Source organism: Equus przewalskii, chromosome 30, assembly GCF_037783145.1.
Source record: "Equus przewalskii isolate Varuska chromosome 30, EquPr2, whole genome shotgun sequence".
Lineage (NCBI taxonomy): Eukaryota > Metazoa > Chordata > Mammalia > Perissodactyla > Equidae > Equus > Equus przewalskii.
In genome coordinates this window covers 31,459,527-32,580,395 of record NC_091860.1, presented here as the reverse complement: position 1 = coordinate 32,580,395, position 1,120,869 = coordinate 31,459,527, and the positions used below count along the sequence as shown (strand labels likewise).

General features: G+C 42.3%; 7 protein-coding genes, 4 long non-coding RNA genes, 1 other non-coding gene and 2 pseudogenes across 134 annotated transcripts; 7 read left to right on the top strand and 7 right to left on the bottom strand.

Annotated features, from left to right (window-relative positions):
• Positions 1-40,680: 40,680 nt before the first annotated feature.
• On the top strand, positions 40,681-156,918 carry ZMYND11 (zinc finger MYND-type containing 11). Of its 50 annotated transcripts, none has more exons than XM_070601507.1 (17): positions 40,874-41,083; positions 79,957-80,091; positions 112,040-112,199; positions 119,739-119,783; positions 121,886-121,981; positions 122,444-122,605; positions 137,388-137,465; positions 137,935-138,027; positions 140,215-140,302; positions 140,865-140,920; positions 142,501-142,578; positions 143,451-143,569; positions 148,215-148,422; positions 148,837-148,905; positions 149,971-150,243; positions 150,553-150,738; positions 154,653-156,918. In XM_070601507.1, the coding sequence occupies exons 5-17, from the start codon at positions 121,931-121,933 to the stop codon at positions 154,773-154,775; spliced, it is 1,584 nt and encodes a 527-aa protein (XP_070457608.1). In that variant the 5' UTR covers positions 40,874-41,083; positions 79,957-80,091; positions 112,040-112,199; positions 119,739-119,783; positions 121,886-121,930; the 3' UTR covers positions 154,776-156,918. The 50 variants fall into 50 exon arrangements, with proteins under 50 accessions (XP_008520340.1, XP_008520339.1, XP_008520336.1 ...); XM_070601522.1 differs by having other exon boundaries at positions 40,897-41,083; positions 140,868-140,920; XM_070601509.1 differs by lacking the exon at positions 40,874-41,083 and adding an exon at positions 41,194-41,366.
• A 16,197-nt stretch (positions 156,919-173,115) lies between these two features.
• On the bottom strand, positions 173,116-642,997 carry DIP2C (disco interacting protein 2 homolog C). 26 transcript variants are annotated; one of them, XM_070601291.1, is made up of 39 exons: positions 642,732-642,997; positions 395,226-395,297; positions 393,479-393,646; positions 382,758-382,868; positions 356,324-356,449; positions 345,569-345,778; positions 334,686-334,820; positions 331,020-331,139; positions 329,707-329,904; positions 321,030-321,121; positions 314,304-314,414; positions 309,471-309,594; positions 309,038-309,147; positions 308,759-308,861; positions 306,385-306,449; positions 303,957-304,050; positions 303,717-303,836; positions 302,331-302,445; positions 276,020-276,159; positions 273,170-273,306; positions 271,562-271,770; positions 270,197-270,311; positions 269,482-269,683; positions 263,812-263,921; positions 262,453-262,533; positions 256,167-256,290; positions 255,362-255,483; positions 254,329-254,440; positions 254,130-254,239; positions 247,694-247,824; positions 234,218-234,386; positions 231,892-232,062; positions 208,186-208,215; positions 206,668-206,729; positions 186,282-186,339; positions 184,322-184,396; positions 182,190-182,364; positions 180,535-180,658; positions 173,116-176,196 (listed from the first exon to the last, which is right to left on the bottom strand). In XM_070601291.1, the coding sequence occupies exons 1-39, from the start codon at positions 642,814-642,816 to the stop codon at positions 175,944-175,946; spliced, it is 4,869 nt and encodes a 1,622-aa protein (XP_070457392.1). In that variant the 5' UTR covers positions 642,817-642,997; the 3' UTR covers positions 173,116-175,943. The 26 variants fall into 26 exon arrangements, with proteins under 26 accessions (XP_070457392.1, XP_070457387.1, XP_070457388.1 ...); XM_070601286.1 differs by having other exon boundaries at positions 395,077-395,297; positions 642,732-642,910; XM_070601287.1 differs by lacking the exon at positions 642,732-642,997 and adding an exon at positions 642,353-642,587.
• LOC103552262 (large ribosomal subunit protein eL32 pseudogene) lies at positions 196,932-197,515 on the bottom strand (annotated as a pseudogene).
• Positions 211,427-211,533, bottom strand: LOC139080567 (U6 spliceosomal RNA). The gene has a single exon (XR_011535179.1). It is a non-coding gene; the product is annotated as a U6 spliceosomal RNA (small nuclear RNA).
• Positions 430,130-432,241, top strand: LOC103552260 (ras-related C3 botulinum toxin substrate 1 pseudogene; annotated as a pseudogene).
• A 153-nt stretch (positions 642,998-643,150) lies between the features above and the next one.
• LOC139080465 (uncharacterized) lies at positions 643,151-645,887 on the top strand. The gene is made up of 2 exons (XR_011534995.1): positions 643,151-643,226; positions 645,271-645,887. It is a non-coding gene; the product is annotated as an uncharacterized lncRNA (long non-coding RNA).
• A 13,265-nt stretch (positions 645,888-659,152) lies between these two features.
• On the top strand, positions 659,153-668,693 carry LOC139080466 (uncharacterized). The gene is made up of 2 exons (XR_011534996.1): positions 659,153-659,242; positions 668,416-668,693. It is a non-coding gene; the product is annotated as an uncharacterized lncRNA (long non-coding RNA).
• A 61,401-nt stretch (positions 668,694-730,094) lies between these two features.
• LOC139080501 (uncharacterized) lies at positions 730,095-731,024 on the bottom strand. The gene is made up of 2 exons (XR_011535051.1): positions 730,903-731,024; positions 730,095-730,451 (listed from the first exon to the last, which is right to left on the bottom strand). It is a non-coding gene; the product is annotated as an uncharacterized lncRNA (long non-coding RNA).
• A 4,201-nt stretch (positions 731,025-735,225) lies between these two features.
• Positions 735,226-746,864, bottom strand: LOC139080497 (fibroin heavy chain-like). Its single transcript, XM_070601248.1, has 5 exons — positions 746,748-746,864; positions 746,261-746,518; positions 745,497-745,781; positions 743,106-743,190; positions 735,226-739,329 (listed from the first exon to the last, which is right to left on the bottom strand). Exons 1-5 carry the CDS (start codon positions 746,862-746,864, stop codon positions 739,304-739,306), a joined length of 771 nt encoding a protein of 256 aa, XP_070457349.1. The 3' UTR covers positions 735,226-739,303.
• A 78-nt stretch (positions 746,865-746,942) lies between these two features.
• LOC139080500 (uncharacterized) lies at positions 746,943-749,628 on the top strand. The gene is made up of 3 exons (XR_011535050.1): positions 746,943-747,341; positions 747,463-747,774; positions 747,916-749,628. It is a non-coding gene; the product is annotated as an uncharacterized lncRNA (long non-coding RNA).
• Positions 749,629-760,259: 10,631 nt separating this feature from the next.
• LARP4B (La ribonucleoprotein 4B) lies at positions 760,260-851,264 on the bottom strand. Of its 30 annotated transcripts, none has more exons than XM_008524733.2 (18): positions 851,150-851,264; positions 823,670-823,804; positions 822,920-822,979; positions 807,054-807,204; positions 806,664-806,804; positions 791,760-791,838; positions 789,986-790,122; positions 784,030-784,133; positions 779,617-779,727; positions 778,452-778,505; positions 778,157-778,366; positions 774,891-775,006; positions 774,090-774,341; positions 770,332-770,377; positions 767,472-767,621; positions 765,381-765,505; positions 765,178-765,286; positions 760,260-763,923 (listed from the first exon to the last, which is right to left on the bottom strand). In XM_008524733.2, the coding sequence occupies exons 2-18, from the start codon at positions 823,748-823,750 to the stop codon at positions 763,651-763,653; spliced, it is 2,199 nt and encodes a 732-aa protein (XP_008522955.2). In that variant the 5' UTR covers positions 823,751-823,804; positions 851,150-851,264; the 3' UTR covers positions 760,260-763,650. The 30 variants fall into 30 exon arrangements, with proteins under 30 accessions (XP_008522955.2, XP_070457360.1, XP_070457365.1 ...); XM_070601259.1 differs by having other exon boundaries at positions 774,900-775,006; positions 851,150-851,217; XM_070601264.1 differs by having other exon boundaries at positions 774,090-774,302; positions 774,900-775,006; positions 851,150-851,188.
• A 104,734-nt stretch (positions 851,265-955,998) lies between these two features.
• GTPBP4 (GTP binding protein 4) lies at positions 955,999-977,602 on the top strand. The gene is made up of 17 exons (XM_008523936.2): positions 955,999-956,131; positions 957,468-957,638; positions 960,451-960,554; positions 960,639-960,775; positions 962,106-962,206; positions 963,445-963,537; positions 964,217-964,408; positions 964,485-964,550; positions 966,730-966,819; positions 967,733-967,843; positions 969,530-969,607; positions 969,992-970,043; positions 970,533-970,633; positions 972,318-972,515; positions 973,513-973,578; positions 975,754-975,897; positions 976,837-977,602. The coding sequence occupies exons 1-17, from the start codon at positions 956,084-956,086 to the stop codon at positions 976,987-976,989; spliced, it is 1,905 nt and encodes a 634-aa protein (XP_008522158.1). The 5' UTR covers positions 955,999-956,083; the 3' UTR covers positions 976,990-977,602.
• Positions 977,603-1,007,115: 29,513 nt separating this feature from the next.
• WDR37 (WD repeat domain 37) lies at positions 1,007,116-1,088,980 on the top strand. Of its 20 annotated transcripts, none has more exons than XM_070601061.1 (16): positions 1,007,116-1,007,267; positions 1,010,719-1,010,800; positions 1,024,106-1,024,164; positions 1,039,393-1,039,570; positions 1,043,774-1,043,870; positions 1,046,645-1,046,740; positions 1,047,084-1,047,148; positions 1,050,672-1,050,807; positions 1,052,137-1,052,208; positions 1,056,378-1,056,422; positions 1,058,265-1,058,341; positions 1,065,275-1,065,512; positions 1,066,821-1,066,962; positions 1,081,765-1,081,899; positions 1,082,380-1,082,494; positions 1,085,817-1,088,980. In XM_070601061.1, the coding sequence occupies exons 4-16, from the start codon at positions 1,039,433-1,039,435 to the stop codon at positions 1,085,946-1,085,948; spliced, it is 1,488 nt and encodes a 495-aa protein (XP_070457162.1). In that variant the 5' UTR covers positions 1,007,116-1,007,267; positions 1,010,719-1,010,800; positions 1,024,106-1,024,164; positions 1,039,393-1,039,432; the 3' UTR covers positions 1,085,949-1,088,980. The 20 variants fall into 20 exon arrangements, with proteins under 20 accessions (XP_070457162.1, XP_070457159.1, XP_070457152.1 ...); XM_070601058.1 differs by having other exon boundaries at positions 1,024,106-1,024,589; XM_070601051.1 differs by having other exon boundaries at positions 1,024,106-1,024,589; positions 1,065,272-1,065,512.
• Positions 1,013,895-1,017,966, bottom strand: LOC103554347 (isopentenyl-diphosphate Delta-isomerase 1). Its single transcript, XM_070601074.1, has 5 exons — positions 1,017,666-1,017,966; positions 1,017,315-1,017,487; positions 1,017,065-1,017,157; positions 1,016,298-1,016,428; positions 1,013,895-1,015,503 (listed from the first exon to the last, which is right to left on the bottom strand). Exons 1-5 carry the CDS (start codon positions 1,017,830-1,017,832, stop codon positions 1,015,186-1,015,188), a joined length of 882 nt encoding a protein of 293 aa, XP_070457175.1. The 5' UTR covers positions 1,017,833-1,017,966; the 3' UTR covers positions 1,013,895-1,015,185.
• Positions 1,088,981-1,120,869: the final 31,889 nt, after the last annotated feature.

The window sequence follows — 1,120,869 nt, the reverse complement described above, 5'->3', positions numbered from 1 at the left end:
AATTTCCAGTTTTCCTTCTGTTACTGAATTCTAGTTTCATTCCACTGTGATCAAAAAAATATTTAGAAAGATTTCAATCTTTAAATTTCTTAAGACTTATTTTGCAGCCTAAAATAGGGTGTATCCTGGAGAATGTTTCACGTGCACTTGAGAAGAATGTATATTATGCTGCTGTTGGGTGGAGCACTTTGTGTATGCCTGCTTGGCCTGGTTGATTTACAGTGTTATTCAAGTCCTGTATTTCCATATTAATGTGTCTTATTCTATGCATCATTGAAGGTGTGGTATTGAAGTCACCAATAATTATGGTAAAACTATTTCTCCCTTCAATTCTGTTTATTTCTGCTTCACATGTTTCTGGGCTCAGTTGTTACATGCATATATGTTTATCATTGTTATATCTTTTTTGCTGGATTGAACTTTGTAATCTTGTAAACTTTTAAAATTTAAAGTCTATTTTGTCTGCCAATAATATAGCAACCCCAGCTGTCTTTTGATTACTATTTGCATGAAATATCTTTTCCACACTTCTACCTTCCACTTCTTTGTGTCCATGTATCTAAAGTGAGTCTCTTGTAGACAGCACATGGATGGATCTTATCTTTTTAATCCAAATTTCAAATATCTGCCTTTAGTAGTAGAGTTTAATCCATTTACATTTAATTTGATTACAAATAAAAAAGGATTTACTTCCGACATTTAACTATTTGTTTTCTTGTATGTTTTACATGTTTTTTCTCCCTCAATTACTCCATTACTGCCTTTTTAGATATTTAGTTAAATTTTTGTAGCGAATCATTTTGATTCCCTTCTTCTGTCATTTTCCATAATTTTTAAAGTTCTTTTATTAGTTGTTACCTTAGGCATTTCAATAAACATCTTAACCTTACAATGGTGTAGTCTGAATAACACGAACTTTGTTTCACTGGTATATGCAAACACTCCACTCCTGCACATCTCTGTCGCTCCCTGTTTATATTGTTATAGTCACAGATCACATCTTGATCAGTTATACAGCTACTAACATAGATTTATAATTATAACTTTTATGCATTTATCTTTTCAATCATATAGGGAAAAGAGAGAAGTTATAAACCACACCAAACACACAATAATACTGGCTTTCATTTTTTCTTTTGGATTCAAGTTACTATATAATGTCTTTTAACTTCAGCCCAGAGGACTCCCTTTGGCATTTCTCATAGGACAGATCTAATGGTAATGAAATCCCTCGGTTTTTATTTTTCTCACAATATCTTAATTTCTCCTTCATTCTTGAGGAGTGGTTTTGTCAAATATAAAATTCTTGGTTGACAGTTTTTTCTTCCAGGACATTAAATATGTCATCCCACTGCCTTCTGGCCTCCATGGTTTCTGAGGAATTTGTTAATCTTATTGGTAATCCCTTGTACATGATGTGCTGCCTTTTCTTGCTGCTTTCAAAATTCTCCCTTTGTCCCTGTGTTTCAATGATTTGATTATAATGTGTATCTCTTTGAGATTATCCTCCTTGATCATTTTGGTTTTTGGATGTGTACATCTGGTCTTTCCTCAGACTTGGGAAGTTTTCAGCCATTATTTCTTCAAATACTTTTTTTCTGCCCCTTTATCTATATCTTCTCTCTCTGGGGCTCCTATAATGCATATGTTGGTACATTTGATGGTGTCTCACAGGTCCCTCAGGATCTGTTCATTTCTCTTCATTCTTTTTTCTTTCTGATCCTCAGACTGGGTAATTTCAATCATCTTATCTTCAAGTTTGCTAATCCTTTCTTCTTTCTATTGAATCCCTCTACTGAGTTTTTAAATTTCAGTTATTATAATTTTCAGCACCAAAATTCCTGTTCTGTTCTTTTTGTTGATATTTTCATTTTGTTCAGGCATTGTTTTCTTGATTTCATTTAGGTCATTGTCTATGGTTTCCTTTAGCTCACTAACCATAGTCTAAAATCTTGATTTAATGTCTTTGGCTAATAATTTTAATGTCTTGGCTTCTTCAGGGATAGTTTCTGTCAAATTCTTTTTTTTCTCATGAATGGTCCATATTTTCCTGTTTCTTTGTATATTTTGTAACTTTTCTTGGGAACTGGACCTTCTGAGTATTACGTTGTAACACCAGAAATCTAATTCTTCTACTCTTAAGGGATCACTAATTTACACTTGTTGAGGGCTGGAGCCACACATTTGTGACTTTTCCAAACTATTTTTGCAAAGCATTTCTTTTTCTCTGTGTGTGGCCCCTGAGGTTTCTAATCCATTATTTCTGTAGTTAGCCAATTACCTGATAAAGATTTCCTTAAATATCTGGATCCCAAAAGGGGACAGGAAAAAATTTAAAGACATTCTCTTTAAATTCTCTTGACAAACAACACCTGTGGCTGCTTCAGCCTGTGGAGTTTGAAACAATGGTTGGCTTTTGTGCTGCCTCTCCATGGTCAAAAAACATAACCTTGAGGAGTGACATCAGCATCATGGCAGAGTGAGTTCTCCCAGCGATCACTCCCCTCCATGATACAACAAAAAAGACATTCATACTCCAACCAAGGACATCCATACAACACAAAAAACATCTGAGAGACCAACGGAGCCATATGTTGGAGGGTAGAGAGGCTGGAGCCTCCCTTGAAGGAGGTGGAACAGAGTAAGAGAAAACTTCACTCCCTCCCCAAAAGACTGTGATCCAGGACTGTGAATGGTCTCCGAGAGGGAAAAATGGGGGAGGAGTCTCCTTCACTGGAACATCAAAGATCCCTGAGGTCCCTCTCAGCCTAGGGGAAAGCCCCCTACCAAGACGAAAGCTATCTCAGGTGTGACTTCATCAAGTCAACACCCCAGGAGAGCAGATAGTGAAAACAGAGCAGAAGAAAGCACCCCTCCCCGACACCTGTCCAGGACCTGGGATCCTGGAGGAATGCAGAGGGCTCAGAATACACAGCTCTTGACCCCCACCCAGTGGCAATAGGTAGTAATGGCGATCAACAATACCAGGATGTGGAAGAAAATAAGTACCCAGAAATCAGTCCTGAAGACACAGAAATATGTAAGCTAAATGACAGAGAATTCAAAATAGCTATCATCAAAAACTCAACAAGTTAAAAGAGAATGTAGAGAAACAATTCAACAAGTTCAGGAGCTGCTTCACAAAAGAGATTGAAACTATAAAGAAGAATCAACCAGAAATATTAGAGATAAAAGACACAATGGATGAAACAAAACAAAATATGCATTCCCTGAACACTCAAGCAGACATTGTAGAGGAACAAATCAGCATAATCGAGGATGGAAATATTGAAATGCTCCAGATAGAGGAGAGAGAACTAAGACTAAAAAGAAATGAAGAAAATCTCTGAGAAATATCCCAACTCAATTAAGAAATGCAACATAAGAATTATAGGCACTCAAGAGGGCAAAGAAAAGGAGAATGGAGCAAAAAGCTTTTTCAAAGAAATAATAGCAGAGAACTTCCCAAACCTTGGAAAGAAGATGGAAATCCATGTGAAAGAGGCTATCAGATCTCCTGAATATATCCATGTAAAAAGGACCTACTGCAAGGCATATAGTAGTGAAACTGGCAAAAGTCAATGACAAATAAAAAATACTAAGGGCAGCAAGGCAGAAGAAAATAACCTACAAAGGAACCCCTATCAGGCTTTCAGTGGATTTCTCAGCAGAAACCTTACAGGATAGGAGAGAATGGAATGACATATTCAAATCTTTGAAAGACAGAAACTTTCATCCAAGAATACTCTATCCAGCAAAAATATCCTTCAGATATGATGGAGAAGTAAAAACTTTCCCAAATAAAACACACAACCTTGATTTTTGAAGGACAAGGTCCTTATTGCCCACGGACACCAGGGTGATTCTGAGGTTCCACCAGTGGAATTTGGAGTAATTTCCATTCAGCAAGAGTGCTAGTAAATAGCAACTAGGAGAGCACAATCCACCTTTTTATGTTAGCTTTCAAGTCCCTACATAAATTTACCCACAGATTTTTAACTGTAGCAATTTGTAGGAAGCGAAATAATAACAATTCCACCAAGTAAAGGAGAACTTCCTGTAGGAGGGGAATTGTAAAACTCTTTCAGAGTCATGTGATGTCAAGGGCATTCTAAAAATGATGGAATGCCTCCTGCAGAGAATGAGGTAGAATAAATGTAGATGAAAATGGAAGAATTATATAAGTTGTATTCAGTTCAATGCCTACGAAAAGACTGAATTTCATCAAACGGTTCTGAATACTCAGCACTTTAGTATGTGCAGCCTGCTTTCTTTTACCACTATGAAAATCTCCGTAGCACAAGGAAACTGTCTCTCCATGGGCATAGATTTCCAGTAGATGCATCAGTGTTACAGTCTTTCAGGAACAAGGTGGTTGAGTTCCTTGAATTGCACAACCTAATACCAGTGAAAATCAAAACTAGTAAATACTGGAATTTCCTGTGCATGAGAAAGCCAAGCAATAGCATTAGGATTTAAAGTCAAGCTACAGAGATAACAGGCTGAATGCTACAATTACCTTTGAAAGACCTTGGAGGATGCAAATATATTCTTCCATTGAAGATAAAGTGCAATCTTTTACAACACTGTATGACTACATGGAGTTAATGGGATTTTGAAAAATGACTGTAGAGTGTCTGGTCATTATAAATAAGTATTTATCACATACATAATGTGTTCATTGAAGTACAAAACAACCAATACTGGTTATTGGTTATATAGTCAGTCCCTGCCCTGACTATAGATATAATACTATCTATTATGCCCCTTCTAGTGCTAACATTCAGCTGAAGCTAACAGAATAGTTTTGCTACTGTAAAATATTGCTGCTGCCCAGGGTCAAAGTCATTCTTCTTTTATGACCAGGTGTCTCCATTCAGGAGAAGCAGCAGCATTGAATTTAATTGTTAAGGACCATAATGAAAGTCTAGGAAGAAAGGCAACATTTTTTTAGTTAGCAGATGTATAACATTTTACAGTTTACAAAGTTCTTTCCATATATCATCTCATTTATGAATTACATATTTACAGAGGCATCATCCAAGAACATTTTAACTTATCGAGGCAAATATCTTACATCTAAGAGAGTGGTGTTGTTGAATTAACAATAGATCAAGGCAAGGGGGTCTGGAAAGTGTTCATGTGAAGGTGGGTCATCTACACATGATGTAATTCCCACAGTGTTTTACTGTCACCTCACTCGAAATGCTGACACAGCTCCAGCCCCAGGAACTTCCTAGCCCACCATACGATTTTATTTTCTTCACATCAATTACCATTATCTCAGATTATCTTACCTGTTTGTTTCCTATTTTCCTGCACTAGAATTAGGCTCCATGAGAGTTCTCCATAGAGAACTTGTTTGTTTGGTTCACTGCTCTGCCTCGAGAACCTAGGACACTTGCACACTACAATGCAATACAGATGGTCTTTTCCAAAATGAGCCTCAAAATTTTGAGTCACAGATGCAGCTTTGGGAGTGCCCTCTCCCTGCCATGAACATGGTAGATCAACATAGCAGAAAATTAGCTAGAAAATTCTAGCATGTCCCCTGTCTGTAATCTCCCTGTGCAATATGCTCAGCAAGCTAATTCAAAACAGAAAAACTAACCTACTTTCTATAGCTTCAGGTTAAGAATTGGCATATTGTCTGGTAAGTACTGGATTGGGGTCAGAAAAGTTGGTTTACCTCATGGCTCTGACACTTCCTAGCTATGTGTGTTTGGATAAATCATTTAAGTTTTCTGTGCCTCCGTTTCCTCCTCTGTGAACCATGGTACCAATACCCATGGAAAAGGGCTAATACACTGCCTAGCACAAAGTAGGCTTGGGTTTTTTTAATGTTTTTTAACTTGATCATCTCTACCAAGTAGGTTTATCAAATCCATTGACATAACAGATTTTAAATAGTATAAAAACACAAAATGCTTGTGAACTACAATCTTAAAAGGCAACAACCCTGCTTTTATGTTTGAGTTCTTACTGCAATATCTCTACTCAGCCTGTGCTACCAACTCTAGTGACAGGCAACTAATTACTTGCTAATAGAGCCCATTCCATCAGACTATACATTATCCAAGCTCTACATCAATTGATCCCACCACCAGTATCCAGTGTCCCCTAAAGCATGGACTTTGATTACTCCCCAAGATCAGCCCGGATTTACTTATTAAAGAGGCGTATTCCTGATCCCACCCAGAAATAAGATTTCCAATGCATTCACGAGTAAGGTGGGTTTTACAGAAGGTTTCTTGGAAAGAGGGGAAGAAAGATTTATAGTGCACCCAAAACTGAACATCATAAAAAAATCTCTTTAAACATTACCATTCTTTTTCTGAAATTCATCTCCTTCATCTCCTCTCCTCTCTCTTCTTCTCTCCCTCTTCCACACATTGCTTCTAAAATCACTCTAATACCTGGACCCTTTCACCTCCAACCCATCGTCTTTATAACCCCTCAGCCTAACAGAAGCCTGGCAGCTAACTGACAGCCCCTGAGAGAGCAGTTCAGGGACCACTTACTCTTATTGACTATGCCAGCTGGGGTATCACTCCCACCCTGAAGCAGCTTCTCTGTTTTCTCCAACAAAAATAGGACAAGGGGATGAGGGTCACAGTGTGCATATTGCTAGTAAATAACATTTTCTTTGTAACGTCACACCAGCATTAACGCCATTGAAGCTCCAGGGGCAGGGGAGGCACCAACAGTCTCCTATAGATCTGTCTCAGAAAGGTCATTTCACAGAGACAATGTCTGAGTACAGAAACAAAGCACTTATGATCTTGGGCTACAAAGAGTCACAGATTGTAAGAGACCTCGAAGTTTTCCCTAAGAAAGGTGGGTAACTAACTACAAGATCCATACTGCTGGATTTCTCAAAATAAAGGAAGTTGGTTCCGATGACAATGATGTCTTCACCTCCAGCAACTCTCTCTCACACATGCTTCAGCACCAAAATGTTATAAAAACTCAATGTTATCAGAACCTCTGCTATGTTAGTCAGTTTTTTTTAATGTGTGGCTACACAGTAAACCCTTCAAAGTAAATCTTAAGGCATCAAGATACAGGTTATTAACTATATACCAACAGAATGGATAACCTAGAGGAAAGGGATAAATTCTTGGACTCCTACAATCTCCCAAAGCTCACTCAAGAAGAGGCAGACAATTTGAACAGACCAATCACAAGGAAAGAGATTGAAACAGCAATCAAAAACATCCCAAAGAATAAAACCCCAGAACCAGATGGCTTTCCTGGGGAATTCTACCAAACTTTCACAGAGGATTTAATACCTATCCTTTTCAAGCTATTCCAAAAAGTTAGGGAAGATGGAACACTTCCTAACACATTCTATGAGGCCAACATCACGCTGATCCCAAAACCTGACAAGGACACCACGAAAAAAGAGAACTACAGGCCAATATCACTGATGAACATAGATGCAAAAATTCTAAACAAAATTTTGGCAACCAGAATTCAGCAATTCATCAAAAGAATCATACATCAGGATCAGGTGGGATTCATACCAGGGACACAGGGATGGTTCAACATCCGCAAATCAATCAACGTGACACACCACATCAACAAACTGAGGAATAAAAACCACATGATCATCTCAATAGATGCAGAGAAGGCATTTGACAAGATCCAACAGCCATTTATGATAAAAACTCTGAACAAAATGGGCATAGAAGGAAACTACCTCAACATAATAAAGGCCATATACGACAAACCCATAGCCAACATCATACTCAATGGGCAAAAACTGAACCCCATCCCCCTGAAAACAGGAATGAGACAAGGATGCCCTCTATCACCACTCTTATTTAACATAGTACTGGAGGTCCTGGCCAGAGCAATCAGGCAAGAAAAAGGAATAAAAGGAATCCAAATAGGGAGGGAAGAAGTGAAACTCTCACTGTTTGCAGACGACATGATCTTGTATATAGAAAACCCCAAAGAATCCATTGGAAAACTGTTAGAAGTAATCAACAACTACAGCAAAGTTGCAGGGTATAAAATCAATTTGCATAAATCAGTAGCATTTCTATACTCCAGTAATGAACCAACAGAAAAAGAACTCCAGAATACAATACCATTCACAATCGCAACAAAAAGAATAAAATACCTTGGGGTAAACTTAACTAAGGAAGTGAAGGACCTATATAATGAAAATTACAAGGCCTTTCTGAGAGAATTGGATGACGACATAAGGAGATGGAAAGACATCCCACGTACATGGATTGGAAGAATAAACATAGTTAAAATGTCCGTTCTACCTAAAGCAATCTACAGATTCAACGCCATCCCAATCAGAATCCCAAGGACATTCTTTACAGAATTAGAACAAAGAATCCTAAAATTCATATGGGGCAACAAAAGACCCCGAATTGCTAAAGCAATCCTGAGAAAAAAGAACAAAACGGGAGGCATCACAATCCCTGACTTCAAAACATACTACAAAGCTACAGTAATCAAAACAGCATGGTACTGGTACAAAAACAGATGTACAGATCAATGGAACAGAATTGAAAGGCCAGAAATGAAACCACACATCTATGGATAGCTTATCTTGACAAAGGAGCTGAGGGCCTACAATGGAGAAAAGAAAGTCTTTTCAACAAATGGTGCTGGGAAAACTAGAAAGCCACATGTAAAAGAATGAAAATTGATCATTCTTTTTCACCATTCACCAAAATAAACTCAAAATGGATTAAAGACCTAAAGCTGAGACCTGAAACCATAAGGCTTCTGGAAGAAAACGTAGGCAGTACACTCTTTGACATCAGTATTAAAAGGATCTTTTCGGACACCATGCCTTCTCAGAGAAGGGAAACAATAGAAAGAATAAACAAATGGGACTTCATCAGATTAAAGAGCTTCTTCAAGGCAAATGAAAACAGGATTGAAACAAAAAAACAACCCACTAACTGGGAAAAAATATTTGCAAGTCATATATCTGACAAAGGCTTAATATCCATAATATATAAAGAGCTCTCGCAACTCAACCACAAAACATCAAACAACCCAATCAAAAAATGGGCTGGAGACATGAACAGACATTTCTCCAAAGAAGATATACTGATGGCCAATAGGCACATGAAAAGATGCTCATCATCGCTGATCATCAGGGAAATGCAAATCAAAACTACACTAAGATATCACCTTACACCCGTTAGAATGACAAAAATATCTAAAACTAATAGCAACAAATGTTGGAGAGGTTGCAGAGAAAAAGGAACCCTCATACACTGCTGGTGGGAATGCAAACTGGTGCAGCCACTATGGAAAACAGTATGGAGATTCTTCAAAAAATTAAAAATAGAACTACCATACGATCCAGCCATCCCACTACTGGGTATTTATCCAAAGAGCTTGAAGTCAGCAATCCCAAGAGTCCTATGCACCCCAATGTTTATTGCAGCACTGTTTACAATAGCCAAGACGTGGGAGCAACCTAAGTGTCCAGCAACAGACGAATGGAGAAAGAAGATGTGGTACATATATACAATGGAATACTACTCAGCTGCAAAACAGAACAAAATCATTCCATTTGCAATAACATGGATGGACCTTGAGAGAATTATGTTAAGTGAAATAAGCCAGTGAGAGAAAGATAATCTGTGTATGACTCCACTCATATGAGGAACTTAAAACTATGGACCAAGAACAGTTTAGTGGATACCAGGGGAAAGTTGGGGTGGGGGGTGGGCACAAATGGTGAAGTGGTGCACCTACAACATGACTGACAAACATTAATGTACAATTGAAATTTCACAAGATTGTAACCTATCAATAACTCAATAAAAAAAAAAGATACAGGTTATTAAGATTTGGGTTTGGACTTTTAGTTAATGATTTCCTAAGTAAGAGATATTGATTTTTAAGTAATGTTCAGGGAAAAGCATGATTCCAAAAACAAGAGAGGATGATATTACATTATAAAATAAAAGACACAGTGACCCGAAACCCGTGAATTGATTTCTATTATAACAACAAAACAAAATTTTCTGGAAAATCATTATTGTCAAGTCTTTTCAATAGACTTATTAGTTTCTCAGCATTGCTGAATCATTTTAAGCAAAATTAACTCATTTTGGTATTATTTCTCAAAGATAACATGGAAAACGTGTTAGACAAAGAGCCAGCAGCCTGGATTGGCCTTTAGTTTCTTCTTCTGTGAATTGAGAGAATTGGACAAGACACCCTTTACAGGCATGCCTAAAAAGTTATGATGCTAAGAAAATCAGAAGTTGCACAGACTCAGTCCACGAATCTGCCTTCTTATTGGTTCAATGATCTCGGATGACCCAACTCTTGACTAAAGCATTGGATGCCTTCATCAGTAGCCACTCGCCCAAACTGTTATGTTTATTGTTTTTTATTGGAAACTCTGGGATATTCTGAGAACTATATTTCTCAAATTTTATCCCATGGATCTAATCGAAAATTATTTTATAAGTCTGAAGAAAATGAAATGCTCTTTTGAGTAGGGAGACTGAAAACCTAAAGCAAACATTTTTGACTCACACTGCATATTGGTGTAATTATTAATCCCTTTATTGGACCCTGTCTAATCTTCTCAGCGTGGAAGAATTAGCTTCAATATACAAATAGTGTCTAAAATAGTATTTTCATTCTTTTATATTCATGGTATGTCACGCATTTTTAGATTGAGATAGGTTAATATATAGTATTGCTAAGTTGATAAGAATAATGTTATATGAAATCTTTAATTTTTGTATGAACACCTTTTGAGTAATGTACAAATTTAGCACTATTAATGCAATGTTCCATGCTAAATGTTTTGTAATTATTAGTTATACTGGTAAATTACAGTTTACAATGAACTGAATATACTATGGAGACTTTAACGTTCATATTTCCTAGCATTTTCACTTAAATATTTTTCACAATGTGAACAATGTGAGCGAAGTTTTGGATGTGAGACAAATTTATCATCTGTTATTAGTCACGTCTTAGGTTAGAAAATGCATAACAGTGATACTGGAAAAGATCCTTATACTTATACAACGAATGGATCCAAAGTCTGTTATAACCCAAATTATATGACCTTGCAGGAGGGTAAAGTAATGATTTTTGTAAGATCTAAACGTTCACTAAAGGTTCATGCTTGTGATATTAACAGAAAGAGCTCAGCAACCAAACTGTCTAAAAAGTTTCAATTTTAAAAAATAATTCATCACTCACCAAAACCATCCAATTTTTATCTTAACTCTCTGAATTGTTTCTGAGCTATTTCAAATTCAAATTTGTACAGCATCTGCAGAGACCAAGTCTTTTGCATCAAGATGACTACACTTGTGTTCCATAGGAGGTGGAAGATTATCACTGCTATTCTGGAACAAGGCAACAGCGAAAGAATAAAGACGAGAGAGGAGGGGTTACTTGCACCAGGCCAGTGTCCCTACTCAACCAGATGCCACACATTCATGATAATAGATTTCGTCTGGAAAAAGGACATATGGCATATCCATTTTCAGTTATCTTCTTCAAAGACATGAGCCAGAGTTTCATTAATCAAATTCAATAGTGTTTTCCTTTATCAAAGCACAAGAGCTTATCTGTAGATACTTAATGGTCCGCTCCAGATGAGTTTGAGAAAGTTTAACTGAAAATGTCATTCATTAGGTGTGTAATAAAACAGTGGCATTTGTTAAAATAGAATCCATTATAACCCAGATTGGATTTGGCCTTTATTCTCTGAAACATCCTGATCATCTTTGGTTCTTAAACATGTTGGAATTTTAAGAGGAACACCTACACTTCTGAAAGTCAAGGACATTTAAAAGTTGGCCACAGACAAGCAGAGGCTCTCTGACCTGCTTGCACCCAAGTTGTCCTTAGAGCAGGGCCACCAGATGTTCAGGATACGGGAGTGTGAGAGGACCAGGCTTGGGAACAGTCGCATCTCTCATGTGTGAGGCACAATTACTTGAAGTAAACCTAGGGTTAGGTATCTAATAGCAGGTTGGTATACAGACCTCTGTTTCAGAGCTGTTCCCCATCATCTCTTCCTAGATCCGTCCTGGAAGCTCTTCCCTTCATGTTATCTGTACCTTACTAAACCAATTTCAGCGTCTTTCATAATCTAAGGAAAGGAAGGATTAGTTCTGAGTTTGCTGTCTTTACAGGAATCCTTCAAGTATGTTGTGTTTTAGTTATTTCTTCCTCCTTACCTAAACTTCTGTTTGTCTAGCTTCTTAGCTGGACATAAATAAACCTGGGAATAAATCTCATTAATGTTTCTAAGTGCTTCTTCAGGCTCTTTTTCCATAATTCAGTAAACCCAGTGCATAGTGAATGCTTCCTCCTTTGGAATTCTGAGTCATTTTTATTTAAATAAATACTTCCCTATGTCATGTCTACATAACTGTAAACTCTTTGAAGATAGGAATCACACGCTATATCTTTTAAAACAGCATCTAACGGCACTGACTCATAATGCACATTCACATGTAAGAAACACAGCTGGGATATGCATTTCTGGTTGCAGTGTTTGCTGCACTGTAAATATCACTGTAAATATGGATTTCACACTTCGATGCCTTTGCAGCTACTGTGGGCTCCTCATCCATTCATTTCCTATAAACAACGAAAACAACCCCAGCCTCTTCTCAGAATCTAACTTAGCCTATGAACTTCCAGCAGGAGGAGGCTTCTGTGGGACAAGACAGCCCTATTCCATTTACCTCAGCAAGGAGAACATTTCAGGAATTGCGTCTCTGCTCTCCTTACTGGGAGAGTGTCAGCTTCTGCTTCCCTCCTCTGCCCAGGGCACCTATACCAGCTCAGGCCAAACCATCTAAATCTCCAATAAACCTCCTGGAGTGAATCCAGAATGAGCAGGGAATAAACACCATCACGATGAAAGAAAAATAACCTCAAGAAGAAGGCTTCATCCAGAGCAGGAAGTGGAGCCACAAGCCTGCTGGGAACAATCGGTACACTGAAGGCAGTCCTCAGCCTGCAAGGGCAGCTCTGGGGTGTACACACCAAGGGAACCTCAAGGTAAACTAGGTCTTACGATCACCCCAGTGTAGGTTCATCAAGTGTGACATATGTACAGTTCGAGTGAATGACATCGATCAGTGGGGAGTCTGGGGGCATGTGGGGTAAATGGGAAATCTCTGTACCTTCTTCTCAGTTTTGCCGTGTACCTACCACTGCTCTTAAAAAATGTCTGAAAGAAAAAGGAGAAAGTCTTAGGAATGTACTAAATGTGAGAGAAAAATTTAGACAAGCACAGTTTAACAATATTAAAATTTATAAGAAGAGTATTTAACATATATCTAGATATGATACGCTTTTCTATTACATGGTTTAAAGTAATCAACATTGAACCATTGTTATCATTAATTAATTCATTGTAAAAAATGCATTAACAAGTGACATATGGCCTAGTGATATGGAACAGCCTTAATAAATTTTTAAATCCCCAGACTACTTTGGACACCTCAAAGAATAAGAAAGTCAGGCTAAGAAAAGTGAAGGAAGCCGACCTGCCTCCCTGTCCACAGGATTTTGACTCTGCTTCAATGTTCCTCTTGTACAAAGAGAGAAAGACACAAAAGAATAGAGCTGATTATTTAGCCATTGTTTAGAAATTTAAAATTGTCAGTTTCGACCTTCACTGAACTTGAAAAATGAGCTATTTTTAGTCACATTTCCTGTGTCGGTCAGACCGGCTTAACCAGTTTTTCACTGTTCATAACCAGGTAGGCCCTGTTGCTGACAGGCCATGAGTCCTAAGGACACATCCAGATGTTTACCATCAAGTGTGCATGATGCCCGAGTAGGCAGACAAGGCAGAGCAGGACACCAGAAGTACATTTAAAGAGCCTAAGAAACGTGGCCAGTGTTGTACAGGAAAATGGGGTAAATATTAAATACAGTAGCAGATAACATTAGAGCATCTGAAGGAAATACAAGAAAAAACAAGCTGGCTGAAGTAAAAATATACAAAAATGTAGCCAGACTGGCCATGTGTTAATTGTTAAGGTTGGATGACAGTACATGGCAGTGAATCATCCCATTTCCCTGACTTTTGTTTATGTTTGAAACTTTCCATAATGAAAACAATAAGCCAGAAAAAAATCCTATTTGTGTTTTTCGAAGGCCTTCTTTAAACTAAATAAAATACAGAAAATTGGTTAGAATGCATATCAAAATAAGATGCATTGTGATATAAGCTTCCTAGGGAAAAATAATACGATACTGTCTAGCTGAGGGTTTGTTTATTTTGTTTATCCTTTTTAAAAAATAGCTCGCAATTTCATGGATCTTTTACTTTAGTCTCTATTTCATTTATTTCTGCTCTGATCTTTGTTATTTCCCTCCTTCTACTAACTTTGGGCTTTGTTTGTTCTTCGTCTTCCTTTTTTTTTTTTTTTTGGTGAGGAAGATTGATCCTGAGCTAACACCTGTCGCCAATCTTCCTCTTTTTCTTTTTCTCCCCAAAATCCCAGTACATAGTTGTGTATCCTAGTTGTAGGTCATTCTAGTTCTTCTATGTGGGATGCCACACAGCATGGCTTGATGAGCTGTGTGTAGGTCCACACCCAGGATCCGAACCTGTGAACCCTGGGCCACCAGAGTGGAGCACTTGAAGTTAACCACTCAACCATGGGACCAGCCTCTGTTCTTCTTTTTCTAGTTTCTTGAGGTCTAAAGTTAGGTTGCTTATTTGAGAGCTTTCTTTTTTCTTAAGGTAGGTATTTATAGCTGTAAACTTCCCTCTTAGAACTGCTTTTCCTATATCCTATAATTTTGTATTGTGTATATATTTATTATAGACAATTTTATAAGAGATTATTGTATTTTTAAATACTCAGATACTCAAATTTTCTTTTAAAATATTTACAAATGCCTTCACAATGGTTTATTATTCAGACTATGGCCTGTCCCTATGATTTTAATGACAATGACATGCCTACTTTACACTCAGACAAGCACAAAATAGTGAATGGGGATATCAAGAGTACTATGGACTAAACTGTGTCCTCCAAAAGTCATATGTTAAAGCCCTAACTCCCAGTTTGGCTGTATTAGGAGTAAGAAAATAATTAAGGTTAAATGAGGTCAAAAGGGTGGGGCCCTGATCTGATAGGATTAGTGTCCTTGTAAGAAGAGACCAGAGAGCTCCCTTTTCCTGGCTCCCTTCCCAGCCCCCACCCTACATGAGGACACAGCAAGAAGCCAGTTGTCTGCAAGCCAGGAAAAGAATCCTTTTCAGAAACCTAGTCAGCTAGCCCCTTGATCTGGGACTTCCCACCCTCCAGAAGTGTGAGAAAATCCATTTCTGTTGTCCTGTTAATAAATTGCAGTCTACGTTCTTTTGTTACTACAGCCCAAGTAGACTAATACAATGACTAAATTAAAGTCCATATCCTCCCGCTGAACTGCGTATGCTTCTCCTCAAGCCAGCCTTTGGCTAGAGCTGTTAGCAGTTAACTTCACTTTCCCTCCTCAGTTCCAGCTTCATAAAGCCCTGCCAGTACCAGGAGAGGGAAAAGGAGAAGCAAGGAGCCTGGATAATACGCACACCATGTGCCGGGCATGTGCCGTGTATGGTGCCAACCATGCTTATTATTCACAGAGCTCAAGGGTATAAGACCAACACACGTTTATGAAAAAGAAGGTGAATCTGATGGAAGAAGGGCGCCTGGATTCAGCCCCTCTTCTGTCCAACCAGTCCAGGGCTGCAAAGAAAACGCTTAGAAAGGCAGAGCACATGCTTTGGATCAGAGAGACTTGGATGTGTGATGTTGGAAAACCCACCTAGACACTCTGAACATTAGTTTCATCATATGTGAAACAGGGATAATAATACCACCTCACGGGCATCCTGAGATTGAGATAGCATATGGCCCTCCATCAATGGTTGCTATTATTAAGAGAAAGGATTTAATTCAGAGGAATTGTGGTGTTTGAATTGGATTAACAATAAAAGCTGGCTGCAGTGCAAACCTTTATTGTCTCTAAGAACAACATACCTAAACTATGCACCACACACACAAGTGCAGTGTGAAAACTGAAACCCAAGGTTACCTGTGTACTATTTTGACGAATGAAGAATCACAAGACACCTCCACTCCGTGTGCAGAAGAGTCGTTACTTTCTTCTTCTAGACTTTGGTGTCTGTTGGAGCAGAGCTTCGGTCCGCCTCTCGTTCTGAGGCTCGCAGCTCTGCCTCTGGTAGTCAGAGTTTCTAAAGACAGCCCCTGATTCCTAACATCCAAATTAGCTAGTGGTTTCATGCTATATTTACAGAGGTGAAAATTTTGATTCTTTACATTTCAAAGTCCATCTTTCATTTGAATAATCTCATTTTCATGAGTATCATAGAATTTCATTCTTATGACCAAAAATAAGTCAGCAGTTACAAGAAGCAAAAAACGATCCCAGCTTAGAACCTATTGGCTTATTAAGACTTAGAAGGTATTTCTTCCTTGAGTCTGTAAATTCAGACACTCAAGAGGAACCGTTTAAATCTGAGTTCAAAAGAAAAGAAATCATCGACTTTTATAGCCTGTCAATCGGCATACATTACTAGACCTAAGGAATTCAAAATTATACAAAATCTTTCCTATGTATATGCAGCCTGCATTTTACACATCCTCTCCCACATACTCCACTGCTTACATGCTCCTGCCATGAGGTCACCCAAAATGTCAAAGGACGCAGATTAGACCACCAATGAAAAACAATCAGAATCTTGAAGCAAAATATTTTGTCAATAAATGAGGAAATAGATCTTTTTCAGATGCCCTATTTTGACAAATCTTAATGAGAATAGCTTAGAAAACTTCAGATATTTGCTTATAAAGTTTTAGAATGAATTTTACACACATTAAAATGGAAAGGACAATTATTAACTCCAAATATACCAAGATGGAGCAGAAATAGAATTTTACAACAAAAATATTGATTTATTTCCCCTTTATTATTATCTGAATTTCAAAAATAACTTTATATAATACTATATAAATAAATATATATAATATAAAGTAAATTAGTTAATTTCACTTCCCATATTAAGCCTTTCATGTGGCTTCTTATGTTTTCTTTATTTTGTGTACACAAAACTTACGTCTATGAGTATTATGCAAACAAAGCACAATTCTAAGAAATCTCCCAAGTTACCAATTAATGTAGTTAATGGGGAAAGAATCCTGTGTAATTTAACATAATGACACAGGAGCCCTGAAGATAAAATTCTTAGCTCTTTAATCCTCAGGCTTTTCTCAATAAAAAAATCAAAAAGCAAAGCAATGGACAACAGAACCCACTGATGCGGGATCGGTGAGCCGAAGAGTCGAAAGAAAGATTTCTTAGACTCTCAAGATCTGGCAGTAGTGCTCTTTTATTTAGAAAATAGTGTGGAATAGCATGGGGACAGGACCCATGGGCAGTCAGAGCTTCTGCTGCCGCCGCTTCTGCTGGCCCCGCTGGCATGGGGACAGGGCCCATGGGCAGGCAGAGCAGCTGCTGCTGCCCCCGCTGGCATGGGGACAGGACCCACGGGCAGTCAGAGCTCCTGCTGCTGCCCCCGCTGGCATGGGGACAGGACCCATGGGCAGGCAGAGCTGGTGCGTGGGGACAGGACCCACGGGCGGTCAGAGCTCCTGCTGCTGCCCTGAGTTGAGGGTTAGGGCTAATTTTATAAGGCATGGGTGCGTGACTTATTTTTACTGGAAAAAAAAGAAAAGATGATGTAAAAAGTCATTAAATGATTTCAGTGCAGATGGGGTCTGGTTATTGTGCGGTCATATAACTTTAGATACGAATCTGGCCATATAGATCGGCATGCAGGTGAGGATGCCCCGGGCTTCTCTCCCTGGGGCAGTCCTAATTCATACCATAAAAAAAGTCCACTGGGTCATATAGTTTGGCATGTAGGCCAGGTCACCTTGGGCTTCTCTAGCTGGGGCAGCCTTAATCCACATCACCCACCAACACCCAAGAGAGAAAACAACCACCCAGAAGGCAGAGAAGACACTGAGGTTTACACACCAGGCAGAGAGGCAGCTTCTCTGGACCACTTTCAGACAAAGAAAGACCTCTAGAAATCTTGGAATTCAACTGGGATTATCCTTTCAGTGGACAAACCGTTTAAAGCCTGGTTCCTTTGTGAGCCTTAACACACACCCCTATCTGTGCTGCTTTCAGCAGAGAATCCCTTTGTTGCCAGGGGATGTCGTGTGGGTTTCAACCACAAGGCTCCAGAGAAACTCCTTGGGGGTCAGAGCCTCCTCCTGGGAGGAGTGGTTAAAACGACAAGATTTTCCTTTCACAAGTCTCACTCTCCCCAAGGTTCTCCTCCAGAGCTTCCTTCTGACAATTCCATATACAGATTTGGTGGCTGAATTGATGCTGAGGGAGAGAGGTTAACTCGGTTACATTGTTTAAGCCATACATCAATTCAGGGAATGAGAACAAAATCTATGTTTTGACATTGTGGAGTTTCTTCTGAGTATAGCAACACTGCATTATTTCTGTTTCAGTAGAATGATGTTCCATCATCACAGTATTTAAAATATTGAAATGCCAAAACTCAATGATTTTGTGTCTCTTTGCAATGTAATAAATAATCTCTTTAAAGGACAAAGGCTGAATATATTTGGTGAGATTGACAATGTCTTGCTAGTCTTTTTTAAAAAAGGAAGATATGCAAGAGAGAAGAGAAACCGTAGGGAAAAACCTGTTAATTCACAAAGAATTGAGGGACTATGAAATATGTGCATGTCTCACCAAACTGCTGAGCTAGCAACTTCTAAACGTCATATATAAAATAAATAATAGGAGATTAGCTGGACATATCACTTTTATTTATAATAAATATCAGTAATATCAAGATACATCAATTCTATTATTGTACCATAATAATCATGATTGAATCACTTTTACCTCAAGATATATTTTATAGAATATATGTTCCATTAAAAAGTTGCTATTTCTTATGATCATACATAAGCATTAGAATAACTTTTAAAGTTTTTAAGCCTACATCATTATTAAACTATAGAAAGGTTAAAGTGTAAAATTTGTTACGTAGTACTAACTGCTCAGATTATTCTTTGTTGTGGGACAAGAATTATAATCTTCTAAAAATTGTCTGAGGAGAATAAATATTTCCTTAACTAGCCAGGGGCAAACAACTATAAGAATCTATCATCCAAATAGCAGCCACTAGCCACTAAAGTTTAAATGAAATTAAAAAGTCAGTCTATCAATTGCACTGGCCATATGTCACATGTTCAATAGCCACGCGTGGCTGGACATTGCATAGTGCAAATGGAGAGCATTTCTAGATCACAGAGGGTTCTCTTGGGCATTGCTGCTCTCAGAAGAAGCCTCCAGAAAAAGAGGAAATATGTAGATGAGGAGTGTGGGGAGGGAAATAAGCTCAATGACTACATTTCCTCAATGTGCAGCTATGCCTTTTTTCTTTTCTTTCTCTCTTTTTTTCTTTTAACAGTTTCACCACATTATTTGGGAAGAGATAGATGAATGTTTTTCTCTCTTTCAGAGTTTGAAAGACATGTTGCTTGCCTTGTGCTAAGCTTAATCAGAAAAATTAAATTATGATGCCTTCCTCTCACATTCAAGAGGTAGTCCAACAAGACTCAAACAGATACAGTTTTCAGCTATTTAAAATCACTGATTTTAAACTAACAACTAATGAAGCCATAAGGGATCTAGTTACAAGAGAAAAATATTCCCTTGACAAAGTGGGAGAAGTTTAATATTTTAGTGGTCTCTCAAACGTCTATGGCCTCTTCTAACCAAAAGCATCGAAAAGCTTCATGAGCCTTCAAAGGTCTCTGCGTGACAGAGGTAGAGCGTGTCAAACTACTGCTATGCAGGTTCAAATAGACACAACAGTTTTGGAAAGGAGAGGGGAGAAAAACACGTTTCAGTTGAGAACTTTAAGTCCTAAAGGAGACACATGTATTTGCACTAAAACATAGCCAGAACAGAGAGAACAAACACCTATTTCAGAGGAATTGATACAGAATCTTTCAAGATTTAATGAAGAAGGGTTTGTACTTGGGCCAGAAGACTGCATTTATTGTCCTCCTGCTGCTAGATAAACCAGGGGTGTGTGTTTTCATTACAGAAGTGCTCCTCGAACTAAAAAAGTGCTCAAATCAGTTTCCTTCCATAGAAAACCCCCCTGAGTGCTTGTTTGTGTCTGCATATGGGTATATTTTCACACACAAAGGAGTGTTGAGAAGTCTGCAGTGTTATCAATAAATGGTCTACTCTGCATCACTTTATCTCTAGAAAAGATTGACGAGCAAAGCAAAAAAACCACAGAGCCTCCGTTGCCAACCGGCTTCCAGAAGAAGTGAGAGAACAAGTAACAAAGTAAAAAGACAGAAAGCAACTACATGAACGTAGAGGGAAGTCAAGAAAAAAACAGGTGCATAGAGCAAGAAAGAAATAAAAACCGTATTTTCTGAGTGAAAAAGAAAATGGGAAATAAAGATGAAATTAGATTTCTACCCCTTTCCCACTTAATAAAGAAAAATAAGAGACGATCTGATCCTTTTAATTTCCTCTGGAAATTGATGTAGTGCCTTATACATAAATATATTATTAGTTTTCTTGGTTATGCTGATATAATCAGTATAGTACATATTGAATTGAGTATATACCTGCTTTAGCTAACAAAAAGAAACCCACCCCACCCCCAACATCTCTGTGAAAATTAGCATGTGGCAGCAGACGAAACTGATCAGAGAGCTTCTTTGCTAGAACTGGTACCACAGGAATTTTAACTATGCCAACTACTGATTTTCCTCGATAATTTTTGACTACTCCCTCCCTCTGACTTGGTAGCAGTGTATTGTCTTGAGAGAGATTTAATTCAAACTTATTTGCTTCTTCCAGGACATGTTTACAGATGTCTAGATGCACAAATCTCGCTTTGAAGAGAGCCATCCTCACGACTGCTGTACAAACTATAGACCAAGTGGGAAGTTCAATCCTACAGCCTCGGTTATCTCGACGGGGGCCTGAGTGTGACTGCCTCCTCCCCGTGTTCTCAGGGCCTTTGATGCTGGAATCTCCCACTCCAGGGACTGGGCAGCAACCATACACCCTTCCCCTGTCGGGGAACAAACACCAGCCCCAGATTGGTTCAGACAATATACTCATTTCTACTGGAGAGCTATGGGAAGGCAACCAGCTGAGCAAAGAGGCTTCAGGCAAATACTTTTCTCATGAGTAGTGCATTGAGCACAAAATTCAGGGCCAGCTCGTCTCACTGATTCTTAACCTCCTAATGTAGATCATTCATGTAAACCAGTTGATCTGATTTTCCTGGAGATGTGATTGGAATGGAACAATGTAAAGGCTTGCAGACATGTCCTTACATTTTCTCTCCTTTCAAAAGATAGAAGGAGTGAAAGAAATCAGAAAGCAGACAGGCAAACTGCGAGGAGCGCTGTCCCACGTCCGCATTTTTGGTAAGAAAAGCTTAGCCCTATAGGAATATAGGATGTTTCTAAGGGTGGACCACCAGTTCCATACACGTGCCACCTAGGAAATTATTTTGGCTGCATGGCTCGCCAGGGGGTGTATTCATTCAAAACCAAAACAGGCGTAGCTAATCCACTCTCCCAGCAACCCCGCAGCAGGCTGCAGTGATGGCAGGGCCATTATTCCCTCCAGCCAGGCATGAAAACACAGGCCGAGCATGCAGAGAGGTTTGTTTAATGGTTACGATTGGAGCCCATGTAACCAAGACCCACAGGGAGTCACAAACGGGGAATTCTTTACAGTATGGAGACAGTGCCTTCTGGGGAGAACACGCCTAAGGTGCTATCAACGTGTGTGGAAGTTCTCCTCCTTGGTCTTTGCTGAATCCATTACTGAGTTCATTTTCAGGGTTAAGAAGATCTGCTAAACTCCTTTAATAGTGAATACTTCCAAATGAAGGACTTGAATTTAACTTTACCCAAGTATATCAGCAAACATGGTAAGCACATTTATTTCCTTTAAAACACATTATTTGACAAGACTTTATTTAGTAGAGAAAAGCTTCTACATTGCATCCTTGTGGGAAATGGCTCCCAAGAGCAGGAGTTGAAGGTCATGTCTGCCTTCCCGGTCAGAATCTGTGAGGGAGGGGGGCCCAGCGGCCCACAGGAAATCTAAGCCATGCACGCTGATAAAAGGATTGTAATCTATCAAAATCTTGCAAAAGGAATGAAGGAAAACTTATGATTAGAATGATGAGGTAAGTAGGCAATTGCCAATCATGAATAAGCTAAAAAAGGCAGAAACTTATTTGATCTCTTCTGATAAAGAAGAGAAACTGGGGCCGGCCCAGTGGTATAGTGGTTAAGTTCATATGCTCTACTTGGGCAGTCCCAGGTTTGTGGGTTTGTATCCCCAGCACAGACCTACGCACCGCCCATCGAGCCATACTGTGTCAGCATCCCATATACAAAACAGAGGAAGATTGGCACAGATGTTAGCTCAGGGCCAATCTTCCTCACCAAAAAAAGTAAGAAAAACATTTTTTCAGAATACAAGATATAAGAATTTCAAATATGGGAATTTTATCTCATTACATTGTCAAACTTTTAGAAAATATTGCCTGGAATAAAACAAAGAATGTTTCTGTCTTTCATAACCAGTGGCATTTAACACTAGCACCTTCCTCTGTAGAAACGGCGTTGAGTGAAACCTTCCTTGACTGAAACAGGGCTGTGTGTGGGAAAGGAAAGTGCATCACCTTCCTGAAAGCAGTAGAATATGCTGCGTAGGCCTTATGTTAGTTTTGATATTTCGTCAGGCATGCTGTTCTAACCTTTTTCTAGGTAATCAAAGTTCAGTCATGAGAATCATTATTTTATAGAAAAATGTTACTTTATTTTTAAACCTATACAGATTATGTATCTTCATACATCAAACTTTAAAACTTTTGTGATGATGTCTCCAAATACCCTTTTTTTTTTTTTTGAGGAATATTGGCCCTGAACTAACATCTGCACCAATCTTCCTCTATTTTATGTGGCATGCTGCCACAACGTGGGTTGACGAGCAGCGCTAGGTCTGCGCCCGTGATCCAAACCTGTGAACCCCAGGCCGCCCAAGTGGAGTGTGCCAACTTAACCACTATGCCATGGGCCAGCCGCAACTAATGCCATTTTTGAAATGAGTGCTAAAACCAATTACTGTCCTTTTTCCAATGAAAATGACTGAAATTCTGCATACTCCAGGGAAGGAAACAAGCAGTAAAACGTTTCGCTAACTTTACTCATCATGTAAAATAGGGTTGCACTGTTTTTAAAGTACTGTTTAAATACTTCCTATGAAACTATTACATGGACTTTAGACTCTGGTATGTGATTTCTTTAATTACCAATAAACTGCCTTGGTAAAAATTAAGAGACATTACCCTCATGTCTGAACATGGGTTTTATTTTGTGGGGTATCTTCAGTTCCAAATGAGGACAAGGTTGCTGACACCAAGAAGAAAGCCTCCCTTTGCCAGAAGCTGGAGAGGCAGCTTTGTTCTCAGTCCACAGGGACATGTTGATCAGCCTTCCTTATGTGGGAAAGGAGGTCTGAAGGAAGGACTCACAGCTGGGCAATCTTTCTACAGAACCCAGACCTTCAGTGGGAAAATGCAGAGGGAATAGTAATAACTGTGGAACCAGATAACCGTCTCACTCCTGGTCAGAATCTGTAGTTTTTACATTTATGGCACAATTATGAGGCCTTTAATAAGGTGCAATGCCTTATAAAAGTGGGATTGTATGTGTGAGGAGTTCAGTTACAGTGAGGAAAATATAAACAGGAAGACAGTTCAAAGAAAAAATATTTTTCTCCTCCGTCTCATTTTACATGAAGGATGCAACATGGAATTCTGATAATTTTCTTACTTAGGTTTTAATAGGCACGTTGTGTACCTCCTAAGATTGAGGTCAAAGAAATCTGCTGAGTGAGCGGGGCACTCTGAGCAAGGCTCCCTAGAAGTGGTATCCAAATGGACTCTGGTTGCCACTGTGTACTGGGCACAGCATGGAATCATGTGCACATCTCCTTTGACCCAGTAAATCTCCTTGGACATTCACACACCCTCTCTACACACCCCTGCCCACCCCGACTTAGACAGGCCCTTCACAGAATCCCTTCTCCCCGGCATCCCAGATCTTGTACTAAAGGGAAACAGCTAGGGAAGAGAATGAAATGAAAAAATTGATTGTCTATTAAATTCCAGCCTTGTTTTTACCAAAGCACAAATTAATAACACACATTCTAAACAATTTATTTTTTAGAAATTTTAATACCTTTGTAAACTTCCAAAATCCAATTGTATTATACAAATTCTAGAAAGGCTTCCTGCTTTCTCATTAGTCTCTCATCAAGACCACAGCATACTTTGTAGGTTGACACAGGGAGTGGTAGAAATTGTTGAAGAAATAAATAATAGGCAGTTAAGAATTTAAAAGGCAAAGTATTGTATACAATCTCTTCCCCACATACAGTCATGCATCGCCTAATGACAGAGATACATTCTGAGAAATGCATCGTTAAGCAGTTTCGTCTCTGTGCAAACATCGCAGAGGATACTTGCACAAACCTAGACGGTACAGCAGACGACAAACCTAGGATATGTGTCACCAGGGTTATAGGACCACCATTGCATACGCAGTCTGTTGTTGACGAAAACATTGTTATGTGGCACATGACTGTATTCTATCAATGCTTTTATTCATGAAATATACTGCTTAAAATGAAATTGCATTAACTAAAGTACTATTTAGTGTCTACCAAATGTCACTTTTCCAGTGCCCCCCATTAACAAAAAGCAATGAGTTCAAATTGTTCCCTGGCTGTTCAATAACTCAACTGTCCTGAATTATTGCCATTGCTATCCTAAAGCCATGAATAGACACCATTCTAAAAAACCTCCAGCAAATAGAAAAAATAGAATTCAAGTAGGTTTACTTATTTAAGAATCTACTTCAATCACTGGTAAAAAAAATAATAATAAATTAAAACAATAAAATGAAGACACGCTGTGTGATTTTTCCCGTCTGCAGTAATGTCTGGAGACAAAGATCTTCTATGATGTCAGCTATTGAAAGACGATGCATTACTGACTTGGAATGTCACTGCAAAGAAGTGAAAGAGTAATTCCATATGAAAGTAAACTCTAAAAGTTGGAGAGGAATTCCCCTTTTTTTTGCTGAGGAAGATTCGCCCTGAGCTAACATCCATGCCAATCTTCCTTTAATTTTTTTAGTTTGTGGGCCACCAGCACAGCATGGCTGCCAACAGACTGGTGTAGGTCTGCACCCAGGAATGGAACCCAGGCCAAGGAAGCAGAGCACGCTGAACTTAACTGCTACGCCACCCGGGCTGGCCCAGGAATTCCCTTATTAACTTAATTGATTCCTATAACAAAATGAAACATTATGAAATGTCTTTTGTTGTATTTACTTAAATATAACATTAGGTTCAGAATAAAGTCTCTAAGACAGGATATCAGAATGGGACACTAGAAAAAGTCCTTCATCAAATGTCCCTACCCATGCTCAAGGGCTGCCTACAGCGGAAAGTGTGCGAGCTCATTTCTACCATTTCTCTTGGACCTTGCATGAAGATGGACTAAACAGTCAGCATTCTACCCTCTACATTGATAAATTTCCCAGAAACCATTGTTATCATTTTTTAGGTCAATTTAACACACTGAAATGAACCCCTAAGGTTTATGAGATTCTATCATATACTTTGAATTAATTCATTGCCTGTGAGTTTAGAGTCACTAAAGTATTAGATAAGCATTTCTCCTCACTTGTGTTACTATGTACATTCATTTCATATATATTTTAGTTTTATTGAGAGAGAGAAAGAATTTACTACTATATTAATAATTTTAGTCAGAAATCCAGAAAGGAAAATGCCAAGGTTAGAGCAGCTGGATAACTGTACTCCTGGGCATTTTGTTTAATTTAGCAGAAGTGTGGCTCTGTGTCTTAGGTAGTACTTTTGTGGCTTTTTTTAAGTGGGGGCAAAAGCAGCGTGGGGACGATGCTTCTCACAGTGAGAAGCCTCAAGCACTGGAGACCACTTCCTCGTGCTCGCTCATTCCAACAAGCCAAAGAGCCGGGAATCTCTGCGGAGGCTCGATTGCACAGGAGAGAAACAAGGGTAGAAAAAATCACTTATGCTGTGTTTTTACTTAATTTAAGCATGGTAACAGTTGTGTTTTTCTGTGTCTGTATGCTAATATTTAACTTTTGACAGCTTTAAGAGCTTTGGCTTTATATTAGTTACATAGTGACATGGAATTTAATACAAAGAAATCCCCTTTTCTCCTAGTTTTTCCTATGTTCTGTAAAGGTGGTTTCAGCTAAAGAGCTTAGTTATTTCAGTAAGAAATGAAATTTACAAGTATTAATAATGAAATGAAATTTTCTCTACTTATCTTTTACATGAACAAATCTTTATTAAGCCCTTACTATTCACCCAATAATCCTAAAAGCTGCTGTCTATTGGGTACTTGGTATGTGTCAGGTACATATACATATACAAGTTATATGTACGAATTATCCATACAGTTATATCCCACAAGCGGTATGTACCTTCCCCCGCCATACACAATAACGTGACATGTGGGGTATTGAACTATAATTTGAATAACAATTCTCCAGGTTAGTGGGTAAAGTCAAACTCAGATATTGTTTTCTCAAAGTCTGTCTAAGCTCAAACTGGCATTCTCACTGCCTCTATGATAAGTTTTCATCTTCTCTGTGTTTGATATTATTCAATCACAGATTTTAATATTATTCAAGGGTTTTAAAGAATAAAGTCCAGTTTTTGCCACTAAAGATTTTTTTATAAACTTATGAACATGGTTTCCAGTTCTGCATGTAAGGAGCTCGGAAGTCACTACTCCATCCTAATAAGTAATTGCTGAATAAACTGAAAAGATCAACAACTCTTCTTAGATCTGTAAGGGGTGGGGGACACAGGGAAAATACCCAATTCCAGGCCACTCTAGCAGTCCTGTTCCAATTAAAAGAGAAGAGAAAAAAAACCTAAAATAACACTTGTGAGTCCACAGTCCAGAGGCATAGGCCCACTAAAAGATTGAGACCTAATCATGGGCATAACACTTCCTCTCTTTCATCTCCTCATCACCACATCACTAAAGGCCTATATACAGCAGTTCCTTTTACTCAGTACACCATGTGTGGCTACAAAAAAAAAAAAAAAAAATTACAAGCCCTACTAAAAGGCAAATAACCCCCACAATCTGAAGAGACAGAACAAGCATCACAACCAGACATAACAGGGATTTTGGAATTACCAGACTGGGATTTTAAAACTACTATGATTAATATGCTAAGAGCTCTAATGGATAAAGTAGACAGCATGCAAGAACAGAGGAGGAATGTAAGCAGAAAGATAGAAGTCCTTAGAAAGAACCAAAAAAAAAAAAGGCTAGAGATCAAAGACACTGTAGCAGAAATAAAGAATGCCTTTGATCAGTTTATTAGTAGACTGGACACAGCTGAGGAAAGAATCTCTGAGCTTGAGGACACATCAATAGAAACTTCTAAAACTGAAAAACAAAAAGACCAAAAACTGAAGAAAACAGAACAGAATATCCAAAGACAGTGGGACAACTACAAGAGTTATAACACATGCATAATGGGAAAATGGGAATACCAGAAGAAGAAGAAAGAAAAGAAAAAGGAACAGAAGAAACATTTGAAACATTAATGACTGAGAATTTTCCCAAATTAATTTCAGACACCAAACCACACGTCCAGGAAGCCCAGAGAACACCAAGCAGGATAAATGCCAAAATTCACACCTAGGCACATCATTTTCAAACTACAAAACATCAAAGATAAAGAAAACCCTGAAAGAAGTTGGAGGAATAAAACACCTCACCTACAGAGGAACAAAGATAAGAACTACATCAGACTTCTTCTCAGAAACCATGCAAGCAAGAAGAGAGAGGATGGAATAGTTAAAGCATTGAGAGAAAAAAATCCACCCACCTAGAATTCTGTACTTTGTGAGATTATCCTTCAAAGATGAAGGAAAACTAAAGACTTTCTCAGACAAATAAAAATTAGGGGACTTTGTTTCCAGTAGACCTGCCTTGCAAGAAATGTTGAAATTCTTTAGAGGGAAAGAAAAATATAAAGATCATTAACTCAGATCTACATAAAGAAAGGAAGAGCATCAGAGAAGGAATAAGAGAAGGTAAAATTACAACTTTTCTTTTTCTTATACTTAATTGATCTAATAGATAATGGTTTATTCAAAATACTATTAGTAACAATGTATTGGATTATGTATGCTTAGGTATATATAGATACACATATATTTGGATATGTATATATAAACAATATATGCTTATGTATGCTTATATATAAGTGAAAGGAATGATAGCATGATAAATGGATGGTAGAGAGGAATTAGAATTATTTTGTTATTATAAAGTGCTCACACTACCTGTGAAATGGTACAATGTCATTTGAAAGGAGAGTTGGATTAGTTATAAATGTGTAAACTCTAGAGTAATCTCTACAAAAAAGTAAAAAATAAAAAAGTACAGCTGATAATGCAGGGAGAATAGAATCATATAAAATGCTCAGTTGAAACCACAAAACACAGAAAAAGAGTGGAAGACAAAATAGGAACAAGGAACAAGGGCAACAAATGGAAAACAGTAAAGAATATCGTCAATATTAATTCAACTATATCAATAATCACTTTAAAAGTCAAAAGCAGAGATTGTCAGAGTGGATAGAAAACAAGACGCAACTATATGTTTCTACAAGAAACCCACTTATAAAGACACATATAGATTAGAAGTAAATGGATAGAGAAAAAGATACCATGCTAACACTAATCGAAAGAAAGCAAGACTGGCTAAATTAATATCAGATGGAGTAGACTTCAAAGCAAGTAAAGCTATCAGGGAGAAAGAAGGGCATTACATAATGATAAAGGGGTCAGTTCCCCAAGAAGATATAACAATTCTTAAGATACATGCGTCTAAAAACAGAGCATCAAAATACGTGAGGCAAAAACTGATAGAACTGCAAAGAGAAATAGGTGAGTGCACGAATATGCCTGGAGACTTCAACAACCCTCTCTCAGAAATAGACAGATCCAGCAGGCAGAAGATCAGTAAGGACATAGTTGAACTCAACAACAACATCAATCAATTGGATATAACAGACATTTACAGACTATTTCATACGACAACAGCAGGGCACACACTCTTCTCAAGCTCACACACAACTTTCACCCTGATAGACCACAGTCTGGGCCTTAAAACACACCTTAACAAATTTAAATTAATAGAAATCCTGCATTGTTGCCTCTTAGACCATGATATAGTTAAACCAGAAATCAAGAAGAGAAAGATAACTGGAAAATCTCGAAACAAGTGGAGATTAAACAACACGCTTCTAAATAACACATAGGTCAAAGAACAAACCTCAGGAAATATTTTTAAATATTTTGAACTAAATGAGAATGAAAAGACAACTTTTCAAAATTTGTGGGATGCAGGAAAAGCAGTGCTTAGAGGGAAATTTACAGCATTGAATGCATATATTAGAAAAGAAGAAAGATCTAAAATCCGTCATCTAAGTTCCCACCTTAGGAAACTAAACTTATGAATACAAAAAATACAAGTTTTATATCAGTCTTAATATCTAAATGTTATGTTATATGTACAGTCCCTGTGAAGAAACAATATCCTACTCTACAAATATATTACTTATATATGTACATTTATATGTTTATATATGTAATATTATATATAAATATATATTAAATATATATTATTTATATAATTGCTATCTTAATTATACCTTAGTGAACAGAAAGGGATATTATTTCCCTTTGTTCAAATAATGGAGGAGAACAGACATATGAATAAGACAAAATTGGATATTATAAGTAATAGCAAAATAAATGGGATGTTACTTTCTTTTGACTATGATTTTATCTGCAAACTAACAAAATCTTGACTCCTAATGGCTCAGGAACAGGGTCCTGAGTCTCCTTTACCAAAACATTTCTCTATAATCTAGTATACCTGTTGACAATAGATTATTCTCAGATGTATTAAACTTTCTCTCGCAATTTTTTTTGATGCAATGAAAGTCACTGATAATCACTCTACCCTGTAACAATCTGGCTTCACCTCATTCAACAGTGAAAATGGTTATGTAAGGGTCACTAATAAGCTCCAAATGGCCCATCTGCTTCATTTTATTTGGCCTGTCAGTAATTTTTAGCACAAGAGATCATGCCCTATGATCAAAACATTTTCCTCTTTCACTGCTATAACACCACACAAAACTAGTTTTCCTCCTTCACAAGCCAACTTCTTGGTCTCCTTTGCTGACTCCAACCTAGAGACTGAAAAGGGCTTTTACCTGGGCGCTTTTCTTTTCCCTGTATACACTCTGAAGGCAGCTTCATCCAGTCCAATGACATTGAGGAACATCTATGTGCTGATGATTCCCAAATGCGTCTGCTCAATCCTCACCTTTCTTTTAAGCTCCATCCACCTATATCTCCACCCAGCTGCTTACCTGGTATTTCTCCTTACAGGTCTCCAGCAAGCTAAACATCAAGAACAGGATTCCTGATTCTTTTCTAAAACCCATTCCTCCCCATGTATTCCCCTTCTCCAAAAATGGTAATAATATCCTTCAGGTTACTCAGCCTAAAAATTTGGGAGATATACTTAATTTCTTCCTTTCTCTCATCCCCCCAATCCAAGCCAATAAGAAGGGCTGTCAGTTCTACCTCCTAAATGTATTTCAAAACTATTGACTTCTGTCCAGCTCCAGCTTCTATCCAAAACCAGGGATGGATATTTCAGACCCAGTGATGTTTTCAGAATCCAATTTTCTTACATCCTTCCATGGGTCAAAGGACAGAGTTCTAGACCAATAGATGTTTGGAGGCCTCCTTTACCTATAGTGTGCATGATGTTAATAGCTAGATTGTATGTTTTTGACTTGTAGTATTTTAGGAACACATATTATGGGAAGATTACAGTGATTTAGCTAATAAAGTTTAAAGGAAGTGTGAACTCCACAGAGAGGAAGAAGAAACATATTCACATGAGGTAAAAGAAGGAAAGAAAAGAGGGAGGGAGGGAGACAGGAAGGGAAGGAAGGATGGAGAGAGGAAGGAAGGAAAAACAAATCTATAATTTCAAAATATTTTTTAAAAATACAAGTATTGCGTGAAAGCACTCTTCATGTTCTTCTACCAGATTAGGAACAGTATACTTACATCAACTTTTAAGAATACATTTAGTAAATTTAGATTAATAGAGACGAAGAAAACACGATTTGAATGAGTTTCCTTAGTTTGGTTATGTATTATGCATGTGTACTAAGTTGTTTCTGACTTTACCTTTCATTTTAAATTTTGCCTCCTTTATTGCTTTTGTTCTCAAATTTAACAAATCTTTACTACATGATATACAACACTGCAAAAGCAATTGGCAAACTAAGTTGACTCAAATCTGAACCAAATTCTCTAGCATGAAATTGGGATACGCCACAGAGTTGCACACAAAGATGAACATAATTTTATAAAAGTAGCAATAATAAAAATATTTCAATTCAAATTACAATTTAAAAACATGCCCTCCAGGATAAATTTTTAATGCTTTGATAAAAGGATTATTATTAAAAGAACAATAGTTGTGACTCTCACACCTGACCTTAACTTTGGAGTTCCTTCTCTTTATTTATCATCATCGACCTAATCTTGCCAGAAGAGAATCTGAGTACATTAGGCTTCTTAAAGGAAATAATAAACGAAATAACCAAGATGTGCCCACTTGTGAATTCTATGGTCCTAAACAGTAGATGATCAAAGAGAAAGATTTTTTTTTCACTTTGGGTGACTCATTTGAACACAATCTTTTGGGTTTCTTTTTCCTTGTTCATTGTAGGGTTTTTCACATATCTAAGTCTTTGTTTAATAAATGTGTATATTTTATTTAAAATTTTTAATCTTTTGTTCTAATAGAAAGTACAGAAATTTTATGTGGCCATCCCCCTGGCCAAGTGGTTGGGTTCACGCACTCCACTTCGGCGGCCTAGGGTTTCACTGGTTCCGATCCAGGGCACAAACAGGACACTGCTCATCAGGCCATGCTGAGGTGGCGTCCCAAACAGTACAACCAGAGGCACTCACAACTAGAATATACAACTATGTACTGGGAGGCTTTGGGGAGAAGAAGAAAAAAAAAAGAATAGAAATTCTAGTACAAGGCAGGGAGTTTTCGTGTGTATGTAACATTACAGGTAAAGTCTTTAAAAAACATGTTCTTAACTGAGGAATACATTTGAAAAGATATCAGGAATAGCTCAGACTTCAGATTTTGTCAGTAGATAACCCTGGACTCAAGTCTGAGTTCGGTCACTTTCCAGCTATGAGTCTAGGCAAGATATTTTCTCTTTCTAAATCTCAGTTTCCTCACGGGCAAAATGTGAGTAATGAAGTTATCAGTTGTGAAGGATGAAATCAGCTGGCACAATGAGGAGCAGCTCACACCCTATTACACAGAGCTCAGAATATTTTAGTTTTATGAATAAAAGTCCTTATTGTGCAAGGGGTTTAACAGTCAAAGCTACATTTCTAGAAGAAATAAACTTTCTAACTACAATGCCTCACTATCATACAAACTATCACTTGATAGACTGAGTTCAACATCACTATAATTTTCAATGTCAATTATTGAACTGACTTTTAAAGTTGAGTGTGAAGGAAAACTTACATGGAATGCCATGAGCATTTTCTTCTAATTGGATTCCAGCTTGTTCTGTTGGATCACCATTTTCCTAACGAACACACTATGTCTGTCTTCACTTTTACTTTTATTTTTCAGAAATCACACTCAGGGAATCTGAAGACCACTGCCATTAGGTTGAACAATATGAAAATGTCAATATTTGATTTCTTTTACCTAGAAAAGTGGCTTCAATTTAATGTTACTGTGAACAGTAGAGTTGTTCCTCATTTAAAGGAATAAATGTATTCATAGAAAACTTTAACTGGAAATAAATTTTCTGTTAACTGTATTGTACTCTACTTTTGAGGGTAATCATTACTATTAAATATCATTTAAAGTTATACAGCAAATCTTCAAACATCAAATATTTTATTTCTAGAACAACTTTTTTTATAATTGTAATTTGAAAATGGGATCAAGAAAATAAAAATATAAAAAAGGAAAGGTAAATCACATATAATTTTATCTGTCAGAGATTAATATATTTAGTATTTTATCATATTTCCTTCTGGTCTTTTTAAAAATTAATAATATGCTTATTTTTATGTGGTGTGATCATTTTCTCTAATGTATATTGTAGTTTTTCACTCAACATAGAAATATAACCTTTAGCAACAACTTCCTTAATGGCTACATAAATCCTATCTATGAATAAATCGCAATTTGTTTAGCCATGTTGCTAGGGTGTGCGTGTGCGTGTGTGAGACCTTGCCGACATAGTAGGCCATTTACATAAAGGATTCCAAACTGTGTTCAACACTAACAACTAAGCAACAACCTCTAATAGAAACTCTTGGTTAAATATTAATAGAAATAAATACATATGCATTGAAAACAAACAGCAAGTGTTTATTGCAGTTATAGACTTACCTAGAATGGAGGCATATGATAAAACAGTTTTATAATTAGCACTCAGTACATTAGCAAATATATAAGAAATTCTATAATTATCCCTAAATGTCATTGTAGTCTATAGATTCAATTACTTTCTCTTTCAGCAACTTTCCTTTAAAAAAAATACAATTGCTAATAAAATACCAAAAATGTGCTGAGTTTCACTTTTTCTTTCACCTTCTTTGCCCACATTCAGGAGGAGTTTTCAAAACAGGGATAAGAAAAAGAGAAACGAATACAAATAAGAATGGACAACCGGCCCCCAAACGACACTGTGTGTGAAAATGAACACAGGGCTTCACCAGCAAAGAGGGGGCAGAAAAAGCCTCAACTGCACTCGTGGGTCAGAACAGAAAGAAATGCATTTGTTTCTACACGCAGCTGTCGAGGAAGCAGAACTTCCTGTGTTTGAAATTCTTAGTGCAGTTAAATAAAAAGAAAAAAAGGAAGTAGTACTCTCTGCAGCTTTTCTCTGACTTTATCTGAATACTGCACATGAGCAAAAAAGACCATCGAACTGCAGATGCAGAGACAACCACCAAATAATTCAGGGAGTACTTTTGGACTGTAACAATTTTTAAGAAAGTGTAATTTAGCACTACAATTATTTACTTTTCACTTCACTGTTTCCCTAGATTTTTACTCCCTACACATTTCTTGTGAGAGATCCAAAATGTTTTTTATATTTTTCTTCAGCTCTTTAAGGGATCTTTCACTGGGCAATTCAGTGAGATATAGTTTCCTTCAAATGCTAGAGAGACAGTAAGAACACGGAAGGATATTTTATATTCTACTTCTTCTAGAAGACAATTTTCTTATGAGAATTTCTTTAGAATTGTTACCTCTAATGTTCCTGTTCCCTAAGTCTTAGAATTTCTCTCAACTCTATTAGTATTACAAACCTGAAACATGCATAAAGATAGCATCACTTTTAATTTTATGTCAGTTATCCAAATATGAAGGAGAGCTTCTCTGTATATTAAAAAATAGAGGATCCTTCAGAACAAGACACAATTCCAACATTGTCGATAGGAAATACTCTATTGTTTTCTTAAATGTGAATTTGTGTGGGAAGGAACATAACTATCCAATGACAACTATCATGAAGCTGAAGGAAGAGAATAAGAAAGAAAATCTTAAATACTATATACCACAGTACCGGGTAATAAAGAAACTCAAGATTTCCCACAGATTTGATTAGTCAGCACAAATAGGTGGTAACGATAGAAAAGTATTTCTGTAAAATGCAGCATTGAGATAAGGCCTTCTGGCCCCTGCTTCCTGTGATCAGGCGTGTTCACCCGCCGTCACTGGGGGTGTAAGCCTTAGTGATGGGTAAGTGCAGGTGTCTCCTACTTAAGGCAAACTTACTACGTGAAATCCTTCCAAAGATGATGGTGTAGAATGTGACTAAATTTTGTCCTCTCTAAAAAGTGACAAGATGTTGAAAAAATATCCCTGACAAGAGGTTGGAGGATGTATACAAAAATGTAAATGTGCATGTCTCGGAGTTTTAAATGTGTAAGTGAAGAAGAGCGACAGAGGCCTCTAACCGGAGTCAGCGGGCCTGATGGTGCTGTGCAGAGGCCAGAAACCATTTAAACCCAAACAAACAAACCACCAGAGGGGAAAAAGAAAGAAGGGAAACCAGGGGTAAAGAGAAGCAAGGGTGCATGAACCAGAAAGTATACCTGATGGAAGAACTTTCCACAAGAGACACTAGAACAGGCAGAGACAACAGGGTTTCCAGGAACAGCGGGAGGATGAGCGCTGTGTTAGTAGAAGTTTAGCACCAATGGGAACCTTAAGGTGCAATCAGTAAACAGCCTTCATTTACAACGGAGAAAACTGCTGCCTCTCTCATTCACAAGGGGGACTGTGGCACATGTAAGAGGTGACCTTCACTTAGGCAACGCCTTCCCATGGCTGTGAGTTCTGATTCCATTCCTTTCTCTCCCACATCAGGAAGCATCTCTAAAGACAAACGAGTGACAAAGGATGTTATTACAGGGATAACTTTCAATGTATTCTCACATACAGTCATTTGCAACAGTCCACACTTTATTGCTAGTAACTAACTGCTGTCGTACTATCTTACATTGAAACTTTATGTTTCATAGTATTGATCACAGACGAATCTTTTCCACTTGACTCTCCTTTTTTGGATTGGTGAATTTCAAAATGCATGCTACGGAGCCCTGAGGTTTCTCAGAGATATCACGGCCTGCTGTCTCCGAAGGACACTCCTCCTTATTTGTTTTCTACAATGAGAATCCACCTAGAATTTCATTGCCTCGTTGTTGTGACAATATAGAGAGTGTCAGGTAATAATTACTAAAACTCACTTTATATGAGTTAGAGTTTAGTCTCATTGATAAGTGACACATTTATAAACCTTTCCTTACGGTGAGTTTCTTCTGTGACAACTACCCACATATATTTTACATTCTTTTTTTTTTTTTTTTGAGGAAGATCAGCCCTGAGCTAACATCTGCTGCCAATCCTCCTCTTTTTTGCTGAGGAAGACTGACCCTTAGCTAACTTCCTTGCCCATCTTCCTCTACTTTATATGTGGGATGCCTGCCACAGCATGGCTTGACAAGCAGCGTGTAGGTCCACACCCAGGATCCGAACTGGCAAACCCCAGGCCGCTGAAGCAGAACATGTGAACTTAACTGCTGCACCACTGGGCCAGCCCCCACGTTCATTTTTATTAGCTTCGACTGCCCAATAGTTATATTTTTTGGCTTTCAATATAAATTTTGGGATGTGAGCTATGTATAGATTGCAGCCACAAATCTCTCTATACACCAACTAAAGAAATCAATGGAAAATAAGACTGTACAACTGAATTTTATACTCATTTTTCTGAAAAGTATATATTCTTCCAAGTAAGGGCTACCTACACGGCGTAGTTCCATACATGGAGAACAGTCAGTCTCTCAGGCTAGTCTTATTAGCAATTTTTTTCCCTGATTATAAACAAAGGTTTTTTAAAAAGAAGGCACCTGTAACCCAAAGAAATATGCATTATTAACATTTTCTTCTACAATATTTCCTTTTAATATTAGCAAAATGGAAATCATATGCATATGTGGTTTTGTATTCCTTTTCAATTAACAGTTTCCATTGCTGGATTTTATCTTATTTCCATTTGATTTTATTGATATCACAGAAAACATTGTGATGAATCTCATTCATTAATTCATCAGGTAGTCCTGAGTGCCAAATATTTGAAAAAAGTGCCTAACCCCAGGCAGTTACACACCTCACTACTAGCTTCCTGCCTCCTCTCTCCCCCAATTTCATCCCCAGCCCCCACCCTAGGCGGTGAAGTTCAGTGGTCTGCTATGCCGGACGTGTTTCTAAATATGTTTAAAATGGAGAAAAAATAATTTGGAGAATCCCGTTACCTCTCAAAAAAGTCATGCTTGCAATCCTATTGTCTTGCTCCATGTTAAAATTTCATATTTGGGATGTCAGCCCCTTAATATTAACTTTCCTTCTATCGACGCTCTTGCTGTGACAATCCTAATGTCGTCTAAGGTACGTGGATGCCTTGGGCTAACTAGCGACCTCGTGCATGGAAATGCAAAAGTGAAAAGTGCATTAATGTGCTTCAGAAATACCACTCCAGGAATATATACTTCTTCTGCCTTACACCTGTGCACACACATCCATGGGCAGAGAAAACATTGCGTGTCTTTTCTCAGGGCTTGAGAGACCTGCATTTACAAGATCTCTTACTCCACAGCCCTGAGCTATTAACCTACGTATAACATGATCTAATTAATGTGTAGTTTTAATTAATAAGCGTTGAGAAGGACTACAATACTTGAATGACAGAGCCACTGGTATTATGTTATTTAAAAGCAAAATACTAGCATCTACACAGTGTTCTGTCAAGTGCAACAAGCCTACCAATTTTATCAGTGGCGTTTTCCCGATATGCTTATTTATTGAGTGCCTGGGTATGCTATGGAGAACAAATCCTTTTGCCATTCATAAACACTAAGGTAAACGTATTATTACAAATAATCTTGTGTTACAGAGAAAAATAGGACCAATTTAGATTGGGAGCTTGGGGGTCTGCCTGGAAAAAGTGACAATTGAACAGATACCTGAAGAATGCATAAAAAAGTTAAATTTAGGAGGTAGATAGTTGGCCAGATGATGCTGGGCCTTGTGAGCCAAAGACCAGGGTTTGATTTTATTCAAGAGGCAGCAGAAAATCGTTGAAGGTTTTTAAATAGGGAGGGACGCAAACCACTTGTCCACACAGTTTTGCTTACCTTTCAGATGATCTTTGGGACAGATTTCTAAATACGTACATCTGGGGTCAAAGATATAAATACTTTTAAGTTTCTTGGTATTTCAAGAGTGTTCATACCAATTCAATTTCCTATCAATAGTGCATGAGAGAGTGTCCATTTCTCTAACTCTCAGTAGCATTATCGTTGAAGAATTGTGCCGTTCGAAAAAAAGCAGTGTGGTGTTGTTTTGTCATTTTGTTACTAGTGAATTTGAATACTTTTCAATATTTAATAATAGTTTATATTTCTTCTTTCGTAAATTATCCACGGCCTTTGTCCTTTTTGGGAGGTATGTTAGTGTTTATTGATGTGATATAGCTTTTTTATATTTAAAGACTATTACCCTAGTTCTTATTTCTTACAAATATATATATTCTCCCAATTTGTTTGCCTTTTAATTTTATTTGTGCAATCTTCCCCACCTTGCAAGGGCAATTTGTTATTGAAAGACCAATCTGGTAAATTGAAAATGCCATTACTATGGCTTTAAATTAGAAAAAAATACTATGAATTTCTTAGTTCCCATAAATGAAAAACACCAAGTCTCATTGAAATGGACCTGTTTACTTTACTAGTATACATTAGTTATGATAACCCAACATACCACTTTCTGTTCACTAATTTCTCTATAATGTGATGCTCATCTGCATTCCTGAAGCTTTTTCTCGGTAATTCTGAACCACGCACTTAAGACTACATTCTCAAACAAAACATACATGCAGTACTCAATGTTTATGTAATTTAACCTTTAATGCAAAACAAAAACAGAAAACCAAACATAATAGTAAAGGCAAAATAAAGAAACAACAACAATATATTATAGGAGCATGGACATGAGCTTATTATTGCTACACATTAGCAAACCAGGAACACTCTGACAGGGGAACTTAATAGGAGACTCCTACTCTACATACCTGTGAAGTGGCCATCTCTAAAGCCAGTCCCAAGAAATCTGAATTGGTCCTCATTATGTGAAGACAGTGGGAGAAAGGGTATTAGAAAAAACTCCTTATAAAGTGTAAAAGTTGTAGCCCTAATGCACATATTTTAAAGTAGATCTATATTTGTTTTTTGACATATAGGATTCATAAATTTTTATATAGTCAAATTTATCACTCTTTTCTTTTGTGATAAAAATCACTGCTATAGATATTTTTCTCCACCCTCAATCTTACAAATATTCACCTATATTTTCTTCTACTTTTTGAAAAATGATTTTCGGTTTTTACAATTACAGTATCTAAGTCATTTGGATTATTTTTAAGTGTGAAATGTATGGTAAGAATACAATTTGATTTATTTTTTAAATTGACAAATTTTCCATATCAATTTGTTGAATAATCCTTGTCTCTCTATTTACATAATATTTCTTAAAGCAGAGCCTGGAAAAAGTGATATGCTGATCAACTAGGGTTTTAGCTAAGGGTGGAGAGTGCTGGTTGGGGTTGGGGAAGAAGAGAAGTGTTGTGTGGGGTCCTTCTTTTGGTGGTGCCAAGTCTCTGAAATACATGTAAGTTGAAGCAAACCATTCCTCACTGCCCATTACTCTTCCTTTTCCTCTCTTGTCCCTGACAGCTCGTCCCCTTGCCTTTTCTTTGCAAGCTGGCAGATAAATTCATGGTAGAACATAAGTTGTATAGAAGTAACTATTTAGGTCTTCTGGGCCTCCCCCCAACTCCCAACTCCAAACCTTTGACCCCCAGGCCACCTCCTGCCCCCCATATTCACTCAGCTGAGGGAAAAATGAGATAAATAAAACTGTTCTGAAGGGAAAATAGAGCCAAGGGTTAAATTCTAGGCCAAACCAATAAGAAATTCAGGGATAAGCCATCTAACTTACATTAGAATGAGAGAGAGTATCTGGGTACAAAAATTGAAATGATGCCTAAAAAATTTAATTGGAGAAAAATGTGGAGTTACGCAATCACTTCTTTCCTAAAAGGTAAGCTTTGTTTATACACATATGATGTCTTACTTGAGTGGTCTCCATGAAATATACAGAACCATGTAGTCCTCTATTTTATAGGTGACTTTAAAATAAAAAAAGGTGCTTTACTTAAAGCTATTGTTAGAATTCCTGGCCCAGGAATCAAACCAGGTATGGCTTGATTTTTTCTGACACCCTTTAACTCCTCTGCTGGATTTTAATGGCATATATTCATCCATAAAATTAAAATGAGTTAAAATTATTTCGTGATGTCCCTTGAGATAAGCAAAAATTCTCAGGGCTGTGAATGGATGAAAGATTATGTTTCTTTGACCAATGTACATCATAGAACACATATTCAAGTACCACCCATTTCTAAATTCTAACTTAGTCTTAAAGAAGATTGATAAATTGGATTAGAATCCCAAAACTTCTTGGGCAGTTTCTTCCCAATGATTTTCAGGTCCATATGTCCAATGAGAATCAGAGTAAGAAATTTTGGTTGATAGGCCCTTCCTTCCAAACTCCTAGTGGAGAAAGGTCATTAGGCAAAATATGTGAGGTCTGCTTATCTCTTGAGACTTTCTTAAACTACATATTGGGATCTTCTCTGGTTAGATCTAGAATCACAAACTAAACAAGATAACCTACTTTTCCTTACACACATTTGTAGTGTTTTTCGCTAAAGGGGTGGTCCTGTTCTTTCCGAAGTCCTACTTGTGAATGCATGGATGAAAAATTCAGCATATCCCTGTAATTCCTTTTGATGATAGAATTTAAAAGATATTAAACCACTTTACCAATTTTGTTAATTTAAAAATTAACGCTCCTCCAAGACTTTGCAGTTCCGGACGGTGTGCACTATAAAACAGGTACATCCCACGTAGAAACAGCCGGCGGCCGGGCACAGCGCTGGGCCCCGCGGGTCGGCGCCCGGCGATGCTGCGAGCGCCGGGACCTTTGTGTGCCGGGCGCCGGGCTCCCGCGTGCCGGCACGTACGTCGCCTTCACGTGTGTGCTGCTATGAAGTGCATGTGTGGATACGCAGGAATATGCTGAAACAAACTCGGAGAGAGGCGCGGAGCACTGGGCCGAGGGAAGGTGGGTGTGGGCGTGCACGGCGCCGGCCGGCCGGGAGGGAGCCGCAGCCCGCGGCCCGGCGGGCCCGCGCCCGTGCCCGAGCCTTCGGCGGGGCCGCCGGGCCGCACAATACACGCCGGGGGCGGGCGGAGGTGGAGGAGGCCGGGCCGGGAGAGCGGCCGCCCCGCGCAGACACCGCCATGTGAGCGGGCCGCGGCCTCGCAGGACGCAAACTTTCGCCGCGGCGGCGGCGCCCCAACTTCCCGCCCCGGGCCGCGGGCCCGCCGCTCGGCGCGGAGACACCGTAAGTGCGGGCGGCGGCGGCCTCCGCACCCCCGGCCCTGCCGGCCCACTCGGGCCGCCGCGCCTTCCCCGGGCCGGGCTCGCGAGGGATGTGGTGGAGGGTTGTAAACATGGCGCCCCGGCCCCGCCGAGCCGGGCGGAGGCGGCGGGGAGCGGAGGAGGCCGGGCCCGCCGAGCCGGGCTGGGGGCCGGCGGGGAGGTGGGAGGCCGGTCTGCGGCGCCGGGAGGCCCGGGAGGAGGGCGGCGGGAGGCGAGGAGGCCAGCCCGCGGATCCGGAGGCGGGGAGCCCCCCCGCGCCCCGCCGGCCCAGGCCCGGGAGGAGGCGGCGGCGGCGAGGAGGCGGCGCGGGCGACGGGGCCGGGCGCGGAGGGGGAGGGCGGGCGCGGCGGCGGCGGCGACGGCGGCTAGGACCGGAGCATAATGGTGGGGAGAAGCGCGGCGGCGGCGGCGGGGGCGGGGGCGCGGGCGCGGGCGGGGGCGGCGGGGGCGCCGCCGCTTTGTGGAAGCCGGGCCGGGCTGCAGCCTCTCGGGCCGCCGGCGTGGCTGTGACCGCGGCTCGCCCGCTGGCGGACGGCCCCAGTTGCCCGCGGAGCTTTGTGAGGGGCGCCGGGGCCTGCGGGGCCTGCGCGGTCCGCCAGCGCCCGCTCGCCGTCTCCGGGTCCGGGCGGGGGAGACCCCGGAGGAGGAGGACCGCGCGGGGCCTGCTCGGGCCGGGAAGCCAGGGAGTCGCGTGAGCGCCGCCCGCCGGGACGGCCGTCCCCGCACGGCCGGGCTGCGGGGCCCGCGCCTGCGGGGCCGGCGGAACGCGGCCCTGTGAGTGAGGAGGGCGGAGGGAGCGCTTGCGGTCGCGGCTCGTTGTTTGGGAGCGGTGGCCGCGGCCGGGCAGGGCGGTCCCCAGGGCCCAGGCGGGGCTCGGCCCGCGTCCCCCGCGGCTGGAACTGGCGGCAGCGAGGCCTCCGCCTCCTCAACAGGTCCTGCCGGGCCCCTGGGACTGCCTGCGGGTCCGCCACTCCTCCCGCCCGGCGTCCCGTCCCGAGAGGAGCTGCTGTGCGGGGCCCAGCGGGCCTGCTTGGGGTGCGGGGCTCCTGGGGCGGCCCGGGGACCCCGGCTTCCACGTGGATTGTCCCTCACTTTCTGTATCGGGCAGCTGTGGAGGCGATTACGGTGTGGGCCTGGTGCGAGTGTGTCCGCGGGGCCCGGTGTATGTCCGGTGTGCTCATGATATCTGGTGTTGTATATAGTGTGTCCGGTGTGATGTATGGTGTTTGCGTGGTGCCCGGTGTGTACGTGGCACCTGGTGTTACGTGCAGTGTGTGCATGGTACCCGGTTGTCCGTGGTGCCCGGTGTGCGCGAGGTGCCGGTTGTCCAGCGTGCTGGTGTTAAACAGGGTGTGTCCATGGGGCCCGGTGTGCGCCTCGTGCCCGGTGTATATACGGTGTGCTCTTGATACCCGGTGTTATATATGGTGTTCGCGTGGTGCCCGGTGTGCACGTGGCACCCGGTGTCACATACGGTGTGTGCATGGTGCCCGCTGTGCACATACACAGTGTATACTTAGTACCCGGGGTCATATGTGTCTGTGAGCTCAAATCAGGTGCCCAGGTAGCCTGTTCAGGGAAGGGTGCCTGAAGGTTGAAGTGGCCCGCCCCCGTCAGACTTTCACAGACGCACTGGGCTTGCTGAGGTTTAGGTTTTGGGTCTTCCTGTCTGCCTCACCCGGGTGTTCTGCATCCTGCAGTAAGCCGTGTCCTCTGCGGGCAAGAGGCTGCTTAAAAATGATTTAATTGGTTTGTTGAAAGGCAGAAAGTGAAACGTTTACTTGTTTTCTTTTAAACTGAGACATATAGTAGTTGTGGCTTAGTAATTATGGGATGCATAACCTTTTCAGGTTTTTTGGTTATTGATTCTAATGAATGGTTAGAAGTTATCAGGGAGATAGTCTTGGTTGTACTTTAAAAGTTTGAGTCCTTTCTGGTAAGCAAGGTCACCTTTGTGGTTTTTTTGAATTACTGTACAAGCAGGAGATAAAATATGAATTTTGTAGAGTTATGTTATTTTCCTTGTCTTTGGCTAACTGGAGCTGGTTATGGTCATTATTTTGGTGAGCTCTTCTTTATGAGATGGCCAGGCTAGACGATCAAAGATCAGATCATACGGGATGTGATTAGGACAGAATCAATAAAATATTGTTCTTACTTAACTATACCTGTGGTCAACACAGGATTTCTATTTTTTTTATATGGTACTCTTTTCCCATAGATGTTGTTCATATGAAAACTGAATCTCCCTTTTATGTTCTGTAAATTGGGCAGTTTATTTTGCGGTTACCTGTGGCAGGGTGTTTAAAAAACATACATGTAAGTGCTTCCAGCTTTACAAAGAAAAATCAATTAAAATGTTAAAATTTGGCTGCTTAGGTCGTGCTGCATATTCCTAGGATATCATTATGTTGGCACTTTGAGTGGATGTCATCTTGCATGTGTCCAAGAATTGACATGTGTTTATTTGAACTCTCATCGTTTTGTAACCCCTTTTCCTTTAAGGGTTATTCAGATAATGTATGATAGAGATATTCATACCCTTTGGCATGCCTTAGTTGAAGCTAATTAAGAATTTTAATACAAGTGTCAAATGCTATCCTAATATTGCTTAAAGCCCTAAACCTCTGGTGTCAGATTTTCTTTACCTAATTTTACCATCCTTCAATTGAATTCTGCATGGAAAACATCGTTTAAACAAAGAGGATGTATCTTGAAAAAAAATTAAGGAGAAAATGGACAGTTAGACTTAGTGTTATGATAGTTAAAAGCTTTTCATTGTTTGAAAACTCTAACTTAGACTTGACATTGCATTTTTCCCCCAAAGGGTGATTAGATTTTTTGTCACTAGAGATGTCCCTAGCAAAATGACTTTGAGGCCAGGTGGCGTGGGTCTGAATCTCACCTCCGTCATTTACTAGCAAAATGACCTCAGGCAAATTACTTAAACTTGTCATGCCTGGTCTCAGTTTCCCCATCTGAAAAACAAGGATGATAGTCATTGTACCTACCTCATGGGGTTGTTGACTCATGAACCACTATTAGACTAATTCAATTCAGTTGACTCAAATTCAATTCAGGTTAATAATTAACCTAGTGTGGAAAGGGGTGAAGCTCTGAAATTACAGTATGGCATGCTCACATGCGCCTTGTCTTACTAATTTGTGTTTGTCGTAGCCTACCTCTGAATCTCTGGTTTTTCACTTTAGTTATCTCAGAAGTTTGGAAAATAAGCATTTGCTATATTCCTCAGGAATATATTTCTATATTCCTCATTTACTTGAAGCAATTTTAAGGATCTTTCTATCATTCCTTTTTTTTCTTTTTTCATTGTGATAAAATATATATATAACAAAATTTACCGTCTTAACCATTTTAAGTGAACAGTTCAGTGATGGTAAATGCATTCATCCTGTCGTGCAGTCATCACCACTGTCCATCTTCATAGTGTTTTGTAAAACTGAACTCCAGTTTTACACTAACTCCTCATTCACTTCTTTATCTTTGATAAAGAATGTAGGTAATTGAAGTACACAGTGTGAGAGTTCTTATTTTAACCATTAGTTTTAAATTAAAGTTTTTCTCTTTTCCCTCTTGTCACCCTGTCTGTAACCGCTTCAGGTTGTATGTTTTATATTTGCGTGGAGCAGATAGACTTTCTGAACAAAGAAACACTGCTTGTCACCTCTTCATTTGATCATTGTGGAACTAATCCTTCACCAACGTTTTTACTAGGAATTTGACAAGAACTAAAAAATAACTGATTTGAGTTTAATTTCTACCTGTATTGCTTGCATGATAACTTTCAGTTGCTTTCTTGCAGTGGCATTGTCAAAATTTCAAAACACTTGAAATCTGCTTTGGTGCAGTGATTCTGTGAAGATAATTAGTGACGTAAAGGTTCTCCACATCATCAGTGGCCTGTCCTCTTTTGGTCTTGACTTTAGAAATTTGGTATCCATAAATTTATAACATAAATGAATACCATGATAATATGTATCATGTATTGTGTGTTTACCATGTCTCAGCCACTGTGCAAAGTTATTTATATACACTATCCTTTTTTTTTTTTTTTTTTTTTTGCTGAGGAAGATTAGCCCTGGACTAACATCTGTGCCAGTCTTCCTCCACTTTATATGTGGATTACTGCCACAGCATGGCTGACAGGTGGTATAGGTCCATGCTCAGGATCCAAACTGCTGCTAAAGTGTAGTACGTGCAACTCAACCTCTATGCCACCAGGCCGGCCCCTATGTTTGCATTTTTTAAGGGATCATATTAACTCTTATCTGTTCTTCAGAGATGAAGAGAATGTATTTAGCAGATCACGTTATCTTGTCTTATACATTAGGAAAAATGTGTGTTACTGAAAACTTGTACATGGTGCTTTTCTTAGTAATATTAAGTATAGTAGATTAACTAGTTTTGTTTTGAGTAAATGGCTTTGTTTTTTTCTTGATGAGGAAGAATAGCCCTGAGCTAGCATCTTTTGCCATTCTCCCGCTTTTTTTCCTTGAGGAAGATAAGCCCTGAGCTAATGTCTTTGCTCTTCTTCCTCCACTTTATATGTGGGTCACTGCCACAGCATGGCTGACAGGTGGTGTAGGTCTGTGCCTGGGATCTGAACCCACGAACCTGGGCTGCTGAAGTGGAGGGTGCTGAACTTAACCATTATGCCATGGAGCCGCCCCCTGCATAAATGCTCTTAACTCCATAATTAATCTGTTTCATAAGATCATGTTAAAATATCATATTTACTCTCTTACAATAGGTAGCATATGTTTTAATATTTTGAGTTCATTTATTAAACATTATTATTTATTGAAACTGCTATGTACTAGACACTTGCTAGGTAACGCAATTACTGAAGCAAGCTCCATAAAGTTTAACAGGAAGAAGTAAATACAGATGCTGTGGAGCAATGTATGTGAGTTGTGGTACATTGTATTTGAGCTAAGATTACCTTTGAGGTCTTAACACTGATGATTTCAAATTTATTCTAATTTGTGACTTTGTGATTTTACCATATTTCTGAGGATGTCTAAAAACAACTTTGTTATGATTAGTAATTTTTATGTTCTCCAGATATTATCTAAGCATTTAAGTGAAAAGTAGACCCACTTAAAATTTTTTCCTAGTTTTATCTGCTTGTATGCTAAGTAAGTTTAAAATATAATTTAACGAAGGAAGAATCTTCTTTCCTAGTTCAAGCATTTATCATGTAAACACGAAAGATATATGCAAATATTTAAAAGTGGATTTGTACTGAGAGTTTGTCACTAATACTAACTCTCAAAATTGGGATTAAAAATGCTTTTTTAAAAAAAATTGGGTAGATACTGTGGTTTATTGCAAGAGAATCTGTCATGAATATATTTTGACTATGTATGCAGATAAGGTCCGTTTAGAAGTCTACTTTATAAGCAGTTTTTAGAAAGCTGGGTTTCATCATAAACATTACTTCTGGCAGCACGTTGTTTTTGTTGTTCTTGGTGAGGAGAGATTGTCCCTGAGCTAACATCTGTTGCCAGTCTTCCTCTTTTTTTTTTTTCTCTCCCCAAAGCCCCAGTACATAGTTGTGTATCCTAGTGGGATGTATGTTCTACGTGGGATGCTGCCACAGCATGGCTTGATGAGCAGTGTGTAGGTCTGAGCCCAGGATCTGAACTGGCGAACTCCTGGCTGCTGATGCAGAGTGCGCAAACTTAACCACTCAGCCACAGGGCTGGCCCCAGCAAGACTTCTTTAAAAAGAAGGTGTCACATATTGAGCACCTAGTATACTAGGTGATTTCCATTCTCCATTTAGTCCTCACAGCATCATAATGAGGGAAGTGTTATTGCAGTATTATCATAGCATAAATTATAATGTTGTAGTACAGTTAGAAGTATTATATAACTTATAATAAGACTCAGAAAGGTTAAGTTACCTAGTACCTAACGTCACGCAGAATACATGATTAAATGGATATTTATTTGAATTCAAGTGTATGACTACCGGACCTAAACTCCGTTTGGTTTCTCTGTCTCCATAAAACCCAGTAACTTCTTGGATCTTTGTACTGATATGTTGTCATCTTCCAAATGTGCATGTATAAATTTGCAAAATTATGGAATAATAAAGGAATGTAAAACTGTGCTCATTCTTCTGACAGAAGTAGGAGGTGGAAAGAGGACTGTTAGAGACCTCCTGGTAATTAGAACGTTCCATATATAAAGTCCTGGTTAGGCCCCACTTCACTGGTCATGACAGCTAGTAATCTAAGAAGCACAAATAATTGGCTCATTTTCTTGCTGTCACTATTGGCAGCTCACATTATGAAGATAACTTGGTGCAGGTTTGGGGTGGGGACCTTCAATCTTTATTTTAATACTTATGTATAGGAGAGAAATGTTTGAAAATACTCAGAATTGACGCCAACACTAAAGTATTCTTGTATTAGAAGGGGAAGTCATTGTCTTGAGGAATCTCTTTGCATTTAGCTAATTTCTTGAAAGTTGCTCTAAGTGCGGAGGCTTCAGAATTCAGTAGGTGTTTACCGTTGTCTAAAATAATGTGAGAAGCATATGGTGAAGAGAGAAATAGATCGGTTGAGTTGTAGCATTTACAGCCTCAGACCATCCTGATACATCAGTGGTGTTGCAGTGGGATGTGAAATGTGGTTTCTCATGTTTGACGGCCAGGGAGAGACTTACAAAGAAACCTTCTTTTAATGAAGGCTCAGCAGAGGGAAAGCTCTGCTTGGGGAAGCTGTCTCACCCCGAAGGCCATTATGAACTTTGTAGCTTTTTTGTAGATTCTTGATTTATCTGCCTGTTGATAGCTTTTCTTTCTCAAAACTGCATCTGAGAAATGCTATTTGGGAGATCAAGTCCTTAATTTTCAATTGAGTTTTGACATGGGGCCCTTTTTGAATAAATATAAAATATACCTACTTAGCTGCCCAGCTCTTGTGGTAGAAATAAGTGAGATTTATTTATTTGCAGTTTTCATTGGTATTTAAAAGAGTTTTGGAGCATTTTATTTACCATTAGAGATGTTGTCTTTTTAAATTATAGAGGATATAAAGTTTAAGGTGATTTATTTTTCTACTGTACTTAAAATTTAATGTTTTTCTTATGTTTAAAAATATTAGATTTAATATCATATAATGTCAAAATACGTGATATTTTTTATTTTGAAATACCTACTCATTTTACTATTCTGCACATATGTATTCTACACATATAATCTTAAGAATCCATTCACTTGTGATCAATATTCATGATGGATTGTTTCAGGTAAGAAACTTCCATTTGAATAATTTTTTTTTTTTTAAGATTTTATTTTTTCCTTTTTTTCCCCAAAGCCCCCCGGTACATAGTTGTATATTCTTCGTTGTGGGTCCTTCTAGTTGTGGCATGTGGGATGCTGCCTCAGCGTGGTTTGATGAGCAGTGCCATGTCCGCGCCCAGGATTCGAGCCAACGAAACACTGGGCCGCCTGCAGCGGAGCGCGCGAACTTAACCACTCGGCCACGGGGCCAGCCCCCTCCATTTGAATAATTTGAAAATTAAATTTTATTTTCTTAGGATTCTTAGAATAAAACTAGCTTTAGTCTGTTATTTTCAGGTGACTTAAAAGCTGAATAGCCACCAATTCACTTTAAAGTTAGACTTTCTCTTGGTCCATTTGCTTATTTTAAATGCTAATTAAAAATATACTATTGTAAGCCTTAGATGCAGTAGTATTTAGATCTTATTTATTCCTTTACGTAAATTCTTTGGGATTTTAGGAGCCAAGAGTGGCTTGACATACTCTTGATAGTACACTGTCTCAATCATGGCTGAGCATCTGCATTACTTCTTTTTCTTAAGAAAAACATTAAATCAGAATATCTGAGGATGGGTCTTGGCTCCATTTTTTAAAGTTCTACAGTTTTGTTTTTAACTTTTCAAGTTTCAATTTTTTAATTTTTTTAAGTAGGCAGTGTTAGATATGCCTTTTTTAAAAAATATTTTTTTGGAATGGCTCATAGAAAATGCAGCCCCTAGACTTGGCTTATAGAAAATGTAACCCCTAGACCTTTAGCTCTGTGCCTCAGCAGTTGTTTTTCAAGAATCATATTCATGAAGTTTCCTGAAGAGGATAATCAGAACAGCTTGAAAAATAAATGCATCCCAGAAGAAGACCTCATGTCTTTTCAGGTTCCTCAAAATGCTCCTGTATTGTTGCTCTGCTGTTGGTCAGGGAAGATAGCTATCAGAGAGGTAGGGTTGGTTGGTGTTTCCCTCTTGGTCCCACAGCGTGTCTGAGATAAATGATGTTCGGAGGATAGACTGCCATCCGGTTTCAGTGTCTTTGGGCTTTCCCATAATTTGACTAAGCAGCGGCCTGTTGTTCCTAAGGGTCCTGGAGTAAGCTTGCAACCCTGGCAGGTATAGGAAGAACTTGGATGTCTTTAGGCAGTCACGCCAACCATGGTGGGGTTGCATCTGCAGGTGGGAGTGAGACCACCGGAGAAGTCTTTTCAGATTCTGCCTAGCCGTGGGGCTAACCCTGGCCTTTGTCTGGATTTCAGGTGATTCTTGATACTCGTCCAGATTGGGGGTGTCATTTCCACTCGCAGGTGGTTCCCCAGAGGTAGGGCCATCACAGGAGCAGATTCGATGTCTGAGCTGAGTACCAGAAGAGTATGAGGGGAGAAGCCCTTGAGCTCTAAGATTCACTGTCACTCTGACCACTGCTGGCTGGTATCTGCATTCCCTCCTCAGTTCCTGTATTTCTCGCTGCAGCATACTGAGGCTTCGTGGGGCCCCTGGGGACCTGTAGAGTGCCTGATTTCCACGGACTTCTCTTTCTTCCTCTGTAATGCAAATGCAGTGTCCATTAGTTCCTCACAAGCCAGGGTACATGGTAGATGGGTTTTAAAAGAGGCGAGAGTGGCCTGGGGAAGCCTCACTCAACCTGGTGCTGCTTGTTGGTGGAGTCTCCAGCTAGGTCTGATGGTGTTTCATTTGCTCTTCTTATCATATGACACGGTCCTATCCAAGTTGTTTCCCACTGGTGTCAATCTCTTGCTGTTTTTTCTAGTTATACCTTGGGTGATAAAACAACATCTTATCTGTTTTTGAAGTATGCCAGGTCAGATTTTCTTAAATATACATAACTTCCTTAGTTTTAGATTACCAGATACATTCAAGAATTATATTAATCACTGTTGTTAGAATTGCATTTTATTTATTTATTTTTTTGCTGAGGAAGATTCACCCTGAGATAACATCTGTTGCCAATCCTCCTCTTTTTGTGTGTGACCTGCCTTCACAGCATGGCCACTGACAGATGAGTCGTTGTAGATCCATGCCTGGGAACCAAACCCAGGCTGCCGAAGCGGAGTTTGCCAAACTTAACCAGTAGGCGACTGGGGCTAGCCCTAGAATTGCATTTTAAATAGAATATTCTTACAAAACTTGACCTTGAAGAATAGAGTGGAAAGTGTTAGATGGGTTTACTATTATGAATCAGTATTCTTCAATTGAAGTACCATTTCATAGAATAGTCCTAAATATGGTAAATAGTAGGATGGGAAGAGGATCTGAAGTCTGGTTCATAGACAGTAATTGAAAAATTTGAATTCTACCACATGAAATGCTAAACTGAAAACTGGCCACTCCAGTCTCTGCTCTCAGTCTCTTCTGTTCGGGTTCTCTTTCCCTGCACTGTGTCCTGAAATTTGCTACTAGGCAATGAACTGAGGTAATTGTAAATCTCTCCTCATTCATTTTCCTTCCTCCAGGGATTATAATCCTGTCATGCAGGAAATTTTGGAGTCTATTCTTAGTCTAACTTTCTAGTCTAATCTTCAACTATTCTCCTAAGTAAAACCTTTACTTCAATCAGTCATTCTGTTTATTCTTTCAATAAGTTTTTTTAGTACACAAGTAGTGCTGGTTGTATTAGTGTTTCATAAGTTTTGCTCTGGTATCCTCCTTTCCCCTCCTCATTCCACCCCTAATGCTGAAGTCAGTTTAAAATTTAATTTAAAATTTGTTGGCACTTGAGATCTCTGTCAAGTTTTATCTTCTCCATCTTGTTGCTCTCTCACAGTGATCTTTTGCCTCAATTTATCTTCTGTAGCATTTAAAGTTTGCCTCAACTAGTTCTTATTGCCATTTATTATTATTTAAACTTTACCCCTATAATTATCTTCCTAGTTACTTGACCTAAGAACAGACTTTTCTTTTTAAAGATTTTTAAAATTCTTTTTTCCTTTTTTTCCCCAAAGCCCTCCCCGTACATAGTTGTATATTCTTCGTTGTGGGTCCTTCTAGTTGTGGCATGTGGGACGCCGCCTCAGCGTGGTTTGATGAGCAGTGCCATGTCCGTGCCCAGGATTCGAACCAATGAAACACTGGGCCGCCTGCAGCCGAGCGCATGAACTTAACCACTCGGCCACAGGGCCAGCCCCTAAGAACAGACTTTTAAAATTTCTTTATAATACCTAGTGCAGTGCTGTGCATAAAGTAGGTCACATAAGTGCATACAGGTAGACAAAAGAATGCCCGTTATCTTTTCAGTGGCGACATGGTATATGCAAAACCCAAATATTTGCCCTAACAGTCTCCTTGCCTGCATGCTAGTGGAGGAAAACTACAGAGCTGATTGGTGACACTGTATGTAGGTTCTTGGAAACCAATATACATGGTCATCTGGGCTCTCAGTCATACTTTATTTCTCAGATCAGCTCATCTTCCTCTTTCATAATGACGTACTAAACTTTCTTTACACCCCTCTCGCCTGCTCAGTCTTGTAGACGACATTGGCCTCTTTTTCTCGAGAGAAAGAAGGCATCTCAGGGGAACAAACTTACTTTACTCCAGATCTGCTCTCTCCATCCCCTTTTCTTGTTCTCTTGACCTGTGATCTACAGATCTTTCCCTGCAGAAAGCTCCTTCCTACTTTTTTGTCGTCATCGTCTGTACTGGCTCCCTCCCGTCTGCATTCAGACGTCTCCCACCATTACAAAATAAACAAAACAAAAACAACAAAAATCTTTTCTGAACTCCACACCCACTGCTCTGGTTTTCTTTTCTCCTTTTCCCGATCTTTCTCCTTTCTTAACACTCATCAAAAGAATCGTCTTTCCTTTGTTTCTTTAGTTCTTCCCAGTCCAGCTTCTCCCACCTTCTGATGTTGAAGCTTCTCCAGAGACGTCACCATGACCTCCCAGCTGCCAAGTCCAGCAGAGCCTTTCTGGCCTTGTTCTCCTTGGCCTTTGAGCAGTTGTGATGCACAGTCTATCATCTCCTCCTTGAAACACTCCCTTTTGTTTTTGGTTTCTGTAATGCCACACTCTTCTCTTTTTCTTTAGAACCTTTGGCTGCTGCATCTCTATTTGCCAGCTGCTCTTCTACCTAGAATTAAATGTGAAGTGCCCCGTGCTCTGCCCCAGGACTCCACTTCTTATCTTCCTGTCTGCCTCCCTCCAGAGTCTCATCTCTGCTTGTGGTTTCAGTTACCACCAACATGGTAGTAATTATTATATCAGCTAAGATGCTTCCAGCTGGAACTTAGCAGAAATCCTTGACTCAAAATGGCTAATGCAAACTTCTTCTCTAACTAGAAGTCCAGAGATAGGACGGACTCCAGGTGGTGCAATCAGCAGCTCGAAGGACTTTCTCTCCTTTGTCAATCCACCATCATCAGCATTAGTTTTATTCTGAGGCTAGTTCCCTTCACGGTTGCAAGATGGCTGCATCAGTTTTGGGTGTCATATCTAGACCTAGTGATATTCAGAGAAAGAAGAGACCACTTTTTAGGAGGTAGGACATCTGTCCTAAAGGTAGGCCTAGCACACTTCTCCCTCATTGAGTCACACAGCAGTTGCTAAACCTGATATTAGCTGATAAGGAAGATGGAATTACCAAGATTGGTACAGATGAAACTTCTGAGCTAAATAGCTTTTGGAACTTTAGTCACTCTCTTCTGCTGAAAAATTCTTCAGTGACTTCCCACTGCCCTTAGGTTAAAGTCTCAAATCCTTTATAATGACTTATGAAACTCCACATACTCTGGGCCCTGTGCTCTGTCCCACCTTTATCTGGTGCCACAGTCTTTGCTTCAACCTTGCTGGCTCATTCTAAATGTCCTAGAGGTCCCAGGTTAAATGTCACTTCTTTAGGGAAAAACTATATTTCATCCCCCAGGTAAGGGAAGGGAGCACAACGTCTTCTGTAGCATTATTCGCTCTCATAGCATCTGTACTCAAAACAACCAGAATTGCTGTTTAATATAAATAAGTGTTGACTGATTAAATGGCCTGGTATTCTGATATAGAATGATCAAGAGAATCGATGGTGTGGAGCTATAAAATGCCTTTCATTGTCAGTTAATTAGGGTTAAAACTAGTATTGCATGTGCTCAAATAACAGTTTTATTAGCTTGTTAGGTTACTATTTTTTAAATATAAATACTTAGAGAGTTTACCTTTGGAAGAACAACATAATAGTAAAGTATAACTAAATATATTGTTAGCTTACTGTTTTTAATATTTCTATATTAAAATCCGGATATATGTTGGTGTATTTGGGGTCAAATTTTATACTTATCAAGTATTGTACTTTAAATAGATAATGTATCACTTAGGAGGAGGGCAGTTATTCTACTGTGAGAGAGGAGAAAAGCTGAAGCAGAATCTAATAAAGAATTATTTTCACCCTTCTTTCTCTTCCTTTCTATGGAACCCTGCTCCTCAGACTAGAGAGTGATCTGTAATTACCCTGCTTGCCCCAACTTCAAAGAGAGGGAAGGAGAAGGGTGAGAAGTGGAGTCATAAGTGAAGCAAGTTGTTTGCTAGCGTGCGCAGCATGGATATGAGCTAGCTCAGTGCCGTTCTGGCAAGTTTTAGAGACTGACCGTGGCTCTGGCCGACGCCATTTTTAATGCTGATGATACGGGATTATTTTAGAAAACTGCATGCCTTCGTAAATTATGATTAATGATTGTATAATTTTTTTACTTTTCTGGAGACTCCCTCTCCTCGCCCTCCTTCCTAATAGTCTGTAAATTTACTCCGTGACCTCAGAATCCATAACGCAGTGCCCTAGGCAGTCATTACGAATCAATTAGAAATGTGAAATGAGACCAAACTTTTTTGAAGCTCATTTTCAAGATTATGGGAGACATATTTTAACCAAATTAAAACTCAGAGTACTTTATAAACAGACATTGTATTAAAATAACAGATATTTGGCAGTTTAGCTATAGAAAATGCCAGATTGATTGGCACACATTGTTGGGCATCCAGTGTTGCCATGTGCTTTGCAAAGTATCCGATAATTGTAAGATTTTGGACTTTCTTATGTGTTTAATAAAATATCTTATATATTTTCAAAGATAGTATAAACTTTGAGATGTACGTTATAGCAATTCAATAAGGCAATGTTAAAATAAGACGGGAATGTGTATTCCCCACTCCTGCTTGGAGGTCAAACATCAGCCTAAACACATGGCTGTTCCGGATGATGTTTGCTCTTGGTACAGGAGTGAGGCCAGGAGCCCTCCTGCCACATGTTGTTCTCACCCCTTGCATGTATTTGCTATCTTTGGTCATGTAATTTCTTAGTTCTTTCTTCTGTTACTTATTCATTACAGTATAATATATATAGTAAATTGAGCTTTGCTCCTTCCTTGTAGTAAAATATCCTTTATATGGACTGCTAAATAATTGAGGGTTTTAAAAAATTATAGTTAATTCTCATGTAGTCAGAATCTAAATAATGGAAAAGTTCAATTGCCAACTTTGGTCTAATTTCATGAATTAATGAGATAATAATTTTAAAGGGATGTGTATTAGGAAAAAGAGGTCAGATTGAGATATCCCCCCAATCTTGACTGTAGAAGCGTGCTGTGTTATTAATGTGCATGAAAGCATAAACCATTATTTGAGTTGTCTACCTTTTAAATTCATTTGAACATTTCTTAAGCAAGACATGTCACTTTTAGTGTGAACTATTTGCATTGGATAAAATTGAGTTATTTCCTGTTGTGTCTCTGCTGTTGAATACTTTCAACGTGGTGCTAATATGTTCCCTGAAGTAACTCATTTCCATCAGTTGTGAAGTACAGAATTGCTATTTGTAGTTTTCTTCAGATTTGAAGTTTACCATTGTACAGTCTACAAATTATGACAAACTCTTTCTGAAAAAAAATATTTGAGAAACGAAGCATTCTGGTTAAGTTAGCATGGGCTGGTATGGTTGATATGTAATAAATGAATGGCTAATTAATAATTTTTAATGTAAGCATTATATACCTTATTTTGTAGATGTTTAAGTTCCTAGAAGACAGTGATTGTGTCATTTTAACTGACTTGTTAGGAAATAATATTATGAGCAAATTATAGAATTACAGTAATCCTTGTTCTGCCATGCTGGCATTTATCCAGAGTTGACTATGTTTAACTGGAAATAGTGTAAAAGCTTCGGTTTTCTTCATCTTCCTTCTTAAAAGGGTTTTTAGGCTGTTTATTTGATAGTGTTATTAAAATAGTTATTCAGAACATTTAAAAAGTAAAGATCACATTTTGCAACAATCACAGTCGATTCTTGTGATTTGCTATAGTTATATTCTGTCATTGCCACAAACACTGAGTTAGCCAATGGTGACCCTTTGCCTCCAGGGGAAGTACAGGGTTGGGTTCCTGTGAGCCTCTAGTCACAACAGTTTTATAAACTAAAGTGCCGTTTCTGTTATATAGGTTTGTTTGCCAATATTCGTGTAAAACAAGCCAGTCTCAGCATCAAAAACCTGTTCTTCACAGTCTTTTTCCTGTATAACATTTGCCTGAAAATTTAACATTTTTTACGTAGTATTGCTGTTTGAAACATGTGAGCCAGCCGACACAAGCTGAGAAGGGTTTAGCATTTTCCTGACCCTAGGTAATGTGGTTATAAATGTCTTTTGCTTTGAGCCTCATGACAGCGCTGTCTGCTACACTTGTTAGCAGTTGTCATCACATGAATCCATGAGTTTGGTGGCTTTCCCATCCTCTGCGTGACTTCCTAGTGCACTATAGATGCTGCGTTAGCACTTTCCATAGTGGTCCCAGGTAGATTGGTGCATCTCCTCCTTCGTGTTCTGAAGCACCGTTCTGAAGCACCGTAACTGCCTGGAGGAAGCTCATCTGACGTTTTTCCCTAAGGCTCATCACATCCTTCCCATGCTCGGGAACAGCAGACAACACCTCAGCACTACACTTGGGGCCATTTTAAACAGTGAAATCACCCAGAAAAAGCACAAGAAATGAAAAATGTGGCAGTAAATAGATTGCAGAAAGAACGTTATTTTCAGTCTGAGCTGGAAGAAGAAGGCAGAGCAACACCCTGTTCCACCTTAGCTGGAAACCTGCGTGTGTATGCCAGTGACCACAAGAAGTCTACGAGCACTGATTTTGGCATTACAAATAATTTTAGCAAGTAGGTGGTGTCACAATTATGGAATCTACGAATAATGAGAATCAACTGTAGATATAATTGGTAAAGTTTTTCTGTGTCAGGGATTTTATGATGATTTTCATTTTCCTATCTTTTAATTCTTATTTCATTTTATGAAAGAATTTGTACTGAATTTCATAGCTACAAAGGAAATCTAAGAAAATTCCTCTTATTTTGTGTTCTACTAATGGGACACTTTTCCCCTGTAGTTTTTTATCTCTTTTTTCCAACCTAGGTAAACTTGGCTTTAAAAGAAAGATTAGGATTTTTTTTTTCAGAAAGCATTTATATATATGATTAAAAAATTAGATGTTCTTTAAAGAGATTGAGATTTTTATGGGAAAAAAATGTACATTGTTTTGGTGTGTGTTTTTTAAATTTTACCTTAAGAAAGCTGATTGATACCAAGGGCAAAAACCTTAAAGGAAAAGATCAATAAATTTGATTACATAAAAATTTAAAACTAAAAAAAACAAAGAAAGAAACTGGAACAATATTGGCATCATAGATAATAACCCAAAGGGTGTTATTCTTCAGGTGTATAGAGAATTTTAAAGAATCATTAAGAAAGAATCATTAAGAAAATGGCAAATAGTACAATAGGAAATAGAGAAAACAAATATGCACTTTTTTAAAGAAGAGCCACAAATGTAAAAAATTACTTGAAAAGATATTTGGCCTCAATACCAGTCTTAAGAAAAGCAAATTAAAACAGAGTACAATTTTTGCACTTTTGGTTTTGGCGAAAATTAAAACAAGACCAAAATACTGTAAAAGATTAGTTAGTTATACATTAGTTAAATATCTGTAATACAATCATGTGCCATGTGACGATGTTTTGGTTAATGATGGACCACATAAGCAATGGCGGTTTCATAAGATTAGTACCATATAGCCTAGTTGTATGGTAGGCTATACCATCTAGATTTGTGTCAGTATACTCTATGCTGTTTGCACAGCAATGAAATTGCCTAACAACACATTTCTCAGAGTGTATCCCTATCATTAAGTGACACATGACTGTAGTTATGATCTAAAAACCCTTTATTCAGAGGAGAGCTTCCACTGTCTTCCACCATGAGCAAAGAGGTCCTCCCTAGGAGAGTATCTGTCATCAGGGTGGTCTGACACTTTGGTGGACAACACAGACAATTTTAAAAGGAAAAGGGTATCCTTTGAGAAATGTGCAAACCGAAAAGAGGTTGCTGTGCTACTGAGTGGTGAGCTCAGGGAGGAGATAGGAAATTACAAAAATCAAGCGCACAAGTGCACAAACTCTGACCCTTTGGTTTGCAGCAGTGAGTTTGCTCCCAGGGGACATTTGGCGCTGACTGGAGATGTTTTGATTGTCATGCCTTGGGGGGAGACAATGGGCATCTAGTAGGTAGAGGCCAGGGATGCTGCTATACTATGTACAGGACAGCCCCGCAACAGAGTCCCACGATAGCCTTGGGGTTAAGAACCCTGGTGTAGGGGCAAGGCAGCTCCTTTGTTACAAAACTCAGGTGTTGATATATCCCTGTGGAAGATGATGACCTCGGGTTGTTACGAAAATATGTATTTGCTATATATGCCATTTAAGCATGTGTGGCTGTGTCTCATATATGTTAGATTTCCAATCACAGTGTATTAAGAAATTTGTAATTCTTAAACCACTTATTTGAAAGATTTATACATCTTATTCTTAAATAAGGATAAACTAGGCATTCCTGTATTTTATTGTTTTACTTACACGAGTCATGTAACTATAACTTAGTGGAAAATCCTTTTTCATGTGATTAATTTTTTAACATAAATATGCTACTCAAAATATGACACATACTTTAGCTTAAAGGCCCTTATTTAATTCAGCAAAGCAAAACAGCTAGTTCCCTAACCTTCAGATAATGTGAAAACCATAAATTTAGAGGTAGACTGGTGGATTATATTCCTTTGAGAGGTAACATATTTGTGGAATGGAGGATTTCTGATTGTTTGGTCTGGGTTTTCATAAATATCCAGGACATGACTCAGATTACTTAGTAAAAGCACAAAATAAGAGTCAAATTAAGAATACAAACAAAAAATACCTTTATATTTTGTAGTTGACAGTGATTGCCTTAAGGTAGCAGAGTTAGGGTAGGGAGAGTTGGGACTATTTGACTTAAAGTCATACGTGTATTTATTTTAATTAAAATGAGAATAAAATTTGAATAAACCACAGACCTTCATGTGATCTTTCATCTCTTTCCAGCTTCTTCTCCATCTAGCTCTTTCCCTGTTTTAAGTTCTTCATCTCCCACTTACCTTAATCTGCTCTGATCTGGTTTTGGCATCTGTTATTTAACCAAAATAGCTCTTGCTAAAGTCATCAGTGACCATCATTTTGCTAAATCTAGGGCACATTTTCCAATTCTTTTTTCTTTTTGTCTTCTCAGCAACACCCCGCACTTCTTGGAATCCTGTCGTCACTGACTTTTGTAAAGACAGCTCTCCTGGGTTTGCTCCTAGTTCTTTGGGTCGTGCCTCCTCTCCTCAGGATAAATAACCTTAATCTTAGTCATCTAATCATTAGATGTTGGGTTTCTCAAGACTTGTCCAAGGTCTCTTTCTACCATGTCCTCTCTTGGGCAGTCTAGTCTACAATGATGGTTTTAGTGTGTGCTTGTGTAGGTAACTCACACTTGTCTGTCTCAGTACATGCTCTCAGCTCCTCAGCTCCCTCTCCCTGTGCCTACTTGGTATCTCCCCTTGGATGTCTAAAAGATACCTAAAACTTCATCGGTCCAAAACCAGTGCCACACCACTCACTACATTTTGCAAACTTGGTCTTCATCCTGAATTCCTTCTCTCAATTGAAAACACCCCAGAACAACATGCTGTGTAAGCCAGAAACCTTGACACTCACCTCTCCCTCGTTCCTAGTCCACAATCAAGTCCATGTCATCTTTTCTCCTCTCATTCTGCATGCTGTAGCCAGGGATATCTTTAAAAACCCATTATTTTCCAAAGATGCTGTTGGCCTTGCTTTCCTTTTTTCTTTTTTTTTTCCTTTTTTTTGCTTCTTTTTCTCAACTCCCCTTCCCCCCTCCTCCCCTCCCTCTCCTCTCCCCCTTGCTTCCCCTTCCCTCTTTGCCTCCTCCTCCTACCCCCTCCCCCATCCTGCTCCCTCTGTCTTCCCGTCCCACCTTCTCTTTACCCCTACCCCTGTCTTCCTTCTTAACCTTTGGTGAAGTCAGATTTGCTCTTCTTGCTTGTAGATGGCTATAGCTCAAATTTGTGTACACGATATTTCATTTCCTTTCCTGGCTAATAGCAACTGAGGAGGATTTTTTGTGGTGGTTGTCAGGGATGGTTTGGGCTCTGACTATGGCTTATGAAAATGGTGGGGGTGAGGATTTGTGGTAGAGAGATAGGAATGAGGGAGCATGGCCGTTGATTTTTATGCACAGTGAGAGTAAACAGAGGCATGCAAGATAGTTGTGGCTACTCTACTGATTCTGCAGATTCAGATAAGAATATTAAGGATTGGTTTTGAGTGTGTTTGGCTGAGTACAGTTCTGCAAATATGGTGTTTATCACAGTTATTTTTAATACTTGACTGACGTTGACATTTAAATGCAGCCAGCCCTTCTTTCCTCACTCTGCCCTCCCACCCAGGATAAGTTGCCCTCTGTAGCTCCCTTGTGTGGCCCCTGCTCACAGGTCTGTGACCGTGAGCATCTTGAGGGCTCGACTGTGCCTGACACAAGCATCTTTGTCTCCAGTGTCTAGCCTAGTGCCCAGAGGTCTGCAGTAAGTGATTGTGACCAAATGAATGAATGTGAAAGAAAGATATAGGTAAAATAACCGGGGTTCAAAGCCTTGGCTAATGGACTAAATTAAAGCTAAACTTAGGGGCCGGCCCCGTGGCCAAGTGGTTAAGTTCACGCGCTCTGCTTTGGCAGCCCAGGGTTTTGCTGGTTCAGATCCTGGGTGCGGACATGGCACCACTCGTTAGGCCAGGCTGAGGCAGCATCCCACATGCCACAACTAGAAGGACCCACAACTAAAATATACAACTATGTACTAGAGGGATTTGGGGAGGAATAAAAGCAGAAAAAGAAAAAAAAAAGATCGGCAACAGTTGTTAGCTCAGGTGCCAATCTTTAAAAAAAAAACTAAGTATGACAAATTCTGTCATTACTCTGCCACTGACACAGTTTAGTGTTTGTTGTATTTTTTATCAATATAGACAGAATTTATATAGACTCTACATTCGTTGCCCATCAGAATTTCTCATATCCTTCCAGGATCATTAGTGAAGTTAAAAAAATACGGATATTTAGACTCCAGCCCGACAGTCTTTGGCAAGACATGTCATTTAAAAGGAATCTTAGATTCTATATGTATTTATCTTTATGGCTAAGTATTATTATTTCTCTTGAAAGTGGGCTGTTAAATATATAAAGTTTCATGAGGCATAAAATCAGCAAAAATATTACACTTGCTGCTTTTTACATGTTTTCTGCAAAGATTGTGCACTCCTTTTTTAATCGTGGGCTAAATTGCATTGCCGTTCTGGAGGTTGCTTGTTGGCTGTTGTTGGATGGTGCATCCACCCAAACTTGGATCATGGTTTTGCTAGTAATGAAGACTAATTAAATGTGGTAAAAGTGATGTAACTTTAAGATAGGATTTTAGGGACTGGCCCCGTGGCTGAGTGGTTAAGTTCATGTGCTCTGCTTTGGCGGCCCAGGGTTTCGCTGGTTTGGATCCCACGCGCGGACATGGCACTGCTTATCAAGCCATGCTGAGGCTGCATCCCACATAGCACAACCAGAGGAACCTACAGCTACAATATGCAACTGTGTACCGGGGGGCCTTGGGGAGAAGAAGTAAAATAAATAAAAAAATAAAGGTTGGCAACAGATGTTAACTCAGGCGCCAATCTTAAAAAAATACATATGTATAAAATAGGATTTTAAAACTCAAATATAATCATCTGTACCCTTAATAAAAAAATGAGTCTACTGACAATAAATGACTATTGCAGAGACTGTTGTGAAAGACATTTAAAAAAACAAGAATCTAGTAAAAGACTCCTTTTTTGACATTCAAAACCATTAAAATTTTTTTTTATTGTGGTAAAATACACATAAAATTTACCATCTTAATGGTTTTAAAATGTATACTTCACTGGTACCGCGTATATTCACACTGTTGTGCAACCATCACCACCATTCATCTCCATAACTCATTTCACCTTGTAAAACAAAAACTCTGTACCTATTAAACAGTAACTTCCCATTCTCTCCTCCTCCCCAATCCCTGGCAATAACCATGCTACTTTGTCTCTCTGATTTTTTCTCTAAGTACCTCATGTAAGTTGAATCATACAGTATATGTCTTTTTGTGACTGGCTGATTTCTCTTAGCATAATGTCCTAAAGGTTCATTCATGTTGTAGCATATTGCAGACTTTTCTTCCTTTTTAAAGCTATTGGTTAGCTATTGTTAATAATGCTGCTATAAACATGGGTGTACATATATCTCTTTGAGACCCTGCTTTCAATTCTTTTGGGTGTATATCCAGAAGTGGAATTGCTGGATCATATCATAATTGTATTTCTCATTTTTTGAGGAACTACCGTACTGTTTTCCACAGGGGCTGCACTATTTTACGTTATCACCAACAGTGCACAAGAGTTCCAATTTCTCCACATCCTCACCAACACTTGTTTTCTGGTGTTTTGTTTTGTTTATAGTAGCCATCCAAATGGGTGTCAGGTGGTATCTCACTGTAGTTTTGCTTTTTATTTCCCTAATAACTCCATTGAATTTTTAAGTGATAGTCTTTTAAATTAACTGGTCCATTTACAGATCTAACAGTCATATGCCCGGGATTAAATGCAATGTATACATTTTAAAGGCTTCCCTTTCCTTCTAGGCGTGGATTCAGGTCTTCAAACGTGAAGCTGAAAGATTAAATGAACACAAAGCACCTTACTTTGAGGTTTTCCAAGTAAGAGCTTTTTTCTGGGCAGATCAGTTTCTGGAGGCTCCGGCCATCATCACTGGGCACCTTGCTCTGAGCCCACATCTTCCTTCTTTGTGGTGCATTTCAGTTTTACTAAGGAGAGAAAGGGAAGCACCGCTTAAAGTATAGATGCAGTATTATGTTAATTCAAAAATTTCTTGAAAGTAGAGTTTTGCATTCCAGTTGAAGGAGTATAAAATACACAGATAGGTGGAGGACAAACAAGTGATTTGTCTTCACCATTCCTTAGTTGACCTCAGAAGATCTCTGTGGGGACTGTTTTACCCTCTCTCTTTAGGTGGATATTTCCAGGGAATGAGCAGTCCCATCTGTTTGTAAAAAGCTCAGTCTGGCTTAGCTTTAAAGGCAGTCAGATATGCAGACTTACACTTTTATTTGTGTATGAGTCAGTGTCTTTTTCTTTTATTTTAACATCTGTGTTGTAAATAGATTTCTAATTGGCAAATATACAATCTAGATGAAATGCTGTGGCACTAGTAATGTTAATTTTTAAGGCTTTTTGCAAGGAATACAGAATTACCAATAGCCCTTAGAGATTTATATGGCCCAGTTTCTTTCCTTCAGAGTTATGTGCAAAATTATGTGTGTACACCTATTTCTACTTAAATACCAAATGTTTTCATTAGATTAAATATAGAATACAGATATTAATTACATTGTGTGTTACTTTCTCCTTCTTTTAAAAACTTTTAAATTGAAGAATAACGTCTGTATAGGAAAGTGAACATTTCCACATTATCATGACGTATGGCTCAGTGAATGATCACTAGATAAATATACCCATATAATCACAATCCAGGTCAAGACGGACTCTTAACAGCATTGCAGAATGTGTCCCATCCAGAGTAGGGGATAATTCCCCATTCCCTCACTTCTCTGATCTTAGATCTTCTCTGATGTTCAGCTATTTTTTAAAGAAATTTTTTGGGGCTGGCCCAGTGGTGCAGCAGTTGAGTTCATGTGCTCCACTTCGGCAGTCCAGGGTTCGCCAGTTCGGATCCCGATGCGGACCTGCACACCGCTTACCAAGCCATGCTGTGGCAGACGTCCTACATATAAAGTAGAGGAAGATAAGCACGGATGCCAGCTCAGGGCTAATCTTCAGCTATTTTTGAACCTTGTTTTGGTATCATGTATTTTGTGAGTGGCTTTAGGGAGAATCATCTGCGTATACTGCATTTAGCTAGTTCATTCAATTTGACTGTTATGTAGTTTTTATTATGTTTCAGGATATGACTAAACCATAATATATTTATCCAGTCTACTAATAGTGGACATTGAGTTCCTTCCACTTTTGGGTTATTACAAATACTACTTCTTTGACGTTCTTGTACCTGTCTTCTGGTAACAGGGGCTTGCATTGCTGTTGAGTGTATATACCTAGGAACAGAGTGTTCAACTTTAATATGTAATTTCAAACTGTTTTCCAAAGCAGTGTACCAATTTACACTTTGATTAGCAGTGTATAAGAATTCCCTTTGCTGACATCTTGCTTTGACTTGGTATTGTCTTTAAATTTTTACTGTCCTAATTATATCTCTTTATAAACAAATTCTTAATTTTAATGTGTTCCTATTTAGCAATTTAGTGTTCGTATGTATCCTGTGTAAGAAATGTTTCCCTATTTCGAGATCATGAAAATAGTCTGCAATTATCTTCTCTTCTAGAAGCTTATATGTTTATATTTATAATCTACAGGGAGTGCATTTTGTTGTGTGTGGTAAGAGTTGACTGATTTTTTTCCCCATGTGGATGTCTAATTGACCCAGCATATTTATGGGAAGAGTTATCTTAAATCTGTTGCTCTGAAGTGCCATCTTTGTCACATAAATCGTGTCCGTATATGCATGGATCTGTTTCTGGATTCTCTATTCCTTTTCCATGAATTTATATGAGTATTTTTGTCCCTATTTGACACTGTCTTAATTACATTAGCATTACAGTAAATCTTAATATATGTTATAAAATCTTCCAATTATATCTTCTTTGTTATTGTGTTGTTACTTATTTGTTGTTTATATCTTACTTGTTACTGGCTATTCTTGACCGTTTACTTTTCCATATAAATTTCAGAATCAGTTTGTTAATTTCCACACGAAAAATTCCTCTAGAATATTGAATGGAGTTGCACTGAATTTGTAAGTCATTTTGGGGAAGAATTAACATTTTTTACAACATTAATCTTTTAATCTGTGAATATAATGTATCTCTAGGTCATTTTTACTTTTTCTCAATATTTTATAGCTTTCTGGAGAGAGATCTTGCATATCTTTTGTTAGATTTATTCCTAGGTCTGACTTTTTTGGGTGACATTGTAAATAATATCTTAAAATTTTTTTCATTTGCTCATTTTTTTTACTAGTATATAGAAATAAGTAATTTTTTCTGTAGATCTTATATCCACCAATATTATTGAAGTCACTTATTAATTTTAATTATTCGTCTGTAGGTTTTTTTGGAATTTTCTGTAGATAGAAACATGTTGTCGCTGAATAATGACAGTTCTAATTTTTCTTTTCCAGTCTGTATATATCTTATTTCTTTTTCTTGCCTTATTGCACTGATGAGGTCCTCCAATACAGTGTTGAACAGAAGCGGTGAGTATGGGTATCTTAACTCATTCTCATTTGCAGAGAGAAAGCTTTCAACATTTCATTATGATTTTTCTGCTGTTGGTTTTATGTGGATACCCTTTTTCAGATTGCGTTTCCCCTGTGTTTCTCTTTTGCTTTGAGTTTTTGTTATGAATGGATGAAGAATTTTATCCAGTGTTTTTCTGTATTTATTGAGCTGATTGTATGATTGTTTTCCTTTATTCCATTAATAGGTGTGTTGCTAGGATTGTAACAAACTTGATCACACTATGTTGTTCTTATGTATCGCTGGATTTGATTTGCTGGTATTTTGTTTAGGATTTTTGCATTCATGATCATGAATGAGATAGGCATATAACTTTATTTTCTCCCAATGTCCTTTGTCAGGTTTTGGTATCTAGGTTATATTGATCTCATATAACAAAGTGCAACATATTTCCTCTTTTTCTGTTCTCAGAAAGAGTTTCTGTAAGATTGCTGTTTTTTCTTCTTGAAATGTTTGGTAGAATCAAAGGTGAAGCAATCTGGTTCTGGACTTTTTCTTTGTGGGAAAATTTTTAAGTATCGATCCAACTTCTTCAGTGGTTATAGGCTTATTCAGGTTTTCTGTTTCTTCTTGTGTCTGTTTTGGTAGTTGTCTGGTACTTTCGCCGGGGGTTTATCAATTTTGTTTGCCTTTTCAAAGAATCAACTTTTTTTTTTTTTTTTTGCAGGGTAAGATTCACCCTGAGCTAACAACTGTTGCCAATCTTTCTTGTTTTTTTTCCCCTCCCCAAGCCCCAGTGCATGCTTGTATATCCTAGTTGTAAGTTGTTCTAGTTCTTGTATGTGAGCTGCTGCCACAGACAGATGTGTGGCCTGGTTCCAAGACCGGGAAGCAAACCCTGGCTGCTGAAGCAGCAAGCACAGAATTTAACCGCTAGGCCATCAGGGCTGGCTCCAACTTTTCTGTTTACTGAATCTCTCTTTTGTATGTTTGTTTTCTAGTTCATTGATTTCTGTTCATTATAATATGTGTATATATACATATACGTGTATGAAATTTCCTTCTATTTTTTTTGGTTTAATTTTTTATCTTGTAATTTCTTGGTATGGAGGCTTAGGTCATTGCTTTTCATCTTCTCCCCACTTTTCTTGTATGTGTAGTTAAGGTTAGAAGTTTTCTTTTAAGTACATCTCAGAACTTTTGATAAGTCGTATTTCCATTTTCATTCCTTTCATTATTTGTGATTTTTTTCATCAATCCATATGCTATTTTAGCTTCCAAACTTAGGAATGTTTTTGGTAATTTGTTACTGATTTCTTTTTCAGTTCTAATGTGGGCAGACAGCTGAATGTATGATTTCAATCCTCTAAAATTTATTGAGGCTTGCTATACCCAGTATGTGGTCAATTTCATAAACATTCAATGTGCATTTGAAAAGAATGTGCATTCTGTGGTTATTGGCTGCAGAGGTTAGGTCAAGTTTGTTAAATGTTTTTGTAATTCTTCTATATACTTAGTAATTTTTCTCTTTGTTTTATCAGCTATTGAGAAAGGTATGTTACAATCTCCTACTGTAACTGTGGATTTGTCTATTTTTCCTTGCAGTTTTGTCAGTTTTTGCTTCATATGTTTTGAGATTATGTACATAAAATTGAGTATTTCCTAATAAGTTGCATCTTTTTGATTACAAAATGATCTTCTTTTTCCTTAGTGATAGTTTACATTATTGTCCTCTTGCCAGCTTTCTTTTTTTTTTTAAATGACCTATGCCAGCATTTTTCTTTGAGGAAGATTGGCCCTGCGCTAACATCTGTTGCCAGTCTTCCTTTTGGTTTAACTCCCCACAGCCCCAGTACATAGTTGTATATCCTAATTGTAGGTCATTCTAGTTCTGTGTGGGATTCTGCCACACATGGCTTGATGAGCAATGTGTAGGTCTGTGCCCAGGATCTGAACCAGTGAAGCCTGGGCCGCCGAAGCAGAGTGTGCAAACCTCATCACTTGGCCATCGGCCTGGCCCCCCAGCTTTCTTTTTGATAACAATTTGGCATGATTCTTTTACTTATCCTTTTCTTTACAAACTTACTGTGTCCTTATATGTAAGATGTGTCTTCTGCAAAAAGCATGTAGCTGGGTTTTTGTTTTTATGGTTGTTATTTTTAATCCAGTCTCAAAATTGATGTCTTTTATTGAAGCTACCCTGTTTAGATTTAATGTAATTACTGATGTATTTGAGTTTAAATCCGTTATCAAAATATGTGGGTTTTATTCATCTTGCTCCTTTTTCTTTTGCCTTTGTTGGTGGTGTGAAGGTGTTGATAAACCATTTTTTGTATTATTCTCTTTTCTGCATCTCATAGCTTGGTACCTATGCATCCTTTTGTTGATTACTCTAGAGGTAGTAACTTGTGTCCTTGATGTATTAAGGTCTCACATAAATTCTTTTATTCTTCCCAGATAATGCAAGGAACTTAAACACTTTTAACCCCATTTATCCCATTCTTTAGGCAATTGTTGCCTCCTGCCTAAGTTCTGTATGTATTGTACACCTGGGAGACGTTGTTGTTTTATACAATTAATATTTATTTAGATTTTCGCACAAGTACGCTTTTCATTGCTCTTCCTTTTTGCAGTTCTGAGTTTTCGTCTGGGATTCTTTTCCTTCTGCCTGAGGAACATCTTTGGTTTCTGTACTGTGAGACTGCTGGTGATGGAGTCTTGGTTTATATAAACCATATCTTATTTACCTTTCATTTTTGCAGGCATAGAAATTTTGATTTGCAGTTATTTTCTTTGAGCACTTTGAAGATATTACTTCATCATCTTCTGACTGCTGTTGTTTTGGTTGAGAAGTCATCTTGCAGTTGTATTATTGCTCCTTTGAAGGTAATATGACTTTTCCTCTGGTTATAGAATTGTTTTCTTTTTTATCTTTGGTTTTCAGCGGTTTTTCTGTGATGTGCTTAGTTGTAGTTGTCTTTGTATTCATCTGGTTTTGCTTTCTGGTAATGATTCTTGAATCTGGTTTGATGTGTTTTGTCAGTTACGGAAAATTTTCAGCCACTGTCTCTTTGAAAGTGGATTCTGCTCCATTCTTTCTTTTCTTATTCTTGGGATTGCGGTGAAATATAAGTTAAACTTTATTATCATATCCATGTATCTCTTATGCTCTTGTTTCTCCATGCTTTCTTCTGGATTCTTTCTTTTGAAAAATAATCCTCTGGTTTACTAATTCTCTTTTCACCTGTATCTAATCTGATGTTAAACTCATCCATTGGGTGCTTTAGTTATTGTGGTTTTTCAATTCTATCCTTTCCATTTAGCTTCTTTATATTGTTTCTTGTTCTCTGCTGAAATTATCAATCTTTTAATTTCTTGAGCATAGCAAGCATAGTTTTAAAGTCCATGTCAGATAACTGCATCATCTAGAATGTCTCCTGTACATTTCTTTCTATTTTTTGTTTTGTTTTTCTTAATTTTTGGTGATACTGCCTTGCCTCTTTGTGTATTTGGTTATTTTTACTTGTGTCCCGTATACTGTATATGAAAAATTATAGGATTTTTTAAAAATTAAGATTCAGGGTGATGTTATCCAGAAAGGATTTATGTTTGTTTTTGACAGACAGCCAGGAGTACTGGTAATCCTAGATCACATTAATCCCATCAGCAGTTAAGATGATTTGAAATTTGAGAATAATGGTAGTTTATTCATTTTGTATTAATTGGATACTTTCATTTATTGCTGGGTAATTCTTTTACATGTAAGGACTGAATTCTTTGCAGTTCTCTCTTACTCTTATGGTGTAGCCTTGTCGTTTGTCAACTTACAGTTTGGAGGGATATAATATCCCCCACCTCCCATAGTTGGCACTCAATTCTACTGTTTTTTTATCCTCTTAGCCTTGTGTCTGTTGAAAGCTTTGCTCATGTTCTTAGCTGCCTCTTACAGAATTGTCAGGTGCCTGTATAGAAGTATGACTCCAAATCAAGGCTTACTCTTGGTTTTCTATTTTTCTCTATTTAACTCTGTAAGTTTCAGTACCTTGTTAGTTCTTTGCTACTTTCAAACAGATATATTTGTTTTTGGTACAGCTTTTCAAGTTCTCATTGGCAAATACTTTGCCATTCTCCTATTACCAGAACTTGACATTCTGTGTAGTAATTTTTATTCCAGGTTTTTAACAATTAATGAACATGTATACGTAACTAGTCATGCACAGCTCAATTTTATTCAAAGCACAGTAATTACAGTGTATATTTTTGTAAAACATAAGTATAAATTAATAAGAAAAGTTCGTGTGTCTCAATTTTTATGGATTTCTTATTCATAACTTCCAAATATGGTTAACTAAAATATGGCTGTAACTCAACAGTTTTTATAATTTTAAGGTAAATACTATTTCCTTGATTTATTGCAAACACCTGTCCAGAGACTGATAAAGATCAGAGATAAGTTAGGCTGTGAAATGAGAAAAATGAAAAACAACATAATGAATACATTTTATGAATCTAAATCTATTCATGTTAAAGGACGTATTTCTGACTATATGTCCATTTTACTTTCTTGTGATTAAAATATTTTTTATTTTTGGTGATACTGCCTTGATGATGGTAAAACCAGTGTCTTAGTCTTTTTGGGCTGCTGTATCAAAATACGACCGACTGGGTGGCTTATAAACAACAGAAATTTATTTCTCACAGTTCTGGAGGTGGGAAGTCCAATCAGGGTGTCAGTATGGTTGGGTGAGGGCTCTCCAACAAGTTACAGGCTATTGACTTCTTGTTCTGTCTTACCTGGGGGAAGGGGCGGGGGATATCTCTGGGGCCTCTTTTGTAAGAGCTCTAATCCCATTCATGAAGGCTCTGCCCTCATGACCTAATCACCTCCTAAAGGCCCCGCCTTCTAATACCGTTACCTTGAGAATTAGGTTTTCAACATATGAATTTTGGGGGAACACAAATGGACACCATGACCAAGTGGGCTTTATACCAGGAATGCAAAGGTGGTTTAACATAAGAAAATTCATCAATGTTATACATCACGTTAGTAGAATGAAGGAAAAAAAATATATGATCATATGGGACCGGCCCTACAGCTGAGTGGTTAAGTTTGTGCGCTCTGCTTCAGTGGCCCAAGGTTTCACTGGTTCGGATCCTGGTCATGGACGTGGCACTGCTCATCAGGCCATGCTGAGGTGGCGTCCCACATGGCACAACCAGAGGCACTCACAACTAGAATATACAACTATATACTGGGGGACCTTGGGGAGAAGAAAAAGAAGGAAAAAAAGAAGATTGGCAATAGAGGTTAGCTCAGGTGCCATTTAAAAAAAATGTCATATCAATTGGTGCAGAAAGGCATTTGACAAAATCTAGCACCTTTTAAAGTTAAAAACTCTCAGAAAATTAGGGCTGGAAGGGAACTTCCTCAGCATGATAAATGACATTTTTTAAAAATCCAAGCTAATATTATACTCAATGGTCAAACACTGAAAGTTTTCCCCCTAAGATCAGGAACAAGACAAAGATGCTCGCTTTCGTTACTGCTGTTTAATTTTGTACTGGAGGTTCTAGCCAGAGCATGTGACAAGATAAAGAAATAAAAGACATCCAAATTGGAAAGGAAGAAATAAAACTATATTTGCAGATGACATGATGCTATTTTAGAAAATCCAAAAGAATCCACAATAAAGTTGTTAGAACTAGTAAGTTCAGCAAAGTTGCAGGGTATAGGGCCAACACACAAAAATCAGTGGTATTTCTATATACCAACAATGAACTATCAGAAAAGGAAATTAAGAAAGCAATTCTATTCACATTAGCATCTAAAAGAGCAAAATACCTGGGAATAAATTTAAGCAAGGAGGTGAAAGACTTGTACACTGAAAATTAAAAAATAGGGCTGAAAGAAATTAAGGCCAAAGTAAATGGAAAGACATCTTGTGTTCGTGGATGGGAAGATGGTATTGTCAAGATGTCAGTACTACCCAAAGCAGTATAAAGATTCAATGCAGCCCCCATGAAAATTCCAATGGCCTCCTTTTTTTTCTTAATAAATGAAAAAGCTGATCTTGAAATTCATATGGAATTTCAAAGGGGCCTGGATAGCCAAAACAGCCTGGAAAAAGAACAAAGTTGGAGGACTCCCACTTCCTTATTTCAAAACTTTCTGCAAAGCTGTAGTAATCAAAACAGTTTGGGACTGGCATAAGTATAGACATATGGACTAATGGCATAGAATTTAGAGTTCAGGAATAAACATAACATCTATGCCTGATTTTTGACAAGTCTGTTCAACTGGGAAAGAATAGTCTCTTCAAAAATTGGTGCTGGGATAACTAGATATCCACATGTAAAAGAATGAAGTTCTTTTACCATATACAAAATTTAACTCAAAATGGATCAATGACCTAAATTTAAGAGCTGAAACCATAGAACTCTTAGACGAAAACATAGGGGTTAATCTTCATGACCTTTAGGAAGATTCTTAGGTATGACACCAAAAGCAGGAGCAATAAAAGAAAAAATAGATACATTATACTTTATCAAAGCTAAAAACTTTTGTGCATCAGAGAATGTTATCAAGAAAGTGAAAAGACAGCCTACAAAGTGGGAGAAAATATTTGGAAAATTTATATCTGATAAGGGATTAATATCTAGAGCATATAAAGAACTCCTACAACTCAACAACAAAAAGACAACCCAATTTAAAAATGAGCAAAGGGCTCAAATAGACATTTCTCCAAAGAAGATATACAAACAGCCAATAAACACATAAAGATGCTCAACATCATTAGTCACTGGGGAATCCATGAATGAAACACTGCTTCACACCTACTAAGATGGCTATAAAAAAACCCAAACAAACAGAAAATAGCAAATGTTGGCTAAGAGGTGGAGAAATTGGAACTTACATACATTGCTGGTAAAAAGCAAAATGGTGCAGCCACTGTGGATGACAGTTTGGTGATTCTTTAAAAGGCTAAGCATAGAATTACTGTATGGTCCAGCAGTTCCACTTCTTGGTATATACCCAAAGGAATTGAAAGCAGAGATTTACACAGATACTTATATGCCAGTGTTTGTTGAAGTTGTTGTTCACAATATCCAAAAAGTAGGAACCACCCAAGTTTCTATCAACAGATGAATAATCCTACTGAACTATCCACTTAAAAATGGTTAGAAGGGCAAATTTTATGTTAAATATACTTCACCACATTTTTAAAAAGTTAATATTATAAACCAAAACCCGTGAACTGTACACATTGAGTGGATGAAATGTATGGTATGTGAATTATATGTCAATAAAGCTTTTATAAAAATTAAACAGTAACAGCCTACAATTCTACAGTTTCTGGTTGGGCATGAAAGATGCTTGGAAGTCACCACTCTGTCCTAATAACAAGTAAAAAGCAACTGAAAAATCAACAAATCTGCTGAGGTCCATCAGAGAAGTGAGGCCATAGAGCAAACTGCTGCCACCAAAATTGGAGAAACAAAAGGCAGACAGAATCATAGTTTACTGGAGCAAAAACCCACCAGCAGTAACCTCTGCAGGGACCAGTACTGGGTAAGAAAATCTGAATGTGACTGACAGTTTGCTAGAGGCTCAGGGTGGACAAGTCTGAGTTAAAACTCCAGGAGACCAAGTCATAGGGTCCCACACTCACTGTCGTGAGGTTTACTTCCTGGAGCTCTACCAGGTCCTCCTAGTGAATATTGGGGGAAAAATCCCCTCATGCTTCCATAGCGGGAGGAGGAAAAGAACGATTTTTTCAAACACACCAGAGTGTTCTGTTCTTAATAAGCTCAGTCCTCAAGAGAGGCTGTTTTGCCAGAGCCTAACTTGCTGGGGTTTCATCAAAGCCTAGCTGACCTGGGGAAGGGAAATAGTCAACTCCAGCCCACTCTAGCCATCCTGTCCCACCTAATGGGGGAAATAAAAACTGAGAAGCATGTGTGAAGTTCATGATGCAGGGGCACAGGCTCGCCAAAACACTGAGACCTAATCGTAGGACTCTAGGAAGTGTCCTCTCCCCACACCTTACCACTGCATTGCTAAAAGCCCACTTAGTGTAGATACTCAAAGGCAAAAAACACAGTTTGAAGAAACTGAACAAGCATCCGAACCTGTGTCAATAGAGCGGGGATGTTGGAATTATCAGGAATTTTTAAAAAATGGATTAAGAGGCTGGCCCCATGGCATAGTAGTAAGTTCATTATGTTCCGCTTTGGTGGCCCAGGTTCACAGCTTTAGATCCTGGGTGTAGACTTATACCACTCTGCAGCCATGCTGTGGCAGCAACCCACATATGAAGTGGAGAAAGACTGACACAGATGTTAGCTCAGGGCTAATCTTCCTCAGCAAAAACAAACAAATAAACAAAACCTGATTAATATGCTGAGAGCGTTCAAGAGCAAAAAGACAACATGCAAGATTAGATGAGTAGGGTGCGAGTGGTTAAGTTTGTGCGCTCTGCTTTGGTGGTCCAGGGTTTCACTGGTTTGGATCCTGGGTGCGGACATGGCACCACTCATCAAGCCATGCTGAGGTGGCATCCCACATACCACAACTAGAAGGACCCACAACTAAAAATATACAATTATGTACCAGGGGGCTTTGGGGGAAAAAAAGGAAAAAGAAAACCTTAAAAAAAAAATTAAATGAATAATGCAAGCAGAGAAATGGAAACTCTAAGAAAGATCAAAAAGAAATGCTAGGGAGCAAACACGCCACAATGGAAATGAAGAAGGCCTTTGGCTCATCAGTGGACTGCATACAGCTGAGGAAAGAATCTCTGAGCTTGAGGATATGACAGGAGAAACTTTCAAAACTTTTAAAAACTCAACATTAAAATGAACATTCTGATTAAAAAATGAGCAAAAGACTTCAACTGTCAGCTCACTAAAGATGATACATACTACTAAGTGAAAGAAGCCAATTTGAAAAGGCTACATAGGTCCTATGTGATTCCAACTGTGTGAGATTCTGGAAAGGCAAAACAATGGAGACAGTAAAAAGATAGTGGTAGCTAGGGATTAGGAGGAGAGAGAGATGAATAGGGCAGCACAGAGGATTTTCAGGATAGTAAAATTATTTGTATGATAATTTAATTGTATATACTTGTCTTTATACATATATGAATATCTATAGAATGTACAACACCAAGAATGAACCCTGAGGTAAACTATGGACTCTGGGTAGTAATGGTGTATCAGTGTAGGTTCATTGATTATAACAAATGTGCCCTCTGTTTTGGGATGTTTATAATGGGGGAGGTCGTAGGTGTGTGGGGGATGTGGGACTCTTTGTATTTTCTGCTGAGTTTTGCTGTGAACCTAAAACTGTTCTAAAAAATAAAGTTTGTTAGTACTTTTTAAAAAGTTATTTCCAGATAAAGAAGTCAGTATTTTAAAAAATTATAAACAGAGGAAAATACAAGTGAATATTTTTCTGACCTGTGTGTGGAAGGGCTTCTAATCGTAAAAGCTGTCATCAAGAAATACATAGCTAGATTTCAGTATAATTTCGCTTAATATTTGCTAAAACAAACAGAAAAGTACTTGTATGAATAACCTTAATATATAAAGAAATTAGTTTGTAAATGGAAAAATGGTATGAATAGACTATCAATAAAAATTTAAAGTTGCTAATAGACTTCAGGAAAATTTCAACCTAACCTAAGTAACAAGGAAATGCACATTATATAATGAGGTTAATTTTTAAATTTTATGTATATTTGATGTAATTACTTCAAAATATTTATTTATATTTGTGTTAGGTAACATAATACAACAAAGACCTGAACCCACACCAGAAGTAAAATTAGAACACCTTCGATGTTGTGCACTCTCCCAGTGGTGTTCCTCCTTGATACAGTCTCTCCTCTCTGCCCACCAACTATTCTCTGATCCTCCTATCATGTTTGTCATTTCCTTGCAATAAAAAGTTTTTCCACATATGTATGTATCACCAAGTAATGCATTAATTTTTCTTATTTTTAAGTTTTTCCTGACTTATTTTCTCTTTTATTCTTCCTGTTTGTAGCATTTGTGTGATATAAAACAAGATAGTTATATAGATGGAAGAGGTTGCATTAAATCTGGGTTTGTAGTGATAGAGAATATCAGTATCACCTGGGGCCTTGCCACAGTTACTTGAACTACTGACACCCATTAGGATTGCTAGTATCAAAAACCAGAAAGTTACAAGTGTTGATGAGAATGTGGAGAAATTGGAACCCTTGTGCACTATTGATGAGAATGTAAAATAGTGCAGCCACTGTGGAAAACAGTATGGTGGTTCTTTAAAAAATTTAAAATTCAACTACCATACGATCCAGCAATTCCACTTCTGGGGCTATACCCAAAAAAATTGAAAGCAGGGTCTCAAAGAGATATTTGTATTCCCATTCATAGCAGCATTTTTGACAATAGCTAAAACATGGGAGTAACCCAAGTGTCCATCCACAGATGAATGGATAAGCAAAACGTGGTGTATACATGCAGTGGAATACTATTCAGCCTTAGAAAGGAAGAAACTTCTGTGATATGCTGCAATGTGCATATTGAGGACATTATAATAAGTGAAATATGTCAGTCACAAAAGGACAAATATTATATTATTCCACTTCTATGAGATACTTAAAGTAGTCATGATCATAAAGACAAAGTATAATGGTGATTACTAGGGGCTGGGGAAATGGGGAGTTAGTAAATAATGTGTATAGAGTTTCAGTTTTACAAGGTGAAATGAATTATGGGGATGGATGGTGGTGATGGTTGCACAACAATGTGAATGTATTTAATTCCACTGAACTGTACACTTAAAAATGGTTAAGATGGCAATTTTATGTGTATTTTACCACAATACAAGAAATTGAAAAAAAGTTTACTGGGAAATTTTGGTTTTATATTTTTATCTTTTAAACTATAGCCCTTTTGAGAATCTCTGCCCGAAGGAGCTACTCTTCCTGAAGGGAGCCTCAAATTCCTCAGATGTATTGGAAGCAAAAAAAGATTGAGGATTATATTAAATATCTCTACAAGTCTTCTGATCTTTCTTTTTGATGTCTTAATCTTTGGTATAACATAAAGGATGGCTCACTTTGGAACTTTATTGTTTATATAACATAACTGGAATGGTTGAATTTCATAATTCCATGTCAGGTTTATCACGGTCATAACTATGCTAGGCACCTGGAAAGATGAAAAATAAACAAGACATGTCCTTTCTTAACGTGAATTAATGGATTCTTTTGAGGAATTTATAATTTGTACAAGGCAATAAATTTATGAGTAATGTGTAAACTAATTACAGTTAGAATACCCAAGAGAACTGAGTTTGATTCTAGTGGAAAGGGTTGGTCAAGAACAAGTGCATTGGAGTAAGTCATAGAAAGAACAAGGAAAATTTTAATAATTAGTAAGGGGGCAGCAGAGAGAACTGTTTAAGTGAAGGGATAGAGGTGTGAAGTTTTGGGGCATATTTAGGAATTTTGAGTATTTCAATTTAGTAGTCATATAATATACATTCAGGAAAGAATGGACTGAAAAGTTTGGTTTGGCCACATCAATGCAGACCTTAAATGATAAGCTGTCTATACACAGGACCTATGAAACTCATTTTCTAAGATTTTCTTTCTATTGATGAACATCCAAATTGCTATCCTTGTTTTATATCAAGCCACATTATTAGTCATATTTACTAGATGATGGAAAGATTTTTGTCTGTTTTGCTTATTGCTATATTCCCAGAGCATAGACGCGCCTGATGTATAACAGGCATATCTGAAATATGTTCAGTGAATGAGTAATTTTAGATTTCATAGGAAAGGAGAATTTCAGTGCTTGTACTTTAGAGAGCTCTTGTCCTAATAGGTCAGGTTATTTTGAATACTTTTATAACGTGCCTCAAGCTTTGTTGTATTTACCTTACCTGGGTTTGCATTCTTTGCAGTGTCTCCTTAGGATCCTGTAGCTGTGAGCATCTTCCTTACGGTGTACCTTCTTTACAGGGCATATCTACCTGTGTGATTTGGTTCAGGTAGATCTCAAAAATCTTTAGTTTTAACTTTACATCTGTTTTCCTGAAATGTAGCATTCGTTAATTCTTTAATCTTGATTTTAACCATTTCTAGGAATTAAGTGACGTCACTTTTAGAGTTTCTGCTACTAGTCCCCGCTATATTTGTCTGGTTGTTATGTAAATAGTTATGTTTACTGTTTACTTAGGTATTATTTTTAAATGTTAGCTTTGCTGTTATCTATTTTCTGTAGTTCTGGATAAATTATTCTTAATTTTACATACATGTGTTTTGAAAAATTATTTTCTAAGTTGAATTATATGCTGTGTGCCTGTGTGTTCTTTCGTGTTAGCTCTAGGGATTCTCATATGCCTCCTCGATTCACCGTCCTTATTACCTTAATACAGTGCTGCTTCCCAGCACATGCAGGAATTTACAGTGATACTCCTACTGCCCCCCCCCGCTTCGTGCTGCTGTTGTCATCTGTTTTACTTCTACATATGTTATAAACCTAATGATACCTAACAATTATTTTTATCTTTGCTTTAAACAGCCAATTATCTTACAAAGAAATTTTCTCTTATATTTTCCCACATATTTACCATTTTGGAGTATTACCTATGCTGCAAGTAGTGTCTCCCTTGACTGGCTTCTCACAGCAGAGAGTTTGGACCATTTATGTCATGTATGACTTTACAGTTAGTACATCTATGTATATGTCAAATTTCCTCTGCCAGTTTTAGGTTATTTTCTGGCAGAGACTACAGTTTATACATTTTTAAATACTTCATTGTGTCTAGTAGAGTGCCTTACACAAAATAGGCAACTTTTTTTTAAGTATGTAAGAATGACTGAAATTTTGTTCTTTTATGTATTTGTGTAATCTGACAAGTTGTATTATATATAGTTCACCATTAGGTGTCACTTTCTAGCATATTTTATGTTCTTAGCAATAAATTCCTCACGTTAATGCTTATCAAATTGCAAAGCTGGCACTCCTATACAAGTGCTTGAAAACTGAGAAGTTCATTTTAAAGTGGTTACTTTCTAAAACAGACATGTTCATAAATTATCATTGAATTTTTATCATCTTTTACTTCTGTGTCTAAGTCTACTCCAAACCAACAGATTTTCCTTAAGTTTTCTTTAAAACTTGAATGCTGGTGTTATTTTTTATTATTCTTTCTGTGGAGCAAAGTTTGAAACTCTTGTAAGTAGTAGGAAGAAGCAGATATTCAGGAATGCTCTAAAACATGTACAAAATTCTTCTGTTAGTAGTGTGATTCTGAAAACACCTTCTTATTCCAGGAGCCTAACCACAGGTTCACCAGAAGTGTCTCTAGATGAGCTTCAATAGCAACTGCTCGTTTTATTTGAGCTTGTCAGAGAAAGAAGGAGAGCTGACTTAGCTGTGAAAAGAAATGTAGAGGTAGAGAAAATTCAGATTCATAAGGCTCCGGTCGTGGAACACAGTGTGCTGAAGTGCTGAGAGTGATTTTCCCTCACTCATTTTCTTCCCTTAAGAGATAGAAAAGGCCAGATCAAGGAGACTTCAGCCATCCCAGAAGGTTTAATGTTTATCTGATGCCTAAGGGCCTCAGCATCATCACCTGTGTGATTTTGGAATCAGGTGTCTCAGTGGTCTAGGACATTCCTGACAGACAGATCCCTCCGTGCCCGGTTGAGTCTGAGTGTGCAGGATCACCAGACATCCAGGCTGTAACCTCGCGTTTTTTGTCAGTCTTGCTAGGGCACAGCTGGTGGCCATTTTCCTCAGTTCACTGAGAATATTGAAATTTGAGTTCAATAGCAGTGTTGTTTCCTGCTATTGAACAGCTAACACTTAATCCAAGCACATGAACATTTCTAATGTGGGTCCACCCATGTCGTCCTCTGGCATACCAACCTCCAGCCTTTCACTCAACAGCCAGAAATAACTGTCTTATATTTTCCACTAATGGTTATTTAAAAAAAGAAAGAATGGTGTTTTATTTATCAATATGTCTATATAAAATTGAAAATTTTAAACCATGACTATAATAAAGTACCAAAGAATCAGGGCATTTAAACTCCTTTTTGTATTAATCTGTCAAATTACACACAGTGTAATACCAAAAAGTGAAATGTTATGTTGTAATATTTTTGCTTTAGAATAAAATTTAAATGTATGTTTTTTTGATATATTGATATAAAGTAGCCACTTGTCCTTCTTGGGAAGACCTTTTTAACTGTTTGGTCTTGAAATGTCATTCCTTATGAAGTAATGAAGTGAATGATAATTTTTTATGAAGTAATTGGTGGTGTAGATGGTAGAAAATAAAAACTTGGCCATACTACATACTGTGTTAGTGCTCTCCAGTAATCAAGAGGTGCTGATAGTGTTACTCACTTATATTCATAATACTTGATTTTGTAATCCATGCTTTTTTTCCTGTGTTTTTGTGTATCCCTACAGCTAAAGCAGTAAACAGGTCATGGCACGTTTAACAAAAAGGCGACAGGCGGATACAAAAGCTATCCAGCATCTTTGGGCAGCCATCGAGATTATACGAAACCAGAAGCAAATTGCCAACATTGACCGTATCACAAAGTAAGTAAACTTCAACAAAAGTATCTCTGTGAAATTTCGTGTAATACCTTGGGGGTAAAAGGTCCAAAAATAACTTATTTATTATGCTAAACAACATATATTACAGAGTACTAGTCACTTTTTACTTTGCAAGAGTATATAATTGTTAGAGAAACAAATACAGAAACATACACAAGCAGCTTGTGTTTAGAGGTTTTATAAATAATTAGATAAGTAAAATATCAATGTCTACTATTTATAGTAGTTTTCTTACTTATGAAAAATTTTCTCTTGGAAACAAATCTTTAAGTCTTTTATTTAAAAGGCTTTTAGTTAATCACTTGCTTTTATGTAAACTATCTAAAAACAGTCTCATTATCCATTTTAATATAGGACAAGCATGGTTTGTATAGTAAATAGTCTTATTAGTTCATAGTGCACTAACCAAGAATTTTTAACAATTTCGTTCTATATTTCAGAAGTTATATTAAATAAATCTTGAGTTAAAAAAAAGCAAGTTCTTATTCTCTGGTTTCCAGTGCTGTTTATCTTGGTAGACAAAGATTCAGCCTAGGGAAAAATCAGACTACTTTATGAATATTCTATTTACATGTTATATACTAATTACAAGGGAGTCTCCAAATAGAACTTGATTTTGTTTTGTTATATTTGTTTCTCTGGGTATTTTTAAAAGAATAAAGCTAAATTCATCTTTTTTAAATGTTTAAATATTTTTTGGTAATTCAGGTATAATTTCTTTATATTTGTTCTTCCCACGCATTCTTTAGATGCTATCTGTAAAAATGGAAAACGCATGATTTACAGAAGCTCATTTAATTAAATGCTTATTTTTGTCCTTATTAATAAGTAAAAAAAATTGAGTACTGTATATTTTTTTCCCTAACCTATATTCTGATAAAGAAGATTATAAAGCTTACTTAAAAGAGAAGGGACAGGAGAAAGAGAAAGGATGATGCTGTATGTTGCTCTAACTCTGTATTTACCCTTTGAATATTTTAAAGTTGCCCATGTACAACAACTGGCTCCTGTAGGGTAATAGAAGAAAAAAAGTAGGTAACACCTATGTGGAATATAAGAATAAAATAAATAGTACATAATAATTGTTACTTTATGTTTTTGAATAAAGCAGATAATTTGAGGCATGGTAACTGAATACAAGCTACAGTGAGATGATATTGGTATTAAAACATTTTTTTAAAAAACCTCAAACAATCAAAAGCTGTATTTACCTATGGTTGGGATTTTTTTAAAAAACCATAGTTTATATCAAAATTACAGAAGAATGTGGAAATAAGATACTGTTCTTTGGATTTAATTTTTTTAAATTAAAGTTATTTAAGCTACTGAACTATTTCAATTACTTCTTTCTAACCCATGGCATCTTTCTCTAAAGGCCTTGGGGACATTCTCTAGGAAGCTATGGGACTCTCCCAGTGTGAGATGTACATGGTTTGGCCATCAAGATTGCTGTTAGGTTGTAGCAACCTGCTAACATGGGAGTCAGAGTATTAACCACGACAGTAGTGGGTGCCGGTGTCTTTTGGGTGATCATAACATCTGTGTGTGTTTATACATGTGTACACATGTTAATTTATAGTAAAAGATACAGAGGTTGTTAACAGAATTGCATACCTCTCCTCATTTTGCATTATGGATTGTTCATAAACATTCTCTTTTCTCCTTTCTTCATGATTACAGCCTTAAGGGTGCCAAAGCTTATTTTTCTACATGTCCTAAGGCCCATAGATCTTAAGATAAATATGAATAAATTTATTTACCTACCAAATAGTCATTGTTTTATCAGAATCATCTACAGATGAAAGCAAACTAAGAAAATCAGAGGGTGAGTGAGTGGTTCCCAGTATTTCTTCTGCCTCATTTCATCTGAGAGTATGCATATTGCTTTTTATTACAAGGATGTACTTCATAGTGTCCTGTACTTCTTTAACAACTTTAGTCATATGTGTAATTATTTCTCTGCCAGACCATCAGCCCCAAGAAGAAGCCATCTAGACAGTTGCCTAGCCCAGTGCCTTGGCTTCTCAGTAGTGTTAATGTCCTTGCTCATTACCCTTGCCAAGGCAAGTTAGGAAGAAGCATTGGGCCATTACAGGAAGTCAGATCTTCTGCTTTAAAGCTTAATATTCGTATTTTGTATTCTAAATAGGTAAATACTTTTCAAGCCTTAGATTAATTTTAGATCAAGTTGCTCTGCTTAGTTAAAGCCAGATCTGAACATTGAAGTATCTTTTAATCTTTACAAATATCTTAAGTTACTGAAGGCTGTAGTAGAGTTATTGTAAAGAATGCATATGTAGTCATTAAATTTCATTCTATATGATGACTGGTGAGTGACTCCGTTATAAAAATAAAAGCTAGACAGCTTTGGTCACACATTAAAACTTTTGGACTTGGGGTCATGGTTCTTTATAATAATTGGAAGCCTGGCACACCCTAAACACTATAGTTTACTTCTGTGTAATGTTTTAGTTCTGCTTGCTTTTGTTTTTCTTTGATGTGTCTTTTAAGTCACTTTCAATCTATAGGTTTCTCATCATCTTTTTTTGTTGTCTTTGTATTTATTTATTGAAGAAACTGGTTCCTTTGCTCTGTGGTTTCCCTTAGTCTGGCTTCTGCTGATTGCATCCCTGCGGAGGACTTGAATCTGTTGCTCGTTCTCCTGCGTTTCGTGGAAGTTGATAGTTGACCCAGAGGCTTGGGGGCGGGTGGGGCCAGACTCCTTCGTAGATGGTGATGTGTTCTGCTCTCCTGAGGCCATAATGTCTGTTGTTTCTTGTCTAGTGAGGTTAGTAGCCTTGATGCACAGTGGCTGCATCCAGTCATTCTGTAAAGATTGCAAAATGGTGATAATCTAATTTTATCTTTCATTTTTTAACTGGAGTGCTTCTATAGAGACAAACTTCCCATCGCATACTGTTTGGTTACCCTGTGGTACGGTTCATAGCAGAAAATCAGAATAAGTGTTTGATTCTTTTCCTTTATTTACCAGTTTTCAAAAAGCATCCATTAATGGTAACCAATTAGTTTTTTTAAAATGTCATTTGGAATTTATGCATTTAAATATATTTGGTATATTTCAATCCATTTCTGACATAATCCCTATTGAAGCTCAAATTTCCCATCTTTGACCAGTTGGAACTGCGTTACATTGCCTCTTGAAGCTCCTTTCTGCTTTCTGATGCTCCAGGACTTTTCAGCCTCATCTTGTATATACCTTTCCCCAGATTTCTCCAAGGGGCTCTGGTTTCTTTCATTAGAAATGGTATTTCAGGGGCACTTCCTTGCCCTCATTGTGCTTGTTGCTGCTAGATTGATCTCTCTTTCTGGGCCTTTCAGTGGACAGTTATGAAATAAATATATGACTTGAATGTATGGCTACTGGGTTTTACTTAACTCTTCTGTCTAAAATCTTTCTCTTTTCTTACACAGTAAGGGTCATGGTTATCAAGGACATTGTGAATGATAGCATTTAAGAATGTAATGTAATTACTCAGTTATTTTATCCAATGTTATAATACCAAGTTATTTGACAATAACAACGGCAGCAGAATAACCAATAATATGTTTCATGGAAACCATATAAATTGCTTTATCCATTGTTTTTAAACAATTATGCTGATTCTAAACTCTAAGACAATATAGCAGTTACATATTATACTTTCTTCCTTATAACTGCCATTTAGTCTTATTTGTACAAGTAAGTATGTATTTTCATGCTTACCACTAGTCCTTATGTTGATATCTAAAGTTCATTCTCTAGTAGATTGTTTTCTTCTTTTTTCCTGTGTTTTATTGAGATATAATTGACAGACCATTGTGTTAGTTTAAAATGTACAATATAATGATTTGATATATGTATATATTGCAAAATGATCACCACAGTAAATTTAGTTAACATCTGTCACCTCACATAGTTAGTTTTTTTTCTTGTGATGAGAACTTTTATGATTTAATCTCTTAGTAACTTTCAAATGTACAATACAGTATTATTAATTGTAGTCACCATCTGTACATTCTGTCCCCATGACTTATTTATCTTATAACTGGAAGTTTGTACCTTTTGACCCGCTTCATCCATTTTGCTCACCCCCAACCCCCACCCCTGGCAACCACCAATCTGTTTTCTGTATCTATGAGTATGAGTTTTTTAGATTTCACCTATAAATGAGATCATACAGTATTTATCTTTCTCTGTCTTATTTTACTTAGCATAATGCCCTCAGGATCCATCCACATTGTCACAAAATGATAGGATTTCTTTCTTTTTTTATGGCTGAGTAATAATTATATTGCGTGTGTGTCTATATATACATGACATTTCCTTTATACATTCATCCATCAGTGGACATTTAGGTTATTTCCATGCCATGGCTGTTGTAAATAATGCTTCTATGAACGTGGGGGTGCAGATATCTTTTTGAGATAGTGATTTTATTTCCTTTGCATGTATACCCAGAAGGGGAATTGCTGGATCATAAGGTAGTTCTACTGTTAATTTTTTGAGAAACCTCCATACTGTTTTCTATAGTGGCAGCACCATCTAGTAGATTCTTAATCAAGACTTCATGGGAACAACTTTTTGAGTTCTTGCATGTTAGTAACAGTCTTACTGGTTTGCAGCCTTTTTACTTGAAAGCCAGTGAAGACGTGCTTTTGATGTAAGTATGGATTTTATACTAGTCTCTCCCAGCATTATGAGCAAGTTAGTGTCACTGGGAGAGGTCACATTATTTTTTGTTGACTGCTGGAAAAAGCAGTTGAACCTTCAGGTTTGCTTCCTGTCTTGAATAACTTTGACTTTGTGTTTCTAGAGGTGGTCACATTTGTGACTAGCATGATTAGACTAACTTGGATTGGTAGACTAGTCCTGTTCAAGTTAATGTTTCAGATGAGGGCATCATTTAATTACATATATTGCTTACTTTAGGGTCAAACCCCAGTTAGAAAATGTGACCTCTGACCTATTATGACATGTTTGGCATTGAAATTTATGAGTTCTCCTGGAGTTCTTCCTGTCACTACAGACATAAGCCCAATTTGTAAGTCCTCTTTGTGTGTAGGTTGCCTTTGAAGTTGCAGCTAGGTATACATTATTTCTTTCTTTCTTTATTAGAACTTAATTTTATTAAACCCATCATTTCTAGGAACTGGTTACTAAAATTATAATTTTGCTTTCTCTCTGTCAATTTCTATTCCCTCATTAGATTTATTGTAGAGGGGGATAATGGCCATTGCCTAAGTTACTTTTTTGGAAATAAGTTAGTAAAAAAACTACCAGTTAATATGGTGTATATGTAATCCCAAAATATAGGATTTAATCCCAATATATGCAATCCCAAGAATTCTTCACAGAATTACTAACTACATTCTCATTTCAATCTACATTGATTTATTCTTTCTTACATATCTTTTTATGGTAGCAGATTGGCAGGTACAGTTTACCACTGTTGACAATATTTTTTTATTTTGCATAATAACAACCTTAGAGAAGAAGTAACTGATTCTGAATAACCGTATCCACAGTTCCATGGTGAGTTTCTTCCATGATGCCAAATCCTTAAGGCCCTCATCTTGGCTTGGATTCTTGTCTAGCTGTTTTCATATTTGACATTTCTCTGCAGTTCTGTGAAGGAAACATACAGACAAGGCACAGAAAAGTGTAAATAACCATTAGAGAATAAAATAGTACCAAAAAATACGAGAGCCATCATAGACAGAATACGGCTCAGCCCTACATTGGGGGGGATGTATTAATAACACTATAGGCCTTATTTGAGGGGGGTCACTGTGAGAGGCCTTGTGAAGGGTATGGAATTAGTTGGGCCTTGGAAGTTAGATGGAATTTGCTGAGGCTGAGAGGAGAGTCAAAGCAGAGGTACTGTAGGGTTTTAAGGGAAAGGAGATAAAAAGGCAAAGAGAGGGGCCAGCCCCGTGGCATAGTGGTTAAGTTCACACGCTCTACTTCAGTGGCCCGGAGTTCGCAGGTTTGGATCCCCGGCGCGGACCTAGTACTGCTCGTCAGGCCATGCTGTGGCGGCATCCCACGTAAAATACAGAAAGATTGGCACAGATGTTAACTCAGTGACAGTCTTCCTCAAGCAAAAAGAGAAAGATTGGCAATAGATGTTATCTCAGGACCAATCTTCCTCACACACACACACAAAAAGGCAGAGAGGAGAGCCAGAGTAGGAAAGTCTTTAATGCCAGCATTGAGATTTTTATCATATAACTAGAGGGGAATGGAATATAGAAATGGTAAAAGTGAAATACACTGATTTTTTTCCCTCCCCAGATAGACTGAATAGTCTCCTTAAATGTATCTTGAGTCCACCTGCTCTTCCCTATCCTGTCCTGGGTTTTAGCCCTTGTCATTTCCTGCCTGTGCAGTAGCAACAGGTTCCTAATTGGGCTTCCAGCTTCCTGGTCTTGGTAGTCTCTGTTTCTTCCTGTCATTGGTGTCAGAGAGATTTTTCTAAAACACCATCTTATCAAATGCTGCATGATTGAAAGCCTTTTTCTGTTGCCATGAAGTCCAAATTCCTGTGCAAGGTATTAATCTCTCAGCTTTCCTCTTCCGCACTGTCTCCTGCTACTTCCCACTCAGGGTGCTACACTCCAAACACAGTGGGCTCTCCCCAGGTCCTCAGATCCACGGTTTTCTACACTCTGCCTGGGATGTTGGTCCTCCTGGACTTGCCTACTAGGCCAACTCCTCTTTCAGGTCACATCTCCTAGAAAGTCATTCCTGACACCTTTATGTCAACCTATGCCTCACATTTTATCAGTTATTTTTCTAGATTTTAGGTCTGATTATGTTGTTCTTAAATCATCTTTTGATTTCCCCATTGTGTATAAAGTGCAAATACCTGAACAGGACATTTGTGCAGAGCCCTTCACAATTAGACCCTGCCCTGCCTTTCCCCACTCAGAGTTCCATCTGATGAGACTGCTCTCAATTCCCTGGGTGCTCTATTGTTTTGATTCTTTATTTTGTGTTTTTCCTTTGTTAATGCACAGAAAATTCCCTTTCTTTTAAGATACAACTCAAATATCATCTCCTTTGAAATACTGATTCATTCTTTAACCAATCCCGTTCCTCTTAGTCTTTGCTCACATAGTAATACATATAAAATTCAATTTTATTATTCATTATAGTCTCTATGATCTTTAAAAAATATTTCTGATTCCTTTGCTGATTGTGAGCACCTTGAGGGTAGGCCATCCATCTTTCCTGTCTTTGGATCTTAGAGTGAAGCATAGTAACTGGGAAAAGGCACTGAGAAAAGATTTCTTAAGAATAATAAATATTCAATTGCATTAACTGCAGAAGTAATTTCAAGGAGGATAATAATATTTGAGAACATTGAATCATTATTTTGTGACAAGCACTATGGTTTATATGATTTATCTCATTTAATTTTCACAACAACTCCGTGAGGTATATTGTCATTATCCTCATTTTGCTGGTGAAGATGGTAAAGCTTAGGTAGGTGAAATTAATTGCCTAAAGCCACACAGGTTGTCGGTGGCAGAACTGAAATTTGAATACGGGTCTATCTGTTGTCATAGTCCAAGCTCTTAACCATTAAATGTTCCCTTTGATATTTAGTAAATTTATATTTGTATCCTTGCAAATGTTGGACGTTTTTAAAATACTGTCGTCTACGTGATGCTTCCATATTATCTCATTTCATCCTAACAGCAACTCTGACATTCAAATTAGCCCCACTTTGTAGGTGAGCAATATAAGGCTGTATGAGTAAATTATTTGTCCCGGGTTAAGTGTTAGAATTAGGAAGAAGCCCCCCCTTCAGAGTACATTCTAAATCTTTACATAAATTTGTTGATGAAGGATCTACAAAATGCTGTTTAGGTTTTCAAGTTTATTACTTTTTGTTCAATTTTAAAATAAAATATTTGTGAGGCTGGCCCCGTGGCCGAGGGGTTACTCTTTTCATCTTGTAAAACTGAAACTCATTACGTATTAGACAGTAACTCTCTGTTCTCTCCTCCCCCTAGTCCCTGGCAACCAGAATTCTACTTTTTGTCTTTATGATTTTGACTTCTCTAAGTACCTCTTAGAAGTGGAATCATGCAATATTTGTCTTCTTGTGACTGGCTGATTTCTCTTACCATGATGTTCTCTAGGTTCATCCGTGTTGTACAATGTTGCAGAATTTCCTTCCTTCTTAAGGCTAAATAATATTCCGTTATATGTATATACCACATTTTCGTTACCCATCTACCCATCAATGGACACCTGGGTTGCTTCCTTGTTTTAGCTATTGTGAATAATGCTATAAACGTGGGTGTGCAAATTTCTCTTTGAGACCCTGCTTTCAGTTCTTTTGGGTATATACTCAAAAGTGGAATTCTGTATCACATGATGTCTATTTTCAGTTTTTTGAGGAGCCTCCAGACTGTTTTACACAGTGGCTATACCAGTTTACATTCCTGCCAGCAGTGCACATGAGTTCCAAATTCTCTGCATCCTCACCAACACTTGTTTCCTCTTTGTTTGGTAGTAGCCGTCCGAATAGGTATGAGATGGTAGCTCATTCTAGTTTTGGTTTGCATTTCTGTAATGATTAGTGATTTTAAGCATCTTTTTATGTGCCTGTTGACCATTCATATGTCTTCTTTGGAGTAATATCTATTTGAGTCCTTTGCCCATTATTCAATCAGGTTGGTTGTTTATTTGTTGTTGAGTTTTAGGAGTTCTCTATATAGTCTTGATATTAATCCCTTATCAAATATATGATTTGCACATATTTTCTCCCATTAGTGGGTTGCCTTTTTACTCTGTGGATAGTGTCTTTTGATGTACAAAATTTTTAGGGTTTTTTTTTTCTTTCTGGTGAAGAAGATTGGCCTTGAGCTAACGTCTGTGCCAGTCTTCCTCTATTTTGTATGTGGGATCCCACTACAGCATGGCTTGATGAGTGGTGTATAGAGGTCCACACCTGGTATACGAACCCTGGGCCGCTGAAGTGGAGCATGCTAACTTAACCACTACCCCACGAGGCCAGCCCCCTAAATTTTTAGATTCTAGTGAAGTCCAGTTTGTCTATTTTTTCTTTTGTTGCCTGTGCCTTTGGTGTCGTATCCAAGAAATCATTGCCAAATCCAATCTCTTAAAGCTTTTGTCCTATGTTTCCTTCTAAGAGTGTTATTGTTTTAGGTCTTACATTTAGGTCTTTGATTCATTTTGAGTTAATTTTTGTATGTGGTATTAGATGAGGGTCCAACTTCATTCTTTTGCACGTGGATACACAGTTTTCCCAGCACCATTTTTTGAAAAGACTGTCCATTCTCCATCGAGTGGTCCTGGCACCCTTATCAAAAATCTTTTGACTGTATATGCAAGGGTTTATTTCTGGGCTCTCTATTCTACTCCACTGCTCTATGTGTCTGTCTTTATGCCATACCACTCTATTTTGATTACTGTAGCTTTGTAGTAGGTTTTGAAATCAGGAATTATGAGTCCGTATTTTTTCTTTTTTTTTCAGGATTATTTTGGCTATTTAGGGTGTGTTGAGATTCCATATGTATTTTAGGATGGGTTTTTCTATATCTGAAAAAACTATCGTTGGGATTTTGATAGGGTTTGCAAAATCGCTTTGGGTAATATTGACATTTTAACAATGTTAAATCTTCTAATCCACGAACATAGGATGAATCTCCATTTATTTATTTCTTTAATTTCTTTCAGCAGTGTTTTGTAGTTTTCATTGTACAGGTTTTTCTCCTTTTTGGTTAAGTTAATTCCTAAGTATTTTATTCTATTTGATGCTATTGTAAATAAAATTATTGTCATAATTTCCTTTTCTCATTGTTCATTGTTCCTGTATAGAAATGTAGCTGATTTTCGTGTATTCACTTTGTATCCTGCTGCTTTGCTGAATTCATTTATTGTTTACAACAACTTTTTTGTGGAGTCTTTAGAGTTTGCAACATATAAGATAATATCATCTGCAGAGAGATTTTTACTTCTTCCTTTCCAATTTAGGTGCCTTTTATTTCTTTTTCTTGCCTAGTTGCTGTGGCTAGAACTTCCAATACTGTTTTTAATAGGAGGAGTGAGAGTGGGCATCCTTGTCTTGTTTCTAATCTTATAGGAAAAGCTTTCAGTCTTTCATCATTAAGTATGATGCTCACTATAAGTTATTCATATATGGCTTTTATTATGGTGAGAGAGTTTCCTCTATACCCAATTTTTTTATTGTTTTTATCATGAAAGGGTGTTGGATTTTGTCAGATGCTTTTTCTGCATCTGTTGAGATGATCACGATTTTTATCTTTGATTCTATTAATGTGATGTATCACACTTATTGATTTGCATATGTTGAAGCATCCTTGCATCTATAAAGCACCTAGTGGCAAAGCATTATTATTAAAAATTTTTTCTTATTTCTAAAAGTAACATAACCATATTGCAGGATACTTGGAAAACAGAAAGCAGAAAAATAATCACCTGTTAATTTCTCTACCCAAATTCAAGTAAGGGACCTGTTTTGATTTATTTATTTCTGGTCATTTTTCACGTGTGTGTTTTGTCTGCAACATTATTTAGCCTTTTTCCGTGTTGTCATGTGGTCACCATAAATTATTAGTGGAAATGGTTGTGCAGTATTTCATGTGGTGAGACTGTTTCATAATGTACTTTGGAAGGGAGGAGGGATGAGAAGCAAGGTAAATGTTTATTGTAAGGTTTACATTACATTGTCTTATTTACTGTCAAAACAACCACATAGGGTTGACACTATTAATTTTATTTTATAGATATGCACATTGAGATGCAGAGAGGTTAAATAACTTGTCCGGGGTCATGCAGCTAGCAAAGGGTAGAGCTGATGTTTGAACCTATATCTGTGTGACCTCAGAGGCCATGCTTGTTCCACTATACTTTGATGTTGCCTCCACTTGTCATCTGTTGAGTTCTTATAACAGCTCTAAGGGTTCCAGTTATACAAATATCCAGTAATACAAATGATGAGGTTAAAGCTTAGAGGGATAAAAAGTAATTAGTGCAGGAACCATTTATTTAGAATGTATTAAGTGCGAGGCACTGGGCTGAGCATCTTACATTCATTACCTCATTTAGCTTTTATTACAGTCCTGTAGGTATGTATTATCTGCCTTTTTATCATCATGCTGCCCTGATTATATTCTTGGATAACTTGAGTGTTTCCAGTTTTTTCATTGTGTTCACTAATATCCTTGCATTATAACCTTTCCCCATGTTTTGAATTGTTTCCTTATGATGGACACTCAGGTTGTCTCCAGTTTCCCTCCACCACAAATAGCCGTGCATTGCTCCAACTCTTCACTACCACAAATAACAGTGTTTCCTTTTTGATCTACGTGAGGAATTTGTTAGTATGTGTATTCAGGAACAGAATTCTTCCTTGATTATAGGATGTGCCTATACTTAATTTGACTAAGCTTTCAAGAGAAGATATTCACTCTGCATCTTCATTAGTGCACAGAGTTCCATTTCCCCTTATGTCTGTGTATACTTGGGATTGTTGAGTTGCACAGATTTTGTCACTCAGATATTTTAATTTGCATTTCTGTGTTTATTAATGATTTTAGGCAACTCTTGGTGTTCTCAGAAGATGTGTATTCTTATGCTTTGCCCCTGTTCCCATTGGCTTTGTTCTCTCTTTGTGTTGATTTGCAGCAGCTCTTGTTATTTTAGATATTATTTACTTATACACTTCATGCTTTATAAACATCTTTTCTTACTCTTTCATCTGTTTAACTTTTCTCAGTGTTCTTTGTTGAACAGAAATTTTTAATTTTGATATGATCACATTTAATATTTTTGCCTAACGTTTTGTGCTTTTGAAATTTTATTTAACGAATTCTTCTTCTTAATAAGGCCACAAGAATATTCTACGTTTTCTTTTATTAACTTTATAGTTTTACCTTTCACTGTTAGATCTTTAATTCATCTGTCATTCTATTCTTATTTGGTGGTAGGAAAGGATCCAGTTTTATTTTTCTCTGTATAAGAAGTCTGCCTTCTGCTTTAGAATTTAAACTTTAGAGGCTTGATAGGTAAGGATCTTTTTCTGTTTGGTGTATCGGTGCGTGCCAAGCACCAAAAAATGGTGACTAGCACATGGTATTCACTCAGCAGTCTTCAATGATACTTGTAAAATGTTAAGTGAATGTAGGCTCTTTTCCTGCAGCCAGTTGTCCTTTCAACTGAAAGCTTTGAAAGTTTTAATAGAACTAGACTAGTTCTAATATCAGCTATCCTATAACTAGCTCTGTTTTCTTGAGGAAGTCACTTTCCTTCCTTTATCTGCAAATTAATGCCCCTGTGTAACCACTGTCTTAATCAAGATGTAGAAGTTTTCATCACTCCGAGAAGTCCTTTTGTACTTTTTTGTGGTGAGTTCACCTGCCCTAAGCCCCAGTGATCACTGATTTGCTTTCTGTCGCAGTGATGAGCTTTGCTTGTTCTAGAATTTTATATAAATGGAATCATACATTCATGATAAGCTTTTCTCGGTCAGCATGTTTTGAGATTGTTTTGCTGCATATATTGGTAGCTCATTCTTTTTCATTGCTAAGTAGAATTTCATTATATGGACATAACACAGTTTTTAAAATCCATTCGCCTGCTGATGGACATTTGGGATGTTTCCATTTGGGGGCTATTCTGATAAAAGCTGCAGTGTACTTTCATGTACAGGTATAGGTGATGTGTTATTTGGACAAATATGCAAAAGTAGAAAGCCTGTAATTGGGTAAGTGTAAAAGAGTGCTATTAGTAGCTATACTGGTACAACATGTGAACTAGACAGTCCAGGAAAAAAAGGTAGAAGGTGGGTGGTATTCAGTATGTGTGTGTGTGTGTACATTGTTTTCATATATGTATATCAAATAAATATACACAGTATATTTTATTAGAACTTCCTTTGTTCCAAAAATATTTTGGTGACATTTAGAAAAAGATGTAAGTAGAGTAAGATAATGTATGAGCAGAGAGAGAAGGCTGAGGAAAAGAGAAATGAGGTTCGAACATAAAGTCGAGTCAGAAAGAAAGCTAACAGAGGAAGGTTTTCCATGAAGCACCACAACTTGTTAAGGATGTTACAAACCTGGCTTTCCATTTTCTAGAGGCTAGTCCAAAGGGGAGCCTCAAATTTTAATAATGCCCATTAGGGAATCAATCGCTGAGGTGAACCATAGCTGTTTCCAATAGTACTAAAACCCAGAAAGAAATGTATTCCTGGAGTTTCCGTAACATTGACCATTTATATTTGTTGCAAAGCTCATGTCAGATGGCAGAATCCAGTCCTGTCTGAGAGTGGTGCTCCTCTTTTATAAAGGGTAGGCCAGAGTGGTGCTCCTCTTCTGTAAAGAGTGGGCCAGAGTGGTGCTCCTCTTCTGTAAAGAGTGGGCCAGAGTGGTGCTCCTCTTCTGTAAAGGGTGGGCCAGAGTGGTGCTCCTCTTCTGTAAAGGGTGGGCCAGAGTGGTGCTCCTCTTCTGTAAAGGGTGGGCCAGAGTGGTGCTCCTCTTCTGTAAAGGGTGGGCCAGAGTGGTGCTCCTCTTTTATAAAGGGTAGGCCAGAGTGGTGCTCCTCTTCTGTAAAGGGTGGGCCAGAGTGGTGCTCCTCTTCTGTAAAGAGTGGGCCAGAGTGGTGCTCCTCTTCTGTAAAGGGTGGGCCAGAGTGGTGCTCCTCTTCTGTAAAGGGTGGGCCAGAGTGGTGCTCCTCTTCTGTAAAGGGTGGGCCAGAGTGGTGCTCCTCTTCTGTAAAGGGTGGGCCAGAGTGGTGCTCCTCTTCTGTAAAGGGTGGGCCAGAGTGGTGCTCCTCTTCTGTAAAGGGTGGGCCAGAGTGGTGCTCCTCTTCTGTAAAGGGTGGGCCAGAGTGGTGCTCCGGTGCTGACTGTGCTGTGTCCCAAGAGGAAACTGAAATGTAAAACTTGCACTATATTTCTATTTCAGGTGTGAAACGGCTACGTTATCCTCCAACCTGTGGTGATTTTTTGCATCATTACACCGCTATGGATTTTCATTAGTTGTATCATTGTTATAAACTGGGAACATTTTTAAAAGTTAGTACAATTTTTGGATAGACCTGAGTGAATAATGTAAAAAGAAGGAGCAAGCTGTAAAATGTGTAATTCATCATTATTGAAATTGAGACTTTTTGAACTTAAAATATTTCCCTTTTGATAAAATGAAACTCATGTTAACAATAAAATAAATAGTATATGTATCAGAGGAAAAATGTTTTTCCCACAAAATGAAAACTTTGCCTGTAATGGAAGTGATGTCTAAGTTTCCACCTAACTTTAAAATAACTAAAGATTTTATTTTACCAATTTTAATTAAAGTCACCACGTAAATAATAGAGGTCACGTTCTAAGGTAAATAATTTACAGTGTGCTATTTGGGGTAATCAAAATAGAGCAATTTTTGAAAGAAAAAGTATTTTTCATGCCTTTACTATTAATGATAAAAATAATGGAAAGGGTGTTTTTTTTTGGTGGTTATTTATTAATCCCCCCAAATCTTCGAAGTGTATCTATATTCAGTAACCACTGTGAATTATTTTTAACTAGTTGAGAGATTGGGGAAATTAAGATTTAGCAGTTATGGTCACACAGGAATTATGAAAAGGATATAAAAAAACTAAAAAATTTTACCTCTCTTTGTCGCCTTTTTTCCTGGATAGTCATTCTGGAGGTCTGTGGTGAATAAAGAGTTTTGTGTCTAGTATTTAGCGAGAGGGACAGAACTATGCAAGAAGATGTGTTATATTCTAGCCTAGGACCTGCAAAACGAATAGATACTTGCATGTTGCATGTTCTTGCAACTTTGTATGCCTGTTTTGATTGTGTGCCAGGTCCCCGTGTGAAATAGAGATAGGTAGAAATGCAGGCTCTAGGGTGATGCTGTCTTCCTCTAGAATGTGTGTTTACTTCTGGTAGGTGTATCAGCTATTGAAGTCACATTAATCTAATTAGAAATTGACTTGATCTGGTGCCTTTGTGGACCAGTCTCTTTCTAGCTGTCCTAAGCATAGTCCCTCAGAATCGCAGCCCAAAGTCTGTGTGTTTTTACCAGGACTCCCTCTCCCAGCAGGTCTGAACCATAGGTTTTGTCGCCCTGTCCCTGTGAGGCTGTCAAAAGCTCCACTTAGCTTCTGAGACTCTCAGTTGCCTCTTCCAGAATTGGCAGATGCTCCTAAATTGAATGAATTATTTTTTAATGTTTTGTTTGCTTTCTAGTTTTCAGTGGAAGGATTATCTGAATAACCTAATCAACCATCACTACTAACAGAACTTTCTCTCTATTTATACACACATATATATACTTTTAAATCTTATCTTTTTATTATCTTTAATATTATACTGAGCATTTTCTCACACCATTATGGGTTTTTTTTTTTAATTTTTATTGAGTTAATGATAGGTTACAATCTTGTGAAATTTCAGTTGTACATTATTCTTTGTCAGTCATGTTGTAGGTGCACCCCTTCACCCTTTGTGCCCACCCCCCAACCCCCCTTTCCCCTGGTAACCACTAATCGGTTCTCTTTGTCTGCATTTTTAAATTCCTCATATGAGTGGAGTCATACAGAGATTGTCCTTCTCTATCTGGCTTATTTCACTTAACATAATTCCCTGAAGGTCCATCCATGTTTTTGCAAATGGGACGATTTTGTTCTTTTTTACAGCTGAGTAGTATTCCATTGTGTGTATTTACCACATCTTCTTTAGCCAGTCATCAGTTGATGGGCACTTAGGTTGCTTCTATGTCTTGGCTATTGTAAATAATGCTGCAATGAACATTGGGATACATGGGACTTTTGGAATTGCTGACTTCAAGTTCTTTGGCTAGATACCCAGTAGTGGGATGGCTGGATCGTATGGTAGTTCTATTTTTAATTTTTTGAGGAATCTCCATACTGTTTTCCATAGTGGCTGCACCAGTTTGCATTCCCACCAACAGTGTATGAGGGTTCCTTTTTCTCCACAACCTCTCCAACATTTGTTACTATTAGTTTTAGATATTTTTGTCATTCTAACGGGTGTAAGGTGATATCTTAGTGTAGTTTTGATTTGCATTTCCCTGATGATCAGCGATGATGAACATCTTTTCATGTGCCTATTGGCCATCCGTGTATCTTCTTTGGAGAAATGTCTGTTCATGTCTCCTGCCCATTTTTTGATCCGGTTGTTTGATTTTTTGTTGTTGAGTTGTGTGAGTTCTTTATGTATTATGGATATTAAACCTTTGTCAGATGTATGACTTGCAAATATTTTTTCCCCAGTTAGTGGGTTGTTTTTTTGTTTCAATCCTTGTTTTCCTTTGCCTTGAAGAAGCTCTTTAGTCTGATGAAGTCCCATTTGTTTATTCTTTCTATTGTTTCCCTTCTCTGGGAAGACATGGTGTCCAAAAAGATCCTTTTAATACTGATGTCAAAGAGTGTACTGCCTACATTTTCTTCTAGAAGTCTTATGGTTTCAGGTCTCACCTTTAGGTCTTTGATCCATTTTCTGTTTATTTTGGTGAATGGTGAGAAAGAATGGTGAATTTTCATTCTTTTACATGTGGCTTTCCAGTTTTCCCAGCACCGTTTGTTGAAAAGACTTTCTTTTCTCCATTGTAGGCCCTCAGCTCCTTTGTTGAAGATTAGCTGTCCATAGATGTTTGGTTTTATTTCTGGGCTTTCAATTCTGTTCCATTGATCTGTGCACCTGTTGTTGTACCAGTACCATGCTGTTTTGATCACTGTAGCTTTGTAGTATGTTTTGAAGTCAGGGATTGTGATGCCTCCAGTTTTGTTCATTTTGCTCAGGATTACTTTAGCAATTCGGGGTCTTTTGTTGCCCCATATGAATTTTAGGACTCTTTGTTCTAATTCTGTAAAGAATGTCCTTGGGATTCTGATTGGGATAGCATTGAATCTGTAGATTGCTTTAGGTAGAATGGACATCTTAACTATGTTTATTCTTCCAATTCATGTACATGGGATGTCTTTCCATCTCTTTATGTCGTCATGTATTTCTTTCAGAAAAGCCTTGTGATTTTCATTGTATAGGTCTTTTGCTTCCTTAGTTGAAATCACCCTGAGGTATTTTATTCTTTTTGTAGCGATTGTGAATGGTATTGTGTTCTTGAGTTCTTTTTCTGTTAGTTCATTATTAGAGTATAGAAATGCTACTGATTTATGCAAATTGATTTTATATCCTGCAATTTTGCTGTAGTTGTTGATTACTTCTAAGAGTTTTTCAATGGATTCTTTGGGGTTTTCTGTATATAAGATCATGTCGTCTGCAAACAGCAGGCGTTTCACTTCTTCCCTCCCTATTTGGATTCCTTTTTCTTGCCTAATTGCTCTGGCCCAAACCTCCAGTACTATGTTAAATAAGAGTGGTGATAGAGGGCATCCTTGTCTCATTCCTGTTTTCAGGGGGATGGTGCTCAGTTTTTGTTCATTGAGTATGAGCTTGGCTGTGGGTTTGTCATATATAAGCTTTATTATTTTGAGGTGGTTCCCTTCTATCCCCATTTTCTTCAGAGTTTTCATCATAAATGGCTGTTGGATCTTGTCAAATGCTTTCTCTGCATCTATTGAGATGATCATGTGGTTTTTATTCCTCAGTTTGTTGATGTGGTGTATCACGTTGATTGACTTGCAGATGTTGAACCATCCCTGTGTCCCTGGTATGAATCCCACTTGATCATGATGTATGATCCTTTTGATGAATTGCTGAATTCTGGTTACCAAAATTTTGTTTAGAATTTTTGCATCTATGTTCTTCAGCGATATTGGCCTGTAGTTCTCCTTTTTCATGTTGTCCTTGTCAGGCTTTGGTATCAGCGTGATGTTGGCCTCATAGAATGTGTTAGGAAGTGTTCCATCTTCCCTAACTTTTTGGAATAGCTTGAAAATGATAGGTATTAAATCCTCTGTGAAAGTTTGGTAGAGTTCCCCGGGAAAGCCATCTGGTCCTGAGGTTTTATTCTTTGGGATGCTTTTGATTGCTGTTTTAATCTCTTTCCTTGTGATTGTTGTGTTCAAATTGTCTGCTTCTTCTTGACTAAGCTTTGGGAGATTGTAGCAATGTAAGAATTTATCCATTTCCTCTAGGTTATCCATTTTGTTGGCATATAGTTTTTTGTAGTATTCTCTTATAATCTGTTGTGTTTCTGCGGAGTCTGTTATTTCTCCTCTTTCATTTCTGATTTCGTTTATTTGAGCTTTCTTTCTTTTTTTCTTTGTAAGTCTGGCTAGGGGTTTGTCAATTTTATTTATCTTCTCAAAGAACCAGCTCTTTGTTGCATTGATCCTTTCTACTGCCTTGTTTGTTTCAATAGTATTTATTTCTGCTCTGATTTTTATTATTTCTCTCCTTCTGCTGACTTTGGGCTTTATTTGTTCTTTTTTCTCTAGTTCAGTTAGGTGTAGTTTAAGATTGCTTAGTTTCTTGTTTGTTAAGATGTGCCTGTATTGCAATGAATTTCCCTCTTAATACAGCTTTTGCTGTATCCCGTATGCTTTGGTATGGCATGTTATCATTTTCATTTGTCTCCGGGTATTTTTTGATTTCTTGTTTAATTTCTTCAATGATCCATTGCTTGTTCAATAGCATATTGTTTAGTCTCCACATCTTTGTGCCTTTCTCAGCTTTTTTCTTGTAATTAATTTCTAGTTTTATAGCATTATGATCGGAGAAGATGCTTGTTGTTATTTCAATTTTTTTAAATTTGTAGAGGCTTACCTTGTTTCCCAACATATGGTCTATCCTTGAGAATGTTCCATGCACGCTTGAGAAGAATGTGTATTCTGCTGCTTTTGGGTGAAGTGTTCTCTATATGTCTATTAAGTCCAACTGTTTTAGCTCTTTGTGTAGCTCCACTGTTTCCTTGTTGATTTTCTGTCTGGATGATCTGTCCATTGATGTGAGTGGGATGTTGAGGTCTCCTACTATTATTGTGTTATTTTTGATATCTTCTTTTAGATTTGTTAATAGTTGCTTTATGAACTTTGGTGCTGCTGTGTTGGGTGCATAGATATTTATAAGCGTTATTTCTTCTTGATGAAGTGTCCTTTTGATTATTATGTGTTGGCCCTTTATGTCTCTCTTTACCTGCCTTATCTTGAAATCTGTTTTGTCTGATATAAGTGTTGCAGCACCTGCTTTCTTTTGTTTGCTATTAGCTTGGAGTTTTGTCTTCCATCCCTTCACTCTGAGCCTGTGTTTGTCCTTGGAGCTGAGGTGTGTTTCCTGGAGGCAACAAATTGTTGGATCTTGTTCTTTAATCCATCTTGCCACTTTGTGTCTTTTTATTGGAGAGTTCAAGCCGTTTACATTGAAGGTGATTATTGATGTATGAGGGCTTAATGCTGTCATTCTGTCGCTCATTTTCTGGTTTTCCTTGTTTCTCGTCCTGTGTATTTTAGCCTACTCATTGACTTATGCAATTTCTTATGCTGGGTTTCTTAGCTTTTTCCTTATTTATGTTTCGTGTCTCTGTTCTGTTTTTTAGTTTAGTGGCTACCCTGAGGTTTGTATTCAGAATCTCGTGTATAACATGTCCATTTTCTGGTGGCGTCGTATTTCCTTAGTCTAAACTGCTTCAGTCCCTTTCCTCCTCCCCTCCTAAATTATTATTTTCATCTCTTATTCCAACTTGTGTTGTGAGTTTGTGGTTAGATTGATAAGATTGTCTTTGCTTTGGTGATTTCTTTCCCTTTATCCTAATGCTATAGTTGAATATTTGCTGTCCTCTTCTGGTTCTATTTGTTTCCCTACTCTGTATTTTGTGACCCCTTTCTCCCTTTTTTTCTTTTTTCAGGTATGAGAGCCTTCTTGAGGATTTCTTGTAGGGGTAGTTTTGTGGCTGTGAAGTCCCTTAGCTTTTGTTTGTCTGGAAAAGATTTAATTTCTCCCTCATATCTGAAGGATATTTTCACTGGATAGAGTATTCTTGGCTGAAGATATTTATCCTTCAAAGTTTTGAATATGTCTTTCCAGTCTCTCCTAGCTTGTAAGGTTTCTGTAGAGAAATCCACTGAAAGTCTGATAGGGGTTCCTTTGTAGGTTATGTTCTTCTGCCTTGCTGCCCTGAGTATTGTTTCTTTGTCATTCATTTTTGCCATTTTTGCTACTATATGCCTTGCAGTAGGTCTTTTTACATTGACAAATCTAGGAGATCTGAAAGCTTCCTCCACACACATTTCTCTCTCAATCCCTAGAGTTGGGAAGTTCTCTGCTGTTATGTCATTGAGCACACTTTTTGCTCCATTTTCCTTTTCCACACCCTCAGGAATTCCTATTATTCTTAAATTGCATTTTCTCATTGAGTCAGCTATTTCTCGGAGATTTTCTTCAGTTTTTTAAATTCTTAGTTCTCTTTCTTCCTCTGTCTGGAGCCATTCAGCCTGTCTATCTTCGATTATGCTAATTTTCTCCTCTATGGTGTCTACATGGACATTCAGGGAATCGGTATTCTGTTTTATCTGATCCATTGTATTTTTCATCTCTAGTATTTCTGATTGATTCTTCTTTATAGTTTCAATCTCTTTTGTGAAGTAACTCCAGAACTTGTTGACTTGTTTCTCTATATTTCCCTTTACATCATTGAGTTTTTTGATGATAGCTACTCTAAATTCATTTTCACTTAGTTTACCTATTTCTGAGTCCTCAGGACATAATTCTGTGTTTTTATTGTTTTCCTTCTGGTCTGGAGCTTTTATAAATTGTTGGATGGTAGAGGAGCAGTTTTTGCACATGATGCATTATTCGGCTGCAGTTACAGCCTGTCGCCACTAGATGGGGGTCGAGAGCAGCGTGTTCTGAGCCCTCCGCCTTCAGTTGTGATGGTGGCACACAGTGTGGGTTGGGGGAGGAGGGGCACTTTCTCTCACGCAGACCTGGATTCCAATCAGCTCTCGCTCTCTGAGTTCCCGGGACCCTGGCTTGATGGGGTTGCCCCACGCGAAAGCTTTCCCCCATTAGAGGATTTCCGCCCCACGGGTCTGTGGGAGTCCTGGGTGATCCCGCGGACGCGTGGCCCCTCTCCCGCTCCTTCCCACACCCACAGCAGCGATCCCAGTCTCTAGGGGAGGAAGCGAAGTTCTCTCCTAACCTGCTCCAGCTCCTCCAAGGGCAGCTCCAGCCTCTCCGCCCTCCATCATTTGGCTGCTGTGGGTCTCTGACGATTTCTGTGCTATTAGGATTACTTTTGGTTGGAATGCAGTTGCTTCTTTTGGTTGTAATTCGGAGGGGAGAGAGTCCTGGGTGAGCTCACTCCACCATGTTGCTGACCACCATTATGTTTTTTGAAACAATTTTAACTGCATTATGTTCTGTTGTATGGATATATAACTCATTTTATATCCATAATTTATTTTACTATTATGGACATTTAGATCCTTTTTTCCCCTATAAAATTTCATGATGTGAGGAATATTTTTCTACGTAAATCTTGTGTCCCATCTCAAATTATTTCCATAGAAGTGGAATAACTGAGTCAAATGTAGGATCATCTATAAAGTGTTGATAGATAATGCAAAATGCTTTCCAAAAGACATTTTCAACAGCACTGTCTTGAGAGTGGCTGTCTTAATGCATCTTTATCAGCACTGAGAATAATTTTAAATATCTTGTTCACATGACAGGTGAAATAGTTTTCTTATTATTGAGTTTTGTGTTTTAAGGATTTAAGCTCTTTGTCATATTTGTGATGAATGCTTTTGCATTTTATTGTTTGCTTTTAATTTACTGAATGGAAATTAATGGTAAATACTCTAGAGGCTAGGAAAAAAATTGGAGTTTTTGTGTCATGGAGCAATTCCACATTTCTTATCTAGTCAGATATTTGGATCCTTTGTTATTGCTGTAGCTTTTATACTCAGAATGTCCTTTAGCATTAAGAGATTAGACCAATGTTCACTTAAATTTTTATATCAAGTTTTATGATTATGATGTTTCGATTTAGTCTTTTTTCAGCCCCTGAGCCAGTTCACCAGGGCCAGTTGGGAGCCATTAGGTACTGACATTATGAAGCAGTACTAACTTTATCCAGATCATCCAGAATACACTTAAAATAAGTGTGTTATATTTCCATCAAAATGAAGGCCTCTAGACTCCTCAGTGGTGTGAAGTTGTTGTAAGGGACAAGAGGACAGTACAGGTGTTCGTTATGTTTTTTAATTAACAGAAAACATTGCATTTTGTGGTGATTTTTTCTTCCACAGGATATGATCATACTTATACTATTTTCATTAGTGTGCCCATCTCACGATACAGTCATGCACCACATAATGATGTTTTGGTCAAGGATGCACCACATATACGACAGTGGTCCCACAAGATTAGTACCACACAGCCTAGCTGTATGGTCGGCTCTACCATCTAGATTTGTGTAAGTACACTCTGTGAAGTTTGCACAATGACGAAATTGCCTAACAGACATTTCTCAGAAGGTATCCCTGTCATTAAGCGACATGAGATTGCGTATTCATTTCAAACAATGTGACACAAATTTCTGAGATTGAGTCATTATTAGAAGGGTTAAAGATAGATAATTACTTTTCGGAAATTATGACTCATGACGTTTCTTACTTTTATAAAAATGTTAAATCAGCAATGGCTCTTACCATTAACTATATTTTTTTGTCTTAGAACATGCGGAATTATCTCAAGGGAGATGAAACAACTTAGGGTTTTGCATTCTGTTGCTTGGATATACTTCAGTGCTCGGCAACAGTTAGAAAGTAGTATCTTAGGAGAGACACTGGGGAAAATTACAGGAAAGGAGATGGATAGGATGGGCAAAAATTAAAAAGTTATTGAAAAAGTTCAGAGAAATTGAATATAACATTTAAATATTAGACATTTACATACTATTTCATGACTTGTGCTAAGTGAAATTAGAAAAGGAGACTAGATGGCCACTGTGAATGCATCTCAAACCCAGATTGGTATTTTTGCCTGTTTATTTGAAGAACATAAGTCCCTGTGATGGATAAGCAAATGTAAGAAAATGAGAGACCTGGAGTGACTGTCACCTGAATTATTAACATAAGTATTTTCACTTGAAGTTAACCTGCCTGGGTACTTGATAATCTAAGGAAAGGAATAATGGATTGGGACCTTTTTATATTTAAGGTATTGTATAATTGCTCAATCCTTCAGAATTTATTTATGATTAACTCAGGACAATCTTAAGGCTTATGCAATACACTTAGCCTGTAATGCTCAGTAAGATGACGTTAGTCCTTGTTTACTTACCATCTTCCGTGCTCTGGCTCACTTCTTTTTAAGAAAAATGCGTGCCAGAATCAGATTTTTTTTCCAAAAAAGAAGAGAATAGTAGGAGAATGTAAGGAATTCCTCAAGTTTAGACATTACTTTATAAGCTGTGTTTGTTGACTTGCAGTTTACTGATGGTTTCTGTCACAGTAAATATTAAACCAAAGGTCTTGCTTTGCTCATATAAGTTTTGGACCTATTGCATAGACCACACATACAAAAAAGAAACCTCTGGCACCTCAGCTGTGTTGATAGGTATGTATTTAACCTTTGTCGTGCTCAGTATATCTTTTTGCTAATTCCTTGTTTCCTGTTTTAGTCTTCTCATGCTTATATTTTGCAGTCTTAATTTTTATGTTTAAATCTATCTTTACCTTTGTTTCTTCCATTGTTATAATTCATAATTGGTCTCCCAAGTAGCTAACTAATACTTTGTTCTAATTTATTCTTATTTTTCTATTATATTTAAGTCATTCAAAACTTGTGTGATGTAGATCTAAATTATTTTTATCCAGATTGCTATTTAGTTATTCCACTATTACTTGCTAAATATTGTTAAGTTTTCCCTTCTTTTGTAATGCTTGCCTTTCATATTTAGATTTTTGTGTATTTGGAACTATTTCTAGATATTCTGAGCTTTTGTATTGCTCTTTTGTTTGAAATTTTTGTGTCATACTACATTTTTTCAAAATTGCTGGTACTGTCAGCTACAATCAAATTCCATACCAACCTCGTTGTTGCCACTGTTCCAATAGAATACTTTATAATAATTTCTGCTGAGGAAGGGTAGTTATTACTCACTTTTCTTCCTTTTTTATGATATCATCTGTTTACTTTTTGGATGTTTTCTAAGCTCATGAAATCACATATTGAGAGATCCTATATTCATCCATGAGACAGAAAAAGAACAGTGGAAAAACTGGTGAAACCTGGATAAAGTCTGTAGTTTAAAGTACCAGTGTGCTACATGGTACCAGTGTTAATTAAGAAACTAAGAAATGTTTGGATGTTAACTAGACTTACTGTGGTGATCTTGTCACAATATATACCAATATTGAATTATGTTGTACACCCGAAACTAACGTGTTATATGTCAATTATATATAAATTAAAAAATAAGTACAATTTTAGAAAAAGAAATTGAGAAATTTTGATAATTATACTATTTTATATAAGATGTTAGGAAAAGCTGGGTAAAGGGTATATGGGAACTCTACTATTTTTGCAATTCTTCTGCAAGTCTGAAATTAATTTAAAACAAAAGATTCTAAAAGATCACATTGAAATTCTCTAACACTCATTTATATATTCAGCAAGCATTTATTAAGTACCAGTTTTATGCAAGACACTATCTAAAATAATTTTGTCATCTGCTCCCACTAGTGGCACCTAACCTTTTCTGACTACAATTGCAGATAGGTCAGCAAATAGTTCCTGTCAATCTAAGGCCTTAAAGGGAGTTAAATAGTGCCTACAAGTATTTGCAAAAAATTCAAATGCACATGTAACAGCTATTTTAAATAATGAATACATGTTATTTGCCTTTAGACGACACTTTTTAATGACTACTAGATCACTTACTCTTCCTTCTAATTGGCTAAACCCAAACTTTTCATTTGGAAAACAAAAGCCCTTAACTCAGATCTGTTGCATATCCAGGCTGTAGCAGTACTAGGAGGAAGCATTTTTTTGCATTGCTGTGGTTCTCACGTTCTAGTTAGTATTAATCCTTCATCCATACCCTTCCCTGATCATCCTGTCCCTATGAAAAGGGCTCTGAGTCCTTCCTTGTGTACATCTTTTGTAGTCACTCAAGACTGAAGGACCAAAATAAGTGGCTTTAGTTTTTCAGTTCTGTTTTAGCTAAGGAAGTTGAGCCCAGCATACTATCACTGAAGATAAAGTCAAACTCTTCTTTTATTGTGTCTTAATCCATGCTCTGTAGCTGTTTGAGTACATAGTGACTAAGAAGACCCATTTGTGGGGTGAAATTCAGTGGATTAAAATATATCAAGGGATAATAAAATGTAATGCCATTCTTGTTAAAAAAACTAAACAAAACAGCAAACTGGGGCTGGAAAGGAATTTCCTTAATAACTGATACCATTATTCTGTAGCAAGATCGTATTTGTATTTATATTTAACAGTTTACATCAGTAAAACAAATCTACCAATAACCATTGGCAAGTGTCACATTTAATGGTGAACTACTGTAAGAATCTCTTGCAAAATCTGAAACAAGGATGCCCACTGTTATACATAGGGTGTACATTGTACTAGAGATCCTAATCAACACGAAAGGAAAAGACAAGTTCAATAGACTTCACTTAAACAGACACGCTTCAAACTAACGAGAGTTTAGTAAGTTTTCTCAGTATATCCTAACAACCACCAAGCAAAAAATATTATCTAAAATGAAATACCTTTTTCAAAAGAAACAAAAAATATGCGGTATCTAGGAAAAACCCAAAAGATATGCAAGAATTTTATAGAGAAAATTATAAAACTTTATTAAGGACATAGAAGAAGATATAAATAAAGAAAGACTTAATGTTATAATGATATTTATCCTCTTCAAATAAATTAATCAAAATCACAACAGTGTCTTTCATGGACCTCGACAAACTGATTCTAAAATTATTATGGATGAGTAAAGGACCAAGAGCCAAGGTGAGTTTGAAAAGGAAGAGAGGAAACTGCCCAAGATTGGCAGCTTGTGTGGGAGAAAGGAGCTATCATATGTTGCTGGAGGGATGGTAATGGGAGCTACTTTTTAAAGTAAAAACAGTCTTTAGCTAATAGATGCCCAAACAAAATTCAAAAGAGCATACTGTGAAAAAATGTCTTCAGTTCCCCTCAGAGGTAACCTCTTTTGACAGTTTCTGGAGTATGCCTCAAGAACTCTTATGCATAAACAGAGATATTATATAATGGTTTTGAGAAATTGTACCATTTTATACCATGATTTTTTTCACCGATTTTCGTTTTTCTATTGAAGTATATTTGACAAATAACATTATATTTCAAATGCACAACATAATGATTTGATATTTGTATGTATTGTGAAATCATCACCATAGTAAATCTAGTTAACATCTGTCACTGTACATAGTTAAAAAAAATTTCTTTTTCTTGTGGTGAAGACTTTTAAGATCTATTCACATATGCAGTATAGTATTATCAGCTGTAGTCATCATGCTGTATGTTACGTCTCCATGACTTATTTTATAACTGGAAGTTTGTGCCTTTGACTCTGTTCACCCATTTGCCCCCCCAAACCTCCCCGCACCAGCCTCTGGCAACCACCAGTCTGTTCTCTGTATCTATGATAGCATATGCCCTCAAGGTCCTTCCATGTTGTCACAAATGGCAGCACTTCATTCTTTTCTATGGCTGAGTAATATTCCATTCTGTGTATATATACACACCACATTTTCTTTATCCATTTGTCCATCGATGGACACTAGGTTGTTTCCATGTCTTGACTCTTGTGAATAATGCTGCTGTGAACATGGGGTGCAGATATCTTTTCAAATTAGTGTTTTTGTTTTCTTTGGATAAATATCCAGAAGTGGGATTGTTGGATCATATGATAGTTCTATTTTTAATTTTTTGAGGAACCTCCATGCTGTTTTCCATAGTGACTACACCAATTTACATTTCTACCACCAGTGCACGAGAGTTCCCTTTTGTCCACATCCTCGCCAACACTTGTTATTTCTTGTCTTTTTGATAATAGCCATTCTGACAGGTTTGATGTGCTATCTCATTGTGGTTGTGATTGACATTCCCCTGATTAGTGATATTGGACACCTTTTCATGTATCTGCTGGCCATCTGTTTGTCTTCTTTGGAAAAATGTCTATTTAGATCTTCTGCCCATTTTTTAATGAGATTGGTTTTTTGCTCTTGAGTTGTGACTTCTTTATATATTTTGGATAGTAAACCCTGTACCATGATTTTTTAAACAAAATATATCTTAGAGCTTATGTCATCTTAATGTCTGTAACACTGCATCATTTATTTTAATGATTATAGAATAATCATATAGTTATACTATAAATTAGCCAGTTCCCTAAGATGTATGTTTACATTATTTCTAATCTTTTCTTGCTGCCAACGATGCTAAGATGAATTTTCTTCCTCGTATATATATTATTTCACACATGTCTAAGTATATCTATAGGATGAATATCTAGGAGTGGAGTTGCTGGCTCAAAGAGTGTGCACGTTTCTGTTTTGGGCAGATGTTACCACCATGTTTGCCTCCACAGGGTGGTGCTTATTTACATCTCGCCAGTGCTGTGTTTCCCATCGAGCCCCGTCCACCAACGCAGTGTGTCAGACTATGAATATGACAGATAGAAAAGGTTATTTCTTGGTCTCTTGTTAATTAGTAGGAGTTCTATATGTATTAGGAATCTATATAGGATTTAAGTTAGGTCTTTGGTTATATGTGTAACAAATATATTTCCCAGGTTGTCATTTGTATTTTAACTTTGCTTATTGTGTTTGTTTTGTATGTAGAAAATGCTGATTTTGTGTAAATTTTTCAGGCTTTTCTTGTATCACCTGGCTTTTGTTTCATATTGGGAAAGGTTTTTCTCATACCATTATTCTTCTGTGTTTTGTTTCTAATAATTTTGTGGTTTTGTTTTTAATATTTAAATCTGACCTATCCAGAGTTTATTTATGGGTGCATACGGCTCCATCTTTACTTTTTTCCAGCTAGCTAGCTTATTCTCCCAACATCGTGCATTGATTAGTCAATCATTACCTCACTAGTGTGAATTGCCACCTTTATTATAATCAAAATGTGTATTTGGATCTCTTTCTGAACTTTGTGTTTTGTTCCATTGGTCTGCTCTTCATGCACTAGTTCCACATTATTTTACTTACTTTAGCACTGTACCGTTTCAGTATGTGATATTACCCTTAAAGAATTTTCTGGGAAGTTCTTGTTTAATTTTCTACAGAACTCTAGAATCAACCTGCCTACTTTGTGGTGGTATTTAATTAAATTGTCTTAGAGGCAGTTCGGGTTTTGTTGTCTTCCATCCAAATATCGGGCATATCTTTCCATTTGTTCATCTTCTTTTGTGTCAGTATCATTTCAGAATTTTCTTTATACAGATCTTGTCATTTCTTCTATTTATTAAGTGGTATTTTATGTTTCTTATTGCTGTTGTAAATAATTGAGATCTTGTCTTATTTTAAGTCTCCTAACTGTAAATAATTGATTAAATTATTTGATTATTTAAAATACTGCATCAGCTGATTTTCCTGAGTTTTCTAGATAAGAGATCTGCAAATAATGATCATTTTAACTCCTTCCCAACTTTTATACCCCATTTCTTTCTCTATTTCAGCTGTGTTGGTTATCATCTTTAGCAGAGTGTTAAAGACGTCTTTGAACATTCCTGATCAGGTTAAGGAAGTGTTTACTCATTCCTATTTTGTTAGGGGCTGGATGTAGAATTTTACTAAATACCTTTTCAATATGAGAAATCTTCATAATTTCTCACTTTTGATCTATTAATGGGGTGAAGATTTCAAAATATTAAATCTTCCTAGAAATCCTGGAGTTTAATACTTGCCTATGGTATATTCTGATATTTGAGTATATTAATGTATTAACGTTTATTAATTTATATTAATATGTAATATTAAACTGTATATTCAAATATTTGATTTAGAATTTTATACTAGTATTTCTGTGAGACACTGGTTTTCTTTTTTCTGTGCTGTTTTTGTGGAGTTTTGTTACCAGCATTATCCTAGATTCCTTGTTTCTCCTTCTTTATTGTGTCCTGGAAGAATTTAAATGATGTTGGAGTTATCTGGTCATTAAAAGTTTGATAGATGTATTCCTACTTGGTGTTTTTCTGGGGAAGCTCTTTTCCAACTTCCTCTATTTATTTCTTTGGAAAGTGTCCTTTTTAAGTAATTGTGTGTGTGTGTGGTCAAGTTTTGGTTATTTATATTTTCCTAGAAAACCACAGTGTTTATCTTATATTTTTACTTAGAAATGACCAAATAGTTGCTTATGACTATTTTAATTTCCTCTTTACGTACGGCTGTGTCTCTGTAAACATTTCTTAGTTTGTGTATTTTTGCATTTTGTATCTTCATTTTTGATTAGATTAGCTGATCTCTTTTTTATTTTTCCCTAAGAAGGAGCTCTTGGGTTAATATTGGTTAGTTTTACAATTTTTGTTTTTCAGCTGGCACTGCTTTAGCTTTTTAATTATTTTTAGATTTTTTTGCAACTTTTAGATAACCTTTTTAATTCAATGGTTTAATATCTGGTTTAATTTCAGTGGCACTAGCAAATGTCTGTATCACTTTGGGAATCTATTAAGGTTGTTTTTGTGGCTGATTTTACGCTAAACTTGATAGAATGTTTCTTGGACCTACTGAAGGTATTTTTGGGGTTTCAGAATAATTTCAACTGGATTTGTCTTATTAATTGGATCTTCTGTATCCATACGTAATTTTGTCTAGTAGATGTTTTTGTGGACTGAGAGGAGTGAATTAAAGTCTCATAATTCTGTATTGTCGATATTTCCTTTATTATTATAGTTTTTGCTTTATAACTGTCTATGCCCTGTTTGTGTTTTTTAAAGTGATTTTTGCCCTGGATTCCAAATGCTTTCCATTGCAGTGTTGACTCTGCTTCATTTGGGTTGAGTTTTTATGATATGCCTTTGCCCATTCTTTCTAAATGAGTCACTTTTCAATATGTCTCCTGTAGACAGCATATTTTTTGTGATTCAGTCTGTTTTTTTCTTTTAATTGTTGAGTTAAAAGACTAACTTCTTTGGTTTTGGTCCTCTCATCATATTTCGTATCCTTTTTGTTTTATTGTTTCTTTTGTTGTTTTTATGTTTTACTACATAATGTATTTTATGTGTTACATGTATGTGTTTTGTGTATTACATGTATGTACATGTACATTTTATGTATTACATGTATGTATTTTATGTATTACACTATTTAATGTGTTTTTTATGAGTTTCTTCAGATAATTTAGAACATTAGAGTTTTTGTTCTAAGGGTACCTTTGTAAACGTAAATAATCTACTTAATTCCTGTGGTAATTCTGTTGTCTCCCTACCGTGAACAGTGAGGAATAGTACATTTGCCCTTTTGCCCATGTCCCTTCCCCACATTCCAAACTTCAGTTGGTTATTTTTGTTAGTGTTGACCTTTGTCTGTACAGCCAACACGACATCAGCCACACTCCCCATCTGTCTCTTTCTTTTAGCCCTCAGTTAACTGCATGGGCAGAGAAAGCAGGCGCTTGTTTAAAAGTTAGTTATCTCCTAAACAGAAAACAGTTCTCTTCCAGAGACTGAGACACAGAATTCTCGCCATCACTCCTTCTGCTGGGGATTTGCTTTTCCTGTTGAAATTCGTCCCCTGAGCTTAGAAGGTTCTTCAGTGATGAGTTCTTGCATCTTCAAGATGATTTGTTTTGAATGCTTTGAGACTTAAATGACAGATTAATTGGATATAAAATTCTTGTCCTGCTTAATTTCCTCGAGGACTCATGGGCTTTGTTCCCCGTCTTCCAGCATGGAATGTTTCTCTGGAGAGTCTGAGGCCGTTGTGGTTTGTCTCATATTATGTTTTTGTATCTGGATATCCAAAGGACTCTTTGATGCCCAGACGTTTACTGGTAGAGGGTGTTGGAGTTTGTTTAGGGTGGAATGGAAAATGGCACAAATTCAGCTGTATCTATAACCTTATATTTCCTTAAAAAATAAAAAAAGATATGAAGCAAATTTCCCAAATGTTAACAAGAGTTCAATATAATTGATGAATACAAGGGAATCTGCACCATTATTCTCTATGGTCCAGGGTATGTTTCAAACACTAATTTTTTTTTTTTTTTGGCTGAAGAAGATTTGCCCTGAACTAAGGTCTATGCCAATCTTCCTCTAGTTTTTAGTATGTGGGCCGCCAGCACTGCATGGCTGCTAACAGATGGGTGTAGACCACTCCCGGGAACCAAACCCAGGCTGCCACCGTGGTGCGCGCTGAACTTAACCACCAGGCCACCAGAGCTGGCCCATGTAACTCAGAGAGCACTTGTATGCTTTAGTGATCCAGTCCACAGCATATTTCACTGAAAAGCACGTTCTTGCCTTATTGATCAAATGTGCATTCTTGTTTTCTTTATATGTGGACAACCACTCATGTAATTCCTCTATTTTCTTTGGTGTCATTTCTTAAGTTTTGAGTAAAAGTATTTTACATTCTAAAGTCCTGTGGCTGGAGATTATAAACTTCTAAATTTAGAGTCTGCAGAGTGGAAATTAGTGGTAATTGCTCCAGAGGCTAGAACTAAATGGGATGTTATCTAAAATCTGTTAAGTGATTTATATTTGCTGGTTTGGGATTATTTTGAACAAATATTCCTCTAAATATACGAAATAGAATTAAGGTTTAAGATACTATGATAATTGAAAGAGTTAAGTATTCAGAACTCTCCCTCTCTCCCTCCATTCCAGCAGGGCTCCCATTAGTACAAGTCATAATAAAAGAAATAAGTCACCTCTATTTTATTTCTTTTTCTCATTTTTATTTTTTAGTACTAAGATATTTTTAAATCTTTTTTTCCTCTGTGTTCAGGTATATGTCTCGAGTCCACGGTATGCATCCAAAAGAGACCACCCGTCAGCTGAGCTTAGCTGTGAAGGATGGTCTCATTGTGGAGACTCTGACAGTGGGCTGCAAAGGTTCCAAAGCTGGTATTGAACAGGAAGGATATTGGTTGCCAGGAGATGAGATTGTAAGTATCTTTTGTTCGATAGATTTGGAGATGCTGACTTTAAGTTTTTTAACATTATTTAAATACAACCTATAGAAATTTATTTTCAGAAGTTTAGTAATGTTTCACTTTAACACTTTTTATTAACGTTAAGGACCTACACTGGTAAGATGGAGACTTTGCTCCCTGATTTTTTAGGAGAAAAATCACTTTTACAACAAGCTTGCTTTCTCTGTCTAGCTTATCTTGAATCCAAAAACAAAACAAACAAATGTACACACAATTAATGGTATTCCTAAGTGTTTTCTTCAATAAATATTAGTAAAAAGGAAAATGTTTCAATACAGGGTAATGTTGATGCTGTCTGGACAGATTGAAAGGGGTCAGCTGTCTTCTCAGCTGAGCATCTCGCTTCAGGGTGGGTGACGGCAGAGCCCAGAGCCGCCCTTCAGCTAGGTGTGCAGAGCACAGAGGTTCCGGGTGGTAGGCTCCCCTGGCCACTGTCTCCACACACAATGACAACAGCTGGTTTTGTGGCACTTGCACAGAAATCATAGGAAAGACAAAGTTGATTTTCTTTATATTTTTACCTGGTTCTTACTTTGACTCTTAGGTTATGATATTTTAGTCTTCTGTTTCCTCTTGGTGTCATTGAGAAGTACATTTTGTTCTTATGTAAAGATTGGTTTCATGTGTAATATTTCTATCTTCCTACCTATTTGCTTTTGATATTTCTAATAGTTTGATTGGAAAAATCTTAATTTTTGCAAAGGAACATTATTTAAGATGATAGTTTTCAAGTATAATAGACATTAATTTTTTTAGTTTCTCATAGAAATGGATTTAATAATTAGGTATTTTGAGGGTGTTTTATCATGAATTCTTTAAAATCTGAAAAATGAGACAAAATCTTAAAACTGATTCTTTGTGGAAATACTTCCCAAAAACTTTGGATCATATTTCCCTTTCTGGCTCCACAGCAGATGAGACAGCAAACACACACTCACCTGTCAGGTCTGAGAGCAATGAAGTGGTAACACATTGTCTGGGTGGAGTTAGTACATGGAAGCAGGTATGATAAGTTATAAATTAATACAGAAGTGCTTCCATTTTACCTCAGTTTTTGTCATTTTAATCTCTGCCTTCAAAGTTTCAGGAAAGAAAAATCACATTATCAACAAAAAGAAAACATGGAAGAAAAAATGCTTAATGTCACTGGTATTATTTGATTTGTGCACTCTATTGTTCTTGAAAACTTAAGTGAAAATGTTTATATCAGAATAATTTTTCTGTTGACTTCCTTACAGAAAGGGAATCTTTGTTGCCAATAAAGAAACTTTGGGTCCCAAGCCATAATAATAATAACAATATCAAGTGATGTAAGTCTGTCTACATCAGACATTTAAATGAGGACCACTGATAATTGATAGCTTATTATATACTCAAAATAGTCCGGATAACATAAAATTTTCAATCCCCAAACACTTAGAAACTTACGGATTTAGTCTAGAAGGCTATACTGATAATTTCTGAAATTTACACAGTAATTAACCAATAGTAAATGTAACAATCTACAAGATTTTGGTTTGTGGGTCATGTATTCATTTTTTCATAAAACTGATTTTATTTCTCCTTGCTTTTTAGATTTGTGCTTTTCCATATGCTTTCTTCCTCTTCAAGTTGAAGTTTATTTGCTCAGTTTAATTCAACAAGCATTAATGAGCTATTATACATTCGCCACTAATTAGGTTCTGTATAATATCTTTTATTTTTACATGTCCTTACTGTATGTATTTGTAGCATCATCTTTCTCTTTTTTCTTTTTTCTAGATGAAATCTTACATGTAAAGCATACAACCAGTGTACAGATTTTATTAACTCTGGTTGGTTATTATTCACATTTTTATACAAAGTATGCATTTATGATATAAATACACCTGAGTATATAAAAATTGTGCCTTGTTTATACAATATGCAAATATTAAAAATCCAAAGGCAGTGTAATGTAGTAGAAAGAGGTAAGGTCTTATATGTTACAATAGAAAGGGCTTTTCAGTCTCATCTCAAGCATTTATTTAGTTGTGTGACCTTGAGGAAATTTCTTAACCTCCGATCCTCAGCTGTAATATGGTATATTAATATCTATTTCATTTGATTGTTTTAAGGATTAAATGAGATTATCTATATAAAGCATACAACTGTGTACTCAGAGCAATTTTTTGACCAGTGAATAAATATGCTTAAAACAAGAAATGCCTATATAGTGTAGCAAAAGCACAAATTTCTTACTAACCATACAAATGAAAATTCTCATTATGGTCTTTTTACTTTTCAACCTGTATCCCCAAGCACAAGGAGATTTGTAAAGAGGTTTTCCTTTACGATGCTGGATCTGTAAAATGATGAGACTAATTATATGTATATCTCATAACTGTGGCTGGTGTACCACCTAGCTACCCAGGGGCTGTCATGTGCTCAACTTTCATTCCCTAAGAGTACTCTAGAAGGACCCACAACTGATATGCGTCACTCTTGGCACAGCACAAGCATGTCACACTGGCCAGCTCTGTGTGTTTGTAGGGACTGTGTGGCCCATGTATGCAGGCCATTGAGTATGAGAGCCAGTTGTGAACTGTACAACTTAGGAAGTGTCACTCACTTCTCAGACATCATATACTTGTATGTTTATTCAGCAGTTCTCTAGCATATGGCGATAAAGTGTCTTATCCTAACAAAGTGAGTCTTAAGGAAGGATCGCCTTATCTAATTTGCACAAAGGTACTCTGTGGGCTGGTGACAGCCCTGCACGCTGACCTTGGAGTCTGGGACCCCCCCTTTGTAATGTTTCTAGCTTGTATATGATATGACGCCTCTAAAAACTTGAGATTTTAAATTGAAAGATGTACATTAGGGGCCAGCCCCGTGGCTGAGTGGTTAAGTTTGTGTGCTCTGCTGCGGCGGCCCATGGTTTTGCCAGTTCGAATCCTGGGCACGGACATGGCACCACTCATCAGGCCATGCTGAGGCGGCATCCCATATGCCACAACTAGAAGGACCCACAACTAAGAATATACAACTATGTACCGGAGGGCTTTGGGGAGGAAAAGGAAAAAAAAAAAAAAGATGTACATTATTATTCACCTTGTTGACTTTCTGACCCCACATCAGGAGAAGAAAAAATCAAGTAGATATATATATATATATATATATATATATATGACCTTGGGAAGGAAAGGTATATAATTTTTTGTTTATTCATTTTTAAACCTTAATTCAGACTTACAAATATTCTTTTTTCAGGAAGTTCTGTCACTTGAAAATGGATAGTGAAGCTCTTCTTCTTTTCCTTCTGTAGCCTCTAAAAATAGTAGCTGTAGCACACAGGTGGGGAAAACGTTGATTTCTCTTGATAAGTCCTACGAGTTATATCCCTTGATAGAAATCCTTTTTTGCATTAGGAAAGAGACTGGGCTCTCTTTGTCTTTGCTTCCACAATTATGGTGAGAAAGAGTGTAGCTTTCTTTATGCCACTCAGCTAGAGTTGAGCAAAGAGTTTGTTGGTGTCATGTTTTTATTACACCTCTGCTACCTTTTTTCCATGCTTATTTTTGAAAACTTGATACAATTGAAGAATATGCATATCTCGAGTAGCATTATTTTTATTAAATCCAGCAATCATATAATAAAAGCCTAACTCTAATAACATGTCAGGATATAATTATATATAATCTGTTAAAAAGGAAGCCTGTATAAGTCAAAGACAGTGGCCTCCATTTTACTCAGATTCCTTGTATTAGGTTAGAGTGATTTTTAGACATTTTGAGATGCCAGTCTCACCCATCATTTATAGCCATTTTGAAGTGTTAATTCATTTGGAGAAACTATGATAAAATTAGGTAATAAATAAGCATCTTCGTGGTGATATTTTAAATATGTCCATTTGACATAGAATGAAAAATGTAGTTATTAAAAATGAGGCCACTCTCAATTTCAAGTGCTTTGCTTAAATATTAGTAAATAAGCAAAAGTATATGAACCAACCAATTTTTTAAATGACAATCTTGCTTAACCTGGGAAATACTGTTAATAAATTTTCTCTGATCATCTAAAACTTCCAGATTTATGTGTCATTAATATTCACTCATAGGATCCAAATAATTCTTTTAGAGATGGTTTTCATTACTTCTGAAATTATTTTGGTAAGAGGCCAATAGACCAGGGCAGAGTGAAACTTTGTGATGTCTGACCATTCAACATTTTGTTATATCAAGGCTTTTTTCTTTTGATTTTTTAAAGAAATGCTATGTATTCTCGTGGAGTGCTTCATCATCTACCTGCTCTAAAGAAATGTACATGGACGTCTACATTCAATTCATATCTGATAACAATATTTCATGTCCTTTATTCTAACAACTTGAGAAATTTATTTCTCGAGCAGAATTTTACGGTTCGCTGGGCTGAGCTGTTGGTATTTAGTAGCATCCTTCATAATAAACACAGTTAATTTGTTATGAGTTAAACTCTTTACTCATAAGGTGCTCCCTAAAGATAGGAAGGTCTTATAAAGAATATTTAATGTAATCTAGTAGGGCAGGTAACCTTAAGTTACGGATCATTTGCAGATAAAGCATATCAAATATGTGTTTTGATATTGAAGTAGTTGTTATTTATTTGGTGACTTCCAACTTTATTGACCATCCCTGGCACAAAGCTATCACTCTACCCTAATATTTGAAAGACACTTTCGATCTGACGTTAAATGATTTGGACACCAGTGTAGAGAATGACTTAAAAGTGTGAAAAAATGACATTTACTATGAAACTACTACTTTCTTTACTTACCTGACAAATCTGGACTCAGGGTCTCATTTCTTCTTTCATAGTTAATGCCAGTTCAGAAATCATGCATCAGTGTAGGGACCACATCTGATCTTTGGTTAGACCCCTTCTGCCAGTTTGGCTACTTATGATTCAAGAGCAACTGCAGATGTGAGGTCAGGGCTGGCTGTGCTGTCCAGCTTCAGTCTGAGTACTTTCTTTTCACATAACCCAGTTTGTCCTAACAATAAGCAGGACCTTGTATGACTTTTAAACTAGGCATAAATGAAAAGGTAGAATTAATTCTGTATTTTTTGCCTTTTCTCATTTGTTTAAGGGTTTGGCACCTGTGGGTTTTTTTGGTTTTTTTTTTTTTTTTTTTTTTTCCAGTGAGGGAGGTGGCCCTGACCTAACATCTGTTGTCAGTCTTCCTCTTTTGCTTGAGGAAGATTGTCCCTGAGCTAACGTCTGTGCCAGTCTTCCTCTATTTTGTATGTGGGACACCACCACAGCATGGCTGATGAGTGGCGTAGGTCCACACCTGCCATCAGAACCCATGAACCCCAGGCCACCAAAGTGGAGTGTGTGAACTTAACCACTATGCCACCAGGACAGCCCTTTGACTCCATTTAAGAAGCATAGTTAATGAAAATACATGTTTTGTGGTTTCTTGAAGAGATTAACGTGTGGTATTGGGGATCAGTGAATTGAGTCTTAATTTACAGATAGACACGATAGGCAAGATAGACACTTTTTCCTGTCACCTGCTTCTCCCAATTCAGAATGACCATTCTGAAAGGAGCACTGGTTTATCTATCTTTTGAAGCTTAGCTCACATCTTTTAGATACAAGGTGGGATTGGATTCATGTCTTATTCCCAAGAAATAACACCATTGAACAGCCATGGCAAGAAGTGCTCCCTTGATTTGTTCTTGAAAAAATATTGAGAGAGGCCTGTGGAATTCAAACAGCTTGACTCTCCCAGCTCACTTCATATGGCAGAGTGAAGTAAGATTTCTTTTTAAGTTGAGATGTTTGCATTTTTCTTATTATAATTATACTCATAAATTGATTAATGTTTTAAGTGCCCTGAGTACAAAACTTGATGCCCCTGGGATACTGTTGATTTTTCTTAAGTGAAATATATTTGATTATATTTTTGTTAATTATGTGCAGAACTACACTTTTCTTTCTTCCAAAGGCCTCTTACCAGTCTCAGATACAAAAATATAATAATTTATTTCTAAGTATTGGCGATTATTAATTAATTAAAAACCAATTATACTACAGGCTATGTGTATTCAAACTGTAATGTACTTATACTTAGAAATTATTCTTGCTTTGGTCAAGAATTTTCATTTTATTCAATAGAATGTTTTGGGTCATGCTATCCTGTTAGAAACTTTTCAGCTTATATTGAGAGTGTGCGTGTGTGTGTGTGTGTGTGTGTGTGTGTGAGAGAGAGAGAGAGAGTTCTTTTTTTTCTCCTTCTGTAAATTGTTTTACTAAGCAATGTTGTAATGTTTAAAAAATATTTAAAATTACTGGAAATATTTAATTATCAAATTCTTGCCTCTCAATGATTAACTGAATTTATTAACAGAATTGAACTAAACCTAGAATTGTAGAGAATTTTCACATTGTGTCTTTGTTAAAATACCACATCAAACACATATTTGATAATGTAAGATTTATCTGCTCATTACACAGAAATAGGGAATAGCTTTAAAAGCTAAAGTCTCTTTTGAATATGATGAGGGTGGATTCTAGTTCCAAAGGCCTAGGTTCCAGACACGTTTCTCCCACTGAGCCCTCTTGCTTCAGTGTTATCTCTAAAGTGAGCTAGTGATATTTCTTGGTCCATCTAGCGTACAGAAATGTTGTGAGTCAGCTGTCATAATGAACTTAAAGTCCTGAAAAAGAAATCGCACATGTATAGCTACAAGCGTCACATCATTTGTGACTTAATTCCTATTTTTTGGGCTATAGTAAATAAACCACATTAATAACACCAGCTAAGACTTTTGATCCTTACAAAAACCCTGTAAACTAGGCACTATTATTTTGTTCATTTTACAGACAGAAAATGATAAATAGGAAAGCTAAGTCTTCTGCCCCAGATCACACAGCCTGTGAGTGCCAGAGCCAGGATTTGAGCCAGTCTGGCTCCAGAGCCCTAACCACATGCTGTACACGGCGACACCGACGTAGGTCAGCAGGCTGCTCCAGGTGCAGGAGTGTCAACTGCTGGGTTCTGAAGGCAGCCTCTGTGAATTGCACACTGTGCTGAAGTATGAGTTTACCACGTTGACACTCATCATCCTGCCTTTAAAAGAAATCCACCTTGAGCCAGTTTCAGATCAATAACACATACATTCATGGTCTGGTGCAAATTTATAATGGCACTGAATTTGTTAGTAAAATGTTTTTCTAACATCATTGTAGGTTTCATGGCACATGAATTCTTAGAGATTTTTCTCTATGTCCATTGGTAGTTTTTGTGTTAGTGTCAAAAGTTTCCTCTTAAAGTAGTAGTGACTCTTGAGTTTGCATGCTACTGTCTTTTCATTTATGATTAGCACCTTCATAGATTAGCAATTGATATCATCTGCAAAATAATATAAGTCGTATAGCAAATAAACAGTTTGACCATGTACAAAATCCCTTTAGCTCTGTGTATTGCCTGATATTGAGCAAAGTTATAGTAGAGAGACCAAGATTATTCTGTTTTTATTTTGAAAGGCCTACAGTATGCAGCCTTTCTCCAGGACAGCAACCCCAAACAAGGTGAACTAATTTTGCACTATGTTATTTTACTTTAATTCTGCTTTTTTTTTTTGTATTATGTTTCTATCTTTCTTTAGGCTAGCTTAGTTAACTCTTGCTAGAATTGTTCATTAAAACCATACTATCTTTACATTGCTTCTAGTTTTGAATTTTGTGCTAGTAGGTTTGCTTTTAAAAACTTTCTTGAAGTATTGGAGTGGTATTTCACATAGTATATGCTGTCAGTCAGGCTGTTTCTAAAGTAGTTGCTGACATCTGGTGAAATCCAGTGAAAATACAAACTTAGATTTTTGGCATACATTATTGAGTATTAGTCAAAAGCGCTATATAAATGAATTCTATTTACAAAAATAAATTATAGGCAGCTCTGCCTGTTATAAACATGCGTGTATCATTTGTACATCAGAAAAATGTTTCTTGGATTCCAAATCTAATAACTTTTGAACATGGCTTTTGCATGTTTTATGTGTTCTAGACAGCTATTGCTATGATTAAAACAATGAATGGCACATACATACCCAGCTCATATATCAGATAACAGAGTTAGTTATATGCCATTATATAAACATAGGTATCCAAATGTTTCTTTACTTTTACTTCATTTGAATTATACTTTCATATAAGTCTTATGAAAAACCAAGTCTAGTATTAAACACCCCATCAAAGAAAGATCCACTTTCATCTTTGTTTCTGGAGTGGATGAGAGAGGATGGGAAAGGAAAAGGTAGGAGGTAATGTGGAGAGGCTGGAGCTATGCACCAAATTATACTGTCTTGCTTCTTTTTCTTAGTTAACCTAGTAACTACCATTTTGAGAATCACAGGAAGATGAATTAATGTAAAAAATTTAAAATGATAAAGGATGGCCGTTTCTTTTGTTAATAATGAGTCAAATAAGCCACCAAAATCCTTTAAGATGTCAGCTATGAGGAAAATACTTTCAAATTCTTTGTGTTAAACTTGGAAAGAGTTCTGTTAATTAAAAATAGAACAAAGCATCTTATCTCCACTAAAACCTAATTTATCAATTATTTTTGATACAAAAATTAAAATAGCTAAAATGCAGCTTACATATGAGCTGTGTGAAATGGGTCCACAGTGGCTGTTGTTTTAGTACAGCCCAGCACCATATACACATTTTGTCTCTGTGGTGCCTCTGTGTTCGACTTTGTGAGGTAGATTTTTTCCTACAATATACAGATTTGGGGGTGGTTTTTTTTGGTCAAATCTGTATATTACAATTTTTTAAGCAGACTGACTGAAATTACTCCACCTAAGTAAGTTTGCAGTTTTTACATCTGCAGCAAGTAACTAAAATGGTCATGATTTTTTCTTTATTAGTTTGATCGATAAAGACCACCAATTTCTTAATAAAAAGCAAACCAAAAAGATCACATTGTTGCACAATTTACTAATGTACTCTAGCCATGACTCTCAATGTGGATTGGAAGGCATGAATTTTGGAACATTAGTGACTCTTCCCTTTTGAAGGAGTGGGTAGTAGCCACTCATATGATCATAAGCAGTAAAACTTCGAACCTGAAGCACCCAAGGAGGTTCTGCTTACTGAACAAGTACTGTGTTGAAGCCCATTTATTGGGGAAGTTACTGATATAAGAGAGAGCGAAGAAGCTGCTCAACCTCAGAAACAGTGTAGACAGTGATTTATAAAGAGAAGAGAGATGGCAGAGCCCAAGTTTGGAATTTCAGAATCCCCATCGGAAGTGGCCTTGATTACACTAAATGTTCATTTAGTTATTACATCTGCAAAAGAAGGGTGAGAATTAATCTATCACTCTTAACACAGGTATTTTTTGATAAAAGCTAAGAGTGATATTTATGAAGAATGAATTCTAAATTAAGAGAGCGTATAACATCTTCCTGTTTATGTTTAAATGGTTTTGGCTGTACAAAAAAGAGTGTAACAAAAAAGAAAATGTTGACGAACACCTGTATACCTGCAGTTATGTTCTTTTATTTCCAGGAATAGTCCCAATAAGAAAATAAGCTACTTCCTTTTTTGTTTTTTATCGTAATGTCCTTTGGAGAATGTGATTAAACCTTTAGTTTCACATTTTCAATTTATTTTTCCAAATTCAACAGACCCTGAAAATTTGACAACCTATCAGAACATGGACATTCTGATTAATGGTTATTTTCAATAAAGCATCCAATACCATGGATGAGAAGATAAGAATAGTGAGCATCACCATTTATTACTATTCTCTCTGTTCCCACAGTGTGCTAAGTACTTACTATATATTTCTTAAGAGCAGAACAACACAGAGGTTTGTTTATTTGAAATACTAAGCTATAGATGTTGGTTTGGGGTATTCAGTTTACTGAAGCAGTTTTTCCATAGATTATATTAAAAAATGAAAGATAACATTAGAACTGGGATTGGCTTTGGAATTACTTCATTTTGGACTGGTTTTGCTATCAGATCACCTTAAGACATTTTGAATATTAATACTGTTTAGGAAAGAATTTAAAATTTAAAGAAGCAAATTTCTAGGTGTATTTTCCCTCTTGTTTTAATACAGTAAATGTCTAAAATTGTTTATAATGCCTAACTTCTGATGGACTTTAGTTTCAATTTTGTTCTTAGTCATTGCAGATATTGACAAAATGTCATACGAAATTATTTTGTATTTTTTGTAGGACTGGGAAACAGAAAATCATGACTGGTATTGTTTTGAATGCCATTTGCCTGGAGAGGTGTTGATATGTGACCTGTGTTTTCGTGTGTATCATTCCAAGTGTTTGTCTGATGAGTACAGGCTTAGAGACAGCAGTAGTCACTGGCAGTGCCCAGTTTGCAGGGTGAGTACCTATGAGCTTTAATGTGCTGGTCAGAGGGTTGGAATTCATTAACAACAGCTGCACAAAGATACCCCAGGTTGTCTTGCCAGGTTAATGGGTAAAGTGCTGGAGGGTGGGGGTTACCTACTGAAATGATGGTAAATGAACATAGTGGACTCATAAATGGATATCACAGACACGTAACATACTCAGGGTATGGATTTTAGAAAGTTTTAATCACATAAAAATATACTCTCTTCCCTTACTTTACACTTGCCTCTGGATTGTGTCACTCCTTTAATGGATCAAGAAATACTCTCCCATGCCAAGGTCTGTTCAGTCAGTCCTCTCTACTACTGAAAACAACAGCTAACAGAAGGCGCATGGTTGGAAACATTCGTGTCTACTTCCTATTTTATATCCATGTAATGTTGCCTTTATTTTTTGTCATATCACTGGTTAGTCTATTTCTTGCTTATATTTGATTTGGAGGGTGGAGGGATGGGACAGTTGTGTATAAAGAATTGTAATTATTTAAAGCAAAATGAAATAGTCTGGTAGGTAAAATTAGGTACTTTCCACAATTATTTTCATTCATATTATTTGCCCATTGAAAAGTATACATAGCTGTGCTTGTTGGTTGCGGAATGTCATGTGTGTGTGTGTATACGAGTGATGTGTGATACTTAAACACTTCATTACATATGGCATTGATGGTGATTAGTAAGAAATGATTTGATTGCAACCTCTATTGTTTTGTACTTGAAATTATTAAGACTCTTATTTGAAACTGCAAATTGCCAAGATTACTCATGAGTTCAGTTTGTGAATATGCTTTATAATGCTTGAGTAATTTAAGTATTCATTTATTCTTCCAAGAAAAGTTTTGTCTTCATAATTTTCCCCCTCTTTATTAGCAACCAAAAGTTTCCTACAAGCTTGATGAGCAAAATATAGTACATTCTAGTCTTCCCTTAACATTATGGCCTTGTATTACCTAATGCACTTCATCTTACCAGCACTACTGCGTATTCACCAGGCAGACAGAAGACAGCTGGGAGAGCATTAAAAAATAAGCATAATAATGATATAATCAAACGCCTAAATGCTAGATTAGTAGTGATAAATTGCTAAGTCTGAATATATTGGTATCAAGGCTCAAGTTGTAGGCCTACAAGAATTTATGATGTCTACTAAAAATTAGCGTAATTGGTAGTGTGGGAGCTGCAATAATATTTACGTTTTATACTTGTGGATTTGGATTGTGCATTTTACAAGAAAATATATATCTCCTGTGTTCTGGTAACAGTTTACACTGGCGGAAGTAAAGAATTAATGAAATCCTAAGAACAAAAGCATTAAGGTAGTAAATGTATAAAAGAGGTAATGTCACTGATGAAATAATATGGACTCAGGAACTTGGGAAATAAAATTCTCGACACACCTGTATCTCTACAGACATAACTTTTTAATACTTAGTTCTTATTTTCAAAGTAAAGAATTTAAGCAAAAACACTGGGATTTTTGAGGATGGGTTAAACTTTATCATGGATGTTTTAATATTCCTTACATGAAAAATAGAAATTGAACAGTTGTACCTTTGAAGAAAACTTGTAATACTTCTTCCATCAGAATTCATTGTCAGGTTGTCAGATTCCCTTCTCTTACGTGTTTGTCCGACTCCTGACTGATTAGATGAGGTTTTCACTTGACAGAGCCACTGGCTCACACAGAACCGTGGTCCCCAGAGTGTGACTTAGCTGGGCCTGTCTCAGTTTCCTTTTCTTCCCCCTCTTTCCTTTTGTTCTTGTCTGTCTGGATATCCTCGCCTTGTGATGTAATTAAGCTTGCTGAAGTGATGCTATGAGTCAGTAGAAAGTCGTGGCTCACTCATTTGTTTTATAGACTCTGAGCTACTCTCTGGTTAGGCTCAAAAAGCCTGCGTCTGGGTTAGGGATGGGGAGTTTTATCTAGAGCTTTTAAAACTTCCAGAGAAATAGTTATATTTTTAGATCTATTGTGTTGTTTTAATTGTTACCTCAAGAAAAAAATGAGTGCTAACAATTCCTTTTCTGGGAGAAGGAGTAACACTAACCTTGAAATCCTAATGGAATTTTAAATATCTTTAAGGTAGGTTTTGGTTGATTTTTTTTTTTCTTAAACAAAGTGTCAAAGCTTCAGCTAAAGCCATTTTTTATAATCTAGCATGAGAGTGCCTGACTAGAGCTAATGTTCTTGGACTAAAAGAACTGAGCATCTGTAAACTGAAACTTAATAGCTGTAGTTCCAAATCAGAACAATGATCTTCTCTATTTTTCTTTTTAATGTTTGGAAAGAATATAGATTAGTTAGATACACTGATGAGGAAATTTGAAGGTAAGATCCCCGAAGCCAAATTTCAGTACAGGTAAAAATTAGTAAAATATTTCTAATATTTTATAGTGATCAGAAGGCTGTTTTGTTATACATTATCTCTGTCCCTTACGGCATTGAAAAGTTACTGAGAACAGGTTCTCTCACCCAGCTCTCAGCTGTTACAGACTGGCTTCGGTTCAAGCTTTATCTCATGTATCTGACTGTTTCCAAAAGGTTTTAAGAGGGCAATGGTAGGAATTTTTCTCAATTTAAAATAATTTTATCAGTTTTCATAATAAATATCAAAAATCTCAGAGTGCTGAGGATATCTCTTTGCAATATCTGGCTTTCTAAAAAATAAGCTATTGCTTTACAGACACAGTAGATTGTTAGTAAAAAGTAAAGTAGCCTGTGGCTATCAAATTAACATTTTGTTTTGAAAAAATTCAAGTAATGTTCTGTTTCACACTCTTGTTATGAGAACTCTCATTAATTAAAAAAAGATTAAAATAATTTTTTCATATTTGTTGTAAAAAATTCAAATAATTTAGAGAAGGATAAAGAAAAAAATAAAATTCCCAGAAATGCTATCGCCTAGAAGGTGAATGTTCTCACAGACCTCTGACCTCTGTGCCCGTGTGTGTGCCTGTGCACTTGCATGCCCATGTGTGTGCGTGCACGTGTGTTTGCATGCGCACGTGTGTGTGTGTACTTGTGCGGGCAGCCGTTTGTATCTGTATCTATGTAACTTTATATATGTTACTAGATGTAGCCAGTTTATTTCTATTCAACAATGTCCCAGACGTCTTTTTTCTACATATTATAATTTAAAAGGGCATACTATAATTTATTTAGCCAGTTCTCCGTTGATACACATTACATTGTTTCCACTGTCCTGTCTGATCAATAACCTGAAACTTACCTGTCAAAGGGGACATTGATATTGGGGTGTCCAGAGTCATGTCATACTTTCCAGTCTGAAAGATTTATAATTTTCTCATTATAATTATATTTCATTATAATATCTATCTATAATTACATATATAATTATAAGCTATATATAATTATAATTATCACTCATTATAATTTATTTCTGCATGAAACTGAAGTTTATATTTTGTTCAACTTGGATGTATTTGAATTTTATATTCCTGAAACAGCCATGAGTCTTCCAGGAAAAAATGAGAAAATCGTAACTTTTAAGTGAAAGTCACTTTTAAGATTTTATTTGCCTAAAGGCTATATCTTTAAAACACAATGTAGTCAATTATACTTTTTAAAAAGAAAATTAATTTACGTTTATCCATGTAATTCTGTCTGATCAATCTTCATGAGATAAATTCATTGCAGTGGAATTCTTAAATTTAAAGCATAGGTACATTTCAATTTGTGATAAAAATCACCAAATTGTTCTTCAGAAGATTATACCCATTTATACCAACATGAAAGTATTTTCCAAATTTTTGTTACCAATTTGATAGGATACAAATGGATGTCTCATTTTAATGTTGCCTTATTTTCATATGTATAGTTTCCAAATTACAAAGTTGTTTTATTGTTTAATGCTGTGGTTACAGAAGGCAAGTCTGGATGTGTACACAAGCCTGTGTGCGTGTGTCTGTGTTGTGTATGTGTGAGCACACGTATGTATGCATGTCTGGTGTGTGTGTACATGCATAGGTTTGTGTGAGCGTGCATCTGTGTATGTGCTCTTCTGTTGTATGTGGGTAAGCGTGTGTGTGTGTATGTGGGGGGGGGCGAGGGTGTGTCTGTTGTGTATGTGTGTGTGTGCACGTCTGTGTGCATGTATGTGTCTGTGTGGGTATGTGCACACGTGTGTTTGTATGTGTATGTGCATGCACCGCATGCTTGCTGGCCTCCAGTCCTGTTGGTGGACATCATAATAGTGCTTAAGTAATGACTACTTGATTTTTTTGTATATGGGCAAGGTAACATGTTATAAGAAATCCTGGGACCACCCTGTCATGGGAACCATGTGGCCTTTTAGAGCAGCACTGTCTGGTAGACCTCTCTGTGAGGATGGCAGTGTTCTGTCTCTGCTATCCAATAGGAACCACTGGCCACATGTGTCTATTGAACACTTGAAGTGGCCCATGAGACCCAGGAACTACGTGTGGCTTATGGCTACCTGCTGTCTTAGACAGTGCAGTTTTAGAGCTGCATATTCTCAATGCCTGTGCTACTCCAAGGGAAGTATCTTTGGTATAAAATGTCAGTCTCATGAGTGTACTGGCATTTGTTCTCCCTATGGAGCCATAGTTACGACTTTGAAGAATTCTAAAGGAAGGATATAAATCAGTTTGTTCCCCATTGCCCCTCTTTTGCCTCGTGTACACAGAGGGTTGTATAGCAAACACTGCATTGTGGCTGTAAGATACAGTGTAGCGTAACATAACACGTAGTGCACTGATCCATGGCTGTAATGTCTGATAGTGCTGCGTTTGCTGAGTCTGGTACCTTGTAAAAAGTCAGAAGATTAACTTTAGGGGGAAAAAACTGTGTAGCAAAACAAAATATTTGGTACTTTCCAGCTTAACAATTTTGAGAGGTATTTTGAAAGTGGGCCCCTATTTCCTCTATTCTCTTAATATGTTCATGGTCCTTGCATAAATGAATTTTGTTTTCATAACTTGGAGGAGTTGCAAATTCATATTACTGCTCCTTTTCATTTCAAGTAAGTGAAAATTTTATATTTAGACTAAAATATGTCATTAGGGAACAGAATTTAGTGCTCTAAATTGTGTATGATGTCCTTTTACTGTGAGCACATAGAAGGTACTAGAATGGGAGGACCACAGTGATCTGTTTGTCTCTTTTTCTATATTGGGGTCTCTGAAATAGAATATTGCTTCAGTGAAATCCACCAAAAATTTTTATCTTAGACTCTTATAATTGTTTTATATTATAATGTACAAATTTTATATTACTATTCTTTTTATCCTCTTAAAAACTTTGGTTCACTTTACATGCTTTTCTGACATACTTATTGTGACTTTTATATGAAAGGGTCAATTTAAGTGACCTTAAAAAAAGGTAATTTATTCAAGGTAACAGATAGGGGATATATTATTCCAGTATGTATTTAAAAACTAGAAAATACTCATCCTCCCACAATTATTTCACATGGCATTTTTCTCTCCTTAAGGATCACAAATTTTAAAATTTGTGTTAATATACAAATTAGTGAATCATAAAATACAGAAACACAAGAAAATGTACATTAGGAAACGAAGAATCTCTGTAGGAGAATTTTACTAATAATTTTTAAATACTTTGGTTTTATATCTAATCCAAAAACACTCTCAAGTTTGCAGCATCTCCTCCTCTGATCCCTGCTCTTGACTACTAGTCATCTACAAAGATCTGTGGAAGAGAGCCCCTAAGTGCACTTCCACACTAATAGAAACTGTTCCTAAAATTTCCCTACTACTGTGGCTTCTGTAAAATATTTAGAATGAAGATATACATTTTTCAGGAAACTTAATACTTTGAAAATAGACATATAGAAGAAAGTCTATAGAAAGCATTTAAAATTAACTTCTAAATTGGATATTAAGCCCCAGGTATTTTTTGCATGGGTTATAGTGTACTCATTAGGCAGATACTGAAAATGAAGGAATTTAACTGGTCTACTAAAACTGAACCAAGGCTGAATTGCCATTGGGAGGCCACCTAGAGTTTTATCAGTTGGGTACGTAGTGACTTAATGTTGACGTGGTTCTGGGTGAGTTATATTTGAGTCATTGCACTGTGACATTTTATTGTTAAGGTAGCTAAAAAAAAAAAAGATGAAAACTTTCTTGAACCTGGAGATAGAGTTTACTTCTGAATTCATTTTTCATTCTTTTGGCTGTTTAATTCCAGAAATAGAATGCTTGTTTAGTATTCAGAATGAACGGGGCAAAATGCTAAATGAAAATATTTTGAACATAAATTCCTTATGTATCTACTCTGAAACTGTATTCTTGCTTTCTGGTCAATCTTCTTTTGTTAGTGTGGGAAATTTATTAGTGTTTTCACCCTAAAAGTAAGTACCTTTACCTTCAAGATACATATTAACAAATCTAGAATGGAGACTTGATTTTTAAATAAAATAGAAGTAGAAGCCATGTTTTCGTTTGTTTGTTTTTTATGGTAGACAGTCATAGTATTGAACACTACAAGTGAACATTAAATATTTTTACAATTTTTAAAGACAGCTGAATCACAAAAGTAGAAAATTAATTTTAAAAAGATCTTCGTCCGAACCAAATACTTTTATCAGGTCATTTTCTGTTCATCACAAGCTTGACTGGAGGAAAAAGAAATGGGAACGTTGATGAAGCCAGAGGATTTTTAAAATTGGATCTAAGATATAAAACTATAAAATCTCATGTATTATTCTCTAATCTCTCTGTAAAACTGGACCCAAGCAAGAAAGAAAAAATGAACATATTTCTACATTGCCTTCCCATGATGAATTTAACAGTGTTATGGTCAGAGTGGCTGGTCTATGAGTGCAGAATGTTTTGGGTGGTGGTGTATTTGGTCTTCATGATGTATCTTTTGGTGGTTTGTTTAGAATTTTAATTGAACTTTATCTCTTATTTTGAACTCTAAAGGATTAAGGAGATGATAGTTGGGCTGCTTCCTACATCAGGATGGTTGCAACTTAATCTAGATAAATAGAAACTTTTATTTAGTGCTTCCAGTATTGATAAACTGAAAGTATGTACAAAGCACACACAATTTCCTTTTATCGTCTCTGCAAATGCCCGAAGTTGGGGGACAAGGATTGGAGAGGTAGGCAGGTAGTATTCCTGTTGACTGGAAGCAGAAAACAAATACTCATTCCATGACCCAAAAATAGAGAGATGTAATTTGTTTTCAGGGAAGAATGGAAAGACTTATTCCACTGAAGAATACATTCTGCCTCTGCCTTTTGAATCTTGTTCATTCTTTCAAGGCTAATGTTGTGTAGAAAGGGGAAGGAACAAGTAGATGCAAAACTGGTGTTCCATAAAATTTTTATGAATGTCCCTTTCCTATTCTTATGTCCCTGTAATATGCTACAAAGGAGCTTAAAGTTACCCCCAAAAGTGCATTTAATATTAAAATGATAACATTTCTGACATGTATAACACCTCTCTGTAGCTAATAATATTTTAGCCATTTCTTTGTGACTATATGGATGTGGTGGATTTGGAAATACTACATTGTTTTACAATATCAGTCAGTTTTGTGGCCCATGGAATTAATTTGAGACTATCCTCTAATAGTTGGTAAATCACCCTAGACCAGCTGCTACAAAGCTGAGTGTATCATCTGACTTAACCAAAACTTGCCGCCCTCAATCAGAGAGGAAAGAGTTGACTTTGTACAAATTAATAAATGCAGACACAGCTGGAGTAGCATTCGGTGCTCTTGTGTAAATCTGGATGAACAAGTCTGGAAACACTGTGCATTAGTCTTTTGCAGGGCCAACTTCCCAGCTGGAGAGGGGTGTGTGGGCAGTCATGTCTGCCGACACGCTCCAAGAATCCACTTCAAGATATCCTTAGCAGTGTGAATTGCCTCACAGTTCCAACTTGACCTGTGAGTAAGAAGGCATATTTGTGAGGAAGAGGAAGTTTTTAAACTTAAATTTAAATTCCTTTAACTTAAAAAAAAACTATTGCCAGAAACAAGTGCAAATGACTGTTGCTGGATTGGCTGTGGGAAGTTTAAGATGGAGCTATAGGGAATCCATATGGTTAGATGTAAGGTACTCCACATGTGGAAGTGGGTGAGCCATGTTTTCTACCGTTAGTACTGGCAATAGATGTGGTGTTCTGCTCATCTGGTCTTGTAAAGGAGAGTTAATTTCAGTATGTCGGTACTGGGAGTGAAAAAGACTGAACGTAGGTATACTGTTAGAAAATTGTCCTAGAGAGTGATTGTCATTTGATGGGCTCCTGGGGTCCCAGTATGCGAGGAGAAATGGCAGGACTTTGGGCCACTTCACCAGAGCAGCTCTACTGTTAAAGTCTCAAATGTTGGGTTTCCTTTTAAATTCTTTATGATTCCTTTGTATTCCATCAGTACAGGTGCTTGTAGAGAATACTGTAGAGCCTCTGGTTTCCATAGCAACATAGGCAGTTTATGTGCAGATAAAATTAATTGTGGTGCTTTTCTATTCCGTGATTACAGATAGTTATAGAGGAGAGCCTGGAGCTTCTTGATTCCTCAAACAATGTAGGTAATTTATGTGCAGATTAGAGTTTCTCCAGTAAGATCCAGAGGCCACCTGTACCAGAATTACCTGATGTGCTTGTTTAGACACAGCCTTGGGACCGAGGCTCAGGAATCTGCTTTCCAGCTCATACTCGGATGATCGTGAGCTCACTAACATTGAAGTCAGCCTTTGGTTGTTAGAGGCCAGCAGCAATATTTAGGTGTCAACTGGCAATGAAATGGTTCACACACCAGAAGTAAACAAAGTGTTTTATAGTGGACAAATATGCCGACACACTGGGGTATGAATAAGTGTTTCACATTTTGGAAGGATCTTGTATTGTTTAGTTCAACTACATGAAATAGTTTTTCTAGTAGTGAGTGAAGTTGGTTAGTAACAACTGCCATGAGTTCCATTCAACTGCCATTTATTGACCATTACCCTGCCAGATGCTGTACAAGGCCATGGCAAAGGAACCCTGAACTAGACCACTAGGGACCCTGTGTTCACAAGGCTCAGAGTCTAGTCAGGGGTTGGCAAACTCTGGCCATGGCCAAATCAAGCCTGCCACCTGTTGGTACTGCTCATGCGCTATGGACGGGTTTTACATTATGAAATGGTTGAAGAAAAAAGAGGAATTATATTTTGTGACACATGAGAATTATAAGAAATTCAAATGTCACTATCCAAAAGTTTAATTAGAACACAACCATGCTAGTGGAACGTATGCATCAGTTATGACTGCTTTCTCACCATCATGGCAGAGTTGAGACCGTGTGTCTTCAGGCCTGAAATATTTACTCTCTGGCCCTTCTCAGAAGGTTTGCTGACCTCTGATCTTGCCTGCTACGGGAAGACCATTCAGGATATTGAGAATCCCAAAGAAAGTGTGAAGCCTTTGTCTTGTTCAGTCACAGACTTGAGGACTTAGATTTGGTGAACTCTAGCACCAAACTTATAGCACAAATAATTATCTAAGGAAAAGACGTACAGATTTCTGATTTCAGACTTTTCTTTCTTTTGGATGTTTGGTGTACTGAAATGGTATTTCCATAAGTTCATTCTCTGCCAAAATGTGTTTCTACAACTGAAAAGCTGGGTGCCTGGGGAACACTAAAAATTCCAGACCATGTAATCCTGAATGCTCCTTCAAATAATGATGCTTGGGCATTGTTATCAATAATCGGCTGTGGATAAACCTTGACAGGATCAAAAGTTGCTCATACTTCTTCCAGCCAAAAACACCATAAGTCACCGAGAGTGGCTGAATTAGTTCATTCGTGTTTTGTCTGTGGTATCTACCCAGACTCATCTGATTTGCTCTAACCGAGAAATTATTTTTAACTGGCTTAAGAATCCCTTACTCAAGAAGATGTTCAAGATTTTCTGTTATTTTTCCCTTAAAGTAGAAGAAAGCAGCCCCTCAGTTATCTGCAGTGTACTTAAGAGCATCTTACTTTAGTGGATGTCTTACGCACGTTTGTAACACAGCTTCAGCCATGCAATTATTGTCATTGAAAATGGTTGCAGCAACTTTGGCCATGTAATAGAAAGTTTCTTTCTTGATTATTTGTAATATTGATCAGAGTCACTCCTATGTGCTACCAGGTGATAGGAACAGTTACCCAAACTTACTGGGCTGCGCTCTGTTAGATTCTGAGCTGTGCAGTGTTACAGAGAGGCCTGTACTGGGGAATTCTGAGGTCTGCAAGTAGGAGACAGGTGCCAAAGCGGAAGAATTGGGCCTGAAACAGTATGCAGATGTCACACAGCATTATTGTTCGTCTTCCTGACGTTTTTGTCAGGAGCACAGACAGAACAGCGTTGACCTTTGAAGCTGCTCCTTTAATTTCTTGGTTATGTTGACTTTTTCTCAAGCCACTATAAGTGTTTTGGTTTGGTTGACAGGCACCACCTGAAGCACTCTGCTGTGAATGTCACATAAGGCAGCTCACAACATATTACCTAAAACCCACCAGTCTCATGGTGCAGCCCTAGGATAGACGCTGCAGTGCTCTGTTGATCTTCCGTGAAATGCTGAATCTCTAGATCATCACTGGAAAGTGTCAGAAAGAAAGCCCCCAAGTTTAGCAAACATGAAAGTGTCTTGCAGCAAATGTTTTGTCCCTACAAATTATTGAGAGAGATTTTGCATGTGTTCAGGGTCCTCTCTTTTGTTTGCTTCAGTTTGCTAAGGGAGCTCCTCAGCCCTCGCGTCCGGGGCATCTGGGAAGCAGGCTCCTACCGGCCTCCTGGACATGCCTGGAGCAGCAGGAGGTCCAGACACAGAACTCTGTGTCATCCAGGCAGCTGTTTGCTTAGCAACCTGAGTGTTTGTATGCATTTCATTTCTTGCCCCACATCTTCAGTAGAGTCCCATATTTGTCACCAGAAAAGATGTATTGGGCAGCAAGTGAAAAGGAAAAATAAACAAGTAATATATGGTGACTGACAAATAAAAACATACAACTGAAATTTCACAATGTTATAAACTGTTGTGACCTCAATAAACAAGTAACATGGAGGCTTTCAAAAAAATAATCCTCTTTGGCTCTGAAACTCCTTTTGGTGAGTCTTTCTATATAGCCCAAATCATTGAAGTTTCTCATACAGTAACTGCAAAGAACCAACAAAGAGTTAAAACATAAGAGAGGTACATTCTTGTTTGTCTGAGTAAGTAGAAGGAGAAACTTAGTAGATCTGGTATGTCGCTTTAAAAGAGAACTTTGGAAAATACAGCACTTGACACTTCTCAGTACAGCAGTGAAGGTTTCATTTGGAACCACTGCACACATTTGTGTAAGTAAACAGCCTCTTTTATGATGCTGGGTAGTGCTTCTTGGTCAGGACTGCATGTTAGAAACACCTGGGAGTTAGGACTGTGAAAGCCCAGTCCGCTCCCTAAACTGGTGTTAGTGAGGTCTCTGGGTGACATTGATGAGTTTTTCCTTCAAGGTAAAATTTACATTGCAGTGATTTGCACAAGTCTTGAATGCACCGTTTGATGAATAGACAAACGCACACACACCTGTGCCCCCAAGTCCCACCGAACACAGGTGTGACCCCTGAATCCCCCTCCCCCCCAGACAGCCATTGTTCCCATTATTTTTCATCACAGATAGAACTTTATATAAATGGACACTGGTGTTTTTTAAATGTTTCCCAGGTGGTTCTAGTGCACAACCAGAGTTGGTCAACAGGGAAGTTGGATGTCCCAATCTGAGTAGCCCTTTATTAAATGTGTAGCAGACTCCTTTGGGAGTACGTGCAGTTGCTGTTTGAAGGAATCAGAGCTGTGAAGAAGGGGGTCCTATCCATTTAGCCATGAAAGTCACAGTCCCTTTGTCTCCTTTGACATTTTGCTGAAACAGTCATTTTTCCAAACTCCTATCATCACTTGTAACTACATCTACAAGAAAAGAGATCCTCTAGCAACTTGACTCTGAACATATTTAAATATGATACAAAATCAGATTTTCACCCTCTAGTTTATTATTTATTTTTGTGAAGTTAAGGTCCTCAGCCTGAACTCTGTGCATTTGGAGTCTTCCCAAAAAGAAATGTTGTTGCACATGGCTACATTAAATTAGCAATTCATTTAAAAATGTTTAAGCAGATGAAACCAAAGTGAAAGCATTGTGAGTGCGTGTAATATCCATGTTTTGTGTAGCTTTTCTATGAAAAGGAAGTAGGAACTGAAAATAGATCTTTATTTAAACTGGGGAATTGCATGAACAATTTAGTGCACGAGTTACCTAAACTTAAGCAAAAAAGTAAAATAGCATTTCCCTGACTGTTTCTAAGTGTTTTTGTTTCAAAGAAAGAATGATTTAGATAGGATATTCTGATTCTAGCACTGCATAAATTTTGCCCATAGAGAAACATTGAATTACTTTATTTTCTAAGGCTCTAAAAAATTTAAAGAGGTTAGATTCCGACTAACAGTGAAGTACTTAACAGGCTGATGTTTAGAGTGCAGAAAGGAGGAGCACGTTTCTGTGCATGTGTGAAAAATACCCAGCAGCCCTGGAGACGGGGCAGCCTTATGTGGTAGATGCAGTGAGGCACCCATCCCACCGCCACTGATCAGGTGACTGTAGATGTCCCAACACTAATGGACATGGGCTGCAAGTGCTCTCATTCCCCACTTGAGCTTGTGGTATTCAAAGGAAGACCCCGGGAGGAGAGTATTCCCACCCTTCTTGGTTGAGGGAAGGTCTGGGCACAGTATTTAATGAACTTAAAATTCTATTTCAGCACTACCTAAAGTGTTGATCTGTATTTCTGCTAAATAATGTTACCTATCGAAAGAACTATAACCCCACAGATAATATTACAAGACTCCTAACGTGATGAGATTGCTGTTATATCTGAATTTATGCAAATTTATGATTGAATGATCAGTGTGATATGTGGGATTAGCAATTTTAGTAGTTCACCCAGAATATTTTGGAGTTGGCATGATAGAGCATGTAGCTGGAGGCATTTGTTTTTATTCTCCTCTCTTTTTAAGGGATTGCAGGTTTCCCAAGAAGTGAGAAAAAAGCAGCCTTCTTGGCCCTCTTATCCTTTCTCTTCCCTGTATCCGACAGTTCATCAAGCTGTTGAGTGTAGAAAGCATTATGTGGAAGGATGTCCCTGTTGGAAGAACATTTGTTCAAAAGCATTAATGGCTGATTGTGCTTCAGGTCCTGTGGGGTTTGCAGAATGCAGAAACAGCATCATTCTCTGTTGTTCTCTGGCCTACAGAAGGGAGCCGCTAATAGTTCTCACATGTTTGTGTGCATGAGAATCACTAGAGATCTTGTTAAAAATGAGAATTTGAAAGCTACATTAAAGCTTCCTTCCCCCAAAGATTATAAACCTGGGGTCCAGGGAATATTATTGCGTTTTACACTCCATATCTACACCATTGGTACTCAGTCTTGGCCATGTGTCACAACCACCTGAGGAGTTAACAGATAAATGAATGAAGAAACATACAGAGCACAGGACCTTCCCCCAGAAATTCCAGCTCAGATGCTCAGGGGTAAAGCCCACCTGCATTTCATAGAAGTTCCGCCAGTGTGTCTGCGTATGGCCAGGGGTGAGAAAAACTGCTCTGTGATTGGCGTAAATTTAGAAGCTCTATGTACAGGTCCTAAAATAAAGCTAAGGAAGGAGAGAAACATTGACTGTGTACATTACCAAAGAATTCCGGTGGGAAGTGGAGGGAGGATATCACTTTAAACATGAAGTATATGAAATTAAGTCTGCAGCTAAGAAAATACTTTTCCACTTTTTATTCAGATATTTTATTTGTGTGTATGTATAATCAGTTCGCTTACGCCCTGCCTAAGAATTCTCGTTACATGAGAAATGTTTGCTCCTTCCTCTGCTATTATGATGACTTCTTGCGTATAAAGTTCTTTTTGGGGTAATACCACTGGACAGAGAATCATAATCTAGTGGCCTGAAAAAGTTAAAGCATTCATTAAACAGTGGCGCAGCCTCCTCAGTCCTCCGCAGTGCCGTCTGCGTACAGTGGAGTGTCTGCCATGATGCCTTAACCTTGACTAAGGAAATGGGGACGCTTGTCCTTGTTTCCTAGCTGTCTAGAAATGACATAAAAGGTAGAATCCTTTTTTTCTTCATGTGAAGCTAGATTTTCTGAGAGAGAAATTGAAGAACCTAATTAGCTTTTAGGCCAGATTAATAGAAATTGGAGTTATTACTGAATAGATCCATAACACTTTAAAATAGATATGTAGGTGTGTGCAGCTACACTGTACATAATCATTAGCGACATAGACTTTTAATAACCTTTTTAATTAAAAAGAATGGTATGTTGAAATTTACCATTCCATATTGCTAAGTTGAAATGCTCCCTAAAGGACTTCAGCCATCTTTTTATTTTTGGGGGAAAGAAGTGATTTTACATTGTCATCATGATGTCATCATCATTGGTATTGTCATTATTTCTTTTTATCTGAAAATTGGTTGAAGTTTTAAAATGTCAAGAAAAGAAAAAATGCATAATTCTCTAAGGTATTATGCCCAGTACAACATAATATTTTCTGATTCTTACCTTGTTGCATTCAATGCTTTTTTGTTATGCAAATTTCAAAGATTTCCCTGTATCAAATACATTGAAAATCTTTGCATACTATAATCTTTTATATATAGAAGTCTTTTAGATGAATATGGACATATAAATGATCAGATTTTACATTTGGCCTTTTCTATTTTTAACAGAGCATCAAGAAGAAAAATACAAACAAGCAGGAGATGAGCACCTACCTGAGGTTCATCGTCTCCCGCATGAAGGAGAGGGTGAGTCCTGTGCAGGGGTCTTTCAGAGTCTCCCCAAGTGTGTGTTACTCTGGTTCATTCTTTAAAAGTTAATGACTGACAGGCAGCAAATGTGTGTAGAGCCCTGTAAAGGGTGGAGACTGCTGCTGTCATGCTGCTTTTGTGCACTCAATAGTTCTATAGAGGCTTTTACATTATTTGCTCTTTGTTTTTAATACAGGCGTTTCTTTAGCTGCATTAGATTAGAAGCATTTATATTTTTAAATTCCATTTATCAGAATGAACATTTTCATTGATAATTTGTGTTTAAAATGAAATTAAATTTTCCAAAACTCTTCTTTCTATCAAAACTTAGAGGAATGCCACGTTAAACTATGTAGTGTATGCACATTTTTCTCTTAAGTTCTAGAGTACTTGTTGTTTAGAAATTGATGTTTTACCTGTCTCTCCCTAGCCGCGTTTAAAACTGATGTCTCTAATGACGTTTCAGGCTATAGACCTTAATAAAAAGGGGAAGGACAACAAACACCCGATGTACCGGAGGCTCGTACACTCAGCAGTCGACGTCCCCACCATACAGGAGGTAAAGCTGGCCTGCCTTCCTGCTTCGGAAACACCCCATAGCTCCCAGATGACCAGCGACTTGGAGCTGAGTGCGATCCAGTTACCATTCCTCCTTGATAGTGTGCCTGCCCATTCTCTTCCTGCAACAGAAAGGCGCAGTGAACACTGCCGCTGTTTGAGATCTCACGTGCTCGCTCCAGTGCAAGTTAGGGTCATCTTTTAAACGGCCTGGTTTTAAACAATCTGTAGATTAATGATACTTGTTGATTAAAGAAAATGTGTTCTAGCCTGGTCAATTTAATATTTCAGATGTAGAAAATTCATATCTGGATGAGGTGTCCTAGTTTTAGCAGTAGTAAAGGAAAAACTAGAGCATAGAATTGATCTAAAGTCTTGGGAAACAATGAAATGAACTTGAACAAAACAAAGATTATAATTAGAAAAGTTAATTATTCTTAAAGTGCTTAATTTTACCTACTCTCCCTGAGGATTCTTAATGGGTTTGCTAATATTTAATTACAAATTACAATAAAATCCAATAGAATACCTTGACATGTTTCCAGTTTCCATAATTCAGTTAGCTGAATTAATATTTCCATACCTTACGTGTCATTTTGAAATTTTAAAAGCTAATGATTGGTTACAGTAGTTGATAGGGAGGTTATAGGAATCAATTTAAATCATCTTACAGGTTTCCTAATCCTCTTAGCTGCTGAGAAAGACTAAAGGTGTATCATTTCAGTGGAAGAAGAGGGGAAAGGAAGGTTGTTTTCTTCAAGTGGCTGGCAAATCCTAGAATGAAAGCAAGCACCCAGATGGCGTAGCCTCAGCCACAGCCTCTTTGCCTGATCTTCTGAAGAGGGATGAAGAACCCAGCTGCCTGTCCTGCCCCCGCCTTTGCTCATGTGGCTTCCTCTCCCTGCATGGCACTGTCCCAGATCCCCCCAGTCTGATGCCTCCCGTCACAGGCATAGAGAACACCAGTAAGTTGATGGTGTCTTGGCTGTGTGCTTAAGCAAGTGCTGACCCTGAGAAAAACACTGAAAAGAAAATGAAGAGAAGACATGATTTTTATGCTTTCAGGAGCTTACAGTCCAGGGCATGATGGTGCAAACATCAAAATCACAGAAGTGCTTTGGGAATGCTTGGTGCAGTTGTCCACCTGGGTGTATGTGGGGTCACCTGGACACTGCCACCGCCTGAGCATCCTCAAGCCCAGTACAATCAGAAATTCAGGCTGGAGCTTGGATATCAGTGTTTATAAATAAGTCCTGTAACCCTAGATATCAGACAGGAGGCAGGCACCTCCAGCCCGGATATCTGGGAAGCCTGCGTGAAGAAGGGGCAGCTGAGTTGGGTGTTGGAGGATTTTGATAGAAAGGTGCATTCTTGATTATTCTTTGGAGTCCTCAGCATTTAGAAGCCAAGCTTTTTTCAAGCTGATTGCCTAAGAGTATCACCAGGATAAGAAAATACCTCTTGGCTACTTCTTAGGAAACTTTGTCACATACCCTTCTTCCCAAAATTTTGCCTCCCCTCCAAAAAAACCTTCAAATTTCCTCCATAATCCTTCCCTTTGGCAGCTAAAGGCAAAGCTACAGAGATCCAATGATGGAAATCTTTACATACACTGGTCTAACACAGAAGAAACCCTAGCATTGCCTTGGTGCACAGAGAAACATCTAGGACTTTATTTTTAAATTGTTTATAAATCAGTACCTAGTCCTAATTCAGAATTATGAATGTATCTTTTTCGTAGTTATTTAACTGTCATAGAGGCTAACAGTTCTTTTTTTTTTTTAATCTTTATTCTCCTGTGTTATAAAAATGGTATGTGTGTAGTTAGGGTCTTATCACACACATTAACCAAAGCTTTCCTTATTTACAAAGCTTAGCAGCAGCTCCTATCGTTGTTGCAGAATAAGATGTTCAGGCTGCAGAGTTCACACTAGTAAATTAATATAGAGGACAACAGCGGCCACAGGGCATTGGGCCTACCACGCTTCCCCATTCTGCCGGCTTCTGACTGCAGGTGGAGTCGTGGTTTCCTTTACGTGCATTTCATCAACACCGTGGGACACAGGAGTCGTCAGAATGTCATTCTGGAAACCCCTGATAGGTCCCACACTCTGACCTTAATGGCAGAATGCCAGCAGATATTTTGCCTAGTAACTGTTTTTGCTGTCTTGTTTTTTGCCTTCTGCAGAAAGTGAATGAAGGGAAATATCGAAGTTACGAAGAGTTCAAAGCTGATGCTCAGCTACTTCTCCACAACACAGTGATTTTCTATGGAGGTTGAATATTTTTCTTCTTTTATGTGCATTTTTACTTACATACATTTACATTTCATGTTGAGAGATATCTTTTATAAAGCATTACATTAAAAAATTAATACTTTAATGACTTATAAGTAATAATGTTAGGGTTTAAACTTAAAAATGTTTGGTAATACAGTCATAGCTTATAGAATTGACTGGCCAAAAGCAAAACTCTAGTACACTAAATGATGAAACTATTATTTATAGTTTTATACAGAAACTTATAAACTTAGTTGAGAGGTTTGTTAGAAATACTTTGGTTAATTCCCATCGTTTCCCTGTTAAAATCCCGTCATTCAAAGGTAAAGAAAGAGGCCGCTCCTTACCTGTAGAACCAGTGTTGCACTGGATACAAAATTAAAGCTGCCGATAGAATTTTATTTTGCTGCCTGAACTATATTTAAAATATACAGTTTCATTTTAAATGGTGTATGTCCACTTTTGTCAAACTGAAGGAAAATTTAGATGACTGTATTAATTTTGATAGTCTTGTGTTTCTAGATTACTGGTAATAGATAATATCTATCTTTAATTACAGCAGACAGTGAGCAAGCTGACATAGCAAGGATGCTATATAAAGACACATGTCATGAGGTACTATCCATGCCTAATAATTAAACTCTTGCTGTATTCCAAATTAACTTATTTCAGAATTCCACTCTTGTATACATTTTAATTTTGCCATTTCCTTTGAATATAATTTTATTTCCATGTCTAACATACATGGGAAATAATGGAAGTAGAAAGGAAAGAAGTTCTTGAAGAACTATTCTCAAAGAAGTCCTGGGAGTTAGATTTAGTTACTAAGTAACTTGTATAAAGAATGTTTTCTCTTCTGTAACTACCCTTAAGAGTATTAGTTACATAATGCATGTAAGTGTGTTGCACAGGGCAGACACTCAATAAATGTTACCCTCTTTGAATGAAAGATTCAAATTTGAGTTCCTATTAGACTACACAGGCAAAAAGCCAGCTAGACAACAAAGTTCATATTTATACAATAAATGGAATACAGGTTTCCCTTACTATCAGAAAGTTTGAGTTACAGCACTTTGCTTTTATGAAAGACCTACATTAGTACCTGTTTTTGCTAACACAAAGAAATCTGAAGAGGATTTTTGCTTTTACAGAGAAAAGGTGAAAATAACGTTTAGCATGTTTCTTTTGCCGCAAGCCCGTATTGAGGCAGCACGTGCAACGAGCCGTGGGAGTGGCGCCGCCATGCTCCTTCCCCAGGACCTGCACTCAGCAATGAGGGTCACAGCTTTGAGCTGTGTCTCTGAGCATCTCTGCTTTAGCTCAGTTTATTTTGGTAGATTATTTTTTCAGTCTGGGAATACTCAAAAATTTTTCCCATGTAAATTAATGGTAATTGCTTCTTCACTTTACGCCATCTTGGCTTAGGAAAGGTTTCCTAGGAAAGCTCTACTTTCAGATGGAGGGGCTGTACATATTAGGGTTTTTCTTGTGGTATTTCTTATTTGAAACACTCACCTGTAACCATAGTATCTTTGCAGAAGTGTCTCAATTTGCATAGCAAGTTTTGTTTCTTGAATTCATTTCAGATTTGACTTTCGTTTCTTTATTTGTTCAACAAATATTTATTGAGTGTCTGCTATATGCCGTTTGATCTGTTAGGAGGAATAAAATGTGATCCAAGGTACTTGCTTCCTGTTCATGGAGCTGTGTTCTGAAGAGGGAGACAAAAAAAGAAACACACAAAATGTGTTTCTTTGTAAGTTGTAAAAGACTGTTATGAAAGAGAACAAGGACTAAAATGGAGAATGAGGTAAAGTAAGGACTGCTGTTATTGGTAGTGGATATTTGATAGGGGTAGATCAGGAAGACCTTTCTAAGGAAATAGCATTAATCTGAGTGCTGAACAGTGGAAAGGCACCAGCGAGGCTGGGAAACAGAGGTCAAACATGCCAGCCTGCTCAGGAATTTGTCTTCTGCTCTAAGTGCAGTCTGGGACCACAGGGATGGTTCAGACAGCAAAGTGGCAGGCTCTTCCAGTATCATTTGTTGAAAACTTAAAAATTTGTTTAACAATTTAAGTTTAAAAATTCAAGACTATGTACATGAAAGAGAATGTTAATTTATATGAATCTGTTTTATATAATTTAACGCACGTATATTTTATGTAGGCTAAAATAGTTGCTTTTCTTTTTCAGCTGGATGAACTACAGCTTTGTAAGAATTGCTTCTATTTGTCAAATGCTCGTCCTGACAATTGGTTCTGCTATCCTTGTGTATGTGAAATTTTGTGATTTTTGTTTTTGCTTCTTAAGTGTGTGATGTACTGCCCTAAGGAAGTTTGTTTCCAATTTGCTTAAAGATTATAATCCTTGCTAAATAATCTTTTTTGTATCATGGTATATATGGTTTTAATGAGTATAGAAACTGAAACATGGGGAAAACACTTGAATCATTATCCATTTCTGGCTTTGAAATGAGGATCTTAAGAATAAGAGTAAACACTGGGTCCCTCAATATATGGTAAAGTGAACTTTTGCTTTTCCTCTCGTTCTTTTACAAGAAATCTAAGGCTTTATATATATTTATAGCTGTGCAGTTTCCCCTAAAGTGGCATGATTTCAAGGAGGGTGCTGACAAGAAGCCTGTGGGTGTTCTGGGGCAGCCCCCAGTGACTCAAGTGAAAGAGGCCACTGGTCTTAGAGAGGTGCTATGCTTCTCAGGCACGTGAGGGTCTCGTTAAAATGTGGATCACTGACGCGGTATGTCAGGAGCAGGCCTTAAAACCCTGTTTCTAACAGGCTCTTAGGTGTTGGATTAAGCTGGGTCTTCTGCGGACCTGTTTTCACACGCCCTTGGTTTCGGGGACTGCCTCATTCCAAGTGCTACCAGCTACCAAGAGAATATTTTTCCTATCGCTACTGAGAAATGAACATCCATATTGCTAGTCTTATGCAAATGTTCATTTTTTGGTGTTTTTCTTGAAGGTAAAATTAGTTCCAGAAAAAAAAGTTCTATGTGTTTGGGAGTTAGAAAAGAAATATTTTCAAAATAATGGATTATACTTGACTAAGTAGTTAATGTTAATGATATACTTGTATTTGATACTTTAAAAGTAATTTGACACGGTAAAACATTTTATTTCCAGATACCTAATCATGAGCTGGTTTGGGCTAAAATGAAAGGTTTTGGATTCTGGCCAGCCAAAGTCATGCAGAAAGAGGACAATCAAGTTGACGTCCGCTTCTTCGGTCACCACCACCAAAGGTAATTGTGGTCCCGTGCACAGCAGTCACAGCTGTGTCTGAGGAGTCCCGGAGAGTACACAGTCTGGCTGTTTCCAGCGTCCTGGGGGCTTCTCCATCAGAAACAGAATGAAGTATTTTAAATTGAAGAAAGAAATCAGCACATAAGTGGACTAGGCAGCTGACAGTGATTTCTGTAAATTGTATTTCTAAATTTAAATTATATTTAAATTGTTTACTAAACGGGACAGTTTCAGTAGCTGACACTGTTGAACTCAGGCATGTTAGCACTGGGACTGATTTCCTGATGGCATTGGTGTGGAACGGTTCTCAGAATGTGCCCATTCATAGTATTGTAATGACATTACAGTTGTTTCAACCATCTTTCCAAGGCTCTGTTATTAAAATGATAGACAAAAATAATCAACTCGAGAGTAGGGCACGTCAAGCCTTGATGTAAGAAAGTATGTGAATACCTTACATGTGCATAAGAATTATATGCATCTAACTACCAGACATTGTTTCCAATATAGATTTTAAAGTTTCTGTCACTAGGGAGATGTATACAGCAAAACTTAAAAATTTACATTTTCATAATATAAGAATATATATATCCAAAGAGTAAAACCTATTTTTATTACTATAAAATTATTTTTGCATTATTATTTCATACAAAGACTTCTGAACTATCCTACTATAAAATTATAGCTACCTCCTTCATTGTGATGTTAAGGCCTTAACATTTATTGAACATTGAAAATTAAGAGCATAAAGCATTGACCTAAATGATGTTATCACTAATAGCATCACCTATAAAAATGTGCGCTCAAGTTTTGTGAACTATCATAGGACTCGGAGATTGATGAGTCTAACTAATCAAGCTATCATAGGAATAAGAATTTACACGTGATTGGGGGGCGGGTTCATTTAACACAGATATTAAAATAAAGGAGAAAAGTGCCAAAAGTCAGTTACATGATCTAAAAGTCATACTTTGCAAGGATTTGAATTTACAATGCCTGAAGCATCTTCTGTCATGCCTGGAGGGTGAGGCCTTGTGCAGTTGTCATTACTGTAAGAGAAGCTACAGAATGCAGGACTTTATTCCTCTCCATGGTGAGTTTTACTTAGTCTTCATTTAATTTAAATAGAAGTCTAGTTACAAGAAAACTGTGAATAGCATAAATTTCAAAAAGAGTTCTTTCATAGATAGATGCACACTTAGCTGACACTGTTATCATGGCAAGAAACATTAAATAATGATACCATAATTTACTACAAAATGAATGTTTTAATTGTATGGTTATTAGGTGGTAATTTTTAATCTTCCATGCTCAGTACATCACTTTCAGTTTCTGTTTCCCGTCGGAACAGGTGGGGAGGCCGTGCGCACTCCGCAGGTGGGTGAGGATGGTCTCTGAGTCGATACCAGGAAGACCGAGGGGTGATGTCTGTCCTCGCACTTGTGTCTAGTCCTGGACAAGTTATTTGGTCTCTCTGAGCCTGTTTCCTCGCTTGTAAAATAAGGGCCTCGACAGTACCTATCTCATAAGATTTTTTGTACGGTTTGAAGAAATTTTTACATATGAAGGCTTAACCACAGTCCCTGACATGGAGCAAAACTCAGAAGAGGTTAGCATTGTAATACAAATATGCAAACAACAGGGAAAGTTGGATTCAGTTTTTTCAATTTCATTAAATAAAATACGGTTAACTTGGAAAAAACAAAGAATTCAGTTATCTTTTTAAAACCATACTACTGGATAAGAACAACAGATAATCAGAATTTTTTGCCTATATTTTTTTCCATTCCATCAATTTTCAAACAGCTTTATATTATCTTTGACCATGAGTGATTTTATGAAGAATATGAGTTAATCTATGTCATTCAGTATACTAGGAAGAAAATATTTTAAAAGAATATTTGAGCTAATCTACTTGGGTCCTTAGACTGAGTTTATCACCTGAAGAGAGAATTAAAACACAAAATACGTTTCCAGAGGTTTTTTTTCCCCCTGACACTTCTTATTTCCTGGAAGATTTTTATCTAAAATATTTGGGGTAGGTGGGGTTCTAAGGACTGCACTTTAGAAAATAAAAGATCTACAATTTTATGATTAATCGAGAACCTTTTCCTTTACCTTTCCCGTCTACAGTGTGCCCAGTAAGGTATTGAAGTGAATGATTGAAGAGGACATACCTTAAAAATTATGCTGTATCATATTAGAATATTTGATTTATTGAAAAGCAAACTTTATAAACTTATAGTGATGACTTATAGTCGTCACTTAAGCAACATGTTTACACCAAGAGGAGATGACCAATAAGGGCCACCAGTTGCAAGTCTCCTTAATAAATATATATAAATCTATATTTCTTTACTATCATCACATTTTAAGTGCACAGGTCAGTGGTATTGAATACATCACATTGTGTGCAGTGATCACCACCAATAAATGTTCTTCTGCCAGTTCATCATCTCTTTACATGTAGGTGGGAGAAAAAAAATTTTAAACAAATAAATGGTTTCAAACTAGTCCCTTCTCTGTGTTCAAAACATGCTGCTCTCTCCCTGGACCCTGAGAAAATTGTAACGCTACAGGAAGAAAGACGACTGTGATCGTGCTCAACGTTAAGTGGGATTTTTGTGGAATTGGCAAGATTTTGCCTGCCAGTGGAAAAAAAGCGGTTGCTAAGATCTGATTACGTCAACAGGGCTAAATCTTTTTGCTTTGTGTACTTGGGGGATGGGATGGCACAGGCCAGGAAGAGCTGGTAGAAAATCAGATGCAGGCAAGAAAGAAGTAGAACATTTTGAGTTAATTTGCCATCAGGTCACTGAGCTGTTTTTTCCTGCATGTGCTCAGAGCATTCAGGGTTGATAGATGTGTAGATATAGCCAAATTAGGTTATACCTCTTTTTATTAGACTCACTCTAAATTGTGGGGTTTTTTGCCTTTTTTTAATTTTTATTTTCTTATAGATCAGATTGCATACCCAGTGAACTGAAATCTGATTATCTATAGTAATGGAGTTGATGAAAAGAGAACAGGAATGTGTGTATGAAATGCACTGAGACTTAATTAAGTCTCATATTAAGAATAGATGTGGGGGCTAGCCTGGTGGCACAGCGGTTAAGTGCACACGTTCCGCTTCGGTGGGCCGGGCTTTGCTGGTTCGGATCCCAGGTGCGGACGTGGCACTGCTTGGGACGCTATGCTGTGGGAGGCGTCCCACATATAAAGTAGAGGAAGATGGGCACGGATGTTAGCTCAGGGCCAGTCTTCCTCAGCAAAAAGAGAAGGATTGGCAGCAGTTAGCTCAGGGCTAATCTCTCTCAAAAAAAAAAAAGCAAAAGAAGAATAGGTGTGAATCAGCTTTATTATAGCCAGGGGATAAATAGGTAATTCAAGTTAAGGGGAAAAACTGCTCTTAGAACTCACAAGGTCCTTCTAGGTAATCGGCACTGCTTGTAGCAGGAGCCTCTCAGAAACACCTGCTTTTAAATGTGCACTAAAACACTGTTACTGATTGCCTGGCACATAATAGGCTCTCGATAAATATTTGTTGACTGAAAGGGTAACTATAATAATAATGCAAGATCTAATGGTGAGGAACTCTGCCACAAGCAAAGTTTCGTTTGCACTTCTTGCATTAAAGTTTAGTTTTACAAAGTGTAGTTTACGAATCCCCTTGACTACATGCTGCATTGCAGGATTGTTTCTCAGTCATTTCTGACAAAAATGTAGGGTCCTTAAAGTCAGAGACAGCATGCGTAGAAGTGTCATCCTAATAACTGGGCACAGTGAGTGCCCTCACTGGACTCCAGCCGTTAGTTAACAGCTTACTGTAACCCCGTCTGGGCAGCATCTCCTCCCGTGGTCACACAGGCAGTAATACTTGAAATCAGGTGGGCCCAGTTCACTGCCATAGCTTTGTGGTGCCTTTCACTGGCGCACAGTGAACAGTTGTTGAGTTGATACAGCATTCTAGATGGATGCTAATTAAAGTCCAATCAAGTGATTAGCGCCCAGGAGAATTCTCTTGAATTTTTAGGTGTTCTTTCCAGTAAAACCAAATGGTTTTTCATTCTCTAGTTTCAGATCAATATTACACATAATTCAGACACACTTACAGCTGCATTCGTGGTTGAGCACTCGGTTGCTGAATGGCACCAACACTTCTTTGTTTGTCTACCATGGTTCACCTAATGCATAGGGACGTAATCTAAATATAACTTACTAGGTGAGAGCTTTTAGATGCCCTCTTACGTGTGTGTGTGTGTGTGTGTGTGTGTGGTGAAAATTTCTGGGCATTTTCAAATGATTCTGTGGTGCTAATCTGGAAATAGCTAGATTTTGAATAACTTAATATTCAAAACAGCAAGGGGTAACATTCTGAATAGGACTTAACTGTGATAAGCTAAGCTGGTTAAAGAAATTTGTGACAATTCTGAGGTATTTGTGAACCTCTCCAATTCTGAGAACTTTGCCTTGATGACTGTGAAAAACAAAAGTTACCTCACTTATTTTCTACTTGGTAAGAGTCTTTGTTCAAGCTGTAACTCACAGCCTCAGTAGATGGAATTGCCACAGATTGGACTTGACAATGGGTAGAGTCCACTACCATTTTGGAATTTTCTGACAATGGCTTCATTGTTCTCACAGGGCCTGGATTCCTTCTGAAAACATACAGGATATCACAGTCAATGTTCATCGGCTGCACGTTAAGCGCAGTATGGGGTGGAAAAAGGCGTGTGATGAGCTGGAGCTGCATCAGCGTTTCCTTCGTGAAGGAAGATTTTGGAAGTCTAAGAATGAGGACCGAGGGGAGGAGGAGGCAGAGTCCAGTATCTCCTCTACCAGCAATGAGCAGGTGAGTGGTATCCCAGAGAGAAACTACCTGTCAGTGTTATTTTAACTGTGAACATTGTTAGTGCACACTCCTGACTGTGATGAGACTCTGACATTTCTCCTTCCTTTCATATAAACATTTGTAAAGTGCTCTGCAAAAGAAACCAATTCAAGTAACAAACTGATAAGCCACGAGCAACCCTGATTCTGCCAGTGAGAGAGTCAGTGCCTTGCTCCTTCCAGAGGCACCTTAGCTCTGTAAATGTCTGCACCAGAGCAGAAATTCAGTAAGTGTAGCTGTGTGGTTTTGGATGAGCTAAAACAAAAGGGAGCCACTTACTCACTTCTGACCTGTGGGTCCCTGGCTAGTATTTTCAGCAGAGAAGTGTTTCATAACGTCTGGAATAATATGCTGTTACTGTTATGATGCCCACAGCTAAAGGTGACTCAAGAGCCAAGAGCAAAGAAAGGACGACGTAATCAGAGTGTGGAACCCAAAAAAGAAGTAAGTTGCCCACCTTGCAGTGTCCAGGTGGCATTGAAATGGGAAATGTTTTCAGTTATGGCCAAGACAGATGCTCCTGAAAGTGAAATGCCTTGCCGTCAATCAGATAATATCAATCATGTTTGAACCCAGTCTCCTTCCTGCTGTTATGTGCTGTCGCTTGATTGACACATGCATACTGAGAGTTTCTGTCTCAATTTAGCATCTGCTGGCCAAGTCTGCCTAGGTGGGGGGCACTTTGCTGTGTTTCCTGGACCTCTTATATTTTCTCATAGCATTATCAAAAACAAAGGGTTTATCCAGTAAATCAGTTAGGCCAGCATTTAAAAACTGGAGGAAACTATGGTTAAGCTCAGCCTTTCTAAATTATGTAATCCATGTATGTTTTAAAACCAAATGTAGGGGCCAGCCCGGTGGCCTAGTGGTTAAGTTCACATGCTCCGCTTCAGTGGCCTGGGGTTCACAAGTTTGGATCCTGGGCGCAGACCTACGCATCATTCATCAAGCCATGCTGTGGCAGTGTCCCATATATAAAAAAGTAGAGGAAGATTGGCACAGATGTTAGCTCAGGGCCAATCTTCCTCTCACACACAAAAATTTTTTTAAAATAAGTAAAAAAATAAAACCAATTGTAAATCAGGGCATAGTGCAAACACATGTTCAGTGAGAAATGGCTTAGGATTTTAGGAAACTTATTAATGAATCTAGTCCAAAGAAGTGACTATAAATTGATAATGATTTTATATTTTATATGGTAATTTTTTTGTTTAGTCTATTTTAAAAGCAAGACCATGGTATTGTTATGTAATGAAATTGTGAATGAAGTTCCTGTTAAAAATTATCGTAGCTATTAATTGCATGGGTTTTTTCATTTTTTTGTTTATTTTTAATTGTGGTAAAATACACATAACAGAATTTACCATCTTAATTGCATGGTTTTTTAACGACAGTTTATTATATGGCTATTTATGTATATCACTGTGTTTTTATCCTGATAGAGCTTGTTCTTGAACTGGTGGCTTACATGGGCTTGTTTTACATCTAAGCACTTTCCTTATCTTTTAGGAACCAGAGCCTGAAACTGAAGCAGTGAGTTCCAGCCAGGAAATCCCCACAATGCCTCAGCCAATCGAAAAAGTTTCAGTGTCAACTCAGACCAAGAAGTTAAGTGCCTCTTCACCAAGAATGCTGCATCGGAGCACCCAGACCACCAGTGACGGAGTGTGTCAGAGCATGTGCCACGACAAATACACCAAAATTTTCAATGACTTTAAGGACCGAATGAAGTCTGATCACAAGCGAGAAACTGAAAGAGTTGTACGAGAAGCTCTAGAAAAGGTAAAGCAGCCCCACAGTGGGCGTTGCCTTCTGACACCCGGTGGGATCCGTGTTCCATAGTAGTTTAGTGTCTTTCACTTATGCATCAAGCAGGTCGCTGCTTTTTAAACCTAGGAATATAAGAAATCATCTTTTGTAATATTTCAGTTAATAATAGTACTTTTCTCACCAGAATCTTTTACAGCTCTTAATGAAATAAAGGGAAGAGGCACAACATTTAAGTAGAAACTATGTCTGAAGGTTGTAAGTGTAGCTGTTTGTGTACATTGTGAGCCGACATACTGTGGGTTAACTTTTTTTTCATTTCAGCTGCGTTCTGAAATGGAAGAAGAAAAAAGACAAGCTGTAAATAAAGCTGTAGCCAATATGCAGGGTGAGATGGACAGAAAATGTAAGCAAGTAAAAGAGAAATGCAAAGAAGAATTTGTAGAAGAAATCAAGAAGCTGGCAACACAGCACAAACAACTAATTTCTCAGACCAAGAAGAAGCAGTGGGTAAATATCAAAATTTTCTTAGAATCCAGTCTCTGAAAATGTACCACAGGTATGATGAAAATCAATTCCGAAAGATATAAGTGGCATATGCAAAAATTATCCCTGAAATAAATGTGAAATTGTGAACTTTAAATTTTAAAAATTTATTAAAAGTCCTATAATCTCTCAACTCCAGATCCCACATGACTGAGTGTTGCTCAGATTATTTTGTAAAATTGAGATTATGACACTTTAGTACATAGCATATTTAGTGCAACTAATTTATATAACTTCTCCATCTATGCAAGTATTTTATTTTGATTAATTGGCTGGCCCTGACTTTTGCTTGGTAACTCTTGATAGGTAATATCTAAATTGTGAGATTGTAAATGTAAATATCACGATAGCAAATTAAGGATTTTCAGATTGTACTGCTCTTGACGTTTATACATTAGATTCTATTTAGGAAATGGATTGCTTTTACTTTATATAGCGCCTTCTCACTGGTCTCTGACTCCACTTAGAATCTGACAGTTCACTTTTATTGTGTCCTGTTTGTGACTCTTATCTCCCACCTCCACAGATCTCAGTTAATTGTCAGCGAAAAAGTTTTGTTCCCAAAAGCACGTAACTTGGTTTTAATTTTAGTGAATTACTATGTGAAGTTTTGTGATTCTTCATTTAATCCAGACTACATTCTGAAGACAGTCTTTATTTATTTTTTTTTTTAAGATTTTATTTTTCCTTTTTCTCCCCAAAGCCCTCTGGTACAGTTGTATATTTTTAGTTTGGGGTCCTTTTAGTTGTGGCATGTGGGACGCCGCCTCAGCATGGCCTGATGAGCGGTGCCATGTCCGCACCCAGGATCCAAACTGGCGAAACCCTGGGCCGCCGAAGCGCAAACTAACCACTCGGCCACGGGGCCGGCGCCTGAAGACAATCTTGAAATACATGTAAAGTAAATATTTCATGAGGGAAGGAAACATTATAAAAGTTGTGATAAAGAAAGATTTGTCAAGAAGGAAAAGGGAAATGTAGCATATAATTTAGAGGACTCTACAAAGATAGTTTGATAGGAAAAAACAGATGAATAATGAATTAAATATCACCAGATAGGAATTAAGGTGTGCTGAAGATAATAACAAGCACACTGCCCTAACACCATGTCCAAAATTCAACCATCACATAAAGACAAGAGGAAGCTAGAAAGTGGACACTAGATTTATGAGAAGAAATCCCATGAGTTTACTAAAGAATAAAGGAAATAGAAGAGAAGGCTATAATAAAGAATTATAATAGCAGCTTAACTTCAACAACATACAAATTCTCTGCTCCTTTACAGTTCCCTCCCCACCCCTTTCAGTTCTTGAAGTCACAAAATTACATCTTTATATAATGTGTGCCTGAAACATAAGTTAAAAATTCTTTTAAATGCACTAATACCTAAATTATGTGGAAAACACGATTTGGAATTACAAGTTGAATTTATGGCAATACTAGTTTTTATACTAATAACTTTTTTCTTTAAATCTGTTAGTCCCTTAAAAAACATAGGGGCCGGCCCAGTGTCATAGTGGTTAAGTTTGTATGCTCCTCTTCAGCAGCCCAGGGTTCACGGGTTTGGATCCTGGCCGTGGACCTATACACCACTTACCTAGCCATGCTGAGACAGCATCCCACATACAAAATAGAGGAAGATTGGCATAGCTGTTACCTCAGCAACGGTCTTCCTCAAGCAAAAAGAAGATTGGCAACAGATGTTAGGGCCAGTCTTCCTCACCAAAAAAAAAGAAGAAGAAGTACAGTACAAGCCATCATTACAATAGTACTAGCTTTTATACTTGCCTGTGTATTTACCTTTACTGAGACCTTTCTTTCTCCATATGGCTTCAAGGCTTTGTCTGGTGTCCTTTCTTTTCACCTTGCAGGACTCCTTCAAGCATTTCTTGCTAGGCAGGTCTAGTGGTCAGGAAATCTCTCAGCTTTTGTTTATCTGGGAATTTAAATTTTTGTAGGATTCTTTGGTGACAGGTCTTTCCTTTTAGCATTTTGAGTATATCATCAGCCCACCGTCTTCTGCCTCAAGTTTCTAATGAGAAATCTGCCGATCATATATTGATGATCCTTTGTATGTGACTGTTCGCTTTTGTCTTGCTGCTTTCCTGATTCTCTTTTTTTTTTTAATTTTTTTAAAGATTTTATTTTTTCCTTTTTCTCCCCAAAGCCCCCCGGTACATAGTTGTGTATTCTTCGTTGTGGGTCCTTCTGGTTGTGGCATGTGGGATGCCGCCTCAGCGTGGTTCGATGAGCAGTGCCATGTCTGCGCCCAGGATTCGAACTAACGAAACACTGGGCCGCCTGCAGCAGAGCACGCGAACTTAACCACTCGGCCACGGGGCCAGCCCCTTTCCTGATTCTCTTTTAACTTTGGTTTTCAAAAGTTTGGTTATAATGTGTCTCGACATGGGTCTCTCTGAGGTCATCTGACTGGAGTTCATTGAGCATCTTAGATATTCAGATTCACTGTCTTTCATCCGATTGGGAGGCTTTCAGCCATTATGTCTTCACATAACCTCCCTGCCCTTTTTGCACTCTCTTCTCCTCTAGGACTCCCATAGTGCATGTCTTAGTCCACTGGACCGTGTCCCACAGGGCCCTTAGGCTCTGTCTGCTTTTCTTCAGCCTTTTCCCTTCCTCGGACATTAATTTCTGTTGTCCTGTCTTCTGCCTGCAGAAATCTGCCTTTGAATCCCCCTACTAGATTTTTCACTTCACTTAATGGGCTTTTCAGCTCCAGATTTTCTTTTTACTGATATTTCCATTTTGTTCCCACACTGTTGCCTTGGCTTTCTCCACATCTTCCTGTGAGCATCTTTAGTAGCTGTTTCAAAGTCTTCATCTAATGTGTTTGTCATTAGAGCCTTCTCAGGGGCACTTCCTGTTGATTTACTTTCTTTCCTTTGAATGGTCATACGATTCTGTTTCTTTGTATGCCTTGTGATTTTTTGTTGAACAGTGGACATTTGAATCTAATAATGTGTTAACTCTGGAACTCATTTTCTCCCACTTTTCAGGGTTTGCTGCTGTTTTTGAGGGGGTTGTTGTGGGCTGTCTCTGTGAGAAGGATCAGCTGAGGTGTGAACTAAATGAATGTCCTTACATCTTTCCTGAGCCTTCCCTGGGGCATGCACATTCACTTGCCGGTTCTCCCCTATTTGCACTGGGCTCCTGAAAGGGGCAGTTACAGGGCACTGGCCGCTTCATTCTCCTGGAAGGCATTTCAGCCCCAGGGGAGGGGGCTTGTGACAATTGGGGGAGGTACAACAACAATGGCTGCCCACCTCTTTGTCTGCACCTCTGTGATCAGAAGCAGCAGGCAGCACAGATCCCTGGTATTTGGAGGAGAGGGTCCTTTCTGTCCACTGTGTTCTGGCTCCCAGAATATATGCACAGCTGCCTGTCCTGGGGCTGGAGGATGGGTAACTTCTGCTGTGCTGAGAGCTGAAAGTGACCGAAATTAATCACAATGTACGGTCCAAGCCCTCAGTAGACTCCAGAGTTCCACAATAGTTACGTTAGACAGATTCTACCAGTGCAGTTGATGTCCAGGTTAGGGTTCAGTGCTTTCTGCTCCACTGCCTTCCCAGAATCTTCTCAAAACCTTTTAAAGAAAATAGAAGTTAGTTATGTTTGTGTGCTGATGGGAATGGCCTAGTGGAGATGGAAAAGGTTGATGTGGTGCTAGGTAAGCTCAAATTCGCTGATAACTGACGAGTCCCATTGTTTCCTGCTGTTCTGCTCAGTACGTAAAACATATTCTGATGTTCTTGGTGATATTATCTTAAGGTTGAACCAGAAAGAAGTCTCCTATTTTGACTAGTTTTGTGTGCACGTAGTCCCAAGCTCAACCCCTGGTCCTGATTTCTCGTGTGCAGTGCTACAACTGTGAGGAGGAGGCCATGTACCACTGCTGCTGGAACACGTCGTACTGCTCCATCAAGTGCCAGCAGGAGCACTGGCACGCCGAGCACAAGCGCACCTGCCGCCGGAAGAGATGAAGGCGGCTCTTCCTGGGAGCGCCGACGACGACTCTTCTCAGACACAGCGGTTTTTGTTTCCAAGAAGCCAAAATTGTTTAGAATTTGCTTCCCATTTTGCACCAGCCTTTAAACACTTTTCGTGAAGAAATTTTGCACAGTAGTTTAAATCTTTTGTTAATGCTCCTCCAGAGTTTTTCAGGGGGTAAAAGTAACATCAGTGGAGGGTATTATTTTAAATAAACTTTAGTGAGAATTTGTTGCATTTTCAGCAAATTTTAAAACATTTTTAGGTTTTACAGAGATTTTAACCTTTAAACAAAAGATCTTTAAAAAACAACAGGTGAATACAAGTGAGTTTAACAAAGAAGCATTTAAAGTAGATCTGAATGTGAGAACTGTTTCAGAAATAAAACATACTACCTTGATGTGAAATTTATTTCTTAACCTTGTTGAGCTGGTTTTGTTCAGCTTAATTTACTGTTTAAAGGCATTATCTATTGGTTATGCCAGTGGGTATATGATTGAATTTAGGGAACAGGGTTGACACAGCAGGTGCTAGTCCTGCATATTTTTTCGTAAATATTTCCCAATTGTGTTTTTCATTATTTCTTTTCAATATATAACTTTTATAACAAATTATTAGCTTTGATCTTGTAGTTTAAAATTGCAGGGAACTGGGGTAATCTTTTACTGAGCTGGATCTTAGAGAAAATGAATATTTAAATTTTAAAGTTTGCACATTTCATCTTTGTCCTAACATGAGTGCTTGTATCAAGATAAACAACAAATATAAAATAAAAAGCCAAAAACTACCTTTATCCATACATGAAATTATAGATGAGGCATACAAATTTCTTTAATGCTTCCCTTCCCTTCCCAAATACCATCTGGTTGCCTGTTATCTGGTGTCACCTCGGATATTTTAAGTTAATGCTAAAAGGAAAGAAAGCACTTAAGTTTCACAGAAGCCGTTATGTTTGTAGTAATGGGTCATTGCCTACTAATGAACTCCATCACTGTACACAGAATGAAGAATAATGCATGTTAATTTTCTTGTATTAAAGATGCCGTGATTTGTAAAAAGTCTGTATTTTGCGGAATGTCTGGATTAAGAAGCATTACCAATAGGAATGGATCGATAGTTGAATAATGATTTTTTTATACATAGATATATAAAATATAGCCAGGAAAACTTAAATTACTTTTTTTTTTAAAAACCTCACAATTTATGTTTTTTCAAAGGCTGATCTTAGACCAAGTCAAATTGTCATTTATCATTTAGTTATTTTTAAGACTAGAGAAATAATTTGTAAATATTTATTTAGACCTTTGATATTTATTAAAGCAATTACACACAATGGAAGTGAAAGAATCAGGAGAAAAACCTTTTAAAAAGTTTTCTCCGGGTTTGTCAGGGTCACTCTAAAGATAAAAATGTAACTAAGTCTTCTGTGAAATAATCATCCATCCGATCCTGATGCTGTTGCAGATGGTGGTGACACAAGTTAATCAACGAGCTACTGCCCAGTGGTGTGCAGTGGCCCCCTTTCAACACCAGACCTGAACCGGGCAGTGACTTGGCGTCTCCCTCCCTCCTCGTTGCTGTGTGCTTAATTAGTGTTGCCACGGTGCTGTGGTCTGATTGAGGCGTCGTAACCAAGAACACTTACCTTCTCTGATTGTTTTTCAAGTTTTAAAACTTCGATCCACCCCTATGAGAGCAAGTGATTGTGGAAATATTTTTGGTGTAAAATCATTCCAGAGTATGTACTATTTAACTGATAGCTGCATGAAAGTAAGATTTGTGTTACTTTGGCTTTTTTGTCTCCGTTGACACGGTTGCACATTTCCAATTTACTACAGTGTGAAAACTGTGTGTAAAAAAAAAAAAAAACAAAATTAAAAAAAGAGATTGTGGCCTGGTTTTGTAAAAGTTTTAGGTAAAATTACAATTGATTGTTTTAGGAATCATAAAAATTTTTCTGCAAATCATAAAGCTATATCAAGGTGTTGAGCTTAGCCACTATGCACATTGTAATTATTCATTGTGGCTGTCCAGTTCTATGATGCATTCTGGCATTTTGTAAGCTGCTCTGACTAGCAATATATAGATTCATTTAATGTGTTAACATTGGTTAATAAATGTATTTAAAAAGACCAACTTTAATAAATTGTTGATTTAGTGCATTCCCCTATACCAAACCAAAGACAACCATATCACATGGTGATCATATACTATGGATTATCCGTTGGTGACTGTTTAACTTTATATAAAATCAGTGTGGTAAAAATCATTCATTCACCTAAATGTTTGTTTAGGTTGAATTTACTTTTACCAGCTCTCAAAAAAAAACAAAATACTCTCACCAGTTCTTTAAAAATTTAGGTTTGTTTGACTATAAAGCCCATTTTCATAACTCTTATGCTAGGCTGAACATACAGATAGAAAATTACTGAATAAACATTTGAGCTTAGTCAATATCAATTTCAATACATCTAGAATCAAGCCCATCGTCTCTCCCTGCATCACTCCACGTCTCTGCACCGTTCACATGGTGCCAATCTCAGTTCAGGCCGCATCACTCTCCTGACCAGACCATAACACAGCAAGTGGCTCAGCCCTCTGCCTTCCATGTCTAGTTCAGTGGTTCTCAGACTTTTACATCAGGATCACAGAGGCGCTGGTTAAAACATTGCTGGGCCATGCCCCCAGCATTTGCATTGCTAACAAGTTCCCGTGTTGCTGATGAGGCTATCTTTTCATAACCATTGCTTTATTCGTGAAAATAAAAGTCCACATACGTGTAGATGCACAAAATATGGTGCAGAGAATTTCAGTATTTTACAGATTCCTAGGGCCCATCTATAGACTCCCCACCCCCAAAAGGATTTAGGTCTCTCATGTTAATCCCTGAACCAGCAGGATTAGAGAAGCAAAAATATGATGGGTAAGGAGGCAGATGGAGTCCAGTTACTGTAATCAGAGGCTATCAAACTTGTGTGCACACAGACCACCTGGGGATCTAGTTAAAATGCAGAATCTGAGTCAGCAGGTCTGGGGTGGGTGGAGCTGATTCTGCCATTTCTCCTAAGCTTCCGAGTGATACTGGCTCTCCAGGCATCACAGCTGAGTGGCAAGGTGTTAAAGGGTATGTAAATTGACAAAAGGCTAACTAGTACTGCACTAAATCATAAATCACATAAAACAGTTAAATGGAGACAATGTGGGGCACCTACGTAATTTTAAATTTTCTGGTAACTATATTAAAAAGTAAAAAGGCACAAGTGAAATTAATTATATTTTTAATATGTCCAAAGTATCATTACAATAATTAATATAACGAGATATTTTACATTCTTGTTTGCACTAAGACTTCAAAATTCAGTGCATGTTTTGTGCTTTCAGCATGTTTCCATGTGGCCTACCGGCATTTCATTCACAGGGGGCTGATGACTACCCATATTGGACAGAGCAACCTAAAAAAGAAGAGCTTTGTCTTACCAGCATGCACCCCCATCAGCACCTTATCTGTAGTCAGTATTCATTCAGCAAATGTGTATTAGAGGGAGTATGTGATTATCTAGGAGCTGACAAGAAGAAATTAGTTTTTGCCAGAGTTTGAGCTCTCTGAGGGTAGGCTCTTGGTCTGTTGCTGAATCTGAGATTTGAGAGTTTGGAAATTATCCAGTCAACAAGTTCTAAATTGACATTTCAATTCGGCAGCCCTGGGAAGTCTGGAAACCTTTGTCTAGTTGAACTTCTTAACCTCATACTGGAGAGAAAGCTGAGACCTAGAGCCGCTCAAGTTCGAGAACCACATTCCTAACATCCCCTCTTCTACAGCCTGTCGAAGACTAGGTGGCTTAACAAAATCTTGCAATGATATGAAATAGTTGCTGCCCTCCAGGAAGAGGGCAGAGTATAAAGTGAAGGTGTAGAATGCTAAGGAAATTCAGAACACACAGTGTAAACATCATTAATTCACTCATTTAACAAATATTTGAGCTGCTACAGCATCTGTGTCAGGTGCTGAGTATATAATAATGAGAACAGACATTTCCTGTCCCCATAAAGCGTACATTCTAGAGGGTGTCAAGCAAATAACTACAATGTTTTACTTAGAAATCAGAGTTAGGTACAAAGAAGAAAAATACAGGACTATAGGATACAGCGAAAGCATAAAACTTAGTGGGGGTGAGAATTAGGGAAGGCTTAAAAAATTTATATATAAGCTGAATCTTGTAAGGTAAGCAGGAGTTAGCTAGAGAAGAAAGGCATTCCAGAGGATCCAGTATTGATTTTGGATAATTCATTTTCTCCTTCATATTTTTACTATGAACATTACTTTTAAAATTGGGGGAAAAGTTATAGAAAAAAACAGAAGTCTTAGCTAGAGAGGTCTACAGGATTAAGGGTTACAGGAGGGTAATTTTTTTTTTTCAGGTAATGAGAGATTTGACATGGTTAAGGAAGCCTACAGGTGGGAAGAGGGAATGAGGGTGATGCCATGAGAGAACATCTAGGGGAAACTGGCACAGAACTAGATGAGATCACAGAAAATAGCAGATGATAAAGAAGTGAAGATTAGAGAAGACTACTCAAGTTTGTTAGTGAACAGGAGAAGAAAGATTGAGGGAAATCATGTCTAGGACAGGAAGAGGAACACATGAGTAATGTCAGCATCACGGTGTAAGATGTTCCTCCTTTTTGTCCTTTTTCAACAAAGAATTAGACATCCATCCAAGAACAAAAGCATCTTTGTGGTTGCTATGGAATCCGGCACCATACACCAAGGAGCCCAGGAGGAGTCTTGCCCACCTGTCCACCTGGTAATAGGCAGGCAGACCCTGACATGGGCTGTGGAGACGTGTAGCAACAAACCTGCCCCAATCCGTCTCACTGCAGTTGGGAAAAAAAATCTGAAGAGTGTTGACGTGGACAGATACGCAGAGAAGATAGAGAAATCATAGAAATCCAGCCTTCTCTAGGGGAGATTCCAACATGCCACTGGAGAGAAAAGAAGTTTGGATGCAGTAGAGATGGTAAGAAGAACTTTCCCAGCACTGTACCTCCCTAAGGAAAGCCTGCATGGGGCTGATGTGTCTAGCAGTTGGTGACCTCTCCCACAGGAAGCAAAGACCCATATAAACAAGACCCAATCATATGCTGCCTACAAGAGACCCCTTTCAGCTTTAAAGACACACATAGACTCAAAGCAAAGAGATGGAAAAAAGATATTCCATGAAAGTGGAAATCAAAAGAAAGCAGAATAGCTATACTTATATCAGACAAAATAGACTTTAAGCCAAAAACAGTAACAAGAGACAAAGAAGGTAAATATATCATGATAAAAGGGTCAATGCATCAAGAAGATAAAATAGTTGTAAATATATATGCACCCAACATCATAGCACCTAAATATATTAGGCAAACAGTAAAAAATCTGAAGGGAAAAATAAAAGAAACAATGAAATAATAGTAGGGGCATTCAATACCTGACTTTCTGCAATTGATAGATCAACCAGACAGAAAATCAACCAGGTAACATTGGACTTGAACCATATATTAGACCAAATGGACCTAACAGACACATACAGACATTCTATCCAACAGAAGCAGAATACACATTCTTCTCAAGTGCACATGGAACATTCTCCAGGATAAATCATATGATAGGACTCAAAACAAGTCTCAGCAAATTTAAGAAGTTTGAAATCATATCAAGTATCTTTTCCAACCACAATGGTATTAACTAGAAATCAACAAGAAGAAAGCTGGAAAATCTACAATTATGTGGAAATTAAATAATGCACTCCAGAACAACCAGTGGGTCAAAGAAGAAATCAAAAGAAAATTATAAAATATCTTGAAACAAATGAAAATGGAAACAAAACATAGTAAAACTTATGGGATGCTGCAAAAGCAGTTCTGAAAGGAAAGTTTATACAAATAAATGCATATATTAGGAAAACAGAAAGATCTCAAATAAACAACCTAACTTCATAACTCAAGGAAGTAGAAAAAAACAACACAATGAAGCCCAAAGTTAGCAGAAGGAAGGAAATAACAAAGATCAGAGCAAAAATAAGTGAAACAGAGACGAGAAGAACAACAGGAAAAAAAATTAATGAAACTGAGTTGTTTTTTTGAAAAGGTAAACAAAATTGACAAGCATTTAGTGAGACTAAGAAAAAAGATAAAAGACTCAAATAAATAAAATAAAAAATGAAAGAGGGGCTGGCCCCGTGGCTGAGTGGTTGAGTTCGCGCACTCCGCTGCAGGCGGCCCAGTGTTTCATTGGTTCGAATCCTGGGCACAGACATGGCACTGCTCGTCAGACCACGCCGAGGCAGCGTCCCACATGCCACAACTAGAAGAACCCACAACGAAGAATACACAACTATGTACCGGGGGGCGTTGGGGAGAAAAAGGAAAAAATAAAATCTTTAAAAAAAAAAAAATGAAAGAAGAAATATTAAAACTGATACTGCAGGAATACAAAGGGTCGTAAGAGACTACCATAAACAATTATATGCCAACAAATTGGATAATCTATAAGAAATAAATAAATTCCTAGAAACATACAACCTACCTAGACAGAAAATCTGAGTAAACCAATCATGAATAAGGAAATTGAATCAGTAATCAAAAACTTCCTAACAGAAAACCCAAGGATCAGGTGGTTTCACTGGTGAATTCTACCAAATATTTCACCAAAACTATAGTTTTGGTAAAATGGTGCTGGGAAAACTGGATAATCATGAGCAGAAAAATAAAATTGGACCCCTATCTTATATCACTTGCATAAATTAACCTGAAATGGATTAAAGACTTAAACATGAGACCTGATACCATAAAACTCCTAGAAGAAAACATAGGAAAGAAGCTCCTTGACATTGGGCTTGGCAATGATTTTTTAGATATAACACCAAACACAAGCAACAAAAGCAAAAATCAACAAGTAGGACTACATCTAATGAAAAAGCTTCTGCACAGCAAAAGAAGCAATAAAAAAATGAAAAGGCAACCTATGGAATGGGAAAAAATATTTGTAAAACTTATATGGGATAAGGGTTTAATATCCAAAACATACAAACAACTCATATAACTTAACATAAAAACAAACAATCCAATTTGAAAAAGGGCAGAGGAACTGAACACACATTTTTCCAAAGAAGATATCCAAATGGCCAACAGGTACATGAAAAGACGCTCAACATCACTAATAATCAGGGAAATGCAAATCAAAACCACAACGAAATATTACCTCACAACTGTTAGAACGGCAATTTTCAAAAAGACAAGTGTTGGTGAGGATGTGGAAAAAAGGAAACTCTTATGCACTGTGGGTGAGAATGCAATTTGGTGCAGCAACTATGGAAAACAGTATGGGGTTCCCCCAAAATTAAAAATGCAACTATCATATGCCCTAGCAGTTCTGTTCCTACGTGTATATCCAAAGGAAATGGAAACAGGATAGTGAAGAGATATATGCGCATCCATGTTCATTGCAGTATATTCACAATAGCCAAAATATGTAAACGACCTAAAAGTGTTTGTCAGCAAATGAATGAATAAAGAAAATGTGGTATATTTATACAATGGAATATTATTCAGCCATGAGAAAGCAGGAAATCATGCCATTTGTGAAAACATGGATGGACCTTGAAGGCATTATGCTAAATGAGGTAAGTCAGACAAAGACAAATACTGTGTGATACTGCCTCTATCTGGAATCTTAAAAAGCCAAACTCTTAAAAACAGACGGTAGAATTGGTGGTCACAGGGGCTGAGGGATTTGGGAAGATTTTGTTCAGGGCACAAACTTGCAACCAGTAAAGAAATAAGTCATGGGGAACTACGGTGCAGCATAGTGAGAATAGACAACTAGATTATAAACTTCAAAGTGGGTAAGAGGCTAGGTCTTAATTCCCACCACAAAGAAGAATGATAATTCTGTGATGTGATGGAGGGGTTGGCTAACACTATGCTGGTAATTCTACTGCAATATATAAATGTGTAAATCAACATGTTGGACACCTTAAATTTACACTATGTTATATGCCAATTATGTCTTAATAAAAATAAGTTAAAAAAAAGAAAAGGAACATATTTATAATCTAATAAGAAGCGCCACCTGAAAGAGATCAAAGTTGCACATCTTCTGCAATATTGGAATTAAAGAAAAATATTTTTTTCTGTAGCTGTTTTTGTGGTTCAAAATAACTACTAAATAACAAGATAATAATAAAACTCAACAATAAAAAAACCAAACAACCCATTTCAAGAATAGGCAAAGGACTTGAACAGACATATCTCCAATGAAGAGATAGAAATTGCCAACAAGCAATTGAAAAGATGCTCAACATCACTAATTATTAGGGAAATGCTATGGGGAAACTATGAAATACCATCTCACACCCATTGGATTGGCTACTATTAAAAAAAAAAAAACCAGAAAACAACAAGTGTTGGTGAGGATGTGGAGAATTTGGAACCCTTGTGCACTGTGGGTGGGATTGTAAAATAGTGCAGCTGCCGAGGAAAACAGTATGGAGGTTCCTCAAAAAATTAAAAATAGAATTTTCAGATGACCCAGCAATTCCCCTTCTGGGTGTATACCCCAAAGAATTGAAAGCAGTGTTTCAAAGAGATATTTGTACCCACATGATTATAACAGCATTACTCACAATAGCTAAAACATGTAAGCAACCCAAGTGTCCATCCACAGATGTTTGTGGTTTTAAGCCACTCCGTCTATGGTATTTTGTTATAGAAGCCCAAACGGACCAAGACACCAACCTAGTTTGCTGTCAGTCGGCATGGGAGGCCCAGAGGTTTAGCTTTCCCACGGGAGCCTGGGAACTCGGGTCGTGGTAGATAGTAGGCAGCAGGTGATGCTGAGATGCTGTGTGGGCTCCTCATCCTCACAGCCAGCCGTCACGTGTTGCATGGCATCAGTCGTGTAAGACAGGGAGCAATGTCACAAGAACAGATGCTGGGCTCCAGTAGCTCAAACTTCAACTTTGAAGGCCAGGTGGATATCCAGAGACCAGGCAGCAAGGAGTTTCACTTAGAGACCAGAGACAGAGAGCAAAGATCACTGCATGGCTCCAAAGACCCCTTCACCTTGGTCCACCTTGATCCAGCGGCAGAAGACACACTTCTCTCCAACTCGGAACATTCTTCACTGGGGTTGTGGGGGAGTGCAGGAGAGGAGACGTTAGCTCAAAGACCCAGTGGCCTTATCCAAGAGAGATTGCATAGGACCTAAAGCGACTGTTTCAAAACTCCATTTAGATGAAGCTTTCCTTCCAACTAGGAGTGTTCAGTGAGTGGGTCTCAGGAAGTAGGCCAGATTAGGTTTAGACGAAACAAATAAATTATATTTTCTCTGCTTAAAAAAAAAAAGTGGCAATCTGCTCCTTTCTAGCTCATTTTAAAGAGGATCATAAAGTTAAGAAAGATTAAGTTATAATTCTTATAACCTTTTAGTAATTCCAGAAACGGAGTACCTGCTAATGGGGGAATGAAGACAGAAGTGACTGATTTGTTCTTACATTTTTGAATGTTTGCCTCCAGTATAAATCTTTGTGATTCGTGTTCAGTTTCTTCCTGCTGTTGATATTTAGGTCAAAGAGTGGATACTCTTAGAAATAAACCAGTTCCAAACATTTTAATTTGGATATTACATGAGTTTGCAGGAAGTTGTTCTGAGGTACAAAGAAAGGTCTAAGGCACTGCTAAAGAAGCCGACGAAGGGCTTCCCAACCAGGTGCATTACAGGAGAGTGGCTGCTGCACCTCCCACTGATCCCACTGGTGTGTGGGGGCGCCTCACCCTGGGACTGTGGGGGTTCCTCACCTTGGGCAGTGGAAGGGTCTCCTCACCCTGGGTCTGTCAGGGGTTCGCACCCTTGGTCTGTGCGGCTTCTCACCCTGAGTTTGCTGGCAGAGAGCTGCATCTCTGTTGCTGTTGGTCCTCATCCTTGTCTGCTCTGAGCCTGGGCCTTGACAGGGAAAACTGAGAAGAAGAGCTCGGAAGGAAGAATGAGGGAAGGAACAGGAAGGTGGGAGACTTGAAGCGCACGTGGCAGAAACATTCTTGTTTGAGCTTTCAGAAACACTGCATTTCATTGAAGAAGGTGGATGTGCAGGGGAATCTCACCTCCTCTGAGCTTACTGAGCCCATTGGAAGAGCAGTTTAAGTGAAAGGTGCCATCTGGGCTTCCAGGCAGCGTTTGGGTCCCTCATCTGCTGGAAGCTCTTTTCCCCCCGAGTCTCTCTTTGCACTGTTTAACCTCGTCTCTAAACAATAGAAACTAAAGTAGGTCGGCCCAAAGCCCTTAGTGCAGCTGTGGGAAGGCAGATGTCTCCCAGGTCCCACCTGTGTAAACCTACTTTTTTTAGCATCCAGCTCAGGTTTCATATTGAACTTTTCTTTGCACATCAGTACTTTCCCTCTGATGATGCAGCAGCTGTGACAGGTTTCCTTTGTTTGCAGTAATGCTGTCCTATCTTGACGCGTGTATGCTCTTGTTTGGTCTCCCAGAAAGCTACCAGTTCTTCCAGGTAAGGTGCCATGTCCCTGAGGCCTTAGACTTTGAGACACACAAGAGTGGAACTAGGAGGGAACTTAAGACCCATTTCGCTGACGTAATCTACACTTAATCATCCTCCTCTCCCTCACGGGAATTCTATTTGAGAGTGTACTACGAGAGACGAGATTTTTTTTAAGTAAATAAGTTTACGCAGAGTCAGAATTCGAGGCAGCATCTTTTCTGGTCTTGTAACATTAAGCAGTGGAAGAGGCCTAAGGAAAGTGCCTGCTTAGTGACAAAATCACTTATCAGAATGACCATCTCCAGGCCCTCACTCATCTAGGACTGCAGGAAATCTCCGTTCGATGGAAAAAACTCAACTGAGAAGGAGAAATAATGTGGGCTAAAAATATCATGTACTCGAACATGACTCAAACTCCAAAAGCTATACATGGTGGATAAATTCAACTATATAAAGATAAAAAATTTTAGCATGGCAAAAAACCAAATTAAAAAAAGAGTGACAGAAAGTGGGGGAAAAAAATTTCAACTCATCGCAGACAAATGGCTGATCTCCCTGATTAACAGAGCTCACAGTAGTGAAGAAGTCTTTAAAGGGACAATGTTATAATCATGACTCCCAGACAGATAGATAGAAAACAAACATGTATCAAAGGTTTTACTTAACTCATTAACAGGGAAACAGGTCAGACATCAGAACTGGTTTGAAGGAGTCCGAGAACACCACATATACAGAAAACAAGGAATTCTGAAATGAATTTACAAATAGACATGAAACAGGTCTATTCACAACACACTAATCAGTTGTGCTCATGGGACATAATTTGCATTTCCATGGGCAAGAATAATTAGTGTTATTATCAGTTTTCTGCAAGTTACAAATTATAGCTCAAAGGCAATAAAAGGCAGAGACAACCTCGTTAGGTGAGCTAAACAAGACATCCAATAATCTTCTTTTGCTCATTTAAAAATCTTTCACTGACCAGCCTGTGGTGTAGCGGTTAAGTTCACGTGCTCTGCTTTAGCAGCCCAGGGTTTGCAGATTCGGATACCGGGTATGGATCCAGCACCACTTGTCAAGCCATGTTGTGGGGGCATCCCACATAAAATAGAGGAAGATTGGCACAGATGTTAGCACAGGGCCAATCTTCCTCACAAAAATAAATAAAATAAAATTAAAAAAAAATCTTTCATAATATTTCCTGACAAGTTCAACAACCCAGTACTTCAAGGGATGTGAACAAACAGTTCACAGAAAGAGAAATACAAATGGCTTCTTAAAATATTTCTTTAAATACTCAGCCTTACCCATAACAAGAGAAATGTAAATTAAAATCATTACTTTCTGTTGGTGACGTGTTGCTTGTGAAAGTGAAGCCACTGTGGGATTCTCTGGCAACGTCTGCAAAATTGCAGGTGCATTTACCAGTGACTCACCAATCCACTTCCAGAACTCTGTCCATCAGATATTCTTGCCCACATATGACATGAACTATTTTTGTCATAACAGAAGTTGATTGTTTACAATAACAAAAGACTGGAAAAAGGCTGAGTCTTCCTTGATGGGAATGGAACTGTGTACACCAAGAAGATGGAAGATTGTGTCGCTTGTAGAAAAAGCAAATCTCTAAGATAAAATTTAAAGAAAACAAGATGCAGAGTAGAGTATATAGGACACTGCATTTTGGGTTAAAATGAAGGGATGGTAAGAATTTATATTCATAATTGGCTGGTATTCACATAAAGATACAGCAGAAACTAGTAAAAATGGCTGTCTGTCGTGGGCCATGGGGGCCGGCACGGTGCTGGGGTGTGACTGGCAGTGAGCACCTCTTCGTCAGCTTCCATATTTGGAATGTGTGATTGGATTACCTACTCAAAACATCACATTTTTTCAAAAATGATGATTTGGGTTTTCCTAATAGCCTAGGCAGTAAATGGTGAGATGCTGATGGCAAGTAACAGTGATATTTTTCTCTTCTTTGCCCCTTCATTGCATCATTCCTAATAGGAGAGGTCTTAACACCTTCACACAGTTGCTGCCAGTCCACTGCTGGCTTTCCAGCTTTATTTCCATAACCAGATTGTTGCCCTTGGCAGTTGTGTCTCCTGGAACCCCATCCTCATCCCCAGTTAAGTGCTGTAAACATAGTAGGAACTCCTTAAATGCCATTAGACTGACTTACTGTACTTATTCTCTAAACATCAAGTAGCCACTGAAGCCCACAGTAGAGTTGAATTGAGGATTTATACCATAGAGATATTTGGAAGAAAGACAGGCTGGAAAAACAGAGAGGAGGTGGCAGGGGAGAAGGATCTTTCTGTAGAAAACTATCCCCCATAGGTCATGCTTTTTCATGATTAAACGAAATATTTAACATGTTAACACTTGAATGTTTAACTTGAACTTTAAACAGACTAAATTGATCCTTTAATTATTCACATCACAGAAAATCACGGGGTATCTTTAAATAGCTTCTTCTCAAGTATTTCTCCACATACCCTTAATCATCTGATAGAATTAGAAACTAATACCAAATATGTTTGCTTCTGCTGATAGATTATCAATCAGGCACTAAGACAGAGCAATTCTGAACTTTGCTGTTTAAAAAGAATCCTGACATTTTGGGGATTTCATTATTGCTTTCAGGAGGTTAGCACACTGGATTATACTGTCAGTCCAGGACACCCAGCACCCTCACCCCTCAATTAAGAGAGAGAGGACTGTGTGCTGGTCTAGTCACCTTTACTTGCCAAGACCCACCAACCCTACAGGGTGACCACACGTACGCCCTTCAGTATAAGCAGAATTATGCCCCAAACAACCCAAAGCATATCTGTGGTTCTATATGAATTTCCTGGGAGAAACAAAAACTTCCCTTTATCTCTGTGCAGTCCCGGCTCCCCAGGGTGCTCTCATGTCTGGAGGCAGGTTAGTTATAAAGAGCACTCGTGGCTTGATGGCAGGGAAACAGGCTAAGTGAGCCATGGATAGAAGAGATCACTATTTCCTCTGTGTGGCAGAACCAAGACTACACCTGAGTCTTTGACTGAAGGAGCGGAGCCACGAGGCCAGCTCACCCTCACAGTCCCTGCTGGATCCGAAACCCAGAGGAGCAGTGGGGCATCTTCACCAGTTTATCCCAGCAACTACCCATGGTTGGTGCTCAAATATTTGCTGGTTGAATGAGTGAATGAGACAGAGGTTGTAAGATTGACTCTTTTAAAGTGGAAACCATCAGACTCAGAAACTAATTCCTTTTGAAAGAAAAAACAGAATCTAAAGTTAATTCCCAAAAGTTTGCCTTACTATTTGTATGTTTTAGAACAGGAGTTAGCAAACTACGAACCCAGGGCCAAATCTGGCTGCTATTTTTTGTAGGGCCCATAGGTTTAAAATAGCATTCATACTTCTAAATAGTTGAAAACATCAATAGGACAATATTTCATGATGGGTAATTATGTAAACTTCAAACTTCTGTGTCCATAAAGTCCTATTGGATGAGAGCCCTGCCCTCTGTCTGAGCTCTGTGTCTGTGTCACAACATCAGAACCGAGTGGTTGAGACAGAAGCTACTTGGTCCCCAAAGCCTAGCAGAAATGTTGCAGCCCTTGCCTTAGAAGGTTGGCAGTGATCTGCTTAAACCCTTGCTGGGGCTGTCATCAAGATGCAGCGTCATTAGTGTGTCCTGTTATCTTTCCAAGAGTGACTGCCCACTAACGCCTAATGGTTTAATCTTAACCAAGAAAACCCCTAAAACCCATCAACACCAGCCAAACCCATCTTCACAGCCCCCATTTCCATCTCCAGAAACCTCGGGGCTGGAGGCACGTCCACTTGTTTTCAATCTACAAACCCCCAGAGTGATTGTCCAGGTTACACTGACCTGGTTCAGCCCTTGAAAGCCTGAGATGCACCCTCAGCAGCTGGAAAGCCACTCTTGATGAGGAGCACATTTGTCATTTAGGATTCATGGCTGGTTTTGCACTAGTCAGAGGCTACACAACCCAGGTACTTGGGGTTCTCAGTCTTGGAATGTTTCACAGCAACTACCCCACAGGGGAAACCTGAGTCCTCAGTGGAAAGCTTGTCTGATAATGGTCAGGGCAGGTTTAATCTGCCATGTGCAGTGGGTCTGAGGAGCAGAATGTGGTGGAAAGGCCGTCCTTTACACTGGGTCGTGGAAGCAGAGCCATGCTCAGTGACTCACCAGGTGTCACTCAACAAGATGAGGGGTGTATCCAGCCCTTTGTAAAAATGTCCTAAGGGAAAGAGGGGAGTGGGGGCAGCTCCTGCTCCACTTTGCTCAGCACCACACTGCTCCTCTTCAGGCTCCAGCTGCACAGCTACCCCTGGGCAGTGGAGCGCAGCCCAGGGCAATTACCTGGGGGTCTGCTGAAGTGCGGGTTCTGGTGACGTCCTCCTGAGCTTTAGCTAGACTAGAGGTGCCAGGATGCATCTGTCTAGGTTGTTATCCACCCTCTGTGGCTCATAACATTCCCTTCACGTTGTAGCAAAAATTGAGACCATTTCCCCTCCACTCCGTCCTGTCCCAACATTCATTTGGCTGGGCTGCATGGGCTCCAATCACTTTGATGTCCGCTCAGTCCTAGCTCCTTTCTGTATCCTTCTGTATTCTCATTCTTCCTTCCCACTTTCAATTTATACTTCTTTACCATTTCATGGATCTTTCTAATGTGTATTATCTTGCAAATGAATTGTCTCTTCACTAACCACGTAATTTATTTCTAATTCCTTTCCCTCTTCCCCTTGTTACCGTTTATCCTCTTTCTGGTGTTTTAGCCGTTTGTCAAATGTCGGGGATATTTGGGCCCCAGTGAAGGATTCCTATAATTAATAACCTCTGGCAAGAAGGCCTGAGTGACTGTCAGGATTCACTAGCACTTTCTGTATTATGAAAACAAGCAAGTTCATCATGTTTCCAGGAGCTCCTATTACCCACCCGTTCTATTGCCCATCTCCCGGGAGGGCTTCCAGTCCTGTGGTCACTGTGGCCCATGAGGCCACTTACCAGTGAGGATTCTTTCACATAGCAGGTTCAATGAATGTCTGCTCTGTGCACGGCACAAGGGTAGGCACTGAGAAAACACACCCTGTTCTCCCACAGGGAAGCTGGGTAGGTGAAGAGATACTTAACACATGTCAACACAACGTCAGGAAGCAAAGCAACACGAGGACAAGAGCTGGCGCCACCCATCTTCTCCCTCTATGCTCCAGCAAGGCCAGGCACTAAGGTGCACACACCACTAGGCTTGGGTTCTTTCTTCCCACTTTTGATTTCTACTGCTTTGCTTTCACTGGTCAGTCTTTGCCTCTTGAAGCACTGACAGCAGCTCCATCTGGGGTCTCTCACACATGGAGAAGTGTCTAGAATGTGGTGTCTTGCACACTCTCCTCACACAGGGTGGGAAGTAGAAGAAAATGTATTTTTCTGCCCAAACGTGCTGTGTAACCCAGATTCCTAAAGTACTTCTTTGCCTCCTGTCTTCTCCTTCCTTCCCCCCCGGCAGAGCGAAGCCCTGATAAAAAACGAGACTGGAACCTTAGCGGAGTAAGGCTGGCCAGCCAGGCTGCAGAAGGCATTTGCTGGAAGTCTTGAGAGTTGGTCTCTGAGGCAGTGATGGAAGCCCGCTTTGTCCCTTCTTTTTATTTTCACTTGAATGCCAGTTCTGACGGGGGCTGAATGGGCCAAAGCACGACAGAATTCATACAAACTCTCTCTACCCATGAAAGTCTGAGTTCAGCTTGGTGACGGTGACATGGAGAAGGACAAAGACGGAGGTGTGTGTCAGGGGAGGGCAGGAGCTGAAACATCACTGTGACGTGGGAGAAATCCACACAAGACTTCCACACAAGCCAGAGGGAGCTGATATTGTCAACCATCTCGAGATGTCACCACCATACAACAGCAGCCCACAGTAGCAGAGGGGCGGATCCAAATTTCTTCCTAAGATATCAGATTGATCTTGGTCTTGCCCAGTTACTTTATTCAGAATTAACCTTAAAGACTGAAGAACAGTAAGAAGTAGCACTGAGAGTCCCCACTTGACTTGAGCCAGACTGCCTGTGACAGGAAGATAGTGATGGCACCACTGCAGTTCTCACTCTGGAAGGATGGCCACAGGGGGTCCTGCACGCCTCTCTGGAATATGGTAGAAAATAAAAGGTGTAGGATGTCAGGAGGGATCAGGGGTTGTGAATTCTACTGAGAAAAGCAGTGAGTGCAAGCTGCAAGTCACAGAAGACGTGTGTGTGAAAGGAAACGAACTTCTCTCCACAGAAGGAGCCTCAGCGCTTCTCAGGCCATCCTGTCTCTGCGCTGAGACATTAAGGAGGAAAATAAGACAGAAATGATAATCGACCAGCCAACCAAACTACTGTTGCCCCAAGAACTCAGCATTGTGCTAGAGGATGCAGAACATGGCACCACAGAAGAAAAGTCTGTATTCACACACAGGTACATAGGCACACACAGGTCCACACAAGCAGGTATGCAGGCACGCACAGGTACACAGGCACATGCAGGTACACATGCATACATGGGTATGCACACACAGGTACACACACATACACAGGTACGCACACAGGTATGCAGGCACACACAGGTAGACAGGCATATGCAGGTACACATGCATATACAGGTATGCACACACAGGTACACACACATACACAGGTATGCACACAGGTATGCAGGCACACACAGGTGCACATGCATACACAGATACACTCAGGTATGCAGGCACACATAGGTACACAGGCATATGCAGGTACACAGGCATACACAGGTACACACACACAGGCACACACAAGTGCACACACAGGTGCACACGCATACATAGATACGCACACTCAGGTACTCAGGCATGCACAAGTACGCATGCACTCACAGGTACACATGCACAGGTACACACACATACAGGTACGCAGGCACACACACACTGTCCAAAGCAGGGCTGTGCAGAGGCAGCTCTCTTGGTGCTCTTGTTTCACTTGACCCATCACTGTTAGGCCACCATCTGAAAAACTGGGGCCTTCCTTCAATCTTCTGTGTGATTTGACACAGCCAGGCTGGTCTTACAACAACATCCACTTTCATACACTCAAAGCAGCATCCCCCAATTAGCGTGGGGTTGTCTTGGACAAAAGTTGTGGGGGGGGACAAGTGGAGTCTAAAACAAAGGCATGTAGGTTAACACTGGCGATCTGTGTGCAGATTTGCATTCTACTGATTTTCATCTGTATAAAATTTATATTTTTATAACCATTAGGCCGAAGGTCACTTAACCTGCTACTGCTTTCCAAAACACAAAGCCATCAGAATTCTCAGATCTTGGGCAAAGGGTAGAGCTCTTTGGTTGTCAAACAATCAAAGGTGATTAGGATTGGAATAGTCGGCTGGACCTGCTTCCTGACATGCAAGGGTCCCTGCCACACAGCTGACAGTAAATGTCTGCACACAGGATTCATGCTTACCATTTGTCCCAAAAAGTTTCCAATAATCTGTACACTTGCAGCAAAATGTGAACAAATATATTTAGATATATTTAAAAGAATTTAAAAAAACATTTCACAAAACATTTGTTGCCATAGGAATTATTTTAGCAATAAATGCCCACATCAAAATTTAAACAGCGTTCAAAGTATGATTCTCTGTACTAAGTAATGCAACAAATTATGTAAACAGAGTCAGATACATTCCCTGTAGAAGTCACTTCCTTCCTGGGACTGAAGCTGTCCCAGACAGTTTTCCAGGGGACCAATTAAGAAACTGCTATTTCAGAGCAACAAAAATAAAAGCTTTTATTTGTTCATTTGAATATAAAACAGGCGTTATCACAGATGTACAAAGCTTACTGGTGGTTTACATACGAGAAGGTTGCCATCCTTTGCACATAAAAATTTCCTTTGAAACAGTGACTGGTTGAGCACATTCCTCTAACCAGCCACCACACTCTATGAAATAACGCTGCTAACATTCAACTGATAAAAGGGCCCGTTTCCCTTGGGTAAAGTGTCAAGCAGGATTAAATATAGATAATAGACAAGCACCATGAGGAGGCCGCCCTGTCGGGTCAGGGCTGTGTTTCGATGTGCACTGTGTACCCTCTTTTGTGCAAGTTGATGACACGGTTTTGTCTGACTTCAGAAGCACAAGGTCACAAGACAAACACCTGTTACATTCTCAGGAACGACTTATCTACAGCACGATTTCTAATACAGAATGATCCTTCTTTATTGCTGACATGGGAGGTTCTTAAGTGTCTCCTTTCCTTTTTCTTGCACAACAGAATTTCAATCCCAGCCCCCAACCTTTGGACCTCCACTCTAACACCAGAGACGACAGGCTGTCATTAACCGCGTCCACAACCGCACGCCTGGCACGTGAAGCTGATGTGGTGAAGGGGAAGGTTGTGTGTGAAGTGACACCTGATTTGTTTGCTTCCAACCTCAGCTGGACCTGACAAGTTATTCTGCAATTGTGTTTCCCAATCGGTACTTTATCTGAAACCTTAATTCTTCTTTCCTTAAACAAGGTGGGTGTGTATAAGAACACGTCTTTTTCCTGTGTGTGGTGGGTTTTCCCCTTAGGAAGCAGAAGACTGTAGGAATGTGTATCTGAAGCATGTCGAGAAATATTCATACACAGCAATGAAGTCAAACGATATTTTAAAAATCAAATGATTTGTGGAGATGGAAGGATGCACCCCACATGCAATTAAAAAAATATGCCACTTAAAATTTTTAAAAAACAATTAGCCTTGGATCTCAGAAGTCAAACAAAACTCTCTTTTAGCAAAGGGCTTACTGCTGGCACATATAGCAAAGGCAGGTAAGGACATCGCCCACGATATAATGAAAAGTGAATCTAAATTTTGCCCAGCAACAATCTTAGTCATGCATACCTAGCAACGAGAGCCACTGCAGGGTCATATTGGGGCAATTACAAAGTAAATCACGCTTGGAGAGCTGATATCTCTTCTTGGTTGGCACAGATGGGCCGATTCCATCAAGGAGTGTACAGATGCGCTCTGGAAATTCGAAGGTGTGTGAGGCAGCAGCGAGACTAAAATCAGAAACGTGTCAGCCCCAGGTGGCGAATGAAGGCAGCCATGAGGCTTCCTTGCTGCAGCCATGGCTCTGTTCAGAGTCCCGGGGCAGCTCACGCAGGCTCCCAGTGGGTTCTGTGCACCCCGGGCCAGGGAGCCCCAGAGAGCTGGCTGAGGTGACGATCTCCTATGTGAGTCCTTTCCCGTAAAGCGGTTCCGGACACTTTGTCCACTCCACACAGTGGCCATCTGAGGGGAATCAACACACCCTGGTGCAAATGACCACATATCATTCCTTTTCATACCAAGGACCGAAAAAAGGTGACACTAACAAAAAGGATGAAAAACATTGTGCAACGAATTCTTGCAGCTAAGAGAACAGTGCTCCTTGCCACCTGCCTTCCCTCACGCCTGCTTGGTGTCGTAAGCACGTGCTGGCACAAACTGCTCGTGTGGCCCCCACAGCAAAGGAAAAACAGCGCACAGTAGCCTCAGACTCCACCATCTTTAGATGGCAATAATTTCACTTGCTGCTCTCTGGTTCTAGAAGAAACGTTCAGCCTGGGCTACAGGCACTCTGCGATTGCTCGCAGCAGCAAAGCGGGTGAGAGTCTCTCTATCTACAGTTCCGTGGAGGGGACACCATGCAAGTGACAGGCTCTGCATTTTAAACTTTAAAATCTCCTTGGTTCATTAGTGAATTTATATTTCATATATATATATTTGTTGTGATACTATCCACGCAAGATAATACAACACTTTTTTATATTAGCAAACATTACAAGACTTTAATATTCTTGAATGTTTTTCTCTTTTATACTTCTAAAGAGATCAAAATAAATTAAACGTTTTGTACATAATTACATATGAAGTAGTTAACTTATTTTATCTTTTAGTTTAGTACAAAGATATCTGCAAGATAATTGCCGAAATACACCTTATTTATAATTTCTCCTCATTCTATGCTAACTTCAAAGGCCACATATCAGCCTTTGATTCTTCAGCACATTTCTGACAAAGAAAGCTGCTAAAATCTAATTGGAAGGTGCTATTTGGAAGGTTTTCTCGTACCTCAACAAACTTTCCTAAAAGGATGAGTTCTAGCAATGGCTTAAATTAGTAACAGGTCCATGTCATTAAGATTTCATGACACATTAAAACAGAGAAAACAATTCTTCGTCACACTACATAAATTGTTTAAAAGAACCCATCTGGAGGGCAGAATATTTTTTTAATTGCTATTTTGGCTTAACAAAATACCACATTTACGAAGAAAGCACTTATTATCCAATAATTAAAAAAAAAAGAAAAGAAAGTTTTTGAAATGGGCTTTTCCAACAAACTGCAGGCAATAATCCAAAATCCTTCTGAGCAAACTTCAGTGGTAAGTTCACATTTCGTCCCCACGCCAGTCGGGTGCTGTGGAGAAGCCTCCTCCTCGGCAGCGTGCAATAAAAGGCTCCATTCTGGCGAATGTCACCCTCGCTTCTGCACACTTCAGTGACGCTGAGAAAAATGTTCCATCTCTACAAAGTCCAACGGAGTGGAGACAAGACTACATGTTGTAGGCAACGTAGATGGGGTCCAGCTGGTCTGCCAGAAACCCGTCTCGCAGGTGCATGCGCTGCTTCTCGCCCCGGGAGTTGATGGGGATGACACCGATGTCCACCACCACCACCACTCCCACCACCAGGTAGTGCTCCTCCAGGACCACATTGGTCACCAGGGGGACCAGGTCCAGGGCTTCTTGCTCTGACCCATCAAGCTCCACCACAACCACCAACAAATTTGTCCAGGTGAATACAGCACTGGAAGAGAGAAAAGACTATCGTATATGGCAAAGTTTTAATTTAATGATCACATTTTGTTTTCAAGAGGTGCATTTTGTTCTTTTGGATCTACCTGAGCACTGCCAGTCTCCTCGCCTTGCTGGTCTCTCCGAGCCCACCTCCTTCCTCTCACTGGAGTTTCCCTCCCTCCTATTAGACTGTCTACTGCCTGCTCTCGCGGCAGCCGCTCCGTATGCTCCAGGATCTCTGTGGCGGCATCGCCCTCAGAGCAGCCCTGCCCTCTGTCCCTAGCTGGTATCAAGGGGTGAGGGGTTGGGTGTGCACCCAGAGCCGCTCCCTGGATCTGCACACTAAGTCCCAAGGGTGAAGTTGGTGTCCTGCCGTGGGGCTTGGGCCAGCATGCAGCTTGGTCAGTGGGAAGTCAGCACAGGTTGAGAGCAGCTGGTGTGTCTGGGCTGGTCCTGGCTTCCTCTGCCATCGCAAGGGTGGGACATTCTGGGAGGATGGAAACGTGGAGAACAGCTGCCAGCGCCAGGCCCAGCTGACCCACAGGCCCTAGTCACAGTGCAGTCAGATCACCCAGCGGTCAACTGCAGATGTGGGGGCATAAATAAATAGTTACTGTTTAAAATACTGAGTTTGGGGTGACCGTAATACAGCAAGAGCTACTGGTATGGGAGTAATTTCTCGAGAACGTGGAAGATTTATTTAGAAGTGTTTCATCTGGGATCTTTCAATGGGAGGGTCACCCAGAGTATTTAGTCTGCCCAACCTGTGGAAGCCTAATCCTGTGCTTTACACTTTAAGCCTCATTAACCTCATATAGCGGGGCTTTTAAAAAGTGGTTGTGTAACAACCTTAATATTCATTGCCCCTGGTGCCCATGCTCTGCTTGGCTGTGGAGGCCAGGAGGGTCCTAGGGGGACAGAGCCACACGGAGCCACATCCAGGCTCTAGGAGGAGCCCAGGGCTGGGGAGCCATGTGGAGGAGGCGCTAGGCCCCAGGGCCCTGCAGTGGGTTGCTGATATCTGCTTTCTCATGCCAGACACACAGAAGGTTCTGTCTCAGCTGTGAGGCAGGAAATATTTGGGAAAACTCATTATTGTTTTCTAAAAGTGTAAGAGTATGTCTATTAGGAAAAAAAATGCACATTTTGTTCAGTATGGGCAATATATACGTTGAAATGAAAGGGAAATACTGGAGAATGTGTTCAACAGCTCTCTCCTGGATTTTGCTTTGCGACAAGCACGTATACCTAGGGGAACAATCCTGCTGAGGGCTGTTCCCAAGATGTGCTGGTGCTGAATTTCCATAATATGACTCTTTGTGACACTAAGATATTGCTCTGCATGACCCAAATGAGCCCATACTGTGAGTCTGTGATATCATAGATTATACATGTATATACACCTCAGCCACTTTTGGTATAATTTTATGATGGCATTTGATGTTGATGACACAGTATCAGGAATCAGGTTGGATTTCCATATTTAATCAGGGCGGGCTTGCCAGGAAGCTATGGACTGGACACAGGTCCCTTTCCTCTCATCAGAGCTTTCCCAGGTGCCATACACAATTACCTCTTGCTGAAGAAATAAAAGGCAATACATCTTGGAGTATATGAGGAAGCCATTTGGTGTAAAACTAATTCGGCCTGACCTTGTTTTTCCAAAAAGGCCAGATGTGGCCTGTTGAGCATGCATTGTACGTCTGCTTTAAACATTTACAATGTTTCAAAGCCAAGAATCATGCCCCTAAAGATAGGGGTGTCTTTTCCCCATAGTGGAATTTCCTTAAAGATAAGCATCTCTTCCTGGAAACTAGGGATTAATTACTGACCTGCTGTGCTCACCTTGTGACCTGCTGTGCCAGCTAAGCATCTTGAGATAATTGCAAAAGGGACATTCCTGTCATTGTGATGTACGCTCTTTGTTCCAAGACAGTGTATGACCACTCTGTACACCCTGCTTCTTCGGTGCCCTTTCTTCCCCAACCCCCCATGCTATAGTCCTTAGACCTGGCTCATAACAAACTCACCCCAAATTTTGATTTTTAGATTGATTATGAATTATTTGTGTGGACACAGTCACATTACATGACATGGGGTCACATCCTTCTTTCTCAGTATGAAGTAACCAGAGGGGACTCAAGGGAGGGAAGGCAAGAAAGAGTAAAAAGGACAGCAGAGCAGTGTGTGCTGGGCAGTTTCTGATGGACTGAGGCCATCAGAACAAGACCACTGCTCTTCCTTCTTTCTGGTGCTGCCTATGGACAGAGCAGGGTGAGGAGAGAGGCCCAGGAGGCAAGGCCACCCCGCAGGTGATGACAGCGGTGCTTGGGACAGAAACTAGAGTCATGGCCTGCCACCCCACAAGGGGCTCAGGGAGCCCCTGCCACAGCCCTTCAATAACTACATAGAAAATACTTGAGGGAGGCAACACAAGCCAGTGAAATCATTTCCTCAGAAATACAAAAAGAGAAGGCTGTAACTGATGTTCGCAGCCCTTCAGACAGACAGCAAGGCAGGCACTGGGCTCGGGTTCCAGGTTGCTGTCTTTCTGGGATTCTGTCCCCTTGGTACACTGGAGTAGAGAGGCAACTGTGGCAACTTGAGGACTTTGTTTCAGGGCGAGTAGAGCCGTAAGCAGTCTGAACCACAGGAGCACATGTGGGTATGCACACTCTCCACTCCCTCTTATCTCTTCTATCCTGCCAAGTCCTCTGGGTCAGCGTTCAGTACGTGGCAACACACACCAGCCTGCATCAGCTAACAAGAGGCAAATGAAGGCACTGGCCTGGTGGCACAGCAGTTAAGTTCATGCACTCAGCTTTGACTGCCTGGGGTTCACCTACACACCGCTTATCAGGCCATGCTGTGGCAGGCATCCCACATATAAAAATGAGGAAGATGGGCACGGATGTTAGCTCAGGGCTGGTCTTCCTCAAAAAAAAAAAAAAAACAGGCAATGAACAATCTGAGCCATCTACCCCACCAGGAAAAATTGCCATGAGAGATTTCAGAATGCTCCTCCCTTGGGGTTCCTGGCCTGAGCTTTGATGCCACATACCAGAACTGGGTGACCTAGGAAGTGGTCAGTGCTGCAGCCCCCAGGTCAGCTGGCTATTGCGGGTCACACTGAGCACAGCCAACCAAATGGTCGGGAGGGTAGACCCCAGGTCCCCAAGGCCCCTGGCCCCAGGGAGGGCACCTGGGATGGGAGACTTGTCACTTCTGGCTTTGGTTTAACTCGGGCAAGTCTGCCCCCTCCTCTCATCATCTCAGGTCTCCCCACACGGCCCATGGACTTCCATGGCTCCCGGGCTGTGGTCACAAGTGCTCTCTGTGCCTGTGTGTGTGCAGTCGGTTTCTTCCCTACACCATGCTTTTTTTTTTTTTTTTTTTTTTTTTATTGAGTTATTGATAGGTTACAATCTTGTGAAATTTCAATTGTACATTAATGTTTGTCAGTCATGTTGTAGGTGCACCACTTCACCCTTTGTGCCCACCCCCCACCCCACCTTTCCCCTGGTATCCACTAAACTGTTCTTGGTCCATAGTTTTAAATTCCTCATATGAGTGGAGTCATACACAGATTATCCTTCTCTAGCTGGCTTATTTCACTTAACATAATTCTCTCAAGGTCCATCCATGTTATTGCAAATGGAATGATTTTGTTCTGTTTTGCAGCTGAGTAGTATTCCATTGTATATATGTACCACATCTTCTTTATCCATTCGTCTGTTGATGGACACTTAGGTTGCTTCCACGTCTCGGCTATTGTAAACAGTGCTGCAATAAACATTGGGGTGCACAGGACTTTTGGGATTGCTGACTTCAAGCTCTTTGGATAAATACCCAGTAGTGGGATGGCTGGATCGTATGGTAGTTCTATTTTTAGTTTTTTGAGGAATCTCCATACTGTTTTCCATAGTGGCTGCACCAGTTTGCATTCCCACCAGCAGTGTATGAGGGTTCCTTTTTCTCCGCAACCTCTCCAACATTTGTTACTATTAGTTTTAGATATTTTTGTCATTCTAACTGGTGTAAGGTGATATCTTAGTGTAGTTTTGATTTGCATTTCCCTGATGATCAGCTACATCATGCTTTTGCAAACTAAAAACCAATGAACAGCGACAGCCTGGCTCTTTAGAAGCTGCTATCCAGTCATTAGTACGTCACCCTCAGGAAGTGCCCAAGACATTGAGTCCACCCAGGAATGCCCCTTGCTGCTAAGTTATCAACACCTGGAGGGAAGGCTACAGGCTAAGGGTGAGACTCCTCCACACGACTCCACGGGCTCCTAAGGCTGCCCAAACCCTGTCCTGCTCGTCTGGGAACACCTGCCACCACTCACCATTCTGTAACGCTTTTGTGGGCTCTGATCACTGAGGTTTCAATGTCGATGGGGTGATAGCGCATCCCCCGCAGCTCCATGGCTTCGTCCAGGGCGCCTACCACGTACAGGGCGTCGTGGCGCTCTGCTCAGGGAATGGGAAAAGTGTGTGAGTTTCACCGTTATGCTGCTCAAGCTGCTTCAAGAAAAAAGCATTAAAACCACTCAGAGTGAGAAAGCGATGCAAAGAAAGGGGTCACAAGTCAGGGATATTTCCCTCCCACAGGGATGCTCCGTGCCTGAGATGCTCAAGGAAAACGCTGTGGCCCTAGAGTGCGGGCCACCATCTGTAACCTCCCTGAAGCCTCCAGGCCACGGAGAGACAGCATCTCAATCAGCTTCCATACTCATCAAAGACATTATCCCACCACCCTCAGCCCCTTCAGCACCGCCTGGGTCCTGGGGCTGCAGAGGCGCCTAAATCTCATGGAGCTCTCCCCAAGTCACATGGTGAGGACACAGCACTGCTAAAAGTAAACCCAGCTCCCTCTGATTCCATCGCATGAGGTCTCAACTGTCTTATTCCATGTCTGAGCAGGAAAAAAAAGCGTAGTTTCTGATAACGTGCATGAACAAAGCTTTCCTCAGCTCACACAGCCGCTAAACTTACTCCTATCAGTGTGTAAACCTTGGGATACTGACAAAATGCAGTCAGTCCATCTCTTCTTAAAAATAAGGAGACGTGTCCTTAATCTTTAGAGTAGCAAATATATCAGAGGAAATTTGAAAGAAGTGATCAACATACAAAGTACCAGAAAATAAATCTTTTCCAGTGCGAGTCAGACAAGATGCAGAAATTTACTTGCCGGCTTCTAGCGATTACCGCAGCAGGGACCCCCGGCCGCCCGGCCCTGGGATCCCGCAGAAGAGACCGCCCCACCTCCTGGGGGGTGCTGGATACCACCGACCTTATACCTCTAACTCAGTTCTTCACGGGAACCCCGGAGAGCACCTCCAAATAAAACAGCCCATGATTGTCCCAAATTGCAAATGTGACATCAAATTTTTTTGTACTTTTCCGTAAATTCAATGGCGGTTCAGCTCTGCGAGCACAGCTCCCGCCGGGCAGGTGTGTCGGGGAGCCTTCCTGAGGTCTCCCGGCTTTGTGTGGGGCAGGACCCCACCAGAAAGCTCCTCTCCCGTCCTCTGAAACGCTGCAGCCCGGCTTCTATTTTAGTGGAACCACGGAGCTGAGAAAGGACCCGGGACTCGGCAAAGACCTGAACAGCAAGCAGGCTTCGACATTCTGTCTCTGGGCATCCCCCGCCTGGCGCCAGCCCCGCAGAGGAGGGGGCAGCAGCATCCACCCTCGCTGCGCCCGCAGCACCGCCCCTTCCCGCGGGCCGCACGGGCCCGTTTCCGGCGGCGGGTCTGCGACCGCGGGCTCCTGATGGCGGGACACGAGGCCCGGCCCCGGGCGACTGTCCTGGCTCGGACGGTGTGAGCGCAGCTCAGCTGGGGACACACTCGCGTTCGACCTTGCTCCTTCGCACCTGGCTGTGTCCAGCTGGTGTGCGGCGAGCACGCAGACGTGCTCTCCTGGTCTGGGGTCCCGAACCCCAGATGGGCGCTGGATGTCCAGGGCCCCTGGCCTCCCCGCCGCCCGCCACGCTCACCTCCGTTGGCGTCTGTGAGCTCCGTCCTCCGCAGGAACCCCAGGTAGCCCGTGCGCGCCCAGACTGTCTGGGTGTCTCCAAAACTTAACCTCGAGTTGAAGTGATCTGACTGGAGGGATTCATCTCCGTAAATAGTGAAATATCCACTGGCGTTGTGGGCACTGTGAACCCAGATCTGTTAAGGAAGCAAAATACGACGGGGTAAGTTAGCTTGCGACTCTCTCCAGGGAAGAAGCTGCTTCCACCGTCCAGTAAATCCCAGTGCCGCTGAAAGCGCCCCTGCACGGTACAGACAAGATGCTGCTGATGCGCTCGGGTTTCGGGGGAGACCCAGATGCCCGAGTTCACGTGTTCGCCGAACAGCGAGCCTGCGGCGGGGCAAACACGGAGCCGCCCGACAAGAACCCGCTAGCGCATGTTAACGGCGGGTTTGAAAAACCAGCACGTCCAATTTCTACTAGTTTCCTTGCGCTTATTCAAACGTAATGATTGTTTCTAAAAAGCAATCTGGAAAAATGTTGAAAAGCTTTATGATTTAATTTTCCGTTTCACCTGGTTTGCATACTTTTAGAAATGTACTGCAATAAAACACCACAAAAGAAAACCACCTGTAAGACGGAAGGCGGCATGTATCGTCAAAAAACAGGAAACGGAAGTGTCGACGTGTGAAGGGGCAGTGTGTGTGGGAGTGTGGGAGTGTAAGAGTGAGTGTGCGGGAGTGTGTGTGTGGAAGAGTGTGTGTGAGTGTAGGAAAGTGTGGGACTGTTAGGGAGTGTGGGAGTGAGTGGGAGTGTGTGGGTGAGTGGCAGAGTATATGAGTATGTGTGTGGGTGCGTGCATGTGTGGGAGTGTGTGCCCAGGGGTGTGCATGAGAGTATGAGTGTGCGGGGGGTGTGTGTGAGAGAGTGCTTGTGTGCACGGGAGTGTGGGGAAATGTGAGTGTGCATGAGTGTGTGGGAGAGTGCGACTGCATGGGTGTGTGCACGGGAGTGTGGGTGTGCGTGAGAGTGTGCGTAGGTGTGTGCACGGGAGTGTGGGTGTGCATGGGTGTGCGTGAGAGTGTGTGGGGCCGGCGCAGAAGGACGTGCTAAGCACGCGGGCTGTGCGAAGCACGGGGAGACGCGAGGAGCGGGACGCCTCACAGCCCGCCTGCGTGCCCGCTGCGTGTCCACAGCCACAGCACCCGGAGGAGGCGGGGCTTCCCGAGCGCGGGGCGCGTGCGCAGAGGCCTGGGCGGAGCTGTGCCGGTCTAACGTCGCCTAAGGCGCATGCGCGCTCGGCGTCGGAGGCGTCCTGCGCACCCGGATGCAGCTGCCCGACAGGCCCTGCAGAGCCGCGCAGGCGTCCGAGGGCGCGGAAGAAGGCGCGCCCGGCAAGGCGGGGGCACCGCGTCTGCTCCCTCACACAGCCGCCTCGGCGAGACGCGGCCCACGGGAGGCCGGGGAGGGTCCCGACGCGCCGACCGCCCCAGGCGCGGGCTCTGCGGCCCAGCCTCGCGCCGCGAATGCGTTTGCGGGAGCGCCCAGGCAGGCCCGTCCACAGCTTCACCGCTTCCGCCTGACCGTCCCACGTGACCGAGGGCGCGGCGGCACGAGCGACAGCCCCGCGCGTCCCTCAGGAGGAGTGGCGCCGTCCTGACACAGCCGGCAGCGCGGGAGAGGGCGGGCGTCGGCCCGGGCGCCCGTCGCAGACAGCGCGCAAAGCCGCGGGCCACCGGACCTCGACGCAGGGCGGGCCGGGCTCTCCCAGCGCCTGTGCGCCGGCCCCGCGGCGGCCGCCAGTCCACCTCCGTGAAGCTCGCGCTCTCGGAAATTCTTGGACGAGAACCCATCGCACTTCCTTAGGGAAATTCTGCTCCGTAACCCTCAACTAACCCTCAACTCCCACACGCTCATTTAAGCAATGAAGCTGATCGCAAGCTACTTCCCGCTGGTCAGCTGCACTTCCTTCTTTACACAGAATGTGACTGCGGGTCGGCGACACGGGGTCCTGTCCACTGGTGCTGAAGACGGGGGAGCAGCAGGAAGGCAGACTGGGTCTCGGGGACCGTGTGTCCCAGAGGACGCCCCTACCCGCCTCACCCGCGTGGACACCCTGCACCCACCTCACCTGGGTGGAGGCCCGGCACTCACCTCACCCAGGTGTGAGTCTCCCAATGGTCCTTTTGTTTCTGGGTTGGCAATTATGATCCGAACCCCCGGAAGTATCTACGTGGGAAAAGAGAACATTCTTGTCGGTGGACAGACAGACAGACAGACAGACACTGCATCACAGTCACCCTTGATTTGGCCTTCATGCCACATGCCTGTTTTCCTTTCAGCAATCATTTAGAAAGTAATACAGCTTTAATCAAATTTATGGACTGTGGCATCATGTAATTACATCATAACAACCGCATTTCACTGTAATGATTACTACAATGACAGAGTCCATGTGAAAGTGATCTTAAAATTAAGAATTTGAACAAAGACGTGATAAATGATATAATTGAGCACAGCCTGATGCTTGCAAAATAGGAATTTTCAGTTATTTTGATGCACTTTTTCTCAGTTATACTTAATACTATGTCTCACATGGCATGTGAGCACGAAGGAAGGCTGATGCTGGCAGCAGGCACTAGATTAAGGACGTCAGGGATGAAGCTTTCAGAGATGAGTGTGACTCAGAAACAAGGCAGGCTTGGCGACAGGGTTTAGTGGAAAGCTGCTCTTGTGAGGCAAGAAGCAAGAGCCACGTATCACTGCTGGGGCAGTCTGCTGTGCTACGGCTGGAACGCTGGTAAACCCCTTTTATTATCGCGTCGATATTAAGCATCTTCTTAGTGGAAGTTCAGCTTAGAAATATTCTGAATTCCACTGAAACCACATAAGGGAGGAAGCAAGAGCTGCTTCTGGAAATTCAGAACACAGTCGTCTCGGTTCAGGTAATCTAACATTGTATGGTTGCGCTGTGGTAAAAATTCTCAGGACGCTGTCCTGTCCCTTACGTCTGAAGTGTGCCCTGCAGCTCTGCTCTCTGTCTGACTGATGGTCCTCCAGACTGAGTTCGGGTGAGGGGGTAGGTTCTGTTTCCTACCATTAGAAGCAACTTAGTACCAAGAGTTCTAATTGGCAGTGGTGTAGACACAGATGATAAAACGTCCAAAAGCAACATAAGATGCTTTCAGAATTATATCTAGTGGAGAAGAGATCTGACATTTGGGGCCAAAAAAGAAGTCTTCATTTACGTTTAAATACATTTCTTGCTTTTAATTCTATAAAAAAAACACAACAACATGGGGCTGGCCCCATGGCCGAGTGGTTAAGTTTGCGTGCTCCACTGGAGGCAGCCCAGTGTTTCGTTGGTTCGAATCCTGGGCGCGGACATGGCACTGCTCATCAGACCACGCTGAGGCAGCGTCCCACATGCCACAACTAGAAGGACCCACAACGAAGAATACACAACTATGTACTGGGGGCTTTGGGGAGAAAAAGGAAAAAAATAAAATCTTTAAAAAAAAAACCCAAAAAACCCCACAACAACTGTGGCAGGAACGACTAGTTGTCCCCTGATAACCGTTCTTTGTCTATTTCCATAGTAAATGATACCCTGATGTTTAGCTAGGCCCATAGATATTCAGAACCAATATGATGCTCCCAACCTTCCTTTCAGCTAGGTGTGATCATGTGACTAAATTCTGGCCAATGGTATTTAAGTGTGAGTAAGGCAATTTACGAAACTTCCTTAAGGTCTACACCTTTTGTTTCCTTCTTTTTCAGTTTCTCTTCCTGCTGGCTGGAATTGGAAATGATGGCTGGGGCTGGAGCAGCCACTTTAGACCCTGAGGCACCCTTGGGAATGGAGGCCATGAAGAGCAGAACAAGACAGAAAGTGCCAGGGCCCCTGGTAGTTTCATGGTTTCTTTTACGTGAGAGACAGAAAAAAACTAACTCATATTTTGAGTTTCTGTACTCGTGGCCAAACCTAGTCCTGATACATTACATTCAAGAAAAGTTTTTGGAAAAAATATAAAATACATTTCTTAAAATTTCAAAGCCCATACAACGAGACTCACACTTGTATAGAAATGCATATTCTTCCTTTAATACTTACTTTTCCTGACTCCATCAGGGGCAGGCTATGAGGAGATCCTCTTTCTACTAAACGGACTCTACAAAGAGAAACATGAGATATTACTGAGTGTGTCTGTGCCCCTCTCCTCTCCTCCACATTCAGCACTTGGTCAGTGCTCCTCACGTAGGCAGGGAACATCAATGCTGAGGGTGGGGTAGTTTAGATAGTTTAGAAGTCAAAGAAAAAGCAGTCATAGCAGAGCACAGCTGTGCTCTGGTGGGCAGTGGTGGGAGCCTCTGCGCAGGCTGCAGGGAACGGAGGTGAGTCCACTCACCAAACCTGCAGAATCACTGGGAAAATGATTTTGCATTTAAAGTACCGAGGACTCCACTGAGCACTTGCAGAAAAAGAAAAGAACAGGGATCAACCTACATCCCTGAAAGAGCTGCCAACCCCTGGTGACAGCGATGCCTAGTCCCAGAGCACACGCAGCCCTGCCCCTCTGCTGGCCACGGGCAGGGCCCCGATTCACAGCAGCACAGAATCTGCTTTATAAACCAGGCGATCTGAGCCGAGTGAGGACAGGACTGGCCGATTCAGACAGCAAAACCTGCCTTCAAAAAAGAAACCCTTTTCAATTTAAAAAATATTTAATAGTAATTTAATCTTAAGAACTGCGGAGGACCTTGGCGTTGGTCACAACCAGAGCTAACTAAGTTCTTCCCTAGCTGCATTATTTTCAATATTTTATGGCCTCCTCCTGGTTTAACATTTCCACCATGTTACTATAAGACTATGATGCTGCTCATTTGTCTGAAAGGCAGTTTTAGCCAAAGAAAATGAAGTGAAGGAGAAAGCACTCTAATGCTTGAAGGCTACGGAACAGAACGGCCATCAGCAGGCAGTTGGGCTCTGGGAATGGGGTTGTGAGAGGCCTTTCCTCTGTCCCCCACGACCCAGTGCTGCTGAGGAGAGGAGGGGTGCTCCACAGGAAGAACTTCCAGGATGTGGACAGCAGTGCTAGCCTGAGGCAGACACAGGGAGGTGCCAACCAGGGCGCTGGGTGTGTGCGGGGGTCCTCAGGCATCTGACAAGGGCTCTCAGCAGTGAAAAGGACTCCCTGCCTCCCGAGGAGCCTTTGGTGGTGTCTCCTGCTGCACAGACAAAAGCAGCCTGCCACAGGCGAATCACGAAACAGCAGAAAGGGCAGGACTGACATCTTATCTTAAGGAGGAGAAAGTTGGGGGAAATCCTGGAGGGGGAGGGAGGGAGGGCACCCAAGTTGCTGCAGCAGTAACTTGAGGGAGAAGAACTTCCTGCAGCAACTGTGGATCAAATGATAACCACTAAAATCTCTGGTATGTGTCTTAAGGAAGGCCTTGATGCTGACAGCAGGAGATGAGGGTGATCAAGGAGAAACAACCCAGGTCTTAACACTTCTTCAACTGTTCCAGAATATGCCAAAAGGCTTAATGATGTTAACCTCAAATGTAAATTCCTGGCTGCATTACATCTTTTCGAATACCATGTCTACTAAGACGAGGGAAACAAAAGAAAAAATTAACAAATGGGACTATGTCAGACTAAAAAGCTTCTGCAAGGTGAAGGAAATCATGAACAAAATGAAAAGACAACCCACCAACTGGGAGAAAATATTTGTAAATCATTTATCTGACATGGGTTAATTTCCAAAATATATAAAGAACTCAAACAACTCAACAACAACAAAACAAACAACCCGGGAAAAAATGGGCAGAGGATATGAATAGACATTTTTCCAAAGAAGATATACAGATAGCCAATAGGCACATGAAAAGATGTTCAACATCGCTAATCAATCATCGCTAATGCAAATCAAAACTACACTGAGTCAGAATAGCTGTAATCATCAAGACAAAAAATAACAAATGTTGGAGAGGATGTGGAGAAAAGGGAACTCTCATACACTGCTGGTGGGAATGCAAGCTGGTGCAGCCACTATGGAAAACAGTATGGAGATTTATCAATAAATTAAAAATAGAAATATCATATGATCCAGCTGTCCCACTGCTGGGTATTTATCCAAACAACTTGAAATCAACAATCCAAAGAGATTTATACCCCTCTATGTTCATTGCAACACTATTCACAATAGTCAAGACATGGAACCAACCCAAGTGCCCATCAACTGATGAATGGATAAAGAAGATGTGGTATATATACCATGGAATACTACTCAGCCATAAAAAAAGACAAAATCGTCCTATTCACAACAACATGGATGGACCTTGAGGGTATTATGTTAAGAGAAATAAGCCAGACAAAGAAAGACAAACTCCACATGAATTCACTCATATGTAGAAGATAAACACATGGACAAAGAGAACAGATTAGTAGTTAGAGGGGAAGGGGGTTGGGAGGTGGGGAAAAGGGGTAAAGGGGCACATATATATGGTGATAAAAATTAGAATACTGGTGGTGCGCATGATGCAGTCTATACAGAAACTGATAAGTAATAATGTACACCTGAAATTGCACAATGTTATAAACCATTATGACCTCAATAAAACTTAAATAAGTAAATTCCTGGTTGCATTAATACAGAATTAAAAGAAAACTCTTAGGACCCAGGTAGCAGCATGCTAATTTAGGGTGGGTTACTCTTAACAACTGCCATTTGAACACAACTCCGAACCTGTGGAACTCTGTCCGTAACAGCAAACATTCAAGAAGCTGGGACAGTTAGAGAACGTGGTGTTCGCAGGAAATATCAATGCTGCTAATGATGCAATGATAGCCTGCCGGGTCTGGAGGCTGGGATCGTGATGCTGGACTGAATGAGGCTGATGTGAGCACTCAGGTACGGTAAGCCTGTGTCCAATGGCTGGCTGGCCAACTGGGGATTCTGGATACTGTCAATTTGCTACAGATGGAGAAAGCAATAAGGAAACGAGGCCAAACTGGTTGGGAAGATTACGAGGGGCAGGGGTGAGGAAGGAGCGAAAGAATGAAAGAGAAGGGGCCAGAGAGATCAGCTGGCTGAGCATGGGTCCCTGCTGCACGGCCTGGCCTCCACATAGAGGGGCTACTCTCTGGGGGCTGGGCAGCTGGCCAGTGGCCAGCTTGGGCATCCTGTAAAGGCCAGACCACCAGGCCAGGGAGCAAAACTCTTAGCCAAAAAAGGAGGGCTGTTTTGGACAAGCTTCCTCTCTGCGGGCGTCCACTCAGAGTCATCGCTGTTTGAGGAAGTCAGGAACCCCTGCCATGCTTTTTGGATGTGCCAGGCTGCTCTGTCCGAGGTATTAGGACTGGGGTGACTTCAGAGAGGGCACCCTGGTGTAACTGATGACACAAGGAAATCAGGGGCAAACGTCCCTGGGGTCCCGGGATGACTTGGGTCTTTCCTTCTCTTCCGCCCGCGGGCTTCTGCCTTGGCCTGCACCCGGCCGACAGGGGACGAGACAAGCCACTGTCTGCGACAGGGACTGTGGCTCCAGGCCACGCCACACTGCCCGGCGTCTGCCTCTGACCAGCAGCCTCCTCTGCCCTCCTGCCTTCAGAGTTTGTCTTGTCTCTTGTTCTTCCTTGATAACCCCTGGCCTCCGAGGAAGGCAGGCAGAATCTCAGCTGGAGATCTCATCTTATCTGAAATGTGGAAAACGAGGAGGCTCTACCGTTAAGAATTTCTTCTCGGTCTCCGGCCCTGCCATCGGGCGCCAGTGAGGGGACCCGGGGCAAGGGTGGAGGGCAAACCTAAAAAAAGGGGAAGAATGTCTTCTCTGGTCAGTATGAGAGCAAGAATGGGTGCTGGAGTCACTCACCACTCAGGGTGGGTCCTGAATGAAAAGGCTAAGATCCTGTTAGCAAATGCCACGTAAGACTGCTCTTCATTCACGTGAAAAGAAAAATACCAAAGAACAAAAAGAAAAAGAACACCCCCTAAAGACAAAGGCAAAGACGTCTCTCCCGAAAACACCGGGAGACACATTTGCAGCACACGGCGGCGGAAGGACTTGGAGAACCGGGTGGAAGCTCGGCCGAGCGAAGCCTGCGGGCGCACAGCCGCGAATGCGGAGCCGGGGAGGGCGGGAGGCCACACTGCACGTGGCGGGGCTGCAGCGGCAGAGAGGGGACGCCCAAGACCACTCGCCGCTTTTCCGGGGGTGGCGTGGCTCCGCCCCGCATTGACGCGGGACCTGGACCGGCAGGGGCTCCAGTGGAGCCGCGGAGGCCTGCTGAGTCGGGGTGACCACGGGAGGACTGCGCTCGGGCGGAGGCGCCGGGGCCACCAGCCCCCGCCCGGCGCCCCTAGAGCCCCCAGGAGGGCGCCCCGGGCAGCAGTCCGCCTCAAACGGCGCCCAGGCCCCAGGCCCTGGCTCCTCACCCAGCCAGCGCTCCGGCCGCGCCCGCGTCTGAGTCAGCACTCAGGCCTTGCCTGGATTGGCCCTCATCCCCGACGGGTTCAAGTACTTCACATCAAAATCCTGGACATCAAAAACGTGTTTCCCACCCAGGCTTTCACTGCACTTGACGTTTGGGCTTTCACTAGAAAAGGAGAGAGGGCGAGATGGCGAGTTGCGGTGGGGAGACTGGCAGGCAGGGTAAAGTCCTCACCTGTGCTGTCCTTGACCTGCTCTCACGCTGGCCCGAATTTCACCTTGAAAGGCTGCAGCCGTCAGAGCAACACGGCAGGTAGAGACGCGGCACCACAAGAGGTCTTCCTGCCAAGGGTTCCGTCCCCTCCCTACTTCATGTGGCCTCGCACGAGAGGGGGCCACCACCACCTCACTTCTCTCTGGGGCCCTCCCCCCTTGCCCACCCGACACCCGTCTGTCCCTGGCAACTCTCACCAAAGGAGACGAGGGCTCTCGCCTCCCCGGGGCTGGGCCTGCTTGCTGACGCTGCCCGCACGGCCCACTTTCACCGCTCCCAGAGTGTCCGTCACACCACCGGCTCTGGAGACAGGTAACAATCGGGGAATCACACGATCTGCCCCAGCAAGAGTGTTGGCATTTCCCACAGCTACTGCCAGAAGCTGGCAATGTCAGAATGATGGACAACAAACGCTATGGGTGCGTCCTGATGGAGATGGCCAAGAGGGCAAGGGGTGCCCATCCGCCACCCACTGGATGCCCAGCCCTGGCCACCCCTGGTGGTCGTTTGTGACCTGGAGGATGAGTGCTATCTGTGCCTTCGATTGAGACAACCACGCAGTTCCACCAGATGCTGGTGTGGCATTGCACCAGAGGAGGGGACAGGCCCCTAGTGACCGGCTTGTGCAAAACAGCTTCTGCGCAGCCCAGCAACCTAGATGCGCTGCTCAAAAGCCAGCGGAGACTGCTTTCTCTATTATGAGTGTTTATTATGGCGTAGTCGTGCACGTCCAGCGTGCCGGCAATGGGTGAGGGAGCTGGGGAGGGCTCCAGAGAATGTCCCCTGGTGAGCAGCTTCACTCGTCCCTGAGCAGCAGAGGCAGGACAGTGCACTCCAGGAGGGAGAGGACATTTATTCCTTCAGGGAAGATACTCATTTTGGTTTTTTCTCTCTCAACGTAAGACCTCAGTTCCCAGATAACTGCACAGATAACATCAGCCCAGTGACTACAAAGAGCCTGTATTGAAACTCTGAGCAGAAGCACTTGTTCAATAATTACAAAGCTAAACAGGTATACCACTTAAAGCTCTTCACTGCTGCTGCAGCTGAACACATTGTCTTTCTTCCTCTTTTTTTTTTTTTTTTTGGCAAAGAGCAGCAAACACTTATTCAGTGCTAACTCTGAGCCAGCCACTGCTCTATGGATTTTCGTATTTATTAACTCTAGTAGGACAGACGGCTACCTGAGGTTCCAGTCCGAGGGGCTGGGCAGGCAGGGGAGAGGGAGAGGAGGCTGCTCCCCAGAGAAAGGTCAGCCCCCTCCTTCACGCTGCCACAGCCTCCTCAGATCCCACCCATCCTTTTAATCAATACAAGCATACTTCCAAGATATTGTGGGTTTGGTTCCAGACCACTGCAATAAAGCAAATATCTCAATAAAGCGAGTCACATGAACTTTTTGGGTTTCCAGTATGTGCGAAAGTTATGTTTACACTATACTGTAGTCTATTAAGTATACAATAGCATTATGTCTAAAAAAAAATTACATACATTAACTAAAAAATACTTTATTGTTAAATATGCTCACCATCAATCTGAGACTTCAGTGAGTCAGTCTTTTTGCTGGTGGACAGTCTTGTCTCGGTGCTGATGGTGCTGACTGATCAGGGTGGTGGTTGCTGAGGCTTGGGGTGGCTGTGGTAATTTTTTTTTTTTGAGTAAGATTAGTCCTGAGCTAACATCTGCTGCCAATCCTCCTCTTTTTGCTGAGGAAGACTGGCCCTGAGCTAACATCTGTGCCCATCCTTCTCTATTTTATATGTGGGACGCCTACCACAGCATGGCTTGCCAAGCAGTACCATGTCTGCACCTGAGATCCGAACCAACAAACCCCGGGCCACCAAAGCGGAATGTGTGCACATAACCGCTGCACCACCAGGCCGGCCCCGGTAATTTCTTAAAATAAGACAACAATGAAGTTTGCCGCATCCATTGACTCGTCCTTTCGTGAGCAGTGTCTCTGCAGCATGCGATGCTGTTTGAGAGCATTTTGAGAAGTTCCAGCAGAACTTCTTTCAAAACTGGAGTCAATCCCCTCAAACCCTCCAGTGCTCTGTCAACTAGGTTTACGTGATATTCCAAGTCCTTTGTTGTCATTTCAAGTCTTCACAGCATCTTCACCAGAGTAAATTCCATCTCGAGAAACCACTTTCATTGCTCATCCGTAAGAAGCAACTCCTCATCCGTTAAAGTTTTATCATGAGATTATAGCAATTTAGTCACATTTTCAGGCTCCACTTCTAATTCTAATTCTCTTACTGTTTCCACCACATCTACAGTTACTTCCTCCACTGAAGTCTTGAACCCTCAAAGTCATCCATGAGGGCTGGAATCAACTTCTCCCAAACTCCTGTTTATGTTGATATTTTGACCTCTTCCCACGAATTACAAATGTTCTTAATGGTATCTAAATGGTGAATTCTTTCAACAGAAGGTTTTCAATTTGCTTTGCCCAGATCCATCAGAGGAATCACTATGTATGGCAGCTGTAGCCTTAATGAAATGTATTTATTAAATAATCAGACTTGAAAGTCGAAATGACTCCTTCATCCATGGGCTGCAGAATGGATGTTGTGTTAGCAGGCATTAAACAACATTAATCTCGTCGTACATCTCCATCAGAGCTCTTGGATGACCAGGTGCATTGTCAACGAGCAGCAATATTTTGAAAGGAATCTTTTTTTCTGAGCAGTAAGTCTTAACAGAGAGCCTGGAATGTTCAGTAAGCCATGTTGTAAAGAGATGTGCTGTAACCTAGGCTTTGCTGTTCTATTTACAGAGCACAGGAAGAGTCACTTAGCATAATTCTTAAGGGCCCTGGGATTTTCAGAATAGTAAATGAGCATTGGCTTCAATTGAAAGTCACCAAATGCATTAGCCCCTGAAAAAGAGAATCAGCCTGTCCTTTGAAGCCTGACATTGACTTCTCCCCTCTAGCTATGAGAGTCCTAGATGGCATCTTCTTCCAATATAAGGCCGTTTCATCTACATTGAAAATCTGCTGTTTACTGTCACCACCTTCACTGATTCTCTCAGCTAGATCTTCTGGAGAACTTGCTGCAGCTTCTCCGTCAGCACTTGCTGCTTCACCTGCACTTTTATGTTATGGAGACGGCTTCTTTCCTTAAACCTCATGAACCAGCTTCTGCTAGCTTCAGACTTTTCTTCTGCAGCTTCCTCACCTCCCTCAGCCTTCACAGAATTGAAGAGAGTTAGGGCCTTGCTCTGGATTAGGCTGTGGCTTAAGGGAATGTTTGATCTTCTATCCAAACCACTAAAACTTTCTCCATATCAGCAATAAGCTGCTTCACTTCCTTATCATTAGTGTGTTCACTGGAGTAGGACTTTTAATTTCCTTCCAGAACTTTTCCTTTGCATTCACAACTTGGCTAATTGTTTGGCACAAGAGGCCTAGCTTTTGGCCTATGTTGTCTTTTGACATGCTGTCTTCATCATACTTAATCATTTCTAACTTTTGACTTAAACTGAGAGACATGTGACTCTTCCCTTCACTCGAACACTTAGAGGTGATTGTAGGGTTATTCAGTGGCCTAGTTTCAATATTGTTGTGTGCTGGAATAGGGAGGTCTAAGGAGAGAGAGAGAGCTGGGGGAATGGCTGGTCGGTGGAGCAGTCAAGAACACACAACATTTATCGATTAAGTTCTCCATCTTATATGGGTGCGGTTTGTGGTACCCCAAAACAATAACAATAGTGACATCAAAGATGAGTGATAACAGATCACCACAACAAATATAATAATAAGGAAACACTCTGAAATATTGTGAGAATTACTAAAATGTGATACAGAGACACGAAGTTAGCAAATGCTGTTGGAAAATGGCGCCAATAGACTTGCTTGATGCAGAGTTGCCACGAACCTTCAATCTGTAAAAAACATAGTATCTGCAAAGCACAATAAAGCGAAGCACAGTAAAACCAGGTATGCCTCTAGACTTTATTTTGAGAACAGTTTTAGATTCACAGAAAATCTGAGCAGACAGTGTAGACTTCTTATCTCCCTGGTAATAACCACTATCTTATTGCACACAAACACCTTCTGTTAGTATGATATGCTTGTTACAGTCAATGAGCCAAAACAGATGTTATTGTTAATTCCAGTCCAAATGTCAGGCGTATTTCTGAAGCTTTCTGATGACCTTCTTCTGCATCTCGCATGACATTCAGTGGTCAGGTCTCCTCAGCTCCTCTGGGCTGTGGCAGTTTCTCACTTGTTCTGTTTGTGATGACCTTGACAGTTTTGAGGGGATCTGGCGAGGTGTTTTGTAGGATGCCCCTCAGCTGGGATTTATCTGATGTTTTCTGATGGCTAGACTGGGATTATGGGTTTGGGAGGAAGACCACAAGGTGAAGCCCCTCTTGTCACATCTTGTCGAGGCTCTATGCTCTCCACTTGACTCATCACTGTCCATGCTGACCTTGATCTCCTGGGGAGGCCCTTTGTCTGTCAGGTATCTCACTTAGTGTCACTCCCCAACCCCTTCCCACACTGTCCTCTTGGGAAGGATGTCACTGTGCACATCCACATGGGCCTCCTGGAGGGTCAAGTGTCCTGCCACTGGGTGGCCAAGCTCATGTCCCAGGCACATGGACTTGTGGCAAGGATATGCTGGCTTGTGGCAATGCGGGCTGGCATATCCTCCCAGGTGGACTGAATACAAACAGAGTGGACCAACCTGTGGGGAATTTTGGACAGACCAAGTACAGAGAAGAGCCAGGGTGATAAAAAGTTCCTGAGGCTCTCCTGGATTTTGCTTCTAGTCCCTCCTGACAGTAGGCTCATTTCTACCTTCAGATTCCGTCAGATACCTCTCTCCCCTTCTACATCAATTGTGTCTGCCAAAATAGTTCTAACTGGTTTCTGTTACTTCCCACCATAAGGTCTTAACCAACGTAGACCTCTTTTCTCTTTTTGAGTGAGAACAGAAAGACATGAAAAATAATTTCTAGATGTGATACATTTATAAACATTGTTCTTTTAACTAAATTTCTATTCAAAAGTAGGGGCCGGCTCAGTGGCCGAGTGGTTAAGTTCACGCGCTCTGCTGCGGTGGCCCAGGGTTCGGATCCTGGGCGCAGACATGGCACCGCTCGTCAGGCCACATTGAGGTGGCATCCCACATCCCACAACTAGAAGGACCTGCAACTAAGATATACAACTATGTACCGGGGGGGTGGGGGGAGGGGGGGTGGAGGGGGTTAGGGAAATAAAGCAGGGAAAAAAAAAAAAAAAGATTGGCAACAGTTGTTAGCCCAGGTGCCAATCCTTAAAAAAAAAAAGTAATTCTGAAAGGGGCCAGAGTGGTGGCACAGCGGTTAAGTTCACATGTTCCGTTTCGGCAGCCTGGGGTTCGCCAGTTTGGATCCCGGGTGCGGACAGGGCACCGCTTGGCAAGCCATGCTGTGGTAGGCATCCCACATATAAAGTAGAGGAAGATGGGCACAGATGTTAGCTCAGGGCCAGTTTTCCTCAGCAAAAAGAGGAGGATTGGCAGCAGATGTTAGCTCAGGGCTAATCTTCCTCAAAAACAAAAACAAAAACAAAAAAAAACCACCACAACAAAAAAACAAGAAAAATAATTTTGAAATTATAGAAAACTTACAAAAATGAAAATAGTACAAAGAACACTTGTAATATCCCTGACCCAGATTCGCTTGTTGTTAATATCTCACTCCATCTGCTTTGCCATTTGTGCTCTCTCTGTCTCACACACAATTTTTTCTGAACCATTTGAGGATGAGCTGAATCCATCATGACCCTCTACATGCAAGGATTTCAGTGGGCATTTCCTAAGAGGAGGGATGTTCTCTTACGTAACCACAGAGCAGTTATCAACTTTAGGAACTTAACATTAATAGACACTTTAATCTACATCCATATTTCCATTGTGTCCACTAGCCAATAACGGCCTTTACAGCACCCTCCTCAAGTACAGAAGCCAGCTGAGCATCAGGTTTGCATCTGGCTGCCACATCTCTCTTGCTTCCATTAATGAGGACCATTTCCAAAGACTTTTTTGTCTTTGTGACATTGACTTTTTCTTTTCTTTTCTTTTTTTTGCAGAGTTTCATGGTTTTATTAACACAAATACAATGCACACACGAGCTGTCATCTATTCGTTTTCTTCACTGTGCAGCCTGGCATTGGGATTGGTGATTCTGATGGCCAGCTGGGCTGCTTTCTCCACGATGGCTTTGTGGTTCTTGGAGGAGACGTTGTGAGCAATCTCAGCACAGTACGATTTGTTGCACATCACCAGCACTTCAAGCCCCTTGACATTGTGGACCAGGAACTTCTGGAAGACACTGGGCAGCATGTGCTTCATTTTCTTATTGCTCCCATGACCAATGTTGGGCATCAAGATCTGGCCCTTGAATCTTCTGCGCACCCTATTGTCAATGCCTCTGGGTTTCCGCCAGTTACGCTTAATTTTGACATATCGGTCTGACTGGTGCCAAATGAACTTCTTGGTCCTCTTTTTGATGATCTTGGGCTTCGCAAGGGGTCTGAGGGCAGCCATGATGCCAAGTAGATGGCTGCCACCTCCGTAGGGAGCGCCGAGGAAGAGCATGACATTGACTTTTTCAAAGAATACACCCCTGCCTTTTAAAAATACCATTTAAAATAGTTTAACTCAAAATGGATCAAAAATCTAAAGGTAAGAGCTATAACTGTAAAAATGTTAGGGGAGAACAGGGAAGATTCATGACATCGGATTTGGCAAAAATTTCTCAGATATGACACCAAAAGCACAGGCAGCAAAAGCCAACAATGGATAAATTGGACTACATCAAAATTAAAACCTTATGAACCTCAAAGGACAAAGTGCACAGAGTGAAAAGGTAGCGCACAAATGGAAGAAATATCTGCAGGTCATACCTCTGATCAGGAGTTAATATCCAGAATATACAGAGAACTCCCATAACCCAACAACAACCAGGCAACCCGAGTAAAACATGGGCAATGGGCCTGAATAGGCATTTCTCCAAAGAAGATGTATAAATGACCCAGAAGCACATGAAAAGACACTCAACATCACTAGTCATCAGGGAAATGCAAATCAAAACTACAAGGAGATAGCACCTCATACCCATGAGGATGGCTGCTACCAAAATAACAGAAAACTACAAGTGTTGGTAAGGATGCATAGGATTTGGAATCCTTGTGCACTGCTGGTGGGAATGCAAAATAGTGCAGCTGCCATGGAAAGCACTATGGAGGTTCCTCAAAAAATTAAAAATAGAACTATCATATGAGCTAGCAATCCCACTTCTGGGGATATACCCAAAAGAACTGAAAGCGGGGTCCAGAAGAGATATTTGTACACCCATGTTCATAGCAGCATTACTCACAATAGCCAAAAGGTGGAAACAACCCAAGTGTTCATCAATGGGTGAATGGAAAAACAAAATGTGGTATATGCATAAAATGGAACATTATTCAGCCTTAAAAAAGGAAATTTTGACACACGTTAAGACATGGATGGACGTTAAGAATATTATGCTCAGTGAAATAAGCCAATTACAAAAGGACAAACACTGTATGTTTCCACTCTTGAGATACTTAGGTGGTCAGATTCATAGAGACAGAGGTAGAGTGGTGGTTGCCAGGGGCTGGGGGAGGAGGATGGGGCGTCAGTGTTAATGGGGACAGAACTTCAGTTTGGGAAGATAGGACACTTCTGGGGATGATGGCAGTGATGGTTGCAATGTGAACAATGTGAATGTACTTAACGCCATTGAATTCTATGCTGAAAAGTGGTTAAAATGGTAAATTCTATGAATCCGTATTTTACTAAAATTAAAAAAAGTTCACATTATTTAGACATCATTTTGGGGTTCTCTGATCTTTCCTCATCACTAGGACCAGGTCCTCAGTGGGACTGCTACATAGAGCAAGTTGTGTCCTTCTCGTGGGATTCTCTCTGGAGGCCCATCAGTCCAGCTGCCCCTCTGGGTTTTGTTTCTGAGCTTGTTAATTCTTTGGTCCCTTTGGCAGAACATTCCAGCATACAATAATGAAAGAGAACGCCACTTAAAATATTGGCAGGCCTTTTTCTTTAGCTTGTAGTTCTCCTGTGAAATGGTAGAGAAGAATGAGGTGAAGGAGAAAGTTGCATGTAACTTCAACATGCAGACCATGAATAAAGCCAAACAAGGCAGAATCTGAGCCATCATTTTGTGACCTGTGTCACACTCTCAGCCCTAAGCTCTGTCCCCATCTGCTGAGGCGTAAGCTCTTTCTCCACAAAAAGGGCTCTAAAAGAGTAAGTTATTTAACCAAAAAGATGCTTCACTTCAAGGGAAAACTATCTAGGATTCATTTCTTTTAAAATAATTTTCATTTTAATGACAGATTGACTTACATATAACAGCCACATGCAAAAACTTATGAAATGGTCCTTGGATTTACATTGATAAATGAAAAACACTAAGATTCTACAACAAAATGGAATCTGAGGATTTTGTCATGGTGGTTATTTTGTCAACAGTGAGAGAAGAACTTATAAGGATATGAAGATAAAATGTGAACGAGGGGCTGGCCCCGTGGCTGAGTGGTTAAGTTCATACGCTCTGCTGTGGTGGCCCAGGGTTTCACCAGTTTGGATCCTGGGCACAGACATGGCACTGCTCATCAAGCCATGCTGAGGTGGCGTCCCACATGCCACAACTGGAGGGATCCACAACTAAGAATATACAACTATGTACCAGCGGGCTTTGGGGAGAGAAAGGAAAAAAATAAAATCTTAAAAAAACAACCCAAAAGACAACAAAAAAAAAACGTGAATGAGCAGGCCAGTCTGGAAGGAAGGCAGCTTTCACAGACCTGTGTTTTTCATGATCCTAACTCCTCGTGACACTATTGGCCATATAATTAAAAATGCAATATGCTGGTGCACAAAAGATGACCTGGTGGACCCTTTCTTTTCCTGCAGGCTGAGTTCCGACCACGCAGACCTCAGGCTCTCCTGTGCCTCCGCATCATGCACTAGAGGATTCCTTTAGCTCAACCCATGCTTCTCCATCTTAAACTGCACCACAACACCATCCTGTCCCACCTCCTGCAAATGATCTCAACCTGCGGGCTGCGATGGGAGGTGCACCCCGCCTAAAAGCTGGCAGGAACCGCACACCCAACACGTGTCCAGGAAGGCTCTGGTCAGTCCGGCCACAGAAGTGCATATCTCACAATGAGGAATCAAGAGGCTAGTTACACACTTTGTCTAGAAAGAGGAATTCTAATATGTATGAGGCAGCAATCACAGTGGGAGATGCCCCCAGGGAACAAGCCTCATGTGAATCAAAGCCCTCTAGCGTCAGAGAACACAAGGGACCAGTAACAATAATGACTGGGAGAACTGATGTCTGATTTTGGAACAGGGTGGCCAGATTTAGCAGATAAAAATACAGGATGCCTGGTTCAATGTGAATTTCAGATAAACAACAAAGAATTTTTAAGTATATCTCATGCATATTTGGGACATACTTATACTAAAAAAATTATTCCTCATTTATCTGAAATCCAAATTTAACTGGCTGTGCTGTATTTTATCTGCAACCTTAATTAGGAGGATTTGATGGGGGTCTTTTGGATAAACGTTAATGAAGAAACTGGTATAACAGAAACTATCTGGTCAATATGTTATTTTTTACTTTTATTTATTTAAAGATCAAACTGAATTTGATCTTTACTGAAAAAGAGAGAACAATTTCTCAGAAGAACCCAATATATTCCAGCAAATAAGGAACATTTAATCAAAACTCATCAAATTTCTGAATTGTAGAAGGGATTAAAAAATATCACCGCATCATTCAAAACCAGGCTGGGAAGGGGAGGATGAAGCAAGACACTGGGAAAGAGCCATCAGTGTGTCGTCTCTACACACAGAGGAGAAAGGGCTCTAGGCAGGAGTGACCTGTGGGCGTGGATGAGGTCTGTGGGCTGAAAAGATGGACACCATGGGTGACCTTGAAGGCTTCAGTGCCCAGTGGGGACACAAGGCTTGAAACTTTGTGAGACATGGGAGGAGAGTAGGGCAACCCTCTGAAGGGGCTTTGTTATCAAGGGAGCAGAGATATGGGGTAGCTGGTGAGGAGGGTCAAAGAAGGGTTTCTTTGTTTCCGTTTTGTTTTTAGATGGCATTCATTACGTCATGTTTATATGCAGATGATGGCCAGTCTAGTGGTTAAGATTCAGGCTCACACCGGACGGCCTGGTTTTGTTTCTGGTCAGGGAACCACACCACCTGTCTGTCAGTGGTCATACTGTGACAGCTGCGTGTGGCTGTGATGCTGAAAGTTATACCACCAGTATTTCAAATGCCAGCAGGGTCCCCCATGTTGGACAGCTTTCAGCAGAGCTTCTAGACGAGACAGACGAGGAAGATGGACCTGACCACCCACTTGCGAAAAAACTGGCCATCACTAACAGTGGAGCACCGTCTGATAGAGCCCCAGAAGGCTGGCGAGGCTGCTGCCCATCAGAGCAGTGAGGCTGCCCCACGTACTTGGGGGACAGTCCTCTAAGGACCATATTATAGGGAATTAGAAGTTGATGGTAGAAAGATTCAGTGATAAGTACAAGTAATAATAATAATTAGTGCAAACTCCCCTGAAGGTCCTGCCTCAGGTCCACTAAGACAAGGGGCCACCATGAACCAACCAAAGATGAGATGGAGACTCAAGCACCCTCCCAGGGAATCCTTTCACATGCACCCACAAATACATGAATGACACACTCACACTCGTGCCAACGCAAACACTTGCACACACGTGCACCAGGAACTGATCAAGAGCAGGGCCCTGTTTTAGCTGCTTTGCCGTCATCTCATTCTCCTGCCCCCGCTGAGTAAATCACAAGTCCACAGATGAGCTTTCCTCCTACGCCCACGACTCTCTCGGGATCTTTATACTCCGCTAACCACTGAGCAGGAATTAATTCTCTATCCAGGTTTGTCTGAGACTTTAATGATGACTCCAGGTCAGAAGGAGCAAGGAAGCTAAGAAAGCTGTCCCTCCAGGCCTTCACGCTAACGTCGCACTCATAAGTTTTAACTCCTAAAACGATTTCTTTAAATGCAGAAGAAAATTTTTTTCTTTCCTAGGTCAAGTCTGGAAAATTCAAGAGCTTCAGGAATGATCAAATTAGAAGTCAATGACAGACTGTGAATTCATCTTAAATGAATACATTATAAAGAACGTTTTAAAAACTGACAGTCACTTCCAAACAGTCTCAGAACAATTTCATCATTTCCCCTGAGGGCATGTAGGAAGTAAATTTATTCTAAGGGCAGGAGAATAAGCACCTTCCTTGGCTGAGGCAGGAACGTTCTCCACGGAGGCCTGCTACAGCAGACAACCAAACCCAAACACTGTGGTTCTGAGGAAAAATGGGTATTAAACAGAGGGAGAAAATCAAGCAACACTCAAAACAATTTGGGAAACCTATTTGACCACAGGCCTCCACCAAGCCATTCCTCTCTGTCATCTGTCTGTCTCTCTCACACCAATGCGTGCACGCACACACACACACGGAGGCTCTCTTTCTCAGGGAAACTGCACACACCTACTGACAAGTTAACCTCAAGGTTAATTAAGTGATAACTGGGCAGGTGCCTTGGGGCTCCCCGGTGAATGTCCTAAAGCAACAGGGAGTCATTAATCCTGTGACTGACTCAACACAGCTGAAGTGAGAAGGACAACAGCCCCACGTTTTTAATGGACATAGTGACAAGAAAGAGACAAGTCAACGTTTTTAAAGGCTCTCCTGTTTTGCCGGCCTCTCAGCTGGGGCTTTCCTTCTGTCCCCTGGGTCGCTCTCTCTGGGGGAAGCACCTGGTGCCGTGGGACAGAAGAGGTGAGTTCTCTGTGGGGAAGACCATCACCTCCCTGAGGGAATGATAGCCCTCTGCCCAACTCACTCTCAGCATCAGCTTCCACCCCTGCTGGCACCTCATGGCACCTCTTATTTAGTCCTCATGGGTCCCCTGGGAGGCTGGTTTTACTGCACCCATTCTGAGCACAGGAAACCGAGGTCATGGAGCTTGTCCAAGGACAGAGGAGGAAGGAGATTTGAACCCTGATCGGTCAGACCCCAGAGCCTCTATGCCACATCAGCTGCAGCATAAGGTACATTTGACGTGTTCACCAAGGTCAGAAGTGATGCTGGAGACTTCAAGCTAGATATTTCCACCAGGGAATATTCAGAGAAGATGGTATTTGAGCTGGGCTTGAGCACGAGGATAATTTCAACAGATAGGAGAGAAGATGCAGAAACAGGAGAGGCACAGGGGCAAGGCTCACAGGGCGGGAAGAGCTTAGCTGGGTGTGGGCAGGAAGGTAAGGAGGAGAAACTAACAGGTAAGGCAAAGATGGAGGTTCCTTGAGGCTCTGTCACCTTCAGAGGGCAGCCCAGCAGGACAGAAGGGATGACGACCCAGCCCTGGGCAGGACCTCAGCCTGAGCAGCACCACAGCCAGCGACCCAGCCAGCCAGGTGAAAGGACCATGCCTCTAATGATGGTCCTGAACACAGAAAAAGGGAGAGCATCCAAGGGAAGAGGAGGCTCCCGGTTGGTGACTGGGAAGTTCTGGACAGGAACCATGTTGAAGGAATTGCCACATCATGTTCCAGGCAGGGTTCTGCTGTGCCTTTTGTAAGTCAAACGCTGAAGAAGATGAAGAGGAGGTAAGTCCAGTACAAACATTCCGGTGTCTGATGTGCTCCCCTCAGCTCCCAGGCACATCTGTCCTCTGACACAGGAGAGAGAACTGGGAATATGAGGTTCGAGTCTGGGAGAGCGCTCCTGGGGTGGAGGGGGGTGACCGAACCAGGGGGTCGACAAGGGTACAGACACGATTCTGAAGACTTTCTCTGAGTGGCTGGGATGGGGGGACGGAGGAAGGGGGGTGTCTGATGTGTCCTGATCACTCTGATGCTAATCAACATCACCATTAATTGGAAAGATCAATGATATTACCCATGGCTAGGTTTTTTTTTTTTTTTGCGAGGAGAATTGGTCCTGAGCTAACATCTGTTGTCAATCTTCCTCTTTTTTCTTTTTTTCTCCCCAAAGCCCCAGTACATAGTTGTATATCCTAGTTGTAAGTCCTTCTGGTTCTTCTTTGTGGGGTGCCACGTCAGCATGGCTTGATGAGTGGTGTGTAGGTTTGTGCCCAGGATCCGAACTGGTGAATCCCAGGCCACCAAAGCAGAGCACACGAACTTAACCACTGTGCCACAGGGCTGGCCCCCCAATGGCTATCTTTAATAACACATAACTGCACAGCAATTTCCAGGTCACAAAGCACTTTTACTTCCATTTTGGACAACCTAGTCAGGGAAAAGTATGTATTAGAGATTATTTTGCAGATTAGGACAAAGTGTGACTTAAAAGGATTATGAACTTGCCAAGGTCAAAGAATTAGTAAATCATCAAGAAACTTTTACTAGGACTCAGGCTTCTGGGCATTTTTTTTTTTTTTTGGAGGAAGATTAGCCCTGAGCTAACATCCACTGCCAACCTCCTCTTTTTGTTGAGGAAGATTGGCCCTGAGCTAATATCTGTGCCCACCTTCCTCTATTTTATGTGTGGGTGCCTACCACAGCATGGCTTGACAAACGGTGTGTAGATCTGTGCCCAGGACCTGAACTGGCAAACCCTGGGCCCTGCTGAAGCAGAGCACATGAACCCAACTGCTATGTCACCAGGTCAGCCCCTCTGGGCTCTTTCTTGAACAATGATATTGATCTCTTATTGAACCTTTATTACCATCATACACTGTACTGGTTCCAATTTCATTACACTTTTCCTAAATCATAGATTTTCTCGATAGGAAGATTTGCCACAGAGAAGACAGTGAAAAAGTAGGTCACAAACTTGTTAGAAATGAGTTCTTGAGATTTCTGTCCTTTTCCAGGAAAGAAAATCCCCAAGTCTCTGCTCTCCGCCATCTCTGACAGTCCAGGACATCCCCCACTTGCCCACTCTCTGCCGTCCCCAACAAACTGGGACGTCCCCATGTCCCCACACTCTGCCATTCCCAATAGTCCAGTACACCCCCATGTCTCCACTCTCTGCCATCTCTGATAGTCCAGGACACTGGTAACACAAAATGAGATAAACTGTCCTGTTTCTTCATGTGTGTCAAGTGCAGGGCATAGACAGAACTGCATAAATGTTACTCAAACAGAGATTCTTTGATGAGCTATTGTTCCGTTTTTGAAGTTATAAAATTAACATTTTCAAATAACTTTTATAGGGTGTAAAGTAGATTTGTTTAAGCCCATAAGTTATACTTGGAACTACGTCTGCCCTTAGAACAAGTTACTTAACATCTTCGAACTAAGTTTTTGACTTCTGGAAATGTTCTCCATGGGACTTTGCTACTGTGCAGCTGGTGTGTTCTTGGTGGGCCAGCCATGCTCTCTGCCCTCAGCCTCCCAGGAGGGGCTCCCACCAGATGGGCTCTAACCTTCTGTGATTCTCTTTGAACAGTAGAGTCTAAAATGAGGGCTGCAGGGGCCAGGCAGACAACCTCCAAGTGAGAGAGGACTAGGTGTATGCAGGGTTTCTCAATCTCAGCACTATTGGCATTTTGGTCATTGTTGGGGGGGAGGGTGTCCTGTGCCCTGTCTGATGCTGAGCTGCATCCCTGGCCTCCAGCCCCGAGGCCAGTATTACTCCCAAATCATGCTAACCAGACATGGCCAGATGGCCGCTGGGGCACAAGTGCCATGTTGAACCTTCGTGTGCATGTAGATGGTATTCCCCAGGCTGGCAGGAGAGTGCATAGCCCACCTGGACCCCTCCTCAGCCTTCAGAACCCTGCCCCCCAACACATTCACACATGGATTCAGTGTCACTGAAGAAGACACTCAGGCCATCGGCTCAGCCGGGCCGGGGTTGGGTCTCTGCATTTTACTCCCCCTACTAGCTCTACAACCCTCTTGTTCCATTTGTCCACGCTTTGTAGGGCACAATGACACATGTCGGCAGGTAAGCGACTGAGAAAATGCAAAGTGAGTACCACAGTAACTGGCCATAGCAACACATTCATTGAGCATCTGCTAGTAATTTAGGAAAGGAGACACCTCGCTTTATTACTAGTCACATCCTATAAACAACAATGAAAGGGTGTCTCCATAGTTACTGAACAGGAGTAATCTATTCAATGGGGAAAGTCTATAGAAAAACAATAAAATTCTCTCCCACTTAGGCATTTTAATAGGTCCTCCTCATTGGGGCAGAAATCCCTCTAAAGGCTTCTCATCTTGCTTCCACCTCTGCCCCTTCTCTCCCCTGACACGAAATTACAAACACTCACCAATAATACCACTTTTCAATCTTGCTCAAGGAAGCTGCACAAAAAAGGCAACCTCACTATTATTTTAGTTTTTCATGGAAATGCCTTGACAAAATTTCAATTCATGTAAAGAAATGTGGGCAGAGTGTTGATATTTTACGAGGTGCAAAGTGTGCCTGACTAAAATGGCCAAGGAAAACAACCAGGTGCTTCTGGTCAGACTATTAGAAACAGCAACACACCGCTATGTCACAACAGTTTTCACTGCCTCTCAAAACACAGCCTTGATTGCTCTATTGGGCATGTTAACAAAACAGAAGGTGGAGAGATGCTACAGGTCCACCAACATGCCCAACTCCACACTTATTTGCAAGATAACCGCCTGGAGCAGATAAGCACGGCTCCTCCTTTGCTGGAGGGTACCTGTGTGCCCAGGAGCCCAGAGAACAGAACCACAAGTACCGTACCTGTCGTGTCTTAGAGCTCTCATGTCAACGTAGACAGTGGTGGGGTCAGGTCCCGAGGTCCCCTGCAAGCAAGGACACAGTGCGGTTAACCCATGTCTGCAGGGCAGGAATGCAGGTCTGTGCCTCCCACCAGCTGGTAAGCATTTCTTTGGTAAAAATATGAAACTAAACAAAAACTAAAAGCACTAAACCACCCTCTCCATGATTCTGGTTAACTTTCAATTTGATAACCTAAATCCCAACAGGAGCATCTTATTAGGATAATCCTGGACTTGCACATGGCTTGACTGTCAATCCCACTGATAAAAAGAAAAGAGGCATGCGACACGTCTTGCCAAATAAAAGAAGGCTGGAGCTGCTGCGACTACGTCTGGCTGGCAAAAGCAGGCTGTCAAGGATCAAGCATCATTTGCTGAGAAATTTTATTCTATCTATCCAAAAAGGTCTATTTTTAGACTCAAGATACTGAAGCAGAACATGTGACCTGAGCTGACAGATTGAGGAGGAAGAGAAAAAAGACAATTATCTTGTCCTTTTAGTCCTACTTGACCTGGCTTCCGCTGGCCGAGGGAGGATGTCCTTGCTGTGACGCAGGTCACAGAGGCTTTGTGTGTGTCTCAGGTCAGAGGGCAGCACTTTGCGGTCTGAGCTATCTGACTATTTGTGTAACATGGGGGTCCAGAAATCTGATTTTGGCACCATAGATCTCTTCACAACATATGCTGAGTTGACTTCTGACCAGTGATCTCTGTCCATGTAAGAACAACATCATTAAAGCCACCTTACAAACCAAAATTCTGCATACATTTCTTGGGAAGGCAATGCAATACCTTGTGTAGGAAAAGATGGAACCTAAAAACAAATTTGCCAAAAAACAAGGGAGCCCCTCAGAATTTATTTGAAGAACTACACTAAAACTCTTCAGGAGAGAATCTTTATCTTGTACCAAAGGCATATTTAAATGTAAGAAAAAGATAAAAATAAAGACACCTCATTAAAACATAATATCCTACTCAACAGCTCTGGTCATTGGTATCTCACCACCAAGACAGAGAAAGCACATGCAATCAGCCTCCAGGTGGGAGCTTATGCTATGTATAATGCAAAGAACATTCTTTCTAACCTACGACTTGCGTGGAGCTGTGTTACAGACCAGCGCTGAGTGGAGAAGTGGTTTGATGTGCTGAGTAATGCAAACACATAACCATAGAAGGCCAATTAAAAAATAAATCAGAAAACAGGTCACTAAAAGTGGAAAATGAAGTAAAACAAGATGACCCCAAACTGGCCAAGAAACCACTGATCATGTACAATGGAAGTCCAGCGTCTGTCATAAGTGTGAAACGTTTGAAGAGATCTGAGAAAGGACATTCCGCTGGCCCTCAGTCCTCTTGACCACAGGGTCTATAAACCCCTAGTCAATCTCTGCACTCAACTTCTAGTCTGTCCACTGCTGGAAGCTGTCAAGACAGAGGTAGTAGGGAGGCACCAGTGAGGATGAAGAGGAAAATCCCCTACCTGCTCGGCCAGCTTCCACAGCCTGTGGGGCTACAGCAGCAGGAGGTAGGGAACAGAAGAAAGGAGAAGACACCAGACCAAAAGAAACCAAAAATAAATGACACACAGACACATAAACAAAACAACCCAACAATTAAAAATGGGATGAAGAAAAGGAGGGGCAGGGAGGAGAATGCAAAAAGCAGGAAACAAAGTAAAAAGAAGATCAAAAACAATGTCAAATATGGAAATTGTTAAAATCAATCACTGTACCATTAAAGGCTAAAAAAATCTTAAAAAGATGTCAACATTTCCATAGAGCAACAGAAGAGAGTAATAGATGACCAGGCCTGGACACACAGACCTGAGCAATTATTTTAATATGTGAGGTCAATGGTATTACCGGATAGTTCAATTTTATGGTACTGTTTTTTAAAGTTTCTTTTCTGAGGGAATTGGGGAGTATGAATTTTATTGGCAAATCTATCAAGTGTTCCTCACTGAAGTAGCTCCAAGTCTCCTAGTATGATAAGGGAGGGGAGCCTGGAAGCTTCCACATCTAAAATCTGGGTGCCTGACCCTACTCATATACAAGATGAGACACAAGAAAGGGGCCAAAGTACGTCCGAAGCATGAAGGAGCCAAACATGGGGCTCAAATATGGTCTAGCTCAGCATTCTGGTGAGGGATTTCCACTCTAGTGAGCATCCTATGTCAATCCTCACAGCTGCTGTCCCCAAAGACACTCCCTCCTGTTTTCGTCTCATCTCCCATGGTTCTGCTACCCACTTCCACCCCTGTTAAATTATCTACCTGGAATCGCAGAAAGACTCTAGAAAGCAACTCGGGCAAGCTCCCTTGATGCAACGTATTTTCCCTAGGTGGCTGAGGTATCTTGTCCAAATATTCCCAGAAATGTACAAAAAAAAATCTTATGGGCACCTGGAGTGATGCACAGCTGCTGTGTGCGTATGGCCTACTGCCAGCCCCACTCTCTACGATCACATTAGTAGGTGGACTCCAGAGATGACCAAGGCAGCAATAAAAAGAGAGTTCTTAACTGGGTTTCCTGGGGCTGCAATTTGGTAATAAACGAAACCAGACTGAAAAACTACCACCACTCAACTTGGAGGTGAGTCTATCAAAAAGCTAAGGTTCCAGATTGTAACGTTATTATTCCACCCTTGTCTCTGTTACTTCCTTTATGATGGTAATCATGGCTACTGCTTTCTCTCAGTATCTGTATCTTTAGAAAACTGAGGCAGGACTTGAAGAAAGGGAAGAATAGGCTTAGTAACAGTGTGTGCACTCTGAAGGCACACAGGACTTTTAATGGATCCATTCAAGCTGAATGCAATGATTTGAATAATTTCCTTCATGATTCCTTGAATCCCAAATATTAACAGGAACAAAAATAAGCCAATGTTCTAAATTATTCTAATTCATAAATTTTGTTATAATGGCTCAAAGTAGCATCTCAGAAAAAGAAATATGTATGACTGGGAGCTACATTTCCTATCTTGCAGATGCTTGGAGGAGACAACACACAGCATCTGGAGCAAGACTGGTCTGCTGTGTTCATAGGGACATGAAGGAGGAAATAAAGAGTTAACACATAGGTGTTCTCAAATTTCAAAAACTCTCAGGTACAAAAATATGAGATTTCAAGATACATATAGGGAGTGCATATCTAACAAAATCTTCACTTTGCCAAAGAATGCAAACTGGAGTTCCTTTAACTAAAGACATCCCTAGTGCATGGAAATGCTCCCAAGTATTTAAGGATCATCAAATACTTGCAGAAAGGACCAGTAGGAAAGCAAAGTTACCCATTCCAACCACTGCTTATCAGAAATGAAGACAAAACACATTTGCAATTGCAAGTTATATAAATCTGAAAAGAGGATGAACTTTAAAGTTCCATTGTATAATAATAAGTTATATATGGACATACGTATACTAAGAAATCATGTTTCCTTATTGGTATAAAAGTACCATATCAGTTAGGTCATAAGTCCTTATCGAACAAGTGAGTTATATCTAAATCTCAGCTGTGGATACACAGACTCACATCCCAAACACAGCACAGAAAATCCAGCACAGCACTTACTCTAACACTTGAGCCAAGTGGCGCTGTTACTAGCCAGTGATTCACATAGTACAGTACCAGTACTGTCTAATGTTAGCACATGGCTCCTTAAGCGTAAGTGACGAATTCTAAGTAGAAATGTACAAAATAAAGACAATTTCAAAGTACTGATGTTGGGTACATCTACCGTGCTGGGTGTCTGAGGAGTCAAGGAAGATCGTGGGAGCCAGTTTCCGCAGGAGTGGATTCCCGGCATCTACGCTGCAGTGTTTGGCCGTGGCACAGGGGTCATCACTGGGCCATTTCAGTAGGTGAACTTTAAGCAGTGTTACTGCCTGCATGACCCCAAGCCATGTTCTTTGCCCACCTAGCAGATCTGTGCATTAACGACAATCTTTTCAACATTTTAATTGAGGTATAATTTACATACAATGAAATGCACAGGTTTTAAGTGTCAGTGAGGTGAATTTTGACAATTGTATACACCCATGTAACTAACACCCCAAACAGCATATAAAAATTCTTTTACCCCAGGTACTGGGTCAATGAATCCCCATAACCGCCAAAAGGCTACAACTTTTTAACACCATAGATTAGTTTAACCTATTCTTGGGCTTCATGTAAATGGAATTCTTTTGTGTCTGGCTCCTTTCACTAAACATAATGCTTTTGGAATCCATCCATGTTGTTTGTATCCGTAGCTTGTTCCTTTAAATTCTGAGAAGTATTATATTGTATGTATATACCATAATCTATCTATCCATCCTGCTGTTGTTGAACATTTGGGTTATTTCTAGTTTGGGGCTATCATGAAAATGCTGCTATAAACATTCTTAATACAAATATGTTTGTAGACATGTTTAAATTTCTTTTGAGTACATATCTAGACACGCTGGTTCATAGAGCTGAAATGCATTTAACTTTATAAGAAACTTTAATCGCTCTCTAAACCAGTAATGAATTAGGGGTTTAGGGCTCCAAATTCTTGTTGACGTTTAGTATTGTCAGCCTTTTGATTGTAGTTATTCTAGAAGGTGAGAAATTGAATCACCATGTAATTTTTTTTGTAGCGAAAACCACAATTTCAACATTGGGTACCACGTGCTGTGCTTTCACTCATATCATTTCCTTGGAGCTAATGAGCAAAGGGTGGAAGGACCTTTGGGAACCGTGCAAAACATGGAACACTTCACGAATTTGCACATCATCCTTGTGCAGGGGCCATGCTGATTTTCTCTGCATCGTTCTAATTTTAGTATATATGCTGCTGAAGCAAGCACACCAAGTCATTTTAATTAGCATTTTCCTGATGATTAACGATGTTGAGTATCATTTCATGCACTTATTGGTCACTTGTATATCTTCTTTTGTGAAGCGCCCATTCAAGTCTTTTGTCCATATTTTTTCATGAGGTTTTCTTTCTATTGTTGGTTTATGGTTTGTTATATTCTGGCTAGAACTCCTTTGTCAGATATATTATTACAAACATGTTTTCCTGGTGTGTAATTTTTCTATTAATCTTCTTAAACGTATTAATTAAACTTAACTTTGTTGAAGTCCAGTTTATAATATTTTTTTATGGTTAGTGCTTTTTGTGTCCTAAGAAATCTTCACATATCCTGAAGTCATGAAGATGTTATAGTTTCAGCTGGGAGCTTTATTGTAGAAGTTTTATCATAGACATTTAGGTCTATGATCCATCTAGAAATCACTTTTGCATATCGTACGAGAAGGGATAGAGGTTAATTTCCATTTAATCTTCAGTTGTTCCAAAACTATTGGTCAAAAAACTTTATCTTTCCCTATTGAATGGTCTTGGTGCCATGGTGGATCAATTTCCGGATTCTTTTCCTTTTTTTTTCCCCCCTCTATTGCTCTCTCTTCATGCCAATATCACATTGTGTTGATTACTGTAGCTTTATAGCGAGTCTGGAAATGAGGTAGCCTAAGCCCTTCAACATTGTTCTTTTACAAGACTGGTTATTCTACTTCCTTTGCAATTCCAAACAACTTCAGAATCATCTTGTCAATTTCTTCAGGAAGGCCTGCTGTGATTTTGATTGAGATTGCATTGTATCTATGGATCAATTTGGAGGAAAAAAGTCATCTTAAAAATACTGACTCTTCCACTCCATCAATATGGCAAATTCCTTCCTTAGGATTTCTTTAATTTCTCTCAGCAACGCTTTGTGATTTTTAGTGTAATACCTTTCATTATATTTATTCTTAATTACTTGTGGCATTTTGATATTACTGTAAATGGCACTGATTTTTCAAATTTCATTTTCTGGTTGTTCATTGCTACTCTCTAGGAATACAACTAATTCTTATGTATTAACCTTTATCTCATGCTCTTGCTAACCTCCTATATTAGCGTTTGTAGCTTTTGTAGTTCCACAGGGGTTTCTACACACACAATTGGGCTGTCTGCAAATAATGACAAGTTTTACTTCTTCATTTCCAATAGTGTACTTTTTATTCTTTTTTCCCCTTTGTCTTATTGCATTGGCTAGGACTTTGATATTGTGCTGTTGTTCCTGATTTTAGGGAACATCAGGTAAAAAGCTCTCAAAGTGGATTTTAGGAATTTTAGGGAAAAAGCTCCCAAAGCAGATCATTATGTATGAGGTTAGCAACAAGCTTTCTGTATACGCTTGTTCTCAGACTAAGGAAGTTCCGTTGTCCTCCTCATTAACCCATAAATGGGTGCTGAATTCTATCAAATGCATTTCCTGCATCTATTGATACAGTCTTACGATTTTTCTCCTTCATTCAGTTAATGTGATGAATCAGTGATTGGTTTTTCAATGATAAAGCAACTTTGCATTCCAGAGATAAAACCTGCTTGGTTATGATGCATTACCCTTTTATATATTGCTGGACTCAAAAACGCAAATATTTTGTTGAGAGTTTTTTCACGTGGGATTTGGTCTGGAATTTTCTTTCCTGGGAATATTTTTGTCAGATTTTGGTATCTAGCTTATGCTCACATCATAAGACATGTTGGAAAGTGTTCCTCCTTCTCCTGTTTTCTGAAAAAGTTTTTGTAACATTGGTATTTTCCCAGTGAAACCATCTGGGTCTAGAGGTTATTTTTATTTTTACTTTTTATTGAAATTATGATAGTTTACAACCTTGTGAAATTTCAGTTGTACATTACTGTTTGTCAGTCATGTTGTACATGTACCACTTCACCCTTTGTGCCCACCCCCTACCCTCCCTTTCCCCTGGTAACCACTAATCAGTTCTCTTTGTCTACATGTTTAACTTCCACATATAAGTGTAGTCACATGGAGATTGTCTTTCTCTATCTGGCTTATTTCACTGAACACAATACCCTCAAGGTCCATCCATGTTGTTGTGAACGGGATGAGTTTATCCTTTTTTATGGCTGAGTAGTATTCCATTATATGTATATACCATATCTTCTTTATCCAATCATCAGTTGATGGGCACTTAGGTTGCTTCCACATCTTGGCTATTGTAAATAATGCTGCAATGAACATAGGGGTGCATGGGACTTTTGGAATTGCTGATTTCAAGTTCTCTGGATAGATACCCAGTAGTGGGATGGCTGGGTCATATGGTATTTCTAATTTTTTGAGAAATCTCCATACTGTTTTCCATAGTGGCTGCACCAGTTTGCATTCCCACCAGCAGTGTATGAGGGTTCCTTTTTCTCCTCAACCTCTCCAACATTTGTCACTTTTTGTTTTGGTTATTTTTGCCATTCTAACGGGTATAAGGTGATATCTTAGTGTAGTTTTGATTTGCATTTCCCTGATGATCAATGATGATGAGCATCTTTTCATGTGCCTTTTGACCATCCGTATATCTTCTTTGGAGAAATGTCTGTTCAAGTCCTCTGCCCATTTTTGATTGGGTTATTTGATTTTTTGTTGTTGAGTTGTGTGAGTTCTTTATATAATATGGAGATTAACCCTTTGTCAGATACATGACTTGAAAATATTTTTTCCCAATTGGTGGGTTGATTGTTTCAATCCTGTTTTCCCTTGCCTTGAAGAAGCTCTTTAGTCTGATGAAGTCCCATTTGTTTTTTCTTTCTATTGTTTCCCTTGTCTGAGAAGACATGGTGTCTGAAAAGATCCTTTTGATACTGCTGTCAAAGAGTGTGCTGCCTATATTTTCTTCTAGAAGCCTTATGGCTTCAGGTCTTACCTTTAGGTCTTTGACCCATTTTGAGTTTATTTTTGTGAATGGTGAAAAAGAATGGTCAATTTTCATTCTTTTACATGTGGCTTTCCAGTTTTCCCAGCACCATTTGTTGAAGAGACTTTCTTTTCTCCATTATATTCAGCTCCTTTGTTGAAGATCAGCTGTCCATAGATGTGTGGTTTTATTTCTGGGCTTTCAATTCTGTGTCATTGATTTGTGTGTCTGTTTTTGTACCAGTATCATGCTGTTTTGATCACTATGGCTTTGTGTATATTTTGAAGTCAGCAGTTGTTCTTTTTTCTCAGGATTGCTTTAGTGATTTGGGGTCTTTTGTTGCCCCATATGAATTTTAGGATTCTTTGTTCTATCTCTGTAAAGAATGTCATTGGGATTCTGATTGGGATAGCATTGAATCTGTAGATTGCTTTAGGTAGTATGTACATTTTAACTATGTTTATTCTTTCAATCTATGTGCATGGAATATCTTTCCATCTCTTATGTTGTCATCAATTTCTTTCAGGAAAGTCTTGTAGTTTTCCTTGTATAGGTCTTTCACTTCCTTGGTTAAATTTACCCCAAGGTATTTTATTCTTTTTGTTGCAATTGTGAATGGGATCATGTTCTTGAGTTCTTCTTCTGTTAGTTTGTTGTTAGAGTATAGAAATGCTACTGATTTATGTATGTTGATTTTATACCCTGCAACTTTGCTGTAGTTGTTGATTATTTCTAATAGTTTTCCAATGGATTCTTTGGGGTTTTCTATATATAAGATCATGCTGTCTGCAAACAGCGAGAGTTTCACTTCTTCATTGCCTATTTGGATTCCTTTTGTTTCTTTTTTCCTGCTTAACTGCTCTGGCCCAAACCTCCAGTACAATGTTGAATAAGAGTGTTGAGAGTGGACACCCTTGTCTTGTTCCTGTTCTCAGAGGGATGGCTTTCAGTTTTTGCCCATTGAGTATGATGTTGGCTGTGTATTTGTCATATATGACCTTTATTATGTTGAGGTACTTTCCTTCTATACCCATTTTATTGAGTTTTTACCATAAATGGATGTTGAATCTTGTCGAACGCTTTCTCTGCATCTATTGAGAGGATCATCTGGTTTTTGTTTCTCATTTTGTTAATGTAGTGTATCACATTGATTGACTTGCGGATGTTGAACCATTCCTGTGTACCTGGTATAAATCCCACTTGACCATGGTGTATGATCTTTTTAAAGTATTGCTGTATTCACTTTGCCAGAATTTTGTTGAGGATTTTTGCATCTATGTTCATCAGTGATATTGGCCTGTAGTTTTCCTTCTTGGTGTTGTCCTTGTCTGGTTTTGGGATCAGGGTGATGCTGGCTTCATACAATGTGTTAGGAAGTACTCCATCTTCCTCAATTTTCTGGAATAGTTTGAGAAGGATAGGTATTAAATCTTCTTTGAATGTTTGGTGGAATTCTCCGGAGAAGCCGTCTGGTCCTGGACTTTTATTTTTGAGAAGGTTTTTGATTACTGTTTCACTTTCTTTACTTGTGATTGGTCTATTCAGACTCTATTTCTTCCTGCTTCAGTTTTGGGAGGTTGTAAGAGTCTAAGAATTTATCCATTTCTTCTAAGTTATCCAATTTGTTGGCATATAGTTTTTCATAGTATTCTCTTATAATCTTTTGTATTTCTGTGGTATCCATTGTGACTTCTCCTCTTTCATTCCTAATTTTATTTATTTGAATCTTCTTTTATTCTTAGTGAGCCTGGCTAAGGGTTAGTCAATTTTGTTTATTTTCCAGAGGTTATTTTTTCCTATGAAGGTTTTAAATTATAGATTCAATTTCATATATATGTGACTATTATATTTCCCATTTCCTCTTGTGTTTTGATAATTTTTGTCTTTTAAGGAATTTGCTTCACTTGAGCTGTCAATTTTGGGGGCATAAAATTGCTGATAATATCCCCTTACTTTTCTTGAAATTTCTATTGGATCTGTAGTGACATCACTTCTTTCAGTCCTAATACTTGTGTTTTGTATTTGGAGCCCTGTTATGAAGTGCACAAACTTTTAGGATTGTGTTCTAGTGATGAATTGACACCTTTATCATTATAAAATGACCTCTTTGTCTCTGGTGGTATTCTTTGCTATGAAATTCACATTGTTGATATTAATACAGTGACTTCATTTTCCTTTTTATTAGCATTAGTATGGTACAACTTTTCCATCTTATTCTTTTAATTTATTTGTGCCTATTTATTTTACTTTACTTTTTTAGGAGTTGATAAGTAAATTAACTATTTTTATTTTTTAATTTTTTTTTTGGTGTGTATTTTTTTTTTTGAGGAAGATTAGCCCTGAGCTGACATCTGCCACCAATCCTTCTCTTTTTTGCTGAGGAAGACTGGCCCTGAGCTAATATCCGTGCCCATCTTCCTCTACTTTATATGTGGGATGCCTGCCACAGCATGGCTTGACAGGTGGTGCATAGGTCTGAACCAACAAACTCTGGGCCACCAAGGCAGAACGCATGAACTTAACCACTGCGCCTCTGGGCTGCCCTATTTGGTGTGTATTTTTAAACTGTGTTTGTAGTAGGCTATATATAGTTAGGTCTTGCTTTTTAAAAATCCAGCCTCACAATCTCTACATCTTAAATGGGATGTTTAGATCCTTTATATTTATTGATGTGATTATGTTTATATCTATCTTTTGTTATTTGTTTTTAATTCATCTCATCTATCTCCCCCTCCCCCTTTTCTCTGCCTTTCATATTGAGTATTTTTTTATAGACCCATTTTATCTTCTCTGTTGACTTATTAGCTATAACTGCTTTTTTAAATTTAGTGGTCACTTCAGGGTTCAGCATCCATCTTTAATTAATCACAGTCTACCTCCAAGTGATATTATACTGCTTTACATGTGGTGTAAGAACCTTATGATAGTAATCTTCCATTTCTCCCCTCCCAAACTCTGAGCAGTTGTTGTCATACAGTTGACTTTACACATGTTATAAACCCCACAATATATGACCAGTTTTGTAAAGGCAATCAATTACATTCTAAAGAGATGTAAATAATAAGACAAAATTTCATATGTTTACCTATGCAGTTGCCATTTCCACCACTTCTTTGTTCCTTTGTATAGATCCAGACTTCAATCTGGTATCATTTCCCTTCTGTCTAAAGGATTTCCTTTAATATTTCTTGCTGTGTGGGCCTGCTGGTAACAAATTCTCAGCTTTTGTATGACTAAAAAGGTTTTTTTGTTTAAGCCTTTGCTCTTGGAAGATATTTCCACTGAGCATAAAATTCTAGGTTGAGGGTACTTTTCTTTCAGTACTTAAAGATGTTCTCCACCGTCTTCTTTGCTTACATTATTTCTGACAAGAAATCTGATGTCATCCTTGTCATTCTTTTGCATATGACTTGATTTTTTCATCTGGCTGCTTTAAAGCTTTTCCCTGTATCACTGGTTTTGAGCAATTAAGCAGTTTCCTTCATGTTATGTTGGAGGTAGCTGAGCTTTGGGTTTATAGTTTCATCAAATTTGAAATATTTCTTCGCATGTTTTTTCTGGACCTCCCTCTCTTTCTTCTTTTTTGAGGACTCCAATTACATGTATATTAAGTCCCTTAAAGTTTTCCAACAGTTCAGTGATGATCTTTTTTTTTTGCTGGGAAATATTTGCCCTGAGCTAACATCTGTTGCTAATCTTGCCCCCTTTTTGGTCTCCCTGAAGCCCCACTACATGGTTATAGATTCTCCTTGTAAGTTCCTCTAGTTCTTCTATGTGAGCCGCCACCACAACATGGCTACTGAGAGTCGAGTGGTGTGGTTCCACGACTGAGAACCAAACCCAGGCTGCCAAAGCCGAGCATACCACACTTTAACCACTAGGCCATCAGGACTGGCTGTCTTTTTTTTCTGTAAAATTATTTTTTTCTATGTTTCATTCTGGGAAGTTTCTATTGCTATGTGTTCAAGTTCACTAATCTTTTCTTCTGCCATTGATTCCATCCAATGTATTTTTCATCTCACATACTGTAGTTATTTCTAGAAATTCTAGAATTTCTACAAGTTTTGTTGTTTTTTTTTTTCAACATTCCATGTCTCTTCTTAACTTTTTGAGCATCTGGAATACAGTCAAAATAACTCTTTTGTGTCCTTGTCTATAAATTCAACATCTGTGTCAGTTTGATTCAGTTTTAATTGACTGATACTTCTCCTCATTGTGGATCATATTTACCTGCTTCTTGGTATACCTGGTAATTTTTGATATGATGTCAGACATTGTAAATTCGACCTTGCTGGGTGCTGGATATTTTTCTATTCCTGTAAATATTCTTCAGCTTTGTTCCAAGTCAAATTACTTGGAAAGTGCTTGATCCTCTTCATTCTTGCTTTTAAGATTTGTTAGGTGGGACCAGGGCAGTATTCTCATGAATTATGGAGGTTTCCAGTCTGCTGTGAACAAGCACTGTTCCCTTGAATCCTCCTGGCTGGTTCTTTTTCTGGCTTTGAGTAGTTTCCTTACATGAATGGATACTTTAATCAGGATATGCTGATTGGTGTTCAGCTGAATACTTGGGGAGGGTCCTCTGTGAACACCTGAGGAGGATCCTCTGGGGATATTTGGGGAGGGTCCACTGTGGATATTTGGGGAGGGTCCTGTGTGAACAACTGAGGAGGGTCCTCTGTGGATATTTGGGGAGGTTCCTCTGTGGATCCCCAGAGTTTTCTGTGTACGCCCCTTTCCTCTGCAGCACCCTGTCCTGGGAGGTCTAGCCACCTTTCTCTCCTCAGACTCTTAGCTCCATCTCCACTCAAGGAGCTCACCGGGCTCTACCTTAGTTCCCCTCCCTCAGCCATGGTCTGAAAACTCTCTCAAGGCAGTAATATATGGGAAATCATAGGGTTAACCTGGTTTCTCTCAGGGATCTCTGTTCTTCGTTGCCTGATGTCCAGTGTCTTGCTTCATGTATCTGTCCTTTCTTTGCTTGTTTCAAGAGAGAGGGTAAATCTGGTCCCTGCTACTCCAACTTGGCTAACAGAGGAAGTCCTTATTCCTAACACTTGTAATTTATTCCTTGTATCCTTATCTGTCAGATGTACTTAGGTATAATTTGCATGCAATAAAATTCATCCTTAAGTGTAAAGGTTGATTTTGACAAATGTATACAATCATGTAACCACCACCACAATCAACAGAAAATTTTCATCATCCCCAAAGTCCTGTCCTGCCCTACTGCAGTCAATTCCCTCCCCCAACCCTCAGCACCCGACAACAGTAATCTGATTTTTGGGCCTAGAATTCTGCCTTATCCAGGGTATCATATACAGTCATGAATCACTTACTGACAGGAATATGTTCTGAGAAATGTGTCATCAGGCGATTTTGCTGTTGTGTGATCACAGAATGTACTGAAGGGGAATAAAATTTGCCACCCCAAAATACATCTCTTTAACATGAGGATTATTTTAGAGTGATCTTTTTTTCTTTTGAGGCAGATTAGCCCTGAGCTAACATCTGCCACCAATCCCCCTCTTTCTGCTGAGGAAGACTGGCCCTGAGCTAACATTTATGACCATCTTCCTCTCTTTTATATGTGGGATGCCTACCACAGCATGGCTTGCCAAGTGGTGCCATGTCCGCACCTGGGATCCGAACTGGCGAACCCCGGGCCGATGAAGCAGAACGTGTGCACTTAACTGCTGCACCACTGGGCCGGCCCCTAAGGTGATCATTTTTAAGAAACAAAAGACTCAGAAAGTTTTCCTTGTTACCTCCTCCTTAACAGCCTAAAAGAATTCAGATTAGAAATCCTTTCTCAGGAAGCAAGCTATCACCTTAGCACAAGATGAACTGGGTGGTAGACAGGGAGGAACCTAGAAAGGCCTGTTTGCTGGGCTCCCGTCTGTGTTCTTCTGTTTCTGTGACCAGACACTTGTTTTCCAAACATTTGCTCCTTTTCTCCTTCCTGTGAATTGCTTTCCTTCTCTTTGAAGTCCCTGACTCTCCCTACCCCCAACATCTTTTGTCTTCAGCTGAGGATGGCATTTAAGGTGAGAGCTTTGGTCCTTACGGTGAGTTATTCTGTTTTTCTGGGTCTCTCCTATGTATATGTGTTATTAAACTTTTCTTTTTCTCCTGTGAATCTGTCTCATTCAATTTAATTCTTAGACTAGCCAGAAGAACCTAGAAAGGTAGAGGAAAGTTTCTTCCTCCCCTACAGTACTTACACAAACCTAGATGGTATAGCCTACTACACACCTAGGCTATGTGGTACTAATTTTATGGGACCACTGTTTTATATGTGGTTTGGCATTGACTGAAACATTGTTACGTGGCAGATGATTGTAAACAAATTCATATGGTATGCAGACCTCTGTGTCTGGCTTCCTTCACTCAGCAAATTATTCCTGAGATCCATACATGCTGTTCTGTGCAGAAGCAGATTAGTCCTTTCCATTACCAAACAGCACTCCACTGCATGGATAAACTACAACCTGCCCCTCCATTCTCAGTTAATTGACACCTGAGTTGTTTCCGATTATGAACAAAGCTGCTGCAAACATTTGTGTGCAGGCCCTGGGAGAACATATGTTTTCATCTCTCTTGGGTAAATACTCAGGAGAGGAATTGCTGGGTCACATAGTAAGTCCATGTTTGACTGTACAAGAAACTGACAAACTGTTCTCTAAAGTTGTTGCACCATTCCACGTGCCCCACAGCAAAGCCTGAGCCTTCAAACATTTCCTCTGTTTCGGGGGCAGTTGGTATCATTAGTCTATCTATCTCTTCTTTTTTTAGTGGTTAGTGTTGCTAGCAGTTTATAAAATTTATTAATTTTGCGAAGAATCAACTTTTAACTTTGTTGACTTTTTGTTTATCTACTTTCTATTTCATTCACTTCCATATTTATTTTTATTTTCTTTCTTTAACCTTGGGCTTAAATTTTTCCTAGACTTTTGATGTGGAAGCTTAAATAATAGATTTTATAGTCCATTCTTTTCTAATATAAACGTTATTGCTGAGTACTGCTTTAGTTGCAACCAACAAAATTTGATATGCTGTGCTTTCATTAACAATCCATTTAAAATATTTTCTAATTTTTCTTGTGATTTCTTTTTTTATTCATGGCTTATTAAGAAGTGTGTTTCATTTCCAAACATTTGGAGATTTTTCTGGCCATCTTGTTATTGATTTCTCATTTAATTCCATTTTGATAAGAGAATATACTCTATGTGATTGTAGTCACTTAACATTCATTGAGAAATGTTTTATAGTCTTTCTTGGGGAATTTTTCACGTATATTTGAGAGACATGCCAGTTCTACAGATGTTGGTGTCTTAGTCTGCTTGGGTTGCCATAACAAAATACCACAGACTGTGTGTCTTAAACCATAGGCATCAATTTTCTCACAGCGCCAGCATGGTCGGGTTCTGGTAGGAGCTCTCCTCCTGGCTTGCATATGGCTGCCTTCTTGTTGTGTCCTCATGTGAATTTACTGTGGCATTTGTGCATGGAGAGAGAGAAGCCCTGATCTCTCTTTCTCTTCTTATAAGGACACCAATCATATCAGCTTAGAGCCTCAGCTTTATGACCTCATATAACCTTTATTACCTCTTTATAGGCCATATGTTCAAATAAAGTCACACTGGGGTTAAGGCTTTAACATATGAATTTGGTGGGGGACACAATTCAGTCCTAGCAGTTGAGTATAGTATTCTCAAGTGTCAATTACATCAAGTTAGGCCATTGTGTTGTTCAAATCTTCTATATGCTCAATGATTTTTTTCCTACTTATTTTATCAATTATTGAGAGAGAAGTCTTAACATCTCCAACTATGAGTGTGAATTTGTCACTTTCCTCTTTGAGGTCTGTCAGTTTTGCTCCACGTATTTTGAAGCTCAGTTTTTAGGTGCATGTGCATTTAGGATTTTTAAGTTTTATGAATGACCCTTAAGAATGATGAATTGACCATTTAATCATTACAAAATGTGCATCTTCATCTTTAGGTCTAATATATCTTTTATTAATACAACTACAACATCTTCTTTTGCTGACTGTATTTACTTTCAATCTGTCAGTATCTTTATATCTAAGCTGTGTTTCTTGTAACTGCATATAGTTCAGTCTTTTTAATCAGTCTGACAATCTCTGCCTTTTAATTGGCATGTTTAGTTAACTTACCTTTAATGTAATTATTGATACAATTGGCTGTTTTTTATTGGCCCCTTTTGTTTTTGTGCTTCCCTTCTACATTCTTCTTTTTAATGAACAGAATATTTTTGGTAGAGCATTTTATCTCCTCTGTTGACCTTTGTATTAACTTTTTAGTGGTTGATGTAGAGATCAAAATTTGCATCATTTATCACAGTCCACCTTCACATACTTTACGAACAGCTTAAGAATCTTGTAACAAAATATTTCCATTTACCTCCCCAGTCCTGCCCTTTGACACTTTGTCATCTCATATGTTACTTCTACTTAAGCTATAAAGGCCTCAGTTGTCACCATTTTTGCTTTGAGTAATTAAATCTTTAAAGACATTTAAGAATATTTACGTACCTACATATTGATAGAAAGATTTTTAAAAGTTTCCTTGTATTTACCTTTTCTAGTATTCTTCATTTATTCCTACAAATATGAGCTTCATTGTGCTGCCATTTCTTTTCATCCTGAGGAAGTCAGCATTTCTTGTAGAGCATATTTGCTAATGGTGAATTCTCTCAGTTTGCTCTGTCTACAAATACCTGTCTTTGTCTTCCTTTTTTTTCAGTGAGGGAGATTGGCCCTGAGCTAACATCTGTGCTAATCTTCCTCTCTTTTGTATGTGGTATGCCACCATAGCATGTCTTGATGAGTGGTGTGCCAGTCTGGACCCGGGATCTGAACACCCAAACCCCAGGCTACCAAAGTGGAGCATGTGAACTTAACCACTACGCCACCAGGCCAGCCCCCTGTCTTCCTTTTCGAAGGACAGTTTTGCTGGATAAACAACTGCTTTAGCACCTTGAACACAGGCTACTTTGTTTGGTTTTGGTTTGCTTTATTGCACTTTGCAGACACTGAATTTTTTACAAGAAAAGGTTTGTGGCGATTCTGCACCAAGCAAGTCCATTGGCACCATTTTTCCAGCAGTATTTGCTTGCTTCATGTTTCTGATCATATTTTGGTAATTCTTGCATTATTTAAAAATTTCTTCATTATTATTATATTTGTTATGGTGATCTGTGATCAGTGACCTTTGATGTTACTACTGAAATTGTTCTGGGGTGCCATAAATTGCACCCACCTAAGATGGAGAACTTAATTGATAAGTCCTTAATCGATAAATGTGTTCTGACTGCTCCACTGATTGGCCATTTGCCTGTCTCTCTCCCTCTCCTTAGGCCTCTCTATATCCTGAGACACAATAATATTGAAATTAGGCCAATTAATAACTCTACAATGACCTCTAAATATTCAACTGAAAGAAAGAGTTGCACATCTCTTACTTTAAATCAAAAGCTAGAAATGATGAAGCTTAGTGAGGGGGGCTTATTGAAAGTTGAGATAGGCTGAAAGCTAGGCCTTTTACGCCAAACAATGAGCCAAGTTGTGAATGCAAAGTCAAAGTTCTTGAAGAAAATTAAAAGTGTTACTCCAGTAAACACACTAATGATAAGGAAGTGAAGCAGCTTATTGCTGATATGGAGAAAGTTTTAGTGGTTTGGATAGAAGATCAAACATTCCCTTAAGCCACAGCCTAATCCAGAGCAAGGCCCTAACTCTCTTCAATTCTGTGAAGGCTGAGGGAGGTGAGGAAGCTGCAGAAGAAAAGTCTGAAGCTAGCAGAAGCTGGTTCATGAGGTTTAAGGAAAGAAGCCGTCTCCATAACATAAAAGTGCAGGTGAAGCAGCAAGTGCTGACGGAGAAGCTGCAGCAAGTTCTCCAGAAGATCTAGCTGAGAGAATCAGTGAAGGTGGTGACAGTAAACAGCAGATTTTCAATGTAGATGAAACGGCCTTATATTGGAAGAAGATGCCATCTAGGACTCTCATAGCTAGAGGGGAGAAGTCAATGTCAGGCTTCAAAGGACAGGCTGATTCTCTTTTTCAGGGGCTAATGCATTTGGTGACTTTCAATTGAAGCCAGTGCTCATTTACTATTCTGAAAATCCCAGGGCCCTTAAGAATTATGCTAAGTGACTCTTCCTGTGCTCTGTAAATAGAACAGCAAAGCCTAGGTTACAGCACATCTCTTTACAACATGGCTTACTGAACATTCCAGGCTCTCTGTTAAGACTTACTGCTCAGAAAAAAAGATTCCTTTCAAAATATTGCTGCTCGTTGACAATGCACCTGGTCATCCAAGAGCTCTGATGGAGATGTACGACGAGATTAATGTTGTTTAATGCCTGCTAACACAACATCCATTCTGCAGCCCATGGATGAAGGAGTCATTTCGACTTTCAAGTCTGATTATTTAATAAATACATTTCATTAAGGCTACAGCTGCCATACATAGTGATTCCTCTGATGGATCTGGGCAAAGCAAATTGAAAACCTTCTGTTGAAAGAATTCACCATTTAGATACCATTAAGAACATTTGTAATTCGTGGGAAGAGGTCAAAATATCAACATAAACAGGAGTTTGGGAGAAGTTGATTCCAGCCCTCATGGATGACTTTGAGGGTTCAAGACTTCAGTGGAGGAAGTAACTGTAGATGTGGTGGAAACAGTAAGAGAATTAGAATTAGAAGTGGAGCCTGAAAATGTGACTAAATTGCTATAATCTCATGATAAAACTTTAACGGATGAGGAGTTGCTTCTTATGGATGAGCAAAGAATGTGGTTTCTCGAGATGGAATTTACTCTGGTGAAGATGCTGTGAAGATTGTTGAAATGACAACAAAGGATCTGGAGTATCACATAAATGTAGTTGACAGAGCACGGCAGGGTTTCTGAGAATTGATTCCACTTTTTTTGGAAAGAAGTTCTGCTGTGGGTAAAATGCTATCAAACAGCACTGCATGCTTTAGAGAAATTGTCTGTGAAAGGAAGAGTCAATTGATACGGCAAACTTCATCATTATTTTAATAAAATTGCCAAAGCCACCCCAACCTTCAGCAACCACTACCTTGATCAGTCAGCACCATCAGCACTGGGACAAGACCATCCACCAGCAAAAAGAGTATGACTCGCTGAAGGCTCAGATGATGGTTAGCATTTTTTAGCAATAAAGTATTTTTTAATTAAAGTGTGTAATTGTTTTTTTAGATGTAATACTACTGCATACACTATAGTGCACACATAACTTTTGTATGCACTGGGAAACCAAAAAATTTGTGTGATTCACTTTACTGCTATATTTACTTTATTGCAGTGGTCTGGAATCAAACCTGTAGTATCTCCGAAGTCTGCTTGTTCATCATTCCACTATATTCTGACTTGTGTTGTTTCTGACAAGAGTTCAGTGTTATTTTTATTATTATTCCCCTGTGTAACTTATTCTTATTTTTGTAGCTGCTTTAAGCTTGTCTCTATCGTTTGCTCCAGCATTTTGATGATGATGTGTCTATTTACTCTTGGAGCTCACTGAGATTCTCAAATCTGTGGGTTGCTGTCTCTTTTCAGTCTTGGTCATTACGTCTTCAAATTGTTCCCCCGTCCCATCCTCTCTCACCTCTCCTTCTGGGACTCCTACCACACGTATGTTAGACCACCTGGGGTTGTCCCATAGATCTCAGAGACTGTTCCATTTTATAGTCATTGTTTTTGCTTTGTGTTGAGAGTTTGGATAATTTCTACTGATTGAACGTCAAGTTCACTCACCGACCCGTTCCCCTGATGTATCTAGTCTGTTACTAAACCATGAGGAATATTTTGTTTCTAACACCGCAGTTTTCATTTCTAGCATTTCCATTTGGTTCTTTTGATAGTTTATATCTTTCGGTGATATCCCCCATCTCCTCCTGCAAGGTGTATACCTTTTCAACTAGGTCCTCTGGCATGTCTTTCAGAGTTATTTTAAAGTCTTTGATGATTCCAACATGTCCATTCTGCTCTATTGACCATTTCTTCTTGTGGCCATGTATCATATTTTCTTTCCTCTTCGCACATCTTTTAGTTTTTAATTTTAAAGCAAACCTTGTGTTTAAAAGAACAGTGGAGATTGAAGTAAAAAACATTTACTGCCTTCCCCACCCCCTGAAAAAGGTGCTGTCAGGCCACTAGCTCGGGTGTCTGAGTGAATCTGTATGGTAGGGAGCTTGGTCTGGGCTCTGTTGAGCTTAGTTAGATTCCATTCAACGCTGGCTTCACACAGCTGTGGGCAGGACCAGGACTTTGGATCTGAGACTCTGGATCTCTCTTAATGCGTTACAGCCTGGAGACTCACTTTCCAAACCATGGGAGATCTTTTTCTGCTTCATGACTTGGCTGCCAGCTTTTGCGTGACTAGTTGGTGCTCTCTTCTCTCCAGTCTCACCTCAGCTTTCTCCATTCTGCTGCCCAATTCCCAGCCTTTCGAAGGCAAACATACTGCCCCCCAAGAGGCCTGAGAGAGAGGTGCTCAGCATTCCCGTCCTCCTGTCTTTTGAGTGTGATGGTAGCACTTGGTGATCCGGGACTGCTGGAGAGGGGCTGTCAGCTTCCCTGCTCTTCTTTCAGCTCTCAGTACCTCCGCCTTCCCTTCACTGAAGGCCCAGTTCCTCAGAGGAAATGTCTTCTCTTCCAGGGCCCCCTGCTCAGAGTTCACAGGTCTGTTGCTTTGCATTCACTGGAGGCCTAGAGAACCTCAGATGGATTCTCTCAGCACTTCTGCCCTCTCTCAGCTTCTGTATACTCCCCTTTGGACAGGTGGAGGCCTGTGGGAAGAGCTGGTGTAGGCACACAGGACTGAGCTGGGCCCCTTGGGACTCTCATCCACCTTGCCAAGCTCTGTGCCACTGCTAACGTTCTCAAAAAAGCCTCCTTGGTTTCTACGGTAAATTCCTCCTCCTGCTCCTCTACCAGGGATGAAAACAATTGCAGGTCTGTTCTCTCCAAAGAAGAATTTAGTCCACTGAGATTTCTTTGACTCTTCAGCTCTCTGATGGATCTTAAAAACTATGACTTTGTAATTAACCAGATTGTTTTAACTGTTAGGGTTGGAACAAATCTCGTGTGACTTACATATCCTAATCAAAAATGGAAGTCCAGAATCCTTTGTAATAAATGTATTTTTTCTAAAATCAACAGAACTGTTTTCTGTGGTTGGTATTAAACACCTCAATTGATTTAGAAACTGGTATCAGGAGTGGCTGCAGGTAACAGATTGCTAGGGCAATAGGGGAATCTGAAATTGATTAGTTCATTTGGCGGGAGCCAAGGGCAGGGAAAATCCAGCTCATTTGCTGGGTTGGACTGTGGCTGCAGGCCACGTACTGTTTCTGTGGGTGCTGTGGAAGTTAAAGAACAAATGAGAAGCTCAGGTGCTTGTGTTTATATTTTTGGTTCAAGGCATGGACTAAAACCCAGGAGCTTTCTACAACTGACAATCACTTGCTCATTGCGACAAGAGATAACCCAAACCAAAGTGAATATCTGATTGTGAAACTTGTGGAGTTTAACATCAGTTGGACACCTCATCATGGTCTATTAGGACCCTAAACTCTTCCTGTGGTTATTTTCAAAGTTCCTGAATGTTCAGATGGCTAGACATACCCAGGAACTGGCAGATCCAACACTGATTATTTGTTCAATGTGGTGATCCCCAGTGCCCAGCACACATTAGACATCCAAAAACACTGTACAGAGGAAGGAGTGAATGTGCCTCTTCTTTTTCCCTTGCTTTGCCCCACAGTTTTTCAGAGTCCGTCTGCCCATGGCAATGAACTTCACAATCTAGTCTACAGCTTACAGAATGTCAGTGATAGAATGGTCATCACCCAAAAACCCTGGACCTAGGACTGATCATAGTAACTGCTGGGGCATCAGCTTGTCTCTCTTTTGGACAGAGGGTGGGTGCGTTACTGGTTTAAGAGTGAAAGCTACATTATAGCAGTTTTACTGAGGGGCCGAGGGATGATGTATAAGAATGAGACAAAGAGTATGTGTTGACGTTGGGCAGCCAAAGGCATGGGCTGAGGCAGCCACTGATTGTTCCTTTTTGGTTACCAAGCATCTCAACAATCTGTATTTGGGGAACTCCTCCACTTTTGGAGCCTGGTTGATACCGGGCTCCGTCCCTTTGCAGTAACTAAAAATTCCTGATGCTCTCCTCCCTAGCTTTCCTGGAAGCCAGCATGCAGGTAGGTAGGCAGGTCTGCCAATTAGCTGCATCCATTCGTGGCATAAGGACGCATGCAGGCTCTTGCCCTTGGTAGTGGAGCGTCTGCAGCATGGCCTCAGCCCTGGAGGTATGCCGGTGGTGGAGCCTGGTGTCGAGGGCCAGTTGCTCAGTGCAAGCTTACAGACACTGATGTCCTCACCAGAACAGAGCTGTTCCTGCAGCACAGTCCTAAATCCGGTCCTCTGGCTCCTTGGAGCTTCTAAGAGTGAACCACTGACATCTTAATAAATTCCTTTTCATTTAAGTTGCAAAAGGTGGTCTCTGCTACTTACAAATTAGAATGCTGACTGATATACTGCGTAACTGAGAATACAGATCCCATGATCTCAAATGTTAATTTTCATTATCTGGGACAACATATATCAGCCCGAGAGGACGTAAAAGTTTCAGCTGAATGCGACTAATTCCCTGGAGCATGCAAAACCTTCAAGAGTGCCTTTATTTATTTTTAATTTCCTCATCTAAAAGCAGTGCGGGGGAAAAATGAATTGAGAGCTCAAATTAATGAAAGTCTTACTATAACTATTAATTTTATTTTGAGAATTACTTAAGATTTATGTCATCCTCGGAGCCTTCCACTGTTTTTCTTTCACAATCAATTACTCTACTTCTCATCATCAGGGTGGCTATATTTCTCTTTCATTATGTGAGCATCAAGATTTAAGCTTGACTATAACTATTACTATTGACTGAATTTCACATAGCTATTTACAATAAAGCTTTCCTCTCAGATAAACTAATCATTGTTTTTCTATATAATAAAGATCAAAGTTTCTGCTTAAGGTAGCTTAAAAGTTCTGGAAAATAGAAGACCTCATTTTCCCCTCCCTTCTTCTGCTGGCAAGGAGGATGCTAATTTTTCAGTTACAGTGAACTGAATTTCTAAAGCAAATAAAACCAAAGACCTTTCAGCTTATACTTTTGAAAAGAGTAACTGTGGCTGTAGGCAGTATCTTTTTCAACAGATACTGTGTGTTAATAAACAAGTGACACTTCTTAATAGTACTAAGGGAAATTTATGTTAAAGTTAATTAAGCCCAGAAGTTATAATTTGATCTAATGTCCGCTTTTGTCATAAATTCAACAAATTGAAATTGTTTTAAAGTCATTTTGACATCTAAAGATTCTAGGAAATGTCATTCCTAAGTATAACAAATAGCTCATACTTAAATTTCTTGCTTCTGCAGAATATAAAATATACCAGTATTTCTTGTAAAATCAAAGTCATCCACACTTGATGTTGTGAGTCCTTCCTTTGTCATAGAGCTAAGACATGGAACTCAAAGGGACAATGTCAAAATAATTAATGTGGCAATTCCTGCCTCAAAAAGATAAATGGGTAAACAAATCCCTCAGTTTCTAAGATATAAGAGCTGAAACAAGAGCATCACAGAAATTATGTCTCAATTTTCTATGATTGTCTAATATTTAAATCTTTATATTGCCCATGTGTGTACTTAACAATGACATATTTGTCAATTTTCATGACTTTCATATGTGTTTCACATGACAGCACGTGAAAGCAGGCATCACGGAGGGACCTGCAGCACTGAGTCGCCACAACCTTGTTCGTGGTTTGTTCCCCACAAACACGGTATCAACACCTCCCTCAGCAACATGTTGAATGTGAACAAGCAGTAAGCGTTATTATGCTGTTGTGGCATCTATGCTATGCTCTTCTCCCTTCATCCATCAACATTTTGAGAGAGAAACAAAGAAGAAGAAATACCCTTGTGGCCAAGCACCTGTCTCATGAATTCCTGATTTGTTCCCCACCACCTGTGCAGAAGGGAAGTGTTAGATCATCCTATGGTTGAACTTATTTAAGAAGTAGATTTCTGCATTTCTTATTCCTCCTCATGGAATAGGCAGCTGGAAACATTTAAACAGAGCAGATAAAAGTGAATAGAGAAAGAAAATTTCAATATTTAAAGAACTAGTTTGGCAAGATAAATCCAATTCTTTAGATTACCTCTTAGAGTAGGGAATTAACTTCAATCACAGAACAAGGTATAACTGACTCTTGAGAGGAATTTGGTAGCTGGTAATTTTTGAAAAAATGGAGCTAATTCAAAGAGAGGGAGGATAGAGGCAAGGAACCCCAATGGAAAATCACAAGAAGCTTTCTGTACCTAACTTTTCTGAAGTGATCTCATCGGACTGGTCACATGGGAAGCGTCCTTCCTCAGCCCAAGTCCATGGCCAAGTCCAAAAACCTGGAGTCCCGGCAAAGAGCAGGCAGACTGAGGGCTCTCAGAGGTCACCCAGAGGGTAACTGCAAACAACCACCTCTGGGGCCGTAAGCGGAAGACAGCAGGGCAGGGAGGGGAAATCAGGAGGTGCTTGTGTCAACCGTCCTCCGTTCCAGCAACTGTTGTGAGTGAAGTTTTCATCCTTTTAATACATTCGAGGAACAAAGTCTGCAGCTGTGCCCGGACTGGCTCGTCCAGGTGAGGCTGTATGAGGCTGCACTGGGGGAGAGCATGCCTACATGGCTTTCCTGTCCTTCCTGGCCATCCCAACCTGGCAGAGTGATCTCCATGGACATGCACCTCATGGTAAGAGTTAGAAAAGGAAAGGAATAGTGAAGGTGGCCAGAAGTGGGCTTATGAAGAGAAAGAAAGAAAACAAGGGTTTTCAAGCCATGGTTAGTGCAAGGATGTCTTATGAGGGTGGCCTCGCTTACACCTATGCCATAGAAATGCAGCACATAATTGTAACTGTTATTTCTACATTACCATCACCACAGCAAATTCCCAGACCTCCTTCATGTCCTGAAATTATGCCTACAAAAATTTCTGCCTACACATGGGAGACCAAGTACTTCAAGAGACAGGATTTCCTGCCACAATGAAACATTTGTCTAGTATCCAATCTTTAAAAAGCCCAACTTCAGGGGTCTGGGCAAACTGCTATTCATGCTACAAAAGTTAAAATGTTCCAAGATAGAATAAGCACCATGAAAGCTATTTATGAATAATGGTTGCCGACAAATGCAGGACAAAAAAAAAAAAAAAGGAAAAAGAAACAAGTGTGCACCAATCTCATGCATTTGATGAAAAGGTGTCTTCTGAATGTAGCTAAGCATCAGCCAGGAACCCATGTTGAGCAGTCTATGCTGAGTGCCTGACTCAAGCTCTTACTGACATCAGCAAAACTTACCTGCAAGCAAATGGCCAGGTTCACTCTACAGCCAAACGAGGTGCTAACGGCCCGAGGATGGAGGCCCAGGTCTTTAAACAGTTTTGAGAAGGACTGGGTGAGTGCTATTCGAGGCCGTTCTTCTGCCACAACCACACACGTCCGCACACGAGACAAGTCCAGTCCTCGTGCCTAGAAATAACCAGAGCGGTGAGAAGTCAGCCTTCCAAGTGCTTAGGTGTGTGACCTGCAGGCCCTTTAAGCAGACCCCATAAAACAACAGAAACTCCACACAGATATCATTTCAAGGGCTTTCTGTGTCCACACCATCAATTAAACTGTTTTAGGATGTCTGTGTAAACAAACAAAACAAAAACACACAGATATCAGATTATCAATGCCATTACAAACATATCTTAATAGCAAGAAGTAACAGCAAGAAGCATGACGAGGGGAAAGAGGGGGCAGAAGCGAGGTCCAGGAAAAAAAAAATTTAAAGGAAAGGGTTTGGGGAAGAAAGGAAGCATTTGTACACACGCCTATGAACACAGAACACAGGACACACGTGGAGAGAAATGAGAAAACCTATTTTTAATACAGGAATGGAAAACTAAAATGTTTGGACAACTTCTTAAAGACAGCTCTCCTCAAAAGGTCACAGAGAAATCCTCATGATCAAGTGCATCTCAGTTTCTAGGGTCTACACATGATCAAGCACATCTCAATTCTGCACCAAATTCCGTCAACTGAGCAAAACAGAGGAGGAGGAATTCAAGAGAGTTAAGCACAACACTGTGTGGTAAGAGCGGGGCTTCCTGGGCTGAGCTGAGGGAGGCAAAGAGTGGTAGCAGTTGCATTTAGACATGAGGCAGGTGACGAGAGGTGGCATGGCCAGTGGAAAAGAGAGCCCTGAGAGGACCATCACCACAAGCAGAACCATTTAGTCCTTCAAGCATCCTGCAAGGTGGTCTTGGCACTTGGATAGCTGGAAGGACTCCTAAACTGAGGAGGGACACACAATTCAAGACAACTCTGACTCTGAAATTTAGTACACAGATTTGATTTTATGCACGTACAGTTACACAGGAAAAATTGAAACCTGGGTAACACAAAGGATCTATTTACACGTGTATATTTTGAGAAGCAATGCAGCCTGAGGTTTGAGATGGTGAACCTAGAGCCAGAGATTCAAAACTTGCTCTAAAGTTTATTAAATATAAGAACTTGGAAAGGGTGCTTAATTTCTCTTTGTTTCCCCACCTTTGAAATGGAGACAATAATGGTTTCTATTTCAGAGAGCTGTTGTAAAGGTTAAATGAATCATACGTAAAGTGCTTAAAAATCACTCAATTATGTTGTTATTTCATTTGGTTATTTATATATGCACCTACAGGGAAAGTTTGTGAAATGTACTCAATCATTTTATAACGTAATATAGATGGACATGAGTAACAATTATGTTTTATGAGTTTATTTTCCTGTATAAGTACATAATTTCAAGTAACTATACATTTATTTATGTAGCTTAATATCAAAGTTATCTTGCATGTTGTTTTCTGGTTCAAGCTTAATACATTAGGTCTCAATAGGAAAACAAAATTAAGAGAGATAAATGTATTCTTTACTATTTGAATGTGTACAGATAATTTGTGTGTGCATACACACACAAACATAATCTGTACATACAAAGACATACACATATCTGGGAATACAAACTGAACAGTGGTTGAAACATAAATCAAAACAGGTTGTGTGGTCATTCCCTCCTAGTTACTTGGATAAGGATTACTTAACTTACCATGAAAATATGTCTATCAAAATGTCCTTGGTAAATGTAGGGAAATTCTATTATTGTCACATAAGAGTAATTATACTGAAAAACCCCACTGTTTGCTTAGTTGTAAAAACGAATTTTGGTTAGGATCCAGACCTACAAAACAGTGGTGTTCAGGGAAAACCAAAATCAGTGGCTAAATTCAAACCTATGACTTGAATACCACCATTAGAATAAAATTAACTTCACTGAAGAATTGAATTCACCAAGAAATAAAAAAGCAACTTAAGACCCGTTAAGTAGACCTAATGGAATTAAAGACATCAGTAACAAACTCTCTGATCTACAACTCTTTTGGCAGTGGGAAAATATTCATGTTATAAAAAGAAGTTTTCACATGAAAACAATTCTGTAAGCTTCAGGCGACCGCAAATTATGTCTCGGCTTTTGTGAAGGATTATTTTAACTTCACCAAGCCCCTTCCATGCCCTCGGACATGTGCTACGGTGCTTTCCTGGGAGAATGTAAAGTGTGTCCCAAGGCACGGTGAGGCTGGGGGAGGGGGCTGCTTACCTTGAGGGATTCTGTCTGCGAGCCCAGCCCCTTGGTACAAAGTTCCATCACCGAATAGGAGCAAAATGTATCCCGGACTTTGTACTGACTCACGGCAAGAAGCCACAAGGCAGGATTGGTTTCCAACTCTGAAGGTGGGATGAGAATGGACTGGTGCCCAGAGTACACACTGCAGAGAGAAAGGGGGCTCAGTAAGGGTGGAGAGGCAGGGACCACCCCGCCCATTTGCAAGAGGCGGATGGTCATCCCAACTCTACTATGAGGTGTCTGTGAATATGAAATGAAAGCATGTTTATGAAAACATTCTGAAAAGCACAAAAGAGCTATAGGAATTACGATTCAGTTATTACCATTTTTTAAAAAACATTTTATTTTTCCTTTTTCTCCCCAAAGCTCCCCCCCGAGTACATAGTTGTGGGTCCTTCTAGTTGTGGCATGTGGGATGCCGCCTCAGCATGGCTTGATGTGTGGTGCCATATCCGTGCCCAGGATCCTAACTGGCGAAACCCTGGGCTGCCGCAGTGGAGCACGTGAACTTAACCACTCGGCCACAGGGCCGGCCCCCCAGTTATTACTACTTTGAACACTCATTTGAAACATCTAAAAGCTGTGACGCTTTTTCTCTCAAAGGAGCTACATTAACAAACTGGATTCTCTTTCATGGTAAACATTTGTAAAATGTCTGGAAGTTTAGCACAGGAGTTAGCAAACTCCAGATGCTGCCTTTTTTTGTAGATAACGTTTCACTGGGACATGGCCACTAGTTCCTTTAAATACCACCTACGGTGGCTTTTGCATCAACAGGCAGAACTGAGTTTTTGCAACAGAGACTGTAGGGGCTAAAGTATTTACTAAATTGCCATTTGAGAAAAAGCGTGGCTACCCCTGGTTTAGAAAACTGATGTCTGGAGTAAATGAAAGAAAATTAAAACAATTAGAGAAAGTTTGTCATTCGATTTTTTAAAATTTGGAATTTTACTTCAAAATAATGCAAACAAATCACCAAATAAGAAAACTAAGGAGAACACAATCATTCTATAATTCTACCTTTACAATTGAGGGGATATTTAGAGATAAGAGAAAAATGGTAGGTTAAATATTTTGATTCATCATCAATTGAAAGGGCAAGTGTGGTTTTAAAATAATGAAGCATTTGCCAAAACCACATTTTTAATAGTTCTAATTTTTTTTGGTTTATTACTATAAATCAACAATAGATGTCACGCATTACAATAAAAGATCCTAGTTAAATGACCTTCTAAGATTTAAGTAAAAGACATTTTCTAGCTAGAAAAAAATCTCATAGATGAAATAGCACATAAGCCTCTAAACTGCTATGTTACGATACCAAAGCCAATTCTTCTTTAATGCGGCCAATCTCATTTTAAAATTTTCAAAATTTTTATTTACAAGAGAATCCAACTGGTTAAAAAATGCAAGGAAATTAAGTTGGCTCACAAAATCTCCTTTAAACAGGGCCCTTAGAAGGAAAACTTCTTCAGAGAATGTGACAAAGGTGTTTTGGGCAAGTCTCCAATTTTCTTTATTCCTCTAAAGTCATTTATTTTTGTCAGAAGGAGAGACAGTACATGACCTTTTCTGTGATCTTTTCAAAGGGTTTAATCATTTGAGAACCACCAGATTAAGCACTAAAGAGGGGTATCAGTCCTCAAGTTATCATCCTGCTGTACAAATGGCTGTTTTTGGTCTTAAATTTTAAAATTTTATTGTGGCAAAATATACATAAGATTTACCATTTTTAAATGTACACTTTATGGCATTAACAACATTCACACTATTGCACAACCATCACCATCATCAATTTCCAAAACTTTCCATCATCCCAAACAGAAGCTCAGTACGCATTAAAAAATAAGTCTCCATCTTCCCCACCACAGCTCCTGGTAGCCTCTTACCTACTTTCTGTCTCTGAATTTGCCTATTCTAGATATTTCACGTACGTGGAATCACACAATATTTGTCATTTTCTGTCTGGCTTATTTCTCTTAGCATAATGTCTTCAAGGTTCACCCGTGTTGTAGTATGTGTTAGAATTATTTCCTTTTTAAGACTGAATAATATTCCATTGTACATATACCACATTTTGATAGATGTTTGGGTAGTTTCCACCTTCTGGTTATTGTGAATAATGCTGCTATGAACATGAAAGGATAAATATCTATTTGATGGGGCTGGCCTGGTGGCACAGTGGTTAAGTTTGCGTGTTCTGCTTCGGTGGCGCAGGGTTCACCAGTTCAGTTCCTGGGTGCAGCAGACCTAGGCACCACTTGTCAAGCCATGCTGTGGCAGGTGTCCCACATATAAAATAGAGGAAGATGGGCACGGATGGTAGCTCAGGGTTAATCTTCCTCAAAAAAAAAAAAAAATCTATTTGAGTCCCTGTTTTCAATTCTTTTGGGTATATACCCAATTGTTAGATCATACAGTAATTCTGTAAATCTTTTGAGGAAGTGCCAAACTGTTTCTCAAAGCAGCTGCACCATTTACATTCCTGCTGGCAATATGAGGATCCCAGTTTCTCCATATACTCCCTAATATTTGTCATATCCTTTTTTGCTTTTTTTTGGATTATAGCCATCCTAGTGGATGTGAAGTTGTATCTCACTGTGCTTTTGATTTGCACTTCCCTACTGACTAACGACATTGAGCATCTTCTCATGTGCTTATTGGCCATTTATATGTTTTCTTTGGAATAATGTCTAATTGAGTCCTTGGCCATTTTTTATGCAATTGGCTTTTATTATATTACTGACTGAAGAATCTTAAGGCCCCTGTTTGTTGAAAAACAAAATTCAAAAAGTGTGAAAGTCACTCAGTAGTTAATAATTCACCATTAGAACTGCATGTGCACACAAACAGACACAATGTTGTTATATATGACCTTGCAGTGCTGCATTGGTTTTTCTTTTGCTTTATTACTTAAAGTTACTGTATAAACCAGGAATGTGAATTATTCTGATCTCTTTTGAAGGAATATCAAAAATAAGTAAAAGTAAACATTACCATTTTATTTTAACGATTCTATGCCAGTCAGTATTTATGCAAGCATCTCATAGCACACTCAAATGCCACTGTTACTTTAGAGAGTAACAAAGTCCCATTGAAACCAAGTTTCCCTTCTAAATGAGTGCGCTTCTTCAAGGCGGAATAAACCCCAAGATGAAACTCAATGTTTGGAGAGAAACCACACCCGAGTGGAAGGCCCTCTGAGGTCCCTGCACCACTCCCGGGGACCCTGGCTGAGCCAGTGAAATCACAGTGAACTTTTAAAAAAAAGGTGCTTACACAACGTCAATCACACACACAAAACTGACATGCTCTTTGGAGGCACCAGAATAAACACCATTTAAAGAGCCTGCTTTGCTTCAGGAAAATGCCTTTGCCCCTTGCTGTGGGCTGGGTGTGCCCCTTAGATGTCCTTTCAGGAAGGAACCCGGTGATGTGATGTGAGTGTTCCAGGGGCTGCCAGCCTGCCGTCAGGGCTTCAGGCACACGAGCGAGACTTCCCTGACCGTGGCCTGCAACCTTTGCTTGCTGGCTGCAAGCTTCCACACTGGGCTGAGGCTCTCCCTGCCTGATCTGCTTCCAGCCCTTACACCTTTCACAGGTGTGACCCCCATCAAATGCCTCCTACTGCTGACTCCAGCTCACGAACAGCTCTCAGAGGACCCTTTCTTGTTTTTAAAATGAAAACCATTTGCTTTCCAGGGATCACCCACTCCCAATTTGCAACAGTTTGTGAAGAACACACTGACACACTATCTTTTCAGACTAATGAAAGGGATTTATTGGCAGATGTGTTCTAACTTGGGTTCTAAAGACAGATTCCACAAAACTTACATCCAAGATACATGTTTAAAAACTTCCGGGGGCCAGTCCTGTGGCTGAGTGGTTAAGTTCGCACACGCTGCTTCAGCGGCCCGGGGTTTGCTGGTTTGGATTCTGGGTGTGGACCTACACACTGCTCATTAAGCAATGCTGTGCTGGCATCCCACATAGAAGAACTAGAACAACTTACAACTAAAATATACAACTATGTACTTGGGCTTTGGGGGGGGAAAAAAAAGGAAGACTGGCAACAGATGTTAGCTCAGGGCCAATCTTCCTCACCAAAAAGCATGCCTTTAAAAAAACAATTTCTGTTTTTAATATTAGAAGAAAGCAAGATATGGAATCACATACAAACTGTGACTACAGCTTTGAAGAAAAGCAGATGCATGGGGAGAAACACACCAAACTACAGGCACAGGCTGGGCTAGGGTCGGGGTTATGGGTGTTTTCTGTCTTATCACTTTTATGACATTCTTATTCATTTCTATAGAATATAATACACATACAAACACACTAACACAAAATTCTTAACCTTGAAACATCCAGTCATACATTTCCTATCAGGATAACAAAATGCTAGAAGTTGGTGATTACTTTAGGTTCTGCTAACAGAGTATAACAGATCAAAACATCAGACAATCAACAACTAATGTGCCGGGATAAAATTTAAGTGTTATTTTAGAAAGGATGTTTGATAATCAAGTGGCAACCACATTTATCAGTGGGGAGCTTATTAATGAGAATTTTTGGATTTTATTTAAACAATCCTTCTGAGTAAGAAGTCTGATAATGAATAGGGCACGCTGTATTTAAAGAGTAAAATGAAATAAGAATTGGTTCCAAGTTGACTTTAGAGGAACTTTAAAGGGCTCTGAGGATGGACTCACTGCTTTCAGTGACCACAAGAAAGGATTATTGCTCCTAAAACTTTCATATTTCCTCTGAAATTTTGCTGATATGAAAATTTCATTATGCACATAATTTCACAAAACTGCACATTCCAACAGAGCCCTATGGAAAAGTATAAGAAGTTATTTTTACAGCTGACATATCAAAATCAGTAAGATCACATTCCAATAACTAGAACACTCGAAATTCTGTCAATTTTTTTCTAAGATTTGTCTTCAGAAATTCATTTAGATCATTAAGGATCACTTTATATTAAGCTTATTCAAGAGATCAAATAACATTACAACAAATATATCTGCATTACAAAATACTGACACCTGCTCAAACTACTACTTACTGCAGGTAACAGACTGTCAAACAGCATTTCTACACAAACTTAGCCTTGCCCTTGCAGTTTGTGAAAACAAACTTCCACCCAGAAGTTCCTGCATGCAGAACTGAGGTTCTTTAAAGTCAGCATTTCTGTCTGGCTCACGCAGACCACATTTTGAGGCAGACCACATTACTCTCAAAATAACCTTCTGAGAGCAATACCCTGGGGGCCTGAAAATAGCCAGACTCCTCCTTAGCTCCAGCGATGCGTCTAGAGGCCGGCCCTCATACGTGCAGAGGGCCGCGGGCCAGTTGTAAAGACCTGCAGACCTTTCTCCAGGGCTGTAAGAGCTGGAGACACAACACTCTCCTCTCTCCTGTGGAGACCCTTTTCCCAGACGACGGCAGCCTCTGGGAGTGCTCACACAGCAGAGGGCGTTCCCACACGGACTGACATGGCTGGAGCTGATGTAGTTCTGCTCTGCTGCCGCCAGCACCGTCTTCCAGTCTTACTTTGTCACTTGCAACACCGGGCTCCACAATCAGCCTACACACTATGTCTGGTGTGACTCTGAATTACAGCCTTTCTTTGTGGCTGTGTCAACTCCAACTAGAAGCTTCAAGGCAGCATTAAGCAGGAAGAAATAAAAATAATGGAAAATTTACCTCTATTGAATGGATATTTAACAATCTCAGGGCCCAAAATGGGATCATACACCAGGTAACAGCCTAAGAGCTAACAAGCCTGCACATTACACATCTTAGAAATCATAATTATCCACTGGGAAACTCACGTCTTACCGCTTTGAGAAGTGATGGGGCACAGTTTTCTGTTAATACCAACTGTTATTCAGCCCATTCATGAATCAGGGTTAATAACACCACCTTAATTAGATTTTCCTGTATGATTTTTACTGCAGCTTAAATTTACACACTACTCTTTCACACCGATGACTTCCGCATTGTCAGGGCCAGGTACCAAACATGTTTAATGACACTGAAGCCTCATGTCTCAGGGAATCAAATGCATATAAAAGCTTAAGATGATTTTCCTCATAATTAGGACAATCTATCATTTCCATATTGTTCCCAGCATTTTACTGTGTAAATGCTATCACAAGGAGATTCAAAATGAAGAAAATTAAATACGAGTAACCTACCATTAGCCTTCCAAGATATAAGTCAGCATAAATGATTATTTGCACATGCAAGGGCTGGGGTCCACAGTGTGGAATTCAAGGCTGGAGAATTGCAAGCACACTTGTGAACATTAAATACCTTTCACCTCTCTCCTCACTCCCATGAATAGGTTGAAAGTCAACATTAAGGAAAAAACGAAGAAATTCTGATAACAGAGGACAAACAGAAAATCTGACTCATGAATTTCCTACTTGCCATTTCCTTGCTTGGTCCAACAAATGCTGATTAACTGTTCCATTTATTAACTAACGTTGGTTTCTTGGCACTGGCTGTAAATACTTCCATGGACAAAACAAACCTACTTAACAGCAGGTTACTCATACTGAAGACTTTTTTCTTAGAATTCTAGCTTAGATCATAACTTCAAAAAGAACAAACTGATTAAAAAGGACATTTTGGGAATATTCTTTCCCAGTCTGTGGACTGTCTTTTCATTCTCTTCACAGTATCCTTTGCAGAACAGAAACTTTTAATGAAGTCCAGTTTATCACTTCTTTCTTTCATGGATTGTGCCTTTGGTGTCATATCTAAAAAGTCATGGCCAAAAGTGATCTGGGTTTTCTCCTGTGTTACCTTCTGAGAGTTCTATAGTTTACCTTTAGGTCTATGATCCATCCTGAGTTATTTTTCTTGAAGGGTGTAAGGTCTGTGTCTAGATTGTCTACAAAACCAAGAATGAACCCTGATGTAAACTACAGACTCTGGGTGATGATGAGGTGTCAACCTGGCTTCCTACATTGTAACAAATGTCCCATCTGGTGGGAGATGTCGATAACAGGGGAGACTGTGCATGTGTTGGGGCAGGGCATGTATGGGAAAGCTCTGTACCTTCTGCTCAATTTGCTGTGAACATAAAACTACTCTGAAAAATAAATACGTTACAAAAAAAAAAATAACGTTACTGACCAGGAGAGAGGAAAACAAATTTGTACATTTGTAATTCAATAATTTCAGACTATTAACCTGACAAACATTCAAACAATTGAAAACTATCACAACCTGGGCATCTGAGCAGGGCAGCTGTGCGGTCATCATGCTACACATGGCGCTGCGGGGTGGCATGGGTGAGCCTCCTTCACTGGCAGTCTAGTGTCTACAGCCCAGCTACAGACTATACACTTCAGCTATTCCAATGACAGGCTTTTTTCTTTTTTAAAAAATAGTTTTAACTATAATTTGCATACTACAATTAAATGAATTTTAGTAAATTTGTAGAGTTGTACAATCATCATCACAATGCAGTTCTAGAACACTTCTATCACCCTAAAGGCATGCCTCATGTCCATTTGAAGTCAATCCTGTTTTCAATCCTACTTTCTATCTCTATAGACTTGCCTTTTCCAAACATTTCATATAAATGGCATCATGTGATACAATCATATAATATGTGATCTTTTGAGTTTGGTTTCCTTCACTCAACACAAGTTTCTGAAGCTTCCCCATGTTGTACAGTAGTTCATTGAATGGATATGACAAGTGTCTACCCATTCACCAGTTGGCAGACATTCGGATTGTTTATTCTTTTTTTGACGAAGGCTGCTGTGAACATTTCAAGCATCAAGTCTTTGCATGGACACATGTTTTCCTTTCTTTTGGATAGATGCCTAGGCATGGAATTGCTGGGTCATAGGGTAAATTTATGTTTAATTTTTAAGAACTTGCCAAACTGTGGTTTCACCATTTTACCTTCCAGTCAACAGTGTATGAGAACTCCAGTTTCTGTACATTCTTGGTTATTCTTGCTTTATAGTGAGTTTTGAAATCAGAAAATATGAGTTTTCCAACTTTGTCATTTTCTGTCATTTTGGCTATAACTGTCCTAGTGGGTGTAAAGTGGTATCTCACTATAGTTTTAATTTGCATTTCCCTAATGAATGTTGAACATCTTTTCATGTGCTTACCGGTCACTTGTACATCTTTGGTGAAACATCTGCTCAAATCTGTTGCCCATTTTTAAATTGTGTTGCTTGTCTTCTTATTGAGTTTTTTTCGTTCGTTTGTTTTTTGGTTTTTGGGGTTTTCTTTGAGGAAGATTAGCCCTGAGCTAACATCTGCTGCCAATCCTCCTCTTTTTGCTGAGGAAGATTGGCCCTGAGCTAATATCCATGCCTATCTTCCTCTACTTTATATGTGGGTTGCCTGCCACAGCATGGCTTGACAAGCAGTGTGTAGGTCTGCACCCGGGATCTGAACCGGCGAACCCTGGGCTGCTGAAGTGGAACGTGTGAACTTAACTGCTGTGCCACCACACCGGCCCCTCCTTACTGAGTTTTAAGAATTTGTATTATATCTGGTTGGAATCAACTTTATCAATATATGATTTGCAAATATTTTTTCCCAATCTGTGGCTGGCTGGTCTTTTTACTTTCTTAATGGTGCCTTCTTAATGTTCAAAAGCTTTTAGTTTTGTTGAAGTCCAATTTATCAATTTTTTTTATGTACTGAACCTTTGGTGTAATATCTAAGAAGTCTTTGTCTAACCCAAGGTTATGAAGATTTACTCCTATGTTTTCTTCTAGAAGTTTTATAGTTTTAGCTCTTGCATTAAGGTCTATGATCCACTTCAAGTTAATTTATGTATATGATGTAAAGTAAAGATTTAAATTAATCTTTTGCATGGATGTCCAAATTTCCCAGTGTCATTTGTTGAAAAAGACTATCCTTTCCCTGTTGAATTGCTTTGGTTCCTTTGTTGAAAAATCAAATGATCATAAGTATAAGGGTTTATTTCTGGATTCTCAATTCTGTTTCATTGGTTGTTTTATATATATGTTTATCTCTTTGCCAGGACGGCACTGTCTTGGTTACTATTGTAATTCTCGAGAGCAGGAAGTCTGAGTTCTCCAATTTTGTCATTCTATTCCGAAACTGTTTTGGATATTGTGGGTCCTTTATATATATATTTTAGGATTATCTTGTTAATTTCTGCAAAAAAAACCTATAGTGATTTTGACAGGGATTATATTGAACTTATATACCAATTTGTGGAGAATTTCCATCTTAACAATATCGAATCTTCTAATCCATGAATATGAACTATCTGATAGGTTTTTTAAAACATGTATGATCTTAGAAAATATTTTGAAACAATTCTATTAATGATTCCCAGATGAACAATTCTATTACATTAATGATTCTCAGTCTTCTATTTTATGATTGAAGGGAACTTTAGGATGAAGATATAGAAAAGAACTATTTGTATTAAACATTTTTTTTTTGCTGAGGATGATTCGCCCTGACCTAACATCCACTGCCAATCTTCCTCTTATTGCATGTGAGCTGCTACCACAACACAGCCACTGGCAGATGAGTGGTGTAGGTCCACACCCAGGAACTGAACCCAGGCTGCTGAAATGGAGTGCACCAAATTTAATCACTAGGCCACCAGGGCCCTTGAATATTTTCTAACTTTGAAATAAACACAAAGTTACAGAACGTTACAAGTACAGTAAAAATAGCTTCTTCCCCCAAATCATTTGATGGTGAGTCACTGACCTGATGCCCCATCAACTCCAAATACTTTAGGGGGTATTTCCAACGAACAAGTATATTTCCTCCATAAGCTAAGTAAGACATCAAAATCAGGAAATGAGTTGATACATTTCTCCCATCTGAGCCTCAGACCCTATTCAAGTTTCCCAGTTGTCGTAAGGATATCTTCTATAGTGAAAGGATCCAGATCAGTGTCGCACCCTGCGTTTAAGCTGTCAGCCCCGTCCAGCTGGTTCCTCAGTGTTTCTTTGGCTCCATGACCCTGGCATTTGTGAAGATTACACATTGTGTGTAATTACGCTGTCACATTATGTTCCCACGATTAGATTCAGGTGAAGCATCTTTGGCAGGAATTTTCCAGACGTGCTGTTTTCCTCACTGCAGCCCTCTGAGTGATGCACAAGTGCCCTGTGTCCCATCGTCCATGAGGTTCACTTTGATCTTTTTTTTTTAATTGAGTTATTGATAGGTTACAATCTTGTGAAATTTCAGTTGTACATTAATGTTTGTCAGTCATGTTGTAGGTGCACCACTTCACCCTTTGTGCCCACCCCCCACCCCACCTTTCCCCTGGTATCCACTAAACTGTTCTTAGTCCATAATTTTAAATTCCTCATATGAGTGGAGTCATACACAGATTGTCCTTCTCTCGCTGGCTTATTTCACGTAACATAATTCTCTCAAGGTCCATCCATGTTGTTGCAAATGGAATGATTTTGTTCTGTTTTGCAGCTGAGTAGTATTCCATTGTATATATGTACCACATCTTCTTTCTCCATTCGTCTGTGGCTGGACACTTAGGTTGCTTCCACGTCTTGGCTATTGTAAACAGTGCTGCAATAAACATTGGGGTGCATAGGACTTTTGGGATTGCTGACTTCAAGCTCTTTGGATAAATACCCAGTAGTGGGATGGCTGGATCGTATGGTAGTTCTATTTTTAATTTTTTGAGGAATCTCCACACTGTTTTCCATAGTGGCTGCACCAGTTTGCATTCCCACCAGCAGTGTATGAGGGTTCCTTTTTCTCCGCAACCTCTCCAACATTTGTTGCTATTAGTTTTAGATATTTTTGTCATTCTAACGGGTGTAAGGTGATATCTTAGTGTAGTTTTGATTTGCATTTCCCTGATGATCAGCGATGATGAGCATCTTTTCATGTGCCTATTGGCCATCAGTATATCTTCTTTGGAGAAATGTCTGTTCATGTCTCCAGCCCATTTTTTGATTGGGTTGTTTGATGTTTTGTGGTTGAGTTGCGAGAGCTCTTTATATATTATGGATATTAAGCCTTTGTCAGATATATGACTTGCAAATATTTTTTCCCAGTTAGTGGGTTGTTTTTTTGTTTCAATCCTGTTTTCATTTGCCTTGAAGAAGCTCTTTAATCTGATGAAGTCCCATTTGTTTATTCTTTCTATTGTTTCCCTTCTCTGAGAAGGCATGGTGTCCGAAAAGATCCTTTTAATACTGATGTCAAAGAGTGTACTGCCTACGTTTTCTTCCAGAAGCCTTATGGTTTCAGGTCTATGAGGTTCACTTTGATCTTGATTTAGGCTTTGCCATCATGAAGGTTCTCTTCTCCCCTTTATATTAACAACTGTTTTGTGGATGGCTATCATGTAAATCCCTGTTCCTCACCAGGCTTTCAATGTGTTCTTCTATTTATATCTGAATAGTCAGATAATTTCCTGTTTTTCATTCAAAGAGTTATAATCTGTTGTGGTCTTTACATATTTTGACACTTGAATTATCCCTGATTTGGCCAGTGAGAGTCCCTTTAAGCTGGCTCTTCTGTCCTTTTGACATGTCCCCATCATTCTTTGAGCACTTCCTTGCTTTCCTGCATAACAAAGATATTCCAGGGTCATCTTGGACATTTCCTGTCCAGCCCTGAAACTGTCCATTTCTCGAAGAAGCCCTAGCTCATTTGAAAGGAAAATAGTATTCACAGTATTTATGGATGCTGGGGTGGCTGCTCCCAGGTCCAGTTTTTCTTTTTTCTTAAGAAGTCCATTGGGATCTGTTTCTATAGAGGCTTTCAGAACAAAGAGGTTTTCGTATTTATGTATTTATTTGTATTATCTTATATATTTATTTGTAGTGTTGTAATCAACAACACTGCGATCTCCTGACTTCTGAATGAATTTGTAGGACAGACGTTCACTAAGTAAAGGTTTGCTGTAACCCTCTCTGCACAATCCCTTTAAAGAGTCCCCATGGCTAGTAGTGATGCACATTAAGAACTTACTTTCCCTTCACCAAGCACCTTCTCTGCTGATTTTGTGGGGTCAGGCTCGGTGAGCCTGCAGAACCATGAAGTACTCCACTTACTGGCCTCAGCATCACCGGTACCTTTGCAAGCAACATACAGACAACTGTCCTATAAAGTCAGTAGCTCAGAAGTGGCTTCCTTCTCAGTTGGCTAAATATGTCTAAGGTCTCTTTGGCCCTACTCTTGGAATAGTACACTCTGAACTACTCCCCAAGCAAAAAAACTACCCATAATGCTATTGCACTTTGGATTGAGGCAAAAATCATTAAAATATTTCAATTGTTCAATTCTATTTGCTTTCTCAAGAAGTTTAATTGTCTTAATTGGAATGTCAGTCTTGTTCAAAAATACAGAATTAGATTTTAATCCAATTTAGTACTATTAAATAATTGTTTTAGAAGAGTGTTTGAAGACATGAGAAAGTCTACTATAGACTATTAAGAAAAAAATAACCAATTTCATACTGTAGCATCTCAGTTTTATAAATATATTAATGTACATTTACAAACTGTATGTGGACATAAGGGTTTATGGGTGAAATTATATATGTTTGATGTTTGCTTTAAAATGTCCTATTTGAAAAAGGGACAGAAAAAAATTGTAAGGATAGATGAAACAAAATTAGCAAACTGTTGATCCACGTGAAGCTAGAAAGAGGGCAGTGGTGTTTATTACAGCATTCTTTATACACTAACATATGTTTAAACATGTTAATAATAAAAAATAATATGCTACATTAGAAAATTAACTCTGCAAGACTATATGCCAAAATGCTAATAGTGAATATTTATTGGTATCACTAGGTGGTACGATTATCGATGGTTTTATTTTCTTCTTTATATTATTTTGTATTTTCTAAATTTTCTACAACGAACATATACATATAATCAGAAAAAAACGCCAATAAATATCCATGTGTTCCTCCCTCATTCATTCCATAAATACTTGCTAACATCTGCTATGAGCTGGGCACGGGGCTGCTGACTGTGGGCAGTGGACCATGGGGGGCAGGAGGGGGACCCTCATGGAGCTTGGTCCTGACCTCCCCTCAGCTGAAGTGCCTCCCCACCTAGATCAGGGAGAAGCCTGAAGGAGGAGAGAACCTGTAACGCCCACTGATTTAACACATATTCCAGCCCAGAGACAAATGGCAGGACTGAAAGGCAAAAGAACCAAGCCTAAGCCCCGGAGTCCTCCAGCAGACCTCTCATCTTCTCTGTTGGTTTCAGCAAACTTCAGGGACACTAATTTTTTCAGATGCCGTAAAGAACATGGAATACCACTGCAGGTGTACCTGCTTCACCTCGAGAGCCGGGCTGAGGTCATTGTGCGATTCTGCTGGGGCTGGGCCTCCTCCAGAGGTGGCCCTCCATGGTGTTCTAGAAAGAGGGTGTATGATTTACTTGTTATTTTAAAGATATTCAGGAGGAAACTCACCTGCAGAGGCACCATAGGACAAACCCAAGTCCACAGTAAGGGTCCAAGCAGATGGCCACTTCTCTTGAGGGATAGAGCTCACACTGCAGCTTAATAGAACGGCAAAAGGCACTGGTGGCTGCATGAGACATCTGCAAGATAGCAAGGCCACATTAAATGCATGGAGCCTGACACCCATCCTAAAGACATCTGTAACAGAACAAGGCTGCATTAAATGCCTGGAGCCTGACACCCATCCTAAAGACATCTGTAACAGAACAAGGCTGCATTAAATGCCTGGAGCCTGACACCCATCCTAAAGACATCTGCAAGACAGCAAGGCCGCATTAAATGCATGGAGCTTGACACTTATCCTAAAGACATCTGTAACAGAACAAGGCTGCATTAAATGCATGAGACCTGACAATCAGTGCCCAGAGGTGATTTCAGGACAGGGACAATTGTAGCCAAGCTCTGGTTTTGTGACTTAGGAGAGAGTGGGCTGCTGATGTTCTCATTAGTCTTCCCATTTTCTTTTTCTTTTTTTTTTTTGAGGAAGATTAGCCCTGAGCTAACTACTGACAATCCTCCTCTTTTTGCTGAGGAAGACTGGCCCTGAGCTAACATCCATGCCCATCTTCCTCTACTTTATATGTGGGACACCTACCACAGCATGGCTTTTTGCCAAGCGGTGCCACGTCCGCACCCGGGATCCGAACCAGTGAACTGCGGGCCGCCGAGAAGTAGAAGGTGCGAACTTGACTGCTGCGCCACCAGGCCGTCCACTAGCCTCCCCATTTTCAATGAGTAAACCACACTGAAAACTTCCTGGTCCCCCAGGACCTAATAACTTCAGCAACTGAAGTAATGATATCCTGCATTTGAATAGCAGGTTAGTCCAAACAGGGGTTTATTGTAATCCTCACTGCAGCCTGTGAAGTAGGTGGGGAGATATTACCACTCATGTCCTGTCTCCAGGCCCAACATTGAATCTTTTGTAACAGGAGGTTAGCAGGGCATGCTGGATGAACAACCTCCGTCTCAATGATTAGGAAATGAGGCTCAGAGGAGGTAAAGAGTTTGTTGAAGGTCACACACATTTGAGCCAGAATCAGAGGCTGGTGCAGTGAGATATACTAGTCATTTGATGGCAGCCAAAATCCAATCTCACCCCCCATCATCAACACTACAGTGAAGAGCTCCCTATTTTTGTTCATTAGTCATCTGAGTGAAGGATGTGAGAGAAACCATCAGTGGGGGATCCTTCCCTTGGTGACACATAGGATCACTGTTTGAAGCTCTCCCTGGAAGAAAGTTTCATCGTGGATATTCTACTGAATTCATACAAGGTAATGCAGAATTACTCTAGGTTCTAACACATAAGGGGTTCTTTTTAGCTTGCTTTTAAAACCACAATATTTGTTTAAAGAAGAAATGAGGCTGGATTTATGAAACATTCCTTCACCCTCCTGCTCCTGGGTCAGGAGTTAGTAAAACCGTAACTACCAAAATTACTTACCTGCTCAAAACAGTAGCTAAAACAAACCTTTACTGACCCCGTGCTCTGTAGAGGCAATGTTTATAGCTTAAGAACTGAGTTCTTTAGCTCAGCTCGGCAAATATGAATATAGTAATTGAGAACTCATTATGTATCAGGCACTGTATTAGTTGCTCGGGATATAAAAGGAATAAAACAGTCTCTGCTCTCAGGAGCTTACAATCTAGAGGGAGGTTCAGAGACTTACACTGATAACTGCAGGATCTGTGAGCGCTTTGACAAAGTGTGCAGAGTGTGAAGAGATCAGAGAGAGGATCTTTACGTCACCCTGGGGGTCAGAGGGTTCTGGGCTCTTGAGGATGAGTAAGCAATAACAGATTTCACCATAGTGACAAGGAGGCAACAGGTTAAGAAAAAAAGCAGGTAGGAAAGTTGAATATCCAATCTCTAAGCTTATTCCAACCTTGGACCCTGCCAACATGACAAACTAAGAGCCCAAGTTGGAATGTTTTTTTAGAACCTCTTAGTAAGAAAAACTCCTAATTCTTATGAAGACAAACTCATACTTGGCTAAAGAACTGGTTTTCCAAAAGCCCCAAACAACAAACTCTAATGCTCTACTTTAAAAGAGACATTGAGAGTAGGTATATCAATGCGAGGAATTAGGGATGAGGTCAACTGTATTTATTTTCAGCATGCACCTTGTGACTTATCTTGGGCAGGTCTACCTTCCAGGACAGTTCTGCTTTGGCTAATGTTAAAAAAAGTGTATATTCCCTGGGCCAACATCAGCTGCACACATCAGCTGAAAGTGGGCAGGAAAGTGTTTCCAGAATCATACTCCATGGAAGGGAGAGCCACCACAAGTTCTAAAATAGCCCATGGGGAAACCTGCAAGGTGATTAATCTAAAGTAAACTGTAGATGCTATATGGGTCCTCTATAGGACTTCCTTGTTGATGTTGAGCAAATGTATATCTAGAATCTATTAGGGACCTTCAGAGTTCGAATTATACTTTTAAACAGATAGTATTATAAAACTTAAATTGAACATATAAACATATACTCATGGGTTTTATACTAAATCAGACATTCTACAGTGCCCATAAATTTGTGTAATTAAACAAAGCACTCTTAAACAACCAATGAATCAAAGAAGAAATCACAAGGAAAATCAGAAAATACTTAGACACAAATGAAAATGAAAACTGAACGTATCAAACTTATGGGACACAGCAAAAGCAGTGTCAAGGCAAAAATATATAGCTATAAATAGTTACATTAAAAAACCAAGAAAGATCTCACATCAACAATCTAACTTTACAACTTAAGGGACAAGAAAAAGAAGAACAGACTAAACCCAAACTAGCAGCAGGAAGAAAATAATAAAGATTAGAGCAGAGATAAACAAATACTCGCAGAGAATAGAAAACAGTAAAGATAATCAAGCAAACCCAAAGTTGCTTATTTGAAAAGATCAACAAAATTAACAAACCTCTAGCTAGATGAATTAAGAAAAAAAGAGAGAAGACTCTAATTATGAAAATCAGAAATGATAATGGGGAAATTTACTACTGATTCTACAAAAATGAAAAGAATTATAGGAGAATACTATGAACAACTGTACACCAACAAACTGCACAACCTACATGAAACAGAGAAATTCTATTTCATGGAATTTGAAAGACAAACTATCAAGAAGAAACATAAAACCTACCAAGACTAAATCACGAAGAGCAGAAACTCTGAATAAACCTATAACTAGTAAGAAGATCAAATCAGTCAAAAAAAAAGTCCTGACAAAGAAAAGTCCTGGACCTGATGGCTTCACTGTTGAATGCCTCCAGACATTTAAAGATGTACTAACACCAATCCTTCTCAAATTTTTTCCAAAAATTGAAGAGGAGATGACACTTCCTAACTCATTCTATGATGTCAGCATAACCCTGATACCAAAGCCAGACAAAGACACTACAAGAACAGACAACTACAAACCATATCCCACACTGATGCAAAAATCCTCAACAAAATACTAGCAAACTGAATTCAGTGGTATATTAAAAGGCTTATAAGACCACAACCAAGTGGGATTTATTCCTGGAATGGAAGGATGGCTCAACATATGAAAATCAATCAATGTAATACATCATATTAAGAGAATGAAAGAAAAAACCCACATGATCACCTCGACTGATGCAGAAAAAGCATCTGACAAAATTCAACATCCTTTCATGATTAAAAAAACACTCAACAGACTAGGAATATAAGGAAAATACCTCAACATAATAAATAAAAAAGGCCACATATGAAAAACACACAGCAAACATCATACTCAATGGTGAAAAACTGAAAGCTTTTCCTCCAAGATCAGGAAAAAGGCAAGGATGCCTGCTTTCATCAGTTCTATTAAATATAATACTGGAAGTTCTACCAGAGCAATTAGGTAAGAAAAATAAATAAAAGGCATCCAGATTGGAAAGAACGAAGTAAAATAATCTCTGTTCACAGATGATATGATCTTACATGTAGAAAACCTTAAAGATTCCACAAAAAAATTTTTAGAAATCATAAATGAATTCGGTAGTAGGATAAGAAGTCAAAACACAAAAACTGGTTGCATTTCTATAAACCAAATGAAAAATCTGAAAAGGAAATTAAAACAATTCCATTTACAATAGCATACAAAAGAACAAAACACTTAGGAATTAACTTAACCAAGGAGGTGAAAGGCTTGTACAATGAAAACCATAAACATTGCTGAAAGAAATTAAAGAAGATATAAATAAATAAAAACATATCCCATATTCATAATGTCAATACTACCCAAAACAATAAAAATACAATGTAATCTCTATCAAAATCTCAATGATCTTTTTGCAGAACTATAAAAACTCATGATAAAATTCATATAGAATCTCAAGGAAACCTAAACAACCAAAATAATCTTGAAAAAGAAGAACAAAGCCAGAGGACTCAACTTCCTGATTTCAAAACCTACTACAAAGTTATGGCACAAAGATAGACATATGGATCAAGGGAATAGAGAATCCAGAAATAAACCCTCACATACAAGGTCAAATGATTTTTGACAAGGGTGCCAAAACCATTTCATGGAGAAAGGACAAGTCTTTTAAACAAATGGTGCTGGGAAAACTGGACAGCCACATGCAAAAGAATGAAGTTGGACCCTTAGCTAACGCCATAAACAAAAATTAACTCAAAAATAGATCAAAAACCTAAATGTAAGATCTAAAACAATAAAACTTTTAGAAGAAAACATATGACAAAAGCTTTACTTCATTGAATTTGGCAATGATTTCTTGGATATGATACCAAAAGCAGAGGCAAAAAAAGAAAAAAAGGGCAAAATTGGACTTCATGAAAGTCAAAAAATTTTGTGCATCAAAAGACACCATCCACAGACTAAAAAGGCAACCCAAAGAATGGGAGAAAATATTTTCAAATCATATATCTGATAAGGGATTAATATCCAGAATATATAGAGAACTTCTAAAACTCAACAACAAAAGAATAACTGATTCCACAATGGGCAAAAGACTTGCATAGATATTTCTCCAAAGAAGATATACAAAGGGCCAATAACCGCATGAAAAGATGCTCAAATCACTAATCATTAGGGAAATGCAAATCAAACTACAGTAAGATACCATCTCATACCCATGGGCATGGCTATTATTAAAAAATCCTCAGAAAACTACAAGTGTTGGTGAGAATGTGTAGAATTTGGAACCTTCGTGCACTGTTGGTGAGAAGATAAAATGGTACAGCTGCTGTGGAAAACAACATGGTAGTTCTTCAAAAAATTAAAAATAGAATTATCACATGATCCAAGAATTACACTTCTGGTGTTATACTCAAAAGAAGTGAAAGTAGTATCTTGAAGAGATATTTGTACACCTGTGTTCACAGCAGCACTATTCACAATAGATAAAACATGGAAGCAACCTAGGTGTCCATTGACAGGTGAATGGATAAGGAAAATGTGGTATATACATATAATGGAATATTAACTCAGCCTTAAAAAGGAATTCTGACCCCTGTTTCAACATGGATGAACCTTAAAGACATTATCCTAGTGAAACAGGCCAGACACAAGAAGACAAATACTGTAGCATTCCACTTATATGCGGTACCTAGAGTAGTCAAATTTTCAGAGACAGAAACTAGAATCGTGGTTGCCAGGATTGGGGGAGGTGGGAATGAGGAGTTAGTGTTTAACGGGGAGTTTCAGTTTTACAAGATGAAAGGAACTATGGAGATGGATGGTGGTGATGGCAGCATAACATTTTGAACGTATTTAATACCGCTGACCTGTACACTTAAATTGGTCAAGACGGTAAGCTTAAGTTAGATGTGTTTTACCATATGAAAAAAAAATGTTGATAGCATAAGAGACCTAAATGAGGTAAATTCTGCAAACTCAGCAGTCAGACCCCAGAGCCAAATAATAGAGAAAGGGCTTCCAGAGGCTACAAGAGAATTTAACAAGGACATCGCCTGAGCAGGATGGTCCTACTTCTGAGACATACATAGTAGTTCCATCCTTTGATAGGAAAAAGGATCACTGTCACTGCAACAAGCACCAATCTGGCAAGTTCTAACAGAGCCCAGGCTAAAAGATCAAGATACTCCAGTGCACAGAGTTTTGCAGTAGACAGAATATTGGGATTTGAGAACAGGCAAGAAATAAAAATATATGCAGTTTTTTATTAGGGCCAGTGAGGCTGTTTATATAAAGAAATAGCTGGGACACTGGAAAGAATCAGTTGGCCAAGTTAACTACTGAAATGTTCATGCATTTTATAACTTGAAGGAAATGTGTATATATACCTCTCTCCATGTTTCACTCAAGTTCCCACCACACTCCTACTATACATACAGATGTAACCTGTCAATCACTGAGTGGCTTGCGAATACACCACGCAGACGCACTTCTCACCTTTACTCCAGCTAGCATCCCAGTCGTGGACACACTAAAATCAAGATAAGCTAGCGTGTCTGGGTTGGAGGGTTTGTAGATCTGGGCAGGCCGCTTCTTTGGCAAATCATCTGGAGAGCAAAATAAAGCTATTAGCCTATCTGACCTGATGAAAAAGGAGACAAGCAAACAAAGGTATACAGCTGGTTAGAGGACTGACCTGTGTCTAGTATGGGGGGCCACGCCCTGACATCCACAGCTGCAGCTGCCTCCCTGGACCGTAACAACTTACAGATCAGTTGTGTTGTCATCAAACAGGCAGAGCGACTCACCTGAGGGTCGGAGAACAAAGGATGGATGAAGGAAGGTAAACCTCGGAGGAAACACACCCTGCACACGTGCCTGCTGCTCAGAAGGCACGTTGAGGTTGCATGGATTTCAGAGCAGGTTAGACTACCAGAGACACTGCTGCCTCAGAGGAGCCAGTCCTGGCCAGCAGAGGGACAAGAGAGCCAGGAATCAGACCATGGAAGCACACATGCAGAGATTGTGGGAACTGAGGCCTCTGGAAATTTCTAGAGTTGAGTAGTATCCACAGTGCTATGATCACAGGATGGAGAAACATCCAGACTAACTGCTTTTGCCATTAGCTCTGTCCTCTGAAAAATGCCATGAATGTCCACACACACCATCAGTGTGTTCTAACAGGAGTAATTACCATGAAAGTATTCCAACATAACTATAGAAAGTATTCGCTTGTGGAGTCCCCAAACTTACTTGTGCCTCATGGTTCCTCCTCCAGGGGGAAAACATATCCTAATCCTCTGAAACTTCCCCAGGCATTAAAAAAATCAAAACAAATCTATACTTTTTAAAAGAAACAGGATACTTCTAAATCTTGAGGAAAGAACTTTAAAAAATACATGACTTTCTCACTTGGTTAGGTTCACTCAGTTGGGTTTGGTGGGGAAGTTCCCATTGTCTGTGGGACCTCCTCTCTGGCAAGCTGCTTTCTCTAGGGTGCATTCAATTCCCTTTAGCCCCTAATTCCAAGCACAGTTTGGAATCTTGCTTCCAGAACCAGAAGGTAAGCTCCTTGGGGGTAGAGGCCATGTCCTGCGCCACCGCAGGACTCACACTCCCACATGTTCCCACTACCAGCCCTCCCCCTCAAGGCCTAGGCTCTGCACTCCACAAGCCCAACACTCAGGTCTGGGCCAGAGAACGTGTCCAGACACTTCAGGCAGGGTTACCTCCACGATCATCTTCACAGTTGGCAGCGTTGTTGCAATGTTCTGTGGGTGTGGAGGACGGACGGTGATTGGCACACAGCCTGCATACAGGCAACCATAAAATGCTGCAATGAGGTCTATTCCTACACAGGGAGAAATGCAAAAGCTCTCATTGAAACAAATCAAACTGTTTAATGGCTGTCATCCCTGTCCACAGAAACACTAGCCTGGAAAAAGTCCCAAGGTTAAGTGAGCAACTAAGACCTTTAGCAGACTCTCTTCTCATCCCTGTGAGTTTTGTTAAACTTCTGCAATAGCTCCCACTTAGGTACGTGATGACAAAGCAGCCAGAAATTTAATTTCTGTCATTTGTTGAAGGAATTACTCAACTCTATGATTATCAATTTAGTAGTCAGCGATTAACTACCATTGCTTAAATGAACTACCTCAGATACCTAATAAAATAAATTTAGATACAAAAGTCTTCATGAAAGATTGCTTTATTTATGCCCCTAAAGGGGTATAGTATGCAGCACAGTCCCTAAAAGTGGTGGTGACTAAACACAGTGAGCCAGGTAGAACTGTGTTAATTTTTGGTGATAACACAGCAACTTGGTCATCAGCAATGACATGTGCACTAAAGCACCTCTCACACAGTGGCTGGCCCTGCCACCTTGGGGGCAAACCCAGGCGTGCCCTTCACCTGGCAGGTAGATGAGAGCCACATGGTCCCTGTCTGGAGCAAACCCCAATCTACCTTTCACCCGGCGGGTAGACTACTCACTGGCCCTGCCATCTCAGATGCAAACCCCCATCTGTCTTTCACCTGGTGGGTAGACAAGAGCCACGTGGTCCCCGTCTTGCAGGCGCCCTCTCTCCATCAGCATCACAGCTATCTTCTCGGCTCGCTTGTGCAGCTGGACACACGTCAGTGAGTTTGCTATTGTGCCCTGTGTCACAGGAACAAGGGGTGAGCTATTCTAACCCGACAGCTTTACTGAGACATAGTTCACTTGGTCAAAATGTACAGTCCCATGGACATTGGTCCAGTCACCAACCACTACCCACCAGTCGTTTTCATCACCCCCTCAGGAGACCCTGTACCATCAGCAGCCACTGTCCTTCCTTCCCACCAGCTAAGAAGTACAGCACCAAAGAGGCATCTAGATATTTTCGTATTAACAAGAAACATTTTAGAAAATAATTACTTGACCTAAAAAACAGCTAAACTTACCAAAAAAATCAATCTAGTAATTCTGGGACTTAAGTGTAATTGCCACGGGCAGTAAACCTGCAGGACTTGTCCTATGAAAAACAAGACTGATGAAAGCTTTCTTTTTTTTTTTTGCTTGAGGAAGATCGTCCCTGAACTAACATCTGCCAATCTTCCTCTGTTTTGTATGTGGGTCGCTGCCACTACACAGCCCCCGCCAAGTGGTGTAGGTCCACGCCTGGGAACTGAACCCAGGTCACTGAAGTGGAGCGTGCCAAACTTAACCACTAGACCACTGGGTTGGCCCCTGATTGAAAGTTTTTTTGAGAAAGATCACACCAAAAGTCAAGGAGGTCAAAAAACAAACAAACAAGCAAAAGCAATAGTCAGAAAAACCCTAAGGAAAAAACGAATTGTCAAATTCACTTTATGTAGACTTTTTAAACGTGTGGTCATAAACGGAAAATACATTTGGATTGAAAAATACCTTAAAAAAGGTTGTTAGGGAAGATCAGTACCAAAATAGGAACAAAGAAATATTAAAAAATATGGGATTTACTGTGCAAATTGTAAAGAAAAGCATGCAGAAACTGCAAATTATAGACATATAACTAACTCAAAAAAGTTTTTCCTGAGGATACATTTTACAATTATGGTTCATATACACAAGTTCCCAGCTGTGAAGAGATCACTGTCTACAGCTATTTAAAAATTACTTCTTTATGATCAAATCCTATTTTAAAGTGATTAATAGGGGGAAGGAGCTTTCCTGAAGCAATAGACAAACTGGCCAGCAGTTTCCAGGTCAGGAAGACTCCAGAAGGTGAGAAACATCCTGGACACCTGGGCCAAATGTGTTTTCTGAGGTAGGGAACTTGAAAGGAAGGCGAGCAAGCGAGCAAGGTATCAGGAGAAGACTGTCGGGGACTGGACACGGACCCTGGTAGGCGTTCCAGACCCGAATGCCATGTGTGGAGAAAGAAATCCAAAGGGAAGTGGCACGAGCACCAATCGCAGGAGGAGGAGAATGCTGTAATGGACACAGAAGTGATCAGAACCTTTGGGGACATTAAAGGACAGTGGTGATCTGGTGACTGGACATTAGACTTCCCACCCCAAATGACCCGTCTGTTGGAAATATCTGGAGGGGTGAGGGGGGAGGGACCCAGTGGAGTGTAGAACTTTTCATAAGACATCAGGACATAAATATCAGTACCTGTCATTTGCCAAAAACATTCACAAAGTAACTGATTGTTGTATCTAGCTCGGGGAAGCAACACATTCTCTTTGATGACCTTCAGGTAGCGTGCAGGGCCACAGAGCCCCGCCTAGAAAGGAATTGCCAGCCAGGCTCTGGCCTCTTTCTCACCATGCTGGGACTGGTTCCTCCTACGGAGGACAGGTTTCTCACTGCACACATCTTCCTTAATTATTTTCCTTCCGAGGAAGGTTACAACATAAGAAAATAGAAACAGATACATAAAGTGGAAGAGCCAAAGAGTAGAATGTGGTAAAACTGGGTGAACACAAAAAGATCAACGAGACTGGAGTCTAAGAAAACTAGCCCAAATGTCAGAACTTGGTGCCTTCAAAACCAGACTGTTCCTCTGAGCATTCACTGCCGGAGACCACACCTGTTGACATGAACCAACACACACACACCCCTCGACCCAAATGTCCCGTGAGCTCTTCAGAGTGAAGATGGTGCATAGCCCGGCCCCCACACAGCTAATGGAGAGGCCCAGGACCCACTCAGTTCCCAAACTGGTGGTGGTGGGGACCACGCCAGTGCCTGCAGACGCTCCCCCTCTCAGCTGTCTTGGAGGAATGCCAGCACTGCATCCCTGACTGATGAACAGGTATCAGACGCATTGCTGGTGGGTGGCAGGCTGCCACAGGGGTAGGGCTGGCAGAAGGGGCTCATCTTTCTGTTCCCAGTGAGGCAGACCTTCCTGGGACATAGGATCCCATGACCACCCTGCTGTCTGCTGCTGTCTTATGTCATCCTATCTTAAACAGTAGCATTCTTGGTCTGGGCCGTTCAACTTCTGGAACTGACCTTTTCCCCATTTTCTGGAGCACTGACACCAATTCCCCACCAACGACCAGCTTTTCTGACATATGACAAAGCCTATGAGATTTGAGAGGTGCCTGTGACTTAAGAGCAGCAGCCAAGGGTGTATCTGAAAACATGTTTTCACTCTGATTCGTGAAAATTCCCACCTATAGCTACTTAAAATGGTGAAATTTAATTGGCATGCGGTCCTTTACCTCTAGTAATGTCTGAAACAGTTTTCACAATACCGCTTGCCATTTTATGGCATTTACAATAACGAACAGGAAGCCCCCCTCACATGCTGCAGCAACTGCCCAGGAGAGGGACACCTCTCTTGGGAGTTGGGCCCTAGAGTCAGCATATAGGGTAATGGGGAATCAATTAAAGTTATCCTCAAAAATACCCTAAGAAGTGTGATGTTGGAAAGAAGTGTGTTAGTTCACGGTAAGTCCAACACAATGTTCTCTTCTCCTCTCTTCCCCAGCTTGCAAGGTTGAATACGACATGACTCCACCATCTAGTGAGCCCACACGGGACACAGGTCACACCTGGCCCCAGATCTGTTCATCACCACTCATTCTGTGGGAGTCTCAACACAAACTTTCATTTCCGGAGAAATACCACTGATTTTCAGTTACACATTTCATTTTCCAAAGTGCTCGCTGTTAAGAAAAACATGAAATGTTACAGGTGAGGGGTCCATGAAGTAGTAGCCATTTATCCTCGGGTCAGTGGTTACCTGGCATCCTCATCTGCACTCATGGCAAAAGCTGAGGTTTCCATATAGAAACCCACTGCCTAAGAAGAAGGCTCTAGTAAAAACTATCACCAGAGAAATCAGGGCTGACTTTTTCTAAAAGAAGTCATGGGTGGTATCATGACAGAATGGCAATGCACGCTAATCCACCATCCAATCCCCACTCCAAAGACAACAAATTTCAGTGTCAGTGACTGTAAATTTGGCACCATTTTAAAGTTTTACATTTAAATAATGACAACTGAAAAAATATTGAGGAATGAAGTCAAATAGGATGCATATTTTAATACTCTAAAGAAGTTTCTATAAGTAAAAAAAAGGTTAAAAGAGCTGGTTGGTGTTTCTGTAAAGAAAATTAACAGATGCTCTTTTGTATGTAAACACGTTCCAAGAATGTAAGTTTTCCCTGATTTGCAATGAATTATATCCTCACTTCCTATTATAAATCCCGCACAACAACTCTTACCCTATTGACTGGACTGCGGTGGAGGAAAGCAGAAGAATGAACATTGTTTTCAACTGACAGGAAGCCTCACCCATAGCCAGGAACTAAATGGTTCACTGTTTTAAGTGAGCCATGATCAAGGAGGCGAATTCACAATCAACAGAGTACACCATCCAGGATAGAGGCCAGCCTGTAAATGCGGTGGGGCCACATGTTGGAATGATGGTATTTTGGACATATTGAGTTATGTAAAACATTATTAGGATGAATTTCAATAGTTTCTTTTTACGTTTTTTAAATGTTGCTTTCAGAAAACGTAAAATTATATGTGTAGTTTGTGTTATATTTCTACTAGACAGTGCTGAACTAGAAGGTTGATTTAAGTGGAAATTACATATAACAACCATAAAAATGATGTTTCTGACCTTCGGTCCAGGTTGAGCATTTGTTCTAAGTTTGCATATGGGGTCAGAGAAGGTGGGAATGAGCACAGATGCTTGGGTCACATCTGACCCTTTGAATGGTTCAGGATTTGGGTGCCTCTACATCGAGAGCCTCAGGAAAGAGCAGACTACCACTAGAAGGGAAGGTATCCGTGGACTACACTTTCTCCACGCTGACCTGAAGTAAATTTACTCATGGCTTTGATCTCTACAACTTGCCCCATCTGATTTTCTGTTGTTTCTAACGAAGCTCTTTTTAGAGTGGAGTCATTTCCTGTGAACGCATTTTCCCAACTGATCCAGCATCTCCAACCATAGCACAGGGTCGGGATGGGAACACATGTCAACAGGTCAGACAATTTTTGACGAGCCCAGTGTTGAGGCGTAACTCCAGCTGTCAATCTGAGGGGTCTGATCTGCACGTTGCCACTCCCAAAGTTAGAGGTAGGTAGAATAGCTTATTTTCCTCCCTCTGATGGGACATACTGTCTATGAACACACCTGAATCATTTTTGAAGCTCTGTATATGTGTGGGAGGTCTGCTACTTTTCTTAAGCTACCCATTTATACCTCCTGAGTGTCTGGGCACAGATATTTATCCTTCTCTCTCCCTTCCTACAAACATGAGAGTAATGGACGAGGTCATGGTGAAGAAAGGGCTTAAAAAGTGATGCTGATCTGTCTCTTGCTCTCTCGCTGCCTCCAGTTTATGGAGGATGTCATATCATGTCACATCACGTCGTCCTATCCTGGCATGTCAGCATCACTGCTATGTTTAGGAAGCTAAGTGAAGGGCATAAGTACTCTGGCAAAGGGATCTGAGCAGGTGTTCTCCCTGGGGCGTGGGGGATGGGCTGGAACTAACACTGTGGCTTTTATCCAGTGGGATGACACTTATCCCTCTGGAGGTGATGCTGCAAATCTCTAGAGAGTCACGAGAGACTGGAGAAACAGAAGAAAAAGTCATGAACAGTCCCTAGGAGAAATGCTACTTGTGGAGGATGAGAAAAGTCACAAGAAGTGATTAAAGAGAAATCAGGATAGTGCCACAGAGCTGAGGACAGCGAACTGGGTGACGGTGTCAGGAAAGGAGAGTCTTATCTGTATTTATAGGCTGAGGAAGGAGCCAGTGGAGGAAGGAGGTAGGAAACTGGGCTGGCATGTTTTGGATACAGGCCTCAGGGTGACTACACCAAAGCTCAGGAGCTCAGAGGCCGTGCATGTCCCTGCTGGGCACCAGTGAGCACGGGGGCCCGAGAGAGGCATGAGTGCAGGAGAGGCAGGAAGGGGCCAGGGTCACAGGAACGCTTTCTGACTCTTCCTGGGAGACAGTTTTGAACAGACACAGTGAACACACAAACTACTAGGGTCAACTCAGCACACGGCAATCCAAGATAACAAGAGCCTCTAGGATAGAGGACGAGCTAAAGCATATGGAAAACTGGTCTGAGAACTGGATATCAGAGACGCAGTTACAGCACGGGCATTTCTGTTTACTTGTCTTTTATCTATAGCTTTAACCAGCAAGAGGCCTTCGCACCTGAGAGCTTGCTATTTTGCAAATCTGAAAAGCCATCACTTCTTAAAGTTGCGAGTACCCATAACTTGTCAAGATGACCCAGATTTAAAACCCACTTTTCAGGCTTTATTTCTACAGCACAAGAAAAGTTAAAAAACATATTAAGACTCGCATTTAATTTTTATTGCTGATACTATTTGCTTACATATTTAAGGCTTTATTCTTAAGTACGATTATGGAACAATATCTGATGAGTTTGCTTTTCTGATGTGAAATGTGAATTACTGTTTAATTATACTTATAAAATACAAATGATTTTCATTCCTAAGAATGAAAGTCTAAATTAAAACATAACCTCTTACTTATTAAAAAAAAGCAGTTTAGTAATAAAGATAAAAATATCTCAGAGATCTGCAATTTTTCTCTGTTGTAGAGATCATTCATGACTCATTTTTTGGGGGAAATATTGCTCAAATATACACGTACATAATATATGTATAGATAGACAGATGTGCAAACCCTTATATTTAAAAGCAAGTGAAAAGATCTCAGTTAACATAGCAACAAATAATTAAAAGGAATTCAAGTAAGTCTGAAGTGAAAGGATTATGATAAAGAATCATGAAAGCATGGACCCCACAGGTGAGCAATCATGAGGTGCGAGTTGAGCATGCCTCACCCTACAGTTGAGCAGCGTGTACAGGACGTGGTCGGGGGTGGTCTGAGCCCTCCACTGCAGGACCTCCGAGAGAAACAGGAACTGGAACAAAGCACAGCCATTAAGTTCAGACCATCCTTGTTTAGATTGGGGTAGTCTCAACATTTAAATTGGCATAGTCTGAGTGCTTTTAGGGTGCCTGTTTAAAACAGCGCTCTCCTCCACAGAGGAACGAGACATCCCCGGACAAACATAATGGACAGAATAAGCAAGTGCTTATAATGTTCCTCCTGCAGTGACTGGATTCTCTGCACCTCATTTAGACTCACAAGTCAGACAGCGGGTGCTGAGCCCCTGGTTAGGGAAGTTTCTGAAATCTGCCCAAGGATGGAGAACCACATTCCCCTTGTAGACAGAGCAGCTGAAACAGAAAATCCCTTCTCTTGGGGTTTCCAGAAGATGCACTAGTGATTTCTGGGGCTGCAATGGCAGAATCAGACCTATCCTGTTTTAAAAATGGGCTCTTTTAAATTCATTGGTTTTAGAATGATCATCCCCTGAGGTCATTCAACGGCTTTGCAAATCACACAGATTCTATGCACACACTGACTCAGCCCATGGTGAAAAGGTCAGCCCTGCCTCATGCCAGGATATAGGACACCCATGTGACCCCTTAATGGGTTTTATTAACAGAAACATACTCTGATGTGGGGAACATGGTGATCAAGTGCTTTCAATGAACATATTACTATTTGTTACCAAATTGGCAATATTTTAAATGGTTGATTTTGTCACATTTCCTGGTGCCATACAGAGTGCGACAACCTTTTGGTGAATTGTAAGAGTTCTCAAGGCTGAATGGTTATAATGGGGATGCATAGCTACATGAGACAAATTGTATGATGTTTATGGTGGAGTGGGGCCCCAGGATTTCTCCTACTGCTCCTACGACTGCTTTAAGGAGGTCTGGCTCCCAAATCTGGGTTTTGAACTGATGTCTTCTCGAATTCCAACAATCAAAGGAGTGAAGCCTTTCGACAAGGTCGCTGTGAGGCAGTCTAAGAGTCAAATCAGCACTGGTGGGATAACAGAGAAAAGTGCTTAGGGGCTACAAGGACAGCACAGGGATTCCTAGACACCAGCCTCAGGCCTGCTGGTTGGGGGCTGTATCATCCACCTGTTCTGGGCCACCGTGAAATGTTCTGCAACACTGCACCCTTATAAAATTATATGGATGTCTCATGCAGAACCAAGAGGGCAGGTAGGAAGAAGAGGTCACCAAAGACACCAAAGATCAGTGGTGGATGCTGGATATGCAGGGCAGGAAGATGGTATCCGTGTATCTGCAACGCAGCCTTTGGGCCTGGCCCTTGCTCTCACCTTCCGGGCCTGGTCGTTGTCTTCAATCTGCCCCAGGTCTCTACCGCTGGCCTGCGCAATCCTCTTCCCAGACACCAGGTTCCCCACCATCACAGAGGCAGGGCCGATTTCTGGAAAGAAGCACACGTGAGGAAATCCTTACCACACAATTCCTGCCTGGGAAAGAGTTGGCTCTGGAAATCCTTTCAAAGACCTGGCTTTGAAAAAATCTTGTTAGAACAGGGTTTCAGAGAAGTCACCACAACGGTAATGATGGCAAATATAAACGGTCTCGATTAAGGGTATAAAGAAATCATGCTTTCACTGAATTCCCTAGAGTTCTCCCAAGCCCGCTGCCTTTATCTTCCAGTTAGGGGGGTGCTGAGATCTATGCATGTTAGTGATTATAAAAAATAAGGCAGAAGACAAAGGCAGAATTTAAAACAGGATGTATTTCGCCACTGAGTAGTTACAGACTCCTGGATTGTGTGCTTGCTCCCTGGTGTTACCACACGTCACTGACAGTCAACCACCAATATAAATGAAACATTATACGTTTTTAATAAATACCTCTTGGGATGGATTTAGGGAATGTTACTGTTGAAGGGACAGGACACAGAATCACTTACCTCTATGTTTCATTGACTGAAAGGTTTTAGGTTTTCTGTCAGGCCCACAGGAACGTGGAAGAATAAACCAAAAGGCTCCTGTACAAAGTGCCTTTTAAGTGCCTTTTACACTACCATTCCTGACTCTGTTACCAGTGCTCATTCCAGTTTATGAAACATTTCAAAAGAGAAAAGCAGACACCACCTATTCTCATAGCTTTCTTTCTTTAAGAAAGGAATTTCTTAAAGAACTATAGAAACTCTTTCAAAATTTCTGACTGCAAGAAACCCTAGGTGCCCTCCAGTTTCTCAAAATACCATCATTCACACTTTTGTTTCATTAAATTCATACATATGAACCAAGATATACACATTTACTAGGAAAAGATTAGACGTTCCCGGAGAACACACCACTGTGAGAGTGTGCATGTGTGTGTGAGTGCACATGTGACTGTGCATGTGGGAGAGTAGGGCAGATGGAGGAAGGAGGGCAGGAAGTGCGGAAGAGTGAAAGATGTTTACTAAAAGAACTGCAGTATAAAATAACAAAGACAACATTAACAACTTGTGTTTAACCCTTGGTTTGATAAAATACAAGTCAAAGGCCATTGCATTAAATTCTTTTTTTTTTTTTGAGGAAGAGTAGCCCTGAGCTAACTACTGCCAGTCCTCCTCTTTTTGCTGAGGAAGACTGGCCCTGAGTTAACATCCGTGCCCATCTTCCTCTACTTTATATGTGGGACGCCTACCACAGCATGGCGTGCCAAGCAGTGCCATGTCCGCACCCGGGATCCAAACCGGCAAACCCCGGGCTGCTGAGAAGCGGAACGTGCGCACTTAACCGCTGTGCCACTGGGCGGGCCCCCATCAAATTCTTATAAACTGTTGATGAAGTCAAATTACAGGTGTATAAACCAGGGCATATGTTGCACTATTTACTACACACAAAGAGCTGTATGTCTGCACTTAAGACAGAAGTTTTAAGATTTGAGTGGAGGGGTGTGGTGGCATCGACCAAGGCCTACAATGTGCACAGCTGCTGTGACAACCACGCTGACAGTCGCTCTGGCTTCTGAGCAGAAATACACTGGAACCATGGGCAGTGCGAGGGGTTGAGTGTAAGCCCCCTGGGGGTTGTCCAAGTGGGAACAGGCCCATTCTTTTCTGCAGATGTGTGGCTGACCGCAATTTGGTTTGCTGTAAAATATCCAACTTAAGCCCAGCTGTGCGGGAGAAGGCAGGGTGCTTCAAGGCAGGACTGAATGTGGAGAGCAGCCTGCAACACAGATCACTGGGCTCCGGCCTCCTGGTGTCCTTGGTGTTAGGCAATTTATAGGAGCCCTGATGCTGGTTTCCACATAATCAGAATATGCCTTATGTACTAATCCAATCGTGTTTGAATCTTCACGTGTGGTAGTTTGACACCGACGACATTTCTTTTCTTAGCTATTAGTAAAGTAATTATGAGAGAGAAAGGTCTTTTCATATTTAACAAAACAAAAAGAAAATTAGGCCACGAGGTTCATGCTGAAATGGGTGGCGCTGCTGTGGGGCTGGAGCACGTGGACAGCCTTCACCACCGAGAAAAAAGCCCTGGGAGCCTGCAGCCTGGCTTGTTAGTCACTCACTTCCTGTCTTTAGTGTCATCAATAAAGTATTCTGACGTTACTCTGGATGATTTAGGCTGGGCAGGACGGTTATGCTAAGATGTCAACTTGGAAACTGGACCGAACTGGTTTGAAGGTTTCTCTATAATTTTTTGTAAGAATTCAAACTAGGGTAGGGAAAGCATTATTTGAGGAGACACTGGATTTTCAGTGCCCTACTTTATGTATTTTTACATGTGTTTATGTACACAGTGCCCTTCTCTGTCGCTGAGTCAGGTTTCTCCTTACTAAAAGCTGACTTCTGCCGGCGTCCTCCAGGCACGAAGCTTGGGCCTTATGTGTCTCTATCCCTACACGGACTTAATTTATTTTTTCTGAATGTTGCCGGGAGACAGGCAGCTTTCCTGCTGCATCTGTTTACAAAGTCTGTCCTTCACCAAGGACTGAGACGCTCTTCCCCTTGTTGAATGACGTAGGTGCATGCGAAACCCTCCTGTAGTACTTCACCCCCTCATGATTTGAAAATGTAATGTAGCAATGTGCATTGAAATTCACATTTGCTCTCTTCCCACGTGCACGCTTGCAGATTTACAAACCCACAAGTTGGCAACTTCATCTCAGTGCTGTCGAATTCCTACCAGCCAACACGTGACTAGTTCATGCAGGGACACACCCAGTTTCACCTGAGAGCAGCAAGCTGTGGAGCCCTAGAGGTGCTGTGGCTGTGGCTACTCCCACTGGTTCCCTCGAGCTGCTCTGAGGAAATATACCCCAGGGAATGTTAATGCGGGGGAGTAGTTTTCATTTTTATAATATTGTTGCCAGCCCAGCTGATGAGCTACAGTTCTTTTAACTCTTTTGTGCTCAGTTAAGATACTCTCACAGGACAGTGTTGTTAGCTGAGTAAATATGAATTCATCCAGTAAAGAAGGGAATTAGGTTGTCTACAAATTATCTAAATTTACGGGCTGTTTCAAGCATCCAGCAACATTCGTACACATAAATGGCCTCACTAGATGTCTGCTTTGGCCGCCAATAAGCACTTGCTCAGTGTCATAAATGTTTACTCCAGGGGGCCTTAGAAATCATCTAGTCCAATTCCCTCACTGCAGTTTTGGAAACTGGGCCTTGAAGAAATGTCACCTGTCTGATGTCACCTGCAAGCTGCTGCAGGTCATCACTAAGGTAGGGAAATTGACTTTCACCTCATAGCTGCCACATAGTGTTTGTTAAAAAACAGCTTTTTGAAGACAAAGAATTACATAATCTCTCAATATTTAACAAGAACAGAAGCGACACCAAATATCATTAAAAAAAATTCTTTCCTTACAATTACCAATCGCATAAATCTTCACTTCTTGTGTTGCAGAACTCAAGTGGGCCCAGATCTCCGGGATCACTCTTTCTGCGTGTGCTCACCCCCTAAGGAAGAAGGTTGTCTTCAGATGCTCTGTCAGCCCAACCTTGGAGCAGGGGGCCTTGGCCTTTTCCTTGGCCATGTTTTTCTTGTTGTGGGCTCTCTGACATCTGCCAGGTGAGCCGAGCCCTGCAGCTCTGGAATCATATCATGCATTTGCAAATGATCCCCCACCGTAAATATCTGTCCTAAATTCTGCGGTCACCAACTGCTGACCAGTGGGGTTCACATGGGCTTCCCCACACCTGAGACACTGGGCTGAGGGTGGCTGATGATGAACTGAGGCGAAGAGGGAGAGGGAGATTCCAGTTCCCTCTGACTGCGCATGGGGACACCCTGGGAGCCCCGACGCAGAGCCAACATGCCCAGGTAGAGCACTGCCACATCACTCTGGAGCAGCTGATGTTTGAGATACTAGCAGACAAAAGAGGCTACTTTTCATCCTCTCGTTATGCTCACAGAAGGGCAATGCTGTTTTTCAGCAGTTCACCACAGAACGCCACACGAGGCCAGTGTGCCCCAGAATTCAAAGAAACGAGGACTTCAGTTGGCCGTAACTCTGCATTTTACTACAGCAGTCGTATAAACCAGGGATTGAGAGAATAAAACGAAGATGAGAGGAGAATGAAATGGAGGAGGAACAGTAGTTATAGAATACATGAAAATAATTAACAGGACAGAAACAAAAGAGCAGTGTTAAGTGCAAACCCAAGGTGCCCAGAGAGCAGAAACTGACTTCCTGTGCCCTTTAGGAGAATTAGCTTATCCCAGGAGAGAATAAAGCATTCCAGTGTGCAGGGGACTTTGTGACCACCTTACAAACATCTCTGCGCTGCAGAGACAATAGCGGCAAAGGACACAGAGCCAGAGACCTGCGTTCAAGTTCTGCCCTGCTCTACACGTGGGGCAACCACTTTTTCCCTGCAGCCTCAGCGTTCTCACCCTGACTATAGTGGACCACTCACCCCCCACCTCATCCAGTCTCACTTACAGGGGGTCAGCCACGGGGCCAGATAACTCCTGCATTTACCACCAAGTCAGCTGTGCCCAGCGATGACCCAACCAGCTCCAGCTGACTTGCCACAAACTCTGTCCCCTGCCACATTACCAGATGGAGCAAATGGCCATCGAGTTTGCGTCTGTCTCTACCACCCTCTGGCCCTGTAGCCTTAGGCCAACTTCCAAACCTCTCTGTGGCACATTTTCCTCATTTGTGGAGTGGAGAAAAGAAAGCGCCCACCTCCCAGGGCTCCATGAGGAGGAAATGAGTTAGTGTGCATCATGTGCTGAAACGCGGCCTGTGCAAGTCCTACATGCTGTTCTTCTGTGGCCCCAGGCAGCTCTTGCCCTGGCCTCTGGGAGGTTGTCTTCATGGTGCAGCCTGGAGGCCCAGGACCTTCCGTTACTACACTGGCAGAAGAGTTGCTTCCTCAATCCACCTTCTTGCAGTAAGTTCCCTCTCACTGAATTGTGTGCAACCCTAAAGAGCACGATTGGTTAGCTGCAGGGGGGGTAAGTATCATGGATAATTATGTACTCCCCAAATTGCAAAGCAGCAAATGTTTACTATCATAACAACATCACAAACAAACTTGGAGAACTCTTCATATGCTTCAAAGTGCTCTCCCATGTGTTAGCTACTTTGACTTCTAAAGTAGCCAGTGAAACATGCAAGGAACATTATTCTCATGTGTGCCTGAGGAAACTGTGACCCTGAGAGGTCCTTACCTTCCCAAAGGCCACCCAGCTGGATTGAGGGTCTGACATCCCCTGAGAAAACTGGGCTCAGGAAACTGGGGCCTCTTTCTGTTCAAATGTTCTCCACATGCCCTGCTCTGAGTGGGTTTTGCTGTCCTAGCACAGTGCTGCACTCCACCCCTCCACGGGTAGAAAAGCACCGCTGTGAGGAGGTGGTTTCCTCCCCGGAGAGTGAGTGACTGTGGAGACCAGGGGAGAAAGGCTGGGAATCACCGATGTTCATAAGGCCTGGAGAGCATGGCATTCACAGCTCCAGAGAGCAATCTGAGACCGTGCAACCCTCCAGGCCCATTAGACGTACCTGGTTGCTTCTGTCGAGGTTTAGGCAAGTTTGTGACACAAGTGTGGGGGCACATGAGGACGTTGCAGGGATGAAGGGAGCCCTCCAGGAAAAGCTGCTTTGTTTCTGACAAATGGATCCCACCGAGTGGGGTTTTGGGGAGGGTGTTTGCCGGAACCAAGGCCAGACAATAAACGCCAACTTGATGTATGCTGTCGATTGCCTGGAAAGTCACAAGAGAGGGAGCTGTGTTAGAATAGGTGTCAGGAACAGACACCTAGCAGATATTCAGGCTGTGCAAAATATTGTTTGCAACACACAGAAGCTCCCGCAGCATGAGTAGGGCTGCTGGTGCAAAGACACTGGGACAAGAGGAGGGCTGTGTCACCAAACCTCACCACGCTGAAAAGTTTTACGTTGGACTTGTGGAATACGATACACCAAGACAGGGAATTTGGAGGAAAGAAAATATATTCTCAAGATCGTAACAAAAAAGTTTACTTGTGATCTCACCAAGTGAATGGTGGAAGCCAGTCCTGCCAATTCCTGACCCCTAACCTCCATCTGTTAGCTACTTTCCTAGAATGCAGATACGAGATTCAGGGTTGATGCAATATCTGGTCAAATGAAGTGACAGTCAGGGAGCACAGTCAATGAAAGTCGGCCACAGCCTAACGGACGCCAAGGGAAGCTGTCATGTGACCAGGAGACAGACCCCGGGCAGGCGAAGAGCTACCTGGAGCACCCTGCTCATCCACTGGAAGCTGTCCTCCTCCGTGGAGTCCGGCCTCTGCTCGGCCACAATAACTATCCTCTCGTCATGGAGGACAGTCACTGAGAACACGGCTATCCTGTGGGGACAGAAAGGAAGCGCAGTTAGCACGCGCTGGAGATGCTGGTGTGAGGACCAGTTCTGTAATAAGGGGCTTTACGGCCACTACCAAGTACAGAGCTCAGGAGGTCACAGTGCCAACCACAACCCCAGAAAGGCAAACTGCAGTCTCAGACTCCCATGCGCTCAGTGACATAAGCTGGGCTTTGGGGGAGAAACCTGAGGATGCTGCGAGGGCAGAACAGCGCACTTCCCGCTGAGGCCGCCTGCAGCTCTGGTGGCAGGCTTCCTGCCTCTCAGTATAGACAGACGGAGTAGATGTGCGATTATTAGAACTGCTGAAATTTGGAAAGCCATAAAATTCACATCTTGAGTTCACACCTGTGAAGTAGTAATTCTCTAAATCAGCAGAACTTTCTGTTTTGGAACTAGCGGTTTTTTGCTAGATATGTCTGCCTCTCAGGGTAAGCCCAGGAGAGTGGCGACTCAGACATTTTCAGAAAGAGCTTATGGCTTAAGGACAATCCTAAGATGGCAATGCCACATCCACTTCTGCGACTTCCATTAGTTTGCAAACTGAAGTACATTCTAAATTAGTTTATGACCTCCTTCAAATTAGCAGAGAACTCAGGAACTGTGGTCCTGATTCAGTGTTTCCTGTATGCCAAGCCGGGGGGTGGGGGGGCCATCACAGAGAGGAGCCACAGGAGCTGGTTTCCCACGCAAATTTGTCACTCAACTGTTCTCTTTGGGTCTTTCCAAATGACCTGCACCAAGATGAATATTTGGCTCTTTGTGAAGTTATTAAAAATAAATTTTGGGCTGGCCCTGGTGGCCTAGTGGTTAAGTTTGGCACGATGTGCTTTGGCAGCCCAGGTTCAGTTCCCAGGTGTGAACCTACACCACTCGTCTGTCAGCAGCCATGCTGTAGCAGTGGCTCACATAAGAAAAAAAGAGGAAGACTGGCAATGGATGTTAGCTCAGGAAGAATCTTCCTCGGCCAAAAAAACAAAACAAAAAGTAAGTTTTTCAAATGGGTATTTTTACTTAATTTACAGGGGAAGTTAATGAGAATATATTTATGGGGCTCAGAAAATTTCTATAAAACTGCCATTCAGAACTAGATGGAACCTCAGAGGTCAGAGTCCAGTTACTTCGTTTTACAGAATAGGAAAGTGAGTCCCATCCATTTAAGGAATTTATACAACTTTGTATAAACAGTATGTTCCACAGAAGACTGTGTGCTTAACTCAGAGAGGGCGCACTCACCTTCCCCGGTAGACAAACTTCATGGGCTCCACGGCCAGCGCTGTGGCCACAATGTCATCAGCGTTGTGTCTGCGGCCGCTGACCACCATGAGCCCATCCATCTTGCCCACCACAAACACCAGCCCCCCAGGGCCGACGAAGCCCAGCAGGCCGGTCCTCACGAAGGGGTACTCGCTGACTGGGGCCCCTGAGCTCATCACAGGGAACACCTGGGGACACAGGAGCGTTGAGAGCCCAGCCCCAGTAATGCCCATTGTCCACCCTCCCCTTGGAGCCAACTGGGCCTGCTTTTCTCTTGCTGCGTCTCCTACCTGATGGTGCTGGAGAAGCCCAGGGCCAGGCAGCTGCTGTTAGCAGACAGCCTGCAACCCAGAAGGCACCTCCCCTCCCACCCCAGTGCCTCCCACTTGCTCCCCCGGAGCCACACGCAAGGCCTCGTGCATTTCCTTCCCTGGCTTCTGAGTGTCCTAAGGGATGATCACAGAGATAATGGCAATAATCCAATCAACACTAATTAATTCTCAGGCTTATAAAAACATAGCATCAAAGTGATAAATGGGGAATTGAGGTGCATTTTAAATAACATATATTACTTGTAAAATGATCTGCTTTCATTAAAATATTTTTCCTTACTGGAACAACACTGAAAAGAAAAATATAAAGGAAGCAAATCACATGCATTCAAACTGTACATCTGTTTTCCTCAAACCTTGCAGATATGTGACACAGAAAGAGATGGGTCTTTCAGACTGTGTTGAGCCCAGTGTCAGGGACATTCTAAAGACTGAACACATCTTCAAAAAAGTCTGCACATTAAGAAATGTATATTCAAACAGCCCCATCTCCTCGTGCAAAACTTAACCAGAATGTGCGCTCCTCCTATGGGCAGGTGTTGACAGGAATTCCAAGGGCAGAGGCTGGCCCTGAGCTCCCGAGCCTGCCCTTAACCTCTCAGTCACGAGGCCAGAATGTGTATGCATGTGCATGCTAATGCCACACCATGAACATCACACGTGTGGGTATACAACATGTACACACCAAACACGTGTACCCATCACATCCATACACCCACCACACACACGTACCCACCACACACGTGTGTACACAGTACCTCACATGTGTGCACACATGACACACGTGTGCACACAGACCACACATGCCTGCTCGTGCCAGGGAGATAGTTACGTAGCGTGTACATTTGCTCACACCTGGCTAAGTCTGGCCCGGGCTGAGAGGCCACGAGGGAGAGCCTTGGCTCCCTCACCTTGGTGAGGCTGTGCACACGTGCCATGCTCCTCCTCCCACCCACCTGTCAGCTGGCACTCTTACTAAATAGGCAAAGATGAGAACAGCCAAATATAAAAAAGGCCCTTTTTTAAGAAACTGTACTTGTCCTTTTTTGACACTGGTTACGAAGTGAAAACAGCACTGATAAGCCAAATTTATTGAAAACTATTTAAAAAATGGCAGAAGAAAGTGCAACCATTTAAATTATAATGAATACGTTTTATTGAGAAATCACCATCTTCTCTTTCACATCCATTTCTACGCACCTGGCAATGCTGCCTGAAGAGGAAATGTGGGTGGAGCTCACCTCCATGAACCTACCTCGAAGGTGTTCTTGGTCATGCCTGAGAGGCCGTAATAGGATGTGCCTGTGGCAATCGCACACACACAGAGCTCCCCAATTTCATCTGTTCTACACAGCTGAGGAATCCCATCCGGCTTCACTGAACACATGATAGCTGAAAGCAAATAGGAAGCACAGGTAATATTAGAGAGCGAGAGGGAGACACAGAGAGAAAGACACAGAAAGAGAGAGGGAGCGACAGAGAGAGAGAGAGGTGGGAAGAAAGTGAGAGATGGAGAAAGAGAAAGGAGGAGGGGGGGAGGAGAGAGGGGGTTGGAGAGTAGGACAGAGCAGGGAGAGAGAATAATAATGAATGAAAACACAAATGAATAGGAATAGTATATGGAACAAAACTGCCAGTAAAAAAGTGAGCCAGGGACTCATTTTCCCCAAAGCGAGTCATGATTTTTCATGTTGAGGCAAAATGTCAAATTTCATAGTTGTGACATCAGTAAATAATTACAATTGCCTTAATTTTCATGTGTAAATCGTATTTAAGGAGAGCAACCTTTTGTGCATTTGGATGGGAGGGTGACACTTTGAATCCACCTCAGGGGTGTCTGCCACATGCATGTCAGCAGAAGCACACACTTGGCGTCCAGGACAATGCGACTATGCAGAGGGAGGAGCACACAGCGCCCCACAGGCCTCTGGCTCCCTAAGTAGAAAGGAGAATTGAAGCCTCACCGTCCTAGGAACTCTTCGTCTCTGCTCTCAGATTCCCTGTTAAGGGGAGTCCTTCAGAGAACACTGGCAAGAGCTTCATAACTGAGCATTTTCGGCAAGTAATTCAGTGACAGTAAATTCTCACAAGTGTGGCATGAGCGCTTTGACACTTTCACAGCATACGTGCCCCATGCACCGTGAGTCTGATTCGGGAGCGGGAGCTGGCCTCTCAGCGAGTGGTGTGTGTGCAGTTAGTGATGGCTGAGCCTAAGATTTCCAGTCACCTGCAGGTTGTAGTGGAGATGACAGGAAGAGCTGAGTCTAAGAAACGGAGCCGGCCAAAACACAGGACAAGATGTCCAGCTCACTCATGATAAGAACAGTTCAAGATACAACTACACTGAAATATTCTTCACCCATCGGATTGGTAAAAATTTAAAAGTCTGATAATACACTGGGGACAAGGGAGTGGAGAGCGAGGCTGTCCTCCACCAGTGGCAGGAAGCATATGCCCTTGAAACAGAAATCCCATTTCTAGAATTTATTCCACATTCCTCACACCTGCACAGACTGAAGCACAGTGAGTTATTCACTGCAGCTGCATCACACTGCAGCAGCAAAAGATGGACAATCACCCAATAAAATATTATGTATCTAAATTAACACTACGCAGTCTGGAAAGAAATGAGTGAGCTCTTGATGCACTGCTTACAAATGAGCCTTATAATACAAGACATGCAGAGGCATACAGTGAAATTTAAAAAAATAGGAAGAACGAATATGTGCATATGTGTGCATGCACGCATGTGTGCGTGTGCACGCGCATGTGTGTACAGTCTGAGTATCTGACGGGAAGCGTGGGATCCTTGCAGTTGTCTCTAAGTGGTCAGAAAGAAGGTTTTTCACTGTACAACCCTGAATCCTTTGAGGCTGGAACCATGGGGATCTGTTACATATTTTTTTAGAGAAAGAATGAAATGGAGCCAGGAGGCCTGGCTAAGGCAGGAAGCATGCAGTGGGCAGGAGACATACAGAATGTCGGGGTGCGAAGTTTAAGTGAAGTTTCTGTGACTGAAGAGAGTGTTTCCGGGGCTGAGAGGCAGAAAAGAATGACACCATGGCGATGCCAGAATCAGAGGGGTGTCGAGGACAGGGACTGCCAAGGTCTGCTTTGTCTCTTCTGTGCCCTCAGAATATGAGCAGCCGGCGAGGGGCCTCCAAGGAAGCCGGGCCATCTCCACCCCTGTGCAGATGGCCACGAGGACGTGGGGAGATCCATGTGGTAGACCCCGCCTTCCCCCTCCAGGGATGGTGCCTGAACCCTCCAGCTGGTCGCACTGTTGGTTGTGAGGAAGCCACGTTCCCATCAGCCAGTGTTGTGTGTGGACTCAAGTGTCCTCTCACCAGGCGAGGCCACCCACCTGAACCTGGAGAGCTGATTCCAGGTGGAACCTGCACCAGGAGAGAGAGCTGAGGGTGCCGGATGGGAGAAGCCTAAATGTGGCGCGGGTCCTGAAAGACGGGACGCCAGTACCCTGCACCCAGGAGAGGCGGGACCAGGTAAGGGCATCTCACAAATCAGAAAGGGGCTCGCCTCTCCCGCTGCACTTGGTGGAGCCCTGCATGAGGTGGCATGAGGGGCAGAGGGAGGGCAGGTGAGGACTGCAAAGCAGTCTCTGTGACTTTCAAAAATGGACTCTGCTGATAAAAACAAGCTTCACTGACTACCCAGACCGCTGTTCCTCAGTTTTCACAGGAAACTGTCTGCTACAAGCCTCAAAGCCCAACTTTGCCTGACCACCGGATAACCAGCAGGAACCTGACCATGGAAGGGAGAAGCCGCTCAGGGGCTGCAGTGGGTACAGAGAGACCCACAGTGCCCCCACAGGGACGGACCCTGGGTCTCTGTGTACAAGGCAGCACAAATGCTCCTCCTCAGCTTCTTGAGCATGCTGGGTTTTCTCTGACGGGACCTGAGAAGACTGAGCTTAGCATTCAGTCAAAAGCCCCTGGTACAAGGGGCCCGGTCCTCAGTCAGAGCCCCCGCCACAGGGGCACGGTGATGCAGTGGGGAAAGCATCTCATAACTTGAGGTTAGTGCACCGGCCATGGGTGGGATCCGTCGCACTCAGGCATCATCTGCCCTGGGGCCCCATGCTCACCTCCAGGCATCACGAGGCCAACGTCCTGCACAGTGAGCACAGACAGCTTTTCTTCCGAGTCCACCCGGATGACGCCGTAGGTCAGCCCGTGCATGGAAAGGACGCCCCGGCCCGGGGGCTGGTTGCTGTCGTCTGTGGGCCTGCAACAGCAGTTTTGTCTGAATAGCAGAAGCAAACCAGCGTCCTCACCACAGACACACGCACGAGTGCACACCCTGGGCCTCCTGAGGGCAGACCTGCCCGCATATTCTGTGCTCCCGGCACATCAAGGAGGGCTTGCCTCTCATTTATGAGACGTTGGTGTCTCCTAATTCTCCCTCTGGGTTTCAGAACATTTTACAAACACCTCAGAAGTGTGAAGACATTGCCCTGCTGCTCCTTAAACACCCTACCCTCCTCTTGTCTACGTCCACCACAGACTGGCCGGTTGATTCACTCTCTCACCCCAACTCCCTCTCCCTGCAAGGTCAGATTTGAAAATGGCTGAAAGGGCGAGCAACAACTCCAGGAACACAGATGGCAGCAGGGAACAGAAGTGACAGAGCCTCCGCCTGCCCAGCCTCAGGTTCAGATGTGCACTGTGTGGGCTGCTGCTCAACTGTGTGTGAGAAGCTGGAACAAGATTTATGCTGTGCCCTTCTGGATGACAACTCTTAGGGAGATTATCTGGATCAGAGACATGCTGTAAAATGCTTTACGGTCAGAGGATGAAGTACAGTTTCACCACATCCACAGTCTGGTGTCCCCACTGCCCATGGGCTCTGTGGCTGGACTCTAGCCCCACCTCCTGCCTCACCTCTACTCTTGCTCTGGCTGATTCTACACCAGCATCCTGACCCCTTCTTCCTCCCGTGCCCAGCCTACTCCCTCGGGGACGTCCCCACCTCCTCCTCCTTCAGTGCCCAGCCCACTCCCCCTGGGGGTTTGTTCTAGCCTCTACCCCAATGTTCTACCAGCAGAATTCCACATGGCTTTTACCCTCATTGTCTTCCAGGATGGCTCAAATATGCAACTGCCCATCGCCCCATAAAAATAGCACCCTCAGCTCCTGTCTCCACAGCAGGTGCTATCTGATGGCCTGCCCTGCCTCCTCCATCAGTCTATGCTCCTTGTGGAATGCAGTTTTTCTTTTTCACTGCTGGGTCCCACCCCTGAGTAATGTCAAGCAATAAATGTCTGCAGACTGAATTAATGAACAAATACATTAAAATATTCCAAGATCACGAATTTTATCCCTGCAAACTGAAGATTCTTCAGTGTGAGCTAAGTGAGAAAGTACAATTTAGGTAAACATCACATTCGTTTCTGTAATTTTCAATATGCAAATGTTTAGTGTAATTTTAGGATCTAAAGGTTGAAATATAAATAGAAGTTTTCTGTTTGGCTTTAAAATATTGTAAAGACTTATAAGGAACCTAAAAATACAAGTGGGGAAGCATAAAAGTTAAAATTTGCAAGAGGAGATCTCGTTTGAATCAAGTAACTGGTGTATTTAAAAAAAGAAGTATGTTACGTAATTATATCTCAGTAAGAAAATAAAAATAAAAAAGAAGCATAAAAGAGTCTGGAAATAGAATTATTCTGTAAAAATCACGAAGGGTAGAGCTAACCAGACACAAAAGAAAAGTCTGCCCAATATTTATAAGACTCTTGTGAAAGCACCTGAAAATAAGCCCCAAACCCTGGAATCTATATTGTTCTCCTGGCTTTTTCTTTCCCAAAGACGCTAATAAATCAACGCTCTGAAATGAGAGGAGAGCCCTTGATAACCCTCTGCTGCCACGATGCCCTCACCCTGCTGCTGTTCTCAGCAAAAACCTCACGTGAGTCAGAGATCAGAAGCCTTAGTATCTGTTGTGGGTTGAACTGTGTCCCCCAAAAGATATCCCGCTGTCCTAATCCCCACTGTCTTGAATGTGACCTTATGGGGAAATAGGGTCTTCGCAGCTAGAATCAGTGAAGATGAAGTCACACTGGAAGGCGGAGGGCCTAAATCCAGTGACCAGTGTCCTTAAATGAAGAGAAAAAAGGGACAGAGACACGGACACAGGGAGAAGGCCACGTGACGACAGAGGCAGACCAGGGGGATGTGTCTACAAGGGAAGGAACGCCAAGGACTGCCGGCACACCCAGGAGCTGGAGAGAGAGGCCTTGAGCAGACTCTCCCTCAAGGCCTCAGAGGAACCAGCTCTGCTGACACCTTGATTCCAGGCGTCTAGACGCTAGAACTGTGGGAGAAGCTTCTGCTGTTTAACACGCCCAGTTTGAGGTGTGTTGTCATGAGATCCCTAGGAAACTAATACACTGAGTAATATAAAGTTACACATTTTTATTTTAAAAAGCCACATGAAAGCAAAATGCTGGACTAGCCATGACACAGCCCAAGTATAGGAAGTTTCAAGAACATGGGCATGTGGTGGCAGACCAGTACTGTACAGGAGAAGCCAGGAGGGAAAGGTTCTTCTAGGATTCGACAACGTACAATCTGTTGTCTTAGTTGTGAGATCCGCTCTCCTACATTTAATAATAGTGAATGAGATGAAAGACTCATACATGTGATAATTAAAGACCTTAAAATTACGAACTTTGTCACAGGAAATTTTCAATTAAGTTTACAAAACGATAGTTATGGAAGACTGAGTATACTCAAAAGGTAAACCAACAAGACTAACCCTGTATTACTTTAATTTACTGCTATGTTTTCATATCTAACAGACTCCCTTGCTAGTTAGAGAAAACTGAGGCCCCTAGGTTCTTTTCTTTGCAGATTTGCAAAGTACATGCGTTAAGGCAGAACAGAAGCACATGAATTCCTAGACACAGTACTCGGCCTTGTTACCCCAGCTCACCACAGATGACGGCACTCCTGGTTCCGTCACTCAATTTCCCTGAAAAACCTGTAGTGCGACAGCCCTGGCTTCCTGATGCTGCTGTGTGCTGGCACCATCCTGAGCCCTTCATATACACTGAAGCACTTAACATACAAACTTACGCAGTCACCACTGCTCCCCCACTTTACAGACTAGTAACTAAGGCACAGAGCGGTAACCGAGCTGCCTGAGTAAGTACTGGGGTTGGTGGGGCTCGGAGCCAGAGCAGAGACCGTCCCCAGACCCAGACAGCAGCCTGTCGCCTTTACCGACAGCTTCTCCGCCTCTGGCCTGAAGACTGATCTCTTAGGTCACTGCACAGTCTTCTTTTCATGAAACTTTAAAACAAACAACATGAGTAACACGTGAGCACATACAACATGACTAACACATGAGCACATCCTTCGTGTGGACAAGTCAACCACCACACGGGAACACAGAGCAACAGGGAAAGTCTCGCCTGTTCTCGACCCCTCCAGTCCACAGGTAGCTACTACCAACACTGTCATATGTGAAGTCCCAGCCTCTTTAATGTGCATTTCCATATAAAGTGTGTGCACACCCAAATACATTTATAATCAAAGAAAAGCAGAACCACAATATGCATCTTCTTCTGCACCTTCTCACCTAATACATCTTGCAGATCTTCCTATGTGTGTGTGCGTGTGCAGATGAACATGTATAGTATGTGTACTGCACAAACCAATGAACTGTCCTGGTTTAACTGTTAGATGGTATTCAGTAATATGAATATATGATCATTTATTTAATTTTTCTACAGTTAGAAATATTACTGTAAGATACGTATATAGAAAGTGAAGAGAAAAATCCAAAAGCATATACACTTAAAATTTTAACAAAGCCTAAATAATTTCCAAAAAGACAATCATTTTGCATTCCCACCAACAGCATATGGGTATTATCTTTGGATTTACCAGACTTGCATTGCACTGTTTCATGCAGTGTGCTGTTCTACATGTTCTATGTACATTAACTATTCTTACAGCAGCCTTGTGAGACAGGCACGACTGTTCTCTCATTTGCAGGTGGGACACGCAGTGAGGAGCAGTGGGGCCCCGCCCAAGGTCACCGCTGTGGGGCAGACCCAGGCCAAGGCTCAGCCAGCTTCAGGACCTGTGCTTTGACTCCCAGCAGTGCCTGAGTCCACACACTCGTGCAGATACATATCGTCAGCCTTTTAGCACTGTTCCCAACCCGATGAGTAGAATGCCAGTCCTCATGTTGCTCCAGTTGGTATTCTCTTGTTATTAACCACGTCATATTATCTTTATCTCCATTAACATCTTACTAGGAAATAAAAAGTCCAAGTAGATAAACTAGATATGGAAGTGAAAAATAACCCCAATAAGCAGAATTCCCAGGGATTTCGAAACCATTTATTGTCATAATCAAAAACGGTAAATTAAATAACAGCTAAGAGAGCTATGGATCCATTTGTCCCCTTCCAGGTTGAATTCCAAGATGAAACGGTGTACTCATGACTACTCGGCCATGAGTCCCTCATACAGACTACGAATATAGGAGGAATCATAAAGAGGTGGTCTTAGAGACAGAAGGAAGAGGGCATGCAGCTACGTAGGGCCAAGACTGCACTGACGGACGAAAGAGAAAAGACGGAAATTAGAGACGACAAGAGAGGAAGGGCACGTCAGCCTCAGCATTGGCCTGATGAGACGCGTGCTTCCATCAGACAGAGTTTGACCCGCTGTTTACCTGTAAAGCCATTTCCAGCCTCTGTAAAATGGTACCTAACTAACCCTTTAGTTAATTATGCCCATGTAACACGTGAAGAAATAGCCACACTAAATCTCAGTGAGCACATCCACAGGTTGCTATCACTGACAGCAACGGCCCGGCCCGGCCCAAATAGGCATCAAAGTGAAATAAAAAGAGTCAAGTAAACAACGAGCAGTTATGACGACTTCCATGCCCAGGATTTAACACAGTAACTGCAACCACATTGGCACAGCTCTAAAGCCACTGTCCTTCACAGAGCCCTTCTGAAGTGGGACAACAAAGGTGCCTCCTTCCTCATCTTGTAGAGACAATCTCCAATTCAGTAATTCTCAACTCAGGAACATGTGGAGAGCAGAGGACTTAAGTCTCAGTAATTGCACTTTCCTTAACAACAATGCTTATTGCAGCATTTCTATATAATAGATCGTCGCACAACATTACACACACATACACATGTTACATACGTAACGGTACATAGATAATTTTATCAGAGTAATACTAACATTAAGAATAGCATACCAGGCACATCTTCCCTGCTCTGGACATACTGACCACCTGATGCTCACGTGGCCCTGTGTGACATGGGCACTGCTGTCACCCTCCTTTACAGACGAGGACTCTGAGAGCTGAAGGCAAGCACTGGCCCAAGTTACAAAGTTGGCAAGTGGAAAATGAAAGCAGATGAAGAGCCAGAACAGTGACCAAGGGATGGACTCCAAGACGCACAGGCGGGCGGAGTACCAGGCTCACTGAACATGGAGACCAAGAAGGGGGAAGGGCATGCTCAGGACCCAAAAGCTCTTCCACAGGGCATCAGAGTGCCTCCTGTGACACGGCCTCCCTAGGAAACACAGCCGAGGTCCTAATACGCCTCTTAGAAGCCACAGGGCCATCAATCCAAATGAGGAGGACTGCCTTTCTGCCTCCTGAATGGCGAGCTGCCATCTGTGACTGAAATCTTTCTCACAGATGCGTGTGAGCCCGAGGAAGGTGCCTGGGTGGCTGATGCACAAACGTGGAATGGAGAGTGAGTAGCTCCATGTGTTTCCTTCTCTAGGCTAATCTTTTTTTACTGCAGCAGGACGGCCACTAAGAAATTAACAGCACCAGGTTAAAATGCCCTTTCAAGGATGGGGAGCAGCTGGGTTGCGCACTTGTTTTAAAGGGAACAGTACTTTCAGGGAACACTCCTGCAATGCAAATTTCAGGAGAAACCCAGTCAAATCCATGAAAATACACTTCTTCAGTGTTCAGTGTGACACAGACTTTCAAAAACGCAACACACTCCTACATTAAAATCTCAGTTAAATCTGTGATTTTTAAAAAAATTTTACTGAGCTCATGTTTATAACATTGTGAAATTTCAGTTGTACATTATTATTTGCCAGTCACCATACAGATGTGCCCCTTTACCCCTTTTGCCCACCACCAAATGCCCTTCTCTCTGTTAACAACTAACCTGTTCTCTTCGTTCATATGTTTATCTTCCACATATGAGTGAAATCATGTGGTGTTTATCTTTCTCAGTCTGGTTTATTTCACTTAACATAATACCCTCAAGGTCCATCCATGTTGCTGCAAACAGGACAATTTTGTATTTTTTATGGCTGAGTAGTATTCCATTGTATGTATATACCACATCTTCTTCATCCATTCATCAGTTGATGGGCACTTGGGTTGCTTCCATGTCTTTGCTATCATGAATAATGCTGCAATGAACAAAGGGGCGCATAAATCTCTTTGGATTGTTGATTTCAAGTTCTTTGGATAAATACCCAGTAGTGGGATAGCTGGGTCATATGATAGTTCTATTTTTGGTTTTTTGAGAAATCTCCATACTGTTTTCCATAGTGGCTACACCAGCTGGCATTCCCAGCAGCCGTGTATGCGGGCTCCATTTTCTCCACATCCTCTCCAACATTTGTTACTTTTTGTTTGTTTTTTGTTTCTGAGGAAGATGAGCCCTGAGCTAACATCTGCTGCCAATCCTCCTCTTCTTTTGCTGAGGAAGACTGGCCCTGAGCTAATATCCGTGCCCATCCTCCTCTATTTTATATGTGAGATGCCTGCCACGGCATGGCTTGCCAAGTGGTGCCATGTCCGTACCCAGGATCCGAACCGGTGAACCCCAGGCCGCCAAAGTGGAACGTGTGAACTTAACCGCTGCGCCACTGGGCTGGCCCCAACATTTGTTCCTTTTTTGTCTTGGTGATTATAGCCATTCTGACTGGTGTAAGGTGAGGTCTCCTTGTATTTTTTTTTTTTTTTAAGATTGGCACCTGAGCTAACATTTGCTGCCAATCTTTTTTCTTCTTCTTCTTCTCCCCAAAGCCTCCCAGTACATAGTTGTATATTCTAGTTGTGAGGGCCTGTGGTTGTGCGAAGTGGGATGCTACCTCAGCATGGCCGAATGAGTGGTGCCATGTCCATGTCCAGGTTCCAGTGAAACCCTGGGCCACTGAAGTGGAGCACGCAAACCCAACCACTCAGCCATGGGGCCAGGCCCCTCATTGTAGTTTTCATTTACATTTCCCTAATGTTTAGTGATGTGGAACATCTATTCATGGACCTGTTGGCCATCTGTATATCTTCTTTGGAAAAATGTTCATATCCTCTGCCCATTTTTTGACCAGGTTTTTTGTTGTTGAGTTGTATGACTTCCTTATCTATTTTGGAGATTAACCCCTTGTTGGACATACGATTTGAAAATATTTTCTCCCAGTTGGTGGATTGTCTTTTCATTTTGTTCCTGGTTTCCTTTGCCATGCAGAAGCTCTTAAGTCTGATGTAGCCCCATTTGTTTATTTTTTCTTTTTCTTCCCTTGCCTGAGTAGACATGGTATTCAAAAAGATGCTTCTAAGACCAATGTCAAAGAGTGTACTGCTTATATTTTCTTCCAGGAGTTTTATAGTTTCCCATCTTACTTTCATGTCTTTAATCCATTTTGAGTTAATTTTTCTGTATGGTGTAGAAAAGAATACTTTCATTCTTTTGCATGGAGCTGTCCAGTTTTCCCAACACCATTTACTAGAGAAACTTTCCTTCTCCACTGTATGTTCTTGGCTCCTTTGTTGAAGATTAGCTGTCCGTAGACGTGTGGTTTTATTTCTTGGCTTTCAATTCTGTGCCATTGTTCTGTGTGTCTGTTTTTGTACCAGTACCATGCTGTTTTGATCACTATACCTTTGTGTATATTTTGAAGTCAGCAATTGTGATGCCTCCAGCTTTGTTCTTGTTTCTCCGATTGCTTTAGCTATTCGGGGTCTTTGGTTGCCCCATAAGAATTTTAGGATTCTTTGTTCTTTTTCAGGGAAGAATGTCATTGGGATTCTGAATGGGATTGAATGGAATCTGTAGATTTCTTTGGGTAGTATGGACATTTTAACTGTGTTTATTCTTCAGATCCATGTACATGGAATATCTTTCCATTTCTTTATGTCATCATTTATTTCTTTCAATAATATTTTATAGTTTTCATTGTATAAGTCATTCACCTCCTTTGCTAAATTTATTCCTAGATATTTTATTCTTTTTATTGAGATTGTAAATGGGATTATACTCTTGAGTTCTCTTTCTGTAAGTTTGTTATTAGAGGATAGAAATGCAACTGATTTTTGTAAGTTGACTTTGTATCCTGCAACTTTTCTGTAGTTGTTGATTATTTCTAATAGTTTTCCAATGGGTTCTTTAGGGTTTTCTATATATAAGATCATGTCACCTGCAAATAGCAAGACTTTCACTTCTTCATGTCCTATTTGAATTCCTTTTATTCCTTTCTCTTGCCTAATTGCTCTGGCCAAAACCTCCAGTATTATGTTGAATAACAGTGGTGATAGTGGGCATCCTTGTCTTATTCGTGTTCTCAGAGGGATGGCATTCAGTTTTTTCCCATTGAGTATGACGTTGGCTGTGAGTTTGTCATATATGGCCTTTATTATGTTGAGGTAATTTCCTTCTATCCCCATTTTCTTAAGAGTTTTTACTGTAAATTTCTATTGGATCTTGTCAAATGCTTTCTCTACATCTATTGAGATGATCATGTGGTTTTTATACCTCATTTTGTTAATATGGTGTGTCACATTGATTGATTTACGGATGCTGAACCATCCCTGCATTCCTGGTATAAATCCTACTTGATCATGGTGTATGGTCCTTTTAAGGTATTACTATATTCAGGTTGCCAATATTTTGTTGTGGATTTTTGCATCTATGTTCATCAGCGATATTGGCCTAGAAATTTCCTTCCTGCTGTTCTCCTTGTCTGGCTTTGGGATCAGGGTGATGTTGGCCTCATAGAATGAGTAAGGAAGTGTTCCCTCTTCTTCAATTTTTTGGAACAGTTTTAGAAGGATAGGTATTAAATGTTCATTGAATCTTTGGTATAATTCTCCAGAGAAGCCATCTGGTCCTGGAGTTTTATTTTTGGGGAGGTTTTTGATTACTGTTTCAATCTCTTTACTTGTGATTTGCCTATTCAGATTCTGTATTTTTTCTCGATTCAGTTTTGGGAGGTTGTATGAGTCTCAGAATTTATCCATTTCTTCTAGATTGTCCAATTTGTTGGCATTTAGTATTTTTTTCCTAAAGATTGGCACTTGAGCTAACATCTGTTGCCACTCTGTTTTTTTCCTTCTTCTTCTTTTCTCCAAAGTCCCCCAATACATAGTTGTATATTCTAGTTGTAGGTTCTTCTGGTTGTGTTATGTGGGATGCCATCTCAGCATGGCTTGATGAGCAGTGCTATGTCTGTGCCCAGGATCCAAACCAGCAAAACCCTGGGCCGCCAAAGCAGAGTGCGGGAACTTAACCACTCAGCTCCGGGGCCGGCCCGGCATTTAGTTTTTCATAGTATTCTCCCATAATCCTTTGTATTTCTGTGGTACCCATTGTAATTTCTAGTCTTTCATTTCTTGTTTATTTGAGCCTTCTTTCTTTTTTAGTTAGTGAGTCTGGCTAAGGGTGTGTCAATTTTGTTTATCTTCTCAAAGAACCAGCTCTTTGTTTCATTGATCCTTTCTACTGTTTTTTGTTTGTTTGTTTGTTTCTATTTATTTCTGCTCTAATTTTTATTATTCCCCTCCTTCTGCTGACTTTTGGCTTTGTTCTTCTTTTTCTAGTTCTGTTAGGTGTAGTTTAAGATTATTGAGATTTTTTTAAATTAAGGTGGGCCTGTATTTCTATGAATTTCCCAATTAAGCCCACTTTTGCTTCATCCCACATGAGTTACTATGAAGTATTTTCATTTTCATTTGTCTCTAGATATCTTTTGATTTCTCCTTTAATTTATTCATTGATCCAATAGTTGTTCAGTAGCATATTGTTTAGTCTCCACATATTTGTCACTTTCCCAGTTTTCCTGTAGTTGATTTCTAGTTTCATAACATTATGATCAGAAAAGATGCTTGATATGATTTCAATCTTCTTAAATTTATTGAAGCTTGCCTTGTTTCCCAACATATGGTCTATCTTTGAGAACATTCCTTGTGCACTTGAGAAGAATGTGAATTCTGCTGTTCTTGGACGGAGTGATATGTATATATCTATTAAGTCCATCTGGTCTAGTTTTTCATTTAATTCTACTATTTCCTTGTTGACTTTCTGTCTGCATGATCTATCCATTGATGCAAGTGGAGTGTTGAGGTCCCCTAACATTATTGTGTTGCTGTTAATTTCTCCTTTTAGGTCTGTTAATAGTTGCTTTATGTACTTTGGTGCTCCTGTGTTAAGTACATATATGTTTACAAGCATTATATCTTCTTGGTGGAGTGTCCCTTTTGTCATTATATACTGCTACTCTTTGTGTCTGTCTTTTTTATCTCGAAGTCTACTTTGTCTGATATAAGTATGGCAACACCTGCTTTCTTTTGCTTGCCATTTGCTTGGAGTATTGTCTTCTATCCCTTCCCTACAAGCCTGTGTTTGTCCTTAGAGCTGTGTTTCCTGGAGGCAGCATATTGTTGGGTCTTATTTTTTAATCCATCCAGCCACTTTATGTCTTTTGATTGGAGAATTCAATCTATTTACATTTAGACTGATTATTGATTTATGAGGGCTTAATATTGCCATTTTACCTCGTTTTCCAGTTGTTCTGTATTTCCCTGTTTCTCATCCCATGTACTTCCAACTACCATTTCAGTTTGGTGATTTTCTATGATGGTTTTCTCATTATTTGTCATTGTGTCTCTGTTCTGATTTTTTGTTTAGTGGTTACCATGAAGTTTGTATAAAAGATCTCATAGATGAGAGAGTCCATTTTCTGATGGCCTCTTACTCCTTAGCAGGCAGGTTCCATCCCTTTCCTCATCTAAGTTATTATTGTCACAACTTATTCTGTTTTGTCTTGTGAGTTTGTGATAAAATGGAGTGACTACAGTTATTTTTGATGCTTTCCCTCCCTTTATCTTTAATGTTATAATTGTTTGATAGCCTGTTCTGATAGAGAGATGCAATTTTCTGATTTTGTCTATTTATCTTCTTGCTCAAGGCTCTGTAAACTCTTTGGTTTTTTTTCAGGTATAAGTGCTTTCATGATCATTTCTTGAAGGGGGGGTGTCTTGTGGCAATGAACTCCCTCAGCTTTTGTTTATCTGGGAAAGTTTTTATTTCTCCCTTTATCTGAAGGATAGTTTCACTTGATATTCTTGGCTGAAAGTTTTTGTCTTTTACTAGTTTGAATATATCATTCCACTCTCTCCTAGCCTGTAAGGTTTCTGCTGAGAAATCCACTGAAAGCCTGATTGGGGCTCCTTTGTAGGTTATTTTCTTCTGCCTTGTTGCCCTTAATAGTTTTTCCTTATTGACTTTTGCCAGTTTTACTAATACATGCCTTGGAGAAGGTCTTTTTACACTGATGTAATTAGGACTTCTATCAGCTTCATTTACATGTAATTCCAGCTCCTTTCCCAGGTGTGGGAAGTTCTTAGTTATTATTTCTTTGAACAAGCTCTCTGCATCTTTCTCCCTCTCTTTTCCCTCTGGAATACCTATAATCTTTATCTTGCGTTTCCTAATTGAGTTGGTTATTTCTTGGAGAATTTCTTCATTTCTTTTTAGCCTTAGTTCTCTCTCCTCCTCCACTTGAAGCAATTCTATATTTCTGTCCTCTAAATTACTAATTCTCTCCCCTATAATGTCAGCTCTGTTTTTTAAGTATTCTAGATTTTTAAAATCTCATTCATTGCATTCTTCATTTCCAGCATTTCTGTTTCATTTTCTTTTAGAGTTGCAATCTCTTTTGTGAAGAATTCCCTCTGCTAATTAATTTTATTCTTGAGTTCATTGAGTTTTCTTGTAATTCACTGAGTTTATTTACCATAACTATTTTGAATTCTCTGTCATTTAGATTGCAAACTTCTGTGACTTCAGGATTGGCTTCTGGACACCTGTCCTTTTCCTTCTGGTCTGGAGTGTTAATGTATTTCTTCACGCTGCTTGATGGGGTGGACCTTTGCCAGCACATAGTGGTAGTACCTGGTCACAAATTCCACCTGCCACCACTGTGGGGAGCAAGGAGCTGTGTGTTTGGAGCCCGCCACATCCCCTGGCAGTTGTGCCTGTCCACTGGAAATTGTGCTGATAGGGTTCTCTGTGTCTGGCCGCTGTTGCATCACACACACAGGCATAGGTGCTCTAGCAGGGATCTCCTGCCCTGGCTGACCAGCTGAGCTGGTGTGCCAGGCAGAATGGGAGGGTCAGGGCACTTTCTTTCCCACCGAGCTCCTGCTCTGCAGTCACAGGTAGCCCACCTGAGCTGCTTGGCTTGGTGGGGGCACCCCCACAGTGACTTGGCTGCCTCGGTGTGGAGTGTTCCTGTGGGCTGGGAAGCAACCCCTACAGCAAAAGCATTCCCGTGGAGGGCTGACTTTCTCCCATCTCCTCTCAGAATCACGCACCAGCCACTGTGTGTGGTCCCATGCCCTGGATCACTGCCACAGGAGAGAGTGTGGAGATCTACTCACCTCCTTCCACTGCTTCCGGGGATCCAGTACCCTCACCTTCACATGTATGGCGGCATGGATGTCTCAGATGTCTATTGTGTTGTGTGGTTATCCTCCGTTGGTTAAATGAAGGTCCTTTTCATTGTATTTTAGGGGAGAGCCTAAGAAAACAGCTCACTCTGCCACATGATGCTGATGTCACTTTCCAAATTCATGATTTTTAATAGGGAAAGATACAAGGGTAAAACAATATCCTCTAATTTATGAGTTATTTTAACATAATTACCTTCTTTTCCTCTGATGAGGGCAATACATACCCATTTAAAAAAAATCAACCTGCTTCGACAACTACAAAATATAGAAGGGGAAGATTTTCCCTACATTACCTCCTCACCTACCCAGTCTAGTACATAGTTTTCAGATTTTTTTCTTGCTAAATATATGATTTAGAGCTACTCAATTTTTTTAACCTAGAAAATGGATCATACCAAATAAATTGTTTTTGACTTTCCATTTTCCCTGACTACTTTTCCTTGTTTAAGGGTAAGCTCCTGGTGGGAGCCAGTGGGCAAATGTCAGCCTGAAACTCAAGGGTGGGGCTGCTTCCTGAGCTGCCTGCTCTCTGTGCATCGTACGTCTCACCAGAGGAAACTTGTGTGCACAGGTCAATCAAACACAAAACAAAGCGGAACTCACTCTTCAATGCAAGAGGCCAGGACAATTCACTTAAACAAGTAAGAGTTACCTTGCTCCTCAATGCTACTTACTGAAGTTGTGCTTTTATTCAGATAAAGTGATTATCTTAAAACTATTTTGTTGTTAGAGAAGTGTTATCTAAATTAAATATTTTTAGATTAAAACTACAAACAATACATTTTACCTTGTGCTTTAAAAATAAGATTATTGATCTCCAAGTCTGACTTTTTTCGGCAGTCAAAAACATTCTCAAAAATTCCACTTCAGGGCTAGCCCAGTGGCATAGTGGTTAAGTTTGTGTGCTCTGCTTTGGGGGCCTGGAGTTTGCAGGTTCAGATTCTGGGTGCAGACCTAGCACTGCTCATCAAGCCACGTTGTGGTGGCATCCCACATAAAACAGAGGAAGATTGGTAGAAATGTTAGCTCAAGCAAAAAGGAGAAATTGGCAACAGATGTTAGCTCAGGGCCAATCTTCCTCACACATACACACAAACGATCCCTCTTCAATTCATAGGTCTGTGTAACTTTCTTTCCCTCTGGATCCCTGGTTGGCATGCTTCAGGTATAACTGCTGAATTTCAGGACCAGATGGGTATCACACAGCTCAGGATGGGCCACCCTTTGGGCAACTCTTCTCTTGGTTTTCTCCCAGCTTTCTAAGTTCTAGGTTAGACATTTTCAACATGGAAAATAATTATGGTGGGAAGGGGGTATCTTTATTATTCTCTAGGATTGCTGTTTTAATCACTGTTTTCTATAATTATTACTTTTTCATTGCTGAAGCATCAAGGAATTGTAATACCTTGTAGGTAAAAAGCCCATAATTTCTTTTTAGTTCAATCAACATTATCACAATGTAGCTTTAAAAAAATCGATTCTGGGGCCAGCCCCGTGACTGAGTGGTTAAGTTTGCAAGCTCCGCTTTGGCAGCCCAGGGTTTCACCAGTTCGAATCCTGGACGTGGACATGGCACCACTTGTAAGGCCATGCTGAGGCAGCGTCCCACATGCCACAACTAGAAGGACCCACAACTAAAATATACAACTATGTACTGGGAGGATCTGGGAAGAAAAAGCAGAAAAAAAAATCGATTCTATCATATGTATTCTAGAGATGGAAACAGAATCAGACAGCAATCTAGGAGATACATGGGGCTAGAAAATGATTTGCTGGTTTTCATTTTCCAATAAATCTACTGATGAATTTAGGCATTACGAATCTGTATTTCTCCAGTATTTTTTATTCTACAATCAATCTTCAGAGAAATATGAAACACAAAATGTATACCTAGATGATAGTTTTAAAAAGAAGGAAACAGATTAAATACCTTGGTAAAAATATGGATCACACAGGAAGCCAGGGCAGACTTCACTAGAGAGCAGTGTGGTTTCTTGCCACCATCTGGCTGACATGTGTGAAGACAGACATGTGTGAAGACAAACATGCATGAAGACAAGCACATTTCCTGCCCTTGTTCCTTCAAGTTCTCTGACTCATGTTCTTAAAAATACCCAAACATCCTACAATGAACACCGGTCATCTTCTCGGCTGACCTTCATTTCCTTCTGGAGAGTGGCCTTTCCCTGAGGGGAACACTGTTGTGGGCTAGTCCTGGTGGTCAGATGAAACCTGGGCAGCACACTGACCTGGAAGCTGTGGCGTCAGTCAGCTGCCCCCGCTGGATGATGGCCAGGGTCCTGTAGCTGGCTCTCTGGAGCACCTCCTCATCCCGCCTATTTTTCAAGAGATATACCTGAGGTTTCCACCGAAACTTGTGAGCCCTGGAACCTTCCAATTTGCTTCCTTTTGTGTAGGTGAGAGGCAATCTGTTGCTTATAAGAGGAGTGACATCAAGATACTTAATGGCTGTGGCCATGGGCACCAACCCATCAGGCCTAGCCATCCGCTCTGGAAGGACCTGCTTGGAGCAGCCTGAGAAGCTGGATGTGTACACAGCTGTCCCTGCATGGCCCTGCTGCCTCCCATGGCCCAAACCCACGGGCTGCCTGAGCAGCTTTCCTGTAACTACTTGGCTTGCTGACTTACATATGTTTTTTACAGAAGAGAATTGCAGAGTGATACAAGTTCCAGAACGGGCCCAAGGTCCTACAAGTTGAGCAATGGAAATGCGTCTGCAATTTCATCTTCACTGACAACCACAGACAATAACTCAGCATCGTTTTCTAATTAAGTGGACTAAAAGCCAAGTGAGCAATCAGCTGTTCTGAGCTATTTACTGGAAGTTAACCTCTTCCTCATCACCAGGGCAGAGCAAGCTGTCCTCGGAAGATTATTAAAGCACAGGACACAATCGCTTAGACAACAGCATAAAGGAAAATGTCAGTCCTCAAACCATTTGAATGAGGGGGAATTAGTCCTCTATGGATGGGGCCTATCTTTGCAACAAAATAGGGTGATGGACCAGCCAGACATTCATTTTTCTTCCTTTAAAAATTAATCTATGGGGGCCGGCCAAGTGGCATAGTGGTTAAGTTCGAGCGCTTTGCTTCAGGAGCCTGGGGTTTGCTGATTTGGATCCCGGGCATGGACCTGCACACCACTCACCAAGCCATGCTGTGGCAGTGTCCCATATACAAAGAAGAGAAAGACTGGTACAGATGTTAGCTCAGGGACCATCTTCCTCAAGCAAAAAGAGGAAGATTGGCAACAGATGTTAGCTCAGGGTCAGTCTTCCTCACACACACACACACACACAATATTATCCTATAAGTAGCAAATAAAATGTTAGGATTGTAATGCCTCCCACACTAGACTTACGTGACATTTAAGAAAGCATCACTTTATCCTGATAAATAAATGACAAGCAATAGGATATACTGGAGGATATGAGGAAGCCATTTGGTATAAAACTAATTCAGCTTGAACTAGTTTTTCCAAAATGGCCTGACATGGCCTATGGAGCATGAATTGTATATTGGTTTAAGTATTTACTATGTTCCAAAGACAAGAACAATGCCCTTAAAGATAAGGATGTAACCTCCCCCACATCGGCATTTCTTTAAGGATAACCATTTCTTCCTAAACTAAGGATTGACCACTGACCTGCTGCACTCATCTTGTGACCACCCACCTTGGGACCACTGACCCACTGTGTTCACTGAATTGCTGTGCTGGCAGAGCAATCCCGTCACTACTGTAAAAGGGACATTCCTATCATATGTGATGCTTGTTATCTGATGGTGTATACCACCCTGTACACCCACTTCTTTGGAGTGTTCCCTTCCTTTGTGAAAGGACTCTCCCAGGCTATGGTCCTCTGAGTTGGCTCATAATAAACTCACGTCAATTTGATTTATAGATTGTTTATAGATTATTTGCGTTGACAGTCCTCACACCGAAACCCATAAGGGGTAACTAGCCTTCCTCGATCCTCATTCAAATGGCTTGAATAGAATGGATCAAAGCCATTTTTACTTAATCCTGGCCTCTGACCTGTTATACATGGGAAATTTCCTTCAAGTCATCAATGTATTTCAGGGAAGAAAATAAGGACTTAGCACAAAGTACAAAATAGGAGTTTAAACGCACTAGCTCGTTTCCAAAAGCAGGAATCTGTCTCAACCTTTCTGCGGACAGAGTAGTTCAGTGAAGTACCAGGAGCGGACTGTCTCCCTCTAGTCACAGGTTACGATAACAGCCCAAAGAGGATTATGCCAATGAAAATGCAAGCGTCAGTGCTGTTTTCATCAAATTTGTCTGAAAACGACTTAAATATAAACATGTAAGAAACAAGGACAATGAAAGAAACAGATTCTAAATGAGACCCTAGCATTCGTTTCTCTCCTAAAAATATCCAACACTAAAAATGAGTCCTTACCACCTAAATTCACCTCCATACAGAGTCTAAGGGCAATAGCTAATTATAAAGATCATTCTTTGTATAATCTCCAGCATTCAATAGCTTAAATATGCATCATGTGCAGAGTAATCAAACAGAAAGATGACAACTGTCTTGGTAAGACTGAGGAATGTGCTCAAGGCCGGCAAGCACAGTGTGAAATAAGCAGAGTAACCAGAGGGATATTTTTAGTTTGATTATACTATTGTTCCTAATTCTACTTAGAATACTAAAATTGTACCTTCCCTATCCTATCATTCTTGTCCCTCGACTTATTCATGAACCTGAGAGATGAAGCCAGTCACAGAACTGGAGGTCTCTGAGAACATGTCAGGCCAACCCGGGGTGGGGGCTCTGCGGAGGGCGATGCAGTGGCTGGAATGATCCCAGTCTTCTGAGAGCTGTGCATGCAGGCGAGGGTCATTTTAATGCAAATGCACAGTGCAGAAGTGTGGTGGTGGCAGACACTGCTACCACCTTTATTTATGTCTGTTCTAGTTAATTGCTGACCTCTGCAGCCTCTATGTTACCTTCAAAGCCCACGGGCTGCCTCAGGAGTTCTGGTGGGAAGGCTTCCCACACACGCACTCTGGGGTCCTGATCTTGCTCCTGTGGAATGGACCAGCCTTTCCTCCCCTGCCCCTGGAGCACCACCCTGGACGCGCCTCAGGCCACCATCTGAGACCTCCAACTGTGCACATATGGTCCTCCCTCTTGGCTCAGTCTTTCTCCAGACCAGCCTCGTGGGGCCATCGACAGTGGAGAGTAAGGACCACAGCCTTTCTGACGGTGCTGCGTCCTCAGTAGAACACGTTACACCACACTCCAGGCTGTCAGGTGCTCCCAGATCGTCAAGTGAAATTAAAACAAGCAAACAAAAAACCAGACCGACTCTACTTGGGTGGAACACAGACTGGACACTCGCTTACTGAAGAGCAGGGGCAGGGACACAGACACACGGGAGACCTGAGTCTTCACAGCACTTGCTCCTGGTGAATGACATAGGCTGTCAGAGGGTGGGCATGGGACTGGACTCCCACTTCTCACTTTACGTATTTTGAATTTTTATTTCATTCATTTATTCAAAAATATATATTAGGCACCAACTATTTACCAGGCAGAGAATAAATAATAAACATACCAGTAAATCACCTAGTACATGAGAACATAGCAAACACTAATGAGAAGGGGGCAATGAATCAGATGAGTACGGGACGACAGTTCAGGCTCAGGGTCAGGGCAGACCTCTGACGAGGCGAGCAAAGACTGGGAGTGCTAGCCACACCGCTCTGCAGTTACTCCAGGTGGACGGGGAGCAGACAAGGCCTTAGCGGGACTGCGCTTGCACACGGAGGAAAGCAAGGAGCCAGTACGGCTGGGCTGCATGGAGGCAGGAGGAGGCCAAGAGAGGAGCGTGGCCAGACCACACGGCCTCATGCAGACTGGCTGGCACAGAGTGGGACCCAGAGGGTTCTGGGTACATGGGGGGCAGGGCAGAAAGGAGGAGACCCAGGTCGGGGGAGCCGTGGGGAAGGTGGGGGAAGTAGCTGGGTTTGGACATTTCCTGGCACATTGCATGCAGGCATGAGAACAAGAAGGATGAGGCTGGCCAGGGAAGGGGGCAGACTGGGAGGGAGTAGGACGTTTGGAGTGTGTTTGCACGTGGTTTCTATTGGATGGTATACGAAAGCAGAAGATGGTGGTGGTGGTAGACGCTTAAACTGAAACTCATTTCCACTCTGCCTCCCACTCTTCTGCCCACAAGAAAAGAGAACAGTCGCCAATACAGTAGCCAAGGTCTAAGAGACAAAAACCAGCATCCGGTCTTCCTGTCCTCCAGGATCTAATGCTGACTTTTCATGGGCACTGAAAAGCTATGAATCCTGGGGGTGGGGTTGCGGGAGGGGAAGGTGCCTATGGCTCAGAGACTGCAAGCTGCCAGGCTGTGGGCTGATGATCACAGCACAAAACTGCCTTGGGATGGGGGTGCACAGGAACGAGGGCAGGGGTGTTAGTAGACACAAGCAGGTGGCAGAGGTATTGGTACCCTCCCTTATAGGTGAGGGAATTGAGTGTCTTAGGCCAGCTGGTCCATGGAGATACAATTACAAAGTAAATACGTCTAAAAATCTGTCTTTTCTGTTGCATAAAGTAGTTGTGACAATCAAGATCAGAAGACTTAAAAGCACTCTTTTAATCTATAAAGCTCTGGACAAGCTCAAGGTCAGTGACACCACGGCAAATACTTGGCGACGATCTGCCAGCCGCCATTCTTGAGTGCGGCTTGAATTCTGTCCACAAGACCCACAGATATGGTGGGGATGAAGGCTGTGATTTCAGGTCACTTAAGAGCCCAAAATGCCTCACAAGGCAGCACACGGAGTATTAATGCCCAGCACTCTCAGCGCATGGAAGCTCACGGGCTGACAGCCAGTCATGGGCGCGTCTGCTCACGTTCATCGCAACCCAGGGAAGTGGGTCTCTGGGAACCGGTCCAAGCAGACGTGCGCTGCGTGGAGCACGTGTTCCTCTAGAACCTTGGGGCACCTCCAGGATGTGAAATCAGTCAGTCAAAACCACGGCAGGTGTGACAGAGAAAGAAACTGTCGGTTTTAAAAACTGCAGTATAATTTTAACATTACCTATGGCCAGCTTCTGCATTTCATTTGTCTTTGAGAGGATGTTAGTCTAAATTTCGAAAATATCCTTCTGTTTCAAAGTTGGCCACAAGCATTTATAATTTTGAAATCCAAGGAAGATGGTTAAGAGTGAAGTGGCATTTATAGTACTTGTGAATGCTTTAAATGGAGAAAACAATAATTTTTAAAACCCTGTGCTTTCAAATATATTACAAGGACATTTTCCAAAATTATCTTTATTTGGATAAAACCATGAAGTTCATAAGGTAGTGCAAACATCTTAGAATTAACACTACACTTTTTTCCTGTGTTTTTATGACCTCTTCTTGTTTTATGCAGAGCAGAATGGAAGGGGCCACGCTTCACCAATTGTCAGCAGACTGACCGTGAGAGGCACAAGGCCAAGGACCATCTTCGAGAGTCCTCAGGACCCACTAGACCATCCTGCCTCCTTCAAATGGTGAAAGACTGTGCAAGCTTGCACAGAGCTATGTTCCTTACTCTCAAACCGGCAACCTGGAGGCCTCAGCAAAACACGCAGAGACATCTTAAACCTTCCTGGTTTCAGCGAGGACAGGACAATACAGAAGATGGCCAGAGAGTGTCAGGCTCAGCAGCCCCTCCTGCAGGAGGCAGGTCCTTCAGGAGCAGCTTCACTGCTGCTGCCAGAGGCAAACACGGGTGTGGCCACGTGTGCCACCACCACCACGTGAGACATGAAGAGCTGTTCTTGAGGTGAGCAGGTCAGAGCGGTCTCAGCAGTGCCTGCACCTCATGTCTACATTCTAGATTTGTGTTAATGAATGGTTAACGTGCCCTCCTTCTCATTTTCACAAGACTTAAAAAATCATGGTGTGGCGGCTGAGGAGGAAGACCAAGGCAGAAGACAGCATGGCAGGCCTTGATTTCTCTGGGAGGAAAGCAGTGTCTTGATTTAGAAAGAAGGTCTCGACGTGAGTCACCCAGGTGAAGCCCATTTTATCAAAGTCTGAAAACCAGCATATGGAGCGAGGATTACAGAGTGCAGGTTTGGAAAATCGAAAGAGAGTTTCTTCATGTTACTGACACACCTTTTGATGGTATGGTGTTCATTTTTCACTGAAGGAGCCACCTACCATGAAATCATTTTGCTGTCAATCAACGGCATTTGAGGAGAGGAAAGAAACGAGCCTTTCTGTGCATGCAGAACCCACACCTGCTAGACCACACGGCGGGAGCTGTGCGCTGACACAGTTCACTCACCACTGCGGCAGCACTCGGCACACTCTCAGTGAGGGGCCAGACAGCAGGTGTCTTAGCCCCAGGCCCATCTATTTCTGTCAACTACTGACTCTGTCCTGCAGGCAGCACCTGAACAAGTGGCTGTGGCTGTGTGCCAAGGAAACCATCACAGAAAGGGGCAGTAGGTCGTTTGCCAGCCCGTGACTCAAGGAAATTCACTCTATTCCCTTCTCCAGGAAAAGCAACAGGGTAAATTTTATTGCTAACTAAAATGATCTCTCCATTTACCTGGCAGATTATCGGTCTTCCCTCACCATGTCCTACTCTCTGACTTTGCTTACGATTTTATCTCTGGCACCAGAACTGTGCCTGGCAAACAAGAGGCATTCAAAGATATTTGCCAAATGAATGAAAAACAACATGGAATCAGAGATGGGCTGGAAAGCAGAGGAAGAAGGGGAAAACCAAAGACCAAGAGTGCTCACAGCACTCTCTCTAAAGGCCCACAAACCCACAGCGAAGACCTTCTGCACCTGTGTGCCCACATCCATGTGAAAGTGGAAACACGCACCATCGAGGCAGGACACCACTTGGAATGCATGCAGAGGCCTGGGGACAAGGAGGTAAGAGCTGCTGCAATATTCTGTGGTTTCCTACTGGGTCCCAGCTATGTATATATATTTTAATCAAACGCTCTTGAAACAGGGTCTTCCCAGTGTAATGTGTCCTCCTTTGTTCCTGTTTTCTGGATAGTGAAGGAAATATCACAAAGGGCATAGAGTAGGCACACGTTTGGAGTCAGAGCCAGCATCGGAATCCCAGCAACTAGAGATGCCTCACCCTCTTGGGGAAAACACAGAACTTTGGGCAAATGAACAGCAGAGCCTTTGGGAAGGGCTCGTGGACTGAGGCGCCCTGTCCAGGCCTGGAGCACGGAGAGGAGGGATGTCCCCCACGGGTGAGCAGTCATGAGGCAGCTCTGCTCTCCTGAGAAGGGAGAGGGAAGAATCCCCACGAGAACGAACACACAAGGGGCCTCCATACTGCAGAAGCTCAAAAGATGCCATTTCACTGTTCTCACTTTGTAGTCATCGAAGAAAATTCCATGCAACTTTGAGAAAAATGCAAAGCCAAGTCAGTCACAGAGATTACATCAATCGGAATTTTCATACCAGCAATTTAGTTGCAAGCAGGGACTGATTTTTTAAAACGATTTATATCATTTCCTATCAGTTGAGACAATCAAGTCAGAAATACATATTCTAAAACCCACACAGGAAAGCTGGACTGTTACCTCATAGTCACATCATGTGCTTGCTGAATACAGGATTCTGTATAATCTTTACTCATTTCCTGAGAATGTGGGGCACGTACCTTGTGGGATCTCAGTAGCTATCTGGCAGGAAGTTATACCTGTTACAGTATCTATTTAGTTGTATTACATTTTTATGTCACTTTCTCATCATTGTCTTCTTCCCATGGATATTTTAAATCTAAAGAAATTATGATGGTCTACTGCTTGTGGCTGCTGTAGCTCCCTGTGGCAATGGTCTCAGAGCAGGAGAGAAGACACCGGCTGGCAAAGGGTCTCCAGGGCCAGGCATGCTCAGTGACAGAGTCTAAGAAGGACTCAGCGGGCCTTGCCAGCGTCGTCAAGCAGAAGGGCTGAACGCTTACATGCAAATGAAGTGAGTAAACATCATTCTTGATGATTATGACATGTTGGCAGGAAAACCAGTTTGGGATTAAAAACTGAGACTTTGATGCTTCTAATCACAAACCCTTTCTATTTCAACCTGCTGAACTACTAACGATAGTTCTACTTCAGAAAAATAAGCTGAATTTGGGGCTGGCCCCGTGGCCGAGTGGTTAAGTTTGCGCACTCCACTGCAGGCGACCCAGTGTTTCGTTGGTTCGAATCCTGGGCACGGACATGGCACTGCTCATCAAACCACGCTGAGGCAGCGTCCCACATGCCACAACTAGAAGGACTCACAACGAAGAATATACAACTATGTACTGGGGGGCTTTGGGGAGAAAAAAGAAAAAAATAAAATCTTTAAAAAAAAAAAAAAGCTGAATTTACACATTCTATATGAGATTTTGCCAATGAGGTAACTGGGCAAAAATTCAGCCAAGGCAATGACACCGTGTTTTGTTTTCTGCCTGGTCAGCACAACTCAGAACGCCTGGTAATGAAGACAAGCGGTGCACCGGAGGTGGATGGGTCTTGAGCCTTTCAGGTGACAATCTCTCACACTTAAGACCTGTGATGAAAACCTGCCACCCTGACCACAGCCCATGCTGCGACCACGTCACCAGCCACGACGCCTTACAAACTGGAGGACTTGCAAGGAGTTTGGTTATTTGCATCCACGGACTCATCCTAGTTCTGCGTTTTCCCACCCATTATTTGGGAAACAACAAAAGAGAGCTCTGCGGAGTGAGCATGGCAGCCAGGGTCATGGTGAGTTTGTGAGAGAAGCGAGAGGATGAGTGATTGTGCACTCCAAAGAGAAGTACTCCGCTCCAAAGCAAGGCCGCTGACTCGTGTGCAGTCCCTGTCTCTGAAGGAGTGGAGTCACAGCCACACACCGGAGGACCAGGTCTGGCTGCAGGTTCCTGGAGGATGAAGCACATCTGAAACACTGCTCCCAGCCCACTGACGATGATGCGGGCTTGGACTAGCAGGCCTATCCAGAGGAGGTTCGAGCCCTGCTGACAACCTGGGAAATGCCTCACAGACCATGTGAGGCATGCTCAGAAAACAGCAGCCACTTAATTTGCCCATTTTTGGTACTGAATTTTTTTTTTAAGAAAGAATTTTTTTTGCTGAGGAAGATTTGCCCTGAGCTAACATCTGTTGCTAATCTTCCTCTATTTTGTGTTTGAGCTGCTGCCACAGCACGACCACTGACAGATGGGTGGTGTAAGTCTGGGCCCTGGAACTGAACCCAGGCCACTGAAGCTGAGCGTGCTGAGCTTAACCACTAGGCCACCGGGACTGGCCCAGGAAAGATTTTTTTAGGAGGATTTAAAGATTTGTTTAGAGAAACAGTTAAAAACCCTTTGTTTACCCCTTCTCCCTCTGCCAATCAAGTCCGGCATAATTATGCTACTTATCTTAATGGCACAGAAAGCACACTTTTAGGAAAAGCAAGTAAGCAAATCATTTGATCATAACAACTTTGGATTTTCTACACGTATGAATCATTTGTTTTATCAATTATCTGTGGCAATGGCACTATTTCACAGAACTGTGGAATTTTAAAAATTTTTAGGTGAAAGGAAATTGAGAGATCACTGAGTCCAAGCCCCTCATTTTTTGGTGGAGGAAACTGAGGCCCTGGAGAGGAGAGACTTCCCAGGATCACGCAGGCAGACACCAGCCAGGCCAGCTCCCAGCTTGACGCCTGGCCCCGCCCAGCTCCTCAAGGCTTGGGCTCCTTGGTATGGACTCCTAGGTTCAAATAAGACACAGATTTTAACAGTAACTTCTGAAGAACATTGATGGTAAAGCTGCTACTGCAACTCCAGGGTGGTCTGTGCTCCAGGTCAGACATAAACATCAGAAGATGATCCTGTTGTTAGGATGACACTGCCATCCTTTACAAAAATGAAGACTGAATTCTGGCTGATGGTGCCATATTTACTCATCAATTTAAATTATGTTATAGAATTTTAATTTCTGGTTCAACAAAATTAAAAATTGCTTCTGATAATTTAAAGATTTTCAATTTCTCAACCTGTTAGGCAGTCTGGTTAATTTTACATTAACAAACATCTAAAAGCATCAGAAGGTGTCTTATTTAAGGATAATCTTTCAGTGACTATTTCTGGGAAGCCAAATCTTTTAGTAATAAAGAGCAGAACTCACAGGCTTTGTGCATTGAAAGCTGTCATCCACTCTTACAATGGAGCACATTTATGTGACATGAAATAAAACCTAATTAGAGACCAAAGATATTGAAAAGCAAATCATGTTACGAGTTGCAAATAGCTAGATGACACAAACACTCCTTTCTCACCTCAATGTGGATAACTGAGAACTGATGATGATCAAATGGCCCCTTGTAGTACTCTCATCCTGGGTAGATAAGCTATTACCAGCCTAACCACATCCCCTAAGTGCTGCATGGCTCTGAAGCAAACAGGGATGCTAGAGTGACCTATGACCAGGGCCACTGAGCAAGAACCTCAGCAAGAGCACCCAGGAGGCCCCATGCTAACGCTGTGGACAGCTGCTCTTCATAGACCTGACAGCCTTCTGATGTGCCATCAAGCAGCTCCAGAGCTCAGAAAAACCAGCGTTTTTAAAGTGCAGAATATGCAGTGTTGCAGAGGGTGGAAAATGAAGATGACATAAAAACCGAGTATCACAGGGCACAGGCGTGGCTAGAAAAATTTTGATTCATCCAACAGTTACTATATTCCACCCCCAAATAAACCTGAGCCTGATAGAAGCAAGTGAAAATGTGAGACCTGCAAAGACAGGACGTCACTGCTCAATGAAAACTGAAGAGAGCCTGCAGGAACTGCATGAAAATCTAGAGTGAGAAATGTTCCTCTAGCTGATAAATCGAGACTGACAATTAGAAATGGCAAACAATAGGATATATTGGAGTATATGAGAAAGCCATTTGGTGTAAACCTAATTCGGCCTTTGTTTTTTCCAAAAGGGCCTGACGTGGCCTTGAGCATGCACTGTATATCTGCTTTACACATTTACTATGGCAAGAACAAACGCCCTTAAGATAAAGGTGCAACTTCCCCCACATTGGCATTTCCTTAGGGATAAGCATCTTTCCTTAGGCAGGAACTGATTGCTGAACTCACCTTTGACCACCCAGCTCACCTGTGACCACCCAGCTTCAGACAACAGACCTGCCACCCTGCTGTGTCCACCAAGATAGCAGCCCTACCTACTGTATCATCCATCAATTGCTGTGCCAACAGAGCAGTCTCGCGACTATTGTAAAAGGGACATTTCAATCATATGGGAAACACCCTGTTTGGGGGTATATAACCACTCTGTACACCCTACTTCTTTGGTGCCCTTTCTTCCTTTGAGAAGAAAGGCCCCAGGCCCTGGTCCTCACATTTTAGCTCAGAATAAACTCACCCAAATTTTCATTTATAGATTGGTTATGGATTATTTTTGTTGACAAGACTATCTAAAAGAATCCATTCTAGCATAAACTCATCCTGAAAAGGCTGGGGCCTGTTTTTATTCCCACACTAAAATTAATTGCTCTGGTTCCCAGATCTCCATCAGCTGCTTAATCATGACAGCTCCCTGGGCTGTCCACTTCAATTAACTCAGCCAGTACCTCCGGATGGCCACTGTGAGTGCCTCTGGTGAGCTGGCACAGGGACAGATGACCTCCTGGCGCAAGCCTTTACTTTGGAAGACATTCAGAAATGCATCGCAGGAAGAAATAGACCCTAGAGTGACAAAGGGGACGGTAATCAGACAGTGGAAGCAATGTGATTGATTAAAAATATCCCATAACATAAAATGCTTTCGGATTTAGGACTTAGGCACAATTAGAGTTAGGCAGCATGGAAAAAATATTTCATTTAATACAATTTATATTTATGCTACAACAAAAGATGATATTATTCTCACACTCATAGAACTCAAGAATTTCAAAACTGTAACTTCTATACTCAATCAAAACATTTTTGCTGACTGATGAACTTAAGTTTTCTGAGATTTATTCTACTATTTCCAGTATGCATGTTCCAAGAGATGGGCATATCTAACCCTAACCAAATGAACATGCCTCCACATTAACTTGAATGATGAGATCCAGGGGTAATGACCAGGGACCTCTCAGATGAGTTATTTCCCAGTACAAGCACACCTTGCTTCATGCAAGACACATCACTCTGTAGACTTAGGGTTAAAACCAACTGTGTATTAAAACACCCCACAATTTATAGAGTTATTTTGTAAATGGAAGAATCATTTATAAAACTAATACTGAATTATCTGTTTGCAAGTCCACTTTTGCATATCAGATGTTCTTTGAGAAAGTATATGCTGTTTTAATTTACACATATTTATGTTGCACAGTTTACAAATGTGGTCAGAAACAAACGTTCTTTCACTCATCCACTCTGCTTCTGGCTTATATACTCTTCTCATAAAAAGACAAGTTAGCTGGGTTTTTTTCCAACTAACTGAAATATTTCTCAAGGTATATTAATAGTATTCTGTGGAAGCGCTAATTTACTTTTCCTGGGTAATTTTTGCTATACGATTTGATAATGAAATTCCATTAAAAATGACAAATTAATTTCCTGACCAATAAAACTACTATAGACCATAAAATAAAAGTAGTTACTATTTCTTGAGCACTTATTACATCCAAAGAACTGTATATAGGGATTACTTCATTTAATCCTCATACAATCTTATGATTTATGTACTATTTTGCAGCTAAAGAAAGAGAAAGATTTAAAAAAGTAAGTCAGGTTCTCTACATAATCAGGAAGCAGAACATCCAGGACTCAGGCCCAGTGTCTGCAAGTCCATGTTCTTGACCATCACGACCTTAGGCCAGTGAGCAATACATTTGGTTACTATTTTAAGGCAACTTCTTAACTAAGGTAAAGACTAGAAAAAGAAAAACCAGACTGCACATCACGAGACCTGGAGAGCGAGGGCTCTCCTGCCGGCCTGCCGCCTGAGCAGCAGACTTGCCACTCACAGGGGTTTGCGCCATCAGCCACTATCAGCATCCGGAGGGAAGAGAGGTTGATGTCTCTTTGATCCCTGTGTGCCACTAACGCCCAGTGCATGTCCCTGGACTTCACACAAGCCACTTTTGCTGAGGGAGAAGTAGAAGGGAAGTGAGTTAACATGTGCACTGTCAGACCATGTAATATTAAACAAGAAGCCATTGTCATTAGTGACAGAACACCCACTGGAGGGCCACCCTGAGACGCACCTTTGTACTGGCAGACCTTCTGAATCCAGGAGAGCGGGTTCACCTTCATCAGCGAGTATGGGATGCTGATCACGTGCATCATGTTCATGACACTCTGAAAGCAATGATACACAGAGGTGAACCCAGCGCATGAGGCATCGTCCCTGCCACACCAGGCTCCACGTGGGGACAGGACAGGAGTGGGCTCATCCCACGTCAGGGGGCCTCAGGGCAAGTGCATCCTGGAAGAATCTTGGAAGAGACTTCAGCGTGCAAGTGAATTCCCAAGGGTTATCTAGTCATCTTGGCTCCTTTTTTCTGTCCAAATCATTTTTTTGAGGAAGATCAGCCCTGACTAACATCTGCCACCAATCCTCCTCATTTTGATGAGGAAGAGTGGCCCAGAGCTAACATCTCCAAATCCTTTTTTATAAAACCTTTAGTTGAATGATCATTTTTTAATGGCCTTTCATAGTCTGGAAGCTTAATTCTTTCTAGTGTATTATACCAGCTTTATTTATTAAATGTTGCACTGAGATCTCATGGAGTAGTGAGTAGCTTGCCTTAATTACCCTCAGCTCCATGTAGCCTTGCTAATGTAGGCTGGGACCCCTAAAGGGTTCACTCCTTTAAAATAGATGACCAAAATAAACTTAAAATAAATGGCTAGTCCCTACACGCTCCAGGTAGGACTCATACCCGCTTGCCTGTCGTTCGGTGCAGCTGCACCTACAGACCTGGCAATTGAGGGACGACAGAATGGGGAGCATTGGACAAAACCCTTGCTGGTCGGTTCTGCCCACACTGGAATTCTCTGCTGCCTTGGGTGGAGGTGGAGTGAGCAGGTGCAGACACTCTGGAGAGCGCTGCTCTGAGGCAGGAAGCTCGGGGCAGTGACCACCTACACCCTCTCTGGTGGGTATGAGCTTGCGTACTGCCAGTACGTGCTCACTCGCCTCAGTTGTTCCCCACTCCATGCTGGGGGTGAAAGCATCTTTCATCATACAGAAGACACCACAGAAGAGCACATATGGCTGTCCCCCCAGAGACCTTCCTTGCTCTAGAAGGTGGCAGCAAAAGAGAGACTCAGACAGTGCCGATTCCTGGGGCTGGCAGGAATCCAGAGCAAGAGTAAGCAGGTGGGTGGAATATCAACAAGATCTGTGGGAGTTCCACCACAGAGCTCTTGAAAGCAACATTCTCACTAAGAGCAACTACGAAGGCAGCAACAACAGAAGCTTCTGTCACAAGGGTCAAGCAAGTAGATGGCTTAGGAGCCCATTACACATCAGGCCACATGATTCTCACATAGGACCACCATTCCACTGGACAGACAGGAAAACTGAGGTTCAGAGAGGCTCGGGCACAGGTGCAGGCGACGTGCCTGGAGTCAAAGAGCTACAGAAGCAGGGCTGAGACGCAGGCTGTGTCCTCCGACCCTATCTCTTCCCACTAGGCCAGCACATCCGTAAGCATGCACCTTCTGCATGTTATCATCTGCTAGTGAGCACGCATGTTCTGCATTTCATCAATCATGTGCTAGTATCCAGATGATGGAAATGAACTGTACTGATCACAGAAAGAGGCTGTTGGTCTGGAGCCAAAAACCTTGGGTCTGTGTGATGCCTGCACACTCTTGTTCTAATAAGTCCTGGTTTATCAAGAAACAACAAATCCCATTTTCTGTGTTTATGTTCTTACAACTTATGCAAAAATGACTAAAATTTTCTACTTCAGAAAAGATACAAAGTTTCAGCCTAAGAAAGGAAAATGGGTGAGTGAAAATAACCACATATGAAACAGAAAAGGTGAGATTCTAAGCAGTTATGCTATATGTATTTTTTTAAGCATCAAACATATCTTCAAGAATAAGGTTATTTCTCTATTCAAAGTGCCCACAGCTTGGAACTGTTGTCACTTATCAAGTGGCACTAACAATTATGAGATATGCATTCTCTATAACGTGTGCTGAATTTTCAAGGGGAAATCTGCAAAGGGCTTTTCCCTCTGTAGCATGTGGAACAGCAGATCGCCTAAATATTCATAAACACTGACGCATAGAGAGAAAAAGCAACAAGAATGTGGTAGGCAAATCAGATATATGAGAAGGTGACCCAAACACAAGAGTCAATAACATTACTGTGCCATCTTAAATGCCAAAAGTAGGGAGGAAAGAGACCGAGTAAGGCTGCTGTAATTTAACCTCAACACGTGGTTGGATGACTCAAGCAAGAAGCTGCTGAAACCCCCTGGGTTTACCATGCTTCTGCAAGTTACATTAGCTGACAATTTAAGACTTCTAACAACCTGACCCTTCTCTGTAATGTAGGAGGAAGAGGCTTAGCCAAGGGCTATGTGTACAGATTGTGATTCTAATTCTAACATCAATCAATTTAAATGTAAACAGGACACTGCAGGGCGGGAGTTGGGGGGGTCGGGCCACACTTACTGTTAGGATTCCGTGCCAGAGCCCAACGTCTTTCTTGAAATCCAACACATTCACAATTGTTTCAGCTGCACAAATAAAAAGAGTCAAAAGATTTTGACTTATGAAAGACAGGCATGGACCAAAAGGCCAAGAAAACCAAACATTGTGTCAGGGGTGGTAACAGATCTTGGAAAAGTATCATTCACTTTATCTTTGTAGAAATTCTGTAGCCTCCCAACCCCTTTAAAAATGCTGGCCTGCCTGGAAAGTGTTTCTAGATGGATATTCTGACACGTACATTAACAGCAATGGCTCCTCACACCATCACTTAAAACTCCTTATGTCTTCTCTTTTTATATACTTATTTTCCTCCTGTCTGCCTTTTTTCCTGTTTTTAGTTTTGCTTCATTTCCATCACGTGGTCTCCCAGGAAAGGGAAAACGCTGCTGGTGAATTTGGAGGAGAGGGGCGATTTCCAGCAAAATCGCTTTCCTGCACCCCATAAGCCTCCAGGATGGGGCTGGAATAATAAAGGAGGCAAGGATTTGGAGGGACGCGGAGGGAAGAGTGTTCAAGGGCTATGGGGGCAGCTCCTAAATGGGGAGCAAGAACAGAGGCTAAGAATAAATGGTGGAAAACAACTACTACGCTGGCATGTAGAGACCATGCTGGAGAGCCAGCCACCAGCAAGGCCACCAACAGTGCTTTTTAAGTCATACTGGTCAAATGGCCTGGGCAGGTGGTCCAACTGCCCACACATCTGCCCAACACTACCCATCACTGAGCCCTGGGCATTTGTTGATGTCTCACCTTACATTCTCACTTGGTTCTTGTTATGCTTGCCAGAGGTTCAGTATCCTGTGCCTCATCCCTTTCAGGGTAGGCAGGCAGAGGGACTTTCAAAATAAACAAGCTCAAAGGAAACAGCCTATATTCCATTTTATACAGTATTTTTCTTAGGTTGAGACACAAGGAGCAAATATATATGTATTCTCTCCCCAACTCCCTCAAAATTGACAGCCTGGAACCTTCAAGAAATTAGGGCAAGGAATATGGTCATGAGGTTGTAAGAAAGGCTGGAATTAAAGCTGAAAATGCTAACCAATAGGGTGGTGATGATTGGAGGCATGTGTCTTGGTGTGTGAAAATGTTTGGGAAGCTGGTCTAGGGACCGAACATCAGAGACAAGTGAACTGTTTTGTTTGTTGCTTTTCTTCCTTTTGCGAGGAAGACTGCCTGGAGCTAACATTCATGCCAACCTCCCTCTATTTTTTTATATGTGGGGTGCCACCACGCATGGCTGATGAGTAGAATAGGTCCACGCCCAGGATCTGAACCCCTGAACCTGGGTGGCAGAAGAGGAGTGCTCTGAACTTTTAACCACTCGGCCATGGGGCTGGCCCTGTGAACTGTTCCTACCAGAAGGATGGGGAGGGAGGGAGAACAAGAACAGTAAAAAAGGAAACCATTCATCCTCAAGTGTGCGACAGACACCACCACCAGCTTCCATGGATGCCAGGAAGTGATTCTTTGGGAACCAGCCCTTGGGGGCCTGTGATGTCTCCAATGCAGGGACTTGGTCACAGAAGCTCCGGCCAGAAGGTTAAGTGGTCATCTAGGCTGACTCTTCCTCTTATAAGCCCAGTCCATGCTGTTACCATGGTTCCCTCCAGCCACGTGACCTCTCTGCCTCCATGACTCTCACCCAGGGGAGAGAAAACACGTGAAAACCACTGTTCTCCATTGCAGCAGCCCAGCCTGGGGAGCTTGTAGAATCCACCCCAGAGACTCGGATCCAATCGGTAGGGGTGGGCTGAAGAGTGGGTAATTTTTAAAGCTCTCAGAGAGATTCTAATGAGCAGCCAGGGATGAACACCTGTGATATTAATTATCTGCTATAGCCTGAGCCCTAAGCCCCAGTGTGACTGTACTTGGAGATGGGAATTCTAAGAAGGTAACTAAGGTTAAAGGAGGTCATAAGGGTGGGGACCTGATCCAATAGGATGGGTGTCCTTATAAGAAGAGGAAGAGACACGAGAGCTCTCTCTCCACATACACGGAGGAAAGGTTGGGTCAGGACACAGCAAGAAGGCACTGTCTACAAGCCAGGAAGAGTCCTCACCACCAGGAGCCAACTCTGAGAGCACCTAGATCCCAGACTTCCAGCCTCCAGAGCTGTGAGAAATAAATGTCTATTGCTTAAGCCCCTAGTCTTTAGTATTTGTTATGGCAGCCCAAGCTGACCAAGACACTAAACAATCCAACAAGTGAACCGTGAGTTGAGCTGGGTGCAAACGTAACACTACTCTCATGGCTAAGAGTGGGAACAACACAATCCCTCCACTGTCAACGTGCATCTCCAGGGCCAAGGTCTGGATCAGGGTCCCGCCCATACCTTCTGTGTAGCCACACGCCTGTGTGAGGGCCTGGCAGTGTGTCAGCAGTGCAATTCTTGTCACGGTCACCCCAAGCACACTTCCATCCTTGCACGTCTTATACTGAAATGAGACAACGTGTGGACAAGTGGTACCAAGAGAATAAAGCATAAGACCCACGTCCCTCAGCTCTTCCAGTTAATCAAGAGGCTGCGAATTCCCTCATCCTGGACATGTGTAACTATCAGAAATGCATGAGACTAAGTTCCCAAAGCTTGTGTCCAGACCCAGGGACTTACCTCAATATAGGCGGTGTCATTATTTGCATCTTTAATATGTGGGAACCAATCTCGAGGAGGTTTAGAGAGATGTTTTGACTCTGTGACAAACCATAATAGCTTTGGCCAACCTTCGAAATAAACGACAAATTTCTTTTAGGTAAGCATTACTCAGAAAAGAGGTGTGTAAAATAACTTTCCCTATTCATGTGGCATGCTTTACACCACCACAAGCTAGATGGACTCTGATGTTTCCAGTAAGTCTAAGACAACATCAACAGTGCTGTAAGCTGTACCCAGTTAAATCACACCACATTGCAGGCTGACAACACAAGACGTGTTATCTGCGATGTTCACGTGTGGAGAAGCATGTGTCCTGGAACTGACATGAAGTGGTACACTGTTCCCAAGTGAAGAGCCAGCCTTAGACTTGGCATGCGGGGCTGTGGCCTACCTTTGAACTGTGGGATCTCCCCTGTTGGGCTTTTTGGCAAGCCTTTGTGGCAAGCATCGCTCGTCAAGGCTACTGTCACTCCACAGCTTCCAAGCAAGAACCCGATCTGCTGGCTTCCTGCATCCTGAGAGAGGGCAGCAAAGAGAGAAGAGTCACAAAGCCGGCTGATGGCTGCATTCCTGGCAAAACACGGCCTCACCCCCAAGTTCTGGGATGGAACAAACCTCCCTGAACAAGAGGCAATTCGGGGCATGGACTGGAGTCTGCAGAACCAGGATCACATCCCAGGCTGCCGCTAGCTAGCTGCATGACCTTGAACAGGGTAGCTTGCTTGCTTGGCTTCAGTTCCCACATCTGTACCACTGGCATAAAAAGCAGAGCCATGTCATAGGTCTGTTGTGAGGGATGAACCAGAAGAGCGCATATAAAGTGCTTAGCGCATGGCTGGCACACAGTGGTTCTCACTAAAACGCTGCTGTTAGGTTTCCCTCCACTTCTGTAAGATTGTCACTGTAGGACATAATTATTGTGGAGAACAGGAAGGGTCCAAGAAAACATCTTCATACTTAATAATTAACTAACACCGAGGGCCTGGTTTAAAAAATACTCAAAGCAAAGGGCTCTGATGCATTTGATCACATCGGGCGTGGGCGGATTAGGCATCCATTCTGAACCAAAGAAATGAAGACCTGTCACCTTTCCCTATTGAACATGCCCTGTCTCAGGAAACAAGGATGTGTATTTAGTGTACATGTGTTGATGGCACAGAGGGCTGCCTCTGAATGACTACACTGATTCAGGGACATGGTATGTGAGCAGACATGTGGGTTGGGACAGCACAGGACCACCCAACCCTGTGAGTTCTGTCGTTTACTGTGTCCAGCTGCCTTGCAGGAAAATGGACAAGCAGCAAGTCAGTCCAATTCAATTTCTTTACTCCCACCAGTCACACTGGCTACGATTCAGAGAATAAGATGGAAACTGTGAAGGAGCCAGCATCCCCAAAACGTCATGACCACTGTGAACCTGTCTCTGCTATTTGCTCCCACATGGCTCTACCTGAACCTTCGGACAACCCGGCAGGCCTGTCACTGGACCCGATGCGGTTTCCTGTTGCTCTGCCCATCTGTATGTACCTCGCTAACGGAAAACGTGAGATGATGCCAGTTCTCACCCAGGTAAGATCAGCAGCACTGACATCTCAAGGCTGTAGCTGTCACGTGACTAGTTCACACTTTTCTTATTGCAGATTTAAACCTACATTGGAAACCAAGTCTCTCTCTGTGGAACTGTACACAGCCAATCTCCCATTGCTGGAGAGGGGAGACGCTGCGAGGGGACGGGGGTCTGGCACTTGGCAACAAGACGTTCCCAGTGCTGGGACTCGCATGGTTCTTTTCCTTCAAGCAACAGTCTTTCAAGTAGTTACAACCAGTCACTTTGATGTGACCTTGGATATCACATCACCAAATGTTGAGACCACACAAAGGGGAGTGGAGACAGGTTCTGAAATCAAGTCAGTGGCAGGAAGTGGCAGTTGCTTTGTGAGTGTGAATGTGCCGGAATGTCCACAGTAAGGCTGTGCAGGATGGCTTAGGAGAGGGAGCACCAGTGGCCTGCTGAGGGCTCTCACTCTGACTGTGGCCCTCCTGGCAGAGACTTACTGTCTCTGAACCCTCTCTTTCTAATAACTGCTCCTAAAGACACCTAAAATATGAGGAAGAGATGAGAGACTGTGTGGGAAGGAGAGTAACTGGGAACAAGGCACCACATTTACATGAAATTCAGCCTTCGTGCCTGCTCCTCCCTCAGCCGGAAGCAGCTTCTCCTCCTCCTCATCTGGAAAATTCCTTCTCAGAGCTCCAGTCAAACATCAACTTCCCAGAAACAGCTCTGCCCACCCTGCCACCATCGGGTTGAGATGACAGCCCACCACCCACTCTCAGAGCACTCTGTGCATCTCCTCCACGCACTGAGACCCTTCAAATTAAACACATGCTCGAACCTGGAGCCTGCACGTAGACCCACTCTCAACACACAACATCGAAGCCATGGTCCTCCATGGGCCTGTCTCTCTATGGACCCCGAGGACAAGGACATTTGGACATACCCATGCCACGATCTACATGGAGCTCTCACATACCCTTTGGAATATCTGCCTTTAACTGTCCTGACAGGAAGCAACTCAGGTAAGCAGCCCCCACTCAGGAAGAACATGAGGAAGACAGTCCTCGCGGCATGCACACTCTGGCCCTGACGATGTTTTCTACGTGCCTTCCCCAGAAGGAGCAGTTTCTGGCCTGCAGGTTCTTTCTCAGATAAAGGCAGGCAGCTCGCTTGGGGGGCCATTCCTCTGAGGAGCTATGCCACCAAGGACTGTAATGATCAACTCCCTGTCACAAAATCTCGCTGATTCTCTTTTGCTGTTCAAGAAAAGCTGGATCACACCTGAGTTCAAACCCTTCTCTGACTCTCAATCCTCCTCCACCACGCAGAGAGTGACTAATCACGTCACTTCCTAGGAAGCCTCTCCTCACCCACAGTCTCTGACTGCATTTAACAGGCCAGTGTGGACTGCCACTCAACCATCATCCATCCCAGGCTCTCTGTCAGAAAGGGTCAATCATAGCCATAAAAATGATTCTCTAACAAACGTGAGGTAAGTTCATGGAAAGTCCCTCTCATGAACTCATTTTGGATTTGTGGCCACACAACTTCTAGCTGGTATTTATCCAGTTTTGTTCCTTGCCTACTCAAATCACTGCCTTAATAGTTTGTTAGCTCTCAGGAGGCAGAGTAAGACAATAATGCAAAGACATAATGGAGATAAGGACTTCAGATGCATTACTCTGCAGAGTCAATACAAAATATGCTGCAGATTGCTAAGTTTAAAGATTATTATGGTCATGTAACCAGGTGGATCAAAGAAATTTGACACAAGAAATTTTCCTTATCAATACTAAGACAAACTTGTCATTAATACATATTTTTTTGCCAATTAATTTTTAACTTTTTATTTGTAATGAAAATTTCCAAGCATACACAAACATACAGAGAAAAGGAGACAGAAATGCCATGTACCGTCATTGAGCTTCAAGAATTATCAATGTTTGAAAAATCTGGTCTCATATCTTACCCCAAACACACACACGCACACAGACTGGATTTAAAATGAATCCCAGACATGGGCACAACCTTCCACCCATACATACTTCAGCAGGGTGGATTTTCACCCTTGGGCAGCCCCATTTCCCTCCCCACAACTCCTGGTCCCAGGGTCTCCTTGCTCCCTCTGATTTCCTCCAGCAAAACATGCTGCTGAGGAAGGGCTGTGACCATTCATATGAGGTTGTAAAAATGTGACAAGACATTGATATTACTCCTTCCAGAGATATTTCACTTGAACACGACATTTGAAAAATCTTGATTAAAGCAAACAAATGGATTGTGTGTTAGAATTCTAAGCAAAGGACAATTCTATCGGTACAGGAGAGAAAGCCTCCCGAGATGATGCTTCTCGCAGGAGGGACTCCTCTAAGCCTTGATGTCGGGCTGTTCCTGGAGCAGGCATGGATGTGAGTGCTGATGGGCCACGTCCTGGCTGGGTCAACTCCCATGGCCTATGGGGCCCATTTGGCTCTGGTCCTGTTACATTCAGAACACGCACAATTTGACCCCTCGTCCTAAGGCCTTGCTATTTCTCCATCAGACTCGTGCCATGGCAGAGCCTCTATCGGTGGAGGGGAAATTCTGGCTCAGCCAACTTTTGCTGGCTCACAGATCTGCTCTGCTGAGAGCTGGCCTCAACAGACCAGCTCAGCCACCTCACGAGGGTGATGGCAACATGCATTTTGCAGATCTTCTGTGGCTGCTCCAGCCCTTTCTGGCACTGTTGTGTGGATGTCCCTTTCGTGCCCCTTTGCACTCCCCGGCCAAACTGCTGCAGGAACACCATTTCTCCTACTACGAACTCCTCAAGGGAAAAATGAGCTTGCTCCTGTCACCTCACGAGTTAAAACAGAGAATAAATAAATGTATGTGAGACTCAAGTGTTTAGTTAGGGTCATTAAGCAACAATCAGGATTTGGAAAATGTGGGTCTCGTGAGGCCCTTTATTTTAGGACAAGTCTGGTGGGCATAAAACTTGTAGACAGAAGAAATATTCACACACTTCATCACCTATGCTTATGCGCACATCTCACCCCATTCCCACTGCACCTGAGCCAATGGATTCTTTTATCTAAAAATAAGCAAAGTTTTCTAAGACATCGAATGTCATGCTCTAAAGTCACAGCGCCTGAGGCCCGATGCACAGCTTCTGGCTTGAGACAGATGTAAGCAAAGTCATCTCCTGGTGCTGTTTCTCCTCAGAAGATGTTCTGATGGAGAGATGGCCAGAAGGGAACCTCAGCCCTTTCTTCTGAGAAGGGCTTTCTGGTCCTGAGGTTCAGGGTGATAACACAAGGGTCTGAGTGGGCCCAGGAAGTGAGGAAGACAGAGCTGACTGGCAGGTCACAGCCTGGGATGCCTAAGATGGTGGGCAGGCAGGTCCCAGAAGGACCGACAAAGTGCAGGTGAGAAACCCCGGCCCCGCTACAGAGACTCACAGCTCTCCTTCTGCTCTGCCCCGGACCTTCAGTGTCCCATGCCTACAGTGACCCTCTCTGAACCAGCCAGGTCACCACTCAGGGTTCCTGTCAGCAAAGGGGCCTGTCAGGATAAAGCACAGTCAACGAAAGAACACATCCCCTTCTGCCAATTACGGCTGCTGTAACCTCACTCTCACGCTCAGAAAGGTTCCAGCACATTCAGAGTGGGCGGCATGCTGTTTACCTTTCTCGTGAGTGGCACTTCGATGGGCACAGGAACGACTTCGGCAAGCAGGCAGCCGTAGAAGGCCACCATGGAGGCAGCAGGGTCATTGTTGGGGAACACCAGCGCCACCTGGACCGACACAGGGGGAGGGATCAGCTGTTAACAGGACACTGTCAGCTTTTAAAATACCACGGGAGGACGCAACCTGCCACAGACAGCAGGTCACATTCTAAGAAAGAACAGATGCTCAGACAAAAATCAGGTGCCCTGTTTAAAAATGCATTTTAGTAAGATGCATTTTAATAAGCATCATGTACTTTTCCTCTATTTTATGTGGAAGGCACACATATCACCCAGTCATCTGTAACGCTGTACAGAATACAACTATCCTTGTTTTTCCCACGTTATCTTCCATATTGACATGTATTTTTACATGGATAAAACTACAGTGTACACACTGTTCTGGTTTTCACTATTCTTATGGCTTCATAGACACTTCCTCGTCTTTCCATGTGGTCTTCACAACTGGGACTGAATGCTATGTGCTTCCTTTCTCCATGAGGGCTGGCAGCTGGGAGCTGGACCACATAGGACTTATTCAGATCCTGGGTGACTGTTAGCTCCAGGATCTCGGGCACAGTCTTGTCCCTCTAGCCTTAGTTTTCTTATCTGAAAAACAAGAATACTCATAGAACCTATTTCTTAGCATGTGGTACAGATGAAATGGGAGAAGGCAGATAAGAGCTCAGTGTGACACCTGGCACAGGGGACGCAGCCGTGAATGTGAGCCACCCGAGATGCACTAACTCTCAGCACTGGGGGTGGGGGAGGGCAGTTGGCAGTGCACCTGCAGGGTCTTGGCTTTCTGTCCTCACAGGTGAGCTTCAAAGAACTTCTATTGACACATGCTCCCCTGTCCACCAGCTCCCAGCACAGGTTCTGAGGAACTAAGAGTAGAATAATCATGGAGTTCTAAAAGTCAGGTTAATTTAAATTACCATCAAGTAACCAAATAATGGATAGTATTATTTTAAAAATATGTTTTCTGATATTCCTTAGGGTACCTTAATGACGAACAATTTTCCACAAGATGGCTTATAGTTATTCTTCCTCATATGAACTGTTTTCATTTGTTGCCTATTTATCTGTTGGTGTTTTGACATCTCCCCTAAAATCTGGATGAATTTTAAATATATTTGATAATATTAACTTACATTTGATGCAAACACTTCTTGATCTAATATTTTATGTTTTATTTTTATTTGCACATTTAATGTTTTATGTAAATTTATCAAACCTTTCCTTTACGTTATCACCTATTATTTAACCAATATTTCATCCAATTTGAATTCACTGGAGCTCACTTCAGTGTCTGCAGTGTAGCTAATTTATCGTGGATCCAGCTGGCTTTCCCGCTAGCCCACGCTCCTCCTGGAGTAACCCTTGCTGTTCCCTTGGTTTGGAGAGCCTCCTTCAGGACATGCAGCTGTAACAGACAGTCCTACTTCTGGATTCTCCGCGGTGCACCGCAGAACTCTGCTTCTCTCTTAGGATGAGCCCCTCTCACGTGTGCTGTGGCATTGGCGCTACGCCTTCTGGTAGACAATTAAATTTGTTGTGTATTCATAGGCACATAAATCCCATGACTGACCATATACATATCATTTGTGCAGTATCTCATTCAGGAATTTAACCAATTTTTTCTTTAAAATGTCCTAACTAGAAGGTATTAAATTTTGTCATTAACAGCTGGATAAGACACTCCCTCTCAATATCTAAATAAGCAGATTGGCATCCAAGTATTCAGATGGCAGCTGAGAATGGAGCAGGTTGTATCTTAAATTTGGCTATGTTGGCAATTTAGCAATACAAGATAGTTGGTGGAAACAAAATTAAATTTGAGATTATATGAAGATTTTCTTTCTATGCAGCATTCCTGCAGTTTACTAAAATCAGCTACATGAGAGAGAAATGACACTGTAAGGCCAGTTAAAGCCATTCTGCACTACTGAGCAATTTTATTTGAGAAACCCTGTGAAATAACTGTTGATTATATTAGTCTTTATTTTGTCCCAGCAGCACTCAGTCAGATGCCAGGCTACCACATTAGTAGGACTTTCAAGGAGGAATAAAAGGATTTATTTGTATGTCTACACATCTGAACCACAACCAATTATTTTAAAAAACTATTTGAGGGGCCAGCCTGGTGGTGCAGCAGTTAAGAGCGCACGTTCTGCTTCAGCAGCCTGGGGTTCGCCGGTTCGGATCCCAGGTGCAGACATGGCATCGCTTGGCAAGCCATGCTGTGGTAGGCGTCCCACATAAAAAGTAGAGGAAGATGGGCATGGATGTTAGCTGAGGGCCAGTCTTCCTCAGAAAAAAGAGGAGGATTGGCAGCAGTTAGCTCAGGGCTAATCTTCCTCAAAAAAAAAAAAAAAAAAAAAACTATTTGAGGTTTGCAGCATCCTCAGTGTTTCACCTTTAAGTGGTGGGCTAAAAGTTGACAGCTTCTGATTTTAGATCTGGATCTGGCAAAGCAACAATATTCAATGTAGTATTTGCAAGGGTACCACTGCCACACAACTTCTTTCCCTGAAGTAGACCAAGACATTTGAGTAAGCGATCAAACAGCAGTAAAAATGCAGAAGACATTGAAGTTCCATCCAAAACTCATGGTCACACCCATTCATGAAAGACCAGTTAAATGCTGACTTGTTATTCTTCCTGGAATACATGTTCTGAGGCAGAAATCCTCATCAAGAGAACAGAGAGAAAGAAGGTGGTTTCCCAGAGCCAGACATGGTCAATCCTGTTTCTGAGATTGGGGTCTGGTTCTCATCCCAGCTCTGTTCAAAGGAAGATCAAGTGGACCCAGGATTTAAAATTCACTGAAGTTCATGCTGATAATGCCATCTTATATCACTTTGCAGAGTTGTGTTAAAACAGGATGCAATGTTATATTAATGTAAAGTGAATAAAAGCAGAATATAAAATTGTACATTATAGTATGCTGTCAACGGTATAAAAGTAATGGATAGAAAAATTCAAATATCTAAGCCTCTTTTAGAATCAAAGCTGGAAAAAATTTTCTTTTCCAATTTGTTTTAAGGAAGGAAGTCTATACTTACTTCGTCCTCATTAGGTTTTCCTTTTAGATCAGAACCAGTCACAAGTCCTATTTCCTAGTGACTCCATAGTGATTCCAGTGCAATACTGTACAAGCATGCAGATGCTTCATTTCCATAAACCCAAATGTCTCCTTCATTTCTCTATGTATTCCTTTTGTATTTCACTGTCCCTCATTATCCACAGAGCACAACCAAATAAGAGGCGAGAGCCCATCCTGAGCCTTTGCTCAGATTTAATCTTGTTAAACTGACTCCGTCTTCTTCCTCCATGGCTCTTCCTATACGCAGCCCTACTGGCCAGGCCTGGCTTATTCATCCTCTGCACCCCACAGACTTCCCCCCGAGCCTCTTTCCACATCTTCCTAGAACCTGACCAAGGGCTCACCAGCTTACTTTTTCTCCTTGAGAGGGCTTCTCAGATCCCAGATGCTCCCAAAATGAAAAAGCTCTCTAGCTCCTTCCCAAACAGTCAGCTATATCTCTCGCCACCTACTCTGGGGACCTGTATCACTTTCTAATTTATAGAAAAGCTAATGATCAATGTGTCTTTATTTTTTTAATACTGCAAGCTCCCTGAAGGCAGGCTTCACATGTGATGCACCTGTGTATCTTCCACAGCTCCTACACCATCAGGAAACCCTATTCAGCTTAGGCACATAAATGCCTTTTTCAAAGCCCAAGAAGGTACTCCCCCAAAGGGCATTAATAGGGTCACCCACATGAAAATTGTCTATAATTTTTATGCTAAGGACTGAATGTTCATTATTCTATGGAAAATTACGTTTTATTGAAACACAGTTTTCAAAGAGGTAATGAATCCTGTTTATTGCAACAGGAGGTTACTATCAACTGAATACTACAGTCACGTATGCTTATTTAATAAGTATTTATACACACATGCCAGATGCTAGCCACATGAATAATTTTTTCACGGAATAATATAGAAAAGTAGTCGCCTCACACAATTCAAACCAGCCCCTGCCAAAACCATCTCTTTACATATTTTATTCTATGAAAGCTGTGCCCCCCACATTCCTACTGATATCTCAGCTGAAGACAGGTGGTTTACTTTGTAATTGGTATTGTAGGGGAACTTCAAGAATCTGGAGGCCATACTACGAAAGAATTTTTTAAGTAACTATTAAGACTATTAAATTATAGATAAGGGAGATAGACTACAACTGACTTTTTTTATTGTGATAAAATATACATAACAAAGTTTACCATCTCAACTATTTTCAAGTGTACAGCTCTGTGGCATTAAGTACATTCACATTGTTGTACAACCATAACCACCATCCATCTCCAGAACTTTTTCATCTTCCTAAACTGAAATTCCATCTCCATTAAACACTAACTCCTCATCCACTTTTCCCAGCCCCTGGTAACCATCATTCTTCTGTCTCTATGAATTTAACTACTCAAGTACCTAATATAGTGGAACCATACAATATTTGTCCTTTTGTGACTGGTTTATTTTACTTAGCATAATGTCCCCAAGGTCCATCCATATTTTACAATGTGTCAGAATTTCCTTCCTTTTTAAGGATGAATAATATTCCACTGTGTGTTTATATCACATTCTGTTTATCCATTCATCTGTCCATGCATACTTGGGTTGCATCCACCTTTTGGTTTTGGTGAATAACGCTGCCATGAACATTGGTATAGAAATACCTGTTCAAGTCCCTGCTTTCAATTATTTTGAAACTGAAGTAAAATTTACTGGATCAAACGGTAATTTTATGTTTAATTTTTGTAGGAACCATCATACTGTTTTCCAAAGTGGCTACACCATTGTATATTCCTGCCAGCAGTGCACAAGGGTTCCAATTTCTTCAGATTCTTGTCAACACTTATTATTTTCTGTTTTTTGACAATAGCCATCCTAATGGGTGTGAAGTGGTATCTCATTGTGGTTTTGAAGTATGCTCCCCTAAGATTAGTGATGTGGAGCATCTTTTCATGTGCTGATCAGTCATTTGTAAATCCTCTCTGGAGAAGTATCTATTCAAGTACTTTGCCCATTTTTTAAACTTTAATTTTTAAAATTAAAAAAAAAAATTTTTCTGGTTGTTGCTGTTGAGTTGTAGTAATTCTCTATATATTCTGGATACTAATCTCTTATCAGATGTATGATTTGCCTATATTTTCTCCTATTCTGTATGTTGTCTTTTCACTCTCGATAGTGTTCTTTGGTATACAAAAGTTTTTAATTTTGATGAAATCCAATTTATCAATTTTTTTGTTGTCTGTGCTTCTGGCATCATATCCAAGAAGTCACTGCCAAATCCAATGTCATGAAGCTTTTCCCCTATATTTTATTCTAAGAGTTTTATAATTTCAGCTCTTAGGTTAAGGTTTTTGATTCATTTTTAGTTAGTTTTTGTATATGGTATTAGATGAAGGTCCAAATTCATTCTTTTGCTTGTGGATACCCAGTTTTCCTAGCATCATTTGTTGAATAAAGTGTCCTTCCCCATTTACTGTCTTAGCACCCTTACTGAAAGTCATTTGACTGTATATGTGAGGATTTATTTCTTGGCTCTTACTCTATTCCACTGGTCTATGTCTCTCTTTATGTCAGACCACACTGTTCTGATTACTGCAGCTTTGTAGCACGTTTTATAATCAGGAAGTATGAGACCTACACTTGACTTTTAAAAGCTAGAAGTCAAACTCGTTCAATAAAAAATGGGAAAGAATCCCAGACTACCACAGAATCCTGGGGCTGCAGCAATCTTTTAAAAAATTCCCTGTAATGGGCCCAGGTCTTTATAATCTTGCTCAGTGGAATCACAGCTTGTGTTCTTGTTGATTTATGGTGCTCTACAATGATGTTTTTATAAAATTCATTGGGGGTCCTTTGGGTGCAGTAGGATAAACCAGTCTTAGGGCATCTGAGGCATTGGAAGTGTATGGAAAAAAGGCACTACACTGAAGGCAAGAAAACTGGGTTCTATACCCAGTCCCATGGCTAAATCAGAGTGTAAAGCCTGGACAAGACTGTTAATTGCTCTGGGTGTAACATTAAAATGGAAATACTACTATCTGTCCTCTGTGACTTACCAGATTGCAGTAAGAATAACAATTTGCTTTCTAATGAAAGACAGCAATCTGTATCAAGCAATTTAATACTGGAAAAGGAGTAACACCAGGAGTTTGCTGCCAAGATTGTCAGTCTCACTGACAAATGTGAAAAGAGTTTTAAATATAATTGTCCTGCCTGCTCAGGTAGATGACACAAATATGTTTCAAGCCAGGAGACAATATATGACAGCAGTTAGAAACACAGGCTTTGGGGTCTGACAGAAATGGATATGAGTGCTGGTTACACTACTTACTAGCTATGTGCCTTCATCTGATATGATAGTTAACCTCTCAAGTTCAAGTGTCCTTATGGATAAGATGGAGAAATACCATAGTTTAGCTCACTGAATTGTTGTGATGATTAAATGACATTGCGTAATTGCTCCTGGTTCACAGTAGATGTTAAGAAAGCCTTATTTAGTAATATAGTGATAGGAGACACTGAACTCTGAAACTTTAAGACAGTAGGTATCTTTCCACATAAGACGATGTGTTTTGCATACGTAATAATTTAAACTGCACTTACCCTATCTCCAGGTCGCACCATAGGCTCTTGCTTTGTACCTAATTTATGCAGAATGTTGTAAGCAACCTTCATACTTCTTGTCCACAGTTTGCCTAACAATACAAATTATAAAGACACAAGTAATTGGACATATGCATTTTCAGTTATGTATATATGTGCACACAAAACTACAGAGACAGTATTTACTTTTTCATTTTAAGCCTTCAAGTTATTCTGAGTCCCTGGAATCAAGATGAGAAAAGCCAGCAACCCTGACTCATAAAATCTGAGAAGCCTGAACACTGAAATAAGGTACTAATACCAATACTCTCAGTATGCAAAGTACCTACAGCAAAGCCATAGAAGGTTTTAACTATCATCACAGAAGTTGTGGGGGAAGATTTCTAGGGAGTGCAGCAAGGGACCACAGCAATAGTGCATTACTGCTGATTTGTGTTGCAGACATCCTGCAATACGACTCTATGAACAGGTCTTTCTGCATGACTGTCATACGACTCTATGAACAGGTCTTTCTGCGTGACTGTCATACGACTCTATGAACAGGTCTTTCTGCTTGACTGTCATACGACTCTATGAACAGGTCTTTCTGCGTGACTGTCATACGACTCTATGAACAGGTCTTTCTGTGTGACTGTCATGGACACAAAGAGCTCAGACAGTCTCTACAGGGCCTGGTCCTTCTCCCTCTCCAAGTCCTAAGTTTCTCAACTTAAAATTTTCCTAACCTCAGGGTTTTAGGGTTTTGGAGAGGAATCCTTGAACTTACATAAAGATTATGGTAAAATTTTGAATTATTTTAAAGTTTAAAAGGCCAGAAAAAATGATCAAAAACAGGATTAAAAAAGCCCAAAACACTTTAGAAAAAAATGACCAGCTTTGAAGAGCTTGCAGATTTCAAGTCCCAGCCTCCATCCCAGGGCCAAACATTTCCTCAGCATTACCCAGGCAACAGTAAATAGTCTGAGATGGAATAAAAACGACTGTTAAATCTAATATGAGTTCTTGGGCAAATAAAGGGCCTCTTACAACTTCATCTTCTATGAGCTCTCAGAGTGGTCAAGATGTTAGAAGTTATATTAATATAACAGTAGTATAATAAAGTTGAGCAATTTTAACTGTTTCCCATAAGTGCAATCACTGTTTTAATCATTTTTGTATTTTAAATGTAAAAGCTAAATTAAAAAATTTTTTGTTTACAACACATATTTTGAATGAAAAAAATCTGAATTTGTTTTATTTTATATTGGACTTTGCAGTAACCCAAATTAGGGTCACTACTGTTTACCCACCACAGGGTTTATCAATTTATCTCCCTCTTAGTGATTAGGGGACGAAGACAATGTTTTTGTTATCTGTGATTCCTCTAATTCCTAGGACAGTATGCAGTTTAGCATACTTCTTGAGCATTTAGAGTAATTACTAGGTATGAAATTTTATTCATGCTCACTCCTCCTCAAGACTGGCTCCCTTACAATTATTTGGTATTTTATTTGATGATTACATCCCCCCCCCCAAAAAAAATAGTCAGTAGCCATTAGAAATAACTCAGTGAGTAAATTTTTTTCCTAAAAAAAGAAAAAATACAGGGGCTGGCCCCGTGGCCAAGTGGTTAAGTTCGCACACTCCACTGCAGGCAGCCCGGTGTTTCGTTGGTTCGAATCCTGGGTGCGGACATGGCACTGCTCATCAAACCACGCTGAGGCAGCGTCTCACATGCCGCAACTAGAAGGACCCACAACAGAGAATATACAACTATGTACCAGGGGGCTTTGGGGAGAAAAAGGAAAAAAATAAAAAAAGAAAAAAAAAGAAAAAATACAAATATGTTGTGCCTTTAGATCTTTTTAACGTGAATATTAGGGAATTATTATAGTTGAATAAACAATTACAATCAGTTTATCGTAATTGAAAAAAATCAATGTGTTGTAAATAGACAAATCAATTACAATAAAAATTAGCACCATTATATTTTTTTAAAGTTTCAACTTCATTTTCACCTTGGAATATTAAAGTTGATATCACCATAAATTCATATAAAAGTCAGCTTACAATAGAGTGTTTGAAAAGGGCAACACATTTTGGGCAAAATTCCAGAATTATACTTGATATTTTTCAAAGAGAAAAAGAAAGAATAGGTTGCTGATTTAAACTAAAGGAGATACAATAGTTCTTGACCAGTTTATAGAGGAGGAAGAAAAAAACTTCCCAACAAGAATACTCTACCCAGCAAAGACACCATTCAAAATTGAAGGAAAGAAAAAGTTTTCCAGACAAGCAAATCTAAACTGGCCTTACAAGAAATGCTAAACAGATTTCTTTAAGCTGAAAAGAAAGAGTACTAATTATTAACAGGAAAACATAAGAAAGTATAAATCTCACTGGTAACAGCAAATATATAGTAAAGGTACTAGGTCAATCACTTGTAAAGCTAGTATGAAGGTTAAAAGACAAAAGTAGTAAAAATAATTGTAACTACAATAATTAGTTAAGGGATACACAAGATAAAAAGATGTAAAATGTAACACCAAAAGCATGCCCCAGGTTTCTTTTGGGGTAGCTATACTTAGACAAAATTGACTTTAAAACAAAGAATGCAATAAGAGACAAAGAAGGGCCTTATCTAATGATAAAGAGATCAATTCAACAAGAGGATATAACATTTGTAAATATTTATGCACCCAACAAGGGAGCACCTAAATATATAATGCGAATATTAACAGACCTAAAAGGAGAAATAGGAAGCAATACAATATAAGCAGGGGAATTTAATAGCCCACCTACATCAATGGATAGATTTTCCCTACAGAAAATCAATAAGGAAATATCAGTCTTAAATGACACATTAGAATAGATGGACTTAAGATACATACAGAACATTCTATCCAAAAGCAATAAAATACACATTCTTCTCAAGTGCACAAGAGACATTCTCCAGGATGTCCTGGAGAATTAGGCCACAAAACAAGTCTTTACAAATTTAAGAAGACTGAAATCATATCAAGCATTTTTTCTGACCACAATGCTACGAAACTATAAATTAATTACAATAAGTAAACTGGAAAATTCACAAATATACACAGACTAAACAACATGCTACTGAACAACCAATGGGTCAATTAAAAATCAAAAGAGACGTAAAAAACATATCTTGAGACAAATGAAAATGGAACTACAAAATACCAAAATGTATGGGATGCAGCAAAAGCAGTTCTAAGAGGGAAGTTCATAGCAATAAACGCCTATCTCAAGAAACAAGAAAAATCTCAAATGAACAACCTAACTTTACACCTCAAGGAAGTAGTAAAAGAATAAATGAGGACCAAAGTTAGTAGAAGGAAAGAAATAATAAAGATCAGAGCAGAAATAAATGAAATAGAGACTAAACAGACAATAGAAATGATCAATGAAACCAAGAGCTGGTTCTTCAAAAAGATAAACAGAATTGACAAACCTTTAGCTAACTCACCAAGAAAAAAAGAGAGAAGGATCAAATAAAATCAGAAATGAAAGAGACATTACAACTGATCACAGAAATACAAAAGATCATAAGAGACTACTATGAAAAATTTACACCAACAAATTGGACAACCTATAAGAAATGGAGAAATTCCTAGAAACATACAACCTTCCAAAACCGAATCATGAAAAAAAATCTAAATAGGCCAATTACTAGTAAGGAGATTGAATCAGTAATTTAAAATCTCCCAACAAAAAAAAGTCTGGGACCAAAATGGCTTCACTGGTGAATTGTACCAAACATTCAAAGAAGAATTAATACCAATCCTTCTCAAACTCTTCCAAAAAACAGAAGAGGAAGCAACATTTCCAAACTCATTTTACAAGGACAGCATTATCCTGATACCAAAAACAGACAAGGGCACCATAAGATAAGAAAATTACAGGCCAAATCCCTGATGAACATAGATGTAAAAATCTTTAAAAAAATATTAGTAAACTGAATTCAATACATTAAAAGAATCATACACCATGATCAAGTAGGATTTATCCTAGAGATGCAAGAGTGGTTCAACATCTGCCAATCAATCAATGCGATACACCCCATTAACAAAATGAAGGGTAAAACTCATATGATCATCTCAATAGATGCAGATAAAGCATTTGACAAAATTTAACATCCATTTATGATTAAAAAACTCAACAAAGTGAGTACAGAGGGAATGTACCTCAACATAATAAAGGCCATACATGACAGACTCACAGCTGTCATCATACTCAATGGTGAAAAGCTGAAAGCTTTTCCTTTAAGATCAGAAACAAGACAACAATGCCCACTCTTGCTACTATAATTCAACATAGTTTTGGAAGTCCTAGCCACAGCGATTAGGCAAGAAAAGGAAATAAAAGGCATCCAAATCAGAAAGAAAAAAGTAAAACTGTCACTATTTGTAGATGACATGATACCATACATAGAAAACCCTAAGGACTCTACCAAAAAACTGTTAGAACTAATAAATGAGTTCAGTAAAGTTTCAGGGTATAAAATTAATACACAGAAATTTGTTGCATTTCTATACACTAATATTGAACTAACAGAAAGAGAAATTAAGAAAACAATTCCATTTACAACTGCGTTATAAAGAATAAAATACCTAAGAATAAATTTAACCAAAGAGGTGAAAGACCTCTACACTGAAAAATATAAGACATTGATGAAAGAAATTGAAGGTGACACAAACAAATGGAAAGACATTCCGTGCTCAGGAATTGAAAGAATTAATATTGTTAAAATGTCCCTATTACCCAAATCCATCCACAGATTCAATGCAATCCCTACCAAAATTCCACTGGCATTTTTCACAGAAATAGAACAAATGGTCCTAAAATTTATATGGAACCACAAAGACTGTGAATAGCCAAAGTGATCTTGAGAAAGAAAAACAAAGCTGGAGGCATCATATATCCTCATTTCAAACTATATAACAAAGCTATAGTAATACAAATAGCATGGTATTGGCATAAAAACAGACACATAAATTAATGGAGCAGAATAGAGAGCCCAGAAATAAACCCACGCATATACAGTCAATTATCTTATGACAAAGGAGCCAAGAATACACAATGGGGAAAGGGCAGTCTCGTCAATAAATGGTGCTGGGAAAACTGGACAGCCACATGAAGAATAACAATGCACACTACCTTACACCATACACAAAAATTAACTCAAAATGGATTAAAGACTTGAATGTAACACCTGAAACCATAAAACTTCTAGAAGAAAATATAGGCCAGAAGCTCTTTGACATAGATCTTAGCAATGACTTTTGGAATTTGACACCAAAAGCAAAAGCAACAAAAGAAAAAATAAACAAGTGGGACTACATCAAACTAAAAATCTTCTGCACAGCAAAGGAAACCATCAACAAAATGAAATGGCAACCTACTGAATGGGAGAAAATATTTGCAAATCATCTATCTGATAAGGGCTTAATATCCAAAATATATAAAGAACTCATACGACTCAACAGCAAAAACCCAAACAATCCAATTAAATAATGGGCAGATCCGAATAAACATTTTTCCAAAGACATATGGATGGCCAATAGGTATATGAAAAGATGCTCAACATCACTAATCATCAGGGAAATTCAAATCAAAACCATAGAGAGATTGCCTCACACTTGTTAGAATGGCTATTATCAGAAAGACAAGAAATAAAATGCTGGTGAGGATGCGGAGAAAAGGGGACCCTTGTGCACTGCTGGTGGGAATGCAAATTGGTGCAGCCACTATGGAAAACAGTATGGAGGGTCTTCAAAAATTTAAGAATAGAACTGGCATATGATCCAGCAATTCTACTTCTGGGTATTTATCTGAATAAAAGGAAAACACTAACTCAAAAAAATATATGTATACTGCAACATTATTTACAATAGCCAAGATATGGAAACAACCTAAACGTCCATTGACGGACAAATGGATAAAGAAAATGTGGTGTATATATACATATACAATGGAACACTATTCAGCCATAAAAAAGAACGAAATCTTGCCATCTGTGACAACATGGATGGACGTTGAGGGCATTATGCTAAGTGAAACAAGTCAGACAAAGAAAGACAAATTCCATATGATCTTACTTATATGTGGAATCTAAATAAAACCCCAAAACCAAGCTCACAGATAGAGAAGAGACTGGTGGTTGCCAGAGGCGGGGGTGGTGAGTGGGTGAAAGAGGTGAAGGGCTCAAAAGGTACAAATTCCTAGTTATAAAATAAGACATGGGGATGTAACGTACAGCATGGCAACTATAGTTAATAATAGTTAAAAAGACTGTATTGCATATTTGACATGAAATTCCCCCAGATTTAAGGCAAGTTAAACAGACAGTTTAACTGGGAAAACAGATATTTAGACTCTGAATCAGCCATGTGCATGTAGAAGGAAAAAAGGTGTATAAATGATGTAAGTACTACCTTATTACATATTAATTTTAATTTTACTTGGATTTGAGTGAGGAATAAGCAACTTGTACAGAGTGTAACTCTGAGGAGGGAGGGAAGCAGGTGGGTAAGAAGGGCTATCAGAGCTCACTAAAAAAAGAAGAAAAAGATGAGCATTTGCTTCGTAGAAAAAGCACACTGCAACAAGGCAAAATGAACTTTCAGATAATCTCACTAAGACAGGGAGGGAGGGGAGGAGGAAGAGACTGAGGTTTCCGCAAGTAAGACATGACAGAAGGAAATTAGCTGCATAGCATGATTTATTTTTATTAATTTAAGGTTATGAAATGCCATGGGTTCTCTTCAGTATACTTTTTTATTTGTATTGGTAAATGGAAAACCACCTTTTTTTCTAAGTTTGTTCACAACTTTCATTTGCCATCTGTACTTCCTATTAAAGATCCCAAATTTCTCAGCTGGGAAATTCTCCTACCTTAGCGCTTTGCAGGAAGCTGAATTTTAGAGTTGAAGGTATACTACAATACCGTAATAGTCTAGTACTTCAATTATACCAAGTTGTTTGGTATTACAACAATTCTCATTCAATGAACTTTTCTCTGCATCTTCTTAGCAACATGTTCACCTATTTTAGTGTTTCTACATAGAACGCACTTTTCTATAGTTTTCATCGCATTAGCCAACATTTTGATTTTGCATCCTGATAAGTTGTAATCCTTCATTTGGAAATGTACTACTTTTTTCTATTCCTTTAATAAGTAAAAACCAAGCTTGACCCATAGCATATACCAACTAGAGATGACTAAAATGCAACAGAATACAGATGATTTAAAAGCAGGAGTTGAGATGCATTGGTGCAGACATGTGCGTTCTACATTTTCATAGATAACATTTGGTCTGTATCTTACACGTCAAATTCACCTTAACCTTGCAAGAAGGGAAAGTCAGCACTACTCTGTCCTGCGTTCCAACAGCAGAAGGGGGGCTGTACTTCCAATCTAGATCAGCAGCCCCTGAGAACCGTGACTCACTCTTCTCTGATTGCCCAAGCCTCAGCAACGAGCCAGTGCACAGTCGGTGCTTCAGACACCAGAACAAATGCTTGTTGGCTGACAGACGAGTGCTTCGCTCACCTGTGCATGCAGGTGGGTCCTAGAATTCCCTGCATGTGGGCATGTAAGCCCTGGAAGAATTAGCTTAGGAACAGCAGTTCCAAGTACACAATCAGCTCCATGGCTGAATCTGGCAAGAGATGAAGGTCACACAGGAAAGTCTCTATCTTTTTGACTGAATACAACCTATTTCCAAGAGCATAATTTTTTTAAAAATTCAAGTTTATGCCTTATCTTAGGTGAAATACTCTTTATCCACTTAGAATTACCCAACGAAGGCATAAAAACAACGAGGCTATAAATCATATGCTCCTAAACTCAAATCCCATTTCTGTCCATGAGATGCATAGAATAACTGAGTCTATGGCTGGTGCCTCCTGGGGCCCCACATCCCCATAGGGCTAGACTCTACATTATTTAACACAACATCTGGCCTTTGACCTCGATTGCTAATGTAGAAACCAATTTCTTTCCTACCTGCATTCAGAGGAGAGTTATTGGCATAAAATGCAAAACTGAAAGGAAAAAAAGGTAATCTAACCACACATGTCCAGATATAATATGAGCCATTCTGGTCTTTTAGTTATTAAGCTGGTTTCTTCGCAAAGCTGCAGCAGATAGTATGAAAATAACCGACAATCTGGTTTCTCCACAGCCCCTTACCCATGGAACAAAGAGAGAGGAATCCCTCTGGTACAGTTAACTATTTCCAAAAGTTTACAGACTGCATTAACTGTACTGAATGAAGAATTAGAGAAAAGCTTGTTTCTCTTACTTTCTGAAAAAGCACTTTGGAAACAGACTTTGTTTCTTCTGAGTGATATATGTCAAAGAGTTTGGATATACATTCTTTAACTACCAATCTTTCCTGAAAGCAACAAGAGTATCAGACATACATTCCAAGAGGTAAAATCCAACATCTTATTAGAGTTATGATCACTAATTTTGGTATCCATTTCTGGACTTTACTCAAAAAACATTAATAACTTTTCATATTCAAAACAAATAATTTTCCTAAAATATTTCTTTTCAGATTCTAGTTATTTCCATACCCAAAACATAAGGCAGCACAAGTATAAATCAGGCACCCTGAAAGGGGCAGTGCGTGCGTAAGCAAATGAAAGGCGAGTACCCTTCTAGGATTACCATAAGTGAGGATGTACAGGGGCTTCCCGTTCGTGTCCATTGTGGTCAAGCATGGGGCCTTTGGGGAGATGGTCCCCCATCTCTGTAACGCGGCTTCTAGAGACGGCGGCCAGTTCGTAACCACACCCAGCTGCTCCCCTCGCATTGCCAACATCTGGGCTCCCTCTGGCTTTGGCTGGTTTGGATCTGGTTGTTGAACTAAGTACATTTGAATACAAAAGTTTTCAAGAAAAATACATCCATGTTAGTACGATCACTTTTTTCTTCTTATAGAAGCCAGGAGACTTAGACTTAAGGTATAAATTTATTAACAGACAGAAAACATGCACACACGCTCTTCTGGAATCAGGGCCATGACCTACATACTGGCCTCATGGATGGAATGGAAGCACTGAATTCTTATAATTTCCAAGGCAGTAATAGGGATGGGTAACTTAGGGCGACCTGAGTGCATTATAAACTGAGGACAAGTAAAACCATATATTTTAACACACCTAGAGTCTTTGTTTAAAATATCAATTACTGACATACACTAGCAATTCCAGATTCCAAAGAGCTCGAATCTTGCTAAATTATATTTTGCCCTTAAATAGTGAGATGCAAATTTAAATTTGCTACAACTACTATGAATAACTAGCACAGAGCCTATTTCCTTGAGTAAAACAAAAGAAAAACAAATGCCTCATAATAAAATACAATTTACCCAACTCTTTAGAAATGTTTCTCTCTCATAGTTGACAATTTCTACCTCCTGGCCAGAAAATCAGCTATATCTTACTTGTGGTATAAAGAACAGAAATAAAGAGTTTGGGTTTGACACAATAAGCAGTATTTTTTTTTTAGGTACTTTGTGTTAAAAGGCTCACAAGCATTCAGAGGATAAGACACTGTGCCTGAATTTGTAGAGAGTGGAGGAAAACGAGGCCTTCTCTGCGTTCCTCTCAACAAGCTTATGCAGAGAGCAATGCCTCACCATGAGCTAAGGTTTTCTATAATTTACTTGCATTTCTGAAACTTGATGGAGCCCTTAGAAAGAGGCCTGGCTCATGGGACAAAATCCAAAATCATATTCTGCTGAGGACGATAAACAAATAATCAGTTTGGAAATCTATCCAACCACGCAGTGCTCAGCGCACCTTTAAGGACCTTGGGGAGCAGTAACTACAGTCTCTAGATAAGACTCCTGTCTTCCACTGAATGCGGAGAGATTACTGCTCTTAAGAAGTAAAATACCTTTGTAGAAAAAATATCATTGTAGTTTATGGTACCATAGGGACAATGAAACAAATGGGGATGGGAAAGGGTTCTTTTACCTTCTAACAATTCTTCAAAGTCATCAACAAAGAACTCCCTTAATGGCGGTCGTTTAGGTCGTTTGAGGGTGTTGACGAGCTGCTGAATTTTTGCTGATACCCGGCTACTTACTGGCACTCCTGAAAAACAGAAGCACAGATGAGCTGATTGCAGGACATCACAGCTGAATGAGCAGCCACATAACACGGCTGTGATGCTCTGGCTCCATTGTGAGGGCTGTGAGAAGCAGGCGAATGCGCTTGAGACTGAGTATCCCTCAAAGTGTCACCTGAGACGATGTGCAGAGTGAAGATATTCCACTGGGTGGACTACCACAGTGCAGGGACCCTGCAGGGAACCACAGGAGGGTAAAGAAGCGGCAGAAATCATTCTCCTTCACTTCACGAGTCCTCCTGGTTTGGTGATGTCGGGAAGACTCTGGACCACAGAGAAGGCTTGGTCCCATCTCTAATTCCTAAAACAGTCACACTGTCTCAGGTTCTCCACTCTCAACAGGAGTCAGAGAGCTGACAAAGCAGTGAGACCCTCCCTGAGTCCCAGAGACCACTGGTGCTTGGCCTTGCAGGGGCCAAAACAACATTCTGCTGGAGAAGTGAATTTGGCTGCTCTGTAGCGTCTGGGCTCTAGGTGATTGTCTGGCGCTGCCGCCCCGCACTTCCTGACGAAAGCAAGCAGGACTCAGGTTCTACAAGCTCTGTGGCAGGCCCTGCCCTCTCACAGGGGACCACCGGTCCTTCCTACCTGTCTTTGAGTAAACTCTCAGGCAATGCAATCTAGAAGCACAGCAATTTCAAGTCTCTAAATTCATTTTTTCATATAACATAGAGTACTAGAATATACTTCACGTGTCGAGAAAAATAAATCCGATTTAATGATAATATATTTATTACTTACAACAATGAATGTGACAGCATTTTGAAAACTGATTAAGTTAACTGATCACTGAAAAAGGCATGAAGTTTTGATGCGGGATCGGTGAGCTGAGGAGTCGAAAGAAAGATTTCTTAGACTCTCAAGATGTGGCAGTAGTGCTCTTTTATTTAGAGAATAGTGTGGAATAGCATGGGGACAGGACCCATAGGCAGTCAGAGCTTCTGCTGCCGCCGCTTCTGCTGCCCCTGCTGGCATGGGGACAGGGCCCATGGGCAGGGAGAGCAGCTGCTGCTGCCCCCGCTGGCATGGGGACAGGACCCATGGGCAGGGAGAGCTGGTGCGTGGGGACAGGACCCACAGGCGGTCAGAGCTCCTGCTGCTGCCCCGAGTTGAGGGTTAGGGCTAATTTTATAAGGCATGGGTACGTGACTTATTTTTACTGGAGAAAAGAAAAGATGATGTAAAAAGTCATTAAATATTTCAGTGCGGATGGGGTCTGGTTATTGTGCGGTCATGTAACTATAGATACGAATCTGGCCATAGAGATCGGCATGTAGGTGAGGATGCCCTGGGCTTCTCTCCCTGGGGCAGTCCTAATTCATACCATAACAAAAGTCCACTGGGTCATATAGTTTGGCATGTAGGCCAGGTCACCTTGAGCTTCTCTAGCTGGGGCAGCCTTAATCCACATCAGTTTTATTTTTTTATTTTTTATTTTTTTGAGGTAGATTAGCCCTGAGCTAACTACTGCCAGTCCTCCTCTTTTTTGCTGAGGAAGCCTGGCCCTGAGCTAGCATCCGTGCCCATCTTCCTCTACTTTTTTTTAATATGTGGGACGCCAACCACAGCATGGCGTGCCAAGTCGTGCCATGTCCACACCTGGGATCTGAACCGGCAAACCCCAGGCCGCCAAGAAGTGGAACGTGCAAACTTAACAGCTGCGCCACTGGGCCAGCCCCAGGCATGAAGTTTTAAAATTTTAAAATAAATAGACCATGGGGCCTGCCTGGTGGCCTAATGGTTAAGTTCATGCGCTCTGCTTCAGCAGCCCAGGGTTTGCAGGTTTGGACCCCACGCGTAGACATAGCACCGCTCACAACCCATTCTGTGGCAGCATCCCACATAAAACAGGGAAAGATTGCCACAGATGTTAGCTCAGGGGTAATCTTCCTCATACACACACAAATAAAATAAATAAATAGCCCAAATTAATGAACAAAAGGAGTGCCAACATGCTGACATCCTTAACAGGATCAAATATATCCCCTGCAGGCAAACTTCATTGTCGCTGAAAGGAGCTCAGAACTGGCACCTGGTAACTATGGGTTTGGAAACTTTACAGCTCTCAGTCTGAAGAACTACGGCCTGGAGGCAGGTCTTTCCCATAATGGCTGAGGCAGAGTCCTCCTTTTCCATTGTGTGGTATCACAAAAACAGACCTCGGCTTTTGGAATGACAGAATTCAAGGAAATTTTTCTATCAAATAAAAAAACATTTTAGTAGGTAGTTTTACAATAGTCTATAAGCACTTTCAGAATTGAGATATTAAATATTTTAAAGTTTTGAAAACATGTAAAAATATACAACCGAGAATTCAGAATATCTTAACATAGTATTTCCCCATCAAATAGTTCCACTTAATTTAGTTCAGATGGAGATCATTCCACAGGATTACTGGTTCTCCAGCTTAGTTTAGAACCTATAAGAATCATCCTAGGACCCAGATCAGAGCTTCTGATGTGTGAGGTCAGGGGTGCAGCCCAGGTGGTTCTGATATGAGAGGTTATCACACACTGAGAAACACTGGCCTGGACAACACGTGACTCATATGGAGTCATATGGACAACATACTTACTTAACTGGGGGAGTAGGAGAAGACGATGGACTTCAAAGACAATAAAGTTATTAAAACTGGAGTGACCTCAAATGTACCAATGGAGAGCTCATGAAACCCGGTGACTTTGGGCTCTGACCATAATGAAGTGCATGCTGCCTGTTAGAGGCTGGGTCTAGGTCTTCCTCACTGCCTCCAAATCACACGGTACAATGGGACATGAGCACAGTGGGATGGATGGCACACCAAAGCTACTCTGGCTATCTTCAACGAAAATAACATTTTATATCATCATCGGGTTCTATTCTAACTTTCATGACCCAACGAAGGACTGAGACTTAAAGACAGCAGAATAAAGCATGAAGTTCATGTTCAAGTCTGCTACTTCAGATTGGGTAACAGAAATGGCCACCGTAATCAGAACATACCAAGATGGGAGATATGAGGAATAAAAGATAACCCCCTACTGCTGTATTTTTTCAAATCGCTAATACTTTTTCCAATATGGAGGAAAAAAAAGACCCTCTTTCTTCCAAAGTCTAAAGCACCACACTAGCCCATATCTGTCAATTATTTTGTTTTACATTGAACTTCGTCTTGCCCTTCTAAATAATCACTGATGGTCTAAACACTTGACACTAATTTCTTAACTGCTGAACCAACACTCATTATTCATTAGTAAAAACACAAGTCTTATAAAATTTCTTTTTCTTCTCATGACTAAATTCCTACAACGTGACATTTTTTCCTACAAGGAGTAACTCTTGGCCAACTTGGAGATAATTTGCAATTCTTGTGACTATACCACCTTCTGTGGGTGGCTCCTGAAGAACATGATATATGAGATTCAATGAGCTGACTGTGCATCTAGAAGAAACACATCCCATCATGGGCACAGAAAGGCAAGTTAGTAGAAATTAGAATTTACAAAGAAGGAAAGAAGTTGCTGAAGACATACCATCACCAGTCTCCATGAGCTCAGCATTGCCATACTTGGGTGCTGTCCGTGACGTCGTTGAGCCTTGCGGCCTTTCTACTTGTATTGAGTGTTCTGAGGTGTAAGTGGTTACATCAGGAGGTGCAGAGTGATTTTCTGTAAAGAAGCCAATTACAAGTTTTCTGGTTATCATGACAGTTATTCTGAAGGCTAAGTAACCAATGGGGTTTCAAAAACTGCACATCCTAAGAAGAGACCATGACCCTGAATCCAAGTCTACTACAGAAATCTCAGCATAAAGATGGTCTTTAAGATACTTTATACAGCTCAAAAAGGAACAAAGGTAGATAAAACTTCAGACGTAATATCATAACAGGAGCCACATTGATGAAGCACTGTGACATTTTAACTAAAGTAATTTTCAAGCAGCCAATGGAAAAAGAGATATTGTAAGTTATGTGTCTGTTCATATCAGAGTAATTTTCCTGTCTGTCATAGGAAAGGCAGTTAAGAGCTCAAGCTTTGGAGGCAGAGAGCCTGGGGTTTGAATCTCAGCTCTGCAAATTCCTCAAGTCTTGGGAAGTGTCTTAACCTCTTTGTGCCTCAGGCTCCTCATCTATCAAATGGGAATAATAATGGCTACCTCCTTGTAGGGTAGGTTAAATGAATTAACATGTATAAAGTTCTTGGGACATTTTTTGATAGAGGGTGAGCATTCAAGAAGTATTAGTATATTATTTGTTTTAGCATGAATAATACTGAACAGTCATTCAAAATACATCTGTTTACAATCTAGTGTGTACCGGGTGCCATGTCATGCACAGTGAGACCTGCAGCAGTCCTTGCCCACGGCTTTCATTAATGATACAGTTAAGCACTTAAATGGTTACATGGGAAAACACAACTTCTGCATTTATTAAATAAGGCATTAAGGACAGCATGTCAAATGAAAGCATCAATGACATTTTATACATCCTAAGTTCTGATAAGGGTTTTATACTATTAACTTTGATTCGTTAATCCTTATTAGATAGAAACTTGTCAAGATCCTATAGTTCCATGTGACACAAGCACATTACTTTGTGCTGTTGAAAGGAGAGCAGGTTCCGGAAGGCCTCTCTCCTCCAGATGCTGCTGACTTCAGCACTACACATGGGGCCGTCTTAAACACTGAAATCACCAACAAAAGCACAAGAATGAGGAAAAACAGGACACCGAGCAGATTACATAAGGGACACTGTTTACAGCCTGAGCTGGAGCACAAAGGCTGAGCGCAGCCCTGTTCCACCTCAGCTGGGAACGTGAGAATGTCCTCACGTGACTGTGAGAAGGTCATAGGACTGATTTGAGGTTACAAGTTATTTTAACAAGTAGGTGGATTCACAAGCACGGAATCAGCCAATTGTGAGGCTTGACTGCATACAGAGGTTTATGTGTGAGTGCATATGTGTGTACACAGTACGTATACAGAAGAGCTTGCACAGATTAAGGGACACTACAAGAAATGAGACTTGCAGCTGAGGAAGATTAACCTGTATTCTGGGAAAGTTTCAAGTGTAGCAACCCAGGGTGACCACTCACCCCAATGTGCCCAGACTCTCGGGAGACCTTTGGTCCAGGCACACTGATTCAGCACGTGTGTGGAAACGTACGTGGGGAGCGGGGGTTGAGGGCTGGGGCCACCAACAGTCCCCAATTTGGTTCCCAGGTCCACTGCTCATTGTTGATCACCTGGGACCAGTGACGGACCTTTCCAAGCTTTAGTCTCCTTCTCTGTAAAATGGAGGTGATAATGACAATACTGACCTTGTAAGGTTATAGTGGGAATTAAGTCGATAAATACACACAAGCATTCAAGCACTGTTATTGTTAGGTGCACAGACATGTGCTGAAGGGAGGTTTTAGATGCCAGCGTGCTGTGAGATAAACACTGGCACGAGTGGCAGCCCCAATAAGCCACTATTCATCCAGGGTCTGAACCCTTGGAATCTCTGTAAAGCGTGATAAGTGGTACCAAAGCCCTAAACACAGGCCATCAGCAGAGAGCTGAGTGCCCCATTTCTTGTCTCCCTTTCCAAGAGTATTCACCCTGTTGTGGACTGAACTGTGTCTCATCAAAATTCACATGCTGGGGCCCTAACCCCCAGGACCTCAGAATGTGACTGTTTGGAGAAGGGCCTTTAAAGAGGTGATTAAGGTAAAATGAAATCATTGGGTGGGCCAAATCCAATAGGACTGGTTCCTTATGGGAGGAGGACATTAGGACACCAACACACACAGAAGGATGGTCATGTGAGGACACAGGAGAAGATGTCTGTCTACATGCTGAGGAGAGAGGCCTCAGGAGGAACCAGCCCTGCCCACACCTGGCTCTCAGATTCCAGCCTCCAGGACTGAGGGGCAACGAACGCCTATTGTTTAAGCCCCCAGCCTGTGGTATTTTGTACTGGCAGCCCAGCAAACTACAATATATCCTTAAGCGCAGCTTCTTGGATCTTAGCCCAGAAAAGGGGGGCCTGTGAGAGGGAGGTGAGCAAGGTCACGATGCTTTATCAGGTCATGGAGGGGAAGGTTGAGAGGGAGGGAAAGGATCGCTCCAAGGGCCTCTTTAATGTTTCAGACACCGTGTTCATCGTTTTCACCACCTCCACCTGTGCTTTGGCCAAATAGACTATTTCATGTTTCAAAATGATCTAATTCTTCATGGCTAAGTAGTACTTACTGGGGCCTCATACTTCAGATGAAAATACAACAGACACTAATGTATGATGAGCAAGTTTTCAAATTAGCCACCTAAAACAAAAGCAGCTAAAATGTGAGTTCACTGCATTCTGATTCTATTCAGATTTACTTGTGTTTAAGTTACCCTATAGCCACATCACTGGTGAAAGCCAATCAATCTTTGTGTTGGGTGGCAGGAATACTGCAATGTTTCCACTTTGAAGTAGGGAAAAATAATGATTCCAATTCATCTGGTGGTTAAAAAAATAGGAAGAGTGACAGCTGGGTGAATTCAAAGTGTTTTCCAAATTTATTTACATGTCATCTCCCCTGCCACTCCCTTTCAAACTCCTTGAATATGCTGTCACTGTAGGTCACAAACCCAGAGGCTGGCTTCAGTTAGGGAGCCAGAGAATGTTCTGCTGCTATAGTGACGCACTGTTCCCCATTGTATTTTGATAAAGATCGGGCCTCCAGTATTTCATTAGGTTACCTATCTTTTGAGGACTATTTAAAAGAACATTGTACATAACAGATGCTCAAGACACACTTGTTGATGGGTAAGAAGTGGAGCCAAGTTGAAGGTGCAGGTTCAAAGGTCTGAAATGTTCATTGGCTCCAGGCATAAGGCCAATGAAGTCCATGTACATCAGGAGCATTCTGAAGATTAAGAACTCTTGTCAGAGCAGGTTTGTATCTCCTGAGCAAGATGGCCCACTATTCCTTGGATCAATTTCCCAGCACTTTTAAAATCAAAAGAAAAATGGCGGCCACGCTTCCAGGCACCTGTCAAGTGTCACCTCCACTGTGAGCCCCGGGACCTTCACATCTGCTCCCCACGGGGGGTTCTGTCTCATCTGCCCCTGCATCGCTTTCACTCTCCGCAGCCGACATGGGTTCCTTAAGAATCTGCAATTTGAGACAGGCGCAAGAGGAAAGGAGGAGGAAGTATAACTCAGCCATCGTTCGTGATGCACCTGCAATCTCTTTTGGCTCCATCAGCACCAGGGCTGCCATCTCACTTCCTGAATCTCCCCCCTCCCATTCTGGGGTTCGGTCTGTTACTCTTACCAACATCCACCCCATCTGAACAGCTGTTTCCAGGATGACCATTTCAGGATACCGGCTGGTCTCCCTGCTCAGCTCTGCCTTGAAAATTCCCTGCTTTCTTGACCTAACTCCTTCCTACTCACCTGCTCAATCTGGCTTCCTGTGTCCTACTCAGATGCTGACACTACATGGCACTCAGCCCATGCTGTCTACGCTCAGCAAATGTTGGAGGAATAGTTCAAAGAATGAATGAGCATAAGAATGAATAAATTAAAGAACACTTGACAATTCAGATAAAATGCCTCTGGTTCTAACACCAGCTGAAAAGAAGCATTCTTTAATTCTAACTGTCTCACTGGGAATCCCCAGGGGCCAGTGGTGATGGATCCTACTTTTACGCCATGTTAATTATTTTTCAGTCTCCAAATAACTTCTAAATGAAGAAAAGAAAAATAGGAAATCTGGTTTTCATGTGTAGAGAGCCATGTGCTCATGGTCCACTAACTGATGATGGGTAATGAATAATGCATTTAAAGGAACCCAATCTTCCACGTATCAAGAATGCTCCATCCCGAGCTTCCTATGGTCAACTCAACCACTACTGTCATTGAGCAGAAAGAAAGGAATGAGGTCCCTGTGATACAGACCCTCAGGCCACCTGTCTGTCAAGCTGCTCCAGCTTCCTAAGAGGACACAACTATGCCCTCCACATGGTGGGGGAAAACCAGGTTCCTCGATGAACATGTGGAGGTGAACAGAGCAAAAGTTCAACTGCACCAGACATAATCTCAATGAGCGAAGACACATGGCAAAAGGAATCTGCAATGACGTTGAGGGAAGGAGCCGGCCCTCGACCAAGTCAGAACATCCAGCTTTCCTGCTGGAGGCCTCAGCTTGATTGCTTACTGCATCCATCCTTCTTCCATATGCAGCTACTCAGAAGGAGAGACTTTCCTCTTTGGTTTCACCAGCAGTCTACTTTCACTGGCTTGATTGGAATGCACCTAACGGGAAAGCTGTAACTTGTGTCTCAACCAAAGGTGAGACATGACAATGTAAGTAAGGGTTTATCTTCTTATTCTTTTCATAATCACTCAGGGACAGAATAATATACTTTGTTTACCTGTCCTCTGCTGCAGATTAACTTTTCCTGTGTGTGTGAGTATGAGATACTGCTAATGGGGATTCATAGTTCCTTTTCAAATTTGCAGGCAAATAAATCACCCACAGACTAAACCTAGAGAAGGTGAGAAAAGGGCTCAGTGGTTCCATACTGAAACATTTCTCTTGGCAAAGTTTGAAGGGTCAGGTTGACTTTAGGGGGACTATACAGGTTCTCAGACTGGAACTGCCTCCCCCACACATTTATGCCATGAAAATCCCTAGAAGTCATGATAGTGACTGTTAGACAAAGCTTAGGAAGTCTGTTCTAATATCAGAACAAGAATCTTTAATTTCAGACAACAGTTTCCTGATTTTTATACCACCAAATTCAAATTCACAATGAAAGACTCCAACTGTCACAAAGCCTGCACAGACCACAGACCCAGTGAGGTTGTGATAGGGACACTGAAATCTTCTTTGTTTACGCAAAGTGTAATTGTACCTTTGTCTAGAAAGCGTTTTTAACCATTTTTAACAAGCAAGGCCAAGGTAGAATAGAGATATTGAGGAGAGAGCAAGACTGCGGACTGTCATGAGTGGGTGCTCCTCCATCTAGCAGATCTGAGCCTGATTCCTGCCCACCACTCATTAGCTGGGTGCCCTGGGGCATCATATCAACTTTTCTAAGCCTCAGTCTTCTCAACTGCAGGACAAGAATGCTGCTACTCACTCCTTGCTGTGGCTGGGGGAGCTAAAGGACGTCATACCCTGCCATCCTTGTGTTCGGGCCCCATTTACACAGGCCCGAAGGTTTCCCTCTCTGCCTTTTCTCCCTTGTTTGGGGACCCTTTCCTCTCAAGAGGTCCAAGAAAGAATCTGTGAAACTCATGTGCATAAATGTGTAAATGATTGTGTTACCACTTTCTGAATTAAAAGCATTTAGATATTGAAAAAAAACAGCAGAACTAAATAGACGAATTTCTCTTACATATTCCAAGGTGTGTGTAAGCAGGTCTGTGAGGCCTTTCTGCAGAGTGGAGCACACAGTGGATGACAGGTTAGGATACCCATGGGCCCAAAAATCACTACTTTGATTCTAAGTTTAAAATCCAAATAAACAAAATCAGTTGTCAGAGGAGAAAACCCCAAAAGCATTTTTGGGGATAAAAGGCTCAGACCTGTGCCCTGACAATACTGACAGAGCAGCGAGCTACAGGATAGTGTGGAAAGGAAGGGACATGAGGGCCAGAGAGGGCTGCAACAGTCCAGAGGGAAGGGGAGGCGCCTGGACCCACGGTCCTGGGAGCAGTAATTCAGAGGAAGAAGGTTTGCAAGACACACGGGCAGCCAAATGCGCAGCACGTGGACACTGATGACATGTGGGAACTAGGAGCAAAGCATGGCTGGTTTGGGGCCTGCTCATGGGAGTTTGAGGCCTTTTTTGATGGACTGATCTCAGGGTACTGGGCAGGGCCATATACAGTGTCGAAAGGCACTTTGAAATGTGGGCTGGTAAAGGATTTCAGGGTGGCAAATACAGATGTGTGAGTCCTGGAAGAGCAGGTGGCCTTGAAAACTGTGGAAGTGGATGAAGTCTGAAATCAGTAAGAATGTAGAGACAGGGTCGGGAGAGGAGCCACAAGAAGGAGAGGAAAGGACCAGAACAGGGAAGGAGAGCCAGAGAGTGATGTGGCCAGAAGAGGAGGAAACCATGGGTGAATAACATCCAAAGCTAGGGTTCACTGATGAGGCAGGCAGGGTAAGATGCAAAAGAGAAAAGAAATGAGCTAGCAAATTCAGGAGGAGCTGGATCCAGAGGGATGAAGGATGAACCTTGGGAAGGGGGAGTATTCTTTCCCAGAAAAGGAAACAGCAAAAGAATGGAGAAAGATATGGAGACATTTGAGCTGGATCAGCGGTTAAAGACTTTCCACAAGGAGATGGAAAAAGGTATATGGTGATATTTGCTCAATTCAGTGAATGTATTTGTGCAGATCTCAGCTTTATCTATTACCAACGAAACATGATGACAAGGATTAGAAGCCAGCATTAGGACTTAACTAAAAATTCCTACTGTCATCTCAGCTGATGAGAGGTCCACCTCTCAAGCCAAGTTTCTTTTAGTACCATATTACCCAATGAGCCACAAGAAATACGTAATTAATAGAATATCTGCCTGTGTTATCTACTGAAAAATCTTTTTTTTCCTGCTTGCTTTTTCAATAGTGGCTTAAAACTCTCTAAAACAACTATGGATTACGGTGAGGTCTGCCTCCTGTTTTTATAAATAAAGTTTTATTGGCACACAGCCATGTTTACATACCATTTATTGTTGCTCTTGTGCTAGAGAGCAGAGTTGAATAGTTGCAACTGAGACCGTACAGCCCACAAAGCCTAAAATATTTATTCTCTGGCCCTTTACAGGAAAAACTTGCTGACCCTGCTGTAGAATTATGAAGCTCTAGCTGTGAGGATACCCTAGCTGGGGGGGTGGGGTGGGGGTAGCTAGGAGGGAGACCCCCAACACCAGGTATGTGGGGCTTTGCCAATATCACCATCCTCCATATGTATTTGACATTTTAAGACTGTTTGTAAATGTTTGAAAAGTATCAACAGAGCAATTATAAAAGAATTCTCTGATATTGTGGATGATTATACATAAACAAATTAGGGTAATTTATGTCAACAGTAGCTATTCAAGCCTCTGAATAAATTCCCTAGTAAACTGGAATCTAGACTAAAAAAAATGCACTATCTAGACTCATGCTAATTATGCAACAGGTATGTGGGGTGCATATATTCGCCTTTTGACTTCTATCTTCTTAGCAAGATTAAATGCAAGAAATCTGATGAGAATTTGCTTGCTAGTACAGGTAGCACACATCAAAAGCAGCACTCATGTCAAGGAATTCTAAAATATTCTGGAAATGTCAATTACTTCTATGAATATCTGGTAATGACAATGCAACCCCGACACATGCTGATGGAGCCTATATGTGACAATGCCTCAGATGTGTCAGTTAACAAAGGGTGACAGAGACCTTATCAATTTATCTGTAGCTACAAAATGAGAGAATAACTCATGCAGAAGTCTCTTTAAGTTTCTGAATACACAAAATTTGATTCTGAATGTACAACAAAGTTATTCTGCTTTGTTTTTATCTCAGTCTGGACATGCATTAATAAATATTTTCTCTTCAATTTCTCCATTTCTATGTAGATAACTAACTCCTATAATTTACTCTCAGGCTTTTTGCAAATATGCCTCTTGAGGTTTAAAAATGTTCCATTAATTCCTCTGGTTACTGTAAGTTACGTTCCTCAATTTTGATACTGATAGAATATTTTAGAGGTACTAATCCTTTCTTATCCAACTGTCTTTAGAATGTGGCATGCACAGAGGTTCTGAATAACGTAAATACTTTGTGATAACGATCCAGAAGCCTTCAGGTTCTCACAACGGAGTGAGGGCCTACGAGGTGATGATATCATTCCATCTGAGGTTGTGGGGAGACCTGACAGTAGGTCTCATTTCTTGCATTACAAATGTGCATATTCTCAGTCCTTAGCATCTCAGGATGGGGAATGTCTTGGAGGCCTCACTGTCAGAGTCTTAAGCATGAAGGTAGCAGCACATCACAAAAGAGACAACAACAAGCAGAGCCAGAGGAAGAAAAAACAACCTGGTAGGGGACTTTGCATTGTGTGCTAAACCAGCTCAACTATGGAGATACACATGTGGTGTCCCTATTTATGTCCTCCTGATGGAAACCTACAAGGATTGGGATTTCAGTCCACTAAGGACAAAGAGGAAGAACAGCCCACTTTGTGACATACTCTTCACCGCCTTTATGGTCTCCTACTCCTGTCATGGGGCAAAAGTGCCTATAGACTCTACCCAAGTACTTCACTGCAGGATTAGAGGTCAAGTTGGTGGTTTATTTTACCCTAAATTCCTAAAACACACATAATTTTCTTATCTGTAGGCTTTCCATGATCTCAACAAAAGGTCCAAATGCTGCCAATTCTCTGACTTCTTTTCTTTGCCACAGGAATAAAGTATTTTAATTCTTCTTTTTTCGTTGTTTTATTATTTTGCCACTGTTTTCTTTAAAAAAGTTTTTTTCATCTTTACAGAAAATTCCCAGATATTCTAGTAACTTACCTTTGTGCCAAATTAGAAATTACTGAAAGGTCACACAAAAGCTATATTTAGGTTACAGTGAGACTTGAGGTACATGAGTAATGCACCCTTTTATAGTCTGGATAAATTTAAGTCACCATGCTATAATTTCCTCCAGTATTATTCCACATGTAAATTCACAAAGGGAGAGCCAAATGTAGTGATTAATTTGTTCAAAATTAAGCGTTTCTCTTGGTGAGATTCTGATACTTCCTTAAAAGTGAACCGAATCAGAATAATGTGTATTTCCAAGGTTGGAGTGAGTGGCAGAGGTGGAGGGAATTCCATGTCTAACCTATCGGCATACCTGCTGGATGGAGCACAACGACAGAACCTCAGCCACTACTGCGGATTCCAAAACACACATGAGAAGAAACTTTATTATCTAAAAATATTTAAAGGTCACACATTTCTGTTTAATTTTTAACTTACTATGATTTCAAATAGAGATTCTCAGTACATGTTATTGAAAACATGTTAAACTGAAATTTAATAATGTTACATTGCATTTGAGTGTTACTTTAAAAATTTTTGAAGAATACTCCTATTTTCTCCTTTTACTCAAAACACTTCTGAGAGGTACAAAGGAAACAAACTATAATTCTTTTTTTTTCCTCCTACTTAAAAAGCAAAGCAGGGAGAGATGTCTTCTGAAGACGTCAGCAGCCATTAACGTCACAACTGAGATCAGACCCAGCTCTCCTGTGTCCCACCAGTGGAAAAACAGTCTCATTTCTGATATCGAAAAGGCTGACACCTTTAACTTCAACTTCATTCTGAGTGAGTGCTGTTGGGGCTGAGTCCTAAGGAGGCAGTTTGAAATTCCTTGACTCTGTCTAGTAACTAATAATCCAGAAATAAACACTGTGTGAGTCTGAGATGTTCATAGAGTATTTAATTCATTCATTACATTTATCTGTTTTATAAGTTGGGAATTTTTCAGAGTTGAGGTTTGAAGTGGTGAGGAGAATGTGCACCTGTGTCTTATACTGGGTTTTCTCCTTTGGGGGTGGTGAACTCATGTCCACACTGCTATTTTAATGGAGAGCATACAGAATTACTTTATGAAAATTTTTATTACTAAAACTTTAAAAATCTTAATCCACAGCTGAAAATGGATCAGAACAGATTTGGACATCATACTTGTCCCCTGTATACCAGACAAGGCCTCATTTCCCCAGCATAATGAGTGACAGGGGTAAGTGGAGGCAGAAAAGTACCTTATTCACCCACATTTCATACAGCCACACTGCTCAGCCAATATACTCTCTTTTCCTCTAATAATTCTTACTTAATCTCCTTTCTTACACTAATTTCAAACATCTCAGGCAATGTTTCCTAACCTTGTGTTTTTTTCCCAACATAGAGGATCTCACTCATTACAGAACCTATATACAAAATACTTTCATCACCCAAGAAATCTAAACACTCACAGCAGAAAGTATAGAGCAGTATTGATTAAAGACCTCTGCTTCCTTAAATGATTTCCAAAGTAATGTCAAACACCTTAAACTTCCCTGCCTTGTTCACCAGCACTATTAGATTTCATTTAGGAGCATATTTTAGCGTAAGTGAGGAGAGGAAATGTGAGCAGGGATGGCTCAAGAATGCATTCCGTTAGGAGCAGAGAGCTCCTGAGAGTCTAGCTGTGGAAGCCATTGGGATGGCAAAAAATAGTAAAACCGAAGGACAGAGCAGCCCAGGAGTCGGGGCAGGGTTTGCGTTGTCCCTCTGAGGGATTCCATGACCGCAAGGCACAGGTAGCCGAATACGTAAACAAGAAGACCACAGCTACTCAGTGGGGCCTAGTTACCAACAATAAGAAAAACACAGACAAGGCACTCACCTATGTGCGTCTGGGCCATGACGTCGGCTAGTCTGTGGGCGGCACCGCTTCCCCCACTTTGGGTGGAAGAGGAAGAGGTGGTGGAGGTGGTAGAGCCATGGATGGCCTGGCTGATCCAGTGCTCCATGTTAATGCTGCCCTGGCTGGAGGTGGGGGTCCCCTGGGAGTCCCCCTGCACTGAGCCTTCGTCTTCCGAGCCAGAGGAGGTATCTGTGTGAAAGAGAAACAATTTGCTACGCATCACAGCAAAGAAGAACATCCCAATCAAACACAGCAAACAGACCTACCTCACATACTAACTGTTCAATGACTTTTATGTGGAACATTCTTGAAAAGTTATACCACTTCTCAGATAATGAATTATTTTTTAGTATAATGAATTTTTTATCCAAAACGCCTTAAATAAGCTACAAAAAGTCTTTTTTGACATTACAATGCCAGAGAAAGACATACTCACCAATTTCCTCCACTCAACAGTTTGGGAAGAAACCAAACGTTTTCTTTGCATGCAAAGACCAAGCAATAGGGCCAAGGGCAGCATTTTCTAAGAGATGTTGAACTTTCATGTGTTTCAAGGTGTGACTGCTTGTAGCCCTTGTTTAGTCCCAAGACGTTTCTCTGAGTATAAACTTAATTTATTCTTAAGTTTATTATGAGTGCAAGATACCCATGCGCCTCCCCAAGAGTGAGCTATCAGTGAAGAAAATGTATAAGGAAAAATGCACCATGGTGAAAGGCTCCCACCTCTTCTCCACCAACCTACATGCTCGAGACTATGCCTCCTCCTTTGGTGAGGACAATAAACATTACATTTTACAGTCAACCTAAAGGTGTTTACTCTTACATTCATTTCTTATCAATTTCTTTCATTATGTACTCGATTTTATTTTTTTTCCTGCTTTTCCTCCCCAAATCCCCCAAGTACATAGTTGTATATTTTTTCAGATGTGGGTTCTTCTAGTTGTGGCATGTGGGACACTGCCTCAGCGTGGCCCGACAAGTGGTTCGGATCCACGCCCAGGCTCCAAACCAGTGAAACCCCAGGCCGCCAAAGCTGAGCACATGAACTTAACCACCACCTACAGAGCTGGCCCCTTGATTTATTTTTCTATCTGTAAAAATTATCTTGGATTGAGATAAAACACGTTACTTTTTTCATTAAAATTAATGGAAATATTTTTCATTTAATAGCTTTTCACCTAGCAGCAAAGTTTTCAAGAATGAATTATTGATGTACTTCGTATTTAAACTTCAACGTAAGAATGACATTTGGGAGCCTACCTATAGGAGAGATATGTGAGATGCTAGGAGGGAACTAAGGATGTGAGTAGTTCCAGAACATTTAATGAGAATAAGAAAAATAATTTGCCTTAAATCAAGATGGAGGATTTTTTTTAAAAAAACACAACAATATTTATAAAGGATATTTTCCCTAACATTTTATTATCACTGTGACATGACCTATGTTTTTTGGAAAATTTTTAAGTTTATTTGTTACAAAAGCAACAATAATAGTAGGAGCCTGACAAATTCTCTCTCCCTGTCGTGCTTTTTAAAACAACTTAGAATTATAATTTACATATTTTTTTTGTATTCAGACATAAGGCTTTTTTCAGCTTTTTTTCTTTTTACTGTGGTAGAACATACACAACATAAAACTTACCATCTTAACCATTTTTAAGTGTACACTTCAGTGGTATTAAATACATTCATAATGTTGTGCAACCATTACCACCAGCTATCTCAATAGCTCTTTAATAACACCTCCCAACAAAGCAGGAAGAAGGGAACTTCCTCAATCTGATACAGGGCATCCATGGAAACCCACAGCTAACATTGTATTTAACGGTAGAAGACTGAATATATTTCCTCTAAGATCAGGAACAACACAAGGATGTCCCTTCTTGCCACTTCTCTTCAACATTATCTGGAAGGTTCTAGCCAGTGAAATACAGCAAAAAGAATAAATTAAAGGCATCAAGATTGGAAGGAAGCAGTAAAACTCTTTATTCACAGATGACACGATCGTGTATTGGAAAATCCCAAGGAACACACCAAAAAATTCTTGAATTAATAAATGAGTTTAGCATGGTCACAGGATATAAGATAAAGAGATAAAATATCTTTAAATTATATCCTTATAAAACATATATCTTTACAAAATATCGTTATACTAATACTACACAATCTGGAAATGAAATTAAGAAAACAATTCCACTCACAACAGCATCAAAAAGGATAAAACACTTAGCAATACATCTAACAAAAATTCAAGGCAATACCTAATAAAATCCTAGGTGGTTTTTTTTTGAGAAATTGGAAGCTTATTCTAAAACCTATTTGGAAATACAAAGGACCTAGAACAGCCAAAATAATTTTCAGAAAGATGGAGGATTTCACTACCTGATAACAAAACTTACTATGAAATTACAGTAATCAAGATGGTGATATTAGCACAAGAATAGGCATATATGTCAGTGGAAGAGAACTGAATCCAGAATAAAGTTTTACATTTACGGTCAATTTATTTTTGACAAAAGTTCCAATATAACTCAATGAGAAAAAGGTCATCTTTTCAACAAATATTGTTGGGCAACTGGATATTCATCTACCAAAAAAAGAAACAAAATATAGATCCCTACCTCACACCATAAACAAAAATTAACTCAAAATGGATCACAGACCTAAATGAAAGAGCTAAAACTATGAAACTTATATAAAACTTCCAAAAGCACAATACATAAACTAATAATTGACGAACTGATCTTTATTAAAATAAAAAACTCTTAAGCTTCAAAAGATGCTATCATTTTCCTCTGAGTAACGTAACAAATCACCACACACTTGATAGTGTACAACAACACATGTACCTATCCCCTTACAGTTCTGGGGCCAGAAGCTGGAAATCAAGGTGTCGGCAGGGCTATGTTCCTTCTACCTTTTCTGTCTGCTAGAGGCAACCTGCATCCTTGGCTCACAGCCCCTTCATCTATCTTTAAAGCATAGCCCTCCAACCTCTGGTTCCATTGTCTTTTTCGCTGATTTTGACACTCTTCCCTCTCTCTTATAAGAAGCTTCTTCCCCCAGCTTTATTGAGAGATAATTGACATACATCATTGTATAAGCTTAAGGTGTACCGTCACAAGTTTGACTCACATATATTGTGAGATTACTGCTATATAAACTTAGCAGCCATCATCTCATATAGATACAAAAAAAGGCAAAACATTTTTTTCCTTTTGATAAGAACTCTTAGGATTTACTCTCCTAATGACTTTCATATACATCATACGGCAGTGTTAACTATAGTCATCACAGTGTACATTCCATGCCTAGTACTTAAGTATCTTATAACTGGATGTTCGCACCTTTTGACCACCTTCCTCCAATTCTCCCACCCCTACCCCATGCCTCTGGTAACCACAAATCTGATATCTTTTTCTATAAGTTTTTTGTTTTTTTGGTTCCACATATAAGTGACATCCTACAGTATCTGTCTTTCTCTGTCTGAATAAAGAGCTTTTTGATTACAGCGGCCCCATATGGTTAATCCAAGATAATTGCCCCATCTCAAGATCCTTAATTTAATCATACGCACAACGTCCCTTTTACAATGTAAGCTAATATATTCACAAGTTCTAGGAATTAGGACATGGATATCTTTGGAGGAGCCATAATTCTGTCCTCCATTAAGACACCATTAAGAAAAGAAAAGTCACAGTTTGCAAATTGTATATCTGATACAGGACTAGTATTCAGATTACATAAAGAACTCTTAACCAGTGAGAAGACAGACAACTCATTTAAACAATGGGTAAGAAAACTGAACAGACATTTCACTAAGAAATATATACAAATGGCTAATAAGCACACAAGAAGATGCTTTACCATCATTACTCATCAGGGAAATGCATATTAAAACCACAGTGAGATACCACTTCACATCCACTACAATGACTATAATAAAAAATACAGACAATACCAAGTGTTGGTGAGGATGTTGACAAACTGAAATCCTCATACATTGCTGGCGAGAATGTAAAATGGTACAGCTATTTTGGAAACAATTCGGCAGTTTCTTAAAAGTTAAATGTTAAACTTACCATAAGACTCATTAATTCCACTCCTAGGAATCTCCCCAAGATAAATATATATATATACACACACACAAAGACATACACATAAACGTTGACAGCAGCATTATTCATAATAGCCAAAAACTGGAAACAAGCTAAATATCCACACCCCAGTGAATGGATAAACAAAATCTGGTATACATCTATCTAACAGGAAACAGTTCAGCAATAAGAAGGAAAGAACTATTGATGAATGCTACAACATGGACAACACTCAAAAAATTACCCTAAACAAGATACAAAAGAATATATTTTATAATTTCATTCATGAAATGTCTAGAATATTTATAGAGGCATATAAATCAGGTCAGTGGCTCCCTAGGGTTGGGTGTGAGAATGGGAATTAACTGTAAATGGGCATGAGAAAAATTTTGGGGGTGATGGAGATGTTCTAAAACTGGATTGTAGCAATGCTTGCACAATCTATATAGTTACTAAAAATCATTGAATTGTATACTTAAAATAGGTTAATTTTATGGGATTAAATTATACCTAAAGAAAGGTATTAAAAAGCAAATGTGTATTCTGGAATAGTTTGGTGTAATATTGTGTGAATATCAACTGCATCAAGTTGGTTGATACTGTTGTCTTAATATCTTTCTTATGATTATTTCAGAAGGCTATTTTAGAAATCTTCAGTTCTTCTTCTTCTTCTTCTTTTTTTTTTTTTTGCAGAGTAAGAGTTGCCCTGAGCTAGTATCTGTTGCCAATCTTCCTCTTTTTGTTTGTGAGCCACTACCACACCATTGCCACTGACGAGTGGTGTAGGTCTGTGCCCAGGAACTGAAGCTGGGTGCTGAAGTGGAGTGCGAATTTAACCAGTAGGCCACCGGGCTGGCCCTCCAATTATTATTCTTGATTTTTCAATTTTCCCCTTCACTATGCCAGTTTCTGCTTTCTAAATTACAATGTTCTGCTTTTCAGTATATACATATTCATTGTTATGTCTTCCTGGTGAAGTCCTCATTTTCCACTACACAATATCCCTCTTTATATCTTGTACTACTTTGTCCTGTTGTCTACTTTGATATTAACTAGACTTGGTCACCTTCTTATGCTTAATGTTTGCATTGTATATTTTTTCATGACTTTAACTATCCTTGTTTTTCTATTTAAATGTGTCTCTTGTAGACAACATATAGATGTATCTTCCTTTTTTACCCAGTCTGACCACCTATATCTTTTAATTGGGTGTTTGGTCCATTTACATTTATTGTAATAATTGATATGAATGGGTTTAAATCTAACTCTTTGCTATTTGTTTTCTTTCCTTTCCTCTTATTTTTTTTTATTTATTTTTTTAAAAAGATTTTATTTTACTTAAAAGATTTTTAAAAGATTTTATTTTATTCCTTTTTCTCACCAAAGCCCCCTGGTACATAGTTGTATATTTCTTTTAGTTGTGGGTCCTTCTAGTTGTGGCTTGTGGGACACTGCCTCAGCATGCCCCGATGAGTGGTGCCATGTCCATGCCCAGGATCTGAACCAGTGAAACCCTAGGCCGCCAAAGTGGAGCATGCAAACTTAACCACTCGGTCATGGGGCTGGCCCCATTCCTCTTATTTTTTATCTCTGTTGATTTTTCTTGCCTTCTTTTCTAGTAACCAAATATTTTTAAGAGTTTCATTTTATGTCCTCTATTAAATTCTTACCTCTCCTCATTATTCAGTGGTACCTCTAGGGCTAACAATATGCATCCTTAATGGGTCTACATGGTGTCAATATTGTAACTGTTTGCTCTTCAAATCTGACACTGTAAACTTTCTCTCCCACTACTCACTTCCTACTTTCCACTTTCTCCTTCTTACTTCACAAATGTAATGACCATACAACAGCATAATTCCATTCGCCTATCCTTGTCTTTTGTACAATTGTTTTAAAGCATATTACAAAGGAAAAACATAGTATTTTATGCTTACACAGCTATTTATTGTTTCCAGTGTTGTTCTTTCCTTTTTACAGATGTAAGTTTTCATCTAGTATCATTTCCCATCAGACTAAATGATACCCATTAGCATGTTTTCAGTGCAGTTCTGCTGGCATCATCTTTTCTCAGCTTTCAGGTGTCTCATTATGCCTTTACTTCACCCTTGTATATGAAGGATATTTTCACTGGACATGAGCTGACAATCTTTTTTTCCTTTTCAGGACTTTAAAGATGTCTTTCCATTGTCTTCTGGCTTCTGTTTATCTTCATATAAGTCATTCATAATTCATAAGATTGCTCTCCTGTATGTAACATATCTATTTTCCTCTGATTACTTTCAAGATTTCCTCTTAATCTTTGGATTTCAGCACTTTGACTATTATTAACTTAGGTATGATTCTTTTGGTGTGGAAGACTGGCCCTGACCTAACATCTGTTTCCAATTTTCCTCATTTTTTTTCTCCCCAAAGCCCCAGTACATAGTTGTGTATCCTAGTTGTGAGTCCCTCTAGTTCTTCTCTGTGGGATGCTGCCACAGCATGGCTTGATGAGTGGTGTGTAGGTCCACACACAAGATTCAAACCAGTGAACCCCAAGCCACAGAAGTGGAGTGTGCAAACTTAATCACTATGCCACCGGCTCAGTCCCTAAGTATTATTCTTTTTATACTTATCCTGCTTGGGAGTTCACTGAACTTCTGGGATCTGTAAGGTGGTGTTTTACACCAATCTGAGAAGTTTTGACTCTTATTTCTTCGAACAGTTTTTCTGCCCTTTACTCACTCTTTTTTCTTCTTGGATTCCAATTACAAGTATCTGAACATTGTACCACTAATGCTTTAGGTTCTGGTAATCTTTCTTTAATCTTTTGTCTCCCTGTTCTTCAGTTTGGTTAATTTCTCAGCCTATCTCTTCAAGTTCACAGACTCCTTCATCTTTCTTCTCCACTCTGATGTAAGCTGATGCAGTGAAATTTCATTTCAGTATTATACTTTTCAGTTCTAGAGTTTCCATTAATTTTTAAAGTATTTTTCCCTTTCTCTGCTCAAGTATGAAGATAATATTTTTTTCCTTTAGTTCTTGGACATATTCTCATTTGATTCCCTAAGTATTTATAATCGCATATTTAAAAACTGTCCTCTGCTATATCAAACACCTACAGCAGTGCTTTCCAACAGAAACATAATGAGAGCTTTGTATCTAATTTTAAACCTTCTAGTAGCCACATCAAAAACATATGAACAGGTACATTTTAATAATGTATTTTTACATAACTCAAGGTATCCAAAATATTATTCTTTCAACACATAAGAATTAATGAAATATTTTTCAGTTATTTTTTTACATCAACTCCTCAAAATTTGGTGTGCACTCCATGCTTACAGCAAACACAATCAAGACCAGCCACATCCCATGTGCTCAACAGCCACACGTGGTTAGTGGCTACTGTGAGCATGGTGGAGGCCAACTTGTGTTCATTTTCTATTGACCGCTTTTTGCTGCAGCACCAGGCTATATTTCCTGTTTTTCTGCATATCTAGTGATTGTTTATTGAGAACTAGACATTGTGGATGGTATGATCTTTCTTTGAAGGCTTGTGATTCTTGTTTTAGCAGGCAGCTCAATTGTTGGTGATCATCCTGACCTTGAGAAGACTTATTCTTTGCTAGTGTGGATCTGTGGAAAGCTCCAGCCCCTTCATCTTCCCTGAACTCAGATCTCTGTGCCTCAACTTAGCAGGGCAGCCAGGCTCACTGAGATCCCAATCTCTGTGCCAAGGTCTGAAAATTTTCTCCAGGAAGAGAACTGGCAACTGTGGGGCTCACCTCACAGGGTGAGCTTTTCCACTTTCAGGTTCAGTCTAGTACTGCTTGTGGCCTGCAGCCTTAAAGTAGTGTATCATTTATTTTGTGCAGCTTTGCAGTTGTTTACAGTGCATGCATTAGTCTGGTACCACTTGTTTCATTATGGCTAGAAGCAGAAATGCTGGCAAATTAGCCTTACATTTTTATATGTAAAAACTAAAGGAAAGTTTCACCTACGGAAGACTGGCAGTGCAACAATCCTATTTAGATCTTTTCCAGAAACTATAATATTCGTCAGCAGCCAGTCATTTCATGCAGAGACTATAAACTTCAAGAACATTCTCTGAAGAGCAGAGGACACGAGATGAGTCCTAACAAATGTTATCAGCAACCAAGGAAAAGAGAACGAGAGAAAATGAACTACTGCATAAGGACAAAATAGAATGTGAATAAAAATTTTCAGGATGATAGTGCTGGTGTTTATGATTGTACAAAGCTATCCCATGTGATAGTCTCACTAGGGTTCCTGAAAGACAGCAACAAAATGTATTATGTGGTGTAAATGAAAATGCTGGTCAAATAATTAAATGCATATGTTTCACTGAAATAACATTTCCAATATTGTTCTTTTATATTTTGCAAAGACATCTGTACAAGGTTTGCTTTTCTGAAAGTTTTGCCTTTCACCACATATGACACAATAACATTTCTGAGGATAGAGTCAACATGTGAAAAAGCACATACACGAATAATCACATTGCTTCCTGCATTTTAAATTCAATATCTCTCATAAAAAGTGGCTGAGAAAAAGGGCCATCTCCCTGAATACTGTCTAGTTCCAAAGATTTGGTTAAAATATTTTAAATGGGTGTGTTATCCTTGTAAGTCCATTGTTTTTTTTTTTTAAAGATTTTATTTTTTTCCTTTTTCTCCCCCAAAGCCGCCCAGTACATAGTTGTATATTCTTCGTTGTGGGTCCTTCTAGTTGTGGCATGTGGGACGCCGCCTCAACGTGGCTTGATGAGCAGTGCCATGTCTGCGCCCAGGATTCGAACCAACGAAACACTGGGCCGCCAGCAGCGGAGCGTGTGAACTTAACCACTCGGCCACGAGGCCAGCCCCTTAGTAAGTCCATTCTATTTGTTACACAAACACATACAAAATAAAATTTTTCACCAAGTTATAAATTTTGGCAAACTATATCCATAAACTAAATAAATAAACAGGATTAAGTATATTAATTATGCTGATTTAAAAATAGTCCCAAATTACATTTTGTGGCTCAGCATAAGGAAGGAGAGTAAGTAAGCAAATCAGCAAAAAGGACTCCTTTCTTATTAGGATATTATATTCTTGAGATGAAGAATGTTTACTGGATTATCCGTAAATAAAAAACGAAATGACTAAGGTATACACTATTTAAGTTTTGTCTTATAAAGCTCAGGACTTTCACTTTTAAAGGCATGTAAAGCTGAATACTTAAGAGTTGTTTGAAGTAATATTGGATACACATGACCACATCTCTGAGCTCAAGTGTGTGCTTCTATTATGCTCACTGCTTTCAAACATTCTTAGGACTCAACTTCGAAATACTCCAAAAAGTGTTGTATATGTTCAACTATTCTTATTGTGCCCTCAGTTTCTCTCGTGAACAGAAATGGTGGCCTTTAGGGGCCAGCTCCATGGCCGAGTGGTTAAGTTTGAGTGCTCCACTTCAGCGGCCCAGGGTTTCGCGGGTTTGGATCCTGGTCATGGACATGGCACTGCTCATCAGGCCATGCGGAGGCACCGTCCCATATATCACAATCAGAGGCACTCACAACTAGAATATACAATTATATGCTGGGGGGCTCTGGGGAGAGGAAGAAGAAGAAAAAAAAGAAGATTGGCAACAGACATTAGCTCAGGTGCCAATCTTTAAAAGAAAAAATGGCGGCATTTTTAAAACTATTCGAAGTGGCCTGCAAGGTAACTTAGATCTGTACAGAAGATAGAATGGCAACAATGACACAAATAATGTTGGAACCAAAATCACAGAGAAAATATTGAGCAAATTAGGCTCAATCCTTCATGTTTCTAATAGATACCTGGATAATTTAACTTTTTGAAGATCAAGAGATATAGATCATAATTATTTGGGCAAAGTAGAGAACTTAGGTAGTTATATAAAATTCAAGATTAAATAAAAGCAGAAATATAAATGGGATATTACGTTTAACCATTTAGGTCAGGGGTGGGCAGGCCTATGGACTAAATCAGCCCTCTGCCTTCTTCTGTAAATAAAGTTTTAATGGCACGCAGCCACACTCAATCACTGACACGTTGCCTGTGGCTTCTTTCCCACTATAACAGCAGAGTAAAAAGCTGTGACAGACACCACATGGCCCACAGAGACCAAAATACTATCTGCATTTTATAGGAAAAGTTTGATGATACCAGATTTAGGTAATTGACTAAATTTTTCAATTCATTTGGTTTCTTAATATAACATTACAACAGATTTATATTTTAAAGACTTGAGAATAGGCATACACTAGTTTAAGCAGACTAAAAGTCCAACTTCAGTTGGAACTGTGGAGGTACAAACTCTTTTGTTATATGAAGAATTAAATAAAATTTTATAAGACTTTAAAAATCTGTATAATATTTATGAGTCTCAATGAAAAGTTTAAAATACACATTTATACAGATTATATAGATAATAACCTAATTTTCCTTCCAAGTTTAATTTAGAGCATATATACTGTTTCTGGACTTCTGGTTCACAAAGTCTGAATTATAGTATCATTATTTTGAAAGCTAAAAAGACCGTGATTGCTGGGTCAGTAGTAAATTAATTCTAAGGCATGCTCATCACTTTACGAAGCAGGCAGTGGGCCTGCGCTCACCTGGAGGTGTGTAGGCATCCATCGAGGTCTGCACAACCAAGGACCTGCGTTTGGAAGGCATAGGCACTGCCATCTTCCTTTCTTTGTGTTTAGCAAGCGCTGCCTGAACAGCTTCTGTATGGACATCTAAAACAAAAAGAGAGCTCAATTACTCCATTGTTCAGGAACATCCCAAAGGCCTCATGCTTTTTCTCCTTTCTCTCTGGTCCTGTAAAATAGTTTATCTTCCTACAGAAACTCACAAATGGATGGGTGGGGAAGGAAGGAAAAGTAGTATAAACCTGCTAGCTTGAAAGGTGCAGAAAGACGATGTTAAAATTCATTTGCAGTCTTTTATTATTCATTTTATTACCCTAAAATCTGTATAAATAATCAAATACTGGCTACAAACTACTGTGTGATTTTTTCTTTTCTTAGGGTGAGTAAACTTCAATCTTCAGATATTTCTTCATAGGTCCCATTTCCAACCTCATAATTCATTGCAATGTTCTGTTAAGGGAGATATGTACACCTCAGAGGTCATTAGCAATGATTTTAGGTAACACTTACCGGGCTCAGTGTTAGGCCTTTTGAGTTATTAACCCCAGAAATATTTATTGAACGCTACTTTGTAAGGCAGCATCCTCAGGGCTGGGAGTACAGCAGAGAATCAGGTAGACAAGGTAATGTGTCTCAGGCAGCTTACTTTCTAATGGGTAAGAGACAGTAAGGTAGTCAAGTAGGGAAGGAATTAAAACAGGATAAACAGACTGACTCAGTCGCTACTTAATTGTAAGGCCAGGAAAGAGTTCTCTCAGTGTGAAATCTGACCAGGAAGAATGACCAGCCATTTTGTCAAGATGAGACTCCCCAGGACACAGAGAAAAACCAGCTCGACAGCCCTAGACTGAATGAGAACAGAGTTGGCTGAATGAACCCAACACGGGGAGTTGGATGAAGGCTTCATGGGCGTGGTCAGTAGTCTGGTTCCTACACTAAGTCTGACAGGAAAGCACTGGGGGATTTGGGAGGGATGACATAATCTGACTCCACTTTGGTAGACTGCTCTGGCTGCTGTGAAGAAGACTGCAGGAGATCGAGAGTGGAAGCCAGGAACCCAGTTAGAAGGCAGCAGTCAGGCGAGAGACAATTTCACCCACATACTCTGCACAATTCTGTGGAGGCGGCCCTCAGTAGTCCCATTTCACAGAGGAGGAAGCAGAGGCATGAAGCTCTCCCAGAGTCATGAACCTGGTGAGTGGCATCCTAGGGTTGGCACCCAGGTGTGAACACCTCCAGGGCCACACCCTTCACAACTAAGCACACTACAGTCCAGCCGTTCCTGTGAAATCTGTAAATAAGTTTCTTTGGGACAAAGCGCACGCCCTCACATATGTGTAGACCATGGCTGCTTTCACACTGTTAAAGTAGAGTCAAGTAGTTGTGACAGAGATCATAATGGTCCAGAAAGCTGAAAATACTTGCTGGCTGGCCCTTTACAGAAAGCATTTGCCAACCCTGTTTTAGAGTGTATCACACACCAAATACAACAAACTTATTTATTGCTTTATTTTGTTTAGCTGTCATGTGCACTGCTCTTTTCTCCTCAGCTGGACTCAAAGTACTTTAACACAAAAACATAGTTTATTGTCACTCTTTTTCTTAAACTCCCAGAGTAAAACCTGGTGCTTGAATGACTTGGTTTCATGGCCTGAAACTAACGGGCTCATCAATGAGCTGGAGAGTACATCAATTCTTCACCTATTAAACACTTTCACTTTTACATATTTCCCCTTTTAAACTTTTTAGATATCATTTCAAATTTATAGAAAATTTGCAAAAATAATACAAAGAACTCCCATATATTTACACAAATTCACCGATTGTTTACATTTGATCCCAGTGCTTTTTTTCTTGCTAATCATTTAAAAATAAACTGCAGATACCATGCTCCTGTATCTCTAAATATTTCAAAGTATTTCCTAAGAACAGACATTCCCTTATGTGACATAAATTCTCAAAACCAGGACATTTAACAATGATACAAAACTACCATGTTATCCAAAGTCCATGTTCAAATGGTGCCATCTGTCCCAGTAATTTCCTTTTGGTTATTCCATCTTCCTAGTCTATGATCCAAGCCAGGACCGTGGATGCATCCACTTGTCACATTATCTTTACATTCCTTGGATCTGGAACAGTTTCTTAGCTTTTGCACTTCTTGAACTTGGCAATTTTAAAGAATTCAGGCCAGTTATTTTGTAGATTGCCTTCAACTTGGATTTTCTGACATTTCCTCATGATTAGACTCAGAGGATACATTTTAGCAGGAACTGCAGAAGTCTGTCTTTTCCTGGCGGTGTTAACTTTGATCCTTGGTTAAGGTGGTGTCCACCAAGTTCTTCCAAAGTAAAGATGCTACTTTTCCTACTATGAACATATTCTGTTCTTCATCAATTGTTCACGTACTAGTTTTAGCATCCACTGATGATTTCTTAACTCCATCACTCCTTGTAAACCATTAGATCCTTCTACATGTATTAAAAAAATAAGTTATTAGTTTTCCCTTCTCATTTACTTATGTATATCACTATACACTCATGGAATCTATTTAATGGATTATAATTTATAGTTATCATTTTTTATTTTGAGGCTCACATGGCCCCAGTTTGGACCAGGAAAATCCCTTCAAGCTGGCCTCTATGTCCTGTTGGCAGGTCTTCATCATTTTTTAAACACTTTCTTACTTTCTGTTACAGCACATGCCCCAGACTCATGTTCTACTTTCCCTACTGCAGCCCTGGAATCAGAGACCTAGCTCCTTTTAGTAAACAATGGTATTTAGAAACTAAGATTTGGGCACTAGGTATGTTCATTGCTACCAGGAGTGTCTCCAGGCCCTCTCAGCAGACAGAACATACACACTTGTGCCCTTCACAGACACACACACACACACACACATACCAATTTATACACACATATCTCGATAATACTTCTACCCACATCTATAGCTTTGAAAGCCACAGGTTCAAACTAATATCTCCCATTTCAATCCAACATTATATGATTCATTCTAGCCTTTAACTTTTCCATAATTCTAACTCTTTTATCCAAGAAAATTAGCTCCTATTATCCTCAATATATTCACTAATTTGCTTAAGCTTGGGAGATACAGAAAGTAATTTTAGAACTGCTAGCTAATACCAGTGTGAAATTAATGTTGTGTCTAGTTTTGGCCTATTATGAAAATCTATTGTGAAGATTTATACACATGCATTTATATGGACAGCCATTTTCATTTCTCTTGGGTAAACATCTAAAAGTGTCATTGATGGGCTGTATGGTAAGTGCATGTTTAAATTTTAAAGAAATCATCAAACTGTTTGCCAAGTGGTTATAATATTTTACATCTGCATCAGTAAGGTACAAAATTCGTCTCGCTATATCTTTACCAACACTTGGTACCGTCAGTCTTTTCCCTGGTAGCCATTCTCATGGTAGTGAAGTACTAACTCATCATGGATTTAAGTTCGCATTTACCTGACAGCTTCTGTTGAGCACCTTTCATGGGCTTATTGCACATTTGTATATCACCTGCTGTGAAGCATCTGTTCAAGTTTTTGTCGATTTTTGAGGTGCCTTTTTAGTACTGATTTATAGTAGTTCTTGATATATTATGGGTACAAGTTATCTTTTAGATACATGTTTTGAAATTATTTACCCTGAGCCTGTGGTTCACCTTTCATACCCTTAACAGAGTACCTGATGAGAAATTTTTAATTTTCATGAGATTCACTTATTTTTTCCTTTCTAGTTAGTGTTTTTTGAATGCTATGAAACCTTTGCCTATCTGAAGGTCCAAAAGTTACTCTCCTTTGTTTTCTTCCAGAAGTGCTATAGTTTTACCTTTTACGTCTAGGTCTAGAAGCCATCTCAGGTTCATTTTTCTAAGTAGTGGAAGTTGATGTTGGAATTCACTCTTTCCCCATATGTTTACCTAATTTTTCAAGTACCATTTGTTCTAAAGATTTTCCTTTTCTCATTAAATTACCTTGGCTCCTCTGTCAAGTACCACCTGACTCTATAGGTATGGGTCTGATCTTGGACTCTCTATCTGGTGTAGTTAACCTATGTGTCTAACCTTCTAATAGTTCTACACTATTTTGATTTTTGTAGGTTTTTTTGTTAGAATATCATTTATTGAAGCCACATCTCAGAGAAATTTATATTTTACCAATGTTTTTTACTGTGGCAAAAAACAGGTAACCTAAAATTCACCCTCCCAACAACTTCCGTGTAGTCAGTACTACACTGTCAATCACATGCACATGGTTGCGTAACAGATTCCCAGAACCCCCCATCCTGCATAACTGAAACTCTACGCTCACCTGACAGCAACTCCTCCACCAAAGCAGTGGCACCCCCATTCTATTTTCTGTTTCTATGAGTTTCACTACTCTAGGTACCTCATATAAGCGGGATCATGCAGTTTTTGTCTTTTTCTGACTGGCTTATTTCACACAGCATAACGTCCTCAAGGTTCATTCACGCTGTAGCTGTGTCAGAATTTCCTTTCTTCTTAAGGCTGAATAATATTCCCTTGTATTTATATACCACATTTTCTTCATTTATCCATTGATGGATATTTAAGTTGCATCCACCTCCTAGCTATTGTGAATAACGCTGTTATGATCACAGGCATAGAAACAACTATTCAAGTCCCTGCTTTCAATTCTTTCAGATACATCCCCAGAAGTAGGATTGCTGGATCATACGGTAATTCTATTTTTAACTTTTTGAGGAACCTACATATTGTTTTCCACAGCAGCTGTACCATTTCACATTCCTATCAACAGTGCACAAGAGTTCTGATTTCTCCACATCTTCCCACCAACAGAGCCAACAGCTGGTGCTTCATCAAAATAATAGTGTGGTGCTTCACCAAAAGCACCAAACAACAGCTGCTCTTTTAATAGTGGCCATCCTAACAGGTGTGAGGTGATATCTCGTGGTTTGATTTGCATTTCCCTGATGATTAGTGACATTGAGCATCTTTTCAGACATCCACTGGTTATTTGTAAATCTTTGGAAAAGTGTCTTTTTAAGACATTTGACCATTTTTTTAATTAGCTTATTTGTTGTTAAGGAGTCGTATGAGTTTTTATTATATGTGACAGATATATGATTTGCAAATATTTTCTCCCATTCTGTGGGTTTTTGCACTCTACACATCATTTCCTTACCTGTGCAAAGAGTATATTTGTGGGCTCTCTATTCTGTTCCATTAGTCTATATGTCTGTCTTTATGCCATACCACACTGTTTTTTTTTTTTTTTTTTTTAAAGAATGATTTTTTTTTTTTTAAAGATTTTATTTTTTCCTTTTTCTCCCCAAAGGCCCCCGGTACACAGTTGCATATTCCTTGTTGTGGGTCCCTCTAGTTGTGGCATGTGGGACGCCGCCCCAGCGTGGTTTGATGAGCAGTGTCATGTCCGCGCCCAGGATTCGAACCAACGAAACACTGGGCCGCCTGCAGCGGAGCCGCGAACCCAACCGCTCGGCCACGGGGCCAGCCCCCATACCACACTGTTTTGATTACTGTAGCTTTGCAATGTTTTGAAATCAGGAAGTGTGAGGCCTCCAGCTTTGCTCTTCTTTTTCAGGATTGTTTTGGCTTTTCAGTGTCATTTGAGATTCCATATGAATTTTAGGATTGTTTCCTCTATTTCTGCAAACAATGCTATTGGGATTTTGATAGGGATGGTTATTGTAGTTTTGTAATAAGTTTTGAAATTAGGTAGTGTGAGTCCTCCAAATTTGTCCTTTTCAAATTTGTTTTGGCTATCCAAATTTGATCCCATTTTCAAGGAAATTTTAGAAATATCCTGCAATTTCTACAAAAATCCTGTTGGGATTTTGACTGGATTCATATTAAGTCTATAAATCAATGGAGAGAGAGTCAATATCTTAATACTGAGTCTTCCAATCCATGAGTGTGGTGTATCTCTCCATTTATTTCTCCTTTAATTTCTATTAACAAGGTTTTCTAACTTTTCACTGAAGAGTTCCTCATAAGTGTTGGATGTTACTGGCATTATTGTAAAAAGAATTGTTTTTTTATTTCACTTTCAATTTTTGTTGCTAGCATATACAAATACAATTAGGTTTTTATATTGAACTTGTATCTTGCACCTTTACAAAATTCACATTATTTCTAGCAGTTTTTCAAATTTCTTAAAATTTTCTAAATAAACCATCTGTCTGTAAATCAAGATAGTTTTACCCCTTCCTTTCCAGTCTTTGTTGTTTACTTATTTTTCTTGCCTTATTTCATTGGTTAGGACTCCCAGTAAGTACAACATGGAATAGAACTGGTGAGAATGGCTATCCTTACCTTGTTCCTGATTGCAGGAGGAAAGCATTCAGTCTTCTACCATTAAGGATGATGTTAGCTATAGGGTTTTTTCCCCAGCTGGTCTTTAACAAATAAAGTAAGTTCCCTCCTGCTCCTAATTTTTAAAGAATATCTGTAAGGAACAATTAAAGAATTTCTGTAAGGAAAGACGACTGAATTTTGCCAAATGTTTTTAGCATCTAGCAAGGTGATCAAATGAGTTTTCTCCTTTATTTTGTTAACACGGTGAATGACATCAATTGACTGACTGTCTGAACCAAGTTTGCAACACAAAACTATACTACACGACAGGGATAAACCCTAAGTGGTCATTATGTATATATATAAAAGTATATATATATATATATTTTATACTTTTATATGTTTCTGGTTTGATTTACTAATAATTAAGAGGTTTTGCATCTGTATGTCAAGAAGTATAAAGGGTCTGAGATTTTACCTGACACACAAGCTAACGAGCGAGCCTGCCACAGTTCCATGGATGCTGGCAGAAGACACAAGACTCCTATGTCAGAAACAAAGAACTTTACTACACACAGCAAGAGCAGTAGCTAAGGTATCAGCATTTGCATCAGTTCCTGAGCACAAGTTCCCCCAGGGTAAAATGAAGAGAGCTAGGTGACATCTGCACATGCAGTGGGGTAGATTACAGGAAACAAACCCTGATCTTAGAGTACCCAAACCTCTTACCATGAGCAGATAGTCAAATTTTCTACATTTTGGTTTTACTAAAGTGTGTTTTCTAAGGAATTTGTCCATTTTGTCATTTCATCATTGTAAAATTCATCAGCACAAAATTTTTTATATTCTTATCTTCCTTTTAATATCTATAGGAACTGTAGCATAAACCTATTTATTTGTGACATTGGTTATATATGTTTTCTTTTCTCCTTGATCAATCTTGCCAGATTTTCTATTTCTCTTTTTCTTCATTTCATTGCTTTCTGCTATTAACTTTATTATTTCTTTCCTTCTACTTATTTTGGCTTAATTTTCTATTTCTAGTCATTGAAGTAGAAAATTGTATCACTGATTTTAACTTTTCTTCTTTTCTGAGATAAGCATTTAAAGCTGTGTATTTCCCCCTTGCACTCCTTTAGTTTCTTTCCGCAAACTTTGATAAGTTGTATTTTCATTTCCATTTAGTTTAAATGTTTTCTAATTTCCCTTATGATTTATTCTTTGTCCTATGGGTAATTTAGAACAATACTGTTTAACTTCTAAATATGTCGGGCTTCTCTAGACATCTTATTGATTTCGAATTTGATTCTATTGCAATGAAAGAAAGTATCCTGTAAGATTTTAAAATTCATTGAAATTTTTTTTATGGTCCAGCATGTAGTCCATGTGTAGTTAGAAGGAATGTTCATTTTGTAGTTTTTGGGTACACTGTTCTATAAATGTCAATTAGGCCAAGATGATTTATTCTCTTTTCAGATCTTCAACATCTTTCCTAAATTTTATAACTAGATGTTCTTTCAGTTACTGAAAGAGGAATGTTAAGATTCTCCAATTAAGATTGGAGATTTGTCTATTTCTCCCCTTTGTTTTCTAACTTTTAGCTTTATAGATTTTGAAGCTTTGTTCCTACATGCATATATATTAAGATTTGTTATTTCCTTCTGATTCATTGACCCTTTTATTGTTATGAAATGTCCGTCTTTAACTCTGGTCATATTCTTTCCCTTGAAATAAACTTTGCCTGATTACTATAGTCACTTCAACTTCCTTATGCTGTTTGCATAGTATATATTTTTTACATCCTTTTAATTTCAACCTATTTCCCTCTTTTTTAAAGTACACTTTTTTTTTTTGGAGGAAGATTAGCCCTGTGCTAACATCTGCTGCCAATCCTCCTCTTTTTTGCCGAGGAAGACTGACCCTGAGCTAACATCACTGCCCGTCTTCCTCTACTTTATATGGGATGCCTACCACAGCATGGCTTGACAAGCGGTGCATAGGTCTGCACCTGGGATCTGAACCAGCGAACCCCAGGCCACCAAAGTGGAATGCATGAACCTAACCGCTGCACCACTGGGCCAGCCCCTAAAGTACACCTTTTATAAACAATATATAGTTGAGTTTTGTTTTTAATCCACTTTGAGAATCCCTGCCTTTTGTCCATTTATGCTTAACAGTTGCATGTAAGTCTGATATTTTGCTATTTATTGTCTATTTGTTGCATTGGACTTTTATTCTTCTGTTTCTCCTTTCTTTTCTACTTTTGGTTTAATCAAGTTTTTTTTCTTTAGTATTCCATCTTAGTTCCCTTATTGGATTGGTAGCCATATCTGTATGTATTATTTTTAATGGTTGATGTAGGAATTACAACATGTATCCTTAACACACTCTACTTAGTGTTAATATTGTCCCACTTTGAAAGAAAAAAACCTTTGCAATAGAATTCCATTTATCTCCATTTCTTTGTGTTATTGTTGTCATATATTTCACAACTAAATTTATAACTACCACTACACAATGTTATAATTTTAGCTTTAATTTAAACAGTTATTTTTAATGATATTAAGGAAAAAAATCGGTATCTTCATTCTTTCTTTTATATGAATTCTATCTGTTCTTTCCTTTTAGCCTTAAGTATGTCCTTCACATATCTCATAGATCAGGTCTGCCAGCACTGAATTCTCTGCTGGCCCCAGCTGTCTCTTCTGACACCGTAAGCCAGTAAGACTGGATTTCAGTGGCTGCGAGTCATGCATATACCGGAGAGTGCCCACAGGAAAAACGCTGCAATTCTTACCAGGTTCAGTTCCTAATTTCAAAGGTAGACTCCTCTTCATTTCTGCCCACTTTCAATCATTCACCGGTGCCTTCCAAAAACAAAACTGTTTTCAGGGGATAGCACAGATTTTATCACATGTCTGTAAGATCAGTCTGACCAATCTACTAACCCATTACTGGAGCTGGAAGCACTTCTAATTTATTAAAAGATACTTTTTGATAGTCACAGAATTCTGTGTTGACTTTTTTATTCGGTCTTTTAATGATGCTATTCAGTGTTTCTAAAGAGAAGTCAGCTGTAAATTGCCTTGTTGTTTCCCTTTAATATAATCTATTCTGTTCTGTCTGATTTCAAGATTTTCTTTTTATCTTTGGTTTTCTTTGGTTTGACCACAATGCACCCAGGAGTGCTTTTCTTTATCTTCATCCTGCTTGAGGTTCATTGAACTTCTTGGATCTGAAGTTTGTTTACATCAAATCTGGGGAAATTTTAGCCATTATTTTTTCAAATCTTTTGTGTGTCCATTCTCTCCTCTCCTCCTGGGACTCCAATTACATGTGTATCAGACAGCTCACTACTGCCTCACAGATCACTAAGGCTGTTCTTCAGAATGAGTCATTTCTATTGCTCTATCTTCAGGTTTATTAAGTATTTGCTGTCTTGGATCTGCTATCAGGCCTGTCCGCCTGAGGTTTCAGTGCTGATGTTGTGCATCGCACTGCTACAATTCCCATTTGGCTCCTTTAATAGTTTCCATTACTGTTCTGAGTTCCCTACTGTTCCTTCATTTTGAGCATATTTCCTTCCAGTCCTTAAAGGAGTTACAACAGCTGCTGTAAAGTCCTTGTCTGCAGTTGGCTTTATTAACTGTTTTCTCTTGACCATGGGTCACATTTTCCTGCTTCTTTACATGTCTAGAGGTTTTTGATAGTGTAATGGAGCCTGCGGACGAGACTTTACGAAGATTGGGTCCTGTTATCTTCTGAGTGTTGATTTTTGTTCTAGTAGCCAGTTAACTTGGTTGGACTCAAGCTCTAGACTGTCCCCGACTGTCCTCCCTGTGCTAGCAGCTAGCTCAACCATCCAGCTGCTCTCTCTGTTGGGCTCCCAAATGCATGCACAGTTCCAGGGTTTGCCAAGAATCTGAATGGAGTTTATAACCAGATTTGGGGACTCCCTGCTTTGTGGTTCATTCTTTCCCAAATTTTCCCCTTAATTTCCAGCTGTTCTGACAGTCCCAAATTCTTTCCTCTGACACATTAAGCCAGTCTATGGCTTTCAGTTTGGGTTTTAGGAGTCCCACACTATGGCAATTGGGGAGTATATTCAAGGCAAAAAGCCAAATCAGCATGAATCTCACATGCTGCTGCACTCTTTTTTCAAGTGGCCCCTCCATTTTTGGCCTGTGTTTGGGAGTTGCTCTGTGGGAGAAGTGGTCTGATACCAACTCCAGAACCAAACCTAACATTCCACCCCCTCTAGCTTTTGTGTTAAATTAAAGAATTTAATAAGATTATCCAAGTCAAGTAAATATAACTTCCAACCCTACTTGGTTTAGAGTGATTTATAATTATCTTAATGGAAGACTCTCACCTAAATTATATCCTTCACAAAATGAATTTTTTTATTTGTGCCATTCAGAAAAAAGAAACATGCTAGGATCTACTGAAAATATCTGAAGCTAAGAGGGAAAAATAACTCAAACCATCACTTGACCATGCTCCCCAAAATAAAATTATTTTAAAATAACAACTGACTTCTAAAATTTGAAATCAAAGGCACAAATTAGGGGATTCATTTTTTTGTCTTGTACAACAATTTTAAGTTACACTGTTGAAGAATTTGTTAAAACTGAAGTCTACCTACAGAATTTCACTGTGACTCCACATCTCAACTCAGTTACTTTATGAAAAGTATTTTCACTTACAAGTTTTCTAATTACAAGTTAAACAAGGGAAAAAAATTAATGTAAGATTTCATTTGATTGATACAGTGTTTTTACACAAAATTTCTTCCTCTGTTTAGTAAATAGCCAATGAGATGCAAATCAATCAACAGCTATTCAATTGATTTCTTACATGTATCCAAGATATGTTCACCTGACTCAAAAATGAAATGAGGCATCAGTGATGCAATGAGAGAGGTAAGATGTAGTCACGTTACTTTTACTTCCTGACACCTTCTGGTATACCAGCAATTTCCACTTGGAAAAAAAAGTCAGCATACATACTAACATTGGGCAAATCATTAAACTTCTGTACGTCTTTCATCTATAAGATACAGGAGTTATATTTAATGATTTATCAAACTAATTCTTTTCAGAAAGGTAACTCTGTTCTATTCTAACCATGCAAGTTTTTTGTAGAAATTGGCAGGGTATTCCTAAAATTTCCATGAAAATGCAACCAAATTTGGGTAGACACAACAAATTGCATCTGCTAAACAGAGCGAGTGAAGTGCTCAGATGATGGCCAGGAGTCCTGCCCCTGAGTCTCTGCAGCACTGACAGGCATTTGTTCTCCCCTCTGCCCATGGATCGTGGCTAACGAAAGCAACCAACTTCCCCTCTCCTGTTCCTTTTGTATCATGTTAGGAACAGGGACACACACCCAGAGCAGAGAAACTTCATTCCAGGCCCGAACTGATCATTTCAATCTACTTCAGATTTACCTCCCAATCTCTCTTCAGCTTATTCCTCCAAAAGACCAATTTTTAGGAAAGTAACCAAAATAACAATGACAACCCTGAAACCTGTGCTTGGTCTACTAAGAGGGAGGATGTGCACTTGGGGTTTACATGGCACGCAAAAAAACACAACGACAGACACAACAAACACCCACACACAGTGGATTAACCTTTGTCCTTAGTCCTTTCTCAAAGTTCTTAAAAACAAGGTTTGCATCCTCTTTACACATGGTCTTTTTGCCCTCAAATTGATATTCTTTTCATTTCCTTCAAATTTCCTATCTGATCATGATTTGGTCAATATAATTATAATGCTTGTGTTAAAAGTAATTTCATTTCAAAAAACTGAATAGACTATACCAAAATATTAAGAGTAGTCATTTAAGGATGATGAAATTGCAACATATATCTTTCGTTCATTCTTTTTGATATTTGCTAAGTTTTTTTGCTTTCAGGACAACTTTTGCAATCACATAAAAATCATATTAACACAAAATAATAATTTTAGAAAAGATGGATAAATAGGCAAGGGACATTTTAAAGAAATGTGGATTTTTTCCACAAAGATAAAAGACATTTTAAAATTGCTAGCACCACACACAAGTCTGCTAAATTTTTTCCCACAAAATTGAGAGAAAATAGTAAAAGAAGAATATTTTCAACCACAAAGAGACCAGCATGCCCCAGAATGAAAAGACAGTTTACCTCCAGTTGGCCATGAGCAAGAAATAAATGTTTGTTGTCGTAAGTCACTAAGATGTTGGACTGCTTATTGTACAGCAAAACTGAACAATACATAAACTAATGAAGTAACTAAACTTCAAACTAATTATTTTCAAAAAGGCAACTCTATGTCCTATTTTAACCACAAAACAATGGCATCATAAACATTTAAAAATATCTGTAAATAGTACCCCAAAGATCCCCTTGGACTACATGTTGAATACTAACGTTAAGTAAACTAAGAGGATGACCCTCTGCAAATGGCACCTATGGTGTTATCACTGAAGATCCTTGGAGAACATGCTAATCCAATCAAAACAAGGCCGAGATGTAGAAAGAGATTGACTCCAGTACTGAAGATCTGCCTCTGGAGTGGGCAGCACACTTATGGCAAAAGGCAGTCACTATACCACTGAATAAAATGCTTGGATCAGAATTTACTTCTACATGTTAAGCTCTTGCAGTGCTTAATAATCCCGACCCTAACCCAAATATCCAAACCAAAGAGGAACGTTAGACTACCAACACCTTAGAACTGTGATAAGATGGATGGATCTTTTTTGGAAAGATGTTTTCAAATATTACGATTAGTGGGGGGAATATAAACCCACATCCCTGTGTGACTCCCCTGGTTCTTCTAACTTTGCTTTTCTCTTTTCTTCTCAACAAGGCTGGGTGCTCTCCTAGCTCCCTACCAGAAAGAAAACAGCCAACTTTGACACCAGTTGAGACTTCTACGTGTCTGACTGCCTGCAGGCAAGTGAGGAGAGAGGAGAGGAATGAAGCTGAACATGAGGGAAAAAGGATATGATAAAACCTATCTTCTGCAAGAGCCAACACCAATGGGGGGCCACAGGGAAGCCCCTGGAGAGCTCTGAGTGACCTGGATGCAAGGAAGAGGAGCGTACTGGATGAACCGATAAGAAGATTGGAAAAGGGGTCTTGGCTGAAAATAAGTTTATACTTCTTATCCTAAAACCCGGATCAATCCTACAAAAGTCTATGAATGAAGGTCAGCAGCTGTGATGCACAGGAAATCCACTGAGGCATTTGATTAAGTGTCACAAAAACCTTAGTTACAAACGTCCTGGATGCAGTTTCTACCCACATTAATCAGGAGCTAGATGAGAGGCTGTGAAGGGGAGGGAGGGAGAAGTGGAAATCTCCCACTTGTACGGGGCTGGGCAGAGGGAGGGAAGAGTGGAGGCACATGCAAGTGGCAGAGCCACTGCAATGAGCATACAGAACACAGAGATCTGCTGATCACACTGAGTGTCCTAAATTCCTAGGATGGTCTGAAACACAAGTGGACTTAAAATGAGAAAACTACACAGCAGGAGGAAACAATCTGGCTCTAGAGCTGGACATTTAGTTTTACAGGAAAGAGAACTGTTATTTTCTACAATTTCTAGGTATCATTGGAGACAAGTACCAAAAAGTGGTCAAAGATATTCCAGGCTGCCCATGAAGAGGCTGGGAAGTGGTGGTCTGCAATTTCATGTAAACTGAACACGAATTTAGGGATTCCAAGGTGGCATTAATATCTTACCAAAGCAAAGAAGAAACAAACAAATATAACCAGGAAGCACTGAATTAGACAGGGGTGAAGGCCATGGCAAGGATGTGGTAGGAAGAGAAGAAATCTGAAAGCTTTCATAGCACAAGACAAGACACTGGGTGCTCTGAAGCTGAATGTGTTCACCTCTGCCCTCGGGGGCACAGTGGGTGGCTCACCACAGACATTCCTACAAAACCATCCAAGGGGGTGTCAGGGTGAGCTGTGCTGGCACACGACACAGGGGCCGGGCACTGGATAATAGGCTGTGCAAATGTACGGGAAGCAAGAAGTAAAACCACTACTGCTGAAATGCCTCCACATCCTCTACTGATGCAGCTGAACATGTGCCAGCTGATCAAGGAAAAATACGTCAGGGCCCGATCCACTCTTCTCTGAGAAGGCAATGAAGGGTGAACTCAGAGCTGGGAGGCAACAAACCAATAATGGGACATTTGGAGATATTAAGCAAAACTAAGCACATCTCTCATCTGTCTCCTTCCTGTCTCTACCGTAGTAGTTTATGGTTTACTCACTTTGGGTCTGTCATTCTAACACCTCAAAAGCATCCATCTAGTAACAGAAAGGAGATATTTAAGGTCTGCTTCATGTAGCACTGAATAAACAGATCATTCTTCCTCCTAAAGAATCTATTGGGTACTTCCTGTATTTACAGTGTTAGATAAACTGGCACACTAACAGATACTTCTTCAGCAGAACTTCAAAAGGTACCAAAAATGATAATAAACCACCTACTAGGTCATAGAGTGCTGGACAAACAGAAAAGATTATCTCCTCGAAGAAGAATGTATTAAAAGCCTAGCAACACAGCACCAGCATTATGTGGCTATTCTTTGTATGTATCCATTTTCTGCAAACACCTCTTCCTAAAATAACCACTGTGGGTGACGAGTTTATCAATCCACTTGGTCTCCTCTCCTCCAACTGGACTGAAAGATGGACTTGACCCCACTCTTTGACTTCTGATGATTTCTCCACCTACTGTTTCCTCAGAGAAACTTCCACAGTTTTTCTTCCTCTTTAGTTCCATGAGCTGAGAGGGATGCAGCAATACAAAATGTTCCCATAGTTCTGGGGAAATGACAGAATGCTGAAGTAAGAGTCCAGGCTTTGGAGTCAGAATCCTGGTCTACCACCTACTAGCTGTAAAACACTGAGTAATAATTTTTTAATCCTTCTAAGCCTCACTCTGATCATCTGTAAAATGGGAACAAAATCAGTTACTGTGAGAATTACATAAGATGAAATATACAAAGCAAGCCACTAGCTTCCTGTCACAGGGCAGGCACTCATCAATGACAGTTTCTTTTACTAGTATTTTGAAGCACTGGGTGTGATACGTGGGTTTGACAAAGTGAAACGGCCAAAAGGACTCAGACGGTTGGTGGCTCCCACCTTGTCCTCTCGCACTGATAGCCTGATTCTCTGAGCGACACTACCATGACCTGGTGCTCCTGGAGGCAGACATCGCAGAGCACGGGTAAACCTATGAACGGTGCTCTGCAACAGCGAGAAAGAAGGCACCAACGCTGCCTATCTCAGGGCAGGCCAGGCCACCACAGCCTCTGGTCTATACCTGAAGGTAAATCCCAAAGGGCAGTACTCAGTCAGAGGTCCCTCCTCTCCACAAGACTCTAGTTTCAGAAGTCTCAATAAGGTCCTTGAACAGATATAAATTCTTAATATACTGAACAGAACATTCCACTTCCCTTTTTGTTTCTTCATATAAATTGCACTTTCATTCACTCTGGAAAAAACTAGTATCCTGCAATACCACAAGCAATGGGATATTTGGAGCATAAATCAGATAAGCAGATAATCTTTACACCGTCAGCCCCTCAGAGAATGAGTCTATCTGTGTCTATCCAGGGGTTTAGATCTTGAGAAAAACTGATTGTTGCCCCTTCTCGTCTCCCTCATGAAATCAAGACCACAGTCCAATTCCTGGAGCTCCTGCTCCTCTCATAGAGCTCACATCATCACACAATTAACTAATACTACAGACGTGGACAGCGAGTGGACAGCCTCAAAGACAAGCATGAATGCAGAGAATGCTTTCTTCAGGGAAGCTTACTTTATTTCTTAGTAGCAGAGCAGTGAAGGCCATGGTTCTAGAGCCAGACTGCCTGGGTTCCAGTCCCAGTTCTTCCACATGACTTTGCGCAGGTTTCTTAACTCATCTGTGCCTGTTTCCTTATGTGCAAAAAAGGAACGATGAAAGTACCTGCCATTGGGGTGGCTACAAGGATTAAATGAGTCAATCCATGAAAGGGCTCAGGGCAGAGTCTGACATGTGATGGTGTCAACACTGTACTGCACTGTGAGCTCTTAATATGACACTGTGCATTATTAATGTAAGCTCCAAGCCTGAGAGAGAAAAAAAAAGAGAAGCAACCCAAGTGTGGGAGAAACCAAGATTTTGCCGAAAGGCTAAACCAGGATGAGCTCCTTGCGTTCTGACTACTGCCACTGCTACCCTCTAGCCTCACAATCAGGGCCACCCATGCTCCATTCCATGAGGGTTTGTAGTTGAACTCTTTTCTGTTCTTTGCGTACATTATGCACAGAGAAGCAGAGATATAGGGAGCTGTGTAAAAATGCTGAAGATAGAGGGAAGGCAAGAGGAGGAGGAAGGTTAGGACTGTGTGCTTCCAAGGAGCACCATCTTGATCAGAGGCGGAGCATGTAAGGGCATTGAGAGCCACCGCCAACCACCTGGTTTTCATCTACTCGCAGCTTCAGTGCCATCCCCCTCATCTCTCAATCTCCAAGAAAAACATGTAGTTATGTGACCGCAGGGATAGGGGAGGGACCGTGCATGGAAGGGGGCTCTGGTCTGAGGACTGTGCTCATTCATTCAACAATTACTCTCTGAGCTCCTGCTGTGCACTAGTCCCTCCTCTCACAGAACTGTTTGGAGATGTAGACCAGTAAACCAAGATGACAGGATGTGACAAGTATAATGAGTAAAGAATTTGTGACCAGCAAGTACAGAAGATGGGCATCTGGCCCTGGGTGAGTTTGAGACAGAGTTGGCAGGACAAGAAGTGCCACGCAGACTGGACCTGGGAGAACAGTGGGTGCTCCAAACTCGTCCGATTATTGAGGATGTATAACAGAGCTTTACCTGCAGAGCAGCTGACTTTCTTATTCTTTAAATCCTTTCATAAGTTCTTGGCCTCGCTAAAGTCATGTCAGGCCAGCTGACATCAGAAATCAAGGATGAACTTCCAGACACACGCACACGCTTTTTTTTCCAGCTTCTCAATCAGTTTTCTCCCACCTCCTCTCTCTCTCTCTCTCTTTTGTTTTATATCACAGATAGCTGTACAGACACAAAAACTCTCACAGGGTCCCTACTTGGTTTTTGGCCTTTAGAACTGTTTCCAATGAAGAATGAATAACATCCCTATTCAACCACCAAACAAATATGTATCGAATGCCTTTGCTGTGCCAGGCTCTGCTCTAGACATAAATTATCTGTACTTTCTTTTCCATTATAAGCTCACTCCATGTTTAACACTTGTGACTAATGCTTTTGTCCTTAATGAATGAAATGGGGGATACAATTTTATAACAGCTATAACCTAAGTACACAGGAAACACACCAAAAGTCAATTACAAACACAAAGGCCAATAGCTTTGTTCACCCATGAACGAGGTGTTGAGACACTTGACTCACGTGACAGAGACTTTACATGAGTTACATAAAAAGCATGTAGAACAGTGCCCGGTATGAAGCGAGTGCTCAACAAACGTTGGCTGCCCTAGGAAGATGACTGTTTAGAACAAACATCAGGTTTTGCTGTGTTTAGGAGGTCACGGTTAAGTACCAATGTGCTAGCTGCTGCTACTGTTCTGTGCTGTCAAGAATTTCATACAAATGAATTGTGTGAGATCAGTCTTTTGTGTCTGGCTTCTTTCTAGTAGCATGATGCTTTGAGGTTTAGTCACGGCCGTCTGCACTGGCTCCTTGTTCTTTATTGCATCTTGCATGCTCTCAGCCCTCTGCTGTTCCATGTAAATTCTACTATCAGCTCAAGCCCCCTAAAGGACCCTGGGGGGACTTTTATTAGAATTGAATGTAGATTAGGGGAAATCACAGAATTGTGATTTCCTGGCCATTATCACAGTGTAGCCATTCATTTGGGCCTCTTTAATATCTTTTGTATAAAATTTTATAATTTTCACCATAAAAGTCTTGCAAATCTTTTGTTTGAATTTTCATTAGGTTCCTTATAAAGTTTTTGTTGCTACTGTACAGAACTTTTTTTAATTATGCTTTTACATTTGTTGCTAGTGTATAGAAATATGATTCATTTCTGTTTGTTCAGATTATATTGAACCATTATGCTAAACCCTCCTTATTTCTAATAATTATCTATAGATTATTTGGGGGTTTCTATGTAGATAATTTTCCTTTCTCATTACTGTCCTTGTCTATTACTGACACAGGCCTCTGTGCTAGCACAAAGCAGGAAGGACGTCTTTTCTCTCTTTCCATTCTCTGAAATTGTTTGTGTTGAATCAGACTGTTAAGTTCTTGAAAGTTGGGTATGACTTAAACATGAAACCTCTGAGAGCCTGGGATGTTTTTTGTGACAAGGCTTTCAGCTACTGTTTCCATTTATTTAATGGCCATAGGATTACTCACAGTTTCCATTTCTTCTTAAATATTTAAATTAGGAATTTGTCCATTTAGTGAAGTTTTCAAATTTATAGCCACAGGGTTCCTCATAGTCCTCTGATTATCTTTTTTCCTCTGGTGTATATCTGTAGTGATGTCCCATTTTTAATTCCTTATTTACTTCTGTCTTCTCTCTGCTTCACCATTCTCATTGGAGGTTTCTCAATGTTATTGGAACGTCCTAAGAATCTTACTCCTCTTTGTTGATCCTCTAAATTGTATCATTGTCTTTCATTTCATTTTTTAAATTAGTAGAGTATTTTATAGAGCAAATTTAAGTTTACAGAAAAATTGAGTGGAAAGTACAGTATGCTCCCATATACCACCTTCACGTCACACACACACACACACAGAGTTCCCCTATTATTAACATCTTACATTAGTCAGGTACATTTGTTACAACTGATGAGGCAATATTAATACATTGTTAACTAAAGCCCATAATTTACATTAGGGTTCAATCTTAAGTGTTGTACATTCTAAGGGTTTTGACAAATGTATGATGACATGTATCCACCATTAAAGTATCATAGTGAACAGATTCACTGCCCTAAAAACCCTCTGTGCTTAGCCTATTCATCCCTCCTTCCCCTGAGCACCTGGCAACCACTGATCTTTTTACTGTCTCCATGGTTTTGTCTTTTCCAGAATGTCAGATAGGTGGAATCATACAGGATGTAGACTTTTCAGACTGGCTTCTTATACTTTGTAATATGTGTTTAAGGTTTCTCCACATTTTCAAGGTTTAATAGCTCATTTCTTTTTAGCACTGAATAATCTTCCATTGCTCTGGCCTAGAACAGCACTGTGAAAGAGAATTTTTCGCTGTCGGGGGATGTTTTCCATATCTGCACTGCCCAGCATAGTAGCCACTTGTCTTAAAATGTGGCTAATGAAGCACAAAAACAGAATTTTAAATTTTATTTAATTTTAATTAATTTAAACGTAAAAGGTCCCATGTGGATACTGGCCACCATGTTGGACAGTGCAGCTCTACACAGATGGAGGCCAGCCTTCACTGGAAATATTGAGTGTGCAATCTGACTTAATGCCTCATTCTCTGTTACTCTAATGTAAGTAAGAGAACATGGTATTTCCTGATTTATACTAGAATAGATAAACAAAAGAAAAAACTGAGTTTAGAGAAAACAAAGAGTTAGGAAACCACATTAAAATCAGTATATTCAAATTGACTAGAGAAAGACAAACTTTTTCAATCTAGAAAATAAAACTTTAGTGTCAAGAACTTACTGCAGGGTAAATAAACTCTTTGGAAGCAAACACCACACTTCCTGTATTTTTGTCTCACCTAGAGTGCACAGCAGAGTGCTCAGTACACAAAATTATTTGCACATTTGTCAAATGAATAAATACTAGGACACAAATCCTTATTCCCAGAAACTCAACATTGCTATGAATCAGACTTTAAACTGTCATCAGTATAAAATCAGCCTCAGAGTGGGTTCAGGTGTCGAAGTTTCTAGTTCATATTCTCTCAATTTTTTAAAAAAGAATTCATTTTTACAAGTCTCACAGCAATGTTTCTCAAACTCTTTAACCCAAAGAATGCTTTAAACTATTAAAAGTTGCTGAAAACCTTTAAAAGCCTTTGCTTTTGAGATTAATACTTTGATATTTACTGTATTAGAAAGTAAACTGAGGGGGCTGGCCCTGCGGCCTAGTGGTTAAGTTCAGCATGCTCTGCTTTGGAGGCCTAGGTTCGTGTGTTTGGATTCCAGATAAGGACCTACACCACTCGTCAGCCATGCTGTGGTGACAACCGACATACAAAATAGAGGAAGAGTGGCAAAGATGTAAGCTCAGGGCTAATCTTCCTCAGCAAAAAAAAGAAAGAAAGAAAAAAGTAAACTGAAAAACTTTTTCAAACAACAAGACTTCACAATCACAGATTCCACTGGCTGTCAGAATGATAACATCACCATATGTCAGACAGCCTCTGGAAAAATCCCTTGGACATTCACGAAAGAATGAGAATGAAAAAGGCAAATAATGTGTTAGTGTTATTCTGAAAATAGTTCGACCTCACAGACATTCTGGAAAGGGTCTCGGGATCCCCCAGGGTTCCCTGCACTCTATTTGAGTTTGCTGTCCTAGAGGCAGACAGGGCTCCGTGACATTCCTCCTGAGACGAGTGCAGGTGGATCAGGGTGCCTGACAATGGAGAAAGCAGCTGCTCTTGTCCAGGCTTGCACATAAAGTATAAGACGTGGTTTTTAAAACTCTTTCTAAGCTCACTTAAAGACAAAATAATCATTTAAAACATATTAGGAAATCATATGCTACATTTTAGTTTTAATATTCTTCCTTGTCATAGTCGCTCTTGGTTGGAATGGCAACAACACAAATCTCAAAGTTTTCTTTTTTAGGGTTTTTGGTTGGGGGACAAAGAGTGCTAAAAAATAGCTAGGAATGTTTTAGGCTCTAATTTAGACTTCATCAAGTAAAAGTAACAAAATGCCTAATGCAGAGTGTGACATTTTCTAGGTATTCAGTAAATGCCTGTTCATTCATTCATTCACTTGCCAAATCAAATTTAAGTTTCCAAAGAATGTTATTTAAAAAGAAGAGCAGTGCACATTATTATAAAGAATTCTAGTAGGAGTTCATTGCAGTGTAAGGTCATGGGTTTAGAAATGAAATGGAAAAAATATAGCCAGGAGAGACTAAATTTGAGGCTACATGGTTGACTAGATTGATTGTTGATTAGGTCAATTATCTAAGAGATAACAGAATTACCTCTTGGCTGATATAATTTTGGTATTGAGTAACCAAAGTCACTCTACTACAAGTTAAGTGGTCAAAGAATTTTAGAAAGCTAAGTCTCCTGAGGGCCACAAAACTTTTTCTTCTGAGCGTCTTTGATCTTCCATTCTGGCTCAGGAGAAAATAAACCAGAAAATCCTGAAACATGTACACTGGCAGTAGACTGAAATAAGCTCTTACCAATACTACATTTTAAAAAATGATATATGAGCATATACTCTAAGATAAAGTAACTTACAGTCTATCAGTGAAATGTCTAAATTAAGAAAACTGATGACTAGATTATTTTAATGATAGGAAATAGGAGAGAATAAGGTGGTAAGTGAGACTACCAAATGAGCCCTAATAATGTCCACAGGCCCTCTTTACTTTTCCTTTAGGGTGGCTGCCATGATACATGGGGGTAGTGGGCGCGCTCAGTGTTGGTTATAGAAAATGAGAACCCCAACTGAGAGTTCATGAGCATATGGAAAGATCCTCTAGATATGTCAGTTCCATATGTAAATTAAGCAGTCATTATTTATTCAAAATTGAGAGGAGTGCCAATTTTTAAAAATTAAAATAGTATATATGGAAGAACATTTTCCATGTCTTACAGGACACTTCGAGGAATGTCTACACAATTTTTCATAGTATTCTCTACATAGTAAGTGAATAGCTGAGGCAAATTCCACCATCTTTAACCTATGAAAGGAAATCTAAATTCTCTAAAGGCAGAACCAGAGGCCATCATCTCTGCAGCTATACAACCTAGACATCTAGGAGTCACCCCTAATTCCCTCTCTCACAGCCCCCAACATTAGCTCAGCCGTAAGGTTCTACTGCTATTATCTTCTAAACATATCTCAAATCCCACTGGCACTGACTCATCTCCTAAACATGTATCAACCTCAGGCATTCAGGGTCTTTCCAATCCATCTACTTCTAATCCATACTCCACACTGCTACCAACATAATGTTCAAACCCAAAATCTACTCCTGTCATGGCTTTGCCCAAAATCTTCAAGGGGTATCCTATCATCTTCAGGATAAAGCCCAAATTCCTAAGCACAGTACATGAGATACATTAAAATCTGGATTCTTGTACCTAATTTCTTACTTTTCCCCAAATGTGCTATGCTCTCTTATCTTCCTTCTTCCTTCAAAAACTATTAACTAGGCAATATTTTACATGCTTGGCATACATGAATAAACAAAACAAAGATCTTTTTCTTTTTGGACCTTACATTCTTATGGTAGGTAGACAGATGACTGATAGATGGATAGATGAGTAGGTAGACAGACAACAGAGAGATGACAGATGGATAGAAAGATGATATACATACATAGATAGATGACTGATAGATGGATAGATGAATATGTAGAAAGAGGACAGATGGACAGGAAACTATAGATTGATAGATGGCTAGATGAGTAGATAGGCAGATGAGAGAGAGATGACGAATAGAAAGATAGATGATTGATAGATGACTGATTGATAGACAAGTAGGTAGGTAGGCAGATGATAAATGGATAAGATAGGTAGATTATTGATACAGGTAGCTAGATGATTGATAGACAGGTAGATGGACAGACAGATGACTGATAGGTAAGTAGGAAGACAGATGATGGATAGAGTGAGGGGCTGATAACTGCAATGGATACAAATGAATGAGGATGGGGAAGGGTAGGGATTGTGTATGAGGTGACACGGTGTTTTAACATCTTGATTGGGTGGTCAGAGAATGCCTCACAAAAACAGTAACACTTGAGCAAAGACCTGATGTACATAAGGAAACAGGCAATGTGTATGTATTGAGGGAAGAACATTCTAGGCAAAAGGAACAGTATAAAGGCCCCACAGCGGTTAGGTGCCTTGTGTACTCGAGAAACACCTAGGAAGCCAATGTGGCTGCAGACGAGGAATGAGGTGAAAGACGAGGTCATGGAGTAATGGGAAGCCAGATCATGCACACAGTAGGTCATTAGTGGGATTTGAGAGCAACGGGAGCTACTGGAATACTTGAGGAGTGTCACCAGCTAACACGTGTTTAGAAGCTCAGTGTGCTATTGTGTTGAAAGCAGCGTCCTCAGAGGCCACTCCATCCAGTAACTTTCACCCTGTACATGTTATAACCTTGGGTTCACGGGTCTGGCTCCTCCTTTAGACTGTGAGCTCCTTGAGGGGTGGCTGTGTTTTACTTTCTCTATAGCTCTGGAGCACTGAGCAGACTGGGAAAAATGATTCATCAAACTCCTTAGGTGCTGCATGCTCAGATGGAGCTCCAGGACTGCGCTGGACACTGGAGGGCCTTAACTGGTCTCTGAGCTTAGGCCTGGAGCCCAAAATTCAGCCACAGTGAAGGCCTGATTCTCAACAACTGGGCAGAAAGGGCAACCAAGTGAGAGAAAACCAGAAAGAAGTAGAGCAAGTGAGACGAGGGTGCCAGGAGAGATGCCCCCAGGATGAAAAGACAGGAGCCTGCAGCACTCTCTGCAGCCTCACTCAAAGAGGGGAGAGTTCTGAGAGCTCATCTCAGGGGTGGGACTTCTAATTGGAAAGGACTAACACTAACTGGAGCATTTGCTCACAGCTCTCCCTCACCTCACAATAATGCTAATGAGAAATTAACAGTGAGTCTAAAGTCGGTTTTAGGTGGGCTGTACCAAGATGGGTCTAGTTTCCTCTTCAAAGGGCTGTGCTGGCAGTGTCTCCATTGACTAGGGGAAATCAATCCCCTGAAGGCATCCTTCATTCTTCTCCTTGGCCACCACCCACCTTCCACTGTGTGCTTTTCTCCCACATCTTCTTTTCGGCCCTTGAAGACAGAAGGTAATGTGCACAGGTGAAGGGAGATGTATCTGAGGCCAAGAGACCAATCACCACTTCCTACTGTGTTAACCTCTCTCAGACTTTACTTGAAACATAGTGAGACAACCACCACCTGTCCCCTAAAATAACCAGGAGGATCTGGAAAAGACAATACACCTTATCAAGGGTCATGTAAACATAAGAGCTTATCATCCCCTACACCTCAGCATTAGGAAAGATATATAATGTAGGAAATAGACTGTGCTATGATTTAATTTCCATCTAAATTTTTAAAAAGTAGTTAATATAGAAAGCTGGAGGTTAGAAATGGACACAAGATATAATCTATGTGGAAAGAAGTTGGGTTACAGGGCCAGATGAAGCCAGATTTGCATCCTATTTGATGAGTTACTCACTATGTTATCATTAACAATCACACGCTACCTTGAACTTCAATTTCTCATCTATAAAATGGAAATAAGAACACTTGACTAGTTTCTGAGAGAACTGAAGATACTGATGATAGTCAACATGCATCTAGACGTATGTCTGTGTATGTGTCTACTGTATGTGTGTGTCTACGTGTGTGCACATATAAAATACTAGCATAGTAGTATCAAGACAAGGGAGTTAATGGAAGCATCTCATAATAAGTTGACAGCACATATGTGTGTGCCTCTACCCTCCTAAATTATTTGAAAGGGGCCTTTGAGATGCCTGAATGAGTAAGATGGGCTGTTGATATGTGCTAGGTGTTAAAATACATTTGAAACACAGAAGGTGGACTTGGGAACAAACTCCTGTCCTCAGTCCATCCCCACATATTTTCCCAGGCATCCAGGCCTCCTGTGAGCGGCCAATACTACAGGAGGAGCAGCAATGAGGCTGTCGTTGGCCAAAATTTTCCTAGTTTCTCAAGTCCATTCTTCTTGCTTGCGCAGATAAGGCCTCCTGATGCTATAAAATCTCTGTCTTACCCTTTTCTTCTCTTCTAGAAAGGAGAATGGGGCCAGGAAGTCAGACAGCTCATTAGAGAATATAGTGGTAGTTTATGTCATAAAGTCTCATTAATGGAAAGAATCACAAGACATGGTACTAGAGGTTCACAGGGTTGACCTGCCCAGCCCTGGTGTGACTAGCTGAGCTACTTTATCTCTCGTAGCCTCAGCTTTCTCTTCTGCAACATGGAACAGTTCTTCACCTGCTTGTCTTGAAAACTAAAGGAGATAACCTCTTTGAAAGTACTCTGCAAAATATAAATTGATATACAAATGTTATAATTCAGATCATCAGCAGCAGCAATCCACATGTGCTCTGGTGTCCCAGCGACAACACTTATTGATAATTTTCTTTTAAAAATGGTAGTTAGGGTAGTAGAAAAACGCAACTTTAATCTAGATGTTGAGAAAAATCTCTCAAAAAATAATTAAAATATTAACCATAGTACAAGTTTTCTGATGTTAAATTAACAAAAGAAATTTAAGCCAGTCAAGCCCAGGTGATGATTGCAATAAAACGAAATTACCAAGACAGCATTCTTGTACACAGCTTCATAAAACACAAAGGAAATGATAAACAAAGAAAAAACATACAAATATTTAAGGATTTTGTTTCCTTTTGAAAACTGTGCTTGAAAAACAGAAGTCACTAAGGTTAAAAGAGAAAGAAAAATTATACTAGCAACCAAGATTACAAATAGTAAAACCAAACTGTTGATCAGTGACACCTAAAAAAATGAGCAAAATCTGGCTTATGAGAGATTACTATTTTAAAAATTATTACGAAACTCTACATAGTGGACAACGTTAACTTTAAAAACGTGAAAAGAGTTGCAATTTACTGAATTTTAATGTGTACCCTAGAGAGTATATTTGGGTATGAGGTAGGATGTCATCACCTGTGGATCACACAACCAACCACAAGAACACTCAAACTTACTCTACTTTGGCCTCATATTTACAAAGCTGCTGCACATGTGCCTGCACGTCCATTTCTCCATCACCAATGTTACAGACTAGAGTATTAGCACCTCACGTCCACATTTGGTGCCTTACCCGACCGATAGCGCTCATCTCGTGACCCTGAGGACCTTCGGCGGTGATAGCGCGAGGAAGAGGAAGGAGTAACTGGAGCCCGGCGCTCTGGAGGCAAAGCTTGATCCACCCCTGGGTTAAGGAAAAGAGCAAAGTAAGGTGAGGCTTTACTTGGCAGCTGGAGTTAACTTACTTTGTGGAGCAAATCATTCAGTAGAATAAAGCCCTGACTCACTGCATTCCCACAGGCAAGCAGAGCACACCCAGAGCGGGCATGGGAGGCCAGGGACATCATGGCTGATAAATAGGAAAGGGAGAAGCATCCTGGGCAGGGGAGACTCAAGCCCTGACACTACAGCCTTTAGAAACACCAGCACAGGCTCCCTCACATCACAAACATCTATTATATCATGTGAAGAGACAAAAATTATACCACAAGCAACAACTGAAATCTTCAGAGTTTGGATTATAAAAATGGAGCCCAAAGCACAGAATCACATTATGATCTTTATATAATAAACATACAGAAAAAGTTATAAACATTCTTGAGAAAACAAAATTACATTTATCATTAAAGTTAACTTTAAAATAAATCTTACAGGATATTTTAACAATATAATTGAAGTAACCAGGATTGAGTGTAAACTTCCATCCTTGTTCATTCAAAATTTCTAACTCTCTGGAATCTTACTCCATTTGATATTAAATAATTGAACAAACTGTATTTCAAAATGGCTTTGATGAATTACCAAAAATGTTAACATGGTCAGATAAAAATTATCCAATGGGTATTGGTCAAGAGCTGACCTAAATCTGGCCATGATGATACCTGTTATTATTTTAGAACTCGAGTGGCAAGAAGGACAGTCTAGATAAAACTAAGTACCAAGGGAGAGATTTAATCATCACAGTTCAGAAATAAAGAAATTCTGAGCACTGAGCATTGAATATTCAATATTGCTTCTTCAGAAAAGGACCAGTAATACTTTATAGAAAGTAAGTCAGAGACACCAATTTTAACAAAAACCGTTTTGTCCCTGGTTTCCTGTGATGGCTCGGTGAGAGTTATCTATCTATCCCTGGGATTCAATGTTCCTCTATGATGGAGCTTTCTGCGCCTCTGTTTTTGATGACATGTTTGTGGGTCCCAAGCACTAAGTTAACTATATTAGAGTTGTTAAAAAGATACCTATGCTGTAAGCCATTTTGTTAGGTTCTGTGAGCTGTTTATCCAGCAAGCATATTAACAACACTCATTAACGTTTCTTGATGATGGAGGAGTTCACAGCTACCAAACCTCTTCCAGCTATTGTCTACAAATGAGCTTTTAAAAACATTCTCTTAAAAAATTACTTTGTATAGTTATAAAAGATGCACAGGGTTTATGAAATCAGAGTACTATTCTTATAATGAAAAATAGTAGTTACATGGTATTTAAATTCATATTAATATGGGCTTACCATCCTTCTTCCTAAATGTTCATTTTAGGTAACATATGGACTTCTCCCTTACACCAACTGCAGCCTTCTCTACACCATTATTAGATTATGAGTCAGTAGTAGGTCACGAATACCTTTCTATCTTAGACTTTTTTATTATCCTCAAGCTAATATTTGTATCTTTTTGTTCCACTATCTGGCTTTTCAGTGTACCTATGGCTAATCCTTTCAAAATACTCCAACAGAACTGCAAAACTCTTCCCAATACTTTTCTCCTCCATAGTCAAACACTGAAAACCCAGTAACAGTTTTTAGTTCAACTGTCTTTCCTGTTTTTTTTTTTTTTCCTGCTTTATCTCCCCAAACACCCCCGTACACAGTTGTATATCTTACTTGCAGGTCCTTCTAGTTGTGGGATGTGGGATGCCACCTCAACGTAGCCTGACGAGCGGCGCCATGTCCACGCCCAGGATCCGAACCCTGGGCCGCCGCAGCGGAGCACACGAACTGAACCACTCGGCCACGGAGCCGGCCCCTGTCTTTCCCCCTTGAAGACCTCCCTCTTGGAGCCCCTCCTGCTCCAGTCGTGCTGGTTGGTCCAGACTTGCTGCATCACTGCCATGGAGCATCCCTTTATCTCAGACTTGCTTTCACTTAGAATTCTAAGCAAAATTATTTGTAAATTTGAAAATTTATTTGTATAAATATATTTGAAAATTATTTGTATTCATTTCTTTTCATGTCAATTATTGTTGTCGAGAAGTTAAATGCTATTCTGATGCTATAATCCGTATGTGAAATCTGTTTATTTTTTCCTTTTCTCTTCTGTCAACTTTCCCATCAAAGGAGCTGCACGCCAGGGTTTCTTCCTGTGGCGGGGGCATCACTGATCTATCTCCAATAGCCTTTTATCTGGGCTGTTCCATTTGCCCAAGAAGAGACCTCTGGTGTCCTGTCCTGTGACTAAGCACAGGTGTGTTCGTCATTCGAGGCTGGAGCTGTTCTCAGTCTCCAGCATGCAGGCTCTGATTCAGTGCCTGTGGGCTCCGCACTGCCCGGCACCCCAGATCTGGAGGCTCTCAGCTCCATTCTCCCGAGAACAAACACCTCCAGGGGAGTGGGGAAGATGTGGTTCATGGGTCTCCCTGACGCCCTGCCTCCTCCTCTCCCGTGCTGCCCATGGTTTCATCAGCACCTTCTCTGCTGCCTTCTTCCCTTGGCTAAACAAGGTGCCACTAATCATCTACCTCACGCATTGTAGCAACTGGTCGCTGTTTCTGCCATCCTCCTGTCCTAGGGATTTATACTTTATCCGTTCACAGACATCTTAGTGCAGTTCTGGGAAGAAGCAGAGCTAATGTACACTTTCAAGCTACCAAAGTTAAACAGTGCCTGATTTATACGAGCACTTGATGTTCAGCTTTCACTCTCTGCACTGCTACCTACCTAGGTCACGCAGATATGCTTCCTGGAACGACTTTCAATCTTAACCTCTCTGGGTCCCTAGGTGGCCATATACTTCCTCTGGCCATATACCATCATCATGCTTACACACGCAGACCAGCTTTACAGAGCTGCAGGCTGGTGCTCATCTGTTCATGGGCCCTGCACGCCTGTCCTCAGAAAGCTAATTTTGCATATAAACGTTGTGAACATTTACTCACATAGGCTGAAATATAGAGTTTACAACACAAGTTTTAAAAAGAATGAACAAATTCGATAAAAGGAGGATAGCTTCAACAGGTCACTAGTAACAGGACATCAAAAGAAACTAAAATCTTAGAGTGCATATTTCAATCATTAATTTTTATCTGACTTCATTGTGAATGAAATTTGAGGAGCTTAAAGGTATGTTCTGACAAGAAAACGCCGTCAAATGTGCAACTCCAAATTAGAATTCAACTTGCCACCACAGGAGGACCCAAGGGTCACAACTGAGGGGTCCTTCTCGTAATCATTTGTAAGGGGATTTGACCAAATGCTGTTGCTGGAATAGGTGCCTTCTTGGTAACCCTAACACACAAATAATGAGTAAAACACATAATTACAGCTCAGTGTTCAGCCTTGAGGTCATACATTCTTACCATGATGGAAAACTAGCTGTCAGGAAAGCCACAAAATGACCAGAGGCTCTACAACAGAATATGTGGGTCAGTTTAGGACAGGTCACTGAGAAGGTGAGGTAACTGTCCAAAACATGCAAAACCAGGAAGACAAAAACCAATTCTCATCAGACAAAAACGGGACAGAGACCAAAAATTGTCACTCACAGACATTTATTAAGCACCACGTGCCAGGCACGAGCTTAGCTTCAGATCCCATGTGAACTGAGGGACGTGGTTGTGCTCTGGAGTTGGAGACAGCATCCCCACCGGCTGCCGTCACGATCTGTGACACTGGGCCCAGTTTCTCATCTTTACACAGAACTTGTCAGAACAGCTGACACTTTACAGCACTAATCTAAGCATTTTATTAATTCATTTAATTAAGATAACCACATGAGATGCTGTTTCTGCCATTTTATTGATGAGAAAATGCTAGCCCAGAACTTGCATTTGAACTCAAGCGTCTCTGCCACTCTCAACTAGTATTTAAACATTTGCTCCTAACTGCCCCTTCTTTGGGGATGGGTCCCCTCCTGGTGTTCAAAGGCACCCCATGGCACTGAGAGAGCCCTGGGGGCCTCCTTGTCCCATCCCCAGAGAGGCCTTGTCCTTGAGGCAGAGTCTGTGTGCTGTTCAGTGCTGCACTCCTGGTGCAGTAATTGCCACATGGACAAAATCTAGCTGGTACCTTGAAGCCAAGAAGCATTTTTGTGATCTTATCACAAAACTATTTGCTCAACAGCAAACTTCCAGAGAAAGAGGGAACCTGCTACAATTTCAGACTGCTGCCCAGGAATGAACTCAGAGCAGCTGAAAGTTGTCAACATCATGTGACACAAGAGTGTGTTCATCAGATCCGTACTTGGGAGACAGCAAGATAAGGCAAGTGCGTCTGGTTATCTCCTACCCTGCTGTGCTGTCCCTGACCCACAGGAGGTCTCAGGAGGTATTTCTGCAACACTTCAATGTAAACACAATGTCAGTGAGGTTTTGTTTTTCCTCTAGAATTGCAGTGGGACTAGAACTGAAACTCCAGAAAGGAGGAAGGAGACCCAAGATGCTTAAGAGGGAAGAGGAGGGGGCTGGCCCTGTGGCCGAGTAGTTAAGTTTGCGTGCTCTGCTGCAGGTGGCCCAGTGTTTCATTGGTTCGAATCCTGGGTGCGGACATGACACTGCTCATCAAGCCATGCTGAGGCAGCGTCCCACATGCCACAACTAGAAGGACCCACAATGAAGAATATACCACTATGTACTGGGGGCCTTTGGGGAGAAAAAATAAAAGATCTTTAAAAAAAAAAAAAAAGAAGGAAGAGGAAACAGAGAGAGAGTTCAGGAAGAGAGTAAAACATACACCCCACTTCTCCACTGAGTTCGCACCTTCCCGGGACTTCCTAGTCCTCCACACGTGGCCTCCACCCTCTCTCCACATCCTCAAACACCTACATCCCATGTAAGTCCTCTCTTCTCCACCCTACACTTTATCCTGAAGGAGAGAAAAGCCAGCAAGCTTAGTGCTCGCCAGACCTGCTCCCTCCAGTCAGTTGCCACCTGTGGCTCCCACAGCCCCAAGTTTCAATCTCTCCCTGCTTCAATCCAAGCAGGGCTCTGCCAAGTCCATCTCTCTGCATCCTGTCGACCTGAGGACAGAGCCCAGACTCCTCCACCTGCACTTCAGTCTCCCTCCAACATCACAGCCCTTTTTCAGCCACACCTCCCACTCGTGCCTCCAGGTCCCCATCAAACAGAAGACCCACTGTTCCCAAGCTCGTGCCCCACTCTATCACTACTCACTCCTCCAGAGGTGAAAACCTCGTTTAAGCCCAGATGGAGAGAAAGCAGAGAAGTAAGCCATCTTTACAAGAACTTCAATCAATTATTTCAATTAATTCCTTAAGAAAGGATTCTCCAAAGAAAATTCCTAACAATAGAGATCTGTCACCTAAACAATCCATCAATTTCCTATTATTAAATAAATGCAGTAATTTCATCAATACTATGGTGAACCAGACACTAGAAATCACAATAATCTTCATATTAACCTAAGAAGAAGGCCCACGGGGGCAGTCACCCTTTGCTCTGACACATCGGTGCACTACAGGCCAGGAGACCTGCAGCGGAGACAACATTTGGTTATTCAGGATGTTCAATGTTCTAGAAAAAGTCAAAATTTCTAAATTCAGACAGTAAGAGAAATATACTGAAAAACCTTGGTTTTCAACATCTATTTAAAATAAATCATAAAGGATGTGTAGAAGATAACTTGAAAGAAAATATATATGGGATTTAACACTAGAAGAACTTGGTCCAAATTCTGTTCTTATTCTTACGAATTGTGGAATTAGACCCATCACTCAGTTTCTAAGCCTATGTTTCCATGTACAGTGGGGATCAGATGTGAGTGACTTCTGCTCCCAGGACCTTGCTGTGACCCAGGTGTCCCCTGGCCCCTCCTCTGCCCCTCTCAGGGTCCTGCAATGCTCCCCAGCAGCCACGGGGCACTCACACAGGTGAGACCATGCTTTAGGCACTTGGTAAGATTGCTGAGACTCTTTCCCTGTTTCAAGTCTGAACAAAAACAATTTCTGAAGCATCCCATGCTCTTCTAGTACCTAATTACACTCTTTCTAAAATAAGTGCAATCAAGGACTCTGCCAGAAAATAAATAGTACAACTGTTGTACATACAGATAAGAAATTTACTACACTTGCTGTGTATGGACTCAGAGGAGAGCACCACAAAATAGACAGAAATTTCGTCATAAGCACCTTAACATCTACCCCAGCCATTCTAGCCTAATTTTTACATTCCCGTCAATATCATTTCTACCCTGTCTCTCAATAACATAAATCTGTATAAATTTGCTGACCATTTCCTATTAAAAGATGTTAATTTGACTAGGGACTTACAACTTGGAAAAATGTAAAAGATGTGGAACTTCAGGATTTGACAAGAGCCCTTTATATGTTGCGTGTGCATTTGCATGTGATTCCTGCATACCAACACTTAGTCTTCACTCATCAGGTGAGATAAACTCAGAAGGCAATGAGTGTACGTGGTAGGATTGGGGCTTCAAATTACTGTATTTTTCTTATACCTCATATAGATTTTTCACAAAAACCCACACAAGCCAGTTCCAAAGGAGACACCATTCTCACTGTCCAGCTGGATGCTCAGAGATCCCATGTCCAACTCTGCTCCAACTCCAGAAGCCTTACATGGCAGTAGCTTAGCTGTGCTCCCTTTTAACCACTGATAGCTGGGAGGAGGAACCTGACTGGTTAAATGTTACTAAAAATAACAGGAAATTCATCTGATCGAACCAACAGCTATGTGTGATAAAATAAGAGTATTTCTTAGAAAACTGGGAGCAACCAATTGTGCATCAAGATCATGACCGTGGCTTACCTAGGATATAGGCAATTTAGCTGATGAAAGTTCATTTTCTGTAGCAGTTCAATCTGGGAAGAATTCATGCTAAGTCACAGACAGGAAATGATGACTGAAATACTCGTATTCCTCCTTCTCTGGGAGTCAACCCTGCATCTCACACCCCATCCATTGTGAACAAACGGCGGGCAGGGCTCCTTAGCTGAGGAAGTCCCCAGCAGAGGTCATGTGTCCCTAAGCCTGGGTCAGGATGGGCAAGCACAGCTTCCACGCCCAGGGAAGGGAGAGCGGCGCTTTGGGAGACTGCACCTCTTGTGGCAGGAGGAAAATAGGGACCAAATTGTGTGCTTGGCACCAGAGAAGCGCAGTGGTTGTTAACGTGAAGAACCAGATCAGCCACAGCCTCAAGTAGGCAGAGCGCCAGCTTTACTCACAAAGAACAAAGGACACAGTAGCATTTGATTCAGGTTTATACCCTTAAAATCAAGATGAGAAAGTTCATCTTGTATGAGACCAAAGCATCAAGTTCACAAGCACTAGACTCTGCTAACTACGGGCAACTTGCTCCCTCACGATCCTGAAAACCCAGCAGGAAGACCTGGGTTTCAGTCCAGGCCCCTGTGCATGGGCCACTCCCAGGAACAGAATTATGTCAGGACTATATCTTCTTTGTAGCAATGAATACCAGGATTTTCAAGCTGAACTCTAAACTTAATAATAAAATTCAACCGACTGGAATGCACTGAGATCTAAAATCACGTTATCCTTTGACCTTTTGGATATGGAAACAATAGTCACCACTTCTATGTTCTCCTTTGCCATTTAAATTTATCCAAATCAGAAATCTAAACAAAACTGGCTGCGGACAGAAGCAGCCTGAGGCAGTACAAGGTCTGTTCCCCTGCACGTCTGAAGCATCACCGGTCTGAGCCCCAGGCTGGTGCTCTGGCATCTGCCCTCAGCTGTGCCAGCTATCTGAACGCCCCAGTGCTCTCTCAGAATGAGCGAACGCTGGCACCTGGCCAGACACACTTGTCTCGCTGCTCATGTGTGGACCACGGGGCGGGAGGCCAAGCGGTGGTTCTGTAACTCAGGAGAGCTGCTGGGCTCTGCCCTTACTAGGTGCAGATGGCCTGCATTCCAGCAGCAGGTCTGTGATGTACCAATACAGTTCTGGGTTCATTCACCCAGTTCGTCCTTCAACAAACATCTGGGAATGCTTACTTGCTGTGGAAGGAGAGCAAGGTCTGACTGTGGGTCAGGGCAGAATCACCTATTCCACAACCAACATACATCTACAACTTTGTAAGTATTTCAGAAGTGGGATGTGGTGAAGATGGGGACAGGAGGGCCTGCCCTAACCCCAGGGATCAGGGAATCAATCCAGAAGTGACACTGAACCTGAGCTTTAAGCGATGCACAGGTGCACACAGAAGACACAAGTGTGTGCAGAATGCCTCACGTGAACGTTGGATGAAGCTCAGCACATGAAGGCTGGAGGAGCTGAAGAAGGGCCAGGCTGCTGTGTTCGAGGTCCTTCTGATACAAACAAGTCTATGCTCCCACGCAGGGCCATCCGCCAAATCCAGTGGGAGCACACATGGACTGATAAGTGCACCCCAACAGGAGAGGCCCCTTCTCTGAGGAGGCTGTTCATGTGGGTCCCACAGCCCATTCCCAGGGAGCAGGAAGGACACAGACAAATTGCCCTCTGGTCATGTTGGCCAAATTCACCAAGATTTTCTCAACTACGCAGTCACAGTAAATCCTTGTACCTGGACTGTATCTGGTCAAGGAACGTGTCACTGTGTGTGGTGACAGTGGAATTTTAGGACGTTACTTCACATAGCCTGTCATGAAGCAGTGAAGACGCAATTATAGAAGCTGACACTATGTTATTATGACATCCCTGAAGAGAGTGGTAGAGAGTGAACTTTTTTCTATTTTTACAAGTTTTATCACATTTAGAGATAATGAGCCACTACAGAGCCAAAAAACTGTAAGAGGACTAGTACCAAATGAGTAAGTTCTCCTAAGTATTGTTTTCTCTCTTCAAATGATTTTCAAATATATTCTTTCTGACCCCCTCCTTCATTAAATACATAATTTTCATTTTTCTTTCTAGCTTCTGGCCCACTTTTCCTCATCTAGATTTAGGTAAGCGTTCAGCATCGTGCTCATTGAAGACAGCGTGTCTTCCAGGGGCACCTGAGTCACTAGCAGACATTCTGTGACAGTCACTCACGTCCCCCGTGCAGAGAAGAAAACCAGGAAACAGCCTGCTTCTTCCGTGCTTTCCCTAGGATGGCTGATGCTCGGCAGCTCCGACTCAAGCTAGCAGTTTTTGCTAAATGCCTCTACAAGTGTTTTAACTCATAACTGTGTGTCCTAATTCAAACAACGTCTTAGAAATACTTTTAGAATACTTTCTACAGAAGACTTAATATGTTCTCCGATAAATAAAAATAATGCTAAAAAAAAGAAGTAAAGTTCATCAAAACATAATCGCCTTAGAGAAAAGTATGTGGTAGGGTAAGTGTGACTGAAAAAGAAAATAAGATGTTTTTCATGAAGATTCTAAACAAAGAGTTATTTCCAAGACTGAGCTAGTCAAGAAAGACTTCTCTGATCTAGAGCCACCTGCTGTCCTCACCGCTTCCCAGGCACAAAGTTCTATACAGTGACTGATCATTCACCAGGGCAGCTTCTCAGAAATAAATATTAGCAGTAAAAGCTGCAAAACTAGCCAGGCACCTGGCCCCCGACCCTAGAATCATGGGGGAACCTGCCTTCCCCTTCCCAGTGGGAACGGGGGTGGCCCACAGGGTCATCAAGCAGCTCTCGCCTCCTCATGTTTCAATCAGGTGCCTGAGGCTTACGTAAATCACGAAATGGACCCCACAGCTAATGCTCACCTCCACCACCCACTCGACAACCCTCCATTCATCCTTGCACAAGGACACTGCTTATATCCATCAGCAAGCTGGCCTGCAGAGGACGAACAGCAGCTGCAGCAGAGCAACCAGGCTGGGCTGCCCTCTTCCGAGATCCTGGCGGCCAACGGTAACATTAAAGTTTCTCTATTATTTGTACATAATATTGGAGGTAAAACCCTGAAGATAAGCCAAAAGCTTACAAATGCTTATTTTCTTATTCTACTAAAAGGTGCACTGAACTCATCTTTTTGGGCTTCTTACATACCAAATATTGTCCACAAAAGTAATTGTGACCTCTACATAGGATCATTACCTCTAAGAATATACTCTAATTAATTGGTTCGATTTTTCTTTTTCAAAACTTCCCAAACTGTGCCCTCTGGGGACAGGAATATGGCAGAGCTATAGCTCTCGCTCCTTCAGCAGGTGTCAGAGGCTAGGGCATATTCACTCAACCTTCACCCACGTCTCTGACTATGAGGCAAGGGTTACTGGAGGACCAACAATTTTAAGAAGAATTTTATAATTTGTCATGCATTCTTCTTCCTCAAGTGTTTTGTAAGTGGTGCTCCTACTGCGAAAACAGGGCTATAAAAGCAGCCCATTATATCTTAATATAAAACACTCAGAACTGGGCCCTGATCAGCAAGACGATCATCGTTCTGGGGTCTGCCACAAGCCGTGTGATCAGGGCGCTCTGCCCTCCATGGATAAGTTGCATGAGCTCATCTGGAGGGGGGGGGCCTCAAGAACAGGACCCTCCTAGGTTCCCCCAAGGCTAGGCCTAGACTTCTGTTTAAAATGGCATTAGGTGGAGGGTCCATTTCAAACATGTCCCTGCCATGGGTTTCTCGCTCTCAGTAAATTGCGCTCACCGAAACGAAAGTAAAACAGCGGCCGGTTTCCTGCAGTGCTGGCGGCCCGCTCTCGGACCGCGGCTTCTCGGATGTCACACACCCCGATGTTGCCAGAGTGCAGCATTCTTCTCGGGGCTCCTTCACTGTGCTGCAGTCTACACCGGACCACGGCAGCTCCATTCGCTGCTGTAACAAGTTGAAAAAAAACTAATTAATTCAAACTTTAGTTTTTTTTAAATTTGTTACAGCGCTGAGCAGAGCTGCCGACCCCATGCAGAACAGCACAAGAAACACCAAAGGGACCAGCAACACAGGGCCACCCTGAGCACCCAGCTAACATAGGTCAACCGCAGTCTCCGCGTGGCCACCGCTGGGAAATCTCTCCTGGGAACGCACAGGACTGCGTCTGGCTCGCTTTTGTTTGGTAAAGCACAGAAAACAAATCCAGCAACGTCAGGAGCCTACAGCCAGCCTCCTCCAGGATATGGGGGGCCTCCTGCAGAGGAGGCCACAGTGACAGGCCACAAAGAGGCCACCACCACGCAGTTGTTAGAGGACAAAGAAGGTGAACTACGTCTAATCATCTCCCCACATCTGTTTTGAAAGCCTTCCACTCATGGATGTCAGCCAACCAAACACTGATTTATTGTTAATGCACTTGGATAGAACTGTGCTGCTTCCTTTTATAATCCAGACAACAGGAAAATCCAGCCCATCAGCTCGTTTAAGGCTTATGCATCAGGTCTATCTTTATGGTAATGTTCTCAAATATCAAGGAAAGAAGAAAAACAGAAAAGCAAAACAAAACTACACACATGGCAGAAACTAAACCCACAAATTAAGTCTCCTGGAATGTGAGCTCCAGGGAAGGCTCCTTGCTGTGCTAAGAGAACCCTACACGGTATGTCACAGCCTGGACAGGAGGGACAGACTGGGTCCGTGTGGGCTCAAACCTCTTCCAGCAGAGGCATCTGGGCAGGGCTTTAAAACTGTGTTTCAACAGTGAAAACAAGAGAGTTCAAAGAGCACCTTTAAAATTTAGGTTGCTGTCCTTTTTCCTTGAGGACTTAGATACTTTAAGCCATTCCCAAAGCCTAGCAATCTTCAAGGTCACCCTCAAACTGAACTGAGCTCTCATCAGAATCCAGCCTGGTATCATTTTCTTCTTCCTGAAATGTACAGAACCCTAGTTCAAGTGCAAAGAGATTCTACAAACTGCACATGTGGAAATGCTGGAATGAAACAGACTTTGTACTTTTGGGAAGAATCCATAACATTTTACAATCACATTTCAAAACACGACCAGCAGTCATGATTTCATAATCCCAGGCAGGATATTATATCATTTTCTAGATTTCTAGGTTTGCACCCTCTGCCCCATGAAATCAATAAAAACCTAGGATTAATTTAAGCCATAATCAGCAGCAATAACTTATCTCATTAAACCAAAAGTCATTTTAAATAGTAAACACTCATACTTTTATGATTACAGCATCTTAAAGTAGTCAAACACATGATTGCCCTCTATAGATGAACTACCTATTAAATTTATTAGGCACACTTATAGAACAATCTCATATGCCTTCCATATTCACAAATTACAGGTGCACTCATACAAGGGTGTCAGTAGTGGCTGTGCCACGTCAGATGTGTGGTCTTCACGCAGATCAGGGACCAAGGAAGGATGTGCGCTCAGGTGTTTCTCTTGCACGATGCAGTTAACTCAACACCAAACGTTTCATGCTCCTCAGCAAGGGTTACGTACTCGGAGGCTGGGGCAGGTAGGCTCCAATCAGTTTCGACCTCTTCTTTTCATATCCTTTTTGTGTGATGTCGCCTGGAAGAGAGGGAAAGAAAATCTCAGAATGGTTTCAGTAGGTAGAGCTGATGACTCAACGGAACCCAAGAAGATACAGAGTTACATCTCTGTGTGTCTTCTGTTTGCCTTATCATTTAAGAAGAAACCACTTCACCTCGCTCACCGTGACTTTTCCCTGCCCGCAAACAGTATTTAAATCCTTTGCTGTGCACATGCTTGTCCCAGCCCCTCCTCAAGAGGTTTCGGCTCTCGTGGGGTCCAGAATTAGATTCTTGCAACCTTATTCACATCTGCCGGAGCAGGAAACCTCCCCAGTCTGCATGGCTCTCATTAACTTAATCAACAACAAATCGTACAGGCATCTACCCGGTGACAGCTGGCCCAAACCATTACTGATTAGCATCTTCCTCCATTAATGAGATTTTTTTCTAATCAGGTGTGTTGGTCCCAAGGACTTTAAACTGCTAGGGTATTTTTGAAAATAAGTGACTAAGACCAAATGAAACAGTCAATAAAAGCAAGCAAGATAACATGGGACCTACAGAAATCAAAATATGTGAGAAAGGCGCTTATCGTTGAAAGAAGAGTTAAAATGTTAAAGCAAGAGATTCACATACAGAAGAGCTACGGTCGGCACCATGCTGACATTTTTCCTAAATGCTAAGGACCCGGGACAAAATAACCTTTAGGACATGCAACAGCTGTTTCCAATTACAAGTGCTAATGCACATAAAACGCTGATTTTGCCCTTGAATTTTTTGGAATCCGTTAAATTTTTTCCCCAATATTCTGATCAAACCATCATTCCCAGAAGAGCTAAAAACTCAAGTTTTAATAAAAATATAGCAAACAAATGAAAAGTTACTATAAATCATACATAAATTGGTAAATTTTCTTTTTCTAGTGACGTATGCTCACTAAATTTGATCAAACCAGAAGGCATACTGAGTGTTTGATGACTGACCCGGCGAACTCACAGCTCACTGCACAGAGTCTTGTCCACCCCCATAAAACGCATGACTAGTTTTTAAACACAGAGCTGTAAATAACAAAAACAGATCGAAAATGAGTCCCACTATTGACTGATGAGCATTTTGATGCCAAAGGTATGTCAGTGGGCCACAGTCAAAGAGCAGATCCGTGAATGTGAAACACAGCACCCACCCTCAGGTCTGCCTGCAACAGAGCCATACCAATTCCCCTTCTCAGCACTGAAGCTGTGCAGTCGCTTTTGGAAATGTTCTATAAATCCCTCGTTTTAAGAGGATGTCCAAAATCTCAACAACCGAGAAATTCCAACTGCATATATGTACTCTGTAGTATCATTGTGATTTATCAGGAAAATGTTAGGACATTGGCTGAGCAGTGATTTTCAGGCCTTACTCCTTCTGATTTCTTTCTACAGACTACTACGCACCTTCTAACATTACAAGAAAGAGCAAAACATCTGGCTGTGAGAACACATGATAAAAACAATCTGCAGAACAAACACAGTCGAAGCCTGGAATGTGCCAGCGGCGAGTGAGGCTACACCCACTGACGAGGGCAAGGGGGTGGTCAGTGAGTGGATGCCAATCTGCCTGAGAGTGGAATGAAAGAAGGAGGCCCCAGGGGGACGGCCTAAGCTCCCCACTCCTGCTTACAGAAAAAAGGAGCAGCTTTCTGCTCTTAGACAGCAAAGAAGAAACCACCTCCCAGCCCTTCCTCTCAGCCCCTCAGGGACCCCGAGAAGATAGCTGCCACCAGGCTCCCGAGAAGAGACTCACCATCCTTTACCACATTCCTCCCTCGACCACTCTGAAAAGAAAAAAACTATTGAGGAAGCTAGTGTTCATGCCAACTGTACTGCTGCTTAATCCATTTGGCTCACGCTCAGCATTTTACCAATTTAGAACCAGCCTGCTCCCTGCAACTGAGGGGACACCCAGACGAAAATGAAAGCAGGGAACAGGAACACAGGAAAATGAAAGCAGGGAACAGGAACACAGGAGTGAGGCGCACTGGTGGGATCACAATCAACGAGCACACACTGGCTTCCTGAGAGGCCACCTGAGCACAAGGCAGACACCTACTGTTTACCTCCGGTGCCCATGCCCTCCCCAGTCCTGCACTGGCTGATCCACGCTTGTGGGCCTCACAGCTGCTTTGCACAATTCTACAATCGAGTCTCAGCCCTGGAAAACTAGCCCCCTTTCACAGTTTGTTCTACACCCAAAATTCAGTTCGTTTTAAAAATTTCTCAGATGAACACTTAAGTATGCAGTGGGGGAGTCCCTCCTCTAATATTCAGTGTAAGCCAACTTCAAAGGAAACTCACTTTTAACTCTGTCTTACTTTGGAAAGCTCGAACTGCTAAGACCTTAGGCTTGAAGGAAAATAAGCACTTCCCCCCCAAGAAACCATGACTCTTCTTAAGGAGAAAGAAGTGAGTGTTGACCTCACAGGCCCCACTCAGGTTCCTGACCCCCAGACTCAAAGGGCTAAGTCAAAGAACAGTTAGGTGTTTTATTTTAGCTCCACTACTAAATCGTACTCACTAAGCAATCAGCTCATTTAGACAACTTCCAGATAGAACTTCCAGAAATCCCAGGTGACCATCACTCTGGAAACCTGGAAGAAGGGAAAGGGAGGCACTACTAACTGAATAACTTCCACGCACTTTATCTAAATCAGGGTTGGCGAACAACAGATCCAGCCTGCAGGCTATTTTCTAATAAAGTTTTACTGGCACAAGCTGCACTCCTCTAAGCACAACACACAGATGGAACCGGCAAAAGCCAAAAGCATTTCCTACCTGGCCCCTTACAGAAACATTTACTGGTCCCTGTTCCACATGTCCTAAATGATCTCTTTTAAATCCTTCCAACAACTGCTTTTACAGGTAAGAAACTGAGGCACAAACACTATTTATGTTTCTCACCCAGGGCCTCAGATCCAAGAAGGAAACAAACTCTTTCCAAGTCTGAAACTATTTCCCATTGAAGCCACATCTGGAATCTTCTGCTCTAGCCGACAGTGATATGGTCAGCATTCTGCCACCTGGACATCCCACCCAGCTCTCCACCTGCCTCAGGGACACCCTGGCCTCCCACTGCCTTTCACTCCACCAGACCCTGCCCATCTCAGCCTCAGTGACAGCCCAGCCTTTGGGCTCCCACCGCACAGAATCCTGCACAAGCCACAGTGGTGTCTTCCTCCTGAGGCCCCGGATAGCTGCTTACGGAGATGCTCTCATGGGTCAGCATCCTCCAGAACCAAGTTCCAACCTTGCTATTCTAAAAACCAGGACTGCGTGCTGATGGAGTTAGGCACACACAGAGCACCAGATACAAGGTCACGAAGCGACTTCATGTAAATGGCTGGACAGCAGCTGCACTCATAAACACAGGGTTATCATTTAACTGTTTAGCAACTGCGTGGGGAAAGGGCAGAGGGGAAAACTGATAACAAGTCCATTATTAAAGTGTATAAGACAACAGCCTGACTTGGTGTGTTACCCAAAAGGACCCAGCATCTGTGGCAATCTGCGCTCCAAGCACCAGGGCTAAAAATGCCTTTGCTACATTTTCTTTTCCACGGAGAAAGTCCAGTTATTTTTAATTCTGAAACTACTTTAGCATCTGGTAGACAGAGGTCCAACAGATTATCTCTGACACACTCTCACTGCAAATTTATATAAGCAAACTTTCTAGCAGGGGGTCTTATGTTCTGTCCTTTGATTTGAAGCATCCAATGTTGGTTTTTGTGCTAACAGAATAATAAAGATAGATAGATAAGACAGACGTGGAAAGAAGGGATAGACAGATGATCGATAGATGAAAAAAGACAGATGAATGAAAGATAGACAGGACAGACAGATGCCGGCTAGCTGGCTGGCTTTACACAACTCCGTCCACCCAGAATGCCACCCTCTTTCTGTCCAGATGGACCTGCAATCAACACCTTGACATCACCACAGACACACACGGTGTTTCTCCCCCACCTTACACCAGTTCAGGCTGAAGGATCACCTGGCGGCTCCTCCTCACCTTGGATCTGTAATGAGCACTGGTCTTCAGGGTGAAACTGTAAATTCAAGGCAGAAAGGCTACAAAAGAGAGGAGCCACTCCTCCATGTCACATTTCTAAGCAAGGTTTTCTTTAATATCATCATTCCACAGGGACTATTCCATGGTTTACAGCAGGTTAATTAGTATTTTTTTCAACCTGGAAGCTAAAAGTACACCATTCAAGGAAATGTGTAGCTCACTTCCCCCTGGCGCTGTCTACAGAATTTTGCTCATTGAAAATGTTAATGTTAAAAGACACGAACCTGAGGATCGCTTGCTTGAGAATTTCCCACATAAAATTCCAAATAGCATATTTTCCATGCTTTGATACTCAAGATACCCATTTATTTAACTCTCTTTTCATTTTAGGAATAAGAATATATGACAGAAAAGTAAATACAGAAATTATTTGTAACCTCACTGAGGAGAAAATGAAAGTGATCTTTTGAAACACTTTCCACTTTATCAAAAATGTTATTTATATTATTCTCAAAGAAGTTCTGTAAGACTTAAAGTTGTCAACTGTTCTGTTACAAAGAAAAGGGAGATTTACAGACAAGTCATAAACTTAAAATGAAAATACAAGCAAAGTGAAACCAACAATACACAGCTTAGCAACACTCTGAGATAGATAATTCTTTCCCTCCCCAAAAGGAAGAATTCTTTGTCTTACTTATATTGTAGTCCAGAGTTTCAGGGTAAACTCTCAGTCTTAGAAAAGTGAAGGAAAAGTCGGCCCAGCAAATGCAAGCGTGAAGGGGACACCTCAGCTCCTCTGTCTGTCCATCTTGGCCTCATTCTGGCAAACTCAGACCCAAGGGGAATGTGTGCAGAGCCACCAGCCCCGTGGATGTCTCATCAGGATGGGAAAGCCCAGAGAGCCACGTGGTCTCCAGGTGACTGAGTGCTCCCCACGAGTAACGTTTGTGCCACCAAGCCATCTCCACGGCTGGGATCAGTTCAGAGTAAACAGATCAGCTTAACGGTGATGGTTTCCATTCTTGGTGTCAGGAGTTTATTTCATTATTTAAAGCTGGAACGAATGCTTTATATAACAAAGCAATCATTTCCATGTTTGGAGTTTTATGGCTGTCAGGAGGCTTCACAATGCTGTTCTCCTCAGCCGATGGCTTTATAAGGCTGAGGGAGCACCCTGGAAGGCTTCCTCCTGCTCGCCCCACTGCTGGAGGCGTGTTCGTCAGCTCCGCGCTAAGCTTTTCATTTCTGCAGAAACAGACTGTGACATCTGTGGCAAGTACCTACCTGTTCGGGGGAGAAGCAGGCAGACCAGGGACCTCTCTTTGCCCCGAACACACACTGAACACAGCTGGGGGACTCAGCAAGGTCAGCTCATGTCTCTGGGTCTCATTTTTCTCATTAATAAAATGTTGGTAATAACACCTATTACCTTGTGACATAGTTGAAAAGACAAAATACGCAGAATGTAAAACGTCTTAGTAAGCATGAAGTAGGTAAGAAAACATATTTAAAAAAACCTAACAAGTACTCATCCAGCATCTATCACATGTTCAAACTTGTGACAGACACTAAGAGGCACCCATGCAGCTCCTGCTCCAGAAGTTCTCTGAGTTGGGTGGGAAGACTCATGAAAACTGCCTTCCTCAGTGTGGTACAACTAGTACGCAGTAGGAAGATGCAAGGACTAGAGTGATGGCCACTGCATGACAGGTGAGGCCAAAGACAGGTTACAGAAGTGTCAGAAATTCTGAGGAGACTCAACCCTGACCTCTCAAGCATCCATCTCTTTTCTTTTATTGCTGCCACCACTACCCAATGCCAGCTGCCATCGGTTCTCCCTGCATGGCCCAAACAGTTGCTCACAGCCCTCGATCTCGAGTCCTCATCACCCCGTCCTCTCCACATGCAGCCCCCCAATCTCTCACTAAAAGGGAACCGGGGTTGGGTGACCTCACTATGGTGAGCCTGTTGCAGGCTGCTCACCACCTCAGGACTGACAGCAAACTCAGCAGCAAGGCCTGGTCCTTCCAGAGCCTGGCCCCACGTCTCACCACGTCCACATCACTTCACAATTATGTTTTCCTTAGTTACTATCTGCACTGCTGTATTATCACTCCTTAATTTTTCTCAGGTTTATGCCATATTTCCAATGCAAAACTTAGAAATTTGAATTCCATAAGGATATTTTAAGTAATGTAATCAGGAGAAATTTAAAATCTTGCCTAGGATTATAAAATAACCCAGACTTATTCAAATACTCATTACAATGGGAAAAAAACTCTTAAGAACTACAGATTAACACGACTGGGATTTTTATGTTCATGTGAATGACCATAAAGTTCCTTAAAACACTTAGTTAATGGCATGACAAGAAAGAAAAAAATATATTTTAAATGTCCCACTGTGTTAAAATCTTAACTCAAGCCAATTAGGTCTCAGATGTTATCACTCACAGTTTTACTTTTGTTTTGTTTTTCAAAATATTATATGTGCTCCATAGCTTTTCTCTTTGGTATGTAAAGAACGCCAATTATAGGAGGGATTAAAGAAAATAACCCATTTAGAGTCCCTTCTACTCTAAACCACATAAATAGAAAGAGTCAGCTGATGTCCACCAGTCCTGCAGCAGACTTTCGAAAGCAAGCTCTGATAGTGAAGGAAAACCACTCCCAGCACCAGCCGTCCTGGGGCCTGAACTGCCCCAAAGATCTTACAGAACTCCAACAGCCCTTTTCAAAATTTCAAAGTGCTGCAGAAGTCCGCTGGGTAGGCGACAGAGGTTTTTGTACGTTTGAGGCTGATTTGCTCTCCTGCTGCAAGGCCTCCTGCCCAGGTGCCACACAAGTAGGCAGTGCCTGCCCAGGGAACTCCCCTCACAGCCCCCCAGAGATGCCACCCATGGTCATCCTCGATCATCAGTCCAGAAAATCTCAACAGGTCAGTTTCAGGCAAAACTGCTACAATCACTTGCTGAAAACTCTTTAAACAAACCAGTGTCACTTTTTTTGGTATCTTCTGGCATTCAGATATCCCTTCTTTAGAGAAAAAGGAAAAAAAAATCCTACTCTCTAGGAAGTTAGCTCTTGAGAAGACCACGTAAATATGAAATAAAGCTACTTACATTTCCCAGATGGTGAGTTTCACTTTTGCAGATCCCAAATCTCACCAGTAAGTGGGCTTTCCTGGATGCTGTGCCTTTTCTTTGGTGGAGGCAAGTGGGAAGGGGTTGGAGTGGAGGGTGATGGACACCATCTTTCATTATTTCTAGCTAGAAATTCAGAAGCTGAGATGGGACCAGGGTCCCGGCTGGCCCAGCCCTTTCTCATTCAAACCTCATGAATCTTCTGAATGAGCCCCTTGACCCCCTTCCCAAAGGCTCTCCTATGAAGATGGACCATCAGAGTTGGTACTTTGGATGGGGAGGGGGCAGACGCATAGAATGGAAGACAAGGGGAAAGAAGGAGTATTGATTACCTACAGTGAGTCAGGGATCTTACTGGGAACCTTACAAATCAACATGTCATTTAAATTTTAGAGATCCTATCATCATCAGCATCCTCATTTTCCAGAAAAGGTGACTGTCCCAGCAAGGCTAGGACACTTGCCCATGAGCCCAGCTAAAGGCATCATCTGGACCAGGGAGGTACAAGCACTGCAGCTTTCCCACCATCTCACAATGGGAAATGTCTAAATGTCACACTGGGGAGAAGGTCAAAGCCCTTTGCAGAAGTTGAAGGAGGACAAATTGAAGAAACAAAAAAGGCCCATGTCACTTCTAGGGTCTGGACAGTCTTGTGGGGCAGCCTGCAGTAAGCACACAGGCTGGTCTTCACAGGTGCAGGGAGAGGAGGTGTGGGGGCCAGCCACTGGTGATGGTTATGAACCAGGTCCCACAGAAGCCACTTCTGCACCAGTGCTCTGCTGAGAGGGCCGTACATGGGACCAAAAGAAAAACGAGAAAACGGCTGAGTTTACCAAAGGCTTAATCGCTGATAGCAGGAGGAAATGGGCTAGCAGCAGCAAGTACCAAAGTTCATTCCCATGCAGAAACCTCAGCACGGACAAAGCATGTCCCTGTAAGCAGAACTCAAGAGTTACTGTTTATACAAGTCAGTTAGGGAAGTGCAAACGTGTAAAGATCCAAAGCCAAAAAGCCCTGATTTCCCACAAATACCTAAAGTGTTATCTTCCTGTTTCAGAAGCACACTCTCGCTCACCCAGAGCTTGATTTTAAGTGTTTTCAGAATTGTTTAAGTAGCTGCACTGAGGGCTGTTAGTAGCTACAGCCCCTGTTTGGCTGTTTCTATTCCAGCACCACCACAAGTCAAAGCCAGTCAAGAGGCTGCCTCATCTGCAGCGAATGAAACATCAGAAAGGCAAGCTCAAAGAGACGGACATGAGCCATCTGGTCATCTGTGCCCATGCCAAAGAATCCCAGGGTGAGGTAGAAACATCAATTCCAAGCAAAGTCCCCAAGGATAGTTTCTCTGCATCCTTGCCAGCATTTTGTGTTATTACTATTTTCTACTTTAGCCAGTCTGACAGGTATGTAGTGATATCTCAAAATGGTTTTAATTTGCTTTTCTCTAATACCTAACAATGTTGAACCTATTTTCATAGGCTTACTTTCTATCTGCATATCCTCTTTAGTGAAAAGTTTGTACATGTCCTTAGCCTATTTTTGAATTGATTTTTTAGCAATATTCTTATGTTCTGGGAGTTCTTTATAAATTGTGGATGCAAATCCTTTGTTGGAAATGTGGGTTGCAAATACATTCTCTCACTCTATAGTTTGTCTTTTCATCCTCTTACAGGGTCCTTCATAGAGCAAGTTTTTAATTTTGATGAAGTCCAATTTATCAATTTTTCTTCTTATGGATCATACTTTTAGTTTCAAATCTAAGAACTCTGCCTGCTCCTAAGTCTGGAAGATTTTCTATCTTTCTTACTAGAAATTTAGGTCTTGATTTTTTTTTTTTTTTTTTTGGCCTATGGATGTCTAATTTCTCCAACACAATTTATGGAAAAAGTTATCCCTCTTCCATTGAACTGCTTTTGCTTCTTGGTCAAAAAATTAATTGGGCACATTTGTGTAGGCCTATTTCTGAGTTCCCTACTCCATTCCGTTGAACTATGGGTCTGTCCCTCCACCAGAGGGACACTCTAGACTACTGGGGGTAGACAGTAAGCCTTAGCATTGGGAAGAGCCATTTCTCCACTTGATTCTTCTTTGGCAGAGTTGTTTAGGCTACTCTAGGGCCTTTCCCTTTCCATATAAATTTTAGGAAAAGTTTGTTATGTCTACTAAAAACTTTGCTGAGAACTTTATGGGAATTGTCTTAAATCTATAGATCAATTTAGGAAGAACTAACATCTTTACTACATTGAGTCTTCTAATCCATAAACATGGTATTTAAGTCTTTGATTTCTTTCATCAGAAATTTGTAATTTTCTTCATACTGATCCTCTGCGTGTTTTGTTAGAGTCAGATGTAAGTATTTCATTTTGTTTTGAGCAAGTGTAAACAGTCAGGGCTGTCTTCAATAAAGTGCGAGTCCATATTGGACCTCCATCTGTAGGTACCAAGTCCATTCTAGAGTGTCTGTGTATGGCTCACCCTCTTGTGGCCTTGTTCAGCTCACCAAGCCAATTCAGACGACAGCCTCTGAGCCACATGCCTGGAAGGATGAAGGGATGATCTCATCCCTGACATGTAACCTGACAGTGACAACAAGAAACCACAATGTGGTGCAGCGGGAAAGACATCAGACTTGGAGTTGGGGACTGGGTCCTCAGGGCCACTTTCCAGTCTGTGATGCTCAGATCACAACCTCCCCGGCCCTCAGTTTTCCCATCTATACAATGAGGAGCCAGACCAGGATCTACCCCTACATCCGGCAGTGAATCAGGGTGCACAGCAGACAGGGGGCAAGAACTGACTAAAAGGGCTTTGGGGAGATGAGACGACAGAGAGATGACATGAAAGAATCACATGCCAAGGGACAGAGGCAAGCACCGGCCAGATGCCCAGAAGGTTTGGTTCTGGAGATGGCAAGGGCAGTGCTGACAAACAGCTGAAGGTGTACAAGAACCCCCAGGTGGCAAAACTGCAGGGGGTTCATGTGGGATCTTGAGAGAATGGGGACGAATAAAGACACGCAAACAGGGCTTATGGAAATCAGGTAACTGTAATCAAGCCTAAAAATATAGTATAGGAGCAAAGCATGGTTTGAGATTTTTCTTTCTGAATGTGAAGCGGTGCGTTGGTGACGGAGGAGGATGGCATTCTCCAGTAGGCAGACAGCCCACACTGAAGGCCGCTCTGCTTTCCAGCCTTCGGGAGGGCTGAGTCCTCTGGGACACGGTAGCTGCCCAGGCCCCCCCAAACAGACCTCACAGGGCCTGACAACAAGGTCGCCTCTTAATCAGGAGCCCGCTTTCCTCCTCCTCTGTGCCCACCCACGTGGTCTCGCAGACCAATACTGGGCACCCTGAGGGTGGGTTTCAGGGTCCCCCAGGGTCCATCTGACCCCCTGGGAGCCTCACAGTCCCACGAGGTGAGGTCACACCAGATGAACACATCACATGTAAATCCAGGTCCAGGGCTTCGTCCAGGTTCTGTCCTGCCGGCATTCCCCAGTCACAGTTAATCTCCTTATCAGAAGGAACATCTTCCACCTCGTGAGGTGGAGAGTGCACCAAGTGAGCGCACTCACCTCAGCCTCAAGCCCTGACGACTCCTGTCTGGTGGGCTGACCAGGGCCCACCAGCACAAGCGGCTTTTGACCTCTCGAAAATCAGACGACTCTTGACTTAGAGGCAGAACAAGGACAAAACTTCTGTTTCTTCTGAACAGCAAAAAGGACCTTTTACCACAAGATTTAAAGAGCACTTACACTAGATTTCACATGAACTTGCAGGGATTAAATTTAAGAGAAAAATTAACTCATCACGTCAGCTGGATGAATCTGAACAATCACATTTATTTGTGAGAAAATATTTAAATACATACTCACGCACACTCATATTTTCTTCACTGTTAAATTTAAAAAGTCATTTCTGACACAATGAGCTTAAGTTGAAGTGAATGGAAAAAAGAAAGAAAAGAAACCCTGTGAATCTTTCCCTCCTCACCCCCAGAAACTATCTACAGATTTTGAATATTGGTCTGTGTAGAAAGAATTCCGTGTTTTTTTCAAGTAAATGAATCTTATACTGAAGAGAAAAAAGATGCTCAAGTATATCTTGAAGACTTTAGGAAATTCAGCAGGCAGGGAGAAAGAACACACATTTTATCTCCTCCATTACTTGCTAGTCGGTACAGTGTAGCAGCTGTTTTCTTTTCACCAACTTCAGAATAAATGCAGTTGGCCCTCTGAATCCACAGGTTCCACATCCTTGGATTCAACCAACCGCGGATGGTAAACATAGTACACAATCTGCAGTTGTTTAAAGCTGCGGATGTGGAACTCACGGATATGAGGGGCAGAGTAAGGGGATCAAGCATCTGCGGACTTTGGTATGTGGGAGGGGGGTCCTGGAATGAATCCCCTGCGGATACCAAGGGACGACTACACTTAACTGACGATAGGGAGACAGGGAAGAGCAGTTAGACTCCACTTGTAAAATGCATTTGGTGCTGCAATTAGCTGAACACCCTGTCTTCTCCCAAATGCTTATCCATTATGAACTTAAACTTGAGTAAAGTTCAATCCTATAATACACGTCAATTACTCAGATCTAGATAAACTTAATTTGTGAGCAGCTAGATGCCCAATGTTCCTCTAAGAGTGACAATGATAAGACATGCTTCACTGTGACAATCCTCCAGAGGTACCTTACCTGCTAGAGAATCCAAGGAACATGGAGGAAGGTGGAGGTGGAATTGCTTGAGAAAACTATCACATACATTGGGAGAGGGCATCTCAAAACATAAGTGCCATGAAATTAGTTATTTTGGAATAGGTTGGGACAGGGAAGACACACGTGAAGAGTTTTAAAAAAAACTTTTTTCCGACATTCCACAATGCAGCCAACTTACTCCTAGCAACCTTCTCTGCAGCGACAATGGTCTTGTTGCTTCTGCTCCTCTGGCCTGTGGTCCCTTCTTACCTCACTAAGGGCAGGGAAAGAAATACCGCATACAAATTGTCCAAGAAATGATTCTTGGTCTTACCATGAGGTACTCAACTGAAGGAGGATGCTTGCAGCCCTCTGCACCTCAGTGGAGGGTACGCCTGCACTTGTGCAGTGTGCAGGCGACTCTGGGGTAGACCAGGCATCTATTACACTCAGCCACCTGGGCTTTGCAGGCCCCCCTCGCTTCTCACTCCTGGGAGCCAGCCGGCTCTTACTGCACCAGCACAGCACCAAGGGGCGGGTTCTGCGTCTGCCACAGGCAAACAGTGTCAACACTGCCATTCCCGCTTCCACTGGACTACAGGCAGCTGGCAAGTTAGGAAAGCACTTTCTGTCCATGGATGACTGTTTGACTTACGTTTTATTTACTGAAATTCAATTTCCACCCATTCCTTCTCAGCTAACTAAAATTCTTCAAGGAAGAAATTAGCTCACCTCAAGACTTACAGCATGGACCATGCCTCCATCTCCACCTGACTGTTTCATCTTCCATCAGCTACAGACACCTCAGCACCAACTCATGCTTTACCCCAGTGACAGCCTAAGCTGAAAAAATATTTCTCCTGTGCAACTGAGTTAAGGAAACTACGAGCATTTGTTGAATCTTATCACCTAAAAATTAGCAAAATTTTTTAAAAACTCTATAAATGCTTATTAAGTTTCTCTCTACTGTATTATTTATGTGCAAAACTGTTTCTTACCAACATTACTTTAGATCACAAAGAACTGCTAACTGTATTGAGAATGACTTGCTTTCATTTTTTATTATTCTTAACTACCTGTTTTCATGGAAGGCACCAATTCTGAAAAATTTAGTCTGAGTGATTTTTTCTTCTAAGCAGATCCTTCTCAACTCTGACGATTTTTGAATGGACTGAGAATGCCTTGCTCAGTGCAAACGATGCCACCTAACCCCTTGACAGGTGGATGGAGGGTGCTGACCCGCTGTTGCCGTGCTGATACTATGAACCAAAGCTTGTACATCGATTGTCCATGTCCCTTTTTGAACTGCTGGGCTTTACCAATGACCTTTCTAAAGGACACCTTGGATGTCCAGTTGTCACCCATCAAGTTGTTATTGTTATACTAAAGAAATCATTGACCCAGTAACTCCTCAAACTTTATAATAACCCAGGTGCTGGCTGGGGGTCCTAACACCGCCATGTTTGGAGACGATGGATGGAGCCCAACTCCCAGTTGCCAGCTCTCGCTCAGGTGGGTTCCTGGGGCAAGCAGGATCACTGAGAGTAAGTTTAGACCCAGGGAATAAAACTGGGGACTCCTCAGCAAGAGCAGACCGCCTACAAATCTTTAACGGAGATTTGGCTGGATTGGGCCCTCTTCTGCATCTCCACATCTCTGCACACTGGTAACACCCTGGGTAGCACGTACTAACTTCCCCTCACGGGACACCTCCCTGGGGGTCAGTGGCCAGGGTCAAAGGTGGGTTCACACTCAACTCCCTGCAGCCTGCCCTGCCTGACCCTCCAGCAGGGCCCCGGAGGAGCTGTAGGAAGCCCAAGACCCTGGTGAGCACCCAACCTGTTAGGCATGGAGATGTAAGCCTAGTTGTCCTCCCTTGAAACGAGGAGCCACCACAGCTCTCTACTTCTTCTATCAGATGGAATAAAACACTGCGTCCCTGGCTCACTCTGAACTCCTGGAAATCCAGACTCTGAAGAGCACACTGCTGCTGCTCCACACTGAACCAAATCTAGAATGACTACAAAGTGACACTGCAGCTTCCACTCAGCCCCTGTTGAACACCCTTCACCGTCGTGCTGAAATTTTACCTCCCGTTTTTCCAAATACCATGGAAATGACCCCGAATTTTATTTTCTCATTCATTCATCCAACAAATATTATTAATACCTACTATGTGCCAGAGACAGAGAGACAGCCACTATCACTAAATGTTTGCTGAATGAAAGAATAAGAGTTACATTTTCACTTTTAAAACTTTTTTAAAGGTGGAAATAAAGTGGTACCTAAGTTAATGATTCCAATGTCTTTCTTAAATTGCCCTATCTGGACAAGTAATGGGAAATAAAAATGGAAACAAAGATATTATTACAAAGATAGGAATGATGTTATCTCCCTCTTATAGGCATTAAGAGATATATAGACTATGCTACGATATTTCTATCATCTTCCAATTACATATTTTCTTTTAAAAATCCTACTTTCTAAAATAATGGCTCAGTTTTGAAAAGGCTTGCTGTTAATTTAAAAGGTTTTTGGATTTGGGGGAGTGGGGGCTGGAGAAGGCAGGCAAATAACATACAGAAGACATGTAACAGGCCAGTTCTTTGGGGTAAGTTTGTCCAATCATTACCTCTTTTTCTGAGCCCAATGAGCTGCAGGAATTCCTCCTGCAAACACTGAGGCTTCCTGTGCACAAATTCACTTGCAAGGTAAAAAATACCCTGAACTGATGGGAATAAAACATGTGGATAATCCTGGCACATAATAGATGTGTGATAAAATTTTGATGAATCCACTACCTAATTAAACAGTAATAACCATAACAGGACAGTCAAACTTTTAACTTATGGAAACATTATGCTTTCTGAACATTCTGCCCAACTTTGATCAAGCAGCAATTAATTGTTAATAATATATTTTAGTCAAGAGGCAAATAATAAAGCATAATGTATACAATCCTATACCCATTGATGTATTAATAGAGGAAGAAGGAGCTGTAAATAAAGCTCTGCCTTATTGTTGGAATCAACGAATCTCTGCTGGATATTCAAGTACAGGTGTGTTTAAAGTAATTTTTTAATCTTTACAAAGTAACATGCATTGGCACCATATATCCCAATAATAGATGGAAGATGAGTGCATATGATCAGAGAGTAAGAAAAGTTCTTTCATTTAAAATAAGAAAAAATAATCAGTAAACAAAGCTTAAATCAATGTGCAAAGACAGCTTGAAAACGTGGTCATGTTGCAAACTAGCCTGCATAGCAAAAGAGTTCAGATAAGCCAAGGGACCTGGATGGAAAGGCACAAATCAAAGTGAAATTACATTTAACTCGATGCAAAGGCACACTGCCTTAGCAGATACACACAGTATTCATTCATTCAACAATCTCTCTCACACGCCTACTGCATGCCAGGCACTGTTCTAGGTACCTGGTAGTATCGGAATACAAAACACAAAACCCCTGTCCTCATGGCACTTAATTTTACGTCATCAATAGACTACGTACCAACCGTCTCCCTGATAGGCTCACCTACCGCTCTTTACTGGTGAAGGCACAGAACGTGAAAATATTATGAAGCAAATGCAGGAATTAAACTTGCATGAATTTTCATCTTGATCACTAGCTAAAATGACATTTGGATGAACTACATAAAACTACTTTGAGTTTTGAAAAGAAAGTAAAAAATATTTTCAACGGAACCAAAATGAAAACCAAAATTTGTGGAATGTAGCCAAAATAGTGACTAGAAGAATACTTATAGCATTAAAGGTTTATATCTGAAAACAAAAAAGGTCTCAATTATCTAAGCTTCTACCTTAAGAAAATAGAAAAAAAGTAAAATAAACGCAAAGCAAGTGAAAGGAAAGAAATAAAGAGCAGAAATCAAAGAAATTGAAAACAGAAAAGAGAAAATTAGTCATGAATATTTGGAACTAAAATTTTAAAAACTTTATCACTTACAGTAGCTATAAAAAAAGAAATACTTGGGTATAAATCTAAAAAATGTATGGGATCTGTAGCATAACACAGAATCTGTATGCTGAAAACTACAAAATGCTGACGAAAGAAATCAAAGATGATCCATATAAATCAAGAGACATGCTGTGCACATGGAATGGAAAACTCAACATAATAAAAAGATGTCAATTCTCTCCAAATTAATGTATAGATTTAACATAATTCCAATTAAAATCCTAGCAGGACAAGCTATTTCTAAAAGTTATATGAAAAGTCAAAGGAACTGGAATAACAAAAAATTTTTGATAAGAGAATAAAGTTGGAGGAATCACACTGCCTGATTTTAAGACTTACCAGAAAGTTACAATAATTAAAACAATGTGATATTGGTGAAGGTCCAGATGAGTAGAGTACAGAAACAGGCCCACATAATTATGGCTAATTGTTTTTTGACAAAGGTGCAAAATGAATTAAATAGAGAAAAGACAGTCTTGTTGTCATGTGCTGGAATAACAACTGGAAATCCTTATTCAAAGAAAAAAAAAGAACCTCAACTTAACTCTTGCACCTTCTATAAAAATGAACTAAAAATGGATGACAGATCTAAATGTAAAACATAAAACTATAAAACTTCTAGAAGAAAACACAGGGGAAAAATCCTCATGACTTTGGGTTAGACGAATTCTTAGACATAAAACTAAAAGCAAGAGCCGTAAGAGGAAAAAATAATAAAGTAGACTTTATCAAAATTTTAAAATTTGGGGGGCCGGCTCCATGGTCGAGTGGTTAAAGTTCCACACACTTTGCTTTGGCAGCCTGGGTTCACCAGTTTGGATGCAGCACAGACCTGCTCCACCAGGCAGCCATGCTGTGGAGGCAACCCACATGCAAATTGGAAGAGGGTTGGCATGGATGTTAGCTCAGGGTAAATCTTCCTCACCAAAAGAAAAAAAAAATTAAATTAAATTAAAAATTTGTTCCCAAAAAGGCACTTTTAAGAGGATGAAAACTAAGCTATGACTGGGAGAAAATATTTTCAAACCATATATCTAACAAAGGACAAACATCCCGATTAAAACTGGCAAAGACTTGAACAGAAACTTCAAAAAAGTGGATAAACAGCTTGCAAATGAGCACAACAGAATTCATACAACCGGACACGAAAAAGAATCAATTTTACTATATCTTAATTTTAAAACAAAATAAAACTACCATTCAGGAGAAACAGAAATGGCACCACAGGCTACAAGGTACGTATTTTGCAAGTCAGCAGAAACCACAGGAAGATCTTTGATCCTTGGCTCAGAACTGACGGTCCAGGAGGAGACACTGCCCTTGGTGAGCGCCTGGGGAGATGATGCACAGACGAAAGGAAAAACAATTCCAACAACATTCAGAAACATTTCTCCAGTTCTGAACCTACTGTTCAACTGAAAATTGGGTCACATTTTGATGGGCCTCTCTTAGAGAAAATTAGGCTGCATTTTTAATGTACTTTTTCATTCCTTTCAAGTGGAATCTTTCTGTCTGTTCCTTTTCCTACATTTTTAATAAAGATTCTCTACACACCTGATAAAGTCCACAGCCCAAAACAGACTTGCTAAGCCCATCACTGGGACTTTCCCAGTCATTCTGATATCACTGCAAGTCAAAAGGCACATTCCCATCGTGATTATTTCACCCAAGAATTAAACTCCAGCTTCCTGATGGCACTTAACTGAAAAAGTTAACTGAAACTCCTTTCACTTTCACTAACAGATGAAATTGGTCTGACTGTGTGAACTGAGAGACAATTACATGGGAAGACCTCACCCTTCATCTCCTGGAAGTATGCAGACAGCCCCACCCCAGTGCCTACCTGTCCAGGCAACAGAGAATATTTATCCCCAGGCCCCCACAATGTATAAATCATTGTCAAATCACCATTGGGCAGAAATATGCTCAAAAGCTCTGTGTAAAATCAAGGCCAGCTTGAACAGACACACAAGGAAAGCAATCATCGGGAAGAGGGTCTCTGTCCCCACACCTGAGGTGGCATGTCCTTTGAGGTTGGAACTGCTTCCAGATGCCTCCAGTGAGGAGGGCGATTGGCTAATTGTCCTCAGGCACAATGCAGCCTCTTGTTACCGCATGAACCACCTTGAACGTCTCAGGTAAAAATACAGCACATGATCCTATGTCAGACTGCAACAATTTCATCTCTAGCATCCGCTGTATGACCAAGTTAGTAAAAGATGAATAAAAACAGGATCCTAAAGCTATAGGATGCCAATTCAGAGGAAAACACCCTGAAAACTCTGTAATCTAAATTACGGAGTGAGATTTTTTCCCCCCAATATTTTGTGTTATCTCACTTTGCAGCTAAATAATTTAGTGACATCAGTGAGTGTATTGCATTTGTCTTCTTGAATGACACCTGGCCCACCAGAGAACCTAGGCCTTGTCCTCCCCTCTGCCCACCCTGCATCCACCTGTAAAAATCTCTGTAAGGAGTAATCAGTACCAACGGGCAATTCTTTTTCTCGAGAAAAAAGGAGCTAGCAGAACCAGTGAGATCTGAAGCAGCATCTGCAACAGCTGATGTGTCAGCACCAGGACAGTGGGAGCACAGGTGAGAAAACTGACAGGGGCGTGGGAGCTGGACGCTGCCGTGCATGGTGGGCAGAACCAGGTCGTTAATATCCGTGGAGTTACCACTGTGCACGTTTCAGTGCATTTTCCATGCGTGCTGCCTTGGAAGATATATTTACATAAACTCATGAAATACAGTCCATGAGTCCAGACTCCTGAGGAAACAAGGTGGAGAGAAACTTACGGACAAACACTAGCCAGTATTCAAACCTCCTTTACCCCTGAAAGGAGGATTTCAGCACTAAGTCAACACAACTAAAGGTGTGTAAGACTTACAAAAAGCAGACAAGCTCAGTGAGGCTCAAAGAAACCACGGCAGAAACTGTTTTCCCACCCCATCTTTGAACAAAGCAGAGCCTTATAAAGGGTGCTACTAAAATTTTAAAAAGTTTAAAGTCCTGGGGAGAAAAAGTGTCTGTGCATCTGCGTGTGTGCATGTGCACATGAGTATGTATGTGGTTAAATTAAAAACCTTTAAAAAAAGCGATTTTCTTTGGATCAAGTATATTTATGAACTCCTGACATTTTACAGGAAAAGACAGCTAATGAAATGTAGTCATCATTTTTAAAACCCTCTAATGAAACATATATTAGAAATTCACTCTCATGGAAAGACCAGGTTGACTGACACTTTGGCAGTCTGGCTACAGTGAGCAGGAGCCAGTAACTCCATGAGGAAAGTGGATAAAACAGTGAAGATTTTAATTCAAGCCTTTAAAAGTACTACATCTCATTAGGCGAGCCCCACAGTAATTATTGTGTAAACCACAGAACACTGGGAAACATGGTGTTCCGGGACAGAAGAGGAGCACTCGACTCCTGATGCTGTTCCACGCGCTCACACACGTGCCTGGTCACTGGAGCAGCGATGCTGAAGACACACTACCTTGCCGTGGCAGGGACTCAGCTGGCCAAGCCCCTGCAGCACTCACAAACACACATATAAATACACACACTATTTAAAAACACACTTATGAAAGCACCACATGAAGAAGTAAATTCAACAAAAAGTTCAGGAAGAACACGGAGACACTGACTCGAGTACATCGTGAAGCGTACTCGAGAGCTCGGTACTCCTCTGCACAAGGGCTCTATCTTGCATCTCTAATATCAAGCTCCAATTACAGTAATTTGTGGTTTTGAGGGGAAAGCGACATGAATGCACAATGGATCATTATAAAATTGTAAGTGGTGAGAACTGGGAAAAGAAAACAAGCAGAGGAAAGGAAAGTACCTATAAAAAAAAGTCTGTAAAAATATTAAAAATGTCCAAAAAACTGAGGTAAGCAATTGAGAAGGCAAAAGGCATGAAATAGCAAAGAGACCAGAGAGATGCAAAAGAGGAAAAGCAGCTGTGGATGAGGAAGGGCAGTTGTGGACTCATGTTTCTCATCCCTGCTGATTTTAGGGAAATGTCACCGAGTCCTTGTTCTCCTCTCCTGGGAAATGGACAGTGGCACTAAGAACCGACAGAAGAAAGGGCTACCTACTCCAAAAAGGAGTCACACATTGGCCCAACAGACAAGAAGGTCAGTGCTGCTTAAAGCAGATGTGGACTCAGAAAGGAGATGAACCTCGTCTCCCCACCCAACCCCAACAACCGCCACAGTTAAGGCAGCAGAGAAGCACAAAGTGCCTTCACTGTCTTTGGGTTTTGCGGAACAACTGACGGAGTCGTCAAATCTCCCCTCTACTTGGTGACCGGCCAGTCACAAACCTAGTCTCTCTTCTTCCTATGCAAGTGGACTGTGGTCCAGCTTCCTTCAGTCAGGTGCATCAGGTGTGGCCATGAGACCAGTCATCATCATGGGACAGGTGGTCACGTCACGATGGTTGCTGTGCCAGCTCCACCTGGTCCCTCCCCACATTGGTTAAATGCAGAGACCATCAGAGGATGGCAGGCAGAACCACAGGCCATCAGCACTTGGTCCTGCATGCATGCCTAAGGCCACCCACCGGCCAGGAATTCCACATGAATTCAAATTAGGCCAGTAAAATCTTAGGATTGGCTATAGCAGCTGGAGTTATGAAAATTAATTCAGAAGTAATTATCTTTAACTGGATCCTGATCATCTCAGATTACTTCAGATGCCCTGGGACCTGAGATCAAAACGTACCTGTGAGCACCTTATAGTCACAAGTCAGGACCTTGGGCTCCACCACTCTCCTTCCCTGACAGACCCCCTACACAAAACGAGGACTGCAGCTGTGGGCGCCTCCTGTGTGTTGTTTTCTCTGAGCCTCACAGCAATCCCAGCGGTGCTTGTCAGAACTCTCCTTATAGGAGAGAGGGCTGGAGCTCAGAGGAAGGCTGCAGAACCGCTCGGTGGGGGCGGGGGTTCCAGTCCAGCCAGTCTGAACCCAAACTCAGCAGTCCTAGCCTCCACAAAGTAGAACTTCCCCTGAAGTGCTTGATCAACCTCAAGTTTTCTGTTTTAATCATTTGCAAAGGAAAGGAACACTAAGTCAAGGAAATACATTAACTTAAAAAAAAGTGTGAGCATGCTACCAAGTTTCTGACACACTAAAGGCCGCATTAATGATGAGGTCACCACCATCTACGTATTGCAAGGGCTTTCACAGGCACTTTATATCTTTTGACTTACTTCGTCTTCCCAGCAACACTGTGGAAGGTACTACCATCCCCATTTTAGAGTTAAGAAAACTGAGACCCAGAGAGGTTAAGGGTGGAAATCTTATTCACCAACATGTTCCTGTAATAAACCCTCGATACATACTGAATAAACGAATGGGTGCCGGATGCCGATTAACTTAAACATTCATTGAGCACGTTGATGATGATCATTCCCATTGATTGACGGCAGGCATCATCCTGCAAGTGCTTCCACTAATCCAACACCACCATGCAAGGTCAGTGTTGTTGACCAGCTCCTGGGAAACTGAGGCTCAGAGCAGTGATCTGCCCATAATCACAAATCAGTGAGGGTCTGATCCAGGCTTATTGCGAAGTTCTCCTCCCAAGAGCTTAGCTCCACAGAGGTGCAGAGAGGGTCACCCACTTGGCTATTTACACATGGGCTGCAAGCTGCACTTACCATGAAATGGCCCATAAAACAGCAAGAGCAATACTTTGAAATAAAGCATCATCCTAGCACAGCATTAACAGAACGTTACTCTTTCCTCCAACTCTCCAGATGGAAGCGATCTCAGAAGTGGACTGAAAGCTCCCGGACATGCAAGGTCCCATCCCCTCACTTTCCCTGATGCCCCGTCTCCCCCCAGACCTCAGTGAGCTTCTGCCTGCACATCCGACTGTGCCAGCCCAGCTGGCCAGTTTGCCACTCGGAAGGTCTTACATATTCTCCCACTAAGTTTATACCCATCCTTTTCTTTAAATTATTGCTTAAAACTGTAACCTCTCAAAACCTGCTGTGAACGGCATCTGTGGCCTCTGGATTGACAGTGCGCTGTGATCAAGAAGACAGACACTGGGAGTCGGAACCTGAGCCTACGTCCCCAGCTGGCTGGGCTGCATGACCACATAACGCGGGGACTGGCCTTTCTCCTCATCAACAAGCTGATCACCGGCTCTCCCAACACCAAACTCCACACTCAGGTCACGCTGACCTCGTCAGCATTAACACTGTGTTGACTTCCGTGCTCAATCACCTCACTGTCAGGTCCCAGAACGGCCCCCAGAGCTCTGAGCATTCATACAGTGCCCACAGACTCACTCACGTTCTGCCATTGCGATTTTATCAGGAAAACTGATTCCTGAGTAACACCTTCGCGAGTCCTGCATTCCTCTTTTTAGAAAAAGCAAATTTCCCCCTGCCAGCCCTGCACATGGCAGCGCGTACACATGGCCCAGACATCCCAGATACGCTCTTCGGGCAGCAGCTGCACTTATCCCGCACCAGCCCCAGAACTACATCTCAGACCTCAAGTCAGCAGGATATTGGCCCACAGAAAGCAGTCCCAGCCTGAGAGAAGACTTCTTTCAAAAGTCAGATGGTAGATCAGAGCTAGGCTCCTATGCACACGCCTTCACCAAATCATCTGACTTGACCCAAGTGGGCAGACTGAGGGGCTGGGACATGAGACACCCATGTTCGTAAAGAAGTGACATTTAGGGAGGAGATAATGAGTTCAGTGTTTTTTTTAAATGTAATGTTAGCTACTAGAAATTCAAGCAAAGATGAAAGCTTACGGGAGTAAGAAAGAGGGCTAACACAGATTGTCAGAGCAATCCACGGTTCTACAAGGGACAACACGATTCTTTGGGAAAAGGAAGATTTTATTTTTACTCTGAGCTTAATGTTACCTCATATTCCAGAAGCCATTATTACATACAAAATTGCATTAACTTGTATCATTTTTGATAATTTAACTCTAGTTTCTTCTAATCCTCAACAGATTTCCTCATGCACAGACTTAAGGCTCACAATACAATGACTTAAAAGTCAAAGGAAAGGCCATTTTAAAAAATGAAAATGCACTGGTCTACTTATAGCCTCTATAGTTTTGCCTTTCTACAATGTCACGTAACTGTAATCACACAGTATGTGGCCTTTTCAGACTGCCCTCTTCTTTCTACTTAGCAACATGCACTTATGACCCATCCCTGTTTCTGGTTAGATGCTCATTCCCTTTTACCGCTGGACACTCTCCTACTGTGTGGGCGTGGCAGTTTATTCATCCGTTCACTTACTGAGGGTATCTCAGCCAGTTTTTGGTGTTTATGAATAAAGCTGCTATAAACATTCGCATGCAGGTTTTGTGTGGGTAAAAGTTTGCAGATCAGCTCGGTAAATACCTCAGTGCCCAACTGCTGGATCCTATGGTAAAATTGCTTCCAACTTCGTAAGAAAGAGAAAAGTGAGGAGGGGAGGAAGGAGTAGCTCTGAGTGCAGAAATCGGGCAGACAACCTCAGGCAGGTGATCAAGGTCAACCTAAAGAGTCGTAAGTCAAGGGTACTAAGCCATGCCCTAACATGACCTCACAGAGGGTATTCACTTCTGTGGTCTTCCTCCCCAAACCCAAACCCCAGTCTAATTGTGAGCAAAACATCAGACAAATCCAGCTGTGGGACATTCTAGAAAACACATGACCAATTCTCTTCAAAACCGTCAAGGTCACCAAAAAGAAGAAAAGACTGAGATGCTGTCGCAGCCCACAGGCGCTAAGGAGATGTGATGACTAAATGGCATGTGGTGTCCTGGAAGGGCTTCTGGGAAATCAGAAAAAGTACGGTCTTATTCAATAATAAGGCATCAGTTTTGCTGAGTCTTTAATGCATCATTACTTGCTGAGCAATGATAATGCATCAGTTTTGCTGAGTGCGACACGTGAGCTGTACTCAGGTAAGATGTCAGCAGGAGGAACTGGGCATGGAGTCTATGGGAACTCTCTACTACTGCCGCCACTTTTCTAAACTGTTACAAAATTAAATTTTTTAAATATGGAAATGCATTTCATTTGAAAATGAAACTATTACCATGAATTCTTTATGTTTTTGATCTAACAAGATTGAGCCTAGATTTACCCATAAAGATAATGAAAAGCTAGAAAGGTGCAGTGTCTACTCCATGAGGCCCAGAAAGAGGACCTTTGAAAATCACTAGCCTCATGCTGTCACATACCATCTACTGGAAAGATGAGGCAGGTCAAGGGAAATTCAGAGCCTTGTTGATGGTCACAGATAACGGAAAGTTAGGGCTAAGATCCAGTCCTTCTGCCTTAACAAGATGACTGATGGAGAGAAACGACCTTCAGGCCACGTAGGCTTGTGTTATTTGGGGGCTACTGAGGCGACTCCATGCTTGCCTGTCCCAGCTAAAGCCTCCCACCCTGATGAATGTCCTGTGGGGTGGTTAAAGAGCACCTACATCTATGGGCTTCCTCTCGGGATTCTTGCTCCGTTTTCCTGGGCAGGACGAGGCCCTGCAGATGTGCCCTCCTTGGTTTACACTTCAGAGCATGCCGTGACAATCAGGACTGTCCCTGGGTTGGGTCCCCAGGGTCTGGTGGCCCCACATGCATGTGGTTCCCATGGCTGAAGTCTAGCATGGTCATGGCCCTAGTGGAGCCGACAGGCACTGCTGGCTCTACCAACCACAAGACTCACCCAAAAACATAGCCGCAGAGTGTATTTCATCTTAAATTGGATGGAGGGCGTTGGGTGATATGCTGAAAACGAACCAGAAGAGAAAACTGCCTAGGAATTTCTGGGGGAGAAGGTACGGATCAGGGACCATTGAAAGAGGGGGAGGAGCTCCCTGGGACAGGCCTTTGCAGGCCCAGCCACTGCCCAGCCCTCTCTGCCTCCAGGAATGTCTGCCTCTACTGCTCGACGGGCCCCAGCCTCAGCTGCATCTTGGTAGGGGACATCAGGCCTATGGGTTCTAATCAGCTCCCAGAAAAGCACTTGTCAGCAGCATTCTTCCTGCTTACAAATCAGTGGTTTTCTGCTCTTCCCTGGAAAGAGCTGAGCTGCACTAAATGGGCATAAACACAAGCCACAACACAGTCCTCATGAGGGGCTTGGGCTTGCACGCATCAACACCACAAACCTTCTAAAGTGCTCCGCACCCATGTCTGAGGATGCCCACCCCACACGAGGTGCCTCCTAGCACGCATTTTCACCTGCCAGCTCAGCTGCGAGCCCCAGAAGCTCAAAGTTGTTGGTGAGCTGCTCAGAGTTCTCACTTCATGGCCAGGAAATGAGTTTCTAGCTCCAGATTCACCCCACACCCACTCGGTTACACAAAATCAGAAACGATCACGGCTGTGTGCCCGTGTGCACCGTGCCAGGACTAACTGCTGACATTTTCAGTCTTACTTTGGCTTCCCTCAAAAACTTTAAAAATCTTTCAGGTATTTCTCAAAAGCCCTTCTTCCTTTGAAAAACTACACGTGTATATATGGTATTCACACATACAGATTCACTCTATTACAGAGGATCCAAGATTAGAGATTAGAGCCCATGGTGTCTTGTTCCATAAATTGAATCGGAGCCAGTGCGTTCAGGTGTCCGAGGCCACTGCAAGCTCACGGCAGGCCAGGACCTGACCCCCAGACCCAGGGTTCTGTTCAGTGACACCATGCTGGCTCCAGATGTGTCTGTGTTTAACCTGGACACCAACCAAGTGCCCTCCATCCATGACGTCTATAAGCCATATGTACACCTTCCCAAAGCACAAGCTGTGAAACGTTTTATGGCAAGTATTTTAAGAAGGAAATCAGAGACTGACTCATCTTGACCTGAATGATCCCAGCAGATGCTGAGAAGCTTGACTCTGATTCAGCTGTGTGTGAAGGTGGCCCACCATCCCGGTCACGGAGGAGAAGCGGCAAACCTTAACATCGCCAACCCCATCTTCACACTTCTACAGGTCTCCTGGACAATCGTTAATAACAAGCAACAGTGGTGGGTTGTGCAACATTCTAACTCTTTATATCATTGCTTCTCCAGGGTGGACACAAGAACTAGCCACACTGTTCCCAAGGAGACTGAATCAGCTATCTTCTCTACTTGCCTCAGGCGCCCTGGGAAACCTCCCTGATCTCCAGCCTCAATTTCCCCATCAGAAAACTGTTCCGTCACCAGCAGCCTGAGGCAACCAAGTTCAAGGACTGGCCCACATTTAAAAGAAACAGAACAAACCAAGGACTGGCTTACATTTTAAAAGAAACAGAATGAAAACAAACTGAAAGCAAATTTCCAGGCAGATTTCATTCATCCCACCATCAGCACTTCTTTCCCATCTCCTCACCAGGGAGGCCTGCCGCACACCTTGCCCCATGGGCTTGGACTCTCTGGTCCAGGCCCAGCCTGCTCACTGCCCTGACTCAGCCACACTGAGCTGTTATTCTCAACTGGAAATCTTGCTTTTTTTTTTTCTGAGGATATCCAAATCCTATCCATTTCTGACAGGTTCCACCCTCTCCCCAAAACCCTTTCATCACGTCCAGACCCCAAAGTCTGTGTGTGATGCACCTGGGCTGGGGGTCAGGGCTCCTGTCCCTCCTCCACGTGTGTCCTTGTGCTCCCTTCTCTTGTCACTTTGTTCCTCCTCTCCTACAGCCAATGTCCCTAAACTTCAATCTCCTGGTACATAAAGGGGATAGACTTAGGAACATTTACCTAACAGGGCACTGTGGGGATTAAATAAGGTGACACACCAAAACTGCAGAGGACGGCACCTGGCGGAGAACAGGCGCTCACCAGCGATAGCTGCTCTGTGTTGTTACCGTTAGGGCAAGTTCTTTCCAGTTCCCAATGAGCCTTCAAGCTCTTGACAGAAAAAATCTCCACAGGGTCCAGCAGAGGGCCAGTCCCATGGGCTTGTCTCTTACGTCGTCAGGGGGCAGGTCCTCGGGCAAATAGTGGATGGTAATGTGCTACACATAGTAAGGTTATACTCATAGTTAGAAGACCATTTGCTTTGCCAATAGTAAGAAGGATGCTACAGATGCTTGTTTCGTTGCTATCCGAACATCAAACTGCCCGGGAAGAGCCATTCACGCACATCCTACATATCTTAGATTATTCCAGAAATTCTTACAGTTTATAAGGACCAAGACATGCAACATATGCGGAGGCTCAAGGGTTATAGATTCGAGATTCTGTACGGTTTAGTCCAGGACCGTAGTTTCTGCTGCACGAGCCATAGTGGCAGAGAGAAAAGCCATGAGGAGGTGAGCCAGAGACAGAAGATCCCAGGCTACTTACCTAAGCTGCTTGACTTGGAGAACACTGTTCCACCCCAACCATCCCACATGAGGGTCAACTTCCCAGTCCCAGAGCCCAGTTAGCAGGGTAGGACACAAAGGGGAACTCCCTCCTACACGTCCAGTCTGTGCAGGCCTGGGTACCACCTTTCCGCCCTTTTACTTCAACTTCTCCCAGCCAGAAGCCCGACATCCAGCCTCCCATACTCTGAACCAACTCGCACCAGGGATCCTTGTGAAAATCCACATTTGATAAACAGGAGAAAGACAACTCATGGTATTTCTTGGCAAGGACGGTCATGATGCTTGAATATAAAACCAGGGTTCATTCTCAAATAGGGCAGACAACCTATGGTGCAGGTGCCAACTGGCCACCCCATAGATCACCACACAGGGGCTCCATTCCTCCCCCCTCATTGCCCTATTTCAGGGACTTCTTTCCACGTTAGTTTCTCCTGATTCCGTAAACCTACTATTCAAACCCACTAATACTGACTAGCCAGGCAGGTGGGAAAGAGGAAGGAGGTGGAAAACTCAACTATGGAGTGCTCTCATTGAGCCAGGAGTCTTCATATGCATCAATACCTTCAGACGTAAGTGATTACCTTGTCCCACAGATGAGAAAACTGATGTTCAGAGAAATTAAGGAGCTGTTCCAAGATCAATGGGTAAGTGGTGCAGCTAGGACTCAACCCAGGCCTTTCCCAGGACTTCAAGTCCACGTTCCTGACCACACTGCAATGGCTCCTGACAGAACTGCAGGATGGTATCTATCACCACCAACACATATGATGGGGGAAAAGTCAGCTCCTAAAGGTGGGAACTCAGCCAAACATAGCCTGTTCCCCACTTGCTGAATGACTCAATGACCACATGCATTCAAGTTTGCAGACATGATCCTTACTTTGTGCTCAGAAATCTGGGCGACAGGAAAACACTGTTACACTCCTTCTCTCAGGTGGAAGAGCCAGGCCTGGCCATTCTCCATTTAACTCTCTCTGGATTCCCTCCTGGGGCCTCAGGAAGGACTCCAAAACTCTATCTCCACGTCCTCTGGTGAGCAGGTACGCCAGTGGACATAGCACTGCTCCCCTCCTCTCCTGTACTGGCTCCACCACAGGACAGTCTCTGCTCATGCTGTTCACATCCTCATCCACAAAGTAATGGAGAGAGGGCGTTCCCCAGGATAGATATGGCCAATCAAGACAGGGGCTACACAAGGTCGACCACTAGTCAATTCAGTTCAATTCAAATGTCATTTAGTGAGCACCAACTGGATGCAATCACCATGGCAGGAGCTGTGGGAAATCCTGAAGGACTCCCTACTCCAGGGCTCACTGCAGGTTCCCTTCTCTGAATAAAGGCATGACCTAGAAACAGTAAAACATTTACTACCAAAAGGAGTCAGATTCATCTCAGTGGCCATCAGCATAGCAGATCATCTGGTTAATGAGTGATCAGTAACTTGAGATAACTCAATAGGTGAGCAGACATATGAGGAGAAAACTGGAAGGCAGTCCTAAGATAAACTGGGGGTGGGATGGGGCACATTTTCGGGAGGAGAGTCTGAAGAATGGCCAGCTGGTAAGATGGGATTCCTGCAAGCTCCATGGTTTTACTCCAAGTTCAGACAACAGCCCGGAGTGAACTCAAATGGAGATGCTCTCCCATCCGTGTCGGGCATCCACTGTGGCAGTTCACTTTCCTCATGGTGAGTGTCTAGAGGAAAGATGCTTCCAGGGCCAGAGTTCTTGATTCTACAGGAACAGAAGAGAAGGGAACAACAAACACAACACACGTGTGTGCCTAGCACTGAGGAACCCTGGGATTAAGTGTGAGTTTGCAATGTACCAGGCAAATCAAAAGCCAAATTACCACTTTCACATGCAGTAGCGTAACTATCTAATAGATTTATCTGTAGCAACCATTTTCTTCGGCATCTTTAAAACATTAATGATAACCAATATTTACTGAATTCCTTAGGTTCCAAGGCACTACACTGTATTTACATGCACTGGCTCCATTCAACAACAGCAAACTGGGCAACGGAAGCTTCATGTGATCATCCTGACTTAGAGATGAGGAGAGCAGGCTTTGGAGATGCAAAGTGAGAAAACCAGACTGAGGCCCACATCTGTCATCTCCAAGACCCCTGCTCTGTGTTCTAGAGTATCGAGCTCTGGTTTTGTTTGCTATGCTTTTTAAAACCATTATTTTACTCAACTTTTCTCTTTCCTAAACTTCCCATTTACCCTGAATACACAGGTACTACTCAAGAAGGTGCACTGCCATGTGCCAGTCAACAATGACATTTCCCTCTTTCAGATTCTCCTGTTTTCCGTAACACTCTACTCTGCTCTCCCATGGTGCAGGGCAGGTGTGGAGACAGCACTACTGAAACAGTAGCTGTTATTTTAAACATTAGAGCATACTGAGCAATAAAGACAAACTAAACAAAAACTCTTCCATTGAAATGCAGACAAAAGTCTAGAAGGACAAGGAGAAAGCAAGCAGTTACACCCTAAGAGCTGAATATGAATAGCTCAGTATGAATAATAGCTGAATGTTTCAGATGCCTCCATGTACGTGCGGATTTAAACCCAGCACAGTTATTCATCTGCTCTGAGGCTGCCGGATCAAACCTTTTGTAAAGATCAATAGTGTTTACATTGGCCCAATGTCGACATTCTAGTAATTCTGGGATGGTGGCGCAGAATGACCAGGATGTTTCTTAGTCATGTTGACGCAGAAAACACACCACTCTTTCCATTCCTGTTTTCTTTAGAGCTACTTCATCAAAACCTAGTATTTTCTCCTGGATATTAAGCGTAACATAGTCAAATCTATTATTCTTCTAGATATATTTTCAATATCAACTCACTCGTCCGAGAAGTTTAAGATGCACGTAAATCTTTATAGATACTCAACACATACACATGCACAGCTGTTCCTCGAATCCAATGTCCTGAACAACAGCATCTGCTGGCCCCACAAACATCCTAAGAGCAGGCAGCCATCCTGCAGGAGGCTGTTGTTCAGCCAGCCGCCAGGGGGTGGTAAAAAGCAACAGGGAGCCTTATCAGTAAAGAAATTGCTGGGAGAGGTTTTCTAAGTGGTCACAGGGTGCCATGGAGTCGTGGGGTCTGCTTCTAGAGTGCTCTTGTATACACATGAGTGCAGCCCTATCTGCAAACCCCTCACAGTTAGAACCTCTTCAGGCCCTACAGACCGGACTTCCAATGGCTTAGCTAATGGGGGGCTGGCAGACTGAACAGTTATACCTGAGAAAGATTTTGTGTCCTTGTTTTGTAAGGAAAAATTCTGTTACCAAAGAATCTTAGATTCAATGTGAAATAACCAACAATATTGATTCCAAACCAATATGCTTCTATTGCTTACCCTACACAGGAAAGTAGAAAGAGAAAAAGCATGCCATTTACTTTTTGTTTTTTTAAGAAAACTTCTTCTGGATTCCTAATTTTTATGATTTCATAAAGACTTAGAACTGTGGGGGCTGGCCCAGTGGTGTCGTGGTTAAGTTCACATGCTCTGCTTTAGCAACCCAGGGTTCCCTGGTTCAGATCCTGGGCATGGACCTACACACCGCTCATCAAGCCATGCTGTGGTGGCATCTCACATAGAAGGACTTACAACTAGGATACACAACTCTGTACTGGGGCTTTGGGGAGAAAAAAAAAGAGAGAAAGATTGGCAACAGATGTTAGCTTAGGCCAATCTTCCTCATCAAAAAATTTTTAAAAAGACTTACAACTGTGTATTCTTTAGAGAAATGTGTAGGGTGGAAAGAGGACTGTGAGGCTTGCCCAGCTCCCACAGTGAAGTTCTCTTGCACTAGGCATTAGACCTCTCCGGGCTGATTACCTGGTCAGTCAATGTAGGTGTGAAGACACTGCTTCATCTCCCTGCAGGGAATGTCAACTGAACACACGCACACACACAATCGCTTTAAAAATTATCAAATGTAACATATATATCATTCATTCTAAGGACAAGTTAAACTTGGTTTTAACCTCTGTGCCACAACAAACAGGGTCTATGTCTTTTAGAGTTTCTACCTACAATTGTGGCTGTGTTCTGTCCTGCCACCCAGTAAGGAGCAGTGACATCCCTGCCATTGTTCCTGGGCTCCCCCCAATCCTGCAGGCAGAGTGCAGCCGCCACTTACAATGTCCATGAAGCATGGGCCAGGTGCGGGTGACCCACACCCTGCTCTTCCCCGGTGCTTTCTTATCAGCTGCCCCTAAACGGCCCTTTTACATTTTCTGTTTGTGAACGTTACCTTCCTAAGGCACGTGGCATTGAAAATTTACAATACAGTCCACAAACATTTGTGTTTCTTGGTTTGTTTGTTTTGTTTTGTCCCAGAAGCATGTTATTAAGGTAAATTAAATTTACAAAGATTAAAAGGATTTTCTGAAAATTGACCTCTAATCATGAAACAAACCAGTTTTTTACTATTAACACTGGTATAGAAGAGTGCTGATGTCTTGTTTAAAGAGAGGGAGAAAAACACTGATGTTTACACATACACATGTACTCATATGTGCCCTAAACTACTTAAGAACTACTGTGAGTTTTTACAAATGTAGAGCAAATCTACTAACCAAAGTGTATGTTAAAAACGTGTATTTTAAGAGTGGTCCTACTCTGTGCTTTCTAAGCACATGTATCCAATATGTTACGCATACTGGGTATTATTCCTTCAGGGGCCATACACCTAAATCAATATTCTATTGGTTTTATAATTTGTGCTGAGTTTTAGGCAAATATATTTAAACTTATACTACTGAATTAATGACTTCTAGGAAAAAAAGTTATTGATAAATGACTTCCAAGAAAAAAGTTCAACTTTGCAAACTAAATTTGCTGGACCTCAGTAAGCTAAAAGGTTCATTTTGGGGGGCCGGCCCGGTGGCGCAGCAGTTAAGTTCGCACGTTCCGCTTCTTGGTGGCCCGGGGTTTGACGGTTCAGATCCTGGGTGCGGACATGGCACCGCTTGGCATGCCATGCTGTGGTAGGTGTCCCACACATAAAGTAGAGGAAGATGGGCACTGATGTTAGCTCAGGGCTAATCTTCCTCAAAAAAAAAAAAGGTTTGTTTTTTGACAGTTGTTTTGTTGTGTGCATATGTCTCCCTTGAGAATGGAAATGTCACTTAATTTTATTCAAAAGCAACAGACACCTACGCAGGGTTTCAACCAAAGGCTGATCTTCACGAAGCCTGTACCCACTGTGGCCTGTAATCCTCACTCTGCACTGTGCCTGCTACACTCTGACAGTAAGCAAGTCATTAAATAGAACCTAGAGGAAAATGAAAAGCAGAAAAATGACACCACCCCCAGTGTTCAGCATTCATACAAATATTTACACTAATAGAATATCTATCACAGGAAAACAAACCCAAAACCCATGTTCACTCATGATAGCAGCTGGCAGGTCCATTTGCACAACACTTTTAAATATCTAGTTAAGTAAAAGGATCTAACTGGAACTTTCAAGAAAAACAAAATTTTATACAGAGACATGCATTTGCAAACACTGATGGTGAAAACAGGATTTCACTCCCCATGCACCCGTCATGGAAGGAAGCTAAGCTATGTGGAAGCCATGCTCTGTGGCTCTGTATTTCCCCCCATGGGGAAAATAAGTGTTTGAAAAGTTTACAAGCTTAATAATACAAAAATTCAGATGTAGGATGTACATAACCCATAAATTTCTAAATACATAACTGGAAAACATGAAAAGGACCCAGTTGCCCAGTCACGCCTTCTCTTTTCCACATATGGGCAGGAATAATGTGAACACTGGACACATCAGAGGGAAGAAAAGTCACTTTGTCCCATTCACTGGGCGACACATGCTCAATTTCATCACAGAAACCTGCCAATGCTGATGAACCTCAGTCATCTGTCCATATCCACGGGAGATTCCATACCAAAACCCAAGGATGCTCAAGTCCGTTATATAAAATGGCCTGGTATTTGCATGTAACATGCACACATCCTCCCATATACTTTAAATCATCTCTAGACTACTTATAATACCTAATACAATGTAAATGCTACGTAAACAGTCATTATACCCCATTGCTTAGGGAATAATGACAAGGAAAAAACAGTCTGTATATCTTCAGTACAGACACAACCATCGTTTCGCCCTGCGGCTACAGGGCCCACAGATCCGGAAGGGCGGCTGTACTTTAGTCTCCTCACATCTTCTCTTCACATATTCCAGCTGGGAGAGTGTATTACCCTCGCTGAAGCCACCTCACTCCAGATGCTTACTAAAGCGGATGTCCGCGGATGTGCTCATTGTGTTTCAGGACACAGACCCCCAGCCAATCGAGGAAACTGAGCAGGTCAAGTGTTCCCCACTTGCAGGCAGCCAGCACAGCTCTCAGAGCATCTTTCCCATCTCTGTCCAGTAAAGCTTCACAACCTCCCTGTGGGCAGTTTCTGCTAATGTCTGTTTACTACAAGAGTTCTCAAGCTCTAGGGGCCACATCACTCACTGTCCCAGTCCTTCTAGGCCTTGGCTTCTTCCACAGATTAGCTCGAAGGTGTCTACCTGCCCCTACTATTCGTTCCCAGGCTTTAACCCTCATAGGCACTGCTGCTTCTTTGTTGCATTTTCTTCTCTGTCCTCATCGCTCCAGAGGATGCAGGTCTCAGGCCCTCTGGGCCTGCTGGCTCTCGCTCCAGCAGCCCAATCTGGGGTAGCAATCCCACATGATAAATGCCAGCACTCACCAATGTCATCATCTACTCCACTAGACTGATCTTCAGGAGTCTAAATGTCGAAACTGTAGACGCCTGTGCTTGCTAAGGAGTATTTCTTCTGATTGTGGAAGTGAAAGAGACAAGAGTCTAGTACCCGTGATGACCTCATTTCTGTAGCTAAGCAACCACAGGGTGGCAAAAAGTAAAAGTGGTTTTTTAACATCTTCTTTCTGTACGAAATGAATGCGACTTAATTTTTTCATGTCCACATTTCCAACAGCTCCCACCTGGTGAATATACAAATACTAATTTCCAAAGAAACGAACTGTTCCATAATTTTAACATTTAGCAGTATCACTGTTAAGTAAAAATTATCCCAAAAGATACAAGATAATCTTGTTCTCACACTCACAAATTGATAGCCACATAGTTAAATACCACTTAATGGAAAGGAATGTTTCATTTCAGGTTTCTGATCTAAAAAAAAAATGAATTGAGGGCCAGCCTGGTGGTGCAGTGGTTAAGTTTGTGTGCTTTGCTTCGGCGGCCTGGGGTTCACAGGTTTGGATCCTGGGTGCAGACCCACACACCGCTCATGAAGCCATGCTGTGGCAGCATGCCATATACAAACTAGAGGAAGACTGGCACAGATGTTAGCTCTGCAACAATCTTCCTCGAGCAAAAAGAAACAGATGTTAGCTCAGGGCCAATCTTCCTCTCTCTACACACACACACACACACACACACAAATTGATTTCTGGCAAAGAGATAAAGATTAATTATGTAACTATGCAAAATGCCCCAGGAAAAGTTAACAAATAATGTAATCCAATTAGTTCTTTAAAGTGTTATAAATGCAGTTGAGTTTTAAGAGTAATTTTTCCATAATTAAAATTATCACAAAAACCTTTAAAAATTTTGATACTGAGAGTGGCGGAGGGCGAGGCGGCGTGCTCGGCAGCCCCGGCCCCCCGCACCCCGCCGCCCGCAGCTCCTCGCCTCCGCGGCCCCGCGAGCGGCCGAGATGCAGGCCATCAAGTGTGCGGTGGTGGAAGACGGAGCTGTAGGTAAGACGTGCCTGCTGATCAGTTACACGACCAATGTGTTTCCCGGAGAGTACATCCCCACCGTCTTTGACAACTATTCTGCCAGTGTTATGGTAGATGGAAAACCAGTGAATCTGGGCTTGTGGGATACAGCTGAACAAGAAGATTACGACAGATTGCGTCCCCTCTCCTACCCGCAAACAGACGTCTTCTTAATTTGCTTTTCTCTTGTGAGTCCTGCATCATTTGAAAATGTCCGTGCAAAGTGGTATCGTGAAGTGCGACACCATTGTCCCAACACTCCCATCATCCTGGTGGGGACTAAACTTGATCTTAGGGATGACAAGGACACGATCGAGAAACTGAAGGAGAAGAAGCTGACTCCCATCACCTACCCGCAGGGCCTACCATGGCCAAGGAGATCGGTGCTGTCAAATACCTGGAGTGCTCGGCGCTCACACAGCGAGGCCTCAAGACAGTGTTGGATGAAGCTATTCGAGCGGTTCTCTGCCCGCCTCCCGTCAAGAAGAGGAAAAGGAAATGCCTGCTGCTGTGAACGGCCACGCCCTCGCCCGCCCGTCCGCCCCTCGGAACCTTTGTACGCTTTGCTCAGAAACAGTGGAGCCTTCGCACTCAATGCCAAGTTTTTGTTACAGATTAGTTTTTCCATAAAACCATTTTGAACCAATCAGTAATTTCTAGGTTTTGTTTAAAGTGTAAGAGTTCAAACTTTCACGTTCTATTAAAATTTAGCCCTAAAATGACCAGCTTTCTTAAAGCCTTATTTTTCGAAAGCCCCTGTTCTTGCTTGAGAGTTGCCAAAATACCTTGTGAACTAAGTCGCGTTGTGCTGAGAACACTAAGCAGTAAACCGTGTGAGGCCTTCGCCTTTCTGGAGCCCTCGGCTCGGGCTTAGCGCAGACCCCTGACGAGTTCCTGCGTTCCTGACCCAACCTTGTACTGTAGCTCATGATGGGATGAGGGTAACAACTCAGCTCTTTGGATCAAGCTTTTTGATTTCATAGTGAGATTTTTAAAAAAAAATTAGTGTTAGCTTTGCTGAGATTCTGAACAGAACTCTGCCTCACGTGTCTGTCCCATGAAGCGTTCTGCTCCAGCCCTGGGTGCCCTGGGGTGGAGTGTGCGGGACATTGGATGTGATCAAAGGATGAAGACAGTATTTTGACAAAATGATGAAGTGGAGGTTAATTTACACTACATTGTACACGTAATAATTAAACCGAATGAAAGTGTCACGGGTAAACATTTTAAAAGGTTAATTTCTGCCAAATGCAGCAGACGATGAAGGTCGGTCGGTATGATCCGTAACTGTCCTCTGAAGCGTTCCTCGTTCCTAAGCCTGCCACCCTGCCCGAAATCGGGCATTTAATTCCACTTTGAACTGGTCATTCCCATAGTCGCTAACTTAGTGCGTGCTTTTCTTATAGCACCCTTCTTCATGAGCAATATGCCTCCTTGTATTATAAAATCTTTCTGATAACGCATTAGAAACTTCTTTTGTAGATTAGTAAAAAGTGCATTCCTGTTTTCATTTTACTTTATTCAAAGCTAATAAGTGCTTTCCTTAGTTTTCTAGTAACTAGGTGTAAAAATCATGTGTTGCAGCTTTCCGGTTTTTAAGATATTTTAGATATTCTTAAACTATGAACCTTCTTAACATCGCTGTCTTGCCAGATCCCCCCCACTGCACCTTGACTAACGCTGGCCCTCTTCGCCTCGCCCCGTGGACACTTGCTTCCCGGTGTTGCCCTGCCTAACGATGTTCCTTTGGGTCTGTGAGGTTCTGTAAACCCCATGCTCGTGCTAATGAATTCTGTACAACTTACCCACTGGCAAGAATACGAGGTCGGACCTTTCAACCACTAGAACAAAATTTTTTAAATTGACCGTTGCAGAATTGTGGAGTGTTTTTACATTGATCTTTTGCTAATGCAATTAGCAGTATGTTTTGCATGTAAGACTTAATAAATCCTGGAATCATAAAAAAAAAAAATTTTGATACTGAAATAATCATAAGTGAATATAAAAGACAAAACAGAAGGGTTAACACTTGGGGTAACTTTTGGCTGATATTTTTAACATATACATAGTTATTAGTTACTCTGCTGAAGTATATCCTTTTCTACTCCAAGAATGATTTTCATATGTAGTCTGTAAGTGAAGCAGCTTTAAAAGATGTTAGGATATCTAAAAAAAGAACTCAACCCTAAAAAGAGCTGTTAAGCACCTCCCAGGGATCCCACAGCAATAGTTTCTCATCTGACTTCAGTACAAAGATAAAGGTCACTCCCTTCTCTATACGTGATGGTAAATATTCACCATCAATACAAGAAACTCCTGGATCTACCAACGATGAACCAACACAAAATTAATGAGCCCCATATGTAGAGATCAGCCATAAAAGCTATGACATTAAGAACATATTTATGCTCAAAACTAGATTCCTCTGATTTGGGTTGAGGGGATGCATCACAGGGAATACCTAACCCACAGGAAGAGCTTCCACTTCTAAGGTCAAAGGACACTGGAAGGTTATTCTCAACCACTGGTGGGCTTGGGGTCCTATCCCCTAGTGCTCTCTGGGGCCTGCCCATCCAAAGACGACAGTGTGAGGAGTAACATGAAGGTGAACGTTGGTTTCCGCGAGTCCTCCTGGTTACGTAAGGCTTGTCAACAAGTCTAAGAGGGGGATTCAAGAAAGTCTTCCAAGTTTAATAATGGGCCTATAACCCACTTCCCTGGAAAAGCAGTGAAGACATCATTTATTCTGCCCAATTTGGCGACAATCCAGTGGAGGGAGGAATTTTTAAACATCAGACTCTGTTTCCTGCGTGTCAAAGTGCAAGGAACTCAATAGCTGTCCCTTGTCCCTACTTAAAATCAGCTTGCACGTCCTCAAGTTGATTACTAGTCACACTTCGGCTTAAACTGCACCTTGTTCAAGGAGCACAGAGTCACCTCACCCCAGGCCTGTGGAATGGGAAAAGCAGACATATTCTTGAGCAACAGAGAAGACACTGGGCCTCGGTCACTCTGCATGCCCCTGTGTGTTCTATATTCTCCCAGATCTATGAGCACACCCCTGGCTTTCCAGTTAAACAGCAACACAAGCTTATCAATGTACTTTTTCTAAAAAAAAAAAAAATAGGAAACAAATTCAAATCTGAAGTTAAGAGGAATTATATTAACTCAGCCTCTCAACAGAATAGAAACACAAGAAGCAGAAGGAATAGACGGACCTGAGATGGTGTAGTTCCAACAGGGTGGCGATTATGCTTTAGGGGTTTTCTTGGCAACTTAAACAAAAAAAGGAAACACAGGCCACCAGTTATTTTCTGTCAATAGAAAATATACCCACTGGCCTATGGAGACAAACCTTTTCCTGGAAAGCACCCCAGGCAGCAAGCACTATAGGTCTTGAATAAGCAGATGTACAGGTCTTCAATGCACTCTGAGCATGATACAGAATCACAGTGTTACTCCCATGTTTTAGGAGTCTGAGTGGATGACGTCCAAGTTCACAGACTCACAAAGGACCTCCTGAAGGCATCACAGGGTGATGCCACATGGACCATGTCCCTGACAAGACCTGGATGTCAGGTGACCTCCTGAACTGAGCTCCCGAATCCTTCATCCAAACCAAACCTACATCCAATCCCATTCTGCATGGCACCTACAGCCTGAAGCAAGGCTCAAGGTGGATCCAATTCCCAGGTCCAAGGCGATCACCAACCTGAAAGAGAGTTATCAAGAACAGTTTCCAGAGATGGTTGTTAGACGATAATTCACCCACAGTAGAGGCTTTTTCCTCATCTTGGGGATTGTGAAGAAAGAAGCAGGCAGAAATTCAGGTCTGGCGGTCAGTCCAGTCCCTGTGGAGATTGACTCCATGGAAACAGTCCAGTGCTGGACTCAGCCATCCCACCAGTCCCACTCTGCGCTACAGCTGGGCACTACACTCCCTTCCCATTCTCATCTCCATGGCTCTGTATTCCACAAACAAGTCCCCATCTGCAATGTCCATTCTCTTTCCCTGGAATACCTTTCTCTCCCTCTCCATGCATCACTGTATTCATCAAATCTAACCTTACCACTCAAGGCAAATGTATTAATTACATTTACCCACCTTTAATTAATCTACCTAGCAGCAAGATAAAAAAATACACTAATTAAACTATGACACCCCTTCGATCATAAAATGCATCCCCATTTCAGAAATGCTAAACGAAAAAACAAACAAAAGGAAGAGGGGTTGAGAGGAGTCCTAGTATCTATGAATTTTTTTCTCCGTAAAGCTTCCTTCCCACTACACCAACTCCATGTTCCTTCCCCACGGCCCTCCCACAATCTATCTTCTTTCTCTTCACACCTGATCTGAGAGGCCACGAGGACAGGAGACAATTCCACCTGTTCACACCATAGTGCCCAAGAAGAACAGGTGCTCAATACAAGTTTCTGGTTGGTGATGATGACAAAAAGAATTCCTCATTATACCCAGATAGCAAGGGGAAGAAAACAGCAAAATATGGATGCCTTCTAAATGGATTTTTGAAAGATTATACTGAATGCCATTCACCATTTTCCATCTGAGCTGAAACAAAATCAATACTCCAAGCAAATTTGTCACTAGTAGAGAGATGCCCCCTTTCTTTTGACTGACACTTTACAAACACATCTACATTACCCTGCATTTATCTCAAGGCACCCCTACTTGTGCTGACATAAGAGGTCATCTATTACTGATCAGTAGCCATCTCACCGTGCTTGTCAACAGAAAGTCTTGCAACACTTAGGTGCCATCTAAAAGTTGGAAGGAAACCTAGAAACCTCTTCAGTGCAGTTCGCTGAAAAGAAATATTATGACATGAGTGGAATCATGCTACATCTCCATATGAAATTTACATTTCAAGCACAACACTGAGACCCTGAAAGATCTTCACTAAGCATAGTTTGGTGGTGTGTGTGTATGGCAGGGGGCTGTGAGAGAATTTTACGGATAAAGGAAAACACTAACATCCACCTTCTTGTCTAACTTAGAAGCAAGATCCCGCTCCCAAATCAGGGTCATCCTTATAACCGTCTGTGATCCTAAATGGGCTGCAGCACTAGGAGGGGCTCTGGGCCCTAAGTGAACATAAACAGTGGTCCTCTGTCACCCCTCAGTTTCAAGCTCCCACCAATGCTGCGTGGGTCTACCCCTCACTTCCTGAGAAAGTCTCCGAGCAGCAAAGGTCGTCAGGAACCTAATGACTATGCTTATCCGAACAGCAATTTCCATTTGACACTGACACCCAGTGTTCTGACTCACCAACGGCACCACCCTCTATTCATAGGCAAAGGTGTGCCAGTTTGCAGCACCCATTTTACCGGTGTCCAGCGGCACTTCATGCTTATGTCCAGAAGCAGCTCTGGACATAGTTTGGCGGAAAACTGTACGTCCAATAACTAACGGAGCAATCCACAAATAGGACGACTTTCAGTGTCCTATAGACAGTGATGGCTACACCCCTCCTCCAGGAAGAGGCCTCCAGACTGTCTCTTTTGGTTTGATCAAAATTCTTGTGGGTTGCAATAATAGATATCCTCCCCTAGGACAATAAAATTTTGGATTCCAACAACCTGTTCCTAACTCCATTATCCTTTAAGCAAGTCATTATTACTATTAAAAGAAAGTAAGAAGGATTGTTTTAGATCAACCCACTCTAAGTTAGTCCAAAGACCATTTCATTATTTTGCCCACTTCAACAGTCATCATTTGACTGGAATACCAAGAACGGATCTGTAAGCCCAGGTCTGCATGTGGAACTTGTTGTGGACTTTTCAATTTGCCCATCTAGTACCCACTTCCTCATCTGCTGTGCTAATAATATGCATATTTTTCATCGATATTCACCCTCCCCTGCAGCACAAATCTGACCCAGCCCCTGCCTGAGCAACTGGCCCAGGTGACCCAGGCCTGAACTAACCAGTGCCCGGCATTCTTGTGACTGCAGGGTCTGGGCTGGTTCTCTGGCTGGCATGGCCCTCCCCCAACCCACCCCCAAGGCCTGGGGGCAATGTGGTGGAGGATGTTCTGGGGCTGCGACAGTTACGTGGTGACCACATGGGAACACACCGTGGGTGAGGCGGCACCATGGAAGACAAACTAGAAAAAGAGCCCAGGGCTGGACAGTGGTGTTAAGCCAATAAACAGTCAAACCCAAAGCCCGTACTACTTCTGAAGTTTCCAGGCTCATGAACCCACTCATTCAATCATCATTTCACCCAGCAAGTGTCACCCGAGCGTAGCCCCTGCCCAGCTATGGCAATAAACAAGAGGGGACTCCCTTCCTGCACACAGCCTCCATTCCTGCAGGAAGAAGTACCGATGGACAAGACGCTCTGACCTCCACTCACATTGCACATCTCAGAAGGGGTACCATCAGGGCAGGACAGCAGCACGGCCTCTCTCAGGGGTCCAACACATCACCCTCACTGTCAAAGCCGGTCTGATCAAGACTCGTTACCAACAGAAACCCAACCCACCTACATACGCGACTGCATCAGAAACAGGAATGGTCTCTCAGTGCCTTTAATGTTCTTTTCTTTGTGCGAATCCTCCAGGTACGGACATATGACGTGCTTAAGCACGCACAACTGACTGGGAGGATAGATTCCACACCTTGCTGCTGCTGCTTCATGCTGTTTCAGAGTGAAGGGGTGGATGCTGACTTCAGGGAAACAGACCTTCAGCTACCCAAACACTGAGGGTGACAAGGTACATTTAATGGTTGCTTCTTCCCAAAAAACCTTGCTCCAGTCTCAGAGTATGACAGAGAAAATGTGAAGCTCAACCCTGAAAAATGACGCTTCTCCCCAGAACGGAAGCTCATGAATAAACTAGGGCATGCTCGCTGCCACCTCCACAATTCCACGGTTTACTAACACCCTAGAAAATATCTGAATTAACAAATAGCACTAAAATGAAAAGGTCATGCAACAAATTTAGAAGTCTGTGTGAAATTTCAGTGGATCCAAAGATTTTTGAACCAAGATTGCTAGAGTTAATAAGGTAAGATGGTGGACGGTTTTTATATAGGAACTTCAACAAGCAAAACTTAACTGCACATAACACCACTTTTTGGGGCGATCATGTTGGAAATTCCACTGCAAAATTTAAAACACAGAGATACATTGACAAAATTATCAGAAGTAAAACTGAAACATCAAATATGATTTTTAAATATAGAGCTTAAAACAACTGTAACATGCATTATAATTTTTAAAGACTTGTACATATGCAGAGAGAATTATTAGAGATTAAGATGGACAAGGAAAAAGTTAAATATGAATTTAAAATGCTTTCTGCATTACAAAAAAAATGTTTCCAGGCCCACAGTGGCTTTCCGAGTAAGAACTCTTACATAAAGATGCATATCCCAACTTAAACAGTTCAGGTCTTCCATGGGAAGAGACAACTTCTTTCAGGAAATAGATGAACTCTTCCAGCCTGACTGGATCATGTGCTTTCTTGAGCACCAGCACATGGTGCTGTCAGCTCTCTGCCATGATCCCTACTCCCTCCCCGAGCCCTCTCCCTGTGCACCCGGGCTGGGGCCATCAACACTCTGAAACGTGGTGATCTTTCTGTTCTGATGCCATCAACTATTAGCTGTCAAACTTTCACATTTGGGCAAATAAGTAGAAAACCGGAAAATTACAAAACCTTTAGCTTTTTAAATTTTTGTCTTTTCAGATAACATAGATGATGTTTATTGATAATGAGCAGATTACAAGCATTGATTCTTCTCCTAAGGTTTGTTAACACATTGCCTACATCTGTGTATTAAAGTTTATGTGTGTAACATAAGTGTCATTTAATCAACATATATTTATAGGGCATAAACTGTTGGCTCCACTTAGTTGCGATAACATTTTAAGTGAAACGCTTGAAATTCAGTGAATTTAGACATCACTCAAAATTTAAGCACTCTGACACTTGCTAATTGAGAATACTACACACGAATATTACAAAATCAAGAAAAGCATTTAATATGAGTCCTAGAGCTTTAAATGATTCCATCTGTATACTATGACATAAATGCTTAAACTTCAGCATTTTCACAAAACTTTGAACACAAATTCCCCAATTTTCACAACTATAGGCAAATAAATATTCATGATTGTAAAGTTAAAGGATCAGCTCTTTAAAGCCAGTGAGTCTAATCCCAGGCATTGCAAAATGAGGTTTAATTGCTAACAGATTTAATTGGTGCACACAGTGATGACACTGCACTCATGAAGCCCACAATCTCCTATTTAAGCAAGGCCATGTTGGACACGAGGATTCTTTACTGTAATTCTTGTTTGGGGGGAAGACTGCACATAATAGGCTTTTGTTCTGACTCCCTGCATCAAAGATGGCCCCACGAAGCAGGCTGTGCTGCTCCTGGTGGCAGGACCCCCTGGTGCCAAAGAATGGATCAGGTTATTCAACTGAAGAAAAGAGGGTTAAAAACTTAACCTTGCCAACACTGAGCATAACTGTTTCAGGTCTAATTCTATCTCTGCCACTCGGCCTCATTCTTGGTCACACTCCAGCAGTGTGACCCTGGAAGTCACTACCTGTAAGATGAGAAGTCAGGGTAAGATGATGTCTGTACCCTGCCAGCTCTGGAGCTCACCAATTCTGTGATTCACTTCTTAGTGAATTACTAATGCTAAGGCTTAGATTTTGTATAATTTGGATATGTACATATTAAGAGGGAAGTCCTGGACACACAACACCACAGGCCACATCCCCTCATAAAGACTGTATTAGATCAGTATTATGGGTTTTTTTTTTTTCCTTAAGTAGACTTTAGTTTTAGAGTTTTAGTTTCACAGCAAAATTGAGAGGAAGGTACAGATATTTCCCATATCCCCCTTGGCTCCACATATGCACAGCCCCACTGTCAACATCTCCCACCAAATGCTACATTTGTTACAACTGATGGGCCTACGTGGAAATATCACCTAGAGTCCATAGTTTACATTAGGGTTCACTCTTGTTCATTCTGTGGGTTTGAGCAAATACATGACAACGTGTATCCACCATTATAATATCGTACAGAGTATTTTCACTACCCTATAAATCCTCTGTGTTTTGTCTGTTCATCCCTCCCCCAAAACCCCTGGCAACCACTGATCTTTTTATAGTCTCCGTAGTTTCGCCTCTTTCAGAATGTCACATGCTTGGAATCATACAAGATATAGCCTTTTCAGATTGGCTTATTTCACCTAGTAATATGCATTTACGTTTCCGCCCTGTGTCTTCACGACTTGATGGCTCATGTCTTTTTAGTGCTGAATAACAACCCATTGTCTGGATGAACCACAGTTTATTTACCCATTCACCTTCTGAAGGACATCTTGGTTGCTTCCAAGTTTTGGCAATTATGAATAAAGCTGCTACAAATATCTATCCGCAGATTTCTGTGTGGGCATAAGCTTTCAACTTCTTTGGGTAAATACCAAGGACCAAGACTGCTGGATTGTAATGGTATATGGTTAGTTTTGTGAAAAACCACCCAACCGTCTTCCAAAGCGGCTGTACCATTTTCCATTCCCGTCAGCAGTGACTGAGAGCTCCTGAGAGAGCTCCATGATGAGAGTTCCACATCCTCGCCAGCATCGGGTGGTGTCAGTGTTCAGGAGTTCTGTCAATCTAACAGGCGTTTGGTGATACCTCTTGTTGTTGTTCTAATTTGCCCTTCCCTGATGACACAGATTGTGCAGCATCTTCCCATATGCTAATTTTCAATCTGTTTATTTTCTCTGGGTGAGGTGTCTGTTAGGGTCTTTTGCCCATTTTTTATTTGGGTTGCTTTCTTATTGTTGAGTTTTAGGAGTTCTTCGTCTGTTTTGGATAAGAGTCCTTTGTGGATATGTCTTTTAGAAATAATTTTCTCCCAGTCTGTGGCTTGTCTTCTTGTTCTCCTGAAGCACTATGCTCCTAATTTTTAAAAAAATCTTTATATGGAATATGGGCTTTCCAGCTCACTACAATTTTCACCATTCCCTACTGTCATTGACCTCCCTTCCCAGGCCCCCTTCAGACCGTGATTCACCCTTTTTCATAATTTTTCATGCTTTGCCTGACCACACAAGCATTTGAGTCTTCCATCCATCTCAAGTCCCTAAGAACTTTCTAACGAAGCTGCCTTGTAGCCTGGAAGGGGCTGATGGAGGCAGGAGGGTGGGTGAGAAGGCTGGAGACAGCCACATTGGGACAGGCAGGCTTTTCAGATGCCCCTAAGGAGCAAAGTGCCTCCTTAGGCCTGAGCAAGGCCGGCCTGTGTCCAAAAGGGAGTTCCCTACTTGCACCAGGCAAAGCATTTACAGGAGAGCCTCAGTAACCCAACACTCCACTGACTGGGGCAAACACCTCTCATCATCAAAGGCTTTTAATTAAGAAACAAAAGAGCAATGGCTTGGTTGAGGAAATAATGACTGCTCTGAACGATTCACATTGTTGATGGTTGTTGGTTTTCTGTTTGTTCATAGAACATGTAAGGAACCCTGTGCAAATACACCAGGACTTCTTGCCTAGACCTAAAAATTCCTGCCCAGGGAAGCCTAACAATTTTAGGAACCTGAGGCATAGGGCCAACGAGATCCTGTAGGAGCTCAAGGAGGGGGTCAGTGTGGGTCAGCTAAGGGCAGCCTTGGCTGGTCTTGTCTCCTCTCCCATTTCTCACACGAAGCTGTAACTCTGGGATAGTCTGGACACCCACCTCCTGCAGTGTGACCCGCTGGCCTTAAACCTTAATTTTCATTTTGAGGCTCTTCAAGGACCAGCTTCTACCTCAAGGATGCTGGACCGCAGAACCCCTGGGACCGATCTGGTTCTATTCTGGGCAACCAGCTGCTTCCAGAAGTGGCTGCAGACAAACTCGTGTTTCCAAAAGCTGAAATGTGCTGTGTAAACCAAGAATGTGGGAGGGGACAATTCAAGACAGTCGCTGCTCAGATTTGAAAGAGGGGTTGAAAAGTCAAGAATGAAATGACTGTCGTGCTCACAAAGTAAAATCACAGTAACTTAGGCGTATCTGACTAAAAGTAGAGGAGATTTCAAAAAACATATTACATAGAAAATAAACAGTAAACAAGTAAGTTTCCAAATCTGACAGTCACACTAATCTCGCTGATAGAAGAGGTCTCTGATGCAGGTTACTATCCTCCAATTCTACACGCAGATTAAAGTTTTAAGTCCTAGCAAACAAAATATAGTTCTCTGAAGTGTCATTTTACTTTTTAGAAATAAGAATGCATTATAGTCTTCCCTCACTAAATTTCCATTTTAAATAATCACTTTTACTTAGAAATTCTATAATGTGCTAACTGGATATCCAACATTAATAGCTAATTAGTTCAAGCATTACTGAGTTCATTTTTTAAAATGGAAACATTAGGAAAAACTGCTTTAAGGACCTTCAATGTTTTAAAGAATAGTGTTTATTTCCCTTCACTCAGGAATAAGAAGGTGGGCTTGCAGATGTGTTCAAAGCGATCCAGATGGTCTACACATAAAGCTTAACACAGGATCACATTTCCAAGATTGGAAGATCAAGAATGAATCCAGGATATTATGAATAAGGTCACTTTGCAATAACTTATATTTAAAATAGTTCATGTATCTGTGATCTGAGTGGAATAAATAAGTCATCCTCCTCAAAGACAACCAAGTCTAAAATACAGAAAAGCATTCTTAACAGGGCATGGCCCTTAAAATCATAGAATATCTCAGTGATAAATTGTTTTATATCAAATTTAAAATACCCATTTAATTGAATTTTGTCATGTTTTCATTTTATATTTTCAGAATTTCTAAAGCTCCTAAATTCTCAAATTGAAATAGAATTTGACTTAGGCAGGCAATCGCCAAGTCACAAACAGCTTGTGTGTCAAAAGCTATTCAAAATTCATTTTTCTTTAAGATTTTATTTTTTTTCCTTTTTCTCCCCAAAGCCCCCCAGTACATAGTTGTATATTCTTCGTTGTGGGTCCTTCTAGTTGTGGCATGTGGGATGCTGCCTCAGCATGGTTTAATGAGCAGTGCCATGTCTGTGCCCAGGATTCGAACCAACGAAACACTGGGCCACCTGCAGCGGAGCACACGAACTTAACCACTCGGCCACGGGGCCAGCCCCTCAAAATTCACTTTTTGATGGAAATTTTTATAAACAGAGATGAAATCCTCTGGGAACTACAAAGGCTGATTTGACCTATAATATACTGAAAAGAAGTGCATTTTGGTAGAAAACAGTATTGTTTTTGAAATATTACTCAACAAAACAAAACAGGAAGAGGTCTACAGTGTTTATCACACACAAGTGCAAGTGCTTGCAGAAAAGCCTTCCCACCAAAAGAAGGTGAGCTGACAGAATGGGACTGAACATTGTGAAGAGGGTCATGGCATCTTTACAGGGCTTCACAACTTTCTTCTGCAAATGCAAAAGGACATCTCACTTGCCTACTTATGAGGTAAATAATATCAGGACAGCAGATCTTAAAAATCTTTGCACAAGGAAACTGGAACTAACAGTGATCACCTATTTATTATAAACTAGGCTGTTTACATATTCAATCCTCTCAATTGCCTGCTTTCAGGTATTTAGACAAGGAATACAGACTCAAGGGTTGATGTGACTTGTCTGTATCAGTGATTCTCAAACTTGGGCTGGATGAACCCAGATTGTGATCTGGTAGGGCCAGTCCCAGGAACCTGCTTTTCCAAGAGGCTGCAGGTGAGCCGCTGCAGGTCACGTAACCCCTGTGGCTGAGGGAGGACGTCCCTGCTCTCTGACATGTGGTGCTGACTTTCCTTAATTGCCAACACCAGTCGTCTTGCTTTTATCAAACTTAGAATGAAAAGGAGAACAAGGGGATCGCAGAGCTTAGCCAAGTCTGTAGGAGAGTTTACCTGAAAGAGAATTAACTGGGGTTTGAGTCGTCAAATAGAAAATGCAGGAGAACTTGGAATACATACAACGTACCTTTCGTGAAAGGAGGTGAACCAGCAGCCACAAGTGGTCGCCAACAACCCAAAGCAGTTTGGTTCCTATCTGGAAAGTTCAGGGATGGAGGCACCGTGCAACTGTTTTTATGCTACATTCATAATCCAGGTATTTATACTTATACCACTGTGAAATGGTTTTCCTTTCCCTTCCTGCGCCTGGCCACCTATAGCCCAGAACCAACACGACAGCTGTATCCGCAAATCCCTTATTTTTCCATCATACACTCAGCCCTATCCCTCTAAAAAACCAAAAAGCCATGGAGTTTAATTCAAATTAGTTTTAATAAAATTAGCTTTACAACATTTTTAAGAATGAAGTTGTTTTTTTCCCCTCAAATATTGCCTAATGTAATGGATTTCGCAGGAAATACATTCTCTCTGAATTCTTTACTTTCAAGAATGCATCTACACTCATGGCTTTGATTACTTCTACATGGATAACTTCCAAAAGCGCATTTCACTTGTGAGTTACATCAAAATACCAAAATCTAAACTCTAAAAGCAAGCTGACAGATATGCTTTGAAGTGTCATGCCTCTTCATTTCTCCATTCTGTTGGAGCACCATTTTCTCCAGGTGAGTCACAGCTCTCAGGCGGGGATTCATCTGCCCCTATCCCCAAATCACTGGGTGACCTCGTGGTGAGGGAAGGGCAGCCTCAGAATCAGAGAGGCAGCCTCAGTCCTAGCTCCAACCCTTCCCAGCTGGGTGGTTTAGGTCAATAACTCAATCTAAATCTCTTTAAAAAAAATGCTGTGCACTCAGGATGTCTACAAACCTCAGCAGCAGAAGTAAACAGGGTACAGAGCGCTCTTGCAGCGATTTAGGATAAGAGTCACGTCCATCAAGGTAACGCAGAGCAGGTGCTCCGGGCAGTAGCCGCCACAGCAAGCCACTTGCTGGCGCTTCCCTGGTCTTTCTCACCCTACTTCCAGGCCTTCTGGCCTAGGGTAGCTTTCAGTAATAATCCCCGTTTGTCCTGAATCCTCTAAAACGTTCCTGACCTTTACCCAGCTCCTAGCTCAGTTCCTAATGACCTCTGTGTCCTAGCAAGAATGGCAGACCGCCTGTGGCCATTTATTTCTGATGGATCTATTTTTCCTCCTAACCGACGGTGAGCTCCTGAGATGGCCCTGGCCTCATAACCTTTCTGATCCCGGGTTCCTGGCATGTCATGTCAGCAAGCAGTGCCAACTGGCTAGAATCATCCAGAAATTTCCTAATCTTCAGTCTTGCCATTGCTTTTTTAAAAATTATTGATCTTTGTACTTCTGGTGTGACTTTGGGGGCAATACATTTAAAAATGAGACCAAAAAAATATGGATTTTACTCTTTTTATGCACAGCAAGGGTTTGTTAGAAATAACTTCCACAGAATAGAATCCTGTGATAACGTTTTACAGAACAGCAAATAACTACACAGGTATAAATACCAATGTAGACACAGATATAAAATGCAATGGTTAACACCAGACTGAGAAGCACAGGCCAATTTGTGGCATTTCTAAAACTGGCATATATGTTAGCCGAAGGATATAAAATGTTATTATGAGATCAATAAGATGGTCAGTCTAGAACCACAGTTTCTCTCACCTTCACAGTAGGAAGTCAATAATTAAGTCTACCCTAAAAGAAAAAGGCGAACTTTAGCAGTGTACTCAATCCTCCCCTCCTTACTCCCGTTGACTATGCCAGCTGTGGTGGCTGCTCTTCCAATGCCTATGGCTGCACTTCATTCCTTGCACCGCTCAAGTAAATTGAGCAAACGAGGGCCATGAGAATGAGCTTGTGCAGTGGGACTGGGTGCTGTGTGCCACACTGGCCCCACGCCTCAGCACCACGGGCGTGGCAGCTGCCCAGCTTCCATCATGGGAAAGATGCAGAGCAGCAATTTGGAAGGAATCAGCTCCCATGACAACCTCATGGAGCAGAGTCACCAGTCTTACGTGAGAAACACTTTGTTTTTCATGGGGCTTCTCTGCCACAGCAGCCTTCCTTTACCCTAATATACCAGCTACTTGCACCTTTCTTTAAAGGTATCATAATTAAATATTAAAACGTTCACGCACACTATGAATTTACCCATATAAAAATCCATTGTACATGATCTAGCAATTCCACTTCTGGGGACATATCAAAAGAATTCAAAGCAGGGTCTCAAAGAGATATCTGTACACCCACGTTCACGGCAGCATTATTCACAATAGCTAAAACACGGAAGCAACCCAAGCGTTCATTGATGGGTGAATGGATAAGCAAAGTGTGGTATAAACATACAATGGAATATTATTCAGCCTTAAAAAGGAAGGAAATTCTACAATACGCTACAACATGGATGAACTGTGAAGATATTATGCTAAAAGAAATCAGCCAGTCACAAAAAAGACACGTACTGGCAAGATTCTACTTATATGAGGTACTTATAATAAAAATCGGAGACAGAAAGTAGAATGGTGGTTGTCAGGGACTGGGGGGAGGGGAGAATGGGGAGTTACTGTTTAATAGGTATGGAGTTCCTGTTTTACAAGATGAAATGAGTTATAGAAATGGATGGTGGTGACAGTTACACAACAATGTGAATGTGCCTAATATTAACGCCACTGGACTATACACTTAAAAATGGTTAAGATGGTAAATTTGTTATGTATTATTTTTTTTTTGAGGAAGATTAGCCCTGAGCTAACTACTGCCAATCCTCCTCTTTTTGCTGTGGAAGACTGGCCCTGAGTTAACATCCATGCCCATCTTCCTCTACTTTATATGTGGGACGCCTACCACAGCATGGCATGTCAATCAGTGCCATGTCTGCACCCGGGATCTGAACCGGCGAACCCTGGGCCACCGAAAAGCGGAACATGCACACTTAACTGCTGCACCACCGTGCCAGCCCCTATGTTATGTATATTTCATCACAAAAACTAAAAGGAAAAAATCCATTGTTCACATTAATTTTATTCACATAAAAACCCACTGCAGTTAACATTTTGGGTTCATGACACATGTTTTTACTGGAGATATATGTTGCACATTTACTGCACAACCACCTGTGTTGGTAGGTGCTGCAGAGATGGAGACTGGATATCAGCAACATATCACAGCTATGGCATGGGGCCACCTTTGGGGGACAGGAGAGTTCTCTGTCACACTGCCCATTCCTCTCACCCAGCCAACATCCAAGCTCAGCCCCATAGTCCTCTCTGTCTAGAAGTGCATGCGTTTGCCTCCACTCCCTGCTCACAGACCCACAGAAGCAAGACCACACGTGCAGCCCAGGAAGCACTGCACTGACCCCTCCCATGGTGGGGCTGGGGGGGACGACAACTACAACGCTTCCTGCTGGTCTCAGATATGAAACTATGAAACTCCCTGCTAGGGTCCCCTCTCCCACAGGCTGTGCCTGTGTCCAGGACAGAACAACTCAGCTCTGCTCATCTCGCTGCACATCTTCCTATGTTTCCAAATGAACAGGAAACCTTACTAAAACACTGGAAACAACAGGAATGAAAACACCATCGACAGCTTCTGAGGTGTGCAAACTTCACTTATCACACATACACCTTTGTGAAGACTGAGTACCACCCTAAAATCTGTAAGTCCAATTAGATTCTAAACTCTCTAGGAGCCGAGGAGGACAATTCAATTCCACAAATCTCTCTGTTGCCTATGAACATCTTCACAGGCCAGGAACTCTCTTCTCTTTACTGCTCTGTTTGCTACCACCCCATTTCACAGGAGCAGAGCAGACCCTACCAGACTTCCCCACTCCTAGGCCCCAACTCCCTTTTCTGGACAGCATGCCCTCAGGTCTGGTGAGCATTTATGGAGCAGGTATCTACATACAATGCTGCTTAAAACTTTTCATTTCTTTTTATTTTTAACTCCAATTTACAAAGCTTGAGAAAGTTTTATCCTAGGAGAAAGAGGTAGTAACTAAGGGGAAGGGAGGAAATCCTACTAGTCCTTAGTGTATATCCAAAAGTCTAGTCACTGTCAAAAGATATCAGCATCCTCATTATATGTCTACCCACTTGTTTCATTTTTGTTTTTTGTCCTTAAAAAAACACAGAAGTGATTTCTCAACAGAGATGGCCTATTATAGTCATGTTTAGGTATGAAGTAGCTGACTATGGACTCCAGAAGGGAGATAACGGGAAAAGACATGAGAAAGATCATGAGTGCTGATTGAAGAGGAAATGCCAACAAGGGTACTGGTTGGGACAAGCACCATAGAGGCAACAACTGGCTATGGTAGGTATGTCTTCCATTCACCAGTCTTGTAGCCTGGGGCACACTAGTTGACCTCCTAAGTTATATCTTTTAAGATTTTTTGTTGCTGTTATTTTAGATTGATAAGCTCTCCTTACTAAGGGTTAGCATCATTCCCATGCTAACAAATTCTTATTTACCACTGCAGGGCTGGCAGGTTAGGCCTCCCCTCACTGTTTTGTCTCCTGAGAGAGGAGTAACACTTTAGCATTGCCAAGCTTTGCAAACAGTGCCACATGACCAGTTCCTACCTTGAGGGAGCCCCTGTATCTGCCAGGCCGAGCACAGCCACATCTGACTGACAGCCCAGAAACCTCCTGACCTGCCACTGTGAGCGGTATTTCATTCCACAGTGTAACTCTGCCGTCTGTGAGCAGATACGACATGCCACAATGGTTAAAAGGTGTGAGAATCTAATGCATTGCTCAGATATCAAGTGCAGCGTGAGAAGGGCTTTTTAGGTTCCTTGGTTATTTGCTGTGGCTTGATTCAAAGTAGCTTTCTGGACTCCTGGGGATAAACATCTCTAACTGGTTGGGATTCTGGATTTAGAGAAGAGTCACCAAACACCCATTTCACAACCGCTGTTCTTATCAGAACCTGAGGCCAAAGAAAAGGGAAAACAACAGGGAGGCAGGGAGTGACTTGCATAAGGCTGACCGGAGTGTTGAGGGGTGGAAGGCAGGGGGTCGCTGGGTTAAAAATCATGCTATTACTGAAATGGTAACAAATAAGTAAATTAATTAATAAAATGAACAGCTATTGCTACAACTTCACAGAAACAGGGTGTTGTACATGCTGGACACCGGGTAACAGCCCAGTGCTTCCAGAGCTCCCTGGCCCAGGGAAGCTGCCGTCCCCATGAGCATGCTCGGGTGGTGAATGGAGGCAGGCAGAGGCTGAGAGCACCAGCCAGCAGCAGAGAGGCTGTTTCCACCCAGCAGGTCTAGGCCAAAGGAAACTTGACAGTCGTGTGTAAGGAATTCTTGGATGTGCAGATTTGGGGAAATCAGGATATACCAGGTACTGCATCTTCTGCAAGGACCACGACCCGTGTAAACTTCAGAGGCACAGAGAGAGAGTGGAAGGAAAGGCTCCAGAAGCCTCAATGGCAAAGCCTCGAGCTGTGCTCCAAAGTCAGGAAAACGGACTTTTTAGGAGGAAGCAGCCAATCATGTGATGACTCCTGAAACTATGAGGCGTCTTTGCGTGGGCTCCTGGCCATGCTGAACCACAAGGGCCAAATTCTGCGACAGAATTTGAAGAATGGGCTGTAACTGGTTATAATTCCGTAACTCACTTTACAGACAATTTGGGTGAGTACACGGTTCCCGTAGATTCCAAGAGGCTCAGCCTGGGACCTACAATGCAGAAGGCAGACAGTGCCACTCTGAGTATCATTAGTCATTCTCAGTGCTGGAAGTAATTCTTGATCTAAATGACTAAATGCACTTTTTAAGCTAGAAGGAAACTAGAGGCTATCTAGTACATCTTCCTCCAGAAACAGGAGTCTCTTTCAAACATTTTTGTCCAAGGGACAGTCCACTAACCCTGGCAGGACGCTCTCAGATCAAGAGCCTGCTGATTTCACTGTTAGACAGATGAAAGTCCAAAAAAGTCGTGAGAGCTACCTCCTGGAACCTTCATCCATTTCTCCCATGGAGAGCCCGGCAGCCTTCACCGATCATTGTCTGCTGGGCAGGATCTCTCTCAAAGTAGGAAGCCCAGAACAACCCACCTCCACAGGAGGCCCCAGCAGAGAAACTGCTAAATCTGGAAACTTTGTTTCTATTAGAGTAAGCTGGCATTGCATTTTCTTATCAGAAAACTAGCCAAAATAGCTATCTTAGCTAGAGCAACCAAAACAGTCAGATTTTTCCCACTTAAAAGACCTCCCTATCTGGGTCTATTTACAACTGATATTTCTTAATTTAAAACCAAGATTACTGAATTTGGTCAAGTAAATTTTATGATATAGATCTCAGCCCACTCATAGCTTAGAGACTTTTATGAGTCTTGACTCTGTCAGGTCTTTTAAAATTTATTTATTTATTTATTTGAAGAAGATTAGCCCTGAGCTAACATCTGCTGCCAACCCTCCTCTTTTTGCAGAAGAATACTGGCCCTGAGCTAACATCCATGCCCATCTCCCTCCACTGTACATGTGGGATGCCTGCCAAAGCATGGCTTGATAAGTGGGTACGTAGGTCTGCGCTCGGGATCCGAACTGGCGAACCCAGGCCGCCAAAGTGGAGCGTGCGAACTTAACCACTGCACCACCAGGCTGGCCCATATCATGTGTGTTTTGATGACTGACAGTCTCTCAGTTATTTGGGGACTGGAGCAAACAATGCTCTAACAGAAGGAACTGGAACCTTGCTATTTAGGAGACTGAATTCCATCCCATATCTAACACTAATGTGCCACATAGCCTCAGCTATTTCATCTCACAGTATTCTTTATCTGGATAATCAATGATTTAAAATTACAATCTTTCTTGTAAAACAGGTAAGGAATCAGTTTCTGGCTGTGGGGAGATGGGAGCCACGCCTGCTATTCCACGCCCACCTCCCAGGACAATCTGAAGCTGCCTCAGCATCTCAAGGGTCTGCAGAGCAAGATTCACAGGCTACTGGATCAGAGCATCTTTCAAGCCTCCAGTAAGGCCAGGCTACCCTTTGATTGCAGCGGGTTCCTGAGAACAACTCAGCATGGCCCAAAGAGACCTTCTGCCTGAGGGCAGTGCTCATCAAGAGCCACCTGGCCCCAGCAATAAAGGGTTTTTCCTCCAGACTCATCTTTCCTGAGCAGAGCCAGGACTAGAGGTGAGGAGAGAAAGGAAACGGAAACAGTGATGAGAAAGGAGCTGATGAGTTGATGCTGACGTGAACCATCCTCTACACCGATGGGCACTGCCAAACCCAAATTTCTGACTGGTCATTTGGACCTAAATTCCTTGTGGGTGCTTAAGTTATTAAATACTGAAATCATCAATGTCTAGGATTCTTCATAGAACAGACACAGGACGCCAACACTTGGTGGTGATACTGTACAGATGGTGCCTTCCTATAAGTCCCAGTACACCCCTGTTTCTCTCACGTATTTCACCTTGAGTGAAACGGTCACTGTGCTAATGCTCAGTGAGAAGGGCCTCAAGATAAAATAGTTCAGTCTGGTAACAGAAACACTGGCCTGTGTGGGCTGTGGCCACCTGAATCAGACGTCCTCACTCAAGCTGTCCACATCTAGTCTGATGAGAGCACGTGGGTTTGCTCAAGGAACTACTGGTGTAAACTCAGGAAGTGTGACACTTGCTGGAGGGGTATGTTCTCAGAATTAAAGCCTTAGTCAAAATACAAAGAGCATATATATACGTATGAACGTTTGTGTGTATATATATTTGTGCCATATTTCCAACATTTATCTCCCATTCCTCATGTAAACTTTCATCCTGAGGCACTGATTGTATGCTAAGAATATTTTCAGATGGATGCTACATTAATTTCCTAAGGCCACCATAACAAGTACCACAAACTGAGTGGCTTAAACAACAGAAATTCATTCTTGCAGCTCTGGAGGGAAGAAGTCCAAAATCAAGGTGTCAGCAGGCCCCCTACCTCTCCCAGCTTCTGGTGGCCCCTGGTGTTCCTTGGCTTGTGGCCACATCATTCCAATCTCTGCCTCCGTCTTCACTGGCTTTTCCTCTGTGTTTCTGTCTCTCAAACCCCTCCCTCCTTTCTCTTTGTACACCAAGATAACCTCATTTGAGACCCTTACATCTGCAATGACCCTCCTCCCCAGTAAGGTAACATTCACAGGTACCAGGACTTGGACATATCTTTGGGGAGGACACATTTCAACCTACAACAGATGCTGAAACAGCCAGGGGCATCAGGAATTCTGATTCTCACCCTAGCAAGCTGTGCATGTAAAAGCCCCTAGATGGTAAGCCTGAGACAGAGAGGTGTTTTATTTCTGGAAGTCTGATCTATGACTCAGTGCTTACTGACTGAACCTTCCTCCCAGCATGAAGCTTCTACATGGACAGAAACCAGAAAGAGTGTGAAATTGGAAGAGGAAGGTGAGGATCTGAAACCACTTCCTTTTCCTTGAGTTACCAGGTCCTTTCAATTCTGAAGTATCTCAAAGACACCATTTAAAAATCTTTACTTAACAGATATGGAACTTTCATTCTTTGTTTTTCCCAGACTGTATCTCACATGCCATCACAACACTCATTTTGTAACAATGGGAGAGCATTTTCAGTATCTGGGTATCAACACTGTGTCTTAATCAGCCTTTCATCTTGGGCACCAAGCATGACAGGCTTAGGTAGTCCTTGTTAAACACCTGCCAGGTGGCCTGGAAAAACTTACCCTCTCTTGTCATAACTTGATTGACCTCCAGAGGTCGGGGAGGCAGACGCAGTGGAGCCTGAAATTCTCAATAATACTATTTGTAAAGAGGATGTAAAAGGGAGACAAGACACACAGGACACTCTGGGCCTGCTTTGGAGCAGAATCTCTTACTGCTCTGGAGTATTTATGTCCAAATTCTCACAGGTACATACCCTCCATTTAAAGGACCCTGTGAAACCGTTTTTAAAATCCCATCATTAACAAACGAGCATTATCACCCTGGCACAGACTTCAGCTCCTGCACTTTGTACATGTTCTCCACCTGAAGCCCAAGGGAGCATCAGCGAGTAACCACAGGTTCCCCTACTTGGCTCAGGGGTGGCAGGCAGCCTAAGTCTGTGAACATCAGCTCACTCAGTGCTCATGGCGTGATCCCCATGTAACCAGGTTTCTTGTTTTGCTCTCAAATATGACAGAGTGAGCCAGGGTGTGAGGAACACTCCGAGATGACACAGACAGGCTGAGCAATTCAACAGGCCTAGCGCAGCACTGTTCCACACAGGAGCCTCGCTGAACACCGGGCAGGCCTCCCAGGCACGAAGCATTTCCACGGTCTAAGCTCTGCACGTCCCTGTCTATGGTCCTCTGGCGTGTGGGTGAGCACCACAGTCATGGGTTCTCTTCCAGCTAAAGCCCCTTCACAGTGAGTAAAGGGCGATTACTGAGGAGGTTCAAAGCTAAGCAATGTCACAGTTGAGGTGATCAGGACTCCCAGCCTGCATTCTCAGATCTAAGGGGGCATAAGTCAGCCTGCTTTTGTTTTCTACCCTAACTTAAGAACCTCAACTACGTCTCAAACTGCAGAACACCCAGAAAGGGATATAAACATTGAAAGGCTCTGACTGTAATAAAAAAAAAAAAAAACTCACACAGAAAGAACTGTGCCTATTAATACTTCTACCAACAACTGTATCAATACAAGCACCGAGTATTGTAATTCTGAAAACTTTGCTAATTAGAGGTGCAAAAAGTAGCATATTGCTGTTAATTTAAACCTATGCGATTACTAGTAAGACAAAACCTTTTCCTATATGTTTGTTACTCTTCTATATTAATTACCTCAATTGTGAAGGATTTGTTCATAATATCTTTGCACATTGATCTATTAGAGTCTTATGGCTTTTCTCATCAACTGGAATACACTTTCCATATAGTAATCATATTAACCCTTTAATCCCTTATTGTATTTGATTTTTTCAGATTTTATACAATTTTATTCCTCTAACAAAATTATACAAAGGCAAGGAACTTATAAAAGGAAAACATGAAATCAACTTTAACTGGCTGCATGCATTACAGTTACACAAAGTTTACAATGTAGAAAGTATGCACGGTTATTTTTTAAATTATTTTGTCTGTATTTGGAAATATACAGGTTTTGAAAAAGTTTCTGTGTAACAAATTTAGCTATTCTTTGTTAAGAAATTACTTTCCATCACTTATATTATTTGGAAGTCCTTCCTGGTCCATAGATTTTATGTGTGCTTATCTTTCCTCTAAGTATTTATTTTGATGTAAAATATAATGTAAAGAATTTAATTTTGTTCAATTACTGAACAAATAATCCCAATAAATTTACTGAATACACATCAATTTTTAAAACTAAATTCTTACAGAAATCACATTCACACTGTAAGATCTGTTTTGGTTTTTTTAAAAAAAGGGGGCTGGCCCCGTGGCCAAGTGGTTAAGTTCGCGCGCTCTGCTTCGGCAGCTCAGGGTTTTACAGGTTCGAATCCTGTGCGCCGACATGGCACTGCTCTATCAAGCCATGCTGAGGTGGCATCCCACATGCCACAACTAGAAGGACCCACAACTAAAAATACACAACTATGTACTGGGAGGGGGACTTTGGGGAAAAAAAGGAAAAATAAAATCTTAAAAAAAAAATAGCCAACAGTTTTGAAAAGCAATATTACAGGTCCAAAGGATAAAGCTGTAATATGCAAAAATAAGTGACTTTAAAGCTAACAGGGCATAAAACATATTACAAAAGCTGTGAATACTAAAACACGTGACACCATGACAGCTACCTCAGAAAAAACAAGATGTTCCAGAGCCTCTTGCACATCACCCTCCTCTCCATTTCTGTGTTTCTAGGTGCTTGCGCTTCGGCAATAACCATGAATCAAACAGAAGTAGCACCCACTGCAACTGCTGCAACACAGAACATGCATGAAACAAACTTAGGAGGAAAAACACTTCACATTTATGAGGACAGATGGAGAGTCACAAAAGTGATGTGCGTGTTTTAAAATCAACAAATGAAAGTTCAGATTCTCAGTCTCCCTTAAACAGTAGACCTTAGTCAATAAACCTCATGTGCTTGGAAAGGTGACTTGCAAAGAGAGCAAGTTTAGAATTCTCACAATGACAGTGCCATCCCAGTGTGATCATCTTGGACCCGGGTTTGAGGACACATGCCTTGTTCACGTCAGGAAAATAAACTCTGAGGCCCCCAGGGGCTTAACATCATATGACTACTGCTTCCACCTTCTGTCAAAACCTAAAATACTTCTTCAGACCTAAAGACAGTCTTGCCTGGGTCCTCTCTCCTGCCCTTCTTTTACTGAAAAGCTTATTAATAAGTAATCTATGGTGGTTGCCAGGGGCTGTGGTAGGGACTTAAGTGTTTAATGGGGACACAGCTTCAGTTTGGGAAGATGAGAAAGTTCTGGAGATGAGGTTGTACAACAATGTGAATGTGCTTAATGCCACTGAACTGTACACTTAAAAATGGTTGATGGTAAATTTTAAGTTATATAAATTTTACAATAAAAAAATAAAATTTTTAAATAAAAAGTAATCTATAACAACTGTCTCCAATTTCTTGCATCCTGTAAGGTGCATTTGTTTTGGAAAATATTCGGTTCTATTATGAAAATAAATATGCTGTGAAGGTGTTTTAGGTATATCTAGAAAGTAAAGCATTTATTAGACATAGAAGTCATAGGACAAACATGTGGTAAGCAGAATGAGACTGCTCCACACAGACAGGAAGGATCACATGATGCTAACACTCCTGAGGCACCTGGATGTGAACTATTAAGGATGCACTGAATACACACGATCTTTTAATGTCCATGAACCCTCAACTGGGCCACAATCACTGATACGCATTCTGGTCCCAGGTGTTCTCTGCCCCAAGAAGCACCGATAAAACCCATGGGTGTTCATTAGACTAACTGGCAAACAACAGCTTTGGCAGATGTGCTGGGGCCCTGCGGGAACCCCAACTTCTCAGAGACACAGGACAAGAAACAACGTGCACCCCAGGATCCAAGTGGAGCAGACCTCACCCGACTATACCCTACCCTGGTTGTATGAACTTACCTCACTCTTTGCTCTTGCTTCCTCACTGCTCTACACTGATTTAATAAACTGTGTAGCTGGCGAATGAGTCTAGTCTGTGAGCCTTCCGGTTCCATGACCTCAGGGACGGGACAGCTGGCCTGGAAGGATGCTTGGAGACCACTAGCGCAGCATGTTAACTTCCTACAAGACATGCCCGTTCTTCCATCTGTGTGAGCCAGTGCCCACCTACTGCTCCAGTGATGCTGCTCTCAGAGAAGAGGAATACTTCCGGGCAACCCTGGTAGGCACCTACAACTCCTCCCCTGGTCCCTCTGCTCCCTCATGACCTTGTCTTCTGGCATCATAAAATGTCATCGTAAAAGCACTTGGCAAGTTCTGCCTGGACGCTCTTCCACTCTCGCTCCATGCCGTCTCCACAAAGGCTCACCCACTCTCTGTCCACATGACCATGCTTGATTTCACCTTTCCAGTTCAGACCTTGTTTATAAGCTCCAGAGCCACAACTGGCCCCTGGATTCAAATTCCACTTATCTGCGTAACATCAGGCAAATTCCTTAACCTCTTGACTATACCAGATTGCAACAACAGCAACTTGGAGGCATAGTTTTGGAATCATAATGCACAAAGCAGTGCCTAGAACACTGCATCCCTCAAACATTGCTTCTTTCTCCTTTTTCCTAGAGCTGCATGGTGTAGAAAGAAGGTTAATTCTTCAGGGTTCCTGCTTGCAACGCTGGGGAAAAACACACTTCAAAAGCGGGCCAGATCATCAGGTGCAGCTAATCACACAACTGACCACCTGGATCACCTTTCGAGTTTTGGTAATCACACATGCCATTCTCAAACCACCCACTGCTGATGAACCAGGATCTGGAAAGGCAAAGTAATTTTACTATTTTAATTAAAAAGTAAAAATGTTCGAAAGCCAAATAGATGACATTTTTAAAACAATCTAACTGAAGCTGTGGAGTGTTCTAATTCTGTCCCTGTCAATAGCACAGATACTGATTTTTAAAATTAGCATTTTAAAAATGGTTGATTTTCATGGTTAATTACAGTCCTTATTTCTGAAAAAAAAAAAATTCTCAGTCCCACAAAATCCTCAGGAAAAAACCTATGCTGACATTAAAATGTTTTACAGGACGAGCCCATTTAATAAGCAAGGCTTCACCAAGAATCTGCCTAGTTAAGCTACAGCTGACTATAATTCACTTACATCCTCATTTACATGAATAGTATGGTGACAGATTTGAAGTGGATGTGTGTAGAGGAGGAAGCGAAGAAGTAAGTTTGTACCAATACATGAATTTTCAAAACCAACCATGGCTTCCTCACCAACAGAAGAGGACCTTTCCAGGAGACAGGCAGGAAACCAAGCGAACACCGTTCTCCTGAAAAAATCATCTTCCTCCAACTGCCGGGTCCAGCTCAGCCTGGGTTTTCTCACCCAACATGTCTGCGCAACATGGTGTCTGCCTCAGAAAATCAGTCATTGAGTTCACTGGATCCCACACTATCAGGAGAAACTGGAGAGTGTTCTGTAGAGAGCACAGGTGTCCCTGGAGATGAAGCCCATGGGGGAGGCCCATAAAGATGGCGTCACCGAAAGCCTCCAGGTGTTTCTGATCACAGCCAGGTTTGGAAACTACTAGAAGGTAGCTCCCGCTCCATGACATCTGACATGCCATCTTCCTCTGGAGCCTCCTCAGGCTCCAGCTGCAGGCAGGTGGGTGGGCATCAGGGGATGTTTAGGCATGTATTTCTACAAGGGTTCATGTGCCCTGCACAAGCCAAGCTCTGGTCCAGCAGAGCGTTCAGAGGCCACGTGGTCGCCCTCATCACTAGCCACCCTGGCCAGAGTGCAAAAGCTCAGAGCAATAAGGAACGAGTGCAACTATCACCAGAGGAACCCTCCTAGCCACCGAAAATCAGATGCTGCCTGCCTGCTAGCCCCAATCAGCCAGGAACCCATCAAACACAGGGCAACAACAGGGGCTGTTTTTCTCATGCTCAGTAAACGCCAACTGCCAATAATGGCATCAATGTCCAGCAGCAACAGTAACTAACTGCACAGATACAAGTAACACCTGTCAAGGTTCTGAGCACCAGTGGTCCTTCCTGAATGTCCTGCCCACAGCTCAAGCTGTTACAAATAACAATCTCCTCAAGGAGGTTCTCTGGAGTCGGGCTTCCCACATGCTCAGCACACCTGCCTTCCCCAGATATAGGCTCCTTTCTGAGAGAGTAACTGCGCGGGTCTTGTTACTTATTTCAGTGGGGAGGTACACAACTGTACAGGGAGATGGGCAACCCTGTTAGGAACTTCACAGCAAAGATCTAAATGATTATATGTGCCAGACTCTCAGTGCCATGGAGATGCAGCCAATGTACTATGACTGCGTTTCTTGCCACACTACTAAACCATCTGGGTAAAATAAATTTTCTTCTGCATAGTATTCAGCTCACATTTACATGTCCATTTTCTCTCTGTACAAAGAAGAGCAGGAAGTTGTTGTGTAAGTTGGAAATTAATAATATCAGCTGTAACACAGTATGGCTCACTGTATCTAATATGGTCAAATATACAGCTTAAGATACTACGTAGATGGAGCAAGTCTAATGACTTTTAGGACATGTGTTACATGGTAACAAGTTTTAGATGCAGTATCTTTCACATTCTAAAATATCAACACCAGCAAAGAAGTTCTTTCATTTCTCTTTTATTGAAATACAATTTACAAACCATGAAATCTTTCTTTTCAAAGTGTACAGTGGTTTTTAGTATATTCTCAAGGTCGTGCAACCATCACCACTATCTAATTCTAGAACATTTTCACCAAAAAAACACCACGCCCATTAGTCACGTCTCATTCCTCCCTCCCACATCCCCTGGCAAACACTCATCTACTTTCTGTCTCCACAGATTTACCTATTCTGAATATTTCATATAAATGGGATAAAATGTGATCTTTTCTGTCTGGCTTCTTTCACTTAGCATGTTTCCAAGGTTTATCCATGTTGTAGCATGTATTCCTTCATTCCTTTTTTAAGGCTGAATCATATTTCATTCTATATATACACATTTTATTTATCCATTCATCGGCTGATGGATATTTGGGTTGATTCTACCTTCTGGCTATTGTGAATAATGGTGCTATGAACATTCTTGCATAAGTTTTTGTGCGAATATATGTTTTCAATTTTCTTGGGCATATGCCTAGGAGTGGAATTGCTGGGTCATACGGTAATTCTGTTTAACTTTTTAAGGCAGTGCCAAACTTTTCCAAAACAGCTGCACAATTTCACATTTCCACCACGAGTGTATGAGGATTCCAATTTATTCCCATCCTTTCCAACATTTGTCATTGTCTGATACTTTGATTCTGGATATCCTAGTGGGGATGAAGTACTATATCAAATTGTGGCTTTGTGTTTCTATAATAACAAATTATGCTGAACATCTTTTCATAGGCACTTTTAAGGCATTTGTATATCTTCTTTGGAGAATGTCTATTCCAATCTTTTGCCTATTTTTAAATTGGGTTAGTTTTATTTTTGGAGTTGTAAGAGTTCTTTATGTACTCTGAATATTAGACCCTTTTCAGATACGTAATCTGCAAACAGTTCTTCCCATTCTGTAAACTGTCTTTTTAATTTCTTGATAATGTCATTTGAAACACAAACGTTTTTAATTTTGATAAAGTACAATTTATCTTTTTTCCTTTGGTTGCTTGTGCTTTTGGTGTCATATCTGAGAAGCCATTGCCTAACCTAAAGTCACAAAGATTTTCACCTGTGTTCTCTTCTAAGGGTGTTATGGACTGAAATGTGTTCCCCTAAAATTCAAATATGGAAGTCCTAACCCACAGTACCTCAGAATGTGACTGGATGTGGAGATAGCGGCTTTAAATAAGTACGGTTAAATGAGGTCATATGAGTGGCCCTGAATCCAATCTGATTAGTGTCCTTATAAAAAGAGGAGATTTGGACAAAGTGACACCAGGGACTATATGAGGACACAGGGAGGAGACAGCTGCCTACCCAGGAAGGAGAAAGGCCTCGGGAGAAACCAGCCCTGCCAACACCTGGATCTGGGACCTCCAGCCTCCAGAACTGAGAGAAAATAACTCCTGTTGTCTGAGCCTTCAGGCTACCCTACGGAACTAATACACACGGTTTTTATAGTTTTTGCTCTTATATTTGATCCATTTTTGAGTAATTTTTGGTAAGGTGTGATAGGGTCCAACCTCATTCTTTTGCATGTGGATATCCAAATATGCCAGAACCACTTGCTGAAAGACCATCTTTCTCCATTGAACAATCTTGACACCTTAGTCAAAAACCAGCTGACCAAAGATGTAATAAGGGTTCTTCTGGAGTCTCAGTTCTGTTCCACTGGTTTATGTCTGTCTTTATGCCAATACCACACTGTCTACATTACTACAGCTTTGTAGCAAGTTTTGAAATTGGAAAGTGTGAGTCCTCCAATTTTATTCTTTTTCAAGCTTGTTTTGGGTCTTGTCTTCATTTTTATCCTTTAGAGAGTTTAAAAGACTGTGCAGTCAAGGATTAACCTTGCCCAGTGAAAGGTCTGGCCCTTGCCCAGGGCTCCTGGGAAGTAAGTGCTGGGCCCTTGGAAGGTCTCACTTGATGAAAGTGTCCTGCTTTACCTGGGGCCTTGGGTGAGCCAGGTACCTATGCCAACAGTGTGGCTTATGGTGGGGGCCTTGGTCCATCTTTGGCCCCCAGAAAGGCTGGAGACAGAGGTCAAGCATACGCGGCTGACCCTAGTATAACAAATACTCTGGACACCAAGGTCAGGTGAGCCCCTCTGGTTGGCCACACTTCCTGCCTGTCGCCAGAAGAAGTAAGTGCTGTACGCAGACTCTACTGGGTGAGCCGGGAGCTGGGAGCTCCACGACTGAGACTCTCCCAGACTCTGCCTTATGTCCATGTCTCTTTGATGGTTTTAATCTGTTTCCTTTCACTGCAATAAATCATAAATGTGAAGAACATAACAGCTTTGCTGAGTTTCTATGAGTTATAGAAAATTATTGAAACTGAGAGTGGTCTTGGAGACTTCCTGATGTGCATAAATTTAAAAGCAAAGAAAGCTCTCCAGGTACAGATAAACTTATATTGAAAAGTTCCATTTTTCATATCTAAAAGCCCCATTCTGGGTAATTGCTGGGTTCTCTGTGAGCCACTGTTTTACAGAGTAATCTGCACGAACGTGAACCTTTAAACGGTTTGGGCATCATCTAGTATTTTCCAAACCATATTCAATAGAAAACTTTTCTCCACAAAGGACTTTTACAAAACTAGCACTATTTTTCAAAATGTGTCCAGACTATGCAATATTCCAAGTTGTGAAAGGAAAAAAGTAATCCCTTCAACCATTTCTCCAGCAGCAGATTAGAAGATGGATAGTAGAGTAGTGGAAACTTGATATCTGTCTAAGCCAGTGGTTTTCAAACTTTGGGTCCCAGGAACTCTGTTTGCACTCTTAAAAATTATTGAAGATCACAAAAAGCTTTTATGTAGGTTATATTATCTATCAATATTTACATTAGAAATAGAAAAATTTTACATATTTTTGTATTCATTTAAAAATAAACTCATTACATGTTAAACACATTCATAAAGAAAAAACATTTTCCAGAATTAAAGAAAAGATAAGCATGGTAATGAGCTGCTTTGTTGCAAATTTCTAATAGCTGGCTTAATCCAAGACAGCAGGATTGTCATATCTGCTTCTGTATCAGTCTGTTGCAATATGTAATTTTGGTTGAAGTGTACGAAGAAAATCCAGCCTCATGCTGAAATAGGGTTGGAAAAGGAAGTATTTAACAGGTTTTTTCAGATAATTTTTGATATTCTTCTTTGATACTACATCAAATTTAATAAGTGGCACTTCCTTAAAGGGTATTTGGAATTTGGAATCTGAAATCTTACCAGTGAGCCTTTCATGCTCAATTCCTCTTAAACTAATTGGTCATCTTGCACTTTGAGTGGCTCTTTTACTAACCTGATTTTGTAACCAAACATTGGTCATTTAGAAAACCTGGGTTCACTGAGTTATGCATGGCTTCCAAATGTTGACACAATTCATCATATAACATCAAAAAAACCACATATATTAAAATCAGCACTGATACCACATCAGAAATGGTGATAGATATAAGATTTCCAAAATTTTAATATTCACTTGAAAGCTGGAATTTTATCACTGGGGACAAACAACATCGTTATTTTCATTGAAGTGAAAGTAAAGTTGTTAATTTTTGAGAAAAAGCCTGCAACTACCTAAGTCCCAATAGCCACAGTTATAAGGCATTCTTTTAAATGAAAAAGGCAGTCCCATGCACAAAGTGGCTGGTTCAGCTCATCAAGGGGCTTTGCCTTGAGATAACCCCATACTTCAGGATGTGGCACAAGTACCTTATGCATACTTCCCATGTCATCACTCAGAACATTAAAGTATACCTGGGTGTTAAGATTTAATAAAACATAGGGGTCAGCCCAGCGGCCCAGTGGCCCAGCGGTTAAGTGCACACATTCTGCTTCTCAGCGGCCCGGGGTTTGCCGGTTTGGATCCCGGGTGCGGACATGGCACTGCTTGGCACGCCATGCTGTGGTAGGCGTCCCACATATAAAGTAGAGGAAGATGAGCACGGATGTTAGCTCAGGGCCAGTCTTCCACAGCAAAAAGAGGAGGACTGGCAGCAGTTAGCTCAGGGCTAATCTTCCTCAAAAAGAAAAAAGAGTTAATAAAACAAAAACTTTTACTATTTCATCAAGTGTATTTCCAAGTGAAACTGGCTTTTTCTTCCTCCAAGTATGTGACGGTGAAGAATGTAGTCAACCGATACAGTTAGTGACTCAGGCCAAGATGCCAGCAGTGCGCCCACCACTGCTTACACATCATCAGTGTCACATCCACACGTGGAGGAAGTCAAACAACAGCTTACAATTACATGATTTTTTCTGACCTCATGGATCCTCTGAAAGCGTCTGGGATGCCCACAGACCACACTTTGAGAACTGCTGTCTAAACACAAGGAAGTAGTTCGACCATAATGCCACAGGACCAGGAAAGTGGAAACAGCACAACCGCCAGCCCTGCACATCCCAGCATTGCCCCTGTCAGCTCAGTAATGCGTGGTGGGTAAGAAAGGGTTACAATGTTGAGAACTATTTTTTTTTTTTACTTTATATCCAGACTTACTCAAAATCGTAAACCATCAAGAACTCAGAAACTAAACCAGAGAAAAGGCTCAATGTAGTCTCCTCCAATTTATGGCCACTGGAACAACAGAGAATGACTCATGACTTACCAATAAGATGTAATTTAATCTATAAGTAAAATTACTACAATCAAGAGTTCATAGAGAATTACCTACTTGTAGAGCAGACTGTTTATGGACTGAAGCTCCACATAAGTTGAACTAGTTAGTCACAAATATACAAAACCTGTTCATCATTCCTGAGCATGGTGCTGAAGATCTCTTCCACCAACACTCATTAGCTTAACTTTCAAATTCATTCTTGAAATTATTTTTAATTTTATTAACAAGCTTTCATTAAATCAGACCAGTAGTGACTTCAAATTCTTATTACTACATCATATGACCCAGACCCATTAAGTCTAGGTTCAACTGATCAGAATAGAAAATCCGTGTCTTAAACAATACTCCAGTACATGTCTTGCTCACACAGAGAAAACTAGGGAGGCTCCTCCCAGCCCACAGCCCCAGGTGGTGCCCTTAGTCTTCTGGTCCCAGATGGTACTAGAGCCCAGCCAGCAAGGGTAAGCATGTGGCCACCCTTTAAAAGCCTCGTAGAACCAGGAAACAACACTTCTTACTCATCAGCCAAATCTTTGTCACATGGCCATCATGCGGTGGGACAGGGAAACAGACTTACTTTGTGGCTGGACAGCAGGTGCCCAACAAACCCTGAGGTTCTTGTTACTGAAGGGGAAAGGGGGAGAGAGGGAGTGGGTGTGGGGAGGCAGCGAGTAGTCCCAGCCACAACTGACATCGCATAGCACTTCAGCATTTACCAGCACTCCCACACGATTATCTAATCTGATCTTTATAATAATTCATGAGATAAAGAGGCATTAGTATATTCACCTTTTTATAAATGAGAAAACTGAGATCCACAGCCTTAAAGATGACCATATGCTCTTCCAACAGGTTCCTAGAAATGCTTTTCCAAGACTGTATCTCAATCACATATATATGCATCTATGTGTCTATATATGACATATATAAAATACATATATAGGACATAAGTGAAATCATAACTTACCCAGGCCCCTCTCTTTGGCAGGGATCTCAGTGCTCCTCCACCCTCCCCTTACCCCACTCCCCTTGTTCCCCTCCTTTCACTTCCAACCACATCCCCTTTCCCTAAGGAGTCCCACACCTCCCTGCTTTGTTCGTGCAGCTCCCATGGCCTGCCTGGAACACCCTTGTACTTCCACCCACAGAGAGCTCCTTCTCCCCTCATACACAGCTAAAAACCACTCACTGTCTGAAGCCTATTTCGCAATCAGAACTCACTGAACAGTGAAGTCTGCTTGTGACTGTAAATTACAAAGTGCTTGCACACATGCTGCCTCCTGGAACCGTGCCCAGGACTTCACAGCAAAGCGAGGAGTGCAGTGTCTTCCTCTGAGTCCACCCCGGGGTGCTTCAGTCACCACTTCACTCCAATCCATGCCCAGGATTCCGTGCTGCCCACAGGGAGAGCTCCCAGAGGACAGGACCAGAGGGAACCCCCAGAGAACGGGGTGCCAGGAAGAGGAAGTCGTGCTCTGCTTCCAGGTGGGCCACATCCTGTGAAACATCCAGGCTCCAAGCACCATTCCTGAGCATAAGCCTGGAAGACACCGAGTTTCCAGAGCACATGGGGAAAAAGAGCACTTAAGCAAGTGTTTGAAGGCAACTTTCAGGGAGGGAAATGGGTGGCCATCCTCCAAAATCCCCCAGACTGTGGATCTGCTGCATTGCCGACTCAGGGACTGTCTGAGTGTGATTTATAGATGACATTTTAATTAAAATGTTATACCTAACTTTAAAGAAAAGTAGCAATTTAGACCACTGTGTACATTTAAAGCACAGTAAAAACATAGCACACTTCCGAGGCCAGAGAACAGGGCACTGGCAGGGGAAAATATAGAGCAGCTCGACTCATCTCCAAAAAATGAGAGTCAAGAAAAAATCATTTAAGACTAGAAAGAGAGGTCCTTACCAGTTCTTTTGTCCAATCCCCACCCAGATGTGAATGGGAAAAAAAAGAATGTAAATTCTACTCTGTCAATAGAGTTAAAAACAAAAACTATTCAATTTTACTTTCTACTTGATAGAAAACAAGAAACTCATCAAGAAATGCCTACAAGCAATGGCATTAGCAATCGCCAAATTAAAAGTCCAACTTTGTCAAATTAAGTCATCGTATGTATGCATGTGTGAAGGTTTTTGTCTTTTTTCATTACAGCCCTTCTTGGCCTTTTTTCCCTAATCACCCCCACAGCCAGGAAATCTGAACACCAGATAAACTGTGTGTGCTTTATGTACTGAGGCCCTTGGGAGGGCACAAGCCACTGCTAGATCTCAGATTTCTCCCTAAGGACAAGTTGCCCTGCTGAGAATGCACATATGGATAAAGACCCTATTTGGAAAATGAACTGTCTGTGCTAGGAGAGAGGCAAGATGTGGCAAATGAAAAGGAAAATTAAACTGCAAAGCTCAAACAACACCCAACATCACCAAAGAGGAGGGAGTGCATGTGGCCTGCGATCAGACGCCAGAGTCTCTCCCAGGAAACGCTGTGGGGAGCCCTGCCCTGTGCTCAGCGGGCTTCACCTCCACTCAGTGCCTCTCTCTTGCCCTGAGGCTCACAACAAGTGCAGATATTTACCCATCAAACTAACTATCAGTAACAGATCAATACATGCTACAGGTGGGCAGACACCAACAGGACAACATGCCACTTAATGAAAGGAGTCCACGTCATCAAACTTCACACTGTGACATTATCCACGCAAAAGGTTTATCTTCCAGAACTGTGCTGTCCCATATGTTAGCGACTAGTGACACATGCTATTCAAACTTACTTAAGTAAGACAAAGTTCAGTTCCTCATCTGCACTAACAGCATTTCGAGTGTGCAGCAGTCGCGGGGGACGGCTCACAGTTATACTTCCTTCAGTGCAGAGTTCCATTGGACGGCACTGTTCTGGACCCCCTCAATAGATTTATATACTGAAGCTAATATTTTTTCCCCTGCAGATGTTAGCATTCTTCCCATTTAAAATAATCAGCGCTATTACAGCAATCGGATCTGTACTGACTTCATCTCTTGAAAGTCTTTCCTTTCTTTATAACAAACATCTGCAGAGAATTCCCATTCCACTCCCAGGCTAAGGGATGGTAAAAATGTAAAGTTCTAGAAAATCAGAAACAAAATCAAATCCCCAGCCCCCTCCACCTACAATTTTTTAAAAATCCCCTTAAAATTCAGAATAATCACCAGATAGCAATAAACAAACATCCATAGGACACCTGGGGACGGGAAAGGAGGACAACTCATGTCCCCAACTCAAATCCTAACTGTGGCTCCCACAGTCGGCAGTAAGCTCCTCCTCCGCCAGTGCCACCTCAGGGACAGTTACGGCTCAGGTACCAGCTTTCTTCTGCCCCACAGACCCACAAGCTCAGCCCTTCTTCTCCTTTCATCTTCTCGAAGACCTACTGCTGCTGCTGCCACCATCACTGTGGGGCTCACTGCCCTTCCCTGCCCCAAAGCCCAGCACACGGAAGGTGCCCCAGACACAGCTGAAGGATGGCCAGGCTCTGGAAACCAACAAGGAACACCAGACACGAGTGCTTGCTCGTGCCTCCAGCTGCAGCACCACGATGCTCTTGTGTTTTCTCTTCACACACAGAAAGAACCACATCAGGCTTTTGCCGTCCACGCCCCTAGAGAAAGCATGGCTCTCCAAGAGCAGATCCTGAATTCCTTTGTGGAGTTCTTAAAGGGAAGGAGGCCTCGGTTCAGGACCCCACACCAGGTTCTCCTGCCTCCTGTTGGGTTGAATTGGGTCAAGCACTGATGCACGTCACTTTAAGGAAACTCTCCAGCCTCCCAAGGAGAAAACTTTCAGAACAGCACAGATCCACAGAAAGTAACGAGTCCAGACATCCATCCAATACCATTTGTTGAGCCCATATCATGTTACAAAGGGAATCCAAACTCCTACAGAGCACTCACTGCACAACTTTCAAACTTCTCTAGAACATTCCAAATGTTGGCAGACTAAAGTTCAGTCTCAACTGATGAGGAGCATCTTACGGTAACATTTACGCAAGCCTGTTTTCCATGGGCCACCGAGAAAAGTCAGTGTATATTCATTATCCAACACAATACTCAGCAACGAATATGAACAGACTCGGGATCCTGACAGCTGTCCAGACATCCATCCTCTCCCCATCCTGTGAAAGGGTCACATATAAACTCATAACCACAGTTCAACTATACAGGAGCAGAATTAATAAGCGCAAAGATCTCTCAAAGGAGCAATGACAAGTCAACTCCAATTTCTTCAGTCCCAGGTGTGGAGTTCACGCAGGAGACCACCTGACCCAGGTGCAGGCTGTAGTCTTCCAGGTTTCCACATCACTGCCCCTACTGCAGACATGATGACAACACGCTGAACACCCACCCTCGGTATACCTCCAGACCCTCAAAAATGCTGCTGCAGCTGCTTCTATCCGAGAACTGCCACACTCAGGAATGAGAGGGAAGGCTCTCTCATCTCTTCAGAGAATGGCTGCTGCTTCCTCAATTCTGGGAAAGGTTGCGCTGCATCCTTGGGGATCCTGGTTCATCTGTGCAATCTGATGACAACTGCTATGGCGACGCGCCCTCGGTTGTAAGTGATGGAGGCTGTCGACAGCAGCTCTTTAAAGACTAAGAAGTAAACCCGAACTCTGAGATTTACTCTCCAAGCACCTTCTATGCAGTATTTAGAAAAAAAGCATAATGAAATTTTAGAAGAAAAAATTTTTCTACAATCTGTCACATTGAGACAGTAGAAATTTAGCTTGGATTTTAATAGGATCTATGAAGAGGAACAGATGGGACTATTTTAGGAATAGTGCTGGCTGGCTTTTTAGAAACATAGTAAAGCCCCTGCCAAGTAAAACGGTTGTTTATACTTTTGCTTTTGCAAATGGAGAAGGAAAAGTCCTTCTTTATTATTTTGATATATTAAGTATTTAAGTATTCTGATACTAAGTGTATTAAGTATTCAAAAATAAATTATTACATTCGTCTACTTCATTCCTTAAATATAACTTTGAAAAGGTGACGAGTGTCCTGCACCAGCTGGGCTCCAGCTGGTTGTGTGAAGTGCACAGAGGTCTTGGGAACGTCACCGCAGAAGCCTCCGCAGGTCTGGCCTTTGTTCCGCAGACAAGCCACAGCTGCCATGCATGTTGCCATCATAGAGGACACCCACGTTTGCTACTTCTTCAATGGTGTTCAGAGGACATTATGTTTTGCCTCCAACACCAAGCTAGGACCATTTTCAAGCAGAGGGCTCGGCGCTATCAAAAGCCCTCCCACCATGTTCCCACCAGATTTCCTTGGCACCAAACCCTTGAGTCAGGGGCACATGAAGAGCCTAGCCAGGGCCCAGGCTCTCAAAGCCCTTGGAGGGGCTACGGGCTGGGCATCAGGAGCTGTGAACTGCTACTTTCCTCTCCCTCCCGTCCCTGCTGCTGATTCCTCGTGGGAGCTGAACAATGCCAGGTGGACACAGGGTCAGTGCACATGAGGCCCAATGTAGGAACAGTCTATGAAGCAGTGCTTTACGTGTTCAGGACAAGAATCTAACGCGCATGGATTTGTGGGAACTTAACAATGCAGGTGCTACTACTAAATTTCCTCAAGTATTTATTTAGTGAACTCAAAACCACAGAGCCCCTCACCACAGTTGTGCAATTCTTTACCCACCCCGTGCAAAAGTCCACCTCATCCAAAGGACTGCAAAAGTTCAAAGATTTAAATTCTGGCATAATGCATTCATAACACATAAAATTTCAAGTCACTGCTTGTATTTTTCATTTGTCCATTTGTTCAGCGTCCATTTGCAAGCATCTCTTGACTATTTGCATTGAATACTGTGGAACCGATGAGTAAGATTTAGTCCATAGCTTCAAGAAATATACAGTACAGGAAAAGAGAGATATATACACACACACTTCTAACTATAATACAGTGTAGAACGCAAGAGAATTTCCTAAGGGTTACTGATGACGAGCTCTAAGATGAAGAGAAAGTGATTGTTCCCACAGAGAAGTGTTTCTAGGAAAGTAACATCTTTGCTGTTTATATTTTGGTTTGATCAGATATTGAAATACCACATTCTACATGCTATTTACATAAAATACATCATTGCTAGGAGAGACTAAGTTATCATAAAATAATTTACATACTTCATGCAACCTACAACTGCGAGCAACGAGTAGCTCCCTGCGGGGCGGGAAGCAGGGACCTGGGTTTCCATGGCTGTTTCCCCTGAGTTCCTGAGAAACAGGAAAGGTGGAGGCACCTGTGCATCCTGCTCCTTCCCATTCCCCTAGTGCAAGGTGAGAGCACAGAGAAAATGTCACTGTGCTGTCACAGCGACAGTGCTAGAACCAGGATCCCCAGTGCCCAGGCCCGACTCCTTCCACTCCACAGTGGAAGAGATCCCCAGCTGACTGGCAGTGGGTAGAGAGCCCTTCACTAAAGGGCCCGCACCTTTAGAAGGCAGGACAAAGCAGGAACCATTAGGAAACCTGTCCTAGGTGATTCCTCAAAACTGGGTAATAGACGGGGGAAGCACAGACCCTGCGAGAGCCTCCCGGAGCCCAATCAGTACCATGATGGTGAGACAGGCATGCTGGGGGGTCAGGTGGACAGGCTGGAGGTCACAGCTTCACCCCTTGCCAATTGGACAACTGCGACAGACTACTTCAGTCTTTAAAACCAGGACACAACCTCCCAGCAGGGTTGTGATAGCAACAAACAGACTAGTACCTACGGGGCACATGGATTACAGCTTTGATTGCTGTACCTGGACAGCTTACCCCACGATGGCAAAAGGGAATTGATGTCTACACACAACAATAACAGGGAATGATGTCCACACATGATGGTAGCAGGGAATGATGTCCACACACAACAGTAACTGAGAATGATGTCCACACACAACAGTAACTGGCAATGATAGGCCACAGATGACGGTAACCAGGAATGATGTCCACACTCAACAGTAACCGGGAATAATGTCCACACATGACAGTAACCGGGAATGATGTCCACACTCAGCAGTAACTGGGAATGATGCCCAGACACCACAGTCACCAGGAATGACTTCCACACACGACAGTAACCGGGAATGATGTCCACACACGACAGTAACCGGGAATGATGTCCACACTCAACAGTAACCGGGAATGATGTCCACACACGACAGTAACCGGGAATGATGTCCACACTCAACAGTAACCAGGAATGACGTCCACACACGATGGTAACCGGGAATGATGTCCACACACGACGGTAACTGGGAATTATGTCCACACTCAACAGTAACTGAGAATAATGCCTACACATGGCCCGTTTTCTTATCACACAGGCACTGCAGTCTTTCTTGTTCATTAAAGACACACTTTCTGGGTTTCCCATTAAACATGGAGCTTCAAAGTACAGAAATATCACAAGGGGATTGGACACAAATACCTCCACGATCTTACTTAATATATTTACTCTGGTTAGTATTTTTGCATATTTTTCAAAACGATGTGAATTGCAATCAATCAATGCAAATTCAACATGAAAATAAAAATAAAATGTAAAAATGCCTGCCTACAGAATCTGAACCAGGACCTCTTTACACGACACTCACACCTTATTTACGTTTTCATCAGTATTTCATCCCACTCACACTGTTTTCATAATCCCCTCTTCCCACCCAAGACGTGTCCGCTGCTCCTTGCAGGTCCTGTCAGAACATGAGGAAAGAGGGTAAGGACATTGTTGCGCATCAAAAAACCCCAAATTACAGAGTTTTGCTAAAAGTGAGAATAAGGAAATGCTGGATACTTAGGACAGAAAAATCCTCAGCACCAGATCTTCCCAAGCGTCCAATCCCAGCACTGAGAAATGATGTTGGCAGGCAGGCTGACCTCACCCTGGGGGCAGTTACAAAAACAAGAAAGAGAAGGTGGATGATTTACATTTAGGAGACGCAAGAAATTCAGGTGGCCCTGAAGAGCCATGCCTCTAACAAGCGGTCCGGGGGCTGCCCACCTGGTGGAACCACCAGAAAGCTTGTTAGGACGCAGACCCCTGGGCTACCTCAGACCTGCCATCTGAGTGTGTGAAGTGGGCCTTCACAAGCTCCCACGGTAATCACTTTGTACTCAAAGTTACAAAGACCCCTCTGCAGTGGACCAACTACACGTGGAGTCAGACATCTCAGCGTGCTCTGAACAAGTCATCCGCACTCAGTCTTCAACCTGCTGTTTAAGGAGGGAGAACAGCCTGGAATATGGCGTTTGCTGCACAACCTTCCTGCATGACTGCCAAGCACTCCCCTCAAACCCTACTGAAACAGCTCAGGAGCAAGGAAACACGAGTCCCTTCCCCACTCTGAACCATGGGGCTCACTCTCGCCACCTCCGTTTCTATGGAAATCCCTATGCCCTTCCTTCTGTCCCAGTCAGACATGATTTCACCTTCTTCTGGCCCAGGGCTACAGGTCATTGAGTCCTGTGATATCTTAGGACGTCATCTGTGTTTAAAGTCACTTGTGAACTGTATCTGAGTAAGTTATGCACGATTTTGCCAAGGAGACCGAGTGACACAGCAGCTAGCAGCTCTGACTCCACGCCAGGCTTGAATCAAATACCTCATGTATACGAACTTGATCAAGTCTCCCAATGGCCCTTCCTTCTGGCCTCCCAGCTGAGGACACTTAGTGACAACTGAGGGGCTCGGGGCATGTGGTGAAAGGACCCATGGGCAGGTGCCTCCTGTCACTGATATTTAAACAAGTCACAGGTTTAAGTCAGCCTGTAGTTAACAAAGAGACTCAATCCCACCCCCGAGCGAGAGTTATAAGGCAGAATTCACTACTGCGTAAGCTTTAAGAGGAATATCATTAACGAATTTCTTTAAATAACTAAAAATGCACTTCTAGAAGACAAGACAGGCGTCTAGAGTTGCACGGCTTGCACATGGGTGGCACCCATGTCCCACGGTCTCCACTCTGTGACCCACACAAGAAGCCCACTCCCGTCCCTGTGGAGGAGGTGACAGACACACACAATATGCCTTGCCGCAAGCATGTCACATGGGAAACCACCCTAGTGCTTCCTGAAGTTTGGGTAGATTTTCTCTCTGTGCTTTCTCCCTGTACAGGACAGCCACTTAATCCCAGAAGGAACATAAACTGATCCAGCTTGATTTCCTTTTCACAAAACTGAGTGTTCCTCACTCACTATCTTGTGCCCTAATCAGTGAGTACAGATTGTCGGCAACTTTATAGCATCTTCCCAGGCCTCAAAGATAAGGTAACTGTACTATAATTTACCGTGGTCAGTCCCTTGCACTGTTTTAAGGATGGCCACTGTATTTGCCTGTTTTTCACAATTCTCTATCCTCTCTGAATTCTCAGTAACAACAGTGTCCAGAGAGGGCTGCTTCAAAACTCCCAGATGAACGTGGTTTATCTGAACACATCCAGCTTTTTAAAAAGCTAGATATTCTCTAACAGTTGTGGTTTCTTTTCTACTTCAGATGTCTGTTCTATCCTAGGATTTTCCCTGTGCGACTGTGTGCTCTGCCCTTAAAAACAGTCCAGAAATCTCTGCTCTCTCAGCCACAGCCCAGCTGGGAGCTAATCTCTCTGTACTTACACTGGCAAATAGCAAAGGTTTACGGTGATGAGAAGGGAGACAGAATGAGGAGAAACTTCCTTCTTTGCATAACATTGATGAATACGGAGGTCTCTGGATTTGGAAGCTACGGAATTTAACAATCGCAGCACACAGACTTTCAGGTAACATGATGTGTGCCCGGGGCTCTCATCCTAAGCACAGCATTCCATCCTCACGATAGCCCTACTAGGCAGTCTCGTTAGGGATCCACTGTACAGATGGGGACACTGAGGCCCAGAGGGACTAAATCACTGGCCAGAAGGCACACAGCACATGGATGCAGAGCTGAGGTGTGCCCCCAGGCAGTAGGCTCAGTCCACGCTCTTTGCCACTCTCCAATCAGTGCAATTAAATGGCCTTCCAACAAAAAAGAAGATGGACTTTGAACATGAGGTATTTTACAGGAATTCTACCTAAAGGACGAAGACAGCTCAGTGTGGGGAACTAGTGTCACATGCTAAAGCCTGAAGGAAGTCTCCAGTCAGCTGGAGAGGGGAAGACTGGAGAGATGTGACACTGTCCCCAGTATCTGAAGTGCTGTTGAGGAAGAAAGAGGAACCATGTTCTGGGCTGTTGCAGAAGGCAAAGCAGAGAAGTTCCAAGGAGCCAGTGGAGGTGGGGCACAAGGCAGAACCCTGTGAGAATGCAAGCCTGACACAGTGGGAGGAGCACTGTCAGTAGCACACCCCCGCATGGGCTGAAGGCTGGCTTCTCTTCAACCCCTGGACTCTAACTCAGAGGGAAACCGAGAATGGCAACATCCAGAGGCTGGAGGTGGTGACCCGTGGGCACAGCTCTGGCCGATCCCGAGTGGCCTCAGCTGACCTAAGTGAGATGGGCAGCAGCCCAGGGCACCACAGACTGCCCCAGGTCCAGGTCCAGGTCCAGTCTGCAGGCAGGGAGCACCTGGCGGCACCAAGTTATAAAGGCCGTCTGCACCATTCCTCGGGAGTTTCCATTTCAGAAAAGTTGTAATTAAACATTTTTAATTATGCTTATTCTAAGATTCTACACAGTTTCAGCCATGCAGGCTTCCCAGTAAATCACCCCAGACCAATCTAGAAAATTCCTTGATAATCCATCTCAACTAATTCTGCTAGTATCTTAGTTGTTCGTCTTTTTCTTTCAATTCTGACGCTCCTTCCCTCACCCATTTCCAACCTCCTCAGGGGAAAGAGGAGGCTCTCTGTGTGACAAGAGAGGAAACACAGGAAAGGTGTTTCATAACCAATGCATTGTAGGACACATACAACTTAGAGATGCCAGAAGAACCCCAAGACACTCTCCCCACAAAGCCAGGCCCAAGCACCCAGCACGCCCCGGGTCACCAGGCCACTTCCTTCCTTGAAGTCCTGGAGGGGACGCCGCACCTTTTCCTGGCCTGGTGGCCTCACCAGTCCTTGCCCAGGCCTTCTCAAGTTGCTGCCAGGACAGCGAGACAGACGCACAGAGACATGACTAGGGGTGTCCACAAGGGAAAAGGAATGCGAAATTCATGGGGCTGATTTAATTACAGGCCTGACAGGATTCCTATGTAGTATCAGGACCCCCAAATATTTCCTGCACGGTCTTCAGCACCACAGCAGATAGTGAAGGTCAAATTCTGCTGGGAATATCATTCAAGAGACAAACCTGAAAACAGTGACTCCCTATGCATTTGCCCCCTCTTGCTCCTGACTCAGGAGCTACGGCTATGTTAAGTAGAGACGCCTGCTGACTAAAAGAGGGGCATTCGTGTCCCGTCACAGAACCCCAATCGCCCAGGGACCAGCCCCAGAAGGAAGTGGCACTTCCCCAACTCCCTGAGTTAGGCTTCGCGTGAGAGATGAAGCAGACAGGACACCTACCACTTCCGGGGACCACTGGGCCTAGAGGGGCCCATTTGTGAGCCTTCCTCATTCCCCAACCTGTGGCCAGAATGTCGACTGTACAGCTGGCTTGAAGCAGCCTGACCACAAGTGGTCGTCACATTGATAGCTGCAGAGCAGACAGCTGGTGGTCAGGGAGCTAGAGAGAGAAATGAGTCTCACCAGTGCAAGCTGCTCTCAGTTGGGGGTCTCCATCACCCACTGATAAAGCAAGAGTGAGATGAACGCATGTAAAACTTTTAAGACACTGGTGCCTCATCTCGGCTGCTCGTAAGAATTGCCTCAGAAGCTTAAAAAAGTTCTGATGTGTAAGCTACAGCCTCAGAGATTCGGATCAAATGGTCTGGGATAAAACCTGAACATGGTTCCTCTTAAATTCCCAGTTACAGCGCAAAGGGTGACCAGTGAAAAGCGGCTGACCAGGGACAGCGTGCACCCTGAGTGCCAGGTCCACCTGCACACCCAATTCCACAGGTGTCAGGCCCTGCAGTGCATTCTCACTTAGGCAGGTTTTTCATTCTTACAATAACTTCGCAAGGTAAGCATGTCTGTGCTTGTTTACAGACCAGCTCATAGGGTCACCAGGTTGAGTGATCTGCCCAACCCACATCTGTACTAAAGGCCTTCCCAAACCTCAAGCTTTCTCCTACCCTCTTCACCAGAAGTTTGGTGCAGGACAGACCACTCCGGGAACACCTAGAAAAGCCAGGCCCGCCTCAGACCCAGAGTCAGAACCCACATTTTTAAGTGAATACATTCAGCAAATCGGTGTTTCAAAGCCTCAGCCCCTCATATACTTTACGTGACCAAGAAACTATGTGAGTGTCCAGAGGACAAAGGAGGGATCGACAGGAGCAGCTCAGCAGAAGTAACCGGTGAGGAGGGGGCCCATGCGTCATCGGTGAACACCGTGGAAGACTGACTGCTTGGCTCCCTCCTCCCAAAAGGAACTTGGAGAAGACACATTTATACCGTCTTACCAAACTAGCGCAGGACACAGGACAAGCAGCTGAGTCACAAAGTCTTTCCTTTCACCAAATCTTACCCAACAGTCCCACTACTTTTATTCAGTTGTAACATAAGTACTGCATTTCCTTGTATTTTATTAATCAATTGATCCACAAATAAACCAGAAGATGGGCATCTGTCTCTTTCAGATAAAGAAACTGGAGCGAGAAACGCAGCTCAAGGCCACAGGACGCAGGCAGGGTGGGAGGCAGACCCCACTCTTCAGGCATTGGCTCTGTGAGCAGTCTCGGGGGAAGCCTTTCTTCATCCCAAACCTGAGACCTCTCTGTAGCGAGCATGCTGGGATTAGCCACAGGGAGGCGACTCACCTGTGAAACGTGTTTGCTTTGGTGTATCTCAAGGTCCGGGGAGGCAGGACAAGAGGAGTGGCCTGCTCTGCTTTCTCTGGATAAGCTCATTCGGGAAGAGTGCAGGATGGACTCAGGCTGTGGGAATGCCCGGAGGGATGAAGAGGGACTGGTAGCCTCGGCCTGCCAGCCTTCTTGCTGTGCAACCCAGATGCGTCGGGTTTCCCTCAGCCTCTTTTCATTCATCTTCAGACCCGTTGCACATCCAGTGTCTCGGACTGTTACATCTTAGAAGGGAGCAGACCAGTTTAAGTTTAAAATAAAACTTCCTAGTGCTCGTTTCGGCAGCACATATACTAAAATAAAACTTCCTTGATTCATGATGGACAGAAACAGACTACCCGGGAACCAAGGGAGGTGGGACCACCCCAGAGCCATCCTCTCATCCACCCAAGCACCAATGGTTTGTTGAGTACCTGCTATGTACAAGTGCTGCTTGGGGTGCTGGGAGGCACAGTGACAAGAGAAAAGTCTGTTTTCGTGGAAACTATCTAGCTGGGCAAGACAGCATTAACCAAAGGGAGGAGGTGGTGGTCAGTGTACAAAGAAGAGCAGGGAGTGATCTCAGACAGGGTCTGTCGGGGGACATGTCACCGAGAAGGTGTCTTCACTCCAGAGAGAAGCAGCAGCCATAGGCAGGGAGTCATGGCCGAGCGGACGGAGCAAGTGGGAGTCCCAGGAGTGGGGCTGGAGGTGACCACCCCCAGGCATTGTAAAAAGAACCTTGCAGGAAGGGCCTAAAAGGAGGTTCAGCTCACAGCTGTCTCCAGCTCAATGTGGGAACCCTGGGCCAACAGTGCTCAGACATCATCTCCCAGCTCCTTGTGTCCCCAAGGCTGGAAGCACGCTGAATCCAAGCTTCATTCATGCCCTCAGCCAGCTCCTAGAGGCCAGGGGACAGAGCTGCTTCCTTTCCATACATGAGACTTGTCCCCAAGAGAACGATTCCTGTCCTGTGCCCAGAGAGGAGCAAGGTCGCCCCCTCTGAGAAGGTCCATGCACACCAAACTGCCTTATTGAAGCATGTTTATTAACCTCTCTGCGATTTATATTCTCCCTGAATGCAGTCATACATGACTAAGATTCTCTAATAATGGAAATAAAACAGGGAATAGAGACAGCAGGGCACATTTAAAGCAGGAAGCTTGCCGCTGACTTCCTAACGCTCACTGGGGCCTTGTTTGTGCCACATATTGATGCAGTTTAGAGAGAAATCTCTCTGATCCTCCCTGAAAATAAGCTGCCAATTTCAACTAAAACAAACCAGTAACCTCAAATCCAGGAGGCCCTAAATAATTAACAAGAACTAGAATCAGACGTCCCTCAGAGCAGCAGTGCATTTTCACAGTCCCTGTCTTTTCCGCCCCTTTGGCTCCTGTTTCTGTATTTATTCATAGATCCTTTGCATCTGTGCTGCCCAGACTGGCAGATCAAAACCACTTGAAGAGGGTTTCCTTCTGTTTTCCCCACTTTGTCTTGAACGGAGATTTCCAGGCTGCAGTTCCAAAGATTCTCATTTGACAGGTCTTGGGGCCCAAGTAATTGCTAATTTTCCAAAGTAGTCTGGGTAACTCTAAGAACCTGGCCTGGACCCACAGTTCCATACTACATCCCATCGACCACATCAAGTCCAGTAACACTGCCTCTGCCTCAGGATCATGATGCGCTTCTTGTAATTTATCACACATTGATGGCTGCCCCCCAAATTTAAGAGGAAATTCTTTCCCTCAGAGAGCTATTACTATATTGCTTTGCACTCACACGAGGGTCAATGCTATGCAAAATGGACACGAAATAAAGTTTTTAGCTGATACCATGAGAAAATATCTAAAATATTGCTTCTTTGAAAGGAATAACTCCTTGATGGATTCCTTCATTTGACAATCACATTCTGACCACCTTCTGTGTGGGGGGCATCTCTGCGAGGCTTTAGGACTCAAAGGCAAAATGACAAGGGCCTTCGCCTCTAAAAATTAAGTCTGAAAAGGACTACTACTTGCTTGACATCCCCCCAAAAACACCTTGCAATGTGCCCGTGCTTTAACAGAAGTATGGACATTTGCTGTGAGAATGAGGGGACCTGGCGTCCTACAGGCTCCAGGAGAGGAGGCAGCAGAAGGGAAGGCCCAAAGAATAGGCCATGGAGAGAACTGACAGTGCCAGGTCCTCTCACAGCAGCGCTGCACAAACTAACATGCACACAGAACTCAAGGGGGCCAGTCTCTCCCTGCGGACGAGCTCATCAGTCTGCCTGTCATTGTTTCGCGGATATGACTCCCAAGTCAGAGACAAAGGGCATCATTACTGGGGGCAGGCAGGCAGCACAGCTTCGCATTTGTTTGAGTCAGTGCCCATGCCCCTCAAGTCCCACAGGGTGATGCCCACGGGCTGCACACACAGCAGATTTGCACCAAGCTGAGGAGCACTGAACATGCGGGTCCTACAGGTTGGAGCAAGCAATATAATCCCAGAGGGAGACACTACCTCATTGTTCAAGGTCACTCACTGCAAAGACAACCCAAGAAATAGGGAAAGAGCTGTCAAGGTCTCAGTGAACCCAGCAAGACACTTAGGGCACAAGAAACCAGGGAGAGCATCTCCCAAGATGCTGAGAGGTCTTGGTGAAACGAGGGTTCTGATTCAGAAGGCCTGGGGCTGAGAGTCCCCAGGTGAGGGAGAAGGTGCTGGGGTAGCAGCAGCCCCAATGGTGGTCCTATAGCTGTCTGCTAGGAAAGGGAGGGGAGCCAGGCTTGGAAAAGGGGAAGTCCCCCCAAGTGGTGGGGGAGGACACGAGACACATGGAGGAAAGGCAAAATGGTCAACAGTGAAACTTCTGGATGGGTGCTAGGGGCCAAGACTGGGAAGGAAGTCTGGATGGGGTTGTAGAAATGTGAGCAAGCCTGCCTCCATGCAAGGGGTGCATGGCACAGATGGACCTGGACTCTCTTGATCCAGGTGTCCCCCTCAAGGTCTTGCATTTCACCCAGCGAAAGCCACCACAAATCTCCCCAGCTCCTCACCGCCCCCTTAGTGCTCTCCAACTCACTCAATCCCTGGGCCACTGTCTTCCTTGAACGTCCAACTAGGTGTCCCCTCGGTCTTTGCATGTCTCCCCAGATGCCTGCATAACTTGCTCCCAGACTTCCTTCAGCTCTGTGCTCAAACATCACCAGGGCGACTTTCCAAGTGTCTCCTGTGAAACAGCAAGGCTCCCACATAACCATCCCCACAGCGCTGTGACTCCCTCACCTGCAGCATCTACATCGCTGTTGCTTGTGGAGAGACCACATTCACACCCCAGCACTGTCCCCAACCAAAGTGCTCAGAGCACACCTTCCCTCCCCAGGACAACTTCCCAGAAACTACTCCATGACAGCCCAGAAGAAATGGGATCTTATCTTACTCATCTCTGTAAGTCCCAGTGTCTAGCAGAGTACCTGACACAAAACTAGTCAGGTGGAAAATGTATGAGTCTCTATAAAATGTGTATCAGAAAGGAAAAAAAGGAATATTGCTGTTCCTGGTGTTGCTGGCAGAGGTGCTTTAATAGAGCATGTCGTTCTAGAAGAGTGTGAACCACTCCTACAGTCAAAACTCATTTTACACACAAGGAAAGCCAGACCCAGAGAGGCTCAGTGGGCTGCCCAGGTCATGGCTGACAGAGAGGAATCTGGTACTGGCTGTGGCTGGCTCCCCGCCATGTGCTCTGGGCGGCTGGCGAGAATCACATCTTTGAGATGTTGTCACCTGTCACTGGTGAAACGATCCAGTCAAACAGTGATTGAATGGGCTGGCATTTTCCACCACTGGTCACTTCCTGGTTTCACCGTCCAGTTGAGCAAAATAACTGGGGGTGGAGCTTGTGCAGGTTTCTTGCTCCATCAGCGAGTCTTTCAGCTTCCAGTCTTCCAGCGAGGTGAGGCCTGGCCCTCCCACTCCAAGCCGTGGACACTAAAGGTGAGCGTGGATGATGCACTTCAAAACCGTGATAAACTCAGCTGAGAAACCACGTCCACACACAGCCCATGGCCCCGCACCCCACCTCCCTCTTGCTGCCGCTGTGCCCCGAGTTCTGGTTCCTTTACCATCAGGAGCAAATCCCTCCTGGAAGCCAAAGGCTGCACTGGTACAAACCCAAACCAGATGTACTAATCACTGAGGCCTTCTACTGCATCTTCTCCTGCCTTTCAGATCTGATTAGGAGGGAACTCAGAGGAGGATCCCAGCACCACCCACACCTGACCTGGCAGGACACCAGAGCCTCGGGCTGTCACTGCCCATGCCAGCCACAACCACCCCTCCTGGCCCAAGAGTGCAGCCTGCATGACAGGGACACGCGGGCACTGTGAGTGCCACCAGCCCAGGACAGCACCCCACGAGCCTCTCGGGGGCTCCAGGGACAAGCAAGGCGGTCAGTACACACCCACGACAACACAAGCAGCCTCCAACCCACTGTGCGCAGCCTGCAGATGACAGCCTTGGCTTCTTCCGCGGATGAAATGCGGCGAATCTGCCAGAGAGACGGTGGGAGATGGGGTGACTAGCAGCTGCTCCCCCTCATGTCCCCTCTTATCATTAGACCCTTTTTTCTCAAATGCTCTTCACACTACTTTCACAGGTTTGACTGGAGACCAATTATCCTCCAATTCAACATTCTCTTTATTGTTCACCAATTCCACTGCTATTCCTTCCCCCACAAACTGCACTTTAAAGCACTTTTCCCAGTCAGCATCAGAACACGCTTATTGTCCTAACGATGTTTTTCATTAAGATTCTGGAAAGTTTTATACCCAGAGCTAGTTAATTCTGCTTACAGCTGGCCCCCCTGAGTGAGCCTGGAGAGAGAACAAGCTAAAGGAAGCTCAAGCATAGGAAGCAACAACCAAGACACACCCTCAGGAGACCTTGGGGTGGAAGAAGGCCAGGAGCAGAAAAAGCCATTTGGCAACACAGCAAACTCTCCCTCTAAGCCGTTCCTGGAAGTCAATATGCATAAAGACATGTAGGAAGTGGGATATCCCCCGAGAACAGCCTGGGGGAGGCCTCAGAGGGCATCGGTACTCACTGTCTGAGCACACAGGAATGAAGCTGAGGACTTGTTTGCTCTTGATGCCAGTGCCTGGAGCGTCCCTGCCACACGCCGACCTCTAACAAATCCACTAGGAATCTTTAACTTCCCTCTAAAGACCAATTTTATCATCCTTTCTATGCACCCACTCCATATTCTTTCCCATTCTTATTTTTTTCAGTTATATTTGTTTTCAATATCCAACTATTTTTATCAGATATACAAAATAATTAAAGAAACAAACATAAAAGCAAAATACTGATAAATGCAACGGGTCTTTGAAGTCACTTTCATGACCTCCCCACCCTTCCTAAAAATCCTTGCAAGTCACACTCCCCTCGCCCATATGGCCCAGAACACACTCAGGGTACAGAGGAAAACATTGAGACTCTGAACAGAAACAGGGTCCCAGTTTTCCAGTCAGCTTCTCCCTCCCCCAGTCTCTACTTGTGACTGTTTCTCAGGCTCTGTCCTGGGCCCTCCAGCTTCCCTCTCTACCATCTTGAGTACCTGCCAAGGCCCTCATCCCCAGTCCAGACCCTCCCTGAGAAGAAGGTCCCTACAACCAAACAGCCACTGGATATCTCCACTGGGAGATTTCCAAGGAGCTTCAACACATTCGGCCCGCCCAGGCTGACCTCAACCTCATCCCCCACAAAGCTACCTCAGGAAACGACAGCACCATCCACCTGGTGCTCAAAGCAAACCTGGGAGTCTCCCCAGTTCCCTACTCTCCCTCCATCAGATAAGACATCAAACCTGACCCTCCTACAGCCCACGTTTCACTCAGATGTGCCACCTCCCGCCTTTCCATGGCTGCTGCTCCACTTCAGGACATCACCCCTCCTGCCACGAGCACTGCCCCCACTAATCCTCCACCCTCACTCTATCAAAAACAAATTTTTTTTTTCAGGAAGATCAGCTCTTAGCTAACATTTGCTACCAATCCTCCTCTTTTTGCTGAGGAAGACTGGCCCTGAGCTAACATCCCTGCCCATCTTTGTCTACTTTTTATATGTGGGACGCCTGCCACAGCATGGCTTGATGAGCGGTGCCATGTCTACACCCTGGATCTGAACGAGCGAACCTCGGGCCGCCAAAGCAGAACGTGCGCACTTAACCACTGTGCCACCAGGCCGGCCCCCAAAACAATTTTTTTTATTGTAACATCAAACAAAATACAGAAGACCACCCAAAATAAATGCATGCCTTAGAGAATTATTTTAAGGTGAACACCCTTTTAACCAACACCAAGTCAAGAAACAGAACTCTGTGACCCAACCCAGAAGCCCGTCCACGTACCCATCCCAGTCATAGCACCCTCCCTCACCCAGTAAATATCCTGATTTTTATAGCTATCATGTAAATGCATGTCCACTCTCTCCTCCTCATTCTCCCTATCACATTCAGATTATGTCAAACTCTATTTAAAACCCTTTTGGACTTAACTCAATTTGAAGATAACATCCAAAATCCTACATGGCCTGAGAGCCAGCTCCAAGATGGCCCCAACGATTCCACCTCCTGGTATTCACAGTCTTGCATAGTTCTCTTCCATATTGACCCAGGGCTGGTGTGACCAGTAGAATATGATGGAGTGATGGAGTGTGACCTTCCAGACTAGGTTGTAAAAGACTAGCTCTCTCTTACATCTCCAGCTCTGAGGAAAGCCAGCTGCCATGTGGTTAAGGACATGCCCAGCCACCCTATGGATAGGCCCCAGTGGCAAGCAGCACCAGCTTCCTGCCAACAGCCATGTGAGGGTGCCACCCTGGAAGTGGAACCTCCAGCCCTAGTCAAGCCTTCAGGTGAGTGCAGCCCTGGCTGGTATCTTGACCACAATGAGAGATCCTGAGCCAGAACCGTCCAGGAAAGCTGCCCCCGAACCTGTGACTTATACAAGCTGTCTAATAATAAATGTTCACTGGTTTAGGCCACTAAGTTTTGGGGTAATTTGTCACATAGCAATAGATAACAAACACACACCAGGCCTTGCATGATCTGCCTCTACCCACCTCTCATCCAGAACCACTCAGGGAGCTCTCTGCACACCAGCAACACTGCATTCCTCTCAGTACCTCAAACGTTGCCAGATTCCCTGTTTTTTTAACAGAATATTTTTAACAATGAGAAAATGTTCACAATAATGTTAAGTGAAAAAAACCAGTATGCAAAGTACCTCATATGATCCAATATGGGGAGGTATGCATAGGTGCATGTGCCTGTGTTCAAATGAACTTACCAAAATGCGAACAATTATATTTGGGTGCCCACTCTACCAACACTGGGTGGGGTCTTCTTCTGCGCCCCACACTGTTACACACGCCAGGCCCTTCGCCACCGGCCTTTGGGACACCAGCTGCTCTCAGAACAGAGCCTGTGCCTTCTCTCAATGATGTTCCCAGCTCCAGCAGAGAGGGGCAAAAGATACTTATTAAACCAACACTTGCCTATGGATAAATGTGAAAACTTTTACTAAACAAATTCTGGAACTTTTATCAGGGAGGTTATAATTAAATGTTTCCTTTATTCATCCTGTAGAACTTCTAAACGTTTGGTAGAAGAGTTGCCAAAAATACCAGTGGGCTCAAGCCAAGATACTTGAAACTACTGGAGCTCTGACAGAAGGCACCAGACACAGACTATGTGGAGTAATTAACAGTGATTTTGTTGTGACACTTGCCTTTTGTACTTAGATCAAAATAAAAAACAAGATGCAAAAGTAGCTCACATTCTATTTCAATTCCCTGTATTTCTGTAGTAACCAGGCCCCTTTCCCTCTGCTTTCCCAGCCAAGTGTTAAAAAGGGCCAGCTGGAAAGTGTCAAAGTCTGGGCCTCTCTTATATAGTGTGAGGGAGATGGAGACAGAAAGAGAGAGAGGGAGACAGAAAGAGACAGACAGACAGAGACAAAAAAGGGGGGGGGAGGGAGAGAGGGAGAGAGGGAGAGAGGGAGAGAAGTCTGAGGCATGGGGGCAGAGTGGGTGCACCTCCTACTGACACTGATGTCTCTGCTCTGTTATGATAACAAAGTTGGGGTCATAGCCAGCACAGCTGTATTACATGTTGATACACACCAGAATTAAAGTAATAAAAATACTTCAAGAGAGGAGCTAAAGTGCCTAGTATCTTTTAGATTTGGGTAGTGTCCTGGTTTACTTTTTCCTCATATAATTTTCTACGAATTGTAAAGACAATGCATTTGTTGCCAGACACATTTACCAAAGTATTAAACATAATAAAAACTAGATGACATTGAGAGTGCGGTGCCAGACACTGTGGCAGTCATTGCACCTTCCTAACAACAGCCCATCCAGGTAGGAAAACATGCCCTCATTTTCTCAATAAAGAAGCAGGTTCAGAGAGTCAATCCCAAGGGTGCACAGCCAACTGTAAAGCCCACACTCTCTCCTTATTCTGACTTGCAATGGAAGACCTGAGCCATCTGCATCAGTAATTTAACAAGCTAATGCTTCTCAGAATTTAGATATTCAATCCCAAATTTAAAAATATATGATGATTCAGAAATATGTAAAAGATAGTTATATGACTATAAACTACCATATTAAATACAGTACTGATTTGCATGAGTTTCGTATTATTCTTGGCTATACTTAATTTCAAAGAGCTGAACTGGTGCAGCTTTCTTAGCAGTAGGATATCCAAGTTTGTCCAAGAAGACTATAGGCCCTTCACGAAGAGCCACATGGCCATGAGCAGGCTGTGGAGGGGTGAGGGAGGCTGGGCCCAGACTGGACCCACGCAGCAAACATGACAGCAGGAGATGAGGGAGTGCTGGATGCATGTCTTTCAGCACACATAGCATGGTAGTAAAGGGAAGCTGTAAATTAGATAAGGGAATCTTTTTGCCCTCTCTTGAAGTTAGACATCTTCACTACTGATCTCCTGCTCAACCATACATCATTCGTTCTGTCTGTAGCCACTCACCTGGGCCTGATCAATGGGCATGAGATATTCCACCCCAAACTATAAAGATGCTCAGTCAAATGTAAAATATTGACCTGGACCTACCAGAAAGTTGGGCACTATTAGCATATTCTAACCAATTTAAAGTAAGATCTAAAAATATAATGAATGCCTGCATGTAAATTAAATCATTTGTCACTGCTGGATGAATGACAATGGGAAGCAACAAACACTAATTTCATGAAATAAACTAGTTTTCCAGTGTTGTTTTCAAGAGAATCTATTGTCCAGCTATTTTGAAAATTGGGGCAAACTATTATTGTTTGTGAAATGACCTCTTATACAAAGGTTCTTGGTACTGCTTTTTATTTACTCTTAATTCCAATGAGCTCTCAGTGTTTGGTCTGGCTTTTTAAGAAAGCATTTGTTTTGACTGTTTCCTCTAGATATCCTTTGCAAAGTGTGCATAACGCAGTTTTTTTCCTATGAAACATAGTTTTTCCCCATCTTTCCATCAATTACATTTCTCCAAAAGTATTTTTTTTTATGTACACTCACTCACATAACACACACAAAGACACACAAGTGCATTTAGAAATCCTCAATTCGTAATTTGGTTATGATCACAGCCAGCAGAAAAAGGACAGCCTTAATACAAATAAAGCCTGAGCTCACACAGAGAGTTCTGGATAACCAAAACAATTTTTTCTTCACTTTAAAATAACCATGTCACTTATTCATTTGTAAATATTTATCAGACACACCCTGTGAATCCATTACTGTTTATAGAGTAGAGAGGCAAGCTCTCAGGGAGCCACCACTGTACAGAAAGGAAGGAGCCAGAACCGGGAGAAAACAATAAAAGATCAATGCCAATAATGCCAGGAGTTAAAATGGGTGGTACTCTGGAGTGACTACCTCAGATCAAGCAATCAAGATACTCTCTGCATTGTAGAAATTTTAAAACAACACCCCGAGATTCAGACGCAGGGCAAAGGCGACGGCAGATGCCAAGGTGTGAGGCTGGCACCAGCCAGCCAGGGCATGGGGCCAGCACACAGTACTCAGCCTGTCAATGACCATCATGGGACTCTTCCACCACTGGTTAAGAAAAAGCTGCCCTTCCTCAATATGAATCTAATACCTCCAGGTGCATCTCTAATAGGATGTGTATAAATTACCATTTCAGAAATCAGATGTTTTGTCAGATACTCATCTGTATGACAAGAAGACTGTTAAGTCTTTTTCAGCTCTGAAACTTTCTCAGATATTTCTCTGCCAACAAAGGGTGCTCTTTACAGAAAGCATTTCAGAACAAAGAATTCCATTGGAAAGCAAAGGCAGGGCCCTAAATTTATCTGTCTGTGGTAAATAATATTTCTCTAAGTTAACTGAGGCAAGATTGGAACAAAATGAAAAACGTCAGTTAACGCACTTAGCCAATGAACAGTTCAGGCTGCGTAGTGAAGCTCCTCCTAACGCTGCCGCATTAATGATGTAACAGGAAGAATCCCAGAAAAGGGACAGAACCCCAGCTCTGGCAGGAGCCCTTGCTGTGACCTTGAAGAAGTCACTTATCTCTGTCTTCAAGTTCCTCCTCAGTACAAGGGGAGGGAAGAAGTGGGACCACACCAGTGATTTCCAACCAAAAGTCTGAAAAGAGACTTCCAAGATTTTCAAAGTTTAATGGGAACTGGGTATTTGCATCTATGAGATCTTACAAGCTAACGAAAAGTGAAATTTCTCCTTTTCTCTAGAATCATAAGCAACTTGCTGTGGTAGCACTGGCTCTATTTCATGCTGATCAGAAGTTCTAAGGCGGTTATGTGTCTTAGATGAACAATTTTATGATGAAAGAAGTTCCTGGGGACCTGGTCCTAGACCACCAGACACCAGAGATGGCACGTGAATAGGCAGACAGCTGGGCCTAGAAGGTCTGGTCTTTATGGAGGAACCTGGGAGGAAAGAACCAGAGGAGGGCAGCAGTAATCCAAAGCAAGCACTGCACCTCCTACTAACAGGTAATCAGCTTGGAGGGCAGTGAGACACGCCACCCCAAGTATGATTGCAGGAGTGCAGACACATCACCCCAAGTATGACTGCAGGAGTGAAGGACACGCCACCGCAAGTATGACTGCAGGAGTTCAGTACACGCCACCCCAAGTATGACTGAAGGAGTCAGGACACACCACCCCAAGTATGACTGCAGGAGTGCAGGACACGCCACCCCAAAGTATGACTGCAGGGGTTCAGGACACACCACCCTCAAGTATGTCTGTAGAAGTTCAGGACACACCACCCCAAGTATGAGTGCAAGAGTTCAGGACACGCCACCCTAAGTATGACTGCAAGAGTTCAGGATACGCCACCCCCAAGTACAACTGTAGGAGTTCAGGACATGCCACCCTAAGTATGATTGCTGGGGTTCAGGACACGCCACCCCCAAGTATGACTGTAGGAGTTTAGGACATGCCACTCCAAGTATGACTGCAAGAGTTCAGGGCACACCAGCCCAAGTATGACTGCACGAGTTCAAGACATGACACCCCAAGTATGACTGCAAGAGTTCAGGACACAGCAGCCCAAGTAGGACTGCACGAGTTCAGGACATGGCACCCCAAGTATGACTGCAGGGGTTCAGGACACGCCACCACAAAATGTGCCACTTTAGTATGTTGATTATTTTGAGTTGAAGACACTTGAAGGGCAGCAGATGCAGGGAGGGGCTTTCTCTGAACTCTACATATGCCTAAAGAGAGATCCTCCAAAGGGAACTCAAGTGTCATAGGTCCCCTCCCCAGAGTTTCACCAACCAGGAAGATGGACTCTTGTCACAGGAGAGGAGACTAGAGGCCGACACCACACCCAGGCAGACTCTGTCACAAACTCTCACACCTGCCATCTGCTCTGCTAAGGGCCCAGTCACCTTCCCTAAAAACAGGTACTCTCCCCTGAGAGGCCTCCCTTCCCCTACTAGGATGGTATTTAAGCCTATGTTCTAACCCACCTCAGGAGTTACTCATCTTTCCCTGGGCATCTCCAAAGTATATACGAGATACCCACGTTAAACTTCTGTTGTCTCTTGTCAACTTGTCATTTATTACAGGGGTCTCAGCTAAGAACTCAGAAGGGTGGAGGGAAAATTACTTTTCCTCCCCTCCCAGCATCAGTCACAGGAATTCTTTTTGTTTTTTCCACAATTTTATTTTTTTTAATTTTTTATTTTTTTAATTGCAGTAACATTGGGTTATAACAATATATAGCTTTCAGATGTACATTGTAATATATTTCAAATTCTGTGTAGATTACATCATGTAGGAATTTTTTTTTTAATTCAGGAAGGAACATAGCCCAAAATAAGCACTACTGTCCCAGAGCCTCAAATTCCCAAAGCCTGCAACATAGCTGGGTTACCAGGCATCATACTTCATATTAACAACAACATATTCTATACATAGTTCTGACAGTGTTCCGGCAGCAGGTGAAACCCGAGATTCCTCTTTGCAGCTTGGGAAAAGTTCCAGCAGGTGAAAGCCAGCGGCCTCCAGCCAAGATGAGCTCTCAACTCAGCCTGTGCAGACTCACACTGGCCTTCCTCTCCACGTCCCTGTGCCACTGTGGGTTCAGCTCACACCTTATAGGATTCCTTTACAACCCAGCAAAAGGAAGGAGACAGAGGAGCAAGTGTGGCCACAGTCCCTGCAGGAGTCAGGATCCGGATATGCCACGTGGAAGTCTGGCCACACCAGGGGGAATATCTACTCATTCAACCAATTAGTCTGTTAACCTGAGAGTATTATTTCTGCCCTTGACTAACACCCGCCCCCCATTCTCAGTCTCTCTCCATCCCACCAGCGTCCACGTCTGCCACTGTGCCTGACTATGGCTTGATGAAAAGTTTCACTGGGAGTTACAAATAAAAAGAACCATACAAAGCAAGTGGTTACTCAGCATCTACTGTATACACGGCACAGCCATGGGCTTCCTTGAGACTAACATCTGTGGGGAAAAGGACATACGTGCACAAAGGAAGGACAGCCATAGAGGGAATGCCCCAAGACGGAGCAGGAATTCAGGGAAGGGGGAGAGATTGGAGGACAGAGACAAGCATTCAGTGGTGGAAATGGAAACAAATAGAAACGTAAACCCACAGCCACATGTGAGTCCTACAAACACTGATCTTCTCAAGGAGAATACCTCACTGTTAATTAAGAGTCAATCAAGAGTTAAGTTCTCAAACCACTTGACATATCAGCACGCAGGCTGCTCAAATGTCTTTCCACTCCCTGGCAAGAAGCCCTTGAATCAATCTTACTGAAGAGGTCCCGTTGTTTTCTTTGAAATGACACTGGTTCTCAGGTTGGCTGCAAAGTAAACTTTTTCCCTTTGCTGTAAACTCTATAATTAACACACTCGAAAACCCACTGACTTCCAAAGTGATCAACTAATTTAGGAAAATATTACCACAAGGTACTGTCAACAACAACAGATCACTTTTTGGTATTTTTTCATATGTGTGTGTTCATTTTCTTGCAGGTGGGGAAGGCTCACAATTGACAGATGGAGGCAATTATCTTGCTGGACAGATGTCTCGCAAAATAGGATTGATGATCAGCCTCTGGCCAGAAGGACTCTGAACCCCCTCAACGAGATGCTCTTACATATATACACAACCCTACACCACAACACCCCCAGCAGTCTGCTGGTAGATCTGTACTTGGTAGGGCTTCTCATTCCAAAATCTCAATAATAAAGCTCCCAAATTTGATCAACATCACAGAATATTTGCCAAGGCCTTTTTTTTCCTCTTTTCTTTTGCTTCTCCTGGAGTTTACTCCTCTAACAATTGCAATGGGAGCACTCAGACACAGTGATGAGAAGTTGTGGTCTAGCATCTAGTTTAAATCTCCCTAGGTCTTGCACTCTGAGCCTTGGCTCAGTTCCCAACAGTTTCCTTGGACTCACGCTAGACTTTAATGCCATCTCCTCAAGGCAAGAATCTCTTCAACCGTGTGAGATTGGTCCCTTCTATAGCTTGTCTGCTGGGAAGGGAAGACACTTCATTCCAGAGATGAGGAGAGGCTCCACGAAAACAGTTTTAACCGTTGTGAAAGCAAATACTTCTGAAATTAATGAACACACTTCCTCCTTGGAGACTATCTAATTCGTTCTCGTCTAGAGAAGTTATTAAGACCATGTGTATATCACCATCAACCTGGAAACCATGTCCCCGGGCTCGGCAGCCACAGCCACTTCTACGTTTATGGAAGTATCTCCTCACGGTCTCCCATGCCCCCTTAGCTGTCAGCAAGTACTTCTCGCTGCTTGCTGTCTGCATACCTACTCACCTGCTACGTCATGAGCTTTTTCTAATTGCTGCTTTTAGTGGACTGCAGGCAGTGAAATCAGATAATCAAGATCATTATAATTCTAAAATAGTAAATTGAAAGTATGGTTAAGAACGACATTTCTCTAACAAAAACGCATAAATTTTACTGCATGAAATCTGGTATATCTTCTGTTACTCAAAAGCCTTTTTACGCTTTCCCAAGGCTCCATATTTAAGGTTCCATACTTAATTTCATATTAAAGAATTTTACCTGTTCACCAATATCATCAAGATAAACTTCAAAAAGTAATAATTTTCCTGTCCAGAAAATTGAACTCAAGAACTAATGCAACATACTCTTGACAAAGTTACATATGGATATGTTTGTAAAGGAATTAAAGGAATCATTATTTTAAGAAGAACAAGACTCATTATTTAAAAAAAACATGTGATTTATCACTTTTTATAATTTCAGTTTCATATATCTGAAACATTAAGCAAGGGTCCTACCTGATAAATTATAAAATCTCTACGGTGAAAGAATTTCAATCTAAAATGGAACTGGAGGATACAAAATGGAAAATCTCACGCATGTGCCCTCAGGAAGACAAAACTTAAGGACTGAGAGACTGGTTTCCTGTAAATGCCTGATTTAGAGAAAAGTGAAAATATTGGAATTTTCTTAAATAACAAGGAGTTGGTCAGCGGTTGCCTCATATCAACCTTGCAAATTTGCTTGTGGTTTCCAGAGGCATGAGCAGAAAGTGACCCAGGGTGGGCTGGTCTTGCGAGGTGAGCTGAGTTGAGCTTTGTAGGACTGGACTGGTTTGGTCTGCTCAGGGAATGACTAGAGCTGGACTCCATCTGTTCTGACACTAATTGAACCTTCCCCTCTTTACATTCCCTTCCCCTAAGTACAGCCTACCCCAAACCCTCAACAGACTCACCTGTAGCTTGCTACGGTTTGCATGTCCAAAACTGCAATTTCTCTGCTATTCCCGAATAAATTCATCTTTTTAGCAATTTTGAGCTCACTTCATTTTATCTATTTATTCAGGTCAACACTACCAAATAGACAAAATTCCATTTTTTAACAGATAGTACCACTCACTCTTTTCACTCCATATATATATGTGTATGTATATTTATGGCCGTAATTTTAAATTGACCTTCCCAGAGGATTTCTAAATTAAAACGTCTCCATTTTAAACATTGTTTAAACATTAAATGTCCCATTGTTAAACATTTCTAACAGGGTTTGTATAAACAGTTTTGCAGATTTCTTCCTTACTGAAAACAAATGTATTCCAAACCATTTTCTCTTGATTCAACCAGCTTTTCATATTTTCATCAATAAACAATGCACTCTGGAATATTCTAGAAACTGAGAAATAAGCTTGAAGAGTGAATATAAGCATGACAGACCAGAAGCTTTTCAACAGGGCAGAATTAGCAGTGATAGAGAAAGAAGACACCATTCAGGAAATTTTTAAAAAGCTCAACTGCTTAAAAGGAATAGATATAGCTCAAGATTCATAAATGAATGTGGATTTGCACATGGCCTTAGCAAGTCTCCCACCTGGCAGAGCTCCCCTAGCTGACATGCAAGAGTCTTCAGCAGAGACTCTTCTCACCTACACTGCCTGTGGCACCACCAGGCTTTCTGGCCCCACTCGAACAATCACACACAGTACCAGCTCCATGCCGCCTGTAACGATGTTTAGGAAATCACTCCAGGATTCAGATGTCTGTTTACTGCACTGAAATTCCGAGTCAAATGCCTTACTTTAATTCAGCACACATACCACTCAGGGCTCACAGGCCAATGACAACCAACGCATGCTGCTTTTCCTGTAGCATCCTGCAGGCCAGCTGTGTGCGTGCGTACTATTTTAAGTGCTGCTTTGCTTTTTGTTTTTTTTTCTTTTTCCCCATCACAGATAAATGCTTAAGTATTCATAAAGACTGAAAGCAGTACCTATTTTTATATTTGTTCATTAATGGAAATAATAGAAATACTTTTCAAATTTCCTTAATCCTAAAAAATTCTGCCAATAACAGTTGTATTTCACTCCCTGCAAAAAAAATATATATAATAATAGAATTTACCAAACTGAGTCAGATAATCTCCAGGAGAAAATGACAATATAAGTAGGTTAAAACTGACTTTCTCAAAATTAATTTAAATCAAGGGTCAGCAAACTATAGCCTGTGGGCCAAATCTAGTCTATTTCCTGTTTTTGTATAGCCCACAAGCTAAGAACAGTTTTTAAATTTAGATTCTAAATTTATTATTTAGAATCAAAATAATAATATCTTGTGACATGCTCAAATTATATGAAATTCAAATTTGTGTCCATAAATAACGTTTTATTGGAACACAGCCACACTCTTTCATTTATATATTGCAATGCCCACTTTCACTGGACAATGGCAGCGGCGACCAGCTGTGAGGGAAACTGTATGTGCCTCAGGATTTCCCAGGGCTGCCTGGGATACTACAGAGACAGTGATGCAATTCTCTCTCAACAGCATTTGGAGCCCCACATAAAATCCCTATAGTGCAATATTTAATTTTATCATGTCAAAACAAAATGAAGAGAAAAGTGGATTTCAAATGCCCCCCTTTTAAGCACAGTACAGTGTGGATTATTTAGTTACTGAATTAGAGGGGAAAGCATCGTGCTCATTATGCAATGACATGATAGCCAAACTAAAAGAATACAAATTATATCAACATAAGCAAAGGAAGTATTCATCACAATATTTCCAACTCAGAGGAAAGCAAGACAGAAAAACTAGAAAATTTAAAATCTAATATTATATCACAGCAGAATTTCACAAAAATAAAAATGAAACAGCAGTTTTAAATAAAGTGCCAAAGTTTCTGAGGTACATTTGTGAGCCAAGCAAGGAAAGATATTCACTCATGTTGAGGTAATTAAATTGTTCTGATTGCAGCAATTAAAGACATGTGTCCAAAGAAAAAATAAACTTTTAAAGAGTATTAGCCTTCCAGTGAGAACAGCTGCTTGAAGAGTTGAGCACACTGAGCAACATCAAGAGTCAATTAAGAAACAAGGCAAATTATAAGGAGTTTTCCTTGGCTCTTGATGAGCAGATAGTTCCAACACTGTTCAGTTGTTGTTTATTCAAGGAACCAATGATGAGTTTGAAATAACCGAAGAATTAGCCTCCATGAAAATATCTAGGTCAACCAACTATAGGGGAGAATATTTTCAAAGCTGAGAAAACACTAATTCAATACAACCTGAAGTAGAATCAACTAAAATGTGTTATAACTGATCATGGTAAAAATATGCATGGAAGAGAAAAAGACTTAGGTGGACAAACTTACAAAGCTTGTGAAAATACAAGGTGTTTAAGGTTCTATGGTATTCATTGCATTATTTACTAGCAGGTATTTTGTAGTGACTGTTTTAATCTCTCCTGTTTTTCTGAAGGAGTGGTGAACAGCACTGGCTCTTGTGGACTGAACCATGTTCAGTTCCTCTGTCCCCTTGGACTAATCGGCTTTATCTCCTCGACCACAGATTCTGCTGGGCTCTGCCTGGGTCTCCCTTCCTGCACCATGGTCTAGGCGCCTTTCTCAAGGCAGCAAGGAAGCCTCTATGGGACTCACCACGTTTGTTTCCCACCTCTCAGATCACAGGCCTGCTTTGGACACTGTCTGATTGTCCAACTACTTTGTCCAGGCTTGTATCTGAGGCACAAACGTGAATGTGGTCCCTGTCACTCCGTCTTGGCTAGACGCTGAAGTCCAAGGTAACAGATGAAGTAGCAGTATCACACAGCAGCCAAGGGCACTAACTCAGAAGCCAGGCGCCTGTAAAAACCTCTGCTCTGTCACTTAGCTTTGTCATCTTTTGCCAGTACCCTTTTAGCATCAGTTTCTTCACCTGTAAACTGAGGGCAATAATAGCATTTGGGTAATATAGCATATTGGGTAAAACAGTTCCTAGGAGGATTAACTGAGTCAATGTATGTAAATCACTTAGAACAGTGCCTGACATACAGCAGATGTTACATAAAAAACAGCTATAATTTGGACCAAACACTTTGGCTACATCCACCCATTTGCTTTTGACATTTCACAAACATATGGATAGAAACGAGAAAACAACAAATATTTTTCCCACTTGGTTTGCTGGAAGACTCAAACAACCAGACAACAGCAGAAGTCATTCTTTTGTTTTCTGGACCTTCTCCTTTATGGTATGCAAGCAAAACTGCATTACAACTCAGTGAGTTCAGTTTTCTACTGAGAAACCTAGCAAGGCCACACAATGCCTTTTCAAGGATAAACCATAGAGGAAAAAACTGTTTTGTCCTCTTACCTGCCACAAATTTCTGTTTTGCTGCTGAAAGAAGGCACCAAGCTGCCACACGCTGCAGGGACAGGCCTTGATCATCAATCCCCAGGGGGAGCTTCAAGTAGGGAGCCCTGAAGGACACCCTTGTTCGTGGGCAGCTGAGCCCACTCAAGCCTGGACCAGCCTCTGGTCAGCGTCAAGGCCCCAAGTGCCCAGAGCAAGTGGAAAAAAACGTGCGTTCTGTCAACAGACCAAGCACAAATGGCCACGAACAGCTCCTCTGTGCAGAGCAGGATCTATACAACTTTAAGGAACAAAAGAGTACTGCCTTCCCTAAGTTTTGATTCACTTGAGGAAATAACCTGTGTCTCCTAAAAATACAAAACAGTATTCGAGTTCAAAAGAGGGTTACAGACAATAAACACAAACATATATACACACACACACACGGTAAAGCAAAGTCACCATTCAGACTTTCAAAAAATATGTATTTCGGGGCTGGCCCCGTGGCCAAGTGGTTAAGTTCGCGCGCTCCGCTGCAGGCGGCCCACTGTTTCGTTAGTTCGAATCCTGGGCGCGGACATGGCACTGCTCATCAGACCACGCTGAGGCAGCGTCCCACATGCCACAACTAGAAGAACCCACAACGAAGAATACACAACTATGTACCGGGGGGCTTTGGGGAGAAAAAGGAAAAAATAAAATCTTTAAAAAAAAAAAAATATGTATTTCACATGAAGTGAAATCGTCTTCAACTAGAATCAGCCCAGAAGACTTCTTTTTCATCTTGGTTCTGCTTTTTAAATGCTGCATATGAAGATTAATCAGGTTTTCCAATTTTAAAAGAAGGCATTTCCCACAGACCAATACCCCAATTACACCTGGAATTTAAAACCACAGAATTCACATGTGCTAAAGTAGTAAGATATAAACTGCGCTTTTTCCACTTGCTACATGCAAGTTTAGTTTCTAACAACATATCATCAAATGCACTCAAATTTTAAGCTCCTGGAGGCATTCAAAACCTAAGACAGAAGCACAGTTATAAACACAGTAGTGTAAACTGACCAACAGCAGCAAAGAAAACTTAAACACGTGAATCACATGCTCTCCAACTTGGCACACTGTTCAGAAGTATTTAATAGCCTGATAGCTTAATAAAAATAGTGCTGAAACTGAATGAAGACAGAAATTATTGATGACTCCTTATAACACATCCAGGAAAACGGAACACTCATATAGGAGAAGAGCTGTGTCTTTGACTTGTTGCTGTTGATCTCATTTTAAATATACCTTACTGGACTTTCCTCGGGGCTCCTGTTTGGCAGATGGCCTCTCACTACTGCATATGAAGACTCGCATTCTGATGCTCTGGAACTTTATGATGGGGAAAGGGAGCAGATTCTAATCCACATCGGAAAAAAAAAGTCTTTTTCAAAATTGGAACACATTTTAAGGAATAAAAAGTTATAAAATTAATACCTTCTTTTAGGATGTTTTAATATTAAAATCCTCAGTCCAAAAAATGTAGTTTACATTTTCACTTATCTAAAGAGCTATAATGTAATTTTTGCCAATTTTAAAAGTATAATAATGACTACCCATATTAAAAGCCTACTTTGTCAGGAGTCTTACGAATACACTTTTTCATTTATTTACAGTGTAAACGTGTACTTTTTCTTTAGAAGGCTACACTATTAATTATTTGTTCATATAATACACAAACTATCAGCCAACAGGAGACACAACCAAATCCTTTATTTCTATGTTGTCTTTCTTTTCCTTCAAACAGCATTCCAAAAATAAACAGTGCTAACACTCCGGCACAGCTGCTCTTTTTACAGTTCACTCGGACTTCAAAGCCTATGTGTTCAGAAAGCAGGGAGGCCAGTGTGGAGCGGACGGGACAGCAGCCGCTTCTGCCCGCTCCCAGGGCAGGAATCCATACCAAGGCTCCCAGGCCAGCGGCATGTAGAAAACGTGAGCATGTCTTTGTTGCAGCTTGGATTCCTCGAATATCTTACCGCAGAGGCAGTGCTTTTAAAGATACCACTAGCACCTCACAGGGACTCAAAGAGGAGTGTAGCAATGGCCTGTAACCTTGAATCCTTTCTCTGAAGAAATACTCGTTCACCAGATGATCCGGGATCATGGTGACACAACAGCTCATGTGCTGCCATGTCCCAGATGAGAAAACAAGTTAGGTCTCTGCACACCACAGGCACCCTGTCCCCTTTTCTATCAAATGCTCTGTCTCTGAGTCAAGACTCAGATTAGAGAAACTCTATTCCATAAACCATGAAATGATGACCATGCAACCTCAGAACTGATGTTCCAGGGGTTTAAATTGCTTTATTTGTGATAACTGACCTATTCAGGAAAAGCGGTTTTAACTAAATGCAACTATCACGGTGACCTCTAACACCTACTGGGCTGCACAGCAGGCCTGAGAACTTGTTAGAAATGCATACATTCAGGCCCATCCCAGACCCACAGTTACCTGATTTTAACCAGCCCTCCAGGGGTGGTTAACTAACCATTAGCAGACAATTAACCAGTAGTTTCTTTTAGTCAAAAGTGCTTCCTGGGGCTGGCCCCGTGGTTAAGTTCGCACGTTCCGGATCTCAGTGGCCTGGGGTTCGCCGGTTCGGATCTCAGGTGTGGACATGGCACCGCTTGGCACGCCACACTGTGGTAGGCGTCCCACATATAAAGTAGAGGAAGATGGGCACGGATGTTAGCTCAGGGCCAGGCTTCCTCAGCAAAAAGAGGAGGACTGGCAGTAGTTAGCTCAGGGCTAATATTCCTCAAAAAAAAAAATAGAGAGGAAAAAATAAGAGGAGAAAAAAAAAAGTGCTTCCTAAACCCTCTGAATGTTTCTGGGAAAGGTGCCTTCAGCTTGGCTTACACACCTTGTGCATCAGCATGATATGGAGAAAAGGGCTTCTGACAGAGGCTCAGAGTTGGCTCTGGGGCCAGCTTCACTCACTGAAGGGGCCCTGGGGCACTCAGCACCCTGAACTTCCCAGTTTACTGAGGACAGGAGAACGAGGACCAACACGGTAGGGACAGTGCTCTCTAAACTGACTAAGTGGTAAGTGAGAGTGGCCACACCACAGAGCTGCCCTGTGGCCCAGGAGGGGAGGGCAGAGGAAGCGCATGTGCACACAGGCAACAACACTGCCTGCTCCCCAGCAGGGTGGCCCCCCTCGGCGGCAGTGGGAAGAGCCAGCAATGTCCACCATCAGCGGCCTTCCCACCTGTGGGTATGGAGGAAGGCAGGGAGAGGAGGGGAAACAACAGAGCACCTGCTGAAAGTGGTTTGTTTTTTAGGGTTTTCCTTTGGTTTTTTTTTTAGAACTCTAAAGGAGAGTAAGAATAATAATCCACCTGTGAAATCAGAGCTGAAGTTCTAAATTAGGAGGAAAAAGCGTATTTTTCAACAAGTCCCACAGATCCAAATGGAGCAGGAAGAGAAATCAATCACACAGGATTAGAAGATGGAAAGGGATTAGAAATTATGTCCTAATGACATGCATTTAGGGGAAAAAAATAAAGTTCCTTTCTGATCTAGATGATGGTCGTGGATCTACTAGAACGTTCCTGCTAATGTCTCAGAGAAGCACTAAACTAAACACCAAGGTGCACTCTGCATTTTGTTTGGCCTGCGATAAGATAGGACGGAAGTCAGCAGCAGCTTCAACTCCTGAGAGACACCAGCCTTAAAGAAATGGAAGAGATGGGGCTGGCCCCGTGGCCGAGTGGTTAAGTTCGCGCGCTCCGCTGCAGGCGGCCCAGTGTTTCGTTAGTTCGAATCCTGGGCGCGGACATGGCACTGCTCATCAAACCACGCTGAGGCAGCGTCCCACATGCCACAACTAGAAGGACCCACAACGAAGAATACACAACTATGTACCGGAGGGCTTTGGGGAGAAAAAGGAAAAAATAAAATCTTAAAAAAAAAAATAAAGAAATGGAAGAGAGATCTTTTAAAAAGCTGTGAAGTTTCAGCATCAAGGTGAACACTTCTTAGCTGAAGTAAGGAAGGAATGAACTGGGATGCCTGCTCTTGGTGTAATTAAGGACAAACTTGTGAGGAAAGTGCAGTCAAGGGTCTGTAAACAAGGGCCCTGAGGGAAATCCAGTGAGTAAAAGTGCCTTTTACATTTTTAAAGGGTTTCAAGAAACAAAAGAACAAAGAAGAATATGCAGCAGAGCCTAAGTGGTTGGCAGAAATAGAACATGAACTCTCTGGCCCTCTACAGAAAGCTGGCCAGCCCAGCTCCAGCCACAAAGTGTTTCTACAAAATAATGTCAGGGCCAGCCCCGTGGCCAAGTGGTTGGGTTCGCACACTCTGCTTCGGCAGCCCAGGGTTTCGCCAGTTTGAATCCCAGGCATGGACATGGCACCACTCATCGGGCCATCCTGAGGTGGCATCCCACATGCCAGAACTGGAAGGACCCACAACTAAAAATATACAACTATGTACCAGGGGACTTTGGGGAGAAAAAGGAAAAAAAAATTAAAAAATAAAATCTTAAAATAATGTCACTGATTCTTTAAAACTAACTCGCCAGAACGTTCAGTACTGGAGGACACACTTTTGAACACCCTCAGTGGAGATGCACCCTCATGTGCTTAAAACAGATTTGATTTTTATAACAGCGGAAACAAGGGAGGCAATCAGCTAAGAAGTAACACAATTTGAGATACATAACAATGTGTGCCATAGAAAGCTAACTGGTTTTCCTGTGTGAAAACAAACTAGCTCAAAAGTCAAATTCAAAGCAACACCAACCTGAAGCGTCGTCTGGCCTCTCCAAGTGATCAGTCAGCTAAATGATACATACTGGTCTGAAAGCTTTACAATCACTACTCAAATTTACTTGGGTATCACTGAAAAACGAAGTGAAGAGACTTGTAATTTGAGGATTTAAGAGACTAAGCCACCATCAGTGTGAAATGGTGTCTGACAGGCAGGCATCCACCCTCAAGGACGTCAATGAGCTAGTCAGGAAACCTGATGGGAGGTGAGCCCAGAGGCCTTGCCCTAGAGTTCTAGCTGGACTTGGCAGGAGACAGGAGATCTAGAAAGAAACTGACAAGGTGACCTTGACTTACTTAACAACTTTACTATAGCACCATTCTTCTACACTTCACACTTTGGAGCAATCTGGGCTTCTTTCTGCATCCTCATCTTCCAAAACATGTAAGTCAACAAAGTCTTGGCAGCCAGAAGTCCCACTGTTTCTGATATCCAGACCTTCTCTGTATTTCCTCTACCTCAATCTCTGGTTCTGTATCTGATTAGCTCATCGCTGGATTATTTCAATAGCCTCTTAGCTCCAACTGACCATGCACACCACAGACCAGAAAGTACTAAGTGCCAATAAGAGCTGCTGCCATTTACTGAGTTTATGTGCCAGAAAGGGGGAAAAAACATTTACATTCATCATCTCATTGAATCTTTAAACTCCAAAAGTGTATTTTATTACGCACACTTTGTAGATAAGGAAACTGAGTTTAGAAGAGTCTAAGTACATGGCCCAGAGTGACAAATGGGGAAGCCCTGCAAAAGACCGTCTAACTCCAAGGCCTGGACAGTGACCACTGCCCTAAAGCCCCCTTGCCATGTCCACTGTTCTCCAATACGAGCCCTTCCTTAAGCCAATCTGGATCATTGCCACCTGCAAAAACAACCAGCATCTCCCATTTCCCTTCTTCTGTATCCCACAGCTCACAGAGCCAAACTTCATCATCTTCCAATAAGAGATCAAGCACCACTTCATCCAGAAGGTTCTCTAAAACCTAGAAGTGACACCTCTCCCCTCTAGCTGTGTTCAGCCCAAGTTAGCACATTTCTTATTCCTTCATCACAAGGATTCTCAGATACTCCTGTGTGGCACCAACCAACTTGTTAAAATTCTGTTGAGAGTGTGATCTGTCTCCATAAATTCATATCTCACCCAGAACATTGCCTTCTACATGCTAAGCAACCAATTAATGTTGAATTAATATCAGCAAAATATTTCCATTTGAAGAGAAAAGATCACAAGGGATTCATTAAGAATAAAAATTAAGTTCATTAGCCATTTAAAATTAGGCTTACTGCATTCTAATAAAAACATACTATTCCTATTTAGCTTTACTTGATAAGAGGCTATTATTTTTTCAGTACAGAACATCTACCAAAATTCCTGTATAATGAAAGCATCACACATCACCTCAGTTTTGCCACACTGGACCTGCATTAGCCCAAGAAAAAACAGATAGGATTTTCCCCACGAACAATTCAAGAATCTGAAACTGGCTGATCACTCTGTATAGTATCCCTAATGTTCCCATGGAGAAACCACTCAACCAAACCATGATAAATATCATAAAGTAAAAAGAATCTACAGGGAGGAGTGCTCTTCTTTCCAGTTGGACAGAACAAAGGACAACTGTGGCAACAGTCTTCTCTTTGGTGGAGCAGATTTACCAGGCTGAACACCCATAACAGTCACCACTGAAAAAGGAGAAGTGATCATCAGCATGGCTCCCTGAGGTCCCTGGAAGCTCGTCGTCGCTTCTCGCTCACCTCTGCTGGAGGGTGGGCTCCAGCAGACCTGCTGCAATCGCTAACGGCCACCACTTCCCAGCAGAGGAAGTTTCTACTTCCCAACCACATCTCCCCTTCTGCTTTCTTTCCCTTCTCTTCGCCTGCCTCTCTCCTTTTCTTTACCTTCGCCTTCTCTCCCATCTGCTTTCCATTTCTCACTTGTCCTGGGATCAGGTTTCTCAGTTAAGTCGGCTGACTTATTTTCAGGGCCCCCCAGGTTCCCTGGGGGACTTTTTTCATCCTGTGTTTTCATCAAAATGATTATTCTTAAAATTAATATCAGGGGCTGGCCCGATAGCATAGTGGTTAAGTTCGCACCCTCCACTTCAGTGGCCTGGGTTTCACAGGTTTGGATCCTGGGCATGGACCTACACACCACTCATCAAGCCATGCTGTGGTGGTGTCCTTTATGCAAAATAGAGGAAGATTGGTACAGATGTTAGCTCAGCAACAATCTTCCTCAAGCAAAAAGAGAAAGATTGGCAACAGATGTTAGCTCAGGGCTGATCTTCCTCACCAAAAAAAAAAAAATTAATATCAGTAGGTTTCAGCTCGCTTGGATGGCTGCCTCATAACCTCTGCTGTACGATTTCCACGTCACATGTGCACAACTGCACAGCAGCATGGCTTCACCTGCTAAGGCTGCTGGTAAGAGAGGCACAGGGATACGAGTGATGCATGCCACCACATTCAAGATGTGAGCAGCTGTTCACTTCTGTAAAACATCGTTTAAATTAATATTAATTTCAATGTCATAGCTTATATAATTTTATTATTTAACTTGTAAGTTGCTTTAGATGTATAATCACAGAAGAGCTACATGCATTATAGAATATACATTTGGTTCTATGTTGACAATATACAAGCAATATTATAATAAAAATAATAATAATAATAAATAACTGGAATCAACCCTGAGGCCCTAAGAATGTTTTCCTCTTAAAAGGAGGCCATACATGACTCAAGTGTGAGCAAGAGAGCCTTTGATCATGGTTACCCCAGTTGCAGTAATGGAGACACACAGACTTTACGGGTAGCTGGCGTCCTTGACAATCTCAGCCTTATACACCAAAGTTTCAAGGATCCAAAGGGTGTCAAGACACCAGCAGGTACAGCGAGTTTTGCTAACATGCCCCAAATATTTAGCTCATACCTTTTAACTGTATCTCTTCTTTCTCTCAACTTCTACAGCTCATCATGCTCTGTCTCTATGTTATAGTTAACTATGCATCCTTTCTTCCACAAAAAATTCCTAAACTCCATCAGGGCAAGGATTGCATCTTTCCATCTCTGGGCTCCCACTCCTGTCAGCACAGGGCCTTGTGTGGAATGGGCAGCTGGGAATGGCCACATCAGAGCAGCAGATCAGCCTTGCTCTCACTGTCAGGGATCAACTCTTTCTAGAACTCACACCTTCCCATGATGACCATAACAGCGAACACCACACTAGCTCATACTAGCAAGAACAAAGAATGGCTTTTTCTTTGACATTCAAATGATTTGACATGAAAGGTGGGATCATTTTGACATCTTTTATATTTATTTGTTAATATAATAGGTCACTATTGCAACAGTTTGGCATGTTTAATTTTGGGAACACTTTTTCACTATTTCTTCCACACACTCCCTCCCAAAATGAGTACTGCCAGCTTCTGAGAATTTAATAAGAGGAAAACAACTTTTTTCCATTATTTTCCACTTTCCCAAATAACACACTTGTAAAGAATCTGAGTTTAAATGTATATAATTTACACACTCTGAAGCAGTGAACACTTTGCAGAACAAACTTTACAATGGACTAGATTTACAGACTGCCAAGGACAAAACTTCCCAGTAATCCCCAAGACAAAATAATAAGTGAACACTCTTTTTAGTATAACTTCTCCTCATTCAAGAGGCATAGATGTGCTTTTTCCTTTATAAAGCTCCAAAACAAATGTAGGTTTGGGTCCAGGTGAGAAATAGCTCCCTCAGCCCCACAGGTAAACATCTGGAGAGCCACCACCCTCAAAGACCAGTATCGTCAGGAACCTACTTTCTCCAGTATTAGACTAAGTTGTAGCCAACCACATTAGGCTAAATAAGTAGCCAAGAGATCGAGGTTTCCGAGCAGAAAAGCACTTGAGCCCAGATATCCCATCTCCCTGGGTTTTCCACTAATAACAGGGCATTCCACCAAAATGCTGAAAAGGTAGAAAGACACAAATATTTTCAGAAAACAGCATGATCAACCCATAAGTAAAAGGTACCATTTTCACTCTATAAGGAACATGCTTCAAAGCACATAAATTTTAATGTAAGTGAACACTTTGGGTTTTACTGCTTCTATTATCAAATGTAGCATATCACTGCAAAGTCAAAGTCACCTAACTCACATCCAGGGAAAGGGAAAATGGTTCCAGCATTAGCAATTAAATAAGAATTCTGCTCAGGAGAAGTCTACTTGTTCCAGATTTTAAGCAACAATATACTGAAGGAATTGGGATAATTAAGGAGAAAAATAAAAGGCTAAAACATAATTAAATTTACATGATTATGTAACTCTAGGTTAGATTGACATACAGAGCAGCTAGGCAGTTCATCCACACAAGAATATTATTTTTTTATGATTAAGTGCTTCAGAGTTTGTAGGCATTCAAACACTTTTTGCGAACTAAGCAAAGTAATTCCCTGAAAGTTGTAACAGTTTTCACACATCTCAAAACACATAACTGAAATGTTAGAAACAAAATGTTGTATTTTATCCAAGAAGGCAGCTTTGTGAAGTTCCTACAAAAGCAATACTACGGCCCTACCAGTATCAACTACAAAGGCTCGAAAGTAACAGGGTTCCATTTCTAAAAAAACAACCCATGCTTTGGATGTTTGAACTCATTATGAATGGCCCTCCTGCTGAAAATTTTCCTCAGGGGAGACATGTTACTCTGTTTTCTGCTCAAATTAAGTATTTTGCAGAGAAGTCTAAGAAAATTTCACAGCAGAGAAAAAAATTCTTGATGCTTTTCTTATAGTAAGTCACATTATAATGCATTTTACTGACTAGATGGTCAATAACAAGTTTCAACCTTCACTCACATGAATAAAAAGAATCATTCCTCAGTGATAAGACTTCCTCTTTTATATACAAACATCAATAACATAAGCTAATAGATTGGCCATTTTACATAAAGATTTTGCACAATTCCTACCACAAATTTTATCAAGATAAACTCCACTATTATCTTTCCACAACTAAATAACCAAGAATAAATAGACAACTCTATATTGTTTATTCAAAATAACTATTCAGTTGTTTTATGTACACATAAATTCAAATGAAAAAGTTCAGTAGAGTATGCTTTGGAAAAAAAATATTTCAAATAACAAGAACAGAGAAATAGAAAATGGTTCCTCAGGTGACAGCCTCACACGACATGTGACAAAACTAAAGCACTCAAACCTGAGCTTGTTAACTGAGAAACAGGAAAAAAAGGCATTCATACCACATGGGCCACTGAACGTGGGCCACCTAACAAGCTACAGTCCAGGAAAGGACAGCTGACATTGGTTTCATCTTCTCAACAGGAAAAGCAACACATATTCTTTTCAAGAGATGCTAATTAAAAAAACAAAATCCGTTGCAATACGAACATTATTAAGCTCTTGTTAACAAACACACACATAAAATCTGGCATAAAACCACACAGGTTTTATGCAGGCTCTCGAAAGTCACAAGAATGTGGCATATACACAATCTTTTCAAATACTCAAAGCCAGATATCTTGAAATTGCCACAATACCAGAGGTTTCATGTAGGCAAAGTAGAAGCCTCCGTTGCTCACTTCTCTCTCAGCAGTCAATGCTTTACATACGCAAAGTCTACTGTTAAAACTTAGTTGCCTTAGGGGGCTGGCCCCGTGGCCGAGTGGTTAAGTTCGCGCACTCAGCTGCAGGCGGCCCAGTGTTTCGTATTCGGTTCGAATCCTGGGCGCGGACATGGCACTGCTCGTCAGACCACGCTGAGGCAGCGTCCCACATGCCACAACTAGAAGGACCCACAACGAAGAATATACAACTATGTACTGGGGGGCTTTGGGGAGGAAAAAGGAAAAAAATAAAATCTTTAAAAAAAAAAAACTTAATTGCCTTAATATGATTCCATTTGTCACAGAAGAGATTTATTAAATTCAACATGCCATTTCTTTGTTTTCATCATCACAGCAAGAACGGCTTCCATATATGGAACAAGGGAAGGAAGATCCAGGAGAGAGTGGACTTGATGCTGGCTGCTCAGAAACTGATGTTATAACGGCTACTCCTGGCTTAAAGAAAAATAGAAAAATACCCATTTATGATAAAAACTCAACTAAGTGGGTATAGAGGGAAAGTACCTCAACATAATAAAAGCCATATACGACAAGGCCACAGCTAACATCATACTCAATGGTGAAAAGCTGAAAGATTTTCCTCTAAGATCAGGAACAAGACAAGGATGCTCACTCTCGTCACTATTATTCAGCATAGCACTGGAAGTCCTAGCCACAGCAATTAGGCAAGAAAAAGAAATAAAAGGCATCCAAATTGGAAAGAAAAAGTAAAACTGTCACTATTTACAGATGACATGATTCTATATTTAGAAAATCCTAAAGACTACCCAAAAACTGTTAGAACTAATAAACAAATTCAATAAAGTTGCAGAATATAAAATCAACAGACGAAAATCAGTAGCGTTTCTATACACTAATAATGAACTATGAGAAAGAGAAATTAAGAAAACAATCCTATTTACAACTGAATCAAAAAGAACAATATACCTTAGGAATAAATTTAACCAAGGAGGTGAAAGACCTGTACACTAAAAACTGTAAAACATAACATGAATGAAAGAAATTGAAGAAGACACAAATGGAAAGATACCCTGTGCTCACAGATTGGTAGAATTAATATTGTTAAAATGTCCATCCTACCCAAAGCAATCTACACATTCAATGCAATCCCTATGAAAATTCCAATGGCATTTTTCACAGAAATAGAACAGTCAATCCTAAAATTTGTATGGAACTACAAAGACCCTGAATAGCCAAAGCAAGCTTGAGAAAGAAGAACAAAGCTGAAGGCATCAGGCTCCCTGATTTCAAACTGTAACAATATGGTAGTGGCATAAAAACATACACGTACATCAATGGAACAGAATAGAGAGCCAAGAAATAAACCCACGCCTATACAGTCAATTAATTTATGACAAAGAGCCAAGAATATACATTGGGAAAGGACAGCCTCTTCAATAAATAGTGTTGGGAAAACTGGACAGCCACATACAAAAGAATGAAGTGGACTACTATCTTACACCATACCTAAAAATTAACTCAAAATGGATTAAACACTTGAATGTAAACCTGAAACCATAAAACTTCTAGAGAAAACATAGGCAGTAAGCTCCTTGACATTAGTCTTGTTGATAATTTTTGGATTTGACACCAAAAGCACAGGCAACAAAAGCAAAAATAAACAAGTAGGACTACATCAAACTGAAAAGCTTCTGCACAGAAAAGGAAACCATCAACAAAACAAAAAGGCAACTTACTGAATGGGAGAAAATATTTGCAAGTCATATATCTGATAAGGCATTAATATCCAAAATAGATAAAGAACTCATACAACTCAATATCAAAAAACAACCCAATTAAAAAAAAAATGGGCAGAGGATCTGAAAACACATTTTTCCAAAGAAGACATACAAATGGCCAACAGGTACATGAAAAAGTGTTTAACATCACCAATCATCAGGGAAATGCAAATTGAAACCACAAGATATCACCTCACACCTGTTAGGATGGCTATTATCAAAAAGACAGGAGATAAGTATTGGAGAGGATGTGGAGAAAAGGGAACCCTCATGTACTATCGGTGGGAGCACAAATTGGTGCAGCCGCTGTGGAAAACAGTATGGGGGTTACTCGAAAAATTAAAAACAGCACTATCATAGGATCCACAATCCCACTTCTGGATATTTATCTGAAGAAAATGAAAACACTAACTCGAAAAGATATATGTACCCCCATGTTCACTGCAGCATTATTTACAATAGCCAAGATACTGAGCCATAAAAAAGAATGAAACCTTGCCATTTGTGACAACACAAATGGACCTTAAGGGCATTATGCTAAATGAAATAAGTCAGAGAAAGAAAAATATTCTATGATCTCACTTACATGTGGAATCAAAGAAAAAAAAAACCAAGCTCATAGATACAGAGGAGAGACTGGTGGTAGCCAGAGGCACGGGGTGGAGGGTGGGCAAAATGGGTGAAGGCGGTCACAAGATACCAACGTCCAGTTATAAGATAAATAAGTCATGGGGATGTAATCTACAGCATGGTAACTATAGTTAATAACACTGTATTGCATATTTGAAACTTGCTAAGAGAGTAAATCTTAAAAGTTGTCATAAAAAAAACCAAAAATCTGTAACCATGTGTGGTGATGGATGTTAACTAGACATATTGTGGTGATCATCTCACAACATATATAAATATTGAATGATTATGCTGTACACCTGAAACTAATGTAATGTTGTATGTCAATTATACCTCAATGAAAATAAATAAATAAGAATGAACTGAAGGGCATCACTCCATCTAACATTGTAATGTTTTCAACTTTACGTTGGGGAAAAAAAAAACACTAAAGCATACTATTACAAGTGCTAACTTGAAACTTGGAGAATTACTTAGAAGATGACATTTAAGTTTATTATGAATGCAATTTATTAATTACATATCAAACAATTAGCAAGTCCCTTTGTGACTGCTTTTATAAAAAAAATAAAATTCTCATCTGACGGTCACATTTTAACTGACGTTTTCAAATACTGGCAATAATTAGCACTGACTATAACTGGACAAATTTCTTTTGTCTGGTCAAGGCAGCCCTGTTTAAAAAAAGGAAGGGAATGGTAAATTTTATGATACGTGTTCTTTACTACAAAAAAAAACAGGAAGGAGGCAGTCAGAGAGGGCACCAGGACCAGCAACTAATTGTGCTTAGGACTCTGCTAGGCTTCCAGGTCCATTCCTTTGCAGGAAAAAAAAAAAAAAGAAAACATTATAGCCATTTAGACAGTGAACTCTCCTTAAGAGAGATCCAGACTGCACAGCAGCGAAGGGTCTCAGTAGGTCAATGCTCCTTCCTATGGTACATGTGATCCTTGCAGTAATATGGCTCTTCATCCTCAGAAACGGGACAATAGCACACGCCTCACAGACCTGAAATCTGGGATGAGAATGGAGCGGGGCGGGGGGGGGGGGGGGCGGTGTCCAAGCTTGAACAGCACTGTCCCTGAGTAATGATGCACAAAGGACAATCCATGGGGGCAGGACGGGAAAGAGCAGCAGTCACAACACATAGGAAACAGCACACTTACCATGTCACACCTGTAAGTACTGCCACGTGGAAGCCACACTTCTCCAGGCTCAGGGCAGGCACCACACAGCATATTTCCCTAGACCTGAAGACAAGGGGAACGTGGCACCCGGCACGTTCTCTGTGCAGTAGAACTCAATTTAGGGGCACCAATTTTCAGTGCCATTTTCAGAAATACGCGATGATGAAGTACAATCTTCTCTCACCCATTCCTCTTCTCTACCACAGCAAGAGCGGAGTTACCATTTTTATCAGCCATGCTTTAGGATTTTAATGATTTTGCATTTTCATCATATCAAGCATTCCCCTCCCCTAACACAGATGCTATTTCTGGAAGCAGGATGTGCTCATTCCCAACACTGCTCACCAGCCATGTATCCTGCTGCCATTGGCTGTGACGACTTAAGAATTCACATTTGTGTAATACAGAACTAATGCAGACTTTTAAAATTACTACATATGTTTGTCAGCCAAGATTCTAACTATTCTATTTATTTATGCTATTTTATGATGGCACCTAGCAGAGTGTTCAACACTCGTTACACCCCATAAACGTGTGTGAAATGAACTCCATTTCTGACACTTCCATACACTGCACAATGAAGGCAGCTTTTATTCATGATTACAATTATTAGCCATGACAATGTTGTAAAGCAAACGCTGATTCACCACAGATTAAGTCACATCCGGGCATTAACTGTATTTAATTATATGTGACAGTTGACAATTGTTGGTGTGTTGAAAGGAAATGTTCAGAGTGGTTGGCTGTGACCCTCTCGAACCTCAGCTTCCTCATCCACGGCTTCTTCAATAACAAGCCTACCTCACAAGGCAGGTGAGAATCAAACAAGCAGCAGGTAAACTACCTGACAACGCTTGGCCTACAGTAAGGAACCTGAGAAGTGCTGATTTCAGTTTACTTTCTCTTTCTCAGGTTTAATAAAACCAGAGGCTGTTATTGAGACTAAATAACAAATATGCTAGAATAGAATGTCACAAAGAGAGACTGACTTACAGCTAATGTCCACATCCCATTTACTTAAGATGTACTTGATCTATATATATTTTCATTCATTATGATCCTGTGTATGCTTCTCACATTGTTCAAGATGTTCAAAATTGAACGAAGCACTCTTGCATCTTGAGTGTGCCTATCAGAAAGATAAAATGCTTACATTTCATAAATCAGCATTTATTCCACTAAGGATGCACCCTGTACTATTTATTAATTCTTGACAATGAAACCTGAACCATCTCTCGCTCTCTTTTTTTTTTTTTTTGGGTGAAGAAGATGGCCCTGAGCTAACATCTGTGCCAATCTTTCTCTTTTTTTGCTTGAGGAAAATCAGCCCTGAGATGACATCTGTGCAAATCTTCCTCTATTTTGTATGTGGGATGCCTCCAGAGCACGGCTGATGAGTGGAGTAGGTCTGCACCCAGGACCTGAACCCGCAAAGCAGGGCCACCGAAGCAGAGCATGCAGAACTTTAACCACTGAGCCACAGGGCCGGCCCCCAAAATGCACTAAAAAAAGGGAATGGCCTCCAGTTAAATGAATAAACTGCTAGATTTAGAATACACAAATATAGTTTGCCACCAATTCACCAGTGATTAGCAATGGTTTTTTTTTTTTAAATAAGGAAAAAGGAAAGCATCGGGATTGTAAGTAGGAATTAATAAAGGCAAAAGTAAATTGAAAACTTTACCACATTCAAGTCAATTACGTTTCCTTTGTGCCCGAAACAGTCTGTGCACTTGTTTTTCACACTTTGTCACACTAGTTATCAATGGGCTCTCTCTCCAAGTGTGGTGAGGGCTTCCTAAATTAAAGAATCTTGGATTCATCTTTGCACCCTAAGCAGCTAACACCATGCCTGGAATATTGAAAGAACTCTACAAATGTCTGTCAGAGGAATAAAGGGCCAGATGAAGGGTCTGCAGCCCCAGCATTAGCCCTGCAGTTTATGAAAAGTACAGAACAAACTCCTCGCCTTCAAGGAACTTTAACTAGTACGAGATTCTCCTCACATGAAACTTAAATAACCATGAATGGCAAAATAGAGTCTGTGAAGACATATGAGAAATTTATGATAATATAATAAGGTGAACGTGGCTAAGACTAAACCCAAAGATTTTTTTTAACCGTTGAAGAGGGAAGAACTGAAAAAGTATCTTCAAAAAAGTTGCAACTTCTTTTTCTCCAAAACTAGAACCGGAAATCTGCCTTTGAGACAGCCTGTTCTTTTGTTCTAAAAAACCAGAATATTTTAGCAATAGTCCATCAAAAGTGAAACTCCCAAAGAAATGGCAAACTGAAAGTACTTATTTAAAAATCCAAAACTGCAGACAAATAATCTAAGATTGGAGGCATCTCACTGTCAAATACCAAATCTGAAGATGTTTTGCACAAAGTTCTTATTTTCCCTGTTTACTTAAATGCTCTCTACTCTTCTCTCATCCTATGTCTTCTTTCTTATCCTTCCAAATAGAACCTAAAAATGAACTTAGGGATCATTTTCATTTTTAACATATAGTGATACTGTGTTTATTTTGAACTGTTTATATTAGCAACATTAGAGGGATTCTGCTATCTAGTGACAAAGAACACACTGCAATCTTTACTCTATGAATAAAGATGTACAGTAGGAAGATGAACACATATTTCCTGACAGGTGGCAACTTCCAATTGACTGAGTTAAGTGGTAACAAACAAAGGTTGTGATAAGGAAGTAAAGGAAAACAAAATAGTTGATACGATGCTAATACTAAAGTTTCCTTTCCTTATGCGAGTCACCTAGTAACTACTAAATCTCAGTGTTCCCACCTGGAGATAAAACCTACTTCCTAGAGCTATTACAATGACTAAATGAACACACACACACATCAATGAAATGACTGGTTTCTGCATTGTCAAAAGGTCCAATAGCTTGCCAAATTTCATACACTATGTAGCAAAGAACAACTGTTTTCACCCTATGCTCTCCCTGTGCTAGCCAGATGGTGCTTCACTGGAGCCTACTGGAGCCCTATTCCTGGTACTATATAGTGTACACACACATATATATCCATATAGTGCATATACATACAGTATATATACACATATATAGTGTATATAGTGTCCGCACATATATACACATAAACATACAGTGTATACACATATACAGTGTTTATAAATATATACACATAAAGTCTGTATACATATATACATATAGTGTAGATATATAGCATACATACATCTATAGTGTATATACATGCATATACAGCATGCACACACACACATTGTGCATGTATACACATATGTAATGTGCGTCTAACATATATACACAAAATGCACACATATGCGATGTCCATACATATATGGTGTACACACGTATATACGACATGCATATATATAATGCCTACACATACATACGATCACACAGTGTACATACACCAAGACCCTGAAAGGGCCCCAAATAACAGCACCTTTTAACACTCCATAGAAGTGCTGCCAGTTCTACATAAATGAATTTTTTTTCAAACCAGAACTCAGTTTTAAAAAATGTTAATGAATACAGCTCGTGAAAAATGTAACACGACTTTTCCTTAGAGGTCTGGCTTGACAATAAAGCTCAGGTGTTTCCTAATGCAGTAGGAATGATAGGCTGATAGCAATGAATAAGTGTTCTTTCAAAAAAATAGAAAAGAAACTTGTCCTCATGTTTTGGCCTTTGAGACAAAGCCTCTTACTCAATAAAATTCTTACTGAACTTCTTGTGTCACACATTCTGTGTCAGATGATTCTTAGTCTTCTGGTGAAATAGACAAATGTCCCAGGAAGAAACCAGCCGCAGCCCTCAGAGTCACTTTTCTTTGTCAGCCACACCATGTGGAGCGCAGCCCAATGCTGGGCAGATTCTTCAAACACCACAAGACAGATCTGCCACCCAGCCACTCATCAAATGTAACCTTCTGATAAAGTATTTGTGCTATTCATGTTTTCTTTTTTCTTGAAATGAGCCAAAAAGAGAGAAATACCTCATCTGTTTATATTTTTAAAAAATTAAAACACAACTTTCTAAATGAGAGACTGCTGTATGTCAACAGTATACTATAAATTCAGTGTTCCCTAAAAAAGTGACCAGTGTGGAAAAATAAAGGCACAAAGTCTTCTCCCAATAAATGTAAACAAGAGTCTGAGAATACAAAAACCGAGGAAATTTACCTAGGGAAAACTGCTCATCAAACTTAATCAAAGCTGCTAATAAAAAATGTACTTAGAGATTTAAAAAAACTTTGCGTGTGTGAGGAAGTTAGGTCCTGACCTAACATCTGTTGCCAATCTTCCTTTTTGCTTGAGGAAGATTGTCACTGAGCTAACATCTGTGCCAACCTTTCTCTATTTTATGTGAGATGCTGCCACAGCATGGCTTGATGAGCAGTGCTAGGTCGACGTCCGTGATCCAAACCTATGAACCCCAGGCCGCCGAAGCAGAGTGCGCAAACTTAACCACTACGCCACCAGGCTGAGCCCTAAAAACAATTTTTTTTAATTGCAATACTTAGACACCTATGGAAAAAATTAGGAACGAAAATACCAGTACTTGGAATATTTATACAAAATGATTTTAATTTCTGTTCAATAAAGTTAAATAAAACTGATTCCTTTGCTCTTTATTTGAAGCCATGAATGGAATTAATAACCAAAAGGGAGTAAGTGAATCAACAGTAAGGTCATGTAGACAGGATACAAACAGTAAGCCAGTGGCTGACTCTGGTTATTAAATCCTGAGTCAAGTCTATCCCTGGGTCCTAAAACAATGCATGAGAAATAAGAAACTGTCTGTAGAAGCCCTCAATCTCCCACATATCTTATTTAATCCTCTCCAATTTAGCTGCCCCAAGTACAGCCTGAGCCCAAAAGCCTACTAACATCTTAGCATGCATTCGGCTATTAAAGTGTCCACAATTACACGAGAACCTCAAGAGAAGAAGTCCAGAGTTGATCCCCCAGGGAGATATACACCAAGCCTGACAGATCCCCGCACACCACAACCCACCAAGAGACGTTACCGTTACCCTGTCTGGTTGGAAGGAAATCTGAGCGAGAGCTCCCGGGCCTGGTCCAATTCAACCATAGAAAATTCTCTTTGTAAAAGAGAACAGAACCTGGTGACTTTGAGGTGGAGGAAAAACCACAGCAGACTAAAGAATAATGTCATATCATTTATATTAAAAAGAACAATATGGCTCCAAACTGAATATTCACATCTGTCTAGCCAGGAAACACTGCCTGTCCCTGGGAATCACCAACAAGGCCACCTGCTCTTGTGCTTAATAAATGGAGCCAAACACTGTAATGACACGAAAGGACTATGAAAAAAGTCTTTCTAGGCTCTCAGAATTTCTAATTATCAAGGGAAAATAATTGCATATATGAGTTCCTATGATTTAGTTGCAATGTAATGAAAGGAAGATACCTATTTCAGATGAGAAAACTTCCAATGTATACCTCAACTATCACCTTTTGGGAAAAGTGGTTTTTCTTCATAAACAAAACTTAATATGTACTTAAGACCATTCCACCACATATAATAAAAGGATTTAGGATATTTTTGTCAGTTCCCATAATATTCTCCCAGAGATCATCTGGCATCTTGTAGATTTATAAAGTCTTGAAGATTTACAAAGCTGTTTGAGTGGTCACTTTATCTGCCATAAAACGTAACATACACAGAAATGCATGATCATATTTCCTCCAAAGGAACACTTCATCATTTAAGTACATCAATAAGAAAAAAGTACAGTTGAATTAAAGGTGTATCTACAAACACCCTATTTAGTTGTTTCTGAAAAGCCAAATACACACAAACACACACTTTCTCCAGAAACCTTTCACACTTCTCTAGAGGCTGTTTTACATATCCAGGTTCCCTCAATGACATAAGGAGCAACACGGGATTCATTAGGAACCTGGGGAACACAATATGGTGAATAAAAATGTGTCAACCACATCCTCTGGGGAAGAATTCAGTATTTGTACCAAGAATCTTGAAAAGTGGCACACTGTCCAGGCCAGTAATTACACTCTCGTTTTTATCATAAAAAAATCATCTACAAGATAGGAACAATGCCTATTACATGTTGTTAATATAAGCAAAATGCTCACAGCAGTAGTGAGAAGTATTGCTACTTTTATGACAGTGAAGAGGTGGGAAAGAATGCATGGAAATCTTCTAATAGTGGGGACATTGTGCCAAGAAACTACGCGTAAGACTCCAGGACAAAAAACTAATTTTTTTTTTTTAATTCAGAGGAAGGAAAGAACTCCAGAGGGAATTATTTAATATTTAAATTAAATAAAATGAATAATTCTGTATTTTTATTTAAGTGATCAAATCACCCCTGTGAAATGTAATCACATGCATTAAACTTATGTACCAAGTATTACAACTGGATTCTGACAATATCCAAACCTGTACAGTCACTTTTGTGGCATACCACTAAAAGCAGGCAGGAATGAGGAAGGCCTCCCTATTAGTGGTTCCTACAGGATATCTATCTGGGAATAAGATATAGGGAGAGTTTATGTGGAATGAACTATTGCTTAGGACTTACATAGAAAACAAAAGGCAATTAATTATTCTACATAAGGACTCTTCACTAAAGTTTAACCTAAGATCCCTCATAAATGGCAAATTCCTCTAGTGAATTTCAAATACTCAGATTTCAATATATACACACATTATAAGAAGATGAGAAAGAGAACAGCTGGAAGGTTAAGCATGTGCTGTCAAGCAGCAGAGACAGGCTGGAAACCAAGCTCCTCCACTGTTTGGCTGCACAGTCTCGGACAAATTTATTAATCTCTCTCTAAGCCTCATTTTCCATGTGGGTAAAGTGGGGATAGCACTGCCTACTTCACTGGTTTCTCTTAAAACTGAGTTTAAATGTATGCAAATGCTTAGCTCACATTAAACTCTCAATAAATGAAACTAGTTTCTATTACTATTATCATGATTATAATTAATAGAAAAGGATCTGGTGCAGAAACAAATATTAAATGCACAACAGGAAGGTTAGAAAAGCCAAATTCGCTCCTATTTATCACCCAAATTAAAAAGCCACTGAAAAATTTGTTGTGGACCAAACACAGAAATCTTGAGGGCCCAGATTGATGACCCCAGCCAGATGCTCCTTCCGCAAAAACCACGTTTGGTTTTTCGCTATTACCCATTAAGACATGGAAGCAAGCTGTGTGTGTGAAGACCAGGGCGCTGGTGCTGGTGTGCTGCTGCCTTCATTTATGGCCTCGGTGCCGTCTTGAAGCACAGGGCTGTGCAGCAGCATACGGCCCCAATGCCTCCAGCACCGACTCTGTGGCTTTTTCTAAACACTAGAATAAGAGTGTTTTTTCCACATACTAAATTCCACTGGTGCCAGGATTCTGGTTTTAAATCCTCAGTTTAACTACACAATCATGTAGAGATCAACAACAACAAAAATCAAATATTCATACAGGAAAAGAAAAAAATTGTATGAACCTTGCCCTATTGAACAGGCATTTTACACATAAAGCAACAAGAAAGTTAAGATAATCTTTAAAACAACAGCAACAACTTACTGTCCTTTCGAAATGTTTAGCTAATCAGGGGCATCTTCACCGAGGTGTTTTTCTCAGGAAATCAGTTGAGAGAGCTCACATAATTTCAAAGCCTGTCCCATGACCTTGTGCAGACAGACGGCCTTTGCAGGGTCATGGACTCTACTCAGGGAGGGAGGAACAAGAGCAGCTTTCCCTGTTCACAAAACAAAATGTGACCCTTCTGAGCCCAAAGAACTAAGCTCATGTTTCAAAAGTTCCCCACGGACATTGTGAAAACAAATAAACATTACTATTCCATGCTATTCGACACTTTCTCAACCCTTGGGACATGACCAGCCACGTCCCTCTGAACTGTCAGCTAGCTGAGAGTGGAGGTCAAAGTTCACACGATGCCTCATTAACTCTACTGAATTCATTTCGGAGGAGGGACACTTACAAAGACACCAACTCTGTACAACATGAACGTTTGGAGAATACTTAGATGGCAAACAAACTGTACAAAGACACATTTCCTTAAACAGAAACTCAAGTTCTGATTTCCCTTGGGGAAAAAACTGTCAGGACCAGGACATAAGAGAAGTTTTAGGACAACAGCAGGTCTGGGAAGAAACCATTCTGTGCTTGGCTCAGACTTTAGCATCTCCCAAATCTTTTCTCCCTGTGCTCCGGAGAAAGTCCCACTGGGCTGGCAGGATGCGGCTGCCTGTCGTGAGCTGGTGATGAGAGCTGGGCTGGCCAGCCCATCCCCCACACTTGCTGTTGTGCCAGGAGGAAGCTGGGGTGAAGGTCTTGTCCTGTGCTCTGCTTCTCAGAACCCTCCTAATCGAGGAAAAAGGGAGGAGGGAGACTGAAAGGAGATGCAGAGACAAGATGACCCACACAAAGCTCAGCACCCACTGACTAGGCCATAGACATGTGCTGCCACTGGACAATGAGGAGCCGCCTCAGGAAAACCCATCCAAGTGACCATCCTGGGGGACAGCCGGCACTGCTGACTGCTCTATCCAACACTGCAGAGCCCTGGCTCTCCACAAGTCCCTCCGCAGGACACAGACAAGTCTTATACTAGGTCTGCAGGCCCAAAATAACTGCTTTGGGGCCCTGATTCCAGAGTTTTTCAGAATCAAGAATACACCAATCAGTCAAGAAGTTGGGATGGCAGGTGTAGGGTGAGTATGAAGTAGAGGCTAGCTAAGGAAGAAAGCTGTAACTGGACCTGAGGACACTGAGGCACCAAGGTGCTGGGTCAAAGAGCCACAACGAACAGCTGTGTGTGTGTCTCAGAAAGCCATCAGAGGGACTTCTGCACACATGTGCATGCACACCATGCATGTGCACACGCCCTCACACACACACATCCCAGATACACACCTCACGCACACACCATCTAGGAACTGTCAACTCTCAACAACAAGCTTTGCATTCTTCCCATGTCATTTCTCTTATCACGTTACATCAACATGGAGATATTTAGCTCTGGTAACATCGGGCTCCCAGGGAAGCCTCCATCTTCTAGGCAGAACTGCGGTCACAAACTGGTTTCATTTAGGTATCATCCTAAGTCTCCTAACAGCCAGCTCCTTGCCACACCATATGGCGGGCTAAGAAAAGGTTTGCAATCCAGTCAAATTACAAGGTCTTGAACTCTCCGCTGGAGAAGAAAACAAGCAGGGTTGCTTAGGATCCATGCATTATGTGTAAAATGCTGCCTATCATAAGGTAGAAAGGGAAAACGTCTTGAAATGAAAGGAGATGCTTTTTAAGACCCCCACGAGCATGTGTAAGCAGTTCCACCCACAGCCAGGTCGACTGGCCCAGAGAGGAAGATCACAGAGACACGGCTAGTCAGTGAGGGCTCGTGAGTCTGTCCAGCTGAGGACACACTATGGTACCATAATGCCTAAGGTGTAGCAGCCTGCCCCGCCGATGCCTGCAGTTGACCCGCAACAGGGCAAAGCACTTGAAACCTTACCTTTTGAGTAAATAAAATGAACCTAATATCGGTGGCCTGCAGTCTGAGTCATATTATGCCATCTGCAGCAGGGACGGCACCAGGGACAGCTGGCATGGGCCTTAGCCACTGGATTTCCACCACAGCCCGATGAGGTAGATGCTGGTAGCTCTCTCACAACTGAGACACCTGCGACCTGCAGAGGCCACAGGGAGGAGCGAGCTGGGGAGTCAGTGTCAAACCCCATCTGCCTCACAGTGGAGCCCTTACATTCAACAGGTGACTTATTTTGCTTCTGTTACTGACTTTAAAAGATATTGCAATTATCAGCAATCTTCTTGAACATTGTTCCTTTGGACTTTATACTAGGTAATCTGATTAATCAAAAGTTTTATCAGAAAGATTTTGTCAAATCTGTTTTCAGAATTAATTCTAAGTTATGAGATTAATGAAAAATTGAGCTACGAAATAAAATCAACTTCATATTGAAATGAATCACAAAATGCCTATTTATCACAAAGGAAGTTTTCAACTTGAAGAACAGAAATGAAAGAATAATATTCTCTAAAGTATATCAGCCAGAAGAGCTATCACCTTAAACTATGACTGGTCCCATATGCTGAATGATAAATGATAAAGAATCATCTGAGATGAACTTAAACCATCAGCTGCACGTGCATCTTAGCACAACTTGAGACTTCTCCTGCCGTAACAAGGAAGAAACAAAGGTGTCTCTGGAGACAGTGGTAATTGAGACTTACAACACAGCATGATTTAAGCCAGCTGACTGGGAGTTGTTTTCCTAGGTCCAATACATAGAAACACCCCCCCAACCTTGAGTACAAGCTATTGCAGCTGTACAACAAGATGACAGGAGGACAGGACCATGGGTGGAATGTGGAAAATACTCAAAAAGGAAGGATACATGGAATAAGAGAGCCTTCTCTTATCAGACAGTTTATCAAAAGTATTAAAAAAGTAAAGGAAATATGACAACATACTTATTTCTGGAGCTTTTTCTTGTGAATTCTCTAACAATCATGCCAGTACTCAGAAAGGTAGAGGAGTAACTTAGAAGAAAAAACTTGAGGAGGCAATATGTTGATGTGAAAACAAAATGATAACAATTAGTAATTACTCATTTAATTTGAAGATTTCCTAGGAGAACAAATAAAAATAAATCTGTTCCATTGGCTTGGCACCACTTTAAATAAAAATAAAATTATGACCACAGCATAAAAAGAAAGCCAATATATCTCAAATCAGATTTCAGAGTGGTCCAATAGGTTATATTTCCTTCATTATGTTTATTCTAGATTTTAAAACTAACAGTCATATCAAGTGCTCTTTCACACTTTTGCTGGTATAGACCCAACTTTAACAAGAACCATCACTGTGGAAATGAGCCCAGGGTGAGCACGAGAACCCAGGGCACAGAGGGCATTTATAAAGAAATGTTTCACCTAACTTTGTTTTTCATTGTGTAATAATGAGCTTCCAGATAGACTTTTCCATCTCCACAGAGAATGCGAAGTCAAGTTCTCCTAGTATCCTATGAAAAGGCACAGGTAGGAGAGGAGATAGCAAAGCATGAAGTCCATCAGACAGACATTGGCAGATGCATGTAGCTGACATGACTGAGTTCATGAGCTCAGGACAGGCTCAGCTTTCCACCAACTGAGCTAGTCGCTAGCCTCGTGGTGAGAATGCCCCTCACTTTACTGATTCTGTGCCATGATTTAGGGGGAACCACCGTAAGCATCAGCACACTTCACATTCACAAATCTACCTCCTTTGAAATGCACACAAGCTACGCTCACTCTACGCATGGAAGAACTGCCATCACACCTCTCTTGGTCATGTATAGGGTGGGTTCGTCCCAGCTGTACTGGGAAAGAGATGTTGCAGGCAAACAATTGTAAAACGCATTTCTATAAGACTGTTTTCGACCCATTTTCCAGTGGAGAAGAATGGGGATCTGCCTCAAGGACTAGGGGTCAAGTTCTCACTGCAGACAAGTGCACAGGGTCCCTCAGGCGTGGCTGTGGTCACTTGAGGCACAGAGACCCCTTGCTTCCACAGTAGGGGCTCCCTGGACTGATGCACTTCCTTAAGCCAGTTGGCCCTCTCCAGAGGAGGAACGTGCCACATCCTTCTCCTCCTCAACCCCTTAACTGCCCCAAGCTCCCCGAGCTCTGCCAGTCCTCAGCGGTTGCTGAGAGAGCCATCAGGTGGAGACGCAGGCGGGGGACAGGCTCCTGCTCTCCCTCCTGCCCACCTTCCCTGGCTGCTACCAAAGGGACAAGCGTCAGTCAATCTACCCTTCCCTGCTCCTTTTCTCTGGTGACTACAAAACCCAAGGAAATCAATCTAGGCTGCCACATGCACTGGTAACATGATATGCGCATCTTCGGAGAAAGTCACCCACACTAAACTCTGCACTTCATAATCCTAAAACCTACTCTTTGGAAACATCCCATTTCTTTTTTTCAGGAATAATTGCAAGTCACGTAGGCTCAAATACAACAAAAGAAGGGAGTTCTGGACCCGGGGTACAGACTGGATAAAGTTTAACCTGTAAGTTTTTACCTGGTAATTAAAACAATAAAGTCATTTCTTAGAAACACGCCTGTTTTAATGAGTTACATTTTAAACTGGAAACACACAAACCATCTGAGAAAAACAAAATTAAAATTTGTGTGCTATTTCTTTTCCCTGTAGATAAAAGCAAGTTGCTGGAATTACTATCTCTCTCCTTCTTTTGATAAGGAAGACAATACAAAGAAATATTTTCCATTAAAACAAACACACAAAATACTGATTTTAAGAATGGTTTAAGAGTTTTTCTCTGGTCCCTGTGGAACTTAATATCCATAAGGGCTATTTCATATAATAGAATTTATAAGAATTTAGAAAAATGTTATTTATTGGCACCTTTATTTTGGTTCCCATTGAGTTAGACACCAGAGCCCTTAAAACAAATATTTTTAATTTGGGTACTGTGATTTTTCTAGTCCTAAATGACAAATTGCTCCATCTATCAGGGATGATGGTGGGGTGCGGTAGGGGTGGTGGTAACTGAAGTATTGAGTATTGCTGGACTACATCAAGCTAAGCACTTTACCTGCATGATCTCATTTGATCCTCACAACAGTAAATAACCATCATCACATCCCCACTTACGTACCAGTAAGTGGAGGCTCATAAGAAACAAACTTCCTTGTCTGGGTTCCCTCCACATTAAGGACAGAATGGGTCTCTGGATCCTGTGTTCCTGCTTCATCCCCATCAATTCTGAGCAACCGAGTTTAGATCTGAAAGTATGCTCTGTCCTGCCTTTTCATTATGTTTTATTATGAGGTAAAAAAAGAAAATAGTTAAAAGTCTTACTGTCATTAAAATGATCATCAATGACTTCTAATACTGGCCCAATTTGGGAAGGGGCAATGGAGGAATGGCAATGACACTCTTTTCTTCCACTTTCTAATAGATTCTAACCAATTCCTAATAGAATTCATACAACGCGAACCAGGATTTGTTTTGCCCTGACTTTATAAAGGGTGACTTTTCAACTGAAAAGTCGGCCTTGCTTGACTACAGCTTAGTTAATAAGAACAAAAGCAAAGGAGAGGGTTACCATCCTTCTGAAAGTAGTAAAGTTATGCAACAATGTCTTACTTCCAGTGGGGCACAAATAGGGGTCTCCACAAGCAAACCCTTATCTGCTGGAACACTCTGAGCACTTCAACATGTGTCTTAGAGACACTGCAATCTAAACCAAAAATTGTGTTTCCTGAATGAACTACATGAATCTAAGAAACTAAGGACTCTAAATGTGACCCAGTGATGCCAGACATGGACGAAGACCTGGAAACCAAGCACATGCCTCGAGGATGGCTGCGCTTGGGCACCACGTACAGCCTGTGCTCGCTCCTTCAATGCTTGGGTGGGTAGGGCCTTGCACATCCACACAGCAGGGATGATCCTCTTTTAGCTTCATAGTTTTAACATAATGTTCAAGACAGGAGCAGACCTCAAAGATTCTGGAGAAGAAGACTACCACCTGTGGTTCTCCAGCACTGTACAAATCCTTTCACTCTGCTCCACCAAGTCCACCCCTTCTATCAGAGCAGAGACCTGCTGCCTCTAACGATGATTTACTCGGGAGAAAACAGAGTACCTGCTCTTATTACAAAATAAGAGCAAAGTCTCATTTCCTTAGTGCTTCCAAACTTAACAATGCCATTTTTTAAATTAAAAGCAGTGTGTGCACATGTGCATGTACACATGTATGCATGCATGTATGTATCTGTTGAGACCAGGTTACTCCTCTAGACAAGGTACAGAAATACAATTCCCCAAGTATCTCTCCTGTAGGGCAGGCTAGTTGTTTTACAACGTCAATGTTAACAGACACCTTGAGACCCTTGGCTTCCTTCAGGGTCCAGCTGAGCGTCATCTGGGGGCCCTTTCCCAAGCCCTGTTCACAGGAATTCCAAAGTCCTCCAGCTCAGTCAGCTCCATCCAGCTGGCAGACGCTGCTTTGCACGTCTCATGTGTGGCGCCAAGTGCTCCATTACAGAATTCGTGTGCAGGTGCTCCTTACCCTCCAAGCCGATGTCTGCTGCGGGCGTTCTACTTATCTCCACCTCCTCAGCACCTAGGCCGTGCCTGACAAGCAGCAGTTATCCATTATAGTTTGAGCCTGATTTAAACAGCTGAAACACATGGTATGTCTGAATTAAATGATACAAGACTGCTTATTTAATCTACGTCCTATTACCAGGCGCACACAGGGTTTATTCAGTATGTCTAGTACCAGGTGTGTGGTTTATTCTTGACACTAATCTATGCTTTTATGAAAATTTCACTACTTCCAAAGCTCCATCTGACACACATCACCCCTGATTCCCATCGCACCCCAACGGCTTCCTAGGCTTTGCCTCTAATGCCAACGGCCGCTCACCTGTAATTAGAGACCAATTAAAGCAAGCAATGATAGGGCTGAAAACCCACAGGCCACAAGATATGGGAGAAGCAGCTCCGTCTAAAAATTATCAAACACAGACACAGGAGTAGACATTCATCTACTCCCTCCAGGCTCTACTTGACAGCAAATCCTTGAACATTCACCTCCCATCTATCAAGACTCAGCATCAACAGAGCCCAGTCCAAGAGAAATGGGAATAGAAAAGCTGGTTTCCAAATACTCGAGTGCCTACTTATCAAAGAGCTAAAAACAGGGCTCACACACACACACAAACAGGATGAACACATGGCAAAAATGTATTCAACCATTAATTAGGAACCACCTGGTGGTAAAACTGGTTCAAAGAACATTTGAGGAATTATTTGTAGGCATTTGGGGAAATGATGGCAGCACAAGATTACTAGGTTAGATGTGAAACAGGTTCATGTCCAAAGGGCCACAAAATCTGAGATTACCTCCTCTGTGAACAGAAATCAGCTGCATCCCTATCAGACAAAAATCTGCAAGTGAACATGTAACTTCACAAAAACACCACCATTGGCCTTTAGTCAACAGCAAATGTGTGGCCAACAAGCATTCCTCTCCTCTAGACAGTGAAACCCCTGAGTGGGCTCACAGACACTCTGCAGCTCCACACTGAGAGGCATGCAGCTCACCCTTTGCCCTGGTTCCAAGCTCTGGACAATTTTTCTTAGGATAGTGCAACAAGAAATGTGTTTTGGCAGATACCTAAGCTAGCTAAGCTTGGCTGGGGGCCCTCCTGTTTAATTTTGAAATGAGAAAAACATACCTTATTAAGCAAAAATAAAAGGAGCCCAGCAGGATTGTTTTAAAACAGCCAGAAATTCTTTGACAATGCATTTACCATCCCTGATTCATGGTGGGCTCGTGAACAGCAGGTGGGACCCCATGTCCCTCCTGAGGCTAGACCATAAAACCATGTTGCTTCACCTGGTTGGCCAAAGCACTTGCCCTGGGAGCCTGGAGATGCCACACAGGTGGTGCCCCATCCTGAGGCCACCATGATGCAAAGAAACCCAATCATCAAGAGCAGCTGCATAAAGGCACCCCCCCTGTGGCAAGTGTAGTGCAGCCCAGATGTAGACAGTGAGGGAAGAAGCCTCCAGATCATTCCATCCCTGAAGTTCAAACCACGCTGTTTAGGTCTTTCCAAATATGGCCCCAGACATTGTGGAGCAGAAATACATTGTCCCCACTGCCCCGTATAAACTGTTGACCCACAGAATCTGTAAGCATAAAAAATGGTTGTTTTAGGTCACAAGGCTTTGGGTTGGCCTGCTGCAAGGAAGAGAAATACTAAAGGTAACAGAACTCAAGGGTCAACAGCAGGTGTACTGTTCCCATGTTCTAGCTGCAGTCCCTTCAAGCCCTCTGCCAGCAAGGCCAGTGGGAGTCTACAGTCTTTACCAAGAGTCTGCCAACTCCTGGTCCCCACAAGGCTCAGGATCTGGCCTCAGGCTCCAACCTACCTCCTCCATCCACTCAACACCAGGGAAAATCACATCCTATTTTAACTGAAAACTAGCTCTCCACCAAGTAACATCTAAATTTTAGCAAATTTGCTAAATATGTGTGGGGTTATGAGTGAAAATAGGAACAGCTGGCGTGGGCCAGGGTTGTGACCCTCGACAGCTGTGGAGTCCCTCAGGGTGGCTCTTGGGACATAAGGATCCAGTCTACAGGCTCTATGGCTCCAGAGCCAGGACAAGAACCCCTCCCTGGTTTATTTCCACCTGAATCAGCTCATGACTGACCCCTGTGTGGAAGGCGGTGCCTGACACTTTCTACCGCCAACACCCCCGAGTCTGGATCTGGGAACACAAGGTCAGTGACAAGAATCCGGACCACCTCAGAACCAGACGGACACACACTGTGCCCTGAACGGAAGGGGGCTCTGGGGGCTGACACACATCTGTAACTCCCTCCAGGTCCAGCTTCTTAGGGAAGAGGAAGCAGGAACAACATTAAGCATTTACCTCCCCTCCCAGGGCTGGTTCTTTTGCTGCTTGGGAGCCACATGCACCTCATGCTGACAGGCATAACTGTAACAACGGCTCCCTGATTATTTTATTGCCTACATGACGATCTTTCAGAATTTACTTTAGATCCTTGGAATGGGGGCCATGTCTAGCTTGCTCTCTTAAAACGCCTCCTCTTATGGGGAAAAGAAAAATCAATTGAGAGAGAAATCAAATAAAGGCCACAGAATACAGCCATCAATTTAAACATTAAAATTTAATAACACTTTAAGTTGAAGATGAGTTAAGCTACATTCCCAAACCTCTAAAAGCAGCACAGCCTCTGGTGGGAAGGAGTGTGTGCACACACCAAAGGCTATTTCTGTACTTGCCCAGGTCAAATGAAGGCTCAAACATCCAAGTGGGCAGAGGTCTGAGCTGAACGCTTCCTCCGCTCGCAGTTTCCCAAAGCTGTCTAGGATGAGATGCGAGGAGGCAGCAGGAGAGTTGTGTGTGGGCCACCCAGCAAATAGCCAGACAGAGAAGGGATGAGGCTCCAGCCCAGTGTTCACCCACACTCAGTGCCACAGCCAAGCTGAGCCGGAACGAAACACAACATCAGTTCTCACCAAAAGCAGAAAGGGTGGCAAGCTTCCCCGGTGGTGACGCCTGCCACAGCTAAGCAAGAGAAGCCAGCAACAAATGTTTAACCTCACCTAGACAATCATCACACCGACATGTTCAACTCCCCATTCTGATTTCTCTCTCTCACTAAATGGCTTTGCACAACTCTTCCTAGCACTAAATGGCAGAAATCTGAAATTACAGCTGCTGAAACAGGATCCAAATGCAATTTACCTGCGACAGTGTATGTGTCTGCTTAGACAGCTCTGAATTCTAGGGCCGAGAACTCTAGTCCATCCCCACACACTCTTTAGTGAGAAGAGCTGGCTGCATGGGGTCTGTGACACAATCAAGGGGTGTCAGGGGAGAACCTGGTCTGCTGCTTATTTCATCACAGTTCACAGGCACTGCCAGAAGGACTTAACCATCAGGGGCTGCAGACTCCTGCCATGATAACCTGAAGACTCAGGTGGCCCACGAAGAAATCCCCATGGGGCTGATGAGGGAGGTCATTATTGTCCAGCACATTTGTAAACTCCCACTGAAAGAACCAGAAGCTGATGCAAACAATAGTTTGTGGTGGATTGTGACACCGACATCAAAACATACGGTGAGGAAGTTATAGAGCAGGACACAGAACTGCATCTTTGAGGATCCAGAATCTTCTGATGTGCAGGTTCTCAAGTAGTACTTAATCCCAAATAGTTACCTTCAACTAAGGCTCAGGCCTTAGCCTTTAACTCCAGAAATGTCGGATGGTTTGCCACACACCACTTCACAATGTTTGTTAAGAATCTACTTTCTCCCAAAGCATTGTGCTGCCAACACGGTCCTGCCAGCTAACCCAACAGGGGAAGTAGAGCATATGACCAGGTGAGTATAGATTAGGTAACAAATGAAACGTAGGCAGTTCACATAGGTAATTCCAGACATTCAGACCTACTGCATCCAGCTCTGACCTCACAGTACAGATGTTATGGACTGAATGCTTGTGTCCCCCCAGATGTCAGCACCCGAAACCTAAGCCCACTGAAATGGTATTAGGAGGCGGGGCCTTTGGGAGATTAGGTCAGGAGGTGGAGCCCTCATGATGGAATTAGTGTCCTTATAAAAGAGACACAGAGAGCTCCCTCGCCGCTTCCTCCATGTGAAGACCCCAGGAGAAGAAGATGGCCATCTATGAACCAGGAAGCAGGCGCTCACTAGACACCAAATCTGCTGGCACCCTGATCCTGGACTTCCAGCCTCCAGAACGGTGAGAAACAAGCATTTGTTGTTTAAGCCTGCCATCTGTGGTAATTTGTTATCGCAGCCCAAGCGGACTAGACAAAAGAGAAGCTGAGAAGGGAAGAGGACGAGAATAGATCCTGTCATGGTTTCAGACAACAACAATTTAGGATAAGACTGAGAGGAAATCCTAGCTTAAAGAAATTTCTGATCTAAATGTAAATGGAATCAAGTAGCACATGTGCAGAACAGAGCGGGGTACATGTCATCTTAGTAGGAATGTTCCTGAAGAAGTGGACGTAAATTATGTTCAGCAAATAGCATTCAAATGCCTCTCAGGCACTTTTATTTTTAATAATCCTTGAGTGAATAATTCTATAAAACCAAAAATCACAGCTTTATTTAGTTCCAGAAACCACGGCTTTGGTTAAGATGGTACATATCCTAAAGCTCTGACAGTTCGCTAAAGTAGAGCCAGTGAAAACAACCCTGGTGCAGTTCACAGGGAGGTATGAAGATGCTTTTAAACCAGGCACGCCCTAACTTCCCACTGGGCTTACCAATGCCTCTCCAGTGCCATTCAGAACTGAGGAATACAGGATACTACAGGCCTCAGGGGGTTCATTCCAGTAACACTAACTGCAAGACCCAATGATGATAAAATCTCTGGCCCATAGGGGCTGGCCCCGTGGCTCAGCGGTTAAGGGCACACGTTCCACGTCGGCGGCCCCGGATTTTGCTGGTTCGAATCCCGGATGCGGACATGGCACCTCTTGGCAAAAGCCATGCTGTGGTAGGCGTCCCACATATAAAGTAGAGGAAGATGGGCATGGATACTAGCTCAGGGCCAGTCTTCCTCAGAAAAAAAGAGCAGGACTGGCAGCAGTTAGCTCAGGGCTAATCTTCCTCAAAAAAAAAAAGAAAGAAAAATCTGTGGCCCTTAAAGAATGAACTTGAGCTACACTTCAAAACACTTAATCACCATATTGAATGTTGAAGAAGAGGGGTTTCTTGTTTGTTTGCTTTGTATCACACATTCCTAACTGCCATATAAAAGGGAAAAGCAATTTGCTCAGCCAGGAGACAAAGCCTCTTCAGGAGACCCAAAAGGCCCCAAGGAGATAATACCTCAAAAACAGAAGGGTAAGGAGATAAACACTGATGTCATGATAGAAACAGCCCTGCGTAACTGATAGATGTAGGAGAATAAAGTAAGGTAGGAGGTCTCACACAGTATTCCATACTCATGTAGGGCCTTTTCTTCAATCATTTCTTTAATTCTCTCTAAGTATTCTATCTAACCAATTCTGAAAATGTCTCTGGGAGAGAAAAACAACTCAGAGTATTAAGCCTCTTTTAACAGGTAAAGAAAATGAAGGCACAGAACCTAAGTTTCTGCAAATACCAAGACTAGAGGTCTGGTTCTGTACTGTGTCGTTACAACTGAATTTTCTTCCAAATGGATCTAAACTGGCATGAGACTAAAGTCCAGGAACATATTAGACCAGTGAATCCAGGGTTTTAAAAAGTGAATCGTGCCTGTGATGGTGAACTCTTGATTCAGAACCTGCACAGACAGAGCTCTATGCTCCTGCTCCGAGGACCAGAGACTCAAACATCATCCCTCAGCGACCTGAGGAACTCAGTCCTGCTGAACGAGTCAGACAATCTTTACAGGGAATTACCTCTGTGGTGAACTGTGTCCCGAGAAGCTTCCGACAGGGGCAGATCTCAGTGGTTGTCACATTTCACCCACTGGTACTGAAGTGGCTGGGCTATGCACTAATATTGGCAGCTTGTTTACTTGTGTGGCTCTAAAAAAATTTTCAAACTAGAACCCAGAAAAACCTGTTCCTATTTACATAATCTTTAGTCAACAGATTTCACTAGCAAAATTTCTGCTGTGAAAAACACATTTTCAGGAGCCCTGGTGAAACAAAAAACACACATGTAGTATCCAGCAGAACATTTGTATTTACCTTTGCTCAACATTCCACCAACATTCCAGGGAATACTTTGGTCTCAAAAGAATAATAAGGGCTCATCCATTTACAGTACATCTTGGTCCTGCTTTGTAAACCATGCTGCCCTGAAGCAGGAAAAATCCACACCATCTGGGATTTGGAGATGACTAAGAGCATGGATTCTAAAGCCAGACCACCTGGGTCCCTGCTGACTGTGGGACTTTAGACAAGTTATCTAAACCCTTTAAGCTCTAATTTCCTGGTCAGTGAAATGGGGATGATAACAGTAACTACTTCCTGGGGTCATGGGGCATAAAATGCAGTGACAGCTATCAACATGGAACTCACTAGGGGTGCACAGTAAGCAGTGTTGGCTATCATGATTATGGACATAAAATCCTCATCAAGGATTTACCAAAAACACAAAGACTTACACTTCTATAAAAATCACTGATCTTAACCATCTTTGAGATGTTAAGCAATAAATACTAATTGAGTAGTCACATACAAAGGATCTAGTCCCCTACTCTCCAACCTCTCCGGAGAACCCCCTCTCATGAGGCCTCCTCCACCTGACAAATCTCCCCTGTCACCTCCAGCAACCAGAATGAGGATGCACTAAGGGCCAGAACTACATCTTCAGGATTTAAATTATAGCAGTTGAGTCAGTGAAATCAGTGCTACTCAAACCTCAATGTGTGTACGGGTCACCCACAATCTTGTTGAATGAAGATTCTGCCTTCAGGGGTCCTGAGTGGGACCCAAGGTGCTGCATTTCCAACAAGCTCCAGCTGATGCTGATTCTGGGGGAGGATGGGGTCTTGAACAAAAGAGTCATGGAGAACTGAAACTAACTAAATCCAGTGTTGGAGAAAAATGCCGCCTGCAGCTCAGGTCTCCCATCTCCTATCGCTGGAGAAATCTACGCCAAGATCATCTCAGGAAAGGCCCTTAAGTACAGAGAGGAAGAGATCCTCCCAGGAGGCAGATCCAGACACGCAAAACCAAAAAACCTGGGCCACTGCCAGGGAAGAGCCAAGGTGCTGAGGATCGTGAGACCCACAAGTGTGCCTGGGACGTTTAGATTCCTCCAGCTGCGGGCCTGAGGCCTCCTGGTAAAGGGCCCAGCACCTACGGGCTCCCTCCAAAGCCACGTGCCTGCAACCTATAAGAGGCTGTTGCCCCCAGCCCACATCCACTGACAAGAGCCCCTTCCAGCTAGAAAGTTAGGTTTACATAATAACTTCAGACCACTGGGCTAGCTGCATCCTTTAAGTTGCCCTACTCTATACCCCTCATCCATATTTATGGCTTTTCTTTTAATTCACTACATGAAAACATAAAAATAAAACAACACAAAGTTATATTAAGGAAACTTTTTTCAAAAAGCAATTTAAGGTAACTTTTCCTAGAACTATTGCTGTTTAAAATTTGTTTTAAAATTAGCTTTTACTATACTGTCTTCCCTATCTACTAAGACTCCAGAAAAAAGAAAAAATAATCATTATGAATTCCATTTTATGTCAAGTCAAAAAACGTCAAGCCTGAAAGTTATAACACACTGATGGAAGAAACTGAAGACACAAATAAATGGAAAGATATCCCATGTTCATGGATCACAAGAATATCGTTACAATGTCCATACTACCCAAAGCCATCTATAGATTCAATGCAATCCCTATCAAAATTCCAAAGCATTTTTCACAGAAATAGAAAAAAAAGTCCCCAAATTTGTATAGAACCACAAAAGACTGCAAATAGCCAAAGAAATTATGAGACAACAAAGCTGGAGGCATCACACTTCCTGATTTCAAACTTTATTACAAAGCTATAGTAATCAAAATAGCGTGGTCCGGGCATAAAAGCAGACACACAGACCAATGAAACAGAATTGAAAGCCCAGAAATAAATCCCTGCATTTACAGTCAACCAACATTTGACTAAGGAGTCAATATTTGACTCAATGGGGAAAGGAGATGCTGAGAAAACCAGATAGCCACGCATAGAAAAATGAAATTGGACCACTATCTTACATCGCTCACATAAATTAACCTGAAGTAGATTAAAGACTTAAATATAAGACCCAACACTGTAAAACTCCTAAAAGAAAACACAGAAAAAAGCTCCTTGACAAGGGTCTTGGTAATAATTTTTTGGCTATGACACCAAAAGCACAAGCAACAAAAGCAAAAATAAACAAGTGAGATTGTGTCAAACTAGAAATATTCTACACAACGAAAGAATCAGCAAAATGAAAATGCTACCTACGGAATGAGAGAAAATACTTGCACATCATCCATCTAATAAGGAGTTAATATCCAAAATATATAAGGAACTCATATAACTCAATAGCAAAAAAACAAATAATCCAATTAAAAAATGGGCAGAGGATCTGAACACTTTCCCAAAGACATACAAATGGCCAAAGGTACATGAAAAGGTGCTCAACATCATGAATCATCATGTAAATGCAAATCAAAACCACAATGAGATATCACCTTACACCTGTTAAATGGCTATTATCAAAAAGATAAGAAATAAGTGTTGGAGAGGATGTGGAAAAAGGGAACCCTTGTGCAGTATTGGTGTGAATGCAAATTGGTGCAGTCACTATGGAAAACAGTATGGAGGAGGTTCCTCAAAAAATAAAAAATCGAACTACTGTAAGATCCACAATCCCACTTCTGGGTATTTATCCAAAGGAAATGAAAACAGGATGTTGAAGAGCTATGTGCACTCCCATGTTCACTGCAGCATTATTCACAATAGCCAAGACATGAAACAACCTAAGAGTCCTTTGATGAACAAATAGATAAAGAAGATGTGGTGTATATATATACAATGGAATATCTTCCAGCCATAAAAAAGGACATCCTATCATTTGTGACAACATAGATGGACCTTGAGGGCATTATGCTAAGTGAAATAAGTCAGACAAAGAAAGGCAAATACTTTATGTTCTCATCTATATGTGGAATCTAAAATAGCCAAACTCACAGAAACAGAGAGCAGAGTTGCCTCCAACAACCACCTATCTGTTCCCCATTCCTATGGTTCTGTCTTTTCCAGAGTTTCATATGAATGGAATTTTACAGAATGTAATCTTTTGAGACTAGCTTCTTTTACTCAGCATAATGCCTTTGAGCATCATCCAAGCTCCCATGTATATCAACAATTTGTTTGTTTTTACTGCTGAGTAGTATTTCATGGTACGAATGTATGACAGTTCGCATATCTATTCACCTATTTCTGGCAACTATAAATGGAGCTGCTATAAACATTTAAGTACAGGTCTTTGTGGAACTTCAGGTTTCAGTTCTCTAGGCTAAAATACCCAGGAACAGGACTGCTGGGTCAAGTGTTAAGGGTATGTTTACTTTTGTAAGAAACTGCCAAGCTATATTCCAGAGTGGCTGCACATTCTGAATTTCCACTAGCAGTATACAAGAGTTCCAGTTGCTCCCATCCTTGTCAGCACTTAGTATTGTCAGTGTTTTTGTGTTAGCCATTCTAATAGATGTGTAACAGCAGCTCATCATGGTTGTAATTTGCATTTCAGTAGGATTAGCAATGTTGAGTAGTTCATATGCTTATCTGCCATCTTTCATCCTTTTTCAATGAAGCATATGTTCAAGTCTTTTGCCCACTTTTAAATTAAGTTGCTTGTTTTCTTAGTATTGAATTTTTGAGTCCTTTGTATATTCTGGATATAAGCCCTTTGTAGGAGATGTGATTTGCAAAGATTTTCTCCCAGTATGCACTTTGTCTTATTTTTCCTTAACTGTGTCTTTTGCAGAGCAAAAGTTTTTAATTTTGATGAACTCCATTTATTTCTTTCTTTTATGAATCACAATATTATGTCTAAGAACTTTTTGCCTAACCTCAGGTCAAGAAGAGTTTCTCCTATGTTTTCTTCCAGAAGTTTTATAGTTTTACATTTTACATTCAGAAGTATGATCTGGTCAGAGTTAACTTTTGTCTAAGGTTTTTTCATTTTTTTGCATATAGATGTGTAATGCTTCCAGCACCGTTTGTTGAAAAGAGTAACCATTTTCCATTGAATTTCTTTTGCACCCTGTCAAAAATCGATGGCCATATTTGTGTAGCTCGATTTCTGGACTCTCTTCTCTGTCTATTGATCCATGTTCTATCTCAAGCATATTATAATTTACTACTTACATTAGCAAATGTCTCCTTGTGGAAAAAAATAATTTTGTCTGGAAGCAAAAGCAAACTAATAATACTCTGTATGACATTTTTCTTCTTGTAAGGAAGTGTGAAGCAGCACAGCCCTGAAAGATAAATGCTTTAACAGATCCCAGGCCAATACACATATAACACTTGATACATTTAAGGAAAAGCAATTCATTTTGAAATAGCTTCCAAAGGCTATCATTGTGGAACAAGATTCTCCATGGAAAACTCCAACAATTTAATACCACAATAAAATTCATAAAGAACTACTAAAAATCTTTTAATTGTAATTATAATATGAACATATACTCAGATTAAGATGGTTGGCCTAACACTGACTGGACAACAAATGCCTTCAAGGTACAGTACAAAGAGGTGAAAAACTGGGGGTGGTTTCCATACCAGTAGAATGACCCTGAGGTAGCTATCCAATCTGCAGGAAAAGCAGACACACTCTCTCTAAATGGTAGGTCCTGAGAACAACCTTATAAACCATAGTGAGATGCATTAAATTGAATGGGAACAGATTGGTGGCAGCAGGGCCCACCAAATGAAGGCCTCAGACCAGACAGCCTCTTAAGTCCATTCACAAGAGGGCTCGAATAGTGGATCAAGAGCAAGAAAAGTACGTAATTATTGGGGGAGACATAAAAGCAGTGCACGGTGCAAAATAAAGGTCTAAAATAGTCAAGAATAATGCAGTGCCTCAAGTGGATGCACTGTGTCTCAAAATACAAGGTTCTGGGGCTGCCCCCACGGCCAGGTGGTTAAGTTCATGCACTCCGCTTTGGTGGCCTGGGGTTCACCGGTTTGGATCCTGGGCCTACACACCACTCATGAAGCAATGCTGTCGCAGCATCCCACGTAGAAGAACTAGAATGACTTACAACTAGGATACACAACTATGTACTAGGGCTTTGGGGAGAAAAAAAAAAAGGAAAACTGGCACTAGATGTTAGCTCAGGGCCAATCTTCTGGACAAATAAAAAAAACTGAGGTTCTTACAAGCCCACAAGCTCTGATATTAAGCCCTGGAAAGCCTGGAATTAATGCCCACAGTCATCATCTTACCTTGGTAATGACCCTCAGTGACCCAAGGCCCCACAGCTCCTTTTAACCCAAGACGTTCAATGCAGAACTTTGATGCTCTCTTTGGAGGCACATACTCCTTTAAAATCTAGTAAGTCATAAACAATACACATGCCAGCTTCGATCCATTCACATTTAGATTAAACAAGGTAATTCATGTTACTCACACCCTGATGGATCAAGAGAAGAGTTTTCTACAGTCTTGAAACAAATACAGAGCTAGGAAGAGACTCTTCTATTCCTATTGTAGCATTCGGTCCCTGTGAGGTAGATGGGTTCGCATTTTCCATCTCTTTGCCTTCAGAGAACTAGAAATCAAATTAAAAATAGAAAGAGAAGGGGGGCTGGCCCCGTGGCCGAGTGGTTAAGTTCGCGTGCTCCGCTGCAGGCGGCCCAGTGTTTCGTTGGTTCGAATCCTGGGCGCGGACATGGCACTGCTCATCAAACCACGCTGAGGCAGCATCCCACATACCACAACTAGAAGAACCCACAACGAAGAATATACAACTATGTACTGGGAGCTTTGGGGAGAAAAAAGAAAAAATAAAATCTTAAAAAAAAAACAAAAATAGAAAGAAGGAACCTGGAAACTCTACTAAATAAGAATCAAATATCTGGCAGCAATCATTTTGATGAAGTGTTTATTAGAGGAGAAACATTCCCACCTTAAGGCAGTAAAACACACACACATCAACATGCACAATTAACTGCTGTCAAAACATTAATCTGCTAGATCCTCTGTACCCACCACCACGAAACAGTGCAGCATGATACGCTGACCCTCTGCAAAACCCACACACAGTTGTCACATCTGGGTAACAAACACACCAAAATGTCTTCAAAGTGCCATTCCTTTCGAAAGGGCCACCAAGGAAAATTATATATTCATTCCAATGAATTAACGGCACGGCATCAAAGATGTTCTTTATGCATCTTTTCCTTCCACCTAAAGTGGCCTAAAACAAAATTCACAAAATTCTTTAAGCTGGGCAAGATTTCAGAGATCTCCTTATCTAACCATAAATCTTCACTGTTGAGGTATAAGGTAAAATTAATGTGATTCCCAAACCAATGGTCTTTCGACATGTGTCTTGTGTCCAATGATGACATATCCTCATTCTGTGAAGGATTAAATTTTTGTAAACAGTCAAGAGTGAGAGAGAACTATTCTGGCAAATTAAACAGCAATTATGGACACAAATTAACGTGTCTGGCTTTTCACATATGGTTGATAAACTGGTCAAAAAGGATGACAGAAGGGAAGAAATTAACTCTTGTAACTCAAGAACCTGACCCCTTTAGGAAACTGGCTTAATATGAAGCAAATTTTCAGTGTCGTGAAAGGCGCAGGAGACTGTCAGCACTGCCCTGCCTCCTTCAGAGCTACGAGTGCAGACCTGGTGCCCAGGACAAACTCTGAGCAGGCAGAGTCTCCTCTCCAGCTCCCCGGATCCCGGAGGAGAGGGTGGTGGAAAACCAACGCCATCTTTCTTCTCCTCCTGCTCAACTGGTCTGGACAGTGTAATCTTTCAGAAACTCCCTCGCCCCCAGGAGTAAAGGCTCGCGGCCTTTAGTGCCCCAGTCCTCGCCTGTCCTATTCTGGGTGCTCAGTGACCTGCTCTCTGCCCCTCAGGGGGGCCCCACACACATGGTCACTTGAGGAGAGTCAGCTTATACAGTCACAATGCACGTGCAGAACCTGAGATGGAAGGAAATGGCCTCTTGACTGGCTGGATGCACCAGGACCCGCAGCTGTTCTTTCTTCACTGAGCCTGCTAATTCACCTTAGCCACAGAATCCCTACTCTGTGCTCAAAGGGAAGCACGAAAATCATCTATGAATGGTCGACAGCTTGAGCTGAACAAAGTATCCATTCTTACCTTTCACCTGTCAAGGTCAACACTACAACACGGATTCCACGCATTTTGTCACTAAAAATGAAATACTTAGCTACATTTATCAGAGATGCTGGCACTTTTCCATTACTGATATAATTTGTAAGCCAACCTCTCACACCCACCTCTGCATTTTTTAAAACCAGTTTCACGGCTGTATTTTTCCAGACAGAACCACCAGATAGTTACCTATTTGGATAACATAAAACCAAAAATTATTTTCAAAAACAAAAAAAATCATCATTGTGCACAGAAGCTTCCAAATACCCACTTGATTTGAGCCTGGCAAATAAAGTCATGTAGGTGACTGAATAAAATTTCCCTTTTCATTTATTTGCCTTATGAGTTATTTACCTTCTGAGTAGATATAAGCACAAAGCCCACGAAACAGAAATATGAGAAATATCAAAGCAAAAATACTTTCAAATAAAAATTTTAGGTGGAAACAGAAAGAGGCCTCAATATTCTTCATATTCCCAGCCTCCTCCACATTTAAGAACTTTAAAACAATGAAATAGGGACCTGAGTCAGAAACCCACCATTGTTCCCTAATCCCCTATATGCTGAAGGTGACTTGAGTGGAAGAAAAGTAAGTAGAGATCTACAGCAAGCTGCTTACTGGGGAAATTATGTTCCACAAATGGCGAATGTTCTCATGAAATACATTTTTACATTTACACTGAAGAACTATGTGCCAGTCTAAGAGCAGGGCTAGGAAACTATATTCAAATATAATTTCACATTTCAAGTAAAGAACACAGTGGTCATGTAAGAAGAAGAAAAAACATTCATGGCGATATAGTTGGGGTATTAATTAAAATGCAGTTTCTTTCAGTTCTAAATGTGTAACTTTACATTCTTAGATTTCTGTGTAACTAATACATTTGCTCAATTAGTAGAGATATTAATAAAGTAAGCAAATTTAAAATCTGAGGAGCCATTTGGATGATGTTAGGGTCTACATTTGTATGTATTTGATAAGAAAATGGTTCTATGTATTATCAATAAAATCTAACAGTCTTTTTGTATGACTACAGTCAGAGTTCATGTTGGTTCAATGGCAGACAATGTTATCATAATATTCTTATCTTCTACAAAGAAATCCTGACAAACTGAAGCCTTGAATAGACACACACACGCCAAGTAAATCCAAATGCCCATCAATATGAAAATGGATGAATTATGACATGCTCACATAATGCAATAATCTACAGCAGTGAAACCCAAATAAACTAGAGCTATAGGTATCAATTGGGATAAAGCAAATCATATTTTAATTTTATTAAAGGAACTTACTAGATGGAATTCATCTATCATAGAAGTTTCCTTGAAAAGTATATGGTGATTTAAAAATTACAATTTTCAAGTTGTGATAAACTGACTAGCTCTTTTTGCCTCACTATATCTCTATAAATCATGTAAAAATCTAAGAGCAACTTTAAATTGTTCTGTTTAGCCTTTGAATCCCATAGTCACTGGGGTCTTTAAGGGCTTCTATTTCCTCTGTCGATTTTCCTTCTTAGCCAATCCCATGTTCTTATAGGTTTCCATCCTTTGCCCTTCCTCATTCAACAACTCCAACTGAGTGGTCTTATCCTTGTCTTGGCCCAATTCTATCCTAAGGACTCAGAAATCTCCATTTTCCAACCCCAAAGACACCCACATCTAGGGTGACTGTAAGAATGTGTTTGCCCAGTGTCCTGATTTACGTGTTTTCCCAGCAGGATTTCAAAGCACCCTCTTCCACTCTGGTCACTTCGCCTGTATCTCACTGGGCATTCCTACCTGGGATGCCCCCTAAACCTCAAACACAACTTCCCCCAAACAAAACTCATTATTTCCTTCATTGCCTCCCCCAAATCCCTAATTCCAATCCTCCTTATTGAAAACGATACTATCATCTAACCAATCACTCCAAATTGGAAGAAGGAAAGTCAGTCTTACTCCTTTAGTATTCTTTTCCAAGACCCTCAAGTCACCACAAATTCCCATTAATTTCACCTTCTGAGTATCTCTCAGCCCATCCCCTCCTCTCTAAACTCACAACCTCCCGTTTGCCCTTCATCATCTCTTGCCTACTTTATTTCAGAAGTCTACTATTCAGAACCATCCTGTAGACAAAGCCCTCCATCTGTCACCAAAATCATCTTTCTTCAGTGAAACTCAAACTGTCCTTTGCCGGGCTTAAACCATTTAAACGGCTCCTCATTTATAGGATAAAGTCCAACTGCCAGCACATCTTGTCCTTACTGTCTCCCCAACAAGAACCACTCTCCACTACCCCCCGTGATGCCTCACCCAGAATCTACCTTCTCTCTCTCATTCAGAATGCACCCTACTCTCTCTCCTTACTCAGTGCACCCCACTCCCTCTCCTGAGTGCACCCACTTTCTCTCCTTACTCAGTGCACCCCACTCTCTCTCCTCATTCCTCGAACCCTCACCCTGGAACATGCTACCCTACTCTGATGCTTGGAAAAGGCCCATCCTCTCTTGATGGATCAGCTCCAGCAAAGTGAGGAACCTCTCCTCTGAGCTCCCTCTTTAGATTCTTGCAGCAAGAGTCTAAAAGAACTCAAATCAGCTCTGCCACTTGCAGGCTGACCGCCCTGGGCAAGGTCCTTCAACTCTTCCAGTTTCCTCATCTAGTTTCCACACAGATTTGAAAGATTATGGGGAGGGCGCTGCCTGAACACAGTGAGTGCTGAAGAAATACAGCCTACTCCCTGTATCTTTCTATTACAACAGCCCTACTGCACTGCATTTTAGTTGTCTGCCTCTGTTTCATTCACCTTTGAACTCCCAGGGTCAACTCAGAGCCTGGCATGTAGAGGGGAGCCACTCAATGTTTTCCGAAGGAACTGAGACAAAATGCACAACAGGGTCTACTTTCTGCAGCAGAGTCAAAGCTCTCTGTAGGAGTCCCACACACTGTGTGTGTCAATGACCAACAACTGGCCTCAGGAATCGAGGCTCACCAGTCCAAGGATTGTTCACTGTTTTCCTGGTTCAATTCATCATCCCAATTCATTTTTACAAAGTAGCTTACATAAATCCTTAAAAGCGTATTACAGAATCTGTTAAAGATGACTAGCAGAGTGGACAGTGTATAGTAACTTAAAACACAGTTCCTGCTGTGTTTTGTAAGGGAATAACCAGAAATGGAGAGAGTGGAAAGCATAAAGATTCTGTATCATGTCAACTGTTGATAAACAATACTTTTCCCCCCCACAAGAGCCCTTTCTTCTCTGCACAAGTTCTATAAATTCTTGTGTCCAAAACACTTACATGAGGGAAAAAATCTATCAGGTATTGTACAACCCATCGTGAAACTTCTCCTTTTACTCTGCAACATGCCCAGCATGGGCTATCTGAACACAGACAATTTAAGACACAAGGACGTGGGGAGGCCAGTGGCGTCATTCCTGAGTACTAAGTGCTTCTGAATACAACGTTCTCAATCTCTCTTGACACCACTGGGAAAGGCACACAATATTGTCCTCACCTAGGAATTAAGAAAACTTAAGTTCAAAAGATCAGGTACTTTCTCAAGGTCACGCAAGTACTAGACCCCAAGGCAGGGCCTTGAACCTGGCCTTCCAGGGGTCAAGCTGTATTTACACTGCTCGATGGTGCTGACACTGCAACAGACAGAATCCTGCATCATCTGGGCTTCAACATCTGGTGGCATGGAAGGCATGGGGGATGTCTGCCCCATACATATCCCTAAATGTCACCCTGCCAGTCATCTGTACTTCCCGAGAGTTGGCTACTTTGGCGCTGCCGTGGAGAGGTAGCCAGGACTTGGAAGAGGGAGCCTTCTGAGCAAATGGGGCTGGGGGCAATCAGGGCACAGGCCACTGACCCCTGTGCAGGGGCTTCAGGGACAGGAGCACATGGGAACCCTGGCCAGCAAGCACCCACGACCCCTCTTGGATCCAGGCTGGATGGGCTGCAGTTCTCTGGAAGGGCTTCTGAGAAAACTGGCTTAACTGCCTGACAGGGTAAGGCAGGGATGTAGCACACAGCTTGTTCTCCACAAAGGGTTAAAACTACAAGGGAGGCATGTGACCACAAACAGGTATCAGGAAACCAGAGGCCAGCTGAAAGCACTGAGACCCCTCCACCTTTGGAGAAATCCAGCCATCAGGGTGGGTTTGCAGTGAGCTTCACTGACTCTCACACGATTTTCAGACACTGATGTTGGTGACTATCCACATCAAGTGCCAGCAATATATATGATGAGTCTGAACAGGGACACGGGTCTCAGAGCCTGTTCCCAGCACAGCACATCAACCAGGTTGGAAAGTAGGAATGTGAGCTCACCACCACTCATCTCCCTCTGGAGAGTTGTCCATGAGAACGGCAGCAGCGATGTGGGGTCTGCTACCAGAGCAGTCAGTCACGCTGCTGCAGCATCCACTGTACACAGGCCAAGGGGACGAGCATGGAGTGGAGCGTGCTGTGAACAGCACCACTGTGAACAAACAACCCTGGGGATTCCACGGACTCAGGCCGGACCCAGCAAGTCTCAGGCACTAAGACGTGTTCTGCAGCTGGGGTCCCTCCAGTGCAGGCTGTGGGTGAGGAAGGGGCATCCTCCAGCTCCCTTACAGAGCAACTCACACTCTCATTCCTCCCGCTACCCTGGCAAACCAATCCTCTATCTGGTCTCACATCTCCCTAGAACAAAGCAGGCAGAGTCCTGATGTCAGGGCACGAAGACATTTCAAAACAAGACCATCCATACTTTTATTGCCCTGCCCCCAGTTTGGTGGAACAAAGCCCAGCATTTTTTTTTTAATTATTACAAGCTATCACAGTGAACAGACTATTCAATGAGTAATAAGTGAGTTAATATATTACTCAAAAAAGCAAAAAAAATTTAACAGGAAAAAAAGTCCAGAAACTGTAAAATCCCTTACGTAAAACAGTAACTTTTTAACCCCAAAGCAGTGACTTCTTAACCCAGGTGCACGCAAATTGCAGTTGCATGTCTCCATGCTCTGAACCCACACAGTGAACTCCTGCTTCGTCTCTCTGTTAAGGACAGAAGCATGGTGTGCATCAAAAGTGACAGTGCTTGGGGCTGGCCCCGTGGCCGAGCGGTTAAGTTCGCGCGCTCCGCTGCAGGCGGCCCAGTGTTTCGTTGGTTCGAATCCTGGGCGTGGACATGACACTGCTCATCAAACCACGCTGAGGCAGCGTCCCACATGCCACAACTAGAAGGACCCACAACAAAGAATATACAACTATGTACTGGGGGGCTTTGGGGAGAAAAAGGAAAAAATAAAATCTTTAAAAAAAAAAAAAAAGTGACAGTGCTTGTCGGAAGCAGCCTTCCTATCCTGTTGCCCCAAAGCCCAGTGAAGGATGACCGACACAAGGCTCGTCCCGCTGGTCCTATGGCTCCCACAACAGGTTGGGACACCTGCAGAGGCCAGGCAGGCTGAGCCGTCCCACGTTCTCTCATGGTCAGCCAAGGTCACTTGGCTCCGTGCACTGAAGTCTGTCATTCTGAAACCCAAGTAGGGCTCTCGTGTTGCCTCACAGCTGACCTTCCGGGTCCTGTTGTTCAATCTTTACTACACAGGTAGGGAAACTGTGGCTCACAGCGTCAAGGATAGAACTACCACAGGCCTTGACACAGCTGGGCTCAGCACAGGCCCGGTCAAAGAAGCCTGGGGCCACATAGCGGAGGCCCTGGCTGCACAGCCCCATTTCCATCTGGGCGCTGACATGAGGAGGGCAGCCCGGGGGAGACGCACCCAGAGAAGGAGGGCTGGCTACTCCCAAGACCCAGGCCCATCTGCAAAAGTCAACGCCAGACAGCAGATGGGTATTCTGTCACTTTGTCCCCACAGACCCTTAAACCTAAGCTGGTGATCTAGAATGACGAATTTAGCATTGCAGCATACATACAATACAAGGATTTTGTTAGTGTTTTAAAGAGGTTTTATGAATTTTTTTCACATATTGACAAAAGTATTTAGTAATTTCACTTCCCAGGATTGACTTTACAGTGGCCACGGAGATGGAGACGGGCTAGGAGGAGGAGAGAGAATGTGTCCTAAGACAAGAGGATATGTGCTGGGCCTGAGATGTCACATCAGCAACGTCACACCCTGACAGCCACTGGAGTTTGCCTCTCCTACAGGCAGGTCTCGTCTACACAGGCACAGAGCGCATGCTGGCCCTGGGCTGGTGTGGTGCTCACGCCCAGGACCTTGCCTGGACATCTCTAACACCAGAGGTACTCCGTTCACTGCTCTGTCCATCTCTAGCTGCCATCGACCTGAATGCTTGAGTGACTGGGTGAGGGGGCAGTTCCTCAGTCCAGCCAAGGCAGGTGTGGGAATGGGGTAGGGGGGATGCCCACCACTCTCTGAATGTTGATGTGCCCCTACATTTCCCAGACTCTGCTGTTAGCTGCCACCATACACTGGGTCTCGCCAGGAAGCTGTGACTGGGAAGATGGAGCATCTTGTCCAGGCTGCAGCATCTGCAGCATTGGTGCCTGACCCCAATCTACTCATCCTCTTGAGTGACCTGGAGACCCCCATGGTACTTAGAATCATGGATGAAGTGTCCCTGGGACGCTGAGCCACCCCAGGAAGGCACCTATTCCACCCTATGCACATGAGGGATGCTGCGAGATGTTGGGGTCTGTTTGCGGGCCCAGTGCAGCCTGGTCTATCCTCATGCATAAGTAATTTCTGTTCCCAAGACACTAGAAACACTGCCATCTCCCCTAAAATTTCAGCTTCCCCCCTGAGGGTAAAGAACTAGGTGTATCCTGAACACAGAGAAGTCACAAGAAATGCTAATTCAGCCAACAACTGCCTTCAAGGCATCGAACAAAAAATTACCAGAATGATTTGGACAGAGGCATTTATTGCTATATTTAAGTTCTAGCACCCAAAAGCATATTAGAGATTCGATGCACGAATACTTGGGAAGATGGTATCAGGAAGTTAAGTCTCCAGAGGCATAAAGCCTCGAAAGCCTCCTTTAGGGATGGCGGGTGTCCTCTGAGCCAGCACCCTCTCCTTTCCTACCTGGACATGCAGGGACCACCTGCAGGACCGCCTCTGAAGAGGCCCCCAGGGAGCCCCACTCTTTTACTTCCCAGCCTAGGAAACATCCTAGAAGTCGACTAGGAGGGCTGTCCTTACAGAACCAACTTTAAAACTGCTCTAATTTTTATCTGAAATAAGTAAATCACCTGAAAACTCCTCAACTTGATTACGGCTGCCAAACACATTGTGGCAGGCCACAGACTGGGCCAAGCTTGATCACTCAACAGCCCTGGAAAAGGAACCTTTGGAAAGTGAGGAGGCAGCCATCTCAGAAGCAACGACCAACAGGGTCATCGTGCTGCCATGGAGTGACTCAGCCCAGTCCAGAGGAAGGTAACGCAGGCCTGAGAGAAACACGGGGCCTGTCGTCTACTGCTCCTCACAATAGTTTCCTGTCTCAGGAGCCACTGCTTGATTAAGGTCCAGGCTTCCACTTCCCACTCCTCACAGGGCCTTTTCTAAAGCTCCATGCTGATATGCCTTGCTGACATCACCCCGAACACCCGTACTGTGTGTCTGTGCACATGCACGTGTATACATATACACACTATGGAAACCACCTAGTGTGTTGTAATGCCCAGCCAAGAAAGCACAGACATGTGTCCAGCCTGCGCTCACCCAGGGCTGGGGCACCGCCAGCCTTGAGAGGCCTCCAAGGAGCAGCAGTCAGTGTCCGAGACACTTGTGTCCGACTCCAGGCCCAAGAGGTAGAGGGCTCTTCCAGGAAGCACCTGGGGATAGCACAGGGCATTTCTCAGAATATGCCCTGTGGATGGGCTGTGTCTACGTCACATGGACTTATATAACAGTAAGGAGGGCAGAAAAAGCTAGTGCCACAGGATTGCGGGATTCTGTGTTTTAAGATATAAAAATCTGTTTTAAAGACTGGACTCTGAGAGACAAGCAGAGAGAAACGTGCAGAATGCTCTTCACTCGCTGTGCTTGCTGTGATGTGCAGGAAAAGCCTGGGCTTCAAGGAGACCCATGACGCTGAGAGCAGGAAATGCAGCCTTCTCTATAAAGGGCCAGAGAATAAGTATTTTGGCTTCAAAGGCCACAAAGCGTCGTCCCTATCACCCAACTCTGCCTTTGCAGTTCGAAAATGCAGGCTGTGTCTCCATAAAGCTTTAGTTACAAAAACAGGCTGTGGCTACATTGCGGATTCTGGTCTAGAGCACCAAAAGCTGCCACCTGGACAGAAGTACCTCTCTGAGAGAGCAGACACACAGAGTGAACGCCTGATCCCAGTGTGGAGTCAGGAGCAACCAAGGCGACAGGGCACGTGCTGGCGGTGTGCAGGTTCACTCCCACCAGGGAGGGTGTAGGTGGTCACTGCCCGGGAGCTTCCTGCCTCAGACCAGCGCTCTCCAGAGTGTCCACACCTGCTCACTCCACCTCTACCGGAAGCAGTAGAGAATCCCAGTGTGGGCAGAACCAACCAGCAAGAGTTTTGCCCAATGCTCCCCATTCTGTCATCCCTCAACTGCCAGGTCTGTAGGTGCAGCTGCCCCGAACAACAGGCAAGCGAGCATGAGTCCAAACCAGAGCCACAGTGTGCTGACCCGCAGGTCAGGGGAGCAATTCGCAGCTCTGTGCACTGTAGATGCCCCAGAGCAACATTCACTAAGTCCTGCCGTAGACACGCAAATGAGTTCTGTCCAGCGGAGGGGGCAGTCCTCCTCCTCGGGAAAGTCAGCTTCCATCCACTTGCTCACTGATTCCCACTCTACTCCACACAAGCTGGTGTTTCTCTGACATCCCCTTTGAACTGGGTGCAGATCTTACTGGTTTTAATAACTTAATAAAATCTTCAACATGCGTTCATTTTATATCTGCATGAGCCACAGTTTTACCTTTTTTGGAAACCTTCCTTTAACAGATATGACAAGACCAATCCAGCCTGAACTGCTTCCCCCATCTGAGGAAGGACCACGTGTGACTGCTCCCTCTGCAGAGAGTGTCGCACATCAACAAGTGCACATGCACCTCAGGAGGGCACACATAGGTGCCCCAGTGACACAGCTCAGCTGTTCTCAACATGCCTTTCAGATGACTGTGCAAGGCTTCAAGTCTAAGAAAAAAGTTGGGAGGTACATTCTGAACCTGTCTACTTTTAAAGACACCATCCCACTACCTGCCACAGCAGCTCAGGTAAGCTCTTGTCACACTAGGCTCCTGAACAGAGTCCAACCACATCCCAGGTGAGTCAACTGACACCTCAGAGAACAAACTGAAACACTTGTTGAACTGAACTCAACTGCATCTTCCTTTCCCTAAATTTTAAAACAAAAGGAAAACAGCATACAGCTGCTGCTTCTCTCACAGATTTATCTGTCACTTAGAGTCCCCTGAACAGAACACTTCAATTTTTTATTGGTTCCCATTTCTCCCACAAGGGAAGCCTTTTTTCTCTTTTGTAATGAAAGTATCACATATTAGGTTAAATCGTATGAAACTGCCATTTTGTAAGTCAACACAGTTACATATTGGCAATTTCATATAATTCAACAGAATAAAGTATGATGAATTTCTGTGAAATTAAACCATGAAGTAAAGGTTAATATCACAATAGTATTTGTTTCCAGACTAATTCTTTATTGAAGCATTAATCATTTCTTCACCCAGGATTTTAGACACTAAAAAGAAGAAGAAACATAAATATTCTACCAAGAAAACTAAAACAAATAATTTAGCATCCACCTTGGCTCCTTTTTAAAACAAAGCAGGATATAAACCTTTTTTTTTTGAGGAAGATTAACCCTGAGCTAACATCTGCTGCCAATCCTCCTCTTTTTTGCTGAGGAAGACTGACCCTGAGCTAACATCCGTGCCCATTTTCCTCTACTTTATATGTAGGATGTGCCCATCTTCCTCCAGTTTATATGTGGGACGCCTGCCACAGCATGGCTTGCCAAGCGGTGCCATGTCCGCACCTGGGATCTGAACCAGCAAAACCCGGGCCGCCAAAGCAGAACGTGCGAACTTAACCGCTGCGCCACTGGGCTGGCCCAGGATATAAACTTTTAAACAACTATTTACTATTTGTGTTATGATAAGCAGAAGTCTGAAAGCAGTCACTTTTGATAACTTAAATTAACCGATATACTACAATGATTAGAAGGGGGAAAAGCTTATTTTTAAGGTGACAATGAAAGAGAGGGACCTGTTTTGTTAAAAAGGGCACAAGCATGAACTCCAAGAGCCAGATCATAGGCCCTAACCTCACCGATTAGCTACATGTGCTGAGACATGCACTAAGGCCTGTCCCTCAGTCTCCCTATCTGTTGAAGGGACGATGAACCTTCCCTACCACTAAACAGCAGTGGTAAGATGCAAGCAATAAGTGCTATGGAAAACGGAAAGACCCCATAAACAAAAGCTCCTTGTTTTTTTAAAACGAAATTCATTATATTAATGTAAATATTTAACCAGTCCATTATAGCCATGTAACTCTTGGTTTAAATTTTCCTCCTTATGATATATATCATTTATTCACCCACTTATTTATACTTATTCAACTCTTAAAAATATTATACATTAGGAGATATAAAGACAAGACAGACATAGTTTCTCCTTGAAAGAAGATTTAAGTCCAGATGGAAAAAAATAAAACACTCTGAACTGACCCACATGAGGGATTCCATGAAAGGTGTAGAGGTGTCACAGAACTGTCTGAGTTCTCGTTGACAGCCTCCATGTGCACTGGTGCCAGCTCCCGCTCAGAACCCTAACTTTCTGAGCCCTCATTACCAGCACTGGACAAAGACACAAAGGAACCAACTCAACAAGTTCACAAACTAACAGGGGAGATGAGAGGAAATCATGTGAGCAGATGTGTGCAGACAAAGAAGCAAACCACACTTAAAATCCAGTCCACATGTGCAGAGTATTTCCTTGAAGAAAGTCATCTTCATAAGTGGTCTACAGGTTGCCTCCTGGCTCTAAGGTTCAGGCCCCTCTACCGCTCCTGGGCCACTCACACAATTCCAGCAGAAGGAGACACGGAGTGAACGGGATGCAGAGCCAAATGGCATTAGTTACAGGAATGTTAAAAATTTTTACTAAGTATCAACTAATAATCAACGTTTGCCACAAAAATGAGAATAGTAAAGATATTTCTAAACTATTTAAGTGAATTTATTTCATGATTTGTTCCTAATACGTGCGATACCATAAAACTAGGCCTATTAATGATTATCTAAGTTTTTAAACGCCCTTGAACTATTTCTGTCCCTTCATATTTTTATACCAAATAAGCCTAAGGTTGGAAGAGTATAAATAATATTACTGACAACAGCTGGGATGCCATGAAGGCAGAACTTATACCCATAAGGTACTGCCTGACCTTGATTTCTCTCCTTTCCATATACAAAAATATGGAAGAAACTAGGAGTCAGGACTGAGTGGGGACCTGCCCCACCTCCCCAAGGGTTGCTGCTGCTCCGCACACACCCTCCCCCCACTCAGCTCTTGCTTCAGCTCCCACCCCTGCGGCTCCAGAGAGCTCACTAACTCACAGAGGCACTACAGTTTGCGTTCCATTTACATTACCACTTGGGACCACAGCAGGTGTCCTCTTCTGGACACTGTTAGTGCCTGCAGTCAAGTCAAGGCTGGAAGATGCTGACCTGATAACCAGTCATCCCTGAAGAAAACTCCATATCCCCTTCCAGACAAGGAGCCAAAGGTACCCGGTGAGTCAACTTAGAAAAGGAAAGTGTTTAGTTCATATGTAAAATAAAAAAGAAAAGGAGGAGAGAGATTATTAGAGCAGCACTTCTTCAAGGAGGTACATGCCAGCCCCAGTCTCCACCGGACAGGCATCTCCTTCTCATCCCTCCAGCGCAGCGAGGAGCACACTGTCTTGCCTTTCCAAGGGACCCCTAAACGGAACACAAACCCTTTGGTTCAAACTTCTAATCAATCAAGAATCACAACACAGACCTTCTCTCCCTCAATCCAAAGGCCACCTCCACAAAGCAAACATACAATTATGATATACATTTCCCATAGGAAACAATCTAAATCCCACTCAGGCAGCATGAGGACAGAGTCAACAGAACGCTGGCCCGGAGAGCTCCTCGTGCCCTCACCCCCATGGGCTGTGCCCAGGAGACCCCTTCCTGTCCCACACCCCTAAGGCCCACAGTGGCCATACACATCCTCCTTGATGACATCACTCATTCCTCAAATCCAAAGCAAGGATGGGCATGAAGGCTAAGAGAAAACCCACACCGAGGCTAGCTTCGTTTCCTAATTTTCTTAAGTGTGAGAAGAACAAAGAATCTTCACTGGACGTCTAAATGCGATGGCATATGAAGCAGAGCAAATACTGGAAGCCATGCTAGCAGTGGATATAGGTATCTTTGACACCATTAGTAATTTGCACAGTTTATTTTAAACTGTCCCTGGCAAAATAAAAGCCGTGGATATTTGCCTTTCTGTCAAAAGTAGGGAGAACCTCACGACGGGCCACCCCCAGGGCATCTTCCAAGGCCCTGGAAATTTCTGCATGAAAGCAAACATGGGCCCCTCATCCCTGCTTCGTACACTGAAGTGACAAAGGCCACATGAAACCAGGATCCCAGAATGAAACAAGTAAAGAAGGAACAGGTCAGCCCAAATTGGGCTCCCCAAAACACAACTTCTCCTGGTTGTGAACTGAGTTCAGAGAGCCAGAATCCCTGACTTCTCTCCATAGGAGGGCCGAATAAATGACATTTCCCCTTGGGTTGGGGGAGACAGCAGCCTCTCATCTCCTGATTCCAACAGAAGTAACACTTCATTGAAATGGTTAGAATTAGTCAACCACACACAGAATGGGCTGAGGACTTACTAAGATATCTCATTTGAACATAACAGCCAGCAAAAACAAAAGTTAAAGAAATTCACAGAAACGTCAACTCATTCAGGTGCAATTCTCCTATTATCTGTAAGATATATAGAAACAAATCTGGTGAGCCATCTCTTTGTAATCGCAGATCAAATTCAAAACTGCAGAATGATAAAGATCAGGATGAAATTAAAGGCAACAAGCAATAGGTCAAGAATAGACAAAATGAGATCAGTGCACAATCTTATCACTGACATTACAGCTGAAGGAACAAACAGTGGACCTGCTGGCCACTCCTCACCAACCAACTGCCCAGTGAGCTATTAATCAGTAGGTCAATGATGACAAGTGATGTCATCAACAGTGAAATGTTAAGCTGGGAAGGGCTGAAGGAACTCCCAGGTCACCCAATCCAGCCACCTCACTTGACAACTGTGGGTCGATAATCCCTAAGTCACTGGCCCAAAGTCCAGTGTGAATTAAGGGCAAACCCAGGACTTTAACCCAGGTGCCCCAACTCTAACCCACTCATCTTCCATGTCTCTTCCTATCACATGGTGTTTACCAACACTAAAGAAACATAAATTCACAAGTTTCAAAACTACACATTTAAATTCTGAGCATGAAATACAAACTAAAAAAAGTAAAGATAAACGGTAAGAAACTTCCAACATTAACCTAAATACAGTTGACTGAATACCCAAACTTAAAACAAATCTTCCAAAAAGAGATCAGATGAATTCAGCCTCAACCATTTTTCAAATTTTCACTTAGGTACATAGAGTGATCTAGTTCCTTTTTCCCTTTTTATAATACATGAATAATCCAACAAATAAGTAGTTATTTCATTTCAGGGAAACGGCTAAAATCATTTTCAAAGTCTCTACCACAAAACAATTATTCATCTCTCTCTGCTTTTTTTTTTTTTTTTAAAGATTTTTATTTTTTCCTTTTTCTCCCCAACGCCCCCCGGTACATAGTTGTGTATTCTTCGTTGTGGGTTCTTCCAGTTGTGGCATGTGGGACGCTGCCTCAGCGTGGTCTGATGAGCAGTGCCATGTCCGCGCCCAGGATTCGAACCAACGAAACACTGGGCCGCCTGCAGCGGAGCACGCGAACTTAACCACTCGGCCACGGGGCCAGCCCCTCTCTCTGCTTTTTAATAAAAGGGGTATTCAGCTTCAAGCATCTACAGTACCGTTTTTGTTAAATAGCATTTATGTGAACAGATGAGAATATCAAGAAACACTTGGTCTACGATTTAGAACCCACAGAACATGTTTTAACAGGAAAGGGAAAAGATACCACAAAGTGTGGACCATGTAAACATTCTGTCTTTGCCTTCATCCAGAAAAAAAGACATGTAAACACCCTGTGTCCACGAAAACAGAAGGAAAATTATCCCTCAGACTAGTTACCTTTAACCACTTCCCTCACCACCATTGCCGAACAAAATCTGCAAGAAAACTTCAACATATTTAGCTTTTTATTCCACTGGAATTAGGGTGAAGAGTTTACAAACTTAGAAATAGTCTGAGTATCTTTAGAATCCAAATGTGGGCCTCCAATAGAAATAAACACCTCTTATTATTAAGAGTACCCTAAGCTTTTCCAGAATTTCCTTTAGGAGGTAAATCCATAACGTTTCTGTCATTAATTATATCCATAAATTTTTCAGTAACTATTTTGGAATGCAGAGATTCGGCAGGGAGGCACGTTTGTATACAAACTACACACACTCCCAAATTCTCCTCTCACAAAGATGAGCTTTTTTTTTTCAGGACGCAGATGAGTATGGTTGTTGTCTGGTTTTGGATGAAAGGAAGGCACTGTTTTTTTAAAGTATGAATAAACATCTTTACCACAAAAAACAACACATCATATATGGACACTTGCCTTACCAGGTACCTGCTCCATCAGGGTCATGGTGGGAGCTCCAAGTTCCACCTGTCAGGCAAAACACTCGGGAGAGGTACCTTCATAACACCAGCTGTAGGATATTATAAGAGCACCGCCATATGCATTTGTGCTGGCTGGTCTCCAGCCAATGGGGCAAGGGTGCCTGTGATCTAGTCTGTGCTCCACACCCAGGGCATGTGTCCCCATGCAGGCAGCTGCAAAGGAGCACTGCTATCTTCACTAACAAAGGTGTGGTCATGGGTATACAGCAAACCTTTAGTGAAAGGTATAGAACTAGAAGCCATAGGAACTAGAAACAAAAAGGGAAATCATTGATTCAAATGACTAACAGCTATTAAAGTCTGAACAGGGTTTACATGCGAAAGGGAAGGTCCAGGTCACCGTAATCAGTAACAACAGAAAAGCTACAGACCCACCTCCTCTACAGGAATCTCAGAGAGGCAGCAGAGCCCAGTGGAAACCCATCCAAGACTGCTCTGGTTTCACTGTTTAGTGACTATGTGACCTTGCTCAAGGCACGTCATCTTTTTTACTTTCCTTACTCAAAAAATGGCAGCAATACTAGTACCTTGTGCAGAGAGGCTGCAGGATTACAGGAAATAATGTAGGTGTAGGGAGGAGCAGAATGTCTGGCATGCATGAGCTTGTGGCTATCTTTGTTAATGGTCTTCATATCAGCTTGGCTGTGCTGCGTGCCCTTAAGGTCACTTCCAAACGTGAGCATCTGTAACTTGCCTAAACCTATTTATCTCAGACTCGCATTGATCTCAACATCCAGGAGTAGGAGCTGAACCAGGAAAACAATATTCTGTGAGGTCAGAGGTACAAAGAACGGTTTCAGCGAAGAGCAAAAGTCCAAGAGGGAGATGGACCACAGCCACATGCTCCAATGGGAACTTGGGATTGTTGACCGAAGGTGGAGAATGGGCTCGCCACAGCAGACAGATGGAGAAAATCTGAAACAAATCCTAAAGTTAGCAGCCATTGAGCATCACCATCGGTCACTGTCAACTTGGGTACTGAAAGTTTAGATAACTGATACATATTTCACAGCTTTGGTCACATAACAAAACTTTTACCCTGGTATTTTTGTTCCTTAGTAAAACACAGCTCAAATCTGGGAATGTTACACATAGCCAATACTCGAGGTGAGCTGCACATTTAAGTAATTATGTAATGACCAGAACATTCCAATTTGATAACATGTGCAGAAATATTACACTTTTAAGAATTTCAGATACGGCTATCACAATGAGACTTTTTCAGGGATATCATTTCTATGCATTGAGGCATGAGAGGCTATCACAGTAGTCCAACACAGTCATGCATGCACAGAATCTGGTCCATCTCTCAGGATGTGCGATGAGGGCAAGGCAGCAACTGAGACTGACTCCCAAGCTCCTAATAAGTGACAGGGTGGACCCTGCAACTGTTCAAAGACATGGGGGAGGCGTGAGGAGAAGGTGAGAGGAGGTCAGTCTGTGGTTTTCAAAGATTTCAGAGCATATCATGTACAAACCCAAGGGCAAATGAACAAATGGTGTTGCCTTTGGATTACTTCTGGCTCATGCTTCCAGGATGCCATCGGGTCCTGGCATCCTGCCTGCCGGTTCTTGGTACCTCCTTGCCCTCTCACCTCTGTCATGCAGTGGGAACTCTGCATTTCTCTCCAGGACTCAGCAAAATCTCTGATTCTTCTTTACTCAAGGATCCGAAACTATGGAAAAGGAGTAAAGCTTGAAGGAGCAACAACCATGAAATATAGTAAAAGTTCATAAATTCTGTCTTTCTAAAGTCCTGCAAAGTTTGGGAGGAACTGATTTGACCATTGTGTCACCTGAGGGGCCAGCCAGAGCAAAGAACACAGGGTCAAGCCCTCCCTTCTCAGCTCCCAGGAGGTAGACACTATGTGCTGTGGACTGAAGGCCTGTGTCCCCCAAAATTCACCCTAGCTCCCAAGATGACAGTTTTAGGAGGTGGGGCCTCTGGAGGTGATAAGGTCATGAGCGTGGAGCCATCATTAGGGAATTACTGCCTCCATCAGAAGAGGCTAGAGAGCTTGTTTCTGTCTCTGTGTTTCCCTCCCCACCACGTGAGGACACAGTGAGAAGACAGGTGTCTAGAACCAGGAAGAGGGCTCTCACCCAACCATGCTGGCACCCTGGTCTTGGACTTTCAGCCTCCAGAACTGTGAGAAATGAACATCTATTATTTAAGCCCCAGTCTGGGGTATTTTGTCACAGTAGCCTGAGCTGAATGAGACAGCTGGATGGGGCCCTCTGTGTAGGGAGGCCACCTGACCCCATCAACCCTGTCTCATCTGCTGGCCACAGCACTCCCATGCCAAGAGCCCTTGTGACCACAGACTTCTCTTGGGTGCTCCTTCTGACTTCTCTGACTACACTGTCATCAGAACACTAAGTAAGATTATTTCTTAGGTGAGTTTTGGCACAATCTCCCCCACCTTCCTTTCCAGCACCGGAGAAATGTTGCTAATGAGAAAAATGGCCTGAGGCCTAGAGATGACTGAGCAGAAAGGGAAGCACTTGTGATGATAACCAGGAGTGAGAAGATTCTCAGCACCCTCAGCTCTTTGCACCTGAAAGTGCTTTCACACACGGTATCCCCCTTTAGTGTTACAACTACTCAGTGAAGTCCAAAAAACAAACACCAGTGTTGACAAGCAAGCACTGTGCCTGGCACACAGCAAAGCAATTGTATAACTGAGTCAGGATTACAATAGGATGCAGGTGTTTGACTCCTCATCAAAGCCCTTTTGATAGCAGGGCTGGATAATTAAATTGAACTAATGTTTTCCAAGGCTGATTAAAAAACTAACTCTCTCAGGTGCAACTTTCCTGTATGATGAACCACATATCGGTGATCAGCGTTGCCAAAATTTATAGCATGGTACATATTAACATGAGAAAGTGTGTACTGCTGGAAGACTACTCCACCTTCTGGTGTTCTGGTCTGCCCTGAAATGAATTTACCACGTTATCTACACTCACTTTACTCCCTTGTGTGGTTACAAAGAAAAGAAAATCAAAAGGCTGGCTTTTCCTCAGCCAACCATCTGCTACACAACTACATGAGTTTTAAATTATAACACTGATTGTATCATACATATATAAACCACTGTCATTATTACCAAAGATTCAGTAAATTTCCAGATAATCAGGCAAAAATAAAAAATAAAGTTATACTAAGGTTTACAACACTCAACAATAGTTTAAAAATACACCCATGCTTCAAAAATCACCATTCCCATTTTAGACGTCAAATGCTCTCAATGTTGTAACGATAGACACTACCACTTTTAGAACTACAACAGATTCTGGTTCCAGACAGACGATGTGGATTGGCTCACTTGATTTCAATTCCACATGAAGCTGGAAAATTAAAAATACACGACCCAGGTTTCTGCAGCGCAAGGGCTCCCATGTTCTCAAACATTCAGGAAGGCAGACGTGGGGCAGAGGATTCCTTCTTGCCCACTCTAGCTGTTCTCTGTTGAAAGCTGCCAAGTCAAGTAAAAAACCTGAACCTGGTAAGGGAAATTTTATTTGAGGGATCACTGCAGTGGAGAGAGGAGACTACTGCAATCTGGAAAAAGAATGCTGTGACCCCAACATCAGCCAGTATCCGAAGGGTGAGGCGGAGAGGGTTTCTAACAGGGAGGAATGAGCAAGGTGTGTGGGGAACGGGATGGAAGGCAAGCCTCATCAGAGGCAAGTCAGAGAAGGTTTCACCCAAGGCTAGCTGTTCTGGGAAGGCCCTTGAGGAGGGGCTGCTTGCTGGCTCCAAGTTTGGGGTGGGGGTGGAGGAAGCTTAACCAGAGTTTGGTTAACAAGCATTTTGCTCCCACTGATCAGCAGGACCAGCAGCACAGCTCATTGGTGATGAGGCAAAGATGGAAATTTGAAGGGTCTGGGCTTGTCCTGGGTAAACAGGGGCATCTGGAAATCTTATCTAGGTCAGATGAGAAGGCGCATTCTTTGTGGTAAGTGAAGGGGGAGGGGAGACTTCTTAGCCATCCTGTCTTGCAGGACACAGGGCTCAGGAGAGCTCCATGGTGTCAGACATCAGGGTTTTTATGGTCTGGAGAACATCCCAACAATCCTCCCAAGGTCGTCTGAGCTCTCAAGCCACATTCCTCCTGCTAATGTTCCAATAAGGTTGTCTGCATCTTGCACTAACTCCAACTCATACAAATCGCTCCCTATTTTTCTTTCACAAGCACATGCAGAAGAGAAGTGCACAGTTCTGCAATAGTGACACCACCACAGTAACCCTAATATTGCAGCACAGCAGCATGACATCATTAATCACTGTTTCTCACTGGGCCCAGCACTTAAGGGAAACACTAGAGTCTTGAGTGAAATTCCCTGGAGAGTGGAGTAGGGTTCAGCAAAGACAGTTCCACCTAAACCTGAGCACCGAGCCTTACCTGCAAGAAGGAAGCAGGTGGGTGTGGGGCATTGTGCCACCTTTCTAAGCTCACTTCCCATACTACAGTGACAGCAGTGGTTATAAAACCCATCAGACAGGCCATGGGAAAGAGTGCTCCATGTTCAATGATTGTTAGCTCAGTAACAATTAGCCAAGAACCTGCACTACACGCTATAAAACAAAATAAAACCAGCCCTAGGAACGCCCTATCACCACCAATTTGCTTGCAGAAATATCCGACGTTTGGATTTAAGTTCCCACATGTCCACTAATATATGAAATCTATGTGAAATTATTTATTACAGAGTAAATAAAATAGGAAAATAAGAATGTTCAGTAAATTACGCAATTTTCAAATAGTAAAGTGGGAGAATTCTGGATTCAGGACTTCTTTCTATCTCTGATATGCTTTGATTTTTTATTCTAACACTCAACGTATAAAAGCCTAGTCTCCCAGTGAGATGTGAACAAGGTTTCCAATACAATATATGTTATTAACAAGACCAGGATATGTGACTAAAATGTAATTTTTTTAAACGCTCAAATAATAGATCCAGAGACGATACACTATTTCTGTTCAATTTTCTTTTCCACCATAGTTTAAATACCAATCATTTCCTAGAAACCACCTCTCATTACAATTTAAGGCACACAAAAGGCTGATACAAGATAGTTATTTTAAAAACACTCAGAGGTAAAGAACAGAAACACTGTATTCATTTCCTATTGCTGCTGCCGTAACAAATTACCAGAAATTTAGTGGCTTCTAATACCACAAATTTATTCTCTTTCAGCTCTGGAGGTCAGAAGCCTCACCTGACTAAACTCTAGGTGTGGGCAAGGCCAGCTCCTCCTGAGGCTCCAGGGGACAACCAGGTTTCCTGTCCTCTTCCCACTCGCAGAGGCACCACATCACCCCAACTTCAGCTTCCGTTACCACATCTCCTTCTCCAACACAGACCCTTCCTCCATCTCATAAGGACCCTGTGATGACACTGGGCCTCCTGCATAATCCCACATCATCCCCTCATCTCAAGATCCTTAATTCAGTCACATCTGCAAGGTCCCTTCTGCCATGTAAGGTGACATATTCACAGATTCAGGGAATCAGGATGTGGATATCTTTAGGGGCCATTATTCTGCTGACCACAAATGCTGATAAGTAAAAATTACTTACAGAATGTCCGAAGTAATTTTCTGTTTAACTTTTAAATTTAGGACGCAAATACTACATCACATAAGAACTGTATCACTAACAACATAGCCATGGAGATGTCAACCAATATGACTTTAAAAATCAGGCAACCAATAAGTACTGAGGGCCTGACATACTTTCAGAGCTGTGTTTGGAGTGGAGAATACACATGTGAGCACACATACACACCCCAACACACATGCACACACACTTACACAAAGAGACACACCCTGAAAACTTAAAATCAAACATAAGGAGCTTTCAACTGCAATACTGTAACATCATTACAATAAAACAGCCACTTGATATATAAATTTTTGTGGTTTCAGGTTTCCCTTTTCTTTTTACAGTAACCATCCAAAAAGAAAGATTTATTTCTCCATAGTTACAGAAATGAATTTCCCCCACAAAACACACTTCTCAATTCTATTGTCCCATGTGAACTAAAAAGAGGTATTAAAGAGAAAAAGATAGGAACTATTTAGTTAATTTAGGGGGTTTGCCTATGCCTTGGCCAATGATGACTTACTCCTCGCCTGGCCAGTCAGGGAGCAGCAATACCAAAATTGGGGGAGTGGGAGAGGACGAATTTACACTTAGGACCAGGCCAAATAGGCTGGGTTTTCTCTGTCAAATTGTTGGCTTGCTACTTTTCCGACACATTTTCAGTACCATTCTCTTACAAAAAGCAGAGTTCAAGAATGCTGAAAAGACCATCAATATCTGAAAAATCTACAAAGTACAAGTAAATCAAAAGCGAAGACAATGAAATTGTTTTAGGGCAGCAGAGAAGATTTAAGAATCAAGGAAAGATGGCTGCCAGCCTGAGGCTTACAGAAGATGTGAGAACGGCCCGCCTGATGGCCTGTGGGGGAGTCGGCTCTCCAGGTGTTCTCCGAGGTGAGAACCCTCTGGCACTGACCTTACCGAGAAGCACAATGTCCTCCCTTTGGTGCAGAGGGTCAGTGACTCCAGTGTCATCAGTCATCAGGGCTTAAACATGGAGCGTTTTAGATCCAAGCCACATTTTCCTCTTAAAATAGGGAATCAAGGAAGCACAAATGGATCTCAACTATCTCAACTATGGGCTTTGGAGGATCTTAGGGAAATCACGAGAATCCAAATCTATTCATTTCATCATCAATTCCAGAATTTCCTGTAACAGTCTTTCAATTTGCCACTCAGAATTTCCATGCTAAATCTAACCAAGTCTAAATTCCTCACCAAAAACCACCACCACCACAGATAAGACCAACTGACACCATGCCCTTAGGATCAGTCTAACTATATAAACTATTATTTACACAAGATTGTTCTTGAGACAAATTCTCAGCAGAAAGTAGAAACCATGAAATTTCATTATCCTCATTTTGGATTTGAAAGTGAAGGTTCTTATGGAATCGGGTCTCTAATTTAGTACACAGAACGAACGTTTTAAAGTGTGAGGTGTTTTACTCCATTCTCCACCTTTGTCTTGGATATTGATACCATTAAAACTACTAACTTAATAATTCACCAATACGTGCAGCCACAAAAACAACATACTGATTAGGCAATAAAAATGCCTTCTTAGGAATTTCTATCATACTGACATGATCAAACTAAACAAGGAAGCTTAGAATGCTATATAAGGCCAGCAAAGGGGGACTGTCCTTCATCAAACAAAACAAGAAAAACCTGTGAGACTCATGCAAGAGAAGGGAAACAAAATATTACAGAATGGCCCAGTCTCTCAAACCATGGTCTCACAGCTCTCTCTGAGAGCACACCCTTTCTACACACTCATCTTTCCAGGGCCATCTCAAAAGGTCCCCATTTGTGAACCCCCCCCAATGAAAAATTAATCACACCACTTCCAGTCCCCACAGCACTCAAGTCTGCACCCTGGTTCCACACTGGGTATTATGCTGGATGAGACTGTCTTCCTAAATGGGACCCCCTGGGGCCTGCGGCAGGGCTTGGCATTTGGAAGCATCAACAAACGTCGAGTGAAGATACATAAAACAAGTCCATTCTCTTCATCCTGCTTCCCAGTTTCTAAGTTATCTCTTCAGCATGAATTCTGTGTAAACAAGGAAGGGATGCCATGCTAGACCTGTCCCATTGCAACCCTCAGCTTCAGGATATCAGCCAGCTAAAGAACCATTTGTCAGCTCACAAGATCCATCCACTCACTCAGAGCACCATGTAAACCCCACAGCTCCATCCATGCTTCAGGGATGAACCTGCTGCAGCCCCTACAGTCAGACAGGGAGCGCTCCCTGTCTGGCATACTTCTCTTCTGAGATTTGGGATTCTCATTAATTAGGGGGAGTATCCGTGACTCAAGGACTCCTTGCTACCCCCCACCCAAAAATAACAAAATCCAAACCACTCTTGAAGAACAATGTTTCTATAAACTCAGAAGTCAGACCCATCCTAAAATTGGAGAAGACGCACGCATGCGCATTTGTGTGATTGTTGATTTGTCAATTGTGTCAAATCATCATAGTTTGCTTGCATTTTGGTCCATAATGACTAGATCACAGTGACTAGAATGTGAAGAGGTGTTTCCCACCAATTACTTGATAGGCAACCAGAACACACCAAAAAAACCCAAACCCAAACTACCATGTTCCTATATTCACAGACATGCCAGAACTACTCCTGTGTTCTCGCACACACACAAGCTCTTTGCCAACAGGTAAAAATTTATGACAGATCTGTGTTTTATGAGCCCTTAATCATGCCGGGTATGCTGCCAAGCACAGAGCAGGCCATGCAACATCCTATTTACTCTAATTAGGTTTTTCTGTCCAAGGGAAGAAGGCATTCAAGTCATTATTAAGATTTTTAAAGCTCTAGAACATCTTCATTTCTCCTGTTTGTTCCAGGAGGCCATGAGACATTATAGTCATAATCAACTTCCTTCTTGTAAGACAACTGAAGCATATGCACAACTCTTAAATATAGGAAGATTCTACCTCTAATCTGTTTGACCATTCCATCCTCAGAAAGTAGTTAATAATTCACTGAGCTAAGACAAAAACATAGATGGGATTATTGCAAGGATACATCCAAAAATCAGAGATCCTTGAACGTGTGTTCCAGGAGCTGACTACCTCAATCCCCTTTCGGTGTTCAGTTTAGACGTGAAGACGACTACACAATCATGTATCTCTATGACATCATATAAGACTGTCTCCACTTTTATGAATAATAATATGGCCACTGTCTTCATCGACAGAGACACAGGAACCTCTTCTCAGGCAAGAATCACAATTTATAATCCTCAAAATGGATAATGAAAAGAATCTAGAATTAGATTCTTAGCATTCTACAGGTTCACACAAAGCCAAAGTAGGTTTATTAAGCAATTTGTGCCATCCCACCAAGACAATGAATCTACGGTGATGACACTGACTCTCACTACAATCCCATGAGGTGAGTGATCCAGAGGCAGATGCTGGGCTCACAGCTGACAGACACCGCTGCAGGACTGCAACCCAAATCCTCAGATTCTCACTGGACATACACAAATGCACATCAGCAAATTTGATATAATCCTCCTGCATCTCCCTCCCACAACCTGAAAAAGAACACACTGCACACAGAAAAAGATCACCTCAAGAAGATATTAGTACTTGCCTTCCATTCTGGCCATTCAGAGTGACTTCTGAAGATAAATCTCTCCTCCAACCTGCTGCCTATTCCCACACGACACAGCACAGTAAGTTCAGCATATAGAAGTCTTGTATAAAACGTAATAGTTTCATCTGGTGATCACAACGGCGGCAATTACTATACCAGTCACCCCAATGTACAGCATAATATTTATCAAAAGTATATTAACTTGTCCCCCTAAAAATCTTAACAAGTTCAAAAGAGAAAACTAACTCCTGTATCACAAGCATAATTCCTCCGACATCATTCTTTGCTATTACAGTCATACCAACACAAGTAATATTGGATCAAAAAAGGGAAAGGTAAGAACATATGTAGCTGTTATGACTCACTGCTCTAAATTTAATGTAAAATAGCTAAAAATATCAAGAGACATCCGATTAGAACATATCTAACAATCTCCACCTAAATCCAAGTCATTGTTCAAGCACTGTGAACTTTTCTCTCATTATACAAACTTTCCAAAAGTAAACTCTAGAATTAACAAGAGTACAACTTTTTCTGGTGATGGAATCAGGAAGAAATTGGTGGAAGGGTGTTTCCTCAGCTGTCAGGAACTTTTCCTTTGCAAAATATAGAGGGAGAAGGATCCAAGTGATCTTTATATTGGCTTACATTCCAGCAAGCAATACTGAGGCTGACTAAATATTGGCAATATATTGCATCAAAGCCATTTTTTAAAAATTAAGAACAAGAGCAGTTTCCTCGATGAATTATAGCATCCAGCGTCTTTTCAAACCCACTTCATGTGATTTAATAACTAACTCAATTCAGAAAGAATATAAATTGCCCTTTTATCTTTGAAATAAGAGGATAATTTTTTTCTCAAAAAATAGTTTCTCTTTCTTTCAAATGATTTAGTTTAATCTAAGGTTGAGAGTATTTAACAGGATACTCTCATGTTTCTCAACTTCCCAGAAAATAAAATATATCACCTTGCAAATATCAAAACACTAAGTGATAATCCCATGGTTTAGCCAGGTTTAAAAGCATAATAAAAGGGAGCAACAATCCAGCTGCAGGGGCCAGCCTGCTGGCATAGTGGTTAAATTCACGTGCTCCATTTCAGTGGCCCAGGGTTCACAGGTTTGGATCCTGGGTGCAGACCCACACACCGTTCATCAAGCCATGCTATGGCAGCATCCCACATATAAAATACAGGAAGATTGGCACAAATGTTAGCTCAGCGACAATCTTCCTCAAGCAAAAAGAGGGAGATTGGCATTGAATGGTAGCTCAGGGACAATCTTCCTCACCAAAAAAACTTAAAAATCCAGCTGCAGATTTGGGTCTCAGTGGAAACACTGTGCAGTTTTCACCTAGACCACTACTTGGTCAAATCCTGCTGGTGTATGAATTAAACAGAAACCAAACTGCCCATTCTACAGCTCCTCCCTGACCATTTGTACTGGTGGAAATCAGTGTGTGCAGAGGAATGTGGCACTCCCTCGGATGCTTTGCAGACACCTGGCTTGAGTTAGTATTAAAGTGGCTAATGTTTCCCGAATATGAAACTAATGACAGGACTGACTGACATGCAGATGTAGGTGGGATGAAGGCCCCTAGACTGGCAAATTTTTTTCTTCTATCCAACAAATCACAAGTCACTAGGTTTCAACTGTTTTTAGAGGCCCTCGGCCAGAATTCCTGAGGCTGTTCTCAGGCTATCTACTTTTCCCATCTCAGGCAAACTGGGTCTGTCCACCTTATTCATCCCATACGATCCTTCCCAAAGAAGTCCCATGTGTCTGAAATGCCCTCCCTGCCAGGTGCACTCTCTCACCAATGATTCCTAGTGTTTTCCCTTCATGAAGTCTGTTTGGATTTGGCAATAGAAAAGCTGAACATTTGCTTTCACTTCCCTTACTCTGGACAAGAAAACATTTTATGCTATTTAATCAAAAGAGAAAATAAAAAACAAAAAAGTAAAGTCCATAAGGGAAGGGACCATTTCTTATTCACGACTGAATCCCCACATCCTACAACAGGGCCTGGCCCACTGGGACTCAACAAATAGGAGTTGCATTATCACTATGTCCAGAGGTTGAAACACAAACATCCTGTGACTTCAGACACCCCAGGCCCCCGGGTCAGGGCCACACGACTGGAGTTTGTACTGGAACCATTTTAAACTGGCATCCAAATTCCTCTCCAAATGATTCGTTTAATTTCAAGACTTTTCAGAAACAGCTACATTGTTTTTTATTATTTTTTAAGCGATTATATCAGTTACATCCAAGAAGAAACCAATTTGCCCAGTTAATTTTTCACAAATAAAATGCTAAATATATCAGTTAAAAGACGAAAATAATATAGAAAGGTATTTTTTAATCTAATACATTGAGCTTACCTATATCTTTAAATGAAGATACGAAGATGGGAAGTTCTCCAAGGATGGGGGGAAAACTTCAGTTATTAGACAATCTAAAAAAACCTCAAGGAGAAAGTCACGTATGAGGAGAGACCTCAAGGCAACATTTTTTCTTTGAATTTTGATTTCAAAAGAGCAGAGAAACCTAAAATATGAAATTTCCCATCTGTACTTTACACTCCTTTATATCCCTTGAAAAGAATTAAGACCAAACTATAATGTGTTGGCTCACCTCAGGGCAGCACCCTTCAGAGCCTTATTGATTCATACCAGTAATCCTATAGAGAGATTACCATACATCCTCAATGGAAAGGATCATAATTTACAAATATTTGCCCATTGTTTTGAACACAGGCAAAACTTCAAGAAATTAAACAAATGTTGATGTTCCACAGAGCCAAACAGACACTTCTTCAAAGTCAAAAAGGGCTGGGTTTCACATGAGACACACAGTCTAGTTATGAAAAGTACTTATTACTTGCTGGTTTCATACTTAAATAAACCCAGAATTTTAAATGACTACTGACCCTTCTCAGTAGGTGTACACCTTGAGTTGGCTGCAACAGGGATATGGTTTGGCCACATGCTTTCCCCGGTCTTGCTTAAAACAAAACATTCCACACCTGTGAAATGGGTGGCAAAGGGCAGATGCATCTGTGGCTTAGGATGGTCAAAAGCAGAGTTGCTGACTGTCCCATTTATGAAAGAACATTAACTCTCGTTTTATCCCGGAAATAGCTGCAAAGAAAGTTTAGAACAGACAGATTTTAAGAGTTCACAGGAAATTTCCAATTCCATTCCATAAGCACTTTAAAGAATAGGTGTGCAGAAAACTAAGCACACCTGCTCCCTGCAAGTCAATGAGAGGACAATCTGGGCAGAGCCACAAAAGGTGGGCAGGGCCTCATTGTCTTGGAGCTGGTTAAAACAGCACATGCTCGGGTCCCTGCCCAAACCCAGGGACTCAGAACCTCTGGAGGCGGGTCTATGGGTGATTCTCAAACTCACTAAAGTTCAGGACTGACAAGCATTGGGGTCTACGGGTTCCCAGAAGCTACTTAAGTGAAAACACAACTTTCAACACTTTACTTCATAGTTCTGCTCAAGCTGAGCCAGGAATGCATACTCAGTTCCTGAATACCTTTCCTTGTACAGGGTGTATCTCAATGTGGGACCTGCTGGAAAACCAGCAAGAATTTCAGCTTACCTGACAAGTAAAGTTATGAAATCATTTACATAAAGGACGTTGGTGATCCCCAGATTGCCCTCGATGCTCCCAGAACTGACATCTGCACAGTTTCACCTCAAGCCAAGGCAAAAAGCATCAGTGGGAATACATAACCTCCTTAATTCAACTCTTCTCATGGCAAGGCCCCCAGATCTGCCAGTGCAGCGACTGTTACCTTGTCTTGCCCAGGAGAGGGTAAGAAAAAGGACCCCCTCTACTCCTGTGAGGTAGAGGTCCATGAATTCTACTCCTGTGCAAGTTATTTATCACTCACTCATTAGGAGGAGATTACAAACAACCAAAGGGTGGAATGGAACTTCCCTCGGCCTCAGTGTCCACACCTACAGATAAAATAATGTGGTGTTACATCTATAAATAATAAGCACATGCTGGCATCTGAGTTGAGATATGAATACTTGGAATGCACCCACCAGTCCTGGGAAGCGCTGGCACAGCTGAGGTAATACCAGCCAGCTGAGGAATTCAACTTGGAGGAAAGTCAAGACACCTAAAATTGGTTCCACTGGTTTTACATTCTTGGCGAGGCTGGACCAGGCAAACAACTGAGTCAGTTTCCACCCTGGATAGCTTTGATTCCTTACCTCTTTTAATAATTACCACTGTTTCTAATTCATGATAACTGGAAGGGGAACTTAACAGCAGGTAATCAGAGCAACTGCACCATTTGCTACTGAATCACAATGCCACACATTCCTAGTAAGAGTGGACTTTATACCAGGAACTGTTGCTGAAAATAGAGTCCAACAGGCTCCTCCCTGTGGCTGGGACAACTGGCCTCTGCAACCACTCCTTCAGGTCCCAGCGCCTGCCTTCCCCTGCCTTCTCAGGGAGAGGTCCTGACACTGGCTCTGTGATGCATTCACATCTGCCCTTCTGACCTTTGCCCTTCCCAAACCAAGCATGTTACCCAAACTAGTCCCCTGCCCCTGCCTTCCCTCAGCCTAAGGTATCCAGGGGTTTTTTTTTCCATACAGATGGCCAGGAAGCCTGGCCTATCCCAAACCAGTAACTACATTCCAAGTCGTCAAGCCCACAGCACTTGGACAGCGAGGACCAGGAAAAGCTAACTCAGCAATGGTTCCCAGGATCTCTCATTTCAAAATGCATATACATCTCAATTCAAATTAGCAACCACACATTCTTTTTGCCATACAAATAATACAGACAACTATTTAGGTTCTTCACTTGGCCAGGAATCAGAACTGAGTCCCACCTGTGTTCATAATTCAAGATCAATACAACAGGGAACTCTGCCGTGTTCCCTTGGCACACGGCGTAAACAGTGGAAGCTGGGGTTTTCCCTGCCAAAATATTACTGGAGACTCACTGAGATGGGACCTGGCCAGGAAAGCACAAGGAGCTGCCCGCATTCCCAACATGGCCCCCTGCCCATCACCTTGAAATCAACAAGCAACAAAACTAAGAAAGAGGTTCAGTGGCAGCAGGATACCTTCCTGACCTGCGTGTGCCTTGAGGTGCCAGCACAGGGCTACGAGACATCCCCCAGTGCCCCAAGCCCTTTCACAGCCAACAAAGACCTAAGGGGCCCCCAAATGGCTCTTCTGCCCTAGCGCCATTACTGGGACAGCTGAGGCCAACAGAACTTCCCGTGATGATGGACGCATTCCATATCTGCTCTGTCCAAACTGAAGCTAACGGTCACATGGGCTGCTGAGCACCAAAAGGTGGCTAAAGTGACTGAAGGACTGAACTTTCAATTAATAAACTTTTTTCGAATGTATTTAATTCATGCAATTAAATTTTAATTAAATTTAAATTTAAAATAGCCCATGGCTACTGGCTACCATAGTGGTCATCACAGCTCGAGAGAATAAGTGTGGGATGAAATGGATGCCCAGAAGCTCTTCTGGTTCTTCAAACTAACTCAACACATTATTGTAAAGGAAATCACCTCAGCGACATGAGACAACAGGTGTGTCTGGAGTCAGACAGACCTGGCTTTGAATCCCAATCCTAATGTGTGTGACCTCCAGCGTCTCAGATTCCTCAGCTGACACTGGTGATAACGTCAGGTAGGACAGGGGATGAGAGAACAAAAGGATTTGGTGCAAGCTTGCCACAGTCAGCCAGCTGTCACCCTTGCAAAATAGGTGGCAACTACTGTCCTAGGTGCTCACAAAAACGAATGACTGAGGAGAGGATTTCTACAGCACATCTTACGCTCCTCAAAGAAATACAAGTGGAAATTTTACTGTGAAATGGCGTAGGATTTGAGCAGTCCCCAGGTGGGCCCCTTCTTGCCGCTGCTTCTGTCAACATTCAAGGGACAAAAATAGAATCTTATGTGCACTATTTACTTTTTACTTTCTGGAGAAATCATTTACACAGCTGCTAAGAAGAAGATACCAAATGGTTTACATCTTCAATCTAATCACCAAGGACCACCATGGCTACTTCTGTAAGCCCTGAAAACTTGCAGGTATCCTCCTTGAGGCCAGGTCCTATATAACGAGGAACAGGTTACTATGTTAATGTTTTGTCTCCTCAGATACAAGGAATTCATCCAACTTTCACCACTGAGGCATCAAGGACATTTATACTCACTTATCTGCAATTACAAGCGAGATGGGAGCACTGCATTACCAGACTTCCATTCTCTGAGACACATCCCCTATCATATTTATAAATGTTTATAAAATGTCAATTTACTTGGGATGCTAGAAGAGACATAGCTAAGAGCAGTGTTTCCTTAGCCCTTTCTTCTCTAGAACTTTCGACTCATCTGGAACAATGTCATCAATAGATTTTACCAAGGGAGGAAACATCCACACACAGCACACAACTCACCTGGAGGAGTTCCTAGGCTTCAGTGTTGAAAATCTGTACGCGCCAAATGACAGGAACTGGGATTCACGTCATATCATGCAAAAGGGCTCTTGGAATGAAACAGTCTACCTAGAGACCAACACCACTAGCTATTTTATTTGTAAATTAATTACCTTTTGCCTGCAGGTAGGCTGCGCTGATTCAACTTAATCATGTTTTATGACAATATGAGAGGCTCAGGCTATAGGGAGGAATTCTTCCACATTTAGCAGCCTTTTCTTTCAGTGTCCTCCTGAAGACTGCTGAGAAAGAGCATAGGGCGGTTTTCCTAATTCATTATACTAAGGCTCGTGTCTCCCCACCACCTTAGTCTACCCCTCAATTATACACTTCTGTGAAAAAAAATTCAGTTCTCTTTACTTTGGGTTCCAAAACAAGCAGAGAATTTCTAACAATTTTATCAATTAAATTATCAAGAAGCAGTCTGTAATCAGAACCACAATCTGATGCAAAATTTACAGCTAATTTGGGCTGCAATAATAGCTTCTATTTATATTACAGAAGAACACAAGACAAAAACTTCAACTAATCTGTATATATTGTTCATGGGACCAATCTCGTAAACAAACCAACTATTCAAGCAATGAGAGTGTCTTCAGTCAAGTGCAAATTAATTTGCTTCTCTTATGCAAGATTTTTTTCTCTTCCAGTATGAATTTTTAAATCTATGGTCTTAGGAAAAAGTCTCATAAATCTATATCTCTCCTGAGTATGTCAGTCTCTCTCTGTCTCCCCACTGGCAAGCACAGCGAGATCCCCCTAAGGGTCCTGTTGGTGAGCCCACCAAACAGAATAAAGCAACACAGCAAACCACACCCTGCACCAGCGGGCAGGCCTCAGCACAGACACAATCTCACCTGAGTTTCCCAACTAACACAGGCGCCCCTCAGGGTCACTGTCAGATTGATATGATCCTCCACAGTCAGAGCGCAGCGCTATGACTGCCACAGATGTGTATTCTGCAAAGGGAATGCCCTCCTGTCATGCAGCAGTCACCAAGTGGACAGGTCAGAATCGCTTCCCTAGCTTCTTCAAGATATTCAGGCACAGACACAGGAATGCTACAGGGGTAAGAATCTGCATTTTACTGTGATTCTGTGCAAATGAAAGTTGGACAGCCACCGCTGATAAAAGACAGCCACTGCCTCAGGCCTGCCAGGTTGGCTTCACTTGTCTTCCTACACTGAAAGAACATTGATTCAGGTATTAGACCACGAATAGGTGGGGATGGGAGGTGGAGAATGAGGGAGATGGGCAAGTACTGAAGCCCCCGCAGGCTGAGGCTTCAAGGAAAGCAGAGCAATCATGCCTCTCCTGTGGCAGAGCCCTAGGGGAAAAATGCATGGGCCATGCAAGGGAGTTGGAAGATCTCACCTAAACTGAGTAACAAATTGCTGAAGGCCAAGGGTCGGCAGCCTGAGCACACAGAGCCAGGATTCTCCCTCCACTCTCAGACCATTTACAGCCCTCTCCTAGACACTCAGGATGGGGCAGTGGGAGACAGAAGGTCCGGGGAGGGGCAGCCACTCCTGTAGGGAAGCAGGAAGAGGGGAGGTAGGACCCTCTCCCCAACAGAGATGCATCTTCAGCCACTGGCAGGAGGGCAGCTGACCCTGTGGGTGCCAGCGCACAAGGGAAGAGTCACTGACCCTGGAGAAAGGAAGACTAACACATCCACTCCTGGGGGAGGAACAGGAAACATCTCCTGCCAATAATACAGGGTGGAGACTGACTACCATGAAGAAGAGGGCTAAGGTCACCAAAAAAGCCCCATTCCACCCTAGACCCAGGGGCTGAGGATGGGCCAGGCCTGGAGGGACATCCCTTCCTCCCCCCATGACCACTAGCAAGCACCAAGCAATGGCTGTCTACTGGGTAGCAGGGGCCCAGTATGGCAGGGCACCCCAGATTCTGACCTGAGGATCAGGAACACTGAGCAAAACCTCTGGCAACCCTAGTCCAGGCGTAAGGTGAGGTTGGAAGAATCTGAAGGTAACTGGAACAACATCAAACCCCAATCCCTACTCACACCCGACCAGATGGACTCAACCTCCCATACCAGTGACTTAGCAGAAGAGTAGGGCCATTTCTAGCATAAATACTCTTTACCTCAGTCTCTACTCTCCTATATTGGTGTCATATGTTCACTCAAAACATACAAGACAACAAAGAAAGCAATAAAAAACCCACTATCAATCGACAGAGCAATCCATAGAACCAGACTCATAGATGACTCAGATGTAAGAACTATCAGACTGGGAAGTTTTCAAAATTATGGTTAATATGTTAAAGGCATGGTTAATATGTTAAAGGCTCTAATGGAAAATGTGACCAACATGCATGAAGACATGAGGAACTTCAGCAGAGAGGAGGAAACTATGAGAAAAAGTCAAACGTAAATGCAAGAAAATAAAAACATGGTAAGAGAGATGAAGAATGCCTTTAACGGGCTCATCAGTAGACTCAACCCTAGTGAGTAGGGGTAAAAAAAAAATCCATGAACTTGAGGATAGATCATTAATTCCCCAAACTGAAACATAAAGAGAAAAAGAGTGGGTGGGATAACCAGAACAGAGCCTCCAAGGGCTGTGGGACAAAAGTCAACAGTCTAAGAAAAGGAAAAGAGAGGGAAATGGGGAGAAAAAATTCTGAAGAGTTAACAACCAAGAATTTCCAAAATTAATGAAAGATATAAAACCACAGATTCCAGAAGCCCAGAGAATCCTGAGCAGGATAAACCTGACCATTATTGTGCTGTGATTCTCAACAGTAAGAGAATCCCCTTCAGGGAAACATAGCAGAATTATCCAGAGAGCTTTTTCAAACTATGCACATCCTAGATTCCCTTTGCAAAAAATCCCTGCCTTAGTAAATCTATGTCCTTCAGATATGTTGGAGCAGGGAAAAAAGTGGATAAAAATCACTTATTTTGATCCATTCAAATTTAAGTACTTTAAAACAACAGTTGAGAAAGAGAATACATACATATGACTCACTATAGGTAAAGGCAAATAAAAACAAAAATGTATTTAACACCTACACCTACAGGGATGTTATAATGAACATTTTTAAAAAGCCTAAGATGACAGTCTCTTCCCATAATAAATAATTTTTAAATCCATTAGTTATCTGTAAAAAAGTCAGGTTTTAAGAACCTCACTTCAATAAAGCCATCTAAAGGAAGAAAAGTGAAATACTAGGTTCAGAAATGCCTAGGGCTTAATTTGCTTATCTCCGTTGAGAAGCAATCATTCTAATCATCTTGAATGATAGCTCAATAGCTTTCTAGATTTAGCAGACCTGACTGACCACTGGCGACCACATGCACTCACTCACCAAATAAACACTGTAACATACATCCTCTTCAAGGCCACCAATGACACCTTGGTGGCTGAATCAATGGACATTTTCAACCTTAACCCTTTTCTCCATTTCCTTTGGTGGTTGTGAGACCCTCCTTAAGTGCATATTTCCACAGTGTTCTCTCCTAGGCTCTCTCAACCTGTGTAAACACATCCTCTGGTCCTCTGGATGTCAGCTCTCACATGTATACATGTGCCTTGCAAAATGAGTTCTCTCTAACTGCATTTCTCTCCTGAATGACACTCCTGTCATATACCAACCACCAATGAGCATTCTTTGCTTAAGTAGCCCTTGCTCCTCAAACTTCACATGTCCAGAAACAACCACATATCTCATCCCTCCCTCTCTGCTCTTCCTCCCTCTTGTCCAAACCAAAAATCTGTATTTCATCCTGGACTCTGGGTTCTCCTCCTCCTTCACTCTATGCAGCCACTAAATATGGTCCGTTTGGCCTTCTTAATGCCTCATAAAGGTTTTGTTCCATCCATCCTCACAACTACTAACTATTTTAGTTACTTACCTGTTGTTATCTGAAGTACACAAGGACCCTCCTCACTACTTGCCCATGCCCCCATGCCTGGCAGCCTCTCACCCAGGCTAAGGGAACAATCAATAGTTGGGTTGACAAGGGCTCTGGAGTCATGACTGCACTGAGATACTAGTTCTACCACTAACCAGCTATGTGATCTTAAAGAACCCTTTAAACTCTCCTCAGGTTTCCCAAATGTGAAATGGGGACAATAAGTAAGCCTGCCTCAGAGGTTTTGTGAAAATTAAATGAGATCATGTGCAGCCCCAGCACACACTAACAACTCAGGTGCACGTCTGACTGCCACTTCTCTGATAGAAATCCTTCAATGACTCCATCACCGTCAAAATACAATCTAAGCTGCCGGTACATAGGACAACGTTCTCTACGATCCGCCCTCCATCTATATACACACCCACCTAACCACAACTCCTCTCCCTCATCCCAATCCCAACTGCCCACACACTGATCTACCGCCACGCAATCAGCTCCATGGATCAAGCTCTCTCTCACCCCTAGCTCTGGGGTTTGAAGGACTCCCTTCCTCTGCGGGAAGACCATTTGCTACTCTCAGTTATCCTAAAGGAAACACTCTCCAGGAAGCTGTTCCTGCCCAAGTAAGCTTGTGTGTTTGTCCTTAATGCACTACCCCACTTTTAAAAAAAGGATTTTTTTAGAGCAGTTTTAGGTTTACAGCAAAACTGAGAGGAAGGTACAGAGATTCCCACATATCTCCTCCAGAAAGCCTCCCTCATCAACATTTCCCACCAGAGTGGTACATTTGTTACAAATGATGAACCTACACTGACACATCATAATCACCCAGAGTTCATGGCCAGAGTTCACTCTTGGTGCTGTTCATTCTATGGATGTGGACAAAGTACACTGATATATGTCTACCATTACAGTATCAAATAGTAGTTTCACTACCCTAAAAATCCTCTGTGCTCTGTCTATTCATCTCTTCTCCATAATTCCTGGCAACCACTGATCCTTTTACTGTTTCCATAGTTTTGCCTTTTCCAGAGTGTCATATAGTTGGAATCATACAGGATAGAGCCTTTTCAGGCTGGCTTCTTTCACTTAGTAATATGCATTTAAGGTCCCTCCATGTGTCTTCATGGTTTAATGGTTCATTTCTTTTTAGTGCGGAATATTCCATTGTCTGGATGAACCACAGTTTATTTATTCATTCACCTATTGAAGGGCATCTTGGTAGTTTCCAAGTTTTGGCGATTATGAATAAAGCTGCTATAAAAATCACATACAGGTTTTCATGTGGACACAAGTTTTTAACTCCTTTGGATAAATACTAAGGAGTGTGACTGCTGGATCATATGGTAAGAAAATGTTTAGTTTTGTAAGAATTTGCCAAACTGTCTTCCAAAGCGGCCATAACATTTTGCATCCCCACCAGCAATGAGAGTTCCTGTTGCTCCACATCTTCAACAGCAGTTGGTGTTGTCAGTGTTCCAGATTTTGGTCATTCTAATAGTGTGTAGTAGTGTGAATTTCACTTTTGAAGAAATTCACTTTGCTTTCAAGCACAGCACATACTATAATGTAAGAATGGGGGAGTGGGGTGTCCTGGCTTGCCAGCCTGAGGATGAGGAAGAACTCACCACCTCATTCACCAGTGTGCAGTCAGAGCCAGCACCATGTCTCACCTAAGATTCTAAGTTTTTAAAAGATTCTAAATACTTTGTTTTAAAATGCTGTTGACATTTACTTTGTGCATAAAAAGCTAAAAACTGACAAGACGAATGCCTTGAACTGTTTAATCCAATGAAAATAATGTATAAATTTACAAATTTGCCAAATAGTGAATTTTTATGGTTATTAATAATATTTTCTTATGCATATTCTGGGTATTCAAATGTTTCATTTATATAAATTACAAATATCCCTTTGAGGAATAAGTTCTTTCTGGCATGAGATGAGGAAAGGAAAACCTTTGACTGGATTCTGGCAGACTTGTGGGCTCGTAAAGGCAGATGGTGCATTTGCTGAGACAAAAACCTAACTCCCTGCCACCGATGCAGCCTCTTGCCAGATCTCCTACCCAGTCACACCCTGGTCTGGCTGGATTAGCTTACCTGCCCACCTTTCTCAAATGCCCTGCACACAGCTGCTGCTCACATTTCAAACACAGCCTTGGGATGTGCAGACTTCTGCCCAACATTAAAAATACCATCAGCGAGCAGTCCGTGTCACAGGCCACATGGTTTAAGCTACAGTGCAGCTGATTCTATAGCATAACTATAAATTATATGTATTTATGGATATGACTACTGAATAATCATTTTTAAATCATTACAGATTCTGTTTCCTTTTTTGTAACTAAGTTAAAAGACTATCACTCCATTACAGACTCCAAAACAAAGGAATAATTCATGATTTGGGGAACAAAGCCCCTGTGGATAACTATCAGCACTCAGAGCACATCAACCAGTGATTTCCCTGGGTACAAAACGCTATGTCTATGGCCATCAGAGCAGTACCCCACAGGGCTTTGCTGGGCACAGCACCTCCAAATGTGCACACAGCTACATACCAGCCGAAGCCACACTACTGCCCAGAAGCACTTTCCTTCATGAAAGTTTGGGCTGGCTTTCTGATTTTTCCAGAACTGGAAATCTGAATCTACATCAAAAGTACTTTCAATTTTTTTTCAAATTCAGAATTCAATAAGTGCATAACCACCCTAACCGCATTCCCACTATGGCCCTTTTTCCATGAAATGGAGCAAAATCAGAACTTCAGTGACAGTCTCCTGGGTTATGTGGGAGACACACCTTCTGTAACAACCTGTACCTCCAGTTAGTAAGAAAAACAACACAGTGAACTCTCTTCACTAAATAAGAAAAATGTGTTGTTATCAGAAAGTCTGAGTTTGCCATTTATCTAACTTCATTATGTCAGGCAAATTTTATTTCAAGACATGTACCTTAGCATATTAGTTTCCTAGTGGCTGTAAGAAATTATCACAAACTTAGTGGCCTAAACAACACAAATTTATCTTATAATTCTGGAAGTTAGAAGCCCAAATGGGAAGTTAAAGTCCACGTGTAGCAGGGCTGGTTCCTTCTGAGGCTCAGGGGAGAACCAGTTTCCATGCCTTTTCCAGCTTCTGGAGGCACCCACCTTCTACCCATCTTCAGAGCCAGTGATGGCTGATCAGGTCCTCGCATGGAATCCTCTGACCCCTCCATAGTCACGTCTCTCTCTGATTGACTCCCCAGACTCCCTCTCCTACCTTCAAAGACCCTTGTCTGGGACAATCAGTGCCAGTCTGTCTTGGTGACCTGATCAGTAATCTCAATTCCCCTTTGCCACAAGCTCAAGGTACTTGCAGGTTCCTTGTGTTAGATGTGGACAATAGAGCAGGTGGCATGTGAGCATCTCAGACTTTCTGTTCAGCACGTGGCCTGCTCTTGCTGTCCCTAAATGTCACAGACTACCTCCAGCCTCCATAGTCACGTCTCCCTCTGATTGACTCCCCAGACTCCCTCTCCTACCTTCAAAGACCCTTGTCTGGGACAATCAGTGCCAGCCTGTCTTGGTCTGGGGGCCATTATTCTGCCTGCTGGACTCAGTAACAAAATTCCAGCAGACACTGTTTTATAATGATTCTTGTGTGTCAAAGCACAGACAAAGTCAATTACTTTCTACCAACTGAGGGTTCCTTTTACCATCACAAACTAAAACCTCTCACTTGTGGCTGCTTTGACTCCAGCTGTCAAAGAGGTGGGATCCAGGGCAATGAGAAGGCTGACAGTTGGGTTTCCCCAGTTACCCGGCAAGGGGTCAGACCAGAAGTATGTGTGTGTGTTGGTGAGTATGTGAAATATCTATCCATCGTCACAGCCAAAGGGCACTCACGAGAAACACACCTCTGTCTGACAGCTGCATTCAGGATGACTTCAATCTCTACTGCCAAAAAACCCAAAACTTAACAGAAGAGACCCTCTGAGGAATCTTGAAATTGACAAGCCATGGGAGACTTCTGCTAGCGAACATGACACTGCACACGTGACACAGTGATCAGAGGGCGTCAGAGTGGGAGTGGTAGGAGAACCATCAGCAGGTCACAAACAGTCGTCAGCAGGCCCCGGACCCTGAAGTTAACTAGCATTCCTGGAGAATACCACAACATCCTCCCTGGGGTAGACAGGTGCCTGTGCCCAACCACACTAGACAAAAGAGGCCGGAGGTAGTCTGTGACATTTAGGGACAGCAAGAGCAGGCCACGTGCTGAACAGAAAGTCTGAGATGCTCACATACCACCTGCTCTGAAATCCAGCATGGAGCCTGAGCCATAGCCACCCAGGAGGTGGGCTCACCACCAGCTTACCAAGCAGCTCCACTGGGTAGCCAGGCTCTGCAGTAGCAGATGACAGTGGACAAAAGCGGCAATTTCAGTGTCAACTGAGTCATCTACTCACTGAGGGGATCACGGAGCTTTAAACAGACCAGGTGGATGAGCGACACCATGAACATCACTAAAAATAATCTACCCTTGCATTTGTGATGTGGACTCTTCCATCCCCTTCCAGCTTAGGTACTACTGCTTTGAATAAAACACCTTAATTATACCCAATTAGAAATATTTGCTTGTACAACCTGGGTCTAGCCCCACTAAAAATATTTTGACTCAAAATTATATATCAGTGTTCTTTATCATCAGGGTCACACATGGATAAAACATTTACATAAGGATTCTAAAGTTGATCTAGTTGGACTGAATGTATCTTCTATTGCATATTTTTATAACACCAAACATTTTGTGTTTTATTAAGTTTTGATGGCTTTTTCCTCCTATCTACTTTCTGGGAGTGTTTCTTGCTTTTTCAACTGTAGTGATATTTCAACTACTACTATAAATTATAAAATTAATATGTAAGCGTGCTTTATCATTAAACACTTCACAAGCAAGCAATAAAAAGGCACTTGAAGAAGAGGCCCATTTTCTTCTCCTCTACACCAAACCTATATTGAACTTAATAAAAATATCACATATAGAAGGTCTCCATTTCCAAAAGCCTATTTATAGGGGTCCTCTTGGGTTGGGTGGCCTGCAATATATGGAAAGAAGGGCACTGAGGCTATAGTATCTTTAAACTTCAAGAAGAGACTATTTGTGTAAGTTTGGGCACTAGACTTAGAGATTAACTAAACCAGGAAAAGAAACCATTAACTACAATTTCTCCAAAACAAGAATAAAATCTCTTTAGTTTGAATAGATAACTGGAAGTGATGAGGATAGGAAAAGAAAGCAAAAAGTAATCTGAACATACGAAGAAAAAAATAACAGCCTGTTGTGTTTTTCTCTTTGTTATGAGTCTCATATCATAAAACTGAATGTAGAAGTTTTACTGCTTTTGATTAGCAGGAAAACTACTGGTTTTTGAGCAAGCAGAGTAGAAAGCTTCAATTATGTCCAAGTTTAAAAACAAAACCCTGCAACTCAAAACAGTCCCAATTTGTTCGACTTGAAAAATAAACGTGTCTTATAACGACTGTTATTCGCTGGCTTGTCTAACGATTTACTGACTGCTTTGTCTAATGGCTGACTTAGTCATGTTGGCAAATTCTCATTTGTTTGGTGTTGTTTTTCCCAATGAAGACGTAAGTGAACATCCTTTAGTTGCAGTTAACTGGTCCTGATGTATGGTTCTGAGGAGGACAAAGTCCTTGGAGATGAAGAATCAAACAAAATTCGAAACACTTACATTCAATTTTGGGGAGACTGAGAGAGACACACAGGCCTGAGGGTCCAAAACGAAAAAATAATCATCCTAACAAAGTATGTCCCCTGTTAACTGTTTACGAAACAATACCCACACATACACACTAGAACACACACACACTCACAACTAGGAGGAGGAAGGACAAGACAAGTAAATGAGACACTGGGCTTGGCATCAGACCCTGTTCAAGTCACAGCTCCATTCTTACCACTGAGGATGTCAGATCCACTTGGGCGATCCTGCACACATTGTGTGCCCTCCCTTAGCCTCAATTTTCTGTTGGTAAAAAAGTGGATAATGATGAAACCTGCTTCATAGCATCACTGGGAGGCACAAATAAGATTCTGCCACAAGTTCCAAGCAAGGTGCAGAGCGAAGAGCATCCATGAATGTTTCGTCGTTGCTGTTGACATTACAAACCACTAACAGGCTGACAGCTTCCAAAAAGGAAATCATTCATTTATAACCTAAAACGTGACTTAAGATCCTGCTCAGAAAGTTCAGATCTAAGAACAAAAAGGCTTTTTTTTTTTTTTTTTTTTTAAAGATTTTATTTTTTTTCCTTTTTCTCCCCAAAGCCCCCCGGTACATAGTTGTGTATTCTTCGTTGTGGGTTCCTCTAGTTGTGGCATGTGGGACGCTGCCTCAGCGTGGTCCGACGAGCAGTGCCATGTCCGCGCCCAGGATTCGAACCGACGAAACACTGGGCCGCCTGCAGCGGAGCGCGCGAACTTAACCACTCGGCCACGGGGCCAGCCCCCCCAAAAAGGCTTTTTTTAAATAATATATTCTAGTTGTTTTTAAAAACGATCTACTTTAATTTAGTAGTATATTTTCAGTATGTGTATTTCCTTGTTATTAGTTATGTATATTTTAGTAGGCATGTAGTGAAGTGTTATAATTTAGCATGTATATTTAGTATGTATATTTTCTTTTGGTCAAAAAGTACAATAAACATACAAAATCAAAGAATTATGTAAGTGTAGGCATCCTGTTTCAGTTCTTCATGTCCTCCAACCTTCTTCATTGCACTTTAAGAAAAGACATTATTCTAGGATTTCTGTTAGTAATGACTTCCTGAGACACCTGCCAGACACTAGAAAAGCAGCTTCCAATTCTGGCTCTCCAGACCAGCCTAGATCAAGTGAGCAGGACGGTTCCTGGAGCGTCTTCTCCTCCCTCTCCCCTATTGTCCCTCCCCTCCTCCTCCTTGTTCCCGTCTCAAAAAACTAAAATAAAAAGATGATACTTTCCACCAGCCAAAACAAGCAAAGCCGCAATCACTGTTCCCACAATACCTCTGTATTAGGTCCATTTGATTAAATACCTAATACTGACTTGGAATTATGTTTAGAATACCTCTTACTACATTAAGGTAAAACTCATGTTCTAACTGCAGTGTGCTCGGAGACTAGCCTTCTAATTCAGAGTGGGAATAGTTTGACTGGATATAGTGGGACAAAGACAGTGAATTACACTGCAAGAAGCTTAAATGTTCTCACCTTAAATTCCAGAATGCAGTTTTCTAAAAGTACTTAATTTCAGCCCAATTACTATAATATTTAAATTCATTTTTACTATATTCCAATTGTAAATTTCAAAGCATCAATATTCACAGAACAATTATTCCATTAGAAATACTGAGTAGACTCAGAGGAAAGGTTTCAACAAGTAGGGGAAACATAGGGACCAGCCCAAAGGGCCTACGGAGCATCTGAACAAAGTGCAAATACATGACGAGTCAAAACAACACAGGATGACACACATTACACAACATTGATGACAACAAAAGAACAAGACTGGAATCCGACACAGTCAGCTCTGAGAAAGGAGACGTGGCTGGAGCTGGCTGGGAAAGCATGACAAGGGAGGGTGTGGGGGCTTCCCATTCCAACGACATTCTTACAGCTTTCACAAGAATGGGGGAGGATGTCAAATCAGAACTGCCATGGGAATACTCTAAGGCTGGAGATGAAGAGATAAGAGAGACATGGGCCGCACAGATCACAGAAAGAGGGCACCAGAAACATGAGAGGCGGAAGAAGTCAGGGTCACGACTCTCTTTATGCCCAAACCAGCTTCAATGGGAAGAAAGTTCAAGTAAATAAAAGTGGTTGGTCCCAAGACTTTGCTTCCATGGTAAATGTATTTTAAATTAATAGATTATACAAACATTAAAAATACTTTGACTTTTCACTTTACTATTGTACAATATTCAAAGAAAAGATCTAGAAGACCAAGCCAAAAAAGTACTCAAATCCTACCCTGCTACTCAACCCACCACTTTTGTGAATTTGCACACATGTTCCCTCGAGTGTAAGGAAGTCCACACGCCTGTCCCCTCTCAGGGCTTCTCTACCTCAGGTGGCTATCCGCCTTTCACTGGTTCCCAGGTAAGGCAGGTGCTGCTCAACCCAGGAGTAGGGATCATAAAGGACCTAAGTAGTCTGCAACTGACAGAGTAACAAATAGGTGTAATTATCTGTATTATCAGGAATCCTAGAATCCTAAGATTGAAAAATGCCTCAGAGACTCACCTCTGAAGCCTTCATTTCCTTCCTGTCACCAAATCACAAGGGAAACACTATCAATTAAGTAGGATGATTACACCAAAGACAGGAACATTTCTGCTTTCTGTTCAGCAACCACACAGTCACCAGGCATAGAACTCAGTCTTAGGAATCAGTTCCAAATGGTTTAAACCAAGGTGTCAAACTCCAATGCCTTCAGGAAGTAGCAAGTGGATAAATGGAGAGGGGGTTGCCGCTGGGACACTGGAATTTGGGTACCCTTCTCAAAACAGAAATTCAAAAGATTTTTTCCAGCTTTATTGGGATACAACATTGTGTAAGTTTAAGGCATACATTGTGATGATTTGATACACGTATACATCGCAAAATGACCAAAGCAGGGTTAGTTAACACCTCTATCACTTCACAGTTACTTTTCTTTTTAAGTGATGAGAACACTTACGATCTACTCTCTTAGCAACTTTCAAGTATATAATAAAGTATTGTTAAACAGTCACCACGCTGTCTTGGATCCCCGGAAATTATTCATCTTATAACTGGAAGTTTGTACCCTATGACAAACATCTCCCCATTTCCCCCAGCCCCCAGCTCCCGGCAACACCATTCTACTCTCTGTTTCTGTGAGTTTGGCTTTTTTAGATTCCACATATAAGTGAGATCATACAGTATTTATCTTTCTCTGCCTTATTTCACTTAGCATAATGTTCTCAAGGTTCATCCATGTTGTCACAAACGGCAAGATTTCCTTCTTTTTTTATGGCTGAATAATATTCTTGTGTGTGTGTGTGTGTGTGTGTGTGTGTATCACATTTTCTTTATCCATTCATCCACTGATGGACACTTGGGTTGCTTCCATGTCTTGGCTACTGTAAATAACGCTTCAATGGATATGAGGGTGCAGATCTCTCTTCAAAATACTGATTTTGTTTCCTTTGAATATAATACCCAATAGTGAGATTGCTGGATCATATGGTAGTTCTACTTTAAAATTTTTGAGGAACCTCCATACTGTTTTCTATAGTGGCTGCAGCAATTTACATTCCCACCAGCAGTGCACAGGTTCCCTTTTCTCCACATCTTTGTCAACACTTGTTATTTCTGGTCTTTCTGATAATAGCCATCCTAACAGGTGTGAGGTGCTATCTCACTGTGGTTTTGATTTGCATTTCCCTGATGATTAGTCATGTTGAGCACCTTTTTATTTACCTGTTGCCCATCTGTATGTCTTCTTTGGAAAAATGTCTATCCAGTTCCTCCGCCCATTTTTTAATTGGACTCATTTTTTGCTATCGAGCTACCTGAGTTCCTTTTTTTCTTTTTTTAAGAAGATTGGCCCTGAGCTAACATCTATTGCCAATCTTTTTTTTCTTCTTCTTCTTCTTCTTCTCCCCAAAGCCCCCTCCTAGTACATAGTTGTATATTCTAGTTGTAGGTCCTTCTAGTAGTGTCATGTGGGACGCCACCTCAGCATGACTTGATGAGCAGCGCTAGGTGTGCATGCAGGATCTGAACCGGCGAAATCCTGGGCCACCAAAGCAGAGTGCAAACTTAACCACTGGGCCGTGGGGCCTGCCCTGCATGAGTTCCTTATATATTTAAAAGCTTTTAAATACTTTGCTGATCAAACAAAACCCAGGACTGATTCCAAGTTTGAAACTCCAGGGTTCATATTTGGCCACTTCTGTTGAGTGAGTGAAAGGATGTAACCACTCCATAACAGCGCAAATCTCTCATATTACTTGTTGACATCCCAGTATTTATCCCAAAAAAGTTGGTGAAGTACCTTGCAATAAGGAAACAGTTCAAATCTGACACATTCCTCTTTAATTATTAAACCCTTAAAATCCACTCATTAAATTATTTTAGTCCAATCTCTAGCATAGAGCCTGCTACATAGCAGGCAGTAATTAAATCTTGAGTCATTTGGCCAGATAGATCTGGACTCAACACCCATAAGTCTTTTTTTTTTTTGAGGAAGATTGTCCCTGAGCTAACATCTGTTGCCAATGCTCTCTTTTTGCTTGAGGTAGATTGTCCTTGAGCTAACATCTGTGCCAATCTTCCTCTATTTTGTACATGGGACACCACCACAGCATGGCTTGATGAGCAGCACATAGGTCTGCACCCGGGATTCAAACCTGCAAAGCCCGGGCTACTGAGTGGAATGCACAAACTTAACAGCTTTGCCACCGGGCCAGCTCCCATATGAGCCCTCTTAAGGGCCATCTGGCCATCAGAGCTCATGCATTGCTACCATTTATAGTTATCTACCTTCCTGAGTTTGTGCCCTATATTCTCAACTTTCCCAGCCACACAGCTTGTTCCCTGAAACAGGCAAGTATCACTGTGCATTCCACAGAGCAACCTGCACCATACTGTGCAGATACAGCAAGATACCTAATAGCCTCTTACCTCAAGACTGTACCCCTCAAGTAGGTCTGAACCTGACTAGCCTAATCCTATGACAGTGGTTCTCAAACTTTATCCTGCATCAGAATTGCTGAGAAGCCTTGATGAAACAGATTGTTATGGTTCCCTCCCAGTTTCTCACTTAGTAGGGCTGGAGTGGGGCCCAATCATTTGCATTTCTGACAAGTTCCCAAACCACATGTCAGGAACCACAGTCCTACAGGATGCACCTCCTGGAGGCACCACATGGAGGAATATCAATCAAGGTTTTAAAGTCAGTTCATTTCCTGCTCTTCCTGGTGCCCTCCTAAGTTTCCATAGGTTGCACCAATTGCATGATAATGCTCTCCCACTATTTTCAACAGCAGTAGCTCCATCTACCTCCTAAAATACATGCTCTCATCATGACTCAGAGATTTGCTACATAGCATGCAGCCAATAAAAATTACATTTAGTAAGATATTTGTTAACAGTAAAACTTTGCATGTTATAGTACTTGCTAGAAAAAACAGCAAGTAATAAGGCTGGATTTCAGAACATAAAGCACTGGTTTAAAGAACAGATGGTGGGTGGATGGGGGTACGGGGGTGGAGAGAGGGGTGGGTGGGTGGATAGAATGGTAGATGGGTGGATGCATGGATGGATACTGAAAAACCCCTGGAAGGATATGCAATACAATACTAATAGAGGTTATTTCTGGTGGTGAGATTATTTACATTTTTTGCCAAATAATTTTCAAGTAACAATACTTGGTAATAGGAAAAAAAATCAGTTGTTTTTAATTTGTTTGAAAATGTTTTGGAAAAGTATACTTCTTAAAGCTTCCTGATAAAATTGATTTTATTGGTTATGCCCACTCTTCTTTAGCCCAGAGTCATTGTGATAGAATGGGAAAGTCTATCTTTTGAGTCCAAAAGCCTAGTGATGCCTTCATACCTGTAAAATGGAGGACAGCCTCTCCCCTTTCTACTCCAATAGGCCACGAAGAACAAATGCAATCACAAACATGAAGGAGATCCTGAAAGCATCAAAGCACTAGCACGATGTAAGGACTGAGAGATATTGATTTGGCTACTCAGCTCCATTTGGAGACTGAGTTTTTTTTCCACTTAGTGTGCACCACATTCAAAAGGCACAAAGAACTGCTGTATTAAACTTTAATATAATTGCATTTTTATAGTGTACAAATGCAAAAGGAGTACGCCCTTGAGTTACTTGGAATCCACTCCAACTAAAACCAGGCACGCTGCTCCTGCCAGCCAGCAAAAATTAAAGGAACACAGGCCCAGCACATCCTCGCAGCTCTACTCACAAGTCTGTTACAGGACTGTCTTCTAAAGTTAGCCAAAAAAGCCTTGATAAAGCCCATTTATAAACACTTTAAATATACAAGATATGTAACTAAGTAACTTACTTCTTCAAAAAGGACTTACTGAACTATATGCCAGGTACACCTGGAGAGAACTGACTAAAATGCAAACCCTAAGCAAGTGTTCACCCTAGTGGGCACAGATGAGAAAGTGACAAAATAACATTAATGGTGCTAAGTCAGAGACACACACACATCACCATGACAACACAAAGAAGGAAACAACTGTGTCTCGGAAGCAGAGCTGGGTCCCAATGAGCAAATAAAATTCTAAGAACCCTCCAGCATCCGGAAAATTCTCTGGAGTGCACCAGGCTGCACCCACATCCCTGTAGGCTGATTGACGGCCCTCACCTTCTCCCACCCAAGGTTTCTAAGAGCACAACCAACAGAAGAAACTCACTATCCATCTTAAGGCAGACGCCCAGGAAAGAGTACCTTGCATTGCACTTTTTCCAGATAGTCTCCTGCATTTTAGATCCAGGTCCCTGATATCAACTATAAAAATAAAAACACGGCAACCTAAATTGCAGTCGTCTCTTCAGCTGGTCGCTACTCACGCTAACAATTACAAAACCACTTGAACTCCACTGAAACTGGAAGACAAAAAACCCTCTATTATCCACTGGCCCACCAGCCTGGTGGAAGTGCTTGGCAAGGACTCTGGGCAGCATTCCTACATCTGACAGTTCCGGTCAGATTGACATTAAGGCCTATGACAATGACTAAGAGACAGTCACACACTAGCTTCAGCACAGAGGAAAATCATGTAAAGATTTAAATCCATCTTATAACGGCAGTTGGCAGGAGCCAACTCCTAGACTCAACATTGTTCAAAGGGCTTTCTTGGCTGGCATGGCTCTGATGACAAGCTCACACTCTGCTCTGTCAGGAAGGCAATTATGATGCTGGTCTTGCCTGGGCTTGGGGGCTAAGCCACGCTGAGCCTGATCTGTGGCCTCAGCTGCCAGCACCAGACAAGATGTTCTAGTACTCTCAGACTTCACTTGGCACAGCTTCCGAATGCCAGGGAAGGAGAGAGAAGTAATGAACAAGTATGAGAAGGTTTGGGGAAGAATAGAAAAAAAATTACTCCTAAATTTGCAAGAGATTTTAAGTCACGCAAGGCTTCATGCACACCTGCCATGTGTACCACCACTTCTATTAGGGTGACAGCAGTTACAAAGAACACCTATAAAATTGTACTGAATCATTTTGATTACTTACAAATGGGGAACAGTTTCCCACAATATCAAAAAAATTAAGGAAATTAACCTGGAATTGAATAACAAAATTTATTTTTAAATGACATCCATTCAATTTAAAAGAATTAAACACTGAAAAATATTACATTAGATGGAAATGGAATAAAACAGCAAAGATTACCACTGAAATCCCTTGGAAAAGGGCCAATAAATGGCATGTTGAAACAGATTTTCATAAACTGGAAAACCAGAAGAACGTCATCTAATGAAAAATATGACAAATCACTTGATTCATTCCAAAATAGGAAACTACTTAAAAATTATGTTGAAAAAGTAAAGCAAGATGATAAGCTGTGAATAAATGAAATAAACAAACAAGGAACCACTATCTCCATGGGATGCTTCTCCCAAATTTCAACCATATCAACCCTCAATCATGTCAACATGAACATTAATAACTGCTAACATTTGCTGAGTGCACATGATGCGCTGGGCATTGTTTAAGCGTGTGGCCTGTGATCTTCAGAACCACCTTATGACTGAGATGATCCCCATTTCACAGATGAGAAACACAAGCAAGAAGTCAAGGAACTGCCCAGGTCACATAGCTAGTGAACAACAGCTGGTGACAGAGCGCCATCAGGATCTATGATCAGACCATCAACTCCAGGGCCCAGAGGCATCACCTTAAATTGCACCCCCACCCCCAAAAGAATTCTGTTAAATCCCTGGGCAGCCAGGTACTATCCAAAGAATGGGCTTGGGGCAGGAGAGGGGGCAACCATCCTGTCAGCAGCATCTGGGGAAACGGTCACCAAGCCATTTTCCTTCTCCCTCCTCATCTCGTCCCCATTTCTGGTTTCCTTTCTCCTTCCCGCACACTTTTCCCTTTTACCTTGAGCCCATCCAATGGCTCTATCAGTTCAGAGAGGCTCACTGCTCCACTCAAAGATCCTCTGGCATGTTCAGGACAGGATACAAGAGAAGGGAAAAGTGGCAAAGCAGAAGAGGAGCTCTGAGACCATCTAGGTGAGCCCCAACTCAGGAGAAGCTGAACCCCACAAAGGACAGGATAGCCTAAGGTCACAGAGACAGTCAATGAGTCAGGATTAAAACCACTCTTTTAGTTCTTTCATTAGAATTCTCATTTTGGACCAATCATGAGCAAATCTGTGACTTACCCCCCAAGAATCATTAATGTTTATTCTTTGGTTACAGATACTATTCACCTCTGAATTGCTCATAAGCAAAATAAGATCAACAGCCTTATATATTATAGAAAAACTCATCTCCCTCCTTCTGGCTTCGCCCTCCTGCCATTAAAGTAGATCTAATTATGTCTCTCATTGCAGCAGGAGTTCTTTCAGCTGTAAGAAAAAATCCGACAGTGGCTTATGTAAGGGCCCATTTACCTATGGGATGAGGAAGTGGGTCACTATGAAGCGGTAGCCCCATAATACCCCTCAAGGACCCACACCACTGCTCACCCCACCCTCCTTCCATGCTGCTGTCCTTCTTGCACCTGCATACAAGAAGCTGCTTTGCCACCAGGCATCATGGCTGTGTCCCAGGCAAGAAGAGAGGGTAAGGGCCAAGGGATGCTTGCTTTTTCTATCTTGAAAAGGACATCCTCCTTAAGAATTTTGATCAACATCTCTTTCTCTAGAATTGTGTCACCCAGCCACTCCTCGCTTCAGAAGTGAGTTTTTAGCTGGGTCCACTTCCTCAAACAAAATTGGGGCTTTATTAGTAAGGAAGAAGGGAAAAAATGGGCATCTTCCTGGTGACTGGCAGCATTGGACACCTGGTTCTCACCATAGCCAAGGAGTCACTGTGAAGAATCTCGTCTTAGTATGGTGACATCTTCAACCCGGACTGTGGTCATGTTTATACTTACTTTGGGAGGCACTGACTCTGCCTTTACTTGATACCACTCAAGAAAAATAGGCTTGCCAAGCAAATTAGACTCGAACTAGGTTAAGGGAGATCTTTAGCCTATGTTAAGTCCTGTATGAACTAGGAGTGAGAGCTACCAACTTAAAATGGCCTGTTTCGTCCAGCCTCAGCGTGGCCACCATGGGGCAGGCATAAACAAGACCGCATCTCTCGGCCACTATTGATGGCTCAGACCCTTTCTAACCTTCACAAAAATCTCCTTGGCAACACTCATGAGCACAGACATACCCCAAACCCAGCAGTGACTCAGTGATTTACACTGGGCTCCTCGTCTCCATCTTAGACCATCATCCTCACTTGACTGAAGTTTTGTTGCATATGCAGTTCCTTTTGTTTGTTTTTTCTTTTTAATGACTTGGGAATTTAGCCAGATACTAACACTCAGAATCAGAAATCTGAAAGGTTATTAGTATCATCATCAACCACATTCCAGGTACAGTTCTGAGCACCTCACATGTAATAATTCAGTTCAGCACTCACAAGTACCCTAGGAGGTGGTAATATTACCATTCCTACTTAATCTATGAGGAAACCAAGGCACAGAAAGTTTTAGTAACTATAGAAAATTATACAACTACTAAGTGGCAGAAGAGTAGTAGTAGAGGTTCAAGACAATGACGTTAACCACATGCTGACCTATCTATCTACGCTGAAATAACATCCAAAATTAACAAGATAAAATACTGCTATATAAGCAAGCCAAAGGTGGCCTCTGTGTCTGGCCCTGGGTGGTTTATTCCTTCACTGCAGGCTGAGATTCAGTTAGCTCAAAAGCCTGCCAGCACCAAACAAATTTTCACACATCCAGTAATTTTTAAATAGCCCAAAAAAGCATATTTTAGCCATTGAGAGCCTGCCTGCTTTGCCGACAATCAACCTCAGACCTCTGTGAGCAATGGGCTCCATGCCAGGTCCGGAGGGGGATGGAGGTACAGGTGGGAACCAGGCCCATGCCAGGGCTGGGCTGAGTCCTATGTAGAGGGTCAGACACAGACCATTGGGCACAGCCAGCCTGCAGGAGTCCTGATGGATGGAAAAAACGTTGACCAGCAAAAATGGGAGAAGCAGGGATGCCATCAGAGAAAAGGAAGAGCATGATTAAAGAGAGAAAGAGGAAGGAAGCACTGCAAGTTTCCAGGAAACCACAACCAATTTTCTTTAGCCTAACTTGCCGGGTTTCTCAGCCTCAGTGCTACTGACATTTGGTCATTTGCTGTCTGGGGCTGTCCTTTGCATTGTAGGGTGTGTAGCAGCATCTCTCTCCCGATAGATGCCAGTATCACTCCAACCCCAGTCCCGACACTCAAAAGTGTCTCCAGATACAGCTGTGTCCCCTGTCCTGGGGGGTCAAGATGGCTGCAGCTGGCAACCACTGAGCCAAGCAGGTAGATGAGGCAGACTCCTGGAACGTGCGCCTGGAGGTCTTCGAACAGTTTAGCAAGAACTTGGGTTTTTTCTGTGGGTTTTGATTCCTGGAGTGGCTTGATCAGGGCTCAGCTTGGGAGAATGATCTGATGCAGCATGTACGCAGATTACAGAAGACGTTAACTACAACAGCTGGATTTTCATCACCTGGGTCCCCAGAAAAGGAGACAGAGGCTTGACATGTGGTGGCAGCAGGCAAACGGAGAAGAAATGAGCTATGGGAGATGCCAGAGAGGCCGAGGGGTTCCAACCCTCAGGTTTGCAGCATGGAAGTCGCTCTCTGTTATGTAATGTATAAATTCTTACAGTCCTAAGAAGTAACTGTGACTGTCCCTTTCTCCTGAGGAAGAAACTGGTCCAAAATCGACAGAAGCAGGATAAGAGTTAATTCCAAAGCCTGGGTCCCTCCTGGAGATCAGGGCCACCGTGGACACAGACCCGTCCCCAGTGCTGCAAGAATGGAGAGTAGAGCCTGAGATCTGGGCACGAGTGAGCATTCCCTCTCTGTCCCATAATTGTCCGGTGGAAGGTGGCTGCCCTACACAGAAACCTCCAGAATTGGACATTTTATAGATGGAACCTGCGCTTGAAAGATGAATCCCAAACCTGACAATGTGGAAAATAGGTTTATCGTTTCCATGAAATCAACCCTTAAGAGGTAACACATTGCCCTTCAGACTTGATCCCGTTCCTGGGATACAGTGGGAAGGTCATCACATGTGAGTCACCATGGCCGGTGTTCAAGACCAACAGGAGGTGTCCTCCAGGAGGATGACTGGCTTCACATCAAGACCTACTTAGTAAAACGCATAATACTTTATCGGGAGCTAACTACCTCTCATCAATTCTGTGTTGTTCCCAATCTAGTCCATTCTAACTAGATTTAGACTAAGTTCTTTCCAATTTACAGTACACTAGAAAGCGTCCTGGCGAGAGGAAGAGACCTAGTTTCGGTGCCAGCTGAACCACGGGTGGAGCGGATCCTCGGCACGTCCGTCCACTCAGAGGAGAGTGGAACCGTACCTGACAGCAACCCCCAGGGGGCTACATGGACGCCGTCTGCTGAGGAGAACTTGCTTTCTCATCCATGAAACAACAGAGGTGGAGTAGACAATCTCTGCCCTCTAAGAATGAGTTATACATCAAAGATGCCCACAGACTCATACCACACTTCTAATCCAAGAAACAAAATATGAGGCTAGTGAGACTACTCCACCACCACCAGTCAGAACACTACTGATCGCTGTGCATTTCTCCTTTGATTTCTCTTTGTTTAAATAATTAAAGGCACTTGTAGACAAGGAAAAAAATGTACTATGGAACTGAACAAAAAAACAGTTTCCTTTCTAATTAAAGATCTTTAAATTTTTCCATATACTTTAATACTTGTAATTATTGCTCTACTTAATGTTAAGCACTTCAACTAAATGAGAGGTTAATTATACAGACTCTGGTAATTATGAAAAGTAAAATAACATATAAAATGTCATAATGAATAATTAATCAGAACGCTTTGATCTGGTTCAGACCACAGATGCAGTGCTAATAGGCACCCAGCTTTCTCATTACTCTTTGGTATGGGGACAATCTTATTGAGTAAATCAAATATGTGGCACCAAAAGCAGGTGTTCTTAAGAAGAATTTACCCTGTATTAAAAATAAAGGTGAAAATTTTCAATCAGTTTCATACTTAAATAGATACTCTAAAAGTGAGGCCTATGGGGCTGGCCCAGTAGCGCAGCGGTTAAGTTCGCATGTTCGGCTTTGGCAGCTAAGGGTTTGCCAGTTTGGATACTGGGTACAGACCTAGGCACTACTTGTCAAGCCATGCTGTGGCAGGCGTCCCACATATAAAGTAGAGGAAGATGGGCATGGACGTTAGCTCAGGGCCACTCTTCCTCAGCAAAAAGAGAAGGACTGGCAGCAGAAGTTAGCTCAGGGCTAATTTTCCTCAAAAAAAAAAACAACAAGAACAAAGTGAGGTCTGGTGGCTAACATACCTTGTGGTACAAAACAGAGATGATACATTTGTGGCAAAATGTTCTAGGATTCCAACATCCTGTTAAACTGTATTACAGGGTCATCATGTCACATGACAACTTTCAGGAAATAGAGGCTGTGATGAACAGAGAAGCAGCAGCAGGAGGGGCTCCTGTCCTCAAAGAATTTTAAGTCTTGTTAGAGGGCAAAATAATTAATTCAAATAATTCAAATAAATAATGAAAATTATTTCACATATTAATTTAATTAAAATAACAAAAAGTTAATTCAAATAATTCACATCAATAATTAAAATTACTTCTATTATTAATTTAATTGAAATAATTAAAATTAATGCAAATTAATTGTTTCACTTATTCACTTAATCTATTTAAATAACAATTTTAAAAGTACCATTTGCTTTGGTACTTTCTATGTATTGCATTTCCCATCTTTTAGGGGAAGTATAGTGAGTATTCTGGAGTCTTGTTTACCCAGGCTTTTCTCTCCCCCTTGGAATGTTTATAGTTTTGTAGCACTCTCCATTTTAATCTGAATTAAGAATATATCATCTCCAGGAACTCAATTTTGCTTCCAGAAGGGTGACACTTGTGATCACATTTGATACAGAGCTAACTATCAACATTAATACTGCTTAAATGTGTCACTGTGTGACAACTAATACCTCACAATGGAGTAGGACAGTTAGCTCTTAGCAGCTGTAGGTGTTACAGCTCTTCAGACATTTTTACAAGCGCGTCCTTTCATGAGGGAACCTTTAGCGGGAACTCTGAAGGTTTTTTTTTAACTAATTTTACATTGGGACAAATCTGTATCAAGAGTTCACTCAATGCTAAACACCCCTCTCCAGCCAACCCCTTATGAGATACCTAAAATTTGGAAAAGGAGTAACACTTTCAAATGCACACTTCGGTGATGCATTCTTAGGGAGTGTCTACAGAGTGGAGTTCGGGGCTTTCACATTTTCATATTATGTAAGTATGTAGTTCAGTGAATGTATTTTAACATTTTATATGGATCTATTACAAAATCTAAGCATCATTTCCACTTTAATACTCTATTCAAAATGTAACTTTCCATTAAGTAAACCACCAATATTCAATAACTAATATTCCAATGGATGCTTGAAATCTTTAGAACTAAAGTATGATCAAAGATTATTTTTAATTTTTGAGCTGGGAAGAAGCTGTATCAGGGAACAGAATGGAGTGTGAAGCATATGAAAGCACACATTTAATTAAAGAACAATACAATTCATAAACAAGATCATGTAATTCTGTAAAGCAACACAGAAGCAGTTATCAGAAAAGGCAGTTTTGGATCATAAAAACACTAAGTATTCCCTTCTCTATCCAGGTCTGAGATGAGATAAACTATTGAAATGAAGAATGCGCAGTGGATAGGGGCAAATTATAATTCTAATCTTCTCAGAAGGAGAGTAATGACCAGCGCCATAACTTCAAAACCAAGTGGAGGCAGGATCGGAATTCATGTTCTGGATGATTCTGCTTGCCCGTTTATCCCTCAGTATCATACTGTGGGCTGCTCACATCTAGAATCCCATCGTTTCAGCTGAACCACAAACCATTTCCGCACAAATGCCTTCAAGGAGACAAGCACACACAGTCCTATTTCAGTGGAGATCTATCTTATAAATGATTTCACTTCTTAGGACACTTTTAAAGAAATACGTAGAATCTAAAATGCCTTGGATTTCAGTAGCCTCTATATTCCTTCATATTGCTTCAAAGTTTAGGCACACAGATTATTTCACTTGTTTTGTGTGCCCTTTCCAGGTAAGGCCTGGCCCCAAGTGTGCTCTGGGATGTAAACACTGCGCAGAAAGAGAAAACATGGGAATGAGAGTGTTTCTCTCTCAACGTGCAGTAAAATTAAAGGAGAGGAAGCACTAGTGACAGCTCTGTCCACTGTCAACGCCCAGAGACACCCGCAATGTGTTTCTTCACGTTACCCTCACACACACCGCAGGGCTCACCTTCTCATCAGCAATGCTGAATCCTTTCTCACCAAGTACAATCTGCACAGCTAACATGCTGAGCACATTTCTACCCCGTGATCTGCCAGAAATGCTCCTCTCTGTCCCACGCTGGCTCCAGACGCGCTTCTCCAAACTCTCTCCTCAGAAACCAGGGAGAGGGCATCTACCACACACCCCTGGCTAGAGGGGGTGGCTCAGGCAAAATTAACCGTTTGCTACTGGGCACCTTTCTGGCAAGTTCACCTTTCACGAAGTAGCTTTGAAAGGATGTGTGCTCCTCTATTACAGGAATTTGACTAACAGCTCCAAACACAGAAGCCCATGGACAGAACAGATGCCATTCCTTCATGCCACAGAACAGCTGCCTCTCCATCCCTTCCAACCTGTCACGTCATCGTGTCCCATGTCCATCGCCCCCACCCCCATCACTCCAAAAATACTGAAAAGCTAACATTAAAATCCTGATGGCCTGTATGCTAACCAGGGTCAGGGGCATTTGGATACTGGTAGCCTGATGGAAAGCATATCAACCCTCTGAGTTCTACTAAAGTACTTGTCTACAAAAGGGCCTCTCAACATTAGCTGCACAGCAGAATATCCCACTTGGAGCTCTTACAACTGCCCACATCGAAGCCAGCTCAAAAGCTGACCCCAGCTGAGACTTGTGTGGTTTGCCGTGTGTGCTCAGCTCATTTCTACCTCCTTCAGCGCTGTTCTCATTCCGACAAAATAAAGACAGGCTTTTCTCTATTTTCTCCCAGCAGCTGAGAGTGTCTACTAAGAACTGGACTGGTAGCAGGCACCAGAGATCATATTCGACAAGCTCTTACCTGCCTGATTCTATGTTCCCTGATCTAAAACAACATACAGTGATTCTTCCATGCAGATAAAACTAGAATTTGGCTCCACAACAAGCCCTAATGACTGAAGGAGACGACGCACTCTAAAACCATCTTTCTTAATGAACCTCTCATTTGCAAGACTATCAAAACAAAGGGTCTGCCATTCTTTGCTAGCCCCAGAAGCACATCTTCCCATAACTAAGTAAACCCAGCTGTTCACGTAGGTGCAAAGATTAAAGGTTGGCTAGCACAAGCTGGTGCTCCCTCCCACCTCTGCCCACCCCGGGCTATTTAAGAAGACAGAGCCTCAGGCCAAGCAGCCCACCCAAAGGCCCTGTGCTGCAAGTGACAGGGGCCACTGTCTGGACACCCCCACCATCGCAGGTCCACCTCCAAAGTGGGCTCCAAAGGACAAAATGCTTCCTGCCGCTGGATTGCTCTCCACACAAAATACAAAGACTTGTTAAAAACCTGCAGAACTCTGGAACTTACAGTGGTAATAGGGTGGACTAAGAAAACTGACCCCAAAACACCAGGAAGAAAAACTCACTGTACCCAATGAGGCACCAAAAAACAGAGACAGTCTGGGTGGCATTCCTGAAGAGTAATTTTACTGTGACTTACACATCAGGGTGACCCTACCCCATAGCAGGGTGGCTGGCATACAGTGAGCAGCCGAAGAATATCTTTGCATCAATGTGGAAAAATGCATTCCACTCCCCAAACAGAGGCAGAAACAGTTCTCTTCCTTAAAACTTTTTTTTTTAAGACTCTCTACAGTCTTCGTCCATTGAAAGGACCATCCTACAGTCAGAGCAGACTGGCATCTTCCAGAAAGCGTCCCTGGGCGGCCTTCACAACCTCCAATCCTGAAGCTTAGCCTGGCCTAAGTTTTGCTGGTGACAATCACATATATTTACTAGCGCTAGTAATCAAAAATAGCAATAAGCCTTTCCAGTCTGGGTGCCTTGTTTATAACAGCAACATTAGCACCATAAGGGGAAAAATTAATGCAACTATCAAGATCTACATAAATGCTATCCTGTAAATTTTCAGACTTCACACTAAGAGCAAATAAAGGGGAAATGCCTCATCTCCTCTTACTTCTAACCTCTCCTGACATTTTATCGGTTAGAGTTTGACTATGATTTGTTATTTTTAACCTGCCTTATGAAACAGCTGCACTAAACTATGCATTCAGGCAGTCTCCACTTACTGTGATATCAGCTCATGAAAGTTCAAAGCAACACCAGAGAATGGTAGAGCTTTAATTGGAAATGTTTCTCCCCCCTCTTTTCTTTCCAGGGACGCCGAGAGAGTTTCTCCAGTGGTTGAGGATGTGGGCACTAAATGAACCTAGTTCAAGGGCAGGTCACTATTTAACATCCACGTAGAAACAAACCACCAAAAAACTAAACTTCCTCAATAAGAGATTATCATGATATCTTCAATATCCTAAACTCTTCTGAAGGGCAGCATAAAAGGATTACATATAATATAAAACATCCTCAGGGTGTCATTACATTGTTGCTCTGTCCACCTACATTTCCTGTAAACGGGAAGTTTAAGTCTAAGGCACAATCACATTCAGTTCAACAGGTCTATGCTTCATAGGAACCTCACTGGTTAAGGTTATGCATCTGCTACTGAAAGTGCAGACTCACAATCACCCCAAACCTGATGAATCAGAAACAGCATTTTGGGGAAGCTCGGGCAGTGTTTTGCCCACGGATGTCTGAAAAGCTCAGGGCATGTCACGCTGTCACACCTAGAGACAGGCTGCGACAGGCCATGTTGCCCTCCATCAGAGCACCAACTTTTATTGCATGCTAAGAGCATGGTCAGCAACCTCTCCACAAGAAGGACACTCCCTCTTTTCAGTTAGTGAGGAACACGTCCTGGTTCCCAGCTAGCTTCCTCCAGGAGCTCCAGCATGCAATGAAGACCCTAACCAGGATCAATTGCCGCACTAGGTTTAAAAACGGTGATTTTCTATCTTTATCGCTTCCTCCCTTGACCAGCTGGCATGCCTCTGAACAAAAGCTTCTTTCCCACCTCATCTTCCTCCCTTTCTTTTAACTTAGAGATTTTCTTTTCTTGTTTTTTCTGACTTGTGAACTTTTATTTCTTCAGTGTGATGTGGTAATAATCATTGTTTTGACACACAAAATTTGGCATTAACTTCTGCTCTTGTTTAAATATTGCCGTGAAAACCCAGTATGTAATAAGGTGATAATTTACATTTTTTTACAAGATTTTATATATAACAAGATTATTTACCATATCCTAACCTGAATTTCTCCAGGACTTAGGGCTGTTTTTCCCAGATCCATCTCCTACCTCACTAACATGCAGAGTTCCCGCAGAGAAGGCATATATATCTGACTGTTAAGTAAATGTTCCCCTCCTGCTGTGAAACTTGCCTACAGAGTGAGCAGTGTCAAGGCCACGGGGCTCCCGCACCCGTGCGTGTGGGATGCATAAATGCTGATGCTGAAGAAACAGAAGCAGTGGGTCTTTGCTCTCCGCAAGGTTTTTTTTCCCACAGGTATTTGCAAGATTTCCTTCCAATCTTCTACAAAAGGGTCTCAGTATCCCTCAATGGCTACTGTCAGATTTCATCCACGTGTTATTTCTCAAAATACTTATGTATATTTCTATATACCTATATACCTAATACAGAATTACCTTAATTTTGCTCCGTGACAAATTATCTGATGTTCACCCAAAAAGTGTCAAGTTTCAAAGTCGAGGCGAGAACCCAGGCAAAAGTACTGTAACAGAGGATTCTAGACAGATTCCCATACAGAGAAGGTGGTGGCAATATTCCTCCCGGATCTTTGAGGCAATAAGATGTGCCTAGGAAAAGTCACCGCGTGATAGGAAAGGCCATCATTTAACCAAGTAATTGGTGCTTGTGCTTCTGAGACATCTCAGGATTAGACGAAAAGAAAGAGGCCTTAGAGGAAGTAAGCCACCCAGTCTTTCCAAAAGGGTGGAGAATACACCAACCACTGTCACCCAAGACTTGCTGAGTGCTCACTGCTCAGAGAGCTGGCTATAAACGCCTGGGCTCTCATGTTTCCACTACTCAGAAGGCCAAATTCACTATTCCAATCCATTTTCTCTCTCTTTTCCAAGGCTTAACAAGGGAAATTTAACTAACAGAGATAACAACTAATCTAGTAGGAAATAACCAAAACTCTTGCCCAAGGATTAATCCCTCCACAAGAGAAATGTGAAGGGGACAGACACCTCATGGCCCTTCCTTCAATCTGTGAACCATGGGGACACAGACCCAAGTCAGGCAGAAGAACAGGTGTGTGCATCAGGCAAGAAGGGCCTCACCTGACCTGTGCTGAGTCTGAGACAACATTCTCTAGTAAAATGAAAACATAACTACTGCGCAAAAGCATCTTGCTTAATTATCTCTAAGCCAAATTCTAAGTGCATTCTTATTTCAGAGCTAGATGGAAGTAACTCTTTAAAAATATATATGTGCAGTGACTAGGGAACCAGGACAGAAGCATTCAATCCATGCTTGATGAACAAATGAATTTCAAAAATTTATGAAGAGCATGCGCTATTTAGGAAAATGCTATATAATTCAGCATCCTAACTATACAGCTGCTTCTTCATACTGACAGCAGATTTTGCTTCAGTTAACTCAAGAAAAGGTAAATAATTCTAATGGGAAACCAAAAGGCTTTACAAAGAGTAAAATTACAGTGCCAATTTAATCACGCATGACAATTTAGCCTAAATATTTAAATTCCTGAAGTTCAGTCCTTGCAAAACAAGAGATTAATGTGAATATATCACCCTACACAATGCAAAGAAAAGACCACCTTCTCCTCGAAGGTGAGAGACCTGGACTGGGAGTCACAAGAAAGAGCCATTCCAGGTAGAGAAGTTACTCCCTCTCTCCCCTTTACATCACTTTTGGTCATAAAATTTACACAGTGAGATTACAGTTTCAGGTTTATAGGCATGTGGACATTTCTAGCACTTACTCACCAGGAATCTAGAACGTTGGAGGTCTCCAGGGTATGCATATTTAAAAATCACACGAGTACCTGCCTGGTGAAAAGGCATCATCTTGTACTGTGCAGATTCTGATTCAGTCTCAGGGTTATTTTGAAAAATGTCCTCAATACAGACCTGCAGCCACAGTGCTCTCCTTGCTTCTTGGAACATCTCAGAAGGATAAGTATGAAGCCCACATGTCTTACTCTGAAACTTCCTCTCTAGGTTCAGGGTAATACCACCTCCTGCCTAAGTGAGAAAGGTCTCGTGTCCCTAAAAATATGGAGCTGAAGACACAGCTACCTCTCTCACTTCTGTTGTAAAATAAACAATTCTTCTCATGCTGCTGAAGTTATGATGAGTCTAACATTGTTTCGCTTCCTGCTGTAGAAATGCTGGGTTTCCCGGAGCTTCACTCTGTGGCTCGAAGCAGTTCTGGGAAAATATTAAAATAAAAAAGATGCCCAAGGCAACAAAGCAACTGCTATGCTGCAGTCATTGATGCTATTTATCACAACGAAATAAGGGAAAACTAGCCTAGCCTCATTATTATTTTTTAAAGTAATAATAATTATGTTGAGAGTCCAACGTGTTCCCAGCACTGTAATGGACACAATGGGATTTGTCTGTATCGCAAAAATGTCTCCTCAATATTAGCAGCACACGAGTGGTCACTATAGAAACCACCACATGAAGTGACTTTGGAAGCACTTTCTGGCAGGTTTATCAAGCTTACATCCAATGTCGTTAAACTCATGCAAGCCCGCCTCAGGGGTTCACTCTGTTAATGACAACTGGACATTCTCATAGCACTTAACAGTTGGCAGCATGCTTTCTAGTCCACTGCCTCTTTGGAATAGGCATATTGTGCCTGTTTTAGAGACTAGATCGAGGTCTAATGAATTCAGACACTTGTCCAAGGTCACATACAAATGAGCAGCACCACTAGAATTCATCTCAGACGTCAGCAGTAGCTGTACCTCGGCCAACTCTCAAATGTGTGCAGCAAACACTTCCTCTGCCTGGCTTGGGCGCACAGCTTCGGACACCACCCTCGCAGTTGCCAGGGTCCTGCCACTCTCTACATGGGATCATTTCCTAGTTCCTGCACAACATGTACAGACCACGCAGCCTCCGCAGGGCTACATCCCTACCTGACTGTCCCTCAGACAGGAGAGCCTGGTGCCTCTCGCACTCAGGGCACCCAGGATACGTGGGTGAACATGCCTCAGGAGAGGCTGCCACCTCTGCCCAGGCAGTCAGATGTCTTACTCAGTCCCTGGATTTGCCCATAGATGCAGAAGTGCATCCACACGGAGCACAGAGCAGAACCACCCCGGCTGTACCTCCAGAACCAATGCTCTCACAGTACACTGTATTCTGGATGTCCCTGAGACAACCCTCCCGAACACAGGGGTCTCTAGGATCAGTGAAGACACACCCAAAGCTATACCTTTGCCCTAGAGTCTCTGAAACCCATCCTATCACACCTCAGTAAGTCAGCTCGCAGGGAAAGACAACCTTTACATGTACCACTGAAATCCAAGCAGCCTTTAAACCAGTGTAGCAGTGCATATTAAATTCCAAATTGACAGGAAGGGCAAGGAATGAACAGTTAGGGGAGGACAGATAAGCTATAAAGGCCTGATTCAAACAGCTGTCCAGCAGCCACAGGCCACGCAGGCTACAGAGATGGCTCCAAACCCATAAGGGCGCTCATCAAGGCAACGGAGACCACGTGAGCTCCAAGGGCCCCTGACTTAACGTGCCAACAGAGCTGTGTGCGTACATACGGGTGGGCACGTGTGTGTGAATATGTAAGTTCCAACTAATATGCAATATTACATAACCATATAACCATGTTTCTCTCCTATGGCTTTATTTACTACATCCCAGTTGGCATATTCAGACTTTTTAAAGATACAGCATTCATCTCCCCTTCCTTTCAAAAACTGGGGGAACACAGGTTCAAGATCAGTCCTGAAAAATTACTGTTAGCAGTTAAAAAATCTATTCTAATCTTAAAGGATCTCAGTGTACTAACCTCATTCTTCTAGATCAGAACTGATACACTATATTCACCTACTTTACTGGCCCCGTGTAAGTGAGGATAATTCACTCTTCAGGACAGTTGACAGCACAAGCAACCTGAGGCTCATGTGTACTCCATGTTCTAACGGCCACTACATCACCTGCACTGGGTCATCATGAACCTTTCCCTGGATTAAGACCCACGGGCAGGGCAGCCATACAGCAAAGCCTATGAGAAGACACACAGCGCACTCAACTGAAGAGACTGGCCAAGCAAGTTGGTCTGTCCTTGCTCTTTCATAGTTTAGATCCCACTTACCTTACAGACTGTACCCCTCCTACCACTCATGTTAGGAAGACAATCCAAACAATGCCCTTCTCTCTCGCTGCTGAGCATCGGAGAAAATTTCACCTGGTGAACACTCGGGGTAAAACAGACCCATGTTTTAACTTGATTTTCTGCTAGTCAGTCAAAGCTAGTTTAGCCAACATCACTGGTATAGAGTCCTATTAGACAACTTGCGGGGGAAAAAACCAACATGCATCTAAATTGACTAGCTTGAATGGTTTTATATCCCTATTCCAATAAGCAAAATCAAAAAATATAGAAGCTGACTAATAGTTCCAAAAAGTGCCCACCAATCTGAAATCTTTTCTAAATATGATGAAGGAAATCATTTTTCTGACCACACCCATTTTAAGAAAAACATTTCTATTTTTTTGCTCCACAGTACTGTTACTGGCTATTTCAGAACCTTGCCTCTTCATGTTGAAAATGCACCAAGCGTGGTTCATAAGCAGCCACTAAACCAGAGGTTCTAAATCCTGAGCTTCATCAGAATCACCTGGAAGGTGTGTTAAAGGCTTGCTGGACACTCCCCTTCTAGAATTTCTGATACCACAGGTCTGGGTGGGGCCAGAGAGTTTAAATTTCTAACAAGATCCGGGGAACCACTATGGTAAACTACGCAAGGAACAAACACAGGGCAAATGCCCAAATACCAGGACCATCAGGTACCAATTTAAACACAAAAAAACTAAGCCAGTTTTGTAGAATACATAGATGTATATTCCTAAAGACATGTTGGCCAGCACAGCCATCCATGCCATCACTCTTAACTTGGACCTTCTGCTCATTCTATCTTTGTTCAGAACAAGAGCTTGAAGTGTCAAGGCTCAAGGTCCCTACACAAAGCCCCCAGGCCCACCACTATCACACAACGGGGTACGCATGTCCACACCTGAGATCACAGTGAGATCCCTGTGTTCTTACACCAAGATGCTGCAATGATTTCAGCCTTTACTCTTCTGTAAACTGCAGCTTGTGTTCAAGAGAGGCTAATTTAAGAAAGGAATGTAATACAAATTTATGTGAACTCTACTTGGTACTCCAGAGGGAGCGAAGATTAAAGAAAAGATTTAACAGTCCTCCACAGGAGCCCATGGACTAAACCACTGTGCCATCCCACATTTGTTATATACCATATGCAACACAGTAACGTGCTGAACTAAAGACTCCTTAACCTAACTTACCAAAACCATTATTCTAATCACAGAACAACAGAATTGGAAAAGTTCTTGGCCTTCATCTTTATCTTCCATTAAGTCTATTTTATTCAATAAATATGCATTAGGCACCAATGATACATACGGAATCCCTTCTAGCCAACAATGGCTATCCATTTAGTACACTAAAAAAATTTTTTTTTACTGAATTCTGGCTGGTTTATAATGTTACACATACCAATACTTCTTACCGTTTATTCCCAAGTTTTCAAAAGAACTCTCATTTGATACATTTGCTTTATTAAATTTTACTGCACACTTTGAAACTGAGGGAAATGTAAGAAGCAGAATGTTCCACTTGAGGGTGGAGTAAGGTTACAGAATTAGAAAGAAATGTATAGAAGCAGCACAAGTGTTACACTTAGAGGAAAGTACAAGGAAGAGGTGAGAACATGGAAATACCTCTTCCTCACCACCACCATCTGAATCCTATGATTCCAACTCCACTCACAGTGAGAAAGGACACGCAAGTCACATACTATAGAGGCACAAGATGGCTTGGGAAGATCTGTTTTCAAAGACAAAACAAGGTAAAAGATCACGATTCTGTGAGCTTACTCATTATTTAAAAGAGAAAAGATTGTCTTGAAAAAGCCTCAGTGCACCTCGGGAGAACAAAGGACGCACTACACCCAAGGATGAGGAAACACACATCAGGGCTAGGAAAGTTCAGCAGGAGCAGGAGGAATGCTGTAAAAGCCTCTTCATGTTCCAGACAAGACAATAAAACAAGACCACATCAAGGCGAAGCTGAATATTATTTTTATTACGAAGATAACATTCAGGAGGAAAATATAAGTATCTTCCCATGAAACAAAAATCAAGCTGACCTCAGATTTCTCTTCCACAATAGCTTTCCAAAAGAAGATGAAGACCATGCATGGTGTTGGAAGGAAAATTTGGCATGTCCTTAGCTGAGCTGTCACATTTGAAAGCAGCAGAAAGAGCCTCATTACATGGGGGCTCAGAACTCTATCACCAAAGTTCCCTTCTTGAAAGATCTACTAGAGTACACACTTTAATCAAAATGGAAATCAAAGCTAAGCAGTGATTACGCGAGGCATGGTGCAAAGTGATTCGTAAGGCTTCCTTTCCTCAGTGAGGACCCCAAACTCAGGAACTGCTCAGACAGACTGATCCAGGGCAGCACTTGGCTTCCCCTGCACAGCTCTGCTGCCTCCTGTGTGTTCTGTTCCCAATACGAAGAAACGTTTATGAAATTATGTATTCACTATTTATAAAAATTTATGTTTTAAGTATATAAAAAGACCAAGAAAATTTATAAAACATATTAATGACTTGATGGTGGGTCTACGAATAACTTTTAAACAAAAATGTCTAAGTTTTCCACAAACACATACTATTTTTAACAGTAAAAGTGTTAAGTCATCATAAACAACTACATCTGTCATATGATCTTAATGATACAATAAAAAAATAAACAACAAAAACAGAAGGAAGTACATCAACATACTGATAATGTTTATCTCTGAATGGAAGGGGGCTGAGGATTGCTTTTCCCTCTATTTTCCTATATTTAACAAATATGGCACTTTTGAAATGCAAAAATAAAACTCCATAGTTTAGGAAACACTGTCAAGCATTAGAACATAAGCCCTCATCTCTCTCAAAATGTTGTCATCCACCCACTCTGATTTCATTTTTTAAAATCAATTGGGGTTTTTCTCCTAGAAAGTAACACATAGTATAATTATTTTTTAAATTGAGTTAACACTCATGACTCAAATGCCTTTGGAAAGGGGATATATAAAAGTTTCAGTCGAATTCGTTCTGGAAACATGGCCCCGTGTAGGTTTGACACTCCTCAGAAGAGAGGAGCTAACACCTGCCCATCCCCCCAGCCCCGAGGGGAACCCTGACACTGTGTTCTTGACCAGATTGTCCTACTGGCACGCAAGAGCCACCAAGACCAGCTACTCCTGCTCCCCATCTCCTTGCTCATCTTAATAAGTGTGATGTCAAATCTCCACCCACGCCTATCTCTATGCCCAGGTAGGCAGTGGGACCCCCGGTGACTCTCCACCACACCCAGAAAACGCAATGCCACCTGGAGACCCAATGGAAAGGATGATGAATCCGCCCTTTAAGCACAGGTAAATGTTCTAAGAAAAGTTAACCATCATTATAAAGGAAATATGTACAATTTTATCTTTACTTTGTTGTTAATTTTATACTTGGTTGTAACACACATTTAATTTTTATAGCAATTACTAAAATAACAATTCATGATACATTTATCATACTAAGCCAAGCAACTGAAAATTACAAAACACACAAGCAGAATTTTATAGGATTGTAGGAGTTTTTGTTAGACAAATTATGTTAAATTGGAAATTAAGCTAATTAAATCTCATTCTCAGGTGAGAGCACGTGTAAAGGAGAGAAGTTTAAAATTTTTTTTTTGCTTCCAAACTTCACACAGACCAACTCAGCTGAGACCTTCCATTGCTGGCATTACGTCCTATTCCTTGGATTGAAACTGCATTAACACTTACAAAAAATAATTTGTGTTTTCATAAGCAAACTTGAACATGAGCAATAGTGGTAGGGGTGGGGAAGGACAGAGGAAAAAGCTGAGTAAATATCAAAAACATTTTAAGGTAACAATACTTCTTAATTAAAATATATGCACTTCTTAGCGTGTTACTTTTATTTTTATTAATTTTCAGATAAGTTCATATCTGATAATAAGGAAACAATTTTTCTTATTAGAAAAGGAGGAAATTAAATAATGTAACTCCCTTAAAGCAAAAACACCAGAGAACCAGGGCTGGCCCCATGGCATAGCAGTTGAGTTCACGCACTCTTCTTTAGCAGCCTGGAATTTGTGGGTTCGGATCCCAGGCACAGACCTACACACCACTCATCAAGCCATGCTGTGGCACTGTCCCACATACAAAATAGAGGAAGACTGGCACAGATGTCAGCTCTGCAACAATCTTCCTCGAGCAAAAAGAGGAGGATTGGCAACAGACGTTAGCTCAGGGCCAATCTTCTGCACAAAAAAAAAGAAAAGAAAAAAACCAAAGAACCAACTTTTCCCTTTTTTTTCCCCCCGTGAGGAAGATTGGCCCTGAGCTAACATCTATTGCCAATCTTCCTCTATTTTATATGTAGGGCACTGCCACAGCACAGCTTGATGAGCAGTGTGTAGGTCCGTGCCCAGGATCTGAACCTCTAAACCCCAGGCCACCAAAGCAGAGCGCACGAACTTAACTGCTACTCCACTTGGCCAGCCCCTTCCCTTTGTCATATTACCCAATTATTCTCAGACTTAAAGTTCTGTCACATTATAGCAAATGCCATGAATCAGAGGGAAGTCAAAAGTCAGAATATAGCCCTTAAGTGTTATTCGAATTCTCAATAATTAACTTAAATGTTCAGAATGCTAAGATGAAATTAATTTATTTTTAGTTTAAACCAAAATCTCAATTCACTTGCCAAATGATCCTCTACTTATTTTAAATAAAGAACAGGTTCTTTCTGGTAGAAAATCATTAAAGGTGTTATCCAAGGTAAGAGAAGAATGCCCTTCTTATATCAAACATGCTCACAGTTCCCTTATAGGTACCATTTGTCACCAATATTCAAGTGGTTTCACTACTGTTTAACACACAACACATCAAAATGAAAAAGAAAATTTAGACAGTATTTGCTGTCCAAAGTTCACGTCAACTCAAGCTCTCTAGCAAGGTGCACAGTTTCCTTACTGAGAAGAACACTTTCGAGCCTTCATTCTGCTTCTGGGAGGATGGGTGCCGAGGGACAGAGGACTGTGACGCCTCCAGGTCTGCCCAGAGACCCTCTTGTTTGGCACTCTGCCTACCCCAGGAGAGAAGAGCTCTCCAGAACATCTGAGTACTGATGCCCCAGGGGGCCATGTGGAGGGAAGCCATGCCCCTTCCCTTCTTCCAGGTGGTGGTGAGGACCTCGGGCCTACAGCTGTAACAGCACCGTAAGGACTTTAAGGTCAGGGACCTATGGTCAGGGCCACGGCCTATACTTACAGAACCAAGAGACAAAGCACCAATTTACAACATCTGTGCATGCAGTGGCCATGACTGCTATCCACAGTCATTTCTGGATGTGCCCTGGAAGAGGTGGGAACCTGACCCAGTGGGCTCCTAGAATCCCTTCCCTGGAAACATGGGCACAGAGGCACAACAGCGAGTTGTCTCTCAGGTGAGTAGGGAACTGTCAGGCAGTCACCAGGTGCCAGCCTGCAGAGGCTGACACGCAGGGCCCTGCAGCCAGGAGCTGGGTCTAGCAGGCCTCCTGTCTCAGAGGCTGGTGTGGGTCCACCTCCAGTGCCCTGGAATAACCCTCCATGCTAATATGCTCACTTCCTCGCTTTCAAGTCAGTTCCAGTTTCCTGCCTCTTGCCTCCAGAATCTTCAGGGCTGCCAGCCTACAGACAGGACTCTACTCAGCATTTCTACCTGTGCTCCACCTATTCATGAAAGATGTGGCAAACTCCCCAACACCAGCAATGTCTGCCCAGGATCAAACCTGAAATTGTAGGGCATCTCGTTCCAACTGCAGAGAAGCTAAAGGCAGCCCAGGGCCTGTGCAAGGATGGACACTGTTCTCAGGTGGAGCTGTTCTCAGCTGCTCTTGGCTCTTTCTCTGAAGCCACTTCCCCAGTGTCAGATGTAAGCACATCAACATGCTAGGGAGGGCCCCTCATGGCCTGGCCACTGCCTCCTCTCCAGGTCCTGTTTCCCTTCACCACCTCTCCCTGTGTCTCTTCCTGGACAACTCTTACCCCATTCAATTCTGGGGACATGTCCAGAGCCTTCACCTCTGCTCCCTGGGTTCTGGGCCTCAACCCTCGCACATACTGCCAGCCCCTTCCATCAGCAGCACTGTGTCCTGTGCTAGTCAGCCTCCTCCACAAGATCAGTGACCATGTGTGTCTCCCATTTCTACCTCTGTGTGGTGGCACTCAGCACCGAGCCTCAGCCCTAGGGAATGCACCACAGAATTCTGTGGAAAGACTGAATGATGCACTGAATAAATAAAAATATTAAGTAAAAAATAGTAGAGTAGAATGTATGTGAAAGTTACAATTATACAATAAGTAGCCATATGAAAGGTATTATGCAAAAAAAAATAGATCTTTAACTTTGTTTCAATGCCTTTCCAATAAAATATATTTTTAAAAATATTTCCCCCAGGACCAGCCCAGTGGCGCAGCAGTTAAGTGCGCACGTTCTGCTTCGGCAGCCTAGGGTTCGCTGGTTCGGATCCCAGGTGCGGACATGGGCACCGCTTGTCAAACCATACTGTGGTAGGTGTCCCACATATAAAGTAGAGGAAGATGGGCACGGATGTTAGCTCAGGGCCAGTCTTCCCTCAGCAAAGAGGATTGGCAACAGATGCTAGCTCAGGGCTAATCTTTCTCCCAAAAGGTACACCTTTTATACTATAAGAACATATAAGAACATAAGCCACTGAAACCAAGTCTGAACATTTATTTAAATGAACTCACATCCCCAAAATTTTCCTTACCCTAAAATCTGGGAGTTTTCCAAATACCATCTTTGGTACAAAAAAAAGTCTCTCCACTGAAAGCACCACTGGTCATGTAGCTGCTAGACAAGTGAGACGGCCATCCTCACCCCAGGTACTTTGTCCCCTTAACGAAAGGGAGTATGTGCAGAATAACTCATGAAGAAAACTATACAACGGAAGTATCTTTAGAACTCCTGGGGTATGAAACAAAAGGAAACATTAATACATTCCTGAGGAATACTGCATTAATACTACAGAAATACACAATTAGCACTAATGCCCACTTGGGATACTCCTATCTTCTAAGAGCTAGCATAGTAAATAAAATGAACAAAATCTGAAAACTGGAACAGTCTGTATTTCAATGAGAATCACGCATCACACATCACCTGTGGTAAAAACAGCTGCCAGCGCTGACCAAACCTACTTCCTTCTCTGCCCGGACCCCACTGCAGCCTCCTTGCCGGCAGGACTGAGCTCCAGGCAGGGCCATGGGACTCTGCCCCCTCAGCCTGCGCAAAGACCCTCCCAATGCACCCGTCTCCTTCCCCTTGGGAAAGCCATTGCCAAGGACAGCCGGACTGCCACACCTGGCCGTGAGGACAGAGACACAGGAGCGTCATGCACCCAGCCCAGCCCAAGACCTAGGACCCCAACTTCTTTTGTGATTAAGAAACAAACTGTTATTGTTTGAAGCCATTGCGTGTTTATACCTACTTTGCAGCACAGCCAGGCCAACCCATCACTCAAATTTAACCTAAATCATTTGCTTTGAAAAATAAAATTGTATAAAAGTTACACATAAGCCCCTTTCCACCTACTCCCAAACCCCATCCCACTTCCCAGCATGACCCACCGGAAGAAGATTCTGTGCATCTTCCACATATTTCCTACACTTACACAAGCACAAAACCCACGCAGTTTTTTTTTTTTTTTTTTAACAGAAACAGGATCATGGGAGATGATCCTTTTTTGTCTTGCTTCTTTACTTTCTTGGGAACTTTCCAAGGCCAGTAAATATAGATCCTGCTCTTTCTTTCTTAACAGCTCCAGCGTAGTCCACTACATGCTGCACTATAATTTCCGTCCTGTTAAACTGTGAGCATTTCTCTAGATGCCTCAAATCCTTCATATGTAATAGAAGGTTATGGCCCCTGGAAGCCCCCTTGCTACAAGCTATGGCAACCCAGACCTCTAGGCCAAGCCAGGGCAGCACTGAGATCCATCTGTGCCCTCTATGGCCTAAACTGTGAGCAATGGTGATGGTGTGGGGCAACATGTTGGTAATTCCTTAAGAAGGGGGTGGGGGGAAGGCAGATTCTGGATGTTCTAGACACAACTTTCATGAAAAAAGAGAAAACCTCGAGGGAATCAGAACATTCTTTATTGGATGTCAGTCACCCTTCCTAACAGATGTCATTCCTCACCCACTGGAGTGCCTTCATCCGTCACTGGCATCTTGTGGACAGCAGGCAGTGTGGAGCCCCAAGGGGCAAGTCAATGTCTCCACTTTGCCAGGTGGGAGCCTGAAGAAATCTACCCAGGCCATCCTTGCCTCAATCTCAGACAGTAAAATCAACTAGGATTGATATATGGGCCAATCAAAACCCTGGGGTAGGGCCTTTTCCAGCTGTGCTCACAATTAATCATTTATATTTTGTAGCCATACAATTATTTTGTTCTAATGCAAGTGATTAATCCCACCCTCCGGCTCAGAGGGTAGGCTGAACACCCAAAAACTGTTGCCATGAAACTTCAGTTCCACTGTTGAGGGATGTGTTCCAGCGGTGGACTGGGAATATGGCTTTGGCATCTCCGATCAACACTAAATATTTTCAGATTTGAAATGTTAAGTCCTCGGTTGCAGGGCACTGAGAACCATCATTCATGTTTCCTCGTATTTAAAACCACTCATTTCTTATTAGAAGACAACATCTTGATGTCTAAAGACTAAAATTTTCCCTGAAAAACATTGTTGAGATCCGAATGCTGCCTACTGAGCAATGCACATGACCTTTGTCATTTCATGAAGCGGCAGCGGAATGAATAGAGTTAATATATTTGGGGACGCATCACTTTAGTTTCTCTGACTTCACCCCAAACAGCCCAGACAGGACTGCACTAGCAATTCAGTGCATTTGTTTACTATTGAGTGGAAGGTTAGGGCACAAAAAAAATGAAAGAGATGAGGATAGAGTGCTGCCTCGCGGGGACACAGGGGTGTCCCCATGTTGATGCAAATCAGAGACCTGAGTTCCCCAACAACTCCAATGGGCATAATGCAATCTCAGCTACAAGGTCCACCTTGCCCTGGGCCTCCTTGAAAGAAAGAAAAAAGAGACATAAAGGCCCTCGCTCTGTGACCCACTTCCCACTGGGCATCCCAAGGTCACCCAGCACGCTCCCCTCAGGTGTGCAAGGCCCTGAGCTCCCCTCCAGCCACATGGGGCAACCACGCTCACAAGGCTGTGTTCCAGATGCTGGTTCCTCAGGAGCCGTTGGAACGGAGGTACATTTTCCTACAGAATGATTGTCTCAGACAGGGGTTAGGTTGAGCAGCAGTCATGACAGAGGACTGGGAGTGGAAATGCGTGGGAGGACGAGGCTTCAGGCTGGGGAATGGTGCTTGTTTTGCAGAGAAGGAAACAGCAGTGAGAATCCATGTGACTGGATCACCGCCCTCAGCCACAGAGAAACATGCTGACAGGGCAAACTCGAGGAAACACCAGCATCCAACAGCAATCTCAACCTAAAAAGCCCTAATGGTTGAGAAAATCCACAATGTACTTGGCAAATAAATAATTCCCTTAAAGGTTCATTAATAAACATCAATGTCCCAAGACTTCAGTCCTCCCAGGCCAAGGCCTGGCTTCCCTTTGCACAAACGCCTGTATTTCCACAGCACTGAGAGTTGCTCTTGGGAAGATGGGTTTTTTCAAGAGTACTATTTTGGCTGTAAACGCAGTTTTTCAACTAACGCTTTAAGAGACATGTTAGCAGACCATCATGAGCCTTACGCATGAATCTCCCTACTAACTAGTTTATTAACAGTTCTGGGCCAATAGAAAAGTGAAGTAATATAAAATAAGCAAGGATCATCTTAACCAAAGTAAGAGCAAAGAAACTATGTTGAACAATTTACTGGGGAGGAACTAAGTTTGGGATGTTGAGCTCTTGACTAAAGTACATCCCTGAAGCCAAAGGCCTCTTAGAAATTCCAAGTAGCCTCAGCAACTCCATCTCCTGATCCTTCCTCATTCCAGGCCCCATGCAAAAACCAGCGACAAGGTTTCCCACAAAGACAGCTGCGCTGGGACAGAAGAAAGAAATCCAAAACCCTAAAGAAATCCAAAAATCAGCAAGCATATTTGAGTGCCTGCAAGTGCCCTGGACACCAGACATGACACAATGGGAAGAGGAGCAATTCCTGCCTTCTAGGGGTTCCAAGTCTTGCATCCATCAAGATCTAAACTGGATACTGACAATTAAGAGTACAATGAAAACTCAAGAATGTTCTGTGACCTGGAGCATCTCAATCAGAGAAAACTTAAGGGACAACTGGGATTTAAGGCAAAGTTTATCCACTCCTCAGTCCTTTGGAGCTATGCAAGGGGCTGACAACTTTAAGTACTTATAATCAATGATTTATATTAACTGTATCACAATTCTGATTTTTGAGCTTGCTAGATAGAGTAATCATCTATTAAAATTAAAACAAGAGTCATAATTCTATCACTAAAATTTCCTGATTTAGATGTGTTAGAATATTTCTTTGGATAAGAGGAAGTCTTCCACTGGGATGGGGACTGTGAGGACTCTTAATGATGAACAACTAGATAAACTGTTCACAGCAAGGCCAGCAACTCAAAAAGGACACTCTAAACTGTTCTTTGACTTTAATTCTTAAGCCTGAGAAACCATAGTTCTCTTTGTAAAGGGCTTCAGAAAGGAGGAAACTAGGCACGGCTCAGAGGAAATGCACTAACACTCTTCCCTGGAAAGGACCCTCTGCTACAGTGTCTGGGTTAGCAGATACCCTGAACACAGGTCTCTTCAGACAGGGACATGGGCAGCCAACCACAATGTCATGTTCACTTCTCAGAGCGCCTAACGCTGGCTGTCCCACTCACTCTCCCCACAAGGAGGGTTCTAGCCAAGGTCTGGTAAAGAAGGAGCCCCACGGGGCCGGCCCTATGGCTAAGTGGTTAAGTTTGCGCACTCCACTTCAGTGGCCCAGAGTTTTGCCAGTTCAGATCCTGGATACAGACCTAGCACCACTCATCAAGCCATGCTGAGGCAGCATCCCACACAGCACAACTAGAAGGACCTCCAACTAGAATATACAACTAGGCGGATTTGAGGAGAAGAAGAAAAAAAAAGAGGAAGATTGGCAACAAATGTTAGCTCAGGTACAATCTTAAAAAAAAAAAAGGGGGGGGCGCACCCCATGGCCACAGGACAAGCCAGGGACAACGGTGGTCCTGGTGGTGGTAGTGGCCCTGGAGGTGGTGTCTGGGAGAACCTGCTTCATAGCCCCAACAGCAAACAGAGCAGAGCGCTTCCTCAGACATTGCCTTGCATACTCACTCTTCACAGCTGCAGTCTAGATGGAATACTAATCAGCAGTTTTCTGACAACTAAGGGTTTCTCTGAAAAAGACTGCCAAGATGAAAGAAGGGAGAAAAGACAGACAAACCAAATGTCCTTTCTACAGCCAGTCCAACAGGTAAAATCATTCACAGCACAAAATGTCCAAGGGCCCTGGCATTTTGAACACCAGTGGGCTTTCCCCAGTAAGTTTGTATTTTTGTTAAAATGAAACCCCGGTTCATGAAAAGGCTCTGATTGTCCACATTGTATGGTATGTATAGCGTGCCTTTTTTTTTGAATGAGGGAAAGTACTTTTAAAGAAGTATTTAGAAGAGTAACAGCTAAAATGCACTGAGCATTTGACATATGTGAGGCATGATGCAACTAATTACATAAAAATATCCTATTTCATACTACACAGAATGCATAGACTGCACTGCTACACAGAATACTAGCAAATAAACAGGGACCAATAAATGATGTCTGAGAAATAAATAAATGGCACTAGAAATAGAGGAAACAATCTTTTCACCCTCTTATCTCTCAGCCTTGAGTCTCACAGTAAACAAAAAAATAGCAAGGATGGGAGATGCAATGCTATTCTATACAACACTAGGCTATGCTATATTATGCTACACTATTCTATACAATGCTGTGCTGTGCTATACTACTTTATACGATTCTATACTATATAAGTCTAAGCTATGCGATACCACTCTACACAATTCTGTACTATATAATGCTATGCTATGCAATACTACTGTATTCTATTCTACACTATACTATTCTACACACTATGCTATACTACTCTCTACTATTCTATACTATACAACGCTGTGCTATGCTATTCTATTCTATAGTATACTCTGCCCTACTCTATGACAGTATACTGTAGTATAGCCAGTTAGACTTTCATAATCTCTTTTTTAAACTTTTCTCAAGTACAATATTCAAATCTGAAGCTTACTTTATTAAACAGCAACATTTAAAAAAATAATGTGTATTATTATGTAGATGCACATTTCACTATAACCAGTGCCATTACCTCTCTCATATAATTAACTATTTCTTACAGCAGGGCTTCTATGGGCTTTTCTATAAGTTTTTTGCAGTCTTTGGTTACCTAGTAAAGAAGAGAGTAAGCCCCCAGTAGGATCCTAGAAAATCAGCATCAACACAGAATCATCATTGTGCACACCCAGTGGCCCCCAAGTCGAGGGGGTCAGTGGACGACAGGCATTAAGCACACAGTGGACTCCAGAATGGCAAATAAAGCAAAAGTAAAAATCTGCCCTAAAGAGACCAAGGAGAAAACAGCAGGGGAGGCCACTAACCACTGTTGCTTTGAAAAGGGTCAGCTTTTCCCATGGGCCACATGGAGAGGAAGACTGACCTCTCATTGGTCTTTACAGGATGCAAATGCTTCAGGTTTAAAGAAAGAAAAGTAAAATGGATCTGACAGCTCTGGCCAAAGTCAACAGGAGAATGAGGAAGAAATGGAGACCCAGGTGTCACTGAATCAGTGTAGTGTTGGTAACACTTCAAGTCCTACAAAAACTCACACAGCACGTTTGTTACCAGAAATACTAATCATTAACCAGTCCTCCCTGGCAAAAAACCATTAATCCCCTTGTACTTCGAGCAGCATCTTCTATCTTGTGTCCAGGAAATCATTCACAAAGGTTATAACGAGGAGGCACTGACGTTTTTATTACAGATGTCTGTGACACCTCTGCACCCGCTGTTAAAACATATTAACTCCCACAACATATGTGGGATACATATTACATATAAAATAATGTATTTTATATACTCTCAGGCACTTCTGCCTAATAGCTGGGCCATTTACAACTGTTATCCCGCCCTGAAAGGAAAGTTGGAGGGCCACAGGCAGAGGCTGCCCAGCGATATTCCCTCCCAAGAGGACTTCGCAAATCAAATATATGCACATGCGCGTACACACATCATACACAACACACACAACACGTACATATACACACATTTGTATGTATACACAAATACGCATTGCACAAACATGTATGCACACATATACACAGAAACACATGCATTTGCAATTGTATACACAATCATAACACATATGCACACACATATACACACGTTCACATACACACACAAATACACACTCAGAGGAGGCCCAATTATTCAAACCTATAAAAAGTGGCACACCCCCAAAATGTACCTTCTTGAAATTAATGAGCCCACTTTACTGTACATTTCTTGATTCCAGATAATGAGCCCTCACCAAGACCCTCTCCTCTATGGTGTTCTCAAACTTGAAATGAGCTATTTCTGCTGATTATAGTCACAGTCAGCAATGATACATGTTCTGACCTCAGACTGAATGTACTCATTCTCTTAGTTACCCCTAGTAACAACAATTATGTAAAAAAGGGCTGTGTAGTATGGTGCCACTTATTAAATATGTCTTCCTGGGATCTGACCCACTTATGTTTTTCTCTCTGAGTGATTTCCTTCCGACTAAAATCATGAGAATATTCCTTCCCCTCCTGCTCTCTCTTCCATGCCCTTTTACTCCCCTTTCAACATCTCAGAAACTAAATCATAGTTGTCAAAACTGAAGGCAAAGAAACAGCCTTCAGAAATAATACCACAGCAGAATGAACCAGAGAGAGGGGAGATGTTCTTCTTGGAAATGTACAAAACAAAGTCCAGAGGCCTGGGTCCCCTCTAAGGGAGAAACACACAGATGCAATCAGGAACATTATTCCCAGCTCAGTCCTCTGCCAAATGCAGATTCTATTTCCTATGTTCCTACCTCATGAAGTTGCAGTGAAGGAGAAGAACAGAGTCACAGAGGAGAGAAAGAGAAAGCAGGAGAAGAATTTTCTTAATGTGCATCTGCTTTATAAGAGACATGAGGACATGAAAGCTCATATAAGAGACAGAGATAAAGAGGGGGTTGGTGTAAAGATGGTGGCTTAGGCAGACTCTGAACTCACCTCCTCCCATAGACACAACAAACTTACAAGTACTCCCGGAACAATTACCCCTGAGAGAGAACAGAAAACAGCTTAAAAAGAACCCCTGCAAGAAGGGACAGTCCTGACTGAGGCGGAAGAGACAGAAGTTCCTTTCTGGAGAGAAAAAGAGCCACCTTCACAAGCTGTGGTGCTTCATGGCCAGCCAGGAGCAATCCTAAGGTATGCAGCCTTCCCTGGAGGAGCAAGGGATCTGAGCTGGGGGGCCTTAACACTATATGCATCTTTTGGACTCAGCAAAACTGAGATGAGTGTCATAATATCTGGCTTTGCTGGCTACTAACTACAATGGGGAATAATGCCAGGAAAGCTATAAGACATAAAGGGAAAAAAGCTGGCTCTTAAAGGGCACACACACCAATTCACCCATTTGGGAAAGTAACATAAAGTCACCAGAAAGAAAGGTACACAGTCCTTTGGTGAAAAGAGACTCACCTGATAGGCTCTGGGTGCATCTCAGTAAGAGATGAGACCTCTCCAGGGACTGAGACATTGCCAGCAGGCACAGTCATGTTAACATAGATGCTGGCAGATGCCACTGGAGTTCTTCCCTTGGCCTGTTAACCAGGGTCTCCCCCACCCTCTAGAGCACCAATTTAATCCATCTCAGCCAGGGCAGGCAGCCCACTGTAGCGACTTGCCCCACCCAACAGCAAGCCCTCAGGCAACTTGTGGGCCTGCATAGGCTGGATGCCTGGATCCTCTGCAGCTGGGCAAGTGGGTCTGCCTCTGAGGTGCAAGGTGTGCACAAGAAGCAGGTGGAGTGTGGGGGGCATTGGTGGAGTGTGGGGGTACTCTGCAATAGGGAGACTGGGTCTGCTTCAGGGTGTGGGGGAACATGCACAGGGCAGGACTGTGTTGATGGTGTGTGTGGCCCTGCAGGTGGTGGGGCTTGTCAGCTGCAGAAGACTTGTGCTTCTCAAACAGTCACATACAGGATTGGCCCCACCTTCCAAAGCCCAAAACAAGTGGGTGCTCCCATTGCTGAGGCCAGCCCCACTGAGCTGCAAGCCTGAGAGAGCTGACAAGAGCCTTGCAGGCTGGAGGACTACAGCAGTTGTAAGCCTAGCAAACAGCCACACTGGGGGCCTATTCACTAAACAGAAAAACTGCAACAGGAATGTACTATTAGACCTTGCAGTCAACTGTGCTGGGGCTCCCTATACCTGATAAAGTGACTTAAGGGTCCCCAGCAGCCACATGCAGCTGAGCATTACAACCAGCCATCCAGGGGAACAACAGCCTAGCCTCCCTGGGTACCTGCAGCAAGAGCAACCCTGCCACAAGAGAAGGACACATGTAGCCCACATAGGGGTCACCCATGGGACATCTGGAACTGGTGACGAGAGGGAAGCACACTGCTGGACCTCAAAGGTGTCTCTTACACAAGGCCACCTCTTCAAGATCAGGAGAAAATAGCTCACCTACTTAATACATAGATATTACCACAGAGAAAGAGGCAAAACGAGGAGGCAAAGGAATACATTCCAAGTAAGGGAACAGGACAAAACCCCAAATAAAAAACTAAAAAAGGGACCAGCCCCGTGGCCGAGAGGTTAAGTTCGCGTGCTCCACTTCAGCAGCCCAGGGTTTCACCGGTTTGGATCCTGGGCGCAGACAGGGCACCGCTCATCAGGCCATGCTGAGGCGGTGTCCCACATGCCACAACTAGAAAGACCCACAACTAAAAAAAAAAATACACAACTATGTACCAGGGTGCTTTGACGAGAAAAAGGGGAAAAAAATAAAATCTTAAAAAAAAAAAACTAAAAGAAACAGAAATAAACAATCTACCTGACAAAGAGTTCAAACAAAAAGTCATAGATGCTCAATGATCTTGGGAGAACAATGGACAAACTTAGTGAGAACTTCAACAAAGAATTGGAAAATATAAAAAAGAATCAATCAGAAATGAAGAATACAACACTGGAAATGAAACATTCACTAGAGGGATTCAATAGCAAAGCAGATAATACAGAAGAATGGATCAGCGACCTGGATGAAAGACTAGAGGAAATCACTCAAGTTGAACAGATAAAAGAAAAAATAATTAAAAAGAACAAGAACAGTCTAAGGGACCTCTGGGACAACATCAAGCCCACTAACATGTGTATTATAGGTGTCTCAGAAGAAGAAGAAAGAGATAAAGGGGCAGAGAAACTATCTGAAGAAAGAATAGCTGAAAACTTTCCTAACTAAGGAAGGAAACAAACATCCAGCTACAGAAAGCACCGAGAGCACCAAACAAGATAAACCCAAAAAGGCCCACACAAGATACATTATAATTAAAATGTCAAGAATTAAAGATAAAGAAAGAATCGTAAAAGCTGCAAGAGAAAGGCAACAAGTTACATACAAAGAAAACTCCTTAAGGCTATCAGCTAACATCTCAGCAGAAACCTTACAGGCTAAAAGGGAGTGGCACAATATATTTAAAGGGCTGAAAGGAAAAAAGGTATAGCCAAGAACACTCTACCTGGCAAAATTATCATTCAGAATGGAAAGAGAGATAAAGAGTTTCCCAGACAAGCAAAAATTAGTGGAGTTTATCACCTAGAAATCAGTCTCACAAAAAATGCCAAAGGGACTTATTTAAATGGGAAAGAGAAAATTACAAATAGGAATAAGAAAATTATACAAAAAAAAAGCAATAAAATCACTGGTAAAGGCAAAAACACAGTAAATGTAGCAGCTCAACTACCTATTAAGAAAATATGAAAGTCAAAAGACAAAGTACTAAAATTACCTACTTCCATGATAAAAGGTTAACAGATAGACACACTCAAAAAAAAAGAGATTAGATATGATATCAAACACATAAAATGTGGAAGGAGGGGAGTAAAAGAGTAAAGCTTTTAGAAAGAGGTCAAACTAAAGTGGCCATCAACTCAATATAGATTGCTACATACATAGGTTATTATAGATAAGCCTCATGGTAATCACAAACCAGAAAACTATAACGAATACATAAAAAACTAAGAAAAGGAACCCAAGCATAATACTAAAGAAAGCCATCAAAACACAAGGAAAGAGAGCAAGAGAAGAAAAAGGAACAGAGAAGAACTACTAACACACCCAGAAAAAAGTAACAAAATGGCAATAAGTACATTCTTATCAATAGCTACTTTAAATGTCAATGGACTAAATACTCCAATCAAAAGGCACAGGATGGGGGCCGGCCCCATGGTGTAATGGTTAAGTTTGCATGCTCTGCTTTGGTGGTCTGGGATTTGCAGGTTCAGCTCCTGGGTGTGGACCTAGTACTGCTCATCAAGCAACACTATGGAGGCATCCCACATAAAATAGAGAAAAGACAGGCACAGATGTTAGCTCAGTGAAAATCTTCCTCAAGCAAAAACAGGAAGACTGGCAACAGATGTTAGCTCATGGTCAATCTTCCTCACACACACACACACACACAAAAAGGCATAGGGAGACTGACCGGATAAAAAAATAAGACCCATATATATGCTGCATATAAGAGACACTTCATACCTAAAGACACACAAACTGAAAGTTAAGGGATGGAAAAAGATACTCTATGCAAATGGCAATGAAAAGAAAGCTTGGGTAGCAATACTTATAGAAAACAAAATAGACTTTAAAACAAAAACTGTAACAAGAGACAAAGGCACTACATAATGATAAAGGGAACAATCCAACAAGAGGATATAACACATGTAAATATCTATACACCCAACATAGCAGCACCTAAATATATAAAGCAATTATTAACAGGCATAAAAGGAAAAATAGACAGTAACACAATAATAGTAGGGGACTTTAACACTCCACTTACACCAATGGATAGACCCAAACAGAAGAGCAATGAGGAAACGTTGGCCTTAACTGACACATTAGACCAGATGGACTTAGTAGATATATACAGAACATTCCATCCAAAAACCAAAAAATACACATTCTTTTCAAATGCACTCTCTCCAGGGCGGATCACACATTAGGCCACAAAACAAGTCTCAATAAGTTTAAGAAGACTGAAATAAATCCAAGCATCTTTTCTGACCACAATGGTATGAAACTAGAAATCAACTACAGGAAGAAAATCAGAAAAGACAAAAATACATGGAGATTAAACAAAATGCTATTGAACAACCACTGGGCCAATGAAGAAATCAAAGGAGAAAACAAAAAATACCTGGAAACAAATGAAAATGAAAATATGACATGCCAAAATCTATGGGATACAGTAAAAGCGGTTCTAAGAGGGAAGTTTATAGTAATACAGGCCTACCTCAACAAACAAGAAAAATCTCAAGTAAACAATCTAACAGTGCGCCTAAAGGAAGTGGAAAAAGAACAAAGCCCAAAATCAGTAGAAGGAAGGAAATAATAAAAATCAGAGCAGAAATAAGTAAAATAGAAACTAAAACAATAGAAAAAAAATCAACAAAACCAAGAATTGATTCTTTGTAAAGATAAACAGAATTGACAAACCTTTAGCCAGACTCACCAAAAAAAAAAAAGAGAGAAGGCTCAAATAAATGAAATCAGAAATGAAAGAGGAGAAATTACAATGGACACCTCAGAAATACAAAAGATTTATAAGAGAATCCTATGAAAAGCTATATGCCAACAAACTGAATAACCTAGAAGGAACAAATAAATTCTTAGAATCATACAACCTTTCAAAACTGAATCAAGAAGAAATAGAGACGGGCCAGCCCCATGGCTGAGTGGTTAAGTTCACAAGCTCCACTTCGGCGGCCCAGGGTTTCACTGGCTCAGATCCTGGGCACCGACACATGGCACTGCTCATCAGGCTATGCTGAGGCAGTGTCCCACATAGCACAACCAGAGGCACTCACAACTAGAATATATAACTACATACTGAGGGGCTTTAGGGAGAACAAAAAAAAAAGATTGCCAACAGATGTTAGAACAGGTGCAAATCTTTAAAAAAAAAAAAAAAAGAAGAAATAGAGAATTTGAATAGGCCAATCACCAGTAAGTAGATCAAAACAGTAATCAAAAACCTCCCAAAAAAATAAAAGTCTAGGACCAGACAGCTTCCCTGGTGAATTCTACCAAACATTCAACGAAGACTTAAAACTTACCCTTCTCAAACTCTTCCAAAAAATTGTAGAAGAGGGCAAGCTCCCTAACTCATTCTACAAAGCCAACACTACCCTGATACCAAAACCAGACAAGGACAAGAAAAAAGAAAATTACAGGCCAATATCACTGATGAACATCAATGCAAAAATCCTCAACAAAATACTAGCAAATCAAATACAACAATATATTAAAAAGATCATACACCATGATCAAGTGGGATTTATTCCAGAGATGCAGGGATGGTTCAACATCTTCAAATCAATCAACATGATACACATTTAAAAAATGAAGAATAAAAATCACATGATCATCTCAACAGATCCAGAGAAAGCAGCTGACAACATACAGCATCCACTTATGATAAAAACTCTGAATAAAATGCATAAATAAAATGAAGGTAAGTATGTCACATAATAAACGCCATATATGACAAGCCCACAACTAACATCATTCTCAATGGAGAAAAACTGAAATCTATCCCTCTAAGAACAAGAACCAGACTTGCGGATGTCCACTTTCACCACTCTTATTTAACATAGTATTGGAAGTCTTAGCCAGAGCAATCAGGCAAGAAAAAGAAATAAAAGAGATCCAAACTGGAAAGGAAGAAGTGAAACTGTCACCATTTGCAGGCGACATGATTTTATATACAGAAAACCCTAAAGAATCCACCAAAAAAACTTTTAGAAATATTAAATGAATACAGTAAAGTTTCAGGATACAAAAACAACATAAAAATATCAGTTGCATTTCTACACACCAACAACAAAGTAGCAGAAAGAGAAATTAAGAATACTATCCCATTCACAACTGCAACAAAAAGAATAAAATAACTAGGAATAAATTTAACCAAAGAGGTGAAAGATCTGCACACCAAAAACTATAAAACATTGTTGAAAGAAACTGAAAAAGACACAAAGAAATGGAAAGATATTCCATGCTCCTGGATTGGAAGAATTAACATCATTAAAATGTCCATGCTTCAGAAAGCTATCTACAGATTCAACGCAATCCTTATCAAAGTTCCAACAACATTTTTCACAGAAATAGAACAAAGAATCCTAAAATTTCTATGGAATGACAAAAGACCCAGAACAGCCAAAGGAGCCCTGAGAAAAAAGACCAAAGCTGGAGGCATCACAATCCTTCATTTCAAAATATGATACAAAAACTATAGTAACCAAAACAGCATGGTACTGGCACAAAAACAGACACACAGATCAATGGAACAGAATTGACAGCCCCAGAAATAAACCCACACACCTATGGACAGCTAATTTTTGACAAGGGAGCCAAGAACATACAATGGGGAAAGGAGAGTCTCTTCAATAAATGGTGTTGGGAAAACTGGACAGCCTCATGCAAAAGAATGAAAGTAGACCATTACCTTACACCATGCACAGAAATCAACTCAAAATGGATTAAAGACTTGAATGTAAGACCTTAAACCATGAAACTTATAGAAGAAAACATAGGCAGTATGCTCTTCGACATCAGTCTTAGCAGTATATTTTCAAGTACCATGTCTCACCGGGCAAGGGAAACAATAGAAAAAATAAACAAATAGGACTACATCAAACTAAAAAGCTTCTGCACAGCAAAGGAAACCATCAACAAAACAAAAAGACAACCTAACAATTGGGAGAAGATATTTGCAAACCATATATCATGATAAGGGGTTAATATCCAAAATAAATAAAGAACTCATACATCTGAACAACAACAAAACTAACAATTCAATTAAAAAATGGGCAAAATATCTGAACAGACATTTCTCCAAAGAAGATATACAGATGGCCAACAGGCACATGAAAAGATGTTCAACATCATTAACTACCAGGGAAATGCAAATCAAAACTACAACGAGATATCACCTCACTCCCATCAGAATGACTATAATTAACAAGACAGGAAATAACAAGTGTTGGAGAGGATGTGGAGTTCTTTCATACACCGCTGGTGGGAGTGTGAACTGGTGTGAACAAGTGTTGGAGGGGATGTGGAAACTCTCATACGCTGCTGGTGGGAGTGTGAACTGGTGTAGCCACTATGGAAACCGGTATGGAGATTCCTCAAAAATTTAAGAATAGAAGTACTATACAATCCAGCTATTTCTCTGCTAGGTATTTATCCAAAGAACATGAAAACAAATGTCTAAAGACACATGCACTCTGGTGTGCACCGCAGCATTATTTACAATAGCCAAGACTTGGAAGCAACCTAGGTGCCTATCAAGGGATGAACGGACAAAGAAGATGTGGTATATATACACAATGGAGCACCACTCAGCCATAAGAAACATGAAATCCTGCCATTTGTGACAACATGGATGGACCCTGAGGGTACTTTGCTAAGTGAAATAAGTCAGAGGGAGAAAGCCAAATATTGTATGATCTCACTCATAAGTAGAAGATAAAAACAACAACAAACAATCACAGAGAGACAGAGACTGGATTGGTGGTTACCAGAGGGGAAGAGGGGAGGAAGGACAAGGACGGCGAAAGGGGTGATTAGGCACATGTGTGTGGTGATGGACTGTAATTAGTCTTAGGGTGTTACACATGATGTAATCTACACAAATCAAAATATGATGAAATTTATATAATGTTATAAATCAATGTTGCCACAATAATAAATAAACAAATGCCAAAGAGCCTTAAGACTTACAAAGAAAACCACATTCTTACAACATCACGAGTTGGGCAGTCTACAGATAGTAAGAACAGCCAGCACAGTAAGGTTTCAAAGCAGGTGCTCAAAACATCACCTATGCCACGTGGCCAAGAGCTCCCTCAACCCGATTTCTAGGAATCTAATTTTAAATATATTTACAGCTAACATATCACAAAGATGTAGTGTTCCAAACGCTGTAACCCAAGTGCTAAAAAACACCTAACCAAATAAAGGTGGTATTTCAGACAAAACCCTAGAATCAGAAGAACAGAAGTTAAACCCCTGAAGTTCTTCAAAACCTTTTTTCTTTCTTCAACTACACCCACTCCCAACATCCATATAATAATGATGATGATGATCATAGTCATAATAATCAAATAATTTAGCAAGGATTCCAAGATTTTTCTCTTCCATGAGGACCCACCGTCTGTGTTGCAAAAATTCTGCATTTCTCCCCTTAACCCAGCCCTCCCAGCATGGGTCCTGCCTCTTGCCCTCCAGGGGCTCAACTGTCCCCTACAGAGGGTCAGCTCTCTCCCCTCCCAACTGACCTGGTGTGTATCATCTTCTTCTCTATTTTTCATTTGAATCACCATGTGAGTTTGAGGCTAGCTTTGTAGATGTGACTGCTAACTTACATTTGTTATCTATTACCAGAGAGGAAAAGACAAACATACAAGAGTGAGAAAGGCAGAAGCAATGCGGACAATACGTGAAAGCAAGGTGCATCTTGTTCCCTATTGAACCTTGCTGGCTCAGTACCGCAGGTGTTAGTCACCATTCATTCACTATATACATAAGAAATGGAATCAAACAACTTGGGAACCACACATCCCAAAGTGAAACTCTGAGAATCTCAACTGCAAATCCCTCCTTCCAAAGGCAGGACAGTGGCAAACAGGCCTGCACTTAATCCTGAGAGACACCATGAGGCTCATGATGCTGGTTGAGGCTGTTCCGTAGCCTTCAACAAAAGGCATGCTGAGAGTTAGTCACCGATAATAAACCAAAATCAAAGCACACAAGGCACACTCCGGCTCTAAGGGCCCTTCAGAAACGTCTTTCTTCTGTATGGAGTAGATTACTCTGCAAAATTGGAATAACAGATACAGATGGAAAGACTGTGTCCATCCATGGGGACCTGGTTCCACTTCTTCCACGCACTTTGGCCTCTCCCTCCTTGTCTGCAGGCTTGCTAGCTCTCCTGACACTAGCTGTCTTCCCCCATAGCACCTCCCCAAGGGAAGGGAGACACTTTGGAAGTGTCATCATCCTCAGCCCTCACCCTCCCAACTTGACTGATCTTCTCAGGTACCAGCAGCCTCCCAGGCTTCAAGTCAAATGCCCTTTCTGAGTCCTTGCCCTCCTGGTTTCCAGCAACATCTGGAACTCTCTTCTGGAAAAACTCTCCTCTCTGGGCTCCGATGAGCTGCACGTTCCAAGTCTTCTCTTAATCCTAAACCAGGACCTTTCCTCACTCTCCTCATTCTTCTTCCCAAATGTCTAAATACGCACTTTCCTTTGCCCTCCTCGCTTTCTACCTGTAGGCTCTCATCCACTCTGGCTACTCAACTGCACTTCTGTGAAGATGACTCCCAAATCCACTCCAGTCCAGATGTGTTCCTCAAGCATTGCTCCCTATTTCCAAACTCTCAGTTCACATGGTGTCCAGAAACATCTCAAAGTCATGTCCAAAATGAACTCATCATCCTCCTCCCAGACATGCTCCTCATTTCCAAAAAATGCCACCACCAACCTCAGCTACCCAGCCTCAAAACCCCCACCTGCTTCTCCACTTTTCTCCCCTAATTCAGTCAGTTAAGGCTTATCAGTTCACTTGTTTTCTCCATCCCTTGCTTCCTCCTTTCCTCCCTCTCATCAGCCAGTTCAGGCTTTCATTACCTTATGCTGCAAGAGAGAAGGACCCCTGAGCTTGTCCCTAACTCTCCTGGCCACTCAGAATGCTATCTGTCAGAAGCACAGGCTGGAGCAGCTCAGGATTCCCTCCAAAAACCCCTCGTCACTCCCCCACATCCGGATAGTTGAGGACTTTCATTCTGGCCACAGTTATGTTCATACACATTTTATCTCCCACAGACACTATGTCACGGCTATGGTTTAGGCCAGAAAGGTGCCATAGCCCAAAATCAGAGAACCATACTCTGAGAGGATGGCTCGGCCCAAAATGAAGAGACTGAGGACTGTCCATGTCTATGCTTTGAGGTAAGATACCAAGATACCATCTTCATGATCCTAGCTCACACCTCTTCAATTAACTGAAAATAGTGATTCTGATCACATTGGACAAAGGGGTTTCTACTGTCTAGGAAACATTTTTAAATATCTTGGACCCTATCAGGGCAGATGGTGAACATGACTAAATAGCACAGCTAGCCAAGAGGCAAGCATGGTCTGGATGGGGAGGGGACTCTGGGGCAACTCTCTTACTGCACTGGGCACAGGCTGAGTTTTGTCATAATTCTACACTCAGCTTTTGAATCCCACCTTAAGGAAACTGTGGAAAATTTGGATATGGTATAAGAAACCAACCAAACTGGTAAATGAATAGAAAGGCCTGAAAGGAAGGCTTTAACAGACCAGAACTAGTTTGGGGGTGCAGAAGCCAACAGAAATGTAGTAACTGCTTTCAAGGCCATTATGAAGGAGATGGTATCCATCACCCTCAAGTCCCTGGAATGAAGAACAGAAGCAGAAATCACCTCCCTAACTAAAAGCTTTTGGGGTGGGTCAGAGTATTTACAAAGGGATTTCAGAATCTCCCTCCCTAGAATTCTCTTGATGCAACATAAGAGAAATCCCCACAGCCTTGCCTCCTGGGCAGCAGGAACATCAGAGTGCCTTCTAAAACACAGACGGCAGAAGCATTTTAGTACATATGCCATGTACCTAGACAAACACCTCAAAATCCATGCATCAGAGGGCTGTCGTTTCTCTAAAATACAGAAGTGCACAAATTTAGGCCTGGACAGGTTGAGCTGTATATGCCAAGAGAAGGCCTGTCTACCCAAATATCAATATTCAACTGTGTTTCAGTCACACTAGATTTTCAAAAATTAGAAACAGTTATTCATCAAATAATGCAAACCTAATGTCTCCTCATGCCATGGAAAGCAGTGATTCTCTGGTGGGAGTTTTGCTAGGAGTGAGAGTGCTAATGGTATCTGTGGGTAGAAGCAGTGATGATCCTAAACATCTTATGATGCATAGGACAGCACCCACCACAAAGGATTCTTGGGCTCAAAACGTCAATAGTGCCAAGGCTGAGAAAACTCATACAAAGGATTTTCTTTTTGTCCTCCCAACTTTGAGGTACAATTGACAGACATAATTCTATATATTTAAAGTGTAGCAATGTGATGATTTGATATACATACACATTGTGGAATGATTACCAAGATCAAGATAATTAACACTTCCATCATCTCACACAGCTAACTCTGGTTTGTTTGTTTGTTTGTTTGTTTTCGTGGTAAGAATGCTTAAGATCTACTTAGCAACTTCCAAGTATATAATAACAAATTATTAAGTATAGTCACCATGCTGTGCACTAGATCCTTATTCATCTTATAACTGGAAGTGTGTACCCTTTGACCCCTCACCCCAGCCCCAAGCAACTTACCTTTCTACTCTCCATTTCTATAAAATTGGCTTTTTTTTAAGATTCCACAGATAAGTGATACCATATAATATTTGTCTCTGTCTGGTTTTATTTCATTTAGCATAATGCCCTCAAGATCTATGCATGTTGTTGCACACGTCAGGATTTCCTTTTGCCTATGGATGAATAATATTCCATTGTATATACATCATATCTTCTTTATCCATTTATCTTTCCATGGACATTTAAGTTGTTTCCATATCTTGGCTACTGTTAAGGCTGTAATAAGGCTGCCATTAACATGGAATGCAGATATCTTTTCAATATCTTGTTTTCATTTCCTTTGGGTATATACCCAAAAGTGGGACTGCTGGATCATATGTTAGTTCTATTTTTAGATTTTTGAGGAACCTCCATACTATTTTCCATAATGGCTGTACCAATTTACTTTTCCACCAACAGTATACAAGGGTTTCCATTTCTCCACATCCTCACCAAGACTTGTTATCTCTTGTCTTTTTGAGGACAGCCGGCCTAACAAGTGTGAGGTGGTATTTCACTGTGATTTTGATTTGCATTGCCCTGATGATTAGTGATGTTAAGCACCTTTTCATGTACCTGTTAGCAATCTGAACATCTTCTTTGGAAAAATGTCTACTCAGGTCCTCTGCCCAATTTTTAATTGGCTTATTTGTTTTTTTGCTACTAAGCTGTATGAGTGCAATGGGGAAAGGACAGTCTCTTCAATAAATGGTGTTGGGAAAACTGGATAGCCTCATGCAAAAGAATGAAACTGGATACTACCTTAGACTATACACAAAAATTAACTCAGAAAGGAAGAAAGACTTAAATGTGAGACCTGAAACCATAAAACTGTTCAAAAAAACAGAGAAAACGATCCTTGACATTGGTCTTGGCAATAATTTCTCAGATTAGACACCAAAAGCACAGGCAATAAAAGCAAAATTAAACAAGAGAGATTAAAACAAACTAAAGAGCTTCTGCTCAGCAAAGGAAACCAACAAAATGAAAAGGCAACCTATAAAATGGGAGAAAATATGTTGAAACCATTTATCCAGTAAGGGGTTAATATTCGAAATATATAAAAAATTAAGTTTGTGTTTTCAGTCTTCTTAACACATAAATTTTCTCCTGCAGTTTGCAATGTCTCTAATGCCTTGCAGACAAACATTATTTCAACATGTTGAAAATGAAGTGTTATTTCAAAATGTTATAATTCATAATAGCAGAAAAGTTAGACAGTTCTCACAAGGCTCCTAAAGGAATATAGTAATAAAACACACAAAAATACATTAAAAACCTTTACAATTGTGAAATGTTTTAATTATCAACTAATAAGAAAATATCTGTTGAACTATGACTGGCAAATCCCCAAATCATCTATCCAGTACCTACACTCTTTACCCTGGGGCTGGTGAAGAACAGACAGATCTTACTGAAAGCTGACCTTGCGAAAGAAAACACAGAGCTTTGAAGATTTAGGTTTCCCGGACATAACAGAAAATAATCATAACATTCCTGCACCAGTGGGTTCTCTCAATCTTCATTTTTATTTCTTTTTTACTTTGGATGACTTATAAAGTACACCTATTTTAATTGTTTTAATGTCATACATTTGTGAACTTTATTTCATTATTAACTTCATTCTATAACTAAATGGTACATTCTTAATGGAAGGGAAAAAAAGGAGGGAGTAAATAATTATGCATTCTAAAGCAAGAGTTTTAATTGTACAAGACTAATAATGTCTTCTAGCAGAGAAAATGATATTTTTAACACTTATAGGAAACTTCACATAACACTAAATAAACTCTAAGTACAGTATTATGTGTTCGCTTTTTAAAAGAAAAACAACATACATAGCTGTTTGGAAGATTCTGAGTTTTCACTACAAAAGCCTTGAAGAAGCTACGTTTTTACCACCACACGACAAGGTATAAGCTGACTGGGCATTGCCCCTGCCCATCCTCTCATATGAAATGCTGCTTCAGGGAAACCACAGCACCAGTTCTCCAGTCAAGCAAGCCCTGAGCAAGGATCTCACATTGCTCCCCTCTTTAGTAGCTTTCCACAAAAATCATCAATCACAGTAACCAGGTGAAATGTACGAGATTAAAACAAAAACAAGAGCCAAGCTTATCTAATAGGATCTAAAGCCAGGAACACTCCATAAATCTTACATCAGACTCACACATCCCTGAACATAATCTGCTGAAACAAGTAAATAATCAAGTGGCAATCACTCACAGAAGCCCTTTTCCTCCCTCTACAGACAATCCAAGTCTTCACCTTCGCACACGCAATTACCAATGAGGGTGCCAGAACACCTGGAATTACTATTACTATTGTGCACACTGACTGGTGGCTATGATAGAGAAAGTAAGTACAGCTCTTAGTGTCCTTTCTCCTCTGCATTAATGGGGGGGGGGGGGGGTGGAAGGGGTATTCATTTGAAATAAAAGTTCATGTAACATAATTTATCTGGATTTCAGTTTTGAAACCCGCCTTCTACAAACAATTATTCCTTTAGCACCTACTGAGAAAGTTGAAAATAAAGCATAGGACATCATTATCTAGCCGCAAATGCTTACAATACTTCAGCTCACAAAGCTGGTGAGCAGCAGAGTCAAAAGTAAACCAGAATTTCCTGCCTCCTACTTCTTTTCCACTCTGATACACTTACATGAAGAAATATACGATTAACTTCAAATGAGTGGGAGAAGCCACTGGCTCCCAAAGACTGGCCAGCTGCACTGGAATCACTTGGGAACCCACACCCCGAGTGCCACCCCAAGACTGCGATTCTGAAGGCCAGAGTTAGGGGGCAGGGAATCAGTTTCCCAGGTGCCTGCAGTAAATGGCCACCTTTCTGCACAGCAGGAAAGAACAAACAGGTGATAAAACCGAGCAAAGGCGATCAGTGTGGTGGCCTGAGTAACTGCCCACACCTGTTTAAAGTCCAGGAGCACTGACGGTCACAACTGGACTGACTTTCCGCGGGCGGCTGCCAGGGATGTGCCGTGGGCCGCTGGCGCGCGCCGGACACAGGGCTGGGAGCCAGGGGAAGGCCTCTATTTTCAGGCGCACGGCTAGAGCCGTCCTGCTCCCCGGGATCCGCCAGGGGCGCCCCCACAGGCACCTCACTCCTCACTCCTCCAGGGAAGCAGCCAGAGAGAGAAGCCGGAGGGCCTGGCCACAGGAAAGGATCCCAAAGGAACGGGGCGGGAAGGGGCAGACTGCCTCAGTCGCCTTCCTGGAAAGAAGACAAGGAAATCTTCCAGTTTGAATAAAAATTGTCATTCCATTGTAACGACCAACTACTGCTAGAGTTTATACCGCCAAAGTTCTCATTACTATTTTAGAAAATTTTATGCTTTAAATCATAATTCTCATTCCACAATAAGGCAAAAGTTCTTTGTTTAAAGATACATCCGTGTCAAAGGGCAGGGGAAAATCCCTCACCAGCAACGTCCTCTCCTAAAGGACCTGGTGACAGCCTGCAGATCCTTTCATGCATTCTCCAACTTCTTGTACAAAAGCGGGACTGAAATGCCCACGGCCTCCCGCCACACACCAGTTTCCTCCCACAAACGAGCTAGCGAGCTACACGCTCGACGGAACGCGGCCGGCAGCGCGGGGCGGCCCCCGGCGTTCGCACGCGGACGCCCCTGCACCGCCCTCGGCCGATGGCTCCCGGCGTCGGGAGGGGCCCAGCCGGCGGGCGCGAGAGGCGCGGGCAGGACACACCACGGGGCGGGCGGGGCCCGCGTCCTCTCAGGCTCGCAGCCGGCGAGGCCTGCCCCGCGGCCGCCTTCCCCGCTCCACACACACAGCCTCAGATCGGCCTCGCCTGACCGCGGCCGCGCGCTCCGTCTGCTGCCGACACGGCCAGTCCACAGCGACGCGCGGGAAGGGCACTCCCAGTCCCACCGGGACGTGACACCTGACGGAAAGCGGCGCGCCCTGACTGCCGGGCAGGCCCACGAGGAGACCTCCGCTCTCACAGCACCGAGGTCTTCCTCGCGGCCCGGACGGAGACACCTTCCCACGGCCGCCCGCGGGGTCGCCACGGCGCGCGGGCGACGGACGGGGGGCGGAGGCTGCGGGGAGACTGGGGTGCTGAGGGGAGAAGGGGGCGGCGGACAGGCGGGGGGACGAGGGAGAGGGCTGAGGAACGGGGGGGTGCTGAGGGGCGGACGTCGGGGTTGGCGGGGCGACTTGTCAGGGACCCTGGCGCCGCCTCAGAGCGGCCCCGCGCTCCGCTCTCCTCAGACGACGGGCAAGTTGTCCAGGGACAGAGTGGTCACGGTGCCGCCCACAGCTCGGGGGGAACATTTAACCTGCCCGCCACACCAGCGGGCTGGGCGCTGAGGGCAGAAGAGGAAGGCAGGTCCCCCCTCCACACCCCCACGGCACACGCCCGACACGACTGCTTCCTGGCGGTCGGGGGGCTCAGCCCGCGGCACTGACCTGAAAGACCGAGGGCAGGAGGCGCGCAGGCCACGCGGAATCCCGTCCTCACACGCACGCACGACGCACGCACGGCACACGACGCACGCACGGCACGGCGCACAGACGCAGTGCCCCAGGCGCCGCAGCTCCGCGGCGGTAATGGCGCGCTCCCCACGCGGGGCCGTCGAGCGCGTGAGGGCACAGCCTGCGGGCGGGAGGACCGGACAGGCGTCAGGGTCTGTGGCCCGCTTCCGCCGCTGACCACGACCTCCGGCAAGTCCCTGCAACTCCTGCTTCCATAATCTTGCTCAGAAAGTAGGAAGGTCACGTGAGGGCATCTCCAAGGATGGAGCCTCATCTTCAGATGCCAGCTATCCCCTCAAAATCAAAGTGTGGAAAATCACATCAACCCTTGTACAGTCACCCCACTGGACAGGACGGAGAGAGAGAGGAAAACAAAGGCATGCCCCGGTCACTCACATGTGCCTTTGGAAACCAGGTAAGGCCCAGATGCCATTGTCCCTTTAGGCTCAGTGCCGGGGACCCCTGGCCCAAGACCATGCCTCACCCAAAACCCAGGAGCCCACAGACAGCACTGCCTGGCCACACTGAGGGAGGGGCCACATCCCGGCCCAGCTGGCCTCTGCCTCTCTGCAAAGGCCCAGGGCCTGGCCCTCCAGGCCCCAGAGGCCCAGCACACAGCAGCTCCTTCCTCTGAACTCAGCTCTCCTTGCTGAGATCACTCATTTGGCATCTAATTCCACACTGACTTGTGGTAGGTCTTACTCATTGTCTTCTCTATCATTACCGACCTTCCCCACACGCTTAAGTCCTACCTCCTTCTGGATTATAAAACGGCTGTCCCCACTCCCATATCATCTAATATAGAGCCTCTCTTAAATTACCAATGAAATAAAGGGTTAAGGAAAGGGAAGACAATTCAAAAGCTCTCGTTTGGCAAAAGCAATCTCTACCTAACTTTGGAATCAAAGGTAACTATACTAGTTAGATGTATGCATGTATGTTTGCATGTATATACCAACATGGGGGTGGAGCATGTTCTGCTACTTCAAAGTCCACTATATTTGGTATTAAATAAATAGTAAACAACAAATATGGCAAATCTATTCAATCTAAATCTCCAGAGAGCATTTTTATTGCTAAAGTAATTTACCCCTTAAAATAAGCAAGTATCTTCTTTAGGAACTGTAGAAATTCTAAGTATAAAAGAGAAAACAGTGTAAGCACAGCTTTCAAGGTATGACAAAAGCCAGCTGCTTTTGTCAAAAAGGTCATCCACCATCCAAACCTAACATATCCTAATTTTCAGATGGTATTCAGATTAAAGCATCTTTGGTGTCCACCATGTGAGTTATAATACTGTAATCAATTTTACATTTTACATCCACTTCATTGCAAGGTGCTCCCAAATAAAGGCCAGGATCCTCAGGGCCACTAACAGGAAGACTATACAATCCACGCTCAAATTCCAGAGAAGGGTACATATATGGTAACATGTGATTTCTTATTTACAGAGCTCTGTTTAATTATTTTGCATATAATCATTGTTGAAACAGGCTTGCAGAGCTTAAGTGCACATGGGCTGGGTGGAAGAATCAGTGGGGCAGAGAAAGATCAGCCAAAATCTCATGAAAAAATGATTAAAATTTTCCACAAACAGTCCACAAAACAGATGATACATAGACAATTGAAGGTTTGTTTAGAGGTGTCTTGCTAAAAAAAAAAAAAAAGAAAGAAAGAAAAAAAAAAGAGCCCTTTCCACAAGTTACCAAAGATTCACAGCAGTCAGGACCCCTCTATACACATGCACCATATATTCAGAGCCTATGGATCAGAAAGAAGACAAAACAGAAGAAAGGATGGAGCAAGAGGAAGGGAAAGAACATGGGAGAAATAGATCACCAAAGAAGGACTTAGAATTTAGAACAAAGTGATAAATGGAAATTAAATGCATGACTCTACGGTTATCATTTCACAAGATGATAAAGAAACCAAGAGTTAGTCTAAGTTACAAGTAACAATGTTAACACTTTTACCTGAGCCTACAGCTGATCTTCTGAAACCACTCTATATTATGAGGATAAATCGAAAAATAAAATTCATTCACAATGCAGTGTAGTGATTCAACTGCAGATAACCAAATTAATATAATCCACTAAAAGTTACATTGCATCTTTTTAAAGATTGGGTTATTATGCAGAGAAGAGGCAGTTTTAGATTAAGAAACCTAAACTGGCGAATCATCTTATTTCTCTTAATTCTGATAACCATGGCCCCACTAGGCCAAGAATGAATGACTCCCAAAGCCTGTAGAACAGGTGCAATCATAAACATGGAAAAACAATTTGAAGACAAAATTAATGCTCCATGTTTTCTGTTTAAGCTAGTCATGTGATTTCCAATATGCAGGAACACATTCACACCATTTTTAACAAGAAAGTCCAATATAAATACATAATATACAAAACCACCTTTGTTCTAGAATTTGTTTAATATAACATGAAAAGTCTTCGGGGGTTCCTGATACCAGAATATCTATCTTCATTAACGAGGAGCTACATGTTTTCTAACTGAGGAAATGGGAAGTTGTACTGTCCAAAAACAATATTCAAACGGCCCATTACAGGAAAAGGCATCATACATGCACACATGTGCAATTACCATCTTGCATACAGGGACTCAAAATTCTGGTGAAGAGGGAAATAATCAGGGGATGGGGAGAGTGTAGACTAGTGAGAATAAAGATGGATGTTCTAGAATATTTCTTGAGACAATATCCCAGGATGACCACATCACACCAAGATCTTATCTGTTTTAAATACAGTCCTTCCTTCCAACATTTACCTGAATTAAGATTTTTTTATTTACATAAAGGACACAAAGCTATAAGATTTGTCCTAACAAGATTCTCTAATGACTTGATTATTTTCACAATTATGAGTAACCACTAAATAGCTTCCTCTCAAGGATATAAAAATAAAAATAGGATAACAAAAGGAAGCCACAATCCCAACAACTTTATTAAGCAGCTTATAGTTATTAAAATAAAGGATTTTTTTTTTTGAGCCTACAGGTTCCTAAAATATCCTTTATAGGACTATGTATCAATAATAGCTGGTAATTAAGTTAATTGTTACATCGGGTGGAAGAAACATATTGTTTAGGGTACATGAAAGTAAATATGTAAAAAAGAAAAATCACATATACGACGAAACTTGGTATCTTTTTAAAAATTCTGTTTCCTACTTTGATTTGCTTAACTTACTGCATGAGGGTGGCCCTTGTGTAAGGAAAGCTGTAATGTACAAAGGAGACAGCAGGCAGCATCAGAAAGAGTTTCAAGGGCAAAGCAGGATGACTTAGACCTAGTGCTCAGCCACAAAGCCTTGGCGAACATGTTTCCTTTTTTGTGAGAGAAATGTAATTTAACTTGGGTTATAAGTACTAAAAGGTAATATATGTAAGACACCTAAGCAATGCTTAGTACAGTGAGTGGTGGCCAGACATATATATTAGCATCCTCCACCATGAACAGAGATAAGAGACTGTTCACACCAAAAAAAAAAAATGTGTATTCACAACATCTGATTTAAAAATCCAAGTTATGCACCTGCCATTCCTACTCACAAGACTCCAGTTCCCTGGGGACCAGAGATGAGCATGGTTTGTGTCCATTAGATGGGGCCCCCATCCCTGCAAGAACTGGAGAAGATGAAAACGGGCACTTCACTTGGAATAAGGGCACTCCACGTTAAAAAAAAAAAAAAAATTGGTTGCCTCATAAGTGATTGGTGGCTGCTTAAACATGATCACCATCATTCTGGTTAGTAATAGGGAAGCTTTGAGAGAGGCCACTTTTTTCTTATAGAGATGCTGAAGAGGTTATTCCTCAAACCTCATTTAGAATTTCTTTCCTGAAAACAACACAACCAAGAATTAACAGTATTGTCTCTTGAGCAAAATGATTAATATTTCTGATAAAACCATACTATATCCAGCCTCCTGATTTGAAAGGATGCTGTACAGAAAAATTAACCCAGTGGTTGCATTTTTTGTTTATCTTCCATGAGAAACATAGGAAAATTTCAAACATGTAAAGAGTTGTACAGTGAACACCCATGTACTACTCCCTAGATGACAGATTAGATTTTAAACAGAAAGTTCCAGAGGCAGTCAGCTAAGAGAATGTGCAGCATAAGCCTCCACCCCACTGTAACCAAGTGGAATGGAAATGCAAGCATTTTCATTACTGCTAAAGCTGGAAATAAACTGCCCACTGCTTACCCTCCTTGGAGCACCCAGGACTCCATGGAGCTCCTGGCGCTTGTCTAAAAGAAGGCTGGGGGCTGGCCCTGTGGTGTAGTGGTTGAGTTTCCGCTGTCCACTTCAGCGGCCTGGGGTTCACAGGTTCTGATCCCAGGCGTGGACCTAGCACCACTCGTCAAGCCATGCTGTGGTGGCAACCCACATAAAGTAGAGAAAGAATGGCACAGATGTTAGCTCAGAGCCAGTCTTCCTCACATACACACAAAATAATAATAATAGTAAAATAAATAAAAGGAGAAGGCTGGATCCCCAATTGTGGTTCAAAAGGTCTATTGGTTCACTCGTGGTATTGGAAATGTATCAGGAAACCAAGATTCTAAGGCTCATGATTAGTTTCTAACCATTTGAATCCAGTCTCCTCATCTGTACAAAGAAGATAATATCATTCCCCTAGAAAATATTTTAAAAGAACTAAAAAGGATCAACATGAAAGTAGTTGAAAGCTACAAGGCACCATGCAATTACAAGGTTTATGTCTTTATTTCAAGTAACACTAGTGTTCCAAATATTGCTCCCCATCCCACATTATCATTCAAGAATAAATCACAGTTATCAAAACTGCCCTATGACCCCACTGTTGCAGTCAGCCTGTGAGCTTCCTATCCCTGGGTGAGTATTCCCAACCAGCAGACTTCCATCACCTGCCAAATGGCAGCCTATCCAAGGAACGCTCCTGCCCATGCCATCCTCTGCCCAATTCCTTCCCCAAGGCCTTGCTGTTCTGTATTCACAGGAGATAGAATATAGAACAATACTTTCAGAAAGCCCCTATCTTACTTAACACACTTTCCATAAAGGGCAGATATGATCTAGAATCCTGTTTGTCGAACACTAAACTCAACAAGTCATCAAAGAAGTAAGCCAAATCCAGACTGCTTCCTGCCCCATGTGATCTTCCTAATAACAGGGAAGAAATTCTAAAATATCAACAAGCATTATAAATGCCTTACTAGTATGAGATCTAAACAATAATTCATCACCATCTACTGGGGGAGAGGGAGAAAAAACAATTCTACTTCCTTTTCACATTAATTTGTGTACAAGTAATTAAGTGAGAAATTCTCAAAGTCTGGACTTTAATTGCAACAGCAAAATAACTGCAACGGCTGTTTCTCATTTGGCCCATGTCAATGTAGCAGTGCATGGGGGGAAGCCTAGCCATTGCAATAAGACTACATTCACTTGAACTAAAAGCAAAATGAAACAACAAAACCAACCCACACAGCAAGTCTTAGTTTTCACAGAATTTTCCTACATGACACAGCACTGCAACAGTAACTTGTGGGCATGAGAGGAACATGAGTAACAAGTACATTACAATGTACATTAGTAACATTAGTAACAAAGTTTCAACCCTGGCAAGTTGATAGCCATTTCCTTGGTTTAAAGAGGTGTGTTTTGGTGACTTAAGTTTAACGGACCCTCATCCTTGCTTAAATAGATCCTTAAAGATGACTTAGTATTACTAAATCTCAACAGCTTTTAAGCATCTATTATTATTCGCCAAAATAAAAAAAACAAAAGATGTCTTCAAAGCCCAATAATGCTCACTTAAGAATCTAGCATGAAGTACAGTTCTACCTTATTACTTCAGGTTATTTTTAAATAGTCGGTTATTATACATAACTGAAGCCATAACTTCTGTGATACCAGTAAGTTTACAAGCAGGGAGGCTTCACACTCTATCTCTGGTTTTTATTTTATAAGAAGCAGCTTATGAAAGTCAATATGGAAATGATCCCACTCACACTCACAAACCTAAATGGAGCTCAGTTCGTGTGACTGCCAGGATGACGTAAAGGATAAAGCCCCAGGACAACACAGGGTGTTCGGCAAGCAAGGGACAGGGCCTCAAGCCACACTCCCAGAGCAAGCCCCTGTCCACACCTGTGGGCAGGCTCCAAATCACAGGAGTACCCTGGCCTCTTAGAACTACCCCAGGCTCACATGATCCCACCTGAGTGGCCTGTCAGCCAACATCCACGTTCACATATCACCAAACATGGGAGCATGACAAGAAGGGGCGTTACTTGGCCTCACTCAACACACACTGATGGCTGAGGGACACCCACTTCCAGGAGGAAGATGTCCCATAGTCACAGCCGGTGGAGTTCTGAACTTCATCGGCAGTTAGCAAAGAGAGGAGGGGAATACTGCAGCAGATATTTGGGAAGCTCCTCCTGGAAGCTGTCAGGAGGAAGACATTTCCTCTACCCACTGTGGGTTCTTCTGGCCGGAGAACGAATTAAATTTACATGAGACAGAATAACAAGAGAAAATTAAACAAAGCTTTATAACATGTATACATGGGAGAGGCTCAGGCAACCTGAGCAACTCACCAAAATGGCTGAAGCCACCACCTTAAATATCATCTTCAGCTAAAGACAAAGGAGGATGTTGGGGGTGGAGAGTCGATCATGGGAGATTACCACACCAGTACAGTAAACAAGAGTCAGGTTATTATGCAGACTTGAGTCCTTGCCTTCCACATTGATGAGAGTTTCCAGAGATAAGGTCATCCTTCCTTCCTGGTATAGAGAGGGAGACACCTTTACAGATGGAGATTTCCCCTACAATGTAAACGTCTCTTAACAAAGGATAAGTAAACTCTGCTTTTCAGAGTTTCTTTCCTGTCTGCAGTTTTTTTTTAAAGTAACCAGCCCAAAATAATCCTCATGCCAAAGAGACATATCTTGGGGTGGCCAATTCCAGTCCCCCACAAAGCTCTGGGAATAGCTCTGATTGGAGGTCCAAAAGTGGTCCCAAGACATGACAGGACTAGAACTTAAATAGGACATCCTTCCCAGATACACCTGGAGTAGAACCTGAGTTAGGACATCCTTCCCAGGGTTATTGACTCAAAGAGGCTACCAGGAAGGAACAACAACAACAAAAAAAAAACAGGCATTGGGCTCTGAAACTATCCAAGTACACAGTCAGCAAGTGCTCAGGTGATATCTATTAAGAAGTGCACCCTCCAAGCATGAGGCAAAAGTGCTTTCCCATACCCATGCCTGTGCCTTGGGACAGCTCCTCCTTCACTTTTCTCCTAAGGCCACTCTTACAGTCACCATAACCTCAAATCACCTGGATTAACTGGGGGAGAGGGAATGCCAGAAACAGGAAGTCCGGAGAGCTCTGTCCCAGTGGCCAGCACCTTGGAGGGAAACAGTGGAAGTGGATATTTACCACACAGCCACTGTGACATTGCCTCATTGGTCCTCATTACAAACCTGAAGGTAGGGTTATGAACCTCATCTTACAGCTGAGGAAACTGAGGCTGGGAGAGACTAGCTGGCTGACCCAAGATGATGCTGTGAGTGGTGGAACCAGCAGAGCCTGACATCCTCTCTGATGTGTGAAAACCAAGAAGAGGACTTCTCAATGGATTCATGTTCAGCCCAGAGAAATCTCAAGATCCCCACACAAATCCCTGCAAACAGGAATTAGGAAAAGACTCAGAGACTCGGGAAGCACAGAAGAAGGTCACCCACAAGTTAAAAGTGGGTTTTTGTGCTTTAAATTCCCAGTGTACTAAAACCCAGCCCCTTCAAACTGATGGCTCATAAGTGAACCTGTCCTCTCTAAAGCACTCAGCCAACTAAAAGATTTCATCTATTCCTTTCCCCTGACAATGTCAGGCTTTGCCACTGCTCTCAGAGACACCTGACATCCTTATATGAGGATTTACAAGCTACATTCTGTCACCATATGGGTAACTGACATAACTGGCCATGCTCCATTTGCAATATAACAAATAACCTCTATTTGCATTAGTTTACTCATAAAGAAGACCAGAATCTTCCAGTAAGGTTAATTAATAACACAGTGTACATTTCCATTTTCACTTCAGGTAAACTGGCCTGCAGAATCTGTTTTGCCCCAGAAGCACCTCTTGATACTTCCTTAGAAAGATCATCAGGGTAGATCCATGCCATCTTCATCTCTATAGGGAAGTGAATTTCAGCTTGGTGAGAAAGCAGAATGGAGAATAAAACAAGGATTCAAAACAGATGCTTTTACAGTTTTACCTGCAAGTGACAAAGTCAAGAAATCATGGCTCTATGTAAACACAAGGGAGTGACCAGAACAAATCCACAAATGCCTGGAGATGTAAGACCTGCCATTAGGCGACTGCAGTGCACTGACTAAGGAAAGTCTGGGACATGTGGGCCTCTCTCCTCCCTAAAGCTTTATTTGTTTTATGAGCTCTTGACATATGGCAAACTATGTTTATAAGACGTTTGGTCAGAACATGAGTAGAATTCCTCCCGTGATTCTGTAATAAAGTTTCTCTGGGCATAGGACTAACTATCCAGAAAGGAAGTCAGACCCACGAATTCCTTCTTCCTCAACGAGTGCCTCAGACCTGAGACTGATGGGTCTGAAGTAGCCCATGTGGAAGAGATGGTATGTTTAATACAATTTTTTTATTTTATATTTTTAAATGTTATAATATTTCTCTAATAAAATAGAAAAAATGTGACAATTAACGAGATAATTTAGTAAAGAAAAAAAATTGTGCCTAATTGTAGATAAGTATGTAGGGAATCCCTCTCTCTGGTGAACTAGAACTAATTTGGATCTGGCCTGTGGTCTTCAATCTTTGCATCAGGCCAAAGAAACGGTTTGTAACCTAATAAGCAAAAAAAATGATTTAAAACCAGCAGCCCAGGAAAAAAAGATCTATTTAACCTACTGTCAATCACAGAATCCCTCCATTCCTCACTATCTTAGACAAACTTGAAGACCGCTTGTTGTAATTTTGGCTTTTACAACTCAATATTTTAGCATTTTCTCACTTTATTTGTCTCAGGGGCTTATTAAAATTAATACCCCAGTTGGGTCCTGAAGAAAGAAGTGCAGCAAACGTATGCTCAGAGACTATGAATACTCGCTCCTGTGGCATGCTGACTCCTCTATTCTTACCCCACACCAGCTGGGATTCCCACTTAGAGTCTCCTCTTTGAGAGCGCTATTTATTATCATCATGAACAAATGGATGCAATTACTTCTTTTGAGACGTGACAAATTTTTGACCCTCTAAGCAGAAAGAACAGAGCACTGGCAACAACAGTAGGTAACCTTTGTAAGGCAAAAAATTCACAGAAGAGGGAAATTAAAGTTGGCTACCTTGAAAGTAGAGGTTACAGAAAGAGAGACTGCAGTGTGAGAGGACATCAACCCACCAAGGTGCCTTCCACGTTACAGCAGATGAAATGTCCCCTATTCCCAGGATAAAGACTGATACGCAAAACTCAGTGAAATCACTATAAGCAAGAATTTGCTTTTTTTAAGGTGGCTGTGTGAGTATGAGAAATAGAAATGATCTTAATGACGTGACTAGGATTTGAACTGATGAGTCAGTCCATACATATGACATCAAAACTAAGATTATCCAATACATTCCCTTTGCAATTCAGAAGAATGCTACAACTCATCCCATAAATCACTGCTTTAAAAAAAATCAGCTCTAAAAAAAGAGACAACCCATTTGAAAAAGGCTGGGAGGAGGAAGGCAAAAAGTGACTCATAATACCCAACAGCTTGTAGCCTCCAAACCATAACAAGAATATAAAACCAGTGGGCCCAGTATAAAACAAAATAGAGTCGTTGTTACAGCTTTGACCCCATAAAGTTCCGATCTAAGCACGACTGTAGCATTGCAAATTTCTTACGAGCATTTGGAACAATCTCACAGAGCTGTGCCTTTAATGTGTGTGTATGTGTTTACTTTCCCAGCTTCCTGGCTAAATTTGACATCTATATTTATTCATCGAGAAAAGAACATTCAAATTCAACTATTTTCATAACTCTGAAAAACTCTTCAACTGAAGTCCACACATTCTAAACCCCACACATTTCAATGCTGCCATTTTGTAATTTTTTTAAAATACAGGTAACAATGTTTATATTTATCATGCCAAGTATTCCGTTTCATTCACCATAATACTTACAGCTATTTGTGACAACTCTGAGACGGATGTAATAAAGTAAACAAATCTTGTTAACAATCTCAAGACCTGATTCCAGGTGGGGCGGCTCTGTGCAGCATCCCAGCTACTGTTTCCCTGAATCTGCTGACCTCTTCTGTTCGGCCTCTCCCCATTACAGCAAATCACCAATGAGACTTGGGAAGAAAACATTTTTTCACACATTTGTTTTCCAGAGTTAACTACTGCCCTTCACTGAGGAGAATATACACAAAGTTTGGGTGGCATTAGGGACAGCTGGGTCTTGTCTTCTTGACTCTGGAAGGCAGTGCAAAGGTTTACACTCCAACAGAGCTGTTAGTTCTGTAGCACAGGGACCTCCAAGAAAGCCTAGTGTGGAAGGGCGAAAGGACAGAACTCGAGTTCTAGAGCTGAGTGTATGCATCATCTTGTGCCCAACAGCCCTGAAGATGACACCCCCAAAATCTACAAACTTTCCAGCTGGCCATCTCTTCAAGGTTTTACTCTCTGGTGACAGGAATGTGCAAGCTGCGTGTGAATTGCTCATCTGCATTTTTAAAAAAAATGGGGTTCCTTGACCAGAACTGATATTTAAGTTAGCATTCACCTCCTTCCTCAAGCAGTTTCACACTTACTAAGAAAACATTAAGTTGGACTCTATTATGGAACATAACTAATAGTTGAAGTAATTCGGTATACTAACTAGCAAAGCAGAGCATGAACTGAGTAACTCCCATAAGCAGAAGTGAAGAAGTTAGTAATGGCATACTAACAACTAAAAAGCCACAAGGTGTAAACCATGGCAAATATTTTTTAAAGACATCTCTTCTGCAAACATCAATTTTCACAGACTATATCACAAGGCAATTTTCCTAAGTTCTACCAAAATAAGAATTCAGCCACTCCTGAAAGAGTGGGAACAGCTCCTCCCATAGTTACAAGTCCAGTGTATGTACAGCCCCGGAAATAAGCATCCCTTAACAGAGAAACTTATTGACAATGCAATCAACAACTGAATTTGGTTTTTTTTTAATAAGATATGAGTCTGTCATTATTGAGTAGTTCTCTATTTTCTCTCTACTTTGCTTGGTGTTTCCATTTAAAGTTTTTCCTTAAGCCAAATAATGTTTATTCACATATTAATGAAATTACTTTTAGGCCCTCTTAAAGCCAAAAAGAAAAAGCACAATTCCAAAAGGCAAGAATATAGGTAAGAGAAGGAAAGAAAAAGTGATTAAGGGAATGGAGTGTGGAGAAAGGAGCCCCCACTACTTCACCTGGCATCCTGCAGCCAGCCAGCTCACTGGCGTGGCTTACTCCCCGCCCCCACCCCACATTCAGTCCCAAGTATTTGAGCAGACCGACAATCCCTGGCCCCACACCAAGGACTTTAGCCAGACATGTGGATTGGAGGCTCTCAGTGCCCACAGGAGGGGCTGCCTGCCACATCTCCCACAGAAAGCTCTTGTTCTTTGCTGACAACGCTGTTCTACAGCAAGAGGAGCATAGCTTTCCCCAGTGAGGGACGTACCGGGTAGTATCAGAGATGGAAAGAAAAGAGGAGGCGAGCAGGAGAGTAAAAATCTCAGCTCTGCAGCCAAGAAGTCAATCTGCAACCCTTTACCAAACAATGACCCAATAAAATAAAACATCAGTATCCATAACAACACCCAGCAGACAGTGCAAACCAAAACTCAACCAGTGTCTACAAATCTAGACAATATACAACCATTAAGAGCTGGCAGGCCATACAGGAACTTTGAGAGAACAGTCTACTCTGTCTTTTCAACCTATATTATGTGCTTAAAATGGAATTGTTTTTCCATCCTCCTCTGGAGGAACTGAGCACTAAAAATTCCACATATATTTCCACAATATTTTCTGATATTTTAATAAAATGATGAATACATTTAAAGAATTCTCTCCACATGAACCCTGATTGAAGATAAAACGTGAAAGCAATACACAAATAATTCAGCATTAAAAGTTGTTTTAACTTTTCACTTTGAAAGTGGATATGTAGGGGGATTTTTTTTAAGTTCCACAATGTAAAGAGACACAGATTTCTGATCCTTCCATTCTTTGGTTTCCATTAAGCAATACTGAAAAACAAGTTGATTCATCTAATTTAAGCCAGTAAAACTACTCTGTGTGGTTACAAGACAAGAAATTCCAAATGACCTTAAAGAATGCTCCATCAGCTTGGTTTGGACAAAGCAAGTCAAAGACGACACGGCTAGTGGGTGGGGGCGGCATGGGGGTTGTCTGAGGGTAGACCAGCCAAAGCAACAACCCTCTGATGCTTTTATTCTACAGTGTTCAGGCTAGGTCTAGCAAAGTTCAGATAGAACGAAAAACAATAATATGCTTCCCACATGCAAACGCACACACCCCTTTCTCTGCCCAGACACTCAATAAGAAATTCATTAAACCCTTTAAGAAAGTCTGCACAAACACAAGGTGTTCAACGAACACATCTTGGTCTAAAGTGGCTGTGCCATCCTCTCAGCAGCAGGCCTCCAAGACCAAGTGCTGGTGACAGGTGAGTGTCATCTCACAGGTGAGTGTGCCTAAGCACATGTTCATAAGCAACCACTCCCAGCGCAGCAGGGGCCCAGGACACACGTTCCAGAGCACGTCCCAGACTGGGAGAAGCACATGCGAGCCGATTTTCAGACTGACAGTGGAGGTGGTGCAATCCTGTTGCGTTCAGATGGCTCCCCACTTTGCTAACACAGACAAGAGACCAACACAACTTTAGTGTAATAACAGACATAGCAGAAGTGCTTGTTTGGAGATAATGCATGAATGATGGGGTGCTGTAAATAACACAACAGTGGTGCAGGCAAGAAACTGGAGCTAAGAGGGCCTTGTAAAGTGAGGGAGAAAATCCATCTGAACATTGACAGAATCAAAGAACTCAGGCAAATGTTTTCTAACAGTGGCTTCATTGCTTCAGGCAATCTGTCCACACTGCACACTTTATCCACCAGCTTACATGTAAATATTGCCCCCAGTTGGGTGCCACACTCTCTGTGTCCCAGCTCTGGGTCCTCTGAGATCCCAGCAAGGCCCTCAGCATCTTCAACCAGTCAGAACAGTGTCTGCTCAGCATACAGAGTCCAGGAAGCTGTCTCCTCCTCCTCCTGCGGGCTGTTTCACATTACAGAACATCGCAATACCCTGCAGAACCCCAAATTTGAAATAGAAAATTTTCCAGTCCCTGGAAATCCGAAAAGGCAGTTAACACCACATCACAGCCCCCACGTTTATTCTCTTCTTCGCCCTGAAAGTGTTAAAAGGAAAACATAAAGTCAACATCAGCTCCTCCCTGCTGATGAAAATTGGCACGAATGAATCTACTTTCTGGCTGCCGGCCCTCACAAAACCGTTACACACACACACACACTCACACACAAGTTCACTAGCTAAACTGCTCCAAATATAAATTCGCGACGACCGGCCTATCCCCACACCACCACATTATATTAGTGGCCTTTCCAAGGCGAACCGGGCGAATACTCGACATAAATTACACATTTAACATTTTGGAACTCGAGTGGTTTTTTTTTTAAAGACATAGCAAAACCCGAGCTAAAACTTATGACAGTTGAGCACATGATCCCACCATTAAGAGCAAACAAGAAACCGTATGGAACACTCCATGAAATCACTGTAGCAAATCTGTCACAAATTCTAAATATGCGACGATGAGAGCGAGGCATAAAACCTGGCCTGAGGGAGGAGGTTTCCTGATTTTGCCCAACCTTCACATCACACACAGGAACAATAGTGGTGCTATCTTCCTCCAGCCAGGGCAGGCTGTCTGAAGACCAGGATGCCTGAAACGCGGAGATCGAGCCCTCAAGTCCAACGACAAGTTTCGCATGAGAATAAGGCCGGCGGCGCGTCAGGCCGTGCAGCCATGGGCCGCGGTGGGCAGCGCACGGACGCGACCAAGGACACGGCTCCCTCCGGCAGGCCCCCGGCCGCGGCGCCCGCGCCAGGCCCGCGCCCAGGCCGCCGCAGCGGGGACGGCCGACGACGCCAGCAGCCGCAGGGCCGGACGCACACGCACCGGCGCGGGCACCGCCGCGCCCCGGCCCTCCCGGGACAGCGCGGCCGGCCGAGCGCGGGGCCTGTTACCTTCCGACAGCTCCAGCTCCAGCTCGGCCAGCCGGGCCCGCACCTCCAGGGGCAGCGCCATCCCTTCCAGGCTGCGGTCCGCCATGCTCGCCGCCCCCGCCCAGCGCCTCTCTTTGTTCCAGGCCGCGGTCTCGGCCGCTCCTCGCGCCCCGCGGACCCGCACCGAGCGGCGGCAGGCCGGGCGCGGCGCAGCGAGCTCACTCCTCCGGCGCCTCCTCAGCGCGGCCCCGCCACGGCGGCCTCGCGCCCGCGTGCCCGCGCCGCCCCGGTGCGCGCCCCCGGCCCGGCGCGCTCACAGCCGCCGCTGCTCCGCCGATGCGCGTGGCGGCGAGGGCGCACAGGGCGGGGAAGGAGGCGGGGCGGGGGCGCGCACCGGGGCGGGGACGGGGGTGGGGAAGGGCGCGCGCACCAGTGGTGGGGGCAGAGGAGGGGGGTGGGGGAAGGAGGCGCGCACCGGGACGGGGATGAAGGTGGGGAAGGACGCGCGCACCGGAGGTGGGGACAGGGGATGGGGTGGGGGATGGGGTGGGGGAAGGGGGCGCGCACAGGGGCGTGGATGGGGGTGCGGAAGGGCGCGCGCACTGGAAATGGGGGCAGGGGATGGGGTGGGGGAAGGGTCCGTGCACCGGGATGGATATGGGCGGAGGCGCGCAAGGGAGGCGGGAGGACGGGGCCTTGGGCGCGCACCCGGACGGGAACTTGGCCTCCCCTGCGCAGTGTGCGCTCCCGGGGCCGCGCTCGGGGAGTAGGGCGCGCGCACCGACCCGGCGGTGACTCCCCGCCGGGCCCAGCCCTCTCCTTTCCCTAGCTTAAGGCAAAAAATACCTGCTGGAGCCCCAGCCTAGAGCGCAGGTTAAAACTTAAAGTGTTTGGGTCTTCGAGAGCTGAATTTGTGTATGTGTGTGAATACTTAGGGGGCGGGGGCGGGGCGGGGGAGGGGCGGGATGGGTAAAAAGACAGTGTGGGCCGTGGAAAGAGTACTAGGTTGGAAGTTCCTAGTTCTAGATCTAAAGCTGGCTAGCCTGTGCCTTTAGGCTGATCAGTGCTTCCGCCTGGGCTTCAGTTTCCCCACCTGTGAAAAGGAGGCTGCAGGAGACATGCGGTCACCTAATCTCCACATTCCATGTCAGCCCTAAAAGGCCGAATCACACGCGGTGGCCCAGGACCCACCCAGCCTTCCTCGGACTGAGGGCTCTTGTCATTCCTAGGTCCTCCTGCCGGCGCCCTAGCCAGGCTGGCCCTGGGATTCTGTCCTCCCGCCTTCTCCCTCCTCTCCCTGAAAGCCTTCTCCTCTCAGGTTATCAGCTCCCACAGCATCAGTGCCACCTCTGCGGGGCAGATTACCAAATCTGTGCCTCTAGTCCTGATGGTTTGGGGAAGACTATCTCACACCTCCATTGTCCAACTGAATAACCTCACCTACATGTCCCCCAACCCTGAACTCCATAAGCCCAAAATTATGCCAGCCCTTTCTCTTGACTTCTGATAATTTCTACCCTCTTCTTAATTATCCAGGCTAGAAAAGGTCGCCTGAGACTTCTCTGTCTTCCTCAGTTTTCACACACCCTCTGCTTCCCAGTGGTCTCCAGGTTCTCAGCAAAGTCTTGATCATCTGACTTCATTTTCATTCCTGTAACCCCTCTTCCCAGTTCATCCACTAACGCACTCCTGGAGCATTATGACGACCTCCTAGTTGGTTCCTCCACCATCTACTTGACCCTGTGCTAGGAGTTGGCTCCCAGAAGCACAGTGACATTCATTCCCCTCAAAAATAGTCAATAGTGAGGGCTGGCCCTGTGGCCGAGTGGTTAGGTTCGCGCGCTCCGCTGCAGGCGGCCCAGTGTTTCGTTGGTTCGAGTCCTGGGCGCGGACATGGCACTGCTCATCGGACCACACTGAGGCAGCGTCCCACATGCCACAACTAGAAGAACCCACAACGAAGAATGCACAACTATGTACCGGGGGGGCTTTGGGGAGAAAAAGGAAAAAATAAAATCTTTAAAAAAAAAAAAAATAGTCAATAGTGAGCCCTGCCTGGTGGTGTAGCAGTTAAGTTTCCCCACAGCTGCCCAAGGTTCGCAGGCCCGGATCCCGGGCACAGACATGCCTGAGCACTTCTCATCAAACCATGCTGTGGCAGGCATCCCACATATAAAATGAGAAGAAGATGGGCACAGATGGACACAGATGTTGGCTCAGGGCCAATCTTCCTCCAAAAAAAAAAAGAAGGCAGCAGTACTTACTGCATTGTCTGCTGAATACAAGCCCAACTTCCTAGCAGGAGACTGGAGAACTTCCACCACCTGGCTCCAAACTGCAGTCCCTCCTACATCTCTCACGTGCTCTGGTTCCCAGAGACCTGGTGTGCTCTTTTTCAGCATCTTTGCTCCAGGTGTGCCCTGTCCTGCTTCTCTGCCCACACCCTCCCACAGTCATCCCTAACATCAACTCCAGAAAAATCTCTCCTCCTCCCCTACTGCATTCCCACTACTTACTGCCCTTGTAATGTATTTGATCTTTTGTTTATCTTCCTCATTAGCCTGAGTGAAAGCCCCTCCAGGACGAAGACCAAGCCTCCATCATCTTTGTACTTCCTAGTGATGTGACAGCAGTGACAACTTAGAGTGTTGTTGGCCTTTCTCATATAGATCAGTCTTCTCAGTGGGGAATTGTGAATTGTGAGAGAGAAGTGGGCAACTGATAGTGATGAGCTTGAAGAAGATGATTCCAAATCTCCTGTGCTTTACATTCTATGGACATAAATACAATGGACACCAGTGGCCACAACTGTATGGCCCCACCACTATCTCCCTCATTCTCGTAATAAACAGACCACTGAAGTAGAAAGTCCTAGAGAGGATCTGGTCCAGCCCCTTCACGCTACAGATGAAAGTCTTAGAGAAATAAAATGCAGTGGAACCAGGATTTAAACCACATCTTCAGAGCCAAGCCCTGGGTTCATCTGTTATACCAAAGGGGGACTGCACATTCCGGACAACAAGTGGTACCAGTCCAGGGCAGGATGATGTCAACATGAAACATACATTCCCTTTAATGCATGGATGGGTCTTGATTATTTGTGTACGATGCTGTAACCAAGGTTGGTTCCAGAGAAGACTACTGTTTTGCATTAAACTCATCAATGGTGTGCTTAGATTCTGAGCTCATGCCTCTTCATTTCAGCAGGTCTTTCTGAAACTACAAAGTACACATAGGATGGTGTACTCTTGGTCCTTCCAATGGCCTGACAGACATCTTTTTCCAGAGATCCCACCATGTCTTCAAAACACGTTGTGTCCAAAGTCACACTCCTCAGTCTCTGTTCCTTGTCTCTGAGAGCAGCCTCCCTTTCTCCAAGTAATCCACACTTTGAGTCATGCCTGTTATCAGGCTTCAAAAACTTCTACCTACAACCTTTCTGTCTCACATCTCTCTCCTCCCCTCCAGTCCCACTGCCACTGCCCTCAGGCCTTCAGAGTGCCTCCTCCCAGTTTTTTTTCTAATCTTTCCCACGGTGGCTGCTGGCCCACTCTTCCCAAAGTGCCACCTTGAATAGGCTACAGTCCCCTTGCCTTGCAATCTCCAAAGATTCTCTGCCTGCAAAGCAAAGAACTCCTTGATTTGTCATTGGAGGCTTCACAGGCCCTGGCACAAAGCTTCCTTCCTCCCTTTCTATTCTGCAGCTCCCTATCATACACTCACTTTAGCCCGAAAAATTCTCAGTTGTCCTCGGAGAGTCTCCTGCTGCTCATCCCTGTTTTTGCTGACCTGTACCCTCTTCTTGTCACCTCCTTCTCCCTTGTTCCGCCAACCCAAGTCCCAGCTACACATCAAATTTTACCCTTTCAAGTCCCGGTTCAAATGCTACTTCTGTGAAGACTTCCTTCCTAATCTGGTTAGAAAAACTCTCTCCCGCCTCTGGAATGACACGCCTCTTTTTCTGCCTGTTCTACCTAGGATTAGTAGTGTGTATGTGCATTTTATCTGGGAGCTAGTCTATCTATAATTCTCCCACCGTGTTGAATACTGTTTCTCAAAGTGCAGTCTGGCATTAGAACAGGGGGAAGACTGTTCCCCTCGTCTCGTTCTGCTCCAGTCATGGCCAGCCTCAAGGGATGTGGGGCTCAGTGAATACCCCGTTATTCTAGTCTGTGTTTGTACATATAAAACTTGGCTCAAATGTATGCCAAGGCGGGCATGACAATACCCAATAGATGTTTATTAGAATGAATTGAATAGATGCTAAGGGCTATTTTCTTCAAAAGCTTTGCTAAAAGCCTGAAAATTCCGTCATCAGAGTTACATCTTTGAACTGTGGTCAGTTGTCTTCAGAAAGCCACTGTAAAATCTCATGACTGCTCCTGGGGAGGAGTTACACTTCATTAGCATTTATTAACACACCAGCATGGTTTAATTTATCAAATAAGTCAGCCTTTACTCCCAGAGGGTCTAAGACACAGTACAGGACATTTAGGTGCCAGGAGGAGAGAAAGGGTCCCCAGTAAGGCCCCTGGCTGGCTAGTAGGTAGCCAGCGAGAGGCTAGTGGATTGAAGAAACACTGAGACACGGCATGGTAGGCTATCTTTGCTCCTCTACAGTTTCGCGTAGGCAAATCCTGGAGACAGTGTTTTGAGTTCCACAGAGGGGCAGCTACATAAAGCTAATTAATTAATTAGTCATCATGCCAGCGAGGATTTGAGTACCTCTGTCTGTATCTTGCTTTACTGTCTGCTGTGGGTAATTTGTCACCACTATTTGCCTACCTGCAGGATCTCACCTCTATTTTTTTCTGTTTCACTGAATTCCAAGTCAATTCCAAGTGAAAAATGACTTACTTACTGGGCTCTAGGTTTCAGAAAACCTGGTTGGGATGGAAGAGAGTAGTAAAGAAATGTACTAAATCAGAGTGCGCTAAAGGTGTCGGCGTGGCAGAGACGGTTTATTTATTAATGAGGGAGCTGATGGAGGAAACCGAAGCTCCTTAGGTGACGGATCCCTTGCAGAAGCGTATCTCTGAGTTGCACCTTCATTTCCTAAGTTTTATTGCTGATAAGGGTTGCTTATTTCACTCCTTATCAGATTCACATAGAATTTGTTCATGTCATGCTCTCCTATGTATCCCAACTTTGTGAATTTTTTACCTTTTCCAAAGCCACTAGGAAGAGTGAGTTGTAAAAGACTGCGGTCGGAGTTCTCCAAGTTCTTATATCCTAAATCCTATGGGGGGATGCTTCCAACCCTGTTATAACACATTCTTCCTAAGCTGAAGTCTCCCTACAGAACTGTGCCTGGCAATTTGTGTTTTTGGGTATGTTTCATTTCGGTCTTGCCATATTGTCAGAAATTCATCTTGGGTAGAGTGTTGGGTTTAAAGAAAGAACAAAAGTGAATAATCTGACACACAAAGTTTGCGTTTAATTAATTAGAACTTAGAAAGCAGCTTGAACCCTTGAATGAAACTACTGCATGCATGCAAGAGATCAATAAGACTTTTGTGACTTCCTTCTATGAATGTGACTAAGTTCGGTGAACCAGATGTGTGCTCGCATTTCTGTTCCTCTAGAAGTAAAGAACTAGCCAAGCTGTTTACCTAAGAACAAGCGTACCGGCGAAACAGAAGCAGCAGGAAGCAATCCGACAGAATCCCATGGCATAATTAATTTGATTTTCTATGCCATTGCCGGAAGTGCTGAGAATTCAGCTGTGGGTCAAAGACATCTTGATGGAAAAACAAGTGTGTGAAATTTATCTTGGACAAATAGCCTAAGTTTCCTTCTATATGTTATTACAAGTCAATATGCAATTATCAATAATAATTTCTGATCATTTCAGTGAATGCTTAATCACTTTTGCTAATGGTGACGTGGATAGCATAAAACAACAAATTATCCAAAAGTCAATCCTGTTTGGTCCTAGATTGCATCATATTTTTACAGCATGTTTCCTTTGCCAATTATGATTGACTAATGTCTGGCTTAATTAAGCTAACGTTAAAATTAATTGTCATTCCCAGAACTCATATCAGTTAATGACTGAGACTAATGACACATAGGCACTTTTTCTAGATTTTACAAAGTGTTCTAAGATATAAGACTTTATTGAGTGACTTTATTGAGTGTTTAAAATATACACTGGTCTGAAACAACAGGAGAGATTGTACAATCATAGAATAGCCACATCTCAGAGACAGCGAAAGTTTTACCTTAGTCGATGCTGGTGCTTCAGCCTAGCCATGCTCACTGAAGTCACACAAATGGACTGGACTGACATAAATTGGTTCCCAAGAAGCAGAGCCTGAGAGGAGGGTTCAGAGGCACGTGCTTTATTGGGAGCATGCTCTTATCAAAAAGAACCTGTAGGGAGTGAGCACATCAGGGCAGAAGGCAAAGAGCAGGCCACAGTGGCCTGGTCCAGAGTTTGATGGGGCAGCTGGCTCTCCAGCATGGGGCACCACAGAACTGATGACAAGCCTTGGTACTGCTGTGTCTCTCAGTCGCTGACCTGCAGTGGGGGCCCAGCATCAATTGATCCCATCAGGAAAGTGGGTAGCTGCAATCCATTAGCACCAACACTTACAGCAGCTAAGAGATGAAGCACCCAGGCTGTAAAGGGCTCTGGGCAGGCACCACACCCCCTACTGCACATCACTGGGTGGAAACTCGGGTCACTGCTGATTCAGTCAATAGTCGCTACATCCACCATGAAGCTGATCTGGGCAGAGAGATCATGGAATGTGAGGAACCTGCATAGGCTCAGGTGGAAAACTGGACTTACGCAATTGAGTGTTTTGGGTTTATTTTGTATGTTAATATTGTTTTTCTCATTTTATTTTTATTTTTTAATAAACCAATGAATTATTCAAAATGACTTAACTTGCTTTGCATGGGCTTGTGAAGGATTTCAGATGCTGCCCAGTCATTCATGTAAAGTTTTACAAAACAATTGGTGCAAAGCACTGTGCTGGATGCCATATGAGATGTTGCTCAGAACTTCTAGGAACTTCCAGTCCTGTAGGCATGTAGCCCAAATAAGAGGCACAAATGCACACAGCAGCCAGTGGAGCCTGTCCCATAGGCCTTTTTAGTCTGGCATTTGCTTTCAACACAGCTGATGAACAGTTAGTTTATAAGGTATCCTATATTGTCCAAAAGATCTCATTCCAAAAAGTTTCCTTGTCCATCTATACCTCATGTTGCCCCAGCCTTCGAAGCTGCAGACCCAGCTGCCCTATCTTTCCCTTCCCTGATGCTGTGCAACTGCTGTTTTCTCCCTCCTCGTTAGCCCTCCGTGTCAGCGTGGGAAGACCCTCGGGCAAAGGGGACCATGGCTCTGGGGTATCCCACTCTTTAAGCAGATTCCTGAGAGATTTGTCTGGCTTTTGTTCTCTCTCAGCTCTCCACCTGGTCCCTGGCTTGGAGACAAGCTGGTACACCTCAGAGCTCCCCATTTCCCTGTACGTCCTTTCCTGATGTATGAATAGGGAAAGCCTCATCTCTTGGCCTTTTTCTCAACACGAAAGTCAAAGCCACAGCCCTCTTGAGGACCTGACCTGAGATGGGAAAACACATGACTATGGCCACACTTCATGAAGAGTCTAGACCAAATGTTTGTACACTGCTGTGTACAAACACCCACACTAACCGGGGGCATGGACTACGGAGACTATGTCACCCACCTGATTGTCCCAAAGTGCTTGCCCAATCCCTGTGGTCCCTCGTAGCATCCTCTTTTTCCGAGTAGGTAGCTCACCAAGGGCTTCACAAAATCTCTCAATGGTTTCAGACCTTGGCAAGAAAAAGATATGCATGCAAATCCCGGTAGAACAATGCAGAACTTAATAGTGCCACATGGACAACGTGTTTCTGAGGAAGGTAAAGAATGAGGAAGTTAATTTATAAAATCCAGTAAATCTTCAAGATGTGGCTTTGATCTCTACCTGGCTTTTCTAACTTGTGGAACTTGTTCAACAGGAACCCACTCTATTCCCTTTCACTCAGATGTGGCGCTGTCCTTTCCCTCTGACCACCATTCCCCGACAAACTGAAGGAAGTACCCTGATGCATAAGAAAGAAAGATTGAAAGGTGGAAAGAGAAGGATGCACAGAGCAAGGGTAAGAGGAAGAGATGGAGGGAAGAAGGTCAACACACGGACCCCTGACTTATCGAGGAATATACATTCCAAAGAAAAAAACTGTTTGTGTTAAAACAGGCAAGAAGACTGAGAGGGGAAAAGACAGATACAGGGAGACAGAGCTCAAACTAACGAATTTTAAGATATGATAAATCAGGTAAAAATTTTAAACATAGGCAAGCAGAATGCTGTTTTGAAATGTTGCTGAGAAGTTAGATATTGTGTTACCTTCCTAGGGCTGCTGTAACAAAGTGGCACAAACTGGGTGGCTCTAAACAAGAGAAACTTTCTGTCTCCCAGTTCTGGAGGCTGGAAGTCTGGAATCCAGGTGTCAGCATGTTCACACTCCCTCTGACAGCTGCAGGGAAGGAGCCTGCCTTGACTCTTCCCAGCGTCTGGCGGTTCTCAGCAATCTCTGGCAGTTCTTGGCTTGTCCAAGTCACTCCAATCTGTGACTCCACTGTCAAATTGGCATCTTTATGTCGTCTTCCCTCTCTCTGCATCTGTCTCCAAATTTCCTCTTTTTATAAGGACATTGGTCATATTGAATTAGGACCCATCCTGGTGACCTCATCTTAACTTGGTTAACTCTGAAAATACCCTATTTCCAAATAAAGTTACATTCTGAGGTACTGTGGGTTAGGACTCCAACATATCTTCTTTGAGGGGGCACAAGTCAACCATAACAGATGTTAATGTGGGAAAAAACCAAATCTAGATTAAGACTTTACAGCCTGAACACCAAGAGAATTACAAAGAGCTAGCTACTTACGAGCAAATTGTAAAACAAACTAACAAGATTGGGGAGTGGAAATGAAGCAGGAGAAGAAATTATAAGTAATGTATTATACACAATAACAAAAAATACTGAACAAAAGCAATGAAAGACGATTATGAAGGAGATTGGTTTTATTTCTAGCACTTGAAAAACAGATATTACTCAATCATTGCTCATCAGTTGACTAACTTGTTACCTAAGATAGTTTCAGTTTAATGTCGCCATGTGTAAATCACATTAGTAGATGGACAGCTGCTCTGATAGGGCTTCTGATTCCATAATTTATTGGGAGACCAAAGATTCGCCTTTATATAGTAATGCTGTTACTGGTGAATGTGTCTTGCGCCTGCGGGCAAATGGGCTTCCTACTACTGAGTCATAAATATTTACTGCCACAGGCAACGTGGGGCTGGGGCAGGCCTCCTTGTGCAAACAAAGTCCACCCTTGGTGAACAGTACGCAACATGTATTCTCTGCCCACTGTTTACCCCCAAGAGGAAGAGAAGAAGCCAGCATCTGGGCTGTGCTGTTTCTTCTTCATTCTCACCAACCAGAGAAGATACTTCACTTTTTCTGGGGCAGTGTGTGTGTGCATGTGTGCATGTGTGTGTATTTGTGTTTATAAATACAAAAAGGCTAGAAATGTTACGGTACAGAGTTCCTCCACATGGAAGAAACCATGAGGTGTGGGGAGCTGTGTTCCCCGCAAAAAAGTTAAAAAAGGAATTGATAGATTAATTATGTGATTGACCTTCCAGAAAATTTTAGAGAGAGAATGTTATAAGGTATGGGGGAAATTATGAATGGTTAAAAAATAAAAAGCTAATTTTTGGGGGAGGGGAAGGATGAGGAAGATTGGCCCTGAGTCAACATCTATTGCCAATCTTCCCATTTTTTTTCCTCGCCAAAGCCCCAGTGTACAGCTGCACATCCCAGTTGTAGGTCATTCCAGCTCCTCCATGTGGGATGCCACCACCGCATGGCCCAACGAGCAGTGTGCAGGTCCATGTCCAGGATCTGAGCTGGCAAACCCCAGGCCACCAAAGGAGAGCGCATGAACCCAACCACTCAGCCACGGGCCGGCCCCCCAAAAAGCTAATCTCATGGAGAAAATAAGGCAATCGTTTTTAGGAAAAACAAAAAGAAAGGATCTAGATCATAGTATATTATAATGATAAATTCTGAATAATATTTGCTTATAATGTAATGTTAATATAGTTGCATATACGTCTATCATTTTGTGATTTATTTTCTATCTTTTGTTCCTCTGTTCCTCCTTTCCTGACTTCTTTTGGATTAATCAAATGTTTTTTAGTATTCTATTTTAACTCCTCTACCGACGTTTTTCTATACCTCTTTGCATTTTTTTGTTTATTGTCATATATATATATTATAAATGCCACAGAGCACTGGGGTAATATTTGCTTTACCAGTCATACGTCTTTTTAAAAATTGGAGAGGAAAGTTAAAAAGTATAGAGTCTTAAACCGCACATCTATGGACAGCTAATCTTTGACAAAGATGCCAAGAATATACAATGGAGAAAAGATAGTCTCTTCAATAAATGGTGTTGGGAAATCAGGAAAACCACTTGCAAAAGAATGAAAGTAGGCCATTACCTCACGCCATATACAAAAATAAACTCCAAAGGGATCAAAGACTTGAAGATAAGTCCTGAAACCATAAAACCTCTGAAAGAAAATATAGGTAGTACACTCTCTGACATCAAACTTAAAGGATCTTTTCAAATATCATGTCTTCTCAGACAGGGGAAACAAAAGAAAAAATAAACAAGTGGGACTTCATCAGACTAAAGAGCTTCTAAAAGGCAAAAGAAACTGGGATCAAAACAAAAAGGCAACCCACCAATTGGGAGAAAATATTTGCAAATCATGTATCTGACAAGGGGTTAATCTCCATAATATATAAAGAACTCACACAACTGAACAACAGAAAAACAAACAGCCTGATCAAAAAATGGGCAGAGGACATGAACAGATTCTTTTCCAAAGAAGATATACAGATGGCCAATAAGCACATGAAAAGATGTTCAACATCACTAATCATCAGGTAAATGCAAATCAAAACCACACTAAGATATCACCTTACACCTGTTAAAATGGCTATAATCACTAAGACTAAAAATAACAAATGCTGGAGAGGTTGTGGAGAGAAGGGAACCCTCATACACTGCTGGTGGGAACGCAAACTGGTGCAACCACTATGGAAAACAGTATGGAGAGTCCTCAAAAAACTGAAAACAGAAATACCATATGAGCCAGCTATCCCACTACTGGATATCTATCCAAACAACTTGAAATCAACAATCCAAAGTAACACATGCACCCCATGTTCATTGCAGTACTATTCACAATAGCCAGGACATGGAAGCAATCCAAGTGCCCATTGACTGATGACTGGATAAAGAAGGTGTGGTGTATATCTATCTATCTATCTATCTATCTATCTATCTATCTATCTCTATATATATATAAAATGGAAAACTATTTAGCCATAAAAAAGACAAAATCGTCCCATTTGCAACAACATGGATGGACCTGAGGGAATTATGCTAAGCAAAATAAGCCAGATGGAGAAAGACAAACACCGTATGATTTCACTCAGCTGTGAAAGATAAACAAACACACAGACAAAGAGAACAGTTCAATGGTTACCAGGGAAAGGGGGATGGGGGTTGGGCACAGGGGGTGAAGGGGAACACTTATATGGTGACAGACAAGAAATAATGTACAAGCGAAATTTCACAATGATGTAAACTATTATGAACTCAATAAAAAATAATAATAGCAACAAGAAAAGTGTGTAGTCTTTTCTATTTACCATTTTTGGTGTTCTCCATTTCATTCTTGTGGATCTGAATTTCTACCTAGGTCATAAATAACTTGCTTTAGAATTTTTGTAGTGCAGTTATGCTGTCAATGAAGGATCTTTAATGCATCTTCAATTTCTAATAATATTTGAAATTTCATTGGACTTAGAAATCTGGGTTGACAGTTTTTTCCTTCGAAACTCTACAACCTTGTTCCATTGTCATCTGGCCTCCATTGTTTCGATAAGAAACCAGTCATAATTTGTGTCATCACTCACTTGTATAAAATTGTCATTTTTCTCTGGCTGCTTTTAAGATTTTCTCTTTATCTTTGGTTTCAACGATTTGACCATGATTTGCCTGAGTGTTGTTTTCTTTGTATTTATCCTACTTAGAATTTGCTGAGATTTTTTGATCTGTAAGTTTGTGCTTTTCACAAAATTTGGGTAATTTCCAACTATTCTTCCACATTTATTTTCTGCTCATTCTTGCTCTCCTCTCCTTCTAGATTCTTCCTACACTTCAGTTGTCCTGATTGATATTGTCCTACAGGTCAATGTGACTCTGTTCATGTTTTATTTTTTTTTAATATTTTTTCTTTTTGTTTTTTGGATTGAATGGCTCATTGACCCTTCTTTCTAACATTTGAAATTCATTATTTAGCTCATCCCACTAATTTTTCATTTCATATATTGCACTTTTCAGTTTTCTAACTTCCCTTTGGTTCTTTTTTATAATCTACATTTCTCTGTTGAGATTTCCCATTTATTTACTCATCATGACCACTTATTCAAACAGCTGTTATAAATATGCATACTTACATAGTTGCTTGAAAGTTCTTGCTTGTTAATTCCAACATCTAGGGAACCAATGATCAGTTTCCAAAAACTGTATTTTCTATTGATTATGGTTCATATTTTCCCACTTCTTTGCACATGTAGCAACTTTTTATTGTATGCTGGACATTGTGTATGACATGTTGTGGGGAGAGAAAATCACGTCTCCCTTCACAGTTTTTTCGGGCAGGCAGTGAGATTATTCATCCTTACTTTGCTCTTGTCAGTCTTGGTTTTATTTTTTCTTGGAGTGGGCCTATTTTGGTTTAGAAGTTACGTTTGGGATATGTCCCTTCCTGTAGAGTGTGGACCTTACTCTTAAGATTTGACATTTCTGGAATCTCAACTCTGTTCCAAAATTTTCAGTGAGGTCTCTCCACTGCCTAGGCTGGTGCTTCAACGTCTCCCAGAACTGCATGCCTCCTGGTGTCACCACTGAGCTGCCAGCCTGCAGCAGGTGATCTCTGCTAGCCTCACAGAGTTTCACCCTTTGCTGTGCAGCCCAGGACCCACAAAGAATCCCTGTGCAGACTTCTTGGTGCTCCTCTCTGTGCAGCTCCCCTTCTCAGAAATCCTGTCCAACAAATTCCAACCACTTCAGAGATCTGAACTTCAACCCCTTCCTCCTCAGCTTGGCAAGACCACCTCCAGGCTGAAAGCCAGAAGGGTCGTGGGCAACTGGGCTCACCTTCTGAATCTCTTTTCTCCTGGGATGCTCATTTTTCAAAGACTGAAAAGAGTTGTAGCACGTTATCTAATTTTGTACTTGTTTTCAGTGGAGGGCAAGTCTGGTATCACTTACAGTCTCATGGCTGGTAGTAGAAGTCTCTGAAAAATACTTCATAAGTGTAATAACGCAAACACCAGTCCAAACTGGAGAAAAAGAATGAGGAATCCTGGAGGGATGTCTCCAAGGGAAAAAAAAAGAAACTAATACAATGAACACATTGAGAGGAGTTTGGGGTTGAATTATTTTGGTGATGAATAATATTTATGTAGTCATAATAATATAAATTCTGAAAATTGACGTAAACAAAAAGCAATATAGTTGGGGTGGAAGAGAACAGGAAACGTGTGTGTGAGCCTAGAGAGAGAGTTAGATAAGAAAGTATGTCCTCACCTTGCGGATGTAGACGGTCGGTAATAGGATCTAAAAGGGAAAAATAAAAACATAGCACTACAAGCTTATATTTAGAAATATAGAAGGAAATACTAAAAGAAACATCAGAAATCTGACTGTGTGCGCCCCTAGGAAGTAAGACCAGACAGGTTGGGGAACTGCTTTTTTCATTTGGAGTCTAATCATAAAATTATATACTTTTGTTGTGAAAGATAACATATACAGAAATGTGCATAAATGTTTTGGCATTTAACAAATAAGTAGAACACCACTAGTTCTCAACCATGTCAGAAAATGGATTTTCATTGGAAGTCAAATTATACTATATTTTTAAAATTTCTGTTGCAAAATATAATATACAGAAGTGTGCATAAGTGTTATTGGTAACCTTTAATAAATAGTTAGAAAGCCAAGTAACTATGAACCCAGTCAAGAAATTGAACATTATTTGATCCCAGAAGTCCTTCCTGAATACAACACCCTTATTTCCACCAAGAGAGATTGTTCTCCTGTCTTGTATGGTAATTCCATCTTTGCATGCATCCCCATAAAATATAGTTTAATTTCACTTACGGTTGGACTTTATATAGATAGCATTATACTATAAATTCTATGTTTTGTTTTTTATTCATTCAACTTTAATTTTATGGGTTCATCCATATTGTTTCAAGTAGCCTACTGGTTTTTTGTTTTTGTTTTTGGCTCTAAATAAATATCTTTTTTAAATAAGTGTATCAGAGTTTATTGATCTATTCTCTCATTCCACTGTTGATGGACATGTGGGTTGTTTCCAGGTTTGGACTATTATGGGAACAATATATAATAGCATGATACAATTTAGTATTACATGATTACAGCTGATATATATGGTATATAAATATCTCATAGATAATATCCTGGTGAACATAAGAGCAACTTTCCCCCACTGCTCTGAGTTACTCCCTATGCCATATATCACCATGCATATATAGGCTCTCTTTTCTGTTCCACTCATCTATTTGTCTATTCCAGCACTGACCTTGTATTGATCAATACAGCTTTACGATATCTAACCTTGGGCAGACCGAGCCCTCTCATCCCCTCCTTCTCCTCTTCCTTTACCTCCTCCCTTCTCCTCCTCCTCCTTCAATGCCTTGGCTATTCTTCTTCCTGGAATTTTTTAATATTTTGAATTATCCCATTACATGTCACTTCCACAAAATACCTCTTGGGATTTTGAATGGGATTGCTTTGAATCTAGAAATCAATTTAGAGATAAACAACCTCTTTGCATTTTGAATCTTCCATTCCATAAACATGGCATAGTTCTCCATTTGTTTAGGTTTTCAATAATGTCTCCTCATAAATGCCTTTCACATCATTCTTTTATGTTTGTTCTAATTGCTATGTTTGGATGCTATTTGTAAATAGTATATTTTAAAATTACATTTTCTATTTGTTGCTCTTATATAGAAATACAATTGAATTTTGATACTGATTTTATTTTTTGGTAACCCTGTTATAAACTTTCTTATCAATTCTAATATTTTATCTGTAAAATTTTTTTATTTAATACGTAGACAATCATTTTATCTGACAACAGTCATAGTTTGGCTTCTTCCTTTCCAAAGTTAACAGTCTTGATTTTTTTCTTCTCTCTGTGCATAGCCAGGACCTCATGTTCAGTGTGGAGCAGCCATGGTGACAGCGGTGATAGGAGGTGGTCTTTTCTTGTTCATCATCTCAAAGGGAAAGTTCTCAAACATTTGTTAAATTTGATATTTATGGTACATTTTTGTAGCTTCTCTTTATCTGATTCAGTTTACTCAGTTTTTAAGCTGGTACTGAATTTTATCAAATGCTTTTCTTACATCTATAGGGATGATCATAGAATTTTTTCCTGTATCAACCTGCTAATATGGAAAATTGCTAACTGATTTTTTTAAATGTTAAATCAACCTTGCATTCCTTGGATAATTCTGACTTCATCAAATTGTATTGTCGTTTTAACATATTGCTGAATTTGGCTTACTATTACAGTAAAACTTATCAATAACTCCCCAAAAATAACCTGAAATTGAGAGTAAGACATTGGCAATTTTTCCTCTGCTTTCTCAAACAGAGCCTGATTAAAGTTCTTAACCTCTTCAGGGAGCTGGAGGGGGCCGGGTAGCTGTAAATAATCAATTATTTCCTGGAAAATGGAGACGTAGAGGACAGGTCCCTGCACCCCAATATTCTCTCAGCTTAATCAGAGGGTTTCTGATCCATGTGAACGTCTTTGAGAGCTGAGTCACCACAAGAATCAGAATTTTCCCCACTGGCATTTAAGCCAAAAGTTGATAAACAGACAAAAAACATAAAGAAAGAAGAGGGGAGGGAAAAGAAAAGAAGAGGAGAAAAATGAAACCCTCCCATATAAAAATGAAACCCTCCCGAATAAAAATGAAACCCTCCCACATAAAAATGAAACCCTCCCACATAAAAATGAAACCCCTCCCACATAAAAATGAAACCCCTCCCATATAAAAATGAAACCCCTCCCATATAAAAATGAAACCCCTCCCATATAAAAATGAAACCCCTCCCATATAAAAATGAAACCCTCCCATATAAAAATGAAACCCTCCCATATAAAAATGAAACCCCTCCCATATAAAAATGAAACCCCTCCCATATAAAAATGGAACCCTCCCACATAAAAATGAAACCCTCCCACATAAAAATGAAACCCTCCCATATAAAAATGAAACCCTCCCATATAAAGCCACAGCAGGGACTGAGGGCTCCTGCAGTTCCACAGCTCTCACCCGAGAGTGGCAAGCCAGGGATCTGGGTAAGTGTGACGTGGCCACTCATGACTTCACGATAATGGGACCTGCGTTTATACAATTGATATTATTTGAGTCTCATTATCAAATTGTGGTGGGGCTTTACTAAATTTTGAAAAGTTTTACATCTGTGTCCATGAGTGAAATTAGCCTGGAAATATTTGTCTTTTGTACCAAGCTTTTGCTATATCATAAAATAAACTGCGAAATGTTTCTTCTGTTGTCTGGAGGAGTGTGTGTAAGAAAACCATTGTTTCCTCCCTGAATGTTTAGAATAACTGCATAGTGAACCCAGCTGGCCTGGAGTTTTCTTTTAAGGGAAGCCATGTAATACTGACTTAATTCTTTCAAGGTTTTGGACTGTTGCAGTTTTCCGTTTCTTCTTGAGCCAGTCTTGGTATACATCTCCCCAAATTTGTCCACTTGATCCATATTTTCAAATTTATTGTATAAAGTTTTAGCAATATCTTTTTTTCTAATATGTTTGTGTGTGTGTGGCATCTATAGTGATATTCTCTTTTTTATTCCAGGATCAATTATTTGTACCTTCTCTCTATTTTTTATCAATTTCACAAGAGGTTTTGTCAATTTTATTAGTTATTGAAGAACAGATCTTTAGCTATCTAGATCCTTCCTATCGTGTTTGTTTTTTGTTTCATTCACTTAATTACTGCTCCTATCTTTATTATTTATTTTCTTTTTCTTTTTTTGGGTTAATTTTGTGTTTGCTTTTTAAACTTTTTTGATAGATATTAAGCTTATTAATTATCAGCCTGTCTTCTTTTCTAATATATGGTACAAAGCTATACATTTTTCTTTATTACTTCTCTGGCTTGATCCATAGTTTTAATATGCAGCATTTCATTATTCAGTTCAAAATTTAATTTTCTTTTTAAAGATTGGCACCTGAACAAACAACTGTTGCCAAACTTTTTTTTCTGGTTTTCCTCCCCAAATCTCCCCAGTACCTAGGCTGTATACTTCTAATTGTTGGTCCTTCTAGTTGTGGCATGTGCGATGCCGCCTCAACATGGCCTGATGAGCAGTGCCATGTCCCTGCCCAGGATGCAAACCAGTGAAACCCTGGGCCGCCAAAGCAGATCTCGTGAACTTAACCACTTGGCCATGCGGCCAGCCACCAAAATTTAATTTTTATCATAATTTATTACTTGACATAAGACTGACTTAGAATGATGTTGTTAATTTCCAAAGATGCGAGAATTTTCTACCTGTCGTTTTGTTGTTGATTTCTCCTTTAATTTCATTATAATCAGAAAATATTTGGATAATGTTTCAATCCTTTGAAATGTATTAACTCTTGCCTTTTTATCATTGTTTGTAAATGCTTTGTGTACTAGAAAATAATGTGTTTTTTGCAGTTGGTTCCATTGCTCAATAGATGCCCATAAATCTAGTTTGTCGTTAAATTGTTCCATCTTTTATATCGTAACCAACTTTTTGTTGGTCTGATTATTTCTATCAATCACTGAGAGGGGTATGGTAAAATTTTCCCCTATAACTGTGAATTTGCCTATTTCTCTGTGTAGTTCTATCAAGTTTTTGTTTCATATTTTGGTGTTATTTTATGAGGTGCATACATATTAGATAATCATTTCTTCCTGATTAATTGAAATTTTTATTATCATGAAGCATCCTTCCTTATCTTTCACAATGTTTTTTGCCTTATAGTTTGTCTGATATTAATCTATTTATACCAAATACTTTAGCAAGTACAAATGTTATATTCTTTCCATTCTTTTATTATTATTCTCCCTGTATTCTCTGGATGTGTACAGTTCAATTTTAAAAATTCAATATAGCATTCTTTGTCTTTTTAAGTCAAAAATTTAGTCATTTACATTTCATGTAATTATTAAGATATTTAGGTTTAAATCTGCCATCTTATTTTGTGATTTCTCATCTCTTCTATTTTTTTCTCTCCTTTTTTGTAGTATTTTGATTGGCTAAGAATTCCTTATCATTCAATTTTTCCCTCTAATCATTTGGAAGTTGTGCATTTAATTATCTTATTTTGCTGGTTATTCTAGAAATTATAACATCAATAGTTAAATTATCAAGATATAAAGATAATCAAGGGGCCGGCCCCGTGGCCGAGTGGTTAAGTTCTCACACTCTTCTGTGGCGGCCCAGGGTTTTTCTGGTTCGGATACTGGGCGTGGACATGGCACCGCTCATCAGGCCACGCTGAGGCGGCGTCCCACGTGCCACAACTAGAAGGACCTACAACTAAAATATACAACTAGGTACTTGGGGAATTTGGGGAGAAAAAACAAAAACAAAAACAAAAAGATTGGCAACAGTTGTTAGCTCAGGCGCCAATCTTTAAAAAAAAAAAAGATAATCAAAACCTTTATTAGTTTCTTGGATAATACAAGGACCTTAGAATAATTTAACTCCACTACATCCATAATTTCTCTCTCCTTTTTAGGCCCCACTAAATATTGTTATTAATATTACATTCAGTTTTTGTTCATTTCCATTTACCTGGATATTCAGTTCTCTCTTTGTTATTAATTCTTTTTCGAAATTCTACAGCTCTCACCCTAGAACTGCAGGCCAGTGAGCTGTGCAAGTTTGACTTGGCCACTCATGAGCTCAATCTCAAAACCTGCATCTGTGATCGCTTGTCTTCGGCTTGGGATCTCCTTTAGAATACTCATTGGTGAGGGTCAGTTGGTGATGAATTCTTTTAGTTTTGATTTGTCTGGAAAATGCCTTTATTTGACTCTCATTCATGAGGTATAGATTCACTAGATATAGAATTCTAGGCTGGCAATTGACGATATCAATGCACTGTTTTCTGCTTTGAACATTGTAGTTGAGAATCTAGCTGTGTGTAATTGTCAGTCATTTGAAAGTGATCTGTCCATTTTATTTGGTGGATTTTAAGATTTTCTCTATGTCTTATAATTATTTTTTTATAATTATAATTTTTTAATTATAATTATTACCTTATAAGGTATCCATTGAGTTTCAAATTTCGATTATTTATTCATTTGTAGAAGTTCTGTTTTTCAAGTAAACTACATCCCTTTTTATAATTTCATGTTTCCTGCATATATTTCAAGTTTTTATTTTACTTCTTTAAACATGATATGTTTAGTTGTTTAAAATGTGTGTCTGATAATTCTGCTCTTTGAAATTCTTACAGTTCTGTTTCTGCTGTTTTGTATCTCTCAGTTCTCATTCATGTTGTCTTCCTACCACCCTCCACCACTATCAGTTTGGTGTCTTGTCATCTCTGTCTTCCTGCTTGTCAGGAAAACAAGAAAATTACATGTTTGTAATTGACAATTACTTTTGCTTGTTCGTTGCCCAAAGTCTAGGATGGATATGTCTCCTTCAGAGAACATTTACTTTTCCTTTTTAAGAATGTTTGGGATACTAACAGTTGCAACCATCTCAAACCAATTCTGTAGTTTGATTTTCCTTGGCCTTTGAGTTCTAGACCATGTGTACCCAGGTGCAAATCTTTGTAAGAGCTGATCGGTGGCCCCAAATTCTCTGGAATTTTGTTCTTTCATTATTCTTCTCTTGCTCTGTTTCTCTCCAAGGCAGTGTTTTTTAAATCCCCTATGGTTGGGGTAGAGGGTGGGTTTAGATATGGTTCACCCTTACTCCGAGTGTGATTCCCTTTAGGGATCCCAGCTTGATGTCTCCTTTAAGACCTTGGATACCAGGACTGACTTCTGTTCCTCTTGTACTATGTGGCTGCAGAACCAAAACCCAAGCATAGATACAGCAAATGCCCTCAGGACATGAGCACCTTTGGTGAGCACATACACTCTCATACGTATACAGCACATACATATGCTCATAGCTCTCATTGCAGACTTTCATGCAATAACTTGGATTTTCTACTGTCTTTTCAGATTTTTGATACTTTTAAAGTTGTATTTATTTATTTTTTGAGAAAGGCTGGCCCTGAGCTAACATCTGTGCCCATCTTCCTCTACTTTATATGTGGGACGCCAGCCACAGCATGGCTTGATAAGTGGTACGTAGGTCCGCACCAGGGATCCAAACCAGCAAACCCCAGGTGGCCTAAGCAGAGTACGCGAACTTTGCTACGCCACCGGGCTGGCCCTTAAAGTTATTTTTTTAAATATGTAAAACTATGTTATATAATATTTTTCATTGTTTTTAGCTGGAGAGTTAATCTCACTAAACCAGTCTGCTGTTTCTGGAAACCAGAGGCATTATTTAACTTCAAAGCATTTTCATATATATTACTTTTTAAAATAAAACTAAAAGAAAAGAAAAATGTAAACAGATATAAAAAATGTCGGGACTGCAGACAAAGAGGTATGTACGAGATACAGGCAGAGTAGGGAAACTGTCTAGAGTGTGAGGTAAGTTTTCGCAGAGAAGATGCTTCAGCTGAGTCTACAACAATTAGGAGGAAAGTCCAGACAAAGGCAAAAATGTGGGCCCATCAGGAAGAGGAAACAGCAAGTGCAAATGCAAGAGGAATGAGAGCAGGCACATTCAGGGAGATGACAGGTATGGCTGCCACATGCAGCTGACAGCCTGGGGGCAAGCTGCAGCCTCTCCAGCATTGCTGTTCTTCTAACTTCACTCTCTCCTTCGTCCTATTAAAGTCACTTCTGGGGCTGGCCTGGTGGTGTAATGGTTAAGTTCGTGGGCTCCACTTGGGTGGCCTGGAGTTCACGGGTTCAGATCACAGGCATGGACCTTGACACTGCCCATCAAGCCATGTGTGGCGGCGTCCTACAAACAAAACAGAGGAAGATTAGCACAGATGTTAGCTCAGCAACAGTCTTCCTCAAGCAAAAAGAGGAAGATTGGCACAGATGTTAGCGCCACTCCTCCTCACCAAAAATAAACAAAGTCACTTCCTCCTCACCACTGACCTGACTCTTGATTTTATCTCTCAATTTCAGCCCTGTCCCTGCTCATCAGATTTGATGGGAGGTTTTGTTTTCCCACAACAACTCTGAACGCTCAATGATTTTCACTCACCCTCTCACTCCCTGTGGTCCTGATTCCCTTAGTTGGTTTTCAAACTAAAATTAAAGCCCTGGTACTGACCAATTTGCATCACTGAGGCCCCTCTTGTGACAACTGATGGTGCTAATCACCAAGATCTGAAGAAAGGAAGAGCAGCAGTTTTGTGAAAGAAGATGATAAGTTAATCTGAAGCATGTAGAATTTAAGAAACTGAAAATTTCAGTAGGTTGTTAGACATATACATCCAGAACTCAGAAGCATACTCAGAACTAGAGATAAAGATTTAAGAGTAATTAGTATATAAGCGGTAGCTGAAACCTTGGGAAAGGCTGAAGTTGCTCTGCTAGATCAGGTAGGATGAGATCAATGATCCAAGAATGAACCTGGAGGTCACCAACATTAAATGGATGGTCAGAAGAGAAATGGAAAGGACATGGTCAAAAATGCAGACATTCTAAGTTTCTACTTCAGTTTGCTCTGGATTACGGACTGTAGGAGTTAATGTGGTTTCTAAAAATGCCTAACTTATCACCAGGAGAATAGCTTGGGCTCTGCGAGAATCCAATCCAACAGCTATTAAAAAATATACCTCTCTTTGAACAAATGCTGTTAGAAACGTGAAAAGTACTGTTCTATACGTCTCCAGATCCTAGTTGGTTTTTTTATTGCTCTATTTTTAAATAGTTCATGGAATTAGAATAATAGAAGTTTAGATAGCATAGTCACTGAATTGTGTTTCACTAAATTTTTTAAGCTGATGCATTGCACTCTTCCCAGTGAATGTGGAAAAGTGAACACTGCTATGCAGTCAGAGACTCCAGCTAGATGGACGCTTAGAGGTTTTCTGAACCAACCAATCAATTGATTTTTTTAAAAAAGGAACACAAGAACAATCAAGGTTAAGTGACTTGTCCACATTGGATCTGCAACATTAAGTTGTAGAGCTTCAAATGGAGTTTGTCCATTTGTCTGTCCAGGCCATTGTTTACTAATAGCTATTCCTTACAGAAAACTCAACAACAGCAAACAGTGTTTCTCTGTTTGACCCAACTGGAACCTAGAGTAGGCACACATGGCCAGCATGGTAGCTCAGCAACGCCATCAGGGACCAGATTGTCCCACCTTCCCACTCTCCACCCTTCTGCTTGTCAGCTCACAGTAGCAAGATGGCCCTGCATTTGTGGCTGGAGAAAGAGGAAAAGGGTGAAGGGAAGTGTGCAGGGGAAAAGAAATATCTTTCTGTGAGGCTTTGACTGCTTCTCTGGACAGGAAATCTTAGCTGGGGACTTCCCCACATCTGCTTGTCCAGACTGTGCCGCATGGTGACTTTCAGCTGTCCGGGCCCAGGAAGAGAAGAGCAGGGAGAGGGTCTGAAATGCTTTTCTTGTCTTATCACTTTCAAACTAAAATGATTAATAATTTTGCTCCTGTCGATTTTAATACTAGAATATAATTATCTTTCTCTCTTTTAATATTTTTAATGGTGACATTCATGAATATGTACATGAATATGACTTTGTGTGCAGTTTAACCAGTGGAGGTAAATCTAACACCTGTGACCACCATCCAGAACAAGAGACAGAACACCCCAAATCCCCATTTACCTCTTCCCCATCACACGCACCCCAGGCCTCTGACATTTTTAGCGATCACTGCCTTTTCTTCCTCGTTTTACAACATGTGTGTGCCTCCATAGAATAGACAGCTTCATTTTGTCCGTTTCTGAATGCTATGTAAATTGAATCATACTGTACATATTCTTTGGGGATTTGCTTTTTCCCCCCAATATTTTGTTTCCCTGATTCATCCATGTTGTTTTCTATATCTGGCATTCATTTATTTTCATGGTGGAATAGAATCCCATTGAATAAATAATCTTCCACTTCTGGATCCATTCTTCTATTGATGGGCATTTGAGTTCTTCCCACATGGTGCCATTATGAGTAATACCACTATGAAAGTGTGCATATATCTTTCTACACATCAACACTTGTATTTGAGGTATATCCTAGGAGCGGAACTGCTGAGTAAAAAATAGGGCATGATTATTGTCAACTCACTGGATAACACTAAACTCTTCAAAGTGATTGCACAAGTCCCCTCCCTTCAGCTCTGAGTGAGAGTTCCCGATGCTCTGTGTCCTTGTCCTTGTCAACATTTGGTAGTACTCAGCTTTACATTCTATGGTGTGATGGCAAGGCAGAATGTCTCTCCTGCGTGTGCAGTTTTAGCTTGTGTTTCTCCGATGGCTGATAAGATCGAGCACGTGGTCACATGTTCACTGGCCCTTGATCACCTTTTTTGTGATATGCTCATTCAAGTCTTTTTGCTCATTTTTCTGTTGGTCATTCTGGCTTTTCTCACTGAGTAGTAGAGGCCCTTTATATATTCTAGATACTAGTTTTTTGTCAAATATCTTTTCCCACAGGCTGTCTTATCTTTTCATTCTTTGTGTGTGTGTGCTTTGATGAATAGAATTCTTAATTTTAATGTGTTAAATTTAGCAAACTTGTCCGTTTGTGGTTATTACTTACTGTATCTTGTTTAAGAAATTTTTCCCTACCCCGAGGCCATGAAGATATTCTCCAGCACTCTCTTCTAAAAGGTTTTACTTTTACATTTGGTCTGTGAGTTTCTACTTCTGGTAATCAAGGACTAAGACCCACTGGATGACCTTCCCTCCCCTGCAGAAAACAAGTATAAAACCTGGATGCATTACAAGAGGCAAGAAGCAACCCCCTGAAGGAACCAGACGGAGCACTGACGCATATAGACTCTGAGGGGAGTTCATGCTCTTGGAGGAGGGGCTGGGAGCTATATAATAAGTTTCTGTTTCTAGGTCTTCAATCTGTGGTCTGCACAGCAAGCACAGTGATAGGTGCCAAGAGGACCCACATGGAATAACTTGCAGTCTGTTTTGGTGCGGGGAACCAGAAGGTTGGAGCCAGGAACATGGTATGAACGCTGAAGAGAATGGCAAAACTCCATAAGTGAGAGAGCCAGACAAGGGATCCCCACAGTCTGCCTCCCCTCCTGACTGGCTGACCCTGAAAGACACATGCAGGCAACCAACTGAGAGTCACCTGCTGAAGACAGAGATCTGGACAGACTAAAACTCCACTCAGGAACCGCAGTTCCAGCCCAGCCAAGAAGACCATCTACGAAGTAAAGGACTCAGCAATGGTGGAGAAAAATAAGAGAACTCTGAATTCCACAGCTTTGTTTGCATAACAACCAGGACACAGCCCAAAACTACCTGACACATGGAGAACCAAGAAAATAGAACATGCTCGCAAGAGAAAGGGAAATCAATTGAGTTGGACTCCGAGTTTGGCTCCAGTTATTGGAATTTACATTTCAGTCTTTAGTTGCTTTATTAATTTTGTGCACGTTGTTAGCAAGGAGTCTGTTTTCTTTCCTTTCTTTTTTTTTCCTGTCTGGTTAGTCAATTTTCTCAGTACTGTTTATTGAAAAAACCCATCCTTGCCCACTGATCTAAAGTGTGGTCTCTGTCATACATCACAGGGCCATGATTCATGTGCATGCGAGTCTCTTTCTAGGTTTTCTGTTCTACTCAGTTAGCTCACTTGTCCACCAACACCACATTATGTAGCTGTATAATACAACTTGATAGCCGACACAGCAGTCTTCTCACCTTATTCAAGGATATCCTGGCTACTCATGGCACTTTGCAATTCCATATATATTCTAGATGTAGCTTATCAAGTTACATTAAAAAAACGTGAAAAGGGGATGGCCTGGTGGTATAGTTGTTAAGTTCGCGTGCTCCACTTTGGTGGCCCAGGGTTCACAGGTTCAGATCCCGAGTGTGAACCTACACACCACTCATCAAGCCATGCTGTGGCAGCGTCCCACGTATAAAATCGAGGAAGACTTGGCGCAGCGCTAAAGCATCTCCCCTGGGAGTCCTCAGGGGGTCAGCAGGAGAGGGAGTGTGTCCCCCCAAGATTTCCCACCCTGGGCAGGCCCTGCCCTGGCTGTCCTCCAGGTGAGGATGCAGTGGCAGCACCCTCGGGACAGAAGTGGCTGTGTCACCCTGGCTTTCCTGTATCTTTCTGTTTTCATCCAGTAATTGACCTCAGAGTTCCTGCTGCTTCAGACCTTCAGTGCTTCAGTGATATTTTCTTTCCCTAAATGCAGTCTTTTTCATTCCACTTCATTTCAGCAGGAAGGCTTAGCCTGACACCAGCACCAGACACCAGGAGCATCAACCATCCTGTTTGTCATGTTGGATGCTACGTCTGCCAAGCCAACTTGGTTCATCCTGGGATATGACAGAATAACATCAGAAATACCTCAGAGGGAGGTGGGACTTCGCAACCAATCACAAATTCCAATCAAATGGGCCACAGCTGTAAAGCAAACACAAGCTCATATTTAAACATTTTTTGAGTTACAAATGTCTTAGTGTCCTTGTTTAAATGAATAAAAATAGAAAGCTTAGTTTTCATCTGTCTGATCTGAGGAAAAGTCTTACAATAAACCTCTTCAAGATGCAGATCTAAGAGCAATAGAACAGGAATCAGGGACACTGTTGAACAAATCAGAAGCACCAGCAAAATCTGTGATTGCATGATTGCCTGTGTGCATGCAAGGAGAAGGAAATTTTCCAGCTATGTCTGGCTTTCATCAATATGCCAGTAAATTTTATCTCTTTTCAATTTCTGGGGTTTAGTGTCTGTAATATTTGCCATTTTCAGTGTTCTTTGAATAAAGAAAAATTTGATGATGTTTCTCAATCTTTGTTCCATTTTGCTGTGAGGACCCTGTGTATATTTAGCAACAATAAGGTCTTCTTTTTTCCACCACAAAAGAATATGGACTTCCTTCAGTCTGGACTAAAGTCATTATTACTTAAAAAAAAAAGTCAGGCAAGGGATTCTCTAAATAATGTGCAGTGGATTTTATGAATCAAAGTCCCACTCCTTTTATGTGTTGGTGTGGAGTAGGTGGACATGCATGTTCTCTGGGTGTGTAAACTACTCACAGAGATTATCCACCAGCGATTACTTCACCAAGTGGCATTTAGAAAACATTTCACCATTTGGTAGATGCTTATTATAAATAAGTTTAAGGAAAGAGGCAAAATGTAACTTGTAAACATTACAGACTTGAGTATCACAGAAAAGAACCTTTCAGAAGGCGAATTTTTGGTTTTGCAAACCTCAGGACATAGGTTAGTCACATTCTTTTATGAAGAGGATAGGTCGTTGATCATCACAGCACATGCCTGTGTCGATCTTGGGCAGGAGAGTGTTTTCTGCTCTCCCAAGGTGCCAGAAAGGGGCAGGCACAGGCGAGTGATTAGCCAAGTCACATAATCAAAGGAGTAACAGCAAAAAGGAGCGTTCAAGACCAGCTGGTCCAACAGACAGTCTCCCAGGGCCCAGGGAGACTTGGTGTTTGATTAGCCGGCGGTCCCGCCAAAATGATCCATTTCCATCTCTGGATGTCCTGGGAAGATGATGCTCTCGGTTCCAGAGAATGTTCCCCTCCCTGGGAGCATCTTGACAGTCTTAACATTCACTGTAACTGTGAATCACAAATCTGAATATCCTGAAGCCAGCTGCAGAGGATCCACAGTCCACATTCTCATCTTGATGGTCTTCTGGTTAGTTACCTGGGAAGCAAAGAACTAAAGGTTCTGGGAGCAGGAGTGAAATTTGGAATCTGCCTTTTATCACTGATTGTATGTGGTCCTCCATTCTAATGACTGGAGGAAACACACAGGTCCACATGGAGAAGCCATGGATTGCTCTGAGAACAACCGCTGGCTGGCTGAGAGGACGTGTGTGCTCGACCCTGTCTTTCTGTTCACTGTGCCAGCATCAGCAGCCACGGAAAGAGATTGTCTTTCCCGATAAACTTTATGGAATCTTGAACTATTTCTCTGAACTTTCACTTAAGCATCACAATCATTTTAACACATACAAAAAAAGCAGGGAAAAGCCTTTTTAGAATGGTCAGAAAGAAATTTCTTTTAAGTAGTTTATTCTCAGTACCATTTAAGTGATGAGATGGCATTTTGTGTGAATAAAAAGAGAAGAGATAGAAATACAGAAAATATGACAGTTGTTCAAGTTTCTGCTTTATGTTCACTTTACCCTGACAGTTGTTAGGACTGAAGATAAGGAATCCGAAGTAAGGTCCTTACAGTGTGTCCTGGAACACTGCCGGATGTCACAGACGATCAAGGAATGTTGATGAAAGAAAAAGGAACAGGACTATTTTTATCAGCAAAGACTTCCTTCCAGGTTAGATCACAAATCACCTAGAACAGACAGAGGAAACTCATGTTTCCCCAAATGATTTTTAAAGTCTTTCTCACACATTGAACACTTCTATTGAATCCTTTCTAACGGGACAGGAATTTAGTAAATATCATTAATTGTTCAAATATATAATCAATGAAATATACACATACAATGTGCCTACTTCTGATTATTGCCTTATATTTTCCAAGATAAAATTTAAGAAATAATTTGATCAAAACAACAACTGTTAAGGATCATCATCCTCTCAGGACCCCTGCTTTAAGATGAGCAACCTCACCTGCTCCAGTATTCTAACCGGCTGGATATTGATCTTCAACAAACAGTGTGACTAGTCATATCTGGTGGGAGTGGGGGTTAGACACAAATCACAGCACAACTTTCACTTTCACATTTGCATAATTTTATAGATTATTTACAATTTTACAACAATGCACTACTTTCATAATAAAATATAAAGACATTTATGTTTCGGGTAAAAATTGAGCTGCTCTTCCGAGCAAATACTGATATTTAAACATACCAAAAGCCATTAAAGCCAGAATTACGTATTGTGAATATTTGTTGACATCATTACTTTGTTTTATACCACACATGATTTTTTTAAAAATTCCAGCTTTATTGAAGTATAATTAACATATAGAATTGTAAGATATTTACACTGTACGATGTAAATATGATTTGATATATGCAGACATTGTGAAAGGACTCCCCTCATCTGGTTAACTAAGACATCCGTCGCCTCACATATTTATCTTTTTTTTTTTTGGATGAGAACACCTAAGTTCTATTCTCTTAGCAAATTTCAGTTATACAATACAGTGTAAGCAACCCATAGTCACTACATTATACAGTAGCTCCTCAGACCTTACTCACCTCGTAACTGATTGTTTGTACCCTTTTACCAACCTGCCCCCACTCCCCTCACCCCCCCAGCCCCTGGCAACCACTTTTCTACTCTCTGTTTCTATGAGTTTGATGTTTTTAGATTCCCCATTTAAGTGATACCATGCAGTATTTGTCTTTCTCTGGCTTATTTCACTTAGGATAATGCCCTCAAGTTCCACCCTGTCATTACAAATGGCAGGATGTCCTTTTTTATGGTTTAACGATAGTCCATTGTACATATATACCACATCTTCTTTATCCATTCATCCATAAAGGACACAGGTTGTTTCCATGTCTTCACTGTTGTAAATATCACTGCAGTGAACATGGGAGTGTAGATATCGCTTCACAATACTGACTTCATTTCCTTTGGCTATGTACCCAGAAGTGGGATTGCTGGAACATATGGTAGTTCTATTTTTAATTTTTTGAGGAACCTCCATACTGTTTTCCATAGTGGCTGTAACAGTTACATTACCACCAACAGTGCACAAGGGTTCCCTTTTCTCCACATCCTTACCAAAATTTGTTATGTCTGTCTTTTTGATAATAGCTATTCTGACAGGTGTGAGGTGACAGCTCATTGTGGTTTTGATTTGCATTTCCCCGATGATTAGTGATATTACAATATATTATTTTTAATGGCTGTGTAATAATTCACTTTGCTTCAGTTTTTCACAATTATAATAAACCCATAGTGAACATATTTTTACATTACACACTTTTTGCATATTTCTGATTATTTTCTGAAAACAGAGTTCTGGAAATGGGAAACTATTGCTTCAGGAAATGGGAAAGCCTAAGAGGAATGTGAGCTTCAGGGGAAGTGTGACTCAGTATCCCAACGACACCCTCAGAACTTGGTTTATCCCTACTTTTAATTTCTACGTTGACCTTCATTCTGATCCAGCGGGAAAGAGTGCTTCCATCCTCGACCACTTTCCCATCAATGTTTAGTTCCTTCAAAATGCTTTGATTTGGTCTGAACCAATCATTCCACACAGATACAGTGAAGGCTACGGCTACAGTGTGGTACACAAGCAGAGGGATGCTGATGGTGAAGGGTCTGTGTCACATGCCCCAGGAACCTGGTAAAGTCGATTCCCTCACCCTGTGAGGTCTGTGCGTGGAGTGAGGTTCCCTTTGGAGGCCTGCCTGACATCAGGAAAAGGAGGACTAAAGGCTGAGCAGCAAAAACAGCAAATGCCAGGCCAGTTTCACATTTGCATGTAGGAAAACTATGGTACAACCAGTTTGACTGAAGCGACATTTATACAAACCACTCGTTGTAAATGAGATTAAAGTGGCAATGTAGATTGAGATGGTCCCCTACTTTTATTTAATGTTATCTGAAATGCTCATTTATGTTGTAAATTTGGTAATTTTTTTCATTGTCCCTTTCTTTTTTTTTTTCTGTCTGCTACTATCATTAATTCAGGACATTGTTATTCTTTTCAGCCTCACAGCACCCATCTGTAAGATAGGTGCAAATACAAAAAGTAAGGCAAAAAGGAATCAGGGAAATGACAAGATTCACTCACTTTATTCATTCAGCAAATATTTCCTAGGACCTATGATAGGCCAGGTGATCCTCAAGTCCTAAGATTCAGCAGTGAACAAAATGAAGCTGCTTTCCTAAGGGAAGCTAAATTCCAGTGGTGAGACAGACAGTGAAGAAACAGACACATGTCTATTTAGAATGTCGAGGGATGAGAGTGTGTTGTAAATATGTTCTGTTTCATATAACATATGGATGTATCATATGTCAGGGGACGTTAACCGCCTTGGATCAAAGATCATGCAGCCAGATCATTACGTACAACAGCCCATGGACTTCTGCTTCCCAGCCCAGTTTTCATTTATTTACCTCGTCAATTCATTTGTATGTTCAACAGACATTTATGGAACATCTACTATTTGTTAGGAGCCATTGTGCTCAGCCCTGGGGATGTAGAGATGAAAAAGACAGAGCCCCGACTCTCCACCAGCCTCCTTAGCCCAGGACTCTCTTCTGAGCTGAGACTTTCCCTGGTGAAAGTGTCCAAGATTTTGCTGTGAAACTAACTGCACCAGTTGAGTTCGGCTGGGCCCAGTGCAGGCAGTCTGGGCAAAGCTGAGGAGCAGGCAGGCCACTTTCGATCCCACCGAGGGCCTTACTTAGTTAAAACAGCCACTGCTCATCAATCTAGGAGATTTGGTCCAATTTGTGTTGCATGTTTATGTTATTCTAAAATTCTAGGCAAATCAAAATTTTGTAGATGAAATTCTATCTTAATGAAAGCTTTTATATAAATCCTTGGGTTAAGTAAAGAAAATTATTACCCTTTAACTTATTTGTTTTTTAAATCTGGGTTTTAGAAGCTTAAAGAGAAACATGCTGGCAGATTTCCCCCTAAATCTATGAATCTACAGTATCAGTAGGAGGAATAGAGGCAGCTCTCTTTCTCTTCCGGAAATTCCTGCATGATCAGTCCAGTTTGGGGGGGATGGTGGGTATATTATAACAGACAGAATGTGGATAGAACCAAATAAAAGCTTTAACTGGGTATGTGTCAATGACATGCAGCCACCTGATGCGTGTCCCTGTCGTTCTCTCCCCAACTTGTGCCGGCCTGGTGAATGGTGCAGTCTCCTCGCCAGACCACCACCCTCTGCCTGCCTTTCTCCTCTTGATCGTGGTCCTGGGCATTTAACAGCATTGGGCTGCCTTTGGGCCCCGGATCCCGGGCCTTCCACAGGCTGGCCCCTCCTGGGCGGTGAAGCAACCCTACCATCAGGGTCCCTGTCGCCGAGCACCCTCTCCAGCGGCTGCCACGTGGGGCCATAAATGTACTGTGTGCAGACTCCTGCGATAGTACCTGTCTCCTTCTGGGGAATTTTCCACGTTTACAGAATATTCTCGACAGCCCCTTGGTCCAAAGGGAAAATGCTAATTAAGAGCTTTAAGGACCTTGTTCCCTCCCGGAACCCGTTTTGTCACGTCCTCCGTGCCTTCACCTTTCACGTCCCTGCCTTTGCTGTGTGACCTTCTCCCTTCACTCACTTCTCCGGCTGCTGCTGCTGCGGCAAGGGGGAAACATTCCCTGTATGATCTTCTAGTCAAAATGGCGCATTTTAACCTATCTTGAAAGAAAAAAGCAACGTCATACGTGGCAAAGGTGTGCCCAGCCAACGCTAATGTAGGTGTGCAAATTTAACCACGGGCCTTCCGACGAGAAGCAGCGTCCCGCGCCCTGCCGAGCCCCGGCGCCTGGGAGGGCGCCTGCAGGAGCGGCCAGAGGCAGAGGCTGGGGACGCCAGCGAGGCGCACGGGGCTGCAGACCGACCTCCTCCCGCGTGGCCGGCGCTCCGGTCCTCCCGAGGCCCTGCTGAAGCCGCCCGGCTCCGGGACGAGGGTCTCTCCTGTGCCGTGACGGGACCACCCGCTCTGAGCAGGGAGAGTCCGCTCACCCCTTGGTCCGCGCGCGCGCCCACCGAGCGCTTCTGGTCGGAGCCCCTCCAGCTCCCCCGCGGAGACGCGCCGGGCGGGGCGGCGGGTCCAGCCGGCGGGAGAGCGCGTGGCTCCGGCGCCCGGCCTCGCAGCCCAGCGCGTGTTGGGAAGAAGCCGTGGCCGTGGGTTTCTCCACGGAGGTCCTGACGTGGCGATCGCCAAAGTCAGGTTCACTCTAGAGTTAAGGTGCTGGTCTGGGCACCCCGTTCTGTTCTTCCTGCATCACGTCTACGGAATGCTGGAGAAGCTTTCAAAACCAAGTTCCCGTAGCTCCAAAGTAGGAAGGGCTGGGACCCTGTGGACTCCAGGGAGACAGACGGGACTGAACAGGGGGCCTGTCGCTGGGGCTGGGGGCTTCCGCCACAAGCCAGAGGTGGCAGGGTCACAGCAGGGCCACCCTCTCTCCGGGCAGCCAGCCCCCTGAGCAGCCCTGCACCACCCCAGAGAGCCCCCCACCACAGAAGCAGAAGCTGGGGAATGTCAGCCACAAAGGCGAAGCACGAACTCAGCAGGAGAAAACTTCCACCCAAGGCAACAAGTTCTGTTAAGAATCAGAGCAGGAGGTTTAAAAAATGTGATTAATTTCCTCAAAGAGGCAAAGGTGGATAGCTGATGTTCCCTGTTCAGCTATGAGACAAAAACGGATGGAATTGAACCATTGCCGGGAAATCTTAATGGATGGGAAAAAATATATTCATTCCAGAATGAAAAAAATCTGAAGAGCCAACTAGTGAACTAGAAGATCAGTCAGTTAGTAATCATCCCTGAAGGTATCATGCAGAGCTGAGAATGCTTTAGTGTGACATCGGTATTGAATATTTTACTATTTTTGAATATTATACGTTCTCGAATTCTGTAAAAAGTTCATCATTTTTATTTATGCTAGAAATTTCAGTTGAGCAAAACGTTTAACCAGAACAGGTTTTCTAAGCATATTTTTAGCTGGAAAATTTTTATTAAAGGACTCTTCAGTGGCAGCCCTGTATACATGTCCACTATTGGTACCAGTTACTACCTGTGTGCCAATTAGAAAAAGATGCCTGACTCTCCATCCAGGGCTGCATAGCGATTACCTCCACGTTACCGCAAAGCTGAGTGGCTTAAAATTATCAATTTATTTGCTCATGATTCCACGACGAGTAATTCAGATGTCCAAGCACAGATGTGGCTGCACGGCCTCTGATGGCCTCGTTCCTGTGCCTGAAGTTGGCTCTGGCTGTGGGAAAGCCCACATGTCTCCAGAGGGCTAGCCTGGGCTTCCGGGCACACAGTGTGGACTCCAGCAGCCCCGAGATGGAGAGAGTGAGCCCCAGCCTGTGTCAAGTCTGCTGCTGCCCCATTGGCCATGGCCTGACATGGGAGGGGATTCCACCAGGGCACAGACATGGGGAGGGATGGTGGCTCTTTGGGCCAAGGCTTTTCCTGAAGACACTACCTGCGTTGCGCAGAGAAGGGTTGCAATGTACGGCTTTGATTAGAACAAGACCTTCACTGTAATTTTCTGGGAAATTGTCATAAAATGTGCCCCAGCCTGTGGGATCGTGAGGCGCACAGCTGCACAGCCATACGTGTTGGGCCTGCTAACGTCTGCTCTGATTGAGAACCCCACTTTACAGCCTCATTCTGCTGACTATTCTAGAAACAGACCCAAAGATTCCGTAAGTCTCTGTGGAATGCAGTTTGAAAACCATGGAATCAGGAATTTCTAAACCAGATATAAGACTGTGTATGATCCTTTCTGGCTGCTTTGAATACCAACCAAGTGACGGCAAATGATGAATATTCTGATGCCCACCATGTGCCCAACAGCATGCGGGGCTGTGAGGACATGAGGCCCTCGCAGCAAGGAGCTTCCGCCTTCTGAGCAGTAAAGCGAACACGGGAACACCCTTCGAAGCATAGCAGGGCCTGGCCGGGCGGTGGTAACGTCTCACACCCTAAGTACACAATGACACCTGTTCCTTCTAAAGCTCCTTCCGTGTCCGTGTCTGCAGAGGGAACTCCAGAAACTGGTTTTCCGTCATGGGAGTGGCTGTTCACTCTACAGCTGACGCACTGTCTGCCCCTGTTTACTGGTCACCTCCCAGAAATCCACTCGTGCTTACACCCACACACACCTCAACCCCAGAAAACACTCCTCGGGATCCAGGTGACCTAACTGCTTTCTGTATTTGGTCCTGAGAAACCTGCCCGATGAACTACGTCCAAAGCTGAGTTTGAATCTCCTTTTCCGAAGCCAAGCCAAATAAAACTCTTGGGTAAAATATTATTTCTTTATCGTTAAGTAGAATAGGAGTGGCAGCCTTAACATCAATTTTTTTTCCTATCTCTGTTTCATTCAGTAGCACCAGACAAGAAATGCATTTGGCTGAGATTTGTCAAATATCTGCGTTAATGTGCTGTTAGGACTAAAATTACTTCTTGTGAAATGCCTTACAAGTTGGAGGAGAAGCAGTTATGTGATTTAACTGAAACAATTTAAAAAGATTATTATGCCCTGTTCTTCAAAGAATTTTCTCTTGGAAAAATGAAGAAATTTATTGGGGATTTTTAGACAATCACATTTTTTTATCTGATATGTGAAATCCTCTGGCACTTTCCTGCCCTCACACTACGTTTGGAGTATCAATTTGGAAGAAAGGTTTTTTTTTTTTTTAACTTATTACAGTTCAGGTAGATTTAAGGGTAATATTAACAGAAAAATTAAAGGCCACATAACAGAATAAACAAGGAACATCCACCAAAACCAACCTTTTTTCATGGGCCTGTGTAAAAATTGTGGATTTTGAGTAAGTGAAAATTGAAGAACAAAGTAATTAAACACAAGACTAATCGATCCGGAATCAGACATCTCAGGAAACTAGAAATATTTGGAGATCTTTCCCCAGCTTAGGACTAGAGGGCATGAGAGGTTATTTCACCCAATCCCTTATTTCACATTATTAAAGTCAGGATTATCTATAAACTTTTCAAAAACATTATTTTTTTCTTAAAGAAAGTAATTCCTGTTCTTCCTTAGGCTATTTAAATATTAAAAACTCATCCAAAAGTAAAGTATTTATTACCTATAATTACGTGCGGGCATCTCACCTTCCAGGGTTTTTTTTTTCCGTGCCTATATACAGAGGTGTCTATATATTTTAGTTGTATTTTTTTACTTTAAAACCTGGCCTCACACACGGAGTTTAAGTCCCTTTGGCTCCTGCTGTGACTTCAGTGCAGGAACAGGCTTCTGGTGGCCTTGCCGGAGCTGGGACTCCGGAGAGTTCTGTCCGAATAGCAAACGTCAGTTTCTTTTAGCCCTTTTCCTAATAGTCCCACCGCCTCCCCCACCCCCCCCATTAAAACTGCGTCAACAGACTTCTGCTTCCAGCCAAGTTGTAGTCACCGAGAGCAGGAGAGTACTCAGAAGCATGTTGTCTCAGAAATGAAGGAAAAAGCTGCTCTGGTCCCACCTAAAAAGAACCAAAGCGAATGTCAGAAAAAATCAAACTGTTTCCACGCAAATCGGAGGGACGGCAGCACCAGAGAAATGGTCCCAGACCTGCTTCCCTAAAAGAGTTTCGAGACTACGTCCCAGTTGTCAGTTGTGGAACTGATACCACATGTGCTTGACCAACCATGGAACAAACCTCACACGACTTAGTGGGAAAAGCTCAAGCTGGGTGGTTGTGCTAATCGTGTTGCTGTACATTTGACTGAGCCATAGGAAACTCTCCTTTTTTAGGTCAAAAATTCAAATATCAGCAGTTTCCTAGGGATCAATTTAATAGTTTGGCCGCTTTGGGAAAGTCATTTTTTTCTCCAGGTTTCCGTTTCCTCATTTGTGTTTGTAAAATGGAGTTGTTGCGCCTCTCAGCCCTGACAGCTCACTGACTGCTTGGAAAGCTCTAAAGAACACCGTGGCCTCATCCCGGAGAGTGTGCACGGTTGGTCTGGGCGGGTCCCGCACAGCTCTCAAGGCTCCTCAGGTGCTTCGAATGCAGCCAGGACAGGGAGCCAGCAGACTAGGCGGCCTGTAAGGCCCTTCCTCCTCTCGTGCTGTCACCCACTAGTTACCCCGAGGAATTCAAAGGTGGGTTTGGATATTTTAACTGTTTTTCCAAATTGTTCTTTTTCCTTTTATATGGTAAGGAGATGAGATCACCAACCACCCTGAACTGGACCAGGCCTCACCATGAGAGCTATGCCTGTGACTTTTGCCTTATTTTTAATGCTAAGATCTCTCCAAGAGGAGCTTGGGCCTTGTTACCATCACCTGCAGTGTATGTGGAAGGATGTTTTCCAACAGAGCCTGTGCAAGAGGATACCCACCTCTCCCTTTGGAATATTCATTCCCCATCCCAAATAAATGTCCCTGCTTCCCTTTGTTCGTGGACGCCGTGAGGCTGGAAATGACTCCTCATGGTCTCCTATTTGCAGCAAATGTGCTTTACTTTGTGAGACAACTGCTTCTGGTGGAGAGTCTGATTTAACTCGTCAGGAGGGAACCCACTTCGGTTTCGGTGAGACTGTGAGGTGATTTCGTTGTGCATTTCTGTCTTTTCAGGGACAAAAGCCGTAGGCAGTTACATGATCACAGCAATACAGATTTTGTAGGGTTGAAAACTATTTTGTTAACTTTATTATGATGATAAGAAAACCATACCAGCAGTGAGGCTTGGATATGGTGAATAATGGCAGTCACAGCAAGTTCCCGCTTTTCTAGGGCTTCCCAGTGCTAACGGGGAGATAGAGTGGAGGGGTGCAGGAGGCAGCATTGCCGTGTGGTGGCCAAAGGGCCGGGTTGGTGGGCACGTCACCTGTCACCATGGAACCCTGGGCATGCGCAGCGCATCCCCCAACATGCAGCACACTTGACCAGGCCCAGCCTCCCATGTGGCTGTTTTACCTTTTGCCCTTCATGTCCATCTTTGTCTGATCCCACTGGTGTTAGCATGGGGGCCACACTGTGCGCCATCCTCCAGAGAGCTCTCACCTGCAATGGCTCAGCTCAGGCTGTTCCGGAAACCATATATCAGAATAAAGTCACAGGTTGGCTTCTATTTTGAAATGTGCTTCACGTGTGATAAATTATCTGTGTAATGTCTCTCACTGTCTTGCTTTCCTTGACTACTCAGAGAGGACTCTCCAACTTTATTTTTTGACTTTTCATCCACTTAAATATTGTTAAGCTTCTAGTTAAAATTAAGATAAAACCACTCTAGCTTAATTAAACAGCACAAATACTTCAGGGCATAAATAAAACCCAGACACTGTAGATTAAACTACTGCAAGGAAAAGAACATGGCTGCGCCCTCAGTAGACATGCCCTGCTATGGGGTGAAACCTTAGGTCAGACCCGTGCAACAACTGCTGGCTTTTTAAAAGGGTGCTTTTCCATCCAATCCAACCACAGCCAAGCCTCTCTGATCTTTATTCAGTGTTTTCATCATGATTCTCAACTGCTCTGTCCACAGAGTCTAAATTACACCACGTTTCAACAAACACCCTTAGCTTCTGCAATAACAAATTAGTCCTGGGCACCCAAATTACACAAGGTGACTTTTTGGTCCAAGCTCTGCAGAGCTGAGTTATAATTTCACAGCCCAGTGGCCGGAACCAAAGGGCTAAGTTTGGAAGGAAATGATGCAGGGCCACCAATTATATGCCCTCTGGATATGCAGATGAAAGAAAGCATGGAGTTGGATGCAGGTCGATGAGAAGTAAGTCTGTAGATCATGACGCTTAGGCTGAGTTTCTAAAAATAAAATCTCAGGGTGTATTGGTGGGGTGGTAAGTGGGTGTTGAGAGAAAGAGGTTAGAAAAAGGAATGTATGTTGGGGACCAAGATTTATTGAGCACGCACCCTCTCAGTGTCAGGCACAGAACTTGGCATTGTATATACACTGACTTATCCTCACACAATCTGTAAGGGGATAATGTTGTTCCCACTTTTCAGAGGAGCAAATTGAGACCAAAGGAGTGATGTACAGCCGGCTAATGTCTACATCTGATTCCAAAGCTCTTCATACCTGTTGTAGGCTGAGTTATGTCGTCCAAAATTCACATGTGGAAGTCCCAATGCCCAGGACTTCAGAATGTGACTGTATTTGGACACAGGGTCTTTAAAGAGGTGATCAAGTTAAAATGAGGTCATCAGGGTGGGCCCTAATCCCATCTGACTGGTATCCTTATCAGAAGAGGAGATGAGGACGCAGACATACACACAGGGACGACCACGTGAGGACACAGAGAGAAGACGGCCATCTGCACATCAAGGAGAGAGGCCTTAGGAGGATCCAGCCCTCCCACACCTTGATCTCTGACCTCCGGCCTCCAGAGCTGAGAGACAATGAATATCTGCTGTTTAAGCCCCCGGTCTGAGGTGTGTTGTAGTGGTAGCCCAAGCACACCAATATAATACTGTATTCAAATATGCTGCTATTAGAGCAACAGCTTAAAGCAGTTATTCCCCGGGGTGTCCAAAGAGATGTTAACAGGAGAAATAGAAAAAGAAAATGGTTCTGATGTCAGCTAAGTTTGAAGAAGCTAGCCTGAACAAAGTTAGGTAGTTTTAACTGAAGAATTCCTTGTATATTTATGCGCTAATGTGAAATGAGTATCTCTGAGAGGTGCACGTTCAAAGTAGAATTTCTAGGAGCTGGCCCTGTGGCTTAGTGGTTAAGTTCAGTGCACTCCACTTCAGTGGCCTGGGTTCTTTGGTTTGGATCCTGAGCACAGACCTACACCACTCATCAGCCATGCTGAGGCAATGACCCACATACACGGTAGAGGAAGACTGGTACAGATGTCAACTCAGGGCTGATCTTCCTCAAGCGAAAAGAGGGCAGGATTGGCAACAGATGTTAGCTCAGGGACAATCTTCCTAACACAAAAAATAAATAAATAAAAGCAGAATTTCTAAAACTTATTTAGACACACATTGAAGGAGTCATGTTTCAGTGTTACATAAGTGATGTTACTTCTGCCACCACAGTGTAGATGGAACCTCACACAAAGACTGATACCAGATAATCTCAGTAGGGAAGTGAGACGGATGTGTCGGGTAAGGGTCAAATTTGTGTCTCACATCAAGATTATTAGTGCCTTAAAAAGTACACCTTCTTCTTGTTATTCTCTCCATTAATACTAGACTTATGAATATAAATAAAATTCATTTGAGATTTAATGTTCAATGTTTAAATAGCAATAAATTGTCAGCTCTTTAATAATACTTATTTGTTCATTAATAAAAATTCAAAGCCTATCAACTAATTTCCTACTGCTATACCTACAATTTATTTACACATACCCAAAAAAACCCAGACAAGTATTCTCTATGTAAAACTTCACAGCTTGACCATGTATTTTTTCTTTCTGCTTTTTCTCCCCAAATCCCCCCAGTATATAGTTGTATATATTTTAGTTGTGGGTCCTTCTAATTGTAGTACGTGGGAGGCCACCTCAATGTGGCCTGATGAGCAGTGCCATGTTGGTTCCCAGGATCCGAACCAGCGAAACCCTGGGCCGCCACAGCAGAGCGCGCAAACTTAACCATTCAGCCATGGGGCCAGCCCCCTTGACCATGTTCTACTGGTAATTCACATCTCTTACTTCTCCTTAATAGTAAAAGAAGAAAAAAACGGATCACATGTCACACAGTAGGAGAGTGGATAAAGAGAGAGAATGATTGTCCGTGCTTGCACACAGTCACATTTTATTCTAACTGCCATCCCCTCCTCCCGGGAGCCAGGCGAAGTGGGGAGGAATGACATAGCACAGCTGATTTTAGCTCTCTTATACTGTCACAATAAGTAGTAAATCCATGGCTTCCCCTCTCAATAGTCTGACCATGAAACAGGCTATGTGCATGTTTGAGCCAAAGAAATAGGAAGGAGTTGAAGTTAGACTTAAGAAAAGCATCTAATCAGACTATTATTCTGTTTATTTTTAAAGGAAGTGTCAAAATGCATATAAATATTTTGATATTTTATTTGGACACTAAATTTCATCATATTAGAGTATGTATTTTATAAACCAGTTATTTGTTAAAACAGGGGTTCCAGAATGACATTTAGTTGTGTGAAATTCTATGAAGTTCTAGTCTGTATGCTACGATGCTCCTTCAAGGGAGATTAATTACATGTCTATTATGTGCCTATTTTGTGAGGAAAATTAGAGATTACATGTATCCTCCAGAGTTATTCCAGTAACTGTTAAATGAGTTATAATGTATTCATACAATGCAAGAATGTAACATCGTCCAAATTATGTTTATGAAAAATTTTTATTAACATAGGAAATGCTCAAAATATGTAAAATTTCATGTACAATATAAGCTCAATCCAACTTCATTGAGATGTAATTGATATATAACACTGTATAAGTTTAAGACATAAACATGATGATTTAAATCACGTATATATTGTGAAATGATTACACAATAGGGTTAGTTAACACCTCCATCACCTCACATAATTACAATTTTGGGGGTATGGTGAGAATGTTTAAGATCTACTCTCTTAGAAACTTTAAAGTACACAATCTATTGTTAACCACAGTCACCATGCTCTGCATTAGATCCCCAGAACTCTTGCATCTTATAACTGGAAGGTTGCACCCTTTGACCAACATCTCCCCACTTCCCACCCCGCTGGCAACCACCATTCTACTCTCTGTTTCAATGAGTTTGACTTTTCTTAGATTCCACTTATAAGCAAGATAGTATAGTATTTGTCTTTCTCTATCTGACATCTCACTTAGCATGAAGCCCTTAAGGTCTATCTATGTTGTCAAAAATGGCAGTATTTCCTTCTTTTTTATGGCTGAATAATATTCTATTATTCATGTACATGTACATATATATATGTATATACCACATCCTCTTTATCTATTCATCTGTTGACGAACAGTTATGTTGTTTCCATGTCTTGGCTGTTGTTAATAACGGGGCAATGAACATAGGGGTGCAGATAGCTCTTCGAGATCTTGATTACATTTCCTTTGGATAAATACCCGGAAGTGGGATTGCAGATCTTATGATAGTTCTATTGCTAATTTTCTGAGGAACCTCCACACTGCTTTCCATGGTGGCTGCATCAATTTACATTCCCACCAACAGTGCACGAGGGCTCCCTTTCCTTGACACCCTCACCAACACTTGTTATCTCTTGTCTTTTTGATAACAGTCGTTCTAACAGATGTGAGGTGATATCTGATTGTGGTTTTCATTTGCATTTCCCTGATGATTAGTGATGTTGAGCACTTTTTCATCAACTTGTGGGTCATTTATATACCTTCTTTGGAAATATGTCTATTTAGGTCATTGGCCCATTTCTTAATCAAGTTATTATTATTATTTTTTGCTATTGAGTTGTATGAGTTCCTTATATATTTGGATATTAACTTCTTATCAGATAGATGGTTTGTAAATATTTTCTCCCATTCTGAGGGTTGCTTTTTCACTTGATTGATTGTTTCTTTTGCTATGCAGAAGCTTTTTAGTTTGATCTACTCCATCCCTTCACTTTGAGCCTATGTGTGTCCCAAAGCTGAAGTGAATCACTTAGAGGCAGCATACAGTTGGGTCTTGTTTTTTTTTTAAAACCCATTCAGGCATTCTATGCTTTTTGATTGGAGAATTTAATCTATTTACATTTAGAGTAATTACTGATAGGTAAGGGCTTATTAATGCCATCTTATTGTTTCCTAGTGTTTTGTGGTTCTCTTCTTTCTTTCTCTCTTACTGTCCTCCTTTGTGAATTGATTATATTCCGTGGTGATTCTCTTCTCTTTTTCTTTCATTTACTTACTGTAGGTTTTTGCCTTGTGGTTACCATGAGGCTTACGAAAAGCAGCTTATTGATATGACAGTCTATTTTATGCTGATAACAACTTAATTTTGATCCTGTACAAAACTTTACCCTTTTATTCCCTCCTCTTTTATGTTTTTGATGTCACAATTTACATCTTTTTATATGCATATTCATTAACAAATTATTGTAGCTATCATTATTTTAAATAGTTTTGTCCTTTCACCTTTTACTAGAGCTAAGTGGCTAACACACTATCATATTACAGTATTAGAGTATTCTGGATGTGACTATATACTTGCCTTTATATTTTCTTATGCTTTCATGTTACTAATTAGCGTCCTTTCACTTCAGCTTGAAGAACCCCCTTCAGTGTCTCCTGTAAGGCAGGTCTAGTGGTGATGAGCTCCCTCAGATTTCATTTGTCTGGGAACGTCGTTACCTCTCCTTCATTTCTGTAGGACAACTTTGCCAGATAACATAGTCCTGGTTGGCAGCCTTTTTCCTTCAGCACTTTGAATATATCATCCCACTCCCTCCTGGTCTGTAAGGTTTCTGCTGAGAAATCTGCTGGTAGTCTCATGGGGGTTCCCTTGTGGAGATAAGCTTCTTTTCTCTTGCTGCTTTTAAGATTCTCTCTGTCTTTGATTTTTGACAGTTTTATCATAATGTCTTGGAGAAGATTGTTTCGAGTTGAATTTGTTTGGTGACTGATGAGTTTTACAACCTTGAATGTCCAATCCTCTCCCCAGATTTGGAAAGTTCTCAGCCATTATTTCTTTAAATAAGCTCTCTAATCCTTTCTTCCTCTCTTCTGCTTCTGGGACTCCAATAATTCACAGATTATTTTCTTGGTGGTATCCCATAGTTCACATAAGCTTTCTCTGCTCTTTTTCCTTTCTTCTCCTCTGAGATAATTTCAGAGTCCTGTCTTCTACTTTGCAGATTCTTCTGCTTGATCCGTTCTGCTACTGATGTTCTCTATTACATTTTTCTTATATTCTTCAGCTCCTCAATCTCTATTTGGTCCTTTTTTTTATTATTTCTATCTCTTTGCTAACCTTCTCATTTTGTTTGTATATAATTTTCCTAATTTCATTGGATTGTCTTTCTGGTTTTCTTGTAGCTCATTAAGCACCCTTAGAGCAGCTATCTTGAATTCTTTATCAGCTATATCGCAGATCTCCATGTCTTTGTGGTTGGTTACTAGAAGATTATTGTGTTCCTTTGGGGATGTCATGTTCTCTTAATTTTTCATGTTCTTTAAAGTCTTGTGTTGCTGTCTTCACACTTGAGGAAGCAGTCACCTCTTCCAGTCTTTATTAACTGACTTTGGGAGAGAAGTACCTTCCATCAGCCTTGCTAGGGACTCTGAGGCTTTCTTGGACCTTCTGTGGATACAATTACTCCACGATTCTTGCTCCCTCTTGTGGCAGAATTCTTAAGCTCGCATGCTTTCCCTTGATCCTGCAATGCACAAGTCTGGTGCTAACAACTTCCCTTTCGCTTTCTCAAAGGTAGAGCCAAATCTCAAATTGTGTTTTCCTCCAGGTCTTTAGACTCAGGATGGCTTTCTGCATGTGCTCACTAGCCATCTGCAAAAGCTTGCTCTCACCACTGTTGGGAGTGTGCACAGGGAGCCAGCCATAGGATGGTGGGGTGTGCGGGTGAGGCTCATGGAGCACTGGGGGTGCCCATGGGTCAGCAAGGGGGTCCAGGGGCAAGGCATCCCAGGAGCTCACGGTTGGGCTTCTTGATGGAGTCTGTGACATAAGTAGTCCCTTTAATGCCCTCCGACAGTCCTTTCTGCTGCTCTCCCAGTCACTCACTGCCCCCAGGCGTGTAGCTCATGACTCAGCACTCTGGATGGAGTGAGAGAAATGGGCCTCCTTGGCAGCATCCCACACAGCTGGGGAAGCTGGGTGCTCACTCACATGCTCTCACTTTCTCCCAGTAAGAAATCACAGGCTGAGAAGCATCTCTTGGCACTGAGCTGTGCCACCTATTAACATTTGGTAAATATGATTCTAGATGTCTCCAGAAAAGAAGTTTTCCTCTACTCTCTCTCTAAATACATCTTCTGTCCCATTTGTGGAGGTGCTGCTTGGGGACACGACTTAGCCTGTGTTGGATCATGCACATCTCTATACAATATCTTCACTATAGATGCTCTGATCTCTGGGTCTTTTCCCCTCTGTGTCACTCTGAAGATCTCAAGCCTTTCCCCATGCCATTAATCTGACTTTTCAATCGTATCTATTCTTTCCCTTGTTGCTTATAAATAAAAGATATTAGTCTTGGGTCTGGCCCGGTGGTGCAGCAGTTAAGTTCGCACATTCTGCTTCCACAGCCCGGGGTTCGCCGGTTCGGATCCTGGCTGTGGACATGGCACCACTTGGCAAGCCATGCTATGACAGGTGTCCCACATATAAAGTAGAGGAAAATGGGCACAGATGTTAGCTCAGGGCCCGTCTTCCTCAGCAAAAAGGGGAGGATTGGCAGCAGATGTTAGCTCAGGGCTAATCTGCCTCAAAAAAAAAAAAAGATATTAGTCTGTAAAGTTTTGTTTGTTGATGGTATTGTTTCCTTAGCTCTGCATTGCTCTCTGCTGTTTTACCTTCTCATCTCTGAGCTGCTGTTTTATTGCGTTCCTATCATTACATTTTCCATAGTAGAGAGAAGCACCTATGGAGATTTACTTCTGTTCCTTTTGCCACATATTTTCCAGCCTGGGCTGTTCATCTTTTGCATACAAAGATCCTTCCTCCTTCTTCCCTCCCTCCCCACAGTTCCCATGCTGTGCTCCCTCTCCATCCTGCTCATTGTGAGCATGGGCACCTTGTGTTTGCTCTGATGCAGCGTGGGTGAATTTGCCTCCACACCCTCCAACCTCTTCTGAGTCCCCCGCCGTCAGAAGTGTCCCACGCTGGTGAGTCGGGCACATGAGTCCAACCTGGCAGGATGCTCCGGAAGCTGGCAAACCTCAGGGCTTGTCTTGGGCTGCCAAGTACCAGAGGCAGCACACTGAGTTCCAGCCCTCCAGGCTTTCCTTACTGCCCCTGGACTATTGACTCGACTGGGCTGTTGGTGGGTGTAACATCTATGGCCAAAGGTTGGTCCACTTTCTTTGGTGATTTTTTGGCACTCCTTTCTGTTCATCTGTTAGGTATCGCAGGAGGAACTCTGTCACCCACCACCATTGGCCGTATTAACCTGGAAGTGATGTGCTGTCTGTGCCTCTTGGTTCTTGCACAGGGATGGGCACATGGCACTTACTCTGCGAATGTTGACTCACGGTTGTAAAGAAACTCCTCCTCTGGCGGGCGTCTTTCTGTTTTGGTGCTGATCGTCCCTTCACGGTCACATGATGACTGTGTCCAACTGTGTCCCTGATGTGACATGGCACCTACCGGGCAGCGTGTCTGCTCCTGCCTCTGCCAACCATGAACAGTCGCTGTGAAAAGCTCGAGTCCCTGGAATACTTTTATTTGGTTTTAAAGTTTCCAGAACTCCACATCTATTTCGCATGGGGACCTGGAGGCAGTGGGGACATGAACTAACATCACCACACCCAGAGCCCAACCTAGGGAGAGATCCTGGAATCCCAAACTCACCTAAGTGTATGTGGAAAGCCTCTGCTGTGAGGATGGCCTCTCTTGATTTTCCAAATGTTCCTTCTGTTAAACTGGCCAACCCAACCAATGATTTTCTTTAAAAGATATTCTTAAAAACGGAAGGTACCCAAAATCTACATTTACATTAGGGTTCACTCTTGATGGTGTACAGTCTACGGGTTTAGACAAATGTATAATGACACGTAGCTAACATTACAACATCACATAGAGTGTTTTCACTTCACTAGAAATCCTCTGTGCTCTGCCTATTCACCCCTCCCCCCTCCAACCCCCGGCAACCACTGATCCTTTCACTGTCTCCATAGTTTTGCCTTTTCCAGAGTGTCATATAGTGGAATCATACAGTATGTAGCCTCTTCAGAATGGCTTCTGTCACTTAGTAATATGCATTTAAGTTTCCTCCATGTCTTTTCATGGCTTGATAGCTCATTTATTTTTAGTGCTAAATAACATTCCATTACCTGAATGTACCACAGTTTACTCATCCATTCACCTATTGAAAGACATCTTGGTTGCTTCCAAGTTTTGGCAATTGTGAACAAAGCTGCCATAAACATTTGTGTGCAGGCTTTTGTGTGGACATAAGTTTTCAGCTTCTTTGTGTAAATACCAAGGAGCACGACATCTGGATCATATGGTAACAGTATGCTTAGTTTTGGTGATTAGTTTAGAAGGATGATGACGTGTCAATGTAGGTTCATCAATTGTAACAAACATACCACTCTGGTGGGGGATGCTGATAGTGGGGGAGGCTGTGCCTGTGCAAGGGCAGGAGGTAAATGGGAATCTCTGTACCCTCCTCTTAGTTTTTCTGTGAATCTAAAACTGCTTTAAAAAAATAAAGTTAAAAAACCAAACTAAAATCAGAAACAAACATCAATTTTGTCTAGAAGATGGTTTCAACCAACACTTTTATTGACTTCATTTGCAGTTTATCCAGGTTGAAGACTTAAAAGAGGAAAAATGCACGTCCTAGAAAATGCAAATCAGGCATTCGGAAGAACGTCATTGAACACTTACCCTCCCTGCTCAACTAGCCCAACTGACATTTGTGGTGGCGGAGAAGAGAAAAATTATCTCAGAACCACCCACTTCAAAACAAACCAAGTTCAAAAGTGGTAACAACCCAGTGTCCATCAATGGATGAATGGATAAACAAAATGTGGTATATACATACATGGAATATTATTTAGCTTTAAAAAGGAATGAAATTCTGACATATGCTACAACATGAACTTTTAAGACATTTTGCTAAATGAAATAAGCCAGTCATAAAAGGACAAATAGTGTATGATTCCACTTACATGAGATAGCTAGAGGTGTCAAATTTACAGAAGCAGGAAGCAGAGGGAAAGGGGGGCTATAATTTAATGGTTAGAGAGTTTCAGTTTTGCAAGATGGAAATCTGTGGATGGATGATGGTGATGGTTGCACAACAATAAATGTGCTTAACGCCACTGACCTTTACTCTTAAAAACGGCTAAAATGTTGAATTTCATATTATGAGTATTGTAACACAATTTAAAAAATTTTTAAATATAAGTCAAGCAAAAATTAACTTATAAGCACCTAGCATTGTGCTAAATGATAGTAAAGAGTGTGAAATAAGATCCCTAATGTTAGAGATCTTTATATCTCTCTTGGAGACAAACCAACACGTGAAAATAATTAAAGGACAACAAATGGCCAGGTGAGGCGAAAGCAGCCTCAGAAAGAGAGAGGTCAGCGGAGGGTAGAGCAATCCAAGGCTTGGGGAGGAACGGGTCTTACCACAGGTTGAGACTGAAGATCTGCACGGCAAGAAGACAAGGAAGGGCGAGCAGCCTGAAGAGAGATAGGCAGTAAGGAGTTCTGTTGGGCAGTAGCGAGAATCATGGCAGGTGGGGCCCAACTGGAGGGTCTGGAAAGCCGAATAGAGGAGTTTCATTTGACGTGCAAGACAAAACATGAGTTTCCCACGACAGCTCTTGACTTTTCACCCTTTACATGACACTGGTGCTGTCACAGATTCATGTCTATACTTTCTACTCGGAACTCTGCGAGAAGATGCAGGTTCCCATGTCCGACCACCCACTGGGTCTCCCCTTGGTTGTTCTGTCAGCTGCTCAAACTCAGTGTCATCTTCCTCACAATACCCTTTATAGCTGACACTTTCTCTTTGCTCTCTACCCCAAATCTCTCCACTCCTCTGCATCCTGCTCTGTGCCCCAGGACACCAGCCCCTGCGGATTGGATCACTTGTCTCTCTGGCTTCTGGTTGTCTAGCCCTGGGGCCTCGCAGGCAGCAGAACAGAGGAGGAAAGGGAGGCTGGGAGGACCCTCCTGGGCCCCTGCAGCGGTAACAGCTCTTGTCATGCAGCTCTCTCTGGAGCTGGCCCCTGTTCACCGCCCTCCCACCTCAGGCCCAATGACTCCCTGGTCTTTCTTGCTCCTGGGCTCCTCAGGGCTTGGCTAGCACTCATCTTCCTCCCCACATGACAAGTGACGCATACAGTGGGTGAGCCCCATTGTTTTGTAGGATCAAGCCCACATCTCTTAACGTGCAGCGAAGGCCTGTTTTAATGCCCAGGATCTGGTCCTTGTCCGCCTCTGCCTTCTCAGCAGTAACACCTACTCCCCAGGCACACTGAATCCCAGCCGCTTCCACACGTGTGAATCGCAGAGGCCAAACACAAGTCTGCAACTTCTCCTTCATCACAATCACAGCGTATTTCTACTGCAAAATTCGTCAAGCTTGGGCCTGAAAATAACTGCAAGCAGCTGTGAATTGAGCTGTAACCCCCTTCACTGGGACTCAGAAGGGAGCTATCGGGGATGGACAGAGGGTAGCGGATACAGTGAAGCTTTCTTAACCAGCCTCCACGGAACCTGTTTCTCGACTGAGCCTACGTTCTCCATCCCCTGTGTAAGGCCTCCTGGCTGACGCCAGAGTACGCGGACCACCACGGGGGGAGTCGGTTCTCTCTGCGCCCTAGCGGGGCACATGCTTGCAGAGAATCCGTTCTTCTGGTCCCCAAACCTGTTACCTCAGTTTATGTGTCATCTAACTAAACGTTCCCATAAGCAGAAGGGTTATGAGATAGGCAGGAGCCACTCATTCCAGATACTCACAGGTGTCCGCGGTGCGGCAACATTCTCCCTGTGACCTGGATTAGGAGCAAGTGACACGAAATCCCTGCCCTCACAGAGCTTGCATTCTGGGTTGGGGGCTGTTTTGAGTTGAATTGTTTCCCCCAAAATTCATATGCTGAAGTCCTAAGCCCCCAGCTCCTCAGAATTATCCGAGTGCCGTGTTTGGAAATAGGGTGTTTACACAGGTAAACAAGCTAAAATGAGGTCACTAGGGTGGGCCCTAATCTGATACAACGGGTGTCCCATAAACAGTGGAGATTTGAACAGACACACACAGAGGGAAAACGCGGCGTGAAGACAAAGGCAGAGATTGGGTGATGCTTCCACACCAAGGATCTCCAGCAGCAGAAGTGAGAGGCCCAGCACAGGTTCTCTCTCGCGGCCTCAGAAGGAACCAGCCTGTGGACACCCTGATCTGAGACTTCCAGCCTCCAGACTGAGAGAGGCGACATTCATGTTGTTGAAGCCGCCTGGTTTGTGGGACTCTGTAGCAGCAGCCCCAGCAAACCAGTGCAGGGCTGTCGGTGAACGGCGAGCACAGAATGCTGGTGATGCTGACAGAGCCTAAGCGTGAGCTGAGGACAGCCGGTGGCTCCCGAGGGAGGGAGGGAAGGCCACTGATAATGGGGGAAAAATGAGGGGGAGCCTTGCAGATCTCTGGGGAAGCGATTCCAGGCTGAAGGACCAGTGAGCACAGCGGGGAAATGCCGTAGCTTTGGGATCGACAAGCTCCGTGTAGGCGGGTGCAGGGCTGGTGGAGGTCACATGGTGGTGGGGGTGGCAGTGGTTTCAGGAAGGGCTCTGCTCTGCACTGAGATGTGGAGCCCCTGTGGGGTGTCAGCCTAGGGGTGACAAGAGCTGCCACCAGTTTGAGAGGACTACTGTTGTTGCTGTGGGGTAAGGGGACAGCCGGGAGCCCCTTGGGGGCCGTGCAGCAATGCAGGCGAGCGGGGAGTGCAGGACGGGATGAGAAGGTTGGGTTCTGTGTTTACAGTCCACGCAGAGTCCGTGGGGTCTGCTGACACATGGGATACGGCTGTGAGAGAAAGAGAATCAAGGTTTTTTGAACTAAACAGCTAAAAACTAGAACTGTTATTTGCTGGGGGAATGGAATTGTTGCTTCTTCAAAACTAAGTCAAATGCTTCAGAAAAATTGGATAAAGTTGAGTGGCTAGAAGCAAAAGTCCTCAAATTGCTATGGATGAGACCTGGCGTCAGCAAACCACGGCTCACGGGCCAAATGTGGCCGCCGCCTATTTCTGTAAATAAAGTTTCACTGGAATGGGGCCATGTCATTAATTTCCGCGCCATCTACAGCTGCTTTTGCACGACAACAGCAGAGTTGAGAAGGTGTGACAGACCGTATGGCCCAGAAAGCCAAAAATATTTCCTCTCTGGGCCTTTAACTTTTTAGAAAAAAATTGCCGATTCCTGGACTGGACAATAGTAAGAGACTGGGGACTCTGCCTGCAGATATCTTTGCCAGGGCTTAGGTCATTGTTCCACTTAAAGAAACGGTCGTTGTAAATTTTATATGACGTGCATTATGATTCTGAGCTTCAACCAGCTGCTTACCCCGATCCTGCTGGGTACGTGGCACTTGGTGTGGGCTTCCCAGACCTGGACAGGACAGGGCCTCTAGATGGCGAGGCCCTGGATGCTGCCAGCTGGTGTGGAGCTGCCCCATCTGCGGGAGGTTTCTAGAAGCTCAGGGTGTGGTTGGAAACCTGGTCGACGGACCAGCTGACTGGGGAACCCCAAACCCACCTGCTTTATGCTCTGGGTGCTGCTCGGAGGGACACACCTTCCTTCACTGTACTTTTCCTTTTGGCTCTCAATCCCTTCGCTTAAATCACAGGCTAATTCTCCTTGCCATTGCCTCGAGTGGAATGTGTGTGGTGTGCGGAATTGGCCTGTTGTGGGCCGCTCCCTTCTCCAACATCTCCTTACCCCACAATCAGAAAACATTCCCAAAGCACCTCTGGGTCAGAGGGAGATTCTGCAGGTGTTGGGGTCCTCAAGGAAGACCCACCCCTGGTGAGGTAGTCAGGGTTCTTCAGAGAAACAGAACCAACAGGGTATGTATCAGAGGGGATTTATTATGGGAACTGGCTCACATGATTATGGAGGCTGCCCAGTCTCGTGCTCTGAGGTCTGCAAGCTGGAGACTGAGGAGAGCCAGTGGTGTAATTCAGTCTGAGTCCAAAGGCCCGAGAACTGGGGGCTGACGTCCAAGGGCTGGGGAAGACGGGCGTCCCAGCTCAAGCAGAGCGCGAATTCTCCTTCTTCCATCTTTTTTCTATTCGAGCCCTCAAGGGATTGAATGATGCCCATCTACATGGGTGACAGTTAATTGTGCTCAGTCCACTGATTCAAATGCCAGACACGCCCTCACAGACACAGCTCTCTGGGCCTCCCTCAGCCTGGTGAAGGTGACATCAAATTAACCATCAGGATTGACAAGGACCGGTTGTCTTCCAGACCCCCGTCCTGGAACGTCACTGCCCCGACACCCTCTCCTGTGCCCCTCCCGCCCCACACAGGTGTGCCCAGGTGTTCCCTGCACCTGTGCTTTCTGTGTCTGTAGTTGCACCGACCACCTGGGAGCATTTGGTCTGTTCACCCAGGCGGCCATGCTCCTGGAGAGCAGGGCTCGCTGGTCCAGTCGTGTGTTCCCAGGGCCTGGCGCAGAGCATGCGTCTGGGAGGACTGGGCTGAGGGAGATCGGCTGTGACACACTGCAGTAGCAGTTCCCTGCTCTTCATTTTCTGAGGCTGGTGAAAAAGCTCAGTTATCCTGATGGATGTGCATGTGCGTGCGTGTGTGTGTATGGTTTTGATGGCTAGGGAGGTGGATTTGGCGAAGAAATGGAGGAAAAGAGAGATGGTAATAATGCTCCTAAGACCTTGAGGAAGGAGTGGGTCAGTGCTCCGGGTGCAGACAAGATGAGGCAGGGCCCAGAGCAAAGCCAGAGAGACCCTCGCAAAAGGCAGATTGGTTAAGTCGATCACAAGGCGACCACACCTCCCCACTGTCAGAGCAAATGGGGTGAGCACAGCTGCAATAAAGGGATGGAAATGTCGCGGTTCCCAGGCTGACACGGGAGAGTCATCCAGCAGTACTTTTCCATTGGAAACGTCTGGCTCACATGCCCAGGGGGCGGGAGGGCAGTCATAGGACACAGGATGGGAAGGGCACAGTGTTTTCTTCTGAAGGATGCACGTGTCGTTTCCACATGGTGGGTTCCGGCCAAGGGGCAGAAACCCTGTCTCCACGTCCCAGTGAACTGCCCACTCACCCGCCTTCTGCTGGGGGCCCGCAGTCCCCTCTGAGTAACTGGACTACCTTCCATGGTGCTCCTGGGCCCACGCTGGCAACACCAACCAAAGACAATGTCCTGGCTCCTCATGAGGAGCTGCTGCCCATGTGGCAGAGCTTCCAAGAATCTGATATATCAAGTCAGTTATGAAATAGCAGACTTTAAACCCCCACGGGAAAAACTTAATCACTTTTTAAAACAAAGAGCAGACATTTGTCCTGGGGCAGAGGGAATGAGTAATAAGTAAATAATTTATATTGGATTCTGAGTTTGCTGGGCTCAGGCACAGCTCGTTCAATAACTGAAACAACAGCACTCGGTCCCGTGCCCGGGGCTGGACGCCAGGCCAGGGATCCAGCCCAGGCGAGGACGCTGCTCTCACAGGAAGCTGTTTGCAGGCCTCCTGAGGCTTTCGTCACAGCATCTGACGGTCCCTTCAGGACCGCCCCTCTGCCTGAACTCTCAGAGCTCAGAGGGAAAGGCAAACTGTGGGAGGGGCAGATTTGGAAACGGGTGTCCCCAAAGTCCTGTAAGGAGTGGGCGTAGCACACGTTCTCTCACAGAAATCAGGTCATAGTGGGACTTTGGTCAGGGGTCCACCAGAAACACAGCCCCCATGCCACACTGCCCATCCCAGCTGCGGGCTCCTGGGGTCCTGGAGGGTCCTCAGCGTGTCCTCCCCAATCCGGCTCCCTCCCACCCTGGGAGGAGCGGACCCTGGGAGTGCTTTCCCGCAAACCTTCCAAGCACATCACAGAGTCTGCAGTCCACCTCCACAGGCAGCCCAGCGCCACTCAACCCTCCCGGCTCAGGAGGTCCTTGGCCGGCGAGGCGATGGGGCCGTCACAAAGGTGTGAGCAGTGTTAAGAGAAGTAAACAAGAATGAAAACCTGGGATGGGGGGCAGCGGCAATGTCAGGGAAGCTGTGCCGGTCTTGGGTCTGCAGAGGCAAGAGGAAGGGGAGGCGGAGACAGAGACAGAGAGAGACAGAGAGACAGAGACAGAGGGAGAAGGAAGGCCTCCGCCCACCTTCCTAACTCCTTTGATCTCCTGCCCTCTCTCCCACTGGCTGAGCCCAGGCCAGAAGCCAGAGGGCGAAGCAGCTAGTCAGTTCCGAGCACTGCCCAGAGGGTGAAGGGCTCTGCGCGCTGCTGGTGGGAAAGGCCAGCAGGGGGCTGTGCACTCTGGTTCTGAGAACAGGAAGAATAGCCTTGTGTGGCACACTGTGTGAAACAAACTGGGTGTCCCAGGTTCCACCTGAGCACACCTGGAGAAGGCTCCCAGGGACCCTGCTGGGGGCCACTGCTGCTGCCAGGTGTCTAGAAAGGGAGACAAAGAGGGAAAAAGAAAGGGACACAGGAGGAAGAGCTGGCATGGGAGAGAGGAGGAAGCCAGGGGAGAAGGTGGGAGCAGAAGGCAGAGCTCATGTGCCCCCCAGCCTCCGCAGGTGCCCTGGGGATGCTCCCCACACCGCGGGGCAGGTTCAACTTCCATTAGGAAGTCAGAGCTCTTCAGAAAGGAGCCATATCATCTATCCTTAAACAGAGAAAGAGGAGAAAATGGAAACACTGCCATTTCCCCAAAGTTGCAAACCGCATAAGCACCCAGACCTGGAATGGAATGAGGATTCCCAGATTGTAGGCCAGTAGTGTCAGTTTCTCTTTTAATATCCACAGATCAACAAAAGGCCACCCTCGGGGTGCCTGAGGAAAAGAGAGAGTACAATGACTCCTTCCACATAAGAGTCAGAAGTTCTATCCAGAATCTAAATGTGCTTTACGTGAACCATAGGTTTTAAGTGGATACTTTTGAATTAAGCTTTTAAAAAGTAACTGAAATACACCAGGGTTTTAACTTTGCCACTAAGGACACATTTGGTATTATAAGTTGGATTGTGTGATATATAAATAATAATTAACATAGTCATTTTGAGGCACTTGAAATAATCGAGATTTTTTCATTCATTCAGCTTTCCATGCTGTCTATGGCATACCAGGCACTGGTCTAGGCTCTGAGAAGGTGTCTATGAGCAGGTCGCATTTCGTGATTGAGGCCCTACTAGATATTTGTTCAGGAAGTAATTTAAAATGAAAGCTAGCCTGAGACAGAAAGAAACTATCTCTGGATGTTATGAAGTAAAAACAAATTGCTAGAATAATAAATAATGTGACTTCACTTTTGTAAATCAGAAAGTGTGTATGGGTGCTTACATAACAGCTGTTTAATTGGGTGTGAAGTGGTATCTATTACTTTAATAATTTTTAAATTTCTTATAATTTAAAAAATCTATACTCAAGAAACTAGAAAAAGAACTGAGTCCAAAGTTAGCAGAAGGAAAGAAATAATAAAGATTAGAGCAGAGATAAATTAATAGAGACCAGGAAAATAGTCAAAAAGAGTAACAAAACTAAGAGTCGGCTCTATGAAAAGATAAACAAAATTGACAAACATTTAGGTAGACTAAACAAGGAAAAAAGAGAGGACCCAAATCAACAAAATTATAAATGAAAGAGAAGACACTACAACTAATAAAACAGAAATACTGAGGATACTAAGAGGCTACTATGAACAACTATACACCAACAAATTGCACAACTTCAGAAGAATTGGATAAATTCTTAGAAACATACAACTTATCAAGACTGAATGAGGAAGAAATAGAAAATCCAAAGAAACCAATTACTGTAAGGAGATTGAAGCAGTAATCAAAAGCCTCCCAACAAAGAAAACCCCAGGACCATGTGGCTTCACTGGTGAATTTTACCAAACACTTAACAAAGAATTAATACCAATCGTTCCCAAACTACTCCAAAAAACAACAAACAAACTAACAAACAAAAAACCTCAAAGAGAAGGGAACACTCCCAAATTGATTTCACGAGGCCAGCATTACCCTGACACCAAAGCCAGATTAGGACACTACAAGAAAAGAAAACTGTAGGCCAATATCCCTGATGAACATAGATGCAAAAGTTCTCAAGAAAATGTTAGCAAAGCAAATTCAACAGCACATTAAAAAGATCATTCACCATGACGAAGTGGGATGCATCCCTGGGATGCAAAGATGGTTCAACACGCACAAATCAACCAACGTGAGACACCACATTAACAGAATGAAAAATAAAAATCATATGATCATCTCAATAGATGCAGGAAAAGCATCTGACAAAATTCAACATCTGTTCATGACAAGAACCCTCAACAAATTGAGTAAAGGAGGAGCAGACCTCAACCTAATAAAGGCCAGATATGACAGGCCCACAGCTAACATCATACTGAGTGGTGAAAGGTTGAAAGTTTTTCCTCTAAGATCAGAAACAAGACAAGGATGCCCACTCTCACTGCTCCTATTCAACATCATACTGGAAGTCCTAGCCAGAGCAATCAGGCAAGAAAAAGAAATAAAAGACATCCAAATCAGGAGGGAAGAAGTAAAATTGTCTCCGTTAGCTGATGATATCATCTTGTATGTATACAAAATCCTGAAGACGCCACCAAAAAACTGTTAGAACTAATTAATGAATTCAGTAAGGTTGCAGGATACAAAGTTAATATACAAAAGTCAGTAGGATATCTATACCCTAATATCAAACTATCTGAAAAAGAAATAAGGAAAATGATCCCACTTACAATAGATCAAAAACAGTAAAATACTTAGGAATAAATTTAACCAAGGAGGTGAAAGACCTGTATATTGAAAACTATAAGATATTGATAAAAGAAATTGAAGAGGACACAAATAAATATATTGGAAGAATAAATATGTTAAAATGTCCATATTACTCAAAGCCATCTATGGGTGCAAAGTAATCCCTATCAAGATTCCAATAACATTTTTTACATAAGTAGTGAAAACAAACCTAAAATTCACATGGAACCACAAAAGACTTCAAATAGCCAAAGCAATCCTGAGAAAGAAGAACAAAGCTGGAGGCATCGCACTTCCTGATTTCAAACTATACTACAAAGCTATAGTAATCAAAACAGGATGGTATCAAACTAAAAACAGACACATAGACCAATGGAACAGATCAAAAGCCCAGAAATAAACCATGCATATATGGTCAACTAATATTTGACAAGGGAGCCAAGAATACTCAGTGGAGAAAATACAGTCTCTTCAATAAATGGTGCTGGGAAAACTGGATATTCACAAGCAAAAGAATGAAACCAGACCCCTATCTTAAACCACCCACAAAAATTAACTGAAAATAGATTAAAGACTTAAAAGTAAGACCTGGAACGAAGAAAACATAAGGAAAAAGCTCCTTGACATGGTTCTTGGCAATGAGTTTTTGGATATGACACCTAAAGCTCAAGAAACAAAATCAAAAATAAACAAGTGGGACTACATTAAACTAAAAATCTTCTACACACCAAAGGAAACCATCAACAAAATGAAAAGTGAACCTACTGAGTAGGAGAAAATATTTGCAAATATATATATCTGATAAGGGGTTAATATCCAAAATATATAAAGAATTCTCACAACTCAATAGCAAAAAAGCAACAATAATAATAATAATCCAATTTAAAAATGGAAAGAAGATTTGGATAGACATTTTTCCAAAGAAGATATTCTGATGGCCAACAGGTACATGAAAAGGTGTTCAAATCACTAACCATCAGGGAAATGCAAATCAAAACCACAATTAGATATCATCTTGTGCCCATCAGAATGGCCATCATCAAAAAGACAAGAGATAAGGAGTGTTGGGGAGGGTATGGAGAAAAGGGAACGCCTGTGTACTCTTGGTGGGAATTTAAATTGGTACAGCCACTATGGAAAATAGTATGGAGGTTCCTCAAAAAATTAAAAATAGAACTATCATGGCATCCACAACTCCACTTTTGGGCATTTATCCAAAGAAAATGAAAACACTAATTTGAAAAGATATATGCACTCCCATGTTCATTGTAGCATTATTTACAATAGCCAAGAAATGGAAACAATGGAAGTGTCCATCAAAGGATGAATGGATAAAGAAGATATGGTATATACATATACTGTATATATATTGTGTATATATATATATATACACAATAGAATATTAGCCATTAAAAAGAAGGAAATCTTGCCATTTGTGACAACATGGATGGACCTTGAGGGCATTATGCTAGGTGAAATAAGTCAGACAGAGAAAGACAAATACTGTATGATCTCACTTACATGTAGAATTAAAAAAAGAAACAAACTTAGAGAAAAGGAGATCAGATTTGTGGCTACCAGAGACAGGGGGCACGGTTAGGGGGAATTGGAGGAAAGAGGTCAAAAGGTACGAACTTCCAGTTACCAGATAAATAAGTACTAGAGATGTAATATACAACATGAGGACTATAGCTAACACTGCTGTATGACGTATATGAAATTTGCTAAGAAAGTAGATCCTAAAGTTCTTATCACAAGGATAAAAACCTTTTTTTGTAACTATATGAGGTGATGGGTGTTAACCAAACATTGTGATAATCATTTTGCAATATATGTAAGTCAAGTCATTATGCTGCACAGCTTAAACTCATACAATGCTGTATGTCAATTATATATCAATAAAACTGAAAAAGAATAAAATAAAAACCAACTAAAAAATGTTATTTTTCTCATTTGTTTTGAATTACAATGGTAATTCATGGTCATTACAGAAATGCTAAGTCTACATACAGATAGATTCACTCCCCCAAATGCAACTTCTCAGAAGTTACAAATAGTTTTTTTCTCTGTCCAGATATTTTTCTATGCCTTTACATTTGTAGTTTTTTAAACAAAATGCTGTTATATTATGCTTACTGCTGGGCAATATTTTTTTTTACTTAAGATGATGTTATAAACATTTTTCCATATCAGTATATATAAATCTACTTTATACTTTTGAATAGCTACATAATATTCTCTTATTCAGACATACTTTAATTTATTTAACCATTCCCTACTGATAGAAATTTTGAATCTTTAATCAATTTTTTCTATAACAAATAATGCTTCCGTGGACAACTTCTTGCAAGCCTGTCAGTTCATCTGCATTTCTGTTTTTTCCTAGAAATATAATTGTTGGGTTGAGTTATACATCTTAAAAATCCCTGTAGATTAAGCCTATTGCCTTCTGACTCAGTTATCTCCTTCCCCAATAACGCTGCGTAACAACCACAAACCTCACATCTAATAGTCAAATAAAAGCATCTCTTCCTCGTAGGTCTGGGTGGTTAGCTGGGACCTCTGCTGGTCTTGGCAGGCTTGCCTGTGTGTCTGCAGATAGGCTGGGCAGGTGATCTTGGGCAGCCCAAGTTGGGTGTCTGGGCAACTGCTCTGCTCACATATGTATCAGCCTCCAGCAGGGTAGCCTGGGCACGTTCTCCTGGTGCAGGGAGAGGTGCAAAGAGAGAGAGAGAGGCAACTCCAATCACACACCTTCCAAGTTCCTGCTTGCACTTTCCTAACATCCATGAACTGCCTCCAGTCGCACAGCTCAGCCTAGACTCAGGATGGAGAGAACCACAAAGTCATGAGGTGAAGGGTGTTGATTTGGGAAGAGTTGTAGAACTGAGGACATCTGTGCTACCCCTCCAAATAGTGTGAACTCATTTACAGTCTTTCCAATATCAGATAAGAACATTTATTTCCCCACAAGCTTATTAACATTGGATATTATCAATTAAAAAATTTTTGCTAATCTGATAGGCAAAAAAATCCTATCAATCATTGCTACAATTTTTATTTCCCACACTACTAGTGAAATATATCTCATTTCTGTACGTATATTGGCTATTTGTATTTCTTCTGTGAATTGCCTCTTCATACTCTTTTTCTATTTCTCTATTTGCTTCTTTTTAAAAAGATATTTAAATATTTTTTTCAAAAAAGCAAGGCCTCCATTTTCCTTCCCTAGACCACTGTTTTAGTCATAAAGGTGAAATGGAGGATAAACAACTTTCCAGGTCATTCAAGCAAATAAAATCTTCACTTTGTACTCAATTATCTGGATATTCCAAGAGCAAATTTTGATATGAATTATCTATGTAATTTCTTTAGTTCTCTGCTTTATTTTGCAGTTTCAGCCAAGAAAAGTTAGATTATTTCCATTGTACTTTGAAGAATTTAAAAATAAAATATTGCTCCACATTGTCCTTAACAAAAGCAAAATCTAACTTTAGAAATTAATTCCACTTCTTCCACTTTCAGTAGTGTTTCTAAGAAAGCTTTTTTTACTGTTTCTACCTAAAATCTTCCAGGGCTTTGTATTGGGCATGTCATTTTTTTGCCATTTTGGCTGAACTAATGAGTTAAGTTAGAGAAGGAAACCGGGTCTCAATCCAGCTCTGTTCTGGGTGCCTCCTCTGCACCATCATCTCATCTTTCAGGAGGTCAGGCACGACCCTGGGGGAGGAATGTGAGGCCAGGAGGGGAGGGACTAGTGGCACGCCAGTGAAGGGTCAAAAGCAAAAAGACAGGATATTCCAATAAAAAGGGAAATACATGGTACAATCACTATTTACGGAGGCTACAATTTTCCCTCTAGAAATGAAAAAGAAATCAAATAGAAATAATTAAAATAATTTTGGGGGGAAAATCACTGCATGTAAAACCAATTTTTAAAATCCAATAGCATGCCTATAACTAGCAACAATGACTAATTAGAAAATGTGAAGAGAGAGAGAGAGAGCGTGCACACGAACATGCTCCCATTCTTGACAGGATCTAAAAATATAAAACATCTTTGAAAGTCTTAAAGAAAAACATGAATAGCATATGTGACAGAAATGACAAAGCATTTTTATGAGATAAGGAAGGCCGTCTGTTTCTAATAATGACTAATAAGATCCTACCGGACCAATACGCCCGCAGGAAACAACTACAACGTTCAGATGTCACACAAAAGCAGCTGCCTGAAGCACCAGCCACAGGAAGCATGCAGAGTCTGCGGGAGTCCACACCAGAGGAGGAGACTAGTATGAGTCAGTGCCTGTCTCTGTAGCTCTGTGACAGGGCCAGATGCGATGAGCTAATGCACAGGGCCTCAAGGGCACTGGTGGGAAAACCCCATTCCTTAGGACTTGGAGAACTAGACTGCAGAATCCAGCAAACCTGACCTCCAGACAGAGAGAGGGAATCCCAGAAGGAAATCCAGAGTGGGGATCCCCAATCCTGTCTGTCTGTCTCTGAACTACACACGTGTGGGGCAGACTCTAAGAATATCTGCTAAGGAGAGAGAGGATGAGCTGAGACTCGTTCTGCAGCCCAACAAGCTAACCGCCTGCCGAAACCAAGCAACAGTACTCCCCAGAGAAAAAGAACAGAATCCTGAGTCTTCGCAGCTTCATATTTTGAATGTTCAGGATTTCCAAAATTACCTCATGTACACATAAACAAACAAACAAAAAACCCGGGAATGGTATGCCTCCTCCAGAGAAAACAAAATAAACTGACAGAAAGCTTGAGATGACCCAGGGTTTGGAACTGATAGGCAAAGATTTTAAAGTGGCTATTATAACTATCCCCAGTGAAAAAAAATATGTTCACAGAGAAATAGAAATTACAAACAAAGAACCAAAACAAAATTTCTAGAGGTGAAAACCTGTCTGAAATAAAAAATTCACTGGATGGACTTAACAGCCAAATGGAGATAACAGAAGAAAGAATATGTAAACTTGAAGATCAATTAATAAAAATGAAATAGTGCAAAGAACAGAGAGCAAAAGGATTGATTAAAAAAGATCATGTCCTGAGGAACCTATCAGGTGATATCAAACAATCTTACATATGTGTAACTGAAGACCAAGAAGGAGAGGAGAAAGAACGGGACAGAAAAAGTATTTGAAGAAATAATAGCTGATTTTCCATCTTATGAAAGATATCACTTTACAGTTTCAGGTGCTCAGTAAACACCGACCTGGAGAGGCACAGAGAAGGCTGTGCTGAGGCACATCGTTGTCAAACTGCTGGAAAACAAAGATGAACACCAAATCTGACAGTAACAAGAGAAACGCAACACATTAAATGTGGGACAACAATTCAATTATTGGCTGATGTTTCATCAGATGTGAATGAGGCCAGAAAAAAAAGCTGCCAACCAACCCAGAATTCTCTCTAGTGAAGATATTCTTCAAGAATCAAGGCAAAGTTGAGTTTATTTTTCAAAAAGGCAGCTAGGAACTTCCAATTTCCAGTTCCGCTCCAAATTCGCCACTCTGTCCTAACAACAAGTAAAAAGATGAATAGACTGAAAAACAAACAACTCTTCTTGGCTCTGTAAGAGAGAAGAGGACACACGGCAAATCACTGGCCCCAGATTGGAAAGACAGACAGGCATTGACTATGTGGGAATTATAATTTATGGGCGCAGGGACCCAGTGGTGGACACTGCTGTGGGAACCAGTGCCAGGGCAGGAAAATCTCAATGTGATTGAGAAATTGCTGGAGGCTCAGTGGGGACAACTCTTAGAGTGAAAAACTCCTGGGGGACCCCGTCATAGGGGCCCTCAATATTGTGAGTTTTACCTCCAGGAGCTCAACCAGGTTGCCACAGTGAGTATCAGAGAAAAATCCCCATGGGTCTCTGGCGTTGGGAGGGGAAAAGAACCATTTTAAAAGACATCAGAGCATTCTCTTCTTCCTAACAAGGCCTGCCTTCAGGGGAAACTAGTTAACCTGAGCCTAACCTGCTGAGGTGTTATCAGAGCCTAACTAGCTACTAGAAGGGAATACCCAACTTTAGTGAGCTCTATCCATCCTGTCCCATCTAAGTGGGGTTGGGGAGAACTGAGAAACACTTGTCAAGTTCACAGTCCAGAGGCATCGGCTCACCAAAAGACAGAGACCTAATCATGGGTCTACAGAATGCTTCCCCTCCCCCACAACTCATCACCACATTGCTAAAGGCGTATTCACAGCAGTTCCTTTTACTCAGTACATTACGTCCAGATACCAAGAAAAAATCACAAGACATACCAAAAGGCAAAATACCCACACAATCTGAAGAGACACAGCAAGCATCAGAACCAGACATGCGAGGATGTTGGAATTATTAGACCAGGAATTTAAAACAGTTATGATTAATACGCTAGGGGCTCTAAGGATAAAGTAGACAGCATGTGAGAACAGATGAGCAATGTAAGCAGAGAAATGGAAATCCTAGAAAAAAACAAAAAGAAATGCTAGAGATTAAAAAATACTGTAACAGAAATGAAGAATGCCTTTAAAGTTCTCATTAGTGTGTGTGTATATATATATCTCAAAAAGATGCAAAAATCCTCAACAAAATATTAGCGAATTGAATTTAAAAACTATTAAAAAGTTGTATACCATAATTAAGTGGAATTTATCCCAGGTATACAAGGCTGGTTCAACACACAAAAATCAATTAATGTAACCCATCATATCAGTAAGCTAAAAAAGAAAAATCAATGATCATATCAATAGATGCAGAAAAAGAATTTGACAAAATCCAACACCTATTCGTGATAAAAACTCTCAGTAAACTACAAATAAAGAGGAACTTCTCAACTTGAGACAGACTATCTACAAAAAAACTATAGCTAATATCATACTTAACGGTGAGAAACTCGAAGCTTTCCCATTAAGATCAGGTACAGGCAAGATGTCCCTCTCACCACTCCTTTTTAGCATCATACTGGAAGTCCTTGCAAATGTAGTAAAGCAAGAAAAGGAAATACAAAGTATACAGACAGGGAAGGAAGACATTAGACTGTCTTTGTTCACAGATGACATGATTGTCAATGTATAAAATCTAAAGGAATCAACAAAAAAACTTTCTACATGAGAAAAACTATACAATTCTGATGAATGAAATCAAGGAAGAACTAAATAAATGAATAGATATTCCATGTCCATGGGTAGGAAGACTCAATATTGTCAAGATGTCAGTTCTTCCCAATTTGATCTATAGATTCAACACAATCCCAATCAAAATACCAGTAAGTCATTTTGCAGATATCAACAAAATAATTTTAAATTTTATATAGAGAGGCAAAAGACCCAGAATAGCTAACACGATATTGAATGAGAAGAATAAAATTGTAGGACTGATGCCACCAGACTTCAAGACTTACTACAAAGCTACAGTAATCAAGACAGTGTGGTATTGGTCAAAGAATAGACACATAGATCAATGCAACAGAATAGAGAGGCCAGAAATAGATCTACATAGAATCAACTCATCTTTTACAAAGGAGCAATGTAATACAATGCACAAAGACAATACCTTCAACAAATGGTGTTGGAACAACTGGACATACACGTGCGAAGACATTAATCTAGACACAGATCTTACACCTATCACAAAAAAAGACTCAAAATGTATCAAACACCTTCATGCAAATGCAAAACTATAAAATTCCTAGAAGGTAACATAGCAAAAAACCTAGATGACCTTGGATATGGTGATGTCTTTTTAGACACAACACCAAAGACACAATCCATCAAAGAAAGAATTAATGAGCTAGACTTCATTAAAATTAAAAACTTCTGTCTTGACATTGAAAGACAATATCAAGAGAATTAGAAGACAAACCACAGACTAGGAGAAAATATTTGCAAAAAACATATTTGATAAAGGACTGTTATCCAAAATATACAAAGAACTCTTAAAATTCAGCAATAAGAAAATAACCCAATTAAAAATGGGTCAAAGACCTGAACAGACACCTCACCAGAAAAGATATACAGATGGCAAATAAGCATATGAATATATGCTCCAGATCACATGCTATCAGGGAAATGCAAATTAAAATAACAATGACATACTACTACACACCTATTAGACTAGCCAAAATCCAGAACACTGACAACACCAAATGCTGGTAAGAATACGGAACAACAAAAATTCTCATACGTTGCTGGTAGGAATGCAAAACGGCAAGCTACTTTCGAAGACACCTGGGTGGTTTCTTACAAAACTAAACATACTCTTACTATATGACCCAACAATCATGCTCCTTGTTATTTACCCAATACCAAGTGAAAACTTTTGTCCATACAAAAACCTGCACACAAATTATAGCAGCTTTATCCATGATTGCCAAAACTTGGAAGCAATCAAGATGTCCTTCAACAGGTGAATAGATAAATAAACTGTGGTATATCCAGACAATGGAATATCATTCAGTACTAAAAAAAAGGAGCTTTCAAGCCATGAAAAGGCATGAAAGAAACTTAAAGGCATATTACTAAGTGAAAGAAGCCAATATGAAAAGGCTACATTATGTGATTCCAACTACATGACATTCTGGAAAAGGCAAAACTGTGGAGACAATACAAAGATCAGTGGTTGCCAAGGGCTGGTAGGGAGGAAAGGATGAATAGGCAAAGCACAGAGGATTTTAAGGCAGTGAAAATACTTTGTATGATACTATAATGATGGATACATGTCATTATACACTTGTCCAAACCTGTTAATCGTACAATACCAAGAGTGAGCCCTGATGTAAACTATGGACTTTGGGTGTTCATGTGTTTAGGCAGGTTCATCCTTGGTAAAACATGTACCATCTGGTGAGTGATGTTGATAATGGGAGAGGCTGTGCATGTGTGGGGGCAAGGTATATATGGGAAATCTCTGTACCTTCCTCTCAATTTTATAGTAAACTTTAACGTACTCTAAAAAAAAAAGTTTGAAAAAAAATCAAGGCAAAATACCTTCTCATATAACAGAAAGGAATTGTTTAGCAGCAAACTACCACTATAAGAAATGAGAAAGTAAGTTCTTCATAATGAAAGGAGTTAATATTAGAAAAAACTTGGTTTATCAGAAATGAATGAAGAACATAAGAAATGGTAAATATCTGACTAAATAAAAAAGGATTTTTTTGCTTTATTTCCCCCTAATTTCTTTATACATGTGGCTATTTAAAGCAAATACTCTAACAGTACCTTGTGGAGTTCATGATATATGTAGATAAAATACACCTAACAGCTATGGCATCAAGGATGTGGGGAAGGAGAAACACGGACCTATAAAACTGCAAAGTTTCTGCATTTTACGTGAAGTATCCAAACAGTAACTGTACTGGAATGTGAGAAGTTAAGGATGGAGAATACAGGTTCCTGTGTTAATGGAATAAGCACACCGTACCTTGTCTCTCCTACTAAATGAAGCTGTAAAAACCTGAATACAACACATGCGGCAGCTAACTGAGGTCCCTGAAGATAAATAGCAGCAGGCACACTGCAGAGGAAGAGCAGGAGTTGAAATATCACCAAACTTGAGTGAGTTTACCATTTTTTTTCCTTCAGTGTCACCCAACCTGGGCTCGGTGCAGCCTAAAATCCAGAATAGAGTGAAAATAGAGAGGGCTGTAGAAGAAGTTATGTAGTTCTGGATTCAGTAATGGAAAAGGAGTATCCTAATGCTCAGAAATTTCCCGTTTTTCTTTTATCTATTCACACACGTCCCAATCTCTAAGCAATTCTGTGGTGCAGCAGGGGTAACAGCAACAGAAGGGCCCACCCACAGGAGCTCAGAACTGGAGGGAACAGAACCTTCCTCTCCACTTGCAGGAACTATGACAGAAAGAGGAAGGTAAACACCATTGCTTATTTTCCCTCTTCTCTGGTCAATTGGCCCTGGACACATGATCAACTGCACGAAATGTACAGCAGAGCAAGGTAAGCAAAGCCCTTGTTTTCTGACTGAAGGTTTAAAATGAGGACCTCCAGGTAACTTGAAAAGCACCAGGGAAATTGTGGAGAAGGAGGATATTAGGAAGGAAATACATAAAGTTGATTTTGAACATATGGGCTCACTCTCGAAGTGGCATGCATAGGTCTCACTTTAAACATGTAAATAATTTCCGTAGGATTTAAACAACACCTAGAGTCCCATAACACAATATGCAAATTGTCAAGGATACAATCCCAAATTACTTGACATAAGAAAATCTTAAGTTGCATGGGAAAATGTAATCAACAGACAACAACGCTGAGATGACACAGATGTTGGAATTACCTGACAAGACTTTAAATGAACTATTATAAAAATGCTCCAAGAAGTAATGGTTTATGTTCTTGAAAAGAATGGAAATATAGAAAGTCACAGCAAAGAAATAGGAGATATAAATAATAACTAAATGGAAAATTTATAACTGAAAATTACAATCATGGAAAATTTAAAAACTCAGTGGATAGTCTCAATAACAGAATGGAGATGACAGAGGAAAGAGACAGTGAAGTTGAAGAAGGATTAACAGAAATTATTCAATCTTGATAACAGAGAGAAAAAGATTGGAAAAAATTATTGTTTCAGGGACTTGTCTGACAATATCAAAATGTCTAATATTTGCACTATCAGAGTCCCAGGAGAGAAGAAAGAGTATGATGCAGAAAAAAGCATTTGAAGAATAATGGCTGGAAAATTCCCACATTTAAGAAAATACACAAACCTCAGAGTCTTTTGAGTTTTAAGAAGCTCAGTGAATCCCAAATATGATAAACCTAAAGAAATTAATCTCAAACACATCATAATTACACAGCTGAAAACTAAAGACAAAGAAAAAACTTTGTGAGTAACCAGAGTAAAATGGCACATGACTTATAGGGGAAAAAGGATTCAAAAGACTACAGATTTCTCATTTTTAAATTGCTGGAAGTGCTGGAGCATTTAAAAAGTGCTGGGAAAAAAAAGACTGTCAACTCAGAATTCTATATCCAGTGAAAAAATCCTTCAGGAATTAAGATGAAATAAAGACATTCTCAGATAAAGCAAAATCAAGAGAATTCACTGCCAACAGACCTGCTCCAAAAGAAATGCTAAAGAGGGTTCTTCAGATGAAAAGAAAATGATACCAGAAGACATTTGGTAAATAGAATAGGCCATTTTTCTCCTCTTGAGTTCTTGAAAATATGCTTGGCAATTGAAAGCAAAAATTATAACATTGTCTGAGTGGTTTTTCAGTGTATGCAGGTGTAATATATAGGACAACTGCAACATGGGGTGGGGCTGTAGAAGGATCTATGTGGTGATGAGGTGTCTACCTTCCATTTGAAGTGGTAAAATAGTGATTACAACCTGAAAGTGAAAAGTTACATTTGTATTTTCTAGTCCCTAGAACATGCCTTTAAAATAAAAACTACAAGGAAATAGAGTAAAAAACAATAGATAAACTGAAATGGAATATTAAAAATGTTCAAATAACAAAAAAGAAAGAAAGGCAGGGGAAACAGAGGAATAAAAAACAGAGGGAACAGAAGGGGCTGGCCCCGTGGCCGAGTGGTTAAGTTCGCGCGCTCCGCTGCAGGCGGCCCAGTGTTTCGTTGGTTCGAATCCCGGGCGCGGACATGGCACTGCTCATCAAACCACGCTGAGGCAGCGTCCCACATGCCACAACTAGAAGGACCCACAACGAAGAATATGCAACTATGTACCTGGGGGCTTTGGGGAGAAAAAGGAAAAAAAATAAAATCTTAAAAAAAAAAAACAGAGGGAACAGGGTTAAGTTCGTGCGCTCTGCTTTGGCAGCCCAGGGTTTCACCGGTTCTGGTCCTGGGCACAGACCTAGCACCGCTCATCAAGCCATGCCGAGGCAGCGATAGAGGAACTAGAAGGACCTACAACTGGAGTATCCAGCTATGTCCTGGGGGCTTTGGGGATGAGAAGAAGAAAAAGAAAAGATTGGCAACAGATGTTAGCTCAGGTGCCAATATTTAAAATAAAATAAAATAAAATAAAATAAAAACAAAAAAACAGAAGGAACAAGCAGAAAACAACTAATAAAATCATGGCCCTAAATCCAAGCCTATCAATAATTACATTAAATGCAAATCATGTAAACACACCAATTAAAAGACAGAGATTTTCAGAATACATATAAACATGAACTAATTATATGCTGCCTATAAGAAATTAACTTCAACTGTGGTAATATAGACAGTTGAAAGGTCAAAGGATGGAAAAAATATGTATGAAAATTCTAATTAAAATAAAGCTTGAATGTGACATTGGCAAAATGGTGAAGTAAGCAACTCTAAGTTCTCATCCCCCCAAAGAAACAATGAAAAGCCAGCAGAAAATATAAACCACTTTTCTGAGAACTCTGGAAAATAGTTTAAAGTTTACAGCAACTATATGAGTGCTGCATCAAGAAAAAGACACTTCAGGGGCCAGGCCCACGGCCAAGTGGTTAAGTGTGTGCTCTCGGCCTTGGCTGCCCAGGGTTTTATCAGTTCAGATTCTGGGCGCAGACCTAGCACCACTCATCAAGCCCTGCTGAGGTGGCGTCCCACACAGCAGAACTGGAAGGACCTACGACTAGAATATGCAACCATGTACCGGGGGGCTTTGGGGAGAAGAAAAAGAAGAAGAAGACAGAGGAGGAGGAGGGGGAGGAGGAGGAAGTAGAAGGAGAAGAGGATGAGGAGGAGGAGGAGGAGGAGGAGGAGGAAGAGGAAGAAGGAGAAAGAAGATTGGCAACAGATGTCAGTTCAGGTGCCAATCTTAAAAAAAAGAGAAGAAAAAGACACTCCAAAATAGTAGCAAAGCTTTGTGGTGATTTTCCTCGCCCTGGTTCCACTTCCTCCCGGGCATGGTAGTGGTCTTAAATCAGCAAGTGACTTGAAATGACAGCAGTTTCAAAGCAGCAGCAGCCCATTTTCCCATTGTGAAACCATCCTCCTGGTCCTGGAGGGACCAGAGCAGAACTTATTAGCAAATTATTTTATATGTTCTCACCCGTCTTGGGTCCACCTGAAGGGCTAGTGCAAGCCATATGTGTCAGTGTCACCTAACTTGGAACTCAGGCCAGAAAAGTGGTGAGAAGTGCTTAAAAACACTATAAGCCAAAATAACAACACTCAGATACGTGGGGCAAAAGATTGCAGTCTAAATATGCAATAACCTGCCTGAGGCATAAGCTGGGGAGGGTTTCTTAGGGAAATTAGAATATTGAAAAGCAATTGTGTATACCGAGGAATTTATAAAGCAACACACATGCACAGGGCAAGATGCATGCTCAGAAAAGACATGAGAAAACCCTAAACTTTCACCTTGGGCTTATTCACTGCAAGCCTGGCTAATAGGTGAAGGAGGGTCCCGGTGCACAGCCAACTTGCAAAGATTGGGGGAAGTGTCTCTCTGTCTCTCTCTCTCTCTGATTCTGTCTCTGTCTCCCTCTCTCTCTCTCTGTCTGTCTGTCTTTGTCTCTGTCTTTCTCTCCTTGTTTGCTTTTATTTGTTTTCTTAGCTCCTATAAGGCCAGAAATCCATCAAACACTCTGTCAAAATCTCTGTCAAAACACTAACTGAACACAAGCTAAGGATCAGAGACTTCAGTGAACACATCAACAGGGAATACAGTCTTTGAAATAACAGCTTTGGAAAGTCTCACAACAAACGGACTACTACAACCTTCAACAACTAAAAGAACCAGCAGGCCCTGGGGAATGCAGAGTCCGATTTCCAGAGTTACCAGTTTATAATATTGAAATGTCATTTTTAGCAACAACAACAGCAGGCTTACAATAAAACAGAAGAGTATAGCTCATTCAAAGGAACAAACTAATTGACAGAAACCACCTCTGCGGAAGTCCTGACACCAGACTTATCAGACAAAGACTTTAAAATAACTGTTTTAAATATTTTCAATGATCTAAGGAAAAACATAGACAAAGACCTAAAGCAAATCAGGAAAATGATGTATAAACAAAATGAGAATATCAATAAGGAGATAGAAACCATAAGGAATCAAAAAGAAATTCTGGAGCAGAATACAAAAGCAAAAGTGAAAAATTCACTACAGAGTCTCAACAGCAGGTTTCAGCAGACAGAAGAATCAGCAAACTGAAGATAGGACAATTAAAATTATTGAGTCTGAAGGAGCAGAAAGGAAAAAGAATGAAGAAAAGTGAAAACAGCTCAAGGGACTTGGTGGAACCCCATCAACTGAACTAACATATATGTATGGAAGTCCCAGAAGGAGAGAGAGAAAGAATATTTAAAGAAATAATGGTCAAAAATGTACCAAATTTGGTGAAAGACACGAACCTACAAACTCAGGATGTTCAATGAACTGCAAGTAGGTTAAACTCACAGAGATCTATGTGAGACACATTATAATTAAACTGTCAAAAGACAAAGAGAATATCAAAAGCAACAAGAGTGGAGTGACTCATCATGAACAAGCAATTCTCAATAAGGTTAACAGCCAACTTCCCATCAGAAACTTTGGAGGCCAGAAGACAGTGGGTTGACATATGTAAAGTGCTGAAAGAAAAAAAAACTGTCAACAGAGAATTCTATATCTGGCAAACTGTCCATTAAAAATGAGAGACTAATAAGACATTCCTAGAAAAACAAAAGCTGAGGGAGTCCATTATCACTACACCTGCCATACAAGAAATGTTAAAGGGAGTCAAATGAAAGGACAATAGACAGCAAGTCAAAGATGTTTGAAGAAGTGAAGACCTCCAGTGAAGGTAAACACATGGACAAATATAAAAGCAAGTATTGTTTTGTATCTCCACTTTTTCTTTTCTACAGGATTTTTCAAAATATTTAAGATCTATATTATTTGTACTCACAATGTATAAAGATGTAATTTGTGACAACAACAACACAAACGGGGAGGACAGAATTTTACAGGAGCAGTTTTGCATGCTTTTGAATATAAATTGGTAACAACTCAAAATAGATTGTTTTAAATTTAGGATGTTAAATATAATCTCCATGGTAACTACAAAGAAAATATCTTTTAAAATATATACACAAAAGGAAATGAAAAGAGAATCAAATGGTTCACTATAAAAAAATCAACTAAACACAAAAGAAGGCAGTAATGGAGGAAACGGACAAAAAGGTATAAGACATACAGAAAACAAATTGCAAAATGGCAGAAGTAAGTCCTTTCTTATCAGTAATTACTTTAAGTTCTGCAATTAAAAGGCAAAGATTGGTAGAATGAATAAAAAAATATGATCCAACTATATGCTATCTACAAGATACTCACTTTAGATACAAAGACACAAATAGATTGACCGTGAAAAGATTGAAGAGATATTCCATGCAAATAGGAGCTGAGGGGGCTATACTAACATCAGACAAAATATACTTTAAATCAAAAACCATTAAAAGAGACAAAGAAAGACATTGTATATTAATATATGCACCAAACACCAGAGACCCAAAATATATGAAGCAGACACTGATAGAACTGAAGGGAAAGATAAACGGTTTCACAGTAACAGTTGGAGACTTCAATACATCAAATACAATAATGGGTGGACTATGTAGACAGATCAATGAGGAAGTAGAAGACTTGACCCACACTCTAAACCAACTATATGCAACAGACATATGTAGAACACTCCACCCAAAAACAACAGAATACACATTTTTCTCAAGTGCACATAGAACTACTTCAGGATAGAGCATATGTGAAGCCACAAAATGTCTCAATAAATTTAGAACAATTGAAATAATACAGAGTATATTTTCTGACCACAATGAAATGAAGCTAGAAATCAATAACAAAAGGTAAACTGGAAAATTCACAAATGTGCAAAAATTTTAAAACACAGTCTTAAACAACCAATGGGTCAAAGAAGAATTCACAAGGGAAATGAGAAAATACTTAGAGATGAATGGAAAAATAACACAATATACTAAAACTTATGAGATGCAGCAAAGGCAGTGCTCAGAGGGAAACTTATAGCTGTAAATGCCTAAACTGAAAAAGAAGAAATATCTCAAATCAGTCACCTAACTTGGAGAAACTAGAAAAAGAAGAGAAAATTAAGCCCAAAGCTAGCAGAAGAAAGGAAATAAAGATTAGAGAGGAGATAAAAAAGATAGATAATAGGAAAACAATAGAATCAATGAAAGCAAAGACATTTGGTTCTTCAGAAAGATCAACAAATCTGAGAAACCTAGACTGATATAGAAAAAAGAGAGAAGATATAAATAATTAAAATGAGAAATGAAAGTGGGACATTACTATTGATCTTATAGAAATAAAAAGGATTATAAAAGAATACTATAATAATCGTATTCCAACAAATTGGATTAGCTGAATGAAATGGACAAATCCCTAGAAACACACAAATTACCTAAACAGACTCATAATGAAGTGGAAAAATCTGAATAGACCTATAACAAGTAAATACTTGTGATACTGAATCAGTAATCAAATATTTCCCAACAAAGAAAAGTCCAGGACCAGAGGGCTTTGCTGGTAAATTCCATCAAACAGTTAAGGAAAAACTGGCATCAATCCTTCTCAAATTCTTCCAGAAAATAAAAAAGGAGGGAGCACTTCCTAATTCATTCAGTGAACCTTTTATCACCATGATACTGAAGCCAGATAAAGATGTCACAAGAAAACAGCAGACCAATAACCCTTATGCATATTGATTTTTAAAATCCTCAACAAAATGCCAGCAAACCAAATCCAAGATAATATTAAAAGGATTATACACGATGAGCAAGTGGGACTTACCCCAGGAATGCAAGGGTGGTTCATCATATGAAAATCCATCAATATGACACGCCACATCAAAGAACAAAGGGAATAAGCCATATGATTACCTAAATTGATGTGAAAAGCCATTTGAAAAAATCCGACACACTTTCATGATAAAAACACTCAGAAAAACTGGGAATAGAAGGGAACCTCCTCAACACGATAAGGGCATTTATAAAAAACACAGCTAACATCCTACTCAATGGAGAAAGACTGAAAGCTTTCCCCCCAAGATTAGGAACAAGGCAAGGATGCTCACTTTCAACCCTGCTATTCAACATTTTACTAGAAATCACAGCCAGAGCAATTAGAAGAGAAGAAGAAATTAACGGCATTCCAACTGGAAAGGAAGAAGTAAAACTATCACTATTTGCAGATGACATAATCCCATATATAGAAAATCCCAAAGAATGCACAAGATAGCTACCAAAGCTAATGAAAGAATTCAGCAAAGTTGCAGGGTATGAGATCAACACACAAAAAGCAGTTGTGTTTCTGTACACATGTAATAAACAACCTGAAAAGGAAATTAAGAAAGTAACTCTGTTTAGAGATTATCTAAAGGAATAAAATACCTAGCAACAAATTTGACCAAGGTGGTGAAAGATCTGTACACTGAAAACTACAAAGCATTGCTGAAAGAAATGAAGAAACCTAAATAAATAGAAAGACTTCACTTGTTCATAGGTAGGAATACTTAATATTGTTAAGATGTCAATACTATTTGAAGTAATCTAGAGTTCAATGCAATCCCTATCAAAATTCTAACAGCCTTTATTGCAGAAATGAAAGAGGTGATCCTCAAATTCACATGCAATTGTAATGGGCCCCTAAACACCAAAATAACCTTGAAAAAGGAAGAACAAAGCTGGAGGACTCACACTTCCTGATTTCAAAACTTACTACAAGCTACAGTAACCAGAACAGTATGGTACTGACATAAGGATAGACATGTGGACTAATGGAATAGAATTGAGAGTCCAGGTATAAATCCATACACCTACAGCCAAATGATTTTTGACAGGGGTGCCAAGTCCATTCAATGGGGAAAGAACAGTCTTCAACAAATGGTGCTGGGAAAACCAAATTTCTGCATGCAAAAGAATGAATTTGGATCTCTGCTTCATATCAGATATAAAAATTAACTCAAAATGAATCAGCGACCTAAATATAAGAACAAAAACCATAAGATTCTTAATGGAAAAAAATATCAGGGTAAATCTTCATGGCATTGGATTTGACAACAGATTCTCAGATATGACACCAAAAGAATGATCAGCGAAAGAAACAATGGGTACATTTGACTTCATCAAAATTAAAAATGTTTTGTGTATCAGAGGACATCAAGAAATGAAAAGATAACCTATAGAATGGGAGAAAACATTTGCAAATCATATATCTGCGGAGGGTTTAATATCCAGAATATATAAAGAACTACAACTCAACACTAAAATAACAAAGGACCCAATCAAAAATGGGCAAAGGACTTGCATAAACATTTCTCCAAAGAAGGTATACAAATGGCCAATAATCACACGAAAAGATGCTCAACATCCTTAGTCATCAGGGAAATGCAAATCAAAACCACAACAAGACACACCGAATCCTCTAGGATACCTATAAAACTACAAGAAGTGTAGGCGAGGATGTGGAGAAACTGGAACCCTCCTGTATCGTTCGGGGCAGTGTAAAATGGTGCAGCCACTGTGGGGAAAAATACTTAACCTTAAAAGAATTGATATCATTCAAAATGTGCTCTCAGATCATAATGGAATTACACTAGAAATAAAAACCCAAAATATAACAGAAAAATCTCCAAACATTTGGAAACTAAAAAACATACTTTTAAATAATCAATTGGTCAAAGAAAAAGTCTCACAGGAAATTAGGAAATATTTTGAAATAATGAAAATTAAAATACAACATAACATTTGTAGGATGCAGCTGAAAAAGTGCTTAGAGGGAAAATTGCAGCATTGAATACTTATATTAGAAATAAAGCAAGTTCTCAAATGAATAATCAAAGCTTACACCTTAAGAAATGAGAAAAAATACGAGCAAAATAAACCCAAAGGAAGTAGAAAGAAGAAAATAAAAAGAGCAGAAATCAATGAAATTGAAAATAGAAAGTCAACATAGAATATCAATAAAATCAAAAGGTGGTTCCTTGAAAAGGTCAACAAAATTTATAAACCTCTAGCAGGTGGACAAAGATAACAGAGGGAAAGCACATATTATGTCCTAACAACTTATTTGCCAATTGAAAAAGAAATACACATAAATTGAAAGAGAAAAGTAATAGTTTATACTTTCTTAAATAACCACAATTACTTACTATTGAGATGCGGGTGCCCACTGGTCACTACTCAGCTGGTCAAACTGTGCAGTCAGATTGAACACCAACACACTGATTTCTGCATGCTTTTTGATCAGAGCACCCACCTAAAACCAGCTCCATAGAGATATGTCATTGATAGGAATATACTGAGACCTGATGTTGAAACCATGAACTTCCTCGAGTTAGAAGTTGGTGCAGTGTCCAACACATGCCAGGTCTGAGTACTTTCCCCTAAAATTGAAAAATCTTCTGCACCCTAAGACTTTCCTACAGCACATTGCAGAGCCTTGGTGCTCAGCTTGAGAACCACAGATTTAATCAATAAATAAATAGAATCAACTGTTAAAAAATTTGCCCACGAAGTAAACACCAGAGCCAGGAAGTTTACAGATAAATTCCACTAAACACACAAGGAAGAGTGAATTCCAACCTTACACATATTCTTGAGGAAACAGAAAAAAGGGAAATATTCCCAACTCATTTTATGAAGCTGATTTAATTTTGATACAAAATCCAAACTAAAACAGTATTTGGGTTGTATACTGATGCATAACAAACCTCTCCAAAACGTGATGGCTTAAAAACCAAACGTTTATTACCTTTTCTTATTCTGGGGTTGACAGGACCCACATGGGTGGCTCTTCTACTCCATGTGAGGTTACTGGGGTGTAGTCGTCCCAGGGCTCACGTGGGCTGCAACGTCCAAGATGGCTTCACCATAGATGTGGTGCCTGGGTGGTGACATCTGGAAGGTTGAGCTCAACTGGGATGCAGAGATGACTGAGTCTCTCTCCACATGGCCTCAGAACTTCTACTTCCAACATGGCCTTTCCATGTGGTTTCTCCAGCAAGTTAGCAAGACTTGTTACATGGCATCTGAGAGTTCTCAAAAGTGAGAGAGAGGAACCTACCAGGCCTTTCTGAGACTTATACCCAGAACCAGCTGCGCAGCATTAATTCTATGCCCAGAACTAGCGCAGCATTAATTCTGCTGTGGCTATCGTTTAAACTGCGCTACAGGACTGGTCCAAATTTGAAGGGAAGGTGCCTACACAAGGGCATAAATTCTGGGAGATGTGGTTTATCTTTGAAAACAGAGTCATCTTTTAAGACTAGCTACCCCATCACTTATGAACACAGAAGCAAAATCCTAAACAAAATGTCAGCAACAGAATCCAGCACTACAAAAGAAAGTTAATTGTCATGAACACATTAGATTTATCCTAAGACTGCAAAATGCTTTCCCATAGAAAATCAATTAATGTAATCTACCACCTTTATAAGTTAAATGAGAGAAATCTCATATGATTATCTCAATAAATGCAAAAAATTTTGATAAAACTCAACACCCATTCATGATACAAAAAAAACTCTTAGTAACCTTGGAATAGATGGGAACTTCCTTTACTTGCTAAAGAGTATAAATAGAAATTTGTCACGTGTGCTTTTAAGAACTGAATCTGTAAGAGTTATCAATGTATTGTAATCAAGCTTGAAGTGAGAAAGCCAAACAAAGGTCTTGAAGCTTTCTCATCACCAAACGGCTACAAATCTCCTTGTAGACAAGTGAGGTTACAGAAAACGCAGTTTCCCAAGACAAGCAATTAGTGTGTATGGCCCAAGATCGTTCTGTTCCACAGGAGGTTAGATGACACAAAAAGGAATTTGTAGAGAACAGGTATAAATGTTGACACAAAAGGACTTTGACCCCAACTTGAGTTAAGATTTACATTCTCCTACAGATTCAGTGCAATCCCTGTCAAAATCCCAATGACGTTTTCTGCAGAAATAGAAAAATCCATCCCAAAATTTAAATAGTCAAACAATCTTGAAAAAGAGCAAAGCTGGAGGTCTCACACTTCCTGATTTCAAAGCTTACTACAAAGCTACGGTAATCCAAACAGTGTGGGATGCCAAAAAGACAGACACATAGATCAATGGTACAGAAGAGAGAGCCTAGAAACAAACCCTCACATATAGGGTCACATGATTTTCAACAAGGGTGCCAAGACCATTAAATGGGAGAAAGAACAGTCTTTTTGACAAATGGTGCTGGAAAACTGGATATCCACATGCCAAAGAATGAAGTTGGATCCTAACCTATGTCTTATACAAAAACTAACTCATGATGCATCAAAGACCTCAATGGAAGAGTTAAAACTATAAAACTCTTAGAAGAAAACATAGGGGAAAGTTTCATGATTTTGGATTTGGCAATGATTTCTCAGATATGGTAAATTTTAAGTTAAGTGTATTTCACCACAATTTTTTTTTTTTTTAAAGATTTTATTTTTTCCTTTTTCTCCCCAAAGCCCCCCGGTACATAGTTGTGTATTCTTCGTTGTGGGTTCTTCTAGTTGTGGCATGTGGGACGCTGCCTCAGCGTGGTCTGATGAGCAGTGCCATGTCCGCGCCCAGGATTCGAACTAACGAAACACTGGGCCGCCTGCAGCAGAGCGCGCGAACTTAACCACTCGGCCACGGGGCCAGCCCCTTCACCACAATGTTTTAAAAATAAAAAATAAAGATTTACATTCTTGGCATCTTCAAATGCCTCACAAATATTTGCAAACCTTGTCTTTGATTTCTTCTCCTACCTAAGTCAATAGTCCTCATCTTCCTCAGGTTCTTGCTAACAAATACTAGTAAGAGGCTCCTCATCTGGTATACACTTGATTTTTTGAGCGAGGTCGAATCTAAGTATGTGGAACTTGTTGAAAATGGGACTTGTGGAATCAAGAAATACGTGGTTTAAGGGCTGGCCTGGTGGCATAGTGGTTAAGTTCACACACTTTGCTTTGGTGGCCCATGGTTTGCAGGTTTGGATCCTGGGCACAGACCTAGCACCACTCATCAAGCCATGCTGTGGTGGCATCCCACATAAAATAAAGATTGGCACAGATCTTAGCTCAGCAACAATCTTCCTCAAGCAAAAAGAGGAAGATTGGCAATGGATGTAGCTCAGGGCCAATCTTCCCCACAAAAAAAAAGAGAGAGAGAGAGAGAGGGACAGAAAAGAAATATGGGGTTTACAGTTTTGTTTTCATAGTATCTCTGAAAGACTCAGCAAACTTCCTAACTAGTAAAGTAATGTTGAAAGCTTTCTCTTTAAAAAGTAGAAACAAGACAGATGCCTGCTAGCCCTACTTGTACCCAACATTGTTGAGGCTCTTATACGAAAGAAAAAGCAATACAAAGAAAAGACAAATTGTCATTATTCACAGCAGTATGGTGGTCTTCAAAATGGCCCCAAAATGCACAAAGTATTAAAATTAAGGATAAAATTTGGCAAAGTTGTTAGATATAAAATCAATATGCAAAACTCAATTGCATTTCTACATAGTAACAATATATAGAAAGTGTAATTTATTAAAAATGCCATTTATAATAGCAATTAAGAAAAAGTTATCCAGTACCTAGTGCTGAAGTTGATCTTCAACCTCTGTTTTTGGGTCAAGCTTGCCGTTTGGCTTTGGCTTTGGGTGGGGGGTGGTCAAATGTCTGATACATTCCTCGAATCCCTTAGCCCATGTATGGTCACAACACTGTGCAGATTACTATCAGTAATACAGACAAAGCATGCTGTTGGGTTTCATTTTTAATATCTAAATATTTACTTTACAAATATAGGTAAACATTCTATATGTAACTTGGAGGGAAGATCTTCTTAGCTTCTTTCCATGTTGAAATGTTGGTTGTCGTATAATGGTACATTTACTATTGCAGGAGTAAAATTCTGCAATAATTAACGATGGCTGTGAAAGCAGTTAATTTTATGTAGAAAAACAACGATGAAGGGCTTCCAAATAGCTAAATAAATAAAGGAAAAGACTGCAAGTTAATAGGAATATTGAGAATGCATTAGCTCGACAAATTTGGAAAGAACATTATGTCATTTTTGAACGAAGAAATGTTCCTAAAACTTTCTGTAATTATACAAGCATAATACTAAGAATTAGATTATGCAATTATTCTAGTAATCATAGAATTGCTTGGCATACTAGCACCCATTACATTAAACAAAATAATCTGTAAAACCTGCATTTATTTTCAGTTACTTAATTTCATTTAAACCATGAGATCTTGGAGAAAAATTACTGTCTGGGAATCCTTCACATCTCATGAAGATAAATGAAAAGTATATTGTTATCTTTGTCACTTCAAAATTTTTCTAGTAAGAAAAGATCTAGTAGACAAACAATATGAAAATGAAAGTTTTAGAGAAGAAAATGATACACCTCAAAAATATCTTGCTTTTCTCTTCACCTCATCTGAAAGTGAGAACACTACAACTGTGCAGTGTAGTAACTGCAGGAGTAATCTAACAGCTGTCAGCTCTGAGAACTGATGGTTTCTGCATCATAATATCAAACTTAAAATTGCAGTATAAAAATTGAAATATTTTTTCATAAAATAAATTTTCTGAAAAACCTTTATATTTATCCATATGTTCCAAGTATTTTAGTTTTCTAAATAAATATTGGTCATGGCTTTGGCCAAATATCTGTTTTGACACTTGACTGTTTGGTATTTGGCAAAAAAATGTATTTGATGCATCTCTAGTAATCCTGAATATACCTAAAGAATTATTTGCAAGACCACTATGGAGAAGATTTTGAAACTTATTTGAAAACCATTAAAGTATACCTTAAAATAGAGAAATATATTCATGACTGGAAGACTCAAGATCATAAAGATGTTATTTTTCCTGAAATTGATTTCTAGATCCAATATGATTTTAATCAAAATCCCAAGAAGGATTTTTGCAGAATTTGATGAGTTAATTATAAAATTTCTATGGAAGGGCAAAGAGCCAAGAATAGCTAAGACACTCATGAAGGACAATACAGTGGGGACTTGCCCAATATCAAGACTTACAAACCTATAGTAATCAACCCAGCTTGATGGTATTAGTTTATGGATGGACCATTGGAACAGAAAAGAGAGCTTAGAAATAGACCTGTACATATTTTTAAAGTTGAATTTTTGTAATTTGTAAATATGAATATCTATTGTAGATTAAAAATATGAAATTAACTATCACAAAAAATACAGAAATTTGACTTAATTGGCATATTAAAGAATATGTCTGAAGGAAAGACTTCTAAATATTAACCCTTCACCTTACTTTACCTTCCACATAATTGGGCAGTTAATTTTTATTATAGTTAATTTACCTCCTGTGATTACCATCCTACAAGTAAAATTCTCATATTCACACTTTTAGGAGTCCTAACAACTGTGTGTTATCAAAATACTCTAGCAAACAGGATAGATTGTCTTCTACCTTGTGTGTTATTATTTTTGAGGAAGATTAACCCTTAGCTGATGTCCACCACCAATCCTCCTCTTTTTGCTGAGGAAGACTGGCCCTGAGCTAACACCTGTGCCCATCTTCCTCTACTTCACAGGTGGGACACTTGCCACAGCACGGCTTGTCAAGCAGTGCTTAGGTCCGCACCTGGGATCCGAACCAGTGAGCCTCAGCCCACCGAAGTAGAACGTGCAAACTTAACCGCTGTGCCACCAGGCTGGCCCATCCACCTTGTGTTTTAAGTGAATGAATTAGTAGGATAATGAATTTTTTTTTTGACTAAAAAAACTTTTGACTAAAAAAATATTTTTTGACTAAAAATATCTTTAGCAACAGGATCATGGCAGATTTTGAAGCTCATGTGAGGAAAAACAATCTTTTCCATGAAGAGAGAGGAAAACTACATAGCAAATCACTCAAAGCTTTAAGAATCCCACAAACTGATGACTTATTACATCACTCCAATACTGTAAAGCTCTAAAGAGGTGAACTTTTTGAGCCTCAGGGTTAATTTTCTTTTGGCCTGTGACTCATTTTTTTTAACAATCTTTTCCATTTCTGTATCCACTCTACACTTACACAACCAACCTCACTCTACAAAGTACTTGTCTACACACAGTTCTCTAGACAGACACGACATTTATGTCTCTCTCCTCGGTGTGATATTGAATTTCTCAAGCACGGAGAACATGACCTCTCTTTCCTCTGTGCACCACACAATGCCTGGGATGGCACTAGCAGTGGGAACAGACTACAGAGAAGTAGGGGGAAAGAGCAGGAGTCAGGAAGGAAGGAGAGGGTGTAAGTAAAGACGTGAGATGGATGGTCTTGACCGTAGTGACATGGAAACACATTTATGATATAATATGAAATGAAAAAATCAGAGTATAAAATAGTGCATGCAATATTATCCTATTTTTGTTAAAAAACCCTAGTATATAAACATACATATACACACTCACAAACATACACATATGTTCATAGGGACTGTAACAGAAAGGTGTATACCACAATGCTAGTGATTATTTTTTGTGGTGTGTGTAATTTTTATTTTATTTTTGTGTGTGTCTACTTGTAATTCTTAAATTTTCTAGAATGAATATTTGTTATTTTTATAATTAAGAAAAAATTATTTTTAAATATAAAACTAAATTTTTCACTTCTGGCTGTGAGGAAATAACAGCGTCCAGACTTGTCTTTCTGCTGTAACAGCTAGAAAATTAGGCATACTATATTAAACAAACCATCTGCAAAATAACCACACTACACAAAATTGTTTTTAGATGTTGAACAACAGACAATGCAGGACTGTGATCCCTAAGATGAGGGAACCAAGGCAGATGAGCCCTTCCAGCAACCTAGATTTCTGCCTGAGGCATTTTGTGACACTGGCACAGGTGGGGAAACTGGGCCAGCTGGTTTCATGGTGTTGAGGAGGCAGAGATAGCCTGGGGAGGCTGAGGCAGTTAAAACTTGCCAGGCAGAGTACTGAATAGGAGGAAGGCACACAGGCAAAGAGCTCAGAAATCCTCATAGGGGTTCTCTTAGGTCTTCAGGTGGAAACCATCTGTTCATGACCAAGGTAAAAATCCTTAGTTTGCAAAGAGTAAATCCTGGGGAAAGAAGAGGTACTGGGGAGCTCTCAGCAGAGTAATTTCCAGAGCTCACACGGGGCTAGGAGTAGTTCATATTCCCTGTAGTCAGGGTGGAGAGACCTTACGTGCGTGATCAGTAGATTGCCTTAGCAGCAGGGTGAAGCCAGCCCCACAGGAAACACTAGCCTAAGCCTGCCTTAAAATAGCTTCAAAACAAGCCTCGAAAGAACCAATCAGGACTGAAAATAGGTCCAACACTTTTTAAAGAAATATAACAAAACCTAGTATTTAACAATCTAAAATTCACAATAACTGGCATCCAATAAAATTGACTAGACGTGCACTAAAGCAAGAAGACGTGAAACGTGGTAAGAAAAAAGTCAATCAATAGAAACAAACCTAGAAATGACAGATGGTGGATTTATCACACAATAGCACAAAAGTTATTATAAATACGTTCAATATGCTCAAGAATGTAGCGGAACACACAAACCTAATGAGGAGAGAAGTGGAAGATATGAAAGAGATTTAAAAAAACCCAAATGGAAATTCTAGAGATGAAAAATACGATAGCTAAGATAAAAATTTAATTAAGTGGTATTAACACCAGATTAGAAACTGAAGCAGAAAAGGTCAATGAACTTAAAGATATAGCAAAAGAAGCTATCCAAAATAAAGCACAGAGAGAAAAACACTGAAAAACAATGAGCAGAAGGTTAATGCACCAGGGGGACCATCCAGTGGTCCAACATGTGCAGTTGGAAACCCAAGCAAAAAGGGGAAGGGAAGTGCAGAAAAAATTTAATGATACAATTTTCCAAATTTGATAAAATGTATAAACATACAGATCCAAGAAACTCAATGAATCTCCCAGAAAGATAAACACAAAGAAAACCACAAGACATATTATAGAGAAAATACTTAAAACCAGGGATAAGAAACAAAAATCGTAAAAGTAACCAAAAAAAGAATAGAGACAGACAGCACAATTTTTTAAAAAAATGATAAATTGGGGGCCAGCACCGTGGCCGAGTTGTTAAGTTCATGCATTCTGCTTTGGCAGCCCAGGGTTTTGCCAGTTCGGATCCCAGGTGTGGACCTGGCACAGCTCATCAGGCCATGCTGAGGTGGCGTCCCACGTAGCAGAGCCAGAAGGACCTACAATTAGAATATACAACTATGTACTGGGGGGCTTTGCGGAGAAGAAGAAAAAAAAGATTGGCAAAAGATGTTAGCTCAGGGCCAATCTTAAAAAAAAAAAGATAAATTGGACTTCAAAATGAAAAGTTCTGCATTTTGAAAGATTCATGAAGAAAACAAGAAAGCAAGCCTCAGACTGGGAGAAAATATCTAATACATATTTCTGACAATGGACTTGTACCTAGATACATAAACAACTCTTACTAGTCAATAATAAGATGACTCAATTTTTTTAACGGGAAAAATATTTGGACAGACAGTTCATAAAATGAAGTATGCAAAACCAGAAAATATGCTTAACGTGCAGGTTAAGCACATGCAAATCAAAACCACAATGAGATACTACTATATACCCACTCAGTGGCTAAAATTTAAAAGGTTGACAATACCAAGTGTTGATGAGCAGGTGGAGCAACTGGCGTGCTCATCTATTGCTGGTGGGGAAATAAAACAGTACAGATGCTTTGGAAGTCAGTTTGACAGTTTCTTATAAAGTTAGCCTTTTGAGACCAGAGGAGGAGTTGGAGCCGTCCCAGCACGTCACCTTAGCTGTGCTCTTCTCTTGTTCTCTGAAGACCCTTGCTACTCTGTGATTTCACAGTCCCCTGGAGGCTGCCTCCCAGAGAGAGTGGCTGTGAGGAAATCGTCTTTTGGGAAAGCTGAGAGCTGGAGGCAGGTCTTCTCTCAGGCCCTGGGAACCGCATATCTGGGCCCCTGTGTGGATGAGCACGGCCAACGCCCATGTCTTTAAACACTCGGAATTGTGTAAGTTATTTCTGAACAGTGGCACGAGCCTCATTGTGCGAGACCCTCCCTGCAGCGATGGCATCTCCAGCAGCCCCCATCGCCCTGCCTGGGGCCCCGGGGCCAAGGGAGACTGACAGGTGGGTGTTCTGCAGCATCCTGTGGCCTGGCTGGTTCAGGTGGGACTGCATGGGCACTTCCTGCCCGTCCTTCCCACCTGCAGCCTTCCACTTGCAGCTTCTCCTTTGGCCTCTGCTTTTCATTTTTATAGTGAGTAGGTGCTCCTGTTTCTTCTCCTGGTAAAATACACATACTATAAAATTTGCCGTCTTACCCATTCTAGTGTACAGTTCAGAGGCATTAAGAACATTCATTGCTGCACAGCCATCACCGCCACCCATCCTCAGAATTTCTTATCTTCCCAAACAAACTCTGTCCCCAGTCAACACTAACTCCCCAACCTCCTCCCTTGGAAGCCACCATTCCACTTTCTATCCCTATGAATTTGACTGCTCTAGATACCGCATGTGAGTGGAATCATACAGTATTCGTCTTTCTGTGACTGGCTTATTTCACTGAGCACCATGTCCTCAAGATCCACCCACACTGTGGCCTTCTGAAGGCTGAGTAATATTCCACTCTATGGATAGACCACATTTTGCTTATTCATTCATCCGTCAATGACACTTGGATTGTGTTACTTTTTGAATCAAAAAAACCTGTTTTCATTTTGAAACTATTTTCATTTGCAAACAACGTTAAGTGAAGCTCGCCCTCTCAGAAGTTCCTTTAGCTCCAATCCTGGTTCAGGCAAAGCGTTGAGTTCTGAAATGCTTTTGATTGTTGGATTGGTGCTGCGACGTCTGACATGCCGCCCTTCAGGCCCTTCTCTCTGTGAATCTGCACCTCTTAATACGCAGCTCCTGAAGCCATCTTCAGCCCCCTTTCTTGCGCACAAGTGTGCGCTGAGGGAGTGTCTCCGTCAGTGGACACACGGGCCAGAACTCCATGTCAGGACGTCCTGGACCAGTGTGAAACGCAGGCCCCTTGTTCAAAAGGCAGGAAAAAAGTGCTGTGAAAGAGACGTTCACAGCCTTTTCTGCCTTCTGCCATCGCTGTCTCTCAGCTTGTCCTGATATCTTTTTATTTGCTATTTATCATTGTTCTAAGGAAATCTGAAAATGTCAATTATTAGCATGAATTTTACCATTTGTCTTTATACCGTGCAATGCAGTTTTAAACGCAACCATCAGAGCGTTTAACTTGTATGCAGAATTACTGAAATGACACAGCTCTGTTTGTCGGTTCGCCTCCAGCCACCAGTAGAGACAAAACTAGCCGGACTGGGGAGCGCTGGAGGGGGAGTTGAGGACCCCGTCCCCGGCTCTGAGCCGCGAGCGCCCCTGCCCACAGCCCTGCCCTCTGCCCACGGCAGACGCGCGACCCCAGGGGTCAGTGCCCCCCAGCTCTGGCCAGATCTGGCGCCTGCAGGGGGGCGAGGGAGGACGGAGGAAGGGGACCGAGGGGCGGGCAGCTGAGGACACGCGGCTCCACCGCCCGGGCTCTGCCGTCCGTCGACTTCATCACAGACACACGGGGAGGCAGCGATACGGAGCGCGGAGACGCAGCCCCCGCTCGTCCGAGCGCAGCGAGGCCGTCCCCCCGTGCGGCCACCGGCCCCGCGGACCCCCACCCCCCGGGCTCGCCCCGGCCTCGCCCCGCGCCCACCCGCCTGCGCAGCGCTGGCCCGAAGGGCGCGCCGTGTCCGTGATGGACCGGAAGACGCAGGCGCCGCGCGAGCGCTGCTGTGGGCTGAGCTCCGGCTCGAGGCGCGTCCCAGCTCCCGCTCATCCAGGGCAGACCCTGTGTGTGTCCTGTGCTTTGTGCGCTCATCCTCTGCCTCGCTCCGACCAGGGATTTGGGGCAGCTGCTCGCCCTGGGAATCCGGAGCCCCCCCAGGACCGTCCCCTCCCTCGAAGTGTAGACGGCGTGCTCTCTGACAACTACTGGGAAGGGACCTACCTTCTGTGCGGTGTCCACACTGGTAACACCTCTGTCTGCACGGTGAGCTCTGAAGACCATAGCTGACGTGTTGCAGACCCTGCGGGGAATCGCCTTTGTGGCTTAGGGGCGTCCTGCCTCTCACGTTTTTCCTATTTTTACACCCAGAAGTTCACTTCCGCTTCCATTCGTTCTCTTTCGAGCGTCATATATTTCAAATTGCACATCGTGGCAGCGTCTGTCCGCATGTGTGAGAGACAGTAGACAAGCTGCACCCTGACCGAGTAATGCGATGCTGCTGTCTCCCTCCGCCCGGCTCCTTCTCGGGCCTCCCATCTCAGTGAGGCCTGGACGGCAGGCTTCAAGGGAAGTGCTCAGCCCTCAAAAACTCACAGCATCACCAAATAAATAGACATCTCTCTGCTTTGCCGAGAGAGACCCCAGGCCAGGGCAGTGCCGTTTCACACCAACAGGAGCCTCTCAACAAGAGGCAGGGCAGATGGCAACCCTGCCCCGGGGAGTTCACCTGCTCACAGCCCTGCGGGCTGTTTGGGAAGTAAATAGGGGCGAGGAGAGAAGGGTTGCCGGACATTCTCTGCAGCCCCCGGCTGCATGCACCTCTGTTAAAAGTCACCTGCCTGATTCTGCTACAAAATTTAGATAAGTTGAAATTTTGATTGTTTAGAAAGCAAATCCACTGCAAAGGGGTGAAAATGCAGGTTAAGGAGGCAGAGAGCAGGTGCGGAGCAGGCCTGGGGCAGTCACTGGCTGCCCAGGATTTTCACACACCGACAATGGTACTATTGGGGGCGTGACATGGGGTGAATTAGGGCAAATTGGGACTTTGATGGCATAATTTGGAGCCTAGCAAAAAAAAAATACCTTGCATTTTCTTTATTATTATATAGTCATGATAAGAAAAATATTGATTTTGCATAAAACTTCCGAATATCTTTTAAAAAATCTCCCTGTGAAACTTGTTTTAGAAAATGTAACTTCTGTACATCAAGATTCATCCTTGAAATGGCCAGGTGTAGGTCCTGATTGCGCCTTTCTGATGATGCTGTCAGGTCCTGATGCCACCAGCAGTGAGAAACCGCACACAGAGAGGATGAAAAGAGTTTAGAGCCACTTTTACAACCGGTTTAAAGTTAAACGTTGGTATTTTATCTAAGAGTTTTGTACCTCCCTTGCTTTCCCTGTAATAAAAATTTTTAAAATTTTTACAAATTTTATCCTGGTAAGAACACTTGCCACGGGACCGGCCTCTTAACAGATCTTAGGTAACCATATGGCATCGTTCCCTGCGTGTTGTTCAGCACGTGGAGGAACTGGAGCCCTTGAAACCTGCTGGTGGGAATGCAAATTGCTGGCATTTCTTATGATAATTTCAATGGATTTAGAAACCAAACTTTTTCTCGGCATGGGAGGCATCATTTGCAATGTGTATGTGCATTTTGAAACAGTCACTTGGTGGCTGGCTGGGAGGTACTGAGGGCCCATCAGCTGGAAACGGGAAGCAGGGCTGCCCCAAGACCCTGGCTGGCCTCCTGAGCCTCCCGCCCCTCACTGGGTACCAGCACACCCATCTCCTGGAAGTTCTGTTACTGAACCAGGTTCGTTTTTGCCCGCCGCCCAGAAAGCCAAACACTGAGACAACGAGATTGCAGCAGAGAGAGAGTTTACTCACAAGGCAACCACGCAAGGAAGCAAGAGCATGAGCCTCAAATTTGCTTCCCAGAAACTAGCCACTCAGGGATATTTATGGGATGGGGGGCAAGGTGGCCTGAATTGTGGAGAGAGGAGATTGGAGGTGAGGGGAGGTGAGGAGAGGTTAGGTGATTGATGGTCTGTCCAAGAGTAGTCAGACTTCATGCTTCTTCATGGGACCCATGTTCACAAAATGGCAGCGTTAGCATGATCTGAGGGTGGAGGTTTTAGCCGCTTGACAGCAGGTCACTTATCAGACATCTGCATGGGCCCGGTTGATGAGTTGGTTGATGAGTTGGTGGTCTCCACCTGCCTGAAGTGAACAAGGAGTTCTAATTCCTGAAAACTGGCTCACACACCCATTACCATGGAGACCCAGGCTCCAGGGAGATGCTATCTGTAGGAGCCTAGTGGGAGTCAGATAGCATATTGCTTAAGTAGCACAGTTAACAATGGGCAGGTTAAACAGCTAAAAGCTATAATCAGTAATTGCAAAAAGGAAAAAACTTTAGTTCCTAGCTACTTAATCATCAATGGCTAACTCTCTGCTGATTTCCGTTCCATGGGCCCTCGTCCATGCCAGCTGAGTGTGCTCTGCCCAGGGGCCAGGTGACCATAGCCTCTTGGGTGTGCTGTGTGCAGGAGGAGGGCCCACAAAGCCCTCTGTCACCCAACTACCCACGGCCCACAAGGCCCAAGAGAAAACAGATCTCTGGGGCAGGCGAAGCCCTGAGGCACCTGCCCGGGTCTCTGGCAGTCCTCACCTGGCACCTGTCTGCTCACACAGGTGGGCCGAGGATGATGCACTGGGAGACTGCACCAGTGGGGACCGAAGAGGCGGAGCCCAGGGTCTTGGTGTTACAGGCACATTGGATTCTTGTTGTCCCTTGGGATGGATATCAACAGAGAGAACAAAAGAGAGTAGAAAAGCAAAAGTTTATTAGCTTGTGCACAGGAGAGGCACAAGGGAGCCGGTGCAGAAAGGAAAGGGCAGGTGACTGGCTCCTTAGGGAGCGGGACTGTGGGGCTTTTGTTAGGCAAAGCCTGGGGAGGAGGGCCTTGTCATGGCATGTGGAGGTGGGGTTGTGCTCTCGCCTGCACTGTTCAACATGCCGCCACATGCGTTCCATGTATCATTAGCATGCTAGCTCTCCACCCCCTGGGTGTGATTTTTACTCTGCTAATGGGGCCAGGGTCACCTTCAGACAACTCCTGGGTGCTAGGGTGCATGCCTAAATCCAGGAGCGTCCAGAGGCTATGGAATGTGGATCTCGGTGGTCTCTATCTGACTCTTACCTTGAGGATTTGTTACCGGCCTTATCTTGTTAGGCCAGGGCCCTGGGGACAACCCTGTCTTGTTACACTGGTTCCTGTCTCTGTGGCAGTTTTAAGGCATAGGACAGCGCCTGGGGTGACAGACTATGGGACCAGGACTAGGGGTCGGAGCTGAAGAGAGGCCTGGCTAAGATGGCAGGTGTGGGCTACACAAGCAAGGACAAGAAATACAGCGATCCAATGGGAGATGGCTGTAGCGTAAAATGCGCCAGATTCCCAAGACTATACAAAGAGAAAGTATGATTAATTATACGTTCTCATTAATAGTTTTACATTGACTCCATCTTGAAACGATATGATAGATATGGTGTTTAAATAAAATATTTTATTAGAGTTAATTTTACCTGTTTCTTTTTACTTCCTAAATGTGGCCACTAGGAAATCTAAGACGACCCGAGGGGCTTGCGCTCTGGCTGCCACGGCGAGCACCTAGATAAAAGCCGCTGGGTGAAGTCTGCAGCCGGCCGCGGGCAGTGCTGGGCCCCAAGCCAGGTGTGCTCAGGTATCTGTGTCTGAGCCGCGAGACACGGGAACATCCCCTGGAAGCTGTCGGGGCGGAAGCTGAGGTGGAGTCAGGCAGCTCAGGTTCACACAATCTCCGCAAAGATCCTGCCGGCTGAGGAGGCTGAACCTGGCGAGATCTAATCTTAGAGGAACGGGGAAGTTTCTGCACAAGGTGGGGTGAGGGAGGCGCGCCTCCTGGGACAGATAAGAGCCTGGGGTTCTCATTATGCAGAGGGAAGGTCACGCGAATCCAGGGGTCAGTTACCTCACAGTAACTGAAATGCAACATTTGCCATTCATTTACTCGCTGGATGCTAATCGCAGAGCATCCGCCTGAGTCTGGGGGTCAGGAGTGACTGAGCCTGGCCCTCGCACACAGGCAAAGACACAGTAAGTGGGAGAAGTGAAGGAAAGTGAGGCAGGAAACAGAAGGAGAGGGATGTGGGGGTCGGGGGCATTTTCAGGGGTAACGTCTGAAGCGGGGGGAATTGTGGGAACTGCTGGGATGGGCTTGGGTGTCATTGGGATGGAGGGAATGGGTGGGACCATGGTCAGAGATGAAGAGGGCGAGGTCCCTGGGACCCAGGTACCATGTCTTCGAGAACTTTCCAGAACATACTGAGGTCTTTGGGTTTGGTCTAAGTGTTGGGGGCGACATGGTTGACTCACATTCTAAAGAAAACAATCTCTCTGACTGCCCCGGGGTCAGGGGGTTTGAAGCCGGGATGGTGAGACAGGACTGGATTCAGGCAAAACCATAGGAGTTGACCACCCACCATGCCGGTCCTGGGCAGACCTTGTCAGGACGTCACACGGGCATCTAGAAGAATGCAGGGAAACAGAACCGTCTTCAGGGGCAGGAGACAGATGGGTGATGGGCCTGAGACAGTGTGAGGAGCTAGGAGGTGGACACGAGGAGGACATCAGGGAGAGGGGACGCCCTTGTTCTGCAGTGTCTGCTGTCTTCGAGCTGCTGACAAGTAGAAGGGGTTGTGTGGGGGCGGTGAGCCAAGCAGATGGAGGAGCAGGCCGGCCCTTAGTGACCCTCCTGACCCTGAAAGTCAGTTTCTGAAAAGAGGCAGATGGATGGAGGCTAAAGAGGGGCCTGGTGGGATAAGTGTATTGGTCATTCATCGCCACTTGACAAGTGCTCACTCCCAATCTCTGTGACCTCAGGACATGCTGGTCTCTTTCCAGGGGCCTAGGCAGGTCAGGCTGCCCAGATAATCTCCCTTTTGGTGAGTGACCTCACCCGGAATGAGTCCATCCCAGCCGCAGTGCAGACTACACAGGCACCAGCAGACAGGCCTGGGCTGTTCCTAAGGTTCAGTGCTGTGGGGCCCTGAGTGACTTCTCCCAGATGGTGGTGATGCAGGTTTGGCGAGCCAACGAGTCAAAAGAAAGATTTCTTGGACTCTCAAGGTCTGGCAGTAGTGCTCCTTTCTTCAAAGAATAGCATGAGGGCAGGACCCGTGGGCAGTAAGAGCTGCAGGCATGGGGACAGGACCCATGGGCAGTAGGAGCTACAAACATTGGTTGAGGGTAGGGCTAAATTTATAAGGCATAGGTATGTGAATTATTTCTTTACAAGACAAAGGAAAGATTATGTGAAAAAAAGGCATTAAAATGGTATCAATGCAGGTGGGGTCTGGTTATTGGGTGGTCCTATAACTTTGGATAGAAATCAGATCAGATCAGGTCAGGACGTCCTATGCTTCCTGGAGGATGATATAGATCGGTATGTAGGGGAGGACGCCTTGCGCTTCTCTCCCTGGGGCAGCCTTGATCCTCATGACTGGGGGGTCTGGGGGCTCGGAGAATCCAAGCCCCGAATTCCCCCCATCCCGTCAGAACAGATCACAGAGGAGTGACTTACTTCAGAGGAAGCTGAGGCAAAGCAAGGCTGCTGCAGTCCCGGGGCAGAGAGGCACGTCTGCACCGACTGGTTAGAAGCTCGACTGACGGGTTAGAAGCTCCACGGGAGCCTGCAGAGCGCTCTGAGGAGGAATTCACAGGGGAAGCAATGGAGCTCATCATGAGCTTCACTGGTGACCTTCACGCCCTGTGCTGTGGCCTTGGAGGCAGGGAGCATCTCTGGCTTCAGGATGGCTGTTTGGGTGGGTTTCTTCGGTGGACAAGGCCGTCTGCCGTCCCTTAATTTCAGAAGACTGCTTTTTCCTCCAGGGCCAAATTATTCATCTTTTGAAAGTAGAACAGGGATTGCCAACAGCATCAGCATTTGAAATACCCAAGTATTAAGGATGGAGAAGAAGAAACGAGTGGAGCTGTCCCTGAGAAATGGAGAAGCACCTACTACCCAGGTCGCCCCTGATGCAGAAGGCGAGGCCCGTCACCCGCGGAGAGCCAGTGATGTGGGGCTCTTTTACCTAAAATAGAAGGCAGAGCCCCAGGCTGCTCCAGTCGTGGGGGTAGGGGGAGGAGATGGGAAGCCGCCCCTCCAGCTCCTTAAACTTCATGCCTGGGAAGCACTTGGACCCCTGGCTAAAGTGCAGACCTTGTCCGGCAGCCGGCGTGGGGCCTGAGAGTCTGCATTTCTAACAGTCCCGGGTGATGCTGATGCTGCCGAGGGTCAGACTGTGTAGCAGAAACCTGGACTCTGTCCTCCAGCTGCCGGAGCGAAACTCAGACACGAGCCTGGAGAGCTGCGGTGAACGTTTGCGAAGAGAAAGGAGGCTGGAAATTTCACATCATCTTTTAAGATCATTACGGGTTTTTCCCTCTGGATGCTTCTGTGCCCTGGGGCAGACCCAGGCTCTGACGGGAGGTATAGGGTGGAGTTTGTTGACACTGACGCTCTTTCTGCAATGTCTGCCTGAGGGCCCCGAATTTGAATTCAAGCCACTGTTTGGAAGGATGGCAGGAGTGGACCAACAATGGATGGGGCGGCCACGTGCCGGCATATGCTAGGGTTTTTAGGACACACACCAGTGTCATCATTGTGTGGCTTTCCCACATCGCTCAGGCTAATCCACAGGCGAGAACAATTCCTGTGCATTTAAAGTGGACAATAAGAAACGTGATTCACCCTCAGTAGGCTATTGAGTCTTTTGAACTTTTTCATTTCCATTCACAAAACAATTGATGGAAACCAAGTCGTGAGCTTCACCCAGGAGGAACAAACCTTCAGGCCCCCAAGTCAGAGACGAGGGTCTGGAAAGCCACCGTGGCTCAGTCAGTGAAACCTGTCAGCAGACAGGTGTCGAGACACATAATCCATAACCAATCTATAAATCAAACTGGGATGAGTTTATTATGAGCCACATCTGAGGACTAGCTTAGCCCAGGGCCTCCTTCCCCAAGGAAGGAAGGGCACCAAAGAAGTGGGGTGTACAGAGTGGTTATATACTGTCAAAGAGCATGTGTCACATGTGATTGAAATTGTTCTTGTACAATAGTCATGAGACTGCTCTGTCAGCACAGTGATTAATGGACACAGCAGGTGGCAGGTCTGTGGTCTCGAGCTGGGTGATCACAGGTGAGCTGGGTGGTCACAGGTGGGTGCAGCAATCAGTTCCTAGGGCTAGACAAAGATGCTTATCCTTAAGGAAATGCCAATGTGGGGGAAGTTGCATCTTTATCTTAAGCCCATTCGTTCTTGTCTTTGGGACATATGAAATGCATGCTCATCGGCCACGTCAGGCCCTTTTGGAAAAACAAGGTCAGGCCAAATTAATTTTACACTAAATGGCTTCCTCATATACTCCAATATCCTATTGCTTGCCATTTGTTTATCAAAGGGCTGCAGGCCCCACCTCTCCTGGCTGGGCCTCGCAGCCAGAGTCCACCTTCCACACGATTCCAATGTCTGTGGTGCATGTCACCCACCTGAAAGCATTTGCTCTCAAATCCGTGGATGGTGTTAGAATTCCTGTGCACATCCCACTGTCTCATCGACTTGCATTTCAAAATTGTAGTGAAAATACTCTCCCAATAGGTTCAGCCAGAAATTGTGTCAATAAAGAGATTATCATAGGACAGGTTGAAAAGAGAAGGAACCCCTTCAAGATTTTTGGATACCTCTGCAAAGCCAGGGTCTTCTTCCATTGTGGGTCTTCACCTGCTGCTTCCGTTTAGACAGTGAGTGTTCATGGGAGTTCCTAGCTTCTAAATTGTCCTCTAAACTCAATTCCCTTGGTGTCCCCGCAGCCCACGGGGCTTGGGTGTGACACCAGACTCCTCAGGAACGCCTTGGTGTCGAGTCCAAACAGAAGTGAGAAGTAGGTCTCCATTTAACAATCCTACACATTGGGCAGAATGCGTGTGCCTTCGACGGGGTGCTACCAATAGCCAATATTTATTTTTCTTGCTCTCAAGGAATTTAGTGTCTTGGCAGTCTCCCCAGTCTTAGTCTCAAGTTTACGTTCACTCACTCGTTCATTCAGCCACTATCCTGAGCACCTTCTGGAGCACAGAACACACAGGGCCCCTCTCCTCATGCCTGGCCTTCTGTCTCTGGGGGCTGGCCTCCAGAGACGTCCCCTGGGGAATTGCCCTTATGTGGTCCCGCCTTGAACCTGGGCTGGCCCTGCGATGCCAGTGGAATGTGACGGACACTTCCAGATGGGTTAGAAGAAGCCCTCAGCTGCCTCCTGCTCTCCTGGGTCCTGCTCTGGGGAAGGCAGTGACCACGCACAGTGTCTGACACCCAGGACTGCCATGCCGTGAGACCCACAAGCCAGCTTTGTGGAGAAAGAGGGATACCCGGCCCAGCCCATCACTCTGGCTGGCCCAGCTCTGTGAGGGAAGGAGCCACCTTGCACATTCCCACCCCAGCAGACAGGACGTGGAAGACATGAAGGAACCCTGCCCCAGTGGAGCCATCCCAGCCAGCTCTGAAAGTCTGAGCCGCCCCAGCTGAGACATCTCTGCTCTGCCCGAGTTCCAGACCCAAAAAATCATGGGCATAATAAAATGAGTAAATTTTTTGCCACTCAGTTTTGGAGGTAGATGTTATGCGGTAATAGATAAGTGGAAGCAAGTCTGATGGTGGACACGAATAAAAACTAACTAGTCACTCAAGCAAATGTGAAACGTCATTGTGCTAATTATGTGAAAGAGCAGAAGATGGTTCTCTGGGAAGGTAAAACGGGGATTTCTCTAGTCAAAAAGTCAGGCAAGGCTTCCCAAAAGAAGGGATATTGAGATGAAATCTGAAACCAGCAAAGAGGGTTGCAAGCAGAGGGAACAGCAGGTGCAAAGGCCCTGTGGTCAGAGATAACAGAGAACCCAAGATGGAAAGAAGGCCAGGGAGCCTAGACCCAGAGCACAGAGAGGCCTCAGTTGGAAAGGGAGCCAGGAGGGAAGAGAAGGGCTTTCCTCTTTATCCTGAAAGCGCAGGGAGGCCGTCAGGCAGCACTAAACAGGGAGGGAACACGGTTTGGAAAGGCCCTCTTGACAGAGGAGCGGAGTGGACTAATGTTCAAGGCCAGATCTCACAGCTGGTGGAGCCGCTCAAGACAGGAACAATTGAAATTCGAAACCACCCACAGCGCTCCGGCTGGGCCTCACCTGCAGTCAAATGGCTCCCTGGGCCCTCGGGTCCATTTGCTTGAGGAAGCGCAGGTTTGCAGGAGGAGGCAGGAGCTCAGTGGGGGATGCCCCCTCCATCCACCCTGCCCACTGCCACCACTAAGAGACGCCTGGTCCCTCAGGGGCTGGGGCTTGCTGTCGGGTCAGCCAAGGGCTGTGACAGCCACCAGGAGGGCCCCTCCCGCCCCCCCACTCCCCCACCTGCAAGACCGGTTTGGGGAAGTCTCCAGAGGAGAAGGTGGGCTCCGCCCCAGGTTCAGTGTCCATCAGCCTCTGTCGGTGCCACCATCGTCCCCTCGGAGTGGGTGGAACGTCTTACATGGTGAGGGGTCCCAGGACATCAGGAGGACCCTTTGCTCAAGGACCTTCTGCCAACCAGTTTCCCACCGTGCCTCCACAGCCCAACCGGAGTCCCGTTACCCATTACCCAGTCTGAGGGTGGTGGGTGTCGACACAGAGAGCTCGCTGGGTTCAGAGGCAGCAAGTGAGGCTTGAATTTCCCTGCACCTGTGTCTGCTCACGCCCCTGGAAACCAGGCCACTGGTACCTATTTCACAGAGCCTCCCTGAGGGATCAACGAGACAAGCCTGACCAAGAGCCTGGACGGGGTCCGCCTGGCCCAGGAGCGGCTCCAGTAAAGGCTCAGAGGGGCAGGCGGTCAAGGAGGAACTGGCGTGGGGGGCTGGGGCCAGCGGTCAGCAGAGCCCGGCCGGCCCAGGGCAGTGAGTGCTGACCTGCTCTGCCCAGATGAGGCTTCGTGAGGCCTCTCCAGCCCCCTGGCCTCCCCATAAGCCTTTACCGGCCGGCCAGGGCCCCTTTGGCCTCAGGTCATCAGGCCGGGTCACAGGGAGAACCTCTGCTCAGCCAGAGGGCCACCCCTGACAGCCTGCAGTGGTTGAGGTGACACTGCGGTCCATCCTGGAGCAGCCTGGACCCTGGCGCTTCATCGGGAGGCCCTGAGTGACCAGCTGAGACCCCAAAAGCCCTCCTAGTGGGGCCACCCGAGAGCAGGACCAGGGCACAGGGCACACGGCTTGAGCTCCGGCCGAGAGCCCTAATTTCTAAACGTGAACCCTGCTTTTGATCTTCAGCTCCCTCCTGATGCAGCTCATCTGTTTCAGGAGGCGCCGTCCATGCTTTGCTTCTCAGAGGATGGTCTGTGGTCCCCTGGGTCCAGGTGCCCTGGCCTTCCACTTAACCTGCAGAGCCAGGCCTTCCAGGAGCGCTCGGAGCCTGCATCCAGGGAGCTCTCCCAGGGATTCAGACGTGCCCTGTCTTGGATTCAGCTTTCTGCCTTTGACTTAATTCCAAGGCGGCAGCTGCCAACCCCAGATGCGCACTGAGATGCATCCGGTGTCCCCGAATCGAGAAAGGCTGCCCTATCCCTGAGAAGTCGCAGCACACGGACCCAGCCGAGCTCCCCGTGCAGGCCCCACAGTCCCCACCCAGGAGATGCAGCCCCCTCTCTTGGGCTAGTTGTCAGCTGGGTGCAGGCCGACCACCTAAGCCGTCGGCAGCAGCTTCGGAAGGCCCGGCGGGCAGTCGGCTCTGTCCACCATCCACGGTGCCGCAGGACCTGGAAGCCGGGAAACCCTTTCTCACTGTGGAAGGAGGCTGTCAGGCGGTGGACGGGACCACCCGGCACCGACGTGCAGCCCTGTGGTGTGGATGGTCCTCCCCATTGTCTCCTGGACCTTCGGTTCTTCCATCACTCGAACAGTGTTCGGCCCCTGCCACTTCCCGAGCAAGAGCATCTTAGCGTGTTCTGAAGGCTGGTCAGCACACAGCCTCTTCTTGTTGCCCTGAAGGGAAAAGAAGGACGTCTGACCTGAAGGCTGTCAGATGCCTTATGGCTGCCTGGGTCCCACCTCCCGCTGGCATCTCCCAGACCCCACCAGGGGCTTTCCTGGGTGGCAGATGTGGATGATACCCCAGATTCCTCTCCCGGGGTCCCTGAATGTGCCCACACTGTCCAACAGCTGGGCGAGGCTCTTGAGTTCTGCTGTCCCCTCCCTGCCTCCTCAACTGGCTCTTCTGGGACCACCTCCCAAATAAACGACTTGCACTCAAATTCCGACCTCAGCTCTTCTTGGGGGAGAGCCCCAGGGCAAGTCACACCCCACCCTGGCTCCAGACAGAAGCAAGTTATTTCAAGTCCCTCCCAGCCTCTCTGGCAGTTCCAGGACTGGACAGCCGGGCAGGCTGACCGCAGGAGGACAAGGAGTCCCGCGGTCATTTCAGGCATCAGTTGGAGCTCAAGGGTTAATCAGGGATCAACAGTGAGCTGAGGCCTGGGGGCTGGGAGGGTCTCCATCTTTAACCAGACTTTCCGGGAGTTGTAGGTCTGTTGTCTGAAAATGACAAGAGAGTAAAGGAGTGGGGCAGGAACCCCAGAAACCATAGTGAGTTTTGTGCAGGGCCCGGGGAATTTTCCCTGAGCTTTTGGTGGAAGGCGGCGTGGTTTCTGCAGCATCCACTGAGACACTGTCTTGGAGCGAGGGGCAGGGAGGACCTGTCTTGGGCGGAGGGTCATTGCTCCTGGAGGCCGAGAGTATCTCCTGTGGACACTGGCCAGCTGCTCAGACACCGCTGGAGCCACTTCCAGTCCTCAGCTAATGGGGAGGGGTCCGCTCCTACCTGGCAAGAGGTGAGGTGATTCCATCCCTCCTGGGAGGCGGGACACCCCATCCTACACTCAGATCTGCTGTGGGGTTTCCTCTCTCAGAGCCGCCTGGGTCGGGACCAGACCAGACTTGGCATCGGACTCACCAGTTAGGTCAGAAGATCTTTCCAATCCCGGAGCAGGAGGATGAGTCATTCCTGCCTCCACAGCAGGGGGCAGGGAGGAACCCAGCAAATGCCTCCTAACCACTGAGTGAGGGATCGGAAGTGCCACTTTTAGAGGCTCCCCGAGGGCTCAGTGCCAGTGATTCAGAAATTCTGCTACTGAAATAGAACTTGCAGAAACGCCATTTCCCAACAGGCAAGGAAGGGAAGGTGCCCACGCCATGGGATGTGGCCTCCCACAGAGACAGACGGTTAGACCTGCCCAACAAACCAGACCCAATTGACAAACAGAGGGTCTGCTCAGGGACAGTGCCCAGGTCTGCACAGAGGGTCTGCACGGGGACAGGGCCTGGGTCTACAGTGAGAGTCTGCACGGGGACAGGGCCCGGGTCTACAGTGAGAGTCTGCACGGGGACAGGGCCCGGGTCTACAGTGAGAGTCTGCACGGGGACAGGGCCCAGGTCTGCACAGAGGGTCTGCTCAGGGACAGGGCCCAGGTCTGCACAGAGGGTCCGCACGGGGACAGGGCCTGGGTCTACAGTGAGAGTCTGCATGGGGACAGGGCCCGGGTCTGCACAGAGGGTCTGCATGGGGACAGGGCCTGGGTCTACACGTGAGAGTCTGCATGGGGATAGGGCCCGGGTCTGCACGGAGGGTCTGCATGGGGACAGGGCCCGGGTCTACAGTGAGAGTCTGCATGGGGATAGGGCCCGGGTCTACAGTGAGAGTCTGCATGGGGACAGGGCCCGGGTCTACACGTGAGAGTCTGCATGGGGACAGGGCCCGGGTCTGCACGGAGGGTCTGCATGGGGACAGGGCCCGGGTCTGCACGGAGGGTCTGCATGGGGACAGGGCCCGGGTCTGCACGGAGGGTCTGCATGGGGACAGGGCCCGGGTCTGCACGGAGGGTCTGCATGGGGACAGGGCCCGGGTCTGCACGGAGGGTCTGCATGGGGACAGGGCCTGGGTCTGCACGGAGGGTCTGCATGGGGATAGGGCCTGGGTCTACAGTGAGAGTCTGCATGGGGATAGGGCCCGGGTCTACACGGAGAGTCTGCATGGGGACAGGGCCCGGGTCTGCACGGAGGGTCTGCATGGGGACAGGGCCTGGGTCTACAGTGAGAGTCTGCATGGGGATAGGGCCTGGGTCTACAGTGAGAGTCTGCATGGGGACAGGGCCCGGGTCTGCACGGAGGGTCTGCATGGGGACAGGGCCTGGGTCTCCACGGAGGGTCTGCATGGGGACAGGGCCCGGGTCTGCACGGGGACAGGGCCTGGGTCTACAGTGAGAGTCTGCAAGGGGACAGGGCCGGGTCTGCACGTGAGGGTCTGCATGGGGACAGGGCCCGGGTCTACAGTGAGAGTCTGCATGGGGACAGGGCCCGGGTCTGCACGGAGGGTCTGCATGGGGACAGGGCCTGGGTCTCCACGGAGGGTCTGCATGGGGACAGGGCCCGGGTCTGCACGGGGACAGGGCCTGGGTCTACAGTGAGAGTCTGCAAGGGGACAGGGCCCGGGTCTGCACGGAGGGTCTGCATGGGGACAGGGCCCAGGTCTGCACGGAGGGTCTGCATGGGGACAGGGCCCGGGTCTGAACAGAGGGTCTGCATGGGGACAGGGCCCGGGTCTGAACAGAGGGTCTGCACGGGGACAGTGCCCAGGTCTGCACAGAGGGTCCGCACGGGGACAGGGCCCGGGTCTGCACGGAGGGTCTGCACGGGGACAGGGCCCGGGTCTGCACGGAGGGTCTGCAAGGGGACAGGGCCCGGGTCTGCACGGAGGGTCTGCATGGGGACAGGGCCCGGGTCTGCACGGAGGGTCTGCAAGGGGACAGGGCTCGGGTCTGCACGGAGTGTCTGCATGGGGACAGGACCTGAGTGTATGGAGCCTGGTTTGAGCTGTGTCTGGGTGCACACATCTGGAGTGCACGTTGACTCCCACCAGTCAAAGTCAGTCGGGCGTGAGGTCAGGTCCCAAGTGGGAGCCAGGCCCTCATCCTGGGCAGCTGGCTGGGGGGACGCGGCACGTCTGCAGCTCACATGACAGTTCGTCAGGGACTCAGAGTGATGTCCTGACTTGGAGGTGGCCCTGCCACAAGGCAAGACCTGTGACGAATGTTGCCGAAGAGCGGATGGGGTCTCGGGTGGAGCCTTCTCTCAGGACAGGCTCGGGACCCGCAGGTGACCAAGGGTGGATGCTGGCTGTGGGTATGGAGTTGGTCGTGGTTGCCTGGTGACTTGGGGACAGTCTGGAGAAACACTAGGCCTCCTCAGATCACCCCCAAGGCACAGGTGACACCCATGGAGACACCCACCCCCTCAATGAGGGGCCCAGGAATGTCCTTCTCGCCCTCCTCATCAAGGCTGCCCATACATCATGTAATCAGAGTGGGGCTCTGTGAGCCCTGGAGACACAGCCTCGCACGGGGCTTATTCCCCTGGAACAACCCTGTCGATGGCACAGGACAGCCCAGGGCAGTGGGCAGCACAGAGAGATCTTCACCTGCTTTCCGTGCTCTCCCATCATCACAGCCGGGATGGAGCACTGCTCTGTGTGGGTGTTGTGTGAGTGTCTGAGGGAAGCCTGTCCACGCTGCAGGGCCCGGGAGGGCGGAGCAGGCTGGCATGGGCACCCCTGTCCCGTGGATGGTTTCCGGACACCCTAGCTGTGATCAGCAGCACCCACCTGCCCGGCTCTCGCCCCTGCTGCTGGCGGCAGTTGCTGCCTTCCTTGTCCTCTGACCACTGTCTTGTGGGGTGTGGCCGTGGCTGGGCAGGCAGAGAGCATTTACCTCCAATCCTGGGACTAACACCAAGGGCAAGGTCCAGGGTCAGCATCCAACTAGACGGGCTGTAGTTGCCCTTCAGAGGTCGCACCTAGACAAGGAACAAATGTGGTAATGATCATGGGTGTTCTCCACTCTATGTAGCAAACAGCCCTCACCGGGCAGCTCAAAAGCACAGATATTTGGCTCAGGAATCCCAGCACAGCTTAGCAGGAACTCTGCTCCAGGTGTCAGCCTGGGCTGCCATCCCCTCAGAGGCTCAGCCTCCAGAGCGAAGCCAAGGGGAGGTGGGGAGGGGCCAGCTGGAGCAGCCTCATCCTTCCTTTGTGACCTGGTCTTGGAAGTGATATCCCACCTCATTCAATGTGTCTGTTTTCTACTCAGGATGCAGAAGTGTTGCTGGGTCCAGCCCACACCAGGACTGAGGCCACAGGGTCATCCCAGAGGCCACCACCCAGAACACAAAATATACCAGTAGAACCACCGTTTCCTTCTGGCACCGGGGCATGCTCCTCATGACGGACGCCCAGGGCCTCACTTCCCCATTCAGATGCTCAGTTCCTGTCCAAGTTGCCTAGTCACAGGCGAGCGCCCAGACCAAGTGGGGCTGGCCTTAGCCTTCCGCAGCAGACAGACAGATGTGTGGGGCCTAGACAGGAGGATGGGCCGACTAGAGTTGAGTGCAGCCAGCCAGGCTCTGAGCTCATGCCAGGCATGGTGGGTGGTACCAACTAGGATCCGTATGGGGCAGGCGGGAGGGGGACTGAGGGCTCTGAGTGGAAACAGGAGGCTGGGGTCCCCGTTACACCAAGAGCAAGACTGTGGACCCCGGGGAGGAAGCCCCATGCCCCCTGGGCACTGTGGCCATCACAGCACAGGGGCCCATCAGGCTGGAGTCTCGGGGAGGAGTCACTCTCCTCCATGGAGAGAGGGCACCTCAGGCTGCTGCCCCACCCACTTGTGCCTGTCCAGTTGTGGGGCTCTCCAGGGACCACGGAAACCACTGGCACCTGCTTAGGCAGAGTCTGTATGGTGCCAGGAGCATCTCATTAATGCAAGGTAGGGGTACCACTGACTCTCCTGAGGGGCTGACCCAGACAGACCATCTGGAACCCAGGCCAAATCCCCTGCCCAGCATGTTCCCAAGTCTCTGTCTCTCTCCGTCATTCTCTTTCTCCTTGTCTCTGTCTTTATCTCTCTCTCTGCCTCAGGTAACACATAATCAAACGTGACCACTTTGCAGCATGAGGGGTGCGAATGGTGGGCAATGGTCAGAGAAGAGGGTGTGTTTGGTGGACGAATGGTGTCTGCCCCTCAGACAATCGGTCCCTATGTGGGTCGAGTGGGCTGACAGACTTGGGGATGGACTGAGGCTGATGGGACATGGGACAGGAGGAGTGGCCACAACCAGGCTGGGTGGCCCTGGGAGACAGGTCAGCCCCTGGTGGTGCTGAGCTCCCTGAGCTGACGCAAGGGCACTTGCTGCACCTCCCTCACACACATGGGGTCCTCCTAGGTCTGATCTTATCATTTTTGTGCCTGATTTCCTTCAGTCCTCTCCAAAGACCCAAGAGGTAGGTTCTATTTCTCCCATTTGTCATCGGGGTAAACTGAGGCTCAGAGAGGTTCGGTGACATGCCCAAGGTCAAATAGCTATTAAATGGCCGAGCAGAACTCAGACCCCTAGTGCATCCCCTCAGTCTCCTGGGGCCAGCTGGGAGCTGGGACAAGACACCTGTGCCCCTAGAGCAGGGCCATCGTCCAGGGTTTCTCCCTTGTGGGAGGTGGGTGGTGCTGCTCAATCAGGGAATTCTCGAGTTTCGCTGTCCCCGTGTTGGCCGAGGAGAAGCGGCTCAGGGTCCGACTTGGTGTGACTGGGAGTCCCCTCTGAGGCCCGGGCAGTCCTGGAGAGGAGCTGCTCCTCCTCTCCTGAGCCGGGAGACCAGGTCGGCCCCTCACAGTGGACACGATGGGGTCATCTGACCTTCAACCAAGGAGAGCAAAGGGGTCTTGCTGCCTGGATGGTGCACCAGAGATCCTTAAGTGTGGCGTGCACAGCTCCCTAGGCGGTGAAGAATTGCTCTAGCACGCGCTCCTCCCAGAGTAGCTTCACTCAGTGCAACGTCTCCTCCCCAAAATATTTCATCGGAAAAACAAGTAGAAAACACTATAAACATGAATTCCTCACATCTCATCTTTCTCTCCCATGCACAGACACATGCACAGACACATACCTGCACACAATACACACATGCACATATACACAGACACACATGTACAACCATGCACATACACGTCTATGCACATGGGTGCACACGTACAGCTTTCCCTACACAGAAAACCATTTCTGCCCATAAATCGCCCCTCGCCTGCACACAGTTGCTCCCTATTTCTTACGTGGGTATTTCTATGCAGCTCTGGCGCTGCGGGTGGCTGGGCGGGCGGGGAGCAGCCTCTGCGGCCCCAGGCTGCCTCATCCCGGCTCTCGGTGGAGCCACACTTCCCTCTGCGTGGAGACACCTCCTGAGCCGCTGGGCCTGCGGTTTCAGACAATCTCTGGGCCAGCGAGAGCAACTCACACAACAGGAGCCCAGCGAGACCTGTGCTGTCCAGGGGCGGCCACTGGCCCTGGGCTCCCAGCTCTTGAGAAACCGAGGCGCTGTGGGCGTGCACACCGGCTCTCTAAGGAAAGTGTGAAAAAGAAGATAAGAGATCGAACTGCTAATTTCTGATATTACCTGTTGAAGTGGCAGTAGTTTGAATGTAGAGTCCATAAAATATATTAAAATTAATTTAGCCTGGGTTTTTTTGTTTGTTTTTTAATGAGGCTACTAAGAAATTTAAAATTACATCTGTGCCTCGCGTGACAAGTCTCCTGGACGGCGCAGGTCTAGACTCCACGCGGAGCCTGGGATTCTCTGACCCGAGGGTGGCGCGGGCGGGAGGCCTCGCCTTCAGGTCAGTTTGGGTCGTGTGAGCAGGAAGTGGGCTCGGGGAAGGGGCGGCTCCCCGCTCTCTCTGCCCCCTTGCCCGCCCCCCGCCGAAATCCAGGGTGCAGACAACCTGCGACCCTTAATTTCTCCACGGGGGAGGCGGGACCCCCGTCCCCACGTCAGCCCATCCCTGAGTCTCCGACTAGAGTCACAGCATCGACTGTGCACCGAGGTGCTGGAGCCGGCCTGCGGGCCCCGCGGCCTCCACGCAGCGACGCCGACGGGGAACCGGACGGGGAGGCGCCGCCGCTGCTCCCAACGCCTGCGGTGCCTCCGCCCCACCCGGCGCAGGGGGAGCCGGGGCCCCCAGTGCGTGCCGCCGAAGACGCCGCCCCCAACAGCACACAGCGTCCGGGCCAGACGCACAGCAGGGGGCGCTGCCCCGCTCCCGCTCGCGTCACCGTGACTCAGCACTCCCGGGTCGCGCTGCAGAGGAAACGGCGGGGGAGCGAGGACGCTGGAAGCAGCCCCAGCGCCGGGGCGCCGCTCCCCCGGCCCCGCCCCCCGCCCCTCCCCCGGCCCCGCCCCCCGCCGCTCCCCCGGCCCCGCCCCCCGCCGCTCCCCCGGCCCCGCCCCCCGCCTCTCGCCCCCCGGCCCCGCCTCATGCCGCTCCCCCGGCCCCGCCCCCCGCCGCTCCCCCGGCCCCGCCTCATGCCGCTCCCCCGGCCCCGCCCCCCGCCGCTCCCCCGGCCCCGCCCCCCGCCGCTCCTCCGGCCCCGCCCCCCGCCGCTCCCCGGCCCCGCCCCCCGCCGCTCCCCCGGCCCCGCCTCATGCCGCTCCCCCGGCCCCGCCCCCCGCCGCTCCCCCGGCCCCGCCTCCCGCCCTCAGGCCCGCGCTCGCCTTCCAGCGCGCGGCCGCGGCGCGTCTCTGAATCGTCGTCTATCGGCTTCTGCGGCGGGGCGGGCGGTGGAACCGCCTGCCTTTGTGTCCTCGCCGCGCCTGCGACGTCTCCGCGCCCCACTGTGTGTACAGGGCGCTGCTTTTAATCTTCTGGAAATCAATCCTGACTCAAGTTTTCGATTCATTGACTTGAACACTCGGGTGGTCGCTTCCCCCAGAGTCAGTGTGCGCGTTTGAAGGGCGGAGAACCGCTCGATTCTCACAGTGCACCAGGGAGGTTTCTGTTATAGTATTTCCTTGCTGGTCTCCTCCTCATGCTATATCTTTTACCCAGCTGAGTAGCTCTAACGAGCACCCGGAGGATAACTGGCAAAACAGCAGAGGAGTTCAGAGCCCGACGAAGGAAAAGGTACAGCTGGTGGTCGGAAGTGACTGCGCTCAGGCGGGGGGCGGGGGCCTCGGCGAAGCTGAAGGGAGTGTGCGCGCCTCCTCCTGACACTGTGTTTCCTGTCGGCTCCTCTTTCTTCCAGTTACAGAAATCCGGAGCCCGCCTCCCAGCGCCGCAGGAAGCGTGCTGCAGAGGAGCACGCATCTGCTTCCGTGCGTGCAGTTCCAGGCCGCCGGTTCTGCTGTCAGAGTGGTCCGTCAGAGCCCATCTGAGAGCGTTTCAGCAAGGCTCTGGAGAGCAAAACTCCCAACTGCGTTCATAGCTCTGACCCCAGCCCCACCAGCAACAGCGTATGTTGTATTGAGAGAAAGGATGTGTTGTCACTTCTGTGCTCCTGACCTCCCTACTTGCCTGCCATGAGCATTGCCTCTGAGCGAGCTCTCACCGTGAGGAGGTGAGAGGGGCCAGGTCTCTGAGAGACACCTGCGAGAAGAAAGCCATAGTGTACTGTCTGGATGGCCCGCTTATGCTGTGTAACAAATACCCCCAAACCGAGGAGCTTAACAAACACTTTTTCTCTCCTGCTCACTCACAGAGGTCGTGTGGGAGAGGTCCAGTCTGCTCTCCAGGGCAGCCAGCTTCACCTGTCCTCGTTCTGGGTGCCTGATCGCATGGAACCTGCATGTCCTCTCACGGGCGAAGAGGAGTATAGAGAATCAAGAACCAACTTGTAAACTCTGCCCCTCAGGTGACACGTCACCCTCCTTACTTTTGTTGACCAAAGCAAGACACATGACCTCACCTTACCTTCAAGGGGGCAGGAGAGTGGGGTCGTCTCCTGAGTCTGAGTGAATCTAAGAACTGAAGCAGAAAAAAGAGGTGAAACAGATGGATTTCGGAGTTTTCGCCAAAAGGAAACATGTTCTGATGCCAGAATGCAAAACATCAAAATTGGCTTTGAGTGGTTAGGGGGAGACAGTGTGGTGATATTTATGGCAAACACAAATATTATGCTGTAAAGTGGGTGCTGATGTAAGAAGAGACCCCTGGGCCTTGTCTGGATTTAATGCTCAGGCTTCCTTTGGGATGGAGACCCAAGATGGAGCCAGTGATGGCGGGCTGGGGGAGAGAGCTCCTGGCTCCGGGGCCTTGTAGCATCTCATCAGTGAGTCAGAGCAGATGGAGTGAGGGTTGGGGGAAAGTGCCTGCAATGCCTCCAGCTGCACGTAGTGGAGTGAACACTGAGCACCGGGCAAGGTGGTGGTGACAGCCCACAGAGGGCAGCATTTAAGAGCTTTTAATCCAAAGAGCTGTTTAGAATTCCTCAACGTAAAAACTCAATTCTTGCCACTGGATAACATTTCTCAGACTCTTCCTTTATGACACAAAAGAGAATGAAATTAATTTTGCTTTTTAGAGGCAAAAAGTTGTGCACGATGCCAAGAACCCCAAAGTATAAAGGGCACTCAGTGAAATGCGAGTCTCCTTCCCTCCCCTGCCCTCCAATCCCCTCCCCAAAGGGAACCACAAGTGTCTGTTTCTGCTGAAGCCCTGCTCGCCAGTTAGGAGCGTCACATCTCAGGTACTGGTGTGCACAGCAGAGGAGAGGCTTTCCTTTCTCCCATTGAGCTCAGTGACTTTTGCCTTGGGGCAGGATGTGCTAATGTTCATACCACACCCATCCCTCCAGCCCATCGCCTGCACCCAGCCTGGGCTGGTTCTTCTCCAGCTTCCATCTCCCTGGGTGACTGGACCAGGACCAGGACAAGGGGCAGTTTCCTGTGCACCCCAGGGCCTCCACATACAGGGACACAGGGTTCCATCTCCCCAGGCGACTGGACCAGGTGCTGGCCTGCTGGATGGTGACCCCGGGTATATGTGGCTCTGCTTGCTGTCCACAGGGGACATAAACCTGTGCACACCCCAGGACCTGGCTGCTTCCCATTGGACTTCCTCTCATCATGTTCTTTTCAGAGACTTCACATCATCCCATGTATGCCAATGACCGCCCCAGGCCTCCTCTGATCCTCCACCCCTCACTGCTAGCCCCGCTCCACTGTCCACACCTCAGGTGGCACCGCTGTCTCCCTGAGGGGCCAGTCCCCACAGATGCCCCTTTCTTTTGCTCCATTCACACCACATCCACTTGTTTCCCTGCTCTGTTTTCATGACTTCCAACCTTTTTTTCCTCTTTCCAGTCTGTTCATCTTACAACTTGCAATGAACTTCCTAAACGTAAAGCTAATAACATCACTACTGTGCTCAAAACCTTCCATGGCTGCCCATTACCCACAGGATAGAGTCCAAATCCCTCAGCGTGGCTGAGTCCTCCTTCATTTGGCCTCTCTCATCAGACCCACCATCACTCCCCCCGCGCCCTCCCCTTCCCCCCCCCCCCACCCAGGCCATGAGCTGAGCTCCCTAACGCCCTCATATCTCTGCGCGTGACGTTGCTCCATTCCTCCTAGAATGATTTCTCCTCTTCCGTGGCCAATTCCACACATTCCTCAGGGCCCAATTTAACATTGCATGCTTCATCTTCCTTGATTCTGCAGAATAATTTCTCCTTCCTCTCATTCCCACAGCATCTGCACCTTCCTCTGCTATCACATGTGCTTGAATATGCATGAATTGTGTCTCCCCAAATTCATATGTTGAAGCCCTCGCCCCCAAGGTGACTGTCTTTGTAGATGGGCCTCTCAGGAAATGATTACGTTTAAATGAGATCATAAGGGGCAGGGCCCTAATTCAATAAGGCAGATGTCCTTATAAGAAGAGGAAGAGATACCAGAACCGCAAACCGGTCCCTTCATTGCGGAAGCCATGCTGAAGGAGTCTGCTTTGTCTTGCTTGCTGTTTTGAGTAAATGACAATGTCCTGAGCTGCAGCGTAGACCAAGCCCCTGCCCTGTGGCAACTTGAGTCGTGACAGCAGTGTGAGATGCTGTGCTGGACAAGTGGCAGGATGTGAGGAAAACAAAGCCGCCACCCCAGCACAAGTGCGGGTCTTCTGCTGCGCTGTCCTCAGTGGCTATTCCATCCCGAAGGATGCTGGCTGTCAGCCTGAGTTTTAAAAGGAAGAAGGCGATCAGAATAGTTTTCCTGGTCAGTGAGAAGGCCAAGAAAAAGGCCACTTCTGTGATTCCCTGGACACCGTGAACTGCCGTTTTTCAGGCTGAAACATCATAATTTTACCCACTGGGGGCTGGTGCCTAGATTTCAGAAGACAGAACCGTGGCTCAGAACCTGAGACTGCTGCCTCCTAACCCTGACGACTTTCTTTTCTTGGAGGAAATACTAGGCATATTTAGAACTTCTCTGGTCAAGGGCACCTTGAAACTCTGTGCCGCCAAATCCGACAGACACACGCTATCCCACCTCTTAGGGCCTCAGCAGCCACCACTCCTTCTGAGGGTCCCCGAATATCACACCCCCCTCCTTCCCCTTCTGGCCTGTCTTTCCCACCTGTCTCTGATCTTTCCTCTCAGCTGGGTCTCTGCATGTTGAAACCACTTGGCTGCAGCTGTGTCCTCTGTCTGGCTCCTCCTGGGCGCGTATCACAGCCCATGCACTCAGTGTACGTTGACCACTCCCTCTGCGAGCTCCAGGCTCAGGTTTGCTTGTCTGTTGGGCACCATTGTTCCACTCCGTGATTTCAGCAGCATTGCAAAGTTAAAATGGCCAGAATGGAACTTTTGTCTCCCCCTCTCCCAACTTGCTTCCTAGCAGTCTTCCTTACCCCAGTGAAGGCATCACCATCTGTGCACCCAGGCACTGAAGCAGGACTCAGATTCATCTCTGATGACTCATGTTCCTCCCACCCTACACCTGCCCGTCTGCTGGCCCCAGAGGGTCACCTGGAGCTACACTGGGCATCTGGCCATGTCTCTAGCTGACGCCAGTCTCCATCCAATGTCAGTCTCCATCTCATTTCCCACAAGGCAGCAAGACTGGCCTTCTTAAAAAATAAATTGTTCCATTCAGCATTTATTCAAAAATGTCATTAAAGACTTTCTAAACAGTTCCAGGCACTGGGGAAACAGAACTAAACAAAATAAAACCAAAAAAAAAAAAAAAAATCAATCTGTGCCCCAGTGAAGTGTGCACTCGAGGGGAGGCCAGCAAACGGCAAACAAGACACACAGGTGTGTCCCATTAGATGACAGTTGGAACCATGAGCAAAATACAGCAGGAAGGGGAAGGAACTTCTTGCCAGGGAGGTTCATTTTAAATAGGGTGGTCAGGAAGGTGACGTGAGAACAGAGGCTGGACGGAAGAGGAAGCCATCACACATAGAACTGGAGGAGTGGGGCTGCGGGGTTAGAAGTCTGCTACGTCTGAGGCACAGCATCGAAGTCGAACAAGTAACTCCAAGTGAGGTGGGCCCTTGGGCGGTCCTGGCAGAGCTGAGGCCAAAGGACCACACTGTGGCTGTGTGAGGACAGCAGAGAGCCCAGCACAGAAGCAGCAGTCACTGCATTAATCGAGAGTAGGCAGGTCTGGGTCCTGGAGAAGGGACGCCAGTGGCAGCTTGGGGGGTTATGAGATTTCCTGATGTGGGGTGGGAGGGAAACGGAGCCATTGAGGATGAGTCCCAGGCTTGGGCTGTCACTGACTGAAAGGAGCAGATCTGTGAGAGAGTATCAGGAATTCAGTTGTGGACACGTTGAGTTTGAGTTGCCTTTTAGATATCTGAGCCGTAATGGTGAGCTGGCACCTTAAGGAGAGGTCTGGGGGAGACAGAACTTTGGTGGTCTTCAGCCTGTAGATGACACTATTTGGGACAAAGTAGGTCTTGTCACATGGGTGCTGAATCAATATATGAATGGATTTATATATTGATATATATTGATATCCATTGTGGGCCAGGCAGTGCTCCTGACACTGGGGAGACAGAGGCATAGACACATAGACACATAGGAATTTGGGCCAAAAGCAAGTACACGAATTAGATGAAATATGAATAAAATAAGATGGGGACTGAGACAGAGGTGACCCGGGACTGCTGTATGAGAGGGTGGCCAGGGAGAGGTTCTGTGAAGGGTTGGTATCTGAACTGAAACTCGGGTAATGGGAAGACCAGTCATGCGAAGAGAAGGGAGAAGAGTATTCCAAGCCAAGGAAACACTGAGATGGAGCAAGTTGGGTATGTTTGAGGAACAGAAAGGAGGCAGGGTGGATGGAGCAAGGACGAGTGGTCAGACACAAAGCTGGATAGCTCATGGGTGAGGGACCTAGAGGCTACGCTAAGTGTTTGGACTTCATTCTATCATGGTCAATAATTGCAGGGTTTGAAGCCAATAACACCAAAAGGATCCCCCCAGTTGGTAGGAGGTGCAGCTGGAGGTGTCAGAGGACTGGAGGAGGCCAATTAAAAGGTGCCTGGAAGAGATAACTGAGGCTGAACAGGGCAAAGGGAGGCTTAGGGGCATCCTATGGAGGTAGAGCAGGCAGGGTCATCAGTGGATTAGATATGGGGAGAGAGACAATGGGATGAAGGACAGTTCAGCTTTTTGACTTGAGTAGCTGGGTGGGATGGTGATACCAGATGAGATGATGCTTTGCGGAGGAAACAGGGGCCTATTTTGGATCAGCTTTGGGCGTATTAAGTCTGAGATATCAAGTAAATTCAGGTAGCCATGTCACATGGTCAGTCAGATATATAAGCCTGGAGTCTGAGGGCAGGCCAGGGTTGGGATATATCTGAGCGTGGGTGTGGTCGGTTGCTGCCTCTTCTTTCCTAATGGTAACTGGATGTGTCTGGGCCCCACCCCTCCTTGGCCCTATCCCAGATCCCCAAAGGTAGACCTAACTGGTTTGAAAGCCCATTTCCCTTGACAGTCACTGGTTCAAGACTAGAAATGGGTCGCAACTCTGGCCAATGAGATGAGAAATTTACTGGCAGCTTTGACATCCCTAAATGCCACACAAAAAGAAAATCCCTTTTCTTCCCCTGGATGCTAACATGTCTGCCTACAGCATTCTTGCTCCCTGTCTGAGGAAGAAGCTGACCCTGATGTGGCAGAACAGGGCCATGGAAAGGGCATGAGTCCTCGGGGACATCTTGAGCTCTGCACTTCCTCTTCAGCGACACAGTAAGTTTTATTGTTGTTTCTCCACGGAGGGGTTGGATTTCAAGTGGTATGGAAGTATCCACATTTCAATGAAGTATAAAGTTAAGAACCTTGGATGAGACTGCCCCATAAGAAAGTGTAGATATAGACAAGAAGACTCCGCAATCATCAAGGTCAGGGAGAGAAGCCAGCAATAAACCAAGAGGGATTGGTCAGTGCCGAGGAGGAAGAAAAACGGTGGAAGTGAAAGGCAGAGCACCTGGACGTCAGCTGTGTGAGGCTGAGCGCCCCAGGAGTAGAACTGAGATGCTTGCATTTGATTTGGCCCCCATTCCATTTTCACTGCTTTACATCTGAGCTATTGTGAAAGCCCCAGAAATGTCTTTGGTTTTTGCTTTAGCAACTTTGGGTGCAGGGAACAAACTCATACAGCAGCCTTAAGAAAGAAGGCAGCTGGGCTGGCCCCATGGCGCAGCGGATAAGTTCGCACATCCCACTTCGGCAGCCCTGGGTTCACCAGTTCAGATCCTGGGTGCGGACATGGCACCGCTTGGCAAGCCATGTTGTGGTAAGTGTCCCACACATAAAATGGAGGAAGATGGGCACGGATGTTAGCTCAGGGCCAGTCTTCCTCAGCAAAAAGAGGAGGATTGGCAGCAGTTAGCTCAGGGCTAATCTTCCTCAAAAAAAGAAAGAAGGCAGCTCATGTGACTAGCTGAAACTCAAATGGAGAGCTGATGGGAGATGCTGCCCTGGGCTTTGGCAAATCCATTGAGCAAAGCTTGAATTTGCCTAACCTCTCAGTTCAGGTGAGGACACAGAGAAGATGGTTCTCCAGGTGTACCTCATAGGTGACATGAGAACCTATGTTGGCTGCCCACACTTCTGGGTGGTCACACGTCCTCTTAAGTCCATACCCTCAGACTCTGTGAGCGGTCACATGTCTACTTCAGTCCACTCCTCAGACTCTATAAGGGGTACACGTCCACTTCAATCTGCCCCCTCAGACCTCTGGGTGGTCTTAGTTCCCTCTCTCAGAGGGTCAAGGGTTAGAATCATTCCTTTGGAGAAGGCCTTGGGTGCAAGACTGGACCTGAAATGTGAAATGCATTCTCCCTTTGCTGTGGCAAGTTTTAGTGAGAGAATTTCTTAGGCACGTATTTGCAAGGCACTGTACTTTACATGCACTGTCTAATGCACTCTACTTATTAAAAACATATTGGGTGCCCACAGTAGCCTAACATAAGCTAGCCAAAACCAAAAAGTGATCTGTTCACACATATACCTGAAGACTCCCAAGGCGGCTCTGACTTCAGTTCTTGTTTGGCTCAGGATCACGATGTCACCAGGTCCATCCTGTGTTCTCTAGGCTCTGCCCTATTTGTGAGTCTTTGTGACAGTTTCCTCATGGTAGCTCACTCTAGCCATGGCTCTGTCATACTTGTTCTGTCTAACATCCTCACCCTAAACCACCCAGAGGCAGAGGAGGAATTTTCAGGTCATGATCACAGAAGGAGCTCTTGCAAGTTCCTTGTGTCTCACTCACCTGCACTTGGTAACATGTCCAGCCTAAGCCAATCACAGCGGCCAGGGGCATGGGATGCCCTCACTGGTTTTAGCCAAGAGGAGAATATTCTAGTACCTGAGACTTGAGATCACATCACCCAAACCTGCTGAGAACGGAGGAGGGACAATTTCCTAAAGAACCTGGACACCAATGGCTGGGGCACGGAGTTCAGGTGCTGGGGATGCCACTTTCAAATGTTTGCTATGCCTTCATAATAACCACATGAGGTGGGCACTGTGAAAAGTCCCATCAAAAAATTTTAAAAAACAGGCTTAGAGAGACTAAATAACTTGCCCAAAGTGATCTGTGAGGAGAGGATCCCTGTGTGAGGCTGCAGTGTTGCAGAGCCCACTCTGGCAAATGCACCTTCAGGCATACAGAGCTGACTTTTTTTTAAAAACAACTCCTGATCTGGGACTTAAGAATCAGCAAATTAAGGGCCGGCTGAGTGGTTAAGGTTGCGCGCTCCGGTTCGGCGGCCCAGGGTTCGCCGGTTCAGATCCTGGACCTACACACTGTTCATCAGCTTTGCTTGGCAGCATCCCACATGGAGGAACAAGAATGACTCACAACTAGGATGTACAACTATGTACTAGGGCACTGGGGAGACAAAAAACAAAAAGAGGAAAGACTGGCAACAGATGTTAGCTCAGGGCCAATCTTCCTTAAAAAAAACAAAACCAGCAAATTATAACCCTCAGGAAGGAAAAAAAAAAAAAAAAAGAAACAGAGGAACAAGAAACAGAGGGAGCAAATGGAAAACAAGTAATAAAATGGCAGACATATGCCACAACATATCAATAGTTACTTTAAGTGTAAATGGCCTATCCACACAAGATAAAAGACAGATTGACCAAGTAGATTAAAAAACAACACCCAACTGTCTGCTGTTTACAAGCAACTCACTCCAGATATGACAACAGAGGCAGTTTTGTTGAAAAGTAAAGATGGGAAAAGTGCATCTCAAACATTAAGGGAAAAGAAGAACAGGAATGGGTCAAATACAGCAAAACTTCAGAGCAAAGACAATTACTAAGGACCAAGAGAGAGATTACCAAATGATAAAAGCATGGATCCCACAAGAAGGCACATCAATCCTAAAAGTGCAGGCGCCAAACAACAGAGCTTCAAAATACACAAAGCAAAAACTCACTGAGCTGGAATGAGAAAGAGTAAAACATAGATAAATCTATTACTACAGTTGGAGATGCAATTGAGAGAACTAGTCAGAAAGCAGCAAGGATGTAGAACTGAACACCACCCTCAACCATGAGGATCTGCCTGACATTTATGCATGCTGAAGCACGTACTGTCCATGACACGTCTAAGTGCCCATGGAATATTCACCAAGGCAGACCACATCCAGGGTCACAAAACACATTCAAGAAGACTGAGATCATAGTGTGTCCTGTGACCACAACGGAAGCAAACTAGAAACCAGCAAAAGACCACAGAAAAACCTCCAAACACTTGGAAACTAAACAACACACTTCTAAATAATCCATGGTTCAAAGAAGAAATCTCAAAGAAAAATTTAAAAATATGTAGAACTGAGATGTAGTTGAAGACGGAAACTTAGAGCACTACATGCTTACATTAGAAAAGATCTTAAATCAGTCATCTTACATTCTTTTCTCAAGAGCAAAAATAAACCCAAAGCAAGCAGAACGAAGGAAAAAATAAAGGATTGGCAAGTTCCAGCTGTGCCAACCTGACTTGGGCACTAGTTCTGGGGTTTCTGTGGGGGCTGCTTGCTTTTTCTCTGGTAACTGAACTGCCTATGAACCAAAAGCACCTTTTGACCATCATTCTCCACAGCAGCTGGTGTGCCGAGTGACCACTCCTACATCCTCGGCAACAACTCGATTCGGCACTCCTCTCCTCCCACCCTGAGCCCCATGTTCGTAGCAGGGATGGGTTAGGCTCATGCGAATTTGGAACCTCTTCCCAAGATAAAGTTTTTCTTGGTGTGGTTTCAGTGGTGTTGGGCACAGGGCTGTACAGCAGCCCCGCAGGAGAAGGTCAAGGCTCTGACTCCTAGCATTTCTGGTTCCCAGTTAATCCCAGCTGCTAAGTGCTGGGAAACTTCCTTTGCCACTCTCTGCACTGGGTCCCTTAAGCCAGGCACTTGAGTGGGTAAAAAGAGAGGCAGCTGGGAGCTTAGCTGCTGCCTGGCCCCGAGTGCCAGGACCTGGAGTCCCCTGTGGGCAAGCCTTGGCAGCCAGCTCTAATAGCCGACATCCCTGGTTGTGTTTTCTTGATGTTTAGTTTGGCTCTTCTGGCTGAAAAGGAGAGAGACAGAGAGTCACTCCAGGCGACTAAAGAACAACAGGATTTATTTTAAGGCTGTGTGGAATGGAAGTGAAAGCTCTATGACGGGCTGTTCTCAGCCTTGCGGGCCACTGGCCTCCCTGGCAATCTCAGCCATGTTTCCCATGGCCAGCCACCTAGCTTTCAATCTCTCACAACTCAATGCCTTAGAGGAAGCCATGGTGAACCTCATCTTTTGGTGTGGGGATGCATCGCAGGTCACAGGGGAGGGCCCTTCTCAGTGTCTGTGGCTGCTGGGAGGCCCAGGACAGGTATAGCTAGATCTTCGTCTGTTCAGTCGATCCCAAACTTGTCCAATCACAGTCATTTGGGTCTTAACAGATCTCTGGGCCTTGCAGCTGTAGTTCCTGGTTCAGAAGGGCTGAAATGGTGCCAGAAATCTGTTGTTTTTTTTTAAGCAAGTACTCTTCCTATGGCCGTGGCAGAAGTGCAGAGCCCTCTTCGCATGGGGTAGTTAAGCCATAGTGCTGCTGCCTCACCAGCCACCCTCAGAATGGACCCACTTTGCTTGTGAATGTTCTAGAGAGCTTTCACACCCTGCATGATAAACACACACAGAGGCATACAACTGTTCAATAAACAAATAATGAGTTTTAGCTATGCAAGGTGGCCGCCATGACTGAAAAGAAAACCTGGTCTCAGATGAACTGGATTGGAGGCCCTTGCCATGCAGGGGACAAGTGCTGACAGGGAATCTCCATCTCTTGGACGCTCAATTGTCAGTCCCTGGGGCCTAGTGTTCATTCTTCCCCTGCCATGGAAACCCTTTCCTCCCTTAGTCAGTTTCAGATGCACCTAACAGGTAGCCTCCTCTGTAAAGCTATCCCGACCCCCTGGGTCCAGCCAACCATCCTTCCCTTGTGACACCTTCATCATATTTCAGCTCAGAGCAGGACCACCCAGACTGTCCAGACTCCTGCTGTGGAGGACAGGGGCCAGGTCCACCCAGCTGAGCACTCAAAGTGTTGGCTGTGCCCCACGGTCTCTCTGGTTCCACAAACAATGAAGCTGAGTGGGGAGGTCTTTGTGAAAGTCACCTAAATCCTCTTGCCATGCCTGTCTTTCTCTGACTTACTGTCTCACCTCTCCCGCCTCTCCATGGTGAACTTGGAATACAGGATGTTAAAGGGGAAATAAAGCCCCACCTACATCCCAATCTAAGCAGACCATCAGTTCACTTGGATTAGCAATGGCTCACAGCCCATCAGGCTTGGCAATACATGACCATCTGCTGGTGGTGCTTCTTCAACTGTCAGTTTTATCTAATGATTTAGATAAACATAGCATTTTAACATTAGTAACATATGTGGATATACGAAGGAATGAAATGCAACAATTTCAATTTCTTGTGGGGAAATTTAAATATTTGGGGTTCGGCTCTTGAACCACTCCCACAGGCATGGAAGAACACGCCTTGGCCAGCCTGCTGGCCCAAAGATGAGGCGCACATGGTGATAAACTGGGTAAGACCCCACATCCCCCAGAACAGGCCTGGGTCCAGACCAGCCAAGGTACACCCCTGTGACCAAGTGCAGCGCAATGCCAGCAGGGCCGGGGAGCCAAGCCTCCATCAGTCTCTCAATGCCTAACTGTCATTTTAAGCCACTGAGTTTTGGGGTGGTTATGTGGAAACAGCAAATCAACACATCACCCTATTTCTCGCTGAATTTCCTAGGGCAGCGCTGTGCATGGAGAATACATACTCAATAAGTATTTCTTTAATTTAACAAATATTTATTGAGCACCTACTATGTTGCAGACAGTGTAGGAAGTACAGGGGATACAATGGTGATCAGGATGGACTTAATTCCTGCCTTCACTGAGCACACTTAATTATCACTGTGATGAGTTCTATGAACGAAATTCTTAGGAATGGAGAATGAAATTCTATGGCGTCAGCAAGGAAACAGAACTACAAACAGTACAGAAGAGAGAGACTAGCTAAAGATGCCTGCATATGTGGGAACTCTGTAAGTAACAAGAGTGGCATTACACATCAGTAGAAAAATAATAAACTAATTAGTAAGTGATATGAGAAAAAGAAATTTTCCATGTGGCAAAAAATAAAACTGGGTTCTTACCTCAGACCATACACGCACATACAAATCAATCAATTCCAGATGGACTGAAGACATATATAGACATAAAAGGAGATTACCTTTGTGACTCCGGAGCAGGGAAAGACTTCATAAACAAGACCAAGACACTCAAACCATAAAGGAGAAGACTGATAAATTTTACTACATGATAATTAAAAACTGTAAGATAAAAGGTACTCCAAATAAAGTTAAGACAACTGGTAGAGATTGAGAGAAAATATTTGTAACATACATAACAAAGGACTGATAGTGAGAACAGATAAAGGATACCAAGTCAATAAGAAAAAGATAACCCAGTAGAAAAATGGGAATAGGATATGAACAGGCAATTCATAGAAAAGGAAAATCAGGCAATTAATATCTAATCGGACCATCTGTCCACTAAATTTATAATATACTAATAAGTTTGATCCATCTTCAGCCTTTTACTAGTGTTGGCATCATGATTATTTAGGAATAAGTCAATTAGTTTGTTTTGAGGCTCATTTGTGATCTGAAAACCACCATGACCCAACAACAACTCCAAGTGACTTTATGGAGACATCTCACGAGACAAGGCCATTTAACATAAGAAACAAAAGATCCTGACACAGGGATCTTTATTCTTGTGGTAAATCTTGGACTAATGAACTGTTTCCTTGTGAATCTTGATTTTAATGCTCACTCTGAACACCTCAGAGCACTAAGCCGACCAGGGAAAAGCCCTAATGCGACATAACTCACACGTGTGTCGAGAAGCCATAATCCAAACACAGGCCAAGGCAACCTGCATTTCACTCTCATGTACACTGATGGGAAGAGACAAAAAACTATTTTTAAAAAAGATGCATTCTTGAAGAAAATTTTAATTAAAAAAATCAAAAGAAAAATTGAACAGTGCCTAAATCTTTATTTTTCATAACCTACATTTTTTTTCAAATTAGACAGTTTTACACTGAATGACACAAAAGGAAACTTAAATTACCAATAGTTTACATGTAAGCTTGATTCCAGTCTTAATGAAAAGAATTAGAACAAAAACAAAAACCTTCAAGAAAGCTTCCACATTACACTTGCGTTGTGTGAATTGGCAGCTGTTGGCTCTCCTTCCGTCTTCGATTGTCTGCTGCTTTCTGGGTAAGAGGCCTTGAAGTACATGGACCCTAACTAGAGCACACTGACGGCTGGTACAAAGACAGGCACGCACCTTCCTCACCTGCCGCCCTTGCAGAAACTGAGCCAGTTTTTAAATGTAAACTGCAGCGGTCCTGACTAACGCAGCAACATAAAACATCTTTTGCCACCTGCTAATGACAACCAGTGATGTGATTACAGGAAGGGCTGATCAGAAACATCATGACACTAACTCTTAAAAAGGAACTATTCTACTTGAAATTCATGTCTAGTGAAAAAAGCCAGATTCTCATATTTCCAGATGACAAGCATCACCTCACAATTTTACAAGTTAAAATGTCATTTGTGATTGCTGCATCTGATTCTATACCTTGAGATACTGCTGGGGGAAAGGAAAGAGTTAAATTTTAAAAAATGTACGAAAGCCACACACTACTGGCTGCGTGTGATGGAGCCGCTGTCTGTGTGCCGTATCACAGCTTCCCGTTGTGAACTCCCATTCCTTTCTGTGAAGGGACATCTCAGAGCAATGTCAGAAAGGTCGTGTTGTAGACATTATAGAAGTATTTGGCATATTACCTTTGCTTAATTAAAAAGGATGCTATAAAAATCACATCAGAGCGAGGTTTCAACTCTCGATGCAACAGACTGGCTGCAGGAGCAGTAAACACAGCACACTGAGCCAGCAGGGACGCAGCAGAATCCACCCTGCGCCTCTCAGGCACCGCCTGCCACACGATTGGCTGCTACCTCAGGGGCCCACCGTCATGCTGTCTGCCAACAAAGAGCAGATCGCTACAGCTGGCTCTAGCACACACCTGCCTCCAGGGAAAGGATTTGTCATCATTGAGAACCAGTGTCTCAGCTCCACAGGGTTTGTGATTTGGGGGATGATGATGGCTGACAACATCCGCTCCCTCTTCCAGCAAAGACTGCGACATTAAGGAATTCCTAGGGCTTGGAGCATGCCCTTCCAACGCTGTATACAGTACTCATCAGTTTGGGTGTAAGAGGTCAGTTATTCCTGATGTTTTAGTCAGCAGTCTGACAACTACAAAGAAGTAAAGTCCCATTTTCCTTTTACCAGCATTTGTAAACTATTAGCACTGTGTGTATTTCTAGGTACTGAATGAAGGAGATGGTCAAATGCACCAGGGCGCCTTTCCCTCTGGCAGGGGAAATCATACTCAGCTATTCCAGATTTAAGCAGTAGATTATTTTTACTTTCCCTTGCAGACCCTGCAAGTGTCTGCTTTCAATATTATACTTCAAAACCCTTTCACATCAGCTATGATTAGTACATATTTACATACTTTTAAGAAGAGCATGGAGACATCTGAAGGCTTTAATAAGACTTTCCATTTCCCTTTTGCAGCAGCAAAGAGGCAGAATCAGTTCAACACACCGGCATAGGAGAAAAAGGAAAAAACCTCAACAAATTAAAATAATATTCAAACCACAACATTTAGTTTATCTACATCCAGCTCAATAGCAACATTTATAATATATCAATAATTTTTATCAGATTTTCTCTTTAGGGTACCTTTTTAATATGTTCTGATTATTTACAACTGTACAGGCAAAGCACACACTCCAAGTGCACATATTTAATACAGTATCGACTATCCGCATTTACAGGGCTTTCAACAATCTGAAAAAGGTCAACTGTTTAAGATCTTCAAGGTATATTACAAACAATGCTGCTAGTTCTCACACTACCGTATGCTTACTCAGTAAAACTAGCGCCAGCAGATCCCACGTAACTGAGTAACTCTGTACTCGACTCATGCCAACCCAGGGGCCGGTCTCCATCAACTCTATGCTGTCTTATACAAAAGTTAAGGCAAAGTCATTTTCAAGTTTAAATAAAATTCAAGTCTTTAAATATTGGATGGAAATAATTTTTTTAAAAAAATCCTCAGTCTTATTAAATAACATTTTGTGGAATAAACTGTATGGTTACATTTAGCAGGAAATAGTCTTATTTTAACGTCTGCTGCTTAGAATACTCAAAGAAAAAATTTAGGCATTTTAAAACAAAATAATTTGTATTTAACTTTATTATAAACTGCTAGCTTCAGTGCATGCGTGTTCTTCCGAGCCCAGCACACCCAGGAGGACTCAATGAGACCCTCGTCTTGGAGGTAAAGAGAGCGGGAGTTTTCATCCTCCACCACCAAAGGGGCACCACAAATACCATTCTCTCACAGTTATGCAACGTCTCGGTCTGCGTGCCGATTCAGAGGTACGGGAAGGTGCCCACGGGAGCTGACTAACATGGGGGAGACGCAGGAGCCACCGTGGCTCCCACATCCTCCCTGCTAGCTCGTGGGAGCAAGACAACATCAGGGTACAACTTTGCGATAACATGTCAGTGGGCAGCAAAGTTTATGTTTTCATTTAATTCTATTCACACTGTGCTTTGAATTTATCTTACATAATAGCCACTTGAGACTGGAGTGAGAAGCTGGTTACTGCTTGCAGTACATCAAACTTGAGGTTTCAAGGCTCTCTTGGGTGCTCTCTGCAGGCTCATTTTGCCCCATAGATCAAAAACGGGCTATACTCTTTAAAAAAAAAAATGCTAGAATCACTTGTTAGGATTCTGAATGAAAGTATAACTCCCAGGCCAGGGTGTGACTCGATCTGACCCTATGCCTTCTCCAGGCTCCACTTACAGCGTCGCCTCATGCCCTCAATCCCACTGTCCTCAGCTTCACCTGTCGGTATGGACATCTTAGAGATATGCACTTGCTAACCAGTTATTTTAAAAAACGAAGTAGCATAGTTCCGCTTAATTTAGAAAAACTCACTATATATAGCTTGCATTCATAGCCACATGGAGGCTTAATAAAAAATATCAATTTGTTAGGATAAATGCATTTTCTATCCTGAAAAAAATCAGACTTATGCATCACCTCCAGTTAAGCACCAACCTAAAATAAGGTTTATATTAATTAAATCCTGAAAAATAGATTTTTTTCAAGAGGGGGAAAATCCGACTCATAGAAGAAAAATAACTTGCAGGCATCTCATGGCCTCCTCTCCACTGCAAGCTCCTAACCAGCGGCTCATTCTCGGTCCCGAGTGGGACAGTGCTTAGTTGTGGCGACCTCAACTCCTCGCAGCCCTCCCAGCCCTCGGCGCTCACTGGGGGGACTTGGGAGGGGTGCTCTGTTCTCTGTGTGGACGCTTCCCTGTGGCCGGTGGCGAAGGCCGGCGGCCCGGCGGCCTCCTCTGGTCTTTGGGTGGTCCCGGGTTGGACTTGGGGGTAGGGGGCTCTCTCTCAGGAAGCTTCTTTTCTTCCTTCCCACAACCGACAGTGTTTGGCTTTTGTTCTTTTTGGGGTTGCAACGGGGACACCGGAGGCTCTCTACTCGTCCTCTGACAAATCTCCGCATAGCTGGGTTTTCGCAATTCCTGGGAAACAGACATAACTCTGGGATGACATGCATAAAATGACGTCTCCAGTGACAACATGTGAAAATAAAGTTCACTTAAGGTAAAAGTAAACAAGTTCTCAACCGTAACCAGATCTCCACATTCAGAGTATTCTGACTTTTAAAAAGGTCATAAGTTTCAACAAAATTTTGTTTCCCTTGCAGTACAACTTTCCTTCCAAGATACTCTAGAAATATCTTGTACAAAAAGGCTGCAACTAGAGGTGGTATTGATATGTAAAGTGCTGACTGAACTCTTCCCAACGTTTGACCTTTACGGATTGCTGAGCCTCATGGAAGCCTGGAAGGAGGCCTAAGAACACCAGAAATCCCCAGAAAAGGCAACATCTGCTTTCTCTGCCCTTGCTTCCTTCCACACACACTGCCACTCAGCACAGCCCAGGTTTCCTGGAATGCTAGAGAAAGGCACAGCCCATCACTTAAGGTGAACTTCAAAAATCATCTTTGAAAAATTTTTGGGCACATCTGAAAACTACAGAGGGCTGGAGATGGGGGTTCAGGAAAGGTGAAGACAGAGTTAAAAACTTAAAAAAAATTAATAGGGTTTTTGGGTAAGTAGAAGCATGAAGATTAAATGACCGAAGAAAACAGAATAGTAAAAACTATTTCACCTGCATAAGCCATTTGCTAACTTAAAAATAATTTTTTAACCTAAAAAAATGTTTTTCTTTAAAGAGTCAACCTGGTGGACAGTAAAGGTTTAACTCCCAAACGAAACGACAAAGCTCACGGAGATCAAACTGAGGAGAACACAAATCAGAATAGAGATGCGGACTGGCCCCTGAGGGAAGGAGAGGAGAGGGCTGGAGTAGTGCGCAGGCCCACGCGGGGAGGGAGCGGCCCCACAGGAGCGGGAGGGCAGGGCTGTGCCTGTCTGTCCTCAGTGTCTGCTACTGACAGCACACGCTACACGACCACAAGTCCTACAGAGAACAGGAGCTGGCATCTTCTGACTACTCAAAAAGAGAACTGTGCTCTAGTGGCACTGAAATAAAGACACCATGGCTGTGTAACGAGAAATAACCAGGCAGTAAGGTGAAAATTAATAGCAAAGATCCAAGGTATTCTGTACAGAAAGCACAACAGCACACACACAAGTAAAAACCCATCAAATTTGATTTTACTGAGAATAAGCTGATGCAGAGAAGGAGCTCTGTCTTTCTCCCACACGGAGAGCCTCTGTGGGGTGGCGGGAGGTGGTCGGGGCACGTACCGTGGCAGCGCCGTTCACCTGCACCGATTTACTTGCAGTTGTAGTCAGGGTAGAAGGAAGTCTGTCCATACTTGGGGTTTCCCTCTGCTTCTCGACCACCTTGGGATCCCTGTAAAAATGCCACCCAATATTTGAATCTCCTGCACACTGGGGAGCAATTTCAATCAGTCAACATGGAAGTGTGACAGAAGGCAGCTACTTACTCGGGTAGGTGGGTGGGGGAAGGGGAGCGCGCACAGGCTGCCGACACAGTGCAGGGGGCTGGCACTGAGGGCTCTCGGGGGGTCACTGCGGGAGGAGTGTTCGTGCTTGCATCCGCATTGAGGCTCTGAAAATCATCGGAATAACAGTTATATTTGTGTAGAGAAGCATTTGTCAGCTCTTTGTCATAATCATCTTAAATACACCAATGATGGCAACAATCTGATGGCTTCCCACCTTCCTCCTGGGGGTGGAGGGGCGGCTGTGCCGGGTGCTGACTGAGTGGACCCTGCAGAGGAGAGCAGAGCTGGCAAACACTGGCTGTACAAGGAAACCACCCCAAGTCTGTCCTGCCTACAGAGCCCTCACCCGTCTTCCCTGACATCTCAGGCCCTTTCTTCCGTGCTTCTATCATAATTAGCAGCAAATTTGTTTTCTTAATTGAATACGCATCAAAAACATCTTATCCATCTGATATCCCAGCGCCTAGTACAGTCTGGCATATAACACCCAAATATCTGTTAAATGTAGAGCTCCTAACACAATTCAATGACTCAGTCTTATAACTAAAATCCAAAAGATCAACGCCTCCATACTGACATAAATTTGAGTACCTTGAGGTGGGCAGGAGGTGCTGACAGCAGTTCTCACCTGAATTCCCCAGAAACCCTAGAAGCAGGTGTGTTAACTCTCCCAGTTTAACAGGCGAGGAAAGTGAGGCTGAGAATGTTTATTTGTCCACAGCAATGAGGCAAAGACCTGACTAACACTAGATGTTCTTACTCAGGCCGGTGACCCTGATGTGCAGAGATAGCTCACATATGCACAGTCTTCTTCATGTTGTGTAACTAACAAAAAAGGCAGGAGAGCAAATAAATAATTGGAAGTGTGATTAAGTGCAAAAAGACATTGTCTTAAAATTGTACTTTTCAAAGCAGGTAAGTTCAGAAATGAACTGAAACGAGAGCTTCTGGAGGGAGCGAGATGTATGGAATGGCACTACCTCTACACCTGTCCTCAACGGGGGTGACCAGAGACAAGAGGCCCTCCGTGAGAACCACGATCTTTCAAGATTTCATGCTCAAGGTTGGTGGGAATGGAAAATATCTTTTTGTAAAAGCTCATTTAATCCAGGATGTTGGGTCCTGACATGCTGGAACGTAGACCACAGCTGCATTGTGTGGGAGGATAAAGAGGACTAAACCCCTGGCTTTATAAATCTCACCGTGAGCCCTGGCCTGGTGCCTGAGGGCTTCATGGTGCTCTCTGAGTGTAGACGGTCTGGCTGCAGCTGCAGTGTGTGCCTTTCCAATCCAGAGGTGAGAGGATTCTGATCCCTGAGATCTGAGGGTAGCGGGCAGGGTGGTGGTGGATTTCCAGTGGAAAAAGACAAAGGGCGACTGTGGTGTGCAGCCACGCTGAGAACTCGCCCGGGGACACATTCTCCCCGCCTCAGCTCAACACGGCATTGCAGGGCACCTCTGCCTGGCTAAGAACCGACAGAGCCATCAACAGCACTCCTGGCAGCAGGACAAATCCCTCCTTAACTCGTCAACTACAGCAGAACCCAGAAGGAGCACTGGAACTCACACCCTCTGGCTTCTGTAGCTCAAGCTGATTCTTGGGATTGTCATCACTGCAGAAGAGTGAAAACAACTCATTTAGCAGCCTAGAGAATTCACCCAAAACCACCAGTATTAGAGTAAAGTTATTCCGGGCTCCTTGTTATTCATGTAGGTTACCAAAAACTGTATTACTTCTGGTACAATCCAGATTTCTCTGTTTTATTCTGCTGACTTGTAAAATAATGGCAAGTCCTGAATAACAACAATATAAGTGCAATCTGAGTTTCCAGGGTGAGAGAAAGCATCTGTATAGCATGCCACAGCACAGGTTTCCACCTCTTACCCTGGCAGACAGGCAACTAAGAGGGTCCACTCAAAATCTGTGTGACCTGTGCAAATCACTTAACCTCTCTGAACCTCTTCTGAGTATGAAGAATATTATGTATGTAAAGAGCTCAGCAAGGTGCCAGGCACGAATCAGCACTCAGCAAACGTCAGTGACTGTTAGGCCTGTGATACGTATCTTACCCTTTCTTTTGATGATCCTATTAGCAAGCTAGACAAGTCCTCTGTCTTCAAGTGGCCTGCTGCCCCAGGCAGTGGGGGGAAGTTGGACAGCCCTAATTCGAAGCTCGGAGACGGAGGCTTTGGTGGCGTTGGAGACTGAGTTTGACTCCTCTGAAAGAGAAGAACACCCATAAAGTTGCCCAAGTGTAGACACACAGTGCAGAACTAAGAAATACAGCAGAAGGCTAAGGCCAAGAACCTGCTCTCCAGCCTTCTCATTTCTGCATCCATCTGAAAAGGCAGACAGATGTTCCAAACATACAAACACTTCATCTCCTTCATCAGAAGAAGAGCTGTAAAGGTGAGACCTCAGGCTGCTGCCAGCCATGATCCAGCACACTGCAATGGAGCTGCTTCTCTACGACCACAAGACCCTGCAGCCCCTGGACCACCATCAGCCGACAAAGGCCTGGTAGGACCCAAGTGTGCAGCTGATAGCAGCAAAGTGACAGCCACAGACAGGGGAGATGCTGTAAAGTCACTCAACCCCACTGCTCACAAATCAGAAGAGCCCGAGTCCAGACATTAACTCAGTCATCTCCAGACAAGTTTCATGTTATCACAGAATAGCTTGTAATCTAAGTCATGGAGGAGACAGTAAGAGAAAAAAGTGCCACTCTCTCAACTCTACACCTTATGTAAGAAATTTACAAAGATTTCCATTAAAAAAATGGTTTAACAAAAAAAGAGTCTTCAAGTTATCTGAAAATTAACTTACTGAAACCCTTTATATGTTTAAATCACTATGTAGAAACACGGTATTTGATAAGACATTCCCTGACTTCAGGTAGACTCAGCATAATATCTGAGTGTACTTTATAAACCCAAGATCTAGGGCGAAAGGCAGTGATACGTGTTTTATCGAAAAACTATCAACTTGCTTTAATAAGCTAGAAGTCATTTTATAAGTGTCCAGTTCTTGGCTGAAGGAGTCAGGAACAGGAGGGGGAAGTGAGTTTGTGTTCAGGTGGAATACAGGTATTTCTGGGAGAGGGGTGGGCTACTCTGACTAGAAGCAATGCCCTCACGGGGCTCACATAACTTGAAAGGGCCAACATTTCCCAGAAACTTATTTCCCTACAGAAGTGGAATGCAGAGAAAATCTGTCAGAACTCAAGTGAGAGCAGGTTAAAGGTAAAAATGGACCCAAGCTGGCAAATTCCACATCTCTTCTGGGCATCCCCACCTGTTTCTCTCTTTATTAGGGTGTAGGTGCCGGAGTTCAGCCTCATTTTGCTCAGTTAGGTGCCCTCAGAACTAAGCCTGCACTTGTTAACCACTTGGCTGTGGGACACTCCCTATAATTCAGCGCAGCTCTAGGTTATGCAGACACCATAATCTCAAACCAATTTTTAGATGCTTTATTTTAAACACCTGCATGTTTCTGAGGGAAACCCAGGTTTCCAGATGATAAGCATTTCTAGGGAGAAAGACTTACTAAAAATTCACTAAATCTCGACCTTTAGGAACAAAAGAGGCAGGCAGTAGCTGCCCAGACACAGCAGTCACAAAATGGCAAGCCGACAGATGACGCCTCATCTTGAGGGCAGTGTCTAACATTCCTTAGGATCAGAACAGCTTTAGGTGGCATGCAACCCATCCCTGGTCCTACGGGCTTCAGCCAACTGCCCATACGTTTGTTGCCCAGCTCTAGGCTGAAGTCATTAGAGGAGCCTAGTGTGGTAACAGCTGTGGTCTCTTTAATACATATACCTGCATCATGTGCCTGGGCTTCTAGGTGGCTCCCAGGTATGAACACATGAATTAGGGACACAAAATGAATCAAGATGGTAGCAGGAAAAAATTTCACTTTTGAAGGTGATGTAGTGACCAATGGGAATAACTTGTGTAAGGTAAGTAATATCTGAAGAGATATTCAGATGCTAGTCTTGTTAGTCCAAATGTTACAGGAATTCATTAATTCCAACTAGGATCAACTGATGTAAACTGCCTTACCAAAGGGTTCACCAAAAACTAGGCTAAAGTAACCAATAAGGCAGGATTATGCGTGTTTCTTTATGACTAACTTGTACTAAGTTCTAGACAAACAAACTTTCTCTTTTGTGATGAGAAAGCATATACCAATGGTTCAGGGACTGGACCAAGAACTTTCTCAAGGTCTTTGCCAGTCTTCTAAGTGGGGAATTCTCCATGTGCAAGTCCATGAAACATACTTTCTCCCTTCTGCGTCTTCACCAATCCTGGTAACTCTGCCAGGATGTTCTCCCACCACTTCATGTGGAAACGTACCATATGACCCCCATCAAAGCCTGTGGAGGCATTATGCATAGGAGGAACTGTTTAATCAACCCAAGCAGACGTGAGTACGCCCATGGACTTCCCACTCACATAAACCCATCACTTAATTTTGCATTTGTCCTGAGCATAGGCTACAGCAGAACGCAATAATGCTTTCTACATTGTGGGTACAAAGTAAATCATTTTGAATGAAAAATATTAATGAACTAATTCCTACATGAGTCCAGTTATTTTATGGTGTATGGTTACCCACCCAGAAAGAACTCTGGACACCTGTAGAGAGACTAGAGTCTGTGTGCATGTTCTTGGCAGCATCATTTGCACAGTGCGTGCACACATAGGTACTATGCAGTAACACTCAGGCAACTAGCCACCACCTTCCCCTCTTCAGAGCATCTAAAATGTCGGTTATTACCTAATGGATATCATGTTAAAAGAAAATGTCTTTTGAAAAGCTCCTTCTCACATCTTAACCTTTACTGATTTGATTAAATCCCATGTTTCTTTAGTATAAACTAGATTGAAATGTCTTGCAAAAATGACATCGGCTTGATGTACTCACTGTAAACTTTTCCTCCCTTTTCTTCCGGTAACCAAAGGAATTTTTCCTAGAGGAGAGGAAAGCAAAAGACCATTAATTTTTTCCACTCAGAACATTTTCTCAAGTATATGGATGTGCAGACATACTTGTCTTTATTACTTTGTACTCTTTTGAAGATGATTTTCGATTCTAAAATCTCAACCTTAAGAAGTACAAGCAGAGTTAGCCCTGATGGCCTAGTGATTAAAGTTCAGTGCACTCCACTTCAGCAGCCTGGGTTTGGTTCCTGGGTGTGGAATGACACCACTTGTCTGTCAGTAGCCATGCTGTGGCAGTGGCTCACATAGAAGAACTAGAAGCACTTAAAACTAGAATATACAACAATGCACTGATGCTTTGGGAAAGGGGAAAAAAATGAGAGAGAGGAAGATTGGCAACAGATGTTAGCTTAGGGCGAAAATCTTCCCCACCAAAAACAGAAAAAAAGAGGAAGTACAAGCAAAACACAAAAATTTTATAATAAAGGACTAAAACTGATATCTAAATACGTAAATAAAATAAAAACATTTATTAAAAGAATTATCCTAGTGGCTATTTAGAATTTATCACATAAATATTTGAATATCCATTCTGTCAGAATGACAAGATGTATAAAATCTGATAGTGAACTATATAGGTCAACTGTTAAAGAATGGTAATGAAAATTTATTGACCACTGACCAGGGGAGAGCTCTGGACCTGGGTTACAGATGGCTGAACAGCATGCCGACCGCCTTGGCATCACACCCCAATAAGGAGCATTCCCAAGAGCCAGTGTGCAAGGGGATCTTCCCAGAGAGCAGAACTTCAAGCAACATATTCGCTGTCCACCATGTCTGGACACAGAAACGGCTGAAAGTACAGATTTACACTAGTTCTCAAGCAGGGGAGCTAAAGACCTGGCTAGACGAGAGACTCATGAAGACAAGAACTCAAAGTCTGACAATAAAGAGACCTTGGGAGGAGACTTAAGGAAGGGACATTGTGAAGACATCTGTGTTGGAGCCATCCACTTTAGAAGAGATCCCCAACAAGTGGGTGACAAGGGGTGGTGTCCAGCCTCTTCCCCGTCAGCCCAGGGGCATAGTAGTTACACTCGGGCACCCCAATGCCAAGGCTAGCCTGCTTACCACTACTGACAGTGCCCAGCCTGGCCCAGGGGGCCAGTCCTTCTCTATCCTGGAGGAGGCAGAAGCTCTGCGTGCCACTGGTTTGATGGCACCTATCAGTGGACCCTAAGGAGACGCTGCCTTCACCCCATGGTGCCCATGCAATGCTGTTGAGACCCATCCCACAGCATGAGTGGCGTGTGCCCCACTCCAGGGAGCAGCTTCACCGAGGAAGACTCAGATGCAAGGCTGAGGGGCCGGCAACAGCTTCAAAGGATGGTCCTAACTCAAGAGATGCAGCATATGCTTTGCATGTGACCACACCAGCAAACACGGCCCCGGCACCAAACAACAGAATTGGGAGGGACTCTTCACTATCACACTCAATATTCCACCAGTATGATTTCTGGTTCCTGTGCCCACCACTTCGAATTTTGGTGGTCTGGCTTAGTTCCCCAAAATGGAATGCTCCCATCAGGTGACATAACAGAGATAGCTGTCTGCTCAACTGGGGTTCTTCCTGACACTGAACCTGGCTAGGTGGCTGCCCTGTGGGCTGCTGTTACACGGCAGGTAAGAGAGCCATGTGTAGTCCAGGGGATTTCCTGGGGTGCCTTCGACGACTCCTTATTGCCCAAGAGACAAAGTTACTGGAAAACGAAACAAAAACCAGAAAAATAGGCATCCTGGGGGGTAGCACGGCCACTGTGGCTCAGGTCCTTCAGGAGAGAAGGCGGGCATCACCCTTCAGCTGAAGAGCCCTGGACACCTGATGACTTGTCTGGAGACAAAAGGCACAAGGAACAGAGGAAGGAGCCAGGTGACAGTATTGACCAGGGCTCCCCTGACAGGCTGTTCCTTGCAGCTGGTGTAGACCGGTGCGTAGGCTGAGCTCTCTCCAGTCTCACTGGTGCTGGTCACAGTCCTCAGGTGCACACTGTTGAGGTGGGAGTCTCTACTGGTTGCGCAAAAGCACAAAGTCGTTACTGCTGTTTGGAATTTCGAATGCTGTGGGAGGACTGCATGTGACTACATGGTCAGAGGCGGGCATGCTGGCTGACTAAATGCTCCTCAGCACATTTGCCTTCACCCTCCTCTGTGACACTGGGTGGTGTTCTGCAGGACTCATCTTCCCACTGCCAGGACACTCCTTGTCCAGTGTTTCCCAACAGGGAATGCCACAGGAGGAGGGTCTAGGAACTTGTCTTCCTGGTGGTGCTTCTTCTGCACTGTCCCTCAACCAGCACCATCTAGCATGGTGGCACGGCCCTTCCTTAGGGTCTGGCCTCAGCTCCGCAGACCCTGCTCCAAGCCTCTTTGTCTAAAAACCCCAAACTTGCCTACTGTCTCCCAGCCCCACGAATGGCAGCTGCCTCCTGAAGTCACTTCCTCTGTATTTCCTCGGTGTGCCCCTTTGCCTTTCAGCCCTCCAATACCAGTCAAACCAACTTTCTATCAAATTTCCTGACGATGTGCAGTCCTGCACCAGTTCTCCTGCAGCCTGCTGCCTTCAGTCACTCTAAGTCCATCCTACAACCCCACCAAGGCTGACCATGTGGATTTAACCACCACAAATGTGATGGACCTCTGGGCTCCTCAAACTCCCAAACTGCACTGGAAACATATCGTGCCAGGAAGGCAGAGGAACCAACATTATTGGAGCTTCTGCATGTCAGACACTGTGCTGGACATTCCGTATAGAACACAGAAATATTTTCATCTTAAGTTCTCAAAGTAGGTTAAAAAAAAAAAAAGCTTAGGTAGTTGAGCGCTAGCTAGTTAATTATCAGAGGAGATTTCCTTCCTGACAGCCCGTACTGAACTAATCACTGAGAGAACAAACTAATAAGCCAGCTTCCATCTGTCAACAGTGGACAAGATGTCACTAATTGGACGCTCACCCATCCATCTTTTGGATGATGACCCACCTCCATCTTTTCTAAGCCCACCTCTCTAGTGGAGGAATAAGTGGCAGAAGGCAGACAGCAAGCTGCAGCAAAGGAAAAGTGAGAAGGGGGCAGACACAGCCCACTGTCAGGATGCACGCTAACAACCCCGGGTAATGACCACAGATAATGTGGGATCAAGGATGGAAATGAGCTAACTCTCCCCTAAAGACGGCCAACAGGTACCACTTAACCATAACAGCCCGTGTTTATAAACAAATTTAGTACAAATGGAATTTAAACTCTGGTCTGCCTGGCCACACAACTCATTGCCTGTCTACTGTGCGACACTGCTGGCTGGAAAATGAGCAAGGCTGGGAACACGCGGGCCCTCTACCCAGGCAGCAGCAGGAGGGGATGCGAAGTGAGACCAGAGGCTCACAGAGCATGGAGTCTGCTATATGTCGAGCTCCAAATTCTCCACAAATGACCGTGACCTAACATGGTTCAACTCCATTTAGTGATCTGATTGAAGAATTTTATATTACAAAAAAGAAATAAAACTACTTAAGTCTCTGCTCTAAAACCAACTCTTCTGAGTAACTATATAAAACCTTTGATGGCTACAGCTTTCAATCTGATTTTCTATGATGCATTTGAAAATAATGATTATAAAACACATCTAAATTAATGGAATAGTTTATAAGCACAAGTACCTGTCCAACAAAAATTCTGTGTAACTCACCTTCCTCTACCCAAACCAGGAGAGGACTCCAGACTGCTCTGTTCCACTCGCCCAGTTCCAATGTCTCTCTTAGCATAGGTGGGAGGGTTCTGTACCCGTGTTCTAGGTTGGCCTGTCGGCCTCGTTTGTGGGCTCCGGACACCGTTGAGTAGCCGATCCGCAGTGAAGTTAAATATCGAAGGACTTTCTAACAGCCCGGGTCCCCTCTCTGCACTGGGAATGGCATGGCGTAGATGAGACTTACTAGGATTCCTATAAATAAAGTGTTCGTACATGCTCAGTTAAAAACGATCATAGTGTTACAGAACGAGCATGCCGATATAGGAATGTCTAAGCTAAAATTTGCTTTCTATTTAGAAAAAATATAAAAATGTTATTTAGAACAGTTACCACATAATATGTCTGATAATGCAAATCTATAAATAAAGTATCAGTGTTCTGTTAGCTACAGTCCAGGCCCAAGTTAAAAGCAGGCACGCAGAGATGCAGGCTGCCCTATGCCTTTGTCTGCAGAGAAGCCATCCTTTATGTAGGCACTACGGTATGCATTTTAGGGTTTAAATCTCACAGAATGTAATTCTACACTGCAAGTAGCTTTATCCCTGGTGAACATTACTAGGACCAAATATATCAGGAGTGAGCGTCAGAAACAGCCTCTCTACTTAGTAAGTGTGACTCGTGCATATGGTGAGGATTACCAAGGTTTAACACATTCTATTTTCCTTTGCTTTTAAAGTATACAACATAGCAGCAACCTCTTATTACCACCCCTGGAAAAACAACTGCATTTTAATCACTCACAGAACTTGCCTGCTTCTCGGAGGGTACTGTCTGAGTGAAGTCAGAGGAGATGCTGCGGGTTTGAAGGTTGGAGACGTAAACCCATTTATAAATCCAGTACTTGGAAATGGAGTTACCTAGATTCATTAAAAACAAGCAAGTCAACAAGGCATGAACAGACTCTGAGTTGGTTAACACTGCATCTTGTGGTAACCTGGGTCGTTTCCTGACATGTCAAGGAGGCTATGTTCCATGTCAGACTTCCAACATTCGCAGGTCAAGAAGAGTACTGTGTAAGATTATTGCTAGTAGCCAATATTTCTTGAGCCAGGCTGAGGCTAAGACCTTTTTCTGGGCTGTCTCAGTTGATCCTCATGATGACCCAACAAAGAAGCCAATTTATGTAAGTGGAAACTGACAGGAGAGGAAAGCACCTGCTCAAGACCCCACAGGTCCAAGTACAGGCTCGTGACTTGCACGCTCACCTGAGTCCAAATGCTCAACTGAATGGTACAAGTAACACCACCTCCAAGACTGGCAAAAAGTCAGCCATTCTTCTTTATTCCTAATGACTTTAGTGAAATTCATCAGAGTTCCCAATTTTAGGAACATTTATATATCTATTTCACAATCACAGCCTTTGAGAGTGCCATTTTTAGTCTTCACCTTCACGCAAGTCTTGCTTTGAGCATCAAGATATTTTCAGATCATTAATAATTATCCCTCAAGTCACAATTTAAAGTGATACATTTAAAGTGATACAATGACATATAATTCAGAAGAGAATTAAAAAGGGCCACAGTACCCTTATAAAACATACAATCTAAAAAGTTAAAAAGATTAAGTACAGAATTTTAAGTATCAGCCAACTATTTTAAACATCTAGACACAAAAAAAACCCCAGAAAACTTAAGTGTTGAAACACAGTTCTTTTTTAAAAAGATGAAAAGAATGTTCACTCCAGCTCTCTGGATTCCGGACCTGTGGTTTCAAACACTTTCTGTGTAAATGACATTTCTCGATGGGTTCAAAGGTATTTAACTACTCAGTGTCCTCCAGTCCCCACCTTAAATTATCACTAAATTGAAAAATAGATTTAGGTCCTTCCTTGTTTGGGGGGAAAAAAAGGGAGAGGATAGAAGCAAGCAATTCCTTTTAACTGGAGCTCACTGGAAGCTATAATAGAAGAAGGATGTTAGAGATGGCCTAGGACCAAAATAAAATTGTTCCCTGATTTAAAAAAAATAAAATTAAAGCAATAAAAGGGAAACGCTGGGGGAGAAAGATGTACCTCAAGCTCTGTTGGAGCGGTCAGCACACTACTGGAGAAGAGTCTGCACCAGACTCTTGAGAAATGCATCAACCAGAACCAGAGCTGGAAGACTGTCTATCATGGTAAGACCAGTCATTTCACGGATGCACGTCTACACACAGAGCTCTGGTATCTGAGTCACTCTGCTCAAGAATTTAAAAGTAAACTGGCTACTAACACGATAATGTAACACAACTTGCTGACAATTAACAAGCATCAGGTCTTCACTTCTGCTCAGAACAACACAGTGTGTTTGAGAGCAAGCACAAGGGCCTCACAGCCCCAAACCAGGGTCAAAGGAACCTTTCTAAACAGCCAGACGACTGACGCAGGAGCCCAAAGGACCCCATCTGGGAGAGGAACAGATATGATTAGAGAAACAGAAAAGCAACTTAATTCAAGAAGAACCAAATAGCACAGGCATAGTGGTCACCCTCCTCTGGATAAATTATTCAACCCAAGAGTTTAACGTTCTCTCTTGATATACTAACTATACGGCTATAGGTACACTTTTACAGAATGTAGTATTTCAAAAAAGTAGTACATTTTCTTCCCATTATGATTCACTCGAAAGAAAGAGAAACAATCGTGAATGTCAGCACTTGTCTGCTAGCTGTCTTTCACTTTTGAGGAGCTCTGCACCCCTCAGGATCTCCTGACTCATCTTTCTTTCCTGGCTGTCCTTCTCACGTCCCTCAAGCACCAGAGGTGAGTTCACAAGCCTCAGCCCACATTTAAGAACCTGGACAGTCTGGCCCTGAGAGAACTCACCAGCCTCCTCTCCACAAAGTCACCCCAAGGACCTCTGCCATGCCGCCTTCTTGCAGGCAGCTTCCTTCTCTCCCACCCCTTCTAATAAGCTCCACTTAGACAACAACGTGATCCCTGGTAAACGCCTAATGGTACTGTGCTTATGTCCTATTTATGTGATGACTGCCTGCTTGACACACTAGTCTTTTCCAGACTGTGTGTTCTCTCATGGACGCCCATCTTTACACTCCAGTGGATAACAGGCACAGCCATCCCAGCGCTCCTTCTCTCAAGCCACCCTTCTTGTTACCACCCTCTTTCCACCCTTCAGGGGTGAGAGAGCCTCAGGTGATATCCTCACATGACGAGGCTCAACTCACGGCATCTCCCTCACTCCCCACGATGACCAGAGCACTGCACAGGGGAGATCAGTCCAACTTTCCCTGACGTGGTCCGCAGCCATATCCTCAGATTTGTTAACTTGATTCCTGCTTTCTGACCACAGTCCCCCCCATGGTCTCTCCTACCACCTCTGGTTCCAGATACTCCTGCTTTGCAGCCTCAAGCAAGGCTCCATCCATCAGCCCATCCCTATCCTCCCAGGTAGGAGCTGAATGACCACAGATTAGCCCTGATTCTCACGTCCCACTTCATCAACTCATGCCAAGTCCAAGCCAGGGCATCTCTTTAACATCTACAGCAGCATACCTGTTTCCAACCATAGGCCTTAAGACAGGCTGAAATCTGTAAAAATTAACCATGCCCATCAACTCTAGGGCTGGTGTAAAAAATAGAGCTTTTAAGAGCGTGTCTTCTACCTGTCTTCGACTGTTAAAAGCCTATTAAAACACCTCTTTCTCCTTAGGACCATCTCCCCTTGCACTTCCCTCTGCGCTCACAAGTACCCCAGCTATCCCAGAGTTGTAGCACATGTGGTGTTTTACTAGCTTAAGAAAGGAAATGCTAGACAGGAGGGGAGGTGAACTGGGCAAAGGACTGAGATGACACAATTTGAAGGTTTGTTAGTGTACACAGTGCTCCATATTTACCTCCCAGTTAAATTTAAAATCCACCACAGAAGGTGAAGGTCTGTTTTACTATGGCAATGGGCACGCGTATCTGGTTCCCCCATGAGACGAAGACCCCCTCATCCTTCAAAGCACCTAGTGCAGCGTCCACAATGTAACTTGCTGCTACATGAGCTCCACGTAAAGACAAAACTCACCAGGGGTGGGTCGAGATAGCTGTGCGCTGCCGACCACGTCTGAGGGGCGATCAGGCTGTAGAGAGGGAACTGCTGCTGGGGGCCGTAGACCGGAGGTAAGTAAAAGGAGGCCGTGTATCGCTGCTGCGTGTAAAGGCTCATGTCCAGAGGTCTGAATCCGTTCTTTGGCAAAAATGTGTTTATAGCTATTGCCTTTGCTTTTATCCGTGCCTGTTTGAAAATATGTGAGTTTCTATTAGATACTTAAGAAAACTGATTTGCAAATAAAGCAAGTATAACCAATGGTCTTGCTTACCTTAATTGGTTTTCCTTGAAAAGTTTTCACTTCTTCTCGCAAATATTTGTAAGCCTGAGGGCAAAATCATCCAAAATACCATTGTGTTAATTTTATAAATAAGATGAACTGACAGTATCTCAAACAAGGAACTGCAAAGTTAAAATATGGTGGACAGGACCTACAGCAGTGATCCTTAACCTTCTTCGGGTGACAGATTCCTCAAAAGAACCTGATAAGAGCTATGTACCCTCTAACCAAAATTCTCCTAAACAACATTTGTATACAATTTTATAAGCATTAATAGATACTATAAAAGCTCCCCATAGACCATAGGCTAAGGATCCTGACCTATGGGAAAACAAGGGCTACTGGGCTCCTAGCAATAACCTAAATTTGAAACTGGAATTACACAGTTTAGGAAAGGAAAAGATTATGATTGCAATATTCAAAAGTCATTATTTACGTAGCTCCTTATTCTTTTCCAAATTGTCCTACGAGACTCTGAAGGCTCTGAACCTCCTGACTCGGCCTCAGCGCACTGCAGGCCACACTGGGCAGAGGGCTTGCACCTGCTGCAGACACACGTCCTCCCCATCGCCGGGCTCCTCCTAGTCCCTCTCTTCCCTTCCATCCACTTAAAACCCATAGTTCAGATTTTTGTCTCTCTCTTCTGAACCCATAGCATTCACACTATTTAAGACTTAATCCTATACTGGGATTCCTTCACACATGCTAATGTTTCCCCCAAAGAAGATTCTTTCTTTAAGGGCAGGGAAACCATCCTAACTGCTGTGTCTCCTCATAGGGTTTCTCAGTGTCTTTTCAAGCATTTTGTAACACGATGATGCCTAGTGCAAGTTAAGGTTAAGTTCAAATTTCCCAAAACACTTTCCAAATATTAAAACCTTTCTCTGTCCAGATATAAGAACCGAACTCATTTTCCCAGGCTGCTTATCTTACATGGCCTCAGAAAATAATGTCACATACTTTTCATATTGCTACAGAAACTGTCTACACAAACACATCTATCTAAGTTTCTATAACTTGATTTCCTCTGCATTTTATATATTCAAACAACACTAAAATGCAATAGTAATTCAACGCCCAAATTTAGTCTCACTATGTACTAACTGTTAGGTATCGTGAACTCTGTACTTCATGGGGAATAGTAGAAACAGCTTACCTGCTGTGCATCAGCTTCTGTTTCAAATGTAATAAACCAATTATCATTATAGGCAAATTCACAGTTTATAAATTTCGGTAAATTAGCTCCTTTAAATAGTGCTTCTACTTCCTACAGAAAAAGAGAAATTAATTAGAAATTAATTCTCCACTATGCCACCTTTTGTCGTCACCAAATAAAAATGATGCACACTCTTAAGGACAGATCCTTAGACAGAGTCCAACACACTGATGTCTAGCAAACCTCTTTCAAAACAGCTAAGGAGTTCAGTGTAGCTTCCAGATTTAGGATCCCACTGCCACAGGAGAAATAAGTCCACAAATTCCCTACTACCAAGAGACCATTAAGCTAAATTAATGTGAAAATATCATTTCATTTTACACAGTAGGCTGATAACTACACAATTTGGGGGGCGGGGAGGAAGGTAATTTAAGGAATTTAAAAATTAGCTGGACTTTTGCTTCTGGCCAAGGTAGACCAGATTTACCCTCCCACATGAGACAATTAAAAACAAAAGACAAAATATATGAAATACCATTTTTCAGACAGTGGCCCTCACGTGTAGGACACAATCCCTGAGAGGGACACGGGAGGAGAGCCTGCGAACACCCAGTTCATGCCTGAAGTTTCCAGACTGCAGTGCCAGGAGGGTGAGCACAGGCCCAGCCCAACAACGCCAGAGCTCTTGGGGTCTCCCCAGGCTCAGTGTGCAGGAAACAGCTACCCGAAATGACTAGAGGGAACACCCCAGAGCTCACGGGACAGGGCTGTGTGTCTCCCCACCAGGCAGAGTGGAAAAGGTTCCTAATTCACAGCCCTCAGGCTGAGCACTCAAAGGACAGTGCCTCAGTGTGGGGAAGATGGGTCCAGCTGCAAAGGCAGCTCTACTGCACCTAACAAATGCTCCTTCAGTGATGATCAAATGGGCCCCAAGTCACTTAACTAAACCTCAAAACAAAGCTGAAGAATACTTATAGGAAGAAATACAAAACCATTCAGTATCCAATAAAGTAAAATCCAAAATGCTAGGCATCCATTCAAAATTCACCAGGCATGCAAAGAAAAGGAAAAATATGACCTATAAGAGAAAAACCAATCAATCAAATGAGATTAAGAAATGATACAGACAATGGAATCAGTAGGCAAGGACATTAAAAGTTACTGGAAATATTCTATATTCAAAGAGGTAAAAGACTGAGCATGTTAAATAGAGACATGGAAGATTTTAAAAAAAAGAACCAAACTGAACTTCTGGAGATGAAAAATACAATGTCTGAGATGAAAAATACACTAAATAGGATTAACAGCTAGTTAGAGACCTTCAGAAAAGGGAAAAGAAGAGAGAAGAGAAAAAATATTTGAGAGATAATGGATCAGGGATCTTTAAGTACAAGAAACTCGAAAGCTACAACAAGGTGCATTGCAATCAAACTGCTTAACAACAATGCCAGAATCTTCAAGGCAGCAATAAAAAGGGCAGACTGAGCCTCAGAAACAATGTGCACCGGGACAGAGTAGAACAATCGCTTTAAAATACAGAAAGAAAAAAATCCTGTCAATCCAGAATTCTGCACCCAGTGAAAACATCTTTCATAAATGAAGGTAAAATAAAGATTTTCTCAAACATACAAAAATTGTAAAAATGCATTACCAGTAGACCTGCACCACAAGAAATATTAAAGGAATATTCAGGCAGAAATGATGCCAGATGGAAGTCTAGAACTAGGCAAAGGAATGAAAAGCACTGTAAATGGTAAATAGTGAATAAATATAATACATTTTTTCTTATTTTTAATCTCTTTAAAAGAAAATCAACTTGTTTAAAGCAAACATAACAAAATATTGTGTTTATGACTACGCAGAATTAAAATGTATAACAATAGCACAAAGGCCAGATAAGGAAAACTGGAAGGAACTTTTAAATGGTGAAAAGGGGTATTATATTAATAAAGGGCAGACTTTGATAAATTAAGGATGTCAACTACAAACCCTAAAGCAACCACTAAAACAAAACGAAACAAAACAAAGAGTTATATCTAATAAGCCAAAAAAAGATAAAAAAATACACATTTAATTCAAAAGAAAGAGGGGGAAAAGGAAAGAAAACGAACAACAGTAGAGATGAATAGAAAGCAAGCAGCAGGATGAACTAAACAACACGTTATGAATCACGTAAATGGGAGTGGTCTAAACTCCCCAAGTAAAAGGCAGAGATATTCAGATTAGGTAGGAAAAGCAAGACCCCTAGGCTGCTTACCGAAAGCCCACTCTAAATATCAAGACACAAAAGGGTCAAAGGTAAACGACTGGAAAAGACCCACCACGCTGACATCTATCAAAGAAAGCTGGAGTGGCTACGTGAATACCAGACAAAGCAATTCCAGGACAAAAATAGGGTTGTTTCATAAAGGCCTACTAGCCAGTTACACCTCAAAAATTACCAAAGGAATTAACTAAATGAACTATGATTTAAAGAATTTTCTAGTCACTGACGAGCACTTGGTCACATTTAAAGAGAAGGACTTCCTGAAGACTCCCAGCCGACAGTCCCAGCCCCAGCAGAAGGGCTCTCCACCATACGGTGTTCAGGATCTTACTGTCCTTTTCTTATTCACGCCGGTTGGGACCACTTCCCCCCAACCTTCCTTTTTTGTTCAACTTTTAATTTATCCATAGAGCTTCCTCTAAACCTTCTCTCCTAAGACTCTCATTGTTCAAGTTTTACAACAGATATACGGTGTGCAATTTGGAATTAGAGAAATATACCAAGATCAATGTCTGCAGCTAAAATTAGAAAATTCTTCTTGGTTGTAGTCTTTACAAATGTCTCGAGTCTTGAAACTCAGGACTTATGTTTTAAATATTATTGTGAGTTAATAAAGACATCCAGATTAGTAATAAGAAATACGCTGATCCTTCATATTCAGAACCTTAATTAAAAGATGAGGAAAAAAATACAACCCTAATTTTTTTTTTTTGTGGAAGATTAGCCCTGAGCTAACTACTGCCATCCTCCTCTTTTTGCTGAGGAAGACTGGCTCTGAGCTAACATCCATGCCCATCTTCCTCTACTTTATACGCAGGACGCCTACCACAGCATGGCTTTTGCCAAGCAGTAGCATGCCTGCAGCCGGGATCCGAACTGGCAAACCCCGGGCTGCCGAGAAGCAGAATGTGCAAACTTAACCGCTGCGCCACCAGGCCGGCCCCCTAATTTTTCTTTTCTTTACATATTACAACAGAACTAGTAAAAATAGCCCAAGTTGAAAGGAAAGTAAAACTTGCTAGGAAGGCCATGCTCAAGAATGATGTAATTTCTGGGGGCTGGCCTGGTGGCATAGTGGTTAAGTTTGAACACTCTGGTTCAGTGACCTGGGGTTTGCCAGTTTGGATCCTGGGTATGAACCTACACACTGGCTTATCAAGCCATTCTGTGGCAGGCATCTGACATACAAAATAGAGAAGACTGGCTCAGATGTTAGCTCAGGGCCAATCTTCCTCAGCAAAAAGAGGAGGATTAGTGGCAGATGTTAGCTCAGGGCTAATCTTCCTCAAAAAGAAAAAACAAAAAAGAATGATGTAATTTCTTGCTGGAACCTCACCTTTGTCACACTCCACCAAGAACTGCCCTTAATAAACCTGCAGATGCACTAATCTATTTCCTCTACAGAGAAGGTACTTAGAAAGCATACAGCATGAGTAAGTGATATTGGTGCTCTACATGAAGACTGCCCTTTATTATTTCAAGGCGTGGCTATCAGTGTGCATTATGACACAACGCACTTAGTTTAAGCATCTGGACAAGTAGCAGGTCTCACAGCAGTGCAATAAGGCAGATTACTTTCCGCAACTCAAGCTAGCAAATACTGTGGTTTCCTAAAATCATCACCTAAGTTAGCAGTTCTCAAATTATGATCTCCAGACTCCATTTACAAAAAAAAGATGTCTTTGCCTCTTTACTGTAACAACATTTACACTGAGGCAGCTCGAGTCAAGCACAAGCTACACTGGCGTGAACTCTTTACAGTGCCCCTCTTGTCATGAAAACATTTGTATTGAAAAGTCATTTAGCATAAAGATGCGATTTTTATCTTAACTTGTGAGTTTATGTCTATTTTTAAATGAATATTTAAACATTTTCTTACTTTTAATTTCTGAATAATGAAATTATCATAAACTCTATTTTTTTACTGTACAGTGTGTAATGGAGTCCTGAGACCAAAAAGTTTGAGAAGCACTCTTAAAAACGAATCACAATGTAACTATCAGAGTGCATAAATCTAGGAAAAACTGTTACTGCAGGTATTTATCCTTTAAAATATGCTCTCCAAAAAACACAGAAGTAAGAAAAAAATCAAAACAAAAAACCCACACAGAAGTGCCCACGTGTCCTTCAGAGGAGAAACGACTTACTTCTACAGGGGTGGACTCGGGGATCTCCCGCAGTATTACTATACAACGATTTTGATTCGGCCTTACTTTTTCTCCCTTCTCATCCACTTGGACTAAAGGTAAAGCTATAAAGAGAAGAAAAATGAATGGTAAAAAACAAATGTTAAAACAAATCGACCACTTGTATTCTATTATGATATAACATAGATACTCCAGCAGGATGTGTCACACTAAAGAAACCTGTATACAATAGGAAAACTATCCAGAAGTTTTAAACCAATCTTTCATGTTACATTTCCAAAACTCAGGAACATGGGAACTTAAAAAATTCTGTGCCCCGTGGCCGGGTGGTTAAGTTCACGCACTCCACTGCAGGCAGCCCAGTGTTTTGTTGGTTCAAATCCTGGGTGCAGACATGGCACTGCTCGTCAAACCATGCTGAGGCAGCGTCCCACATGCCACAACTAGAAGGACCCGCAACGAAGAATATACAACTATGTACGGGGGGCTTTGCGGAAAAAAAGGAAAAAATAAAATCTTAAAAAAAAAAAATTCTGTAAGAGCTGTAACAAATGTTCATACTATGAAACAAAAATTGTAAACAGCTCAAAGAACTAAAAGTAGATTAAGATTCAGGGTTAACGGCTTTCTCCTTTCTATAATCTTCTGTCTTATTATGACTTTATTTTGCACTCACAGGAAGTTGCCATGTACCCTTCACCCAGCTTTCCCTAATGACAACATCTTACACCATCATAGTCCACTGTCAAAACGAGAAGGCTGGCGTTGGGGCAAGACTGCTAACACAGGGACACGCCTAATTCAGATTTCATCAGTCTTTATGTGCATTCCCTTTTTGTTATGTTTTGGTTTTTGGTGTCATGTCTGTGAAACTATATCATGTGTAGATTCAAGTCACAGCACATCATCATCACAATCAGGGCTCAGATGTGTCCACCACTTCAAAGACACACGTTACCAACATCAGGAATGAAAGATGTAACTTTGCCACAGGTTATACTTATATTAAAAGGATCCTAAGAGAATAGTGAGAAAAAGTTCATGCTAATAAATTAGACAACTTACAAGAAACAGAAGAATTCCTTAAAAGGCATACATGACCAAAGCTCACTCCAAGAAGGAGGTCACCAGAATAGACCAAGACATATGAGAGAAAAGAAAACTCAAGGCCAAACGGTTTCTGGAGAATCCTACCAAATATTCAAGGAAAAAATAAATACCAATTCTACAGTACAAACTCTTTCAAAATACCTAAGAGAGTACTGTCCAATTCAACCTGCGAAGCCAGCAGTTCTCTGATACCCAAACTAAACAACGACATTAAGAAAAAGAAAACTGTAGGCCAATGTCCCTCAAGAACATTAAAAATTCTTACCAGAGCTTGCCAAATTGAATCCAACAATATATAAAAATGATAACAAATAAGGACAAGTGGGTTTTTTCTCAGTAATGCAAGGCTGGTTTACCAACCGAAAATTAAGCAATGTAATTCACCATATTAACGGACTACAAAGCAAAAGACCATATGATTTCTAATAGACGCAGAGAGAGTATTTGACAAAATCCAACTTTTATTCCTGATAAAAAGTCTCAGCAAACTCAGGAACGGGAGGGAAACCTCCTCACCTATGAAAAACCAACACCGAGCATCACACTTGCCTGGAGACTGGACAAGGCAAGGATGTTGACTCTCCCCATTTCTATCTACCACCGTGCTCAGGGTGAAGCCAGGGCATAATGCAAGAAATAGAAATTAAATGTGCCCAGACTGGGTATAAGGAGGGAAACCTCTTCATTCATAGACAACAAGCTTATCTCTATGCACAAAATCTGATACAATTTCCATAAAAAACCTAGAATTGATGACCTTAGCAAGGTTTTAGTATACAAGATCAATATACAAACATCAATTCATTCCTACATACTAGCACCCAACTAGAATTCTAAATTTCATATGGAAATGCAAAGCATTTAGAAGAGCCAAGACAAAGTTGAAGATTTTGCACCTACTTTAAGACTTACTGTAAAGCCAGAATAATCAAGACACTGTAGTACTGGCATCAAAGCCAGTACAAGCAGATCAAGGACAGACACACAGCCCAGAGATGAACCCACATGTGTAGGGACAAACGATTCTGACCAGGCAGTGGAGAAAGAAGAGCCTTTTCAACAAATGGTGCTGAAGCAGTGAGTATCCCCACACGAGGGGCGGTGAACTTAGAGGCCCCTTAGAGGCCCTGAATATCAGACCACCTACAAAAATTACCTAAAAATGGATCACACACTTAAATATGTGAGCCCTAAAACTACACAACTTCTAAGAGAAAATCTTTGTGATTTTGGATTAAGCAAAGATTTCTCAGACACAACACCAAAAGCAAGATCCATAAAAGAAAAAAATTAATAAACTGGACTATATAAAAAATTCAAAACTCTGCTTTTCAGAAGATACTATTAAGAGAATAAAAAGAGAAGCCACAGACTGGGTGAATGTATTTGCAAATCACATATCTGATAAGGACTTATATCCAGAATACAGATAATACATATCTGAAGCTATACACACACACCTCTCAAATCTCAATTGTAAGAAAACAAATAAAAAAGTGGCAGGGGCAGGGAGGCACCTGAAGGGACACTTAAGCAAAAATAAAAAGAGGGCAAATAAGCCCATGAAATGACTACTTGATGTTAGCAGGCATTAGGGAAACAGAAATTAAAACCACAGTGAGATAACCACACAGGCCTATTAGAAAATCTAAAACTAGAATGTCTGTCATGTCAAGTGTTGGCAAAGCTGGGAACAAGGGAGCTTGCCTCTCTGTGGGTGACGTGCACTGTGAGATGGTACGACCACTCTGGGAACAGGTTGGCAGTTTCACAAGCTAACGTACACCTATCACACTATACAGACACTGCACTCTCAGCTACTGACTCGAGAGAAATGGAAGATTTGTCCACATAGAGACCTACACAATGGTTCACGGCAACTTTCTCTGTAGTAGGCAAGACCTACAATAACTTACATGTCTATCAACTAAGGGGTGAATAAACCAACTGTGGTGTATCTACTCAATGGAATACTACTCAGCAATAAAAAGCAATGATCTACTGATACACTCAACAACAAAATAATTATGCTAAGTGAAAGAAACCAGACCAAAAAAAAGGGATACTGCATGACTGATTCCATTTATATAAAATTTCTAGAAAATGCAAACTAATCTATAGTGACCAAAAGCAGATGAGTGGTTGTCTGGGGAGGTAGAAAACTCTTAGGGGGTGATGGATATGTTCACTATCTTGATTGTGGTAGCTCTGTGGGTGTATAAATATGCCAAAACTTACAAATGTACACTTAAACCACGTGTAACTTACGGCATGCAAATTCTACTTAAATAAAGCTGTAAAACAAACCAAAAAACGGGTATTCGAGAAACCCTCTGTCCCTCTCCTCCCTGCCCAGTCCAGCCACCCACAACAGTCACATTGAATCAGGAGTTTCAATCCTATTCGTGGTTTTATACTCTTACCCTGGACCTCCGAATCCATAAAAATATGGTTCTTACACATACCTAAACTTTACATAAGTGGTATCATCTTGTGCTATTTAAAATATGCTTTTATATTCAATGTTATGATTTTAAACGTATTCTTACTGAAAAATGTACATCTAGTTAATTTTAACTGCTCTAGTATTCACTGTGTGGCTACATCACAATGTATTTATTCATACTCTGGTGACAAATATTTTAGCGTTTTTTTTAAATTAGCATTTCAATTATATTAAGTGTAAAAACAAAGAATTTGAATCAGATATACTATGTCATGCACTATATGTATGATATGAAAATACTCTAAAAATGTAATTTATGTAACTCAATTAACCTGTGAGTCTCAGTGTTGTAGTAAGGGACATCCAAATTAAAATAAAATGTTATCAGATGTCTACTATGTGTCTGACTCTATGTTAGGCATTTTGGGGATGAGGATAAGATTTAAATTTAAGAAGAGATCTCTGCTCACAGAGGCTTATTTATGTCACCCTCTTCAGAACTGCAACTAACACTATGTTAACTATAGTCTGTTCACATATGCATATATTTTTGTTCAAAGATTGAGAGAAAAGAGACAATTAGACACCAAAGAACTGAATAACAAATGGACAGAAGATAACACTACAACTCAAGAACTCCCCAAACACAGCCCTGGAAAAGGACAGGTGGAGCTGGAGTGGAGAGTTACAGGGCTGTCCATGGGAGCAACGGCTCCTTTAAAGCAAACACACAGGGCAATTAAACATCCTCAGAGCCTGCACGAATGACCCCTCACCAACAAAACAAGCATCAACTGAGAAATTATCCTCAGTGGGGCAGCCAAGTTTCCAAGGAATACCTAAAAGGAATAACCAAAGCTGGGATTCCTAATAATAACCACAGACTGTTAACAGAGTAAAGTGTTTTTAGGTTAAGAAAGCCACTGGCCTTTATGTGGGTCAGATGGAACCAAACTCAACTCATACATAAAATAGGTTTCTGTTCTAAATGGACTCCAAAAAACAAAGCAACATGGGAAAGTATAACAAGATCTTGGGAAACGGTGGTATAATTTTTAGAAATCAAACTTTATGGATTATACCTGCTATGTTTAGCATCTGGTTCAATAATTTAATGACCTTACAACATATGCCTAGGAACAGAAAACAGAGGAGAACTTTTATTCATGAAAAGAAAATCCAACTAAGTTCTAGGGTAAGATGTTCATCTTTTTCTACTACCATTAAGTCAAATGCACACAAGAAAAAAATCTTCCCTGACTGTCAGCAGTCAGCTGAGCCAGGGAGAACATGTGAACGCTTCTGCCTAAGCATCAGTGAGGCAAAGTCATGGTCGTGAACAGAGAAACGAGGCTTTAACTCGGGCATGCAACATCTCATCATTTGGAAATATTTAGGCAGCATGGGGGGGAACGGGGCCAGCACACGTCACACTGTTCTTTGTGAAGGGCACCCACTGGACTTGCTCAGTAGAGCAGTTCTGAGGAGGGAGAAATAATTCACCTGCTACTTGCAGCCCTATTATAAAAAGTGAATTTCCATCATTAAAACCAACCCCATTTAAAAAGAAATGCAATATATCATACATTCAATATAAAACTAATCCCCAGTGAAGCCATCGCAGGTGGAAGGGGCATAGGAAACTCTGGGCAGTGGTGAATGTGCTCGTAATCCTGACCGTGATGTGATGAACAGCCCACCAATGTATACACAGGTCCAAACTGACCCAAGGTACACTTGAAACACATGTTCACCATGCCAATTATACCTCAGGGAAGTGGCTTTTCAAAAATAAATAAATAAATAAAATGGATAGGTTGTAGAAGCTTCAATCTGCAAAGCAAACCAGGGTACGAGCAAAGTACACTTGTGACACAGCAGCTAACACTTTAAATATCCACATTTCCTGAATCCCTGTGGGTCTCTGATGTAAGGTTTAAACCTTCCTTTGATGTTACCAAATGTCCAAGAAACAACTTCATTCACAACATCCTTTTAAGGAAAAATGCAATAATATTTCACCAAAATTTCAGCAGGAAGTTGCAATTTGAAAGAAACTCATTTAGTGACTAGACTACCAATTAAAACGCATTCTACTTTACCCTAAATACCATTACTTTTTCATTAACATCACAGCTGTCTTTAATCTTGCCGTTACCCTTTTCAGTTCCCATGACATACAGCTGGGATGCACTGAGGTCTCGGTTAGGGAGCCCATCAGCGCCCCAATGCCATGGGCGCTCACCAGACATGGGACTCGTCGGCAAGGCTCAGAAGGCCCGGGAAGGCTCCACTTGCCATTGAGCGCCTGAGCACTGAATGGTGTGCATCTAAAGGTCGCACCCGGGAGGCAAATGGCGTCAAGACCAGGTACGATTGAGCTAACTGCTGTTTACTTACATCTCAGCACTTCGACAATCAAGTCCATGTCGGTGCTGAGCTTCTTGATGTGGTCCAGGTTAGCTACCGTGGTGATTGGCACGTACTGATCACTGTCCATCTGCGATATAAGGTACATGTCACTAGCAAGGTTCTCCCTGCAGAAAGAAGACAATCTCTCTTAATTAAGACTTCTTTAAAAGGAAGCTTCGCAAGACATACAAGTGTAGCATGGTATGGCTTCAGAATTAGATCTGAGTTCAAACTCTACCTGGTATTTGCCATCTCTATGACTGGACGTAAATTTTTTTCAGGGACATTTTGGCAGGCGGAGAGAGCAAAAGTAAAAGTATGCTACTGCACTTTATATAATCAAAATTAATTAGCAGGTAAATCTTTAAAAAACGTATTCATAGCTTTTCTCTGTTCTAAAAAATGTTTGAGTAGCTTATTAAAAACATAAACACAATTTTTGAAGTAAGGAGATCCATCTGAAAGAATAAGAAAGTAAGAAAAATATGAAAAGCCTGGGAAAGGTTGGTCCCCAGTATGTGCTGTTCAGTCTGGACACTTGCCAGAGAAGCTGCAAATCCAACTCTGGCTTCCTAGCACTTTTTAGCAGCCAGGATTAAAAAGAAGGAAACATGATCAGTAACATAACCCACAGGGTCACAAGGTAAGCCACACATAATCAGTAGTTTAGTGATGATGAGCTACTTCCTGGTATTCTGGCCTATGATGAATGTTTTCATAAAGAGGACATTATGCTCAAAAACATCTCTAAGCCAGACACAATTAAACTCTGGGTTTCACTGGTCCTGTGCTGAAGGCTGATGACAATTGCAAAGCTGCATAAAGCCACTGATTTGCAAAGGTAAACGCTGTTCTGTCCCCCTCATCTTGGTTAGCCATCTTGCACATATGAGGCTTCTGGCCAGAGGAGCGACAGAGCAGGGTTTGCGAGTGGTGCAGACTAGGTTTTCAACATTTGCAGCACCATCTTCTCCTTTTAAAGCATATCATCATGCAGTGTATGGGGTTTCCTAACTTGTGAATATATGGACGTGGAAGGAAGGCCAGCGCACAACCCTCAGCTCTCCCTCACGCAGCCCTATTGTCTCTGAGGCAGCCCTCATCAGACACCTCTGTGAGGTCTTAAGGCAGGCCCAGATAAAAACCTGAAAAATCACCACTATTGGTAGAAAACTTCACACATAGCTGTTCGGTTATCTTCATAGTCAAAGAAAACTACATGTAACCTTATCCCATCTTGCATGTCCAGTTCTGTCATTTGAACTCTAAAGGTTGTACTCTATTTTTCAATAGAAAAGGTATTCAGGAAAAAAACCCTAAAAATATGAGTGCTATATAAATAAAACAATTTGCTACTGCAGTTTTGGCATTTTTTGAGAACTAGTATAGGAAACTTGTTCTCCAACTTTAGTGTGCTAAAAATGTCTCTGTGAGATTGATGACCAAAGGTTCCACCCCCAGAGTCTGATTCCATGGGCAGGCGGTGGGGCATAGGAATCCAAACTTCATAAAGCAGCCCAGATAATGGTGAAGATGAATCTGTGGACAACTGTGGGGAACACTGGTCCAGAGGATTATGTTCAGTTCTCCAACATGTCAAAGGTAATTACTACTCAACATTCTGGATTTCCTATTAATAGATGTATACAGACATAGATATTAACAGACACACATTGCTAAGTAAAGTGCCACATCTGTAAACAATAACCAATGCAGAACAACACAGATTATTAGGTACTAGAAAAACTACTACCGTCCTTACCTAGATAAGCAGAATTCCAATGTTTTTTTAAGTACTTCTCGAGGGTCTTCCTGGCTTTCTGGTTGAGACTCATTTCCTCCTACAGAAAAGTAATACTCAACTGAGGAAAAACGGCTTAAAATTTACCCAGCAGATGATTCAGTAAGGCAAGTCTAATATTCTCAATATACATATTAACTCATCTACATAGTGTATAGAGAACATAAGAAAAATGCTATTTTAGCTACTAAAAAAAGAGAAATCATAAGCAAAAAAACTCAAAAAAACTCCTGTTCCCCAAACAAAAACACTTTCAAAAAATAATCTGAGAAGTAAGATTAGCAAAGTTTCACAGGTGCTTTTTATCACGAAATGAGTGTAAGCTTACTTAATGTGTTGCCTCAATTCAAAAAGGATTTTCAAGTAGCCTACAAGAACACAGATACTAAAACAATAATAAAATACAAAGGAAAAAATCAAAATAAGGAAATAATAAATACAGGCCAAAAAATCAAGGCTGGGATCATAAATACCAGGCCCTAAGGACTATGCAGTTTCTGCCCCAGGGCTTTATAAACTTGTCTTTAAATTTCCAGGCAGTCAGTTACAGTAAGAAATTGTGGCGTTAAAGAGATCCTACTGGAAAATACTAAATAAGCAGACCCTCAAGAGGAAATAGAAGCTGCGACTAGACTCTAGAGGAGACTTCCCCTAAGATGCTGGATGGCACAGTCCACGTGTGTCACACGAAGCACCTGTCATGGCCCTGGGGCCTCTAGGACAGTATAAGCGAGCTCAGGGGAAGGCCTGGGCACCGCCAGACTCTGTACGTAGCAGGAGCAGGACTTCCATGCAGGAGTTTGGGGTGAGGCCCCTGCCCCTCTCCAGGACTCTGCACACCAGGTGAGGACCCCATTTTAGGTGGCACTAGGAGAGGAAAAGCACTGACACACTCAGAACTCAGAATTTTGTACACTTCTGTATAAATCTGCATAATCATACATGTGGAATTTTCTGAAAAAAGATACTTGTTATTTTAAAAGTCAAAGACCATGAAAAAGCAAAGACAAAGTGGGAGCATTTATAACAAATAAGGACAGAGAGCTTGTGTCTGTTTTATGTGAAGAGCTTTACCAAAATCCACCCCCACTATAAAAAAACAAAACCACCAAAAGAAAAGAAAACAAACAAATGGACTTGATGAGACTGAAAACTAGAAATGGCCCTTGAAACCACCACCTGATTTTACTCCTTCATCCAGAGGGGCCTCTCCTAATCACCCATTTAATTCTCATTAAGCACATCTCCTGTGTGCCATGCATTGCTATAGCACTGCTTATTCAGCCTCAATGAGGCAAAATTTCTGCTCTCAGTGGGAGAGGCAGTCAACAACCACGTAAGTAAACACTGCATTCAGCGTCAGGGAGAATCTGACATATGGGATAAGACCCAGGGCATGGAATGGCATGCACAGAGCCACTCCAGACGGGGTGCTCAGAGGGGTCTTGGCACGGAGGCGGCATGGAGCAGAGATCTGATGGAGGAGAGCGTAGGCTTGTCCAGGGTCTGTGGGAAGTACATTCTAAGCAGGGGTGCAGCAAATGCACAGGTCTGGCAGGGGGTCCTAAAGAACCAGGAGGGAAGCCAGAATGCCTGGGAGAGTGAGTGGGGGACTGTGGTCAGAAAGGAGGCCACAGAGGCAGGGAGGGTGAATGTCAGATCCAGGGTCCTTGCAGGCCACAGTGAGGACATGAAAATTCTAACCTAAACGTGGTGGGAAACCAATTTCCATCTCAGAGAAAGCTCCATATTCTGTGTTGAAGACGGATGGTGAGGGCAAAGAGGGAAGCAGGGAGCCTAGTTAGGATGCTGACGCAATAATCAAGGATAAACTAATATTTGGGACTCTTCAGGTTAAGGGTGGAAATTAAGCCAACAATGCAGGAAGAGCTGAGGGCCAGGACTGAACCCTGAGGCACTCCAACCCCCTGAGGAAAACTGAGAGGATGTGACTGGGGAGGCAGGACGTGGAGTCGGTGGGAGACACAAGGACACGCTGAGTTAGGCAGATTACCCACTGATCTCGCAGCACCATGTCACTGAAGACTGGACAAAGGCAATACTGGTGATGTGGCTGGGACAACAGTCTACCTGGGTGGGGCTCAAGAGGGCACAGGAGGTAGGCAGGGAGACAGCTGATCCAGACGATTAGTCTGGAGAGTTCTGCTGGGGGAAGACAGCGTGTCGAGGGAGGTTTCACCTAACACGAGAGGATATGCCAATGTGGAAGATCCCTGACACAGCAAAGGGTGTGAGAACACAGGAGAGGAGGAGTCAGAGAGAAGACAGATTCAGGGGTGTTGAGTGTGGAAGTGCTCTTCTGACAGCTCCCGTCTCCACAGTTAACTAAGACACGAGGTTATCTGCGACTGGGCAAGATGGAGAACAGGGACTGGACTTTCCTCCTCTTGTAAATCAACCAGGAAAACCAAAGAGACAGAGAGTGCCATCAGCGAGATGGTGGAATAGGAGATCCCCACTTGTGTTCCTCTCAGCAACAAAAATTTGGCATCCATCCTCGGACAAGAGGGCCTTTGTGGGAACTGTGGGATCTAGGTAGGAGACATGAAACCCCAGCGCAGTCCAAGACCAAGGAGAGTCGTTTCGAGGAGGCAGGCCGACACCCAGGCAGCTGACTTGCCAATGGAGGTCGCAGCTACAGACCTGGAAATAGCCCCATACCCCTGAGGACTTGGCTACAGCCCCCTTTGACTTAGTCTTGTCACCAGCATCACTCACCAAGGGACATGGGAAAAGAGTCACACTCACCTGTGCCCTGGGTTTAGGTACACAGACCTCAGTCCTGGCTGTGGACCCCAAAGTGGTCCATGACCCAGCTCCAGCCCCTCTTGGCTACAGTCCAGAAGCCCCCGGAGGCAAGCCCACCAAACTCAGTCAGACTGTAGATACTGAAAGGGTGTTAGAAATGGGCTCCAGCCCCTCCCAGCCACAGTCCACAAGCTGTCCTACCAGCCAAAGGTCCCTCAGGGAAACTACCCTGGCATGCCCCTGGAGATAGGCTAGCCAACCTCGGTCTGACTGCAGATCCTGAAACAGATCTGTGACTCTGCTCCAGCCCCTCCCAGCTGTGCTGCCAGTCCATGAGCAGTTCTGCCCATCCGGAAGACCCACCAGGAGATACACCAGTCCATATCCCCTGAGCATCCAGGGAGCAGGCAGGATCCACATCCACCCAAGTTCTCCCAACTGTGCACTTGACTGCAGACCCAGCAGCAGCCTTGCGACCTGGCTCCAATCCACCAGGACTGTGATGTCAGAGGTAATCCTATCAGCCTAAACCAAGAGGAGAAGGTCTTTACTCGCCAAACCAGTCTGTAAAGACAGGACGAGGTGTTTGCTCCTTCAAATGCACAGATACCAAAGCAAGGCTACAAGAATCAGGCAAATATGATACTGTGAAAGGAAACTAGTAAGGCTCTAGTAACTGATTCCAAAGAAATGGAGATCTACGAACAGCCTGAGAAAGAATTCAAAATAATCATCTTAAAGAAACTCAATGAAATGCAAGAGAACACAGAAAACAAAACAAAATCAGGAAAACAATGTACGAACATAACAAGTTTAGTAAACAAACAGAAACCATAAGAAAGAACTAAACAGAAATCCTGGAGCTGAAGAATACAATGACAAAACTGAAAACTCAACAGAGAGCCTCAATAGTAGACTCAGTCATGCAGAAGGAAGAGTCAGCAAACTCAAAGACAGGTCATATGAAATTAGCCAGTTAGAGGAACAAAAAGAAAAACAATGAAAAGGGGCCAGCCTAGTGGCATAGTGTTTAAGTTCACTAGCAGCCCAGGGTTTGCAGGTTTAGATCCCAGGTGGTGACCTACACACCACTCATCAAGCCATGCTGTGGTGGCGTCCCAGATACAAAATACAGGAAGACTGGCATAGGTATTAGCTCAGCGACAATCTTCCTCAAGCAAAAAGAGGAAGATTGGGAACAGATGTTAGCTGAGGGCCAATCTTCCTCACAAAAACAACAATAAACAAAACAGTGAAGAAAGCCTGCATGAATTATGGGACACTGTCAGCTGCATTTCTATACTAACAACAAACTATCCAAAAAGGCAATTAAGAAAAGAACTTCATTCATAATTACATCAAAAAGAATAAAACACCCAGGAAAAAATTTAACCAAGGAGAGGAAAGATCTGTACACTGAAAATTGTAAGACAGTGATGAAAGAAATTGAAGACATAAAAAATGGAAAAATATCGTGTGTTCTTGGATCGGAAGAATTAATATTGTGAAAAATCTCCATACTGCCCAAAGCCACCTACAAATTCAATGCAAGGCCTATCAAAATTCCAAAGGCATTTTTCTCAGAAATAGAACAACTAAGCCTAAAATTCGTATGGAACCACAAAAGACTCCAAATAGCCAAAGCAATCTTGAGAAAGAAGAACAAAGCCAGAGGTATCATGCTCCCCGATTTCAAACTCTATTACAAAGCTATAGTAATAAAACAATACAGAATCAGCATAAGAACAGACACACAGGCCAATGGAACAGAATAGAGCACCCAGAAATAAACCCATGCACATATGGTCAACTGATCTTCAACAAGGCTGCCAAGAATACTTAACGGGGAAAGGACAGTCTCTTCAATAAATGGTGTTGGGAAAACTGGACAGTCAGATGCAAAACAAAGAAACAGAACCCTTGTCTTACATCATATACAAAAACCAACTCAAAATGCATTAAAGATTTAAACGTAAGACCTGAAACTGTAAAACTACTAGAAGAAAATGTAGGGGAAGAGCTCCTTGAAATAGGTCTTGGTGATGATATTTTTGGATTTGACACCAAAGCACAGGCAACAAGAACAAAAATAAACAAGTGGGATTACATCAAATTAAAAAGTTTCTGCTCAGCAAAGGAAACCAAAAGAATGAATTGGACTGTGAGAAAATATTTGCAAATCATCTATCAGATGAGGGATTAATACCCAAAATATATACAAAACTCAATAGCAAAAAACCAAACAATCCAATTAAAAATGGGCAAAGGATCTGAGTAGACATTTTTCCAAAGAAGACATACAGATGGCCAATAGGTACATAAAAAAGGTGCTCAACGCCACTAATCATCAGGGAAATGTAAATCAGGACCATGATGAGATACCACCTCACACTTGTTAGGACAGCTATCATGGAAAAGACAGGAAAGGGGCTGGCCTGGTGGCATGGCGAGTAAGTCTGTGCACTCTGCTTCAGTGGCCTAGGGTTTGCCAGTTCGGATCCCAGGTGCAGACCTACGCACCACTTATCAAGCCATGATGTGGCAGATGTCCCACATATAAAATAAAGGAAGATGGGCACAGATGTTACCTCAGGGCCAATCTTCCTCAGCAAAAAGAGGAGGACTGGTGGCAGATGTTAGCTTAGGGCTAATCTTCCTCAAAAAAATTTTTTAAAAAGACAGGAAATAACAAGTGTTGGTGAGGATGTGGAGAAAAGGGAACCCTTGTGCACTGTTGGTGGGACCGTAAAGTGGTTAGACCACTATGGAAAACAGTATGGAGGTTCCTTGAAAAATTAAAAATAGAACTAGTATATTATCCAGCATTCCCGCTATTGGGTAGATATCCAAAGGAAATGAAATCAGTATCTCAAAGAGATATCTGCACTCCCATGTTCACTGCAGCATTATTCACAACAGCGAAGACATAGAAATAACCTAAGAGTCTGCTGACAGATGAATGGATGAAGAAAATGTGGTATACATATACAATGAAATATTATTCAGCTAGGAGAAAGAAGAAAATCCTGCCAATTGTGACAATATGGATGAACCTAGAGAATATTATGCTAAGTAAAATAAGTCAGACACAGAAAGAAAAAAAACTACATGATCTCACTTACATGTAGAATCTAAAAGAGTAGCACTCATAGACTAAGAGGGTAGAACCATGGTTGCCAGGGGCTGGGGGTTGAGGGAAAATGGAAAGATGTTGGTCAACAGGTACAAACTTTCAGTTATACAAGGAGTAAGATCTGGAGATCTAAGGTACAGCATGGTGACAACAGTTAATAATAATGTATTGTGTACTTGAAATTTGCTAAGAGTAGATCTTAAGTTTCTCAGCACACCAAAAAAAAAAAAAAAGAAAGTAACTATTGAGGTGATGAATGTGTTAATTAGCCAGACTGTGGTGATCATTTCACAGAGTATATGTACTATCAAACCACCATGTGGTACACCTTAAATATATTCAATTTTTACTTGTCAATTATACCTCAATAAGGTATGATTGGAGAAAACTGCAACCTCACCCCAGCACTTTCCTTACCTTGATTTGTCTTTTCTGTCGTGTTTATCATCCTCTTACACTATATATCACGAACTTATTTATTATGTGTACTGTCTGTCTCTGCCCAATAGGATGTAAGCTCCAGCAGGGCAGGGCCTTTCATCACTTATGTTCACTGACGTATTCCAACTAAATCTGGCATGTGGAGAGTTTGAATAAATATTTTCGGAATGGAAACAATAAGAAACAGAACAAATGAAACAAGTTTTCCAGCTGTAGGACACCAGTCCCTGAGAGAGATGAGACATATGACTGTCCTGGGCCTGGGCTCAGGAAGTGGGAAGCCAGGTAGAATCCAGTAGGCTCAGTGAATTAAGAGACAGAGGAGAGTGCTGGGACAGAGTGCACAGGGATGGTGTCCAGAGAGCTGTGGAAGACCCCCAACAAGTAGGCAGCCACACTCTAAGCACAGCACAGGTGTGATGGACTCCCTGAGGCCAGGCAGGAACCACCTGAAAGAATGAGAATTAGCAACAGCCCCTGTTTCCACCAGCTGGAGTAGAACCCCTCATGTTCTGGAGTACTGTCTACATGGGGAAGAGCAGAGAGAAGGGTCTTGCCTCAGGGGTGGAAGATAATTGGTCCCAGACTGAGCACTGCTTCACTCATGCCTAACAAATCTGAAAACAAGATATGAAAGGATCAAATTGTTTCCAACTGACTGCAACCTGGAACAAAAATCAAAATAGTCATAGAAATACAAAAATATTAAGCACCTAACAAAGTCAAATTAATCCAACCAAAAATTACAGTGAATGTAAAGAAGCAGAAAAATATAACCCAGTAATCAAGAGAAACCTATCCAGAACTGATGCAGATGTTGACATTAACTGAGAAAGACATTATAACAGTTATCCTAATTGCATTCCACATGCTCACAAAGTTAGGCAGACATGGAATAAAAACCCTAAATAGAACTTCCACAGATGAAAACTATAATGTCCAATATTACAAATATACTTGATGGAATTAACAACAGATTAGACATTACAGAAGACTAGTGAACTTAAAAACGTAACAGAAACTTTCCAAAATGAAACAGAGAAATAATTATTTAAAAAAGAAAGGATCAGTAAGCTGTGGGACAACTTCAAGGGGCTTAACACAGGTATAACCAGAGATCATGAAGGAGAAGAAATGGCTGGGTGGGTGGGGTGGTTTCAGAGGGACATTTGAAGAAATTATGGCCAAAATTTTTCCAAGTCTGACGAAAACATTTATATATCACAGATCCAAGAAGCTCAATGAAAACCAACTACAGGAACCTGAAGATTACCTTTAAGATACATCATAATCAAAACACTCAAAACCACTAAAAGAGAGAAAAATCTTAAAAGCAGCAAGATAACAAAAAAGGCTATACAGAGTAGAACAAATTTAAGGATGACGTCAGATTTATCTTGAGAAATAATGCAAATGAAAGACAGCAGCACAGCATCTTTAAGGCTGACCAAAAAAAAAAAAATCTGATAACCCAGAATTCTATACACCAAGCAAAAAGAAATGTAAAATAAAGATGTTTTTAGATATACAGAAGCTGAAATAATTCATCACAGCAGATCTGCACCACAAGAAATATCCAAGGAAGTCCTTTAGACGGAAGCAAAAGGATACAAGAAAGGGCCAGCCCCATGGCTGAGTGGTTAAGTTCCTGTGCTCTGTTTCGGTGGCCTGGGATTTCACCGGTTCCGATCCTGGGTGTGGACATGGCACTGCTGATCAAGCCATGCTGAGGCAGTGTCCTACACAGCACAACCAGAGGAACTCACAACTAGAATATACAACTATGTACTGGGGAGCTTTGGGGAGAAGAAGAATAAAGGAAAAAAAAGAAGAGTGGCAACAGATGTTAGCTCAGGTGCCAATCTTTAAGAAAAGGGTACAAGAAGGAGATCTGGCTTTAAACACAAGTATAAAGAGTGCCAGAGATGGTAACTACATGGATAAGTATGAAGTTTTACTTATTAAAAAATCATACTCCAAAAGAAAAAAAATCATTTCCCAATAACAGGAACCATGGTTCCTTGGAGAATTGGCTGATTGTGGACCTGGAGCAGGGAGAAAGAAAAGAAAAGAAGATCAACACAACAGCAAAAACTCTACGCTGATGGGGGCATGTCAAATGGAACCAACTAGAAGAGCTTCCAATGGCCAAAGCTAGAACATCTGAGAAAAAAATAATATAGTATTGGATTATAACTCAAAGTATAAACTAAATACCCATGAGTCCATACTGATATAAATCAATGGTTGAATAAATGACAGAGAAGAGACAAATGCCCATTCATGAGAATTCCAAGTTATTTACATAGCTTCTCTGCCCTCACGAAGGGGACAGTCCTTAAGTGTAGGCTGTGCAGTGACTTCCTTCCAAAGAGTCCAATATGGGAACTGGGAGAAGAAAGATTAACTTTACAGTTGAGAAATCTAATAAACCTACTTCAGCCAGATGGTTAAGGTCAACATCAACAGTGATAATTCATACTGATACTATGTACCCTCAAGATGATGGGATGAAAATGGTACTTGACCTCTGTGGTCTTTTTGCACCCAAACCCTAATACTAGTATTATGATGAGAAAAACATCATATAAATTTCAACAGAAGAGTACAGTACAAAAAAAGAGTACAGTACTCCTCAAAACTATCAAGGTTATCAAAAACAAGTGAAGTCTGAGAAACTGTTATAGCCAAAAGGAGCCTTAGAAGATATGACGTGTAAACGTAGTGTGGTGTCCTGGGACAGAAAAGGGGTACCAGGTAAGTGTACCAATACTGGTGTAGTCACTGTGGCAAACGTGTCATACTAATGTAAGTTCTTAGGAAGAGAAGAAACTGGGTGCCTGGTCTACGGGAACGCTCTGTACTCAATCTTCTCAATTTTTCTGTTAAGTCTAAAACTGTTCTAAAACAAATGGCAAGATGAGAGACTCAAACCTAACTGTATCAGTTACCACAGTAAATGTTAACGTTTTAAACACTTGAATTAAAGGCAGCGATTGTAAGATTTAACTTTTTTTTTTAAAAAAGCAAGACTCAATTGTTATCTAAAAGAAATGTACTGTATTAAATATAAAGATCCCAAGAGGTTAAAAATGAAAGGTTGAAGAAAATGTACCCTAACAGTAGTCACAAGAAAGCCGAGGTGACTACATGAATATTAGACAAAGTAAGCTCAGAGCAAAGAAAATTACCAGGGATAAGAAAGTCATTTTATAATGAAAGAGGAGTCAATATAGCAAGAGGCCATAACAGTCCTGAAACAAAGCTCCAAAATACATGAAGCAAAACCTGAGAGAACAGGACAGACAGATGAACTCAAGATAGGACACCTTTCTTACTCAATAGAACAAGCAGGCAGAAACCAGAAAGAACAGACTTGAACAACACTATCACCCAAATAGACAGGATTGCTATTTACAGAACACCCCCATAACAAGCGCAAAATACACATTCTCAAGTGCAAAGGGAACACTTACCTAGATGGCCCACATTCTGGGCCATAGTAAAGTCTTAATAAATTTAAAGGATTCAAGTCATACAAAATACATCCTTTGACCACAAGATCAAATTAGAAATCAATTTTTAAAAAGTTCCCTGGAAAAATCTCCAAATATTTGGAAACTAAATCACATACTTTTTTTTTTTTATTTTTTGGGTGAGGAAGACTGGCCCCGAGCTAACATCAGTGCCCATCTTCCTCTACTTTGTATGTGGGATGCCATCACAGCATGGCTTGAAGAGTGGTGTGTAGGTCCCCTGGGATCTGAAACTGTGAACCCCAGGCCACCGAAGTGGAGTACGTGAACCCAACCACCACAGGATCAGGCTGGTCCCAATAACGTACATCTAAATTACACATGGATCAAAGAGAAAATAAAAAAAAGAAAATTAGAAAGAATTTTGAACTAAATTTAAAAAAACAAAATACACACCATATCGAAATTTGTGCGATTGTGCTAAAACAGTACTTAAGAGGAAATTTATAGAACTAAATAGCCATTTTAGAAAAGAAGAAATGCCTCATATCAATGAGCTCACTTCTATCTTAAGACACTCGAAAAAGGACAAATTAAACGCAAGGTAACCAGAAGAAAGTATGTTCTAAAGATCAGAAGACAAGTAATGAAATGGGAAGAAGAAAAACGAGAAAAATCAATGAAACCAAACACTGATTCTTTGCAAAGATCAATAAAATTGGCAAAGCTCTACTCAGATCAATTAGAGTGAAAAAAAAGAGAAGACATGAATTGCCAGCAACAGGAATGAGTGATGTGATGACTACAGATTCTACAGATGTTAAAAGGATAGAGTATTATCAGCCACTCTATACAAAAGAAAACTACAGACGAATATGTCTCATGAACACAAGTGTCAAGACTCAAAGCAGAATTCTGGCCAATCTAATCCAATAATATATCAAAAGTATATTACATCATGACTCAGTGAGGCTTATCTCAGGAATGCAAGCTGGTTAAACATTTGAAAAATCAATCAATGTAATTCATCTTAACACACTAAAAAATAAAAAATGTATGTTTGTTGCCATAGATAGAAAAAAACATGACAAATTCCAACAACCATTCCTCATAAAAACTCTCAGCAAATCCTAATAGAAAGGCACCTTGTCAACCTGATAAAAGTCTTATACATAAAACTACAACTAACATTTTACTTAATGGTGAAAGACTGAATGTTTTCCCCCTAAGGTCAGTCAGATGTTCACTCTCACCACATCTGTTCATCTTTGTAATGGAAGATCCACCCAGTGCAATCAGGCAAGATAAAGAAATAAAAGGCACCAGATTGGCTAGGAAATAAAACTGAATTTATTCACAGATAACATGACTGTCTATGTAGAAAATCCAATGGAATCTACAAAAAGTTCCTAAAACTAGTAAGTAAGCTTATTAACAAGTTTTCACAGTATGATATCGATTTACAAAAATTAATTATATTTCTATCGATTACTAACAAACTGCAAATTAAATTTTTAGAAATCACCTAGAATAGCATCAAAAAATATGAAATATTTAAGGATAAACTGGACAAAAGATGTGAAAGACCTGTACACTAAAAACTAAAAAATCTAGCGAAGAGAAATTAAAGACCTAAACAAGTAGAGATGTACACCTTGCTCGTGAGTACTGTGCTAAGATGTCAATTTTCTCCAACTGATCAACAGATTCAGTGCATTCCCAACAAAAATTTCAGCATTTTATAGACAATGACCAGCTCACTCTAATTTGTATATAAAAGGAAAGGAACTAAGAGCCAAAATAACTCTGAAAAAGAACAAAATTGGAAGACTAACACTACCTGTTTTTAAGAATCATTTACAGTAATCAAAACAATGTGGTACTGTTGTCAAAACAGACTAACAGATCAATGGAACAGAAGAGACAATCCAGAAATAAACCCACACACGTAGGGACAAATGATTCTGACAAAGGCAATGCAGTAGAGGAATGAGAGTCTTTCCAACAAATGGTGCTAGAACAGATGCATCTCCCCACGTGGAAAAAAAAAATTTGCTCCATACCTCACATCATATAAAAAATTAACTGAAAACAGAACACAGACTTAAAAAATGTAAAACTTAAAACTATGCAACTTCTAGGAGGAAATCTTTGTGACCTTGGATTAAGCAAAGATTTCTTAGGTATAACATCAAAAAAAAGATCCCTAGAAGAAAAAAACCCTGACAAATTGGACTATATGAAAAAATGTAAAGTTCTACTTTTCAAAAGATACTGTTAGGAGAACAAAAAGGCAACCAACGGACCGGGAGAATGTATTTGCAAATTACATATCTGATAAAGACGTGTCCAAAACATATAAGGAACTCTCAAAACTCAATAATAAAACAATCCAATAAGAAAATGGGCAAAAGACTTGAACAGACTCTTCACCAAAAATATATGCACAGAAAAGTTGCTTGACCAGCATTAGTTACTAGGGAAACACAAATTAAAACTGCAATAAAAACCACTACCTATCTTTTAGAACAGCTAAAATTAACAAGACTGACCATATCAAATGTTGGTAAGCATGTAGAGCAGCTGGAGCTTTGATCCACTGCTGATGGGAAAACAAAGGTACCACTATGGACCCAGCTTTATCATCTCTTACAAGGATAAACACACGTCTACAAGATGATCCACTCTACTCCATTCCTATGTATCTACCCAAGAGAAATGAAAACATAATGTCCATAAAAAGTCTTGCTTATAACTATTCACAGTAGCTTCATTTGTGATAGCCAAAAACTAGAAACAATACAAATATTCATCAACAGGTGAATGAAAAAACTGGTGTACACTAGAATGGAATACCGATTAGCAATAAAAAGGAACGACCTATGAATGTTACATGAATGAATCTCAAAATTAGTAAGTCAGGTAAAAGAATCCAGACAAAAAGAGCACATACTCTAAAACTCTATTTACATAAAAGTCTAGAAAATGCAAACTAACCCAGAGTGACAGAAAGCAGATCAGTAGTTGCCTGGGGCAGGGAGAGAGCAGGAGTGAGGGCACAGGAAGCTTTTCACGGTGATGGATATGTTCATTACCTTGACTGTGGTAATGGTTTTACAGGTGCATAGACATCTTATCAAAACCAGTAGAGAAATCAATGAGGAATGGAAGAGTCAGCAAATCAATTCTATAGTGCACTGAATAGCGCGTTTTTAGCTAGGGAAAATAAAACTTACAGAAAAGCTATAATACACTTTGGATGTGTGATGTTTATTGTACATCAATGATGCTTCACTAATGCTCTATACGCAAAAATAACAAAGAGGAGAGTTCTAGGGTCTGAGGAGAGAACAGGAGGTATAAAGTAGTTGTCCAGGAGAGTGACTTCACTGGGCCACACAGCAGCACTGGGGGCCATGCTGCGGGAAGTCTGTGATCACGAACTTAAAAAGAGACCATTCCACACCACTATACATTTTTGTTCAGCTGCATTTATCTATCTGCTCAGGAATAGGCACACAGAAGGTAGAGCATTATATTTAAACAATTTTGAGGCATTTGCTAAGCAACTACGAAGGAAGTTGGATGCAAGAAAATAACTGAAATGACAGTCTGGGTAATCCAGGCAGAGTGAGGAAGGAAGTGAGGGTGCAAGGGGGGGTCACAGTGATTACAGAAGCCAGTGGAGGCATTCAACAAGCGCTGGCTGAATTATCCACAGTGAAGACAAGGTCTTCAAGCAGGTTACCCTTGAAGGGGGAAAATAAACAAACATTTAATGCCAAACATTTACACGTTGCTTATTATGTACCTTTCATAGGTCATAGACCATTTGGTAGTAAGATCGTAACAACGATGGAAAGGAAGGGCATACCTTCTCATTCATGTACCTTCTTCTCTAACTCAAGTGTATTTTCAGATAGAAACATCTGGGAGATGGAACACACTCCATGTTCAATTCATATTTACCAATTTAGGGGAGTTACTTCCACTCAACTTGCCCCATCCAGCTGCTAATAATGAGAGTGAGAGTGCAGCCTGCCCCTTAGGTCTGTTGGGGTGCCTGGTCTTGGGGCTGGACCTGTTGCCTAATGGTTAAGTTCGGCATACTCCACTTTGGCAGCCCAGGTTCGGTTCCTGGGCAGACCTACACCACTCGTCAGTGACCATGCTGTGGCACCAACCCACACACAAAACAGAGGAAGACTGGCACAGATGTTAGCTCAGGGACAATCTTCCTCAAGCAAAAAACAACCCAGGAAGATTGGCAACAGATGTCAGCTCAGGGCGAATCTTCCTTGGCAAAAAAAAAGAGAGGTGGGCTGGCCTCGTGGCCGAGTGGTTAAGTTCGCGCGCTCCGCTGCAGGCGGCCCAGTGTTTCGTTGGTTTGAATCCTGGGCACGGACATGGCACTGCTCATCAAACCACGCTGAGGCAGCGTCCCACATGCCACAACTAGAAGGACCCACAACAAAGAATATATAACTATGTACCGGGGGGCTTTGGAGAGAAAAAGGAAAACATAAAATAAAATCTTTAAAAAAGAGAGGAAAAAAAGAGAAAAGCCTGGTTTTTCAGATTAAGGCAGAAACAAAATCAGACGTGAGCAATCCATGTCCCATCACCTATACGCCATTTCTCTGGTGGTCCATATCTTAGCCCCCACAAGAGAACTATTGTCTTCTCCTTGTTCTTTTCCTTCTTCTGAAAATAGCTTTAAATACCTCTTTCACGAAGAACCAAGTCCTTTAGGGTTCGAGCGTCAAAATTCAACATTAATGTTCCCTCTCTGTACTTTTACGACACTCTGCCCTACAGCCCATCTTCTGCTTCTCCTAATTAAATCTGACTTGTCTTTCAGGAACTGCTCAGGTCTTAGACACTCCATGACACCTTCCCCAACCAGAACTCATCTCTGTATCCACATCAGTGAGTTTAAAGCAGACTCAAAGGAAGCGATGAAATGCACGTTTAGGGAAAGATTTAACAAGCTAAGTTTAAAAAGTCCACACACTATATGAAAATGAATTCATAAAATACCTTTACCTGTTTCGCTATTTTCAGGTGGAGACTCATATTCTGAGTGATCCAGGGCCAAAGTGTTCATAGCTGTTTGGTTTGACTCCTGTAAATCTGATAGTGCTGCATTGTCATGACTTTTGTCACCATCACCACTGGCATCCAATCCTACAATTAGGAATTTTACCCCAAAAGGCAGGATTAGAAGAGTAACTTTCTGTTAAAACAAAAGAAAAGCTTACATTTGCAGTTACTCTAATTTTTAACTTGATTGTGAAAGATCTCCTTGCTCTTAAATACCATTACAAACCATGACACAAGTTTTAATTAACTATTTCTTAAAGGAGGATTAAAAAGAAACAAACACAAAGCCTTGAGGGCAAAGCCACTCCTCATCGCCCTCAGCTCACCACTCACCCTCCTGGCCGCTGTCTGTGCGACGGCCGTGCGTCTCCTCCCAAGCTGCACTCACACCGCTGTCTGCTGCACTACTTGCTTCCACATGTAGCATGTGAGTCCCCCACACTTTTGCATTAGGGTTGAGCTCTGATACCTTGGCTGTTGGTACCTAAGAAAAAATTTGATATACACATTTGTATCCAAATTCCAATCAAATGCAATTTTACTTATTAATTCAGAGTTAAAACACATCTCTATAAAGAATTTACGCTAAAAAAACTTGAATCTATCTATTTGCACATACTTGTGGGATGAAATCAGGTGCAAAAGTAACAAAAATTGATGCATTCAGAACTCAATTCACTATTACTCTTAAGTTCCTACTAAGTACAAGGCTCTCTAGAAATAGGAATGAAAGACAGGGTCCCTGCCTTCATGAGATTTCAGTGCCTTACCAACGGTGTAACAGAGAAATAAGTGGTGATCCAATTATCATCTCTGTTCTAGAATACTCACACAATTCGCAGATTTACAAATCTGAATAGAATATAGATGGATAAAATTTTTAAATAAAGCTCAAACATTCACATAAGCAAAGGTCATAGAAAACGAAAGTTCCTCAGAAGAACAAAGGTCTTCTGATAGGTGTGTCAGAGAGGTGCTTGGTGTGGCCACCTCTTGACCTTGCACATTTTCAGCTACACCAGCCTCCGTACTGTCCCAGACACACCAGGCACTTCTGCTCTTCCTGCCTGTTTGTCCAGAACACTCTCCCAGATATCCACACGGCTCACACCTTTGCTTCCTTTGGGAATTGGAGAGGTCTTTTCTGGCGTACCTTATTAAATCCACAGCCACTCCCTGATTTTCTTCTGCTTACAAACCTTGAGTGGCTCCCCAAGTCTAAAGAAAAGTCGATGTCCTGGGCGGGGAGGGGAGGCAGCTGCTCCCCAAGCTAACTCTAGTCCTGTTGCTACAATCCTTCAGCAAACCTAGCCAAATTATTTGTTGTCCCAGGTATCACAAGCCTTGACACCACTATGCAGGGGTCAGAGCTTCAAAGGGAGGGACAAGGGTCCTGGTCCCAGAAGCCCTTGGGCAGTGCCAGGCAGGAGCTCGAGGCTGAGTGCAGCCTCCCTGCACCACCCCAGAGACGAGCAGATATCCCCCGATGCTGCCTCCAAACGTGAAAAGGATCAGGAAGCAGCATGATGAGCCATCGAGGAAACAACATATAGATTAACAATCTTAAAAAGAGAGAATAAGTTCATTCTAGCTAGGGTGATTAAAGCTTGCAGTGAAAAACAAAACTATTCCTGAAATTAAGATTAGAGGCTGATGTGGTTACAGGATATACTTTGTTCACACCTAGGAAGCAAGGGTAATCAATAAACATCATGCCCACAAAACCAGATGCTTGAGTGAGCACCTATCTGGAATTCTTATTTTTTAAGTATTGGTGATAGGGCAGAAATTAAGGTTCCCCTTCTCCTTGAAGAATATTATACTCAAGAAGCAATGACTCTCCAGTCTCCCTTCTCACATAACTTCTAAACTTCCCGGTTCATTGTTGGCCCCTGCTTCTGCACACTGTTTCTTTGTCTCTCTCATCCACTCCTCTCTCCAACAAACGCTTCCCAAATGCTCACCAAGCGCCAGGCACAGCACTAGGCAACAGGACAGAACGGTGAGCCCCTGGCCTCATGAGCACACCCAGCGGCGCAGAAGCCACTCCACGGCTCAGACACCACTACCCTCCTCAGCAGTTAAACCATTTTTCTTTTTAAACTCAGGTCTCTATTCTCTTTCTTATTTCAACACTTGCGTAAACACCTTTTCTGATTAAACCGGGTCTCTTTCCACCACGCCACAACAGACACCAAGCTCTCCCATGTTAGTGCTATTCCACCAACGGACCTGACCCCCTGATCTCACGTACATACGACACATTCTCTAAATTCCTAACATGAGCTAACATTGGTCTTTTCCATTTTTAGCACCTTTTGCCACTGACTATAGTTCACAAACACAGATCACACACCGTCCTGGAAGTGAACTGCCCGTAAACAAATCTGAGAGCCACCACAGCACTCACACTGCTAGAACGCGTCTTGTCTTTCCCACCAGCCCAAAAACTCTTGGATGTCCATCTTGTTCACCCTGTACCACAAATACTCAGCACTCCTGAACTCAGTATAGAGGTGCTTGAGAAATATGCTGAAGGAATAAATGTTTAAAACAGTAGTAACTCAGAAAATTCTATTTTCCACTATTTGACAAAGTGTGAAAGATTTTATGCTACAACTGAATAGAACCCTATCCTTATGTAATTTACTACTTCTTAAGTAGTAAATACTCAAATCCAAATCTAGTATTAGAGACAACGCAATTTTAAGCAGTTAACCAGTATTCAAGAGATACTCTGACATGTGACAAGGGATGAAAAAACAGAGACTTATAATTACAAGCTAATGCCATGACAACTGACACTAAAGAGCCTGCTGGGTACCAGGCATGCTCTAGGCATGTATTGTACTGAACCATGACAATCCCATGAGGGTTATTACCACTGCCCCCATTTCACAAATGAGAAAACCAAGGCAGAGAATGGTTAAGTAACTTGCTCATGAAAATGACTATAATTAGAAGACTGTTCTACTATCAGCAAAAATAAAACATTTATCAAGAGTTCATTAAATTCTTGTAATTCACATGAGAAATAACTTGTATTAAACATATTTCTTTAAAATGTGGTTATTCTCTTGCAGTCATATGAACTCCAACTGATGACCAGCAACGCAAGTTTCATCTGCTTGACTGCCTAAGTCCTATTTCTCCACTGAACACTCGCGGCTAAACAATGGTTGCTAGAAGCAGCAGTGAGTGGACCCTAACAGCCACACTCCGAAGCAATTTTACATAAATGACCAATGTTACTCTTTGAAGAGTACAGCATCCCTAAATTCCGACACTCTAAAGAAACTCTCCTACCCCCCAAACACTGTGCCCCATTAAAATAAAAATAACCTACCAATTCATAAATTTGTGTCTTCTGGACATGGGACAGAATGGTCCCACTGACAAGTTACTGAGTAGGAACTAGAGTAACTAATATCATAGAAGGGGAAAGGTAGGTGGAGAATATAAAACAGCTGAGATAAGTGAGCAGGGACTATTCCTGGATTTACCACTAAGTAAGTTTAATAATTCAGAGTGATTCACTGGCCTTAGAGTCATGAAGTCTCATATCTCTGGCTCTTTATTTGCAAAATGGAGTAAGAGCTGCTATATAAGATTACTACGAAAATGATGTCTGTACAAGCACTCTGAGAATTGGAGCTCTGAAGAGAAAGCACCATCACTAAAACAGTATGTCAGATCAGAACACCATCTGGGTGTGGTCTCATAACTGAAAAGCTAATCCGGAAGTCACACGCATGTCACTTCAAGGCCAAAGACCAGGACAGCAACAGAAGCCAGGCACTCTAAGCTGAGGGACAAGCACAGACAAGCCAACTACCAATCATCCCCGCTTCGTAAACAATTACATATGTACTATTTAAAGGCCTAATTTTGTAGTGTTTTGCCTCTATAACTATTTAAGGAACAAAACTGATTAATGTGAACATAGCTCTTTCTGGTAAGACTCCCAAATGTGGGCTTCGAAAGGAAAGAAGGAGGGTGGTGGATAATTCCCTAAATTATAGGACTTAATCTCTACTTGTTTATTTACAAATAACAGGCATCAACATTTCAGCCACATCTATCTCCTTACTAGTATCAATCATTATTCTCACTTAATGCAACAAAAACCCACTAATAAGAAACTACTGGTTGAATAGAGGTAATTTTGCTATTACAAGTACACCCTTTCAATCACACATGTCCAAAGGGACTGCTTGAAGAGCAAGACTAACTTCCTGTTTGTTAAATGTTTGCATTTATTACAGAACTCCTAAAAGAAGCTCAAACTGGCTGCCCACTGCAGAATCATCTGTGAAGCCTCTTCCAAACGAGCATCGTGAGCACCGTGGTCTGAAAAGCTTCTGACTGAAAGGACACAGAATCAAGATCTCAAAGCCAGTTAAAGCAGCAAATTTTACCCGCCTTAGGCAGGTACCATACAAAAGTAGTGGTAAGTCAGATTCTAATTCATCTATACTCTGCAAGTGTGACCTTTCAGAGACGCCTTTCAACACCCAATGGGTGAAATATGTGTTGTGCTCTAACAAGGAGCAGGGGATGAGGAAGGACAGGGATCGGGCAGGGCAGCACTCACGAGCACACCACACAATGTCCACACACAGAAGACATCTGCACAACGCTGCGTCTGACCAGCAGCAGTGTAGGGTTTGGGGCTAACAAGAGTTGACACACAAACTCTGGTTTAAATATACTAAACAGTGAATTAAATTCATATTCTCCAATTTGGAAATGGTTAAATCGACGCCAGAGTAACTCAGAGCCAGAGCCTTATATAAACATTCAAACAAGTGCCAATTGTTTAGAATAAATATTTTGTTAAGTTAAAAGCAATCAAAATGAGAGATGAGCATATCCCAGCACAATCATGAAAACTGATGAAACATACTTACTAACTGTCCACCTCTGTTTTGCCATCCCCAAATAACACCATCTTGTGCCACTGGAGGCTGATGAGGGGGCTTTTCCATCCAAAACAAGGTGATCTCTAAGTCCTGCTGCTCACTGCGCAGGTCGTCACTGAACATCTGTTCATCTTCTAACCCGCCTTTCGCAACTGTACCAGTCCAGAGACAGCCCCCTTGATATCCACAACCATCCGCCAGTCTTTCGGAAAATATCTGGCTTGACAAGCCTCCCATCGGGTAACAGGAAAGTTCATTCAAAAACTGGGAGTACAATTTCTCTGGGAAGCTCTGCAAATCCCCTTTTGAGGGGTTTTCAGCTATATGTACAGCATCTTCTGTGAATGATAAAACATGGTCGTCTCTGCTGTCACCTGGGATGACAGGAACTACCTGCAGTATATCATGAGGAGCAGCTGTGTATCTGTCCACTAGGGCAGAATCGACACCAGCCAAACAAGAATGCCCCTCAAGAGTGTCACACAACTCCATTTTTCCAAAAATCACCTCTGGGCGTCCCAGAAAATCCACTCCACTGTTTAACGTGGGTCCTTTAATGGTGGGCTCAACATTTCCTTGTGTGCAGTGCTGTGCATGTCTGCTTGCCCCACATGGACCTACACAGTCGACGATGCTGGGATCACTGCTGTCTTTCTCCAAATAAAGTCTCTTTTCTTCTTCCTTATCTGTTAGTTTTGGTTCGCTCACCCCCGACGCACTACCAAAGCCACCAGAAACTTCTCTGGCTGATTCGGAGAAAATCTGCTTCAGTCCCAGATTTCTATCACTGTTAACAGAGTCAATCTCTACTTCCGACCTCTGTACAGCTGAATTCGAACTTTGGTTTAAAGGTGGTACAAGATTAAGATCTTCACATCTGTAGTCACTCACTCTATGGCTTTCATTATTTTTTTCTATTTGATTTGTTTCAAAATCAGGGATTTCTGTTATCCTAGAACCAGCACAAGCCAGTACATCCTGAATGGGTGCTGCCTTGCATTTTAGGGTATCTGTTTCCCAGTCAAAGGTTGTTTTAGAGTCTGATTTGACATTTTCTATATCATTTTTACTTCTCTCTCTGGGATTAGCTTTTTGTGATTCTTTTTCAGCACTTTCTAATCTGTCAAGGTCACTCCCTGAACTATGCACACACATTTTACCTTCTGCTTTATAATTCAGGCCTGTTTCACTTTCTTCTTCAGTGCAAGTGAAAATAAATGCAGAGGAAATAAAGTTATTCTTACGACATCTGGCGCCATCAAGTGACTCGTCATCTGAGGGCGCTTCCTGTGAACTTCTGAGTCCCATGGTGTCTATTCTTTGGAACATTCTCTCCTCTTCTGTTTCCCGCATTGCATGAGTTAAATCACAGATCTGTGCCTGGACCTTGCCGGCCCCAGCACCTACAAAGAGATCTACCTGACACGAAGGTCTCCATTCAAAAGCCCTCTTACCACAACCTTCATCTTCAAAAATGCTAATTTTATCCTCATCTTGATAAGATGATCTATTTTCAGATTCCAAAAACAACTCTCCTTTGTTTGAAAGCTGGATGCTCCCAGTTTCCAGGCTATAGTCCCCCCAGTGCTGCTCCTCAATCACTGGCCCCAGGAGGTGTTCAGGTCCGGAACCAGCAATTCTGTTAGGGGCTGTTTCTTGGAAATTAGCATGAATGGGAATATGCTCATTTCCAAAGCTCAATGAAGTGATACATCTTCTTGAACTTAAATTAATTCTATCCAGATTTATGGAAAGGAGACTACTGGCTGATCTGCTAATATCTAAGGTGGAACAATGATTATCTTTTAGTGGTTTTACAGAGTTATTTTCTCCTTCCTTTTCAGAGTTTAAATTCTGATCTACACTAGCTGTTACAGTCCCAGACTCACCATTTTTTTCCACATTTGAAGTGTCATTAACTAAATTAACATTCGAATCACCCATCGGACTTACTAGTTCTGAACTACAGCTCTCTCTTTCTTTAGGGACTGCACACACACTAGACTCCAGCACGTCTATGTTAATATGTAACTCAGGGAGTATGCCAACGTTAGGTAATGCATTACTTTCTGTGTAATCTTCAGGGAACCTGGTGTAAGTGCTGGCCCTGAAAGACTCAGCCTGCGTGTCATCAGCATTTACTTTACAGGGTGGGTCACTGTCAGTCACAAGCTCAGAACTAAGTTTAGTTTTCTCATTAAAGACTTCCTTCATTTCATTTGCACCCGGCATGCCCTCTGGGGACAGCTCTTTCTGCAGTGCCTCTAACTCCCCTGGCCTTTGTGCAGTGTTATCTGCTGGCCAGGCCCCTCTGCGAGTCCCCTCAGAGGTGACAGCTGAATGACTCTCTTCTGCTGCAGCTGCTCCACATACCCGAGTACACAATTCGTCTTCAACATCCAGGCAGTCAGCATCTACAACACAAATACTGTAAAACTCACTGTCTCTTGAATTCCTACATCGTTTGTGATCAACACAAATACGGTTTTCATCCTTTGTCTCCCTACCAGACATACCTAAAGAGTTATTCTCATCATCACTGCTGATGCGAACATTTATGGCTACTTCTTTCTCCATCACAGAGTTTTCACAGGTGGCTGGGCAACGGCACAAATGGTAATTTACAAGGGCTACTTCCCGCATGCCCTGGTAGGAAGGCACCAGGACACAGGAAAGAGACTCGCCATCTTCAGAGCAAACACTCTCAGAGAAACCCCATTTACTGTCAGTGCCCACACACCGAGTACCGCAGGCATTTTTACAATCCTGCTCAATAACAACTGTATCTGGGTTCTTGTCAGTCTCATCTAAATTTTCATACCTAGTTAAGAACTTATACATTGAAGAGGAAAAAGAGTTAAACAACTGTCTTGGTCTGTGACCTTGTTTGTGCCCAGGCCTCGCACAAGCCCTTGTCCGTGTATTGGCTCCAGCAGCTGCCCCGCTGGCTCCATGTCCAACATTGTGAAGCTCCTCACCTTCAAGGGTATCAAATAATGAAGATAAAGTTTTACTTATCTTGTTCTCCGGTTCCTTCTCCTCCACAGATTTTTGTAAAAGGCCAGTTTTTTCATTGTCATTTTCACTACTTAATTCTTTGCTGAAGCAACAACCCATGTTCGAAACTTGAAAAACTCACATAACGCCTGTCGTTTTCTGAGCCTCCACAAGTGCATCTCACTAACTTTCTATGGTTTCTGACAAGAAGCCGACACCCAGACACCAAAAATAACCCCTTGCACAGCAGTCACATGTCCCTGCCACTCAAATCCAAAATCCTAATCATAACAGACCCTGCCTAACAGCCATCCTACTCTACGCACTGAAACCCAAATAGCATGTGGAGTCAGAATAGCAACAAAAATTTTCGTATTACTTTTCTTATTCTCATAAACTCAATAAAAAATAACTAAATTATCCTAGCCAGAAGGAATTTCACACTTTCGCTTTCTCTAGTGCTTCAGCATTCTCTAAACTGTATTTCATGGTATGGCGGCAACTGAAGTTAGCAGGTATACCCCCCAGAGGAAACAATAATAAAAAATTTTTTCTTTAAAACTTATAGGTACTTATAGTTGTACCTAATTTTCTGCCTTTGAGAAATGACGTCTGTGGATGTTCAGGAATAACTGTGCTAGGCACAACTGGAACTGGTGTCTGTTAGAGAAGCATGTTGGTATGTTTACGGTGAATGGCACATTGTCTGAGATTTGCTTTAAAACACCCCAGCAAATAAAGCAGCAGTAAATACATACATATATAACATCTTTTTAAAGAGCGTGTAGAGGGGAGGAAAAGATGAAACAAAAGTTGCAAAATGTGAGAGTGGTAATTGTTCAAGTTCATGATGAGTACACGGGTTCATTTTATTATTCTTTCTACTTCTGCAGATGTCTGAAAATTCTAATTAAGAAAAAGAACAGAACAAGAGAAAAAGAGAAAGAAATTCCACACCCACCAGTCCAATAACCAGGAATCCCCTCAAAAGCCCCTAAACCCTTTCTTCCTGCAGTAGTAAGAAGAGCCCCGGCACTGTGGTCCAGGACTGCTGACACACACAATGGGTCTGGTCTTATCCACAGCTGTAAGTATTGTTCTCAGTATAAGCAATTCTTTTCTTATTATGGTTCTGATACGATATTTAAAAACAAAATAATCCTGTTAACTCCTCTGTGAGAGACATTTTTCTGTCTACTTTAATCTACAAGTTATGGCTAGTCCTACTAGTCCTACTTCCATTTTATAAAACACTATATTTTATGCTTTATTTATATTTTATGAAAGCAGTATACGAATTCTACTTAAATATGAAGATAACAGGAACACTTCTGAATATACTTAAGTTCAGGTACTGAAACTGCAGCAAATGATGATGATAATTATAACTTTCTATGGCACTATGTGCCACAAAATTTTAAGTACACAAATATTTTCATTACGTTACACACTTTAATTCACACTCCTAACAACCCAAGGTAGATATATTAACCCCATTCTACAGGTAAGGAGAATGAAGAACTGAGGGCAGAACAGTGCAAGACCTCACAAGTTATACAGCTCTTTGTATCACTAAAGAGAGTAAACTATCCACATGAAAACAATTCTTTATCCAGGATGACACACACCCTTCACCTGTTGCAGTTACACGGAGCAGCAGTTACAGAGGGAGGCTCATGAGCTCATCTCCCTAGCTGTGAGTCTCAGTCCACTTTCCTACGTGTGTAAGCTATACTACGTGTGTAAGCTGTACTACGTGTGAAGCTATACTACATGTCTAGCTTTGGCACATTATTTAACCTCCTGATCTCAGTTTTCTCATTTGTAAAATGGAGCCAATACCAGTACCCATCATAAAGAGTTGTTGTGAAGATATTAAGTAAAATACTTAGAATAAAACCCCAATATCACTTCAAAGTCCTCATACCCTACCCCAGCCCACCACCATAACTGCCTCTCATTCTAAAATACCATCCTCCTTATCTTCTCTATTTCATCCCAAACACACCCAACTGACCAACTCCAGCATAGTCTGTCTTTGCTTGAGCCATTTATCAGGTCTTCCCACTGACCAAATCTCACATCCTTTTTAAGGCCATCCCTCTCAATTCCGCAAAATAACTGTCTCCTACCCCACATGCTGGTTGCTCCCCACGCCTCTAGGAAATCATCCTAACAGCAAGTCTTAGTGTCTGTACCATCAACTATCTCAAACTGGGGTTTGTGGTGCCCTGGGAATCTGCAAGCTTTCTGAGAGAATTAAAAGACGCAAACACAAAATTTTAAAGATAACCAGCCCACGCCTGCAAATAGATTTAAGAGTGCAGTGGTACCATGTGACAATACTTAAATTGACCTAATCTACTGAAAAAGAGTTGGATTTAAAATGTCATAAATTCATTCATGCCCAGTGAGGGCCAGGTGACACGAAGGTGTGCCACAGAAATAAAGTGGCAAAAGTAGTAGAAAATCATTCACATGGCATTCAGCAGTTTAGGTTGTGGCAAATGTAAAGAAATTCTGAGTAACTAGTACCTCAAGTACTTGGTGAAGCAGCTTGAGTTTCAGCAAAACATTACCCACTAGACTAAATGAATGTCATTAATTTGCATTTTATAGGTTTGGGCAGTCATGTTTTATATTTGTATAAGAATTACATGCACATGCATTAAGAACTTATCAGTATTTCTATATTATTAGAAGAACAATTTAAATCAACAAAGACAATCCAGAAAATGTTTTCATTTAAACTTTATGATAAGTCAAGCAAAATGATGAACTCGGAAGCTCCAAACTCTCCTCTCCCACAGCAATATCAAGAAAACAACCAGAAGTTTCTGAACCAACTCTGTAGGAGCTCTTAAAAAACAATTATAGGTTTACAGCAACTAAGAAAACACAATCAAGAAACAGCTGCCCTCCATGTGGCAGGAACGTTCTGTGGCATGGTGTGGTCTTGGTCTGAGGTGGCAGCAGCCCAAGTCCCAGATCCCCTCCTGGAACCAGAGGGAGCAGAGTATACAGCACTTGCAAATTAGTATGTACATCTGTTCTGTCCTAGCTGGAGGTTACCTGAAGGACTGACTCACTCATCTGATCTCACAGAGCTCAGAACACAAAGAGAAAAGCGGTAGGCAGTGCTCATAAAAGCTAGAAGGGAGCTACAGACCCACACACACCTGGGGCAGAGATGACAGGTGGAGACATGCAAGAACCATCTAAAGACCAGAGAAGAAGCTGGGGTAAAACTCTGGGAAATCAGGATATTCAAAAGCAGCCAAGTATGTGGGGAATTCAGAAAGCCACATCCAGGCAAGATGTATGCTCAAAAAAGTCTTCAGAAGACGTTAGGCTTTCACCTCAGGCTGATCTCTGGTCTCCGAGCAAGCTGAGCCAATCGGCAAGGGACTACCCCAGCAAACAGCCAGTCTACAAAGACTGGGAGAGGCAGTGGTACTCTCTCTTGTTCTTTGGGGGTTTTTTTGGCTGACTGTCTATTTCAGTTTGTGGCATTCAAGGAAATCTCTGTCAAAACATTAGCTGAACATAAGCTAAAGGAAGAGACTTCAGTGAACACATATGACAAGGAACAGTCTTTACAAAAATAGTTTGGAAAAGTCTCAAAATATTGAGACTACTAGAGCCTTCAACAATATCAACAAATAACAAACCTTGGGTAAGAAGAGAATCTGATTTCCAGAGTTACATTATAATCAAATGCCAAACTTTCAAAAACAACAAAAAAAATCACAAGGCATACAAAGAAACAGGAAAATACGGCTCATTCAAATGAACCAAATTAGTCCATGAGAAAGCTCAGACATGGGACTTACTAGACAAAGACTTTAAAACAATCATCTTAAATATGCTCAAAGAGCTAAGGAAAACATGGACAGAAACTGAAGTTAACCAGGAACATGATATACGAACAGAATATCAATGAAGAGACGGGAATTATAAACAAGAATCAAAGAGAAATAATCTGGGGCTGAAAAGCACAATAACTGAATTGAAAAATTCACTAGAGAGGTTCAAAAACAGACTTGGACAGGTAGAAGAAAGAATCGGCAAATTTGAAGATAGGACTACTGAAATTATTGAGTCAGCGAAGAAGGAAAAAGAACAGAGAAAAGTGAACAGAGACTAATGGACTTACGGGACATCATCAAGTAGACCAATATATACATTATGGGAGGCCCAGAAGAAGAGAGGAAGGGGAAAAAAGAATCTTTGAAGAGATAATGGCCGAAAACTTCCCAAATTTGATGAAATACATGCATTTACAAATCTAAGAGCTCAACAAACTCAAGTACGATACACCCAAAGAAACAGACACGAAGACACATCATAATCAAACTGTCAAAAGACAAAAAAAAATCTTGAAAGGTCTAAGAAAAAAATGACTGTCAAGTACACGAGATCCTCAATAAGAATATCAGCCAATTTATCATTAGAAACCCTGCAGGCTAGAAGGTGGTGGGATGGTATAGTTAAACACTCTAAGAAAAAACTGTCAATTGGGAATTCTTTATCTAGCAAAACTGTCTTTCAAAAATGAAGGAGAAATTAAGACATTCCCAGATAAACAAAAGCTGAAGGAGCTCATTACTGCTAGATCTGTCCTGCAAGAAATGCTAAAGGGAGGCTTTCAAGTTGAAATGAAAGGACATGAGACAGTAACTCAAAGCTGTATGAAGAAATAAAACTCTCTGATAAAGGTAAATATACAATTATAAAAGCCAGCATTCAAATTTTTATTTACAGCTTCACTTTTTGTTTTCTACAGGATTTAAAAGGCAAATGCATAAAAATAATTATAAACCTACGTTATTGCACACAAAATAATAAAGATGTAATTTGTGACACCAGGGGTGGAGAACTTTATAGGAGTAGAGCTTTTGCGTGCTCCTGAGGTTAAGCAGGCATCAATTTAAATTAGATAATTATAACTTTTGGATGTTATATGTAATCCCCATGGTAACCACAAAGATACATATATATATATATAATATACATGATATATATAAAATGTATATATACACATACATATACATACATATACATATACATAGAATATATATAAAATCACATATATATGATATATATAAAGTTTTTAGGATGAATGACTAAACTATCAATTATACCATGTTGATATTAATGAAACTTCTTTCCAATTTAAGTAAAGTATGCCTTGCAGAGAATTATCAATGAGCTACATTACATAGTTCCTGCCCTTATGGGTCTTAAAACTCCCAAGATAAAACTTATAATTTGAAACATTCAGAAAAATAACATAGAATATAATTTCTTAAATAAATTTTAATCAATATACATATAGGAAGTATTACAGGTGACTAGGAAAAAGATGAATCAATGAAGATATCAGTTATAGCTGAGAATGCTCTTGAAGGATATAAAAACCTTAATGGTGGGCAGAAAGTTACAGAGGGGAAAAAAATTTTATACTAAATGGTAACTCAGTTACTTTTTAACTGCTTACCCCTAATCCCCATATATAACAGTAGTTTTAATAGTCTTTTCTACATAATAAATACAGAAAAACATCTATTTCTTTATTTCAGATTTACATCCCAGGCTCTAACCTCTCCACTGAGGTCCAATGGGTCCCACCCGCCCACTTCGCTGCTTGCCTGAATTTCTACCAGGTGGACAGTCCCTCCCCAAACCTTTACTTCTCCATTGTTTTCCATCTCAAAATAAATGAAACCATCATCCATCAAGTTGCTCAGCTATGCTTGATTTATCTTTCCCTCGCCCCAATCTCTACAACCAATCTACAAAAAGGTGTGGTTAAATCCACCTCCAAAATCAATTTGAAATTCACTCAATCCTAGTCTAAGCCACAATCATTTCTCACCTTCATTACCTGATAGTTTCTAAATTTCATTTCTTTGCTTCCATTCTTGACTCGTTACAATCCATTCTCTTAATATAATGAGGTCAAAATAATGTTCCTATAATGTGTCATACTATTCCTCACCTAAAATCCTCCAGCTTTATCCCAAATTAATTTCAACCACTAGGCGACAATGCAAATCGTCAGCAAATGGCTGACAAGAGCTGGGTTTTGGTTTTGGTATTATTTTCTGTTTGTTGTTTCTCCTTTTAAATGAAATAACAGATGCCAAAGATGAAGTATCTCATCTTGAGTTTGGACTCTGAAGGCAAGTTGCTGGGTTCAAATACTGGTTCTGCCACTTTCTAGTTGAGTAATCTTGGGGGAAATTACTTAAGCCTGTTCAGGTCTCAGTTTCCTCTAGTTAAGATCACTTTTTGGTGCTCACTGATTGGCGAGGCTTGTAAATAGTTATTACTCACTAAGTTTCTTTTGGGGGGGCAGGGAGCTGTATAATAAATATGACTGATGTATCACTGGATAAATGCAAACTGCTCCTGAATTATTCAAACATTTGGACATCTCTATGGTGACTCTCCTCCTACTCACACTGCATCCACCCTTGGGGGAAGACTAGACCTTAGAGAGACTGGTTCCTAAACCAGACTGCTAAGCATACTCACTTACCAATCCTAACAACTGCTGACTACTGAGCATCAACACTCAGAGCCACTAAACAAAGTAAGCTGTCCACACACTTAGCTGCGCCATGAGTAATGCCAGTCAGAAAAATGTTCAGAGCAATGCCATTTATAATAGCAGGAAAAAAATAAACACTTTAAATGCCCCCCAAAACCAAATGGCTAAAGAAATAAAGGCATATCAAAATAAAGAAAATACTACAGGGCAAGTACAAGATGACATATAGGCGAAAGCATGCTATGTGGGAAAAAATGAGTTAAAATACGTATATATTGATTACAACTACACAAAAATGTGTGTACACTTTAACAAGACTTTTATTTTCTGTAAGGATGCTTAAGTTAGTTTCAAATAAAGTTTTAAATGACACATGTTGTGAGCCCAGATGGTCTCTTACGGTACCTTCCAGCTCTAGTATTTAATGATCCTATGAAAACCTAAAGAGTGCAAAACCCTGTAAAAATGTTAAATAGTATATCCACATTTTATAAAACCTGTTATCAGAGATGTGATCTGCCCAAGGGACACCAGGGGTACTGATTAGCAGGCCTGGACCAAGAACTCACCAGATGATACTCTGTTATAGGATGTTAACTCTTAAAAAAAACGACTCTTAGAAAGCACGTGTAGGCAATACTAGTTGCAAATTATTTCTCCACAGAAATGAAATACTGAATTCTGGCTCAGGTGTTTCACTTCTTTTCTAGATAAGTATTATCTCAAATCTCACAAAATAATTCTTAAAAACCACATAGAATCCAAAATCTAGTTTTATGTCTTGCAAAAGGTTTTAAAGACATTTGAAAGTTATGTTGGACTGCAAATCAACCATGGGGAAGAGGGAGATTTGTGTCCCCCCCCCAACTTTTTTAAAATCTCTCAATGATTTCTGTATAATTTCCCTCTTGGACTACTAGAGGTCTTATATTTGGGTTTTACTTAAAATATTATAAAATTCATTTTTAAAAATATCAACGTAAAATACAATATACAAAAAAATACATACTTAATTGAATAACAACAATAAAATACAACAGTTTGGAGAAGTCTTTCACTTTTTAAAATTCTACCTTATTAAAGTAGATCAACAATCCAATCCCCTCCTTTAATTTCTACATTAACTGCTTATAATCTGAGGGAATAGATAAGGTTTACTATAAATTTTGTAAGATTACTTTAAAATTTTACTTTAATAAAAAAAGGTTTACTTTTTAAATTTTGTGAGGTTTAGAAGATCACTTAGAAGACTGCCAAGCTAAATTTGCAGTGGCTCCAAATGCACCTGCCATTCGCATGAACAATGGTACAAAGCAGGCTTTAAAAACCAATGGTCTCTATCTCCTTATTCTTTCATTAATCTCAACTAAAATGTGAAACTAATTTGCTTAGTAAATGCTTACTATGACTTGTGTGCTTTAAAGAACACAGGCTATCAAAACGTAAAGCTAATCATAGACAGACAACAGATAATCAATGAACCATTAAAAACACTGTGATGAATATCTGACCTTAAATTAACACACCAGGCACACCGCCATCCGTGGAACCAGACGCATACCACACACAGAAGCCAGGAGAGGACATGCAGTACTGACGTCTACTGTACCCAGCTCAGTCCTCCCAGCCCTTTTTGGGAAACATCAACATTTTCTAATTTTTTTACATTAAAATAAGGAGACATCTGTGAGCCTTGGCTGTGATTAATCTCAGACCTGAATTACCTGACTCAAAGCTGGGATGGAACTTGTCTGAGAAGTGCTTTGAGATATGGGACCATTCATCTGTAAAATTGAAAACATCAAACACACCATCACTGCAACGTAAAGAAACATATTTTCAAACTATATTTGTCATTTAGCAAAACAAAAGCCACTAAGAAAAGCACATTTTTACATGACAAAGAAATCCAGCGAGATATTCAGACCAGACTGATGTAGCAGCCTTGAAATATAAAATATTTTGAAACTCTGACTGAACACCATAAGTAAAATTCTTATAGTCTTATGGGGAAAATTATAGTCAATGGGGAAAATTACAAAAATCTACATTTTCCAAAGCCATTTAGGAACTTTAAATATACTGCTTGACATGATAAACTCTTACAATAAATGAAAGTACTCAAAATGAAAAACTTATGATATAGTCCTAATTAACTCTTTAAATATATACCACAACAGCTCTACTGTTACTAAAGTATTTATAAATCACTGCATGTTTCTTGGTGATCTAAAACCCAAAGCTTTAAGCATCTAGAGCTATAACTGCTGTTTGTTTTCTCCATGACCTGGTACTCACAGTTTCCTCTACTAAGCCACCCATAAATTTATTCAGAATATAGCACCTATATTTAGTTCATAGGATATGCAAGTGTCATTATTTTGATCTATTTATTAAGTCCAATGTCGAATCTGTCACCAGAAGGAGAGAAGAGAGGTTCACCGAGCCAATCCTGGCCTCAGACGCACACTTACCAGATGAGCGCCGTCTTTCCCTTCCTGGACTCGCTGGCCCTGAGGTTCAGCCACGACCTTAGCGTCCTGATCAGAAGTCATGAGCTGTTTACTTTGTGGCTCCACTGGGAGAAGTTTAATGTTAACCGGAGGATGCTGTAAAGCGACAAAGACAGTAAATTGGTAACTTGAAGTGCAGAATATAACTGATTCTTAAAGTAAAATTACTAAGAAGTCTCAAAATCCTCAAGTTTTCCAAGACACGTGTTTATTCCTCTGGAGTCTAACTAGTTTAAAGAAATCTGCCCATAATTTACACCTTACTTACCTAAGAAATACTTGTTTTTTCAATAAGTAAATTTCTTCTTTACACTAATTTGGTGACCATGATAACACTGTAAGACTCAGAAACCATGTGCTAACACAGAGAAACCCATTTATGCCCAGAAACTCATTTTTTAAAAACAGAAAATTACATAACTAATACAACTCCAACTGGGGATTTGATAAATCCCAAATTTATATATGTACTTTTGACCAGTCCCATTAATTTCATCTTGTTCCAGGACAACAGTTATCAGGAGAAATAAACAGTAACTAGTTAAAAAGGAAGCCCTGTACAATCCTGAACCACAGAAACTGAAAACAATCTGAATACAGTGGTATAGCACTGCAAAGGAACCTCTGCAAAGCATTTGCTCAACTCAACAGCTAGACACTGAACTTTACATAGAATATCTCATTTGCTTTTCCCAAACGGCTTAAGAAGTAACTCTGGTTCAGCAAGGACGACAGTTTTCATGATTTCATATTACAAGCGTCAGAACTGGGGTTCCCGGACACTCCGGCCTGACTTCAGGCACTCCCTCTGTTCACTGCAAGCTACGCTGCTTCACCACGAGGGAAAGAACTCAATTTAATCCAGTTATCTTTTTCAGGCTCTTCTGAAACACACCGTATCCAAGTGCTACATAAAGAAATTTAAAAGTTAACTATTTTTGTCTCACTAGGTAGGAACGTAGATTTTTAGTTTCTATGATGGTGCTCCCTATTCTCAATAACCTGCTTATGATAAATTCTCAAAGCCTTTGCTAAAGAAATAATCTGATCTCCTCCAATTGTCAAGTCTATCATCAATCACAAAAGGACAACATCACTAAAATGCTGAAGACAGGTTTGGAAACAGAAACTAATAGAGAAGAAATACTTGAAACAAATTAAGTCACTTTCACACAGGTCAATGTTTTCCAAAATGTAAGATGAATGACAAATATGTTATTACATTGTAATAGAAACCAACATCAATTCTCACAAAACCATCAAATCCAGAAAATAAAGATGTAGAATGACACTCAGACTGACAAATCACAGAAGGTGGTACTGTAGATGCTTGTACTACTATTAACTTGTAGATTCTTAAGATTCTCAAAGAAAAGAATGGCAGAAAACAAGATATGATAGCCAAAAGGGAAAAAATGAAGTAGAAGAATCCTTTATCACATATACTATGTTTTCTCAGACAGTCAGAAATTACATACCTCCTGATGGAAACGGCAATGCCACCAGATAGGAAGTGGTCTTGCAAAACCAAACAACAAATCCAGGATGTGATCTTAGTACACACTTATAGCAAACACAAGCCCAGAGGAGCACCACGGGGTTCTGCAAAGTGGGCAATCACTAGACATACAGCCTGGCTTATTCAACACAAAAGGAGACAAGAGACACATGCTGGCCAAACTATGGCCTTACCTGGTTTATACAGCTTTTTAAAAATTAATTAATTAATTAATTTTTTGAGGAAGACTGGCTCTGAGCTAACATCCATGCCCATCTTCCTCCACTTTATTTGTGGGACCCCTGCTACAGCATGGCTTGCCAAGTGGTGCCATGTCCGTACCCAGGATCCAAACCTGCGAACACTGGGCCGCCAAAGTGGAACGTGCAAATTTAACCGCTGTACCACTGGGCCAGCCCCTATACGTCTTTATTTGATTCAAACAAACTAAAACAAAAGATGATCAGGGAATTAATACTGATGGAATATTTGATGGTATTAAAGAATTACTGTATTTTCTTACATGTGATAATGATGTTGTGGTTATGTTTAACAAAAAAAGAGGGCCTGCCATTTAGAGCTGCATACTAAAATATTTATAGGGGAAATAACACGATATCTGGAATTTCCCTCAAAATAATAGGTGGGACAGATGTAGGGGTTCACAATTGTTCCTCCTGGGAAAGGGGTATGGGGACTCATGATACAATCCGGTCTACTTTTGTATGTTTGAAATGTTCTATAATAAAAGGTTAAAAAGGTGACCATGGCAGTATCTTAGTACAACAGAATCAGTGGTCCTGATCTGACCCACACATCCTATCCACAAACAGGTAATCTTTACATCATACTACTATGTCTCTTAATTACTGACCTTACAAATGTACAGTTTTTTAAAAAAAATCCTACAAATGGAAAGTCTGCCAACAGGAGTTACTGATATTCATCTAAGCACTACAAAAGATACAAAACATTAAAATTAGACTTTATTATCAAACGTCCGAATCTAAAATGAGATTTAAAGTATGATGATGCAAGTACTGACAATAGTTCCAATAAATAACAAAGTAAGTTTTGCATTACTTGTTCAAGAGACCAAAACTATTTTGAGACAAACTATATAAACTACTGCTTCCTGGCATGCCCAAAAAGCAGCTCTCTAGGTTGTAAAGAGAAATATGCGAGGGGAAAAAAAAAACTACTGCCAAAGCAAAGTATTTCCTGGCCTAAGACAGAGTTCTTTGAAAACTCGATAGTGTTCGGAGGCAGCCTTCACAAAGCTTTAATGAGCTGGACAAGAGAGTTATTTTCCTGATTTGATTTCATCTCTCTTCACATGAAGAGCAAAGAGAGCTGAAATCAAAAGGCCCTCCTGCCTATCTGGTGGTCTCCGTGCTGGCAGTACATTTTTAATCTCAAACTGTCAGAGCTATGCCTAAAAAATGTTTTATCAATCTTATTAAATACTTGGGAGAGTACAGTTTACTTAGATCTATTTCTAAAGAATTCTTTTCACATATACCAGAAACGTTTGTTTCATAACTAAACATTTATTAAGATCTTTCTGGACACTCAAAGCAATCCTTAAAAATATAACTCAATCTCAAATAAACTTAACTGTATATCAAGTCTGTGGCATACCTATTCAGAAGAACTATTCTAAGTGATTTTAAAAGATATTATTTGCACATAAGATCCTAAAAATTCATCTAGAAATCTTAAAATGCATCCAGTTGGCTTGTTCTTTACAGTAAATGTTGGTATTATTTCGAAACTCCCTTCTTTCATACACTATATACACACACACATACTATAACAGAAAACGTAAGAATCACACTAACATTAGGTACTCAGATTTTCAGCATAAAAGAAGATACAAACATAAAATCAAATAAGCTAAGTAAAATCTGTATACTTTTAAAATTGGAAATGTAACTTTTTAAACTAAACTATAGCTTTTCCTGGCTTTCACTAGTTTTTCTACTAATGTCCTCTTTCCATTCCATGATCCAATCCAGGATCCCACACTGCATTTGGCTGTCGCTTCTCTTTAGTCTCCTCTAAACCGACAGCTCCTTAGTCTTTCCTCATCTTTCATCTACACTTCCCAAGTTATCTTGTAGAACATTGGTCAATTTGAGATGAATCTGTGACATCACACCGTGAAAGTGAGGAAGCTACCAAAGACTCCTGTGGTCATGTCACAGGAACAACAGGAAAGGAAGGGAGGGACTTCCCAATGGCCAACATGGAAGGTGAGAGTAGCAGACAGAACAAATGGATACAAACATATAAAAATCCACAATAGTTCAAACCACCACCACCACCACCACCACATGGGTCACCTCTGGAGGCTGTTACGACACCAACGCATTTTTCTGAAGACCCCTAAAGGGAAACAATCATTAGTCTGCCTTTCCTCCATGATTCTGTTTCAGTATAAACAAGCAGCTGATCAGGGCAAGCTGTTCTCTATACAGGAACCACAAGCAATAGATGGAGAGTGAATGAGAGAATCAGAAAATCAAAATATTGCAACTTCTAATGAAATAACAAAGGCAAGATCACTGATGCCCGCTGGAAGTAAGTGAAGAGCTGACGGGGATTTTATAATGGGTGGGTCAGATGGACACTGACTGAAGCCACCTTTCAATTTTATCACAAAAAGTGCAACACCTAGGTATTACATTCTTCTTGATGAGACAGAGTACCATCTATTAAGTATTCTTGCCAAAAAAAGAACCTGCATTTAATTAAACCTCTAGACCTAACTCCCAATTTAAAGGAAATTCTGGGGCGATGCATGTTAAATAATACCAACACAAAGTCATTAGCTAAATCCAAAATGTGGGGCATTCTACAAGACAGATGACCTCAATTCTATAACAAATCTAACTCATGAAAAAATGGGAGAGATTTTTATAGCTACAAAATAAAAAAGCTTTAACAAAAATAACCTTATGTAATGTGAGGACTGCATCTGGATTTGGATTCAAATAAACTAAATTTAAAACAACATTTATGACTGGAAAAACAATGTTGCCTAGGTAATAAAGAATATTATAGAATGATTATTAATTTTGTTGAGTGTAATCAAGGTGCTGTTCCTGTTTATTTTTAAAGGTCTTATCTGTATAAGAGATACAAACTAAAAGACTACAGATGAATTTACACATCTGGAATTTGCCTTAAAACATGCTAATAATTTTTTTTCTAAGTTTAAGGAAAGAAAAGAAACGAAAATACAAGAACACAGCAAGTTGATGGTACCTGAAACTAGAGGATGGGTACACTGAGGATTACTGTACTATCCTCTCTACTTTTGCGGTTAAAATTGTCCATAATAAAAAGTAAAAGAAAAATCTAACTAGGATATAGTATCAATATACATCTAAAACTTCACACACTTCTATTTAAAACTTGTACTAAAAAATTACACAAAAATATGTAAACCATTTTATGAACAATGCTCACAGCAGCTTTAGCAAAAAAAACAGGAAATAAAAACATTTCACTATAGGAAAGCAGAAACTAATGTGATATATTACAATTATTTAAAATATTCACAAAGATTACATTAAGTAAAAAAAGCAGGATATAAAACTGTAGACAGTATAATTACAACTACATTTTAAAAATTCACATAACTTTGTGAATATTTAAAAACAAAACAAGTGAAACCCAAAGGAAATACACCAGATGACTGACAATGTGTGATGAAGTGTTGCAACTTGAGGATAGTGTTTTACTTTGTTTCATTTCTGTAGTCTCAATTTTTTGAATAACTTATTTTTATAATCACACATACTTAACAAAACCCAGTAGCCTGCCAATTCCACATTTACAAAGCAACAAGCTAATCTTCTGGGGTTCCAGGGCGTCTTTTATACAGAAAGATCAAGTAACCAGCAGGAAAAGCACCTAAGCCCCTTCCCAGCTGTTTGTCAATACAGATTAATAAAACTGTCATTCGGTGATTACAACATTTTCTTGCGAAACTATACTACTCAGTCTTGTTCTGTAAGATGGGCTCTCAGTGTAGTCAGGGTTTGTAAGTGTTCCCAGAGACCTTTTCTCAGGGGCCCACGGGGTCAAAACGATTTTTGTAATAATGCCAAGATGTTATTTGCCTTTTTCATTCTCATTCTCTCCTCACAAAAGTGCAGTGGAGTTATGGTGTAGTATCAAAGAAGAATCATCAAGGTTTTCCAACTACATATTGTATTTGTGTGAGGCCAGATTTCCTTCTCATACTTCAATCAAAACACATCACCAACAGAGCAAATGCAGATGCAGATGAGAATCTAGCCGAGATTCTATTAAATTAGGCATTAAACAGATTTATAAAAAATATAAAACCCTGCCACTTTCCTCATTAAATTATTTTCTGTTTTGGAAAAGATTGCTTTCTTTTCATAAATATGTTATTTCTATTACATGCAATGGGTTTGCTATTATTATTAACGAAAATGTATTTTTAAAATTTTTGAGTCTTGTTATTTTTTGTAATTTTTATTTATTTATTTATTTTGAGGAATATTAGCCCTGAGCTAACACCTGCTGCCAATTCTCCTCTTTTTGCTGAGGAAGATTGGCCCTGAGCTAACATCCGTGCCCATCTTCCTCCACTTCATATGTGGGACGCCTGCCACAGCATGGCTTGCCAAACATTGCCTTGTCCACACCCAGGATCCAAACTGGCGAACCCCAGGCCGACGAAGCAGAACGTGCGAACTTAACCGCTGTACCATGGGGCCAGCCCCAAGTCTTCATTCTTAATATAGAGAAAAGCCATATAAACAAAAGCTCTCGGGGATCTTCAGTGTTTAAAAGTGTAAAGCAGTCCTGAAATCAAAATGTTTGAGAACCACTGATATATGACAAAACTAGTTCTGATGGACAAATGCCTGGTGTTCATGAATGGAAGACGTCCCATGCTCACAGATGGGCTGATAAGCTATTCTCATGATGGCAATACTTCCCAAATCGATCTACAGAGTCAACACAATCCCTGTCAAATCCCACCAGCCTTCTTTGCAGAAAATGATAAGCTGCTCCTGAAATTCTTATGGAAATGCAAGAGACCCAGAATACTCAATACAACATTGAAAAGAAAACAGTTGGAAGACTTACCCTTTCTGATTTCAAAACTTACTACAAAATGACAGCAATCAGGACACTTTGGTACTGTTGTAAGGAGAGGCATACAAATCAATGGAATGGAACTGAGAGTCCAGAAATAAACTCTTACATTTATGGCCAATTATTTTTGAAAGGGTGTCAAGATCCTTCAATGGGGAAAGAACATTCTTTTCAACAAATGGTGCGGGGACAAGTGAATATCCCCACGCTAAACAATGAAGGTGGATCCCTGTTCTCACTATATAAAAATTAACTCAAAATAGATCAAACACCTAAATGCACGAGCTAAAACTATAAAATTCAGAAGGAAACACAGGAGTAAATCTTTGTGAACATGGGTTGGGAAATGTCTTCTTAGGGCACCAAAAGCACAAACAACGAAAGAAAAAACAAACCGGTCTTCATCAAAATTAAAAACATTTGTGCTTCAAAGCACACCATCAAGAAAATGGAAAGATAACCCACAGAATGGGAGAAAATATTTGCAAATTATATATCTGATAAGGGACATACATCTAGAATAAAGAATTCCTGAAACTCAATAATAAGAGACAAATAAGTAAAAAATGGGCAAAGAGTCTGAACTGACATTTCCCCTAAGAAGATGTAGAAATGGCCAATAAGCACATGAAAAGATGCTCAACATCATTAGTCATTAGGGAAATGCAAATCAAAACACGAAATACCACTTCACACTCACTGGGATGGCTATAATCAAAAAGACAATAACAAGTGTTGGTGAGGATGTGGAGAAACTGGAATCTTAATACGTTGCTGGTGGGGATGTAAAATGGCACAGCCACTTTGGCAACAGTTTCAAAATGTTAATGTAGAGTTACCATATGACCTGGCAATTCCACTGCTAGGTATATAGCCAAGAGAAGTGAAAATCTATATATCCCCACCAAAACTTGCACATAAATATCCATAGCAACATTATTCATAATAGCCAAAAAGTGGAAACAACCCAAACAGTAAACTATTAGAAGTTACAAGCCTTATTTTCACACATGTGCCTGGCATACTTCACTGGATTTGCAAATAGCAATGACAGTATCATAGTTTGAGAATTTAATAATTTCTTAAACAATTAAAATAAAGTTATCATTCTCCTAAACAGAATGAAATTCTTTTACTGCATACAAAAGAGTGATGTGGAAACACGGCTGATTTGTCTCTGGATCAGAAATGTACAAAGGAAAGAATTAGCATTTTGGATCTCTGTTATGCAGTGATTATTCTAAGTGCTTTACATGTCACTAAATTAACCTTAATCCTCTTAGTTAGGTCTCATGCCCATCTAGCAGACTGAGAAATTGAGTTCAGAGATAACTTAGTCAAGGTCACAAAGCTAGTAAGTCCAGGGAGCCGAATCATATGCACATATAATTTCCACTATTCAACACAATATGCTTAGAATTTCAGTAGTGCAGGCAGCTCACCCTCTCAATCCATGCCAGTGGGCAATGGCCCCCTATGACGTGACCCTCAGAAGTACCTACAGTTCCTTAGTGGGTCTTCATTCCTCCTTTCCCTTTATGGTGATATTCATCTTGCACCAACGTACAGATTATGATTTTGGGATTTAAAATAAGCACTTTTTTAAAAAACAACATAGTGTCTAAATATGAGTCAAATACTTCGTTATTTTATACAACAAAAACAGTGATCTGATTCAACGCCAGAATAAAACTGGCTGCATTGAGAGATAATATTTTGTACCTTACTGGGGAATTTTCAAGTGTATAGATAATTTTTACTTTATGAGTTGACCTTAAAATGTATACATGTCACATTAAGATGAGATTCCAGTATATGGAAGCCAAATATAAAACCTCTTTTCTGAACCTAAAAACATTATTCTGAAGTCAGGAAGTCTCCACTCCCCATTCTCTATATTCGCCAAGCCCTTTAATACTTCCACTAACACTTCCACGCTTTTCTTTACACATTCTGTTCTTCTTGCCTGCAGTGCTCCTCCCTCTCAAAAGCATCGTTCCGATTCCTGCCTCAGTCCTTCTTCAAGCACCCACAGGCTTCTCTGCTGTTTACGGCAATGACCACATCCATGCCTCATCCCTACTATCCTGAGTTTTTCAAAGGTAATCCATGCATTTCATCTTCTACGTACAGGACACAAGAGAAATATATATTCCACCAATGATATGTAACAATTTACCCCAAAGAGCTTCCTTTATCAGTAACACTCCAATACATACGGTTTTACTGCAGTATTGTCTAAATACTCTGTTTCTGTATTTGCATCCACAAAATGAGGGAGGTGTAGAGTTTGCTAACGTCGCTTCTAACCCTAATTGTGATTAGGAGCAATGAGTTAAGGGACAGAACATGAGCAAAGAAGAGACAGGATAAGATGCTACTACCTAGACACGCGTTCTAAGAACTCGGGCATAACTATTAGGATCATTTTACAAAAACAGCAAATGAATGCTGAACTAGAGAAGTAAACAGTTTTACCTCAATATGGAAAATGGGCTAAGAACTTAGGAGACTGCCCTAATTAAGTACTATATGATCCTCTTTGAGAATCAATTAGAAGTCAAAATCTGTTACTTTCAATGTGTAAACATACTTTGTAGAAAGACAGTTTACCTACCAGAGTTTTGAAACTAAATAAACTCATTAAAAAAAAAAAGGTCAAACAAGCTAAATCAAATCATTAAAGCACAATCATAGCATTTGGTGACTGGAAGGACATTCATTAATAACAGTAACTTTCTTTCATGAATGCAATACACCCATCTCTAAACAGAGAAGTGTAAGAAAATAAAATAGCGTAATAGGAACTATAGGTCCTCAGTCATTTGCCTTGTGCTGCTGCTTAGATTATGCTCTTTATCTCACTGCTACTGGTGTTACTCTACAGTATCTAAAATGTACATTCCTGTCGCACAGCAGAATAATTTGTGAGACTCTTAGGGCAGATTAGTCCATGCACCTTTCACAGCACCTTTTGCCCAGATCATATACTCAACTGAATGTGCAGGGTTAAAGAGTGGAAAAATTTACAGACCAATAGATGGCTATTGCCTGGAAAGCTGTTATTTTAGCTCTTTGTTTTTCAAGATTCAATCTCTCTGATAGTACATTCTTTCCACTGAGTCTTCTCACAGCATACGTGTCACTCAAAGACACTTACGAATGAAAGACAGGAATCCAATCTCAGTAGAGTAGGCAGTTGTTTAATTACACATTTAAACTGGCACCCAGTACGGAAATATTCCTAAGCAGATGCTGCCGATAAACTTCAAGATTAATTCTTTTAATTCCTTTTATACATGTACACCTGTGCTTCTACTGAAAAAGACAGCAGTGGGGAAAAGTGATTTCTTTTTTATAGTTTGATCTGGTTCTGCTTCTAGGGAGGGCATAAAATCAGACACAAGATGCAAAAACATTTCTTAGCCAAATACGACTGGAAAAGTATCTATATGAGAAGTATACTGAAAAATTACACTACTAAAATTTTCTAATTGCTTTTAATTTAGAACTTATCTAGTAATTCCACACAAAAAATGAAAAACGGTCCTTCCAGCTTTAAGACTTATAATTGGCTTATGACATATTATCTTGCCCTGGAAAAGACAATTATTTGAAAAGATCCTTTTAGCTAAGATTCTTACTAAAATACAAAACAAAACAGAGAGCTCAGATCATCTTATTAACCCTCTGGCTAGGAGAGAAGTATTTTATCCATTAAATCTCTGACAAACTCCAACCAACCACTCCAATACTTGGTTATTAAACAGCCTAAGTAAAACATTATCTGAAACAAGTGAAACAATACGAAGATGATTTTAAAAGCCTCTCTCTCATTTTGCACGTGGTTGTAATGGTTATTTTGTAAAAGTAAGTGCAAAGTTGATGTAGGGAATCACATCCTTAGAGATACGGCCTTTCTGCCCTGAAAGTAAAATTTCTTGTTCTGATCATAAGTCACTTCTTTTCCAACAGAAGAGCAGCTCCTGAAGCAGGTACACACTTCCTCACCAGAGGGAGAAGCAAATGGAGAGGGTCACAAGCACATTAGGTGTGTCTCTCTAAGGTGCAAGCTTAGCTCATTCACACATCTTCCGGAATGCTCCCAGGAAGTGCTAGAGCCAAACCTGCAGCATCCACAGGATACAATGCAGCAAGCCTACTTCATTTAACCTGAAATGGAAGGAGTAAATCTAAGAAATACTGTTAAGAGAGATGTTCAATTCCATAGTTAAAAAGCTAACTGTCCTGAGTCCAGCCTGTTTAGAACGTTTTCTGACCTCCATTTATGTGTTCATGAATATTTTTTTCATTAAGAACTACTTCTGGGGGCCAGCCCCGTGGCTGAGTGGTTAAGTTTGCGCACCTGCTTCGACGGCCCAGGGTTTCACGGGTTAGTATCCTGGGTGCAGACCTAACACTGCTCATCAAGCCATGCTGAGGCAGCATCCCACATAGCAGAGCCAGATGGACCTGCAACTAGAATATACAACTATGTACTGGAGGACTTTGGGGAAAAGAAGAAAAAAAAGATTGGCAACAGATGTTAGCTCAGGTGCCAATCTTTAAAAAAAAACAAAAACAAACACAACTACTTCCCATGTTGAAATGACCACCCCTGCCATGCTAGATTCACACTGTCTGACCCAGAAGTATGCCACACTGACCCCCATTAACTTCCACCCTCAAGTCCTTTTTAGATCTGTCTGCTCATGTGCTGCAAAGGCACTTTCAGCTGAACTTCTGCGCCTCTCTTATTTATGCCATCTCTTCTCTTAGCTACACACTAACCTCACTGATGGCAAGCAAAATGTACCTTGAGTCCAGAGTAGGAAAAAAAAAATTTACAGCTGACAATTCATGTGTAACATCACCTTTTGAACAAAGAGCAGAACTACCACATTCAACATCTTTTATAATTTATTTTTACCCTAGGAAACTGCACATATGAAGTTCATTAACAGCTTTGTTAATTTCATTTTGAATATGTGATCATTTTCTTGAGATTATTGACATTCTTCATAAAAATCTTCATTTTTCTCTCATTTACACTTGAAAACAAAAAATGATGATGGCCAAATGTAGCAATGGTACACACCTGTACCAAGGAAAAGTCAGAGTCAATACCACAAGAAAGTCTTTCAAGAGACCCAGAAGTCCTGTTCAAAAATGAGCTCCGGGGCCACGGGGCCGAGTGGTTAAGTTCACACGCTCTGCTTCGGCAGCCCAGGGTTTCACCGCTTTGGATCCAGGGCGCAGACACATGGTACCACTCATCAGGCCATGTCGAGGCAGCGTCCCACATGCCACAACTAGAAGGACCTACAACTAAAAGTATACAACTATCTACTGGGGGGGATTTGGGGAGAAAAAGAAAAAAAAAAACAAAAAAAGAAAGATTGGCAAGTTGTTAGCTTGGGTGCCAATCTTTAAAAAAAAAAAAAAAAGAGCTCTGGATGGTACACTGCTTCAACTCCTTTCAATGGAAAAAGTCTCTATTCACCTCACCCTTCTAATGAACCTTGCATTTCCTCAAGGACTGCTGATCCCATTCTACCGCACTTTCCAATTTATAATCACATAACCACAATTTTCACTTGAAAGTGCATAATACTTAAAGAGAAAGATGATAGCGATGGTAAACAAACTCAGAACTCAAAAATTTAAGAATGACATTCTCAGAGCTGGAAAGCAGCTTAGAGCTGCTTTAACTCTGGGCTGCTCAGACTGAGGCATGCTTTTATTCCTGGGAGGGTACCAAAGAACCAGAAGTAGAGATGGAAAAATTTTTGAAGTCCTGGAACTATACATAAATTGATTCAGTAAAAAACTGTACACCTGACACTGACAGAATATTTTTACTTCTTCATCCTATAACAGACCAATTTCTTAAAGTACTACCAAAATGTAGCTTTCAAGTATGTTAAAAGAAAAGCTTTGCTGCGGGGAAAGGTACTTCTGATCTATATTAATCAACTAACCAATAAATCAAAATAAAGCAAGAACATCTTGAATGCGCAACGTTTCTCCAAATGAAGGACAACGAAATTCAGCAAGTCATGAAGAAATTCCAAAGGGTCTGCAGAGCTCTAAAGCAGTAAACAGCTGTTTGATGCAACAGATGGTGGAAAACACATAAATATGGCAATCTGTCTTCCTAAAGTCCTTACTACAACCAACCCTACAGGGCTTCCCTAAAATCTTACCTGAACATGCAAATCATCTTCCTGAAAAATTGAAAACCACTCAACAGCTTTATAAGTGGTGATAAAATATGCTTTACTTCAAGATCTATATTAATATGCATCCTTCCTTTCTTGAATTTAGTATTCCTAATAGATATATATTTCTTAGCACTTTGGTGAAAGAAAGGGAAGTATTCCATAACAATTATAATCCTATACAGCTCTTGAAAATCAGACCTCAAAAGTCAAGGCAAGAGACCCAAATACAGCCCAAACATAAGACAACTTGAAAAAACTTCATGCAAATGAATGAGTTTTTCTCAGTAGTTTCAAAATCAAAGAAGGTTTGGAGAAAAACAACCTGTTAAGTGAAGGAGCACTGGTCCTTTATCTGTGATCTGGATCCCATTTCCTCCGCTTTTCCTGCATCTTCAACTTCTTCCTCCTTGTCCCTTTGTAAACACGCCCAGCCTATGCTGTCTCCAAAGACAGGGCAGAGGGAAGGCAAGTGGAGAGGCGAGAGGGGCAGGGACAGGGAAGGACAAAACCAAGAGGCTGGGGGGCCTCCCTGGCAGGACGAAGCCTCTCCAAGGACACTGCTCCTTCCAAAATGGCCAGTGCCTACTTACTGCTGGATCTATCAAGTGGGGCGGGCCTCTGCAGCTCTCTTCCTCCACTCCAGTAGGGGATGCCCGCCTTCCTCCTCCCTCCTGTCTCATTCGCTCCCTGAATGCTCTCCTCCACACTCAGTACAGTAAAAGCTCTCTTGCCTTAAGCAATTGGAAGCAACTGTATGAGTGAGTTACACAGGTAATTCTAAAACTGAGACATGGATCCTTAACAACTTTAACTTGTATATGCTCCTTCACTTGGGCCTTTTCTGAGACTGAGTCAGTCTATTAGACGTTCCTATTTCTTTCTCACGTAAACCACAACCATAACTCATCACCTAAGACTTTCACTTTGTTTCTTTAGAGTACAACTTAGATACTTAAAACATCATCTGAATGGCACAATGCTTCTAGAATGATTATTCCCCAATTTTTTATGGTTGTCTTATCCATATACCTAATTTAATAGCAGTTGTCTTAGAGACATTTTTATTGAGACACTCCAAAATTTTCAAATTGGTCTTCCCATGAATAACTGTTTTTGTACTCTTTTATCAGTTTATATTAGTTAAATAATGTAGCTGCACTGATGGGGACAAACTGAACTGGCTTTTACAAGCACACAACTCAACCGGTAGGAAAAGAGAAAGAAAAAGCAACCAGGAGTGGCCAGCCCCAGTGCTCCTCACCCACAGCAACTGTGATTCCACAGGACGGCACACAGGAGCTGCGGCCTCACTTGCTTCTCTTATGCTCTTCCCTCTCAGCTGTTCATGGCTCCAGTTAACACCATACGCTGAATTTCAGTTCAACCATGCAAACATCTGGTGAATGTTTTTTGACCTACAGACTTCTCAAAATCAGTTACTAAAAAAATCCATTCCTACCCCTCCTTTTCATTTAAAACAAATAAACAAAAATGACAATCAACCCCTCCACCTCAAAGAAAGAGAGCAAGCATATCATCAACCCAGTTGCCCAAACCAGAAACCTGCCAATACATTTTCAATCTCTTCCTTGCAAATAAGATTCTATCTCCCTATCTCTATTGTTGCTAAATTGGTCAGATAACCATCATCTCTGAACTAAATTACTACCCGACTTCTTAAGTCTCCCTCAATCCCACCAATTCTCCCAAAGAATGACCTTCCTGGAACAGGAGACTAGTCTCCCACCTCTCAGCTCACACCTCCAAAGGCCTGCACTTGGGACACCGTGACCACAAGCAAGGCCAATTGAAATGTCACTCCCCACTGTCCCAACAAAGCCTGGGTCAAAAAACCTTTATACCCAGTGACACTGTGTGCTAAGGGAGTCCCGTCTCTCCAATACTGGGAGGGCAGGAATCCCTCTACCTTCTCCATAAGCTGTATTCCTGATACTATACTCAACAGACTAAGAATCTCAGGAAATACATGTCCAGTCATTTTGCCTTTAGAACAATAAACATGAGCTTTAAAATATAAAGCTCAGAAAACGAGATGATTCCAAGCGAAAGCCTCTGTTGCTGCATATTCCAAACGACGTGTTAATGTGGGAAAAGGCAATATTTTTAGGTTAGGGTAAAATTACTTTCATTTTATTTTAGATATTCTCTAGATTTTGTATACAGTCATGTCTCCATATCCACGAGTTTCACCTTCGTGGATTCAACCAACCATGGATACAAATTTCGCAGATATGGAGGAATTGAATCTATATGATTCAAAGGCAGACTGTACTCATTGCATCACCCCATTTTATATTAGGGACTTGAACATCCACAGATTTTGGTATCGCCAGCAGTCCTGGAACCAATCCCCAGCAAATACTGAGGGACAAGTGTATGTATATGTATATGTATGTGCATATATGTAAGTATGCACTTGGGATCTAAACATATGACTTAAACATTAAATGATGTTGACAGTAAAAAATTACATTTAATTATCAAAATAACAACAAATCATTGAAAAAGTTCCTAAGAGACAAACACACACTAAAACTATTACTTGTATTGAAGGCAGAGGTCAAAGATCCTTTTGAAAATGTGCTGACAACTGGAAAAACAGACACATACTAGAAATGTAAAACACAGAATCAGAAGTTCAATGAACCGGCAAGTCCATCTATGAAAGACAGGCTGGGCTCTGAGGAGGAAGTTAAGAGCAGGGGTTCAAGTCCACACCCAGCATAAACACTGAGACTCCCCAGGTGGAGACACCGGGCACTCCCATTTTACCTGTTGTGAGCATGTGCAGCCCAGAGCACATGCTTAAACAATGCAATCATTACTATTACTAGTGAGCCAGAGGCTGGACCTGGAATAACTATGAAATACCACACTGTACTCAGAAAGTAACAGCCACTGAGTCCAGGCGCAGAATCTAACCACAACCCTCAAATATTAGATATGACAACTGAAAACACTTTCATGTTTTCCAAGATGACTGCAAATTAATTAATATTAAAGTACAATGAAGATCCCCTAATATGAAGTGTTCCCTCCACAAGTGATACTATATTTAAAAAAAGAATATAAGTTCCACAGTTATGAATTCAAAAATATATACTACTTTGGATTATCCTTCAGTTGAAATTCCAAAGGAAATATCTCCTAGGCATAATACCATCTCCATTTTATAAATAACTGGATCACAACTCTTTGGTCAGTCAAATTATAGTTCAACAGACGAAGAACCTAACAACATCACCATAAAAGTTCTAAGCAAACTATCAGAATCAGCTCCAATAATGCTGAATTACTGCTCAGCTAGGTAAATGAACTTCCCTCAGTCCTATGGTGTGGGATAGCCCTGAGTTCAACGATCTCAACTATAAAAACTACCATTAAAACTTCCTGGTCAAAGCTAGCATTTCTGGTGCTTAGCTGCAGTTGTATGGCACATCCCTCAAGTCTATCAGGCTACTTGGATCTCAGGCTTTGGGCAGGACATCTACTTTCCAAGAGTTTGACACTATTTGTAATGAACTTGGGAGCAAGAAGCTAGATAGATCCCATTTTCTGCTCTTCCCTCAGTGTGTGATGTAAGGCAAACTGTCTCCAGGCCTCAGTTTCCCAAACAGTAAGACAGGTGTTCTGAAGAACAAATGAAAAAAGAAAGGGGGGAGACAAATACACTGTTGAAGGTGGGAATTACTGCGATCTGAATTCATTTCTCCCAGTTCTTAGGAAAGGTGCAGGCTGTTAAAATCTGAAATCATTAAACACACAGCAGGAAGTAGGCAAAAACAGTTGTTCAGGATGGAAAACTAAAGGCCAAGAGAGGTGGTGCAGTTCTCACAGCAAGTCACCTTCTCTCCTCCAAACTCTTTACAAAAAAGTGATGGGTGTGAAAAGAGGTGTTAACATTTCCAAAGCCTGAACACAGAGCCCTGCACCAGTAGCTTGGATATTATATTAAGTTTTACAACTGTCCACATGCTCCAGAAAGGAAACCACAGAGTTGATATGAATTTCTCTTAGACTATTTCTCAAAGATGACAGGTAAACTGCAGTCTGAACGTATGCTACAAACTGGAAGACCTGTTAGCACCTTCCTAAACAGCTTAAAGCTAATAGGTTAAATTATCTAAAGTGACAAATAAAACCCTTAACTTTGGGGCCGGCCTGGTGGCGCGGTCGTTAAGTGCGCACATTCCGCTTCAGCAGCGCAGGGTTCGCTGGTTCGGATCCCGAGTGTGGACACGGCATCGCGTGGCAAGCCATGCTGTGGTAGGCATCCCACATGTTAAGTGGAGGAGGATAGGCATGGATGTTAGCTCACGGCCAGTCTTCCTCAGCAAAAAGAGGAGGATTGGCAGCAGATGTTAGCTCAGGGCTAATCTTCCTCAAAAGACAACAACAACAACAAAACAACCTTAACTTTCCTGGAATAAACATGGTATTTCAACGTTTTACAAAGCACAGTTTAATAGCTGCTTTAAGAATTTGATTTAAGAGACCAGATTAGTGGTTACCAGAGGGGAAGGGAGTGGGGGGTGGGTAGAGGGTGGGTAAAGGGGCACATCTGTATGGTGATGGATAAAAACTAGACTATTGGTGGTGAGCACGATGCAGTCTATACAGAAACTGAGATATAATAATGTACACCTGAAATGATACCAAGTCATAAACCAATACAACCTCAATAAAATAAACAAAAAGTGATACAGAAAATGCTAACAACGAAGATTAAACTAAAAAGTATGTCATCTGTAGTCATTACATCGTGACTAGCATGCACACACACACAAAATGGAGGCAATACTTCTTCCAGTATTCAAAAACTATTACCCAATTCAGCAAAGAAGTCCTTCATGTCACTGACTAATGCGTGAAGTTCTGAAATAAATGCTGCTGAAGCTAAAAGAAGTTTCAGTTTAGTAATTCTAATTTGTTTGAGGGTGAGAAATAGTTTTACAGTTGATTACATATCAAATTTAATGACAATACATTTCTTGGGAAAAAAGGAGATTTGCATGCAACTTCATTTTGTCAAATAATGACTGACTTGTAGTAACCATTGGTCAGTTGAAATAAAAATTTTTGTTCACTGTAAAAAAAATCTGTTTTAAAATAAAAAACAATAAAATGCCAACAAAATGCTATAGCATACATAAAGTTAACACTTTCACCAATTTCAATTTTTCCTTTTAAATTTCATTGTTAAAGGTACACCTTGAAAAGGATCTTACATGAATTCTATAATTACAGTGCAATGGAAAACTGAATTTAGAAAGGAGACCAAAGTTATAATCCTTGCTCTACCACTAACTAACTAGCTGTATTTCTAATTAATTTTACCTCTGTGGGCTTCAGTTTCTGAGTTTTAAAGCTCTAAAATCCTAAGACTACAACTACAACATTACACTATTTTCCTAGCAGTTATTTTCAGAAACTAGCTATCAAATCTCAGTTAATAAAACAATATAGACCAAACCTAAAAGTCTCAGAAAATGATTCTCCTAATTCAAAGTGTTGTTTCATTCACACTAAACATATGAATAGTCAAAAAGAATTAAAGCTTTCATCTCAGTCTTATAATTCCAGACAGGTAACAACAGCACTGATGGAAACAAAATAACCCAGGGCCAGCTCGGCGGCCTAGTGTTAAATTCAGTGTACTCCACTTCGGTGGCCCAGGTTCGGTTCCCGGGCACAGAGCTACACCACTTGTCTGTCAGTGGCCATGCTGTGGCAGTGGCTCACACACAAAAAGAGGAAGATTGGCAGCAGATGTTAACTCAGGGAGAATCTTCCTCAGCAAAAAAATTAATAAAATAATCCATGCAACTGGATTAAGGCTGATTACTGGTTAATTATTATTAAACATTTGGTAAACATATTCTTTACAAATTGTCAATAAACTTACCTAACCACATCCCCACACACCAAAAGTAAATTGGAAGTTAATGATCCAGCTTTTATTTGCCCTGCTCATAAAACTACCTATTAACACAATTTGTGGCCATATAATGACTTCGGGAAAACATCTGATCTATGGCTTTTTATCTTGACCTGTAATCTTATGATTTCATGAAAAACTTATACTGAGTTAAAGTTTAAAACCCTCCACAACTGCAATCAAACACACACTCAATGTTCTGAACTTGAAAGGAACGGTATGCCCAGTGTCCGTGGGCTTGACTGAAGACCAACACGTGGCCATTTGGGATCTCGAGGCACTCTCACATCAAACACTGTACTCTTAACGATAGCTTCCCCAGGTCACAGCAACTTTCGAATTCTATGTGCCTGGATGCTTTTGCCATCTTACTGGTGATTCTATTTTCTACTTCCAGACCTGCCACGCTTCAGTTTAACTCTCCTGCACTGAACCCTGAAAGATAATGACTTCAGCAGAATAAATGAAAACTCAACAACATATACAAAGAAATGGGAAGAGCCGCACACACAAATGGCGGCTCCAGCGAAGGGCATCATTCAATACTGCGCCCTTTGATCTTCCCTGACGGCCCTTCCCTCCCCAGATATTTAAGGTGTGAAGAAGCAAATATTGCTGATTCATCAGCTACTCATTCGTACAATGGTCTGTACTCCTAGTGACCTGGTGAAGGGAAAACCGGAAACAGCATTCTAGTCTGATAACAAGTATCACTGGAGATACACATGTTAATCTAAAAGGAACATGGAACTCACAATGATGCTGGGGAAAGTTTCATCCAAAAAGGTTTTCACGCTAAGCTCCCATACTAAACAACAATCAGCATACTATCAACTGTTTGAACATTTTTACCTCCTAAAACACAAGTAAAGAGAGAGTGCTTTTGCCTTCTAAATGTCTAGATTTTTAAAAGGTAACTTTCCACAAGGACTTCGAGTCTACTCTTAAAGGTTCCTGGTATTCTCTGACTGTGGGGGGTTGAGCAGTGGATTACAGCACCACATACAGTTTGGATGTAAATACACACACACACACACACACACACACACATATACATCGTAAGGCAGAAATTATACAGATGGTAAAATCTCAACAATGAAATACAGAGATATAATGTCATCAGCAAAGAGAAGGAAAAATCATGTTCAGAAAGTATAAAGTCTTTAAAGAACAGGTTTTAAAGGACCTGATATTTGCAAGAAAAATATCTGAAAAGGGAATGTTTAACATGTTCAGAGGAAATAATCACTGAGGCAACTTGTAAATCTATATCAAATTGGTCACTATTTTTTATCCCTATATTTTGAGCTTTGACAATAAAACAAAGCTTTTTTAAACTTGAAAACAAAATATTCTCATTTTTCATAGATGTTACTAAAATAGGAATCCGTTAATTAGTCTGCCTTAATAAAAGCTGAAATAACAAATATACTTTAAATTGACAAATGCTAGCAGATTTAAGACGTACATTCTAAGTATTTTTAAGCATATGTGATGATGTGTAACGCAAACGAAAGAGCTTCTTAGCAAGCTAGTCTCACTTAGACCAGGGCCTGGCCTTTCCCACGGAGATCAACACAAGAGTGAATAACAGTGCTCTCCACCTTGGGGCCAAGCAACATCCCCGTCCGTGTGTGCCCATTCCTGCCCTCCATGCCACTCTCCACAAGGTAGAATGATCACTTAAAAAGGCAATTCGGGTCAGGTAATCCTCCTGTTCAAAACTCTCCAACTGCTCTTAGGACCTTCCAGGCTGTGGATGATCCAGCTGCCACCTCAGCCCGCCCACCTCACTCAGCCTTGTTCAACTTAGTTCCTCCAGATTGCCGCACCCCTCCCGAGCTCAGTTTTTGCACACTTACCTCTCTGCCTAGAAGACTGTCTCTCTCCCACCTCATCCTTCCTTTAAGGAAGTCTCCTCATCCCTCAAGGCCTACATGATGGTCTCCCAGCACAAAGCACCCTCATACCTCATTATATGATTATCTACCTGCCTGAGTGGACAGCAAGCTCTAAGAGGGCAATTTATCCCTTCTGTTCACCAATACAACCTGGGATTTACTCATAAGGTGTCTAGTGCATACTATGTACCATTCTAAGATCTGGGCTCACACCAATGAACAAAGTGGACAGAAACCCTTGACTTCACAGAGTTTACACTCAAGTACGAGAAGACAGATCACGCATAAAATATGGAAATCACATGGCATGTTATAATGCAGTAAGTGCTACAAAGAAAAATAAAGCGGGGAAGGGAGATAAGGGGTGCCTGCCATAGGATATGCTATAATAAATGCGACTGTCACTATGGGACTGCTCAAGGAAGTGTGGAGTTGAGAGTCATCAACAAGTTTCATGAACAGAAACTTCAAGAGTTCAAATGCCAGTCTACTTTACTTTAAAACAATTCACTTTCCTAATTCCTCCTAGACCACAAGCCTTAGAGAAAAGTTCTAGTATCACTCATCTTTGTACTGCTAGTGTCTGACTGATCAAAAACACCTGCTCAAGGCAAGCATGAATTCTCCTCTTTCCTCTGACTGGCCCTCCTCCGAATCAGGCCATGGAGCAATGATTCTCACAGGAAATGAAAAATAGAAAAATCCACTGAAGTTTAAAAATACATTTTCGCTATTGTGATTGCTTTAATTTTGGTTAATATAATTTGTTTTAATTTTAAAGCAAAATAAAGACAGTAAGAAATATTTGTTAACCAAAATGGGCATGTCTTTAAAGACTGAGAAGGAGCATAATCTGGAGGTCCTGTAAATTACTGCATCTAAAACACGGTATGCACCAGATGTAGCTATAGGTAAGTCAGTTAACATTTTATAAATATAATTTTTATGCACTTCCTATTGCATCCCTTTTGAGTGAAAATCTTCATATTTGCTTATGAAAGCACACAAATGTATGATTTGCAAAGAATTTCTCTAAAAGGGAGGTGGGAGGTGTCTTTAGGTGTACCTTAATCCGTCTAGTTGAACCAAGTTTGCTAAATATCTGTAGTGTACTTGACCCTAAACTGGGCAAAAAGGATCCTGCCCACAAGGAGATTATATTAAGTAATTAGGTGCTATGGAAACAGAAGCACTCAGCACCATCTTAGAAATCAAGGCAAGGATTCCTGAAAGACTCCTGAAATGCCTTTATAAGGATGGGTTAAGGAGGTAAGGTTTTTTTAAAAAAAAAAAAAAGAGAAGAAGGACAATCGATTTCAGGCAAAGAAACTACAGAGAGCAAAGGCAACACCATTTGCAACCCCAAGGTATTATGGGTGGAGGCAGTGGTCAGCACAGGCTTACCAAAGGTGGTCCAGCCTGCAAGGAGGAGGCAGAGATGGCAAGGCCCCTGAGTGTCTCTTATTTAGGCAGAGATAGTCACTGTGGAGTTTTTCAAAAGGGCCTAAGAATCAGGATATGCCTTTAAAGTAACCTCTAGCCTTATGTGATTAAAATGGTGTACATAAATAGAGAGCATCTTATTTTTATCACACAAATACTATCTTATCAGTTTTTAAGCCAAAACTTTTGCTTATATTTCATAAAGAACATTTATGTTCATAAAGAACACATTAGGAACACATCTGTTCATAAAGAACAGATTTGATAAAGAACATTTTCAGTGAAGAGTAAGTCTCATCCCAATGATTATCAAACTCCCCCTAAAAATTAAGTAGCATGCTTTCAAATAGGTTAAATATGAAATGTCCTCCATGTTACACAATGCACTCTATGGCCCACGTCTCACTAGCGGGAAAGGGGCTGACACTAAACAAGGAACCAGACCACAAGAGAAGGCACAAAAGGAGTGCCATCACTCACCTGCACCCTTCATGATTAAGTAGGAGCCACAACAGCTTCACCAGGAAAATGGTGAAAAGACAGTTTATAAAGGCACTGAAGGGACAAAAAGTATGGGAGCTTTGGGATGGGAGAGATAAAAAGGGAAGGGAACATAAGCTAATAATTTTCCCTGTTCCTAAGGAAGACTTTTACACGCAGGAAAAATAAAGCGTTAGAACGTTAGGAGGAAAACATTTCCATGTTGGAATTTTCTTTCTTTTAATAAGAGAACCTAATGGCTTTCTACCTTACAATACCATATTCTAATAAAGAAATTCAATTTCTAACCAAGATAACTCCAGAAGAAGTAGAGTAGCTCCAAAGATATCGAGAAATGCAACAGTTAGGATAAAAAAGTTAAAACTGAATGAAACTAAACTAAACTCAGCTCTGGTGAGTTGAACCCTCTCAGCAGGCAGTGCCTCACATACTGTGTTCTCTAAAACTAGCTCTTACAGAAAAACAAGCACTCTATACAGGAATAAAGTTTTACAAAAGAGCTTAAGCAACAAAACCCAGCAGCTGTGCCTGGTTTTTAACAATGTGTTTTCCATAAACACAACTTCAGTGTTTGTTTTCTTCTCTCCAGTAGAAAAACACTGAGTCAATGGTGTTATAGGAGGAATTAAAAGAATATACTCTGAGATTTTCTTGCATTTATCAGTTGGAAAACAAAATCCCTAAATATGAGAGAATTCTGCAAGACTACAAGCATGTGTTACGAAAGCTTATTTAAAACTTGAGCCTGTTAAAGGCTCATTAGGACAATGACAGATGGAATTTAAAGTCGCATCTATCTATGCAGTTTTTTACAATCTCTAGGGACCATCATAAAGATAACACATGTTACTAAAGTTAAAAGACCTGGATTATAATCCTAGCTATCACCAGGGAAAGTATGAACTCCAGCATGACACTGCAACAACAGTCAAAGGAGTCTGTCAGCCACTTCTTGGCTGGTGACATCAACCACAGGTCTATCACTACAAAAACTTATAAATACTGTTGCAAATCGATGTCGAGTAGTGGGGCCAATCAAAAGCACTATTTAATGTTATTACCATTAACAACCTGATGTTCCCAATCTGCACTTAAGTATGTTAAAATTATGTTTTATATGTGAAGACTGCTTCATAAAAACAAGTGACTAAGTAAAATATTTGTTTCCACAGAGTTTCAATACGTACTTGTCAAAATTTGTGCTTATTTATGGAAATCATATTAAGTTCAATAAAATCTGCAAATCTCAATTTTTTAAAAGTGCAACCCCTAGGAACATTAAATAAAATCAAATTTCTCCCTAAATGTGCTGCCATTTAATTTTAGCTACTCTTCTTCAAAACACATTAAAATGAATGCTAGGACACTCTTGTACTCACATTATCATCTATCTTCTCTCTAGCTCCTATTCCAATATAGTATAACTCCTTTCTCCAAATACACATTCCATCCTCAGAACCTGCTTTCTCTGCCCAGATACATCTGATCAAGCAAAAAAAAATTCTCTCTGCTAATAAATTAAAATTGAGGGTCACAGAAAGAATACTGAAAATAGTAATAAGGTAAATACCATTTTCAAAATTCTGAATAAGAATCTCAGTAATAAAAAAAAATAGTAGAAACAGCCAACATCAACATGTTAGAACAGCCCTATGGGGCTATTATTATCCCCTTTTTGGAGATGAAAGTGAAGGACCAAGAGGGTAAATTGTAATAAATAACAAGCCATGCCATTCTTTCACGTAAATAAGTCAACTCACATTAACTTTTCAAAATACAGGATGAAATTTGTGTCTAACAAAACGCAAGTTTCAAAGCGAAATACACAAATCAAATTTATGCTTGAATAATAAATTTACTAATCTAGTGCCTTTCAGAAAGTATTTCACGTTAGGAACTCAAACAAACTTCGGTCAAGAGACTTCTTACACCTTGATTATAAAATTGCCTGTCAATACATTAAATGCAGAGAAAAGCTGAAAAGCCACAACCACCTCAACTTCTGTAAATTACCCCGACTGTAAATTAGAGGGAGCCGGGTGGGGAAGTATGGAAACTGCACTTTGCACATTCTATCTGACCACCACAGAGAAGTGAACATCAGTCTCCCTGCCGCCACTCCCCTAACCCCCGCCCCCCGCGGTCTCGGCAAACTACAACTCAGCACCTATTTCAAGTGCATTTTAAATACTTCACACAACTTAAAGTAAGAAACCACCTAAATATCACGAGAAAAAACTTTCAAAAGGCAAAATAATTTACAATGCTTACTTACAATATTCGTCTTCAAGCTGGCATTATCTTTTCTTAAAACTGTCCCACATACCAACTGATATCCCTGCACAGTCCAGGGACATCCTGCTTTCCTGCTGTTATCCAAAAGTCCAAATTTCCAGTTAAGATCACAAGTTACAGCGCAGCCAGGGAGAGGGTCTCCAACGCCTAAGAGCTACCCTACAGATCCTCTTCTCAAGTTTCATCTCAGCCAAAATCAAAAACCGTTTCACATAAAGATGAGGGGGAAAGCAAGACTACTTGCACGAAGAGCCGCAACACAAAATTACATGAAATCTGAGTAACTCAAGTTTACGCTCGGATTGGACACGACTGAAAAGCAGGTGGTGAGAGACTCCTGACCTGGCCCTTCCTCGACTGCGCATCGTGGCCCTATTTCGAACACAAGACATCTTTATATGTCACTTTCTTCTAATTCCTTCAGAATCTGCCTCTAATGAAGCCCACCGAGAAGAGCACGGGAGCTTCCCAAACACACACCGAGCAACACGATCCCCACTTCCTGGTCCGAATGACCCCGTCCCTCCCCGCCCGGCCGGCCCGCCGCCGGGGCTCCGGGGCGAGGGCAGGGCGAGGCCGCCGCAGTGCGGGCCGGACGGCGGCGCTGCCCGGACCCCGGCCCTGCCCCCACTGTAACCTTGCCCGGCCCTGGCCCTACTACGACCCCGGCCCTGCCCGCACTGTACCCTGCCCGGCCCCGGCCCCGCTCAGACCCCGGCCCTGGCCCACCGGCCCGCAGGGCTGCCAGGCTGTAACCCTGCCCGACCCGGCCCTGCTCAGACGCCAGCCGTGCTCGGACCTGACCCACGGCCCTGCACCCGCCCCTGCCCGGCGAGACGCCGGCCAGCCCGGCCCCTGTCCCGCCGACACGCCAGCCCGGCCCTGCCTAGACTGGGGCCCGGTCCTGCCACTGCCCAGCCCGGCCCTGCCCCGCGCCGGCCCCGGGCCTGCCGGGCCGCGTCCTCCGGGAAGATGGCGGCCCGTGACAGGCAGGCGCGGCGCGGGTCCGAGGCGGGGCCGGGAGCGGCAGGGGCGCGGAGGGACGGGAGCGGCGGCCGCCGCCCGCCGTGCTCACCTGTCAGCGCCGCCGCCGCCCGGCCGCCGACCGCCGCAGCCCCGGTGCCCGGCGACCGCGCTGCACGCGGACGGGCCGAGAGGGAGAGGCGGGAGGAGGGGCGCGGCCGGCCCGGACGAGCGGCGGGGGCGGCGGTCGCGGGCTGGCGGCGGGGCGGCGGCGGCTCCTTCCCGTTTCGGGCCCGAAAATGTCTCAACCTCGCGACTCCGGCGCCCCAACGCTCCTTCCCGTTCGCATGAGAACACACAGCTCCCGCTTCCGGGACTCAGCGGAAGTCCCGCCCCCGCGCCCGCGCGCCCGCGCACTCACCCGCCGGGCCTGCAGACTGGCGCCCGGCGCCCGGGAGACCCTCGCGTCACGGAGGCGCGGCGCTCCGATTGGACGCGCGCGGGCCCGGCCCGCCCCCCGGGCCTCCCGGCCTTTCCGCGCGCGCACCCCTTGCGGCGGCGCCGGTGATTGGCGCGGGCGCGCACGCAACCACGCCCCGCTCACGCTCCCGGCCGGCCCGGCGCACGCTCCCCGGCGGGCCCCGCTCCGCCCCCGGCCCTCACCCCCTCTGCCCGCTGCGGCCTAAGGAGCCGGCGCCACCGCGGGACCAAGACCCCTGTCCCCGTCACCCCAGCGACCCCCGTCCCCTCACCCCGGACAGCGACCCCCCGCCCCTCGTCACCCCAGACAGCGACCCCCGCCCCCACTTCACCCCGGACAGCGACCCCCGCCGCCCGTCACCCCCGACAGCGACCCCCGCCCCCCGTCACCCCCGACAGCGACCCCCGCCCCCCCCTTCACCCCGGACAGCGACCCCCGCCCCCCTTCACTCCGGACAGCGACCCCCGCCCCCCCTTCACCCCCGACAGCGACCCCCGCCTCCCTCACCCCCGACAGCGAGACCCGTCCCCCCCATCCCGGACAGCGACCCGCCCCCCTTCACCCAGGACAGCGACCCGCGCCCCCTCACACCCGACAGCGAGCCCCGCCCCCCTTCACCGCGGACAGCGACCCCCGCCCCCCCTTCACCCCGGACAGCGACCCCCGCCCCCCGTCACCCGGGACAGCGACCCCAGCCCCCCCTTCACCCGGGACAGCGACCCCAGCCCCCCCTTCACCCGGGACAGCGACCCCCGCCCTCCTCACCCCAGATAGCGACCCCCGCCTCCCTCCACCCGGGACAGCGACCCCCGCCCCCTCCGGCCCCTCCACACCCCCCATGACCCGCTCGAGTGATCTGGCGGCCCGGTGGAGGTCGGGGTCCAGGAGAGCCCCCTGAGGGCGCTCGGAGAAGGCCGTCGCCGGCCTTGTGGGGTCCAGTGGGGTCCAGCCGGGCCGTCTGTCGCAGCTACATTCTCGCGATTTCAGGGGAACAGCTGAAGACTCCGGAGTCTCCCAAACATAGAACATCTCACCTGCCCCGGCCCGTTTCATGGGGAAGAAAAGCTCAAGTGTGCTCACTTCCTTTAAGCTTGCTGCCTGATTTCCTGTCTACTTGCTCTGATTGATTATTGATTATATAGATTGCAGGATTTAACCCGTCTTCAGAAGACTTTTCTGGGTCACTTCTCCATGCGCCTGTGCTGCTTGTCCGTTCCTCCTGACGGTATTCAAATGCCGACAGATCTGCGTTTTGGACGTCCATGTGTTGTTTGGGAAGATCAACTATTGCCATCAGTGTTGGATGCCACCTGCTTTGTGATACGTTGTCACCTCCTAGCTCTAAGAAACTTGCGAGTTAGATAATGATTTTCATAGCAATGTCTTTAAATAGTCATGTGAGCCGGACATTTCCTCGAATGTTGAAAGCATGTACGTATTTCAGAAAAAGCAGAGTTTTAAGCTCACTTTCCAAGAGAACCTGTTGAACGTGTCGCAGAGCCCTTCTCAAGCGCCTCGTTTATGCTCACCTCCACCTGTAACCTCTCAGAGCCAGGCCCCACTCTCCGCCAGTGAAATCGCCGCTAGGCCCAGAGATGTGGTCCACCTTGGAGAGATCAAGAATCCTCCAGTTGGTAAGTTAGACTTCTTCTGCTTCGCTTGTGTCTACATTCTGGCAGACGTTTTGATATATAGAAAAATTCCTAAATTACAAAAGAGATTAAACCTAAATGGCATGAGAATGCTTTCTGTTGAAATGACATCTCTTACTTTGTGTTCACATTGTGTGATCCTGTCTGAACAACCAAAACCAGCTTTTTGTTCTCCTAGGATTTTGTTTTTTGACCTGCGTTTCAGAACAAAGATCTATTGTCACCTTGGGATATGCGGTTACAACATAAAACGCATTTTTATGGCATTTTTACCTAGAAAGATAAGACCAATTTTGAAACACTGCTTCCCCTGTGCCGCCGTTACATATCCTACCTATCCCACCTAAAGCCTCTTTCCTCTCCCCCTGAGGAGGGTTTTGCCCACGGTTACTTCCCTCCATTTGCTTTCACAGCATCGAGGGGGGCCTCTGCTTGTGGTGTCCTCGCCCCATCTGCATCGCGCAGACAGACTATCCTTGAAAGCCTGCTCACTGTCAGCCTCCAAGGACAACCTGTTGTTCGCCCCGAGGGTGAAGTCCAAGTTGTGTTTCATGGGCTGCAAGGCCCTTCGCAGACTGGCCCTAGCCCGAAGCTGATCCCTCCATCTCCTTTCTGCCCTGAGCTTAGACCCCGCAGCCTTGCAACCACACTCACTTCACAGGCATTGTTTAGGATGTCAGGTAGTTGCTGGGTATAGACGTGGGTAACACGCTAGGACCGTGCTGTTTACAGACAGGCAAAGCACCCCGGCGTGGGGAGTCCTGCTGCAGAGGCAACAGGAGCAGACGCCGGACACCTGCTGCTGGGACGGAGCATCCTTCCTGTCCTGAGCATGCGGGGCCTCCAGGGTCCTTCTCTATGCTCCTCCCTCTGTCTGGAGCGTCCTTCCTCAGCTTCCACTGCTGGTAAGGTCTGGCTTATTTTTCCAGTTACAGCTCAAGTGTCAGCCATGTAAATCTTTTCCTTTAGATAGTAGATTTCCTTCTGGGTCCTTGTGGTACTCTGTTTACAGGACCCTCAGTGACCACTGGTCAGTCAGTCCACAGATGGAGACCGAGTGACAGCTAGCACGGGGTATGCGTGTGTGTGGGTGCACACACTGCCTCCTTGAAAATTAACCAACAAACAAAGCAAGACGTTATTCTCTTAGTAAAGCCCTGAGTTTCAGCTAGTATCCAAGAACATTTTTTTCCTTTTATTCTCCCAGCATTTTGCGTAAAAAATAAACACTTTTTCTTCACTGTGTATATCATCATTGAAGATTACCGTATCTGTATGTTAGCAAACTCATTTGTGGCTTAACCACACTGCTCAAACTTTATTCCTGATGATTTAGCACCATTCATTCACCTGTCAATTAAACAGACACTCACCAAGTCCCTACTCCGCCTCAGGGGCTGTGCTAAGTGCTGGGGAGATGGCACAGAGCAGCCCAGGACAGAGGCAGGTAAAGAGACGGTAAGGGAGGCAGAGGAATAAGGATGGCCTCGGAGTGTGCACAGGGGGCCCGGGGAGCAAGAGGCCAGCTTGGAAGGAGTCAGAGAAAGCGATAACTGAGCCAAGACCAAAGAGACAAGAGTGGAGGGGCTGCCAACAAACCTTCCAGCAGGCAGGGAGAGGCCGGCGCTGGTCAGAGAACAGAAGTATTTGAACGTGAGATGCAGAAAGCCAAGTTAGGGCAGTGGGTGGAGCCTAGAGGGGTAAGTGAGGCAAGAACCCCGAGAGTCGTGTGAGTCACCCAGGTTGTTTGGATTTGGTACAGAGTCAAGATTTTATTATGAGGGCTCATAAAGGTTTTAAGCTCTGGAGGATCTCTGGCCCCAAAAAGCCACCCAAACAGAACTACAGTAAGGAAGTAGCTTAGTCAAATTAAGCGGAAGTATCAAAATGAATAATGACAGTAATAGATTAGAATGCATTGGAAAAAAAGAATGCATGAGCTCATACAAAGAAATATAAATGAGCAAATAAAAAAATAATAGAAATGAGGAAGGAAAAGGGAAAGCTTTTTCTTTGCAGTAGAATGCTGACTAATAAAGAGAGAAGGAATTATTTTAAAAATTACCACATGGCAACTATCATAGAATTTATCTTGGCAAGAATCATTAACGAATGCTAAAATCATTGGGTGAGAGCTGGTTGAGGAACAGGTTGTGTATGCCATTTCACAGCTTATTAATTCCTTATTGCTTATTAATTTCAAAGGGAGGAAGAGTATTTTTTACAATGCGTAAATATGGTGGACCCCATCTTAACCAAGAGATAAAGTTGTCATCCCCAGTAATGGTGGCCTACTGATATCATGTGACACAGCCTCAGTTATGTGGCCTTTCTGCCAAAACTGCACAAACTAACCATGAGGAACAATCACAAACTCAAACTGAGGACATTTTGCAAAATGATCAGCCCATACTCTTAAAAAATGTCAAGGTCATGGAAGACAACAGGGGGCTGGCTCAGGCCTGAGTGGTTAAAGTTCCACGCACTGCTTCAGCAGCCTGGGGTTTGTGGGTTCGGATCCCTGGCACAGACCTACCCTACTCATTAGCCATGCTGTGGAGGCATCCCACATACAAAGTAAAAGAAGATTGGCACAGATATTAGCTCAAGGCAAAACTTCCTCAAGCAAAAAAAAGAGGATTGGCAACAAATGTTGGCTCAGGGCTAATCTTCCCTCCTCCCCACCCCCCAAAAAAGACAACAAAAGGCTGAGGGAGTTTTCCAAATTAAAGAACACTAAGGAGACATGACAACTAAATGCAACAAGTAATCCTAGATTAGATCCTTGATCAGAATAAAATCTCTATAATGCACATGACTGGAATTTCAGTATGGGTTCTATTCCAGTCTTGTAATCAAGCTTAAATTTCCCGAATTGGATTTATTTATAAATTGTTTTATGGCTATGTAAGTGGATGTCTTTGAACTTAGGAAATATCAACTGAAGTACTTAGAGACGAGGGGTCAAGATATCTGCAAGTTTCTCTCAAATAGTTTTGTGAAACATACACACACATACTTAGGGAATATGACAAAATCTTACTTGGTAAATCTAGGTGTAGGATATGTAAGTGGGTACAACTTGTTTTGTGAATCTGAAACTCCTCAAAACGGAGAGTTATTTTTTAGAGATATATACTGAAGTATTTATGAGTGACATGATATTATGTCTTGAATTTGCTTCAAAATCATCTAAAGGGGAGGTGGTCGGTAGGAACAGATAATAATGGGACAGCCTAGTCTGTTGAAATTTGTTGGAGCTGGGTGATGGATGCATAGGGGTTCACCAAAGTCTTCTCCTTGCTTTCATATATGTTTTAAATTCCTCATTATAGGAAAAATATGGTGATGAGGGACCAGCCCAGTAGCGTAGTAGTTAAGTTCACACACTCCGCTTCCGTGGCCCAGGGTTTGTGGTCCAGATCCCTGGTACAGACCTACACACTGCTTATCAAGCTGCGCTGTGGCAGGCATCCCACATACAAAATAGAGGAAGATTGACACAGATGTTAGCTCAGGGCCAAGCTGCCTCACACACACACACAAAACGGTGATGAGACGGAGGGTTTTAATTCATTGTAGATTTTCCATGAACATGTATTGCTCAAAAGGCAGTGAAAGAGAAGGAGACCGTTTCCCAGGATACTCCACAGCCTTTCTGCTAGAGCAACAAAGGGGCCTAGGCAAAACCTCTGGGTGTCCAAGCTGGGGAAGTAGGGAGCCTTGGCAGAGTTGTGTTGGCAGCTGCCAGCCCTGGGGGAGGAGGCCTGAGGGCCTGCAGGGGAGACGCAAGGTTTGCTCCAGTATGGAGTTTTAGAAAGAGGGACCGTGTCTAGAGAGAGTTTCTGAGAACCATTTATATAGTGTGCTTTGTAATACCCTGGAGCTAGCTCCTTTATGAAAACCCACAGTAGAGACCTAGCCAGTCCTTCAAGACTTCCAGGGTTGGATTGCGTTTCCTTTGAAAGTAACTTCATTGAGGGCTGAGGCTGCTGGCTGGGGCTGCAGCTTAAATTCATACACTTGCTTGCAGGTGTCCTCTGGGATAGTTAACCCACATAGTGCCTGTCTGCATTCAGGCAAATGTATGGCTCTAGGCCGGAGAAAAGATGGCATTTTCACTGTTATTGCCTGCCTGACCGTAGCTCTCATAGAAAGGAAGAGGAACTGATAGAGAGAGACATTTTGGAGAGACTTCCCAATTTGGATGTTTCAGGCAGAGAACCAGACTTGATAAGCATGTCGTTTTTATTAGATTGAGAAATTTTTACCTTCCTGGAGGCCTGGCAAAGTGGACATTCTTTTTAATCTGACCTCCATGGACACTCAACTTCTTGAGAAACAAAAGACCTTCCTCTAGGGAGAGAACAGGTCAGTGTCTGGACATCATTGCCTGTCTCCAAAGTTCTAGACTGTGCCTAGCAACACCAGTCCCCTCCTGTTTCTTCCATGCGGTGCCCCTGCAATTGCCGCCTGCCTTCCCCAGCCCCGCTTCCCCGCGCTGGAGCAGAAGGGGTGCCAGGCGCCGCGTGTGGGCTCACAGAAGTCTCCCGAGAGGTGTGCTCTTCTCTTCCCCGAACAAAGGCTTCTCTAATGAGAACTCTCCACCTCATTTCTCCAAGAAATGCACGCACCTATCCAGTAATCAAACGTGGGCGGCTCCTGGTGGTCACTAACAGTGATGAGCTTCCAGGTTGAGGAAGGGAGCCTGTGAATGACAACAGGCTCCATTTTTAAACAGTAACCACAGCCACTTGCTGGGGCTGGAAATTGCCCCTCCTGATCATGGAACCAGCTGGAGTTTCCCGAGTACACTAAGCTGCTGCACCTCTGTGTGTTTCACCTTCTATCTTTCCCCTCTTCCTTCTGGCCAGTTGTCTTCCACTCTTTTCACTACTTCACTCAGATGCTTTTGACCTCCTCCAGGAAGCCTTCCCTGAATTCTCACCCCTCAACCCATCCCTGGCTGGATCAGGTCCCTTTCTTCAGGCTCTCATCCCATCCAGGGTGCACCTTTATCACAGCTCTTTCTGCATTGCACAGGAGCCCCAGCATATGTGTTGTATATCTCCTCCTGCTCATTATAAACTTCACAAAGGCAGGAACTTTAGTGTAGAATTTGTATCCTTGTCATTTTTCACAGTGACTGGTGATTAGTAAATGTTTACTGAACTGAAATCATCCCAACTTTGCTCACTCACCCACCAGCCTCTACTAGGCTTCTGTCAGTTCTGAGTGAGCTGCCTTTATTTTTAACACCATTCACCGTAGGGAATCCAATAGACTTGGAATTCTTATTGTTTGCTTTTGTTTTTTTTCTGGATTCCATGGTGACAGCTATTTCTGTTACTTTGTTTTGACAACATTATAACCTTAGATACCATAGGCTAGAGTTGAGTGAATGTTAATTTTCCGTACATCAGCTGTATTACAATCATGTTTCCCCTGGATGTATTTTAGTCACTTTGATTAGACTTAGGAAACACTGTTTCCTGATCCCGTTGGGAAATACTTGAGTCTCATTAGAAACACATTGACAGTCATCACAGTTGTAATTATTGCTGTAGAAAGCGAATCAAAACAGGTTTATGTCCATTCTTTCTACCTTCAATTGCAAAGGATAACGTTTTTTTACTTTATCCCCCAACGCCCTGCATTTGTTATAGGAACAAATATGTTACACTACGTGTAAGGACAGGTAAGCATTTCAAATTTTTCACTGTGTCAAATATCTGAATTTATCTTTTTCTTTAGAAATATCTCCTCATGTTTAGGTTGAGAGTATTTCTCTGATGCTCAATCTCCATTGAAGTCACAGAGTTAGTGAAATATCCGTTATTTTACATCTGAGAAGGGTGAGCTAGTGTAGGGTTTTCATGCCTTTTTGAAAAACCATGACCTATTGTAAGAAATACATTTTCTATGACAGCCCACTACACACACACGCACACGTGTACACACAAAGCAGAAGTTTCGTGAAATATTGGTGATGGCAACACAACATTGTGAATGTACTTAATGCCACAACTTGTATACTTAAAAATGGTTAAAATGGTAAATTTATGTTCTTTATATTTTACCACAATTTTTAAAGTTTCATGAAATAATATTTACCCTTACTTTGTGTTGTTTTCTCTGATATCTTCTATTCTGTGTTATTTTTGTTAATTCTAGTTACCACCCTTTAAATTGATTTGTCACTCACCCTGGTCACAACCCGCCCTGGGTGAGATGCTGAACTGAAGGTGAGGAAGCTGCAGCTTAGGCACTGGATTTTCACACAGCTGATGGGGCTCTTTGCTTGTCCGAAGCATTAGAAACAGCGTAATTAAAAAGAGAAAGTGAAGGGCCGGCCTGGTGGTGCAGTGGTGAAGTTCACATGTTTTGCTTTGTTGGCCCAAGGTTCGCTGCCCAGATCCCAGGTGCAGACATACTGACCACTTATCAACCCATGCTGTGGCAGGCTTGCCACATATAAAATAGAGGGAAGATGGGCATGGATGTTGGCTCAGGGCTAATCTTCCTCAAAAAAAAAAAGAGAAAGTGAAAGCAAGCTGATAATTCCCTAAATGTGTCTGTATAATTCACTATTTTTGAAGACTGAGTTTGAAACCATATTTAAAAAATATGGCTTAATTGTATAACTGTAAATTGTATCTTAATTTGCAAATCTTTCTTTTCTTAATTTGAAATTTGTAAGTAAGTGATTCTGTCAGTTACTGTTTTTATCTTTGGTACTAGAGGTTACAAATACAAATTGCCTTAGGGACCAGACAGTTAACATCAATTGTGAACTAACTGGAGTGATAATAGGGAGTGGTGAGCAGGGCTGAATGAGGAGAGCATGCCCAGCCTGGAGGCAGTCACATTCCGCCAAAAACCAACTCTCAGACTGCTGTGTCCACAGAGGGGTTTACGTGATCCACAGCCTGAGCTTGAGATCTCCATCACAGACAGTTGTTTCAAGAAGTTTGGTGGTCTGGTAGAAATGGCAGTATCAAGAGTGAGCGTTGGGGAAAGGAGCAATTTTTAAGATGGGAAAGACTTGAGTGTACAGAGTGAGGGTATGGGAAACAGTACAGCTGAATACAAAACTGTTGTCATGCTGCTTCGGGATCAGTAATATCAATATTGATAAGGAGATTGTTTGCAGCTTCTAACAAATTACAGAATTTTATGCAAAAATCCAAAGTGCTTTTATATAATAATATTAATAATTATGACTACCATTTCTTTACCACTTTGAATTTACAAGGTATTTTTCACTCAGTATCTCATATCCCTAAAATGACACTGGAATGTAAGTGATCACCAGTTCTATTTTATACATAAGGAAAGTGAAATTCAGAAATGTCAAATAATCTGCCCAAGATTCCCTTGCTAGTGAGTAGAAAGCAAGACTAGAACTCCAGATTCTGTGTGTTTTCTACTTTATACTGTTCCATGTTCTGTGTCAGCAGAATGGAAGTCCCATCGTGGAAATTTCACATTTTACTCAGTGGAAATTTTTCTGCTATACCTTGCTTAACATAGCAAAGCAGAAGACAAGTAGGTTTCTATATAAAGAATTAAGTAGACTTAATATATTGCTCTCTGATAAAATTCAGTCACATTGTGACATCTTTACTCAGAGGAGAATAGCTTAATTTCTCTCAGAAGATATTAACATGTCCTGTGGGCCAGTTCTTGTTGAATAACCTTTGCTGAATGAGGATATGAGTTATTTTAAATCTACTTGGATTAAAATTCTTTCAGTCTTGAGATCTTGAACCTATCACCATATCCTAGTGTACTTGCTTATATTCAGATGAATGTGGCTCTTCTTGTGATGCTCCCCCACCCCCCAAAAAATAGGACTATTCAATGAACACTTATGAAGTCCCTTTTTTTTTTTTTTTGCTGAAGAAGATTAGTCCTGAGCTAACATTTGTTGCTAATCTTCCTCTTTTTTTGCTTGAAGAAGATCAGCCCTGAGCTAACACCTGTGCCAATCTTCCTCCACTTTATATGTGGGTCGCTGCCACAGCATGGCTGACAAGTGGTGTAGGTCCACACCTGGGATCCGAACCCACAAACCCATGAACCCAGGCCACTGGTGTAGAGTGCGCCAAACTTAACCACTATGCTGCAGGGCCAGCCCCTAAAGTCCCTATTTTGATTTGGAATACAATGCTATTTGTTAAGACATATACAGCACAATGCTTGTTGTTTTATAAGTATACAAAAGAAATACTACATATGATATGGGCTATGTTCCCAGATCCATTTTCCTAGGTGTCTGTTCCTCCCAAATAATTTATTTTAACAGGGATTTTCTTTCTCAAACATGCCATTTGCACACACTCAAGCCAGAAGGTTAAAAGAGTCTTTGTTCTGGAAGTTGGTTCTCTTTCAGATGGAACAGCCTCTGCAAAGTGTAGAAAACAGTGGGTTACCATATATCACTTTTAAAAAGAAAATATTGATATACCACTCTAATAGTAGGAGTATTACTAATATTCAGCTTTAAATGAATGGGGAACCTCTATAGGAAAGCCATCATAAATATGGGAAGTTTTGATAATTTCATGATCTAATGACGTTTTTTAAAACCATGGTCCCCTGTCTTGGGTCACTCACTTTGAAGGAAGCCAGTTGACATGTCTTAAGGATGCCCCGTAGCACTCTGGAAGGGTCGCTGTGGAGAAGAACTGAGGCCTCTTGCCAATAGCCATGGTGGCCCCCTGGGAAGTGGGTCCTCCAGCCCCAGCCAAGCCTTCAGATGAGACCACAGCCCAAGCTCACTTCTATTTTCTTTTTTGCAGGGAAAGATTCTCCCTGAGCTAACATCTGTTGCCAGTCTTTCTTTTTTTCCCCTCACCAAAGCCCCAGTGCATTGTTGTATATCCTAGTTGTAAGTCATTTTAGTTCTTCTATGTGGGACACCACCACAGCATGGCTTGATGAGCGATGTGCAGGTCCATGCCCAGGATCTGAACCAGGGAACCCTGGGCCACTGAAGCAAAGTGCACAAACTTAGCCATTTGGCCACAGGGCTAGCGCCTATATGATCGTATTTTAAAACATAATTTAAAGACATTTTAGCATTACTCTCTGTTATGGACTCTGTGTCCGCCCCAAATTCCTATGTTGAAGCCCTAACCCCTAGTGTGGCTGTATTTGGAGATGGGGTGTCTAAGGAGGTAACTGAGGTGCAGAGTGCTCATAAGGGTGGGGCCCTGATCCCATAGGACTGGTATCCTTGTAAGAAGAAGCACCAGACAACTCACACGTTCTCCTGAATGTGCACTGAGGAAAGGCCACGTGAGGACACAGTGAGAAGATGGTGTCATGAGTCAGGAAGTGGCCCTCACCAGACACTGAATTGGCTAGAACATTGACCTTGGACCTCCAGCCTCCAGAACTGTGAGAAAATAAATTTCTGCCATTTAAGCCGCCTGTTCTGTGTGCTCACAGACAGGAAAAACTCAGTTATGAAAGACTTGATCCCTGGGGAAAATCTTCTCTATAGATTTTATTTTCTTCCTGGTACTTTTCCAAATTTATCTGTTCTCAGTTAACCCCACATTATAGAATACTGAAAATTTACTAGTAAAAATAAAAACCAAACTTTTTAATTTCCACATTGTCTGAAAGTTTCTGGAAGTTCTTTACATCCTTTACCTTTCTTATGGATTGTGTGTTTTATATTAGCTCTTAATTACGTAGGCTGGTTTTTAAATGAAAATATAAAGATTTGTAAAGACTTTTAAGTTGTCAAACTAGGGAATAATTGTTATTTTTGTAAATAAATCTGCATTTATCCAAAAGGATGTAGGAAGGGGAGGAAATTACTTTTCTGATAAATTTTAGGGCGATTAGTATAGTCATGTCTCCAGTTGTTAAAAGAATCTTTAAAAGTTAGGAAAATGAACATTTCTTTCTGAGTTTGTCCTCTAATTCATTGTGGTAGCATGATGGAAGGCAGTTCAAGTACAGGAAGAGTCCAGAACCTGGGAACCCCATTTCTATCTCTAACTTTTAGCAAGTTATTTAAGCTCTTTGGGCTTTGTTTCTCCATTTGTTGAATCAAAGGATTGAACTAGAAACTATACTATGCTCAACAGAGCAGATATATTCAACAAAAAACCCCTCAAAACATATTTTTTTTTTCCTTGTTTGAAAACACGCAGGGCTGAGCACTTCAGTCCAAGCTTACCGGAAGTGAAAACTGCCGTAACTTCGACTCTGAAATACTTTTTTTTCTTTTTTTTTTAGATTGGCACCTGGCTAACAACTGTTGCCAGTCTTTTTTTTTTTTTTCCTGCTTTATCTCCCCAAACCCCGCCTGTACACAGTTGTATATCTTAGTTGCAGGTCCTTCTAGTTGTGGGATGCCGCCTCAACGTGGCCTGACGAGCAGTGCCATGTCCGCGCCCAGGATCCGAACACTGGGCCGCGCACGTGAACTTAACCACTCGGCCACGGAGCCGGCCCCTGAAATGCTTTTATCTACTGAGCCCCAGAAGTAAACCTACTTCAGGGTGAAAAGGAAGCAAGAGCCAGCTTTTCATCACCAACACAATTTATTTTGCCAATTCTTGCCAACAAACAAGAAAACATTTTGTTCTGCTTCTTTCAGGCACGGAAAAAATATGACTCAGTTCTATCTGGCAGCGCAAAGGACAGAGGGGCTGGGGTTCTCTGGGCAGCAGATGGTCAGCCAGTGACCCACACATTTGAACTCAGAGGAACTCATACCCCTGCCACAGTTGGTGGTGTGCACACTGTGATATTAGGAATGAGGGAAGAAAGCCCTTAACCTGTCAGAAGGAGGAAGAAAATATTCTGTGGCTCTGGAAGAGGAGGTTAAGAAGTCTCATTTTCTTGATTGATTGATGAATAGCGGTTTCTTCTTTAAATGTAAAAAGCTCCCCAAATCATGAAGTGAATTATATGATTTTTAAAAATTAATAAATCAAACAAAAGTGGCTTAAAACGTGACATAGTTAAACATAGTTAAACTGCTGACAGTGTGATGGTGGACTTGAATAGGGCAAGAAGACATCACGAGGGCAGTGGCCGTCAGGACGCTGTTTCCACAGGCAGTTTTCCACTGGACGTGCTGTGCGCAGTAGCACAGCGTGCAAAAGATGGCTCCAAACACTGAAGGCACATGGCCTCATTGCTTTTTAATTAAACTTTTGATTTTGAGGTAATTATAGCTTCATCTGCATTAGTGAAAAATAATACAAAGAAGTCACAGGTCCCCTCTCCCCGGTTTCCCCTAGTGGTAGCCTTGTGCACAACTATAGTGAATATCACAGGCAGGATGCTGACGTTGGTACAGTAAGATACAGACTCCATCAACACAAGCTTCCCTTCTGCTGCCCTTTGAGAGCCACGCCCACCTCCCCCATCACCCTGGCAACCATAATCTGCTCCCGTCTCTGTAACTGTGTCGCTTCAGGAGTGTTCTGTAAATGGGCTCACACAGTGTGAGACCTTTCACATTGGCTTCTTTCATTCAGCATAATTCTCTAGAGAGTCATTCAGGTTGTGTTGTGTGTATCAATAGTTCTTGATCAATAGTTTTGGGGAGAGGGGACCTGTGACTTCTCTTCAATAGTTTTTATTGCAGAGCACTGTTTCGTGGTGTGGACGGACTCCCTTGTAGAAGACATCTGGGTTGTTGCTAGTTTGGGCTGTGACCATAAAGCTGCTGGGAATATTTGTGTACAGGTTTTTGTGTGAACGTAAGTCTTCATTTCTGTGGGATAAATGCCCAAAAGGGCAGTTATTGGGTTGTATGGTAGTTGCATGTTGAGTTTGTTAAGAAACTGCCAAAGTGCTTTCCAGAGTGACCGTTCCATTTCACATCCCCGCAGCATGTATAAGTGAACAGGCTTCCCCATCCTTGCCAGCACAGGGCGTCGCCACTATTTTTTATCTCAGCTGTTCTGATAGGTGTATAGGGATGTCTCATTGTGGTCTTGATTTGCATTTCCCTCATGGTTCATTATGTTGAATGTCATTATGTTGAACATCTTTTGATCTGCTTATTTGCCATCTGTGTATCCTCTTTGGTGAAATGTCGTTTCTTATCTTTTGCCCATTTTCTAATTGAATTGTTTGTTTTTTACTGTTCGGTTGTTTTGAAAGTTCTTTTTATAGTTGAGATACCAGTCCTTTGTTAGCTATGTGGTTTGTGAACATTTTCTCCCAGTCTGTAGTTTGTCTTTTTATCTTCCCAAAATGGTTTTCTGCAAAACCATTCAAAAGGTTTTGTTTATTTTATTTATTTATTTTTTTCATTTTTCTTTTTGTGTGAAAGATTGGCCCTGAGTTAACATCTGTGCCAATCTTCCTCTGTTTTGTGTGGGATGCCACCACAGCATGGCTTGATGAGCAGTGCTCTGTCTCCACCTGGGATCTGAACCTGCAAACCCCTGGGCCACTGAAGTAGAGGGCATGAACTTCACCATCATGCCACCAGGCCAGCCCCCAAAAGATTTTATTTTTGATGAAATCCAAGTTATCCTTTTATGTGTCACGTTGATGATGTGAACTCTAAGAAATCTTTGCTTAGCCCTAGATACTGAAGATTTTCTGTTTTGTTTTTCTAAAAGTTTTGTATTTTACATTTAAGTCTATGATCCATCTTGAAATAGGGTAGACTGATTCCATCACTTTTTCTTTTTCAAAATTAGTTTAGCCATTCTAGTTCCTTTGTATTTCTGTATACATTCTAAAATTTTCTGTATCTGAAAATATCTTGCTGGTCTTTTGGCAAGAATTGCATTAAATCTGTATATCAGTATTAGATCAGTGTGGGGAGACTTGGCATCTTTACTATGTTGAGTTTTCCAATCCATGAACACCCTACATTTCTCTATTTATTTAAATCTTCTTTGATTTCTGTCATTGGCATTTTGTAGTTTTCAGCATACAAATCCTATACATGTTTTGTTAGATTTGTACTTAAGTAGTACATTTTTTTGAGTGATTGTAAATTATGTTGTACTTTTAAATTTTGGTGTCTATTCATTGCTGGTACTATATACACATACAATTAATTTTGTATGTTTATTGTGGATCCTGTGATCCTGCTGAACTCAGTCTAGGGGTTTTCTGGTAGATTCCTTGGCATTTTCTGTGTAGACAATCATGTCATCTGCAAATAGGGACAGTTTTCCTTCCTTCCTTTCTTTCTTCCTCCTTTTCTACGTTTCTTCCTTTCTTTCTTTCTTCTAGGTGTAGGCTTTCTCTTAAGGAGAAAGCATTGTCTTTTACCGGTAGGTATACTGGGTGTTAATTTTGTCGAATGCTTTTTCTCCATCAATTGATATCCTCTTCTGGCTTTTATTCTTTAACCTATTAATGTGGTAGATTACATTGATTGATAGTTGAATCTTGAGCCAGACTTACATCCCTAGAATAAACTTGGTTATGGTATAAGTTTTTTTATATATGCTGAATTCTATTTGATATTTTATTATGAACCTTTGCATCTATCTTTATGAAGATGTTGGTCTGTAAGTTTCTTTTCTTGTGCTGTCTTTGCCTGGTTTTGGTATCGGGCTACTACTAGCTTAATTAAATGAATTGAAAAGTGTTCCCTCCTCTTCTGTTTCCTGGAAGAGATTATGTATAATTGGAGTTAATTCTTTAAATGTTTGGTATAATGCTGCTGGAAATCATCTAGGCCTGGAGGTTTTAATATTTTGGGCAAGTGCTTGCTTTGTATGTGTGGTTTGATGGTATGTCACTGAAAGGCACTCATAAAATATGAATCTCATAACGTTGGTACCCGCTAACTTGCTGAAACGGATAATTCTTTACATTTCATCTGGTGAGCTAGTGTTTATGCATACATATTTTATTTGGTCATCATATCAACGTTGTGAAACCCATAGGGCAGGATTATTCTCACCTTTTAATTTTATTTCAGTTAAAGAAACAGGGCTCAAAGGTTGAATGACTCATCCAAGTTCACTCAACAAGCTAGAAAAGGGCAAAGACAAGGTTAGCACTCAGATTTTTCTGATTCACATTTGTTTTTCATGGTGAGAAATGTGAGATAAGATTAGATTGGAGTTTAAAAAAAACCGAAAAACTAAGCTATTCTAGAAAAGTCAGGTGAATATAAGAAAGTGTGATTGTGAAAGCTAATTGCCCCTAGTCGTTACTTCTTAGAAGCAACGAAGAACTTCTTAGAAGTTCTCATGGCACTTAATGCTTCAATAAGCATTTCTTTTTTAAAATATATTGTGAAAGGAGTTCTGGAGGATTTTTAAAGCCTAGTAGCAGAAACACTCTTAAAGACGTTGGTATGTACTATGGTCTTAAAATTTTGTTCACATATCACTTTATTGAGACAAAAGGTCCAACCAGTCTATTTCCCAAGAAGTATCCCGTTAGGTTAACTCCACCTGTAACCAAGCACCCTAGTATGTCTCATAAGCAGAGAGGGTAGTTGGAGGTGGGCAGGAAGTAAGAGAACGGAGAAGCAGGTTTTTCCATTCATTCCCTCCACATACAGTGTCTCCTCACCCTTGCCAATACCCAGAGATAATGAGATAATTAAGAAGATAATCAGGTAGTCAGTACTTCTATCTATGCTTAACAAAGTGAGAGGAAAAACCAGGAAATACTACCTTACGCTACCTTACCTTCCACTACATGCACGTGCGCACATACACACTCTCAGAAAATACTGCTTTGTCCTTTCAGATTATCCAAATCTTACCCATCCTTTAAAGTATCACTCACATCTTCTCTCTTCTGGCAGACTCCTACACATGGGATTCCTCCCGCCTCTGAAGACCATCATTAGCATTTTTCATGCACAGTTTTGCATGGTTGCATGCATTTTGACTCTGAGTAGACCATAGGCTCTTGGGTTCTGGGACCCAATCCTTTACGAATTTATTCATGGCCTAACTCAGTGTGTTGGATACAGGAAGTGCACAGGTCAGCGTTAGGCCAGCTCATCTGCCCGCCATGCGCTGGGTGTCTCTAGTGCCTCCCCAGTCTATTCCTGACTGGCTCTTACCTCTGCCTAGAAAGTCCTTCTCAATTCCGTCGACTTTGTCCCTGAGCCATTCTAATGAGGGAAAACTGTTAGGGAGCAAGGGTCAGTTGTGCTTAAAAAATGGTTGCCCCTGGCAGGAGAGAGGGTGGAGGGTGGCTTGGCAGTGGGGCTTTGACGGAAGAGCATGATTTATTCCCTCCCCACCGCTTTATATGAACATTTGCAAGTACACCGAAACATTGAAGGAAGAGTATCAGTGACATCCGTATAGCTACCACCCACATTCAGTATTTTTGTCATATACTGTTTTGAATGGTCTGTATTTGCTTTGCCTGATGTGCACAATTCTTTGTCAACTAATCAAGTAGCACACATGACAGCACCTGTATAAAGAGTCGTCAGGTCCAGGTCCAGGTCCAGGTCTGCCACCTTTGGGTGGCTGGTGAAGGGACTCTCGGGCTACACCTTCTTCTGCCCCATGTGTGTTGGCTCACCTTTAGGCCAGATTCTCTCTTAGCTTCCTGCTGAAATCAGTCTTGTCCAGAAACCTGGCCTATTTGGCTAAAGCCTTGACACTCTTTACCAGTCTCTGCCCTCCCTAGCCCCCCACTTCTTTCCTCCTGTTCCTGGAACTGTGCTGGCGCCTCCCTGCAGTTTTGAGTGTCACCCACTGTCTACTTTTGCTGCCATGCCCCATCTTCTTGTTGCCCTCTTCCAGGAAGTGAGTTTCTGTCTAGGTCAGGTCTGAATACTGCATTTTGGACTATGGGGCAGCCCTATCCCATCCCCTGGGTCAACACCCCCTCCTAGATCCTGATTTCCTCCTCAATTCCCTAACATGTAGGAACTGAGCCGACATGGGTTTTATAGGGTAAAAGTCATCTCACTAAGTTGCTGTAAACATGTTAGTATGCCCCTTGCTCTGTCTCTTTGAATTGTAGTTGTCTAAAAGTATCTTATTTTCCTTGGGGCCGGCCCCGTGGCTGAGTGGTTAAGTTCGCCTGCGCCGCTGCGGTGGCCTAGTGTTTCACTGGTTTCGGATCCTGGGTGCCAACATGGCACGGCTCATCAGGCCACGTTGAGGCGGCGTCCCACATGCCACAACTAGAAGGACCCACAACTAAAATATACAACTATGTACCAGGGGGGTTTGGGGAGAAAAAGCAAAAGTAAAATCTTTAAAAATATTTTGTTTTCCTTACCGGATTTTAATCTCTAAGTGGCATAGACATTTCTGACATGTTTTATATCACCCATAGTGTCCCACATATGAAAAAGCGTTCATCTATTTCCTGAATGTATCGAATGAATTTACTGATATAACTGAAGGAAGGAATAATTGCGGCAGAGTGAACCTGGAAAGATTTGAAGGTGTTGTCGTGATCTGAGTTTAAAGCAAGTGCTGATCGTCATGAGGAGAAAGGTGGAAGGCTCTGAGGCAAGAGGACAGGAGAGAGAAGCCTCCTGCAGATGGAGGAGCACACACACCTAGAGGCATCTAACGCAGATGTGCTGGGTGGGACCCAGGAGAGGTGCCCGCTGCAGCAGAGGCCAGCTAGGGAAGACCAAAGGATGTGTTAGGCCAGCTGATGGAGCCTGCGGACATGGAGGAGAAAGGGCTTTGATTCAGAGAGCGTAGCACAACAACTGCTTTCCTTGATAGCAACATGCAAGACGTTTGACAGTTAAGGAAACTGAGGTAAGGAAAGACAAGGATTTATGACAAAAAATAATATCTCAACTTTGACTCATCCCCCTTTGCCCCAAACCTCATCTTTTGGCTCTTTTTGGGCAAAGGGGACATCCTCTGCTCACATTGGCTTGGAAGATGGGAAACTTCAACTTTTAGTTTTGCAAAGAGAAGCCAGCTTTTTAAATAAGAAATTTGGTATGTGGTAAATGTTTTCATAAACTTTTCTAAAAGAAAAGAGAGAAATAAAAATGGAACATCCCATGAGGAAGATCTTAAAGTAAGACCATTGCTTATGCCGAGATTCCTTCCTGGAAGTCACATAGTTCCAGCAAGATATGTTAACTGGCCAGAGCAACCCTTCTTTTCACATTCAGGCAGGTTCAAGAATGTTTTTACTGAGAAAATCACTGGGAAATCTGACAGTGAGTACGTAGTCTAAATAATTCCCAGCGTTTTTATTGTTGTGTAGTTTTTACCAGAGTACAGAGTCAAGCCGTCTCCTCTTTGTTCCACTAGTTTTCTATCAAGCATTCTAGCTATTCTGGGCACTGAGGGGTGGCAGAGAATCTCTGTTATTTCCTATCACTCTTTTTTAAAAAACAATAAACCCTTATATTTCTTGACTTGAAAACATCCCTCTTCCTATACGATTGCCCGATATTTGGAATAATCTTCAACTACATATTCTCCAATTTCTTTTCTAACTTTCAAATAAAATACTCAGATTCAGTCCTTCTGGCAAGTCAACACACAGAACGTCAGAAACTACGGGGTCTGAACTGTGCAATCATTCCAGAGCCTGTTGACGCCAGAGGCCTGGTCTCTAATTACTGCGCCCTCGGTGCTGCTGCTTTGGAGGGCGTGTGGACTCGCCTGCAGTCCCTCAGTCCTCTGCGTTGTGTTCTGTGAATGTGAGGCTGACGAACACACTTGCACATAAATGAGCAGCATCCTCCTACCTACTGAGTAACACTTAGACGTGAGGTAAAGTGTGTTCACGCTCTGGGTTGTGCCTGTCTTAGCGCGTCTCAGCATATCCCTGAGGTCTCAGACCTCTTTCAAAATCTGAGGGAAGAAGAGATGCACTTGCTCTCTAGAAAAACGCCCATGAATTTTTGTCATTTAGGTTGGCACAGACCCAAAGGCCCTTCCTTGAAACCACAGTGTGAATCTTGCCTTAGATCTTAGACTGTGGCCTCTCTTAATCCACACCCCAAACGGGTTGAAAGTGAACACTCGACACTCATTCAGTGACAACAGAGTGAAATGGGGAGCTTCATTCATTGTCCATGTCCAAATAACATTCAAAATCCCAGGAACATTTCCTCTCCCCGCCCCCCCCCCACTTACTTGTCACATTTCGATTTTAGTTCAAGGGACAGGGGTTTCGTGTTCCGCACCGGAGCAAGAGAACATCTGGCCATCGGCCACTTGGTCCAGCCCGGGAAATCCCAGATAGGCGAAGTTGGTTCTGGTGATGCATTCTGATTCTCCACACACAGCAAAGTCTGAAATCTTCCTGCACGGCCTGGGCCCTCCCTCCCTCTCCATCCTCACCAATTCCCAGCCTACCACAGGCCTTTTCTACCCCTCCACCTGCTAGGCTTTCTCCTGTCCTAGGGCTTCTGTGCATACTATCATCTCTTCTGAAATACGCTTTCCTGTCATTTTTCACCGAGCTAAAACCAGGGACCCCGAGCTTGCCACCCCCTGGAGGAAATAAGCAGAGGCTGAGATGGAGAATAACAGGGCACAGGTTGGGATGGCCTTTGAGGTGGTGACATTTATGCCAAGACTTGAAGCATTCCAGGCAGAGGGTGCAGCATGGTCAAAGGCCCTATGTGAGAAAGAGCTTGGCAGGGTCCCAAGAGTGAGAGACGGCTACACTAGCTGTCTTAGTCAGCCTGGCAGCCCTAACAGACACCACAGACTGGGACTTAAACAACAGACACTCATTCCTCACAGCTCTGGGGCTAGACGTTGCAGATCAAGGCACCAGCAGATTCAGTGTCTGGTGAGGTGTCTGTGAACCCACTTTCTCTTTCATAGATGGCCATCTTCTCGCTGTGTCGTCACATGGTGGAAGGGGCAAGGGAGCTCTCCTGGTCTCTTTCATAATGGCACAATCCCATTCATGGGGCCTCCACCCTCATGACCTCGTCATCTTCCAAAGGCCCATCTCCTAACACCATCACCTTGTGGGTTGGGATTTCACATATGAATTTGGGGAACACAAACATTCAGCTCACAGCACTAGCTGAAGGTATAAGTGAGAGTTTGGGGCTGTGGGCAGGTGTCTGGTCACAACAGCCTTAAGTGTCTCATGGTAAAGTGTTTGGAGTTTGTTCTGTGTCCAATAGGGAATCACTGAGTGTTTTTAACCAAGAGAGTGAAATTATCTGATTAGGGTTTAGAACATCATTGCTTCATATTTCCTCAGGACAGGAAATGGATTGGAATAGAGCGGTGGTCTCAAACTGTGATAATTTTGACCCAGGGGATATTTGGCAATGTCTGGAGATGTTTTGGTTATCCCTGTTGTCGGGGGAGATGCAGGCATCGAGTGGGTGGGGGCCAGGAATGCTGGTCAACACCCCTACAATGCACAGGACAGGCCTCCGCATGCCCCACCCCCAAGACAAAGAATCACCCAGCCCCAAATGTCAACACGCTGCTGCCAAGAACTTGAGTGAGGGCACAGCGCCGAGCCACTGCAGCTGCCCAGGGGGACTTGGACCTAGCAGATGGCCCCAGAGCCAGAGTAGTGGACAGCTTCAAAACACATCATGAAGATGGAAAGTGGGACTGCTGGCCATTACAAGTGCAGGGAAAGGAGGCAGAAATGAAGCAGGAGTCCCACGTTTCTGAGCAACCATGTTGATGGTGGTTTTCTTCAGATAGAGAACACTGGGAAACTGTGTGGGATGGGGAGGTCGAGATTTCCATTTGGAGGGTTTGGTGCAAGATAAGCATGAGACATCCAAGGGCAGAGGTCAAGTCGATTGAAATTCAAAGGAAACGTCAGGACTGAATGTAAAATTGTTGGAGTCTTCAACATACGAATGGTTTTGGAACCAGCGAAACTGATGTGATTGCTTAGGGAGATTAGAAGGGGAAACCAAAAATACGCAGGGTGAAGCCCTGAGGTACTCCTTTAGCAAGTTCAGTAATGTTCACTAGAAGTTCCTGTTGGAATTGGTAATAACGAGAAAAACTCTTCAAACTCTGAAATCCTTAAAGTTGACAGAAGTTGATATTTATTACCTTACAATATAATCTTTGTTTTGATTTTAAAATATCTTCCTTCTTTTTAAAACCTATATTGTGATTCTCTTTACCAAAATTCTAGTATTAGAAATCCTGACATTTGTTTATCATCAGAATAGTCAAGGGATGCCCACTCCAATTGCCTGTAGGATATGTGGCCTTGGTGAAATGTGGACAAGACTGAGGTGGGGCCGGCACGGTTGGCGGAAGGTTTCTGAGTCATCACCCTGGGGCTGGAGTCTAGGCTCTGACACCGTGGCCTCAGCAGCAGCAAATGCAGTCACAAAGGTTCTGCTGTGGGTCACTGATGCCGTGTGCATGTGGTACTCAGCAGAAATCTGATGAGTGGTGGGTTTAATATTGCCATGTATCAAACCACATAGAATGTTAATTGTGAATAATCATATACACAAGTATCCTATGTGAACATGCAGTTTTGTTTTGTTGTTCTGAATAGTCTAGCTCTGAATACCTCGAATTCTGACACTATGCCTAAAAAGTACAAGTTTTCATGGTATAGAAGGAAGCTGTTCCATTAGAGCACGATAAACCTGCGAAAGATGAACAGCCTCTGAAGAGACAGGCACAGATGACCATAAAGAGCCACCATGGAGTGGGGCCAAGAACCTGGCCATGCTCTCAGATGGGCCCAGCAATTCCCGAGTGGGGAGTGGAAACATTTATCTCTAATTGGCGTGCTTGCCACAACAACAATATACAGCTTGATTTAGAGACTCTAGGGCCTCTATTTACAAAAACATCTCACTAGACTTTGAAAGGAATCAGTGTCTCCTCCAAGGCGGCTCAGTTGTCCGGCTCGTGGACAAGGCAGGACTCCTGTTTCTTCTATGAGAATTGGCAGGCAGCCCCTGGCTTGTGAGCTGCCTAAGGAGTGGTGCCCTGCACTGCCTCAGCTCTGGCCACCATTGTGGACAAATGCGGAATGTTCAGAGAGAAACATGCACAGAATACCTCAAAGTAATGCTCCCTTCCCCACCCTCCATCCTCCACCCCTCTTCCACCTCACCTGGGTGCACTGCCTACCGTTATCAAGGTTCGGGTACCCTGTTAACACATGGCGACACTTCAAGGAAAGTTCATTCGAACCTGTCAAGAGAACAGGTATTGCGGGAAGGAGACGGTTATTGAAAAGGGAAATAGAGCACTTTGGGGTGGGGACAGTGTGGTCAGTGTGGAAAGGGAGCTTGGCACAGCAGCTATGATGCATCATGTGAAAGATATACATAAAAGAACAGTTTGGGTCAGAACCCCTGGGCCCAAGCCCCGCTCTGGATAAAGGGAGGCAGAGGAACTTCTCTCCCATGGCCCGTCCTCCTCTTCCCTGAGCTGCATGGACCCGTCCACCGGTGGGACCCTGACACTGGTGTGGGAATGGCTGCAGAATATCACACACAGTTGAGCAGGCATGACCAGGAGGGCCTGTCCTGGCAGCCACACAGCCCTGCCTTGGCTACTTACCCCCACTATAGACTTGATTGAGTTGCTTACCCTTTCTGAACCTCAGTTGACTCATCTGTAAGATGGGGATCATGACATCTGCTTCACAGGGCTGTTCAGAGTTCGTGTAGTCACTCAGTAAATACTAGCTCTTGTTTACCCAAAAAAGATACTATTATTATTCACCCAAAAATGTCACTCTTTTTATTGAATTCAACAGTCATAATTCATCATCGCTATATGTTAGATACTTAGTGTGATCTATGCTTACAAAGATACTTTAAAAACACACAGGGTTTGCCTTCAGTCTTATTTGGTGAGTCAACTGGGAATCAAAATACCATTGGTGACATTATTATGAATATCATACTTGGATTAGCTTTGGGACTAGGACTTATTTTTAACTTGAGGACCCCCTGAGCATTGTGTCAGGAAACACCACCCTCAGAGGTAGAAATCCTCAAAGAATCGTCAAGGTCCCTCCTGTTTATAAGAGCCTGCATTGAACACCACTGAAAACACTGCTACGTGAAACAGCCGAGCACCGTCTTCTGCCTCAGGCCGTGATTATTCCTGGAGAATAGTGACTCACCAGCTGCTGAAAATATTGCTCCTTCAGATTTTTGTGACAGCCACTCTAAGTCTCCCTTCCTGCAGTGCCATTTCATTTAATTATAGCAAAATAGTAAACGGTACCATTTCAGTATATTCGCACTGAGCGGATGCGTTTATATTTTTGTTGTCAGTGGGAACTCCTTGAAGAAAATACATGGTATTTGCTTAGAGGGTTGTTGCAGCCATAGACAAGCAGCACTGCTATTCTAAAGGCCTTGGAGTTAGCTCCTTTGGGACAACCTTCTATCTTTCCTTGGCCAAATGATCCAGGTGGTACACGCCCCTCAACCCAGGACACAAGTGTGTCCCAAGAGAAATGTGCAGCTACAACAGGTTGTGTAAATTGTGATGTAAAGTAAGAGTCTCTTCTTTCTTCATATTTACACCTGCTGGCTGTGACTGTTTTTTTCTAGAATTCCACCTAAAGAGGGAAGTTAACCCAAAGAGAAAGAAAATAGAATTGAAAGATAAACACTGACTCATTCTTGATCCAGAAACAATTACCTCATCAATATGCAGAACTCTAATTTTATCTTTGGGTCTTTTTCATCTATTTGTAGTTTCCTCTTTGCCTTTAGTTGATCTGCAGGACCAACAGAAAGTTCCCCTCAAAACTGAAGGTGAGACTACCCTTTGAGACTGGAATGAGGAAAGACGAAGATGGCAGGTGTGACACAGCCACACAACTGTAGGAAATCCCATGTCAGCCACGAATGCTCAGGACCCTCGATCTTCGTCTGTAAAATCGGATGGACCTCAAGGGACCTCCGAGGCTCTTCCAACATGTAAGGACAGAAGCACCATGGGCAGAACTAGAATAATCAGCTCAGGTGTCATGGTGCTAATTCACAAATAGGCAAGAACTTTAAAAAATGTTGGACTAATAGAACCTTCGGAGATATTCAGAACAATATTGTATCCACAAAACAAGAATAGACTACCAATAGGAACACCAGTACAAGAAAGACTTGTATGGAATTTAATTAGTAAATACAGAATTAATTTAAAAGAAATAAATTACAAAATTCAAAGGACCAACTGAATAACAGAATGGACTCAAGTATGTAATCTACAGGGTGTGTTTGAGGAAATCTAGAACATATGCTAAAAATACAGACAAGATGAGAGGGTTTCTACTTCTGGTAATGGTGGACAGGGTAATTCTGACCAGTCCTCCCTGAAAACACCTGAAGAGGCAGCATATTAAAAATCTTCTAGGGGCTGGCCCAGTGGCGTAGTGGTTAAGTTCACAGGTTCCACTTCGGCAGCCTGGGGTTTGCTGGTTTGGATCCCAGGTGCAGACCTGAACATCACTTATCAAGCCATGCTGTGGTAGGCGTCCCACGTATAAAGTAGAGGAAGATGGGCACGGATGTTAGTTCAGGGCCAGGCTTCCTCAGCAAAAAGAGGAGGATTGACAGCAGATGTTAGCTCAGGGCTAATTTTCCTCAAAAAAAAAAAAATCTTCTGGAAAACATCCGAGGGCTAGACAAGATCTAGGGGAAGACAGAAATTTACTTCAGCTCTGAAGGTGTTTGCCGATCTGGAAGAGGGAGCTGAGAAGATGGAGCTGGCTTTGACTTCGGAGTGAGGGGCCCAGGCCTGCAAGGTGGAGCAGCTCGCTGACTATGAGGGGGCTGAACCTCAACGTCATGGTGAGCCAGGAGCGAGCAGCCCTACTGACACTGCATCCTGCTGTGGTGGCCCAGAAAATGTCCGGGCCTGGAACTGACTGCTGTGGTTTCAGGTGCTGGTACCCTCCAGAGCACAGACAGCTCATTTGCTTAGGCGCCCTCTGCGGTCACTTTGCATACAGAGGAAGAGTTGAGAGCTTGCCACAAACCAAAATATCTGGTCCTTTACAGAAAAGACTTGCCAACTCACTGTCTACAGGGCAGCGGGCTCCTGCTCCATGCAGCTTATGTGGGGACAGGGGAGGGGGGTGCTATCAACAATGACTAGTAAAGAAATGCATTACAATGCTAATTTTAAGTAGTGATCAGTGCTATGGAAAATAAAATATGGTTGTGAGACAGTGACTGAGGGGAGTGGGGACTCATTTGGACTAGATGGTCAGAGAAGGGCTCTCTGTGGAGGTGGGTACAGAAGGAATGAGGCTGTGCAGCCGGGAGAGCCCCACACGGATCAGGTCCATGTTGGAGTGGGGCTCCGGACAGCCTGGAGAAGTGCCGAGTGGGGTTGGCCCACACGGGCTTCAGGTACCAATGAAGCAGGGGTCCTGGTTGGCCGAGGTCAGGGGAGGACGAAGGCGTTGCATGATCAAGGAGCCCCGAGGTCCTGGTATTAAAGTAAGAGAGAGGCAGCAATGGAGAGGAACAGCGAGCCTAAGCTCAGCTCTTCAAGCTACAAGAAGACAGGACACGTTCATCCATCAATGTCATTGAACACATTTCCTGTGGCAGGTTTTTCTTCCAGAATTTCTGCAACAGGACCTCCCATCTCCCTGCTGTCCTCACAACATAAATTTGGGTCTATATTCCCTCCCTCTTGACCCCGGGTGGGGTCCCAGCGACGGCGGGGATAATGCTGCCATCGTGATTTGCTGTTAGTTGGTAAAAGGCACAGTTTCCACCTGCCTCTCCTGGTGCTCTGAGTCTGGGAACCCCCACATTCCTGTGCAGGGTCCTAGGAAGGGGGTTGAGGCCTGACAGACAGCCTGGGCTGTGCTCCTGGCCATCAGCCAGCCTCTTGTGTGCACAAACCCCTGGGAAGTGGGTCCTCCAGGACACTCCTGCTCGCCAAGCAGGGTCTGCCCAAACTGCAGAGTCCTGAGCAAACCCAGGTTGTTTTGCTTTAAGCCACTAGGTTTTACAGTGGATTGCTGCTCCACAACAGTAGCTGCGGCGCCTCCTGTGTGCTGGCTGCAAATATGAGGGACACACGGCCCCTCAGGAGCTGTCAGATCAGGCGTGGAGGAGCGCAGCGAAAGAAGACACACCCGAGGAAGCCAGCGACGCCTGGGGTGCCGAGGAGCAGGAGCAGGCCCCAGGCTGGGCTCCCTCTGGTCTGTTTGTGCCTCGGGACTTAGCTGGGAGGAAGTCCGGTCCCTGAAATGCTTGCTCTGCCTGGAAAGCTACCACCAGGCAGGAACCCCTCGGCCACTGTGGCTGATAATGCTGTGGCTCCAAGGGCTCTGAGAGGCTTGTCAGTCTTGTTATATTCCATGTGTTGTGGACTAGAAAGAAACATAACGTGCCTCCCTTCTCACCACGTGAACCAGACAGCAGGGACAGCTTCACAGGCGCTATAGTAGTGGAATCAGATTTCTGATGGTGGTGGAATAATTTATTGAGATGCCTGTGTTCTGAATTTGCTATGTTTTGCTCACTATAAAAAGAAGGCATGGCGGGTGGAGAATCAGTGGGGGGGGGGGGGGGGAGGGCGAGTGCAGGGGCGCTCCCAGAGAGGTACAGGATGCCCAGCTGGGTTTGAATTTCAGGTAAACAAGGAATAGCTTTTTAGTATAAGTGTGTCCATTACAATATTTTTTACTTTTTGTTTTTGCTACATTTGGCAACTTACATGAAGGACTAATTACATGTATTGAAAATGGGAGTAAAACAGAGGAAGAATTCAGCCTGCTAAAGAAACTGCTCCCAGAATATTGTTTTGGGATATAAGCAGGTTCATTACTGATTGTCATAGTGGTGTCAGCTCTATCACAGTGAATTAAATATTTACTATGTTCCAGAAATTTAAAGGGTGGCAAATAGCTGCCAATCCAGTAGCCAGGTTGTCACCTGCATGTCAGAAGCTGAAGGAGAACATTCCACCTACATCCGGCAAAGCCCCACCAAGCATGCCCTGCCCCCATTCTGCATCCCTCTGCTTTTTTTATAAAATAAAAATTATATGTATTTAAGGTGTACAACGTGCTGGTTTTATATGTGTATACATTGTAAAATAGCACCACAATCAAGCTAACACCTCCGTTGCTCCACATAATTACCTTTTTGTGTGTGTGTGTGTATGGTGAGAACACTTAAGATCTAGCCTTTCAGCAAATTTCATGTATACAATACAGTATTATTAACTACAGTCACATTGTGGTATATTAGCTCTCCAGGACTTATTCATCTGGCATAACTGAACCTTTGCACCTTCGACCGACTTCTCCGCATTTCTCCTTAAGCCCCTGGTAACTACCATTCTATTCTCTAATACTGTAAGTTCGACTCTTTTGGATTCTATATGTAAGTGAGATCATGCCGTATTTGTGTTCCTGTGTCTGGCTTATTTCATTTAGTATAATGTCCTCCAGGTTAATCCTTATTGCCGTAAATGGCAGGAATTCCTTCTTTTTTTAAGGCTGAATAATATTTCATTGTATGTATATGCGACATTTTCTTTATCCATTCGTCTGTCAATGGACATTTAGGTTGTTTCCATGTATTGGCTGTCGTGAATAATGCTGCAGCGAACATGGGATTGCAGATATCTCTTTGTGATACTGATTTCATTTCCTTTGGCTATCTACTCAGAAGTGGGATTGCTGGATCATATGGTTGTCCTATTTTTAATTTTTCAAGGAACGTCCATACTGTTTTCCATAGTGGCTGCACCAATTTACATTCCCACCAACAGTGCATAAGGGTTCCCTTTTCTCCACATCCTCACCGACACTTGTTATCTTTTGTCTTTTTGGTGGTAGCCATTCTAACAGGTGTGAGGTGATATCTCATTGCGGTTTTGATTTTTGTTTCTTTGATGATTAGTGATATTGAGCACCTTTTATATACCTGTTGGCCATGTGTAGGTCTTCTTTTGAGAAATGTCTATTCAGATCCTTTGCCCATTTTAAAATCAGATTATTTGGGGTTTTATTTGCTTGTTTTGTGCTATTGAGTTGTGTGAGTTTCTTGCTGTTGGATATTAACACCTTATCAGATGTATGGTTTGCAAATATTTTCTCCCATTCCATAGGTTGCCTTTTCACTCTGTTGATTGTTTCCTTTTCTGTGCAGAAGCTTTTAGTTAGATGCAATCCTACTTATCTATTTTTTCTTTTATTGCCTGTGCTTTGGTGTCGTATCTGAAAAATTATTGCTCAGACCAATGTCAAGAAGCTTTTCCCCTATTTTCTTTTAATATTTTTATGGTTTCAGGTCTTATGTTTAAATCTTTAATCCATCTTGAGTTTGTTTTTTTGTATACACTGTAAGATAAGGGTCTTCTGCAGGTGGATATCCAGTTTTCCCAACATCATTTATTCAAGAGACTATCCCTTTCCCATTGTGTGTTCTTGGCACCCTTGTTGAAGATCAGTTGGCTGTAAATGTGTGAGTTTATTTCTGGGCTCTCAATTCTATTCCATTGATCTATGTATCTGTTTTTATGCCAGTACCATACTGTTTTGACTACTGTGGCTTTGTAATATATTTTGAAATCAACTATGTGGTGCCTCCAGCTTTATTTTTCTTGCTCAAGATTACTTTGGCTATTTGAGGTCTTCTGAAGGTCCATATAATTTTAGGATTTTTTTTCTATTTCTATGAAGAATGCCATTGGGATTTTGATAGGGATTGCAATGAATCTACAGATCACTTTGGGCAGTACATATATTTTAACAATATTAATTCTTCCAATGCATGAACAAAGATATCTTTCCATTTATCTGTGTCTTCTTTAATTTCCTTCACCAATGTTTTATAATTTTCAGTGTACAAGTCTTTCACCTCTTTGCTTAAGTTTGTTCCTAAGTATTTTGTTCTTTTTGTTGCTATTGTAAATGGGATTGTTTTCTTAATTTCCTTTTCAGATGGTTTGTTGTTTGTGTATAGAAACATCACTGATTTTTGCATGTTAATCTTTTAAAAAAATTCTTCTCCCAAAGCCCCCCAGTACATAGTTGTATATTTTAGTTGTAGATCCTTCTGATTGTGACATGTGGGACGCTGTCTCAGCATGGCCTAATGAGCAGTGTCATGTCCACACCCAGAATCCAAACTGATGGAACCCTGGGCTGCAGAAGCAGAGCATGCAACCATAACCACTCGGCAACAGGGCCAGCCCCTGTATGTTAATTTTGGATCCTGCAATTTACTGAATTTGTTTATCAGTTCTAACAATTTTTTGTGGAGTCTTAGGGTTTTCTACCTATATCATCATGTTATCATCTACAAACAGATATTTTTACTTCTTTCTTTCCAATTTGGATATCTTTTATTTCTTTTTTCTTGTCTAATTGCTCTGGCTAGGACTTTCAGTACTATTCTGAATAGAAGTGGTGAGAGTGGGCAACCCAGTCTTGTACTGGCAAAAGCTTTCAGTTTTTCCCCATTGATTGTGATGTTAGCTCTGGACTTTGCATAGATGGCCTTCATTATATTAGAGTAAGTTCCTTCAGTACCTATTTTGAGATGTGTCATCATGAATGGATGTTAAATTTTGTCAAATGCCTTTTCTGCATCTATTAAGATGTTCATTTGGTTTTTATCTTTCATTCTGTTAATGTGGTGTATCACATTGATTGATTTGTATATATTGAACCATCCTTGAATCCCAGAGATAAATCCCACTTGGTCATGGTGTGTAGTCCTTTTCACATGCTGTTGAATTTGGTTTGATATTATTTAATTGAGGATTTAAAAATCTATATTCATCAAGGATATTGACATGTAGTTATCTTTTCTTGTGATATCTTTGTCTGGCTTTGGTAACAGAGTGATGCTTGCCTTGTAAAATGAGTTTTAAAGTGTTCTCTCTTCTATTTTTGGAAGAGTTTAAGAAGGCTTGGTATTAATTCTTCTTTGAATGTGTGGTAGAATTTGTCCATGAAGCCATCTGGTCCTGGGCTTTTCTTTCTTGGGATGTTTTTGATCTCTGATTCAATCTCCTTATTTTTTGGTCTGTTGGTCTATTTAGGCTTTCTATTTATTCTTGATTCAGTTTTGAGAGGCTGTATGAGTCTAAGAATTTATCCACTCCTTCTAGATTGTCCAATTTGTTGATGTATAATTGTTCATAATAGTCCCTTATGATCCTTTATATTTCTGAGTCATGCACTGTAATGTCTCTTCTTTCATTCATTCCATTTTATTCATTTGAGTTCTCTCTCTTTTTTTCTTAGTCTAGTCAAGGTTTGTTAATTTTGTTGATCTTTTCAAAAAACCAACCCTCAGTTTCACTGATTTTTTTCTATTGTTTTTCTATTCTCTATTTGTTTTATTTCTGCTCTAATCTTTATTACTTCCTTCCTTCTGCTAACTTTGGGCTTAGTTTTCTTCTTTTTAATTCCCTGAGGTGTAGAGTTAGGTTGTTTATTTGAAATTTCTCTTTTTTTAATGTAGGCCTTTATCACTAGAAACTCATTTCTTAGTATTGCTTTTGCTGCATCCCATAAGTTTTGGTATGTATGTTTTCATTTTTGTTTGTCTCAAAGTATTTTTTAAATTCCCTTTTTTTTAAAGATTGGCGCCTGGGCTAACAACTGTTGCCAATCTTTTTTTTTTCCTGCTTTATCTCCCCAAACCCCGCTGTACACAGTTGTATATCTTAGTTGCAGGTCCATCTAGTTGTGGGATGTGGGACGCTGCCTCAATGTGGCCTGACGAGCAGTGCCACGTCCGCGCCCAGGATCTGAACCCTGGGGCACCGCAGCAGAGCTCGCAACCTTAACCGCTCGGCCACAGAGCCGGCCCCTAAATTCCCTTTTGATTTCCTCTTTGGCTCAATGGTTGTTCAAGAGTATGTTGTTTAGTTTCCACATACTTGTGAATTTTCTTATTTATTTTACTGTTATTACTTCCTAGTTTCTTTCTTTTGTGGTTGGAAAATATACTTGTAATAATTTTGATCTTCTTAAATTTGTTAAGACTTGCTTTGTGACCTAGCATGTGATCTCCACTGGAGAATGTTCTGTGTGTGCTTCAGAAGAATGTGTAATCTGGTGTTGGGTGGAAAGTTCTGTACATCTCTGTCGGGTCCATTTGGTCTACAGTGTTGTTTAGGTCAGCTGTTTCTTTATTGATTTTCTGTCTGGATGTTTTAACCATTATTGAAAGTGGGGTATTGAAGTCTTCTAGTATTATTGTATTGCTGTCACTTTCTCCCTTCAGGTCTGTCAATATTTGCTTTATATATTTAGTTACTCTGATGTTGGGTGTGTTATGTATTTATAATTGTTTTATTTTCCTGTTGAATTGACATTTTATCATTATATAATGACCTTCTTTGACTCTAGAGACAGTTTTTGACTTAAAGGCTATTTTGTCTGATATAAATATAGCCAGCCCTCTTTCTTTTGGTTACCATTTGAATGGAATATCTTTTCCATGCCTTTGCTTTCAGTCTTTGGGTATCCTTAAATCTAAAGTGAGTCTCTTATAGACAGCATATCACTGGATCTTGTTTTTTCTAATCCATTCAGCCAATCTTTGGCTTTTGATTGGGGAATTTAATCTGTTTACATTTAAAATAATCAATAATAGGTGAGGACTTACTATTGCCATTTTGTTAATTGCTTTCTGTCTGTTTGGCAGTTTTTTTGTTCCTTTCTTCCTCTCTTGCTGTCTTCCTGTGCTACCTGATGTGTTTTTTGTAGTAATTTGCTTTGATTCTTTTCTCTTTGTCTTTTGTATATTTATTATAGGCTTTTCTTTTGTGATTACCTCGAGGCTTGCATAAAATATCTTGTTATATCTGTCTGTTTTAAGTTGATAACAACTGAACTTCAATTACATACAACTCTCTGCACTTTTATTACCTCCCCAATCCCCTACACCTTGTGTTCTTCTAGTCAGAGTTTAACTCTTTTTGTATTGTGTAGCCATTAACAAATTTTTGTGGTTATGGTTATTCTTAATATTTTTGTCTTTTAACTATTATATTAGGCTTAAAAGTAGTTACACACCATCATTCCAGTGTTATATTATTCTGTATTTGTCTGTATGCTTACCTTTACCAGTGAGATTTATTCTTTCATATGCTTTCATGTTGCTGTTTAGCCTGTTTTCATTTCAATTTGAGTAACTCTCTTAAGCATTTCTTGAAAAGCAAATCTTGTGTTAATGAAATCCCTCAATTTTTAGTTTGTCTGGGAAATACTTTCTCTCTCTTTCATTGTTAAAGGATAGTTTGTGGCATATAGTATTCTTGACTGGAAGTTTTTTTCTTTTAGTACTTTAATACATATCATCCCACTCTTTCCTGGTCTACAAGATTTTTTTTTCCCCTGTTTTTCTTTTTTTTTTTATTGAGTTATTGATAGGTTACAATCTTGTGAAATTTCAATTATACATTAATGTTTGTCAGTCATGTTGTAGGTGCACCACTTCACCCTTTGTGCCCACCCCCGACCCTACCTTTCCCCTGGTATCCACTAAGCTGTTCTTGGTCCATAGTTTTAAATTCCTCATATGAGTGGAGTCATACACAGATTATCTTTCTCTTGCTGGCTTATTTCACTTAACATAATTCTCTCAAGGTCCATCCATGTTATTGCAAATGGAATGATTTTGTTCTGTTTTGCAGCTGAGTAGTATTCCATTGTATATGTGTACCACATCTTCTTTATCCATTCGTCTGTTGATGGGCACTTAGGTTGCTTCCATGTCTTGGCTATTGTAAACAGTGCTGCAATAAACATTGGGGTGCACAGGACTTTTGGGATTGCTGACTTCAGGCTCTTTGGATAAATACCCAGTAGTGGGATGGCTGGATCGTATGGTAGTTCTATTTTTAGTTTTTTGAGGATCTCCATACTGTTTTCCATAGTGGCTGCACCAGTTTGCATTCCCACCAGCAGTCCTGGTCTACAAGATTTTTGCTGAGAAATCTGCCAATAGTTTTGTGGAGGTTTCCTTATATGTGATGTGTCATTTTTCTCTTGCTACTTTCCAAATTCTCCCTTTGTTTTTGAATTTTCACAATTTTGTTATAATGTGTCTCAGTGTAGACCTCTTTATCTTCAAACTACTTGGGGTCCTTTGGGCTTCATGAGCCTGAATGTCTACTTTCTTCCCTAGATTTGGGAAGTTGGGGGTATTATTTCTTTAAATAAGTTTTTCACTCCTTTCTCTCTCTCTTCTCCTTCTGAGATTCTCCTAATGTGTATGATACTTACTTTTATGGTATCCCATAAATCCCATAGGCTTTCTTCGCTCTTTTTCATTCTTTTTTCTCGTTGTACCTCTGACTGGATAATTTCAAATGACTTACCTTCAAACTCACTGAATCATTCTTCTGCTTGATTGAGGCTGATGTTGAGGCTCTCTATTGAATTCTTCAATTCAGTCACTATATTCTTCAGCTCCAGCATTTCTATTTTGTTTTGTTTGTTTGTATGTTTGTTTTATGATTTCTAGCTCTTTGTTGAACTTCTCATTTTGTTCATGTCTTATTGCCCTAATTTTTTTGACTTGTCTATTTGTGTTCTCTTGGAGCTTGCTGAGCTTCATTAAAACCATTATTTTGAATTATTTGTCATGCAATTTATAGATTTCCATTTCTTTGAGTTCAGTTACTGGAAATTTATTGTGTTCCTTTGCCGATGTCATGCTTTCCTGAGTTTTTATGTGCCTTCTAGCCTTGTATTGGTGCCTGCACATTTGAAGAAGCAATCACTTCTTCTGGACTTTGCAGACTGGCTTCACTAAGGAAAGACCCTCACCTCTTGGTGGGTGTGAGGGCATTGGCTGGGTGGGGTGCACAGTGGTACCTGGTCTGGGGGTTGTGCAAGCACGCCAGGTCTGGTGGGCATGTAGGAGTGCGGGATCCAGTGGGCACATGGGAGCGCAGGGTTCGGGGCAGGCACACACACGTTGGTGATACCAGGTCCAGGCTGGGCCTGTGCACAGGCAGCACTGACTCAGGGGAAAGGCACAGTGCCGCCTCTGGGGATGAGGCTCCATGTTCAGCTCCACGGGGCACAGTGGTATGGGCTCCAGTTATCGCTGACAGCTGGAGTCTATGTCAGCCAAGACTTTGGGGATCCTTGACAGTGGCAGGGCTGCAGGGTCTTGAGTGATGAAGGCTGCTGGGGTCTTCCTGCTCTCCTTTTCCCTCAGGGGGACTCATAGCCCAAGGGATTCCTTTGTCACTGAGATGTGTCAGCCTGAGTGATGGGGTGACACAGGTAAGATGTTTCTGTGTCTTGTCTATGTGGCCACCCTCAGTTTTTGTACTCCACTGGGTTGCTCCTCTTTCTTAATTGTACTCCAGAGCTCTCCCAGAGTTATTATTGTCCATGGATAGTTGTCAAATTGTTGTGTTTTTCTGAGGGGGCGCAAGGGCTGAGGCCTCCTAGTCTACCATCTTGCTGACATCGCCTGCATGTCTACTCTTACATCAACCTGCCAGGACTGTAGCCGTCAGGAGAGTCCCACCCCACAGGCACCAAGCATCCCATGCGATGGAAGATTAGGCAGGTACCTAAATGTGCTGCCAGATTTTTCCTCCCTGGCCCCAATCCCTCATGAGATTAGAAGTATGTTTCTAGTACTTCTGTTTCCTGAGATGACTCTCCTTTCTGTGGTTTTGATGCTGATTGAGCAATACCAGTAATTGATAAACCTCTAAAGTTCTATTTATCTGATGACGTTATCACTTTTACAATTCAATAAGAGCTTTGACTCAGGTCATTGCCTTTTCAATAAAATATTTTACTGCCTAGGCAACATGTTTCTTTACCTGTTGCCTAGGATGTGTAGCTTATGTTTTCATACTCCATGGATTTAAAAGAGCTTTTCCAGCCTGCCTGACTTAGTGCAAAATCTAAAGAGCTTAATACGCTTTCTGCTTTAAGTCACAGCAGGAAATAAGCTAAGTAAACACTATCCTGTTAACTGGAATAACTTGAAACTGCACTGTTAATTTTTTTTAAAATACAGTGCTTTGAAAACTCTAGCAAGAAGGGAAAATGTGTGAAAGTGTTTGGAACCTTGGGTCTTATTTCCTCCCTCTTAATCCTGCCTGACGCAGACTATTCCTGGCCAGCTGAGAAATCTCTCCCTCTCTACTCTGGTCCCCACAATGTGCCTCTCCAACTTCGCGTACACACAGTGCCTGCCCAGCAGCCCTACAGAGAAGGGGGGGGGGGGGGGTCACACACACCGCTCTACAGGAGAAGAGGCCCCAGGCCAGGTTTCTGGTCTACCCACCAAACCAGAGCCTGCTTTGTACAGCTGCCCTGGGAGCTGACTCAGACTAACTTTCTGCTCCCAAACTGCTGACCCCATGAACCCTGACAGATTGAATCAAATTATACATGTACCAACCCCGACAGCTAAATGTAATGGCAGCTTGGAGCTTGATTTGTACCACAAACTACAAACTATGCAGTTATGTTACCAGAGTACTTACAGGGCTCCTGTCTACATGCCTAAGGCTACACCCACATCCAGGAGGCACTAAGGAGCGTAGTCTAACGCAGAAAATCTTTACCTTATAATTTTGTTCAGCCTAAAATGACAAGAACTCAGCAGGTTCCAACTGGACTGTCTCCCTACGGATGCTGGCCTGTGGGCTGCGGGCAGCCGTGCTGCCTCCCAGAGCTGCTGGTGGAACCAGGCCCCCATGGCCAACAGGAAGGTTCCTCCCAGGCCGGGGAGTGTGGCTTGGAGCTAGGCATTGAGACTAAGTAGAAAGCTTTACAGATGCTCTTTATTTGGGAGGGAGGAGCAAGGAAGGTGATGGAGTGAGGCTATTATATAGACAAATATTGAAAGAAGAGCTTGACATTTTCGAGATCCTGGTATTTACATTTCTGGTCTCATCTGTAGCCTGAGCTGTAGTCCACGTTTTGCTCTTTTAGAGTCTATAATTTTGTAAGGAGGATAAACTCCAAATCAAAATACAGCTAAGCCTAAAATCCCGAGCATAGCAACCCTTCAGACTATAAACATTTTGACAATGGGAGAGTAAAAGCGGGTCCTTCCGGTGAATCTGGAAATGTCCCTTCTTTCAACCATTATCTGATACTACCCCCGCCCCTCTCAGCCACAATTCAACCCTCTTGATTTCCTGCATAAATCACTACTTTAGTCCCTTGACTATGACTTTTCCTCCTTTTTCTTAAAATGCTTTTTATTGGATTTTTCTGATTACAAAAGCAATACATATTTATTGCTATTCATATGGAAAATATAGAAAAGCCCAAAGCAGAAGATAAAAATCTCCTATATCCCACAACCAAGAAATAAACACTCTTTAGTTGTTGCTAGAAGCCCTTCTAATAATGTGTGTGTGTTTATAAAAGTGGCATTACACTGTGCATCTAATACTTGTAAAGTAGCTTTTCCACTGTCTGTGATAACCAATGGTATGTAAGTGGAACAAGTTGTGTGCAGTTTCTGGAAGTTTTCCTTAGAAGTCCACCTTGGACCAGGAGGATGAGGCCACCTGCTAAGGATGGAGGGACAAGGCAGGAAGCTGGGTCCCTAAGGATTCCCTAGAGCGGCAATGCCATCAGGCCTGGACTGCCACCTCCCAGCTCCTCCAGGAGAAAGAAATGCTCTGCTTTGTTCAGACCACTATCGTGCCACATTTCCGACTCACTTCAAGCCTAATCCTAACTCTTATTCTGCTGTGCTTGTCTCTCGAACACACAGGAATACTTATCCCTAACCCCTCAAGTTCCTGTTAACCTTTTCTTCTTTTTACTTATCCAAGAGATGATCTTTATTTAGCACCCACTTTTGTTCATTGCTGTTCGAGGCCCTGGGGACACAGTAGTGAAGTCAAGGTCCTTGTCCTCCTGGATTTACATTCTAGAGCAGGAAGACACTTTATAAGTGAATAAATAAAATCATTTTGGATAGTGATAAGTGTTGTGAAGGAACCAAAATGGAGTGTGTATTATTTTCCTATTACTGCTGAAACAATTATTGCAAACTTAGTGCTTTAATAACACAAATTATAGTTCTGGAGGTCAGAAGTCCAAAATGGATCACACTGGGCTAAAATCAAGTTGTCCTTCCAGGAGGTTATAAGGGAGAGTCTGTTCCCTGCCTTTTCCAGCTAATAGAGGCCACCCGCATTCGTTGGCTCACTGCCCCTTCCCCTATCTTCAGAGCCAACAGTGGTGGATTGAGTCTTTCTTACGTCCCACGCCTCTGACACAGAGTCTCCTGCCTCCCTCTTCCACTTTTAAGGACTCTTGTGATTACATTGGGCCCTCCCAGGTGATCCAAAATAATCTATTTTAAGGTCAGCTAATTAGTAACATAATCCATCTGCTACCTAAATTGCCCTTCACAATGTACAATAACATATTCAGGGGTTCCAGGAATTAGGAGGTAGACATTTTGGGGGGCAATTATTCTGTCTGCCACAGGATATGTGATGAAGGAACCAGCAGATATGGCATATCCTTTAGACAGAATGGTGAAGGGAGGGTTCTCCCTTCTGTATAAAAGAATAGAGCCTCAAACAGTTGTATAAAACTGTGCTGTATAAAAGAATAGGCCTCACACAGTTCTGAAGGAAGAGCATTCTAGGTATAGGGAACAGAAGGAACAGAAGCCCTGAGGCTGGAATGAGATCCTGCTATGTTGAGAAACAGAGTGAAGCCTAGTGGGCCCAGGGGATTATCCAAGGTGAAGTGGGAGATGGGCAGAGGGTTCTAGGGCGAGTTTCTGGAGATGCCTCCCTTCCTGAGTTGTAGATGGCACCTTTTCACTATGTCTTCGCATGGTGCTTCCTCTGTGCACATGGAGAGAGAGAAGTCTCTGGTGTCTCTTCCTCTTCTTTTTTTTTTTCCGAGGAAGATTAGCCCTGAGCTAACATCTGCCAATCCTCCTCTTTTTGCTGAGGAAGACTGGCCCTGAGGTAACATCCGTGCCCATCTTCCTCTACTTTATATATGGGACGCCTACCCCAGCATGGCTTGCCATGCAGTACCTTGTCTGGACCCAGGATCCAAACCAGCGAACCCCGGGCCACTGAAGTGGAACTTGTGCACTTAACTGCTGTGCCACCGGGCCGGCCCTTCTTCCTCTTCTTATAGGGACACCATTCCTGTCAGATCAGGGCCTCACCCTTATGACCTCATTTAATCTTAATTACCTCCTTAGAGGCCTCATTTCCAAATACAGTCACGTTGGGGATTACGGCTTCAACATAGGAATTGTGGAGACACAATTCAGTCCATTGAAGAGATCAGGGCGTAAGATGTAAATCTGGGCTTCCTTTTCACATAGATGACTTTACTCAACGACCCTCCTCCTGGATGATCCCTTCCCACTGAGTGTGTGTGAGACCTGTGAATATGATGTGATGTAACTCCCATGATTATGCCACATCATATGGTAAAAGAGATTTTACAGATGTGATCAAGGTCCCAAATCAATTGACTCTGAGTTAATCAAAATAAAGATTACCTTGTGTGGGTCTGACTTAATCAGGTGAGCTCTCTAAAAGCAGATGTTTTTTCTGGCTGGTCTCAGAGGAAGAAAGCAAAGTCTTGTGGAGAGAGGTGGCCTCTAGAGGCTGAGAATGATCCACCAGCCAGCAAAGGACCTCAGTCATCCAACCACAAGGAACTAAATTCTGCCAGCAACCTGGATGAGCTCAAAAGAGGGCCTCAAGCTCCGGGTGAGACTGCAGGTTCTGCTGACAGCTTGATTGCAGCCTTGTGAGACCCTGGGGAGAGGACCCAGCTGAGCCGTGCTCAGAATTCTGACCTACCAAAGTTGAGATAACAAATGGATTTTGTTTCCAACACTAAGTTTGTGTTATGCAGTGATTGAAAACTACTACACTCCCTCTCTACCAAAGCCGTATTACAAGCTATATTATTTCCATTCTTCTTGCAGAATCTTCTACAGCCCTGCCCTCTCATCCTTGTATTACCACTTCTTAGAAAGACCTCAACCCAGGACTAATCCCACTTCTTCCCTCTCCTGTCCTACTCCTGGGCTCCTGAGCATGTTGCTGATGGAAGCCAGTGTGACCTCAGAGACCATAAGCACAGACCCTAGGTCTGCTCCACCATGCTCTGCAACTCATCAATCTCCCCCATGCTCCATGATTCTCCCTCCTCCTCAAACCACTGAGCCTTCTCCCCCTCCATCATTCTCGGCAGACAATCTCACCTTCGATTTCCCAGAGAAAATAAAAGCTACCACACAAGAACTCCCTCTGATCCTGGCACAGAATCTACACATTTACCCACACCTGTACCTCCTTCTTCTTAGGAATAAGAGCAGTGTTCCTGGGTAAGGCTGATCACACTTTTGGAAAGAGCTTTCTGCACTTGTCACCCCCATCTCCTCTCTTCCTATTCATCCGCTTGGACCATTGTCAGCTGGCCTAAGCTGCCCTCCATCTGTGCAGCCTCCTGCTGGGTTGCTGACAGCCTCCAGAAGAACGAAGTCGTCAGATAGTTTCCAGGGCTCAAGCCACATTGCCTCTGTTGGCCACAGGCTCCTCTCTGAACAGCGTCTTCCCTGGCTTCTGGTCTCATTCTCTCTCTCTAGCAGCTCCTTCTTTGTTTCCGTGATAGGGTCCTCATCCTCTCTTCTCTAACTTCTGGCACCTCTTGGGTTTCTGCTGTGAGTCCTCCCTCTGCTAATTCTCACTGGGGATCTTCCATTGTCATCTTCGTGTCAATGACTCCTGAACCAAATTCCCAGCCTTTGTATATGTCTGGAACTTAAATTCTGTGTAACCAACTGCCTAGTCAACATTTCCCAGAGGACTGCAGAAAAACTCACTTCAAGTTAATAAGACTGAATTCTGCCTCTCCCCTACTACCCTGCCCTGTGCCCAAACCAGTTGCTCCCTTTTTTGTAACCAGTCTCTGTGAAAGGCACTAGTAATCAATTTGCTCCTAAAGATCACTCAGTCCGCCATCTCTCTCCACTGGACACTACTAGTCATTACTAGTCCATTTACCTTTCTCACCTGGCTACCACAGTGATCTCCTATGTGGTCTCCCAACATTTATTCTTGTCCGCCCCCCCCCCCCCCCCCCCCCCGCCCATGCAGTGTCATCCAGCAGTGAGGGAAAACGTTAACACACAAATCTTCTTAAAGCTCCTGCTGCCTTAGTGGGGTGTCCAAACTCCTTCCCAGGGCACCCAAAGCCCTTCCTGATATGGCTTATTTTCCTTCTTTACACTCACCTCTTCCAACTTCCCTCCTCGAATGCTGCATTCCACCTACACTGTAGTCTTCCCGTGTCTCAAGTGGTCATGCCATAGCTCAACTTCAGACTTTCACAAATGCTATTCCTCCACCAACAACACATTTTTCCACCTAAAGCATAGACTGGAGCCAACAAGGGCCAATCAGAGGCCTTCCAGGCCTGACCTCAGCGATAGGTGGGGTGAAGAGTAAAGCACAGCCAAAGGCAGAGCCGAGGGCTTCAGGGAAGGAAGAGGTCTGCTGAGAGGAGAACAGGAACAACATCGTGGAAGAGACCGGATGATGCTATCAATGCCAAGAACTGGGTCTTGACAAGTGGGCATTAGAAAGAAGGGCATTGCGTTTGTCAGTAGTGACGCAAAGAGGAAGGGTTGGCATGAGTGAAGGTAAGCAGAGACCGCACTGGGGAACCTGCTAGACTACTCTGGCTAGGACACAGACTCTTTTCAGGAAAGAGTGAAAGATGCCTGGCAAGCAAAGTCCTCTTCCTCTTGAACCTGCCTCCACCACGTCTCTTTGTCTGTGAAGCACATGTGGCATAAATGATACTGATTGATTTTCTCCACATTAATCTTTCTCATCTATGAAACAGCATTTGTGTTCCAAGCAAAAAATACAGTACTAAATTATATTCTTTGTTCTCTGATTCTTCTACATGCCTTAGTCTTAAATCCTCAAAGCAGTAGACACTCAAATTTCAGTTATTCAATAAGTACTTTTTGAGCATCTACAATGTGCCAAACACTGTGCCTCGGGAGGCTTATGAAGGAGGGAGTGGTCAGCAGTGTCCAGTGTGAGTAAGCAACCAGGAAGTTCTTGATGTGCTTGTTGATTGACTTGTGGAGCAATGTCAGATAAAAGAAATTAGTAAAAAAAAATCTTTGTGGGAAAATTCTTTTTGTGATGACTTGCAGAATTTGGAGTGAATTAGCCTGGAAAGAGGAAAACTAATTTAGAAGGTATTCTATATTTTTATTTGCTTTTATGTTCAAAATGTTTTTGTTCTTATTGCAAAATAATAAAATTTGAAAAACAAAACATACACATAGAAATAATCAATAAAAGTAATGTATAATTGTTCCATTGAGAGAGAGCCACTGTAAACATTTTTTATATGACTTTCAAGACTTCTGGCTATATATAGATATTATTTTAAACAAAATAGTATCACATTGTTTATACTGTTTTTAAAAAAATAGTAGCTCTGTTGAGATATATCAGTACAATTCACCCATTTAATGTGTTCCATCAGAGGTTTTTAGTATACTCACAGACGTGTTCAAACATCTCCACAATCCATTTTAGAACATTTTTATCACCTCAAACAGAAAATCTGTACCATTTAGCTAACACCCTCTATCTCACCATTCCTCCTAGCCCAAAGCAACCAGGAATCTGCTTTTTGTCTCTATAGATTTCCCTGTTCCGGACATTTCACATGAATGGAATCATATTGTATGTGGTCTTTGGTGACTGACTTCTTTCACTTAGCATGTGTTCAAAGTTCATCCATGTGAGATCTATATCAGTACTTCATTCCTTTTTATGGGGCAGGATAAAAGTTCGTTGCGTGAATATGTCACATTTTGTCTATCCATTTGCCAGTTGACAAACATTTAAGTTGTCTCCATTTTTGGCTGTTATGAATAATGCTTCTATGAACTTTCATGTGCAAGTTTTCGTGGACGTATGTTTACATTTCTCTTGGATACATACCTAGGAGTGGAATTTCTGGGTCACATGGTTACTCTGTGTTTGATCATTTGAGGATCTGCCAGACTGTTTTCCAAAACAGATGCATCATTTTACATTCTCACCAGCAGTGAATGAGGGTTTTGATTTTTCTACATCTTTGCCAACACTTGCTATTATCTGTCTGTTTTATTCTAGACATTCTATGGGTGTGAAGTGGTATCTCATTGTGTTTTGAATTGCATTTTCCTGATGACAGATGATTGAGCATCTTTTCATGTGTTTTTTGGCCATTCGTTTATCTCTTTTGGAGAAATGTCTATTTGAATCCTTTGCCCATTTTTAAATTGGATTATTTGTCTATTATTGAGTTGTAAATGTTCTTTATACATTCTAGATATGTACTTTATCAGACATATCACTTGCAAACATTTTCTCACATTCTGTGGGTCTTCTTTTCATTTTCTTGATAGTGGCCTTTAAAGCCCACTTTTTAATTTCAATGACATCCACACTCCAAACTATTTTTTCTTTTGTTACCTGTGCTTTTGGTGTCATATTGAAGAACTCTGCCAAATCCAAGACCACAAGGGCTTACTTCTATGTTTTATAGTTTTAGTTCTTACACGTATGTCTTTGATCCATTTTAAGTTAATTTTTGTATGTGGGAGATAAGGGTCCAACTTCATTTTTCTTCATGTGACTATCCAGTTGTCCCAGCACCATTTGTTGAAAAGATTATCCTTTCCCCATCAGATGGTCTTGGTACTCTAGTGAAAAATCATTTGATCAGAGATATGTGGGTTTATTACTGGACTATTCATGTTATTTCATTGATCTATGTCTATCCTCACGCCACTACCACACCATCTTGATTACTATTGCTTTCTAGTAAGTTTTGAAATTGGGAAATGTGAGTTCTCCCCCTTTGTTCTTTGTTAGCTTTGTTTTGGCTATTCTGAGTCCCTTGCAATTCCGCGTGAATTTTAGAATTGGCTTGTCAGTTTCTACAAAGAAGCCAGCTGAGATTCTGCTAAGGATTGCGTTGAGTCTGTAGGTCTGTTGGGGAATGTTGCCATCTTAACAGTGTTAAGTCTTCCAGTTCATGAACAAGGGTATTTTCCATTTATTTAGGGTTTATTTAATTTCCATCAACAGCATTTTATAGCTTTCAAAGTATAAGTTTTGAACTTTGTAAGTTATTCCTAAGTATTTTATTCTTTTTGATGCTATTATAGATGAAATTTTCTTAACTTCATGTTTCATTCTTCCACACAAGTGTGTAGAAATAGAATTGATTTTTGTATGTTGGCCTTGTATCCCTCAACCTTGCTGAAATCATTCATTAGTTTTTCAGTGGGTTCCTTAAGATTTTCCATGTATACAATATCATGTCATCCGTGAATAGACATAGTTTTACTTCTTCTTTTCCTATCTGGATGCCTTTTACTTCTTTGTCTTTCCTAATTGACCTGGTTAGGACCTCTAGTACAACTTTGAATAGCAATGACAAGAGTGAACATCCTTGTTTTGTTCCTGATCTTAGAGTGAAAGCATACAGTCTTTCACCAGTAAGCATGGTGTTAGCTCTGGGTTGGTTGGTTGGTTTTTAATATTCTTTATCAGATTGAGGAGTTTCCCTTCTATTCAGTTTGTTCAGTGTTCTTATTATGAAAAGTTTTGGGGTTTTCTCAAATGCTTTTTCTGTATCTACTGAGATGATCATGTGATTTCTGTTTTATTAGTCTATTGATATGGTTTATTACATGAATTGATTTTCAGATGTTAAACCAACCTTGCATTCCTGGAATAAATCCCACTTGATCATGGTGTATAATTCTTTGTATGTGTTTTTGGATTCCATTTGCTAAAAACTAGTATTTTATTGAGGGTTTTTGCATCCATATTCATAAGAGATACTGATCTTTAGTTTTCTTTTCTCGTGATGGCTTTGTCTGGTTTTGGTATCAGGGTAATATTGCCCTCACAGATTGAATTGAGAAGTGTTCCTTCCTCTTCTATTTTATGAGAGAATTTTTCAAGAATCGGTATTAATCCTTCCTTAAATATTTAGTAGAATTCACCAGTGAAGTCATTTGACCTGAGCTTTTCTTTGTGGGTAGTTTTTGAATCTCAAGAGAGATTCAATCTCTTTACTTGTTATAGATATATTCAGATAGTCTATTTCTTCTTGAGTCAGTTTTGGTAATTTGTATCTTTTAGGAATTTGTCCATATCAGCTAAGATATCTAACTTATTGACAGACAATTGTTCATAGTATTTCTTTACAATTCTTTTTATTTCTGTAAAGTCAGTCATAATATCCCTATCTTTCACTTATGAATCTAGTAATTTGTGTATTTCTTTTTTTCTTGGTAAATCTAGACAAACATCTGTTAATTTTGTTGATTTTTTTCAAAGAACTAGCTTTTGTTTTCATTGATTTTCTTGATTTAAAAAAATTTTTTCCATTTCATTCATTTTCTCTCTAATCTTTATTATTTCCTTTCTTCTGTCTGCTTTAGATTTAGATTGCTCTTCTTTTTATGGTGTCTTAAAGTAAGATTTGAAATTTTTCTTCTTTTTTGATATAAGCATTTACAGCTATAAATTTTCCTCTAAATGCTGCTTTAGTTGTAGCCCTTAAACTTTGATATGTCATGTCTTAATTATCATTTATCTCAAAGTATTTTCAAATTTCCCTTGTGATTTCTTCTCTGACTCATTGTTTATTTAGGAGTGTGTTTTTAATTTCCACATATTTGTAAGTTTCTCAAATTTCTTTCTGTTACTGACTTGTAATTTCATTCTATTGTGGTCAGAGAACATACTTTGTATTGTTTTAGTCTTTTAAACTTATTGAGGTGTGTTTTATGTTTCAGCATTTTGTCTATTCTGGAGAACGTTCCATGTGCACTTGAGAAAAATGTATAGTCTACTGTTGTTGGGTTAAGTGTTTATAGATGTCTTTAGATCTCCGTGGTTTATCATGTTGTTCAAATTTTCTATTTCCTTTTTCGTCTTTGTCTAGCTTTTCTATTCATTGTTGAAAATGGCATATTGAAGTCACCAACTATTATTCTTGAATTGTCTATTTCTCCATTAATTTCTGTTAATTTTTGCTTATGTATTTTGGTGTTCTGTGTTAGATGCATATATGTTTACAGCTGTTTCTTCCTAATAGATTGACTCTTTTATTATTTTAAGTGTCTCTCTTTATCTCTAGTAACATTTTCTGTTTTAAAGTCTATTTTATCTGTTAGGATAGCCATTCCAGATTTCTGTGGTTACTGTTTGCATGATACAGTTGTCCTTCAGTATCTATGGGCAGTTGGTTCCAGGATTCCCTGTGGATACCAAAATCTGAGGCTGCTCAAGTCCCTAGTCAGCCCTCTGTATCCATGTGTTCCACATCTGCAGATTCAACCAATCACAGATTGTAAACATAGAACGTGATCTGTGGTTGGTTGAATCCATGGATGAGGAACCCATGGATATAGAGGGCTGACTGTATATTTTTTTTCCATTCTTTTACTTTCAATGTATTTCTGTCTTTGAATCTAAAGTGAGTCTCTTGTAGACAACATAAAATTGGATCTTGTTTTTTTTTTAATCTAGTCTGACAATCCCTGCCATTCTATTGGATTGTTTAATCCTTTCACATTTAGTGTTATTATTGATATAGTTAGATTCATGTCTGCCATTTTACTTTTTGTTTTCTATGTGTTTCATGTCTTCTTTGTTCCACTATTCCTCCTTTACTGTTTTCTGTTTTCTTTTGCATTAAGTGAATATTTTCTAATGTAGCATTTAATTTCTTTAATAATTTTTTCATTATATATTTTTGAGCAACTTTAATGATTGCTCTAGGGCTTTCATAGACATTTTATCAGATCAACTTCAGATTTATACTTAATTCCAGTGAGATACAGAAATGTTCCTCCTATATAATTCTATTTATTTTTCCTCCTTTGGGGGGTATTACTGGTATACGTGCTACTTCTATAAGTCTTAAACTCAACAACACATTTTTATAATTATCACTTTATATAATTTTTTGTACTTTAAAGAAGCTTAAATAAGAAGAGACTGTGAAAATGTGTTTATAGCTTTTGTTATATTAAGTTTCTTATTTATAAGTTCTGATTATCTTCATTTGTTTCTATGAATTCAAGTTACCATATGGAATCATTTCCTGAGCTCAATATGGCTTTGCTGCAACCCATCTCTTTCATGCTGTTGTTGGCAAATATATTACATTTCTATATATTATAGGTCCAACAATGTATTGTATACACTTTGTTTTATACAATTGCTTTTGAAATCACTTAATAAAAGAAAGAAAAGGAAATATACATTTATACTATCTATTATAATTATGTAATTAGCTTTACTCATGCTCTTTGTTTTTTGTATGTGTGGATTTGAATTATCACCCGGGATCACTTGCTTTCAAATTAAAGACTTCCTTTAGTATTTCTTATAAGGTGGTCCACTGGCAACAGATTCTCTCAGCTTTTGCTTATTTTTAATTCTGTTTATTTTTTTACTTTATTTTGTTGTTTGTTTATTTTGTTTATTTGAGGAAGTCTTGGAATTTACTTGGAATTTATTGAGCTTACTCAATGAGTAGATTAATGTCTCAATAACTTTGAGAAGTTTTCAGCTACTATTTCTTTGAATATTTTTTCTGCTCCTTTGTCTCCTCTCCTCTGCTATTTCCATTACATGTATGTTGTTCCCTTTAATTGTGTCTCACAAATTTTCTGAGGCTGTGTTCATTTTTCTTAATTGTTTTTCTCTGTTCTTTAGATTGTATAATCTCTATTGATCTATCTTCAAGTTTGCTAATTTATTCTTCTGCCAGTTCAAATTTACTGTTGAACCCCTCTAGTGGATTTTTCATTTTAGTTATTGTACTTTTCAACTTCAGAATCTCCATTTTGTTCTTTTTTGTAATTTCTCTCTATTGATATTCTCTACTTGACATGACATTGTCATCATACCTTTTTTTACTTCTTTAATTATGGTTTTCTTTAGTTCTTTGAACATAGTTATAACAGGTACTTTGAAGTCTTAGTTAACACCTGGTCACTCTCACCTGCAGTTTCTGTTGCTTGCTTTTTTTTTTTCTGGTATCTTGGTCATACTTTCCTTTGCATGTTTTGTAATCACAATGTCTGTTTTTCATCCTGCTTTATTTTTTCATTTAGCAATGTAACATTATTATTTTCTCATGTCAGTAAACGATTCTTCTAGGATATGATTTTATATGGCTACATAATAGACTATAATAGATGATTTATGGATGAGTACCCCAAATTATTATACCAATCCTCTATTTTTGGATCTTCCCCACTCTAATTTTTCACTAAGCAAACTTATTTTCTATATACTTGTATTTTTCTACAAACATAAAAACGGATGATCAACTATTGTTTTCCCTTCTCCAAACAGGATAAAAAATGATAGTCTAAAATTTTAACACAGGTGATACAATTTAGAAATTGGGAAAACTGCCTAATTATAAATAGTGTAAACATTGATAGACTTGTATATGAAACTTGTTCAATTATTTCTTCCTTTCTTCTGGATTCTAAGACATAGCTTTGTTTCTCAAAGGTGATACTAGTGGCATTTTGGATGAGACCATTTTTCTCTATGTGGTGCTGTGCTGCATGTTGCATATTTAGCATCCCTGTTCTCCTTCCATTAGAGCCAATACTGCTTCCCAGTTATTGTGACGACCAAACGTCCTCCTCCTTTTCTATAAAACTTTCTTGTTGAAAATCATTCTGTAATAATTTAGTTTCATTCTTGATAGTAAGTAAGGGGATGGAGAAGATAAGGCATTTGAACAAAATAATTACCTAGCGTGCTTAACTGATCAAGTTCGGAGGCTGGGTTCCAGTTTTCTTAATCTGCAAATAAGCTTATGAGCTAAATATTCTTTCTCCTGTTTTATGTGTGAGGAAACTGAGGCTTGGTGGCAAGTAATTTGCCCAAGGTTACACAGGTGGTAAGGTATTGAGTCTTAGTACCTCAACTTTTGCTCTGGTCAATCCAGTTTCAAAGACTGCCTCTTAACTGCTACTGCCTCTCCGGAGTGAGGCACAGTTCCAGTGCCCAGCGAGCACAGTGTAGATTCAACACTAAAGCACCCAAAAGTAGAGTGAAAAATGAAGATAAAAGATGGAATAATTAAAAGGAACATACCCGGGACTTGTTGCTAACATTCTATTTCTTGCCTTGAGGGGTTATTACATGGATGTTTGTAATTATTCATTTTCATATATATGTATGCCTCAAAATAAAAAAATAGAAAAAAGGAAGTGTTCACATAGGACAAATTTTGTAAAGGTCTGACTTTAAGTTGAAAAGAGATAAAAGAATTAAAGGATCAAAAATATAATAAGACCAAAGCCTAAGAAACCAAGTTCTAAGGGGTGGAACCTGGGTACTTAACAGAGTTGTGGAAACATTCGCTTCTCATCTGTAGATGATTTCTTTATTTGTCGGGCATAAATAATGCTCTCCATGTGCTAAATTGTCCTCTTTAAAAACGGATTTCTTTTGCTTTCTCAACTTCTTAATGTGTTAGGATGGTATTTCCATAGCTGTAATACCATTTGTTATCTCCTAATTTGTTTTATCCTTAATTTTTCTTAATGTTCCACTATGGGGAATGTATTAGTGCTCCATTTCTTGCTCCTTGTGGAAATATATGCTTCAACGAGTTGCTCCCTAGGAACCAATCCCCCTTTGAGGTCCTACGTATCACTGTTCCTGGAAGCCTGAGGGGAAAAGACCAGCTTCCTATTGACCATCTTATTTCCTATCCTCTTCTTCACTAAAGGAAAGGTATGCTCTGGCTAGTGTGCTTGGAATACCTGCCAAGTAACCAGCTGTAAGAAAACTGGTTGGATAGGTTTTGAGATCCAGTACTGAACATTCTAATTGCTAATGGGAAAAAAGGCAAAGACTTTAAAGAATGGAGAGTGCTGTGCCCCTTAATGCTGACGTAATGGCTTTCCTTCCAAAAACACGTCTGCCATCCCTGACCCCATTCTCAGGTCTGTCCCAATGGAGGCGTCACTCACAGACTGAGTGGATTTGCTCCTTTCATCTTCAGCAGTGTACAAGAGCACAGCTTTGCCTCTTTCATTTCTGACTTTAACTGCCATTCTTTCCTTGGCACCCTGTGGCTTTGCAAGTCCTCTCATTTCTATATTAAAATACTTTATGTAGAGCCAACCCTACAGAGCCAGCAGTGGTCATGTGATTGTCTTGGTTGATCCTGACCGAAGATGTAGCCCTAAAGTAACAGAACTTTGAGAAGCACAGATAGAGTCAGTGCTCGAGCAGGATTGGGGCCTTTCTTCATGAAAAATAAAAGGAAGTTTATCTTCCATTTTTCAAGCTCCCCCTACATGGAAATAAGTTGTGCTTGCCCAGCAGAGGTGTTTCTAGGCTGTTTGATGTACATTTGTCTGAAAGGCTTGTGTTGCGTTTCTGCATGGTTGGAGTTTAGGAAGATGCTAGAGTTAAAGTAGGTAGAGAAACTGACTCCGCGCAGGGGCAATCATAAGAAAACTTCTCCGGGGCCGGCCCAGTGGCCCAGCAGTTAAGTTCGCACGTTCTGCTTCTCGGCAGCCGGGGTTCGCTGGTTCGGATCAGGGGTGTGGACATGGCACCGTTTGGCACACCATGCTGTGGTAGGCGTCCACCTATAAAGTAGAGGAAGATGGGCACAGATGTTAGCTTAGGCCCAGGCTTCCTCAGCAAAAAGAGGAGGACTGGCAGTAGTTAGCTGAGGGCTAATCTTCCTCAAAAACAAAAAAAGACTTCTCCTTAAGGCAAAAAATTGTCATTTTAAATACTTAATTTTCATCTTGTAAGGCATACCAATTTCCCTATCAAGAAATGAATGTCCTTGCTCACATGGGTGGTTTCATTTTCTCACATGGTTTTAGTTATCATGTCTTTAGTTTTCAGGATTCAGTTGGCTTTTGCCACGAATTGTATCTGCAGTGAGATACCAGTGCTCTGTGTGGCTTTAGAGCTGTCTTAGTCACATCACATGAAATAAATGAGCATCTTTTTCTAGGGAGTATGAATTGGAATACATTTACATAATCCTTTCCTACCTGCCACTGAGCTGTCATTGGAAGATAATTATACTCTTGACAGACTTCCAGTTTTTGACTTTTTTTTAAACCAGGTAAGAGTTTGAGTCTATTGGGGACCCACTTGGAACCCCAGAGTTGGTATGATTATTTTAAACTTAAGGCATTTGATTCAACAGATGCATAAAGAAGCCTTCTCAAAGCTTCCCTTTCCCGACTACAGGCAGCAACTTCTGGGCAGTGAGGACTGCCATAAAGTCTTTCCTTGGGGTGGCTTCTGCTTCCAGCAGAGAGATCAAGAGTAGCCCAACCATAAATCCCCTCTCAGAAATTCATTTCTGTGGACTTTCATGAACATGAAGAAGAGAGAAAGACCACTTGCACCTGCATAAACAAACATTATCACTAACTTTCTTATCTCCCATTTGTTTTCCTAAAAACCCATTTGTCTTTCGTATAGAAACCTATTTGTTCTTCATGTAGGAACCTTTTCTCCCTCTTCCCTTTCCCCTACTAAGTTAGGTACATCAGCCCCGAGTTCTAACCACTCCTTTGAATTACTCATCACTGAACCCTCCCATGTGTATACATGTTGCCTGAGTAAATAAACCGTTTTACTTTTGCTAATCTGTCTTTTGTCAATTTAAATTGTAGGCCTCCATTTACTGAACCTAAGAGAGTAGAGGAAAAGTTTTTCCTCTCCAACAAGACAAATCTCATCTTTGCATATCCAGAGGACACTTTAGGTGCCATTTTTAATCTTATGAAGTGAAATGCACACAGATGTTCTAAATGGGGTAGGGTACAGAACGAGGTCATGTCCGTGAGACTTGATTTCCAGAGAGACCCTAAATTCACAAATGACCCTAAATTTCTTACCTGCCTCATATTCTTTCTTTATTCATTTTCACCATACACTCCTTCTTCCCCAAGTTTTATTTCTCATTGTGTACTCTGAGGACCACCTGTCTTATGTCGCTTGGGGAGCTTGAGAAAATGTGCATCGCTAGGCCCTGCCTCAGATATACGGAATCAGAATCACTTGCACAGGGGCCTGGGGATTTGCATGTTTTACAGGTTCTCCAGGTGATTCTTAGATGTATGAAAATTTAATAATTCCTCTGGGATCTGCATAGAAGTGTAGGAAATATGAAGAAGAGTAAGTCATGGTCTCCATCCTCCAGGAGTTCACAAATTCACCCTAACAAAGAAGAAAAGGTATGCAGAATGACATTATGGGGCAGAATGTGGTAAGTCCCAAAAAAGAGCTCTAAGGAAATAAAAATGTAGATGTCCATCTTTATACCCTTGTCCACAAGCCAAGAGTGAGCTGGCTAGTTTTTTAAAATACAATTTCGGTAACATTAATTACATAGTGTGTTTTTGTCATGGGCTAGAGCACAAACTCCTTGGATCAGGGCCAAGGACAGATGAGATAACCTGCAATGAGGAGGTCAAATATCGTTACAGCAAATAATCGATTAGGACTAAAAAAAAAACCTGGCAGTCATTGAAGTCAACCAGATGCCTGGCTCAGGAAACAAAACAGAAGTCAAAAGCCAAGTCAGGGTTAAAGATGACAGGCCGAAAATGCAGGTTCAGGGTCCAAGCCCAGGGTGACTCCTAGTTTCCAGGCCCCTCTGAGGCAGCACTGGACAATGACAGTGTTTTTGATGCACAAGTGACAGTGGCTGGGCTACACTGACCGTGGCTAAGCTGCTGGGGGAGAGAGTCACTTCATTAGGCATGAAGCTGAGCCAGAGGAAGCAGCTCAGGAAAGTACAGATCTTAGAGAGGAGTGGAAGGATAAATGGCCACAGTGGGGCAAAGGCGCTTTGGAAGCTCTGAAATGAGGGTTATGAAACACTGACATGCTCTCTGTGTTGATATACTGACAGGCAAAGGACACCAAACCAGTGTGTCCACCCCTTACCCCCTGCCTTCCCACTGAGCCTCTGGGATGGCCGCTGTTGGGCGGGACAGAAGTGAGGAGGGCACCAGGCCATGTTGAGCAGACCTCTGTCATTACTGCTTGTCACCTGTTGCCCTCTGTTCTGCACTGCTTGGCTGCTTTTGGAGACCCATCCTCTCCTTAGGTCTTCTCTTGGTGGGAGCACCCAGTACAGTGCAGACTTCTGTGACTGAGGGAGAGTGTGAGACCCGAGCCCTCGCCGTCTCACTCACTCAGTGGGAATCTCTCAGGGATGAAAGGCAGTAGTGCCAATTCATTTCTGTGGCGGATCAAAGACCAAGTTCTCATCTTGACTCTGAGGCCTGACATGATCTGGTCTCTGTCTTCCCTTTGACTTCTCCTACCATGCTCTGTCTTCTTCATGCAACTCATGCCACACGGGCCTCACTGAGGACCTCAAGGATGCTCTGTGTGCTCCTCCCGTCCCACCATTCTGCAACTCTGAGACAGTCCACGTTTTCAAATAGCTTATAATTTAGTCAGAGACCAAAACTGCAGCATAAGATGGGAGGGAATTATCAAGTTACAGATATTTGTATATAAGCAAAAGCAAACTAAAGAAGAAAAAGGAAGACATATGTCATTGTGAGTCATTTCTACACTAACCAGTCATTGGATTGTCAGCAATGGATGAGGCAGTTGTTTATTCACCAAGCAGTTCAGCAAACATTTGTCAAGCACCTACTGGATGCTGAACCCTGAAGACAGAAAGAAAATATGGTGACATCACCACATTGAGGATGACTGTCTTCTGGAAGAGGAGGTTATGTCCACTATCAAAGAAAACAGTGTCACAGGAGCTATAGTAGATGAAATTTCAGTGCGGTACTTAACAGTTGTCCACTGATTTATATCAAATATCCAACAGAAGCAATTAATGGAACACAGCTCCAGCCCTCTTCCCAGCAGTGGAAGAGAAAGGCTTCATGGTAGATTCATTCGTTATCTCAATTTATTCCTGAGTTCGGAGTGTGACAGTGTTTGAAAAAGTAGAACAGAACTTAGGGGCTTTAGTGAATTGGATGCTCAGTTTTTCTTTGTTCTTATCCAAAGTGTCTCTAAAGTGACAATAGAGGCAGAGAAGGAAGAGAAAGAGAAGATGAAGGAAAGGGAGAAAGAAGAATGTGGCATAAATCTTCAAGGAGAAAGGGAATAGAAGAGGAGGTGAGAGCAGGAGTACTGTGGGAGCTAGCAAGAAAACGGATGCGTGGTGACTGTCCACCATGCCGAGGAGAGCTGGAACCTGGAGGGAGGCCAACAGGCCAGCATGTGTACGCTGCAGCACCCCAGAGAGGCACAGAAATGAACAGGAGCAGGAACCCGTGAAAGCCAGGGAGAAGGTCAACCTACAAATAAAAGACTTGTTGAAAACTTGAAACCCTCCCCTCCATCACTCACAATAAGTGGGGAAGGGTTGTTCTCTGGGCAGGGGTCAGAGAGAAGGTCTCTGCTGGAGTGGGTTAACTGAGTGACCACACTGAGTGGCAAGCCGACCTCACACTCCTTTCCCCACTTGGGTCCCCCATCTGTGTCATCTAGATGAGATGTTGAGATTCTTTCCTTTGAAGAATCTCATTAGTCCTTGAGAAAAGTCCCATAGATGCTAAAGTGAGGAGCCCCAGTGACACCTTCCTACCAGGCCACTCCATAGTAGGGCACGCACACAGCTGCCCCACTAGAGCCCGTGACAGCCCTGCTCTCAGGAGTGGACAGCCCCATCATCAGCCTCTGGAGGAAAGCATCCAATGTTGAATCTAGACACTGGAACAAGCAGAGGACCATTGGGAGGAAACAGACACAATGCAGGGTGAAGAAAACCTCAAGGAAAAAAGTGCTATAATTTATACCCTTAGAGAGAGAAGAGCAGATGTTGTACCCATGAAACAAGAACAGCATGCTTATAAAGGAACACACTGGAGGGAAAAAGCTTTCGTAAATAAAAAAACTTCTGTGATAGTGTAAATGCCAGCCTCAATGGAAAGGCGGGAAAATAAAATTTAAAAAACTCTCAGAAACCAAAAGACAAGAGATGAAAAACAAAAGAATAAAGACACCCCTGTGGTTCAGCGAGCAGGTGAAACATCTGAACGAAATAGAAGTCTGGCCTGAATAATGAGCCAGACCCACCGCAGGGGCGTGTTGTCATGGCATTCCAGGACTCCAGGTAGGGCGTAGTCGAGACTACTGCTGGTGCAGAAGAAGTGGCCACACGCGGAATTAGGAGTGACTGTCACTGGACGGCTCACCAGCAATGCTGGACTTTAGGAGGTGATGGAGCAAGGCCCAGATACTCTGAGGGCAGATCATGTCCCTCCAGAATTCTTTACCAGCCCAGTTATCTACAAGGTCACAAGGGGAGCAAAGATCTTCAGACATTCAGGGTCTCCATCATTTACCTCTCATGCACTCTTCCTTGGAAAGCTAATGGAAGATGTGTTCTCATTGAACGAGGGAGTAAACATTAGACAAAAGACACTGGATCCAGGAAAGAAAAACCCAACTCAGGAGAGAGGAAAAAAATCCCCAGGATCACTTGAGTGGGTTCCCAGCAAAACCAGTACAGACTTGGGAGGAGGACTAAGGCCTCCAGGAGGTCGACACCAAGAAGACAAGACAGACCGGGTGCAGATGTGTCTATACGTGTCAAGAAGGGATTTATGTTCATGGCAGAGAGTTTGCGGTGAATTCATAATAGGTACATAGAAAGTTAAACAACTGAAAGAAAGACCGAGGCAGTTATTCACTTTAGGGGAAAAGTGTAGAAGAAAGGAAATGGAACCATAGTTTTCTATGTGAATAGTGTTTACATAGACACAAGTCAAATAACCAAATATTTATGATAGAGCATGTTGAGAATATGATGGTCTTGGCACGTGTGTATGCATGTGCGTGTATGTGTGTACATGTGTGTGTGTGGATTTGGTGGTGAGCAGCAGCCAGCAATGAGTAGCTCAGATACCAACACAGAAGATGAAGGTCAGTGGATAATGCCTAAAATAAAAGACTGAAAGGCAGTGTTATAAACATTCTTTTCAGAGGTAAATCCTGCATGAGCCGGATTCATTGGTGTGGGCATGGCCTGGATATCACCATTTTTAAAGCTCCCAGACGATTCACTGTGCAGCCAGGATTAAGAACCTGTGGAGAGATTTCTGGTGGGCCCATGACGCCTGTGAAGAAGGCCATTGTCAATCTGGCCACCCTTTCAGAGCTGCTCTATGCTTCTCTCTTACGCTTCTTCACAGGGGAGCAGAACATCTGGACTTGGGTGTCGGCATCCCACTGTCCTTTGTGTTGACCGGGAAAGGAAGGGGGCAGAGAGAATCAATAGTTACTGATCACCTTGATGTGCCAAGCACTGCCTTAGGTATTTTGCACACAGTACTACACTCAGGAGACCCACAGATAAGGAGAGTAAGCGTTGGGGGTGCCGAGAGACTGGTTCAAGGCAGGTAATCAGAGCTCTGGCTGCCTGACTCTCAGTAGATGCTCCTCTTGCCACAGTGTGGGTGCCACTGGGAGGAGGACGGGAGTGGATAGAACGGTTAGTGAGAGGGAGTGGATGGGCAGGTCTGGGACCCTGTTCCTCGTCCAGGTGACCAATGTTGTTTAGCCTGTGACCAAAAATCATCAGAAAAGAAGGTGTTGCAGTGTTCTAGCCCATTGTTTCAGAAACAAATCTAGAACAGGGAGGTGGAAGTTAACCAGGGACGGGATTGGGCTCCATTAAAACAAATGCGTTTCTCTCCTCCTCTCCCCCTCCCCCCATATATTATGTAATATATTATATTACATAGTCGTTGCTCAGGGGAAATATTCAAGCAGAGGCTTTTAACAATGGATAGAAATTTAGATTCAATATCCACTGAGATTCTCTCTGTCTCCAAGACCCTCTAATCCTTATGGCATGAAAACCTCATTAAGTGGGAACCTGGTGATTTGTAGTAACCACACTGGGCTCAAGCTGTAGTAAACCTCTGAGCTAATAAAAAGACTTTCTAAAGCAAGTCATGACGCTTGAGAGCAAATCGAGATCAAACCTTATAGATGCACCATACGGACAATTTGTGTACTCATTATGAGAATTCTTAGAGATAGTTTTCAAAGAATATTTTTCTACTAAGCAACCCTTTATTAGTGTGTTTTTGATTACTAAATGTACTTGACTTTTCACTAATTCCATTGGCTTTTCCTCCAATTAGCCTAAATTGAGAGGGTTTTGCTCCATGTGGGTATCTTAACTGTAGATGCAGAAAGAAGATTTTAATGAAGTTTCTGTAATGAAACGAACATAAAGACAAGTCACTGGGATAGAGACTTTGACTTCTCAGCTAGCTGTTGTAAATCTGATTCTCCTGCAAGCCCAGCACCTGACAATTTCATTTGCTTTTTGACAAGCTCTCAAAAAGCTGGATTCCTTTGAAACACAAGGAAGAGCTCGATTGATGAAGAGAAGTGATGGAATCATCGGGAGAAAATGGCATCTTCTCTCTGAAATTGTGGTAGCAATGGAAGTGAGCTCCTGTACATATGGGCTATTCTTAAGTCAGCAAACACATTCTGGAGAAAGTGCTAGAACAAGACTATGCCTTCTATCTTGACTGCAAATTCACTATGGGTCAACAGTATGATGTGTCTGGGGAGAAAACTGACATTATCTTAAGCTTATTAATTGTGTATTGCCCAGAGCAAGGACTATGTTGGCTCTACGAATCTCTGCCAAGGTCAAACCACATCCGGGCACTGTGTTTAAGAAAGACTTGGCACCATATTTTAAGAAAGACTTGGCCAAACAATAGCAGGTTGAGATGAGGATGAACTTGGAAACTATCTTTTATGGGGAATAATTGAAGGAAACGGGAGTAGTTTCTGAATTGGATAGGATTTTGGGCAAACATGATGGATATTTTCAAATATTTGGAAGAGCATTACAAAGGTGATTCATTTTTACTAGGTGTGGCAGTTAAAGCTTGTGTCTGGTCTTCCTATATTTCCTTCCTTATTGATCTTGCCTGCTGCCCCACCCACTTCAGGAGAGTGTACAGGCTGGATTTCATTGCCTGGTGTCTGCAGGGAAGCTTGATAACAAGGGCTCTTCCTGATGCTTATAAAAGCTGGGAGGAAATTAAACAAAGGGGTCCAAACGGTAGTATAGAGAGAGGAATGATACTTTTACGAATTAGGAGAGAAAGAGATATTCTGGAGGAAGAGAATGGAAGTGGGGTGACTTGCCCCATGATTTGAAGTCATCTGATTCCCTTTCTATGAAGGTGCCCCTGGAATGTGGGAGGGCCTCAGAGACACTGAGCAGTGTGTCAGCGGGCTGCATGCCCCACAACAGCCCCTAAAGGGACATGGAAGGTAAGGGACCACAGCATTCCAGTGGTAAGGAGCTTGGACTGATTAAAATAGGAATGTCCCTGAATATTTGGCTCTGTATAGGCCCATGGGACATTTTCATTGCTCTGGGGCTATTGGGTAGTCTCTGGGAACTTTGTAACGACTGAGATTGAATATTACCACCAACGCTGCCTGAAGGAGGCTCGGATATATAGATGTAGGTTGAGTTAAAGAAATTGCAATTTCTTGCATGTCTGTATTCACAGATTAGATAGTTATACATTTGTATAACTCAATGACAGAGCAAGGACCAATGAGTAGAAGGTTCTGGAAGGAGATTTTAGTTAATGCAAGAAAGAAACTTCTAACCATTGACACTGCCCAGCAATAGGATGGACTCATTTGAGAAATCACAAGCTCTGGTGACAGGTGGAAACTTGCTATCTATCCCTCAGGGGTGTTTTAAAGGAAAATCTCATGATGGCTGGTACAAACTGGATTAAGTGATCGCTTCCATCCCTTCCAAATCTGGGGTTCCATGATTCTATGAATCATTGGAATTCTTGGCTCAAAAGTGGGAGTGGGATTGAGATTCTAAGAAGCCAGTAAATATTTACACAGGAGTCCTCTGGAAGCCACGATGGGACTTCTGTATCATAACACTGCACTGAATAACAAGTGAAGTGTTTATTTTACTCTGGCTCCAAGAACCAGTGACTGAGCTCATTTTCAAAGACAGAAAGACAGCTGTGTCAGCTTTGATTGTTCCCAAAGTCGGGGCATATTTTTTTTTCTTCCTTGATGTCTAAAGAACACATTTTCTTTTCCTTTCTTTTTTTAATGATAGCTATAAGACTGTATTGAGCATCAAGAGAGAAGAAATTTGAAGTAAAAACTGGAAGTACAACTGGAAGAATTAGCAGCAAAGGAAATGAAAGACAGCGATTGAGAAGAAAGAGTGGAAACATTGCAAGCAGCATTTCCAAGCCAAGCTAAAAGTTTTATTACAGGATGTGTTAGCACTCCAAGTGTTGTGCTTGGCTTGACTGTCCTCCGGTGATCACTCTACTGAGTGTCAGATGAAGTTGTCAGTGTTTGCAAAAACCAATTAAAGTGGCATTAGTGTACGTACACGCAGACACATGCTAAGCTGCCTGTGCAGTGTTCATGCCCAGTTCCTTGGCAGTTATTCAAGCACAGCTATCATTTTGGAAAAGGGTGGTTTGGGTAAACTTTTGGAACAAGAAATTATTCTTTAATTTTAATTCTTTTTCATTTTATTGAAACCTTCAAGAATTCCATCAGTTCAAATATTCGTTCAAATATCAAAGTGTGGAAAAGTAACTTTTCCTTCCTATTTTTTAATTAATTAATTAATTAATTATTTTTGAGGAAGACTAGCCCTGAGCTAACTGCTGCCAATCCTCCTCTTTTTGGTGAGGAAGACTGGCCCTTAGCTGACATCTGTGCCCATCTTACTCTGCTTTATATGTGGGACGCCTACCACAGCATGGCTTTCCAAGCAGTGCCATGTCCGCAGCCGGGATCCAAACCGGTGAACCCCAGGCCGCCGAAGCGACATGTGTGCACTTAACCGCTGCGCCACTGGGCTGGCCTCTCCTTCCTATTTTTGACAAGCTCATAAAAACTATTTTTGTCACTCTTAAGTGAACTAGTAGTAAGTTCTGTGTAATGCCACATGTATGAAACACAGGGAAAGGGAAGGTGTAAATGAGGAAGAAATTACTCTGATTTATTGCTCTTTAAAAATGAAATGTGTCCACTAAATTACAACTGCTTGTATTAAGTAATTCAGGGATACTAGGAAGTAGATACTAGGAAGTATTACAAAATTATTTTGTAATAACAGTGGGAAAATAATTTTTTCTCAATTTGTAAGGATTTCTTATCTTGATCTGACATCGTTTGACAATCTGAACATACCTGCACGTCAGGAAAATATTTTGGAAAATCTGTGTAGGCCATGGCAGAGTTGCTTTTGTTGGATTAACTCTCCTGCTAATAACAATTATAAACTCTGTATTAAATATTAAGAACAATAGTTTGAAGGCATCGGAAGTCAAACAAAAGCAGACAGAAACTGGAAGGATGCAATCCTTGAAATAAGGGAAGCAAACTAGTGAACACAGTTTAGCAACATTCATCTGCCTTTTCCCCTGACAGCACTCCCAAGTTCTCTCAGGACACAGGACAATGGAGTTCAAGCAAAAAAGTGGCAGTTTTACTGAGATGAAGAGACAGAATTTGGAGGTTGAAGCTGCCAAAGTGGCTGGAAACTAAAGAGAAAATCTCATAAGGGAGGGATGTATAGAATCAGGCATCTCTTGAATTTGTGCAAAAACGTTTCACAGTCTAAGCTGGTTCCTAACTACACAGGTGTGGGTGAGACTCAAAGCCCCCCGCCCCTCCCAGCCCCAGAAATCAGAAGCTGGAAAGCTAAAGAGCTGAGGAGGCACTGGCCTGCCCAGTGCTGGAGACACAGCTTGAATATCAAGTTCCATCAAGTCAGAAGGGCATGGTAGACATTGGCTTTCCCAAAAGGGATACCCCTGGGGATATTGGTCACATTTCAGGACTAAGGATGTTCTGTGTTCTTTTATGTGATGGTCAGATACAACCAAAAGAAGAGACACAGGAGAGAACAAAATTTATTATACTCACAGGTCCCAGAAATGAGAGGTAGGGCACACCATGTAGGCCACATGGGAAAGACACCAGGCTGGTCAGGGGTGAGAGGAAAGCCAAGACTAGGGATTTCTGTGGGAAAGAAAAGCAAGACAGGGAGGGTAAACAGTTTAGGACTGGCTAGTTTGAATAATTCCAGCAGGCTCTAAACTATAGGGGGTGGTACCTGGCTCTGGGATGATGAAGGCAGAGGCTTATTACCTCCTGGGTGCATGGGTCAGATAGAGGAGGTCTACTCTGGATTGGTTAGTTTACATATTGAAGGCATGCTTCTGGTTGAACTTTTTGGCCCCTCCAAGAATTGACTAGCCCTGGGAGAGACAGTCCTTGCACCAGCCAGAAAGGTTTTAAAGATGTCAAAACATCATAATACACAAAAAATAAAAAATATAAACAATACAAAAGGGTTTACTCTAGAACAAAGCAGAAAACAAAAGCAGACCTGCTCTAACAAAGATTAAAGCCAAATTTCCACAGGATCAAGGTAATCTTCCACTAATTTAACTGCCGTCCAGAAAAATGAACACGTAAATGTCAATTCTTTGTAAAAGAAGATAACATGATCCAGAGTCTCCACAATGTATCATCCACAATGTCAAATATACAGTGAAAAACCACTAGATACACCAAGAAATGTGAGTCACGATCAAGAAAAGAATCAGTCAATAGAAGCAGATCAACAGATGGCCTGGATGCTGGAATTAGCAGATGAAGACTTTAAAACAACTATTATAAATACGAAAAACAATTTACATGAAAAGATGGACAGAATGGGTGAGCATAAGGAAATTCTCACCAGAGAAATGAGAACTATAAAAAAGAATGGAATAAAAAACCTAGAAGTAAAAAAATAACAATATCTAAAGTGAAAAATTCAATGGATAGACTTAACAGCATAATGGATACAGAAGAGAAAGGATCAGTTAATTTGATGATGCTTCAATAGAAAACATCCAAATTAAACACAGAGAAGAAAGAATGAAATAATAAAGGAATATCCAAGATGTGTAGAATAAAAGATGCTTAAAAATCCATGTTAGTGTAGCTCCAGAAGGAGAGGAGAGCAGAAATTGAGAAAAATTAAGGAAGATAATAAAATATAGAGCTGTCTTGTCTGTATTTGAAGAGATAATGGCCAAGATTTTCTATAGTTGATGGAAGACACAAACTCACAGATCTAAGAAACTCAATGAATCCCAATCAAAATAAACACAAAGAAACCACTCCTAGGCATATGATAGTTAGATTAATGAAAACCAGAGATAAAGAGTAAATTTTAAATATAGCTAGAGAAAAACTGCACATTACATTCAGGGGAATAACTATGATAGCTGATTTATCATAGGAAAAAATGAAAGCCAGACAACAATGTAGTAGCACCTTTAAAGTTCTAAAAGTACTAGTAATCTAAATTCTATACCCAGTGAAATTTCCTCAAGATGAAGGAAAAATAAAGACATTTCAGAAGAAAAAAAAAAGCTCAGAGAATTTGGCACCAATGGACCTGCACTACAAGAAATGCTAACGGAAGTTCTTAAAGCCTAAGGGAAATTATCCAAGATGGAAATCTGGGTCTGCAAGAAGGAGCAAAGAGAACCAGAAATTCAACATATAGGTAAATGTAAAAGATGATTTTTTTCATAATTTCTTTAAAGTCTATTGACTGTTTGAAGCAACAGTAATGATGATAATGATGATGATGACGTGTTGCAGGCTTTATGACACATACAGAACTAAAACAACAATAACACAACGTGCTAAAGGGTAAATACTGTTGTGGGTTTCTTACTTTGAATAGGAAGTTTTATAACATTAATTTAAAGTAGACTGTGATGAACTAACGATACATATTGTAATCACTAGAATTACCAGTAAAAGATTTAAAAAAAGAGGTATAGTTAAAATGCCAATAGAAGCAACAAAATGAAATACTGACAATTACTTATTAACTGAAAAGAAAGTAGGAAAGGAGGAATAAAGAACAGATGGGACAAATAGAAAACAGATAGCAGCATAGTAGGCTTAAGCCCATGTACCAAGAATTACATTGACTGTAAGTGTTCTAATGAAGAGACAGGATCATCAGTCTAGGGGGAAACTATCCAACTATCCAATTGTCTGCTGTTTACATCAGCAAGTTTAAAATATAAACACGTACACAGACTGAAGGTAAAAGGACAGAAAAAAGCATACCATGTGAAATCTAATTTCAAAAAAGCTGATGTAGCTATATCAATACAAGAAAATTTTATAAACTTACATGAAGCACATAGACATGAAAAGGAATAAACACTAGAGAGGAATAGGGGTGCAATTACTTTTTCTCCAGATATTTTGCTACTATATAATAGAAGCAGTTTACTTTTAGAAAAAGAATACTTCTTCGTAATGGTTAGTGAAGTAAACCAGATATTCAGTTTGGGATTTAAGTGTCAAAATGTATGACATGGGTCGTAAAAACCATGAAAGGAAAGGTTTTAGGGAAAGCAATGTTTATCAAAAGGAAATTTTGATATCTATCTTCATTGTATAATTTTTGCAATATTACACCCCAATGAAGGACTTAAGCTGAATTAAATATAATTTTGTTTTGAAAACTTTTGGAGAATATGTTGATACCAGTTTAGATTAAATTTTGAAAAGCATTGGATGAGCTATCAGCTGCGGATGACTTCCCTACTGGAGATGTGTGTGACAGGAAAGGAAATGGGGCTAAAAGCTGACTGTGATCCACATCTATGGACAGCTTATCTTCGACAAAGGAGCTGAGGGCCTACGATGGAGAAAAGAAAGTCTCTTCAACAAATGGTGCTGGGAAAACTGGACAGCCACATGTAAAAGAATGAAAATCGACCATTCTTTTTCACCATTCACTAAAATAAACTCAAAATGGATCAAAGACCTAAAGATTAGGCCTGAAACAATAAGCCTTCTAGAAGAGAATATAGGGAGTACACTCTTTGACATCAGCTTCAAAAGAATCTTTTAGGACACCATAACCCCTCAGACGAGGGAAACAATAGAAAGAATAAACAAATGGGACTTCATCAGACTAAAGGGCTTCTTCAAGGCAAGGGAAAACAGGATTGAAACAAAAAAACAGCCCACTAACTGGGAAAAAATATTTACAAGTTATTTATCCGACAAAGGGTTAATCTCCATAATATATAAAGAACTCACACAGCTCAACAACAAAAAATCAAACAACCCAATCACGAAATGGGCAGGGGACATGAACAGACATCTCTCCAAAGAAGATATACGGATGGCCAATAGACACATGAAAAGATGCTCATCATCACTAATCATCAGGGAAATGCAAATCAAAACTACACTAAGATATTACCTTACACCTGTTAGAATGGCAAAAATATCCAAAACCAAGAGTGACAAATGTTGGAGAGGCTGTGGAGAAAAAGGAACCCTCATGCACTGTTGGTGGGAATGCAAACTGTGTGCAGCCACTGTGGAAAACAGTATGGAGATTTCTCAAAAAGTTGAAAATAGAAATACCTTATGACCCAGCCATCCCACTACTGGGTATCTATCCTAAGAACCTGAAATCAGCAATTCCAAAAGTCCCATGCACCCCTATGTTCATTGCAGCATTATTCACAATAGCAAAGTCATGGAACCAACCCAAGTGCCCAGCAACTAATGATTGAATAAAGAAGATATGGTGTATATATGCAATGGAATACTACTCAGCCATAAAAAAGGACAAAGTCATCCCATTCACAGCAACATGGATAGACCTTGAGGGTATTATGTTGAGTGAAAAAAGCCAGACAGAGAAAGACGAACTCTGTATGACTCCACTCATAGGTAGTAGTTAACATATAGACAAAGAGAACTGATTGGTGGTTACCAGGGGAAAGGGGGGGTGGGGGGAGGGCACTAGGGGTGAAGTGGTGTACTTACAACATGACTAATAATGATGTACAACTGTAATTTCACAAGGTTGTTAACTATCATAATCTTCATAAAAAAAAAATCTGACTGTGATCCCTGTACACCAACTGGTATCTAGATTCAAACGGTATAGAAACAGTGACGCAGGTGTCCGTGGGGGTGGAGCCTGCCTCCTGCTTTAAAGTCAAGGTCCAGGTACCCTCCTCCCCAGCCCCTCTCACAGCTGCAGCAGGCCCATACCCGGGCGTGGCCCAGCAGATGCTTCTGGCTGAGAATGTGAGACAGGAGCTGCATCTGAGTGGAGGGGCTGGTAGTGGGGCGGTGGTCCCAGTGGGCACGAGTGTCTGGATGATTGGGCCTGTTCAGGGTGGGTGCCCTTCCCAAGGATGCTCGCTCAGACTCAAGTATCCAGCCTTCCAGAGACCCGAGGCCACCTGCACTGTCAGCAAATTTCTTGTCTCTTCCATCATAGAGTTGGTTCCATTGCCAGCCCGGCCACTGAGAACTGATGGATTCATAGTAGAAACATTGGAAATTTGACCAAATCCAGGTAGTTGCACAGAAGCCATTCTGTCCTCGATTCTTTCTGGAGAAGGGACAGTTAACAGGACACTCTCTCTGAAGTCATTGTTGTTTCCTGGACTTGAGGAAGTGGTTTGACCCCAGGGGAAAGGGCCCTTCTGGCATGTCCAGATTCTGGAGGGTGTGGCATCTAGAGAAGCAGAGTTTCAACCTTCAGCTGCTCTGCCTTTGGCCTGGGGGCTCAGCAGGACAGAGGGGGGTTCTGTGTGTCTGTGGTTTGCCAAGTGTTCAAATGATGGTACCTGGAGGTGGGTTTGGGTGGTCAAGATGCATTTGAGCTGCACTCACTCATCTGACACAGTCTTCATCCTGCAGGACCCCCCTTTGGTTGGTCAGTGAGACTGCACAGCACACGCTTCCAGCAGAAACTCTTCTCTGGCCTCCTGTTCTTTTCTTACTTTGCCTTTGTCCTGGTTTTCAATATTTTATATAGTCCTCATTTTGTGGTAAAGTATATTTTCTGTAACTTTCCTCATGTTCTTTTCCTAATGGGACAGACTACATATATATACATAAGAAATTAAATAGCAGACTATTTAAGGGGTGTCACTCTCGAGTCAGATCTTGTGGATTCAAATTCTTCCTCTTGTACCTGTTAGATGGAGGACCCCAGGCAAGTTGCTTAATCTCTCTGTGCCTCAATTCCCTAGTTTATGAAAGGGAATAATTATACGATTGACATGAGGATTAAATGAGATATCAATCATAGGATCAACCTGAAGATTAAAGGAGAGACTGGAGGTCAAGTGCAGATGTTCTGCCTGGTGGGATAGAGGGTTTCTGAAGGGTAGATTGCAGCATTGTTATCATTATCAGTATAAACATGGGCTCCTGAGTCAGTCGGTGTGGATTTGAATCTGAGCTCACCGCGTACTAGCTGGGCAACTGTATGAGTTGCTCAGCCTCTGTGAGTCCCAGTTTCCTCATCTATTAAATAGGAATACAGCTTATTTCAAGGGATTTTATGGGGAGAAAATTATAGAAGACCAGAAAAGCATTTAGCAGAGTGGTGAGCACAGTGAGTGCTTGGTCATGGTGTCCCCTTTCCCTTCCCTCCTACCATCACAAGCATTATTTGGGTTTATTCTTAGACCCCAGCAGCTGGACCACACGTCTTGCCCTTGCAGACAGCAACAGACATTGGGATGCAGAGAGATCTCATCACATTGATGCTGTAAATTGGTCCTGGTCCTGAAGACCCAGAGGGTCATCCTTGTGCACAAATAAAATGTGGGAAAGATGCACAATACAACAATATCAGTGCAGGAAAGATTCCAGGGCAGCCAAGGTGTTCATGCAGGTCTGTTCAATGTAGTGCGAAGGCCGAGACCAGCTCAGAGGTTCAGCAGTGAGGTGGGGAGAGGGCGCTTCCAGCACAAGGTGCTCTGCATCGGCAGCTGTCCAGTTCTGGAGAATCCATTTCCTCAGTGTGCCGCTAGCCAGATTCCAGACCCCTGGGGGCAAAGCTGAACCAAGGCGGATCTCAGGACTCCAGCCCAGCAGTCTGGGAGTCAAGGCCAGATGCCAATCCTGGGCAGGAACCAGAGCAGTGGGCAAGAAAAACAGAGCAGAGGTTTGCACATTCTGAGAGCAGGCCAGTGTGGCAGGGAGGGGCATCCAGCATTGAGTGTGGGGTCCAGACCCTGCAGGGGAGGCCAGTGTGGCAGGGAGGGGGGTCCAGCACTGAGCGTGGGGTCCAGGTACACTTCTACTCCTCCCTTCTCCCTTACGTCATCCCCTTCTCGCTCTCCTTCCCTCCCCTCCCCCTCCCTCTCCCCTTCCACATTCACTTTCTGGTTATCTCATCCAGTCACAGCTCCATATGTCATCTGTATGCTGTTGATTCCCACATTTATATCTTCAGTCCAGGCCTTTTCACTGAATGCCAGACTTTTGTGTTCAACAGCCTGCTTGACATCTCCCCTTGGATATCTAATATGCTTCTCAAACATCAAGTCCAACACTGAACTCCCGACATTTTTCTTCAAACCAGCTCCTCCTGATCATCTCAGTTAATTGCAACACATTCTTCTGGTTGCTCATGCCAAAAGCAGAGTCATCTCGACTCCTCTTTTCCTTGGACACCCCAGTCAGACCTCAGCAAAGCCTTTCTGGTCAGCCTCCAGCTCTCTCTGGAGTTCCATGCCCCTCACCACACTGCCTCGACTGGTGGGCACAGCAGCTTCAGCTGGGTTCCCTGCGTCTCTGCCTCCTCACTGTGTCTGATCCCAGCACGGGCTCCACACCTCCCACATAGCCTGACCTGGTTTGAGTCCCTCCTCTACTCAAACTGCCAAGCCCCCACTGCACATTTCTAAGCCTGCAGGCACCCTCTGCCAGGGCCTGGTTCAGGTCTCAGAGTGAGAATATCTTCTAAAACGTCAAGGTTTGGCTCATTGAGAGAATGCAGGTAATTTCATGCTTCTGTCATTGGCAGGTCTTTCAAAGTGCACTGATGGCTCCGTTAGTTTCAATGGGCTCTGATGTCTCCACCTCTCCCTTGACTGCCCAATTCCTTATTTGAGACCAGAAAAGAGACTTGGTACATTTTCCGGGTTAAATTCTTCTCATTTCCTATTTGGGGATATTGGAAGAACAGGTAGCTAACACCTTGATAAGTTTTAAGAATAAAATAAAGAGCTTCTCCATAAAGTCATTTAAAAGAACCATTTACTCTCAAAGAAAATACAGATTTATGTAAACTTACAGAAGGAAGTCATAGTTAACAATGGGATTTGGAGATAATTATTTAAGATTCGTATCTTTAAAAAGTGTTTATCTATCAAAAATATTAAAATGTGTCTATGAGCTATTTAAAAGTATCCATCAAAATTAGTGATTTCAAGTGATTGTATTTTAATTCTCATTCTATTTTGAAATGTGATTTTTAAAGAGCCACAATAGTAGGGGCGTTAAGCTGGGAGTGGATACGCATTAGGAAACATGAAGGCAGATTCTTGCTGAGAGTCTGGTTTCCATGGTTATTGAGTACCTTTCCTTGAGGACAAGAGCCAGGTTCAGGACAAGGAAAGGTAAAATGTGAATTATCAAAGATTTGATATCTGGAGGGCTCCAGATACGGGAGGCTTTACCACTGATTAATGAGAAGCTCCTCGCTGCTCTCCGCCAGGGTGGCAGCCTTATTTCCCTCCAGGGTCTCTAACATCACCTCTGATCTCTCGGAAGTTCTCATTCTCCCTGTGTGTGTCTTCCTTACCTGTCTCTGAGCCTCTTCAGGAGTAGATCTGTCTGTAACAACTTTACATCACTTGGGAAACGTCCTTCTTTATCCCATTGACCACTTTCTTACTGACTTTCCCTGAGTGTGGGGGGGGGCAGTTTGAGCAGAGAGCATCATGAGTGTGGGGCATGATGTGATCAGGGAGAGCTTTCCTGCAAGTGGACACCGGCTCCTCTTACAGGGGTGTGGCCTGTATATTTCAGCAAGAAAGCTGAGTGCTGCTACCACCTGGTCCTCCTCATCCCTACAGGAAACTGCTGGTGCAGCCATGAGCCCGTGCCCAGGTGGCATGCCAGTGCAGGGCCCAGGGCAGCCTGTCATCTGGTGACTGCTTGCCCGAGATCATGGTCCACAACAACCAAGCCTGTCTTCCCAGGTAAAGAAGCTTCTCTCTGCTAACCCTGAGAGTCATCTACAGACTCAGTGCAATCCCAATCAGAATCCCAATGACTATGCTTTGCCATACACAAAAACTAACTCAAAATGGACCAAAGACTTGAAGGTAAGACCTGAAACCATAAAAGTCCTAGAAGAAATTATAGACAGTACACTCTTTGACTCAACTCAAGTGTTCGCAGACTGATGAATGAATAAAGAAGATGTGGTATATATACACAATGGAATACTACTCAGCCATAAAAAAGATGAAATCATCCCATTCACAGTCACATGGATGGACCTTGAGGCTAGGATGTTAAGTGAAAATAGACAGAGAAAGACAAACACTGCATGATTCCACTCATATGTGGAAGATAAAGACATGGATAAAGAGAACAGATTAGTGATTACCAGAGGGGAAGGGGGTTGGGGGGTGGGCATAAGTGGTAAAGGGGCACATCTTTATGGTGACTGACAAATAATAATGTACAACTGAAATTTCACAATGTTATAAATTATTATGACCTCAGTAAAATCAAAAAAATACTTACATCGACATTTTCTGTAATGCAAAAGCAAAAAAGAGAAGATCAAACTTTCTTTGAGGTTAGTAAATTAACAGCAAATCTTAAAAAAAAAAGTAGTTGATCCTGCTATTGGCTTCACTCAAATTTTGCCTCTGGGAAACCTAAACAAATTTCACAAGTTTTAGGCAATTGTTTTTTGCTATATCACAAAATCTCAGTAGTGGGAGTGGCCTCTGAAGACTCCTTTAATCTACCCTTTATCTCTGGGAAGAAACATGTGCAACCCAAAGGAGGAGGCATTGTAGCATTACTTGGTAGCCATCCTACTGTCCTTATGCTTGAGCTTCCTCATTTGGGGTGGAGTGCTGCCAGTCCCTCTGGCTGGCTTTCTACCTCTCTTCTGTGTTAAGAAAATGGTTGTGATAATGGTGAAAAGGAAAATAAAGAAATGAAAGAAAGGACCGTGGCAGATGTGATGGTAGATTTCATGTGTCACCTTGTCTGGGCCATGGTGCTAAGATATGTGGTCGTCATTCTGGTTGTTTCTGTGAGTGTGTTTTTGTATGAGATCAACATTTAAATTGGTGGCCTTTGGGTAAGGCAGATTGCCCTCCATAATGTGGGTGGGCTTCATCAAGTCCGTTGAAGACCTGAATAGAACAGAGGCTGACCTCTGCTGACCAAGAGGGAATTCTCCAGCAGGCAGCCTTCAGACTCAAACTGCAGATTCTGGACTTTCCAGCCTCTATAGTTGTGTGAACCAATTCCCTAAAAATCTCTCTTTATTCATACACATCCTATCGGTTCTGTTTCTCTGAAGAACCCTGACTAATACAGATTTTTGTACCAAGGATTTCAGGTGCTGCTGTAACAAACATCTAAAAATGTGGAAGAGTTTTTGGTACTGGGCTATGGGTAGAGGCTGGAAGAGTTTTGGAGACCTCATTAGAAAAAGCTGACAAATAAAAATGGCAAGCAATAGCATATATTGGAGAATATGAGGAAGCCATTTGGTATAAACCTAATTCGGCCTGACCTTGTCTTTCCAAAAGGGCCTGACCATGGCTGTTGAGCATGCATTGTATATCTGCTTTAGATATTCCCTATGGCAAGAACAAAGGCCCTTGAGATAAAGGTGCAACTTCCCTCCCCCTCCCAACGTTGGCATCTCCTTAAGGATTAAGCATCTTTCCTTAGGCTAGAAACTGATTGCTGTGCTCACCTGTGACCACCCAGCTGGGGACAATGGACTTGCCTCCTGCTACGCCCTCCAGGAAGCTCTGTGCTGACAGGGCAATCTTGTGACTATTGTGGGAGGGACATTTCAATCATATGCGAAACGTCCTGTATGGGGGTATATAACCATTCTGCATACCTCACTTCTTTGGTGCCCTTTCTTCCTTCAGAAAGAAAGGCCCTGGGCCATGGTCCTCAGATTTCAGCTCAGAATAAACTCACCCAAATTTTCATTTATAGATTGGTTATGGATTATTTTTGTCGACAAAGCCTTGAAGAGACTGTTGTTGGAAATATGGATGTTAAGGGACATTCTGACGAGGTCTCAGGTGGAAATGAGGAAGAGGTTATTGGAATCTGGAGAAAAGCAATCCTCGTTACAAAGTGGCGAAGGACTCGGCTGGACTGTGTTCTAGTGTTTCATGATGGTAGAACTTGTTGAGTGACAGACTTGGATATTTAGCAGAGGATATTTCTAAGCAAAGTGCTGAAGGAGTGGCCTGGTTTTCCCTTCATGCTTATGGTAAAATGTGAGAGGACAGAGAGAAATTGCAGAAGGAATTGTCAAGCAAGAAAGAATGAGAGAATTTGGACACTTCTCCACCATCTCAGCAGAAGCCAGGAACTGAGATGGGGTTGCACCAGCAAAGACTCTGCCAGCTGGGACTAAAGGCAACAGAGATGGGACAGACGAAGGAAGGCTGTCAGACTTCTAGGATTTTACAGGACGGAACAGTGGAGATGTCCGGCTGTGGCAGGCATTATTCTTAACAAAAGCCGGAGTGACCCCGAGGCAACTCAGAGATCAGCAGACCTGCCACTCCCACCACAGGCCCAGAGCACAGCGCACAGACCATGTCAGGACACAGGGAGGAGACAGCGTCTACACCCAAGGAGAGGTGCCTCAGGAGGAACCAGCCCTGCCCACACCTTGACCTTGGACTGCCAGGCTCCAGGACAGAGAGACAATGAATGTCTGTTGTTTCAGCCCCCGCAACTGTGATGATTTGCTGTGACAGCTGAGCTGGCGGATACTGTGGATTATACTTGATGGGGAAATCCTTAGTGCCATGGATAGTTTGGAGCAAGACAGACACTTAACAGACGGGTATTCAAGTCAGCATGTGCCTGGGAGCGAGGAGGAGATGGAAGTCCCTGAGCACAGGGAGGGGGATTTCACTGAGCGCGTAGCCGGCCAACACCATAGACAGGCAGAGCTGCGGTGGTTAAGTGAGGGTTAGAAACTGTAAGCAGCAGGCAAGTATTTATCCTCAGCCCTCCTTGGTGGAGTGAAGCAGTGCATCTGGGGTCAGGCCCAAGAATTTTCGTCTGTTCACCAGGTGATCCTGAGGCTGCTGGACTCAAAGAACCACTGGTCTCTCCAACCTCACACCACAGAAATACAGAAAGTGGGATCCTGCCAGGGAAAGCCAGTTGGTTCCCTGCTCCAGGGGGCAGGCAAAATAAAAATACACAGAAATGCTTATTGGTTCCTCGAGGGTTATCACCATTGTCTTCCCACTCGCTGCCTGTGGACTATGCCAGTGAAGAGCAAGTGCAGCGAAGCACGTAAAACCCTGCTGTTGTCCCAGAGCCCTGTGGACATGTTAGTCATCATTACAACTCTCTGTAAAATAGTAGTGTGATACAGCCTGAGTAGATACTTCCAGGCATTTAGAAGGAGAAGACAGTGAAAGTCTGTATCGTATTTACTGTATTGAAAGAGGAGTCAATGTTTAAGCGACACTAGATAGCCAATTATCTAATGGCTAGATGCCAGTCAACCATTTAAGAAGAGAAATTTAATCTTGATAGGAACAGTGCCTGCGAATGGCCACACCAGCGTCTCCAGCTCTGTGATTTCTTTTAGTGCCAATTGAAAAAAGTCCGCAGACTCATGGTGATGACTCTTAAGTTCCTGCCATTTTTAGGGTGGGCAGGAGCAAAGAGCCCGAGAGACCAGGTGTTTACAGGAGGTGGGGGAAGCCTGCTTAAAAACTGCCTAGGGGAGAGGAAGCCTGCAGGAACGCTCACGTGAGTGATCCCACAGCAAGTCCCAGTGGAGGTCCCCTGAATCACCATCAGTGCCTCAGCACAACCACACACATTCACACACTCACAGAAAATCAGGACAGGCTTTGTTCGCGGTTAGTCTTCTGTTGATTGTTTCATGCAATTTTGCTGAAAAGCATGTTTTCTTTCTGTGACGCTGGCTGTGGGTTCAATGACACACCTGATCCTTGCGGCTCACAGGCTGACGATGTGGAACGCTTGCTGTGGCTGGAGCAGCGTTGTTGCTTAAGGATTTGGATGTTGACTTTGGATTATAAGTTGAGATCTGACACCAGTGTTCAAAATAAGGCAGAAGCAGCCTTTGACATAGAAGAATAAGGAGGGGTCAGCATGTCCCCAAAGGCGGGGATCATAAGACCTGTTTCTTCATTATTGCCAAAAAGCCGTGGCACTTCCCGCGGTGCTGGTGGTTTTCTTGATAGCTACATAATTGACTGACTAAAGAGAAGGAAGGACCAAAATTTTAAGGTGGTTTAGGCTCACTGGTATTGTTAAAATAAACCAGCTAATAAAATAGCTTGTTTTCATAATTGGTCCTAAATTATGAGAGTTTCCTGAGAAGCAAATATGGAGATGAGTTTTCATAATTGGTCCTAAATTATGAGAGTTTCCTGAGAAGCAAATATGGAGATGAGTTTGACAAGCTCAATGTCAAAACTCTAGTAATACAAAAGACATTTTGTATATTTGAAATATAAATTTCTCTCAGAAAATAACGAACATTTGACCTTGCAAATCTAACCCCCTGAGAAGGGGGTCTTCTGCATGGCTCTCCTGCCCACACTGCGCTCTCCTTCAGGGAAGGACATGCTCCATTCCTCCACCAGCGTCTGGAGTCACGGACCACGCCAACAGCTCAAGACAGTGGTCAGTTTGCCTCATGTGGAAAACAGGTATTTTTTAGTCTCTAGTTGTACTGGGAAGACTCTCATGAATGGGCCCCTATTTATCATCATGAGGGCATTGAACCTGACAGAAGGGATGCGTGTAAGTCCAATGTACATTAAGATGTTGTGACCTGTCACAGCTAAGTTCTCACTCGTACCCTCTGTCCAGTTAAAAATAAGCCACCCCAACAAACTGGAGGGTAAGGGCCCTGACCAAGAGAGGGACCACTGATGCTATTGACACATTTGATTCTGCTGCTGAAAACCATGGCAAACTCTGCTGAGCAGAATGGGAACAGGTCAGAAAGAAAGAAATGACTAGAATTGCCAAGAGATGGAGAGGAAGACAGAGCAAGATTTTAGCGGTAGATGCCTGTAGGCATTGACAGTGTGGGTGATTTTTGTTTCTTCTTAATTCTTTTCTGTGTTTCTATAGTAAGTGCATGTATTTCATATTCAGAAAAAGGAAATCCCATTGTGAAGTGATCTATCAGACTGGGAGCTCTCCAAGCCCACTGCTGGGTTTTTTAAAATACCTATTTGTATCCCTGGTGCCGAGGCAGGTCCTGAAGTGGAGTAGGGGCACCATGGGGTGGCCGGATGAGTGAAGAGTGGTTAATTTCTGTGAGGATTCTGGACTTGTGATCAGCCTGGAGTGGACAGGCTGTGGGCAGCTGAGCAGACAGAACAAGCAGGATGTGGGCGCTTGGCAGGCTGGCCATGGAGCTCCCATTGAGTCGGGGTTCTGAGCTGTGTCCAGGCTCTCCGGGGGAGATCAGAACTGGAGGTTTGGCTGCATGTGATGGCCAGTTAGCTAATGAGCAGAAGAAAGGGAGAAAGGGGACTCTAGGAGAGAAATCCAACCTGGGTTTTTAAGAAGCATCCACAGCTCATCAGCATTTTATGGTGATCCCTTGTTATGTGTCATGCCAACAAGACAGTAGGATGGCTTCTTGGTGGGACCCACAAGCGTGAGAACCTTTGCTTTTTGGGGGTGGAAGGAGGATTTGAGGACCCTGACTCTAAGGAAAGAGGCCCCCACCCCACGCCCCCATGCTCCTCAGTTACCATTACCCAGGTCTGCCCAGAGCAGGGCCGGCCCTCTGTGACAGCATCTCACACTTTATTCTCTTGGATTGAAAAAGGCAAACTATACAGATTTTCCTAAAATACAAGAATTTTAGGATAAGGGGGATAGATGAAGTCTCATGGTGGAGTTAGGAGAACATTGCAACACTCTCTGGCGTGAGACCCAGGGTAGAATCATCCTACCTCTGAGGCTTTGGTTTCCTTATTTTCCCTTTCATTTTTAAAAGAGATTTGAGCATTTTAAAATAGAATTAACACCTGTGCACTCGCCATCCCACCTTAAGAACTAAAACACAGCAGCAGGAACTGAAACTCTTTCCCTTCCCTTTGCCTGCCAGGCCAACCTCACCTGCCCTTCTCCCTCTGTGCAACAGAATTGTTTTCCGGGGTTTTGAATGTAACGGAATGGCATCCATCATATCGCATGTATCTGTCTTCCTGCCAGTTGCCGCAGCTGTCTCTTAGTCGACCTCTGTGCCTCCACCTGCCTCTCCTCTCAACACAACAGCCAGAGGTGTCCCTGTGAAATCTGAGCCTGGCAGTGGATTCCCATCGCACTGGGACCTGTGTGATCCTTCCAGCGAGCCCCTCTCCAGCCTCAGGACTCGCCTATGGCCCCCCAACTGACAGGCATGTCCCACACTTGTGCCCTCTTTCTGGAACAAGCCCCTTGGTGTCCACGTGGTTAAACTGGCCTCCCTTTCAGATCTTTGCTCAAATATCATTCCCCCACAGAATCCCCCTTGACCATGTCACTCTTGCTCCCCCTTCTTGCTTTATATTTATTTCCCCATGGTGGTGACTACTGTCTGGCATGCCCTCCAATAGAATGTGGCTCCATGTGGGTGAGGGCTCTGCTTGTTTCACCCACTCCTGTATCCTCAGAGCCTAAGACGGTGCTGGCATGTTGTGTTAATGTCAGCCCCACCCATCCTTGAGGCCCTCTTGTACAAGTCAGGAATGAAAATCCTGTTCCACGACTCCAAAAGAGCCGGCCCTACCACCCAGAGCCTTGGGGAGAATAGGGCCACAGTGAGCTCATCTGGTGGCTGGGCTATAAATGGAACAGGAAGCTTGACTCACTCAGAAGATTTTAATGAACCAGAGACTCCTCAGACACCCAGGGACAGGAGGCACTGTGGCCCAAGGAGGCAGCACTGTCCCCTGACCTCATTCCTCAGGCTCGCCTGAACCAGGAAAAGACAAGCACCCACGTCGGAGTATCTTAAGGTGAAAACGGCTGGCCTGGCTGTGAAGAGACATGAGTTCCAGTTGCAGTTTGCTGCGAATTAGCTGTGTGGCAAGTCACATATAATCTCTGGGCTTCAGGTTTCTGCAAAAATGGAAACATCAAATAACAATACCTGCTTTTAAAGGATGTTTAAATAAAAGGTCAAGAGTGAACATCATTGTGGATTTATTTTAACTTGGTTTGGGTGCCTTTGTTAACCAGCTCCATTTGCATTTCTGACGAATATCTACCAGTGGCCTCAAATTTAATACAGGTGTTCAATAGAAATGTTTTCTGATTCTTGACGTTCGAGCCTCTTATTTCTCCACCTTCATTTCTACAATGGCGGTAGCTGAGGTCCTCTTCCCACAATGTAAACACTGATTAATTAGTTAGTTAACTTGGCAAACATTCGTTAGGAGGTGGCTGCATCCATGGATGATGTGAGCCTGTAACAAGAAGCCTCGTCCATGGAGTGGTTACTGCCTCCTGGGAGGGCACAGCCTGGAGGTGGGGTTCTTTAGAACACTTACTGCTTTCTGGAGAGAGTGCTCTCTACAGCAATGCCCAAGAGGAGTTATAGCAACGACTGTCTCAACCAGAGGGTTATGACAGACTCAACTTAGGAATACGGAGTTTGGGGCCAGAGGAGTGGTTACAACAACACAAAAGGAGCAGAAATTAGGAGAACCAGACTGTTTGGTTCTCTCATGCTTCAGTGTTAACAATTCCATGTCTGCTGTTTTGAGAACCCTCACCATTTTATATTTTAGGGCAATGTTTTTTTGGGGGGAGGTTTTGGTGAGGAAGATTGGCCCTGAGCTAACATCCATTGCCAATCTTCCTCTTTTTGCTTAAGGAAGATTGTCGCTGAGATAACATCTGTGGCATTTTCCTCTATTTTATATGTGGGTCGCTGCCACAGCATGGCTTCATGAGCAGTGTGCAGGTCTGCACCTGGGATCCAAACCTGTGAACCCCAGACTGCCAGAGTAGGGCATGTGAACTTAACCACTGTGCCACTGGGCCAGCTCCAGGGTAATATTTTTGACCACTGTTCCTTCCAGAATGTCCAGCCTGGGACTTAGTCCTGAACCACCCAAATTTCTCAATCCCTCCATCCTACTGTCACCATCATTCAGTTCGACAGACAAGTGATGGGTGAATCTGTGCTGCACCAGAAACCTGTAGAATCCCCTCACCCTCCCTTTTGGGGGTCTGGATGGACCTGTGCAATCCCAGGCTGTGCTGGTGAGATACCTGGGTATTTAATGAACTCAGAGTGTACAAGGCATCACAGAGTTTTATGTATAATTGACCACTTGGATGTTCTGGTCTCATACAACACAGGGTTCTAAAATATCAATGTTGAACTTGGTGGGACCTCTGTTATTTTCAGAATTACAGCCAACTTTTCTGTTATCTATTGCTTGTACAAAAGGAGGAAAAGGGATTGAACTCTAATGAAAGGACTGAAATTATAGATTAAAAAATCACACAAATATCTCTATACCTCATTTTAGGATATTAGCTATTTCATCCATCCATCCATTCACCCATCCACTCATTCATCTGTCCATCCATCTGTCCATCCATCCATCCATCCATCCATTCACCCATCCATCCATCCAATCAGTATCTGGTGATTGTTTATCATGGTAGAAAAAAATCATCAGAAAGACCCTTTCTGGCTCTAGTATTCTATTATTATATGGACACAGCACTGTTCGGCTACTGTGAGGTATACTGAAATACAAAGCATGGACATTGCCCCCGGGTTTAAAAGCTGACGTGGAGCTCAAAATCTAGTTTACAAGCAGACAATGGTTGATATTACTGAATTCTGGGCATTTAAAATTGCAAACTCTCCCATACACATTCTTATTTAAATCATGATTGCTAGCAAAGGAAATCAAATTATATCACCAAGGATAACGTCTTGCATGTTGTTGGTGTTGTAAACAACAATGGTAGCAATAGCTAACATACATATTAGTGGCTTTCAGCCGTGGGTGATTTTCCTTGCCAGGGACATCTGGCAATGTCTGGAGACATTTTCAGTTGCCATACATGGAGTGGAGGGCTTAGAGCTACTGGCATCCAGAGGGCAGAGGCTATGAATGCTGCTGAGCATCCTGCAATGCACAGGACCGCTCCACAGCAAGGAAATGTCCGGCCCCAAATGTCATTAGTGCCAGGTTGAGAAACCCATACGTGTACATGTGTGTGCACGTGTGCATCTAAACACTGACTGTTTACCAGGCACTTCTCCAGGCACTGGCACATGTAACCTGATCTAATACAATAGTCGTGTGAGGGAGGCCTATGAACTGCCTGTGGCTGCTGCAGAAAACTACCATGAACCTTGTGGCTTAAAAGAGCTCAAATTTATTATCTTACCATTCTGTAGGTTAGAAGTCTGAAGTCTCACTGGGCTAAAACTGAGGTGTCAGGAAGGCTGGTTCCTTCTGCAGGCTGCAGGGAAGGATCCATTCCTTGCCTTTTCCAGCTTCTAGAATCTCCCGCATTCCTTGGTTCGTGGCCTTTCCTCCATCTTCAGAGACAGTAACATCTCATTTCTTGGACACTTCTTCCGTGGTCACATCTCTCTCTGAACTCAGTGGGGAGAGATTCCCAACTTTTAAGGACTCATGTAGTTAGATTGGGCACGGATAATCGAGAATAATCTCCCCATCTCAAGGTTCTGTATAACTTTAATCACATCTGCAGAGCCCGTTTTGCAATGGAAGGTGACATTCCCAGTTTCCGAGTATCAGGACGTGGACATCTTTGGGCACCATAGTACTTCCTACCAAGCGGGTGTTGTTTTTGTCTCCAATTTTATGAAGAGGAAACTGAGGTACAGAGAAGCAAAGGACCCGTCTCAGGCTCTGCAGCTGTTGAGTGGGGCGCGGGGTCCCAATGCAGCCCCCTGGCTCCAGAAGGGCTCCTGCTCACGAAGTCAGACGTCAGACAAAGAAAGGTACAGATGAAACAAAGAGCAAACTCCGAGGGTCACTTGCGTTGAGTCTTCTTGAGCGACTCCTGGATAGTAAGAGGCTAACCAGTCACAGGCAGGCAGAAGGAAGAGAAAGAACAGGGGTCTGAGGGATCCACAGAACGTCTTCACCTTTGCCGTGCTGTCCCCGGCCTCCCTCTCTGCCCCCTGGCTGCTACCCCGACCTCTGCAAGCTTAAGGTTCCAGTGTCCTGTGAGATCCATGTTCATTCTCTGACAGAGGTGCTCATGGCACGTGTTTTATTCATGATGAGAAAGTCGTCTCTGGGCACAGGGCCATGGGAGGCGATAGCCTTCTAGGCCTCGAGCTGACCTCCTTGGGGCAGGTTTAGAGCGTGATATCTGGGAGCGTCTGCAGGGTGAGAAGAGGGCAGATTCTCCCCTGTACCCTCCCTGCATCCCCTAACCTATGGACAGATACCAAGACCTCTGGCTCCCTTTCTTTCCCCTGAGCAAGCACACTCAGCTTCCTGCCTCTCGCCAGCAAGTGTGTGGCCCGTAGGCTTGTTTCCCAAACTCTCTGCTCCAAAAGTGTTTCAAGGCCCTGAGGCTGCATAGCGGGCCTGTGTGGTAAGCGCCAGCACCTGTGACAACTTTACCTCCCAACACTCCAGAGCGTGTGGGTGACCGGCAGCTCCATGACACATGAGGGGGCCCTCGGAAAGCCCTCATGAGACCGCCACCATTTATGCCTGACCGATGTCCAGCACCGTAACAGCTGATTAGCTCTGGCATAAATATATAACATCAGAATAAGTAAACTCTCCACATTCTCTGTCTTATTCACCACATGCTCCGTCAATGGACATTTCCGGATTGATACAAAGTCCAAAGCACGACGCTGTGAAGCAGCTACTGTCCCTGCCTTCAAGGAGCAAATGTGGGTTGGGGAAGACGATGCCAAACCGTCACAATGCTGTGTGCCATCAGTGCAAGTGTGGCAGATATGCCCGGCTTCTGAGGTGCGGGAGAGAACACTGGCCAGGAGGAGGAGGTGTTGACAGATTGTTGGAATCCCGACTGACTAACGGGAACTTCCTCTGCCACCCCAGCGGAGGGCCAGGGTGCTCACTGCTGGGAGGGGCGAGCTGCGAAGGGGGAGCGATGGGCAGGCGCGGTCACCCGTGCTTCTTAGGCAGGACTTGAACTGCAGGGGAGGAGGAACTGAGGCAAGGGAGGCGGTGATGGACTTGGGTAGGAGAAGCCTAACAGAGACTGTTGTGTTAGTCCCGGTCAGAAAGAATGAGCGTCTGGACTGGTGCCGTCCCATAGGAATGTAACTTGAGCCACAGCTGTAGTTTTAAGTGACATGGTAACCACGTTAAAAAAAAGAAACAGGTGTAAATTAATTTTAATAACACATTTTATGCAACCCAACTAACTAAAATATTATCTTTTCAGTGTGTAATCAAGATAAAAATGATGAATGAGGTTTGTATACCCTTTATACTAACTCTTCCATATGAGGTGTGTTCCCACATTCACAGCATGCGATTTGGACTAGCCACATGCCCGGTGCTCAACAGCCCCTGGGCCAGCGGTCCAGACCAGGACGGGGCCAGTGAGGCCGCAGAGGAAGGAAGGAGCACATTCTTACCTACTACGTGATTGAAGAGGTGGATGCAGAGGGTAATGGAAAGGGAGGAATGGGACATGATCCCAACCTGAGAGATTGAGGAGGCATATGGACAGTCTTTTTGTGTAGGTGGTGGGTCCTGAAGATGAGATTGATACCCCGAACCTTCCACCCTCCACTGGGTACAAACCCCTCGACAGTGGCAGGTTCCCAACCTGGGTGTGTTGAACCCCCGAAGGAGCTTTACCAAATTGCCTAATCTGCCCCCAGAAAATCTGATCTGATTGTGCTGGATGTGGCCTGGGCATCAGGGTTTAAAATGCTCCTGATGATGACTATACGCAGCCGAGTGTGAGAGCCTCTGTGTCAGAGCATCCAGCACCAGGAGCAATCTGGGGAGTCCTCTCAGCTCTGCCCGCCGGACCTCCCCTTCTCGAGACCACCATTCTGCTTTGCCCATAACTTCCTTATTTAATTCATTGTGTTTTCTCCTGTATTCTTGGATTTAGGTGTCTATCTTACCCCACAAAACATTTTTGTTTTCTCTTCAAAAACCTACTTATTATTTTTGGGGGCTGCCCCTGTGGCCGAGTGGTTATGTTCGCGCTCTCCACGTCGGCGGCCCAGGGTTCATGGTTCGGATCCTGGGCATGGACCTGGCACCAGTCGTTGGGCCATACTGAGGGGGGCGTCCTGCATAGCTTAACTAGAAGGATCTACAACTAGAACATACAACTATGTGCTGGGGGGCTTTGGGGAGAAGAAGAGGAAAAAACCCTATTTATCATTTTGAAAACATAAGTCTTAACAGGTATCAGATGTGGAAAATGAGAACTTAGTTGCTAAGGGTCTTCACTCTGTGGTACAAATATGATCTTGGTGGGGATACTTCAGACAGCACAGAATGTTGGAGGTGAGTGCAGAGTAGTGCTTGATCAGTACCAGGCTGGCGCCGTGAGGCGCCCTCTGGCGTCTCAAGACTGTTTATTGACTGGCTTTGCTACTAAGTCAACTAGCAGGAAAGGTCAGGTTCACTTTGGCAGACGCATGAATTTCTGTCCTCTGCTCTGGCCTCCACCCCGTCCACATCGTGAAAAGGCGTCTGTGAACGTTGCAGTGTAATTCCTCTCACCTCCTGGGAGGAGCTGCCTGGATGCTGGCAGTTTTCCTTCTTTTCAATTGTGAGGCATTCACTCTCACATGAGGGTGTTCCTTCCAACTGCACTTCTGTCAATGAGCACCTCTCACAGAGAAAGGAGCTGAAGGAGGAGAGCAGCCCTCCAGGAGTGTGTGGCCAGACAACATTCCCACAGATAGAGGAGAGACGCTGGAGGGCACACAACTAGGTGGATGCAGGTGCGTGTGCTCTGCATTCCCCTCCCGTGACCGCAGGGCACGTGCTAGCCCCGAGGGGTGGGTCGAAGGGACCCTACAGAACGGGAAACCCTGACCTGTCAGACTGCGTGCGGCAAACCCTACTGAGACTCAGCCTTGTTCTGAGCGCCTCTGAGGGGCCTGGTGGGTTCAGAGTCTGATTTCCCAGCAATGAGCACTGAGTGGAATCAGAGATTCGAAGTAACTGCAAGATAAGTGTCTGGATGGGGCTGGCCCCGTGGCCGAGTGGTTAAGTTCGTGCGCTCCGCTGCAGGCGGCCCAGTGTTTCGTTGGTTCGAATCCTGGGCGCGGACATGGCACTGCTCATCAGACCACGCTGAGGCAGCGTCCCACATGCCACAACTAGAAGAACCCACAACGAAGAATACACAACTATGTACCGGGGGGCTTTGGGGAGAAAAAGGAAAAAATAAAATCTTTAAAAAAAAAAAAAAAAAAAAAAAGATAAGGTGTCTGGAAGGCCTTTTAGGGCACACAGCCTATAACAACTAGGTTCTCCAGGTGCAGACTAGGGGCTGACATGCTGGAGAGCAGCTGTCTTTCTTGGTGCCAGGGCCTTGCCAGCATTTCTCAATGATACATTTCTGGGACAGTCCAACAATATCTGGTATCTGGAAACCTTGTTGGCCAGAATTCTAGGTGGCTGGGGGAGGGCATGACAAGAGAGCAAAGAAAAGGCCACAAGCAGAATTTGGAAGTTACTGCCAACCAGTTGGCAACTGGCTCGATCAAGACAGACCTGTGCATTCTGAGTCCTGACGAAGAGTCCATATTCACCCATAGTTCACAGTAGATTTGAAAACAGGTTGTTTAAAATGTAAAATGTAACGAGGCACATTTCCATGGTGATATGAAAATTAATAAACAGAAACCTCACGATATTGGAGTCAGGAGACCAGAGGGGGAGCTCTCACGCCCTAGGAAGAAGGCAGACACCCACGGGAAGGAAAAAGACTTCTTCTCGCCCGGCAACAGCTCAGCCAATGAGAGACTGTCACCATTCAGTCAATGACAAGCCACTACACTTCCAACTCCCATCTCCTCCCATGGACTCTTTGTTTACGATTGCCTCCCCCACTTCCTCTTCCCCCTGCAAAAGGGCTTCTCCTCCCGTGTTGCTGGGACTTGCACGTGGCTTGCCATGGTCACAGACCCCAGTTGCAATTCTTTCTCATCCAGAATAAACCCTTTTTGCTAGAGAAATAACTGCCTATTTGTTTAAGGTCAACAGTGACAACTTTGATATTTTCAACAATGCCCCAGCCTGGCATTGCCTAATCTAGCAAAGAGTTTGAAACGATTAAAAACATGGGGAAGAAGTGGAATTCTACCATAACCCCAGCTGACAACCAAACCTGAGAAGAATTTCCTTTCACTGTATGATTCAGTAGGCGGCCCTGGGCCTCAGGAAGTGTCTGGTGCTGTTCACTCCCACGTCCCTGGACAAGTGAGCCACACTTACACTCGGAGTGCATGTGGCTTTTGCAACAAGAACTCTGTCCCCTTGTTTTAATTGTCAGTGAGAATGTGAATACTGTTCTTCTGTGAAGAGGAATGCAGGGCAGCCATCCCACTACAGGGTAAATAGAGGAGGGAAGGAGGAGACGCCAGGCCCAGCATCTGGTGGAGAGGCAGTTCCTAACTACTCCATCTGTAAGGACTTGACATCAACCATTTGGGTCCCAATAGGATTGGGATGAAGAAAAAAGAAAATCCATGCTCAGACAGTGCCTTTTATTCCTCTTCTCTTCTGCTCACACAACATGTGTAAACCTATACATGTACATAAACATGTATAGACTTCTACTTATTTAATTGTAATTGGTTGTTGATATGTTTGTCTCCCCAAGTCAAGAGTCATGTCTGTTTTTTCTTTAGCAAGATAACAGTTGGACTAAATTGATAAGTCAGTTGGTGCACTAGCTTTCTATTGCTGCTTTGACAAATGACCACAAACTTAGTTTAAAACAACACAAGTTTATTACCTTGGAGTTCTTCAGGCTGTGAATCTGAAAAGGGCCTCACTGGGCTAACATCAAGATGTTGGTACAGCTGCATTCCCTCTGGAGGGTCATGGGAAGAAGGTGTTTCCTTGACTTCTCCAGATTCTAGAGCCTGCCCATATCCCTTGGCTTATGGCCTCTCCCTCCTTCTTCAAAGCCAGCAGTGGCAGGTTAAGACCTTCTCATGAGTAGTTCTATGCGAGTAGCTCTAACGCTGACCCTTCTGGCTCTCTCTTCCACTTACAAGGACCTTATGATTAATTGGTCCCATGCAACTGATACAGGATCATCTCCCTACCTTCATCTCAGCTAGTTAGCAATCCTCATTCCTTCTTCAGCTTAATTCCCCTTGCCATGGTAAGGCAATGTATTCACCAGTTCTGGGTATTACGACATGGATATCTTTGGGGGCCATTATTCTGCCAACCACATCCACCAGTATGCTTGTCCCATTGTAGGCATGCAATGCAGACTTCTTAAACAAAATAAAGTAAACAAATATACCTTTATATTCAAACTCTATTGAATTGACCTAAATTTTACCATATTGCCTCTTAACAATTGTCATTTTCTATCTGTGTTCAAGCCATCACTTTTTCCTCATCCTCTAAATTAAATCACTGTAACAGTTGCTAAAGTTTCCAAATATACTGCTTCCTGTACAATAGGGATCATTGTGTATCCTCAGCAGCAGCCTGGCAGAAGAACAAAACAACATGCACTGAGTCTGAACGTGATAATTCAGCAAACAGACGGAGGGCCAGGGCGTCAGGGGCTGGGAGGCACTGACCGCCATGAGATGCAGAGGGCTCGCGTCTGCTTCCGTTTACAGCTGACCAATTGTGAGTCCATTCCCAGCTCGGTAGATGAAGCTGAACCTGAATCGGTTAAAACCAAATGATGTTTACCGGCCTTGGGCAGTACCCTGACACTGTTGGGGTGCCACGGCCTAGGAGGTCTGCTTTCTCTTAGCTCCAATCTAGAAGTAGCTCCTCTCCAGAGTAAGTGGACTTCAAAATATTCCTCCTGCTGCCACAGCATGGCAGAATGTGAACTGTGGGACCCTGAGTGCTTGCTGAGAGAAAAAAACCTCAAAGCGACACAAAGAAAGAAAGAAAGCATCCTTCAATAACCAGGAGTGGATGGCAGGTATTGTGCAGTGCGTACTGGAAGGAAGAAAAGCTGCTTTGGGACTTCCATTAACAAAGACGCATTTAAAGTGCACTCTGAACAGGTGCGCAAGCACAGAGAGAACTTTTCTCCATGCAGCAGAAGAGCACTGGCGCAGGAAAAGAACAGTGTGTGACACGTGGAGCAGGGCTGGCTGAACCGTGATCATGTGAGAAAATGAGCAGTCAGCACTGAGCCATGACGGAATGCTCATGCTGAACACTTACAGGGCATTTTCCAAGTGCCAGGAACAGTGTGAGTGCTTGACGTAGTTTATTGCATTACTGTAATGCACTGAGGAGACTGATGGTCAGAGATGTTGAGTAACTTACCCCAGGACATACAGCTGATGGACACTGAATTCAAATACAGGCACCTGATTGCAAAACCTATTATCCTAATCACTGCCCTGTTTTTCAACAGTCACTTAGGGAAGAAAAATTGGAATCAGTATTAGAAGTCACCATATTAGTATCATTGGTTGTTGGATATACTCATCTTAGAATTAATTCTCCAAATTAGAATTAAGCTGTTCCTGGTCCTGATTTTTTAGAGTAGGTCCAGCAATTCTCAACTAATCTCTAACAATCCTTGTATTAAAGAACTGTTTGGTTATGTTTATAGATTACATCTGGCCCAAATAGACCCCACTACAGATTGTGTTCAGGAATCTACAGCACCCAGAACGTAAAGCTGCCATGGCCAGGCGCCCTTCTGCTTGGGCTGCTACGGAGCATGCACACTCTTGTTTGGCATTCACCATGGATTTGGTAACGGGTGGAACTCAGTTCACACCAAGGAGGACTTTTTCTGTAAGACCAGGAGGTAAGTCCTCCATAAAGCATGTCAGAAACTCCCTATTCTGTGTGGTCGCATGAGAACGCTGGTCCCTGTAACTCCCTTGGTCCTGACGCAGAGGCAAGACTCACTGTCTCAGCATCAGGAGAAACAGGAGTCACTGTTTGGTGTTCCATCCTTAGCCTCTTATTCATTCAGAGTCGCTGCTCATGACCCCACAGGCTGTACTCTGCTCTACTCCAGGGCGCCCCCCAAGACTGGTGGAAGAGGCCCCCAGAGTGGTTCAGTGTTGTGGCTCCAAGCTGGTCCCAAACATGTGGTCACATGCATCCCCAAGATGAGCGTGCAGCCTGTGGGGAGATTCACAGCTGACATGCCTTCCCCACAATGCAGATTTCTAAGTAACTGAAATAACTAATTGACACTTTTACTACTTAGTCCTCTAGAAGCCCTCAGCACTGTGGGCCACTCTCTCTTCCCTTCGTCTACATATTTTTCTGTCCTGCTCTCTCTTCTTCTCCTCTGTCCATCCCCTCACCCCTCCCATGTCTCCAAGGGTCTCGGTTCAGTCCACCTGTCCCCTCATTCGACAAACTGCACCTACACACTCTTGACTCTCAAACCTGCCTCAGGAGCCTGACCACTCCTCTGAGCTTTGTGCCTGAGCTGGGTTTCAGCTGCTCACAGGCTTTCCCATCCTGGATGTTCCACTGCTGTTTCTAAGCCAAACGTCCAAACTCACTGTGGAAACCCACTTTCCGATCTGAGTTCTCCATTCAACCCCCTCTCCCTGGGCCACAGCTCCAATCACACAAGACCTGGTTCTTTTCCTAAGTCATTTTTGAATCTGCCCCCTCTTCCACTTGTGATGTCAACGCCCTCTGCAGGCTCTCGGTCCCTCCCTGGGGTCATCGCTGCGACAGCTGCACTGGCTGCAGCCCTGTCTTGTCCTCTTCCACACTAGAACCTTTCCGTGTTGGGTCATCGTGCCTCCACTGTTGCATATCTTCACCAGCTTTCTAACCGGAAGGGGGTCCTCCTCTCACCTGGCGGCTAGCCATCCGCTCTTGCTCCAGCTGCCTTTCTGGCCTCGTCGCCTGCACACCCAGGTGTGCCCTGTGCCAGCACTAGAGCATCACCTGCAGTCCCCTCAGCGTGGGGCGCTGCCTCAGCCTGTATACCTGTGCACCTGCCCAGATGTCTGCCCTTTGCTATTCTGGTCCGCTTCTGCCTCCGCCTCCAAGGAGGCCCCTAGGTTGGCTCATGGGGGAGGGGGTTTCCTGATGGTGCAGTCAGCTTCTCTTCCCTGCTGTTGCGCAGACATGCCCAGACATGCCTGGAGGAGGGCATCTGTGAGTCATTGGTTTGCAGAAACAGAGTCCTTGCAGGCCAGAACCATGTCACAGTCACTGGTTCCCCAGCCCTGAGGCTGTGCCCTGACACCCTGGGCACCGTGATGGGCGGTGGGTACATGTGTGATGCATTACTCTCTGCATCTCCCTCTATTCATGTTCTTTTCAGGAAAGCATAGGGAAAGCAAAGGAACTCACTAAGGCTATGTGAGGGGAGGGTGATGCTTATGTCCAGCATCAGGTCACTCGACACTGAATTGGTTATTACCTGACTGCCTGCCTTGATCTGCTCCTTCCTCAACCCAGATTCCATTGGTGAGGCTGAGAATGCCTGCCATTGGCTGCCGGCTGCCAGAATAGGTCTGACTCATTGGCCTCATGTCACCCTGAGAAATGCTGTTACTTGCTTTATGACGAATATCAACAAAGTCACTTTATCCAGATTCTTGGACACAGAAGTTCAGGGTCTTGTTGCTTGTGGCTGGGTGTGAGAATTTAGAGATTACATTAGCATTTGAAGGGAGGCCACAGAACAGTGTTTGAGACAACTCTGTGCATAGTCACTGTGCAAGCAGGCCATGAAACGCTCGGGACCCTGTGTACACAAAGACGAGGGTTTTATCTGTTTCTTTCTTTGGGGGAAGGACTGAATCTGGAGGGTGGAGTCCATGAACCTTTTGAGATTGGGTGCAAAAATGTATGGGAATTAGCGTATATTCATTGCTCCTGGGCAGAATCTGTGGCTTCTCAAGGGCATGTGTGATTCTAAAGATGTTAACGTTTAGAAGCCCAGGGAAGACTAAGGGGTGAAACTAGTCGTCAGCGTTAGTAGATTCGGAGAGGCATTCCCAGGTTTGCTCAGAGACTTCCAGATAATCATGAGACACTCTATTTCTGTATAAGCCCTTGGCTTGTAAGAAGTACACACGTGCCAAGAATCAGTTGTTCAGAATGTCAAATGTTCTACACCCAGATCTTGCGTAGGTAAGTTGATGACAAAAGGAAAGAAAAGTAGCTGGCAGAAGAGCAAGTGTTCAGTCACTGATCGCTGCCTTCTTTTTCTTGCTCGACAAATGTCGCCCTGGTGTTGGAGAGAGCACTTGGCTTTGCTCCTTCGATGTTCTGTTGGGGTGTGCCCCATCACACCTGGTATTTATGCAGTCTTCAGAGACCCAACCGACAAGCTGTTGAGAGCATGCCCTGTCATTCTTATTCCATGAGCACAGGATTTCACACGAGGCGGGCTGACAGGATCTACCATAACTCTGCTGTTATGGAAGGAGGTCGTGCAGCACTGACAGTAATTGAACACTTATGGCAAAGGCTGAAAGGGCAAACACCCAACTGTGTGGAAGGAGGTCCTGACTGCAAGAAACCCATAGTCTGGTGAGGAGTCAGATGTGCTGGTTACAGCTTCACCTGCTGGGGGCTCAGGTGGGAACAGACCCCCAGCGCTGGGGAGTGCAGGGCGGGAACAGCTCATACCAGCTGGGTCTCAGGCGGATGGCGTTAACTGGGCAGTCTGAGTGAATGCCCAGGGCCTTCCTTGCTTGTTCAGCCCTCACTTAAATATATGGACATACTTGCTTTTGGTTCACATTTAACACTTTTCCCCTGCCCTAGCCTCAGCTACAATGGTTTTCATTAGCTAAAATTGTACTCCTAGATATTATTATTTGCACACTGTAGTTAAGAGCTCCTGGAAGTTATATGGACTAGATTTTAACTGCTTAACGCTCATAAATAGCACATTATCTTCTGTTATCTCAAGCAAGCATTGATACTGTGGAGCTAAAAAAATACAATCCTCCATGATTTGTGTCCTATTATGCATATTGGGGTATAGCAAAGTATTTCCTGTCCCCCTTAATCTGATCTATTGCTTAAAGTTAGTGGGGTTCAACTTTTTTCTCCAGATTCTCATCATAGCACATCATTTCTTTAATTCTAATGATTATAATGGGGGCGGACTGTGGCCAAAACCAAGAGGATAGATAACAATATGTATGCAGCTTATTACAAAGCAGGGCTGGTAATATGTAGGGTAGATTGGTGACTTGATTGGTGTTATCGGCAAAAGGACTGTTTCTAATAACAGATTACTGTGATTACCAAATTTTGAGTTTGTGTTTTCCTTATAGTTATGACAAAAGAGCTTTCTGGGCAACAAATCTCAAGACTTCCATCAGACAGGCTACAAAGCACTCTGACTTTCTGCTGCATTCATTGTACTGTTTGCGGCTTTGATGAGCTCCTCATAGGCCACTTTTCCCAAAAGTCTATGAATGTGACTCCCACATAGGATGGGGACTCCTGGATGTCTCCAGAATATATCTGTGGCCATTTATCAGACTCCAACACAACAGGCCACTGACAGTGTGACTGCAGCACATTGCAATGTGCGCCATCTTGACTTTTAAAGTTTCAGTGTCTGAACTTTATAAATTAGTAACTTTTAGCTGGGAAATTATAGCATGGAATGAGAGGTTCTCAGAATGTCTGTAAGAAGGATGAATATTTTCTCCAAATAGTCCTTTGGTTGTTGGGACTAAGCCAGGCTTCCAGTAGCCACTGGTGCTGTAACAGCTTCAAAACTCCAAAGGACTACCCTAAACGGGCACATCATCACATAAACTCCCAACAGCTCAAAGAGCTGACTTGTAGGGCAAACCAGATGGGAGAAAGGTCCGAGCATGTGCAGGTAGGTGGGTAGGTGCCAGGTGCCGGGGTGGGGGAGGGGGGAGGGGGAAGGGGTTCCACATGGTTAATCAGATAGATACCTTTTCTGGCCGAGCTGGTTCGGAAGAGAAAACACCAGGTAAATCACCAAACACTGTGTACACGGGAGGGGCAGCTGGTCAAGGTCCTGTGATGAGTGACTCAGCAGACGCTTGGTAACCACACACACACTCCTGCCAAACTGGGCCTTCCCTGGACAGTAAATGCAGGTTGAAGTGTTTCTGTGTGGGTTTGCCTCTTCCCCATTGACTGTTCCTCCAGGCCTTACAGAGTTCCAGAAGTGCACCTTCCTAAGGAGCAATGGAGGGGGAGAATTACACTCCATTTCTTTGTTTACAAACTGGGAATAATAAAACCTCTCTTGAAGGACCACTGTGAGGATCAGACATTGTTTATGTAGAGCAAGGTGCAGGCACATAGACTGTTACCTGTTCTCCTCGTGTGTGAAAGCGGGAACAAGGCCAGGTCACCAGTTAGTGCTCCCACAGCCATTAGGCCACAATGGTAATCTATTTTCTGTTTGCAAAAGTACAAAAAGATACAGTTTACCTCAACTGTAAAATATCATATTAACAGGCACCTCAACGGTTGTTGTAAAGATTAAATGAGTTAATGCAGTAATACACTCTGCTCACAGCCATGCAGAGTCAACAAATGTTAGCTATTGTTGTTGTTATGCAAACGCATGAGGGGTCAACACCAGGAATTTGGGGACTCGGGATTCAGCATCTTTCTGGAAATGGGGTGGGAACTTGAGCAACTCAACTTGCTGCCAGTTCCCTCCTTTGTTGGTGGTGATGGTCTTGAGCGCAGCTGTGACCCACCCAGCACACAACAGTGTCTGTTTGTCAGAAGAAATCATTTATGTAAAACAGTGACATTTAAACTGGAAACACATGCAAATTATTTTTATGTATTTTTAGGTTCCCAGCAGTCAGGGAAAAAATAGCGAATTAATTAATCAGAAAAAGTTTACAAGAGAGTTGCTCATTTGTGTCCGTGCTTATTTAAGTTAAATCTCCTGACTTAAATGAGTTGTCAGCATCCACCTGCTGCTGCCACTAGCATGGATGCTCTGGTGGCAGAACGCCTTCATCTTGCTTTATTTATGGATGTCGATGTCTTCCAAGTGCTTAGCGCAGTCTGTCACATGGTTGGAATTTAATAAACGTCTGTTGAATTGAAGTGATAATGTACTAAATTTCCTAAGAGTGTACTCCCGGAATTTCACATACCTTGTTCCTCCCCCTGCCATGGGGCACAGCCTTGTCTAAATTGTCACATACAAAAGCTTTGGGTTTGAGGAAATGAAAGAAATGCTGTTCTCTTATATATAATAAAGGAAAAACTCAGAGGGATTCCATCAAATGGTGAAGAGTTTGAATGCACACAGATGGCAGCTCTTGGGGGTGAAGTAATGAAATCAAGGCTGGCTGGTGAAGTATGACACAGATGACGGGCAGGAACTTGGGACTTGTGTCTGCAGTGAGCTGAATTGAGGCCTGTCACCGAATGTTTGCAGAACTCACTTTCTCACCTGCAAGCTGAGATTCTTGAAGAATAGATTTTGAGATATGAACTTGGCCTACTGCTGACACTAAATGTCAAAAACTTAGACTGATCAATGATAGGGCATTTGAATAACATTGAATTTCTTTCCCTTTTTCCAGGCTTTATTTTTTTTTTCATTGAGTTAATGATAGGTTACAATCTTGTGAAATTTCAGTTGTACATTAATGTTTGTCATTCGTGTTGTAGGTGCACCACTTCACCTTTTGTGCCCACCCCTCACCCCACCTTTCCCCTGGTATCCACTAAACTGTTCTCTTAGTCCACATTTTTAAATTCCTCATATGAGTGGAGTCATACACAGATTATCCTTCTCTAGCTGGCTTATTTCACTTAACATAATTCCCTCAAGGTCCATCCATGTTATTGCAAATGGAATGATTTTGTTCTGTTTTGCAGCTGAGTAGTATTCCATTGTATATGTGTACCACATCTTCTTTATCCATTCATCTGTTGATGGGCACTTAGGTTGCTTCCATGTCTTGGCTATTGTAAATAATGCTGCAATGAACATTGGGGTGCATAGGACTTTTGGGATTGCTGACTTCAAGCTCTTTGGATAAATACCCAGTAGTGGGATGGCTGGATCGTATGGTAGTTCTATTTTTAATTTTTTGAGGATCTCCATACTGTTTTCCATAGTGGCTGCACCAGTTTGCATTCCCACCAGCAGTGTATGAGGGTTCTTTTTCTCCACAACCTCTCCCACATTTGTTACTATTAGTTTTAGATATTTTTGTCATTCTAATGGGTGTAAGATGATATCTCAGTGTAGTTTTGATTTGCATTTCCCTGATGATCAGTGATGATGAGCATCTTTTCATGTGCCTATTGGCCATCCGTATATCTTCTTTGGAGAAATGTCTGTTCATGTCTCCAGCCCATTTTTTGATCGGGTTGTTTGATTTTTTGTTGTTGAGTTGTGAGAGTTCTTTATATATTATGGATATTAAGCCTTTATCAGATATATGACTTGCAAATATTTTTTCCCAGTTAGTGGGTTGTTTTTTTTGTTTCAATCCTGTTTTCATTTGCCTTGAAGAAGCTCTTTAGTCTGATGAAGTCCCATTTGTTTATTCTTTCTATTGTTTCCCTTCTGTGAGAAGACATGGTGTCTGAAAAGATCCTTTTAATACTGATGTCAAAGAGTGTACTGCCTACGTTTTATTCTAGAAGTCTTATGGTTTCAGGTCTCACCTTTAGGTCTTTGATCCATTTTGAGTTTATTTTGGTGAATGGTGAAAAAGAGTGGTCAATTTTCATTCTTTTAGATGTGGCTTTCCAGTTTTCCCAGCACCATTTGTTGAAAAGACTTTCTTTTCTCCATTGTAGGCCCTCAGCTCCTTTGTCGAAGATAAGCTGTCCACAGATGCATGGTTTTATTTCTGGGCTTTCAATTCTGTTCCATTGATCTGTGCATCTGTTTTTGTACCAGTACCATGCTGTTTTGATTACTGTAGCTTTGTAGTATGTTTTGAAGTCAGGGATTGTGATGCCTCCTGTTTTGTTCTTTTTTCTCAGGATTGCTTTAGAAATTCGGGGTCTTTTGTTGCCCCATATGAATTTTAGGATTCTTTGTTCTAATTCTGTAAAGGATGTCATTGGGATTCTGAATGGGATAGTGTTGAATCTGTAGATTGCTTTAGGTAGAACAGACATTTTCACTATGTTTATTCTTCCAATTCATGTACATGGAACATCTTTCCATCTCCTTATGTCGTCATCCATTTCTCTCAGACAGGCCTTGTAATTTTCATTATATAGGTCCTTCACTTCCTTAGTTAAATTTACCCCAAAAAAATTATTTTATTTTTTTGTTGCGATTGTGAATGGTATTGTGTTCTTGAGTTCTTTTTCTGTTAGTTCATTATTGGAGTATAGAAATGCTACTGACTTACGCAAATTGATTTTGTACCCTGCAACTTTGCTGTAGTTGTTGATTACTTCTAAGAGTTTTCCAATGGATTCTTTGGGGTTTTCTATATATAACATCATGTCGTCTGCAAGCAGCGAGAGTTTCACTTCTTCCCTCTCTCTTTGGATGCCTTTTATTCCTTTTTCTTGCCTGATTGCTCTGGCCAGGACCTCCAGTACTATGTTAAATAAGAGTGGTGATAGAGGGCATCCTTGTCTTGTTCCTGTTTTCAGGGGGATGGTGTTCAGTTTTTGCCCATCGAGTATGATGTTGGCTATGGGTTTGTCACATATGGCCTTTATTATGTTGAGGTAGTTTCCTTCTATGCCCATTTTGTTCAGAGTTTTCATCATAAATGGCTGTTGGATCTTGTCAAATGCTTTCTCTGCATCTATTGAGATGATCATGTGGTTTTTATTCCTCAGTTTGTTGATGTGGTGTATCTGGTTGATTGATTTGCGGATGTTGAACCATCCCTGTGTCCCTGGTATGAATCCCACCTGATCATGATCTATGATCCTTTTGATGAATTGCTGAATTCTGGTTGCCAAAATTTTGTTTAGAATTTTTGCATCTATGTTCATCAGTGATATTGGCCTGTAGTTCTCTTTTTTCATGGTGTCCTTGTCAGGTTTTGGTATCAGCGTGATGTTGGCCTCATAGAATGGGTTAAGAAGTGTTCCATCCTCCCTAATTTTTTGGAATAGCTTGAAAAGGATAGGTATTAAATCCTCTCTGAAAGTTTGGTAGAATTCCCCAGGAAAGCCATCTGGTCCTGGGGTTTTATTCTTTGGGATGTTTTTGATTGCTGTTTCAATCTCTTTCCTTGTGTTTGGTCTGTTCAAATTGTCTGCTTCTTCTTGAGTGAGCTTTGGGAGATTGTAGGAGTCCAAGAATTTATCCATTTCCTCTAGGTTATCCATTCTGTTGGCATATAGTTTTTCATAGTATTCTCTTATAATCCATTGTATCTCTGCAGAGTCTGTTGTTATTTCTCCTCTTTCATTTCTGATTTTGTTTATTTGAGCTTTCTCCCTTTTTTTCTTTGTAAGTCTGGCTAGGGGTTTGTCAATTTTATCTTCTCAAAGAACCAGCTCTTTGTTTCATTGATCCTTTCTACTGCCTTTTTTGTTTCAATAGTATTTATTTCTGCTCTGATTTTTATTATTTCTCTCCTTCTGCTGACTTTGGGCTTTATTTGTTCTTTTTTCTCTAGTTCAATTAGGTGTAGTTTAAGATTGCTTATTTGGGATTTTTCTTGTTTGTTAAGATGTGCCTGTATCGCAATGAATTTTCCTCTTAATACAGCTTTTGCTGCATCCCATATGAGTTGGTATGGCATGTTATCATTTTCATTTGTTTCCAGGTATTTTTTGATTTCTTCTTTAATTTCTTCAACGATCCATTGCTTGTTCGGTAGTGTGTTGTTTAGTCTCCACATCTTTGTGCCTTTCTCAGCTTTTTTCTTGTAATTAATTTCTAGCCTTATAGCATTATGATCGGAGAAGATGCTTGTTATTACTTCAATTTTTTTAAATTTGTAGAGGCTTGACTTGTTTCCCAATATATGGTCTATCCTTGAGAATGTTCCATGTGCACTTGAGAAGAATGTGTAATCTGCTGTTTTAGGATGGAGTGATCTATATATGTCTATTAAGTCCAATTGTTTTAGTTTTTCATTTAGCTCCACTATTTCCTTGTTGATTTTCTGTCTGGATGATCTGTCAATTGATGTGAGTGGGGTGTTGCGGTCCCCTAGTATTATTGTGTTGTTTTTAACATCTTCCTTTAGGTCTGTTAATAGTTGCTTTATGAATCTTGGTGCTCCGTGTTGGGTGCATAGATATTTATAAGCGTTATTTCTTCTTGATGAAGTGTCCCTTTTTTTTTTTTTAAGATTTTATTTTTTTCCTTTTTCTCCCCAAAGCCCCCTGGTACATAGTTGTATATTCTTTGTTGTGGGTCCTTCTAGTTGTGGCATGTGGGATGCTGCCTCAGCGTGGTTTGATGAGCAGTGCCATGTCCACGCCCAGGATTCGAACCAACGAAACACTGGGCCACCTGCAATGGAGTGCGTGAACTTAACCACTCGGCCACGGGGCCAGCCCCCCAATGAAGTGTCCCTTTGATCATTATATATTGTTCCTCTGTGTCTCTCTTTACCTGTCTTATTTTGAAATCCACTTTGTCTGATATAAGAATTGAAACACCTGCCTTTTTTTGCTTGCTATTAGCTTGAAGTATTGTCCTCCACCCCTTCACTCTGAGCTTGTGTTTGTCCTTGTGGCAGTGGTGTGTTTCCTGGAGGCAACAAATTGTTGGATCTTGTTCTTTAATCCATTTTGCCACTCTGTGTCTTTTTATTGGAGAGTTCAATCCGTTTACATTGAGAGTGATTATTGATGCATGTGGACTTAATGCTGTCAATCTGTTGCTCATTACCTTGTTTTCCTGCATTTCTTTTCCTGTGTGCTTTAGCTTACCCATTTAATACTGCAATTTCTTATGCTGGGTTTCTTAGATTTTTCCTTATTTATGTTTTGTGGCTCTGTTCTGTTTTTCAGTTTAGTGGCTACCCTGAAGTTTGTATTTAGAATCTCGTGTATAATATAGTCTATTCTCTGGTGGTCTCTTACTTACTTGGCCTAGACTGATTTAGACCCTTTGCTCTTCCCCTCCTAAATAATTATTTTCCTTTCTTATTCCAACTCGTGTTATGAATTTGTAGTTAAGAGTGATAAGATCATCCTTGCTTTGGCAGTTTCCTTACCTTTACCCTAATGCTATAGTTGAATATTTGCTATCCTGTTCTGGTTCTATCCACTGGTCTCCCTACTCTGTGATTTGTGACCCCTTTCCCCCTTTTTTATTTTTTCAGGTATGAGAGCCTTCTTGAGGATTTCTTGTAGTGGAGGGCTTTTAGTTACAAATTCCCTTAACTTTTGTTTGTCTGGAAAAGATTTAATTTCTCCCTCAAATCTGAAGGAAATTCTTGCTGGATAGAGTATTCTTGGCTGAAGATTTTTATCTTTTAAAGCTTTGAATATGTCACTCCATTCTCTCCTAGCTTGTAGGGTTTCCATAGAGAAATCCGCTGAAAGTCTGATAGGAGCTCCTTTGTAGGTTATTCTCTTGTGTCTTGCTTCCCTGAGTATTCTTTCTTTGTCTTTCCTTTTTGCCATTTGTACTATGTGCCTTGCAGTAGGTCTTTTTACATTGACAAATCTAGGAGATCTGAAATCTTCCTCTACACACATTTCTCCATCAATCCCTAGATTTGGGACGTTCTCTTCTATAATTTCATTAAGCACACTTTCTGCTCCATTTTCCTTCTCCACGTTCTCAGGAATTCCGATGATCCTTAAGTACTTTCTCTTCATTGAATCCACTATCTCTCGGAGATTTTCCTCGTTTTTTTAAAATTCTTAGTTCTCTTTCTTCCTCTGTCTGGAGCCATTCAGCCTGTCTATCTTCAATTATGTTAATTTGTTCTTCTATGGTGTCTACACGGACATTCAGGGAATCCGTATTCTGTTTTATCTGGTCCATTGTGTTTTTCATCTCTAGTAATTCTGTTTGATTCTTCTTTATAATTTCAATCTCTTTTGTCAAGTAACTCCAGAACTCATTGGCTTGTTTCTCTATCTTTCTCTCTACCTCATTGAGTTTTTTGATTATAGCTGCTCTGAACTCATTTTCACTTAGTTTACCTAATTCTAAGTCCTCAGGACTTAATTCTATGTTTTTATTGTTTTCCTTCTGGTCTGGGGCTTTTATAAATTGCTGGATGGTACAGGAGCGGTTTTTTCTCATGGTGGTAGAATTCGGTTGCGGTTACAGCCTGTTGCCACTAGATGGGGGTCGAGAGCCACGTGTACTGAGCTCTCCGCCTTCGGGCAAGATGGCTGGGCCCAGTGCGCTTTGCCAGGAGGGAAGCGCTGCTATTCTCACCGCCGATCTGGTTTCAGATCAGTTCTGTTCTCTGGCTCCCAAGGCCCTGGGTTTAGGGGGTCCCCGTGCACGGAAGCTTTCCCCATCAGCGGGTTTCCACTGTACCAGCAGCGGGAGTCCTGGATGATCCCCTGGTCACACGGCCCCTCCCCCACTCCTTCCCAGACCCACGCAGCAGCGTCACACACTCTAGGGGAGGGAGCGATGTTCTCTCCTACCGTTCCAACTCCTCTGAGGCCGGCAGCAAGGTCTCTGTCCTCTGCCTTCTTGGTATTGTAGGTCTCTAACATGTTGGCATTAGATTTCTTCTGTGAAATTCAGTTTTTCCAATCCTTTGTTGTATTTTGGAGGGGAGAGAGTCTTGGGTCAGCTCACCCTGCCATTTTGCTCCATCCCTTCTTTTCCCGGCTTTATTGAGATGTAATTGACATATAACATTGTGCAAGTTTACGGTCTACAAAGTGATGATTTGCTACATGTATATATTGTGAAATATTCATCATATTTCTGTGAGTCTGTATCTGGGCTTTCTATTCTGGACATCTATTTGTCTATTCTTTTGCCAATACCACACTGTCTTGATAATTGTAACTTTATAGTAAGTTTTTTAGCAGGGTAGTGTCAGACCTCTTTGTTCTTCTTCTTCAATATCGTATTGGATATTCTGGATTTTTTGTCTCTCCATATAAATTTTAGAATCAATTTGCCAATACCCACAAAATAACTTGCTGGGATTTTGATTGGGATTGCATCAAATCTGTAGATTTTGGAATAACTGACATCTTGACAATACTGAGTGTTCCTATCCATGAACATGGACTACCTCTCCATTTATTTGGTTCTTTGATTTCCTTCATTAGAGTTTTGTACTTTTCCTAATATAGATCTTGTACATATTTTGTTACATTTATACCTAAATATTTCAAATTTTGGTGCTAATATAGATAGTATTACGTCTTCAATCCTAATACTGTTTTATTAGCACCTTTCTTTCTTTTCTTGATCAGTCTTGCCCCAAGTTTGACAATTAATATCTTTTCATTACCAACTGTTGTTTTGTTTTATACATCATTAATTTCTGCTCATTTCTTCATTTTATTTGTTCATTTACTTTATTTTGCAGTTTTTGAAAACTCATTAAGATGGATGCCTAGCTCATCAATTTTGTCTTTCATGTAGAATTTTTATCATTCAGTTAAAAGTATTTCCTAATTCTTATTGAAATTTCTTCTTTGATCCATGATATATTTAGAAATGTGTTTTTATAATTTCCAAGCATATGTATATTTCTACCATTTTACTTGTTCTAACTTCTAGTTAAATTTTCTGTGTTCAAAGAATCTGATTTATGATACAAATCCATAGAGATTTGTTGAGACCTGATTTACATGTGCTCAAGTTTCATAAAAATTTTCTGTGTGCTTGAAAGAATGCATACTCTCGAAATCTAGGATGCAGTAAAACAGGCATCTCCATTAAGCTAATGTTGCTTTGTTCAGATTTCCTGTTCCTTAATTATCTCTTGTGTGCTCTGTCAGTTACTGAAAGATACGATTCTCTCTCTATAGTTCTGTCAATTTTACTTTCTATATTTCAAGGTTATGCTATTAGGTTCATACTCTAAAATTATGTTCTTTGTGAATTGAACACTTGCTGTAATTGGCATATTTGGATTTATATTTACTACTATTTATGGTTTTCCATTTGTCTTGTTTTTCCGTTTCTTTTTCCTCCTTTCTTGTCCTCCTCATTTTATTAGCTTTTATTAAGCATTGTTTTTTTCCTACTAAATTGGAAGTTATACATTCTATTTCTGTAGTTTCCATTGTTACCCTAGAAATTATAACATGAATACTTACTTTATCAAGAAGCTCATTAGCACTTTTTTACCCTAATTCTGAAAAAGGATCTAGAACTCTAACTCTATTCTCTTTTTGATTCATAGGCTTTATAATGTTAAAGTGCAATATTATTATTATTGTTTATACACTTTCTTTGTTCTTCATTCTGATCACTTTGCTTCTGCCTCAAGTAAATTCTTTAGACTTCCCATTAGACAGGGTCTACTGATGGTACGATTACCAGTTTTTCTTTTGTCTGGTCCTTAAAAGATATTTTCTCTGGGCACTGCATTCTAGTTTGGTCATATTGGTTTCCCCCCTCAGGTTGAACATGTCATCCCAGGGTCTTCTGTCTTTTCGTGTTACCACCTGACCAATTGTTGCTTTTTCAAGGTTATCAGCTTTTTCCTTCTGGTTGCCTTTAGTATATCGTTCTTGTCTTTGGTATTCTTCAATCTTTGACATTTTGTTGTTTTTTTTTTTTTGAGGAAGATTAGCCCTGAGCTAACATCTGCCACCAATCCTCTTTTTTTAGCTGAGGAAGACTGGCCCTGAGCTAACATCCGTGCCCATCTTCCTCCACTTTATATGTGGGACGCCTACCACAGCATGGCTTGCCAAGCAGTGCCATGTCCGCACCCAGGATCTGAACTGGTGAACCCCAGGCTGCCAAAGCAGAACATGCGAACTTAACCTCTGCACCACCAGGCCAGCCCCTGACTTATTTAACATCCTGGTACTGGTTGGTTTTCTTGAATCTGTGGGTTGGCATCTTTCAAGGGCTCTGGGAAAATCATAGTTGTTATGTCTTCAAATATTGCCTCCTCCCCTTACTCCTCAGGTCCTTCTGGAACTCTTATTAGACAAAGGTTTGCTCTTCTCAATCCTACTGATCTTCTCAATCTGTGTTCACATCTGTGAATCTCTGTGTTGTATGTTTTCCATTTGCTCCCAGACACACTCTGTGTCTCTCTCTGCCCTGCACTGTGTCCCAGGAAGCTGACTCCTACAGACAGGATCCCTGGTTCTCTTGCATTCTGGCCATTGGGTTAGGTCAAAGGGAGACCCCAGCAGAAGTGAGAAGGAGAGATTGCCCTGGGTATTTATTTGTCTCACCTCTCCCTCCCAGCCTGAGGTTTTGGCATCACCACATGCTTCTGTGTCTGCAGCTCCTGCTTGAGGACCCTCCTACTGTGGCTTAGTGCTTGAGGTTCTGTCAATGCCTTTTATGTTTCATGTTGTACAATATTTGAATTATTGATTGGATATACACTTGTAAAGCAACTGCTTTCGATGCCAACGTGGTGGGCATTAGTGCTGTCTGCAAATAACTCTGTTTCTCCCCCTTCCTTGTACACCCTGTCCCATGTGACTATTTCCAGCCAATGAATTGAGGCTGAAACATTTAATTGTCAAACTCTCTCTCTTCCCTGGCACAGCAATTGGCAACATTTGCTCTTGCAGTCTGGTTCCCTCAGTGACCATCCAGAAAACAGCCCCCTGTGACTTAAGGTAGGCATGGAGCATATGAGAAAAACAACATGATGCTGAGATCTGAAAACTGTTTGTTACCACAGCATGACTTAGACTATACAGACTGATAAGTGAATATTATGTCTTTAATTCATATGTTGAAGCTGCAGTCCCTAATATGATGGTATTAGGAGGTAGGGCCTTTGGGAGGTGATGAGGATTAACTGAGGTCATGACCGTGGAGCCCCTATCATGGGATTAGTGGCCCTATAAGAAAAGGAAGAGGGGCTGGCTCAGTGGCACAGCGGTTAAGTCCGCATGTTCTGCTTCTCAGCAGCCCAGGGTTCGCTGGTTCAGATTCTGGGTGTGGACATGGCACCACTTGGCAAAAGCCATGCTATGGTAGGGGTCCCACATATAAAATAGAGGAAGATGGGCATGGATGTCAGCTCAGGGCCAGTCTTCCTCAACAAAAAGAGGATTGGCAGTAGTTAGCTCAGGGCCAATCTTCCTAAAAAAAAAAGGAAGAGACACCAAAGTTTCCTCTCTCCACCATGTGAGGACACAACAAGAAGGTGGCCATCTGCAAGCCAGGAAGAGTCCTCATTAGAAACTGACCATGCTGCCACCCTGATCTCAGACTTTCCCATCTCCAGAACTATGAGAAATAAACATCTGCTGTTCAAGCTACCCAGTTTATGGTGTTCTGTTATAGCAGCCCACGCTGACACTAAGTCATGTCATCAAAGGGAAATTCCCCTTCTCTCGAGTTTTCAGTGTCATATTAAAGGAAAACTATGATGAGTAAACCTGTCATCCCCTTATCCTTCAGTGAGGTGTCTTCATAACCAATCACTTCGACAACTGAAAGACACACATATGCAGACCTCTGTTGTGTGGACCTGGCTTACATCCCCTTGTTCAGCAGTTGAGGCACCACTGATTCATGCCAGGAGATGGTGGCTCAGGAGGCTGTGGGTCAGCAGGCTGTGGGCCAGGAGACCGAGCGCCAGGAGTTGAGAGCAGTGCTGACGGGCAGAACTTGGCTGTGGGGGTGTACACACCTTGCAGCCCACTGAGGTGTTGTCCTGCCTGCTCCCTGGGCTCCTCAGCTGCAGTTTTCACTTCAATAAGGAACGAGCTGGCTGCAGGCTCCTTTGGGGAGAGTTTGCCTCTCAGAATCTGGGCATGTAGCCTCAGAACCTGAGGCCCTCTGTGTCTCTCATCACTCCAGGGGACCGGAGTCCAAGTGCCCTGGGCCTGAGGCATCTGCCCTGGCTGTCATTAAGCTACAGGTTCAGTGCAGCTTTCTTCTGTGTTACAGCAGGAATTGTGAAATAAGTGGGACTAAGTAGGACAGAAGCCTTATTTCAAATGTCAAATGTCAGCTGCACCAGGAATTTACTTAGGCCAGCTTTCAATCAGTCGAGTTCCACAGTCATTCTAGAATGCTCAGGGAAATGCTGCTTGCTGTGAGGAACAGCAAAAAGATGAGACACAGTCTCTGCCCTTGAAGAGACTGTCTCTCTGGGAAATGAGATGGACTCAGGAGGAACATGTAGGGAACAGCCCAAAGCAGCATGATTCCTGCTCAATGAGTCAGCCAGAACACCGTTTCAGTGGGGACTCAGGGAAATGACCAACAGATGCACTGGAGTGGTTCCAACATCTTCTAATACCGGACAGCTACCTGTGGCTAGGTGACTAATCCCCACACAAAGGCTCCTTCTACGCAAGTTTGGTCACATTCCCCAGGCACAGTTTCTGCTGCAAGGTGTACTTTTCATCAATCAGAATTATAGCAATAGGAAAGTAAAACAGAGGAGACCAATTCCACAAAATAAACAGGCCTGAAAAACAAGCCTTTTTGCTGTGCAGTGCTCTCACGGTCAGAAGTCACCAGAAAGCACTGCAGAGCACCCTCGAGAGTGTCCTGCACCATAGCCAAGGCTTCCCTTCCTCTGTCACAAGGCTCACACTCTGAGGAGTCCTGGCAATTGGACACCTCCACAACACGGCCAAAATCAGCTTGAGAAATGGTGACCTGCCTTCTGCTGCAGGTGGCTTTTCCAACTCTCCTCAACAAGGGTCTGGTTCCCCCAGAGACCAGCAGCACGTTCATGAATGAGTTGCTTCCTCTTAGTGGTCGGGGACACACACCTGCCCCCAGGAAGCTGCACTCAGCCACGCAAAGCACAAGTGGGAGAGGGAAGAATGTTGATTCTGATCAACATGCAGGTGGTGTGGGATGCTTGGTACCCCATCGTGGGTGTGTAGCTCTGAGCCCACAATGAGTCACAATGCTTGTGCATTCACAGACACGTCTTGTGGCTGAGCAACTGAAAAGCAGATAGCTCCCAGAAGTGGTCTTGTCTTCTCAGACCCCCTTCCCAATTTCACACCCTTAGATTCACGAGAAGGGTGTTATACATCTCTTCTTCTCATGTGCTGCTTCTTGTCCCTTGAAAAGCTAGCCAATAACTCAGGTTCCACACCATCATGCTCTCTAAAGGATGATTTTATTGCCACACCTAGGAACTGAGAATCCCTGATAAGAAACTTGGGATTTGATATACTTTATGGCAATGCTCAGATCATTACCTTGTAACTGACCTGATAAAGTTTTCAAATAAAATTTTATTAATGATACTCATTATATTAATACCTCTTACTGTATGGCTTATGCTTTTGCATAATTAGCCGCCATAAACAATCCTCTGAGAGCGAGCATTATTTCCCCCATTTTGTAAAAGAGGAGGCAAGGATAGGAGTTGAGTCACTTGCTGAAGCTCACGTGCCGTGGCTTGTAAGGTGCAGAACTGGAACATGAACCTGGGCCTTCAACTCTTCATGGTGGCAAGTGTTTATTAAGTGTTTTATGCAAATAGGATTTCAAATTCTTGGGAGAATAGTAAAAATATCAAAGACCTGTCAGTTTTTCATTGACAGGATTTATAAAATCCTCTCACATGTATTCTCCGACATGAATGTTAATACATTTTCTCTTTGTCAAGTGTCCTCTTTCTGTTTTCTTTAAATGAATGGTTTCTCTTCTGTTCTATATGAACAAGTAGACTTCACTATTCTGCATAAAATCAAGAAAATCACACACTGACATTTGTTATTAGCATGTAAAAAAATTCTGTTTCCTCCACAAACCATTTATATAAATGTTTATGGGATGGCTGAAGAGGCCTGGTCCTCAGCTTGGTCTAATCCTGTTTGCCATGTAGTGCTGTGTGACCTTAAGGAGAAGCAAGCCTCTAATCTCAGTTTAGTGTCACATCAGAAAGTTGTTGGGAATATTACTGAGACACTAAAAAGTAAAGCACTTTGTAAATGTTAAAGTCCTATACAAATGTAAGAAATTGTTCAATTACTCCCTAGAGCTAAGAGCTAAAGAAAGGATAGTGGCCTGCCGCAAGCCAAGGATTGACTGGACTTGTCTAAGTACTGGACTGAACAAAAAGGAGGTGGACCAGGTCACATAAGAGCGAGGGGACGTGGGTGGGGTTGAGGAGCGCACAGGTACCCGAGGAAGAGCCGTGACCATGCGCACACCTTTGGGAACCTCCGGAACAGTGCAGAGCTGTGCTGCAGTTTGGCAAATGATCGTAGCCAGGAAATCCTGACGATCGCAGAGGCTTCCTTTAGGAACGCCACAAAGACACAGGAGGCATGCTTGTCTGACCTGCTGATGACACAAACGGGCTCGTTAACAGGATTTGAGAAGTTGAGGGTGCGTTCGAGATGACTCAGAAGCAGAATAGCTAACGGTTGACCAGACGCTGGGCAGGCCCCCTAGGCGCAAACTCCAACCCCGCCGCCCACTAGCTGTGTGACCACGGCTGCTTACCAGCCCTGCTGTGCCCTGGCTTCGCCACCCACTTCACAGGGTCGCTGTGGGAATTAAACGAGTTGGTATGTGCTCAACCGCTTTGACGAGCGCTTGACCCGCGGCCACACCCACACACGGCTCACCCTGGGCCGCGGTCCGGGGCTACCTGAGGGAGTGGCCGTGCTGACGGCAGCTTACGGTAAGCGTCCCAATGCTCCGCGCTCAGTCGGACTCCAGAGGGCCGTCTCCCACCCGCTCCGCCGGCCTCCTCCCGCGCTGAGAGGAGCCGGCCGCCACGGCCTGCCGTCCGCGGGCTTCTCCTCTGCCGCTCGTTCTGGGGATCGAACTCGTCCTCTGACCTGTCTCCCTCGGCGTGCCCTCACCTTTGCCCCGGGATGCCTTGCCCATCGCGCTGGTGCACAGTCTGCGCGGCAGCTCAGCCCTGCTCCCGGGGTCTCAGGGGCGTCAGGGCCGCGCCCCGCCACCGCGCTCCGCGGCGAGGGGGGGGCCGACCTCCGCGGAGAGGAGGCCAGGGCCCGTGATGTTTAGAAGCGCTGCGTCCGCCGCCTCCGCCGCCGCGCAGGGCGGCCGTTCGGAGCTGACCGGAACCGTCAGGCTGGAAACGTCTGCTTCACCAGAGGCATCCACGCAGGGCGACCGGCGACGCGCCCACAAGGAGGGAGTCTGGACAGGCTGAGCGAGAGCTCCAGGGAAGTCCGGAGAGGCGGAGGCCGCCGGCGCGGACCAGCTCCAGTCAGGGCGAGACAGCAGCCGGCGAGCGAGCCGCGAAAGAGGGAGCCGAGACACTGAGACCAGCGCAGGGCCAGCCCTCACGGGAACGGAGGCGGCTTTGAGGAGACGGGAGGGAGCGAGGGCGACGACCGAGAAGAGGCCAGGCTACGCACGCGGTCCCAGTAAGGCGGCGGTCCAGGCCGGGGGGAGCAGGCGCCCCGCAGGCCGGGGCTCTCCCTGCGGCCGTCAGGCCTTCCCGGGCCGGGGCCGGTGGAGACGCCGTCCGGGGTCGCAGTCGGGGTCAGGGCCGGGCCAGCAGAGACGCGTCTCCTCGCAGACGAGCGCCCCGCCGCGCTCCGTATTTAACCGGACTTGCGCGCGTTTCCAAGTGCAGAGGCGGCGGCGGCCGCGCACGCGCAGAAGCGACGCGCCGTCCGGGAGCTCCGCCCGCGCTTGACCCCGCGGCCGCGCGCGCCAACGCCGGCCACGAACCCCGGGCCCCCAAGGCCCACGGGCCTCCAGAGTTCCTGCAGCCGCTGAGCCGGACCGGGCGGGGCAGCACAGACCCCGGGCCGGCCCGCCGGGACCCCCGTCCGCGGCAGGAAGTGAGCTCCGCGCCGCTCCGCCCCGCGCGCCCCCAGCCGGCCGCCGCCCTCGCCCGAGCCGCGGGACCTCCGGGCCGCCCGGGGGCGCCGTGCGGGCTGAGGCAGAGCGCCGGGCACACGGGGAGCGCTCGGAAGTGACGCGCATCCGGCGGAAGGCCCGCCCGCCCGCGCGACGGTCCTCGTGTCAGACCGGCGGCATGGCGCACTACAACTTCAAGAAGATCACCGTGGTGCCGTCAGCCAAGGTAGGCGGCTCGAGGGGCCTTCCGTCCCCGCCCTTCTCCGCAAGTCGCCGAGGGCCGGGCCCGCAAGGCGGGGCTGGGAGAGGGGTCGCCGCCGCGCCAGCCTCGCCTCCCAGCCCACGTCGCCCGGCTTAGGGGTCCCCTCAAGGAGCGGGGGGGGGGCTCCTTCCTTAGAGATTAGGTCCTTCCTCGGAGATCAGGCTCCTTCCTCAGAGGTTAGGGTCCCTCCTCAGACTTGCACATTAGGATTCTTCCTCAGAAGTCAGGGTCCTTTCTCGGAGGTCATGGTCCTTCCTCAGACGTTAGGGTCCCTCCTCAGAGGTTAGGTCGTTCCTCAGAGATTAGGTTCTTTGTCAGAGATTAGGGTCCTTCTTCAGAGATGAGGGACTTTCCTCTGAGATTAGGTTCCTTCCTCAGAGATCAGGGCCCACGGGGGTTAGGGTCTTTCCTCAGATGTTCAGGGTCACTCCTGAGAGTAGGGGGAGAGTCAGGGAAAACGTTATGAAGTAGGTAGCTGGAGCCTTAAGGGTTCACCGAATCTGCGAGATGGAGCGGAGATAGAGGAGGTCTCGAGGCGTGATCTGCCCCTCCCAGTGCTGACAGTGTTGTAGGCGCCTGGCTTTGTTTCTGTTTGCACTGGGGACTTCCTGCAAAAGTCTCCGTATGTATTTTAGAAGATTATAAACCGTGGGTTTTAGTTTTATCGATTATCTTGTATGCTTTCAAAGTCAAGGATATGCAAATCAAAACTGAAGGATTGTTTCTTTTTCTTTAAAATGTTTTCTGATTTTTGCTTGAGTTATCTGACTGCTTAAGTTCAAAGGTTCTTAGGTATTTAGAAAATAAGATAACCTAGGGCCGCCTGGTGGCGCAGTGGTTAAGGGCCCACATTCCGCTTCAGCGGCCTGGGGTTTGCCAGTTCAGATCCCGGGTGCGGACATGGCACCGCTTGGCAAGCCATGCTGTGGTAGGCATCCCACGTATGAAATAGAGGAGGATGGGCATGGATGTTAGCTCAGGGCCAGTCTTCCTCAGCAAAAAGAGGAGGACTGGCAGCAGATGTTAGCTCAGGGCTAATCTTCATCAAAAAAAAATAAGATAACATCAAGGAAGTTTGGGATAAAATTTAATTCAGCAGCTGTTTGCTAAGTGTTTGTTAAAGGCAAAGACTATAAAAGATGAACAAAGTTGTATATAGAAGGCTAAAGATTTAGTTAGAAGAGTGTTTGTAGTTTAAAATGTGTGTTATTGTTAGATACTAGTCTTAAGAGGGTTTCAGATGAGTGTATGAAAAGTAGACGTTTCTGGTGTAACTGTGTCTTATTTTATTTAATTTCAGGACTTTATTGACCTGACATTGTCGAAGACTCAACGAAAGACTCCGACAGTTATTCATAAACATTACAAAATTCATCGCATTAGACATTTTTACATGAGGAAAGTCAAATTTACTCAACAGAATTACCATGACAGACTCTCACAGATTCTAACCGATTTCCCCAAATTGGATGTAAGTGACTCCAAGGGATAACATGGTTATATAAATATGAGGCTTCAGAAAAATCAGTGTTTAATCAGTTTGGCCTGCTCATCTGACAGATAATGAAGGACACAAAATAATTGACTTGTCGAAGTTTCCTCAGTGAGTTAGTGGCAAAGCTGGGAACAGAACACAGGTTTTTTGATTCCTTAGTGTTCTTCCTTTGCCCCAACTAAACCCCATCTAAGGGGCCCAAAGCTGTCTCCTCAAGCTTTGTTTGTAACCTCTGGGCTTGCAGGGGTCAACACAAGCTGTTTAAAAGCTGAGGACTGAATCCGGAAGTCTAGGGTTCTGGTGGCTCACTGGCTTGTCTCGGCTTCCTCTCCTCCCTCTTTTCCAAGGCTCCTGTTCTTGTGGGCTCACACTGGGTCAGTGGCCTGAGGTCCGCCACTGTTGTGATCTTGCTGCTTCATCAGCTGATGATGATCAGTTCAGCACTGACTGCTTTCTTCATTGCCAAGAGGAAGTCGAGTGGGGAGCTGTGACTTACATGTTAAGCCAAATAAGTTGAATTCTTCACTCTGCTGCATAGTGCAGTTGGCCTATTTCTTTAGCTATAGAGAGCAAGAGCAGACACTGCTTAGGAAGTCCCTGTGGGGGTCACACGGTTGCAGGGTTATTTGAGGTGATGAAAGATGTGGGGTCAGGAGGCCAGTGTAAGAGCCTAAATTTGCCACTGCCCAGAAATAGTCTCTGAAGGTAGGTTAAGGCAGAGAGAAGAGGTTGGTTTATGTGACCAGAATTTCTTTTGCATTGAAAAAGGTAATGATGGCTGTTAAAAAAATACCGAAGTGTTTAAAATAAAAAGTAAATTCTGCTAGCAGACAGGCACTTATATGCATCTCTAGGACTTGGGTGCTTGATAGGTGCATGTTGAATGAGTGAATAATTTTTGGCGATAGGGCAGGTGTTATAGAAAGTACCTGGGGATGAAAAAAGATGTAAGAATGAGATTATTCTAAACTGATTTGGTGTTAGGAAGCACCTGATTTGAGCAAACAGAAAATACCTTGATCTTCTTAGTACCAGGTTTTTGTGGTTCTTTGTAAGAAATTTTACCTTTTTCATCCTTGGTATCTTTTTTATTATTACATTAGAGGTTTAAATTTATAAACATTCTGTTCCTGGTTTTTAGTTAGAGTGAGTAGTCTGAGGACAATTTTAGAGGAGAGAGTTAGAGTATGTTACCATTCATCAAATGGTTTTCATGTCTCAAGTACTCTTCTAGGTGCTAGGAATACAACGGTAATTTTAAAGAAAGGTCGCTATCCTTGTCTAGTAAACATGAAAATACAGAGTGTGTCAGATGAGAAAGGAAAGTAGGGAGTGCCTGAGCAGGGAGTTTGTAGCAGAGACTTGAAGGAAGTGAGATCATGAGCCGTGCAGCTATGTGGGAAAAGTGTACTGTAGGCACAGGAACAGCAAGTGCAAAGGCCATGAGGTCTACAATCTGATGTCTCTGAAGAGCAGGAAGACCGGGCAGGATGTGTGAGAGGGAGGGCACTAGAAGATGGATCAAAGAAGTAGTGGCTGGAGCAAGGCGACTTGTGTAGGACTTAAATTCTGTTCCTGAGGGAGCAGTCGGAGTTGAGCATGGGACATGCTGTGCTTTGACTTAGCTTTAGAGGATGACTGGCCCATGTGGGAAGAGACCGTTCAGAGGGGAACGCAGCAACTTAGATGACTAGTGGTGGTGAAGGAGTAAAGTGGCTGGCTTCAGGGTATCCTTTGAAAGAGGAGCTAATGGATTTGCTCATAAGACAGGTGTGGGCTTTAGCACCTTGGGCAGTGGTATTGCTATTCACCGAGACACGGAAGGGGAGCAGATTTGAGGACAGGGAGAGCAGTTTGTACATGTTGATCATGAGATGTGGGTAAGATGTCAAAGTAGAAGTGCCGAGCAGTCTGAGGCTCATGAGCAGTCTGGCCTGGAGATGTAAAAATGGGACCTGTGAAAATGTAGACATATTCGGAGCTCCATGAGACCACGTAGGAAATGAGTGTGGAAAGAAATGTGCTCCAGAAACTCGAGTTGAACATTGGGGTGGGAGCACAAGTCAGCAAGGGAGTTTGAGGAGTGGCCACAGTGGGTCCCGAGGCCGTTGAATAAAATGTATCAAGAAGGATGAGTGGCCAGCTGCCTAATGCTGCAAAGAGGTCTAGTAAATAAACGAGGATTGGAAGGTGACTGGTGATCTGATGAGCTGTTTTGATGGATTAGAGACAGTCCTGACTCGATTGGGTTTATGAAGAGTAGGAGGAAAGAAAAGACAGTATTTCTCTTCGTGTCATTTACCAAAAAAAAGAAGCCGAGAAATGGAAGGATTGTGGGTTCAAGGGAGTTTTAAAACTTTTAGAGAATTTTCCTGGGAAATAACAGTATGTTTGCAAGCTGATGGGAATGGCCAGGTAGAGAAGGGAGAATTTCTGGAGCTCAGTTCTTGAGAAGTAAGGGGATGGGTCTAATGTAGAAATGGAGATCTGGCTTTGGCCAGGTCCAAGGACAGTAGTGGGGATCAAGGAAGCTTTCTTGGGCATGGGTCAGGTGCATGTGTGGGCAGAAGTAACTGCTGCGCCTGCTTCCCTGCTTTCTGCTGCTTTTTTCTCAGAAAACTACAGTCAGTCATTAGCCAGGAGAGAGGACTGGGGAGAAGATGCTAGGGGTGTGAGGGAAGAGGAAAAGGTGTGACATACTTCCCTAGAAAATAACTCTTCAAGTATTATTTACTTGGAGGGATGAGAAACTATTGTATCAAAATGACTGTTGTTTTTCTTGTTATAGGATATCCATCCATTTTATGCTGATTTGATGAACATTCTCTATGACAAAGATCATTACAAATTGGCTCTTGGACAAGTAAACATTGCCAAAAATTTAGTGGACAAGTAAGGTATCTTCTTAAGGTAGTATCTTTTAAATTATTGTCAAAAGTGAAAAAATTCTTAGATATTTCTATTTATTTCTTTAAGTGTTGCTAAAGATTATGTGCGGCTTATGAAATATGGTGATTCTCTCTACCGCTGCAAGCAGCTGAAGCGTGCTGCCCTTGGGCGAATGTGTACAATTATCAAGAGACAGAAGCAGAGTTTGGAATATTTGGAACAAGGTACTCGTTATGCATAAGCAAAAATGGTTTTTAGTGTATTTGATTAAGCTACTTGATCTTTGTTGAGAACTTATTTTTGAAATACTTGTTTATGTCTTATTTTAGAGATGACAGGGTCAAATTATTTTTCCCAGACTAGCCTATAAGAAATTCTACCAGGCTAGTTATTAAAAAAGCAGCTAGCACTTATAATGCTTATAAATTAATAGCACTGTTAGGAAATTTTTTTATCATATTTAGTAAGTAAGGCATATACATTATCAATCACAGGACAATACCAAAAAAATATAAAACTGACTCATAGCTTTACCTATTATTGACACTAGTTTTTTCTTAAATGCTTTTCTGTGTAATATGTGTTTGCATTAAACTGCTACTCCAGTTTTGCCACCTGATAGTTTTGCTTAATAGGACAATTTCTGAATTAATGTAGTAGGATTTTTATTGAAACAGATATTTGCCTTTTTACATGCTTGTATTTTTACACTACAATTTTTTTTTTTTTTTGAGGAAGATTAGCCCTGAGCTAACTGCTGCCAATCCTCCTCTTTCTGCTGAGGAAGACTGGCCCTGAGCTAAAATCCGTGCCCATCTTCCTCTACTTTATATGTGGGACTCCTACCACAACATGGCTTGCCAAGTGGTGCCATGTCTGCACCCAGGATCCGAACCGGCGAACCCTGGGCTGCCAAAGCAGAACGTGCGCACTTAACTGCTGAGCCACCGGGCAGGCCCTACATTACAATTTTTTTTAATTCAGTTGGTTTTGTTCCCTCTCACTGTGCATCTGACAAATAATTTGTGACAAGATTGTAGTACTTGACTTCTTTGACAGTGCTTCAGCTGATCTGTGTGATGCTCAGGGTAGCCAAGTAGTGTCACTGGAGCTGTGTGCCTTGTAGACGAGGCACCTGAGGATTGGTCATTACGTGGAAATAGCCCACTGCCTAGCCAGGAAGTGATGATGCGCATGCCCCCTTCAAAAATGCTTTTCCAAACATCATCTCACTTAGTAAGAATCATTTGGGCACTTCTTAGACAAGTTTTTGCCCCCACCTTTGACCTGTTGGATGGGATACCAAGTTGGTAGGGCCTAGGAATAGGATTCTTGGTACAGCCAGATTTGGGAAATACTGTTTGGTACCATGCTGCATCTGCAACTACTACTTTTTTCTTTCATTTGTATTTTCTCTGTCACTTATGTTATAAATGTTGGAGTGAGGTTAACATAACCATGGGCCTGGAGTATAAGTCAAGCAGATCTTAAACTTTTGAGTTTCTTAATTTTTCTTATGAATAATCAAACACATTTAATTTAAACTTCTCATAGTGCGTCAGCATTTGTCCCGTCTGCCAACTATTGACCCGAATACAAGGACCTTGCTTCTGTGTGGGTACCCGAATGTTGGCAAGTCCAGCTTCATCAATAAGGTTGGTCTGTCTCTGATGATAACATAGTGACCGAGGACCTGAGGCCAAAGCACTGCCATGTCGTGATCTTGGGTGGAGGACAACTGCCCTAGGCTTAAAACGCCGTTTCCATGAAGGGAAAATTGGCTCTGTCTGAACCTAGATTTATATTGCTCTTACAGAAACCATTTTATTTTTGATTGTTGTAAGTGTCCTACAGATTTGTAAGGGATTTGAGACATTTAAGTACATTTTTATTGACACATGGAGAGCTTCTCACAGGATATGTTGTCTCCGCATATTTTGGTAATGGTAGTGTCATGGGAGATACTGTTGACTATAGCAGCTTGCACTTGCTGAATTGGACTTCCTAGTCTTTGAAGGTATTTTTTGGGTGAATGTCACTTTGGTTGCTGTATCAACTTTCACATAAGCTATTTCGTCCAGGTAACAGTAAATGACTGCGTCTTCTTTACTGGCTAAGTTTATTAATTGGGGCTCAGAGGTATTATGTAAGTAACTTGGTGCTTCAGAACAATTTAGCTGAACTTGAGGGACCTGAAGAGAGTAGAAACACTGTTTAAAATGTTAGTTTGCAGCCAGCAACAAAACAAAAGATACCAAAAAACAATTTTTATGTGTGTTGTGGATACTTGCTGCCAAAACCACTTTGACTTTTAAGCAGATCTGTAGGTTTTTATTTAGTCCAAAAATTGCCATGACGTGGTGATAAGCCAAAGTTCTGCAATGACCTAGCTAATGTCTCAAACACTTGTAAGCCTGTGCTGTGGGGTGTCAGCCACTTAAGTAATTAAAATTAAACAGTAAAAAAATTCAGTTCCTCAGTTGCACTGAGCATGTTTCAAGAGTTCATGAGGACACGTGGCTAGCAGGCCCTGTATTGGACAGTCCAGATGTAGAATGTTTCCATTGTCACAGAAAGTTCTGTTGGGCATTGCTGGGTCTGGGGAGGATGAGAGGAGAAGCTGATGGATGTCTTCTAAATACTGGGCCTTGCCTCATAATCCCTGATGTAGACCCTTCCTTCACGGGCCCAGTGGTATGAGGAAATGGAGCCTGTCCATCTGTCAAAGTGTGGTAGCTCCTGTCCACAGCAGTTTAATCATGTGAGGGCTCTCTCTTTTATTTTTCCTGCCAAAAAAATTAGTCTTGATACCATGTAGGTGCCACATGTACATTATTTAAGAGCAAACAAGCTGTAGAACTTCTGTGATTGTGGGAGTTTTGTTTTGTTTTAGGTGACGAGAGCAGATGTGGATGTCCAACCTTATGCATTCACAACCAAGTCTCTGTTTGTCGGGCACATGGATTATAAGTATCTGCGTTGGCAGGTGAGAGTTCTTTAAACAGATGTCTTGGTGGTTTTGTTAATGGAGTTTGATTTTCATGAGAAGACTGAGGAGGTAGGATAGATTCTCAGGGTTGCCAGGAACATCCCCATGGAGAAAACTCATTTGAGCTTTAAGGTTGCATGAGGGCAGTCCTTGTTTCTCTGATAGAATTCAGGGGAAGTATCCAGCTACCAGTATGCCTTTCTGTGTTATGTTAACAGTGTAACAATGGTGCTTCTGATGAAATGAAAATCTCCTTGTCATTGTTCTGACTCTGTCATTAGAAATGGCATCTGCCAGCTGTTTGAAAGTGGGAAGCAATCTGTTTCCACAGTTGAGTTGAATTTTATAGACGATGAAATAATTCCTAAACCATGGGAGTGTTTGCCAGTTATTCCAGTTCTATTTTATGATGTCACTAATGAAAAGAGGAGTCATTCTCTCAAGGTCATTGGCTAGTTCTTTAGTGAGCTCTCAGGGTCCCTCCACCATTCCTTTAAATATTGAAAGATTATATACTTTTTCCTCACTGCTTTATTTTAGTAGAGTTGGTTGGGAGACCTACATTTTATTTACCAGTTTTCTCAGGACTTGTTTGGGTATGTGAGTGACCTCTAGGATGTGCTGGACGAGAAGTTTGTGAATGTGGACGCTTTGGAGTAATGAATCTAACAATTAGGTTGTAGATACTCCGGGGATTTTGGACCACCCTCTGGAGGATCGGAACACCATTGAAATGCAGGCCATCACGGCCCTGGCCCACCTGCGTGCTGCAGTTCTGTATGTGATGGATTTGTCTGAGCAGTGTGGGCATGGGCTGAAGGAGCAGCTGGAGCTCTTCCAGAATATCAGACCCCTCTTTATCAACAAGGTAAGTGTGATAACCAGTATTTTCATTTATAACCTGCAGTGTAGAGGTAATAATTTATTTTTTTCCCTTGTTCTAGCCTCTTATAGTTGTGGCAAACAAATGTGATGTAAAGAGGATAGCTGAACTTCCTGAAGACGATCAGGTAAATCATCTTAACATTTTGAATATTTCTTACTTACCAATTCTGAATCTCATCTCAGGCAACAAAAATTTAGGAGGAATGTTAGCAGTGCTAGTCCTGTTTCTTATTTTACAGTTGAGATAACATCCTCTGGTTTAGTTGACATAATGTTATAAAAACCTAGTTAGTGGCGAACTAAAACCGAAATTTCCCGATTCCTACTCTGTTGTAGAGGCTATGGAAACATCCATGCATTCAACAGGTCGGTGCATTTAACCTTTGGAAGATGTGCTTCCTTGGGAAGGGATTGTTCTCTTACATTGGTGCCTTAAAAGAATCAAAGCACTTTAAGGTGTGCTTTGCCTCTTCCAGGCCTCAGGCTACCAGTGCACTGGAGCAGCACTTTGCAGAATAAGTTTTTAGGTAGGAAGGGTTTCATGTGTGTTACTTACATACCTGCCACTTCTGTTCTGTGGTGAAATAAGTTTGGGAATTGAGTGAGTGAATGGAGGAGAAGGAACATGTGCACACTTTGCAGAACCGTGAGTGTGCATTGTCTGCTATAATTTTCCAAGAGGCAAGTAATATTGTTAGCCCTAGTTTTTCAAAATAATTTGACCCTGCAGCCCTCTTTAATAGGCATATTTCAGGATACATGCTTAGAGAAGCATTGCACTAGTACGGTGGTTCTCCTATCATGGTCCCCAGCCAGCAGCGTCAGCATTGCTTTCCCATAGTAATGTGTCATAAATGCAAATTCTTGGGTATACCCCAGGCCTACAAAATCACAAACTGGGGAGGCTCCCAGCAACCTGGATTTGAATGTACTCCCGGGTAGTGGATGCACACTTGAGTTTGAGAACCACTGCACTGGAATAATGAACTCATCTGGCCACATCTCCTAGAGTGTAGTCGTTTACCACATCAAAGGAGACCCTCTTGAGGGAGGGGTGTGCTGCTCTCTTCTCAGTCAGTGTCTCTGTCTTGTTCTATTTAGATGTTTAATACTTGGTAAGAATTCGGTTCCTTGGGGCACTGCAGGGTATTTTTTAAATTACTAATTATATAAATACTGACATCAGAGAATTTGCTTGTCTTTGAAAGGACCTAAATATATATCGAGCAGTCTCAGGTTTCCAGGCTACAAGCATTATAGGGTGGGGAAGAGGGGAAGGCAGGAACACTGGGAAAGCTGAGAGTGGATGTTGTGCCAGATGCTCAGGCTCAGTGGTTAGACATGCTCCAGTCTCTGCTTCACTCCCTGCCAGCTGTGATGGATGAGGTCGCCTTTCAGGAATCAGTGATAGTAACAACTGCATCATTGGGCTGTTTACCAATGACGTTGTCAGGGAGATTTAATGGAATTAGAAAGCAGGTGGGTAGTGGGCGCTGTAACGGTATTGCAGCCTGCCCTCTATTTATCCATGCTTCTAACTTCATTAGAGCAGCATCATAAGTTATTGCCTCATAATGCACGTGGTGGATGCTGTCACCATAAGCTCATGCAGATGTAGTGTCTTATGCAGGGTCATGTGCTAGTCATTGGTGGGATTGGCTCTCAGACCCTGGTATTCTCCAAGACCATTGATCTTTCCAGTGGAGGAGGGAGTCCTAAGTGGTAAGTTGGACCGTGTAGTAAGGAAGTAGATCTTGTTCATGAGAAGCTTAACTACCATGGGTGTGGTCACCTGCGTCTGAACCTGGCCGCATCTTCAGTGAGGTATCAACATGGCATTGGTGGAGGGACACACAATTGAAGTCCCTTCTCTTAGAGTCTTAGTGATTTATATGTAGCTAGATTCATAAACATTTTTGTGTTTTCTAAGGAATTCTCTTAGCCTGGGGAGGCCAAATATTTTATTAAAAATAGCGTTGAAAACATTCTGGGAAAAAATCCGTTTATTGATCTTGTCAAGTTTCTTTTTGGAAGGTGAAGTCTCACAGAATGTTCCAGAGAGCCTCTAGTTTGCCTGCTATAGTCTGGTTTAATCCTCCCAGTAATTTATATTTTCCTAATTAGAGAAGAATATATGGGAAGATCAGATAACTGTTTAGGAGAGATGTCTGTTCTTCAGAAGTTCAAAAACAAACCACAGATGTTGTGCTCGTTAGCATTTATAACACCCAGTTGAGGAACAGTAAGATTTGTTCGTGGGGAACTAGAAATAATGCATCTCTCATTTTTCCTTTGTATTCCTAGAAAATATTTATAGATTTGCAGGCTGAAGGATTTCCTGTGGTGGAGACCAGCACCCTCACGGAGGAGGGAGTTATTAAAGTGAAAACAGAGGTCAGTGCTTCCTTACAAGCAGGTGTTGACCTCTTTATTGTCTTTCTCTTGTTTCAGAAAAGTCAGTTGGCGGGGGAAATGTTTTCTTTCTAGGTGGTATTGACCCTGAGCACTGGTAGTAGTATAACTAGGCGAGAGAAATGAGTGTAAGTGCCCTCACTTAACCCGAGGTCCCCAACTGCCCAGGTGAATATAGGGATTTGAAGAGATACTTAGATTCACACTATAGGTAATTATAACTTAGGTCACTGTCTGCTGTGTCTTTTGACCTGCCAGTATTTCCATGGGTGCTGTCATGAAAACATGGAGTTTTTGTGGAACCTGTTTAAAACCAGAAGGCAATAAAATAGTGTGAAAAGCAAGAACAGCCTAAGGAGGCATTGCCTGTTGGATTTCACATGTGATTCTAATTACCTTTCCTTCATTGCTATTTTTACCTGAAATAGAAAGGGCAGCTCTGATACTGTTGGTTTTTCTCAGGGCTCAGTTACTCCAGGCAGAGTCCTGAGATGGGACGTGAATCTAGTTCGGGATACTACTTAGCTAGCGTGAGGGTCACCACTGGTGGGATACAGGCCCCAAATGGGAGGTGGGAGCATTTGGGGCAAGCTTTGTGGCAGCACTGCCTTAGGGTTCTGCCTCCGATGGGGCCTGGCCTGGAAAGGGAGAAAGATGCCTTCTCCCTCCTGGAAGTATGGTCTGCCCCAGAGTAGTTACATGGACCTCAGGGTAGTCCTAAGGACTTAGCCACCAGATGTCACTACTGAGGAACATTGCACAGCATGCTCTAAACCTTTGGGACATAATCTGCTGGTTAACAGGGCGCTGGTTCCCGGTTCCTCCTGGGAAGATGTGACAGGAGGCTGCCACAGGATACCTTGTGACTCGGTGCCTTGTTTTCTCACCTTCTTAGGCTTGTGACAGGCTTTTGGCTCATCGAGTTGAAACCAAAATGAAAGGAAATAAAGTGAATGAGGTGCTGAACAAATTGCATTTAGCTATACCAAACAAAAGAGATGATAAGGTAAGGTTGCCTTTCCAGAGAGCCTTTGAGATAAGATAGTGTTACTGATACGGTCAGTGGACAGCACCACATGCCTTTGTCCAGGAGTCGCAGATCCAAATGGATTTCATGAGTGGTCTTTAGTTTCTTTCTCAGAATGAAATGTATGACATGTATATCATAAAGAATTGAAAAGTTAAAAAAAAAAGTCTAAAATGCCAAGTTAAAACCACCTTCTCGCTCCACCTGAGGCAGTTACTGTTAACTCTGTCTTGTTTGTCCTTCCAGAAATATTTTTGGCATATAAGCATAATTTTTTTTAAAATTAACAGAACTGTATTAGGTTCTTTTAAAATTTTCGTTTTCTTGCCATTACAAACAGAGCTCAGGAGCACATCTTTATACATACGTGTTTGTTTTTAACTGCAAATATGTCTGTGGAGTAAATTTTAAGGTATGGCATTGAAAATCACATTGTCCTCAAAAAATGCCTTACTAGTTTATTCTCCACTGTGAACAGTTGGAGAATGCACATTTCTCTGCATCATTAATGGGTGTTAGCTTCTGTCAGTCTAATAGATTGAAATGGTTAAAGATGGTTTTACTGTGACGTATTTCTTTCTTTCTTTTTCTAAAGATCGGCATCAGAGCTAACATCTGTTGCCAATCTTTTTTTGTTTTTTGCTTCTTCTCCCCAAAGTCCCCCAGTAGATAGTTAGATATTCTAGTTGTGAGTGCCTGTGGTTGTGCTGTGTTGGACACCGCCTCAGTATGGCTTGATGAGCGGTGCCCTGTCCGTCCCTAGGATCTGAACCAGCAAAACCCTGGGCCGCTGAAGTGGAGCTTGTGAACTTAACCACTCCACCACGGGGCTGGCCCCTGTGATGTATTTCTTTAATGATTAGTGCAGTTGAGCATTTTTAAGGTGCTTGTTGGTCTTTTCGGTTCTTTTGGTCATTTGGTTTTTACTCATTGATTTGTAATTTTTATAGTAAGGAAATCAGACTCTTGTATGTTCTATAAATATTCTTTTCTTTTTGATTTGGGGGATTTTTTTACCTCAAAGGAATCACATGTTTTTAAACTATTAGCATATATATTAATATTTTCTTTGTGTCTGCTGAGTTTTGTGTCATGTATAGAAAGGCCTACTGTCCATTCCAAAAATACTCTTTAAGAATTATTTTTTCTTCTATATTTTGATGGTTTAGTTTTTTAAAAATTTTGCCTATTTTGAATGGAACTCTTCACTCAGTCTTGAGTTTATTTTGTTCTTAGAAAGCAAGCAGAGATAGTTACCCAGCTCTGTTTTCAACTGGCTAGTCATTCGTCTCACAACTAATGATTGGATAATGTGTTTTCCATTGAATTTCTCATATGTACTTGGATTATGTCTAAATTTCTCATTCATCTGCTTTATTTCTCCTGATCACTTTCCTTGTGCATAATTTTTCTTGAAAATCTTGATGTTTATTTTTTTTGTAAATTAACTTTAAAATTGGCTTGTGAAGCCCTCCTGGCTTCCTTGCCCAAACTGGCCCTGCGTCCTGTTCTCTCCCCTTGATCATCTGTTGATTTTTAATTAGTCTGAGTACGGTTTTGCATTTTCCTTGCAGATGGAGAATTTGCTCCTACTTTTTCATTTTTGTGTTTCTTTCGCATTTAACAAGGCGTTTCACATAAATATTTCTAATAATATCTTCTCAGGAGAGGCCCCCTTTCATCCCAGAAGGAGTGGTGGCACGCAAAAAGAGAATGGAAATTGGGGAGCCGAAGAGGAAAAGGGTAAGTTGCTATAGGTTTCCTTTTAGAGAGGGTCAGAAAGGCAGTGCATGCAGGAGGGGTGGAGACTTAGAGCATGAACATGCTGAGAGCACCTGGTGCCCGTGCTCTCAGGCTCTGAGAACATGGCCGTGAAATCTGATGAAGGTCCCTACCCTCGCGGATGGGAGATGGCAGTGAGTAAAGTATATACGTAACAGATAGGGTCCACTGGATGGTCCAGGCAGCTTTCCTGCCAGGTAAAGGAGCTGAGCCTCGCAGGTGTTGAAAGCATTGGCTCTTAGATTGGAGAAGAGACGATTCACAGGGACAAGGAGGGAGCTCAGCATTTCTGGAACTGAAAGGTCAAATAGAGCTAATTTTAACTGTTTTGTTTTTTCATTGCAGGAACGAGATATTGAACTAGAAATGGGAGATGATTATATTTTGGATCTTCAAAGTAAGGGCTAGAATGTAATCGTTATTTTATTTTATTTTATTTGAAGAAGATTAGCCCTGAGCTAACATCTGCCTCCAATCCTCCTTTTGCTGAGGAAGACTGGCCCTGAGCTAACATCCGTGCCCATCTTCCTCCACTTTATGTGTGGGATGCCTGCCACAACATGGCTTGCCAAGCGGTGCCAGGTCTGCACCCGAGATCCGAACTGGTGAACCCCAGAATGCCACAGCAGAATGTGCGCACTTAACCGCTGTGCCACTGGGCCGGCCCCTGTTATTTTAAAATGCTAATTGCTTGTAAAGTGTTTAAGAAAACTGTGAAAGGACTTTAATGAATGAAAGTCTTCCAGCGTTTTGTTTAATTTCTTAAAGATGAAGGGTTGCATACTGACAGGGCTCTGTGAGATTTCTTCCAGGTAGTTTTCTGTCATTTTAGGATACCGGGATTTTTTTTGTAGCTAACTATAAATAACTTTTTTTTTAACTTTAGAGTACTGGGATATAATGAATTCATCTGAAAAGTATGATAAGATACCCGAGATCTGGGAAGGCCATAATATAGCTGATTATATTGATCCTGACATCATGCAGGTTTGTGTCACTCGTTAAATTATGTTATTTTGTTAGTCCTTTTTAATGCAACTACTGGAAGGTATGAGCATAACCTTGGGTTCACCTCTGTCTGTTCCCCTCGCTCCTTCTACCCCCACCAAGCCTCCCGGCCCTGATCATGACCGCCTGCTCCTGCCAGGTGTCCTGAGACTCCAGGATTCTGCCAAGTAGGCTGCCATGGGCGCAGCACCATTAATCCTCTTCCCCCCAGCTGGCATTCTTCCATCCGGGCCCCTTCCAGACTCCTCAAACCTGCTGGTACTTCCTTCTGCCAGTCTTAGCAGATGGCGCCCCTTTGGAAAGAAAATAGAGTTGTAGGGTGTGAATTTCCTGATCTCTCACTCTGTCCTTTCCCCCATGGGGCCTTCTCACCACAGAGGTTTAGCCCTGGGTGCAGGCTCAGCTTGCTCTCTGACCTGGCCCACTCTGTCTTCTCTGGAGTTTTCTCCATCACCGATGTCTTCCTCCTGTTCACTCCTCTCTCCATTTGCTGTTTCTTAGCATGTGAGTGTCCACAGGTTTGTCTCATCTTTTCTGAAAAGCAAAAACTTTCTTAAACCCTGTGTCCTCTTTTAGTTGCTGTTCTTTCTCTCCTCACTCAAGCTTTTTAAAAAGATACTTTGTGAAATATTTGCAGTGTACGTTTCAGTACTTTCCGATCCTCAATTCCCAAATGCTGTCCTGAATTTACATTTCAGTCTGGTTGTCGACATCTGTGCAAGCTCTTCATACCCAACATTTCGGACTCATTTCTGCTCCAGAAGCTAACCTGGTTGATAGCATCATGATTTATCTGGGTATCCAAGGAGTAAACTTAATGTACGCCTCTTTCAGTCTTCTCTTCCTGTTTGCTCCGCTTCTGAAATAGTCCTTATTCTGGCGTCTTACTTCACCTCACTGCCTTTGCTTTCATTGGTCTTCTTGCTTTTCATTCTGTTGTCCACACTCCCATGTGTGAGAAATCTCCTTCAAATGTTATTCTCCATTAAATTCTTGGGTACGCCTCTTGCTTTCTCTCTTGTTGTGTAGTGTCCAGTTTCCTTAGTCTCGGTTCAGCGTAGCCTGTGATTGGCCTGGCCTGTCCTCTTCCCGGCCTCCCCCACTCTGCACTTGTTACATAATTATTGATATGGGCACATTGGACTGTCAGATTTCTGTAAAGGTTTATTTGTTAGGTGGTGATATACATACACATATTTTTTTTGTTTTTGTAATTGTAAAGGCAGTGAGGTGGTATCTTGGGATGGCAGGATGGATAAATGGGCTGTTGTCGTGTAACGCCAGTTCACAATGATGTTGTAAGTTTTTCAAGAAATGAGGTTCTTCGTATATCTGCTGGGAGTGGTGGGGAATGAGGGAGGTGACGTCCGCACGGTTTTAATCTTGGTATTTGGAGTAATTGTTTTTAAATGAGAAAAAGAAATGACACAAAAGAGTTAACAATATGCTGTCAGCTTAGCGTTCCTGCCGTCTTCATTTTCTTCACAGAATCTGTTTGCTGGGAGGTAAGCCCTGGCATGTAAGACGAGGCCCACCTGAGACAACCCTGGCATTCACTGCATCCTGAAAGGCTTAGTGGAAACCTTGTTCCCATATAAGCGTTGCTATGCTGGTGTATCAGTTTTTCATTATTGCTTTTGTTTAATTACAACTCTTTTTAAAGAAATTGGAAGAGTTGGAAAAAGAGGAAGAGCTAAGGACAGCTGCTGGAGAGTACGACAGTGAATCTGAAAGTGAAGATGAAGAAATGTTGGAAATCCGACAGCTGGCAAGACAAATTAGAGAAAAAAAGAAGTTGAAAATTTTGCAATCCAAAGAGAAGAATACACAGGGACCCAGAATGCCTCGAACTGCAAAGAAGGCAAGTTTTATGTCTCTTCAAAGAGGCATGACCTGTTTCTTTGCTGATTGGATTCTTGTATAGTCATTGCTAAATACAGCATTTCAACTCTTGTGTGTCCGTAAGATTGTTTATACTTTTTGTTTTTGAGGAAGATTAACCCTGAGCTAACATCCACTGCCAGTCCTCCTCTTTTTGCTGAGGAAGATTGGCCCTGAGCTAACATCTGTGCCCATCTTCCTCTACTTTACATGCGGTATGCCTGCCACAGTATGGCTTGCCAAGCGGTGCATAGGTCTGCCCCTGGGATCAGAATCAGCAAACCCTGGGCCACCAAAGCAGAACATGCGAACTTAACCACTGTGCCGGCCCCTGTTCGTACTTTGTTTTCTTGGTATATATTAATTTTTGAGCTTGCTTGATTATTCTGATTATTATACCCTTTCTTGGTGACTTTGAAGTTCAGCACTATTAGATTCAAGTACTTTGCAGTTGTACAAATTAATTTCCTAATTCATGATATGTAGAAGTAAAGCCATCAATTCACATGTTCTTGTTTTATAATTTCTTTATTAGTCAGGACTCATCTTTTGCAATTTACAGAAACCTCACCCAATCTAACTTAAATCCAAAGGCAACTTATTGACTCCTATGACTGGTTAGGGTGGGGAGAATTGCACTTTAGGCACGAATGGATCAAATGATGTCAAGATTCTTTCCACTTCCCAGCTCTGTTTTCATTAGGTGTCTTTCTCTCCTGCTGCACGCTCTTGTCAGGGTGGCAGGTAAGGCTAGGTCCTGTGGGTGCCCCAAACCACAGGACATGGCAAAAATGGAAGGGCAGCTCCCTGAAGAAAGAGGGAGGGCAAAGTGTAATGAGAGAGGAAGAATAATGATGACGTTCCAGATGTTCACGGATTTTCATGGGATTTAATGAGTTGTCCAAAAACATGAACATGAGCCCATTTCATCAAACTAATTTTGCTTAAAACAAATATCCTTTTTAACACCATTTTAGGTTCAGCGGAAGGTCTTGGAGAATGAGATGCGCAGCCTTGGTGTTGACATGGATGATAAAGACAATGTGAGTGTGCAGAGATGGTCTCAGATGCTTACAAAGTTGGATTCAGCTTTCTCTTAAAAACTAGGGTCCTAGAAACCAATAGGATTACAGAGTTGACTAAAAAGGAAAATAGAATTTTAGTATTTCCATTGAGGAGCTTCATTAGCATGAATCTTGATTAGTAGTGGCTAGTTAAGGACTGAAGGATGCACACTGTTTTGTCCATTTCCCTCAGGGACTGGTTCAGGGGCATTTGGCTCAAGGGACTGTGCTCTTGGTGCAGGATGGTATTTCCAAACTTAGTTCTTGTTGTAGATAGACCTTGCATGCTCCATCGTCCTTAATTAAAATTCATCCCTGGGGTTGGGGGAGGTTCCCCTGGGTGTTACTCCAATGTTCTGCTTCAGTTCACCTCAGTTATGAGAGGCAGCCCCAGTGCGTTTTCTTTTTCTTTTGTTTTTTTGCTTCATGTCAGTGTTTTATTATATATCTATTTACATTATCTTCCATTCCAGGTTAATGGAAAATTTGGAATATACTGAAAACTTCTTAGAAAGAAAAAAGATCACTTGTGGTTACAGCACACAAAAATAAGCTAGGTTGACATGTACATTTTTGCATCTACTTTTTATTGTAGTATAAGCATTTTTCATTTTAGTATAATTTTCTCACCTTTTTAATTGAGTAAAAACATTTAGTTTCTTTATTTAGGCTTTTTGGATTGTTTGCAGTTTAAAAATTCATATTCCGTCTCCACAAACAATGTAGGATGATGTGTAAGAAGTATACAAGAAAATAGAAGAATTTGCATAGGGAAAAGTACGAATTGGAATAAAATGTCAAAGAGAACAAAACAGATAAATTTATATTGTTCTATACAATTTTTTTACTTAAACTATGACTTTGATTTTGGTGACTAGTCTTTACACGGTGCTTTCATTAGCTTCAGTTCAGTTACCAAATAAAGATGAGATGTTATTGAGCTTCTCAATGTGAGAGGAACTTAGGCTATAAATACTTCAGAACTATTTTCCTGGGAGCCCAAAGATTAGAAGGCATTTCAGATACCTATTATGAATTCTAATGTTTTTGCTTGATGAATTATGCCAGAGCATAGTATGCATCTTCATATAGAGAACTTTTTCATATTCTGGATTATTTTCTCAAAACAGATCCCCAGAAGTGCAGTTACTAAAAGGGATAACATTGTGTTAAGGTTTTTTTCCAGCAAGCATGGACTAATTTGGGTTTTAATCAGCAATGTATGAGAGTATCTTGCTCACATGGAGTACTATTTTCGAAGATTGGCACCTGAGCTAACATCTGTTGCCAATCTTTTTTTTTCCTCCTTCTTCTTCCCAAAGTCTCCCAGTACGTAGTTATATATTCTAGTTGTAGGTCCTTCTGGTGGTGCTGTGTGGGATGCTGCCTCAGCATGGCTTGATGAACGGTGCTAGGTCCATGCCCAGGATCCAAACCAGTGAAACCCTGGGCCTCCGAAGCAGAGTTCATGAACTTAGCCACTCGGCCACAGGGCCAGCCCCCACATGGAGTACTATTTTAATGTACATATATAGCTTCTGACTTTCAGTTGTTTATTAACTGCTAGGCTCACTGCCTACATGACTTTCATGGTAGTTGTATTATTATTATTTCCCTGTTATTTACATCAGTTTACATAGTTATTTCAGTAACGAGGGTGAACAAGGCACCTATGACCAGTATGAGCAGAGCTGACTTGCCCAGGGACTGACCACAGAGCCTGTCCTTAGCAGTCTGCATGTCTTTGCTTAGCCTCAAGGCTGAACTTTCTCATGGCTATCACTCTGTGTTCATATAGCTAACCCCAAAATGGAGAGGTGAAGGAGAGAGACTCTTTATGTCTAAAACAGAAATTCTGATGCTAATCCAATGATCCTAGGGTAAGGGAAAACATTGTTGAATGGGCAGTTCTATGTAAACTTAGTTAAATGGAGTTAAAATCAGCTTTGTAATATACAGTAGTTGAGTTAAGTGAAAAAGAATGTTTGACCAGTAATTGATGTGAAATTAACCGTATTTTAAAGACCTTTAGCTTATTTTATAATGGTTCTAAAAGCTCCTAACTGTTCTCTTCCCTCATTGGGGTAATTTCACGTTTGTCACTAAGTCTGGAAGCCAGGCTGGGGTACTGAGGCACTGAAGTTTGCTTTTCAGGCCCATTATGCAGTCCAGGCCAGGAGATCTCGGAGTGTTACTAGGAAAAGAAAGCGGGAAGACTCTGTTCCACCCTCTTCTGTAGCCCGGAGTCGCAGTTGCTCTCGAACTCCACGTGATGTCTCTGGTCTTCGGGACGTCAAGGTTAGTCTCTGTAATGTGTCATTAAAAAACAACAGCCTCTGCTTTTAATTACATGAGACTCAGGGCAAAACACCCACACCTTTCATTTGGAGTGGCAGGGACGGCAGATGGGGGATTAGCTGCATTCTGCACCCCAAAAAGTAAGCTTGGGCCAGGGTACAGTGGGTGTCCCTGGATCTTTGCCCTAGGTACAGCATCCATGAGTGGTGTCCTTTCTCAGGAGTGGACAGAAGCATGGCGTCATAAGGCACCAGGCGATCTAGTCTAGGTCCCAGCCATTTGCAGTTGTGATAGGAAATGGACCCTGATCAGAACCTAGAGGCCTGGGAGCTGCAAACCCATGCAGGTAACCAGACCAGAGGGAGTTGTTTTGGCCAGTCTGTTGGGAAAGACATTTTGGATGTACACAGTCTTTTTTGCTGAAGCTTCTTTTTATTTAAAAAACACAAACAGTATTAGTTTCAGCATTTTGAAAGTTTAGACATAGGAGAAATTCTGTATGTAAACTTGCAGCAGTCTTCTTTATAGAAGCCTGTGTTTTCCATTCCTCCATGGCACCTCCGTCTAGAAATCTGGATTTTAATACCAGCATTGCCACTTATCAGTCAGATGTGAGCAGTACAATTTCATGGGCCGGAATCTCAGTTTCTTTCTCTGTCTAAGGGGGAGTTAGATGTATCTAATCTTCCAGATCTAAAATGTGTCTGGTCCTTCTAGGTACAAAACTTCTCTAGATATAATTTTACCCCATCTTTATACACAGATATTGGTTGAATTCCTGCAGATACTGTGGAGAGTCTGAGGGAAAACAGTAGTGAGTGAGACTTACCAGGGCTTCTCCACAGAATAGACCTGGACCACTGAGACAGGTAACAAAGATACATGAGGAAATTTAGTTTTTGGTAGCTAATGTGTTTTATGGTTTCTTCTCCTTTATAGATGGTGAAGAAAGCAAAGACTATGATGAAGAATGCTCAGAAGAAGATGAATCGCTTCGGGAAGAAAGGCGAGGCAGACAGACATGTATTTGATATGAAGCCCAAGCACTTACTCTCTGGAAAGAGGAAAGCTGGTAAAAAGGACAGGAGATAGTGTCTTTGTCAGCTGAAACAGTTTAGCTAGACTGTTGTTTGTTTCTTGTTTTGGTATGGTATGGTTTCATAAAATTGGAGTCATGATCTATAAACTGAAAATAACAATAGCAGTTGTTGCTTTGCTTAGAACTATGGTTAATCCTTAACTATACAGGTGTGGGACATTTTTATCACTGCATATTACATTTTGAGTAGAGAGTGGTTTCTGCATTTAATGGAGTTTTGATTGCTTCAGATTTGCAGAACTGGAAAGATGTATTGATTTGACTATGTGGTTTCTTTTTCTCCCGAAGTCCACCCACTACATAGCTGTATGTTTTAATTGCGGGTCCTTCTAGTTGTGCATTATGTTGTTTTTGATGGAGAAAAATCTTTTCTTCTGCAAGAGGGAACTTTGGTTTACTGCACATGAATAGTCTTTTTTTGCAAAGAAAACTTCTCCACTTGTGGACATGGGCAGAAAGCTGCTATTCCTGTCCTGCAGACACAGGAGCAAATGCAAGTTTATATGTTGGAATGCCAGGGCTAAATTATTTTCTAGTCTTTTTGTACAGAGTACCAATGTAATTCGTCTTCAACTATTTGATCCAAAATAAATTTCTAAAAGAAAATAGTTGTATTTATTTAGGGTTATTTTGTTTTGTTTTGTTGACTTAGTTACAAATTAGTGTTGATTTGGTCAGATAAACAGGTGAAAAAATAAATGACAATTCCTTTTTGTTTTTAAAATCACAATAAGCTCACACCCATTAGGATGGCCACTATCAAAAGAACAGAAAATAGGTGGAGTGATGTCAGCTTCATGGCCGAGTGAGCCCATCTCTTAGTCTCTCCCCACTAACATACAATGAAAAGGACATTCATAAACCAACAGAGGACGTTCACGTAACACAGTAGACGTGTGAGAGATCCACACTGCTCTATATTTGAAGGTGAGGGTGCTGGACCCCCACTGGGAGGTAGTGCAAGGAGATAAAGGAATCTCCTGAGTGGCAGCAATTTAGGGCACAGGACCTTGCACAGCAGCTGGCACACAACCATGCGAGGAGAAGGTGGGGAAAGGTAGCCCTCTGTGGGAATGCTTGTGTTCTTGGACACCTTCCAAGCCATGGAAATGCTCCCCAATGAGGCAGCTAAGCAATCACTGGGGCATCCACACCAAGCCAAGCAGCCCGCTTAGGCAGATAGTGTGGCATGGGGATGTGCGGGATCACGCACTTGAAAGAAAGCTCCCCTTCCTCTAGGTAGACCAGCTCGGCTAGTCAGCCAGAGCAGGGGAACCCTGCCAGAACGCCTGCACATACATATGTAAAGCAGCAGCAGCCAGCAGGCAAACACAGACGGGCCGTCGGCAAAGCTTCCAACAGGCAGGCACATCTGCCAGGGTTTGCAGGTGGCTCAGAAAACACAGCTCCTGCCCTGCCACCCCAGTGTTGGAAGGTAGAATCTGCAAACAGATGCTACCACTATGTGACAGCAAAAGTCCACACCATCAAAAGGCAGGAAGAAGTATATTAAAGCTCCAGAACAGAAGGAAAATGGCAAGTACCCAGAAATCAATCCTCAAGTCACAGAAATTTACAATCTTAAATGACAGAGAATTCAAAATAATTATAAAGAAACTCAACAACTTACAAGAAAACTCAGACAGTTTAGTGATCTCAGGAATAAAAATGAACAGAGGGAATTCTTCACAAAAGAAATTGAAACTAAAAAAACAAATGTTGGAGATGAAAACAATGAATAAGGTAAAGAAAAATCTAGAGTCCTTGAAAAACAGATAGTATGGAGGACAAAATCAGTAATTTAGAGGACAGAAATATATAAATGCTGCAGATGGAGGACTAAAAAGAACTGAAGAAATTCTCTGAGAAATATCCGACTGAGTTAAGAATTGTAACAAGGATTATAAGTATTCCAGAAAGAGAAAAGAGCAGAGAGGTTGTTCAAAGAAATAATAGCTGAGAACTTCTCAAACCTAGAGGAGGCACTGGAATTACATATAAATGAAGCTAATAGAACTCCTAATTACATCAATGTAAAAAGACTTTCTCCAAGGCGTATATTAGTAAAACTGGCAAAAGTCAATGACAAAGAAGAAATATTAAGGATGAAGGCAGAAAAAAATAACCTACAAAGGAACCCCTATCAGGCTTTCAGCAGATTTTCGGCAGAAACCCTACAGGCTAGGAGAGAGTGGAGTGATATATTCAAAATTCTGAAAGACAAAACCTTTCAGCCAAGAATACTCTATTAGCAAAACTACCCATAAGAAACCATCAAAACGCCCTCATCCCTGAAAAACAAAAGAGTTTACAAAGCCTTGAGCAAGGAGATACTGACAGACAAAATCAGAAAACTGTGTCGATCAGAAGAGGTTAGCAAACTATTATAACATTGAAGATGAAGGAAAGGCAGCATCAAAAATAACTATAATCACTTCATTTTAATCACAAACTCACAAGACAAAACGGAGTAAGATGTGACAACAACTTAGATGGCCAAGAGGAAAGGAAGGGAACCTGCTTAGACTAAAGAAATAAGAGGGTATCAGAAAGTGGACTATTTCATCTACTAGATCTTTTATACAAACATCATAGTAACCACTAAACAAAAAATCAGAACAAAGACACAAATAATAAGAAACTCAGAAAACCATCATAGAGAAACACCAAACTGAACTGGCAGTCAGAAATACACAGGATGAGAAACAAGGGAAACAAAGAACAACCAGAAACAAGTGATAAAATGGCAGTATTAAGCCTTCATATATCAATGATCACTCTACATGTAAATGGATTGAATTCTCCAATCAAAAGACCCAGAGTGGCTGGATGGATTAAAAAATAAGACCCAACAATATGCTGCCTCCAGGAAACACATCTCAGGTCTAAAGATAAACACAGGCTCAGAGTGAAGGGATGGAAGATGATACTCCAAGCTAATAGCAAATAAAAGAAAGCAGGTCTTGCTGTACTTATCACACAAAATAGACTTCAAGATAAAGTAGACAATGAGAGATGAGGGGCAGTGTATAATGATAAAAGGGAGATTCCACCAAGAGGACATAACGTTTATGGATATATGTGCACATAACACAGGAGCACCAGAGTACATAAAGCAACTATTAACACACCTAAAAGGAGAAATTAACAGCAACACAGCGATAGTAGGGGACCTCAACACCCAACATACATCAGTGGATAGTTCATCCATACTGAAAGTAAACAAGGAAATACTGGAATTAAATGAAAAACTAGACCAGATGGACTTAATAGATGTATATAGAGAACACTCCATTCAAAATCAGGAGAATACATATTCTTCAAGTGCACATAGAACATCATCAAAGATAGACCATATGTTGGGAAACAAGGCAAGCCTCAGTAAGTTTAAGAAGATTGAAGTCATATCAAGCAGCTTTTCCGAACATCATGTTATGAAACTAGAAATCAACTACAAGAAAAAAGCTGAAACAGTCACAAATATGTGGTGACTAAACAACCAATGGATCAATGAAGAAATTTAAGAAGAAATAAGAAAATATCTGAAGACAAATGAAAATGAAAATACACCATATCAACTCATATGGGATGCAGCAAAAGCTGTCTTAAGAGGGAAATTCGTAGCAATACAGGCCCACCTTAAACAAGAGAAATCTCAAATAAGTAATCTTAAACTACACCTAATAGAACTAGGAAAGAACAAACAAAGCCCAAAGTAAGCAGAAGGAGGAAATAATAAAAATTAGAGCAGAAATAAATGAAATAGAAACCAGAAAAGTCAGTAAAAAGGATCAATGAAACTAATAGCTGGTTCTTTGATAATATAAACATCTTGAGAAGACAAACCCTTAACCAGACTCACTAAAAAAAAAGAAAGTTCGAATAAATTAGAAATGAAAGAGGAGAAATTACAACAGATACAGAAATACAAAGAATTATGAGAGAATACTATGAAAAGTTATATGCAAACAAATTGGAAAGTCTAGAAGAAATGGATAAATTCTTAGACTCATACAGCCTCTCAAAACTGAACCAAGAAGACATAGAGAATCTGAGTAGACTAATCACAAGTAAAGAGATTGAAACAATAATCAAAAACCTTCCAATAACTGAAAGTCCAGTACCAGATGGCTTCTCTGGAGAATTCTATCAAACATTCAAAGAAGATTTAGTACCTATCTTTCTCAAACTATTCCAAAAAGTTGAAGAAGATGGAAGACTACCTAACATATTCTACAAGGCCATGTCACCCTGATCCCAAAGCCAGACAAGGACAATACAAAGAAGGAATATCACTGATGAACATAGATGCAAAGAATCTTCAAGAAAATATTGGCAAACCAAATACAACAATACATTAAAAGGATCATACACCATGATCAAGTGGGATTTATACCAGGGACACAGGGATAGTTTAACATCCACAAATCAATCAATATGATACACCACATTAACAAAGTGAGGAATGAAAATCACATGATCGTCTCAATAGATGCAGAGAAAGCATTTGACAAGATCAAACATGTATTTATGATAACTCAATAAAATGTGTATGAAAGGAAAATACCTCAAAATAATAAAGGCCATATATGACAAACCCACTGCCAGTGTCATACTCAGTGGGGAAAAGCTGAGAGCCATCCCTCTGAGAACAGGAAGAAGACAAGGGTGCCCACCTTCACCACTCCTATTCAACATAGTACTGGAGATTTTGTCCAGAGCAATTGCACAAGAAAAAGAAATGAAAGATATCCATATTGGCAAGGAAGAAGTGAAACTCTCGCTGTTTGTACATGACATGATTCTATATATAGAAAACCCTAAAGAATCCGTCAGAAAACTATTAAAAATAACAACTACAGCAAAGTGGCAGGGTACAAAATCAACTTACAAAAATCAGTTGTATTTCTGTACTCTAATAATGCACTAACAGAAAGAAAACTCAAGAATATAATCCTATTTACCTTCGCAGCAAAAAGAATAAAGTATCTAGGAATAAATTTAACCAAGGAGGTGAAAGATGTATACAATGAAAATTATAAAACATTGTTGAAAGAAATCAATGACATAAAGAAATGGAAGAATAAACATAGTTAAATTGTCCCTACTACCTAAAGTAGTCTACAGGTTCGAGACAATCCCAATCAGAACCCCAGTGACATTCTTCATGGAAATAGAACAAGGAATCCTAAAATTAACAACAAAAGACCCAAATCACTAAAGCAATCCTGAGAAAAAAGAACAAAGCTGGAGGCATCACAGTCCCTGGCTTCAAAATATGCTAGAAAGCGATAGTAATGAAAACAGCATGGTACAAAGGCACACAGATCAATGCAACAGAATTGAAAGCCCAGTAATAAACCACACATCTGTGGGCAGCTAATCTTCGACAAAGGAGCCAAGAACACACAATGGAGAAAGGAAAGTCTGTCCAATAAATGGTGTTGGGAAAACTGGACAGCCGTATGCAAAAGAATGAAAGTAGACCATTACCTTACACCATACACAAAAATTTACTCAAAATGGATCAAAGACTTGAGGGTAAGACATGAAACCGTAAAACTCCTACAAAAAAATATAGGCAGTACACTGGGTTTTTTTTTTTTTTTGAGGAAGATCAGACCTTGAGCTAACATCTCCTTTTGAGCTCCTTTTGAGCTGCCAATCCTCCTCTTTTTGCTGAGTAAGACTGGCCCTGAGCTAACATCTGTACCCATCTTCCTCCAGTTTATATGTGGGTCGCCTACCACAGCGTGGCTTGCCAAGCGGTGCCATGTCCACACTTGGGATCCAAATCGGTGAACCCCGGGCTGCTGAAGTGGAACGTGCAAACTTAACCACTGCACCACCAGGCTGGCCCAATAGTACACTCTGACATTGGTCTTAGCCACATCTTTTTGAATACCATGTCCACTTGGGCAAGGGAAACAAAAGAAAAAACAAACAAGTGGGACTTCATCAGACTAAAGAGCTTCTGTAAGGCAAAGGAAACCAGGAACAAAATGAAAAGACAACCCACCAACTGGGAGAAAATATTGGCAAATCATATGTCCAACAAGGAGTTTTCCAAAATAGATAAAGATCACACATAACTCAACAACAAAAAAACCTGATTAAAAAAATGGGCAGAGAATACGAACACACATTTTTCCAAAGAAGATATACAAATGGCCAATAGGCACGTGGGAACATATTCAACATCACTAATTGTTAGGGAAATGCAAATCAAAACTACAATGAGATATGACCTTACACCCATTAGAATGGCTATAATTACCAAGATAAAAAAATATATATTGGAGAGGATGTGGAGAAAAGAGAACCCTCATACCCTACTGGTGGGAATGCAAACAGGTGCAGCCACTATGAAAAACAGTATGGAGATTTCTCAAAAAGTTAAAAATAGAAATGCTATATGGTCCAGGTATCCCACTACTGGGTATTTATTTAAAGAACTTGAAATCAACAATTCAAAGAGACTTATGCACCCCTATGTTCATTGTGACACTATTCACAATAGCCAATATGTGGAAGCAACCGAACTGCCCATCAACTGATGAATGGATGAAGAAGATGTGGTGTGTACAAACACACACACACACACACACACAATGGAATGCTACTCAGCCATAAAAAAGACAGAATCATCCCATTTGTAACAACATGGATGGACCTTGAGGGTATTATGTTAAGCAAAATAAGCCACACAGAGGAAGATAAATACCACATGATTTCACTCATGTGTGGAAGATAAACAAATGGACAAAGAGAACAGATTAGTTGTTACCAGAGGGGAAGGGGGTTGGGGGGTGGGTATAAGGGTAAAGGGGCACATATGTATGGTGACTGACAAAGTACAACTGAAATTTCTCAATGTTATAAACTATTACGACCTCAGTTAAAAAAAAAAAACAGAAAAGTGTTAGTGAGGATGGGGAGAAATTGGAATCCTTTGGCACTGTTGGTGGGAATGTAAAATGGTGCGGCCACTGTAGAAAATAGTATAGACGTTCCTCAAAACTTTAAAAATAGAATTACTACATGATTCAGCACTACTACTTCCAGGTATATATCTAAAAGAATTCAAGGTGGGATCTTGAAGAGGTGTCTGTACCTTCATGTTCATTGCACAATTATTCACAATAACCACAAGGTAGAAGCAATGTCTATGGATGGAGGAATGAATAAAGAAAATGTAGTAAATGCGTACATTGGAATAATATCCAGCCTTAAAAAAGGAAATTCTGTTACATGCTGCAAAGTGATTGAACGTTAAGGACAAGCTGAGTGAAATAAGGCAGTCACATAAGGACAAATGCTATGTGATTCCACTTTGAAGTATTTAAAGTAGTCAAAATCATAGAGACAGAAAGTTTTAAGGTAGTTTCCAAGGGCTGGGGAGAGGGAGAAAGTGTTTAATAGTATAGAGTTTCAGTTTTACAAGATGAAAAAGTTCTAGAGATCTCTTCAACAGCAATGTGAATATACTTAATACCACTTAATTGGACACTTAAAAATGGTTAAGATGGTAAATTTAATGTTATGTATTTTTTCCACAATTTAAAAAAAAAACCTCCCAACAAAGAAAAGCCCTGGACCAGGTGGCTTCACTGGTGAATTCTGCCAAACATTTAACGAACAACTAACACCAACCATCTCAAACTTCCCAAAAAAAATGAAGAGAGGGTACACTTCATAACTTACTCTGTGAGGCCAGCATTGCCCTCAAATCAAAGCCATACAATGACACTACAAGAAAAAAAACCTACAAGCCAATATCCCTTATAAATATTAATGCAGAAATCCTCAACAAAATACTAGCCAACAGAATTCAGCAGCATATTAAAAGGATTATTCACCATGACAGATTCCTGGAAGGCAATGATGAGTCAACATACAAAAATCAATCAATGTAATGCATCACATTTACAGAATGAAGGATGAAAACCTCATGTTTATCTTAATCAATGCAGAAAAAGCATTTGACAAAATTCAACCTCAAATTATGATAACAGGACTCAAACTAGGACTAGAAAGAAACTACAACACAGTAAAGGCAACTTGAAAACCCTATAGTAAACATCATACTCAAGGGTGAAAGACTGAAAGCTTTTCCTTTTAAGAGCAGGAGGAAGGCAAGCATGCCCACTCTTGCCACTTCTATTTAACGTAGTTCTGGAAGGCTTAGCTAGAGCAGTTAGACAAGGAAGGGAAATAAAAGATAGACAAATTGAGAAGGACAAAGTAAAATTACCTTTGGAGAACTCTAAATATTTTATACCAAAAAGAAAAAAACAAGAATAAATGAACTCAGCAAAGTTGAAGAATACAAAATCAAGACACAAAAATCAGTTTCAATTACATTTCTATGCACTAACAATGAACAGTCCAAAAAGCAAATTAAGAAAATAATTCCACTTAAAATAGGATCTAAAAGAATAAAATATTTAGCAATTAACCAAGGAAGGAAAACACTTGTACATTGAAAACTACAAGACATTGCTGAAATAAATTTAAAGACAAATAAATGTAAAGACATCCTGTGTTCAAGCATGGAAAGATTCAATACTGTTAAGATGCCAGTACCACCCAAAGTAGTCTATAGATTCAATGCATCCCACATTAAAATGCCAATGATGTTTTTTGTAGAAATAAGAAAATCCATCCTAGAGGGCTGGCCCCATGGCCGAGTGGTTAAGTTGCACGCTCTGCTTCGGCAGCCCAGGGTTTTGCCGGTTCAAATCCTGGGTGCAGACATGGCACTGCTCATCAAGCCACGCTGAGGCAGCGTCCCACATGCCACAACTAGAAGGACACACAATTAAAATACACAACTATGTACCCGAGGGGGCTTTGGGAGAAAAAGGAAAAAATAAAATCTTAAAAAAAGAAAAAATCCATACTAAAATTCTATGGAATCTTAAGGGACCCAAATAGGTAAAGTAATCTTGGAAAAGAAGAATGAAACTGGAGGACTTAACACTTCCTGACTTCAAAACGTAGTGCCATGCTACAGGGATCAAGGAGTGTGCTACTTACTGCCTTAGAGACAATTACATATACCGATGGAATAGGATAGAGACCCAGATAAACCGTCACATATATGGCCAAATTACTTTCAAGAAGGATCCCAAGACCATTCAATGGAGAAAGGACATTTGGAGAAAGGACAAGAGATGGTTTTGGGGAAACTGGGTATCCACATGGAAAAGAATGAAATTGGAACCCTTTCTTACACCATATATTAAAATTAACTCAAAATGGATCAGACCTAAACATAAGAGCTAAAACTATAAAATTCCTAGAAGAAAACATAGAAGAAAATCTTCAGGACGTTGGATTTAGCAATGATTTCTTGGGTATGAGACCAAAAGCCCAGGCAATAAAAGAAAATTTGAAAAATTGAACTTTATCAAAATTTAAAACTTTTACACCTAAAGACACCATCAACAGAGTAAAAAGGCAACCCACAGAATGGGAGAATATATTTGCAAATCACATATCTGCTAAGGGATTTGTATCCAGAATACATAAAGAATTCCTAAAACTCAACAGTAAAAACCAAGCAACCCAATTCAAAAATGGGCAAAGGACTTATATATAGTTATTTCTCCAAAGAGACATACAAATAGCCAATAAATAAATGGAAAGATGCTCAATATCACCTAGTCACTAGGGAAATGCAAATGAAAACCATAGTGAGATACCACCTCACATCCATTAATATGAGTATTATTTAGGAAAAAAAGCAGATGTTGGTGAGGATGGAGAAATTGGAACTGTTGTTCATTGCTGATGGGAATATAAAGTGGTGCAGCCACTGTGAAAGACAGTAAGACAGTTCCTCAAAAAATTAAACAATTATCATAGGATCTGGTACTTCCACTTCTCAATATATATACAAAAGAATTTAAAGCAGAAACTTGAACAGATATATAGCCATAGCAGCATATATTCACAATAGCCAAAAGGTGGAAACAACCGAATGTCCATTGATAGATGAATGGATACACACAATGGTACATACATACAATCAAATATTATTTACCCTTAAAAAGAATTAACTTTTGACACATGCTAAAACATGGATAAACTTGGAAGACATTATGCTAAGTGGAGTAAGCCAGGCACAAAAGGACAACTATTGCATGATCCCCCTTTATGAGGTCCCTAGAACAGTCAAATTCGTAGAGACAGAAAGTAAAACAATGGTTACCAGGGACTAGGGTAAGGAGGAATTGGAAAGTTATTGTTTAATGCGTACAGAGTTCAGTTTCGGATGATGGAACAGTTCTGGATATGGATAATGGTCAGGTTTGCACAACAAGATGAATGTTCTTAATGCCACTGAATGTATACTTAAAATGGTAGATTTTATGGTATGTGTATTTTACCACATTAAAAAAAAAGATATGCAGACTCCAAGAGGTGTTCTACTGGGAGAACATTAGCCAGAGAAATAGTTTTCAGGGTATATTTTAAGTTATGTGTAAGTTGTTGAGTGAATTAATAAGATTCTTTAATTTTTTTTCCCTTACATCTTGGGAGAGATCAGAGTGAGAGATTGGAACAAGGGAGAGAAGGAAAACAAAACAAAAGATAATTTCAGGTTTCTAGGAGCAGACAGAGAAAATTAAACAAAGGAAGGCATCATTAACAAGGAGAGTCTCCTGAGGGTTTAGGACGCCCGTTTTAAGTAGGAGTGAGCGTGTTGGACCTTCTCCGCGTTGAGCCTGCAGTCGCCATGGAGCTGTGTACAGGACCTGGGAAAGGAGCCGGTGCTACCCAGGCAGAAGGAGGCTCCCAGAGTGTGAAGCCAGCCAGGCAGGGCTAGGCCCAGGTAGGTGATTGAGCTGCAGGTAAGACCTTCGGTCCTTCCACCAGAGCTGTTGGGCCAAGTCCTGGTGGCCACTGTGCTCCTCTGTGAGCCTTGCAGTGCTCAGACCTGACTGCCAATTCCTTCCACTAGAGGGAGTTTTTGAAAACGGCCCCCAGAGGTAGTGCTTCTAATCATTTGCCTTTGCCTTCATTCCTGTACCTCTCTGTTCCCTTTTCCAGATTTCCAGTGTTCTTTCTAGAAGCCTTGTTGCCCACATGCTGCACTTTCAGAGTGACAGCTATGTCAACATGCCCTTCAGTGTCTTTCCTGGGTATAAACCTCACCTCAGTGTCTCTCCTGGATATAAAGCTTATAATGCCAATGTTACAGGTTTTCTGCTTCCTCTAGACTCAGTGTTATTCAGCGTGTTTTCTCTGAAAGAGTGTTTTATAGTGCTCTTCATATCTGTTAGCTTAGATCTGTGTGTACTCATAATTTAAAACACACCGTGTGTTTACGTCTTTTTCCTGAACCGTTGAGAGAGTTGCAGGCACGATGGCCCCCATCCCTAAATACTTCAGTGTGTATTTTCTAAAACTAAATACATTTTCTTCCATAACCAGACGGAACTTATTGGAATCAGGAAATTAACGTTGATGAAGTACTATTGTCTAATCTACAGAAGTTATTCAGATTTTACAAATTATCCAACAATGTCCATTAGAGCAAAAGAAGCAGTAGATGATGTGTTGCAGTCAGCTGTCATGATGCTTGGTCTCCTTCGGTCTGTAACTTTCCTCAGTTTTTCTTTGCTTTTCATGATATTGACATTTTTGAAAGGTACAAGCCAGGTATTTTGTAGCTGCTCCTTGATTTGAATTTGTCTAATTTTCCCTTACTATAAGTTATACATTTCTTGGGCAGGGGAAGTGGAGGACCACAGAAGTGCTGTGTTATAGTATCTTATATTTATATTCTCATGTTTATATTGTTATATTTATTTTCTTATATTTTATAGCTACATAAAGTATATAGGTACATATTATAGACATATACATAGGTGTGTTTTTATATCTTTCTGTTTTTTAATCCTCTTAGGATTTTGTCTTTTCTAATTGAGGTTCTGAAATTTCGTTGTAAATTTCTTCAGGTTTTTTCCTCCTCCTCCTGCTGGATACTAGGTGGCTCTTCCAATTTCAGAATGTCTTTATTGTTGGAAAAGTACCAGCTATATTTTACAAAGATGCCTCTCCTTCATTCTTTTGCTTTTCTCTGAGAATTCCTTTCATTTGCAAGAATGCTGATGTATTTGATTTTATTTGTACTGTCTGTTCTGTCATTTCTAAAGTTTAGTGTGAGAGGAAGCCATTCACAACCAGAAACTCTATTTTTTTTTTTTTTTTTTTGCATGCCATTATGCTTCTCTAGTTTCCTTCCATTTGTGGTCATGTCAGTAAGTAAAATGATCCAAAGTTGACCCCGTTTCTACCAGTGTGAAATAGCTTTGTGCACAGTGCTGGAAGCTAAAACGTACTAACCATGGTCTTTGAAACTCTAAACATTATTAATGTCCCTTTGAAAAAGAGCTTTTCCCCACAAGGGTGAAAGACATGTTAAATTGGTACTTCTCAACAGATGTGTAGGGAGGTTGTTGGTATAAAAACTAAGGTTTGGGATCAGCGTGGAAATATTAGAAATGATGGGCCAGTAAACACTTCTAGGTTCTTCCGGTGAATTCCAGCAGGATAAAGTTTTTTTGCCCAGACACTACAGCAGAACAAGGGAAAGAACAGAGAAGAAGAGATCCTGAAATTCCAGTGCTGGAATTCATCCACTCAACCCGGTCAACTCCATCTTGAAACTCTACCCTGTGGATTCGTTTCATGAATGATGACCCCAAGACCAAAGACCAGGGAATCCTCAAAGAAGGAGTAAGCAATTTCCATCTGATTTTTATTGATTTTCAGGAAAATGATCAAATATATTTATACATGGCAAAGAATTTAACAAGCACTTAGTAAAAGTGGTTTCCTCATTAGGATTTACTTAGAAAATCAGTGAATTACAATACCTCTTTTTCAAGATTTCTTATTATTCAAGTTTTTGCATTTTAATACATTTTTGATAATGAAGATTATGAGTATAGATCTTGTGAAATGGGCAGTAAAAACAGGTTAATATGTAACTATGATAACATTTTAATAAAAAGATTCACCTCTTTAAGGAAATTAAACAATTTTATTTTTAAAATGATTATATGTTTATATGCTAGCAAGCATTTATTTCTAGTCTAAGTCAGTATTTTGATGAGATTAATTTCCTCAGTTAATACTAACAGACATTTAATTTTTTTTCTTATATGTCATCATCATGCAACATATCTTCCTAAAGGATGAAATTCTCCAAGGACACGTGATCAAGGACCCAGTAGAGAGGCGACGTGAAGAGCTGCCGTACCTGTGTGAGCTCGTGTCTGCACCCAGCTAATGGGGAATGGTGAAGCCACTAGAGGGAAAGTTTTAGGACAAAAATGACGTTTTCTATAGAAAGCAGCTGAAGCATTTTAAGAGATGGATGAAAACAAGGGAGCTCTCGAGTATAATTGTGAAGGAGATTCTTAAGCTAAATCTAAGTGATTAAAGAAATTTTATGACTAGATTTCTGTAGTGCACCTTCATCAGCATGTGTGCTGTTTTAATCTGAAATAGGAGCTGAGATCATGGGGTTGGGTGACCCCTTACTTCGGACAGTCCCCTCCCACAGCTTCTCGCTTGTGAATTTTGTCAGGCTCCACAAATGGGGAGACGTCCAGTAAATGACCCCACCACTTGAACAGAAAGCCCTTTGTGATGGTCTTAATCCACGGGGTGACCTCCTCCTGTTCCTAGGCTGCCCTGTCCAGGAGGACCCCCATCTCCTCCCAGGTCATGTAGCAGTAATGTTGGACCCCCCTGGGGTCTAGGTTCACCATGAGGTTTTTCCTCACAAACAGAAGATAGCCAATTTTATGGTCCCGCCAGACATTATTCAATGGACTCTTGTGGTAAATTCGGGTCATAAAAATTATATCCTTTATGGAAAGCTGTGACAAAAGTTGATCTGTGTTAATTCAAACACAAGGAAAATACGTTGGAGAGAGAATTCAAATTCATTCTTTTTTTCATTAAAAAAATATATACAGTGCATCCACTGAGTGCCACTCACTCATTTTTCACTGGGGAGACCAAATTAAAGAAAGCACAGTTTTATAGCCTTGAAAATTCATTTTGTTGTGCACCCAATGGGATAATTATATGGACACAATTGAAATATGAAAAGTGCTATAAGTAACTGATAAGCGTATTTCTGTGGGGCACATACACCCTGATTTCATAAACAAAAGTCGTATTTTATCTGTAAATACCATGTAAGGGATTTCTGTGTTCATAGATTGTGAATCGGGTTTTCATAGGTTTCATGAGAAGGCTCTACCTCTGATTCTTATCTAACTCAGCATCACTTATTAAGTAACAACCAATGTTCAGATTCTTCGCTTTCACCTATCCTCATGTTGTAAAAACAGAGAATGCATCATAGAAATCCACACACAATTTTCTAAATTTGCACCCAAAGTTTATTTTCTTTCCTGGAGTTTTGATTGGAGGTAAGAATTTGAGTAACTAACACAGTTGTGTAGAAAGATTTAGAAGACAAGATGCAGGGTACCTGTTCCATAGGGATTCCCGGCCCAGCCTGCAGATGTCTCACGGCTGCCCTACTCACTCCCAAGGCGTCTTTTTCTTCCAGAGCAATCTTCGGGATTGCTTAGGGAGTGACCAGAGCAGGAGCCAATGAAATACCCTGGAAAGCATGGATAAAGTGCCTACTTTATTGGAAATTTTTTTAACTAAACAGGATAATTCCCTTCCTAATCCCCATTTAGTGGATAAAATAGATTTAATTCTGAATTATCACCTTATTATCAATTCAACTTTTCAAATCTTGGTCAAATATTATTCACATTAAAGTCTCAATTCCTTTGAACTACAAAATCTTTTCACTGCCCCCAAATTTGCATTTCTGAGACAAATGGGTCTCTTCACTTCCCTGAAAAAATTCCAGTTTGTCAATGCTGGTAATGTGGTGTCCTTCCATTGTCTGTTGGAGTGGGACTGAGATTTCCTGAGAGAGCTTTGGGTGGGTTTGCTGACTAGTCAACCCTCCGTGTGCTCCCACAGGACAGGTCAGAAGTCAGCAGGCTTTTAGGTTTCATCTGACAAGCTTCACCGGGAAACATGTACGTAGTCAGATCTCTGCTGTATGAGGAGCTGGTCTTGCTGGTTGAACAGGATGACACTGAAGTGTCAGTGTAACAGCCCTACAGAGTGGGTGTGTGTTGGTTAAAACACAGCCGCTGTGCATGTGAAGTCTATGGAAGCGGTCCCCTCTGCCCCGTCGCATCCTCTCACTCAGCTCAGGACTTGAACAGCAGCAGCATCTCACCTTGGCTTCGTTGCATTATACTCCAGGTGCTATACGCTTTGTCTGTTCATCTGGTACTCATGGCCTCACTTTGAGGGCAGCACTATTATTTCCCCTATTTATAAAAAAGGAAACTGGAGGGTAAAGAACTGAGCATCCATACCAGGAACACAGGTCTAGGATTTGGACCCAACCAACCAAGTGTAAACCTGGTCCTCAGGACCCACAGTTGTTGCGGTGACGGGCTGACCAGGTGGGCAGAGGGAGAACCTGGTGGGGCCAAGTGACCTCTCAGGCTCTGGCCTTGTGGTGACCCTTGACACGGACAGAGCTCACAGTCAGGGTATAATGGTCCTGACTTTTCTTCAAAGCTGTATGAAGGGAGAAGCACCACACACGTAAACTGTCTGCTGCTCAGTGACATTTTCTCACATGCTTCCTCGGTGCACTTGGCAAGTTTGGGAATAGCCGATGTGACAGATCCTGAACACAGACAAGAACCTCTTTCCGCCTTACCCTTTTCAATTTTTCAATCAGGTGGCAGTTCCTCTTTGTTTTGTATCCAGTGACCTGATCATTCTCATCAGTGATGGTGCAACTCTCCTCCAGCCGCAGTGTCTGGAACTCATCAAGGTGACCTAGGCGGACATACCTGCAAACAGGGTTAGTCAGCAGTGGGTACTGTCCCTAAATTTGCCAATAAATGAACAATGAAAGAGAACATATAGCCATGTCCCTTCATTGTGAATATCACAAATTACACAAAGTAGTGTAACGTATATGGAGAAACGCTAATCATTTAGGGTACACTTCTTAGTTACGTTGGAAATTTAGGGCATGTTCTTGTTCTGCTTTTTATTGTCCTGCAGGTTTTTTGTCAATCAGTAAACCCCTGTAAATCAGACTCATAAACCAAAGGGTTTTGGAAATCTCTGACACTGGAAAGCTGACAAGTAGAGAATAAAAAGGATAAAGTTCTCATCTCTACAGAAGTGAGAAAAAAACAACCCACCTCTGTGGACTTCATTCATCATTACCACAGTCTGTATCTCCTTTTATTTTTTCTATTTATGTTTAACTTTGTCTTATTCCAAGAAGCATTGTAGGCAATATATGAGAATTGGAGAAATGCAAGATTCTAATGCTACCCTGTAGGGCCTGGGCCTTGCTTGCTCAGCAAAAGCCCCCAGGCCCATTGCAACCATGTGTCCTTCTGGCTTCCTGCTGGGCAGGGAGCCCAGCTGCTGGGATTTGTAACGATCTGGGCCTGGCCAGCCTGGATCCCCCCTTATCCCACGAGAAGAACATCGAGTCTTACAGGAAGACAGAGCCCCTCCACGTGAGCTACTGTTCCTGGGAACACTGGTCGTACCAAGGACAGCCCTATGGCAAGCATGCAGCCTTTGTTTCTCTGCTTACTTAAGCAAACTTCTCTTAGGGGGCGGTTGCAGGTGCACACTTCTGTCCAGCCAGCTGCCACTGGACACTCCTGTAAGTAGGACCCAGTAAACCTATATGTCTCGTTCACAGTCTCCGGGTCATTTCTTTGGTCTCTCGGTGCGATATCCTGCCACCTTAGCCCAGCTGGGCTTGCGGCCTAACATACCCAGTATCAGTTAAGAGGGGAATATTTGTCTTAGGATAATGAGGAAGGAAATGAGAGAATATGGGTTATGGCCAGTTGCCAAAAGAAAGCAGTGATGGAAAATGCAAAAACAAAATAGCCTTGACCAAAATGAGAGTAACTGGAAAACAAAAATATATGCACTCACCATTCCTACAGATTAGGGTTCACTGTATGCCAAATATTTCTGAAATCAAAATATAGAATGCCGAGACCACTTCTGGGCCTGAGTGTCTTTTTATATCTTTTGGCCATGTGTGTACATGTGCATCTGCACATGTGTTTGTCTTCTCTTTGGGTTGAGACATTCTCAAATATTGGCAGGTTAACAAAAATACATACTGATCTTCAGAAGTCAAGGGGAGTGATGACATTTATGTTTTTACCTCATGGAGTGGCATCAAATTAACTAAGATTATGCATGAAATGACTGGGATTCTGATACTGGACTGCACACATTTCTCACTTGATTATAGCTGGGATGTGGTTGAATGGTTTGGAAAGTTTGATCCTTTCAGGTATTGCTTTTAGGATGTTAGGTGAGACTAAAGCAGTCCTAAATCTAGACTAATTATTCTACTGAGGCTAGACACTTCTGAATGTCTCCCCATTGGCGCACGAACCATGACACTTTCCATTCTGGCTAGTGGCAGGAGGCAGTCTGCAGGAGTGCCGGGCACCGTTCCCTCTGATCCTTTAGTTGGCTTTTCCCTTCATGTGCATGTGCCAGCCACCCTCAGCTGAACCCTTGAGGAGCGACATGTCTCCGGAGTTCTCCTATATCAGAAATGACGTTGAGCTGAACATGTGTGAGAAACTGTTTACAATATAAGAAAATTTTATAATTTCGTAATTATAGTAAAAGATTTAACTCATTTCTTTCAGAGACGTGCAAATCAAGAGGATAAAAAAATAAGACTACTGAGAATTTGAACAACACATTTGACCAAATATACACCTTTATATAATAAAGAGAAGACATATATTACCATAGAAATCCAGAAAAGTTGACACATTCAGCTCAGTTTAGGTCATAAAGAAATGATAGCTAATAGTAGCCAAAAAACAATCTGATTTAAAAATGGGCAGAGGATCTGAATAGATATTTTTGCAAAGAAGACATACAGATGGCCCACAGGTACATGAAAAGAAGCTCAACATCATTAATCATCAGGGGAATGCCAATCAAAACCACAGAGACATTGCCTCATATGTGTTAGAATGGGTATTGTCAGAAAGACCAGAAATAACAAGTGTTGGCAAGGATGTGGAGAAAAGGAACCCTTGTGCACTGTGGGAATGTAAATTGCTGCAGTCACTATGGTGAGTGAGGTTCCTCAAAAAATTTAAAATGGAACTATCGTATGATCCAACAATTCCACTTCTGGGTATATAAACCAAGCAAATGAAAATGGTATCTCGAAGAACTATTTGCACTTCCATGTTCATTGCAGCTTTATTCACAATAGGCAGGTATAGAAACAATCTAAGTGTCCATTGACAGATGAGTGGATAAAGAAAATGTGATATATTTGAAATGGAATATTATTCAGACATAGAAAAGAAGGAAATTATGCCATTTGCAACAACATGGATGGACCTTGAGGGCATTATGCTAAGTGAAATAAGCCAGACAGAAAAAGACAAATACTCTGTGATCTCTCTTGTAGGTGGAATCTAAAAAACTACACTCATAGCTACAGAGAACAGATTGGTGGTTGCCAGAGGCGGGGTTGAGAGGTGGGCACAGTGGGTGAAGGGGGTCAAAGGTACAAACCTCCAGTTACAAAATAAATAGGTCCTGGGGATCTCATCTACAGCATAATGACTATAGTTAGTAATACTGTATTGCATATTTGAAAGTTGCTAAGAGAATAGAGCTTAAACATTGTCATCTCAAGAAAAAAAAATAGGTAACTATGAGTAGTGATGGATGTTAACTAGACTTACTGTGGTGTCGTTTCACAATACACACATACATCAGATCATTATGTTGTGTATCTTAAACTAATACAACGTTAAATGCCAATTATATCTCAATAAAACTGGGGGAAAAAATGACTGCCAGCCGGTCAAGGAGGAGAGGGGCCTTCTGCATCTCTTCTGGAACCTTGCACCATGACCCCTGACTTTACCTCAGGGCTGGGCTGAGCAGTGGGGTTGGGTACAGGTGAGATGAGAGGTGAGCTGAGTGGGAGGCAGCTGGTACCCTTGAACAAGCTAAGAGCATCCTCAGCAAGGGAGGCCAGTGCCAAGCTAGGCAGGGGAAAGGGCTGACCTGGGACCCTAAGGAGAAGCAGGAGCCTAGAGCAGAGTGAGTTGGGCTGGAAGCAAGTGGGTGGTCCACTCACCTGAGCAACACCTTATGGGATTCTTCAAGGGTACTGGGAGGAACGTCTGACAACAGGGGCATGTCCTCCAGCCCCTCCCACTGAGGCCACTTCACCTCTCCAGGGCGTCCAGTGGGAGGTTCTGAGGTGGCCACAAGTGGGCACTCTTGTCATGCCCCAGGTAACACCCAGGAAAACCCTCCAGGGGGCTTAAACCCCCTCCCACTAAGTCTAAGCTGAAGGGATCCCCATTGTCCCCCAAGTCAGGCTGGACCCAGGGCACACTAAGGATGGTTCTCCAACCTCCTGGGGACTTTTCCCTCTGACTACCTGGATATGGCAGATACTTAATTGGGCAAAACTGGTGTTTTCACACTGTGTGGAATCAGCCTAGCTCCTTCCTCTGGATGTGGAGGGGTTTCTCTCTATTGCCCTAGGGCCTCAGCCAAACTGGGGCAAAGCTGCATTTGACAGCCTGTTAATTTGTATAATCAGAAACCAGTGCAATCACAATCCCTGCTGGCTGATTCTTCTCAGTTTCAAACATGCCTTTTTCTTTAGTTTCTGTTGCATCTGATGAAAAAAAAGTGCATCTCTTAAAAAAAAAAGTCCTTTTCTTCCCTTCGGTTTTGGCCCTCCCTCTTACTAATCCAGGCTGAACAGGAAGGTGAGTAAAGATATTTCATAATCTCTCGCTTCTGGAACATTTCAGAGCACAGTGCTATTCAGACCTATCCCTCTGTTCTGAGTTGCAGTGATGGGTGTCACTGGGAGAACACAGCATGATGCGTTCCCACATGTGCGGCCCCTCATGAGCGGATTCCAGCAGTTGAGTTGCTGTGTTTAGGAATCGAGAGGTGGACCATGGGGATCCCCTCTGCAGAGGAAAGAGCACTAAAGATTTTCCTCCGTAGTCTCACTATCTCAGACCTTTGGGTCACGCTCACCTCTTGGAAACTAGGTAGAGCATTGCTTCTCAAAACGAACCCATTCCCACAACTTAATCAGCTCCTCCCTTCATCCAGGCAGCTCCTTGCCTAATCTGGTCACAGGGCTCTTAGCGACCCATTTCTTGCAATCCTAACCCCAACCTGCTCTCCGAAGCCTTAACCAACATTTCACCCTAATGATCCCCAAGCAGAACTAACCTTGAACAGAATCAACAACCCAGAACCAGCAAACACCTTGTAATCTTACCTGCCCCTCCCATGCCCTACAAAATAACTAGCTCCAAGAAAACCAGCTGAAAGGGGGACTTTGCTTCCCGCCCCCGACGTGGTTTTGGGATGGCCACTCTTGGCCCCAGCCACAGTGTTCTTGTTCTTGTTTCCTACTTATTTATACAGAAACAGCAGTCTACATCCCTCATTACTAATAAATACTTGTAAATAGGGTACTCAAGGACTGTCAGATAGAGAAGGAGATATTTGAGAAAAGACATGGAAGAGGTGAGAGAGTAGAGCAAACCAGAGGGATATCCATGATCTCTTTGCATATTGCTTCTCCCCAGTTTCCTCCCGTGTTTTCTCCCTGTCTTTCTGTTAGATGTGTGTTAGACCATCTCACTTCATTCTTTTATTTATCTCACTATCATATTTTCTTTCTCTTTATTTCCCTGTAAAGAATTTGGGGTTTTGGGGGCCGGCCCAGTGGCGCAGCGGGTAAGTGCACACGTTCCACTTCTCAGCAGCCCGGGGTTCGCCAGTTCGGATCCCAGGTGCGGACATGGCACCGCTTGGCACACCATGCTGTGGTAGGCGTCCCACATATAAAGTAGAGGAAGATGGGCACGAGTGTTAGCTCAGGGCCAGTCTTCCTCAGCAAAAAGAGGAGGACTGGCAGATGTTAGCTCAGGGCTAATCTCCCTCAAAAAGAAAAAGAGTTTGGGGGTTTTTACACATGTATGGCTTCCAGTTCACTAATTTCTCTTCTGCTGTTTAAACTGGAGCTTAATCAATTCTAATCTGTCTATATAGATATAGGTATAAAAGCTTCTAAGTTCTCTGTGTTAGTTTCCCAGTGCTGCTGTAACAAATTACCACGAACTTGGTGACTTAAAAGAACAGACATTGATTCTCTCACTGTTGTGGAGTCTGGAAGTCCAAACTCCAGGTGTCAGCAGGTGGGTGGCTTCTGGAGGCTCTGAGGAGAATCCCTTCTGGCCTCCCTCCCAGCATCTGGTGCTGCTGACGGTCCTTGGCCTTCCTTGGCTTGCAGCTGCTCTCTGCAATCTCTGCCTCCGTTGTCACGTAGCTTTCTTCCCTCTTTGTGTCTTCACATGGCCTTCTTATAAGGACACCGGCCCACCCTAATCCATTATGACCTAAGTGTAACTAATTATATGAGCAAAAACCTTATTTACAATTAAAGTCACCTTCTGAGGTTCTGGATGGACATGAATTTTGGGAGGACAACCTTCAACCCGGTACATCCTGTTCATTTCTTTTTCAAATCTGCTTGGTCTCTTTTTTATAGGATCTTAATTTTTTCTCATGTTTTTGATCATTTTATGTTGCGTTTTTTTAATTACTTAGTTTTAGAGTCTTTATCATAAAATCACGTTAGGAAATTCTTGTTGGTCTTATCTGGACCTGTCTCATTGTAGTTTACATTCTCCCGAATTTTGTAGCTTTGAATCGTGAAGCCGTTATTATTATTATTATTATTATTATTATGCTTCATTTATCAGAATTCTAAGCAATCTGTATTAAAGATGGAGGTTTTGTGTTTATTTCTGCCAAGTACCCGTTGCCTTTTTTCGTTTTTATTTTTTGGCTTTATTTCTTGAATTGGGGTTTTCTGAACCACAGTGGAGTGTAACTTTGAGTTCTACATGCATGTGAAGATGTAAGACATGTGGAGACAAAACTTCAGATGTCTTTTAAAATTTCCCACCAATTTCACTTCATTTTCCCTTTGTGGTTGTCAGATATTTTCCTATAGGGTTCACCTTCCCAGGGAAGGAGCAGCCTTGTTTTCGATCCTGGATTTGGGTAAGAATCTCAATTCCAACATCCTGTTCAGTTCTCTTCTGTCTAAGAAATCATGGTCCTAAAATCCCAGCCCCTTTGTTAATGGGACTCCAACATGAAACACCCACATTTCAGACGAAGCTTGTCTTCATTTTCAATTTTCACTTTTTGGAGGCCCTTCTTACTCTCTTGTATGTTCTCTTATATGTTCTGTATTTAAAATATCTGGTTGCTATTAATAGTTTTTTGCTTATCATGTCTAGCTGTCCCATAGTGGGTTGGTCTTCAAGTTCGCCCACTCACTCTTTTTTTTACGATTATTCATGGCATCTTATTTTCATGAGTGGTACTTAGATACTTCTTCACATTAATGAGGAGTCAGATGAGAGATGATCAAAGAAAGAAGATTCAAGGGAGGGTAATAACTGTCAACCCCAGTAATGGTTTTTGCCATTTTAACCATTTTGCCATTTTGCAAGAGTAGAAGAGGCTTAGGGGCTGCATGGCTGTCCTGGTCCTCCTCCCTCCGCACCAGCACTGTGTGTGGGGATGAGTGGGCGGATTCACTGTGAAGTGCTCATTTCTGGAGATTACAACGTCTTGGCTGAACTCAAAGGGATAAGTCTTATGGAGACATCAATTCCTTCTAAGTGAGTCACAGGTTTGATAAGCTTTTATTCATCATTGTCATATTTTACAAAAATACTAAATGTATATTAATAATAATATTTACTGAAACATAATGGAAAAAATATCCCATTCATAACTGAAGCAAATGATATATTGTGCTTTGGAAATGTATTTAAGATTAGATGTGCATGTTCTACCAGAAGAAAATGTAATAAGAAAAAATGAGGGGCTGGCCCCGTGGCCGAGTGGTTAAGTTCATGCGCTCCACTGCAGGCAACCCGGTGTTTCGTTGGTTCGAATCCTGGGCGTGGACATGGCACTGCTCATCAAACCACGCTGAGGCAGCATCCCACATGCCACAACTAGAAGGACCCACAACGAAGAATATACAACTATGTACTGGGGGGCTTTGGGGAGAAAAAGGAAAAAAAAATAAAATCTTTAAAAAAAATGAATGGGGCAAAATAAGATATGTACAGGTGGCAGGAATCAGTGTTCAAAGATGGCAGGTATTCCAAAATTATTCTATGAATTTTATTTAATTACATTCTCAATCACATTGGCATTTAAAAAAATAAAATTTTATTTTCTTTTGAGGAGAATATCACACAAACACACACACTAATTTGCAATAATAGCTCTCAATGTTTTGAAAGTAAGAGTAATAGATGTTGCTCAACCCAGTATTGCAATGTGAAAACTATAATGACCAACTCAATGTGCTGCTGGCATCTGAGTGTGGAAATAATAACAGAACATAAGAAACAGGCACAAAATAGATCTAATTACAGTCTTTAGAATATTAGTTGATTCTTGGAGCAAAAATAAGAATTTTCAAAACATACTCATTCTTTTAATGTTGGCCAAAAAAATTCTTGCAGTAGTTAAAAAGTACATGGTGAACCTTTACTGATCTGTGCTTGGGAGTATGGCCATGTCCCCTAAAAAGATTTGTTGTAACAGGTTCTGCAGAAACTGGTGAAGATGGTGATACAAAAGCCCTTTGGAAGAGAGATCTCTTTGGATATCTGCTTGCTCACGCTCTACATTTTCTTTTCAAAGTTTGTATTCAGCCCCTGAATCTCTCAGGCCATTATGCTTTTTTCACAGCTGGACAAATCCCACATTTCCAGGTACCACAGAATGTTAACAAATCATCTTCAGTTATTCGATGGCTTGTTTCACAAATTGGATGATTATAGAATATTATTTTGACACAACTACACTTTTCTTTACGCTTTCAGTTTTTAAACCTGGGGTGAATTATGTTCTACTGTGTAACATTTTAGTATATGATTAAGGTGCCTTTCAAAGAGATATGGAAGAGAGAATTATTCAAGCATTGATGGACTAAACGGCTAGTTTTTTGGAAAGGAACAAAGTCATATCCTTCTGATGTCAGATTAGAGACATCCATATGAATTTAAGATTTCATTGAAAAAAATGAAACCATGAAAGTACTAGAAAAAATAGATGAGTGAAGAGTTACATGATATTCTAGAAGGAAAAGTCTTTCTAGGTATGACACTAAGAGCAGAAATCTATACACAAAAAGTGGTAGATTGAAATACACTCAAATAATCCTTCTGTGTGTCAGGAAAGTAGTGACTAAGAAAAAGAGAAATCATAAATGTTTTATCTTGATAACATATTACAGATAAAACTTAATATCCTTAAGCTACCAAGAGTTCTTACTTTATAATTTCAAAGATGCGATTACCTTAGAAAATGATATAAAAGCATCAATAAATAATTCAGAGATGAAGAAACGTGTTGTGTGAAGAAAATGGCATTTGATTATCAAATCTATTCTTGAGGGATTTTTGAGCTGTTTCAGTTTTATGAAGAGTGTTGGTGAACATGAACTAGAGTTTCTTCAGTTTTAATTTTAACCTATAAGTAACATCTTCCTCCAAGTGATATTTCCAAACCTCGTGTAGGCTCCCTTGGGCTCCGTCTAAGCTGAGGTCTATCCAGTATGAATTCTTGGAAGGGACTGTTCGTTCTGGATGAAAAGATCAGGACGTCTTGGCCTTCTCAGCCTACCATGAGCAGGTCCACTCCTTCCGTTAAGCCTGTTCTTATTTAGGAATTTTCCTATCTGGGTATCTCTTCTGCATCATAGCTCCTATTTCAACAGACACTATCATATGTCTCAACTGCCCTTTCACCTTGGACAGCTGTCCCTGGAGGGGGAGGGACACTTCTAAATGAGGACAGTTCCTTTTTTGCCCCTGACCCTTTTCAGAGGCTCTAGGGGCAAAAAGCTCCTATTTAAAAAATCCTTGAAAATATAAAGTTTTGCTCTGTTTAATTGTCTATTTTATATTTTACCAACTTCCCTTGCTCTGAAATTTGCTCTGTCTGAAACTAATATGACTAGACTCGCTTTCTTTTGATTGGTGTCAGCATGATATGTCTTTCTCCGTCTCTTTACGGTGAATCTATGTGTATCCTTATATTGAAAGTGGGTTTCGTGTAGACAGTATTTAGTTGGGTCTTGTTTTTTTATCCCTCTGACAATCTCTGTCTTTTTTTTTTTACTTTAAATTTTTTTTTCTTTTTCTCCCCAAAGCCCCCAGTACATAGTTGTGTATTCTTCGTTGTGGGTCCTTCTAGTTGTGGCATGTGGGATGCCGCCTCAGCGTGGTTTGATGAGCAGTGCCATGTCCATGCCCAGGATTCGAACCAAAGAAACACTGGGCCGCCTGCAGCGGAGCACGAGAACTTAACCACTCAGCCACGGGGCCAGCCCCAATCTCTGTCTTTTAATTGGTTCACTGAGACCAGTGACACTCAAAGTGAATGTCAATAGAGTTGAACTGATGTCCACCCTATTCCTTACTGTTTTCTTTTCATTGCCCCTGTTCTTTGTTTTCGTTTCTGTCTTCCACTTTTTTCCTGATTTTTGTGCTTATAATTGAGTAGTTCATATTATTCCATTTTCTCTTCTATCTTAGCATATCAGTTGTGCTACTTTTTAAACTTTTTTCAGTGGTTGCCCTAGAGTTTGCAACATACAACTAATCCAAGTCCACTTTCTAATAACATTGACCCCTTCTCAGGTAGTACAAACACCTTGTGAAAACAAAATATTCTTCTGTCCTCCCTCTTGTCCCTTGAATCATTGCTGTTGTTCAGTTCACCTCTACACAGTCTACATAATCGAGTGCATTGTTGCTATTATTATTTTGAACGAGTTGTTATGTCAATCAATTAGGAATAAGGAAATTGAAAGTTTTTACTTTACCTTCCCGTATTCCTTCTCTGACGATCTTCCTTCCTTTGTGTAGATCCAGGTTTCTGACCTCAAGTTTTGTCTGAGGAAGTCTTTGTTTCTCCTTCACTTTTGAAGGATAATTTCTCTGGACAAAGAATCTTAGATTGGTAGAGTTTTCTCACAACACTTTAAATATTTCACTCTGCTCTCTTCTTGCTTGCTTGATTTGTGAAGAGAAGTCAGATGTATTCTTTTCTTTATTCTTCTGTAGTAAAGTATGTCTTTTCCTCTGGCTTCTTTCAGGATATTTTCTATCTCTTTGATTTTCTGGAGTTGGAAAAGGATATGCCCAGAGGTAGGGGTTCTTTTTTGGGGTGGGGCAGGGGGGCAGAGTTGGGGCATTTATCCTGCCTGGTATTCTCTGAGATTCCTGGGTCTGTGGTTTGGTGTCTGATATTAATTTGGGGAAATTCTCAAATATTTCTTCTGTTCCTTTCTCTCTTTCTTCTCCTTCGGGTATTCCCAGTACATGTATGTCACATCTCTTGTACTTATTCCACAACTCTTGGATATTCTGTTCTTTTTTTTTTTAGTCTTTTTTCTTCTTGCTTTTCAGGTTTGGAGTTGCCTCCTGTCATAACCTCAAGTTTGGAGATTCTTCCTCAGGTGTATTCAGTTTACTAATTAGCCCATCAAAGTCATTCTTCACTTCCATTACAATGTTTTTCACCTCAGGCATGTCTTTTTGGTTCTTTCTTAGGATTTCTGTCTCTCTGCTTACATTGCCCATCTGTTTTTGCGTGCTGTCCACTTTATACATTAGAGCCCTTGGCTTGTTAATCATTGTTTTCTTAAATTCCTGGTCTGGTAATTCCAACATCTCTGCTACGTGTGGCTCTGAAGATTGCTCTGTCTCTTCTAATAGTGTTTTTGCCTGTTAGTATGGCTTGTAATTTTTTGTTGACAGCCAGACATGATATACTGGGTAAAAGGAACTCCAGTAAACAGGCCCTAGAGATGTGGTGGTGAAGTGGAGAGGAAGTATTCTATCATCCTCTGATTAGGTCTCAGCCTGTTAGTGAGCCTGTGCTCTGGACTTTGAAATGCACATGAGTTTCTCCATTTTTTTCACCTCCTTGGCTGGTACAGGATGACTAGAGTGTGCTGAAGCTGGGTGCTTCCCTCCTCCCACACGGAAGACTAGAAACAACTAGAATTAGGTATTTCCCTTTTCCTAGGGAAGGCTCTTCCAAACTCCAATAGGTTAGTCTCTGTTCTCTTGAGGACAGGCCTTCTTAAGAAGAACAGAATGCTCTGGCATATTCCAAAATGGTTCCTTGTCCTATCCTCCTGCTGTAAGCACGAGGGTTTTTCTCTGATGTTTACTGCGGGATCCTGGTCAAGTTCCTGGAGATAAAACTCACAATATTGTGAGCCCCTTTATGACTGGGTCCCCAGAGTTTTTAACTCTCAGAACTGTCAACACTGAGCCTCCAGCAACTTCTCAATCATACTTCAGGCCTTCCTACCCAGCACTGGTTCCCATGGAGTTTTCTGCTCCAGCAGAAAGTCGTGATTCTCTGTGTCCATCTCTCTGCCTCTCCAGTTTTGAGGGCAGTTGTTTACCATCTGACCTCGCCACTCTGATGGATCTAAGAAGAGTCGTTGATTTCCAGTTTGTTCAGCTTTTCACTTGTTGTTAGGATGGAGTGGCTCCTTACAAGCCCCATATATGGCAGACTGGCCGCCAGAACGTGAGCGTCTTTTTTACGTGTCTGTATTATTTTTCTCTTGTTGCTGTAACACATTTCCATAAACTAATTTAGTGGCATAAAACAACACAAATTTATTATCTTATATTTATGGAATTCAGAAGCCAAAATGGGTCTTATTGGGCTAAAATCAAGGTGCTGGCAGGGCTGCATTCCTTCTGGAGGCTCCAGAGAAAAGCTGTTTCCTTGCCTTTTCCAGCTTTAGAGGCTGCCTGCATCCACTGGCTAGTGGCCTCTCCCTCTGTCTTGAGAGCTTATATCACCTTGAGAGCAGTATATCACCTTCACGTCTGACAGTGACCCCCTCTTCCGCCTCTTCTTCCTCTTTAAAGGACCCTTGTGATTTCACTGGGCTCACTGGGATAACTGGGCTATTCTCCTTATTTTAAGGTCAGCTGACTAGGAGCCTTGATTCCATCTGTGGAGTGACTGCTGCCAAGCCATGTAAAGTAACATTGTCTCGGGCTATGGGGATTAGGGCATGGACATCTTTGGGGGCCATCACTCTGCCAACCATAGTGCCTGTTCAGGCCTTTTGCCCAGTTTTTAATTGGCTTGTCTTTTTCTTGTTGCTAGGAAAGAGGTCTTTCTATATTCTGGATGTGAGACCTTAGATATATAAATAATTTAAATATCTTCTTCTAGTCTGAGATTTGACTTTTCTATTTCTTAATGGTGTCTTTTTATGAATAAAAGTTCTTAGGTTCACGAAGTCCAATTTATCAACTTTTTGCAATATCTGCTTTCTCTCTCCTCCTCTCTTTATACACATCCACACGTGCACATGTATACAAATACAGGCACATTTTACTGAACCATTTGAAACTCAATATCAGATATCATGATACTTCTTCCCTAAATATGTCAGCATTTTTCTCCTAAGAACAAGGACATTATCCTACCATTATTTCACTCAAGAAATTTAGTGTTGATACACTAATGTTAACTAAAACACTGTTCAAGTTTCCTCAAACATCCCCCAAGTGTCATGTATAGCTTTGCTTTTCCAATCCAGGATGTGATCAAGGACAACACACTACGTTGGTCAAGAGGTCCTTTTAGTCTTCTTTAATCTGGAACCATAGCTCTGCTTTTATCTGTCTGCTGTTTGACACTGAAACTTTTGAAAGGTCCAAAGCACTTGTCTTGTCGAAAGTGTGCAACCTAGAGATCTATGATTGTTTCTTCATGACTAAATTCAGGTAAAACACCATGAGAGTGTTGTGTGTTTCTCACTGCATGATATCAAGAAGCACATAATGTGAGCTTGTCTCAGTATTGGTGATGCCAATATTGATCACTTGAGTAAGGAGGTATCTACCAGATCTTTCCATTGCAAAGGTAGCTTTTACCTTTGTTAATTAATAAGTTACCTGTGGAGTGACATTTTGAGAGTGTGGATATATCCTTTTATCCAATAATCTTTTACTGAGTGGCTTTAGTTTCCATGGTGACCCTTGCATGAATCAATTTTTATATTGGTATTGAAAAATCGTGTTTTTGAGTTCACTAATCGTGTCTTTTGCTATGTCCAATCTGTTGTTAAATCCATCCAGTGAGTTTTTAAGTTATTGTAATTTTCAGTTCAAAAATATCCATTTCGTTTTTTGATATATTCTAATTCCTACTGGAATTTCCTCTGTATTCATTTTGTCCATCTTGTATTTTATTTTTTAACCTTTTTAATCATAGTTGTTTTGAAGTCCTTCTTTACTTCTATTGTCTGCTTTATTTAAAAAACTTTTTTTGGCTACTTTTTCCTGCTTCTTTGCATTTGCAGCAATTTTTATTGTGTGCTGGACATTGTGGAGGCTCTGGATTATATTATCTATCTCTAAAGTGCTTTGATTTTATTTGAGGCAATTAAATTATCAGTGGATCAGCTTCCTTCTGTGGAGGCTGGGTTTTAGGGTGAGTCTATTTCAGTTTTGCCCCTCCTCCTACAGGACAGCATTTACTCTTGGTGCGTAGACCTTACTCCTAAGTGCCGCCTGAGTTCCCTGCACTCTGGCTGGGCAGCTGTGTGCAGCCGTCGTCAAGGCAGGGTGTGACCTCTGTGCAGGTTTCAGACTCCAGGAGCTGTTCTCTCCCAGAGCAGCTATCTCACTGGGAGCTGACACAGCTGGGAACTAGCTAAGGCCCCAGGGGGAATTTCTCAGCTGATTTTTAGCTCTCGCCTGTGGCTCATTCCTCTTGAGTACTCTGTCCCTAAATCCCCACAGCTTTGGCAACTACAAGCTCTGTCTTCTGACTAGTGACATTATATCTCTGCTATGCCCTTTACTCATACTGGGTGTGGAAATGTCCTCTGGAAGAAAGTGAGTGCGGGTGTGGGCCCCAGCTCTTTCTGCAACGATCGTGGCCAAGTTGTCTGCTTCCAATACTAGCGAGCAGTTTGTTTTATCTGTTTTGTCCACATTATATACTTATTTGTGGAAGAAAGGTAAGTCTTTTTTTTTTAAAAAGATTGACACCTGAGCTAACAACTGTTGCCAATCTTTTTTTTTTTTTTTTTTTTCTGCTTTATCGTCCCAAACGCCCCCTGTACAGAGCTGTATATCTTAGCTGCAGGTCCTTCTAGTTGTGGGATGTGGGACGCCACCTCAATGTGGCCTGACGAGCGGTGCCATGTCCGCGCCCAGGATCCGAACCCTGGGCCGCCACAACGGAACGCGGGAACTTAACCACTCGGCCACGGAGCCAGCCCCTCATAAGTGAATTTGCTGGACCATATGGTAGTTCTATTTTTAATTTTTTGAGGAACCTCCATGCTGTTTTCCATGGTGGTTGCACTAATTTACATTCCCACCAGCAGTGTATGAGGGTTCCTTTTTCTCCACATCCTCATCAACATTTGTTATTTCTCATCTTTTTAATAATAGCCATTCTGACAGGTGTGAGTACACCAGCTTCGTTTTAGTTAGTACTTACATAGCCAGTCTTTTTCCATTATATGTTCTTACACTTAAGGTCTATTTATTATAAGTGACAGATAAATGAATCTTTCTTTCTTAAAAAAGAATAGTGATATTGTGTGTTTATTTGTCCCACCTGATTTATAATCCCTTTTCTCTCCTTTCCGATCTTCTTTATGTTAATCAATAATTTGCATTTGCTAGTTCTATCTCTATTAGTATACGTACTTTCACTACTCTTTTAGTTATAGTATAGTATGGTTTATATAGTGTAGTATAGTTAGAGCATGGTATAGTTTAGTATAGTGACTCTAGATGTGATGAATCAGTTCTTTTACCACGTCAAAGACAGTGCTAAGAAGCTAAGACTTTGTCTGTTGACCTCCCACTGACCTTCTGTTATTGTTGTCAGGCGTTTTGTTTCTACATATATTTTAAATCCCACAGATCATTATTATTACCATTTTGTATTTATTTATAATTGCTCACATACTTATATATTTCCATTATTATTTCTTGTCTTTGTTTAAGTTTCCCTCTGAGATAATTTTCTTTTTGAGTAAAGAAATGCTGTAGCATTTCTGTCAGCATGGGTCTGCTGGTGCCCAATTCTCCGATTTTGATGTCCAGAAGTGTGTTTATTATACATTAATATTTGAAGTATGTTTTTGATGGACATAATATCCTCGTTGCAGATTTTTTTTAACACTTCAAAGATGTCATTTCACTTCTTTTGGCTCTGTCACTTCTTTGAGACACTGGCTGTCAGTCTTACTATTATCAGATTGTTGAAATACTTGAATTTAAAAGCACCATCTGATTTTATACTTTTAATTTGTCCTTGTATATATTTATCTCTCTCTCTTGTCTTGCCTTCTTTCAAAATAATTATTTTGATCTGACATTAGTCCCTCTACTGATTTGAAAGTAGTAAGATCTCTTTTTTTTAAAGATTATCATCTGCACTAACATCTGTTGCCACTCTATTTTTTCTTCTTCTCCCCAAAGCACCCCCAGTACATAGTTGTATATTCTAGTTGTGAGTGCCTCTGTTTGTGCTATGTGAGCCGCTGCCTCATCATGGCCTGACAAGTAGTGCTAGGTCCTTGCCCAGGATTCGAACCGGTGAAACCCTGGACCCCTGAAGTGGAGCGCACAAACTTAACGACTCGGCCACGGGGCCGGCCCCTAAGATCTGTTTCTATACTTGTTACTCTAGAAATCATGATATATATCCTTATGAAACTTTGAGAAAAAATTAGCCTCTTTCCAGATTTCACATTTCTCTATCCTAAATTATATGTAACTAAACTCCCTCAGGATCAGGAGCCCTTTAAGGCAAGTCATTGCCCAGATTAAATGAAATTACTGTTAGATTTAAAAACAATTCAAAATAAAAGTAGCCCATATACATTAGTATTGTCCCTTGATTTCAAAACAAAGTTGGAATCCAAGCTGATATTCTGGGTGTGGAATAGCCCCTCATCACCCAGTTATACTTACCGAAGGAGCTGGACGAATTGTCCCTAACTTTGAAAAGAAATGGGTTCATATTCTATTGGCCTGATAAAAATCCTGAATTTCGTATACATCTATCACTGATGTCTTCAGTGCTGTTTATAATTACAGTTAATGTCAAATAAAATTTAAGAAATTAAGTGGGGGAAAGAGGATCTTGGGGTAAAATCCTCAGCCTCTGAGGCCCCCCTTTTCTGATGAGTAAACTTTGCAATGACCCTGCCTCAAATCAATTGTGTGTGTATGTGTGCACATGTATGCACGCGTGTGTGCGTGCACATATGTATGTGCATGTGAGATTTAAATCTCTGCCCTCCACTTTGAAAAAATGGCTGATTCCAGGACTAAAGCATGGAAAGTATAAGTGAGCCTGAAACATCTAATTGTGCCTGAAATTAAAGATGTGATCTAAAACTGAAGGAGAAAGAACAAAGGACAGAGGTTGCTTGAATAGGCACCCACTGGCCAAGTTGGCACAGTTTGAGCATCAAAAGGAATAATAATGGGAATGAATTGCAACAATTTTTGAAAGTATGTCTGAATCCATACTGATATTTAAATAAATAAATGAATGTAGGGAAAAAACTTTTCTTCACAGAAGAATGTAAATTAATCAATGTAGGAAAAAAGATAGGGAAGTTTTTTAAATTACCAGTTATAATCACCATCATAATTACTGATTTAGTAAGACTCATCAATGAATATTAAAAATTTTATGTAAAAAAATTATTAGGAAACAGGATTTTCACACAATTTCAAAATATCACGCCACAATTACTTACTCATCACACAGAAGGGAAAATACCTTTATCCTAGAGAAACCTGCCAGATATATCCTAATCAAGGACTCTAACTTAAATCACCAATTTTGTCATTATATGCCCCCAGATGTGATGGCCCGAGGACACAATGTTACTTGTGTAATGTTCTTGCCAAAAATGTTTAATCTAAATCGAATCATGGGAAACTATCTGATAAATCAAAATAAGGAGCATCTTGTAAAATAACTGGTGTGGAGTCTTTAGAAAGTCAGAGACATGAAAGACAAAAAGAGGCTGGGAACTATCTTGGGTTAAGGGACTGGAATCACGACCAATGCAGGTGTGATCCTTGACAGACTCCTTGATTAAAGGCGGTTGGGGGAGGGAGAGAGGAAGGAGTAGGCAAGAGAGAATTTGTAGAAGTCACTGTTGAGAAAATTGGGGAAATTTGAATATGAATTGTATTTTAGATGAAATTATTCTATGTGTTGAATTTCCTTTTTGTGCTACTTGTATTGTGGCAATGTAGAATGCCTTCTTAGAAAATATAAGCTAAAGTATAGAGGGTGAAATGTCAATAAGTCTGCAATAGATTGTAAATGTTTCAGCACATAGGTGTGTGGAAAACTATTCACAATCCATCAATCTATGCCAAGGGTATATGGGTGCTCATTGTACTGTCCTTGCAATTTTTCTGTAGGTTTGAAGCTTTTCAAAATAAAAAGTTGGAAGAAATAACGAAACCCTGCCCTCGTGGAGCTCACATCCTGGTGGTAAAGACAGTAAGTAAATGACATGCTATATTAGAAGGTGTTAAGAGAGAGAAAAAGAAACCAGGAAAGGAGGGTAAAGTACAGGAGAAATGGCTCACAGAATAGTCAAATCAGGTGTTGGGGAGGAAGACATATCCTCTACCCACTCTAGGTCCTTCTAGCTGGGCAATGAATTAAATTCACATGAGACAGAATAACAGGAGAAAATCAAACAAAGCTTTATAACATGTGTACTTGGGAGAGACTCAGGAAAACTGAGTAACTCGCCCAAATGGCAGAGGCTCTCATCTTAAATACCATCTTCAGCTAAAGACAAAGGAGGGCGTTGGGGAGGGGAGTGATTTGGGACTTCAAGGGGGAGGAAGGCAATTCACATGGAAATGGAAAAGTAAATGTTTGGTAGATAAGAATGGGCTTAGTAAGGACCCTCACAGTCTACCAATACCCAGAGTTATCTATGGTGGTGGCCTGTCCTGGGTACAGGTCTTCTATCTTGAATTCTTTCAGGCAGTTAGGGGGAAGGTCAAAGTTTCTTTTCTTTCAGTCTTTTGTTCTTAAAAATAATCAAGCCATAGAGACATATTTTGAGGTGGTCAATTCTGATTCCCCACATAGGCATCACTGAGGTGGTTAATATTGAGCAGTCTTGAAAAATGTAATTCATGGATGTATCTGGAAAAAGAATTTTCCAGGAAGAAGAAATAGTTTAAGGACTTAGGTAGGAGCATGCCTGGCGGGCTCAAGGAACAGCAAGGGAGCTACAGAGAGCAAGCAATTGGGTAAATGAGATCAGAGGCACCATGCACATCACGGGGGACTGCTGGGCTCCTGGAGTGTATTTCTTCCAGTACATTGGGAGCAGAGGAGTGAAATGATACAATCATTCCAGCTGCTGTGTTGAGAACAGACTTGAGAGGCAAGTTTGGAAGCAGCTATCAGTCAGGAGGCAATCCAGGGAGCTCCTGAATTCCAAGTAGTTGGAAAGGTAAAGGACAGTGAAATTCTGGGCTTATTCAAAGGATTTACTGACTCATGGATATAAGATGAGAAGGAAGGGAATTAAGAGTGACTCCAAAGAGTTTAGTTTGAGCAACAGGAAGAAGGGAATTGCTGTGAGCTGAGATGAGGATGATATGGACAGGTGGGGGGAGGGGGCACACGTCAGGACTTGGTTTTGAACCCAAATATGGGACACCTATTTAAATATACAAGTAGAGTTGTCATATGGACAACTGGCTACATGAATATGAAATAGAATTCTGTGGAGATTTAAATTTGGGAGTCTAAAGCAGGTAGATGATAGATTAAGTGTGAAAATTGTAAAGTAGAAAGTTATTTGTCAGGATATTTAAATGTGCACAAATACATACTCAAGTTCACTCCGTAAAATCTGTGCGAGTGACAAGTACAGGTTTAGGCTGAAAAAGCACCCAGTTTAGGAGTGAGGAAGAGGTGTCTCAAAATACTAAAAAACATCCCCTCTGTCAAAAGAAGGGATCCAGAGTACCAGCAGATGAGTGTGGCCATTCACAAACTTACCCAGGAAGAGGGGTCTCCAACTCTGGTAAAGGTCCAACAGATGGGGCTCACCCATCCAAGGGAGTGGGACAGTCAAGCAAGTGTCCCCAAGGAAGCAGATAGAAAGACAACTTCCACCTGAGAATTATCTGAGGCACACACCCCAGTGACCTGCTAACATGCCTCTGAGCTTCAGAGAGCTACTTGACTTGTCCTTTCATCTTTGCTGTCCTCATTTGCTAAGGCCAAGTGAGAAAATAATGTATCTTCCCACAATAGCTTTTTTTTTTTTTGCTGAGGAAGATTCACCCTGAGCTAACATCTGTTGTCAATCTTCCTTTTTTTTTTTTTTTTGCTTGAGGAAGATTTGCCTTAACATCTGTGCCAATCTTACATGGGGTGGGTCATCACCACAGCATGGCCACTGAAGAATGGTGTAAGTCTATACCCAGAAACCAAACCCAGGCCACCAAAGTGGAGCGTGCTTAACTTAACCACTAGGCCATGGGGCCAGCCCCACACAGTATCTTCTTTTTTTGCTCTTGTTCTCGGGGTAATATATATTTGGGGACAGACTACACAATTTTATAGGCCACCTCTGGGCCTTAAATGAGTTGTCAATTGTTTGTCCAGCATCAAACAGTTACATATTTTGGAGACTATAAATTTTAAACAGTTTAAGATAAAAACTTTTTCAAGTCTCAACTGGCTTTAAAAATATGAAGGGACTCTAAAGAGTTCATCAGGTCAAATAGCATTTGTCCTTACATGTTTTGGAGGGGCATTCTAGTAATATAACAGCAGTAATATCCAACACTTGCTGAGTACTTACAAAGTGCCAGGCAGTGGTCTAAGGCTCCACTGTCCCATGTGGCAACCACTAGCCACTGTAGCTACTGAGTAACTAGTTTATGTGGCTTTCAGCCTAAAACTTTCTAGAAAGCTAACAAACTAGAAATAATATTATAAATGCATTTTGAAGCTAGATGGCTGTTGCAGGAGATCATAACAACATTTTTGCTAGGCTTTAAGCTTAGGAAAAATGTTACAAATGGGTGGCTGAGAAATAAGTGATCTGCTGATTCTCATAAAGTACTATACTAGATTGTTTGTGCTTTCGAATCAAAGGCCAGAAGGGAGTATCTCATGGAGCATGAGGGCAAGGGGCTTAGTAACACCAGGCCCTTGCAGGAACGGAACGCTGTCTGCATAACTTGCTGATTGTTCCTAGGATACTCCCTAAGGGAATGGCCTCAAATAGGGCTGGGGTACCTTGGAGGGAGGAAAACTAGAACTGCTGAGCTTTGACTTGCATACTCCCGCTGGCATGAGTTCTTGCTATGCTTGTATTTCTTTGCCTGCAAATAAATATGTGGCGATCAAAGGGACCTCACCTCAGTCCTTGAGGCTAATGGTCCCCTGTCCCATTGAATAATAGAGATTGTGTCCTGTCTACTAATTCCGTCTGCCCCTTCAGCTGGCTGCCTAGCTGGTCTCAGCAGCAGATGGCATTTACCTTGTTTAAACTACCATAGGCAGGTTAAGCTATTATTGTATTAAAATTTTAACAAATTAGACAACAGTATTCAAATGTAGTAATCTTTTTTATTTTTAATTTTTCAATAAAATTAATATTTGCTACAGAGTCTTGCCAGAAATTATAAATTAATTTAGGGTTAACAAGAAATGGATTTTTCTATTGAATTTATAAAATATTTAGCTTTGTAAGAAACAATTTATCTTTTTCTTCATTATTTTTTATTATACTGCATTCAAGGATAACATAGCTGTCTTAAGACATCAAATTTGAGAAATCTATCTACGGCAAGAGTTTTAAAAAGTCCATTAGTTAAGATACAATTTAAATATTAATAGACACATATTCCATAACCAAAATCTATTTAACATGAACATTAGCCTGTAAATCTTTTTCCCCCTACAATATGGCCTGACTTTGTAGAAGAGTGGTTCTCACACAGGGACAACTGTGCCCTCCAGGAGACAAGTGGCATCTGGTGTCATTGCAAGTGTCATGGGGAAGGGGTGCTAATGGCATTCAGCGGGTAGAACCTTGGAACGCTGCTAAACATCCTACAATGCACAGAATGAACCCCAACAACAAAGAATTATCCAGTCCAAATGGCAACAGTGCCAAAGTTAAGAAATCCTGTTGTAAAGTATGACCCAATCAACCCAATTTTCATTTTACAAATAGTCTGTCCATCGTAATTTTGAAAACACAGACTTTACTAATTGGCAAAGACTATTTAAAAGACTTAATCTGCCAATATTTCTAAAAGCAATGTTTGACTTTAAGTGTCAAAATGATACTTCCAGAATGATTAAACCACAAAAGCAACTCAGAGTGACAGAAATCAGGATACATGCTACCTTAATTTCCCTTGAACCTGCTCTACCAGTTTAATATGTTAACATGGAAAGTTAATTTGGACTGCTTTGACGTAGCTAAGCACATGGCTTCCATTGCACATTTTTCTAGACTATGATAAAAGCTAATGATATAGAAAGCAAAGAGCCTAGTGAAGAGCAAGGTGCTCTACAAGAGTTCTGAAAATGTTTATCACAACATATCAAAAATGAAGAGCTTCACTTATTCAAATTTGTCAGGATCTGTGTTTAGACAAATTTATTTGCTCTCTTTTACAATAATCTCTCATAAATGTCTTTTGCAAATAGCAGTGCACACATATAGGTTGTGTGATACAAAATTAAAAATTTGGTTGTATTTTCCACATAAATACTGGTTGTATCAATGTTTCAAATGAGAGTTCTAATGGGGAACAAAATTTAAAAAAATTTTAAGTTTACTACATACAGAAGTTTTTCAGTACTTTACTAATCATTCATCTCCACATTCACATTCTATGTATTTTCTCATGGTCAACAAACTGATTCAAATGATTTAAGTTATCCCACCATTTAAAGAGAAAAGTCTCTGCAATAATTTGAAACCATGGAGTTATCTTAATTTCACCACTGGCTGCCTTTTCCAGAAGTTCTTCTAGTTCTTCCTTGGACACATAACAATAACTTTTAATCTCATTGGGATCTGGATTCAAAGTCACGTTCTTCCTCACAAACAAAATGTAATCAATTTCATGTTCTCCCCAGATACCATCAGATTGAGCTTTGTAGTGAATTCGTGTTAGGTAATTAATTTCTTCTGGAGGAACCTAGGACAAAAATAAAACAATAACAAAACCATCAACAACAAAAGAAGTCATCTAAAGTAACCCACTACATTTCAGTAATATCTTGAACAGAACTATAGGTTTAGAATTAGACCTTTTAAAATATTAATCTCCTACTGATGACATATGGAAATAATTATTACATAGTTAGTTTCAAGCGTCTAAATTTCTTTCCATAGGACCAAAACTAGTTTGACTTCATCGAAATAATGATATTAAAAAAAAAAAATGCAGTCACTCAAACTAGAAGTGTGAGACTCTCCTTCATATGTAAATGCTACTTTTTGGGAGAAAAAAAAATTTTTCATTTTAAGTAGATAGTAGGTAGTTTATTTATTCAGGTCTTAGTTAAAGGGGACAATTCCAGGAAAAATGTAGGGGCCAGCCCAGTGGTGCAGCAGTTAAGTGCGCATGTTCCACTTCGGCAGCCCGGGGTTTGGTGGTTTGAATCCCGGGTGCGGACATGGCACGGCTTGGCACCCCATGCTGTGGTAGGAGTCCCACATATAAAGTAGAGGAAGATGGGCACGGATGTGAGCTCAGGGCCAGTCTTCCTCAGCAAAAAGAGGAGGACTGGCAGCAGTTAGCTCAGGGCTAATCTTCCTCAAAAAAGAAAGAAAAAAGGTAAATAATCTTTATTCAAGGTGCTTTCAGGGGCTAATAATTCAAGAGGTTACAAAACTGAGACCTACAGTTGAATTTAAAACTTTATTAAAAATGTTTAAATGTATGTTTAGATTTCTAAACATTTCAGCTTGTAGAATTGTGCAGGTTACCTGTTCCATGGGAATTCCTAATTCAGCCTTTAAACGCCTCTGCGCTGCTCGTCTTACTCCAATTGCATCATTTTCTTCAACCTCTCTTGGATTATTTAACGGATGACTACAACACGTATTGGTAAAACAACCTGAAACGTGTTAATATACATATACAATCATTTTTCTTCAAAGTAAGTCTAAAGATCCATTTTTTTTTAAAGAGCAGGTAATGATTCCCAGCCTTTTTGGTGAGGAAGATTGGCTCTGGGCTAAGGTCTGTTGCCAGTCTTCCTCCTTTTTTCCTCTCCCCACAGCCCCCTACATGGTTGTGTACCCTAGTTGTCCCATGAGGCACGCGGCCTCAGCATGGCTTCACGCGGTGTGTAGGTCCACACCCAGGATCCGAACCAGCGAACCCCGGGCCCCCGGAGCAGAGTGCGACAGCTTACCCACTAAGCCACAGGGCGGGGCCCTTAAGTTTTAAAAGTAACGGAAAAAGAAATGATTCTTGAGGGTTTCTCAGTCATTGCTAATGGCCATCAGTAATCCTTTCGGGAAAGACGTGTAGATAAATTCTTTAACGCCTTCTTACCAAGACGGTCAAAACGTAAGACAGAGTTAAAGCCACGTCCACAGGTGGGCACAGCTCGCAGGCGGCCGTCCCCGCGGGCTGCGCCCTCGCCCCAGCCCCTTCCGCGAGGAACTGGACCCCCGCCCCGCCCGCGACGGCCCTGCGGCTCCGCTCCGGGCGCACGGCGAACGCCCGCCGCCCCCAGCGCGCTCACCCGGAAAGGTGATCTTAGCGTCGGACCGCTGCTGCAGCAGGAGCTTGTTGTCGGCGTTGAACAGGAAGACGCTGAACGCCCGGTGCAGGAGCCCTGCCGGCACAGCAGACGCCGGTGACGCAGCGGCTAAGGGGCCGCTCCTCGCCCGCCTCCCCGCGCGGGGCCCAGCACCCGAGGGGCTCGCTGCCGCCTCTGCGTCCTGCCGTCCCGCCCGCCCGCCTCCCGCGGGCCCGAGACGCCGCGGCGGCACCTTTCTCGATGTTCTCGTTCAGGTGACAGTTCTTCTTGGTGTCCGCCCCGATGCGGGTGTCGTTCTCGTCGATGAGGATGCACATCTCCGCCAGGAGCTGCACCTGCCGCTGGTCGAGGCGGCCGGTGTCCACCTCGGGCATCGCTGCGGCGGGGCCGGTCCGTCCCGGGAAGCTGCGGGGGAGGCCGTGAGGGCCCGGCGACGGACGGGGGGCGGCCGCGCCTCCCCTCAGAGCCCGTCCCGCTGCGCCTCCCCGGCCCGACGCCTCACGCCGCTTCCCAGCCGCCGTCCCGCGTCGCCCCGCCGCGGCCGGGCCCGCCGCCGCCGCCGCCGCCGCCCCGCGCTCCGTACCTCAGGCGTCGGCCGTCGCTGCGCTCCCGCGCCGCCGCGGACACTCCCGCTTTAGCGCCGGCCGCCGGCCGCCGCCGCCCCTCCCGCAGGCCCCGCCCCCACGCCCCCGCCCCGCCCCCAGGGGCCCACAGCCCAACCGCCCGCGCCCGCGCCAGAGCGCGCCACATGCCGGCTGGCCAATCGCGCGCCGGCCCGCGCCTGACATCACGGTGGCGCGGTGGCGCCACGCCCTGTGCACGCGAGGTCTGCCACCGGGACCGCGGGCCGCCGGACCACCTCCCGGTCAAAACTCCGGAGCCCCTTGTGCGGCTGAGCTGGACTGCGGAGCGGCCTGGCGGAGGGAGGTAGAGAGGCGGGGGGCGGGACGAGCGGCCGCCCACCAATCGCGCCCTCGGCCTTGGCCGCGTCAGCCAATCGGCTCGCCCGAAGCGCTGCGCAGGTGACGTGCGCGCGTCAGACGTCCCTGGACGCCCCCTCTCTGAGGCAGCGGGACGCGTCTGGGCTCATGGCCTTCTGCGTGCTAATCTGAGACTGGACGCCGAGCGTCGTGCTCACGTTAGGACGCTGAGCGTTAGGAGGTCGCTCCCGTTAGGAATTCCTGCTGTCTGAGGACCGGGGAGAGGGTAGAGCCGGACGTGCACGCACACAGACACACACACCGACACACAGGCGTTCGCGCTCACGTTATGTTAGTTGGGATCTTTGAAGTGTTTCCAGTGAGAAAGTTCCACGCACTCTAAAGCAGTGACGTCCCGAGAACGATGCTTTGCAAAGCAGGTTGAAGCAGTGGCGGTTTAAGGAACCTTCTGCACTTGGATAGGATTAAGATTTGTCAATTTTTTAATTTTTAAAATTTTGTTAAACTTTTTGAGTTATTGAAATAATTAAACTTGTCCAGGTGGCTTTTACTTAAATTTAATAAAGCAAGTTCATTACGACTATCTTAATTCAGATTCCATGTGAAATTATTTTCCAATATTTAAGTAATTATGAAATGTATATGCAGATCAAATAAAGTAGCTATTTCCTCCTCTGTTGCGTGCCAAATTTGAAGCTGAATTAGCTAAGGAGAGCATAGTGCAGCATTTCTCAAACTTTTTGGTTTTAGGACACTTTTACACTCTTAAAATTTATAGAGGACCTTAAAGAGCTTTTGCTTATTGTTGTTTGTATCTATCCCAATGACAAATAAAAATGGCAAGTAGTAGGATATGTTGGAGAATATGAGGAAGCCATTTGGTGTAAACCTAGTTCGGCCTGACCTTGTCTTTCCAAAAGGACCTGACCGTGGCTGTTGAGCATGCATTGTATGTCTGCTTTAGACATTCCCTATGGCAAGAGCAAAGGCCCTTGAGATAAAGGTGCAACTTCCCTCCCCCTCCCAACGTTGGCATCTCCTTAAGGATTAAGCATCTTTCCTTAGGCTAGAAACTGATTGCTGTGCTCACCTGTGACCACCCAGCTGGGGACAATGGACTTGCCTCCTGCTACGCCCTCCAGGAAGCTCTGTGCTGACAGGGCAATCTTGTGACTATTGTGGGAGGGACATTTCAATCATATGTGAAACACCCTCTTTGAGGGTATATAACCAACCTGTGTACCCCCACTTCTTTGGAGTGCTCTGTTCCTTTGTGGAAAGACTCTCCCGGGTTATAATCCTAAAATTTAAGCTCAGAATAAACTCACCCAAGTTTTCATTTATAGATTGGTTATGGATTATGTTCATTGACACCTATTTACTATATTAGAAATATTAAAGTGATAAAATATTTAATTCATTTAAAGATAATGATAAATACATTACACTGAATTAAGCAGATTTTCCAAATGTTGAAACATTTCATTATTCAGTATCAATCACATTTGTTGATGTCACCACTGATCTCATCAAAAAAGTCGTTAAATATTGAGAAGCTGTTAAGCTCTGGGTGGCAGATACAACTTTTTTAAAATTCAGATTTTTGCATGATTATTCAAAGTCTGTTATTGGCAACAAATAACATTAGTTAATTTTGTGAGTCATTCTTTCCAGGAAAAATACCATTGTATAAAAAAAGTTAGTTCAGCATGCAACTCAGATATTTTCACAGGTGCTTTTCCTCAGCACAACCATTGTAATTCAGTGTGTAGCAGAAGTGCTTTATGTGTACATCCCATTCTGTTACACAGAGTATTACATAAATACTGAAGGGTTAAAATTATTAAAATTAATAATTTTACTGCTTCATCAAGGACATTGTTAAGTGAAACTGATCTTTTAGTTTTTACTGCAAGTGTATGGTGGTGAAGAATACAATGACTACTAGTAAAGTTTGGTGGCACTGCCTTGATTAGTAACAGGGCACCAGTAGTTTTTTCCTTCCATCCTTACTGGTCCCGGAGCTTCCTTTTGTACCATCAGCGCAAATATCAATGCAGTGAAAAAGGCAAATAGCGTTCTAGTATTAATTTTGACCTCTTGGAGCCCCTGGAAGGCTTTCAGGAACCCAGGTGTCTCTGGACCACTTTTTTTTTTTTTTTAAAGGTTGGCGCCTGAGCTAACATCTGTTGCCAATCTTTTTTTTCTTCTTCTCCCCAAAACCCCCCAGTACATAGTGGTATATTCTAGTTGTAGGTCCTTCTGGCTCTGCTAGGTGGGACAGCACCTCAGCATGGCGTGATGAGCGGTGCTGGGTCTGCGCCCAGGATCCGAACTGATGAAGACCTGGGCCACAGAAGCAGAGGGCGCAAACTTAACCACTTGGCCACAGGGCCGGTCCCCACTGGACAACTCTTTGAGAAGTGCTAGTGTAGTGGAAAGCCCACTGAACTCAGAAGACCTTAGTTTCTACCTGAACTTTGCTACTTGTTGCTGAGTAGTGTTGGACTAGAATTCCTGGCCTCATTACTGTCGTCTATAATAGGAGAAAGGTTAGATGGTCTTTAAGTTCCCTTCCGGTTTAAATTTGCCTGCATTAGATACTCTGCTAGGAGCGTTTTACACATATTATTTCATTTTATCCTTACAATAATTCTACGTAGTAAATGTTATCCACATTTATGTGAAGAAACTGAAGTTTAGAGGTGACTTACTACATTTTTTTAATGTTCTGATTTATAATGTCATTAACTGTGACCAATCATTCTGGACTTATTAACATACCACAGTTTTTGCCTTCTAATACTCTACTTTGAAGATTCCAAGTTATGCAAATGCAAGATGTTATCAGACTGGGGACAATGACGTCCCTATCAGGAAATCTTTGTATATAATCTTGATAGATATGGAGAAATACAGAATTCAGAGTGCACAACAGAGGGAGTTCATCATGTATACTTAGGCCTATTTATGTGATTCAGATTCATATAGTTGTTGAGTTTTAAGTTGTTCTGCTTTTTAGAAAAATTCACTCCAGAGCTATTTGAGTATTTGTTTTCCAAATGGTTAATATTAACGAAAAGAGAAGAGATGGGAGCTAGATCCAGCTTAGCCTCTTACTCTGTGACCTTGGGCTAGTTACTAAATATATTGGAGCTCCTCTTCCCTAAAATATGCATAATAATACTTCACTCAACAGCTAGTCACTATTATTTTTAATAATGTAAATGTCTGTTGGGTTACAAGTTATGTGGTATTGATAAAGAAATAAAAGGATATCAGCTATGTGGCACAGAGACCAGTACAAAGCTACGCACAGTATTTTATTTTTCATTTGTATGTACTTTCCATCAACAGAGACAGTTTTCTAACATCGTCTGGAACAGGTTTGCAGTATATGTTTGGTTGTTCATTAAGCAGAGTTTCCCAACATTTTTTTTCCCAAATAATTACCTCAGTCTTTCAGAGTCTAGGTGTCACGATAATGAGAAAAATGCAGATTTGTTTCTTTATTTAAAATCATGAAAACTCCTTTTCTAGATCTCAACCAAATATATTTCTAAAAATAGTTTGAAGACCAAACATACACTCACTGTGAGATGGAAATAATTATCCTTTTTCTTTTAGCACATGGATAGTACACAAAGTAACAAACTCTACTCAAAATTAGAGAAAAGATGGCAAGTAGGTGATGTGGATTAAGGCTGCCCCAGCTAGAGAAGCTCAAGGTGACCTGGCCTACATGCCAAACTATATGACCCGGTGTATTTTTTTATGGTATGAATTAGGCCTGCCCCAGGGAGAGAAGCCCAGGGCATCCTCACCTACATGCCGATCTATATGGCCAGATTCGTATCTAAAGTTATATGACCGCACAATAACCAGACCCCATCTGCACTGAAATCATTTAATGACTTTTTACATCATCTTTTCTTTTTCCAGTAAAAATAAGTCATGTACCCATGCCTTATAAATTTAGCCCTAACCGTCAACTCAGGGCAGCAGCAGGAGCTCTCACCGCCCATGGGTCCTGTCCCCATGCTATTCTGTACTATTCTCTAAATAAAACAGCACCACTGCCAGACCTTGAGAGGCCAAGAAATCTTTCTTTCGACTCCTCGGCTCACCGACCCCGCATCAGTAGGGACTGCGTGGGACCCAATACAGACTGTGATAATGTTTTCTGAGGTGAGAAAATCAGTCCCTGTTCCAGTGTCATGGATGAGGAACAGGTGACGGGTTAGCACGTCAGTGCTGGTGAAGCTTCCCTGTGTAGACTGAACCCTTTGGTCCATGAAACTATGAATTCATTGCCTCCTCTCCTAGTGAGGGCAGGTATCTGGAGGAGGAAGAGACTGAGTAGTTGTTCAGGTGATTATATTCACATTCCAGCCAATTGTGTTTTTCCTAGTTCTCTTCTTGTAGAGAGCTAGATAAATTTGGTAGGTAAAAGGAATTAGCAAATGTGACCTCTGCCATTCAGAAGTTTATATACTTATGAGGAGAGGTAAATATTCATTACCCTTTAACAAACATTATTTGAGTGCATACTATGTGCCAGGCACTTTTCTCGGTCATGGGAATACAGCAGAGAAAATCGAAAAAGTTGCTGCTTTTTATAGAGTTGACGTTCTAGTAGGGGAAACTAAACCAATAAACACACAAATGACATTGAGAAGTGATAAGTACATGAAGAAAAATAATGTACAGTTAAGGGATAGTGATGGATCATGCTATTTAAAAATAAGTGACAAGGAAAACATCTCTACGGTGGTGATATCGGAGCAGAGATCTGAATGAAGTGCTAAATATGGAGTTTCTCAAGAAAAAATGATTATATATATATAAACCACATAGAACACACACATATATAAAACAACTCGATAATGATTATGAAGCAACATGTTAGCCAGCTCATAATCCTATAGAATAAATACCTACGAATACTTTGAGGCACAAAGTAATCAGTGATGAAGTATATGATTGAATACCCAGCAAACCTCATATACCTGTTGATCCACGCTCACAATTGAATCTTACTCAATTCAGCTTTCTCTCTCTCCTGTTGCGGGTAAATCACGTGCATTTCGCATGGATAGACATGTCACAAGATAGGACCTTGTTTTACAGGAAGGGTACTCCCTACAGAAATGTGTGTTTGGATACCAGGAGTGCAATCAGTCCTTTTACAATTTAGGCTAGATGTGTGTGTTTTCATTTCATGGAGAGCTATTTCAGGATCCAGTGTGTTATGGGTTGAATTGTGTTCCCTAAAGTTTATGTGTTGTTGAAATTCTAACTGCCAGAACCTCAGGTTGTGACCTTATTTGGAAATAGGGTTGTTACAGATGTAGTTAAGATGAAGTCATAGTGGAGTAGGATGGGCCCCTAATCCAGCATGACCTTCTAAAAAGAATGCCAGGTAAAGAGACAGACCCACACACAGGGAGAATGCCATGTGAAGACTGGAATTATGGCTGCCACAAGCCAAGGAATGCCAGATTGCTGGCAAACTACCAGAAGCTGAGAGGCATGGAATAGATTCTCCCTCACACGTCTCAGAAGGAACTAACCCTGATGACACCTTGATCTTGGACTTCTAGCCTCCAGACCTGTGAGACAATAAATTTCTACTGTTTAAGCCACGCAGTTTGTGTATTTTATTACAGCAGCCCTACCAAAGGAATGCACGTGTAAAGAATGTGGGCTTTGATGTGCACCTGGATTTTAATCCAATCTTTGCTCCACTGCATCCTAGCTCTGATTTAGCACGTGAGTTAGTTGCAGCCGGTACTGTGGTTCACGAAGCTTCCTATCTGCTACACGCCAGCAGAGTGCCTCCTGCACAGCAGGTGCTCAATTGTTACTCAAATGTTGGCCTCCAAAAGTTTGAAATTCTTAGCTCATATTACAGAATTATTTCTAGTGATAAGCTTGTATTATCATACTTAATGCAGAAATAACTTCAGACTTTATTCTACATATTTTGGTTATTTAGATCCCCAAATACGTTAAATTTACTTTTTGGACAACAATCCTATTAGTGCTGCTTAAACTCTAATGCTGCGCTTTATTTTTCAAGGAAGGAGTAACAACGCTGACCCACAAGGAACAGACGTCCTCGCTTCCGACTGACTCTAGGTGAGCTTTAACCGACAGCTGCAGCCGTCGGTAAAGACGAGGACGGTCGTTCACACGCGGACTCCAGCCGATCCGTCGTTTCTGCAAACCCAGATCGAAGCCCAGGGGCCGCGCGAGTCCCCCCTTTTGCAGCGAGCAGCTGATTTTGTTTTTCCTTTCTGGCCAATGGCGAGCAAACGCTCCAGAAGGGAAACTGCATGAGTCATCTTCTGCAGATAAGCTGAAATATTAATAGTTCTCTCTCCAGCCGCTCCCGCGCCGGAGCCTCCCTGCCAGACCCGCGGGGAGGCGGCGCGCGGCCACCTCGCTCCGAAGCCGGCCAGGCCGGAGGTGCCGAGGGGCCCAGGCTCGCGCGCAGAGCTCTCCCTCACCCGCCCTGACCGGCGCGTCTCCGGGACCGATGGACGCGCGCGGGACCCGCCGCGGTGAGTACCCGGCGCCCGCGGCGGCGCCCTCAGCCCCGGGGCCGCGCTGCCTCCGCGCGCCCACCGCGGCAGCGCCGACCCCGCGGGGCGAGGCCTGGCGGTCACGGGGGGTCAGGAAGCCGTGGCCGACACCGGCTCCCGGCACGTTGCCCGGGCCCCGCAGGCGCGGGCGGTCAGGGGAGGACATCCGGCTCGCGGCGGAGACCGAGGGGGGATTTCCGGCGGCCCGGGCGTGACGCAGAGGCCGGGGGCGGGACTTCCGGGGCGCCGGCGTGGGGCGGAGGCCGGGGTGGGACTTCCGTTCGTCCGGGTTGTGCCGCGGCGGCTGTGGACGGAACTTCTGGCGGCGCAGCGTGGGGCGGAGACCAGAGACGGAACTCCCGGCGGCCTGGGCGCGAGGCGAGGCCGGGACTTCCGGCAGCGCCGGAAGTTCGGGTCCTCTGGCTGCCGGGTGGCGGGGCCGCGTCAGGGCGGAGACTCGGTGGTTTGCGTCTGTGTGTCCGGCCCGGGCGCCGTGTGGGGGAGCCGACGGGCGGCACCGGTGGGCGGTGGCGGGCACGGCGGCGGCGTGACAGGTGAGTGCGGGCTGCCACCCTCCGCCCAGGACGGGCAGCCCCGGGGCAGGCGGCAGCGGCGGCGCCCGCCCCGCCCCCTCCGGCTCCGCGCCCTAGACCCCGACTCCTCCGACCCCGGCGCCCTCCGACCCCGCGAGCGCTGTGGGCAGGGCCGGTGCGGGCGCGGTGGGCCGCCCCGAGCTGGGGCCCGCGTGGGAGGCGCCCGCCGCCGGGGCTGTCGCTGACTTGGGCGGACCTGCCCGGTGGCCGGCCCGGCGCCCCGCGCCCCGCTCCGCTGCCGGTTCCGGTCCCGGTCGCGGCGGGGATGGCCGCGCCTGCCGCCGGGCCGCCTGTCCGTCCGCCCTCCAAGGACACGGCGGGCGCGGGCGCGGGCTCGAAGCCGCGTTCCCGCCGCGGTTTGGGCCGCGGAGGCTCCGCGCGCCGTTGCGTCGGCCCGGGGCCGCTGTGTGGGCGGCCGGTCGGACTGGCCGCTTGGGTGGCGCCTGCCCGCGCCCGCGCCCTGGACCCGCCGGCCGGCCGTCTCTGCAGCTGGGCCCGCAGCCGACGGCCGTCGCTTCCTCTTTTCCCTCCTCCTCCCCCGCCCCGGTAGTGCAGATTCGCGCTGCAGGGCCTTCCGGCTCCTCCGCGAGGGCTGCCGCCTCCGCGTCCCGCCGAGCGGTGCCGTGTCCGCCCCCGATCCGGACCGGCGGGGCCCGGCCGCCCAGCGCAGCGCGCGGACTCGCCGTCGGCTGCGGCGCCCCGTGCCTTGTGCGCCTCAGCACCGAGTTCAGCGGTGCACGAGCTCTCGAGCCCCCGGGCCCCTGTCGGTCACACGGCCGCTGAGCGCGCGTCCGATGCCCTCCTCGGGGCCAGTGACGCGGCGGGGTAGGCGGTGTGGACGACCCTCCGTCGGGACGCAGCGCCCGGGCCTGCCGTGTCAGCGCTCTCGGGGAGGCTCTGGGACTGGCCGCGCTTCCCGTCGGCAGGTTTCTGAACGCAGGGCCTTTAACCTTTAACCAGTGTTTTGCGCATAATCAACGTTCCTGAAATTAAGCGCTCCCTAACCAAGTGTTTTTCTGTTGCTGAAGGAAAAGTGTTTACGAATCCCCCCGAACCTGAAGTTTAGGGTGATGTTTCGTATGTAGGCGGTAATGTGCCTGTGGCAGGAGGTAACCAGGGCACGTGAGTTAGGCGGAAGGGGCGTTTCTATTAAATCCGTTTGTTTGAGTGGGAGAATAAGGAGGTTGGATTTTTGGAGGGGACTGTTTATACTTACTTTCCTTTTTTGTTTGGTGAGGAAGATTGGCCCTGAGCTAACATCGGTGCTCATCTTCCTCTCTTTTATGTGTGGGACGCTGCCACAGCATGGCTTGCCAAGCGGTTTGTAGGTCTGTGCTGGGGATCTGAACCTGTGAGCCCCAGGCCGCTGGGCCAGCCCCTATTTTACTTTCTTGAAAATAAAATGTGTTTAAGAAAGCAGGACAGTTGTATTCATATAAATCTTCACTTAGTGTTGTGATCTGCCCTATAATATTGTGTTAGTATTAATATTTTGAGGGAAAATAATTATGTTTTGCAGTTTCATGCCTCTGTTTTAGTTTGTATTTAGGCGAAAGTGCATAGTGGTTATAGTAGCTGAGTTTTAGAGTCAAGAAGTTTTCTTTCTCTTTAGAGTGTTGACACAAATAATCGTAACTAATCTATAAATCAAAGTTGGGGTGAGCTTTGAGGACCATATAGCCTGGGAGAGTCCTTCCACAAAGGAATGGAGCACTGCAAAGAAGCGGAGCTCTATGTAGTGGTTATATACAGTCAAAGAGCATGTGTCACACCCGATTGAATATCCCTTTTACAATCGTCACGAGACTGCCTAGCCAGCACGGCGATTCATGGACACAGCAGGTAGTAGGTCTGCCGTCTCAGTGGGCACAGCAGGAAGTAGGTCTGTTGTCTCGAGCGAGCTGGATAGTCGCAGGTGAGCTGGGTGGTCACAGGTGGCTGCAGCAATCAATTCCTAGCCTAGAGAGAGATGCTTATCCTTAAGGAAATGCCAGTGTGGGGGAAGCTGCACCTTTATCTTAAGGCCATTCGTTCTTGTCTTTGGGACACAGCAGATGCCTAAAGCAGGTGTACAGTGCATGCTCAACGGCCACGTATCAGGCCCTTTTGGAAAAACAAAGCCCGAATGAAGTTTATGTCAGATGGCTTCCTCATACACTCCAGTATATCCTATTGCTTGCCATTTGTTTAATCACCTGTTCCTTTTTTTAAAGATTTTATTTTTTTCGTTTTTCTCCCCAAAGCCCCCCGGTACATAGTTATATATTCTTAGTTGTGGGTCCCTCCAGTTGTGCTATGTGGGGCACTGCCTCAGTGTGGCTTGATGAGCAGTGCCATTTCTGCGCCCAGGAGTCGAACCAGCTAAACCCTGGGCCACCAAAGCAGAGGGTGCAAACTTAACCCCTGGGCCACAGGGCCAGCCCCTAATCGACAGTTCTATGACCAGTTTACTAAAGTATGCAGCCTCTTAAATATTTGGGAACTACACCCCACAGGGATGTTGTGTGTATTAGTGACTCTCTTTTACTGATCTGTTTGAGCCACACAGCAGCCCTTTGTAGTAGTTCTACCTCAGGTAGACCTGCCCATCCCTTAGTATCTCTCCATTAGTTCTTTCTCTCCTCCCTCCTTGTCTAGCTTAGATTCCATGCTACATCTTTTCAATATTCGTTTTACAAACACCTCCAACTTCCTTGCCCCTCTTTCTATGATGTCAACCTGAAAAGACCCTGAACTTGTTATCAAACATTTAAGTAAGATGTATACTAACACTGACCCATGGCCTGAGGTAAAGACAGTAGACACTTCAGTTCCTGGGCAAAGGGCTTGTTCTCCACTGGGGGTCTGGTGTGAAAGGAAGGAAATGCTGGTGGGACCGGTGAAGACTGCTGAGAAAAAGGTGGAGGATGTGAATGAAGAGAAAAGACTAAACCTTAGAGAAAGTTTCAAGAAAAAATTATGATAGATTGACAACAAAAGAAGAAGAACAAATTTAAAAGAGCTTAGAACTAGAGGAACTTACAGATTTAATTTTGAGAGAATGGTGAATTATAGCTGAAGAAATTAGGGGAAGAGGCAAAACTTGTATTAACCAGATAATATTTTGGGGTTAATAACATGGTATATGGCAGAGGCATTGTGAATCTATCTTTGAGATATGACTGTAGAGTTTAGAAAGTTACTAAAAGATCAGAAAGTTACTAACATCACTCAGTATGAAAAACCTCCATTTGATGGAGAAACCAAAACCTCTTCTAGATTTATAGTCGTGCATCACTTAATGGTGGGAACGTGTTCTGAGAAATGCGTCTTTAGGCACTTTTGTTGTGTGAACATCATGGGGTGCACTTACCCAAATGTAGATGGTAGGGCTGACTGCACACCTAGGTTATGAGTACTAATCTGACAGGACCACCATCATGCATGTGGTCCGGTATTGACCAATATGCTGTTATACGGCACATGACTGTAATTTAGAATTGTTTGAAATGTAAATATTTGGGTGGAAATTGGTCAGAGGGAAAAGATTACTGGTGTACTGACTGTTTCGTGAAGTGACAAACAAAAGCAGGCAAAGCCCAAAACAACATCGTGTGGATCATGGGGATGAGGCTCTGTGAAGGGCAGCAGCTGAGGATTTTATATTAATTGTGAAGAAACTGTTTGTTTCTTAATGAAGATACAGAGTCTGGAAAGCCAGTGGTGTGATACTTAGGAGAGAAGATCAGTGATTCAAAAACCTACAACTTTGAGGTGATAGGAAGATTGATATTGCAAGTTTTGCACTTAATGTAACCAACTTATACACTCTTTGGAATGCATTAACTTTCTAGCTGATGCTTACCAGAATGTTTCTACTGATGAAGTTCTTAGGAGAGGAAAGAGAAGCCCTTTACTGTTTTATTTGCTTGATTTAAGTGTCTAAAGATAAACTCTCCTTTTTCCTCTAAGGCCCTATCAGGACATCTGTCACAGGGTGTTTTTCCCCCCACAGCCCCAGGACATAGTTGTGCATCCTAGTTGTAAGTCCTTCTAGTTCTTCTATGAGGGACGCCACCACAGCATGGCCTGATGAGTGGTGTGTAGGTCCACGCCCAAGATCTGAACCAGCTGAAGCAGAGCATGTAAACGTAACCACTCGGCCCTGGGGCCAGCCCACAGGGTTTGATCTTTTCTCTCCTTTACAAGATGTACCTCATAAACTGCAAGGTAACTGTGGTAAGTTGCTGTGTTAATCACTTTGACAACTGAGATACTTTATGAAGTTAATTTAATATGTGTATGTCACTGAGAAAGAATTATATCCACCTTCCTGTATTTTTATGAGGAATATAATTGCTTGATAAGATTCCATTACAGTTTGATTTGTTGGCCAGTTTTTGTATATGGCACTGTTAAATAGTTTCCAAATGTTTCGTTAAAAACATTACTGAGGGGCCAGCCTGGTGGTGCAGCGGTTAAGTTCGCACATTCTACTTGGGTGGCCTGGAGTTTGCTGGTTCAGATCCCAGGTCAGCCATGCTGTGGTAGGCGTCCCACATATAAAGTAGAGGAAGATGGGCATGGATGTTAGCTCAGGGCCAGTCTTCCTCAAAAAAAAAACAAAAAAAAAAACAAACGAGGATTGGTAGCACATGTTAGCTCAGGCCTAATCTTCCTCAAAAAAAGAAAAAAATTTTAAAAATTACTGAAATTCACTTCACTGGGACCCTATGAATTATTTAACAGTGTGGATTTGTTATATTCAATTTTGTCAAGTTTAATATCAGTATAATCTTTTTCTGTTTATATAAAATTTTATCAAAGATTTGCCATTGTGAGTTTTTCTTTATGCCTACAGTTCAACCATCTCTGATTTCTATAGCTCAGAATTTTCAGATATTTCAGATAAATCTCAAAAAGATTTGTTGTCATTTTTTCAGTCAAAATAACTTTTCCATATATCATTTAAGGGACTGTCAGTTTTATTTTATGTTGCCTGTTTCTACCAGTAATAGGCCTTAGAAACTTTTTTTTCCTACTTGCTAAGAAGAGTAACATGGTAAGGCATTGGATCTGGAGGCTTGATGGGGTTTACTTTAAATGGAGACTTCTCCCGGATTTATAAACACAGCCCAATTCTCTTTTCATCTCTAGACTTGTTTATCTCCTACCTCCTGTATTTTAGAAATTCAAAGGCGTTGCAAACATAGTATGTTCAGTGTTTAGTTCTAGATTTCTTCTCCAAATCTGCCACCTCATCTCAATAATCTGACCTCTGTTTCACCTGCCTCTTAGCTCAGAAACGAAGGCTATCCTTGATAGCTCTCTTCTTCCCCACCTGCCTGCTCCCTCCAAATCCATTCATCTACCCTTTAAACTTAACTATCGTCATTGACTGCCTAGACGACTTGAGTGACTTCCTAACTGACTTCCCCTTTCCCAGTCATCTCATCTTTCCATGTATTTTTCAGGCAGTAGCCAGAGTGATTTTTTCTTTTTTCTCCCCAAGGCCCTAGTACATAGTTGTGTATCCTAGTTGTAAGTTGTTCTAATTCTTCTATGTGGGATGCCACTTCAGCATGGCTTGATGAGTGGTGTGTAGGTCCGTGCCCAGGATCCAAACCTGTGAACCCCAGGCTGCCAAAGCGGAGTGCACAAACTTAACCACTTGGCCGTGGGCCCAGCCCCCAGAGTGATTTTTTTTTTTAATTTTATTTTTTTTCCCTTTTTCTCCCCAAAGCCCCCCGGTACATAGTTGTATATTCTTTGTTGTGGGTTCTTCTAGTTGTGGCATGTGGGATGCCGCCTCAGCGTGGTTTAATGAGCAGTGCCATGTCCGCGCCCAGGATTTGAACCAATGAAACACTGGGCTGCCTGCAGCAGAGCACGCGAGCTTAACCACTCAGCCACAGGGCCAGCCCCCAGAGTGATTTTTAATGCAAGTCTAGTGTCACTTATTTGCTTAAGAATGTTTAAGTGGCTTCCTTTTTTATTTTAGGATAAAATCTAAACATGAAAGAACAGAATCTAAGTCCATCTCTCCCACTTATCTCACACCATTCTCTCTCATTTACTGTGTTGTAGCCACGTTACCAATTTTTTACTGTCTCTGATAAACCTGTCTCATTCCGAGCTCGAGGTATTTGTACATGCTATTCCTGTTCTTAGAATACCTACTCCCTCTCTTCATTTTCCATGTGGTTAGCCCTTACTGATTCTTCATCTTAGTTTAAATGCCACTTTCTCAGAATGACTTTCCTAACTCTTTAGCTAATATCTGGTCGTCTCATAATATTTGTCTCTCTCTTTAATAGCACTCATCAGAATTTATAGTTTCTGTAATAAGCAGTGAGACTGTGTGTTTGATGTCTAGTTTACAACTCAGCTCTAAGTAACCTGGAGCTAGGGACCAAGTCTCTTTTGCTCACTACTGTATTCCTAGTACTTAGCCCATCTACCACCTTAGAAACGTTTGATGAATGACTTAATGAAATAAGTGCTGTTATGCTGTTAATTGTTCCTGCTTTAAGCAGGACAAATTAAGCCTTTGAAAGGTGGTTGGGTAGGTTGACCAAGGTTACACAGCTAGTCAGTGGTAGATGTAGCATTCATTCTTATATACTCATCATATATTTAAGGATGTATTTATGTCAGGTGTAGGGGAGGAAGAAGATTTACCCTACCCTCTCTACATCCTGGATGGGCTAAGAATTAAATTGACATGAGAGAGAATAACAAGAGAAAATCAAACAAAGCTTTGTAACATGTATACATGGGAGAAACCCAGGAAAACTGAGGAACTCACCAAAATGGTTGAGGTTGCTGCCTTAAATACTGTTTTTAGCTAAAGACAAAGAAGGCTGTTGGGGGTAGTGGTGTGTGGCTTCAAGGTGGAGGAAGGCAATTTACATGGAAATTGGAATGTAAATGGGCCAACTACAGACAATGTGACCTGAGAGACACATTTTACATTACATTGTAGTTATCTTAGGGTATTAACTCCTTCCTTGAACAGGCCCTTATATTTTAAATTCTTTTAGGCACTTGTAGGGGAGGTCAAAGTTTCTTTCAGAGTCTTTTGTTCTTAAAAATAATGAAGCCGAAGAAACATATTTTAGGGTGGCCAATTCTGATCCCCCACAGAGGCAACATGGGTAGGCCCTATAAATACAGTGGTGAACCCAAATAACTGTGTCCCAGGCTTCCTGGTATTGATGGTATAGTGGGGAAACCTTGATTAAGTAAGTAAACCGCAAATAGGATCTAAGTACAAGTGGGATAAGGATCATGAAATGATCTAACAGTGGTCAATGGAAGGTGTTTTGAAGAAGTAGCATTTAAGCTCAGGCTTCAGGATGAAGAAGAGCCAAACTTTTAGAGCGTTGGGGGGGGGACTCAGGTTTCTATTACTCTCAAACTCATGTTCTTAACCATTGTGCTTTTCTGTGGATTTTACTCTGAGTGAGTGTTTAATTTAAATGGATTATTTATATCCATTTTATTCTACAAAATATTTGAAGTGACAAAACTGTTTAGTTCTATTCACTGATATTTTTAGGGATTCAGAATGTTATTCGGTATATAACCAAAAATTGTAAGTGAAATAAGGTGTGATGGGTAAAGATGGGCACAAATTCTTTCTCATTTTCCTCCCATCAAGAGGTGAAGTCTTTTTGCCCTCCACTTGAATCTGAGTTGGCCTTGTGCCTTGCCTTGACAAATTGAATATACAAAAAAGTGAGGGAAATGAAAGATTTAAAAAAATGAGAATTTTGGAGATAAAAAGAATTATTCCTATTTTTTTTGAGGAAGATTAGCCGTGAGCTAACATCTGCTGGCAGTCCTCCTCTTTTTGCTGAGGAAGACTGGCTTTGAGCCAACATCCATACCCATCTTCCTCCACTTTATATGTGGGATGCCTACCACAGCATGGCTTGGGTAAGTGGTGCGTAGGTCTGCACCCGGGATCTGAACTGGTGAACCCCAGGCTGCCAAAGCGGAATGTGTGAACTTAACTGCTGAGCCAACAGCCTGCCCCTGAATTATTCCTATTTTTAAGTGTCCTTTCTTTAGATTCGAGAATTAATTTTCTCTATTTAGTGCTACAGAAAATAATTTTAATAACTTAATGGATTTCAAATTTTAAAACTTAAACACAGAAAAGTAATTGACCAATTTGAATGTTTTAGTGTGTTGTAAAGCAAGACCTACTTTCTTGTTGCCATTTTAAAACAAGGCCTACACATATGTAATTTGAGACACAAAAGATGGTTTTTGGCTTTGTACTTATGGAAAGATGGAGTAGATGTGCTTTTACTATTCCTCTCACTAAGTACCCCTAAAAACACTGGACGTTATATATAAAACAAATATAAGACTGAAATATGGAGAGAAGAAAGTAGACTGACTGGGTATATTGGGACCTGAGAAATGTCAAAGATCTGAGTTCCCTGAGTTTTCTTTTTGCCTCATATATCCCAGGCTTGCACCTGGAGAGCCCAGCAAGCCAGCAGTGCCAAAGAGCTCAGACAAAAAGCCCCAAGAAAACCCTACTCTCTAGTCAAAAGACCAGGAAAAGGACAGGTCACCAGACAGAACCCTTAGAACACTGCAGCTCTCCACACCTACTCTTACTGTCAAAGGCCAGCTGGGGACTCTAGACTTTCACCGTTGACAAGCTGTTTTGAGGCAACACTCTCGCTAGAGTGGTACCAGAAAAGGCCAGAGGAAGAGCTGGGATTTTCATCTCTAGTAAGTGGTAACAAAGAACACCCTCACTCTTCTGCTGGGGTGGTGTCAGAGGAAACCTGGTAGAGATTCAGGAATTTCACCACCACCGGTGGTAATGAGGCCATGTAGGATGCAGTAAGAGACACCCATGACCAGGGTGGTATGAGTGGAGGCCCACGGAGAGGCTGAACTCTCACCCCACTTGGCAATAACGAGGAGTACCTCCACCCAGGGTCAATGGAGGCTTTCCATATCCACCTGGCAGAAACAGGGTAGCATCCTCCTTTGCCTGCTAGGGCAATGTCAACAGAGGCCTGCTGTAATAGAAGGCTTAAATCATATTCCGTGTCTGATAAGATAATATCCCAAATATTGAGGCTTCAATTGAAAATCCCTTGTCACCTAAAGAACCGGGAGAATCTCACATCCTTAAATGAGATAACCCATGCGACAGCAACACAGAGATGGCGCAGATGTTAGGATTATTTGACAAGGTTTTAAAGCACCCATCATAAAACTGTTTCAGTGAGCAGTTACTAACACTTGAAACAAATGAAAAATAGAAAATCTCAGGAAGAAAATCCAGGATATAAAAAAGAAACAAATGGAAATTTTAGAACTGAAAAATACAATAAATGAAACAACTCATAGGATGGCGCAGCATCAGAATCGAGAGGACAGGGCCTGGCCCCGTGGCAGAGTGGTTAAGTTAGCGTGCTCCGCTGCAGGCGGCCCAGTGTTTTGTTGGTTGGAATCCTGGGCGCGGACATGGCACTGCTCGTCAAACCACGCTGAGGCAGCGTCCTACATGCCACAACTAGAAGGACCCACAATGAAGAATATACAACTATGTACCGGGGGGCTTTGGGGAGAAAAAGGAAAAAAAAAAAAGAATTGAGAGGACAAAGGAAAGAATCAGTGAACTTGAAGATAAAACAATAGAAGTTACCCAATCTGAATAACAGAAAGAAAATAGACTGGAAAAAAATAAACAGAACCCCAGGGACCTGTGGGACTTTAACAAAAGATCTATCATTCTTTTCATCAGAATCCCCGAAACAGAGGAGGAAGACAGTGGGGCTGAAAATATGTTTGAAGAAATACTGCCTGAATATTTCCTAAATTTGGCAAGCAATAAACGTACGGATTCTAGAAGCTTAGTGAAACCCAGATGGGATAAACTCAAAGAAATCCATGTTAAGATACATCATAGTCAAACCTCTGAAAACTAAAGACAAAAAAGCAGTGAGAGAGAAATGTTGCTATGTCTGTAGTGGAAAAATAATTTGAATAACAGTGGATTTCTCACTAGAAACCACGGAGGCCAGAAGGAAGTTGCACATTTTTTAAGTGCTGAAGGAAAAAAAACTATCAGCTCAGAATTTTGTATCAAGCGAAAACATTGTTCACATGATTTGTCGCCAATAGACCTACCCTAAAGTAATAGGTAGAGGAAGTTCTCTAAACAGAAAGGAAATGACATAAGGAATGTGGGAACACCAGGAAGGAAGAACAAAAACAAATAATGGAAAGAGCAAACATTGGTAAATTCAGTAGACATTCCCTGTCTAAGTTATATTTGAAGGTTGAAGCACAACTGTCTTATGTGGTTCTCAAGAGGAAATATTTAAGATCATTGTGTTATAAATGGGTGAGGGCAAATGGACATAGAGGAAGATAAGCTTTCTGTACTTTACCATGAACTGGTACAATGTTGATAATCAGTAGACTGTGATAAGTTGTGAAAATATAATGTAATACCTAGAGGGACCACTAAAAAAGTTATACAAAAGAGAAATTCGGAAACTATGCTATAGGTAAGTCAAAATGAAATTCTAAAAAATGTTCAAGTAACCCACAAGAAAGCAGAAGAAAGAAAACAAACAAAATGAGAAAACAGAGAATGGCTTATGTACCAAGGCCAAGAGAGGTTGATTCCATGGATGCAAGGTTGGATCAATATTTGAAAATCATCAGTGTAATTGACCTGTGAGCAGCATAAAAAAGAAAAGCTGCATGATTGTATTAAGTGAGGCAGAAAAAATATGACAAAATTTAACTCATTCATGAAACTCAGAAAATGAACACTAGAGGGAAACTTTCTGAACTAGATAAACTATTTAAAAGAACCTACAGCAAGCATCATACTTAATGATGAGAGACTGAATATTTTTACCTTGAGATCAGAACAAAGCAAGGATGTTTGCTGTAACTATTCTGATCTGACATAGTATTGGAATTTCTAGCCAGATCAGTAAGAAAAGGAGATAAAAGTCTACAGATAAGAAAGGAAGTAATGAAACTGTCCTTTTTTTAGATGATATAATAATCTACATAGAGAATGCCATAGAATCTACAAAAAGTCTCCTAGAACTAATAAATGAGTTCAGCAAGAATGTAGGATACAAGCTCAATACAGAAAAATTAATTGAATTTTTATATACTAGCAATTAATGTGAAACAAAAATATAATAAAGGTCAAAAAATAAAAATATGAACTTCAGTATAAATTTGAGAGGACATCTAGAACTTTTATGTGGAAAACTACAAAACTGAGGAAAGAAATCACAGATGATCTAAGTAAACAGAGATAAACTGTTCATAGATTGGAAGGCTTAACATGGTAAAGATACCAATTCCCTCCAAAGTGATGAACACATTAAACACAGGTCCTATCAAAATGCCATCAAGATTTTTGTAGATATGGAAAAGATGATTCTAAATTAATATGGGAAGACGAACTAGAATAGCTAAGTCAGTTTTGAGAAAGAGGTAAGTGATAAGAATCACTAACTGATTTCGAAATAGCACAGTAATCAAGACTGTTATGGGCAGAGGGGATAGATACATAGATCTCTGGAACAGAATAGAGAGCCAAGAAGTAATCCCACCTGAGTATAGCCAGTTGATTTCTGACCAAGCTGCCAAACTTTCTCAATTCAACGTAGTATTGATAGTCTTCAACGTATGGTGCTGGAATATTTGGATGCTATCAGCAAGAAAACCAAAAACCTTGATCTAAACTTCACACCTTATAAAAATATCAACCCGAAATAGCTCATAAATTGAAATACAATGTATAAAACTAAAATTTAAGGAAGAAAACATAGGAGAAAATTTTGGGGGTTAGGATTGATGAAGAGTTCTTAGCCATGACTCTAAAAGTATGATCCATAGAAGAAAAATAATTGATCAGTTGGGTTTCATCAAAATTTAAGTTTTGCTTTGTGAAAAACCCTGTTAGGATAAAAAACCAAGTTATAGACTGGGAGAAACTATTTGCAACCCATGTATCTGACAAATATCTGATCAAGAATTTATAAAGAACTTTCAAACCTTAACAGTAAAAGCCCAGACAATCCCATTAGAAAATGAGCAAAAGACATGAGGAGACATTTTGTGAAGAGGATATATGGATGGCAAGTAAGCATGTGAAAAGACATTCAATATTACTAGCCACCAGGGAAGTGCAAATTAAGACTGACAAGGTATTACACACTTATCAGAACAGCTAAAATTAAAAATAGTGACAATACCAAAAACTGGTGAGGCTGCAGAGAATAGACTCTCTCACACCATCATTGCTCATGGGAATGTAAGGTTATAGCCATTTTGGAAAATAGTTTTACTGTTTCTTAAGACAACTAAACATGGTTAAACAGAGTTACCATATGACCCAGCAGTTCCATACCCGGGTATGTACAAAAGAGAAATGAAAACAAATGCACACGGAAACTTGCATGCTAATATTTATAGTGGCATTATACATAATAACCTAAAAATGGAAACAACCAAATGTCTGTCAGCTCATGAATGGATAAGTAAAATGTGGTCTATCCATACAATGGAATATTTGGCAATAAAAAGGAATAAATTACTAATACATGCTGTAACATGGATGAACCTTGAAAACACGCTAATTTGTCCATTTTCTAAGTGAAAAAAGCCAGTCACAATAGACTAGGCCATATATTTTATGAATCCATTTATATGAAATGGCCAAAACAGGCAAATTTATATATAGAAAAAGTAGATTAGTGGTTGTCTAGGGCTGGTTGTGGGAAGTGTCTTATGTGGTGTGTGAATTATATCTCAGTAAAGATTTTCTTTAAATATACATTTACCCTATACCCTAGCAGTCTCACTCTTAGGTATTCATCTAAAGAAATGGAAACAGGTTCGTGCAAAAACCTGTATATTATTACATTTGTAATAGTAAACATCTGGAAAGAACCAAAACTTTTTGCAATAGATGAGTGATTAAACAAACTGTAGTATATCCATACTGTGGAGTACTACCCAGCAATCAAAGGGAAGTAACTGGATACATGCAATAACTTGGTCGGATCTCAGGAGCATTTAAGCTCAAGATCTCAAAAGGGCACATACTCTGTGCTCTTACTTATTTATCATTCTCAAATGACTCCACAAAAGTTGGGACATGGATGGCTGTGGGGGATAACTCAGGAAAAGGTTGGAAAGTTGTAGCCTTTCTTACAAAGTGAAGTGTGGGGTGGAGAGGATCACCAGATACTGTCAGTAGTTGAAGAAGGAAGATACATAAATATATTACTTAAAATTACACGAACTAACAGATACATTAGGAGAAGGAGGGATCAATAAGAACAAAAAACAGGTAACGTCTAAAACGTGAGTCTGCAGGTGAAGAAGGAAAATGTCATGTAAACATTACTTGAAAATTATATTAATTACAGTGATAGTCTATGAGGAGGAGGAATTGAAAATAGCAGGAAATGAATAGATAATGTCCCAAAATGGGTAAATTAAAATGTTTATATTATGTAGAGGTTTGAATGACTTCTGCATCTGTGCTGTCTAATGGCAGCCGCAAATCACATCTGAGCACTGGGAATGTGGCTAGTTCCACTTGAGAAGTGCTGTGACTATGAAATACACACTGAAGTCCCCAGATGGAAGTGTACCAACTGTGAAATAGCCCATTAGTGTTTTTTACATTGACTAAAGTGGCATTATTTTAGCCATATTGAGTTAAATCATTAAAAGTAATTTTACCTGTTTTTACTTTAGCTAATTTGGCTACTAGAAAATTTACTGTTACATGTGTATTGCATTGTGTTTCTCTTGGACAGCATTGAATCTGTAGTCTACACAGCTCTAGAGTCTGTAGTCTAGAACGTGCAATAGAATTTGTTCCCTCTGAGGAGTAGCCTGAGTCTGGGGAAAGCTGGTCAAGGGAGAGTTGTTCTTTATTTTAAGCCCTTTGCTGTTTGGTTTTTAAAACTTGTTCGTGAAATTTGCTTAAGAGATTACCTCTTTAATAAAGGCTGTGTGGTCTCTACCTTAAAACATGTTAATTTGTCAGATTCTAAATTATGTAGTAAATGTTAACCATAGTAAAGAAGTTTGGAATTAAAAGTAATAATTGCCCACTATGTTTCCTTCATTTCAATTTGCTATATCAGAAGTAAAGTACTTGTTTTCCTGCTTTTGTTTAGCTTATTGCCGGAGTGACCAGGACATCACCTTCTGGAAGTAATGCCCACAGAAAGCGGGAGTTGTTCAACTGCTCGCCAAGCAAAACAGAAACGCAAATCTCATAGCCTTTCTATACGAAGAACTAACAGCTCGGAGCAGGAGAGGACGGGCCTGCCAAGAGAAATGTTAGAAGGACAAGTAAGTTAGTGCTTGGTCAGTGTCTTCTTGTGAAGATGCTGACTGTGATGTTCCAGAAATAGCCGAGTATGTATAGGTCTCCAAAGCAGAGAAAAAGTGTGGCTTACCAAAAAACAAAACAAACTCTTCTCCCCATAAACTAAAACTGTCAAATACAACACAGAGATAGACTTCGATTCCCAGGTTAATGTTTTTACAATACTTAATAAAAAAAGTGAGTGTGACAGTTTTTATTCTTTGTATAGGTGAGTTGACAGCGCAGTTTTAGGTTTTCTGTCTGATAGTCTCAAGAAGAGAATCAGGTATAGTTTTAATGATCTCCTTCTGTTCCCTGGAGAGTTTGTGGAGTCACATCTTGTAGTGACTTTCCTTGGCTTTATCCTGTCTGCTGTGGTGAGTGTGTCGTCTGCTGTTTATTACATTATATGTTTTTCTGATAATTTTATGTTCTCTTTGATTAAATGAACTAGTATTTTATTGATCAAGATATTTTGCTAATATTTTATGTAGTTCCTTTATGATGATGAAAATGTGTTAGATTTTTAAAAGAATATTATTGTGAAACCTAAATAAAAGTATGTTATAGTAAAATAAATTATAGATATATCTAATACCTGTTTAAGTATATGTATATATTACAATATAAATATAGAAATATAAATACCTATAAATTTGTGTTTGTTCCTTTACAATTAGAACTAATTCATCTCCAAATACAGTCACATTCTGGGTTGCTTGGGGTTAGGACTTCAGCATATCAGTTTGGTGGGACACAAGTTAGCCCATAATGTTTAGGAAAGTGAATATTTGAACAAGAGCTGTGCAGTGGAACTTCTGTGATGATGGAATGTTCTAGATCTGTGGTATCAGATATGGGAGTGACAAGCCACATGTGGCTAGTGTGAGGAATTTTAAAAATTTTAATTAACATATATTTAAATAGTCACATGTGGCTATTGGCTACCATATTGGACAGTGCAGGTAAACCATCTAAGATACATTTTTTTAAAGATTTTATTTTTTTCCCTTTTTCTCCCCAAAGCCCCCTGATACACAGTTGTGTATTTTTAGTTGTGGGTCCTTCTAGTTGTGGCATGTGGGACACCGCCTCAGTGTGGCTCGATGAGCGGTGCCATGTCTGCGCTCAGGATTCGAACTGACGAAACACTGAGCCGCCTGCAGCAGAGCGCGCGACCTTAACCATTCTGCCATGGGGCTGGCCCCTAAGATACGTTTTTTTGATTGTTAGATTTACTTACATTCCTAGCAATGAAAATTTTACTACCTCCTTTGCTAGCATCTTCCAGAGTTAACACCTATATGAGGTAAATGCCTTTTTCTCTTGGCCTTTTGTGTGCCTGTCCTCCATTGTGATGTAGAACAAGTAGGTAATTGCATCTCAGGGTTACCTTTCATGAAGGTCATTCAGAACTCTGCCAGGAAGACAGCCCAGCTTGGCATCTCCAGCGTCCCTTTGATGGTGCTCACTTGTTGATGAGTACAGTTTCCTGGAGTGGCTGGTATGAGGTGCTCTGCCTGATTTCGCAGCAGGAGGACGGTAGCAATGGTGTTTGATGCAAGCAGTTGGCATGGTAGGCGTAGGTGGAGGGATCCAAGAATACAGAGGGCCTATTTCTGGTGGATTTGAGTTGAACAACAGGTTGTTACTTTCTAGACAAGGTTACAGTAATGCTTTCTTAGTTGTTGCAGAGCAGTATCAAAAAAAAGTGAAGAGTAGTGTGAGTGAGCTATTAGGGTAATTTTATATGTCTTAGATTTGTGAATGTAAAGTATTTTAGGAGGGGCCAGCCCTGTGGCTGAGTGGTTAAGTTTGTGAGTTTTGCTTTGGCGGCCCAGGGTTCCTCGGTTCAGTTCCTGGGTGCAGACCTACATACCTCTCATCAAGCCATGCTGTGATGGCATCCCACATAGAAGAACTAGAATGACCTGCAACTGGGATACACAACTATGTACTGGGGCTTTGGGGAGAGGAAAAAAAAGTATTTTAGGAAGCAGTGCTTCATGTGGGGATGGGAGGTCTGTTGTTGCAGAGGACTGCTGCTCTGTGTATGCACAGAGCACTTACTATAGCCTGAAAACAGGCCTCCTGCGTCCTGTATGGGCTGACGTGATACAGTGCAAGGTAATTTAAAAGCTTTACTGAATCATAGTAGCTTTTCTGTCTTGAATTTTCTGCAGTGATACTCAAAGGTCAACACCTCTCACTTCATGGTCTGTGAAGTTGGATGGTGCTGGACGATGAGCTTCGATGAGGTTGAGGGAACTTTGTACAGAGCTCTCTCTTGGCTTCACTGCCCTCTAGTGAAACAGTTCTCATGTTACTGCACTTTTTGTTTCTTGATTGTCTTTATTTTATCAAGTGAAGTTAATACGGACATCTGAGCTTTGTCTCCCATTACAGTCACATTTTATATTAAAATGCATTTACTGTTCAAGTAAATGTAATGTTTCAGTTGATGAATAATAAGGATCTTAATCATTATGGGCATATCGGTGAGTAGGAATTGAAACATGTGAGAGGAGATTTGGCCCTGGTAGGAGGAGTCAGAAAGGCTTCTCACAAGTGACCTGAGTGAGGAGGGCTGACTGGATGGGGCAGGAAGAATATGGCCTGGAGAAGAAGAGGATGTGCCAAGGGTTCAGGCAGGCGACAGCGTGTTAGACATTAACTGTGACAGTTTATTTTACTCTTCACTGTTAGTTTAAGTTTTCTTTTTTGTGTGTTTTTCATTGGTAATTTAGAGGGATGTTGAGAGGCTATATTATCAATTCCACCAGATTCAGTTTTTAAACAAGTGGCTTCACATACATTTTTAAGTAGATTGTAAAATTTACTTGAGCATTCTGTGATTATTTCAAAACATATTGCTAAAATGCTGATACCATTAGATCATTTTGTTTAAAATTTGTCTTCCTGGAAGTTAGTCTGAGAAGGAATTTAATAAACATTGTATATCTTTTTTTTTATTTGCAACTCATTAAACATCAAAAAGTTTGTGCTGCATAAAAAATTTGAAAAGTGACTTGGAGAGTTACACTGACAGAAGTTAAGTCTTGAAACGTTATTTTAGAAATATTTGTTAAGAATTTTGTTTGCAAATACTCTGAGTGCTTGGAGGGACACATACAAATATTCCACAGGCCATGCTCTCAGGAGGTAGGACGTAGACTGGATCAGTGTCCTGCTGTTAGCAGTGTCCGGAAAGTAAATGCTTTGAACACAGTTGGTGCCGAGGACGCCACTCACCTGTGTGACCATTCCTAAAAATGCAGCGAGATGTTGCTGCTTCCCGCTGACTTCCTATGAGGTTTAGACAGGACCAGCGATGTGCAGTGTGTGCAAAGGCACACAGCCGTGAAAGTTGTGGTGTACCTGGGAACTTATTCGTTTATGTTTTCCTTTAACTGATGCACATTTTGCTCTTACAGGTGAGATTTTTCATTTTTCCCCCAGCACAACAATCTTAGGTTTTACTCACAGTTACAGGAAATACCCACTTTATTTTTCCTGAAGTACATTGGACATGAGAACTCTATAAAGGCACATCTTCTATTAGTATATAGCTTATTAAAATTAGTTTATAAGACCATATGATAGAACTTAAAGGCTGTTTAGAATACAAGTTCGTTTGTGGGAACTGTCTTCCTTCTCTAAAAATTAGGAAGTTTTTGAATAAGGTAGGCTTATTTCCTCCCTTGTAAAAGGAAACGTTATGTTATTTTGAAGAAGTGCTTGTTCTTGAATCCCGTATTATCCTGGGTAACCATCTATACAATTTGATTTTATGTTCATCTATAGAAATTTGAAACTGTAAGTTCTTTAAGTGTTTTATGTACAGTCATGCATCACTTAACAGTGGGGATACGTTCTGAGAAATGCATCATTAGACCATTTCGTTGTGTGAACATCATAGAGTGCACTGACACAAACCTTGGTGGTATAGCCTACTACACCCCTAGGCTGTGTGGTACTAATCTTATGGGACCACCATTGTATACTTGGTTCGTCATTGATCAAAATGTCGTTATGCAGCACATGACTTTATAAGAAATAAAATACGTAAAGATATAAAATAAGAATTTAAGATAAATGATAATTCACTTTGGAAAAAGTATATTGGTACTTGGTATCAGAGTTTCTCATTCATTCATTCATTTTAAACAAAATCTTCCTTTTTACAGGATTCTAAACTGCCTTCCTCAGTTCGCAGTACACTTCTGGAACTGTTTGGACAAATAGAAAGAGAATTTGAAAACCTTTATATTGAAAACTTAGAATGTGAGTATCTCTTGTCTTAATAAACTTTTATAACTTTTCACGTATCCATAGAAATCTTTTGAAAGTCAGATTTGTGAGTAGACATTCACCACTGACCTGTTTTCTATTCTGCTGTGACAAACGTAGTTGCTGAGAGTAACACAAATGTCTGTCTTGCAGCTCTTGGTCAGAAGTGTGATAGGGCTCTCACCAGACTAAAGTCATGGTATTGGCAGAGCTGTGCCCTTTCTGGAGGCATGAGGGGCAATCTTGTCTCCTGCTTGCTTGGATTGTGCAGATTTCAGTTCCTTGCAGTGGGAGGACAGAGGTCCATCTTCTTAATGGCTTTCCCAGTGTTTGGAGCCTGCCACTTTCCTTGGCTCAAAGCGTTTCTTCCCTCTTCCATCTTTAAAGCTGTCAGCAGCAGCTGGAGTCGTCCTAGTGCATCTGTAACATGCTCCTAAGGATGTGTGAGAAAGATGGGCCGTCTGGGTCATGCAGGGTGATCTCCCCATTGAGGTCCTTCACCTCAGTCACACCTGCAGGGCCCCTTTGCCACAGAGGTCACATGTTCACAGATTATCTTTGGGATGGGCAGTATTTTGCTAACCCCATTAGCTGATCCAAATTATGATTTTATGAAAAATAAATGCATCTCATAACTTTTCCTATACTAAGTATACTGTAAATTGAGAAAACACCTTTTCATGTTTTTCTTTAAAATATACTGTATTTTGAGAATTTCTTAAAATGTGTATTATCTATTTGATTTATTAGTTAAAGGTAAATCAAAAGAATTTTTAATTATTGTGGCTTTAGTTTTTCTTTTTAAATTTTATTTTAGAAGTCATGCCTTCTTTTGCTTAAAGAATCAAGCAGCATCAAAAGAAAAGGTATCTACCATCACCCCATCTGTTGACCATCCCACTCTATAAAGGAAAACGTTTTCTCCATTTTTTGCTTGTTCTCGTGATTTTTTTTTTTTTTTTAAGATTTTATTTTTTTCCCTTTTTCTCCCCAAAGCCCCCCAGTACATAGTTGTATATTCTTTGTTGTGGGTTCTTCTAGTTGTGGCATGTGGGACGCTGCCTCAGCGTGTTCTGATGAGCAGTGCCATGTCCGCGCCCAGGATTCGAACCAACGAAACACTGGGCCGCCTGCAGCGGAGCGCGCGAACTTAACCACTCGGCCATGGGGCCAGCCCCGTCGTGATTATTTTTTAAACTTAAATAATCGACTTGTTTTTAGCTCTGTCAACTTCAGGCCACATGGATTCATGCTTCACTGTAAAATGTTAGGACATGAACCTGACCTTCTTTACCCCTCTCACTGCTCCATTACTTTCCAATTTTTGTTATTTTTAAGGGTTTGTGTTTAAGGTTTGTCATGCTGTTATCTAACTTGATTCCAAACATTGAATACTAATAAATTATATTTGCATTATTAAAATATTTTTCACTCTAGAACCAAGTCATGTGTTTGGATCACTAGTGAAGAGAGTGTAATCCTATGTTATTTTAACTTTGCTATTGGAAAATTTAATTTTTTAATATTGGATTTTCCTTGTAAGTCCACATGGAAAATTTACAGAGGGAGAAATTATTCGAAGTTTTTATAAATAAAAATTAGGTACCATGTACTGTATCTGATTTTAAGGGTTTTCTTTAAGTATCAGATTTGTAACGACCCAAGTATTATTGAATTTCCATTGTGATCTAAGGTCTTCTGTTTCGTGAATTCATGTAATTTGTTGAAGAAAAACCATGGGATTACAAATTCCCAATGCTGGAGGTGCTTGGAGTTTACACTGTGGTGCCTAGGGTTTCATTGGCTTCCTACTGCCTGTGAGATATAGTAGAAATTGCTTAGACTGGATCTGTTCAGAGCCTTTTGCCCTCAGCCTTCCTTCTAACTGATCTCGTTCTGTGCTTTCACTCAAACCCTTCGCCTCATTGTAGCCTGAACAGATCTTGGACAGTCCTGGGAGGTGACGTGGTGTAGTGGCAGGCTCCTAGCCTTAGCACCGCGTGCATTTATGGCCACACCAGGGTCCTGCTGTGTCGCTGCAGTATCTTGTGTCCTTGGACAAGTCCCTTCCCCTCTCCAGGTCTCTTTCCTCATCCCTGCAGGGTGGATGAGAGCAGGATAACAGCGTCAGTCTCACAGGCTTGCTCCAGAGGGCCTGATGCGGAGAAAAGTGCTCACACTGTTAGTCTTAGTCCCTTCAGTGTGCCTCTCGTTCTCTTCTTTGTGATTGATGTTCTTCCTTTTGATTCTTCTCTTTTTCCCTGTAATTCTGTACTTCCTATTCATTTTTCATAACTTTCCTTGAATTTTTAATCTTTGTTTTGTATGATCTTCACTTGGTGCTCTTGTGGTGCCATGCAGCAACAGTTAGGTTTTGTTGTATGTTTTTCCCCCAATTTCAGTGTTCTCAGCTAGACTGTAAATATTTCATTGAGTTTTGGACAGTATCAGAATAATGTTTTAAATGTATTAGAATAAAGTACAAAGGAAATGAGCTGGGTTGAAATCTAGGAGCCCTGCTGAGAACTCTGATAGCTGAGTGTCTTCCCAGTATAGGAAGAGCATTAGTGTTTTCATTTTTGGAATGATGTCTTGAGTTTTTTGAGAACTCTATAAACGGATCTTGTTTATTGGAGTATTATTCATGGCTTTGTTTAGACAATACTAATATGTTGCATTTTTATGTGCTCAAGTTTTGAAAGTGGTGAGTATATTTAAACATAAAAAGTACATATTTTATTCTTTTGAAAACAATCTTTTATTCCCAGTGCGTAGAGAAATCGAGACTCTTAATGAACGTTTAACTGCTGAAGGACAAGCAATCGATGGGGCAGAACTGAGTAAGGGCCAACTCAAAACAAAAGGTAAGATGGAATGTTCATAAGGGTTGCCCTTCAAATTATGTATGGAGGTAATTGGGAATTTAATGAAGGACACAGATTCATTGGCTTTTTGTGGTCAACAGTACTTGAAATACGTACTTCAGATAGGGGTATAGAAGGAAGAAGGAAGTACTAGAGAGCTGGGGTTCTTGTTCCAACTCTGCCGTTGTCTCCATGTCAGTGTGGACAGAGGGACCCTTGGGTTTCCCTCTCTTCCTGTGTGAAATGCAAGGTGAAATTTGATCTCCCCAGTCTGTTCCAGCTCTCAAATTCTGTGACTCTTTGGTTATATGATTGTCTCTGATTGTTGACTCTGTCTCTGCAGCCAGTCACAGTACCAGCCAGCTTTCTCAGAAGCTGAAGACCACTTACAAGGCCTCCACCAGCAAGGTATGCAGGGCGCTGGCACTCGGGCCGGTCATGTGGTGCTTGAGGTGTGCAGATGTGTACTTCAAGTTGCATATTTTCCAGTTAGAAATGTGTAATAGCAAAAGATAAACTTCTGGTGTTTAGGACAATTTGATTTTTAAAGGGAGTATCATAGATATGTTAAATGACCACGGTGTATAGACACTTAGACACTAACCTGCCCTAATTCTGAACTTAATACCTTATTCATTATGAAATATATTGCCTTTTTTGAGGGGAAATAACACTTTGTATTGTTATTTGGCTTGATATAGAGACTCTGAATTTGGAGAAAGCTAAGAAATGGGTATAAAGCAATGAAAATTATGTTCTGAGCCATAGTTCCATTTTAATTCCCTCTTCTATTCTCTAATTTTCTAAGTATGATCAGGAAGTAAAGGTCTACCTCCAAGGCAAGTAGGGACATTCGTGGTATTTTGCTTTTTCTTTAAAGTGGCAAAGATTTAATTATTTGGGAATTAATTTACCTATGGGGGAGTGCTACTATAAAGTAATATTTTAAGGTAATTTTGTATGGGTCTCTACTCTGGGGTGTTTTAAATATGTAAAAGGTAAATTAATTACCTAACCTTCATGAATGCATTCCTTTTGCTAAGCCTGAGGGAAAAGTTGAAAGTTGTGGTGCATCTGCTATGATGTCGTAAAGAGCTATGGTTAGCTTTCTGTTTTTCTAGTTTGTTCCCTTGAGCTTAAAGTTATTTAGCATGATATCCAAAGTGAGATTAACTGCAGTTGACAGACCAGATTCATTCTTACTGCTGTTTCTGCTTATTTGAAAGTTTTTGATAATTCTTTGTTGTTAAAAAAAAAATCTGAATATTGCTAACATTTTGTGTTTCCTTTGGTAACTCTAGAATGTAAGTGGCTAATTAAAAACATTTTTTGTTACTTATTATCGAGCTTACACTTACTAGTTTTGAAGTTTTTAATAACATTAAACTTTCTATTCAAAATGTAGTGTGAGATTATGTTCTTCCTCATTTAACTGCTTGTTATATTATCTTGAATTACATTACTTATTCCAGTGGTTCTAGGTTATGTATACAGTGTATGGTTTGGAATTCTAAAACTTTCTGAGCATTTGTGAAGTACAGGATGAAAGGATTATATAAAGTTATCCCTTACCATGAGTAGTAAAAAATAAGACTTGGGCAAAGGATATGTACAGTAATACTTTGCTTTAAAAAATGTGTATTCGAGATATTTGAAGCCTCACTCATTTTAGATACTAGAAATTCATCTGAATTTGTAAGAAACGTATGACTAATTATCCTCACAGCATTGTACGCACTGTGTGTACCGATCTTAAAGAATAATAATGAAAATGTAAGACATTATCTGAAAGTTGAAGAAGAAATCTGATACCAGAATATATTCTGATCTGTGCTGCGTGTATTCTTGGTAGCAGAATGATCTGCTAGTAGAGCTAGGCATGAATACAACGAGGTGGTAGTAAGCTTGAATGCAACATTCCTTCCCTCCTGACTCAGCCCAGAAAGGCGAGTAGCGTGTGTGGTGAGATAGTGGGAAACCGAAGTGCATTAATAAAAGCAGAAGTGAACCTGAAGTGGGCTTCCCTGCCTGGTGGCTAAGGACATGTCTCCCATGCCTTTTGGGTGGGAGTCGTGGCAGTCTAACCAGCAAACCTCTTTAAAGGAACTTGTGAAAGTGTTTCATGCATGTTTTTGTAAGGATAAGTGTCTTTCATTGTGAAAAAAGCCCTTTCTTTTTTTAAAGCACTGTAGATTGTATCTCAGTTAAAGTGATAATTAAGATGACAGGGTAAGCATCAATTTGTTGCTTCATTCTGCTGCTTTTATGTCATGAATGTTCCCTCAGAATAATTCAGTCTCTTTTGTTGGGCCTCTTTGCAGTTGTGACTAAGTCAACATTTTTAAGAACAAATAGTTAATAGGTGGTCAAAGTGTAATGGGCATTTGGAAGCAACACATGTAATGATTCGTTACAATATTCATAAACAGCATATTATCTTCTTGCAAAATTCCGCCAGAAACGCGGTTGGCGTGAGTCCTGCAGCAGTGACCCTCTGTTCTAACCGTTCGAATGGGGTCGGTGAAATGTGGTCCCAGTGGTTCATTTCTCTTCATGATAATACTGTGTTAGAAATGGCGAGAGGCTTGGAAGTGAAATTTACCACCACTTACTGGGGGGGAAAGCTTTGCCTGTTAATTTTACTCTCTCCTAAATGTTATGTTATTTAATGTTGGAATGGCACTGTGCCAGCAGAAGCACTTTTCTCTGTTGTGGAGGGACACTTTTGCTAGGTTGAATAGGATGAAAGCTTTCAAAAAGAAAAAGATGATGATGGTGGGTTTGCAGTTGAGCAGGTCGTTTTGTAATTCCTTTTAAGTTTAAGCAAGTCAAATGGAGCCTGTTTCTATTACTGGTGAAGGAGTCGGTCTCTTCATCAAGTGTCTTGTTTCAGTCTTTCACTGTATATCAGGAGTAATTTGAATGCTCATACCCAAATGGATGTAACAGTGGATTGTTATTTTAATGTGATCATATTCGATACATTTTCAGGGCTTTGCTGAATCAGTGTTTAAAACAGCTGATAATACCACCAATATTTCCTTTTCACTTGATTTTACAGTTTCAGTATTCTGATTAATCTACATTGTTCTGATTGACTTACAAGCTGAAAAGCCATTCTTTTGTCTGAGAACAATTTAAAACCCAAACGGAAGAATTCTTTGTGTTTAGTGTCTTCCTCATGCACTTTCTGTTTTTCCTAGAAGAGAAAGTAAGAGTTGTTTGCTGTGTGTATCGTACTAGACAATGTCTCACCATCATATGCACCTGTGTGTTCTCGTGTCTTGTCCCTGTGAGACTGCGCTGCCCGGGGACAGGGCCTGCTGTCACTCTGCTCTGTGTCCCCTCCTAGCACAGTGCTGGTGCTGTGCGTGCTCAATAAACAATGTTGGACAAACCTCATCTGTTAGAAGTGTCGTCTTTTGATTCCTCCCTACCTGGGGCTGTTTTCTTCCTGATAATACGTGGCTGGTGTAAATTACCAAAAACAGAAAAAAATGAAAGTCCCCCAACAATAAAAGTAATTAGTGTTAAGGGTTTGGGGTATGCCTTCCTGACTTTTTCATGTCCTCCTAGCTCTCTGTTTTTTTTTTTTTTTTAAAGAATTTTGAAATTTTGTCTGATGATTTGGACTTGTGGAAGAGTGACTGCAGCTATAAGTAGGCCCTTCTTCTGTGGCAGGGCATGCTTATACGAAGTGTGGGGGAGCTGTGGGCGGCTTCCGAGGCCTTTGTAGGGTGTTCATTCCTTTTTGGGATATCCAGCTGGATGGGCCAATTTTTGTGCTTATGTTCTGTTCCTTTAATGTTTTAAATATTCTATTCAATGATTTATGCATTTTCAAGACAACTTCTTCTTTACCTTTTTTAACTCAAAAACATTCACTCAGTAAATTGTCTACAATACTCCTTCCTTCCCATCATGATTTTAGATCGTCTCCAGCTTCAAGACCACCACATCGAGGGCCGTGTGCCAGCTCGTGAAGGAATACATTGGTCACAGGGACGGCATCTGGGATGTCAGTGTGGCGAGGACACAGCCCGTGGTGCTGGGGACTGCGTCTGCTGGTGAGTCCAGAACTAGCTGCCGCTTGTTGGGCATGACTGGCAGCTGGGGCAGATGCTGGGAGCAGAGTGATCCTGGAAGCAGATGTGTGGCCGAGCAGTCATTGAAACCAGAGCTCTTAGTCTTGACCCGCTTAGTTCTGACGGCCTTTGTCAGGCCTTGTGCAGTCCGTGAGCGTGATGACACATCTGAGTGAGTTAACACCGGCTCTGGGACTCAGCCCGCTGTGTTAAGGAATCCTGTTTGAATGGTAGAGGCAACGTAAGGCGGAGTGTCTTTTAAACATATTAGGTGCTTTTTTGATTGGCTTTCTTGTTATTCATAATCTAATGTGCATCTGCTTTGAAAATACGTGTCCCATTTTTTCCCACTTGTGAGGTAAAGCCAAGGGCAGTGCTGTGTGATCTCTGGAAGGGCCACGCGGTCCAGGATTTAGGTGGAAGGGGGGCTGCTGGTGACCCTGCATTTGCCTGTGAGAGTCATGGGGTGGGCGTTAGAGAGATCGCTTTCTTTCTCATTAAAGATATTTTTTGAAAGCTGTCTAAGGTGCAGCTGAGCTGTCAGGGGTATTAACCTAATACCCCTTCAGATAAGAATCGCTAAAATTAAAAATGGTGTTCACTTGTTGAAAATGGCTTTTCCAGCTTGTGAGAAGTTACTCACTAGATTCTGCCTTTTAAAGTGGAGACAGGAAATGGTAAACTGCTTGGGATGATGAAGAAAGTTCTTTCTCTGTTTAAAACTATGTTCATACATGAGCACCCCAGATTGTTTTGGAAATTAACAATTTAAAAAAATAATAAAAGAGTCCTTTTCTGATATTTCTGAAATCTCATTTGGATAATTGGCATTTATTTTTCAGATTTTCCTATTAAGTCTACTTTTTATCTTTTTATTGTTATGCCCATAAGAGGAAAGGTCCAAATGAATATTTATTTTCTCAAATAATTTGTACCTGGATTTGCGTTTCTACCTGCTATTTGCAGTTGAATATTTTGTGGTGGTAAAAGTCTTCGTATTTCAACAAAATAATGAAGCCATGACGTATGTGACATCTGTATTCAAGTCTGAAGTCGGGCAGTGAGTGAGAGTGACCTCAGATCAAGGGCCTGGTTCCATTTTGCAGTTCCATGACCTCAGACAAGTCACTGCCTTCTCCCCTCTTGGAAATGTTTTGTTTGGTCAGTTGAGTTACCGTGTAGTATAATCAGAGTTGCAGTAGATGTTAGTGGTAATGTAACTTCTCATTTTTAGAATGTTTATCTTCTTTTTTTAGAAAGACTGTGAAGTTGTTGGCAGCTCAGTTACTCTTGTTTGTTTTGACCTTGCAGATCACACGGCTTTGCTGTGGAGTATAGAGACTGGAAGGTGCCTCGTCAAGTACACAGGCCACGTGGGTTCAGGTGAGCGTCATGAGGCCGACGGGTCTTTGATGGCGGTGTGGTGACCCCGCTGTCGGGACAGCTGGGCATTCTCACAGACGGACAGGCAGACTTGCACCTCTGGCTGTGGGAGCTTCATAAAGGGAAAGCTCAGCTCCCGCAACAGTGCACAAATAGTTGTTATCTCGGTTTTATTTACTGTTCCATAGAAAGCCACACGTAGACAGTGTTGGAACTGAATTGTTCTAGAGGTTGACTTCTGGTGCAGTGATCTACAAAGGCAGCGTTTGGGCCTTGTGAGCGGTGCGTCTCTTGCTGGGCTTCTTGCCTGCAGTTAATGCAGCACCTCTTTCCTGCCCCCTCAGTTGTACCCCTGCTTGGACCACTGTTCCTGCCAGACTTCACATTTCCCAGCCCTTTGTGGTTCCTTCCGCCTGGAATGCATCATCTCTAGTCTGTCTGTCAGGCTGCCTTCTGGCTCCCTCGCCCCTCACCGGCCACTACCATGCCTTAACTTTTGTAGACAAACTCAGAGATGGTGTCTGTCTCCCACTTCTGGACTCACGTCTGCCCCCACCTACAGACATCAACTGAGCGTCCTCTTGTCGGCATTGGTGGAGGATGTGTCTGTTGTCCTGTCAGGGCTGTGGACCCCAGGCTCTTCTCTTTCTTGGGGCATTACTCCTTCAGGTGTCCCTGTCTCTTCTGCCTGTGTCTGTCTTGCCAGGGTGTTGCCCTCAGCGTGTGAGCAAGCTCACGCCTTCCCCACACTGAACATCCTCCCCCATGGTGCCGCCTCGCCTCTTCCTCTCTGGCTTATACCCACTGTCTCCCTGAACCCTGTGTCTCTTCGCTGCTGGTTCCCTGGGGTGGATGGAATAGGTGCTCAGCAACATAGCCAGACCTTGTTAAATGTGTGCATGCTGTGTTCTCTATTTCTGCTTCCTCACTTCAGATTTACTCTTTAAAAAACATTAAAAAATTAAATACGTACACATAGTCTAAAAATTAATAAGGCATTATTATTATTGTGTATAAAAAATTAACAGCAGTCTCCTGCCTCATCTCTCCTCTATATTTTCACTTCCCAGAAAGGCAGCCAGGCAGCCACTTGTAACAGTTCTGAGTAGTCTGCTTTTTTCTTCCATTTTTCTAATAGTACTCTGTTGTTTGCTAATTTTGAATTTTAGACAAAGAAGTGACGCAATTAAGGAAGATGAAGATTTACTCACTTGCCACATACATTCTTCTCTTGTCATTGCCGAGTATCTAGAGCACGATTTTTGTTTAAATGGACATTCCGGTTTACTAATTGTGGCCACATCTGCGTTGTTCGTGACTACCCACTTACGCACTGTACTTGCAATCCCCGTTGTGTTTTCTCTGAAGAGAAGGGTTGCCTTGTTTTCTTGTCACCTCATTTATCTGTGTCCCTGGTTTGTCCTTACATTCTGCTGCACATGTGACCTTCCTTTCATGTGAGCAGACTCAGCGGGTCCTCTGGGCCTCCGCTCCCTCTGGGCAGCTTTGGTACCTGGTTCCTCAGTGCTGCCCTGCAAGTCCCCTCCTGTCTCCTCCTGGGGTGTCCCTCTGCCTTGCTCCCTTGGGGCCTGCTTTCTGTTCTGGGTCCCATTTTTCTCTCTCTTCAGGGAAGCCTCTCTTTTTCAGTGGCTTCCTTATAAAAGGTGTCTTAGAGGAAACTTTTTGAGACCCTAAATGTCTGAAAGGTATATTTTACCTTTATACTTGGTAATTTGGCTGAGTATGGTCTTCTGTGTAGGAAATAGTTTTCTCTCAGAAATTGGGAGGTGGTGTTATAGTTTCCCATATTCTTTGGCTTCCGGGATTGTTGTTAAAAAGGTTAGTGCTGTTTTCAACCGTGGTCCTTCATGGGTGATCACACATCTCTCTCGAAGCTTCTGGGATTTTTTCTGTAGGCCTGTTTGTTTTTTTTTTAATTGTTTTGCACATTGGGTGAGACTTTCCAATCTGGAAATGTAAGTTCTGGGAAGTAGTCTTGTGTTTTGGAATTTCTATCAGAATGTTTGAACTCCCACACTGTTTCTCTTATTTTATTATTTTTTTCTCTTTCATTTTCTACCGTATTTTTTCTTTATTTCTAGGAGATTTCCTGAACTTCATCTCTCAGCCCACGCGCTGAAAAAAACCCTTCATGCTGTCATGTTTTTAATTTTCTCTGGTTTTTTCTTATTCTCTGAAAGTTCCTTTTTATCATAACATTATGCAAAATCTTCTTTTATCCCTCTAATTAGTCAAGAAACTGAACCTGTTTTTGCTTGGGTGAGAAGGTGAAGTGTGGGGGCGAGCGGGTGCCCTCTGGGCCTCCAGCCAGTGCTCATGCCGACTTGCAGCTCACTCCTGGTCAGCTGAGTACCACGGTGTTGGTGGGGCCTGGGATTGCTCATTCTCTGCTGCCTCTGTAAACTGCTGATTGCAGTGTGGCATACACACTGAAGAGCTCTCAAATCACAAGTGTGCAGCTCAGATTTTTACGCAGTGGTAAGACCTGAGGCCATCTCCCAGCTTTGGGTCCTGACTGTGTGATTGGTCTGTGTTGTGTTTGTCGTTGCTGCGTTGCTGTGTGGCATTCTTGCTATGTGACTCTTGCTGTCTGGCACTACAGTACTGGGATAGTCTGCGGTTTATTAGGATCTTTCCAGTTTTCTATTAGAGATAATTATAGGTGTCCAGTTCCTATTTGATCTTGCATATATATGCGTATGCACATAGTCATTTCTGGGTGCGACTCCCTGTAGGTGGGATTGTATGGGGTGCTCCTTGCTAGCAGAGACCCCTAGACATTTTCCACAGTGCCTGCTTGTGTTCCTTTGCCCTCCATTATGCCAGCAGTGTGGGGAGTCTGGTTGGTCCATGTTCTCTCTGTGTGCTGGGTTCTAATTTAGCTGTTCTGGTATATGTGGAGTGGAAGCACCATTATTTTAAGTGCATCTTCTAACCTCAGTGCTTGGATTCCGGTGGGATTGCTTATCTGGTCCATTTCTTCTTGGTTCCCAGTCATCTGAACCTGTTTCCTGAGGTGCTGGTAACACATTTCCTTTCCTCTTTTCTGTGGTTTCTGTTTCCTTTTCTCCATGGTGAGTGTCTTCAGTCCCTCAGGCTGAGGTCGTGTTCCATTCACCTCTGTGTGCCATCTTCTAGCACGTGCCTCAGCCCTGTGCATTTCTCTCACTCTCTTTCTTCACGGGACCTTTTTCTGCCTAGTCATTTTTACTTTATGACCTGGCATTACATGTGAAAAATTTGTGCGGGCCCTGCATGGTGTCCCTTCATCTGGGGAGATTCGCTGTCTCTCCAGAGCAGATGGGGTGTGCATGCTGGCCTTGGTTTAGTGAGGCCTGGTGATGGGAGGGGGCTTCAGCGTTGGAAACACCAGTGTGTCGGCCTTCTCTTCTTCCAAGGGTGCTGTCCTCAAGGGCTCGCCTTCACAGGCCCTGTGCTTCCACCTTGTCTCCTGTACCCTGGCTCCTCTGCCCCTCGAGTCTGCCTTCTGTGTGCCCAGGGCAGGCATTCGTTGGCAGTGCCTGGAGGCCCACGTCTTCTGCTCACCTGTTCTGAGGGATCTGGGCCTTCAGGTCCCACTGCCTCCATGGCCTTCAACACCCAGTTCACTCCCACGTTTGGAGAGGAGCCTGGGAAGGTATCCTGACTATCCTAGCCTGATCCCCATCTTCCCTATTATGCTGCAGGCCTGCGCTCTGAGTTCCTGGCGTCTCCTCCTGGAGTGGAACACTGCGTTTCTGAGAGCTGGGGAGCAGGGAGGGTGGGCTCATGGCCAGCGGGTAGGCAAGAACAGTGTCCGCAACTGCCAGCTGCCTCTGCTTGCTGTCGTAATCACGTTTTCTTTTTTTGTCCTGATTTATTTTTAAATCTAGATGACTTCCCTACCTGTAAAAAGAAATAGATTGTTAATATTCTTTTTCTGTGTGTCCTGTGTCTGAGCAGTGTGATAGTTAATTTTTACTGTATCTCTGTTCTCTTTAACTTACACATTTATTCATAGTTTAATTGAATGGGAAGATCTAATATTGAATTAGTATAGTTCTTTTTATTTTTAAGTTTAACTGCATCACACGTTGTAGCTATAATAAATATTGATGATATCTTTTTTGTTATTTTAAACCTGTTTTTGTAATTTTTTTATTTTGCAGTAAATTCTATAAAATTTCATCCATCAGAGCAGTTGGCTCTCACTGGTATGTTGATTTTTTTCTTTATTGAATGAAGTTATTGATAATCTTAAAACAGCTGTAATCTTTCCCTCCCTATACATAGTGTCAGGATTATCCATGCCTTTTACAAAAGTTAGTTGTTAGTAGACATTTTATGAATTAAGTGAGGAATGAATACAGAAAAATACTTTGAATAGATTGGTTTTTTTAACTGTAGTGGATTGAGAGTTAGATGACCTTGACTTTATTGTGAGATTAAAATTGACTCCTGTTCCTCTAGAAGTCTTTTTATGAAGCACTTCATTGCCACTGCCTGCTTGCACTGTGACGATTCTCAGTGGACTGTAATTCGGTTCTCTGAAGCCCTGTCATTCCTGCCTAGTCCTAATCCTGTATGCATCCAAAATACAGAAAAGAGAGAAACAGGAGGCTCACGTCATCATGGTCATCGGCAGAGCCAGTGTTTTCTTCTTTTCTAGGTAGTTCTTCTACACTGTGGAAGCTTGGGTTTGTCGTAATTTTATATAGTGTTTTTAAACACACTTCTATTATTGTAGTGAGGATTTTTCCTATGAAATTGGGGACACTGCTGATAATCTTGAAGGAAAAGTGTTTGGATAGACCAGAGGTCAGCAAGCTTTTTCCTGCTGATCAGAAGTGAATGTTTTCATCTTTGAAGGTCACTTGATGTGTGTCACAACCACTCAGCTCTGTGTTAAGTTAGAGGCAGCAGAGAGGTGCACAGATGAGTGGCCATGGCTGTGTGCAGTAAGCCTTTAGAATGGGTGGCTGCCTGGATTTGGCCTGCGGGCCAGATTTAGTTGTCTGTGGAATAGAGCCCAGAAGTAGGGCTAGTCGAGTGCTTTACATGCGAGTGGAACCTGGTGGGAAGGCCAGTTTGACAGTCATCAGCCTCGACCACATTTGCTAGTTGATACCTTAATAAATGTCTGGGGAGTGAAGGAGGCGAGGAGTTTAGACCTTATTAAATTGGCTGTTTCTTGTGTGATTGGGAAGAGGAAAGATGGAGAGACCACTGACAACCAGGGATTGGAAAGGAGGTGAGGAAATCAAGAGACCTCTCAGAGAGGGGCTGATGGAAACTGAGATGGATGAAGTAGTACGACTGGAGAGAGGAGTGGTAGATGGAGTTTGGCTCTGATGCCGATTCCAAGAGACACTGTAAGCCAGGCAGTAAATTCATTTGACACTGTGAGATGTGTACTGCCATCCGCATGTGGCCGCTTCTCTGGGAAGCTCTTCAGCCACGAGGAGAAGGTGGGGTTCAGACGGGCTCTTGTAAGGGCGAGTGAGATGGCCGTCTCGGCACCTCCGTGGGCCTGGCTGTGCCCTCCAGCTGCCCTCTGTCTTTCTGTTTCCAAGTCCAGGCATCATCTTGCAGACTTGGCTGGTGAAAATGAGGTCTTGATACTAATGAGCACCTGGCAGGTTGTGCGGCTCCTCGACGTTGAATGGATGGGGACATGCGTTTGTCTGTTACTCGCTTTTCTGAAATACCTCGGAATCTATTTTAGTTATAAGTTATAGTGTAATTATATTTCACTTTACTTAGATTAGGTATATGGAGAATGAAATCTACTATTTGTAAATTTTCTCTGAACCTTTGCAACTTTCTACCCTAAAATGAAAGGGGGAATATTTTTAAAAGTAATGATCTCAATTTTACATATTTTCTCAGGTCTCAGTAACATTATGCAGTCTCAGAAATAGCTATCTAAGTAAAATATGTTCATCTCATTAATGATCACTAAGTTACAAAGTCTGATGATGCTTAGAGCCTCGCGAAAGGTATATTTTATGCATGGTGTGTACTTTGGGTAACTTTCTCCCTATTTCTCTCCTCAGCTTCTGGAGATCAGACTGCTCACATTTGGAGATACGCAGTTCAGCTGCCAACACCTCAGCCTGTTGCCGACACTAGTGTAAGCAGCACATTTACTTACCCTGAAAACACGACATGGGGTATGTTGGTAGGGTTCTGGATGTTTGTGAATTTTAGGATAAATTTGTAATATTGTACAGACTAAAAGTTTGTGTGTCCCCCTAGATTCCCACATTGAAGCCCTAATCCCCCAGTGTGGCTGTATTTGGAGATGGGCCTTTAAGGAAGTAATTAAGGTTACATGAGGTCATAAGGGTGGGGCCCTGATCCCTCAGTATTAGTGTCCTTATAAGAAGAGATACCAGAGAGCTCTTATGGCTTTCTTTCCCTGCACGCACCTAGGAAAGGCCATGTGGGGACATAGTGAGAAGGTGTCCGTCCACAGGCCAGGAGGAGAGCCCTCACCCAAACCGAATCTGCCACACCTTGATCATGGCTACCTGAGGTTGGTGTTTTGTTCTGGCAGCCTGAGCAGACCAAGACAGGGTCTAAGAAGAAATACCTTTATTTATATATGCATATGTTCATTACACTTCCCTTTCCACAAATACTAAACATTTAACATTAATTGTTTTACATTTTATAATTAGGTTATATTTCTTAATGTTTTAGGTATTTGATTTTAGACAGTTTGTCTATCTTTCATATAAGAAAAACATGTAAGTCAGTGGCATGCATGACATCATTAATGTAGGTAACCAAAGAGGTTGTGTATATATATATATTTTTTTATTGAGGTCACATTGATTTATAACATTGTATAAATTTTAGATGTACATCATTATATTTCAGCTTCTGTATAGACTGCATCATGCTTACCACCAATAGTCTAGTTTTTATTTGTCCACCGTACCTGAGTGCCCCTTTACCCCTTTTGCCCTTCCCCCACCCTTTTCCCCTTGGTAACCACCAATCTGTTCCCCTTATCTATGTGTGTATCTTCCATTTATGAGTGAAATCATCCAGTATTTGCCTTTCTCTGACTTATTTTGCTTAGCATAAGTATCCTCAAGTTCCATCCATGTTGTTGCAAATGGCACAATACTGTCCTTTTTTTATGGCTGAGTAGTATTCCATTGTATACATATACCACATCTTTATCCATTCATCTGTTGATGGGCATTTGAGTTGCTTCCTTGTCTTGACTATTGGGAAAAATGCTGCGATGAACATAGAGGTGCATATATCTTTTTAAATTCGTTTTTCATGTTCTTTGGATAAATACCCAGTAGTGGAATAGCTGGATCATATGGTATTTCTATTCTTAATTTTTTGAGAAATCTCCATGCTGTTTTCTGTAGTGGCTCCATCAGTTTGCATTCCCATCAGCAGTGTATGAGGGTTCCCTTTTCTCCACAACCTAACACTTGTTTGTCTTGTTAATTATAGCCATTCTAATGGGTGCGAGATGATATCTCATAGCTTTGATTTGCATTTCCCTAACAATTAGTGATGTTGGACATCTTTTCATGTGCCTGTTGGCCATCTGTAAATCTTCTTTAGAAAAATGTCTGTTCATAGCCTCTGACCATTTTTTGGGTGGGTTGTTCATTTTTTTGTTGTTGAGCTGTATGAGTTCTTTATACATTTTGGAAATTAAGCCCTGATCAGATACATGATTTGCAAATATTTTCTACAGATGGTGTGTTGTCTTTTCATTTTGTTCATGGTTTCCTTTGCCACGCAGAAGCTGTTTAGTCTGTTACAGTCCGATTTGTTTAGTTTTTCTTTTGTTTCCGTTGCTTGAGGAGACATGATAGTCAAAAAGATACTGCTAAGACTCATGTCGACGAGTGTACTGCTTATATTTTCTTCTAGGAGTTTTGTGGTTTCAGGTCTTACATTCAAGTCTTTAATCATGTTGAGTTGATTTTTCTGTATGGTGTAAGATAATGGTCTTCTTTCATTCTTTTGCATGTGGCTGTCCAGTTTTCCCAATACCATTTATTGAAGAGACGTTTCCATTGTATGTTCTTGGTGAGGTTGCATATTGGGAAGAAGAATACATCTGTAGATTTAAACGATAAATCCTTCAATTACTGTTTGTCTTCTACTATTGGATACAGTTGTGCCACTTCAGCCCCACACCCTGTATTTGTAATCATGCAGGGATCTTAATTATCCTTTGGAGTGAAGTGACCATCTCGTTTCTGTTATAGCGTAGCTTTTTGCTGTTTAGTCTTCACAGATGGGTAGCGCCTTCCCTGCACTGCTAATACAGGTAGAAGTACTCTATCAGCAGAGAAGCTAGATGATTTTACACGGTCCAGCGAAAATGAGGTTTTGGTGTACGTTTTGGCTATAATTCTTGGGAGTACGATAGTAATCTTCTAGTTTTGATATTTTTGCCTTAGAATATTTCTTCACTTTTTCTTTTTTTAAATAGTTTAAACATTGTTTTATTTGGAGAAGGGTTAAGCAATTAATAAATTCCTGTGTTGAGTAAGAATGAGTTTTCTTTAGTTAAGAAGACTGAACAGTTCTTTTTTAATAGAGCGTGTTATGTCTTTTTTTTTTTAAAGGTTTTTTAAAATTTTGTTTTCCTTTTTCTCCCCAAAACCCCCCAGTGCATCGTTGTATATTCTTCGTTGTGGGTCCTTCCACTTGTGGCATGTGGGATGCAGCCTTAGCTTGGTTTGATGAGCAGTGCCATGTCCGTGCCAGGATTCGAACCAACGAAACACTGGGCCGCCTGCAGCGGAGCGTGTGAACTTAACCACTCGGCCATGGGGCCAGCCCCCGAGTGTTATGTATCTTAACGAAGTTTTTCCCATGTGGAATTACTGAAGCATTTATGATGTGCTATATTTAACACGTATATTCATTCAGGAAACAATGAGAGGGACCGGCCCTGTGGCTGAGTGGTTAAGTTTGAGCGCTCCACTTCAGCAGCCCAGGGTTTCGCTGGTTCGGATCCTGAGTGCAGACATGGCACCATGTGTCAGGCTACGCTGAGGTGGCGTCCCACATACCACAGCTAGAGGGATCCAAAACTAAAATATGCAACTATGTACTGGGAGGATTTGGGGAGAAAAAGCAGGGGAAAAAAAAAAACAATGAGAGCTGATGGAGGACAGGGCAGACAGATGGGGTGAAAATTAATGCTCAGAAAGTTCGGAAGAGTTAACGTTGTATGGATTTTTTTTTCAAATATTTAATAGCACTAGTTTTGTCAGAGGGGAAGGATGATGTACAGTACTTACATTAAAAAAATAGTTTACTGAGAATATTAAATTGACTTTATTTTCTTTATGATTTTGCTTGCATTGGATGCAGAGACTTCTCCTGCTTCATAGTTGCTGCCTCAGGATTTGGGGGCTAACCAGGGAAAGCCCAATCTGAGTTAGAGATGAGCCTGTCTCATAGTCAGAGTCTGAAACGGCTCCAGCAGCTTTGCCAGGGAGGGGTTCTGTGTGGCCTTGCCGAATGAAGAGTAGGTGATGCTCCTTTGCAGTTACCTCTCAGCGCCAACGATGCTCTTAGAGCCAAGTCACTTACTTTCTTGGACTTTTGCTGGTCAGTCTTCACTCAGGTTTACATAGCAGTTCTAATCCTAGATTTTGAAGTAAACTCCACTCTGTTAAGATCTGTTATTCTGAATCAGTACAGCGTTCAGACAGACGTTCTCTCTTTAATTTGGACCAATGAGTTTTGCTTGACATCTGCTCTGTTGATGAGGAAATATCTGGTGTGCAGTGTAAACAACTTCACATTACCCAGTGAGTCACTGTGTTGTACTAGTTGTGTGGTATTGAGTCATTAGTTTAATTTAGTGGTGTTAATTTTTTCCATTTGAAAATGAAAATTGGAACTTGTTACCTGTGTGGCTTCCAGTGACCCTTCCTACGTCAGAACACTGTGATGCAGTGGCTTGTTGGTTCTGTGGACTGCTGGTGCTCAGTCAATATTTAGTGAGGGTTAAGTTGACAATTATTGGACACTCTCTTAAAATGTTTCTGGCACTAGAATGATTAAAGTTAAATAGATTAATTATCACTAAGTTGTTGGCAGAAACACACATAAACAAATCTCACTTTTCCACCTCTGTCCTTTGCTGAATTAGGGTTGAAAGAGCTTATAATTATTCTTTAATATGACTTACTACATTTGCATTTTAAAATGTCTTTTAATTCTTGTGTAGTTTGGAAAGATGAGTGCTGTAAATGTTCTGATTCTGACCTTTCCAGCGTGGATCCTGATTACCAGGGTTTTTTCTCTTTTTTTGAAGATTAGCCCTGAGCTAATATTTGCTGCCAATCCTCCTTTTTTTGCTGTTCTTTTTTTGCCGAGGAAGATTGGCCCTGAGCTAATATCTGTGCCCATCTTCCTCTATTTTATATGTGGGACACCTGCCACAGCGTGACTTGATGAGTGGTGTGTAGGTCTGTGCTCATGATGTGAACTGGCAAACCCTGGGCTGCTGATGTGGAGCATGCAAACTTAACCGCTATACCACCAGGCCAGCCCCCTAGGGCTTTTTAAAATGGGAGCTCCAGGCCACTCTTCTGTGCTCCCGGCACCCAAGGTCTCTCCGCTGGACTGTTCCCAAAACGCAAACCACACACATGGTCTCCCCTAACCCTCCTCCAGCTTCCCCTCTGAGGAGATCGCTCTTTAGCATGCCCACTTGTTCCTTCCTTCCAGATACTTTGCAAATAGCTGATTAGGTTCACTGTTGTAGGTCTGGGGTGGAACTGAACAAAAGTGTGAGAAAGTTTGAGATTATCTTTGACATTTCTTCTATCACCCTCCCCCTCCCACATTTCCGCCTGCTTCAGGAAATCTTGCTGATTCTGCTTCCTAAATAGTTCTTGGGTCCACTCTTCTCTGTCTGTGTGATAATCCCTTTTGCAACACCCACCCAGGGGGTCTCTGCTGAGAGTCCCCTAGGAGGAGGGAGGACAGGAGCTGCAGCCCCACCTGGCACCCCTCTTCTCCACCTGTCCACGGAGTCATGCAGACCCCCTCGCCCACCCAAGGGGCAGCAAAGGTGTAGGAGGCTCCTCAGGAGTGGCCTTGGGGGCTGGGAAGCCCCGTGGCCCACGGACCAGTATTGTCTGAAGGAAAGCCCTGAGCTGCGGTGTCCACCTTGGGAATCTCTAGTGGGTGGGTTGCTCCTCTCCTCTGGATGCAGGTTGGCAGCCAGGGATTCTTTCACCTTGAGCGGCCTTTTAGCTCCACGGGAACAGAGATCCCATCCTCATGCTGAAGGGCAGAGTTCTGTTAAGCACTAGCCGTTGTCTCTAGTCCGGGTCACTAACTAGTCTCCTAACTAGTGTCCATGTCGCAGGTCTGGCTGCTCACCTCCAATCTCTTCTCTATATAACATCAGGACTAATCTTTCTAAACTTGCACCCTTTGCTGACCCTCTGGCCTCAGTTTGTGTCACTTCCCCACAGCAGCCCAAACTGCATGCACTTGCTGCCCTGACCTTGCCACCTTCTCCCTCCCTGCAGGGTCCCTGCTCAGACTTTGTCCTAGACCCTCTTCCCTCCACACCACCCCACACCGCTTTTCCTGTGGATGCTGTGCAGTGTCGCACACCACCCAAGTTACTCTCAGCACCCTGCACTTAACTTTGTAGTGCTTAGTGTAATTTGAAATACAGTCATGTACCACATAACGGTGTTTGTCAGCAACGGACCACATGTACGACAGTGGTCCCATAAGATTAGTACCATATGGCCCAGGTATGTAGTAGGCTATACCATCTACCTTTGTGTAAGTGCGCTCTATGGTGGTCACACAACAACACGATCACCTAATGATGCATTTCTCAGAACGTATCGCTGTCATTGATACACAACTGTACTGTGTGTACATGTGGCGTGTATCCCTATACCACGTGTGTATACATGTGACATATGTCCCTATACTATGTGTGTGTACACGTGATATGTATTCCTGTACTGTTTGTGTGTATTTATATGATGTATATCCCTATACTATGAGTATATATGTGGCATATCCCTATACTGTGTGTGTCTTTGTGTATATCTGGCATATCCCTACACTGTTTGTGTGTGTACATGAGATGTATATCCCTGTACTATGTGTGTGTGTGCATGTGGCATATTCCTGTACTGTGTGTGTGTATATGTGGCATATATTCCTATACTCTGTGCGTGTATGGGTGGCCTGTATTCCTATACCGTGTGTGTACATGTGGCATATATTCTCACACATCTTATATGTCTGCCTGTGTGTCTGTGTGTGATCATGTGTGGGGACTGTCTTCCTTGCTAGCATGTAACCTCCGTGAGGTGGGGACTTTGGCCCCAGTAGGGCCCTCATCCCCTGGCCTGTACATGGTATATACACGTCAGACAGAGATCGTCTCTCTCCTTCATGCTGTGTGACTGGCCTGGCACTGTGTAAGCACCTGATAAAATATATGTTGAAGGAATAGGTAAACGTATTTTTTTAAAGACCTGAAGCCTAGGCTGACTATTATGTTTTTCTTTTATCCTTGGCTTCATTGGTATTGTAGGAAAATGAAGTGACCTCTCATACCTATTATTCATAACAATAGAATTCTAAGTATATCTTAAACAGGTTCCTGAGAATTGAAATGTGTCTTTTTTATTGTATTAAAATATTGATTTTTCAGTTGTATTTGTTTAGTTTTATTATATATTTACTAATTGGTAAAAGCTTAAAATGTTGAAAATCATTTTATTTGCCATTCTGTTAGTTAGTGGAAGTGGACTGTAGCTCATTGGATGTCATAGTGAACTTAATTTTTTCTTCTTATATTTGGACCTGGGTTTTAGCCAAGTAGATCATCATGAAGTTGACATTCATTGAGCATCAGTCGTGTATCAGCCATTGAGTATCAGCCAGATACTGAGCTGCTATTGGTCATAATGATGATCAAGTCCTAGGAAGACAAGTGACAACAGTCTGATTGTGTAGCTGTGTCAGAAAGACTCAGATTCCCAGAGAATTTCTCCTTTGCTTTCACTTTCAGCAGCAGATATGTGGTGAAGATGAAGTAGAGTGCTCAGATAAAGATGAGCCTGATGTTGATGGAGACGTGTCCAGTGACTGTCCTACCATCCGGGTGCCACTCACGTCTCTTAAGAGCCACCAGGGAGTGGTTATAGCTGCTGACTGGCTGGTTGGGGGGCAGCAGGTGGTGACAGCCTCCTGGGACAGAGCGGCGAACTTGTACGACGTGCAGACGGCGGAGCTTGTCCACTCGCTGACAGGTACTTCAGCCGTCCGCGCCTCCAGCTGTTTGCTTTCGATTTACGTGCATGTGCTTGTATCTCACCTTGCAGGTTGCCTCTCGTCCAGAATTAGTTTTAGTTCTCCTGGCGCTCAGGTTGTGATTTTCAGAGATCCTTTCTGATTAATAGAACTGTGGTTAGCTAACTTTATTTTATCTTTAGGGGATTCGATTGTAGCATACAGTATGTAGTTATTTGGAATATGGTTGCTATATTAGTTTTACATTGCTTTATAACAAATTTCCACGAACTTAGCATCTTAAATAACGTAAATTTATAACCTCATGGTTTCCGTGGGTCGGGAGTTTCGGGCACATGCTCTCTGGCCCTCTGCTTAGGGTCTCACAGGTGAAATGAAGTATTGCCCAGGGCTGTCATCTCATCTGAGGTGTGGAGTGTTCTACCTTACTATTGTTGGGAGGATTCATTTCCTTATGTGCGACTGAGTCCCCCATTTTCTTCCCAGCTGTCAGCTGGGGGCGCTCTTAGCATCCAGAGGCTGCCCTCAGTCCCTCTTGGCCCCTCCAGGGGCAGTTCTCCATCTGGTTTGCTTTCTTCCAGGCCAGCAGCAGAGCATCTCTGCAGCTTTGAATCCATCCCCTGGGAAGGCCTGGGCCCTTTCAGAGGGCCCACCTGGTTAGGACAGTCTCTTTTGATTAACTCAAAGCCATCTGATTTAGGGTCTTTAATTACATTTGCAAAATCTGTTTTGGTTATAATGTACTGTAATTACCAGAGTGATGTCTCATCACATTTGCAGGTTCTGCCCAAAGTCAAGGGAAAGTATCATACAGGGTGTGTACACCAGGGATGGGGGTCTCCAGGCCATCTTAGAATTCTGCCCACCACAGGTGTTTTTGCAAATCATCAGTAAGTGCATTTCCTCTTTGAGTGTTAAAGATTGTATTTTACTGAGGGCTCCACAGATGACATTATTAGAGATTACTTTGGAAGTGAAGAATTGACAATTAATTTGTTCACACATGCAGTCTGTTAAAGAGATTTGCCCGAGCTTCTAATTGTTAGGATCAGGCAGTGGGTTACCCTCAATACTCATTGTCCTGCTCCCTTTAAATACATGAGTGAGAGGACTTTCCTCCTGAGAGAAAACTCATCCCACTGTGAACCCCACATACTCTTATTAAGTGATTCCTTGTGTTTGCTTTACAATGAATACAGCGTTGGATCGCATAAAGACTGTTTTTTGATTCTTGTGTTTTTAAGAAAGCTTCACTATAACTGCATCTGCAGGTGGATGATCTTGCGTTTTTGTCGTCTTGGTTGTAGGGCATGACCAGGAGCTCACGCACTGTTGCACACACCCCACCCAGCGGCTCGTGGTGACTTCCTCCCGTGACACGACTTTCCGTCTCTGGGATTTCAGGGACCCTTCCATCCACTCTGTGAATGTTTTCCAGGGCCACACGGAGTGAGTTGCAGTCATTTGGTGATCTCTTTTTAACTATTCATGAAAAAGATTTTGTGAGTTGATATTAAAACTTAATTTTTATCTTAATTTTCAGTATTAATTTCCAACTCTACTATCTTCGAAAATGGCTACTCTTTTCTAAACATTTAGCTTCATTTTGGAGATTTCAAAGAATTGAGGAGATTAAGAGAAGTCATTGATGTCCTTTCAAGAAATTGGATGGGGACAGAATGGGGCAGTTGGGGAGGAGGAATCAGAGAAGAATCCAGAAAAATACTGCAGAGCTGGTAATGTGAATGTCGTCTGTGGAGGGAACCAGATTGGAGCTGTTCGTAGCCATTTCCAAGTCCTCTCACTGGGATTGTTTTTGTCTAGTTTTGATATTATAGTCGTCCCTCAGTATTTGTGGGGCATGGGGTCCAGGACCCCCCACAGATACCAAAATCCAAGGATGTGCAAGTCGTTGTAGTTGGCCCTCCTGTCTGCAGGTTCCACATCCGAAGATTCAGTCAACTTTGGATCGAAAAAACAAAAATGTGGATTTTCCATCCATGATCTGTTGAATCTGATGATGAGGAATTTGTGGATACAGAGGGCCGACTGTACAAGTATTTGCAGGGTCTGTTTGGGGAGAAGACACACAAACACACACTGACCCTAAACCTCCATCTGCCTAGCCGTCTTTTGGGAAGCTTAGGCATAATCATGTCTTAATAGAACTTTGTTTCTTTTCGCAAACTTGTTCTTCCAGTCTAGCCCTTCCTGATAAATTACCTGAACGCCTTTCCAGTTACTTGACCCACAGACTTGTCTGCTCCCCTGCTGTGCTCCATCTAGCCCACCAGCAGGACTCCTGCCAGTCATACCTCCTGAATATATCTTGTCACCTGCTCCTCATGCCACCACTGTCACCGCATGTTGCCCCTCCAGACCATCCCTGTCCCTCCCACACGGCAGTGCATGTCCTATTTGAGCTCCTGCAGGTCCGGAGAGGGCGTTGCATGCAGTCATGCTCCCCAAACACTTTAATGCTTGCTCATTTGGCTGCTCTAAAATACGGATTTCCTTCATTCCATCACGTGATGCAGTAAACATCTGTTTTTTCTTTAGTATTAGATACTAAGTTTTAGATTTAATGCTCAAAATGAAACTAGGACAAAGTTTTTAAGTAGGTTGAGATTGGAAAATGAGTGAGTGTCTTGCATCTGCGGTCCGCTGAAATGTTTACAGTGCGAGGCAGCCGACACACATTGAGATCTATTGAGATCTCTGTGTCCGGCTGGCTCTGCTCTAAGAGCTTCTGTGTAGGAAATGATTTCATCCCGACGTAAGGGAACATTTCTTCTACCAGCTTGGGCAACCAGAGCCCTATCACAGAGAAGCCCTGATTCCAGCGGTTCGTGATGACAGTGTTTTCCCTGAGCACAGGGCAGTGGGGGCTCATGCTCTCCCGCTGGCCCCGCCCTTGTGTGGGCCTCGTCCTCTTTGTTCTGCTCGAGGCTGTGGAGGGGACAACTTCCAACCAGGCTAGCCTAGACGGTACAGAGAGGACGACAGAGCGCACTGTGCAGGGGTGGAGCTGTGGGTGGGCCGAGAGCAGCTCTTCTTTGTCTGTTTTTAGGGCGAGGTCACTCTGGGCCCAGAGGATGGAAGGAACTGTCTGTGGTCACCAATACTCAAGGCAAGCCAGGATGCCGACGTGCACAGCCTTACTCCTGAGCCTGTGCATCTTTTCTCCCAAGTTCTTCATTTTGAAAAGTTTCAGGAGTATGTAAAAGTTGACAGAATAGTGCAGTGACTCCCCGTTTCCCCTTCTCCTAGACTCACCAGTCGTTTTTATTTCACATTTGTCTTTTGTCTCTTTATAGATACATGTACACATGTATTGTGTGTATACACTGTACACACGTGCTCTCTTTGCCTGAGCACTTTGAAAGGAAGTTGCCCTTGTCATGACCCTTCACCCCTAAACACTTTAGCATGCATCTTTTGAGAATAAGGACATTCTCTTAAATAACTATGGTACGTTTTCCACCTAAGAAAATTTTTAATAATTGTGTAATATTATCTGGTATCCAGCTCATATTCAAATTTATCCTTGTCCACAAAATGTCTTTGATACTTGTTTTAGATCTGGGATTTAATCAGGATTCATTCAGTACATTTAGATACTTTGTTCTTTGGTCTCTTTTTATCTAGGACAGTCCTTTACCCATTTTGTTGTTTTTATTTTTTATGACATTCAGTTTTTTTGTAGAGAATCCAAAGCAGTCTCTTGTGGAAAATCCGACATTCTGTATTTTTCTCATGGTTTCCTTTTTGCCAGAAGTCTTTCATAGCCACCGCTGTGTGCTTTGCATCCCAGTGGAGCAGACATACTGGCAGGTGTCCATTACTGGGGATGGCTGACCTGAACCACAGGTGGTGTCTCTAGATCCCCCTGTGGCGAGGTGTGTTTCCACTTTGGAATCAGTGAAGTGACACGTTGAGACATGTGAAGATCTTATTCTCCAGCAGCCTATCCTCCAGCAAAGGGTCTGACGTCATCGATGGTCCTTGGCTGAATCAGTCATGTGGAGTGTTGCAGATGGGTGATCTTCCTAATTCTGTCATTTTTCTATACTCATCAGCTGGCACTTTATTCATTAGTATTGTTGAGGATTAGTACAAATGCAAAGACTTTTCTCATTTCGATGGTTATAAGCCTTTGTCGTCATAGTTATTTTTGATGCTTAAGTGTTTCTAGATTCAGCTGCAAGTGTGCTGTCCCTACGGACTTCTCTCTTTGGACATAACCCTCTCGTCTTTGGGTGCTCACTGTCTTCTGGCACCGTGGGAGTCGGTCTCAGACTCACCCTGCACTTTCCCTACCCCAGCCTAGAAGGTGCCAGCTGTCTTCTCACTAAACTGGCTCGCTGATGGATTTCGCATGGAGAGTAGAGCAGTCTGTCCTCGTGACGTGCCTCTAGGAGGCAGGATGTAAAAAGCTCTCTGCTGTGCTGACTTGAACTTCCTCCGAAGTACCGAGGGAGGATGGAAAGACCTGTGGGTGGAGAACCAAGGAGGACTGGGGGCCATGTCTGGAAAGGGAGGCCGAGTGAGGAGAGAATTGTCACAGCTACTTTTATGGAGTTCTTGGTGTGCATAGGCACAGTAACAACACGGTCTGGCCCATTTAATCCTCACAGTGAATCCAGATGGCCTCATGCCTGTTGTGTGGAGGTAAACTGAGGCCCAGGGAGATCATGTCACTTCCCGAAGGTTGCCTGGGTCTTAGGTGGGGCTAGGCTCTTTAGTGTGATTCCACGGTGGTCTCTCTTAGGGTTATTTAAAGAACTTGTTAGTCACGTTCTGTTTTCAGTTGCCATATTTGATTGTAAGATTTTTTTGTTTTGTATAAGAGTTCTTCTATGTTACTGGGAGTTGATGGAAGTGCCTGTTTGAGCTTTAAGAGTGTTTAGCAATAGGTTGTTCTCGTCTGTCTCTCTCTGATTGTGAAATGTAGGAAACTCTGGTGTTGTGTTTAAAACATCTGCTTAATTTATGGTATATTTTTGTAGCTGGTGGATACAAGACATAAAGGTGGTTTTTTGGAGAGAGAGACTTATGAGGAATGTAACTGGTTGTTACGAAGGAGTTGTTATTTCTCATGTGGGCCTGTGAAGCCGTTTCTTAGGTTTGCTTTTTTCTGATGGCACCAGGAGTGACTTGGAGTCACCTGGAGTTATGTCCGTCCCCAGGGACTTCTCACATTTGATCTCCTAAGATGTGAGTCCTGCTGTGTTCACAGTAACAGTGGGGGCACGTGACGTTTGAATGAAAACAGAGGGTATGTGCAAGTACGTTCTTGGGCACTGTATTGATGTTTTCTCTTTTCTTACTTGAGTTAGGATGAACTGGCATATTTTGTTGATAAGTTTCAGAAAGTGCTCTCTTTGGGAGTAATTTCCTGTGGTAAGTATCAGAGAAAGGAAGTTTTACCTCTTTTTAAGCCTTTGGGCATGAGTAGGGCTTGGCTGGGCCTGGCTTGCTGTGTCTGGACGCACGAGTCCTTCGCTCACTCCTACGGCCTGGCTGCACAGCACCGCCTGTGGGCAGCCTCTGTCGCCACAGCTGTGGAGAGGCCCCTGTGTGGCCAGCAGGGGGTGCTGCAGGCTGCTCTGTCCGTACCATGCAGTCTGTCTGGGTCACATCTGCAGCAAGCTGCTAGAAATTGCTGCAGTTTGGACAAGCAGGAAGTGCGACATTTTACAGGGTTTCAGCTCAGGACTCTGCTTAGTCAGTAATTCCTGCTTTTTGTCTCTGGCTTGGGTTCTATAGATTTGAGCCCATGCGACAGACCTATGGAGTGCATTCCCTTTGCAAGTGGATATAAGTGTGTATCCACACAAGGGTGCTCGTTTATTAAACCAAACCCATGAGCTGATTCCCGGTGAGAGCGGAGCAGTGGCTGGTCTTGAGTATGTGTTCAGTCTCATCTCTCAGCAGTGGTGTTCTGAGTATGGTTTCTCAAAACTGACCCAGGATCTCCCGCCTCCCTTCAGACTTGTCGCTCTGACAGACCGGTGTCCTTGGGGATGTCAGGAAGCCTGCTGCTGCGCTCCCATCTGTGTCCACCCCGGGCTGGGGCTGCCATCAGTGCCCGGGGGTGAGCTGTCCTGGCTGCATTTCCAGCGTCATGTGCAGTGTCTGCTAACCGAGGAAGGGAGCTCTTTTCTCTGCCTGCAGCACTGTTACCTGGTCTTGGTTTTCCAGAGTGGTTTTCTTGAGTCCTTTTAACCTGATTCTTTTCTTAACATTAAAAGCAGAAGGCAGGCATGCACTTCTTAAGAGCTTTGCTATTCTTTACTCACGTGTCACCCTAAAAAGTCACATGGAGTGTTTTTTCAGTGGATTGTTGCTATACACAGAGGCAGTGTTTCTTAAATAGACGTGACCACATATTTTCTATGAACATCATGTGAAACACACTTTGGAAAACTTTTTTTTAGGGCATGTTTTCATTTACAGGAACTCAGTACAGATTCGTTAGTAAAGGATGTTAGAATCTAGCATCTTTTATAATGTGAGTAATTCACTTAACTGTCTAGTTAATTTGAGTTTCTGTACGTTAGGTTTTCTTAAGGCAAGACGTAGCCATATAGGCTTCAAGATTACTGACCTGGTTTGATAATCCAGTTTTTCTAGGAGTTGGGAGAGAGTATTTTTCCCTTTTCATTTTCTCTTACTGTTATCCTGGTACTTTTATGTGGATTCTATGCTCTTTTGAAAAAGTAGAGTTTTACATGTAACGCTTAACTGTAAGATAAAAATCTATAGCGAAATGGATCCCCTTGAAATTTGTGCTGCCGTTATTTTTTCTGGACAGAGAGCAAGCTCCTGATGTAAGCTCTGTGAAGCCTTTCAGTGTAAATTTTTAGAAAGGACAAATATGCCTATTTCTTCTTTGATGTATTACATTTATTTTCACTCTGTATTATGAAATCTCTTCATTATAGTAGGGATTTTACCATAATACGATTTACTCAGTATAGCTATGGGGCTGTTGTTTGATTAGATGTTAGTGGCCCACAGTGTGTACCAATTTATATGAAAAATAATTTTAGGTACTTTATATAATACATTTTTTTCTTAATAGCAGAAATGAGAAATTGTAGTGTGTACTGTTCTTGGAAATAACAAATGTTTAATTGGAAAACTTTGGAATGTCACAGGAATTTTCTGCTGTTGACAGTTTATTTTTCGTGTATTTCTGTCCTCATTGTTCAGAGCTGGAAGTGAAATCCAGTGCTTTTTATCTGAGGTGAGCTACATCCTTATACATTTGTGTGTTTTCCGCCTGGCATTCAATTCAGTGAGCAAGCTGACTCTTTGGAGACGTCTTGCTGGGTGGTACTGCGCCCCTCCCTGCATGCTGCACATTGCTGCGCACCCTGTGGGGTTGGACTCAGCACACGGCTCGTTGCAGCTGGGCTCTTGCCGCCTGGGCTGTGGATACAGGGACATGTTTGCAAGAGCCTCTCAGTGTAACAAAACTTTTAGGTTAAATCTCCACTACTGTCCTTTGAGAAGGACACGAGAGATGCCCCTGTTCAGGTTCTCTCAGGAAGGGTCCCAGACTCCTCCCCGGAGCACCACTGCCTTCCCTGTGGAGTGCCTGGAGTTCTGTTTTGGTTTAGTTTAGTTTTGGTTGAGTTACTATGAAGAGGGGCTGACAGTTGAGGCTGTCACTGGTCATTAAGCTTCCTCTGTGGGCAGCTGATGACTCCAGTCCTTGCCCGGCTGACAGTATTTACAAGTATGAATAAACTCCAGTATTAAAAAATCTGAAATTAGCTCAACACAGAGAAAATATCGGAGAATGCAAAGTTTTTTCTTACTTTTTTGTTTTAATTCTTTTCGTATGATTGTAACTTTACCCCCAAAATGTGAACTTGAATGCTTTCTTCCAAAACAAAATTTTAAAAAGTCAGTTTAAAAATTATAATGATGGCCTTAAAGTTATGATATTTTCGTGTGCCTTTATTGCCAACTACCCAGAGGAGATATTTAGTACTAAATACTAAATTCTAGATCATATACTTAACGAAGGTGAAAATAGCTTTGAATTTTGTCATGACATTAAGCTTTCTTTATGTTTTTAAATAGGAAAAAATGTTTTGCCATCATGATATTTCTACCTGGGGGGTGGTTGATTTGGCGCATTGAATTCTGTGCTTGGTTGGTGCCTCAGCTCTGCGTATGCCCAGTGGTAGGGTGGTAGCAGTCTGTCAGCAAACTGCCTCGGAGGCGGACATTCTGGTATGTGAATCTGTTGTTCTCGGTGATGGCTTTTAAGCCCTCGTCCGTGAGGAGGAGAAAGGTATTGCACTGTCTGGTTTCTTCCAGGGACTGGAGGACGTCTCTAGAAGTGCTTCCAGGGTGGAGACTTCTGCTGGAGAAAGAAGGGGAGCTGTAGCATCTCAGTGTCCTCAGACTGTGATTCCCCCTCTGAGCTTGAAACTCCCACTCAGCTGTGCAGCTCTTACCCACAAGCCTGGACGTCGGGTTCTGTCTTTTTAATTAGATGGATTGAAAACAATTTTGAGAAAGTTCAGAGACTTCTTTAATTCCTGGTGACAGTTGGTTGATACCTAAAGTTGTCATAAAACAAGGCTGGGAGGCACTAAGGACTCATCGACTAACAGGGTAAGCTCCGAGAATGGTGCCCATTTCAGGTTTTTCTCAGCTTTGCTAGCCTAATGCACTGCCTGACTCACAGAGAAATGGGATGGCGGCAGCAGTTGGCAGAGAGGTGATCTAACTGTGTGGTTATGTTAAGGTGTGTTTTGGAAGTTTCTTTTCTCTCAGTGAGTGGATGTTTGTCCTGTCATCGTGGAAATGAGCAAGGAGACATTAGTAACAACAGTGTATGTTTGCACACTCACGTACTTAGACATGATTGTGGTTTTTCTCTGAGCGAGGTCATTCTGCAAGTATTGTTGCATTTTGCTGAGAGGGGTCTTGAAGGTCTTCCTGTGTCAGCGCCTTCCTGTTCCCTTTCCCCCTGCTTCTAGCCTGTGGTTCAGATATACAGTAATCTACTTAACCAGTTCCCTTAGGATACGTTTTAAAGTTGTTTCCAATTCAGAGTATAATTTTTAAAAGCAAGAGGAGATTTATTATTTCTGCATTTACCATTTTAAAATTTCTCATTTAAGAAGGCCTGCTCAGTAACTAATAAAAATAAGAACTTCAAGGAAGTCAGTGTGTAAATCACTCTACTTAACAGCTTTGTTGCAAGCTCTCCGATTGCTTCACTATTCATTGAGATGACCTAAAAAAGAATCATCAGGTTATTAACACAGCCTAAAAACTTCCTTCCTAGCTGCATTGTTACAGACTCGTTAAGACAGATGGGAGGTGTGTCTGGACCAGATTCAAGGTGTTGTCAGAAACCACTGAATGACAGTCTGCAGTGAGCAGGGTGGAGAAGGGAGCGGCTGCCAGAGGTGGAGCTTGTTTTTGGAGAGGTGGTGGTGATCATGGTCTGTGCCTTGGTCCCTGCACATGCCGAGCCCAGATGGGCCTTGTGCCACCTGATGGGCATCTGCACTTGCTGGCACTCAGCCACGGCATCTGAGCTGTAGGGTTCTGATGCTGCTGACAGAGCAGAGGAACACTTCATTTCCCTGCCATCCTTGGGAGCAAGATGTTCCACATAGTGGTTTCTCCAGAGCCTCTCAGTGATCGACAGTTTTTAAAAAAAGACTTGAACTATTTTAAGTGTGTGTGTACAGAGAGGGAGCTATGGAAGCCTTCAGCATCCTGGTGCTTGCTGTTTCCCCCACACCTGGTGGCTCCTCACGCTGTGCATTTGAGTTCTCTGTCTCTGCCCTGGGTATTGTTTGGTTGGTTTTTGCTTCCCTGGAAGTCAGTTGTTTCTTTTTGCTATTTTTGTGCTGGTTTCTCTTTGCTTTCGATTGTTTCTCTTTGCTTTCAATTACCAGATCCTCTTCTCATTTATTACTCCTAACACTTTTTAACTGATATAACTGTAAAAATTAACCCTGAATGAAAACCTAAGGGCCGTTCCAATAACTATAAGTACATGAATGTGTGGACTTCAGAAATTTTCTTCTGTATTCTGAGAGGCCATTTTGCAAAATTAGTCAAGAGCATACATTTCAGGAATATATATATAGGGCCCTGTGAAAGCGGATAGTTATGAGAATGGTCTGTGTGCCTAAGTAGCCTTGAACTTCTTGGGACCAGGGCATAAAGCAGAATAAATCAAGAGAACACAGAGCTGAGTGCTGTTACTTAGTGCAGAGAACCAGAGCTGAGTGCTTGTACTTAGTCTAAAGAACACATAAAGAAGTATTCTGGCCAAAGCTTCATAAACTTAAGAAAGAAAAGTCTTTTCCCGTTGTAGCATTTTGCACTTATGTCCTCCTCCCATTACCATAACAGCCAACCTCCTGCGTGTGTCTGCTAAAGAGAGGTGCCTGCCTGTGCCGAGGCAGCCGTGGTCCCCAGTCCAGGGCAGCTCTGCTGTGGTTGGGTCTTCTGCTGGGCCCTGGCTCCCACTGGGGAGCACCACCCACGGGCACTGTGGGGCTCGCGCCCAGGAGGCACCACTTGGGGCCCCTTGAAAGTCAATCCCCGGACGACCAGACACACAGAACGTGTGAATTCCACACATGCCAGAAAACACCAGGAAGCTCTCATTTGGCTGGCTCTCCTAAAGGAGTAAGGAAATGCAAAGTTTTGGAGGGCTGTGGTAGTAATTTATTTTGGACTTTTGAAAGTGAAACTTGACTTTCAGATGTCTTCCCTGCTTAGGTGTGGATGCCATGGATGCATCCTGGTGCCAGTGATTCCTCCCTTTTCGGTCTCTTTCATTGAGGAAATCAGATACTTGATTTAAATTAGCATTCCTCACGTAGCAGCCTCTTCTGTATCAGTGGGAGGGGTTATCATTTTATTTTATACACACACATGTACGTATGTGCACATACCTCATGTGTCCTGTAGCCCATGTCACTTCTGATGGGCAATCTCACACATATATTTGTTATGTGCACACGTGTCATGTTCTCTGTAGCCCGTGTCACTTCTGACAGGTGCCCTCACACACATATATACGTATGTGCACACGTGTCATGTTCTGTGTAGCCCCTGTCACTTCTGATGGGCATACTCACATATATATGTATGTGCACCCATGTCATTTCTGATGGGCGCCCTCACACACATGTACATATGCGCACACATGTCATGTTCTGTGTAGCCCATGTAACTTCTGAAGGGTGTGCTCACATATGTATGTATGTGCACGTGTCATGTTTTGTGTAGCTCTTGTCACTTCTGACGGTGCTCACACACTTATATACATATGTACATGTGTCATGTTCTGTGTAGCCCATGTCACTTCTGAAAGGGTGTGCTTACACATGTATACATGTATGTACATGTGTCATGTTCTGTGTGGCCTGTGTCACTTCTGACAGGCACACTCATGTATATATGTATGTGCACGAGCGTCATGTTCTGTGTAGCCTGTTCCACTTCTGTTGGGCATGCTCACACATGTATATACATACCTGCACACATGTTCTGTTCTTTGTAGCCTGTTCTACTTCTTACGGGTGCACTCACACACGTGTATATGTATGAGCACATGTGTCGTGTTCTGTGTAGCCTGTTCCACTTCCGATGGGTGTGCTCACATGTATATATGTATCTGCACGTGTCGTGTTCTGTGTAGCCTGTTCCACTTCTGTTGGGGACGCTCACACATGTATATACATATCTGCACACGTGTCATGTTATGTGTAGCCTGTTCCATATCCGATGGGTGTGCTCACACTCAGGTGGTTCTGAAGCACATTGGCACACAGTCTTGGGCTGGAAGCGCCCTCCGGCACCTGTTGTCCCTCGTTCGTTGTCCCTCATTCAGGTGGAGTCAGCCAGACCCTAGAGCGAGGAACACGTCAGGTTCCCTCCTCTCACCAGGGAAGAAAAGCTGCCCTCCAGGCCCTTTGACAGGTCGCTGCAGACCCAGGGCTGGTGTGCTGGCTCCAGGGGCGTCTGGGGGTGGCTCATCTTCTCTTATCCAGTAAAGCAGCAGCGATCTTTCTTCAACTTGGCTAACGTAAAAATCTTGTAATTCCTGATAGATTTCTGACTTTAATTTTCCTAATTATTTTCATGAATAGGGCTTATCTGAACCATGTTACCTTCACAGCTGATGTAAAAAGTTTTTCCTTTTGGGAGATTAAAAAAAATAAATGAAACCTTTGAAATTCCTTACTTCCCAGTTTTTGTACACAAATTCATCAAGTGGTGATATTGAGACTTTGGCTGTTGTGGAATTGATGAGCATGTACGAGGCATGGTCCCGGGCTCAGGTGGTAAGGGACTGGAAAGTGAGGTTATTAAAACCTGAGGGAGGTCATTCCTCACCTAATTTAAATGGAGTTCATTCCTTTTAGATGTCTTTAAAGTTATTGGTGTAATTACAGTTATTCAAAACTTAATTATAGTGACTGTTACATCATTTAATAAGAATGAAACAGTGACCAGATTTCACAAAAAGGAAGTCAGAGTCTTGACCCTCTGCAAGCATGAAGTTACTGTATAAATTTTAATTTGAACTTCTCTGCTCATTTTAGCTCAGGTTGTGTGGAACTGTCGTCTTTGAGTGATCTGTGGGAAAGATCCTTATTAATTCAGTTAATAAAATGCTAAGGAGGAGAATTTAACCAAGTTAACTAAAGTACTGTTTGGATACACTCTTAAAGCTACTTTTGGAACCCTTCTCTTTGGCCGATAATAAACCTGGTTATTGTAGTAGTTTTTCTGAAGCTTTGGTGAAAGTACTGTCGGCACATTTGAGCTGTTAGAATTATGCCATGTGCCCTAAAACTGCACCACGTTTCCTTAGAGCCAGGACTGTTGCTGCCTGCTCCACGAGAATGTGAGCGTCACAGAGCAATTTCACCCTCTCTGTTGCGTATTCTCTCACACAAAGCCGCACGTGCACATAGGGGGTGCTCAGTAAATTTTTGTTGAATGAACAGTTCTGTGGTTCAGTCCTGTCACTAATTTAGACTGTAAATCCCTCAGTTATTCCTGAACAGAGAGGTTAGAGAGTAGTGTAACTAGGCAACAGTATTTATCCCAGCATATGAGGGTATGTAACCTCTTTTTTCCAGGGAACAGTTGAATTTTAAATCTTGGAAAAGCATCATGTGTGATACAAGGTTGACTTTTCCTTTGAGTGTTCTTTATCTTAGGGTCCACTTTTTGGGTAGTAGCCATCAAGGAATATTCAGAAACATCTTTCATTTGGAGATGATTTTTTTGTTTCTCATTTAGGTATCTGACATCTTAAAATACAGACTGATGTGAGTTCTTTAAATTCTTTTTTTTTTGTTTTTGAGGATTAGCCCTGAGCTAACATCTGCTGCCAACCCTCATCTTTTTGCTGAGGAAGACTAGCCCTGAGCTAACATCTGTGCCCATCTTCCCTCTACTTTATATGTGGGACTCCTACCACAGCATGGCATGCCAAGTGGTGCCATGTCTGCACCCGGGATTCGAACCAGCGAACCCTGGGCCGCCAAAGCGGAACGTGGGCACTTAACTGCTGCGCTACCAGGCTGGCCCTGAGTTCTTTAAATTCTGAAAAGCTCATGATAGGAAAGGCAAGTGGAGGACTTGTTCTCCAGACCCTTGACTGTCAGTTTGTTTGGGCACCTGAAGACTGGTTCATCTGTTAGAAGTTCAGTTTTTAAAAATCAGTTTTGACAATGTTGGTTGGGAAGGAGTGCGGCGATCTGATCGCTTTGTACACAAAGGGCACAGTCACACAGGTGTTACGAGGCTTGTGCAGCGTCCTCTGTGCAGGCATGTGAGTGAGTTCTGGTTTGGCTGGTGGGGAAGTCCTTTGGTCCGTTTGTCACGTCAGCATCAGTGGACCACAGAGGTGTTGAACTTGTGCTTTTCTTTGAACACTGCAGCCTCCCTGAGCAGTGCGTGGCCAGAGTGAGGAAGCCACGCTGATACCTTCCTGGAGACTTTCCAAAGGTGGACTCGTGTGTACCTGGAAAGATGCAAAGATGGAGCCTGTGTTCTTAGGAAAGGGATGCCCCCCTCTCCTGTCGTTTCTACTTCTGGAGGGCTTGCTCTTCCTGCCTGTTCTTCAGATGTAAAAGTATTACTTTGCTTTGTAGGAAGCTGCATCTTGGAAATAGGAAATGGGAGCACTGCAGCCGGTTTCTGACGTGGAGCCAGAAAAGCACACGACTTCAGCATTTCATGGGCCAGCATTTTCCACATCATATATTTTTTTTCTTAGCCATGAAATTCCTGCAGATTGTCATGCAAAACAGTTTTGTGTCTCTGTGTGACTGGGTAGACAGCTGTTCGTCCTAATGAGGAGTGCTAGCATTACAGTCTTTCTGTTGATTGAGACCCACGGAGGGAGTGGAATGTTCCAGATCAGGCAGTGGTGTGCGACGAGAAGGTACCGCACTGTCAGCTGGAAGCACATGCTTGGCTGCTCTCGGCGACAAGATAAATGAGTTGGCTGGAGTTTGGCAGAGTCTGAGCTTTTCCAGTGAGCGGTTGTGCTGCACCCGCTTCCCCGTGGGACCCGAGTTGGAGGGCCCTTAGAGGGACTGCCTCTGCCAGCCCTTCCCTTTGACGCCCTACAATACCTGTCAGGATTGTGATTTATTAAAAACCTAATGTCTCTCAGCACTTCATTAACATAGGCTTAGACAGTCTTTTTTGGAGACTTCTTTTCATTAATTTAGCAGAATGTTAACTGAAATTTGGCTCCAGAAGAGGAGAGTCCACAGAGGAGTCACGGGTGCCATGATTCCACTCTCGGGGCTTTGCCCAGGGCCGAATTCCTCACGCCTTGTTATGGCTGCTGAGGCACCTCACCTCCAGTCAAGCTTGCATTGTTCTTCCTTCCTTTCTTTTTATTGATGTCATGATAGTTTGTCACATTGTGAAATTTCAGTTGTGCATTATTATTTGTCAGGCACCATATAAATGTGCCCCTTTACCCCTTATGGCCACCCCCCAACCCCCTTCCCCTCTGGTACCCACTAAACTGTTCCCTTCTTCCATGTGTTCTTTATTTTTTAAATAGGGAGTTCATTGGGTTGGCATTCCGGGTTTACCTTCATCTCCCCCTTCTCCCTGTGTCACACATGGCCTCGAGTAGGGTTCGATTTTCTCTAGGTCCCTCTTTGTGTCTCGTGGGACACTGTCTGGTTTAGCATACTGTCTTCCAGGTCCATCCATGTTGTCACAAATGGCAGGATTTCATTCTTTTTATGGCTGAAAAATATATTTTATTATATGTGTGTGTATATATATATGCACACATATATATACAGCACATCTTTATTCATTCATCTGTTGACAGACACTTAGATTATTTCCATATCTTGGCTGTTTCAAATAATGCTGCGATGAACATGAGGGTACATGTGTATTTTCAGTTAGTGTTTTTGTTTTCTTTGGATAAATACCCAGAAGTGGGGTTGCAGGATGATATGGTAGTTCTATTTTTAATTTGTCGAGGAACCTCCATACTGTTTTCCGTAGTGGCTACACCAATTTGCATTCCCACCAGCGATGCACACAGGGTCCCTTTTCTCCATATTCTGACCAATACTTGTTATTTTTTTTTTGTTTTTTGTTTTTTTTTTGTTCTTTTTTGGATAATAGCCATCCTAATTGGTGGGAGGGTATGAGATGTGGTTTTGATTTGCATTTCCCTAATAATTAGTAATGTTGAACATCTTTTCATGGGTTTGTTGGCCATGGTCTATTCAAGTTCTTCCCCCCCGCTTTTTAATTGTATTTTTGTTGTTGAGTTGTAGGAATAAGCTTTTCTCCAGTGTTAAGATTAAACTGATTGAAAGGTGCATTCAGGATGGATTTTTAAAAAATTCTCTGCTATCAGGCACGAATATATAGAAATTTTGGCAGGTTCTATCTGATTCATGCATTCTGGTAACTTCTCTTTGCTCCATTGCCTGGCGGAGGTAGAATAGGGTAGGATAGACTAATTTTCTAATCTACTGGGGGACTTAGGGGTGTTTGTCTCCACACTCATGGAGAGGTGCAAGCAGACCAGAAGACAGTTGTCAGTTCCCACGCCTCCAGCATCCTTTCCACTCACCTGGTCCGTCTCTGGCAACAAGATCGTGCGTTCATCATGCAGTGTGGAGAGGACTCATGTCCATATCCTAGAACTTGCTGATGAGGTTCTGACCCTGTGCCCTTTACTTGTAGCACCGTGACTTCTGCTGTGTTCACCGTCGGGGATAACGTCGTTTCAGGCAGTGATGACCGCACTGTGAAGGTTTGGGATTTAAAGAACATGAGATCCCCCATTGCCACAATTCGTACAGACTCTGCCATCAACAGGTGAAGAAAGCTGCTCCTTACATAAACATTTAGCATGATCTGGAAGGGTAGATTGTGATTTAATGTCTTGTTCATGTAAATTTAGTGGTTAATTGATATTGCCTTGGGAAAAGTGGTTTAGACGCCTGGGAAAATATTTTCTTATCGATCCTCTAATGCAAGTTCAGTATTCCGTAAATGCTGAAACTTAAGTATAAAATCAGGTTGGCGTAGTGAGCTTTGTAAGAATAAGAAGGAGCCATTTATGGCCAAACGGTGTAGGGCATCTGTTTTAGTTACCAGGTGAGACGTGTAAGTTACGTGTTAGTGACTTGGTCTCTGTATTCTAGTGTCATAGACAGATAATACCTATGGTTTGCTAATGTGGTTTGACATGAAATGTGAATAGTATGAAATATCCTACTGCATCATAGTCTATAAACTCAAAAATTCGTCTTTTTGCTGTTTTATACATAACCTACTTTTCTCTCTACTTTGCAGGATCAATGTATGTGTTGGCCAAAAAATCATTGCCCTCCCACACGACAACCGACAAGTGAGATTGTTCGATATGTCGGGCGTGCGGCTAGCACGGCTCCCCCGCAGCAGTCGACAGGTAACTGGCTGTTGACGTGTGTGTTCACAAAGAGCCTTAGGAAGAGCTTGGAATTCACTTCTCAGTCATCACTGTCTAATTGAAGTACAGTGTGAGCCACTTGTGTGTTTTAAGTTTTCTAATAGCCACTTTCAAAAAAGAGAAAAATTAATTTTAACAGTATATTTTATTTAACCATATATATCTGAAATAATATAATTGCAACATGTAATTGGTATAAAAATATTAGCAATTTAACGTTCTCATTTTGTTACTAAGTCTTTGGATGCTAGATTTTCATTGGAAATACTGGATCTGTATTTAGAGTTCATAGAATTTGAAGTTGAAAACGTTTCCCAATACCTGTACTGAGTATCAATTTTTAAGTTTAAACGTATGTGAAGCAAGTGGTCAGCGTCTCAGTTGCACTAGCACTTCTCAGGAGCTCGTTTGCATGGGTGTGGTGGCCACCATCTTGGGAAGCAAAGTCTGAAGTATTTGCAGTTGAACGTGTCCAAGCTGGAATTTATCAAACGACAAGTATGTGAGGTAGCCACGTGACCGCCGTGGTCGTGGATTGTGGGAGCTCTTAAGGAAGGGACTGCCCTCCACCCACAACCAAAAGACACCTTTCCACAGCTGGTCACCAGACAACAAAAGGCCGTGTTAGATGTGCTTTCTCATGAGTTAGGCATTGTTCCTCATTCAGCTCAGGTGATGCAGTGCAGGGGAGTTGGGTTGGTGTTTCTGTGGTGTTTGGACTGCCCGTCAGTTACCTGACACTTGATAAGATTGGGGATCCATAGCACCAGCTCACACCTGCTGAATCAGATCTCTGAGGGGCTCCTGTGAACCTGCAGTGAGATGGGTTCCCTGGGTGAATCGAAGTCCGAGGGAGAGTCTCGGAGTACGCGATGTGCTCCAGACTTTGTGCTTAGTTGAGCCCCCACACTATCAATCTCTCCTTTGCCTCCTTGTGCTTTGTCTGGGTGTCACCGTGACACCTGTGCCAGGGATAGGCCGGTCTGTCCGTTCTTTCTAGAGGAGCCCGTCCCCGACCCTTCAGGAGTGAGTGTACTCCTCCAGTGTTCTCCGCCCCTGCTGCCTGGTGGCAGCTGCTCTGCTGGCCCTGGTGTAGGCGTCCATCTCATCTCATCTGCAAAGCCTCACGGCGCAGGTCATGAGCCATGGGCTGGCTCTGCGGGAGATGGGGCTTCAGGAACTGCAGGCCCAGGGTGGTGTCGGAGGTAGATTGTAGCGGGGATTTGCTGCCAGCATAGCAACACCAGCTTTCTGAAAGCGCCTGTCCTCAGGGCAAGGCTGTGTCCTCCCTCTCCTGGCTCACACGTGTGCTGTTGGAAGTCGCTGAGCTTTTTATTCTCGTTCATACCATAGGAAAACTACTTGTGAAACTAGAGTAGCTAAGAAAAGCTCCACAGCCCCCCCACAAAGCTGTGACGGTGTGTCCAGGGGATGTTTTCGTTTGGTAACTGCCGAGTTTCCCTCATGCGTCAGCTGAGCCGCATCTTCTCTCTTCCGTTGTGCCTGCTTGTGTCAGGCAGAGTTGCTGGGCAGCGTGTAAAGTGTGCATTTTGAAACAAGTGAACAAGTGTATATGACTTCATTACTTTGAGGATATTTTCCCTCAAGAAAATAGGGAGTTGTAAGCAGTTCTTGGTGGCACTAATTCCATGGAGACAGTTTTTTTTTAAATTAATCTACAAACGTTCAGCCTTGTTGGAATTGTAGAATTTTGTACTTGGATTTATTCCCTCCTAAAGTGGTACATGAAATAAATTTATTTTTAAGATCAGTGAATAACATTTCACTTAATTCTGAACTTGTAATATATCCTCAGATAGATAAATATGGTTTTCAGTGTCACAGAAGCGCAGCTAGAAATCCCTTTGTATTGTCCTAGCTTCTTTCAACTTCTTTCCCAGATTTTGAAAAGAGAAAACCACACTTATTTTTAAACTTAGTAGCTGGAGGAAAGGGTTTTACTTTGGGGAAAGTGTCAGTGACGTTTTCCGGAAGTGTTGGAGTGAGGCGAGCTCTGACTTGTGTGAAGAGGACTGGCAGGGAGCGGGGTTCTTGGTGTGGCATGTTTGTGAGATGTGGGTTTACAGAAAGTACTGGCTCTGTCTCGTAGGAGTGCAGAGGTTCCCATGTGCATGTTGTGACTGCAGGAGGGCAGTCGATATGTTCACCAGCCTCTCTCCGGTGGGTGCCCCGGGGCACCACGTCCTTTGTGCTCCAGGGGAATCTCCATGAGGTGAAGGCCCACGCAGGCCTGGAGTTGGCTTCCTGCTCCCTCGCCATTTGGCTCCTGGTCTGACCCACCTTCTGGGTGCCGTGTGGTCTTTCCCTGATCTCAGTGTGCGTCAGCTTTAGCTCTTGTATGAGTCTGGATTTCGCTGGCGTTTTGTGGCTGTGTTGTTCGTTCTTTTTCTTAGGTTCTTCACAAAGAAGTGATAAAGATAGCTCGTGTAGCCTTGGTTGTGGGCTTCCGTCGACATGCTCGTGAGCGGCCTGTCCTGTTCTCTTGGGCGTGCGGGCAGCACTTTTCACGGGAGGGTTTGCACAGAGCACATTGGGTGTTTCTTCGACTTACTGAATTCCTGTCAGGTCTTAGTCCTGCTCCTCGTGCTTTCCTATGTGATGCTACAGTGAAAGCGTGTTAGAGCTCTCATGTTGATTTAGAACGTAAGAATGTGTCCTAAGGAGTTGCTTACATCTCTGCACAGCTACGCCAAATAGATCACACTAGAAACTTTGCAAATATTTTTGCAATACTTTTTTCCAGCATTCTGAGATTTGATTGAAATCCGTGAAGGTGGCCGAGATCTACTTGAAAGGCCATTTATTTTATCCTCCTTTTTTTGTCACCAAATGTATTTTTCTGTCTTCTTTATTACTTGAACCTATTTGTTAAAATGATATTCAAGGTCTTTGAGTGAATTTCATTTAATTTATTCCCCATTATCATCTAGCCTCATTTGTTCATTAAGAAATTTCAAGTTGGTTACTTATTATTTCTGTCTTACTGTAAGCTTGGTCATTTTCTAAACAGAGACTCATACAGTCCTTTTGGTGGGATCTCCCTGAGTTCCTTGTGTGGTCTGACCTTGCTCACTTCATCCTGGCCTTTCCACCCCCAGCACATCCCTGAAAGCCCTTTGCTGTGCTTAGTATTTTGGGCTCACTTTGACTAATACTGTGTGTTAAATTTTTTTTTCAATTTAGTCCCTGTGAGTGATGTAGTTGTTAATTTGGCTGAGGTTTTGTAGCTCTCATGCTTCAGGAATAATACACTAATTCTGGTTTGTGTGATTGGTAATAGGGCCACAGAAGAATGGTGTGCTGCTCAGCGTGGAGCGAGGACCACCCCGTGTGCAACCTGTTCACGTGTGGGTTTGACAGGCAAGCCATTGGCTGGAACATAAACATCCCTGCGCTGTTACAAGAGAAGTAACGTCGCCGGCGCTCCTAGGTCTTGTAGTTTGCCATGGACCTGTGACTGGTGCAGGCTTTTCTCATATTGATCAGCCATTTTTGTGAGACTTGGACCCTGAAAAGGGTGATTTGTATATGTTCTTTTCACATTGTACCCAGCTTGCATGAAATGTAAAGAAAAATGTGTGGTCGTGTTTTTATTGTCCTGTGTGTGTTGGCATCCTCTGGTCAGTAGAAATGCAGCCCCTCCCTGGAGCACGTCACGTGTTATGTTACTGGCATTTGACAGATGACAGAGGGCATTACATTCGTGTGAGTTAAATGTGAACCTGTGTACTTACTGTGAGGTGTAAGTAGTCTGTTGGTTTCTGGAGTAATTATACACGTCTACCTTGGCCTGGGAAGACTGCAGAGCTGCATTTGCATTGGCTCCTGAAGGCAGGAGTGGTCAAAGATGTCATGTTTACTTCCACATGAAGTTTTAGGACGTGCTATCTTGTAATTCAACTTCAACTCTATGTTCTGTTACAGTTCTGTAAGATTAACCTGGATTTCAGAAATTAAAAAAAATAGCATGGAATGTTGAGTTTGCAACATTCAGAGAGTTTCTTTTGAAAAGAAAAAGTTTCTGCTCTTTTTATAGAAAATCATTTTAATCTCCTGAGGTCTCATACTAGCAAATTCTAAAAAATATAATTATTCTAATCACTGATTTAAGATATTAAGCAAAATTTAAAGCACTTTAGTTTAGAGCTATAGTTATAAACAGTTTTTAGAAGTTTCAAATGATTTATCCATTGAATGTGACTCGACCTTTTTAAGAAAGCCCTGCTACCTGAAAACAAATCCTTATGTATTTTCTACACCTTTGGTTTGTATATTTCTAAATGGGTTCACTTCCTAGGTGGTATTTGAGAGCCAACAATGCAAGTAAATGAGTACTACCTCAAAAATGTACTTGGAAAACTTGGGAGTGGGAGTCTCACTCTTGCCTAGTGAAAGCACTTTGACTTAACAGCTGGAACACAGAATTCAGTTCAGAAGGCAGGAAAGACAGTCACAGCAGATGTGTCCTGAAGGTGAAAGGCTCTTCCATGAGCTTTTCAAGACCTATTGTCTCAGTAGCGGGACACCTCTCACTGTCTGAGTGGGCCATCACTCCTGCCTTCCTAGGAGCCACTGTTTTCTGGTGTTTGTGAGTTCATGCTTCTTGTTGAGTTAGGGTTTTGATAAAAGCATCTCAGTGCTCTGTGCCTCGTAGTTTTACTCTTTAAATGTGTCTGCTTGGAGACTGGCTTCTTGGAGAGAGGCACGAGAAGCTAACGTTGAAAAGCATCATGGGCGACCCCCGTTCTGTGTTTCCTGTTCTGGGGTGACACGGGAGCTGGAGCTGGCAGCTGGTGGAGTGCCATTCAGTGAGAGGTGGTATAAGCAGAGTGTCAGGCCATCCTTCGCTGGGGCGTCCCTAGTGGATGTGCCTCCTTAGCAGCTCCTTTTGCTCAGGTCCTGCAGTAGCTGATCTTAGGAACTCCACCCCGAATTGTTCAGAATGATTCTGAAATGCTTTCCACAGCCTGGAAGGGAAGACGGGACCAGGAGAAACCAGTAATGACATAGTGCACTATTGAGGTTGCTAGCTAAGGGACAAACAACAGATGTTTTAGAGGAACTTTATTTTCAAAACTCAAGAATTTGTTGTATTTTTAAAGTCTGACAGTCCTGCGACCACACTGTTTGAGAACGAAGTCAGGCCTGTCACTGAGGCGGGTTAGGACGTCAGGTGGCAGGCCCTGCTCTCCCGAGTGTTCTCAGGGCAGTTGTTGGTGGCCACGTCTCCTTTACTGCCCCACACCCTGAAGGTGTGACCACAGACGACTTGGAGTGATAAGCTGCACGGCCACAGGCTTGTGTTCCTTTTGTGATGTGATTTGAATGTCTGGGTGTCTTAGAATCATTGTTAGGAACATTGAAAAACGTATACAGATAGCTAAGTCAAACTTAAGAACCAGATCTCTGCCAGATTAAAAAAATTTGAAGCTTTTAGGTCTATGTTTGTGATGGCCTTTTAGTTCTGTGCAGACTAGCGCCCTTCATGGCCAGCAGCTGCTCACCTTTTCTCGCTAAGTGGAGGGGCCACCCTCCTCACTCATCTGCACCAGGACGGAAGGCCGCGTGGTGCTCCAATAGCTTCTCAGGAGCAGGACATGCTACAGCTGACTACCGCGTCGTCCTCTGACGTGATTCCATCCAGCTGCTGCTGTGGCCATAGTGGTGGTGTTTTCAGGAGTCATGAAGGAGATGGGGATAGTGAGTGTGTGCGTGTGCATGGATGTGTGTGCCTGCGTGAATGTGCATCTGTGCACATGTGTGACTGACATTGTCATGTTATCAGCCACATGTCATCTCATCTGAAATAGTATTTGGAGATGGGAGTGGTTTTGTCCTATATGCTGACATGTCCAGAATTTCATTTGATAATGGAAGGAAAATGGGTGGTTACTGAAAAACATATATTGATGGAGAATTTCATAGACGAGATGCTGTTGGACAAGGCAACACTCTTTTTCTCAGCGACTGCACATCAGTTTCTGTAGAGTCAAAAATTCTGTACATATTTTGGAATCTGAAGAATCTTATGTAAATGATTTGTTGCTTAAATCTGTGAAAAACAAGTTTCTTTGGGGGGAAAATATGCATTTATAAGTGTTGTGTAGAAGCAAGTGTTTTTATTGTGTTGATGTAATTGTTTTTAAGTGTTCAATGTCTTCATTGCAATATGAAATTCATTAAAAATCCATGTTCCGTAATTACTATTGTAAAAGTTTTATGTTATTAGGAGTCTCTTTTTTATTGTTTTATTTTGTGTTTTTTGTTTTGCTTTGTGAAACATTGTTAATGGCCGCTAAACATCACAATGATGTAGAAACTGAACAAATTAATTATAGCATTGCCCACCTGAAAAATTTGTTTTAGACTTAAAAGATGAATTGTGTTGTATTTTCTTTCTGTCTGTCATGCTAAAATTAAATGATACATAATTATGCTTCTCCATTCCTGAATCACCAGCTGAAGAATTTCTGAAGGGCATTAACAATTTGACATAATACAGGCATTTGTCAGAGTTCCTCAGAGTTTCATAAGACACTTATTCTGTTCTTATTATAGTTAAGCTTGTTTGAAACGTAAAAAAATTGCAGTTACAGAAAGTAAGGCTCTATTTTCTGTGGGAGGATGCAAACCAGGATTGGTGGTAGCTGCTTATTTCCCATGTGTTCTTACACACATGCACGGAGTGTGGTGGTGGATGTGGGCACATCGGGGATCAAAGCTCCACCTGGGAGTCCCTTGCCTGCGCGGTCACAGCCTGCATTGCACAGGCACTGGGGCCACATTCAGTCCCCAGAGGGTAGGAAGTCTTCACTGGTTACTTGACTTCCTTTCCTGACTCCTCGAAAACATGAGATTGTTGTGCAAATTTCATAATTAATCCTCAGTTAAGTTTAAAAGTTCACAAATTGGTATAAAGAATCAAGCAGGCAAGACTTGTATTCCTATGATTTCATCAAAATGCTGCTGAGACGTGTCTCCCATATTACTATCCATAGGTTTTCTGTTTTCCGTTAATAAGAGGTTAAAGAAATTATTCCAAAAATTGGGAACACCTCAGTTGCTATGTGCAACACAGTATATAGTCCATAGTATGGTGGGAAGAAGCTGAAAATGAAATCGGGTAGATGTATAGTTTCAAATTAACTTTATTAAAACAGCTTTTTTATTTTTTTAGATTGGCACCTGAGCTAACATCTGTTGCCAATCTTCTTTTTTCTTCTCTCCAAAGCCCCCCAGTACATAGTTGTGTATTCTAGCTGTAGGTCCTTCTAGTTGTGGCATGTGGGGCGCTGCCTCACTGTGGCCTGATGAGCGGTGCCATGTCCACACCCAGGATCTGAACAACGAAACCCTGGGCTGTGGAAGCGGAGTGCGCGAACTTAACCTCTAGGCCCTGGGGCCGGCCCCTTGTTAAAACTCTTTACACAGCCTTTGGTCAAAATGAAAGTAGAGTAAGCAGCTTTTTGGAGCTTTGAGAGCGCTGCTCAACAGGTGGTGCCCGTTGATGGTTATGGGCTGTGGTAGAGTAATGGGGAGCTGCTTCAGACAGTTTGGTGGAGGAGGCATCTGTAAAGAGAGGAGATCTAATCCGAAGGCTGAAGGTTGCCGAAGGCGTCAGGAAATGGCGACAAGAGGAGTGAGGGGAACGCCACGCACACAGCGTGACTGAGCGTAGTGGGAGGGGAGCGTGCCAGGGCGAGGAATGTCTCACTAGCGGGTTTTCTCCATGTGCACCGGCTGCCTTGGGACCAACCGAGGGGCCCGGGGTATTCCAGGGGGAAGACGGCTGCAGGGAGGTTCCAGGGCAGCAGGGTGGAGAACGTGTGGCTGAGGTCTGACTTGGAAGTTGAACAGGTGGTTCTTACTGGGAGAAAGGCTCTTCACTCCGAAGTTCAGGATGCACTTATGGAAAATGCTGTTACTGCGAGCGTGGAGCTTTGACTGCAGGCTTAGTTACCCAAAGGATGTTTCAAGCACAACCTAAACTGCTGAGAAGGACTTTTCCCTGAAAAAAAAAAGGTAACTGGATGTGTTAGGAAATTTCAGTCACAATTTAGAGTTATTAGGTTTCAGTACCTGAATTTGTCTGTTCCCTGTATTGCTGGGCATTTAGTCACCACCACTGAGCACTTCCTCTCACACTCTGAGCGCAGTGTCCACCCCTTGCCCGTGTGGGTTCTGTGTGAGGGGTCATTTAGGCTCCACCTACCCAAACTGGGCTGTCAGGATCTTCCCTTGAGAATTGTGTGCTCAGCAAAACTGTCTTTCAGAAATGAGTGTGAAATAAACATAGCTTGGAATAAACAAAAATGGTTTTCACCAGTGTACCTTCCCTAATGGAACTTCTTGAGGAGATAGTGTAAGAAGAAAAAGTCACGAAGAAGGGTTTCAATCCCCTAGCCAACATGCCAGCAGACATCCCTGTAAAATTATGTCTGATTGTAGTTAGTGGTTTAAATTCTATTTTTGTTTGGCTAGGGGATTGAAATATGATTAACTTTAGTCTTTAAGTTATTAAATATATATAGTAAAATTTTGAGGGTAACCACATACACACAAAAACACCTTGGAAAGATAAACGATTAAAAGTGGTTACTGTAAGGGGTTTGGGAAATGTGGTAAATAAGAACTGGGCAGAAGTGACTTTTTGGTGTATTTCTTTCTATAGTTTTTAAATTTGAGAACCATTGAAATAGATCACCCAGTATCTGAAAAGTTCTCATTTTATGCTAGCAATAAAAACACACAAGGTAGTTAGTGAGGAAAATATGACAAAAATAAAAAGAGGCTTGAAATCATCCATGGAAATACTTTAAACTTTAACAAAGACATTAAGAAAGACAAAATGAGAGACCATTATGTTCATTAAAAGGAATAGTAAATATTGTAAAAATGTCAGTTCTCCCCATATTGGCAAGTAGATTCAATGCAGTTCTAATCCAAATCACCCTAGAATTTTTTGAGGAACTTGAGAATCTGGTTCCTAAATTTATTTGGAAGGGCACAGGCCAGAGTTAACAAGATGCCCAAGAAGAGAAAAGAGGAGAAAAAGGAGAGAGAGATTCACCTTAAGCCTGGCAGGGCTGTAGTAAATCAAGGGTGGTACAGGGATGGACACATTGATCAGTGGGGCACATTCATACACGTGTGAAAACTTGAAATATTTCAGCTCATATAATCATAGACCAGTGGGGAGAAAGTGGCCTATTAGTGGTTCTAGGACTACTGCTTATCCATATGGAAGAAAATGAATTTGAATCCCTACCTCACACCAAAAGAAAATCAATTCCAGCTTTGAATGTTACAGGAAAAACAGTAACATTTTTAAAAAAGAATATTTTTATGGCTTTGGGTTTATTAAACAACTATCCAAAAATGCATTAACCATCTTAGAAAAGATGGATACATTCAACCGTATTAAAATTAAAGGATGTGCATCATAGAATCCCGTAGAAAGGGTGAAGTGATGAACCACAAGTTGAAGCTGCAACATGTGTAACCCACAAAGGGTTACTATCCAGGAGAGTAGAGAAAACAACATTCTACATGTCTGTGGGAGAATTGGGGATTGGGCAGCAGATGTGAAAAGGTATGTCACAAAAGAGAAAACTTGAGTAGCCAATAATTAAGTAAATATAGAAATCAAGAAGATGAAAATTAAGGCCAAAATGAAATGGCATTTTGCAACCATTAGACTGGGAAAAAGTCTGTCAGGCATATAAGCTGTTGGAACTTTTACAAATACTTAGTTTGAATAATAATTTGTAAAATAATACAGCAAATTGGAAATCTTGTAGGTCTGGGTGTGTGCATACCCTCCACTCCAGCGATTACTAGGCATATATTTAGAACATAGTTTGTTAAAGTGTGATTCTGGAGACCTGATGTGTCTGTTAAAATGAAGACGCCTGAGTCCAACCTTGGAGCTGCTAACTCGGAATCTCTCAGGATAGGACGCAAGAATCAGCATTAAACAAGCTCCCACGTGTGATTGTGCTGTCCTGTGTGAGAGCCGCTGTCCTGAAGAACTTTTAGCACATGTGTGCCTGGGGATATGTGCAAGGTCACAGCACCAAACCAGAAACAACCCAACCGCACATCGACCGGGACTAGTAAATAAATCGTAGTCTGTGCTTATATAATTATGGGCACATATTTTGGGACATGGGAATGAAAACCCCACATTCAGCATGATGTTCTCTGGGCCAGGAGTGGTGAGTGGAGTGAGAGGCAGAGGGTGGGGTCAATGAAAGCCTAGAATTGGCAATGTCCAGATCCCAATTTGGATGGTGGATGAAGTCTGTGTTCTTATTTTCATACTTCATAACTTAAATACATTTACCAATACTCCTTTAGTGTATCCAACATTATATAATTAAAAGAGTCCTAGAAAAAATTCTAAAGAGAAAGTTCATGCTTTTCCTAAGGTGGATAAAGTGAATGCTGGTAACACGGGGGCATTTATAGTAATACTTTTGATTGTATCAGTTTCAAGCTTATCATTGCATAACCATATTTTATTCATTTCAGATATTTTTTCCACTTATAAACATGTCATTTTATTATTCTAAAAATGTTCAATTTTCAGTCAGTGTGTACACTCCATAGGAAGAAACTCAAAGCCAATTTTGTTCCAAGATAATGTTCTTGAAAAAAACAGTCACTAAGGAAACTATAAAAAGACTGTGTTTCCCTGTGTCAAAATTGGGTTGTTTTCAAATACATTTTGGAGATCGTAGCTTTAAAATGGGAAATGTAATAAGGATTTCACTTACCAGGTGTGATCATAAAACAATAAAAGTTGTTTTCTTACGTTGCTCATAAACTGGGACTGAAGATAATTTCAAATCCAGGAGCCAGTCCAAAAATTATGTTGAGCAGTGGCCACGTACGAGAAAAAGAGTTTTCATTCTCTCAGTCTGTGTTTTGGAGAAAACAGCATTTATTTGGCTAGGTGGATAATTTCTGGGGTATTTGCTGAAAGTGTTTTCTACAATGTGTATGCATTACAGATGTCTTCTAGCTCTGGATTGATTCTCAATAAATAGTTTAAAAATATCCTACTGGTAAACTTCATTCTTTTTTTCATTGATAAAATTAATTATATATATTCTATCACCAATTCTTCTCTAGTGTTATATGAAGCTCATTTTATTTTTTTCTCTTTTTAAAAACAGCTTTATTGTGATAAAATTGACATAAAATATACTGAACATATATAAAGTGTAAAATTTGGTAAGTTTTGACATATTCACCCATGAAATTATCACCACAATCAAGATAATGCAATTATCACCCAAAAAAGTTTACTCATGCCTCTTCGCATTCCCTTTCTGCTGCCCCTCCACACCGTGCATCCTCAGTAACCGCTGGTCTCCTTTCTGTCACTAGAGATTAATTTGCATTTTCTAGAATTTTATATAGATGCAATTATACAGTATGTACTTATTTTCGTCTTCTTTCACTCAGGAAAATTGTCGAGATTAATTCATGTTTTTTGCATGTATCAACAACTCATTTTTTTATTGCTGAGCAGTATTTCATTGTATGGATATATCACATTTGTCCTTTTCCCTGTTGATGGGGATTTAGATTGTTTCCAGTTTTTGGCTATTACGAAGAAAGCTGGTATGAACATTTGTGTATAAGTCTTTGTATCCACATACTTTTGTTTCTCTTGGGTACATACGTAGGAGTAGAATGGCTGGACCATATGGTTGGAATATTTTTCACTTTTTGAGAGTCTGCCATGGAGTTTTCCAAAGTGGTTGTACTGGAGACTTCTCGTTTCTGCTCTGACTTGTAAAGAGCTTAGAAGTTATTTCTCCTTCCCTCATAACATGAAAAAAGATGAACCAACTGAAATCAATGACTTTTCTTAGATCTGTTAGAGGATTGAGGTCAGAGGGCAAACTGCTGCCCTGAGAGCTGGACACAGACGGGTGGAGCCAGAGAAACAGCTCATGAGAGACAGAAGCTGCTGGGCCGGGGATCGTGGGGCGCTTAGATGGAAACTTGATGAACTTCTGGAGGCCGAGTGTGGGCGTGCTTGAGAGTAAAACCCGTTGAGGCACAGGCTGAGGGGCCGCCACACTTCCGTAGCTTGTGTTTCCTAGAGCACCGAATTCCCGTCATGAAGACCAGAGGAAAATCCCCTCATGTTTGTTCCGGGGGAGGGGAAGAGTAGCCATTCCGAATTAAGCCCACAGCTGTCTCCACCACAGACACCTCCTCACCAAGGGAAAAGCTTCACCAGAGCCGTCTCTGACGTGGGGAAGGGCAGGGACGCAGCCCCAGCTCCTCGAGCCTTCCTGTCTCACTAAAGGGGAAAAATGACTGGGAGGCACTTGTGGAGGTTCCAGCCCAAGGACACAGGCTCGAAGAAGGACTGAGACCTAATCACAGGACTGCAGGACACTTCCTGTCCCCTCACCGGACCACCACATCGACAGGCTCCTGTAATATACAATAGACTCAGACATGGCAGAGATGTTGGGGTTATCACGCCAGGATTGTAAACCAACTATGATTAACATGGTAAGCACTCTAATGGAAAAAGTGCATAATATGCAAGAGCCGATGGGTAATGTAAGCAGAGAGATGGAAACGCTAAGAAAAAAATACTAGAAATACAAAACACCATAACAGAAATGAAGGGTCCCTTTGATGAGCCTTTTAGCAGAGTGGACATGGCCAAGGAACAAATCCCTCAAGACAGCTTCAAGGTAAGTCAACAGATACTTCTCAAACTGAGGAGCGAACAGAAAAAAGGATGAAAAAAGCAGAACAGAATATTTGAGGGTTCTGGGATGATTACAAAAAGGTGTAACACACATGGGAACAGTAGGTGAAGAGAGAATGGAGCAGGAAAGAGATTTGAAATAATAGTTGAGAATTTTCCAAAATTAATGACATAAACCAAACCACAGATCAAGGAAGCTCAGGGAATACCAAGTAGATAACGCTAGTAAGTCAACACATGGGCACATCCTATTCAAACTGCAGAGCACTAAAGACAGGCAAAGTCTTGACAGAAGCCAGAGAAAATACCCCTTCTTTACAGAGCAACAATGATAAGAGTTGCGTCAGACTTTTCCACAGAAATCGTGCAAGCCAGACGCCAGCAGAGTGGAATATTTAAAGTCTTGAAAGGCCACCAACCTAGAATTTCGTTTCTGGGGCATGTATCCTGCAGAGGTGAAGAAGACAGAAAGACTTTCTCAGACAAATAAAAACTGAGAGAATAGTACGTTTATCTTGTATCCTGAAGGTTTTCTAAATTCACATCTTAATTCCAACAGCTTTTTAAATAGATTGTCAGATTTTTGCAAAGGCAATCGTGTCACTTGCCATTTATCTCCTTGTCTTATTGCACTGGCCAGAGCAAGGAGAGGAGAGAGCTTTCAGTGTCATGATGACGGGAGCTGTGGTTTCACAAATGTTCTTTATCAAGTAGACGAACTTCCCTTCTGCTAATTGTGCCGAAGAGTTTTTATCAGGAATGAATGTAGGACTTTCTTCAAGCATTTTTTTAGTGTTTGTTGAGATAATCATGTGATTTTTCTTTTGTAGTTTGTTAGTATGATGATTTATGTTAATGATTTATGAATGTTAAACTCAGTTTTGCGTTTTGTCATTTTTTACACTGCTGGGTTTGGTTTGCTATTACTTTAAGGATTTTTGTGTCCGTGTTCATGAGAGACATTGGTCTGTAGTTTTCTTGTACTGTCTTTCTCTTGTTTTACTATTAACGTAACGCAGGCCTTAGAGAATGAGTTTGGAAGCCACCTTCTTTTTCAATTTTCTGGAGGATTGCTATTATTTCTCCCTTAAAGGTTTGGTAGAATTCACTAAAGTTGTCATATGGGCCTGGAGTTTTCTTTGTGGGAAGGATTTTAACTATAAATTAAATTTATTTAACAGATGTAAGGTTATTCAGGTTATCTATTTCTACTTGAGTAAGCTTCGGTAGATTTTGTTTTTCAAGAATGTGTTCACATCACCTGAACTGTTAAATTTATTGGCAGAACGTTGCTGATATTATTCCCTTGTCATCTGTGGAATCTGTAGTAATAACATCGACAGTCCCTCCAAACCTCCATCATCATATTGGTAACACTTTACTGTATTTGGTATATTTTGTACTGTCATGTAGCTTGTGAGACCTGTCAGGAACCAGAGCATCCGGCCTAGCTCATGGGTGCCCTCAGATGCTTGCTGGGAAGGAGGTCATGAAGGGCTATTAGGAAAGTGAAACGATTTGACAAAGCGACTGCACCTGCAGTGTGCTGACCTCACGCATTTAATACACTCATGTAGAAGATTCCGGGCACCATCCCCTGCCCTCCTCCCCTCCACCCGCCATCCTGGGACCCCTGCTCGTGCCCGATGCAAGTGCACACAGCTCTGTGATTTCCCACTGAGGCTCTCCCCCTATCCTGACCTGAAGAGCAGCACTCACCCAACTTGGTGGTTTTCTGCTTACTGTGTGAGAGGCTGTTTCATCTCCTCAGTAAATTTATCTAAGTCCTGAAAAACAATGTTTTTTTTTGGTGAGGAAGACTGTCCCTGAGCTAACATCTGTTACCAATCTTCCTCTTTTTTGCTGAGGAAGACTGGCCCTGAGCTAACATCTGTGCCCATCTTTCTCTGATTTATGTGGGACACTGCCACAGCATGGCTTGATGAGTGGTGCTAGGTCTGCATCCAGGATCCGAACCGGCAAACCCTGGGCTGCCAAAGCAGAGTACAGGAACTTAAGCACTAAGCCCCTGGGCTGGCCCTTGAAAAATGGTTTTTAATAAATAAGACAGCAACCATTTTCCCACTCCTAGATAGTGAGTAGCATCTCTTAAATCAATTTAACTTTAAATGTGGAAGCGCTGACTTCCTGTGGAGTGTGGGAACCACGCTTCTGTGGAGCCTCAGAAAGCGGGCCCCGTCCTCCCCTCCTGGCCTCAGTAACCAGCTGTAAAGACTGGTGCGAGGGAGGCGGAAGGCAGGTGTGGGTTACTATGGTAGTTATCAGTGTCGTCAAATATCACAGGTGGAAAATGCCTCCCTCAGCAGTGTCCGTTTTTAATCTGCACATTAGTTCCTTCTGCAAATCAGTGTCTGGCCGGGATAGCTGATCTTTTGTTCAATTGATTGGCTCTGGCAGTCTCTTTGTGGAACGAGGAGAGATAAGGAGGAGGAATCTCTCCCACCATCTCGACCATTTGGAGACCGCTGATCCTGACTGACGGGAGAGACATTTCCGGCCCATGTGCTGCATCAGTTGGGTGTCGAGCTGCTGGGCAGAGCTGCAGGGTCCGCAGAGGCGGTTCAGTGGCTGTCTTTGACCTTGGGCTCCTTCCGGTGCCTTTCCTGATCCACCCTGGGGTATGGCACCCCCCCCAGCTCCCCTCCCTCGCACACACACCCACACATGTGCAGGGACGCGCACACTGTGGAGGCGTCCCTCGGCTCCCTCTGCTCCAGCTGCACCTGTCTCTATCCCTGCTCCTTTCTTCGTTGTTTTTTGGGTTTTTTTCCCAGCTTCATTCAGGTACACTTCACAAATAAAAATGGTATATATTTAAGGCAACCTTATTTCCATCTTCAACTTTGACTCCACTTTGCCGTGTAATTTAACATTCACAGGATCTGAGGAGTAGCACGTGGCTATTTTGGGGAGCCATCATTCTGCCTGTCTCAGCTGGTGTAAATTTTAGGTTACTCCTTAATTTCCTTTCCATGACCACAATATGATCAAAATTAATTACATAATGTATTAAAATATCAGTGTAGTTCTGAGCTCCTCCATGTGTTTATAGCATGTTAACATCTGCCAGGCTTCGTAATAAGCTTCTTGTTTTACACTTGTTAATCTTTAACCATTCTCTAAAAATGTATTTACTGACCTGTATTATCTCTCTTTTTCTCTCCAAATTAAACAAAGTTTTAACAGGAGCAAATGGTTCTCTTGGTCTCAATTTCCATATCTGTAAAATGAGATTTGTTATCAATTTATTGTGATCATCCGAGTCCTAAAATATGGTGTTTGTTCTAAGGAAATTTGCAATATATGTGGGGAGCTCAGATATCTCTCCAAATGTTGAAGACTTTTGCAAGATTGCTTAAATATTATAATGTTATTCAACTTTCTCTTTACTGAAGTACCAGTTTTCAAGGGGGTGTGGTTCATGTGATAATAAAGAATTCACCTGGGAATATGAGTCTAAATAAAGGACCTGCACTTTTAGGAAACGCCTCAGCCATGGATGAGATGAATTCAGCTGCAGGGGTGGAACAGGTGGAGGAGGGGCAGGTGGAGTGGGGGTGGTGGCGGGGCTCCCTCGTAGTGTGTTCACACATTTGCTGCAATTCTCAGTCATTGGGGAGAACAGAACCGCTGGTTCGATTATTGGAAGTTTCCTAGTTTCTAATTCTCCCTGAGGCATTTTATTGAATTCCTGGTCTCACCCCCACAGTGTGACGTTTGGGCACCAGACAAGCCGTGTGTTGGAAAAAGAGCGGAAAGAAGGAGAAACGAATGGCTCTTTACTTGTTGTTTAAAATACTGCAAACAAACAAGATGTCTTCTGGGCCTTGAAACACTCATTTATCTGGTTTTCTGCTGAATGTCGGCTCTCGCTTCCATGTCTTTCTGTTTGCTCTCCCAGATCGAATGCTCCTTATCACTCGGAAACTCCCTGGTTCCAGCAGGCACGAGTCCCTCCCGAGTGGCTGTCTCCTCCCCTTGACTGTGCCACTGCCACCCTCCTTGCAAATTCTCTGTAAGCGGCTTGGCTTCCCGTCATTGTGGCCACTCTGTCCTCTACCTGATGGAGACAGATGTGGCGCTTATCGTGTTGCTTCTGTGCGCTTCCGTCTTGTGTTTGGGCTCATCTGTCGGTCCCCAGCTCCTCCTGGTTGTCTGGGAGAGTGTCATTTCCTTCTCAGCTCGCTAGGGCAGGGCCAGCGGCCCTGAGAGAGGCGAGGAGCCGAGCCACTGAGCGAGGAGTGTGTGATTTGTTGCCTGCGGGCTCTGTGAGAGTGTAATTGGCCTGTCAGGGCAGGGGTGGTGTTTGAAATATGCCCATCAACAACTTCTCTGAAAACCGCTGGGAACACCGCCCTGACTCTGACGCGCTGATTTGAGGACAGCCCCTCAGGCCCACCTAGCCTCCTTCATTAACCTTTCCACAGAGCATTTAGAAGCACAGAGGAATTCATCCAAACAGTGGCTTGATTTTTGTTTTGAGCCCTGAAAAGTGCTTTTGCTTCTGTATCTGACGATTTTCTTTGGTAAACATGACATTATTTTTATGATGTGCTGTGTAACGCGTACTGTTCCAGGCAGGGTCATGGAGAAAGGGTGTCCTTCCACGAGACGCTGATTCATGACGCTTTCCTGTCTCACATGTGGCATTAGCAGCTTTCTGTGTTGGGGTGGGTCTCCTCCTGCAAGGAGCAGAACACCATTGTCTGGATACAGACTGGCTGCCCATATGCGACGCCTTCTGGAGACAAAATCCCCTCTGTTATCTGTCAATACACATATCGAAGTGAACAGCATTGTGCCTTAAACGGAGATCCTAAGAGATTACCATTCCATTGACCTTTTTTAACTTCTTCTCACTTGTCTCGTAAGGATGGGAGCACAGGTGAATCGCAGAGGGAGGATGGGAGCACAGGTGAATCGCAGAGGGAAGCCGTTGAAGGTCAGCTGTGTCTTCATGATGCTGACCACTCAAGGGTGGTCTTGAGTGGAAGAAACCAGGGCAGTGACTTGACTTTTGAGGCCCAAGAGTGTGTGCAAGGAAAATGTGTATGTTGGAGAGAGAGAGTGCTAGAGAGAAACAGAGAAATACAGAAAGACAGAGACAGATGGAGGGAGAGAAGAGACAGAGAGACAGGGAGACAGAGAGTTAGAGAGAGACACAGAGACAGAGTCAGAGAGAGACAGAGACAGATGGAGGGGGAGAAGAGACGCTGGGGGGGATCTGAATCTAAGGATGGTTGGGGCGGGGGGGGTGTGCTGAGGGAGAGACGCCATCGAAGGTTCTGTTGGGAGAGCAGTTCCTTGTATAGGCACAAAGACAGGAAGGAAAAGAGACACTATAAGGAGAGGACAGATGTTTATTTGCCATTTGATGACTGACTTTTTAATCTCTCACAGCTCCTGGCACACTTTTTTGGAGACTTTTTGTTCAGCATTTAATAGTACATGGTATTTTTTCAATTGAGAGATTGTACAGGTAATCGTGAAAACAAAAGGTGATTGGAATGTGGGAAGAGAATTGGTGAGAACCACCTAGAGTTCTCGGGGTTTCCTGGGCATCTGAAAGGAGGATGCCACCATTATTCCTGGGGAAGAATTGTGTCCTGGACTCCTCTGGTGGATTGCAGGGGAGAAGCCCTCGTGGCCAAGAGACTGGACGGGATAGGAACTGGTCATAGCTTTGGGAGGCATTGAATTGGGGAGAGGAGAGACAGAAAAAATTCAGTGATAGAGAGCAGAGGTCCAAGGAGGGAGAGGCAGTTTGGGAAGAAATTGAACAGCAGCTGTTTGGGGAAGAAAGAAAGGTGATGATTTCAGTTTTCCAGATTTCAGATTTCAAGTGTGTGTGTAATGTTGCTGATGACGCGCCCCACAGTCTCCAGTGGTCTGAGCCACCGAGTCCTGGCCAGGTTTGGCTGAAGGTCCAGTGCCCTCCGCAGCTTGAGGGGCTGTTCCTTGTAAGTTTCTCAAAAGTAAAAGCAGTCACATGCACTCTTGGACTCCAAGGAGCTCCCTTCTTGGTGCTTCACTAAGGAAAGAGGGTCTGGAGTTGCTCTGAACAATCATTAAAATAAAAAGTTCAGTCATAATCCATCCAAAAATACACTAATAGGCAGACTGAAAAATTCCAAATCAATAATGTTTAAAAAGTAAAATAGTTTTTATAAAAAAATCAGTTCCATCTATTAACCAAAATAAACTTGGGGAGAAACCCCATTCTCTGAACTGGCAAGAAGGTGTCCAAAACTTTGGGCTCAAACACACTTTTGCATCTTGTGGAAGTTGGAGCAACGAGCCCAGGCAGCGGACTCATCCAGCCTGCGGCCACAGAGAGGGGCCTCCAGAGCCGCGCTCTCGCTTGGTCATCCCCGAAAGGCCGCTGCAAACGCGGAGCGCCCGCACGCAGCGGCGGGACCACCGCAGAGCTGCTGTGCATCGGGGCCGCGCCCGGAGGGCCCAACGCTGCGTCTAGGACCGGCCCGCGAGCTGACCCCTCAGCGCCACCCCCGCGCCCCCCGAGGTCCCAGCTGGGCATCCACCTCATCTCTGCCTCCTCCATCCGCTCCTCCCCGTCCTCCCCGAGGGAGGTCCTGAGGAGAGGGAAACAGAGAGGCTGCCGGCTCAGCCCCGTGACTCTCAGCCCTCCGGTGAGGGGGTCGGGGACTGGGACGCGGTGGCTCCTGTTTGGTGGAGGAGGAAGTGACACCCGGTAACACGCACGAATGCCAAGTGCGCGGCGCTATGACTTGTGACACAGGCGGCGCTGGAGCCGCCTTCCAGGAGGGGATGCTCCCCAGAAGTCGCTCCCCGCGCCGACCCCGCGCCTGGCTCCACGGGGTGGGCGCTCCCTGCGTCCCGCGTCCCCGCCTCCGCTCCGGGCCGGGCCCTCGGGCGTCGTCCGCGCCCGGTCCCGGGTGGGGTCTGCGCTGGGAGACCCGGCCGGGCTGGTGCGCCCCGCGTCGGAGGCGAGGGCCCTGCTGGGGTCTCGGTGGCTGGGTCGCCTGTCCAGACGCCTTGTCTGCTGGGCCTCTTGCTTCCAGAAAGTTAGCCCAGCTGGACAGCTGCGGAGCAGCAGGCCCTCCCAGCCTCTGCCCACAGCTTTCGGAGGAGGAGTCTGACGCCGGGACAGGGCGGGAGGGGGGTGTCAGCCGGCGCGCCCGCCGCCCACGGCGTGGGAGGAGGCGCAGGTGAGGAGGCGCAGGTGAGGAGGCGCACCTGCGGAGATGTCGGCCCGCGTGCTCCCACGTGACCCGGGACTTCCCGCGTTACGGTGGGGACTGCATTCGTGGCGGATTCCAGGGACAACTGGACTCACAGTCAAAGCCCCGTTTCGCGGAATGGCAGTGTGTCGCCGCCCTGAATTCTTGGGGGTCAGGGGAAGAGCTGGGGGTCTCGCTCACTTTGTTTTCCCCTGAGCAGTTTAGGGTGGTGCGGGGGGGAAATATGCTGGGAGGCGCAGCTCATGGTGTTTCTCGGGGTGTCCAGGCACTGAGCAGACCCGGGAGTGTGATAGGAAACATACGGTGTAGACGCAGACCCACTCTCGGGTTGGGGCTCTGAGGTGGCGGCTGGTGAGGGAGCCTCGCCTCTGAGAGGCGTGTGAGCAGTGCCGGCAGCCTCCCGACAGTGCCTGTGCTGCACCTGGGTCGTAGCTCACTGCTTTGAATGGGCCAGTGCTTGTTTCTCCTTTCTTCTCACAATTTTCAGGGTGTTGGTAGGAAGGGAGAGTGTGTAGGACTGAGGTGGCCCTGGGTCTACCCCGCTGCCCCGTCTTCTCGTGCCTTGCATATCGGTGACAGTTTGTCCCAGAGTGACTTTCCTTCTGGATTTTCTAAAATCAGGTTCTTTTGTTTCTCTCATACCACCGGTGAACGCCGTGCGTTGTCCTGTGCGACCATGTGTCCAGTGTGTCCCGCTAACACGCTGGTTCCTAGTTGTAAGTCTAAGAGGCCCTGGCGAGTATAACACAGGTCTGGTTGGGAAAACGTGCCGCCTCTGGTGGAGGCCTTACAGATTGAGGACAGTGGTCACGTTGAGACCTGGGACAGCATGCTCAATGATGTCAGTTCCCATGACAGCGTTACTTCTCCCACACACAGTGGCGGTGTGACCACCAGGGGCTTCTGGATGCGGGTGACAGGAGCTGGCCCTGGTGAGTGGTGAAGGGTGAGCTGTGCGGGTGTCAGGGGCCCCCGGGTCACTGCCGGCTTGGCTGATGGGAGAGCTCGCAAATATTCAGAGATCAAGGGGCCACTTCCCATAGCGCTCAGCAGAAAGGGTCCTGTCAAGGTGTGTCCTTGTTCCTTAGCTCAGGACTGAGCTTGGGGGGCGAGTGGGTATGGGTCCAGGGTAACTCGCATGCCCGCCTCCCTTCCCAGGAGTCAGGGGGAGCGCAGCTCTGTCCAGACCTTCTGGCTTCTGTGGTGGGAAATGGTCCCACTGCATCCATAAATGACCAGGGACAGGTGGACCCTGAGGACATCAGGCTGCTGTCAGGAAGGGACCTGGTTGCTGAATAGCCTCGGGTGACAAAGGGACGTTTCAGACACCTGGACATGATCTGACTGAGCTGTCTCTGGGACATGCATCCTGGCAGGGTGTGTGTGTGCGTGTGTGTGTGTGTGCATGCATGCATGTGTGTGTGCATGAGTGTGTGTGCATGCATGCATGTGTGTGTTCATATGTGTGCATGTGTGTGTGTGTGCACATGAGTGTCGTTTAAAAAGCTGTGGCAGATCTGAGTTGACGCATTAGCCCTTTCTCACCCAGCCCCTTCCCAACCAAAGGGATGACAGCGGAGGGTGCAGTCTGGCAGGTTTGTCCACTTGGGTTTTCAGGTCATGACCTGGTTCACAGACTACTCTCTAGTCTAATAAACTGACCAGTGGCCGGTTCCACACTCTGCCGTTGTGACCCCGTGACAATGTCACCTATATTCGAGATCCTTCCAAGATCTTCCCCGAGCTGCATGTGGCTGTGCTGATGGACACGGAATTTCGTAGTGATTTCTTCTGGAGACTCGGATCATTGTTGATGCTGCTTCTCCAGGGAGACAGGCTTGCGAGGGTGATATGTTCCTCCTGTGTAAGTGACGTATGTGGACATGGTGGGCCTTGTGTTCATGTCAGAGGAACGTCTTGTTCAGGGTCACTCAGCTGCCAAGGAGACTGTCCGGGTTCCACTTCAGATCTGCCCTCTAGAGCCTGGCTCCTTCTTGGGACAACCACCTCCTCTGCCACCTGTGACGGCACCACCCAGGACACCAGGTCAAGGTCTGGGGTGGCCACCACAGTAATTCAGGCTTCCAGAGATGAGCCTCCACCCACGGCCCTGCCAGGGCTTCTAGGGTCCGTTCTCCAGCCGAGGACTGGCAGGTATCCACACATGCGGAGGGCCAGCAGCTCGGAAACAGGGTCTCCACACTCCCTGGAACATGGTGAGTTAGCTGCCTGGGAGCTCTGGTCGCATAGGAACAATGCCGAGGCTTTAAACTGGGAAAAAACTGAGATCTCGACCAGCCCCTCAGGTAAACCCCCCGAAGTCGGAAGTGGGCACCGGCTGCACCAGCAGTAACAGTGTGACGGGAAGCAAGGTCGCGTCCAGGGACGTCCTTGGATGTTTCCTCCATTTAAAATGACTTTCATCTTACAGAAAGTGGAATGTTCTGTATTATTGCATCATAGTAGAATACGAAGCACCATCACTCCCTTGGCTTAATGACACTGGCACTGATATTTTGGAAATAATGATTTTTCCTAGTTTAGAATGTAAAAGGTATTATTATAGAAACGTCGTTCACAAGCTCCTCACTCAGAGGGTGCCTGTGATAACAATTGAGTATCTTCACATGAAGTTGGAAGGACGTTGTATGTGTTTACCCGGCTTTCCACTCAACGTGCAGCGTGCACACGGTCCTGTCACAGAAGTCCTGAGGAGATGAGAGATGGTACCCGTCCTGGGCATGAGTCCTGGTTTCCGGTGGGTTTTGTATTCCGAGCACCTCCTGTGTGCCCCGTGTCTGCAGCCCCAGAATTACTGTGTAATCTCCATCTGTGAGAGGCTCTCTCCCCAGTGCGGCTGGCTGTGCTCTTTTCTCAGGAATCCTTCCAAGTCATGGGGCTTTTGAAAATACAAATAGGTCTTGCTGCAGCCTAGACGCATGTGGTGGGAACTGTGTGTGTCCTCAAGGGCAGGCTGTAAGCATAATGAGAAGAAGCACACCACACAGTTCCATTTATAGGACCTTCAAACACAGGCATGGCTCAGCGATCGCCGCTGGAGGAGGACATTTACGTTAAAGCTACAAAGTGCAGAGGAATCATCGTCACAGACGTCGACAGCGTCACCGTTAGGAGGAAGGAAATAAGATGGGCAGGTCCAGTTGCTGGTGACATTCTCCGTCATAACTCCAGGAGAAGTACCTTTTCCCCCGTCTAAATACTGCGTTATAATCTATGTTTAAATCATACATAGATGTTTAAGGCACCATTTTGTAGATATGGTAGTTTAAAAGTAGATGTTAAATGTAGATATTTCAGTTTAAAAGTAGTTTAAATTTTTTTAGAGAAATGTTTCTGGGAGCTTTTTGTTCTTCTAATGTTATTTTACTAATGTATCAGAATAAGGGTAGTTCTTATCCACTAACTATATGTCCTGACACGAGGACTGTTCATGGCCGCTGGACCGCATCCCATCTGCGGGAGTTCACACTCCGACTGGAAGGCCTGGGACGCTACCACATCAGTCTGTGCTGCGGTTTCTTCTTCTTAGATGAATCAACAGGGTCCCTACTCAGAGTCGGGAAAGTGCCTTAGAGTGAGCACCCTCCGATGCTCGTGAGCTGGTCCAACAAGGAGCTCCATGTGGTCACTCTGACCTGAGGGAAGTCTCTAAGCAACAGGATTTTTCCCTGTGGGACGTAATTCTGCACCTGCCCAAGGTGAAATTAAGCGAGAGCTCTCACGGATGCTGGCGTGTGAGAGCCACTGCTCACAGCCCCGGCACAATCGCTCCCTGTAGCAAGAACCAGCCCAGAGCCACCAGGCTGCTTTTGGTGCACCTGCCCTCTTCGGGGCCTGGGGATGCGGTGGCCCCAGCTCGGTCTTGGAATTGCTCTGCCCTCCTATTCCTGGGCACCACACACAAAACCCCCAGCCATGCACAGCTGCTGATGCCATGCAGCATCATTTTTCAAAATAAAGCCAATTGCCAGGCTGGATTTCAGAAATTCCCTGACGGGCCTGGCAAAAAGTGACCCCCAGGCTCCCGCAGGTGTGTGAGGGGGCCAGAGAGCAGAGGTGCAGACGGCCAAGGCCAGAAGTGGCTGCAGGTGGGAATCAGCCAGCAGATGGCCCTCCCTGGAAGCTCCTTCTCACTCGACTAACGCCAGTGGAGTTTTCACAGGTGACTTGCCCTTCTTCAACTCCTCACGCAATCTCATGAAGCCAAAACATGGGCACTTTGTGCGTCTGTCTTGGCAGGAGTTTCACTGGACCTTTCTGGAGCACCTCCTTCCCACAGGCCCGCGGTGGAGGCACTGGGGACAGGCAACGAGGTCCCTGTCCTGGGGCAGCCGCTCCAGTGCAAGACTCAGGAGGCAGGAGGAGGGCTGCTTCCTGCCTGGAGTGGGAGCCCGGGAGAAGGAAAAGGAAGCCTATGGGCTACCACCAGGAGGACAGATCAGACAAACCCCAGAGGGCCTGTGCCGGGCATCACTGTGCCTATAAAAACAAGGCCCTGAGGCTTCATGGAGCCACGGAGAACTTGGCCCCTGGGATGTGAGGACTCTTGCAGCTCAAGAACCTTCTCAGAGATGAGCAACCAAAGGGGTGTGCACCAGACCCCGGTTTAATCTTTCCCACTTCCAAATATTATGACGCTTTAAAAATAGGATTGGTCCCTCAAAGGCTATAGCATTCTTGAGTAGAATTAGTCGCCGCAGTCCCAACCTCTGTCAGACTTTCCTTCTCAGAATCAAACGCCAGTAGGACATGGGGTATTTCATCAAAAGATCAGAGAGGGACACAGATTTCAGGAGACAGGCTGGGAGCTGGCACCGATGGAAACCAGCTGTGGGAACAGGCTCATTATCTTCTCCTGCTTTTGTGTGTGCCTGGAAATGTCCATAATAAGCAGAAAGAATAAGAAAAAGGAAAAGAAAGGAAAATGACAATTACTGCTGTTCCTGCGAAAGAAAACTAAGCCTTAACCACCCTTCCTTCTCTCTCTCAAGGTGAAGATCCGGTGGGTCTCTGGAGTGAGGGGTGGGGGTGCTGAGCCCTTCACAGGAGAAGGAGGGACCCCGGAGGGACGCCCGCTGGAGGAGAGGGAGGGTGTGTCAGAGAGAGGAGGGAGCAGAGCATGGGGAAAGAAGGCTTACCGGCTCCTTGTCTAATGTGCGCTGTGATGTGCCCTCTTCTGCGGTCACGAGAAAAACCCTTCTAACTGTGCTGTTCTTCAGCGTTTCTTGAGTCAAAGTCTGAAGTGTGTGCATGTGTACGCACGGGTGTGTGTGGTGCATGCATGCATGTGTACACGTGTGGTGTGCATGCATGTGCATGCATGTATGTGGCATGCACACGTGTGTGCACGTGTGGCATATGCATTGTGTTGTGGGTGTGTGCATGCATATGGTGCATTCACGCATGCAGTCAAGTGTACTGTGTGGTGTGCATGCATGTATGTGGTGTGCATGTGTGTGTACATGTGGTATGTGCATGCATGTGTGTGTACGTGTGTGGTGTGTGTGCTGAACGCTGCAGACAAGAGGAACTGACGAGAGAGCCCAGGGCAGGAGTGGATGGGGCCTGGTTCCTAGCCCTTCCTGTGGCTCTCTGCAACTCTCCCTCCTGCTCTTCCTTGGCAGCTGTGCCCTCCAGGTCCTGGGCACGGGGCTGGCCCCTATTTTTAATGATTCATAATAAAATTTTATCATTTTCTCCATAAAGATCTTAAAGATTTACTATTAGAGTTATTCCTAGGTACTTCATATTTTTAATACTCCTGTAAGTGATATTTTGAAATGGTATTTAAAAAGTTTTAAAAGCTTTTTAAAGTATTTGTTGCTCATAAAAGCAAGTATAATTAATTTTTTTGTGTTGACTTTGAATTTGAAAATTTGCTAAAACCTCATTTTCTTTTTCATGTATTGTTTATTTTGGAATAATTTTAGACTAACAGAAAAGGTGAAAATGTTGTATAAAGAGAGTTCTGTACGCCCTTCAGCCAGTTTTCCTAATGTGTTCATTTTGCACGACTTTTTATTAGTACATTTATTTATTGTTATTATGGTGCATATATTATTGTGGTACATTTGCTGACACCAAGAGACTGACAGTGACATGTCAGTATTAACAAAGCCCAGACTTTCTTTGGGATTCACAAGTTTTCCCACTATGTCTTTTTCCGTTCCAGGGTCCCATGCAGGATTCCACGTTGCATTTGGTTGCCACTCCAATGATGTCAGACGTCATCTCCTCTAGTCTGTGACGGTGTCTCAGTCTTTGCTTGTTCTTCATGACCTTGATAGTTTTGAACAGTGTTGGTCCTGTGTCTTGTATAACATCCATCACTTTGGGTTTCTCTGATACTTTCCTCAAGTTTAGACTTGGGTTATGGGTTTTGGGGAAGAGCACCACATTCTCATTTCGTGGTGTCAGGGACATATCGTATCCACATGACTTATCGCTGGAGCTGACAACCTTGGTTAACACTTGGTTAAGGTGATGTTGGCCAGGTCTCCCCACTGCCAGGTTACGAATTTTCTCTTTTCATAATCTGTTCTTTGGCAGTAAGTCACTAAGTCTAGCCCCGTCTCAGTTTGTGGGGGGTGGGGGTGTCTCCATATGTTACTGGAAATCTTCTGTAAGGAATAGTCGTCTCTCCTCCTCTCTACTCTTTATTTATTCAGTCATTTACTTATCATCAGTATGGACTTATGTATATTTATTTTATACTTTGGGTTATGATCCAGTCCCACACTATTCATTGTCCTTCTCAGATTATCCCAGTTTTGGCCATTGGGGCTCTTTCAGGTTGACTCCTCAGCCCCTTTGACTTACCCCTGTCATTATGGGTATTTTTCATCACATTCTTATTTCTTTTTTTTTTTTTTAAAGATTGGCACCTGGGCTAACAACTGTTGCCAATCTTTTTTTTTTTTTCTGCTTTATCTCCCCAAACCCCCCCTGTACACAGTTGTATATCTTAGTTGCATGTCCTTCTAGTTGTGGAATGTGGGATGCCACCTCAACATGGCCTGACGAGCGGTGCCATGTCCGTGCCCAGGATCCGAACCCTGGGCCGCCGCAGTGGAGCGCGCGAACTTAACCACTTGGCCACAGAGCCGGCCCCACATTCTTATTTCTGATACAACAAGGTGCTCTAGGTTCATCTTTCCCTGCCCCGACCCTGGAGTCAGGCAGTTCTCCAAAGAATCACTGGAGAAACGTCATTCTCCTTTTATCGGAGAATGATATTTAGAAACCAAGATCTGGGCGCTTGGGGCGTCATTTCTTCTGGGCCTCTCTGTGGACAGAGCAAGGAAACGTCTGTATACTAACGGATGTGTGGACACGTGTCTATAGCGTTTTCATCTGTCATCTGTCCACCTCCGTCTATTAAACTAGACATGATTTGTCCTGATGTCTCTGACTCGACTCCATTCCTACAGGGCACTTCCAGCCTCCTCCCTTTGCTTATCTGCAACTTCTTTCTCTGACATCGAGAGACCCGGCTCCCATGTCTGCCATTTATTTACTTATTTGTTCAACTCCAGCATCAATGTAACATACATGCAGGGTTAGTACCTCCTACTCCTGTGAAAAACAAATTTACAGACTAGAGTTCTGCGTTTACATACAGTTCTTTTTGTCTTTAGTTTCCAGTCAAAATACCAAAATTACTTTGGTCAGCTTCTACTTTTTTATCCACACCATGTATGAAGTTATGTCATACATTTGTAATTCGGTTAGATTTATCAGTCATATTCCATTCTAGGCTTCTGTTTTAAATTTTCTTACATTAAAGTTCACCCTTCATGATGTGTGGTTCTAGGGATTTTGACAAATGCGCAGTCATGTATCTGCTACCCCTGGGCCGTACAGAACAGCTCCGTCACCCTGAAAGTTCCCGTGCGCGCACCCTGTGCCGTCAATCACCCCTTTCCATCCTCTGGCAACCTCTGCTCTGCTTTCTGTCCTCGGATTTTGCCTCTTCCAGAACGTCAGCTGAATGGAATTAAACAACATGTAACCTTTTGAGTCGGGCATCCTGCACTTGGGAAAATGCGTTTAAGATTTGCCCGTGTTGTTCTGTGTATCAGTGGCTTATTCCTTGTTGTTCTGTGTATCAGTGACTTATTCCTTTTTATCTCTGATAAACAGGTGCTGTTCCAAGTGCTTTATACATTCACCTCGCTTAATCCTCCCAACACCCCTGCGAGGGAGGGTTCATGACCTCCATTATCTTCATTTTGCAGGTGAGAGAGCTGAGAGAGAGCAGTAAGGGGATCTGTGCAGTGTCTCCTCCATCGTGTGGGTGCACACAGTTCATTTATCCATTCACCTGGTGAAGGACGTCTTGCTTGTTTCCAGATTTTGGCAATTTTGGATAAAGATGTTATAAATATTTTGACGTGTTTTTGTATTTTCAGTTCACATGGATGGATACGTAGGCACAGGGGTGCTGGGTAATACGATACCTCTGTGTCCAACTTTGTACGAAACCGCCAGACCGTCTTCCAAAGTGGCTGCCCTGTTTTGCATTCCCACCAGCAATGAATGATTCCTGTTGTGTCTGGGGTTCTCTCCAGCATCTGGTGTTATCATTCTTTTTTTTTTTTGGAGGAAGATTAGCCCTGAGCTAACTGCTGCCAATCCTTCTCTTTTCACTGAGGAAGACTGACCCTGAGCTAACATCCATGCCCATCTTCCTCTACTTTCTTTGTGGGATGCCTACCACAGCATGGCTTGCCAAGCAGTGCCATGTCCGCACCCAGGATCTGAACTGGCGAACCCCGGGCTGCTGAAGCGAACGTGTGCACTTAACTGCTGCGCCACCAGGCCGGCCCCTGGTGTTATCATTTTTAATTTTTAATTTTAGTCATTCTAGTAGGTATGTAGTGGCACCTAATTGCGCCTTTAACTTGAGTTTACCCGATGACAGGTGATGTTGATCGTCATTTCCTATGCTGATTTGCTGTCCATATCTTCTTTAGCAAAGCATCTATTCAGATCTTTTCCTCCTTTAACAAATTAAGTTGTTTTCATACTGTTGAGTTTTAATAATTGTTTATATATTTTGGATGTAAGTAATTTATTAGGTGTGTGATTTGTAAATATATTCTTCCAGTTTGTGGCTTGTTTTTACATTCTTGTAACAGTGTCTTTCAAAGAGTAAAAGTTTTAAATTTGGAGAAAGTCCAGTTTATTAATATTCTTCTTTCATGGGTCATGTTTTGGTGTTATAGCTAAAAACTCATCACAAAACCGTGTCATGTATCTTTTCTCTTAGAAGTTTTATATTGAATATTTAGGTCTATGAGTTAACTTTTGTATAATGTGTGAAGTATGTTGAGATTCATTTATTTTTTTTTCAAATGGATGTCTGACTATTCTAGCACAATTTGATGAAAAGAGTCCTTTGCACCTTGGTAAAAAGTCAGTCGATATGTTTGTCTGGATCTCTTTTTGTTCCATTGGTCTACGTGTCTCTCTTCCGCCAACATCACACGATCTTGAGTACCTTAGCTTGAAATTGGGTAATATGAGTCCTTTGACTTTATCCTTTTTAGAATTGATTTGGATGCTCTAGTTACTTTGCTTTCTCATATGTATTTTAGAATCAGCTTGTCTAAATCTGCCAAAAAATCTTGTTGGGATTTTGATTGGGATTGTGTTGAACGTATAGATCAAATTGGGGAGAACTGATTTGAATAATATTGAGTCTTCTAATCCATGAAGTTGATATATCTCTCCATTTATTTACTTCTTATACATTCTCCTTCTAATTCTAATAATTCATCTGTAAATTCTTTTAAAGTATGTACAAATTCTTACCAGCTGTGAACAAGGACAACTTTGCTTCTTGTTTTTCATTCTTATACATTTTGGTTTTTTTGAAATTTCATTGTCCAATGTCATATAGGTACATATTTCTGATGATAATATATTTGGGCTCTTGAAGAATTGTATTTCTAGTGAATCATTTTTAATGAAACATTGTGCATGACTCTCCACTCACCGTTTTCAAGCTCTCGGATATTCTGGCGGAGGTCCATGATGGTAAATGGACGGGAAAAGTTATCTCTGTCCATCAAAAAATGGTGGACAGGGGACATAGGCTCTTTATCCCTAAGAGCAATTGGTCCTTGGAGCCGGGGATGAAGACTGGGAAACTTCAGGGTGGAGCCAAGCGATTCACCCTATGTTCACTGATGTACAGCGGAACTTCTGGAACGGAAGAGGAAGTTTAGATTTTTCCTTCCACTTTGTCTCTGTGCAGCCAGAACACAGGTCATAGAAGCAGGTAGCTTTGCTACAGCCACTTGTGGAGTGGCAGGTAAGGACCCACAAAATCTGCTCTTCTGTGAGATCTGTGAGAACACTGACAAAAATTGTCACGATCAACCTTTTCAGAACTCTGAAAAATAACCAAAGCCTGCAACTACTCAGGGAGGGTTTATTCAATTCAGGCATTCAAAAATGCCTGAATCTTGGTAAAAACAGCAAGTTTTGTGTTGTTCTAACTTGAGCTCTTCCCTCGTCCAGCTCTGTGGTATCCTTGAAGACCGAGAGCCTCACCATCACAGTATCCACAGGACACTGCAGCCAGCAGCCCTGGAGGGGCAGAACGGGTTTGGAGCTTCCCAGCAGCCCCATGCCTAGAGTCTCGTCTTCATGCCACCTGGCCCAGAGTCTGCCGGCTGTGAGCAGCCTCCTCCTGGGGCAACAGTCGAAGAAAGTCAGCGGCAATTGTTCAACATCACAGCCACCTGAGGTGACAAGAGCTCAATAAGAAGCCGACCCAAACAAGAATCTGACCCCAAATTTAAAATCTGGGAATACAGAGGTCCACGGAGGACTTTGGGAAAGCTCCTAGATGTCCTGGAATCTAGAAGACCACCCAAAATATAGGACTGTGAACATGCCAGGGGCTGTGCCCACACCCAAGAGAGACCTGAGAAGTCCTGGTCTTTTAACCTCTGACTGACCTTGAGACTCTGCCCCAGAAGGAAGTGCAGATGGAAGTGTAAAATGATGCACCCTCTTTGGAAAACAGTTTCCAGTTTCTCTAAATGTTAAATATAGGATTACCAGTTAACCTAGCAATTCCACTGCTTGGTATATGCCCAAGAGAATTGACAACATGTGTCCATACAAAAACTTGTACCTGAATGTTCATAGCAGCATTATTCATAATTGTCAAAAAGGGGAAACAGCCTGAATGTCCACCAACTGATGAATGGATAACAAAATGGATTATATCCATATGACGGGATATTATTTAGAAATAACAAGGAATGAAGCACTGACATGTGCTACAACATGGATGAACCTTGAAAAGAGGATGCTGAGGGAGAGTAGCCAGACATGAAAGGGCCCATGTTGTGTGGTTCCATTTATATGGAATGGGCAGAATAGGAGAATCTACAGAGATAGGAGGTAGATTTGTAGTTCTGGGAGGGAGTGGAGAGAGCTGGCAATAGGGAGAGACTGCTGATGGTCCAGCACTTCCTTCTGGGCGGTAAAGGGTCTGGATTCAGGTCATGGTGACGGTCCCACAACTTTGTGCCTGTGCATCCCTGTGCCAGAATTTCAAGCGCGGTCCTTGATGCTTAACACTGGCCAATTTTTTTGAGTTAGGGGGATTCAAAGATAGTAAGTTGTAGACCTGGAATTAGGTAAAGGAGAGAACAGAGTGGCTGCTTTTTTTTCCCTAACTGGACTGAGATTTCTCAGAGGCAGAGACTACAGAACATGCATGAGTTCCCTCACGTGCCAATCTTCTGTGTCTCCTGCATCTGGGGAGGCATTCGCTGTCGATTCTTAGTACTGATTTTGGATTCAACTGCCTTGAATCTTGAGAAATTTTGTATTTACTACTGAAGTTACAGACCGGGCAGCCTCGACCGTCTAACATGACAGGCTCCAGGGTGATAGGAACTACATTGCTTTGTTGTTCTAACCCAGCACTGTCCTCCAGCACTCAGAAAAAATTCTTTGATGATAATGCAGAGGGTGTTTGCACTTCTTAGGAAGCGGGAAGGTGCCCCTTCACGGGCCCAGCTGAAGAGCTTGGCTTGGCTCTGCTTGCTCAGCAAACGTCGGACAACTGCTGAGGAGGGGTTGTTTTCTGACAGCATCTTTGGATTTAATTTTACTGTAACTTGAACCTTCATTATCTCTTGGTCCCACCTACTAAAGCAGGACTCTAGCTCTTCATAAAGTTTTCTGGTGTTTTCAATCCTGTAGGATACTCTTTGATTTGGATCCCAGAATGATGTCTTTCTACAACCAAGTGACACCACTTGGTACACGCCCCAACAAAGCAGGAGTGACAGAAGCCTGGACACCAGCGGGGTTTTCCTTCCAACATCTGATAACCATAGGTCAACCGGCACAACCAGTAGGCCGCCCTGTGCATGGAAGGTGTTCTGTTTCACTGGTCTCTTAGCCACCATCACCACCACCAACAATAGCGGTGGTGGCAGCAGCAACAACACCCGTCGAGTGTTGATGTCTCGGGCACTGTTCTAAGTGCTGTGTGTTTAGTCCTCACAGCTACCAGTGAAGTGTGTATGATTACTATCCACGTTTTACAGATGAGGGTACCAAGGCAGACAGTGTTAGTCTTTTCTGTGTCTCATCACAGATCGTAAGTGGCAGGAGGGGAGTCCAGCCCAGACAGTCCAGCTCTGGAGTCCACTCCAGCAAACCCTAACCACGGGAGCTTTGGGTCTCCATGCCACCTGTGCATTCGCTGCCCTCCCTGGGTGGTGCCGTGGCTCTGGCGCTGAGGCCTGTGATGACGGCGGGGCATCCTCGGCCAGGGTGTCTAGTCTGCTGTTGTTCATACCACCCTTCCCGTCAGGTAGCAGGTCAAAGCAATGCGCCCCACACTCTTTGAACAGCCCCTCTCTGATCACACCCCACGTTATTCACAGGTGTCTCAGGTGGGGAGTTTTCCTCCTCAGATGTCTCTGTGTCACCTTCCTTGGGCCTATTCTCCTTCTCTGTGTACTGTCCACAGTGTCCCACCTTGAGGCTGTCAGATAGAGGTGCTCTCCACCTCTCAGTTCTTTCTTGCTGCCAGCGATGTTCAGATTTCATGCCACCATTAAGTATCCCTCCCATGGCTCTTAGAACCACACCTACGCATCACCCTGGTTTGTTCCTGCTGTTCTTGCTGTGGGGTGCACAGTGGTTGACCAGAGCTCCTCCAGCAGCTGCTGCAGCTGAGCTACACGCTGCATGGTGAGTTCTCCATCTCCACTGCTCAACCGTGGATCCCCCCAGCCCTGCTAACTGGAGAGAAGCCCACGGACATCATCGACTGGAAACCTCCCTAAAGCGTAGGCGCATCCAGAAACAGTACAGCTGGTTGCCAAATCCTTTTGCTATAGCGGTGTGTTCTCCAACACAATCAAAAGTCAGAAAGGATGTGTCAGGGATGGGTCCCTCCAAGGAGTCTCTGTGATTCTACCTCCAAATCTCTGGAACGCTTCACACAGTGGCTGCCTCTTGAAATAGTTCCCCTGATCGGAAATTACATACCTAAGACAAGTTTTTATAAATCAAGAATTTCAGACATCTCTCCTTGAGGCAAGGCGACTTGCATTTTCCTTTTCTGTATATAAAAGGCTGTGGTCCTACCTCCTCACCCTCCTCAGGTGTGGACCCTGCCCGCAGGATGTTGCCTCTGACTGCACAGACTCCTCCTGCCCCCACCAGCCGCCTCCCTTCCTCTCATTCATTCACATACACCGCCGCCCACTCAGTCCCTCATGCGTGGAGTTGGCTGGGTCGTTCCACGCTACTGTTCCCTTGCTTTAAATCAAAACACTATCGTCTAGCTACTAATTATGTGCATCTTAGGACAACTCTAACCATGTCTTCACTACTTAATTTCTTCATACTTTTTTTTTTTAAGATTGGCACCTGAGCTAACAACTGTTGCCAATCTTTTTTTTTCGCTTTTTTTCTGCTTTATTTCCCCAACCCCCCTGTACATAGTTGTATATCTTAGTTGCAGGTCCTTCTAGTTGTGGCATGTGGGACACTGCCTCAACGTAGCCTGACAAGCGGTGCCATGTCTGCGCCCAGGATCCGAACCCTGGGCCGCCGCAGTGGAGCGCGCGAACTTAACCACTCGGCCACGGAACCGGCACCAATTTCTTCATACTTTTATGTTCAGTTTCACTAACTAATCTGTCAGCTCTTTGGGACCAGAGATCATGGCACGTATTTTTTATCCTCTCTAAAGATTGAGCCTAATGACTCGTTCATAGCAAGGCTCAATAAGAATTATTTATTAAAGAACTTGGGGGAGAGAGTGATGGCTTTGACTCTCCCTCTCAGTGAGCAGCTGAAATCCCAGTGATGTGGGGAGAAGGGTGGTCTCCAAGTTGAATGATGAAAGGGAGACCAACTTTCCTTGACTCTCATGATAGCTATTATTATTGTTACTGTTCACTGAGCACTGACTTTTCCCTTTACATATATTATCCCATCGAGTCCTCATAATAATCTTTCAGTTTAGATTTTATTTTTCTATTACTAAAAGTTGAAGAATCAGGTTCGAAGGCAGTAAGGTAACTTGCCCAGAGCAAGGTGGTGAATGCTGTCGTCCACGTGAAAACAGCCTCCACTCGCTAAGGAAAATCTACTCGCCCCACGTCTGGACTGGTGAACAGCGCAGTTGCTGCAGCATGAATGTGCACGGAAGTCAGGGCAGCGTGGGCAGCAAACCTGTGCACATGGAGGGAGCTTCCTTCCCTTCTTGTGGGTCTGGCCCGGACTTTATGACAGGCACGCCGTCCACAAGTAGCCCTTGTTCTCACACTGAGCTTTCAGTGTTTGTGGTCCTTTTCTCTCTGAAATGCAAAATAGTCCTTCATAAGGAACAGACAGTTCCAAGACTTGGGTCTCCGGTATTTGTGTGAAGAAGCTTACTGGCTGGCAGGATGGGGGCTGCATTAACTCCGTGCAGCAGGGAGCCAGGCTCTGCCTCAAAGGAGGCTCAGGCCACAAAGAGTGTGAGGTTTGGATCTTTGTGAGGAAAAGGAGCTTAAAAAACTGGGTGTCACAGCCAAGGTGGATGGAGGTCAGGCCATGCTGCGGCGGCGATGTGCGCTCATTCACAGTGATGAGCTTTCATCCTGGGCTCTAATTTGGGTAATGTGGCCCCTTCAGAGTTTCACATATTCTGGGGGGGCGCGGTGGGAGGGTCTCCTTGGGCACCAGATAAGCCTTCACAAAAGTCTCTTAGCTTCTTCTAGCTGCGAAATGGGGTGAAGGGTCATCGTGCCCACTGTGTCCTAGGGCACGCCCTCCACCAGGAAGCACTGGCCCTGGGCTGTGTGCCTGCTCTCCAGGCCCCGCTGGGTTGCTGTGGCAGTGAGTCACTCTGCCATTCTGTGCTTCGTCATATGATCATCACAGCGCCACTGCCTCAGCCCAGTGAGGGAACTGAAAGTGTTTTTAGTGGAAACAGCAGCTACAGTTCATTTTTCTCTTCTTCTCCCATCTGTCCGCTACGTGAGTTCACGGGGACTGGGGCAGAGGACAAATATGATAGGCTGACATCACACTGGATGGTGAATTGACACTCCACTCTCTGGACAGGGCAGAGTTCGGGGTCAAAACTTGACTAAGGAGGCTCCGTGGTCTCCCCTGAAAATGGATTCCCAGCAGCCCTGCCTGACTTCTTCCGGACATGCCTAGATGTTCCCAAAAGTTCGGTCTCTGAACCCAAGGCCAATCGAAATAATAACAGAGTCTTGAGTGAAAAGGAAAGGCTTTCTTTTCTTTCCCAGGCAGAGGGAGCAAAGCAAGGGCTAGTGCCTCAAAAGTTACTGGCTCCCCGTCAAGGAGTGGGTAGGGTTTTTGAGAGCTTGGAGGAATGTGGCTGCTTGTAGGGAGGGCGGAATTGTGAGACTGGAGGATTGCAGGTGGGCCTCCTTGGCTGTCTTGCCTTCATGATGTGTGGTGGATCCTGGTGTCAGGGAGCTGAGGAGTTGAGGTCTGGGAAGACTCAGCTTTCTGACATTCTCTAGACAACATTTTCCCTGTGGTGGACTGCAAGGATGCATGATTAGGTAAAACTGTAGTGTGAGCCCAGCACCAGCCCATCTGGGCTTTAACAACGTGTACCTTCTGTTTGGTTGTGAAGCTCATGGAGTCAAAGGTTAAAGAGGCAGATATTTATATATGAGTGTCACTAAAGAAGCAGGGAACCGGGATGAATGGCTTCGGTTTTAACCCCATATATGCTGGGTTCAAGGCACTTTGTCGCAGATTGCCGTTCCCCCCCACCCCTGCAAGGCCCCGCTCCCTGTGCCCCGAGACCCTCCAGGGTGTGGCCAGCCTCTGCTCACCACCATTTGGTGTTTGATCTTGGAGAGTACTTCACCGTTTATGTTTAAATGAGTCATTTCAGGTGACCAACGTTGGGCGGAATGAAGCCTGTTTTGTCAAAGCTTACGTGCAGAGCAGGGAAGTGACGTGCTGGCCTCAGCGGCAGCTGCTCAGAAAGGAGCCAGTGCCTCTGCAGTGACTCGTCCATGCCCTCACATTACGACATCCCCCCAGGGCTGGTCCTGTGGGTCCGTGGGGGGCCTGGAGTATGCTCACTCCTGTGGCCCGAGGCCAGGGCTGCGCTGAAATGCATGGGGCTGGGGCTTGGTTGTGCCCGAGCGACCCTCCCAGGCCCGTTACTAACCCTGTGCCCAGAGCCTGGCGCTCCCAGCCGGGCTTTGAAGGGGCTTCATGCAGATCAGAGCTGGTGGTCCTGGTCTGGGCCGGGGAGACCTGGTGACTCCCTCGGAGGAGGTGTCGCTCGATGGCCAGGCGTCCAGGGCAGTGTGGGTGGGTGGCAGGGCTCCGGGCACAGGGTACATTTGAACACTCCCTGTGACTGAGGGGCTCGCAGAGAGGAAGTGATGTCCGCTGAGTGGGCTGCCTGGTTGGTGGAGTGGAGGCAGCAGAAAAGAGCCGGGCAGGCACTTTCCTCAGGAGGGGTTCAGAGCCCTGACTGTGCACTTGTGCAATTGAGAAACGTGGGTGAGCGAGAACCAGTGTGCAGTTCTGAGTGTGAGAGAGCCTGTGTGGGTCTGTGCGAGTGTGCAAGATCCTGCATGTGGATCTGTGTGAGTGTGCGAGAGCCTGCGTTGGGTCTGTGTGAGTGTGCAAGAGCCCGAGTGTGAGAGGGCCAGCATGTGCGTCTGTGTGAGTGTGCAAGATCTGGTATGTGGGTCTGTGTGAGTGTGCTAGAGCCGGCATGCGGGTTTGGGGAACGCCCTTTGCAGGCGGGCGGTTCCCTCTCTCCTGCGTGGTGGATTTGAGGACAGGGTGTGCTAGACGCCTTCTCTCCTTCAGCCCTGACTCAAGCGGAAGTGCTGGCTCAGTTGTGTATAACAAGTGTCTATGGGGTGCCTGCTGTGTGCCAGGCACTGGAGATGCACATCAAAAACAGCATCCTGAACTGCTGCCCTAGTGGGTTCATTTTCTGGTGGCCTCTCCTGAAGGCAGAGGAGGACAGTGGACTCCATTCATCCTGGCTGTGCCTGGGACCAGCCCAGGGCTGCAGCAGGAGCACCCCAAGGCCAGAGGCCAGCTGCAGGTGTCCTCCTGGATTGTCCTGGTCCTTGTGGGGTCCCTTGTGCTGAGAATCCCCATGCCATCTGGTCCCCACACCGCCCCCTCCTCTGCCAACCCCTCTATTCCTTCCTTCCTTGCAGGTGAGGCCTCCACCTGCACCTGCCCTGTCTTGTCCCACCTTAGCTCACGTGTCAGATTCTGATGGGTTTCTCCCCTGAAGCTCACTGTCTTCTCAGGAGTCAGTGGTCTTTTCTGACACCGCATCCTCCTTGCCTTTTGTCTCAGTCAGCTCAGGCTGCTGTGACAAAGTACCCCAGACGGGGGCTTAAACAGCAGACATTTATTTCCCGCAGTTCTGGAGGCTGGAAGTCCAAGATCAAGGTGCTGGCAGATTCTGTGTTTGGGGAGAGCCCACTTCCCGGTTCACAGACGCCATCTTCTTGCTGTGTCCTCACACGGAGGAAGGAGCAAGGGAGCTCTCTGTGTCTCTTTCGTAAGGACACTAATCCATTCATGGGGGCTCCACCCTCCTGATCTGATCACCTCCCAACGGCCCCACCTCCTATCACCATTGCAGTGGGGATAAGGTTTCAGCTTATGAATTCTGGGGGGACACAAACAATCAGTCCATATCATCTTTTCTTCTTTTTACATGACCTTCCTCAGGTGCTCTTAGGGTCAATGAAAACTGCATCACCTCACTCTCCTCCCATTTCCACGATAACTTACCCACCATGGGTCCCGTC

Bases quoted from the DNA above. Each gene is read 5' to 3' on its own strand.
- GTPBP4 (XM_008523936.2), top strand. From the start codon at position 956,084: ATGGCGCACTACAACTTCAAGAAGATCACCGTGGTGCCGTCAGCCAAG. The intron at 957,639-960,450 runs GTAAGTGACTCC...TTCTTGTTATAG, and splicing joins CCGATTTCCCCAAATTGGAT to GATATCCATCCATTTTATGC. The intron at 964,409-964,484 runs GTAAGTGTGATA...CCCTTGTTCTAG, and splicing joins GACCCCTCTTTATCAACAAG to CCTCTTATAGTTGTGGCAAA.
- ZMYND11 (XM_008522114.2), top strand. From the start codon at position 79,976: ATGGCACGTTTAACAAAAAGGCGACAGGCGGATACAAAAGCTATCCAG. The intron at 138,028-140,214 runs GTAAAGCTGGCC...TGCCTTCTGCAG, and splicing joins ACGTCCCCACCATACAGGAG to AAAGTGAATGAAGGGAAATA. The intron at 148,423-148,836 runs GTGAGTGGTATC...TGATGCCCACAG, and splicing joins CCTCTACCAGCAATGAGCAG to CTAAAGGTGACTCAAGAGCC.
- DIP2C (XM_070601291.1), bottom strand. From the start codon at position 642,816: ATGGCGGACCGCAGCCTGGAAGGGATGGCGCTGCCCCTGGAGGTGCGG. The intron at 321,122-329,706 runs GTAATCCTAGAA...TTGTATTGTTAG, and splicing joins CCTGTACATCCTCACTTATG to GCAAACTGTGGACAAGAAGT. The intron at 270,312-271,561 runs GTGAGTGCGCCC...CTGTCCCCACAG, and splicing joins AAGTTTGTCTACCGGGGAAG to GATAGCCGTGTTCTCAGTGA.
- LARP4B (XM_008524303.2), bottom strand. From the start codon at position 814,759: ATGGGTTGTTGCTTCAGCAAAGAATTAAGTAGTGAAAATGACAATGAA. The intron at 807,205-811,630 runs GTAAGTATGTTT...ATTTTTTCTTAG, and splicing joins AAAACAGAGGTGGACAGTTA to GTACCAACAGCCAAGGTATC. The intron at 774,342-774,890 runs GTGAGTGATTAA...CTTTATTTATAG, and splicing joins CCGAGAAGCAGGCAAGTTCT to GAATCCTAGTAAGTCTCATC.
- WDR37 (XM_070601051.1), top strand. From the start codon at position 1,039,433: ATGCCCACAGAAAGCGGGAGTTGTTCAACTGCTCGCCAAGCAAAACAG. The intron at 1,050,808-1,052,136 runs GTGAGTCCAGAA...TTGACCTTGCAG, and splicing joins GCTGGGGACTGCGTCTGCTG to ATCACACGGCTTTGCTGTGG. The intron at 1,052,209-1,056,377 runs GTGAGCGTCATG...TTTATTTTGCAG, and splicing joins CACAGGCCACGTGGGTTCAG to TAAATTCTATAAAATTTCAT.
- LOC139080497 (XM_070601248.1), bottom strand. From the start codon at position 746,864: ATGAGGCGGGGCCGGGGGAGCGGCGGGGGGCGGGGCCGGGGAGCGGCG. The intron at 746,519-746,747 runs GCATGAGGCGGG...TTTCCTCTGCAG, and splicing joins GGGGCGGGGCCGGGGGAGCG to CGCGACCCGGGAGTGCTGAG. The intron at 743,191-745,496 runs GTAAGAAATAGG...TTCCTTGTCTAG, and splicing joins AGCTGCATAGAAATACCCAC to GTGCGACCTCTGAAGGGCAA.
- LOC103554347 (XM_070601074.1), bottom strand. From the start codon at position 1,017,832: ATGTGGCGCGCTCTGGCGCGGGCGCGGGCGGTTGGGCTGTGGGCCCCT. The intron at 1,017,158-1,017,314 runs GTGCCGCCGCGG...CTGTGCCGGCAG, and splicing joins GAACGAGAACATCGAGAAAG to GGCTCCTGCACCGGGCGTTC. The intron at 1,015,504-1,016,297 runs GTAACCTGCACA...TTTTTGTCCTAG, and splicing joins TAGGAATTCCCATGGAACAG to GTTCCTCCAGAAGAAATTAA.